Consider the following 1014002-nt stretch of genomic DNA (forward strand, 5'->3'; position numbering starts at 1 on the left):
AAGCTGTAAATAACAGCTGAAAGAAGATTTTTGTTTTGATTTTTGCTCCAGTTTTCTAAATTTCTCTTCTGCTTTCTGATTCTTAACAGATCATGAGTAACATTAGCCAGCAGGTTAGAAATACTAGGCGCAGTAAATAGATGAGTATTGGTTTGGCGACTGTGTGTGGGATATTGTTTGTGGTGTTGATTGTGGGTATGTCTCTTCTTGATAAGAGTAAAGCCAGCCATACTTCTGCTTTTGAGACGGCTACTGCACTAATGGTAATAGAGAAGTTTAAGTTAGATGAGAAGTATTTGCATGAGGGTACTAATGCGCAAGTAGAACTTTCTTCTAATGTCTTCTATCGCTTGCTGAGTGAGTATGGTGAGACGATGGATGCAAGGAATTGTTATCTGTGTACGCAGATTCCTTCATCAGTTGAGGAAGGAGTTACTTACCATAGTCTGCCTCTAACATATGGGATAAGTGGTAGTCTGTTACTAACAAGATTTTTATAACCAGGAGTACATTCAGTATTTTTACTTCAATTATGATATGGTGTTTTCGTTTGTTCCTATAATTAAGTATTTGAGTAGGGCAGCTAAGGATGATGACATAGTATTAGTTAGAGGTTTCTTTTAACCTACATTGGCATTTGGCACAGCTTACGCACCCAGCAATAATTTAACAAGCTTGCTTACACCTCTAGAGAAGATCTTCTTAGATCACACAGATGACAGAAGAAAGGCATTGAAGGAGAAGTTAGAAAAAGGCTTAGAGAAATGAACTTACAAGAATGATTATGCTTATAGTGCAATTAAAACACAAGGGAAATTAGCTCTAGATGCGCAACACGTAGGGAAACTTTGCATATGTAGGCCTAAATCATGCTCTGATACTTTGTTTGTGGAAATGAGTGAATGTAAACGTGTTTTTGTTTCAGAGTAAATGGACGTTTATGTTGAATGGACAGGACCCTGCAATTCCTGGGATATATTACATCTGTGGTCCTAGTGCTTATTATCGTCTTCCAAGAGGATGGTATGGGAAATGTTACTTGGGAATAGTTTTCCCTTAGAATTTTCAAATGAGTGATTTAAAGACGTTTCCGAAAGTGACTGAATTACATCATATGAGACAGAGGAGAGAGTCTCCTTCTGGTATATTGGTTGATATATTTGGAGCAATGATTCCTTCAGTAGGAATTGTTCTGAATTCGATAAAGATTCAAAAGTTGTCCACTATTGTGGATAACATGCTGACAAATTTTTCAGAAGCCATACTCCTGATAGATACTGAATTAGCTGATGAATGAGCTATGACTCTTCAGAATCGCCTTGCTTTAGACATTCTTTTAGCGAAGGATGGCGGAGTTTGTAGAATGATTAACTCTAGGCATTGTTGCTCGCATACTCCTAATTATAGTAAAGAAATTAGAAACTTAATTACTAATCTGACTAATGGAAGTGCTGATTTGAAAGAATTAAAAGAACCCGGGGCCAGATGTAGCAACGGTTTTACGTGTTGCAAACAACGATTTTCGCTGTTTGTGATGTGCAAAATCCACATCGCAGTGCCCTATTCCAGTTTTGCAAAGTCGGTAACCTGGTTACCAACTCGCAAAACAGGACTGCGAGTCGCAAATAGGAAGGGGTGTTCCCCTTAATATTTGCGAGTCGCAGCGCGATGCAGGATTGCTTTGTGCCCGCAAACGCAGTCGCAAAGCAATCGCAGTTACCACCAGTGTCACACTGGTGGTAACCCATTCGCAAAAGAGAAGGGGTCCCTATGGGACCCCTTCCCCTTTGTGAATGGCCTGGAAAACATTTTTTCAGAGCAGGCAGTGGTCCTAAGGACCACTGCCTGCTCTGAAACAAAGAAACTGACACGTTTAATTTTTTCATTTTGTAATGCATCTTGTTTTCCTTTAGGGAAAACGGGCTTCATTACAAAAAAAAAAAATGCTTTATTTAAAAGCAGTCACAGCATGGTGGTCTGCTGTCTCCAGCAGGCCACCATCCCTGTGAGTGCTGCGAGTCACAAGGGGGTCGCAAATTGCGACCCACCTCATTAATAGGTACAGCATCCTGCATCCTGAATTGCGACTCGCAAATTGCGAGTCGGTCAGACTCTCAATTTGCGAGTCGCAATTCAGGATTTTCCTACATCTGGACCCAGGTGTTTGGGAAAAGGTTGGCAAAGGTTATGCTTCGGTTGGAAATTGTCTCAGCAGGCTCAGCAATGTTTGGAATGAAATTCTATTGAAAGTTGAAAGTTTTGCAGGGGATATTAATTATTGTGGTTTTCTCAATTGGAACATGGGAAATATGTAAATTGTGCAAAAGGATTAAACTGAAAAAGTTGACCATGCAGCAATTCACTTGGTAAAATATAATTAATTAAAAACGATTATGAAGGAAACTGGTGCATCTTTTAAATGTGCCCTAGAAACAGAGTTAGTTGCACAAGTCTGAATTTGAATCAAAGAGCATTTTTTTTAATGAGTTGTATTTTGAGGCAAAACATTTATAGAAATCTAATAACAAACTTTGACTGCTGCGTGTTCCCATTCTTCCTCTGATACAAATGGAACCCACCTTCTGTGGTTGGGCCTATTGCCTGCAAACGGAAAGGTCTTAAAAACGTTAAATGGGCCATCAGATTATTATTTTTTAGAATATTCTTTTATTAAACTCTCAGTACATTCATAACATTGGGGCCATCACATTTTACCATGACAAATTTTGCAACACTTATTAAAGACAGCTTTACAAAGGCACAGTAACTGAATGAGGCTCTTAAGTGCTTCACTGCACAGTTTGCATTGTTCTGCATGCTCTTTTCTTCCCCATGGTGGATAGTGCTCTAGAATTGGGATGACCCCGAACCTAAATTTTTTGAAATACTCTTTTGACTGATTACTATAAGTTAAAGCTAAGTAGCTTTGAGGAGATAGTTTCTTATAGTTGCTGAGAATCAACCATCCATCTTGCCAGATCCTGTTTGTCTTCCAGTAGCAACTTTATTTTGGTAATTGTTTATTATTATTTTTTTCAGCTCATTACTGCTCAACACCCGGGGCCAGATGGACAAAAGGTCTAAAGTGGAGAGGACTCTTTGTAGGTAGTTTCTCATAAATTATATGTCCCTCCCCCATATTTACATCCAGACATGATGACTTAAGGTACCCTCTTCTGCAAGTCTAAAGCTTTGGCAGCAGTTCCCAAAAACCGCCTGTCTGCCCAAGGTTTGTTTAACCCGGCCAAACTCCAATTGGATTTGCGCTGGCAACACGTGCTTCAGGAGATGGAAAACTGCCTTGTAAATTTTCAACACTGTAAGGTTGAGCATCATACAATCACTGCCCCTCAGGGCCTCACTCCTGTAGGCTAACGAAGGCAGGACTCTTGTTTGGGAAACCTGTGGTATCTAAAAGAGGAGCCTATCATTTTCCCATAGAGCGTTCCCAGGCCGGCTCCAAGCGCTTTTCCTTTCCGTCTTACTTCTTCCATTTGACTGGCAAATCTTCCATTGGAGCCAAACAGGACTCCTAGATATTAATACACATCTGTTTGTTCCACTTTGCCAGTGCCCAGGAGCCAATAATATTTTTACCACTTGATCCTTTGGAAAATGAGTGTTCTGGTCTTTGTCATATTAATAGTTAGCCCATTTTTATTTGAATAGTCCAAGGTTGTGTTCAAGAGCCGTTACAGTCCCACTTTTGTCTTGCATATCAGGGCTAAATCATCTGCATATAGGAGGTTTGATGTCTCAAATCATCCCAATTTCGGTGTATGGCTGTTTACCTGGTGTAAATGATGTGGAAGATCTGCCAGAAACAGGTAAAAAAGAGTTAGGGCCAACACACATCCCTGCTTAGGCATTCTGTTGTTGGCATTCACCTGGACAGATGAGTACCATCACCAAGTTTTATCCTAATCCAGGTGTCAGCATGCAACATTTGCTTTTAATACACCCTCAGGTATATTCCAGCCTACAAGTTTTTGCCAGAGTTTATTTCGACTCACCTTGTCAAAGGCCGATTTATACTCTATAAAACATAGATATGTAGGCTGCTTTTCTGACACCTCATAATCATTTAACAGGGCAAGGGCCATAATGTCTGTTATAGTTCCAGTTTGTTTAGTGAAGCCCGTCTGGTTAGGAGGTATAATGTGATGTTCTTCCGCCCAAGGCTGCAGCTTCTTCAAGATGATTCCTGCAAAGTATTTCACTTTGTTGTCAATTAATGCCACAAAACAATAATTTTCGGATTTACTTTTGTCCCCCCTTCAATTATTGGCGATATCACTGATCCTTACGATGAAGCAGGGACTCTGCCGCCATGTAGACCAAACTGGAAGAGAGGCTCTAATTTCTCTGCCCAGTGAGGTGGTTCTTCTTTAAAGATTGCCAGAACAATTCCTTTGGGTCAATTTTAAACAGGAAAATTAGATATAGAGCTACAGCTAAAACAGCTGAACAGAAATACACCAAATTCGAAAGAAAGCTTGATCTTGGTTCAGAAAGTGTGCTTTTGTGATTTCGTGTAAAACCATTCAGTAGTTTTAGAGAAGGTAAGGTTACAAATATTTGTATATTTCAAGCTGCTAAAGATCTGTGAGGCCAACAGATCTCAAGACGAGATATGATTGGCTGCCACCACATTAACAACGAAGTGGCTATAGTCCCCATAGGCCTGGTTGCGAGTTCTCAGAGGGACATCCTCTGGGGCCCAAAATGTTTTTTTAAACAGAACCCTTGATCTGTGGAGGATCACCGATCGGCATCTCAATTAGAATAAATGCTCTGATCATGCACTGCTAATTAACACTTTACCTCACATATTACATCACTCATGACATCTTCTGTGACATCTTTGATAACATCACTGCAACATCAAAAATGGCATCAATCTAATGGCAACACTGTGCATGGCGGAGACATGGGTTATAGTTACTTAATGGTCTTAATTATAGTAACAAGTGATAATTATAACTGTTAAAATTCAGTGGTTTTGTTCATTGCTCAGTATCAATACATAACTTGCTCTAAATGGCAGGTAAACCAAACAGCTATACAATAACATTAACATGGTGATTTGGGTGACCTTACATCATGTAATTAAAGGTTGAAGCGAGCCAGAAACATATCTCTATATGGTTGCACTAAATGTTCTATTTTTAATGCCATAGGGGGGAGCTTACAGTTCTCTCAAACTGACAGTCTGATCTGATCTGATAACTACCGCTATTTTCATTCAAGAGAGGGAGGAACTTGAGGGATGATTTAATGGGAGCTAAATTACCGGAACCACCTAAACTAACTCTAAATGCTTTGTGGGGTCTCCCGGCATTAGTTGGACACTATAGATGTGGGAAGTGTCTGGCTTGTAAGTTTAGTTTCAACACCAATGATTTCATTCATGATAACATTGTGAATAATTTAAATACGTTCACTAATTATAATACGAAAGATGTTGTTTATGCTATATGGTGTTGATGCCAACTACTGTATGTAGGAAAGACCTCACAAAAAGTGAAATGTAGAATTCGCCAACATAGAAGTAGGATCAAATGCGGGACCATTGGAGCACCCATTGTGGAACATTACCAAAGCCTATAGCATAACAATGATGACATAAAGTGGCAAGTGATTGAACATGTAAGGATGGGACCAAGAGGAGGCAACATTGACGTTCTTCTATCCAAGAGAGAGCTGTATTGGATGGACAGGTGCAACAAAATTTCATGAGGATTGAACACATTGGAGGATTGGAGACAAGCTTCTGCTACATAACAGGATCATGGACCTTATCACCTTGGCTTGTGAGAAGAGCTTTGAGTGTATTTTGGTTATAAGTATCACTGCTTTTGACTTTGTTAAGTATAACAGAAGGTACGACTTCATACAATATGAATATACATTCACCTCTTTTGGAGGGTTCTATTATGGGAACTACGAATACAATATTTCAATCAGGACCTCATTGCCAATTCAAGGGCTCTGTTTATTTAGCATTACTTGATAGAAAATACCCACATACACTGTGAACTAAGTATATGTCCACGTCTACTACATGATGGGACTTTTCATAAGAGTTTTCAAGCCAAAAAATATCTTTAACAATTAACCTGGCCTTAGGTTAACTATTAGCTGTCACAAACATATTATTAGGAACCATCACAGCTTGGATGAAATCACAGTTGGTAATTATTACAGACAGAACCTTAAGATGCATTCATGAAAATGGTTCAGCATAGAATCATAACCTGGATTTACAGAGAGGGTTGTATTCTATCACTACATAATTTTAGTTTTGCCTCCACTGTCTTTTTGGCCCAAGTAATAGAATTCCTATTTTTTTTTTTTTCGAAGACTAGCAAAAGAATAGCCATTATAACACATGACTTTCCTCATTTAATAGAGGAACAATCTATTTTTTGGCTACTAGATGGCAGCAGAGGCTATCCTCGTACACGCTGCGTAAGGCTGGTGTCCTCATCTATAAATAGAATGAGGTAAGAAGCAGCCTCTAGATTCACTGTGCTGCTGAACTACCAGCCAAGTAAGTAGATCGAATCAACAGGATTGCTGCAATTGCTAGCTGGCAGAGACTCATGTATCTGACTACATTATATTTTGTTTACTTTCTTCCCTAAACTAGAGCATTTAACCTGATTAAATCAGGGCTGCAGATCTTTAAATTTAATATATCACCACACCAACAAGTTTTAAAAAGGGCTTAAAACAATTGGCTTATTTTCATAGAACTAAGACCTTCCTGAAGCCATTAGGTAACTATAAAGCAATTTTCAGGTTTATTTTCTAACCCATACAGTAGCCTCAACCTTGGAAACAACAATAAGACAATTAATTATATATATTTTTTTCTCTAGATGGCAAAGTAAAAAAGTGATATTATTATTAACAACACACCAGAGATGGAAGGAAAATTGGTATAGTTTTATTGTTAACACGACTAGGATGTGTCTGAGTACAATCAAATAGGGGTAAGTACGTCTTCAAATTGGCTTATTTTCTAAATTAATTAGGTACATTGTGTTTCTCTCTCTTAAAAGTTTGACTAACTATCACATAAAAAAGTAGTGACCTCATGTTAAATATGGATTTGATAATATAACCATACAATATGTTGCACTGTTGAATTAATAGATGATGGCCAGATGGAGGGCAAAGTACTGGTACATGCTTTCTGTATTGTATTCTAGGTGCTTCCTATTTCAATACTCTGTCCTGATGATGACGCCCCTGAATTAATTCTTTGATTGGGGTTGAAACGTGAACATTGTATTAAAAATTGTGGATTGACTTTTGAAAAATTCAGCAGGCTCACAGTACCTATGGTTATAGGGGCTTATTTGAGACCTCATGCTTGGACCTCATGGTTTTAGTTTTCATGTAAATAGCACTGCAACACGTATACTAACACATAATTCACTCACACTGAGCTGTTAAACAGAAGCACCTTGATTACTTTACTTTAAATTGTTGAATTTAAGTTTCTAATAAATGTGATATAATACTCACATCAAACATCAAGAGATACCATACAAATTACAATAAAAAACAACTGAACTATGAGATGGCATACATTTAGACATTCACAGTTAAACAAATCAATCCTTTGTTAATAGTGATTGTTGAACCTGGACACTCTGACTTACCCTCTAAATCAAATGGCATGATTAGACTTCATGCAAAAAGAAAAGGGTAGACAAAGGTTAATTTGGAAAACATGTTGCTATGGTTCTAGCAAACAAAATGCAGCTGGTACCTAGTAAAGAAAGACAAAAATCTATGTTAAATACCATTTAATCTCGTTATACCTTTCCTGAATGAATCAGCAAGCACATACTTCTTCGTCAGCTGGACATCTGTCTGGTCAGCATTCGCAGTGGGGAAAGTGAAGGGGACTGGCTCAGCCACAGTTGGCTCTAAGATAGCAGAACCGAATTAGAAGGAGCATCAACTAAGAAAGTAACACTAGCATTAATACCCAAAAGATAAGAAATTAGACTAAGAAAGGAGACTGATCTGGATCTCTCTTGGAACATCTCTGAGCTCTTCTTCTCTTCATCTGTCTCTAACTCAAACTCTCTCGAAATAACTCGAACTAACTCTCCTGCTAAGTTTAGTCGGGGTAAATTGAAAATCCATAAAGTATTTTCTCACGTCTTCATTGGTCAGAATATCAGCTGTTTTCAGTTGAACCAATATTTATTAATTCTCAAATCTGAGATATAGTTAAACAGTCACACATCGATGATTGGCTCCTCTTCTGTTCCTGTCACCTGTTTCCGTTAGGTAACTTTTAGTTGCAATTCACACTCTTGTCAATAAAGCCATTGTCAAGTTCTGGGAACATTTGCTTCTCATGCAGAAATGATACAAATGTAGCATTAGAGGGTACATCGTATTACAGAAGACAGTTCTCACAAGAAAGTTAAGACATCATCTAGTTTAACGTTAAAACATTACAAATTCATGTGGTCAACACTGTGTGTACAATCAACAATAAACAACTGAAGCTTCTTTCTCAAAGCAAAAAACTATTTATGAACATTTATTAATGCCATTAAACTTAACATGAGTCTTTTTCAACTAGGCCCAAACTTTCTCAATTAATCTATGCATATTAAATTTAAGCAAATACATGTAATTTAGACATTAATATAGTCTACTAATACATTGTATTCTATATGTGCACTATATTTAACAGTTAATGTAATTTCTTTATTAATGCTGTACACGTAATGGTGGCCATTTAGGTGGACACATATTACAAAAACACTCGACTTCTCTATATTAGCCTAATTCATGCAAATTCTTAACTATTTATCAATGTAATTTATATTATTAATTAGTTCAGTTATCACATTGGCAGTTCATTGAAAATGTGTGACTTGCCACTTAGTGTTATGCAGAGTTTTGCGGGTTAGTGCATAGCATATGTTACATTTTCTTGTTAGAGTTTCCTCTTGACTAACATAAATGTGTACCAGGCTACTACTGCTGGGAAGTTGGAAAACAGTAAAATACTTGAGGCATAGTAGTTGAAGTCTCTTTTCTCCCTCAATAGATGTAGAGCAGCATTCCTGTCCGGTAATTTGGCAATCTTGCAATTATAAGCCTTGCTGGTGTTTTGGGGGCGGCGGGGCTCTCTTCCAGCAACCTATAAGCTCTCTCTGCTACATAGAGACTTGAGAAGCGGGTCTGTCCTAAAGATAGTCTGTTAGTAGTTGTTCCAAGAAGTTCTCCATCTTGCCTTTGGGAGTAGTTTCTGGGACTCCTACAATGCAGAGGTTATTCCTCCTGGACCTGACTTCTGAGTCGTCATTCTTGTTTCTGACTACTTATATTATCTTTTCTACTTCAGAGATTTTTTAATTATTAGTTGAATAGTGCCTTCTCCATCTCTTATGACATTCTGCTACTTTCAGTCTAGTGCCTTGCCAGCCTATTCTTTCTTTTATTTGCTTGACTTGAATAGTCAAAAGGTCCGGTTTTTTGCTTTGCCAGGAGGGGTACCTTAGTATGTTCCTCATCTTCCAGAGCCAGAGATCCTGTCTTTGCTGCAACAGTGTCTTTTGTGTGTGCTGCAGTTCGTTTCCTACATTCGAATGGCAACTTGAACTGGCATTAGTCATTTTTCACCATGTTGCTGTAGGCAGATGAGTGCTTGCACACATCACCGTGCACAGCCCTTTTGCATGTTTCACATTATGGAAGAGTGGCGGCAGTGTCCACTAGAGTCCACATACATTTCATGGGGCATAGTCCCACATCAGTCAAATTGTGGTCTGCCACCAGCAAGCTGTCCACTTCCAGACCTTCTTGGGCTCAATTATGTTTCTAGTCCACCTCATAGATCAAACCACCTCCAACAGACTGTCAGCTGCTGCAGCGGCTTCATATTCATTGTGCACTAGCATTCAAACATACAACGTGCAAATACTTCTTTGCAAATCCATGCAGCAGCTTAAAGCTCAGTTCCCCTGGGATGACTATGGTTCATTGTTACAAATGGTGTTCCACTCCAGGCAAGTTGGGCCCAGCACTACCCAGACCACTAGGAGGGTGTAAGTGCACTTTTGATCCACCTATGCTCATATAAAGTCCCTGCTTGGAGCTGCATAGCCTGTTGCTCTCCACCAATTATGGGTCCAGAAAGTCACACAGTGATTTGGGTCTTCAACATTCAGTTTCACATATTTTCACTTTCGCTCAGCAGCTTTGGAGCTCTGGCCAGGATCATGTGGCCCAGTCAGACACTCACTCTGCTACTTAAATGGCTCATCCAGGCCTAGCCTTCTTTCTTCCCTTATCCAATTAGCCAGCATGTCTCCCTCTTTACACAATCACTGGGGTTCTCCACACATGGCTCTCACTTCAGCCTCCTTTGAGCCACTGCCCAGGCCCTGCAACATACTCTGGTCCCCCGGGGCTCTGCTGCAGATACCCCGGGCAATAGCGTAAGCCAAGCCAGGCCCTGCTGTGAGGTGCCAAACCACCAGTCGCAAAGCCACTTCGAGAGCTTTCCTGGTGCTTTTTTTGGGGGGCATCTTTCCATGGCGCAGTAAACAGATATTTACCAACAGGAATGTTGTGGATTAGGAAGGATTGTGAACTTAGGCTGCAGGAGCCTCACAACTGTGTGACCTTCTTAGGTCATGACTCTCATGCACTCCCTGAAGCATGGCCAGACTGGGAACCAAAGCTGCCCTGTCAAATCTTGTCAGACCGGCCCCCTGCCCACTACAATGGGGTTTGGGGATTCCATCCCCCCCCCCCTTTGAGAAAATTTGGAAAAAACGGCTAAAAGGGTGCATTCTACAACACATTTTTCATTATATATTTAATTGTATTAGGTTTTAAAACATAATAAATGATGACCTTACAGTGCACCAGGATACAGCAATCTTTATTGGGAGCTCTCCAGTGATTCCCTCACCATCGCCCTCTAACAGTACCTCTCATCTCTCCATAGCCCCTCTCTCTCATGTACTTCATTTGTTTTATAGAGCAGCTCTTACCGGCATAGGGTGTTGGAGCACTTTAAGACACACACTTACAGTACAGAGACAATGAATCATCCATGTGTAAATCAGTGTATAGAAAATATGACATATAAACCTGGATCCCTGATATTCCTCCATAAAAAAGGTTGTTGTGCAGAGATTTTCATATCTGATTTGTGTTTTTGAATGTTTTGAGAAGTAATTTAGCTTGGGTAGACATTGCGGATCCCGGCTGAATTTCTCTAGACAACATTTTTTTAAATGGCGGAGCCTTTTAAGCAAAATTAGGATACCCGAAAACTGGAAAAACAACTTTCTAACCTGTACCATGCAGTTTGCATGCAGCTCTTTATACGCAGTTCATAGTTCACTGTGCTAGATTATGATTTTAACCTATGAACTGCACAGTAACAAAACAATCTCTGTGGCAAAAGCAGTATCCCAGTGAGCATTGCACATAAAACACTGTTCTACCTTGGTAGAGTCAAAACTGCCACTAGACAAAACTCCTCTCTCTCCTGCAGGTACATTAATCACCAGAATTACCCACGCACTTTATTGTTGCCTGAAAAATGTTGGATATACAAGCAGTTCTGTAGCGGTTTAAAACTGCTGCATTGGGACAAAAGTGCCCCCTCCCCCGCCTAACAAAAGCGCCCCCCCTTCCAACCCTGCTAGCCTCTCGGGGTAACGCTGATGTTCGGTACAGTCAGTCCGGCCTTGCCCTGAAGAGGTATAGCTTTAATTATTGTTATTCCAGCTCCTGGGTGCACATATGGAAAGGCACTCCTTCTGTGTTCGTTTTTCTTTCCTGCATTTCTTTGTTTCTGGTATGGTATTGCCTGCCTAAGATAATTAATTTCTCCGTCTAGTATGTCGTTTCTCTTGGAATTTTATGTTATGCAGTCTGTCTTAAAGGTTAAGACGTCTTGGAGGAGGAGCCAATGTAGTTTCTTTAGAGTTAAAAGTACTGATATGTTTCACCTTCTTTAGAACTTTCATAAGACATGCTGCAGCATGTATGATGACTTTCATATAGACCTGTGTGGTGTCAGGAGCTTCGTTACAGAGTGCATTGCCTCCATCCAGGTGAGAGATGATGAAGGCTTCTTCTGAAGTCAGTTTCTGACGGGAAAAGTTTAACTTTTCCAGGAAAAAGAGATTGCACAGGCCATCTTAGTTTTTGTCAATGTCTTTATATTTTTTTAAGGAGAGATCTTTGTCATTGGTGAATCCCAGTCATTTGTATTGGCTGTGAAACTGTTAATTATTTGTGATTGAAGGCCTGGATCCGAGGTTCTTGGTAGGGTGAAGAAATCCTTTTGTTAAGGCTGCATTTTTAGTAGTTGCGTGAAGTCCAAATCTCGATGATATTAAAGCAGGGGACGTTTGAGGTAGACTCGTGTGTCACAGTATGTTGGGGCTACTGACGGTGAATAGGGATCCAAGGTGATGTGGGTAGGAAAAAACCTTGGGGAATTTTGCAGTAAATGGGTGGTTTTTAGGACCGTGAGGTTCCCATCTGCATGAATTGGTGGAGGATGCAAAGATAATGGGTACATAAATTAGAGTGTAGGGCTTAGCACTTACATAGTGAACGACCAGTCTCCCTATTGCTTAACCCTTCACTGGTCCATTGCGTGGCCACATTGGTTCTAAAAAAAATAATCTCCGCACAACATAGGTTAATGATACTGTAGGCTATTTTGGTATCTCACTATGGGTTTAAGATGAGTATAACATATGTATGCATCGTTACAAAGTAGGTCAATAGCCTGTAGAAAGAAGTGATGACAGAAAAAGCCAATTCCTAGCTAGGCTGTTTCTTTTCACAAGCATTGCACGCACACAATAAAGAAATCCACTACTTGTGCAGCTCATACGAACGCCGTAGTCTATGCACAGTGGGTCCGATGCACAAAATAAATGAGAATTTACTCCCATATTTTTTCCTTTAACAATTAAGCAATTTGCAAAGCCTTTTAATAGCATACATTGGAATCTAACAAAGTCACAGTACACCTGTAAAACATTTTGTCAATTCCATAATTCAAAAGCATTTTCTCATATGTACGCACATAGTTTAAGTTAACGCCTCAGTGCAACCGCATCTGGAAATGGCTTTTTTTTATAAATAATGTTCTCACTTAAAATTATTTTTTCACATGAATAAGCACATTACTGTCTAAACCAACCGATTTTGGGATTCACTTTTCCCATTTCCACGGTTCTATTGGCAAGAGTAAATCTGACACTTTAGGTGGGAAAGGCTCGTGGAAAAGTTTATTGATACCCAGACATGAGTACATTTGTGGGAGTTTCACATTCCCATTGACCATGCACTCCAGAGCCCCATGAGATTAACGCACATGAACATTATACATATATTTATATATATATATCTGTATATTTGCAAAATCATGCTTTGTAAATTTGAGTGTTCCTTCATATGTGATGATGCCTTTTAAAGCAGTACAGAAGCAACATCGTGTCAAGGGATGGAGAAAACACCGATTCACAGACGCAAATCACCAACAGCATTAAGCACAGCAGGCAGATGATCCGTATATGTTTTTTAAGTCTCACCTAGAGCCAGCGTTAACTGTTTGCTAGCCCTTTGTTTTCCCAAAAACAATTATATTGAAATTACAGACAGATATATGTACATGGAGGGGCATTTGGTGAGCCCTTTTTGTCAATTTGTCCGTTAAAATCATTCATATTTTGCTTCTCCCCACCACAGCTCACACCATGGGATAGTGGGTCAGACCACTTCAGTCAAAAGTTTGTCACAATGAGTGATGACTTTTGCTCTTGCACATATCCATTTCCACCTAGAAAGCTGTCCATTATAATGCCAGTGCTTATAAACCATTTTCTGCTTTCATTTCATTGTTTAAGTTTATCTCTCAATGGATCACATTTCACAGGCAGCCGTCACCAGATAATTAGGTGTGAACCACCACCAGAGGAGCTTTGGCTCCTATCACATGTTGGGAATCAGGAGTACATGTTTTGAGTCTGCAGACTTTGTGCACTTCCACAAAAAAGAGCATGTCCTCCACATAGCTGTGGTCATTTTGTTTATTTACCCATCTACTGGAGTTTGACCTTTAAGGGTATACGCATGTCATTGTAATGCTATTAAAGTGTCTTAGATAACTAGATACTTTATGGTATGTTTTCTCTGGTAGTGGCACAAATAGGAGGAGGTAGTCATTAACGTACATCGATCTTTAGTCTGGCTTGACAGTGAATTCATAAGTTTAGTTCTGTTCTATTTGTTTTTTTGGGGGGATTCTTTGCTGGGAAACACATACATATCACCTTTACTTTTTAGTATCAAGACTGCGTCGCATGCACTGGTGCATGCGTTTCGCTTGCGAGACGCTTTAGTAGTTAGAAAATGTCACGTCAGTTTCTTTCATTGGTTCATGTGCTTGCCTGTTAAAATCTGCTTGCTTTCATTAGTGGAAGGCATGCTTACGTCATGCCTTTTCCGGTGGTTAGCCCTCCTCGAGCGCAGTGACCAAGTACTGAAAACATCCAAGGTTCGCTACTTTCCGTCCGGTTTGTGGACTACTCTTTATCTTTTTTCGCAGCGCGATCTCGCTTGGCAGAAGTCGAGCGCTTTCCATGACATCGACCCTGTTACACAGTTAATTGCACTTTTGCCGGTTGCGTAGATAATTACACTTTTGCCAATTGGTTTCATTACGAGTGATCCGTAACAGCGCGATCGCGCTCTCTTTTTCCATTTAATGTGGCGAGAAAAGTCCGGTTGGGAGTTTACAACCGCTAATAGCTCTAACTCGGAGAAATACGAGACCCGTTGCATTGCAAATGATTGCTTACTTTGTATTACCTTTCAATTACTGGTAAATGTTTAATGTCTGTTCCATATATTTGCAAAAACTAAAAACAAGAAAACGTCACATGCCTGCTGGGGCCAGATTCATTGCTTTGCCAATGCTTGAATTGTAAATTTTAAAGTGAATTTAATTTAACAGTGTTCCATCTTCGCTATCGATTGGGAGCCATTGTGATTTGAATCCATTATTGTTGGTCGTTTAAAAAGGTTGTATTATGTACAGTTTGTGATTGTTCACTATCGTTTCAGTACCGCTATCTTTAGTAAACACAACACGTTCCACATGCAGTGAGTGATCTAAAATCACCCTGTCCATTTCATATATGTACTCATAATTTTCTTATACAATCCAAGCGATGTGCAGAGGGTAAGAGTCCCCATTGACCCTGCTCCCACCACACATTTACCTGTATGTGGAAAGAGGTGGAACTAACTATGTAAATGTGAGCTGAGAAGGTTGTGTGTTGAAAGACCTTTTAACTTTATATTGGAAATATACATCAGCATTTCCTAGTACTTGCGAAATAGCAAATAAAAACATGAACATGTATGTCATCTGGGCCTTGTCTACTGCCATTGGACGTTTAGTGTGTAGACTGCCTGGTGTATTGATTTAAACATGAATGTTAAAGTTTTTTTTTGTTTTTTTTACAAACTCATCTTCTTGGACAAAAGGGTTTACATATCACATCTGTCAGAAATTGGGTTTCTAGTTGACAGAGTTATGCACCCTGATTAAGCAGGAACCACAGTTCTTGTCAGAGTAAGTCACAAACACAGCCTAAATGAACCTGTGCTCACCCTTTAGTAGCTTGGCGCAAAGCAGTCAGGCCTAACTTAAGAGGCAATATGTAAAGTATTTGTGCAACACTTCAAACCATAAAACATTGAAAACATCACACAAACGATTCCACACCAGGTTAGAAAAATAGAACTTAACTTAATAAATAACAGAGACCAAAATGCCAATACAAAATTACAATAAGTAGAAGTTGAAATATTAAGTTTCAAAGATTAAACTGTAGAATAGTGCTTAGAAGCAAGAAGCACAAATCGGTGATATCTGGTTGTGCCGGAACCTGACAAGATCATAAGTGCAGGCCTACTGCGATGGAGCGAGGGCCGGATACAGAGAGCAAGTGAGGCCCACTGAACAAAGGTGTCCTAATCCTGGTTGCATCAGCATTGAAGATGTTGGGTGCAGCAATAGTGATGCGTCAATGTTGACCCCCACAGCAGAGGGGACACATCACTTTTCCCCTCGCAGTCAAGGAGATGCGTGGAAGTTCCCCATGCAGCGGGTGGTAATGTGTCACAAAGCTGAGATGGGATAGAGTTCCAGTGTAAGTGCTGGCTGTGTCAGCAGCAATGTGATGCGCTGGTTCCAATGAGCACCATGGCTGTTATGTGGATTTAGGCGTCGTCATCAAGGCTGTCATCAATGGGGGAGCAGGGGCATTGTGCTTCAGGAAACTTCGCAATGCTGGTTCAGAAAGTGATGCACTAGTTCTGTAAAAGCAGTGGTAGAGATGCGCCGATTCTGTCCATGCAGCGGTGGAAATGTGGTGGTTCTGCTGGAGCAAGCACCTTAGACCTCACTTCCAAGGGTTCAGGACTGGGATGGCACCACTTAGCAGGGCAGACTCATGGATCGGAGAGTCAAGGTGTAGCAGTAGGTTGGTTTTAAGTCTTTTATATCCCTGGGTCTTAGTCGGGTGGCCCTTGGCATCACTCTAGGTTCAAGTGATGCAGGTTCAGTCCTTCTCACCCAGTCAGGGGAACAGCAGGCAGCAGGGCAGCACAGCAAGGCAGGAGTCCAGCAAAGCAAAAGTCCGGCAGAGCAGTAGAGCAGTAATCTAGCAGAGTGGAAGTCCTTGTGCGCACAACAGTCCTTTGCAGAGTAGTTACAGGTCCAGAAGTTTACTGACTTGGTGGTATCAGAGGTCAAGTACTTATACAGAGATTGGCTTTTGAAGAGGGGGAGACTTCAAAGACAGGCCCTTGAAGTGCACAGAGGTCCTGCCCTGGCTCCGGACTCACTACAGTGGGTTATGCAGCCCTTTGTGTGGGGACCCGACACAGCCTATTCAGATGTAAGTAAGGCTGTGGCCATCTCCTTCCTCCCATCCTGCGAGAGTTGCCCATGAACGTACACTTAAACTCCCATTGGATGTGGCTGTCTAGCTGTCATCCACTCCAGACAGGCATCAGACACCAAACAGCAAAAGTAAGAAAATTCCAACTTTCTAAAAGTGGCATTTTCAGAATTACAATTTAAAACCTGACTTTACCATAAGTTGTGAATTTAAAATGTCATTCCAGAGACACCAAACATGAAAAACTTATCCCTTCCAGATTGTGAATTACACTTACAAATTGTAAAAAGGTAATTCCAATGTTATTCTATGGGGGAGATAGGCTTTGCAGTAGTGAAAAATGAATTTAAGAGTATTAGTGAAAAATAAATGTAAGAGTTTTTAATACCAGGACATGTAAAATGTGAAAGTATGTGTTCTGCTTTTATATGCAATGCACCCTGCCGTTGAAGCTGTCCAGGGCCTACCATGGGGTGACTTCTATGTGTTAAAAAGGAAGGTTTGGGCCTGGCAAAAGGCCTTTTTTACCAGGTTGGCATGACAGTTCGAAACTGCAAACACAGGCTGCAAGGGAAGACCTGACACATTTTTAGAGTTCTACTGAAGTGGGTGGCACAATCAGTGCTGCAGGCCCGTTAGTAGCCTTTAATTTAGAAGCCCTGGGAACAGGTAGTGCCACTTTACTAGGGACCTCCAAATAAATTAAATATGCCAATTAGGTATAAGCCAATCTAACATGGTTTAAGGAGAAAGCACAAGCACTTTAGCACCGGTTAGCAGTGGTAAAGTGCACAGAGTCCTAAGGTGAGCAGAAACGAAGACAACAGGAACAAGAGGTCTGAAAACAAAAAGTGAGGGAAAGCCACACCAAAGATTCCAGGTTTAACAATGTAATACAATGATTGTATAATAATTTAATGTACTTGGTTCTCTAGCCCTGATGGTGTCAGTTAATGACAAAATATGTGTTGGCTAGAAAGAAGAAATAAAACAAGATTCCAGAATACTTGCATTGATACACCGTGATTTATTTTTGAATGACTGGATGTAAATGGTGCTCGGGTACCATTATTGAATTATTTGGGAGTTTTTCTTGCTGAAGAGTGATTGTCAGCCACCCCTTCTCCTTTAAGAACTCAAGTAACTTTTGAAATAAAATGTGGAGTGCACCCTGTTTTTCTCCTGGTTGCCACTATAGATAAATAACAATACTTAGATCAATACCTTCAATTAAATAGCGCCTATTAGCAGCACTGTTTTACTCAGGAATATAGTCACTTTGAACCTCATGGACCACTTCAACGATATACTAAATGAGCCTATTGGTTTTTAATTTAGCTAAGATTTAGTAATTGCTATTCAGAAGTGAGTGTCATGCAGAAGGAGCAAAACTACACTTTTGTTTAGCAGACTAACTAGTTGCTTTGTAAGTGCTTTAAGCTGGTAGTCCACCTTTCAAACATACTTTTTTATTTGGGAGATTAGCTATTATCTCCTAGATTGCCTCGTGTAAGAAAGGCTGCATCAGGAGATTACTAGAGTCTGCAGCAAAATGATGGATTTTGATTTTTTCTAGAAAGTTCTCGATTTTTCCATCATTAACAATATGGCCAGACTGGGAAAGGACCACATAATGCTGTTGAAACACTGACACTATGGGACATATTTACCAGAGGGTTGCACCATGCTTGCACCATGCAACATGGTACATGTGTGGCGCAATCCTCAAAGTCATATTTTTGAAGCCACGCAAAGCCACTTTGCATGGCTTTGAAGGACTCCAAAATATGGATTAATGCAAGGCAGCACAAATCACTGCATTGCATTACCCAAGTGCAAAGGAAGGTCTTCCATTAGCATTGTGTGGGTGTTCCCACGTAACTCCCATGGTTTTTGATGCATTTCCAGATTTACCAAACCTGGTAAACCTGGGTATGGGCCAAAAAGATACTCCTCCCCGGGCGAGGCGTAGTGAGGAGAAATATCTTTATTGCGTCTGAGGACACCTTCCTGCACAAAAACAATCCTGCATGCAACTCAAGCACCCTTGCACCATGGTACAAGGGTGCCAGTGTTGACACTAGACTGCCAAAAGTGTGCCAGCGCAGGGGAAAAGGACAGGAATGTGTGGTATTGGATAAATACGATGAATTCCTGCCTTTTCCTTTGATGCAGGGCAACGTAGCAAGGTGACTTTCCTGTGCTGCCATGTGCCACAAAACTCATAAATATGCCCCTATATATCATGTGCATTTAATCAGGATGGTGATATTGATAATTGCTTGCTTTTATTTCTAGTAGTCCTCTGTTTGGCATGCAATTTACCTATGTGTTACTTTCTTCACAGCATTATTGCCCTACTGAAGCCTCATTCCAAATGTTTTGCTGTACATAATGATCTTTTAGCTCACATTTGGCTTTTTAGCATTATGCTTTTTACTCCAGACTCCATGACTGAAAAAACCTCTGCTCAGGATAGCAAAAGGAAGATTTTAATTCCTCAAAGTGTTGCCTCCATCTCTACTGCATCATTTCAGTGCACAAAACAATTTTCTGTCACAGTGTGCTTTTAACTTATTCCCATGCTACTGGTATCTCAGATGAGTCATTTTTATTAAGAAAAAACTGCAATATGGAATACTGTGCCTCATTTATGAGTCCTGAGGCGCAGGGCGGCACACCATGAAAAGGCCTTCAAGATGGAACTTTCCCCCTGTGCTGGCACACAAATGTCTGCCTAGCACCAATGCAGGCACCCTTGCACCATGGTGCAAGGGTGCCCGCATTGGTGGGATGATTGTTTTTGTGCAGGAAGGTACACCTTCCTGCACAAAACAATCACAAGAGGCATTTTCCTCTTTCTATGTGTACTGCAGAATGCAACACACATAGAAAGAGGAAAAATAGAGAGAAATAAAGATATTTCTTCTCATTGCGTCACTCTTATGCCACCCCTGAGGTGGTGTATGAATCTGGCACATTCCCAGACTTGTAAATCTGGGAATGCATCAGAGTCCTTTGGGTTCCATGGGTGTTGTGTGTTGTTAGAAATGGGGTCTTTGGTTGGCAGTCAGGTTACCCCTGTCCAAGCAAGGACCCTCACTCTAGTCAGGGTAAAAGAGAATCACTCTAAGCTAACCCCCGCTCACCAGCTTGGTAGCTTGAGATGAGCAGGCAGGCTTAACTTCAGAGTATAGGTGTAAAGTATTTGTACCAATACACACAGTAACTCAGTGAAAACATTACAAAATGACACAACACAGTTTAAGAAAAAAAGGAAATATTTATCTAAACAAAACAAGAGAAAAGGATAAAAATCCAACATACACAAGTCAGGTTATTAATTTTAAAAGCAAAAGAGTCTTAAATCCTTGAGAAAACAGTAAAAACACTGTTAGCGTTAAAAAGTACCTGTGTAGCGAGTGTGCGTCGGAAAAGGCTATTGATGCATCGATTTCTCACCCTCAAGCGAGACCATACGTCATTCTCCTCCTCCGGTTGGGTCGGTGTGCGTAATTTTTCCTCTCCACAGGAGAGTGATGTATCGATCAGGGCAAGCACTCGGGCCCAGGCAGGCTTTGCGTCATTTTGTCACGCCCAGCAAGGTTTGCATCGAAAATCCTGCTGCACAGTATCAGCAAAACCGCGCTATGTGGGTTGCAACGTTATCATCCTCCGTCAGCGGGTGTTGCGTGTCGTTTCTCCAGCTGCATGCATCAATCTTCCAGCCGCAATGCAGCTGGAGCATCGATTTCTGCTGCGAAGCCGGTGGCGCGACATTTCTCAGCCGCGTCTCAGAAGGTGCATCGAAATTTTCCCCACATGGTGGTCTGTGTGTGGATTTTCAGCCTTGGTCTGCCAACTTCCCCTTCAAAGGCCCCAGGAACTGTATAGGGCACCACTTGGCAGGGCAGGAGTCTCAGCAGAGAGTCCAGGTGCTGGCAGGAGAAGTAGTTGATGGCCCTGCGACTTCAACAACAGGAGGCAAGCTTAGGACAAGCCCTTGGAGATTTCTTCACAAACAGGAATACACAACAAAGTCGAATCTGTGTCCCCTTGCACAGGCAGAAGAAGCAACTGCAGGATAGCTTCACAAAGCACAGGCAGGGCAGCACTTCTCCTCAGCTCTTCAGCTCTTCTCCAAGAAGAGGTTCCTCTTGATGTCCAGAAGTGATCTAATGTTTCATGGGTTTGGGTGCTCTTCTTATACCCATTTTGACCTTTGAAGTAGGCTTACTTCAAAGGAAAGTCTCTCTTGTTTGTGAAATCCTGTCTTGCCCTCGCCAGGCCCCAGACACACACAGGGGGTTGGAGACTGCATTGTGTGAGGGCAGGCACAGCCCTTTCAGGTGTACGTGACCACTCCTCCCCTCCCTCCTAGCACAGGTGGCTCATCGGGATATGCAGACTACACCCCAGCTCTCTTTGTGTCACTGTCCAGAGAGCGGTGCAAACAACCCAACTGTCAAACTGACCCAGACAGGGAATCCACAAACAGGCAGAGTCACAAAATGGATTAAGCATGAAAATGCCTACTTTCTAAAAGTGACATTTTCAAACACACATTCTCAAAACCAGCTTCACAAAAATATGTATTTTTAAATTGTGAGCTCAGAAACCCCAAACTCCACATGTCTATCTGCTCCCAAAGGGAATCTACACTTTAATCATTTTTAATGGTAGCCTCCATGTTAACATATAAGAGAGATAGGCCTTGCAACAGTGAAAACCGAATTTGGCAGTATTTCACTGTCAGGACATATAAAACACATTAGTATATGTCCTACCCTAAACATACACTGCACCCTGCCCATGAGGCTACCTAGGTCCTACTTTAGGGGTGTCTTACATGTAAGAAAAGGGAAGGTTTAGGCCTGGCAAGTGGGTACACTTGCCAAGTCGAATTGGCAGTTTAAAACTGTGCACACAGACACTGCAGTGGCAGGTCTGAGCCATGTTGACAGGGCTACTTATGTGGTGGGTGGCACAACCAGTGCTTATGGCCCACTAATAGCATTTGATTTACAGGCCCTGGGCACCTCTAGCGCACTGTACTAGGGACTTAACAGTAAAACAAATATGCCAATCATGGATAAACCAATCAACAGTATAATTTACACAGAGTGCATATGCACTTTAGCACTGGTTAGCTGTGGTAAAGTGCTCAGGGTTAAACAGCCAACAAAAACAGGTCAGAGAAAATAGGAGGGAAGAGGCAAAAAGATAGAGATGACCCAGCAGAAGAAAGTCCAACATGTGTGAACACCCCAAGCAACACAGATGGAATGCCCAGTTCACGCAGTGTTATGCATGGAAGGATTCTATATTCACAAGTCCATAAAAAGCCACACAGGATGGCTGATCTGGGCTGGCACAATTGCGCCATCAGTGCATCAAATGATGCTACGGTAGGGCAGTGTGCCACTAGGTCCTCGTAATGAGGTCCTCTGTATATTGGCAAGACATTCTAGACCTTCCAATATAGTTTTATCTATCACCTGTTTTAGGTCAGTTGGTGCAGACCGTTGTGATGTATATTATATTATATATTGTGGCATAATGGGCGCATGATCTGAAAACGACCAACTAGTTTGATCACAACTGAGCTTTGTAAAGTGTTTGACACCAGAAAATAATCAAGTCGGGGTTGATCTTATACTTTTTTGATATAGAACAGAAACTAGAGCCTCTGAGATCACTCTTGCTCCAGAAGTTGAAGATATTTTATAGACTAATAGGTTTGAAACTGGTGCTTTTCTTGAGGCAAGAGTTGAACATAGGTCACAGGACTGGGAGCTGATGGAGGGAGGGAAGCGACAGCAGAATATCATCTAGTTTTCTTAGAAGGAACTGCTGAATACGGTGTCTACCTGAGGAGGCCAGTGTTCCTTGGGCATGTACAATTACCCCAAGCTACCTTACCTTTGCTGCAGAGGGAAATTCTAAGTGTGGAAGGTACCCACACTGGTCCATTTATTCATATCAGTGAATATGATGAGCCTGATTTCACTGCTGTTTAACTGATAGAAACTGATCTGCCTTCAGTCACAGTGGAAAATAGGGCAATACTGTAAGGAGAAAGAACAATGGTATTGAGTAATAGATCTCAATGCCATCAGTACACAACTTAAGGCCCACATTGCATATTTGCAGTTGGTGGAAAATAGGGATAAAGTAGATTTTTAAAAAGCAGGGCAGTTGAGGAGTTTATGAAACAATACAGATCAAGTTACTTTATTAAGATGGGAATAGTTCTAACTTGGGATCAATCACAAAGCCCTAACTTGCGATCTATTACAAACGAAATCCACACAGCGAATGCTGGGACTGTTGATGGTGGAAAATCATTCCAGCAGGATTTCATGGTAGATCATCTTGAAGACAGCCCTGAAATTAAACAGTAAAAGTATTGTCTTGACTGCATCATCTGCTGCTTTCAGGGCCCTTTGCAGCAACCCAAGAGAGCTATCTAAATTCTGTGGCCAGCGTAAGTGTAGGAAGACATAGGAACTTCTCCAGGTGGAGTTGTAGTAGATCACTAACTGCTTTGTTATACTGTCAACAAAAGGTAGTGAGATGATCAGATGAAAGTTCAGTCAGATTTCTGTATGATTATTTTGTTTTAACTAAGAGAATAGCTTTATGGTAACATGATAGATGGAGCATATCATTTGTGTATATTGTGATGCCTATAATATAAGTCAACACGTAGTCAGAACTTTCCAGAGTGTGACTGCTTCATAAATATTTCCATCATATGTGTGGGTACTTTTTTCATTTAGCTTACAAATGTATAGGTGTTCATGTATATTGTTAATTTCCACCTGGTTATGATCAATCACCTTGTTTTGCAAACTCAATATGTAGAAACTCTACACACTGATTTTTCTAAAGGAAAAGGCTCCTCCTATATAAGTAATTGAATTTCCATGTTTTAGCCCAGCAACCCCTACACACAGCCTGAGCAACTGGAATATGTTGGAGGAATTTGCAACCTTTTCTGCAGCAGCAATTCTTGGATTCTGGGTGTGAGAAATTGTCAAGTTTTTACCTCATGAAGTTGTGATAACTTTCATGAACACTACTAGCATTGCTCATAGTTCAGAAAGATTTTCTCCATGACGCTTTTTAAGTTACAGTCAGGCATTTTAAGTACTTTTGAGACATAACAAAATCGGAGACATGCATCCAGTTCGAAAGACACTAGAGATACGGTTTCAAAGTTAACTCAGGAGCAATGCCGTGGCAAGGGTGGATGCCTAATGTACATATTAACAATGGGGCCCGTCCAGCCCTGGGCCTCAGTGCCACCACACCTGCTGGGCTATTTGTAAAGACCTTGATAGCGACAAATCGTCAAGTCCATTTCCAGCGCCGGCTAGCGCCCAGGAGGCACTATTCCCAGTTTGAGAGAATAAAAACTACGCTGTGACATTATATAAAGTGAAAAGCCGACAATTTTGCGAGCCGCGTAGACTGGTAATCACAATCTACCAGAAATGTGAAAGTAGTGAAAACCCAAGCCCCGGCATGAATCATTCATTCAGTTGTGCTGGTCAATGTGGATGAAATTAATTTCAAAATGTTGTGAGAATCAACGCCGTTAGAATAGTGTGGACGGTCTCCTCGTTTGCATCATATTCTGCCAACCAGTGGTCCCCTGGGAAGGTCTACTGGACTTTCTTGGATTCACCTCAGTGCACACGTAGATCCAAGTTGCATGCATATCTATGTAGTTAACCTTTGACAAGCAGGCTTAAATATCACCAGGATTAAAAAATCTAAATCAAATAATATTCATTGATATGGAATTTGCAATTATGATACAATACGTCAGGTTTCTGTGCGAGAGGAGAAAAGGAGCCACATTGAAAAATGGTTCTGCCATTATGAATTATTTATGACGCTAAGGGAAAGAGAACAGTCTTCTTCAATTACACCTACTGTACTGTGTCACGTATTCCCAAGTACATTATACAGTCTAATACCGAGAGATGATCGGAATGCAGATACAGTTCAGACGGAACCCTGGTAACAGGAGTATTCTAAAAGGCTAAAAAGTGAACGAGCGCCAAGCTGCAGACGAGCACTGAATTCATATTAAAGATGAGGGCGAAGATTGCCTTTCTTTGTAAGTTTTAGAGCAGAGCCACATGACTGAAAGTAAATCATAAACTATTATTCACACAGTTAATGAGTTTTTACTTATCTTGGTTCTGTGACCTCTTATTGTATCTGTTGTACCTCACATCCTTGGTGTGGTTTCCTCCCAAAGCTTTGCCTTCCAGCCTTCTGTTTTGGCTGACTTTAGGACTCTGTGCACTTTACCACTGATACCCAATACTAAAGTGCTTGTGTTCTCTCCTTTAAACATGGTGCAATCAATTATCCTACTCCTAATTGGCACATGTAATTCACCTGTAAGTCCCTTGTAAATGGTAGTACATGCACCCAGGGCCTCTAAATGAAATACTACTGGTCGGCTTGCAGCACTTACTGTGCCATTCACTTAAGTAGCTCTTTAAACGTGTCTCAGGCCTGCCACTGCAGCTTGTAGTGCCAGCTTAAACTGCCATTTCAACCTGGCAAAAGAAATCTTCCGTCAAGAATAAACTGTCTTTTTTGGTACATATGTCACCCGTAAGGTAGAGACTAAAGGCTCATAGGGCAGGGTGCATTATATTTGAAAAGTAGGACACTTGAGTTTATATTTTACATGTCCTGGTAGTGAAAAACACCTAAGTCATTTTTCACAACTGCTAGGCTAATCTCTCTCAATAGGATAACATTGCTTCACCTTATTATTACACTTAGTACGTGATAACTTAGGTTTAAGAGCAAATAGGGAAATTATGTTTCATTCAAATGCATTGTAATTTAAAATCTTCTTTAATGGTAACGTCAGATTTTAAGTTAAGATTCTGAAAATGCCAACTTACCAAGTTGGCATTTCCTGTCCTAATCAGTTATGCCAGTATCCAGGGTCACATGACTGTGTCTAGCTTATCTGTTGTCCTTTGTGTATTCCTCCCAGACAGTGAGACAAAGGGGGGCTAGGTGGTGGCAGAATAGTTGAGGAGGGGTTGTTCCCTGCCCCACTTGCATTTCAAAGGGCTGCTTCCAGCACACTCAACAAAAGGAACCTGACACTGGTCTGTTTTTCAAACCCAGACTACTTGGAGCCTTGACAGGGGGAAAGGAAGAACTTCCCTGAACTAGATGTGGGGATAGCCAAAATGCCCCTTCACTCCAAAAGTTAGCACCCTGTTTAAATATTAGACCCTGAGCACAACTTTTAAGTACACTCCTGGGCCTGTGGACCCTACCGAAGTGGGGCTGCCCTGTTGGTTGAGGCATGTCTTAATCTGATAATCTCCAATTACCCTGCCTTAAGGCTTGCAACCCCATTCCAGTCAACTGGCTTGATCACATGCAGATCCTGTTCTCTTTAACCAGCTCTTACAGCAAACCTTATGGGCAACCCAAGAAAGAGAAAATAAGGTTTAGAGACACATCCAAACTTGACACAGAGGCCATGGCTGTCACTACCCTTCCCACCCTAATTGCGATCACACCCTATATTGACATCAGCGAGGCCACCGACAAGTTCAACTCCTGCATGGACTCTCTTAATGACAAATGTGCATCACTGAAGTGCAAATTATCCAGACCAAAACCCTCTAGGCTCTGGTTCTCTAAAAATCTTTATGAAGAACAAAAGCTTATCAGAAAATTTGAGGAAGGATGGAGAAAAGCAGCACCCTTCCTGAGTATTACGAAGCTTTGCATGGAAAGAAAACAATGCAAAGACCAATTTCTCAGAGCTAAACCCTCCCATAATAGAGCCCTCTTAAATTCTGCAAAGAACAGACCAAAGTGCCTGGTCAACATTGTTGTCCAGTCTACTAACCCTGATATCACTTTGGCTCCCAAGCCATCCATGTCCCATTGCAATGACTTTGTGGATTTCTGTGATAAAAAAAAGTTAGAGACATCCATATTTCGCTTCCCATCAATGACTTGCTTGAAACGGTTGAATCTCTACCATGCAAATCAATACAACCATGGTCATCTTTCTGTCCAATCTCTGAGCAGGACCTACTACAAACTATCTCCAAAGAAAGACACTCTAACCACCATTAGGACACTATTCCAGGATCTATCAGCAAATCTCTTGCCACACACCTACTTCCCATGCGAACCACCCTGGTCAATTCCTCTCTTAATCAGGGCCTCTTCCCATAACAACAAAAAATGGGTCCAATCACTCCGCTCTTAAAAAAACAAACTCTTGATCCAGAGAACTTGAACAACTAACTCCCAGGCTCCACACTCCCATTTTTAGGCAAAGTCATTGAAATTTGTGTAGTGTCCCAACTACAGTAATCTCACACATCCAAACAAACAACCTCTACACAATCAGGTTTCCGCCAGGGTAACAGTACAGAAAGTGTGATCCTTCAAATAGTTGATGATTCCCTTAGAATCCTCGACTCCAGCAAGTCCTGCCTCCTGGTCCTCCCAGATATATCCGCCACTGTTGGACGTTTTTGCTTATGCAGAGTCATCCCCAATCTTTTTGCCTCCTGCCTCCTATTTTTTCTGACCTGTTGCTGTTGGCTTTTGAACTCTGAGCACTTTGCCACTGCTAACCAGTGGTAAAGTGCATTTGCTCTCTGTGTAAATTGTATGTAATTGGTTTATCCATGATTGGCATATTTGATTTACTAGTATGTCCCTAGTAAAGTGCAGTAGAGGGGCCAGGGCCTGTAAATCAAATGCTACTAGTGGCCCTGCAGCACTGGTTGTGCCACCCACATAAGTAGCTCTGTAATCATGTCTCAGACCTGCCACTGCAGTGTCTTTGTGTGCAGTTTTAACTGTAAATTCGACTTGGCAAGTGTACCAACTTGCCAGGCCTAAACCTTCCCTTTTCTTACCTGTAAGGCACCCCCCTTGCCAGGCCTAAACCTTCCCTTTTCTTGCATGTAAGGCACCCCTAAGGTAGTCTCTAGGTAGCCCCAAGGGCAGGGCGCAGTGTATGGTTAAGGTAGGACATATAGTAATGTGTTTTATATGTCCTGACAGTGAAATATTGCTAAATCTGTTTTTCACTGTTGCAAGCCCTGTCCCTCTCATAGGTTAACATGGGGGCTACCCTTAAATCTGAGTAAAGTGTAGATTCCCTTTGGGAGCGGATGGACATGTGGAGTTTGAGGTTTCTGAGCTCACAATTTAAAAATACATCTTTTAGTAAAGTTGATTTTGAGATTGTGTGTTTGAAAATGCCACTTTTAGAAAGTGAGCATTTTCTTGCTTATACCATTTCTGTGACTCTGCCTGTTTGTGGATTCCCTGTTTGGGTCAGTTTGACAGTTGGGCTGGTTGCACCTCACACTAGACAGTGACACAAAAGTCTGCATTTCCTGATGAGCCATCAGTGCTAGGAGGGAGGGGAGGAGTGGTCACTTACACCTGAAAGGGCTGTGCCTGTCCTCACACAATGCAGTCTCCGACCCCCTGGTGAGTGTCTGGGGCCTGGCCTGGGCAAGGCAGGATTTCACATTCAAAAGAGACTTTACTTTGAAGTAGGCCTACTTCAAATGAGAAATTGGGTATAAGAAGTGCACCCAAAACCACAGACTTTAGAACACTTCTGGAAACAAGAGGAATCTCTGCCTGGAGAAGAGCTGAAGAGCTGAGGAAGAAAAGCTGCCCTGCCTGTGACTGTTTTGTGGAGCTATCCTGCAGTTGCTGCTTCTGCCAGAGGAAGAGTGCAAAGACTGGATTTTGTGTGCCTTCCACCTTGTGAAGAAACCCCCAAGGTCTTGATTTAGAGCTTGCCTCCTGTTGTTTGAAGTCTTGGGGACAGCAAAGACTTCTCTCTGCCAGCACCTGAAGTCTCTGGAGAGACTCCTGCTCTGACAAGTTGTGCCCTATCCAGTCCCTGGGCCATTGAAAGGAAAGCTGGTGGAAATCCAAGGAAATCGACTTCGGACGACTTCATACCAACGCCGATGCTGAATCCTGTGACGCCGCCTGCAACCGACTCCGTGATCTTCACTGGAACGCGCCGACCTTCGCAGGCCTGATGCCGGTGCAGCCCTGCTGAAGTCCACGACTCTGTGGAAGTCACCGCAGCACGTCGTGACCAACGCCTCTCGAAGTGCACAGATTCAACGTTTCGCAGAGACGCCGCGATCCCCGACTTCACGCATTGACTTGTTTTCACTCTTCACCAAAGGTACTGTACTTGGGGGTCTACACGACTCCGTGTCCGGTGCCGCTGGTGTTGGCTGGTTGGGAACGACTCCGTCACAACACCATGTTAACACCTCATCGAAGCATTTTGTGTTTCTAAGCGCTATTTTTGAGTTTAATCTTTAAAAATTCATAACTTGACTTTTGTATGTTGGGTTTTGGTCTTGTTTTGTTTAGATAAATATTTCCTATTGTTCTAAACTGGTGTTGTGTAATTTTGTAGTGTTTTCATTAAGTTACTGTGTGTGTTGGTACAAATACTTTACACCTAGCACTCTGAAGTTAAGCCTACTGCTCTGCCAAGCTACCAAGGGGGTAAGCAGGGGTTAGCTGAGGGTGATTCTCTTTTACCCTGACTAGAGTGAGGGTCTTTGCTTGAACAGGGGGTAACCTGACTGTCAACCAAAGACCCCATTTCTAACAGCCACATTCAACACTGTCAACCATCATGACCTCCTTCATATTCTTGAACTATACATGGGAAGCGGAGGAACAGCCCTCAACTGGTTTTCTTTGTACCTATCTAACCATTCCCAAATTGGAAAAATAGGCAACTCATTCTCAAGACTAGTCAGCGTTCACCAAAGTGTCTACCAAGGTTCGATCCTCTCCCAAACCCTCTTCAACCTCCACCTAGAAGTTGACCACTATGTATGATGCTCAGAAACTCTGGGAATCTCTTCGACCTCTACGCCGATGATACCCAAATATACTTGAAAATCTCATCTCCAGTGGACTTTGACCTGCTTTCAAATACACTCTCAATGATTCAAAATTGGAAGTCTAACCACTATTTAAAACTCAACCCAACTAATACAGAATTTCTTTTGCTCTCACCCCAGAAAGCAAAAAGGCATGTACAATAATAGATGGCCAACCTTCCCGCCTTTGTAGACCGCCCTGCCATTGTCATGAGAGCCAAATCACTTGAAATCACCCTGGACAATTGTCTTAATCACCACAGCCACATAGCATCCATTACCAACTGAGTACAACATCAATTTAGGCAGCTTTGGGGCATCAGACAAATGATTCCGGTAGAAGACCTCTAAATAGTGGTTCAGTCTCACGTTCTCTCTAGACTAGACTATGAAATCACCCTTTTCTCATGTATTCTCAAAGAACACCTCGGTTTACTGAGAGCAAAACTACATGCTGCAGCAGGGTTTTTCGTAGGTCGCAAGAAATTTGACCACATTTCCCCTGCCTTACTAACCCTCCAATGGCTTCCCATTAAAGTGCGGCCCAATTCAAAATCATTGGCATCACCCACAGAGCACTGCACTCCTCCTCACCCTCCTATCCAAACGAGAAACTGAAAATCTCCGGGGCTAATAGGGGTTCCTGAAATGCCCAATCCCTGCTCCTGGAACCCGCACCTTCAGGTGAGAACAATGCATGAATCAGTCCTTCTCTGGCAGCGCCACTAGAATCTGGAACCCTCTGCATCCCTCAGTCTGTCTAACCATCAGCCTAGCAACCTTCAAAAATGACCTCAAGCTCCTCCTATTCGATAGACATCTTGGTTAATTCACCCTTGACCAGATTTATTTACCTTGTCCAATGCGTCCTGATCTGCTTCGTTTAATTGTCCGTGTCCTTCACCCTTTTGTTGTAATTGTCTCCTGTGGTAATTCCTGTATACTTACATTGATTTAAACGTCCAAGTTCAATTATTTTTAATGTAACCCAATGTAACTTAGTATTCTGTGTGTTGTAAAGTGCTCTGATGCCTTTGGGCAATGTCTGCACTATATAAAATTGCAAATAAATGTCTTGTTCCCCAAAGAACTGCCCTGCTGCTACCAGAGGACTGCTATGCTTCTTGTGGTCTGCCTTGTTCCCCAGAGGACTGCCCTGCTGCTTAAGTCCTGCCCTGCTCTTTGAAGAAACGCTGGGCCTGCTCCATTCATCTCAGGCTAACCTGAGTGAATCCAATTTTCAGTTGGATGGCCTCCTATTCTGAGTTACAGGAACACAATAAGCTCTAGAGGCCTCTCTGAAAGTGCCCAGCTGACATGTTGCACCTGGATCTGCCTGGACTCTCAACTGGACATGTCTCTGCTAAAGTGAGTCCCTGATCCCCAAGAAGTGCCTCCCCAGGCCCTGGACTCTTGGCTTGCCTCAGAGTGCCCTCCTCCTCATGAAAAAGAGAAATCATGAAGTTTCGTTTTTTTCACGACTGCAAACAGGCCCGATCACATTGAAATTCGGTCACCCGTGTCAACCAATAACATAAAGCTGCAGTGATCATGACTCTTCGCACTACAGCAACCAACAGCGACACCTGGCAACTCGAGATCTGCATTTCTATCTACAGCAACAATAGTACATAGTGGCTGCCTATGTGAAGCTCCAGCAGTGAGTGTCCATAATGTCAAATCAGATCTTTATGCTACTGCAAAGAACATCAACTACGCCATGGCTGCTCTTAACGCTTCAGTAACAACTACCCATAAAGCTCTCCCTGCTCCTTGTGGTTCCCCTACTCAAACTGGACTCTTCGTGCTGGACTTTGATAAGGTAACTTGTTCATCGGACTAACCTAAGCCCTCTATCTGGCTCACACTCCATCACAGTCATCTTGAACTTCTGGCACCACCAGATGACGTGAGGGTACTTTGTGCTTTTAGGTGCTACATCTACTTACATTTTTATATATTGCGTATCTCCAGTTCTACAGACTGGACTCTTGTCATTCTAGTATTATTTTATTTACTAAAATGTTCTCTATTTGGAATTGGTGTGGGGTATTCTTGTGTTGTATTTTCACTTAAATACTGGTTATATCCTGCATAGATACTTAACACAGTGCCCCTAAAATAAGCCTGACTGTATTTGTGCCAAGATACCAAAGGATTGATCCCAGGTCCACACCTCATCCTCATCAGACATTTGCACAAGATTAGCCTCCAAGGACACCAGCTGTCAACGGGGCAACTTACTGTTCGAAACCCATCAAACTCCTCTGTGGAATCTCAAGTTCATCGCTCAGCCCTTTCCTCTTCAATGCACATATAATCCCTGTCGCCAACATCATCCATGCACAAAACATCAACATGGTCTCTAACACAGATGACACACAAATGTCTCAAGCTCACTACCAAAAAGACAGAAATAGTTATCTTCCACCAGAGCACCACACCAGGGGACCCCCAACTGGTGGCCAGTCAAACTCAGACCTACCCCCAAAACCCATGCCAGAAACTACAGAATAATCATCAACAGCAAACTGGACATGACTGCACAAGTCAATGCTGTCACTGCATTCTGCTTGCACACCCTGAAGATGCTGAATAAAGTCTTTAAATGGCTCCCAAGCAAAACTAGAAAAACTGTCACTCGTGTCCCTGTTACGGCAATTTGGACTAAAGGAACACCCTCTACACTTGGATCACCTAGAAACTCAGTAGAAGAATAGACACCATCCAGAACTTGCCAGCCAGACTCATCCTCAACCTCCCACACAGAACTCATATCACACATACCTCAGCAAACTACACTGGCTCCCGATACTCTAAAAGGCTCAATTCAAACTCCTCACGCACAATCAAGACACTCCAACATTCATGCCCCACTTACATGAGCAGTCGCATTGCCTTCCACCAATCACCCAGACACCTCGGCTCCGCAGGACTCCTAGTCACACACACCCATGCATATACAGAACCAGATCAGGAGGGCGAGCATTCTCTTATTTCACTTCTAAAGCATGGAACAACCTTCCACTCCAGATCAGAGCCTCTCCTGTTGTCTTGAATTCTGCAAGAAGCTTGAAGACCTGGCTTTTCAGTTACCTACCCCACCATAGACAGAGCTAGAAGCACACACTTGTTCAGCTCCAGGGTACCCTAGCGTGTTTGCTTTGGAAATACAAATAACATAAAACAGGTTCAGTTAGTGACTTTGATGGTTCACCCTGACAAGCACTGTGGTTGTCACTTGAGTAGGGATGCCACCACACTCAATCAATAACACAGTTTTCTAAAACGACGCATTATGGCTCTTTCTTTTGTGAACAGACCTATTAATATATAGGTCCATTTGTAAAACATGAATGCATTCGGTGAAAGTCGATGAACAAATTGAAACCTCTTTTCCCTAATGTATTTTTGTTACATGAAGGCTGAGTGTCTGAAGTATTTCATGCAAGAGTGTTTATTTCAGAAACAAAGATCTCTCCTAGTCATTTCTACACCGTCTACATCAAGACCAGAGAAGAAGGTAAAAAAATCTGGAAAAGTGTAAAGGTGCACACGGTACTAAGTAAAGCTTGATAGTCAGCTTCGTTTTTTTGTGTCTTGCCGTGGTTCACTGAGCTATTTTGTTTCCATTTGGCAAGGAAGGATGGAATGACCTAGTCAAAAAGGGTCCCATGGCTTCTCATATAGTGCTGGAGCTCTTGGCACCGAACACCACTGATGCATAAGAAGAAATGCTGAAAGAATCTCTAAAAAATAGTCTCTCACCTCTGCTGCAAAAAAACACAGGCTTTACAATTTCTATTCTCCCTCAGTCCTACACCTCCCATGTCAATCAGGTCTCAAACACAAAGTAAATACGCCAGTACTCATAAGAGTAAATTGGGGAGTTAGCTGGTTCTATTGTTAAGTCTGAAAAGCACCAGCCATAAGTGGCTGCCCAGACAATTTACATCCACTTTTGCAGCTTGACAAATGTATGTGATCTGTCTGTGGGCCTTGTAAACCTGACAAAGGCAATATCACATAGGCAAGAGAAATGCAATGAACAGCGAAAATATTTGTCACTTCCTATTCCACTTATTCCACATATTTCGTTAAGGAAATTAAACAATATATGTGAAACTGTTACATTTAAGGTCTTTTAAAACTCTGTCACAAGGTTAAATAAAACAAATGGAACATTTACAACCAGGTCTGGTTGATACGGGGTGCACTATAGGGGCAAATGTTTCCTTCCTGATAAATTGCTGTCAATTTAGCCCAACTCCTTCCATTTAAGGATCCACCAATCTCTTCAACAGCATAATCTACATTATTATCTTTTCAGCTTCAAAGTCAGTCTCGCAGTCTGCTATCACATATACTAATTTTATCAATTATAGTAGGTCACACACTAATCCTTGTTTTATTTTCCATTGCTAAACTGGCACAAAGCAGAATTTTAGATCAGTTTACAACCACAATAAGGCTATTTAGATCTTCACTTGAACTCCAAAAACATGTTCATTAATGAATCTGTGCTGTGTAGAGAAATGTAATTGTGGGCAGAAAATTTCAAGGCAATCCAAAAATGACAGAGAATTGATTTCATTTGAAGCCAGTTGTTAGCTAATTATAATGCATAATAAATAATATTTAGATTTGAGTGAGTTATAAATCTTGGAATGCATTCAGATCATGGGACCAAAGTACCATTAGTTCACTGAAAATTGTAACTGTCGATTTTTGAGGTACTCTAAGTTGTATTATCCTTTATTTAAAATATATTCTAGGAAATTGCCTCTTTTTGCTTGGTTGCTTCCATTTTTGTAGATTGATGCTGCGGGTTTTTGAAGTCTGAATACTGGGGCACTTCTGCCCAATCCCCATTGTATTTGTTTTGACCCTTAAAGCATTGATAAATTATCTAAGTCCTGAATGATTGCCATAATTAACTTTCGATTGAGGCCCTGGTGTGTGGTGCAGAAAATACACCAGTTGAATGAAAAAGTCAAAAGTCACATACGTACTGCACCACGTTAGGTTATCCACTAAGCTGACAAAGGAAATGTGGTTTTAGGCCTTCTTGTGTAACTTGACACATGCATCTTTTAAAACTGCAGGCAAACCTGTCAAAATAACCCCTTTAAATATTAAGGGCCTGATTACGAGTCTGGTGGTCTCAATACCACCAGACTTGCTGTGGCAGTCTGACGTCCACAATATGACCCTGACGATCGGGCAACCAGGGGACTGCCGTCTTCGCCAGGATCTCAGATCCCTATGGGCTGACGGCAGTCTTGGTTGTGATAAGCCCAGGTGGCGCTGAAGTCAGTACTGCCCTGATGATTACAATCATGTTTTCTGGCAGCCTTTTCATGGTGGCTGAACCGCCATGAAAAGGATAGCAGAGAACAAGTGCAGGGGTCTCCATCCCCAGCACTGTTGGAATACACAGTGTGCTGTGCCACGGCATTGGACTCTGTTCCATGTGGAGCTGAGTCAAATGCTGCAAAATGTTTTCCACTGGGCTGACAGACGGAAACCTTCGTTTCTGCTGGTCAGCCCAGTGGAAATCACGTAATAGGGCAGATGGGGAGACTGTCAGGTCAGTGGCAGTCTCCTCACCACGGGTCTGGCAGTTGGGTTTTCTGTCCGCCAAACTTGTAATCAGGCCCTAAGTGTCCATCATAAGTAGACTTTGCAGCCCACATGTTTGGTTGGCACATGCAAGAATTTAATGCTGGCATGTGCCTATAGTGAATTGACCCTAAACGCTATAATGGCCTGTAGCTGTCACATGAGAAAAAGTAGACCTGAGAATAAAATCATAACGCTGCTATCTCTGGTTTAGGACAACTACTGCAATAATGCTTTGCTAAATGTATGTGATCATTGTGTGTGCCTTGTAATTCTTATCTGACAAAGGGAATATCACATGGGCAAGAGAAACCAAATGAAAAGCGAAAATATTTGACACCTCCTCCATATATTCCATTAAGGAAATTAAACACCATATTAAACTTTTAACTTTGGAAGTAATTTACAAGCCTGTCACAATGTTGAAGAAAATAAACTGAACATTTACAACCAGGCATCTAGTTCTTGCTGGGAGCACTATTGGGACACAAATTTGCATTCCATTTGAAAAACGTCACATGCGTACTGCAGCACACATTGAGTCATCCATTAAGCTGACAAAGGAAACGTTTGTTTGGGCATACTTGTGCAACGTGACACATGCAGCTTTTAGACCTGCAGGCAAACCTGCCAAAATAACCCCTTTAAATATTTAGGCCCTCATTACGAGCCTGGCGGTCACTAGACCATCAGACTCGCAGTGGCGGTCAGGACTACGGCCGCTGTGGTGGTCCAACCACCACATTACGATCCTGGCGGTCAGACCACCAGGGTACTGCAGTCTCCTCCTCAGAATACTCGACTGTGGGCTAGTTTGTAGCAAGGCAAACATGGTGTGCTTCTGAAATGAGAAGGCTAGCCTCTGGGAACATTTTTCTCAATGGTTAGGTATTATCCAGGAGTCAACCCAACCCACTGTCTAGTGAAACCTGCAAAGCTGACGCATCACCCACAGTAAAATAGAACACCTCCCATGTCAATCAGGTCTCAAACACAAAGTAAATACGCCAATACTCATAAAAGTAAATTGGGGAGTTGGCTGGCTCTATTGTTAAGTCTGAAAAGCACCAGCTATAAGTGGCTGCCCAAACAATTTACATCAACTTTTGCAGCTTGTCAAATGTATGCGATCATTCTGTGGGCCTTGTAAATCTGCCAAAGGCAATATCACGTGGGCAAGAGAAATGCAATGAACAGCGAAAATATTTGACACTTCCTATTCCACATATTCCACATATTTTGTTAAGGAAATTAAACAATATATTAAACTGTTACGTTTAAGGTCTTTTAAAACTCTGTCACAAGGTTAAAGAAAACAAATGGAACATTTACAACCAGGTCTGGTTGTTACTGGGTTCACTATTGGGGCCCAATTTAGCATCCCATTTGAGAAAAGTACTACATTACTTAAAATTTGCTGTTTGCTTATCTTTTTAATTTCTGAATTCTTTGCTACAAAGGTTCGAATCCTAACCCCAAAAATAAGCTGTTGTCAATAAAAGCAACACAGTAGACAAAGCATTGTTTCCTGAGAAATTCCTGTCAATTTAGCCCAACTCCTTCCATTTGAGGATCCACCAATCTCTTCAACTGTAGAATCTAAATTTTTATCTTTTCAGCTTCAAAGTCAGTCTTGCAGTCTACTATCACATATACTCATTTTAACAATTATAGTAGGTCACTCACTAATCCTTGTTTTATTTTCCATTGTTAAACTGGCACAAAGCAGAATTTTAGACCAGTTTGCAACAACAATGAGGCAATTTAGGTCTTCACTTGAACTACAAAAACATGTTCATGAATGAATCTGTGCTGTGTAGAGAAATGTAATTGTGGGCACAAAATTTCAAGGCAATCCGAAAATGACAGAGAATTGATTTAATTTGAAGCCATTTGTTAGCTAATTATAATGCATATTAAATAATATTTTGATTTGAGTGAGTGATGAATCTTGGAATGCATTCAGTTGATGGGACCAAAGTACCATTAGTTTACTGACATTTTTAACCATACATTTTTGAGGTACTGTAAGTTGTATTATCCTTTATTTAAAATATATTCTAAGAAATTGCCACTTTTTGCCTGGTCGCTTCCATTTTTGTAGATTGATGCTGTGGATTTTTGAAGTCTGAATACTGGGTCACTTCTGTCCAATCCCCATTGTATTTGCTTTGACCCTTAAAACATTGATAAATTGTTTAAGTCCTGAATGATTACCATAATTAACTTTCGATTGAGACCATGGTGCGTGGTGCAGAAAATACACCAGTCGAATGAAAAATTCAAAAGTCACATGCGTACTGCACCACATGTTAGGTCATCCACTGAGCTGACAAAGGAAATATGGTTTTAGGCCTACTTGTGTACCTTGACACATGCATCTTTTAAAACTGCAGGCAAACCTGTCAAAATAACCCTTTTAAATATTAAGGTCAGGACTACCGCTGTTGTGGTGGTCCAACCACCACATTACGACCCTGGCGGTCAGACCACCAGGGTACTGCAGTCTCCTCCTCAGAATACTACACTGTGGGCTTGCAGCTCTAGGTATGGGGTGAGCATCAGTCCTAGTGACTGCATTTAGACCTCTGTAGTCCACACAAAATCTCAATTCCTTCTTCCCACCTTGGGGATTAGGTTTGGGCACCAGTACCACTGGACTGGACCAAGGACTGTCAGAGGGCTCAATTACCTTGAGCTCCAACATCTTAGTCACTTCAGCTTTGATGTTGACCTTGACCTGGTCAGACAGCCTGTACAGCTTGTTCTTGACAGGCAAGCTGTCACCAGTGTCAACGTCATGGACACACTAATTGGTGAGTCCAGGGGTCAGGGAGAACAGACTAGCAAACTGCTCCAAAACCTGTCTGCAGTCTTTTTGTTGCGGGTCTGTCAACTTGGGAGAGAGTACCACTCCCTCCACTAACCCATCCTGTGCATTTGAGGACAGGAGGTCTGGCAGAGGTTCACTCTCCTCCTCCTTCCCTTCATCAGTGACCATCAGCATGGTCATGTCTGCCTTGTCCTGGTGGGGTTTCAACCTGTTAACATGCAGGATCCTATGAGGATTCCTGGGGGTGCCAAGGTCTACCAAGTAGGTGACCTCACCCTTTTTCTCCAGAATTGGATAGGGCCCAGTCCATTTGACCTGAAGTGCCCTAGGAGCCATGGGCTCCAAAACCCATACCAGCTGTCCTGGGTGATACTCAGGCATGGTAGCCTTCTGATCCTGCCAGAGCTTCATGAGCTCCTAGCTGTCCTCTAGGTTTCTGCTTGCCTTCTTCATGTACTCAGCCATCCGTGACCGCAGGCCCAGCACATAATCTAGCACATTCCCGTTGGACTCTCTGAGAGGCTTCTCCCAAGACTCTCTCACCAAGCACAATGGGCCTCTTACAGGGTGCCCAAACAGTAACTTAAAGGAGCTGAATCCAACCCCCTTCTGTGGCACCTCTCTGTAGGCAAACAGAAGGCATGAGAGGAGAACAGCCCATCTCCTCCTGAGCTTGTGAGACAAACCCATGATCATGCCCTTCAGGGGCTTGTTAAATCTTTCCACCAGACCATTGGTCTGTGGATGATAGGGGGTGGTGAACTTATAAGTAACACCACACTCATCCCACATGGCTTTCAGATAGGCATACATAAAGTTTGTGCCCCTATCTGAGATCACCTCCTTTGGGAACCCCACTCTGGTGAACACACCAAGTAGGGACCTAGCCACTGTGGGAGCAGTGACTGTCCGGAGGGGTATTGCCTCAGGGTACCTGGTGGCATGGTCCACAACCACCAAATTGTACCTGTTACCTGAGGCAGTTGGTGGGTCTAGAGGACCAACAATGTCAATCCCCACCCTCTCAAAGGGAGTCCCAACCACTGGCAGTGGTATCAAGGGAGCCTTTGGCTTGCCCCCTGCCTTGCCAATGGCTTGGCAGGTGACACAGGAGCTGCAAAACACCTTGACTTTTTTTTACATTTGGGGCCAACAAAAATGGTTGACCAGCCTGTTCCAGGTCTTGGTCTGTCCCAAATGTCCAGCTAAGGGAATATCATGGCTTAAAGTAAGGAAGAATTCTCTATACTTCTGGGGGACCACTACTCTCCAGGTTGCCCTGGTTTGAGGTCCCTTGCCTCAGTGTAGAGAACTCCATCCTCCCAGTAAACCTTGTGGGTCCCACTGGTATCCCCTTGTTCTTGCCTGGCAGCAGTCTCCCTTAGGCCCTCAAGAGTGGGACACTCTCTTTGTCCGTAGCACAACTCTTCTCTGGTGGGCCCACCTGCCCCCTGCAGTTCTGCCAAGCCAGGCAGAGTTTGCAGGGGAAGTGGCCCTCCCTCAGAGGTCATATCCTCCCCCTCAGGTTTGGATTCCTCCTGATCCTCTGTAATTGTAGGGGCTGGCAAGCCAGACCTAGTGCCCTTTCTCTTCTTCTTGGAGGCTTGTCCCATTGTTCCAGGGTCCAAGTGTCCAGCACTTCCCTGTTGTGCTGCCTGTGACCCGGTAACAGCACACACCCATTCAGGGAGGTCCGGCATCTATGCATGGACCCTTCTCTCCACCTCTGACCAATCAGATGCTTCAAGATAATTTCCCAGCAGACACTCTACTGGGATGGCAGGAGCTACAGCTACCTTCGTGGGGCCAGTCACACCTCCCCATTCCAGGCTCACCATGACTATGGGATGGAGTTGGGTTCTGCTATCTGCATATGTTACTTGGTGGAAAACACCAGGTAAGACCTGTTCTGGAGAAACCAGCTTCTCTGAGACCATTGTCACACTGGTTCCTGTATCTCTCAGAGCTTCCACCTCAGTCCCATTGACTTTAGGCCTCTGCCTATACCTCTCCATGCTGAGAGGTAAGGTGTCCATAGTTGCAATGTCCACCCCACCCACGGATACTAAGGTGACCTCTATGTACCCTGATCCCAGCCCTGGGCCAACTTCCACCCCCAACCCTACACTAGCAATCCCCTGGGATTGCCCACCAGTGAGGGTCTTCTTGGAGCAGATAGCATCTCCTCTTTTGTGTCCAGGTTGATGACACTCAAAACACTTGCCGGCCTTAGCAAGCTCCTGAAACTTTCCTGAAACTTTCCTGCTTTAACAGGATCATAATTCTTCCCCTAATACCCTTTCCCCTTTTAAGTGGAATGGATCGGGGCTCTCCCACCCTGAGAAGTTTTTGGGGACTCTTGTGAGGACTCCTTGGGCTTTTTATCATCTTTCCCTTGGTTCTTCCCCTGAGAAGAACCATGTCCTACCTTTGTATGATCACCCCATGGGGATTTCTGGTTAACCCTAGTTCTTAAACAGTCGTCTGCTGCCTCCCCCAGCTCTCTGGGGTTGGGCAACTTAGAGTCAACTAGATACTGGCGGAGCCTCTCTTGGACTCAAGTGTACATCTTGCAACACTTCATGAGGTGTGGTTGCTGCTGTGTGTTTTCTTAAGGGGGCAGGGCCTCCAAAGACGAAGTACTTAAAGGAGCTTTTGACATTCCACAGTGTGAGGAATTACCACAGCTTTATGTTGGTGGGACTCACCCCTAAGAGCCTGAAAGGACCCACGAGGACTTGAGTGTCGACCGTGCAACTCCCCAGGAGACGTGATTGCTGTTGTGTGTTTTTCTGAAGGGGGCAGGACCTCCACCGATGACACGCTTAAATGCACTTTTGACATCCAGCAGCGTGGGACATTACTGTGGCTTTGTGTTGGCGGACTGGCCCCTAGAGCCTGAAAGAACATTCAGAGACTCAAGTGTCCATTATGCAACGTGCCAGGAGGTGTGTTTGCTGCTGTGTGTTTTTCTAAGGGGGCGGGGCCTCCATCAGCCACGCACTAAAAATCTTTTTTGACATCCCGCAGTGTGTGACACATGCAGGCCATGCCTGGGCTAAGGGTGAGCCCGTCCTGTGCCAGTCAGCGAAAAGAAGAGGCGGGGCCAGCCCCCTTGGCCTGCCTTTTCAGCGAGCTAGTGTCTATAACTGTTGGGATTAATCTGTTGGCTGGGAGCAATTGTCTTTGACTATGGCAATCTGGAGGTTTCATTTTATGTTTTTCGTCTCCAATTTGTTTACTGCAGTCTGCTAAATGAACGATTTACTCTGCCTTGGTCATGAATGTTGTACCTGTGACTGTTATTTTCAGGTTCTTGTGGGGGTTGCGGTTTGGACTATTATAATTGTGAGGGTTTGTCCTTGTCAGTGGAGCTTGCTAGTGAGGGCTAAGGGTGTTAAAGGGTGTATGGGGAACTGCAAAGTGATTTCCACTAAGGTGCCACCACTGCTTGACTCTCCCTGTGTTTCCTTCACAGTTGTTTTTTTTTATTTGGACGGTGGGGGTGGTATCTAAAGAAAATGAGCTGCCGGAAAGAATGCTGTCCTTGACTAGGGACAGCCTCCCTCTAAAACCCCACTCCTCGTCTGATTGCAGTAGGGCCTTGAGGACGCCCTGTGACATTGAGGGACATACCAAGACCATTTCCCCTATGTCCCCAGTGGCTAGCCCTAGACGCATGTGGAAAAGACGAGGACCTGCCCCAATGCAATGTAATTCCCAGGTTAATGTTTCAGCTCAAACTGACCCCAACCCCACCTGTGTAGAGGGAGGCCATCTTTCCAATAGGAAGTTATTAACTAAGGTAAAGGATATTTTAAATGAGAAGCTCAATCCAATCCTGCCTGTGCTCACTCATACAGAGGCTTGGATGGTGGAGATTCTGGCTCATATAAACTTGGGAGGGGATCGAAGCATGAGCAGACTGTCCCAATAGTACAATTCAATTTATTTTTTTCCTGGTCACCCCGCCCTAGGTCCTAGTTCCAGTGGGTTGCCTGGTATGGAGGGCCTTCTCTGACGGCTGATAAACCCCAGAGTAAGCCAGGGAGCCCCGGGTAGGTTGTTCTTTTCAAGCCGCATCTAGCAAGGTGGTTAGTTCACCTGTCCTGACTCCTCCCCCATTTATGAACCCTGGTGTGGTGCTCCGGAAGCTACTCCCTATGTTGTGGTTCCAGGGAATATACCACCACAACCCAATCTAGCCCCAGAATCCCTCTATGAGCTTTAAAGTAAGGTGATGCATTGGTCCAACTTGCATTTGTACAGAGGCTGGGGGGTTGTCAAAATCCATCATGACGGCCCGAAGAGTTGTCTGGGAGGGACCAACTAGGAAAACATGGGAGGGGAATTGTGTGGTGTTCAACTTAAACACTCCTCGGATTGTTGCAGACGTATTGTCTGCTCTGTCACCCCCTAGGCTAAACAACCCATCTGGCATAGTTGCTCGTTAAGCCAGAAAGGGTTTGCCAGACCCCCATGTCTCAGGTCAGGAGTTTGCCATTTGTTTCGATACAGATGCTGAGGGAAGGGAGGCTTTGCAGGCATTTGAGGGAATCACTCAGGTCATTTAAACAACTCCTTTTGTGGGCTCCCCGGATCCAAAATAGTTTGATAGGAATGGTTTGAGGTCCTTGAAGCAGCTAAAGATTGAACTTAGGCAGTCGCCAAAGGGTAGAATACTGATTTCAGGGTGTAAGGAGGCTTACAAGCAAGCCCTAGATAACTGCAAATCTACACTGCGGGAGATAGCCTGGAAGAAAATTTGCCAGGTGTGTGAAAGTGGGGACAGCTCCCTCTTCTAGAAAGTGGTAAGTCTGCCCTGTTTTGCAGATGGCTCTGGCTCAGCAATATGTCATCATATTTCTGAGCAACAATGGGTTGACCACTTTGAAGGCGTTTATAACCAGGAGGGAATTGGGGGGGGTAATCATTAATATGACAGCAGTGGCACCAGCTAGTGCCCTTGTGGCCTTTGTTTGGGAAAAAGTTACCCATGGTATTTATGGCGTTATCCTGCAAAAATGCCGCAGGCTCGGTTGGAATTCTCCTGGATTTGTTCAAGGGCTGAAGTGAAGGTCTGGGGGCCTCTCTTTGCTCAGGTTCTGAACGCGGCCGCATAAGAGGGGGCAATGCCCTCATGGTCTACAGTTGTGATCGTGCCGATGTTCAAGAAGGGGGCCAAGGGCAATCCCCACTGTTGCCGCTGCATAGCATTAATAGACACTAAGGAAAATATCTTGGGGAGGGTAATCCTTAATAGGTTGCTGGAGTGGGCAGATACTAACAACATCATAAGTGATGTGGCTAGAAGATCCACCTCTGGCCAATGACTGAATCTCCATCTAATTATTAATAAATACACAGTTGCCTGGTCTTAATTGTTGCATTTAGCGTTTATGGACTTGATGTCCATGGTCGACAGGGCTAACCATGTTAAACTCTGGGCTTTACTTTCTAAGATGCGGTGGAAAGAAATATTGTGGTGTAGTTAGCAAATCTCCACTCTGATACCTCCGCCACAGTGTGTTTCTCACAGGGTGCTGCTCGCACCTGGCCTTTCCCCACTGGCAGCGGTGTTCGTCAGGGGTGTATTCTTGCTCCATTCCTGCTCACCTTGTATGTGAATCAGCTAGAGTCTGCCCTTCTCTCAGTTCAGATGGACTGCCTGAGGGTAGGTGCCAAATTCCTTCCCTGTTTTGTTATACGCAGATGATGCGGTCCTAATAAGCCGCACAGCTAGGGAGTTAGATCTAATTTTGGCTAAGTTTGCCTCATTTATTGGGGACTTGAACTTGACTGTTATTTTTCCCAAATACTATATTATGGTTGTAAGTCTAAATTCCACCAGTACTAAAACCTTTAATGTGGCAAATCACACATTGGGTAACGTTTTGGCTTTTCTCTATCTGGGGATCCTATTTGATGCTAAGAACAATTGGAAGCCGCTAATTGAGGGCACAAGACCTCAGTTTCTTAAAACTACGGGGGTGGATTTTAGTTTTGGGTGCAGGTTAGGGTCTTGGTTACCGAGTGTCCTTTTAAAAGTCTATCAGGCTAAATGTGTATCCCAGTTACGGTATGGAAGTGAGGTCTGGAGGAATGCCATCCTAGCCAAGATCCAAACTGTGGAGAATCAATTTCTATGTCGAGTAGCGCAGGTACCATATTGTATGCCCACGTTCTCAGTACACATGGAACTTGGTCGTGGTCATGTGATGGGTACAGTGGCCCTTAGCCCTATCACAGGCTGGATCAAGGTTTGGACCATGGAGGATTTGAAACTGAATCTGCAGATACTTGATGATTGCTTGGCTCTTGACCAGGTGCAAAAAATCCCTTGGATAGCATACATAAAGGCTGCTTTTGCCTCCCTGGGTACATCGGATATTTTTACCGATCCCAATTTGCTTCCTCTCATGAACTGAAGTGTGTTAAAAGATTGTTCTTGGATCAGGCCCAGTTGGAAAGAGAACAGTATAAGCTCCAGAAATCTTTGGTGCGGGGACACATGCTCCTAAAGAATACTCAGGGCGTGGAGCCAGTGTTTTAAATGGGCCGGTACTGTCGGGTACTGAGTACCGGCACTTTTTTATTTTGAGAGGGAGAGTACCTGCACTTCTCAAGAAAAACGTAATACTTTTCATTTGGAGAGTACCGGCACTTCTCAGAAACAAGCAGGTACTCTGATACATTTCAAGCACTGCATGGAGCCATATTTTACCCAGGTTCAACACCAGCAAGATAGGGTTCTTTTGGTCAGGTACAGGTTTACCACGCTTCATCAACTCTTGGCTTCCCCAAGCGGAAGGGCTGAGCCCAACTGTAGGCTGCCCTGCAGCTGCGACAACAGGTCTCCGCAGGACACCGCACCTTTCATTATGTTCTGTTGCTATTTTAGAAGGCCCAGGAAGAGATTTTTAGTCCCGCTGTTCAAGTCCCTGAATTTTTCCCAGGTTCGGCCAGTCCTGATTTACATATAGATGCTGCCTAATAAATCTGTTATGTTTGCTGTTTTGTGTTTTTTATGAGCTGCACTGATGAGGTGACAAGGCCTGACTGGTTCCCCTGATTTTGCTGGTCTGGGTTCTCTTAACAATTGATTTTACCACATCGTAATGTGTTACTGTGATGATTTTATATTTACATGTATTGTATTCTTTTATGGCTGTTTTGGTCAACCGAATAAAGATTTTATTATGGTTATAGAGCTGGTGGGAAATGGCAAAACCTCAACACCCGTCACTCTTTTTGAGCCATCTGAGGCAGGCTGATCTTAATTGTTTGCAAAAAGGGTACTCCGTAGTGGTTGCATTGGAGTAACATCTCTGCCAAACTCTAAATCGGGCCCTAAGTCCGAAGGCAAAACTTCCAACCTCATGGAACCTAGTTTCTGTATCAGTTCTTCACTCCACCGCAGTCTGCTTTAACTTGCACTTAGGTACTGGTCAAGCGCAACCACCAGATCACCATAGTTGGCACTTAACACTTTTTGGCGCCATTTTTATATTTCAGGATTAAAAAAATTGTAACTCCAGTGATCCTTATTGGATTTTTGTCATTTTGGTGTCATTTTATTTCTCAAAAAGTACTCCATTTTTTAAATTGGTTTGGGATTTTCTTGTGCTGTGTTTTACCTTTTTTTACTGTTTTGATACTGCCAAAATACTTTACACATTGCCTCTGAGTTAGGCCTTTCTACTCTGTGCCATAGCTACAAGGGGTTGAGCTCTGGTTAATATATTGACTTTAAGGGTTAACCGTGACAAGGACTGTGGTTAGTAATTGAGGTGGGTGCTTACCTCACTCAACTAATACCCCACTTTCCTACAGTCATAAAGGAGAGCTCTATTTTGATGTGGTCTTGGAAATGTAGAATGTTACATGTGAATGTTGTAATAAGTAGCACAAATGTAAATGCTGCAATTAATTTGATTGGGCAGCACTGTGTGCAGGCAGTTCATGATTGTTGTCCATTTAAATGGCAGAGAGTACCTTGTCTGGTGGGCAGAGTTGTTTGAAATGTTAATCTTTCCACTCACAGACAGAAGACAGTGATGTGTGTATTTACCTGGGAGAAACAGAGTAGCTCATTTAGTGTACTGAGTCGGTGTGAGCCTTGTGCGCTTGCACCTTAGCAGGGAGCAGATGTGCGCTTGATTGTACATGAAACATTCTGCACCTATACAAAGAACCTATCATTGGCTGCTCCAAAGAAACTCGATTTTGATTGTGACTGATGCCCTGAGGTCTCTTAGTTACCTTAAATATGGGTAACTGCTACTGCGAGTTGGAAGTGGAATTTACCATTAGGAAGTCACCTTGATGAAGAAAAGCTTTCCTAATAAAGTAAGAGATTTGTAAAGATAAAGAAACTCAAAGAGAACACTACATTCCAGCATGAAAAACCTCTAAACATGATGTAAGCATTGACATATTCTCTTAATGAAGTTCCTGATTCTACAATAAACCGCAGTAAAATGAATATGGAAGCATGAGAGTTGCGGTTGCTGCGACAGCCGGACATTATGCAAGCTATGGATCAGAGGAGATATCAGTTGCGAACATTAACACCCAAATGTCCTGTTATATTAAAGGTAGTCGACAACAATTATTCACAGCTGGCCTTCTCTTGGAAGGAAGCAAGCGCCTTGCTCGAGAAATATTTCTCTCCTCAAAACCAAACAGTGCCAACAGGATCCTAGTGTTTTTCCAATAGAGACTTAGTTAAACACGTATCTACCTATTGCAACTAATAGTGAGCTACCTTGCACATTAAAAGTAAGTAGGGGTTTCAAGAAGGAATTAATTTATTAACGTGAAAAAATAGGTTCTCAAAATAATATCATGGAATGTAAATATAAGAAATGGACAGGTATTACTGCCTTTAACTAAGGGAACTTGATTTAATGTTGTTGGCTAAATCCCACCTGCAGGGAGTTGAGGCTTAAAACCTTTCTTTGTACCCGAGTGATCAAATAAACAAGAGAAATAGCAGTCTTGGTTAAGAAACCACAGAATTTCGCCCAGAGAAGACTTCAAAGAGATTAGTTTCATTTGCAGAATAGGAGTCTGAGCAATGTCAGCTCGCACTAAACATCAATGGATTATGAAAAAATAACCTAAATCCTAGAATGACAGAGGATCAATGTGAGAAACTGGATTTCTGGTTGATGTGGAGTGTGTGCCCACCTCAAGCAACAGCTATATTCCTTGTCAGTATGAACCACAAAAAGTCACTAAATCAACCAGTGCTTAAACCTCTGGTACCTTGGCACAAAAGCAGTCAAACTTAATTTAGAGGCAATGTGCAAAGTGTTTATGCAGTTCACAAACAGAAATAAAGTGAAAACACAACACAAGAAAATTCCCACACCAATTTAGAAAACTAGAGTAAGATTCAATATATTATTTGACACCAAAACAACACAAATGCAATCAGTAGAACCAAATGTATTCAATTTTAAAGTTTTAAGGTAAGCATAGATCCTAAAAAGTGCAAAGCGCCAACTGGTATTATCTGTCATGCTGCATGGAATAGAGTAAAAATTCCGGCCAACGGCAATGGAGCAGGCTTGATACAGGGACAATTTTAGTCCTACTGAGAATTGTTCCTTATGTCCTTGATGTGGGATGTTGTGTCATGCTGCATTGGTTCCGAAGAGGAACTGCGAGGGCTGCGATGCAAGGTCCTGCATTGAGTAGTGTCATCCTGCATCAGTTTTTAGGGAACCCACTGTTGGACCAGGAGGAGTACACTCTAATGCCTGCCAAGGTTACAGGACCTGAGGACTCACTCCAACAGAGACCAGCAGAGATCAGCAGCAGGGCACAGGCAGATCCAGTTAGGTCTGGGCAGTTGGGCAGATGCTGGACAGATTTATGAGGCTTGTTAAGCATCTGTAGTTCAGAACAGGAGGCCAGTCAGCTAGCCTTTAGAGTCACTCTGGGGGTCTGGTTTCAAAGAGCAGGCCAAGCCTTCCTTTCTCTGGCAGCAGGGAAATCTTTCTTGCAGCAGAGTAGCAGAGCAGTGCATCTTCTTACTCATCCACAGGTCCAAAAGTGATCTGAAGATTGGGTCTGGGGGGGGTCCTACTAATTATACCTGGTGCTAGTTTTGAAATGAGAGGTATATTCACCCAACAGAGGTATTTCTTGCCTCCCTGTCTTGGTCCCAAGTCTGTCTGCGTTCACAATAGTCTAGTGTGAAGTTCTTTGTGTGTGAGATGATGCAGTATTTTAGAAGTGAAAGTAGTTCTGGGGACAGCCCTGCCCTTCCCCCCCATCCTGCGAGTTGATGGCTATCCAAGCACCCCTTGTCCCTCTATTGTGGGGCTGTCCCAGAGGAACAAGTCCAACTGTCAACTATACCTACTCATGGAACCTAAGAAACAGACTGCAGGCACCAAACGGTTAGAAAAAGTAAATGCTGACTTTCTAAGAGTGGCATTTTCAGAATTGTGACTTAAAATCCAACTTTACCAATAAAAGGTGTTTTGAATTACAATTCCTCAAACACTAAACATGATATTCCTACCTGTTCCTACATAAACATTTTGACTCATTAAATGTAATAAGGTAACCCAATGTTATCCTATGGGACAGGTAGACCTTGCAATAATGAAAAATACATTTGAGAGTCTTTCACTACCAGGACATTAAACATACATGTCCAACTTTTTAAATACAACAAACCCCGCCCTGTGGGCTATTAACCCCTTCGCTGCCAGTCCTTTTCCCCCTCTGGTGCCAGGCCTTTTTTGGCTATTTGGGGCAGGGTGCACTTAGGCCCTCATAACTTTTTGTCCACATAAGCTACCCACGCCAAATTTGCATCCTTTTTTTCCACCATCCTAGGGATTCTAGAGGTACCCAGACTTTGTGGGTTCTCCTGAAGGAGACCAAGAAATTAAACAAAATACAGTGAAAATTTAGTTTTTTTAAATCCACTGAAAACAGGCCCAGGGGGAAAAGAAAAACTCGTACCTTTCCCCCTGTGTCGGTTTCCCCCACAAAAAAACCCAAAAGAGAGAGACTTACCTGTTGAAGTCTTCTCTCTCCTTGCTCTGGAAACAAATGGCTTCCAGCGCATCCTCGGTAGCTTCTGATGACGTTGGTGCGCTGTGAGGGCACTGACATCATCAGATTGCCGAGGGGTGGGTAGGGGTGGAAGGGGAGGGGATTCCCCTTCCATCCTCGACTTAGGCCCAAGGGGGGAGCGTTAGCGCTCCCCGTGGGCTGGTTGCAGGACAAGCTGGTCTCGTCCGTGGCACACGATCACTGCGTGCCTGGACGCGACCACCTCATCTAAGGCACCGAGGGGGTTAAGGGCCTAACTAGGGGTGACACATATATATTAAAAAGGATTATTTAGGCCTGGAAATAGGTTTATTTTATCAGGGCGAAATGGTAGTTTCAAACTGCATACAGCCTGCAATAGCAGACTTGAGAACTGGTTAAAAAGGTTACTTAAGTGGGCGGAACAGTGGGTGGGTGGACCCACTAGTAGCATTTAATTTCCTGTCCTGGATAATTGAAGTACCACTGTAAATCAAGTAAAATTAAGGCCCTCATTATAAACACGGTGGTAAAGACCGTATTGCCGGCGGTGGCAGTAACTACCGCCAACAGTCAGGCAGTCTGGCCCGCCAAATTATGAAGCACATGAAAAACAGGCAGCCTGAAAACCACTCACCCCCAGCAGAGGAGTGCCAACAACGACGGCATAGGCCGCCCACATACTGATGGAAAGGCCCTACCCATCCATCAAATAATAAAGCACTAGACCACCGTCAGTTCTGGGGCGGGAACCAATGTGTGTTGTGGCGTTCAGTGTCTGCTTGTGGAGCTCTCAATCTCAGTTGTCCTATTGGCGATGCAAAGGATTGTGGGGTGTGTCTGTGAGTTTTATGGTGTTGTGGATGTGTGTCAGGTGTGTGGGTTTCAATCTTGCCAATGTGTGCAATTCTTACTGTTGGGTCCCATTGCTGGCCGTGGCGGTCTGTACCACCAATGGTCGTTCAACTTCCACTGACCGCTGCGGTGATTTGTACTTCAATATTTGGAGGGCGAGGAATTTGTGTGCTCAGCATTTTCGCCGACAAGGCCCTGGGGGTGACTGGTGGCAGGGAAATTTGTGTCGGATTTGAATTTTTGCTTCTTTATATGGTAGGTTTCTGTTTACCGCCAATGGCGGGATTCTGTTTAGTGTCTCCACGGCCGGAATGGTGTTTACTGCCATGTTTATAATGACCCCCATAATGTACCAGTTAGGTATAAGACAATTTTATCATGTTTAAAGGAAAGAGCACAATCACTTTAGCATGGGTTAGCTGTGGTTTAGAGCGCAGAGCCCAAAAGCCAACAAAAATGAATTCAGAAAAACTGGAGGAATGAAGGCACAATGTTGGGGTGATCCTTCAGAGACGGCAGGCCCAACAATCAAAATATTTTTTATATCACACAATAAACTCACAAACATACTCCAGTATAACAGAATTTATGCATATCAGTAGAAATCTGCCAGCCAAGGGTAGAAAGGTGTAAATCTAAAGCACACTTGAGATGTGTTTTCAATGACTGGGCTTGAGAACTAGTAACAAAGAAAAGCAGCAATAATAGAGATTGAGGAAAATTTTAAAAGTTTGATATAATTAATTTCTAACTGTAAAACAGAAGATACAGTTCTCCAGAAAAGGCTACACAATGAGTAAATAGCATTCATTCATTTATACATCAATGAAGAAAATGGTAGAAGAGTAAAAGGATTCAAAAACAGATAAGAAATAAGATGGTGCCTCATTTTAAATAGTGTTTTGTAGCATAGATTTAGCCATAATGCAGAAGAGATGGGGGATATGTGTGGTAATTTACAAGGACATTTTCAGGATGTCTATCAATTACTACTGTGGGTCCCACCGCCTAGAGATCAGGCTAATGCCTGCATTTTGTGTGGAAAAAAATCTGAAGGCTGTTGTCAAATTTACCCGGTTTCACTAAGGCCGGACAGAGTATTTGCATTCAATGTTCTCATGAACCCAGCATTCTAAAGGAGGTTCTCAAAGGTCAGAGAAGCTTTATTTTTGAGGTCCACAAGGAGCTGACAACAAAGGGGCATCTTGGAGAAAGAACCCTCAGGAGAGCAGGATGGCATTTCAACTGAAACTTTTGATGAAGAGAATGGTTCAGTCTATCTCCCACTGCCATCTGTAAGCTGAGCTTTGGAGCTTTGGAGCTGTTGAAGCTTTCCCTGATGATTGGGTGCTTTGGAAGTGACCAAAAGAAAGATGTTCAACTTTAGGCAATGTTGGGACTTTAGAAAATATTCCACTCCCAAAGGTCTAAGAATCCCCTGCTACCACCTACATCTCACCCCATATTCAGAGATCTCTGTCTGCCTGGCAGGATCGTTGTAATAAAAGTGTGTCTGCCGTTCAACATATACACCTTTATGTGATTCACCATATGCATAGGCAAACTCTCCACACTCAAAGTGCAATAGTGCCAATGGTTGAAGTGGGCTAATGCTATTATAAGTACACCTTTGTCAGGAAGCATTAAAATTATATGCATTTTTAGTTTAATTTTTATTACAAGCTTATGAATGCTGACGGTAGATGTCCGTATGGTTTCTTTTTTCCTTCAGTTAATTTTTGTAGCATGTGTTTGAAATAAAAAAATAAAAAAATGTAATAACCGCATCTGCTTGGCCTTGCTAATTATTTTTATGTATTTCTTTGAGCCAAAATGTAAAATGTTGTTTTAATATAATTCACTTGCTGTTTGTCTTGGATATTGCACTCTGTTGAACGAATGTCACATAAATTAAAAAAATGTACTAGAAAAAACATTCTTGCATTACATGGTTGAATGCAATGCTAAAATCATAAACATATAAGTCACCCCTTTGTTATTGCTGTGAGGATTTTATGCCAAATTAAAATGCATTACTCAATTTTGTGGATATAAACTGTGAAAATAACTATTTGGGATGCCACAGTCAATATTTACTACCAAAAAAGGATATGAAAAAGAGATGCCATGAGTTCAGTGGAAACTGAAGTGAGAGGAAACGGGTAATGCAGGGAAGCCAGGCGGTCTATTCACACTGAACAGTAAAGGAGGTTCTGCAGGCCCTACATGAGGATTATGCAGAAACATAAAAAGAGATGCCATGAGGTCAGTGGAAACTGAAGTGAGAGGAAACGGGGTAATGCAGGGAAGCCAGGAGGTCTATTCACACTGAACAGTAAAGGAGGTTATGCAGGCCCTACATGAGGATTATGCAGACACATAAACTGATGATCTAACTTGGATATCTCAACCTCAATCTTAGTAAAATCATCAAATATATTTCCCCATTGGTCTTATTGATCTTTGTAAGTCGACTTAAAGTCATGTAAGGGAGCTAGCATCAGAAATATATTTCCAAATCTGTGGAGTCAATGTAACTCCACAAGGAAGACCAATAACCAATTTATTCAACCATAATGGTTTATTTTAGACCATTAATCCAACCAGGATATATGCAAAGTATGAACAAATTTAAAAGACATAACAATAAAGTCTGTAGATAAAAATGTGACACTAAGTTAAGTCGAAATAGAATAAGATAGTAACAGCCACAATACAAAGGAAACAGATTGTCACAATGGCGTGTTCCATAAATAAACTTTCCCTTTTTAATCTAAGATTCTGCTAAAACAGAAAAACTAAAGGGAGATAATAGAGGTTGACAGTATATGGTCTAACTTCAGTAGAAGTTCTGAAAAATTGGACAAGTGCTCAGAATGAGGTTTATACTCAGAAAGCCCAGCAGAGAGATATGTTCTGTCTCAAAGTCAGGAGAAAGTCTGCCTAACTATGAAACATTAATTACAAATTCAGTGAGAAGTTTCTAGAACATCCATATCTCACTACTATTATTTCATTTAAATATACCACACACATCAATGAAGATAAACCACATGTTGAGTATAATAATTGTTTATGAGCATATGAATGTATATAAATGGGGTGTGTACTGTGGTGCCTAAATTACATTGCTTCATCCCCCTCTCTGATGGCTAGGTAAGCCATCACAGTATCACATGAATCATTTTCTTGATCATCATGGTCCGGGCAAAGAGGTTGCCTGCAGTGCCCGCAAATGCACTTGTAAATAGTAAAGATTATATGATTCTCAATTACTGCAAAGGGCTGCCTAACGTTGTACATTCTGTGTCTCGCCATGTTGGAGCTGACATTGCTTTCCTGCATCAGGAGCAGTGCCATGACCTCATTCCCAGGATCTAAAGAAACATGTTTGAAACATGTGCCTGGAATCTCATTGGGAAGGACCTTTCCATTTTATTTTAGTGAGCACTGAGATAGCCCTGCCCCCCCCCCCTCACTGCACAAAAGAAAAAATGCTTAATTGTAATCAAGCATTCCCAGTGCTGGGGCATGATAGAGATGTTTTCTCAGCTGTAGGAATGCAACCAAACAGTTGTTGGCCCATGGTAGGAATCAGGCACATCTTTGTGCAGTAGCCTTTGTAAAGGCTTGGCCACTAGGAAAAAGGTGGGTATCCACTGTTGACTGTAACCCATCATTCCAAAAACATCATGACTTCTCCTTGTGTCTGTGGCAATTCATTATTAGAAATTTAGTAGGGCTTCCCTTCGACAATATTGTAACTTACTCTGGAACACTTTTACATTTCCTCTTAGCCAAGTAATTCAGAAGTGTGGTAGTGTCTTGTTTACAGGTGTCTTGGGTACTCAACACCACCAACACGTCATCAATACAATGAAATAGGAAAGAATTGCATGGCATTACCAAAAACCCTAGGTTCATCTTGAGAATCTGCTTAAAGATCAAAGGACTCTTTGTATATCCTTGTGGGACTTGGCTCCATGACAAAATAAAGCTCTGAAACTGGAAGGCGAAAAGGTACTGACTGTCCTCAGGCAAGGGTATAGAGGAGAAAGTCTGACACATTGAACCACTCAGCCTCACATGGAATTTGAAACAGTATCACATCTGAACTCAGTACTACAGGACTACAAGGGATAACAATATTCTTAATCTTCCACAGGCCCTGTATGATCCGGTATTTACCACTCGGTTTCTGTAGGCCCATAATGGATGGGTTACATGGATTTCCCATTATCTCTTTCAAGATGACTTTCTGTATTATCGACTCAGTCACTTGGGTAATCCCGGCTATAGTTCCAGATGTTAGATTTTACTGAGGCTTTCTAAGGTACTCAGCTTTGGGTTTGACACTTACTCAGACAGGTTGTACTCCTTTTATAAGTTGTATCTGCTTTCCTGAGAAGCTCCAGACTTCAGGCTTCACAATATTCTTAAGGTCCAGTAGTAAATCATCAGTTGTCATCAAAGGGAACAGTCCAACTGCGGCCCTTGGCTTACCAGTTTAAAGTCAACATTTTCATTATAAGTCCAAACTTCCACACATTTCAGCGTGCAGTAGATGGCATAGTCTAATTTGCAGAGCATTGCACCCCAAGCGATTTACAGTACTAGAATCGCACACCATAAACTGGTGTCTCTCTTCTAATGACCTTATTCTGACTGCAACTTCTTTTGTAACAGGGTTTGTCATATGTTTATTAGAAACTCCTACAACTTGGATTATTTTTCCTGATGGGTAGGTTTGGCACTTCCGTTGAACAGTGGAACAAGTAGCACCTGCATCCATTAGGAATGACACAGAGTGGCCGTTCACCTCACTTTCTAAAAATGGACCACTCTGGTCTACCTATAAGTCTGCAATAAGTATATAATCTTCCTCAGGCACCATCATTATGACTGATCAGAGCAATAGGCCTTGAATTTATCAAACATGGGAACTGTTGGAATGGGTTTTGATTTGAAAGAATTCTGATTCAGTTTTAGGACCTAGGACTATTCATATTCTGCTGAGGCATAGGGGCCTGAAGAACCTGCATTACTGGAACTCGTGGCAGGTTTGGACCTTGCCCTTTTCTGAATTGGCACATTTTGTAGTTGAGCTAAGTTACCATTTTGAGCCTCCACAAAACCAAAATTCTGAACCTGATTTTCATTCAGCCACCTATTGGGATTAAGATAACATTCAGGCTTCCAAAGCCCCAACATTTTACAATAATGACACAGATTAGACCTCTTCAAAGTAAAGTTGCAATATCAATTCCAGTATGTGGGTCATCTGGAACACCACAACTTCTATGCTCGAGAACACCATTTCTATCTTGCATTAGATCCTCCCTGTGATTATGCAACTCTTTGCATTCAACCCATGTTCCATCCATATGGCTGATTCTGACTTCCTTTTTGTGCTGCCCTCTTCTGGACCAGCATACACATTTCCTCCAGTCACTTTTGTTTCATATCCAATTCATCTATGCAGTATCTTGCAAAATCTCAATATTTAATCAATAGACTTTTTCTACCAACAAATCAAAAGCCGCTGAATCATCATACTAGTCTCAGGCCCCAGTTCCATCACAAACATAAACACAAAAGCTCCCATGTCTTTCCCTTCTGGGTTTTCCATCCCACTGTGCTGTTTAAACACCTTCAACAACATTTTATACTACACATGCACTGTCTCCTTAGGTTCCTGTGTGTTTTTGTCAATTGTTAACCAAATCAATGCCCTTTGCTGACACTTTCACAAATATAATCACCTGCTGATATTTCATCAGGTGATGGTCCATGAGATATCAGATTTCGATGAGGCTCCTTTGGTACCACAGTGTTGAAAGATGTATTCTATTCAACACACAGCATCTCTAAGATTTTGATAAATCTTACAACTTAGTGCACCACTGAACAGGATTCTATATCAACTTTGGGAACTCATTTGTGAATAAGGCACGGTCCCTCCTACTCAACAGCATATGTACATAACCGCCACCTGGCACAGCCCTCAACATGATATTCTGTGTTCTCTCTTCATCTGGGGAAATTGTGGGTGGTCCCCCCTTATTCCCTGTAGCAAATACCTTAGCAGGCCTGTGTGAGCACTTGCACCTATGTTCTGTGTGCACAAGGGCACATATGCCCAGAGAGTGAACAATACCCATGTGTGTTTTTGCTGCATATGAGAGCTGCTCTGCCATAGGTTAACATGGGGGAAGTGTTATAAATATGCCTAGCTGCAACAGTGGATTGCAGTGGAACAGCCTCCTAATGTTGACTATCATTTGATTCGTCCTGACAAACCCCTTTCTATGTTAACAGTGGTTTTGACAATAATCATGGATGTAGAAATGTACATTTCCTAGAAGTGGCATTTCTCTATGATTATTGACAAAACCACCTTTCCAGAGCAACATTATAAGGTGGTGGATGAGATGACAATACGTCCAAAAAGTAATCACTGGAATCACTATCATCACTTGAACTCTCTGCATCATCTATCTTTTCATCTTCTTTTGTCTTTTTCTTTTCCTGGGGTTCCTTATTTGTCAATGGGGGTTATAGCCGACTTCCTTCAGTTATGTCTGTTCTTCCCTTTGTTGCTCTGCATCCCACTTAGCATCAGCACAGCTATGCACTGCTCTCTTGGCTTTATCCTGATATTCATCACTATCATTTTCATGGGCAGCATGCTCCAAGCATTAAGGACCATATGTACGAAAGCTTTTTCCAATAGACACAGAATGGGTAAAATCCTTTCTTACATCTGGCCCTAAGTGCTTAATATTGTGCAGGTCTAGGGGGTGGCGTCATTGCGTACAATACTCTTCACAAACTCTCAATAATTTTCAAATTAAATGCGCCATTGCCAGCAAATCTCAATGCACCTTCATACTAATCTTATGTCACTTTCTCAGTGATCTGCCATGCCTTCCAGTGGCACCTCTTTGGCTTTTCAAATGGGAACCCTCACATCTCCTAGGATCGTTTTCTCTAATAACTCTAGAACACTTTGGCTCTCATTATGACCCTGGCAGTGAGTGATAAAGTGGCGATAATACCACCAACAGGCTGGCAGTAATTACCGCCAAATTATGACCATGGTGGTGATAACTCCCATAGACAGCCAATGTACCACACCAACCGCCAGGGTGGAAACAACACTCACCAAGGCAATAGCCGGCAACAGCCAGACAGGAGACAAAATACCGCCCACCATATTGAACACTGCAAACCGCCATTTTTTCTGGGGCGGTAAAAACGCCATCTAAAGCCTGGCGGAAACACATCACTGAAGAGAAAAGTCTCACCATTGGAGACACAGGGAAGAAGAGCGCCGCCATGGAACCCGAACTGCAAGTTTTTCCGATGATCTTCTACGTTGTGCTCCACCTGGAACACCAACGCCGACGAAGACAGTGAGTACAGCCGCCTAGCACACAAGGGAGAGAGGGAGTTAAACGACAGTGACACACACACACGCGAAACACACCCGACACACACACACATCATACACACAAGCCGCTGCACACGTAAACAATTTGCCCCCGATACATGGCAGAATAATGCAAGGACAACAGGAATGGATGAAATTGATTGTATTCAAATCATCATTACAAAACAGAAAAAGATATGTACACATGTACACAAAGGGACACTGCCCAGTCCAATGTTCAAAGGGCCACAGGGCACTGTCTAAAGCCTAACTCGAATCCTGACTTCATCTGGATAGAACACTGCAAGGGCATCAGTTTGCAAGTAGGCAGGTGCCTCAGGGTGGCAGGTGGCACCTCGGCCGGATGCGGGAACAAGCCCACTGGTTCTGGAAGGGATTCCATGCCTATTGCTCAGTCCTGGGGAGTGCAAGGCCACAGTCTCTGGAGTGGGTGACTTGCCCACTGGTTCTGGATAGGGCAACATGCCCATTGCTCTGTCCTGGGGAGTGCAAGGCCACAGTCTCTCAGGTGGGTGACTTTCCCACTGCTTCTGAATGGGGCAACATGCCCATTGCTCTATCCTGGGGAGTGCAAGGCCAGTCTCTGGAGTGGGTGACTTGCCCACTGGTTCTGGATGGGGCAACATACCCATTTCTCTGTCCTGGGGAGTGCAAGGCCACAGTCTCTCAGGTGGGTGACTTCCCCACTGCTTCTGGGTGGGGCAACGTGCCCATTGCTCTGTCCTGGGGAGTGCAAGGCCACAGTCTCTCAGTTGGGTGACTTTCCCACTGGTTCTTGATGGGGCAACATGCCCATTGCTCTGTCCTGGGGAGTGCAAGACCACAGTCTCTGGAGTGGGTGACTTGCCCACTGGTTCTGGATGGGGCAGCATGCCCATTGCTCTGTCCTGGGGAGTGCAAGGCCACAGTTTCTCAGGTGGGTGACTTTCCCACTGGTTCTGGAGGGGGCCCCTCGCACAGAAGTCCCTGGAGGGTGGCCTACATGGCATCCGCTTATGGTGATGGCTGCAGTGTGGTGGCGAATGGAGGTGCCTCCTGGGCAGCCTCTGCAGTTGGTGATGGCTGCAGTGTGGTGGTGGATGGAGGTGCTTCCTGGGCAGCCTCTGCAGTTGGTGATGGCTGCAGTGTGGTGGTGGATGGAGGTGCCTCCTGGGCAGCCTTTGAAGGTGGTGATGACTGCAATTCCTCAGCTGGCGGTGGGGGCCCCGTGACCGCTGGTGGTGGTGGAGGTGTCACCCTGATAGCCTCCGCTGGAGTAAAGGGCTTCATCTCCTCCATTACATGGGGCGTGGATCCTTACCCTTCCTGGCAGGGGTGGATGGCTTCTTCCTCATTTTTGGTGGAGATGCAGTCTCCTTTCCCTTCTTGGTTGGAGGTGCAGGCTCCTTCCCCTTCTTGGATGGAGGTGCAGGCTCCTTCTCCTTCTTGCCTGGAGGTGCAGGCTCCTTCCCTTTCTTGCCTGGAGGTGTGGTATCCTTACCACCATGAGAAGGTGGTGCCACCACTTTCCCGTGGACTGTTTGGCTGAGGTGCTGGGCTGGGTCTTTGGTACCCTGCTCATATGGGCAGGACGGGGGGGAGGGAAGAGGTCAAGTTGGGCAAGGGAAAGCTTTTTTGGGATGGTGGCGCGGGAGGAGTGATGGGAGTGGAGGTAGAGGAAGTGGTTGTAGGAGGTGTATGTCTGCTGGATTTGGGTGCAGGTCCATGGGCAGTATGCTGATGTGAGGTGGATGGCTGTTGGGTGTATGAGTGCTTGCATTTGTGTCCCTTAGGGGAGGGACAGACGGGGTGGGAGAGGACTGAGGGGACGCATGCATGGCTGTTGTGGAGGTGTCTGCTAGTGAGGTGTGTGTGCTGCTTGGTGTGGTGATGCTGGTGGTGGCTGTTCATGGAGTGCATGCAGGTGTGAGTATGGACATGAATGGGAGAGAGGTGGAGGAAGAGGAGGAGAAGGAGGGGGAGACAGTAGAGGCAGTGAATGTTGTCATGTCTGCAACTGTATGGTGTTCGCATGAGTGCTTGTGTGATAAAGTGTGGTGCTTGTGTTTGACTCTGACAATCTTGTGTGCATGCTCATCTGTATGTGTGCCTGGGATGGGTTGGGGTTGAGGAGAATGGGACTGGGAAGTGGTAGTTGGAGGGGGGACGGTAGAAACAGGGACAATGGCTGCCATCAGAGAGGAGGCCAGAGCCTGGAATGCCCTCCAGGAATACATTGCATTGCTGCATCTGGGATGCCAGCCCCTGGATGGCATTCACAGTGGTTGATTGCCCTACAGAGATGGATTTCCGGAGTTCAATAGCCTCCTCACTCAGGGCAGCAGGGCTGACTGGGGCAGGGCCTGATGTGCCTGGGCCTAAGGAGATGCCCACCCTTCTGGGTGAGCAGGCACGGGCAACTCACTGAGGGCAGTGCTGGTACGGGGGTGGCAGCTGTACCTGCAGCTGAGGTGGTCACAGAGGTGTCCGCCATCACCAGGGAGCTCCCATCGGAGGAGGTATCCGAGTCTGTGTTGTCACCTCCAGTCTCCACCTTGGTGCTCCCCTCACCCTCCCTCCCACTGGTTCCCACGGCATCGGTGGACTCTGCCGCCTGGGTCCTGTGAGATGCAGCTCCCTCTGTCGCTGGTGCCTCTGCTCCTCTGCCAGATGATGCTAATGCACACAAGGACAGGATGACAAAACAAGAAAGGGGGGAGAGAGACAAAGGATACACAGGGTCAATGCCTGCACCAACACTACAGTTGGCATACACATCATCGTCACACACAGGGAACAGGCTTAAGCACTATGTATTGCACTATGGCTAGTTACTAAGGCAAGATGAGGACCACACACCACCAACTACAGCACTCAAGGGACCCAAGATGCCATGTCTAAAATAGACTGCTAACAAGCTAGGTTACCTGTATTTGTCATACACCCATTACCCTTCAGATGACCCATGTTGCAATCTCTGGCCTGGCCTGAGGGGCACCCACTAACACACATCCACCATCTGGATACCACCCCACCTGCCAAAATATGTAATGATACCCATTGTACTCACCCCCTTGTGGCAGCTGTGATTCCCTCAAGCGCCCATCCAGCTCAGGGTAGGCCACCGCCAGAATGCGGGCCATCAGGTGGGTCAGGGTCAGACAGGCACCCCTTCCTCGTTGGGACACCATCCACAGCTGGGCCTCCGCAGACTTCCATGCCCAGCGCCTCAGGTCCTCCCACCGTTTCCGACAGTGGGTGCTCCGCCTGCCATAGACCCCCAGGGTCCGCACGTCCTTGGCGATTGCACACTATATTCCCTTCTTTTGATGGACGCTGACTTGCAGAGGCATTTGAGACAGGAGAACACCATTAAACAAACAGTCCAGCCTGTCACACAAATGATCCACCGTACCCGTTTCCATCACCATTGGCACACACATCGCCCAGCGCACAACATGTATACCACCACTAGACATTTCCCCCACCCCCCCACACACCTTATACAGTGCTTGCACACACATCTCCATGCATCCTTCCCACATGCACCGTGCCCAAAGTGTACTCACCAGCTGGTCTGGAAGCCAATACAGCTGTCCGTACTGGGGTAGGACCCCATCCACCAGTCACTCCTCCGAAGTAAAGGCAGGGGCCCTTTCCTTGGTCACATGGGCCATGGTAGGTTCCAGACACAGGTCACAGCAGTGCGCGCAGTGTAGGTGTTCCTACACCGCCGGAGCAGATCCCCATTGGCCACTGTACGCCATAGAGCCCAATATTATCCAAAGAGGAATTGCATGGCGATATAAGACCACCTTCCACCACAATGATCAACGTTGGCGGAATTACCTCACTTCCACCTATCCCTACATACAGGACAGGCAGTTGCCATTTCAGAGGGGGGAAGCAGTAATAGACAATAACTGCATCACAGAAAAGATTGGCACATACCTCGCCATTAACACTGTCCCATTACATAAGTGTACCATGTAGACTGCAGTTGTGGTTTCATTGTTCCAAATGTGACAGCCTACTCACTATTGTGTCCCTTAGATATCTACCACTGCGGCTGAATAGGAGGTGGAGACATACCCCGGTGTACAGACCCCTGGTGGACTTAGATACACTGGAGGACAGGTACATTATCCTCAACTATAGACTGGACAGTGCCACAATCGCAGAGCTGTGTGCCCAATTGGAGCCAGACCTGATCTCATCTATCGGTCATCCATTTGAGATACCCCCTCTTGTGCAAGTGCAATCAGTGCCCCATTTCTTGGCAACTGGTTCCTTCCAAGTGACAGTGGGTTTGGCAGCAGGAATGTCACAGCCAATGTTCTCAATCATGCTGGCAAGAGTGTTGTCTGCCCTGGTAAAACACATGTGCAGCTATATTTCTTTCCCCCAGGTGGAAGATGTGGCCACTGGTAATGGCAATGTACGTGCAAATTATAGATATGACACAGTTCTCGATTATCTGAATATTGTCCACCACTATAAAATGGCAACTGCCTGTCCTGTATGTAGGGACAGGTGAAAGTGAGCTAGCTCAGCTGGCTTTGCACGTCATGGCGGAAGGCGGTCTTGCAGCGCTGTGCTATTACCCATTGGATAACATGGGGCTCTATGGAGTACAGTGGCCAATGGAGATCACCAGCAGCAGTGACGGTGTGCATCGCTGCGTACGTGACCGCCTTCTTCTGCCTATAACCTCACTTGTTTCCTGACTTTCCACAGGACAACTCCTACACTGCGTGTGCTGCTGTGACCTGTGTCTGGATCCTGCCATGGCCCGCGTGACTGGGGAAAGGGCCCCTGCCTTCACTTCGGAGGAGTTGGAGCGCTTGGTAGATGGGCTGCTGTATGGGCATCCAGGCCAACAGGTGAGTATACATTGGGCACGAGGCATGTGACAAGGTTGCATGGAGATGTGTGTGCAGGCATTGTGTCATTTTGGGGGGTCGTATGTCTGGTGGTGGAGTACATGGTGGGCGCTGGGTGATGTGTGTGCCAATGGAAGGGGATTTGTGGGCCATATGTGCAACAGGCTGGAATGTCTGGTTAATGGTTTCCTCCTGTCTGCAGGTCAGTGCCCATCAGAAGAAGGGAAGTGGTGTGCCATTGCCAGGGACGTGCGGACCCTGGGGGTCTACAGCAAGCAGAACACCCCCTGTAGGAAGAGGTGGGAGGACCTGAAACACTGGACCCGGAAGAGATTCAGAGGCTCAGCTGGGGATGGCCTCCCAATGATGGGCTGGGTGCCCGTCGGAACCTGACCCCCCCTGACGGCCCACATACAGGCATTAGCCTACCTAGAGCTGAATGGGTGTCTGAGGGCATCACAACTGCCACAAGCGGGTGAGAACAGTGCGAGTTACAACTATGTTTGGTAGGTGGCATGGGAACCTGGTGGTGGGTGTCAGTTAGTGGGTGTCCCTTAATGCCAGCTCAGAGAACGAAGCGTGATCTAGCTCAAGGGTAATGGTTGTATTGCTAAATCTGGTAACCTAGCTAGGTTACATTCCATGTCAAGCAGGGATTAGTGACTCCCAGGAGGGGTGCAGTTGGCGGTGTTTTGCTCTCATCTTGCTGTGGTACCTAGCAAATGTAATGCCAGTGGGATGCATGGTACTCAATCCTGATCCCTGTGTGTGACAGTAATGTGTATGCCATCTGTGGTGCTGGTACTGTAATTGACCCAGCGCTCCCTTTCTCTCTCGCTCCCCCCTTTTTTCTTCTGTCATCCTGTCCATGAGTGCATTAGCATCATCTGGCAGAGGAGCAGGGGCACTGGCGACAGAGGGAGCTGCATCCCACAGTACTCAGGAGGCAGAGTCCACCGACCCCAAGGGGACTGGTGGGACAGAGGGCGAGGGGAGCACCACAGCAGTGACAGGAGATGATAACACTGACTCAGATACCTCCTCTGATGGAAGATCCCTTGTGGTGGCGGACACCTCTGGAACCACCCCAGCTACAGGTACAGCCGCCACCCCTGTACCAGCACCGCCCTACCAGAAGCCCCTCACTGAGTCGCCCATGCCTGCTCACCGCTCAGGAGGGTGGGCATCTCCTTCGCCCCAGGCACCTCAGGCCCTGCCCCAGTCAGCCCTGCTGCCCTGAGTGAGGAGGCTATTGTCCTCCTGAGATCCATCTCTGTAGGGCAGTCAACCATTGTGAATGCCATCCAGGGGCTGGCATCCCAGATGCAGCAATGCACTGAATTCCTGAAGGGCATTCATGGTGTATTGGTGTCCCAACAGACATCGTTCCAGGCTCTGGCCTCCTCTCTGATGGCAGCTATTGTCCCTGTTCCTACTGTCCCCCCTCAAACTACCACTTCCCAGTCCCAATCCCCTCAACCCCAACCCATCCCATGCACACATACAGACAAGCATGCACACAAAACATCACACAAGAGTGGCACAGACAAACACAGACAGCACACTTCAGGCCACAAGTTCTCACACAAACAACAGACAGTTGCACACACATCAACATCCACTGCCTCCTCTGTCTCCCCCCCTCCTCCTCCTCCCTCACTGTCACATCCGCACTCACACCTGCATGCACTGCATCAACAGCCACCACCACCATAACACACCAAGCAACACACACACCTCACTTGCAGACACCTCCACAACATCCATTACGCATCACCTGTGTCCTCTCCTACCCTGTCTGCCCCCTCTTAAGAGACACAAACACACGCACTCAGACACCCAACAACCATCCACCTCACATCAGCACACTGCTCATGCACCTGCGACCAATGTCAGCAGACATACACCTCCAACAACCACTCCCTCAATTTCCACTCCCATCCCTCATCCCGATCCACCGTCCCTAAGAAGCTTTTCCTTGCCCAACTTGATCTCTTCCCTCTCCCTCCCCCATTTTGCCCGTAATAGCAGGGTCACAACGACCCAAACCAACATCTCAGCCAAACAGTCCACGGGGACAGTGGAGGTACATCTTAGTCGTGGAGGGAGGAAAGGATCCCATTCCACCACCCAAGAGGGGGTAGGATCCCACTCCACCACCCAAGAGAGGGAAGGATCCCACTCCACTACCCAGGAAAGAGAAGGTTCCCACTCCACCACCCAAGAGAGGGAGGGATCCCACTCCACCACCCAAGAGAGGGAAGGATCCTACTCTACCACCCAAGAGAAGGAAGGATCCCACAACACCACCCAGGAAAGGGAAGGTTCCCACTCCACCAACTAAGAGAGGCAAGAGGCCTCCTCCAACAGCAGTGGCCAAGGAGCCCTCACCTCCAGCTGGAAAACAGCAGCCCTCACCTCCAGTTGGGACACAGCAGTCCTCACCTCCAGCTGGGACACAGGAGCCCTCACCTGCAGCTGGAAAACAGCAGCCCTCGCCTCCAGCTGGGAAACAGCAGCCCTCACCTCCAGCTGGAAAACAGCAGCCCTCACCTCCAGTTGGGACACAGCAGCCCTCACCTCCAGCTGTAGTGTAGTGCGGATTACATCAGGGAACTAATTGGGCCTTGCACTGGCCATTGGCCCTTTTGGAACAGTGAATCAAGTATTTTTTGTCATATAGACAATATGGTGGCTGTTGACATACAATTACAACATCAGTACTAACTGTTGTCCTTGCATTATTATTATGTGTGTCCTGTGACATTGATTTCCTCTCAGCTGGTTGTGTGTATGGTGTGTATGTGTGTCACTCCCCTTTTCCTCCCTCCCTACCTTGTGTGCTAGGCGGCTGTACTCACTGTCATTGTCTTTGTCAGCGTTGGTGTTCCAGGTGGAGCATGGCGTAGAAGAGCATCGGGAAGACTTGAAGTTCCGGTTCCATGGCAGCATTGATCCTCTCTGTTTCTCTGATGGTGAGTCTTTCATCTTCTGTGTTCTATTTCCGCCAGGCTTTTGATGTCGTTGGTAGCGCTCCAGAAATCGTGGTGGTTTGCAATGTCTTAATATGGTGGGCAGTACTTTGTCTTCCGCCTGGCTGTTGATAGCTACCGTCATGGTCAGTGGTGTTAACACCCTGGCAGTTGGTGTGGTACATTGGCTGTCTATTGGAGTTATCACCACCATGGTCATAATTTGGCAGTAATTACCGCCATCCTGTTGGCGGTATTATCACCACTTTAACAGTCACCGCCAATGTCATAATGACCACCTTAGTATCTACATCTAAACAATAGCTTAAAAAGTCATCACGCTGCAACACACAATCTCAGCACAATACTGCAAGCTTGGCACACACCATTACAATGCACAGCTCAGCTATTGCAACTCCTTCTGAACGACTGGAACACTGCTGATCCTTCAAAGTGAGGCATGGACTTTAAGAGGTTTGACTGGGCTTGGACAACTCTAGATTTTATCCACAAATTCCTCTAGCTCCCTACCCTTCAGGTACTAGCCAACCAACCACTATCACTGACCTACAATTTCATAATACAATCATCAAACAGATGTCCCCATTGGTTGTATGGACCTTTGTTAGTTGACTTGAAGCAATGCAAGGGAACCAACATCATAAATACATTTCCAATTATGTAGAGGCAATGTGACGCTACGGTGAAGAACAAGAACCAATTCATTCAACCATAAAGGTATATTTTAGAAAATGAATCCAACCAGTATATATGGAAAGTGAAAGTAAGAACACATTTAAAAGATAAAACAATACTGTCTGGAGACCAAAGTGTACCAGTAAGTTAAGCTGAAATAAAATGAGATACAAGATGGTAACAGCCACAATGCCAAGGAAATGATTGTCACAATCAGGTGTTCTATAAAGAAACTTTCCCTTACTAATCTAAGCATATGTCACTGCAGAAACCCTAAAGAAAATTCTAAAGGGGGAGCATAGAAGGTGTCAGCATAATGTCTAACTTCAATAGAAGTTCAGAGAAATAGGACATGTGCTCAGCTTGAAGCTCACACTCAGGAAGCCCAGCAGAGAGAGATCTGTTCTCTCTCAAAGTCAGGAGAAAGTCTGCCTAACTAACTATGAAGCACCATTAAAACATACAGTCAGCAGTTTCAAGAACATCCATATCTTACTCCCAACAATCAGAGCCAATCAGGTTACAACACTTAAGGGGAGTAGACATACTTCCTATGTTCCCATCTCCAAATAATTAGGTACACAGCTGATACCCTTGAATGTTGCTTCCTCCTGGTACACCATGAACTGAAGACCATCTCACATCAATGTTTCTTCATAATTGTTGCCAACTTTCTTCTGCCATGCCTCACTATCAGCAATCTAATTCACAACAATAAGCCTGTCACTAGAAAACAAGAAGCATGATAACACACCTGCAGAGAAAAGAAGAGAACATACTGGCAATGTTAAGCAAACATTTTTAGCTAAGAGCTAAAGTTAGGCTGAGTTAACATGTAAATCTAAATGGATGCAAACTACAGTAGAATGAATTAGTAAACGCATACAATCATTGTTAACCATGAATGTGCAATGAACGTGATTTCATCCATTTACTGATCAACGTAATACACTTACATGCATATTCTTTGTGATTGGAATGGTTACACACTATTAATTAATTTAAATGTGCTACACGTTAGGTTAAACCACACATTGAATATAGATGTTATATATGAGTATATAAATGTACATACATGACATGTAAAGGGTGAATTTCACCACTCAACCAATATGACAGAAAAGTAAATGTTTCAGAACATTTTGAGGTCCATAATAATCAATAGATGAATACATGAGATTGAGTGAAATGTTGTAAGATGACAAACATCTGTTGCTAGGTTGTCAAGTGACTAGAGAGGCATCAAATCACCATCATGGAACTGAAAGTTTAGCACTACCAATGAAAACCTATTGACAACTAATCTGAGAACAGGAAGATTAACAGCAAAATGAGATTTTCCAGAAAGGACTTTTTTGTTTTAGAACATTCTGACATTAAAGTATAAGATAGTTCACTTCTTCAGGAATGAATGTGTGCATTTATCCATTTTTGGAATGGAGCTTTATTTGCTCCAATTGCTCCATTTGCAGAGTTTGTTGAAAGACTTCTTGTTAACAGTTTTTTTTTTTTTAATGGCGGGATGGCACAACACCGCAGAGGTTTTTCTGGTGGCGGTTGGTTGAAGAACTTTTTCTTAGGAACATTGTTCAGTTTGAGACACAGTTAACAGATGCAGTGTAGGGAAAAGGGGGTAAATGTTAAGGCAAGAGAAAGGCAACAATTTGACAATGAGTAGTGAAGGCTGGATGTGTGAAGTTGCGATTGAAAAATGGTTGGGCACGATTTAGACAAAAGAAGGATTGTCTATGGGTGTAAGTAGATGATTAGGTTGTGTTTCTGTTTAGTGAGGATGGGGTTTGATGTTAGTTTAATGTTAGTTTGTATGCTGTAATTCTAAGAGTTTGTTCAAGTGACGTTTTGCACATGTTTCATTAAAGCGACCTTTTTCACCCCTAACACTGGGTCATGTATTCTCTGGCTGTTCCGTCTCGCTCAAGGATACTCGTGTTTGGATGATAGATTAAATAAACACACGTGAGCCTGCCATACTGACTTTCAAATGCTTGTAAAACCAATAATACACCTCATCTAAATAATGAGATGTCTGAATGGCACCGTAAATTGCTGTATATTCCGAACTCCTTTAGTATTATTAAAATAATAGAACGTTTAATTTTCAAAATTGTAGCCCACATGTGCACTTAGTCTACTTTCATTATTTAACACAACAGACTTAAGACAAGCGTAATAGAAAAGTTTTACTCTACAAGTAAATATAAAATAAAAGTTGCATAAAAAAAACTACAAAAAAATACAAAATACACATAATTATAGTTTTATCAGGCAAGGAATTAGTTAAAGAGATTGACGCACTGACGCACTGACATCAGGTAAACTCTGAAAGTGGTAGACCAGAGAAGCCCATCTTCCTTCTTAGTTCATAGTGGTATTCTTCAATAAAACAATTGCAATATTTCTAGTGCAAAATGATGAACTGAAACGTGTCACAATGTGATTGTCTGTGGTTGAGGATTTTGCAGTTATTCGAACCAACATATTTGTATTTCTAAGTGATGCCCTAAGTGTGATGGGTTCTCAGATCTGTTAGAAGATTCAAGTTGCACCTAACTGATATGCCCAAACAAGGTCCAAATTCTACAATGGTTGCTGGCATTCCGGTCTGGAGGGCATTGCTGTTCAGTCTGGTTTGCTACTGTTGCAACAGATCAAGTCTGATTTGCATATGGATAGGTCGTGTCTGGTGTGGCATATAGGACAAAATACAATGGACCCGAATTCCCACGGAGCAACTAACAGTGGCAAAAACTTTGCAATGCAAGCATTTCACCCATTAACTATGTGTTTTAAAGTGATGTTCTAAGTTTGATGGGTATGCCCAGATGTGAGTCCTGTGCTTGCTGTATCGCATGACTCAAGATGCACTTTTCGAAAGAAGCTCAACCTAAAAAAAAAAAACGTTTTGGTGATGCTTGTGTTTTAGTTAGAGAGGGCTTGTCCTGGAAGGTCAGACTGGACTGTTGCTACTGTAGCAGGACACGTCTGATTGCATACGGCTAATCCCACACCTGCCAATTTCAACAAGAATCTCACAGTTTGAGGAGGGGTCGGGCCTTGGAGAGGGCTTGGCGTCTTGCCGACAAGTACTTAAGAGACAGTTCTGTCCCCCACCCTGGCTCCAAACCCCCTCATCTGAAAAAAGCATTCTAAGGCTGATGTCAATGTTCTGGGGTGTTTCACAATGGACATCAGCAGTTAAAAGCCTCTGAAAACGAGTTGAAAACCAATGTTTACAGTGGTTTTCGTCTCATTTTCCCTGTCACCATGTGATATTGGCTCCTCACCAGGTGACTATGTGATGGGAGTCAATACCATGTGGCACTGTGTGAGTTGATAGATCTGTTTTCCTATTTCGAGAGGCATTATGGGCAATGAAAGGCTTACACACTCCCACGTTTTCTGTCCCTATAGATTTGCCGAGGCAGAGGGCCTTGGATATGGATATAGCTGTGACTCTCGAGAGAAAGGGAACAGGGGCAAGCATAGCATATACCCTTCCCTTCCAAATGGACTATACATATTGGAAAAAAGATGATTGATGAAGAATACACAATCTACAACTAACAGGAAATATTAGCTAACTACCACATTTTGGTCCCCATAAATTGATGCACACACACACACACACACACAATAGGAAGTAATGATAATTAGAATGTATTATACGCTAACCTACAGTGGTATATATGGATTAGGGCCACCTTCATAATAATGCAAGCACGAGCAAAGGCAACTATTATTTGTAGAAATAATCAAAATACCCAACATTATATATAGAGCATTAGTTAAAAAATAAAGGTGGTAAGACCGCCAACAAGCCGGCGGTAAAAAAAATTGAAATTACGACCATGGCGGAAACCGCCAATAAAGACAGCCACTTTAACACTCTGACTGCCACGGCGGTACAAACAAACAGCACGGCGGTCACCTCCAACAGACAGGCGGAGGACAAAAGTACCGCCCACAGTATCACAACCTACCAATCCGCCACCTTTTCCGGGGCAGATTCACCGCGGACAAAAACACGGCGGAAACAGGACTACGAAGGGAAAACGCTCACCTCTACACACCCCACGAGGAACCAGGACACCATGGAACCAGAGCTGCAGATCCTGCCAGCCCTTATCTTCTTGCTCCTCTACCAGGAGCACGAACGCCGGCGGCGAAGACCACAGTGGGTACTGCACCTACGACACAGGGGAGGGGGAGGGAAAAAACAGGGACACACACACGCAACACCCCCACCCTCACCCACAACACACACACTAATACATCATGATACATTATAGTTACACTCCCCAAACCCCCAGGAAGAATGCAAAGACCAAAAAAAAATGAGTGTAACCATTGTAATATGTTAAAATCCAGTACGCAAAAATATACATATATACACTATAAACAAAATATATACCAAGAATAGTAGTCCAGGTAGTGCTCCATTGAAGTCCATGGAACACTGGGCCCACACAGTATGGGCGAGGCCCACACAAGATCCCTGGCCAGACGGAGAGAACACTGCAGGGGCATCAGATAGCAATAAAACAGGCACCTCAGTGGGAGGGAAAGGGGGGGCACCACAGCCGGGTGAGTGCACAATGCCAAATCCACGAGGGGGCCACATGCCCACTGTTCAATCCTGGGGAGTGCAAACCCACAGTCTCTCAAGTCTCTACAGTGGGTGGGTTGCCCACTGCTTTATCCTGGAGAGTGCAAAGCCACAGTCTCTCAAGTCTCTACAGTGGGTGGTTTGCCCACTGTTCCATCCTGGGGAGTGCAAAGCCACAGTCTCTCAAGTCACTACAGTGGGTGGGTTGCCCACTGCTTTATCCTGGGGAGTGCAAAGCCACAGTCTCCCAAGTCTCTACAGTGGGTGGTTTGCTCACTGCTTTATCCTGGGGAGTGCAAAGCCACAGTCTCTCCAGTGGATGACAGTCTCCACTGGTTCTGGAGGGGGCTTGGTGCCCAGAGTGCTTCATCCTGCCAAGGACCGAGGTAGTGGATGTATCTCTCAACTGGGTCTGGAGGGGGCTTGGCGCCCAGAGTGCTTCATCCTGCCAAGGACTGAGGTAGTCGATCCTGCTTGTGACAGACTCAGTAGTGGCAGTGCCCTTGGCTCATGGTGCCCTGTTCAGCGGTGCTTGTGGTGGCGGTGCCCTGTTCAGCGGTGCTTGTGGCGGCGGTGCCCTGTTCAGCGGTGCTTGTTGCGGCGGGGTCCTTTGCAGTGACTCAGCTGCTGCCAGTCCTTCATGGCCCAGCGGGGCTGGTGCTAGCGGTCGTGTCTGGCCCAGCGGGGCTGATGCTGGCGGTCCTGTCTGGCCCAGCGGGGCTGGTGCTGGCGGTCCTGTCTAGCCCAGTGGGGCTGGTGCTGGCGGTCGTGTCTGGCCCAGCGGGGCTGGTGCTGGCGGTCCTGTCTGCCCAGCGGGGCTGGTGCTGGCGGTCCTCTCTGGCCCAGTGGGGCTGGTGGTCCTCTTGCTGGTGGTCGTCTCTGGCCCAGCGGGGCTGGTGCTGGTGGTCCTGTCTGGCCCAGCGGGGCTGGTGCTGGCGGTCCTCTCTGGCCCAGCGGGGCTGGTGGTCCTCTCTGGCCCAGCGGGGCTGGTGCTGGTGGTCCTCTCTGGCCTCTTGGGCAGCAGGGCAGGTGCTGGCGGTGGCCTCCTGGGCAGCAGGGATGATAGCGGTGGCCTCCTGGGCAGCGGGGATGATGGCGGTCTTCTCTGCCGTGCTGCTCTTCCCAGACCTGCTGACTTTCTTGTGGCCCTTCCCCACCTTGGAAGGTGTCGCAGCTTACTCCACACTCCCACCTGTACCCCTGGGAGCGGCTTTGGTGGCTTGAGTCTTCCCCCTCTCCCGCCGGGCACTGGCCAACTTTTGATGCTTCACAGGTGGGGGACTGTCCGTGCTGTGGCTCCGTGCCACACTGGCTGCCCTGGTGGCCGGTGCACTCCAGATTACGGTGACTACAGGCACCACTGGTCCCGGAGATGTTGTGGCTGAGGTGCTAGGTTGGGACCTGGAGAGTCGGGCCCTAGGAGATGGACGGGGTGGGGGAGGTGTGGGAAAGAGGTCAAGGTTGGACAGGAAAAGTTTTTGGGAAACACTGGGACGGGTAGCTGGAGGGGGTTTGGGAGTGGAGGAAGAGGTTGTGGTTGTAGGAGGTGTTCGTTTGGTGACTTTGGGTGAAGGTGCCTGCCCTGGAGGCTGTTGTGAGGTGGATGTCTGATGGGTGGGTGTGTGCCTGCGTTTGTGTATCTTGGGAGGTGGCGTCACAGACACACTGGGAGAGGACACAGGGGACATGTGAATGGCAGTGGGGGTGTTGACTGCAAGTGAGCGGGGTGTGGTGGTGTGTGTGCTGGTGATGGCAGTAGTAGCTGTAGATGTAGTGCATGCAGGTGTGAGTGTAGACGAGACTGGGAGGGAGGAAGGAGACGAGGAGGAGGGGGACACAGTGGAGGCAGTGGATGTTGGTGTGTCTGCATGTGTGCGATGCTTGCGTGAGTGCCTGTGCGATGTGTGGTGCTTATGTTTGCCTGAGCTTCCCTTGTGTGTTGATGTGTGTGCATGCTGGTCTGAAGGTGTGCTTGGGATAGGCTGAGGTAGAGGGGATTGGGTCTGGGTGGAGGAAGTTGGAGGGGGGAGGCTAGACACAGGGACAATGGCTGCCATAAGTGCTGAGGCCAGAGTCTGAAAAGCTAGCTGAAGGGCCGCCTGACCAGAATGAATGCCCTCCAGGAATGCATTTGTTTGTTGCAACTGCCTTTCTACACCCTGGATGGCATTCAAAATGGTAGGTAGACTGCCCAACAGTGAGGGAACTGAGGAGGTCAATGGCCTCCTCACTGAGGGCAGCAGGGGTGACTGGGGCAGGGGCTGAGGTGACTGGGGCGAAGGTGATGCCCACCCTCCTGGGTGAGTGGGCACGGGGCAAAGGCTGAGGGGCTGCTGGGAGGGCGGTGCTGGTATGGGGGGTGGCGGCTGTACCTGTAGATGCAGGGGCACAGATGTTGCGGCCACCACAAGGGTGCTCCCATCAGAGGACGAGTCCGTGTCACTGGTGTTAGCTCCTGTCCCCGCCGTGGAGCTCCCCTCGCCGTCCGTCCCACTGGTGAACTCTGAGTCTGTTGTCTCACCCTCCAGGGCCATGTGGGATGCAGCTCCCTCCTGCTCCGGTGCCACTGCTCCTCCGCCTGATGATGCTAATGCACACAAGAACAGGGAGACCACAAAAAGGGGGACGACGACAGAAGAAAGACATGTTGAGTGCATGCATTACCGCTAACGTTGGCGGACACGACAGGCACAGAAGCCCCCTGCACTACTCCGCGCACTTGGCCTCCACTGTTCAACCCCTGGGACATGGCCTACAAGGCTATGGATGACATCTGCACACTTGGATGACACAGGAGCCTGACTAGGTGTACTTGGCACTGTACACAGGTAGGGTGGGGTGCCTCAGGGTCTGCCAGAACAAGGGGACCTTGCCTACTAGACTCGCCCTGGCCTAGGGAAACCCACAGCCCACCTCACCCACCCAGACACCTCCAATGCGTGCACAATCAGCAGAATGAGAGTGTACTCACCCCCTTGTGGCTGCTGTGATGCCCCTAAGCGCCCATCCAACTCCGGGTACGCCACCGCCAGGATCCTGAACATCAGGGGGGTCATGGTGCAACGGGCACCCCTCCCACGTTGGGAGGCCATCACCAGCTGGTCCTCCGCCGTCTTCTTGCTCCAGCGGCGAATGTCCTCCCATCTCTTACGGCAGTGGGTGCTCCATCTGTGGTAGACCCCCAGGGTCCGGACCTCCTTGGCGATGGCACGCCAAATATATTTTTTCTGGTGGGCGCTGACCTACATGAATTGTACAGGGGGAAAAGAAAAGTTATTACCAAATGCACTGTCACAGTCATTGGCCCCCATCCCTACCCTTGCCATGATGCACATGCACACCTCAATCTCCCCCCCCCAAACTTTCATCTACCCCACTGAACACAGGCTTAGCCCATACAGCATGCTCCCAGTGTATTTACCTGTTTGTCTGGAGGACCGCAGAGTAGCATGTACTGGGGGAGGACCCCATCCACAAGTTTCTTCAACTCCTCCGATGTGAAGGCAGGGGCCCTTTCCCCAGGCGCACGAGCCATTGTCTCTTCCAGACCGAGGTCACAGCAGCACTTGCAGTGTAGGTCCTCTCCTGTCAAGATCAGGTATTGAGTGATTGAACAGATAGAAAATGGCGGTCATGTCTGCAGCAGTACGTACCGTCACCGCCGGCGTACATCGTCCTTGGCTCCTGGGACCCATAGGGTCCAATGTTAACCAATGCAGCATTGCGCTGTGGTCTTCGACCGCCTACCGTGAAGGTGTACAACGCCAGCGCAGTTACCTCACATCCCATTGTCCCACTTTACAGGTCAGGCAGCCGCCATTTCAGGGGCCCACATAGCTTAATTTTTAACTGTGTCACACATACCTAGGCCTAGCCTCAACACACATACAGGCCCATTTTCGGATTATGATTTGTGTTCTGTGGGTACGTACCTCTGAGTAGTTTGACCCTGTGCTCGCTGTTGTCCTTCATAGGCACCGTCCGCTGGCACGTGTGAGCAGACGGCGGCATCCTCCGGTGTACAGACCACTGGTGGACCTGTCGACAATGGAGGAAAGACATGTAATCATCACCTACAGGCTTGACCGTGCCACAATCCAGGAACTGTGTGCCCAGCTGGAGCCAGACCTGATGTCAGCTATCCGCCATCCCACTGGAATCTCCCCTCAAGTGCAGGTGCTGTCAGTACTCCATTTCCTTGCAAGTGGGTCACTTCAAACAACAGTGGCCATTGCATCAGGGATGTCGCAGCCTATGTATTCCAACGTGTTGTCCAGAGTGTTGTCTGCCCTGCTGAAACACATGCAGAGCTACATCGTTTTCCCTCAGGTGGAGGATTTGCCCACAGTGAAAGGAGACTTCTATGCCCTGGGACATATCCCCAACATCATAGGTGCCATTGATGGGACCCATGCGGCGTTGGTACCCCCCCACAGGAGTGAACAGGTGTATAGAAACCGGAAGAGTTATCATTCCATGAATGTGCAGATGGTGTGTTTGGCAGACCAGTACATCTCCCATGTTAATGCCAAGATCCCTGGCTCAGTGCATGACGCCTACATCCTGCTGAATAGCAGCATCCCTTATGTGATGGGTCAACTCCAGAGCCGCCGTGTGTGGCTAATAGGTGAGCACCTGGAAGCAAGTCAGTGGGAATGGTTGTCTGGGTATATCCCTACAGGTTAGTGTGTGTCTAACAGTTGTCCCTCGCCATTTGACTCTGGTTACCCCAACCTGTCATGGCTACTGACCCCAGTCAGGAATCCCAGGACAAGGGCAGAGGAACACTACAATGAGGCACATGGGCGAACTCAGCAGATAATAGAGAGGACCTTCAGCCTCCTGAAGGCCAGGTTCAGGTGCCTCCATATGAAAGGTGGATCTCTATTCTACTCACCAAAGAAGGTGTGCCAGATCATTGTGGCCTGCTGTATGCTTCACAACTTAGCTTTGCGACAACAGGTGCCTTTTCTGCAGGAGGATGGTCCAGATGGTGGTGTTGTTGCAGCTGTGGAGCCGGTGGACAGTGAAGACGAGGAAGCAGAAGAAGAGGACATGGACAACAGGAACTCAGTGATCCTGCAATATTTCCAGTGAGACACAGGTAAGAATACAAACCTGCCTACTACATGTACTTTAACACTACTACCTCTCTACTGTCTGTCGTTTTCACCCAGTGTATGGTCACTGAGTTGTCACTTTCCCTTATGATTTCACAGATGTGTGTCCCACAGTGTGACATCTGCTTTGTTTCCTCATGGACTAGAGCTGTATGACATAAGTATGTTGACATTACAATTGAAAGAGCATTTTGCCACTGTAATTGCTAATACACTATTTCGAAATCACAGACTGACTCCAGATTGTTTTGTGCTTCAAGGGTGTTTATTTAAGTGCTCAATATTGGAGGGGTTGTAAAATGGTGAGGGGTGATGGTGGAGGAATCTCCATGGCAGAGTCCAGTCTATTAGTCTCACAGGTGCATTGCCCAAATGGGCAGTTTGAGGATGGACAGGGTGACAAAGTGGGACAGTAAGCTGACATTCAGGGTGGTCTTATTTCTTGGCGGGGGTCTTGGCATCGTTCTCTGTCTTTGTCCTGGATCTCAGGGACCGTTTGCGGGGTGGTTCTCCCTCTGCAGGGGGTGGGGTGCTAGTGTGGTGGTCCTGTGGCGGTGCCTCCGGTCCACTAGCACCGGCAGAGGTGGTGGGCAGTTCATCGTCCATGCTAGTATCAGGGGCCCCTTGATGTGCCACAGTGTCCCTCCTGGTGTTGAGTACTTCCTTCAGCACCCCTACGATGGTGCCCAGGGTGGAATTGATGGCTCTGAGTTCCTCCCTGAAACCCAAATACTGTTCCTCCTGCAGGCGCTGGGTCTCCTGAAACTTGGCCAGTACCGTTGCCATCGTCTCCTGGGAGTGGTGGTAGGCTCCCATGATGGAGGAGAGGGCCTCGTGGAGAGTGGGTACCCTTGGCCTGTCCTCCCCCTGTCGCACAGCAGCCCTCCCAGTTCCCCTGTGTTCCTGGGCCTCCGTCCCCTGGACTGTGTGCCCACTACCACTACCCCCAGGTCCCTGTTGTTGTTGGGGTGGTGGGTTAGCCTGGGTTCCCTGTAGTGGTGGACACACTGCTGCTTGACGTGTCCTAAGGACAGAGGTATGGGCCCGCTGGGTGGGTGCTGTGCTGGTGTTTCCAGAGGGGGGAAGGTCTGTAGTGGCCTGTACTGTGTGAGGGGAACCGACTGTCCCGAGGTCCCCGATGGGCCTGGCTGGTCATCTAGATCCAGTTGGACAGAGCTGCTGTCATCACTGTGGGCCTCTTCTGTTGGTGGTGTGGACATGTGTGGACCCTCCTGTCCGGTGACATTGTGTAGTGGTCCTGCAGGGGTATAAAAGGATGTTTATTACATCTGTGTGTGCCATGGTGTGCAATAGGTGGGTGACCATGTACCCCAGTGCTTGCATTCCTGTGTGGGACCTTGTGTGATGGTGGTTTAGGGGGGTGTATGGGTATGTGCAGTGGCCATGCTTTGGTGATGGGTGTCCATGCTTTGTTGTAGCATGCAGGGCTTGGTGTTGGGATGGGTGGGTTGTGATAGTGGGACATTTGTGAGGAGTAGGAGTGATGGGGTGAGGGTGGGGTTAAGTGATGGCATGCAGGTAGGGTGGGGGATGTAATAGTAAAGCTTTGCCTTACCAGAGTCCATTCCTCCATCTACTCCTGAGAGGCCCTCAGGATGCAGAATCACCAAGACCTGCTCCTCCCATGTTGTTAGTTGTGGGGGAGGAGGTGGGGGTCCGCCGCCAGTCCGCTGAACCGCAAGGTGGTGTCTTGAGACCACAGAACGCACCTTCCCCTGTAGGTCGTTCCACCTCTTCCTGATGTCATCCCTATTTCCGCGTTAACCCTGTACACTATTCTTTGCCATAGCTCCATCTTCCTAGCTATGGAGTTGTGCTGCACCTGTGATCCAAATAGGTGTGGCTCTACCCGGACGATTTCCTCCACCATGACCCTGAGCTCCTCCTCAGAGAACCTGGGGTGTCTTTGCCGTGCCATGGGGTGGTGTGGGTGATGTGTGGAGTGGTGTGTATAGTGATAAGTGGGGTGATATTTAGTGGTGTGTTGTGTGAGGTGCGTCGAAGTTCTGTGGGTGATGGTATTGTGGCCCTGTGGATGCTTGGTAGTTGTTTGTGGTTTCTCTCTCTGGCTTTCTTTCGGTGGGTGATGTGGGTGTGTGTTTTATATTGTAATGGGTGTGTGGGAGTGGTGTGTGTATGTGTATCAGGTGTGTGTATTTTGAATTGTCCAATGTGGTAGACAGAAGCCAGAGACACCTGCCAAGACCAAGACCACCGCCAGGAAATGCAACCCTCCTGAATGCCCCCCTTGTGTTCCACTGTGTCACCTTGTCCACTTTGAACTGCCATTGCTTCCCTTCCTACGGCCCCTTGGACACTGGACCTATGCCACAGACTGGAACAATACCCTGGACTTTCCTCAACCGTCACCCCATCCCATTGCACTTTTCTGTCAATAATTTGCACTACAATAAACACCCTTGAACACAATCTAAGTGAAAGTGTTTTATGTGATGAAAATGTGCATATATGGAAACAGTCACATCATGTGAAAATGACCTGAACACTGTGATAGCATACATTTTATGACCTGTATCTGTCTGTAGTCATCATATCAGTACACTGTTGTCATATCACCAACATCTGCACAATGAGAAGCCATAGGGGACAGTAAGTAGAGATGCAAATGAAGTGAATGCCATCCTGCTACAGCCAAACAGAAAACATAATTAATCAGAGAAATGGTCAGTTGCACTGTGTCGCCTGTGTATCATTGGACGTAGTGACGTATAATTGATGTTCTGTTGTCCACATCCACATCCTCATCCTCTGCCTCCTCTTCCTCACTGTCCTCAGGGTCCACTGCTGGCACAGGGGCATTTCCAGTCTCCTCCCCCTACAGATAAGGCACATGTCATCTGAGAGCCAGGTTGTGCAACATGCAGCATGCCACTGCTATCTGGCAGACCTTCTCAGGTGAGTAGCACAGAGATCCACCTGTCAGAAGCAGGCATCTGAACCTGGCCTTCAGGAGGCCGAAGGTCCTTTCAATAATTCTCCTGGTTCGCCCCTGTGCATCATTATAATGATTCTACGCCCCTGTCCTGGCATTCCTCACAGGGGTCAGGAGCCACGATAGGTTTGGATAGCCAGAGTCACCTGCAATTATTGAGGGGCAAACATTAGCCTCAAACAATGGTATAGGGTCAACACCAGAAGGCATACACTGACATACATTGGGTGAGGAGTCAGGCTCACCAATTAGCCACACCCTGTGCCTCTGTAGTTGTGGCATCACATTTTGGTGCTGCTATTCCTCAGGACGAAGGAGTCATGCACCGACCCAGGATACTTGGCAGTGACGTGGCAGATGTACTGGTCAGCCAGGCACACAATTTGCACATTGAGTGAGGGGAAACTCTTCCGATTCTTGAACACTTGTTCTTACTGGGAGGGGTGGGGACAAACACAACATGTATATCGTCAATCACCACAATAATGTTGGGTATAAGTCCCATTGCATAGAATCCAGCGTTCACAGTGGCCAAATCTTCCACCTGGGGGGAAGCAATGTAGCTTCAAATGTGTTTCACCAGAGCAGACAAAACCCTTGCCAACACGATTGAGAACATTGGCTGTGCCATTCCTGCTGCCAAGCCCACTGTCAGTTGGAAAAAGCCAGATGCCAGGAAATGGAGCACAGATAGAACCTGCACAAGAGGGGGGATCCCAGTAGGATGACAGATAGCAGATATCAGATCAGGCTCCAATTGAGCACACAGCTCTGTGATTGTGGTCCTCTCCAGTCTATAGGTGAGTATTATGTGCCTGTCTTCCAGTGTAGCCAAGTCCACAAGGGGTCTGTATTTCCTGTCTTGCCTCCTTCTCCGATTCCTCTGCAGTGGTAGGTATCTAAGGGAAACAAGAGTGAGTAGGTTGTCACAATTTGAACAATGGAACCACCACCTCAGTGTTCATAGAGCAGTAACGTGATGGGACATTGGTAATGGCAATGTACGTGCAAATTATAGATATGACACAGTTCTCGATTATCTGAATATTGTCCACCACTATAAAATGGCAACTGCCTGTCTTGTATGTAGGGACAGATGGAATTGAGCTAGCTCCGCTGGCTTTGCACGTCATGGCGGAAGGCGTCCTTGCAGCGCTGTGCTATTCCCCATTGGATAACATGGGGCTCTATGGAGTACAGTGGCCAATGGAGATCACCGGCAGCAGTGACGTGTACATCGCTGCGTACGTGACCGCCTTCTTCTGCCTATAACCTCACTTGTTTCCTGACTTTCCACAGGACAACCCCTACACTGCGTGTGCTGCTGTGACCTGTGTCTGGATCCTACCATGGCCCGCATGACTGGGGAAAGGGCCCCTGCCTTCACTTCGGAGGAGTTGGAGCGCTTGGTAGATGGGCTGCTGTATGGGCCTCCAGGCCAACAGAGGAGTACACCTTGAGCACGAGGCATGTGACAAGGTTGCATGGAGATGTGTGTGCAGGCATTGTGTCATTTTGGGGGTCGTATGTCTGGTGGTGGTGTACATGGTGGGCGCTGGGTGATGTGTGTGCCAATGGGGATGGAAGGGGATTTGTATTTGTGCAACAGGCTGGAATTTCTGGTTAATGGTGTCCTCCTGTCTGCAGGTCAGTGCCCATCAGAAGAAGGGAAGTGGCGTGCCATTGCCAGGGACGTGCGGACCCTGGGGGTCTACAGCAGGCAGAGCACCCCCTGTAGGTAGAGGTGGGAGGACCTGAAACACTGGACCCAGAAGACCGCAGAGGCTCAGCTGGGGATGGCCTCCCAATGATGGGCGGGGTGCCCGTCGGAACCTGACCCCCCCTGACGGCCCACATACTGGCATTAGCCTACCTAGAGCTGAATGGGTGCCTGAGGGCATCACAACTGCCACAAGCGGGTGAGAACAGTGTGAGTTACAACTATGTTTGGTAGGTGGCATGGGAACCTGGTGGTGGGTGTCAGTTAGTGGGTGTCCCTTAATGCTAGCTCAGAGAACGCAGCGTTATCTAGCTCAAGGGTAATGGTTGTATTGCTAAATCTGGTAACCTAGCTAGGTTGCATTCCATGTCAGGCAGGGATTAGTGACTCCCAGGAGGGGTGCAGTTGGTGGTGTTTTGCTCTCATCTTGCTGTGGTACTTAGCAAGTGTAATGCCAGTGGGATGCATGGTGCTCAATCCTGATCCCTGTGTGTGACAGTAATGTGTATGCCATCTGTGGTGCTGGTACTGTAATTGACCCAGCGCTCCCATTCTCTCTCGCTCCCCCCTTTTTTCTTCTGTCATCCTGTCCATGAGTGCATTAGCATCATCTGGCAGAGGAGCAGGGGCACTGGCGACAGAGGGAGCTGCATCCCACAGGACTCAGGAGGCAGAGTCCACCGACCCCAAGGGGACCGGTGGGACGGAGGGTGAGGGGAGCACCACATCAGTGACAGGAGATGATAACACTGACTCAGATACCTCCTCCGATGGAAGATCCCTGGTGGTGGCTGACACCTCTGGAACCACCCCAGCTACAGGTACAGCTGCCACCCCTGTACCAGATCGCCCTCCCAGTAGCCCCTCACTGAGTCGCCCATGCCTGCTCACCGCTCAGGAGGGTGGGCATCTCCTTCGCCCCAGGCACCTCAGGTCCCGCCACAGTCAGCCCTGCTGCCCTGAGTGAGGAGGCTATTGACCTCCTGAGATCCATCTCTGTAGGGCAGTCAACCATTGTGAATGCCATCCAGGGGCTGGAATCCCAGATGCAGCAATGCACTGAATTCCTGGAGGGCATTCATGGTGTATTGGTGTCCCAACAGACATCGTTCCAGGCTCTGGCCTCCTCTATGATGGCAGCTATTGTCCCTGTTCCTACCGTCCCCCCTCCAACTACCACTTCCCAGTCCCAATCTCCTCAACCCCAACCTATCCCATGCACACATACAGACAAGCATGCACACAAAACATCACACAAGAGTGGCACACACAAACACAGAAAGCACACTTCAGGCCACAAGTTCTCACACAAACAACAGACAGTTGCACACACATCAACATCCACTGCCTCCTCTGTCTCCCCCTCCTCCTCCCTCACTGTCACATCCGCACTCACACCTGCATGCACTGCATCAACAGCCACCTCCACCATAACACACCAAGCAGCACACACACCTCACTTGCAGACACCTCCACAACATCCATTACGCATCCCGTGTCCTCTCCTACCCTGTCTGCCCCCCTCCTAAGAGACACAAACACACGCACTCAGACAGCCAACAGCCATCCACCTCACATCAGCACACTGCCCATGCACCTGCGCCCAATGTCAGCAGACATACACCTCCAACAACCACTCCCTCAATTTCCACTCCCATCCCTCATCCCCACCCACCGTCCCTAAGAAGCTTTTCCTTGCCCAACTTGATCTCTTCCCTCTCCCTCCCCCATTTTGCCCGTAATAGCAGGGTCACAACGACCCAAACCAGCATCTCAGCCAAACAGTCCACGAGGACAGTGGAGGCACCTCTTAGTCGTGGAGGGAGGAAAGGATCCCACTCCACCACCCAAGAGGTGGTAGGATCCCACTCCACCACCCAAGAGAGGGAAGGATCCCACTCCACCACCCAGGAAAGAGAAGGTTCCCACTCCACCACCCAAGAGAGGGAGGGATCCCACTCCACCACCCAAGAGAGGGAAGGATCCTACTCTACCACCCAAGAGAAGGAAGGATCCCACTACACCACCCAGGAAAGGGAAGGTTCCCACTCCACCAACTAAGAGAGGCAAGAGGCCCCCTCCAACAGCAGTGGGCAAGGAGCCCTCCCCTCCAGCTGGAAAACAGCAGCCCTCACCTCCAGCTGGGACACAGGAGCCATCACCTCCAGCTGGAAAACAGCAGCCCTTACCTCCAGCTGGGACACAGCAGCCCTCACCTCCAGCTGGAAAACAGCAGCCCTCACCTCCAGCTGGAAAACAGCAGCCCTCACCTCTAGTTGGGACACAGCAGCCCTCACCTCCAGCTGTAGTGTAGTGCGGATTACACCAGGGAACTAATTGGGCCTTGGACTGGCCATTGGCCCTTTTGGAACAGTGAATCAAGTATTTTTTGTCATATAGACAATATGGTGGCTGTTGACATACAGTTACAATATCAGTACTAACTGTTGTCCTTGCATTATTATGATGTGTGTCCTGTGACATTGCTTTCCTCTCAGCTGGTTGTGTGTATGGTGTGTGTGTGTCACTCCCCTTTTCCTCCCTCCCTACCTTGTGTGCTAGGCGGCTGTACTCACTGTCATTGTCTTCGTCAGCGTTGGTGTTCCAGGTGGAGCATGGCGTAGAAGAGCATCGGGAAGACTTGAAGTTCCGGTTCCATGGCAGCATTGATCCTCTCTGTTTCTCTGATGGTGACTCTTTTGTCTTCTGTGTTCTATTTCCGCCAGGCTTTTGATGTCGTTGGTAGCGCTCAAGAAATTGTGGTGGTTTGCAACGTCTTAATATGGTGGGCGGTACTTTGTCTTCTGCCTGGCTGTTGATAGCTACTGCCATGGTCAGTGGTGTTAACACGCTGGCAGTTGGTGTGGTACATTGGCTGTCTATTGGAGTTATCACCACCATGGTCATAATTTGGCAGTAATTACCGCCATCCTGTTGGCAGTATTATCACCACTTTAACAGTCACCGCCAATGTCATAATGACCACCTTAGTATCTACATCTAAACAATAGCTTAAAAAGTCATCACGCCGCAACACACAATCTCAGCACAATACCGCAAGCTTGGCACACACCATTACAACGCACAGCTCAGCTATTGCAACTCCTTCCGAACGACTGGAACACTGCTGATCCTTCAAAGTGAGGCATGGACTTTAAGAGGTTTGACTGGGCTTGGACAACTCTAGATTTTATCCACAAATTCCTCTAGCTCCCTACCCTTCAGGTACTAGCCAACCAACCACTATAACTGACCTACAATTTCATAATACAATCATCAAATAGATGTCTCCATTGGTTGTATGGACCTTTGTTAGTTGACTTGAAGCAATGCAAGGGAACCAACATCATAAATACATTTCCAATTATGTAGAGGCAATCTGACGCTACGGTGAAGAACAATAACCAATTCATTCAACCATAAAGGTATATTTTAGAAAATTAATCCAACCAGTATATATGGAAAGGGAAAGTAAGAACACATTTAAAGGATAAAACAATACTGTCTGGAGACCAAAGTGTACCAGTAAGTTAAGCTGAAATAAAATGAGATACAAGATAGTAACAGCCACAATGCCAAGGAAACAGATTGTCACAATCAGGTGTTCTATAAAGAAACTTTCCCTTCCTAATCTAAGCATATGTCACAGCAGAAAATTGTAAAGGGGGAGCATAGAAGGTGTCAGCATAATGTCTAACTTCAATAGAAGTTCAGAGAAATAGGACATGTGCTCAGCTTGAAGCTCACACTCAGGAAGCCCAGCAGAGAGAGATCTGTTCTCTCTCAAAGTCAGGAGAAAGTCTGCCTAACTAACTATGAAGCACCATTAAAACATACAGTCAGCAGTTTCAAGACCATCCATATCTTACGCCGAACAATCAGAGCCAATCAGGTTACCACACTTAAGGGGAGTAGACATACTTCCTATGTTCCCATCTCCAAATAATTAGGTACACAGCTGATACCCTTGAATGTTGCTTCCTCCTGGTACACCATGAACTGAAGACCATCTCACATCAATGTTTCTTCATCATTTTTGCCAACTTTCTTCTGCCATGCCTCACTATCAGCAATCTAATTCACAACAATAAGCCTGTCACTAGAATACAAGAAGCATGATAACACACTTGCAGAGAAAAGAAGAGAACATACTGGCAATGTTAAGCAAACATGTTTAGCTAAGAGCTAAAGTTAGGCTGAGTTAACATGCAAATCTAAATGGATTGAATATAGATGTTATATATAAGCATATAAATGTACATACATGACATGTAAAGGGTGAATTTCACCACTCAACCAATATGACAGAAAAGTAAATGTTTCAGAACATTGTGAGGTCCATAATAATCAATAGATGAATACATGAGATTGAGTGAAATGTAAGATGACAAAAATCTGCTGCTAGGTTGTCAAGTGACTAGAGAGGCATCAAATCACCATCATGGAACTGAAAGTTTAGCACTACCAATGAAAACCTATGGCCAACTAATCTGATGACATGCTCTGAGGGATTCATGCCAATGGGGCACTGTTGGTACATGGCTAGTTATTGGCTTTATTTTGGGAGCTTGGGGACATGAATGTTTTTGAGCTCTCCCCTCATCCTACCCCCAGCTTTTTGGGCAGGTGATTGCAAAAGAAGGACTTTGATTTGCGAGGAAAGCAGGGGCTGAGACTTAGTTTCACGCAGGGGGCAGTTGGATTCTGTTTTCTCCTTTGGCTACACGCTGAACATTGATGTGAGTTTGCCTGCAGATAAAAAAGAGACGTTAACGGTATTGCTTGATGAGATGCTTATTAAGGACGTGGCGCAGGTAAAAGATATACAGGTCCTTTTGGGACATCTGGATTTTGCTTGCAGCGCAGCGAGAGAAGGGAGGACTCTTTGGTGGCAATTGGGTCTAGCCTTAACAGGGGCATTGTTGCCTCACCACTGATCACTTTTGACATCAGATGTTTTTGCAGCAGGTGGCTCTGGATTTGGAATTTTCTGACAGGGGAATTTGTGTGCCGAGTCTTGGCCGGAGGAATGGAAGGGTGGGGATGTAGAATTGCCTTTCTGGAATTGTTTCCACTGGTTGTAGCATTGAGTCTATTGGGCCACCATTTTACCAACAAAATTGTGTTTTTCAACGAGGGCTGGAATGGGAACCCAAAGCAGCCCTGGCAAATTTTGACAGACAAGCCCTCACGGAGTGCATAGCGAGTGAGCCTTAGCAATCAGGCTTGGGGGAGTTCTCCCCCTAGGAAAATTTGGGAAAACACCTTTTTATTATATATTAAATTGCATTCGTTTTTAAATCATAGTGCATCCCCATGATATAGCAATCTTTTTTGGGGCTCAAGAATGATTCCCTCACCATCACCCTCTGATAGTGCTTCTCATCTCTCCATCACCTCTCTCTCACATGTAATTCATTTGTTTTATAGTACCTCTCTTACCAGTGCAGGGTTTTGGAGCATGTCCCATTACACACACACACACACACACACACACACACACGCACACAGACAATGAACCATATGTGTGTAAATCAATGTATAGAAGATGTGGAAAACGGTACTACGAGGCGTATGATTCTCGTCATCCGTACTGGTAGGCATTTTTTTAAGAGTGCTTTGTCTGGGGAAGCGTAAACTTCCCCAGACTAAGCACAGTAGTTAGGGTTAACTTTACTAATGACAATTTATTTCTACTCAAATAAACCCTTTTTAGTAAAATTGGGATAAAACATAAATTTCTAACCTGCACCATATAGTTTGCACGCAGCTCGTTGATGGTAGTTCTTAACTCTGTGCAAGATTACGATTGTAATTTATGAACTACACAGTAACAAAAGGAACTCTGTGAGTATTCCAATGGGCTATGCACTGTGATGTGCATAGTAGATATTCTTTGCAGCAGGCATAGTAACCCTCTGCGCTACCTTGAGTGAGACAAAAATGCCACAAGATAAAACCCCGATCACTCTCCGGAGGTAACATTAATCACCAGAGTTATCTTGGCATGGCACTTTGATTGTTACCTGAAACCTGTTGGATATACAAGGATCCTTGCAGTGCTTTTAAAGCTGTTTCACTCGTAATCCCCCCGGTAACAAAAGCAGACCCCCACCCTTTCAGCCTCCCAGGGAAATGTCCGGTCCAGACAGTCCCACCTTGTTTTCAACACTGACATTATGGCAGTAGTGAACATCGTTAACAGACAATCTGCCAGGTACATAAGAGTCTTGCAGCTGTTGAGAGTATTGGTTTTGGATTGCCTGCATTTAATGTGACATTCAGGGCATGAACATTGCAGGAGTGGACGATGACATTACTGATGCTCTCGCTTGTTCACAGTGGCAGAGTTTCCATGGACTTGCACCATGGGCGGATGAGAGGAAGACAGAAATGCCAGTGCACTTGAGAAAATTGGAGGGATTGCTTAATTCAGCTGATCATCAGGTCTTTATCAGACTCCATGAGACAGACTTACGGGTTGTCTGAGGAAGAGTTTTGGGCTTTTAGGGGGCAGAGGCAGAGCATCAGCAAAGGCATTGCGGCAGGAAGGTCAGATGTGGTCAAATTAATTATGCTGTTCATTGAGTGGGGTTTGTTGGCAGTGACCATAGCAGGTAAGTTGGTGGGCTTAGCATTTTTCGGGAAACATGTTAGGGATACGAGCCATTTGTAGATGAACTGTGGAAGAGGATACTGGAAGGTTGGGTGTGGGAAAGCGGACAGAGACATGGTGCAGAGATCCGTGACTTGGCCATATTGTAAGGTTTGTTGCAGCAGCTTCTGAAAGTGTGCATGGATGGGCATGTATGTTCATTGTTCTCGCTGGTTATGGTATGGTTGCTTTTCAGGGCATTCAGAGTGGCAGAGAAAGTAGGTTCCAAGGTAAAACAAGGGGCTTGTGGGGGGAGGGGAGGGGAGGTGAGGGGAGACAACAGGCGTATGGAAGAGGGGGTCCAGGTGTGGCTGCCCAGAATCATAGACAGATAAGTTGGATCGGGGAAAAATTTGTCACTTTGCAGCAGTACCCAAATGAAGGGGCTTGAAACTGCATTTATGGGAGACGTTTTCTGAAGAAGAGCTTAGAGGAGGGGAGGTTTTTCATGTGCAAATGTCATCAGGGTTTCTCCTTTTGAAGTACTGGGAGTCTTGAGGAAGGCGTTAGTTGCAGTGGGTTTATCTGGGAGGAAATTTGGCACTCATTCATTTCACATTGGGATGGCGATAGAGGCGGAGTTGCAGGGATGGTCGGTGTGGATATTAAACAGATGGGGACGTAGAGGTTGAACTGCTATAAGATATATGTGAGGTTGGGTTGGTCATTGCATGAGAGCTACTAAGCATTTCATTTTTGTTTCTTGCAAGATGTGTTGCAGGCTCCAAGCGTGATTTCATAGAGGCTTGCCTTTGTGGGCACAATGTTGTAATTAACCTATGATTTCTTCAACTTTTAAAACATATTATATAAATATGTCTATGGTGCCTTATTGATAAAATACCTACTTAAATATTTATTATGCTTGGTACATTTCCTCACCTCTCGCCCTTCTTTCAGTTTCGAGAGGCCATTGCCAAACCTGAAACTCCTCTCTCCATGTCAGAGTTCCTCTTCCTCAGATCTTAAACTGCAAGGAGTCTTTTGAGGCACCAGCTAACTATTTCCGCCATACTGGATGTAACAACATATAATACAATAAAGCAATCGCTGTTTTGGTAATATACAGTGAATATATTGATATAGGTTTATTGATCTAAGCATATGAATATTTTATGTTAGGTTGTATATAGGTAAAACAAATTGTATTCTGTATAATTGGTGTTGCTTGTACAGTAATTCCTTTCTTAAACAGAGGTATCCTTGGTTCGTCTTTTGCAGAAAAGCATGGCAGCTGCAAGCATAAGCCAATCCCGTCCCTTCCTAAATGATATTCGTGATCCGATTTTACCTTGGAAGAAGTGGGTAAAACAGTTTGAGTCATATGTAGTAGCCATTGATGGGGAGAAATTCTCACCTTTTAAACAACAACATATCTGTTACAATATATATGGGTACAATGTAAATGAAAATCTTTGAGAATCTAAGTGACCTTCTTCTGGATAATGATGATGAAGACACAGAACAATTAGATGTATACCAAGCAACATTTAGGAAATTAGAAGAACATTTTGGTCAAAAAAGTAATGTAGTACTAGATTGGCAACAATATTACAATACAGGAGAAACTGCTTACACATAATCCTGGCCTTAAAGAAGTTTTAGAAATTGCTAAAAGTATAGAGCACACAGCTGAGTGTATAAAAGTGATGAAACAGCCCAATCACAAAGAAGAAGTGCATGAAATACAAAATGATGGGGAAAGTAATACAAATGTACTATAAGTCAAACAGAAACATGCCAACATGAAAAATAAATAAAGAACCAATCAAGAAGGGGGAAAACAAAGTACTACAGGTGTGGGAATAACAATCATTTGGCATACAGCCCCAATTGTCCAGTCTGCCAATGTGTATGCAGACGTTGTAATAAGAGGGGGATCACACAAGAGTATGCAAAAATAGTGAGAGTAAACAGGTACATGCAATGGGTGGGGAGGATGACAACAGGGAGAAATTCATATTTCTAATTGAACAACATGAAAATAATATGCAAAATGTTTATCCCATTTGTAAAATTGCCGTGGCTAGGGAAGAGGTTATAGTCTTGCAGACGCATGATGCCCGCACACTTTAATAGAGAAAAATGTATTTGAGGACAACACTTCAAAAAGATGTTACAAGAAGCTGATTTAAATCCCAGTGGCTATAAAATGGACCCCATTCCCTTGTTAGGCATGGGTACCATGTGCATAGAGTTTAAGGAGCCTTCCACCATGGTAGCATCCATGTAACAGCACAGGGATCCAATTTACTAAAGTGGAGACACCAAAGGGAATTAGGAATAATAGTCCCCAGAATTGTCTCCTCTCTCCCTTGTTTCCCCCCGTATTCGAATTGACAATGGAATGTCCAGGCATCTATCTTAGAATCTTGGTGACAGGAAGGTTTTGTGGTGAAGTGACTTGAAGGTCTTCAGACTGGCATCCTCTTACTTTTTAACACAGGCCTTCATAAAATGGGCAGCATATCACTCCGAACGGCAACATTTGGGAAGTATCTAGGGTTTAATAACCTGTTAGTGCAACTGAAGTGGTTGGGAAAAGGTGGGATGCGCTAGCACAAGCTGCTTCCGAGTTGAAATTGTTTACAAGAACAATCTCTTGCCCAGCTTGTAAAAATGAAAGCGTATGGCTTTAAGGAAAGGTGCCAGAAAGGACTTGTTGGAGATGAGAAAGGATTTGGGCAGGGATAATCATTGTCAGGACTGAGTTGTCCCTGCATTGGATGTGGAGAGGTACCACGAAATCAGGAGCTATTGACAGAACGCACAGGAAGATTAACAGGAAAATGAGATTTTCCAGATAGGACTTTTTTGTTTTAGAACATTCTGACATTAAAGTATGAGATAGTTCACTTCTTCAGGGATGAATGTGTGCATTTATCCATTTTTGGAATGGAGCTTTATTTGCTCCAATTGCAGAGTTTGTTGAAAGACTTCTTGTTAACAGTTCTTTTTTTTTTTTTTTTAATGGCGGGAGGGCACAACACCGCAGAGGTTTTTCTGGTGGCGGTTGGTTGAAGAACTTTTTCTTAGGAATATTGTTCAGTTTGAGACACATTTAACAGATGCAGTGGAGGGAAAAGGGGGTAAATGTGAAGGCAAGAGAAAGGCAACAATTTGACAATGAGTAGTGAAGGCTGGATGTGTGAAGTTGCAATTGAAAAATGGTTGGGCACGATTTAGACAAAAGAAGGATTATCTATGGGTGTAAGTAGATGATTAGGTTGTGTTTCTGTTTTAGTGAGGATGGGGTTTGATGTTACTTTAATGTTAGTTTGTATGCTGTAATTCTAAGAGTTTGTTCAAGTGACGTTTTGCACATGTTTCATTAAAGCGACCTTTTTCACCCCTAACACTGGGTCATGTATTCTCTGGCTGTTCCGTCTCGCTCAAGGATAATCGTGTTTGGATGGTAGATTAAATAAACACACGTGAGCCTGCCATACTGACTTTCAAATGCTTGTAAAACCAATAGCACACCTCATCTAAATAATGAGGTGTCTGAATGGCACCGTACATTGCTGTATATTCCGAACTCCTTTAGTATTATTAAAATAATAGAACGTTTAATTTTCAAAATTGTAGCCCACATGTGCACTTAGTCTACTTTCATTATTTAACACAACAGACTTAAGACAAGCGTAATAGAAAAGTCTTACTCTACAAGTAAATATAAAATAAAAGTTGCATTAAAAAACTACAAAAGACACATAATTACAGTTTTATCAGGCAAGGAATTAGTTAGAGAGGTTGACGCACTGACGTCAGGTAAACTCTGAAAGTGGTAGACCAGAGAAGCCCATCTTCCTTCTTAGTTCATAGTGGTATTCTTCAATAAAACAATTGCAATATTTCTAGTGCAAAATGATGAACGGAAACGCGTCACAATGTGATTGTCTGTGGTTGAGGATTTTGCAGTTATTTGAACCAACATCTTTGTATTTCTAAGTGATGCCCTAAGTGTGATGGGTTCTCAGATCTGGACACCATGATCAATGTGTTAGAAGATTCAAGTTGCACCTAACTGATATGCCCAAACAAGGTCCAAATTCTACAATGGTTGCTGCCATTCCGGTCTGGAGGGCATTGCTGTTCAGTCTGTTTTGCTACTGTTGCAACAGATCAAGTCTGATTTGCATATGGATGGGTCGTGTCTGGTGTTGCATATAGGACAAAATACAATGGACCTGAATTCCCACGGAGCAACTGACAGTGGCAAAAACTTTGCAATGCAAGCATTTCACCCATTAACTATGTGTTTTAAAATGATGTGCTAAGTTTGATGGGTATGCCCAGATGTGAGTCCTGTGCTTGCTGTATGCATGACTCAAGATGCACTTTTCCAAAGACGCTCAACCTAAAAAAAACAACGTTTTGGTGATGCTTGTGTTTTAGTTAGAGAGGGCTTGTCCTGGAAGGTCAGACTGGACTGTTGCTACTGTAGCAGGACACGTCTGATTACATATGGCTAATCCCACACATGCCAATTTCAACAAGAATCTCACAGTTTAAGGAGGGGGTGGGGCCTTGGAGAGGGTTTGGCCTCCTGCCGAGAAGTACTTAAGAGACAGTTCTGTCCCCACCTTGGCTCCAAACCCCCTCATCTTGCCGAGGCTGTTGTCGATGTTCTGGGGTGTTTCACACCCATTAATGGACATCAGCAGTTAAAAGCGTCTGAAAACTAGTTGAAAACCAATGTTTACAGTGGTTTTCATCTCATTTTCCCTGTCACCATGTGATATTGGCTCCTCACCGGTGAGTTGGTAGATCTGTTTTCCTATTTCGAGAGGCATTATTGGCAATGAAAGGCTTACACACTCCCACGTTTCGTGTCCCTATAGATTTGCCGAGGCAGAGGGCCTTGGATATGGATATAGCTGTGACTCTCGAGAGAAAGGGAACAGGGGCAAGCATAGCATATACCCTTCCCTTCCAAATGAACTATACATATTGGAAAAAAGATGATTGATGAAGAATACACAATCTACAACTAGCAGGAAATATTAGCTAACTACCAAATTATGGTCCCCATAAATTGATACACACACACACACACACACACACACACACACACAATAGGAAGTAATGATAATTGGGATGTATTAAACGATAACCTACAGTGGCATATATGGATTAAGGCCATCTTCATACGAGCAAAGGCAACTATTATTTGTAGAAATAATCAAAACACCCAACATTATATATAGAGCATTAGTTAAAAAATAAAGAGCCTCATTTTTGCTGAGCTATGCAAAACTAGCTGGTGTGCCTCTGGCAAATCGCTGGTAATGTCCTTGGAGAGGCGTAGCCCCATGCATGTAAATATTCCTTTCCCGTTCTCAGAAGCTAAGATAAGTTATATAGTTATTTGTGCCTTCCTTTTCTGCATGAGGGCACATGGCATCACTTTAGTAAAAGGGGGCACTTGACAAATGTTGGGTTGGCTGTTTAGTAACATGTTTCTAGTTATGGAGCTAATATGAAAATGATACTACATAAAGGACCTATAGAAAAAGGCTGTTGGGTGAATAGCCCACATAACTGTTGAAGAACACATGACAGCTATGCTGTTCTCGATTAGAAACAACACATTATATGACAGTATGTACATAACCAAAACATGTATTACATATAAAAAGTATAGTGTGAATTATAACCTAGAAAATAGATAGTATGGGTAATTAATAAGGCCTATACTCGCCAATGCACTGCAGGAATTATGTAACATGGTACATTATGAAAATAGGAAAATAGAAAACGAATGCCTCCCTTTGTGGTGTAACGAAACACAGAATCACAGACGATGTCAAACGAGGCCTAACATATCAGAGCTCCCTGGTAATTAGGCTGGACTTTCCTACTGGAGAAGGCCCAAATCTGATTTGCATATGGTCAGTGCTACTTGGACTGGCAGAGAGGGTAAAAAACAAATTAATTATATTTGTTAATGTTCTTCCTGGTAGAGACTATCTAGTTGCTGATTTCTGACTTTTTGATTATTTCCCAGGTGTTAAACTGGATCCAGAAACGTCAGTACTACCTGTGTATGTCGGTAGGAGGTGCTGTGTAGCTCTGCACTGACGCCGCTCTTGAAATTATTTGTGGGGCCTTAATAGGTTGCACTCACACGAGCAGACTTTAGTTGATTTTGAGAGTGTCCGTGCCCCCAGAAACAGAACTCCAAAAGCAAATTGGTGTGAGCAGCGTGCTGATTCCTAGACCTGCAATCTTATTAATGGATAGAGTTCAGTGTAGGGAGCATGGAAAAGTCAGTGAGGAATCTGCGGCCAGATAAGGTCTCTGCTGAAGATAAGTAAATTATTCTTCTCAGAAAGACTTGTAGCCTCAGATTCCTCACCTTTTGAAAAACATACCAAAGCAGTACCTGTCTGGAGGTCCGTATGGGCATGGGCTCAGACCGGAAAGCCTTGCAGGATCAAGTGGACAAAATGCCCTTCTCGGCAAATCTGATCGCGCTTGCTGAGTGATTGTGAATGTATGAAGGGATACCTATGTAGCCACCAGGCAAATGTCCAGGACAGGAACTCCCTGTGTTAATGAAGTGGTAGCAGCGTTGACCCTTGTACAAAGACCATGCAGTCGCTCTGGAGGCCGCTACTTAACCAATGCATAGCAGATCTTAATGCAGAGCATGTTCCAGTGGGAGATGGGTCTCATCAGCACAACATTGCCTTTTTTTGTTCCAGGGATCCCATCTAAGAGCTGATCATACACCCAGTGTTCTTTGGCAGATGTCTTAATTAGAAATTTTTAATGGATGTTTATGTACTCTGAGTAATGACTTATGTAGAAAAATGAATAACGTAGAAAAATAATGTGCATGTTTGAAATTTGTGACCTCGGAGACTGGCCACCAGTGTTCACGAAATGTAGATTAATGTAATAATATGTCATATTAAGGTTTATGAATTTTGTTCTTGCTTATTAATTGTAGGCCTTAACTTAGCGAGTGTCTTGGCCTAGTTTTGCCAGGCCTCATGCAGAAGCTGTATTTCTTAGCGTTTAATGAAAAATGCTGACAGAGTGAACTAACTGTGAGATGCTCATTGTTTTAATAAAATGCTTAGCAGAGGCTTTCCATGAGAACCGATGGACAGCAGATGAGGTCTCTCGTAAAGTAACTAAATGTGTGTAAAGTGTGCAAAGGGTTATTTCCCAGGACGCAAACAATGGAGACAAAGACTGGAGATGAAGATGCAACAAAATTGATACCTGACGAGCCCGATGAGAACATCGTAAAGCTGACCAATCAACGACATGTGAGCTGTGAAATATTAGAATTCATAGATTTGGTAAAGGGAAATTATTGGGTACGGTAATAACGTACGATTAATTGACCAATTGGAAATTGGGGGATGGTTTGGGGAACTTTTATATAACAACGTAACAAGAGAAGCAGACTGCAGATGTTAGGAGACCGATCTTACCCCATTATGAACTGCGATATCGAGAAAAAGAGATTTGAGATTCTGTCATTGGGGTCATACTCTCTGACTGAGAGCCTGATGCATTGCTGATCGACTGATGACCTGAGGACAAAGACTGATTCTGCTTGCTGACCCATACTGTGTATAGGTAGATATGACAATGACTGAATTGCATTTTCATGCCTTTTCTTTCTAGGTACCAACTGCACTGACTTAGTACTTTCTTTAGGTACATATTTTCCAAATTTGTGTTCTAAATTGTTTTGCATGAAGCCCCACAGGCTGATGCTAATTGGAGTTAGTTAAGGTTACTTACATGACGACTGACAAATTACAAGGACAAATGGTTTGGTGGACTTTCTTGCTCAACTTAATGGATGTCATAGTTTTACTGAATTGGGTTTTATTAATGTCTTATGTTGATGCATTAAAATGTCTTTGATTCAAGCTTTGATTAGGTCATGTCTTCTGCGACTTGCTGATTAACAAGTGTTATTAGAATTGTTTTAAGTGTTGATGATTACAAAATTCATGACTTATAGGAAATAAACTTACTAAAATTATAATCAAGGTGTCGTTATTCATGGCTAAAAAGCCATGGTGAGTGAAAATTATTGACTCCATTAATTGTTGATTTGACTAATGGTTATTGACTATTGTGTATTGATTTTTGATTCTGTATCAAAACTATGGTAAGAACACCTTATACGAATCAAAAAGCTAATCGACTTATACGCCTCCCCTTGTAACTTTACTTATTGAGGACCGACGCACCAACAGTTATGGTAGCAGACTGATGTTTAGTTTCTATAGGGGCTTGCCATAGGTGTTCGATATAGAGTGACAGGTATTGACAGTTGTGCTAGGAGACTGATGGACGGTTGTTCCTATTTATGTTAACAGTTCGAAGATTGAGCCATTCGAGAATTCAGTATTATTGAATTTTGGATTTTGTTTTTCAAAATGGCATTTGTAGAGAGAATGATATTCCCTTAAGCCCAGAATTGACTTTCCCAGGTCCTGGATCCTGCTAGTAGGTTTGGGTATGTTCCCGGCGTTCCGGTGATAGAGTGAGAGAGATAGGTTGCATTTGCACAGCTTTTGCAAATCACAGGTGAATTGTGACCTTTGTGATAGAATTTAGGGAGTCTGCGTACTCCAGATGAGGTTTTAGTAGGAGAGTGAGTACTCCACAGTATGAGAGTAGGGAAGTCGTCGAACTTGATATGTTTGTGTGCTTTGTGCTCAAAAATTGTCCACGTGGTTGTTGATGTTCGGACCCTGAGTGGTCTAAGACTCCTGAGATATTGAAAAGTGTATGAGACACTTGGTTATGTGTTGTAATCTGTCTGGTTTAGTAGGTTGATTGGGCGTGGTCAACAAGTCGGTGTGTATGTTAAGTGAGCGAGAGAAAAATTTCGACTGAGATTTGGCGAGTCCTATGTGCACCAGGACAGACCCATTGATCAGTTGAGAGTAAAATTTGCAGGTCGAATTTTGCTTGCGAATCTGGGAGACCAAGAAAGAGGAATAGTTGCATGAGCGAAAGGGCCATCAGTGAAAATCCGTGAGTTTTCTGAAGCGATTGTGTTACCTTCGTGTAGTAAACCAGCAGATTTGTTTTTGGTTATTGGATTTTGGTTAGTGCTCGCAATAATTTGCATTAGTTTTGTGTGAATTGGAGTTTAGGAGGATGAGCCTCAAGACTTTGCCAGCCGCAGTGTGTATGAGTGTGACGTCACTGGAGCCGCGCTGGGATAGGTTGGTTAGAGTGAAGGGTCACGCATGGATTGCCAGCCGTCCATGAGAGGCAATTGGTTGAGAACGTGGGTGAAAGGCATCTTGGGAGTAAAAGTAATTTCCTGATTTGATTTTGAATATACAAAAGTAGAAAAGATTAAGTTTTTCAAGGCGTTAAAGAGTGCCCTAAAGGGAGATACTTACATTAAATCGAGCGTAGGAGAGCCTACACCGCCAGAGAATACTGAGGATTACATTGTAAAGGAGGAGAAAGGCGTCACGCCATGTCTTTGGTTGAAGCAGTGGTACAAGTTGACAGAGAAAAATGGAAGCTTAGCATTTCCTGAGAATGGGACATTAATTTTGAGAATTTTGGAGCAATTGTGGATGGTGCTATGCGAATTAAAGCCCCTTCCGAGACCAGCATGGTTTGAGGCATTAGCAGTTTGGGAAATGGTAGCTAGACAGCAACATCAAATGAAATTTGAGCGCAGAGAGAGAAAGGTAGAGAAGTCACTAGCAGAGGCAAGATGGGATTGGGAGCAAAAGAAATGTTGAGCAGTGACACTGCAGGATGTTGAGTAATTTCCGGCAATTACACAGGAAGACGAGACAGAAGGAAAGAAATCGACTAGAAAGTCAAATAAGGGTTCATCTGAAAGTAAGGAAGCAAGAAAGCCTTCCATAGTGGAGGAGGACTCTGATACTGCGGACCTTGTTACACAGATACTGAGAGATCGAACACCACCATATGCAGTGCACGATGGTGGTCCAAGTACTAGTGCTGATCCAACAGCCCCGGCACAGGCAATGGGGACAGTGAGTCTGGTACAGGTTAATACTAGTCAGACACAGGGTGTGGTGCAAGGACCTAATGTGTTGACTACTCCAGTAGTTGAGGCACAGATGTATCTGCCACCCATACAGAGAATCTATCCAGATGTGCCTGTCTTAGGCGATGACTTTGAACTTAGTGGTATCTATGGAGCAAGTGGTTCCAAGACCACTGTTGGTTCAGACTGTGCCGATTTTGTTGCCCCAGGTACAGCCACAGGGGATGCCGAGGTTTACGCCAATGATAGGGACACAGTTGACTTGACACCGATTATGAATCAGAGCATGGGAGTTACTCTCCCACAATGTTTGGGGGCTAGAGCAGCAATATCACTGCCGATTACTATTGGTCCAGTGGTACCATTATTTTGCACAGAAGAAACCAGACGTGAGTGAGCAAGGGGAGATGTGCCAGAGTCTAGTGAGGAGAGGACCAATTGAACAAGTGCAGGTAGTCTATTCTATGGGCCAGACTTTTGGTGGGTCAAGATCATTGTTAGATCTCAGTCCACTTGTTGCACTTCCAGATACTGTAAATGGACCTAGTGCAGGTCAGAGCCTGAAATTATTGACACCGCAGGCATCAAGTGCAGTGGTACAGCAGGTGCCACTGATGAACACAAGTAACATTTTGTTACAAGGACTGACAGCTCAGCAACTGACCGAATGGTTGGACAAGCTGAATACCCGACAGAATGCTTTCAAGGATGAGCATGGAAGCGAATGTACTGGTTGAGGGAACAATGGGGGTGAATAGATTAGAGTCACACACAGAGGCAGAGTTGAGATACTTATGCCCGGGAATTACAAGAGAAGTGAGCAAGGTACATCAGAGATTAGCAGACTTGGCAGAGAAACATGACAGACATTGAGAAAACAAAGCATCTAAAGAGAAGCTACAGATTGGATTTTAAGGCAAAGGATTTTGAACACATGAAGTCAGCCGGAATTAAGGCACACCTCAAGGAATTACTGCAGAGTGCTCAGGTTTGGGGAGCGCTAGAAAATTGGGAAGGCAGATGCAAAGAAGAAGGATAAAAGGAAACAAGACTCTATAGAGGTGACTGAGAATGTACAACAGGGCAGGGATCCAGTAAAGATTTTACCAATGAGAGAGATTCCAGGGGGACAGTTTGTTCATGTTCCTTGGCATAGGAGTGATATTCTGTCATTCACAAATGATTATCCAAAGTTGAGAATTACAGATCCAGTGCAAGTGGAGATTGGCAATTTCCCAGTACTGCATACGTTCGTAGTTTGTGACTTGAGGCCAGTATCCCTACTGGGAAGGGACTTGTTGTGTAAGAACTGATTACTGATTACTGATTGCTGATTACTTGTTCAACCAATGGAATTGAGATCCAGACAAATAGCGGTGATGAGGAAGATCCAGCCCCAGAACCCGAGTGTGAGACTACCAATGAAGAGTATTCCTTGATTGAATTTTTCCCAATGTTCACTGTAAAAGAGCTTCATTCCGATTTGCAGGGAACAGTGCAAGAAAATCTTTGGGTTTTGACAGGGAAAGAAAAGGGTCTAATCAAAGGAGTGGAACTGATTAAGGTCACATTAAAGCTGAATGCAGAGTTTCCGCAGCTTCCCCAGTATAATATGACACAAGATATACTGATGAAGGTGGCTCAGATAATTGCAGATTTAATAAAGCAGGGAGTTTTGAAAAGAGGTGTTGAGCAGCCCATATAATTCACCAATAATGGGATTGAAGAAGCCATGTGGGAATGTCCGAATTGTTCAGGATTTGAGAAAAATAAATGATATAGTGGTCAAGTGATGTCCCGTAGTGCCCAACCCAGCTGTAATAATGTTCCAGATTCCACGCGATGCAGAATGGCTCACAGTGGTTGATTTGTCACAAGCATTCTTTTCTGTGCCTCTTCATGAGGATAGTCAATTTCTCATCAGGTTCAAATTCCTAGATTGTGCCTACTGCTGGTGTAGACTTCCTCAAGGGTACACATTGTCATCATCTTTGTTTGTTTAATCAGATCTTGAAAAATAATTTGGAGTCACTAGAATTACCTTTCCAATGGACTCTGGTGTAGTATATTGATGATTTGTTGATCGCATCAAGGACAAAGGACAAGTGTAAGTACGACTCGATTTCCCTATTAAATCCTTTGGGAACGTTTGGTCGTAAAGTGTCACCGTTGAAGTTGCAGTACTGCCAGAAGGTAGTAAAGTATTTGGGTCACCTGATTGAAAAAGGATTGAGGAAAATATCCAGAGAGAGGATCACAATGATATTGCAGATGAATCCCCCGACTTAACAGAGAGATGTTAGAATGTTCCTGGGAATGGTGGGTTATTGTCGCCATTGGATTCCAAATTTTGTGGAAATCTCAAAACCATTGCAGAACGTGACTCATAAGGATGTCACAGACCCCAGATGAAAACGTTCACTGAATTGAGAGAGTTTGTGCAGAGTGCTAGCATTGGGTATACCTGACTACACAAAGCCATTCACATTGTTTTGTCATGAGAGTGATGCATGTTCATTGATTGTCCTGACACAGGTCCATGGAGATGGTCATCGCCCAGTAGAATATTTTTTAGCTACCTTGGACCCAGTCACAGCAGCCTTACCAGGTTGTTTGTGAGCTGTTGCCGCAGTTGGTCAGAGTCTTTCACAGTGGGAAGGAGTAGTGATGGGATCTCCCCTGACTGTAATGGTCCCTCACTCAATTGAGATTTTACTAACAAGGAGGAAAACCCAATACGTGACTGGTGCTAGACTGACAAGATATGAGAAGAGCATTTTGGGGGTCCAAATGTTCCGCTGAAAAGAGGCAACTTTGCTTCCAAGTGATACTACTGAAATTGAGAAAGAGGAGGATGTTGAACATGATTGTCTCGAAATAACTGAATTGTGCACAAAACCGAGACCTGACATTAGAGATACTCGATTGGAAGGAAATGACCAAATTGTTTTTGTCAATGGTTCTTGTCTTAGAGACAGTACAGGGACACTCAGAGCAGGATATGCAGTGTGCACAGTTACAGGTACCTTACAAGCTTCCTGGCTTCGAAGAGTGTATTCTGCTCAGGTAGCGGAATTGGTTGCTCTTACTAGGGCATGCCATGTTTCTGCTGGATTGAGAGTCACCATCTACACAAATAGCCAATATGGATTCGGAATATTTCATGATGTTGGTCAATTGTGGTCACAGAGAGGTTTCTTGACCTCTACTGGGTCACCAGTGAGAAATGGTGAGAGAATAAAGGAATTGTTATATACAATTCAACTGTCTGAGGAGATTGCCGTGGTGAAAAGCAGTCCACATTTAAAGTCACAGGACCATGGCCCTCAGTATGACATTGGCGGTAAATCCCACTTACCACCATGCTGACTGCTGCCAACATACTGCGACGGCAGCAGATATCCGCCAACCAAATGATGACACACATACCAATCCGTCACTATACAGCCACATACACAAGTCCGCCACACCAAAGGTCAGTGATAAACTGGCGGTAGCAAAACCCACACCGTTACACCAACAGAACAACACCCACAATATTAATCACCATGGCAGACATTCAATGGCAGTAAACCATTGATGGTACATACACACACACATTGGACAATTCAAAGTACACACACCTGACACTCATACACACACCAACACCCATAACCATTTACGAATACAAATCATTGCCAACAGAGAGAGACAGCAAGAGCACTCACACAACCAGACCCACATACCACTATCACCTATACACCACCCATGCACCGCACATCACACACCCCAACACATCACCCTACACACCCTCACCCACACCACTCTCATGGCACCACACAGACATCCCAGGTTCTCTGAGGAGGAGCTAAGGGTCATGGTGTCATGGTGGAGGAAATCATCCAGTTAGAGCCACAGCTATTTGGATCACAGGTGCAGCAGATATCCATTGCTAGGAAGATAGAGCTATGGTGGAGAATCGTGGACAGGGTCAACGCCATGGGACAGCACCCCAGAACAAGGGATGACATCAGGAAGAGGAGGAACGACCTACGGGGGAAGGTGCATTCCATAGCCGCAAGACACCAACTCGCTGTACAGAGCACTAGTGGTGGACACCCACCTCCTCCTCCACAACTAACAACATGGGAGGAGCAAGTCTTAGCAACCAAGCATCCTGAGGGCCTGGCAGGAGTAGGAGGAGGACTGGACTCTGGTAAGTCAATTCCCTATTACTATCACCCCCCTACCTCCATGCCATCACATACCCCCACCCTCACCTCCACACCCATCACTCCACCACCTCCAATACACGCCACCATCACAACCTACTCATCCCACTGCCAAGCCCTGCATGCATCACCAATGCATTGACACCCCTTACAGACCTGCATGGAAACCTATCACCCCAGCATGCACACTAGAGAGAATCACCTAGCCCACCAAATAACAACTCACACAAGGCAAAGCTGCCAGGGTAATAACAACCATAGAAGGCAACACACCCATGCACAATATGTCACATGGAGAAACAATAACACTGCATTCACATCCCCAAAGGTAACCAACCCAATGTCACCAGCGAAGAAGTGCCAGCAACATCCAGTCCCCCCCCAGAAGAGGCCCACAGTGATAACAGCAGCTCTGGTCACCTGGATCTGGATGACCAACCTGGTCCATCAGGGACCTCTGGACAGTCAGGCACACTCTCACACCACCACAGAGCCTCCCTCCTCAGGAAACACCACATCTGCACCCACCCAGCAGGCCCAGACCTCTGTCCCCAAGACACATCAATCAGCAGTGTGCCCATCACTACAGGGACCCCAGGCCACCACACAAGAACAGGACAATCAGGGACCTGGGGTCAGTGGCAGTGGGCACACGGTTCAGGGGACAGAGGCACAGGACAACAGGGAAGCTGGGAGGACTGCTGTGCGACAGAGGGAGGGCAGGCCCAGGGAACTGACCCTCCAGGAGGCACTCACTGCGATCCTGGGCACATACCAACATTCCCAGGATACGCTGGGCCAGATCCTGGACAAGTTGCAGGAGAACATGCAGCTGCAGGAGGGACAGTACCTGGGAATCAGGGAGGACTTGAAGGACATTAACACCACCCTGGTCTCCATTGCAGGGGTGCTGGCAGACATGACAACAGTATGAGGGAGGCAGTGGCACACCACCAGGACCCTGACACTAGCCAAACCACTGAAAAGCCCTACACCTCCGCTAATGAACAGGAGGCCCCGCCACAGGAAGAACAGGCCACCAGCACCCCTCCCCCTGCAGAAGGAGAACCACCCCGCAAACGTTCCCTGCAATCCAGGCAGAAGCCAGAGACTATTGCCAAGACCCCCGCCAGGAAATAAGACTCTCCTGATTGTCACCTTTATGTCCCACTCTGTCATCCTGTACACCTTGAACTGCCATTGCTCCACTTCCTATGCCCCCTTGGACAATGCACCTGTGATACAAATAGATTGGACTCTATTCTGGACTTTCTTCCATCATCACACCAGCCCATTGCACTACCCCCTCTTCTTCAGAGCACTGCAATAAACACACTGTGATAAAATGCAAGTATGGCGTATATCAGATGTTTTCAAAAGGTATTCGTTTAACAAAGGTTCAAACATTGCAATTCAACTTTACAGTAATGATTGCATTGGAAAGACCTGTGTTAGCTGCACTGTACACACCAGGAGCAATAGTGGGGCACCAACATCTGCAAAAAGAGATGTCAAATGATACAGTGAGTGGGCATAGAAGTATGAATACACAGCCTGCCAGTGACAATGTCACACATCAAACTGTCAATTATATGTGTATCAATACTGTCTTACCTGTGTCTCATTGGAAGTATTGACAAATAATTGGACTTCTGTTGTCCTCATCCTTATCCTCTGCCTCTTCATTTCACTGTCCACAGGGTCCACTGCTGCCACACGGCCATCTCCAGCTTCCTCCTCCTGCAGAAAAGGCACCTGACGACGCAAGGCAAGGTTGGGCAACATACAGCATGCCACAATGATCTGGCAGACCTTCTTATGTGAGTAGCACAGGGATCCACCTGTTATATGGAGGCCTTCAGAAGGCCAAAGGTCCTCTCCATAATCCTTCTTGTTCTCCCATGTGCCTCATTGTAACGTTCCTCTGCCCTTGTCCTGGCATTTCTCACAGGGGTCAGAAGCCATGAGAGGTTAGTGTAACGTGCAAATATCGAGGGCCAACTGTTAGCCACATACTAACTCTTAGGGCCCACACCATACCCATACACCAACATATACTGGGTGGGAACCAGGGCTCACCTATTAGCCACACCCTGTGCCTCTGGAGTTGAGCTATCACATTTATGATGCTGCTATATCTCAGGATAAAGGCATCATCCACAGACCCAGGATACTTTGCATTGATGTGGGAGATGTACTGGTCCACCAGGCACACCATCTGCACATTCATGGAGTGAAAGCTCTTTCGATTTCTGAACACCTGTACATTTCACCGGGTGGGGGGGAACAAATGCAATATGTGTTCCATCAATAGCTCCAATAATGTTGGGGATATGTCCCATTGCATAGAAATCAGCTTTCAATGTGGCCAAATTCTCGATGTAGCTGCACATGTGCTTAATCAGGGCAGACAACACTCTGGTCAGCACTATTGAAAACATTGGCTGTGACATCCCTGCTGCAAAACCCACTGTCACTTGGAAGGAGCCAGTTGCCAGGAAATGAAGCACTGATAGCACTTGCTTAAGAGGGGCGATCCCGATGGGGTGACGGATAGCAGAGATTAGGTCAGGCTCTAATTGGGCACACAGCTCAGTGATTGTGGCCCTGTCAAGTCTATAGGTGAGGATAATGTGCCTGTCCTCCATTGTTGCCAAGTCCACCCGGGGTCTGTACACGGGGGGATGTCTCCATCTCCTATTCATCGGCAGCAGTTGCAATCTATGGGCCAAAAGAGTAAGCAGCTGGTCATTATCTCTACATTCCAACCACTACAGTTCAATGCATGTTGTGATTGTAACGGTATTTTGTTGGAGATGTCCAAATGGTGCATTTGTGTTCTGTGACACAGTTAGGAGCCATGGCCTGCACACCCCCTGAAATGGCATCTGCATGTCCTGTATGGAGGGACAGGTGGAAATGAGGTAATTCCGCTGACGTTGTGCACCGTTGCAGGAGGCAGTTGAGAACCGCTGTGCAGCTCCTCATTGGTTAACATTGGGCCCTAAGGGGTACAGGGGCCAATGGTGATGTACACCGGCGGTGACGGTATGCACCGCCGTGGATATGACTGCCATTTACTATATGTGCACTCACTTGCTACTTGACCTTCAACAGGAGAGGACCTACACTGCATGTGCTGCTGTGTCCTGTGTCTGGAACCGACCATGGCTCGGGTTATTGGGGAAAGGGCCCCAGCCTTCACCTCACCAGAGTTGGAGCAACTGGTGGATGGGGTCCTACCCCAGTACAAACTACTGTATGGGCCTCCAGACGATGAGTACGTGAGTACGATGCATGGGGCGTGAATGCATGGAGTGCTGTGTGTGAAGGCCTTATGTAGGGGTGGGGTGGTGGACGGGCCCTGGGCAGCGTGCAGCATGTATGGTGGGCCATGTCTGTGCTAATTGGGATGGGAAGGGGCATGGTGAGCCATGAATGTAACAGGCAGGATGGTCGGACTAATACCTTTCCCTGTGTCTATTTCCCTGCAGGTTAGCGCCGATCAAAAGAAGGGTATATGGTGTGCCATCGCCAAGGACGTTCGGACCCTGGGGGTCTACGGCATACGGAGCACCCACTGTCGCAAACAGTGGGAGGACCTGAGGCGCTGGGCACAGAAGACCGCGGAGGCCCAGCTGGGGATGGCCTCCCAATGAGGAAGGGGTGCCCGTCGAACCCTGACCCCCCTGATGGGCCGCATACTGGCTGTGGCCTATCCGGAGCTAGATTGGAACTTGGGGGCATCACAGCAGCCACAAAGGGGTGAGTACAGTGCCCTAATATACAACTTGCGCCTGGTGGGGTGGTATCCAGGTGGGGGCCCTGTAGGTTCCCCTAGCCCACTCCTGGCATTGCGGGGTAGGTCGTTGGGCAGGGTTCTGATGTGAAAGTCCTCCAACCAAGCTATTAGGCATCCTCTACTGGGCAGGGGTCTGTGGGACTCAGGTATGCTGCAACTGACATTAGGTGTCCCTATCCATGGGTTGGTGCCTAGCATTGTGACTGGTAGTGCATTGTCTAGTGCGTAGGGCTGTTCCCTGTTTGTGAGTGTGTTGTGTATGCCAACGGTGGTGTTGTTGACGCCATTGACCAAGTGTATCCGTTGTCTCTCCCCCCCCTTTTTGTTTTGTCGCCCTGTACTTATGTGCATTAGCATCATTTGGCAGAGAAACAGAGGCACCGGCTACGGAGGCAGCTGTATCGTGCAGGACCCAGGAGGCCAAATCCACCAACGGTGAGGGCACCAGTGGGATGGAGGGCGAGCACCACAGTGGAGACTGGAGGGGACAGTTCGGACATGGATACCTCCTCAGATGGGAGCTCCCTGGTGGTGGCACACACCTCTGTGACCACCACATATACAGCCGTAACCCCCGTACCAGCACCGCCCTCCCAGTAGTTCCATCAGCGAGTTTCCCTTGCCCGCTATCCCAGGAGGGTGGGCATCTCCTTCGCCCCAGGCACCTCAGGCCCTGCCCCAGTTAGCCCAGCTGCCCTGAGTGAGGAGGCTATTGACCTCCTGCGATCCATCTCTGTTGGGCAGTCAACCATTGTGAATGCCATCCAGGGGCTGGCAGCCCAAATGCAAAAGACATATGCATTCCTGGAGGGCATTCACACTGGCTTGGCGGCCCAACAGAGATCAATCCAGCCTCTGGCCTCCTCTCTGATGGCAGCCATTGTCCTTGTTTCCACCCTCCCCCCTTTCCAACTTACTCTTCCTAATCCCATTCCCCTCAGCCCCAACCTATCCCAAGCACACAGTCAGACGAGCAGGCACCCAGGGCAACACACAAGAGTGGACATGGCAAACACAAGCACCACACTTCATCCCACAGGTACTCACACAAACACCATCCAGAATCAGACATACCAACATCCTCTGCCTCCACTGTGGCCCCCTCCTCTCCTCCTTGTCCACATCCCTCCCAGTTGCATCTACACTCACACCTGCATGCACTACATCCTCAGCCACTACCACCATCACCAGCACACCTATAAGTACACACCCCTCACTTTCAGTCACCACCCCCACATCCATGCAAACGTCCCCTGTGTCCTCTCCCACTGTGTCTTTGTCCCCTCCTCCCAGAGTACACAAATGCAGGCACTCAGACACCCAACAGCCATCCACCTAACAACAGCATCCAGCCCATGCACCTGCACCCAAACACAGCAGACAGACACCTCCTACCACCATTCCCTTTTCCTCCACTCCCAAACCATCTCCCTCTTCCCACCCCAATGTCCCTAAGAAGCTTTTCCTCGCCAACATTGACCTCTTCATTAGCCCTCCCCCCATCCCTCACATCAGGCCAGGGTGGTCAAAACCCAGGCAAGCACCTCTGCCACCCAGTCCACGAGCACAGTAGTGTCCCCAACTACTCCAGGTGGGAAAGGATCCCGGCCACCAGCCAGCCAGACGGACAGGGTGCCAGCCTCAAGTGAGTCAAGGAAGGGTAAGGAGTCAGCCCCAAGTGCGTCAAGGAAGGGCAAAGAGTCAGCCCCAGCTGCGGGACGGAAGGACAAGAAGGCAGCCCCAGCTGCAGGAAGGAGGGGCAAGGGGCCTGGTGCAGGGACTAAGTCAGAGCCCCCACCACTAACCATGGTGGTGCAGCCATCCAAAGCTGCAGGGGATGGGCTGGAGCCTCCCCCCACCACTGCCAGCACTGCCACCAGCACCACCAACAGCAGCAGCAGCCCCAGTGGGCAGCCATCTGAGGCTGCAGGGAAAGGGCTGGAGCCTCCCCACCACTGCCAGCAGTGCCACCAGCAACACGACTCCACCACCAGCACCGCCATCAGCAGCAGCAGCCCCAGTGGGCAGCCATCCGAGGCTGCAGGGGAAGGGCTGGAGCCTCCCCCACCACTGCCAGCACCGCAACCAGCAACGCCACCAGCAGCAGCAGCCCCAGTGGGCAGCCATCTGAGGCTGCAGGGGAAGGGATGGAGCCTCCCCCCACCACTGCCAGCACCACCATTATTAGCAGCACCACTGCCACCACTGAGCAGCCGTCACCGCCGGCGGACAGTGTGTAGTCCTGCATCCATGGGCTGTTGTGTGGCCTGGCCCCTCGAAATCCTGTGGGTCACCACCACCAGGACAGCAAGGAGCAGCCCCAGTGGGCAACCATCCAAGGCTGCAGGAGAACGGTTGAAGCCTCCCCCCACCACTGCCAGCACCGCCACCAAGACTGCCACCAGCAGCAGCAGCCCCAGGAGGCAGCCATCCAAGGCTGCTGGGGAAGGGCTGGAGCCTCCCCCCACCACTGCCAGCACCACCACTGCCACCAGCAGCCCCAGTGGGCAGCCATCCAAGACTGCAGGGGAAGGGCTGAAACCTTCCCCCACCACTGCCAGCACCGCCACCAGCAGCAGCAGTCCCAGTGGGCAGCCATCCGAGGCTGCAGGGGATGGGCTGGAGCCTCCACCCACCACTGCCAACTCCACCATTAGCAGCACCATTGCCACCACTGAGCAGCCATCACCGCCGGCAGACAGTGTGTAGTCCAGCATCCATGGGCTGTTGTGTGGCCTTGCGCCTGCAAATCCTGTGGGTCTGACACCCAGATGAGAGAGTGTGACCTTGCACTCCCCAAGATCTGCATCACTGGGCAGAATGCCCCCTCCAGAACCAGTGGAAGAAGCCATCCACTCACCCCATCCTCCACAGGATGAAGATCACTGGGCACAATGACCCCTCCAGAACCAGTGGAAGAAGCCATCCAGTCACCCCATCCTCCACAGGATGAATATCACTGGGCACAATGCCTCCTCCAGAACCAGTGGAGTAGCCATCCACTCGCCCCATCCTCCACAGGTTGAAGATAACTGGGCACAATGCCCCCTCCAGAACCAGTGGCAAGCCATCCACTCACCACATCCTCCACAGGATGAAGATCACTGGGTACAATGCCCCCTCCAGAATCAGTGGAGAAGCCATCCACTCACCAAATCCTCCACAGTATGAAGATCACTGGGCACAATGCTCTTCCACAGGATGAAGATAACTGGGCACTATGCCCCCTCTAGAACCAGTGGAAGAAGCCATCCACTTGAGAGAATGTGGCCTTGCACTCTCCAGGACCAAGCACAGGTAATGTTACCCCCTCCAGAGCATGTGGGCAAGTCACCCACTCGAGAGACTGTGGCCTTGCACTCCGCAGGACAGAGTAATGGGCATGTTGCCCCCTCCAGGACCATCTTCTGGCTGAGGTGTCCCCCCATTCCCTGTCCCCCTGAGGTGCCTGGCTATTTTTTACCTGATGCCCCTGCAGTGTTCTCTCCATGTTGTTGCAGGAGTGAGGTGGGGCCTTGGGCTTTGTGATGTGGCCCTGTGGCCCTCGAACATTAAGGACTGGGCAGTGTCCCTTGATTTGTGAATATGTATATACTTTTTTATTTGGATGCACTTTTTACTACTATATTTATCTTATTAAACTCTTTTTACTCTATGTGCAGTGTTTCCACCAGGCTTTTGATGTCCTTGGTACCGCCCCGGAAAAAGTGGCAGATTGGTGTGTCATTATACAGTAGGCTGGACACGGTCTTCCGCCTGGCTGTAGGCAGTTACTGCCGTGGTGCCTGTGAGTTCTCCCTGGCGGTCGGTGTGTTGAAGTGGCTGTCTGTCTGAGTGGTTTCCGCCGTTGTCATAATTTCATATTTATTACCGCCGGCCTTTTGGCGGTATAACCGCCACTATATCACCGACCGCCAGGGTTGTAATGAGGGCCTTAGTCATCAGAGGAGGGATTGCTAACACAGATGTCTTAATTAGAAATGTTTTATGTTTATGTATTTTGAGTAATGACTTATGTAGAAAAATGAATAACGTAGAAAAATAATGTGCATGTTTGAAATGTGTGACCTCGGAGATTGGCCACCAGTGTTCACAAAATGTACTAAAATTATGATTAATCTTTATGAAATATTGAAAATACATTAGATGAAAGTAATAATATGTCAAATTAAGGGTTATGAATTGTGCTCTTGCTTATTAATTGTAGGCCTTAACTTAACGAGTGTCTTGGCTAAGGTTTTACTATGCCTCATGCAGAAGCTGTATTTCTTAGCATTTAATGAAAAATGCTGACAGAGTGAACTAACTGTGAAATTCTCACTGTTTTAATAAAATGCTTAGCAGAGGCTTTCTATGAGAACCGATGGACAGGAGATGAGGTCTCTCGTAAAATAACTAAATGTGTGTAAGGTGTGCAAAGGTTTTTTTCCCAGGACGCGAACAATGGAGACACTGACTGGAGACGAAGATGCAACAAAACTGATTCCTGATGAGCCGGATAATGAGAACATCGTAAAGCTGACCAATAAACGACATGTGAACTGTGAAATATTAGAATTCATAGATTTGGTAAAGGGAAATTATTGGGTATGGTAATAACGTACGATTAATTGACCAATTGGAAATTGGGGGATGATTTGGGGAACTTTGATCTTACAACGTGACAAGGGAAGAAGACTTCAGATGTTAGGAGGCAGATCTTACCCCGTAATGAACTGCGATATTGAGAAGAAGAGATTTAAGATTCTGTCATTGGGGTCATACTCTCTGACTGAGACCCTGATATGTTGCTGATCAACTGATGACCTGAGGATGAAGACTGATTCTGCTTGCTGACCCATACTGTGAATAGGTAGATATGACAATGACTGAATTGCATTTTCATGCCTTTTCTTTCTAGGTACCAACTGCGCTGACTTAGTACTTTGTTTAGGTAGATGTTTTCCAAATTGTTTTGCATGAAGCCCCACATGCTGATGCTAATAGGAGCTAGTTAAGGTTACTTACATGACGTCTGACAAGTTACAGGGACAAATGTTTTTATGGACTATGTTGCTGAACTTAATGGATGTCATTGTTTTACTGAATTGGGTTTTAATAATGTCTTTTATTGATGCATTAGAATGTCTTTGATTTAAGCTTTGATTAGGTCACATCTTCTGCGACTTGCTGATTAACAAGTGTTATTAGAATTGTTTTGATTAAGTGTTGATGATTAAAATTTAATGACTTAGGGGGTCATTCTGACCCTGGCGGTCACCGACCGCCAGGGCCAACAACCGCGGAAGCACCGCCAACAGGCTGGCGGTGCATCCTGGGCCATTCTGACCGCGGCGGTAAAGCCGCGGTCAGAAAAGGGGAACCGGCGGTTTCCCGCTGGTTTTCCCCTGGCACACGGAATCCTCCATGGCGGTGCTGCTTGCAGCGCCACCATGGGGATTCCGACCCCCTTCTCGCCATCCCGTTCCTGGCGGTTTTTACCGCCAGGAACAGGATGGCGGGAACGGGTGTCGTGGGGCCCCTGGGGGCCCCTGCACTGCCCATGCCACTGGCATGGGCAGTGCAGGGGCCCCCTAACAGGGCCCCATAATGATTTTCAGTGTCTGCTTTGCAGACACTGAAAATCGCGACGGGTGCCACTGCACCCGTCGCACCCCAGCAACTCCGCCGGCTCCATTCGGAGCCGGCTTCATCGTTGCTGGGTCTATCCCGCTGGGCGGGCGGGCGGCCTTTTGGCGGTCGCCCGCCCGCCCAGCGGGAAAGTCAGAATGACCGCTGTGGTCATTTGACCGCGGTGCGGTCTTTTGGCGGTCTCTGCCCGGCGGGCGCCGCCCGCCACCCACCGGGGTCGGAATGACCCCCTTAGTATTGTTAACGAATAGGAAATAAACTTAACTTATGATCAAGGTGTGGTTATTCATGGCTAAAAAGTCATGATGAGTGAAAATTATTGACTCCATTAATTGTTGATTTGACTAATGGTTATTGACTATTGTCCTGCTGTGGCATTCCAAAGGATGCAGGAGGAAACAAATGTTGCAAACCATTCAAAATACACAAAACAACTGGAGACTTAAGCAATGAGGACAAATCCTGCAACCACAAGAAGTCAGAAACGACCCTTTAACTGTGCCCAGAGCAAAGTCTTGCCGGACTAAGGACAAACCAACCATCAGATAACTTTGCCTATTGGGGGGGTATATCTGGTAAGTACTGCAATAAGCCCCAACTTTGTCCCAACGACAGGCATATACATTTTTTGTCGAGGGATGCCTGACTGCCAATATGATATCAACTACCTCTGGAGCAGGCCCTTATGTGTTCAGATGTGCCACTCAATCTCTAAGCATAAAGGTGGAGATTGTGAAGTCCAGGTGCAGAGCACTGCTCTGTTGCTGGAACAGCAGTTCCTTGCAGAGAGGCAGCCTGATTGGAGGACAGATGCTCAAACCCTGGAGTTTAGACTTAAAACCCTCCATGTGCAATTCAGGGCCCTAGGATGACTTGGGAAGACTCAGTCCTAATCTTCTTGAGAACTCAGGGCAGGACTAGTATTGGCAGGAACACATACAGTAGTTTCAAGTTTGACTTGAGGTAGAACGCATGTCAGGGTGAGATATGCCCTGGAGCCTCCAATGTGCTGAAGTGCTGACATCTTGAAGGAGTCAGGTGTGACTTTGGCAAGTTGATAGTGAGCCACAAAGAATGCAGGAGGTTGGCCATTGCCTGGAGGTGGTTGACGACTGCCTGGGTCAAACCTGCCTTCAACAACCAGTTGTCAATGTAGGGGATGACTAGCACCATGGACATCTGAAGGTCTGTTGCCACCACTGCCATCACATTCATTAGCACCTGAGTGGCACTGATGAGATGAAAGGGGAGCACAGCAAACTGAAAATGCTCCTATCGCTCCACAAACCACAGGTAGGACTGATGGGCCTACAAGACAGGAATATGTACATAGGCATCCCTCAGGTTTAATGCCACCATCTGGTTTCAGGGTCAAGGGCAGATAAGACCTGGGCCAGTGTAAGCATTTTTATTGGATTTTATCCTGGAGGAAGAAGTTGAGAGGATGCAAGTCTAAAATAGGTCAAAGACTGTCAACCTACTTGAGCACCAGAAAGCAGCGGGAATAATAACCATGTCCTCCTTCTGGAGCAGGTCCCCTCTTTACAGCACCCATGGCAAAAAGGGCTTGCACTTTCTGCTGCAAAATGGGTAGATGGTCCTCCGTCAGTCATTGGGGATATGGTGGACGATCCAATGGCAAAAGAATTAAGGACCTGTCCAGCAAGAATCGTTGGATCCTGCCTTCCACTGGATGGCTGTGCTCCCCTAAGGACACTCTAAGGGGCTGCGGAGGGTATAGTGCACTGAGTTGCCCGTTGACCTTGACGGCCAGGCTGTGGGCACCACAGCCTCCATTGTGAAACTGCTGTGCACCCTGTAGAGTTTGGATTGGCTGGAGGTATGGAGCACCTCTGCTAGAGCTGTGAAAGGAGCGGAAGGACTGATTCATCTGGCGATGTAGGGCAGATAAGCCCAGGGAACTGCGGTGGCCCCCCTCTTTTCGAACCGCTCAAGAGTGGAGTCTGCCTTATCCTCAAACAGATGAATCCCATCAAAAAGCATGTCCGTAAGGGATGACTGGACATTGCCTGAAAAAATGGTGGACAGTAGCCAAGCATGGTGGTGAATGGTGGCACTTCTCATACCAATCCTCTTCATTATATGGCTGGCCAAGCCCATCACCTGCATTGTAATCACTGTCCGCACCCATGCCTGTTGACCTTGACTGCAGGGACAGTGGGCACCACTGCCTCCACTGCGAAACTGCTGTGCGCCCTGTTGAGTTTGTATTGGCTGGCAATATGGAGCAGCTCTGCTAGAGCTGTGAAAGGAGCGGAAGGACTGATGCAGGTGGTGAAGTGGGGCAAATAAACCCTGGGAACATGCGATGACCCCCCCTCTCTTTGAACCGCTCAAGAGAGAAGTCTGCGTTGTCCTCAAACAGATGAATCCTGTCAAACGGCCTATCAATGAGGGATGACTGAACATTGCCTGAAAAATTGTGGACCGCAGCCGAGCATGGTGGCGGCACTCCTCATACCAATCCTCTTCTTTATATGACTGGCTAAGCTCATCACCCGCATACATGCCAAACAGGGAAAGCAGAATATGCGCTCTCCCTTGAGAAGGCTCGGGTGGAGGAAGCAGTGCCTCTACAGCTGCCGGGAGCATCCTCAGTTGGCATTGAACTGGCGCCAATATGGATTCAGAGAGTACAATAAGTACCTCGTCTTCCAGCATTGATGAGGTCAGCATCAGTATTAAAGTTCCAGCAACCAGCGTAAACTTTTCCGCTTGTGGTGAGGTCAGAACTGGAGGTCGAGGACACCCTGTGGTGGGCTTGGAGGGTCCAATAGGCACCAAGGGTGAACCTGCCAGGTGTATTTGGGATGGATGGCCCCTCAGCTCCATGGGGCCCGAAGGCACACCAGAGAGAGCCAGTAAGGATCCACAGAGTCTGAGAATGGCTTTGTGGGACTCTTTAATCTGTTTTGGTGAGGCAAACAGCCCCTAAAACTAGGTTGTGTTGGAACAAAGTGCACGATCAACTACTGGAGCAAGATAAAGAAGTATGGCACCACCCTGCGCCTTCTCAGGAGAGTGAAGGTGGTGGGAAGGGTCCGAGTCCCACCTAGATTTCTTGTATTTTTTCTTCAGTTTATCTGATGACTTTGATAAAGACAAAGACCAACCTCTGGAATGACTCCAGCAACTTCTGGGTCAAGAACGGAATTGAACTTTTGACTTGGAGTGATTTCATCGTAGAGTCTTCTAGTGCTTGGCAATGTAGCTTTTCACCTCGTGATCTTGGATGGCCATTGGATTTATTGACGTGCAATCAAAAGTTGTTACTGGACTCCAGGCACCACAGGCAAACCCGATGAGGGTCTGTTACAGACATTTGTCTGCCACAGTCCCTGCAGGGTTTAAAATGTGTGATTTGGGGAGGTGACATTTCCCTTGCACACTGTTTTACAATTTTAATAGTGGTATTTTCAAACAGATGAGAGTGAGCTTCCAATCTGTGTCTGGTGGCACGTGAAGAAAGAAACTGACGTCAGGGTGCAGGAGATGTGCCTATATAGTCCCCATACATCATTTGTGAAATACTAGCCCTCAAATGTACTGCTGAAACGTTTCAGCAGACTCTCTAAGAATATTCAATAGGTGAAGAATCTGTGGCTAAAAGTATCAGTCAGAAGCAATGGACTAGAATGTGGTACAATCTATTGTCATGGCTGAGGCTTTTGCAAGTACCCCCCATCACCGGTGTTTTTCAATTCTTCAGAGGTGTTCCAGAAAATCAATAACCTCAGTGTAACAGTAAAAGCTCACCATCCCTAAGAAAACATTTTAAAAATGTTGTAAAAAAAGGTTGAACCATTGCAATGTTTATCAAATACCTTTAGTAAAGCATTTTACATAAAGTAGTTCAATTCAAAATAACCATACACATGTTTCCTTAGAGTCTTTCTTTTACTGTTTACAGGTCACATAATGCAGCCACAGAACCAACCATAAGGGGTACCTGCTCTCCAGAATTTAACAGTAAAAGCTCCATCTCTGAATTCATTTTTAATTGAATGTTGAAACCTCTCCTGGGGTTAATGTTCTACCATGTCTTAAGACATAGGCTGACATTTTTATAAGTAAATTCTTGCGGCATCCTGCCATCCTTGAAGCCATCCAAACATTGTTTCACAATCATTGGTGCTGTCCCTGTCCCTCCTTGGGGCACCACAGATACCATTAGGTAGATTTTCAACCCCTTTGCAGAAGATTATGGGGTGCTACCCAGCCGGGGAGCTCCTCCACACTACCTTAACTTTATTAGCAGCTTCATGCTACAGTCTCATTCTTTGTCCATGGTGCCCTGCAGGCTCCCTGCACCTGGCAGGAGCTTGCATACCCTGAGTGATGCTCCAGTCTGTGCTGTTGATAGTGCGCAGAAACAAAAGCTAGTATTCCTCCTGCCATCTGGGACACAAGCAAGATGTTTTTAAACCAGTGCATACACCTCTTTAGTCACAGGTACAGGGCATTGGATGAGCACTCTGCAGGTCTTGCTGTATGGCTCCCTGTCTCCCAGGGGATGGGATGCCTGGTGCACTTTAGCTTTGAATCGGCCATGCTACTGCATCGAGGTCAGAGGCCCTCAATCAACTTGTGCCGGTCCCTACAGAGATAGGGGTCCCCTGGGGCAAACCTGATTTGGATAAGAGGGGCACTACACACACTCCTCACCCCATAAATGCATAAAATGATGCTGTTCCAACCCCTGGGCCAAGGCCCACTCCATTAGGATTTTTAGAAATAGCAGAAGAGCACTATGTGCACCATTTCTTTAAAAAGGCATATCTTTGGCACTGTAGGGGTGATCTTCTTTATTTTTGATTTGTTTTGCTCCAGGCCTAGTAACCAGGAGCATTTACAACATGCCTCCTGGCTGGCAAGGGAATGCATCTGACGGACGGCTAGTCTTTCTTGCTCCCTGCACCATCCTTCTCCTCTGCCTAGCTCCTGGTGCTACTCTTTTGCTGCTGGGGTTGTATTTTTCCCAGCCCCTTTGCAACCAGCCAGCAGAGCAGCCTCTTACGTGCATACCAGGGGGCCCCTTGGTGTCTTGCAGAACACCAGTTTTTGGTGGGGGGAGGGGTTGGGTAGCAATGGAGTCAAGATCTTTCTCCGAACTCGTTCACAGGGGGCATAAGGAGACTATTGTCTCTGGCATTGGAGAGACAATCCTAGCCCTGAAGGTCTGATGGAGCTAGAGTCTTTAGTTCATTTTTGTAGGGCATCGGATGGCTTCTCTGTGCAACTTGGCATCCTTTCTGTTGTTGGCACCTGCCTGGTCCAGGGTCTTCTCAGTTGTCTTCCCTTGTACAGGGATTTTTGAGTGGGGGTGGAAGGATCCAATTGCCAGGCACCCCTGGCCAATCTTAGAATGCCACATCATCCCTCCAACTCTTTACTTAAAGTTTTATCTGAAAAGAGCTCCTTTGAGGGCCTCAGCTCTGCCCCTCACTGACAACACTGCCTCATTCCTTCCCATTACTATTTTGGTTGTCTTATGGCAAGACTGCCGTGCTGGCAGCCACCAAAAGTCCGTCAGTGATGGAGGCACAGTGACTGCCGTATTACAAGGCACAAACTGAAGACTGCCCAAATACAGCCACAAAACACAAACTGCCAGTCCAACCGACGGCAGAAGAGGGACGGTCCCACCACCAGCACTGCCACGCCAGCAACACCCCGCCCTCCATATTATGACCCCCAATCCGCAACCATTGGCACAGCGGAAAACCACTGGTGGTGCGAATGGTCCAAATATCACCTCTACCAGAACCCAACACCACATTGGACAGACTGAATACCCCACACCTGACACACACCAGCTGACTGCATTATATAGCACACCCTCACCCCCCCACAATCCTTTGCAACCACAACTACTAAACAAAGACATTGAGGAGCACACCAATGAAGGACACTGCACGTGGATACCATAGGCACCAGCACATGCATCACACACCACACAACTGCACCAGAAACACAATACATGCATCATCACTGCACACATACACCAGAAACCACCAGCACATACAACCAAACACCCCCACCCCACCAAGCACCCTACACTGAACCCTACACAGACAACACACACCTCCACCCACAACACAACCACGTCCCTTCAGAAGCACCCAACTTTCATAGATGATGAGTTGAGGGTCATGGTAGATGAAATCGACATGGAAGAGTTACAACTGTTTGGAGCTCATGAGGGACATGTGCCAAATCATGGAAGGAAGCTTTAACAGCGGTCAATCCGCACATTGGTGGAACCTGATGTAGCAGGGAAGATGTTTGAGCAAAGCACACAGTACATCCTTCAACACATTGCTGACGGCTGTGACATCCCTGCTCCCAAGCCCACTGTCATCTGAAACTACCTTGAGGCAAGGAAGTGGAGAACTAAAAACACCTGTACTAAGGGAGATGGCATAGGAATGACGTATGGCAGGCAAAAGATCAGGCTCCAACTGCTCCATGATGGTCTGATGGTTCATGACATGCCTCTCTTCTAGGGTAGCAAGGTTGACTAGAGACCGGTACTCAGGTTCATGTCTCATCTGTGCCATTGCACCATATTTGGGAATAGGAGAGGGGAGGAAGCAAAAGTTTAGGTATGCAATGTGTGGACATTGTCAATCTACGGAGTACTCACTATATTTCATCCATGATCACCTAAAATTCATCTACTAATCACTTGATGCATGTAAAATGGCAGTCCCCTGTCCTGCATGCACAGGACAAATGGAAGTGACCTCATTCCGCCGGCGTTAGACGTCACGGCAGCTGAGCAACTCCTCATTGGATAACATTGTTGCCTATGGAGGACTGGGGTCAAGAGTGATCCCCAGTGATGGCCACGTCGTGGTGGACCTGACCGCCATTTACTGTGGCATAGCTCACTCGATTCCTGACACTCATACAAGCAAGACCTCCACTAACTGTGCTGCTGTGTTATGACTCTGGAAGCCAATATGCCACTTCCTGCAGGAGAAAGGGCCCCAGCCTTCACCTAAGAGGAGCTGGACAAGCTTGTGTACGGGGTCCTACCCCTGTATGGTCAGTTGTATGGGGCACCCGAGCAGCAGGTGAGTCTTATGTCACTGTCCTGTTTGATAGTGATGTATGTGAGGCTGAAAGGCGTTGGGACAAGGCCGATCGATGTAGTGGATGCATGGAGATGGGTGAGGAGTCTGAGCGTTAGTGGCATGATGACACGTGAGTGTGGCCATGAGATGTGTCTGATGTGTGATGTCCACTGCTGACCATGTAATGCCACTCTACATGACTTTCTCCTTCTGTAGTTTTCCACATGTTGTACTACTATTGTAGCATGTATAGGTGAGGGCATGGACTGTCCTGGCATAGCAGCAGATAATAATGTTTTTACTCTGTGTGAATGTAGGGTTGGTATTGACCCATTGGACCTTGTCTTTCTCTACCACCCTCCCTCCCTCCCTCCCTCTCCTCCTCTGTCTTTGTTTGCATCAGCATCATCAGGCGAAGGAGAAGAGGCACCAGTGAGTAGGGCAGCTGCAGCCCACGGGGCCAAGGAGCCTGATACCAGTGGAGACGAGGGGACCAGTAGGACGGAGGGTGAGGGGAGTGCCACGGGGAGACAGGATCAACATCAACATCTTCAGATTCCTCCTCCGATGGATGCTCCCTGGCGGTGGCAGAACCCATCTGGAACCAACCATCCTTGTGTGCCACGCCCCTTACCGGCACCGCCCTCCCTGTAGCTCCCCAAACAGTTGCCTGTGCCCGCTCACCCAAGAGGGTGGTCATCTCCTTCGCCGCAGGCACCTCTGCCCCTGCCCCAGTCAGCCCTGCTGCTGGCCTCAATGAGGAGGCTATTGACCTCCTAAGGTCCATCTCTGTGGGGTAGTCAACCATTGTGAATGACATCCAGAGATTGGCATCACAGATGCAGCAGTCCAGTGCCCACCTTGAAGGCATTCATGGTGTCCTGGCTGCCCTGCAGAGACCTTTTCAGACTCTGGCCTCCTCATTGATAGCAGCCTGTGTCCCTTCTTCTTCCGTCACCACTCCAACTACCTGTTCCCAATCCCACAGCCCTCTACCTCACCCATCCAAGGCACACCTTCTGTCAACATCCGGACAGTGCACGCTCTACGGGCGACGTAAATGCAAAAACCCAGGTCTTATGCCGGGTCATAATTCATTCATTGTGTTTCTATGCAGTATGTTAACCTTTTGCATTGCAGAACTTTTACCTTGAAAAGCCATTAATGCTGTTTGTAATGTATTGTTGATTTGCAAGCCTTTGCTGCAGGCTTACAGGGTGTGGTTAGGGTGTGGTCCCTATTTTAAGACTTTGTTGTAAATAGTTTTTTAATCGGTTTCCATTGCCCTTCAATATATCTGCACCAAGGACCCATTGGTGTCAAAGGTAACATACTTGTCCTGGCTTTCCTTCCACATGTGTGTGTAGCATATGTGTAATTTGTTGTGTGTTGTTTGAGTGTGAGTGTGCGTGTGTTGGTATGGGTGTTTGTTTACGTGTGTGCGTGCCAGCCACTAGCCGTGCCGGGTGCATGTGTGTCCTAATGGCCTTCCCTCCAGTGTGTGCTAGGCGGGTGTACTTACAGTTGGTGTTTTCATCAGTGGTTTTGGAGTTGTATGGCCAGCAAGAGCACTGGGAAGACTTCTAGTTCTGTATGTGTGGGATGGAAATAAAGTTAAAAGCCTGACACAATTATCTATACTTATAAATTTCTATATACTTTGTAGCAGCATTCTTTGCAACAGGGGACCTGCCAAAATGTTGTTGAGAATGCCTAGACTATTCCATGAATGTCCATAAATAAGCCTGGGATAGTCATAATGTTGACAAGAATGCCTATGATATGGCAAGGATGAGTCCCCATCATGCCACTGGGATAGCCGAAATGTGATCAACAATGTCCAAGATATGTCAATAGAATGCCATGGAAAGCCAGAATGTTGCCAGGCATACCTAGAATATGTCAAGGACAAACATCATTAGCCCAGGACTGATCCCCAGCACTGTGACAGCCACTCACAGACATCAGATACACTCTACCAATTTATTCACTCAGAAAAGCTTGCATATGGGGGTGCATGGCTAGTGTACGCACAAGATGGCGGTGGCCTGCTAAGCTCCGCAGTGCCCACTGCACCATCAAGCTGCTTTCATCAATCCTAATAGAATCCGCAACCCGAGGCTGTTAGCGCTGAACTCCCTACGATGCAGGGGAAGTGAGTTGGTGACCTGCTGAGGCCCCAGCATAGCAAGGCCCCCTTTTCCAGTGGACCCACCTATCCCCAACTGAAACCAAAATGGCGTTGCAATAATTACGGAGGACCTCGACGATCTCTGAGACTCTGCCTCACCAGCGTGAATGCTACTGCTGCCCTACACAGCGGGATCTACAAAGGCCTTGTGATCATCCATGCTGCATATAGACTACTTTGATTAGCCCTCTCTGCCAATGGATGCCAAGCTCATCATGCGATGGGCACACTTCAGTCCCGTGACTCTCCTCTTAATTGTGAGAGCACTCCATTGCCTTCAGCAAATTTTCAAAGATCCTGCCACATTTTAATAAAGCTACTTAGCGCACCTAACTGTCAACATCTTGATGCTCAATCCTAACATACTCACATGTACGGCCTAGTTTACATCAGTGTCCCTTACCACATCATCTAAATCATTACCACATCCCCCTAAATAAGAAGAGAAACAAAGGCCTCTATACCAGGCCCTGATATGTAAATATGGGGAGTCACCTTACTAGCATCATCCTCTCATCGCCCTCAAAGTGGTTAACTGTCTCATTAAGCAATTAATTAAATATTATTTGTCAGCTATGTCACTTCTTTGTCAGCTTTTTGTGAGCTCTTTGTGCATAAAACCATAAAAGGCCTATGGACAGTCCCACCCTCATAATCTTATTAAGGAGATAACATTTTCGGTGTAATTTTACTTTTGCGCTGTAGCTACTACTGTGAATACTACAAGTGGAGAGGGCCTCTATTACCTTTTGAGCTGTCTTTGTATACTACTATTCAACAATCTGGTCCCACCAATTGTTACTGCCAGTGACTAATTCATTCTCCGGCTGCCTGTGGGTTAGCGATCCTAACATACTCCTTACAGTGTTACTCTAAATATGGTGGATCAGAAATACCACAAACCCATTAAGGAAAAGGAAAGTAAAACTGGCTTAAAGAGGACCAAACATGACACACCATCTCCTGACTCACCCATCATGGGCAAGCAGGAACACCAATCTACCTTAGACATATTTTTTTAAAAAATTAAACAAAGTCCACAACGCCGTCCAATGTACCAAAACCAATACTACATGCTCCACACAGAAGTGGCTGCAATCAGGAAGGACCTTAGCTCAATCTAAGAGTTTCAAATACTGAAAGTCAAATTAGCATGTCAGAAGATTGGCTGTCTGCTCAATCTAAACACCTCTTCAAAAACGATAATATTCACTCTATGCTGAAACGCAAGATCACAGATTTGGAAAACTACAATAGGAGAGGAAATCTAAGAATTTTTGGACTTCCGTCCATGATTACATTCCTTGTGACATGGATTCCAGCAACACTAGGCATCACTTTTGCTAAAGACGTCAAAATTGAACATGCTCACAGGATGCCCTCCTATAAGCATACAAATATGACGAATCCTTGAGTGCTGATCTTTCGCCCATTGCAGTATGAACACACCAAACTTATTTTCTCCTATAAGAAGAAACATAAAGCAATAATATGGCAGGGCACCAAGATCAACATCTCCCAGACTATGCTAGAGATACTGTCCTCAAAAGGAAAGATTTCTTAGTACTGAAAAATCCCTGCTAGACAGATCATTGCAACACTCCTTTATTGGTCCTGCTAAGCTTATTGTGATTTATAGTGACAAAACTCACATCTTAGCAGAACCAGACAAGTTAATCGTATCCCTGGACAACACCTTTGAACCACAAATGGAAGAATCTCAGAGTGGCCATGGCTGAATCACTATCAGTAAGCTCAATTGACCCTCCAGACACTAATTTTAAGTTGTGATGCCTCACAAGCTCTGCCAAAATGATCCACACTTATTCCATAAGATGAGTACTCATACACATGGTTTTGTACTACTGGTTCTGGGCTCGCCTAGCCCAAATGTTGACTCTTCTAAGTGTCGTCTGTAATATTCTTGACTGCAATTACTACTTTTTAGGTGGCTCCCTGTAGGCCACAAAAATGGTTGTTTGATTACTAGGTTGATTTGTTTTAAGTAGAGTTTATAAAGCTATTAACTATTTGTGTTTGCAATTGCTACAAACCAGGATCAAATCACTAAAAGTATCAATGTTATCTTACTACTTGCTTAATGGTGCATTGGACACATGCCCTTCCACTGTGTTATTGCACCGGTTGTTGCTTTCAGCAAGAAACATCCACTGCCCCACTTTCTTCACTTCGTCTCTATGGACTCCCCCTTATAGAGGACTTTGACCCTCCCCTTAAAATAACTTATTACCCCACACTACATCCACACCTTCCCCATTTGCTGTTTTACTGAGCCATGTGATGCTAACGACTCACTTTTGGACTCTATAGTCTATTTGGCCTTCCTTAAACCCAGACCATCCACGACCCCATGTATACCCTCTAATGGCTGGTCAGAAATATTTGATTCTGTGAAGCAAAGGAAGTTCTATGACTGCTGCCTCTCTCTTAAGAGCAACCTAGTTTTCTTACAAGAGACCACAATTGGATATACAGAAGCTCTTACCTTTCGCACAGGATGGATTGTTGACATTGCATGTTCCCTTGCAATCTTCAAAAAAACGGTGTCATCATGATGATTTCAAGAGCATCAGGCCTCTCCATTATCTCATCCAAACCAGACGATGAAGGCAGCTGGTTAATTACACAACTACAGAATACCTCCACAGAAGTCTATAGTGTAAATGTTTATCCCCTCACAATAGGCAACCGAACATTCTGTGATAAATTATCAGCACAAATATCTATTTTACCCCTAGATGCGCTTATTATTTTTGGTGGCAACCTAAATCTTCCATTGCATCCCATCGTAGACAGATAATCCGCTTTCCAATATATTACTCTTAAGACCCAAAAAACACTGCATGCCCTCTGCTCAGCACATGGACTAGCTAATTTCTGGAGTCTCCACAACCCTACTGGCAGCAATGTTACCTTCTTATCTCCCCCACATAACATCTTCTCCAGAATAGACTACCTCCATCACCGATTCTTTCCTCCTTCAACACATCATTGCTGCATCCACAGAACCCATCAACATTTCAACTTCCCTACAAGTTCTTCCTACTCCTTCAAAAGCCAAAAACTGGCATACGAACTTAAAATTCTAGAAGATCAGGAAGCGATTAACAATATCCTAAATAATATCTTCTCCAGTAACCCTCTGGGACTCACTGAAATGTTTCTGCAGGGGCCAAATTATATCACGTATGTCTCAAAAAAACAAGACAATTAAATTATCCCTAGACCACCTATTACCAGAAATTGAAGACAGAGAAAAAGAATATCAGGAAATCAATAAAAGGACTGACTTAACGACATTAAAAATGCCTTAGATATGAATACAACTTACTAATCAGCAAATAAGCACACCTACGGGTCCACGTCCAAAAGGCCAAAAACGCTTCCAGCTGATTAAGACTGGAAAGTCTCTAGTGGCCTACCTTAAATTTACATGTAAGTTCACCCTCATTCAGGCAATTAAAGGTGATTAAAATAAGGTACAGCCGTCTAGTAACATGTTTCTTCATATCTTCCAAAGCTTCTATTCAAAGCTATACACACCAGAAACTAACACTCCCTTTAATGAATGCCTTAATTTCTCAAATATCTACAACTTAAACAAATAGTCTATCAGGATCGCATTACCCTATCCAAAACAATCTCAAAAATAGAAATCTCTCAAACCATTATAAGTATCCCCCCCTGTAAAGCTCCGGGACCGGATGTCTTCCCAATTAAATCTTACAAAACCTTGAATACCTCAATTATCAACCTTTTATCATTTCCCTTCCACTGGAGCAGTTGCAGGTATGGTCTCAAAAGTGACAATCGTTGTTATCCCTAAAGAGGGGAAGGACCCATTTCACCCATCAACATGGAGGTGGAGATATATGCAAAAATCTTGGCTAACCGACTTGCCCCTTGCTCCCAAAACTAGTTCACCCAACACAAGCTGGTTTTAACAAAGACCGCCTTGCTAGCAACAATATTCGTCTTTTATCTCATGTCATGAAGGCTTCATATTCGTTCTTCCCCCCAGTGCCTGCCATTGTTCTTGACGCACAGAAGGCATTAAATAAAGTGTTGTGTCCATATCTTAAACCTGTTCTCCAGAGAAAATCTAGGGGATGAGTCTGTCAAGATGGCCATGGCCCTGCACTCAAATCCCATGGCTAAAACTTAAATAAATGGAGCCTTATCCCAACCGTTTCCTCTTCAACAGGGAACTCGCCAAGGTTCTCCACTATCCCGGTTACTGTTTCTGCTTGCTATTGACCTTCTCTTTCAAGTGTTAGATGAATCCACAAATATTAGCGTTAGCGGATGACCACTTAGCAGAGATTAGTTAAATGGATTTATCTAGAAACAGTTGGCAGAACTAAGGGCAACTTTAGCAACACGAAAGGATGATGGACGGAGTGCTGACAATGCAAACACTCACCCCCAGTCACAGATCTGGGTTTAATCCATCGTTCTTTTGCTCACCATGCCACCCAAGTTTGGCCCCAGCCATATGCAAATCAGCCTTGACCCTGTTCCTCATGGGAACAGTCCAACCAGAACTGCCAGGCCATGTCCTCCCTGGACCGGAAACAAGCATCCTGGGACCGGTTTCAGGGTACCACCCTTCTTCAGCCAGGCTAGCTTTATTCCAGTGGCACAGTGAGCAATGGCACCCACGTCTGGGCATATCCTTCCCACTTAATGCAACTTTAGCAACACAAAAGGATGATGGACGGAGTGCTGACAATGCAAACACTCACCCCCAGTCACAGATCTGGGTTTAATCCATCGTTCTTTTGCTCACCATGCCACCCAAGTTTGGACCCAGCCATATGCAAATCAGTCTTGACCCTGTTCCTCATGGGAACAGTCCAGCCCGAACTGCCAGGCCAGGTCCTCCCTGGACCGGAAACAAGCATCCTGGGACCGGTTTCAGGGTACCACCCTTCTTCAGCCAGGCTAGCTTGATTCCAGTGGCACAGTGAGCAAGGGACCCACGTCTGGGCATACCCTTCCCACTTAGGGCAACTTTAGCAACACAAAAGGATGATGGACGGAGTGCTGACAATGCAAACACTCACCCCCAGTCTCAGATCTGGGTTTAATCCATTGTTCTTTTGCTCACCATGCCACCCAAGTTTGGACCCAGCCATATGCAAATCAGTCTTGACCCTGTTCCTCATGGGAACAGTCTTGCCCGAACTGCCAGGCCAGGTCCTCCCAGGACCGGAAACAAGCATCCTGGGGCGGGTTCCAGGGTACCACCCTTCTTCAGCCAGGCTAGCTTGATTCCAGTGGCACAGTGAGAAAGGGACCCACGTCTGGGCATACCCTTCCCACTTAGGGCAACTTTAGCAACACAAAAGGATGATGGACGGAGTGCTGACAAAGCAAACACTCACCCCCAGTCACAGATCTGGGTTTAATCCATCGTTCTTTTGCAACTTCAGCACTACCTCTTTTGACTTGGAGATGCAAAAGAGGGATTCTCCTGTTCTTTCCTAGGACACTCCTAAACAGTGAGGCTCCAGGCTTAGAGATAATTGGTTCTCCCATTTCTACAATGGAAGGAGAGATCATTTAAATAGGGTAGTGGCTAAGGAGCTGAAGACAGTCCTGCCAGCAACAAGGCAAAGAGGTATGGGTGCAAAAGGAGGCTCAAGGACTGTGAGAAAATAGTTCGGATTGAGTGGTAGAATGTCTCTAATCACTTGCTAGTTCTAGAAATAAAGTTGGAACCCAACTCAACACCCCCTAGGTACATTGCTGTAGTTAGGAAGACTCCTGAAGAAAATAAGGCTTTGCTGGCTGGAAGAAGGCGCCTTACTCCAGACTCCTGCTAATAAAATAAGAATTAACTAACTCAAGGACCCCTAAATACTGCTGACCCCTGAATACTGCTGGCAAGCAGGTATTGGAACTGCTCTCTAACAGTTGGTTGGCCTCATATTTCCCTGCTTCAGGGAGACATAAGGAGAACAACTCCTAATTCCAAGAAACCTCAGCTGACGACAGAGGGATGGGCCCTTCAGGAGACAGACCTGGTGCCCAGGAGTCTGACTTAAGAAGCCAAGGGTTGAAGGAGTGACCAGAAGGAAATTTCCCAGCAGTTGGAGACTGGTACATCTGACCTCCGGTCCATGGTGATCATTCTACTAATTCTGTTCCTAGTCCTAGTCCGCTTTGAACTGTTGTTTTCCAAAGGTGATTTTCTATGAGCTTTTGCCTTAGAATCCCAAAAGTCCAATCCTCAGTAACCTTTGATGTGTTTAAAAAACTTGGGGCCTGATTACGACCTTGGCGGATGGGATACTCCATCACAAATGTGACGTATATCCCGTCCGCCCTATAACAAGTTCCATTATATCCTATGGAACTTGTAAAACGATGGACAGGATATCCGTCGCATTTGTGACAGAGTATCCCATCCGCCAAGGTCATAATCAGGCATTTGGTGTCTTTTTCCTTATTAGATTTTTCCTTTTTTCCAATTGGTGGGGATTTTATTATTGTGTTGTTTACTTTAAAAGTTTTGATACTTCTTGATCTTAACATGCACTCCACAGGGAATACCTGCTGCTTCTGCTATAGCTATCATGTGTTGGCCAGAAATTCTCTCATAATTTTGTTCTGATCTAACTGGTGTGGATCTATTATGTTTGTAGGGGTACCCCCTCTCAAATTATTAAACCTATTCCTAACAGTGGTCATCTACAGCTAGTAGATCAGACCGTAATAATGTGAACATCATGTCAATGCTGACTAGAGTAGCAGTTGCAAATGATAGCTGCCAGGTCCCTTCCTCCTGTCTCCTCATTGCTGAGTCTGACAGTCAATCATCAAAAAAGAGAGGTCCTTATGGGTTCAATTAGTAATGCTATCCCACCCTTCACACAAGTAAGGTGAGCACGCTGTGTGTTTTAACATGCACACTGCATGTGCAAGGAGGGCCACAGTTCAACCACACTCCACCTACATGCAGTGCAGGGCGCATGTCAGAGGCAGACATTTGCTAAATGAGTAGTCTGAATACATGCCCTTAGCTAAGGAAATAACTGAATAAGTGGTGTTCCCCGGACGACATGCACTAATAGGGAAGCTTCCACTTCTGCAAAGCACTGTTGAGAAGAAGAAAGAGATACTGATTAAACAAAATTCCAGTGTACCCACTGAAATAATAAATAGGAACAAAAAACAGTTACAATGAACAGTATAGTGTTCTATTAACTTTATGGAAACTTGTAGTCATTACGGACTAAAATCCCATTTATTTTAAATATAAACAATATTGTAAAGCACTTGTTCAATATGATATACCTATTTATACGGAAACACCTGATACATATTTAATACGTCTTGAGGTACTTTTAGAGTCAACAATAGATACCTCATTAAGAATCGACATACACCAAGCAACCACAATAGTTGACTCTGTGATAGAAAACAACGTATAAATAACAGCATATCTGATGTTACATATTTGAAATGCTTTAGAAAGCTAATCTTCAACAAATCCGATGCTAGACTTTTTGAAATTTAGAAAGTTACGTTTTTTCTTTTTCTTGTTTTTTTGTGAAGGTAAAGTGGAATCTGTTGGCAAACGGAAAACAAATAATTTCTCTACAGTGTCTGTGCAGTCTGCTTCCTCTCCCGTAACATTTACAGTGTTTTTAGGAATACCATGAGGTTCGACTGGAGGAAGTTTAGACAGAGCTTCAAAGTGGGAGAATGAGACACGCTTCACAGGCATCAGGCGCTTCTTCTTCAATATGCTGCAATACAAATAGAGGCAGTTCCATTACTGTGAATAGTTGAGTGCACTTTACAATCACTACCTATTCAATGACTATACGCAAGGCAACCATGTCAATATTACACCCATGCACAAGGGCATCAAAGATTGAGGCAAGCATACTTGCATTTTTCTGATGGTCTACAGGCGAGGGCCTACTTTGTACCTGCATGGGCTGCCTCTTCAGGTCTGTGAAATCTGTCTCCTTTTGGGAGCTTGTCACTGCTAATGGGCATCTATTAGCTTCACTTTCTTGCCATTCGCAGTTCAGCCATGCATCATTTAGGTCTGCTATCAGGCTGTACGCATTTCTTGCCATTTGTCTTAATATGTGTTTTGAGGTCTCTGGGGGGAGACAGCAGCAAGGGGTTGGCAGTTTCACCTTCCTTCTCCTGCCCCCGTCAGTCTCCACGGGGCTTAGGGAAGTGGTTGAACACGGGCGGCATGCTGCCTGAGTCAACCAGCACATTCCCTCTCAGCCGTGGGTCTCTCATGACCACATTGAGAGGCAAAAACCTACTGCACTGACCACAAAGAGTTGCAGTCAGTGCCATGTAAGCGCTTGGCTCTCACTGTGAGAGCAGAGTGTAACTTAGGGAAAGAAGGGGATAGAAGTCGCAGCAGGTAGTGAAGGAGGGAGGCAGGATGGTATGTAGAGTTTTGTGCCATTGCAAAGGGTCGATGAGAGTTGGAGGACGCTAGGCAGGACTTTTCTGTGTGGAGGGTAAGGGTGAGAGGAATGGAACCTAGTTCCAAGGATTACTACTCCACTGGCCCTCTACCCCCTTCCCGAAGGGTAACTACTCCATTGGCCCTCTACCCCTCTTCGCAAGGGTGACTACTCCATTGGACCTCTACCCCACTTACCAAGGGTGACTACTCCATTGGCCCTCTACCCCTCTTCCCAAGGGTGACTACTCCATTGGACTTCTACTCCCCCCACTGCCAATCCACCCTCGTCTCGTATAAGCAGAGGAAATGGAAGAGGGTCTGGGAGGTACAATACAGACCATTAACTGAATTATTTGGACACCATAAACAAGTGGAGCTTTGCTCTTGTTATCTATTTGATGTCACTCAGAGGGTCTTAGTAAAAAACTTTCCGGTTACTCACTATCATACATCTACAATTTTTATAAATGCTCAAAGAAGTTACTAAATGCAAGCTGCTATAAATCTGTTCTGCTCACTACCTCAAAAGAAAAGTGTGACTCTGCCTCTTTCAAGCTTCTACCCGAAAACAACTTTTGTATAAATACAAATGTAATGGATGCAGGCTTGGCACCGAACTTTATATGGACATGATAAGAGGACCTGCTCACACTGGGTTTTGTCTGGAGTGCCTACTTGTCCAAGCCCTGTGCACAAGTGCATATTGCATTTGTGTTTCAGTGTGCATGCAGCCATGAAACACAGAGACAAAGATTGAACCTGCAAGAATAACAACTTCTGATTACACTAGATGTGTGGCTCAGTATGCACTATCCAAGCTCTTGTTTTAATAGCGCTCACACAAACAGATATCCTGCACAAAATAAGTGTCTGTATCCAAATGTGTACTAGCCCAGCCCTGACTGCAGTGGGTGTTAATCTGGGTATGCTTATTCAAGTTATGCATAATGTGTGCTTTTCTGTGTGTCTACAGTGCATACTGTACTCAGACCAAAGATATCTGCACAAATATGGGCTGGATTGACACCAGCTCCATAAAATATCTTCATCCTAATTACAGTGGGTGACGGCAGGAAAGGTTTAGTAAATATAACAAATCCTTCCACCTATATAAATAAACCACAGTAAAATATCTAACAAATAATCTTTTTCAGTTTCACAAAAAAGTGTGTGTAAGAAATGTGGTTATTTGTTGAGTTTGAGTGGGGTTGAAGCACCAATTAGGCAACAACTTGTCAGGGTAAACCACAAAAGTCACTAAATCACACTGTGCTTAACCCTCTGGCAGTTTGTCATGCTTAACTTAGAGGCAATTGTGTAAAGTATTCATGCATCACACAAACGGTGATAAAGTGTAATCACAACGCAATAAAAATTCAGAGCCTATTTAGACAAAATATAGTATATTTCCATTAGAAATTGATACCAGAACTACAAAAACCCAGTCAATAGAACCAAAGATATTACATTTTAAAGATGTAAATAAAAATAGCACCTAAAAGCACAAAGCGCTACTCATGGTCATCAGGTTACAAGTTACAAGTTCCGGCCAACCAAGATACAGTAGGTAGGTAGGTAGGATGTATGGAGTGACCAGATTAATCCTGCAGAAAAATGACATGCTCAAAATGTTTCGTTCGCATTGGAGGAGGTTGAAAGGAGGATGCATTCAGAGGGAAGAGCAGTTAAAATGTCACAGCAGTTGTTGCTGTAATGTGAAGATCTAGTTATCGCTGGAGGTTCACACTGCTGTAGCGTGAAGGGCAAGTCTTGTATCGTTGGTCATCACTGACGGTCACTGTCGGCACGAAGAGGCGGTATCACCAGAGCTTTGAGTTGGCAGTTCAGGTGGACAGAAGCAATTTAGCAGGAATGGGTTGCTCGTGGTCACCATGAGGCCAAACTTCAAGGTTTTGGGCTTTTTCTTCTTGGAAGAGCTTTCACTGATGCCAACTGTTATATCTGTTTAAGTCGAAGTAGAATGCGAAGTGGAATGGAATCTTCAGCACTGGGAATCCGGAGTGAGAATGTGTGATGGGTGAAGAGACGCTGGGCAGAGCGGAGGCTGGGATGTTTATCCAGACCTTTGTACGTTAAAATGTATCTAATAAAATGAAGACAACTACCTTCCGCCTGTGATAGTCTTCAATTGCAACACTGGCAACGAGGGGAGAGGCATTTTGTTCCTTCGCGTGGAACGGCATCCCAACTCCGATGTGACACTTGGTATTGCGGACGACGGTGAGGTGTGGCAGCATCATTTAATAGTTCCTAGCAACCTCATTGTTGAGGAAGACGCCATCATTTACTGAAATCATCTATGAAGGTTTACGTATGAACCAAATCTTATTGGGATGGACCTTTTGTGTATGCAAAAGGGTTACATTCAAGAATTTGCAGCTGCATCAATTGACTCGAAGCGTTTCTTCTTTTCACCGGCGGGCCGCTTTGCATTGAGAGCCTGTTTTCAACTTCAAGCACTTTCTCGGGCTCTCTCTTTCTTTTGCGCTCTTCAGACATTGGAGCTTCATGTAGAGCGCCTTGTACTTCTTTTTCTTTTGGAACTCCATTGCTTGGCCACAACAGTGTCCTTCTAACTTTGACATTTTTTTTTAATGTTTTTTTTTTCTTCCAGGTTTGCCTATCTTAGTACTGCGATAGGCATGCACTCACTACAGATATATTTGAAGAGTTTACCAAAAGTTTTTCTTGTTTTATTTTGTGTTTAAGTAGATATGTATGTGTTAGTTGTTTTTCAATGTTTGCCATGCGGAATGTTGCAGCGCCTCCCTTCTTTCTTTCCACTCCTGGTGAACCTCCCATTAGGTGGGGGAAATGGAAAAAGGTTTTTGAGAGATACTCTAGGATGTGTGGTACTTCATTGAGTACGGAAAAGAGAACTGTGCTGTTACTGCACTGTCTTGGAACTGATGGTCAAGAGGCTTTTGACCATCTTCCTGATATTCCTGACAGTGAAGCTATCAGTCTTAATGAATACGAAATCTGCATTAGAAAAATAGATTTGCACTATTTACCAAAAGTTAGCACTATATTAGAAAGATATTATTTTGGCAAAAGACTTCATTTTGAGGGTGAGTCTGTAGAAAATTACATAACTGATTTAAGACGTTTGGCCTCCTTGTGCAAGTTCGGAGTGTCATTGGATGAAAGAATCCGTGATCAATTCATGCTTGGGTGTAACAGTGATAGAGTTCGTGATGAACTGCGGCTTTTGGATGATCCTCAAATTGATGAAGTAGTTTCACTGGCAAAGAAACATGAACATTCCATGAGGTGTGTTGAAGTGATGAAAAACAGTAGTACCAAAGATGTTAGCATTGTTAGGGGTAGTAAATCCAAATATAACAAGTTTGTTAACAGAGAATCAACTCAAATTACTGTAAATAAAAATGTTACAGATGTGGCAAGGAAGCCTTTTTGCAAATGATTAGTCCTGTCCAGCAATTAACAGTTCTTGCTTGTTTTGTAAAAAGAAGGGACATTTTTCTATGGTATGTAATTTAAGAAAATCTAAACAAACAGTTGCTTCAATCGAGAGTCCCTCAGATGAAAATGAAAATACTTCTGACTTTGTTTGTGGTCAGGTAGTTTTAGAAGTGGTCCACTGGATTACATTTTTATTGAAGGAAAAAAACGAAAGTGCTATTTGACTCTGGCGCTAAAATCACTATAATTTCTAACTCATTTTATCAAAGGGAGCTCAAAGGAAGTGTCAAATTACTAAAACCTGACATTAGACCATGTGCATATAGTGAACCTATTGATCTTCATGGTTATTTTATGGGTTTGATTGAATAGAATCAACGTTACACGTCAGGGAAAATGTATGTCTCTAAAAAAGGTGACAGTATCTTGAGTTGGTGGCATCAGAAGGATTTAGGGGTGATGCTAGATCCTAACAGTTCTCCACCCATTATTGTAAAACATAAACAAAGTATAAATAAGATTGATCAATAATTCTTCCCCACTGATCTTTCAGTGGTTTTACGCAAAGAGTATAGGAAGGTTTTCGGTGACCAGATTGGGTGTATGAAAGGTTATTCCCACAGAATTAAACTTGTTCCTAGTGCTGTACCTTTCTGCAGCAAAGTCCATTGTGTGCCCTTTGCAGTGAGGGAGGAGTTGCAAAAGGAATTGGAAAAGTTGAAGGATCAAGGTATAATTGAGGAGGTGGAAGGAACAGAATGGTTGGCCCCTATTGTGATTGCAAAGAAACCAAATGGCTGTATAAGGTTATGTGTCGACCTTTGCAGGCTTAACAAGTGTGTGGTGGTAGACAAGTATCCTCTTCCTAATATTTCGGAATTGTTATCCATGTTGTCTGGGGCCAAAGTGTTTTCTACTATTGATTTAACTTCAGCCTATCACCAAATAGAGTTGGACGAATCTTGCAGGAATCTAACGGCTTTCATCACGCCATTTGGTACCTATAGGTTCGTCCGGCTACCTTTTGGTTTGATTTCTGCTGTCTCTGTTTTTCAGAGGGTTATGGAACCAATCTTGAAAGGCATTTGTGGGGTGTGTATTTACCAAGATGATATTTTAGTTTATGGCAAGGACATGACAGAACATAATAAAAGCCTCAGGAGGGTTTTGGAAAATATCTCTGAACATAACATGACCATTCAGGCAGAAAAGTGCAAATTTACTGTCAACACCATTGATTACTTAGGCCACACCATTACTGCTGACGGCTTAATACCTAAGAAAGATCTTGTGAATACTATTCAGGGTTTGACTTCCCCTACGTCAAACGAGGAACTGATGCGATATTTAGGTATGGCTGAGTTTTACAAAAAGTTTGTTAAAGATTTTGCAAGTTCTTGTTATAACATGAGACTCTTATTGAAAAAAAGGGGTAGAGTTTGTATGGAATAAAGAGTGTGAAGAGGAGCTTACAAAGTTAAAAAAAAGTTTATCTGAAGCCCCGAAATTGAAAAACTTTGACCCCAACTTACAGTCTATCTTGACCACTGATGCTAGTGGGAAAGGTTTGGGAGTGGTGCTACAACAAGGTGGAGTTGGTCCTGAGAACACCATTGCTTTCATTTCCAGAAGCTTGAAACGTGCCAAGAATAAGTATTCTGTTATAGAAAGGGAAGCATGTGCTGTGTTCTGGGTCATTAGGAAGTTAAAAAAAAATTGTGGGGTGCTTTGTTTGTGGTAAGGACTGATCATAAGCCTTTGTGTTAGGTTTTTGGTTCAAAGGGGATTGAAGCTGTATCAGGAAGGATCACTAAATGGATTGTAAGCTTACAGGACTATGATTTTGTAGTAAGATATATTACAGGTTCTGACACCTTTTCGGGTGATGCTTTATCCAGACTGCTCAGCTAATCTCAAAGATCAAGGTAATGTTTGTTCAGGTGATGAACTGGAGCATTTTGAACAGGTATGTGAAGTGGATTATGAAATCATATCCGAAGAAAGGTGGCGTGAGGAAACTAAGTCTGACAATGTTCAAGGTCATGAATTTGGTCCAAGTGGGTTGGTGGAATAAAAATCAGGGTAGTGCTGAGTGTGGTGCTTTTTGGAGTGTAAGAGATCAACTGGCGGTGGATGGTGACTTGCTACTAAGGGGAACAAGATGAATTCCTCCTACTAGTGTAAGGAATCAGCTGATTGATAAGGCTCATGTTAGTCATATGGGTATTTCCAAAACTAAGGAAAGATTACAGTCTTTTTACTGGTGGCCGGGGATGGATACTCAAACTGAAAGGGTTGTTTGTGATTGTATACTGTGTGCCATTAGTTAGAAAGTCATAAAACCCAGAGTGCAACCAATGGTAATTAGGGATAAACCAAAAGGCCTTGGCAGGATGTGGCTTTGGACATTCTAGGACCCATTTATAGTGGGAGTTCTGTTGAATACATCATTGTGGTTGTTGACATGTTTTCTAGATGGCCTGAGGTTTGTTTTACCAAAAGCATTGAAACCGAGAAGGTCATAAGGTTTCAGAAGGATTTGATAGCCAGGGAAGGCATTCCTTTCACTATTCTTACTGGTAATGGTGTTCAGCTGGTTTCCAAGGAAATGGAAAATTTTCTGAAGGGGTGCGGTATAAAACATAAATTGTGTGCCTTGTATCATCCTTGAATTGGAAACAGGAAGTTATCAAAAAGGTTGGAGTATATAGGCACACTCCACATTCAATGAGAGTGGTGAAACTTTTCACCAATGCAGTGAAAACTGACGATAACCGCATATGGAATTTGAATAGGGTGGTGAAATTTTGTGGTAACAGTAAAGATTTTGGAAGGGTTGGCGCATGGCATGAAGAAATGTTGGGATCTACGAATGAGGCAGCAATAAGAAGATCGAGCAGAAATGTCAAGCTTTCCTCACGTTTTAAGGACTACTATGTGATGTGAAAGTGAAAAAAAAAGTTTCTTTCTCTATGTGTATTCATTCAACATTTTTGTTTGTTGGTTGTAAGCAAATCTTTTCTTTTTGTCATTTGAGGGGAGAGATGTGTTATATCTGTTTAGGTGGAAGTAGAATGCGAAGTGGAATGAAATCTTCAGCACTGGGATTCCGGAGTGAGAATGTGTGAGGGGCGAAGAGACGTTGGGACGGAGCGGAGGCTGGGATGTTTATCCAGACCTTTGTACATTTAAATGTATCTAATAAAATGAAGACAACTACCTTCCGCCTGTGATAGTCTTCAATTGCAACCCCAACCAAAGGTCAGGACCTGGAGGAGACCACCTCTTGGGGATCAAGAGTCACTCAGGCAGAGGCCAGCAGCAGGGCTCAGTCAAGTCCGACCAGTCAACCAGTAGTTGCAGGGAGGCCTCTGAAGCTTGTGCTCCTATAGCTAAAACAGGAGGGCAGCCAACTGACTAGATAGGCAGCTGTACAGTTGCAGGGAGGCCTCTGAAGCTTGTACTCCTGTTGCTCACACAGGAGGGCAGCCAACAGACCTTTTGAGCCACTCTGGGTAGCCTAGGAATAAGCAGGTCCAATCTTCATTCATCTGACAGCAAGGCAGTCTTTCATGCAGCAGGACAGTCCTTCTGAATCTTCCACAGGTCCAGGTGTGTTCAGAAGAGTAGTTCTGGAGGTCCCACTTTTATATCGCCTGCCAGCCTTGTGTGTGGGAATCTCCTGACCTACCTACAAAACCTATTTTTCCCCTTTCCCTACTCCAGTCTCCAAACCGTCTGGGGTGACAAAAGGCAAGGAGTTTTTTACTGTCATGACCCCTATCTTAGGTGTGACTTACTAGTTTTAAAAAGAAAGGTTTAGGCCTAGTAAAAGGGCTATCTTGCAAGGCGAAATGGCAGTTTAAAACTGTACTACAGGCAGTAGTGGCAAGCCTAAGACGTGCTTACAATGCTAGTTTACTAGGTGGCACAAAGAGTTGCTGCCCACAAGTAGCCTTTAATTTGCCCCCAGTGCAGGCAGTGCCACTTATTATGGACTTACAAGCAAATTAAATGTGGCAGTTAGGTGTAGTACAATTTTCCAAGGTTTGAAAGTGAGAGCACAAACACGCTAGCACTGGTTGGCAGGGATGAGGTGTGTAGAGTCAACGGAAACAAATTCCACAGAAATCAAGGTGTAAGGTAAAATGTTTGGGGGAATACCACACCAAGGATGTCAGGTCTAATAGTGTGTGATTCTTCTCATAGAGAAAACTGGGATCATGCAAGCCCATGACACAGTGCTATGACTAAATATGTTATATCACATTTTGATACCTACAAAGTATACCAGTAAATTGCATGTACTTTGCTTTGCCTTATCTGTGTTTCTTATTCTGGGCCTACACACAGCAGCACACAGGCTAAAGGAGTTGCTAGCTGATTTTTCCTCATGTGTGATCTTTTGTAGTCTTGGAAAGATTTCATACAAACCTCTTCAGAAAACACTACTGTAGCATGTCTATCCTATGTAGAAGCACATAAGCTGGCATTTGTGAGCACTAGCGTTACTCATATCCTTCATTTATTTCCATTCCATGCTTAGTCTTTCTTGCAATCTCTTTAATAACTAGTCTTCCTATATCTGTTTAATACACATGTTGTGCTTTTCTTTTCTTTCTATGGAAGTGTTATCTGTTATGCATATTTTCTCCAAACATTCACAATATGGTACCAAAAACAGAACCTCACTACAGTGCAACTTTGGGATGATATACTCCTCAAATTATTATGCAACTAAGATATTTGGCCTTTGTAGATATGCATATGTTCAATACTTATGGCCTTTTATTCACACAGACACGTAAAAATAGTGGATTCAAATTGATTACAACTTTTTGTGATCTATTTATAATTTTGACATTTGACCAATGTAAAAATATGTCACAAAATCTCTAGTCATACAGGGCCACAGCATGTCTCACCTAAAGAACATTAGAGCAGGTCACTACTTGTGCCCATTCTAATTATCAATGTGCAGAGGGATGGCAGCCTACAAGGATCAGCCGACCACCATCCCTGCGTTCACATTCCCTAATGGGACCCAAAAGGAACTGGTGCAGCTTTTAAATGGAAAATGTGTGCCAATTGAAATGACATTGGAGAAGAAAGCAGCGGCTGCCTGCTCTCTTGAAGGCTGTACAACAAAATCCCCAAAGGGGAAGCTGTCTAAAGGGGATAGCTTCAGAAACAGCTTCACGTTTGCAAATTAGTTACTGCCTCCTTTGATGAGTAACTTTTGAATGGTTTAGACAACTAATATGGTCACAAACCTTGCTACATTTCATTGCAAATTACAAATATGAAAGGATATGTATTAGACGTCCCCTACTAATTGCAATTAGAAACAAGTTGTGTAACCCATTTTGCAATTCAGTACTGTTTTCCAAATTGCAAAACTGGTTTCCTACATGATAAAACACAATTTTGTAGCGTCAAACCCTCGGATTTGAATCTTGTAGTATATCCACTGTGTAGTTGGAGTTTACTACGTTACACTGAAAAAGCATTCTTTGATTTGCCTTTAACTGATCTCTATGGACAGATGTCCACCGAATTTGGCACTCATTTACAATATACAGCTATAGTCCAGCTTGCCAATTCTCTTGCACGTCTGTGATGAGGAAAGAAAAACTGGGAGAGGGTTTAAAAAATATGTATTTGCCATTTTTGTTCCCTTGCGAAATGTTGGATAACTCTACAGCAAATATTGCTTACCAGATTTAAACCAAACTTGGATAATTGCAGAATTATGGTCAGAACATGTGCTTTTCACAATTTAGTGCAAATCCGTTCACTAGTTTTTGTGACATTATTAAGAGATGTGCATTGAAGGGTTACATTTGTTTATCTTAGGCATCAAGTCGTCAAACCGTTCTCAAACCCAGGTTTAAAGTAGACTGGTGACCTAAATGCAAGAAAAGAAATATAAGATAAAGTGATTGATCAAGGGAACCTTGATTATCAAGGGAACCTTCGGAGTTCTCAATGACGTGGAGCTGTCTTCTGCCATGGAGGGTGTGTATGGAGGACGGCTCCATGCCATCCTAGCACCGCATTTGTGCTCCCCCAAGAGCCCCTCGCAACATGGATCTAATGGGTGGATCTATTGGGAGTAGCAGCGGAAGTGCCTCCGCTGCCACCCCAAACCCCCAAGTCGGCGATTAGATGACATCAGAACATGCATGATGCACCAACATCATCAGATGGAGCAGTTTGCGCTGGAAGACATTTGCTTCCAGCGAGTCCTTGAGAGAGGATTCTTTAGCAGTAAGTACTTCTCCGGGAGGTTTGAGGGCATCGTACAGACACAGGGTCTGTATGTAGTGCATTCCTGCTACACAATTATGGGTGGGGTCACAATCTTGGAGCAGGACTCCAACACACTAGGCCACCAGGTCTTTTCTTTCTGTATTTCGGGGAGAGACCCCTTAGGCAAAGGTTGGTTCCCAAGGAGTATTTGTTAGTCGTGTTTTGGCCTCCCCATACTTGTTGGCCAGTCTGACCTGGGGGAGTTTAAAACCCACTAAATGTCAGGGATTATATATAGAAATAGTAGGGAGTGACTCCTTGGGTAAGGATCGCTCTCCTGTGTGTGGGGGGGTGGAGGTAATATTTAATCTGTGTCTCAGTCCCCCAAGGGCTAATTCAGCCCTTTTTTCAGCCAAATCAGGGGAGGGTTGAAACCCACTAGAAGCCACAGATTTTACAAAATGAATTTGTGGGGAGCAACTCTTTGGGCAAAGGAAGCTCCTGTGTTTAGACCCCACCCCCGGGGGGGTGCTTGGCTGGGTTTTTTCAGCCAATGTGCCTCCCAGGCAGCGTCGAATCCCAGTAGATGCCATGGATTTTATTTTAGGAAATGGTGGGGAGGAGCCCCTTGGGCAAGAGTCGCACCCCTTGGGGAATAATTCATAATGCTTTGTATTCTCCACATGCACCAGTGAGGGCATATCAGCTGTTTTTAGGCCAATCTGTTCTCAGGGGGAGGTGTAAGACCACTAGACACCAGGGAATATTTTTTTTAAGGGAAGCAACCCTTGTTTGGGGGGGTGAGCGGAGAGGGGCTACATTTTTTCATTCCACCCCCATAGCCCACGCGACTCCAGGGATTAGGCTAGGAGGGGAGAGACCCCTTGGGCAAGGGTCGCTTCTCTTGGGAGCGATATTGTTTTGTTTTTGGTATTTTGAGGGGTTGGACCTCAGGGTGTATGGGAACAATTGAGTCACCTGGGAATAAGGTTATGTATGTGGTAAAGGATCTGCTTCTAGGGTAAAGTTTACTTCCATCTGGTGTCTTTTTTACCTTTGTCATGACTCCTTTTGGGGGAATATCAGCGTCTTTTGATATTTTGTTATCATTTTTATTCATGTTTTAATTTTCTTTTTAATTGTAGGACCAATTGTTTCCTTTGTCATGTCGGTGACTCCTGTTTATGGGTGCAGCTTTGGTAGATCTGTATTTGCGGAGGTGCGATTGGTAAGCAACTCATTTTGTAATCTTTTCATCTAATGTGTATTCTTGGCCTGTTTGTATAATATTTTGTGACTGCTGTACTAATATTTGAATCTTTAGCATTTTGCGTGTTTGCCTTTCAAAGTAACATATTGATTTGTGCATGTTCTTTACTGCCTTGTGGCGTGTTTTTTTCCTTTCCAGTGGGACTTCTTTGGTGCTTGCTGTGTCTGTGCATAGTAGGTGCAGTTGATCTTGAGTCTTGCTGTCCCTGGCAAGTGAGTGGTATAGTTTTTGAGTATTCAGGTCTTTGTGTGTGTGGTACTTATTGACGTTTTACTATTGTCTGATACAGCCACAGTTTGTTTATCACTTATTGCAGACAGTGTTGATTATTGTTGACCTATTCGTTGTGTTCATTTTATTAGTAAGGATTATGACTAACTGCAGGATTACCGCTCAGCAAGTTGTTGCTTTGTTTTTCGAATCTTCCTCTGACTGTGGTTCTGAGACCAACTCTACTTCTGTTCTAAGGCAAAGGATGAAGTCTAAGATTCTGGCAGTGTATTTTTTGTCCGAGAGGAATTATCTGATGGTGAACCCCCTATTGGTGTGGAGGAATTGCCTTTTTTTAGAGGAGGACACTTATATGCCGATAGTACAGCAAGAGCAATCTGGATTGCAGCCTGGGGATGGAAGGCTTCCCACTGGAAGTGCTGAGCCCTGGATTGCCCCAAACATGGTGCAGCCTGTGTTCCCCTTCTTCTGCGTGGTGTCGCAAGGTGTAGGGTCAATACTGATAACGTTTTGCTTATAAATTACTTTCAGTTGTTTAGGGACGATGTATTTTTTAGATGATTTTGTTGACCAGACAAATTTGTATGTTGAACAGTATTTAGGGAACAATAGTGGCTGACTTAAACCCCTCTCTAGAGCTAGCCAGTGGACTTGTTGCTGTCTTCACATTGGTCTGCTAGTTTCTTGAAGGCAACCGCTATATTTCCAGCAACCAAGAGTCATGATCGGTATTTGCTTCTGCTTCGGATGCTACATTTTGTTGATAATGTTTCATCACTGCCATAGGATCACCCTGATTGTATACATCTCTTTGAGATTTGGCCTGTCTTTGATCATTTTGTAAATTGCTTTTCAGGGAAAGAAATAGCTGTGGATAAGACATTGGTCCTGTTCAAAGGCCATTTGGCTGTCGTGAAGCGACACGCGGCACGAGCCGAACACTTGGCTCGGGACGCGGCGCGCGGTGGCAAGACGCGCTGCGCCCCCAGCCTCTCCTGTTTAACTCGAGGCCCCAAATTAGGCATGGGGCCTCGCTTCTATTCTGGTGTGGCGCACCCCAATTGATTCATATGGTTCCCCCCCACTTACCTTCTATTGTGTTCCTTTTCTCTTTCTGTCGCCCTCATTTTTTCTCCCTTTTTATGTTTTTCCTTTTCCCATGATAGCCCTCTCTTTCCCAGCCTACCTTGGTTCCCTACTCACTATGGTACCTTGTCTATTGCCTTCTGTGTATTGTTCCCTATCCAATATGGTGTCCTTTTCCTTCCTGCCGGTCGTTTCGTGTTCTGTGGGTATTTAAGCGCTGTGATTCCTTTTCTTCTTGTGCTGCAACACTTCCTTTTGGATGGTGATCTTCGCTCCTTCTCCTTTGCATCAGATACTGATTCCGCTTTTGTTCCAGTTTTTTCCTGTTCATTTTGTCTTGTGTTCTGAAATTATTGATCTTTTTGCTCTTATTTCAGGAGGTCCTTTTTGAGGTTTTTTCCCCTTTTTAAGAGTTTTTTTCCCTCTGGCACTCCATTGGAAGGACACGGATTGCCTTTGGCGTTCCCATCGCCTGCAGCACCGTTTCCTTCTGGCAGCCATTCAGCAACAGGCCCAGGAACTGCAACAATTATGAAACGAGAATGCTGCCTTATGACAAGCTTTGGCCTTCCGCAGTACGGACGTTCCTACCGTTTCCACATCAACTCCTCGGTTTTTCTGGGGAACCAACTAAGCTGCGAGAGTTTCTGGATGCTTTGACTGTCTACTTTGCTTTCAGACCCACACAATTTTCTCACGACAAGACAAAGGTGGGTTATCTCATCAGTGCCTTATCCAGTCCTGCATTAGCCTGGGCGACTCCGATTGTAGCCTCCAGTGACCCGGTGTTGTCTGATTATCCAGCCTTTTTGAAACGTTTCAAACAAATGTTTGGCCGTCCAGGATTAGAGGCCTCCGCTGAAGAAGCACTCTGTGACATCCAACAAGGCTCTCAAGATGTCCTCCAATACATCACACGCTTTAGATAACTGGCTGCCGAAACAACATGGGTGGAGCGTACTTTGTTTTCCCTTTTTCGTAGAGGGCTATGAGAGGAAATTAAAGACAAATTAGTGCACTCTACCCGAGCGGAAGATCTTTGCGGTCTGATGGATTTAGCTCTTTTTATCGAATACCATCTCCAAGAACGACGTTTGGAGAAAAGAAGAAATAGAGGACCTTCCGAGTCAAGCACCTCACGTGTCTTTGTCTTTCTGCACCGTCCGGAAGAACCTCGAACTCTCTTAAGAGAAACCGAAGGTGAACCTATGCAGGTGAATACTACTCGTGGCCCACTTTCATTCAGTGAACGTAAAGAAAGAAGGAAAAAAGGATTGTGCCTGTATTGTGGTGCTTCTGGTCATATGCTCCGTACATGCCCTGTTTGTCCTCTAAAGCCATCGGGAAACGCTACTTCCCGTCCTCTGTGAGAAGGGAGGGGACGGGATTATCTGCAATACCTTCCATCAGTTCTTTCAAGGCCAATGCCACAAATTTGTTCATATTACCTGTGACCCTACAGTTACCTGGTGGTCGGGAAGAAAGGACACTGGCCCTACTGGATTGTGGAGCTAGTGGCATTTATATGGATATGGCCTGGGCTAAGTCACAACTAATACCAACACGGCCTAAGGATGTACCGGAAAAAGTACACACTGTTGATGGATCCTTAATATCCTCTGGTCCAGTTGTTACTAATACCTCGATTCTAGGTCTACAATTTGGGAACCACCAAGAACACGTCTCCTTTGACTTAATATCTTCTCCCAGTCATTCTATAATCCTAGGAATTCCATGGTTCATAAAACACAATCCTTACGTAAATTGGGAAACCAGGACTATTTCTTTGTCTTCTCAGTTTTGTCACGAACATTGTTATGCCTCAGACACTTACTGGTCACCCAAGAAAATGATACCCTCTGAACCTACTGCAGGTTGTTCCATAAATATAGTCCAGGGGGTCCCCGACCACTATTTGGACTTTCAAGATGTCTTTCAAAAGCCATCCAGGCCTGTTTTGCCCCCACATCAAGATTATGATTGTGCAATCCCCCTGGAACCCGGGGCGATCATTCCCTTTGGGAGAATGTACTCTCTCACTGAACCTGAAAGGGAAATTCTCAAAGACTACCTCAAAGAAAATCTTCACAGTGGTCTTATATTACCGTCTTCATCCCGGGCAGGGGCTCCCCTTTTTTTTGTACCCAAGAAAACGAAAGATCTTCGCCCCTGTTTGGACTATCGTGGTTTAAATAAAATCACTATAAAGGATTGTTATCCATTACCTCTTATCAAAGACATTCTGGAAGCGGTCAGAGGGGCACAACGGTTTACCAAATTAGATTTTCGTGGAGCCTACCACCTTTTGCGCATCAAGAAAGGAGATGAGTGGAAGACTGCTTTTCGAACTCCATTTGGGCATTATGAATACAGTGTTATGCCTTTTGGCCTAACTAATGCCCCCTCAATATTCCAAAGATTTATGGACTCTGTGTTCTCTGATTTGTTAAACCAAACAGTTGTGATATACTTAGACGATATTCTTATATATTCTAGACGTCCTGAACTTCATTCTACACACGTTAAACAAGTTCTACAGAGACTCAGGCAACATCAACTCTACTGTAAACCAGAGAAATGCGAGTTTGATAAAACCGAAGTCAAATACTTAGGCTATCATATCAGTCCCACTGGTATGTTTATGGATCCGGAGAAGGTTCAAGCCATCCTAGAATGGCCTTCCCCCTCATCTATTAAGGAAACCCAATGTTTTCTAGGGCTGGCCAACTTCTATCGTCAATTTATCTTGGTATTTGAGGAACAGACCAGTCACATTACATAAACACTAAAAAAGGAGAATCTACTAAATGGATTTATCTGGACAGATGCGGCTGAAACAGCTTTTCAAAATCTAAAGAAGGCCTTCTCTCAAACACCGATTCTGAGACATCCGGACGCCAACAAACAATTTGTTGTTGTTACTGACGCGTCCGAAAGGGCCATTGGAGCAGTATTATTACAACAACAAGATGACGATGGTTTAGAACATCCAGTTTTTTATCTGTCCCATGTACTCTCTGTGCCTGAACAGCATTATTCAGTACTGGAAAGGGAATTATTAGCCCTCAAAACTGCCTGCCAGGAGTGGAGACAATTCCTTATGGGTTCCAAAGAACCTTTTGAAGTGAGAACGGACCATCAGAATCTGCAATGTTTACGTAGTTTTCAGTGCCAAAACAGTTGTCAGGCTCGTTGGGCCTTTTTCTTCAGTCAGTACGACTTCTATGTCACCTATATTCCTGGATCCCAAAATATTCTGGCGGATGCCCTATCTCGCCAGTATCCTGATTGTACTCCTATCACGCCACAGTATTTACTTGAACCTAGCAAAATCATTGGTGTAGTTCAATCATTCCTGGATGAAGTACAGCTGGAATACTCAAACTTTTCTGAACAAGAACGTGAGGATTTATGCCCCCAGATACATGATCAGAAAGGATATTATTATTATAGGGACCTTTTGTTCCTCCCCACAAAAAGAGTACAAGAAAGGGCGCTTCAGATGTGCCATGATTCTCTGATTGCTGGTCACAGCGGTATCAAAGCCACGCAGAATTTACTCTTGCGATCCTTTTGGTGGCCTACTTTGAAACCGGATGTCAAAAGTTATGTAAAGGCCTGTCCGATATGTGCCAAAGTAAAAATACCCCGTACCAGGCCAGCAGGATTACTGCAATTGTTACCTGTTCCACCAGCTCCCTGGCACACAATTTTGACGATTTCATGTGTTCACTAACTCCATCAGCAGGAAATCGGGTTACCATGGTAACGGTAGATTCCTTTACGAAAATGGCTCACTTCACTGCCCTGAAGAAATTACCCACGTCACAAGAACTAAGTCAGATATTCATCCACCATATTTTTCGTCTCCATGGGCTTCCCCACAGCATTGTGTCAGACAGAGAACCTCAATACATCTCACGGTTTTGGAAACATTTCTGTAGAACCTTGAACATCAATGTAGCATTGTCATCTGGATTCCATCCCCAAACCAATGGCCAGACCGAACGTCTCAACCAAGGACTAGAGCAGTATCTTCGTTGCTTCTGTAATTCTACTCAGAGTAATTGGAACACTTATCTTCCTATCGCAGAATTCTCTTACAACAACACAGTCCATCGTGCCTCCAAGGTTACCCCTTTTTTCTGTTCCTACGGCTATCATCCAAACTCTTTTCCTACTACTCCAAGTCTACCTCTTCTCTTCCTGCTATCACCCCTTTTTCCAAACGACTACAGAAAATCCATAGACTGATTCGATCTAATCTGCTGGACACAAAGAGATACATGAAAAGAGTGGCAGATAAGAAACGCAGTGAGACTCCAGTATATCACATCCAGGATAAAGTATGTCTTTCCTCGAAATTTCTGCCCCTGCGACTCTCTCAGAATAAGTTTACACCACGTTACTATGGTCCTTTCTGTATTCTTCAGATAATCAATCCTGTCACTTTCCATCTCTGCTTACCTCAAACCTGGAAGATCCATCCGATCTTTCATGTTTCTCAGTTGAAACCCTATACGCCTGATCCTTTCTCCCGGCAGTTCCCATGTCCTCCTCCCTTGTTGGTGGATGATGAACCAGAATATGAGGTACAGGAAATTTGTGATTCTCGTTTCTTTCGAAACCGTCTTCAGTATCTGATCCATTGGAAGGGTTACCCTCTTAGCGAATGCTCTTGGGAAGATGCTTCTTCTGTTCACGCCCCTCTTCTGATTCGTAAATTTTTCTGCTTGTTTCCACACAAACCTGGGGCTCTGGGGGGGAGGGGGGCGGAACCTACTGTCGTGCAGCGACACGAGCCGAACACTTGGCTCGGGACGGGGGGTGCGGCGGCAAGACGCACCGCACCCCCAGCCTCTCCTGTTTAACTCGAGGCCCCAAATTAGGCATGGGGCCTCGCTTCTATTCTGGCGCAGCGCACCCCCATTGATTCATATGGTTTCCCTCACTTACCTTCTATTGTGTTCCTTTTCTCTTGCTGTCGCCCTCGTTTTTTCTCCCTTTTTATGTTTTTCCTTTTCCCATGCTTCCCCTCTATTTCCCAGCCTACCTTGGTTCCCTACTCACTATGGTGCCTTGTCTAGTGCCTTCCGTGTATTGTTCCCTATCCAATATGGTGTCATTTTACTTCCTGCTGGTCGTTTCCTGTTCTGTGGGTATTTAAGTGCTGTGATTCCTTTTCTTCTTGCGCTGAAACACTTTCTTTTGGATGGTGGTCTTCGCTCCTTCTCCTTTGCATCAGATACTGATTCCGCTTTTGTTCCAGTTTCTTCCTGTTCATTTTGTCTTGTGTTCTGAAATTATTGATCTTTTTGCTCTTATTTCAGGAGGTCCTTTTTGAGTTTTTTTCCCCTTTTTAAGGGTTTTTTCCCTCTGGCACTCCTTCTGAAGGACACGGACTGCCTTTGGGGTTCCCACCGCCTGCAGCACCTTTGCTACCAGAAGGAGTCACCCCTATGTGGGCCAAGGCAGAACCTACAAGAACAAGAACCTCATCACACGTTCAGCGGACTCCAGGCACCAGCAACGAGTAAGTCATGACATTGGCTTTTAGGCAGTACACTCCTACGAAGAGGGCACATTTTACGTTTAAGATGTATATGCTGTCTGAGAGTAGTACTGGATAGGTCTGTAATTTCAGGGTGTACATTGTTAAGATTCCTCTATTGCCCCTCTCCCCGTTGTCCATCCACTGTTGGAGTCAGTGAGAAAATTGTGTAGGAAGTTGGTAGAGGACCTTTTAACAAAGGTCTGCATTTATATGCAGATGAATTGAACACTGGTGTGCAATTGTTCAATTAATTGTTCAAAGTGGACACTTTTGCATGTGGCATGATTAGCTCTAACCATAAAGGTTACCCTGAAGAGCTTACATGTAAAAGACTTCAGAGGGAACCATGCAGTGCCTTCCACAGTGGTAAACTTCTAGCTGTGAAAGTTTCACACAGGAAAGATGCCCACATGCTGACAATCATTCATGATGAAAGTACTTGTGTCTGTTTGGTGTAAGGTTGCTGAAGAGTGTAGACCTGTGTGCATTTTAGACTACAATAAGCTCATGGATGGTGTAGATAGAGTAGATCAGAGGTTTGAGCTTTACAGTGCTGTTCTTAAGTCATACATTTGGTATAAGAAGTTGCCTGTCAATTTGTTTCATTTGGCAACCTTCAATGTTTATGTTGTATTCAAGGATTGTTCTCCAGATTCAAAGATCACTTTTGTTCAGTGTTACTAGTCTGTAATAGGCAGCCTTGTTGTAGTGGAGTAGGCAAGTGTTCCTATAGTTGGAGTGGTGAAGGGTGTGGCTGGACTGAAAAATCACCACTTTCCTAATTACATTCCTCCCACCCCCAAAAGAAATGTTCCCTTTAGGAGATGTAGAGTCTGTGTCAGAAAAGGTGTGCGAAAGGAAAATCATATGTACTGCCCAGAGTGTGTGTGTACTAGCTCTTGGCTTGCAGTGTGTGCATGGGAACAGGTGTTTGTCTGATGGTGTGTGTAAACTGGTGCTAAGCTAGCGGTGTGTGTGAACTGGTGCTTGGCTGTTGGTGTGTGTGAGCTGGTGCTTGACTGGCAGTGTTTGTGAGCTGGCATTTGGCTGGCAGTGTGTGTGTGTGTGTGTAGTAACATGCTGCTGGTCACTACACATACATTGCCAGCCAACAAATAGTCCAAGCTCTCTGTCAGCTGCCAGGTGGTGTGATTGCTATGTTAGTCCTGTGGGCTTGTGAAAGCGATGGGACCTTGTATGGCACTGTTTGTTAATGTGAGTGTTGTAATGTACTGATGATTTGAATGGTTTTGTGTGTGTAATCTATGAAAGGTGTGTGAATGGCCTCTAAAGCTGTTGGTGCCTTGCCATGGCTTTACAGCTCACAAGCTGTCAGTCAATGGTTCAGCATTTTGAACTTTCAATTATTAAAATTGAATTTTATTTTTGTGAAATCATAGTAAATTAAATATATTTTTTGAACTTCTCACTCACCCTTGTGCCAAATCCAACTAGTACGTGCGTGCACTTGAGGAGTAACTGGTTGTGCAGTAATATTTGTCTTTTCTGTCTTTCTCTGCCAGGGTGGTACATTGTCTCTAGAGAAAATATATAAACTCTAGGTATTTCTGTAAACAAGTCACCCCACATGTTCAGTTGTCAAATATGTGCAGGCCCAAAATCTACAGCTAGGCATATTACAAAAAATGGCAAGTTTTCAATGGAAAAATGTGTTGTGTTGTGTTGATGCTGCATTTTGGCACCTAGCCCCACCCACAAAAGTGAGGTACGATTTTTATCAGGAGACTTGGGAGAAAGTTAGGAGGTAGCAAATTAGTTAGAACTTTCCATCACAGAAATGTGAGGCAAATGTGTTTTTCGCTCAAAGTTTGAGGTTTGCAATCGCTTCTGATAAGAGCCATACAAGTCACCCCACTCTCGATTCCCCCAGGTGTCTAGCTATAAAAAATGTGCAGCTTTGCTAGGTTTCCCTAGGTTCTAGCTGAGCTAGGTCCAAAATTTACAACTAAGAACATTGCAAAAAAGGGGGCAGTTTTCAATGGAAAAATGTGATGGGTCCATATTGCGTTGCCACTATCCCCACCCACGCAAGTGAGGTACCATATTATTAGGAGACTTGGGGGAATGCTTGGTGGTAGGAAATTGGTTGCTCCCTGCAGATTCCAGAAACGTATATCACAGAAATGTGAGGAATTTCTTTTTTTTTCAGTCAAAGTATGAGCTTCTGGGTGGAAAAACGTGGTGGGAGCCACCCAAATTACCCAACCCTGATGTCATGTTTTAAAAAATGTGCAGGTTTGCTATGTTTCCCTAGCTTCTGGGTGAGCTGGGGCCCAAAACCTATAGCGAGGAACGTTGCAAAAAAAGGGTTCCGTTTTCAATTGAAAAATGTGATGCGTCAATGTTGCGTTTTGGCGCCTTTCGTGTCGCAGCCACTACCCCACCCACACAAGTAATGATAGCATTTTTATCAGGAGACTTAGGGGAATTGGTACTTCTCTACATTTGTGCCTTTCAATTTTAAGCCAGTGTGTGACAAAGAAGACATTTTGGGAAATGCCCTCTAATTCAGGTGCTTGTACGGGTACCAACAGATTCAGAGATGTGCAAGTAACCACTGCTACTAAACTCTATCTTGTGCCCATTTCGGAAAGAAATCGGCATCCTTGATACATATTTTTTACTTATTATTTTCTACCACATGAATTGCACTGGACCTATTACACAATTTAAAACCACTGCAAGATGCAGTTCAGTTATTGGCTCTGGGTACCTTAAGTTCTTGCAAAACCCACAAACCCTATATATCCCCCAACCAGAAGTATCAAGCAAATGTAATGGCAGGCTGCTTTTGTAATTCAACCATCATAATGAAAATCTGCAAATGAAAGGAGTTTTTTCTCCCATCATTCCATTACGGAATAAAAATAAATAAACTGGACAACCTTCAGGGTCCACAAACCCAACAATTAATATGAAGAACAAAATAAAATAGCTGTGTCCTATATTTATTTATGGCAGGTTGGGCACAACCAATGGCCGTTGTCCGTGCACTGGTAATGGGTGTAGGAATTGTCCCAAGCCCTCTCTCAGGACAATCAGTTTTCCAGATTATTAATCACCTTATTGTTTTTATTCTCCCATTTTCCTCAGGGGTTTTTGAATTTCGAGACATGTTCCTTATGACAAAAAGGTATGATCCCATGCTGCTAACATTGTTGCAGTGCTCAAACTTGGATTCCTATTGGAGCATGCTTTCATTTTAGCTCCGTTAATTTAGAATAACCCGCATTTAGTTACATACCATAGATGTCTGTGACCGGTTGCTTCTAGCGCTAGAAGCATGCATCTACCCGGAATCAAGTTTTCTTTATTAAAAAAAAGGGAGTTTACAGACATATTTAAGCATCTTTGTGGCTGAGTGTACAGCTTATTGCCAATAGAACTAAAAAGATCATTAGTACATGCTGTGTTTCAGTCAACTACAATTTTCTAAAGTGAATCAGTGACATTGCTTTCCTTATCCACTGGGGCCCTTAAGTGCCCGTCAACAGCCAGAGCTAAGAGACATCATTCCAGAGTGTTTGTTCAAGCTTCTCAAAGCGCTGTAGCCTGCAGATGTAAGCCGAAATTATAGATGCAAGACTTTGTGACAAATGCGTTACTGGTGGTACAGCAACACCAGATTGCCATCTCATTAACATTGCTTATAATATGGCAGCATGTGGTGCACTGGTCCAGAAGCATAACTTTGTGCATGTTGAGGCTGCCATAGGTAGCCATTAAGAAGATGTATGAGTTTTATTAAAGTACTATGATAAAAAATGCTCGGAGAACTTTTAAAGCTTCGAGTACCTTTCCATCAAACTGAGAATGCGGACAAGTACTTTACTCACGCAGGCACGTCAGAAGCTTTACAATTACTCCTCTTTTGCTTTCGATGTAAGGAGCAGATAGTATAGAAAAGGCGCCCGGCTTCCCTCCCTCCCTTTGTGACGGCCTTACAATCAAGGCACAATGGATCATGATGAAAAGCCCAGTCTTCGTCTGTTTTAGACGAGGATAGAACGACTTGACCTTGAAGGGTATATCAATAGTGAAGGCTACCCCAATCCAAATGTAATATCCCCTTCAGGCACTTCGCAAAACTTCAATACTCTTAAGGAAAACCTATTTCAAAAAGTGAAGTATACGGGATGATAAAATCTTCCCGATAGTGAGGAGCAGTATCATATAGGTTTAAAGACCAGTACTGGACTTCTAAAAATGAAACACTTTTTCACTGACGTGCAACACAATTCAGAATTCTTCTTCAGATTTAGGCAGTGTGTTACAATAGTCCAAATTGACAAAAATACATGACCTGATTGCATTTGAAGATACTTAGGGGCAATTTGTTGATTTCGTTTTACTGAGGAGCAGAGAATATAAATAGAAGTGGTAAAATGCCTTCAAACAGTTAAATTGAGGTTTTCGATTTGGATTATCAGGATACAGGCAATTTGGAAATAAAAAAAAAAAAAGTATTTACATGGCACATTTTGCAAATTGGGAATTGACAGTAACCTTTGATTAACACAATCACATTTTCACAACAATCTGCATAAGTTCCCTCAGAAGCTCCATTTTTAACCCGCACTTCTGAAATGTTCTTGTGGTGTGTGATACTTTTTCTGAGCTATTTACCGAGCTAGAAAACAATGAATAGACCAGGGAAATTGGAGATATTCGAACTTTAAAATAACAATGCTTGCTCACCTTGAAAATGTATAAAAGGCTAAAACAATTTCATCCCACGTACTATTTAGCATGGTAGGTCAAACGACCCAGAAGTTTGTAATGTCCTAAAAATAAAAGCAATATCCCATTGATGCTGCCATTATTGCCATTTAGGCAGAATGCGAAATGATCACAAAAGTTTACTTAAGTATGACAGAAAAGTTCTGTGAATAAAGTACACCCAGATTCAATACGTCGTAATTCTGCACTACCAGATGTTATGACGCAACACTTCCTTTGCTGGCATTTTATTACATTTTTGGGTCTGGCTTACTAGACAGCTCAAGCTGTCCGGTTGCGAAGATCTTTTGAGGGATTCGAAAAAACTTACAGTGGGCTTAGAGCTCGCCAGTTGTTTATCACTTGTTTGCTTTGTCACTCTTATTTGGTTGCTTCTCATTTGATGGCTTGCCTTTCTTATCTTGTGTTTATCTCTCCCCTGGAGCATAGCCTCATAACCTTCCTTTTGATTGGCTGACTTCCACTACTCACTTTTAAGCAGTCCCTGAGAGTGCATGTGTTTTCTAGCTTTCGCGCTCATGGGCTTCTTCCATTAAGCACTCCATGACAGTGTATGCTTTTCCACTTTATCCCTTGTATGCTTATCACCCCTCCGTAATATGTGTTGCTTTTCTCCTTCATGTTCTGCTCTCTCTCTTATTCACATGTACATCTTCCCCTGTCACCTCCTGGGCTCTGTGTTGTTTTCGCCCTCTTGTGCTGCTTCTCACCTCTCTCCACCCAGGTTCATTTTTATTGTATCCCAGCCAATCAGCTCCTCCTTTACTCTGTCACCCACTTCTTTTCTGTACTCCCATCCGTAGCAGGCTTTTACATTTTCTTTAAACTTTCATTTATTTACTTTTTGTGGGTCTGACAGCTGCCATTTGCTACTGGACGCTTTCATGCACTTACAATTTCATTTTTTATTTTTGCATTTACTATTCTAAGTGGGGGTATACCATCTAAGATTGGCCAATAAGAAAAAGAATAGTTCCTGCGTTATTCCAAAGGCCCTTGTATGCATAGTGAACCATGCACATGCATACTGCATAATGCACATGCTTACCTAAAGGATAGTCCAGCTGGCAGCAGCACTGGCAAAACCACTTGAGTTTTGTTAATGATAAGCAAGAAATGTACAAGGCAAGTACTATTGGCTTTGCGAATGCTTGTTTATAGAGAGCTCCAAATTAGGAATGGTCAGATTGTATGTGGAAGACAGAAGAGGAGGTAAAAGGTTAACGTGTATAAACCTCTTCCCCAGCACATTCTGTAAAGCACAACTGAAGGCAGCAATTGTGAAGTTTGGGTATACAGTCACTGGTAAGGCTATTTTGTCAAAACAATGCAGAGAGTAAGCAGCATTTACAAAGAACACTTTATGCAAAGCTACTACATATGTTCACATTCAACAAAATGACTCGTATTTTCTATAGGTACATGCCGTCTAAAATCAGTTGCAGGCAAGTTTCAGGTGATAAGTGATCAAAGAAGAAACATATCCAAATAGCTAATAAAAGTGAGGCATTAAGTATGAAAGTATTTACTGCACACTGGATACAAATAGATATCACTAAATCGCCAGAGATTAAAACATGCTAGAAAAGTATACCAAATGGATACGTGCTCATGTGATGGGAGACAAAACAGGATTAGTCGTTTATATTTCTGGTGATTTATATTTCTGTTGATTGCATAATTTAACGATAAACAGACTGCTGTACCGCTTGATACGATATGAAGCTAAAATGGTATCCCAGTTGATAACTGTCATCCTCTCTTTAGAGCCTTTTTTACGCAGTGGCCAGGAACATAGTAAGGTTTTTAAAAAGTCACAATTAAAAGGGTAAAACAGGCTGTACCCAGTAAAAGGAATACCATATGGGCATATGTGTGAAGCATAACAGGCATTCTAGAATATCCTGGTCTCAATGAAGTAACACAAGAATAATAAAGAGAGAAAAGTAAACACTACAACAGTGAAAGCAAATGGGATTACCTCCTATTATCTTATCGCTCATTGTATCTTTTTCTCCATTTCTTCCTTATATTTTATGAATTCATTTCTGCTCCCCCTCAACATGCTATCAGGCTGATTGCCTTCCCACCTATTTCTATTTTAGGTACTGACATGAATTTCCAGTATGTCTACTTTCGAATTAAACCTCAAACCTGTATGGGATCTATAAGCATGCATGTGTTTAGTGCTCGAATTTGATACAGGCACGTACACATAAACCAACTCCTAATCGACACACAAATAGGTGCACCTTTGGATGCAAATGTGTGTATATAGAGTATATTTATGTGCCAAACTCAGGCACATGTGCAGATTATCCCACACACATATCAAAACACATTCAAACACAAACATAACTTGAAGTGTTGGGGCATACTGTCTGAAAGGGAGAAGCTAATCAGTGTGTGTTTCCAATAAGGACACAAATTAGCTCTACTCCTAGCAGAACAAGAGAGGGAGAGAGCATGAGCATTCATAGGTTTACTGACTAATGTTTTGGAAGTTCTGTGTTGGGTGAGGTTAGCTGTGTATGTTTGTAGGCCAATATGTATGAAGAAGGTCTAATAAAAAAAGCGAATGCAAATGTGCCTATTACCAGACACACAGCCAGACACAAATGCCTAGTTTTTTTCTGAGCCATAATTCTGCTCTTGATTCATTCTCTGACCTCCTCCTCTCTCATCTCTATGTCTCTCAGCTCAATATTCTCAGTATTTTCCTCCATTTACTTCTGTATGTCTAAGACTCATTTTTACCTCGATATGCTTTTGGTCCCTGAATTACATTTGTGCCCCTGAGGTACTTGTGCATAGTGGTAATTTCAGCAACTCTATGTTTTCTTGATCGCACACACATCTGTCTCATGGGGGTATGTCTCACTTTTATGTCCCGGTCTATGTGGATCTTTCTGTCACCATTGTACCTCTACTGTCTCACTTTCACATTTGTATCTAAGGAGATTTTCTTTTTCACTCTTGCCTGGTTATGTTGGACATCTCTCTCTCTCAAATCTTATCTTTCTCTTTGTCACATATTTGTTTCTGGTCTGTGTAATCTCTGTACAACTGGCCATTCCATCACACCATCAGATGCGATATACTTCCACTTTCTTTGCTCCTCCGATCTCTCTGTCTTACCTTTAGTCATATGATGGCATGCATCTGTCTCTTTCTCTCTCTTCTGGCTATTTGAGTTATCCTTCTACTTCTCTTTCTGCTCTCTCTCCCATGCCTTCCTCAGACTCCTTTTGTTTTTATTTCTATTCTATTTCTTACTACCATCTTTACTTCCTCCTCTTCAACTCCTCCCTTCTTCTACATTCTCAACATAACTGAACGCCTTGTTAGAATAGGGATGTGGAGGACTGCGATGGAGGATGGAAGGGACTTCCATTACTTCACAGCCCACCAGCCAATCATAACAGGAAGAACAGAAAATCCACATGTAGAAATAAATAATGTGTTTATTCATGTAAGTAATAGTAAAGCATGACGAAGCGTGATTATTCACAGGTGGAATTAACTGTTCCTTAAGTGCTGAGGTGGAGTCATATCCCCTTCAGCTCTTTTCTCGGGAATGATATGGAGTCCCTTAAAGTGCAAGCAAGAACACTCACCCACAGGGATGATAAACTTATGCCAAATCTTAGAATAAATAGAGGAGTTATCGGCAGGAAGGACTCCTAGTATAAATTCCAGTTCCTGTTAAAGAAAGCTAATCAAACTGTAGAACCACGATGGAATTGAAAAGCCATTATTGCCCTGCCGATTTCACAGAAAGTGCAACCAAGGGCAGAGGCTAAGGTTTAACTAGACAAAACTGATGGCATGATGAATCCAATTATTGATGACAGTGATAACAAATGGGCCAGAATGCATACACTAAAAGATGAAACCCCCACAGAAAGGTGCCTTTGAGAGCAGGTTTTATATATAAAAGTACATGCCAGAACAAGTAATTCAATATAACCCCTATCCTCATTGGTTACTACAAGCGTTGTATAGTGGCTTTCTAAAAAAAGTTAAATAAACCCATTTCCCTGATAGTACGAAATGGACAGAAGGAGTAGGAGTTATGGATATTGTTCCAAGACCTTGAGCTCAGGGTGTGTCCAAGGACTTTTGCTAGTGGAAGAAAAACAACTTTTTCAACCCACCTCAAATTACAAAGGCGCCTCGCTGTCTAACCCTAGGTTGAATATAGCACAACTAAGCTGGCTGTATCGAACGCAACTACTAGTTTTACCTTGCCCCTCAACCTCTGCATGCAGGAATAAATTCGCTTGATGGCGGTGAATGAGTCCAGTGTACTGACTTCATATTTCAAGTCAGGTGGTGCAAATTAGATCTGGCTGAAAGAGTTCAATCTGAGAAATCTACACAAATCTAAAAGAGCAGTCCGCCTCTTTCTCCTGTTTCTAGGTTCGACTGTGTAAGTTACGATGTGGATGTCGGAGCATACATAGAGAGAACGTCATACATCATGGTGTGGGACACCAAAGAGTTCCTGACAGTGAGGTACGATAATTTTCTAAACCATTTAAGTGTAAATGAGCTGTACAAACCTTCGATGAAGCTTGCTCACACATTTGACTAGTTAGAAAAACATTTACATGGCAGTCCAGCACAACAAAAATGATACAGGCAATTTAAAGGAGACTAGAAGGGCACACAACTGGTTACATGCATGGATAAGTGAAGTAAGTATTGTTCAAGATCAAATTAATGCTAGACAAACTCCAAGAACCCTTTAACAATGACGACTTTCACAAAGGTAATACACATGCAACTATCTTTTTACCTTCCTTTTCTTTTAATTGTTGAATGTGTTTTCTCCAGCCCCTGGTTGATAAGAGATTGTCTTACTCTTGTCTCTAGCGCTTTCCATGACTCTTGCGATTTGCTGGAGTTTAAAAAAAAGTCAAATGTTAAAGTTATTTTTGAAATAAGATAGTTGTTTTTATTCAAGAGCTGTATTCAAAGACAAGTGACAGAAATAACAATTCTGCAAAGTCCTATATCAATATCCTATGACGAAATTACGTTACAGCCTATAGGTTATGATAGACTTTCAATCCTTGATGTGGTCTCCCTTAACTTTTGCCTCTGCTTCCCAGGTTGTTGATATTCTGGGCACTTTACCCCTGCTAACTAGTGCTAAAGTGCAAGTGCTCATTTGTACAATGTATGTGTAATTGGCTTTCCATCATTGGCATATCTGACTTACTAATAAGTCACTAGTATAGTGCACTAGAGGTGCCCAGGGCCTGTAAATCAAATGCTACTAGTGGGCCTGCAGCACTGGTTGAACCACACACGAGTAGCCCTGTAAACATGGCTCAGACCTGCCACTGCAGTGTCTGTGGGTGCAGTTTTAAACTGCCAATTTCACTTGGCAAGTCGACCCACTTGCCAGGCCTAAACCTTCCCTTTTTATACATGTAAGGCACCCCTAAGATAGGCCCTACATAGCCCCATGGGCAGGCTGCAGTGTATGTAAAAGGTGGGACATGTACTTATGTGCTTTACATGTCCCAACAGTGAAATACTGCCAAAACCGTTTTTCACTGTTGCAAGGCTTATCTCTCTCATAGGTTAACATGGGGGCTGCCTTTAAATGTTATTAAGGTGCAGATTCCCTTTGGCGGCAGATAGAAACATGGAGTTTAGGGTCTCTGAACTCACAATTTAAAAATACATCTTTTTGGGAAGTTGGTTTTTAGATTGTGTGTTTGAACGTGCCACATTTAGAAAGTAGGCATTTTCTTGCTTAAACCATTCTGTGACTCTGTTTGTGGATTCCCAGTCTGGGTCAGTGTGACAGTTGAGCTGTTTGCATCTCTCGCTAGGTGACATTGACACAAAGGGAGCTGGGATGTAGGGGAGGAGTGGTCACTCACACCTGAAAGGGCTGTGCCTGCCCTCACACAATGCAGTCTTCAACCCTCTGGTGTGTGTCTGGGGCTTGCCCTGGGCAAGTCAGGATCTCACAAACAAGAGAGACTTTCCTTTGAAGTAGGCCTACTTAAAAGGCATAAAGGAGTATAAGAAGAGTACCCAAAAACCCTGAAAATGAGATCTCTTCCGGAACCAAGAGGAACCTCTGCCAAGGAGAAGAGCTGAAGAGAAGTGCTGCCCCTGCCTGTGATTGTGCTTTGTTGGGCTATCCTGCAGTTGCTGCTTCTGTCTGTGAAAGGGGACGAAGACTGGACTTTGTGGTATAGTCATGCTTGAGAAGAATCTCCAAGGGCTTGGATTGAGCTTGCCCCCAGTTCTGAACTCTCAGGGCTATCAAAGATTTCCCTTACCAGCACTTGGACTCTCTGCTTAGACTCCTGCCCTGACAAGTCGTGCCCTATCCAGTCCCTGGGCCCTTGAAAGGGGAAGTTGGTGAAAATCCAAGAAATCTGACTTTGGACGACTCCAGACCGACACCGCATCCAGTGATGCCACCTGCAACCGACTCTGTGGTCCTCGCTGGAGTGTGATGACCCTCGCAGGCCCGACATTGCTGCAGCCCCAGCGAAGTCCACGACTCCGTGGAAGTCCCTGCACCATGTCATGAACGCCGGATACAGACTCCGCCTGAAGTGCGCGGATTCAAGGCTTCGCACCAAGGACCCGGCGCCTCTCCATAACGCTTCCAGTCCTTTACCCCACAGCACCGGAACCGACACCGCCTTGGATCCAGCGATGCTGCGATCCCCGACCAGCTTGTTTTCACATTTTACTAAGGTACTGTTCTGGGGGTCTATGTGACTCCGTACCCGGTGCTACTGGCGTCGGCTTGTTGGGAAAAACTCTGTCACTACGCCGTGTTATCACCTCATCAAAGCATTTTGTGTTTCTAAGCGCTGTTTTTGAGTTTAATCTTTAAAAATTCATAACTTGACTTGTGTATGTCGGATATTTGTCGTTTTGGTCTTGTTTTTTTTTAGATAAATATTGGCTATTTTTCTAAACCTGTGTTGAGTAATTTTGTGGTGTTTTTACTGTATTACTGTGTGTGTTGGTACAAATACTTTATATCTATTCTCTGAAGTTAAGCCTGCCTGCTCGTGCCAAGCTACTAAGGGGGTGAGTGGGTGTTAACTGAGGATGATTCTCCTTTACCCTGACTAGAATGAGGGTTCTTGCTTGGACAAGGGGTAACCTGACTGCCAACCAAAGACCCCATTTCTAGCAGGTTATGAATATCGTCTACAGATTTTCTGTTTAACATAAATGTTGTGTTTCATTGGGTACAGATTTTCCATTATTAACTCCAATTGGATATTTTTGTAAACTATATTTAGAACAGAATATTTAGGAAAGACAGCATTCTGATAGCAATATTCTGGTACCAGACCCTGGTGGCTAGGGACATATATATCAGCTGGAACCATAGTGGTGCCATTGGATGGTGAACGGCCTCATTGTACAATAGTTAAAATTCCAGAGACAATAGTGTATCATCAGCAACCATCATTGGTTTTCTAGTGCTACACTACTTCATTAAGAACAGCAGGATCAGTTCCACACACCTAACTTTTTCAAAATCATTAACATGCGTTACCAAAGGTGCAAATAGAGTTTAAAAGACTAAGGGGGTCACTACGACCTTGGCAAGATCTGACCGCCGTGTGGCCGCCAATGCAGCCGCACCCCCTGCCGCGGCCATTTGGAGATCCCCCCTGGGCCGGCGGGCAGAAACCTGGTTTCCGCCCGCCGGCCCAGCGGGGATCACGGCCGCAACATAGGAGCCGGCTCCAAATGGAGCCGGCGGTGTTGTGGCCATTCAACGGGTGCAATTGCACCCTTCGCGCTTTTCACTGTCTGAATAGCAGACAGTGAAAAGCTGCATGGGGCCCTGTCAGGGGGCCCCTGCACTGCCCATGTCAGTGGCATGTGCAGTGCAGGGGCCCGCAGGGGCCTCATGACTCCCCGTTCCGCCAGCCTTTTCCTGGCAGTGCAAACCGCCAGAAAAAGGCTGGTGTCGGGGACTCGTAATCCCCTGGGCAGCGCTGCAAGCAGCGCTGCCCAGGCGGATTATCACCGCCGGGACAAAAGTGTCGGAATACCGCCGGCCCCGACGGTGCGACCGCGGCGCTTCCACCGCGGTCGTAATAGGCCAGGGAGCACCGCCAGCCTGTTGGCGGTGCTTCCGTCATTTTAGCCCTGGCGGTCTCGTACCGCCAGGGTCAAAATGACCCCCTAACTGTTTCTCCTTGTGTCCCTCCAAGTATGGGTATGTTCCTAATGCAACAATATCAAGATGAGAAACCTCACAATGGTGCCTATGAAAAAATAAATTTACAATGGAAGTAGGCTCTCCTTCTACCGGAATTTTCGCTTTGGCACAGAAAAGACATTAAAGGCATTTGAACTAGTTTTACAGAATCTGTATGAAAAACACATGGCTTACCCACTGCCTCCATCTGCTAAATTTAGAATAAGATGCAGGGAAAGGTACATTTCTTTGAACAAAAAGAGTAGGCACTCCACCATGTTGAATCATGGGGCCCAAATGCTAAGTGTTATGTCTTAACTAAATACAGTTGTTTTCTTAAATATATATATATATACAAAATAAATTATTAATACATGAAAGCTATTTCCAGGGACTAAACTCCATATTACAAAAATGGCACTTGTATCGGAATATTGGATGGTATATATATCCAGCTGGTAATCTTAAAACTGCCAAGGAAAGAAGGAGACATGATAGCATATGATTAAAAAAAATAAGATTACCATTTACAGCTTGGATATCTGATACCATAGTTTATGAGTGCAATGTTAAACCTAGAAATTAGGCTGACTGGGAAGCTGATAAAATCAGTACACTCACTTTTGTTACTGTCATTGCCTAAAGTGAAAACATGACCACAACACTTGGCCCTTAAACGTATGGTTTGGAACGGGAAACACCTGGAACAACGACTCCGAAACCACGAAGTCGTGAAAAACGAAAGCAAAACAATGCTTTCATTTTCCAAGACTTCCTGGTTTTGGTACATTAATCACGCATGTCTGAACAACATACATGCGTGCTTAAGGTACAGAAGAAGGGAGTTGACGTGGTGCAGGAGGAGGTAAGTTGGGCTGGGACTGGGGCTGGTTTTTTGGGGGGTGGGTGGCTGGGGGGCTCGGGTGATTAGGGTTTGGGAGGCAGGGTTTAGGTTTAAGGGGTGGGCTGGGGGGTTGGGGTGTTTAGGTTTTAGGGGTGGGGGTGGAGACTCGGCTATTTTTAGTTTTTGGGGTGGGGGCTGGGGTGATTAGGGTTTGGGGGTCAGGGTTTAGGTTTAAGGGGTGGGTTGGGGTGTTTAGGTTTTAGGGGCGGGGTGGGGACTCGGGGTATTTTTAGTTTTTGGGGTGGGGGCTGGGGGTGCTTGCATGTAAATGAAAATGTCACTTACCCAGTGTACATCTGTTCGTGGCATCAGTCGCTGGAGATTCACATGTTCTGCATAGCTCGCCATCTGGTGTTGGGTCGGAGTGTTACAAGTTGTTTTTCTTCGAAGAAGTCTTTCGAGTCACAGGACCGAGTGACTCCTCCTTCTGTCTCCATTGCGCATGGGCGTCGACTCCATCTTCGATTGTTTTCCCCGCAGAGGGTGAGGTAGGAGTTGTGTTGTAGTAATAGTGCCCATGCAATGGAGTGATTAAGTATGTACCTATTTAAGGTGAAAATAATATATACAAATGTACAAAGTTGAAGCTAACTTCCGAACTGCTACAGGCTCCCGGGGAGGCGGGTGGGCACAAGTGAATCTCCAGCGACTGATGCCACGAACAGATGTACACTGGGTAAGTGACATTTTCAGTTCGATGGCATCAGTCGCTGTAGATACACATGTTCTGCATAGACTAGTAAGCAGTTATCTCCCCATAAGCGGTGGCTCAGCCTGTAGGAATGGAAGTGGTCTGAAATAATGTTCTTAACACGGCTTGACCTACTGTGGATTGCTGTGCGGATAGCACGTCTACACAGTAGTGCTTGGTGAACGTGTGTGGCGTAGACCATGTGGCTGCCTTACATATTTCTTGCATTGGGATGTTCCCTAGAAAGGCCATGGTAGCACCTTTTTTTCTGGTTGAGTGTGCCCTTGGTGTAATGGGCAGTTGTCGTTTTGCTTTAAGGTAGCAGATTTGGATGCATTTAACTATCCATCTGGCTATACCTTGTTTTGATATTGGGTTTCCTGCATGAGGTTTTTGGAATGCAATAAATAGTTGTTTAGTCTTTCTGATGTTTTTCGTTCTGTCAATGTAGTACATTAATGCTCTTTTGACATCTAAGGTATGTAGTGCCCTCTCAGCTACGGAATCTGGCTGTGGGAAGAACACTGGTAGTTCCACTGTTTGATTTAGGTGGAACGGTGAAATAACCTTTGGTAAAAATTTAGGATTAGTCCTTAGGACGACTTTATTTTTGTGTAGTTGTATAAAAGGTTCTTGTATTGTAAACGCCTGAATTTCGCTTACTCTTCTTAGAGATGTAATGGCGATGAGAAATGCAACCTTCCAGGTTAGGAACTGTATTTCGCAAGAGTGCATGGGTTCAAAAGGTGGACCCATGAGACTTGTTAAGACAACATTTAAGTTCCATGAAGGAACAGGTGGTGTTCTTGGTGGTATAATTCTTTTAAGGCCTTCCATGAATGCTTTAATGACTGGTATCCTATATAGGGAAGTTGAATAGGTAGTCTGCAGGTATGCAGATATTGCTGCAAGGTGTATTTTAATGGAAGAGAAGGCTAGGTTAGATTTTTGTAAGTGAAGCAAGTAACCCACTACATCCTTTGGAGTTGCGTGTAAAGGTTGGATTTGATTATGATGGCAGTAGCAAACAAACCTCTTCCATTTACTTGCATAGCAGTGCCTAGTGGACGGCCTTCTGGCTTGCTTTATGGCTTCCATACATTCTTGGGTAAGTTGTAAGTGTCCGAATTCTAGGACTTCAGGAGCCAGATTGCTAGATTTAGCGATGCTGGATCTGGATGTCTGATCTGTTGGTTGTGTTGTGTTAACAGATCCGGCCTGTTGGGCAATTTGATGTGGGGTACTACTGATAGGTCTAGCAGTGTTGTGTACCAGGGTTGCCTTGCCCAAGTTGGTGCTATTAATATGAGTTTGAGTTTGTTTTGACTCAATTTGTTTACCAGAAAAGGAAGGAGAGGGAGAGGAGGAAAAGCGTAGGCAAATATCCCTGACCAGTTCATCCATAGGGCATTGCCTTGGGACTGCCTGTGTGGGTATCTGGACGCGAAGTTTTGGCATTTTGCATTCTCTTTTGTTGCAAACAAGTCTATTTGAGGTGTCCCCCAGAGCCTGAAGTAAGTGTTTAGAATTTGGGGGTGAATTTCCCATTCGTGGACCTGTTGGTGATCTCGAGAGAGATTGTCTGCAAGTTGATTCTGGATCCCTGGAATAAACTGTGCTATTAGGCGAATGTGGTTGTGAATTGCCCATCGCCATATCTTTTGTGCCAGCAGGCTCAACTGCGTTGAGTGTGTCCCCCCTTGTTTGTTTAGATAATACATTGTTGTCATGTTGTCTGTTTTGACAAGAATGTATTTGTGAGTTATAATTGGTTGGAAAGCCCTTAATGCTTGAAAAACTGCTAGCATTTCTAGGTGATTGATATGCAGTTTTGTTTGATGTACGTTCCATTGTCCTTGTATGCTGTGTTGATCGAGGTGTGCTCCCCACCCTGTCATGGAAGCATCTGTTGTTATTACGTATTGTGGAACTGGGTCTTGGAAAGGCTGCCCTTTGTTTAAATTTATACTGTTCCACCATAGAAGCGAGAGGTAAGTTTGGCGGTCTATCAACACCAGATCTAGAAGGTGACCCTGTGCTTGTGACCATTGTGATGCTAGGCACTGTTGTAAGGGCCTCATGTGCAGTCTTGCGTTCGGGACAATGGCTATGCATGAGGACATCATGCCTAGGAGTTGTAATATCATCTTTGCTTGTATTGTTTGTGTTGGATACATGCGTTGTATGATCTTGTTGAAATTTTGAATTCTTTGTGGACTTGGAGTGGCTACTCCTTTTGTTGTGTCTATTATGGCTCCCAGGTATTGTTGTACCTTGCACGGTAAAATGTTGGATTTTGCAAAGTTGACGGTGAAACCTAGTTTGTAGAGGGTTTGTATGATTTGATTGGTGTGGTGTAAGCACTTTGTTAGTGAATTGGTTTTGATTAGCCAGTCGTCTAGATACGGGAATACATGTATTTGCTGCCATCTGATGTGTGCAGCCACTACTGCTAGACATTTGGTAAAGACTCTTGGTGCGGTTGTTAAACCAAAAGGCAATACCTTGAATTGGTAATGTATTCCTTTGAATACGAACCGTAGGTATTTTCTGTGCGATGGATGTATTGGTATATGGAAAAACGCGTCTTTGAGGTCTAGGGTTGTCATGTAGTCCTGTAGTTTTAGCAATGGTAACACTTCTTGTAGCGTGACCATGTGAAAGTGGTCTGATTTGATGTAGGTGTTTAGTATTCTGAGGTCTAGGATTGGTCTCAGTGTTTTGTCCTTTTTTGGTATTAAGAAGTACAGTGAATAGACTCCTGTGTTTGTTTGTGTGTTTGGTACTAATTCGATTGCATTCTTTTGCAATAGTGCTTGAACTTCTATTTCCAGAAGTTCGGAATGTTGTTTTGATAAATTCTGTGCTTTTGGTGGTATGTTTGGAGGGAATTTTAGGAATTCTATGCAATAACCATGTTGGATAATTGCTAAGACCCAAGTGTCTGTAGTTATTTCCTCCCATGCTTTGTAATAATGACCTATTCTTCCCCCCACTGGTGTTGTGTGGAGGGGGTAAGTGACATCTGAGTCACTGCTTGGTTGTAGGGGTTTTGGGGCTTTGAAATTTTCCTCTATTCCTAGGGAATTGCCCTCCTCTGTATTGACCCCGAAAGCCTCCCCTGTACTGTCCCTGGTAGCTGGACGGTGTTGCCTGCGAGGTGCCGGCTTGTGTGGCCTGACCCCGAAACCCCCCTCTAAAGGGTGTCTTGCGGAAGGTGCAGTAGGTTCCTCTGCTCTGCGGGGAGTAGAGTGCGCCCATGGCTTTAGCAGTGTCAGTGTCTTTTTTTAGTTTTTCGATTGCCGTGTCCACTTCTGGTCCGAACAGTTGTTTTTCGTTGAAGGGCATATTGAGCACTGCCTGCTGTATCTCTGGTTTGAACCCAGACGTTCTTAGCCATGCGTGCCTTCTAATGGTCACAGATGTATTAATTGTTCTTGCAGCTGTGTCTGCTGCGTCCATAGAGGACCGTATCTGGTTATTTGATATGTTCTGACCTTCCTCAACCACTTGCTTTGCCCTCTTTTGTAGTTCCTTGGGTAGATGCTCGATGAGGTGTTGCATCTCATCCCAATGGGCTCTGTCATAGCGCGCAAGTAGTGCTTGAGAGTTAGCGATGCGCCACTGGTTTGCAGCTTGTGCTGCGACTCTTTTCCCAGCTGCATCGAACTTGCGGCTCTCTTTATCTGGGGGCGGTGCATCCCCAGATGTGTGGGAGTTGGCTCTTTTCCGAGCTGCTCCTACTACGACGGAATCTGGTGGCAGCTGTGTGGTGATGAAAACAGGGTCTGTAGGAGGTGCCTTATATTTCTTTTCCACCCTTGGCGTTATTGCCCTACTTTTGACCGGCTCCTTGAAGATTTCCTTTGCGTGCCGAAGCATACCTGGCAGCATAGGCAGGCTTTGGTAGGAGCTGTGGGTGGAGGAGAGGGTGTTGAATAAAAAGTCATCCTCAACTTGTTCTGAGTGGAGGTTTACGTTGTGGAATTGTGCCGCTCTAGCCACCACTTGAGAATATGCTGTGCTGTCTTCTGGTGGTGAGGGCTTTGTTGGATATGCCTCCGGACTGTTGTCCGACACTGGGGCGTCATATAAGTCCCAAGCGTCTTGATCCTGGTCACCTTGGCTCATGGTGGTGTGAGCCGGGGAATGTGACGGAGTTTGTGCTGGTGAGACGTTAATTACAGGTGGAGGAGAGGGTGGCGGAGTCACCTTTTTCACCATCTTGGTTTGTGGCGCCTGGTCTGTTTGAAACTCCAGTCTCCTTTTTCTCCTAATAGGGGGAAGGGTGCTTATTTTTCCTGTTCCCTGCTGTATGAAAATACGTTTTTGCGTATGGTCCACTTCGGTGGATTGCAGCTCTTCCTCAAACCTATGCTTTCGCATCTGAGAGGACAGGGATTGCTCCTCTGTATAAGAGCCTGGACCTGGGTCGGTTACGGGTTGTTTCGGCACCGAAACCCTGTCTGTATGTTTTTTCGGCTCCGAGGTGGCTTTTTTCTTTTTTGGAGTCGAAACCTCTCGGCGTCGATCTTCGTCGGTGCCGCTGTCTCGGCGTCGAGCCGTTTCTACACCGCTATCTCGGTGTCGTTGCCTTTCTCCAGCACTTTCTCGATCCCGAGAAGGCTGCGTGCCGGTGTCTCGACCGGAGTCGGACGATCTCGGCACTGTTTGGGCCTTTTTCGGTGCTGATGGTCGGTCACCGAATTTATGGGTGGAGCCATGGCCTGGTGGCAGTGGCGTCCCCTGGGCCTTGTCACTTTTCTTATGTGTTGTTTTCGACGTCTTACTCACGGTTCTTTGATCGTCGAATTTCTCGGAGTCCGATTCGTGGATCGAAAAGGTTTCTTCTTCCTCTTGTTCCTCGAACTCTCGGTGCGCTGTCGGCGTGGACGCCATCTGAAGTCTCCTGGCTCGACGGTCACGGAGTGTCTTTCGGGACCGGAACGCGCGACAGGCCTCGCAAGTCTCCTCACTGTGCTCAGGTGACAGGCACAGGTTACAGACCAAATGTTGGTCTGTATACGGGTATTTGTTGTGGCATTTGGGACAAAAACGGAACGGGGTCCGTTCCATCGGCGTTGTTCTACACGCGGTCGGGCCGACCAGGCCCCGACGGGGGATCGAAAGCTACCCCGAAGGGCACCGGAGCGCGTCGACCTTCGATGCGGTGTTGAATCTAACTACGCGGATCCCGAACGCAACAATACCGGCGAAAATCTTCCGAAATTTACTAACTTTCCGTTCTGAAACTCGGAGCGACAGGAACACGTCCGAACCCGATGGCGGAAAGAAAACAATCGAAGATGGAGTCGACGCCCATGCGCAATGGAGACAGAAGGAGGAGTCACTCGGTCCGTGACTCGAAAGACTTCTTCGAAGAAAAACAACTTGTAACACTCCGACCCAACACCAGATGGCGAGCTATGCAGAACATGTGTATCTACAGCGACAGATGCCATCGAACACACTGATATATCCTATTCCACCCAGTTGTATTGGGCAATTAAATGAAAGACTAGACCCAACCCACTGGAGAGTTGTTAGAAATAGGGTCTCTAGATGGCAGAGGTATTCACCTTTGTCCAAATATAGACCACGATACTAGTCAGGGTAAGTTACACACAATCCAAATTATCCTGTGCCCACCCTCTGGTAGCTTAGAAATGAGCAGTCAGGCTTGACATAGAAGGCAATGTGTAAAGCATTTGTGCAATAAATCGTACTGTAACACAGTGAAAACACCACACAAATACACCCCATAGGTTTAAAAAAATATAAGATATTTATCTGATTACATTAAGGTCAAAACGATAAAGATTCAATAAGTACAATTCAAAATAGCACTATTGCAAGATTAAAAAGAGCCTTAAATCTTAGAAATCAACAATTATCGCTTGTTAGCACAAATTACCTGGTTTGTGTCAAAATTATCACGCACGAAGACCGCAGAGGAGGAGATGCGTGGAAAAATAGGGTGTGTCTTTTCATTCCATGCTGCAAGGGGCTTTGCGTCGACTTCCGGCACACAGGCTTGGTTCCTCACTGTGATGCAAGAGTATTTTGACACCCAGGGACGATGCGGGGACATCCTGGGCATGCAGGATGAAGTCACAGGTGATGCGTCAATCCTATAAGTCGATGTGTCAAATTTTCCATCGCACGGCAGGGACTGTGTCGATTCTTCACTCGGGAAGTCGGGCTGCGTCGTTCTGGGTCGGCCGTGCGTCAATCCAATAGGGCTGTGCGGCGAAGTTTCTGTCGCAAGGCAGGCGCTGTGTCGATCCTTCACTCGGGAAGTCAGGCTGCGTCGTTCCGGTTTGGCTTTGCAGCAATTACCTCATCGCAAGATGGCTGTGCGTTATTTCGAGCAGGCTGTGCGCCAATTTTCAGCGCACAAGGAATTTCCTCAAGAGGTAAAATCTTTTTGGCCCTCAGACTTCAGGAAACAGGAGGTAACCTCAATCCAAGCCCTTAGTGAGCACTTCTCAGCAAAGTCAGAGGGCAGCAAGGCAACAGCAGGGCAGCAGTCCTTCACAGCAAAGCAGTCCAGATGAGTCCTTTGGGCAGCCAGGCAGTTCCTCTTGACAGGTTGTAGGTTCAGGTCCAGGAGTGTCTGAGTTGGTAGGACCCGGGACCCAGTTTATATACCCAAAAGTGCCTTTGAAGTGGGGAAATCTTCAAAGAGTGGTTTTGAAGTGCACAAGGTCCCCTTTCAGTATAACCCTGTCTGCCAGGGTCCCAGTAAGGGGTTTGGCAGTCCATTGTGTGAGGGCAGGCCAGTGTCCTTTGAAATATAAGTGTCAGGCCCTCCACCCTTCCAGCCCAGGAAGACCCATTCAGTATGCAGATGTGTGCAGGCGTGACAGAGCATCCTGTGTTTGTGGTTGTCTGGGTGAAATGCACAAGTGAACTGTCAACCACACAGCCCAGTTGTGGACTGGAGACAGGCTATAATGCACAGAAGGATTGTAAGTGCAGAGAAATGCTCACTTTCTAAAATTAACATTTCTATAATAATAATATAAAATCCAACTTCACCAGTCAGCAGGATTTTGTATTACCATTCTGGCCATACTAAATATGACCTGTCTACTCCTTTCTGATCAGAATCTACGACTCAAACAGCATATGAGGGTAGCCGTAATGTTAGCCTACGAAAGGAGCAGGCCTCACAGCAGTGGAAAACGAATTTAGGTTTTTCCCACTACCAGGACATAAAAAACACACAGGTATATGTCCTGTCTTTTGCCTACATAGCACCCTGCCCTATGGGTTACCTATGGCCTACCTTAGGGGTGACGTGTAGAAAAAGGGGAGTTGAGGCTTAGCAAGTACTTTTAGATGCCAAGTCGAAGTGGCAGTCAAACTGCACACACAGGCCTTCCATTGGCAGGTCTGGGACATGGTTAAGGGGCTACTTATGTGAGGGGCACAATTAGTGCTACAGGCCCACTAGTAGTGTTTAATTTACGGGCTTTGGGCACATGCAGTGCACTTTACTAGGGACTGAGAAGTAAATTAAATATGCCAATTGGATATGAGCCAATGTTACCATGTTTTAAGAGAGAAACCATTTGCACTTTAGCACTGGTTGGCAGTGGTAAAGTGCACAGAGTCCTAAAACCAGCAAAAACAGTGTCAAAAAGTGGAGGGAGGCAGGCAAAGTTGGGGGTGACCACCCTAAGGCTGTCAGGTCTAACGAGTACATACAGAAACGGTAGACTGGTGAGCTTTGCAGACTTTTGTATATGATGGAGATTAATACCACTTTTCAAGTGCATACTAGGATGGTAGCACACATACAAGTGACATCACAAGACATTTCTAATGGAGCAGAACTGCATCCTCTGAATCAACAAATCATGACACAGAGGGAGTGGACAGACGGAGGACGGAGTTACATAAGGCTTGTATTTCAAAATGCACAAACAGCTGGTTGTGAGAGAGGTGGGGAAACTGCCTGTCATTTGGCGAATCACCAGAGCCAAATGGCTGCCAGAAAACTGCTAAAATGAAACTTGTACATTATAAATGTACACATCGAACACACTCAACAGATGTACAAAAATAACTGAGCCAATAGTGATCAATTCCCACAGTGTGCATGTGAATTAGGTACATACAGAGACAACCTTCTGAGGATGGGTGTTAGCAAAGTTGAAGAAATTGACATGATGCTGTTACTCTACGTGGTTCTTTAGTTTTCGAGATAGCTACCAAGAAGGACAGTAGCAGTCTCTACAGTGTAGTTAGAGTTACGGCAGAGTTTCCATAGGAAGGACGTTTTTTATTTTGCTGATAACTTTGGTGGAATTTGAGGGAATCTTCATGTTCATCTACATCAGCTACTTACTGGAAAAGTTTCAGGGTGATCCATTAAGCAAGGGTCGAGATAAAAGCAGGAGGGTGGGTCTGAAAATGCCTTTTTCCCATGTACATTTTCTAAAGGAAAAATCACACCGTCGACATGCACTGCTAATAATCTCACATATTACAAGGGTCATGACATATCCTATGACATTACTCATAACATCAATGCAACACGCAAAGTTACAACATTGTTGGCAAGACTGTGCATAGCGGGAGCGCCATGTACAGTAGATGGGGAATAGGAAAGAGAGACATAGATGAGGAATTAGAGAGAGTGGCTGAAAAGAGTGAAGAATGGAGGGAAGAAGGGAAAGAGAGAAAGTAACCAGTGAAGCACTCATCTTGCTTCAAAGGTGTGGTCCAATTTTTTCAGCACTACTGGTTTCTTTACAGCAAGTAAGCAACGACACCTGTAATAGCAATAGGGCCTATAGCACTAGTTACATCTACCACACAGTAGGGACAACAGCTGCAGCAAGAGCTGTGATGACATCAAGAACCACAAGAGCAAGGAAAATAACAATAGCAGGAGCCACAGTAGCAACCACTGCTGTAACCACAGCAGTGACAGAAGGTGCCACAATCGTAGAGACAACAACAGGGACATCAATTACTAGCAAGGAACAGACACCAGCAACAGCAGCTTCTACAAAAGCAGGAGTCACAACAGCAAGGACACAGAGCAGCCATAACTGTTAAAACAGTAAGCACCTCAGTGGCACTACGGCAGGCGTGACAGCAGTTAAAATACTCCTTGCATTTTCTACGGATGTAAACCTCATTACTTTTCATATAGTTGTTTGAGTACATATTTCTCATTTGTGTGCTACATGTTGTATTGCTTGTATATGTGTATCGCAAAACATTTTAACACATTCTGTACACATTTATCAAAGTGGACCGCCCAGGCCTCCATGTTTTTTCAATCAATCATTAAGCATTTATAAAGTGCGGCTTGTCACCCCTGGGATCCCAAGGTGCTGTTTTTTGGGAGGGAAGCTTGCACAGCTTGTACCTATATGGTTTTATGTGCAGTCTCTATATTTTGTAAGGGAGGACTGCACTGTTGTCTCTCGTTTTGTGCCTATGAGGGATGCTCATGATGAGGCTAGCATTGTGAGTGCTGTATCAGTCGTGTTTACTGCTTTACTTGTTTCGTATGAGAGAAGTTTGAACTCCTTACTCCTATGCTGTGCATATATCATGCAAAGGAAACCTATGTTTATCCTTACTTTTCAGTGCCTATTTCATGCGTGGATGGCTTTCACATACCCTGCTGTACCAATTTAGTGAGGAACATTTTTTGCTGCTATTGTTCTCACAATATCAGTATGATTTGGGGAGATTTGAAAAGATGCTGTCAGCGCTAGAACTCTTGTGTGGGGAAAGCATGTGCGGCTTCTTCTCATGCTCTCTCTCTTTGTAAAGAAGCTTTGTTTCAGCCTGCATTTCCGACCCCTTTTTCTCAAAAAACATTCCACTGTTGCATCGATGGTGTGCCTGTTGTGAGTGAGGGGCAATCCTACAGAGATGTTTCCTTTGCTTTGTTTTGCTTTGCATGTGCAAGTGAAGTTTGCACTAATCTGTCCGTGGTGTACCTTTTTTATTTGTCAGTGGCACTTCAACTTCTGCTGGCTCTGCTGGAATTAATCTCCAAGTGGAATATGTACTCTCACCTTCTGCAGAATTATGGAGTTCATCAGAGATAAAGGCAAACTTTACTTTTAAATAACAAGCAAAATCTTCTAAAAATAAATATACTATATGGCCAAACTGTAATTCATGCACCTTTCTAAAGAAACAAAATCTCATAAATGTTCTTTAAAGCCATATTGCCAAATTGCTCAGATACTTAGGAAGGGATTATTTGTATAGTATTTAAAAATTAATATGAACAAAATGCTATAGTTGAATGCATTTATATAGCACCAACAATTTCCCTGCTGCTACTTAAGGCAATGTTAAAACGTGTAGATAGATGTCTGTATGATGTCGCCCCTTATCACGAGGTGTTGTGCTGGAAACGTGTACCTTTGTGCACTCCTACACCTTGACCCTGTTAAAGGGATTTACTTTGCTATTGCGTTCTGTCAGTGCCCATGTACGCATTCTACAGTGTGACACTGTAGAAACTGGCTTATTGTCTTTTTTTAGGTGATTGCAAACAGCAATCAGGGCAGCCTCCAGAATGTCTGAGACATACATTCACTTAAATCTAAGCCTGTAAGATATGTGCGAAGGGTTTTTCAAAGCTGTTGCAAGGACTGCCACGACGACCAGTCATGGCACAAGAACCAGCCAGTCATAGCTGGGCAGAGCAAATGGGGAATTGGCAGCCCCGACATTGGGCTCTGTGTCACCTCAGAATGTTAAACAGCACCTCAGAGTTTTTCAGCTAGGGTCTTGTACACTGTAAGTGACCTAAATTAGCAGCACTCGTGTATATATTTTTAATTCTAGCAAATAAGATACCATAAGAGTTGCATTTATAACAGCAAGCATGAAATAGTACCTTATTTTCTAGTACTCAGGTTACTCTAGTTACTCGCATGAGACCAGTAAGGACCATAATGAATCAGGGCACAAATATTTGTCTTTTTTCACCGCTATGGCTATGTGGAACATAGTTTCTGAAAGACAGGCATGATTTCTCACTGCATGGAAATGATGCTCCTGCCTACCATGGGAGATCTAGACCTATTAAAGTACTTCTACAAGCCGCCATCAGAAATGTATTTAAAACCAGGATAGTGGCGTAACGAAACTGGAGCACCCTCCTCCTCCGGACTCACTCAAGCCCGGTGCTGTGCCCATGAGCTCGAGCCCAACCCCCTCCAGGAGGGCTGCAGAGGCCTTTGTTACGCCACTGAACCAGGGGTGTAGAGCATGCCCCGGCGGCGCAGCGAGGGGGCCCATTCAGCCTTTTCAGTTGTGGGACTCTCAGGTGCACGTGCATCTAATTAAATTCTACGGCGGTCCCGTCAGTCTACACCACAGCATTGTTTAATTGTTTGGCTTTTTAGACTATCTATTTGACAAATACATTTTGAAAGGCTTCCTGGGGAGCAGAGGCTCACATCCTCTGAGTGTGCCACAAAAGACAGGTCCACTTGGTGCACTCGCTTCTTGCAGTATCGAACCTACGCCACACTTACCTCAAAGCTCGAAAGCCACGACTGACTCTTGCACTTATTTTTCGGCTTATTCGGCACGCTACAGGGAATCTTTAGGAGCGATCATATTTTATTTCATATGAAACAAATATTTCTGACGCTGCGTTCAATGCAACTATTACAGCAGATGGCCTGGGATCATTGCCGACGGAGTGGCACTGTCTATGGGATTCTCATAACATCACAATCTGTTTGTGATTTACTCGTGTGGATCATGGCATTGGTACATTGTACTGACAGTTTAGTATTTACTGCCATCTGCTCTGTACGCATCATAATTGCGGTAATATTTTTCTTTTTGTAAATATTTCCATAGAATTAAGAAGTAAATAGCTACTTTTTAAACAAGAAAATACAACTTTGCAAAGGCATGAGGCAGAAAACAACACGGTAGCTAAAAAAAAGAGTGGTTTGTTAAATACCTCCCGCTTTCACATTCAGGTTATCAAACATGTCCTAAGATGTTTCTCTCTCCCTGTCTCATATATTCAATGTGTATTTGTGTGCATAAGAAAAAATATATATACATATTCCTATAGCTACATTATCTAATGGCGGTCACCACCGAGTAGTTTTAGTTAGATTTGAGTTTCCATACAAAAAACTTTTTTTTGTTTGCTTCTAACTTTGACACAGGTTGATGGATCTGACCAAAAACATTAAAAAAAAAAAACAATTCTCAACCATCTCAGCTCCTTCCTTGAGAGTTTCAGGATGATCGGTCAAGGGGTGGAAAAAAGAAAGGTAGGGGTCCAAAAAAACGTTTTCCCTGTTATTTTTTCAGTAGGAAAATTGAGCAGCAATATTGCAAATACTACAGAACAGATTTACACCAAATCTGGCATGAAGCCAGATCTTGGTTGCGAAAGGGTGCTCTTTGTGATTGGTTGTCAATATGTTCAGTAGCTTTTGAGAAATATGAGTAAGAAACTTTGTATATTTAATATTGCAGAGGATCTGTGGAGCTGACAGATCTTAGGATAAGATCCGATTGGCTGCCAGGACATCAATAAAGATGTGTTGGCAGCCATGTTAGGATTCAGGGACTGAGTCCCGTGAACTCAAAAACATGTTAAATAGGGGGGCAGAGATAGGGATACCCTGCCATTCTAGGCCTTGGTGGAGAGGCTAAAAACGTTTTTTAAAATGTAAATTGCAAATTCACATATTAAAAAAAACCCTGGGGTGAGCCAGGGTTAGGGGCGAGGGGTGTACTGCACAATCAATTTAACAGCAGAGGGAAGATTGCAGGCCCACAGCCGAGCCTCCCTGAGGCCCCAGGAACCCCATCGCCTGAGGCTTAATTAAAGGTGGGGAGCATGAAGCTCCCCTCCCTAAGCCTCAAAAGGGCCTGGGGACCCCATACCGTAGGATAAAAATTACTTAAAACGGGAAGGAGCATGCAGTCCCCCCCTCTCCAAGCAATGGAAGGCCATAGGGACCCCACCTACTGGGGTGGAAATTCAAATTCAGGGAAGGATGGTCAAGTGGCCCCCCTCTCTGAGCCTCAAAAGTCCCCAGTGACCCCTTCCCCCAGGGCCTCTATTTTAAAAGAGGAGTGGGCGTGCAACTCTATCTCCATTGGCCTGCTCAACTTCTTGAGTCCTGGCGCCTAAAACACTGTGCGCCATGCACAGCGATTAACATTTTATTTTACATTTAAAAAAGCCCATAGAAATTCACTGAAACAAAACAAAGGTGTAGTACTGTGATGATTACTGTGATGATGTAATACATTCTCGTGCTGGGCTGTGAGTAGGAACATTCTTAGAATGTTGCTATAGGAAGTCTTGGACAGGTATTGTATGAACTGAAGATGCTCTGGATGTTCGCTGACTGTGCTGCCCCACAACCGTGTAGCCTCAGTAATAAAACTCCTGTGGTCAGAGTACTAACTACAGGATTTTTGGCGATGAGCTGGCTACACGCACATACCTATGCGTGGTTTGTTTGTGGAATTATTTCTTATTCTGTACAGGAAGATTTATTTGGCACATACGGTGGAGTTAAGCACTGAACAGTACTGCCCTGGATTCACTTACTTTTCTGATTTGTCAGCTTCTGGAGACTATCGTAATTGGATTACTCTGCAGCGTACTGCTGAGACTGCAATAATAATAATCGAGCCTGCAGTGGATGAAGAGCTGTGAAGGAGGAACGTGGAGCGGGGAAAGAACATGTATCTTACCATCATTTGCTTATTATTGGTAATAGTACATTTTGTGAAAAAACTATGAGTATTTGAGGTGAGGAATCCGCTACGTCATGTCATCACAATCGACATTGGATATACAGACATTTTACTATTCTGCCTGATCCTGCCTGTTTGTGACGTTATCATCGTATGTCATCCCAGGAGTGAGGCGTTCCTGGTTCTCAGTGCTACTTCATTGCATTTTACGTGCAGACATTTTCCTAGTCTGCCTGACTCTGCCTGTTTGTGATGGCTTCCTGTACGCCGTCCTACGAGTGAGGTGCTCCTGTCTGATGCTGCCTGACTTGGTGCGTCACAGTGTGCCGGTCGTTTGCTGAGCTACGTCAGTCACGGTGTGGATCGCAGTGATTTGCACACCCAATCAAGGATACCCAGTTTTTATTTTTAGCAATAGTGTGTTCTTTTTCTATATGGCTGATGATGCTTGATTTTGCTTTGACAGAGCGTATCACAATGATTTGCACACCATACTATTTTTACTTAAATACTGTGTTTCTGCTGTCTCACAAATGGGATTGTGGTGATTTGAACACCATACTATTTTTACTTAAATACTGTGTTTTTGTTGTCTCTCAGCGTGGATCACGGTGATTCACACACCTTACTTTGTACACCATACTATATTTATTTATATAATGTGTTTTTTTTTGGATTCACAGCGCGGAGCACGTGATTCACATACCTTACTATATTATCTAATAGAAAAAGGATTCAAACAGTGCTTGTGTATTATTAATAGGTGTTTTAACTTTAAGCATGTCTAATATTCAAGGGGTCTGTACACCACCATCATTTTTAGATACACCAGGTGAACCTCCTGTTAAGTGGGATGTATGGTTTGATGCATTTGTAATGTATATAGGAACTATAGGAGCCTTAAGATTTAGTGCAAAAAGTAAAAAAAATATTCTTCTGCAGTCTTATTGTCTTGAGACATTTAAAAAAAAAAAAAAAAAAATGAAGGAGAGGATGTGGAGTCATACATTTCAGTACTATGTAGACTTGCTTCCGTTTGCATATTTGAACATTTCATGGACCAACATATTAGAGATCAGTTTGTGTGTCAATGTAAAGACAAACAAATTAGGCAAAAATAATTAGACATGAGTGATCCAACTCTTGAAGAGACTATCAAGGTAGCAAAAACATTGAGATTTCACACGTCTCCTTAAAAGAGCTTGATGATAACCCAATTGAAAGGATGAAAGTAGCTGCAATCGACAAACCTGTGCAGAAGGGGGTAAGACCAAAAAGAGCTTTAGCTCAGGGTTCAATAATACAAATTTGTGCTTTCGGTGGTAACGCTCCACATGCAAAAGGGGGGAAGTGTCCAGAAATCAATGTTTCTTGTAACTATTGTAAAGCAATTGGGCATTTTTCTAAAGTGTGCTAAAAAAATGGGAACCAAAGAAATCAACAGTTTGTGTTGTGGAATCTGAGAACGAATTAGAGCCTGAAATTGTTTCTGTGGTTAATGATGCTAAAGAAGACAATTATCGAAAGGATTGTGTTGACTCTATCGTGGAAATAAAAGTAGGGGACAATGTTATTAAATTCCTAGTTGATTCTGGTTCTAGAATCACCATGATCACGCAATCTTTATTCAATGAAACATGGGGTGATAGACCTTTGATGTCACCTGATCGTCCTCTTGTCTCATATGAAGGTCGTAGAACTGAACATTTGGGCTACATTGAGGATGATCTAAAATGTAAAGGTAGAAGGATCAGAGGTAACATATATGACTGTCAAAATACTTGACATTCTGGGGTGGTTTAACCAGGGTTTATTTGGCATGGTGTTGAAACCTGGAGTGAAAGAACACATTCTAGTAGTGGACTGTGACAGGGAAAGTCCAAAGGGGAAGGTCAGGTTTACTTCTGTTTTCACGAATCGTGTAGGTAAAATTCATGGGTTTAAACATAGCATTAAAATCGAAGAAGGGGCTGTTCCCACCAAACACAAACTTAGGAGTGTTCCTTTCAGTATTAAGGAAGACTTAGAAAAGGAACTTATGAATTTGTGCGACAATTACATTATTGAGCCTATTGAGTCCTCATTATGGCTGTCTCATTTGGTTGTAGCTTGCAAAAGGGATGGACAATTAAGAGTATGTGTTGATTTTAGGTATTTGAACAAGGAAATTTGGGTAGACTCACACCCACTACAACGATCGGTGATCTTTTTGCATGTCTAAGGAGTGTCAAAATATTTTCTAAACTCAATCTGGCCAGTGCCTATCATCAGGTTGAACTCCATCCTGATTCACGTTATTTCACTGCATTAATTTCTCATATCGGAACATTTCACTATCTACACATGCCTTTTGGCTTCGTCTCTGCGGCTTCAGTTTTTCAAAGAGTCATGCATAATTTGCTTAAAGAGGTTGAGGGTGTACTTGTGTTTCAGGATGATGGTCTTGTCTTTGCTGACAATGAAGAAGCTCATGAAGCAATTCTCCAAAAAGTATTAAGCGTTTTTCAAAAACAAGGAGTGGTACTAAAGACCGAAGTACTCCGGGTATGTGATTTCAGCTGAAGGAATCAAACTGAGACCAGGTTTAGTTGATGCAATTACCTTGGCTCCTTCTCCTACAGACAAGACAGGGGTTACATATTTACTTGGTTTATGGGAGTTTTACTCCAGATACATTCCAGACTTTGCTACCAAGGTGTGTCCTATTAGCAATTTGTTAAAAAAAAGAGTAAAGTTTGTGTGGGGGAATGAGTGTATGAAAGCATTTGAAGAAATTAAAGTGATGCTAGATCAGAGTGGAACCCTCAAACCTTTTGATCCCAAACAGTCATGCTCTATTACTGTTGATGCCACTCAAGTAGGTCTAGGAGCTATATTAACACAAGAAGTTGATGGCTCTGAAAATACAGTGGCTTTTGCATCTAGGGTTCTCAGAGAAGCGGAACGTCAGTATTCTGTTATCAAGAAGGAACTATTAGCGTGTGTATGGGCCATTGAAAAGTTTAGATCATATATTTGGGGAAGGCGTTTCAAGTTGTTAACTGATCATAAACCCTTAGTCAGTATACTTGACAGTGGAGTGATTAAGTGCTGTACCCCCTGAATTCTGAGGTTAGTCTCAAAACTTTTAAAGTACCAGTTTGATACTGACTATATTACAGGAGGAAAGAAGGAAACAGATGACTATTTGTCACGTTTTCCACAAAAAAAAGAAAAAAAGATGAGAAAGTAGAATTTTCTGATCTGGGGGAAGAAGATTGTAAAGACTGTATGATAGCAGCTTTGGATGTACCTGATATGAGGACATGCACAGAGAATGAATAGATGCTTGCTATGACAGATGATGATATTTTGCAAAAAGTTTGCGAAATGGTTAGAAATGGGTGGCCCCATGAGAAAATGTTGTCTCTGTTGTTGCAACCTTACTGTAAAATAAGTAATGAGATTTCTATTGAAGATGGAATGTTATTGCCTACGGATAAGATTATTCCACCACATTCAATCAGAGAGGATATTATCAAGAAGGCACATGAGGGTCATTTGAGTATGTCCCTTACCAAGCGCTGTATTCGTGAAACATTTTGGTGGACAATAATGGATCTGAAGGTGGAGGAGGTAATTGGCAATTGTTATATTTGTGGATCGGCGGATAAAAGTTTGAAAGTGGTCACACCTCCTCTTATACCCATTGAGTGTCCACACAGGCCATGGGAAAAGTAAGGGATTAAAGTTATGGGACCTTATGATACGTTATCTTTTGGTAATATGTACATTTTGGAGTTGATGGATTATGCGTCTAAATGGCCTGAGAGTAAAAAGGTTAAGGAACCTACCACCAGAGTAGCAGTTGATTTCAAGGAAACGTTTCTGAAAGAAGGTTTACCGGAGACTCTCATTTCAGATAATGGTACTCAATTTGTAGGCCATGATTTTGAAATGTTTGTGGAATCTTGTTGCACTAAACATGTGAACAGTTCTCTTTATTATCCACAAACCAATGGTTTGGTGGAGTGGATGAATCAGGTTTTGGGTAAGTGTATTAAGTGGGCCAAAAATGAACACCATGATATAGAGACGTCTTCAAATAGTATGGTTTGGTTTTACAGTACTACACCTCACTCATCTACAAAAGTCTCTCCATTTGAGTTATTAAGGGAAAGAATTGCAAACACAAGCTTTAGACCAGCATGGATGGCAAAGTGGTTTAAAACAAATTCTGACAGGTTTGATGCAGGTGGTAAGAGAAAACATGAATCAAATCAACAAAAACAAAAAAAATGGTAAGACACCAAAAAGGGTGTCAAATTAACACCCTTACAAATTGGAAATATGGTTCGTATTAGGTCACCAATACATGTTTAGGAGACCTGTTAGAGTTTTGAATATTCTTGGCAATGCCATCCAAGTTTAAGGAGGTCATTGGTGGAATCTTGCTAAAGCTGTAAAGGTAACAAGTTGATGTCAAGCTGGTGATCCACAAATTGAACAAGTTGGTGTGAAAAGACCCAGTAAAGAAAATGATGAAGGTGAGAGGAATAATAATAAGAAAAGGAAGCACAGTTTAAGAAACATAGTCATTATGAGGAGATATCATGAATAATTTTCGCTAGTATATTTTGCTATATAATTATATATATTTTTGTATTTATTTATTTATTGCTATATTTTTCTCCGGGCTGTTGATGTTATGTTAAGTGAATTTTTTTTGTTTGTATTTTTTTGTATGTCGAAGGGAAGATGTGCAGTACTGCGATGACTACTGTGTGGACAGCACTTATTACCTAGTACCAGCTGCCACTAGGAAGTTATAGTCAGGACCTAGTTTCTAGATAAAATACGTTTTTTTTTAGTTGCCTATATCTTTAGTGCCGCTTGACAAATCTTCACAAAACTTTCCCAAAACATTTGCTTGTCACGTCAGCTGCTGTCTGCAAAGTTTTGGGGTGATCCGTCAAGGGGGGCTGAGCAAAAGGATGGGTCCCAAAACACTTTTCCCCCATTCTTTTTTCCATAGAGATTTTGAACAGCAAGAGCGCCCAAACTACTAGACAGCATTACACCAAATTTGGCAGAAAGGTAGTTCCTGGTCCAGAAAATGACCTTTTTTGTTTTATTGTAAATCTGTTCAGTTTTTTTTTTTTTGAGAGATTAAGGGGAAAACAAATGTGTATATATAGGGATGTGAAGGATTCGCGACCTCTCTTGATCTTGTGGTGAAATCTGATTGGCTGTCAACCCTCCATCCAGGAAGTGTTGCCAGCCATCCTGGGACTTGGCAGTCGAGTCCCAGAAAAAAATATAAAAAAAGAAAAGAAAAGGGGCCAGGGTAGAGACAGCCTGACGCCTCTGCTCTGGTGGTGGGGTCCCGAAGGCACCCCCCACAGCTAAAAACAAAGCGTAGGCTCCCACGGTTTATCTTTTTTAAGTCCCCGGGCGGGCCAAGTCCCTAGGGGCATTATTTTATTGGAGTGTGGGGGCCGTCTGGCCCCCCCAACCTCTGGAGACTACCACCTCCCCATGGCTAATTTAATTACTGGTGTGGGGGAGACCCATCAGCCTCCCCGCAGTCCCAGGGAACCCCACCTCCCTGGGGCTTTAATCAATTCACAAGCTGTGAGGGGCAATCCAACCTCCACCTCCCCAGGGCTTTATGATTTAAATACGGGGGCGCACCCACCCCCGCTGCCCTGGGGACTACCACCTCCCGGGGACAAAGATTTTTAAAAAAGTGAAGGGGGGGTCCATTTCTGTCCCCCTGTAGCCCCAGGGACCACCACTTCCCTGATGCTATACTCATTAGAGGGGGATCGCGTGGCCCCCCCTCAAAGACCCATTGATGGCCCTGGGGACCACCACCCACCAGGCCTGGCTCCTGCTATGTTCCAGGGTTCCCACCTTGGCAAACACTGTGGATTGCTGTGGCTTAGCTGCAGCTTTGACAGTTGCCACCAGGTCATAGCAACAATGCCGCTTTTTGACAGACGGACCCGTCAAACAGATCCCACTGTCAAAAAGCAGAGTTTTCATCTCCGTTCCTTGCAGGCAGATATGCGTGCCGAGAACAAAGATGAAAGCTTTGGTTCAGCAACCAAGAAGCTGCTACTTAAAACAGCTCCTTGGTTGCTGGAGCAATGGGACCACGGGGGATGGCCTTGATGCCCCAGATAGCCTGTAAATGTCATGTAATAAAAATTAAAACAATAATAGTCAGGACCGCGTGGGTGGCCTTGAGGCTCCTCCAGGAGTCCCAGATAGCCCATAGAGGGCATGTGATAAAATAAATAAAAAGAATAATCATGGACCGTGAGGGAGGCCTTGAGGCTTCCTCCGCGGACCCACATAGCCCATAAAGGGCAGATTATAAAATAAAATAAAAACTGCAGTTACCACGGAGGAGCCTTTAAGGACTCTCCCCGTGGTCCCAGATAGCCTATAAAAGGATAATAAAGTGTATATTTAAGAAAGAATAGCTCAAGTCCGAAGGTATCACACTGAGGGTTTGAGTCCAGCCGGAGTCGGTTCCCTCCTTTATTTTTCTTTTGAAGTGTAACTGTTTAAGGCTCATACTGAAAGGTGATCTTACTGTTTATAAATGACAAATACATTTTTCTTTTCAATTTATGTAGAAATATTTCATTCTAAGAATATCATACATCAAAGCCTAAAAAATTATCTATCTCTCTCCACTTACTCCCTTTCTCTCTCTCTCTCTCTCTTTCAATCTCTTTCTTCCACTCACACCCCCACTTAGTTACGAACCCACTCATAGACCCACTCAGATACTTACACACCCACACACAGACCCACTCAGACCGAACAAGTTGGTGTGAAAAGACCCAGTGAAGAAAATTATGAGGGTAAAAGGAATAATAATAAGAAAAGGAAACACAGTTTAAGAAACATAGGGGGTGATTCTCACCCTGGCGGGCGGCGGAGGCCGCCCGCCAGAGTTCCCCCCTCCAAAATACCGCTCCGCGGTCGCAAGACCGCTGAGGGTATTTTGGGTTTTGCACTGGGCTGGCGGGCGACCGCCAAAAGGCCGGCCGCCAGCCCAGTGCAAAACGGCCTTCCCACTAGGACGCCGGCTCAGAATTGAGCCGGCGGAGTGGGAAGGTGCGACGGGTGCAGTGGCACCCGTCGCGTATTTCAGTGTCTGCATAGAAGACACTGAAATACAAAGTGGGGCCCTCTTACGGGGGCCCCGGGGCACCCTCTACCGCCATCCTGTTCAGGGGGTGTCAGAATCCCCATGGCGGCGGAGCGCGCTCCGCCGCCATGCAGGATTCACAAGGGCAGCGGAAAACCGGCGGGAGACCGCCGGTTTTCCGCATCTGACCGCGGCTGAACCGCCGCGGTCGGAATGCCCTGCGGGGCACCGCCGGCCTGTCGGCGGTGCTCCCGCCGACCCTGGCCCCGGCGGTCTCTGACCGCCGGGGTCAGAATGACCCCCATAGTCATTATGAGGAGATATCATGAATAATTTTCGCTAGTATATTTTGCTATATATTTATATATATTTTTGTATTTATTTATTTACCGCTATATTTGTCTCCGGTCTGTTGATGTTATGTTAAGTGAATTTTTATTTTGTTTTTTTGTCTGACGAAGGGAAGATGTGCAGTACTGCAATGATTACTGTGTGGAGAGCACTTATTACCTAGTACCAGTTGCCACTAGGTAGTTATAGTCAGGACCTAGTTTCTGGATAACATTTTTTTTTTAGTTGCCTATATCTTTAGCGCCGCTTGACGAATCCTCACAAAACTTTCCAAAAACATTTGTTTGTCACGTTAGCTGGTATCTTGAAAGTTTTGGGGTGATCCATCCAGGGGGGCTGAGCAAAAGGAAGGGTCCCAAAACACTTTTTCCCCATTAATTTTTCCATAGAGATTTTGAAGAGCAAGAGCGCCCAAACTACTAGACAGCATTACACCAAATTTGGCAGAAAGGTAGGTCCTGGTCCAGAAAGTGACCTTTTTTTGTTTTATTGTAAATCTGTTCATTTTTTTTTTTTTTTTTAAATTAAGGGGAAATCAAATGTGTGTATATAGGGATGTGAAGGATTAGTGACCCCTCTCGATCTTGCGCTGAAATCTGATTGGCTGTCAACACTCCATCCAGTAAGTATTGGCAGCCATCTTGGGACTCAGCAGTCGAGTCCCAGAAAACAATATAAAAAAAGAAAAGAAAAGGGGCCAGGGTACAGACAGGCTGACCCTTCTGCTCTGGTGGTGGGGGTCCCAGAAACACCACCCACGGCTAAAAACAAAGCGCAGGCTCACACAGTTTATCTTTTTTAAGCCCCCAGGCGGGCCAAGTCCCTAGGGGCATTCTTTTATTAGAGTGTGGGGGCCGCCTTGCCCCCAAACCCCTGGGGACTATCACCTGCCCATGGCTAATTTAATTACTGGTGTGGGGGAGGCCCATCAGCCTCCCCCGCAGTCCACGGGAACCCCATCTCCCTGGGGCTTTAATCAATTAACAAGCTATGAGGGGCAATCCAGTCTCCACCTCCCCAGGGCTTTATGATTTAAATAGGGGGGCGCCCACCCCCGCTGCCCTGGGGACCACCACCTCCTGGGGACAAAGATTTTTAAAAAATTGAAGGGGGTCTCTTTCTGTCCTCCTGTTGCCCCAGGGACCACCACTTCCCTGGTGCTATACTTGTTGGAGGGGGATCGCGCAGCCCCCCTCAAGGAGCCATTGATGGCCCTGGGGACCACCACCCACCAGGCCTGGCTCCTGCTATGCTCCAGGGTTCCCACCTCGGGAAACATTGCTGTTTGCTGTGGCTTAGCTGCAGCTTTGACAGTTGCCACCAGGTCATAGCAACTACCCGGCTTTTTGACAGCAGGACCTGTCAAACTGGTCCCACTGTCAAAAAGCAGAGTTTTCATCTCTGTTCCTTACACACAGATATGCGTGTCGAGAACAAAGATAAAAGCTTTGATTCAGCAACCAAGAAGCTGCTACTTAAAACAGCTCATTGGTTGCTGGAGCAATGGGACCAAGGGGGATAGCCTTGATGCCCCAGATAGCCTGTAAATGTCATGTAATAAAATTAAAAAAATAATAGTCAGGACCGCGTGGGAGGCCTTGAGGCTCCTCCAGCGGTCCCAAATAGCCCGTAGAGTGCATGTGATAAAAGAAATAAAAAGAATAGTCATGGACCGTTAGGGAGGCCTTGAGGCTTCCTCCGCGGTCCCACATAGCCTATAAAGGGCAGATTATAAAATAAAATAAAAACTGCAGTTACCACGGGGGAGCCTTTGAGGACTCTCCCAGTGGTCCCAGATAGCCTATAAAAGGATAATAAAGTATATATTTAAGAAAGAATAGCTCAAGTCTGAAGGTATCAAACCTTCACACTGAGGGTTTAGGTCCAGCCGGAGTCGGTTCCCTCCTTTATATATTTTTTGAAGTGTAAATGTTTAAGGCTCATACTGAAAGGTGATCTTACTGTTTATAAATGACAAATACATTTTTCTTTTCAAGTTATGCAGCAATATTTCATTCTAAGAATATCATACATCAAAGTCTACAAAAAATTCTCTATCTCTCCACTCACTCCCTTTCTCTCTCTCTCTCTTTCAATCTCTTTCTTCCACTCACAAGTCCACTTAGTTACAAATCCATTCACAGACCCACTCAGATACTTACACACCCACTCACAGACCAACTCAGACCCTTGGCACCCACTCACAGCCCCACTCGGACCCCCAAGCACCCACTAAGAGACCCACTCAGACAGTTATGCACTCACTCAAAGACCCACTCAGACTCTCCCACACCCACTCACAGACCCACTGACAACCTCAAGCACCCACTCACAGACCCACACACACACTGACACACCCACTAACACACTGATATATGCACTCTCACACCCAGACAGGCACTCTCCCTGCCACTCTCACCCCCAGATAACCCTCTCACACCTATTTTCATACTCAGAGAAGCTGTGGCCTATTCCTGCCACACACAGCCAAAGGGCCGTGCAGACCATAGGGATGGGTGGTTGGGGGGCTCGCCACAGGGTTTGGCTGCAGGCCAGGTCTTGAGGTCAACCTCTGCTGCGCATGGGCGAAGGCTGTGCATGGTGCAAGGCTCTTATAGGGGGATGGCCTCAGTGGCAAGGCCCTGTAGCCAATCTGTGGCCAACTGCTGCAGCGCACAGCCGAAGGTTGGTTAGATGAACGCATAGTAATGAAAATTACTATACTTGCAAAAAAACTTGGAAATTTACTGAAAAAGCAAAGGTCCCAGTACCTCGTCTGAGTCCTTGCATATGGCTGGAATGGTGCTACCCAGAAGCGGGTCAGTTTACCACAGTGCAGGTACAACAGGGGAAGACAGCCGAGAAGGGGCTGTTTGCGCGATTGAGGATGATATAGTTGATGATACATTCAACCAAATAACCCAGGCACAAGAGCAAGTCCAAGCAATGTTGTGTAACAAAATCGGCAAAGTGCATGGAAATCGCTAAGAGAGCATGAGGAGATCATCAAAAAGCTCAGTGAAGCCAGCACTCCTCCTCATCTTCAACCACCTAAGTGCCTAATCTGGATCTGTGCAAACCCTGTAGTGTTGTGCAGCCAGCAGGGAGACGATTACCCACGCAGTGACTGCCTGAGTGTCAGCTCCTTAATGTTTCTCGACTATACCTTCCTTGATTTACCTCTAAGTGCTGTAACTTGTGGGAGAGCAAGTACAGAGGGGAATGAGACTCTGGGCAGCCCTATTACTCTCAGTTACTCCAGGGAAGCCCAGGCTGAGTTCGATAATACGCCTGTGGAAAGCAGTAGAACCTCCACTGGGGGTCTTTACTTTGGTGATTAAAATGTAGAGTATCCCAGCTAACCACTACATGGTGAGCATTTCCACAAACATGTGGCCCTACAAGGCTTTATAATTTAAGAAGCCATGAATGCTCTCAATAGAGTTCTGCTTTAACACTTTCACTTTTGGAAAAGTATTTAGGCAGGACTGAACATATAGGATCACTGTTGACCCTGATACTTTGTGCCAGAAGGAAGAAACCTCAAAGTAGACTCCCAGACAGATGCCCAAAATGAGTCAGAGAGCCTGGTACCCTAAAAAGCAACCTCTGCCACTCAATCTGACATTTTGCTCGCTACGTGCCCCGTCAGCTGTAACATGACCAGGATACTTGCCCCACCGATGGAAGAAATAAATAATTAGGGCACTGGGGCTGGTACAACCACTGATCCCCTTAATACTGTCACCAAGTGCCAAGGGGGTAAACTTGCATGCACTACGAAATTTAACTATGCTGTGGAAGCTAATGAGACTAATCCAGGGGCTGTTGCACCGGGGCATCTAGGCAAAGAGTTGTGTAAATCAGAGAGTACTGCATTGCAACTTAATTCTAATAAAAAGCGCAAACAATGCCACAGGGCTTGTGAACAGTGGGATGAAGGGCAAACCAAAAAAAACAAGGACTGGGCAAACTTTCCCAGTATATTCATTGAAGTGGCTGTTCTTTAACTCTAAGCACGGATTGGTCCCAAGTGATAGCCCAGCGAGCACAGATGCAACAGAGAGTGCGGCTGCCCGAGATTTTCTTCTAACCATTCTACTAGAGGCTTGAATGATGTAAGCAAGGGCTCAATATTACCCCGGTGAAGGCTATGAGTTTAGTCTTGCGTATTTGTAAAGCGCATGACTACCCGATAGTTTCCCAGCACTGCAAACATCCAGACATGTGAGCTACTAAACACCACTAATCAAAGAGACATGTTTTTAACGTATTTCTAAAATTGAGCTCTGAATCGGCCTCCTAATTTGAAGCTATAAAAGCTCTTTACTCTGGTGATACAGCTAGAGTCAGGTATGGGCAGGGAGGTGAGTGCACGGAACCCTTTCTGGTGGAAAAGGGTGTACACGCAAGGACGTATGCTGGTGTCCTTGCTTTTCAGCCTCTTCCTAAATGATACAGCACACTAGCTCGCGGAATAACCACTCAAGGTCCCCACTGTAGCTGGAAGGTGGGTTCCAATACTACTATTTGTGGATGACACAGTATTGATGGCGCATACAGAAAATGCAACCCACAGCACTTTGTGATTACTGCAACAAAAACTCTTTGACCATCAATAGTAGCAAAATGAAGAGTATGGTACTGCAGCCATTCTCTAGTTTCAAGCTGAAGCCTTTGATTGGTTGTGGTCCCATAGAAACTGTCAGGTAGGTTGTTTATCTGGGGATCCGATTTGCAGAGAACTTGCACTAGGGTAGCCACGTACAGAAGGCAACTATAGTTCTGAGACAGATGGTCGGGCAGTCTTGAAGTTTAGGCATAAGGCAGGTGCCAGAAGTATTAGTGTCATCCTGCAAATCGAATACTCATCCATTGCAAGTGGCTGAGAACAACTTCCTAACAGCCTTTCTGAAGGTGGGTCCTGGTACTCTCTTATTGGCCCTCTACGCGGAGCTTTTGCTTATCCCAATACCAGCCTTAAGGCCAGTAAGGTTGGTACGAAACCCTAAGGCAGCACTATACAAGGTTGCAGTAAATGACCTAAGGGGAAGTGATCCTACTCTAAACTGCTGATAGAGTTTCCTATCTAACGAGACTGTAATCAGGTCCCAGTATGACTCAAGGCCATATACAGATTTGATGCATGGGAAACTCTCTGTCAACGAAGAGCCCACATCTTTCTGCTGCTCCCTGAATAAAGTTTTTTCAAAGCATCCTTAGAAGGAACAGGGGCTACAGTGGGAAACTGCCAACTATCACCAAGCCCTAAAGAAGTCAACAATTTCTTCATACATCGTAACCACTGGGTTTTGTTGAATCTGTCCCCATTGATAATATCTTTCAAGACAGCCACATAATGATCCAACTCTGGGGTGGGTCATAAGGGAGCCTCTAGGGCTAATGTTTTAGCACTTACCTCTAAAAGCAATAGAAGCAGTGGGGCGCTAGGTGGAAGGATCAGTTTTAGGAATATATTCTCTGAACACTCTAAAACAGATAAGTCACTGAAGCCCCACAACTCAGCGCCATATAGTGCAGCTCCAAGGCCCTTTGCCTCATAAACCCGTAGGACAGGTGCTATCAGTTTTGTAAATGAGGATCAGTGTTCTTTTAAAATAGCCCCCAAAATATGTCTATGTTTCAAAGACGTTGAACTAATATGAGGGCACCATGACATTTTAGATGAGAGCTTAATCCCTAAATAATCGAATGAGTGCACCCTCTGTATGGCTTCCCCCTAAACTCTAACCTGCCCTTGGGATTTTTATGAAGATTAAAACACCATAAACGTGTCTTTGGCAACAATTATTATCAGGCCACCGTCCTGGCAAAAGATGGCAAATATATGTAAAAGGCTTTGCAGACCACTCTGGGTTTTTGATAACAATAGAGTGTTGTCTGCAAACAACAAATTAGGGGCTCTGGAGTTAGCTATAGTGCAAGCATCTACAAAGCAATCAGCTAAATAGTCCACCAGGCAATAGAGTGGGGGCCAGCACACACCCTTGCCCCACATCTTTCAGCTTTGTGATCTTTTCAGTTAACTGGCCCTAAGCACCCCATCTAACACAGGCATAATTCTTGTTGTGAAGCCTTATCAATAAACATAAGAAATAAGGCATACTGATCTCTTTCAGGATCTGCCACAGCGTCAACCTTGGACCAAGATCAAAGGCAGATTTTAGGTCAACAAAGGCAACAAACAGGTTGTCCCTGCCAATCAAAACTGTCTTCCAGTATTTCAAAACAAACTGAAAAACCTGGGGTATTTTTGATGTTTTAGCCCTAAACTCCACTTGAAGCAGACTTATATCTTCCTCGATATCCAGGCTTGGATCTTTGATAGAACCATACAGCTGAAGACTTTTTGAATTCCATCAATAAGGTTATTGGGCCTGTAGTTAGCCGTTAAAGACTTGCCTCCCTTTTTATATAATGGACTAACCTCAGCCCCTTGCCAAGATTCTGGAATTGAGGAACTAGACGCAATTGCGTTTGATAAAGCTAAAATGTAGACAGCGCAATCATCGATATAATGCACAAAGATGTCTACTGGTAAGCCATCGGGGCTTTTAGCATGACCACTCATGAAAGAGGACAGGGAAGCAATAACATCCTCTTCTGTGAATGGGGAGAGTTAAAATTCTGGAGGCTGTTATTGAACAAGACACCCTCGGTTGCGGCACCGATCTCTTCATAATATAAAGATGAAAAGTGAGCAACCCATTCAACGGAGGGAACATGGTTCTGAGGTTCGAGGCCCTGGGGTTTAGCACCACTGGTGACCAACCTCCAGAATCACAAATGAGTCTTCAGACTACATGCTTCTGCAAGGTCCCGCCACTTACTTTTGTTCCATTCCCTCTTAGCATTTAGTAAACTTCGCTTGTAGTTCTTTCTGGCAGCTGAGATCAGAGGGGGATTTTTGAACTTCATAGCCCTAACTAAAGACCACCTTTGGTGCTTACACTCCTTGTTAAACCAACCATTATTATTTGATAGGGCTTCGCTGTAACAGAAGGGGATATACAAAACAAAGCAGCTGTGTCGTGGAAAAGCTCTTTATGCAAAACACTAAGATCCAAGGAATCGCCCCCTTCCCCTGCTTCCTGAGATCCTAGGTAATGCCACCCTTAATTTACTACCAAAAATGCCACTTTAAAGGTGACCTGTCGGCCACTTGAGGCAACGCCTATCCAGTGCACAGTATACCTTGCCGATACAGGGTAGGATACAAGGAGACACTAGGTGCTTAGCAAACAATGTATGCATTGTAAGAGACAGAGGACTGTGGTCACTCTCGACTCTTTCCTGCACTACCATGTTCACCACTTGGGGCCACAGCCTTAAGTCGACCTAGATGTAACCAATACAACTTTTACATAGATGACTGTTCAATGTGCATACCCCCCTAGAATCTGATTTAGTGCAGCCATATGTCTCCCTAATGCCCAGGTCGATGGTAAGTTTTTAGCTGCAGGGCAGCTTGGTTCCACCTCTTGATTGGAGTTAGCTCCAGTGAAGGAATTCCCCACACTTTGTCATCCGTCAAGGGACTCTAATGTAGTATTTAAGTCCCCAGCAATAATCAAGTTGGAACATGGGCAGAGCTTATCCAAGTGAGCCTCGAACAGCTGGATAGTTGCAGAGACATGGCCCCCTGGGATCCAACAAGCACAGATGTTAAAAAGCATCACACTGTTCCCCCTTCATCTACTTAGTTCAATACCCAATGTATCAGGGGAGTCAACTACTAGCGGCAAAGTTTACAGCTTAGTGAGGCCTTCATCCAAATTGTTAGACTTCCCATAGGCCTCCCCGACATACCCAATATGGCAGGGACTTTATAAGATAAATACCCAATTTTGTATAAAGGATCAACAGACCACATTTCCTGGAAGAGGCACAGATCATGGTTGTCAATATAATCACCCCATGATGGTTGCGACAACTTGGTCTTAGGATCAGCCACATTCTAGGAAACCACAGTGATCAATGGGGGAGGGTACAATTTGGGGGAACTTGGCAGGGGACAACTCCCTACTGAATCAGAGGGAGCATTGTCTACTACTTTAAAATTAGAGGAATCATTATATGTGTCCATTGGACCAGTTGAACCAAATATATTGCGTTGATAAGGTGAAAACTGGACCAAGTTATCCACCCAGGTCGAGTAGAGTTCATCTCGTCAACACTTAGAGCACTAAGGGGGTCATTCTGACTTTGGCGGGCGGCGGAGGCCGCCCGCCAAAGTCCCGCCGACAGAATACCGCTGCACGGTCAAAAGACCGCAGCAGTAATTCTGAGTTTCCCGCTGGGCTGGCGGGCGACCGCCAGAAGGCCGCCCGCCAGCCCAGCGGGAAACCCCCTTCCATGAGGATGCCGGCTCCGAATGGAGCCGGCGGAGTGGAAGGGGTGCGACGGGTGCAGTTGCACCTGTCACGATTTTCAGTGTCTGCGTGGCAGACACTGAAAATCTTGGTGGGGCCCTGTTAGGGGGCCCCTGCAGTGCCCATGCCATTGGCATGGGCACTGCAGGGGCCCCCAGGGGCCCCACGACACCCGTTACCGCCAGCCAGGGTCTGGCGGTCAAAACCGCCAGAACAAGGCTGGCGGTAAGGGGGTCGGAATCCCCATGGCGGCGCAGCTTGCAGCGGCGCCATGGAGGATTCCCTTGGGCAGCGGGAAACCGGCGGTACACCGTCGGTTTCCCGTATCTGACCGCGGCTGTACCGCCGCGGTCAGAATGCCATGGGAGCACCGCCAGCCTGTTGGCGGTGCTCCCGCGGTCGTTGGCCCTGGCGGTCCATGACCGCCAGGGTCAGAATGACACCCTAACTGTCCAAGCAGGGGAGCTACATGCAGGTGACAGAGAGCTAGCTACTGGTATGTTACTGCCCTGCTTGCATGTCATGTAAACACCACTAGACGAGTCAAGATTGTGTGTAGGAATTGACACGCATTGATGGTACCCTATACTAGCCATAGACACCAGGGCACAAGGCATGGGTCACTACTGAGACGGGTATGGGGATACAGGCATCTCACTGTTACTCAGCCTCTCTATCATTTTCCTTTAACCCCGAGAGCCAAAAACTTGTTCTCAGCCAATGTCTGATCTGGCACTGGGAAAATCAGTGTATTTGAGTACCTCCCGTCTCCTGGATTTAAGGGCTATATGTTTATAAAAGTAACCCAAAGGGATGACAATAATTTGCCCTGGTTCAAAACAAACACTCTTAGCATGCCAGGGAATATTTTCATTGACTGGGGAGCTGTGAAAGTTGATTATGATACAATTCTCTTGGGGTTGTCTAGGTAACAGCCCCACTCCACCCCTTCTCCTTACAAAAACGATTTCCTTGTGGAGGTTAAAAGCAGTGCCCACATTCCTATATAACCAATGGGTGACTTTGTTTTTCAATTCTAAGTGGTCTCAGAAGAGCCCAGAGGCAGGAATGGGACATTAGTTATGATTGCCACATAGCAGGATGCAGGCGGTAACTTTATCACCAGAAGGGGTACTCCAAAACTAGGGTCTCCCCCCGTAGGAGTGGGGTAAAGAGGCTTTACGCTTGTGCACGTAATTAGTACGGCAACTCGCTTTATGAGCAAGAGAAGGGTCGGAATGCACCGTGACAAGAGGCACCTTATCATTACCCCTAGGAGGCATTTCCCAGGGCTGGGCCTAGAGGCAAATTCTATTTTACTAAGGTGAGTTGCTAAGCTAGCAACCCCACTATGCCCTTCCTTAGATGTGTCGGGTAAGCAAGCCTCCCCTTTCAAAATAATTTTATGCAGAGTATTCTTTATAGCTGTGAGCCGATTGTGCAAGAGGCGTAATTTACAAACAAGCAGCTTGCTTAGTGGCTCACAGATATTATCCCAAACAAAGCTATCAAGAATTGGGTACCGGATACACCAGAGCTCAGGTTTGCGTAAGCCATTGGAGGATGAGACTTTAGTGCCTTTGGTTTGGATAATTTAGAAGTCCCCTTCCTTTGTTTAATAACTGGGCATGGATCAGGAGAGGAAACGTCCAAAGCAGCACAAGATTGAACACTGTCACTGCCAGGCCTAATCTCTGTGAACGACACATCCTCAATACCCCTTTAGGATGATGAACAGGAGAATCAGGAGCTTGAGCAATCCTTAGGCTATCAGTAGAAGGGGCCATTGCAGAAGGCAGAGATGATCTAAAATGGTATAGAAAGCTGAGAAGCCACATTTAAAGCTGTAAGGGACAGTCTTCTTTCTGCCAATTGGATGACTTTGGCAATAACATCAACAGCTCGCACCATTAACAGTCAATGGTAGTATGAGTTTTTGGCTGAGGGGGCCCCATGATCACCATTGAGCTTGCTTTTCCCCAGCTTCTAACAGTGAGCTCGGTGACTCACTAGGAGCAAAAACAAACATAATATGGGTGAACACAGTACCTTAATACAGCTCAGCTTCCCCAAACACCATACAGGTGGAAGCAGTGGTAGTCAAAGGGGGTGCCCCAGCCTAGCCTGTTCTGAGCAATAACAGGCAAATACAGGCCCACTGAGGGGCACCAATTATGCTTTTGTGCACGTCTTTTGCCCCCCCACCACCTTGTTGAAGTCTGGAGGACGAAGTCCCACCCCAGACTAGTGGAAAGCAGCAAACGCTCACTTAGTGGGCAGGGAACCACTGTTAGAAATAGGGTCTCTAGTTGGCAGTCAGTTCATACCCTGTCTAATTAGGGACCCTCACTCTAGTCAGGGTAAGGGAGTCACACATCTAAGATAACCACTACTCACTCCCTTGGTAGCTTGGCACGAACAGTCAGGCTTACCTCAAAGGCAATGTGTTAAGTATTTGTACCCAAACACAGAGTAACATAGTGAAAACACTACAAATGGACACCACTCTAGTTTAGAAAAGTTGCCAATTTTTATGTAAGTAAAACAAGAATAAACCAACAAAAGTCCAATATGCACAAGCAAAAATATGAATTTTTAGATTCAATCCAATAAAACGCTTATAAACAGAGTAGCTCCAACTGGTGCTATTATGGCATTGTGACAGAGTCATTCCCAACAATCCGAAACCACTCACAAGGGGAGTGCAGCGCCAGTCATGGAGTCGCACAGACCCCATGTACAGGACCTTAGAAATGAGGAAGAGTCAAAGACATGGCACAAACTCGGGGAGGGGAGGCGTCGCTGGAGCCAGTGCAGCTTTGGTTCTGTACTGCTACACAGGAGATGAGGCTTTAGTTCCTTACTACTTCGCACGGGAGCTGAGGTGTCAGTTTCTGACTGAAGCAGCGGAGGTAAGGCGGCTTTGGTGGTGAGGTGCCAGTTCTTTATGATCCACCGGGGTCGATGAGTTCAGCTGGTCAAGTTGTGATGAGGCGACTTTGCAGTGTCACGGTCACACCACGGGGGTACAGGTGCCACAACAGAGTCAGGTGTCAAGCACGTCGGTGACACAGCATTCAGGACTCACAATGTTGCAGGAATTCAGAGGCACTGTGGCAGTGTCAGTCACGGTCGTCGCACTTCAGCGGGGACACAGCTGTGGGTGCAGGCAGCTGCACTGAGTTGGGCTGCTGAGCCGTTTCTGGAGTTGTGCAGAGTCAGTCTGCCTGGTTCTTCTTGTTTTTCTGCCAGACTTTACTCCAAAAGGCCCAGGAACTGGAGTGGGTACCTCTTGGCAAGTCAGGGTCCTTAGCAAAAGAACTCAAGGGCTGGCAGGTGAAGTCTTTGATGTTCCTGAGACTTCTTAACAGGAGGCAAGCTCAGTCCAAGCCCTTGGAGTAACTTCACAAGCAGGATACACAGCAAAGTACAGTCTTTGTCCTCTCCAAAGCAGAAGCAGCAACAGCAGGCCAACCCAGGAAAGCACACACAGCAAAGAGGCAGGATTCTTCCTCACAGCTCTTCAGCTCTTCTCCTTGGCAGAGTCTCCTTTTGATCCAGAAGTGTTCTAAAAGTCTGGGGTTTTGGGTCCAATACTTGTACTCATTTCTGCCTTTGAAGTAGGCAGACTTCAAAGGAAAGTCTTTGTAGTGCACAAGACCCTGCCTTTCCTGCCCTGGTCCCATTCACACTCGGGGTTGGAGACTGTAGTGTGTAAAGACAAGCACAGCCCGATTTAGGTGCAATTGTCAGCTGCTCCAACCACTCTAGCCCAGGAAGACCCATCCGGATATGCAGGGTACACCTCCAATCCATTTGTGTGGCTGTCTAAAGTGAATTCACAACCAATGCAACTGTCATCCTGACCCAGACGTGTATTCTACAGCCAAGCAGAGGCACAGAATGGTTAAGCAATAAAATGCCCACTTTCTAAAAGTGGCATTTAAAACACCCAAGTTAAAAAAACACCTTCACTAAAAGATGTATTTTTAAATTGTGAATTCAGACACCCTAAACTCCATTTCTCTATCTGTTCCAATGGGAAATTTCACTAGAGAGATAGTTCAAGGCAATCCCCATGTTAACCTATGGGAGGGATAGGCTGTGCAATAGTGAAAAATGAATTTGGCAGTATTTCACTATCATGACATGTAAAACACACCAGTACATGTCCTACATTTTGAATACACTGCACCCTGGCCATGGGGCTAACTTGGATCTACCTTGGGGGTGCCTTACATGTACTAAAAGGGAAGGTTTGGGCATGGTAAGTGGGTGCACTTGCCAGGTCGACATAGAAGTTTAAAACTGCACACACAGACACTGCAATGGCAGGTCTGAAACACGTTTATAGGGCTACTCGTGCTGCAGTCACAATCAGTACTGCAGGCCCACTAGTAGCATTTGATTTACAGGCCTCAGCACACATGGTGCACTATACTAGGACCTTACTAGCACATCAAATATGCCAATCATGGATAACCAATGATAATCACAATTTACACCTGGAGCACTTGAAGTTTAGCACTGATCAGCTGTGGTAAAGTGCCCAGAGTACCAAAACCAAAAAAAACGAAATCCAGTCAAAAATACAAGAGGCAGAGGAAAAAGGACAGAGAGATAGCCCTGCAAAAAGGGAGATTTCTAACAACCACTTTAATCAAACCTGTGCTGGGGGACACAAATGGACTTTTGCGTGTGTCTCCTGGCCCATCCCATCCCACCTCGCTGAAGTCTGGGGGACGAAGTCTCACCCTAGACTATTGGAAAGCAGCAAAAGTTCACACAGCGGGCAGGAAACGCTTTCATCAAACCTTCGCTGTGGGACACCAATGGCGCTTTTGTGTGCATCTCCTGGCCCTGCCCACCTTCCTGAAGTCGCGGGGATGAAGTCCTTCCACAAACTAGTGGAAAGCAGCAAATGTTCACACAGGGGGCAGGGAACTGCTTTGATCAAATATGCACTGCGGGACACCAACGGCTCTTTTGTGCCTGTCTCCTGGCCCTGCACACCTCGCTTAAGTCTGGGGAATGAAGTCCCACCCCAGACTATTGGAAAGCAGCAAAAGTTCACACAGCGGAAAGGGAACCGTTTTGATCAATATCATACTTATCAGCCGCATGGCCTTGCCTAAGAGAGCTGGCCACCATGCTATGTCTCAATCCTACCTGAGCACGCACGTGGACCTTTCTTCCCTTCAAGGTGGTCTTAGGTTAATCCTAATAAGCACCAAGCCGCAAATTGGTGTCGGAATTGAATGGTATATTCTCTAAATGTTCTGTTGCACATGTACTTTAACATAATCTTGTCTAGTACTAATGAAATAACTACTTGTTTTTATAGGAATTGAAAGCAACGGTGCTAAATGTGTTAAATTTGCCACTGGCATTTTGTGCAGGGCCAGATGTTATGAGCATCTCCAACTCCATAGTGTTGCACTTAAGGACTAGGTGGCCTTTCCTGTGAGAACTATCTGCTATGTTAGGTCCAATCAAATCAGATAATTCATGCCTCACTCTTTTTTCTTTATATGTGGTCTTATGTATATCCTAGCATGTGTAGAGCAACAATGGGTGTCCGAATTGTATACTTCTTCAATGCTTTCTTTCACATGTACTTTAACTTAACTTCGACTTGTACTGATGAACTAGTTTTTTTTATTTTACTGGAATTGAATACTGTGCTTAATGCATTATTTCCCCACAATGCCCAGTTGAGTGTACTGAACATGCACTTTAATATAATCTCGCCTGTATTTGTGGCACCATATATCTGATTTTGAGGTCACGTTCTCCATCTATTTGCCGAATGACACAACCAAAGCTTCCCTTCTGAGTGACCGCATTAAGACTACACCCATGTTTGAAATAAACCACACCCAAAACCTGTTTCTTCATTTTCATCTGTGCACAGAAGAAGACATGTTATCTTACAACTGCTCTTTTTCTGCTGTTCACAATGGCAATATTTTGTACAATGGCTGCATCAATGCCTTCCATGGAGTCCTGTAGTGCTCCGGGAGGAAGAAGATCTCAACATGCCTCCTGCAAAGGAGGAAAGTGAGGTGTGGAAGTTTTTTGTTATTCCTTCAGGTGAGGGGAAGATGACAACACTATTTGTTAAGTGCAACATATGTGGGAAACAACTATCCCAAGGCACGAGCAAGAACTATTTACACGGGACAAGTTCAATGTGGAAACATTTAAAGAACATCTACGAAAGAGCTTATTTGAGGATGATTTGTGAGAAGAGTTTTGCTGCTGGACCAACATCTGCCCCTTTGCCTGCAACCTCCACCTCAGGCACAATAATAGTTCCTGCCATGTGTACTTACCTTGCACATATGGCAACCCACTGCTTGAGATGCCACATGCCAGTGGGGTTGAATACCACAGCAGTGGCCAATTATTTGAATGGCATTACCAACCTCCCTGTTAATTTTTGTTTTTTCTATTAGCATCCAAGCTTTTTATACATGCTAGAGTTTTCAAGCCTGTTATTTTTTTGTTTTTCTTGTACTATTTTGTACCTTGTTTCTTCAGGTATATAAAAAAACATACAACAAAAGTGCCTGGGTGCGGCAGTGTATGCATCAGTGTATGCTTAGGTGTGTCAGTGTATGCATCATTTTGTGCCTGGGTGTGTAAGCATATGCGTCAGTGTGTGCCTGGGTGTGTTAGAGTATGTGCCTCAGTGTGCCTCGGTGTATTAGTATGTGCATAGGTGTGTTAGTGTATACATCAGTGTGTGCCTCGGTGTGTCAATGTATGCATCAGAGTATGCCGGGTGTGTTAGTGTATGGATCCGTGTGAGCTTGGGTGTGTCAGTGTATGTATCCGTGTGTGCCTGGGTGTTTTAGTGTGTGCAAGAGTTGGTGCCTGGGTGTGTAAGTGTAAGCATCAGTGTGTGTCTGGTTGTGTCAATTTATGCATCAGTGTGTGCCTGGGTGTGTTAGTGTGTGCATGACTGTGTCCCTGGGTTTGTTAGTGTATGCATCATTGTGTGCATGGGTGGGAGTGTATGCATTAGCATGGGCTAGAATGTGTCATTGTATGCTTCAGTGTGTGTCTGGGTATGTTAGTGTATGCATCAATGCATCAGCATGTGTCTGGTTGTGTTAGAGTATGCATTAGTATGTACCTGGGTGTTTCAGTGTATGCATCAATGTGTGCCTCGGTGTGTGAGTGTATGCATTAGTGTGTGCCTCAGTGTGTCAGAATATGCATCAGTGTGTGCATGGGCGGGTCAGTGTTTGCATAAGTCAGTGTCTGACTGTGTCAGTATATGCCCTGGTATGTACCTGGGTGTGTTACTGTATACATAAGTGTGCATGGGTGTCTCAATGTATGCGTGAGTGTATGCCTGTGTATGTTAGTGTATACATGATGGTATCCCTGGATATGTTACTGGATGCATTAGTGTTTGCTGGGTGTGTTAATGTCTGCATTACTGTATGCTTGGGGGGGCAGAACTGGCATAACCTTGGTGTCAGTGCATGCGCCAGCATGTGCCTGGGTGTGTTTCATAGGCCGGGGTCCCCAGCTTCCAGTAATGACTCAGTGGGGGTACAATAATGATTAAGTGGGGGCCCACAGCAGTCTAACGGCTAACAACCACTGCTGCAGCAGACTGTAATTCAGCTTGGTAAAACATAGGAAACCAAGCAGAAGAGTTTCATTCCATAGCTTTGTTGTAGCTTTTGTAATCATGAGAGATAAGAGTGAGTTGCCAGACAGTATGACATTTGGGTTTTGAGTCTGCTTTCAAAGCAGCAAAAGACCACATTGAATGTATTACCTTCCAAACATATTTTAAAATGTAAGAAACAGAAACTGAACAGGAAGCACAGGTAGCAGCGAAAACTGGCATGGGCGCTCCAGAAGCCAGTCACCTCTCCAGACCAGAAAAGGTTATACACTGAGAAACCCACTCATTCAAACTGAGGCACAGGTAGCCATAATTTATGTGGAAATTGACCTGGAACAAGCAAGCTAGCCAGAAACTGGGAAGCCATTGTGGCTCCATTGAATGAGGAGCTGACTTCTGTTAATCTGTTTCATATTTTAATTGTCAATATTTGCTTGAATTTCCAGTACAATTAACTGATGCAAAACATGCATCAGGCTGCAACTCAGAATATGGATAAATGTTAAAGCATGTTCGAATTAACATCCTTAGAGAAGCTGCTGAATATGGTTTGACCAGAAGAAATAATAAAATTATCTATGGCGATCATGTGACAAGCCCACTAATAATGTGGAACTCTTTCAAAAAGATTTATTTCTGACAGTGGAAATATACATTTTTCAATATCTATCCCTTGCGAGAATATATGCTTATTAAAAGTGGATCTGCAGCCTTCGAAGCAGCAAATACCACATATATTTTGCTAGTGAGTGTCTCTGAAGCATACATTTTTTGCAATAGATCATTTACAAGGGCAGAGTCATACATCATCTGTACAAATGTGTTGTAAATGGCTTATCTGCAGGGTCACCCCCCAAACATTTTGCCTTCCAACTCTTCTTTTTCTGACTTCATTTTTGCTGGCTTTAGGACTCTGGACACTTCCCCACTGCTAACCAGTGCTACAGTGCATGTGCTCTTTCCCTAAAACATGGTAACATTGGCTCATAACCAATTGGCATATTTAATTTACTTGTAAGTCCCTAGTAAATTGCACTACATGTGCCCAGGCCTTGTAAATTGAATGCTACTAGTGGGCCTGCAGCACTGGTTGTGCCATCCACATAAGTAGCCCCTTGACCATGTCTCACGCCTGCCATTGCAAGGTCTGTGTGTGCAGTTTCACTGCCACATTGACTTGGCTTTTAAAGGTACTTGCCAAGCCTTAAACTCCCCTTTTTCTACATATAGGTCACACCTAAGATAGGCCCTAGGTTCTCCATAGGGCAGGGTGCTATGTAGGTAAAAGGCAGGGCATGTACATGGATGTTTTATATGTCCTGGTTGTGGAAAAACTCCTAAATTCATTTTCCACTACAGTGAGGCCTGCCCATTTCATATATACTGTTTGGGTGGTAGTTTCTGAACAGAAAGGGGTAACCAGGTCATATGTAGTATGGCCAGAATGGTAATACAAAACCCTGCTTATTGGTGAGGTTAGATTTTATATTACTATTTCAGAAATGCCACTTTTAGAAAGGTAGCATTTCTCTGCACTTAAAATCCATCAGTGCCTCACAGCCTGTCTCCAATAAATGTCTGGGTTAGGCTGGTTGACAGCTTCCTTGTGCATTTCACTCAGACAACCACAAACACAGGATATTCAGTCATGCCTGCACTCATCTGCATACTGAATGGGTCTTCCTGGGTTGGAAGGGTGGAGGGCCCAAAACTTACATTACAAAGGCTAGTGGCCTACCCTCACACAATGGACTTCCAAACCACCTACTAGGAGCCTGGCAGACAGACCTGTACTTAAAGGGAACCTTGTGCACTCTAAAACCACTCTTTGAAGTCTCCCCCACTTCAGAGGCATTTCTGGGTATATAAACTGGGTCCCTGACCACACCAACTAAGACACTTCTGGACCTGAACCAGCAACCTGTCAAGAGGAACTGCTTGACTGCTGAAAAGACTCATCTGGACTGCTTTGCTGAGGACTGCTGCCCTGCTGTTGCCCTGCTGCCTTGCTGCCCTCTGACTTTGCTCAGGAAGTGCTCTCTAAGGGCTTGGATTGACCTTGCCTCCTGTTTTTCGAAGTGTCAGGGCCAAAAAGACTTAGGGGGTCATTCCAACCCTGGCGGTCGGTGATAAAGTGGCGGCCAACCCACCAACAGGCAGGCGGTCCAAAAAATGCAATTCTGACCCTGGCGGGAACCGCCAACACAGCCCGCCACTTTAACACTCCGACCGCCACAGCGGGACCGACAAACAGCGCGGCGGTCACCGCCAACAGGCAGGCGGCAGACAATGTACCGCCCACCCTATCACAACTCACCAATCCGCCACCTTTTCCGGGGCGGGAGCCCCGCCGATAAAAACACGGCGGAAACAGACTACGAACGGTAAAACGCTCACCTCCACACACTCCACGAGGAATCTGGACAGAATGGAACCCGAATTAAACATCCTACCAGCTATTGTCTACCTGCTCATCTACCACGAGTACGAACGCCGGCGCAGACGACAACGGTGAGTACTGCACCTATGACAAAGGGGAGGGGGGAGGAGGAAAGGTTACGTGCACACACATACGCCATACACCCACCCCCCCAATACCTACACACCAATGCAGAGCAACAAGTCAGAGTGACACCCCCCAAACCCCCCGGAAGAATGCAAAGACATAATTAAAATGAAATTTAAAATTTATGTATAAAATAGGTTCATTGAAGTCATGGTAAATATGCCATATGAAATATACAAAAGAAATAATGAACATAGTGCAAAGTATAAACATAGTCAATAAGTCCTGCACAGTTCGTTAAATATCCATAGTCCGTGGGCCAATGTGTACAAACAAATGGGGAAAGCCCACACAGGAGACCGGATACCATTGGAGAGAACACTGCTGGGGCATCAGATGATAAAACAACAGGCACCTCAGGGGGAAGGGAAAGGGGGGCACCTCAGCCACATGAGTCCACGACGCCAGATCCACGAGGGGCCTCCATGCCCACTGTACCATCCTGGGGAGTGCAAAGCCACAGTCTCACAAGTCTCTACAGTGGGTGGTGTGCCCACTGCATTATCCTGGGGAGTGCAAAGCCACAGTCTCACAAGTCTCTACAGTGGGAGGGTTGCCCACTGTTCAATCCTGGGGAGTGCAAAGCCACAGTCCATCAGATGGATAACCGACTCCACTGGTATTGGAGGAGGCATGGTGCCCAGAGTGCTTCGTGAACACCTGCTCGACACAGAACCGGCACTGTCAATGGATCAGCGGTGCTTAAGACGGCAGGGCCCAGCGGAGCGGTGCTTGAGATGAAGGGCCCAGCGGAGCGGTGCTTGAGATGAAGGGCCCAGCGGAGCGGTGCTTGACAGGAAGGCCCAGCGGAGCGGTGCTTGACAGGAAGGGCCCAGCGGAGCGGTGCTTGACAGGAAGGGCCCAGCGGAGCGGTGCTTGAGATGAAGGGCCCAGCGGAGCGGTGCTTGAGATGAAGGGCCCAGCGGAGCAGTGCTTGACAGGAAGGGCCCAGCGGAGCGGTGCTTGACAGGAAGGGCCCAGCGGAGCGGTGCTTGAGATGAAGGGCCCAGCGGAGCGGTGCAGAGACGGCGGGGCCCAGCGGAGCGGTGCTTGAGATGAAGGGCCCAGCGGAGCGGTGCTTGAGATGAAGGGCCCAGCGGAGCGGTGCTTGAGATGAAGGGCCCAGCGGAGCGGTGCTTGACAGGAAGGGCCCAGCGGAGCGGTGCTTGACAGGAAGGGCCCAGCGGAGCGGTGCAGAGACGGCGGGGCCCAGCGGAGCGGTGCTTGAGATGAAGGGACCAGCGGAGCGGTGCTTGACAGGAAGGGCCCAGCGGAGCGGTGCAGAGACGGCGGGGCCCAGCGGAGCGGTGCTTGAGATGAAGGGCCCAGCGGAGCGGTGCAGAGACGGCGGGGCCTAGCGGAGCGGTGCTTGAGATGAAGGGCCCAGCGGAGCGGTGCTTGAGACGGCGGGGCCCGGTTCAGCGGTGCTCTTCACGGCGGGGCCCTGTTCAGCGGTGCTCTTCATGGTGGGGCCCTGTTCAGCGGTGCTCTTCACGGCGGGGCCCAGTTCAGCGGTGCTCTTCACGGCGGGGCCCAGTTCAGCGGTGCTCTTCACGGCGGGGCCCTGTTCAGCGGTGCATGTCCTGTCTTTCAAGGGAGCCAGACCTGGCCAAGACTCCCCGCTTAGTCGCCCTCCGACCTTGCGGTAGCGGGGCCCTCCTGTGATTGAGTCTTGGGCCCGTGGGTGTCGTCCGTCACACCCGGTATGGGGCTGGTGGGGCCCTCCTGGTGCGCTCGCCTGCTGCATGTCTTCTCCGCCCTGCTGCCCTTGCCCTCCTTCGCTGCAGCTCTCTGGCCCTTGCCTCCCTTAGATGATGTGGCAGGTGACGGGGCAAGGCCACTCTCCTTGGTGGCAGTCGTCTCAGGCTTTTCGCGCCGGCCCTTAATTTTTCTTGTCCTCTTCCCAGGGGGTGGGCTGGCTGTCCCCTTGCTGCTGGGCGATGTTCCTTCCCTAGGAGCTGGTGGACTCCAATAGCCCTGCACTATGGTGATACTAGATGCAGAGCTGGTGGTGGCTGAGGTGCTCTTTGGACTCTTACCAGATGGAGGGGGTGGGTCAGGTGATGCAAAGAGGTTAATTTTGGAGAGGAAAAGTTTTTTAGGAGCAATGGGAAGGGTAGGTGCAGTGGGTATGGGAGTGGAGGAAGAGGATGTGGTTGTAGGAGAGTCAAGTGTGCTGTCTTTGGGTGCAGGTGCTTGGGCTGGATGCTGTCGTGAGGTGGATGGCTGTTGGGTGGGTGGCTGCCTGCGTTTGTGTGGTTTGGAAGAGGGGGTGACAGACACAGTGGGAGAGGACACAGGGGACGTGTAAATGGCAGTGGGGGTGGTGACTGCACGTGTGCTGACTGTAATGGAGGGTGTGCTGGTGATGGAAGTACTGGCTGATGGTGGTGTGCATGCAGGTGTGAGTGGAGACGTCACAGGGAGGGAGGAGGGAGACGAGGAGGAGGGGGACACAGAGGTGGTAGTGACTGTTGGCATGTCTGCATGTGGATGTTGCTTGTGTGAATGCTTGTGGGATCTGTGGTGCTTATGTCTGGATGAGCTGCCCTTGGGTGTTGAGGTGTGTGCAGGCTCGTCTGATGGTGTGGATGGGATAGGCTGAGGAACAGGAGACTGGGACTGGGTGGAGGGAGTTAGAAGAGGGAGGCTGGAGACAGGGACAATGGCTGCCGTCAGTGCTGAGGCCAGAGCGTTGAACGATCGCTGATGGGCAGCCTGACCCGAATGAATGCCCTCCAGGTATGCATTGCTCCGATGCACCTCCCTTTCTACACCCTGGATGGCATTCAAAAGGGTAGACTGCCCAACAATGATGGTCTGGAGAGGTCAATGACCTCCTCACTGAGGGCAGCAGGGGTAACTGGGGCAGGGCCTTAGGTGCCTGGGGCGAAGGAGATGCCCACCTTCCTGGGTGAGCGGGCACGGAGCGAAGGCTGAGGGGCTGCTGGGAGGGCGGGGCTGGTGCGCTGGGTGGCGGCTGTACCTGTTGTGGCGGTGGGCACGGATGTTGCCGCCACCGCAAGGGAGCTCCCTTCGGAGGACATGTCGGTGTCGCTGACGTCTCCACAGGTCCCCGTTGTGGAGCTCCCCTCGTCCTCCGTCTCACTGGTGAACTCGGAGTCGGTTGCATGGCCCTCCGGGGCCATGTGAGATGCAGCTCCCTCGTGCGCCGGTGCCAATTCTCCTCCGCCTGATGATGCTAATGCACACATGCACAGGAAGAAAAAGAAAATGGGTGGGGGGGAGAAATGAAGACAGGTTGAGTGCATGCATTGGCAACACCGTTGGCGGACAGGACAGACACAGAAGCCCCCTGCACTACGCTGCGCAATCGGGGTACACTACTCAGTTCTTGTGACTAGGCCTACAGGTCTATGGACGACAAATGCACACATGGGTGATGCAGGACCATGGATAGCTGTACTTGGCACCCTACAGAGGTGGGGGGCGGGGGCACAGGGCCATGCCTAACGGAGGGGACTAGCCTACAGAAAGCACCCTGGCCTTGAGTTACCCACAGCCCTCCTCCCCAACCCAGACACCTCCACTGCGCGCAAAGATAGCAGAATGTGCTGATACTCACCCCCTTGTGTCTGCTGTGATGTCCTCATGCGCCCATCCAAATCGGGGTAGGTCACCGCCAGGATCCGGGACATCAGGGGGGTCAATTGGCGGCTGGCACCCCTCCTACGTTGGGAGGCCATCCCCAGCAGAGACTCAGCGGTCTTTCTGGTCCCGCGGCGGATGTCCTCCCACCTCTTTCGGCAGTGGGTGCCCCGTCTGTAGTGGACCCCCAAGGCCCGGACGTCCTTGGCGATGGCACGCCAAATGTCGATCTTCTGATGGGCGCTGACCTATTTGACATGTACAGGGTGGGAAAGGAAATATCATCACTTTTCTGCATGGTCGATGTGAGGGCCCCCCCCTCCCCAACCTTGCCATGTGGCACATGTTCCCATCTGTCGTGCGTTGCACTCCTCATTCGCTCCCCTCCCCACCATCTTACATCCACCCCACTCAACACAGGCATAGCCCATTCAGCGTGCACCCTGTGTACTAACCTGTTGGTCTGGAGGACCGTAGAGTAGCGCATACTGGGGGAGGACCCCATCAACAAGTTTCTCCAATTCCTCAGATGTGAAGGCAGGGGCCCTTTCCCCAGTCGCAGCAGCCATAGTATCTCCCAAACCGAGGTCACAGCAGCACTTGCAGCATAGGTCCTCTCCTGTGGATGATCAGGTCTCGAGTGAATAATCAGATAGAAAATGGCGGTCACACCGGCGGCGGTGCGTACCGCGGCGGTACGTACCGCGACCGCCGGCGCACATCGTCATTGGCTCATGAAACCCATAGGGTGCAATGTTAACCAATGCGGCTTCGCACCGCGGTCTTCGACCGCCTACCGCCACGGTGTGCCACGCCAGCGCATTGACCTCACATCCCACTGTCACACTTCACAGGTCAGGCAGCCGCCATTTCCAGGGCCCACATGGCATAATTTCAACTGCGTCACACAGGCCTAGGCCTTGCATTGCCACTCATACAAGCCTTTCAATGCATTGCGATTCTTTTACTGTGCAAGCTGTGTGAACGAACCTGTGGGTTGCTTGACTCTGTGCTCCATGTTGTCCTTCCTAGGCACCGTCCGCTGGGACTTGCGAGGAGAAGGATGAATCCTCCCGTGTACCGACCGCTGGTGGACCTGTCGACAATGGAAGAACGACATATCATACTTACATACCGGCTTGACAGAGCCACTATACATGAACTGTGTGCCCAGCTGGAGCCAGACCTGATGTCCCCCATCCGCCAACCCACAGGGATTCCCCCTCTGGTGCAGGTTCTGTCAGTACTCCATTTTTTGGCAAGTGGGTCTTTTCAGACAACAGTGGCCATGTCATCAGGGATGTCTCAGCCTATGTTTTCTAAGGTTTTGTCCAGAGTGTTGTCTGCCCTGATGAAATACATGCAGAGCTACATTATTTTCCCTGAGGTGGGCGATTTGGCTACAGTGAAGGGTGATTTCTATGCCCTTGGACATATCCCCAACATCATTGGTGCCATTGATGGGACCCATGTGGATTTGGTTCCCCCCAGTGGAATTGAGCAGGCGTACAGAAACAGAAAAAGTTATCATTCTATGAATGTCCAGGTGGTCTGTTTGGCAGACCAGTACATCTTCCATGTAAATGCCAAGTTCCCTGGGTCAGTGCATGACGCGTATGTTATGAGAAATAGCAGCATCCCTTATATGATGGAACAGCTACAGAGACACCGTGTGTGGTTATTGGGTGACTCTGGTTACCCCAACCTCTCCTGGCTATTGACCCCAGTGAGGAATCCCCGGACCATGGCAGAGGAACGGTACAATGAGGCCTATGGGCGAACTAGGAGGATCATAGAAAGGACCTTCGGCCTCCTGAAAGCCAGGTTTAGGTGCCTACATATGACAGGTGGATCCCTAATGTACTCACCAAAGAAGGTGTGCCATATCATCGTGGCCTGCTGTATGCTTCACAATCTTGCTTTGCGACGCCTGGTGCCTTTTGTGCAGGAGGATGGTCCAGATGGTGGTGTTGTTGCAGCTGTGGAGCCTGTGGAGAGTGAAGAGGAGGAAGACGACGGGGACGACACGGACAACAGGGATACAGTCATACAACAATACTTTCAGTAGCACACAGGTAAGAAACAGCCACCGAAATTTACATTTACTTAAGGCCTCCTGCGTCTCTACTGTCTGTGTTTCCCCCCCAGTTCCTTTTAAGTTAATTGTGACTTTCCCTTCCCTTTTCAGAGCTGTATGACCGACTGCGTGACTACTGCTTTGTTTGCCCATGGACTAAAGCTTATTGACATTGGTATGTTGTCATCACAATGTAACTGAACATAATTGTACCGTTATGTGTAATACATTTGTGAAAAATACAAGCAGACTCCTGTTATTTTAAGTGCAATGAGTGATTTATTTCAAGTGCTACATATAGGTACATGATTGTAAGACGGTGATGGGTGGGGGTGGAGTAATGTCCATGGCAGAGTCCAGTTCTCAGTCGCACAGGTGCATTGTCCATATGCCTGTGGAAGGATGGAGCAGGGGCAGTTCAAGGTTGGACAGGGTGACAATGTGGGACAGTGGGATGAAATCAGGGGGTATCATATGCTGGCGGGGGTCTTGCAATCCTACTCTGTCTTCTTGTGAGATCTCAGGTTCCGCTTGCGGGGTGGTTCTTCTTCAGCAGGAGGTGGGGTTCTGGTGGACTGTCGTTGTGTGGGGGCCTCCTGTCAACTAGCACCGGCGGAGGTGGTAGGCTGTTCCTGGCCTGGGCTAGTGACAGGGGCCCTTTGGGGTGCCACATGGTCCCGCAATGTGGTGACTATCTGGTTGAGGGCCAGGACGATGGTCCCCATTGCGGAACCGATGTTCCTCAGTTCCTCTCTGAACCCCATGTACCGTTCCTCCTGCTGTGCCTGGATCTCCTGGAACCTGGCCAGTACCGTCGCCATCGTCTCCTGGGAGTGGTGGTATGCTCCCATGATGGAGGAGAGGGCCTCTTGGAGAGTGGGTTCCCTGGGCCTGTCCCCCCCCTGTCGCACAGCAGCCCTCCCAGTTCCCCTGTTTCTCTGGGCCTCTGTCCCCTGGACGGTGTGCCCACTACCACTGCCCCCAGGTCCCTGTGGTTGTTGGGGTGGTGGGCCAACCTGGGTGCCCTGTAGTGGCGGACACACCGCTGATTGACGTGTCCTGGAGACAGAGGCATGGGCCCGCTGGGTGGGAGCTGTGCTGGTGTTCCCAGAGGGGGTTAGGTCTGCTGTAGCCTGTGGCTGTCTGTGGGGAACCGACTGTCCAGAGGTCCCCGATGGGCCGGGCTGGTCATCTGGGTCCAGGGAGACAGAGCTGCTGTCATCGCTGGGGGCCTCATCTGGGGGTGGGATGGACATCTCTGACCCTCCGTGGCGGTGTGGTGGCGTTCGGGTCCTGCAGGGGTATTAAGGTATGGTTATAGCTTCTGTGTGTGGCATTTCGTGTGATGGGTGGGTGTCCGTGTACCCAAGTGCAGACATTCCCTTGTGGGGGCTTTTGTGAGGGTGGCTTGTGGGGGTGATGTGTGTGTGCAGTGGGCATGCTTTGGTGATGGGTGTCCATGCTTTGTGGTCGCATGCAGGGCTTGGTGTTGGGATGGGTGGGTTGTGATGGTGAGCCTTTTGCAAGGAGTTGGTGTGATGGGGGTGAGGGTGAGGGTGGGGGTATGTGCTGGCATGCAGGTGGGGTGGGGGTGGGAAGTAGTAGTTAAGATTTGACTTACCAGAGTCCATTCCTCCAGATACTCCTGCGAGGCCCTCATGATGCAGGATGTGCAAGACTTCCTCCTCCCATGCTGTAAATTCTGGGGGAGTAGGTGGGGGTCCGCCGCCAGTCTTCTGCACCGCAATGTTGTGCCTTGATACCATGGAACGCACCTTCCCCCGTAGGTCGTTCCATCGCTTCCTGATGTCATCCCGATTGCGTGGATGCTGTCCCACCGCGTTGAACCTGTCCACTATCCTTTGCCATAGCTCCATCTTCCTAGCTATTGTGGTGTGCTGCACCTGTGCCCCGAATAGCTGGGGCTCTACACGGACTATTTCCTCCACCATGACCCTGAGTTCTGCGTCAGAGAACCTGGGGTGTCTTTGGGGTGCCATGGGGTGGTGTGGATGAGGTGAGGGGTGGTGTATGTGTTGTGGGGTGTAATGTGTGTGGTGGTGTATGGTGTTTTGTGCGTGGTAATTGTGTGGGTGATGTTGTGATTTGCCTCTGTGTGATGGTCTACTCTAAGCAGTGCTGTCTCTCTCTGTCCTTGATTCGCTATTGTTGTCGTAGGGGTTCGTGGGTGATGTGGGTGTGTGTTTTATTTTGTATTGGGTGTGTGGGAGTGGTGTGTATATGTATCTCAGGTGTGTGTGTTTCAAATTGACCAATGTGGGGATGTTTTGTAAAGGTGTGTTTATTTTGAGCGCAGCGGTGTGTACCGCCAATAGAATACCGCGGTTGAAAGTCCGCCGCGTGGATTCGTGGGTCGTAATGGCATGGGCGTATTTCTGTTGGCGTGACGGTGGAGGTTTGGTCATCGCCATTTTTTCGCTGACCTTTGGTGTGGCGGACTTTTGTGGATGTCGGGTTTTTGGAGGTTTTCAAGTAGCGGGTCAGAATGACCGTGGCGGTGTTGTGGCGGTCTTCTGACCGGCGGTAAGCGCCTTTTACCGCCGAGGTCAGAATGACCCCCTTAATCTCTTCAGGAAACTCCTAGTGCACCGAAAATCGATGCCCAGCCTGCCGTAAACGATGCACAGCTGTTTTGTGACTAAGAAATTGCCATACAGCCGAGCTAGAATTACACAGCCCGACTTCCCGAGTGAAGATTTGACGCAGCCTGCCTTGAGATAAGAAATTCGATGCACAGCCTTACCGGATCGACGCACAGCTGAACCGGGACAATGCAGCCTATTCCCTAAGTGGGAAATCAACGCAGCGACTGCCGATCGACAGAAAATTTTATGCATTACCATACCTGACCAATGCAACACCTGTGACTTCTTCCCGCATGCCCAGGATTTCCCTGCATTGTCCCTGGGTATCAAAAAGATCCCTGCATCGCAGTGGGGACCAAGACTGCATGCCAGAAATTTACAAACAGCCCCTTGCAGCGTGAAAAGACGCGACGCATCCGCTGAGCCGCACCAGAAATTCCAATGCACACCCTATTTTTCCATGCATCTCCTCCTCTGTGGTCTCCATGCGTGTTATTTTTTATGCAAACCAGGTACTTTGTGCAAACAAGAGACAACTGTTGATTTCTAAGATTTAAGGCTCTTTTTAATCTTGCAAAAAATGATATCTAACCTTTTGTTTATTGAATCTTTATTGTTTTGATCTTAATTTAACCAGATAAATATCCTATATTTTTCTAAACCTGCGTTGTGTATTTTTGTGGCATTTTCACTGTGTTACTGTATGATTTACTGCACAAATACTTTGCCTTTTAAGTTAAGCCTGCCTGCTCAATGCCAAGCAGAGGGTGTGCACAAGATCATTTGGATTGTGTGTGACTTACCCTGACTTGGATTGTGGTCCCTATTTGGATAAGGGTGTATACCTCTGCCAACTAGAGACCCCATTTCTAACGAAATACATTAAAATTAAAGATGTAATTGCTTTTGTCAATGTTGTCATGTGTTATATCACCAATAAAAAATAACGGTTATAGAGTTAGACGGTTGAATGTCAGATTACGATTTACAAAAATACCATTGCATTCTGTATAGATTACCCCAACGGGGATATATTTTTGGAAAACAGTGTTTAGGACAAAATATTTATGTTGCACATTCTCGGACTACAATATTCTGATACGACGTTAAGTTACTGTTGCGAAGTTCGCAATAATTAATGAACTCTAGTGGTTGTCACAAATGGCATCACTGATGGTATTATCTACAGCATGACATATAATATAAGCAAGGAATCAACACCTTTGCAAGTCATGGCTTAAGTAGCCAATATACCGCAGTCTTTAGCAAGCACATGGCATAGCAGAATTTCATGGAATCGGTGTGCTGCATGAGTGTCGACTTTAAGTCACTGTATGTAGCATGCATGGGCATTCCATCTACAAACAACACACAAATCATGGCCTACATACCCACTGTCGCTGTATGCAGCTGGCATGGTGACGTCATCAATGTGTGTCCTATAGAGTAGTGTGTATCATGCTCCGCTATATAGCATGTTCATGGCCCTGCCTCCTCAGATACCATGTGTACATCGATTTAGCAAGCAAGGCATTTGCCATGCCGTGCCATCCACCAAGTGAGCTATATCTAAGGAGTGGCAAAACTTTACTACCTGGGCCTGCAAAATGTATCATAAAGCATAACAAGACGATGGCAGCCCTTGCGTTTACATGCATGTGCACTCACAGTGTCCATATTTGATTTCTTTATGCTTTACCACAAATTCCACTTTGAGGTGGCCGCCATGAGTGTGCATACATGTGTACACACCAGCCACCTTGGAGTAGTTATGTGATAAAGTATAACAGAAACCAATGGACAATGGTTGCTATCTGTGCGTATGCATGCCTACCCACAGAATGTTTTTACCATAAGTGGTGGAAAAAACAAAGGAAGCATTGGCAAAGCCAATAGCGCCACTTCCTGATGTCATAAATGAGAAATTCTGACTATGCTAATATTTGCTATTCCTTTCTGTAACATTCAATTTGTAACTTTTTTAAATAATTTGGTTTGGGCCTTTAAGTTTTTTATTTCTTTAACTGCCTATTTGTTTTGTTGATTTAATAAACAAAACATCGCTCATATCTTGTGAGACACAGCTAACAACACTGAGCCCAGGTTACCCTTAGAGAGAAATGTATCTGCCTTACTAGACTCTTTTGTGCAGGCTATGTGCGAGCACAGCAACAGCCCACATTAATACACTGCCACACAACAGCCAGCCCAGTCAGATCCATTAGAGTCAAAATGCTCCCATGCTGATCCAATGAATGTCAATTACCCACAAAGTCAGTCATTTCGAGCTACCGGTTTTCACCCTTCCCAATGAAAAAGCATTAGATAATCAGTATAAAACGAATTCATTTCTTTACATTAGTGTGTGTATTGACGTTAGGTCGTACCTGTCCAGTGTGTATATCCTTCTCTAATGAAATAAATTGCAATTGCATCTTGGTGCTAAAATTAAGTATTTACCTCTTTCTACAGACATCCGTTTCTTCTCCGCTGTCATCTGGTTCTGTGTTACCATTTGAATATTTATGAAAGATTGAATTCAGAACAGAAAGTATTTCTTGCTCTGAACTAGAAGGCAGCAGTAAATTCAGGACTTTGTATATCATTTCCACTGGTATCTTGGCCCGTTTTGTTAAGTAAGAAACCATCCTTAGCTCCTAGGAGAGATAAATGCAAACACTTTCATTAAAACATATTGGAAACAACGCAAATGTAAACAGTTTTGTTAGTGTAAAATTGATAATGTTTAGTGTGAACATTGTAATGGGTGAACTCCTGTCCAGATAGGCAAACAAAAGCAGCTCCGACCGAAATGTTCAAACTAACACCGCTACCATCACTTACTCTCTTTTCATTCATACATTCGCCGTATCTCTCCTTTCCCCTCTTCAATCTCTCTTGCTGGTCCCTTTGACTCACCTTTATTTTTCTCGCTCACCTCTCTTTCTGCGTATGCCACTCCCCCGACCCCCCATCTTGCCGTGGTAATAAGCCACAGGAAGTCACAGAAAGTGAGCAAGGCACCAGCGGGCAGCAGTACGCCTTCGAAAACTTGCTCTAGTCACCTCGGGAGTGCTGTATGAGGTGAATGGCAAGCTTGGTGCTACATAAGCTCACTTTGAAACTGGTTTTTAAAATAACTTTACAATCCTGAAATGTTCTGTACAGTGTTTCGCACTATGATGTGTTGTTTGTTGATTTTCAGAGTGTCTGTTCCTTTCCAGAGGAATCATATTTCTGAAGCATCCCAACAACAGGCTTAATTCGGAGAAACTGTGTGAAGCATTTAGAGGTACCAAAAAAGTTAAGAAGTCGAAAAGACAACACCAAAGTGACATAACTCCAATAAGAGGAGGTGTAGATATTCATTTTTAAACATTTAAGTGAAAATAGCAGAGAAAAGTGAAAAGGCACCAATGGTAGTCAATGGTCATGGGAGACTTGGATACACACAAAGTCCCTGCTTGGGACTGGAAATAGGAAAGTTTGAGAAAGTGTTCAAGTCCCAATAAAAAAAAACAACCTTTTTTTGTTAAGAAAAGTTCTTATCCATGTGGGACAAACATTAAGTTCAGCCTAACACCAAGGAACTGCACGGTGGATATATTTTTATGGTTGGTCATCTTAAAACTCTGGAGTAAAAAATGTGTAAAACTTCCCGAACTTCTTTTGGTGCCCAAACAACCAGAGACATACACTCTAAGCCCGCATGACCTCAGGGGAAGCACTTAGAGACTCTCATGGTGTTAGACAGAGAGCAACAGTAAAGTCCATTACAGGTGCCACTGGTCAGCTGGGATTCTTCACAGCGATGTCCTCTTCAGCGTTTTGTATGTTTCTGGAGCCACCCTGGGGATCATCCTTAAGATCCTTGGAGAGCTTTCTGTTCTTGGGTTAGAGGTGGATGGGAGTCCAGCCTCCTCAGTTCCTTCTCACAGGTGTCAGTGCAGCACGCTCAGCCTGCTTGGTACACTTATGCATTTCTAGAAGTGGTCTGATGGGGTGTCTTGGTGTACCACATTTATGGCTTAAAGTATACAAAAGAGATAGGTGGAATGCTTGAATTAACCTCAGTCACTCGCAATTAAACATGGCCACACCCCAGTCCATCCTTATTCTGCACACCATGCCACCTCATTTTGGACCAAGCCATATGTAAATCAGTCTGTTACAATGGGTACAGTACAGCCCGAACTGCCAGGACAGTACTCCCTGAACCGGAACACAAGTAACCCAGGACCAGTTTTGCCCTAGTTAGGGCTCATCAGCCAGGTATAGCTTGGTTCCAGTGACACAGTATGCATGGGACCAGCATCTGGGCATACCTGTTCCACTTGAAGTGATACACTAAAGTAACAAAAAGTGATGAGTTGGATGCTTGAATTAATCTGAGCTGGCGCGACCTGGCTACTACTAACTTAAGCAGAGTGACACAACATGACACCCTTATTTGACAGCTCACACCATTTCAATTTGCAGCTATTTATGTTACTAATTTTTCGAATTACTTCAGCCAACCTTTGGAAATGTATTTCTTAATTTATACTACTGTCCCATAGTTAACCACCTGAAATATCAATTTCTCCCCATTATATCTCAGTTACAAACTCACTGGTATCACCAACATAAATGACCAAAGCACATATCTTCGGAGAGCAGCCACATTAATATATTAGCAAAGACACTCCTTTGCACCTGACACCTTGGTGCTTAATATATAAAAATTGAACATGATAGATTTCAGGAGATAGTATTTCTACACAGTGAACTCTTGCAAAACTTTGTTGGTCACTGTGTTGGTAAAGCTATGTTTTCTACAGGCAATGCTGGTTATATGAGAGCACATTGGGTTGGAACTGGTTTGCACAGTAGCAATGTTCCAGAAACTTAAATGAACATTACAGACTGGCTGTAAACATCTGTCCTCCTGGTGGACAGTGGGCTTGCCTCTGGAAGCAGGAAGGCTAAAGTGATATCAACAGTGACAAATTAGCAGGAATTAGTCATCTGGAAGTCAGGAACAGGAATAGATGGCAACAAAAAAAGCAGGAAAACAGGGATCTCAGGAATTTATCCCATTCGTGCACAGAACCACTATAGACTATGGCCCTAATTATGAGCTTGGCAGGCGGAAAAGGCCACCCGCCAAACTCCTGCGGTCGGGTTACCGCCTATGTGGCAGCCCTTCCGCAAACCCTATTATGAGTTTCCCGCTGGGTCAGAGGAAACACAAAACAACGTTGATGCCAGTTCATAATAGAGCCGGCGGCAATGCTGTTGTGCTGCGGATGCACTTGCACGCATCATACAATTAACTGTCTGCAAAGCAGAAAGTGATTTGCGCAATGGGGCTGGCCGGGTGGGGCCTTGCACTGCCCATGCCAAGTGCGGACAGAGAGAGGGGTCGTAATCCGCTGCCCTGGCGGATTGAGACCGCCGACACCGCCAGGCCATTGGACGGCCGAAAAGTGGCAGTAGCCGCAGTCCGACCGTGGCCGTAACACCACGGTCATAATGTCGCAGTCGGACTTCCGCTTTGGAAGCAGTCCAACGGCGATGCTGGCGGTCTGAAGACCGCTAGCCTCGTAATGAGGGCCTATGTCTGTGTTTTCTGAAAGAAGCAAAACTAGCACAAGAGAAGAGAAAAATATATCTCATCAACATATGTGGTGGCTGCAGGAAAGGTCAGTGGGCCTACAGGGGTAGGAAGGTTGGGGCATTTTGGATTAGGTACTCTGGGAAGGTCTGCAATAAATTGAGGAAAAAGTGCTGATAAAGGAGGTTGGACTTTTGCTGGAACATTGCTGGGTGTCATCAATACTCCATTTACTGGCCAGCACACAGGATAAAACTGGTATCTCAACACTATATGGATTGATGATGATATATGTAATTTGCAAATATACAATTACATTTTTTATTCTAATTGTTTATTTCTTGTTGTACTTCCTCCTCAATAAAAATAAACAATAAAAAAACTGAAAAAGGCCCTGCTGACCACCGAGGCCTGGACCCTTACAGAGCTCGGGTTGGAGAGAGACCTGGTGCTTAGAAACATACCTTAAGAACCTTAGGGTTGAAGGATTGATCAGGAGTAACTTTCGTAGGAGCAATTCATTTTTACGATTTCTTCGTGATCCCCGTCTCTGGAGGACTGGGGCAATGTGCTTAGGCTTCACCAGTGAGGGTCCACCATTGGTGAATATCATGGATTATTCTACTCCAAAAGGTTAACTGTGAAGAAAGATGCCTTGCAGCGAAGTCATTCAGACTTACTGAGTGCAGCCCAGCTACGTTTTCTGTCTGGAGGGGACCTGGCCTGGCGCTTTGGGCTGGACAGTTAGAGCAGGTCCTATACAGATTTGCATCTGGTTTGTCTCTGTCTAGAGATACATAGTAAGTGAAATAAATGGTTTGAAATGCAGCCCTGAACAATCTCCACCTAACGTACAATAATTTAAGCATCCTTTCCATCATTTTGTGGATCCCCTAACTACGAGTATGGGACAATGAGTATGTCGTGGGCACTAAGCTAATAGCCAATGGCTGCTGTAGACTGGTACCTAACATTGTTTGATACAAGAAGAAGATTGTTCCCAGTAAAAGTCTAGAAGTCAAACAGTTTAAAAAAGCTGCTAAGTCTCACTTCAGAAAGGGACTCTGTCACTTTCTTGAAGAAAAACCTCCCGCTGAGTTGGACTTTGTCCCTTTTTGGAAGAAAACCCCTCCTTACTTGTAAAGCAGTTTGGTCCCACTGGTGCTCTGAAGCTTTGAAGAATTTGCACTGAAAATTTCTACGTTCAAAATCAAAATGGGACTCTGGGAGAAAAGTTTTCGAAAGTTTCCAAACTGTCTTCCAGTGCCTAAAGAGCCAGAGGATCAGACATAGTGGTGCCACAGAACTCGAGCTATACTTCACTGACAAATCCTGATGAGCTAAAACCAGTCTGTGGTTGCTGGTGTTCCCGTTTGCAGAGGACCTTGCCTGGCAGATTGGGCTGAATTCTTCCCATTTGAGCAGGACCAAATGTAGAGTGGCATAGTGGGTAAAAACATTAGGCTGACATGCAGCCCCAAGTGACTTATGGCGGCTGAGATTAATTCTGGCATCCTTTCCATGCATTTGTTGCATTCAATGCTGTAAGTGCAACTGGTATGCTCAGACGTGGACCCTGTGTTCACAGTGCCTCTGACTCTGGTCATACCTCATTGAGAAGAGTGGGCTGAAACTGGTCAGGGCTTCCTGGTGTTCTTGTCAGGAGGGGGATTGGCTTGCCAGTTCAGGTGAGATTGTTCCAATTGGAGAAGGACCAACAATTATTTGCCTAAGGCCGGTCTCCATCTACAGTGACATAGTGGGTGAAAAACAATGGTCTGGTATAGAGATCCAGTGATTGCCTGTGGCTGAGAATAATTTAAGAATATGTTTTTATCACTTTGTTTTTCATTGCAACAGTTTCCAGACTGTTCTCACTAGAGAATTTGAAGACCAAAAAAGTGAGAAATTCAAAGGTTAGACTTTGGATGGGGTGAGGCAGCAAATCTATCCCAGTATTGAAGCAAACCTGGCAGCTATAAAACCTGCTTTGTCCCTGTGTAAGTTTTTGCCACCAAAACATAAGGCTTTAGTGGGAGCTCTTTGACAACCTATATGTATTCAGGCATCTCAAAATGAAAAGTATGACCATTGTGACTAACCTGCCTTACCCAACCCCCACTACACCACAGTCAGCCTGAATCACATCTATGTTCCAGTCAATCATTGTAAGAAAGTGGATTATTATTTGAGGTTGGTAAATACACAAGGGAAAATTACACTTCTTGTCAGGGTAAACCCTCAAAGTCACTCAATTAATCTGAGTTCAACACCCTAGTATGTATGGCACAGAGAACACAGGCTTAACTTTGGGCAATGTGTAAATTATTTATATACAGTGCGAAAACATCAATCAATAAAAATCCCATGCTGAACTTGAAAAATAGAGTAACATTTAATAAATAAAATGGCACAAAAAAGATATGCTGAGATATGAGTTTAAAAAAATTTTAGGTTAAAAATAATGCCTCAAAATCGAATGCACCGATGGTAACCTATGATTGCGGTAGACCAAGACCTAGCAATGATTTGAGGCCGACCGCAATGAAGCACTAGTCTGATACACCAAGTAGATTGTTCCCGATAAAAGTCTAGAAGTCAAAGTTTGAAAAAGCTTCTGAGTCTCACTTCAGAAAGGGACTCTGTCACTTTCTAGAAGAGGAACCTCTCGCACAGTGGGACTTTGTCCCTTCTTTAAAGGAAAAATACTCACCGCTTGTGATGTTGCTGAAAGTGTTGTAACTGCCTTGGAACTGAGGGCCTCACACCTGAAGCAGGTTGGTCCCATTGGTGCTCTGAATCTTTGAAACATTTTTTCTGAAAATGTTCTAAGTTCCAAATTAAAATCAGATTTCATTGTTTTTTTGGAGGTGCAGGGTCTCCAAGTGCAATGAAGCTGAAATTAAATCTGATGTTGTGAAACTGCCGGTGGGTCTCAATTAAGCTCTGAAAGAAAAGTTTTCAAAAGTTTCCAAACTGTCTTCCAGTGCCTAAACAACCACAGGACCAGACTTTTAAGGACCTTAGGGGAAGACACTTAGGGACTCTCAGTGTGATATGGAGAGGCCAAATGCATAGTCAAGTCCAGGTTCAGTTGCCACAGGTCATCTGAGCACTTCAAGGAAAAAGTCTCCTGCAGCTCGCTGTGTCCTTGTAGTTATACAGGAGTTCATCCATCTGACTCTGTGAGTCCACTTCTTTGTTCTCCGTACAAGCGGGAGCAAGTCCAGTACTTCAAGGTCCCTCTCAGGTCACAGACAGCAGATCCAGTCCTTTTCTCATCTTCTGCAGGTTCAGGGACTTTCTGAGGAGGGCGCCTTTGGGTGGCACATTTATGGCTGGCACTAGCTAGTTGGTGGCAGTGCCTTCCTGATCACATCTTAACTAATGAGGTATACGTTTCCAGGCTCTGGCCTGCCTACTTTTTCGGTAGCACTTGTTTGCCTTATTGCAAGCAGGCCCTCAATCCAATGTGTTAGGCAATTCCAGGATGGACAATGTCTTCAGCCACACTAAACTTGGGCTCTAAGAGCTGGGTTATGCAGGGGGATTTATTATGGAAATTACCAGTGTCCTCCTACATCAAATACCAAAAACCAATGTAAAGTAGGCCAAGGACCCACAAGAAAAAAATGAGACAGAAGTCAGGTAAGACAAGGTAGATCCCTTCAGCAACCATACAGAGGATATACAAGAATTGTGATCTGGTTCCATTTGATCCTTTTCAAGAGTGTATACATTTTACATGGGCCTCAGGCAGAATTTGACACTGGTGAGCCACCAGAAAGGGCAGTCCTTTCTCCCCTTTAATATCCAGATGAACTCAGGGGAGTCATGCTCATTTAGGTTGACCTTTCAATCAAAGTGGTTTATTGGGTGGCTCCTGGAAGGCATTTCACAATTCATTAAAGGTCAAGTACAGGCCGGATAGCAAATCAGCCTTGAGGGGGCTTCAGGAAGGATAAAGGGACATTTCTAAAAGTTACCTTTTCTTAATATTTATTAAAAATCTAACTTCACCACCGAATACGATTTTTCAAAACTAGTAGAAATAGGGGGATATTTTTTATCTATCTGGCCCACACCCAGGACAACAATATTAATATTTTATATTTATTTATAGCTTTTGGAGCCTTGTCACTGCAGGGCCATGGTGAAACTAACTTTCTGCATGACGCTCTTTTAAATACCATGTGCCTTGTGGGCCACTTGGTCTACGTGTGGGTAACATTAATATTTTAAAAAGGGGGTCTTTGTCTGTCAAAGTGTTATTTTGACAGGTTGAAATGCAGGTTTTATACTATGGTAGTAGTCAGTCTACAAGACTAGGCCAAAAGTCATGTTTTCTAGGACCACCGCATGAATGGCACAATAGGTGCTGCGGTCCACAGGTGGCATTTAACTTTCAGGCCCTGGGTGCATTTTCTGCACCTTATACTGGAGACATACAGGCAAGATAAATATGTCAGTTGGATAAAAGCCAGTTTAAAAATGTTTAAAGCAGGAGCACAGGTACTCTACAATTGATTAGCAGGGATAAAGTGCACAAAGTACTAAAGCCAGCAAAGCAGATAGGGCACAAATTGAGGGAACATTATTAAAAAGATGTTCCTACAGCCTTGATCTATGATTCGCAATTACCACTGTGACAATTTTTGCACCTTAGCTTCAGAACTTTTAAAATCTATATCTCCAGTCCCCCTTATCTGATTTATGGTTATTTGAGGTCTACATCACAAAGGTAAATTTACATGTGTAGGTTTACTCACGTGTAAATCTACTTCTGCACCTAAGTGCAATGTTACGCTTTTCTGCAATTCACCATTTCCGAGTGTAGATTTACACCTAAGTGCATACTTCTACGGGAGGATTTATGAATTTTAATTTACTACTAGTAAATTAACACATGTATAGGGAGCTCTACCACTGTGGCAGAGATCTTCCTACGGAAAGTACTGGGAAAATTATTGAGGTATTTAAATTTACAAATATATAATTTTGTGAAAAAAAAGACAGATAGATAGATAGATAGATAGATAGATAGATAGATAGATAGATAGACATTTTTAATGTTGAAATCATTGTATTTTTTTTACACTTTTTCATATAAGGCTATAATCTTGGAGCATGCTGCAGTATGTGCAAGGGGCCAAATGTGATGGCTGACTTACTCCAAGGCTGGGCTGCCATTTTGTCACCATTACAGATGTGGTCACTTTTGAAGTATAGTTCTCGAATAGCAATGGGCTTATCCCTTCGCCGTTGGATGTTTGTCCCTTTCTAAACCTCTCCTTACTCTTCCATAGACCGTTGTCATTTTGTAAAATGTATTCCCCTTTCTCCAGCCACTCCTTGTCTCTCCCCTATATTTACTCTTCAAGCGTGTGCTTAAGAGGTCAGAAATCTCAGCAACCATGGCAGAGATCTTTGTGCAAAAACAGAGAGTAGAGCACTAGGCAGTGACTTCTGCCTGTAGGTTAGTGAATAGCATTTTGTGATGTCAGCAGTAGTACTGTAACTCTAATTCACATGCTACAAAATGAAGTTTGTGAATAGGCCCCTTTCTGTTTTATATTTATTAAAATGATCTTGAATGTTATACATTGGTTTGGCTATTGTATTGTTTTGTTTTCTTAACTTTAATTATGTTTGGAAAGGCTTGAACTTCACATTAATTTCTCTGGGGAACTGCATGCAGCCTGGTCCATTGCAATCAAGGATAAAACAGAGAATGTTCTAGACTTGTGCTGTGACCTAAATTGTTTATGTTTATTATGTTGATACAGGTACCTCGTTCTAATCAATAACCATTGTTTCGCATTCACTTTCAAATGCACATTTAAGCATGCTGAAAGAATCATACTCTTTACTGAAAATCTATTAAAGCTCAACTGATAATTAAACACCAGTGGGACCAGCAAATACATGATTGCCAAAGACCTCTATTTATATACTACTTCCCAAGACTAAGATGCAATTTTGAGTCTCACTGGGACAATATCTAGTTAGTTGCAAGCTGAAATGAAGTCTAAACATGGCCTGTTTTTGAACAATTATGCTTTGTAAGATGAAAATGTATTTATGAGTAGTGCACCAAAGTTTGTGTGAACATTTTCCTTACATCAACAGCACAATAAACTGTGTCTGCTAGCCTGCTGATATGGACATACGCTTTAAGGGAAGCTGGAAAAAAATAGGAATCAGTTGTCTTTGACAGTTCCGTTTGCTTTCCATGTGCCAAACTGTCACATCAACATGACAGTGCGATAAGATGGTTGACAAAGGACAGGAAGCAAACGACCTAAGATAAGCTTTAGAAGCTTATCAGAATGCACTCCTCAGACATGTGCTGCTATGGTGAGCAGCACACAGTTAAATCACACAGAATAAGGTAAAAATGTATGATAGTTTTTTCCCTATTCAGCAAAATTAATAAGCCATCGCCTTGAACAGCTAAGGAATAGTATCAAATAAAATTGGGAACAAAGGTTTGGAAGAATTTATGAGAATGGAAACTGCAGAACCGATCAGCAACTTGACGTAAATGTATCTGAATACCCAGGCGTCACTATTGCTAGATGTATAACCTACTGAACTGACAGAATGCAATCCAGTGGGAAGAGTCTATCTAGCTATATTCATGTAACAAGTAACTGAGTAATATGGTCTCATAATACATGGGATTATGCAATCACTGCATAAAAACATGTCTCTAATGTCTTTATTGTGGCGACTTGCGTGCACCCAGTCACCTCTTATGACAAAACCACTCTATTTTAATAGCTTATTATATTTGAGTTCTGATGTCAAAATGCTTGGCGCCAGACCCAGCAGCGGAACGGGAAAGGCAGGTCATGGCACATAATTAAAGCAGCTGGTTAAAGAATTAAAAACTAAATGTTGTTCTCTTTCTTCTGCTCTGTTTCTCTAGTTGTACAGTGGCTACAAAAGAGATGTTTATGGCAACACGTTTACTGTTTGCCCTCTTCAGTTAATTATATTAAAGAATATTAAACAATCTTTCTGCAGGTTTCTACACATTCCGAGCTACTGTGTCTTTTAGGAAAAAAACTGACTCGTAATAAACTGATTATAATACCTTTTTCCAACAAATATCTAACAGATTTCTAAATGTGTTTACTTTTGCACAGACGTTCTATTTTTATTCTTCGTATTTCCAAACATGATGTGTCTTTCATATGAAATAGCTATGTGCCAAGAATTTAAGTTTGTAGGAAAGGTGATGATGTGCCCATATAATATAATGAATAAAGTATCCCCTATTGTTCATGATAAGGATATTTCAAGTCAACTCGAAGTTCCAATACCTTACAAAGGAACTCGGCTTTCACCCTAGTTCCTCGATATGGCTACGGACCTCCTCAGTGCCTTACACTATCCTTATAATGCACAGCAAAGTGTACTTTGTATCCCATAAATATTACCATTAAAGAATTCTGAGGATATATTAAACCACAAAAATGAAGGCCTTGAAGTCTGAGTACTGTGCAAATGTCACCTGAGCAGCGATGCCAATTCTGCACCATATTGCACAGGATGCTGGTTAGAAATAAAAATCACAAGTCTTATTGTTAATCTTATAACTTTGCTCCTGACATCTAGAAAGTGGTATTACTCCAATTGTCAATTTAATGCCACAAGACTCAAGTGGTCGAGCACTGCCCTAATAAAATCCTAAGAATCTTAATAATAATAATAATAATAATAATAATAATGACAATAATAATAATAATTTTTTTCATATCTTTTTCCACAGATAACCAAACAGGCAATGTGCTCATCGTCTGAACAGCCCAACACTGCTGCAAACAACAGTATGAATTGGATTCTGACCAACAGTCTATGGATCCAACAGCCCCCACCACATATGGCCTTCAGTTGTGGCAGCAAGGGATGGACAGTTGGGCTCATCTGCAGACATGACAACTGTCCAACTATCCATGCATCCTAACAGGCTACACATCTAACCATAGGCCTCATGATAAAATTATTTTTAAAATTTAAAATATATTTTAAAACTCTTGATTTAAAGCTTGCCATTTTTTATTTACTTGCCAGTCTGTGCTGCACGCAAATGTTTTTTTATTGTACTCTAAAGATAAACCTGTGACCTTCTTCATCCAATCCTATTTTCTCTGTCCTTCAACCTTATCAATAGTGGTACATTATTTGCGCAGTCAGTGCTTAATTTGTGCCAGTGGTTTCTGCTGCTGGGCACCAGCACGTAATTGTCAACACCGGCACTTATGACAGTCTGCCATATGGTGGCGAAGTCTGTGTAATTTAGAAATGAGCACAACACCTGTTTATTAATTCAATATACATCAAAAAGGACAAATACCTGCATCCATCCCAAGCCATTCCTATTGTGTTATGGGAGCCAGAATTGTCTAAATTGTCACACACACATGTGGGAGTGTGATGGTTTGTAGTTATGTTGGTATTGTCATTGGCAGCACTAGGAGCGGCAATAGGTGGTACGAGCTGCAGTAGCCTTTTGACGAGGGCCCTGGCACGTAAGGTTTTATAAAGTAAGCACTGTGCATAGTCACTATTTCTTTCTATTCTTAGAAATATTGACTTCACTGAAACACACAAGCTCAGGAAAATGGTGCCCATTTCTGCATACTAAATGGTAGCCGAATGCTCTCAATTGTTTTGGAATTTGCACGCTTAATGCCTACTGAATCCATTGTATCTAATCTTTTGTGACAGCATGGAGGACCAAATTATGCAGCAAGATTTCATCAATTATGCAGCAAAAATGCAAACTATGCAGCACATTCCCTGGCAGTATGTTTTATTCATCGTAGCTAGAAACAACATTTTATTTAGGAAATGAGAACATTTTGCAAATTATAACACAAATAAAGCAGTGAATGCAGTAAATCCATAATTATGTGGTTAATGCTGAAGTCACAGAATCACATAAATCTGCTGGCCATTTCCATTCTCCACTTCTTTTATCAACAAATTATTATTGAAAGGTAAAGTTAAAGATTATAATTGCAATCATTGCACACTATTACCTGCAATTTAAACAAAGCAGTGATTTCAAGATAACTAGTGATATAAAAAAACAGGACGGCGAACATATAATATTGTCTTATGTTACCATATCAGGATTTTGGTGGCATTTGCAAACCATGGCCTCATGGTATGTATCATCACCAGGATCCCTTGATGGCTATGTTGGACAATATTACACAGTTAACCAATATGATTAACATTACCATTATGTTTGCTTTATATAGCAACATAAAATCTTTATAGAAACCTATTTACCTGGTTGTGCAATGCATCCAAAGACTCAATTTCCAATTTTTCCAGTTGGTCTTCTTTTAAGGCACTACTCAATTCTTCCTCGTGTAGTCTAAAACAAAGCAGTGAAATAACTAAAATCCACAACCAAATGTTTATTTTCCGTTTCACAATACTTAAAATAGATGCCTAAAGATTTCTGCACTCATCTATGATTTGGAAAAGCTCCTACTGTAAGCTGCCTGACTTTTATTTAGAGCTATGTGAGCAGTTAAGAGTGGATAGGGAACTGTTATTATGAAATGAAAGGTGAACCTGGTATGAAAATGACCAAGACAATACTGAGAGAATATCTTTTGAAGACCTCTTACGGATTTGCAGGTAAAGATGGTAGTCAAGGAGTGCATGATATGGAATAGTAATGACAATATGTTAAAGACCTTAGTACCAACTTAGTGATGTGACCATCCTCAATAACCCAAAAAGGTTTCTTTTGATATTCTTGAGTCAATGTTTTTTTTTGTATTTTGCCATCAAGGCAAGAACTGAATTGGCATGTATTTATTATTGCTTTCAAAATGATATGCAATTTCTTGACAAGCAGAAAATATAAACTTACATCACAGAGGGTTTATATTAAAAATACTGGTGCATTAAATCTATTTATTGAGCAATCAGTGCATAATCAAAGAAAAATAATGGGGGTATTTGGGGAGGAATCTTAAGACGTCAATGTTGGTGATTAGGCCACAGCGTTGAGAAGAAATCATATTTAACACTTCTGAAAAAACATTTCATAAGCAGTGTTAGACCTGGCAGCTCTTGGCATGGTTTACCTGTACTTTTTGCTTCTGACCTCCTGTTTTTGGACCCTGTGCTGTAATTCAGTTTTGCTGGTTTGAATACTCTGGGCACTTTACCACTGCTAACCAGTGCTAACCTGCAAGTGCCCTCTGTCTAAATTATGTCAGTGATTGGTTATCCATGTTTGGCATTTTTGATTTACTAGTAAGTCCCTAGTAAAGTGCACTAGAGGTGCCCAGGGCCTGTACATCAAATGATACTAGTGGGCCTGCAGCAATGATTGCACCACCCACATGAGTAGCCCTCTAAGCATATCTCTGACCTGCCACTGCAGTGTCTCTGTGTGCAGGCGTGCGCTGCCAATTCGACCTGGCAAGTGTAGCCGCTTGCCAGGTCTAAACCGTCCCTTTTACTACATGTAATTCTTCCCTAAGGAAGGCCTGAGGTAGTCCCGTAGGCAAGGTGCAATGCATTTAAAAGGTAGGGCATGTACTGGTGTGTTTTACATGTCCTGATAGTGAAATGCTGCCAAACTTGGTTTTCACTATAGCAAGGCCTATCTCTCTCATAGGTTAACATGGGGACTGCCATGAAATATCTTTTAAGTGCAGTTTCCCATTAGGAGCAGATTGAGATGTGGAGTTTGGGGTCTCTGAACTCACAATGTACAAATACACATTTTGGTAAAGTTGTTTTTTAGATTCTCTTATCGAAAATGCCACTTTTAGAAAGTGGGCATTTTCTTGCTTAACCATTGTGTGTCTCTGCCTGCCTGTTTAATCCACACCTGGGTCAGGTCTGTTTGTGAATTCCCACTAGACAGTGACACAAAGAGAGATGTGGAGTGTCCTGCATTTCCTCGGCTAGAGTGGGAAGAGAGGGTGCTGACACCTGCACCTAAAAAAGGGCTGTGCCTGTCCTCACACAATGCAGTCTCCAAACCCCTGGGGTGTTTCTGGGGCCATGCCTGGGCAAGGCAGGATCTTGTAAACAACTTTCAAACGTGCCTATTTCAAAGCAGAAATGGGTATAAGTAGTGGACCCAAAAGCCCAGACTTTTAGATCACTTCTGGACCAAGAGGAACCTCTGCCAAGGAAAAGAGCATGATGCTGAGGAGAACCAGCCACTCTGCCTGTTGCTTTGCTGTGCTGTGCTTGCCTGCTGCTGCTTTTGCCTAAGAGGGAAAGGACTGGAGTCTGCTTTCTGAAATCCTGCTGGTGAAGTGTCTCTAAGGGCTTGGACTGAGCTTGCCTCCTGTTAAGAAGTCTCAGGGACAGCAAAGACTTCAATTACCAGCCTCTGGTACTACTTCCTGTGGATCCTAGCTCGCAAGGTAGTGCCTACTCCAGTCTCTGGGCCCCTAGGAGTGAGAAACCAGTGAACCTACTCCGGTCAACACCCGGACCAATGCAGCTGCTTGAGTGCACAACATCGCCTGCAACCGAAGCTGTGGTCCCTGTTGGAGTGTGACGACCTCGCCGCCATCGTAGGCCTGATGCCGCTGCAGCCCGCTGACGTCCCATGACTCTGTGAGTCATAAGTGCGTATCACTGATGTCTTTGACACTGACTCCGCCGCAGCAACCACAGCCCTGTGGCGTGACCATGACTTCTTGAGGTCGCCCCACTGTGTCTTGACCGCCAGACATCGACCCTGCCAGAGCATATAGAACCGATACGTCACACCGATTTTGTATCACCTACCCTGCTATATAGTAAGGAACCAACGCCACACTGTATATAATGACGCCTCACCTCCCCGATTCCGTGGACCGGCTTGTTTCTTCGTTATCAAAGGCATTGTACCTGTGGGTCCATGTGACTCTGTGACCAGCGCCATTGGCGTCAGATTGTTGGGAGTGACTCTGCCACAACACCATGAGAAGCATTTGTGTTTCTAAGTTCTATATTCAGGTTTAATCTTTGAAAATTCATAACGTTGCTTGTGTATGTTGGATTTTTGTTGTTTTGGTCTTGTTTGATTTAGATAAATAGTGGTCATCAGGGATCAAGAGAAGATTTAAAGAAGATAAAAATTAATCTCAAACAATAAAAGGCTTTATAATATGGAACAACAAAGCAAACAAACATTGCAACTTAACATATTTAATATTGTGAAAAAGCAAAAAACAATATTATGGCACACGTCGGAAAGGCAAAATCTGAGAGGAATTTTCTTCTGTTTCAAGCCTGTGGTACAAGACATATTCAGGAGCTGTACACAGTGTTAACATTCAGATGCAAATTAGGTCAAACGGCTGTGAAATTGTCATAGCTCTTATTTCATGACTGTCTGTAGGAATCATTGAACCCACTGTTTTAAATAGACATATAGCTCCCTAATAATCACAGTTAAAAAAATAATGCCTTAATTTGCATGACAATAGTTGTTGAAACCAAATGACCATATGACAGCTCTAATGTGTAAAACAGGACTAGGAGTTTGTGATGCTTTGGGTAAAAATAAACCTAGACACCCATGAAAAGGACTGACCTGCAGTAAGTATCTAGTCATCAAATGACTGAAAGAAAGCAATTCACAGCTGCAAAAGAATATTTAATCCAGGGACTGAGATAAGAAGGGTACAGTGGTCAAGTGATAAAAGTGGATTAGTGGATTATGCTACATGGTTCAGCATAAGGCTCAAGTGAAGGGACTTGAAGCACAAGTCAAGACAGGCAATAAAAAAAACAAAAAAGGACATATGTTCCACACTGGAATGTAGGCAGCACGTACACAACTATGTAACAAAAATGTGGACAAATATGGAGGTCTAAGCCAGCTTCGGTACAAATTACAGTAAAAAAAGTGAAAAGAGTCTTTATAACGATCCTCCTAAAACATCTGCCACACCTTAGACATGAAGTGTATCATAGATGACACAGCACAACATATGCAGACAACAACATGATTGTGAAGGTTCAAGCAAAGTTTGCAGAGGTATCGGGAACCATGTCTCTAGGCTAGGAAAATGGTTGTAAGACACTCCGTGGTTCAACCGTCATATTGAGGCATCAGTATTCCTAAAATCCACTTGCCCCCTGTTTTCCCTACCACTAGCACTGTCATCATTAACACTTACACACCTAGCTCTGACTCACCTCAAAATTGGGATGACTGTATTTTTCTGAATTTATAAGCGAGTTATATAGAGAACTCATATAGCGGGTTAACAGCTGAAGGATCCACCCACTATCATGGATTGTACATATACACATGCAGTATTGGAGGGTCATCTTCCGTCACCATTGCAGTCACTTACCATCAATGTTGCTGATGTCACTGCCTCAAATGCATAACTGCCAGAGAGAGAGTGTGTTTCTGCAAGGTTCAACATTAAATTCTCTAAGCCATTTGGAGAGTGGACTGTGAGCAGACTGCATTCAAATCAAGTTTTTAAAAGGTCCATAGGGTGAAGAAATGCATTTTAGGACTCAGAAAGGGGAATCCAATATTTGGTTCACCATCAAATGTTGTGGCTGGCAATACACATAGTGTAGATATTCACAATGGGAAATATTGGAATGAGAGGCATGTGGCTAGGTTTGGAACAGCTGGATTTACGGATGTTATTAGTCACTATAAATAGGAGGCTGGTTTAGACTTCGTCAGTGGAGAATCAGTTTGAAATAGAATGCTGTCTAAAGAAGTGGTGAGCTCTAAGATTTGGTGGTAAAAATGGATAGTAATGGACAAGGGTGGGAATGTAAATGTTTCTTGTAAACTCATTCTACTGGTTTGGCTGAGAAAATCGAGAGTATTCATATACACAGCAAACACTGGAAAACAACAAATTATTAGTTTGTTGTGCATATGGTTTCTTGTGTATGTTATGATTGTGTGTCAGTTGTCTCTTCTGGGCGTTAGGACCAAAAGAGATAGTGTATTGTGGCATTCGATTATGTCACTGGTAATTGTTGTGTACATATAGCAATTGAACATGGAATGAAAAGGGGGTGGCAAGGTAGAGATGATTGGAACCAAGGTGATTTGCAGAATAGTCCTTTCCATGCTACTGGTATGGTAAAATAAACATCTGTCTTTAATGCCTTACCTGATATGTTGCTACTAAACAATTGATGATTTTCACGGAAACACTTCCATTATTCTGACACAGCTATCTTATCATACGAAGACTTAAACTGGATGTGGCAAATATGTAGCAGATTAAAAAAAACACAAACATGAAGTTGAAATGCTGTTGACTGGTGAATGGATAGTGAAGTGGAATCACAGAGAAAACAAAGCTGCTTCTTTGATGCTCAAAACTGTACTCTAAGTAGGCAGGAATTGGGAGCTCAAAGGCATGACTCACCAAATCCCACTCTGGGGATTCTTATGCCAATTCACACACACACACAATCAGAGTTTATGACACCGGTATTGGGGCCTCATTTGTCTCCAAGTAAACCTGATAGTAGAGGAAGCAGACATGGCTGTGAGGAAACAGACAGTGAGGAGAAAGGAAAGAAAGATGTCATGAGGAACACATGATGGCAGGGGAAAGGCACATTATGTAACCAGTTAAGGTACTGCACAGTGACTATGAAATGAAGACTGGAGACATAGACTAACCAGTGAACAGTGGAGCGGCAATACTGCAATCTCAGTGCAAGAGGGTGGATGGAATGGAGCAAATGGTGGCTGCAGCTGAGATCAAAATGGACCAATACCAGGACGCAACAGAAAAGGCTTTGGAAAATGAGGCATAGCTTAAAGATTGTGCTGTAGAGAATGTCTTTATGACAACTAGAGGTGAGAGGTAATGGAAAATGAGCATGAAGGGTCAATGTATGAATACTGAGGGTACATTTTAAAGTGTATGCTGAGGAAATTCATATAGAGAAGGAGGGAGTGATGGTCAGTGTATGTTGAGAGGTAGTCAATGAGAATATTCCTTTCATTTATAGTGAGTTTTAGATCTCTCAAAGGAAGCAGTATTCACAGAAATTGACAGTGGAACTGAGATGCAATATTAAGAAAAGCTTAGCCAAGGGTCAGGAAGCTTGAGAAGGAGATTGTGAAAAAGAAGGCGAGAAATGTAGTGCACCTCCCTATAGTATTCCCCAGCCTTAGCAGGGAGACTACAACATCAGACAGTCCTCCTGGCGAGAAACAAAGGATTGAACAATTTGAAAAAATATCCGCTGGGATAGCCTCTGAAATTAAGGGTGGACTTCAAAGGGAAGCTGGCTGCACGTCTTTACATAGGTTCATGCTGACAAGAGGTTTTGAGTCATGATGCAACACGAAGGATGAAATAATTTGGCGGAAATGAGACTGGTGATGTGGTGGGCTACCTGGATTCTTTTTGCTTACAGACTCACTGCCATTCCTTCTAGGAAGAGATGGAGACATGACAGCTGGGAATGGGCTCGCTTTGAGATTTGAATGAGGCTTTGATTGTACTTTGTCACACCTCCTGTCTCTAAGCTCTAGACAAATGGTCAGCAGATTACATAGGCTGATTATACTCTACAGTAAAAGTGGAGGTGTCATGAAGTTATTTCTGAGTGACAAGTATTACTTGTAGAGTTGAATCTTGGATGAAATATCAGCTGAGAGCAGACTCATGGTGTACTGTTTGATAACAGTTTTTTTTTAACGTTGTATCATTATTATGGAATGCCCTGATATCTTCCTTAACAACCATGCTATATATCTGATCATTATGACAGAAAGAGAAGGAACAAAACATGCACCAAAGACTAAACTGAAACAGGAGATTGGAAACAGGAGTTGGCAATGTTTATCTCCAAGTGATGCCAATCTAGGGTAATAGGACATAATGCTCACATGTAATGTATAAACACTGATTTGCAGAACTATCATGCCGACAGCCATCTTTCTAGATGATAACTACACAACTGGCCAGATAACGGCTCTCCCTTATATACTGTCAACCACATTACTTAAATCCATTCTTACTAGATAGCCATGCCTTGGAAGAGAGGAATTAGGAGGAAGTATGTTAACCACATTGTAAATGTGCTTGTATGCTTAAACACACATAACAAATTAAAATGTCAAGACATTTGTACACCTGTACCTACTAAAACTATAAAGCTATATAGAATACCTTACCTCTCTTTCTGGTGCTCGACTATCTGTTTACATTTCTGCAGTGCTTGTCTCAGAAGAGCAGTAGTTTGCCGATCTGCATCCTGGTCAACTTCATTGTAAATCTCCAGACCTTCTGTTGTTGACCTTTGTTTTTTCATCACATAATCTTGAGATTGGGTTAACTCCTTTTGCAACTCCTCAGATTCAAGCTTTCTGTAAAGTACTGCACTTTTCTAAGGGTTACAATAAAAAATAACAGAATTGAATATGTCTATTTTACTTCGTCAATTTGTTACGGACAATGCAAATATATTCACTTTTGGCCCAGGAAGGGAGGTACTATGTCAGCGACATATACGAGGACCATGGCAGACACACGTTTGCTTAAATCCTTTTTAACACCGATCATTTTATTGTATTTACTTATTTTGTTAGCTTATTTTACATAGTGCTGGGGCTGCTTTGTGGTGATTGCAGAGTGCTGCTGCAGTCAACATTGGAAGAACTAGACCGGAGGATATAGAATGTGTGAGAGTGTGCATTTTCAAATATGTTTATTAATGATTTTCATATTAAAATGTGTAATGAAGTAACTCGTAAATCGAGAAACTTCTGAAATGTTTGTTTTTCTGTTCTTGGCTAAGCAAAATTATATTCAAATGCTGGGGTTATTTTCCATGATTTAAAGCTTTCATAATAGGTGTTTTCAAAGCTTGTGTAGACGTATCCGCAGCTACCCTTAGTGGGTTGCAGTGTTATGTCTTACAAGGTCGTGTATTAACTGAGCATTGCATAAGTTGAAATGTCCTATTGTTTGGATATGTTACTAATATCTGGTCTTTCCTCGAGGATGGAAGTAGAAGGATACAGTAAAAGTTTCTTCCTGAGAACAAGATATTTGAGAGGTGATGAGGCAATGGAGTTACGGACGAGACGGAAAAAGTAAAGATACATCGAAAGAAAATAGTTAGCATAGATTTGTTAAGTTTAGGTCATCAATTTAGTTGTCGATTGGCTGAAATGAAACCACCCCATAGACTGACCAATCAGGAGTTGATTAGATTTTAGAATAACAACCTGTGTAGAATGATTAGAGGTGCGGTTCGTCATTCGTCATCTAATGCTATTCTTCTAGATCAGACGAGGTTCGAGACTAGTTGTCGTTAGGCCCAAATCTTCTGATGAGATAGCTGATGGTGTCCTCAAGCTGAAGCTTATCATTTGCTGTTACTACTATTGTGGTAATTTTTGTTATTAAATGTGAATTGTGTCTCTCTTGCTTTCCAGGTACCAGCTGCAACTAATGATTTTATTGATGCACATTAATAGTTTTTTTATATATCATAATCAAGTTAAGAGTTTTCTAAATTAATGTTACTAAATTCTTTTCACATGAAGCCCAACATGTAATGCTAATTTGTGGTTAGTTAGGGAATTAAACTTGATATGCTCATGATTTGTCCTGAGATCATTTGATGCTGAACTAATGTATATTTTGCCTTTATTACCAGTTTTTATAATATTAATAAGTGTGATTCTTTTGGAGATAATTTGTTTAATTGTATTAATTAGATTGAGAAATATACGTCATTTTAACCAGCCACTATTGATCTTTTATGCTTATCATTTGTGCTTGAGAGTTATTTTCGTGACACTAGCGTTGTTAATATAGGGAAATAAATCCATGACTTTTAATTACTAAACTGGTGTAGTTATTGACTGAAACTTTATAATATTGATTGTTGTTGTTATTGATGGTCCTCACACATCTCATTGGTGACATCCCCTCAAACCTATGTCGCTTCGCTCCATTGTTCTCTAGCGTTAAATACACTATTCAGTATAGATAATAGCTAGGATTCTGTGGCGCGTTAGCAAGTGGTTGAACAGCTTCATTAGATAAAGATCCAAAAATGGAGAGGAACAAGTTGTTTTTGGGATTAGCAGCAAGGAATTCCTGAACAAGGTTCCTATATTATAAGTGGATGTTCCCAAAAAGAGTTGTCATTTAGCTGGCAACAAAACATGTGATCTTTGCATGGACAGTTGGTTTCAGGAGTCAGGCCTTAGGTGTCAGGATAGCTGGCACAGAGGAAACATTTTTTTAATGCATAAAGGCCACTGTATGATAAAAGTTTCATGCAGCTGTCAACATATTTTTTTTAATCAATCTGTACTCTTTGGTTGGCAGTGTAGAGATTTAGTGACCCTTTTGGTGTGAGCAGAATCCTTTCATGCCATTCTAGAGCCTGCTATCTTTATTTTGGAAATCAAATTAGGAAAAGCATGGCCAGAGAAGATTTGAAAAACATCTCCCACCCCTGCGTGAGCAAGGCCTGTTGGCCCAAACGCCTAGCAAGGGCTTGAAGAAATTGTGATTAAAACACCCATTAGTTCTCCCCGAGTGTGTGTGTGTCTCTTCTTTTGAGTATTGGAGCTATACCGAGTACCGGGGGCCACTCCCAGCAGCACACTCCGCCTATACATATAGAGTGAAAAAATAAAGTTCGAAGATAGGTTATTATTGTTATACAAAAACAAAGTAAACTACATAAACCTTAGAAACTAAAAAAGATATGATTATAATGATTATAACCTAAAGTTATAACTCCTGTCCTGCCCAAAAGATTGTATAGCTCATGCGCCTTTGTACAGAGTGTTGTGAACTCACTAGGCAGAGTAAATCAACAATAACTTACCCTGCTACCATGCAGGGAGTTTTGGCAAGGGGTTACTCTATATCAGTGGTCTTCAAACTTTTTAAAGCTGCGCCCCCCAAGTAGAAAATAAAAATCCTCGGGCCCCCCCCTCCGAATTTTCCCAATTAATTTAAACATTGCAGTTAAGTTATTTTACTGTTTTAAAATTGCTATCCAATACATCATACCAAACATACTGTTATGGTCAGGCAGGCCTTACTAAAGTAAAAGTGTCCACAGTGTGATTATTAGGGGTGCCTTTCCTTTTTGACACACACTCTCAGCTTGGATATAAATGACAAAACATATTAGTAATGGCCCATTACAAAGCAATTTGCTGCTGCTCATTTTTGTCAGCTTAAACAAAGCCCTGTTATCAGCATGATACTTATTTTGGCCAGAGCCTGGCGCCCCCCCTGGGATCATTTGAGGCCCCCTTTGGGGGGGCCGCCCCTCAGTTTGAAGACCACTGCTCTATGTGGCTGATGGATTGAAGGCACTGGCCCGTGATTACAAGTTTATTATAAATCATACATTTTTCAAAATCTAATATTTACAATTGTCCATTGTTATTGATTTTCTTTATGCTTTGCAGCATATGATATGACTCCAAGTCTGCCTTTGCAACATTGAGCACATTATTTTGTATGTTGATGCATGAGACACAATGATGGCATTATCCTTCGATTTGGTAACCACGTATATTGAAATCAGACTTGTGACTTTTGGATAGTTGCAATATGGTACTTGTTAGAACGGAAAAGTTCTGTGAATGGTAAAGACATGTTTCCCACCCCTGAGTGCCCAGCCATACTGTTGACTGGGTGCCTAATGCTAATTTGGTTTCAATAGGTGAACATGGACCCTGCGTGTGGGCCATAACATATGCCTGTCTCACAGATTGCAGTCTTGTTGGACTGGAAGGGGCGCTCAAAGTGCTACCCCCATAGTGGTGGAAGGCTACAGCCGTCACCAAGTGTCAAGCAGCACAAGCACAGTGGTGGCAGCATACTGTGAAGTGATCAGTAGTAATGTACAGGACCTTTTTACCCTGTGTCACTGGAGTGAGGACTCCAGGATCACTCACCTTTTTAAAAAGTTCCTCTGCTGTGTACTTAACTCAACCTGGCCTACATCAGGTAGATGTGCTGCCTAGCGCAAGAGTGGTGGCTGTGTTGGTTGTATGTGTGTCTGGGAAGGGTACGGTACAAGGATGGTGCAGCACTGTGCAGCACACGTCCGGTTAGTATATGTGGAGTGTATGTATGGCCGAGAGGAATACACTACATGAGAGATATAGTTCCATGCAATGCATGTACAGAGACCGAATGTGGTGAGTGTTTCTATGCTTGTGTGAAGTACAATACATGAAAGGTGAAGAGTTGTGGGATAGTAAGTGTGCTAGCAGTGCATGTGCTTTAAAATAGGCACACTGTGGCTGAATATAGGTAAGCATAGGTACTGAAAAGAGTGTGTGGATTGAGTGTGTACACTGAATGCATGTGCACAGGTAATTGTACAATGAGGGATTAGTGCTGGACAGTAAGTATCCAGCACTAATTAAAAAACAATAACTAGTAAATTATTCTGTGGCCCAGACCAACTTTGGAATACCAGTTTCTGGCCTAGTCAGCTATTCCCCTCTTCATCTAGTGAAGAAACTTGGATGCAGAATTGATAAGGACCTAGCTTTCTTCAAGAAGAGAAGGTCTTGGTGGTAGGGAGAGCCATTTGATCAAACTTATATTAAGCAAATGTGTGCCTATTAGCCTCAAAACTAATTTGAGAAGATTGGCTTATCCAAAATATGACTATAAAACTAGAGTCATGTCACAGCTCAGTGTAAATTACATTAGTTGCTAGTTAAAAAGATAATTTAATTCAAATCCTTGAGCTTGTTTCACCATGCCCTGCATCTTGATGTGAAAGCTTCTGCATCATCTTTGTACTGCCTCTTTTCATTTGACAGTAGTCCCTTACGGTAGATAGTCCCAGGAGGGGGGTATTGGTACTGGCAAGCAAACTGTGACACAAGCTTTCAATCTCTTTTTGTAGCATTCAGAATCATGACTCATTCTGAGCAGCACTAAAACACAGATTGTTAGAAAATCCTGGTCATCGCTGTGGGTCATTTACTCTCCCATTATGTTTCTGTGCCACAGTGCCTTCAGGTGACTCTGCAATGATAACTATTGTATTGGTTCATTCATGTGACAAGCCCTAACTCACCGTGAACAAATAAATGGGCAACCCAGTATTCTTAGGGATTAAGATAATTATAGATATCAAACGAAGTGTTCCTTTGGATTGATTTCAAAACAATAGCAATTTGGAGAGCTTCAATGAATGCTGTAAATGCTGATGAAGAGACCCTTCTTATGGACAAAACAATATTTGATAGACCAATATTCACGCTTGGGAACAGGTGCTCCAAGTGAATGCGCAGCACACTTGAGAGAGTGAACAATATGAACAATAGTCACATTGACATTGTCTTCAAATGATATTAGGTTATATAACAACAACACCCATTAGTCAACTGAAAAGAAACAATTCAGTGTGTCATCTGGTCAAATATGAAACCTGAATCAAATTTGTTAGACCTGTCTTTCATGGCACGGTTTTCCCTCTATCTTTTTGCCTTCAGATCTCTAGTTTTGCGGACTTTGTTTTTGCTGGCTTTAGGACTCTACACTCTTTACCTCTTTACCGCTGCTAACCAGTGATAAACTGCGTGTGCTCTTTCTTTAAACATTGGCGTATCCCCAATTGGCAATTTAATATCCCCTATTAGCACATGTAATTTACTTGCAAGTTCCTAGTACAGTGGTACCCCACGTACCCAGGGCCTGTAATTTAAATGTTACTTGTGGGCCTGCAGCACTGATTGGGCCACCCACTTAAGTAGCTCTTTAAACATGTCTCAGGCCTGCCATTGCAGCCTGTGAGTGCAGATTTGCCAGGCCAAAACCTTCCTTTTCATTACATAAAAGCCACCCTTAAGGTAGACCCTCAACAGCCAAGAGGGCAGGGTGCAATATATTTAAAAAGCAGGACATGTGCTACATGACATGGTCTGGTATGGAAACCCTTTAAATTTGTTTTTCACTGAGGCAAGGCCTACCCCTCCCATAGGATAACATTAGAGTTGCCTTATTGAATGTAATAAGCTGTAGCTTCCAAATGGAAACAGGTAATTCATTCATGTTTCGTGTCTTTGGAATTGTAATAAAAAATGCTAACTTATGATAAAGCCGGATTTTAAATTACAATTTTGAAAATGCATTTTCAAAAAATTGCCATTTTCCTGCCTTTTGGTGCCTGCAGCCTGTCTCTGGGTCACATGACTGGGTGTAGTTGACTATTGGGAGTTGTGTTTCCCTCCTAGACAGCCACACATAATAGGGAGCGTAGGTGTGCCTGAATTGGCCATCACTGGCAGGATGGGTAGATGGCACTGGGCACAGCCCCAATTACACTTGAATAAGCAGTGTCTGCATCCACACAAAGGGCTGCATGCCCCCTGTACTTAGTCTGCAGGCAGGGCAAGGAAAGCAGGGCACCTGTGCACTTCAAAGGCCTGAATCTGGAAACTTCTCCCACTTCAAAGGCACAGTGGGGCATCAATATTGGACCTCAAACACCAACTCTTCAGTACATTTCTGGACCAGTGCAATCTCTTCTAGGAAGAAGGACTGCTGTGCTGCTAAAAGCACTGACAGACTGCGGTCCTGCTTTGCTGACTGTCTACCTTCCTGCCTAGGTGAGAAGGACTGAACCTGCATCTGTGGAACCCAGGACCATCAGTGCAATTCCCAGGGCTAGTTGTCTGGCCTCCTGACTTGAGCCTCAAAGACAGAAGGCGCCAACAACCTTGACCCCAGCAACTGGACTCTGCCATCGGTGCGTTTACCCTGCCAAGTGGCGCCACCCCAGTCCTGGACCCTTGGAAGTGGGTCTAAGGTGCTCTGCCAGCCTCTGTAGATCCAGCAGAACCAATGCATCTTCTCTGCTGTGCAGTGCAACCTTGAGCACAATCAACGCATCATCACCATTGCATGGACTGGACCTGGTGCAAAGACTTGCATCACCTCCACAGCTTTTTCGGAACTAACCATGCACGTTGCATCTTTAACACAGTCCCTTGCATCCCTCATCGGTGACAACCTCAAGGATGATGCCGGCCTCCACATTGCAGCCTTGCAGCTCCTTGGAAACCATGCATCGCCTCAACTGCACGATGCATCCTCAATGCTGGACTTTGCATTGCAAGCCCTGATTGATGGGATCCTCAACGATGACACTGGAACTCACATCGCAGCATCACCACACCTTAGGATCCTTGTAACAATCCACAAATCAGGACTTAAGGATATTTTGTTCTGTGGGCCTAGGTGGGTCCCTGCAGCTGGCACCCATTTCATCCCAATCAGTGTGAACTTGTGACTTTGTCCCAGTCTGGTTCGACCAGATGTCCACAGTTTGTAGTTTGTGTTGTTGGGTGCTACTTTCACCAGTATCTTTGAAAATGTATATCTCCGGTTCGACTGACTGTTTTCTTGTTGTTTTATTCTTGCTTTCATTATTAAAATAACTCAATTTTTCTAGCTTGGTTTGGGATCCTTTTTGTGTGGTGGTTGTTACTTTATTACAGTTGGAAGTGTTGTACAAATATTTTGCGCATAGCCTCTAAGTTAGGCTTGACTATTCTGTGCCAAGCTGCCAGAGGGTTGAGCACAGGTTAATTTATGGCTGGTTTCTGCCTCACCCTGACAAGGATTGTGGTTGCTGCTTCACCAGGGCTCACACCCCAGTCAACCAACAGCCCAGTTTCTTACACTACTGTATACTTTAGCTAACAGTTGTCTCTGTGGAGGCAGAAATACTTTTTTCAGCGGACAGCTTACTCTTCAGTTCGGGCCTCAGTTCTTTCCAATGTGGATGGTACATAGTTGCCTTTAACAGATCTTCACAATAATGCCTAGTTGCCTTTGAATGTTTCCCAAAATGTTTGAGCTACTTGTTGATTTTATTAAATCCTCTGAAATAACCAAAAGATTTCTCTACATTCGTTGTGTTTAAACATGGACGTTACTAAGCAACACAGGTGGTTTTCCTAACGCCACTTTGTGAGGGACATCACTATAGAAAAAAAGTGTATCAACATGGGTGTCAAAAAGGCAGGGCATGAGGAACTAATATGTGCACTGTCTTGTGCCTTTCAGTTTCTGTGCATTTTACGGGGTGGTGCTTAACCTAGTAAGCAAGCATTTCTATATAATCAGACTAATAGGTTGCTGATAGACAAATGTTGCGCTGTTAACACTGAAAGGAGCATTTACAACTAGAAAACAGAAAGCTGTTACCTTTTCAATAATGTTCAGTTGCATCTCTGGAGCTCCCTTCCTTACTTCATTGCCTTGTCATTTCTTTATTGCTTTGTAGCAAATCAAGTTTTATTTAAGAAATTTGATTACTATGTAGTACTATGATTATGATTGTTTTAATTAATGTAGCAGAGATTAGTATCTTGTAAATATGTTTCAGCCTCGTCTTTTGTGAAATAACGTTTAATAGCTTGTGGATCACGTCTTGTCATTTCTATTTTAATCTGCTGATTGGAAGTGACATGACAATCTAGGTTGGGGGGGTATGAGGAGGAAATAACCTACTTAATGGGGAGTAGAAAACTCATGAAAATGTGGCAATTACTAGGAGGTAGGTTAGTAGCTGATGGAAGGGTTCCAAGATCAAACAGATAGAATCACATATATTCAACCTTTGATAAAAAATACTCAGGTGAGTGATGAACTACTGCAGCTTATCGAGTTATTAATCTACACACGGTGGAGATACACTTAGAAAGCCATGGCATAGGTCTGTGATAGTAATTTGAACACCTGAGCAGTGAGGGGTTTCCTAATCATCCCACCTCTGAGCAAAATATCCAGGGCACAGAGTCAAGGGGCTAATGTTATCTGAGGAAGAGTTGGGTGCAGTTTCTGCTACTGCTTCTTATAGACATTGACTTTGTTTGATTAAAACCAGCAGCCTTCTCTTACACCTGCCGATGAGAGACGGATCCTGCTTATGATTAACTGGTTTTGCTGCCTGCAGACGAGGGACTGTGATTGATGCATGAACTAATTGTGTAGATATTACAATGGCTTCAGCTTTTGTTGAGAAGTGTCTGCAAGTGATGAAGGATACTGATGCCAAAGGCTGTTAATAAGGAAGACAAGAAATAGAATGCTCAACAATTCATCCACTGCTTTCATAGTAAGTACCCAAAGTAACTTGTCCACTTGATGGCAGCACTCAAAGGACAAAATAGAGCAAAGAATTCAGTTTGCATGTGTTCTCCTAATACTCAATACAGCTGCTGAATCGTTAGTTTCACCTAATAAGATTAACAATGCAGGCAAAAATCCATCCGCATGTCTCATCTCCAACGAAGGCTATTTTAGGCCAGCATACATTTGCCAGTTGAAGCAGACTGCATGACCTATGAACTGGTAAACAAAATGGGGCAACCTTAACAATACATTATTCTTCAGTTAGCTTTGTAAGGAAGGCAGCATCACCACTCATGAAGGTAGCCAATATATTCTACAAGTGAATGTCTTCTAACTGCAGATGTATCATCTTATGAATGACTCTCAAAGCAGTGATAAGAGCACTAGAGTCATCAGAGCAGCACCACATTATGCTGAGACACAGCTTGTAGAAACTGGGCTCACTCACAATGTGAGTTAACATTAATATCTGGTATGCATTGAAACTGTCACAAAGATATGCACAGATGGGACACCTACCTGCAAGGCTGCTCTCACCGCTCAGCTACTCTAGGAGAAGCCAGTGACCTATTCTGAAACATCTTTCTTGGTAACAGGTCTGTAGGCACATCACTACCTCCCTTGTGAAGGATACGCTGGGAGAATGTTCTACCTTTGTTTGAACTAGATAAAAAACCCTTTGTTCTCTCAGAATTTCCTATTAAGTGTCAGATAAAACTTCAGAGCTCTCTTAAGCCCTGGCCTGTGAAAACTTTTCTCCATTTTAGTAGTCAAAGGACAGAGGAAGAACATCAACAGAAATTTAGAAAGAAAAAGTACTGGATACATGGAAAATAATTCCAACGAAATGGCCAGGCATAAAATGTGACATATGAGTGACACAAAATTCTTAGTTTTTTTTTGTTTGTTTTAGTTGAAGTATAGTTCGTAGCCAGAAACAGAATTTTCACAAGAGTACGCTTCTGGGTGATTGAACACATCTCTTTAAATGTCTGCATAGGGTAGCATGATTGTGGTTTTGGAGGTTAACGTATTGAAAATTGATTTAAAGATTGAATTTGCTTTGTTATACACATTTAATGGCGATATTGCAATCGGAATTAGTATTGTTTACATCGGACATATATTCAAATATATGAAAAATGTAACCAGAATCTTTGAAAACTCATCATAATTTATGTTTGTTGTTACTCACATGACTGTACTCCTCTAGAATCTGTGTGCACTCCGAGACGGTAAGTGTCTGTGATGCACACAATTCTTCGATGACCAGGGCCTGCAGATTTATGACTGCGTTATGAATCTCTAGTGCTTTTGAGTTTTCAACAGTTTTTTGGTACTGTAACGAAGCAATGAATTCCCCAAGTTTAACCTCTTGCGTCTTCAGCTGCTGCACTCTTTCTAATAGAAGGTTTCTACGGACCTGCAAAAGATGAATTTATGAGCTGATCAAAACTGTTCAGTGCCAACATAGATCAAATTACGTTTTAGCTTCAGAACAATTGATGTTGACTTATTCTTCAGTTGATCATTTCAGACAGAAAAAAACTTTGTAGCAGAACAGGAAAAAACGCTTATATAGCATGGTATACATTTTGGGAAGGGCCGGGAACATTCTCCGGTGATTGCCTATGCATCCAAGGTGAAGGATGAAAGCAAGTTAAGGCTATGGAGTTTTTGAAGCTGTTAGAACTGGGTTCTGTATATGGAAATGTTTGACAATCAAAAGACAAAACTAATTTAGAAATAGGAGAGATGCCACTAAAAGGAAACCCGGGAACAATAATGGATGACGAATGTTGATTTTCCATCTCTACTAAGCTTAAGTCTAGTGACGCATGAAATATGAAACTTTCAGTGTATGTTGTATTCTGACTTTACTACGTCAGATACTGCCTCGATTCTACTTACCAATGACTGAGCTGTGAATTTCATAAAAGAACTACTTTGCAAATAATGAGGTGGCATTTATCAATAATCGTATAGGCATTATTAAGACACAGAAATGCCACTTTTACATTTTCTGAAAGGCCTGCACCTAATAGCCTGTGCTACCAACCCTCGCTATATAGGGGTTCACTAAAGGGCCAGGCCGCTGTGTGGCCTTCACCACTATGCACTAGCTTTAGCCATATATAATGGGGTCTGGCCTGGATTAAGGCTCTGCACCCACCTTGTGTGCTCATTCTTCAACCATGTGCACCTGGGTCTGTCCGCAATGCCCGGCTTGCAACCAGGCCCTGTGTCGAATGCACCAAGCAGCCAAACCTGTAGAGCAGACGTTGGACTCAGAGCTTGGCTTGCAGCCTCACTTTGCATCCAACCTCACATGCTGGCCAATGTTTCATCGAAATGGAAACCTCGAGCTTTCAGCTGCTCATCCGCACATACTGTGTAAATTTGTTAGAATGGAAGACGGCAGAAGAGCATCACATGCTGGGAACTAGGTATGGAGCAAGGATCTAGCACTTGGAGAGCAATGATGTGTGGCTACGGGTGCTAAAAGAAAAGATTTTATTCTGCATTGATAATATTGATAAATATGGCCAATGGTGCAATACAGATTACAATATAAACGCAGCCAGCAGAACAGCCATCCAACCAACTGCGCAGATGCTGAGAGCAGCAAGAGGACAGACCCCAACCCCTGCTCCAAACACGAAGACTGGGAACACGCGGCCTCCTCCATGAGCACGAGGCTAGGCGAATGCGCCGCTGCCTCTGGTGAGGCTCCCGCGCAAACGCACCAGGGAGGTGGGGGAAGGACACTTATGATCCAGAAAGCATGGGGTGCAGTGTAGGGCAGGAAGTAAGGGCCGCTATGTGGTGATTGGATCTTGCACATATCATATCTCCTAATATCAAACTGGATTAAAAATTGAGAGATAACGGGGAGGGTGATAATAAAACTTGGCTACATATGGAGAGGTAGGACTAGCATGAAAAGGTAAAAAGCGTTGTACGTTAAAAGTCATCGGTGTCAGACTGTCTCAGTTCTGATGGTGGCAGCAACAGGCAGTCTCGGTTCCTAGATAAACGTGTCATTCCTTCTCTGATATTCACAGTCCGCTTAGTCGCAGGCTGGCACCATCCCACCACGGCCTCCCTCATCAAAGGCACTGTCAAACTGCTGTCAAGTCGCAGGTACTCACACTGCCCAGTGGGAAAAGGTGGTTTGTCATTTAGCATAAAAAACAGACAGCCTCCAAGCTATGTGACACAAACCTCACTGTACTTTTCAATGCGTTTTATACCTGCACAGTATCTAAACATGCTCCAAGAAATGCCCATCAGAGAAAATGGGTGATATTAATCAATAAGCGTTTTTTATTTTTACTCAATAATTGTTTAGGTTTCTGAGACTCCAACCTAGAATAAGTTCAAATTAGCATATGGATGATTCTGTTTCAGGTCATAACGCCATAAAACAAAATACATAAATATGTAGATCTATAACTCAATGTGGAACCCATCATTAAATAGAAATTTAGTAATGGGAGAAAAACTCCCCATTGAAATGCTAATCGCTGTCATTTTTTTTTCAACACCTTCGCAAGCACATTTTATGATGTCTAAGGTATTACAGTAGTGCACAAAGGAGAACAAAAATATACCGAAACTTCAGCAGATCATTGTGTGCATCTGTTCATTCAATGTAGATCTGAATCAGATGATTTCTATGACAAAACGCATTAAAAGCCTATGCGCTGTTTGAAGACAGTTTTACATGATATCAAAATAATATACACGCATTTATTCAGAATGCTTTAATCCAGTGGTCGCCAACCTGACTCAGGGGGGCCATGACTGCTTAGAAAATTAACTAATGTTAACAGAGTAATAAAATGTATATAAATTAGGTGGCTAATTGTACAATTGAAAATGTGAAAACATACTGTAAATGTCAAGGAATCTGAACTTAGAGGCTAAATACTAAATTGGTATACTCAAACTGATTCGTGGGAGCAGTGCAGGTGTATCAAACAGAATATAGCATGACGATGCGTACCTTCAACTGAATTTAGAAAAGCTCGAACCTTCCTATTAAACTTTTATTTTTTATTTGATTTGTTTACAAATTAAATACAATCTGTTATCATTTGTGTATGTGTTTGATGGAGCCCTTGTTTCTGTATTTTCTGTGTGTATTGTTTTGCAGTTCAAATAATCAACAATGTTTAGGCCTGGGTCCCTGGCTCTCAGTAATGACTCAGTGGTGGGGGCCCAGAATCCAATAATGATTCACAGGGGGTTCCCGAGTTTCAGTAATGATAAAGTGAGGGTCCACAGAAGTCAAAAAGTTGGGAGCCACTGCTTTAATCTATGTCATAGTGGACAGAGTTAAGTGAGAATGAATGCTTCATTGATTGTCAGAACAAATATACCAGATCAATACGACAAAAAGTTACAAGCAACCCTATTGAGTTCACAAACGTAGTGTCTAATGATAGTTGATGGTACACAGAGAACTTTAAAAAAAAGACCAATCCTGTCCTGTAGCTTAAGGAAGACTTTCAAAGTGAATCCCAAAAGCCTCTGAGCAGCTCTGTTATCTGGGCAACAAGAGATTGGTTCCTTCCCAAATTCATCTCCTGTTTGGACTGCTATGGCCTGGCACAGCATAGGGCCAGAAACCATGGCCCTCAGGAAAGCAGTTCAACCATGTGACTCACACACTGCATTACGTAGTATACCCACATTCAAACCCAGGCTACAGAAACAGACCTCTAACGGCCACAATCTCATTGTATTCACTTGACAGCACTCAACAGACCACAAACAGCATATTACCTTCAGCTCACACTCATCAATACGTGTTCTAGAATGATTCCCATTCCAAATGTAGCTGAAATTTTCACAGATCGCAAATCTGGGTGCACAATCCATCACAGAAACAAGATTTGAACCCACGTTCACACTTCAGAAATGTTCTCATTACAATAGGCAGATCATCCATCAATTGAACAGCATACATAAAACAGGAAGAGAGGGTAAGACATACACAGGTCCTCCTGGTCCTACATTCTATGTTGACCAGCAACATCTAAATTATTTTAGCTCTTCACCTGCCAACTCCCACTCCACTTATTGCAGACAACCTCTTTCCATCTAATCGACAGACCTCCAAGACCTAGCAAGCACTTCATTCACAAAAGAAATTCCAAACCCCATCAACCCTCCCCCTCCATTCAGCACACAAACCCTATTTTCCCTAGAGATTTTACCCTGTCTGGTGACTACAACAATACAACAATGAAGTAATCCCTTGTCCCACTCCACAAAATACTGAATGCCAACCAACATGTCATCTGACCTGCGCACATAAAGTTGGTACTCACAACTTCTTCCAATCAGCATCAATCATAATGCTCTGAGAAACCCCGGTATCCATCACTTGGCTGACCACCACACTATGCCATGTGCACCAAGCTCTAACAAATAGAGAACTTACATAACACTCCTTCAAAGACCTCCCCATAGATGCACTCCACGTTAAGCTCATCAAACTGTGTTACTCCTTCCAGCTTCCATCAGATGTCAAAATACGCCACTGTTTACAATTCAACCGTCAGGAACCTTGTAGAATACCAGTCAGGCTCAAACTATGTTTCCACTCACTACTTGGGTCAGGACCATGGCAGGAAGGGAGGACCTCTGTGCACTTCACAGACCTTTCTATGAAGTCTCCTCCACTTGAAAGGCACAACTGGGTATAATCACTAGACCTCTGACACTACCAACTCAATACACTTCTGGACCTGTGACCACTTTGCCAGTAGGAAAGACTGCTGAGCTGCTGAAAGGACTACCACTCTGCTGGACTATGTCTTTGCTGGACTCTAGAACTGCTGAGCTGCCCTGCTGCCTACTATTCACCTGCCTGGGTGAGAAAGACTGAACCTGCATCACTTGAACCCAGAGTGACTCCAAGTGCTGGCTTGCCTCCTGTTTTCGGATGTGTCAGGGACATCAAAGACTTCAACTCATCCTGCTACAGGATCTAGACTTTGCTTGTTGCAAGTCTTGTCCTGACAAGTGATGCCAACCCAGTCCTGGGTCTTTGGAAGTGGATGTAAAGTGCTGCTTCAAACAGAACTCACACATCCTCACCGAAACCGGTGCAACTTCATTTTTGCATGAGTACAAACTAGCGCATCCTCGCTGTTGCATGGAGTGGACCCAGGACATTGCCTTTGGAACCAGTGCTTTGCCTCTGGAATCGACGCATTCACTACTACAGGAGCAACAACCGTGCATTGCATTAGTGACCAGTGTGTCTCACTAAGAGCTGCTGCATTGCCACAATTGCATTGAGAAAATTCAACGCATATCTTTGGCTGCTTTTTGCATCTTTGTTGACAACGACGCACCCGGAATTAAGGTACTTTGGTTAAGGTGGCCCAAGTGGGTCTCTGTATCTGGCCCACGCTCCACGGCAATTGGTCTGAACTTTCCCAATCCAGCACAACCAGATAAGCCATTTAGGCATTTATTGTTTCTAAGCGCTATTTCACATTTATTCTTTAAATATTATCTCGACTTCTACATGTTGCATTTTTGTTGTTTTTGTCTTGTTTTGTTCATACAATTATTCTCTCTTTTTTAACCAGGTATGGAGTGCTTTTAATGTGTTTTCACTGTTACTGTTGAAAGTGTTGCACAAATACTTTACACATTTCCTCTTAAATTAAGCTTGACTGATCTGTGCCACGCTGCCAAAGGGAGCACAGGAAAATTAGGGTGTGTTGTGACTTACCCTGGCTAGGATAGTGGTTCCTGCGTGGACCAGGTGCATATCTTTTCTAACCAGAAACCCAATTCCTAACACATTTTATCTGCTGTGCCAGTAATTTTCCATAACTGATAAGCTATTTAATTTGTCATACATACTACATGAAAACTCTGTGAGATTCCGTGAATGAGCGGAAATCAAGCATGTCTTCCATCATTTTGTTGTTAATTGCACTAGATGCCCTAAGTGTGGCAGGTGCCCATATGCATGCATTCTGTGCTTGCTGTGACATAGAACACAAGCTACACCTTACTGATGAAGACCAAGTAGGCTGTGTTATCTGCTGTTACTTGCGTTGCCGTCTGAAAGGGAACAGCTTTAGTGATTCTGGCTGGACTGTTACCATTTGAAGCAGGTTGAAGACTTATTGACTAAAATAAGGTTGAGTAACCGCCACTGACTGTGGTGAACTCAAGCATTCTTTCTAGTTTTTGTTCTTTGTTGTCTTGCATCTCCTAGATCACATACTACCAGATTAATTTCCAAATTATAATACTGTATGAATAATAGAGATCTGTAGGCACTTCAAGATCCAGGAGTTCTAGACATTAAAACTAAAGTCATTTCTCAGGCATTCGCTCCTTTCATCACTATCCATCGCACACACAAAAATGTACATTTATTTATTTGCAATGTCTGACTTTTTTCCTTTCCCCCATGGAGCAGTTAATCCATCGAAAAACAATTTCCTTTTATCCTTATCAATTTTAGAGTTGTAGCCTCCATAGTGGGAAATGGCCTAAACTACAAGGGCACATCCACGCGTACTGGAAGACTGCAAGCTAAAAAACGCTTGCCTGAACAATACATATGCCTTAACTACGCGTTCGTGTATTTAAGGCAGGTCGCATATTCATCGTACAGGCAGCGGTCTAGCTGTGCGGATGGACGGGCAAGCAGAAAGGAGCTGGAAGACGGATCAGTTGAGGTAAGTGGGGCTGTTTTTTGGAGGGTTTTTTAGGGATGGGGGAGTTTTTTTTATTTTCGGGGTGTGGGGACTTTAGGGCTCAGGGCCAATGGGTGAGGGTCAGGTAGATTAAACAGCAGGGAGTCCGGAGGGGTCGGGGTAGTTTGGTGGATGTCAGGGCTGGGGGGGGGTTGGGGTAGATTAAAGGGCAGGGGGGTCAGGAGGAGGTTTTTAAGAGGGCATGGGGGGAGTATGGGCTCAGGGTGGGGGAGGATAAGCAGGAAGGAGCAGGAAGAAGGATCGGTCAAGGTAAGTGCGGCTGGGGTTGTTACTAGGGGTGGGCTAATTAATATTTTTTTTTTTTTAGGAGTGCGTGGGGTGTTAGAGCTCAGGGCCGATGGGGGTTTGGGGTAGATTTAAGGGTAGGAGGGCCTGGGGGGGGTCGGGTAGTTTGGCAGATTTACGGCTCAGAGGGGACGGGGGGTCAGGGTAGTTTGGGGGAGGGAAGGGTTTTAGGGATGCAAGGGGGGGTTTAAGGCTTAGAGTGAGGTAGTTGTTTTTTTAAATTTAGGCCTCAGGGCAAGGTGGAGTGGTTGGGCTAGTTTGGGGAGGTATTGAGGGGTGCATGGGAGGTTTAGGGCTCAGGGCGGGGGTGACGGGGTAGTTTTTGGGGTTATATCTCGGCACAACAAGTGCTTGAACCAAACAGGCCTGAACAACGAGGTCGGAACAACGACCTTGTTGTTACCACTAATACCTTTACCACGAATGCCTTAACAAAAATTTTTCGTTGTAAAGGCATTAGTGAACGGCATGCATGGTTCTAGCATGCGTCCCACCTGGCCCTCCGCCCCTAAATATTACCGCAACCCCTCCACCCCCGCAACCACCCCAACACTCCACCCCCAAAATTACCACCACCCCAACCCCGCCTCCCCTAAAACCTAAAGCACCCCAACCCTAAAACCTAAACCCTGACCCCCCTCCCCACCCCTAAACCATAATCACCCCGAGCCCCCCACCGCACCACCAAAAACTAATAATACCCCGACTCCCCACCCCCAAAACCTAAAGCACCCCAACCCCCTACCCCACCCCTAAAACCTAAACCCTGACCCCCCTCCCCGCCCCTAAACCTTAATCACCCCGAGCCCCCAACCCTCCAAAAAACAGCTCCAGTCCCAGCCCAACTTACCTCCTCCTTGATCGCCGCGACTTGTTCAGCACATGCGTGGTTAAGGCCCTGAACAAGGAAGTCTTCGTTGTTCAGGACTCGTTGTTCGGGATGCTTCCCAGTTTTGGGAATTTATGGCTCAGGGCCGAGGTGGAGAGGGTCAGGGTAGATTTGTGAGCAGGGGTAGGGGTAGTTTTGTGGATTTGGGCCTCAGGGCATGGGGCAGGGTAGTTTTATGCACAGGGGCGGGGTGGATGGCTGGTGTGTTTTAGGGCTCGGGGAGCAGGTAGATTTTAAGGAGTAAGGGGGCCAGGGGGTTGGGGAAGTTTTGTGGATTCAGGCCTTGGGGTAGTTTTAAGAGCAAGGGAGGTTGGGTAGTTCTTTTAGGTTTAGGGCTCAGAGCGGGGTAGTTTTAAGTACAGGGGTGTTAGGATGCAGGGCAGGGGGGGAATTTATCACTCATATTACTTTACCACATATGCTTTTACAACAAAATTTGTTGTAAATGTATGCATGGTAAAGCCATGTGTGGTAAAGACGCAGTCATGGTTCTGACCGCATTGTTCAGGCATACGTTGTTTTTGCATGCGTGGTTGTGTCATACAACCCTCCAAAGTTACACCTGGGGCATAGCTTGGTCATTAAGACTGGCGGGGTGTGAGCTTTAGATTTTCCGACAACCATGATACATTTTACTTAGGGACTCAAACACTTTTGTAATTGGACCTACGGAGATTACATATTGAGTGAGCATTTTGAGATAGCAACTGTCACAGCTAGGGTAAACATATGCAGACCTACCAACTCACACAGTGCCACTCTGTAACACACGATATTGGCTCCCCTCACATGGTCTCCCGGTGATGAGCCAATATCACATGGCGTCAAGGAAAACAAGCTGAGAATCACTGTTAATAGTGGTTTTCCGCTCATTTTGTGGAGGCTTTTAGTGGTGATGTCCATTAAAGTTTGTGATAACCCCCCAGGACATCGACAGCACTCTCAGCAAGCTTTTTTTTTTTTTTTTCTTAAAGGGCGGGGTTTGGGGTTGGGGTGGGGGCAAAAGTGCCTCTTAGGTGCTTCTCCAGACAAAAAGCAATCCCCCTCCAAGGCCCTGCCTCCCCCCCTCACAATGAGAAGTTTGGTGAAGTTAGCAGGTCTGCGTATAGGTGTATGAGTTCAAAACTGGTCTCAGTCATGAGAATTAGTTGGAATACTACTGAATATTATAAATTAAGATCCATCTGACTATATTAGTGTTGGTCGTCATCACTACATTCTGGGACAATCAAAAGCTGTTTAAGTAAATGTTGTGGCCAAATGGTGATACATAATCTTGGATTATATGCTCAGAAATGTAACAGATGCACATTCACTTCACAAAGTCACAGTCAAGAGTTAAGTAGTGGTTGCCATTTGCAAATCCGTTGTCACAACATAGCGTAAAGAAAAATAAAATTAATTACCTATACATGATACAATTTGTGATCTATATAGCTCTAGAAACGCTTTCTTTTGCAATTGTCCACATAAATACACATTTTAAACATGTAACCACATGCACCTATTTATTATTCTCTGAGTCTAATTTCTCTACCGCACTATTTTTACAAGATTAAGCAGGATGGATACATCATTCAGGTATCTTATTCTTCTCAATCTCTGAAAGGGCTAAATGACTTAACTCTACACATTGAAAATAGAGGAAAGGAGCAGAATTGTAAAAACAAGACGATTAGCTTCATGAATATCTACCTCAACAGCAATCTGACTCCTGAGACATCTTCTGCACTTCGATAGTCAAAAAGGGGTCAGAGAACCCTTAGCTAAGAAATAAATGAAACCAGTCTGCCTGTCAAATACAATGCAAATGCATTAACCATCATCCATGTTATTAGCAAATAAATACTTTTTGGGCCCACTCCTTGTAACTGTGGCCCTCCTGAGAGAATTACATGAAACTGACTCCTCTTTACCTTTGACCTTCTTGTCAGATCTCCCAGACATATGATATTTATTGTAATACATGGGCAACTGTGTTTTAAGGTCCACAATAGCCATTGAGATGTTCTGGAGACATCATTATCCATGTGGCAGAACCCCAAGATGGCAAGATAAGAATATTACAGATGCTACCTGATATACATCTTTTATATTTATATTTTATCTTTATTTTGAGGTAGCTAGCATGATAGTGCATCTAACAATGGGTGCGGGTTATAATTAGACTATTTATCCTTTGTTGACACTACTCTTTTATTGCAGACCATTACACAACTACAGAATTCTTTTGAATTTTTGTTTTTCTTTTTTTCCACCTTTTGGATTTTCCTTTCTAGAACTTTACATCTTTGTTGAGCCTTATCCACAAGCATGTCTCAATCTTGGGAGCCATCAGCAGCTGCTACAAATGTGGTGTCTGAGCTAGAGAAGTTGGAGGACTAAGCAGTTTTGTAGGGAGTTAAAATGTCCAATCAAAAGCTCCGCTAGGAAGGAGGAGCTGCATAAGGAGCTGAGCGCGTGCTTGGCAGCAAAAGAGGCTGAGGAGCACACAGCAGAGGAGGATGTTGTTGTGGATGAGGCGGTGAAGAGCATACATGATGTTGTGTTGAATAACCCTGACCTGCCCAGAGGGAGGGCCTCCAGGGCAGGCAGCAGTGCTTCTGCCAAAGGCCTGACCCAGGAGGAACTGGAAGCCAGGAGGGAAACCAGGAGGCACCAATTGGAGATGGAGAAACTCAGACTCCAGTATGACAGGGAGCTGCAGCTGGCTAGAATAAAAACGGAAGAAAAAAAAGACAGACTTGCCATGGAAGAGAAGAAACTAATCTTTACACAAGAGTTGAGTTTAAAGGAGCTGGATGTGAAGGGCACGTCCAGCACAGATGGTGGCAGCAGTACCCCAGTACAACCTGAGAAAAGAGTGCGCATCCCCAAAAACCTGGTAAAAGATTACAAGAGGGAGGATGACATACACTTGTGGTTTAAGAGATATGAGTCTGCTCTTCAAATAAATCTGGTCCCTGGGGTGCACTGGGGGCTGGGGGGGTCTGTTGAAGATGAAGCACTTTGAGGAAGAGGGGAGGGACACCTTGACAGCTCTAAGGGATCCTCAGGGCCTCACCAACTCTATCATGAATGACGCCTTACTCACTAGATATGGTCTCACTCTGCATGGATGGTTGGGTAAAGGGCAGTAAGGTACCAGATTATGAGGGGCTGTACAATTTGATTGTGTGGGAGCACTTGTATAGTCTCTGTTTCCCAGAGCTGTGCCAGCACCTAATTGACAGCAAGCTGACTGATGCCAGGAAGCTTACCCAGGGAGCGGACTGGTGGAAGAACCCCAGAGTCCAAAAGAGGTATGGGGGAGACTCAATCAAGGGTGAGCAGAGGCCCCATCAGAAGAAGTGTGAGGGGGGTAAGGGCAAACAGGGGGAGTTCTCTAAAGGACCGCAACCTAGTTCCCAGGGTTCAGATTCCCAGTCCCCAGTTGAGATAAAGCCTTGGATCTCTACAGGCAAACATGAGACCACATTCCTAACAATACTTAATTGTAGTATTTTGTAAATATCATGGCATATGGCTACCTGGAGTCGTCATCAACTTGATGTCACTCATTGATTTTGCACATCTTAAGATCTTTTTTGCCTAAAGGTGCTAGTAAAAGTAGTAGCTTTAACGTTACCTAGTTCAACAGAACTCGTGCTAACTACATTGCAGTCATTAAAGCTGGTGTCCATTTAAGCAAAACCCAAGCTTATGCCAAGGGGTAGCTATGCTACAGGAGTTGCACAACCTTAAAGTAGTGCCCTTGAACCTGTTCTTTGGCTTTTGTATAGAACCTCTTGGACTGATAAGAACCTACCATGCTTTTAAAGTGAAGTGACATTAGGTGTCCCACCATTATAATACCCCACATGCTTCTGTTGCCCAAAAGGAAGGATTTAGAAACAAACACAGAACACTACACCTACAATCGACTACAACATAAATTACCAATCTCTGAAACCAAATATGAAACACATTCAATGTGGGCAATTTACAGGTCCAAAAATGAGGAGAAATACAGTATGATTTTAGTCATTCAGAGTCTATTAATGCGCATGTAAAACTGCTGTCTACATTGTCTGCTTCGACAATGAGACAGTAACACAGACTGAGCTATTTTAATAGCTAATTTACTTCTGTAACTACCCATTTGGCAGTATCATTGAAACCTAGTTCGCAAGGGCAGAAACTGAGATCCAGCACTCATAAAATAATCCCTGTACATATTAAGCCCTAAACACGGATCACTTTATTATATTGATTTGACGCACGCTATAATCGTGTTTTTTATGTGATGTTCACATCATGTATGGGCATGTGTTTGTTCACTACTTCAATGTAAAGTACTGATTACATGTACGGCTTCAAAAAATCATATCACTACTGTTTCATCTATAATTATAAGTGATCAGTTACGAGAGGGAAAACGAAACCTTTAAAAGCAAAGATAACATTCCATAATATAGTCAAATAATTGTTTTTTCTTTTGCCTATTACACTATTAATCATGCCATTTTGGAGCTGTCAAACAGTTTGGATGTGTTTTTTAATTAAAAAAAAAAAATACCGCTAATGGTTTCAGCATTATTATACAATATTTTACAGACTAAAAAGTTACTCATACATGCATTTATCTTTCGGAAAGTCACTTTTAGTTGTGTAAATAGAAGCCGACTGCAGTGATTTCTGCCTTGAGCAAGCAGCTCATCTCTTGCACAGACTATTACTACAGAGGCGTTTGGCGGTACTCGGTAAACACAATGGGAAAGAGTTCCAGGAAACAAATTGCCATAAACAGGAGCAAGATGATACTCAAAACCCATCAATTATGATACCAGACACAGATATACCAATCAGTTTCAGATTAGCAAGCTATATCTGCCCCCAAGTTAAACATGGGAGCAAATGGAATTTACAATAGCAGATAGTATCAGAAGACATTCCTGGGGAACCTGCATATATGCCAGGATTATCTCAGAAACACTCCAGCCACTTTATTGGTCAACTCAAAACAGCAAATCCCTACTCAGCCTCTAACCAGAAATCAGGCATTAGTGTAGTTGTATGTTTCCCCAGGCATGATGTCGTAAGGTAAAGAATGAGACATGATAATGGTGCTGTGACAGCACAAAATGATACCTTTTTAGCCCAAAGACCACTTGCAGAAGACTAGATGATGTCCACTGCATAACCTTCATGATAGCAGGAAACATACTGATACAGATCATAAAAAGATGTTTTTCTCCAAATACAAATGTCCTGATTTAAAGTCAGATATGCAGTCGACAGTATCACAAGTGCATTATGTGCTGTGACACTTGGAATACAGCGGACGAGGTATCTACCACATTTGTGACATGGTATCTCATTACTTATTCTTGAATGCATGTTATCCTTGTCTTGCACTGTTGAAATGTTAGCTGAGACAATGACTGCAAACTGCCCTTTTCTCAGAGTAAGCCTCAAATGTCATAAATACAGTGACCCTGACAAATACAAGCTTTGGTTAGTTTTGAAAAATAGCATTTATCCTTAGCAACAAAAAGTAAATGAAAATTGCATGGTGTTGTACAGTCAATTAAGGGTGGGCACATTTTCAATGGATGCCTATGGAGTTAGGTAAATTTGGGGACATTTTTACTTCATTTAGAAGTATATGTTTTGCAGATTTGCATGCAGGAGCCACACTTTAACTTCACCCTTACCTGCAGGTGCATGTCACCCTTGACTGTGATATCGGACTTACAATAGGGATTTGCAACAATTTATTTTTGCCTGCTGTCACATGAGTAGCAACATGGAATTACAATGGCAGTCTCACAGCCATGTCACAACCTTTGCATTCTCCTGCAAGTCCCGCCGTAGAGGTCCAGCAAAGGGGGGCAGAGGGCGAGGAGAAGGAACTATGTGCCACCAAGAATCATTTTAGAAGGCTAACCCTCCCAGACATTCACACTTAGTAAAACTGGCAAACTTTATTTAAAAAAAATATGCAGTTGCAAGATGTTGAGGCCCAAGTACCAACTCAGCAAGGGCTTAATGACTTTGGTTAAGATAAATGAAAGAAGCAATCCCAATGCACCCCCACTCTTCTTAGTAAGTAAATGGTTTGTCTTGACCACAACCTGGACCTGGATTTTGATGACATTAAAGGATGAACCACTTACTTTGGAAAATCTAATACTAGCAATCCAAGAAGCCACTTCTAACAAAGCACTAGTTTCCATTTTTTCAGACAAAGCCAACCTTTTGTCCATGGCCGCTACATCTCATGTATTTATTTAGTGAGAGTTTAGACTTAAAACATAACTCTGCAAAATGACAAAATGGAAATTCAGCAATCAACCAACCAATCTAGGCGGTATGAATATAAGGTAGAAACACAATATTATTCAGAACCTACAGATGTCCCTACAGAACCTAAACATGGAAGGTGCCACTGGCTAGCATTAAGTAATGTACATATATGTTGGTTAAAAATGGTTGTTGACCCTGTGGCAATAGATACATCATGCTTTATTCCTGGACATTCATTTTAACATCTAAATGCGGATTCACCTCAATTAAACAAATTGTACTAAGGTTCTAGGCTACAATTGTTGTATAAAGGTAATCTGAATTCATACAATGTACCTGATGACGTGAAGTCATCCAGTAAACTCAATCTTGGTACACTCTTGAGTCAACGTGTGATCTAGAAAGAGGTATGAGCTGTCAACATTAGGACAGTGCGCGCTCTACGGGTGACAAAAATGCAAAAACCCAGCCTTTATGAAGGAGCATAATTCATGCATTGTGTTTATATGAAGTATGTTAACCTTTTGCATTGTAGACTTTAACCTTGAAAAACACTATTAATGATGTTTGCAATAACTGTTCATTTGCAAGGTATTGCTGCAGGCTTAATGAGTGTGTTAGGGTGTGGTCCCTTTCTAGGACCTTCTAGAAGCTTTCCCTGAAGCATGACTGGGTGTGGTTTGCGGGCTGGGCCAGACTCTGTATAAGGGAGCCAGCCCAGCTCCATGTGCTCACTATTCAGAGGTCCCAGTGCAGAGCAGCAGCAACTTCCTGAGCTCCTGTTCCGGAGGCCCACCTAGATGTTCCAGGCCTGCCCCTCATTATATTGGAGATCCTTGAGCAGGGAGGTAAGGCGGAGGTCGGGCTGGGCCCCCGACCCTGTTCTTAAAGACTCTCGAGTTTGGGGCCTACTTGTGAAACCTTCAGAGTGCACGATTCATTGCTCTCATGTAAACCTTGGCATTCAGATCAGCAACAGCTTGCGCGATCATTTCATGGCATTCGCATATTCTTGTTCGAATCAGCAGTGTGCGCGATTCATTTACTGCATGTAAAACTTGATGTTCAGATCGGCAACAGCTTGCGCAATCATTTCATGGCATTTGCATATTCTTGTTCGAATCGGCAGTGTGGGCGATTCATTTCCTGCATGTAAAACTTGATGTTCAGATCGGCAACAGCTTGCGCGATCATTTCATGGCATTTGCATATTCTTGTTTGAATCAGCAGTGTGCGCGATTCATTTCCAGCATGAAAAACTTTTCATGGCAATTAAAACTTTGGTGTGTAGTGTTTGTTGAAGTGCACACATTTATCCCGAGCTTTTGGATTTTCTGTGAAGATGCTAGATTAAAAAATGTGACATTCTTTGTGCATATTAAGTCCCTAGTACAATTCCTATTGTTCTCAAGGGAATGTTTCAGATTGCCTTTTGTCCTCATGTAAAAACGCAATGTTTGTTCTGAAATATTATTCTAAAAGGTTATTGTATTTCTAGACAGTATATGATATTTCATGAAAAGCTCATATGAAACATTGTATTAACCATTCTTGATTTTTCCCAGGTACCCAGATTTCTTGAGGTCTAGTTATAGTCACTTCTTAGGTTATCCATGGTTTCAGTATGAGAATTCTTAGGACCATAGTCTAGCGAAAGTCAATGTGATTATATCTTGATATTGTGTTGTTTAACCTCCTGCTTCCTACAGGTCTCCTTCCCAGCTGTTCCCTACCTAATACCCTTTTCCCCCACTTGGACTCTCTCAAGCTCTGTGATATTTCTATCGGAGCTTTGGAGCTGTCTAGTGGTGGACATGTTGGGAACGTGCGCAGGCCCAGAGGATCTGGTCTCCCTGACATGAGTGATCATTGATTTACTTCACCATAGCCTTCCTAATCTATCATACGAGCAGGCATTCAATTAGGAAGCATTGCTTGGTTGGAACACTTTACATGAAGTAGTAGGGGAAAGGAAATGTCTGTAAACCAGTAGTCTGTTTCTTCCATATTCTTCAAATACTAGCCTGTGCTGAAGATGATGGCACAGAAAGAGGGGAATGGAAAATGATCAGCCATTGAAGTCTTGCAGCAAGAGAGCAATAAAGCTTTTATCATCTCCCCGTCCTTCAAGCTCAGCCCCACACACTGGTATCCATCCCCCCATTCTCCATCTACTTTATGTCTCTGTTTCACACTTACACTGACTGGAAAAAGGCTAAGAACAGCAGACATATTTAACATACACAGCCAGAACCGTCCCTAACCTCTCCACTTTCTGTAGCTATCTCGGAATTGCTGATGGTGTCATCCATAGCTTTCTTGGGCCCCAATAGCCTCATTCGAGGGTCAGACGTACCCTTTTGACCATTTCCTATCTGCGCTAGCTGCCTCGTCTAATGCTGAAAGAATCTCAGGTTTAAAGGTTACCTTCGTTATTTCTCTTTTAAAGCATGCATTTCATAAATGTGAAAAACAATTGAGTAATAAAGGTTCGGTGCTGAGGAAGAACTAAAGTGTCACAACAAGGAAACAGGTTTACTTGGTGCTCCAATTGTCACAAAAACTATGGAATGATTCAAATCTTCGTACCTGCTTATTTTGGTCATCTGTGATATTTTCATCGTAGACACGAATTGTATCCTCTACAGATTTCTTCATTACATCTAATTTGTTATGCTGAATAGGTTTCTTCTTTGTCTTCTGATTTACCTGCTAAAAACACATGGTTAATGTTTGTTACCCTGGGAAAGACGACACGTCCAGTAAATCCAAGGGATTTCCATATTTCCATATTAACATTGAATATTTATATCCTGGAAACAGGTTATTTTCTAAATTCTTTCAAAGACAATTGCCGTGGAGCATGTTTTACACGGAATTCTAAAATGCCACTTTCATTTACAGCAAGTAAATAAGTTGCAGGGAAAATATGAAATATAAAAAGGATGATAAGAGGGGAAATGTTACATCTTAATACTGTTCAGCTGCCAACATATAGACAGTGAACAAATGACTGATGAACATTGATACCCGAACTACCACGAAGAACATAATTACAACATAGCATGTGGCCGAATTGATATTTGCTCCTAACCCTTTAAAAACCGTAGGACCAAAAGTGATTGCCATTCCATGCCGGGGGCTCTTCACATGTCTGCAAGCCACTAAAACATAGACTGAAGATCTGTAGAAAAAGTGCACTGCTGTTAGCAAGTCAGCCCTGACTGACTGACTGTGCTTATTACACCCACACATCTATTAGTGTATCTTCTGGTGGGCATGTCAGCACTCTAAAGGCAATTTTCGAACAACCGCCCATCAACAACTGGAATAGGGCTTATGATTCTAAAACACAGAACGTGGTAGTTCATTTAATTTCTTTGGGGAAACACCAGTTCTCAAAATAGATTGTTTCTGAGAGAAATAATAATAGAACATTTTGCAGAACAAAAAGTATACTGAAATAGTCTGCAGCATTACATGACATTCCGCACGATCTGCTGCACGAGGGAGCTAGGCAAAAGCGCCCATTACCCCTCCTTCGTGTTATCATCAGACTGCAACTCACAGGTACAGCAATAAAGCGAAAACAAGAATTATAGCATGAACTTCAGCCTGAAATATCGATGACCATCTGTTCAAACCGGGAATTCACAATCCAAGGTTGCAGTAGCATGATGAAAATCACCGAGTGCCAGAAGGTAATCACACCAAGAAGAAAAAAAAAAAAATCACATAAAATTGTCATCTGAGAGCTTTCGGATTAAGACATTTCGAGCTGTGAACGGTTAAGGTTAGAGATCATTGCCCAAAACGTTTGCAAGTGTAGACCGAATTTAAAAACATAAAACGTTGGATTTAAGACGGGTAGCGGTTTCCAGAACATGAATCGCAAACTGGGATGTGAAAAAAAGCTCTCCCCTTAAATCTCAGGTACTATTTACGAAAGTCCTTGGGAATTTTAGAATGCTTGCCATTGGAATTTGATTGTCCCGCCTTTTGGATTTGCGAATACAGACCTATTGGGTGACCCTGCCAACGCTTTAGCAAAAACACAAACACACAATTATTTCTATGTTGCTGGTGCTGAATGACACTGGCAAAAAAGTGTGATTATTAGCAAGCATCATCACATATGCACACATATGTATGATAGCACTACAGTGACCATAGCGTCCCCAAGCCCATGCCTGTGTGCTGCCATAGCAGCCATTTTTTTTCTTTGAAATTACTATCATAAAACGGCAAATGCCCATCTTGGAGCAGTAAGTTAAAAAAGCATTTGCAATGCAATGGGTCTCGCGTGTGTTTGACTTATCCATGAAACAGGGTCGATGGCCACGGCGGTAACAAAGCTGTCCCAAGGAGGGACACACAAATAGCATTTCTGGAAGGCAAGCCCATGAACCAGTGATAGGGATGGGCGTGGTTAAATGCCCACAGATAGATTACAGCAGGCCAGAGCGCATGCGCACTTGACCTAAAAACATAAAGCGTGAAAAAGCACATATTATTTAGACTTAAGATTTAAAGAGTTAGAACACAAATTAAAAAGAACAAGGCCGGAGGGGAGGAGCAAGGAGGAGAAAAGCAATAGTGGAGTTGGTAGAGTTGGAGTCATTTCCAATGGGAGGTGAGTGCTGTCAGTGAGTGGAGCCGGGGAGAAGGATGTAAAACAGGCAAAACTGAACAGTATGAGAAGAGGTGAATGAAGCAGAGGGCGAGTTGGGGAAGAACGTTAAGCAACATGAAGGAGAGAGCAAGAAAATGGATGCATTTCCATGGAGACCTGCCAGAAAAAGGAAAATATAGTTAGTTCCCGTATGTGGAGCTAGGTAAAAATACAAGTCATCTATTCAAAAGGATGGTATGCTCCAGGAGCGGACAAACAAGAAGAGCAACAAAAGCCAACAAATAACAAGGGAGAAAATGAGGTTGAGAAGAAAGCCAATAGACGGTAAGCAATGGACCGAAACAAAACTCACTTTAATTATTAGTATTGTCCATAATAGCTCTTCGAAAAACGACAGTTAAAATCTGTCTATAGGCAAGACCTAAAAATATAGCATTGTTAGTGTGCAAACCGGATGTTCCCCATAGTTTCATTGTGGTTAGATGCTGGGTTTATGTAAATTAAAAATATTTACAAGTGGAAACATGTATAAATGCAAATACAAAGAAGTGACACTAAGGGAGTATACTTTTGCATACAAGTGCTAAAAATCTGCATAGATTTCTGAGTACTATTCAGTATTTCATGGAAGGAGACAGAGAAATGCCAATTTGTAACTGGTCATCTGTTTTTATCTATGTGGCCACAACCTCCTCTGTTTCCAGGACCTAGCACATGCTCTACCCAAAGACAGAAGTTCCATACAGGCAAAAAGGCTTCACTGCTAAAACATGGATCACTGTTTTCTCACAGGAAGCAGGAGTATAGTACTATTAGCCATTGACACAACTATTCCACAGGCTCTTTCACAAGAGAAACCTAAAACGATGGATGCCTGAATCCGTTGTCCTAAATTTTCCAAATATACAAACCTTACCCTAAGCTGAATGAGTTATTCCTGTAAGCATCAAAGGCGATCTCCACCTCAAATTCTCATCTGTTACTGTCCCCTATAAGTTTTGAGCTTTCAAACTCATATAAGACCTGTAGGTCCTTAAGCTATTTCTTCCTCACTTCTTAGGCCTCTTGAGGATTGTTTGTTGGTCCCCTGAAAATCAAGCATGAAACAAGTGTGAATGCCAGGTCCCCAGCCACAAATGTGAGTTTCTTTTTGTCAAGCATTGCAGCTAGGTGTCAGCAAGCTACAGTCAATAGTTGCACAGTGGATTAAAGACTGCAGGGGAAAACAATCTGACCAATCCATTGTTACTTTCATACATGATCATCCATGCGTAATTATGAATAGGAAAATCAGACTACGAAATGGAGAAACGGAAAGCAGGCCCCAGTGTTGCAGTCCCCACCAGTACCACTATTGATAGTTTTTTAGTACGTGTGGTGGACGTCATAACGAGGGAGATTAATTTGGTGGAACGTAGGTTCTCTTTGTCTGCAGACGGGCTGAGCCCCCAGTCCCTGCAATGATCTCCTAGGTTCATATCAGCTTCCGAACAACCCTGGGGTTGGCTTGGGGTGGCTCGAGCCTATTGTTAAAGGTAGGGGTGGGCCTCGATGATAGAGAATCCAATGAGTGGAAGAGGGATGAGGGGAAGAAAGCCTTTAATGATACGACGAGTTTGGATATACGCTCCCCTTCATGCACCCGAGCAGCCAAGAGGTGGAAGACGGTAGGCAAAAGTAGAAATGCTCGCAATTAAGCTGTTTCCTCAGAGAGAGCCACAGATCTGTTATCTTTGGATTCTGGTGCCCTGTATCTGCTTTGTTCTGGGATAGTATTAGCAACCAGGTGAGTGACTTATTGGAGGCTAAGCTCCGCCCAGTACTTGAGCGTTTATCATCAATTGAAGCGCAGATGTCTTATGTATGTAATAGGCTGGAGGAAAGGTTGACTGATCCCCTCCTGCCTCAAACGCTCAATCTAGTGCACCTGTGGATGAACAGGTATATCCTAAGGACAATGTTGAGACAGTTCCTAGGGGTGTTTGTGGGCACCTAAAGACTGGTAAGGTTACTGGCGGGGACTGTCCCCCTACCTCGTCTGGCCCTGGGAATTCACTGGTACAACCTGGATGGCAGGACTTGGCTGAAACAAGCAAGGCAAAGGAAAGCAAGGGGTTGCTGCAGTATCGGATAGGCCAAAAGTAGGCTACTCTATGCTTCCTGTGATTAATTAACCTGGGGTCTTATGTGGTCATCCTTGGTGATGTCCCTGGGTTGGGGGATGGTGTTCATGAAGATACTGAAGATACTGTGGGTCTCAAAAGTAAGGTTGCACATTGGCTTCATAATCAAGTGGGTCCTGTATGTAATTTTCATGATAAAATCATTTTTTTGTCCTGGTGGGGGGTTTTGGCCCTCTGCCCCAGCAGCTGAATGGGGAGTGCTTTACTATCAATTTTAGTAGGCCCATTGTGGTAGGCATTTTTTTTTTACAAGCATACCATATCTTTTATCAGCGATAGTACGACAGTACAGCCTGTGTTTAAAATTCCTCAAATACCCCAATATTTTCATGGAAACAGGTTCACCCCACTTTCAAATATGGATGATACTGACTGACTGGTTAATTGGGATAACTGCGATAATGGCGTCTGTATACTTAGTAAGAGTAATGCTATGAAGGAGGAGAAGTATAAGGGTACAGTAGTGGCAAACCAGATGAAAGAGGGGCATAGTGTTCCCTGTAACCCCGACAATTAAGTTGAGGGAAGAGTTTGTCCCGATATGGCTGATAATAAGAACTATGAAGGGATGATGGGTCATATTTTAGATTTATATAGTCCAGTTCTAGGTAGTTGCAAGGCTATTTTTCCATCATCCGTCCCAGGAGTTAATGGCCAAGGTGGATTTTTTTTAGTTGGAATGTGGCTGGCATTCAGATCAAACTGCACAATGAAGATTAGGTGGCCTTTGTCAAATGTTTTGAAATTGTGCTTTTCCAGGAGCCATGTGAGGATGTCTATCTTGATGGTTATATGTCAGCTAATTTCCATGCCTCCCTCTTGGTTTCAGGACATGCCAAGGGGGTTGGAGGCATGGGTCGAATTGGGGCTTAGTTGTAAAATCACCCGGTAGTAGTGGGAGAGGCATTTATTGAAGTGATTGAAGTCAAGTGGGCACCAAGATTATAATTTACCGATTCATTTTTATAATAATGGTTACTCAACCAGAGATAACATGTTGTTAGGAAGATTATGTCTGCTAATTGAGGATTTGGTTGTGGATCATGCAGATACTTTGGGGACTTTTTATTTGAATTTAGCTGGGGAGTTCAACACCAAATTAGGTGAAAATCTGCCTTTGGATATTTCTTTAGGGCATTGTGACTTTGACATGGATGCTCCTGGCAATGGTCATCTTATGGATGCCAGTGGACGATTACTGTACCCCAGGACCCAGGATGTTGACTTATGATTTGATTTGTGCCATGCAACAACAACATCTATTCCTACTGTTTTGGGGAGGATCTTTTATAGACTAATATTTACACTAGAAATGTAAGTCATCTGCTCTCTGATGAGAGGATAATTCCTTCATTACAGAGTCATCACAACACCCTTGCACTTAGAATTCATATTGTCAGCAAGGGGGTTGGGGCCAAACGCAGTAAACTATCACTGACCATTAGAGATGGGGGTCTGCACTTGGCTTGGCACTCAGTAAATATGTGAAGTCTATTGACTAACCTGATAAGGGAGCGTGCCACTGGAGTTGTGGGGTGTTCCGAGGGCAGGGAGGCTCCTGTGGTACTTGAGAACTCTTACGGAATACGTCAAAGGGGTACTATCCAAACCCATTTGTGCCATAAGCAGAAAGAGGAAATCTTGGTTTGACAGGGCATGTAGAGGTGATAGGGACATGTTGTATCATGCCTTGAAGGCCAACCCATGAGATCAGGGGCTTATTAGAGCTTGTAAGAATGATTACAAACTTGCTCTTAAAACAAGGAAGGTTGAACTAGAGGGAGAGAAATGGGACAACCTGGTGAAAGCTTTCCGGCTGAAGGACATCCAAGGGTTTTGAAAACAGGTTACGGCAGCTACCATTAAGGGGCGGTACCCATATGTGGTAACTACCCATATTATTTCTGAGTCTTGGTTGGAGCACTTTATTAATATCTTTTTGTATGGCCCAGCCAGGAGGCGGTTGAGTCCTGTGAAGTTGCTCTGTCATTGGGTATTCATTTTTCGGAGAAGAAGGTTCTTATAGCCATTTATAATAGTCTGGCAAATAAGGCTTTTGGGCCGGATGGAGTCCCCATGGATTTATTTAAGGCCAACCCAAAATTTTGGTCCTCCCAACTCACAAATATATTTAACTCCTTATGTAAGGCTGGCATTCCCGAGGTGTGGCGAAAGTCGTGATTGTTCCAGTTTTTAAGAAAGGCAGGCACGATGACCCTCTGTGCTACCATCCCATTTCACTCCTCTGTTCTGTAACAAAGTTGATCGGGCGAGTGGTTTTGGATCATTTACTGGACTGGGCTACATCGAATAATATTATTTCTACAGCACAGTATGGGTTCTGAAAGGGCCTCAGAACAATGAAACAGTGTCTTAATATTCATCTGCTGATTACAAATTATAAAGTGGCTAAGAATGCCTCCATCCACATGGTATTAATGGATCTGTCTAGCCGTTTTGATTGCATGAACCGTTCTAAATTATGGGCCTTGTTAATAGCTGTTGGGGTAGAGGTTTACCTTGTTACATTCCTATGCCTTCTTCACTGGGATTCAAAATCTGCTGTCAGGTTTGGGAGCAATAATGAGTGTACCCCGTCCTTTGGTATTAGGTGTGGTGTGTGGCAAGGTTGCACATACTTTTTTTTTCTGTTATATATAAATAAGCATGAGTCTACTCTAGGTACAGTGGGGCTGATGTTCCTATCATCCACTGCCAGCACTGCTCTACGTGGACGACGCTGTGCTATTGGCTAGGACTGCCAACAGCCTGAAATTGTTAATTAAGTCCTTTGTCAACTTCATGAGGGGTTAGACCAATTTGTCAAGGACAACCGTTATGATGTGTGGGCCCAAATGTACTAAAATGTGTCCCATTTATATTAACGGTCAGTATATTGGCAGAGTTTCACAGTATCCATACCTGGGGGTTGTGTTTGATGATGCCTGTTCTTGGTCCCCATGCCTAGGAAACAGGATAGTTCGTTTTGCTTGTACTGTGGGGTCAATTTTTGCCCTATCAAATAATCTTGGTGGAAAACCCGCTTGACCCATCTTAGAAATTTATAGGAGAAAATGTCTCCCATACTTGCTGTATGGTGCCTCAGTGTGGGGCTACAGCAATACTACGAATGGCCAAGTGGAGGAAAATAGGGTTTGTTGTAGGTTGTTGTATGTTCCCCCTTCTACACCACATTACATAGTTCACCAGGAGCTTGGCCTGTAATATGTTGAGGACCTATTCGGCCTTGCTCTGCTAATGTTATGGTGCTCCTAATGGCTTAATAAAGAGACGGTTGTCAATCAGAGCATCATCATGGATTGTCTCGCGATCAAGGAACAAAATTAATTTGGATATATATGGTCAGCGACTCATTCATATAGGTTGCTCCTACATCTCTGACAATCTAGATAGTATTTCTAACAAGGATAAGGGCTGGTTGAAGTACCAGTTTTTGGCCTTTAGAAGGGACCAAAGGGAGAGGGTGGAGTATATGAAACCAAAAATTGCGGGCTTTTGTCCTGTCCAAACTGTTGGTATTGTTGCCACATAGCTGTTAATGGTTCGGAACTCCAGGGAACGGTCATTACTTACAGGGTTCCGGACCGGTTCTATAGGATGGCAGCTATGTTTTCCCTTGGGGTAATTTGTGATGTGCAAAGCATCTCCTAATCCCTTTTGCCCTTTGTTTTTTTTTGCAAATGTTATGCTACGCTAAGAAAACAATATTTTATCTCCCTACTGCAAACCTGGCACTGTTATTTTTACAACAACTTGAGGGTCCCCTGGTGTGCAGCACGGTTGGATCCTTTTTATTGGCTGTACATATGCGTAAATCAATGCTTTTTTAAACTAGGTGTTTTAAGGAGGAATGATTTTGGACTCTGTGGTTTTATTTTCATGGGGTTTGAGATTAGTTTTTAGATGATGTATTAGTTTTGATAGATGATTTATTGTGTTATTATATATTCTTACATGTTTATATATTTATTCTGGAGAAACAACACATACTGTTTAGAGGGGATTCACAAACAGCCAAACTGTAAGTCTGACTCAGAAAGGGAATCCACATACAGGTAGAGTCACAGAATGGTTTAAGCAGGAAAATGCCTACTTTCTAAAGACACATTTTCAAACTGACAATTTAAAATACAACTTTAGCAAAAGATGAATTTTTTAATTGTGAGTTCAGAGACACCAAACTCCAAATTTTCATCTGCTCTCAAAGGGAATCTGCACCTAAAAGGTATTTAAAGCCAGCCCCCATGTTAACCTATCAGAGAGATAGGCCTTGCAACAGTGAAAAACGGTTTGGCAGTATTTCACTGTTAGGACATGTAAAACACTTCAGGACATGTCCCACCTTTAACATACACTGCACCCTGCCCATGGGGCTACCTAGGGCCAACCTTAGGGGTGCCTTACATGTATAAAAAGGGAAGGTTTGGGCCTGGCAAGTGGGGGCACTTGCCAGGTCGAATTGGCAGTTTAAAACTGCACACACAGACACTGCAGTGGCAGGTCTGAGACATTTCCACATGGCTACTCATGTGGGTGGCACAACCAGTGCTGCATGCCCACTAGTAGCATTTGATTTACAGGCCCTGGCACCTCTAGTGCACCACAACCACCTTAACTGCCTGCTCCTCAACATCCGCTCCCTTCACAAACATGCCATAGAACTCTGGGACCTCATCACATCACACTCACCTGACATTGCCTTCCTCACGGAAACCTGGACCAACCCCTCCTCCGAACCCGACATAGACATAGCCACCCCCAAGGGATACAAACTCCAACACAAAGACCGCCTCAACAGGCCAGGCAGTGGCATCGCCATCCTACACAGAGACACCATCAAAGTCACCACCAGCTCCCAAAACACTATTGACAACACTGAACACATCCACTTCCTCATCCACATTAACAACAACTCGACACTCAGAGGTACACTAATCTACAGACCACCGGACCACGCCCCGCCTTCTGCGACACCATCACCGACAGCATTAGCTTGCACGCCCTCACCTCCACAGACTACATCATCCTCAGTGATTTCAACTTTCACTTAGAAAACCCACAAGACCACAACACCACCTCCCTCATAGACAACCTCACCAACCTTGGACTCAAACAACTGGTCACCGCACCCACCCACTCAGCAGGACACAGTCTCAACGCAATTTTCACCTCAAGCCAACACATAGTCTACACCCACACCACCGAACACCTCTGGACTGACCACCGCTGCGTCCACTTCTCCTTCACCAAACCCCCCACACACTACCATCAACACACCACACCCTACCGCATGTGGGACAAGATCCCCACAGAATGACTAAACTCCCAACTGGCCCATAACCCCCCCACACCAACGACCCCAACACAGGAGCACACAACCTCTCCAAATGGATCACTACCTGCGCAGACATACTAGCCCCCCTCACAAAACACATCACCACCCGCAACATCAAGAACGCCCCATGGTTCAGCCCTGAACTCCAAGAACAAATGCCACCAAGCTGAGAAAATATGGAGACAAGAACCTTCCACAACCAACTTCTCCACCCTCATTCACACCCATCACCAACTCATACGCACTGCCGAAAAAGATCACTACAAGACACACCTTGACAACAACTCTCAAAACAGCAAAGAACTCTTCACCATCATCAATGAACTTGCCAAACCCAAAGCCAGCAACATAGACCCCACACACAAACAGCCCCTATGTGACGCCCTTTCCAACCACTTCCTCCACAAAATCCTGGACATACACAACAGCTTCATACCACACACACCCACCACACACACTCCTCACTCACCCAACCCAACCTCCACTCAGGACCCCCCCACCACACTCTCCACATGGACCCCCACCACACAGGAAGAAACCGAAAAAACCATGAACTCCATCCACTCCGGTTCCCCCTCCGACCCCTGTCCACACCGCATCTACAACAAAGCTAACCCTACCATCCCCCCATACTCTACAACATAATCAACTCCTCTTTTGACTCCGCCACCTACCCAGACCCCTGGAAGCACGCGCAAATCACCGCTCTCCTAAAAAAAAAAAAAAGCCGACCCAGAGATCCTCTCCAACTACCTCCCCATCTCCCTCCTGCCTTTCCCCGCCAAGGTTGCAGAGAAATTAGTCAACACCTGCCTATCCCACTTCCTCGAAGCAAACAACACTCTTGACCCCTCACAATCTGGGTTCCGCAAGAACCACAGCACAGAAACCACCCTCATCGCATGCACTGACGATATCAGGGCCAAAGTCGACAAAGGCAAGACCGTCGCACTCATCCTCCTAGACCTCTCCGCAGCCTTTGACACCGTCTGCCACCACACACTCCGCACACGACTCCACAACATAGGAATTCGCCACAAAGCCTTAGACTGGCTCACCTCCTTCGTCCCTTCACTGGCTCCCCGTAGACAAGAGAATCACATTTAAGATCCTCATCCACGCACACAAATCCCTCCACAACACCGGCCCAACCTACCTCAATGAAAGAGTTAACTTCCACACTCCCACAGGCAACCTCTGATCAGCCGACCTCGCCTTAGCCACAGTCCCCCGCATCCAACGCACCACCACAGGAGGCAGGTCTTTCTCTTACCTCTCCCCCAAAACCTGGAACTCCCTCCCCACAGACCTTCGCAAAACCAAAGACCTACTGGTCTTTAGAAAGAACCTCAAGACATGGTTGTTCGATCAGTGACCCTCCCTGCTCCCCCCCCCCCCGTTTCTCCTCCCCCAGCGCCTTGAGACCCTCACGGTTGAGTAGCGCGCTCTACAACTTTTTTTGATTGATTGATTGACTGGTGACAATGTGCTATACAAATCAACCCAACATGACCTGACTTAACATTAAATGACCTGACCAAACATAACATAACATAACATAGCTAGAAGATGCCCGGCTAGTGAATCCAAAATATAGTATTGTCACACTTCTCCCACACTGGTGGATTTACAGTGATTCTCATTATGACTTAGGTTTATGTTGAAAACATGTTTGATCAACAGCAACTCCCACATCATTAGAAACAGGTCTACCTAACCCTGACACTGTCACTCAAAGGACAATCCTAGGCCACTTGTCCTCGATAGACTGGAGATGCAAATATCAAACAAGAAAAAGACTACTGGAGAAGAACTTTAGATATGAGCCCCTAGACGAGGTAATATTGCATACAACTAGAACAGATGTGCTATGAAACAGCCACAAACAATGCTGAAAAATGCACATGGATAATGTACCAAGATCCCTTATGCCATTATACTATATTTAATTGTATTTCTTCACGTTGCTCACTTCACAGTTTACTCAAATAACATGCTTTCTTTGTTTTTATTTTTTAAATCATATTTATTTATTTATTTACAAACAGGACAGCTGTTGGACTTTTTTGCTTATGCAGGGTCATCCCCAATCTTTTTGCCTCCTGCCTCCTATTTCTGCTGACCTGTTGCTGTTGGCTTTTGAACTCTGAGCACTTTACCATTGTTAACCAGTGCTAAAGTGCATATGCTCTCTGTGTAAATTGTATGTAATTGGTTTATCCATGATTGGCATATTTGATTTACTAGTAAGTCCCTAGTAAAGTGCACTAGAGGTGCCAGGGCCTGTAAATCAAATGCTACTAGGGGGCCTGCAGCACTGGTTGTGCCACCCACATGTGTAGCTCTGTAATCATGTCTCAGACCTGCCACTGCAGTGTCTGTGTGTACAGTTTTAACTGTAAATTTGACTTGGCAAGTGTACCCACTTGCCAGGCCTAAACCTTCCCTTTTCCTACATGTCAGACACCCCTAAGGTAGGCCCTAGGTAGCCCCAAGGGCAGGATGCAGTGTATGGTTAAGGTAGAACATGCAGTAATGTGATTTATATGTCCTGACAGTGAAATGTTTCTAAATTAGTTTTTCATTGTTGCAAGGCCTGTCCCTCTCATAGGTTAACATGGGGGCTACCTTTAAATCTGATTAAAGTGTAGATTCTCTTCGGGAGCGGATGGACCTATGGAGTTTGGGGTCTCTGAGCTCACAATTTAGAAATACATCTTTTAGTAAAGTTGATTTTAAGATTGTGTGTTTGAAAATGCCACTTTTAGAAAGTGAGCATTTTCTTGCTTATACCATTTCTGTGACTCTGCCTGTTTGTGGATTCCCTGTCTAGGTCAGTATGACAGTTGGGCTGGTTGCACGTCACACTAGACAGTGACACAAAGGGAGCCGGGGTGTAGTCTGTATTTCCTGATGAGCCATCTGTGCTAGGAGGGAGGCGAGGAGTGGTCACTTACACCTGAAAGGGCTGTGCCAATCCTCACACAATGCCATCTCCAACCCCCTGGTGAGTGTCTGGGGCCTGGCCTGGGCAAGGCAGGATTTCACAGTCACAAGAGACTTTGCTTTGAAGTAGGCCTACTTCAAAGGAGAAATTGGGTATAAGAAGGGCACCCAAAATCACAGACTTCAGAACACTTCTGGAAACAAGAGGAACCTCTGTCTGGAGAAGAGCTGAAGAGCTGAGGAGAAGTGCTACCCTGCCTGTTTACTGTGCTTTGTGGCGCTATCCTGCAGTTGCTGCTTCTGCCAGAGTAAGAGGGCAAAGACTGGACCTTGTGTGCCTTCCATCTTGTGAAGAAATCTCCAAGGGCTTGATTTAGAGCTTGCCTTCTGTTGTTTGAAGTCTCAGGGACAGCAAAGACTTCTCTCTGCCAGCACCTGGAGTCTCTGGAGAGACTCCTGCTCTGACAAGTGGTGCCCTATCCAGTCCCTGGGCCCTTGAAAGGAAAGCTAGTGGAAATCCAAGGACATCGACTTCGGACAACTTCGGACCGACACCGCTGCTGAATCCGGTGACGCAGCCTGCAACCGACTCTGTGATCTTCGCTGGAATGCGACGACCTTCGCAGGCCCGGCGCCGCTGCAGCCCCGCTGAAGTCCGCGAATCCGTGGAAGTCGCCGCACCACATCGTGACCGACGCCAATCGAAGTGCACAGATTCAACGTTTCGCACAGACACCACAATCCCCGACTTCACGCATCGACTTGTTTTCACTCTTCACCAAAGGTACTGTACTTGGGGGTCTACGCGACTCCGTGTCCGATGCCGCTGGTGTCGGCTAGTTGGGAACAACTTCGTCACGATGCCGTGTTAACAACTCATCTAAGCATTTTGTGTTTCTAAGCGCTATTTTTGAGTTTAATCTTTAAAAATTCAAAACCTGACTTGTGTATGCCGGATTTTTGTCGTTTTGGTCTAGTTTTGTTTAGATAAATATTTCCTATTTTTCTAAACTGGTGTTGTGTCATTTTGTAGTGTTTTCATTAAGTTACTGTGTGTGTTAGTACAAATACTTTACACCTAGCACTCTGAAGTTAAGCCTACTGCTCTGCCAAGCTACCAAGGGGGTAAGCAGGGGTTAGCTGAGGGTGATTCTCTTTTGCCCTGACTAGAGTGAGGGTCCTTGCTTGAACAGGGGGTAACTTGACTGTCAACCAAAGACCCCATTTCTAACAAAAGCCAACATTTTTACAACTGGGATTTTAGTGTCTGGGCAGGAGAGGCCTTTTATTCCATCAGCTCCTGAAGGTTAGTTGCAGTAGGTAAAGAGAGGTTCCAAGCAAGATAAAAGAGAAGGAGGAAGGGGGAAGGTAGAGGGACAGTGATCTGAGAGATAATGGGTAGATGGAAAAATAGAGATAGCAAGTTGGGGTCCGTGGGACTGCCCTGAAGCTTCTTCTCTTTTTCTTTCCTAAGAATTATTATTGTCAGCTGTGGTGGTTTCAAGATGAAAGCTTTTAGCCTTCCCTGTGGGGTGACCCAAGGTTCATCTTTAAACCTGTCCCTCTTTAATGTGTACGTTGCCCCCTTGGCCGAACTGGTGCGTTCTTTGGGGTTTCAAGTGCTATTGTATGGAGATGACACTCAAATCCTTGTGCCTACTTGCAATGACTTGACATCTGTGGTGGAGAAGTTCAACCAGTGTATGTCTAGCATTAGTAGGTGGATGAGAGACAACACCTTAAAACGTAATGCTGACAAAACTGAGGTGTTACTGTTTGGTACTCAGGATTCCATATGGTCCAATTTCTGGTATCCAGAGGATTGTGGGCCACTCCCTACTCCGGTTAAGTCTGCTAAAAAGCTGGGTATCATTTTTGACAATACCCAACGCTTTGATTCACGTCAGCCGAACAATTAGCACCTTATTATAAGGATCTTCCATTACATTCCCTTGGAACTGCGTCAATCAGTCATCATTGCTCTTGTCACCTCGCTCTTAGAATGTGGCTGCCAGCATTATTCCTAACATCCTCAAATGTCTCCCAGTTAGAGATGGGATTTGTTCCATTCACTGGCTTAAGTTCAGAAAGTGGATTACCTTCAAGGCTCTTTGCATGGTCTTTTTAATCCTGCACCACAAAGGCCACAGTCAATTGAACTTGCTCCTTCACTGGTACACTCCCGGCAGGCTTCTCAGATCCTCCTTTCATAGGAAGATGAGGGTTTCCAGATACCGTAAGGAACGTGTACCATGCAGATTACCAAAATGTGTGAGTGAACTGAGTACCGCTTTAAAAAAAATGAAATGTATTTCAGAGACGGGCTATGGAGAGGTGAGGGGCACCGTTGGTGAGTAGTAGTGAGGGAATTCGGGGAGAAGGTAGTCTTGGAGAGGGCACCAAAAAAGACTGTCACACCAGGCACCACTAGCACTCACCCTGCCCCTTTCTCAAGCCTGCAAAAGAGAATATTAGCAAAAGGTCCAGAGGGAGGAAGGTAGTCCTCGCCAGTCCATAGGAATTCACCAATTTGCGGGCCTCTGACAGAGGCGATGGAACTAGAGGGGTGGGATGTGCTGCAGCACCCCTGTAGTTGAGCAGGAGAATGAGCACTAAAGGGGCCCTTCAAAGGTTTTTCTTCTGGACGCATTTTTTGTGTTTTAAAAGAAACACTGTTAAATAACCCCTATGCGTTTAGGGAGGTGACGTTATTGAACAGCTCTCATACTCTAACAACTGTTCCAGTACGCCTGGCCTCTGAGGCAGGTGACTAACCCTTAAGTCGCTGCTTGTACACTACAGTTGAGTACAGCATCCATTCTCCAGAGGCAGGTGCTTCTTCAGGGGACTCTTAACAGTGGGAAACCGAAACCTCCAGATCCACCACCTGCAAGTCACTTATTTAGCCATTCTTTATAATATAATCAAGTGTGCACATGTAAAATGGACCTTAGAAGTGGGTTGTATTGGCGGCACACTGCAATAGAATGGTAGCAGACCTAGAATTTGCAGCATATATTTTCCACTTTATATGGAATTAAAATGTCCTTCGTTCTGCTATGCGAATTAGTGCATATTATTCTAAAGCTATTAGTTATCACAATTTTAAAATGCTTTAGTGTTTTGGGTAGATGGGTGAAAATTTATTGTTACCGTGTATATGAAAGAATAATATAGGTTCGTAAAGATGGTTGAAAACCAGTAGATAAATAATACAAATTTAATTGATTTTCGCTATTTTTCTTCTAAAAAAAAAATAGAGGTTGTGAAAAGGCTGACAGGAAGGAATCTCAAGGGTTACATTCTAAAACTTGGTTCTACTGCAATAGTAAGAATGCGTAAAACAAAATGGTGAGTGCGTAAACGCTCACAAGGAAAGAATAAAGCAATACTCCATTTAAACTAAGCACTGTGCAACGAAGTACATACATTCTACAAACTCAGCGGCACATTCAGGGTGAACACACTTCTGAGCAAGTTATGTTTTCGCAAAGAAGAAAGTAATGTTGCCACGTGTAAAACACTCACGTTTGCAGAATAAGGCTTTCAGTAACTGTTAGCTGCTGAATTTTGATCCTTCAGCTTATCATTGAACCCTTATACCGCCAATCCCCCCCCCCCCCCCACCCCCCACCATCGGTGTTTTGTCAATCTGGAGGATACAAAGGACATTTTAACAAACAAATTCCTCTTGCCACGTCAATGGCTTAAGGCGAGCAGCGAGTCTGACATTTTTCAGGCCCTACATCATGACAGTGGGGCACCAGGTTCGGAATACATCTTCTGATCTCACCTGTTTGTCGTGGGCTGAGACGTATTGATCCACTTTCTCCAGCTCCCGCTTCCTCCACTCTGATTGGCTAAGCTGCAGCATCAGTCTTGTCCGTGCCATTGGCAAGGCCAGGCTGCTGTCCATCTGAGAGAAGCTGCAGCAGAATTCCTGCCTTAATTTAACAAGCTCTTCTTCAGATAACGCAAGGGGTAAACCTATAACCTTTCTTAGAAAACAGAAAAAGGAGAGGTTACATGCTCTGACTGTATAAGGATTGTAGATAGCAATTATAAAGTACAAATATTTTGAGAAATGCTTTACTTTTTTAATTCAAAACCCCTATGTAAGTTGTTTCGTGATGATCGTCAGAATTCATCACAACCCTATGGCAGTTTATTTACAGATCAGAACAAAGGGCCTAATCTACCATTCCCATGTGCAAACTGGGGATGTGCGAATTGCACACCAACAGACTGGCAAATTTGAAAGCAATTTCAGATGTGAACAATGTACTAATAGGCTGCACTGCAAATTGTACATTTAAAGGGGATCATAAGTCCAGTGCCTCATTTGTATAAGAATGAACAATGGTGCCCAAAGATCTGATCAGAATCCTGTGGCCAGTGTTATGAAATGTAAGTGTAGGCCTGAACTCACCATGGGCCTCTTCAATCCACTACCAGACACGCCTTTGTCTTACTTTTGCCAGCCCCTGCTTTCTCCCTTTGCGATGGTTTTCCCACCGTTTTCTTTCCCGTTTAGGTGTTTTTCTCTCTCTTCCTCTCGGTCAATATCTGATGAGGTAAAATAAGTGCTGGTCCCCAAAAATGAATACTGAAGGGCAGCACTGGCAATCCCTACCTCAAATTAAGCACTGATTTTGCACCCACTGAGGCTCCTCCCCTCTGATAAGTAGCAGAAGCACGAAGAACATGTGTGTAAACGGATACACAGCATTGGCTATACCTGAACCAGTCAATGAACACAAGGAATACTCTAAATAAACATAATGATTTTCACTGGATGTCCCATGAAGTATTGGAGGAGACTAGGACAGGCTTGGCAGTCAGTCCAAACTACTTAAGAACTGGAGAGTATTGCCCTAACATGCAAGCTGTGACCTCTCTAGTGACATGGGGAATTTCCTCCACGGTTTCTGAATGACTAATTGCAATCATTCTACCTGAACATCTCAATTGAACCGATGACGGAACTTTAGAGGTTATCCTAGGCCATGCTGAGCCAAAAAATTCCAAAAGCCTTTTACCACTCCAGGCACAGTATTACAGCTTTGAATTGGTAAAATACCATCTAAGCCAACCTGGTGTGGATGGCACTTGCTAATTCTACGTTTAAAGACTTTTCTATAAAAATGGCAGAAGGCTTTGTTATTTTCAGTTCTCAGTGAATTTTGAAGGATTTTTTTGTTTAACAAAAAGAGATCTTTTTATCATACTGAACTATAATGTTATGTTACCCTTTGTTTTTGTTCAGTAAATTTCTAGTTTTAAAAAAATGTAAAGTATTACCAACTGTAAAGCCAACCCACTGCTGTAGAAGGCGGGGGTTGTCCAGAGGGCCTTATGTTTTTAAATGGGAGTGGGGGGGCACATACACCTAACTCTCTGAGCCTTATTAGGCCCTGGGGAACCCATCACCCAGGTACTTTTTAAAACATTTTTTTTTTGTTTAAAGGGAAGTGGGCCCGTGGGGCATGCCTCCCTGAGTCTTATTAGGCCCAGGGGTCCAATCCACCCTGGCCTTTTTTTAAAGTGGCCCCCTTCCCAGTCTTCATTAGGCCCTGAGGACCCCATTCACCAGACCCCTGTGCACAGGAGACCCCTTGAGAAGAAGAGCAACCACAGAGGAAGAATAAGTAACTACCCCTGGACATCCCCCCTCTCTGTGGTGAAGGGACACTCTAGACTTGCACTTCTAAGGATTGTGCAATTTCCTCCAGGGCCAGTAACACCAGACTGCCCAGTCCCTTTGGGCAACAGGAGAAGGTGGTTTTGCTGGTGACCTTGAATGAGAGGTTTGTTCTGGACTCGTTGCGCCTAAGGGTGCTTTATGCAGGGATAACCCACACTGCTGCAGTAATAACAGGTCCCATATAAGTTGGCCACAAGGACCTGGAACCTGGGGAGTGCCGGCAGGCAGTGATCTGCTTATGGAGCCACCGGATGCTCCGAGGTGGGTCTGTGCCATGATGACTGTTGGGGAGCTGAGGGGGAGAGAACGCAAGCCCCTGAGCTCTCCTTTATATGAGAGCGGAAGAGCGGGAGTGAGAGGTGGAGAGGGAGAGAGAGAGGGAGAGAGAGAGAGAGAGAGTGAGGAGAGAGGTGTCACAGATAAGCTCCAAGAAGTTGAAAATTCTAGAGGCCAGGAAGCCTAAAATTGCCACACCTGGTGCCCAGAGCCCACCATATGGACCATAAAGCAAAGAACATCAATAACTTTAGTCCAATGGGGTATGAAACAACTGCACTTGTTCTGTCTGTCTGTTTGTCAGGCAGCTCTCCAGGGACAAGAGGGTAGAAGGAACTCTATATTGCATTGTGTGGGTTATCATTTACAAACCCTGAAGAGGGCCAGTGATCCATAAGACCAGACCAAACAACTAGTGCATACTGCTGTGCCAAGAAATTACACACTCTGGAAGTTACAGTGAACCAGGGGACCCACTAACTCAAGCATGCTGTGCTCACTTTATTTCTGCTTCCCCGCAAGGGATACATGGTGGACTTCTCTTGCCTAGGAAGCCCCTAGTCCTCTTGGAGCAGGCCTGAGAGGTGGGGGGCTTCCCTGGCACAAGGCATAAATAGTCATGGAATCGTCAAAGCCAGCTGTTGCACAAGGATCTCAATGCAGGAGCAGTCTCCCAGGCAGGTGACAGAAGGTGAGAAGCTGTCCCACCTGCTGGCAAAAGACATGCTGGGTGGAATGGGACCTGGGCCCGTAGACTTGAGCTGCCAGGCAGCCTTGGCAAAACATGGGCACCTTGAGCTTTGGTTGGGGCAATCCAAGTTTAAAAATCAAAGATCACACCTCTGCAGGATTTGCTAATTTAAAAAAAGCTATAAGTATTCAGAAGATCTTACTGGCCCGAACATTTAATTTTTAGTTAATGGGGAAGCAGGGGAACCACAAAGGAAAAATATTATCTATGGGAAATACCAGGGGAATGGCAGGCACCTACAGGAGCCCCACCTTAAAGTTCTAATTTACTCACCCTGGCCTCAAAGATATATCCCAGGAGAGTTTATAGCTCCAAGTAAAGCATTCCTGTGTTTGGAAGCTCGACATTCATGAACAAAAGTGGTTGATTTGTCGACGCAGGCCAGGTAAAAGACTTTAAAACATAAATGCTGAAATATTGAAATGCTATAGATGTGTCCATTTAGATGGTAAATAACTATGTGCTTTCCTACGTCAATGATTTCCTATGTCAAAGAAAAGGCAGCACCATCATGAAAGTGTTTCAGTATTGATTTGCACTATGTTAGAGATTCTATTGTGCCTTTGTTCAGTATGGTGAAACCACAATAAAACCACTTGGCATTAGTTTTTACTAATGCATCCCTCATGGTTTGTGGGCACATGGCATTGTTAGTATGTTTCTGGGTATACATCTTGCTGGAGTGCAGACAAATGAGTTGCTTCCATTGTATGGGGCTGAGGGTACATTTAGGGGGTTACTAGATTTGTGCGGCCTTTCTTTAGTGCGCACTTCCTGCTGGTTTTGAAACCCTTTTGGAGGTCCTGTTCAGAAAGTGTCATAGGTATTGCCACCTGTCATTTTGTAAATATTTGTTAATTCTGTGCCTTCTATTTAGCTATTTAGTAGTGTGTCTAAGTAAGTAATTATCCTTATCATAAGAAAAAGCATTGAGTGGGCAGCATATTATCAAGTACCGTTTGCTAAGTTCTTAAACTCTGGCCCGCATCAACTCCCCTGAGTAAGTCTTGGACCACTCTGCTACCCTAACAGTCAAGTGCTAAAACGGTGCAATTGGTCCTTGTTTTGGGTGTCCAAAGTAAAGTGGCTCCAGGACACTGAAGTCAAGAAAGGCTCTGAAGCAAAGTCACCTTTCCTGCATGGTCATTGAATGCTTTTCTCCTTTTTCTACCCATATTTGTGCTCAAATTAGGATTCTGCACCCTGTGATATTGCTAATAAGTGCCACAAAAATTGCATTAATAAAATTGTTTGCAAGCAATTAGTCTTTTTAACTACCCTGTAAGACTGCCATAGACAGCACTGAAAATGCACCTACAGCATGGAAGTTAATTGCAATGTGTGCTAAGGTGTAGATTTTCATCATCTGTATACATGCCAAAAATATAGGTCTCCCAGGACTACCACTGTGCTGTGGCTGGGCCACAGCTTAGGTGCACTGCAAAACACATGGCAGAAAAAAATGCCTTTGTCATCTACAAAATTCCTATTTCTATAGATTGATGGTTTGACTTGTAAGTCCATAGGGTAGGGTGCTGATATATAAAAGTAAGGAATGCTACATATTGGGGTTAGAGATCTCTTACGGAGAAATACAACCTAATAGATATTTCATTGTGTAGGCTTAACTAGACTTTTACCTGAACTAGGTATTACAATATTTATCTGCTATCCTTGCCTGGTAAAATACTTCAAAAATATTTCACAGTTATTCTCCACTTGATTTTCAGAACATGATTTAAGGGTCAAATCAGTGAAAAAGTAAAAATTGTAATTTAGGCTGCCAGAGCCGAAATACACTTCCTTGGCTGAGGAAGGTAATGTCCAATGCTCAGAAGCTAATGGCCTGCCCTCAGGAAGAACAGGTAGATAATAACTGTTGACCACTTGGCATAGATTTGTTAGCTGGGAGTGGATTTGGAGTGCTGGCAGAACAAAGGGTAGCCTTAGCACTACCTCTTTTGATTCGGAGCCCCCAGGGAGGACTTCTCCTATTCATTCCCAGGGTCCTCATAGAGAGCAAGTCGCCAGTTTTCTGTGGAGGAGAGAACCAGTTTAAAACCTGTCATATGGCAGGAGTGCTCATCTAAATAGAGGAGTGGCTAAGCAGCTTAAGACAGGCCTGCCTGGTGTCATGGGGTTCTGCCTTAATGTATTGGGCTCCTGGATAATGTTTTAGTTAGGCAGAGTGGAAATGCAGCAAAAACAGATGGAAGACTACAAGACAATATGACTGGGTTTGCAGAATCTTTCCAGTCACTGACTACTACAAAGGATAAATCTGAGAACACTAAGACCACCACCTCAAAATATTACTGGACTTGGAATTACTTAAGAAGAAGGTCCTCTGGAAGAAGGCTTCTGATTACTGCTAGAAGAAGAAGACTCCCTTAAGGACTCCTGCTGGCAAGCAGAGACTGGAACTGCTCCCTACGGGTCAAGTGGTTAGCCTCATGTTTGACTGTTTCTGAGACACAAAAAAGTAGAAGGACTACTAACTTCAAGAGGGCCTAGCTTATCTCAGATGACTGGACCCTGCGGGAGACCTAGTTGGCAGGAGACTTTGTGCCTAGAAGCCTATTATGAGGAACTATGGGCAACAGGACTGACCAGCACGAACTTTACTAACAAAAATTTAGAACTTGCTAATTCTCATCTACAGAAGCTCTAGACAAGGTGCCAATGCTTGCTCAAAAACATCACATCACAGGTGAACAAGAAAACCAGGTTTATCCTGATTGGAGATTTCTGCTATGCTGACAAAGGATTTAGCTGGACCTCATAGCAAGGGTATCTAGCCTCTTGGAGCATTGCCTAGCTATAGCACCAAACCTGGTCCCACCGGACGATTTTGACTTCCAAAAAAGTAGTTGAACCAAAAGGTAACAAAGTATCCTCGCCTTCATCCCTCCAGCTTTATCCTGCTTGGAGCTGTTGACATCAACATCTACAGTTTCAGTTCTTCACGGGGAGCCTGAAATCTCAAAAAGGTGCTTTAATTTTTCTATATGGTTTTGCCATAAAACGTTATTAATCATACCTCCAATTCACCATGCTCAACTTGATGATCTTGGAAAGGTCTAAAGTTTCAGGAAGTGGAAAGAGTTATTTGGCAGCTCTGGCTGGGTAAGAGTTGGATAATTTCCCTCAGGCAGTTAATAGTGTGTGGAGATTGCAGGGATCAAACCATTCACGGGATCAGTTTGTAACTCCACTCCTGTTAAGTTCTGCTGAGTAGGAATCTCATAATTAGAAGGGTGTGTGTATGACTTGAATCTTACAAACCTGCATCAGTGTGTAGACAGCCTGCAATTTTTTGTCACAGTCAGCTCCCATAACAAAAAATCTATTGACTTTTAGTACAAATAAGCAAGGCTAGTGCCAATAGTAAAGCAGGGAAACTCTTCTAAAAGGGCCTTCTGAACTCCCTTTGGTATCTACTTGTTTGTGGTTTCCACAACTACCAGCAGTTCAATCTTCTAAGCAACTGGGTCTTCAAGGGTAGGCAAAAAGGCCTCAATACAGGCAGAAAACATGCCATCTTAGTTCTGGCAGGAATTTTGATTCCAGGAAACCAGCAGGATAGGTCCTTCCCACACATGCCTGTGGTGTAAGATGTACATCACCTATTAGGCTAATTCTAACAAGTTGCTCTTTTTGCTGTCACAGACCCAACAGATGGAGTGAAATATCTTTTCAAATTTTTTGCGAAATGCTCAGTTACAAATGAATGATTTCTTATCAGTAAACATATAAACATCCATTTTTGTATTTCACTATAGGCTGTGAACAAACAAAGTAGTGAATAATATATTTCAACTCTTTTGAGTATATACACTAGTTATAGGATAAGGCCTAACCTTGGGGTCTCCAACCTTTTCTTTAATAAGAGCTACTTATGTTCAATGAAAATCATCCTGTGCTGTGAATATTATAACAGTAGTGTTGTAACAGTGATCACATCAGACACAATTACATTTGTGGCCACACTATGAAAGATTAGCACAACTGATAACCTCAGGGCATGAGGCAGGATTTTCAGCAGCACAGTTTAAAGTTTAAAAAAGTACATGTCAATTTGGAATACCTTTAAAGGGATAATAAAGCAGTCATAGCAGCAACACCACTGGAACCAAGTTAATAATATTACTAATAAGTATCCCCAACACCAAATAATTTATCACTAAAATTTCAGCCCTAAATGTATTTTAGAAATGCAACTATTTTTTCTCTAAACATCAGCTTAGGAGTATTAAAAATACGAACGGGATACATTTTCATTTTGAATATACAGGGAGTGCAGAATTATTAGGCAAATGAGTATTTTGACCACATCATCCTCTTTAGGCATGTTGTCTTACTCCAAGCTGTATAGGCTCGAAAGCCTACTACCAATTAAGCATATTAGGTGATGTGCATCTCTGTAATGAGAAGGGGTGTGGTCTAATGACATCAACACCCTATATCAGGTGTGCATAATTATTAGGCAACTTCCTTTCCTTTGGCAAAATGGGTCAAAAGAAGGACTTGACAGGCTCAGAAAAGTCAAAAATAGGGAGATATCTTGCAGAGGGATGCAGCACTCTTAAAACTGCAAAGCTTCTGAAGCGTGATCATCGAACAATCAAGCGTTTCATTCAAAATAGTCAACAGGGTCGCAAGAAGCGTGTGGAAAAACCAAGGCGCAAAATAACTGCCCATGAACTGAGAAAAGTCAAGCGTGCAGCTGCCACGATGCCACTTGCCACCAGTTTGGCCATATTTCAGAGCTGCAACATCACTGGAGTGCCCAAAAGCACAAGGTGTGCAATACTCAGAGACATGGCCAAGGTAAGAAAGGCTGAAAGACGACCACCACTGAACAAGACACACAAGCTGAAACGTCAAGACTGGGCCAAGAAATATCTCAAGACTGATTTTTCTAAGGTTTTATGGACTGATGAAATGAGAGTGAGTCTTGATGAGTCAGATGGATGGGCCCGTGGCTGGATTGGTAAAGGGCAGAGAGCTCCAGTCCGACTCAGACGCCAGCAAGGTGGAGGTGGAGTACTGGTTTGGGCTGGTATCATCAAAGATGAGCTTGTGGGGCCTTTTCGGGTTGAGGATGGAGTCAAGCTCAACTCCCAGTCCTACTGCCAGTTCCTGGAAGACACCTTCTTCAAGCAGTGGTACAGGAAGAAGTCTGCATCCTTCAAGAAAAACATGATTTTCATGCAGGACAATGCTCCATCACACGCGTCCAAGTACTCCACAGCGTGGCTGGCAAGAAAGGGTATAAAAGAAGGAAATCTAATGACATGGCCTCCTTGTTCACCTGATCTAAACCCCATTGAGAACCTGTGGTCCATCATCAAATGTGAGATTTACAAGGAGGGAAAACAGTACACCTCTCTGAACAGTGTCTGGGAGGCTGTGGTTGCTGCTGCACGCAATGTTGATGGTGAACAGATCAAAACACTGACAGAATCCATGGATGGCAGGCTTTTGAGTGTCCTTGCAGAGATAGGTGGCTATATTGGTCACTGATTTGTTTTTGTTTTGTTTCTGAATGTCAGAAATGTATATTTGTGAATGTTGAGATGTTATATTGGTTTCACTGGTAATGATAAATATTTGAAATGGGTATATATTTTTTTTTGTTAAGTTGCCTAATAATTATGCACAGTGATAGTCACCTGCACACACAGATATCCCCCTAACATAGCTAAAACTAAAAACAAACTAAAAACTACTTCCAAAAATATTCAGTTTTGATATTAATGAGTTTTTTGGGTTCATTGAGAACATGGTTGTTGTTCAATAATAAAATTAATCCTCAAAAATACAACTTGCCTAATAATTCTGCACTCCCTGTACACTTAATAATTTTGGTATGCACATATTAATTCTGCCAAGCAAAAGCTTCTATTTTAGTTGGCTGGGCTGGACACAGGAGAGCCACCTACAGATAGCTGGAGAGCTACCAGTAGATCACAAGCTACTTGTTGGAAAAGCCTGATGTAACCTGTGGAGCAGGTGTGAGATAGGATGCCACACATGCCATTGTAGGGAATCATTGATAAGTCATTCAATTATTAATTTGTATAAGGCAAACACACCTGCACTGTTCACTCAAGGTACATTGAACCTGGAAAGCAGGAAATAAGTCCCCAAAATTTTTTTGATGGACTTATTAGCGTAGGAAGAGAAATAATACCACCCTACAAAACCTATGAACTTCATTGCAACATTTAAAACGTATTTAATGAAAAAAAAAATCTGAGTTTACAGAGATAATGCTTTGGCTGTAAAAACTACAAGAAGTAAAGATCACTTCCTAATGCAGGCCTGTGTGTCTCCCACTTGCTCAGCAGACTTTAGCCATGCTAATCATTTTACCTTACACATCTAGGCTGACTTCCCTAGAGCAGGTGTCTTGAGATATATAAGCTGCAAATAAAAAGGTTTCTTCATAAAGGCAGAATTTGGAACCAAAAGTAGCCCTGACAAAAAGGCTCAAACCTTGACCGCTCTCTTCATCTCTTCGTGCTCTCTCTCTTTCCATCCATTTTCTCACCCTTATTCTCTCCTCTGTCTATTCTCCCACTTTCCTTCTATCTTCCCCTTCCCTGCATCACTGCATCCCTGTCCCTCGCCCTTGAAGCTTCCTTGGTCAGCTGCTATTAATCCGGGGAGCTAGATAAAGTCACAGAGGTAGCAGAAGAGGCCCTGGGCTTTCAAAACTAGCCTTCAAGAGTACCAGACCACAGGGCAATGCCCAGTGGCATGAAAGACCAGTCAGGCCCTGTTCGCTCATGTCTTCTTCAACTGTTTTCCCACTCCTATTTGGCTCACACCTGAGGGGGAGTTCCCTGCCAGGCAGGTCAGGCCTGGGTAAAGAATGTGAAAAATTCTACAAAACTTTGATTTCATTAAAGGTCTTATCATCGAGCTCCAGTTCTTGTGAGTCCTCAAAATATCGTTTCTATACCTCCATATTTCATGTAGAAATGATAGTCAAAATAGATAATTTAGGAAATATTAAGAAACAACTGAACACAAATTATTCTGTAAAATTCTGAACAATTTTGAAAAACTATTTCAGGCATGAAATATATGTGTTTCTTAACTGATTGGATTTTGCACAGTCGTGCATTATTAATGAAATAAAAACTGTAATGTACTTACTGAAAGACCAACTGCTCCCAATTTCTTAAACTTTTTTGCTCTATCACATTAAGCTTCAGGTCTTCATTTAATTTCTTCTTGGTACTCTCGAGTAAGGCTTTAGCTTCGGCATCTTTCTCATCTTCTTTTTCAAGCTGTTGCGTGCAAAGTACAAGCTCCTTTCTGTGCTCCTCTAATACCTGCTGCAGTGGAAATCTTGGCACAGAGACTTTTAACAAGGCCTGCATAATGACTACGTTCTGAATACTCCTTAGATTGTCGGTAGCTTTGTCTGTCAAGCTGCACTTCAGCGCTTTCAATTCTTCCGTGGCATCATTATCAAGCTTTTCAACAAGCTCTTCAAGCTCCAGACTGTGATCAGTGAACACCTTACGCCAGCAGTTCAAGTAATGGTCAACATCTCTAGTAGTTCTTAAAGTGTCTTGTACTGAGACTATCTCCTTTCTTTGTTCCTTCAGCTGATTAGTTTTAAAGAAAAGTTGCAAAATGAAACATGGTTTTTAATACATTTAAAATAATTCCACTGCATATTTAACTAATTTTCTCCATATTATCGGTTAACTGCCATACCTCCCCTTTCTTCGCACCGCAAAACAATTTAAAAACAGCCACCATATTTCAGTACATCAAAAACATAATGCTTTTCCTTTAAAAGTGTAGTCAGATTAAAATAAAAATAGCTTATTTCATAGACATTATGGGCCTTATTACGACCTTGATGGAGGGGTTTTCCTCCATCACAAATGTGGCGGATATTCCATCCGCCGTATTGCGATCCCATTATATTCAACGGAGATTGCAATATGGCGGACAGGATATCCGTCACATGTGTGACGGATGAAACCCCTCCATCAAGGTTGTAATAAGGCCCTACATTTCTATAAATGTGAGAATAAACGTCATTTGACTGAAATCGGTGTAATTACACATTGTTAGAAATTCGGTCCCTAGTTGGTAGAGGTATGCACCCTGTAATAAGTCAGCTACACAACCTAAATTAACTTGTGGTCACCGGCTGGTAGGGTGGGACAAAGCTGTCAGGCTTAAATTAAGAGGCAATTTCTAAAGTATTTTTGCAACACTTAAACTACAGTAACAAAGTGAAATACACCAGAAAAGACTCCACACCTAAACGACAAATATCCAATCCGTAGAAGTCAAGATGTGAATTTTTAAAATTAAGGGCCTCATTACGACCTTGGCGGAGGGGATTACCCCGTCACAAACGTGACAGATATCCCACCCGCCGTGTTACAAGTCCCATTATATCCTGTGGAACTTGTAATATGGCGGACAGGATATCCGTCACGTTTGTGACAGGGTAATCCCATCCACCAAGGTCGTAATTAGGCCCTATCTGTTAAAACAGTGCTTTGAAGTCAACAGCAGTCCAAAGATTACTTGAGGTCACAAGAGATCAGCCCAGATCCAAAATCCAGGCCGACCATGAAGGAGGGGAGCCTGGCTACAGAACCCACGTGGAGTCCACTGAAACAGTACTTGGATGGAGCAATGTGTCGACATCTAGGGCACGATGCATCAATATTTCCCATGCAATAGGATCACCGAGTCATCATCAGGCTCCGGAGCAGTGAATGCAATGCGTTGTCGTCGAGTCATGCAGAGCATCATCGTTGAGCCATGCAGACTGTGGATCTGATGTCATTGAGCAGCCTCTGCATCAGTGTTGAAGGAGCGAAGTTTTGCACAAATTCTGTGTGATGCATCCATTTTTGCAGTAGATGGCTACAGAAGCCACTTCTAAGGCCCAGGACTGGAGGGGGCCACCTCAGACAAGAGTAGGACTCAAAGATGGTCGAGAAGCACCAGGAGAGTTGTAGGCAGTTTTTGATGTCCCTGAGACTGCAGAAACAGGGGTAAGCCAACAAGCCCTTGGAGAATCCTGGGTTCGAGTATCTAGAGAATAAGTCCAGTCCTTCTCCTTCTCAGGCAAGAAGCATCAGGCCAACACAGCAGACAAAGTAGTACAGTGGCAGTGCCTCCTACACCACAGCACACAGCAAGCAGTAGTCCAACAAAGCAATGGACTTGCTGAGTGTCAGTCCCTCCTAGCAGCAATGCAGTCCTTCTTCTTTGCAGAGTGCCCTTGCTACCAGTAGAATTCGGTTTTGGTGGGTTCTGGAGTCCATTCCTGTCCCCTTAAAGAGAGGGAGACTTCAAAAAGGCCTCTGAAGATCACAATGTCTCTGCCCCTCCTTTCCTAGCTCCCGACACACTACAGGGTGATTCTTAAGCCCTTTATCTGGGCAGAGGCACATGTCCTATTCAGGTGAAAGTTAGGCAGTACTAACAAAAACAAGGTCAGAAAATGGGGAGGAGGAAGGCAGAGTCTGGGAATGACCCTGCAGAAAGGGCCATTTCCAACAAACATTTCTTATACAATGAGACAATCTGAGAACCAAGACTACAAAGATCTCTGCAGTGCACATTTTCCCAAAACAATTAGAAAATCATTATATAATAGCTGTTTTTTAATTTTCTGTCAAGACACAGGTGAAATATATGAAATCTTCAATAGAAATGATTAAGCAACAGTAGTAAAGGTGCTTCCCAAAAGAAAAAACCCTAATCACCACGGACACCATAGGCATTAGCCATTACCTTCATTTATAGACGGTAAATCAGTCCTATATGAAAAACTGGGGGAAAAATTGCTGCACGGGCCGTTACCCAGTGTAGCCTTCAATTGCAAAAGGTTGTTGGAGCTTCCTTCGGTATGACTGTATAGTTAAACTGGTATGCTACACACCATGTGGAATCATTCAATTTTCATTTACTCATATGGGTGTCACGGTGCAGTGATGAATTCATGTTTGGTACCCGGTTCCTGGACATTTTCTCTGCTCTGCATTATAGCTCCTGGTATTACAATGAGAGTAATGCTGTACCAGAATATTGCTGTTACAATATAATCTAACCGAAATTGACTGGTCTAAAAACAGTATTATAATACCAAACTATTGGAGTTAATAATAGAAAATCTACACCAGACTGGATGATAGTTTTGTAAACGATATTTAGAACACAATATTTATGTCAAATCCACATTTCTGACAATCATATTATGACATACTATCAGGGAGAGTGAGAAATAATGTAATTTATGTTCAAAGTGCTGCATTGTCTATAGCAACGGGTACAGCAATGAAATGCAGACTTCTGAAGTAGTGGAGAGGAAGATCTTTTATTCCTCCAAAAGGCTCTAGCCCTCCAACTGCAACAACTCCCCAACTCCAACTGGCAATGGAACAAATCTCAGCAATCGGCCTACAAAATTCTGGAACCCAACGAGACAGGAAATCCCATGGGGAAAGAGACTTGACTGCTAACCCAGGGGGCACAGTCTCCTAAACACCAGATAATCAGCCAATACAGCCTTGACCCATGATTGCTTCAGGGATATTCGTGAACAGCTACACTAAATAAATAACAAATTGCATTTATTACATATTTGTGGTTCTTCATGAATCAGTAGTTTGATTGTATTCTGACTGGCAATGAATGATCTGTTAATGAAGTGGATCACCTAATTGAGAAGAAGTTATTGAGATATTGCCAGAGCAAATTTTTGTGAACATGCTATAATATGAAGATACTTTGAAGCTGTTTGGCATAATTTATCTAGTATTTTTCTGGTATTTCTGTATTATTACTTATTCACTTTGCAAGATGTCAGCAGAAGGTGCAGAAATAAGGGAAGAACATCTGCATGTCTGGTGCTTTAGTAGCTTGAGGACAATCTTTGAACACACAAGGCATGGTGACTAGGGACACCAAAGGACAAGAATTGGGAATTTTGTGACCTTATTTTTTGTTTTTTTGTTTTCAAAGCTTTCAAAACCTATATGATCTCATTATCCATTCTCATCCCATGTTGTTTCCTTTTACATAGTACATTTAAGCTAGTAGAAAAAGTTTAGTACTGAAACAAGGCATACCACTACCACACATTGAATTTCAATTACAACAAATAAGTTACAAGACTGATACATATGCCTCTCAATTTATATAGTATAAACCTAGCTTTATAGCAGCAAACGCTGTACAATGTGTAGATGAGATGAATACAGAGGTGAGTGGAGGCATGAGTTATGGGATGTGTTGGACCTGGCCCTTGTGGCAGGTTCATCCCCTGGCTTTTTGCCTCCTTCCTCCTGTTTTTTTCTGACCTCTCGCTGTTGGCTCTAGGACTCTGAGCACTTTATCACTGCTGACCAGTGCTAAAGTGCAGGTGCTCTCCCTTCTAAAGTTGGTATGATTGGCTTATACCTAATTGGCATATTTAATTCACCTGTAAGTGCCTTGCACAGTGGTATCTCTATACCCAGGGTCTGTAAATTAAATGCTATTAGTGGACTTGCAGCGCTGTTTACACCACCCACTAAAGTAGCCTTTCAAACCTGTCTCAGGCCTCCTAGCGCAGGGCCTGTGTGCGCATTTTTCTGCCAGAGGGACCTGGCATCTAAATTTACTTGCCAGGCCCAGAACTCCCCTTTTACTACATGTAAATCACCCCTAAGGTAGGCCCTAGCTAGCCCTATGGGCAGGGTGCTATGTATGTAGAAGGCAGGACATGTGCCTAGTAGTGTGGCCTGTCCTGGTAGTGACAAACAGCCAATTTGGTTTCTCACTGCTGTGAGTGCTGCCTTCTCATAGGATTGCATTGGAAATGCCCTGCCTTTTGTGTAGGGGGTATTGTCTGATTTCTGAGGGGTAGCGTAGGCATGTTTGGTATGGTTGTAATGATAGTGAGAGATGCTGCTTGCTGGTGTAAGTGGATTTTTCATTACTATTACAGAAATGCCACTTCTAGAAAGTGAGCATTTCTTTGTGCTTAAGACTGCCGTTTTGCAGCTTGACTCCAATCCACATCTGGGCTTTGTGCATACTTTTCAGACTGCCTGTACACAGAAAGGGTGGATGTGTCACAGAGGTGCATCTGCATACTGAATAGTCTTCCTGGGCTGAGAGAAGGGAGAGGCGGGGCACACCTGCATTTGTAAAGGCTGTGCCCTGGCCTCACATAATAGGGTCATTTACCCCCAACTGATGTTTGGAGCCTGTGCTGGAGGAGAGAGGGGGCACTCCCAGAACCAGTTGTAACTGGTTGGAGCCTCCTCGCCCCTTCCTTTGTAACACACTGTAAAATTGAGTACGTACAGGGGAATTTTCCCCACAATATGAAGACACTGGTGACACTTTGGAACATACTTGGAACTGGACACAGAATGCTGGAGGGACTCCCAAGGAACCACCATGGACTGCTGCTGTTGTGCTGACCTGTGACCTGCTGGGTCACTAGGAGGGACTGCCATCTGCCTGCATCCCCCGCTTGCGCTGGCCTGCTGCTGGGCCCTGCCACCTGTGTGCCTCGTCCTTGACTGTTGTCCCCAAGGGGAAGGGTGCCGTGGCCCCTCGCCCCTGCAACGGCCTGAAGCACATGAGGAGTGCTTCTTCTTAAACACATAGCGCCGGGAGAGCGCTTGATCTACTGGTCACAAGGCACCCTGAGAACGCCTTGTGCTTTAAAATGATAGCGCCTCGAGGAGAGCTTTCTATCTAGCTTATTTGCGATTGAACGCACCCTGCCACCATGAGAGGATCACCATCGTGACCCGGGTGTTATAAATTCCCTAAGCGCGAGTGACGCACTGCTTCTGTGCCCCCTGGGCACCATCAATTGAAGAAAAGGAGCGAGCGCACTCCTACCCGCCCCCGGGGCGAAGCGCGCTCCCGGGGCACAAGCAAGCACCCACTCTGGTGCTTGCCATTTTCTGCCACCTGGGGAGGCCGCAGCCTGCATTTGGGAGCCGAGCGTGGAGGGAAACCTCATCGGAGGTTCCCCTGCCGCACCAGAGCCCTCTTTGTTCAGGACGGGCGGGGGTAAGGAAGCCTCGACAGAGGCTCCCCGTGGCCCCACCAAGGCCCTGATTATTCTGGGCAGAGACTGCAGGCGGGGCGGAAGCCTCGCCGGAGGCCCCCCGCACCGCCAGTCTCCCTTTGGGGCCCCCAGAGATTGCAGGTGCCAAGAAGGGCCCATTGTAAAACCCAGAGGGGGTGTATGTCGCCCCCCTCCTCCTGGAATTACCGTAAGGCCCCCGTTTAGCGCAACGGGGCACCGGCGGCCCCCTTCCTTTGCATCTGAGCACTGGAAGTGCCTTTCATCACGTAAGTACTTTCTACAGGACCTGCATATTTCTTATGTTCCTGTGGTATGCACATTAATGATTTATATGTAACCTGACAGTTTTAATGATGATGTGCTGCATATATGTTTGCTAAATGTTCCTGTTATGGGCATAGCATGCTAATATGTTTTTCTGATTTGCCATCTTTTATAATGTTCCTGATATGGGCATTTATAATATTTCTATGATAAGTGCATTTGTGTAGTAATGTGATCCCTGACTACTGTGTATATTGTAGAATAATAGGTAACCTGTGTGTTATATGTGACTACTGCTGGTTCTGCAGAGTAGCTAATGTGTAATGTTCTGACAACTGCTAAGGTAGCAGGATATAAGTGACATGATGTGTTTGGTCTAATAACTGCGTAGTGTACAATACAGTATATTTTCATATAACTTGGTGTTGTGTTTCCTTTGTGGTGGAGATAGTGTGTCATGTGTGTTGTGTGTGTTGTGCAAATACTTTACACATTGCCTCTGGGATAGGCCTGACTGCTCGTGCCAAGCTACCAAGGGGGTGAGTAGGGGTTATCTTGGACGTGTAACTCCCTTGCCCTGACTAGAGTGGGTGGGTTCTGCCTGGCTTAGGTGCATATCCTAGCCAACCAGAAACCCTATTTCTAACAGTATGTTGGTAGGGGAAATTAATTTGATTGTCAAATAGGGTTCATTATCTAGGAGTTACACTTTGAAGGAAATGTGGATAGATATAGCCAGTGAAGTTCTTTGAAGATGGGTGAGATTCTTTCAGTCTTCTAGAGCAAATTGTTCAGTTTTGGCAGTGGTGTGAAGCATGTGCCTAATTGGAGTCAGGTGAGATTCTGGGACACCAGTGAGAGGGGTGTTGCCTCCACGAGATGAGATACAGTCAGGAAATAGACAGATGCCTTTTAAATTCCCTTCAGGCTTTCTAAGCTGGTGAATGGTGGCTTGTGTATTTTTATCTGTGTGCCTTCTGAAGTGAAGGGTGGCACAGTAGACAGAGTGTGGGGTGAAACCACTGAGGTTCATATTTGACAGCCAGTCCTGCACTTGTTTCTATAGGCTGTGGCTGGTGATGAGCACATGCTTCAAATGGTTGAGTTTCAGGTATTTCCCATATGTCCTAGCTTATGTTAGGCAGCTTTGCATAATTTTATGCCATAATCCCCAAGGTAGTGCTGGGTGCTATCAACATGATATTGGATCTTTGTGTACTTTTCATCCAAGAGGACTTCCAGGACTATAAACACAGATGGTAAATTTGTTAACAATGGGCCCAATGTATCAAGCTGGTTTCTGCCATGCACCTACAATTATGGCTCAAAACTGGTATAATTAGCACCAGCCAGAACTCACAAAACACCCTACAGGTGGTAATGGTTTTGATACTGCAGATTTTCCCACCATGAGTGCTGATATATCTGGAATAGTAAATCACATTCAAAGGGGGGGGGAGGGGGAGCGGGCAGAACAAGCCCGTGGTTTGCCTTGTAATTTGCAAATGCACTCTAATGTATATGTTTGTAGGTGCTCATAAACTGAAATCTAACTCTTCAGTCCATCTGAGAGTTGGAGCAACCCCCTTTCCAAGGTGGAAAGGGAAACAGATCATCCCCAAATTGGGTGGGAGTGTAAAGGAAAGGCTGTCTTCATTGAGTCAAATGTTTTCCAGCCAAAAAAACAGTAAAAATGCTTTTGTACATTAACCTGCTTTCATAACAATTATATACTATGTACAATTTGGCACAGGGGAATAGGTAGCCTTAAACAATTAATATGTCAGATCCAACAGTACATCTCCAAGCTTGCTCCTGGGTGTGTATTTTCTAGCATATTATTACACTTGTTTTGTAATTTGGAAAAAAAATTAAAAGTGCATTTAGTTGGGGGCTGTAGGACTCTGCCTTTACTTGTATGCTTTGTTTTGTAATCTAGGCCAAAAATCAGCAGAATGTCATTGCATGGTATGCAATATATTATTTTCACGATTTAATCACTAAGGCCACATAACTATCCCATTCAACATCCCATGCACAAATCCTCTGCAGCACGTTTGGTGCTAAATTAAAGTTTTCGAATCAATTTAAATTATTAACAAATGATGTGAGCTAAAGTCACCCATGTCAAATTTGCCAGTAATAAAATTCACCCTGCAGGCTGGTGCGACAGAAGACTTTATGTGATATGGTGAAGCTCCACCAATAGCGTCATTAGGGGATTCCACAGAAGCAAATCCATGTCTTCCCAACATAGTATCCTCTGGATAAACTTTTGCTAGCTTTGCAGAGGCTTACTCTTTCATACATGGTCTTCGGACACATATTAATTCCGTATGTAATAAGGCCCAAAAAGCCCAAATATAAAATTAGCCCTTATTTTTTAAATACAAGATATGTTATAATTTATACATTGTTGAACCAGAGTACACTGACAATATTTATACGTGCATGGCTATGGAGAATCCAATTCAATCTTGAAAATTTATATTTTGTAACTAAATGGGCCCTCATCAGTTTTGTTTTCAAGGGGTTTTAGGGCAATGTCAAATTACTGAGCTGTGATAGGAATATGTGAATGACACTCATTATGTCTCTCTGCTCATCTATGCTCTGTTCCACACCTGGTGTTAGGGTACCTGTGGAAGATCATGTGCAACATTTTAGAATAAAATGGTGAGTCCAAGATGGAGGCTGATAGAACATCCTGTCTGATGGGGACACACAAGGCTTCGCACCAGAGCATGGCACAGGAATTGTACTTGCCTGGTACTATATATTCTGGGAGAAGGCTCTGAGTTGAAGTATGGAAATTCTGTTTAGGGTGGTATTTTAAACTCTTCAGATGCGCTGGCACTGATTGGCAGTCGTCAGCTGCCTACCTGTTAAGGCTTGGAATATTAGCTGGAGGTCCACTTGAACTCCAAGACATACTATGTCTGTGTGAACTGTTAAGCTTTATAGCCATTTTCTCAGGCTAGGAAAAATGTCAGATGCCATGATAAATCTGTACTGGCCTGCCCAGTAGTGAACTTGGTCTGTTTAGAAGTACACAACCAGTGCAAAACATTGTACATTGCTGCACAAGGGAGCTGTGAGGCTAACGTGCATGACGTGGACACTCAACAACTGTCAAAGTTAGCCTTTGTTTTACCCTTTAGGAAACCCTCCCAGCTTGTCCCTTTTAGACAACCATTAGCCCCCAACATGTGTGGTGAAGCCATGGGTAGCCAATGGCCCAACAGGGCTTGTGTAATACAACAGTTGCCCCAGAACCACGCCCAGGAGTCCCCTGACCCTGCATTGCAGAGCAAGTGTTCTCCTGTTTGTGAGTGGTTTACCACCGCAAACAGCACTGAACTTTTTACCATGTTTTGGGTGGGAGGATGGCAATCCTCTGTATTCCTTTTGCTGCACAAACAGCACAGTGTTAGAAGTCAGTTTGTGATTCTTAAGTGACTACTTGGCCAGTGCGCAACTGGATTTCCTTTTATCATTTTCCAGTTTTATTTGATTGTGCATTTATATATTTTGGGCTAGTTTTACAATGTTGATCTGTTATATAGAACAAACCTGGCTGAACGTTCTCATCATTATTTTAGATGTCATACTTGTGCTGTACTGCAGCTTGAACCTCACATAAGCTAATTTGATCAAGGGCTTGACTGCTCAACCAAGGTACCCACAGAGCTAAGGAGGATTATGATTCACATTGCAGACAAGCTACATAGAGTCATAATTAGTCGGAGCAATGGCAATATCACTGTTCATCCCTTTAGGGTAAATTGGGAAGACAGACGGACAGCAGTTTATTGCAATCACATTTAATCACCCATCTGACCTGTAACATATTTATGTATTAATCTAGAGTTTCGAGTGTAGAGCTACTTAAACCCAAAGTGTGTGCTCCACACTGAACAGTTAAAATAACAAGCATTGGTAAGTGCATTAGGTTTCGTCTATGGGATTATTATAAGAGGTGTGGGAGCTAAACATGAGTGCAGGAGTGATGGTGTGAGTGCTGTATGTGCATTGTGAGTGGTGTATGAATGAAGGTTTATAGGTGTGTAAGTGCATGGTGAAAGTGTCTGAATGTATGGTGTTGGATGTGAAATTTTACTTAAGCTAAAGTCCTGTTACTGATGACTACCAATTACGCCGCTCAACTTTATTTCTTAAAAAATGTATCATTCCTTTATGAGATGAAGTTGGGGTACGTGTAATTTGGTTGCAGCATGGTACTTCATAAGACGTCTATTAGTTAAATTAATGTAAAGGTCTGTGTTTGTAACCAGAGAGCCAAAAGCTAAATTCTGATTAATGTAGTGGACACTATCTGGTAGCGTTACACAGAGATCTGAAACCCCTTCCGCCCAAGGGACTGTGTTACCTCACTTTCAAAACACACACATGACCGCTCTGCTGCTAACTCCTTTGTAATACTACTGGAAAAATGTTTGTATAATCAGGAAGTTTCCTTCTATTATGAGAACACAATACAAGCTTCTGAGCTCCCTTTATATTTGCAAATGAACCTGTCGCGCACTTTTACACTTCTTTCAGGCAAGCAGTTGCTCTGGAAAGAAAAAAAACCTGTTTGCCCGTGTGTTAATTACGGCTGTGTCTGCACTGTGAAGAGATGTTATCATGTTTTATGAATGCGAACAACGTCTCCACAGTGACTAGAGTGTGAAGGACTGTAGATGAGCATATGGCAAAGTGGCGCCAATCTTGGCTCCTCCCGGTGAAACGCTGTGATCGATGGCAAATATTTTTTTTTCATTATTGCGTATGCAGGCACTTGGATATATTTAAAATTACGATTTTCTTCAGCAGGCAAACATTTTTTAAAACGAGTGTGCTGAAACCAAAGAATTTGTTTTTCAAATCAATCGTCGGTCAGAGATATAAAAATGTGTATAAATACGGGTTAAACGTGTGCAATCATTGGCTTATTTGTACAGAGTCACAACAGAAAAACTGAGTAAATCCCAGCTCCTTGCTGAAATGGTGTCATCTTACGCAATGTGTTTTTGATTATAGCGTATGTGGGCACTTTGATATATACAATTAATGTTGTCTTCAGTAGGCAAACATTTTTTAAAAGAAGTGTGCTGAAATCAAAGAATGTTTTTCAAACCAATCGTCAGCGAATGAAAGAAATGTGTGTGAAATACGCTTTAAATGCGTGCAATCATTGCCTGATTTCTACAAAGTGACACTAGAAAAACGGAATAAATCACTGCTCCCCATGAAATGGTGTAATCTTACGCAAAAAAAATTCTCATTATCACGAATGTGGGCACTTCGATATATATACAATTACAATTGTCTTCAGCGGCCAAATATTATTTAAGAGGAGTGTGCTGTGATGGATCAAGTGGGAAGGATATGCCCAGATGTGGGTCCCGTGCTCGCTATGCCACAAGTTTCAAGCTTGGGTGGCTGAATAGGGGTGATACCCCAAAACCAGTCCCAGGATACTTGTTTCTGGTCCAGGGAGGACCTGGCCTGGAAGTTCGGGCTGGACTGTTCCCATGGGGAACAGGGTCAAGACTGATTTGCATGTGACTGGGTCCAAATTGAAATGGCATGGCAAGCAAAGAAATTGATGGATTAAATTCAGATCTGTGACTGGGGTGAATGTTTGATTTGTTCTGCATTCAGTCCATTATCTGTTCTTATTGCATTTGTAGCCTTAAGTGGGAAAGGTATGCCCAGACGTGGGTCCCGTGCTCGCTATGTCACCAGATTCAAGCTAGCGTGGCTGAAGATGGGTGTTACCCCAAACCGGTAGCAGGATGCTTGCTTCTGGTCCAGGGAGGACCTGGCCTGGAAGTTCGGGCTGGACTGTTCCCATGGGGAACAGGGTCAAGACTGATTTGCATGTGACTGGGTCCAAATTGAAATGGCATGGCAAGCAAAGAAATTGATGGATTAAATTCAGATCTGTGACTGGGGTGAATGTTTGATTTGTTCTGCATTCAGTCCATTATCTGTTCTTTTTGCATTTGTAGCCTTAAGTGGGAAAGGTATGCCCAGACGTGGGTCCCGTGCTCGCTATGTCACCAGATTCAAGCTAGCGTGGCTGAAGATGGGTGTTACCCCAAACCGGTAGCAGGATGCTTGCTTCTGGTCCAGGGAGGACCTGCCCTGGAAGTTCGGGCTGGACTGTTCCCATGGGGAACAGGGTCAAGACTGATATACATATGGCTGGGTCCAAACTGGAGTGGCATGGCAAGCAAAAAAAATGATGGATTAAACTCAGATCTGTGACTGGGGGTGAATGTTTGATTTTTTCTGCATTCTGCCCATCATCTGTTCTTTTTGCTTTTAAATAACTGCAAGAAAATCTTTAACTGTTATAGCTTTTAAATTAAGGCAGAGAGATCAATCCAGCAGGATAGTTGGAAAGGGTAGTCCAGTACTTCATTTTGAGATGGAGATCAACATATGAATTATACAATTAGGCAACTTCAAAGTAGCTGTATTCGGAGTTTTGAGAACAGATTTTCTCTTGAAATTGTGGCTTTTATAGACAGTGTTCCCTAATAGTGGGCCAGTCCCTCAAAAATCTGCAGTTAGTTTTGAATTGTATTGACTGAAAGCAGTATTTTTACATCTGAGACATTTTGGGTATCCAGAGGTACAACAGGAGCTTTGAAAGTAATGGATGCAAGTCTGAATTTAATTCTTGCCTCCAACAGTCACCAGTGCAGGTCCCTTCTTACAATCAATGTTTTGTGGTCAAATTCCTTTGTACCCATAGTTTAGTCCTCACAACCAATGCAACAGGCTTTACAGGTGCAAAGTAGTTTTAAGGAACTATTTTGAATAGAACATTTCACTAATTAGTCTTAGACATGACAAAATATTTTTTCTAACCAATCCTGATCAATCATTTTTAATCAGTCATGCTGGGTCCGCAGAAATTGTTTCACTGAAGCATGGCTTAAAATCTTTAATCCTTGCTTGTGGTCAAAATCAAGACACATTAAATGTGATGAGGCACACTAAACCTGAGGGCAAGGAGATTCCGCAGAGTGAACACACAGGTGTTTTATGTGAATGTAAACTTATGCCTGGCTGTACTTTGTACCACTGCTTGAGTTCCAAGGAAAAGCATGGCCTTTCTGACATCTAGTACATGCTGATTCTAAATAACACTTTCTTCTTCCAGGCCAGTCCTGTAAGGAAAGCTTTCCTATGACTTTATTCCGTCAGTATTACCCACTATGACATTCCCCTATACCCCTACATTTGCTTTGTCAAATGTAAAAGTCACATTTCTTTGTAAACTGTAAAAGTATGGTCTATAAAAAACATTTTTGAGAATGGACTTAACTGCTACTTAAAGCTGGTTTATTATAATAATTCTATCCTCGTGAACTTGATGTTAGTTGTCTGCACTTTATTTTTCAGAAACTTTCACTCTGCATTCCAACTAAACAGATGAGGAGATAAATCAATCCAGCTCTTGCTATACTTTTGACCAGAGCTTGAATTTTCTGGTTGGAAAGTTTCCCTACCCTTTTCATTCCAATTACGTTCAACAATAGAACTGTCATGTAATTTCTGGCATTGGTAACCACCCTTCAACACTGCCATTGTGTTTGTGAACCTTAAGTATACAAAAAAGTGATGAATGGAATCTGTGAATTAATCTCACCCACTTGTAATTAATCAGGCCGCATACCAGTCCATTGGTATTTCGCACAACAGGGCACCTCAGTTTGGACAAAGCCATATGCAAATCGTTCTTCAGCCAGTTCTGGGTTACTTGTGTTCTGCTTTAGGGAGGACCTGGCCTGGCAGGTCAATTTGGGCTGCTTCCATTGGATCAGGGTCAAGACTGATTTGCATATGACTGGGCCCAAACTGAGGTAACATGGTGGGTAAAACAATAAGGGATTGGGATGGGGCCTGAACAATTGCCAGAAGCTGATTAGTTCAAGCATTCGATCCATCACTTCACTTTTGATGCTCAAAAAGCTTTTATCAAGGCATTCATCATGGGACTCCATCAGCAAAAATTGTCCTTGTTAGACAAGTCATGAAAGTTTAAGTCTTCCAAACTCTTTGTCTGAACTTTGATGTGTGTGATATAATGCTCCTCCATTAACTGAGGTGAAAAACAAAGTCTTCCTGTTTTTTGGAAAATTCTTCCCAATGTTAAATGTAGTTCCTGACAGATCCTTCTCCCTCAAAAAACTCCTGTGTAATAAACAAGCAGGACAGCCTTTCTAAGGCTGTGACGCAAGTGCCGCAAAATTACATGTGATCTTGTGGAAGCTGGTTGCTGCCTGGCTGTCTCACTCACCTGTCCACCTCTTAGTGTGACTGCCTCACCTTTAAAAGCTGCAAGGTCCCAGGGATCTCATTAATACTGGATCGCATATTCAACTGCTACCACTCTGTTGCACTTCTCAGTTGAACTCTACACTATGGCCCTCATCACGACCCTGGCGGTGGTAGTATCACCGCCAATGGGGCGGCGGCAAATACCACCAAATTAGGATTTTTGCCGAAGCCAAACCGCCGAGCCTCCACCCATCCCGCCACATTACTGTGTTCCGCCGGGCTGGAGGTGAGCACCTCCAGCACTGTGGATGGTGTGATACCGCTGTTGGTCTTGCACCGTGGCGACAGGAATAAGCATTCCTGTCACCATGATACACTCGCACACACATCCACATACCCGCACACATGCACTCACACACTTCTGCACACAAATACACCACCACACACGCAAACACGACATACACACCCATTCACACTGACAAACACTACATACATGCACGCATTCCCCCCGCACCATATACATACATTCAACCCTCTTCCCCCCTGTACTGCATACAGGCACTCACCCCACTCTCCCCGTTCACTCACACAAACTCATCCCCCTCCCCGTTCACATACATACACATGCACGCGCATACATGCATTCACCCCTTCCATCTGCTTAATCGCACTCATGCACTCAATCGCTCACACCAGCACACCCGCACCCCACTCCCCCATCCACACACAATCACTCACACACACAGACACACACCCACAAACACTCATCCCACATTGACATATACACTGAAATACACACTCACACCCATCAACACTCACTCCCCCAACCTCTTCCCCTCAGCACATACATACATTCACACTCCCCCTGCACCGCATACACGCATGGACTTGCTCTCCCCATCCACTCACACACTCACCCCCTACCCTGTCCACACACAATCACTCACACACACAGACGAGCACCCACAAACACTCCCCCCACATTCATGACATACACAGACGTACGCACACACACCCTTCCCTGTCGGAGGATCCACTTACCTCGTCGGTCGAGGAGGTCGGCCGGGAGGGGACGGGTCCTGGAGCTTCCACCATCAGTAGCACTTCGCCATCTGGACACCGCCACACCGTATTACAGATTGTAATACTGTGTGTGGTCTCTTTTTGGCGTGGCGGTACTGCCTCTGCACTGCCGACCCGCCAGCATGACTGGTCTTGGAATTCCATCTGATTTTGGGCAGAATTCAGAGATCAGTTGTATTGTTGGCGGTATTTCAGAGCCAGCGGCTTCGGCGGTCTTAGGAAAAGACCATGAAGTTGTGCTTCTGCAAATTAAGGTCTGGCATTCAGAAGCACATCTAGAAGCACACACACTGCAGCATTCTGGCCTTTTGCAGATGTCTTTCATTATGAGTGATTCTGAATCACCGACACACAACCTCTGTTATGCCACCTGTTCAGCTCCACAGTTTTATATCTACATCATCAAAGAGGAAACTGCCCTCATTAAATGTTTAGCCACCAACCAATAAAGCTAGAGAACTGAGCTACTTCCCCTTCTGGCTCCTCCTAACATGCTAAGCATCGCTGCCCGGGAAACTGTTGTTGTCTTCCACGAAGTAACAGGGGGTGATGGCATTTTCTGGCAGAACATAAGGCTGAAGCAGGGGTGTTCACAGATGAGAAGCACTTAACTCTCCCTACTGGCACCTACAGATCAGGGATGAACAACTCCAGTAGATTAAACTATTTATTACAATCTTGGTTAGCCTTGGTTGACAGCTGAAACTACTTGGTCTTCAAGCCTGGAAAAAAATAAACTGGCTATCAAAGTATAATGATTGCCATGAAGTACGTAATGATTTTATAAAAAGCTGTAATATAATTCTGAACCTCTGCCTAAGTCATAACCCTTGCCTAATGCGGACTAGCTGATATCAAGTAATCATGCTACAAACAAACTAGTTAAAATAGTATATGAATCAAATGGTATGCTATGTTTGTTTTGCATTTAGTTTATGTATTCAAGATATAAAGGTAGGCCAGCTTACCTTTTGTAACATTAGTCGCTTTCTCTTGATAATCATTTTCTGATGAAGTTTTCTCTTCTCGTTTTTTAAAGAACTATCCAAATTTTGCTTCACAGAATGAACTTCAGTCTGGGCGTTATCTAAGAGAACACCTGAGTTGTGTTCAGTAACATGGCCAGCACTAGAACAACAACAATAATAAAAATGACAGATGTAAGCAACATGCACCTGCAAACAAGGATTCAAAGTATACTTAGACTCCAATAATACTGGCATATAGTTAACTTATTGTCAATTGTCAATGAAGCATATGTCATAAGGCATCTATAACTCAAATATTAATGGGAACACTCATGTCATTGAATCGTGAAAATATTCTTGATTCGTATCTAGATTCAAGATGACGATCAAAAATCCAAGAAAATGTTCCATGTTGCCCATCCGCATAACTTTCAAACAACATTTACAAGGTGTCTACAGTAGAAAGAAAGAAATTGACCTAAAATATACACCAATACAGTTCTCATACATGAGCTATGACTTTGTTTAATATTCCATACAAATACATCACTCGCAATAAAGGAAACTTAACTTACAACAGAAATGCTGAGAAGTGTCCAATCTTTATTACATCTAAAACATAATATTCATGTCAGAAGAGCCTAGGTTCTAGCTTGGCGGCCCAACTGTAATATAGACCACAAAGGCACATGAATGAGGAATTACAAAAACTCCAAAGAATACCAAATCAAATAGTTCAAATAGTGTTCAGTTTTAACAAACAAACAAATAACCACAGCCCTAAAGAGACTCACTGGCTCCTGTTGGAACACAAAAAAACACTTAAGCATTTCACTATCCCCAGTGAGGGCTTACATTGAGAAGCTGGAGAAATTAAGTGGTGTAATATCAGGTCTCTATGGTATGTTGAGTGATATTGTCGACTCTGCTCCTCTAATGTCCACCACCAATTCTTCTTGCAAGATTTATTGCATTTTGAATACTTCCCTCATGACTGGAAAGAATTACTGTACTCTCTTGACAAGCTTTTGTGTGAATCCAGGCTGGATCTTTTCTACTTTAAGGTTTTATTACAGGTCACAACACTATAGCTTACAGGATGTGTGTTAGCTTCTCAAAGATTCATTCCAAAACCTGGGTTATGGAACATATTTGTGACAATGTTGTTTTTCCTTTATTTGTATTTACAGGAATACGATGACTAGACAATGCTTTCATTTCTTGTGTCACGTGAATTTACATGTATCCTGTACTTCGTTAGAAAAAGCTCATAAAACTATTTTGCTAAACAGATGTTCTGTGAATGGTGATCTAATCCTTTCAGGGAGAATGTCCCAAGTATTTCCAAGCCACGATCTCCATTTACATACTAGGCTGAATCCCAAATCCGGCAATGTTAATTTGACTTTTTTTTTCTCAAAACACCAGGAAACAAAACATTATGGAAAATCATCAGAGCAAGTGAGCCTGCCTATGGAACTCACTTGACCCTCATACGAGACAGTTAGCACATTAGCATCCTTCAAAGAGTCTTTAAAGGATGATTGGACTACTTGGGCACCTATCACATCACCAATCCCTACACTTTAACTTTTAAAGGGAGAGCACTTCAAACAGCTTCAACTTTCTTTGTATCTTCTCTCACTGAATTGGTTACTAAACGTTTGTGTGATGAACTAACTTTACAAAGTGACCTTGGTGACATGAGTATTTTACCAAGGATCCAAATAAATAAAGTAATACATTATATGTCATAATATATATTATAAATAAATATACCTGCTAATAAGTGAAAGTGTCACTGTCTAGCAGAATCAGAAAGTACCTCTTAAAAGATTACAAATATCTACGAAGTATGGGATGCACTGCAATCTTCTCCTGCGCACATTGGCTATGTCCCACTCTGAAGTTCTTGTCCATAAATTCAGTTTTACTACAGTGATTATGGCTAAGTTAGGGATGAATGGTAGGTGATGAATAATAGCCTGCATCTGATATTCTTTTCTGTACTATAACATCCAAACCTCACTGTTTTACTGTTGTCTCTTCTATGCACACTGATTAGGTAATTATTATAGCACTCGCTACAAACTGAATTGTCAACATCTGATTTTGACAAAAAAAAATACATTAAACTCCAACCTAATGGATCTACCTACATTGTAGCTGTTCGCTTTTGCCATTTTGTATATTGTTTTAGTCAAAAAAGTATTTGAGCATTCTCTTGCATGCAAAGCTGAATTAATGAAAGAAAAGCTGAAACCTTTGACTTTTTATGCTATTGGTGTTACAACTAAGTTGTCTGTACATTCTAGACAAAACATGAAATCCAGGAGCTTTTTATTGTTGTGGCAATGCTAATAAAATGGCTAATTATAAAGAGTGTCCAGCAATTATGTCCTTCTGTAAAAACTGTGGGTGAAGGGGCATGTGGCAAAATGCTGCCACGGTGCAAAATCTACCGACACAGGTAATAAGGTTATTTGCAAATGAGGATGATGTAAATGGTGAGTGAAAGAGGCTCTGTTCATCCTATTGTTACCTAAATTGGGGAAAAGTGAGTATGGTGGATTCTGGAGGCATGCTGGCATTAACATTTGACAAAGTCCATGAAGAGAGGTTTAAGAATATAATCTCTCACAAAAATCCAGATGTGAAACCATACAGTAATGGAGGTAAGCCTATTGAGATTAGAGGATACTTAAATGACATAATTGAAATCAGGGGTAATGTCACAAACTGGTAAGTTTATGTTAGTTTATTTTGAGATCCCATTCTCTCTTTGCCACATCACCATTACTAGGCATCAATCTTAATCACAATTCTATAGGTCAACTGCAGGTTAGTTCGATTTGGGAAAGGACACAGTGGGTTCATTCCTGAAGGTGTTTTCTGATAAGATTGGTCGCCTTAATGTATATTCCCATTACATCAGTTGGAAAGAGAACTCAGGGCCTGATTACAACTTTGGCGGAGGGGGTTAATCCGTCCCAAATCAGACAGATATCCCGCCCGCCGCATTACGAGTCCATTTTATCCTATGGAACTCATAATACGGTGGGCGGGATATCTGTCACATTTGAGACAGATTAACCCCCTCCGCCAAAGTTGTAGTCAGGCCTTCAATTCCTGTGGTCAGTAAGGTGAAGACTGGAAAAGCTGTCAAGGCTGGGATTAATACATTATATGCATATTTGACTCCAGTTGTAAGAGCAATGGTGAAATCAAGCAATGCATTGATCTCAGATAATTGAAAGACAGAGTTGCTGTAGGTACTATTTACCTAATATCACAGAAATTGTCACTGTCTTTGCTGAGGCAAGGTATTTTACCACCTTAACTCAGAATATCATCGGTTCAGACTATCTGAGGAATCCAAATACTAAATTGCATTTATCATACCTTCTTTTTTTTTGTGCTCATACACCTCTGACCTTCAATCAACTCCATATCGCCGTAGTAACGCCTGTCATATATGGAGATAACTGACGCCAGAGAGACCAGAACTCTCTCATTCAAACTTGACGCTGATCAGTGTCAATAGTGCGAGAGTAATCTAGTTCATAATCAAAGGACATGAAGTGATTGGTACGCCTAGATAGTAAATTGTTCTGTAGTGCCCCCCCATTCCCACAAGCGTGACCATATTTTGATTTTCTTTTTCTTATTTGATTTGCTTGCTCCCACATCCAATTTTGATGTTGCAACCAAGGCGGTAAGCCAGTCTATATGGGAAGGAGAAGAGGGAGATATCCATTTCTGACAACTTTCCCTCCTAGCCAAGAGTACTGCATAGCGAAGTATTGTTCTAACTTCTCTACTACCTATTTCGCCCTCCCCCAGTGTGATAAAGTTTTATTTCTCCAGAGGCTATAGGAGAGGGTTTCTATAAGTTTTTTTCAGAGCTCTACACAAAGGAGAGGGAAGTAAGGAAAGGGGTAATTGGCGAGTGGTTGGATAGGGATATGCTTCCCTGTCTGCTGCAGAGTAAACAGAATTATTTGTCTAGGCCTATTACTGAGGGGGAAATAAGGGCAGTTTTAAAAGAAAGCAAGAATGGTAAAGTCCCAGGGCCTGATGGTATTCCGTTTGAGCTCTATAAGATTTGGGGTGATTCTATAGTCCCATCAATTTTGCAATTATTTTCAGAGATCTTTGAGGTTGGAGTCCCACTGCCTGTGTCTTGGCGAGAGGCCAATATTTCTCTCATTTTGAAACCTGGGAAATCTCTATTGAAATGTGAGTCTTATTTATCATACCTTTTTTGTACTTTCTGATTCAATCACATGCCTTTGCTTTTTGCTCCACTGCATCTGTTTTTCAGGGGACTTTGACTTGTTTGTTTGATAATATGGTTTGCGTACAGTTTTTCCAAGAAAACATCTTGTTTTTTTCCGACCCTCTTGAACAACACTTGGATAGCTCAAGGAATGTGTTGGCGGTCCCTAGTGAGAAGGGTTTCTCACTAGGGACCACAAACAGGGAGATAATTTACTTAGGTTATGTAATCACTATAGAAGGTATTAAACTTAAAATTGAATTTATTTAAACAATACAAAATCTGCAGAGTCCAACCCCAAAAAATAAAACTCCAGAACTTTCTGGGAATGACAGAGTTCTACTTTAGTTTATCCTGCATGTTATAAGTAAAACAGTTATCATTCACTAATTGTTTAAAATAAGGGGTACAGTTCATATGGACTGAGGATTATGAGGCAGAGTTTATCTGTCTTACAGATTGTTTATAGAAAGCTCCTGGGTTGATTATGTTCGAACCAGGACCTCCTCCGGCTCATATAACAGATGCCAATGAGAAATGTCTGGGAGCTGTGTTAAAACAGGTGAAGAGTAGAGTTGAATGTACCACTGTATGTGCTTCCTAGGATTTGCTTGAAGGGGAATGTGATTATTCCACTATTACAAAGAATCCCTAGCTACGTTTTAGGTCATCATGAAGCTTAAACCCTTTTTGTAAGGTATCAAGTTTAAAGTGTTTTCAGATCATAAACCTTTGCAAGACTGCAAAGGACTTTATTCTATTTTGTCTAGGCTTTCTAAATGGACAGTAGCCCTACAAGATAGTCAGATTATAGTTAAATACTCACATGGGGAGCAAAACATAGCTGCTCATTGTCTGTCTAGATTAGTTAAGGGCTATCAGAAAGTAGACAATGCCTTGGATGAATGGTGGTCAGATGATAATATCAAGGTTTGTTCAATTACTGAAGGGTGCATCACTACTAGTGAGTGGTTATCGGAGTTGGCTGAGGATATATTGTTAGTGAAACAGTCCATAATGGGTGGAATATAGTAGGAATCTGGAACATCTCCAGTCATTTGAGATCATGAAGAATGCCCTTTCCATACACAGGGGGTTTCCTTCTTGGTGGTGCAAGACTAGTTCCACCAATCACCTTAAGACCAAGTTTCCTCATGCTTGTCACCATCTGTAAAACCAATGAATGTATGAGAATTCACTATTGGTGGTCCGGTATGGATTTGGCTGCTGAAAGGAATTTAGGGACCCTGTAGAATTTAGTCTCAGTGATTAGATCAGGAAGACTAGAATACCTCCCATGATTTGCAGAGAATCGCTGACCAGTCCTTGGGAGGAAGTTTTGTTTGCTGTCTTAGGGCCGTTATCAGGGGGCTTATCTGCTGCCTACTTTTTGTGTGAGTGGCCGGAGATAGCTGTGGTGAATGACAACTACCAACTCAATTGCTAAGTTTTAGAAGGAAGTGTTTAGAAGAGAAAGCAATCGGAGGCCATTTCTTACTGATCATGGGGTTCAAATGACTATTTAAGGGATGGAATCATTTTCGGAAGGGGTATCACCCACAAAAAAAGTTTCCTTTACCACCTCCAAACTAACACTACCCTCAAGACATTTAATAGGATGTTGAAAATGAATATGCAGCTGGCCAGGAGTTTGATCAAGGACTAGAAAGAATAGGATAAATTAAGCACTAAAGCTTTTAGATACACACCTTACTCTACAACAGGAATCACATTGTTTGACCTATTCAAACAGAGGAAAGCCTGTACTATGATCTGTCCATTTTGGGTTAGATAGAGTCTTGAAAGTCAGGAAATTGATAATGTAGATCTTGCACACACTCAAGAAAGAGTGGTATGTAAGCAAAAGTCTCAGAAGATGAATACTCACATGCGAAAAGTAGCTGGAAATCATTGTGGGAGCTTTGGAAGTATGGTTGCTGTAAAGTGCCTAGAGAGGAAGAGTGGTAGTTCCAACATTCTGTAAACCTCTCAAAGTGGTTTAAATTATTAAAGGGGGCTGATAAAATCGAGACTGGTCACATCTGGAATTTGAGTCCTATTGATACCCAAATATATCCTGAAAAAAGTATCTACTCTGCAAAATTAATGGTTATTTTTGCCTTGTCTTTGAAAATAAATCGCACACAACTAATTGCACCCCAGTGTTGTTCGAATCAGGATGAGTGTCTATGTTTTGTTTGTTTGCAGTACTCATCAGGATCGCTTTTTGAAGGCTTTGTAGGTGATTAGTGCAAAGATTCTGTGGTAAGGTTTGTGTTTGCCTTTTGTGAGAACTGATGGTAATCAAGGTTGGTTGCAAGACATTTGACTTGGCTCATTTCCTCGTATTTATATCACATTAAAGGGGGGAATGTGAGAGCAGAGTGCTCAGGCAATCTTCATGAAACATAAAGTACAGTAGAGATATAGTACTGCTTGCAAACACTGTATAAAAACCTGTCTAATTTCCAAATTACAGATGCCTTGTGATATTTCTCATCTTGAATAATGATGAGATGGGATAGCTGCTAAAATGAAATAAGGAATTACAGTTGAGTTGTGATGTCATAATGCCCCCTGCCACAGCCAGAAGCCATGGTGAAAGACCGGTTATGCAGCATGATTACAGCCACAGTTTAAACAATCTAAGCTACAGATTTAACCTTTCCTATTGTCATCAACCACAATATCACTTTCATATGAAAGAGCAAAAAACCAACTATTTAAGCTGTTTCTCTAAAGGATAATGGTGTGACCACATATTATAAAGAATATCTGCTGTATTTTAAAAGAATATTGAAAGTCAACTCAAAGTTCAATGACCTTAAAAAAAGAAGATGGACGTTTACTTTGTTCTGCTATCTAGTCAACAACTCCTGAGTGACTTGAAAAATCCTTATACTGTATGGCAGTGAGTATTTTATCGTGTATATCAATTTGTTTCTTCAAGGAATGTCGCCTTGCCAAGCTAATTGAAAAACAAACACAATAAAAGCAAATCATACAACAATCTAATGCCATCTTTAGCTGTTAAAAGCTGGGCACTTCGAATGACAATGCATTTCAGCTATATCAAGCTGTGGCAGTTATTTTACTCAAATGAACACATTTACATTTTCTTGGAATGATCAGTGTTTTGGGCTTTAATGTTTAGAAGGATACCTTTCTTACCTCTGCATTTTATTAATAAGGTTTGCTATCTGAATTGCAGCTGTATTCAGAAGACACCGGGACTGTTTTTCACTTAACTGCAACTTGAATATCAGATATTTTCTACAGGCAAACCTTTTATTCAAATGATATTTCATATTTGCTCCTAAAAAGTCCATAAGGTCTTCTGTTTTTTCCTGGAAAATAAAACAGGATACTCCTTTAATATGATTATAAATACAATTTTGATTACTTATGAAATACTCACGACATGAGAACATTTGAAGGATTCATATGTATTCATTTAATAAAAAGACTTATTGACTATTCAGTACCAGTAAGTGCTTGGCATACTGCCGCACAAGAATGTAGTTTTAATGTGGTTTACCGCTCCACAAAAATGATAATTCATTCTTTGTTAATCTATTTTGGAACAGTTAGCCTTAGTAAATTGTTATGCTTGTGTTATGCTTGTGTTGTGACAGAAGATGAAAAAATGATATGAATGAGTGCCAATGGATTTCCACAGCATATTTTACAATTTGATTCCTGATGAAATAAAGACATTTATGTACAGAGTATAAACTCTGGATTTTTTAAAAAGACACTCACAAATCAAACAACCACTGAGGGATTGTAACATCATGTTAAAAATAAGAAAAAAACACAACCAATTTTGCCTATGAAATAAGGATGATATTGATTAATGCTCATTATTCTGTCTGCTTTTTAAGAGAATTCCTAAAAAGTCACTTCCTGAAGAAGCTTTGCTAATTCATCAGGCATATGTACAATGCATTCCTCTGAAGGGCTACAATAAAGAACAATACTCCTTACAGTTTTACATTTATAGTACAACAAAGTATATTTCTCTGGTTTCCAAGGATCCGTCACCATAACCATCACCATAAGACTCCAGTTTTGGACTTCCAGATGCACTCACTGTCCAGCATGCACCCATCAGCATGCTGTCAGCAGGTGGAAGATATGCTGGTACACCCATGCCTTTATTTCTTTCCTCACAGAGAAACATTTCTCCTACACAGAGAAGCAATGAAATATGATGGGGAGCCCTTTTGGCATCAACTCTAGAAAGAAAGTGAGTGCATCTGTGTGTGCTCTGAGTGTGGGACAATATATTTGGGAATAGCCAAAAACATACTCTTTCTTACATTAAGTCAGAACTCTAGCTCAGTGAGATTAATATTCATCATTGAAATATGCAGCAAATTTGAGTCTCAGCAGCTTGGGTAAGTCTTCCATCTTTCCCAGAGGCATAGTGATTAATATTAAATTGGTAACAGTAACATCTATTATGTACAGCGCTTCTAAATAGCAGAAAACAAATTATTAGTTTTATTTTACCCTGTGCAGACCGAATAGTTATAGTTGGGAGAAAAGTAATAAGAGGGATGCTCAATGTGAGGCTCCAACAAGTAAATTTTCAATATTTCTTCGGTAGCATCCATCTCTAATGTGAGCCACAGTTATTTGTTCATTAGCAGTAGTCTCTCCCTAAACACTAAAGGTTAAGCAGTATTATCATGTGCATTATTCCAATATTTTCCTTAATACTATAAAACACAAACATGCAGTAAGATGAATGAGGATGTGAAAGAGTTACCCAAACACAGTAAAGAAAACCTACAGATTTAAAGGAGTTTTAAAGATTGGTGAATCTACCAAAATGTACATCGATCGAAACACAACTTAAAAAATATGTGTAGCTTGCTTAGCCTTAAGATGTGCATGCATGACATTACCTGAACTTCTGAATAATGCTGCACAAGACTTCTGGCGGCATAAACATTCAGTTCTTTCTTAGAAACTGAATCTTGTGCCTGCTTGAAAAAGATCTCATGTTGTAATGTTCTTTGAGAAATAACCAGCTGCCTGTGAGCCTTTGCAAAGTCTTCCTCTTGTTTCAGCAGCAGCAGTCTTTTCATCTGGTGTTGTTCTTTCTCATGGAGTTTATCAACAAGAGCTCTGAATTCTGCAGCAGACTGTAATAGCAATTAGAGAGGTTGTTCTTCTAATATTGACAAAACCCTTTCACACATCGGTCTCATATAAAAGAGCAAACACCAAATATTTAAGCAGTTTCTCTAATGGCTAATGGTATGACCACATATTATAAAGAATATCTGCTGTATTTTAAAAGAATATTGCAAGTCAACTTGGAGTTCCATGACTTTAAAAAAAGAAGGGCATTTACTTTGTCGCTCTATCTAGTCATGAACTCCTGAGTGACTTGTCATTAATGTACTGTGACCTACGTAGAGAAAAAGCAAAATTACTACATTGTGCTGACTTACATATGGCTTAATGAAATGGTCAGCATAAATGGGCATGCATCAGGTCAACTGTAGTGTACTGGTTTTAGCTGACTCTTGGTTACTGGGCATAATGAAACAGAGTGTTCTGTCTGCAGGTATGGCTGACTGCCTCTAGCTGCTTACTGTTTTAGGCAAGATGGACGTTTAAAGTTCATTATACCCTTTGAATCAGCAAGTGCAATATGCATGCCTGCCTCACCAATATCTTGTATTGTTTTATACAGATTTGGACTCCAGGGAACAGGTGGCCCACAACAACATGTGTGTGCCTTGTTACATAATGTAAAGTAGGGATATCTCCGAGTCACTGGCATTGTGATGGCAGGAGCACTTGCAATTTGTGTTCCATCACGGCACAATATACACAAAGGGGGTGTTCTCAGTCACTTATGTAATTAATTTTGATCGAGCGGTCTCATAACAAATGTGAATTTCCAGTGATCCCACTATCCTGAGTGAAATGATAACAGGAGGCAGTGTGAGAACTGAGGACATTTCTTACTAATGACCACTCCAATTTACATTGACAAATGACTGGTCAGAAAACATATCCAATGGGCATATCACATGATCAAATAGTGATGGCCATGTTGGAAATAAAAATGGCTACCTGCTAAAGCAATTAATTTGATGCTCCACTTAAAAAGCATATTCAGAATTTTTAGACAAACGTTTTCCACACATAAAATATGTGCAAATGAAAACTGCTGTGATGATGGGACTCAGGTCCACTGGAACTCAAGATATGGATTCTATGACCTAATAGCATGGGTAGAAGGTGAGCGTATGAGGACTGGTGGTAGCTCTTTGTGGATGGGTAGATTCCTGGTAAGCAAAAGGGCAGACTAAATGTCTGGAACCCTTCGCCCTACAATGTCTGAGACTACATCTGGCAAATATCATAAACTGCCTTTCTTGTTTGTTTGTAATCTGTAACAAGTCCTCTGAAAAATGTAATATAACAAACCAAGTGCTCCTTAATTACAACTATTTTGTCTAGTCCACGCAAAAATGAACACAGAAATAATTGGACTGCTAGTAGCCCTGAGTAACAGGCCAAAATTCATGAAAGACATCTTGTGTATTATGCCAGGTCTTGAAAAACAACATTTTCTGTATGCCTGCACAAGTCAAGTAGCCAATTCTAGTGAATATCATTAGTTATAAGTAAGATTTCAAGTTATTTTTTTAAAGACTGTTATTTGATCTTATAAGTTAAATAAAAACCTCTGTTTATTACTACATAGATCTTATCAATACATACATATAAATCAAGGAATATTAACTATTTAGAAACAGAAAAAGAATCAATTTAAAAATGCACTATCTTACCAGAACTATATTAGAATTAATGTAAGCATAGAAAAAACACTAGCATTCTAACGGTCACAGGTATTTGTGAATGTCCATACCAACCTTTTCACCCATGGACCTGGTGAACTCGTCCGACTCTTCTTTTGATACCGTCTGTCTGTGGTGCTGCATTTCCATTTCTTTCCTAGTCTCGAGGTTGCACTCAGCAGTTAATGCTACCATCTTCCGCTCATATTCTTCATGCAGACTCACTTCCATCTTGGAACACTTTTCCTTGATTGAATCCTGCAACCTTTTCTCCACATGCTGTGAGATATTTTTGTTGAATGCCATGTTTCTTAGCAATATAGCAATCACATCTCTGGAAATGTGAATGCGACAAGATTCTAAATGGGCATCCGCCTGAGTCATATGTGCGGTCTCGCTGCTGAAAAATAAAGTGAAACGTCCTCAGAGATTTAGACTTACTATCATTATTCCTCAAGAAAACAGCAATAAAGTAAAAGGTGCAGTACTGAGGAAAGACATTCACCTTTCTTAATGGTGTATCATAACACCAAATATTGTTAGCACTTGAAAGAGATATAAATTACTTTGTGAAGTTAGCTACATAACAGCTATAATTTTATATTCCATTTTAGTGCTCTACCTCATCATTGTGTACATTGTCATACTCAAATCTAACCACCAATGCTTTACATAAGTACCTAGACCTTTAGGTACATGAAGTCAAAAGTATTAATTTAAAAAATATGAGTAACTTTCTGAAATTCTGTGTAAGTTTTGTTTTATACGAGAGTCCAGTGCTAAAAAGGAATTATTTTACAGCAAGTATGATGTGCAGTCAACTACCCATCGGCTAAGTGCTATGTTGGTATTGTTAGTGTGGGTCAGGAGGATTTAATATTGCATTGTAATAAGAAGAATAAGGAAAACCGTAAGTGCTTGATATAAGACAGAGATCAGTATCAGTACTATAAAATAGTAGAAAATGCAGACATAACGGATTACACAACTGATATACAACAAAACACTAGAAAACAATACTGAAAAGGTGAGTTTGTGGTTTTTTTTTAGAAGAAGTTTTCCTGAAAGCAGAATTTGACTTTAAGAAGTTTTGCTTTTAGTTTCAAGTCCCAGCATTTCATTTTTTAATCGTTCACACTTACACTAACAGAATTAGGCATGGCTGCTGCTTGATGTTTTCCACAATTGCTCCTGCCACATCTGCCTCACAATTTTGTTTTTAAAACTCTACAAAAAATAAACTGTCCTTCTGGTTTACAACTTTTCTTAATTAATCAATGATCTTAAACTTGAAAAACATCTATAGCCTCAAAATAAGTTCTCCATGTAAAATGGAAAATAATATAATGGTACCTAACTATATGTCGGACCTGTCCCTCTCTGCAGGGTCACCCCTAAACTCATAATAGTGAAACACTCACAAATTTGATTTTCATTAGTGTGAGGCCTACCTCTCCCATAGGATAACATTGGGTTACCTTATTACATATAAAAGGAGTAACCATTGATTGGAAGCAGGTAGGAAAGTCATATTTGGGGTCTCAGAAATTGTAATTTAAATTCCTCTTTATTGGTAAAGTTGCATTTTAAGTCACAATTTTGAAAATGCCTCTTTTGGAAACTTGACATTATACTGCACTATCTTGTGCCTGCAGCCTGTTGCTCGGTCACATGACTGGTTATAGCTGGCGGCTGGCTTTTCTATATTCTTCCGAGACAGCAACACAATAGAGAGATTACGCATGATTGGACGGGCCATCTCAGGCCAGATTGGGGGGTAGGCAGACCTGGGCAAAGAAAGAACTTCACACTAGTCTATTGTCCCTTTAGTCCAACTGAAGCCATGCTAGGGAGGCAGGAATTTCCAAGTGCTTTTGAAAAGGGAACTTTTTTAAACTCCTCCTACTGCAAAGGAAGCACCAGGTATATAAATAGGACACTCAGACCCACTCTTCAGTTTACTTTCTGGACCTGTGGAAGGACTGTCAGAGGACTGCATGCTACTGTAGCCTACTGTGTACTTCAGATTACTGCTTTGCTGCACCAAGAAGAACTGTTACGCTGCCTGAAACCTGCTCTTAGCCCCCAGAGGTCTTCCCTGCTGCTGTGCCCAGCACTTCTCCTTGAACCCAGGACTAGAAGAGTGACTCAATGACTCCAAAGGCTAGTTGACTGGCTTCCTGATCAGAATCAAAGAGATTGAAACAGCTCCAACCATCTTGAACCCGCACCTACACCATGTCTGTGTGAGTCCTGATCCTCCAAGTGGTGTGTCTCCAGTTCTGAAAGTGGTGCTAAGGGTTCACAGATAGCCTGAATCTAATATGTGGGACTTAGAGATTTTTGCTCAGAGAACCAAGAGGAGACTGCATCCAACCTTCTTGTTGATCCACCCAAGGTGCGGGTTGGCTTGAATTTGCAGCAGCTCTCACTACATTCTTCTCTGCAGCAGCCGCTTCTAGCAGAAGGGATATCTAGCCTCATGGAGCCCTCATTAGCTACACGCAGCAGCTTCACCCTGCTGGAAATATTTGACTTTCAAAAAAGAAACTAAGCCAGAAAGAAGGATTCTTCACAGTGACTTCAGCCAACAGCTCCCTAATGATGATGCCTTATCCTCGGACACCGTCAGGTTGCCTTACTCTGCTGAACTATACCTTCTCAGGCTTTTTTCTCCAAATTTCATTTACGTTCAAAGGTAAGCAGTGACCGGGCCCAATCCACTTCTTGTATCCAAAGCAAGATCCATTGTGGTCAGCCATAACTTTAGCCTTTGTCCCGGTCCTGCTTGACCGGATGCCTGTGGTTCACTCTTTGATCTTTTAGGTGATATTTTCCACCTTAAACTCTATAAATTCAGAACGCCAGTTCTGCTGATTAGATCTTTGTCATTTTCGGTTCAAATAATGTATTACAATTCCCTCTGTTATTTTAATTGGGGTGTGAATTTTCTTGTGTTGTGTTTTAATTGTATTATTGTTTGTGTGCTGCATAAATACTTTACATTTACTTTAAATACTTTGCATGTTGCCTCTGAGTTAAGTCTGACTGCTTCTGTGCCAGGCAACCAGAGCATTAAGCACAGGTTAATTTAATTACTTTTGTGGTTCACCCTGGGGAGGATTGTGGATGTTACTTGATCATGGTTTCATCCGCCCCAAAAAACACCCCAATTTCACATAAGCCAATGTAGTTAGCAATAAAATTAGAGTAATTGAATTGTGCAATTGTTCATGACAACATTTGTTTATAAGAGGAAATGGAGGAGAATAAAGAACAGAAAGAAGGAGTTTCCGGTCTGTCAAGTATCAGTGGCCTATCAGCAAACTATTTCTCAAAGCACAGTAGTGACATAAATTCACTTCTGCCTAGAAGCAATACTCACGCCCTAACATCAGAAAGGGAATTTTTCACATTCATCTTTCTACCCCACAAATAAAAATTGTCCTACCCAATGTACAGCCTTTAATAAAGTGTTTAGCCAATGCAAAATTTCAAAATAATTAATGTAAAGTGCTAAAAGGCATTAACTCAGTGATTTGTAGTCTTTCCACTCTGACTATAGATACAAAATTCATATGCATTAAATGTACAGATGCTGTGATGTATGATTCGTGTTTAACGAATTATTATTTTTTGTTCTTAATTTAGAACTTCTATTTGTTGCCATTGTTACAGTTGTCATTGTTTGAGACCATATTGAACAAAGAATGCAGGTCGCATGTAGCTATATACTATTGAAAGGAGAGACCTTCTGTTTTGCCTTTTCTAACTATACCTGTGCAACACTGACAGTCCGTTGATGTATATATTAATGTTTAGACTGACTTCATCATTTGTGTGAGTTTTTCTACTTTTTCACTTTAATTACTATGCTATTAAATTATGCTTCACTTAGGCACTAATTCTGAACTAAAATATACTAAAGAAATATTAAATGTTAAACCATACATTTCAACAAAATCTACTGTTAAATCTACTGTATTTGGATGGTTTGGGGAGAACAACACCTTAATTTAACACTTCAAGTGTATTTAGTAATTGTGCTGAAATATTGTTCTTTCCAAGGACCTTGTATGGATTTCAACCAGTATTTCTCAGTGTCACAGAAATCCTCAAGAGACCTTCTATATTGCAAAGTTATTCATAAAATCATACCTCAGTGGTAACCCAACCAAAGGTGACCACTAGGGCAGGGCCATAGACAAACCGAGAACTGTAGGCTGTTGTGGTAAAAAAAAACGAACACAAGCCATGAGCTATGCAATTGCAGGCAAAATACTAAAAGACAGGCAACTGTTGGAGAGATTGTTGGCACACCTGACGTTGGTAAGTAAACTTAAAAGGGGACGCGAATAGGTTGATGATCCTTTAGACTCACATTTAAGATGTTCCCACCATAAATCCAGTGTAGGCAAATCGATAATCAATAACAATCAATAACTTTAGTAATCAATAATCAACAGCAGTCAATAATTGGTACACACCATGACTTTTCAGTCATGAATAACCACACTTTCATGTAAAAGTTAGAATGTTTATTTACCTATATTAACAATGCTAAGGTCACGTAAATTAATCTCAATATCAAATGATAGACATATACAGTAGAAACAATACTGGCTGTCCAAACCTCCTGAAGAAATGCAATCTAATCAAAGCTTGGATTATTACACATTCTAAAATCACTGTGCAAATTAATAACAAGAACAACTGTGCAAACGATATCACATACATTTAGATTCAGAAGAGTAAAGCATCAGATATTACTCAGAGTATATGGTTTTCATTAGTGAACAATCTATCTGACCCCAGATTAGAATTAGCATGTTGGGCTTCATGCAAAAGAATTTAGGCACACAACTTTAAGAAAAACATCTAGCTATGGCTCTACAAAAATTGTGCGGTTGGTAGCAAATATCATTTAGGTAAGAATACCTATCCTCAAAACGGATCAGCATGCAGCAATAGTCTTCGTCATCAGGACATCAGTTAGTCAGCATGGCATCAGGTTTCAGCATCAAGTTCAGGAATATGGCAAAGTCTTTAAAGCATTAAAGTTAAGCACATCTCTAGACGCTTAATAAGTCAATGAACTTTCGGTCAGGAAAATTGGGCAAAAGTGGCGTGTCATCTGTTAGTGAAGTCCTGTTAAGCTAGATCTCCTAAAACTACTCAACTCCATATTGGTTGAGGGATCGTATGTTATAAGTTCAAATCAGCAGTTTCTACAAGTTCATGGTCCATATGTTTTCGATTGGTTCATCCATCCGGCTCATCAGGTAACAATATTTTTGCAGCTTATACTCTAGTCAGTATGTTCCATTGTGTGGGTCTCTAGATTATTGCATTTCCTACACAAATTCATCACTCAAATACATTATTATTTCATTATTATTTTCTTGTTAAACTCCTGCTCTAACAAGATTGTGTGTCTAGAAGAGGAGGATGCTAAAACATGTCTAAAAGGCTAGATGATTAACCTGTAGTTCTTAAGTTCTAGTGGTCAAATATTTAAAACATTCATGGTCTGCCAAGCAAGCATGATACTCTCAAGGGATCTGAGAAGGAACGAGGAAGAAACTGAGTTTGGCATAACAGGTCAAAATGGTGTGTTTTCAAACTTGATGCCTATAGGAAGTTGGTAGGAAGCCATGTGTATTCCAGTCAGTTCAACTGATCTGGACAAGCACTTTTTGTCAGTTCTACCTTTCAGTTAATTTCATTTGCATCCCATCGAGTAGATTAAATATCTCTTGGAACCTAATTAAAAAGGGTTGGAAGGTGTAAATGTTAATTTAGATAAATCCAAGGGCTTATACAACAATACGCCTGCTAGGGTACAGAAAGGTTAAATATTTTTAGACTGTGGGACCTAAGCAACACTAATCGTAACGATTCAGGACTCAGAAAGAATAAAATCATTAAAATTACATGACAATATATTGATAAAGATATGGAATGGTGCTACACTTGTCATGAAATAACTACCATGTTTCAAGGGTGTGCCCTCTAAACCTAGGAAATTAAGGACACATTGCCATAAAATCTGCAGCGGGGTTTGTACACTCTTCAGTAAATTTCATGTGAAAATCAACTGCTAGACATTAGTGTATGACCTGCCTGCGATATTTAGCATATATTGCCAGGTTTACACTTTATGGAGGTTGGGTGCATCATCTGCCAAACTCTCTATTACTCATTTAATCACAAAGGTGGGTCTCTCAGAGATACCAATAAAATTGACAATAACCTTCTAATACAAGCAATGCTCAAAACCCATTATTGAATAACAGCTTAAGAGATTCTATTAATTTTTAGGCTTCCCATTAATTTGTTTCCTCAAACTGCTTTTGGTAGACATCTTCACAAGAGGGTTACCGGTGGTGAATACACAATAATTTAATTTCACCTTTTATGTCTGAGAAGATGTGAGTACTGAACACAAAGGACATTGTGCACCCATTACAAATTGGCACTTTAGTGAATTAAGACGTAATATGCTAGGCTGATTACATAAAAAGCATTATTTTTCAGCATGGGGAAAATCCAACTGAGGGGATGAAACATGGCTTGGCTATTTGTTGTTGGACCAATTAATGAAAAGATGAACTCAAAAATTAAAATGATCTACCTTTATATTCTTTTCTATGTTTGCAGATTGTGCTCACTTTGTGCTTAGTAATATCCTTAGATCTTCAGACCTGAACACCCTAGTGCTATTGCTTAAAAGTGAGAGTCGGCTTTCATTTCCCTGAGAACCCTTAGGCAACAGGTTTGTCTTGCAGTACAGCACCCACAAAGGAGAAAACTGACCACTACCAACCAAGGATCCATCCACACTTCACCAATGGAGTTGCATTGTCCTTATTTATGTATTTTATACCAGTTTTGTCCTCAGATTCCTAACAGGCTACTACTGCATTGGGATGAATGCTCATGAGTATCATCAGATGAAATGGATAATAACCATGTAGGAGGGGGCAATCCATTAGGTGCGGGGATGCCTGGGAAAGCCAATGTTATCTTATTTTAAATTGTTATTTTATGATATGTTATGATTCATGCTATGAATGCCCAATCCATGCTAAGAATAGCCATTGGATGCCAGGTATGGGTACTTAACATTAGGCATTGGCGCTATGGTGAGTTATGAATAACAAAGCAAAGGATAGCTGTCATATGACATGGAGGGACATCAAAAAGCAGGCATAACTATCATGCTGCATTTCAATCTCACCTTCATACATGCATGAAGTGTATACACACAAAAGCACTCTCTTTCATACATGCACACCCTACCAGCGGGGGTCAGGATTGCATGAGGAACTTGGCCAAAGTAGAAGTGCTGCAGCAACATCAAAGTCCCAGGTGGTGAAGAGCTGTAAGCTGGATCTCTCTCACCTCCTGAGTTCAGTAACCAATGCAGCTCTGTCTCTCTGGCCAGGGTAGCAGAAAGTGGAAAGGCATGAAATACTGTGAGAACTGCTGGAAGAAGGAGGCAAATGCAACACGGCAAAATCAACAGGGTCTACACAGCAGCGCTTGGGATGCCGTTGCAGAGAACAATGGTGGCAGGGTTGATGAAACAGTGTAGGTGTGCCAGCACAGAATAATATTGGAGCATCACACAGTTTGGGGCCTGCTAAAGGTAGAGGCCAATAGCAGATGATGAACTTGTAGCAACTGCTGCACAAAGGGTCAAAAAATAGTGAAGCTTAGAATATGAATGAAAGACTACTGAGTGCAGGGTGAAATACCAACAAGACTCAAATGGCCCCTGTAAAAGGTGATAGAACTAAGAGGGAATGACAACAAGATCAAGGGGTCCATGCAAGAGCTTCTGCGGTAGGGACATTAAAAGTACATAGAGAAACTTCTCTCGGGTGGTTTTCATCTTTATCCCACATATCCAGCTGTGAAGTGGTCCAGTTGAGATCTGGCACAGTCTGTATTTTATTTTACCTTTATATTATCCAATGCTCTGCACGTCTTAGGTGACATGTGGGCACTAGTGCATTACCTATATAGAGCAGTTATTAGATTGCACATCTTCTGTGATTTTTAAGTCTGACTTTTAAGAACTGAGATGCCAATTTAAGTGGTTCACCCCAAAGGTGTTTTATTCTCTCACCTCATGCTACTGACTAATTTGTGTATTATTTGTCTTCCAGGAAGTGCTTTAATTGGAATGAATGATGGACTATTTTACATCTGCAAAATGCACTCAATCATCACACCACGTTTTTTGCTATTTTTTCGCGGTACTGGCAAGGCTAACTGAGCATGCATTACTGTAATAAAGAGCACTTGTGTGTACAACGCGTGTAAACATGTTTTGTGAATGGCTGTGTTTATATGAATTTGGCATAATAAAGGCAGACCGATTGGCTTTGTTAAAGTTTTTTGCATCTTGCTGCTACCACTTTCACAGCATCACAACGGTTTGTTGCTGTGGACAAAGGCCTAGATGTTGAGTCTTCGGAAAGCTGCTATTTGGCGTCAGTGTCCTACAATGGGCCATACCCCATCAACAATTTTGTATCAACACGTCCGCCGTACCTACAGGGTCATGTAACCCGAATTTTGTCGCAATATTGGAATATCAGCAGTGAGAGCTGGCAGCAGAATTTTATCCTCAGTTCACTAGGCAATGGTCCCTGGGAGCACAGTGTTGCTGTACCATCTGATTAAGTGTACATGCCGTGGATGTGTGATTTAAATATATCATTTTGCAAAACATACTAAAATAAAATAAAGCTGTCAAGTTTTACCAAAGAGAAATTCAAGCGCCACTTACATCGGTTTATGTAATACTTTCGATACCCCCTATGCAATCACACAACACCTGCACAAGTCTACTTAGTTATGTGAGAGGGAATGCAAGGTCAATAATTATGCCTTCTGTGGCGTCACCCTCATGAATAATGCAGGCATTGTTCTAGTCATTATCCTCGTACACAGTACTGGAAAAAACATTAGGCCCCACCAGTGACGAATTATTGATATTGTGCTTTAGTTCCCATCACCACAGTAGAAAAAACTCTTAAAGAACATCTCCACTTCAATAGCTAAAAACATAATACTTTTTGCCCTGGTTTTCTGTCTCTGCTAGATAATTATCCTCATACACAGTACTGGAGAAAAAAAACATTAGTCTGCAGTGAGGTCACACTAGTGAAGAATTATTCATATTGTGCTTTAATTCCCATCACCGCAGAGGAAAAACTCTTAAAGAACATATCCACTTCAACAGCACACACAAAATAATACTCTTTGCCCTGGTTTTCTGTCTCTGCGAGATAACTATCAATATTTGAAGTTTTTGTTTGTCGATTGTTTGCCTCCAGATAATAAAGGGAAAGCTCTTGCTCACACAAGCAAAATCTGCTTTCTTCGCACGGATGTCTTTGTTGAATTCATTGCTGGAACAACTTAAATATCTGCCACAGTCTTGTCGTGTCTTTCAACAAACCACAATAGCCAGTATTTCTAGCCTTTTACCAACCGTCTCCTTAAGTACAATCTCCTTGGCATTCACATTTCACCCAGAATATACCGCATTGCTTTGCTTCTTGGCGACCAGTAAGTAGAACTGTCGACGTAACAAAGCCTTCTGGAAATTGTTGAAATGAAATCCACCAATCCAGGGTCGCATGGGTATTCTTGCCTTTTTCGCTGGCGCTGTGTGAAATCGCCTAAAGCGCTAGCAAAAACAGGTTAGTAATTTAAAGTCATATAGAACCCTAAGAAGTGCTACAGCTGCAAGAATCTCTTATAAAGCACTTCAATTTTCATTGTCCTCTGAATCTTGTTTGTTCATAAAACGTCACAAACAATGTTGCTTTGCCAAAGCATGCAATAGGCCAATAAAATAAAACAAAAAACAAACTTCATCAATAATCTTACAGATGAGATTACATATGGTGTTACCCAAGAGAGAGAGGACTACAAATGGACTATTATGTATTGGTTTGAGTATGTATTTAGTTATTATCTATTGGTGTAAATAAATATTTGGAAGGAGTTCAAACAAAAAATTGCAAATTTCAGTGGTTTTTCAATCTTGATTTGCAACAATAACTGCCCTTTAACTAATATTATTTCTGTGAGTGTGTGTATATATATATATATATATATATATATATATAAATATACACACTATATCTATATATATATATATATATATATATACACACACACACACACACACACACACACACACACACTTATGTCCACGCATGAGCCTCAAGTGTCATCAATGTTTAATTTGAAAAAAAAACCACAAGGTCAGCCACTAGACACAGCAGGTGATCCGATACTGTGCATTCACATCCTATTGGCAGGCTACAATGTCGCCTGACTGGAAATGGTATCTAGTGCCAGGGCCCTAAAGCGTACATCCACCCATCCCATGCATCCGTTTCAGACTTGAGAAGAAATACCAGTACTTTTGCTTTTCTGATGCCTCATCTCACTGCTGCTCAATGATCAAAAGCCATTCCCATGTCCTAAGACCACATGAATGGCCCATTGTGTGAATCCAGGCTCCAACAGAAGATCATGTACCTGTGTTTTTAAGCTGTCAGTTACTAGTGCTTTGTGTCATTTCCAAACAGTGGCGGCTCCTCCGCTATGGCGGAGGACCGTCGTTCCCCCCTGCTAGCAGCAACCGCTGCAAATCCTTTAACAATGAAAGTATAATAACCTAGATTTATTATCTTTTCGTTGTTAAAGGGGCAGAGCATTGGGCACAATGAGCACTGAAGGGAGTGCACTGTGCACTCCCCTCAGTGCGCATGTGTGTTTGGCCGGCTGTCTCGGGCCGACCAAACACCCATGCGCACTGTGCTCTCCCCAGTCCGACACTGTGTTGCCGGGCTGGAGAGAGCAGGCACAGGTTCCCAGTCTGCCTGGGAGTGCCCTGGCTGGGTGCTCCCAGCCAATACGAACGCTGTTCTGAGCAGGATCAGGTTTGGCCACAGGGCAGGCTGGGAGCCTGTGCCTGCCTGCTGCTGTGGAGATGGAGGAGCAGTGGTGTGGCAGGCCGGTAATTTTTTTTTGTAATTTTTTTTTCTAATTGTATTAATACCCCGCCCCAGAGCGCGGACCACCCCGCCCGTCCACCCGTAGCCCTCACGAGTCACAACTGTTTCCAAACAGGGTCTGACTGGGACAGAAAAAGGCCTGGGCACCAGAATAAAAGAGTTCCCAATTAGTGAATCAGTTAAAAAAAAAAACTTTGCAAATCGGGACAGTTTTGAACTTATGAAGACATGCTGCATAAATCTGTTGCAAAGTATGTAAGATTGCCTGAATTTTATTTTGCTGCGGGCAATGTCTGGGAAAACAACAACAAAATACGGCCCACCACACCATAAAACAGCCACACATCCAGCCAAACAAATGGCCCACACACTGACCTGTCCGACCTGCTCCTCAGGCACTGCCTTTTAACACTATAGGGCAACATTACATTTTTTTAACCTTATGGTTCAAAAAATTGGGCATCGTGTTCTCCTTGCTTGCAGACCATCGAGTGATTACTAGGAAGTTATTCAGGTTATCATGACTGAAATTAGCTTTTTGATGACAGGAGATGGTAAAGATAGGTATATGCTGTCTGAATACATGTAAAAGTGTGCCCCTTGCTGATGGAGTAACCAGGTAGTGAAATGCATGCAAAGGTTGAAAAGTAGTAGAAAGAGAGCAGAACACTGACGAACACTGACATTGACCTGAGAGAGGGAAGTGAAAGAAACAGAAACTGTACTCTGTTAGCATTATGACTATTTTTGTAGCATTATTAACAGGTGTATGCATAAACAAAACATAATTCCCCATTTATTACATAAGCAAGTCATGAACTGGCAGGTGTGAGACTGTAATTGCTTACTAGCAGTTTATATTAAGTGGCTAGAAGAAATTAATTGGTCCCATAATTAAACCACTCTGGTCTTTAACATTAATTTTTAAAAGAACATGAAGTGTTAGTGAAGATCAGGGTAATCTTTACATTTTATTCAGCATATCCACGTTTTATTGAATTATCTCTGAGTGGGTGAAACGTGTGGGCTTCTCCTCTCCAAGATTCCTTAAAAATATTTTACACATTATAATTTATATGCAAGAAACAATGCAATGGGTCCTGAAGTTTAACATACAATTATGTGCCCTACAAAATATCCATGGGATGCTAAGGAGAGATGTGGAACATAAATACACAGTGACTTACTCTTCCAAAGCCTGAAGCATTTTTTCTGTTTCTTCAAAGGCAAGTATGTCAAGAAGTGGGTCACTCTTAAGAACATCTTCAATCTTTGAATCTGAAACATCCAAATGTGATGACTCCTGAACTTTTCTTTGTGGAGTACTGCTATTTTCCTATAGAAAATCAGAAAACTATCATCACCAACTGTAGATAAACACCACAAATAGCAATTATTGACACAAAAACAGATCAAATATGTATTCCATTAAACAAATCCATCTTCCTTTGCAAAGGGCACACATGAAGTGGTTCGTAAGGAGGACCCATAAGTCTTGTGAGAACAAGTTAGAGGTTCCACACCGGGGCAGGTGGTGCTGTGGGTTGTATGGCCCTTTTAAGGCCCTTTGTGAAGGCCTTAAACTGAAACCCTCAAGAGTGAAGTGTGTTTTCTGTTCTGAAGGTAAGTAGCAACAGCAGGTAAATGAAGTCTGATGGAAGTATAAGCCAGGACTGACTGCTGCAAGTGAAGCAGATAACAGTTAATGTCTGGGACTGTTGTCTTGAGTGGTTCAATGTGCCTGGAGAGACAGTAGTACACATACCTGTTACATTTGGCTTATGTTATAGGTATGTGTGCCTCCTTAAGGATGGTTGTTGGAAATTGGGTTAATGGTTGAGAGGGGTAAAATCCTACTCAAGAAGAAATCACAATTTCTGTCAGTGTGAAGTCACAAGCAAAACCCAAATTAACCTGAGCTTAATCCTCTGATAGCTTGCCACAAAACAGTCAGACTTAACTTAGAGGCAATGCCTACGGTATTTACGCAGCAATTCAGACAGTGATAAAGTAAAAACACACACAACACAAGACAAATCCCATACCAATTTAGAAAAAGAGACTACATTTTGACAAATTATTTCAGACCAAAACAACAAAAATCCAATCAGTAAAACCGTATATATGCAATTGGAACAGTTTAAGTAAAAATAATGCCTAGAACCACAGAGCGTCAACTGTGGTTATCTGGTCATGAAGGGCTGGGACATAGTCGTAAACTCAGGCCACCACTATGGAGCCTGGGCCGGATGCAGTGATGATGTTAGGCCCACTACACAAAGTACCTTAAATTCTGGTTTGCAGAGCATTGCGAGACCTCACGTCAAGGATGCATCGTGCAGCAGCAGTTCCGAGTAGCTGCGGGGTGGTGCTGCAGAGTCCTGCGTCATCATCGCGGATGATGTCAATGAGGGGCTTGTGATGTGAAGGCCTGTGTTGAGGATATGTTGCGCAGCAGCAGTTCAGAGGAAGCTGCGGGCTGTGATGCAAGGTCCTGCATCTCAGATGCATTGCACTGCAGGGGCTCTGAAGCGGCTGCAAGGAGATAAGTTGTGCTGCATTGGTTCTGCTCACAGGACCACAGCTAGGCTAGCCAAACACCTTTAGGCCACCAACCTCCGCATCCACCGTACCACAACCGGCGGCAGATCCTTCTCCCACCTCGCCGCCAAAACCTGGAACTCCCTTCCTCGTCAACCTACGTCTGACCCAGGACTTCCTGACCTTCAGGAAACATCTCAAGACCTGGCTATTCGAGCAGGAGCACCCCCCAGCGCCTTGAGACCCTATCGGGTGAGTAGCGCACTTAACAAATGATTGATTGATTGATTGATAGGCCCACTTTCAAGGGTGCAGGATTGGAGAACACCACATGGGGGGCAAGACTCAGCAGAGAGAGTCGAGTTGAAGAATTCAAGGTGGTTGGAGACTTATGTCCCAGAGGCTCTTGTAAGGAGGCCAGCCAACTAGCCTTTGGAGTCACTTCGGTGGTCCTGGAATCAAGAAGCAGGCTCAGTCCTTTTCACTCAGGCAGCATGGCAATGGGGCAACTAAATAGCAATCCTTGTTCCAGAGCAGCATAGCAGCCTTACTGAGTAATCACGGGTCCAGAGGTGTAGGAAGTGGTTCAGGAGGTTTTACACCCCCAGAGGTGTTTGGAATTCCCAACCTCCCCAGCTTATCTGGGATCACAAAAGACTAGTGTCAAAACCCATTGTGCGTGTGCTGAGAATAGCCTTTGTGCTGTGCAGGTGTGGTAGGTGACACCGCCCTAATCAAGTTAGAGGTGACCCATCCTGTGAGCCCATATTCCTCCTTTGTCTCACTGTCTGGGAGAAAGACACAAAGACTGCGAGCTATATCTAGTCATGTGACCCCAGAACCAGGCTAGAGGCACCAAATGGTTCGGTCAAGAAAATGTAAACTTAGTAAAAGTGGCATTTTCAGAACTGTGACTTAAAATCTGACTTCATCATTAAACAAGGTTTTACATTATAATTTTTTAAACACCAAACTCAACATTCCTACCTGCTCACAATTGAAAGTTACCGCTTATAAAATATAATAAGTTAACTCAGTGTTTTTCTTTGGGAGAGGCATGCCGTGCAGTAGTTTTTCACTACAAAGCCATGTAACAATTCAAAAGTACATGTTCAGTTTCAATACAGTGCACCCTGACCTCTAGGAGGTCTACGGCCTACCCTAGGGGTTGACCTATATGTATTTAAAAAGAAGGTTTAGGCCCGGTAAAAGGTTTATTTTGGCAAGTCAAACTGGCAATTTAAAATTACACACACAGGCTGCCATCGAAGGACGGACACATTATTTTAAATTCTATGCAAGTTGGTGGCTCAATCACTGCTGCAGGCCAACTGGTAGCATTTAATTTATAGGCCATAGGCACTGGTTATTAGTGGTTAAGTGCACAGAGTCCTAAGCCAAACAAAAATAGGATCAGCAAACAAATGGAAGAGTAAGGCATAACGTTCATGGGAAGCCCACTCTATGGCACACAGATCTAACAATGGCCATGCCCTCCAGAGGTAGGTTGAGGTAGCCTAATTCTAGGAGCTCAGGAGCCATACTGTATGATTGAGCTGCTTGGGGCTCAGGTGACTGACGGCCTTGACTCATCATGAGGAGGAATGGCCAGTTGGGCAGCTTTTAGTGTGTTACTAGGGACAGGTCAAGGAGGGTGGTGACCCAGGGTTGTCTGGCTGTGGGAGTCAACAGGATGACACTGAGGGATAACTGCCAAAGCCTCTGAAGTATGAACGGAAGAAGCAGGAGAGTCAGAAAACCATAGGCAAATACCCATGACCAGTTCATCTATTGTGCATCGCCCATGGACAGTGGGTACCTGGAAGTGAGGACTTGACATTTGATACAGCGGTGGCAAAGAGGTCTACTTTGGGAAATGTCACTTGCGGGTGGGGTTTCCACTTGTGGATTGTTGCTTCATCCTGCTGAGTAGGTCTGCAAAGTCGTTGATGCCCAGTAAGTACTGCGCCAGTAAATAGACTCTGTGGTTGAGTGCCCACTGTAAAATGCCCTGTGATAATGCAAACTGTGGTGAATGTGTGCCGCCTTGCTTCTGTAAGTATAATATGGAGTCATGTTGTCTGAGCAAATAAGAACCACTTTGTGCGGACTGTGACAGCTGAAAGCTCTGAGTGCCAGCTAAATGGCCAGTAGCTCCACTTAGATGATTTGGAGGCCCTGCTGATGGGGCACCTACTCACCTTAAACAGTCAAATCCTGTAAATGTCCCCCCCTCAACCCAGTAAGGGAAGCGCCTAATATGATTGTCGACTTAAGAAATAAGTTGAGAACGAGCCAGCCCTGCAAATGATTGTTGCTGTTCCATCACTGCAGAGAGCGATGGTTTCGGCCCCAGATCAACACTAAATCCTCCCAGTGACCCTCCACTTGAGACCACTGTGCAGCTGGACTTTACAGCAATGTGTGCATGTGTAACCTCATATGAGGAACTATGACAATACAGTGAATGTGAACACTGCTCCAAAGAAGGGCAGGAGCTAAAGGGGCTGGAGGAGGGATTTTGTCATATTGAGGGTGAAGCTAAGACCACGTAGTAGGTCTATTATTGTTTGGGTGTGAGCACTGCTGTCCCGTTGCGCTCTAGATCAGCCAGTCATCCAAGCAGGGCAAGATGTGGATGCCGTTCCTCCTGAGATGAATGGCTACCAAAGCAAGACACTTTGTGAACACCCAGGGGGCGATGGTGACCCAAAGGGTAGCTCCATGAATTGGTAATTATAGACACCACAAACCAGAGGTACTGGTGGTCTGCAGGGTCATGAAGTTGCCATGCTGCAGTAGAGGGATGACATCCTAAGGGTCACCATGTAGAAGTGCTTTCAGAGAATATACTTCTCGAGAGGCCTGCAGTTGATGATGAACCTGAGAGACTAGTTCTTCTTGGGGATGAGAAAACAGAGGAAGCACAGTTACTTTGTGGGTCTCCGGTGGCAGCACAGCTCTATGGCCTCATTGTGAATGAGTGTCTCAACTTCATCCAGGAGGAGGCACTTCTGTTCTGGAGAGAGGGTGTGTTTGTGTATTAGGATGTTTGACTGGGTGATGGTGAGCTCCAAGTAGTAACTCCTGGCAAATTGTCAAGAGGACCAACTGATCTGAGGTGATTTCCACCTGCTGTAGAAGAAACCCCTGTAGTCTTCCCCCAACAGGTGTGTTGTGTTTGAGGGAAGAGTGAACAAGTTAATGTTTGGGAGGTGTGGCTCCCTTAGTGCCACTGCCCTTCACTCTACCTAATGAGTTTTTACACCTGTAACCCAACCTAGAATTGCTCCATGAAGGGGTGTGCTGGCTCTGATGCCTATGAAAGGAGGTAGAGGCTTCGGGAAGGCAGACTTGGTGCTCCCATGGTAGTGGGACAAGCAAAAGCAGCAACAGGGAGAATGAGTTTGGAACACACTCACGGCCTTGGCTGTGTCTTTATTTTTCTTAATTTTCTCAAGCATCAGATCAACCTGCAATCTGAAAAGGTGTTTGCTATCGAAGGGAATGTTGAGCATGTGCTGTGCTGTGCCTTGAAGCCAGATACATGCAACCAGATATGGAATTGGATTTGTACATTCAAGCTGATTTAACATGCCACCGTGTCTGAAGCATCTACAGCAAAACGATTAGTAGTGTTAGAGATAACTTTCCCTCTGGAATGAGGTCACAGCCTTGGTCTGCCATTCCTCCAAGAGGTGTTGGAGGAGTGCCTCCATTTTATCCCAGTGGACCTCGTTGTACCTGGATAGCAGGCCAACAACAATTTTGGCACCAATGGAATTTTTGGACCCAAGGTGGGTTTCAAGGGCAGTTTTGGTGATGGTGTTGTGGGTCCACCCGGCGTGGAGGGCGTCACCTGCAGGGATGCTGAAGGCTGAATCGGTATCAGATCCAAAGACTTATGTTGGTCCCGACCAGGACCCTCGGGCAATGGTCTAGAGAAGCTTGGTGCTTGGCTTCTGGACTTGATTGTAGACCCCCCTTAAGGGCAGTGCTTGCCCTGAGAGAAGTACTGGGATGGAGGTGGAATAGTGGTGGTAGTACTTATGGCTAACCTCTTCTTCAGACAGTCTTCAATAATCTGAGGTTCCTTTTTCTCTAACTCAGATTGCAAGCCTAGCTGGGGCTGAAGAATACAGCATGCTCGACTGAGGTTCCTGGTTGTTCTTCCACCTCGTCGCCACGATCCTCAAAGAGGATGGGGGCATCGTCCCCTTGCTGCTACGCTATGGTGTGTTGAGCAAAATGACATTTGCATCAGTACCTCAGTGCCTTTTGAAGAGGAGAATACAAGGCCGGCCGCAAGGGGACCTCATTGTGCTTCGGGAACAAACAGAGGTTGTAGACCTGATGGAGGTCTGTCCAGGGATACTTCATTCTACACTATGGCCATTACGATTACCACATTCTTAAAGATAAAAAATTGAGGTCTTCACCTTGAGGGGTGAGGGCCCCGAAGGGGAGTTGAGATCAACCTAGTTGCTGAGCCTGATGGCGGTCACAATGGAGCTGAAAATTGTATTATTTTTCCTATAGGTATGGAGAAGTTGGATGGCAACCAATGATGAACACTGAGAGGCATTGACCCAGAGTTCTGATTAAGCACAGCCGAATCAGACTGCAGAAGAAAAAAACACTCCAATAATGGAGCCGGTGCCCATGCGCATTACCAGTAATAGGTGGAGTCACTATACCTCGTGACCCTAAGTCTTCTGTAAAGAAAAACAAGTTGCACAACACTAGTTAACCGAAGCATGCCAGGAAACTAATAATTAGTACCTTAATCACAGTGGACGGACACCAATTAAGTTGAATATATCTGTACTTTGTCAATACTCCACACAAAGACAAGAAAGTGATGGCATTGCAGCACTGCCGAATTAGAAGGCAGCAAAGGAGAGTGATCATTGATGGCAACAAATGGTCAGTAATGGATGGGCTAAAAGGCCCTTTTAGTTTTCTTTTAAACAAAAGATCGTTGCCATAGCAACAGTGCATGTGTGCTGTCTTAAGGATTGACCTACAAAGCATTCAGTGCTGGCCATTTATAGCACTTATTTTCCCTTGACTTTACGCCATGTTACACAGCAGTTTGTGCTGATTTGCAGCATGTATTAAAAACAATGACAAAGACAATCTCACATAGGTGAGACCTTTTGGCTTTGTCAGTGCCTATTTAACATTGTAAGTACAAGTACTACATGTTCTAATAAGAAAATATTTACTTAAAATTTGATTACCTTTCCTGTTATGTATATCTTTCTGTGCATAACTTTTACTTGACCTCTCTATTTGATTCTGATACTGCCTAATTTCATTATTCTTCTTGATACAACCATGATTTTAGCACTCCTTCTCTACATACAATTTTGTTTGCTATAAGAAAATCTAATCTTTTATGGTTGACATTAACTAAAAAGGTCTAAACCTTTGAAAATCCAGAAGTCTGAAAAAAATGTGTTATATGTGAACTTCTGATACTATGCTGCAGGTCTTAGCACAGAGACGACATTCCTTGAATGTGTCCCACGAAAGATTAATGTTGAGTAGCTCCTAAAGATGGACGTAGTAATTCTGTCTAAACCATCTTCTGGAATGGGCTACACCAGTAATCAGTTTTGAGCATACAACTCTAAACTTGCTTCCCATGTTTTTAAAAATGTGCCACAAAGCATTGCACTCTTTCTCTTCACTTTGCTTCTCCTTCCCCAAAGAACAAATGGATCTCTAAAGGACCTTCTTTATCTCAGATTACCTTGAAAATCGACCTCTGACCGGTATCTGACCTCATCCACCTCATCAGATTCAACTATTGCACATACACTGATCACACAAGAATCCTCCTTAGTCCTACTTTTTTACAGACTGTGAGTACCTGAATGTGCCATAGGTGGCCAAATCCTACTGCATTCAGTGATAGAAATGTTTCTTCTCAGTGAATGCCCACTCCTGGGCACAAGAAACGTTCTACTGTCCCATTTTGTGTCACTCATGACACTGAAGCAAAGCTGTAAGAGGTTGTGGAATTCACCCTAGTCCTCTAAAGGGCAGGCACAAGATAGGATAAATGGTATTTTACAGATTGGTTTCAACAAATGTTTTTTTTTACACTTGACCATAGCCTGTTTTTGCAGGCTACAAATTATAAAGCAGTCCAATAACATAAGAGCTCTGATAATAGCCTCTCTGATTATGGAAGGGCTAATGCTATAGTAGGACTTGAATACTAGCAATTTCCTTTTTTTGCCACTTTTCAGCAGAGCTACATATTTGGGCTGGAGGAAGCGGTAAGCAATAGCTCCAGGGTTAAAATACCTTATGGAGTCTGTGCAAACCTACTAACTTGCAAGTTTTAGGGGTTTTCACTAGCTCTTCTGTGATCATTTCCTATACTGAGAAAGGCAGGAAATGTACTCTTGATAAGGATCTGAAGTAAAACTTCTTCCACAGTTGGTCTAAAAGTGGTTAAAAGGAAAGTGCACATGCAAATGCTCAACAGATTTTAGCATGAGCAAATCTATACATGCATATTTGGTCGTGCTAAAATACAGTTCACAAATATTTTCTTGGAGTACGATTTCTTGGCCTACTTCTGTAAATTCTTCTAAATTCACGAAATACGTAAATGTGCACTAATGCAAAGACATATACCATGGGTGCACTTTTGTGACTTTATTTAAGCATTGGACCGCATTAGTATGGCGTTAACCGAGACCTTTTGTTTTTATTAAAATGATATCTCCTTCAAACCATCTATTGGCTAGATTCACTGTGAATAATCACAGTCTATTCTTTCACAAGGAGCCTATCTGCACACAAAGTATTTTGTCAGTACCAGGAACTAATGTGGCAATGTGTGCTTTTTGAGACCCCAAAATATTTTTGCCTTTTACTAATATTTGTTACAAAGGTGAGGGCCTCGCAGCCCCAACAACAATAAAGATTTACAAAAGGCATGTCAAAACAAGACACACATTGATAAACTCAAAAGACTGACCATCAATGTTGGACCTATCGGCTTTGCCAATGCTTGTTTATATTCATGTGTCCCATAATCTTGTTTAAAATGGTTACAGTGACTTTCTATTATGAGTACTTTTCGGAAATACTAGAATGCAACAATACTAGTTACCGTTCAAAACATCACACCAGTCGCATAGTCAGACCACCATTTGATAACTTTCCAACATAAAACACCCCCAAGACCACATTACATACTTCCACCTATCGACCACGGAACAAACTTAATTTGGAATACTTAGAAACACAGCTAACAGCCAGCACAGATCTAGACACAATAAATTATTTTCAAAAACTTTGAGTGGCTATAGGAAGCTTTCGATAATCCAATACCATTTAGAAAAACAAAACAGGAGAAAAGAAAACAAGCATCTTCGATAAATACAGAACTAAAAAAGATAAAACAACAAATCAAAAGGCTATCTGGCTCAAAACAAACAATATTCAAGACAAACTTCACCTTTGCAAATTTAACAAAATACACAAATCATCAATCAAAAAAAGCAAATAAAAGGCACTCAACGAATTTAAAAAACCTAAATGCATGGAAGGAACTCATCCCATTACTCATGAATTCACAGACAAACTGGCAAATCACTACACAACCAAGGCAAACACATTCGACTCCAATTTAAAAAAAAAGGAAAACCACCAGCACCAACCTGTTTCCAAAAATCCCATCCAAGAATAAGCCAATCCAGCCTCTTCATTTCTTCAAACAAATATCACAAAGTGAATTTATGGATCTAGTCAAAGAAAGTAGGCTTTCTGGCTGCCCTTCTGACCCTTGTCCACTACACATATTCAAGAATATTCTCTTATCTACCTCTGCTGCCAAACCAGTAAATAATTCTTTAACTACGGGAATGTTTCCTGAAGACCTTAATAAGGAATACATACGCCCATTATTAAAGAAAAGAAACCTGGACCCGCATGATCGCAACAACTACAGACCAATTACAAATGGACCTTTCCTAGGCAAACTGATAGAAAGAGCAGCCCTCACCCAGATGTTACAATTCATTGAAAATAACTCCATACTTTCAGACTACCAAACTGAATTCCGCCCAGGAAAAGGCACTGAATCTGCCCTCCTTGCCATCTGGGATGATCTTAAAAACACAATGGAATTGCTGCACTAGTTCTCCTGGACCTCTCAGCTGCCTTTGCCACAGTTGATCATGGCACCCTAATACAAAGTCTCTACGAAGCTGGCATGGAGGGGACTGCTCTCGACTGTACCACATCCTACCCTCAAAACAGAATTAATGCCATCCATACTCCCCCCTTTCTCCTCCAAACCCTACTTCACAAAAGCAGGGGTCCCTCGAGGCTCAATCATCTCACCCATGCTTTTCAACATCATAAAAGGCAATGATCAATTAATTTCAACTCACATGCTACAACTATGCAGATGACACACAAATACTCCTCAAACTGGAATTTCCAAAGACATTGGAAACTCACAAATCTTCAGTTGCCTCATAGCCATTGATCAGTGGATGACATGGAGCCATCTCGAACTGAATGCTTCCAAAACAAAAAAATTCACATGCAGCAAATGGAAAGATTATGACCCACTGTCGCCTAACCTGACAATCAAGGACCACCTCCTAAAGTATCTAAGAAGTTAGAAGTTGGAATTGCCATTGACTCCAAGTTAAAAACAAGCATTTACAATGCGACGGGTCTCGCGTTTTGCTCATGTTAGAGCTGATCGCTTTGTAAACTCTTAACCCGACTTTTCACCTATCGGGCAAAAGTGCATTTATGTACATAACCCGAAAAAGTGAAATCAAGTATCTAAAGCGCTCGACTTCTGTCAAGCGAGATCGTGCTCTAAATTAGAGAAAAAAAAGTCAACGAGCCTGATGGAAAACAGCGAGCCTCGCATGTTTTCTGTACTTGGTCGCTGCGCTCGAGGAGGGCTTGCCACCGGAAAAGGCATGACATATGGGTGCCTTCGACTAATGAAAGCAAGCAGATTTTATTAGGGAAGCCCACGAACCAATAAAAAGCACTGACGTGAAGTTGACAGGGCTCCGAGCCCTTTTCTAAATACAAAAGAGTCTCCCTGCGATACGCATGCGCGAGCGCATGCAACGCAGGCTCGACCCTAATGAATGTTCAGGTGGACAAATTACAAAGATCAAGCTTCATCACAATGCAAACTCTCCGAAGCATCTTCCCCCACCTCAGATTTCCACACAAGGTGAAGCCTACTATCTCTCTTGTACTATCTAAATTTGTTCATGCCAATGACCTCTGCCATGGAACATCTCTATTATCAAAAACTACAACACATTCACAACTCGGCTGTCAGACTACTCCTCCATGTAAAGCCACAAGCCCACATCTCCCCTGCCTTCAAGGCCCTACATTGTTTATCGGTTGCATTTATCCACCTTCAAGCTGCTTTGTATCACCCACAAAGCAATACATGGAATAGGACCACTTTTCATCAGGAAAAAAATCGACAAATACATTCAGCAAAGAATCCTTCACTCAATATTGGCATCCAGCATCAAAACACCAACATAAAAAGGCAATTGGTGGTACATCTTTCTCTGTTTAAGCTGCCAAACTATGGAATTCATTACTCCTAATATTAGATCCATGGATAGCTATCTTATCTTCAAAAGACTACTCAAGAGTTGGCTCTTTCCTGCATAACCACTATACTCAAACAGCAAAAGACTACATATCCCACATTTATAAATAGATTATATGTATATATCTAGATACGGGTATTTCTTTGTACAAATATGTAAAATAACTATTTTATCTGAAAATGAATACATACACTTTAGGCCTGTTTTAACAAATGTATATTTTATTTACTGTTAAATGTATGAATGTGTAGGTGTATGGCTATATATATATATATATATGTATATATATATATATTATGCATGCGTATGTATATATGTGTATCTATATATATGTGTGTAGATTATTTTACGCTTAACATGTTCATAGGTCATTGCATAGTTTCTATAATAGTTGTTTGATTAAATGCTTATGAGCCTTTGTTTCTATTTCATCTATCGCAATAGGTAAATACTATCTTAACTATTTAAACTCAAGCATTTCACTATTGAAATATTGAGGAACGATAAAATAATGATATAAAACTACACAAATAAATTAACTTCAAACACTACAACTCTTGAAAGTTTGTGTTTATACGATACAACTTAAATCTCAATATTTTATATTCCTTACACATATATTCCCTTATTAAGTAATCATGTAGCTATATATGTATTACTTCAGTTCTACTGTACAAGAGGGAAAAAAACTACTCTCTTGAAAGCTTTACTCTGTCTCACCATCACCCTGTACCTCTTTCAATCTATCCTCCATCTCCATCCCTCGACTCATTCCAAGCCCATTCTACTACTATGCTCTGCAAAATAGCCCTTCCTAGACTCTTCCCCATACCCCACCTGGTTCACTCCAAACCTCAGTTTACTACTATGATCTCCCAAACAACCCGACTAAATTCTCTCTCATTACCTTTCCTTTGACTCATCCCAAACTTCATTTTGCTACTATGGCACAATCAGGGCTGCAGGTCCATTAGTATTAAATTTGCAGGCCCTGGGCACATGTAGTGCACTTTACTAGGGACTTACAAGTGAATTAAATATTCCAATTGAGTATGAACAGCCAATGTTACCATGTTTTTAGGGTGTAAGCACATGCACTTTAGCACTGGTTAGAAGTGGTAAAGTGTCCAGAGTCCTAAAACCAGCAAAAATGAGGTCAGAAAAAAAAGGAGGATGGCAAAACATTTGGGGGTGACCCTGCCGAAAGGCCACTTCCAGCATTAAGCATGCTTTGAAAAATAGGTTCTGGGGTAGGACCTTTCTTATGATACTAGTGGTGTTGCTTATGACTCTTTAGTGGGATGATCTATATTCTATAACAAGTAACAAAAACATCTAGCAACTAAGATCAAAGGTTGAGTTTGCGACTATCACATTTCACAAAGGCAAAGAATAGGTAAAACCCTTTGATTTATCATGAGCTATGACCTTAACCCCTTCTGTGCCCAGGACGTAATGGTTACGTCCTGCGGCACAGTGCTCGTGTGCCCAGGACGTAACCATTACATCCGGTTCCCCCCCACACCTCCAAGGCAGGGATGGAAGGGAAAGCCCTTCCCCTTCCACCCCCGACCCTCCTACCCCCCCTTGTGAGGTCAGCTATCACAGACGCCTCCTCCCATTGCGATGGAAGCTCAGCTTCCAGGGCGATCGGAAGAGAAATGCTCAGCATTTCTCTTCCGATCACGTGGAGGAGGCCTGAGAGACTTCAAAGGGAAGGAAAGGAATTTTCTTCCATTTGAAGTCTCTCAGAGCATTTCAAAAGCCGGATTGTAAAGCAATCCGGCTTTTGAAATGCCCACAAGACACCAGGGATTTATTTATTGCAGGAAATTGGCATAAGGGGAGCGACCCCTTGGGAAAGGGTCTCTCCCCAGGGGGGCATTTTTGTTGAAGGCCTTTTCTGCCCCCCCCCCGGGGGCAGAAACCTCTAGGCACCAGGGATCCTTTTTTTTTTTTTTTTTTTTAAGAGGTGGGGAGCAACCCCTTAGGCAAGATTCACTCCCCTAGGGGGCAAATTATATTTAGGCCATTTCTGCCCCCTTGGGGGCAGATTGGCCTATTTTTATGAGGCCAATCTGCCCCCAAGAGGGACAGAAACCACTAGACACCAGGGAGTTTTTTTTTTCTTTCATGAATTTCACACAAGCGGAGCGACCCCATAGACAAGGGTCGTTCCCCGGGGGGAAAATTTATTTTAGGCCATTTCTGCCCCCCTAGGTCAATATGCCTCCAAGGGAGGCAGAAACCACTAGGCACAAGGGGTCTTTTTTTTTGCGCCAATGTCACGCAAGGGGAGCGACACCGTAGGCAAGGGTCGCTCCCGGGGGGCGTGGGGGAGGCGGGGGTACACGGGGCAAAGTTATTTGTTTTATTTGTTTATTTTGTTATTAGGCCGATGGCGCCAGGGCTAATTTATTTTGGGTGTTTTTTTTTTTAGAGATCGGGAGTGACCCATTAGGCAAGGGTCGCTCCCCTGGGGGGCAAATTGTATTTAGACCATTTCTGCCCCCCTCAGGGACAGATCGGCCAGTTCAAACTGCCCCTAAGGGGGGCAGAAACCACTAGGCACTGGGGATCTTTTTTTTTGCGCCAATGTCACTCCCCCCCCCGGGGCAGGGGGGGACATTTATTTTAGGCTATTTCTGCCCCCCTGGGGGCAGATCGGCCTATTGTTATTAGGCCGATCTGCCCCCAGGGGGGCAGAAACATCTAGGCACCAGGGTTCATTTTTGTGGGTGTTTTTTTGTTTGTTTGTTTGTTTTCTTAGAGATGGGGAGCGACCCATTAGGCAAGGGTCGCTTCCCCTGGGGGGCAAATTGTATTTAGACCATTATCAGCCGATTTTAGGTCAATATGCCTCCAGGGGAGGCAGAAACCACTAGGCACCGGGGATCTTTTTTTTTGCACCAATGTCACGCAAGGGGAGCTACCCCGTAGGCAAGGGTCGCTCCCCAGTGGGGTGGTAAATATATTTTAGGCCATTTCTGCCCCCCCAGAGGGCAGATCGGCCCATTGTTATTAGGCCGGTCTGCCCCCAGTGGGGGCAGAAGCCTCTAGGCGCCAGGGATACATTTTTGGGGGATTTTTGTTTTTTTGTTTTTTTAGAGGTGGGTGCGACCCCTTAGGCAAGGGTCGCTCCCCGGGGGAGGGGGGACAAATTTATTTTAGGCCTTTTCTGCCCCCCCTGGGGGCAGATCGGCCTATTGCTATTAGGCCGATCTGCCCCCATGTGTGGCAGAAACCTCTGGGCGCCATTGATAAAAATACAATTGTTTTTTTTTTTTTGAGGTGGGGAGCGACCCCTTAGTCAAGGGTCGCTCCCCTGGGGGGGGGCAAATTGTATTTAGACCATTTCGGCCCACCTTAGGGGCAGATCGGCCGATTTTTGTTAGGCCAATCTGCCCCCATGGGGGCAGAAACCACTTAGGCACCAGGGTAAGGGTCGCTCCCCATGGGGGAACATTACTGTTGGCCATATTGGCTTATTTTTGGAAGGCCCATCTGCCCACAAGGGGGGGCAGAAAGCCCACCAGGGAAGGTTTTTTTTTCAAAAATAAGAGGGTGGGGGTATGGCCATACCCCCACCCCAAATAAATGGGGCCAAAGTTGTTCTGTCCACCAGTGGGCAGATGGGGCAACTACCCCTGATCCACACCCCAGGGGGGGGCAGAAAGTCTACTAGATGCCAGGGAATTTAAATATATATATATATATTTGGGTGGTGGCTACCAACCAGTATGGACCTGGTTACGCCCCCACCTCAACTGGAGGGGGTAACAGTCTTTCAGCTCTCCCCGCACTCTAAAACATCTTATCCCACAGCAAGCAAGAAGACATTTGATTATTTTGGGTTTTAGTTTTACATTTGGGCCATAAGAGCTTGCCTTACTCTCAAAATCATCCCACTTGGAATGGTGAGGGCTGCACTTTATGGACTCTGGGACGCTGCCATGTAGAAAAATCCACAAGACCTAGACACATCTGAAAACTAAACATCTGGGGATTCCAGGGTGGTGTGTTTCACATGCACCCCGCACCATTTTTGTACCCACAATCCCCTACAAACCTCCAAATTTGCTGGAAATCACACATTTTTCCAACGTTTTTGTGATGAAACCTTCCGGAATCTGCAGGAATCCATAAAATTCCTACCACCCAGCATTGTCTCATCTATACCGATAAAAATTCTGCTGCACTTGTCAGCCTAAAAATGTTTTTTTGCAAACTGCCCTTTTGGACCCCCTTTGTTCCCCCTCAATATCGACATGTTTTTCGCTCTTCCCTTTCACAAGCGCTTGGCCCACCTACACAAATGAGGTATCATTTTTACCAGGAGACTGAGGGGAACATTGGGTGGTATGAGATGTGTCCCAGTGCGGTGATCCCACACAGAAATGTGGGAAAAATTTGATTTTTTAGCTACTTTTGAGGTTTGCTGAGGATTCTGGGTAAGAAAACATTGGGGGATCCACGCAAGTCACACCTCACTGGACTCTCTCGGGTGTCTACTTTTCAGAAATGTCTGGTTTGGTAGGTTTCCCTTGAAGGCTGCTGAGCCCAGGACCAAAAACGCAGGTGCCCCCCTGCAAAAACAGGTAGTTTTGTATTTGATAATTTTGATGTGTCCAGATAGTGTTTTGGGTCATTTCCTTTCGTGGGCAGTAGGCCCACCCACAAAAGTGAGGTACCATTTTTATCAGGAGACTTGGGGGAACGCTGGGTGGAAGGAAATTTGTGGCTCCTCTTTGATTCCAGAACTTTCTGTCACCGAAATGAGAGGAAAAAGTGTTTTCTTGGCCAAATTTTGAGGTTTGCAAAGGATTCTGGGTAACAGAACCTGGTCAGAGCCCCACAAGTCACCCCATTTTGGATTCCCCTAGGTGTCGAGTTTTCAAAAATGCACTGGTTTGCTAGGTTTCCCCAGGTGCCGGCTGAGCTAGAGGCCACAATCCACAGGTAGGCACTTTGTAAAAAACACCTCTGTTTTCTGTGAAAAATGTGATGTGTCCACGTTGTGTTTTGGGCCATTTCCTTTCATGGGCGCTAGGCCTACCCACAAAAGTGAGGTACCATTTTTATCGGGAAACTTGGGGGAATGCTGGGTGGAAGGAAATTTGTGGCTCCTCTCTGATTCCTGAACTTTCTGTCACCGAAATGAGAGGAAAAGGTGTTTTTTTTGCCACATTTTGAGGTTTGCAAAGGATTCTGGGTAACAGAACTTGGTCACAGCCCCACAAGTCACCCCATTTTGGATTCCCCTAGGTGTCTAGTTTTCAAAAATGCACTGGTTTGCTAGGTTTCCCCAGGTGTCGGCTGAGCTAGAGGCCACAATCCACAGGTAGGCACTTTGTAAAAAACACCTCTGTTTTCTGTGAAAAAATGTGATGTGTCCACGTTGTGTTTTGGGCCATTTCCTTTTGTGTGCGCTGGGCCTACCCCCACAAGTGAGGTACCATTTTTATCGGGAGACTTTGGGGAACGCTGGGTGGAAGGAAATTTGTGGCTCCTCTCAGATTCCAGAACTTTCTGTCACTGGAATGAGAGGAAAAAGTGTTTTCTTGGCCAAATTTTGAGGTTTGCAAAGGATTCTGGGTAACAGAACCCTTTAGAGCCCCACAAGTCACCCCATCTTGGATTCCCCTAGGTGTCTAGTTTTCAAAACTGCGCAGGTTTGCTAGGTTTCCCTAGGTGGTGGCTGAGCTAGAGGCCAAAATCCTCAGCTAGGCACTTTGCAAAAAACAGCTCTGTTTTCTTTGTGAAAATGTGATGTGTCCACGTTGTGTTTTGGGGCATTTCCTGCCGCGAGAGCTATGGCCTATCCACGCAAGTGAGGTACCATTTTTATCGGGAGACGTGGGGTAACACAGAATAGCAAAACAAGTGTTGTGGCCCCTTGTCTTTCTCTAAATTTTTTACTTCCAAATGTAAGACAGTGTGTAAAAAAGACATTTTTTTGAGAAATGCCCTGTAATTCACATGCTAGTATGGGCACCCCGGAATTCAGAGATGTGCAAATAACCACTGCTTCTCAACACCTTATCTTGTGGCCATTTTGGAAATATAAAGGTTTTCTTGATGCCTATTTTTCACTTTTTATATTTCAGTAAATGAATTGCTGTATACCCGGTATAGAATAAAAACCCATTGCAAGGTGCAGCTCATTTATTGGCTCTGTGTACCTAGGGTTCTTGATGAACCTACAAGCCCTATATATCCCCGCAACCAGAAGAGTCCAGTGGACGTAACAGTATACTGCTTTCAAAAATCTGACATTGCAGGAAAAAGTTACAGAGTAAAACGTGGAGAAAATGGCTGTTTTTTACCTCAATTTCAATATTTCTTTATTTTAGCTGTTATTTTCTGTAGGAAACACTTGTAGGATCTACACAAATGACCCCTTGATGAATTCATATGTTTGTCTACTTTTCAGAAATGTTTAGCTTTCTGGGATCCAGTATTGGTGTCTCACCCATTTCGGTCACTAACTGGAAAGAGGCTGAAAGCACAAAAAATAGTAAAAATGGGGTATGTCCCAGTAAAATGTCAAAATTGTATTGAAAAATTGGGTTTTCTAATTCAAGTCTGCCTGTACCTGAAAGCTGGGAAGATGGTGATCTTGTCACCGCAAACCCTTTGTTGATGCCATTTTCAGGGAAAAAACCACGAGCCACCTTCGGAAGCCCTTTTTCCAATTTGTTTGAAGAAAAAAAAAATGTCAACTGTATTTTGGTTAATTTCTTGGTCTCCTTCAGGGGAACCCACAGAGTCTGGGTACCTCTAGAATCCCTAGGATGTTGGAAAAAAAGGACGCACATTTGGCGTGGGTAGCTTATGTGAACAAAAAGTTATGAGGGCCTAAGCGCACACTGCCCCAAATAGCCAAAAAAAGGCTCAGCACAGATGGGGAAAAGGCCTGGCAGCGAAGGGGTTAAACACCACCACTACAGCATTAGGTAAAATTTTGGAGAAGTGGTAAAAACACCTGTATAGGAAGACTGGAAAAGTAATTATTAGAAATTGCTCTAGGCTGACACAGTTAATACTCCACCCACTCCAAATGACTCAGGAGTTTTATCTTGCTTTGGGAAAGGAAAATCCTATAAAGACAGCAACTACAACTGCAGGAATGTGTAGGGGACACAACTTTGGCATTTAGCAACTATACAGAGATTTGAGTCGTTTTCTTATACAAGATGCCTATGTTTAATAATTTACTGGTAATCTGAAGGAGTTAAAAAGTAGGGCAAGTCTAAAATCAGTACCTGTGAAGCAGAAAATACTTACACGTAGATTAATGTGAGGAATTGAACAGAGGACTTACCGATATTTCATTGGAAACACAGAACGTTCTCTCTCTGCACTGAAAAATGACTATAGAAGTAATGCAGGTCAAGAAGAGAGAGGCAAAAAAGGCAATGGCAAATCCAGCGCCGTGCAATCCGTGGTTAGGAGAAACCTGCAGAAACAAACAGGCACAACTTTTTCAGGGTTGAAAGCAGCAACATTCAGTGACATTTTAAGGATTTTGGGGGTACTGGTCCAAACGTTCTTTTGGGGACCCTTGTTTGGAACAGGTTTATATTTATGATCCCGTTTCAGCTCTTTCATGTGCTCTTTGGACAGCGCACAGACACAGTAGTCCAAATTCAAAATGTGTTTATATCTAATACTCGAGGATAGTGACGTGTGTTTTCCATAATATAACACAGCAGTGCTCAAGCAGCACATAATCTCTGACACCCTCCCATTTCTCATATGTGAGGGCTGTTTTGATCTAAAAAAAACAAATTTTTATGGATGTTGCATGAAACAAACGCAACATTTCTCTGCAAAATGTCTGTAATGGACTCTCACGCATCACCCATATTGAAAATAAATGAAAGGAAAACGGCATTTAAAACACTGTGTTTAAGAAATATTCAAGGTCATTTTGTCAAGAAAGGCTGGGGCCCTGGCCAGAGCACACTTTGCCCACGCCTTAAAACGTCTCTGCCAAAATAAATCTAAAAATAAATATTGAAGTACATTCTAGACTGTTATATGAATGAATGACACGCCCAGGTCCAATTTTATTCCACCGTCTTAATTTCCTAAATAGGATGTAACTGTCAAGTCCATATTAGCCACAGTAATGTTCAACAGTTGTGGTAACCTAAAAATCTTCAAGCCGGAACAAGGCCTTGTTGTTTAGCAACAAAAGAAAGTGTCATCTGCGAGCTGACAATACACAACACACAGAGCCTTACGCATATAAAGACATTCAATTAACTGTGGCAACATAATACCATTCGTAATCGAGCTGGTAAATTGCCTCAGAGGTTTAATTTGACTTCAGACACACCAGACAATTTAAAGAAAGATATTTTTTTAAACAAAAATTGTGGCAATTTTCTTTTCATGGAGTAACAAATAATTGAATGTCCCTTGTTTTGAAAATAAGGGCAATACCTTATCCTCTCACTCTAGCAACTCTTTACTGGTAATCCTTATCTCTCCTTCCTCCAGACTTTTAGGAGGTTCCACTCACAAATGAAGATCCTGAAACATAACTTCAATGTTTAAAAAATTAAGGCCACCACTTGCCACTGCCTCTCTTTACCTACTTGCTAGGTATCATTGCCGGCTACTCGGGGCAGACTTATCTGTATGAAAGGAAATAAAGGCCACTCAAGTCATTATGACAAGTAACTCTCACTCAGTAACACTTGCAGTCTACCCCTTCCACACTCCTAGGAGATTGTGAGGTATGTGTAGCAGGGCCTATCTGTGGATGGGAAGAGTAAATGGATGTCTATTGCTGCAGTTGTAGTTTACTGTTAATTGTAGAATATGTGAAATAGGCTGATCTGAAAGCAAATGATTACAAAAGAGGAAATGGGGAAAGAGGGCTAGCAGTCATCCTGAATCAACAGCAATGTATACAGAAACAGTAGATGAAGTAAATTCAACCAGTAGGTTCTCAACAGTATTTACTATTTATTCCAAAAACTATGATTGATTTTCATTTGTTACTGAAGGCCCTGTGTGTTTTAAGCATGAGTGTTGTACGAGTTCCTTTTTGCATCCAACCATGCAATGTTGCAGATTTTACCTCTTAACACATTTTATACATGGCTTTGAAGTCACCAACTCCCAGTGCTCCTGCTTGGGTTATAGGATGGCCCCAAAGAGAACCATCATCATTCGCCCAACCCCCTCCTTCTTCTGGAGGGTCCTGGCTCAGAACAGCTGATTCACTGCTCTGGTCCAATGGCCCGAGGGGATCTTCGCACATGTTCCAGGTGTCAAAATATCCTCACACTGAGACCATAGAGCTTCTGTCAGACCAGCTCGACTTCCGACCCATTTGCTTCAGCACTATCAGCGGTGTCACAGACACATGTTTAATCAACACCATCTGGCATGGGACCTTCGGGTGCTAAGGGGGCTGCTACGCTTAGCTGCTTCACTGCACAAACGTCCCAGGGCTTGAGAAGCAACCACTCCGACTCACCGCCACCCCAGGTATGATGGCTATGCCTTCAGGAACAGCGATTTCTGATCAGGATGGCCACCAGTAAGATAAAATGGTGACTCCAAGAAGCTGTCATGTTTCGGCCCAAGTCCTCCTTTTCCCCTAAGGACACAGATCCGTTCCCTAACCAGACATTCGTACGAGTCTGTATTTCAGGAGGATAAGGGTCTAAGTGACAGTGCAGTGGTTGAAACAAACACGTATCCAAATACTAAGGAGGATAATAGTAGGGTTCAAATTTAAATTTCTATTCACCACTAGAGAAAAAGTATACAGCTTTACACTTTCGCAAAACGTGCAATGAAAATTATGAAAACTCAAAATAAATGTACTAAATGGAATCAAAAACACCCACGCTTAACCTTCACTTCTAACATGAGCTTTATGACTGATTTCAATGACACTCATGACTTAGTTAATATAAATGGCTAGAGGGACAAAGTCCTTTAAGTTTTCTTGTTAATAATCAAACTTAGGAATATTCCCAACATATTGTTAAAAATACAACCTTTAAGAAATACTCACTATCCCACCTTTTACATAATTACATTGGGAATACCAATTAAAAAGAGAGCACAGGGAAATTTAAATCAGTAAAATGAAGTTCACCATATTCACGAAGGTATTTTCATCTGTACACATAAGCATACGGGAGAAATAACTCATGTCCATGTGTGGACACTTGGAACTATGACCTCACCCCTTCCCAGCCTGGAAATGGTGGGAAAGCTACTCCAAGGAGCTGGAGTGACTACCGATAGAGTACCAGAAAGTGCCAGGGCCCAAATCTATGCTTCACCTCAGGCCTCTTTTATCCACTACCAGACACTGCCTGCCCCTTTAACTCACTCTTGCGAGTCCATGCTGCCTTCCTTTGTGAGGCTTTTTCCATCGTTTTCATCCTCCTTATTTCCCACTCGTGTGTTTCCCTCTATCACGTACAGTCAATATCTGATCAGAAAAATAAGTGCCTGTTAACCAAATCTAAGTGGCCATTGAGCCCCACCAGCAATCGCTGGCTGAAATTAAGCACTGGAATGCATTTGGAGGGTTGGAGGAGACACGCCTTCTTAGTAGGGAAAAATGTTTTCCTGAGAAGAAAATAAATAAATTTGCACAGTGGACTCCATTTCATCTGTGCTGAAATCTACACTGTGTAAATTCCTCACAGGACAAATAGGATCCTATAGAAGATGTCACCAACATGACCTTTCTTTTAAAACGACTGGAAACTTGCACCTGCCTCAGCTTTCCAGGAATACTCATGAAAATACTCATGAACTGCTTGAACACATGAATGTAAAATTGGACCCACTCACAGAATTATGTATTTAGCGCACCTCTAATACAAACAAGAAGTGTCTTAGGGGATGTGTAGCGCTGTTTCTACAATTTAAACTATATAACATGATATCTAATCTATACAACATACACCAACGGTTGAGCCAGCTTAGGCATATTCTGGATCACAAACTGACAAATGACAAAAAACTAAAGTTTATTAAACAATATATAAAGTTATCTGTGTTCTCCTGCCCTGAGTTATTTAAGCCACTGTGTGTTGATAAAAAACTGGGCCAAGTGGTGACACAGTGGTTTATGGAAAATAGCCCTGACATCACTGGTTCTTTACCATATAAAAACCACAGTTCTAACACCAGCCTTAAATTTAGAGTGAGTAATATTGCCAGAGTTAAGCGCATTCATACACTTTAGAAGTAATTCATGCACTGAGTCTTTCTGTGGTATATAATGGAGCAGCCTTTTTGTTCCCTTCTGTGTTACACCAGTGCTGCACACAGTTTCACCCTGTTTATGCATTATCCATAGTTGCAGGGCTGCAGCCACCAAGGATTAGCTGTTTGCAAGAAGATGTTTAATGCAGTAAGTGAAGAATGCTGTGTGACCTTGAAGATACTGGAGAACATGACATAAGTCTTGCACCGGTGAAACCCAATAGCAGTTGATATTTGTACCATTTTTAATGCTGATAGGGAACAAAGCAAATATGCTTTGGCCCAATACAAATTAAAGTGCTTGGACCACAGAAAATGGATAACAGATAGTTAAACAATTGAATAAACTATGGCAAAGTTTTGTTTTTAAATTATTTCATAGGTCTAATAATTTCACTAGAAAAACATGACGAAGATTGACCTTTGTTAAAGGAACAACACAAAGTAATCTAGCCTAAACCACAGTCAGTCTCCTATTGCACTTTGTAAAATAGACAAAACTGTTTCTATTTCATTCCATGTGAGGTACTGCAAAACTGAGTACATTCAGTTTGCTCTGTTTTGTGTGCTAGTGTACAAGGTTTTATGTGGGAAGTCACTATTTAAAAAAAAAAAAAACTATCTGCTCCATGAGTGCACCAGGGCAAAGTTTACATAATATGACCCAAAAATCATAACCAACCTTCTTCTAGTAACAGAGCAATAGTGCAGTCATTCAGTGAATGCTCAGCACCACTAAATGTAGCAGGGAAAGAGAAACATTAGAAAACAGTACTTGCCTGCATCAGAGGACACGGACACATAAAAAACACATATAAATACTCTTAAGGTGGTTCTCATGAATTACCTTTGGATTTTCCTGCACTGTTATATTGAAGAAGGTCTCCAACGAGATGCGTTGAGTGCCCTGTGGAAGTAAAATAAAGGTTATGGGTTAGGTTGAATTGCATTTTTACATTGTTTTAGCCATCATCATCATGTTGTAAATGTAAATTTGTGCTTCAAGACCATGCTATTTAAGTAATGTTCTGTGCATGATACTAAGATGGGTTTATGCTAGACACATAAGCCAGGTTTTACCGTACTTTCATCAAACCATATATGGAAAATCATAATGAGAAGCAAGACATGCCATGGAAGAACCTACTATGTGATTCTGCAGGTCGGACCCCTTTACAAATGGCCTGGTATTATGATTTGGCAATACCACACTATGTTTTACCAATACTAAGGAGAATAACAACACCATCACCAGGCTATTACAATTTTGGAAATTTGAAATGAGGAACAGCATGCCAATAGCAATGCTACCATTCTGATTTCCATATGTTTTACCCAAATCATGGCATATTACCACCTGCCTTTTGCAGGCTGATGTGTGCTCAGCAATACTTTTAATCCATTTCAGCTGGAGGCTTGAGTTTTTGGCCGAAAACCAGTTTACCAGTGCATTTGTAATAGGGCTCTCACCAACTTCAGAAAACGCTGGGTCACAAAAATAGTCAGAAGGACATAAACCTACATCTGGTGTTCCTACTTTTTATTCTTCCTGTGTGAAGGAAGTCTTTTAGAATACTCTTGGAGCTGACAGTGACCATTTTGATCTCACTGAAATGTATTAAAAAACAAGGAGATAGAGAATTAAATTCTGCAAATTATTTATTTTTTAATTAAATAAGCCAAACGTTTAGTGACTAAGCATCGGATGCATGAATTGTAGTTTTTCCCTGTGGAAAATAGACCGCAGAATATTCCCATACCGTGGGAATAGGTGTAAGCTATTTTGTTAATGGAGAAACTTTAATAACTGAGGGAATAAGCTATACTAAAGCTGCGCACCATGAACATGCACTAAGATCTTGCAGTGGATGAACCAGCTATTATTTTTTAAGAGACAGGCAGTAAGGTATTCTACACTTTATCTTATTATTTGTTGAGTAAGCCTTGTGAGTAGATTATATTTTTGAAGAGCAAGAACAGCTTGTCAGCCTAGTTCTTGAAACTTATATCTATATGGGAAGAATGAGGAGAGACAAACATAGTTTCAGGGTCATTTCCTCTACACATATCCTTTCTGATCCATTAAGAGAGCAATAATTCAGCATTTTTGATTAATTTGAGACAGTACCTTACATGGCCTTGTGAAATTACTACCATTGTACTTGTGTGTGATGTTTCTATTTTTGGTAAAGAATCTAATAAAAAACATTATACAAAACAATGATTCTGCACTTAGTTCAGAACAGAGTCTATAGTATCTGTTATTTCAAATTAATACAGTCAAGCTATTAGTCAGACATCTGGTACCTAAGCCTAGCATTTCTGTGTGTTCCAAATATAGGGGTAAGCCTGTATAACCCTCCTGAGCCTAGGCTATAGCACAAATAAATGAAGAAGGGGGGCTCTAGCGGAATAGATTCCACAACACCATTGTTATCGCGCAATGACATTAATTGTTAGTGGGAACAACAAAATGAATTTGGAAAAGATAAATAATATCAACATTTCACTATACTGAACATCGCAATTTGTATCTATCATGACATTCTTTGTTGTGAAGTGAACCAAATCCTATAAACACACCAATACGTACATTTGCAGTTTTGCATATGAAAAATATTCTCAGATATTAGTGTATAGTTCAGTACATACATACATATATTTTATCATAGACACAAAGATATATATTTTTCTCTAGGTACAATCTTTGCAGAGGTACCAATTGCAGGAAATGACGGCCTATCCAAATACTTGGGAATAAAAAGTCTTGTCTCAAGTTAGAATGCCTAAGACAAGTGAAGCCAAATGGACGGCCTGCTGGTAAGAGAAGATAGCATCACAATGTCTCTCCAAAGCTTGAGCCAAGGCTTGTGGTCTAATAATATCCTGTTTTGATTCAAGAATCTTTATATGACGCATTCCTGATGTTAACAGTAGAGTTGACGTGTTTCGGCCTTGTAGTTCCAGCCTCTTCAGGACGGTGACAAGGACATGTGCCATAACTTGTAAAAATCATAAAAAGAAAAAACATTCAAAGGTGTGAATAAATCCATATGTCCATAAAAACAGTAATTGAAGGGAATGAAGATGAATCATACCAACCATAGTGTTTGCGCTCTTCCCTTCCTTTCACTCTGAATCTGTCTCTGTTTTTCCCTTTCCCCCGGCTAAAAAAGGTACCGGTTCTTGATGAAAGGAGGATGACTGATTGGTGTTGAAGGCATCTGTTTGAGCGTCTGAGCCAAAGTCTGAGAGAGTTTCTGAGAAGGTGATGAAACATTTTCTAGATTTTCCTGAGGTTATTTTAGCAACAACATAGGCCTGTGCCCTCTCACCTAGTTACATTTCACTTTTATTCCTTTTATCATTTTAGCAAAGCTTAATTTTAGTGGAGATGTTTTTCATTCTTTTATCAGTTTCCTTTCCACAGAGACTTTGTTATTCATTTCTTTGCACAACATTTTCATACAGTGCTCAACTCAAGGCTGTACATAATATTTACCGGGTATTGCCAGTCCAAACAGTACATTGTCTACTCTACACAGAAAAATACATGTTGCACATCAGGGCAGTTCTTAGAGTAACAGATATGTTATTTTAAAACATCACACTGCCCACACCAGGGTAGAGGGACATTCAAGTCAGCTTGCCATCTCATGCTGGATGTTGTCCCAGTTTCTGCAGAAACCTCTTGGTTCCTTTTTGTCTAGGTGGGAGAACTCCCAGCAGACCAACATACCGCTTTTTCATCTCTGAATGCAGGTGTGGGGGTTGGCTTTCTTCCTGTGACCAGAAGGTCGAATTAGGGCTCTTAGGTAGGAACTTAGTAGTGTAGATAGGGATATTAGGGACACTATTGTGACAATAAGGTGGAACTCTTCTTGACTTTCACTTTCCTGGTCAATGCTGTGATAACACTGTTTTTCATTATTTTCATAACACAACTCATGTCTTTTTACATATAATGCAGTTGCTTCACTATAATATATATTGACCCAAGATCCTGCTTCTGTTTGTCTCTGCATGTATGAGACTTGTATAACTGTGGGAAAGAGGTACGATCTGTTCCACCACAACTTCCCTGAGGAGTCGGACTGTGATGCGACAGGCTGCAACAAATCACCCTTACCTTTGGCATTGGTGAGGTGCTGCTAGCTAGCCGGAAGGGTTAGGCCGACAGCTGTGACATGGTGTGGGATCGGGCTCAGTCCCCCATACTCGGTGGTGCTGCCACCCAAAATCCAGCAGTCTCATTAATACAACAGGAGTCTACGACAAGATGTTCTACGACAAAATGTCCTGTAGTTTGGAGTATTGGGATTATAGAATGTTTTATTTTTAAAGAAATCTTCCATAAGGTATAGATAAGTCACCTCTACATTATATTGTTTTATCTTTCGCTACCTTTATAGTTTTTAGATTGATGGTAATAATCTTGAACTTTGCATTTTGTTTGTTCACTTCATCAATGAGTGTCTTAGGGTCACTTATTGTTGTATCAGGATCTCTTTATCAAGATCTTCTATTTCTTTAAGCTCTTGTTCAACTTCTCTTGAGTGCAGTTTCTATAAAAAGAGTTAGCCAATCATGGGAGCACTTTGTTCCTACTCCGCTGAACTGAGTAAGATAGTTTTTATTATCTATGAAGATGACAGACACATTCTGACTTGAACACCCATGGGATGGTATTATTCTTTAAGTGTTCAAGAGTTTGCATGTGTAGGTGGGTCAAATTTGTTTTTTCTTAAGTTGTTTGAGTTTTTCAATATTGTCCAATTTGGTGTTGGTTACCGGTATATTACTATCACTTAAGGGAGAAGGATTGTCTAGTAGCTTTGATATTTGTTCTTCGTGTAACTGACTGCGAACAGTTCTGACATGCTATACACGTTTAAGACTAGATCTGCATGTTTCTAATTCTTGGTATCACCCTGCTAGGTACACAAAACAATCTTTACTGAAACTAACTCCTAAATCATCTATCTGGAGGCACCAGTAGAAAAAAATAATAATAACTCATACCCAAGGGGTGCTATCCAACACATAAAGGAGTAAGCCTGTGTAATCCTCTAGCGTCTAGGCTATATCACAAATAAATTAAAGAAAGGGGATCTAGAGGGATAGATTCCACAACATTGGTGTTATCGCTCAATAACCTATTGTAATAATTATTATTAATTGTAATACTTTTTTTAACACTATGGTTGGTGCGCTTTACCTTCACTCAATATTTTTATGGACTTATGAATTTATTTATGCCTTTATTTATATTTATACCTCTGAAAGGTGTATCTTTTATGTTTTTTACAAGTTATGGCACATGTCCTTGCCATAGTCCTGAAAAGGCCGGAACTAGAAGGCTGAAACGTGTCAATTCTACTGTTTACACCAGGCCTGCACCGTATAAAGATTTGTGATTCGAAACAGGATAATACTAAGACCACAGGCCTTGGCTCAAGCATCGGGGAGACATTTTTGTGCTATCTTCTCTAAACAGCAGGACATTCATTTTGCTTCATTTCTATTAGGCGCTCTACCTGCAGATGGGACTTTTTATTCCAAAGTAATTGAATAGGCTGTCTTTTCCTGCAATTGGTACCCCTGCAAGGGTTGTACCTCAAGAAATACAGATATGTTTATGTCTATTATAAAATATATGTATGCCTCTACTGAACTATACAAAATATCTGAGAATATTTTGCATATGCAAAACTGCAAAATGTATGTATTGTTGTGTTTATTCGATTTGGATGATTCGGCACAACAATGAATGTCCTGATAGATACAAAATGCAATGTTCAGTATTGTAAAATGTTGTAAAATGTTGAGACAATTTAATGCTTTTTAAATTCATTTTGTTTTTCCCAATAACAATTAATATGTTAATGAGCAACAATGACTGTGTTGTGGAATCTATCCTGCTAGAGGCCCCCTCTTTCATTTATTTAGCATTTCTATTTATTCACTAATCACATCTAGGAAAGAAACCCTAACAGGGGTGTCTGAATGAGTGAGAGGCCTACAAAGGATCCACTTTATTCTAAGGCAATTGCTGCACCTAATTTGGATGGTCTACAATTTGCAACTTTTTATGGTTAAAAGTACTAATGTAATACAGAATGTTAATTATCTTGGGCCAGGTTGAAAATAAATAACTACTGTTCAACAAAACTATCTGAACTAGACGTTAGGGAGATTAGGATCAACAAAAACGAATGCAGAAACTGAGAAAACAAAACAATAATTTAGGATTATGGGGCCTTCCCAAGGGTGTAAAAGGAGATGATATGGTTGGCTATTTTGAAGAAATGTACCCCTAAAATAGTAGCCTACTACATTTCATATTCACAAGGCTCAAATCAACAAAACCTAGAGGCATCATAATCCTTTTCTTAGAGTTTGCTAGCTTACTGGAAGTATTAAATGCCAGAAAGGAAAGGAATCAGATATTATTGTCTACCACAAAATCTTTTTTATAAAGCTGTTGCTATAACAGGAACAAGCATTTGCAATGCTATGGGCCTCGAATTTGTGAGAGTTATAGCTATTGGCACTGTAAATGATAATGTTTTTTACGTATGTGTTTTGTTTTGTAGTGCAGTGGATGTATTTGGTGTGTAGTGGAATTATGTGTGTTGCATTGGAATATTAGTGAGACAGGATAGTGTGTGAGAGAGCAAGATAGATGGAAAAGAAAGAGTATGAGAGGGAGAGAGATAGAGGGAACAATGGTAGGGGCACATGGGGGGAGGAGGGATTGGAAAGTTGGACCAGTGCACAGCCTGAGGAGGTACAGTTAGGTAGCATGGGTTAGTAGGCAGTATAGAGATGAAATAGGTCATGTAAGGGAGAGATGAGAGTGTGAATTAAAGGGGGTGGAGAGATAAAGGGAATTCATGTGAGATAAATGGAAACTGAGATAGCAGAGATCATAAAGAGATGTACTGAAGAATGGAGAACTACAGGGGGAATCAAATGAAATGGCCGGAAGAGGGAGGGACTGAGGAAAAGAGGAGGACCGAAACATACAAAGAAGACTGGAAAGGTATAGTGAAGAGACAGAGGAGATAGAAAGTAGGAGTGTATCGAAGAAATGAAGGAGAAAATTGAGAGTAGCAAGTGAAGAGGGGCAAAAGAAAGAGAGAGAAGAGAATGTAAGAGGGAAAAACAGAAATGCAGGGATGAGGAGAGAGGTGGACGAAGTAGCGAAGTAGGAAGGATAAGAAATGTACAAGGAAGGATGTAGAGGTGCCCAGAGATTGATAAGAGGCAAACACGAAGGTTCAGATTCATGGCACAGTGAAGGTTGGAAAGTAGGTGCCGGGGAAGTAGTTAGAGGATGCAGAGATACAGGGTTGGATGTCTCAAAGTAGGAGAGTGTGAAGAGAAGGGGCAAAAGGGGCTAGAGGAGAACGACATAAAAGAGAGAATGTGAGGGCTAGTTCCACTGCAGAACGGAAACCTTTGTGGAGAAAAGAGAGAGGGAAGGTATAGCAGATAGATATATGTGGGAAAAGGGGGCAATGAAAGGTGGCGCAGTAAAGAGGAAGGGAGAAGAAGTGGCAAAAGGAAGGATGGAGGGAAAATGAGTAAGAATGGGACAGCGAAGAGATACGGTGGAAGCAGAGGGACAAGGAAGGCAGTTGAAAAGTGAGACAGTTGAAGGAAGATATAAATTAAAAATGGAAACAACAATGGGCAATAGAAAGGAAGGAGGAGAGTGGAAAGAGGAGGCAGGGCAATAGCAAGGGAGGAGAGGAAGGGGTAGGAGACATGCAGGGAATGATACAGGTATGTGGGAGTGAAGAGATACAGGGGAGCAGGGGCATAGCTATCATTGGTGCAGCAGGTGCAGTGGCTCGTGGTTCAGGGTGTGAGGGGGCCACTACCCCCCCATTAAGGTTGTACTTTTACTGTCTAATCAAAATAAAAGAGGGGCATTTACCTTACATTTATTAGGGCACCAACGCAGCTCCCCCAGTGTATTGTTCCACTTCTAACTACAGCCAAATTTTGGATACTTGCGCCTGCTAGCATTCAACAGGGCTCCCGTATTCTAAATAACAAATTAGGTGTGTGTGTGAGACCAGTGTCCTTGCTGTTCAAATGTAAGAATGAGGCCTGACGCTAGGGGTTAAGCGATGCCATATTGCGGTTCAAAAGTAAAAGGAGCCTGGAGATGTTGGTGGTGGCGCACTGGGTGTAAATCTCGATAGTGAGAAAATAAGGGCCCTCTGCAGGGCTAGGGTGTGAGGTGCGCAGCAGTAATTTGTATGTGCGCGCTAAATGGACGCTGCGTCATTGTAAATAGCTGCTGTATGTTATTATGGTAAATGTAAATATTATAAGCCATTCTTTCACCACTACCCCCACTTGTGTTCTATGATATAAGTTCATTTGGTTTTGATTGGCTGCCATACTAGTAATTGCATATTAGCACATTTTATCATGATGATTACATTGTATGACACCGGTCTTTAATAACAAGCCATCTATACGAATATGTCTGCTGGCTAAAGGGCTCTTTGTTAGGCTGTGTAATATGTTTGCCAAATTCTGTTTTATAAATACATGGTTGCTTATTTTGGAGTTTTGGAGTGTTTTTAATTATGGTATTGCTGTATAGATGTTATTTATTTAAATGGTATGTTTCTTGTGCGCCACTTTATAGATTTCAGGTACACACGTCGCTCTATACTCTATGAATAAAAGGTGCAGTTTAAAAAGGCCAAATATTCAAGAGCTCAGCCATTTTAGTATCAAAGTAGCAGTGTTGACAAGCACTTAAATAAAAAAACGCTGACAAGGGAGAAGCAGGCAGCGGGTGCAGGAGGGGAGAAGAATACGTTGGGATACAATGGTAGGCACTAAGTTAAATCAATCAGTGCTTGATCTCTGCTCCATGAACAGAATCGGAAATGATGCCAGCCTGAAGTGGACAAATTACAAGGCTATAAAGAAGAGTGCCACGAAATCAACAAATGGTGAGTGACAGGTGGGTGCCAAGCCTTTTTCTAACTACAACAGCACCCCACAAGCCATACGCATTGCTCGACCCTGAAAAAGGAGTAGCAAACTATTTAGAATTTTAACACACAAATAGAATGTTAAGTCTATAATTAATGAGAAAGATGGCATGTTGCTTTCAGATTCTGATATTTCAGAAAATTTTATACACCTTTATAGTAGATTAAATACCCCAGAAACAGATCCTTTGGCTCACGAGTTAGAGAGTTTTTGCTAGTACTAATAGAAAGAGTATGACAAAAGCACCGTATATGTTACATTAGAAGATGATAGCTCCGTGGAGAAGTTTTCTGCTACTGTTGAAATTAAGAAAGAAAAATCTCCAGAGCTCGATGGTTTTCCAATAAATTATTATTTGGAATTTGCAAACATGTTATCAACTTTTGTAATTAAGCTTTAGAAATAATTGTTGGTCAATAAGTTTAAAGGTACGTTTTTTTAAGCCATAATTTGCTAAATTCTCCAAAAAATAAAGTTGACAAAAAGTGCAGTTATTATAGGCCATATCTTTAAATTAGACTGTATGATATATGCATAAGTATTAGCTCTGTGATTAGAAAAAAAAACGCCTCCCTGCTTTAATAGGTTAAAAACTGACAAGAAATAGGATAAACTGCATATATGGATAATATTGTCAGCCCTGCCAAGTACCACGCATCAGGAGTTAGACTAACACATTTTAGTGACATTAGTCATGCATTATTAGTGCCTTGACGCCACCTGCGGGCTGCAAGGGAGAAGCTGGGCACGACCGCGACTGACAGGATGAATTAGAAGCAGCGTGAGTGCTGTGAGACTTGCAATGGCCTTAATCTGGTGTCTCTGTCAGACTTTATGTATTAATAATTGACTGCCATGATTCAACAATCTTTTATTAAGCAGCCTGAAACTGCTCTCAGCAGGGGCCAGAGTGCCGTGTGCTGGTTTCAGCTGACTGTGTAGATTACAGTGGAGACCCGCTGTGCAAAGGTGGTATCATGTTGGGTAATCTGTGCTAGTTACATCGTACCCGGCAGTGACTTCATGTGAATCGGCGTTGGGGGAGGGGGGGCGGTTAGAGCACCAGCCCTGTGACTTTAGACACTTTTTAAATATGTGATAAAATGCAACATAGCCAAGTCACTAAACCATGCAGCAATTTACCTAACTTCAGAATGCTTAAAAGTCAATTGAGTTACACTTAGATTTAAACATGTAATCTTGTCTGGTACGGGGTTCTGTGCATCAGGTACCTCAATCAATGAGTCTCCCCCCCAACCCCACAAACAGCAGATTCCTTCGAGACATGACGGGCACTGGTATATATTTTATTTAAATGTCAGAGACTGGGGGGATGCAATTGCTAAATTCATGCATGAACTACAACACTCATGGTGCACAACAGGATCGTGTGACCGTGAGTCACTTCACAGGTCACATGACTGGCTGAAGATTCTGCTGAAGGTATGGTGGATTGACCTTCCATGGCGGTTCTAGTGCTGGGATGGTTGGTTAGTACTTCTTCCATCACTCGTGCTGTCTATGATCACTGCAGCTGACAGTTTACTACCCTTTCATTAGGGTTGCAGATTGTGATTATTTCTAGTCACCTGAAGTCACAGCTTTCCAGCCTGGGCTGTCAGTTTGAAATGCAGTGCATTATGGGAGTTGAAATTTCAGTGAATTTCTGTTGACACTTTCCATAAAAACACCTGAGAGTAGGGAGCCATCCGCTAACACTGCAAGCAATACAATCAGTCTGTATTTGGCAGTAATCATTTGAGGTGTTATCCCTGCATCTGGCAATGCATTATTGCAGGTGGAAATGTCTCTGCAGTGCTGCATAACCACAGGTGGCAATCCTCATTCCAAGCATTTTGGCACCAGAGAGTAATGCAGTTTAGATGCAACGCAGTACTGTAATGTCTTCAGAGGAGCCTCCAGATCATTTCTCTCACTGTGGGGTAACTGACTCCTGTCTCCAGCACGGCATTGTCTGAGCAGCTGTCTCCAGGGACAGTAACTCCACAGACTACAGCGACCAGCCAGAGGCATCAGCCATTATTTTTCCCAGCACTGTGACAGTGACCCTGATCTGGTAAATCAAAGATAATGCTGGTGATAAATTTTCCTGCTAGAGAGAGGTCGAAGTGCAATTTTTGACCATAAAATAGCACAGATGGTTAATACACTGCTGCACAGAACGTATATCATGCATATAGCATAAGTCTATTTTATGTGTATAGCTCAGTGGGTTACTGCTTTAGTCACAGAGATCTTTTTGTTACTTGTAGCTCTTAAGTTACAATCCAAATATAGCACAGTGACCTATCAACTGCCATCAAAGAGCTAAATGCAAACTGCATGGTATAGGTTAGAACGTTATGGTTTCCCCAGTCTTGCATTATACTATTGTTGCTCAAAGGGGTTAGTTTGGGTAGAAATACACTCTAGTAAAGCCAACCCCGACCAGTGTGGTACGTTTTAAGCCTTAGCTTTGTGCTTCTTTACAACAAACACTCTTACAATATACTGCCTACTAATATGGGTGACGTATGAGTCTTACACCTTGTAATCCTTCTTTTTTAAGTGACGTTTCAAAGACTTATTTAGCCATGTATGATTTATTTTCTCTGTGTGATATATGTGTAAAATAAAGTGTTCTGACACCCTTCACTGGTATGAGTAGCGCTATAAAACAAATGAAATGCAGTTGAGAGAGAACCAATGGAGAGATGAGGTTCGCTGATGGAGGGTGGTAGTGAGGAAATCGGTGGAGAAGGCAGTCATTGGATACACTGCATCTTAGTGTATATTTTTTGTATTTAACTGCGTGTGTATTTGCATATGCGCACACAACATTAATAAAGTACTGCCTCTGAAAGACTTGTTTATTGTTTAATAACATGATTACACTATTGTTTACAGTACTATCAGCTTACAAGAGCACTAGGTTAGTGCCCTTCTGTTTCAGGTGATTTGCAGCAGTTTTAAAATTGTCTTAGTGTTTCTCGTTGTCAAATGTGTGTAATTTCTGATATTTATCGGTTTCCATGGACTTCATTGCTTGATTTTGCTTGCAAGAAAGTGTCACTCAAAGTGTCACAAAAATGACGATAAACGTCACTCACAAATACATGGAAACTTTGAGAATGTCACACATAAGCAATCTGGCACCTTGGCAGCAATGTATTGCACGTAACAAATCCTGAAGTATCCCTGCCTCAGTACTTTGAATAATTAGAAACATTTTCTTAGGTTTCAGGTTATAAATTAAATGTCAACACATCAGATGTTTTACCATTTTAGATTCCTGTCTGGAAAGGACCAGTGGCGTTGTTATCCAGGAGATTGCCTTAGTGGAGACAGTTGCTCATAGATTGAACAGCATTAATACTACTGTAGATATAGCATTTCCCTGGGTCTTGGCCAGTGATCCTGAGGGGGTTGGAGTGCATTATCTTCATACCATTAAGGCACGGTAGTAATCTTATACTCCCCCCACATCTCCTGATTCTGGACCGTCATCAAAGAGGAAAAAAGAGGAGCTAAGGAAAGCATTCTGGAACCACTGGTACTGGGAGAAATTGTGCCTATCTGGAAAATAAGTTTTAATAAATTGAATAACCCATAAGGAGTTTCTGATTGTATTTCCCCTCCCGCCCCCAAACATCAGGCCCATCTATGAACTTGCCCAAGAAGGACCTCATCTTGTTCTCCCAAGCAACATTCCCATGCAAGACCAAGCCCAAAAAATATGAGTGGCCCAGAAGCAGAGGACAGTCAACACAAAAGATAATGATAATTATATAAACAAGTACCCAGTATTGGGTCCCACGGCAGCTCAAGTTTATCAAACTTGATTCGCTGTTTCAAATTACCAACAGAATCCTGTTCCTACATATCAATTATGGCTAATGCAAACGAACTATGAATAAAAGCCACAGAAACAAGAACTCAATTGAAAACTAAGGCCTGCTATTGGCTCACTAAGAACCTAAGAAACCATTTGTAAGTACTGTGGCTTTGGCTGGCTCCTCCATAAATTGGTACTAGGGAGAATGCAATGATTACTTTTAAACTAATTGACTTGGCTAGACACATCCTATTACAGCCGTCCGCTAGGCTATTCTAGGCTGACTGTTACAGAAATTTTACCGTTGGGTTTCTTTTATAGTGTTACCCAGGTGCCAATCTGGTGTTGATTTGATGGTTTGTCCCCCACTTTACATGGGTGACTGCTCCCCTATGGCCAGTCACAGTTCGCTGCACATAATAATCATGAGTGGGAACATATTAGGTATTGCAACCAAAATAAAGGAGGATTTGCTAACTTAGGTAAAGAATTACAACATTATGTTACAGGAGACCTAGGCCACTAGCAAATTTATATGGGAAGGTTATTCTAATTATACCATACCTGCCTCGCTCTCTCATTTTGGGGGAGTTAGGGGAGGACCTGTGAGTTTATTTATGGTTTTCTTGAGGCTAAGGTGGTTTTGATACCCTTATTCCATTGGAGAGCAAGATTCGGCCTAAGGCATTTTAACTTCTTTCTTATTAATTTTTATAATGATGAAAGGCCCAAAGATAAGGTGTGAAATACAGATGTGTTATTCTCTGCTATGCGGTCATTAGGTTTAGATGTAATCCCTCTCACAGCATTTTAATACCAATTTAGGTGATTGCCCTACATTCTTTGGCCAATCTTCAATTAAGAAAGATGGTCATTTCCACTCAGAAATGGATGTAAAGGGAAAAATACTCCACAGGATTTATCTGATTTTTGTCTGTATAATATGTGTGACATCCTTGATGGTATTCAAGAACCAAATTGTGAAATGTATTGGCCGAGGTCATGGAACTGTGATGGATTATGTTTTTGTTTTTAGAATACTGAATAGTTATGTTCAGCATGGGGACACTCAGGTTAATGGATATAGTGACCATAGTTCAAACATTTTAGTTTTGGTTATACATGAACTAACTAAAAGGCGTCTTAACAAAGACACTACCAATTTCACAGTTAAAGACCAAGAATTGAGACGTAAAGGGAGAGCTGCTGACATGTCAAATTTATTTGTTAACATTGTTAGAAATAATCTACAAGAATAAGTCAATATCTGTCTGTCAAGTGACAATAGTCCTGCTGAATCCATTATAGATGCCTTTGTTAGCCTGGCCTGTTTTATTAGGAACTCCCTGCTGTAAGCCACTAGACTCCCTAAACATGGTTTGGCAGGGCTTATAGGGAGGCAAACTCAGATGCCGACTTCAGTATAAGACCACATTAAGAAGCAGGAAATCCACTTTAAGGGAAGAAATGTGGGTGAACCTAATCACCTCCTGTAACAATAAAGATGCCATGACATTTTGGGTAATAATAAACACTGATAAATTTAATAGGGCACAGATGATGGGGCTAGGGCGGCATATCAAGGCCAACAAATGGGTGGCTCTATTTAGGTCTATCTACTGCCTAGTAACCCTATGCAACCAGCAATTTTGTGATTCTGTATGATCAACCTATCTGCATGCTATCAGGTTCGAGATGCATGAGGAGGTAATAGCAATCTGACATAGTGCCTCTGCAAATTTAACAGGATCCGATGGACTCTGGATGGACCTCTATAAATAAAATATTGACTTTTTGGACTGACCAATGCTTTGAACTCAGCCTATACCACTTAATTATCATCTTCATGGCACAGGTACCTTTTTATCTGTTTTTTAAAAAGTTACCAAACAAGACCCATGCTACTGCAGAACTAGTGGACTTGGCCCTTTCAGCAGGATGATCCTCAGACTTTCTGCCCTTGCCCTCTGTTTTTTACTGAATTTGTTTTTGTTGGCCAACTCTGCACTTTATCACTGCTAAACAGTGCTAAATGCTTATGTTCCTTCCTTTAAAACATGGGAGAATTGGCCTATCCCCTATTGGCATATTTAATTTACTTTAAAGTCCCTTTAAAGTCCCTAGTAAAGTGGTACTACATGTGCCCAGGGCATGTGAATTAAATGCTACTGGTGGGCCTGCAGCACTGGTTGTGCCCCCACATAAGTAGGTCTTTAAACATATCTCAGGCCTGTCACTTCAGGACCTGGCAAAATTGACCTTTCGCCAGGCCAAACCTTCCTTTTTAATACATATATCACCCTTAGGGTAGGCCTTGATAAGCCCGGGGGGCAGGGTACAATGTATTTAAAGCAGGATGTGTAATTTTATGTTTTACATGCCGTGGAAGGGAAAACTCTTAAATTTGTTTTTCACTGCTGCAAGGCCAACCTCTCTAATAGGATAACATTGGAGTTGCCTTATTACATTTTATAAATGTAATTCACAAATGGGAAGTGATAACCAGTTCTCAGTCAGTTTTTTTCAAGTTAATTAATCCACAAGTATTAAGAATGAACATAGGAAACTGTTCCAGGGAGTTCATGTGCATTCCTTGTCCTCAGTCTTGCATATTATATAAAGGTACAGTACTGTATTTGTTTAAAGAAAAGGTCCTCAAACTCAACTCTAAACATACAAACACACTGAACCAATCAAAAAAGTCCCCTACAAGGGCAGGAAATTGTTTGTGTAGATTTACTTCTGTTTCAGAAATTGTATCAATTCACTAAAGATTCTTTGAGTACTACTGGGTAACCTTTTCAGCATATAGAAATGAAACATGTGGACAACATCATGTGCTAGAAATCTAATGCAAAAGTGTATTTGTTTCTTCACAGGGTAGTATACTTTTTCTGGAATAGAAATCTCTGTTCTTGCCATTAAAACACATGTACTCCTGCCTTTGCCCAGATTACATTTGAGAATGTTTCCAGGGTGGGAAACTACTTTAAATTGCTCTAGGAATGATCACAAACTTGTGAGTTTATGGATGTTCATGGACTTGTCCTGGTGCGATCGCCCCTTAGCACCCAAAATCCTGGCTCTTGTAGTAGACATTTGCACATAGAAATTAAGACATATTGGTTGAAGCACAAAGAGCAAATCCTATTTGGGAGGGCCAATACGAATCCCACCCCTGCTTTTTGAACTAGAAAAGGCATTTTGCATTGACAAACACATATATTTATACACATTTGTTGAACATGGGGGCAAATAAAACTTTATAAATCAGACCCACTGGCTTGATAGAAGTGAAAAAGAGAGAAAATATTTGATTGGTGTGCCTTGCTGAATGGATTTAATTTATGGCGATGCCAGAGTGCAATGGTGGACTAGAAAAAGTGTTCTCTCTGCTTGAACATGTCCCCAGAAGCATGCGCTCTTTACTGCGGTAAGTTTATAGCCCCTCCGTCGTACAAGTCTAACTATTTAGTAGTTGCCCGTTTTACTTGCCTATTTTTTTTTAACGGGTTACCGTTGCTACCGCGTCTAACTTCCCAGCGTGTGCTCTTTTACGAGTCACACGCCGATGTCATGCCGGACCACACAGATGTTTTAGGCTTTACTCATAGCCCCGTTGTGGTTCACACGACTAATTAATTATACGCTGTCTACTGCCTGACCACTTTTTATTATTTAGTTTACTGTTTACATTTTGTTTAATGCTCTTTACAGGGCATTACTTGGTGCTCTTTTTTCGGATTTATTGCATGTTTAGCACTTTTCTTGAGCTTATTTAGCCTGTTTTTTACATTTCAATACTATTGTGTATGCTTTGGGCCAATAGTACCCAACACTTATCGATATTCCATTATTACTAGGCCTTGTTAAGACTGCTCTCTCTGTAATAATAATGTGCTGTTGGCTCCGTATTCACTTTATTATATTTACATATTGTTTTTTGGACTAGATATTCCTTCTTTTTACATCCACATGCTCATTAACTAAGCTTTGGCCATTATAGTTTTGAAGAAACTAATGAGTACTCTTTACGTATTTCTTAGCTCCTTTTGGGCTTATCATGGCCTTATACAGTCTATCATGATCATCTCTATCTGATGCCCTGAGATACTTTCCTGAGAAACCACGTTTCAGTGATTTGCTGTTCTATTCCACTTGTGAAACGTCACTTTCTTCTTTGGACTTTGACATTTCAGTCCTTTCACGACAAGTTTATCCTCATGCATTATACTCCGGTATGTTGATTCATCTTGATGTACTATCATTCTGGTTAGCTCTCATTTTTCACGCATGTATAATACGTTAACTATCGGGTAGTGTGGCACTTTATAAGCATCACTGCTTCTGCGTGCACTAAACTACAGTGTTGGGGCTTTTTTGCCTTCGGCTGGGTATTTCACTTGCATGTAGATTCATATTTCACTTGACAGACATGGGTACTTCTTTCCATCATAGAGACGATTTTTTCTGTATGATGGGTTTTCCCTTATCTGTATTAGATATCACTTGTTTGCTCTTTCCCTTCCCTATTTTTCCCACCACTTCTTGATTTGATTCTCTTTCCCCATACTTTCACCATACTATTTGTACATTCTTAATGTACCTCTTATGTTTTTTTTACTATTATTCCAATGTTATTTATTGTACCTACATTATACACTTTTGTTTTTTGATTTTCAATTTACAGCCTTGAAAAAGTCCTATGGACGAAACACGTGTTGGCTGTTCTGTGCACTGTTGTACTTACCAGAAATAAAGAATAATAATTGGAAGAAGAAGAAAAATTTCTGCATGAACTTGGCTACTTTATTGCTTGGACTATTCTTTGGAGTGCTCTGGCTTTTTTTTTTAACAAAAATGTCCCCAGAAGCACTATGGTAATTAGGTTGATAATAAAAACAAAAGTAAGTTTATCATACACACTTTTATGGCTTAATCAGGTCTATCTTATAAAAAACAAGAGAACTGAGACTATGCTTCACCTATTGCACAAAATACAATTTGTTTCTCAGCACAAGCCAGCAGATTGATTACTTGCATGTATAAAGTTCACAGTTTATTATAGTGAAGAACAAGCGACGTAAATTGTATGGCCTATGTATATATTATGTAGGTTTATATCTATGGGGGTATTTCTATTGTGCAAATGGATACAGAGATGCTGTTGCATATCCCAGATGCATAAATGAAGAAAAAGTGCTATCTTCTTTTTTACCTTCTCTGTCAGCCAGATAGGCAGTGTACCCGTCTTAATAGGTTGACAGTTGATGCATCTAGTTTTGAAGATGGTACTAGTTGCAAATGGAGCCAATGGAGTTGACGTAGGGTAGAACAATATGGTGATACTTCTTCAGGCTCTTAAATGGGACTGTGTGAATTCTGGGAGGCCATGGAGCCAGAGCCAGGGATAGTGCACCATTCAGATGTGGGAGTATAAGAGTTTGAATGACAGTTCTGAGTTCACTTTCTTCAAGAGATATGGTTGGAAATAGGACATCTTGGTTTATCTCTGAATGTATCCCTTGAAAGTAAGTTAGGAATTCGTTTTTAACTAGTTTTTAGTTGATGTTCTTGGTGAATAGTAGGAATGTAATCTTGGTGGAGGTGAGATCAGATAGGTCCTGGGCATTCAGGTCTGGATGAGGTGCAATTTTGAATCATTGGATCTTCGGAGCAGAGGACATTTTCTAGTAGAGTTGTGTGTTTTCTGGCATATCGATGAATCTGATACTGTTTTCAGTGAGTTAAATCTCAAGGGGATCCATGTAGAAGTAAAATGTGACAGCAGACAAGATGGAACCCTAGGAACTCTGCATGTAGTAGGAACCGTCTGAGACCTGGAGGTCCCATTTAAACCAGACTGATGCCACTAAAATAGGTAGAAGGAGAATCAGTGAGGAATTTTAAGGACTGCAATTTCACAGGGCCAAACGCTAACTGAGGCCATCACCAGAAAGGATGGTAACTAGAGCATAAAAGTTCAAAATTCCTCTACACACTGCAAGATTTATGGATGTACAGCTCACTCTTGTTCTTGTCAACAATTTCAAGCCCAAGAGGAAACGTCATCAGAAAAACACCTCCTTGATTACCTTGTTTGTCAGCTCTGTGGTCATGGTTAGGTCAGAGTCCCCATTAAAAAGGCATTTTTTATTTTCCTAATAACATTCGTAACATCAAAAAACCTTCACAATTTTTCAGAAAGCAAAAACAATTCATCACAATGTTTAAAAAAATAGTTTTTGCATTGCAACTTCCATAACATTATTTGCTCTTCTCTACACAACAAATGCAGATGGAATTACACCAAAATTGAAAGTATACAATTACTGAAATGAATTGAAATGAAAGTATAATACTACTCAAGGAAATACCCTCAACTTGGCTAGGTGTAAATGAATACGGTGGTTTTATAGAAATTAGAATATAAATATGTTTTTGAGTGCTTTGCAGACAATCCATACACCTAAATTACAAAAAAAGGAAAAACAAATGTGATTAGATGAGGGGACATTTTTGCTTGCCATTCTTTTCAGAGCACAAACCAAAGTAGGACTAACAAACTCACAGTCTCTGATTGGCTGGCCATAACAGAAAAAAATATGCTCCAGCAACCATTAATGAGTGTGGGGATCACTGTTATGCACCCTGAAAAATAATGTAAAGAGCCATAAAGGAGCAGGAGTAGCAAACACACACACCCTGGCTTAAGGGTATCATTGTTTTTATTTTAAAAAAATGACTTTTACAACAATGACTGCGGACCCTAGTGCAGGCCCAAGGTTTGTGAACCTCTGGCAAAAGCTCTTGGACCCTAGTTGGACCGCCTTTTGCTTTTACATACCTGTGGCGGGGTACACAAACCAAAAAGAGGTCAAACTATGGTCTAAGAGTCTCTGAGGGTTCACAGCCCCCCAACGAGGGAGCGAACCCCAACAATGTTTTAAAAACAAAATATAGCAAAAATATATAAATGTAGTCAGCCCATTCCTGAAGTCAGTCAACGCCTGGTGGTTCAGTGCAGGACCTGGTCAAAAGACAGGGCCCACAGCTAAAGCTCACTACACACAGCGATATGCCTGTGCTGTAGATATTGCCCACCTGCAGTGAGTTGTGGGGTAAAGTGTACACTTGCATAGATATCAGATGTAGTATGTCATATGAAAATACTGACATTCAATGAAAACATTGACAGAGTGAGTGTATGGTTAGGATTGGTTGCATCATCTTCTTAACGTATATTTAAAAACATCTTTGAAGTTGACCACAGTTAATGTGAAGTTATGGTCACAAAAGGAAACCTAAAAACAAATTAAAGTTGCCAGTTATGGTTAGCTAAACAATCCAAAACGCACACAGCAGCCATTAAAACCATAACCATGCATGTGGAACTCCCATCTCTGTGCCTATGCCACACACCGGTCAGACTTTTTGACATCAGATCAGGGTCACAGTGGCCCTAATGAGGTTGTGTAAATAAACCAGAACTCAGGCAAATGAGTAGATTATTCTCATGCACATTCATATGAAGGTCGGGGAGTTTTTTTTTTAAAGTGGGCTATTTTACAATAATTTTATGAAGCAAGATAAAATTCCAATAAGTGACGGATACGCCGTTTGGCCAAATATATCACACATTTCTAGAAAACGTGAAGAGCAATAAAGGATGAGGACGAATTCCTCAGCTTTGTCAAGCCACAAAAAGAATATTATTTATCTTTCCTTAAAATGTGACTGCAATAACGCCAAAAACGTCGAGGCTTCCCTATCTCTATATTGTACCCTTTTTAATTGTCTGAACTTGCATAAAAATGACTTCCTCCTGCAAAATCCCAACTTAAAACCTTTACCGTTGAAGGAGCAGGTGCTGCAGATGGAGCCCCAGTTATAGAAAGAGGCACCGGCGAGCAAATTATAGCTAAGCAATTTCTAGGAAGGAACATAAATTAGAGGAAGCGGGACATAATTTTAGGCTCCGTCAGTTAAACGCACGAAATATTATCCAGGAAATTGTACACATTATAAAAATGTCCAGCTATCCACAGTATTAAAAATCAAGCAATGAAAACAGATTTTAATACAAAAACTTTAAGCCAACATACCTGGGATGAGCGACTGAAACTGAGTTGGGCAGGCAGCGACATATGCTTGCCATTCTGGTATGCAGTTGTGTTAAGAGCTGCGGTGTAGTTTATTACAAAGGAATCTCCAACTGAAACGAGAATAAAATTTGTTTCACGAATACAAAACAAGAAAGAAAGAACTGGGAATGTCAAAAAGTCTGGTTTATGGATGAACATGCCTATTGTTCTGAGAGAGCGTAGTTTATATAACTTATATTAGAGCAAAATATCTATATTAATATGTGACGATACTGCATAGAAAACTATAATAATAGCGATATTGCTTAAACGCACACCTGAATTATGACCATGGTAAATGGCCACCAATGTATACGCAAACTAATAATGAGGAATAAAATGTTTTGTTGTGTTTAATTAAGCTTAACATTCATAATCTTTATAGGCCTTAAGTTAGCGTGAGCTGCAAGATTTAGCTGCCCAGCTCTCATATTAAATGCATTTTTCTGTTTTTCCAGTGTGCTGACTCGCAAAGGGCCATGACCCTGCAAATGTTCTTTTTCTTCAGCTTCGAAGAGGAATGTATCTATGTTAACACCGTTCCCAAGCGCATACTCGGTGCCTTGGTTTAAAAAGTATGAGCAAATTGAAACAAGTGTAGATTAATGTTATGTACAAGGTCACTTACACCGATGGACAATGAATCTGCTGACCGAAAGAACGTGCCAAAGAGTGAAGTAACGCCGGATGTGCCACCTCCGAAGACATCAATTATGAAGACCAATTAAAGAACCATGAATTAATGTGGGGTGGCAATTGAGATTACCAAATGCTAAATTTGATAGGTTCAGGATAGTGGGGTATAGTAAGTGTCCAATAGAATTTTGGGGGAATGTACTACGAAAAAGGGATAAAAACCCATGTCACAGAAGGGTCATTAGAATTAGGTAGGGAATACTATTGATTTTTCCAGAAACTCTGTCACTCTGTTTGGTGACTTGAGACTTATTAGAAACCATCCTCACCCATATACTGCCCTTTTACACTTATCCTCCTTATGAGGGAAGTGCCCACTTTTGCCCTTTAGTTGAGTCTTGATTGATGGCGCTTTGACTGATGTCCTGAAGACGAAGACTGAACCTCTGTGCTGACCTAACCTTTGGAGGGTAATTATGACAATGCAATTGTAATTTGTCTGTTTGCTTTTCCTTTCTAGGTACCAACTGCTAAATTTTGACAGAAACCATAGCTAGATGTTTTCCAAATTGGTGTTCTAAAGTGTTTCGCATGAAGCTCAACATGCCAATGCTAATCAGTGGTTAGGATAGGTGATCACTAAATTGACGCAAATAGACAAACGACTGACGTTATGCTATGTTGAACTGACGCGTATTTGACACTTTGCTGTATGCAGATCTATGTTGTTACATTTTGATGTTTATGACTCTTGCCTTATTGAAATCTTACCACAGTTGTCATATCGTAACTATGCTATTGTGTTTCTTGGCTTTGAGATTGACGCATCTAATTCTAGATTGTAACTAATAGGGAATAAACTTAATAAAATTCTATCAAAGGTGTGGTTATTCATGGTTGAAAGGTCATGGTTGCGTTGTCAATTTGTTTAAGGTCTTTGACCAAAGTGAAATGTATTGTGGTGATAAATATTGATGACATTATTGATATATTGATTGACATATTGATCAGCTGTCTCGTCCTACGGTGTCTCTCAACTTGGTCAAAAGATTCATTGGCCTAAAACGAGTCCTAATATGTAATAAATTAACATAAAAGGACGCGTTATCAATTCTGATAGCAGAGCGACGGTTTGGCCATTTGGGGCCCTAGGACGGAGAATCATTGTTTAAATAGTTTTTCTGTGATAATGCAAGTCGGAGGTATGATGGGTTTCTAAGTTCACCATGACTTTCCCGGGATCTCGGAGCCTGCCTATGTGAGTTGGGAATGTTCTCGGCATCATAATGTGTGTGGTATAGGGTTTTGCGCTTGCTTAGCTTATGCCTTCTTGCAGGTGATTGTGAAATCTGTGTGTATTTAGGTCAGATAATGTTGTTTTAGTAGGAGTGGGCGTACTCCATGGAAGAGAGTAGGGAAGTCGGCGTACTTCACATGAGTGTGGCGCTTTGTGCTCAAAATTATCCACATGGTTGGTTGTTTATGTACGGACCCGTCCTGGTCTAAGACTCCGGAGTATATTGACAAGTGTAGGAGACACTTGGATTTATGTTGTAATCTGTGCGGTTTAATAGGTCAATCGGGCGTGGTTGACAAGTCGAGTTTGAGTTGAAACGTATGTGTGAAACCTTCGATTGAGATTTGGCAAGTTCTAAAGTGACCTAGGGCGAACCATTGACAAGTCGAGAGTAGAATTTGCGGGTCGAATTCTGCTTGCGAATGCGGGGACTGAGAAAGCGAGAGTAGCGGCCGAGGCTTCAAGTGAAATCTCTGTAAAGTTCTGAAGCGAATGTGTTACCCTTCCTGTAGTAAACCGACAGATTTGTGTTGTTGTTAAGGTGCTCGCAGTGAGATTTTGCATTAGTTTGTGTGAATCCAGTGAGGGCCGGACGAGCCGCAAGACTTTGTCAGCTGCAGTGTGTGAGTGTGACGCCAGTGGTGCCGCGCTGAGATAGGTCAGTTGTCGAGAGGGGTCGCGCACGGATTGGCTGCCGTCCGTGAAAGACAATAGGTTGAGAAAGGTGGGTGAAGAGTGTTCTGGGAATTAAAGTCACTTTCTGATTAAATACAAATAAGAGAAAAAGGCAAAGATTAATTTTGTCAAGGCTTTTAAGAGTGCTCTGAAAGGAGACGTGTATATTATGGCAACTGATGGGGAGCCTACACCGCCTGAGGGTACTCCAGCTTACATGGTTATGGAGGAGAAGGGTGTTGCGCCTAGCTTATAGATGAAACAGTGGCGCAAGTTAACAGAGAAAGAGGGATGTTTAGCATTCCCAGAACATGGGACGTTTAATCCAAAGGTGCTAGAGAACTTAAGGTGGATGCTAAGTACACAAAAACCACCTCCGAGGCCAGCTCAATATGAGGCTTTAGCAATTTGGGACTTAATGGCTCTTAAACATAGACAAGAAAGGTTCCAAAGACGGCTAAAAAGGGCAGAAAAATCCTATACAGAAGCTAGGTAGGATAACGAGAACAAAATGTGGAGACAAGGGATTGTTGACGGATTAAAATTGTTCCCCGCAATAGCTCAAGGAGAAGAGTCACATGGAAAGAAAGCCTCCTGGAAAACAGATAAGGACTCTAGTAAGTCTGAAGAGAATAAGAGACCTTGGGAAGAGGAAGACGATTCAGACGATGAGGAATTCATGGGCCGATTATCACATGATCGCCCGCCACCTTATGCGGTGAGCGACAGTGTTCCAAGCACTAGCATGGGTCCTGGGAACCAGACGCAGGAGAAGGGAGTTACTGATACGGTACAGACTAGTGATACGATTTCGATACAGAATGGTGTCAGTGTACCCACTGCGCCAGACATGCAGATACAGTTGCAACCTCCACCGCAGATACAGAGAATCTATTCAGACGTCCCAGTACTTGAGACTACTACAAATCTGATAGTGCCGCCAGACCCGATATATACAAAATCGAAGTTAGTGCAGATTGAGTCAACTCCGAAATTGCTGTCCCAACCGCAGCCACAATTGATACCAGGGTACAACCCAGTAGCTGGTCCTCCATTAGTATCTGTCCCAGGTACTTTGGAACAGACCTATGGAGTTACTGCTCCACGAAGTCTGGGACCGGGTCAGACACCTGCTGCAATATCGTTACCAATTACTGTCGGTCCACCAGTGCCATTATACGCACAAGGCAAATCTAGTGCATGTGATCAGGGAGTAATAACCCAAGATGCGATAAGAGGAGGGCCCATAGGTACCCCCCAGATAATGGCTCCAGAAGAACAAGCAGTTGAAAAGCCGAGGTCCTTAATAGACCTTAGCCCAGTAGAAGCACCCCTAGAAGCAATGCGTCAGGCAGGGTTAGGGGTTTTAACTCCACAAACGATGAGTACGAACACCTCACAGTCGCAAATGATACATGCAGGGAACATTTCATTACAAGGTTTTACAGTGCAGCAGCTAAATGAATGGCTGGAAAAAACGTATACTTCGCAAAAGACTACAGTGACCGGAAAAGGTAGGGCAAGATGACTACCTAAATTTTGTAAGACTGGGAGTGGAAGCTGCTGAATTGGTGGAAGGTACGATGGGGGTAAACAGATTAGAGTCCTACACTGAAGCAGAATTGAGATACCTGTGTCCTAAGATTACTAAAGAAGTGGGCAAGGTGCATCAGAGATTAGCAAACCTGGCAGACAAATACGATATTGATATTGGAAACACCAAACATTTGAAGAGAAGTTACAGACTAGATTTTGATTCGAAAGATTTTGAACACATGAGGTCTGCTGGGATGAAGGCGCACTTAAAAGAGCTATTGCAAAGTGCGCAAATTTGGGGTGCATTAGAAAAATGGGAAGGCAGATGGGCAAAGAAGAGAGATAAGGAAAAAGGTGACAGTCCAGGGTCAAGTCAGACCAAAGTCTCACCCGACACAGAATCAGTAAAAATACTACCCATGAGAGAAACAGCTGGTGGTGTTTTAGTACATGTACCGTGGTCCAGAGGAGACATCCTATCCTTTACTAACGATTATCCCAGATTGAGGGAGAAACCGATGGAGTGGTATCAACAAACAGACAGGTCTCTGGAAAGACTTGAATACCTTGTTTGAGATCACTGTTCCACCTGATTTGTGGCTCGAGTGTAAGAGAGGGGTAGATTGGCCGACGAAGGAGCCGGCAAGGGATAAGGTGACCGGAGCTCCCTCTGAGGAGGTGATGAAGTATTATCATACGGTGATTGAGTTTTTGAAACAAAAGGTGTCGCCAAAAGTGACTGATTGGCAGAAGATTGACCGGACCTCACAAGAGGTTAAAGAATCAATACATGCTTACTACGAGAGGTTGTTAAAAGCATTCAAACATTACAGTGGTACTGAGACTATCGAGCCAAAGGACATGAACCATCTCGTGTTCAGATTTGTTGAAGGGCTGAGACCAGAGGTCAGTCAAATGATTAAGAATCATTTGATTTGTTGGCAAGCGAAGCCAATTGATGAGGTGTTGCAGTATGCGAAATACTGTAGTGACGAAATTGAGTTAAAGCAGAAAAAGCTGAAAGAGAAAGTGATGGTGATGCAGATAAGGGCTGCACAGGCAGGAATACAGGGAAACAGAGTCCAGCAGATGATACAGCAGCAGCCGCAAATGAATGTCGTGTTTCAGGCGCAACCTAGAGGCCTAGGTCGAGGTTTTGTGAATCGCTGTCCGGACTTGAATACTGTTGTGGTTCAAAATGACGCACAAGGGATGAAAAAGATGTCACCAGGTCACGTGTGCGGGCCGTGGGACACTGGAAACGGGAGTGCCCGAATGGGGTACAGGATGGTGTCGTTCAACAAAGCACTAATGCCGGTATATTACAAAATGTAAGAGGTCCAAAACTGAGAAATCAAAATCCGAAATTTCAAAATAACATGGTACAGATGCAAGGGGTACAGCCCATGCAGCAGATGCATATGCTGCGTTTTCAGCCAGCACAGATGCAGCCAGTACAACAGCAGGTTCCCATGGTACCTAGACAGCAAATGCAATTACCAATGGCTCCGATGGGACAGCAACAGGTCATGCTTCCTCAACAGGTCACGGGTCAGGTAATGAGTCAAAATAATACAGTACAGCAATTCCCATTACGAGGTGAAAATGGCATGAATGGAGAGTGGTCGGATGATAGCTCAGATAGTGAAGAATGCAGGCTTGCAGCGTCCCTAGAAGTAGATCAGAGGGGACCTTATGTAGAAGGAAAGGTAATGGGTCACAAGGTTTCATTCTTGGTTGATACCGGAGCTACACGCTCTACAGTCAGAAGTGCAGAGGTTCCGAAATTACCACTTTCGGGGCATACCATAAGGGTAGTCGGTGTAGCAAACCAATACCTGACAAACCAGATTACAGATCCAGTGCAAGTTGAGATCGGCAAATTCCAGGGACTGCATAGATTTGTAGTCTGTGATTCAAGCCCGGTATCCTTACTGGGAAGGGACTTACTGTTCAAGACAAAATGTTTGATTACCTGTTCCAATGATTGAATCGAAGTACAGACAAATAGTGATGATGAAGGATACGAAAGTCAGTTTTCAGAGGAAGAGACAGGGACGGCAAATGAGGATTATCCTTTGATTACTTTGTTTCCGATGCTTACAATGATTGACCTACCTGTCGAGCTACAGGGAACAGTGACAGAGAAAGTGTGGGACCTGACAGGAAAGGAAGTGGGACTAATAAAAGGTGTGGAACCAGTTAAAGTACAAGTAAAGCCAAATGCAGTGTTTTCCCAGGTGCCGCAATATCATATGGCACAAGATGTTCTCATTGAAGTCTCACAAATAATCACAGACTTTGTGAAACAGGGAGTTCTGAAAGAGGTGTTGAGTAGCCCGTGCAATTCACTGATAATGGGTCTGAAAAAGCCTTGTGGGAAAGTTTGAATTGTGCAAGATTTGAGGATAATAAATGAGATTGTGGTCAAATGTTGCCCCATTGTGCCAAATCCAGCAGTGATCATGTTTCAGGTTCCGTGTGATGCTGAATGGTTCACCGTTGTAGACCTGTAACAAGCCTTCTTCTCAATACCTCTTCACGAGGACAGCCAGTTTTTATTCAGTTTCAAATTCCTGGATAAGGTGTACAGTTGGTGCAGAATTCCTCAAGGGTTTTCTGAATCACCGTCTATCTTTAACCAGATATTGAAAAAGGACTTAGAATCCTTAGTACTGCCTTTTAACTCGACTCTAGTGCAGTACATTGATGTCTTGCTGATTGCATCCAAAACAAGGGATAACTGTAAATATGATACAATTGCCTTACTGAATCATTTGGGAAAAAACGGACACAAGGGGTCACCCAAGAAGCTGCAATACTGTCAGAAAGAGGTGAAATACCTAGGGCATCTAATTGAAAGAGGGACCCGAAGAATATTGAAGGAAAGAATAACAGCCATTTTGCAAATGAACCCTCCAACAACAAAAAAGAGATGTCAGAATGTTTTTGGGAATGGTGGGCTACTGTCGCCAGTGGATACCCAACTTCTCGATTATCTCAAAACCTTTGATAAAACTGACAGGCAAAGAGATCGAGGATGAGCCATATACCATAGCCTTGTCCAAAGAAGAGCTTGAGTCATTTATGGAATTGAGAGAGTGCATGTGCAGGGCACCACCGTTAGGTATGCCTGATTATACAAAGCCTTTTCTACTGTTTTGTCATGAACGTGATGCTTGTTCTTTGTCTGTCTTGACACAGGTCCATGGAGGTGCAAATCGCCCTGTAGCGTATTTTTCAGCTACCTTGGACCCTGTCGCAGCAGCCTTACAGGGTTGTTTGCGCGGAGTTGCAGCAGTTGGTCAGAGCCTTACACAGTGCGAAGGCATAGTCATGGGATACCCCCTAACTGTAATAGTTCCGCATTCAGTTGAAATTTTGTTGACTCGAACTAAAACTCAGCACATGACAAATGCCAGTCTTACTAAATATGAGACAATTACACTGGGGTCACCTAATGTTTCACTGAAATGATGTACTGTGTTGAACCCGGCAACTCTGCTTCCTGCTGAGAATACTGAAATTAGCAATGAGGAAGAATTTGAGCATGATTGTCTTGAGGTAACGGAATTATGTACCTAACCACGACCAGATATTCAAGACACACAGCTGAAAGAAAATGATTGTATCATGTTTGTTGATGGGTCTTGTTTGAGAGATTCCGTCGGAACACTGAGGGCTGATTACGCTGTATGTACCATAGCTGGTATCATTGAAGCTTCCTGGCTCGAGAAAGTGTTTTCTGCACAAGTGGCAGAATTGATTGCCCTTACTAAGGCATGCCACACAGCTGTGAATCTGAGAGTCACTATCTATACTGACAGCAGATATGGATTCGGAATTGTACATGATTTTGTCCAACTGTGGTCGCAGAGAGGTTTCATGACCTCTTCTGGTTCTCCTGTGAAAAATGGTGAACAAATAAAGGATTTGTTACATGCGATTCAGTTACCTCTTGAAATTGCCGTGGTAAAATGCAATGCTCACGTTAAGTCACAAGACTTTGGGGGTCATTACAACATTGGCGGTAAAAGGCGCTTACCGCCGTGCAGAAGACCGCCAACACACTGCCGCGACGGTGGAATCCCACCACAGCTATTATGACCCACATCTCGGAATCCGCCGAAATTCAGACACCCACACAAGTCCGCCACAACAAAGGTCAGTGTTAAACTGGTGAAAACAAAACCTCCACCTCCACGCCAACAGAAACACGCCCATGCTATTACGACGCACGAATCCACGCGGCGGTCTTTCAGCCGCGGTATTCCATTGGCGGTACACACCGCCGCCCTCAAAATACACATACATCTCCAAAACACCGCCACATTGGACAATTCAAAATACACACACCTGACACACATACAAACACCACTCCCACACACCCAACACAATATAAAACACACACCCACATCACCCACAAACCCCTACAACCAGAAAATAGAGACGAAGGCTAGAGAGAGAGCACAGAATAGACAACCCCACCACACAGAGGCACACAACACCCTCACCCACACAACATCCACGCACAAAACACCACACACCACTACACATCACCACACTCATCAACACATACACCACCCCACACATCACCTACACCACCCCATGTCACGCCAAAGACACCTCCGGTTTTCCGAGGAGGAGCTCAGGGTCATGGTGGAGGAAATCCTACGGGTAGAGCCACAGCTATTTGGCTCACAGGTGCAGCACACATCCATAGCCAGGAAGATGGAGCTATGGCGCAGAATCGTTGACAGGGTCAACGCTGTGGGACAGCATCCAAGAAATCGGGAGGACATCAGGAAGAGGTGGAACGACCTACGGGGGAAGGTGCGTTCAGCGGTCTCCAGGCACAACATTGCGGTTCAGCGTACCCCCACCTCCTCCCCCACAACTAACAACATGGGAGGAGCAAGTCTTGACCATCATGCATCCAGAGGGCCTCGGAGGAGTCGGTGGAGGAATGGACACTGGTAAGTCAAATCTTAACTATCATATCCCCCACCCTACCTGCATGCCATCACACCCCCCCACCCTCACCCCCTCCCCTATCACTCCAACTCACTAATGTACTAATAACACAAACCACCCATCCCTACACCAAGCCCTGCATGACATAACAAAGCATGGACACCCATCACCAAAGCATGCTCACTGCACATACCCAGTACACCCCCCCAACCATCATCACACAAGCCCCCCCACAGGAATGCTTGCACTGGTGTACACGGTGAGCCACCCATTGCACACCATGACACACACACATGCAATAATCATGCACTTATGCCCCTGCAGGATCACGAAGGACCGTCACCACACCGGAGGGTCCAGACAACTCCACTCCACCCACAGAAGAGGCCCACAGTGACAATAGCAGCTCTGCCCTACTGGATCCTGATGACCAGCCCGGACCATCGTGGGCCTCGGGGCAGTCGGTTCCCCTTGCACAGGCACAGCCCAACACTGACCTTCCACCCTCTGGTAACACCAGCACAGCACCCACCCAGCGGGCCCATACCTCCCTACCCAGGACACGTCAATCAGCTGTGTGTCCACCACTACAGGGAACCCAGGATAACCCACCACCCCAACAACAACAGGGACCTGGGGTCAGTGGTAGTGGGCATACGGTCCAGGGGACGGAGGCACAGGAACACAGGGGAACTGGGAGGGCTGCTGTGCGACAGGGGGCGGACAGGCCAAGGGAACCCACTCTCCACGAGGCCCTATCCTCCATCATGGGAGCATACCACCACTCCCAGGAGACGATGGCGACGGTCCTGGCCAAGTTTCAGGACACCCAGCACCTGCAGGACGAACAGTATTTGGGGTTCAGGGAGGAGCTCAGGACCATCAGCTCCACCCTGGGCACCATCGTAGGGGTGCTGAAGGACATACAGCAGACCTTGAGGGACACTGTGGCACTCCAAGGGGCCCCTGACACTAGCATGCACGATGAACTGCCCACCACCTCCGACGGCGGTAGTGGACAGGACGCCCCGCCACAGGACCACCACACCAGCACCCCATCCCCTGCAGACGGACAACCACCATGCAAGCGGTCCCTGAGATCCACGAACAGGACAGAGCAAGATGGCAAGACCCTCGCCAGGAAATGAGACCACCCTGATTGTCCTCCCACTGTCCCACTTTGTTACCCTGTCCATACTTTAACTGCCCCAGCTCCACTTCCTTTGCCCATATGGCCAGTGCACCTGTGTGACCAATGGACTGGACTCTGCCATGGACATTCCTCCACCGTCCCCCATCACCACAGTACAACACCCCTACATTTTTGAGCACTTCAATAAACACCCTTGAACCACAAAACCATCTGGAGTCAGTTTGTGATTTGGTAAAATGTATTATCAATGACAGTGTCAAAAAGTGTTTCTAGTTGTAAAGCCAACATACCTATGTCACACATCACAAGTCCTTGAAAGATGCAAGCAGATAACACACGTTGGTAACCACACCTGTGAAACCGTAATGGAAAGGTACAACTCAATTACCAAATAATGCTATGAAATTACACACAGGATAGAGGAAGACGTGTGACAGTGAATGTAATGGTAAAAATGAAAATCTTCTCACCTGTGTGTCACTGGAAATATTGCTGTATGACTGACTCCGTGTTGTCGTTGTCTTCTTCCTCAGCTTCCTCCTCATCACTGTCCACAGGCTCCACAGGCTCCACAGCTGCCACAACACAGTCATCTGGACCATCCTCCTGCAGAAAAGGCACCTGGCGTCGCAAAGCAAGACTGTGAAGCATTGAGCAGGCGATGATGATCTGGCACACCTTCTTCGGTGAGTAGAATAGTGAACCACCTGTCATATGGAGGCACTGGAACCTGGCCTTCAGGAGGCCGAAGGTGCATTCGATCACCCTCCTAGTCCCCCCATAGGCCTCATTGTAGCGTTCCTCTGCCCTGGTCCTGGGATTCCTCACTGGGGTCAGAAGCCAGGACAGGTTGGGGTAACCAGAGTCCCCTAATAGCCACACACGGTGCCTCTGGAGTTGACCCATCATATAAGGGACGCTGCTATTCCGCAGGATGTAGGCGTCATGCACTGAGCCAGGGAACATAGCATTTACCTGGGAGATGTACTGGTCTGCCAAACATACCATCTGTACATTCATCGAATGATAACTCTTCCGGTTCCTGTACACCTGTTCACTCCTGTGGGGGGGGACCAGAGCCACATGGGTCCCATCAATGGCACCTATGATGTTGGGGATATGTCCAAGGGCATAGAAGTCACCTTTCACTGTAGCCAAATCCTCCACCTCAGGGAAAATTATGTATCTCCTTACGTGTTTCAGCAGGGCAGCCAACACTCTGGACAACACATTGGAAAACATAGGCTGGGACATCCCTGATGCCATGGCCACTGTTGTCTGAAAAGACCCACTTGCAAGGAAATGGAGCACTGACAGCACCTGGGGGGATACCAGTGGGATGGCGGATTGGTGACATCAGGTCAGGCTCCAACTGGGTACATAGTTCCTGGATAGTGGCACGGTCAAACCTGTAGGTGATGATTAAATGTCGCTCCACCATTGTCAACAGGTCCACCAGCGGTCGTTACACCAGAGGATTCCGCCATCTTCTCAATTGTCCCAGCTGACGGTGCCTAGGAAGGACAACAGCGACCACAGAGTCAACAAATTTCCAGGTATGTACCCACAGATACACAGAACACGACACCAAACACAAAACCATTTCTGTATGTGTGTTGAGTGTCGGCCTAGATATGTGTGACGCAGAAGTAAATGAAGCCATGTGGGCCCCTGAAATGGCAGCTGCCTGACCTCTAAACTGGGACAATGGTATTGTGAAGTAACTGCGCTGGCGTTGCACACCGTCGCGGTAGGCGCAATGCAGCATTGATTAACATTGGACCCTATGGGTCCAGGAGCCAATGAACTAGTGCACCGGCGTTGATGATACGCCCTGCCGCGGACGTCACCGCCGCGGACGTCACCACCATTTTCTAACTATTCAATCACACGATACCTGACCTTCGACAGGAGAGGACCTACACTGCAAGTGCTGCTGTGACCTCGGTCTGGAAGCGACAATGGCTGCTGCGTCTGGGGAAGGGGCACCTGCCTTCACTGCTCAGGAGTTGGAGAAACTAGTAGACGGGGTCCTCCCCCAGTACACGCTACTCTACGGTCCTCCAGACAAACAGGTAAGTACACAGGGAGCACGTTGTATGGGCTAGGCCTGGGTGGAGAGGGCTGGTTGTAAGAGGGAAGGGGGAAGAGTTCAGGGAACATGAATGCATGTGAATGCATGTGCCACATGGCAAGGGTAGGGAGGGGGGACACTTACATCGACAGTGCAGTTGGTAATGACTTCTCTTCTTCCCTTGTGCATGTCATGTAGGTCAGCGCCCACCAGAAGAAGGACATTTGGCGTGCCATCGCCAAGGAAGTCCGGACCCTGGGGGCCCACCAGAGACGGGGCACCCACTGCCGGAAAATATGGGAGGACATTCGCCGCTGTAGCAAGAAGACGGCGGAGGCTCAGCTGGGGATGGCCTCCCAACGTGGGAGGGGTGCCTGTTGAACCATGACCCCACTGATGTTCCAGATCCTGGCGGTGGCCTACCCTGAGTTGGATGGGCGCTTGAGGGCATCACAGCAGACAAAAGGGGGTGAGTACACTATCATTCTGGGGACTTTGCGTGCAGTTGAGGGGTCTAGGTGTGGGAGGAGGGCTGTGGGTTTCCCTAGGCCAGGGCGACTTCCATAGGCTAGGCCCCTCCGTAATGCAGGCCATGTGGCACTCCACCCCACCGCAGTAGAGTGCCAAGTACAGGTATAGATGCCCCTGTGGCATCCATGTGTGCAGATGTCCACCATAGCCATGTAGTCCAGATCCCAGGAATTGCGTCTGTAGAGGCCAGGAGCACGGCGTAGTGCAGGGGGCTGCTGTGTCTGTATTGTCCGCCAACGGTAAGCTATGCACTCAACCTGTCTTTCTTCTGTCGTCCCCCCCCCTTTTTGTGCTCTCCCTGTTCTTTTGTGCATCAGCATCATCAGGCGGAGGTACAGAGGTACAGTGGCACCGGAGCACGAGGGAGCTGCATCCCACATGGCCATGGAGGGCCACACCACGGACTCAGAATGCACCAGTGGGACGGAGGGCGAGGGGAGCTTCACGCCGGCCACCGGATCACCAACCAGCGACACGGACTCATCCGCCGATGGGAGCTCCCTTGTGGTGGCGGCACCATCTGTGCCCCACACTTCTACAGGTATAGCCGCCACCTCCCCTACCAGCACCACCCTCCCAGCAGCCCCTCAGCCTTCGCCCCATGCCCGCTCACCCAGGAGGGTGGGCATCACCTTCACCCCAGGCACCTCAGGCCCTGCCCCAGTCACCCCTGCTGCCCTCAGTGAGGAGGCCATTGACCTCCTCAGGTCACTCACTGTTGGGCAGTCTACCATTGTGAATGCGATCCAGGGTGTAGAAAGGCAGTTGCAACACGGTAATGCATTCCTGGAGGGCATTAATTCTGGTCAGACTGCCCTTCAGCGATCCCTGCAATCTCTGGCCTCAGCACTGATGGCAGCCATTGTCACTGTGTCTAGCCTCCCCCTCCAACTTCCTCCACCCAGACCCAATCCCCTGTACCCCAGCCCATCCCAAGCACACCATCAGACCAGCATGCACACACCTCAACACACAAACGTGGCTCTGGAAAACATAGGCACCACACATCCCACAGGCACTCACACAAGCATCAGCCACATACAGACACAGCAACATCCACTGCCTCCACTGTGTCCCCCTCCTCATCGTCTCCCTCCTCCCTCCCAGTGTCGTCTACACTCTCACCTGCATGCACTACATCTACAGGCACTAGGACTCGCACCAGAACACCCAGCACCACACCCCGCTCACCTGCACTCACCACCCCCACTCCCATTTACACGTCCCCTGTGTCCTCTCCCAGTGTGTCTGTGACGCCCCCTCCCAAAGTACACAAACGCGGGCACCCACACACCCAACGTCCATCCACCTCATGACAGCCTCCAGTACCTGCACCTGCACCCAAAACACCTAAAGTGACACCTCCTACAACCACCTCCTCTTCCTCCACTCCCAGACCCCCTCCAGCTACCCATCCCAGTGTTCGTCAGAAACTGTCCCTCTGCAAAGTTGACCCTTTTGCCCCCACCCCCCCCCCCCCCCAATTCATCAGTCCCGTCGTAGCGCCTCAGCCAAAAAGCCTCCAGTACCAGTGGTGCGTGTTCAAGGTGTGTGGAGTGCACCAGCCACCAGGGCAGGCAGTGTGACACGGAGCCAAGGCACTGCCAGTCCACCCCCTGTAAAGGCTCTGAAGTTGGAAAGTGGCCGACGGAACCGGCTGAAGACTCCTGGAGGTAAAACAACTCACAGGGGTCCCAGGGGGATTTCAGCTGCGACTCCTCCAAAGGTGGGGAAGGGCCAGAAGAAGTCTGCACAGCCTGGTGTGAGCATCACGGCGAAGAAGGGCGGCATCCTTCCCGGCGGCCGGGACGCCACCGCTAGCACCGTCGTCACTGGTCAGGAGACCACCGCCAGAGTCATTGCCCAGGAGGGCACAAATATCGTCACTGGTCAGAAGACCACTGCCAGAGTCATTGGCTAGGAGGGCCCCGGCAGCCACAGCCCCGCTGGGCAATGATGGACTGTCATGCCATACACCAATGGCCAGTCCAGAGACCGCCATGGCAAAGCACCGCTGAAAAGTCCAGAGACCGCCATGGCAAAGCACCGCTGAAAAGTCCAGAGACCGCCATGGCAAAGCACCGCTGAAAAGTCCAGAGACCGCCATTGCAAAGCACCGCTGAACAGTCCAGAGACCACCATGGCAAAGCACCGCTGAAAAGTCCAGAGACCGCCATGGCAAAGCACCGCTGAAAAGTCCAGAGACCGCCATGGCAAAGCACCGCTGAGCAGTCCAGAGACCACCATGGCAAAGCACCGCTGAAAAGTCCAGAGACCGCCATGGCAAAGCACCGCTGAAAAGTCCAGAGACCGCCATGGCAAAGCACCGCTGAACAGGGCATGCACCGCTGAACAGGGCAAGCACCGCAGAAGAAGGAAAAAGACCGCCACATCAGGCATCGTTATCCCATGTGCAGCTGGGACTGTGACGTGACAGGAACTGTCACGGGGAGACTAATCAAGTCGGGGCACCATTCCCCCTCCAGAACCAGTGGAGAGATCCATCCACTACCTCTGTCCTTCACAGGATGAAACACTCTGGGCACCAGTCCCCCTCCAGAACCAGTGGAGGCTGTTATGTACTTGTGAGACTGTGGCTTTGCACTCCCCAGGATGGAACAGTGGGCAAACCACCCACTGTAGAGACTTGTGAGACTGTGGCTTTGCACTCTCCAGGATGGAACAGTGGGCAAACCACCCACTGTAGAGACTTGATAGACTGTGGCTTTGCACTCCCCAGGATGGAACAGTGGGCAAACCACCCACTGTATAGACTTGTGAGACTGTGACTTTGGACTCCCCAGGATGGAACAGTGGGCAAACCACCCACTGTAGAGACTTGTGAGACTGTGGCTTTGCACTCCCCAGGATACATCAATGGGCATGGAGCCCCGTCGTGGATGTGGCGTGGTGCTGTAATCCGGCTGAGGTGACCCCCCCTTCCCTTCCCCCTGAGGTGCCTGTTGTTTTTCTCTCTGATGCCCCGGCAGTGTTCTCTCCATTTGTGGATAGGTATCTTGTGTGGGCCTCGCCCATGTATTTTTGACCTAGTGGTGCACGGACATTGAGATGTGCATATCTGCACTACTTCTCGTACTGTATATACCTTTGTATGAGTTTATATATATCTGTATATAATTGACACATGTATTTTGATACATTACAATGTTTGAACTGATTTCGTTTTGTGTTTGCATTCTTCCGGGGGGGGTTGTGGGTTGTTACTGTGATGTTTGTAAATGCATTGGTGTGTGTGTTGTAATATGCGAGGGTGGGGGTGGGGGTGGTGCGTGTGTGTCCCCTGACTTTTGCCTCCCCTATGTCGTAGGTGCAGTACTCACCGTTGTCTTCGCCGCCGCCGCCGGTCTTCGTAGATGAGTAGGAAGAGAAGGGCAGGTAGGATTTGCAATTCCAGCTCCCTGGTGTCCTCCTTCCTCGTGGGATGTGTTAAGGTGAGCGTTTTCCCATTGCAGAAACTGTTTCCACCGTGTTTTTATCCACGGTGAATCCGCCCCAGAAAAGGTGGCGGATTGGTGTTTTGTAATACTGTGGGCGGTACTTTGTCTTCCGCCTGTCTGTTGGCGGTGACCGCCGCGCTGCTTGTCTGTACCGCGTGGCGGTCGGAGTGTTAAAGTGGCTGTCTATGTTGGCGGTTTCCGCCACGGTCATAATTCCCTTTTTTTGTCCGCCGCCCTGTTTGCGGTATTACCGCACCTTTAACACCGTCCGCCAGGGTTGTAATGACCCCCTTTGTGTCTATGGGAAACGGTTATGCAGATCAAGTCGCAAGGTTTTGCGCATTGAACTGTATATCGTTCAAGGAACAGTGGGAATTGTTACCGCAAACTGAAAATGACACATGTTTGAACCTTGCATTAAGGGTGGTGGATACTTTAGATGAGCTGACAACATTACAGGGTCGTGCCAGCAAAGAAGAAAAACGTTCCTGGTAGAGAATGCAATGTGTACAGAGGGCTGATGATTTATGGGTCTCAGAGGAGGGGAAATTAGTCTTGCCAAATAGCCTTCTGTCACAATTTGCCAGGCTATACCAGGGACAGGCTCACCTTGGGAGAGATGCAATGGTCAGGTCATTCAAAATCGATTGGTTCAACCCAAAATTTAGACATGCCGCAGAGGTTACCTGTCACAGATGCATCATCTGTCAACAGATGAATGCCGGAAAAGGGACTGTGGTAACTTTGAGCCACATTGGGAGAGCTGGTGGTCCTTTCAGCAAAAAGCAAATGGATTTCATTGAGATGCCTGTTTGTGGAGGATTAAAGTACGTGTTGGTGATTGTGTGTGTTTTCAGTCACTGGATTGAAGCCTACCCCACACATAGAAATGACAGCCTCACAGTTTCAAAGCTGCTACTTAGAGAACTAATACCAAGGTTCGGGTTTCCGGTCTCTATAGAATCAGATAGGGGCAAACACTTCGACAATGAGGTGATTAAACTTCTATGTGCCGCACTAGACATTGAACAAAAGCTGCATTGTAGCTACCGCCCTGAAGCTTCAGGACTAGTAGAGCAAACAAATGGTACTCTGAAATCAAGAATGGCAAAGATGTGCGCAGCTACCAATATGAAATGGCCAGATGCATTGTCCTTAGTCCTGATGTCAATGAGGAACACCCCTGATAAGAAAACAGGACTATCTCCCCATGAAGTCCTCATGGGCAGAGCTATGAGGTTGCCAGCAGTACCTGCAAATGCTCTAGTGAATATCACAGATGATATGGTGTTGGACTACTGCAAAGGTTTGGCTGACATGATTCGCTCTTTCTCTCACCAGGTAGAGGCTAGAGGTGTTTGGAGCCACGTTGGAAAGTGCCATATCAAGTGATCTTGACAACAACCACTGCTGTGAAATGTGCAGGCATTCCAAGTTGGATACATGCCAGTCACACAAAGAAGGTAGGATGTCCAACTGACGAGGAACTTGAAGTTTCCGACACAACAGTTCCAGGAAGAGGAGTCTCAAGGCCAGAAAGTAGCCAAGAAGGAACTGAGACTGCGGGAGAGCCCACTGAGAACAGCCTCGTCCCTCAAACAGTGAATGAGTTCGAGAGAGGTGACAGAGTGCCTACCTCAGTAGAGGCGCCAGGAGAACTAAGTCAAGGAGAGGTTCTCCCAGAAGTAGACGGATACGGGTTAGAACTAGAACCCGTTACTGATCAAGAGGAAGAAGAAGGAGAAGAAGGGGAAATAATAGAAAGAGATCAGAGTGTACCGACATCCCCTGAGCCAGTTGCAGGTCCATCAAGTGAAAACACCATATCACAAGAGGAGGGTGCTGTCCAGCGTCCTGAAAAGACATATCGGAAGAAGAAGAAAAAGGGTGATAACTGGCCAGAGAAACCACTTTTAAGGATAAGAAGCATACCAGATGAAACCATAACAGAGGAAACTGATACATTCCGAGTGGAAGATCTAAGTGAAGGAGAACTGCAAGGTGAACGCAGGTTGAAGAGAAAGAGAGTCGCAAACAGAAGATATACAGGTCCTGAATGGGCTTATGCTACAACATCTGAATGGCAACAAGAATTCCTAGCATTCTGTTTTGATCGAGAAGTACCAGGTCAATACTACGGTACCTGAATTAACTCAAGTGAGGTAGATTAGAGTAATCTGACGAAGAGTGGAGTGTTGTAGAGTAGAGTGTCAGAGTGGAGGGTAGTAGAGTGGAGCTGAGTGTCATGGGGTGGAGCATCAATGTCAGGTAGTAGAATGTCATAGTGTTGAGTGGGGTAGAGTGGAGTGGGGAAGAGTGGAGAGGGATTGAGTGGACAGTACAGCAGAGTGGATTGGCGTAGCCTAGAGTGGAGTAGAATTTTGTGGAGCGTTAAAGGGTTATAAGAGGGGTGTTGAGTAGAGGGGCGTAGAATAAAGGGGCATAGAGTAGAGGACCATAGAGACAAGGGGCAGAATGGAAGGGGCAGAGTGGAGGGGGGCAGAGTGGAGGGGGGCAGAGTGGAGGGGGGCAGAGTGGAGGGGGCAGAGTGGAGGGGGGCAGAGGGTATCATGTTGCATAGCAGAAGGGTGTAGAATGTCAGAGTGGAATAGAGTGCCATAGAGTGGTGGGTCAAAATGGAGGGGCTTAGAGCAGAATAGACTGAAGTAGCATAGAGTGGAGTAAAGTGTCAGAGTGGAGTGGCATAGCTTGTAGTGTCTGAATGGAGTAAAGTGCCATGTAGTATAGTAGAGTAGAGTGGCATATGGTAGTGTACAGTGTCACAGAGTGGAGTGTCAAAGAGTGGAGTTGCATTGAGAAGAGTGGCATAGAGAGGAGCTGAGTGGCCTAGAGTGAATTGTTGTAGAGTGTTGAAGAGTGTAGTGGCTTAGAATGGCATGGAGGTTTGAAGAGTGGAGTGGTGTAGAGTGGAGTGGTGTAGAGTGGAGTGGTGTGGAGTAGAGTGAAGTGGAATAGAGTGGGGTGTCACAGAGTGGAGTAGATTTAGGTAAAGTGGCCTAGAGTGACATAGAAAGGAGTGTCACAGAGTGAAGTAGTGTGGATTAGAGTGTTGTAGAGTGTCATAGAGTGGAGTAGAGTATAACAGTGTGTTGCATAGTGGAGAGTTGTAGAGTGGAGTAGAGTGATAGAGTGTTGCAGAATGGCACAAAGTGGAGTAGAGTAGAGTAGAGTGGCGCAGAGTGGCTTGGAGTGGCATGCAGTGGAGGGATGTAGAGTGGCACAGAGTGATGCAGACTGAAGTGCCATTGATTGGAGAAAGTATGGTGTGATAGTTCACTGCCATTAAATGCAACACATTTTCAATTGAAATGACCATTACATTTGCACAGACATAGCTGTACTGATAAAAATATACAGGGCACAACTGAGAATGTGTCAAAATGGCATCATCTAATGTATTGATTTATTCTGATCAGAAGATATTTGTTTCTAGCACACTTTAGTATTACAAAAAAATTAGCTTCATTATTCTTTCCTGATTCTGATATATTCTGAAATATTCACACAGTTCATTTACAGACTACAGACATTTACATTATGTTGTATGCTAGAAAAAACCTTTCCTTCAACACCTGCAGATTGTCAGATAAAACCTCTCACTTTAAAGCCAGAAAAAGAAAAGTAAACACCAAGCTCCCTCAGAAGACAGAGTCTGACATTTGACCTCTGTCTTTAAATGCACAGCAAATGTGACAAGATAAGAAGAAAACCTAAACACATTTACAGAAAGTGAGCACTTGTGGAAGAATATAGTTAACAAGCTATGCTCCATGGAGAAGACTAAGAAATGGTAGAGAGCCTAAAACAAATGAAGCTAGCATATAGAAAGCAAGCAAATGTGAGTGACAAACCCCAAAGCAAATGGTAAACAATGGTCAGAATGTACTCTTAAGTCAGCTTTCAGAGTTTCCCAAAGAGGTCCTTAACTACCAGGCATGGACTTGACCTAAAAATAAAAGCAACTCAAGAAAATGTGGTTTAGAGTACTCATCACACTTCATAAAGCCCAACATGGAGAGGTCATGCCTCTGGCATCTCACACTGTGGGCACTAATATTTGGAAGTAGTATCCAGCTTACTAGTGCCAGTGATCATTCATAACACATACTCTGTTGAAAGTGTACTGTGGAGCCTGCTTTAAGAAGGTACTGGATATCACATCACAAGTAAAGGTAAATAGATGCATTAGTTGGCTGTTGGCATCACATCAGAAGTAAAGGTAAATAGATGCATTAGTTGGCTGCTGGCATTATATACTTTGACATTCAAAAGCTTTCAAAAACAAACTGTCTTGCACTTTGTCTTTATAGCAGCATATTAATGGCCAGACTGCAGCAAGGGTGACTAGTGTAGTCATGCCAATATACTTATTTTAGCATAATTCCTTTTTTTTGCTTGGTTTCTGCCAGAGTATTTGCGAAGTTAAAAGAAATGGAGTGTTTTGCCGTGCTTCTGAATAAGCTGCATTTGAATGTGTTTTGTTGAAGAAAATTATGATTACTGTAATTATGCTTTTATCTTTTTCCAACACAAACCTGAAGAAAATTGATTTAAATTGTGCTTTGAGGTACAATCAAAAACGAAATGTTTATTACTTGGGAACATGAAGAATAAGGACAGAAATAAGAAATCTGCAGCCTGGATCAGGGTCACAGTTTAGTGAATAAAAAACAATACTATGTGATTAACTAATTCTTGGACAAAAACGTTATGCTTGAACAATTAGAATGTTTAGATGTATATTCCATTATTCCATCTGATCTCATTCACTTCTGTAAATCATATCCATGCGTAATACCATATAAAACTCAAAAGTTAAATTTGTCGTCTAACCACTGAAAGCTATTCACCACAGTAACAAATTCCAATTCAATGTACAATTCCAAGTAGTTATCACAATTTCACCTGCTAATATTGCTCTTCTGAAGGTCTGATATCCATCTTTGGTGTTACTGCCATCACTGTCTACAATACTGAAGCCAGCTATGTCATCACGAATAATAAGATCAGATACACTGGAGGCAGAAGGGGTTGTGTTCCTGTTAGACGTCTTGAGGTTCACAGATGCTGTCTGTGGATCATTCTGGGTATTTACCTGAATAAACAAAGTCATTCAAATTTGCTCAGTACCAGCATATCATCTTGCATAAAGGTGTTAATGCAGACATTTTACTACTCATTAAGAAGCTATCACTGAGACAGGAGAAACATAGAAGTTACTTGACTATATGTCTCCAATTTGTCTACAGTTCACATATATATTGGTCCCAAGCAAAGATTGAGGACTAGGATGTACTTCATGAATCAAAGTTAAGAAGGTTAGGAACAATGGCATCATAAAGAGAAAAGGGGACTGGGAGAGTTGAGGTCTAGTGTACGGTCTCCCAAAACCTAAATCTGTAACAAGAATAAGTACACTGTTCCAAAAAATCCACATGCAGGGAGAGAAAGAGTCAGCTGATGAAGCGCCAAAGGATCTTTTGGTGACCGCAGAGGCGCGAAACATGTTGACCACACTGTGTTAGGACTAGGTACACCACCTACTTTCCTTCCTACGGAATACAGTGGGACATTACTCCCCGCATGTACTCCTTTTGTTTCCTTTTTTAATCTTGCCCTGACCCCTTCTTTGAGTTATTAAATCATGATGCCTAAGGCTCAGAGCCAATTTTAACCTATTTTTCTCTCCCATTTTGCCTTCTTTGTCAGTACTTGCTGCAGACCTTAGATTTTTTGGAACAGTGTACTTATTCTTGTTACAGATTTAGGAACAATGGCAAACAGTCACACAAAAACAGATCATCTGAAGTTACAATTGAAGAGACACATTTTTGCTTCTGTATGTAATGAAGCATCACTTTTTTAGTCAAAAGGTAAGGGAGGACAGATTACTTCACCTTGCTTTCACCTAATTATGCCATGGTTAAGACACAATAAAGTGAATTATTTATGTTAATATGGAATCTGTTCATATTACATACAAACAGCTGAAAAGTGCAACAAAAAGCTCTAAGCAGGACAGACCTGTCTACGGAGAGTGTGTGCAATCCCTTGACTATATTCCACAAGTTTCTGACTACTGGGAAAGTATATCCTAGTCAGTCCTACAGCCCCCAGGTTCTCAGAACGGGCATTCAGGCACCAGATCTCCCTCCTTGAGTAGCTCCACAGAGTCCAGTCTCAACTGGTCACTTAGGTTTTCTTCACAGCAGTGAGCCCTTTGACACATTCTGTTCCTATAGCAGCAACATGTATCCAGCCATTTGACCCCTGTTAAGCAGTTCAAGTTCCACGGCACCTGCAGGAGTCAGGGGTCCTTCAGTCTTCAATTTGCAGCAGTCAGACAAAATATTTTTTCTTCTTGATGTCCTTTCCAGGTCCAGGAATATTCTCAGGAGGTTGTGGTGAGGAGACCTTTATATATTGCTAACTGACCAGGGATTGGAGGGATTTCTAAACTCAGTTCTGGCAATGTCCCCACTGAATCCTGCCTCCTTCTTTCAGCACTTACTGCACACCTTCCCTGAGTCCCTCATTCTATATGGCCTTATGCTTCTGGAAGTGCCTGGTTTTCCCTTTCAGAAAAGCATTATTGAAATGAGTTTACCATCACTCTACTAGGGATAGAACTGGGAGCACATTTGTGCCTGTTGTCCTCCCAGATAACAGGGGTGATTCATCCATGTAAAATGGTCACTGCTGCCAAAACTTCAGCCTCGTCACTCCCAAAGGAAGCTTCATTTCCCCCCAAGAAGCCAAAAATTGACAGCCAGTCTGGAATTTGTATTCTAACTCAGTCCATGATGGGAATCAGTTCTCAGCTTCAATTGAAGCAACATAACTAACAGAAATGCTAACTTGTGAAAGAGGAGGCAGGCTGGGGCCAAGAATCACTACCCAAACACTGCATACAAACAGAGAGGCCTGCAGGGGCCTCTATCCAGTGCTGCCCATTTACATTCCGCCCTGAGGTCCCTCCTACACAGTCAAGTTTATTGCGATGTAGGACAGGTCTTGAACCTGTTGTTTTTTTGCATTACGGTAGTTTTAGCCTCTGTCTATATTTCCTGCCATGTCCTATAAAGCATTGGTTCCTCTGGGGAAAGTTGTGCTCTAAAGGTATACAAATGCAAACACTGCAGGGCCCAGCTCACCATCTGCCCAGATCACCCCAATCTCAGATTCAGTCTTTGTCCCTGTGCTTTTGGTTTGAGGAGCTCTAGAAAATGGAGAGGGCTTTGGCACGCACACAGTAGCTTTATTTCAGATCTTATGTAGCGCTAGTGTATTGTAAGAGGATGTTAGGGCTAATGATCTTGAAACATTCACAATTTTAGAATGGGCCAGAACAATTCAAACAAAGCACACTTATTAGACATCTAAAATGTAGACCTGTTCATGGAAGAGCCTGTAGGGGCTATGTATATTTATTATTTAAAGGGTCCCTTAAGCATGTGGTGGGTCTGATGTTGGTGCCAGCTGGGTGCTGCTGAGGTCCAGGGACACAGGCCCATGAGATATAGGGCTGTAGCATGCAGATACTAAAAGATGGGCCACAAGTCCATGTCCTCAATCTGTAGTTTCAGCAGCACAGACTCTTAGAGGCAGCGTCTGTTGAGAAGTGGGGGTGGCTTTGGCAAGGAACGGCCCTCTTGACGCCTATGAAAATGGATCAGGAAGTCTATGGGGACTGAGGATTAGGAAGATGTGTTACTAGGTTCAAGAAAGAGGTGCACCAGCTATGTGGGGAGGGGGAGCTTCTGATGAGCCCTAAGTTAGTGACCGGCTACAGAGATCAAAGGAGGGAACCAGCTTCTGAGTAGCACTGACTGCTGAGACCAGGTATGATGGGTGCTGAGGACAAGACATTGGGTTGGAGAGCTGGTGAGGCAGTCTGTTGAATCTGGAGCAGGTGGACTGAGTACTGGAGAAAAGAGACGCTGATGCTTGATGATGGGGGTGAGCTGCTCATGCCAAAGTGAGCTGCTGAGGCATTTTAAGCTGAAACAGCTGGGACCTAGCTGAAAAGGCTGCTGAGGCCAAGACAAATGTCCTCCTGAGGCACACTGGGTAGGGTTTGAGACTTGTAGTTAAGAGACTTCTGCTTTGGAATGTGAGATGACACTGAGAGGCTACGTGGAACTTTGATGAAGGTACAAGAAATTTGGGGTTTGGGGGCCCTAAGGATTGATGACCAGCAGTGCCCTATACAAGGTTCTAACGTACTCTATTAACACCTTCCTCTAGTTTTATACTTGTACTCTGGGGATTGACAAACCCCCTTCCCCAACCCTTGTTCCTTCAACTGTTAAGCCCTAATAAGACCTACTTGTATGACAAATGATGCATATTACAACTCACTGCTTGATATTATCTGTGCACCTCCTTCTCTGATGCTTCTTAGGAGATCCAGGATACCTCCTAGGTTCCACCCTTAACCGAAGACCATAAAATCATATAGTGAGTGCATCTGGGAGGTGCAGATGCCCTCTCATGCAGTTCCTGTGGTAAGCAGTAGGGAGCTGGGAGTAGGAGGTATACTGTTGGATGATGATTCCAAGCATGACATCACAGTGGATTCACCCACAACTGCACACAGATCACACTGTAATACACACACCACCACCTACACATTGCTACGCAAACCTAGGAAGAGGACCACAAGTTTGTGTTCCCAACCATATCAAAATGATTCCACCTGAGTCTGAATCAGAGAAATAGGGTGAGAAAGCAATCTCACACAAATACAAAGTATATGTGTGTAAAGAAAAACAAAAGGGGAGTGAATTATAATCTTTGTGACAAAGAAAAAAACAAATATGCATTACAAGAGTCTGAAGCAAAGAGCAAGAGGCAGGGAATACACACACAATTAGAGGCATGGTATACAGGTGCTGAACACAAGACAAAATATATTCCCAGAATAAGGTGAGACAAAGTGCACAACCACCTAAAGACAGAAGACAAGTCACTCCCACTGCACATGAGAAAAACAACCCTTGATGTAACCACGGCAAATCATGCACTTGCTGGGGAAGACATGCATTATGCACCCCTTTGGAGAGAGTAACACAAACTGCATGCTTTCTGAGAGTAAGAAGAACTACACATCTGCTGCAAATGAGAATACAGCACCCATGTATGTGAGCTAGACTATTCACTGGTTCAAAGGATGAAACACATACTCACTTCGGAAAAGCCCTTACCCTTATGTAGTACAGACAGAATAAACTACTAACCTACCAGCATTGGGGAAGAGAGACAGACTCTCATACCGAATAAACACGCTCAGTGCTATCTCATACCCCCAAGGGACAGACCACTCTTACAAGAGGGAGAAATACCTCCTCACATGGAAGAAACAAGTGCACTGCCAACATCCCACGAGAAAGCTCACTTTCTTCACAGGGGGGGGCACTTCCTTACTCAGATGAAACAAACTCCATGCCAATCCCCCAAGAGAAACACCACTCTCATCAGAAGAAGAGGCTCTCACACAGAATATATAAAGCTAACTCGCAACCCACATTCCCAAAAGAAAGGCCGCTCTTACCAGAGAGAGAAAGAAACCTCCACACACAGAAGAAACAAGCTCACTGCCAACTCCATCATAGGAAAGACCCCTCTCACCACAGGCAGAGATGCCTCCTCGCACAGATGCAACAAGCTCACAACACCCCCTATAACCGCACCCTGAGGAAGTCCTTCTCAGCTGTCACAAGTAGTGAATCTGACATGAAAGTTCCTTGGTAGGGAAAAATATATAAAGCTTCTCTTCTTACCCCTCACCCCTGACACCTTTGGCTCACCCTACACTGGCTCTACACACGTCTCTCCAGCCATCTCCACACACAGTTCTACAGGGGGTGACATTCAAGGCTCGTTCTGGGGTCTGCTTCTGTTTTCTTTAGCCGCCAGCTTGCCCCCTCCTCTCAGTAGCCCCACATCCCTGGGGTGTCTCCTTTCTTGTCCCCTTCCACTTCTGTTAAGCAATTACTATTTATTAACTTACACTCGCCCACCATCCCCTATTACTAATATTGTCATCCACTGACAGACATCTCACCCGTCATCTTCATAGAGCCGAAATGCAATGCAGAGAAACAATAATCCTGATGAGTTACGTTGCTGTGATATCCCCATACCTTGTTTCCTATTTGCAAACACGGCCACGTGTATTGTTAGGCCTGGCTTGACAGAGCAGCTGTTTAAAAACATATTGCTACACATTCGAGCAGTAGCACTCTCTCATCTCCACATGCTGTTGGCCATTTGATGTATCACTTCCACCCTCCAGGAAACGATTTAATTGCATGCGCACCTGTTTTACATTTAAAAAGTACACTCAATCATCACATTCATTTCTTCATCTCATGCATGCACGCTATACAGAAAGCAATACTTTTAGTTACTTGTTTCTGGAAAAATCCAATAAACCATACCTTAATGTGATAAAGGGTATTTGTGCATGCAACACTTCAAGCCAGCATTTCTAAATGCCTATCTTTACACTGTAGGGAAATTAAAGCCAAACCAAATGGCTTTGTCAACGCGTTTTTTTAAGTAACTAATCAGATTTGTGAGACTGATCCAAAACACGCATACCTACGGTACTGTCAGTCTGTTGAAATGACTACTTGCACATTCTTTAGGTGGGTGATGAACACCATAGTGATATTTTAATTGAGGTTGGGCAGAATGCTGCGAGCAGGTCCCAAAAGGCGAGACAAATGCAAGGCAAACACTCGTGTGATTTAGAAAAAAGGAAGTTAAACTCACCACTGCACATTTCTCAAAGGTTAGGCCATGGTCAGATGTTAAAGTCCTTATCGTGTCTACACGCTGTAAAAAAAATCGTAGCTCATTAAGTAAATCGGAAGAAACAAAGCCAATCTTAATGAAGGAAAGAATCAAATAATGTGTAATGGGTGACTTGACATTTAAAACTACCGTGTTGAGAATATATTCTATTTTTGTTAGGAAATTAAAAGGGGAGATGATGCACAAAACATAATACATGCGGTCAAATAATCGATTGCTTTTCATATGAACAAAACAATTTCTGTGGCATAAACAATCAATCATTCCGTTTCAATATTAATAAACATAACACTTGACACAAACATCATAGTGTAATATACAAATTCAACATCCCACGACCAAAGACTACTTGTTTAGTTAAACAATAAACAATAAGAAAATATGAGGCAATCAGATAAACTATTTCTATAACTTCTATTTTTTCTGCTGCAGAAGCATCAATGACGAGGTTTACTATAGAAATATACAATGAACAGGCTGCACATGTAACAGGTAATCAACTTCAAAAATTAATCACATTTATTTAAAGTAATAAACAAAATAGTGGTTGGTGGCAGGAGTTGTATAGTTTGGAAGGTTGCAGTATACCCCTGCGGTTTTGAACACCTGATAACAAAATGGAAAGTGGGGTAAAGAAAAAAATCCATCACATCGGTACTTCACCATGGCTCACAGCAAAGTTCAAAATTACTGCAGGGGTGAGAGCCGTCTTTCGTGTAATCCTTAAAGGATATTCACTTTCTGTTTCTCTTAAGACTGTTGCTTCTTTAATACTGTTCATTGGCCCATTCTTTCATGCTCACCAAGATGCGTTGCCCAGTTCTTTTTTAGATTACTTCCCTGGCAAGTGCATTGGTTTGTCTACTGCTCTTCCATGATTTACGGACAACACATCTCTGGACCTCAAAGAGAAACACGAGGGCAAGAAAGACTAACTCTGAGGACTCCAACAGCAAATAAAGGAAAACTGCCAATCACGCCGTCTTGTGGCTCACACTCAAAGTCTGGAGCCGAATTCCTGAAGAGATAAGGACTATTACCAATCTGCTGAAATTCACTAAAAAAGAGATGTTAACTTTAACTTTAACGTGGTGCTGTTACTGCACAGTTGGTGCCAGGATGCTCTCTGTAATGCGATCCACTGTCCTTCTTTCCATTATCCTTTTGTCCACCTTACTTGTTTGTAACGCTACCCCCTGTCCTTCTTTGTGTTTCCGCCCAGGTCCCAAGGTAATGCTACTCACTTTCCCCCTTTAACCCATGTCCGTTTTTACATTGACCCCTCAGCAACACTGCCCATCTTTTGCTGACCTCTCTGTAGTGCACCTTATCCCAATTTTCCATGTTCTTCTGTTCCCTTGATCTCCTTGTGAAGCTGCCCTTTGTCCCATTTGTTGTTCTTCAATGGGCTCTGTCCTCTCTCCTATTCTCTATGCTCACTCTTCCTCTTTATTACAGCTCATTGTTTTATGTTGGCTAAATAAGGAGCAGCTTTACAACTGAGATGATTATGAGATGCTCTCACTGGCATCTCCTATTCATTCCCAGGACCCTCTTAGACAGCCAAGCTCCAGTCACAGTAGAGGGATGAACCAGTGTTGACCCTGTCAACAATAAGAGATCATCTAAATAGGATAGTGACTAAGGAGAAGAACATGCCCTGCCTGATGACTATAGGGGTCGGCAGTGTTGAACAAGGTGATCTTGGGCAATTTCACAGTAAGGCAAAGAGGGAGTTCTGTAAAAGAAGTTGGGAGGAACTGGGTGAAAATATTTACGAATGGGTAGCAGAAATTCTCTAATCACTGGCTAGTGCACAGAATAAACCTGACACCTCAACCGCCAACGTCTGGGAACATTCCTGGACCTAGGAATAATGCATGTAAAAAAGAAGATTGTGCTGAAAGTAGATTTCTGACTTCTGCTGGATGGATTTAATGATTCAAGGACTCCAGGGCCCGGAGACTCCTGAAACCTGTTTGCTCTCAAGGACTGACACAGCTCTCCAAAGCTCAAGTGGTTTGCGTCTTGTTTCAAGGACAAAGTACAGAATACTCGTGAAAAAGAAGGATCACTTATGAATTCAAGGACCCCTGAGTCCAGACAGTGGATCAGTGGACTAATGCATCCACTCAAGAAATCTGTGTTTGAACTCATGGTCACAGATTTGAATCCCAGCAGGCCCACTCAGCGTTTCATCCTTGTGCAGTGATAAAACAAGCATTATTGCACTGGGTAACAATAAACATTTATCTAAATCCTCTTCTTTAAGAAGTTTTGAAGAACTTCGCCATCTCCGACACAGTTATTTGCGTTTTGACCACTGAGAAATATGTCCTCCATTTTTTAACACTTTATAGTATCTATCAACATGCAATGGCAGTCTGATCAGCCAATACATCTGGCAAGGGGAAATGCCTTGCCTGTCCAAAATGAAGATGTATGCTGCCTTGAAGACAAGAGGCCTGCTACTCCTCAAACTCAAGTTGTATTATGAAGCCACTCACCTCTCAACTGCTGAACTACTTTCATACCTCACTGGAAGCACCTGACTGGGTAACTCTGGAACAGCACTTAAAGTAGGCTGCAAAGGACCGCCCCGCCTTTAGAGGAAATATGCCTCTGAAGAGGTACGCCACAACCCGACCATGGCCAGCACATTATCAGTGTGGGAATCCAGCATCAAATCTCTGGCTTAGATTGGCTACCTCCACAATGCTGCACCCATCTGGCACAATTCGGAAATTAGGGTTGATCAAGAACCAATAACCTAGTCCAACTGGATCCGTAAAGGTATAATTACCATAGAACAGGTTTTCCATGAGGAAGTTTTTAAATCCTTTTATGCCCTATTTGGATAGTGCACACCAGAGCTGCCCCACTCAATGATCCATGACAACTGGACAAAATGGGGAACACACAAGAAACTGATCTCAGGTCTCAACGACTCTGTAATAGACTCCTTATACTCCATGCCAGCTGAGAAACTCTTGTTACATTACTGGAAGCCTTACCCCCTTGACTCTTACCACAAAACAGCATGGCAGGGGGTTACATCCACACACGACAGAAGCCTCAGACAACTGAGACTGAAATTCATTTTTTTCCAAAATTCTGCATGATTTGCATTAGTCTCCATACAAACTGCATTGGTTTGAAACTGTCACCATATACCCATCGTTGAAGGTGGTGACACACCAGAGGAGATACAGTCCATATACTCTGGTCTTGCCAAGCAATCCAGCGATATAGGGAATCGCTCTGAAAAACTCTACAAGGTGCAGCTGACCTCTGTATTTGTCTATCTGTTGAGTTAGGATTGATGCACAACACCCGGGTCATGGATGGTATTGTCAACCACCAAAAATGATGGATCAACATGTCACTCACTGTGGCCACATGTGTACTACACCACTGGAAACAATCATAACCCCTCACATTAGAGAAATGGATGCAGACTATGGCAGATGTGGCATCCCATGAGCGGGTGATCTACAAGTTGAATGACCAAGGACCCGTCATACTCATGTCTCACTGTCACACAGGGCGACCCACCTATGCCCATTGCGAATTTGCTTATGGGTCCATTTCCCACCGCTATAACGCACACCACATCTCTACACAACTCCTGTTAGTTGAGGGAAACAGATATTATAACTCAGCCAACCCTCAGATTGTATACCGTACTGTGCCAAAAGCAGGGAACCGCAAACCCACTCAAGGTACACATTAAGCCAAATGTTATATGGGTGACTGACATATGGACTCACACACACTGACGAGATTAACGTACATGTTTATTGCATGTCTATTAATTGTCATGTTGAATGAGATGGTACTTCTCATATGGTTGCTATATGTATGTTGTGACTATGCATAAATAATAATAAAAGATGTACCAAAAAACATGCAATGGCAAGGTTCATTGGGCAAAAACATAGCCTTATATGTTAAGGGTTTAAAGAACAGCAACTTGATTTTCAAACATGGCTTGCATGATAGTGATTCCTTTTGCACCCCCTCAGATACCGGAGCATGCTAGCTCTACTGTAATTTGTGTAATCTTCTCATGCTGTTGCCCTCCTCTTCTGGACTATTGTTGTTAACTCTAGGTGTGTGTAATTTGTTACCCACTCCTTCCCATGAGAGGACAACATTGAGGATTGAAGGTTAGTTCAAACACATATGTAAGTTTCCCGTTTAGCATTCTGCTCTGTACACAAGGTTTATCGTGCCCTCGCAACAAAAGGAGTAAGTTCCCTTTCACAGTTGACCTCCTCTGGTTCTGTATTTGTTTGTCATTCTTAGTATACTGGACTCAAGACCTACTTTAATACTTTGACTTTGTTGAAGGGCCTGCGGATATTATTACTTGATTTTGCCTCTATACTGAATACCCTGTCTCACACCTCAATACACATTTTAAAAGCAAAAGAGATGTTTAGGGACAATGCAATTCAGGTGCTTCTATTGGGAGTCAAAGTCAACAACAGGAAAACATAGATTAGCTACTGGAATTCAGAAACTCTCAAAATCTGACTTCAAGACCCACTAAAGCTAAGTGGCCCATCAAGCTGCAAAGATCATGCCAGCAGGTTCGTAGGTCAGTTATAAATTGCCCCACAACCATCAAAAAACAGCTTCAGACAGTTTTTCTACTAGACAGTAAAATTTGTTTTTTTGCGACTGTTTATTGTACAAAAACCTCCCTATTATTGCCCCATAATAGATGCTTCTTGGAACCCACAGTCTCTCATAATCCATGTTAAAACTTGTAGATTCACTGTGGCGGACTTTAGAGTATGCTGGAGGTTCATTATGCTAAAACCTGCAGATGCCCATTGGTGGGGAGGTGAGCCTGGTCACCAAAGGTCTGAATGGAGATTTGCTGCCTTGCTTCTTAATTTTTCTCGGTCTAGTTTGCAAACTTTATTGACCACCCAATAAACCATTGCAATCATGCAGCACCTTCAAGGTGTAATTTTGTACATTGTTTTGGTATTCCATAGTGTGCAAGTTCCCAGGTCTACCCAAATGAATTTATGAAGGGTTTGGGTCAAATGCAGATTCTAGACATAAGATTTTGAAACATTTCATTTTTAAGGAAATATATAAAAGCAATACAGAAGCCATCATTATTTAATCATTCATTCAAGTTAGTCTGCATTAAAAATGTATGATGTCTGACCGGTTGGCTGTTTATGATGGACTCTCGTTTGAAAATCTTCTTCGCCCAAAATGGAATATTACTAAAGAGTGAATGGCTCCAAGGACTTTCTGATGCAGCAGATGTCAGTGGTATATGTAGAACTTTAGATGCATCGCCTCTTCCTAGCATGAGTGAGTACAAATAAAAAACAAAGTAACTTACATGAACACCTTTGGTATTCAACAGTAAGTAAAATAAAATTAAATTCCAAGTTCCACAAATAATGCATTGTAAAACAAAATAGTAGGACGGGCAAACATTTCAAGCTGGAAGTCAATGCATGAAAGTAAAGCATGCAGCAAAATATACGTTTGTTCTCTGTAGTTGTCGGGCACTAACTTTATGATAATAATTTTTGATCTTACAGTTCGTATTACACCTTTATCTACTAACTTTCCAAAGATTTTTGTCCATGACAAATCCAGAGATCAAGGACAACACACATATGGTAGAAGATAGGTGACAGCCAATGGCCTGAACACATCTCTGATAAATGCTCCCCTACAAATAAAAGACGATATGGCAACTTATGGTCAATATGCTCTGTTCCTGTGTACAATAGGAAGACACTCCCAGATCTTTCTACCATTCTCAGTTGCAATGCCTTCTCCCCTGACTCAGTGACGCAACATTGTGAGGACGTCTTTGTTATTGTTTTTGGTTTTGCAGCTGCTAACTGCACACTGAACTGGAAAAGATCTCCTTTAGCTGTTCTTTCTCTCTGCAGAGGCTTGGACTCACATGTAGTAATCAGCTTCTGTTAACCGGTGACTGGGAGCAGCAGCTTGACATTATAGTTTAAGTAGTGACGGAGACAATATGTTTCTACTCACTGATTTACCTAAAATTGAACTTGAAACGTAACTCGGATCTAAGGTGGTCCGTCCCGGAAGCAAGTTATCTCTTGCCTGCCTTCAGGAACTGGTTTTCCAAATCACAGTGCCAGAAACAGTAACATGATATATCACACTAAATTTAAGAAAAATATTTCTTGTCAATCAAGGAGGCAGAGATCATATGTGCACTATATTAATATTAAGTAGGAACACACAAGCTGTATCGTAAAAAGCATGAGAAACATTTTCAGAAACTTATCTGTCATCAAGTATTTTTATGTGAACAAGATTTTAGGTGGCTATTCAGAATGACAGCTACTACTTGATCGAGGTGACTTTTTAGTAAAAGAAACACTGTTTATAAAGAGCTGATTCTACCATCTGATTTTTCAATGTGATAAACAGTTGCAATGGACTGATATCCCTGTTACTATTCCCGACCAAGGTCTAGGAGAAAATCATCAGATGCCTCACCAAATAACTCAACAACCACCAACTCCTCGACACCACATAGGCTGGTTTCAGACCCAACCACAGCACAGAAACTGACCAGATGCCTGCCCTGGATAATATCCACATGATTCATGGATGGAGGAGGCTCAGTGACCAACATTCTACTGTGGGCTTGCACTCCACAGGAACCTGAATACCTTGCTTTTCAAGTAGTCCCACTAGACACTGGGTTTGGCTACATTCACACCTGCTCAGCCAGGATACAGTCCTGGGTGATAGTGCGCTCTACAAATCTGCATAACATAACATAACAATGGTCTTACATAGAACATACTAAGTGTTTGTGTTCCCATCATGATGCAACTTTATTTTATCTGGAGATTTTGTATAGTGCTTCTAACCACTCTAACATGGCACAAGTGGGCTTTGGTTCATATACGTGGGGCGGCGAGTCTGAATATAGTGCATTTCCAGGAAATGAAACATGGTGAAGAAATAACATTTTCAAACTAAAGGGCAGATGTATGAAACCGTTTTCTGTGCACAAACCCAGTGAATTGCTGAACCAAGCCATTTATGTGATTCAGAAAAGTCTTTCTGAATCATACGAGAGGTTTTGTATTGCATTCCAGCTCACAAATAGGAGGGGGCATGAAAAGAGCATCCCATCCTAATTACGTTTCTCAATGAGTTGGATCAATGCTTTGTGACAGCAACTGTGGATGCAAATCATAGAAAAGTTATCCAGGCCTCAAGGAAGGTGGAAATCTACTTGCAACGTGTATTCTGTCCCTGTTGGACAGCATCCACTTTGCGAATTATGTCTTGTCATGTCTTTCCAATGTGTTCTCAAACTGGAAACATTCATAAAAAGATGGACTTGTTCCTTTAACAAATATAGGCTGATAAAACAATTCTGTCACTTGCTGGCCACCTCACCTGTGTTTGTTGCCAATAGCAACCTGACTATTTTATTTCCATTAGGCATGTCGTTCTGTGACTTTTCGCAAATGGACACTGGGAGAACTACAGTGTTCTTTAAAGGGAAACGTTTTTGTTTTCCCTTCAAGGAACGCGGCTGTTTTAAGAAAAATGTTTCCTCTATGACGATGGAATGGAGGGGTGGTGGTTTTCAATGTCTTGCAGGTAACCCTTCATGTGTTCACAGCCAATTGCAGGAATTCGCAAATAGCGAATTGACTAATTAATATTAATTTGGCAGGTGGTTCGGTGACCAGCTGCAAACAGACACTTTGTTAGACAGCCTGTTAGTATATAGGTCGCAGAATGACAGGCTGGACGCAAACAGACAGTACACAGTTTGCACCCACTATTTGCCAACTGCCCCTTAGTATGTCAGGACCTCCAAACTTTATTCCTTCTTCACAAATAGTTACCAGCCACTACCCGGGAGGTTTGAGTGAATTAAACACCGATTAACCCAGAATATGCATTATGAAAACGGGGAGCGAATGCTCTGCAAAAGCTAAGTATGATAAATAATAATTGTAGAATAATTCCAGGCATAAGGCCTGGAACACAAATAAGTAGCTGCTGTGTTTTATTTGATCAGTTATAAATAAACCTGTTACAAGGATTAACGTTGTCGTAGCATAAACCAGATTCCTCTTACAATTCAATAATAAGCACAGTGTTTCTAGTAAAGGGTATACATCGATGACAAAGTGATTTTGGGCGGTACCGAGGTCAGTCTAAGGTCAAGGGTCTATTCACTCTGAAAAGTTGAAAGTTAGTGTTTGCTGTGCTTCTAAACTTTGGGAGAGTAGAAAACTAAACAATTGCTAAATTAAATAGCAACAAAGTGATGTGGGTGTTTTAAACTATGCTGTTGCCATATCTGGAACCACAATATACTTTGTTACCTCAGAAACGAGCACAAGAGAAAAACAATAGCATACAAGCGGTCCGTGTAGGTTTAAATGTTAACACTAGTTTCCCTGCCTGAGGCAACGTTGCTATCACAAAGCACACCTTTCTTGGTTTGGCTGAAGAGAGCTTTAGCCTTATATTGGGAGTGATGCATTTACAACAGCAGTGACTAGGCAGGGGCGGAGGGACGGAGGGGCGTCGTCGCCCCCCCCCTCACCCCCCCCCAACCAGCAGCAGCTGCAACCCCTTTAATACAAAAGGCTAATAAACTATGTTTTGTATTAAATGGGGCGGGGCCACTGACTGTGATGCGAACTGAGGGGGGTGCACTGTGCACTCCCCTCAGATTGCATGTGTGTTTGGCCAGCTGACTTGGGCCGGTCAAACCTACATGCGCAGTAATGTCTCTCCAACCCGGCACTGTGTTGCCGGGCTGGAGAGAGCCTGCAGCTAATCCCAGCTAAACCTGACGCTACTCTGAGCAGCGTCAGGATTGGCCACAGGGCAGGCTTGGAGCCTGTACCTCCAGTCGACGGTGAAGGAGTGGACCACCATGGCGAGGAGCAAGGTAAGTTTAAAAAAAAATATATTATTTTATTTTATTCCTCCCACCCCGCCACGTGCCACACTGCACCTTTTTCCTTCCACAAACCGCCACTGCCAGGCACATATATAAGTAAAGAGTTGTAAAATAAAGCCTTTTTTTATTTGTGTTCATTCCTAACTTGTACACAACATTGCTTTCTGATTGGTCAGAAGGTTGCATCATCACAATGTGTCTTCCAGCATGTCATTGATGCTGTTCCATGTACTTTGCAAGAATCCCAGATACAGTGCTCTAATATTTGGTGTTTGCAACCCAGGGATACTAGCCAATCACAGAGCACTGAAATGTTAGGACTCGCCACAATCTGTTTTTTCTAGAAAATCTATCTACACCACGCTCCACTGTGTCATAGACCAGGATGGCGGTTCCTGTCCAGGTGGAGAGATCATCGCTGGGCCAGCGGTGATAGCTGGTTTTAATGGAAAGCAGTCTGCCAGGTTGGCAGATGTAATGTCCACAGTAACAGTACTGACGTATTGAGCACCATCGGTCAAACTATAGGTCAAGCCCTCAATGATTAATGTATGTTTTAAATGCCCCTTTGTGCAGGTTTTACCCTGTCTATTTGGATTCCAACCTCCTGTTTTTGATCCTGTGCTGAGTTTCTTTTTTGCTGGCTTTAGGATTCTGAGTACTTTACCACTGCTGACTAGTGCTAAAGTGCAAGTGCCCTCTTTCTAAATGGAATTGGTGCTTGGTTTATACATGATTGGATTACTTGATTTACTAGTAAGTCTCTAGTATCAAGCACTTTGTGTGCCCTGGGAGTGAAAAGACTGGACTTTGCTTTCTACATCCTGCTTTCCAAGGTTCTCCAAGGACTTGAACTGAGCCTGATTCCCGTTAGAAGTCTCAGGGACATCAAAGACTTCATTTGCCAGCCCCTGGCCTCTCTTGCTGAGAGTTCCGACTCGCCAAGTGGTGCTAAATCCAGTTTCTGGGCCCTTGGGAGTGAGTTCTGGAGAAGCAAAGAAGAAACTAAGTGCATCGACTCCAGAGCAACTTCAGAACCAGCACAGCTGTCCGACTTTGCGCTGCTGCCTGTGCCGGAGGCGTGATTCCCAGCTGAGTGCAACGTCCGCCTTTCACGCTGCAAGCCCGACTGGGCTTCAGTGCTCTTGAAGTCGCACCATAGCGTGACTTCTCTGTGCCATGTCCCTGATGTCTGGGACACCTGACTCTGACTCCGACTCTGCCGCAGCACCTCTGGCCCAATGGTGTGATCGTGACACCACAAAGTCAACACCTCATGTCTTGACCTGCTGGATTCATCGACCCGGCTGGACCGTAAGCAACCTACGCCTCGACACTGATGCCATATCAACTCCCCTGCAACCGTAAGGAACCAACGCCTCACCTTCCCTGCCTCGCAGCAAGGAACAAATGCCTCACCTCCCCGGTAACAGTGAGGAATGGATGCCACATCCGCTCCAGCGATACCTCACCTCCCCAATCAATGCAACATCTTTGTTTCCTCATTGTTTTCCAAGGTACTGTATCTGGGGTCTGTGGGACTCTGTGACCAGCCTGCACTCCCTCTTGAGTGGTGTCAGACTGTTGGGAACGACTCCACCAAGACATCATGACAGCCCCAATAAGAGATATTGTGTTTCTAAACACCTAACTGAGACTTAGGCCCTCATTCTGACCTTGGCGGGCGGCGGAGGCCGCCCGCCAAAGTCCCGCCGTCAGGTTACCGTTCCGCGGTCGAAAGACCGCGGCGGTAATTCTGACTTTCCCGCTGGGCTGGCGGGCGGTCGCCTTCAGACCGCCAGCCAGCCCAGCGGGAAAGAGGCTTCCACGATGAAGCCGGCTCGGAATCGAGCCGGCGGAGTGGAAGCTGTGCGACGGGTGCAGTTGCACCCGTCGCGTATTTCACTGTCTGCGCAGCAGACAGTGAAATACATGTAGGGGCCCTCTTACGGGGGCCCCTGCAATGCCCATGCCAGGGACCGCCGGGATCTGGATGGCGGTAGGGGGGGTCGGAATCCCCGCGGCGGTGCAGCAAGCTGCGCCGCCGCGGAGGATTCAATGGGGCCGCGGTACACTGGCGGGACCCCGCCAGTGGTGCCGGTCCGACCGCGGCTTTACCGCCGCGGTCGGAATCCCCATTGGAGCACCGCCGGCCTGTCGGCGGTGCTCCCGCGGTCCTCCGCCCTGGCGGTCAAAGACCGCCAGGGTCAGAATGACCACCTTAATCTTTAAAAAATATGTATCTTTAATTGTGTATGTTGCATTTTTGTTATTCTGGTCTTGTATTACTCATAAATATTTTGCCTATTTTTCTAAAGTAGTGTGAAGTACTTTTGTGGTGTTGTCACTGCATTACTGTGTATGTGTACAAACACTTTACACATTGCCTTTGAGATATGCCAGACTGCTCATGCCAAGCTACCAAGGGGGTGAGCAGGGGTTAGCTTAGTTGTGTGAGTCCCTTATCCTGACTAGAGTGAGGGTCCCTACTTGTTCAGGGTGCAAACCACTGCCAACTAGCGACCCAATTTCTAACAATGTAGCACAAGTTGCTTTCATGGTATTGCTTTTTGAGAAGTAGGACACAAAAACGTTAGCCAACTGAGACAGTTGCAATATTGGTGCATGGTGAAGTAAATATTTAATTGTGCCTGTAAGGCTTTGAGGGCAAGATTAACATGAAGTAAAAAGGTTTTGAACCTGTGTTTATATGGTTTTATCCAAGGTAGCGAATACATGATGAAGGATTATCTGTATTCTTATTTTTGCACTACATATATATATTTTTGCACTCTTATTTCACTACTCAATTATAGAATGGACAGTGAGATTTAAGGTTTGATTTCATTGTGAGCCCGGTTTAGGAAGGCAGAGAGAAACTCTGGGAAGTTAAGAAATGAGGATGATAAAATGGGAGGGAGGGAAGAGTGGATAGTGATTAGAATATGTAACATCTCATGGTCAGGAGGGGGGGTCAGTTAGCAGGAAGAGAGTCAGTCAGTTTGTTGCCGATACACATTTAACGGGAGCTAATGCTTGAATTTTGTTGGTGGCAAGTGTCTGTTCATTAAAAAAAAATTCCAAGAGGACCTGGAAAAACAGTGTTAACCATAAGCGGTTTTTAAGGTCTAAATTGAAGTCCCAAAGAGTAATGGTAAAAGCCATGGTTCATAATGGATCTATGAAAGAGTTCATTGAAGAGAAAACAAATTAATTAATTAATTAAGTAATTAAAAGATGAATGAGTCACATGAAAGACTTATTAGGGGCAATAGTTGAGATAGAATGATGTTCAATTTATCTTGAGGGAGACACAGGTGATGGAGTAGATGTGCTGTGAAAAACATATTAAGCAGAATACCTACTGATCTGCCTTAACAATAATTGTGGAGTGTGACAGAGAAAATAGCATGGTTAGTGTGCAAGGCAGCACTGTGGCACAGTTTTCATGATGTATCCAATTCTCAGTGATAGATGTTAAATGCTACGAGGGTTTGTGACAGTCAAAGTGGTAAGTGTCTTTAATGCAGAAAAATGTGTTGCAGACAAAGCTGACATTTCAACAAAACGATAAATGGAAAAAACATTACGGTCTGGGTCAGTGCATGCTGAGATTTGTTTAGCATTAAATCTGGGAGTATATATAATCTGGTTGGTGACAGATCTAATTGGCCGATGACGAATAGAGAAATGAGCTGGGGTTATGTGACAATATGCGCTATTTGCTAGTATGAAAAAAGAGGGAGGAGAAAAGAAGTACATGAACCCAAAGCTATGTGCAGTACATTAGACATTATAGATAACCACAAAGCATTATAATGAGAATAATCTGAAAAGTCTGCACTGCAAACTAGGTGATCTAACTGGAGACAACAGAATGTATTGTGGGGTGCTAACTCATCATACTGCATCCAAGGGACACTTACACAAAAAAATAGGCACATTAACCCAAACACTAGGACACTAAACTACAATACTGTACCCTACAGATGTTAAAAGGGCTCAAATTACCTGTACAGTGATTCACCACACTATACTGGAAAGTAGGTGTGCTAACAAATCACAGCAGATCGCGTTCTAAGGACCCAAACCTACCATGGTTCATGTATCCTAGGAACAGAAACCAACCACACTGCCCAAATCCACCACATTGTGTAGCACATTGGGGAAATTGTACCACGATACCATATTATAGGAAAAATAACCAGCAAACCAGTACTCCAAATTATCAGATCTAAGCCAACACAATACAGAGTATCACAGCAACACTAACCTAATGTGTGGCACTGGGTTACAATGTACTGGTTCAAAGGAACACTAAAGCACAAACCTAAGGATATTGACCCACCACATTACACTGCAATTCTGGGGATTACATAGAAACTCCTCCTCTCTCTCTGTTGCTGCTCACCGTACCTCACCAGCTGACAAGTGATTCACAGACAAGTGAAACAAAATAACATAGCTCCTTTTTCCTCTCAGCCTCTACCCCTTGTATATCGAGAAAATAGCCACTTTGTTCTACACCCCATCACAGAAACCATACTTTTCAACACGAGCTAAAAACAACCAGCATGCAATCATTATATACACTCCTCAGTCACATGCCACTACTTAGTTTATGTGCAACAAGCAATTAAACAATGCACATTATGGGCAGCAATGCCCATCCACAGTATGACATGCCACTGACATTGGCTGACTTAGTTGATGGTCCAACAACGCCCCATGTCCATAGCTAGCCATATCACCAAAATAAGTAATTTCTGATGTCATAAATGCCCTATCTCTGTGTTGCTTTTTGGGATGTTTCATTTCTTGGGTTTTAAGCCTAGCTACACAGTTTTTTTTGGGAGAGGTATGGAAATGCAGGGTGGTAGGAACATTGTGCATCCCCACAGCTTGTTTGAACACCTCAGTGCAATTTACCGTTAACTTTCGTGAGATGGGAAGTGTTAGAAACGGAGTCTTTGGTTGACAGTCAGGTTACCCCCTGTTCAAGCACGGACCCTCACTCTAGTCAGGGTAAAAGAGAATCACCCTCAGCTAACCCCTACTTATCCCCTTGGTAGCTTGGCATGAGCAGTAGGCTTAACTTCAGAGTGCTAGGTGTAAAGTATTTGTACCAACACACACACTAACTTAATGAAAACACTACAAAATGACAACACAGGTTTAGAAAATAGAAAATATTTATCTAAACAAAACAAGACCAAAACAACAAAAATCCACAATACACAAGTGAAGTTATCAATTAAAAAGCAAAAAGAGTCTTTATGTAGTTTAAAACACACACTAACACTGTTAGTGTGAAAATGTACCTTGGGTGCGTCAAAAATAACCCAGCACAGGCGAGTGTGCGTCAAAAAGGGCTTGTAATGCGTCGATTCTGCTCACAAGCGGGACCTTGCATTGTTTCTCCTTTCGTCGGGTCGGGCGCGTCGTTCCTTCTCTCTGCTCTGTAATCATGTCTTAGACCTGCCACTGCAGTGTCTGTGTGTGCAGTTTTTAACTGTAAATTAGACTTGGCAAGTGTACCCACTAAGGTAGGCCCTAGGTAGCCCCAAGGGCAGGGTGCAGTGTATGGTTAAGGTAGGACATATAGTAATGTGTTTTCTATGTCCTGACAGTGAAATATTGCTAAATTCGTTTTTCACTGTTGCACGGCCTGTCCCTCTTATAGGCTAACATGTGGGCTACCTTTAAATCTGATTAAAGTGTAGATTCCCTTTGGGAGCAGATGGACATGTGGAGTTTGGGGTCTCTGAGCTCACAATTTAAAAATACATCTTTTAGTAAAGTTGATTTTAAGATTGTGTGTTTGAAAATGCCACTTTTAGTGAGCATTTTCTTGCTTATACCATTTCTGTGACTCTGCCTGTTTGTGGATTCCATGTCTGGGTCAGTTTGACAGCTGGGCTGGTTGTACCTCACACTAGACCGTGACACAAAGCGAGCTGGGGTGTAGTCTGCATTTCCTGATGAGCCATCTGTTGTAGGAGGGAGGGGAGAAGAGGTCACTTAAACCTGAAATGGCTGTGTCTGACCTCACACAATGCAGACCCCAACCCCCTGGTCAGTGTCTGGGGCCTGGCCTGGGCAAGGCAGGATTTCACATTCAAAAGAGACCTTGCATTGAAGTAGGCCTAATTCAAAGGAGAAATTGAGTATAAGAAGGGCACCCAAAACCAAAGACTTTAGAACACTTCTGGAAACAAAGAGGAACCTCTGCCTGCGAGAAGAGCTGAAGAGCTGAGGAAGAAGAGCTGCCCTCCCTGTGACTGTGCTTTGTGGAGCTATCCTACAGTTGCTGCTTCTGCCAGAGTAAGAGGGAAAAACTGGACTTTGTGTTGCCTTCCTTCTTGTGAAGATCTCCAAGGGCTGGATTTAGAGCTTGCCTCCTGTTGTTTGAAGTCTCAGGGACAGCAAATACTTCTCTCTGCCAGCACCTGGAGTCTATGGAGAGACTCCTACTCTTCCAAGTGGTGCCCATCCAGTTCCTGGGACCCTGAAGGGAGAAGCTGGCAGCCTAAGAGGAAGAAATCCATGCACAGAACACTGTGCGGGGAAAAGATCGACGCGACTCAGACCTGCGGCAAAAAAAAAGAAATCAACGCGCCTCGCGGCTGAAAATTGACACTCACCTGTATGCTGGAAAAACGATGCACAGCATCACTGACAAGAGGCTGGTGAGATCGCAAACCCGCGCTGCATGGTTTTTTGATCATTGTGCGGCTGGATTTCCGACGCAAGTACCACTGGGTGTGGAAAAAACAACGCAAGCCCGGCCCGGACCCGAGAGTGCTGACCCGATCGACGCATCGCTCTCCTGCGGAGAGAAGAAATGATGCGCCCTGGCCAGTCAAAAGGAGAAATGATACAAGGTCTCGCTCATGAGTGAAATCGACGCATCCCAAGCCCTTTTTGACACACACTCACCCGTGCGGGGAAATTTTTGACGCACCCAAGGTACATTTTAATGCTAACAGTGTTAGTGTGTGTTTAAAACTACATGAAGACTATTTTTGCTTTTTAATTGATAACTTGACTTGTGTATTGTGGATTTTTGTAGTTTTGTTCTTGTTTTGTTTATATAAATATTCTCTATTTTTCTAAACCTGTGTTGTGCCATTTTGTAGTGTTTTCATTAAGTTACTGTGTGTGTTGGTCCAAATACTTTACACCTAGCACTCTGAAGTTAAGCCTACTGCTCATGCCAAGCTACCAAATGGGTAAGCAGGAGTTAGCTCAGGGCGATTCTCTTTTACCCTGACTAGAGTGAGGGTCCTTGCTTGGACAGGGGGTAACATGTCTGCCAACCAAAGACCCCATTTCTAACATGAGTTTAATGATTTGCAATTTTATTGATTCTATTGGCTATTCATTTTTCTATAATCTTGTAGTCAATATTCACCAAATTATTCAGGTGACATGAACTTGTATCTCCTGGATCCTTGCCCAAGTTAAAAAAACTAATTCTGGCACCTATACTGTCACAGATGCTGGACCTAGCCATAGAAGAGGGGCAGCATTTGTATTGAAAGGCATACAGGAAGCACTGGGTGGTAGGAATTGTGTGAATCCTGCAGATTCTATAACTTTCTCTCATAGAAATGTGAGGAGAATATGTGATTTTAGTCACAGTTTGAGTTTGCAGGGCATGGTGGATAGAAAAATGTAGTGGTAAGTCACACCACTCTGAATGTCCCTGAGAGGCTAGTTTACAGAATTCTGTGACCACCATCCCATGACCCATATTTCACAGCTACCCACAGTGCCAGAAAAGGTCATTTTTCATGATAAACATTTGCAGTCTCCACGTTGCATTTGAAAGTCCTTCCTGGTGTGGGCACTAGGCCCAGCCACACAAGAGGTTCACCGGTTTTATTGGAGCAGTGTGGCAACACAGAAAAGTAGAAAAAAAATGATTATCAATTTTATTATCTCTCCATTTGTGGCTTCGAAAAGTAAGCCAGTGTACACATTTTGCTACATCCCTCTAATTCATATGATAGTATGGACAACCCCAAATTCAAAGTTCTGCATTTCTAAACTCAGTATCTTGTGCACATTTCACAATGAATATGTTTCCTTAATGCCAATTTTTCATTCATTAGATTTTACAATAAGAATTGTTGTATGGTTGGTACACAATGAAATTTAACCTAAGCTGCAATTCAGTTGCTGGCAATGTACTGCATATTTTTGTACAACTAACAAACACTAAATATGCCTGTGACAAGAAGGGCCTGATGCACATAATGGTATATAAATTTCTCTTTGCAGAATTCAAACTTTTTTCTATGATTTGGACCACTGTATAGCTATCTTGGTTCATGTATGGGTTTCACACCTGTTACTACCACTGAAAGAAGGTTGAAGCCACAAAAACATAGAAAACATGGAACATCACTTTAAAAGATGCAGAAACAGTGGTAAAAAAGTGTTTTCTACAACACTGCTGCTTGTTCCGGGAAGCTAAAAGATGGTATTCTTTGTACAACAAACCTTTTGTTGGTGCCATGTACGAAAATAAAACATACACTTGCACAGCACCTTACCTGCTGTTTAAAAAAAACTCAAAATTGTGCTACATTTTGGTTAGTTTCTCTGTTCACTACAGGAGAATCCATACATTCTAAGCATTTTTCTGTATCACCAGCATGTGGGAATCAGTGGATAGAACTTTAGCCTTGAAAGCTTTGGTGTTAAAGGTTATGGAGGCCTGAGCTCGAACTGCACCAAACATCAAAAAAGTGGATTGTCACTAGGCCAGGAAAAGCCTTAGAAGCTAAGGAGATAAAGTGCATCCATTCCTTTTGGTCAGGCATGATTATGGCACTATTCCTTGTTCTAGATAGAGTGGTCTGGGGTGGGTCTTAGGTGCATTCAGGATTGTTCTCAGAGGTTATGCTCAAGTTCTTTGAGGATTTTCAGTTGCTGTACAGTATTCAACCTACTCAGTGGTAGCATTATCATCAACTGTCCCACAGTTTGAGGTCTGTTTTAGGGCCTACAGCATGTGATTTGACCTCACCCCCCTTATTTTATATAAACAATGGTTGTGTCAGATCTATTCCGAAGATCCATTGAGTGCTTTGGTGGAGGCTGTTACAGTGTCCTCACGCTGTGATAAATCTCACTCACACATAAACATTTTTTTAGGTTGATTTGTAATAAAGGAGAGGAAATCAATTGGTATTGCTATATTTAGAAGTGATCCTGGAACAGTGTGCACCAAAGCAATCAAAGGATCTCCACAGTAAAGCCAACATGGTAATTTTGTGTTTATAATGAGTAATAGGCCCAGGTTCTAAGGAATACAAGGTTATCCCATCTATTACTACTCATCCTTTTTGTGTGTATACTTGGGGATGTTTTAGATGGGTTGTCTTGAACCTGTATAGCACTGTTAATGTGCATTTATTCTCCAGCACTACTGCTCTCTTGTTGATGTGGCAAGATCTGCTCTTGCAGGCATTGATGGTGGAAAACTGAGCCTCAGTATGGAGTCCTCATGGGAAGTGGTTGTGGGGAAGTCACTTAAAGCTATTTTTTAACTCTGAGGTCACAGAATGGTGAATAAATCAATGAAAAGGCTGTGGAGAGTTCACATGAGTCCAGGTTGGTATTGCTGCACAGTCCTATCGCACACACATCATTTTGTGTTTCATTCTTTCATTTTCAAAACTTTATTCAAATACAACATGTATTCATAAAAGTATCATACAAATAGCAATACTGTACAATCAATAACCTCAAAAAATGAAATCACAAGACAAATTAAAATAGCATGCAACGGTCAATTGCTATATAGGTGTAAAACTACTAACACCCTTAATCTGTGTGCATAGAGCAAAGGGCACGTGCTGCAGCTATCAAGAAGACCCCGATGTGAGTAGTTACCTCATCATCAGTCAGCTCAACTAAAGTATTATAAGCTACCCTAAAAATTGTAATCTCACAACTCTTGACAAGGGGTATCAGTAAAAGCCTAGTATACATAGTGTTGGACCTGGCTTTTTGACAGGGTCATCCCCAAACCTTTTGCCTCCTTCCTCCTATTTTTTCTGACCAGTTGTTGTTGGCTTTTGACCTCTGGGCACTTTACCACTGCTAACCAGTGCTAAAGTGCATATGCTCTCTGTGTAAACTGTACTATTGATTGGTTTATCCATGATTGGCTATTTAATGTACTTATAAGTCCCTAGTAGAGTGCACTATATGTGCCTAGGGCCTGTAGATTAAATGCTACTAGTGGGCCTGCAGCACTGATTGTGCCACCCACTTCAGTAGCCCCTTAACCTTGTCTCAGGCCTGCCATTGCAAGGCCTGTATGTGCAGTTTCACTGCCACTTCGACTTGGCATTTAAAAGTACTTGCCAAGCCTAGAACTCCCCTTTTTCTACATATAAGTCACCCTTAATGTGTGCCCTAGGTAACCCCTAGAGCAGGGTGCTGTGTGGGTAAAAGGCAGGACATGTACCTGTGTAGTTTACATGTCCTGGTAGTGTAAAACTCCTAAATTCGTTTTTACACTACTGCGAGGCCTGCTCCCTTCATAGGCTAACATTGGGGGTGCCCTCATACATTGTTGAAGTGGCAGCTGCTGATCTGAAAGGAGCAGGAAGGTCATATTTAGTATGGCCAGAATGGTAATACAAAATCCTGCTGACTGGTGAAGTCGGATTTAATAATACTATTCTAGAAATACCACTTTTAGAAAGTGAGTATTTCTTAGCACTTAAATCTTTCTATGCCTTTCAATCCACGTCTGGCTAGGTTTAGTTGACAGCTCCTTGTGCTTTCACTCAGACACACCCCAAACACAGGGTACTCAGCCTCACTTGCATACATCTGCATTTTGAATGGGTCGTCCTGGGCTGGGAGGGTGGAGGGCCTGCCGTCACAAGGGACTGCCACACCCCCTACTGGGACCCTGGCAGACAGGATTGCACTGAAAGGAGACCTGGTGCATTTCTTAGCCACTCTTTGAAGTCACCCCCACTTCAAAGGCACAATTTAGTATAAAACAGGGCCTCTGCCCTACCTCATCAGACACTTGCTGGAGAAGAAACCTGAACCAGAAACTACATCCTGCCAAGAAGAACTGCCTGGCTGCTCAAAGGACTCACCTGTCTGCTTTCTACAAAGGACTGCTGCCTTGCTGTTGGCCTGCTGCCTTGCTGAACTCTTGTCTGGCTGTGAAAGTGCTCTCCAAGGGCTTGGATAGAGCTTGCCTCCTGTTCCCTGAAGTCTCAGGACCAAAAAGACTTCTCTTTTTCATTTGGACTCTTCGTGCAGCAAAGATTTCGACTCACAGCTTGCTCCGCGGCGAGAAAATTGCCGCACACCGGCGCTGATCGACGCAACATCTTCAGGAACTTTGACGCACGGCCTCGCAAGGACAACGCCGCCCGACTTCCAGAGGGGAAATCAACACGACGCCTGCCGAGAAAACGAAACTTCGACGCACAGCCTCGCGGAACGACGCGCAGCCGGAAAACAAGCCGAAGAATCCACGCACAGACCCCGGGACATCTGGTAATCCCGTGACCCACAGAAAGAGACTGTCTGAGCCCTGGAAAACGACGCACGACTTCCCCACGTGAAAAATAACGACGCAAGTCTGTGTGTGCTGGGGAGAAATCGACGCATACACCATTTTTTCACGTATCTCTTCTTCTGCGGCCCTTTGCGGAGATTTTCCACTCCAAACCAGGTACTTTGTGCTTGAAAGAGAATTTGTAAAGACTTAAGACACTTTATATGACTTTTTAGTGATATCTTTACAAATTCATATTGCATCTTTGATCGTTTTGACCTGCAAATACCCAGATAAATATTATATATTTTTCTAAACACTGGGTGGTGTATTTTTATGGTGCTATATTATGGTATTGTATGATTTATTGCACAAATGCTTTACACATTGCCTTCTAAGTTAAGCCTGACTGCTCGTGCCAAGCTACCAGAGGGTGGGCACAGGCTAATTTTGGATTGTGTGTGACTTACCCTGACTAGAGTGAGGGTTCTTGCTTGGACAGAGGGTAACCTGACTGCCAACCAAAAACCCAATTTCTAACACAAAGAATAACATTTACAGAAAAACTTAAAATGCAACATTGCTTGCTCAGACCTCCCGTCACACAGGCAAGGTATACGATCAAGACTGACAATATAACCCAGGGGAAAGCTTAACATATATTTCATCATCCCTGCCCTAAAGCGGAATAGCAGGCTCCGCCCCCAACGACCCATCACTCTTTTCATGTACCCTACTCTCTTCTTCGACAATAGGGAGTCACTGTATGTAGCCACTTTGGGCTTTTCCCTCTCTGAGGTCAGCCTCCCAGTATCCCTCAGAAAGGAAGCCTCGGATGCTTAAAAACATCATTAAAGCCCGGCTTGTGCAAACTTGCAGCCACATAAAATAACCAGAGACTCTTCATACCCTTATTACAACTGAGAAAATTCTTTATGATATCCCTTGGGAGACTTGCATTTTTATTCTTCCAAACTGTAAGCCATAACAAGGGCAGGTGAGTGGCAATATAATCCACCAAAAAAGCGAATGCCCAATTCTCTACGGCAGCTCACATTAGGGGAGGAGATGGGGGCAACCACCACCCTCCTACAAAACCTATTCTCCTTCAGTTGAATCGCAGCACATTTCTGCAATATGCAGTGCCCAGCTGGCTGTAGTTGCAAAAAACACCCCTAAATAAGGGAAAGTGCTAGTGAATTTCAAGGTATTGGAACCAAATATCATAGTTGGCAAATGTTGTTTTTTTAAACTACAGGCCATAATATAGGACTTGTTAAAATTACTTAATAGGTCTAGAGCTCCCATGATATAGACAAACCTATTAACTAGAAGGTGGAGAGCTTTGGGAGTACAAGGCATCAAAACAGCATCATCTGCACATAGCAACAGAGAACCAGTGGCAGTTGGAACATCAAGGGTTATATATATTTTTTTAAAAGGATAAAGATTGTTTCTCTATAAAATAAATAAAAGCAGGGCAAGAACACATACTTGCCTCATGGCGCAGTGAACCACTATATCATTTGCGACCTCACAATTCTTATTAAATCTAACCTGGACTTAATTTCCATATGCAAGTAGGCCAAAAAGTGGACCAAGGTTTCATCCAGCACACAGATTAAAAGATTTGGCCACAGCTTATAACGGTTAACACAATTGATCGCTGAGGTCAAAGCGATAAAAGCCAGGAACAAAGGAGAGCATTTGGCAATTGTATACTTCCCAATCATCAAAGAAAAGTTTAAGGGAAAGAAGGAAAATGTTCCATTTTTCCATTAAAGAACATTTTCCTTCTTTCCCTGTCCATCCTGTGGCTTTTCTTTGAGCTGGTCTCTAGTTTGTTTTATTACATGGGCTATAAGAAGGACAGACGTAGCCCAATCACCTAGTTCTCCCCTTTTTTTGTGTCTATTTTTAGACAGACAAAACTCTACCAGATTAAAATTCTCCCATACTATACTCCCCTATTATATCCCTAAAATGTTGCCAAGGGTCCAGCACCCTTCAAGCAGGGCGCAAAACATCAGTAGATGGATGGACTGTAGTGATAGCACTCCCCTGTCTAAGGTTGGGTCAGGAGATAATATGAAAGCTGCTTCTATTGGGTTGTGATCCCCAAAAGTGGAGGGAACAACCTTACCATACAACAACTAGTCTTCCAAATTCTCTGATATAGAGATATAATCAATTATCGAAGAGCATCTGCAGGCTCTAACAGTTGATAACAAGGGCGTGTCTAACAGGGTCACCTCCATCACAATAATAAATTCACAAGCTGCCAGATAACCAAACAGCTCCGCCCCTGAGGATCTATGACTCCCAATGACACCATAGGGTCATTAACTGTTTCTGCGAGACCCCCAAAGGGCTTAGTATAATTGCCTACTTTAGCATTCAAATCACCCGTACAACAATAGCCTGCCAACTTCCCCTTAGTTCCAACCCTATTTTGCAAGGACAAATAAAGTCAGATAGGCTCTGAAATTTAGAATTCAAAGAATTACTAAAATCTTCATTATAGAAATTAACTAAATACAGTGTTACACCTCCCTTAAATTCAACGGCCTGAAAACTCTAATTTTTTGTTTCAATAGCTTTTACGCCCCCCGGGGTGGCTGGAATACTAAAGCATTGAAACCCATCAACTGATAAATCAGGGTTCCCCAGGTTTACTGAACCAAGATTACGTCATAACATCTTATAAAAGATACCCAATCTGGTTCTAAGATCGTAGAGTGGAGACCATCTACATTCCAGCTCAATACTACAAATATTGTATCACTAAACCCATAGGATTTTTAGGAACAATAGTATTGTGATCTAATGAACCTACGTTTAAAGCTGGAGTGTCTGGTGTGCTGTGTATCAGCAACCGCACAACCCAACAGTCAATCTTGGTCATCTATGCTATTCAAAAGGAGAGGACCTATAGTGAAAATGGAGTTGCGGGAAGGACAGTTGAGTGCTGCTGCTACCCCTGTGCTTTAATACCATGTCAGGCATTTAAAAGGACCCAAGGGGGAGAGCACTGATCCCGCTTTCTTTGGGACTAAGTTCTTCCTGCCACTGTAGCACTTCTTAGGACTGGAGGGGTTCCTGAAGTTTATTACAATGCAATGCCCTGCAATAACTTTTTTGGAACACCCCACCCACCCCACTCTCTGGGCCATTAGTAACTCAATATTATTCAAACTGAAATGCTTATGTTTAACAATCCAGTCAACGCACTTGTTACAAAGTTCCTGACAGGTTGCTGTTTGAGTAGCCTTAAGAGGAGGAACCCCTGCCAATACCACAACATATGGGCAGGAAGCAGGCGGTAAGTCCAAACAATGTCTGATTGGTTGCAGCCCCTATCCGGGATTACCTTGCTTAATGGGGCAAATACATATTCCCCTTTTAATAGTCCCAACCAGTCTCCTATGTGCACCAGCTACTGTTGTGGAAGTGCATCCAATGAGGTTATTGGGGGAGAGGCTTCGGGTTGCACAGCAACAAATCCAGAAATGTAAATGACCTGACACTATTGTCAGGTGCAATCTTTTTAGCCTCCATTAGAAACATTTTAGCATATGAGTCAGCTACGCTGTTTTCAATACGCCTCCATTGGTTCCGTATTTGAGACAGTTTCTCCTCCAAAATTGCACTAAACCTCTTATAAAGGGAGTCCAAATCAGCCATGATCTCAACCAAGGATACTTCAAGCTCAGTCTGCATCGCCTGGGTGTTATATTGCTCAAAGCCCCATGAGGATAGCTGACTTTGATGCTTTGCACAAAGGTTATTACTCCCAGTGAGGTCTCTCCGTAGGGGCTTCATATGCTTCACAGAGGGTTCTGTTCCTGGGCAACTTCTGACTGGATTTACCACCAATTGAGCATCACCTAAGCATTACTCTCTACATCTGAAACAACATCCAGAGCCTGAGGCTATGAGCAATCCGATGACTCAGCAATATGAGAACTTTCTGTAGCATCTCTTTTTGACATAGCCTTAGAGGAAGACTCATTATCAAGACCCTGTCCCAATGACATCCTCCATTCTGTCAAGATAATCTCCTTTGAAATAATCCCCATTGTTCGCTCCAACATATTGTCAATGGAAGTAGTTGGATATGAAGAAACTGATGCCACATCAGGGCCCCCCCCACCATACGTTTGCCCATGACAATCCTCCTAGTAGAGCAGGAATTATAAGACGCTGAATGTAAGTGAACTTAACAGGTGACAAAGAACGGGCCCAAGCCAGCCACGTTCAGCCACGGATGGGTGCAGATGGCCCCGCTTTTGCCCGGGCATGTCCCATGCTGCTGGATACAGTGAAGTCTTTTACAGTACCTCTTGGTGCAAAGCAAGTGTGTGGTCGATGGCGGCCCTTGACGCTAAGGCACCTGGTACTGATAGTCTTGTCAGACCCCACCAAGCTGCACAAACGGACAGCGTTTCACATGCTGCGGGACATAATTTTGGGTTTATCATTGGTAAAGATTAATCACAGATGATCTATTTCTTCCTTGAAAGGTGGTCTGGTGCTGAACGATCTGTGGGAGTAACGTTGGGGAACATCTATATAACAAGGTGTCAATGTAAATGCACTGTTGCTGGCTGTGAAATGAAGTTTGTTTTATGTGTTTTCAGGTTAATCTGGGCACGCTGTGTGTATGTGTGAGGTTGGAAGGGTCACCAGCAGGTCTACAACATTAATTGCCAGGGCTGTTTCTTCAAAGATTATGTACCTTACTTGTTTATATGGTGAGGATCTGTTCCTTTTTATCTGAGATGCTGATCTTCCTTTGAGGTTGGTTGGAAGGTGCGGAATTGGGATTCACTGGGTGGCTGTACAAGTCACCATACAGATAATGCTGTGTGGTTGGGTATTATATGGGTAGCTTCCATTTGTTTGTTTGTGATTAGGAGACTTAGATGTTCATTACGAGTCTTGTGCTCCTAGGGTCGGCAGACTCGCAGTGGCGGTCCAGCATCCGCATTATGACCGTGGTGAACGCGCCATGGTCCAACCGCCTGCACTGCCACGTTTCTGCTGGTCAACGGCCTGGCGGTGCCGGTGGTCCTAATTCACCAGGGCAGCGATGCTAGCAGCGTTGCCCTGGGGATTATGACCCCATGCCTGCCAGCTTTTGCGTGGCAGTTCCACCGCCATGCAAAGGCTGACGAACACAGGGTTCCGGGGGACCCATGGGGCCACTTGGCATGGGCAGTGCAGGGGCCTCATGGGCAGCCCCATCACACTTTTCACTGACTGATTACAGGCAGTGAAAAGCGCGACAGTGCTGTCGCACCCAACGCACAGCAATATTGCCATCAGTTCGATTACGAGCTGGTGTCAATGTTGTGAGTAGTTTCCTGCTGGGCCAGTGGGAAACTCATTATAGGGCCAGCAGAAGGAAGACAGCACAGGTGGTCTTCCGAACACGAGAGTTTAGCGGCCGGCCTTTGCTTTCCACCAAACCCCGAATGAGGGCCTTAATCTTTTTTTCTAGCATCAAACAACTGTCTTCATTGATGGATGTACTATGGTAACTTTGCGTTGCACTGAAACGTTCTCCTTGGTGTGCACTATTATATTGCCCCGAATGCTCACACAAATGAAGATATAAATAAACAATGAATCATTTAACCAAATTTAGGAATGTATAAGAGTTCAAAAAGAAATTCAGTTGTGTTGGAAATCTTGGTTGAATAACACAGATTTCCAATAGCATCTAAGTGCACAAATATTTCCCATGCAGTACTATAATGAGGTGTAAAATTCCACTTGCACAAAATGAAAAATAGCATTACAACATTTAACATTTTGTGTTCCTCTATGAGCAAAATATGTTACCTCTACATAGAAACTTTTTGACCTTGCCCTCCAGTATTTTTTGTGGTGTTCCATGCTCAATCCAAATGCGAACAATGCATTAACCACTATCCCTGGTAGAAGTGAACCGCCATAAATTTGCAGTGTGCAGAAGGTTCCTGCAAAACACTGAAGGTAGTTTCCCCAAACTTATGAGTCAGCAAATTGTCCCCACCTTTTGCTCATGGACCCATCTACCTCAAACTCTCCAACAACCTTGGATTTCTTTTAATCTAGAAGGTGCTATAATTGATAAAAACAATTGTTCCATTTATTACTGTTTCAAATATATTATTTAAGATACAGGCCCAAATATATCGTTTAACATATAGGTCCAATGTGACTTAATTTGGTAAAGGCAATAAAATGGTAAATGTGATCTAACTGAAAAAGAATTTGGAACATACCTCCCAAGTGGATGCAATTTATTTCCTCTTGAGTCCACTGTTTACACCTGAAGACCTGGATATTTGAAATAGAAAGTTACAAAATGTATGGAGGTCAGATATGGGTGGGTGAGAGTTTACAAAATCTAAACCTAAGCTTCCACAACATCAAAAATATCAGTTCACAGAGGGTTTACCTCAAAAGGCAGTTTAGGAGCTATGAAACAGCAAACATAAGGCAAAAGAAGCAACATGCTCATTTCTTTAGTGCTTTTAATCAATCATCCTTGAGAAGCATACTTCTCTTGGTGCTTACCTTTTAGATAGAACTATCAAAGCTGTTTCTGAGAGTAGACGTTTGTTTCCACACTTCTCCTACCTTTCCCAGGGTGCAACAAAACTCCTATATGTTTGTGAGTGCAGTCAAACCTACCACTCTATGAAAGCTCCATGCATTTTTATGGGCTCCTATCTCCCTGCCTGCCTGAGCCACTGAGCCGGTGATCATTTGCGCAGTGAGTAAACAGGAGAACCAACGGGTGAAGGGAACGGGCCCGAACACAGCTCAGTGCATCGAGCAGCACCTGCAGACTGGCAAGCTCAGAGCCCTTCCTTTCCCAGCCCCCCTACTCTGATAGGTCCAGGAGCTCTCCTGGTGGCATAGTTGTTGGGGAGACAAGGCAGCTTTCACAGGATACTATTTCATGGGGATGTGTTCAAGACAACAGGGCTTTCAGAAGGATAGCAACATGCTCATCCAAAGTGCAATGTAGGGAACAATTATCTGTTCATAGAATTTAAGATACTCTGACTTCATGGTCCCCTTTAACTACATTGGTGATGCCAAACATGTTGCTTATTCTGTGCGTGTCTGTGTCAGACCGTGGCTGGGGTGTCCCCTTTCTTTTTTTTTTTTCGGATTTTGTCCACCACCAACTATAAATGTTGGAAAAGTAATACGGCACCAAGTGAACTCAAGCATTCCCTTTGCAAATCTCTACAATTACTTTTTTAACTTCTGCAGTACAGGGGGTTAGGAAGGATATTACCTTGATTGAAGAACTCAGATTATCTGACCCTGCAGAGAGTTTAATCACATGTGTTGCTGATATCATACCTAACCGGCGGTCAATATCTTCTAATTTGGTTACTAACATGTGTCACCTCTAACTTAATATTTACTGCAGCAGAAGTACATTCATCCAACATTGAGATTTTCTCTGATATTTTTCCTCTGGCAAAAATGGAAAAAATGGCTCCTCTGAAAAGGACACATTGAGAAGGAAACAGGGTCTGACCGTATCTGTTGTGTTCCCTTGAGGCCTTCAACAAAGGATAAGTGATGGGGCCATTCAAGGGACTACAAAGCTCAGAAGCCCTTGCAGTCAGCAGGGGGAGGAGCCAAGTATTGTGCTATAAAGCGCACAAAGGAATACCGCAGTGCAGGACGCGCACACTGAGTGGGGGCCAGCCAAGGGACCACAAAGCCCAGAAGCCCTTGCAGTCGGCAGGGGGAGGAGCCAATCATCACGCTATAAAGCAACAAAGGAATACCGCAGAGCAGGATGCGCACGGACGTGCCTGGGAAAAACCCGGGGAAAAGACAGGCCCCTCCAAGCCTGTCGGAGGCTGGGCTGTGCCACCCCTCTAACATCGGCCGACATAATGAAAAGGTAACATGGAGTTTACAACCTTATCCTAATATAATTCTGTCCCAGTTCTCACCTTTAAATATGTGTAGAAACATATTTTGGTAACCCTGACAGTACCCACATAGATATTGCAGATATACGACACTAGTGCATACTGAGGGTACAGTTTACATACATTACATTGACAATCCATTAGGAACCCTATCGGAAGAATCCTGGGAGCTAGTGGACTTTCTAGGCACCCCAGCTACAATCCAAGCTTTCCCGAAGGACGGGTAAGAGAAAATACCCAAACTCAAAATCCCCCCCCCAAAGGCCACACATATATGTTACAATATATTTCAGGTGCCATGGGGGGGTTCTTTACCGGCCCCCTTAATGCAGAATGGACTTATTAATCTTGACCCAGACCCCGCAGAGGTGGAAACTGAGAGACTGAGTAGTTATAATGATAACAATGGGTGTATTCAAGTTATTACAGATGCAATCACAGCCTCGGATGATTCACCCCCTCCACCTAAACGTATAAGGAAACCCCGGACATACCTGGAGGGTACGGATTCAAACAAGAGGAAAGTACAGCTAGAAATGAAGAAATGAAGGAAGAAGTAGATAAACCATCAGTCAGACGGCCCCTAAATAAAACAAGCCCAAATAAGACTTCAAAAAAACCCAGTGGAAAGCACATTAAAACACCTAATAAATATTCATGAAATTATTAAAGCCCTGGAAACTACAGTTAAGATGTCATTGGAATCCTTATCAGGTCGCCTAAGTCAGGTTGAGAGCAGCATTGCAACCAGCTCAGACTTTTTAAAAACCCTGATGGCAGGGGGAGCCAGTACAGTCGTACAAACTGTTGGCACACTCCAGACAAAGACAGCTACCATAGGTGATGCACAACACCCATCAATATCTAGTCCTAACAGATTATCACAGGTAGAGGTGCATATTAAAGAGGATTGTCCCTGTACGGTGCAACAGCATACCCCTACAAATACGAGATTGAGCAATGTAGTAATTTTGGCCAACGTCCCTGCTCTGGTCAATCAGAAACAGGAATCATGGACTGCCTTGAGGAATTAGGGCCATATGTACGAAAGCTTTTTCCCATAGACACAGAATGGGTAAAATCCTTTGGTACATCTGCCCTAAATCCCTTAATTGGATTGGAACTAGAATGGAACCTGGCATGGTTGGGCCCCTCTTTGAAGACATAAAGATGATGAGGAGAGTTAAATGGATAGGTAGCAGCCAGAAATTGCTGTAAGGTGTGTGTGGTTCTCTCCTTTAAATTCCCAGGTTTAGTAGAAAGAATCATCTGAAAGGTTGGCGCAGGGCAAGTATCCCGCATGAAATTTCGTTACTCCCCATAGGATATTTTTACCAAACAAACAAAGGGTTAGTTTCCTCTAGATCTTGGACACACCATACAGGGGAAATAACTAAGACCAGCATTATTATACCCACCCATAAAAGATTTCAAGTTCTGTCATCCCTAGAAGATTTGGATTGACTGGGTATTGATAACTTAGGGGCGTGCAAAAATGAAGTACCTGAGATAAATATATATGAGAGGTGTAACAGGAAACTCACAGAGGGGGAAGAGGACAAACAGGAACAGAACTTAGTAAAAACAGAATTAGGTTTGTTATGGGGCAGAACTACGTAGTAAGATCACCAATAGAAAGTGGGTGGACTTTTTAGGAGACTTCTCCTTTCTGTGTCTCCAGGATACTTGGCACCTGGAACCTAATAATATTAATGGATACAGAACATATCACACAGCAGACATCCCCTCAAAACACTGGGAGGCCAAAGAGGGGCCTATGTACATACATCTGAAATAAGCTACCAAATGATCGCCTGTAATATAGGAAGGTCAGTCCACCTAGTGATCATGAATTTTTATAATAATGTCTCTTTGCCTGCGGCCGCCAGTATTATACCCCGATTGGGAGATAATTTACAGAAAGCTTGCCCAAACACTAAGAGAGAGAGTCTTAAACTATGGGGTGGTGATTTTAACACTTCTTTATGTAAGGAATCATCAGAAAAGGTTTGTGGTCTAAATGAAGAAGGTTTTTGGACTCAAGCCTATTTTCAACATAATCATCATGGTATTGCCATGAACTAAATAATATATAGACTTGATTTGTCTTTTATAAACGAGACATGCACCAATAGCTCGCAATTTAAACCTACCTTTAATGGTAGAGGTGCTGTACTGTGATAGACTTCATATTAATGTCCAATAACTTCACCCATAGTTTGCGCAGTCACCAAACACATGGTATAGCAATTAGTGACCATTACCCCCAAAGTATATAGCTTTCATTATTTATAGGCAAACAACGTCAGAAGGAAACTCTGGAAAAGATTAACAACACTGAATTATCCTCACATAATGGGTATACATTAAGATGGGCTCATTTAGAACCACAAGGTCTTTTGAAACTGTTAATTAGCGTGCACATCACAGATTTTAGGGTATGCCTTGAAAATGACGTAGACCCACTGAAATGCATTAGCGCCTATATTTCAATTGCCCAGAGTGTGAAAAGGAGTCTTAATAACACTAGGTGGAGGCTAGGGCAGTCCAAAAACAATGGTTGGTTTGACTCGGCATGTACAAAGGCACCCAAAAGGTTTAAGAAGGCCCTAAGTAAACAACTCAGGTGTAAGAACGAGGTTTGTATATATATCTAGACAAGAATATGAGATCACAGTCAAAAAAAGGAAAGAACGCCTGAAAGAAGAATCCTAGGAATTACTCCAGGATTCCTGATAACATTGCCTTCTGGAAGGTAATTAACTCCCCATGGTTAGGGGAAAGGGAAGCTCCCAAATTGATATAACGGAGGGAGAGTAGATTGACTATTTTTCTGATATATATAGCCTCAAACTGGAACTGGATTTGCAGGAGCCTGTAGTTGGTGTAACCAACCATAGAGATAATCCCCCCAGTATTACACCTCCATTCAGCTTAGAGGAAGTTGTAGGGACCATTAAGGCAAGTAAAGGTGTGAAAGCCCCAGGCCCCAACGGCGTTCCAGCAGATCTGTACAAGGCTAATATTTAATTATGGGCCTCTATACTGACCCATGTTCCGAGGGCCTGTTGCACCTTGGGCAGAGTCTATCATCGTTCCCATATTTAAAACGGGCGATCGCCGTAATCCAGCGTGTTATATGCCCATTTCACTCCTTGACTCATTAGCTAAAATAGCTGGACAGATCATTTTGAATAGACTACAGGAATGGGTGGAAACAAATAACATCCTGAACTACAATATGGCTTCCACCCAGGGATTGGAACAGTGGAAAATGGATTAAATTTGAGTATTATAATTGGCAAATATACTAGGATCAAAGAAAGTAACTTATACCTGGCCTTTGTAGACCTGCCTCAGCCTTTGATTGTGTAGTTCTTGATACACTATGGTCTATTTTGGAAGATTTGGGGGTAGATCAGACAATAATTGATTTTATAAGGGAGATGTATACCGGATGCAAAGGTGAGATATGGGGTAAGTGGGGAATGCACTAGATCTTTTAGCATACAGAGAGGGGTCCGTCAAGGTTGCGTACTAGCACCTTTCTTATTCTCTCTATGTATAAATAAGGTAGAGGCGGAACTAGTAAGTAAATGTAAAGACCTCCCACAAATCGGTCATCGGCCGATTCTGGCCCTTCTGTATGCAAATTATGCCGTTCTTATGGCACAGACCCCACTAGCCCTTCAGAGACTTTTAACAGCTTTTGTCAGTTACATGCTACATCTGGGCCTTAGAGTCAATTGTTCAAAAACTTAAGTTATGAAATGTCTTCCATCCTGATTCATATTATGCAAGCCCCTGATTTCTCCTGTTGCAGCGTCCGCAAGCTCAATCAGCTCCTCAATTATTGAGGCGTTTAGGCTGGCTGATGTCTGAGCCAGTAACACAGCTGGCATAGGGTTGGTCTTGCTCTATTTGCAAGGACCTCATGGATGAATCCAAAACCGGCTCCGTGGTGACTGGAGCGGCCCATGTGACTTGGTTGTCTTTGGATTTATTGAATTTGATGGATTCTGCCACTGCGGCTACTCCAATCCTCACCCTTGTGAAGTAATTGTGATGCTTGTTTGGCTAGCATTTGTTGCCATTCCTCTGGCCTCGCACTCGCTTCCGTCCCTCGCATCCGCCGCTCCACGGCGGGTGGGAGAACTTTCTCCTTCCTGGCGGCCAAGACCTGGAACTCCCTCCCCACCAGCCTCAGGACCACCCAGGACCACTCCGCTTCCGGAGACTCCTAAAAACCTTGCTTTTCGAGCAGCAGTAACCCCCTCTTCCCCCTAGCGCCTTGAGACCCGCACGGGTGAGTAGCGCACTTTATAAATGTTAATGATTTGATTTGATTTGATTCGCTTCAAACCCATTTTATGTTCTTTATGATACCTTCGGGCCCTAGAACCTTCCTCCGAGATCAACTCATTAACATTTCCGTCCCCGCTCTTCAGATCTCTGGGCTCCGTACGTTCTATAGGCTCAGTGGCCATTATCAGAGAGCTCATGGGGCTTGCAGGACTTGCACCCCTTGAGAGGCTCATATGTTACCAACCCTCCGGCGAGCCACCTTCGTCTTCATCTTCCTTCCTAACTCTTGTCTTAAACATGTTGGATTTGCCAAAACACCTTGGGCCCTTGTGCCCTATTGAGGTTTGCTGTGCAACAACGAGCTGACCTCTCATCTTGCATGCCAAACAAATTCTGTGTGCCAACTTCCAGTTACCCCCAAAGACTTTAAGGGCCCTTTGCTCCTTCCAACTCTTCTGTTTTACCTGCAACCTTTGTGACCTTTGCATCTCAGGTTTCACCCTCAGGCAGTTTTTTGGATTACTTCAAAGTTTTTGTAATGTTATATGAGGGTTTTGTGTCGTTTTACTGAATTTTATAAACTTGAAGGTTTCAGGGTATTGGCTTTACGCTGGTCTTGGACTTTCTCTTTGTTGCGCTCGTAGAATGAATGAGCATATAATCTTTTACCGTTATAACTCGGCCACCAGTTTAAAGTTCAGGATTCACCTTGTGTGCTGCCGCTGACTGAGAGCAGCTTTGCACCTAAATGAGCGCCGCCACACCCCCTGCCACTTGCCGCACTGGTCTGCTCCGCTTTGCGCGGGGGGCACTAGCACGCCAATTCCCAACGTCAGTTCTACTCCCCAGTTATGCCAGTTCCAGGTTTTCCAGCTTCTAGACCTTTTCAGCTCCTGGCACAGTCAATGCAGTCTGTGTCAATGCCAAATGCTGTATGTTGCAGTATGTTGCAAAGCTCTCCTGAATGCAAAACTATTACAGCAGAGACATCTGTGAGGCCACACAGTTGAATTTGGCTGGAAAAGTAGTAGGTTTGGGGTAGGTTGGGGTAGGATAGGAGTGCAAACAGTAGAAATCCGTGTCAGTCAGCCACCCCTGTGTAGCCCAACATTTTCAGCGTCTCTGTGTTTTGGTATTTTGAGCGCAGTTCAAGCTGCTTGATCCCTTAGCTCAAGCTAGAGGGAGCTCGAGGGAGTTTGAGCAATTGGGCAATTAGACAAGTTTAAGCAATCTTAGATTGTTTTAGGCTTCTAGGCTTGTGGGCTGCATGGCCGCTGTGAAGTGGCCTGATATAGATGGTCACACCACCACCCAGGTGGTGTAACAGCAATAGGTGAGGCCGGGGTGAGGCGGGTATGCATCTGGTTTAGCAAGATCAAGCGTGCAACAAGCAGCTGGCTGGAAACTCACCAACACCGATACCGGTGCCTCGCTCTTTCTTCTCGCCTCAATCCTGCCTCGGTGCGTGGCTGCTGTGACCTCCGCAATCGCCACTAGTCGGGTCTCAGGGGGATGGTGGGGACAGTCAAACTCTGCATGTGCCAACCTCACTCAGGCCACACTTAAGCCCGCCCTCAGGCAGGCTCCACTATACACCATGGCTCGCTGAGCTCCTCCGGGCACCACCGCTGAGCTCTTCCGTGTCAGCACACCTCACGTCTCACTCAGAGTGGAAAGCATTTAGTCTGTCGAAAGGAGCTTCTCTACTTGCAATTTCAAAGCAAAAATGTTCGCTGCTGTTTCTCACTGTTCTCTACTGCAAACTCTCGTCCTTCTCTCTGAACAAACCCAATTATCTTTCATGTTTCATGGGCCAGAATGTATACACAATCGTACGACTTTAGGGACCTTCTGGCACTCAGAGTGAAACAATGCCAGCAAAACATCTGAGGAGATTACGTGAAAATGTAAATTTTCTTACAACGCCAATTCTACTATAGTGACATTATGTGAAAGCCCTTGGAGAAAAATGGGAGGCAGTCAGAATGATCTCTTGTGGGCCAATAGGCTGATGCTAGTTTAGGGGGTAACTATGGTAATGTTGTATGGTATAGTGGTACTAGTGATGTTTTCATCTAAGTGCTTTACTAGCTAAACTGTTGTCATTGTGGTCACATTTATGATAATAAATGTTTATTCTAAGTGTTATGGAAACTCTAATCCGTTCATTCATTTATCATATTTATTCTATATACTGTCTTTTTTTATGAATTGTTATGTATTAAAAATAAAGTAAGAGTAAAACAAAAGTGAGTGATGTGCTACAAAATTTGGACTACACTGCAGGAAGTATATATCTGCCTCACATATTGATGCTTTGCCAAAGGTGGGTTTACAATTTTTAAAATAATGGATTTTAAAGGCACTTTCATGCAAATTCTGTTTCTCCATGCTGAAATGGTTGTCTCTCCATTGCTTAACACTAATCTAAGAGAGATGATCCCATTGAAGTATTTCTTGTGTGTTTTGGGCCATTGACTAGACCGATGTTTCAAGTAGTTCATGCTACATCATTCTTGCAATGGTAAGAACAGAATCGACTTATATGTCAGAGCCTCCTCAACTTCATCTCACAGTTTATTTTAAATTCACTGGAAGCAAGAGTTTACCTGTCCTTCTGACATCTATGCTTTCTCCTTCTGCAGTCCCTATTGCTCTTGTTATCTGCCTCCTGTTTGGCCTTCTATAGTCTTCTGTTACTGATCTTATTACCTGCTCCTTATGTTGGTGTTGCAGCATTGTAATGATTCTATGAGGGAGGGAAGGTTACACCTCACCTGTGATACTGTACTTCTTCTGTGGAACAAACTTGCACTGCTAATGTCCAGCCTGCACCTGTTTTGTGTTTTGTAGAAGCATAATAACAACTTTTCACCCTACAAAGGTCCAAGTGTGTACCAATGACTGCGTCTTCATATACAGATGGCTGGAAAGTTCACTGCTCTGTAAAATGAAGATCACTGAAAGATTTGAAGCCTGACAAAACGTGTAGATGACATGATTACATCTTAGCACCATCGTTTGCAGCAGCACCAACTGAGTGGCTCCTTATTTTGTGGTCAATACATCCCATAAGACAGAGTTAGGTGATATGATTACATAGAGTTTATACCCTTGCAATATGACAAAACTGTGGTAGTAGATGCAATTTGCAAAAGAGGTTGATTTTACAGCTTCATTCCAGCCTAACTTTCTGAATGCATTACACAAGAACAGGGGAAGTACAAAACATTAGACAGGTGGGAAGATATCATAGTCCAGGCAAGCTGATTGAGTCCATGGATTACGAGAGGACGGCAACTCCTATCAGTGGTACTAGGAGATAGAAGAACACGTGTACTTTTGAAGCACTGAGACCATGTCAACCACAGAAGTAATGGTTACAACATTTATTTCCAGCATAAGTAGTACACAAAAACTCACTTTGGAGATTGTCTAAGGATTAGATTGGCCCAGCGGTGTGTCTTTTGGTCCTGCTGCCTCAACAAATCCATTTATGTGCATGGGAGAAAAGAGAGAACCTCAAAACTGAAACCTAATGTCCCATAAATCTGTGAAGACCGGCAGATCATCTCATCACTGCTACACTCGTGGCGTAAGCAGGGCCTCAATGATCACGCTGGTAGCCCTGTCAATGGTGGTCATGTTCTTCAGTCCACCAGCTGCTGAGATCAAGACATGGAGTGCTTTATACTTTGCGGGCTCATTGGGGGAGTGCAACACCGAGAGAGACACAGCACAGGGACCTGTTTCTTGAGCTCATGCAGCCATTCATAAATGGAACTGCACCATGTAGACCATGGAGTTATTGCTAGACCCCATCAACTTTCTCCACAGACTCACTTTCAGTCTACATATCATGTGCCATTCTTTTTCACTGTGGCCATGACTACCAGATCATTAAGATTTATCAGCCTGGGGTGGGAGGGTGATTCCCTACAAACGCATGCCCTATCAAAAGAGGACTTATAAGTCTCATATTCAAATCCCAGCCTGTGCAGGAAATAAAGAGGATTCTGTTGGATCTCAGTTCTGGCAGATATTTTTGAGATCTAGCCAATCTAGTGTAATATGCTCAATTTGTTCTGGTGTAATTTTCCAAAACCAGGTCACAGTTCAGCAGGTCCTGCACATTGTCTGCTTTATGTTCAGAGCAGTAACGTGCAGATTGTGATAGGGCTTTCTCATATTCCCTTCCAGCTGGGCCCAAAATACAGGCCTTATTTAAACGGCCATCACCCATCTTTTGTTCAAAAGTCACCCTGGCTGGGAGTTATCTGAGTCCTATCCCATAGATGCCAACACAATGGGGGAAACAAATGCCCACAGCTTGTTAGTGCTTCACAAGCAATTAGGAGGATTCATGGTTAGGAGGTAGATTTTTAACTTTGTTCAACCCCGTCGATGTAAAAGATGTGCATACACTGAAAGAATGATAGATGTATCTGTGTATATGAATAATTATACAAATAACTATTTAAATGCCACTTACTAAATTGTTTTTCATGTAATTATTTTATTACACTACTCATCCCAGTGTAAGGTGTTAGAGTTTTACATCACACAGAGAGAGGCAATAAAGCATACAATTGTGTAGATCAATGTACAGGAAATGGTAGATAAGACAGTGAGTATTATGAGACATAGGAGTCACGTGTCGTCCATACGTGTAGAGGTACTATATGTTAAGAATGCATGATCGGAGAAATACAAAGTCAGGATTCAAAACATAATACAGTGATTGTGATCGTCTATAGTAACACAACACTATTGTTACCCAGTGGAACCTTTCTTTGCCAAAAGAGAATAAGAACAGATTGAGAGAAAAACGATAAGGATATAAAACCATGACTTGCAGTTTACATGCAGTTGCTCGATGACGGTTAATGGCTCACTGTGCTATAATAGGACTGCAACTTATCAGCGGGAAGTAGCTAAAGGATCTAGCTGTTAAAGCAGACCCCGCTTACCTATCCACATAAAATACAAATCTGTTGCCTATGTGTTACCAGATCTGCTTTGCAGCAGGCACATTAATCCTCAAGGCTACCTTATGAGTTAAAAGGGGACAAAAAATAGAGCTCTCCCGGAACTACATTAACCACCAGAGTTATCCTACCATTAATATAACCACCTGAAAATTGTTGGGCTCACAAAGATCTCTGCAGCAGGTGTCTTATCCCTATAATGTATTTCAAAATGCAGCCTCTTTGTGACCAGTTAAGCCAGAACAGGTTTACTGGCACATCTCTTTGTTGACAATTTTTTTGCAGCAGATTTTTTTTTTAAATAAATGCATAGCTGACTGTCAGACTCCACTTTACATGAGTGCGCCGCTCTTGAATCCACCACTTTTCCTCTGCCAAACCTTGACCCCCAGTTTATGGGTATATTTTTATAGCAATATTTTTCCATTTCCATCATCTATCCCAGCACAACTTTTCATGCCATCAATACATTGTTGCGACTGAGATAGGCGATAGGAACACCTGTTATTTGTAATAAGGTGGCCCCTGGCCACCATTACTATGGCAGCAAGCAATATGTAAATCAAAATGTGTGATCTGTGCCCTCACCTGACAGCGGATCGGGGCAGCGTCCGTCCATGTGGCCACTTGTAAAGCTCTCCCAAGTGATGCTGGTGAGCCTTGATGCTGCAGAAAGTCCAGGTGGCCCCAACGTGCACGGCGTGCATGTGCCCGCATCACTCCAAGATGCAAACATTGCGATGCCCGTGTAGGATGCTCCGTAGTACCGGATGTCCACTTGGAGCATGTCCCCGGACTGTCCTTTTCACTGCTCGAGCACAGGAATGCGACAAGCGCAAGCAGATGGGGGGCAAAGAGGAGAGCGCACCAGGGGAGCAGGGCTCTCCTGCCGGTCGGGGCCCTCTCTGGGCGAGGAGTTCTGGGCAGCGCAGCTCCGATCATCCCTTTAGAGCAGGAAGGGCTTTCTGGCGAGCACTATTTCCAAGTGCATACAGTCCAGCCGAGCAGCCCCTCTGGTGCAGAGCGAGTTCTGCCAGGATGGCCCTCTGAAGTCCAGAAGGACCCGAGCTGCCGCCATCAGCACTGCACGCCTCCTGGAAAGCACCGCGTTTCCATTGCAAATCCGTTGCCTCCTGTAACAAGACGCTCCGGTGACACATATTTTAAGGCCACCCCAAAGAGTCTGCTCCAGGCTTCCTAAAAAACAAACACATCGGGGACAACAAAGAAGTGTGCATTGCAGAGCCAATGATTTCAGGTATAGGCAGAGGCTACGCTAAATGCAGGGTAGCAGTTTCCAAGTTTCTCAAACTCTTGAAAAAAATAACAAAGTTTGCCTGTGAGCTTCTAGTCACCCACGCAGTGGAACTCGTACATTCCTGAAGCGCAAAGGGCCGTGTAGCCCCGCCCCTGTCTACTCGCCATTGGTCAAAACATGACACCTCTCTCGAGTTGTGAACGGGTCAGCCAGCCTACGTTTTCAAGCCGAGCTTGTTCGCTGCCGGGATATGTAGTGATTTAGCGCTAGTTTGTCGTTGGAGAAGTCTACACCCCTTTGAACACATAGTAAAACAACCAGAAAACACGAAAAGAGGCAATATTGAGTGCTATAAAATGCGAGGTAACCTATGCTCCTTTTGCCAACGCTTGAATGCTTGGTACCTTTCCTCTCAGTACAAGATTGCTAAAAACTCAATGTCCCAGAATCCCTAGCAGCTGTTCCTATCGCATCCCTCCCCGATTTACTCAGAGTAACTGTTGCCAGACTAGCACTTCAACAAATTTCAATGCTTTATCACTAGTGGCAGCTATTAAGTAGCGGTTTGCCAGAGGCTCCACTGATATTTTGTGTATGCATCACTTAAAGAAAGAATGCACAAGTGAAATGGAGGTGAAGCTGGCACCCCGGCTAAATTCGGTAAACGTGCCCCCGGGGGGAGCCTAGGAGAGCAGGGCTCGTTCTCTCTTCTCTCCGGCATCGATGGCTGACTCGTGTCTGAGTGATGTGGTGCTGCGGGTGTCCGTGGAGTCACTGCAGGTCGTCCCCGGGCTGATGGCGGCCGCCGTGGTCATAGGAGCGCTGCTCGGAGTCATCGCCGGTGCCCTACTCTGCTTCTTCGTGTTCGTACCCCGCTTAAGAAAGAAGGTACCGGGCTCCCGGCCGTGACTGAGAATACTGTCTTTATGCGTTCTTGTATCTTCCTTTATTCTGTTCTCTTTGAAAGTAATAAGCACTCTTTTAGATTGCTCTTTTAAAGTGCATATGTATAGAATAGAAAATCTGTATTAATTGCACTTGATGTTAACTATCCAAGTTTAACAAAACGGAAAGAAAGACAAATCAGTGTTCAGTTGAAACTCCGGGAGTGCAGGGTAGCGCGCCTTGATTCGCAGCACTTCACAGACTATGAAACAAGAGAGAATGCTTAACATTAAAATAGACCCCACCTTGAACAATATTTTAGATTGCACCAGGAGAAGGAAACCAGCTCTGCCTAGAAGAGTTTCCTATACCCTTTCATGTTCCTTCTATACACTTGTCCTTTCAATAGCTACCATTTCTCCCATTCACCCTTTATTCATCCACATTTTCATGCCTCCATCATTCCCCCGTCGACTCATCAGTATATACATGTATCCCTTTATATTTTTAGCCATTGATACTTTCAATAGTCCGCCACCTCTCTTTCTGCCAATCAATTCACTCTGCTATTAATTATTCTATTACCCCACCCAGCCATCAATCTTTTTTGTTCATTCTATAGTCCATTCTTCCTTCCCACCGTTTACCATTTCTTCCTTCGTTGTTTTCAAGTTTCATTCCTTCTTTCACTCTTCCTTTCCACTGCCATTGTTTTCTCTTAATTTCTACTCATCTTGCTTTTTATACACATTCATTTTAATCTTTCACTCATCAACTCTCTTTCTGATCACTCTCTTTACTTTATCTCGTTTCCTCCCTTTCCCTGTATATGTCTCATTTGTCAGCCCTTTGCCCGCACATCTGGGGGTCAGACAACCATGTTACTGTGGCCTACCTGAACAACTGGGTGGGGCGGCATGGGGTCCAGGTCTCTCAATGCTGCAGTCTCTGGTGGCAGTGCATGTATGAAGGGTGGACAATGGTGTGGCAGATTCCCTCAGCCCGTTTATTCCTCCTTCCCTTTCTTACAATGTTAGTTATGATCATTTCATCTGCAAACAGAGGAGGCGCATAAACAATTAATCACTATTTTAACCGTTTAGCAGCTCATCGGTCCCAGTGGCAGCCATCCACATTTTAGCTGCTTGGGGGTTCACAAAGCCACTGCCATAGAAATCCTATGTGCATTTTTCTAACCATTGCACTTATGGAACATAATGAATACTGTGGTTTCTGCTTTACAGAAGGTTCAGCAACAATCAACGACCCCTTTCAAAATAAGATAAAGGGCTTCATTACGGCCAGGGCCGCAGTGACAGCGGACCGCTGCCAATGTGCTGGTCCGACAGCCTGATTACGGTCGGACCACCAGCACTGCCACTTCTCCTGCACTGGAGGGGCTGGCGGTGCTGACAGTCCTGGATTACGAGTTTCTCCTCCACTGACGTTTACATGGCGGTAGTCCTGCCATATCAAATCTGGCGGAAACAGGGTGCAGGGGGGGTAGTGCACGGGCCCCCATGGTCAGCCTTATCATAGCGCTTGAAAAGCACGACGGGTGTTCGTGCACTCTACGTACCGCAACATTGCCGCCAGCTCTATTATGAGCCAGTGTCAATGTTGTGGCCTGTTTCCCGCTGGGCCACCAGGAAACTCATAATAGGGGCCACAGCAAGGGAACCTTACTAGCGGTAACCTGACTGTGGGACTTCAGCGGAAGGCCTTTTCCATCCGCCGAGGTCATAATTGGGGCCAAAGTGTTTTATATTCTGTGACCGTGTAGGGACTCCCTGAAGCAGTCAGCACACTAGTAAATGTTTGAAAGTCTTGAATAATAGGTTTTCATGCAGTGCTCTTGTTCTTGTCATTGTGATCCAGGAGAGAATCCAGAAGTAACTGGTAATATCAAAGATGGATGGCTCTACATTGTCCAGATCATGAACATATAACATTCAATGTGATATAATAGGTAGCTGTTTTAAATCTATTTTGACAGTTAATTAAATCCATATGGATTAACCTGCAGGATAAGAGATTAGCTGGTATAACAAAGTGATAAAATATTAAAATTCTACCACTTTAGTACTTAGTCTGTAGTTCTTAGTCAATATAATTTCACAGAGTGGTTTAACTGAGGAAAGATGAAATGGGAGCTTAACTTTGACATAGCTTGACATCATATCTTTGTATCGCCAAAGATAAAGTCCTCATCAATTTTACAAGATTGCATCCACATGGTGCTTCCATTGTCATCATTAAAAAATACACAGCTCGATTGTTTTGTTGCAAACCCAGAGACTGAATTTGCGAAAGGATGAAGGTTAAGATTATTATTATGTATTTTTTTTTTTTTACTGTTAACCGTCACAGTGTGCAAGCGTGAAAGATGGAGAACTAGTTTCTGAGGTATCAACTTAAGTGAAAATGTAAAACATATTAGGTATGTGTGCTGGTTTTTAGTCACCTTATGCCTACTTCACACAATATGTATGCTCCATATTCTCTTTCTTTTAAAAAAAAAAATATATTTTTATTTTATAGGCCAAAAGTTTGACATTGGTAGCTAGATGATAGGCGGGGGCAACATCTCTTGAGTGGACTATTAGAGCATTGTGGTAAACGTGTTCCAAACCGTTTAGTCCCTTTGGATTCTTTGCTTTTTGGACTACATTTGTTTTACTTCTGCCATGAATAAATCTCACTAACTGAGTCTCACTCACTGTAAATTCCATAAGACTGGATTGTGAGTGCTAACTGCTAGTGTCAGCCTCTTAGGAAACGGTCCACTGCTTTGGGATGGTTGTGTGTGAAGATACGTGCACATTCGTTTGCACACAAGTGTGGACTGAGTGTGTATGCCCACCATCTAACTCAGTCCAGTATCTCCACACAGCCTGTGGCAGAGCAGGTCCTTCATTGATTTGTGCTGACCTGTACATGCCTTATAAAATGAGTGGACGTTACAAAAAAAAAGTGTGTGCGCTTCACTGTTATGTACACTGTGGTAGAAAGTTTTGCCATAGTTAGGCCTAGAGACTTAGTTGACGACCAATATTGTGGTAAAACATGATCCCAAATGCAGATCTAACTAATTTCCACATATCTGCACTCCTTCTGGCACTTCAACATTTATAATTCTTCTCTGATTCAGCTCCTAGTTACATTCTGGTCTTTTAATGTTTAATGGAATGTGAAACACCATACAATGGTGAAAACATGGAATTATATCATCCCTATGATGTTCTTTATGTTATTGCAGGTTTTAAAAATAATTGATGTCAGATGTGAAACCTGTTTGTTAAATATGACTTGATATGTCTCAAAATTTGAGGAATAAGTAAAGACTCTTACAGAATTTCATTTAGAATCATAAGTCTTGTTTGAACTTGTGCAACCGCTTTTCTCTGGTAATCCGCTATTTTTGTTTGCTGATCCCTCTCCACTTGTATATTCTTTGGTTCATCACAACGTTTCTTTCAAGTGATATTGGGTGGACATCCATTGTTGCATCAGCGAGGAACAACGAGTGCCCAAAAACAAAGCCTCAACATGGATAGGTGTTCTCGTTTAAGGCTTGAAATTGGACTTCCTACAAGAAAGATCTGCGCTTATATTGGCTGGATCTAAACCTCCACCTTAATTGACCTCAGGGCCTCTAGGGCAGTGCGAGCGTTGCAGCGGCATGGGGTGCTGACCTGGATTGGGGAGCTGACCTCAGGGGGACACTGTGTTTAGCAATGACTTTCGAAACTTGTGATTTAAAAACACCTGCTGAAAAGTTCCTTGTGTGTCCAGCCTTCAGGAAACAATTAAAATGTCAAGATATCTCTTGTAATTTAATGTTCCTGCTAGGGAGAGAGGCAGAAGTTTTTGACTCGTCATAAAGTAGCAGAGAGGGTTAATATGCCTGCTGCAAAGAACAGAACTATATTTAATGTGGATAGCTGAGTGGATTAGTAAAGCCAGACTTTCCAAGTGCTTTAAAACAACTTAATGTATGTGAAAGGGGATATGGAGAGATGAGGGGCACATTTTCTGGGTGGTAGTGAGTGAATCCGAGGAGGTGGTCATGGGGTGGGGAGCACCAAAAAAGACTGTCGCACAGGGCTCCACCAGCGCTAATTGACCTTGTGGCCTCTTGCCCCTTTTGTGCATGTGCCATGTGTAAGTAACAGTCTCTGATGATAAAATAATGGAAAGAGGTATCGTACTGGCGTGCCATGTGTGAAAACAGTCACAGATAATGATATAATGGAAAGAGGTATGGCACTAGTCAGAACGCTTCAAGGGGCTCTTTCTAAAGAAGTTTCAAACAGCTTAAAACTGACACACTGCCCAAGTACGGAAGGAGCTCAAGTACTGCGTGCCAAAGACATCTAGCTTGTTAATCCTCCTCAGCTAGACATATTGCACTGTGATTAGCACATGCTTGTATGCAACATTGGAGTTTGGCATGGTACCTTATCCTTGACCAGTGCTTAATTTGTGCTTGTTGTTTCCGGTGCTGAGCACCAGCACTTATTTCTGAGGGCTGGCGCTTAGTTTTCTGTCTCAATCATTTACTGCAAGCAAAAGACATGGGAAAGACGGATGAAGAGAAAAACAAAAAAGCGTCACAAAGGTGAAAAGCAGGAAGCTGACAGAGTGAGCTGAAGGGGCAGGGAGTGGCATAAATGGAAGGAAAAGGCCCGAGGTGGCTTCAGGATTATGTGCTCGCACTTTTAATTGCAGCAGCCACGTGTTTCGGAGGAGAGCTCTGAGCACCGGCACCTTTTTGTTTACAAATTAAGCACTGTCCCTGACCATGGCATAATATGCTTCCTGACAATGCCAGTTCCATATGTTGTCTGTCTCCCTTTTCTTTGTGTCTCTCCCTCTTTCCTGACCGCATTTATCATGCCACATCCTCTCTTTTTGGAGTCTCTTAGCTATTTACTATAATTGTGGCATTATAACTTTTCAGTAATAAAATGTCATCAAAAGTGAAATGAGCAATAGGACGTACGCAACATTAATAACTTTAAAGTATCAATACAATACAAAAAACAAATAAATTACCTATTCTATAACAATGTTATGTTCCAACAGATTTCATTTGAAACTCTGTCTTTTCCAAGCATAACTTAACTTAATAGGGGAATTTGTAGAGGACATATTCATCGCAAGAGGTATCTTTGTGCTGTTGGCAGAGGACAAATGTTTGTTGCTGCCCAAATAAAGGGCACATATTTTCTCAACCTCAGAAAGACGAAAAGCTGTTTGAGTGAATCCACTGGGGTTTGAGACCAAGTGCCTGATTAAGGGTTAGGTGGAGGGGGTTACTCTGTCACAAAAGTGGCGGATACCCCGTCCGCTATATTACAATTCCATTATAGCCTATGGAACTTGTAACACAGAAGGCAGGATATTCATCACATTTGTGACGGCATAACCCCTCCACCAAACTCTAAATCAGGCCTCAATTCTTTTAATGGATGGACTGTGTTCATGCAACTGAATCATTTATCATGCAGTTCAACAACTCTGCAATTCTTTCACCATCCTACTTAAAAGTTCTCAGAACTTACACATTTAATGCATGTGGATGATCGTTTTGTGACGTGTTGTACTAGCCATCAAACTCGCTACCTAACTAAGATTCCAAATCTTGACTTACTCATTTAATTTTGATTGTTTTTGCTGCCTAGGTCATTAAGGATTTTTCTTTTGATTAAACTTCCTTTTGCATCTTGGATTTAGTTTTTTCCCACTGTATGGTAACTTAGAATACATAAACACACCACATGTACTTTCAAGTATAGCTTTGTGACTCAGGCGATATTAGGTTGTGCCAATGATAGCCAGCAGTAACATTTCTGTTTACATTTGTGGACTCATCTGAGGGACATAGCCCAAAAGGGCTGACCCTCACCCAAGTTTCTCTGTTTTATCTCTTTTTAGTAACACATGAATGGAACATGCATTTCAATTGACATTTTTCAAAAGGATTGGTAGAAATAGCTGCTAGTACTAGCAAATATAACTAAGTCAGGCGTGCAATATTATATATCAGCATAATTACATGCAAATGTACTGAAAATAATATATTACATTTTCATTTGCTTTTTGAGAAGTGCATTAGATATTCAATTAAATGAGCTTATCCTAAGTGATCATAGGCAACTTTGCTTCGGTTAGTTTGTAACGCTCCATAATATTTTATTAGAGAAAACAAATGATGGTGAATCTCAAAGTATGTTTTTCCTTTACTTTCAGAAGGATGATTCCTCGAAAGTCCTCAGAAACTTTGACAGCAGCGGGGTAAAAGAAAGACGTTCCAAAAAACAGTCTGGTGTCAAAAAGAAGAAAACAGAAAATGAAGTTCATAAGGGAGACATGTTGCTTGAAGTAAATTTATTTTGTTTTACCTTCTCTCTGTTGGGCAGTACCTTTCATTTCTGATAGATTCATTCTTACATGAAGAGAGATTATTTTAGCATAGCAATCAATTGTCTTTTAAACTCCTTGCTCGTGACTAGTACCTGGACTACCATAAATCTTCTAAAATACTGCTCTGCACTTTACTGCACAGCCATTTTCACCCTCATAAATGGAAGAGGCTTGGACCAAGATCAGTGGGACAGTGGTGTATTCCACTAAAAAAGATGGTGCAATATTTACATAGTATCTAGATACTATCTTATGATTACTTTTAGAGCCATGTTCACCATAAACAGTTACAGGGCTTTAAGGGTAAAAGAAACACCCTACCTCAATCACAGATGTACTTTAACAAATGGGTCTTTAGAGCCTAATAAACATGCAGGCATAGTTAGAATGACGAGCAGGGACATTTCAAATTACAGACACCATGGCAGTTGAGCGGGAGCCACTGATATGCTCTCCTGAATCAGAGTACCATTAACTGAGCTGCTACGAATGGAGTTTCAAGTACTAATGATATTGATAGAGCCTTTTCTTTATAAATTAATGAGAGGAACCAAAATGAACTTTGTGCAGGATGCACATAGATTTAAATACTGTGCGCAGCGAGCCAAAGAAGCACTTTCAAAGTAGGGTTGACATGGCTAAAATGATAAGAATTGGTGAAGAGGCGAGTTGCCAGATTTTGAATTACCCTAAGCGTACCAAGTTGGTTTTAAAAGGCCCAGATACCAGGAGTTGGAGTAAGCCAACCAGAAACTGACTGTAGCTACATAAACAAGCCTGTTGCAATAATGATTAAGAAAAATCATTATTTTTTAATGCGGCAAAGATGAAAAGGGAAACTAGAATGCAACAAAGAAATTTGAAGTCACATAGCAAGACAGGAATGCAGTTGGTAACAGGGGCCATTTGCAAACCTTTGTCCAATTGCTAGAACTTGAACATGGATGCATTGCCAGTGCGGAGCATCTTCATCTTCCTCTCATTAAGTCAGAGCCAATAGGTAGACATTTACTCCCTGACCAGTCTCAAACATTGTTGAAAAGAGACAGCCTATGATACTGAGACATTCAGTTAGATGATAATCTGTATCGTTAGTACACACATAGAAACTATATCCCAAAGAGAGGATCATCTTGCCTAACATAAATATTACAGGGCAGTAGGGGGTGAGAACCCTAGAATGAAGGTGGCACAAGACAGATGGAAATGACTGGAAAATAAAAGTCTGGGATTGGGTGTGAAGAAAAATAAATGAAACAATGAATATTACATTTGTAGATGATATAGGTGTACTGTAGAGTCTATAGCTGAAAAAGAAAACTGCTGCTTTGTAAGTTACAAACTACAACTGCTTCCATTGCATTGCTGACTAAGCTAGAGTCATATATGGGTGGCCAGGATATTCATTCATCACATGAGTATTAAGTTTGTATTAAGGAAAAAACAGACATTATTTGCCGTGTCTATTTCATTGTAGCCCAAGATTTGCTTTCAAGACCAGGCTCCTTTTATGGATTTATTAACACACCTCAACTATGATGCATTATGGTGTAAGACTGGGGGTAAACTGATATTGATCAGTGTTAGAACCCCTCTCAGGGCACACAGGGGGTACTGGGCCCAACCTGTGGGATGTCATATGGATGTTCTTAGAATTTTTGCAAGTTGAGTATTCTCACACAGTGGCCGCAATAAATGTTGATGCTTCAATTGTGGCAGTTGGTTCTGGGCTCTGTGATGGATGAGGTGTGATTAAATACAGCTCCTGCGTGTACCATTTTTACTGTGTTGCTCCATTTATTTGATGGTGACAATTTTACATTTGGCAACGAGGATGGGATGGCTACAAAGTGGAGATTACACCTCAGCATCATGGATATAGTTTTCACAGTGTAAGTAAGATTATCTCTTATTGTTCTTCTGTAAGCTGTCTTGCCATGTTTTCAATGTGAGGACATCAGAAAAGCTGCAACAGCGAGTTCTGGATTTCCGCACCACTGTGGAGGAAATTTTGTGTTTTTTAGTGTCAAGTGAGCCTTCATGGGCTTTTCCGACTTGCTTTTCATAAGTGGAACACATTTGTGTTTCACTGCATCTGTTAGTACTATGCCCAGTCTGCTCTGGATAAGGGGGCCACAGTGGAAAAATAACCTCTACCTCCCTTAGTAACTAACCCAGTTTGGGGCACCATGACGCTTTGCGACAGAAAGCATTCATGGAGAAGCAAGCCCAAATTCCTTCAGAAATAATACAAAAAGTGTGCATGAGGGTGCACATTGGCCATTTTACGGGCTTGGGAAATCTTGCATTCTGCATCATTCACAATAAGGCACTGTACGGCCTGTCATCACGGCGATAGTCACATCTGTTGGAAAAGTGCGTGGAAGTGGTGATCAGTGGAGACTGTAACTGTTTCGGTTATAGGCACACCATTGTGGAGCTGGGAGTCTGTTAGGGTGATTTGTGAGGATTGTTAAAAGCTGTGGAAGCTGTCAGCTCCTGAGACAGAAGTTTTCATTTTTTTAAATCAGTGACAGCAACACTCTCAGTTGGTAACAGTTCTGTATTGAAGGTACTTCCGAACCTGTCACACCTTTTTCTAATTTTCCATCCTATTTGTGTTTCATTGTGATACAATGGTCTTGTTAGTAAATTGTTATTAACTAATAATGGGGACACTAGAGTTAACATGCAGAATGTCACACCACCACCATTTTTCTTAAGTAATCCAGTTGAACCTATGATAAAATGGCAGAAGTGGAAAAAATATTTGGGAATTATGCAAGGGTGTGTGGTACAAACTGAGTGCCGAACACAAACACTGTCTATCAATGCACTGCTTAGGTGGCGAGGGACACACTTTTAGATAGCTTACCTGGGTTAAGTGATATGGAGCAGAGATCTTTGAATGAGTTTGAGATCTCTACCTAAATTAGATTTTCATGGTCTTCCATGGTTCAGCATGATAATAGAACAATATTATTTTGGGTTGAGAAAACAGAACAAAGATGAAACTGTTGAGGACTTTGTCATGTGTCTCAGAAAGTTGGCATCCAGTTGTAAATTTGAGGGGGGCAACAGATTAGAGAATCTGTGACCAGTTTGTTGAAATAAGAAAAATTCTACTCATGATAAAGTTGAAGAAATAGCATGTCAGATTAAATCTAAAACAAATGTCTCAGAAAACAAAGGGATAGTTAATGGTAACAGAGTATCTCTGGTGTTTAACAGAGTGCGTTTTAAGTGTGGAAGGTCAGGTCACAAGGCCAATGTGAGTTTCTGTCCAGATCTGCAAGAAATTTTCCAATTCTTGTGGTAAACAGGGCACTTTTCAAAATGTTGAAAATTACGAAGAAAAAAGATGTACTACATGAGGTGAAGGAATTTGTGCTCCAGGTTGGTGAGAGTAAATATGAAATACCCCAGTGTTTAACATCCCTTTGAAAGAGTGAAATGTACTGTGTGGATTTGGTTATGAAATTTGATTCATGTTCGCACCTCACAATGGGAAGTTAAACTATGTCCCAACTAACTCTGCTTAACAGTCACAGACTGGACATAGGATCAAGACGTTCATTACTGGCGCTGCAGGAGTCAAAAACCTTTGAACAAGGCTCATATCAATGAATCCAAGCCTAACTACCTACAGTTGACGGACGCTAACATGCACGTTTCCCCCTCACTTTAAGAAAAAATGACCAGTGGCCTGCATTGATCATTTTGAATGATTCATCAAGTTCATTTTCTGGAGATGGACAAATAAAGATCTATGGACATGCAGATTGCAGTTCCCATCTGGACACTGCCGACCAGTCAGGAATACTCCCCGAAATATAGTGACTTTTGCCTGATTGGACAGCATCTCTTTATAGAAGGGGCGCTCTACTCCAAGTCTCAAATCTCGTAACAAAGCCATCTTGTCAAGCGCTGCAGTGTAGTAAAAAGTCACATAACCTGAACCCCGCTCACCTGCCCCTTTAATGCTTCCAGAGCTTTATCTGTGTTCTTACAGCTGCTGTCCCAGCCTACCTCGAAACTGCTTTTCTTCAGCGGTCCTCCACGCCCCTGCCACAGATATGGGAAGCACGGCAGTAAAAGAGAAAAGGGACACGGGGCATGTTTATTCCTAGTCTAATAAATTTACTCTGTCACGGTTTCGAACACATAGAACAAAGCTGCTTCTACCCCAGTGCCCCAGTGGTTATCTTCAGAAAGGCATGCATTTAGTTATCTGTTTAATAGAAAGCAATTAATATTGTGCCGAATGACGCATAGGCGCAAATTGGATACACCGATACCCATCTTAGAAATAATGCACAACTGCTGTATTGTACAATGGACTTCTTTAAGTATACAAACATGCTGACATGATGAACATTCGTGCACAAGTGCTTTGCAACAGCTTCCCTACAGTATATTGCCAATGCGGTTGTCTGTGGCAGTGGTTTCATTTTCAGCATTCCCGTATTTAATACCGAACACCTTCACTCTAAAATGAACATGAAGCATGGTGCCGCGCCGCGAGGAGAAAGGGAAAACCAAAACAAGAGGGGAGGAGGGTGGCAGGGCCATCACAGGCTGGAACAAGAGGAAGCATGACGTAGTTTAATTGGCAACAAAACTGTTCTCTTAGTTAAAGGTCCCTGGGTGGGAACTTAGCATACAAAAAAGGAACATTTTGCACAACGCGCCAATAAAAGTGAAGCATTTAAGACAAGCATAACAAAGAACAAATGGCAAGAGTGGGCTTGACTAAAGCCCCTATACTGAACACACCATGTCTTGCAGAGACAGTACATGTGCTGCCTAGGCTCGACCTAAAAAGGACTGGTTCACTCCTACTGATCACTACATAATATGCTGGCACCACAGCACTCATGCTACTTAACTCCTGGTGAAGACAGTAGCGTTCCACCACTTAGAGGGAAGCACTTTGGGTGCCCCTGGTTCAGCAAGACCGAAATCCGTGAGATAAGCCGATGTCATGGAGCACACGTGTGATCCGTATGTGCCTACTACAACAAAAACCAGCATTAGGGATGCAGACATCAGCATAGATGGGCACTCATGACAGAGTTGCATGTCCAATACCATACAGAGGTCTTTTCTGTCCTAACAATCAGTATAAAACTAATTTCATATATATCTTCAAAGTATGATTGATGAAAACAGAAAATAGTAATAGTATAGTATGATGCAGATTTGGAAAAGTAGAGACTGTAATTTGAAGCTACTTGATCTAATAGGCATATGGCAGATTTATATCTTTAATTAATGGACATATTTAGACATGTTGAATAGCATTATCTTTTGCCTGGTATTCCCCCCCCAATCGTGTTCCTTGGCATTGTTTGCTGCCTGCTATTGAATTGTAAAGTGTCACTGCTCCCCCTTTCAACATTACGAATTTGGCATATTTAACTTACCTATAAGTCTCTAATATATGGTGCAAAGTGTACCCAAGGCTTGTTGGTTAAATGTCACTAGAGGGCTGCAGCATCCATTGTGCCACCTACTGCAATGACCAAGCAAACAAGGCTGCAGGCCTATCATTTGTAGCCTGGTTGTACAGTTTTAAACTGCAAATTCAACCTGTCAAAATAATTTTGTTTGACAAGTCAAAACCTTCCATTTATATATAGCCGATAAGTCACCCCAAAGTAGGCCCTATTGCCTATAAGACCAGGTGCGTGGTATTTAAAATGAGAACATGTAAAATGTAACAGTACATATGTCCTTATAGAGGAAAAAGGCCTAAAACCTATTTTCACGGTAGGAAAGTATTGGGATACAATATTCAATTTAATAATGTTATCCCCGGCTAGTAAGCACCTACAAATTATTTATTGAAGCCCAGTTCACTCCCTGAGAAGGAACAAAAGGCTTTGGGTGTAGAGTGGTGTTATTTCTTTCCTTCACAGAATGTCCTGCACAGCACCGTATCATTCTGCCTGCCTGGTGAGTGAGATAAATGGGCAGCAGTGTCTGGTAGTGGATTAAAGAGATTGGAGGTGAATTCAACCCTAATCAGCCTTGGTAGTGAGTACACCAATTTCTAATAAAACTGCTGGACCAGAGCTCTCTTCCCCAGCACTCTTTCTTTCACAAGTTAAGCACTGATGTGATTATATCAGATCATCAGAGCTTGGACAAATGTGCCAAGTGGAAATGGCTATTGCCGTTTTTCTGAACATCAGACTGAATTCTTAGTCCATATAGACATATATAGAGAGAGATTTTGCTCATGTACAAGAAGACAATTATTTGTACCCTATGCCATAACAATAAAAGCAAATAACCATTTAAAATGTTATACTGGTCTATGAACTGTGCTAAGCAATTGGAGTTGATTTAATAATTTGAGCATTTATTGTAGGTATAACTCTTTTTTATGACTATAGAACATGTTTGAAAGGTTATTAATCAAATGTGATTGTCAAGATAAATATGAAGATTTAAATCTTTTTGTAGTGATTCATATAGCATACACTGTACTAGATTACTGTGATAACATAACCAGTCAACTATTGCATTTTCTGTTTTAACTCTAGGATGATGAGCTTTCTGCTCCTGGTGATATTGCAGCTTTCGCCTCAAGAGCAAAAGTAATTTATCCAATAAATCAAAAATTTAGAGTGAGTATTTGGAGTCTTTTCTGACATTTATATTTGTGCTGAAGAAGTGACAGAAGCTCCCTGCAAACAGCATTTTGTTCAATGTTTGAAAAGAAGTGATACAGTTTCCTTTCTAGTGAGGTTGATTTTCTCTTGTGAAGCAAAAATCTTTTTCCTTGGCCCACTGTGCTGTCTAGCCTTGAAGTCTTGTCCAACCCTGAACTAAGCCTGCAATTCTTTCATTCACTCATTGTTTCTTTCCCTTCCACTGGACTCTTCCTGATATCCCTAATTCTGGTACACCCCACAGCTCAGAACCATCAAGCACAACTGCTTCAGACTTGGTAAAACAATGATGCACCACAAGGAACATCTCCAACAAAGCTGCCCATAAGGCGGCCCTCAGCAACTACCACCTACACATCAAAGAAGCCAAAAAAGCAGCCATCAAAGTCTACATTGACATGGCTACCAATCACAGGAAGGAGCTCTTCAAAATAGTCAAGGAATTCTCCAACCAGACAACCGCAGGGGACACCATCCACCCCTCATAAGAACTCTACGACTCCCTCTCTACGTACTTCCATACCAAGATCACTTCTATCTACAACAATTTAGACCCCCAACCCACGTCTCCCAACCGCAACCAGCCAGCGCACGCCAGCCAAATTATCACCACCTGGTCTCCACTCACCACTTAGACAACCATGGCCATCATGTCATCCATCCACTCTGGCGTGCCCACTGACCCCTGCCCTCACCAACTCTTTAACCATAGAACTATCCCAATCAGCACCAAACTCACCAGAATCTTCAACAGCTCCATATCCGAGGCAGACTTCCAGGAGAGATGGAAACACACAGAGATCAGACCCTTCCTAAAGAAACCTCCGCCGACCCCAGTGTCCTCAAAAGTTATCGACAGATTTCCCTGCTGTCCAACCCATCCAAAGTACTTGAGAAAGCCATCACCAACAATGCACTGAACACTTGGAACAAAATCACCTACTTGAGGCCTCACAATCCGGTTTCTAGAGCTAACCACAACACTGAGACTGTGCTGATCACTACCAAAGACTACATTAGATCTCTCCTTGACTATGGAGAAACTATGGCCCTGATTCTCCTCAACTTCTCTGCTGTTTTTAACACAGTCTCCCATTACACCTTCATTGACGGACTCTACAACATCGGCATACAGCAAAATGCCTTCAAGTGGATCACCTCTTTCCTTACTGGTGACACACAGAGCATCCAACTGCCTCTATTCACCTCTGAACCCAAGGACGTCAAATGCAGCATACCCCAAGGATCTTCCCTCAGCCCCACCCTGTTCCACACCAAAATGACCCCCTTTGCAGACATCATCAGATTTCAGAGACTCAACATAATCTCTTACACTGACAACACTCAACTAATTCTATCTATTCCCCTCCAACGCCAAAACCAACTTCCACAATGCCATTACCAACGTAGCCAACTGGATGAGAGAAACCGGCCTCAAACTCAGCTCCAACAAGACAGAAGTACTGACCTTTAGGAAGAGCACCTCCACTTGGGACGATAGCTGGTGGCCATCAGAACTCGGACCAAAACCCATACCCACAGACCATGCAGACAAACTAAACATCACCCTCGACAACTAATTGACCATTAAACAACAAGTCAACGCAGTCACCTTGTCCTGCTTCCATACCCTTAGCATGATCCATCTTCAGATGGATCCCAGTCAAGGAAAACGGGATGTATGTAAAAAATAAAACTGAAACATTTAAGTTTTATTTTTTAAGAGCAGGCAGTGTTGTAGAGTACCACTTCCTGCTCTTAAAACATATTTTCTTATCCATTGTCCAAGGGGGAAGGGGTCCTTTATGGACCCCTTCCCATTTACGAATGGGTTACCACCAACCCACCAACTTTCTATTGGCCATAAACTGCAAATGTTTTGTGACCGCATTTTGGTCGCAAAACGTTTGTACCTACCTTTCAGATTCAGTATTAGGAAGGGAAGCCCTCAACACGCCCCTTCCTTATACCGAATCACAGCACTCAAATTGTGATTCGGTAACAAGTTATCTACTTATAATTTGTGCTTTTGTACATCCCAAAAGGTATTTTTCTAGTGACAAAGAGGCTGATTCTGCGAATTGCGCCATTTTGCATTTAGAAATGTTTTTGTACATGTGGCCCCAAAATTCTAATCGTATCTCTTATGTTAAAAGTATATGGTTGTTTGCATACATATATATTCTGTGTCATTCATTTAAACACTGTTTAAAGCTTTCAAGGTTGATGGCAAAGTAAAGCAGTAGTCAAGATTTCATGAGGAAACAAAAAACATAACATTTCCAGCAGCAATAAAATGTGCCACCGATCAGTGATTGATGGTTCTGTGCCAAGGCATGACAAACCCATTTCATTTGATGACAGAGGCAGCAGCCCAATAGGTCTTACTGAATGATTGTATTCCTTCAAAAGCAATGGAAATTAGTGCTTTTCATAAATTCATGCAGTGGAGCAGCGCTGCTGGCTGTTCACCCTCCATTTTATAATGGATGACATGTAAATATCAGAAAGGTTATTGCTTCATTAATATTGCACAAAAGCTACTGACATAACATATGAATTTACATTCAGGCTAAATGTCTCTAGCATACAAAGCAATTTTCTGTTAGTGCTCATGTATATTTTCAACAACTCGATTAATTATATGTTCAGTATACAGTGGTGCTGAACTATGCTGTAACTGTTTTTGGTACTGAGGCATATGAAGAACTGCAACCTAGCTGCACGTTTTACACTTCCTATGCATAAACAGGCAAGCAATTATCAGGTGCAGAACTTTAGAAACTGTAAGTGTTGTGAAAACATTTGTACTGGGTGTGAGGTTGCTTCCTCAAAGGTCAAAATAAACAAAAAGCTAGAATATATGATAGGTGCCTTCAATATAGCTCACTGTGTTTGACATTCACAATTGACACCTGCAGTGATATGAATGTCACAAGTCTGAACAATGAAAACACCAATTCAGACTTCCAACTTTTGAGGTTGTTGAATTGAGAACTATTACATCGGATAACAATAACTGTGGATATGTACATGCTTAGAAACATCAGAAGTGCAATGTGACTCATTTTGTAAAAACAAATTAGTAATGCAGGTATTAACTGTTTAGCAGACCATTACTGATCTTGCCTCAATTTTTAAGTCTTCTTTATTGGCACATAAATGTTTACCTCGCCCCCTGCATCAAATAACACACATTTAATGTTTGGGCAACAAGAGTGCTACATAAATCAAGCACTAGACAAGACTGCCCTCTCCGTCTTTGTCTAATACAACACATTTTCACATATGGGGCTACTGACTGACTACAGTCCTGTGGGGGGCAATTACTCCTCTGCACTACTATCACACTACTCTCAACATTGACTCCATTAACTATCATCAAATGTAAATGTCCTAACTCACTTCATTAAGCAGTGGATGGGAGGTATTTTGATGTATTCATCCTAATAATCAAAAGTTGGGAATTCTGAAAGCTCTGACACAAGATCGCACCGTTGGAGTATGTGTTTTCCCATCTTAACATGGTGAGAAAACAGATTGACTACTAGCCGTGGAGCTGCACCTGTGGAAATAAGGATGATGAAATCACTGGATTCCTGAATGTTATAAGGCTTAGGATATCTCTGCTACAGTTGAAAGGGAAATATCCATTGTTATGCTACAGATCAATCTTATTAATGTGGACCCCAATATTCTGGCCTGGGTCCTAGCAGACAGATTGTGTACAGTAATTCTAACACTCTTTCACCTGTCACAAGTGGACTCTCCTGAGATTACTGAAGAGCAACACCTACCTACTAGGGCCAGTCAGAAAAGATGAGTACAGTACGCTAATGCTGTTCTTAGACATTTGAAAAGATATTTGATCAGGTGAATTGGGGCTTCATTTTCTAAGTGCTTGATAGAGCAAAGCCATTGGTAGTGGTTTAACTATGCAACGTAAGTGGAAGACCTCTGCTGTGCTGACCCTAAATGACTGGTTGAGTAATAATATGCCTTTGGCCCCATATGAGAAACATTTATAGATCTAACAATCCGCTTCTGATCTTTGAACTAATCCTAGTATGATTTCAGTAAGATGACTCTGATCTAAAAATAGTGTGAGAGACTTTAGCAGTGTCCTATGGAAGTATGGCTACACACCCTCTCCAGAATCCTCAAAATAATTCCCGAAAACAGTTACCCATCCAAATTGTCCTTCATTATCATCTAAGAGAGAGAAAAACAAAGCTTTCTTTGTATATATTTGAATTTGTGACCTTTCTGATTTTAAAAGTTCAATCTTACAGTATAGAAGGAACCTAACCACCTCAGATAATTCTATTGATTAAATTAGCATACGCGTCCGATTCTATCATATTTAAGCATGAATTGAAAATAGTACAATGAATGTGAATCAAAATGCAGCACACTCGATTAAAATTAGGAAAATGTTGCTATCTTTGTAAATTAGATCTAGGTTATCCTCTGTGAACGTAATATCTGCTGTGTTTTCAAACATGTCAAACGGCACAGCTACCAGTTTTTAGACAACAAATCTAATGGTTCATCTTGGAACATGTGAGCTCACCTTGAGCCAACTTACATACTAGTTAAAAAAATAATAATCTTTTATCCTTTGAATGTATTATTATTGGGATTTAATTAATTATTTCAAGTTTACATATCCCTTTCATTGTGGCAACTGAAAGTACAAATTACAATTAGAACTATTGTTAATTATGGATTTTAAAGTAGATCCTCTGATGGGAGCCCTATTCAGTATGCAGCAGCAGAGAGCAATAGCTACTCAAATCTGATTTAATCTACTCAATATTGTTTCAAAACGTAGGAGGTAGTTTCCTTTCACCTTCTGTATGAGTTTCAATCTTAACATTTCCTGTTGTATTGGAGTTTTTTAAAAGGTATACTTTTAAATTCAGTACACTAAACTTGTTTGGATCCTTCTGGGGCCATACCCCAGAGTATTTATAAAATGTAACAATAATAAGGCAAGGAATGCGCTACCCCCTACCTCATACTTTAGTCCTCTCATGCTTGCCTGAATCATTGGTATAATACAATTTCTGCAAAAAAAAGGTGTCAGTGTCCACAAGGTTGTAACACATTTAAAACATTGAGGGAGTTTGTCTTTTTCTTTTGTGATGCTGCATTTGCAGCCGGTAAATGCCACTGAGCCCAAGACTAAAATGTTTCATATCCTGTAAGAGTTGTAGTTTTTTTGCATTATGGCCATAAAGATTGTATTTACTTCCGTATGTTTTTGCACCCTTCACCCTTCACAGCACATACCTCTGGAGCTATAGTTAAAATATCTGGTAAATTTTAGAACAACATATTCTCCATGGGTCCAATTACTTCATTGATAGAAGCAAGAGTGACCTGGGGCCAATCTACTGTCTTGACCAGCATTATGAGTGCTATGAATTAGGAAACCTCTGTAGCCCAATCAATAATCAGTGTTTGTTCTAAGTGTTCATTCTATTCTTCACATCAAGGAACCTCCAGGTGTTGTGCAGAATTCTATGGTACCACCCTAGTGGTGCAGTGTTGCTCCAGATGCCATCTCTATACATAATCATTCTCATTGTTACCTGGTTTCCCCATTTGGGTCTTAAATTGGTCCCTTTAATCTTATTAATGAGAGCGTCCCTTTCCAGACCCTAAGAATTACTATGTTCCTTTTGCAATCCCATAACATTCCAGTTTTCACAGCAATCAAACCTTGGTAGGGTTTCCTCTTTTCCAGAGGCGCACATTATAATATTATAGATTAAATGTTGGTAAGAATTGTTAGACTGAAATACTGTGTCCCAAATAATTAAAAATATACACCTAATTGTCAAGGCTGAACTGGGAGCCTAAAGCAGCCCTGGCAAATTTTGTCAGATCAGTTCCCGTAAGGCGCAGAGCGAGTGAGTGCAGCAAGCGAGATTACTACAGGAGGAGTATTCCTCCTCAGGAAAATATGGGGGAAAAAAGACAAACATGGTGCAAGCTACAACACATTGTTAATTATATATTGAAGTGTATTTGCTTTTAAAGCATGGTAAAGGCGATGACCTTACAGTGCACCAGGATACCCATGCATAACCACTGACATTCTTATGGAGAACACAAGGCAAAGAAAGCAGGAAGATTCAGAAAACTGAAATGGTATGGGCTGAAGCATTTCAAGGACTTTCTAACGTTGGAAGCGGACAAATATTTTGATGTAGGTCTGTCAAAGGCAAACAAGGGAATGTTTGATGTCTAATAGAAAATGCAGGTGTGCTGCCACTTCTGCCAAGGGTGTGGCTAGAAATAGTAAGAAGATGCCAACAAGAGACATATTTGGAAAAAAGAATGCAGCTGAACAAGTTTATGTAACACCTGTGTTGTTAGGACTCAACATCAAATCAATGAATGACATATCTCAAACCAACAATTACTCTAATAATTTGCAGACGCAGGTGTATAAGCACATTAATTAGTGTATTCAATTAACAAATCCAGATGTACATTCATTGCGGTACATGAAAAATAATCTCCATCAATACATAGACAAGGCAGACAGTCTTATACGGTACTGAGTAGTATCATCCAAATGTCCATGCAATAATAACCCACTCAGATGTTAGTAAGTCCGCAGTTTTCAAAGTAGGAGTATTGCACTGTTCCACAAGAGAGAATACTGAGATAGGTTAGCATTGATGTTTCGGCCTAAGCTGCAAATGTTGATAGGACCATGCTCAAGACTGGTAAATTATGTGAAGGTACATGGTCCCCCAAGGGGAAGTAAAATAGTGTATATAATATACACCTGCAGACGTATGGGAGAATAAAAGAAAGCACAGAGCTCTGCATAGAAGATCCCGTAGGGAACCGTATGTGAAGAAATCATGCTGAATAAAACCAACACCAAAATGTGAAGTGAAATACATGTACATGCACAAACATAACAGGTGCAATAGCGCTTATTAAAATGCTAAAATCTATAAATGCAGTGACACCTCAAGTCAAGCCTATTCCATACCTTACTGAAAACCAAAAGACTCAAAGAGGTATTGGGGCACTCGACAAATGAGTAGGGGGGATTGGTTTTCAGGGAATTGATCTAAAATATTCAGAACCTGTCTGTGTTATGTTCATTTATCAACTTTCTATGTCCAGAGTGACCATCCTCCACTATGGGCATAGGACATCTATAAACGAACATACCACATAAAGAAATTCTGAATACTTTACACCAATTCCTTGAAAACCAACCTCACCCACATCAACTTCCTACAACATTCACTTGGGAATGCACTCAATTGGCACTTAATAAAAACTTCTTTGTGTTTGCAAATCAAAGGAGTAGCAATTGGTGCAGTTTTTTCCCTACATATAGCTAATTTATATGTGGCTAACTTTGAGTCTCAATTTATTTACAGTGTCAGTAATCCATTTAGGATGCAGCTCATCAAATGGATGACATATATTGATAATGTGTTTTTCATCTGGACAGACAATGCATAATGTCTTTTGAAATTCCATTCCTGGATCAATACATGTAATCCCAATCTGAGATTTTCTGTTGATTACAATGGTTATGAGATTAACTTTTGGATATTACAATTAAGACAGAGGACAATGAATTGTACACTACCCTATACACTAAACCCACCATGTGTAATATAGTGTTGCAAAACAATAGCCATCATCCTCAGTCCTTGAAGAACAACCTTCCATTTGGGTAATTTCTTTGCCTGAGATGCAATTGTTCTAAAAAAGGAGATTATTTTAACAAAGCTAATAAACCGAAAAATAAATTGATTGCCTGTGGAGATCCTCCCTGATTGATCAAACGATCTCTAAAACTAGCTTGGTACAACCACGAAGAAGCTCTATTAGAGATTAGACAGTGCCCTCAACTCTCAAAACTTCTTTGCGTATCAACATTTGTGGTTCTTTCCAATAAGATCAAGAAAACGATATGCAAATATTGGAGTTTATTGGGCAATAATCCCATCTTCACTGAAAAACTATTGTTTGCTTTAAAGGCAGAACTAACCTTAGGGATATAGTGGTAAAAGTATATTCTGAACCACTATCTCAAAACGTTCAACAGATGTTACATTTCCCTCCTATTCAAGGACATTATAAATGCAACCAATGTAATGCCTGCAATACCACCAAAACTGTAAACCCTTTAACGTCATTGGTCACCAGTTCTATTTGAAACACTTCTCCAACTGTAATACAAGTAGTCATTTATTTTGTCCATGTGGCTTACCCTGTGTAAGCAAGACTGCCCAGCCTATTAAGAAACAGATATTACAACACCAATCTAGGCTTAGATGTAGGGTAGAAAATGCAGTCATGGTGGAACACTTGACAAAAATGCAACACGCAGAAAAAAGACATATAATGGTGGGTGATTGATGTTGTTAAAATGCCCCATAGATCTACTAATATAGATCGCTTACGCACCATTAAGGAGAACAGGTAGATCTGGAAACTGGACAGTGTTCACTGAGCCTTGAACTCATCTACTGAATGGATTACACTAGAAGACCTATGATGGGTGTGTTCTTATACTTTTTCCTATCTGTTTAATACACATCAGTCCTGTGCAAACCTCAATGTCTCTATTGTTGAGAGTCATTTGTTACTCTGCTCTGCCTAACTGGTCTGACACACCCCAGTACATGTATTTGTTATTACTGCTGCTAACTAATGTACTTGTTATCCTATTTGTCTAACTGTTATGACATGTTTCAATACATGTATATTTTACTACCTCTGCTAATTTATGTTTCTGTTTATTGTGATTGGTATCCTGCAATATTGTGTTGTCTAAAGGGTATGACATGCTCTAATACATGTATTACACTCCAGCTCAGATATTTTTTCTTGTATACATTTTTTCTTGTAAATATTTATCATACATTCCTGTTCGGAATCCCTATTCAATTGATTGGTTTTCAGCAAAATGAACTGAAATATGTTTTCAAACACATCATTATATTAATTGTCTGTTAGCATATGTCTCTGATGTCAGAGTGTGGTTATGCATTCATTGTATCCATTTCCTTTCCTTGAACTGTCCACTTTGGTGATGGCCTCTTTCTATGTCTATTTCATTTTAAATGAGTTCTCCTTGCAGGAACGAGGCTCAGTGTAGTGATGGTATGTTAGCCCTTTTTTTATGTGCATTGTAGTTGAGCTGAGTTTCTACTCAATTGATGGAGCTTAGCTTTTCCACTGTCTATTTATAGCCCACCGTATTTGAATTAAATTGTTTTGGTCTTTTGTTTTTCATATTAGATGTATTGAGGTCCTTTTAATTGTGATTTAGGTTACAAGGGCAATTTAGTTCCTCCTAGTTAGATGTGCCTGTTATGGTACGGTCTAGTCTTTCAGACCACCATTTTACCTAAATTGATGGCGTTTGAAGCAACACTTTCACTCAGCATTTGTCTGCTCTATACGTGGGAGATGATCTGCTTCTGGTTTTTCACAGGCTCCATTGATTGCGGCTTGAGGCTCTTAGAACTTCTCAAGTAAATTTTATACATGTATGAAGTCTTTGGTCAATCATGGGATTTATAAAAATACCCAGTTTTGTTATATGACAGAAAGTATTGCATTATGATTGCAATTGTGAACTCTGAGTAATGCTACTCCCTATTCATCATTGGCCTCATTTATCGTGGTTGGAGGTATCTCAGAACTTCCCAGGGTTTAGTTAAATTAAACACTTGTATAAAGTCTCTGGTTAAGCATGGGATTTATACAATCACCTAGCTTTGTCATATGTCATATGTGTTATGGTCACAATCATGAACTTTTTGCATATTTTGATATTAGTTTTTGGTTTGACTGTTGATTGTATTTCCATCAAAAATTCTCTTCTTTCTTTTTGATTTGTCTTCCCCAGAATATTTACTCATTTGTCGAGTGCTTCATTCTCCCATATGGTTTCAGGTGTATATTATATACACTATTATTTTAATTTTTAATTCCTCTAAAGGGACCATGTATCTTAACATAATTTACTGGTCCTGAGGATGGTCCTATCAACGTTTGCAGCTTGGACCGAAACTTTGACGCTAACCCATCTTGGAATATTCCTGCTTTAAAAACTGTGGACTTGTCTAAGTACTGAAGGAGATTTTTTCATGTACCCCGGTGAATGTAAATCTGGATTAATTAATTGAATACACTTATTCATGTGCTTAAATCAAGAACGCAGGTTTATATTTGAGTAATTGTTGGTTTTAGATATGTCAATCTATTGATCTGACGTTAAGTCCTAACACTGCAGATTGTATATAAACTTCTTCAGTTACATTTGTTTTCCATATAAGTCCCTTGTTGACACCTTCTTACTTTTTCACATTTATACCCAGGCCTTCAAGGGCATATTGGGTTGTCTTCTTGTATGTACAAGGGTGTGGCTAGAGGCATCTCTGTTAGATGCCCGGCATTTTATTTATATTTAGTTTATGTGATATTTTTATATAGCACATGTGCCCGATCACAGCAGCACACATTCATATGGCTTATATCTTCTTCTCTATTCAGTCATAAAGTTTAAGACAAGTTCCATGAGATTGTATTCAATTTTAATACACTATTCATTTGTTTCTAACACTTCATTGTTTTGTGGTGTAAGACAGGCGTATTGACAGCCAATCAGCAATGAGTCCACATCGCATTAACACTGAAATTAGCCAAGAAGGCCCTTAGGCATATCACTGGCTGTGACACTTACCAATGCCATTAGTAGCCAAAAAAAACAAGAAATATCTTGGCTTCCTAATGGCCTCTGGTCCCCTACCAGTATCAGCACTAAAGTGGAGATAGTATAAATAGGCATATATGACCCAGAATTATTGCCATGTGCACCTAGGTGGCCCTCTCTGGGAAAGCATTAAAAAACATAGTTACAAGGATCATGGCCAAATTGAGAACCAACCAGAACAAAAATGCTATATTTAACTCCATGTTGCCCTGGTGAGTGAATTTAGTGAGAAAGCCTGTTTGTAGTCTGTGCCGCATCACAAATAAATGTAAAAGCTGTGTGTCCAAACTGCAAATTGACACTCAATCTCTGACCATATCAGTCAAGGGTTTTCAAGGTGGGGGTCAAAGAAGCTCATTCATCTTTAAAAATACCCCCCCCGTGCCCCCTCCCCCCATCCCTCAGACTAGTTGCCACTAGGAAATTTGAGAATTATAAAATAGTCATTTCAGCTATGGTTAGGTCTGTTGGTACCCTGTACAGACCACATAAAACAATGCATGCAACTGTTATTTATTGGTATTATTATATAGCAATAATTGAGATAGAAGAATGGAATCATTGAAATTGCTTCATTTTATATACATTATTTCATAGCCGCTGGCAGATGGAGCTTCTAATCCCTCCTTGCATGAGAATTGTAAGCAAACTCCATTGCCTAATCAAATGATGGACAGCTCAAGTGCCAGCAGTGATGAATCTCTCAGTCAGGGAGAGAAGGATGATTGCAGTTCTTCTACAACCGTCCATTCAGCAACCAGCGATGACCGGTTTTATGAGAGAACATTTGTCAAGGTGTCCTGTTTTCCTGACTTGCTGACATGTGATAGGTAAAGAGTTCAGTTTCATTTGTCCCCATAAATGTCAATTAATTTCATGATTTCTCTTGTGATTCCAATGTGTGATTGCCTTTTTAAGTCTGCTTATTGACACGTCCACTGTACTGTCCTGAAGGAATAATTTAATTCAGCACTGATTCAGAAAAGCTAATTAATTGAATCAAGGTGTGCATTTCCTACATAGCCATGCATTTTATCCAGGGGCACATTTTTTGTTTGGCCTTCGTGGCAGCGCACAACAGTTCCATGAACAAAATATTATGATTCTGGGAATGACTATAGTTACGTGGAAAATTATTGCATTGCAGGGAAAGATTAAAACACCTTCCACTTGTATTCCAGGAGGGAGGGAAAAAGAGAGTTCCTCAGCTGTCATGTACAGGATGGTGAAAAAAGAAGGAAAGATAATCTTTCTGGCAGCAGGCTAGGATCATAGTTTCCCTGACATGACACCTGCCCCCTTACACAGGGCTCAGAAGAACTTCCCCTACATGGCTAATAGCATTTCTTCCACCGGAGAGCACCCCAACTTAGTCAACCTCATCCACCCCTGATATGCTACAAGCTACTGTGATATGGCTGCCAGACTTTCCCTCTCTAGAGATACATAGTTACTACCATAGAACAGAGCAACCATAATGTACACATACCCTGTGTACCATTGCCATGGGATGTGGCATATTTTCCACATCACCTCCGCTCATAAAAGTAGAGGTGACAGCAGCTACTTCAGGTCAATAACAATAGAGGCAGAAGCCCTCTGAGTGCATTTCCTGTGAGCAGCAACCCAATAGCAGGGACCAAAGGAGGTACAAACCTTGGAGGATGTTGTTACACCAGGCTCAGAATCGAGTGAGCGATACTCACCTGAGAGGGGCACTGATGGCCCCTTGCGTGCCTCTTTGCTCCTCTGCAGCCAATTTCTGTGTTATATCACATACACCTGCAGACCTTCTGCAACCCCCTGCACTCCCAGCAGTCACTCTATGTGCCCCTCATACCTTTGCAGTGAGTGAGCTGCTCTGTGTGACAGCGGTTTTGCCACCAGTGAGTATTATGCATGTTGACCCAAGAGCTATAGGGTTTGGTGTACTTAAGTACATGGAAAGTTAGCAAGATTTGAGTGAGTAGACAAATTGTAGGAGGCTGGCCCTCTATGTAGTGTGCAAAGCTAGGCAAACTTTGCAGGGGGTCCAGGCAACCACACATTGGTTCGCAGATGTAAAAATTAGACCACCTAATGCTCTAATCTTTATGGTAGATTGGTCGAGCAGTTGGGCCAATCTTGGAGAAGTGCAAAGCATTTGTTGTACTCGCAGTATCAATCTTGCAACTCACACACTCAGAGGAATAACTCAAAACCAATGTATAACAATACTTCATATTTGTATGCAATTTGTAAGACCAAAATCATCAAAATTGGTCAAGTACTTTTCGAGACATGAATTTTTGAAGTTTAATAAAAAATAGTCTTTTTGTGCGTAATTACACACCATATGAATCAATGGAGGAAAACCTTTAAAAATGCATATAAAAGACACAGTAGGTTTACCAAGCTCTTCTTCTGCAGGTTGGTCGAAGTCATCGGTAGAGACTCTGTGCCAGCTGGAGAAGTTCAGGTGGCTCCCGGTTTTGGTGGGAGCAGCGGGAAAAGGTCTCTGGAGCTGGTGCAGGGCCACTGCCGGAGACCACTTGGAAAAGCACTGCACAGGTAGGTTCAAAGGTGACTCCTAGAGGTCCCCTTGGAGCATAGAGGTTGCAAGGGGTGGGGGACCCTTAAAGCAGAGTCGGATCTTCTGTGCAGGGCACAGGACAGCCAGGAGCTGTGCACAAGGATACCCTCAGAAGGTGGAGCTAGGCTGGTTCAAGTGTCGATTGCAGGACAATGGGGACACACTGGTGGGAGGTCCAGGTTGTTTCTGAAGTCCCTTGACTGGGGTTTCCACCTGGTCCTTCTACAGTCCTGGGTTGGCTGTTTTTCTTCGTGTCTGAAGTCAAGTGACCAATACCCAGGGTATTAGTATGATTCAGCAAGTGGAGGGCACAGTGCCACCACACTGCCAGGGTTTGTCCCCGCGGTCGTTGGTGTGAAGTTTGGTCCAGCTGCGGCATCTTGTTACATTGTTAGCACCCAGTCAGTGAATTGCACCTCACTGGCTTGCTGTTTCCTTGTGGTATAAGAGTGGTACCTCCACTCTGGTGGGAGTTGTCTGGCAATTTGAAAAGCCTGGAGGCCCTCTGGGGTTCTTTAGAGTTTTCCCAGTTGTCCAGCAGCTCCTCAGCTGCGATTTTCGGATCCTGGGTGCAGCAGACAGGGTGTGGCGCCTTTTCTTTGTGCAGCAGGTCCACAGTTCTCGTGCTTTTGTAACTTCTTGTTGCTGATCTACTGTCCATCAAATCTAATTTCTTGGTCTAGGGATGCCCACTAAATACTGTATTTAGTGGGTGTTTTAGGGGCAACCTGCTAGTGACCAGTGGGTCATCTACCCTACGGGCTACACCCACTAAATGACCACTTCCTGTGGGCAGAGGTTACTTCCCTACACCTCATTGGCTATTTTCCTTCCATCCAACATGGAGGAAAATAAACTGAAGAGTCCACCTCGCATGCAACACCTTAGGGGGTGATGCCTGCTAGGTAGGGCCACTCCTCCTGTCCTTTGTTTGACTTTCCTGCCATTGCTCCTGCCAAAAGTGGGAGTTTGCAAGGGGTGCAGCCATCTGCACCTAGCAAAAGGCCTGGAGATCGAGTTTCAAAGGTGGTAAGCCCTTTGAAGCCCGCCGTCGGGGCAGTGCACATTCCTGAGGGAGGGGGTGCTAGCATCTCCACCCATGAACCATGCTTTGTTCGGCATCCCAGAAGGCAGAGGCCCACACACCAGGGTGCAGATTTGTGTCTGGTGGTGGCAGGCTGGCCAGGACCATTCGGCAACCATGCCAGGGTAGTTAGCTTTTGCAGGGGGCACCTCCAAGGTGACCCCTGGGTATAGTTGGTAATAAATCCAGTACTGGTACTGGTTTGGATTTATAATTCCGAGTTGATTGATACCAAATAACCCAGTGTTCATAGTGGCCACCATGTAGCTATAAAGCTTGTATTAACCAGTGTCCAACACGTATTACAATTGCTGCTCTATTCACTCACTGTGTCCCAGGTTTGACAAGGACACAGAGGGAGCATATTGCTCATACAGCTATGCCCTCACATACAATATAGTGCACCCTGCCTTAGGGCTGGAAGGCCTGCCAGAGTGGTGTCTTACCCATAGTGGACAGGGCACACAGGTCCATGGCGAGTTTGTGTTTTAGGTTTGCACCAGGGCACTCAGCCTACAGTGGTAGGACTGGGCTGCGTGCATCTGGGTGCATGGCCCTAGAGGGTGGCACAATCAGTGCTGTCGCCCTCAGGGGCCTACCCTTAGTACCCCATGTCCTGGGTACTTGGTACCATTTACTACTAGATGTGTTGTATGTGGCTGAATCAATGGAGAGTATCACAGCACACCGATGGAGTTCCTGGCAGGCTCCTAGGCCATATTTTTATAGGGTGCACCATTAAATGGGCATGCCTGGCACAGATCACATCAGTGTGCCCTGTTACCAATAATGTGCTTCCTCCAGGGTAGCCACCCCACCACCTCTGCCCCCCCCCACCCCTAGAACAAGCCCAATAAATGCAATATGATCCAGGTGTTTGAAACTATCTGCCTTTCCATTGCAGGCGGCAACATAGCTTGCATTATGAAGGGGTTGGTGGGTGACTGCACCCCCTTGAAGGGGGTTGCCTGGCAAGGGTCTGTGTGCATGTAGAATGCAGTCCAGGCACAGCGGCAAAGTGTTTATCTCATTTGCATGGAGTCAAGTAACATGTAAATGCCAGAGCACCCCCCCGGGCAAAAACACCGGTTGCAACCCTGAGACACTTTATATAATATGATTTTCTGTTCAATAGCACCCCAGGGGTTACATCCACAAACTTAACTCGAAGAAATTCATAAAAATAACTATGACCAAGAACAAATGGCAGAGATGGCTAAGCTGCTGTGCATTAGTGGAAGTTCTAAGATAATTAAAATTAGGTTCTTGTTTAGTCATCTGTCATTATTGAGGTGATAGTCCTGGCAACAGTTAATTGTATTCATAAATAGACCTGCAAGTTAGTCAGACTGAAAGACCATTATAACCAGGTCATTGTTCAGTCCCTTGTTTTTACTGGGTCGGTGGTTTCAGCAAAGGTGATTTGTGACATGAGATGTGCCTTCACTGCTGAACAGCCACCAGCCATATGCGTTAATGCTTAAGTTTAGGTCAAGTTCATCATTTAGGGTGAGCGAGGATGGATTATGCCATGAGTCTGCTTTTATTTTGTCTGCTTTTACATATGGTAGAATAAAGTGTGCATTCTGGGGAATAGAGATTGAACTGATGTTCTGAAGCAGTTCTGGATCACGAAATAAGGCACGAAACAATTGACAGATTAAAAATCATGCATATGAAAAATGTTCAATAGACGAGCAAATCGAATTCAGTTCAGAATGCAAACCAGATTTGTTTGCAATTCATGATCTAAAATCAGACATGCCAATTGTCTGGAGCGCTGTTTTCTCTTTCAGTTTAGGTAAATATTTCTGTTTGTCTCTTCTTTGTAATGGCAAAACACAGGTGTTGATCATCAGTCATTTGAAAAACAAATTGCCATTCAAGGTTCTTAAAATAATTAGAAACAAAAGCAGTCAGCAATGTGAAATTAGGGAGGATTCTCGTAATTTCTCTATCAATCTCTACCATATCAGTGACAGTTTTCACTTTTAGCTGTGAGATTCCTGAGGAGATCATAGTTGATGCACAAAAGAAATACGTACGTGCAATAATAAATCTATGATGCTGAAGTGCAGAGACCTTTTAGATGCTAATGCCATACAGCCTAATATAGCCCTGAAACCCATCATGACCCACACTGGAGTACCATTAATATAAGGGGTCAGGAAAATGAGAATTATATTTCTCTCATGGATATAGCATATATATGAGTCTTCAACAGTGCTGAACTTTGTCCCAACATTTTTATTTTTAGGGCCGGCTCGAGACAGCTTTGGCTTTTTCCATAGCCAACATATCTATAGAGAGGAAGATGTTGAAAGAGAAGCATGGGGAGAAGGAGGGAAAGGGAGTGAAACAGCATCAGAGGAAAAGAGGAAGGGAGAGGGAGAGGTGACTGACTGATAGTGGGTAAACCTCAGTCAGTCTTTTGATTTTAAAAAGGCCATTCATAGAGTCAGAGGGTGGAAAAGACAGACTTTGCACTGCATGGAGGAAACAGGTGGACATATGTAGCTGATAGTAGAGTCAGCTAACACTCCTTCGAGGCCAAGCATCTAATACTAACTGCCTGTGTACTGGAAGCACAAGTTGTGTGTTAGAAATTGTGTCTCTACTTGACAGAGAAATGCACTTTGTCTAAGTAGGGACAACAATCCTAGTCAGGGTAAGTCAGATACACACTTATGCTCACCCTCTGGTAGTTTGGCACAGAGCAGTCAGGCTTAAATTAAGAGGCAATGTGTAAAGTATTAGTGCAACACTTCAAACATTAAAACCGTGAAAATAATACACAAAAAGACACCACACCCAGTTAGAACAATAGGGCTTATTTTTAGGAGTAAACCAAGACCACAATTACAAAAATCCAAAAAGTATATTCAAGATATGAATTTTTGAAGATTAAACTGCAATATAGTGATTAGAAGCATAAAGCGCCAACCAGGATTGTCTAGTCCTGCTGGACTTGGGGAAATCCAAATGTTCAGGCCGACAGAGATGGACCACAGGTTGTATCCAGTCCCTGAAATGTCCTGCAGAAGTTTTGAATTCTCTAAGTTGAGCAATTGGCCCTGATAGTAGGAAAGAAGTTTGCCAGGAGCAAGTAGAGTATCGCTGGCAGTGGTCTGCGGGCTCAGAGTCAGACGGGTGTCATGGACAGGTGGACTTAAGCCTTGCAGTCATGAACAGCGATGCTTGCTGTGCAAAGAGACAAACTTGTGGTGGTTCACGCTGATCCGTCATGCAAGCGGCATGGTTCTGATGCAAGTGGGTGCAATGACGGTCATAAAGAGCCTATAACAAGATTTCAGGAGCCACAAAACAACTTTTAATGGCCCATCATTTGAGGGGTGCCTCTTGGGGGTCAGGAGGTGGTTGAAGACTGGTCCAGGAGCAGGTGAGTTAGAAGTTTTTTGTGCCCCCTTGGACTTCAGAAGGCAGGTGGTGTTAGACCTGACAGCCTTAGGGCGGCCACCCCTAAATTTTTGCCTGCCTCCCTCCACTTTTATGACACTGTTTTTGCTGGTTTTAGAACTCTGCTCACTTTACCACTGCTAACCAGTGCTAAAGTGCATATGCTTTCTCCCTTGAAACATGATGACATTGGCTCATACATAATTGACTTATTTAATCTACTTGTAAGTCCCCAGTAAAGAGCACTATATGTGCCCAGGGCCTGCAGATTAAATGCTACTAGTGGGCCTGCAGCACTGATTGTGCCACCCACATAAGTAGCCCCTTAACCATGCTGCAGACCTGCCACTGCAAGGCCTGTGTGTGCAGTTTCACTGCCACTTCAACTTGGCATTAAAAAGTACTTGCCAGGCTTTAAACTCCCCTTTTTCTATATATAAGTAACCCCTAAGATAGGCCCTAGGTAACCCATAGGGCAGGGTGCTATGCAGGTGAAAAGCAGGACATTTACCTGTGTAGTTTGTATGCCCTGGTAGTGTAAAACCCCTGAATTCGCTTTATACTGCTGTGAGGCCTGCTCCTTTCATAGGCTAGTATTAGGGCCACCCTCATATACTGTTTGAGTGGTAGATTCTGATCTCAAAGGAGTAACAATGTCATGGCCAGAACGGTAATACAAAATCCTGCTGACTGGTGAACTTGGATTTAATATTACTTTTAGAAAGTGAGCATTTCTCTGCACTTAAATCCTTCTGCGCCTTACAATCCATGTAGTTGACAGCTCCCTTGTGCATTTCACTCAGACAGCCCCAAACATAGGATGCTCAGTCACACCTACACACAATATGCATACTGAATGGGTCTTCCTGGGCAGGGAGGGTGGAGGGCCTGACACTTACATGTCAAAGGACAGTGGCCTGCTCTCACACAATGGACTGCCAAACCCCCTACTTGGACCCTGGCTGACAGTATGGAACTGAAAGGGGACCTTGTGCACTTCTAAGCCACTCTTTGAAGTCTTTCCCCACTTTGAAGGCACATTTGGGTATTCGACCCTACCAACTCAGACACTTCTTGACAAGATACCTCCTGGGAAAGAAACTCTGAACCAGAACCTGAAACCTGCCAAGAAAAGCTGCCTGGCTGGCCAAAAGACTCATCTGGATTGCTTTGCTGTTAAGGACTGCTGCCTTGCTGTTGTCCTGCTGCCTTGGCGGCCTCTGGTGCTCTCCAAGGGCTTGTATTGTGCTTGCCACTGTTGCTGGATTCTCAGGGCCAAAATGACTTCACTTTCTGCAAAGAAACCCTTGTGCGCTGAAAATTTGCCACACAGCCTGCTGGAGACGACGCACAGCCTGCACCATGATGAGAGAATCGCCACACAGCCGAACAGGAATGACGCAGCCCGACTTCCCGAAGTGAAGATCGATGCAGTGCCTGCGTTGCGACCGGAAATTCGCTGCACAGCCTACTGGATCGACGCACAGCCAAACCAGAATGATGCAGCACGACTTCTTGGGTGGAGAATTAACACAGCGCCTGCCGTGCGACAGAAAATCCGATGCATCTCACTACTGGAACAATACAAGCATGTGACTTCGCCCGCACGCCCAGGATTTCCAAGCATCGTCCCTGGGTGCAAAGAAGATCCCTGCACGGCAGTGAGGAACCCGGACTGCACTCCAAAGAAACAACGCAAGTCCTGCGTTGCAGGAAAAGAAACAACGCATCGTCTGTGAGTGACAAAAAATCCAACGCACACCCACTTTTTCCACTCAGCCTCCTCCTCTGTGATCCCCTTGCGTGTAATTTTTTACTCACACCGGGTACTTTGACAAATCAAGCATTAATTGTGCGTTTCTTATCTGAAAACTATTTTACAACTCTTTAAATTTATATTTTAACTTGTACTTATTACATCTTGATCATTTTGACCTTATTTTAATCAGATAAATATTATATATTTTTCTAAACCTGTGTGGTGTATTTTTGTGGTGTTTATACTGTGTTTTTATTGCAAAAATACTTTACACATTGCCCTCTAAGTTAAGCCTGACTGCTCAGTGCCAAGCTACCAGAGGGTGGGCACAGGATAATTTGGATTGTGTGTGACTTACCCTGACTAGAGAGGGTCCTTGCTTGGACAGGGGGGAACCTGACTGCCAACCAAGGACCCCATTTCTAACAGGTGGCAAGCCAGCAAGCCCTTGGAGTCACTTTGGTTCTGAGATTTGGGCATATTCCCATCCAATGAAGCACCTATAATTGTTTACTTTGTTTAATTTTGATTATTCTAAATAAAAAGATGGTGTGTGATTGTATTGGTTTTTCAAGAGGTTTATCTTGCCAGGTCAACATGGCAATGTAAAACTGCACACACAGGCTCTGCAATGGCAGGCCAGAGACATGTTTAGAGGGCTACTTAAGAGGGTGGCACAATCAATGCTGCAGGTCCACAAGTAGCGTTTAAGTTACAGGCCCTGGGGACAGGTAGTGCACTTCACTAGAGACTTCTAAGTAAATTTAATATGCCAGTTGTGGTTAAGCCAATGTTACCATGATTTAGAGCAGAGAGCATAGGCACTTTAGCACTGGTTAGCAGCGGTGAAGTGCACAGATACGTAAAACCAGTAAAAACAAGGTCAGAAAATGGAGGGAGGTAGGCAAAAAGTTGGGGGGAAGACCACCATGTTGCTGTTAGGTCTAACACTTTGTCCAAGCTGATCCTCAGCCCATGGGCAAAATGCAGACGATGCAGCTCCAACATGAACAACACCTACTTCTTTCAGTTGGAGAGCCAGGAGCAGCCACTCTGCATGAGATCCCTAGGGTTTAGGGCCCCACAAACATTGTTACATTCATTGTTAAATGTAAACACCATGGGCATTATATTGATGTCTTTCTTCACCTGCTCAGAAGGGCAGGAGGGAGCCTTCCATCCCCTTTTTGAAGAAAGGGCTCTTCTTTCAGCACCAGTATAAACTTGGTAGCTCCAAAGCAGGGGGTGTGTTGCATTTAATGCAGCCCATCAATACAGAACAGTGGTTTGGTCCTGTTTTTTTGAGATGCAGTATGAGGACCAAAGTTAACAAGTTAGTGCTATAAAATATAATTTGTTACAAAATGGGGTCATGACTCTCTTCTGTGTCTGTACTCTGGCAAAGGTCAGGATCATAAGTGTGCTCCAGAAATGCAACTGTACATTCTACAATTTTGGGGCATTCTGTAAAAAAAGTAAGATATACGGTTATTAGTTGAAGGATGTTAGGGTGAAAGTCCTGAACATGTGATAGTTCCACAATTGTCTCTTTACTGGGAACCAAGTACCCTATGACACTTGACTTTCTCAGTGTAGCGAAGTAAAGCAGTCAAAGCTCTAATCAGGGAAAATGAAGTGGGCTAGTAACTTCCATTCTCTGTCACGCAAAAACAAGACTCAATAATGATTGTCCAGTCATTGGTTTTGAAAAGGAAAAGTTTATTACAGAGGCACTGCTATAGATTACACATAATTTACAAATATATACATCAGGTAGAAGTCACCTATGTAACATTGCCAAATCACATTTGACCTCTAGTGGGTCATGACCCATAATCACAATACCTCCCACCCCCATACCAGATGTAACATCACATTATATGTTTCATAATAAGTAAAGCAAACCGATTTGCTTTGTCATGGGGCAATTACATTAAAATATAAAGCCAGCCTCTTGGCTTTATAAAGGGGCCTTCACGATAATAAAAAAGCATAATCACATGTTAGAAGTCATCATCATAATCAATGGAACTGATAACCATATTTAAAGGCAATCATTATTGTTAATAAAGGCATTGCAATGAGTTGCCATTACAATACTTATAAAAAAAATAGCACGTGTCAGAGTCTTTCATGTACACTTTTAGGCCAGGTAATGTAGCCATAGGACCAACCACTAGGGGTCCCTTCAGGCCCAAGCTAAAGATCAAAAGTTTAAGCCTAGGAAGAGTGTGAAAAAAATTAGCTTTCCTGTGTGTTAGACCTGTAATGCCTCTTGAAATTTAGGGCAATTTCTCCTATACAAGTCTTTGAGGCTTCTGCCATCCCTGCAACCTCCAGTCAGTCATCCAACACCATATAGAAAAACTACGAGGCAGCTGAGCCCATGCAGCCCAGTATGACCGCTACTTTGTGGAGCCGTGAATTTTTTATGAGCAGCTCCTGCCACTTCAGTATTCTGCATGGTCATGTGTCTTTTATTTCCCTCTGTGTTTTTCAGTTGGGTGCCATGGTCCCACCCAACAGGCCTCCTAGCCTAAAAGGTTGCAATTTTCAGGGAGCTTATTATCCTGACTCCTTGTGCCAGTCTTCTCCTCATGTTTCTATCCTGCTAGTTGGTAGGCATCTTGCTAAGCCACTCCTGCCCAAACCCACACACTCCAGAGCCGTCTGGCTGTCTTGCAGGGTACTTGGGGTGGCAGTGTAGTCCAGATCTTCTCCATCTGGTTCTCAGGGGGCATAAGGGGTCCAGTGCCACTGACCCAGGAGAGAGTCAGCATTTGCAGTACTCACGTAGTTCATGTGCAAAGCTTTATTCATGTTTTACATGATCTAGTCCAGGTGGCAGCTGGAGACGGAGGCCTTATCAGGGCATCAGGTGGCTTCTCATTTCTACTGTCCATGATTATTCTATCATAGCCTTCCAGGTTCAGGGTTTTGCTCACTGTCTCTCCCTTGTGTAGGGGTTTAAAAGTATAGGTGGAAAGTTCTAAATGTAATGCACACCCCTGGCCAATCCTAGATTGCCATACCATCTCTCCACCTCTGTCCTAACCCTAATGCTCCGCATTGTAGGGCAGTTCAGTATGACACAATCTGCATTCCTCTGTGCAGAGCTCCTGTGCCCTCCCTAAGGTGTTGCCTGGGAAAGAAGCAGCCCCGCCTCTGTGGTCACTTCATGCTAATCCTGGGACAGTTCCCCCTCCCTCTGGTTTTGGAGCCAAGTTGGATAGAGGGACAAATGAAAGGGACAAACCTGATGTCAGGTTGATCTGCCTGTTACAGACTGGGCCTCTTTGACATGTAACTAGTCTTTGGGTACAGCACCCAGGCCTCCTGTCAATGGAAGACCAGCACCTCCCCACACCAAACCCCTTTGTCTTCTTTTTCGGAGCAATCCATATTTCACTACTGAGTAACTTTTTAAAATACTCTATTGCTTAATCATCAGAAAAAGTTTGAAGTTTGCCATTAAATTGGATTTAGAATAACTATAAAAATGAGTCTTTGAATTAGCAGATTCCAATCTAAATTTAGCATTTATTAAGTGTAACAACTGACCCAGTGTTTCCCTTTGGTAGCAGCCAACCTTGCTACAGTACTTCACTGTAACAACATGTTCAAGATTAACTCTTACATGTCCTACTTTTAAATTCCATGCACCCTGCCTTTATATTCAATGCAGCCTACTTAGGGGTGACTTATCAATATTTAAAAGGAAGGTTTGGGCCAATAAAAAATGGGTCTACATTCACAGTTTAAAACTGCCATAGGCATGATACCTGTGTACAGCTTTAAAGCCAGACATTGCCAGTAAACATGCTCAGTCCCTTTACAATGATATTAGTGTGAGTGAGACTCAGGTAGTGAAACTTACCTACAGTAGAGGTCCAAAAACCAGGTGATCAAAAGCAAAACATCCTGGCAGACTAAATGAGAAGAATCCATCAGTGCTTCTCTACTTAAGGTTAGGTCAGCAGCAAGTTATTAAAACAAATCAAACTATAATGTTAACTGTTGTTCTGGGAAATGCTTTTGTTACTATCATTAAATTACTTTCATCATACAACATACGTAGCATCTCCCTGAGGCTGTGCAAAAACAGAACAAACATAATCTTCTCAAACTAATGTTTTTGAATTGGTCAACTGATAAGTGTGTGCCTGCTATTAAAATATTTACATGGCTTTCTGAAGCAGCTTAATTTAAACTACATTGCAGTACACACATTTAGCATCTAGAATATTTTGTTTCCCAAGTGGGCTTAATATTAAGTATTGGCAAAGATAATATGTCTTGCACTTGTGCTCTGTTGGACAAAACACAACATGCAGGCATGTATGCAGACACTAAAAACATAGCTTCCAGCATATCATGTACACTAATTCCAGTGCACAACATTAATGAGCACACAGCCTATGCACATTTTCTGATCTGTACACTGAAAAAAACATAAAGGCATCAATATGCCACATAGGCATCTATTTACATCCAAGCAACTCACAAATACAAACAGACAGCAAACAAATTGCAGCAAAAACAAGATTTCTGCAAGACTTGGTTAGTGCAGAAATGGTACACATACAACCACTGACTACATGCATAGAATCATCGATACACACACAGGGTGAACATAATGTATGTTTCTGAATGATCAATGGAAAGATATGTATATGTAAATACATGAATGACTGGATAGCTCCATGTTAATGACTATGTTGGACATCTGATTGGTCAAATGCCTCCCCAAATAAAAGGACAGTTTGCTAGTAATTAGGACTGCTCCTCAGGGAGGAAAGAGTGAGATGGAATCTGCTTATGCTAGTTAGTTAATACCATGAACCAGGTGTAGGACAGCTCAGCCCCATAGAAACAAAGAATGCTAGACAGCCTCCTGGAACCAGCCACAAGAGGGACTCCTTCTTGACGTTTTAAAGGGAAAGGACCAGGCAGCTGTGGCAGTTAAGGCAGGGCTTAATGCCCTCAGAGACCGCTTTTCAACAGATCATTTGTTGGCACCATCTTGGAAATTGCCAAAATGCTGTACAGCAGACTAGAATGAGGAGGTGGAATGATGTGTCACCTTAGGATTGGGCAACAACCTCCAATTAAAACACCTGCACAAGGGATAGACTTTTCAGAACCATCTGGGTGAAGGGGAAAAGATGTCAGATGGGTGCCCAGCTGGAAGAAAGAAGACCCCTGACACCTGTAAAGATGGACTTGAGGACCTTTGGACTTCAGTTGCCTCCCAGGTACCGGAGCCTGCTTCTCCAAGAACAGGCACTACACTCCAAATACCCTTTGGGGGACAGAATATGGGTGTACCTGAGTGAGGGAATCCTGAAGGATTCCCCAGGATGCTCTGTGTCATGACTTGGGTAGGGGAGCCATTTAGGGCTCGGTACTACAAATACTGCACCCATGCTTACAAGCCCTGCTTGCCTTTGATGCTTTCCCAAAGATAGGACAACTCACTCAGTGATCCTCACCTTATTGGCTCCTGTGCAACCCGCTTCAAATGAAGACAATGCTTCTTCTCCTTCGCCGGCAACTCCATGATACCTGCAACCTGTTTTTTCCCTGCTAAATAAAAAAAAAAGAGGGACAGTATAAAGCAAGCTACATGGCAAGGTGCTTAATTACTTGCAGCAAAAGTTGTTATTGGCTTTGCATCCTTGTTGGTATTAGAGCTTCATACACCAAATTAATGCATCCTATTTAGAATCTAAATGAAACTAGTCTTTCTCAATGGAAGATGTATGTTTTAACAATGAGGCAGTTTAAACTGGAAATCACAGTTAGCTGGAAAGTTGATGAAAGCAATAATTAAAAATAATTAGTATGTTTTCAAACTCCAAATTTATATTTGATCTTGTATAAAACCCAACATAGTTATGTGCTTGTGACTGGAACTGAAAGCCATCAATCACATTCATAATTTAAAAGCACAATACTTATCAATATGTGTTTTCAGTAATCTTTCTACTGCATCCTATGTCATGATAAGATAATAATAACTTTTATATATATTTTTAGCTATGATGTAAAGCTGTGCCTCTATAGCCTCCACTTAAAAGGACTTCCTCTTCTGATTGCAGATCTGAGACAGGAGAAGAACGTGGTAAGTCAATAAATATTGCTAATCCCTTATAAATGCAGTACGCCTTTGAAACCTGTTCTTTCAGATATATTAAATACTTCCCATCACCTTTGTGTTTCTTTATCTTTTTTAATCACTTTGTTACATTATAGTTTTTCATCCTCATATATGTTGTTTCTCAAGCTTTTTACTTTCTGTAATTATTTTTTATGCTGTATATTCGTGATCTGGGATTACTGGTGCATGGATATATTTATAAATTTGTTGAAAATGTTATAATGCCCTGCTTTAATCTTTTGGCTATTGTGACATAAAGGTTAAATATTTGGTTAGTCATACAAGCGCCAACTCTAAAGATCCAGGCTGCATGTTCGAGATAATAATTTCCATCAGTCCACTTCTGTAGCTTTTTCACCCAAAATCCCCCAAGAGTTTTTAATTGAATGATATGGTAAATGATTTTTATAATTTCTTTTGAAGATCTGTCGAGAGCTATCAAGAGCAAAGTAAATCTGTTCATGGCAGCCTCATTTGTCATTTTGTAAATCTTTCCCTGTGCCAGTCCGAAACTGGTAGACTGCATGAACACCGGCAGCCAGTGTCCTTTGCTTTTTCTCCTGTCCCCGTTAACATGTGGATCCTCCTATTCAGTGCAGCACTAATCATGTTGCACCTTCTGGTGCAGAGACAGCCACTGTTCCTTTAAACTGAATCGGGACATGCAGCACCCTGGGGGAAAAAAAGAAATAAACAGGGGCTTGTGGCCTCTTAGCCCGGATAAATGCCACTTTGCTATCTTTGAGGGAAGGGTAGTGAGGCAGGGGCTGAATCCATGGATGTGTGCAATCAATCGTTTACTCTAGGATTGTGGTAAAATACCACTTTTTACTGGTCCACAGTTAAATAGTGTGGTCAAACTCGTGCCATCCTATTTAAGTTGGTTGGTCTTCACAAAATCTATCTCTGGTGTCATAGGTACTCTTTGGACACAGATTGCATTCATACCTCTTGTAAATGTGTAACAATGTACAATCAGCTAAAGAGTTACAATTAATGGCTGGGTTTTAGATCTTGCATCCTTGGCGTGGTTTTCCCCCTAATGTTTTGTCCTCAGCCTTCCTTTCTGCTGATTTTGTTTGCACAGGTTTTAGGACTCTGCCCACTTTACCACTGCTGCCAGTGCTAAAGTGCTAGTGCTCTCTGCTTAAAACATGATAAGATTGGCTTATTACCTATTGACACATTTAATTTCCCAGCAGGTCCCTAGTACAGTGTGACTGGTTGTGTCAAGGACATGTATATTAAATGCTGCTATTGGGCCTGCAGCACTGATTGTGACACACAGTTGAGTAGCACTTCAGACATGTCTGAGGCCTGCTGTTGCAGCCTTTGTGTGCAGTTTTAAACTGTCATTTCCATTTGGCAAAATACACCTTTTTAATACACATACATCACCCCGCTAGGACGGGCTCTTGATAGCCCAGGTGGCAGGGGTGCAGTGTAGTTAAAAAGTTGGGCATGCATTTTTAAGTTTTGCATGTCCTGGTAGTGAACAACCCTTAAATTAATTTTTCACTACTGCAAGGCCTACCTCTCCAATAGGATAACATTGGAGTTAACTTGTTACATGTTATAAGTTTAATTTGCGAATGGGACCATGTAGCTGTTTTAAAGTGCCCATTTTGGATGGTCACACCACACACCTTTTGCTGCTTGATGCTGTTGTTTTTGACCTGTTATTGTACTTAGGCCTAATAACCAGGCCTCAGTACTTATGCACTTTCCCTTAAACTGTATATCCAATTGCATAGGCCAATTAACAAGGACTCTACCATCCCTGTGGCACCCAGGGCAAGAGTGGTAAAGGGGTCATTAGAGCTGCAGCACTGATTGTGTCACCCTGTGTGACCCGAGTAAAAGTGACAATGCAGAGCTGCCATGTCAGCCTGCATGAGCAGCCTGCTGCTCTAGTGAGACTGACTACACCAAGTGCAGGCAGAGTCCCTTTATTGGCCATAGTACAGGTCAGTCACCCCTAAGGCAGGCCTCCTATAGCCCAGGAGGCAGTGTGTACATGACCCCATGATAGCATTTAAAAAATAATGCTACCACAATTAACCGAGGTCCATAGGATAACATGAACTGGCATTTGTTATGGCCCGGCTGATTTCCCTTTTACTTGGTATCAAACACCTTGCTTTTTAACCCTGAGCATGATGTCCATGCTCAGGATTAACTAGCATGTGATCTGGTGGCACCCTTAGAGGGTTCCTACCAAGTTACCAAGCTCTCTGCTGTTTTGGCAGGCTCTCTTGAGCCTCTGCCACCACAGACAAAGATCTGTCCTCATGATGGTTGTGATAGCACTTCCACAAGACAGAGACAAAGGGCCTGAGCAGGCAGGAGGTCGCACCTCTTCCTCCCAGGTAGTCCAGTCCGAAAGGTGGGATCTAAGCTGTGCAGGAGGCACTCCAGAAGGATATCCACACCTGGAGGGTGGGCTAGGAGGTCTGTAGTGCTGAGAGAGAATTTTGCCATCTTGGCAACCCCTAGGTTCAGTGGATTCTTGGTAGGAAAGTGACCCACACCCAAAGGAAGTGATTCTGTGATTCTGCATCCTAAAGAGAATGACTTCGAGAGGAGCAGCAAAGCAGCTTTGGCGCAACCAGCTCCCATGATTGACAGCTATAAGCCACCTCTACACCTGGAGCCGCCGGACGTGATGGCGAAGTTCCAACTGTTGATTCCTGGTCCTGACTCCCAAAAAACCTCTACTTCCAAAGGGGAGAGCATCTGCCCACCCACAAGTACCCGTTAGCCAAGTGGTGCAAATGTGCCAGCAGCCGCAGACTCCGTCAGCACCAAGGACATCCAAAGTAGATATGCATGTGGACTCCCTGGGCAAGGTAATAAGAAACTGACTGTTGACTCTTGATCTAGGGCCCTGCAGAACCTTAAGTCCAGATGGGTTCCCCGGAACTCACCATGCAAGTGCCCCAGTGCACACTATGATTTTCTTTTTTGACTTAAATGGGAGCCATTTAAACAGTGACAATACCCTATTTTCCAAAGCTTTTAAAATTCATAACTCCGGTTGTGTATAACTTAAGTTAATTTTGGTGTCTAAATTTATATAGCAATTTGCTTTATTTTTCTAAATTGGTGTCAGATTTCTTTCAAGTTGTATTATTTACTTATCGTGCATGTTGGTATTGTGACATGCACATGTGGACAGCCACAAACAATGGGGGCTTAGTTGGGCCTGTATGGGCCATCACTGGCTGGATGGGAAGGAGCAGCAGGAGCTATCCCTAGTTACCCTTGAATAGGTTGTGTTCTGTCTCCCCCACTAAGGGCTGTATACCCCGTAGCTAGTCTATAGCCACCACCAGGAAGGCAGGGCATTGGGCACATCAAAGGTCTGCCTCTGGAGGCTTCTTCCCACTTCACCTAGACCTGTGGATACTCTGACCAGAGGAAGGACTGCTGTGCTGGTGAAAGGACTTCCACTCTGCTGGACTGCTGCTCTGAAGGACTACAGCCCTGCTGTGTTGACCTGCTGCCCTCTTGCCTCGGTGAAATGGACTGGACCTGCATCTCTTGATCCAAGAACCCAGAGTGACTTCAAGGGCTAGTTGGCTGGTCTTCTAATCAGAAGCTTCAGGGACAGGCTATCAACAACCTTGCATCTGCATCTGGAATCTACCATCTATGAATCAACACTGCCAAGTGGTGGCACTCCGTTCATGGATCCTTGAAAGTGCTTGCTAGCCTCTGTTGATTCAGAGAAACCAATGCATCTCCTCTGCTATGTGGTTCAACCCAGAGCAAAACAGACACATCTCCTCTGCTGCTGGGATTGGACCCGTCACAAAGACCCACATTTCCTCTGTAGCCCAGATCTCTTTTTGAACCTCTGCTGTGTGACGCATCCCTCCTCAATGGCAGCCTCATCAATGGGGACAGACTCAATTGCAGCCTCACAGCTCTTCAAAATCGATGCATTGCCCCAACTGTGTGCCACATCCTCGATGCTGAACTTGTCATCACAAGCCCCGTCAAAGGGATCCTGACAACGAAGCAGAACCTTGCATTGCAGCCTCGCTGCACCTTGGAACTGACACATCACCTCAGCTGCGAGATCCTCACAATGTTCCGCTAACTGGGATTTAAGGTACTTTGCTCAGTTGGCCTAATTGGGTCCCTGTAGCTGGCCCACGCACCATCATGGTTGGCCTGAACTTTGTTCCAGTCTGATGCAACCAGATATCCAGAGCTATATAGAGTGGGTCTTTGTGGTTTTTGGCACTATTTTCAATAAGATCTTTAAACTTGAATATCTCTGGTTCTATAGATTTGGTTTTTGTTGCTTTGGGCAAGTTTTACTTATTAAAGAAAGCTCTGTTTTCCTAACTTGAGGTGGGATCCTTTTTGTTTGGTGGTTTCACTTTATTACTGTTTGACGTGTTGCACATATACTTCATATATTGCCTCCAAGTTAAGTCTAACTGCCCTGTGCTAAGCTATCAGAAGGTTGAGCACAGGTTAATTTAGGGTTGCCTTGTGCCTCACTCTGACAAGGATTGTGGTTGCTGCTTGACTGGGGCTCACACCAACGTAAACCACCAACCCAATTTTTTACACCGGAGCGCAATGAGAGGAAATCGTACCTATCCCTATCGCCTAAGGGCTTTAAATAGATAAGCCAAGACCATTTACCACTGGAAAGGGTGTGAGAGTATGAGCAGCCAGCCACCATACTCCACAAAACCTGAGAAATCTTGGTTTTCTATTATGATAAGATACTACTCCACACTCAAAACATACTCAGAGGTCCAATTCATAAGTGGTCTTGTGGTATGGATCAGTATCCTTTCTGTATAGGTACTGAAACAACAAAAAGAGGTAGTCCTCAATATAATCAGTTCTTTATTATTGTATTTTTCTCAAGCTAAATCCATTCGTATTTGTATTTATTTATTTTTTATTTGAACACGTGTTCGGTCAATAAAAACCATTACACGAAGAAAAGAGAGAAAAAGAAAAGAGAAGAAAGGAAGAAAAAAGAAGGGAAGACAACAAAAAACAGGGAGTCATAAATACAGTAGTAAAATTGATTTGGGTTAAAATGTTTCAACTAAGTTACGGAGTGCTACGATGTTGGCTGCAGGCTGATTGTGCGCGTTTGTCTCGCTTGTTCAGTCTATTGAAGAAGGCGCGCTAATTTATCCAAGAATTAACCCAGTTGGCACCTGTGCTGTATGTCGTCCCCTTTAAAGCCTGCCAATATCGCTCGTCTGCATCTGCGCAGTCCCATTCGAATCCAAACTGGTCGTAGGAGCCTGTTACAATCTGTCGTGATGCTTTTGCATAGGCATATCTGATGGATCAGCATTTCCGAGGCCAGCCCGCATAATCAACAGGTGTCAGTCATGTTGACTCTCATCTACCTTGGAAGGTGGGCATATGTTGGAAGGCAGCCATCAGATATTTCATAAAGGCTGCTTTAGTCTGTGGATTAAAAATGTAGCCTAAAGAAATATCCGAACAGAAATGCTAATGCGTTTCATTACCTTGGAACTTCTTCAGGGTTAAATGTTGTATGTTATCAAGTGGCAGTGTAATGGTGTTGAGATGCCGTGCATCGCATATATTCTCAAGGCTGCAGCAGGGTAATACCTGGCAAAAGCTTCCAATAATAGAACTTATAATAGGCAGATTGTCTTCAAGCTGCAGCAAAGTAGCAATCAATTCAGTCTTCTAAAGTTAGCGAGCTCATAATCCCTATTAGTGTCTTCTTTGGCATCCTCTCAGCATCAAAAGGGGAGCACCAAGCATCTTTCTTCCTGAAGCTGAAGCTTCCCCACTTGCCTCACCTCTCTATTTGGATCTAAAACTGATAGGGACATTTAACTATCCAGGCTTGGAATTACTGAAATCATAAGAGAATGATCTATAATTCTCTGTTGTGAGTTTCCCCACTGAACCTATTATTGTAAAAACAAATCTCTAGTTATAGTTCTCCCTCAATTTGGAAATTCCTTATACATGTTGCTTGCCACAATAGGTCATTTTTACTATCATTATTCTCTATTTCACAGGGGTCATTATTTGTTTTTTCTCATCTCCATATGAATTGTTGAGCCTGGACCCATTGCGATAAGCAAAAGACCTTTTTAAAGACTGCTATTACAAACTCCATAAAATATCACAACATTAATAATGATTTAAGGCTCATCACAAATGTATTATCTACTTCATGAATGGCTACTGAAGACATAATTATCTCTATCAATTCAAAGACTGTGTTCCATATTTACATTTCAATGTATATTGTGTTTAATAAAAGTTACAGCTTACCTTTCTAGTATTCATACTCATATAGGGCTTGTCATTGTATAGTTACATATCCTAGGAGCGAAAGGAGACGGCATGCTTGTGGAGGAGTTGAAATATTGTTTTACTTTCTATAAGTGGTGTAATAAAATAATCATTGAACTAATACAGTACAATGTCTAGAACTTGATTTGTGTATACAACACAAGTCTTGGTTACTTTCTATGTATATTTACCACCAGGGTCACAGTATAATGATCTTTTGAAGAGAGTTCAGGAGTTCTTTACAGAAGTTACTGAAAGGAAATAAACCATCTATGTCTCAATCATGGAAGATCTAAATACTACAATCTCAACTCAGGCCTCAGATATCTATAAAGATAAATTGAGGGAAGAGTCATGGAACAACACAGATGCAATCCTGAGCAAGGGTAAAATCATTTCTGAACAATTAACGGGACTGGGGTGTATAGTCGTAAATAGAGTGGACATGTTGTTTTCTAATCAACTATGTGATTTCTTTGTATGATCCTCCTAATGTGAATATGCTAACTAAATATACTCAAGAAAAGCTATGGGACTTTGTTGCCCATATCAGTGATAAAAATAAACTCTTACTATGAGTAAAATGTCTTAATTCCCCTGTAATTGTGCTATTTTGTCACTGGGACTATTCCACCTTCATGTGCAGGTAGAATCATAATTGCATTACTTTAAAAAAAAAAAAGGCATCCTGGCAACTACCCCCCAATTATTGACAGATAGCTTTGCTTGATTTCGTTGGGAATATTTTCACAAAAAGCATCCCTGAATACTTACAATCTGGAGTTCTAGCTAAAAAAATGATCCCAATAGAATAATCAAGCTTTAAAGCTAAATACTGCACCCTGGATAACACTGCCATAGTACAAGCATTATTAAATATGTAAGCTGTAAAAGACAACCTTTAAACGTTTTCAATTTTTCATCTTTTTCAGCTATATTCATTCAAGTCAGTAGACACATTTAGTAGAAAATGCTAAATGCCCTTGAGATTCCCCCATTGATTATTGCACTCCACCCTTCTACGGGGTGCCAGGTATTACTATGAGGAGATTGGGGTCTCCTTTCCAAAATGAAAAACAAAGGTCTGAAGTAAGGCTGCTTGTTAGCTTCCTTTTTATTTCCCCTGTACTTTTATGATCTACCATCACAGCTAAATCGCATTTCAGGTAATCCTGTAAACACTAGATACTTATCAAATACAAACCTTGTTATTAGAAGATTATATGATTATTGTTGATCTAACCCCTAAAGATCTTCGAAAAGCCTAGATATTCTATTATTATATGCAGTAGAACAGCCTCTAAATATATTTCCCAAAAGAAAGCACATAATATATTTGCAAAATACCGGTGGACATTGGTTTCTCTGTACACAGAAATTGTGAAAACGCACCCATATCTTTGGAGAATATTTGTTCAGATCTTAGTAATAAACCCCCTATTATTCAGTTAGAGGAAAGGGGACAAGTGCATCGAAAAGAGCTGGGATCTTTTTGCAGTGCAGTTGCATGTCAACATTTTAAAATTTTGATTTCCATTTATAAATTAAAAACCCCTCTTAAACTGATTTAAGCACTCAAAACTGGAACCAGGACACAATTGTTTTAAAGTATGCAATTCACGCTTTCTAAGTACTTATTATCATCATCAAAACTGTTCCATGTTCACACTGGGGTTTCCTTAATTACACTAAAGTATAGATATTACACCAGTTGTATTCAATAAGCTCTTCAGTCTCAGTCAATGTATGAGGCTGACATTTTGACTTAGGGCTTGCAGCAGTACATTGCTTAGATTGCCAGCTAAACCTTGCTCTGAGATTTCTGTAGGAAAGCTGCTCCTTAGAGAGATCTTCAAGCATAAAAATTCATATTGTGCTTTCTACAATACATTTCCTAGACATTGGAATGTTTTGAGCTCACCTTTGGAACTTTGTGTAGTAAATCCACAAGATAATAAATGTTTGATATAAAAATTCTAGTTTCCAAAGTAATAAAGGTATTTTACAATACTCATGACCACCTAGATACAAATAAATTACAGACTACGCACAGATGAAAGAAATGCAGCCATGCTTTGAACTGTCTCTTGACCATAAGGTCGAACTATTAGGAGTATGTCCAGACTTGGGTCCTGTGCACACTGTGTTACTGGAACCAAGCTGTAACTTACAGATGAGCCCTAATCAGGACAAAACAGGTATTAGGTTGCTTGTTTTCCAGTTCAGGAAGTACCTGGCCTGGCAGTTGGGGCGGTTCCTACTAAAGCAAGGTGAAGACTGATTTGCATATGGATGGGCCCTATCTGTGGTGGCATGTTGTGCAAAATAATGATGGACTGTGATGCAGCCCTGAGTAATTACCAGGTGCTGAAATTAATTCAAGCATTCCACCCATCACTTTTTTGCACAATAGTGTAAGAAATGGGATTATTGGTAGAAGGGGGTGAAACCCCACATCACATAATGACAATCCTTGTCATGGTGAAACACAAAAGTAATTTATGAAATCTGTGCTTTACCCTCTGGTAGCATGGCAAACACGCCGTCAGACTTAGAGCAATAAGTATTTAGGCAGCACTCAGACAATTAAAAAATTAAAACACAGTGCATGAAAAAGCTCAAACCAATTTAGGGAAATAGAGTATATTTTAGCAAATACGATGACACCAAAATGACAAAACTCCAATCAGCAGAACCAGAGAGGTTTATTTTAATGTTTTAGTTCAAAATAGTACCAAGAAGCGTGAAGCACGAACTTAGGGTATCTAACTAAGGGTACACTGGACTGGGACAAAATCACAAGTTGAGACCAACCGTGCTGGATACAAGACTAGGTTCATCCCGCTGGAGGTTTTACTTTCTTCATTAGGTTTGAGGACTACACAGCATGGCTTTGCATCTCTCAGCTTTGGATGCGGTGAAGCTTATGGCTAGGATTTGCATGGCTCTGTGGGATTCGGTGTCAGTCTGCGTCTAGCCCCGTGAAGCTAGGGCTCGGAAGCTGCACAGTGATGCTCTGTGGGGCTCTGGGGCTCTGCGTCTCTTTGCGTCAGATCCAGCGAAGCTGTGCAGTGAGGCTCTGCAGGGCTCTGCATAACTTGGCATCAGATCTGGGCAAGCCTTTGGTTAGGCACTGTGCACGTCTCTGGGGCTCAGCTACTCTCTGTGTCGGATACAATGTAACCTTAAGTGATGCAGTGAAAAATGCACTCTGACTCCAGCTAAGGGTCAAGGACCTTGAGGACAGCACTTGTGAGTTAGGACTCACTCCCAAAGAGGCCAACAGAAGAGACATGGTCAGGTCTGATCAGCTGGAGAGCAGGAAAAGACTCTAGAAGCTTATGTTCCTGTAGCTCAAACAGGAGGTCAACCAATTGACACTTGGCATCACTTATGGGGTCGAGGGTTCAAAGCAAGCGGGTCCAATCTTCCTTCTTGAAACAGTAGGGTAATCTCTCTTCTGAATCTTCTCAGGTCCAGGAGAATTCTGACTACAGGTTCTGGGGATGCCACTTATTCTAGGAGCCAGTCTGTGATTGGGAAACACCCTTTTGTCTAACTCAAAAACTGTCTCTGGTCAGTTCTTCCCTTTCTCCCGGGTTTGGCTCCAGCCTGGCTAGTGAAACAATGGGCAGCATTGCAAAGGTGTTCACTGCATCTCCCAGGGACAGGGTAGATTTCTTTTGAAGTCATGAAAGGCTGGGTACAGCCCCACTTTACCCTTTGAAGTGTAATGAGGGCAGGGGCATAGCTGCTTCCCAGCCATCCTGCCAGGAAGACCCTCACTTCTCCAAGTCCAGGAGCTTTTGTCCACTGTCTGTGACGAATGCGCAGCACACCACAGAGGAGTCATTTACAGTCTGGTGACGCTGGACACTGGCAGAAAGGCACGTTTGGTTGAGCCTGGAAAATGCCAACTTTCTAAAAATTGCCATTTTCAAAATAGTCATTTAAAATCCAAATTTACCATTGAAAATTATTTTAAATTATAATGAACATTTTTCTAGCTGCTCCCTTAACTGCATTTTGCACTTATTAAATGCAATAAGTTGAAACATTGTTCTTCCTTTAAATATCTGTGAGTCTTTAGGGCCTACTTTAGGGGTGACTTGTAAATACTAAAAAGGAACATTTAAACCTGGTTTATTTGAGAAGTTGAAATAGCAGCTGAAGAGCTGCACACATGCTGCAATGGAAGGCCTAATGCAGGCTACTTTAGTGAGTTGCACAATGAGTTCTCCAGCACCATTGTAGCATTTAACTTACAGGCCCCAGATACAGCAAGTACCACATATTAAAGACTTTTAAATTAATTAAATGTACCAATCAGGTGTATAACAATTATACCATTTTACTATTGGTTAGCAAGCGTAACGTGTGCAGAGTCCTATAGCCAACGAAAACAGGCTCAGCAAAAATTGAGCACCTTTTCGACCTTTTCAATAATCCTTTCTTTTTAATTTTATTTCATATTGATCATGCATGCGTTAACTGCTATACTTATATTAGCTCGAATATATATATATTTTTTTATACATCCTGTTTCATTATTTTGTTCTGTTAGCATACTGGGATTGTTTGTTACCTGCAACTACAGGGAGGTTGCCAGGGAGTACATGTTTAATTTAGATTTTCTTTACTTTGGTTCTTGAGCAATTTATTTGAAATCCAGACTGCTCTGATTTATCCCAAAAATCAATTGATTCAACAAAGTCTTTTGATGTCTCGTTTCATTGCCGTCAACTGATTATACGTGTTAATGGCAAAGTGTCAAAATGTTCTCTTAAGTTTATCATACAGAAAACGCCATTATGTGTGCATGTTTTGTATGGGGGAGTGGTATTTTTACAGTGCTGCCTTTTATATTGTGCCTGTTTCTTACCGACAGATGTTTATTCAAGTTATACGATTGTATTTCACTGATTTATTGATGAAAAAGAAGATTGATAGAGAGCTGTTCCTCAATGTCCTTTCCACACTAGAGGCGGTAAGTCCCATGTGTTAAATAAAATATCTAAGTATTCCGTTTTCAATAAGTAACACTTACAATACTAATAAACAACCAGTTAATTGCAACACGGTATTTCAATGGCATAAAAACCCAATGTTTTCAGCATCCATGCATCATTTATATTCATTGTGTGGAACGTTTAGAAACCTCCTCATTCTCTGACAAGCCCAAGAAATTTTAAGATTCAGTTAACATTCTTTTTGTTTTGAATGAATGCCTAGAGCTTGCAAACAAAATGAAATTAGTTGTGTAGTCCCTTCGCTGCCAGGCCTTTTACCCTCCTGTGCCGAGCCTTTTTTTGGCTATTTGGGGCAGTTTGCGCTAGGCCCTCATAACTTTTTGTTCACATAAGCTACCCACGCCAAATTTGCGTCCTTTTTTTCCAACATCCTAGGGATTCTAGAGGTACCCAGACTTTGTGGGTTCCCCTGAAGGAGACCAAGAAATTAGCCAAAATACAGTGAATTTTTTATTTTTTTTTAAATGGGAAAAAAGGGCTGCAGAAGGCAGCTCGTGGTTTTTCCCTGAAAATGGCACCAACAAAGGGTTTGCGGTGGCAAGATCACCATCTTTCCAGCTTTCAGGAACAGGCAGACTTGAATTGGAAAACCCAATTTTTCAATACAATTTTGACATTTTACTGGGCCATACCCCATTTTGACTACTTTTTGTGCTTTCAGCCTCCTTCCAGTTAGTGACCAAAATGGGTGAGAAACCAATGCTGGATCCCAGAAATCTAAACATTTCTGAATTCAGCAAGGGGTCATTTTGTGCAGATCCTACAAGTGTTTCCTACAGAAAATAACAGCTGAAATAAAAAAATATTGAAATTGAGGTGAAAAAAACAGCCATTTGTCTCCACGTATTACTCTGTAACTTTTTCCTGCGATGTCAGATTTTTTAAAGTAATATACCGTTACGTCAGCTGGAAGCTTCTGGTTGCGGGGATATATAGGGCTTGTAGGTTCATCAAGAACTCTAGATACCCAGAGCCAATAAATGAGCTGCACCTTGCAATGGGTTTTTATTCTATACCGGGTATACAGCAATTCATTTGCTGAAATATAAAAAGTGAAAAATAGGTATCAAGAAAACCTTTGTATTTCCAAAATGGCCATAAGATAAGGTGTTGAGAAGCAGTGGTTATTTGCACATCTCTGAATTCCGGGGTGCCCATACTAGCATGTGAATTACAGGGCATTTCTCAAATAGACATCTTTTTTACACACTGCCTTACATTTGGAAGGAAAACATTTAGAGAAAGACAAGGGGCAATAACACTTGTTTTGCTATTCTGTGTTCCCCCAAGTCTCCCGATACAAATGGTACCTCACTTGTGTGGATAGGCCTAGCGCCCACGAATGAAATGGCCCAAAACACAACGTGGACACATCACATTTTTTCACAGAAAACAGAGGTGTTTTTTACAAAGTGCCTACCTGTGGATTTTGGCCTCTAGAATAGCCGGCACCTGGGGAATCCTAGCAAACCAGCACATTTTTGAAAACTAGACACCTAGGGGAATCCAAGATGGGGTGACTTGTGGGGATCTGACCAGGTTCTGTTACCCAGAATCCTTTGCAAACCTCAAAATTTGACCCAAAAAACACTTTTTCCTCTCATTTCGGTGACAGAAAGTTCTGGAATCTGAGAGGAGCCACAAATTTCCTTCCACCCAGCGTTCCCCCAAGTCTCCTGATAAAAATGGTACCTCACTTGTGTGGGTAGGCCTAGTGCACACGAAAGGAAATGGCCCAAAACACAACGTGGACACATCACAATTTTTCACAGAAAACAGAGGTGTTTTTTGCAAAGTGCCTACCTGTGGATTTTGGCCTCTAGATCAGCCGGCCCCAGGGGGGGGCAGAAATGGCCTAAAATAAATTTACCCCCCGGGGAGCGACCCTTGCTCCCCCTGCGTGACATTGGCGCAAAAAAAAGATCCCCGGTGCCTAGTTGTTTCTGCCCCCCCTTGGGGGCAGATTGACCTAAAATCGGCCGATTTGCCCCCAAGGGGGGGCAGAAATGGTCTAAATACAATTTGCCCCGCAGGGGAGCGACCCTTGCCTAATGGGTCGCTCCCCATCTAAAAAAAAAAAAAACACAAATGTTTTTTTTTGCCCTGGCACCTAGAGGTTTCTGCCCCCCCCCCCCGGGGGCAGATCGGCCTAATTATAGGCCGAAAAGGCCTTTAACAAAAAATGCCCCCCCTGGGAGCGACCCTTGCCCAAGGGGTCGCTCCCTCATGCCAATTTAATTTTTTTTAAAAACATCCCTGGTGTCTAGTGGGTGTTTTGACAGCCGGATTGCTTGCGGATTGCTTGCAATCCGGCTGCCAAAACGCTGAGAGAGACTTCAAAGGGAAGGAAATAACTTTCCTTCCCTTTGAAGTCTCTCGGCCTCCTCCACGTGATCGGAAGAGAAATGCTTTTGCATTTCTCTTCTGATCGCGCTGGAAGCTGAGCTTCCAGCGCGATGGGAGGAGGCCTCGTGACAATCGGCGCGCACTCGCGCGCTGATGTCACAGGGGGGATGGGGGGGTCGGGGGTGGAAGGGGAAGGGCTTCCCCTTCCATCCCTGCCTTGGGGGGGGGGGAACCCCACAGAGGGAGCGCTAGCGCTCCCTCTGGGCTCCGTGCCCAGGACGTAATGGTTACGTCCTGGGCACACGAGCACTGTGCCTCAGGACGTAACCATTACGTCCTGGGCACAGAAGGGGGTAGATGCTTTAACCAACCTATTTTAATGAATTTTCACAAAGGTATTACATAATAAAATGGATGTCCTATTCTAGCATAGCCGTCTAGAGACATCAGAGCGCTTGGTTGAAAAGAAGAAAGCAAAATTAATGTGGGCAGAACTTGAGTTTCCATTCAACATGTAAGGCAGTAGACTTAGTATTGCAATTCACATACACTTTGCATTCAGACATATTCCATACATCATTGGAAATCTTCTTGTATTTCATATACTTTCCTAAGGTAATCCTTCCACAATAGAGTTCTCCTCCACTTGGAAAGCTCATACCTTATCCTTACTTCTTAATTAGGTAAAAAGCATTGCAAGGCAGTTGCTATTCCTTTAAACAAGTGGAGTACAATGCCGAATGAATGCATTGTGGCTAGAACATGCTAGGACACAATACAGTAATAGTGTATGCCATCCATACACATTGAAGAACAAAATGACAATGATGTATGCCAAATTCGCTACCTATTGTTGGAGCAAGTGAACACACTTTGTCCGTCTTTTATAAACCACAGATATTTAGAACTTAGTTATGCTTCTTTGGGACACTGATCGGGTGAGAAGTGCAAGATTGTATAATTTAAAGTGATAGTCTCCATAAGAAATTACTTCATATCACCTTCATGTTAACAATCACTTTGTAACAGTCGTTATGGTGTCTTTCTTTTTTTTCACTGATATTTGCAGTAGCGAAGCTTAGTAATTTGTCCCTTTCTGGGAGATACGGTAAGTCCTCTTTAGAGGAGTACTAGGAAACCACTTGCAATTATAATTCAAATGCAGTATCCCAATTGGAATGGTTTGCATGAGATCTCGGCCAGACCAACCCCTCGAAATTGGAAGTCACTGCATGGCAAAAACACACAACAGGCAGCCCAGAGCTGGCGCACGGGGCCTTGCTGGGTATGCGCACAGGGAGGCTGCGCAGTCGGCCCGCTCCCCTTACTCACAGTACCTTGTCAGTGACTGGACAGCCATGTGCAGATGTCCTCAATCACGACGGTTGGGCCGAGCACAGAGTGGCATTGCAGAATGCTGGGCTGTGCTCGCCAAACGCCTGGCTGGAAGTGGTACATGCGCTGGGCTAGTAAATAAAGAAGCACTGCACGCGTTGGCTTGGCAAATGAAGAAGCGCTCAACAATCGCTACTTGGTAAACAAAGAAGCACTTTGATCTTCACTCGGGCAGCCGGGCTGTGTCGTTCCAGTTCAGCAATGCAGTGATTTTCTTACCGCTGGGCAGGCTGTGCGTTGATTCTGGCAGGCTGTGCATTGATTTTCGCTGCACAAGGAGTTTCTTTGCGGATATTAAGTCTTTTTGTCCCTGAGACTTCAGAAAAGGAGGCAAACTCAATCCAAGCCCTTGGGGAGCACTTCTCGGCAGAGGCCACCAAGGCCGCAGGGCAACAGCACGGCAGCAGTCCTTTACAGCAAAGCAGTCCAGATGAGTCCTTTGGGCAGCCAGGCAGCTTCTCTTGGCAGGTTGCAGGTTCTGGTGCAGTCTTTTTCAGGAAGCGTCTAAATCGGTAGGGTCAGGGACCCAGTTTATATACCCAAAAGTGCCTTTGAAGTGGGGGAGACTTCAAAGAGTGGTTTTGAAGTGCACAAGGTCCCCTTTCAGTACAACCCTGTCTGCCAGGGTCCCAGTAGGGAGTTTGGCAGTCGAGTGTGAGGGCAGGCCACTGTCCTTTGAAGTGTAAGTGTCAGGCCCTCTACCCTTCCAGCACAGGAAGACCCATTTAGTATGCAGATGTGTGCAGGTGTGACTGAGCATCCTGTGTTTGTGGTTGTCTGGGTGAAATGCACAAGGGAGCTGTCAACCAGCCCAGCTCAGCCCAGACATGGATTGGAGACAGGCTGTAAGGCACAAAAGGATTTAAGTGCAGAGAAATGCTCACTTTCTAGAAGTAGCATTTCTAAAATAATATAATAAAATCCAACTTCACCAGTCAGCAGGATTTTGTATATTCTTGCCATACTAAATATGACCTGTTTACCCCTTTCTGATCAGAACCTACCACCTAACAGTATATGAGGGTAGCCCTATTGTTAGCCTATGAAAGGAGCAGGCCTTGCAGTAGTAGAAAACAAATTTAGGAGTTTTCCACTACCAGGACATATAAAACACACAGGTATGTGTCCTGCCTTTCACCTACATAGCACCCTCTGTAGTATCAATCCTGGAGATGAAAATAAGTCCAGGTAGATGAAGTTGAAATCACGTTTATTTCAGATATACTTCATACATAGTAAAACAGGAACTCCAGTCTTCATCCAAACCTCCAGCACCATCAACTGTCCAGCACGGAATGCTGTCCAGCTGAGGAAGATACCAAATGCCAGGGGTGAAGCTGGAAGATACTAAACAGATCATACATAATACAAATACTCCTAAAACACAGAATACAATCCCACATTAAAACATTACACCAAAACACTATCTACATTATTATACTAGAAATAAACTCAATACTACACCACCCTCCTCCCCACACAAATTTATACCACAACAATCCTATTCAAGTTCCAAATCCGTCCATCATCAAGTTTGACAGCCCCTTTGTATATTTTAACAACTCCATATATAGGACTGAACCTAGATATGCTAGACTTGCTGGTTCCAGGTAATTTAATTTTAACTCTGTCACCAACACATACAATATTTTTTTTACCGATTTACGAATGTCATAGATTTCTTTTCTTCTCAGTTGGTGACGTTCATCCTTATTCTTAGCATTGCTTTTAATAACCTCACTATCTAAAGCATAAGAAAGATGCTTCTTAAGCCATGGAGGATCAATTTTAGTATGTGGCACACGTTTTTTAAACAATAAGAAAGGAGTCTGACCCGTGCTGGAATGTGGAGTGAATCTGTGTTCAACTTTCGTTTCTACCCAACTCTCCCAATCAACTCCATTCACTTTAGCCAACTGTATAGTTTATTTCAATGTTCTATTGAAACGTTCCACCATGCCATTGGTCTCTGGATGACACAGTGCACATTTTTTATGAACAATTCCTCTAGAAGAAAGAAAATCTCTCATGAATTTTGAGATAAATTGAACACCATTGTCAGACAAAATAGCAGCAGGATTACCCTCTCTGCTGAAAACCTTAGAAAGAAAATCCACCACTACTTTTGAAGAAATCTCCGAAGTTATGCAAACCTCCGGCCAGCGAGAAAGCATATCCATCAATACAATAATATACTTAGAACTAGACTTAGATGATACTGGTCCCATAATGTCAATGGCAACTTCTTCCCAAACTTCATTTGGAATTTCCTTAAGTATTAACGGTTGAGTCCTCACCTTAAGAGATTTGTCCGCTAAACAGCATTCATAGCAATCTCGTACTCTCCTTTCTAGAGCAATATCCATTCCCGGCCACCAATACAACGCCCTCATTCTTTCCTTAGTTTTACTTATACCAGGATGCCCAGAATGTGATAGAGCAAGGAGTTGATCACGTAGAGATGACGGAGGGACAAGTCTGTTACCTCTTAGTAACAATCCCTCATGTAACCACAATTCATTCCACACTTTCTTGTAAGAAGAAAGTGAAATATCACGGCAATCTTTCAATTCCTTTGACAACAACAATTGCATTACTTTAGAAAGATTCTCATCTTTAGTCAACTCCTCACGCCATTCAATTTCTGAAACACACCCATCTGTTAAGGCACACACTTGTATTTCGTCCTCTGTCCACCATGACATACTATCACACTCATCGGATACATCATCCACTACTAACCTAGACAAGCAATCAGCTGTTCTGTTGTCACAACCCGGAACATATTTTACTGTAAACTGATAATCTTGGAGTCCCACTATCCATTTACAGATGCGTGAAGATACATTGTCTAAACCCTTTTTCTTAAAAATCTCTTGCAAAGGTTTATGATCGGAACGTACCTCAAAAGATATTCCCCACAGAAATTGCCTAAACTTCTTAACAGCCCAATAAATCGCGAGTGCCTCCTTCTCAATTGTTGAATAATTAAATTCTGCACCATGAAGACTACGGGATGCAAAAGCAACAGTAGTCTCAACACCATTCCTTAGTTGTTTTAGTACACACCCTATACCTTTATCAGATGCATCAGTAATAAGATAACAAGGAATGCCTGGTTGAAAACTAGTTAAGAATTGGGCAGAATTCAGGGCTTCCTTAAGGTCCTGAAATTCCATCTCACACTCCTTTGACCAAACAAATTCACTGCCCTTCCTGAGCAAGGATCTAATTGTGTTTGATCTTTTAGCAAAGTTTGGAATATACCTGGCATAGAATTCTGCCATTCCTAAAAAAACTTGAATATCTTTTTTACAGCTTGGAGTGGATAAACGTATAATAGTATGTACTAAGTCATTTTTTGGTTTAACACCCTCACCAGATATAACATGTCCTAAATATGTTATTTGAGACTGGACAAATTTACACTTTTCTTTTTTCAGAGTGATTCCTTTGGCTTTGAACAATGAAAGTACACTTCTCAGTTTCTTAACATGCTCTTCTTGAGTGTTAGTAAATACAAGAACACCATCTTGGAAAAAACACACTCCCTTCAAACCCCCTAAAAGTCTTTGCATTAGTCTTTGGAAAACAGCCGCTGCTGAACATAAACCAAAAGGCATACGATTGAATTTAAAAACTCCAAATGGAGTAATAAAAGAGGTAAGGAGTTTAGAGTCTTCAGTCAGTTGTACTTGATGGTATGCAGAAGTAAGATCAAGAGTGGAAAAAACCTTTGCATCTCCTAATGTACTTATCATTTCATTGATGTTAGGTAGAGGAAATCTGTCCTCCACCACTTCCTTGTTCAAGTTGCGTAAATCAATGCACAGTCTAATGTCTCCAGAAGGTTTGGTCACAACTACTATAGGAGCTATCCATTGTGCTGCCTCAACCTCCTCAATGGTCCCACTGTCCTTAAGCCTTTCAAGTTCTTGTTTCACTTTTCCTCTTAAACTCATCGGAACATTCCGTACTTTAGAAGCCACGGGTAGAGCATCTTTTTTCAGGACAATCTGATGCTTATAGTCTTTTACACACCCCACATTGGAACTAAAAACCTCAGGATATTCACTCCACAATTGGCGTTCAAGATCAGACACTTCTTGGACCAAAACGTGCGGTACAGCATTAGGATTCAGAATTATTCCCAATTCCTTCTGATGGGGCCAGCTCAATATGGTATCTCCGACAACAGGAACATATATTTTCCCAACTATTTCACTGGCTTTGAAACCAAGCTTTGCTTTAAAATATCCTTTTAATTCAATAGGTTTGCCACCATACGAGAAAGGCAAAACATCTGGTGTCAAAAGATCAACTTTGCCTTCAAAATGTGTAACATAATCTTTTACAGACACCAGAGATAACTTTGCCCCAGAGTCCATCATCATAGTGACAGGAATATCATTAATCATCACAAGATCTTTTGGATATTCACAATGAATTGTGGAAATACAATTAACATCATTTACCACTTGTAAAATGAATGGTTGATTATCGTTGTCATCAGTAACTTCATTAATTTTTGCAATGTTCTTGTTAACAGACTTGCAACATTTAGCAAAATGACCTTTTTTGTTGCACCTATTGCAAACAACTTGGACAGCTGGACAATCTTTAAAATTTGCTAAATGTGAAGGTGAACCACATCTAAAACAAAAAGTCTTATTTTTGTTCCTTATATTTACAGAGCTTTTAGGTTTGGAATCTATTTTGTTTAAAGAAGGAGCAACTTTTGAATTCTTTAACATTTCAATACAGGATTGAGAATGCTCAATTTGTTTAGCAACTTTCAATACTTCATCAAGAGACGGATCACTCTTTGACCATAGAGCTTCTCTGATTTTGTCAGATTTGCATTCTAACATAAATTGGTCACGTATATGTTCCTCTATATTAGCACCAAAATTGCAAAGAGAAGCTAATTTGCGTAGTTTTGTTATATACAGTAGTCTTCAATAGATTCTTCATCCATCTGTTTGCTTTTCCCAAAATAAAACCTTTGTAGAAGAATAGAGACTTTGGGTAAGAAATGCGTGTCAAGACGAAGAAGCGTCTCATGAAAATCATTCAAGGGAGCATCACCAACTGCTCCATCCAAATTTGATACCGCAGGTAATGTCTCTAATATTTCCTGTCCTTCTGCACCTAAGCAGTGTTGGAGAAGTGACGTTTTCCTCTCAATGGACAAGTTTGTACCGCAGACTTTCAAATAAGTTAAGAAAACTTTTTTCCATTTTGACCAAGGAATTGTTGGTTCACCCGGAGAAGATGAGAGGAAAGGGGGAGGAGAGATGTTTTGCATGATGAATGTCAAAAAAAAATTAAATGAATAAGTAAGAAAACAAAAAATATAATTAAAAAGATACAAACAAGAAATCTGCAGAGAGAAGTGAAGAAGAAGGAACGAAAATAATGATGAAAAGATAAAAAGATTAAGTGAAAAAAAACTCAAGAGATTAGAGAATAGTAATAAACAATAGAAAGATTTTGTATTATTCAAATTTTCAAGCAGTACAATATTGTACTGAAATCCTGTTTACAAAACCTTAATAAAGACAAAGCTGAATATTCAGTAGAAGTGTGAATATACAAGTATTTTGAGAGCGACACTTTAGATAAATGGTAATGCATGCGCGAGTACCCATGTATCAGAAATATAAACATTAAAGCAACCTGCAACTCGTGCGTGTTAAGCGTTCAAAGTTGCTGCATGTTGCCAAGCAACCGAAAACAAAGCACGAGCAGAAAACATTTACTCTGACAGCACGGTACGTGCACAGAGTTAAATAAACACACCGCGCTCTTCGTTGCTATGCAACAAGGTACACAGCTTCGCGGCAAAAGGAAACACCCGTATTCATTCCCTCTCACAGCGCACAGCCACGTGCGCGTAATCAAATTAACACACCGCGCTCTTCGTTGCTATGCAACTAGATGCACAGCTCAGCGGTAAACGGAAGCGCGTTGGATTAAGAAAACAAAAGAGACACATGATTCATAAGCGACCGGAGAGTGAAGGAATCACCAAAGACTCAGTAAAACAAAAACCACGTATGCTGTAGTAAACAAATGATGTATAAACAGGAAAAAAAAATGAAGAGGAAAATATAAACAAATAAAACAATAAAGATGAATATAAAACAGATATTGAGAACGATGTAAAGATAGAAAAGGACACGGATGAAAGAAAATTAGTGATAGGTAACCAACAATACCAAGATCAAAATAGACCAGAGTTCCTGTCGAAGGATGGAGTTCGCCAGCTCGTCACCTAAATGTAGTATCAATCCTGGAGATGAAAATAAGTCCATGTAGATGAAGTTGAAATCATGTTTATTTCAGATATACTTCATACATAGTAAAACAGGAACTCCAGTCTTCATCCAAACCTCCAGCACCATCAACTGTCCAGCACGGAATGCTGTCCAGCTGAGGAAGATACCAAATGCCAGGGGTGAAGCTGGAAGATACTAAATAGATCATACATAATACAAATACTCCTAAAACACAGAATACAATCCCACATTAAAACATTACACCAAAACACTATCTACATTATTATACTAGAAATAAACTCAATACTACACCCTCCCCTTATTATACATATAAGTCACCCTAAGGGTGACTTATATGTAGGAAAAGGGTAGTTTCAGGCTTGGCAAGTACTTTTAATTCCGAGTCGAAGTGACAGTAAAACTGCACATGCAGACCTTGCAATGGCAGGCCTGAGACATGGTTAAGGGGCTACTTATTTGGGTGACACAATCAGTGCTGCAGGCCCACTAGTAGCATTTAATTTACAGGCCCTGGGCACATGCAGTGCACTTTACTAGGGACTTACAAGTACATTTAATATGCCAATTGGGTATGAGCTAATGTCACAATGTTTTAAGGGAGAGGGCATATGAACTTTAGCACTGGTTGTGAGAGAACAGGGGTGATTGCAGAGGCCCCCTAACTTTTATTCCCCATTTTCCACTTTTTGCTGGTGTTTTCCTGACTCTGATGGTGCCCTGGGTACTGCTAACCAGTCCCAGGGCCTGTGCTCTGTGTAAAATCAGTATGCAAATTAGGCTAATTATAATTGGCTACCTAGTCAACCTACCTATAAATCCCTAGTATATGGTAGGGCATGTAGGTTTAGGGACCCCAGCATAGGTAGTGCACCCATAGGTGCACTGCTGAGGTGCCCAGTGTCATTTTAAAGGCAGGCCTGCCTTGCTGGCTGCTTTTAATTTAAAGTTATATGCAAATTCGACTTTGGAATTAAAAGTAGTTCCAAAGTCTTAAACTACCTTATTTTTACATATAAGTCACCCTTAAGGTGTACCCTATGTGCCCCTAGGGCTGGGTGACATGTAACTATAAGCACAGACCTTATAAAAATAGTTTTATAAACCCTGGTGAGGTAAAACAGCTAAATTTGTTTTTCCCTCATTGTAGTGAATGGCCTCCATAGGCTAGAAAGGGGAGACTTTATTTGAATTTTTAAAGTCCTCTTAGGTAACAGATACCAGAAGTTTGGTATCAAATTAATTGTTATAATAAATCCCACAACTTCCAGTTGCGGGATTTAATATAACTTGTTCAGGTAAAGAGTTTTGAACTTTACCTGAAAAGTTGCCAACTTCAGCCCTGCAGTGTTTTTGCTACTGTGCTCTAATTGGCCAGCCTCTGGCAGCCTGGCCAGGCTGCCTTGATGATGTGTGAAGTAGCCTGGCTTCACACAAAGAGATGTGCCTGTTGGAGGAGATCTCCCCTCAGCAGATGGTGAGGCAGGAAGGGGGAGGGCTGCCAAACTGGTCTTGAAAGGCAGAGAAGGACATTTGGACCAACCCAGCAACACCCCCCACATCCTGCAAAACCCAGACAATTAGGTGCCCCCTTGATTAGATTAGGAGAGGGCAGGAGAGGGGTGTGTTTAGGATTTTTAGCCACACCAGTGGGTGGGCTCAGCTAGATGTAACCTCCAAAAATCACTTTCAGCCATGATGGATTTTTGAGGAATGTTGCTCCCTGGGATTGATTTTTGCAACACTTCCCAGGAAGTGGTCATCACAGGGGGAAGGACCCTGCATCTGCATGAACCACCTGAGGGGCCTATGGTCTCTCTCAACCCGGGAGTGAGTCCCAAACAGGTATGGTCTCAGCTTCTTCAGTGTCCAGACCACAGCAAATGCTTCTCTTTCAATAGCACTCCACCTCTGTTCCCGTGGTAATAGTCTTCTGCTAATAAAGACTACAGGTTGGTCTAGGCCCTCCTCATTCAGCTGTGCTAGGACCGCCCCTATGCCATGCTCTGAAGCGTCTGTCTGCATGATGAATTCTCTGGAGTAGTCAGGGGCCTTGACACAGGTGCTGTGCACATGGCTTTCTTCAGGGAGTCAATGGCTTTCTGACAAACCTCTGTCCAATTCACCAACCTAGGTTGCTTCTTGGATGTGAGTTCTGTTAAGGGGGCCACTATGGAGCCATAACCCTTAACAAATCTTCTGTAGTATCCGGTGAGACCTAAGAAGACTTTCACCTCTGTTTGGGTTCCAGGTGGTTGCCAGGCCTTGATTATTTCAATCTTGGCCTGGAGGGGCTGCACCTTGCCACCACCTACTAGGTGTCCCAAGTACACAACAGAACTCTGCCCATTCTCGCACTTACTGGCCTTGATGGTCAGGCCTGCCTGTTGAAGTGCCTGAAGCACCTCCTTGAGGTGGAGCAGGTGTTCCTCCCAGCTGGAACTATAGACAGCGATGTCATCTAGATAGGCTGCACAGAAGGCATCCTTGCCTGCTAGGACCCCGTTAACCAACCGTTGGAAGGTAGCAGGGGCATTGTTCAGTCCAAAGGGCATGACCCAGAACTGGTAATGACCATCAGGAGTAGAAAAAGCTGATCTCTCTTTTGCCCCTTCAGTCAAGGCGATCTGTCAGTACCCTGACATGAGGTCAAAGGTACTAAGGAACTTGACAGCCCCTCGCCTGTCTATGAGCTCATCAGCTCGGGGGATGGGGTGAGCATATGTCTTTGTGACAGAGTTGAGACCCTGGTAGTCCACGCAAAACCTAAGCTCTGGCTTGGCACTGGGAGCAGCAGCCTTGGGAACCAACACCACTGGGCTGGACCAAGGACTGCCAGACTTCTCTATCACCCCAAGAGCCAGCATCTTGGCAGCTTCCTCCTTGATGCCGGACCTCACCTTATCTGACACTCTGTAAATGTTATTTTTCACAGGGGGACTGTCTCCTGTGTCAATGTCATGGACACACAAGTGTGTGAGTCCAGGGGTGAGGGAAAACAGGGAAGAGAACTGCTCCAATAACCCGTAGCAGTCTCTTCTCTGATCTAGGGTCAGGCAGTCAGTGAGATTGACACCCTCCACTGACCCATTACGTTCTTTGGCAGAGAAGAGGTCGGGGAGAGGCTCACTCTCCTCTTCCAAACCCTCATCTGTCACCAGAAGCATGCTGACTTCAGACCTCTCAAAATGAGGCTTCAGTCTGTTTTTGATGGAGCACCCTTAGGGAGTTTCTGGGGGACTTGAGGTCCACTAAGTAAGTGGCCTCCCTCTTCTGCTCCTTAACCTTGAATTGGCTAGTCCAGCTGCCCTGGAGAGCCCTAGGCTCTACTGGGTCCATTATCCATACTTTGTTTCCAGGTGAGAATTCAACCAGGGTGGCTCTCTGGTCATACCACTGCTTCATCATCTCTTGACTGGCCTCGAGGTTGCACTTGGCCTGTTTCCACAAGCATTGCATGTGGTTGCGGAGGGCCAGCATTTAACTGACCACATCCTGGGAGGTTCCTGGGAGCTTTCTCCCACCCCTCTTTCACTATGTTTAGGGGTCCCCTGACAGAAGTTCAAAGGGGCTGAACATCACCCCTTTCCAGCCTCTCTATAAGCAAAGAGAAAGCATGGTAAGAAGACATCCCACTTACGCGTCATGGCCTCTGGTAGGCCTGTGATCATGCCTTTTAGGGTCTTGTTGAACCTTTCTACAATCCCATTGGATTGAGGATGGCAAGGGGTGGTGAACTGGTAGGTCACCCCACACGTATCCCACATGGACTTGATGTACGCAGACTTGAAGTTTGTGCCTCTTTCAGACCCAACCTCTTTTGGGAATCCTACACTGATAAATATCTCCATCAGAGCTCTGGTCACCACTGGTTCAGTCACTGTCCTTAGAGGAATCGCCTCTGGATAGCGGGTGGCATGAGCCACCAAAACCAGGATGAACCTGTTTCCTAGGGCAGTTTTGGGGTCAAAGGGACCAAAGACGTCAATGCCCACCCTTGCAAAGGGCGTGCCAATGATGGGGAGCGGGATTAGGGGGGCTTTTAGCCTTTTCCCTTTCTTCCCTATAGTCTGACAGGTTGGGCAGGACCTACAGAAAGCATCTGAGGCTACCCACATTTGTGGCCAATAAAAGTGGGTGACAAGCCTGGCAAAGGTCTTATCTTGCCTCAAATTTCCCACCAGGGGGATGTCGTGAGCCAACCCCAATAGGAAGGCCTGTTAGCACTAGGGAACCACCAGCACACATGCTTCCCCAGCTTCTGGTACTTTGAGCTCACTGTAAAGGACATCATTCTCCCAATAGATATGGTGATCGCCAGAGGCTTCACCTCCTGCCTGGGCTGTGGCATTTCGCACTCTTTCTGCGCTTGGCAGAACTCATCCCTGGTTGTCTCACCCTCAACTTGCCAGCCAGCAAGCTCAGGCAGGTTACCCAGGGCGGCGATGTCCTCCCCAATTGGCTCAGGGGCCTCCTCCTCTGGGACCATATCAGCCACCACAGGAACGTCAGTAGTCATGCTGGCTCCTGTGTCACACAGAACCTCCACCCTTTGCCCATTAATGGTGACGTACTGCCTCTACTTGGAAGTATTGACAGGCATGTGTGATTTTGGCACCATTTACTCATCTCCCAAGGACACTAGGGTTACCTCTATCTGTTGCCCAAAAGTATCTGGGACTGCCTCCTCGCCGAGCGCTATGCTAGCCAGACAAGGTGTCTGCCCTCCAGTGGGGAGCTGTGCCCGCATGGGACACTTGAAGTCGCCCTTGTAGTGACCAAACTTGGTGCACTCTAGGCATTTGGGTACAACTCCCTTTCTTTTTATCAAAGAATCCTGGTCTCTTTTCATATTCAGGTTGGGACTGGTTACAACCACCCCCCTGGGAAGTTTTTCTCTCCCCTCTTTCTTCTGATGGAAACCCTGACCACGTTTGTGGGTGCATCCCAGATAACTTTTTGGACACTCTGGTGCTAACTCAGAGGTCTGCCTCCTCAGCAAGCTTTCTAGGATCAGTCATCTTTCTGTCAGCTAGGTGCTGGCGCACCCCTGTAAAGCAAACACTGAGCATATGCTCTTAGGATCAAATTATCTAACCCCATGTAGTCATCTACTTTACTGTCCCGCACCCAACCCTTCAGTGCCTTACTGGAAACATCAAAAAAGTCTACCCAAGTTAGTGTGGAGAGCTTGATGCTGTCCCTGAACCTCTGGCAGTACTTCTCAGGAGTCAGCCCAAACTTGGCAAGTAAAGTGGGTTTCATGGGTGAGTATGTGTTCTGACCCTTTGGATCTAATGTCCCTCCCAACAACTGCCACATATCCCCACAATCCTGCCCCCCATTGCTCTTAAGGAACCCCCTGAGCGCTTAGTGCAAATTCATAAGCAGCCAACCATTTATCAATGCCATGTCCCGCCACATAACTTGGCACCACATTTTTCGGTATAACAACCTTCTTGTCCCCAGCAGGTCCTGCATGTATGCTGCCACCATCACTGCTGGATTCAGACTGCCTAGCCTTGATGTCCGGCTCTTTGTGACTCAGTTCATGAACCAACAAAAGTTTCTTCTCAGCCAAAGCCCTTTCAGCCTCAGCTTGTTTGACTTTTCTCTCAGCCTTTCTTTCCTGTGCCTCCATGTTTAACTTTGCCATTTGCAATTGAAATTCACTCTCCTCCCTCCTTTCCTCTGTGTTCAGGCCATGGCTAGAGACACTGCTCCCTGGTTTAGCACCGGGTACAATTCCAAGGGTAACATCCCCCGCTGCTGGTGGCAAATCCTCTGAGGGGCCATCCTCTGGCTCCTCCACCACAACATTCTCTTGTGAACGGGCTTCTGCCCAGGCCCTAAGCGCCTTTTGGTACTCCTTCCTGGAGGCACCCCGGGTAGGTACTCCCATCCCCTTGCAGAACCCCTTCATTTGGCTAACAGTGTATGTCTCCAGCTTGGCTAGATCAAACTCTCCAGCTCCTGCTTGGGACCCAGCCAGAGACATGTTGTATGAGAATTTGATGAAACTGGCAAGCAGAAAAACGAAATTGCAGAAAAAAGAGAAAAAATCAAGAGGACCTTCAACTGTGGGTAGATAGTGTACACATAGCTATTGTATGTTACTGCTAAATACAAGTCCTATCCTCACCACTAATCACCAATGTTAGAAATGGGGTCTGTAGTTGGCAGAGGTATACACCCTTGTCCAAGTAGGGACCACAATCCTAGTCAGGGTAAATCACACACAATCCAAATTATCCTGTGCCCACCCTCTGGCAGCTTGGCACTGAGCAGTCAGGCTTAACTTGGAAGGCAGTGTGTAAAGTATTTGTGCAATAAATCATGCAATAACACAATGAGAACAAGGCAGAAAGACACCACACAGGTTTAGAAAAATATAGGATATTTATCTAATTGAATTAAGGTCAAAACTATCAAGTTTTGATTATCACAAGTTGAAACATCACTTTTGTAATGATAAGAAGAGTCTTTAGGTCTTAAAATCAACAACTGTCTTTTGCAAGCATAAAGTACCTGGTTTGCGTCAAAATTACACGCACAAAGACCGCAGACGAGGAGATGTGTGGAAAAAGGTAGGTGTGCACACAGATGAGGCGTCTATTCTTTTCCACACGGCAAGGACATTGCGTCGAATTCAGGCATGTAGGCTTCAATCCTCTTTGCGATGCGGGGTCTTTTGATGCCGAGGGATGATGCGGGGAAATCCTGGGCATGCTGGACAAAGTCACAGGTGCTGCATCAATCCGGTGGGCGATGCAGCAGAGTTTCTGTCGTACGGCTAGTGCTGCCTTGATTCCTCTCACAGGAAGTCGGGCTGCATCGTTCCGGCTCGGCGATGCGTCGATCCGTTGGGCTGTGCGTCGAAGTTTCAGTTCGCAATGCTGGTGCTGCGTCGATCTCCACTTGGGGAGCTGGGCTGCGTCGTTCTGGTTCAGCGATCAGTGATTTTCTCACCGCTTGGCAGGCTGTGCATCGATTTTCGCTGCACAAGGAGTTTCTTTGCAGAAATAAGTCTTTTCGTCCCTGAGACTTCAGGAACAGGAGGCAAGCTTAATCCCTTGGAGAGTACTTCTTAACAGAGCCAGAGGCCAGCAAGGCAGCAGGGCAACAGCAAAGCAGCAGTCCTTTACAGCAAAGCAGTCCAGCTGAGTCCTTTGGGCAGCCAGGCAGATTCTCTTTGCAGGTTGCAGGTTCTGGTGCATAGTCTTTCCCAAGAAGTGTCTAAATTGGTAGGGTCAGGGACCCAGTTTATATACCCAAAAGTGCCTTTGAAGTGGGGAGACTTCAAAGAGTGGTTTTGAAGTGCACAAGGTCCCCTTTCAGTACAACCCTGTCTGCCAGGGTCCCAGTAGGGGGTTTTGAAGTCCATTGTGTGAGGGCAGGCCACTGCCCTTTGAAATGTAAGTGTCAGGCCCTCCACCCTTCCAGCCCAGGAAGACCCATTCAGTATACAGATGTGTGCAGGTGTGACTGAGCATCCTGTGTTTGTGGTTGTCTAGGTGAAATACACAAGGGAGCTGTCAACCAGCCCTGCCGAGACAGGCTGTAAGCCACAGAAGGATTTAAGTGCAGAGAAATGCTCACTTTCTAAAAGTAGAATTTCTAAAATAGTACTATTAAATCCAACTTCGCCAGTCAGCAGGATTTTGTATTACCATTCTGGCCATACTAAATATGACCAGTCTACCCCTTTCTTATCAGAACCTACCACTCAAACAGTATATAAGGGTAGCCCTAATGTTGGCCTATGAAAGGAGCAGGCCTCACAGTAGTGGAAAACGAATTTAGGAGATTTCCACTACCAGGACATATAAAACACACAGGTATATGCCCTACCTTTTACCTGCATAGTACCCTGCCCTGCTGGTTATCCAGGGCCTACATAAAGGGTGACTTACATGTGGAAAAAGGGGAATTTCAGGCTTGTCAAGTACTTTTCAATGCCAAGTCGAAGTGACAGTGAAACTGCACACACAGGCCTTGCAATGGCAGGCCTGAGACATGGTTAAAGGGCTACTTATGTGGGTGGCACAATCAGTGCTGCACGCCCATTAGTAGCATTTTATTTACAGGCCCTGGGCACATGTAGTGCACTTCACTAGGGACTTACAAGTAAATTAAATATGCCAGTTGGGTATGAGCCAATGTCACCATGTTTTAAGGGAGAGAGCATATGCACTTTAGCACTGGTTTGCAGTGGTAAAGTGGGCAAAGTCCTAAAACCAGCAAAAACAGTGTCAAAAAGTGGAGGTAGGCAGGCAAAAAGTTGGGGGTGACCACCCTAAGGCTGTCAGGTCTAACACTTGTCGATTGTGAGAACATTTATCTTGCTTGTGAGTTGTATTTCTTCTCAAAGTTATACAGTTGAAGCTGAGCAAATTGAATTTTATCATTGAGAGTACAGAATGAGAAAATCTAAGGCATTGATTGTGCTGCAAGTAATGTAGTTTGAATAATGTTTTGGAAGATGTGGACATCCTTTTGATGAGGAACATGTAATTACCGTGGGCTGGGTCAGAGAAGAATATAACTATACTTTTAATGTGTGGCTAATTTGACATGAAAGTATGATGCAATAGAAATACCACAACTCTTCACTTCCAGAACACTGGCAGCTTGATGTGAATGAAATTGTTACATATGTTGTTACACAGAGAGCATTTTATGAATGTTGTGCTTTGAAAAGAACGTTCGTAAAGCATTTGTGTTTCATAATAAACAAAGATGCATTTTAAAAGTCCTTTTCTGACTTCCCTGCTGTGCAAGCACAAACAAAAATTATTGGTTGTTGCTCCATACAAATGCCTTATTTAGCTTTAAAGGGACAGAAACAGCATGAGATCATTGTCATTAGATTAAGACATCCAATTAAAATGGGCCATTGTACATATGATTAAAGCAAAGAAGCAAAAGTTTTTTCACATTAGTGTAAAAACGTTCTTCTAAATATCTGTGTCTCCTGTTGATGCTATTCCTGAATGAGGGAAGACGTAAACGGAGGTGCTTTGTCAAGTCGGCGTATGGTATATGACAGAAAGACATATTTATAGAAACCTTTATTTACCATTTGCTCATTTAAAGACTGATAATTCTGTGTTTTCTCTTCAAATCCAATGTATCAATCCCTGCTATGTTTTAGTAGTTTGACAAGAGAGAAGCCAATTTTCTGTAATCATGACCTTAGCCACTACTTAATGACTCACATTAACATCCAAGTATCAGCAGTATTGGTGGTGTTTGAATTTGAAGGTGATAATAGAAGTCAGTTTTTGTTTTATTTTAATTTGTGAATTGCGACATGCCTGATGGTGGCATCAAATGTATCATGTAAATGAATTTTCATTGTTGCCATTGATATTTTTAACAAATGACATTTTGCAGAAAAAAAATAAAATACCTTTGGCAGCCTTAACTTCTGACAAATCTGTTTACAATATACAGTAGGTAGAGCTACAACAAACTCATTACCTTTATTTTAAACTCTTTGGTCCTGATTCACAAAGGTAGAGCTGCATGTTGTGTAAGATTACTACTTTTAAGTATTCACAAACCACGTGCAGAATTTTAAGATGTTGCACTTCCTATACTTGTGTGTGGAGCACATCTGGAGACTCTGCACTCTGTAAGGAGAACACTGCACACATACTTATAGGGATTGCAGAGTCACAGATCTCCACATGTAGTTTGTGAAAACCGAAAAGTAGTAAACTTACACAGAAGTGTGTTTGCCTTTGTGAATTAGAACCTGTGTGACCACTTGCCATCACACACCCAAACGTCGTTTAACTAAGAGCTGTGCCTCTTGCCAAGTGATGATATGGCCACAATATTAGGAAGTAAAGTGGTACTGAAAGAGCAAATCTCTGTAGAATTAGTATGAAGTAAGAGCAGAAGAGTAATAGAGTGGTGAGTTTTTTTAAAGTATGATGAAAAATATTCAGTAATTACTCAAAAAACTAAAGGTGAAAACAGCAGAGAAATGTATTATTAGAAAAATACCAAGAACATTGTTTTCAATACCTACATCAAATCTATCCAGCTGAGGCTTTGCCAAGAATAATGAAGGCAAGTGCAGTTCGGCAGCGATTCCACCACACACCCTTCGGCTCCTAAATATGCAAATATTTTTAGTGAGGACTGAATGCAGCCTAGAGGTGCTTCAGCATGTGTGAACAATTTGTGCAATGAGTAAACACTACATTGCCTTCATTGCCCTGGCGAAACATTCTTAGTGCAATGCATATGGTCAAAATATATTTATGTTTAGGGAGTATCACTTTTATTCTTATCTGCTCCCGACTGTTTCCAGAATACACTGCAAATATACATCTCATACCTGCCATCATTTGAAAAATTCAAAGTCAGCTTGACAAACTCAAGATCTACAATGAAGGCTCATGTAACAACAAAAAAACTGTGCTACATACCAACACTTTACTAGTAAGCCCTGTAATATAATGGCATGTATAAAATATTGTCTGTAGGCAACTGGGATTTAATTCACGTAATCAGTTAATTTATATCTGGACACCTTCTCATTTGACTTCATGACACTCCTTCTGAGATTTCCGCTTCAAACATGGGTATATTTAAGTGATCTATAAATTAGCCTTTATTCATTTAAATTTAATTATATATGCAAATGGGAAGAGTGAATATTCTGTGAGTTAACTTAGTATGTTATGAGTTATATTTGACATTTAGAGCCATTTACTTGAGTGATGAAAATGCCATACGTTTAAAGCATTTCCAACTTTTACATCTCATTTTCGAACAATGTAAAAGATATGTAAATTATGCTTCTAGGAGCGTCTGTTTGCAATTCAGAATAGGTAAATTATAGTGGTAATTTGGTGTATGTGACTGCTCGTATCTCAATTTTTTCCCAGACATGTTTTCCATTTTTTTCACACCAGCAGATGTACTGGAGAAACTGTTGATTTTTAGTTTTTTATTTCTAAATTTTGTTGATAGCTTTGTTTCTTTTAATTTTAACTTCTTTTGTGGCAATCTCCTTTACCCATCTCTCTTATAATTTCTTTAATTTATTTTTCAAGCTGGGGCAATAATTGATTCACAAATTGGGACCTGCCCCTATGAGAGAGTTTAACTTTTAGGAATCATGAAGGTGGCCTCCGATGGACCACTGCCTGCTCCCTCCAGTGTCTTTTGCAGACCTCCATTCCTGCATTTGTACCCAGTGCCAGAGGGTTGCAATTTTCAGCCTGCCTACCGAATATTTATTAAGTAGGCTGTTTTACAACCCACTGCACATTTGTGATGCAATTATTAGGACATTTTTCACATCGCAAGTTGCATTCCTCTTTGCAAACCAGTCAGCGTGCACATTGCACATCCCCAGTTTACAAATGGAATAATAAATCAGGCTCCATCAAACCACTCACTCTGAGGCTCTGTTGCACGTAAATATTTAGCAAGTTGCAGATTTACAGTATGAATTAAAACCATGAACAATAACAAAAAGTACATGAACACTTAATTTGAAGATTAACTGTAGTTAATTTAACTTATTTTACAGCTTTCTTCTAATTAATGAGTGATGCAATCTTAACTTCCAAACATTGTTCAAATAATGACTTCATCGACAGATCATATTGTACATTATAAATAATTTTTCAGGAGCCATTGCAATGCGATGGCGGGAAGGGAATCCACTGTTATTGCTGATATATTGTAATACTACATCAGATAACAACAATATACTGATGCCATTAGGTCAAGGCCTAGAGATTAATGGAAACTGCTACATATGTATTTAAATGACCAAGTCCCTAAAGATTTAAGATTTGTCTGATAGACCCTCTTATGTGCTCAAATAGACCCTTTCGTCAAACATTATATGAATCATCTATGAGACACCATTAGGTCACTTCAGTACGCATAACGCCTGTTGGAATATACATGCTGCTAGAGTTGTGGAGATATTGTCTGCATCTTCTACAGCACATTTTTATGTATCCCTCCATCGAAGTCTCAAATGTATTACTATCCACTTATTGTAACTCACTGTTTTGCTGTAAAAGACTAAAGATTTTAAAAATAATATTTCTTCAATTAACAATATTAAAGACATAAGTCACATGAGATATATTGTCACATCACGTATGATAATATTTCTTTCACCTAATATCTGCAAAACCAGGATCCGCATGGCAGATGGAAGACAAGAATGTGTGGCTTTACTTGTCTGCAAGTTAATGAACAGCATTCAAGGCCATAATGTGATACGGGGGTACTCTCTTCACTTCCAAGTACTAACTGAAGCACCAGTGATCTGTAACCTCTGCAGATTAGAGAGCATACCAACTGAGTGCAATACCTACAAGGTTCAATTTTTGTTGCACCTTCATTAGTGAGGTGGCCTCCAAAGTTTGCATTTTGCTGAACACATTGTTAAGACGACTGGCTGATGCAGCATAGTTGGTGACATCATGATATGTTCCCAACTCCATATTTATGTTCTTTCATTATGATCTAGACTGTTAAACACTATATAATTTGCAGTGTAATTGTCTTTCATCCTTTGTATCATTGTTAATGTTTGGTGCTTTAATTGTGGGCGGAATTTGAGCATGTATTGGTGAATGGTATAAACAGAGTTTGCCTTGCGCGCTGCAGTGTCTTCGTAGCCTATATCATTTCACCATTTGTGATTAATATGCATGGTTGGAAGTTCGTAGGGGAAATGTATTACATGTATTGCATAACAGTTTCTTTTATTTAGAGGTATTTAACTTCCATACCTTGATTGTAGATGATTCTCTGTGTATAGGAATTAGTTATTCAAATGGATTTTCAGTTTTTTGCGTGATCTATACTGATTCTTCCCTGAGGTTGGCTTTGAATTCCTTTTGTTACTGTTTGAAAAGAGCACGCATTTGGTTCATATATCATTGATATGAACATTTAGCTGGTACTATATATATAGAAGTATATACGAGTAACTACGAATAATGGGGATGTCATTCACCAAGCGGTGCTGAGTGACATCAATGAAAAAATGAGAGTAAAGCTTACATTGTCCATGATGTCACTAGAGACCTGAGGGGAAAAAACATCCCCCTTATTCATATTTTAACCATCTGTAGTTTTATGTTGTAAACCCACCCCCAAAAAAATAATCTGCCCCTCTTACAACACGTTTGCAAGGGTAGACTTGGAGTGCTCCATTACTCAAAACATGTAAAGAAGTAATATAAAGCTAGCCTCCTGCCACCAATTCTCTCTATTTTTGAGACACCCTCCACCTTCCTTAATTTCAGAAAATGAATACCCGGCTGCCTGCCACCACCCACACCACCCTGTGCACAACCCTCGCCACTCATCACTTCTAGTCAACTATTCCTTATGCAGTTGTCCCATTTTATGCAATGCTTCTTTTTTCAAATGCAGTTTGTGTAAAGGAGGTGAAAGAGGGGAGTGAAATTACCCAGCATAAATGATAGGTCTAGATTCATTCTCGAGCTGTGAAAAAAGTAAGCAAGTCTGCTGGTGAAATTGCTGTACAACAGGTGGAAATAGATCTTGGGCTGTAGCGTGTAAAAATATTTGACTTTTGAATATATTTGTGGTAAACGCTGTCGGTTTTGTTTGAATTCATTGCCAATTTGCTATTTTTTGAAATACCTCTGGTAACAATGAAATATCCTTTACATGGTGCAATATGGTAATTATGTGCAGTACTGGGCAATTTCTGCTAACAATTTCATCCTTTATCACAACAACTTCCGATACTGCCTACACGTGTCTATTTATGTGACACAGCCAGCTACTTCAGCAAATCACATCTATGACACGGTGCTTACTTTTTTGTAGAACGTAAATAATAAGAATAGCTTTGTCTAGAACAGGCTTCTCCATGAGTAGTTAGTAACTATAAGCTTTTGCTTGTTTGAACTATTATATCTATAGCAAAGTTGAAAAGTATGCATTTGAAACACAAATGTGTGTATTTTCAAAACTCGTAAGCTTATGTTTGGAGAAAAATGATGACTTTCCAAAATATATTTAAAGGTGACATATGACTGAAAATTAAAATGGTACTGATTATTAACTTGGTGCTATGGGCACTGTATTATTAATGTAGAGGCATTCCACGTTGATAAATAATTTTTCTATCACTCTAGCGACCATGTCTGTTGCATCAAAGAGATCACTGCTGATAATCTTGATGCATCTGCTGGCTACTAATGTAATCTTTGCCGATATGGTAACTATTCGATGTCTTCTAAAGTTAGTAGCTCCAGAGGATTTTCATTTAACATAAGTAGCTCTTATTACAGAAAAGGTTGGAGACCCGTGATCTAGAACTACTCTGCTAGAAAAAAAATGATTGAAAAACAATCCTGCGTTTCTGATCCTACATTTGTCCAGAAGGATGTTTCCATAATAACATTCTTGAGCAATAAATAAAAAAAGAAGACCGTCCAACTTCAGCCTACATATGGGCAAGTCACTTCATACAGATCTGACAAATCAAGCCCTTTTTCACTAACAAAGACATTATACGCACAATTGGAATCCAAACCAATCACGGAATTTCAAGTGGGTTACTTTTAATAGCATGTTTTTTTCCGCGTTTTTCACTTTAAATGTGTTTTTTCACCAGGTTTTCCATACCACAGAGTTTCTCTGTGTGTGCTACAGATAGGGTGACATCTGGTTTGGTAGTGTTATGTCCTTATATATTTTTAAAACATGTTTATTTTTTTTAAACACGTAGTATGTAATTTTTACACGTTTACCCCAGAAACGGTGTAGATAATTATGATCAGCATAGGCTTCAGGCCATCATGCACGATTTTCATATAGAGACTCATAAAAAATACAGTTGTCTAGATTTGAGCTCTGTCCTGGGTAGTTGTGTGCGTCTATTGCACCCTACATTTAAATGTAAAAAAAGTACAGAATAAATAAGATTTTAATAGCCATACTTGAAAGATTGTTGGCATATCCGGTATTGTGAAAATGCCCTGAAAACGAAGACATAACATACATATTTGTAAAGTGTATATTCACAGCTTTGAGCATCTGAGCACTGAATAACAGGGGCTGTATTATGCAGAATCTACATGGGGGCAGCTGGCGTTTGCACCATCTTTTTGTATGTGTGAGGCAATATGGCATTACAACAGGAGTCACACGTGCTCACATAGCCCCTTCTGTAATTTGGATCATGCTGGTGTGATCCCAAGGAGGGCTGCTCTTATTTGTCAGAGAAGTAGCCCCATTTTAATGAGGGATTTTTTGGGCTTGTGCCATTTTGCAGACCTGGGAGCAAAGACGAAGCCTCTGTCCTAAGGCACCACATATTGGACATATAGTCACTGCTCCGCTGAGGGCACCCCATGTGAGAGGGGTATGAGAGGCTTCTTCACTCACCTGGAGGGGGATCTTTGCCTCCTGAATTGGAGGCCGGATTGTAGCCTCTAGGGAAGGCAGACTGGCAGCTGGAAGCAGCCAGTTACTCTTTCACTCATAGGCTGTTACCATTACAGGCACAGGTTTGCGTCTTCACTGAGAACAGAACATTTGATATTATACAGTGCAGTGGCCTGTTCTGCACCTGGCACACACACTTAACAGTGCACTACAGTGCAGAGCGGAACTGTGTTCTATGTTTGTAATTGAACATCAGATATTTTCTTTTACCTAACTCGATGGTTATCTATTAATCAACATTCAAAGGATGAGAGGCTGATTGAACCCAGAATTGATTCAAAGCAGTGACCATGAAGCCAAAAACAAATTCATGGGGTGGCTGAAATAATCCACTTGGCCACTAGACATGGATTAATCACCCAACCCCTAAACATTAATGTTTATTGGTAAAATCGTTTTATATTTAATTTTTGCTTCCCTAGTGGAAATCTTTTTATAGTATGAAAATACAAAGCTGCCACTGATGGACTGCCTTAATTAACTTTTCTATAAAAATAGAGTAGAATGTTTTCAACTATTGTGTGCCAAATTATAAGACATAAAATATAATTCAAACCCCCTCCATGCAGAGTTTTTTCATCAAACATGTTACTGCAAATATTACATTGCTATTATCAATGATGTTATCAAAGATCTCATGAGTGCTGTAATTTGTGGGGTAATTAGCAGTGCATGGTGAGGAGTCAAGTTATAGTGACTTGAGATAGCTTTAACTATAACAGGTGAATTTCTATGGTTTTGTATGTTTAAAATGTGAACCTAACTATAATGTGCCTGTAACCTTTTATTTTTTAAGTGAATTTCTATGGTGTTTTTTTAAACGTATAGTCATTTTTATTACTAAACGTCAATCCAAGCCACTGCCATGCATGGCCTGTGGCCAGTCTGTGTGGCCAACCCCCGTAACCACCCAATCCTGAGAGAGAGAGCAAGTGAGAGATTGACAGAGAGAGAGATTTATGCTTAGATGAATGATATACTTAGAATTAGATATTTCCAGACAAATTGAAAAGAAAAATGTTTTTGTCAATTAAAAGGAATAAGATCACCTTTCAGTATGCAACTTAAATATTTATAGTCGAAAAGAAACTAAAGAAGGAAATGACCACAGATTCACCTAGACTAGAGCCCTTAACCTTTAGTGTGCATGTCTGAGTTGTTAACCACTAGGCCAGAGGTGACTCCTTACTGTGCAATGTCCAGACTTAGCTATGACATTCAACCCACAGATTTTGAGGGGGAAAAGACTTCAATGTTCCATGTCTTTAAATGTTTAACAGTGAAAACACTAGAAAATAAAAAGAGACACTGTCAAACAATACTATAATTTGAACCTTCAGTCTTCTGAGTAACAGCACAAGCCCTTGACCATTAGGCCAGAAGTGACTCTGTTCTGCTTTGCATCCAATAGTAACTGTAACATTCTTACCAAACATCTTGCTAGTCTGACTCTTTGAAGTCATTGTATGGAGAGACCATTGCCATAGCAATCTCTCTCTCTCTTCCATCCCTTTATGAGATGAGAGAGAGAGAGAGGGGAAAAAAAACCCACAAATCAGAACCACAAGGGGAGTCTGAAGGCCCTTGCGACCTAGCCAGCTCCCCACGTCCTGTGGGAGCTGGCATTACTCCCAAACAAGCAGGGAGCTGCTTTAAATAATTTGCGTGCAGAGAAACAGAAGAAAACTTCACTAAAGTGAAGTGTTTGCTCTGACTTGGTGGGAGCGATTTTACTCAGGGACATAGCAGGAGCTGGCCCTGGGAAGTGGCTGTCCCCAGGGTCATCATTGGTTTCACGAGGGGGGCAGTACGGCCCCCTCCAGTGTAAAATAGCCTTGAGGAGGTGGTGGTCCCTGGGGCTGCGGGAGAGTGGCATGCAGCCCCTGTATTGTATTTGATTTAAGCCCCAGAGAGGTGGCAGTTCCCAGGGCTGCAGGGGGTGGTGTGTGCCCCCCAACATTGTATTTGATTGAAGCCCTAGAGAAGTGGTGGTCCCCAAGGCTGTGTGAGGGGTGCACCCCCACATTGTATTAGATTAAAGAACTACATTTCATCAAAGCCCTGGGGAGGTGGCAGTCCCTGGGGCTGCGTGGGAGCTATGCAGCCCCAGGGACTGCTATGCAGCCCCCGCATTCATTATAAATAAGCCCCAGGGAGGTGGTGGTCCCCAGGGCATCAAAATGTGCACCCCCTCCTTTATTTCAAAATGCCTTCGGGACCTGGCCCACCCGGGGGCATCATAAAATCAAGTGCAAGAGCCCCTGTGTGTTTCTTTTTAAAAATGTTGACATGATTTTGCAAAGTTCTCGCAAATTCTCAGCAATTGTTTTTTTTAAAAGTGCTTTTTTGCCCTGGCAGCATCCCTCCGGGACCTTAACACCAGATCTAAGGGATCAGGGTGTCCCTTCCCTGGCCCCTTTTCCTTTTGTTCTCACTTTTTTTCTGAGGCTCTGCTGAAATTTGTATATCTGTGGCCGCAACAACTTAAACTTAAATAATGTCGAGCTCATGCACAGAGCTGCAGAGCAGTGATTGGCTGCCAACACTTCCTGGTCTGAAGTGTTGGCAGCCAATCGGAACTGTGTAGTTCCATGCATGAACTCATCATTATTTGTGAAGTCATCATGGCCACAGATATTCAAATGTATTTTCCCTTTAAATCTAAAAAACTACTGAATGGATTTACACCACATAATGAAAAACACAATCTGTGGAACCAAATCTTACTTTCTGCCACATTTGGTGTAATTCCGTCCAGCAGTTTGGGCTGTAGACATGCTCAAAACTCTTATGGGAATTAACAAGGGAAATGCAATTTTTTTGACCCCACCCTCTTTTTCTCAGCCGCTGCTTGATGGATCACCCCAAAACATCCCATGCGCAACAAGAATCACGTCACACTTTTTTGGGAAAATTTCATGAAGATTTGTCAAACGGTACCAAAGATATAGCCAAGTCAAAAAACTATTTTTCTATGGAAACTTGGTCCTAACTATAACTACCTAGATGATATGATATATATGTATATATATATATATATATGTTCGATGGCATGTGTAGCTGCAGATACACATGCTGTGCACATCCCGCCATCTGGTGTTGGGCTCGGAGTGTTACAAGTTGTTTTTCTTCGAAGAAGTCTTTTCGAGTCACGAGACCGAGGGAATCCTCCCATTTCGGCTCCATTGCGCATGGGCGTCGACTCCATCTTAGATTGTTTTTTTTCCGCCATCGGGTTCGGACATGTTCCTTTTCGCTCCGTGTTTCGGGTCGGAAAGTTAGTTAGAATCTCAGAAAAATCGTCGGTATTGTTTGCGTTCGGTATCGGGTTAGTTACAACAGATCGACACCGACTTTTGAAGAGCTCCGGTGGCCCTTTGGGGTTTTTTCGATCCCCCGTCGGGGCCTGGTCGGCCCGGCCACGTGTCTCTTCAAGGCTGATGGAACGGACCCCATTCCGCTTCTGCCCAAAATGCCATAACAAGTATCCATATACAGATCAGCATCTGGTCTGTAACTTGTGTTTGTCGCCGGAACACAAGGAAGATACTTGTGAAGCCTGTCGAGCGTTTCGGTCCAGGAAGACACTAAGAGACCGAAGAGCAAGGAGACTGCAAATGGCGTCAGCGCCGACAGGACAAGAGTGTTTCGAGGAGGAGGAAGAAACATTCTCCATCCATGAATCGGACTCGGATGAGATCGATCCCGAAGAAACGCCGAAAACCGTGAGTAAGACGTCGAAACACAAAACTCACGAAAAAAACACTAAAGCCCAGGGGACGCCACCGCCAACAGGCCATGGCTTAACCCGAAAAATAGGTGATCGATCATCGGCACCGAAAAAGGGCACGCTGGGGGCGAAGTCATCCGACTCCGGTCGAGATACCGCCACACAGCAATCTCGGGCTCGAGATAGTGGCTCCGAGCAGGTTCGGCACCGAGATAGCGGCACCGAAATGGGTCGGCACCGAGAGACCACGACGCCGAAAGTAAAGAAGGTTTCGTCGGAACCGAAAAAAGCAGCCGAAAGGGTTTCGATACCGAAACATCCGGCCTCGGAACCGAAAACAAGTTCCTACACTGAGGAACAATGTCTGTCCACACAAATTAAGACACATAGATTTGGACAGGAATTGGAAACAATTGAGCCAGACTATACACAAAGAAGGCTCCATATCCAAAAAGAAACAGGGAAGATCAGTACTCTCCCTCCGGTTAAAATGAAACGCAAACTTGCCTTTCATGAAAAAGACAAGCAGCCACAGGAAAAGGTGGCTAAACAAGTAACCCCGCCACCATCTCCACAATGCTCTCCGCAATCATCACCGGTAGCCACTCCACCAATGATGCAATCCCCAACTCATACAGGAATGAGTCAAGATGACCCTGACGCATGGGACCTTTATGACGCATCAGTGTCAGATAATAGTCCTGAATGTTATCCAGCTAGACCGTCGCCACCAGAGGATAGTACAGCCTACGCACAGGTGGTGTCGAGAGCAGCGGCATTTCATAATGTCAGCCTGCATGCTGAGCCCATTGAAGACGACTTTCTTTTTAACACACTGTCGTCCACACACAGCCAGTATCAAAGTCTTCCTATGCTACCCGGAATGCTAAAACACTCCAAACAAGTGTTTGAAGAGCCTGTAAAAGGAAGGGCCATTACTCCAAGAGTGGAGAAAAAATATAAACCGCCACCAACAGACCCTGTGTACATCACACAACAGCTAACACCGGACTCAGTTGTAGTAGGGGCTGCGCGCAAAAGAGCAAACTCACATACTTCAGGAGATGCACCACCTCCAGATAAAGAAAGTCGAAAATTCGACGCAGCAGGCAAAAGGGTGGCGGCACAGGCAGCAAACCAGTGGCGTATTGACAATTCACAGGCTTTGTTGGCCAGATACGATAGGGCCCATTGGGACGAAATGCAACACTTTATAGAACATTTGCCCAAGGAGTTCCAAAAGAGAGCGCAGCAAGTAGTAGAAGAAGGACAGAGTATCTCCAACAATCAGATACGGTCAGCAATGGATGCTGCAGACACAGCTGCTAGAACTGTCAACACAGCAGTAACAATAAGGAGACATACATGGCTGCGTACATCAGGATTTAAACCAGAAATACAGCAAGCTGTGCTGAATATGCCATTCAACGGACAGCAGTTGTTTGGGCTGGAGGTGGACACTGCGATCGAAAACCTTAAAAAAAGACACTGACACGGCCAAAGCCATGGGCGCACTCTACTCCCCACAGGGCAGAGGCACATTTCGGAAAACACAGTTTAGAGGGGGGTTTCGAGGACAAAGCACAGAACCCACAACCTCACAGACAAGACCCACTTACCAGAGCCAGTATCAGCGGGGAAGTTTTCGGGGACAATATAGAGGGGGACAATTCCAAAAGAATAGAGGAAAGTTCCAAAGTCCCAAAACTCCTCAAAACAAACCGTGACTTCCAAGTCACACATCCCCAACACATAACATCTGTGGGGGGGAGACTAACCAAATTTTACAAACATTGGGAGGAAATAACAACAGACACTTGGGTCCTAGCAATTATCCAGCATGGTTATTGCATAGAATTTCTAAAATTCCCTCCAAACGTCCCAGTGAAAACACACAATATGTCAAAACAACATATAGATCTTCTAGGACTAGAGGTTCAGGCATTGCTACTAAAAGAAGCAATAGAATTAGTACCAAAACACCAGAAAGGAACAGGAGTTTACTCTCTGTACTTTCTCATACCCAAAAAAGACAAGAGTCTGAGATCTATATTAGATCTCCGAACATTAAATACCTACATAAAATCAGATCACTTTCACATGGTGACATTACAAGACGTAATTCCACTACTCAAACAACAAGACTACATGACAACACTAGACCTAAAGGATGCATATTTCCATATACCGATACATCCTTCACACAGAAAGTACTTAAGGTTTGTATTCCAGGGGATACATTACCAATTCAAGGTGTTGCCATTCGGATTAACAACTGCGCCAAGAAATTTTTACAAAGTGCCTGGCAGTCGTAGCTGCACATATCAGAAGGCAGCAAATACATGTGTTCCCGTACCTAGACGATTGGTTAATCAAAACCAACACGCTAGAAAAATGTTCACAACACACAAAGTATGTCATAGAAACCCTCCACAAACTAGGTTTCTCAATCAACTACACAAAGTCACACCTTATACCGTGTCAAACACAGCAATACTTAGGGGCGACAATCAACACAGCAAAAGGGATTGCCACTCCAAGTCCACAAAGGGTTCAGGCATTTCACAATGTAATACAGGCCATGTATCCAAAACAAAAAATACAAGTCAAAATGGTGATGAAACTCCTAGGCATGATGTCCTCATGCATAGCCATTGTCCCAAACGCAAGGTTGCACATGCGGCCCTTACAACAGTGCCAAGCATCACAGTGGTCACAGGCACAGGGTCAACTTCTAGATCTGGTGTTGGTAGACCGCCAAACATACACCTCGCTTCAATGGTGGAACAGTATAAATTTAAACAAAGGGCGGCCTTTCCAAGACCCAGTGCCACAATATGTAATAACGACAGATGCCTCCATGATAGGGTGGGGAGCACACCTCAATCAATACAGCATCCAAGGACAATGGGACACTCACCAAAAACAGTTTCACATAAATCACTTAGAACTATTGGCAGTATTTCTAGCGCTGAAAGCATTTCAACCCATAATAAGCCACAAACACATTCTTGTCAAAACAGACAACATGACAACGATGTATTACCTAAACAAACAGGGAGGGACACACTCAACACAGTTGTGTCTCCTGGCACAAAAAATATGGCATTGGGCGATTCACAACCACATTCGCCTAATAGCACAATTTATTCCAGGAATTCAGAATCAGTTAGCAGACAATCTCTCTCGGGATCACCAACAGATCCACGAATGGGAGATTCACCCCCAAATACTGAATACTTACTTCCAGAGTTGGGGAACACCACAAATAGATCTATTTGCAACAAAGGAAAACGCAAAATGCCAAACCTTCGCATCCAGGTACCCACAAGATCAGTCTCAGGGCAATGCGTTATGGATGAGTTGGTCAGGGATATTTGCTTACGCTTTTCCCCCTCTCCCACTCCTTCCATATCTAGTAAACAAGTTGAGTCAAAACAAACTCAAACTCATACTAATAGCACCAACATGGGCAAGACAACCTTGGTACACAACACTACTAGACCTTTCAGTAGTGCCCCATGTCAAACTACCAAACATACCAGATCTGTTAACGCAACACAAACAACAGATCAGACACCCAAATCCAGCATCGCTGAATCTAGCAATCTGGCTCCTGAAGTCCTAGAGTTCGGACACTTAGACCTTACACATGAATGTATGGAGGTCATAAAACAAGCTAGGAAACCTACCACTAGACATTGCTATGCAAATAAGTGGAAAAGATTTGTTTATTACTGCCATAATAATCAAATTCAACCCTTACACGCATCTGCCAAAGACATCGTAGGATACTTACTACATTTGCAAAAGTCAAAGCTAGCTTTTTCTTCCATTAAGATACATCTTACAGCAATTTCCGCTTACCTGCAAATTACGCACTCGACTTCTCTATTTAAGATACCAGTCATAAAAGCATTTATGGAAGGTCTAAAGAGAATTATACCACCAAGAACACCACCAGTTCCTTCATGGAACCTCAACATTGTCTTAACACGACTCATGGGTCCACCTTTTGAGCCCATGCACTCTTGTGAAATGCAATACTTAACATGGAAAGTTGCATTTTTAATTGCCATCACATCTTTAAGAAGAGTAAGTGAGATTCAAGCATTTACCATACAAGAACCATTTATTCAAATACACAAGCATAAAGTAGTTCTACGGACAAATCCTAAATTTTTACCAAAAGTCATATCACCGTTCCACTTAAATCAAACAGTAGAATTACCAGTGTTCTTCCCACAGCCAGACTCTGTAGCTGAAAGAGCACTACATACATTAGACATCAAAAGAGCGTTAATGTACTACATTGACAGAACAAAACTAATTCGAAAAACAAAACAATTATTTATTGCTTTCCAAAAACCTCATACAGGAAAACCAATTTCTAAACAAGGCATTGCTAGATGGATAGTTAAGTGCATTCAAACCTGTTATCTTAAAGCAAAAAGAGATCTGCCTATTACACCAAAGGCACACTCAACTAGAAAGAAAGGTGCTACCATGGCCTTTCTAGGAAATATTCCAATGACCGAAATATGTAAGGCAGCTACATGGTCTACGCCTCATACATTTACCAAACACTACTGTGTAGATGTGCTAACGGCACAACAAGCCACAGTAGGCTAAGCAGTACTACGAACATTGTTTCAAACAACTTCAACTCCTACAGGCTGAACCACCGCTTTTGGGGAGATAACTGGTTACTAGTCTATGCACAGCATGTGTATCTGCAGCTACACATGCCATCGAACGGAAAATGTCACTTACCCAGTGTACATCTGTTCGTGGCATTAGTCGCTGCAGATTCACATGCGCCCAGCCGCCTCCCCGGGAGCCTGTAGCCGTTTAGAAGTTGATCTTGAACATCTGTATATTTGTAAATATATTACTTTAAACTACATTATGTACGTTACTCCATTGCATGGGCACTATTACTAGCATACAAAAATCCTACCTCACCCTCTGCGGGGGGAAAACAATCTAAGATGGAGTCGACGCCCATGCGCAATGGAGCCGAAATGGGAGGAGTCCCTCGGTCTCGTGACTCGAAAAGACTTCTTCGAAGAAAAACAACTTGTAACACTCCGAGCCCAACACCAGATGGCAGGATGTGCACAGCATGTGAATCTGCAGCGACTAATGCCACGAACAGATGTTCACTGGGTAAGTGACATTTTCCATACATAGTGCCTAGTGGTGACTATATATATCATATTGTATTATATTATGACAGGTGTATTGAGATTGCAAAGTGAGACATAAAAGTGAAATGCTATTGTAGCTGATTACCCATTTGCTTCATATATGGTGTGACAAATCACAGTGCTGTGTTTTTTTTTTTTTTTTTTTTTAGAGAAAATCCATAATAATTTCCCTTTCCATCCAAAATTTGTGTCATTTTACAGGACTTTAAGGAGCTGGAAGAGCAATTTCACTCGAGAATGGCCAGTGGAGAGATATCTGCTGCTCATGATTCAGCATATGAGACACTGGAGGACATTGCAAGAAAGGAGAAGGAACATTCAGATTACATGATGCTTACAGTATGTACATGGTGCCTTGTCTATTTTAGCAAGTTTAGCAAATTTCCTCTCCTTAATAAAATGTAATGTAACCATTACTCAAGAAAAAGCACAAAAGAAAACGTTCTCTTAATCTTTAACAATGGATGTACATTCACCAAAATGCCTAGGGTAAGAGAAGTGGCATTACACACCCTTTATTCCTCATTGATGTCACATGAAGTAACATCCTAGGAAATTTGACCCTAAATCCTAGTAAGCGATGCCACATGACCCTGATTCTGCTGATGTGCACAGTAATTGATGCAACTGAAGCTTTGTCTTCAACTCAAATGGAAATTGCATTGACTAAACAAAAGTGATCATGCCCACCGTTATTAATCCAAATGACCACATATTGAATTTGAACTATGTTATTGACCTGATTTACTTCTTAAAATAGAAAACAAGTTTTGATTTAGGACCACGTGTAACAAACTGTTAAATTTGTGAAGTATAAACATCACTTTTGTGTTCAAAAGGTGTGGCCTAGTGACAGCTGTAGCTGCTGTGCTATCCCCAAGTAATGTTAAAAATCATTAATAAATAAACACAAGTGTATACATACACAGACGGGCCTTGGGTCAAGGCTCTTCATCTACTAGTCGTTTCAGCAGTCATTCATATTTTCATTCCACCACCCACTCCAGGTTCAGCCTACAACATGGATCAGCCCACTTCATCCATTCGATGACTTGTGCTGTGAATGGAGGTATTTTTCCTGATCACATATGCACATCCACCTAAAAAGAAGTGTACTTCCATGCCAGTGATAGTGGGCCAATACATCAATATTCTAATGCTTTTTGCATTGTTTGTTTTTTCTATTTTTAGTCATCTTTGCGTGTTTACAGTTTCTTTGAATCAGTAGGAATCATATTTTCCTGCGATGTGTATTAAAACTAAAAAGGGCTTCTTTACCTCTTTTTAGTACACTTGCTTGCTGGGAAGGACCTAAACTCTTCCACTAAAATGTATGCAACTGTTATAATTTTTAAAATTTGAAATTGTTATTGCAAGCTTATGGCACCAAAGTTAGTTGGGGTGTTTTTTCTTTTACTTTTTGTGGCATAACATTACAATAATGAAAAATAAGCACCTCAACAGCTACCCAATGCCAGATTTATTAGCTTTGACAATGCCTGTTTTCGTGTGTTCACAACATCAAACGCAGCAACAGCTTTAAAAATTGTGTATGTTATTATTTGTTTCATTTTATGATGTTCTGTAAAGATCGCTACACTGCTGAACACATCTATTTTACCAAGTAAAAAGTGTAATGTCCCAGTGAAAGCTACAGACAGTAAACAGTGCCAGATTTCCTCCCAACCATGGAAAAATCAAATCTATATATTTTGTTAGAGCAAATCTATACAAAATCCCATAGCTGCAAATGGGGCAAGAATAACAGTAGCGAAACAAGCAAAGATCTTATATTCCAGATATGAAAAGCCCTCATTATTTTAAAGTATGAGGCCCAATATTATGATTTTGAATTTGGTAAAGGCCATTCACAATTCTTCATAAATTGTGCATTTCTTACTAGCTAGTCTGAGACATTTTGAAGTCCAAATAAAATGAATAATTGGAGGCTGTGCATTCTTGAATAAGCAATTACACATATAAACAGGTAGAGCATTGATGATAAATTCAGGGAGGATAACTATCTTCATGCACCAATCCCACCAATTAAAGACAGTTGCTTATAATCACACATCTTAAAAAACTCTTGAGTATCCCTATAATTCAACAGACCACTCTCAGGAATGTTTTTGTGAATTTCACCCCTAGAAATCCAATAAGTTTTTCTCATGGTATGTTTTGACCGAGCTGTGCAATGTAATATGAGCAAGTAAAATTAATGCAACCTGCCTGATACTGAAATCCAACCTTTGAAAAACATCAGGTTAAATTCCCACATCTAACCTGCAATCCCGTTAAACTTCAATTGGTATCTCACGTGGCCTGGCTGAGTTCCACTCTGCCTCTTTAGATATTGATGATGTTTGGCTTTGATGACCAAACTTAAAAGATCTTCTCTAATATCAACCACCAGTTTTGTTACGTCGAGGACCTCAAAGTATCTGTGGACTTCAATCTCAGCGATGACCCCTTATTCAGGTTAAAGTAACTCATAGAATCTTCTGCAAGGGAGGTAGAGCCTGGCCATCCACTAGGTGGCTGCTCTCATTTGAAGCTGCAAAGAGCAGATGATCACTGGAGAACTTACAGTGCACAATTGAATGGGTTTTGCATTTAAATTGTGGTGTGATATGAAGGCATGGGAATGGGAAGACCCACACCACCTTCCTGTACTGGGCTGATCAGAAGAGAAAACGCAGAGGGAAACAAAAAGACACAATCCCACACACAAAGAGAGATGGTGAGAAATGGCAATAGTGAAATGATGAGCAACCTCATCTCCTCTTTTCTTGTATGACTGTTCTCTTTTCACAATTGGGCCCAGGCTCTCAAACAAGCATGCACATGCATATAGTACACAGTAAGGGAAGTGGCACTGCTCACACAACTCAGCTAGAGGACACATCACAGATAGGGTAGAATGTCAAGAGAGAAATGGCGCTCCTCAGAGAATGCACCAAACCTACACAACCCTGTTGAATTGGGATCTCATTGAGGTCAATGAAGAATGGTGGATACAAGGACAAAATACAGTGGATGGCTTCTGGTCTTGGATACCTCCACCACACCCCTGAAAGAGAAGAGGACAAAGAAGACATAAAATAAGGCAAAATACCTAAGGCAGTTGACCTGTTAGGGTTTAAGAAGATGATAATGAGCTTAATACATTCTTCACCAGCCAAACCCTACAATATAGAAGTGACCTGGACCAGCATTAGACAGGCAAGGAGACTTTTCATACTCAGGAGTAACTACTCAGATCAGTCCCATTTGAGCACAAATCTAGCTCCATAATGTGCTTTTAAAATGAAGTGACAGTAATAAAGGGCTCTACGGTTTGTTGTCTGGCCTTACTCCCTGAAAAAACCCCACCTAACTCCCTACAAAAGTCAACATTAATGAGAAGATTGGATAGTTTTGGAATTCTCTGGCAAACATCCACTGTAAGGTGGCAGACAATCTGCCCTAATGGAAAACTCCTATGCCTGCACAGTAAGGTCAGGATAGGCCAAGCCATTTTAGCAGTCCCCTGCTAGGGGACGTAAGACTGCAATAAACTGGAAGGGCCAGTGGGATCATAAATGTCTGCTAAGAGCCCTCTGCTGCCACAGTGGTGCCATAGCTCAAGAAACCAATCTGAAAGAAAGTTCTATAAACAAAAATAATGAAAAAAATGAAATACAAAAAAACGGACCTTAATTTAATCAGTTGTTGATATAATGAAAGAAGGTTTGAGGATCTAGAGGGAGGAATTAACACAGCCCCAAATGGGAAAATCAATATGAGATGCTGTGTAAAAAAAACTGTAGAGAGGTCTAGATTGCTCCTGAAGGAGAACTTTCATTTTTTATGTCTTTCCGGAAAACACAGAGGGCAAGCATGTCAGATAGCTTCTCACCTCTTCAGTTTCAGCTAGCACTCAATTAGGCCATCAAATCTGAACAAAACAGACACCTGTAGACCAATAATTGCCTATTTTCACACCATGCTAGACAGTTGATGACAGTAGGGAAAAAGTGAATGCCAAATGTTTGTCTCAGCTGATTTCTCACGTGAAATTAACCTGAAAGGAAAAACAAATATTGCGCTTCGATGTGGCTTCACAAGTAGGCCGTTAAACAAATCATACTTAAGCTTGCAACCAAACTGATAATGATGGATGGCATGACCAAAGAATTGAATTATCAAAATTTGCTAGAGCTTTTTTTCTGGACTTTCTTGATTCCACACACCTGCATATACCCTCTTCTCTGACCCTGTCAGAGTCACCAGATCCTCGGGGTCTGTGCACGTTCCCAACACGTCCACCACTGAACAGCTCCAAGACTCTGATAGATAAATCACAGAGACTGAGAGAGTTCAAGAGGGGAAGAGGGGATTAGGAAGGGAACAGCTTTAGGTCAGGAGACCTTTAGTAAGAAAAAGGTTAGAACACACAATAAGAAAATTATATCTCCTGAAATCAATACTAGACAATGATTCTAAGCCTAGTCACTCTGAAAACATGAACAATCTAAGAGTAAAGTTTAAAATGACTAAGTTTCAAGATGGCCGGATACCTGTAGGGGAATCAAGATGAATTTAATGAAAACTTTCTTATTCAAGTACTTTCCTTTACATGAGAATCAGAAAAACATTCTGACTAAATTTTAAACCAGTCATATAAATCCTGTTTTGAGAATGTATACTAGGACCATACAATATTGCATCTAGAAACTCTGGCCTTCTGTGTACTCTTAAAATGTTTCAACACAAATTGCGCATATTGCAGATATATTTATATATAAAAATATATATATATATATTTATATATATATATATATATATATAGTAAACACCATAAAAGGATTGTGCACCATGAATAACACAATATGGATTCAGGAAACAAATCACATAACTTGTCAACTCAAATATTACATAATAAATATCTTAGAATAGTGGCATACAATAAACAACATGAAATAAACTCGAGGAGAGAATCGTGCGTCTTGCCGATTCGAGTGTCACCATGTAAAATACCAAGAAATGGTAGCACGCAATGAATATCAAAGTCAAATCATCATTAATCGAATCGCGCGTCTTGCCGATTCGTAAAAAACGATGTAAATGTCAAGAAATAACAGCTCACAATAAATAACAAGATCAAAGTACAATGAAACGAATCGCGCTTCTTTTGCCGATTCTTAAGCCACCATGTAAATGTCAAGAAATGGTAGCGCGCAATAAACAACAAAGTTAAATCCTCATGAAACGAGTTGCGCGTCTTGCCAATTGATAAAACATCATGTAAATGTCAAGAAATAGTAGCGCGCAATGGACAACAATGTTTAAACACCATAAAACGAATCGCGCGTCTTGCCGATTCTTAAGCCACCATGCCAATGTCACGAAATGGTAGCACGCAATGAATAACAAAGTCAAACCTTTATGAAACAAATTGCGCGTCTTGCCTATTTGTAAACTACCATTTAAATGTCAAGAAACGGTAGCGCGCAAGTAATCTGTTACTCATTTAAGAATTAAACCAAGAATATGAAAATTCTCAATAAATGTGTCGGGATAGTGCAACCACCGTCTTACCGCCTGGAACAATGATCACCAATGAAGGATGAAGGGCAGAAGACTGGAAAATCCAAATAGGCCACCGGGACAGGAGCTCAGGAAGAAACTGCTGCTCTGCACCGGGACCTCTGAATAGTGAGCACTGGGAGTTGGGCTGGCTCTCTTTTATAGAGTCTTGGCCCAGCCCAGAACCATGCCCAGGCATGTTGCAGGGAAATTCTCTGGAAGGCCCTGGAAAGGGACCACACCCTAACACACTCTGAAAACATGCAGCAATACATTGCAAAGGAACAGTATTTGTAAGCATATTAAAAATAAGTTTTCGGGATTGAACTCTGCAATGCAAAAGGTTAAACCACAACATATCAGCACAATGCATAAATTACGTTGTTTTGAGAGTGCTGGGTTTTTGCATTTTTGTCGCCAATAGAGCACGCACTACTCTGGTGTTGACAGTACTCCCCTCTCCCAGACGCGCTCTAGGGCCTGGTTTGCTTGGATTAAGACGATGAAAGCGTCTCACAAGTACTGGAGCATGAACATCGGATGCGGAAACCCATGAGTTACTTTCAGGACCATAACCTTTCCATGAGATTAAGTACCATAGATTACGCCCTCTCAGTTTAGAATCCAACACTTTCTTGACTACGTATTCTTCTTCCCCTTGTACTAGAACAGGAGCTGGATGAGGGTGGATCTTTTGGACTGCTTTTTTCAAGAGGGAAGTGTGGAAAACTGGATGAATCCATAAGGATCTGGACAATTGCAGTTTATAGGTCACCGGATTGATTTGCTGAAGGACAGTATAAGGACCTATGAATTTGGGGTTAAACATGTGCTTCTTCTTGAAGTCTATATGTTTTGTGGAAAGCCACACTTTGTCACCTGGTTGATATTGCGGTCCCTCACAATGTTTCTTGTCATAATGCCTTTTATATTTTTGTTTGGCTTTTTCTAAATGCTGTTGAATCAGTTTCTGGGTTTGATGTAAATGCTGAATGGTTTCTGACACAGCTGGAGTAAGAGAACTTTCTTGAGGAATTGTGATGGGCAAGGTGTCAGGATGATAGCCAAATAAACCAAAAAAGGGTGTAACGCCAATAGAAGTGTGGAATGTGTTATTGTAAGCTAACTCAGCTAACCAGAGCATAGATGTCCAAGAATGAAGTGCCTTTCCAGCGTAGGCACATAGGTATTGTTTCAAAGTTTGATTTTGTCTCTCCGTTTGACCATCTGTTTGAGGATGGTGTCTAGTAGATAGCGTAGATGTCACTTGGAGTGTTTTACACCATGTCTTCCAGAAATTGGAGGAAAATTGTGACCCCCGATCGGAGAGGATAACCTTTGGCAGTCCATGATAACGAACCACTCTGTTCAGTAAAAAAGGTGCCAATTCACTAGAAGTGAGCAATTATTTACAGGCGATGAAATGTCCATATTTCGTGAGACTATCTACTACCACCAGAATTACTAAATGCTGTTGAACCACTGGCAGACCGGTAATAAAGTCTAAAGAAATGTGCTCCCATGGACGACTTGGGGTTGGAAGTGGATGTAACAACCCTTTTGGTTTTGAATGACTTGTTTTAATGCGAGCACAAACTTCACAGTTGTTTACCATTGCTTTTACATCTTTTGTTAGGGTAGGCCACCAAAAGCAGCGTCAGATCAGTTCAAGAGTTTTAGGAGTACCTGGGTGACCTGTCGTAGGTATAACATGCAACCAATGAAACACTATCTTGCGAAGTTTGGTAGTGGGAACGAACAAACGAGTGTCATGAAAGGGTAAACCTTGCTTGATTGACCTTTTGGGATCTGCTTGGGCCCATGTGTGCCATTTTTCCACAGTGAAAGAGTTGCGAATTTCTTCAAAGAAATCTTCAGTTTTTATGATACATAGAACCTTGTCAGGAGCAATGATAGCTCTGGAGGCTTGAAATGCAGGCAACGTGGTAGACTCTTGACGGGACAAGGCGTCAGCCTTGCGATTATCTTTACCAGGCCGCAAGGTTACTACAAAATCAAATTCGGCAAAAAAAGCATCCAGCGTAATTGCCGAGGGGTCAAAAGTCTGGCGGAACTCATGAATTGAAGATTACGATGATCAGTATATACTGTGACAGTGTATTTGGCACCCAACAAATGATGTCTCCATTCTTTAAAGGCGTCACGAATCGCCAGAAGCTCTTTTTCAGCAATGACATAGTTCTGTTCGGCTTCGTTCAACTTCCGAGACATATAAGCTACAGGATGAAGTAGACCAGTGTCTTTATTTCGTTGTGATAAGATGGCTCCTATTGCTACATCTGAAGAATCAGCTTCCACTATGAAAGGTTGATTCGCATCAGGATGAGTCAAGACTGGGGCAGTGGAGAAAGCTTCCTTCAAAGTCGAGAAGGCTTGATCAGCTTCTGGGGACCATACAAACTTTTCTTTCTTTCTTAGTAGCTTAGTGATTGGAGCCACTGTCTGGGAGAAATGATTTATGAACCTCCGGAAAATTTTTTGCAAACCTCAGAAACATTGTACATCACGAACAGTCTTTGGGGTGGGCCAATCAGATACGGCTTTTACTTTCTTTTCTGCCATCACCATACCTTGAGGGGTAAGAATAACCCCTAAAAACTCAACTGTGGTAACATGAAACAGTTTGCAGTATAAATGGTGTTTTCGAAGGGCTGCAAGAATTTTCTTGACATGTTGGACATGTTTGTTTTCATTGTCTGAGTAGATCAAAATGTCATCGATGTAGACTATGGCAAATATGTTGAGGTACTCTCTAAGAACGTCATTCAAGAAAAATTGAAATGCTGCTGGAGCTTTACACAGACCAAAAGGCATGACGTGTATTCAAAAAGGCCATATCTTGTCTTGAACGCTGTTTTCCATTCGTCACCCTCTCTCATTCTGACCAAATGATCACCACCTCGAATGTCAAGCTTCGTGTAGATTTTCGCTCTCTTTACTTGTTCCAAAAAGACCGGAATTAGGGGTAAAGGATATTTATTCTTGATGGTGACTTTGTTCAAACCCCTATAGTCGATGCAAGTTCGAAGTTCTCCATTAGCTTTTGGAACAAAAAACAAAGGCGAAGCTGCAGGAGACTTAGAGGGGCGAATGAAGCCATTCTCCAAAAATTGATCTAGGTATTTTTGTAAATGTTGATTTTCATGTTCTGATAGGGCATATACACGACAGTTGGGAAGTATCGCACCTGGGGCTAGATCAAATTGACAGTCATAAGATCTATGAGGAGGTAGAGTCTCTGCTCCTTTCTCATCAAATACATCTTTGTAAGATGAATACTGTTTGGGCAGCTGAATGTCTTTCTCCGCGGCAGTAGCTATGTAAGAGTTGCAAACTTTTGGTACTTGAATCTTTTGGAGACATTGTTCATTACATAGCGCAGATGAAAACACGATTTTTCGTTCTGTCCAATTGATCTCCGGGTTGTGATGAGTTAACCATGGCAAGCCGAGGATAATCCCATATTGGGGAGCATGGATCACGTCAAGGATGATTTTCTCTTTATGTTTCTTTCTTTGATTCTTATCTTCACAAATCATCGACAAGGGGATAGTCTGAAGAGTTATCGGACCTCCAGTCAAGAGTTTTCCATCGACTGCCTGGATGATTTCTGGGGTCTTCTTTTCAATACATGGGATCCCCCCATGCACGAACCAATTGGACATCAACAAAGTTCCCAGTAGCCCCAGAATCGACTAGAGCCTTTTTTAAATAGATCTTTTTCTTGACCTGAACTCTTATTTCCAGTTTAAGATGTCTAGATTGTGAAGGGTCCACGGTGACACCCAAGAGCAACCCTTCTCTGTATCTTGGGTGTTTTAGTTTTCCAACTCAACTGGTGCATTGGCTGAGACCTTCTGAACTGGACCTTGCTTGTTCTTTGGTTTGATTGGACAATCTTTGGCAAAATGACCTCTTCGTCCACAATAAAGACATTGTCCATTTTTTCTGCGTAGGTCCTTTTCATCTTTGGTCAAAGGTCTTCTGATGGTTCCAATTTCCATTGGTTCCGGCGTTCTTTCTTTCGGAGTTCTTGAGTCTCTGTTATCATGAACGCGCCATGAATATTTTTCAATCTTTTTGAGCGTTCCTTTACGTTCTGCTAAACGATGATCAAGTCTCAAGACAAGATTTATTAATTCTTGACAGTCTGTAGGTTGTGGGTCGATTTGCGCTAAGATATCTTTTAGTTCCTCTTTGCGTCCCTTGTAAAACAAGACCGCTTGTCTTTCTTCAGGCCAGGATGTCTCGGCAACCAGCTGGTTAAAGTTGGCTAAATACGACACTAGGTCTTGATTCCCTTGGCGTAAATCTAATAATTCACAATCTGCTGACTGTGTTACAGTTCTACGATCAAAAACTCTCTCAAATTCACGAACAAAATTTCTCCAGTTGTACAACAAGGGACTATTTTTATGCACAAGAGGAATTGCCCAAGTAGCTGCATCCCCAGACAGATATGATAACAAGAAAGCTACTTTGGACTGGGCATCGGGGAAAGTATTTGGTCTGCAGGTGAAGTGTAGTTCCACTTGAACCAGGAAAGATTACGCTTTCAAAGGGTCACCTGAGAAACGTTCTGGGGGAGCTAAAGGAATTGCAGAAGGAACATTTAGGAAAATCGGATTACTTCCAGAAGCCTGAGAAGAAGTACCTGGCCAAGACACACCTGTGGGACTTTGTTCCTTCTTCTCTACCTTATCTTGCAACTGACTCACTCTCTCTGCTAATCTAGTTGTCAATTCTTTGGATGATACCACCTCTGCTTGGAGCTGGGTGATAGCCTTGACTAACTCGTCTAGAGTGGCCATGCTGAGAACATACACAAGCCAGGAGGATAATAATTTGTGGGCTTACTATTCCCGTCAGAGTCACCAGATCCTCGGGGTCTGTGCACGTTCCCAACACGTCCACCACTGAACAGCTCCAAAACTCTGATAGATAAATCACAGAGACTGAGAGAGTTCAAGAGGGGAAGAAGGGATTAGGAAGGAAACAGCTGGGAAGGAGACCTGTAGTAAGAAAAAGGTTAGAACACACAATATGAAAATTATATCTCCTGAAATCAATACTAGACTATGATTCTAAGCCTAGTCACTCTGAAAACATGAACAATCTAAGAGTTAAGTTTAAAATGACTAAGTTTCAAGATGGCCGGATACCTATAGGGGAATCAAGATGAATTAAATGAAAACTTTCTTATTCAAGTACTTTCCTATACATGAAAATCAGAAAAACATTCTGACTAAATTTTAACCCAGTCATATAAATCCTGTTTTGAGAATGTATACTAGGACCATACAATATTGTATCTAGAAACTCTGGCCTTCTGTGTACTCTTAAAATGTTTCAACACAAATTGTGCATATTGCAGATATATATATATATATATATATATATATATATATATATATATATAGTAAACACCATAAAAGGATTGTGCACCATGAATAACACAATATGGATTCAGGAAACAAATCACATAACTTGTCAACTCAAATATTACATAATAAACATCTTAGAATAGTGGCATACAATAAACAACATGAATTAAACTCGAGGAGAGAATCGTGCGTCTTGCCGATTCGAGTGTCACCAGGTAAAATACCAAGAAATGGTAGCACGCAATGAATATCAAAGTCAAATCATCATTAATCGAATCTCGCATCTTGCCGATTCGTAAAACACGATGTAAATGTCAAGAAATAACAGCTCACAATAAATAACAAGATCAAAGTACAATGAAACGAATCGCGCTTCTTTTGCGGATTCTTAAGCCACCATATAAATGTCAAGAAATGGTAGCGCGCAATAAACAGCAAAGTTAAATCCTCATGAAACGAGTTGCCCGTCTTGCCAATTCATAAAACATCATGTAAATGTCAAGAAATAGTAGCGCGCAATGGACAACAATGTTGAAACACCATAAAACGAATCGCGCGTCTTGCCGATTCTTATGCCACCATGCCAATGTCAAGAAATGGTAGCACGCAATGAACAACAAAGTCAAACCTTTATGAAACAAATCGCTTGTCTTGCCTATTTGTAAACTACCATATAAATGTCAAGAAATGGTAGCACGCAAGTAATCTGTTACTCATTTAAGAATTAAACCAAGAATATGAAAATTCTCAATAACTGTGTCGGGATAGTCCAACCACCGTCTTACCGCCTGGAACAATGATCACCAATGAAGAATGAAGGGCAGAAGACTGGAAAATCTAAATAGGCCGCCGGGACAGGAGCTCAGGAAGAAGCTGCTGCTCTGCACCGGGACCTCTGAATAGTGAGCACTGGGCGTTGGGCCGGCTCTCTTTTATAGAGTCTTGGCCCAGCCCAGAACCACGCCCAGGCATGTTGCAGGGAAAGTCTCAGGAAGGCCCTGGAAAGGGACCACACCCTAACACACTCTGAAAACCTGCAGCAATACACTGCAAAGGAACAGTATTTGTAAGCATATTAAAAATAAGTTTTCAGGATTGAACTCTGCAGTGCAAAAGGTTAAACCACAACATATCGGCACAATGCATAAATTACATTGTTTTGAGAGTGCTGTTTTTTTGCATTTTTGTCGCCAATAGAGCGCGTACTGCTCTGGTGTTGACAGACCCAAATAAAGAGAAGGCCACTGAGACCACTCATCATGAGGGTCTAAAGGGACATTGAACAGACTCCAACCGGCTTTTTCAAAGATGCTTGTTTAAGGAAGTTCAGATTGGTGGTCAGATTGGAAGTCTCAATCCCCACTGAAAGACAATATTAATGTATGTGTTTTAAAAGATAAGTGAACTGTTGGCTCTGTGTTGAGTTTTGTGTTGCTTCGAGAACCCCCACGGTTCTCAGAGTGTTCATACTTGAATTGTCTTGTGAACAGGGGTTCAGGGAGGAAAGTTGACTCAGACAGTTGTCTCTTTCCCCTGGGTCTGGTCGGTCGTTCCTCCAGCATATCATTTTGATAAAAGAAAAGTAACCAACACATACCTGCTACCCGGTTCTTCATTTAAGTGGCGATGAGTGAGAGTCCCTTGACGACCAACCAGGTCCTTTAATGGTGTCTCAACCTCTCTGCATATTGACTGGGCTGTTTCTGAGCGGAACTGATATTATCTAAGAGAAAGCAGAACGGAGATCAACTCAGAGGGAGTCGGCTGTGGCAGTAGAGAAATTCCAGTTTTCATTTTGCCGTGACTGTTTCCTGGACTTTGGCCTGTGTGTGTGAGCTTATAAAATCAAGCGTGAGACCGGTAGCTTATGGAGGAAAACTAGCGCATTGGGAGAATTCATAAGCTGAGAAATCCACAGGTAGTTGTATCCATCAGAACAAGTGTTGTTGAAAGAAGAAAGTGTGGCATCAATGTGCATGGGTAAAGGCTTTTCCTGATGTTTTCAAAAACGAAGTGGGAAAACTTTAGCGTTTTTTCCATCATATCATAATTAAAAACTGGAGCAGTGCCTGTCGTACATAAAGTCAGATGTGTACCTTTGATTAGGAGAGAAGAATTCAAAAAGGAATGAAAGAACGTATGTGATCAGGGCATCATTGAGGCTATAAAAAGTTCTGAATGGCTATCACCTATAGTGCTAGCTTAGAAATCCAATGGAGCATTAAGAATGTGCATTAATTTAAAGGACCAAATGACAGGATTTGGGTGGATAGGCATCCATTGCTTACTATAACCGAAATGCTTGCCTCTTTAAAAGGTGCTAACATTTTCACTACTCTAGGCATGGCAGCTGCAACCCATCAGATTATCTTGAAGCACAAATGTAGGCATTTGACATAATTTATTACGCCTGAAGGTGTGTTTAGATTTAAACATATGCCTTTCGATTTAGGTTCAGCCTGTTCAGTTTTTGAGAGGGTGGTGGAAGCATTATGCAAAGACATTCCAAATGTGTGATGTTTTCAAGATGATATTTTGATTTTAGTCAAGATAAGTGCTCCTATGACAAATCTTTAGAAATTGTGTTATCTGTACTGAAAGAAAAGGGCATGACTCCGAGAGTGTAATAGTGTAAATTTGCTGTGAATTTTGTGGAGTATTTGGGGTATAGGATGTTGGAAAGTAGAGTAGAACCAAAGGAGAATTTAGTAAGGCCAATATCTGAATTTCCTGCTCCCACAAACAAGGACCAGGTATGTTCATATTTAGGCATGCTGTAGTTCTATTCTCACTTTATTCCCAAATGTGCGGAAATAACTAGAAACCTAAGGAATGTACTCAGACAAAATGAAAGGTTCATATGGAGTGAAGAAACAGAGAGTGAATTTGAGACAATCAAAAAGGAAGTAGTTAATGCCATTCCATTGAAACCTTTTGGCACTCATGATTCCTCGATAATATTTACTGATGCCAGTCAGTATGGTTTAGGTGCTGTGCTTATGCATACGCATCTGAAATGAAGTTGTAGCTTTTGCTTCGCATACTTTGAGAGAAGCAGAGGGCACCTCTTCAATGACTGAACATGAGGCCCTGGCATGTTTGTTGGGGGGGAGGATGTCAACAATTTCAGGAGTTACTTGTGGGGAACAGGATTTGTTGTTAGAGTGGACCATAAACCTTTGGTTAATCTATTCACTACAAAGGGTGCTGGGAATTCTACTCCAAGCATTGTCAAATGGCAGTTCAGATTATTAGAATTCTAATGTGGTATGGTATACATTCCAGGGGGGCATTTTTGCTGACTGTTTGTCCTGTTTACTAATAAATTAGTCTGAAACAAGTAGAGATTCTGGCCATTATGATTTCAGCATAGTTGGTGCCATGCCCAATTACACAAATGGGTGCATTACAAAAGTAGAATGGAAAACTGCAATATAAGCAGATCAAATTCTATTAGAACTCAGAAACCTTGTAAGTGAAGAATGATCCAAAGGCAAAACTTTTATGCATGTGGATGCTTATAAGCATGTGTTCTATGGCATGTGTGGCTGTAGATACACATGCTCTGCATACTTCTACCACCTAGTGTTGGGTTCGAACGTAAACAAGTTATTTTTCTTCGAAGAAGTCATCAGAATCACGAGGTAAAGTGGGCCACTCCTTTTGATGATACTGCACATGGGCATCGACTCCATTGCTAGGTTGTTTTCTTTCCACCATCAGGTCTGAATTTGTTCTTCAGTGCTCCAGGTCGAGATCGCTTCAGGCCCTCTTTGGAATGATTACAGCTTTATATTCATTGGTATTGTTTTCAATCGCTTTACATTCACATACTATACTTGGGATGCAAAACACAGTTCATCGGATCAATGTTGTTAGTCCATGGCCTTCGGGCCTTTGCCCGATGAGGCCTCTCTATTTTTTGACACGTTGGTATTTAATTGAAATGCACTGCGGATGGAACAGACACCTTTTCATTTTTGCCATGGGTGTCAGGCTAAGGACCCCCACACAGACCTCCACTCGGTGTGTAATCTTTGTTTATCACCAGATCACAAAGAAGAGGACTGAGTGGCCTGTTGATCATTTCGTTAGAAGAAGATGCTACAAGATCGTCAGACATGTCGAAAAAAAATGCAGCGAAAATACATCAAGGACACACCGGATATCTTTGGTATCCAAGACATCGAGCCACAGGAAGAGTTCCATGAAGCTACTGCGGTGAAAGAGGAAGCCTTATCATTTTTGGAATCTGGATCATAGTTGGAGGCTGAAGATCGCATGCAGTCATAACAGGTAACATTGGTGCAGCATGCAGTGACTACAAAGCCCCATATACTGAAGAAGCATTCTGCTTCAACAGAAACTAAGGCTATTGGGCCACCACTGCCAGCAGGCCATGGTCGGCACTGAATAGTTGCCAAGGATGCCCCGCCTTCTGGCTCGGCACCAAAGGCCAAGCCTAAAGACTCCTCACATAAAACGACCTCCATGGTTTCAGCACCAACCCAACCTCTCAGCATCGAGCTTTTCGACATCGAAGCCAAAACATACTTCAGTACCAAAAATGTCCACATTCGGATCTTAACCATCTGTTTCGGCGCTAGAGCTTATTTTACAGGCTATGGCAGAAAAGCTGGATCTGAAACAAGAGACTATTCATGTTCAGCCAAATACTGGTCGGATTGTAACAAAATTTCCCCACCCTAAGACACAGACTTCAGTTCAGGAAGCTATTGATGTACAACCACCTCCACAGACAAAAAGGAAGAAATACATTGTCACCTGCCCAATACGTCCACCTTTGCTACCATCTCCCCCACCACTACCTCCTTCACCACAGTATTCACACTCATAGGAAGAGGACTTAATGCATCACACTCCATTAGGGTCACCACACTCCAATGGAGAAGATCATAGAGGGATGATGATACACAACAGCCACCATTAGATCCCTGGGACACATATGATGTTGACCCACCAGGGGACACAGATCCTGATTAGCATCTGACCAAACCATCTCCACCGGATGACACTACATCTTTTAATGAGCTGGTAGCTAGGGCAGCTGCATACTATCAGGTTCCATTGCATGAGGATTCTCTAGAAGATGATTTTCTGTTTGAAACCCTTTCTTCCACAAATAGGGCATCCCAATATCTCCCTATGTTAAGAGGGATGAAGCGGCAGGCAGAGGAAATGTTTAAAGATACTGTTCACACCAGAATAATTACACCTAGGGTTGACCCAAAATATAAACCAGCCCCATCAGATCCTGCTTATATTAAAGGTCAAATTTCACTAGATTCTTTAGTAGCCTCCAATGGTCATAACAGAGCTAATTCTCAAACTTCTGGAGACTCGCCTCCTCCAGACAAAGGGCCTCATTACGAGTTTGGCAGTTTGACAGTAAGACCGCCACGGTGGAGGTCATCAAAAGACTGCCGTATTAAGAGTCACACTGTGAAGTCCGCCAGAAAACAGCCAAATTTCTGAAACCACCAGGACACTGGAGGACGGAGAAGAGGCGATCGCACCACCAGTACTGCAAGGGAGACAAAAAATATTCCCATCATATTGTGATTGACCTGATTCTCCTCTTGTCACCCCTGGCAATGATGGTCCTGCTACCACTGGGAGTGGGGACATTGTGCCAGGGGCACAGGCATGTGGGGGTATGGTGCATGGGAGAGCTGCTGTGGGCCATAGGATGGGGGCTCAAAGGGACAATACTGACTAGGAAACCATCTCCCAAGTCTTGGGAGCCTACCAAAATTCCCAAGGCATAATGGGCCAGGTAATAACCATGATGGGGGAAATCCAAAAGCTGCCGAGGGATGACCACCAGGAAGTCATGCAGCAGTGGCAGGCACAAAATGCCATCCTGGTTCCCATTGCTGTGGTACTGTGGGACATCAACACTACTCTGAGTAGGTCTGCCACACAACACCAGGCCTCTTCCACTAGTAATGAGTCATCAGGCCCTTCAGCATCTGCAGCTGCTAGTGTAATTGAAGCCCTGCCAGAGAAGGGCTCGCCTCAGACACCCCACCTTGTGTAGCAGAGGAACCCCCCGCCACAAATGTAGACGTCCACCCAGACATCCAGTATGAGCAGATGCCAAGTCCAAACCCACTGCCATGAAGTAAACCACTCCTGACTGGTTCCCCTTCTGTGCCACAGATACACCCTGTTGACTGTTCTGAAACCTATCTCCATTTTCCTATGGTGCAAGGACACTGGATCTATGTTTCTTAATGGTGTACCAGCTTACCCTGATGATTCTAGCGACCATGACTGAACCCTTCCCTGTTTACTTTGTGTTTTTTTTAGTTACTAATCACACCTATTGTTTTATTGTCCACAAAAAATCACACTTAAACACAAGTCTTGTATAAGTGTAATTTATCAACCATGTATAACTGTTAGGCATGACAACTTTAGTATCGACATTTCCCTCTGTATTGTACAACCATTGTTATGGACATCACACCTGGACTCTATCACCTGGATATGCATTACATTGCAACATGGACAGATTCCAAAACACGTGTATACCACATCTACACACATTTAATGCTAGATATGAAAACAGTACATAGAGTATAACTGATAGTAACATCAGGATGTTTGCTAAGGTTTCATACACTAATAAACCACAGTATGGGACATGTCAGTCTTCCTACAAGCCAGGGAGCATACAGATTGGTCCTGTGTATCACCTTGTAAAGCCTTATCACATACCCATAACCTAGCTTCCTAATAATCACCCCATGATACAGGCAGAGATCAGTACTGATGTCCCCATTCCAGGGGTCATTCACTTACATTGGTCATGTACCTGTAGGCTTGCCACTCACCTATGTCAGTCCACAAGTAGGAACACACTGACAGATATGTACAGGGTAGATTACATCCAACAGATACCATTGTGATGGTAGAGGCTATGGTTCTACATTTTCACATGGCAGGCACATATGGACACAAAAATGACACCATTTGACTGCCTCCAGAAACTTGCAGGTCATCTTGATGGGAAAACAAAGTTCCACCCCAGTGTCCTGACAGTCTGGGCAGGTTAGTTACACTCCACAGACTCATGGCAATTAGTACCTGGTTTCAGCCATGTCCACTTCTCATGTCTGCCTGCAATTCCCATCTGCATCTGACACTGTCTGTCACTTGCCAAGGATGAAGCTCCAAACTGGAACTTGGCAACATTGTGATTGACTGAGATAAGGGATAGGACATAGCAGAAAACATTGATCATTTCAGACAAGTCATGTTCACAAATATGAAGTTGTATGTCCATTAACAAATCATGACACTGCAGACCTCTCAGTTCTGTTCACAATACAAATTACAACTCCCTCGTTGGCATTGGAGCTACCTAAACCTCATAGATGATAATAAAAGAGGAGGTGACATGCTACCAATCAACCCTAGGTTACAAATGAAGTCTCAGCATTAAGAAGACATTACATACCTTGAGTCATTTGAAGTACTGATTGATGAGAACTGCCCTGTCGTCTCCAGCTGCCTCTTCATCTGGCTCATCATCACTTGACAAATCTGCATTTCCACCCATAGGTTCTCCTGCCTGTCCCTCATCTGATATGAATGGAATCTGACATCTCAGGGCAAGATTGTGGAGCATGCACCGGGCAACAATTATTTGCTTATTGGGTGAATAGAGGATGGCTCCATCAGACTTATCAATCCTATGGAATCTTGCCATCAGGAGCCCAAAAGTCCCTCCACTACATGCCTTGTCCTTCCGTGGGCCTCATTGTAGTGGACTTCCCCTGGCATGGTTGGATATCTCACTGGTGTCAACAACCAAGGACAGTTTGGATAGCCATAGTCACCCTGTAAGGACATAGATAGAACAACACATACATACATATTTCGAAGACATGCACAATTGTGATAGCGGGAGATGAGCTTTGCAAACACACATGTCAAATCTGACTTACCAACCATCCAGGCTCTCTCTGTGTAGAGTTTTTTCATCAGCAGTGGAATATTGCTGTTCCGCATGATGAAGGACTCATGGACTGATCTTGATACTTTGCACTGACTTGTGAAATGTACTGGTCTGCCAAATACACCACTTGGCCGTTGATGGAGTGTTAGTTTTTCCTGTTCCTATATACCTGTTCATTGGCACTGGGGAGAACCAATGTTACATAGGTGTTTCAATGGTCCAACCACTTGTGGAATGTGTCCCATAGCATAAAACTCTGCCTTCACATAGGCCAAATCAGAATGTTGGGAAAAACTGATATAGCTGTTGTTAGAAATGGGGTCATTGGTTGGCAGTCAGGTTACCCCCTGTCCAAACAAGGACCCTCACTCTAGTCAGGGTAAGTCACACAGAATCCAAATTATACTGTGCCCACCCTTACTGTTAGCTGGGCACTGGGCTTAACTTAGAAGGCAATGTGTAAAGTATTTGTGCAATAAATCATGCAACAACACAGTAGAACACCACCAAAATACCCCACACAGTGTTTGGAAAAATATATAATATTTATCTGGTAAGATGTAGGTCAAAATGATTAAGATGCAATAAGTATATTTTTAAATATCACTGTAAAAAAGATATAAAGTGTTTTAGTCTCTTAAAAGCAACAAATGTCTCTTGCAAGTACAAAGTACCTGGTTTACGTTCAACATCTCCGCAAGGAACCGCAGAGGAGGAGATGTGTGGAAAACAGGGAGGTGTGCGTCGATTTCTCGGGCCGCACACAGCGATGCGTCATTTATTTTTTACACAGGGAAGGCTTTGCATCGATTTCCGGTGCTCGGACTTGGATCCTCTTCAGGTTGCGGGGTTTTCTGACACCCCGGGGATGATGCATTGAAATCTTGCGCTGGCAGGATGAAGTCACGGGCTGCGTTGATTTGGTGGGCGTTGCGTGGAAAATTCTACCGCAAGGCAGGCTCGGCGTCAATTCTTCTCAGGAAGTCAGGCTGCGTTTTTCCGGCTCGGCTGTGCATCGATCTAGAGGGTCGTGCATCAGATTTCCAGACATTGGCACTGTGTTGTTCTTCTCCTTGTGAAGTCGGGATGCGTTGTTCCGGTTCGGCGTGTGGTGATTTTCTCTCTGCGGTGCAGGCTTTGCATCGTTTCTGGCAGGCTGTGCATCGATTTTCACCACACTGGGATGTCTTCTTACAGGAATTAAGTATTTTTGGTCCTGAGACTTCAGGTAACAAGGGGCAAGCTCTATCCAAGCCCTTGGAGAGCACTTCTCAGTACAGCCAGAGAGCAGAAAGGCAGCAGGGCAACAGCAAGGCAGCAGTCCTTCTGAGAAGGCAGTCAGGTGAGTCCTTTGGGCAGCCAGGCAGTTCTTCTTGGTAGGTGGCAGGTTCTAGTTCAGGTTCTCTTCTCCAGGAAGTGTCTGATTTGGTAGAGGCAGAGGCCCTGTTTAAATACCCAAATGTGCCTTTGAAGTGGGGGAGACTTCAAAGAGTGGCTTAGAAGTGCACAAGATCCCCTTTCAGTTCCATCCTGTCTGCCAGGGTCCCAGTAGGGGTGTGGCAGTCCTTTGTGTGTGGGCAGGCTACTGTCCTTTGACATGTTAGTGTCAGGCCCTCCACCCTCCCAGCCCAGGAAGACCCATTTATTATGCAGATGTATGCAAGTGTGACTGAGCATCCTGTGTTTGTGGTTTGTCTGAGTGAATGCACAAGGGAGCTGTCAACCAAACCTAGCCAGACGTGGATTGTAAGGCACAGAAGGATTTAAGTGCAGAGAAATGCCTACTTTACTTGGCATTTCTAAAATAGTAATATTAAATCCACCTTCACCAGTCAGCAGGATTTTGTATTACCATTCTGGCCATACTAAATATGACCTTGTTACTTCTTTCAGATCAGAAGCTACCACTCAAACAGAATATGAGGGTATCCCTACTATTAGCTTATGAAAGAAGCAAGCCTCACAGCAGTCTAAAACGAATTGAGGAGTTTTACACTACCAGGACATGTAAACTACACAGGTACATGTCCTGCCTTTTGTCTACACAGCACCCTGCCGTATGGGTTACCTAGGGCCTACCTTAGGGGTGACTTATATACAGAAAAAGGGGAGTTTTAGGCTTGGCATATACTTTTAAATGCCAAGTCAAATTGGCAGTGAAACTGCACACACAGGCCTTGCAATTGCAGGCCTGAGACATGGTTAAGGGCCTACTTAAGTGGGTGGCACAACCAGGTCTGCAGGCCCACTAGTAGCAAGTAATCTACAGGCCCTGGGCACATATAGTGCACGTTACTAAGGACGTATAAGTAAATTAAATAAGCCAAATGGGTATGATCCAATGTCTCCATGTTTTAAGGGAGAGAGCATATGCACTTTTTCACTGGTTAGCAGTGGTAAAGTGCGCAGAGTCCTAAAACCAGCAGAAACAGTGTCCAAAAAGTGGAGGGAGGCAGACAAAAAGTTAGGGATGACCGCCCTAAGGCTGTCAGGTCTAACAGCTGTCCAGATGTTTCACCAATGCACACAGTACATCCTTCAAAACCTGACTGAACATGGGGTGAGACATCCCTGCAGTTAGGTCCACTGTATTCTGGAAGGACCCATTGCCCAGGAAGTGTAGCACTGACAGACATGACATGAACGATGGGAGGTATGCTATAGGGATTGCGAATGGTAGGCAGCAGATATGGATCACAAAGATCCATTATTATATGCCTATTCAGGCGATATGTCTGTATGGTATGTCTCTCCTCCATGGTGTGCAGGTCTACTAGTGGACTGTACACTGGAGGTTGTCTTCCTCTCCTCATGCCAGGGTAACTATGTGGAAAATATTGTATGAACAATGCGCACAAATTGAATATACAAGTTATTTATATCTGCAGTCAAGGTCAGTAACAACATCTGACATCCACAGTACAGCATATTGCTATGCATACTATGTAGGAAGTTGGCTCTGTATGTGCTATTTCAAAGTAAGGAATAGCATGCACAGAGTCCAAGGGTTCCCCTTAGAGGTAAAATAGTGGTAAAAAGAGATAATACTAATGCTCTATTTTGTGGTAGTGTGGTCGAGCAGTAGGCTTATCCAAGGAGTAGTGTTAAGCATTTGTTGCACATACACATAGACAATAAATGAGGTACACACACTCAGAGACAAATCCAGCCAATAGGTTTTTATATAGAAAAATATCTTTTCTTAGTTTATTTTAAGAACCACAGGTTCAAATTCTACATGTAATATCTCATTCGAAAGGTATTGCAGGTAAGTACTTTAGGAACTTCAAATCATCAAAATTGCATGTATACTTTTCAAGTTATTCACAAATAGCTGTTTTAAAAGTGGACACTTAGTGCAATTTTCACAGTTCCTAGGGGAGGTAAGTATTTGTTAGGTTAACCAGGTAAGTAAGACACTTACAGGGCTTAGTTCTTGGTCCAAGGTAGCCCACCGTTGGGGGTTCAGAGCAACCCCAAAGTCACCACACCAGCAGCTCAGGGCCGGTCAGGTGCAGAGTTCAAAGTGGTGCCCAAAACACATAGGCTAGAATGGAGAGAAGGGGGTGCCCCGGTTCCGGTCTGTTTGCAGGTAAGTACCCGCGTCTTCGGAGGGCAGACCAGGGGGGTTTTGTAGGGCACCGGGGGGGGACACAAGCCCACACAGAAATTTCACCCTCAGCAGCGCGGGGGCGGCCGGGTGCAGTGTAGAAACAAGCGTCGGGTTTGTAATGGAAGTCAATGGGAGATCTAGGGATCTCTTCAGCGCTGCAGGCAGGCAAGGGGGGGGTTCCTCGGGGAAACCTCCACTTGGTCAAGGGAGAGGGACTCCTGGGGGTCACTCCTCCAGTGAAAGTCCGGTCCTTCAGGTCCTGGGGGCTGCGGGTGCAGGGTCTCTCCCAGGTGTCGGGACTTAGGATTCAAAGAGTCGCGGTCAGGGGAAGCCTCGGGATTCCCTCTGCAGGCGGCGCTGTGGGGGCTCAGGGGGGACAGGTTTTTGTACTCACAGTCTTAGAGTAGTCCTGGGGTCCCTCCTGAGGTGTTGGATCGCCACCAGCCGAGTCGGGGTCGCCGGGTGCAGTGTTGCAAGTCTCACGCTTCTTGCGGGGAGCTTGCAGGGTTCTTTAAAGCTGCTGGAAACAAAGTTGCAGCTTTTCTTGGAGCAGGTCCGCTGTCCTCGGGAGTTTCTTGTCTTTTCGAAGCAGGGGCAGTCCTCAGAGGATGTCGAGGTCGCTGGTCCCTTTGGAAGGCGTCGCTGGAGCAGGATCTTTGGAAGGCAGGAGACAGGCCGGTGAGTTTCTGGAGCCAAGGCAGTTGTCGTCTTCTGGTCTTCCTCTGCAGGGGTTTTCAGCTAGGCAGTCCTTCTTCTTGTAGTTGCAGGAATCTAATTTTCTAGGGTTCAGGGTAGCCCTTAAATACTAAATTTAAGGGCGTGTTTAGGTCTGGGGGGTTAGTAGCCAATGGCTACTAGCCCTGAGGGTGGGTACACCCTCTTTGTGCCTCCTCCCAAGGGGAGGGGGTCACAATCCTAACCCTATTGGGGGAATCCTCCATCTGCAAGATGGAGGATTTCTAAAAGTTAGAGTCACTTCAGCTCAGGACACCTTAGGGGCTGTCCTGACTGGCCAGTGACTCCTCCTTGTTGCTTTCTTTGTTCCCTCCAGCCTTGCCGGCAAAAGTGGGGGCCGTGGCCGGAGGGGGCGGGCAACTCCACTAAGCTGGAGTGCCCTGCTGGGCTGTGACAAAGGGGTGAGCCTTTGAGGCTCACCGCCAGGTGTCACAGCTCCTGCCTGGGGGAGGTGTTAGCATCTCCACCCAGTGCAGGCTTTGTTACTGGCCTCAGAGTGACAAAGGCACTCTCCCCATGGGGCCAGCAACATGTCTCTGGTGTGGCAGGCTGCTGGAACTAGTCAGCCTACACAGACAGTCGGTTAAGTTTCAGGGGGCACCTCTAAGGTGCCCTCTGGGGTGTATTTTGCAATAAAATGTACACTGGCATCAGTGTGCATTTATTGTTCTGAGAAGTTTGATACCAAACTTCCCAGTTTTCAGTGTAGCCATTATGGTGCTGTGGAGTTCGTGTTGGACAAACTCCCAGACCATATACTCTTATGGCTACCCTGCACTTACAATGTCTAAGGTTTTGTTTAGACACTGTAGGGGTACCATGCTCATGCACTGGTACCCTCACCTATGGTATAGTGCACCCTGCCTTAGGGCTGTAAGGCCTGCTAGAGGGGTGTCTTACCTATACTGCATAGGCAGTGAGAGGCTGGCATGGCACCCTGAGGGGAGTGCCATGTCGACTTACTCGTTTTGTCCTCACTAGCACACACAAGCTGGCAAGCAGTGTGTCTGTGCTGAGTGAGAGGTCTCCAGGGTGGCATAAGACATGCTGCAGCCCTTAGAGACCTTCCTTGGCATCAGGGCCCTTGGTACTAGAAGTACCAGTTACAAGGGACTTATCTGGATGCCAGGGTCTGCCAATTGTGGATACAAAAGTACAGGTTAGGGAAAGAACACTGGTGCTGGGGCCTGGTTAGCAGGCCTCAGCACACTTTCAATTGTAAACATAGCATCAGCAAAGGCAAAAAGTCAGGGGGCAACCATGCCAAGGAGGCATTTCCTTACATACTATGACACTCTCCTTGGTGCACATCCCCTGAATTATCCAATGCAGTATACATGCATATTTATCTGTGACTGACAGTGTTTGATATTCCAACCAAATTTACATATGAAACACATTTTGTAGTACCCATTTTACATTAATAACGCACATAGGATGCTCAGAATATGTGTACATTTCTTTCAGCACAAATCCGTCTGTTACACAGCTTAAACTACCCACGTGCACGAATAGACTACTAAACCTGATGGAAATACTAACTGATATTTAGCACAATATAGGAAATCGTACATGACACAGACTCCAAAAGTTTTCCATACATGAAATGTGCTAAAAATGGCAGCTGCCTGACCTACTGTACTGGACATGTGAAAGTGACCTAACTCTGCTGCCCGATGTTGTCATTGGAACACATAGCGCCTTTAGTGGACTTGGGCCATTGGCGATGTCCGCCGGCAGTGACGGTCGTGTATGTGGCGAACGTGACCACCATCTTCTGCTTCATTGCTCACTTGACTCACTTCCACTACCTGAGCTGCTGTGTACTGCCTCTGGGAGCTATCATGCCATGTCCTGCAGGTGATAGGACCTCAGCCTTCACCCAGAAGAGCTGGACAAATGTGTGGTCCTACCCTTTATGGACAGCAGTATGGTGCACCACAGGAGCAGGTGAGTCCAATGTCATACCAATGTGTGATAGATGTGGGTGTATGATGGTGTACCTGAAATGTTGAGTAGTGTCTGTTTTGCTGCCTTGTCCATGAGTGTGAACTGAGAGAATGGGAATGTTTGCCTACTTGCTGTATCTGAAGTGTTCTCTCTGCTTGGGTTGGCTTTGGTCTGTGTCATCCATGCAGGTCACCCATCAAAAAAAAGGGAATCTGGCGTGCCCTGGGAGTCCACAGCCAATGGAGGACCCACTGAGGAAGCGGTGGGAGGACATGAGACGCTGTGCCTTGAAGACCACAGAGCCCAGCTAGGGATGTCCTCCCAATGAGGAAGGGGTGCCCACCAGACATTGACCCTCCTAATGGCCCCCTAATGGCCAGCATGGCACGCATTTTGGTAGAGGCCTACCCTGAGGTGGATGGGCATTTGAGGGCAGCACAGCAGCCCCAAGGTGGTAAGTACTGACTACACACATGTACATGCCTCTGCCAGTTAAGTGTGTGATGTCTAAGTGTCTCAGTTGTGACTATGTGGTAAGTGCTACAGGTAAAGGGTCTCCTAGGAAGACATAGTACTACAGCTGCCAACAGTGATACACAGATGTGGACATTGTATTGTGTATAAGGACATGTTACGCACCTATGTTGAGCAAATTGTATGACCGCATGTGGTAATGCACATGTGATAGTGTCATATGTATACCTCTACACTGCTATACACATGTGTAACCTGGTGTATCACCCTTCCCTCCTACTGATCCACAGTCCATATACCCAGTTGGTAGGTTGTCCAACTCTTTGGTCTCTGACCATTCTTATTCCACCTGATTTAGCTCTGTGCGCAACACAGGATCTGATAGATGAGTAATAGGGCAAAATATTCCTGTGTTTTGAAATAGATGCAAACTTCATGTGAGGGTGTTATCCCAATCAGGAATTTGACATGGCATACTTACTACACTCCCTCTGAGGGGTGAGAAGATGTCCCCATTGTTATGGCTAAACTATACATTGTCAAATGTGATGTTTCATCAGGGTGGACCTCCTACATGAAGGAAAGCATGATGGTAATGATACATTAACAGTACAGGACATATCGTTGACGTGTGTTGAGACAATTTGTACCATGTGCACAATAATATTGAGAAGGTAAGTGGCTAGCCTGCTGAACCCTTAGGCCATGTATTTTGTGCATGCTACATAGTGCAGGACTGTACTGATATGAGTGGAACATACACTGTTTTATGCCTACATCATGTGTCAATTTGTACTTCGTGCCTTTTTTATGTTGAGGGCTCTACTTTGCCATACTTACCTTTGCTAGTATGAGGCTGTTATGACATGTTTTGTAATGTATCAGCTAATTTCAGGCTAACTTCATAGTGTAGCTGGTGCCCTAGTAGAAGTTCACATGTTGGTGGAATGGGAAATGTTGTCAGGCAATTCGCTGGTCTCTGTGTATGTATCAGACATGATTACATTAGAAGTGGCTTATGTCAGTGTTACTTTAGTCCTGAGAGGTCAGGTTACACATGTCTGGACAGTTTGTAGTGATGTAGGTTTTTTATGTTGTCATGTAGGAGTTTCTACTCAACATAAATAGTGGAATAGTATGTGGCCTTTATGCACATGATTGGTGGCCATTGTATTGAAGGTGTTGGTATGCTGCCTGTGGGTGTATCCTGTGTGCAAAGTAGGCCCCTATTGCTGGACATAACTTTGTTGTCTATGTGTCAATGAGTAAGATAAGTCAGTCCAGAAACTCTATCTAAAGTTTTTTTTTAAAGACTTTTGATAGATGTTTTACTGACGTGGTATGTAATTTTATGAGCCTCACTATTTGAGTATGCCATATGTAGTTATTTCATCCGAGGTATTTGGCATTGTAAATGTTATGGACAGAATCACATGTTATGTGATTGCAAAGCAACATGCTGTGTTGTAGTTGAAGTGAGATGAGTTTACTTTCGTGTAACATGATTACTGGTAATGGACTGGGCAAGTGTGGATTAGGATTAGGCATGATATTGTGATGTCAGTTAACAGCATTTGCGAAGGATGATTTGTTGATACACAGTGAGGTATAGGGGGATCCTCTTGTGCATGAATGGTTTGTGTTACAACTGAATTGATGGGATGGTAATGTAGTGATCAGATGGTTGGCTTATGTTGTTGGTGAGACGGTGGTCACATAGGTTTGTTGGAAGTATTTAGTTGTAACATGAAGTAGGCTTTAAATGGTTCCTACCTGGGCCTTTCTTATACATATATGTGATGTTACTGTTGTGCATGGTGTAATGGTGTGCATGTTAAAAATGTGATGACCCGCTGTCTATCTGTTTCTCTGCAGCAGCATCAGCAGGTGAAGGAGACTGGGCACAGCAGAGTGGGGAAGCTGCTGGCCACGGGACCCGGAGTGCTGTTACCACCGACTCCGAGGGACCCAGTAGCCCGGAGGGCGAGGGGAGTGCCCCTGGGGAGACAGGTTCAAGTTCATCATCTTCAGAATCCTCCTCCAGTGGACACTCCCTGGTGGTGGCGGAACCATCGGGGACCATCCCAGCACCATCTCTGTCCACCACCCCCCTTTCTATCACCGCCATCCCTGTAACTCCCCACACAGTTGACCATGCCTGCTCACCCAAGAGGGTGGGAGTCTCCTTTGCCATAGGCACCTCTGCCCGAGCCGCAGTCAGCCCGGCTGCCTTCAGTGAGCAGACTATTGTACTTCTGAGGTCCATCTCTGTAGGTCAGTCCACTATCGTGAATGCCATCCATGGACTTGCAACTCGGATACAACAGAGTAATGTGTTCCTGTAGGGCACTCATGGTGCACTGGCTGGCCCTCGAAGATCCTTTCAGGCTCTGGCCTTCACACTGATGGCAGCCAGTCATCCTTTGTCTCCTGTCCCCCTCCACCTCTTTTTTCCCAATCCCAAACCCCTCTTCCCCGACCCAGCCAAATCACACAGACAGACAAGCATGCATCCACCTCAACATCCAAGGGTTGCTCAGACAAACATAAGCTCCACAAAACACACCACTGGCATGCACACAAGCAACATACACCTGCACACACAGCAACAGTCACAACCTACCCTGACACCCCAACCACCCTGAGCATCACTGACAGCACACCTGACACACCTGCAGACACCACACCAACATTCACAGAAGCAGACCCTCAGACATCCACCCCAGTCAAAACACCTGCAGGCACCACAACCACAGACATGCCTACATGCAGCACATCTACCAATACCTGCAGTCACCGCCCCAACAGACAGTCACCTATCCTCAAGTCACCCCCTAGCACGTCCACACCCCTCCTCCCAAGACCCATAAATGCCCTCATACACCCACCCAGCAGACACACACCTCCCACAAACATACCTCACACAAACATGCACCTGAGACATCCACACCAACACCTCAGGTAACCCTCTCCCTCCACACCCAATCCCTTTTGCCATGACCGTCCCCGTGTGTCTAAAAAAAGTTTTCCTTTCAGAGTTTTCCCTACTCCTTTCTCACCTCATATTACCCCCTAAACGGTCTGTGTCCCTCCCCAAGTCTGGCCCTTCCACCTCCAAAACCTCCCTGCCCCACCTGCAAATACCATGCCCCTCCCCCTGCCAAGAAGTCAGCCCCTGCACCAAAAACCCAACCCTCCCCTAAACCTAAGACCAAGCCCAACCCCTCCAAGCCAGATCCCAAAGGTCCCCCTCCAAGACCTAAACCGGCCCCCCCACAACCCACCAAATAACCCCTGTGGTACCTGCCTGCCCCATAGATACCTCTACCTGTGGATGTTACGTGGCAGTCAGGAGTCAAGTTCGAGGCACACATCTGTGCACTATGTACATATGGACTGGAGTATGGCCTTTATTGTTGACAATGATTTGAACATTAATAATAATTTCAACCAACTTCTGTATGTGTGTGTGTGTTCTGCTTGGGCTATGTGTGTTGTTTAGGCAGTATATGAGGTTGTGTGCAGTGTTTTTGTCTTAAAGTGGCAGGGTGTGTATTGTGTGATGGACATTTGTGTATTCAGGAGTTTTCATTGTGTTGGTATTGTGTATTGTTTGTTTTGAGATGTGTTTGTTGGTGTGTTGTGTATTTTGACTGTGTGCGTGTTATGTGCATGAAGTGTTAGATACGTGTTCTTTGTAAGTCGATCAGTAAGTAGTATGATTGTGTATTTGTATACATGTTTTTTCTGTTGGTGCTGCCTTGTGATGTATGTGTGATGTGCACCTGGGTAGTCTCCCTGATGGGTCCCTGTCAAGAGATTGGAGATGGTGTGTTTGTGCTGTGGCTGTGACGTGTGGTGTTGTTGTGTGGTACTGTGCGAGTGTGGGCCTGTGCAGTGTTTCGGTGCATACCTGTGTGTGTTTGTGACGTGTGTGTGTGTGGTGGCTGTGGCATGTTTGTTGTGTATAGGTGAGTGTGAGTATGGCTATATGTGAGTGAATGTGCGTGTTAGTGTGCTGTTACATGTGAGTGTCACCCTCACACTCCCTTCCTGAAAGTATGTTGTGTGAGTGTAAAAATTTGACAATCTACAACAGTACTAGGTAAGTGTGGGTACTTACAGTTGCTGTCATTGTCCCAGATTCTGGAGTCATTGGGTGAGGAGGAGCAGCGGGAAGACATGTAGTTTAGGTTCCATTGTGGCTCCGGACAAGTATGGCTTCCTGAAGCTGATTGTCTCATTATATGCAGTTGGTTTCCACCTGGGTTTCCGTGGTGGTGCGATCATGGTGGGAACCTTGGCAGTGTGCAACCTCATAATTATCCGCTGGAAACATGGTCTCTGTCTGCTTGCAGATGGCTACCATTGTCTGTGGCAGCCAGACCGCTGAGGCGGTGACGGCGGTGCTTTCTTTGGCTGTGTTCTGTTGGGAATACCGCCATGGTCATAATTTGGAAGACTTCTCCGCCAGCCTGTTGACGGTACAACCGCCACCACCATCATGGTGGTCCTGAGACTGCCAAACTTGTAATGAGGCCCAATGAGTCAAAGCTTATTGATACTTCAGGCAAAATGGTAGCGGTTCATGCAGCAAACCACTGGAGGGGGACGTCTACAGTAATTTTTTTCCAACTGGCAAAATATAACAGACCAGTGGGTGTTGGACATTATCCAACATGGTTATTGCCTGGAGCTCATAACCACACCTCCAAATATACAACCAGAAAGGCACAAACTCTCTCCGGAACATTTACAATTGTTAAATCAAGAGGTACAGGCTCTTCTTCAAAAAGGATTAATGGAGTTGGTTCCCAATCATCAAAGAGGAAAAGGAGTTTATTCTCTATATTTCCTCATTCCCAAAAAAGATGGATCCCTTCGTCCAATCCTAGATCTCACACCACTGAATCAATACATTCTATTAGAGCATTTTCATATGGTCACTCTACAAGATGTAATACAACTATTTCAGTAAGGAGAATTCAAGTCTGCCCCAAATCTAAAGGATGCTTATTTCCACATCCCAATACATCCAGCACACAGAAAATATCTCAGCTTTGTCATACAAGGCAGACATTACCAGTTCAAAGTTCTCCCATTCGGAGTAATAACTGCACCTTGTGTATTCACAAAATGCCTTGCAGTCATCGCAGCGCATCTACGCAGACAAAGCATCTATGTCTTCCCTTATCTGGACGATTGGCTTATCAAATCCAGATCCCTTCAACAATGTCTCCAACACACAGACAGCTATCTCCTACACCAAATAGGGTTCACCATCAACATACAAAAACACACCTACAACCATCTCAAATACTGTCCTATCTAGGAGCTGTTCTAGACACACTTATTTAGGGTTAGCCTACTCCAATGGAATCAGAATTCAGAATATAACAACTCTGTTAAGTCAAATACTACCCAATCAATGTATTTTAGTACAAACAGTACAGAGAATTCTAGGGATGATGGCATCTTGTATTGCAATACTGCCATATGCACAAATACACATGCTCCTACTGTAGGAGTGTCTGGCGAGTCAATGGTCTCAAGCAAAGGGTCAATTATAAGATCTAGTGTTGATAGACAACCGCACCCACTCTTCTCTGCAATGGTGGAACACACAAAATCTAACACAAAATCTAACAAATGGGGTGGCCGTTTCTAGAACATGTTCCCCAGCTCACTCTCACAGCGGCGCCTCCCTTACAGCTTGGGGAGCCCATCTCCTCAACCTCTCAATACAAGGGACATGGGACAACAAACATCAAGCTTTACACATAAATTACTTGGAGCTTCAGGCAATTCACCTAGCACTCAAAGATTTCCTGATTCACCTCCAGGGCAAGATTGTTCTAGTCTGGACAGACAATACAACAGCTATGTTCTTTTTACAAAAATAGGGGAGGGCACTCTCTACAGTTGTCTGGACTAGCTCAGACAATCTGGCATTTTGCAATTTTACACCGGATTCATCTGTTAGCAAAACACCTCCCAGAGATGGACAACAGTTTTGCCGACCTACTCGGCAGGATGAGGCAATAAGCCCACGAATAGGAACTGTACCCTCAGGTACTACAAAAGTACTTCCATTAGTGGGGATTTCCACACATAGACCTGTTTGCAACAGCAAGCAACACAAAGTGCCCAAGCTCCGACTCCAGGCTCCCATACCCCTTTTCCAAGGGCAATGCTCCATGAATCAATTGATCATCGATATTTGCTTACACTTTTCCAGCCCCCCTTCTTTCCTTTGTGGTGAGGAAACTCAGGCAATCCTCACTTATTCTCATTCCAGTGGCTCCCAAGTGGGCACGTCAACCACGGTTCACAACACTACTCAAACTCTCAGTAGTCCCACATGAGAAGCTTCCCCTACGCCGGACCTTCTCACCCAGAACCATGGAGAGATCAGACAATTAAAATCCCAAGGAATTCAACCTTGCGATTTGGCCCCTGAGGTTATAGAGTTTGGATATTTACTTTACCTCCTGAATGCATGACCATTCTTAAGGAAGCACGCAAACCCACAACCAGAACATGCTACGCCGCTAAATGAAAAAGGTTTGTTAATTATTGTCAGAACAAATAAATTGATCTGTTTAATGTACCTATTCAAGATATTGTTTGCTATTTGTTATACTTGCAAACTTGTGATCTAGCATATTCTTCAATACGGCTTCATTTGGCAGCAATAGCAGCTTTATTTACAAAAAACGCAACATTTGACTACCAGTCATTAAAGCTTTTATGGAAGGTCTTAAAAGAGTGATTCCACCCACAGTGCCTTTAGCACCAACATGGAATCTTAATATTGTATTTACCAGACTCCATTTGAACCTTTACATAAATGTCCAATTCAGTTTCTTTCTTGGAAAGTAGCTTTTTTGGTGGCAATCTCTTCACTAAGACGTGTGAGTGAACTTCAGGCATTAACCTTTTTTCCAGGTACATAAAGATAGTATAGTACTTCGTACTCACCCAAAATTTCTTCCTAAAGTGGCTTCCACTTTTCACTTCAATCAATCAGTTGAGTTATGAGTCTTTTTTCCTCAACCTGATTCCATTGCTGAAAGGACTCTACATACCTTAGATGTTAAAAGAGCATTAATGTACGATATTGATAACACTAAAGACTTTCGTAATACTAAACAACTTTTTTTGGCTTTTTTACCTCCACATAAAGGTAACGCTATATCTAAAGCAGGAATATCAAGATGAATAATCAAGTGTATCCAAACATGCTATATGAAAGCGAAAATAAATTTACCCATACCTCCTACAGCACACTCAACTTGTAAAATAGGTGCATCTATGGCTTTCTTGGGAAACATACCAATTAATGACATCTGCAAAGCAGCCACAAGGTCAAATCCACACACAATTAACAAATATTGTGTGGGTGTATTCACACGGCAACAAGCAAATATTGGACAGGCTGTGCTTTGTACTCTTTTTCAGACAACTGCAACACCCACAGGTTAGCCACCGCTTTAGGGATGGCACTGTTTTATAGTCTATGCAGAGCATGTGTATCTACAGTCACACATGCCATTGAATAGATTATGTTACTTACCCTTTTTAGAATCTGTTTGTGGCATGGAGTGCTGTAGATTCTCATGTACCTGACCACCCTCCTCCCCGGACACCCGTGGCTGTTGCAGTATTCTTTATTACACTTTCCATGCATGGATATCTCTTACTAACACTATAATTATACTCCATTCTCACCCTACTGCCGGAAAACAATCTAACAATGGAGTCGATGCCCATGCGCAGTATCATCGAAAGGAGGGGTTACTTTACCTTGTGACTCTGACAACTTCTTTGAAGAAAAACAACTTGTATACATCTGGACCCAACACTGGATGGCAGAAGTATGCAGAGCATATGACTCTACAGCACCTTATGCCATAAACAGATGCTTACAGGGTAAGTAACATAATCCTTTTTCTGAATTAAGTGTGGTGGATAGATTACTTTTAAGATGTGACATTTGGTTGTATCCGGTAGTGTACATGGAAGAGTACTTGAACTTTCACATGAAGATTATGTAGGAATGAAAGCCTTGAAGAGGAGGATCTGGGACCGGTATTGGTAGCCTGGATTAGACAGGGTAGTGAAGCACTTTGTGAAAGTTTGTGTGGCGTGTGCCATTAGCGACAAGTCCCAGGTCACTGTAGGCAGTCTTGTAGAAGCAGTTCCTATTCCAGATAGATCATGGGCCAAATTAGTTATTGATATAATTGGACCACTCAACTTGGTGAAGGAGAGCTGCAAGTATGGGATAGTACTGATCGATTACTTTTCATATTGGCCTGAGCTGAAATTTGTGAGCTCATGTGAGACTTTTGAGGTTATTCGGTTTCTGCAGGCAGTGTTTATGAGAGAAGGTGCACCTGAGGAAGTCATAATGGACAATGGTGTTCAGTTTGCATCATCTGAATTTGGGTTATTTCTGTCTCAGTGGAGTGTTTAAGGCATACAAAGACATCTTTATATCACCCTCGCAGCAATGGTTTGGTCGAGAGATGTAATAGAGTTATTAAAGAATATTCAGCTCCCCATCGCTAATGGTTTGAATTGGGTGAAGGAAATAAAGAAGTGTTTATGAACAATTCACATCACTCCCAACGCCACTACTGGAGTATCCCCCCTTCATTCTCCCCAGAGGCAGTGAACCTGTGACCAAGTTAACTGGCTCATTGATGGGCGGTACCAGGAAGAAAAGAAATTTAAAGACTTTAAAATTGAAACATGAGACGTCCTTACGAAAGTATACTGATGTGAAAAAACAGAAGGGGTTCATACCTCATCCATCAAACTGGGAGATTGGGTCAAAGTTTTACTTCTGGGTTATGGAGTCAAAGGCTAATCCAGATTTTCCCAACCTAAGAAAGTTGTGTATGCCATGGATTGTGTTATGTTGGAAGATACTAAGTGGTGGAACTAAGCGAGAGTATCACCACAACAAGGCAGTAGCAATGACTATAAGAAGGAGGGCGGTGTGGCCCAAAGTTTAATAATGAATATATTGTGAGGCCATCGCATGTTAGGAGGCCTCCCACAAAGATTCAGGATTATGCAGTATCTAACTAATAGCAATTTTCATTAATTTCCAGTCATTCTATTTACAATTTATTTTTATGATTTTCATTTGTATTACAATTATATGGGGGGAAGATATGTTGGGTTTTATGTTGCTGCGAGAACCAACACGGTTCTCAGAATGTTTTTACTTGAATTGTCGTGTAAATGGGGATTCGGGTAGGAACGATGACTCGGGCAGTTGTCTCTTTCCCCTATACCTGGTTGGTCGTTCCTCCACCATATCATCTCAATAAAAGAAAGTTAACCACCCTGTACCTGCTACCTGGCTCTTCATTTCACTCGCTTCCTCTTTTGTTTTGTTGAAAGTATGCCTCTCAAAAGTGACCTGAAGTGAGACAATCTACATATTTAGTCTTGTCAGTTACCTTATCTAAAATGTTCAGCATAACCAGGTGATCTTGAAGCATCCTACCTAGATAAATCAGATTAGAACTACTGTCAACCCATTTGCCCACATTACCATTGTGGACTGAATGCAAACTGCCACCATAAGCCATTGACTCTCAGGCCTATTAAATTAAATATGTCTTTAATTAAAATAAATGGAAAAAGGCTTTAGTATACCTGACCTTTAAATCTCCTGATAAGCCTGTTGTCAAGGAATCACACCTTTCTCCATGTGAATCTCAGGAATGCAGGCAGGGCTGGGTAGGTGGGCAATGAGTAGCAGTCAAGTGTCTTGCATGCTAAGAGAGGAGAGCATCTTTCATCTGCTATTCTAAGAAGTGTGAAGGTCACTATTTGTTTTAGAAACTTTTATAAAGTACTCAAAATGTGGACTGACAAAGAGGGCAGGTATGCTTTTACATAAACAAACAGCATAAATACAAGGCTTATTGACAAGATCATTTTCCTTGATTCTCTCATGGCTACTGACAAAATTCAGTTTCTAATAGTAATGGGGTGTGACTGGAACTCAACATGAGATCCAAATCTGGAGACAACAGTCAAAGACAGAGTTTTCTGGCATGTCATTATTGAAGATAATGGTCGACTTGCCAACCGTAGAAAAAAAGGTATACTTTTATGTTATGTGTTCATGGTCTAAAAAAGGTACATTTTTATTGTGAATTAATGTCAAACCTAAATGGCTGTCATGGGATTCTGGTCCATCATAGAGAGTGGCATCTCAGATCACTCACCAGTATTTTTGGATTTGGACCTTTGGCATATTACAACTCCTTCAAAAATATGGAGAATTAATACTTTCAAACATAAGCTCACTGAAGACAAACAAAGCTTAATGCTGCACTTTATAATATTCATAGAGAAAAATAAGTGCTCTATATCCTACACTCAAGTTTTATGGGCTATGGGAAAAAACTCTGAGAGTGCAGATGTATGATTCACCCAGAGCAAGACACAAAATAACACAGACTAGAGGAGAAAATATGAGAGCTGACCAAACCGTATTACACCAGAGAAATACCTGACCTATTAATAACCATCCTGTTAATCAAAAGATGTGACTAACACCGCAAATGGTGAAGCATTTCTGGTTATTGTCTCCATATCTAAAATATCAGATGAAGGTAGAAGACTACTGGACGGGGGAAGAAGTTACAGAGCTAGAGCTGATATGCTCATCATTAAATCTGCAAGATGATTGGCACTCAGCTGAATTTTAACACAAACAACTTTATGAGGTTTACAAAGTTGCTGAAGAGATTGGATTCTACGACCCTCAATTTAATAAAGCAATACCTTGCTTTATCCCTAAGTCAAGTAAAGACCACACTTAGTGCTTTAGCTCCCTCCGTCTCTGCTCCTAAATACACACATTCAGATCCTAGCTGAAGTCTTCATGAACCGGACTCCCCAGTCTCATACACAAAACACAGGTTGGATTGGTAATAGGACATTTGCTCTGAAATCATCTGTGCATGTTCCCCAACTTACAATATCAGGTTAGGGATGTTCAAGAGGACATTATAGCAACTATGTTAGAACTGAAAAGGTGGTTGACTGATCAGGATTAAGCTATCATTTAGGTCAACCTCAAACGCAGGTCAGGGTCCTAAATTCATTTAAAAAGTTCAGTGGTTCAACTCAAACTCTACAAACAGGCACCTTTCAGGGTTGTCAACACTCACTGCTCTTATTTTAACAGCAGTTGAACCACTCTGAAAAGCCTCTCTGCTGAAGGAGCTTCTGGGACTTTATCTTTTTAAAGTCTGTGATTAATAGGCATAAGAGTAGAGAGTGAAGTGCTGCCCTTATCTGCATGAACCATTCAGCAGTATTTGGATATACGCTAACTGGTATCAGGTAACTTGCAACCACTAATAGCTAAAACAGCTAAGGACTACATTAGATGTCTGATTCTACACTTCTCCCTTTGGGATGGAGAGAAGGTAATAAAAATAGTGGTGGCTCTCTGGTTCAACTACATATAGGAATGTGACTTCTACCAATCCGTAAAATCATACTTAGAGATATAAAAAACTAAATTAACAAGTTGATATAGCCAGACTGAAACTGAGACTTAAACCATCTGAACTGCATAGTGATACCTAGCATTGCATCCTCAGATTACCAAACCTAAAACTATATCAGTTGGCACACCAACTATCCCAAATGAAATATTTGCCCCATGCCACCACTCTGGGCTGCAATAGAGAGATCCAAAATGGAAAATAAACATGGTTGAAATGTTTTGTACTATAGAGAACCAGAAATATTTAGAAACCAGCCTTATAGCTGCCGCAATGCAAGTGTCATGGAATTCAGCAAATAGGAAATTGAGAGTAAAAGAGTTTCATACATGAGCACACACCGATCTGACTCAAAGCAGGTTTACATACATTGATAAAAATGTTTGAATTGGCCATAATGGTCATGAAAATGTGGTAGAAATACGAATGAGATGTTTGTGGAAGTCAGTCTAAAAACCTTTGCCACTTCAAACCTAGAATATTGTCTTAATGAGTCATGATATTCGTGTTACAGGAAACAAATCCGTTGTACCGGAGACTCTTCTGGTGCTGCTGATTTTCTAGTATTCCTTCAGTTAAGCAGACTTAGGTTATTATTAGGGAATTTGTAAACAGATTATAACTGACATCTATAACTCCCTGTTCCCTGGCCTTTACTTAATACCTATTGAAGATTAATTACACACTACCTGCTACTAACGCCTATCCTTAAGCTATGCGGACATCAATTGCTCTATATCATTGTCCTCTCAAGGTAGCGATATGAGGGATGCAAGAGTTAAATGTAATCATTATAGAGTGCTTCATAAATGGTACTAGTTTTCAGCTAATTAAAAAATTTAGATCTACTAAGTGATACCTGATGGAGATGTTAGGCTGCAAAATGATGCAATCTATTACACCTTTTGGACCTGCACTAAAATTGGAAATAATTGGTGTAGGAGGCTGGACTGGCTTGTAGTGAGTACCAAGGGGTACTTACACCTTGCACCAGGCCCAGGTATCCCTTATTAGTGTATAGGGTATCTAGCAGCTTAGGCTGATAGATAATGGTAGCTTAGCAGAGCAGCTTAGGCTGAACTAGGAGACGAGTGAAGCTCCTACAGTACCACTAGTGTCATATGCACAATATCATAAGAAAACACAATACACAGATATACTAAAAATAAAGGTACTTTATTTTTATGACAATATGCCAAAAGTATCTCAGTGAGTACCCTCAGTATGAGGATAGCAAATATACACAAGATATATGTACACAATACCACAAATATGCAGTATAGTATTAGAAAACAGTGCAAACAATGTATAGTTACAATAGGATGCAATGGGGACACATAGGGATAGGGGCAACACAAACCATATACTCCAAAAGTGGAATGCGAACCACAAATGGACCCCAAACCTATGTGACCTTGTAGAGGGTCACTGGGACTGGAAGAAAACAGTGAGGGTTAGAAAAATAGCCCACCCCAAGACCCTGAAAAGTGAGTGCAAAGTGCACTAAAGTTCCCCAAAGAGCACAGAAGTCGTGATAGGGGAATTCTGCAGGAAAGACACAAATCAGCAATGCAACAACGATGGATTTCCAAACGAGGGTACCTGTGGAACAAGGGGACCAAGTCCAAAAGTCACAAGCAAGTCGGAGATGGGCAGATGCCCAGGAAATGCCAGCTGTGGGTGCAAAGAAGCTGCTACTAGACAGTAGAAGCTGAAGATTCTGCAGGAACGACAAGGGCTAGAAACGTCCCCTTTGGAGGATGGATGCCCCACACCGTGGAGAGTCGTGCAGAAGTGTTTTCCTGAAGAAAGACCACAAACAAGCCTTGCTAGCTGCAAGTCGTGCGGTTAGGGTTTTTGGATGCTGCTGTGGCCCAGGAGGGACCAGGATGTCGCCAATTGCGTCAGGGGACAGAGGAGGCGCCCAGCAGGACGAGGAGCCCTCTCAGAAGCAGGCAGCACCCGCAGAAGTGCCGGAACAGGCACTATGAAGAGGAGTGAAATGGTGCTCACCCAAAGTTACACATAGGAGTCCCACGTCACCGGAGGACAACTCAGGAGGTCGTGCCATGCAGGTTAGAGTGCCGTGGACCCAGGCTTGGCTGTGCACAAAGGATTTCCACCGGAAGTGCACAGAGGCCGGAGTAGCTGCAAAAGATGCGGTTCCCAGCAATGCAGTCTGGCGTGGGGAGGCAAGGACTTACCTCAACCAAACTTGGACTGAAGAGTCACTGGACTGTGGGAGTCACTTGGACAGAGTTGCTGGATTCAAGGGACCTCGCTCGTCGTGCTGAGAGGAGACCCAGGGTACCGGTGATGCAGTTCTTTGGTGCCTGCGGTTGCAGGGGGAAGATTCCGTCGACCCACGGGAGATTTCTTCAGAGCTTCTAGTGCAGAGAGGAGGCAGACTACTCCCACAGCATGCACCACCAGGAAAACAGTCGAGAAGGCGGCAGGATCAGCGTTACAGAGTTGCAGTAGTCGTCTTCGCTACTTTGTTGCAGTTTTGCAGGCTTCCAGCGCGGTCAGCAGTCGATTCCTTGGCAGAAGGTGAAGAGAGAGATGCAGAGGAACTCTGATGAGCTCTTGCATTCGTTATCTAAGGAATTCCCCAAAGCAGAGACCCTAAATAGCCAGAAAAGAGGGTTTGGCTACTTAGGAGAGAAGATAGGCTAGCAACACCTGAAGGAGCCTATCAGAAGGAGTCTCTGACGTCACCTGCTGGCACTGGCCACTCAGAGCAGTCCAGTGTGCCAGCAGCACCTCTGTTTCCAAGATGGCAGAGGTCTGGAGCACACTGGAGGAGCTCTGGGCACCTCCCAGGGGAGGTGCAGGTCAGGGGAGTGGTCACTCCCCTTTCCTTTGTCCAGTTTCGCGCCAGAGCAGGGCTGAGGGGTCCCTGAACCGGTGTAGACTGGCTTATGCAGAAATGGGCACCATCTGTGCCCATGAAAGCATTTCCAGAGGCTGGGGGAGGCTACTCCTCCCCTGCCTGAACAACTTTTTCCAAAGGGAGAGGGTGTAACACCCTCTCTCTGAGGAAGTCCTTTGTTCTGCCTTCCTGGGCCAAGCCTGGCTGGACCCCAGGAGGGCAGAAACCTGTCTGAGGGGTTGGCAGCAGCAGCAGCTGCAGTGAAACCCCTGAAAAGGCAGTTTTGCAGTCCCCGGGTCTGTGCTACAGACCCGTGGGATCATGGGATTGTACCAACAATGCCAGGATGGCATAGAGGGGGCAATTCCGTGATCTTAGACATGTTGCATGGCCATATTCGGAGTTACCATTGTGAAGCTACACATGGGTAGTGACCTATATGTAGTGCACGCGTGTAATGGTGTCCCCGCACTCACAAAGTCCGGGGAATTGGCCCTGAACAATGTGGGGGCACCTTGGCTAGTGCCAGGGTGCCCAAACACTAAGTAACTTAGCGCCCAACCTTGACCAGGTAAGGGTTAGACATATAGGGGACTTATAAGTTACTTAAGTGCAGTGTAAAATGGCTGTGAAATAACGTGGACGTTATTTCACTCAGGCTGCAGTGGCAGGCCTGTGGAAGAATTGTCAGAGCTCCCTATGGGTGGCAAAAGAAATGCTGCAGCCCATAGGGATCTCCTGGAACCCCAATACCCTGGGTACCTCAGTACCATATACTAGGGAATTATAGGGGTGTTCCAGTATGCCAATGTAAATTGGTGAAATTGGTCACTAGCCTGTTAGTGACAATTTGTAAAGAGAGAGCATAACCACTGAGGTTCTGGTTAGCAGAGCCGCAGTGAGACAGTTAGGCATCACACTGGGAACACATACCTATAGGTCACAAACTTATGAGCACTGGGGTCCTGACTAGCAGGGTCCCGTGACACATAACAAACATACTGCAAACATAGGGTTTTCACTATGAGCACTGGGCCCTGGCTAGCAGGATCCCAGTGAGACAGTGAAAACACCCTGACATACACTCACAAACAGGCCAAAAGTGGGGGTAACAAGGCTAGAAAGAGGCTACTTTCTCACAATTGGTCAGAAGTCTGTGGACATTTTAAATCTTTCAGTGAACTGGTATTCTCATCCTCAGTCATACTAGCTATCTTACAGGAGTAGCTAACTTACAGGACACTGACGATATTTACGGGACAACCTTACACTGGCACAGTAGGCTAGCAACTTTGCTAATCATGACAAAAATCTGTATATTACACCACTGGTGATCAGACAAAACTTCTGCCTCCTGCACTCCATGAATGAAAATATTTCTAATTCCTAATATCCTCATATAAACCATATATATATATATATATATATATATATATACATATATACATATATATTTAATCTGGTGACGGTCACCACTAGGTCAGTATATTTAGGACCATGTTTCCATTGAAAAAGTGTTTTTTGACTTGCCTTTATCTTTGGCACCATTTCACAAATCTTCACCAAATTTTCCCCGAAAAGTGACCAAGTGATTATTGATGCACATGGCAAGTTTTGGGGTGATCTTTCAAGCCAGGGCAGAGAAAAAGGGGGGAGTCAAAGAAGTTGTGTTTCCCATGTTAATTTCTATAGGACCTTTGAACATGACTAGAGCCCGAACCACTTAATAGAATTACACCAAATTTGGCAGAAAGCTAGCTTTCGGTAGGCAGATTACATTTGCACTCATTTGGTTTAAATCCATTCAGTAGTTTTGGAGATATTAAAGGGAAAATACATTTATATCTACGGACACGGATCCTTCGCAATTTATTCACGATTAATGACAAGCTTGTGCAGGGAAATGCACAGCTCTGATTGGCTTCCAACACCAGAAAGTGTTGGCAACCATCTTGGGACTCCACTTCAGCCAAGTCCCAAAAAAACGCAAAAACAAAGAAAAAGGAGCCAGGGTAAAGACACCCTGACTCCTTAGCTCCGGTGGTGGGGTCCCAGAGAGACCGCGTAGGGTGTAAAAAAGCATGTTTTAAACATTTTTTGCCACAAAAATATTTTCAAATTTGCAACAAAAAATAAAAATAAAAATCAAGTGCGGGCTCTTGCGCTTGTTTTTTAATAAATCCCTGGGTGGGCCAGGTCCCGGGGGCATTGTTATTTTTAAATGTGGGATCCCCCCCATCTCAAGGGACCACCACTTCCCTGGAGCTCATTACAAATTAAATGCAGGGGGCTGTCTATCTACCACCCCTCTGCAGCCCTGAGGACTCCCACCTCCCTGGTGCTAAAGAGATAATGTGTGCAGTGGGCCACCCGGCCCCCCACAGACCCAGGGGACCGCCGCCTTCCCAGGGAAGAATTTGTAAATAAATGCAGAGGGGGGCATCTGCCCTCCACCCTGCAGCCCCAAAGAATGCCACCTCCCCGAGGCACTAAAGAAATCTGATGCGAGGGGTGCCAACATCCCCCTCCTGCAACCCCAGGGACCACCACCTGCCCAGGGCACTAAACTCATGTGGTGCGGGGGACCCGCCTGCCCCCCACAGCCCCAGGGATGTCCACCTCCCTGGGGCCATAATAAAAAAGTGAAGAGAGTCTGTTTAAGACCCCAAAGCCCCAGGGACCATCACCTTCCCGGGGCTGCTTCATGCTGAGGGGGGCAGTGCATCCCCCCCATGTGGAGCGATACATGGCCCTGGAGACCGCCACCCCCCTAGGGCTCGCTCCTTCTATGTCCCACGGTGCCCACCCTGAGACAAATCTGTTTGCTTTTGCTTGGTGGGAGCTGACCGTCCCCACCAAGCAAAAGCAAACAAACTCTGGTTTCTGACTGCAAGAGTTGTCAAAAAGCTCCCACTGTCAGAAAGCAGAGTTTTCATCTGTCTTCCCTGAATCAAATATGCATGCAGGGAAGACAGATGAAAACATTGCTCCCACAAGCAGGGAGCTGCTATTAAAAGCAGTCAGGAGCCAGATAAGATCACGGGGGTGGTTTGAGGCTTCTCTGTGGTCCTGTTATATATATATATATTCTCTCTCTCTCTTTCTCTCGGAAGAGAGAAGGAGAAAGATTGGTATTGCAATATTCTCTCAACTCTTTAGCATTGGTGGTGCCTGGTGCAACAATGTTTGTTGGTGGCCCCAATGACCACCCACACCCTGATTCCCTCACCACCACCCCTCAAGTCTCCATAACCATCTTCTCTCACATGTTTTTAATTCGTTTTATAGCACCACTCATACCATTGTAGAGATTCAGAGCACTTTACATCACACACATTACACAGAGACAATCATCACATATGTGTGAATCAGTGTATAGGAAATGTTACATAAGGCAGAGGTCTACAGAGTGTAGGAGTCACATACCATCCATATTGGTAGGCAGTATAGTTTAAGAGTTCTTGGTCTGGAGAAGAACAAACTCAAAATTTAAAATGTGGGGTTTGGTCTGGAGAAGAACAAACTCAAAATTTAAAATGTGGGGTTGAGGGTTCTATTTAATAACAAGATTTGATGTCTACCCATATGAACCCTTTTTGCAGCTTTAGGATAATGAAAGACGGGGAAGAATCATAAAACTCCAATGACAGCTCTTTAATGACAGGTGAAGGCTCTCTCTTCTGTATTTGGATTTTAACTTATAAACTGCAATTAACAAAACAAAACTCTCCGGCAAAAGCAGTAATCCACTGATCTATTTGAATTTGTGCCAGTACAATGATTTCACACAGAAATGTGAGGAAAATTTGTTTTTTTAGCTAAATTTCAGGTTTCTAGGTGATTCTGTGTAGGCAAAACCCTGGGGGATCCACGCAAGTCACACCTCCCTGGACTCCCTTGGGTGTCTAGTTTTCAGAAATGTCTGGGTTTGGTAGGTTTCCTTCAATGGCTGCTGAGCCCGGGACCTAAACCGCAGGTGTCCCCCTTGCACAAACAGGTAACTTTGTGATAAATAATTTTGATGACACCACAATACGTTTTGGGCCCTTCCCTGTCACAGGAACTAGGCCTAGCCACACAACTGAGGAACAAGTTTTATCGGGAGACTTTGGAAAATGCGTACTGGATGGACGAACGTTTGTGGCTCCACTCAGATTCAAGAACTTTCCATCACAGAAGCGTGAGGAAAGGGATTCTGAGTAGCAGAACCCGGTGAGAGCCACACAAGTCACCTCATCCCAAATTATAGTTTTCAGAAATGTACAGGTTTGCTAGGTTTCCCTAGGTGTCTGCTGAGCTGGAATCCAAAATCCACAGCTAGGCACTTTGCAATAAACGTGTCTATTTTCAGTGGAAAAATGTGATGTGTCCATGCTGTGTTTTAGGGTGTTTCCTGTTGCAGGCACTAGGTCTACTCACACAAGTGAGGTACCATTTTTATTGGGAGACTTAGTGGAACTATAGCAGAACAAGTGTTATAGACAATTGCCTTTCTATGCATCTGCACCTTCCAAATGTAGTACAGTGTGTAAGAAAGAAGTCATTTTGAGAAATGCCCTTAAATTCACATTAGCATAGGTACCCCCAAATTCAGAAATGTGCTAACGACCTCTGCTTCTAAACTCCATATGTTGTGCCCATTTTGGAAATACATAGGTTTCCTTGATACCTATTTTTCACTCTTTATATTTCATCAAATTAATTGCTGTATACCCGGTACACAATGAAAACTCATGCAAGGTGCAACTCAATTATTGGCTGTGGATGCCTTGGGTTCTTGGTGAACCCACAAGCCCAATATATTCCTGCAACCAGAAGCGTCCAGCGAACGTAGCAGTATATTGCTTTTGAAAATCTGCCATGGCTGGAAAAAGTTACAGATGAAAAAGTAGACAGAAATGTCTGGTTTTTCAACTCAATTTCAATATTTTTTTTAATTTCAACTGGTCCTTTCTATAGAACAACCTTGAAGAATCTACACAAATTACCCCTTGCTGAATTCAGAATCTTGTCTACTTTTCCAAAATGTATAGTTTTCCAGGCTCCACTATTGGTTTCACACCCATTTCTGTCACTAACTGGAAGGAAGTTGAAAACACAAAAAATAGGAAAAATGTGATATGTCCCAGTAAAATGCAAAAACTGTGTTAAGATTTGGTTTTCTGATTCTAGCCTGTCTGTTCCTGAAAACTGGAAAGATGGTTATTTTAGCATCACAAACCCTTTGTTGATTCCATTTTCAGGGAAAAACAGATGCTTTTGTCTGCAGCACTTTTTTCCCATTTCCCCCCCAAAAAAACACATTTTAGCTATATTTTGTTTAATATCTTTGTCCCTACCAGGGGAATCCAAAAATCCTGGGTACCTTTAGAATCCCTAGGATGTTTGACGGATAGCTTATGTGGCAAAAACGTTATGGGGACCTCAGAGCGAACTGCCCCAAATAGCCAGAAAAAAAGTTTAGCACAGGAGAGGGAAAAGGCTTACCAGTGAAGGGGTTAAACAAGATTCCAAAACTGAAACACATCATATAGTGAGCCCAGATGACAAGGTAGCTTTCAATACTATAGATACTAGTGCATGACCTGCGTTAGCAGTTTTCTCTTGAACTATAAAGTACTATAGTAAAAGACAGAAAACGTTGAATGACAGAAAGGAGGTAGACAGTGCAGAAAAGGAGAGAAGGAAAAAGCTATAGATAGCGTCATGAACGGATAAACATATAACCTTTACTTTTGTAGTCATTTAAAATAGCATCTTTTGTTAGCTTTTGTTTCATTCAAGTCCAACTTGGAGTTTTATAGAATCTCTCAAACTATGAGAGCTGTGAATATGAAGCCAACCCTAAAAAAAAAAAAAAAAGGTCACGCAACGGGAAGGTATTTAAGGCGTCTTTATAATTTGATTAGTTTGGATTTTAGCAGGTTACAATGTTCCAAGCTAGGAAATGGAGGTTCTGGAACCAGTATCCAACACTGGAGAGGGTAACATGTTGAGAAACGCAGTTTTGTAATAAATGTTGCTTGTATTGGTACATATGCTTTTACATGCATTACCAACACTTTACCAATGTCTTCTCCCAGTTGGAATCATTCTGGAAGCAGTTGGAGAAAGTACATCAGTTTCTATTGGAGGATACAAAGTGCACAAGTGAAGAAGCTAGAAAGATAATGATTGATGTCACTGAAAATATGATTGCTGCTGAACATCTGTTGACTGAATCCCAGGATCTACAATCAATGGTAAGCATGAAACAACAAACATAGCATTGACTACCTTATGGCTGTTTGAAGATATTTTATGTGATAAGAGCCAGTTGCCAAAAGGAAAGAACATACAAGTACCTCGTCCCCTTCACGGTTCTCCTGGTGATCGTAAGTGACTTACAGTGCTCCCCTAAGCTACCTAATAGCAGCGGTACCCCTTGTGTGCACCATGACTGGAGTTACCGTGTCTGTTATTACCATGGCCTTCCAGTGAACTTCTAGAGTTCATCTTCAAGTGTAGTGGCTCTCCCTATATACACATTAGTGCCATTGTGGCCATGCTAGTGCCCTTCTCCATTGGTATCGTCAGGGACTGCACACTTGCTATCATCTCTAGTTCATAATTGCTTAAGAATTAGTACCCATTAGTTCTAGGATTTTTACTCAAGTAGTTCTCGGAGCTGAACAACTATTGCCATGCAGTGTCGGGTAATCAGGGTAAATTGCGTTGTAGCAATGCTCCATGAATGCTGGTACATGCAGTATTAATCCATTTCGGTGGTGAAGCTCCTGGACCATTTGTCATTATTTCAAGATTTTAATTCGTTGGTAGCCTACAAGTAACTGTTGTTATTTCACTGCCAGTTCATGACAGTGTTCTCTTACGTGAGTCTTTTAATTTCTGGCTTAAATGCACATAGTCTGTCCAAATTCGATTAATATGTTATGCCATTATTGTTTACTTTTGCAATGGGTAAAGCCTTCAGTTGTATCATAGTGCATATCAGCCTTAATCTCAGTGTTTTACATTTGCTTCTCTATTTGTTTCTGAACCCTACAGGGCATTTTGGAAATATACTAGGTAGTCAGTCCCCTTACAGACTTTCCTTCTAGGTGTGAACTATACTAGGCCTTGGAAGAATCTGCATGCAGATATTTAAACATTATACTAGCTGTTACGTTCAACTTAGGAAACACAAATGCATAACAAGTATCATATTATTTTTCTTCAAAACGATGAATCAATAAGGAAGACACACTTCTAAGGCATTCAGTGCTTGTTAGCTTGTCAATCCGCTCTGAGAAGGCAACGTTTATACTCTTTGCCCAAACATAGTCTGAATCATTGTTTTAAACGTAATGTACTCATTTTAGTAATATCTTTGGCAGCAGATTCTACTAGCCTTTTCCAAGCACTGCTTTTTTCAGAGCACGTTTGCTAAAGCATTAGACCATGAGAAAATAAGTACAGTCAATCATTATACCAGAATTACAAGCAGCTGCACAAAGAACTGAACCAGTCTGTTTGCCTGCTAAATAAACTGTTGAAAACAGGAATATAGCAAATAGATAGAGAAAGGACACTTCGGTGTTGGAGAGCATGATAGAAGAATAAGGAGAATTGAGGTTTAGCAAAGAGGCCTAGAGTTTGACAAGATCTAACAGAGGCACAACAAGAATTGAGGTTAGATTGAAAAGAGAAGCACAAATGCAAACTCAGGCGAGTCATGAATGCAGATAAACATGTTTGAGAGGAAGCACAAAACAGTGCTATTGTTGAAGCATTGTTTAAAAAGCAACGAGCAGATAAAAGACGTATACACTGAACGGAGAGAGAGAAAGTGAAAGGGAAGATGAGAAAATAAGAGAAGAATTAGCATCAGTATTTTGATTGCATGATTGCAGCAGGAAGATTTTAAGACATGAGCAGTCACTAACATATAATATAAAAATCCATGTTCACAAATTAGTTTTTCTCGACTTACAAATATGTCATATCAATAACTTCCCTACCTAACTTATTCAAAGTTAGAATTAAGTAGGCTTTTGACAGCACAGATATTTTAAGTATTCTGTGTCACTTGCAACATAGCACTTTGCCTATTACAATGTTTACTCTTTTAACATACATGCACATGTGTACAGCTTACCTATTCAAATGTATGTACTATAAAACAGGACCTAACTTTTACAAGACACAGTGACAGATGATTTACCTGGTGCTCAATTCAACATTCCAAACAAGTATCCGCAAAGCCAACAGGTCTCACTATTTTATGAATGCCCACATTATGAAACAGTTATAAACATTACGTTAGTGGACTGATCCAAACCCCACTCGGTGTATGTAATTAACAAAGTCTCAAGCCAATCTTTGAATATGTTTTACCACATAAAGCCTTTAGTTTGAAGGGGACATATCCACAGCCCACTATTTGTTTTTTAAACAAAGAGGTTGGCTTTGACAGACCTAAAATGCAAACACCTAAACTTTCACAATGACTTATGAGAATTAACCTTGAACCATAGACTGTAACACCAAATAAGGCAGCTCCATTCAGAACATTTCTCCTCTACACTTAATATGTGCATTGCTTGCCTCCTTTCTTGTAGGAATTATGGCACCATGGGGCTTGCAAGAGGTTAATAAAACATTTTGTTTTGTGTTTTTGTCTTTCACCATCAGTCCTGCCCCACTGAAAGTGCTGCCACGCTTATATATATATATATATATATATATATATATTTGGTAAATTGAGGTTTTCTAGACTAGTAAAGCTGTTTTTAGCAATGTCCAAAACCCAAAATGTTGAAACAGGGCAACGGTACAGATCTGCTGCTTAAAGCTCAGTAATGGAATCCAGTTGAGAGTTTAATTGTGAACATTAACAAATATTTAACATATAAAGAAGGCCAGTCATATGTCTACCTATGTTCTTGAGATGAGCCAAAGTCCACCTGATCTCTCTATCGAGCACTTACATGCTTCTGTAAACGTGAGCAGTGGAGAAATGTGCCAGTCACACAAAAGTTGTATTGTTTAATTTTCACTTAAAAAAAGTCAAAACCAACAACAGGATGTAAAGGTCTCTATCTGTCACTGATGCTGCATGATTTGTTTTAAAGAACTGAGCAGAACCTACATTAGTACAGTGAATACATGGCCTCTATGAAGTGCCATTTTAAGTTTGTTTTTTCTTTCGATTAATTCTCTGATTTGTTGAATTTGAGCTTTCCATGGAGTTGTGGTACAAAAACACATTGGGCATGGGCAGCAATGGATGTGAGAGTGTGCGAATCAATGTATGAGGGGGGAGAAGAATTGAGGTTTAATCAGCATGAATGTGGGGGAGCAGGGTGAGGCATGATGTGGAGGGGAAGTGATGTGGGGGGGAGCAGCACACTGAGGAGAAAGCAAGACAACATGTACTCCATTGGAGTGCTGAAAGCAAAGAAAACATTAGTTCCCAATGTCAGCAGTGTAGGGATTACAAGTCAACCAGTCAGAAACATGGTAAACCTAAAATGATCTCTGGGCAAGACAAGACATATGCAAGAATATAGGCGAAAGACATCAAATAAGGAGTGGGGAATTGATTTAGACAATACGTCCTCCCAATCATGAGCAAGGTGCTAAACCAAAGTCTACTCTGTTGTATTACAGACTGTTTATCTTTGCTAATAGGGGGCAGCAAGGATGAGGAAGTGCACCTGCTAGAAGACCGGTGGGAAGAGAGGGCTTTCAAAATGCCTCTACACACCATAGCTTCCAAAGTATAAGCCAGGTGTAGACACTGAATCAACAGTAGCAGTGCCAAGCGCCACAGAAACCGCACTTTTGCGTGTGTGCTAGAGGCAGCGCACAGTCGCTAAAAGAGACCGCTTTACCAGTGACGTGGAAAACCAAAACCACCAACCAAACACAACACCTGTGGGAGGGGGAGCTATGGGAGGAAGGATAGGAGCCTTCTTCCAGGAGTGGAGGGAGGCCACTTCAGACAGGTGGATAGTCCACATCATCCAACATGGCTATTGCATAGAATTGGTCAAACAACCACCAGGACGAGGACTGAAGAAAAAAAACCATATTAGAGAAGAAAGTGCCTGTCTATTGCAAGAGTTGAGACAATTGTTGTAGAAAAAGCCAAGAGAGATTGCCCAGGAAGGACAGCAACCAGGCAAACTACTCAACACACTTTCTGATACCTAAACCAGAAGTTCCTTCAACAAGGTCATAAAGACACAGAAGTTCAAAAATGACAATGATGCAAGATGTCATTCTGCAGCTTCAGAAGGGAGATTATATGTTGACCAGAGACTTAAAATATACAAATCTAAACTTCCCAATGAACAACAAGCGCAAACAATTCTTAAGCTTTGTTTAGACAACACACTACTGTTTCAGGGTGCTGCCATTTGGAATAAAATCAGCACCCAGAGTGTTTATGAATTGCTTAGCAGCAGTTGCGGCATACCTGAGAAGGCAAGGAATAAAAGTCTGCCATTATCTACACGACGAGCTGGTAACTACACAAGTGCAGGAGAAGCATACAAAACAGTGAGGACAACACTCCACAGACTGGGGGCCAAGAGAAGCTCTTTCTGGGAGCAAAAATCAACACAGCAGAGGTGAAAGTATGCTTTTGCAAGAAGAGAATAAAGTTGATAACTCAAGAAACTCTCCAATACTGCAGTGCTTTGTCTCTGACAGTGAGGACTGTAGGGAAGATACTGGTAATGATGGCTTCCTGCATACGTCTAACACTATATGCAAGGTTACACATGAGACCAATACAGGAATCAGTCCAGAGCCAGCGGTCACAAACTTCAGGGAGTTGGGAAGATCTAGTGGTCACGCAAAAAGCATAAATTAAAACAGCAACACAATGATGATGCTCTGCCTCAACAAACAAGGAGTAACAAAATCCTTTGCCCTTTTGAGGCTAGCACATGATATCTGAAGATGGGCTATCCAGAGACAAACATAAAGGTGATACACCTACCAGGAAACACAATGTAGAGGTGGACAAGCTGAGTGGACAGGCATCCACCTCTCACCAGTGGGAACTGAATCAGACAGTAATCGAAAAGGTGTTCAGAAGATGGGGGGCACAAGAAATAGACCTTTTCACAACACCAGAAAATGCTAAATGCCAATCCTTTGATTCTAGACATCTACAAAACATTCCCTAGGGAATCCACTGGCGATAGACTAGTCAGGGAGATTTCCTTATGATTTTTCCCCGAGCCCACTGTTACCATTAGTAATCAACAAATGCAGACAGTCGCAGATGACTTCAATTCTCATTGCTCCACCGTGGTTGAGACAGACATGGTTCTGAGATGTGATAGAGATGGCACACAACAATGTACAGAAACTACCAGTGTTAGAAGAATAGCTGTCCAGGCAAGGGGGGAGATTTTCCACCCAGAACCAAGCACACTGAGTCTAGCAGCATGGCTCCTGAAGACATAAAGTTCAGACACCTAGGACTTCCATAAAGAACAATGGTGGGCCTCAGAGAAACAAGAAGATTGTCAACAAGGAAGTGCTACACAGCCAAGTGGGAGTAATACACAAGGTGCTGCCAGAGATCAGGCCTCTTCCCAGACAGCACAAAAGACACTACAGTTATCAGATACCTCACACCTGCTAAACAGGAAGCTAACCATGCATCATTAAAGGGTGAATGTTGCAGTAATAGTGGCCTACACAAGGGGATATATAGGAAGATGTTTCTTCACTACACCAGTGATCAACAAAATACTGTAAGGGGCCAAAAGAATACCCCTACCAAGGAGTGCACCAACACCTACAAGGAACCTAAATATAGTGCTGACCCAAATAATGAAAGAACATTTTGAACCACTCCACAAAGCCCCCTTAACATTTCTCACACCCTAAACCAGCTTTTCTAATTGCAATGATTTCTCTCCGAAGGGTAAACGAGTTGCAAGCAGTCACCATTCAGGATTTAGTGTTGATGTCCTGCCATTGTGTCTTAAGGCATTCAGACTGCTCATTATCGTGAAGCAGGTCCTGGGACTCTTGGTCCTCTTCTTCATAGAAAATCTCCTGATCCTCTTCTTCCTGTGGCTCTGGGGTCATTGTTCAGGAGTCTTTGTTCAGGAACAATACATGTAAATATACAAGGACACAATATTCATGAGGACCAACCACGTTTCAAACTAAAAAGGTCATATCCTAGTTTCACTTAAATCAGACAATCCAAACACCACGTTTCTCCCAAGAGCCAAAGATTCAGGCAGAAAAAGTAATATTAACACAAGTCACCCGATGGGCAATAATATAGGATAGAGAGAAAACAAAGACAATAAGGAAAGGAAAACAACTGTTTGTTTCATTCTCAGACAATAACAAGGGAAAACCAGTCACCAAGAACACCATCGTACTATGGATTACTCAAACAATCAGGATGTGTCACAGGACAGCTGGGATACAACTAGAAAATAAACCAAAAGGTAATTAGACACCTAAGAAAGAAGATCCTGTTCTGATAAATGACACATGTATGGTAGCTACTTGGTAGTCAGTACACACATTCACAACACACTCCTGCATCGACGTGCAGGTGAACAGGAAGGCACAAGTGGGACAGAGACTACTGAAACATTTGAGCTCAACCTCATCTCCAACCCAGCCTCCACAGTGAAGGAAACCACTCCAAAATCAATGCACAGCATGTGAAACCAGAAAAAAATCATCCTACAAAATGAAATTGGTACTAACCTCTAGTCATATGCGACACCAGGAAATGAGGTGAGCAGAAGTTAACAAGGGATATAGAGAATATATAGACAAGAGGAAGACCCTGAAACACCACAGGGAAAAAATGATATGAAGACCATGCGTAGAGGCTTCCGGGGAGGGGCGTCTGATATCAGGGGAAGTTGGACTAGGCACCAAATGGCGGGGACAGTCGATACTCATCAACACAAAAAAAGAGAAAAGAGAAGAAGGGCTTGTGAATCCAGAAAACTATTTTATTTTACACATATTCTGATGGAGAAGCTCTTGAATTATGCACACTTTTCCACTTTGCTGTCTGCAAGAGATTATTTTTATACACACCACGCAAGGCAGTTCCACAGGTTTGAAATGGGGTCAAATTCTTCTCCCTCCTCCTGCAAGTTGTACTTTGCAAGCCTCCAGCAGAGATTGCATATGGTATGACTGAAGAGGATACGCATGCCTTATCAGCATCTCTCTTCCTCTTCTCAACAGTGAACTGTTGTTCATGCCATCCATTAAAATATGTGTGCATCATTGTAGCTCCAAAGCAATTTGTCCATGGTTGCCCTGCTCCAATTCTTGTTTCACAATATGGACTGCAGGTATTAATATGACAATATTTTTTTCTCCAGGTCTAAAATGTCAAAATTTCCAAACATTGGATTCTGTTGGTGACCTGAAATTCTCAGTCTGAACATTTTCCACTATTTTTTCCTCCCTCTCTGGATTTCTTCTCTCCAGTTATTCTTGTTGAGAAGCCATTAGGAAAGCAGGAAATATTTTGCTTGCACAGAAAGAAACACAGCCAAAAACCTATCACGTCTCCTTCACTGCAGAGCTGTTCTACGGCACAGAGTGGAATGAACTGCTCCAGAATTTCAAGAAATGTTTCAATGTGGGACAATTTATTCTTAGCTACCAATTAACTCTGTAATGGTCCATGAGGATTTATGTATTCTATGGGAACCCAGAAAATAGGCATGGGTAGGACCAACAATCCTTGATTTCAAAATACTGATTACCGGTAATGCGAATCACACAATAATTGAAATGTAACATTATATTTGTGTACAATTTTTAGTTGTATGTAGATAGCACAGAGCAACATAATATAATTCACTCACATACCAAACACTAAATTGTTTTTGGATTTGCAGCACTCAGAATAGAAGTCTTGCCTCTGTGAAAGTGTGAGAACAATGAACCCAGAAAATTATGATGTCTACTGTTGGATTCGGGAAGGGTCTGGAAAGCCTAAACACCTAAGGAAAGGAGAGGTCTGATTTGTTGCATACTAAACTGACTTCAGAAAGCAAGTTCAGGTCCTTAAGAAACAAGAACTTACTTTGTGGAGACATCACTTTGTATCTGAAAAGAGTAGTGCAGCTTAATATCTTTACAAAATCAAGCCAGCAGAACTTAGAAACAGTACACTCTAGTTCACACCCTCCATCACCAGAGGTGCAAGGTGAAGATGTCATTGAATTTCCAACCACTTCGAGAGGAAGTGAGTATTCATCTAGAGAGTGCTGGTGTGGAAGTTTTTTACTCAACCCCACAGTGAGACTCAGTTTTGTAGCATGGCAATTGTGATCTATACACATTTGGCACTCCCAGGAATGACAGCATCTGCAAGCAATTCATCTGAATTTCTCCAGACTGAAGTATATTTAAGGATACAAGAAGAGAGGGAGGGGATAGAAACAGTGACTGCTGAAGTCTTACAACAACTGAGAGAAACGGCTGACTTAGGCAGAAGGTGTTTGCAACATAATGCACAGAATTGTGAAGGTGAAGGAAACTTCTGTTCACTTTTGGACCATCACCTCAAAAACTATCACAATAGGTTATTTGCCAGCCTTACAGAGTAATTATTTTTTTTTTAAATCAGTTTCACTTAAAACTAATCATTTGTTTACCAAAACAGATTTAAAAAAGCCATAAATTGTGGTAATAAACTGTACAAAAAGTGTAAATAAGGTTTAGTTTGTGAACCTAAAAAATATAATGAATTAATTAATGAAACCTATGTGTACTCTAGGTTGGCTGCACAAAGCTTCTTGGATGCAGGGACTGGCTTGAGGTGAGGCCCTATGGCCAACTGCCTCTGCATACAGCTAGAGGCCATACACTACAGAGGGTGGCCCATGGTAGGTTGAGTGCAGGGACTTCCTGGCGGTCAGGCCCTCTGACCAACCATCACTGGATGAGCTGGCTGGGCCCTGCAGCTAACCTGGGGGGTGGCCTGCCAAAGTGGACTGAATGCAGAAGCTGGCCAGACGCTGAGCCCTTTGACCTATTCCCTCTGCCAGAGGTCAAGCACATCAGGACTTGGATATAAATAGCAAGGTATTTGCAGGAGCAGTTGGATGGTGTGTATGATAACATAATTGACTGGACAAGCAAAGGGTTAGTAGCAAAATATGGTAATTTTTAAATATATTTGAAAAAATAAAATAACTGATAAAAAATGTAAAATAATGATTAAAAAACCGGAAACAATTGGGAGCCCCCTGCCTCACAATCCAGCATGCAGTCAGCCCCATTGCAGCATGGTAAATGTAGTACAAGTTCATTCTTTATTAAGTAGTCTGTAGTTTTTCACCTTAGTAGGTGCAGCTAGTCCTGTAGATCTCTGGACGCGTGTTACTCGGTTTACCCCTTTACCAGCAAAGAGCGACAGGCTTTTTTCTCGGGTTGCGGGAAATGCTACCAAAGTCCTCTCAGGTCTCAGTGCCACTCAATGGCGCACAAGTGCATCAACCAAAGCTCATTAGCTTGCTGGCTCAAGGGAGCCTTTTTAAACACTGCATCACACTCCAGCTTGCAGTTTGCCCATTCCATCATGGTAAATGTAGTACAAATTAACACTTACTTCATTTGTACTCTGGAATTTTTCACCTTAGTGGGTGCAGCTAGTGCTATATATCTCGGGACATGTGTTTCTGGTTTTAGCTCTTCATCAGCAGAGAGCAGCAGGTTTATCTCTGGGGTTGCTGGAAATGCTCCCAAATGCGGATTCCAAAACCCTAAAACCACTGAAACTCAACTGTTATTGTTAAGTAAACAAACCATGAGGGTTGGAGATGGTCACAAAACAAGATGCCCACTTCGTAAATTGTTCCTACCAATATGGGATGCTGCAGTGCATACAACACGAGATGACCCGACACCCACTTGGACCTGGGAGTATGTGATGCAGCTTCTCATCATTTGAGCTGCGAATAGGACCACCTTTCCATGCTTTGGAAGATCAGCATGACCACCCAGAAGACTCCTCCCTCTCTGACTGAGCAAACAACAGTGGGCCGCAACAGATCACTAGGGCCACTTGCCATTAGTATAAGCCCCTTCTCAACCAGATGATGATTCAGAGCAGACCATCTCCTGAGAGCTGCTGGGCGACGTGGACGAGATTTTAAGGGGGTGATTGGATGCCACATGACCTCTACCAAAACAATTCTGTGCATCATCTGGAGATGCTGAGGCTCAGTCTGGAGGCTAAGGAGGTGGTGAGTCTGGGGGCAGTAACAGAGCTACCTTTGTAGAGGGGAGGATGCCTCACACTTATTTATAGTCACCCACCACCAGGGAATAGCCAATCATAGACTATGCCTCCCACCCTCAAGGTGATCCCCGGGCCTTATGGGTCTATGGAAGCCAATTAGCAGGCTTGCCCCCTCCATCCCTGTGGGACTACACTTTTAACCCCCAAAGAGTACCCACCTAGGCGGTGATGCCCAGCACCTTCACACTTGTGACTTTCTCTCTAGAAAGGTCTATGTTGCCCTGCAGGTACCATATATTAAGCACACTATTTAAAAAAAAGGCCTGAGGACAGAATGGCCCCAACTTACTGCCTATGACATGGGTACATAATCAGCTCTGCAGCACTACGCCTCCCATGACACCAACAAAGTTTAATTTGCAGCCTTGTGCCCGTTTAATAAACCTCAGCTTCTTACAGGCACTCTGTATCTTAGTTGAGGGGTCTCTACAGCTAGCATTTTCAGAGTCACTTATAGGTACTAAAGTGGGGGCCCCCAAAACAGAACACTAAGGGGGTCATTACGAGCTTGGCAGTCTCAGGACTGCCATGTTGGCAACAGCGGTCATACTGTCAAAGGGACGGCGATGAAGACCGCCAAATTATAACCATGGCGGTCATCCCAACAGAACACAGACAAACGACCGCCAGTGGGGACATGCCGCCACGGACGGCGGTAGGCACCTTCAGGCCGGTGGGGACCATGTTCCTGCCGGACATGTTATGAGGCTGCACACCGTCAAAGTTTCTGCTGCGGTCGCACCACCACAAAAACACTGGCAGAAACCAACTCTATAAATGGAAACACTCACCTTCTGCAACACATAGGAAGAACACTTGGGGTATCGCTGGTGGGAGAGGAGTAGGCAACAAGGAAACCTCTGCAAGGAAATGTTTTTTTGACACACGGGGTGGTCATGGCAAAAGGGTTTGGGAGTGGATGGAGAGGGAGTGGTTGTAAGATGTGTCAGTTTGAGTGTCTTGGGTGCAAGTGTGTGTGTGGAATGCTTGTGGGTGCTGGGTGTCTGTTGGGTAGGAAAGTGTGGGCGTTTAGGTGTCTTGGGAGGAGGTGCAGGGCGATGCCATGCTGAATGGGTGACTGTCTGTTGGAGTGGTATCTGCAGGTATAGTAGACGTGCTGCATGTGGGGTGTCTGTGATTGTGGTGGGTGCGGATGTGGTGACTGGGGTGGATGTCTGCGGGTCTGATTTTGTGGTGACTGTGGGTAAGACAGATGTTGTGGCTGGATCCGTGAATGATGATGTCATGGCTGCAGGTGTAACAGGTGTTGTGTCTCTAAGGGAGGGGTTGGTGGGGGAGTCTGTGTAGGTAGTGGATGTTGTTGTGTCTGCAGGTGGGTGTTGTTTGTGTGCATGCCAGTGGTGGGTCTTGTGTTGTTTGTGTTTGTCAGTGGTACCCTTGTCTGTTGAGGTGGATGCATGCCTCTGTGTGTGTGTGTGTGTGTGTGTGTGTGTGTGTGTGTGTGTGTGTGTGTGTGCGCGCTTTGGATGGGTTTGGAGAGAAGGGTTTGGCATTGGGTAGAGGTAGGTGGAAGGGGGAGTCTGTGTAGGTAGTGGATGTTGTTGTGTCTGCAGGTGGCTGTTGTTTGTGTGCATGCCGGTGGTGGGTCTTGTGGTGTTTGTCAGTGGTACTCTTATCTGTTGAGGTGGATGCATGCCTGTGTGTGTGCTTTGGATGGGTTTGGGGAGAAGGGTTTGGCATTGGGTAGAGGCAGGTGGAAGGGGGACGGTAGACAAAGGGACACTGGCTGCCGTCAGTGACCACTCCACCCTCCAACACCATTCCAGAAATGACAATACCTGTCACAGAGGTCAGACAACACATATCTCAGACGCTAAATGTCATGATGCATTAGGCACACATAGACCAACACCAGTGCCTGTACACCACTTAACCATTCCACTACTACATGAGCCAGCCAGGGGAGACTAAATGCAGTTTACATGACATGTGGCATACAATAGGCCAATCTCTCCTAATCTGCCACCTCAACTTGTCCAAGGCAAGCAGAAAAGTCCCAGCCCATCAGATGTGCCCTCAACTTACCATTAGGACATTATGTAGGCAGAAAATCTGCAATATCAATTGCTAGGCCATTGTCATACATCCCATATACATACCATGGTGACATCTACGAGACCTGTCAAGGCACTTACCACCTCTAGTACCATTCCATTGGTTTAAAGGTAACATCCCCAAAAGTGTTGCAACTTGGAATACACAATGTCAGCAACCAGGCCTCATCAATTGTACATATATCAGTATCCCAGTTTGCTGAACTTCACATACCCTACAGTCAGCAGATCACCTAAATATGACAATACGCCTATCAAATCAATGATCCAGTCCCATGAAGGCCAAATCTGTAGTAGAACTGTAATGACAGCCCCACATTCAGTCAATAACAAAACCAGTACATGATGTATTCAGTCCCTGTAATAAAACTAGAGTCACAGAGTAGCATATACTGGTATCCTACACAGATGGGAGTGGGCGTACACCTCAGGGCCACATATGCAGATGGATGGAGCTGGTCATACTCAATGCTTAGGGTGATACTAATACTCGCATCCATTGCATAGGCAGCATGGTCTCACACGTGTGGCTATGTCATTTGACCATCTCCACATTCCAGACATGGAGATATCTGGTAATGGGAGATATACAACCACTGACAGTAAATCATGCCAACACATCTACTATCTATAATCAGCCAGGGTGCATGATACCCGTTTCCAATAGATGATACACAGGATGTCATCACAACAATGTCACTTTGCCTAAAGTGAGGCACATTATCCCTATTAAGTCCAGCCAAGTGCCTCAAATGCCCATCCACCTCAAGGTAGGCCACCACCAAAATGCAGGCCATTAGGGGGGTCAGTGTCCAGCGGGCATCACTCTCTTGTTGGGAGGACATCCCCTGATGGGCGTCCATGGTCTTCCGGGTCGAGCATCTAAGGTCCTCCCACTGCTTTTTGAAGTGGGTGCTCTGCCAGCTGTGGACCCCCATCGTCTGCACTTGCCTGGTGATGGCACGCCAGATCCCTTTCTTCTAATGGGTGTTCACCTGCATGGATGACACAGACATAAAGAAAGACATGCCCCATACCAACAACAGTGGACGATACACATCTGACTCACCAAGTGCCCTCACCCCCCCCATCCTCTCGGCTCACACGCCTCAACTCCATGCCCCTGCATGCATGTACTCCCTTCCCAATACACTTATCACATCACACACACCCCTATCACACATGACTATGGCATTGGGCTCACCTGTTTCTCTGGTGCCCTATACAGTTGTTCATACAGGGGTAGGACCCCGTCCACGAGCTTCACCAGCTTTTCTGGGGTGAATGCTGGGGCCCTATCACCTGCAGGACGTGGCATGATCGCATTTGGCCCCAATCCCCCATAGGCAGCAATGTTATCCAATGAGAAGTTGCACGGCAGTTGTGACTGCCTACCGCCATGACGACATATGCCAGCGGACTTATGTCACTTCCAACTGTCCTGTGCAGCAGGCCAGGCGGCTGCCATTTTGTGCAAATATGCCTTGCAGTCCATAAATACGTGCATCATAAATATGTATGTGCAAACTGCAGAATAGGCCTATGTTGTGTCTTCATAGTTCAGCCAATACAAGTGACATGCATGTCACTGTGACGCTTCAGCTTGCCCATAAGAGTATGTGTCAGCATTGTGACGCATGTCTACAGTGTGCGATGATGATATGTTCAGTGTGAAGTACTAATCACTTAGTACATCTTCTACTCTCTATCCTAGATACCCTGCCATGAGGAGATTGAGACATGCACCAGTGTACCGACCACTAGTTGACCTTGCAACCGTGGAGGACAGGCATATCATCCAGATCTATCGTCTGAATCATCAGACCATCTTGGATCTATGTGCCCAGTTGGAGCCTAATCTGTTGCTTGCCATATCCAATCCCTATGCCATCCCTCCCACAGTACAAGTCCTGTCAGTGCTACAGTTTCTTGCCACTGGGTACTTTCAGAATACCGTGGGCTTGACAGCAGGGATGCCACAGCCCATGTTCCGTCTTGTGTTGAAGGATGTACTGTGTGCTTTATTGAAACACCTGGACAGCTAGATCATGTTCCCCCAACGTGGAGCTTTGGCCTATGTGAAGGCAGACTTCTATGATATGGGACACATCCCTCATGTAATAGGGGCCGTAGATGGTACCAATATAGCCTTAGTCCCTCCCAGTTTCAATGAACGTGTGTACAGGAACAAGAAGAACTACCACTTTATCAGTGCTCAGACGGTGTGTCTGGCAGACCAGTACATTGCACAGGTGACAGCCGTTTCCAGGATCTGTGCATGGCTCCCACATTCTGAGGAACAGCAGTGGCCCACACATGATGGCACGACTACACACGGAGAGGACTTGGCTCATTGGTATTTATACATTTGGATGTGTGTCTCTGTTATGGCACCTATCATCACACTCTTCCCTGTGGCTGTACATGTACTTATATTGTCACAGCTCATAGCTTTATGCACACAGGTGACTCTGGCTATTCTAACCTTCCCTGGCTGTTGACACCAGTGAGGTGCCCTGCCACAGCAAGGTAACTCCGTTTCAATGAGTCCCACTGCAGGACGAGGCGTGTAATTGAAAGGACATATGGCTTTCTGAAAGCCAGGTTCAGGTGCCTGGATGTCTCTGGAGGTGCCCTCCTCTACACTCCCCAAAAGGTATGCCAGATCATAGTTGCCTGCTGCATGCTCCACAGTCTTGCCCTGAGATGTCAGATACCATTGCTAGCTGATGCTGAAGAGGCAGCTGTACCAGTGACTAGTGATGCAGACATGGAAAGTGATGAGGAGGTAGATGAGGATGGTGCAACTGACTCTAGGACTGCGTTCATCAGTCATTATACCCAGTGACATACAGGTATGCTGACTGTGTATTAGCAAGTGAAGTGTATCCACATTGATGGGTGACAAAGGTCTTCCTGATTAGTTTCATCACTGGTGTTGTAATGTGTTCCTGTCCCTATGTGTGTGTTGGGGAGGTGAGTGGTCAAATATAAGGTGCATAGTTTACATGTATCATATTTTACAAGTGTACTCACTGCAGGTAGCTAGATTCACATCTCCTATGGACAAACCTGTATTGAGCTATGTGTCCTGAATTCCCCTGTCCTCGTGTCATTCCACCATCTGACTGTGTCTTGTAAATCATTGTCTCTGCTACCTACGGCTTGAGGACTTCATGCTCACTAGCCATTGGTAACTGTATGCAGAATAGTGTTTAGCACATGACAGATGGTAGTTACAGTAAATTATCATGTATTTCCTGTGACTGGGGATGTAGAAATGTCATCTGTTTTGCCCTGCTTCGGTTGCAAGCTACACTGGGCTGGACAACTATGTACTGCATATGTGCATTGTGTGCCACCATGCCTTCTATCCTGATGTAACTCTGTGTCATTGTCTCTTTTGAAGGTTGGATGAGTGAATTTACTGTAGTGGGTACCTGGACTAGTGACTTCCTTATATCTGCCCTTGGATATATCTGTTGTACTGTGTCTCCTGTAGAGGATGGCTCCCTCTTCTGTCCAATACACTGCCTGCTGGATTAGGGGGCCATACCCACGTCACATTTGGCTGACAAAAACATTTGTATATGTTCAAATAAAGACACATATGCTGTTGCTGTGATCAATATTGTTTATTGTGCATACAGGAGTAATGTGAACAAACAACCAATGGTGCATACAGTGACAAACAGGTGAGGAGTGGGGTAATGGTAGTTGTAATCATCAGAGTAGGTGGCACAGCTGTATATAGCACAGGTCCAGTGTCCAAGGGCCATGGGAAAAAGGAGTAATGTCATTGAATTGTCAACATGGTGTCTCAGTGGCATACAAGGTTCACTTCCTGGCAGTGGGTTTGGTCTTGGCATCTGCTCCAGCTGGATGTCTGGCTGGACATCCACGTTTGCTGTGTAGATTCATTAGCTACAAAGGGTGGTGGGTGCCAGAGGCCTGTGGTTCCCATGGCAGGGCCTCCATTCCACCAGCTGCAGCAGATTTTGAAGGCTCAGATGTGATGTGGCTAGTGGAAGGGACCTGCTGGTGGGTGGTGGAAGCACATAGGGTGGTGTTGAGGTCCCTGAGCACCCCTGCAATGGAGGCCATGGTGGCATTATGGGCCTGTCACTGCTGCATTACCTGTTGGTATTCCCTGTGCAGCCATTCCCAAACATGGTAATGATCTGGCCCATACTGTCCTGGGATTTTTGTTATGCTCCAAGGAATTGGGAGATGGTTTGCTGGTCAGTTGACTTTCTTTGGGTGCCCCGTCCTCTGCCCAGAGGTTCCCTCCCACGGGCCCTTTGGCCATGCCTGTGCCCATGGCACAGTATGCCCACTCCCGGTGTCACCAGGACCTTCATTGTCCTGGGTATGAGGGGAAAACTCAGTGGGACGCACTATTAATTGAACTGTCCTTAGAGGCACAGGTTTGGGGACGAAGGGTTGGCTGTGCTGTTGATGCCACAGGGTGTGTGGGGAGTTGATGTGGGCAGGGTGAGGCAGGGACTGGTGGACTGACCAGCTGTCCCAGTTGGGCCAGGTAAGTCGTCAATGTCAAGATGTTCAGAGGTATTGTCCTCACTGGGGCCTTCATCCTGAGGAGGGCTTGGCTGTCTCTGGCATCCTCTCCATGGTGGCAGGGGTACCTGTGGATGGAGTGGGAGAATGGTGAACGTGTAATTGGTTATCTCTTTGTCTGATCCATGCAGTGGCTTGACATGATTCCCGGCAATGGCAATAACAGATGCAGCACTGCAAACATTGTGTATAGTGGATTTTGACATGTGTATCATGCACCATTGAGGATTGGTGTCAATCAGGCTAGGTAACATTTGGTGGGTGGGTGTGTGGGTGCATGTCAGGTCCTGTGTGATGGTCCACATGACAGGTGTGCCCTGTTTGCTCATGGTAAATCAGGCTTGGTAGAGGTGAGTAGGGATGGCTGTACCTTGCAGCATGGTGTCCAAGTGGGAGGAGGGTATGTGTGTATGCATGGTAACTTGTCCTGTCTGTGAATTTGGTGCATGGGGTTTACCTTCTAACTTTCTAGCCCATGCTCAGTCCATTTCAAGGTTGTGGAGGTTGTGGATCTGGATAAGTGGCCATTAGGTTTGGTGACAGTGCTGTGGCTGGCCTTGTGTAGTGCTATTGCATTGCTGTCATTGCCACGTAGTGGTCCTCAGTCAAAGCATCCAGTTGGTGTAACTAGTGCAATAGTCATACATGCACGAGATGTGCTGTGTAGTGGAAGTAGCAGGTTTTGTTGTAGATGGACTAGTTCATTGTGGGAGTCTTAGTGATTGTTATTGGCACTGTTAATCACGCACATGCTAGGGACTGTGTGGGCATTGGGGCTGGGTGGTGGTGTGGCATGCAGGAGAAGGGCATTAGGTGATTAGATGGGAGGTGTAGTGGGAGATAGAGTGAATTGGGGAGTGTTTGGGTGGTGTGGAAACATGCTGAACAGAATGAATGTGTACCAGGGGAGTGGTAGTTACCAGAGTCCTGTCCTCTGGGTATTCCAGTCAGGCTCTGTCGGTGCAGTATGTTCAAGACCTTCCCCTCCCACAGTGTGAACTCTGGGGAAGGAGGTGGGGGCCCACCACCAGTCTTCTGCACAGCGTTCTGGTGTTATGATGTCATGGAACGCACCTTCCCCCTTAGTTCATTCCACCTGTTCCTGATGTCCTCCCTTGTGAGTGGATGGTTGCCTACAGAGTGGACCCTGCCAACGATTCTCTGCCATAGCTCCATTTTCCTGGCAATGGAGGTTTGCTGGAGCTGTGGGGTGGGGGTGTTTTATTGTATGTGATGGTGGGTTGTGGTGTTTGTGTGTATTTGTTATGTGTGTATTGTGTTGCTTGTGCAGTTGTATGGTGTCTGTTGAGTGAGATGTGTATGTGTGCCTAAAGTGTAAAAATAATGTGTGTCAACTTTTGCCTGATCTCGATGTATGCCATTGTGTTTTTTTTAGAGAAGGATTGTGGGTTGTGTGGGGGGGTGTTTTATAGTGCAGTGGGTAGGTGTGTCTGCTGTGTGTATGTGTCTCAGGTGTGGGGTTTTCGAACTGAACAATGTGGTGTTGTATTCTGTCTGAGGTGAGTTTGAGTGCGCAGCGTTTCGCACCGTTAATGGTTTTCCGCCATGGTAGTACCGCTGTACTGATTTGTGGGTCGTAATCTGGTGGGTGGTAAGTTGTCAGGCTGGCAGTGCTGGTGGGGAACCGCCTCTTGCCTGCCCACCTGTTTTCTGGCGGTATTAGATTTGTGGCTGTATAGTGGCGGTTTCCAGTGTGTAACTCTTAATATGGCAGTCGGATGACCGCCTACATGGCAGTCTTTTGGCGTCCGCCACCCCGGCGGTCTTCCGAAAAGACTGCCAAAGTCACAATGAGGCCCTAAGTCTGAAATGGCACTAAACACAATTCTCAAGGAAATCTCCACTCTGGGCTCCAAAACTGCAGGTTTTTGGTTCCATGATACTTGGGCTTTCCACAGAAACTAAAACCCTGAACTCTGGCTTTTTATCTGTCCATAAACACCTGGATAATATAGACTGGAAGCTAGAAGACTTAGAAGGACAAGTGAATTAGCATTGGGGGTCCACACTCCACTGCCTCAAACAAACCATCACTGGCCATGAAGTATGTTCCCAGTGGAACACTATACATATTTATAGAGTACGAGAGGAAGGGGAGAAGGATAATATGGCCATCTTTCTGTAGATCTTGCTGCAAAATCCCTGGATACACAATTCACTTACTCATTAGAAATCCAGTTAGCACACAGGATTCATCCTGGTACACTATGACATCTTCCTGGGCCAAGGCAATGATAGCCTGCCTGCTCAAACACACTGGGGTACAAACAATCCTACTGGCAGACAAGAAATATGAGGACCCTTCCTGTTCAAAGGACAACCGAGTCACATAATGTAGCATTCTCTCATGACACAGTGACAAAACAGAAGAAATTATTGGCCTTCAGACTTTGAGAAGCTGAACATTACATACAGACTCTAACATTAATAATAAGTACTAGATCCTGTGTTTATGTCCATGACTCTTAATCACAAGATCACTAAGTTCCACGATCTGGATGTACTCTCAAGCTTTTTGGACTGAAAGGGCCTTCTCTGAATGGAGACAGAATCCCAGAGCAAGACAACTGTAGTTGAACCAACAGCCCGGGGCAGTAGCGAATATGGTTCTGATCAACCTGAACTTATCAAAGGGCCTTGTACATACCACTGCAAGAAATCCTAGAGAGTGGGCCTCTGGTGCAGTCCAGAGACAAGTTACACTCTCCCTGAAAAGACAGGCAGGGTGCTGTAATCCAGAACCTGGCGGAGGGCTTCAGGACACACACCACCTCATCCTAAGGCTCCAAGCAAGAAACACAATGGAATGTTGATTGTGTAGTTACTGTTAATCTTTATATGTTTCATGCATTCTTATAAGTGGGCTTTATATAAAAAAGAGAAATATCAATCTGGTATGTCAGCCATTTAGGTGACCCCTGTCTTGAGGAAGCCATGTCTCATCCTACCAATACAACGGTGGGGTCAAGCTACACATATGTTTACATGTTGGGTGTGGATACCCACACTCCCTGTGACACTAGAGCTACGAACAAGGTGTACAGCCACTTAACGTCACACACTTCACATCACAACCTCGGTTCACCCCCCGCCCCATGGCAATCAACATGTGGCGGGCAAGGCTTGTTAGGTTTTCAACAAACAGGATACCTTAGATTGATGTGATGATATCTATTTCCTTCAGTGTATTATACCCCAAGGGAAATATTAGGGATCCTAGGGATATGGGGTATCAATAATATTTGAAGGCACAGTGGTCCATATCAGAGAAAGCACATTTTCAAGCATGGTTTTTTAATCCCACTGAAATTTCATGTAGATTTGGTCAGTCTCACAATATTATTGTTAACATAGGGACCACTATATCTTGAAATAATATCTGTTTCCTTCAGGCCCAACCCTCCCAAGGTAGTACCTTGGTAATTGCCCTCCACACCCTTCTACGACAATACCATTTCTCACTGTTTCTGAGCAGCCTATCAAGATTGCAATGTGACATCACTTCATTGATGTGACAACATAAATTAGGCATTTCAACTAAAACAGTACAAGTTATACTTTTGCTATAACTCCTACAGAGGAGGAATAGCCACAACATCACCCACAAATGCTCCCCTTAACATTATATCACTAAATGTTAATGAATTGAACAGCCACAACAAGCAGCAAAGAATTTTGACTTACTGAAAACATAAACCTGTTGAAGCTGCTGTGATACAGGAAACTCACCTACCACCAGGAGACGTGGACAAACTGAAAAGGGTCTGGGTGGGTAAAGTTATTCACAGCTGCTTCACTGGCTGGAAGGAGAATCAACAAACACAATCCACTAACACCATCAGGAAAAGCGGAGTAGCCTGAACCTGGCCTGACAGGGAAAGAAGAAGTGCAGTCACTAAAATAAAAACACCAGGACAGACTCTGATCTTGGACAACAAATATGTCCCCAACAATAGTAAATCCCACGTCCTGATGTTCATGTCCAGACTGCTGATTGAACTCAGGAACACAAGAATGATTGTAGGTGGGAACTGAAACATAGTGATTATTCTCATATTTGACTGAACAGGAACCCCTGGCAAATACAGAGCAACTCTTTTGTGTGATGTGATCAATGATCATGGCTTAGATGCCTGGCACCTGTCTCATCCAAAACATTATAAGAAGGAGCTGAAGTTGAACTTGTATTTAGACAGTTTTGTGAAGATTTGTCGAATGGCGCCAAAGTTATTGACAAAACAATAATGCTCTTCCTTTGGAAACTGTCTAGCTGTCCATCTGTCTATATGTATGTATGTATGTATGTATGTATGTATGTGTGTGTGTGTGTGTATATATATATATATATATATATATATATATATATATATATATTTGGTTCTGTATAAGCTTAGTTAAACCAGAGCTACGGCACAGAGCAGACAGCATATACATACAGAAAATATGTGAAGCACTTTGAAGGACCATACCAAAACAGGTAAAAAGACACAACCCTATAAAAATGGCCGGCCAATTAATGAAAATAGAGAACCAACCTTAATAAGCACCATGACACCAAAATGACACTAAACCAACCAGGGGAACCAGAGTACCAGAAATATAAATTTAAAAAATATATAAGTGAATAAAGCATAAAAAATGCTGAGCGCCAAAGTTAGCCAATAGTCATGGTAGGCCAAAGCGTAGGTAGGATTTGAGGCCAACCACAATGGTGCATGGGTCAGATAAATCAAGTGGATTGGTCCCACTGAAGGTTTGAAGTCAAACAATTCAGAAAGGTTTGCAAGTCCCACGTTTTGAAAAGAAAAATCCTCCCCATGTGAGTCACTGCAGAAACTGTAGCCACCACTGAGGAAGTGAATAGCGGCTACCTGAAGCAGATTGGTTTAACCAACACTCTGGATCTTTAGAGATTTCTACTTAAAAAGGCCCTAAATTCCCATAGGCCATGGTGCATGGTAGTTAAAAAGTAGGACATGTATATTTTATGTTTTACATTTCCTGGCAGTGAAAACCACCAAATTGTTTTTGAGGAGAGATAAGTAAGGTCTTTGGCAGGCTTATGAATAGACACAAGAGAAGAGTCTCTTGCATTAAGTGGGGAAGACTGCGCTCCTCAAAGACCAGATTGCATAATTGGTCCAATATCAGGATAAGGGGATTAGACTTCACCCAGTAAAACTCCATGGGAGCAGCATCTTGCAAGTTGATGAGAGCAGGACCTCTTGTATCTCCGCTTCCATGAGTGGAGCTTCAAGTTCTAATTGCTGCTGTTGAGAGTTACGAAGCAAGGCAATTGCATCTAGCAGCGACTCAATGTCCCCACGAGAGCAGACCTGCAAAGGGTCATATAGTGCACAATAATGAGCCGTGAATGCCTCATGGATTGTGTTCTGGGTGCGAACAAAGAGATTGGGTTCAGTACAGATAGCAGTAATGGGGCTATGGGTGTTAACCTGCCTGACCAGCCAAGGGTTGGCTTTGTCCCGGTCAAAGTGAACTGTTGCTGCATGTGGCGCACAGTTAATGCATCACAACCTGTCAAGTACCTTTGCGTGTTGAATAAGAGCAGCACTGAGATCTTGAGCACCATCTACAGAGCCTGCAGCCTCTGTGTCAAAGCAAAACAAGGAACCTTCAATAGATTGCAGCACTGATGTAATGTCCCCATATCTCTATATTTAAACACCTTCCATTCCACTGCATTGGATAATGTTGTGTCATTTTTTAGCTCAAAGTAATCTGCTACAGCTTCGGACAACAAAGAGCGGAAAGGAGTGTCCTCTAGGTAAGAAGGCTGCCTGCATGCAACTGTGGAGGAGACGTACTTTGCTCAAGCGCAACTAGGTGGGGATTTTGTTCTGAGACCGTAAGGCCTGGGTAATGCAAATGTGTGAACATCATGCGCACCGATGCTGAGCACAGAATTTGATCGAGTTTGACATAATGGTCTTGGGGAGTGGAATAGAAAGAGAATATCTTAGCTTGTGGGTTGCGCTGGTGCCAGCTATTGCGAAGGTCCCAGAGTTGCAACCAGTTTGCTTAATGGTATGCGCTGCTGGGGCCTGTGGTGGGGTATTGGAAGGACTTGTCAAGGCAAATATTTAGTACACACTTATAGTCCGCACTCAGAACTCAGAGTTCAGAGGAAATAACTTTAAGTTTGATTGGTGCTAGAAAATAAGAAATACTGAAATAAGAGTGTTGCCTTGGAAGAAGAAACCAAGACTTTTTTAATGCATATATTAGATGACTTATAAGAAAATATTGTAAAAAAAACCTTGATGAAATAATTAGACAAGTTCTCAGGTAATGTTCTAAAATATATATGAAATGTGACACGTGATAATGAAGATTAAAAAACGTTGACTAAATGATAACTCAGAGGAGGACACAGGTGAAATGCTCTTCCACGTAGCTGTGCTGTTTATCTATCCTCAGATGTGACTATAGTAACACATGTATAATAATGCCATGTTCTCATAGGGATATAGGGTATTCCCTATTTTGTTTATTTTTTTTACATGTGTTTTTGTTTGTAAATGTTACAATGTTGCTTTGTTGTAGAAGTACTGAATGGCATGACACGTGGCACACGCAGGGGTTATATATTATAGATCTTTCTTGTATAACTCAATTTTAAAAGTGTACTGTGGACTTCGCACTCTCAGTGTTTAAGATAATATATACCACATGAGCTCTAAACATTCTCAGTACTTAACCAGTTATAGTTATAGATGGTTCTTGCATGTTTAAAATCATACATTTCTATCAATTTTTATAGGATTACCAGGAAAAGATGATACGTTGGGAGCACATGGCAAAAGTAGTTGATTCACTAAAGGCACAAATACAGCATGAAAGTGAGTGCAGACTAAACGCAGTCTCGGCTACACTTGAACAGTTAATCTCAACAAGACAACTCTCTGCTAGGCAAAAGGAACATCAATTGACAGAACTACTAAGGGCGTTCTGGGAGGAAGTAACAAGATACAACAATGGTAAGTACTACTCCACAATTCTCCATTCCCCCCTCGCTCCTCCCTCTTCCTATCTCTCTCTCTTCTCTCTCTCTCTCTCTCCCCCCTCTCTCTCATTTATATGTGTGTGTGTGTATATATGTATAATTATGTATATATGTGTATATATATATATATATATATATATATATATATATATATAGATATGTTCGATGGAATGTGCAGCTGTAGATGCACATGATTTGCATAAGTCCGCCATCTAGTGTTGGGCTCAGAGTGTTACAAGTTGTTTTTCTTCGAAGAAGTCTTTCCCTGAGTCACGGGATTAAGTGACTCCTCCTCTCAGTGATACTGCGCATGGGCATCGAGTCCTTTGTTGGATTTTTTTCTTTCCGCTGTCCGGTTTGGACGTGTTTCCTCTCGCTCCTGTAGATCTCGGTTCGGTCTCTTCTGAACTTTGTTTCTAACTTTCTATAGCGACGGTATAGTTTTGATTGCGTTTTCTTCTCTGATAATCGATCCGATTGCCATAGTTGGGTTGAGTAAACAACCTTAGGGGCGAGTTCGCCCTTTATGGGCCTACTTCGACCTGTTGGAATCAAACAATGTTAGGCTGATACAATGGACTCCATTTCGATTTTGCCCTTCTGTCACACCAAATTTCCCGACACCAGTCAACTTTTGGTGTGTAATCTCTGCCTGTCTCCAGATCACAGAGAAGAAAATTGTGACGCTCGTAAGTCGTTTCGAACCAAAAACACTCTTAGGGATGGAAGAGCACATCGAATGGAGATGGCATCTAAATCACCAGAGCACACACTGATATCTTTGGGGGCAAACACGCACAGGAAGAGGTAGCACCGAGTGCAACTGTTTCCATCACAGACTCCAATTCGGATCAAGATACCAATGTTGACAGCCAATCCATTCCACTGGCGCAGTACGGGAGTACATCACCCAAAGACAATTAAAAAGACTTCTGCACTAGTCTTCGGTCCTCCACTGCCTTCCAGTCGCGGTCTGGCCCAAAAAATACATTCATATGACCAACCCTCGGGTTCGGCACCAAAACAAAAGACTAAAGTGCACTCGGCACTGAGCAAACAGCTTGCCATATCTGTTTTGCTAACAAGCAGAAATTCGGACACTTCCACTTTGGAGCCGAAAAAAGTTACACCAATTACAGAGCCGACATTTTTGGCTCGACTCAAGCACTCGGTATCCAAGCTTTTGGAGCTGAAACCTGTCAGTGGTAAATATGCTCCAGCTACTCAGGAGCCATCAGAGATACAGCCCATATTGGAGGTTATGGATGCTAAGCAGCAAAAAATCCATATATATAAGGACACAAGAAGGATCATAGCCGCTCTTCCTCCAACAATGAAAAGAAAATTACCTTTCCAAGAAACTTTAGACACTGGACCTCCAACTACTAAAATCGTTAAACGAAAGGAGAAACAAAAGGCATCACAGCAGCCTTCACCACCACATTCTCCTACCCGTCCTGCTACTCCACCATCACCACCTTCACCTACACAATTCCCTCTACAAGAATCCCCTATTTCACCACATAAGGATGATTTATCCGATCCTCAAGAGGACATAGATCCATGGGATATATATCACACAGATCCCATTCTTCCCAATGATCACAAATTATACCCAGCAAGGCCATCTCCCCCTGAAGATACCACTGCTTACAATCAGGTTATAGCCAGGGCATCTGCGTATCATAATGTGAAAAAACATACAGATGCCATTGAGGATAATTTTTTATTTAACACCTTAACATCTACTCACAAAGAGTATCAGTGTCTCCCCATGCTTCCAGGCATGCTTAGACATGCCGAAAATATTTTAAAACAACCAGCAAAATCAAGAGTAATTACGCCTAGAGTTGATAAAAAGTATAAACCTAGACACTCTGATCCCGTTTTTTACAGCACAACTACCAACTGACTTTATAGTAGTTAGTGCAGCAAGAAAGCGAGCCAATAGCCAATCTACAGGGGATGCTTCTTCTCCAGACAAAGAGATTCACAAATTTGATGCAGCAGGTAAAAGAGTGGCTACCCAAGCGGCTAACCAATGGAGCATTGCGAACTCTCAAGCACTCCTAGCAAGGTACGAAAGAGCTCATTGGGATCAGATGAAAGATAATCAAATCAGATCCGCTGTAGATGCAACTGATACACTCGCATCAAAGGAAGCTCCCGTCTATTATAGGAGTTCGGCAGTCAAAACAACTAGTGGCAATTGTAACTGGATTAAAATAGCACTGCCTGAACCGCAGCAACCCAGAAAGCTTTCCAAGATACTTGCTAAACTTATTAGGACATGACTACATAGATTGACGTGAGTCACTTAGACTGACGTCGTCAGGTATTTTGCTATGAAGGGTAAATTTGCAGTTTTTGACAAGAGGATTTACAAATGCTTTTAAACTTGAGACATTCACGTACATGTTTGGTGGAAATATCAGAGATGAAAATGAAAAGCGCTGCAATTCATACATGTTTGACAAGTTGTACATCTACTTAAGAAATACTGGACTGAGAACAGTTAACACATACTATTATGGCGGCGCTGAGAGACGGACTGTGTTGATTGTTAATGCAGTCCTTTTTCGATAACGATTATCCTGGTAACCTACTCGATTTAATGAGCAGTATGGGAATGCCTCTTGATTGAAATCAGCATTTGAGAAAGGCGCTCAAGCCGAAACGCGTCATGCTGGTAATTTTATAATCCGGAGAGTGCTCCTTTGGATTCCTGGTGGAGCCTTTCGCTTGGACATTAATTGATGTGAGCGACTCACATATAAGGAAGCACCCATCTCTTTATAGGAGTTCGGCAGTCAAAACAACTAGTGGCAATTGTAACTGAATATGTGTATATATATATATATATATATATATATATATATATATATATATATATATATATATATATATATATATATATATATATATATATATATATATTGAAAGGTTTATGTTAACTTTCTCAGTTGAATTTTTAGTTTTTTAACTCCTATAAGGCTTACCCACTTGTCATCTCTCTCACAATAGAGTGGCCTGCAAGAATACTTGTTGCTTCTATTTTATAGATGCAGATTGCAACAATATAAACCTCACATTGCCTGTGGTAGTATCTTTTATATAAATGATTTGTCTCATTTGTTGTCTGCAGTGTTTTTGGCACTACCCCATTGTCCAAGTAAAAACATCTTAATAGTTAAAATTGCACAGTTATAAAGTATTGATTTATGCAAAACATGTTCGAGCTATGTAATTTCTACATTTGAAAATGCCTTTATACGGGAGGGATTTAGGATTTTCAGAAACGTTACGGAACTACGGCTGGAAAGCAGAGGGTTGTGCCTCTTCCCAGAATAATTTTGGACTTGTTTTGAGGTACAGAATCAGAGTCTAGGCACCATAGGAACCTGCTGTTGCATTGGCTGTAACTGTGTCATTTGTACACATGGTATGTGTACCTGCTGCATGGGTTGGAAATTCTGCAATTGATCCACATTATTTTAGAAATTCGGGTTAGAACCTCTCATTCTCGGTCTTCTCATGTTTTGAATGAGTTGATGTCATTAGTTTGCTGAACAACACCTTCCTGCACCACCATTGGACACTCCTGTTTCCAGTGTCCGACCGCTCCACAAGTGTGACAAGGCAACAATTTCTTCATTATCTGCACATTATTTTGATCCATTACAGTACCCGAGTCTGGACCAAGGTTTACATTAGCTCCGCAACCTTTACCTCTCATCTGGGTTTGAAACACCATGTTTCCCTGCTGTGGTAGCTGTTGAGGAAAATGTCCCTGCATCCCTGTCTGTGCAGCTTTAATCTGCATCACCATTGCCTTTTGTCCTTCAACTTTTCTGCTTCAATTCAGTCTCGTCACTACAACACTTTGCATACTGCAACACCTCATTAATCGGTTTGGCTTGCCAGCAAAACCAATGATTCTTAATCATCTGGCTAATTTCAGGTCTCAAATCTTCCACAAACCTGAACACAAATGAATCATGTCTTTGGACTCAATTCTTTCTGTACCACTGTAATGCTTGAACGCCTGCAACAATCTCTCGTAGTATGCATGTATCAACTCCTTGGCTTCCTGAGCTGTCCTGACTATTCTCTGCCAGTCAATGTTTTTGGGAAAAATTCTTGTATTCAAAAATTCAGTCACCTTGTAGTAATAATTCATTACCTCCGCAGACGGCGCACCTGTAACCTGATCTCTCTCTGGTTCTTTTGTCAGCCAATCTATACTCCTCTTACACTCCATCCACAGATCAGCTGGAACTACTATCTGTAACAGAGTGTTCAAGTCCTCCCACAGGCACTTTGCAAGCTTCACAAACCTGTCTGTCTGCTGGTACCATTCCACTGGCTTCTCTCTTAATCTGGGATAATCATTTGTGAACAACAGAATATCACTTCTGCTCCAAGGGGCATGAACAAAATTCCCTCCAGGAAATTCCCTCATTGGTAAAATTTTCAGTGGATCCTTGTCCTGCTGCACATTTGCAGTTAGCTCCGCAGAATGCCTTCTTCTTTTATCTCTTTTCTTTACACATCTGCCTTCCCATTTGTCTAATGTTCCCCAACTCCCTACATTGTGCCTTCATTCCGACAGATCTCATTTGTTCAAAATGCTTAGCCTCAAAATCTAACCTGGAACTTCTTTTCAAATGCTTTGTTTTCTCTATTTCTATTCCGTATTTCTCTGCCAGGTCTGCTAAATTTTGTTGCACATTGCTCACTTCCCTCGTAGTTTTCAGGGCACAGGTATCTCAACTCTGCTTCTGTGTAAAACTCTAACCTATTCACACCCATAGTTCCCTCATTGAGCTCACCCACTTCCGTGCTTAGTCTTGTATAGTTTACATACTCCTCTCCCTTAGGAGCACTCTGCGGGGTATTCAGCTTGTCTAAACATTCAGTCAATTCTGGGCAGTCAAACCTTGCAACGAAATGTTGCTGGCCTGGACAGGTGGTGCCTGTTGCACAATTGTATTTGGAGTCTGTGGTGTCAGTAATTTTAGGCTCTGACTAATATTTGACCTATCACAGTATCCGGAGGAACTCTGAATGGACTAAGGTCTAGCAACGATCTAGACCGTCAAGGATCTGTCCCATCTGTCCCACAGGTGAGACTACTCGAACATTCTCATTGAGTCCTCCTCTCATTGAATTCTGACTCAAGATTCCCGGTCCATTTACACTGTTTTTCTCTAGTGCAAACAAAGGCACAATTGGTCCAATAGTAACAGATACAGATACAGCATCTGGGCTCGTTCTAATACCTAGGTTCTGTGGTTGCGTAGATCCCATCTTCTGGCTCATCAGTACAGACATATCTGTCTGGGTCCCTGTTATCAGAGTGTATCTCGGCATTACCTGTGGCTGCACTTGCAGCAGTAAAAGTGGAGTCGGCTCTGTCTGAACCAACGTAGGTCTCAAGAAACCCTGTTCTGTAGGCACTATTAGATTTGTTGCAGTGTCCATAATGGGCACATCAGGGTAAATCCTCTGGACATTTGGCTGTGGAACCTGACTTTGTACTACTGGAGTAGTAGGTGCGTTAAGACTGCTCTGCATCAGACTCTGTGTCGGGTTAGGATTAACCTGCACTGGACTCGCTGTTACATTAACCTGTGTCGGGGCTGAAGAATCAGCAATGGTGCTTGGACCATTCTCATGTGCTGCATATGGTGTGGGCCGGTTTCTCAATAACTGTAAAAGATACTCATTGTCATCTGACTCTTCCTCACATGTCAAAGATTTTCTAGTCTCCCTATTCCCGGAAGGGCTTTTGTTAGTCTTCCTAGTAGCTTTCCTTTTCTTCTATCTCACGGTCTCGTGTAATTGCTGGGAATAACTTAATCCCCTGCAAAGTCTCCATTCTCCAAAGCCTCTGAACACTGTCCCATCTAGCCTCCACTAGTGTTTTTTCTGCCTTTCTCATTCTCCTCTCAAATTTCTGTTGCTGTTGTTGTCCAGCTACTAATTTCCAGATCGCTAATGCCTCAAACTGTGCTGGTCTAGTAGGTGGTTTCAGGTCATACAGCACTCTCCTCAAATTCTCTGAGCTCCTCAAATTGAATGTTCCATTTGCACAAAACGCTAAGTTCCCATCCTTCTCTGTCACTTTGCACCATTGCTTTAGCCAAAGGCATGGCGCGACACCCTTCTCTTCAATTACAATGTAAGGTGGTGTACCTTCTGGCAGTGTAATTTCCCTTATCCCCATTATAATGTATGTATCTCCCCTTAAAGCACTCTTTAAAGCTTTGAAAAATTTAATTTTGCGAAATATTCAAATTCAAATCAAGAAGTGACTTTTAATCCCAGAATTCTCTTCATTCACTTTCTCAACCAATTACACCTCGCGGATGGCTGCCAATCCGTGCGCAACCCTTCTCACTAACCAACCCATCGCAGAGTGGCTCTAATTGCGTCACACTCACACATACTGTGGCTGACAAAGTCTTGCGGATTTTCCTCCCAAACTTAGATTCTCACAAAACTAATGCAAAATTATTGCAAGCACTAAACAAATAAAAAGAACAATTTGCAGGTTTACTACATGTAGGGTAGCACAATCGCGTCAGAAAATGTATGGATTTTTCACTGACGGCTCTCGCTCTAGCAGGTACTCCTTCTTTCTCAGCTTCCCTGATTCACAAGCATAATTCGATCCGTAAATTTCAACTGATCAGTGGGTCTGTCCTGGTGCAAATCGGGCTTCTCAGATCTCAATCGAAAAATTATTTCACTCACTTTGACTCACTCTCTGACTTGTCGACCATTCCCCATCAACTTATTAAACCAGACAAATTACAACAAAAACCAAGTGTTTTCAATACTTTTCAATATACTCCGGAGTCTTAGACCACGCAGGGTCCGTAAAAGAACAACCATGTGGACAATTTTTTAGCACAAAGCACCACATACATGTAAAGTTCGACGACTTCCCTACTCTCACACTTCGGAGTACGCACACTCCTTCTACAACTTCATTTGGAGAACGCAAACTCCCTTAACCCTCACAAACATCACAATTCACCTGCAATTTGCATAAGCTGTGTAAGCACCACATCCTATTCCATTCACACCATCACTAGAACGCCGAGAACATCCTCAAACAACCATTGGCAAGCTCCAAGATTCTGGGGCGTCATTTCGAGACTTAGGGGCACATTTTCTCTCCAATTCGCATCATTGAAAAAAATGAATCCAAATCTTGGTGATGGTGAGCTCTCAAAAGACAATAACATAAAGCTACTACCATTTCCGGGGACCCATGTTATTTCTCCGCTGCTATCTCCAGGACCAAATACTCTGCTACCTCCCTTTCTAGACTGTATGATAGGCTCTTAAGGAGACAAACCTGTACCAAGCACCTATGATGGGCTCCTAAGTAGACAAACCATCTATTAGGCACCTATGATAGGCTGTTAAGGATACAAACCATCTACCGGACACCTCTGATGGGCTCTTTAGGATACAAATCATCAGTCTGCTACCATCTATGTTGGCGCGTCTGAGCTTAATAAGTAAACTTACAAGGGCATGCGAATAAAAGTCGATCAACCTTTTGACTCGCTTAAGATGTTCCCACCAAAATCCAGTACATGCAGATCAATAATCAATAACACTCAATAACATTAATAATCATTAGGAGTCAGTGATTGTCACACACCATGACCTTGCAGTCATGAATAACCACACCTTTATGTAAAAATTAGAATATTTATTTCCCTGTATTAGCAATGCTAATGTCATGTAAGATAGTCTCAAAATCAATTGATAAACCTACAGAAACAACACTGTCTGTCCAAAGCGAAGAAAGAATTGCAATCTAATCAAAACTTGAGCTACTACACATTCTAAGGTAACAGTGCAAAGTAATAACAAGAATAATTGCGCAAACTTTATTACATACATTTAGATTCAGAAAAGCAAAGGCATCACATCACTTCATATATTGAATTTCATTAGTGAGGATCCTAACTAACACCAGATTAGAATTAGTACATTGGGCTTCATGCAAAAACAATTTAGTCAACACAAATTTTGGAAAACCATCTATCTATGGCGCTATCAAAACAGTGTGGTTGGTACCTAGAAAGAAAATTAAATAGACATAGCAAACAATCTCATAGTCAATATACCTACCCTCAGTTTGGATCAGCAAGCTGTGACAGTCTTCGTCATCAGGGCATCAGTCTGATCAGAAAAACATCAGGATTCAGCATCAAAGTTCAGAAAAGGCAAAGTCTTTTAAGCATTAAAGTTAAGTATGTCTCTTCTCAAGACGCTCAAGAAAGTAATGGCCTTACGGCAAGATAGAAAATGGGAAAATGCGTTGCCTTCTCAGTGCAATCTGGCTAAGTTAGATTCCCAAAAACTATTTCCCAAGTCCCTATTGGTCAAGGGATAGCATGTTCACACTTTGTCCAATAAAACTAAAATTCATATCCACATTTTTACCAGTTCGCGGTTCACATGTCGATGATTGGCTTCTTTCATTCTGTTCTCATCATCCGGCTCGTCAGGTAACAATATTGTTGCAGCTTATACTCCAGTCAGTGTCTTCATTGTACTCTCCTGGGAAAGTCAGTCTTAGACATATTGCATTTTCAATGTTGCATTAGCAAGAACAGCATCTTCTAGCAAGCAGTTCTCATAAGAAAGACATTTAGCTATGAGCACATTAGGTCAGCACAGTGGAAAATCACAATTTAATCTGCTAAGAAGACATTTTATTAAACGCTTAAGAAATGCAGCTTGACATGAGGCCGTGCAACTAGGCCAAGACCTCAGCTAAGTTAAGGCTTTCAATTAATAAAGCTAATACATAATGCATAGCCCTTAATATGACATATTACCACATTAATCAAACATAAGCTCAACATTTCATATTAATTAAGCCATTAATAAGTACACTTCGTGAACAATGGCAGCCACTCACGTAGTCACATTCTCAAATGCATGCATTGTTTTTCTGTAAGTTAATAAATTTTCTACACAGATTCAACACTTCAGAATACATGAATATTCATTAATAATATCATCAAGACTTCTGCGTTAGCAGTGGTACATATTAGAAATGCATCCTCGTTTTATTTTTGGCATGTGGATGTTTTTAAACAGCACTGTGAACAGTGGCTGCTTCTGTTCTGCTCATGTGCTTTTGCAGTACATTTTTACTATCAGTGGCGCCATATGCGGTAATATTTTTTAATTCTACGTAATTACGCAGTGGCGGAATTTCACATAATAAGTGTAATGGGAAATTATGCAGATTACACCAATGAAATTTAAATTGCGCTCAGACCTAATAGTTAGCAAATATAAAGCATCTGCCCAGCTGTAAATAACCACGTTAGTCTCTTTGTTGTCATATAAATTTGTTAGGGATGTTTTGGAAAGCAATTTGTTGTTGAATGGAAGAAATGAAAACATTTCTTGATACTGAAAGTCCCACTCCTCTCATGTATTTAAACAATAAATTCACCTTGGTTTTGTGCAGATTAAACATTTACCCCAGTAGGCTCTCAGAGTGTGCAATTATTAGATCAAGCCTTTCCTCAGTAGTCTGAGGAATTGTGGAAGTTAATGTCAGTGGAAGTCCTAATGAGGGCTTGTTTTATTCTTCATCCTACTAAAGTGAACATCTTACTTTATCAGTAAAGGTCTCAGTAAAATGTAAGTATTTTCGATTTTCTACATAGTATTCCTCATGAATAGGAAGAGGTCTGGGGACTTGTAGCAACTGTATATGTGGACACAGCCTGAAGAAGTGATCTTTTCACAAAAGCTTACCAGTAAATGTTTTTGTTGATTTAAGGTACCAATTTATTACTTTCTTCGGATCAATGTTTTTTTTGTTTTCTTTGGATTACGTGGTACACAGAACCTGAACTCATGTTCTTAGCATGCACCCATTGGTTAATCCAAAGAAAGTTATCTTTCGAGGGGCATTTTCCTACTAGAGGACTAGCTGATTTGGTTGCAACTTAAGGTGCATAATTGACCACCCCAACTTTCCTCATAAAAGGGTTCTCTATTTCATAGGACCGTGGAAAACCTCTGACTTTGATTCCCTTTCACGAGGTCTGTCTTTAGCTCTCTGGGGTTTAATCACGTCTATATATATTTTTAAAAACAGTAGTAATCTATTTGTAGGCTACGGAGAGAAGAAAGCGTAACTATGTACATGATTTTCATGTCAAAGGTCAATGAGATGTTATAAAGTTAAGAGCAAAACGTTATCGTCCATTTCCAGTTCATGCACTAATAGAGCAGAAGGAAACATATTTATGACACCTGTTTGGCAGATGCAGCTTTCGAAGTACTCATTAACATGACAACATCATTTATAAAGGTAAAAGGTGCCAGAGATAAGTCAGAAAATGAAGACTGTCACTGAGAAGTGAGAAACAAAATAACAAAATGTAAGGGCCCAGGGGCGTAGCTTCAGGGTGGGGTGCTTGAGGTGTTACACCCCCCTGATAAATGCATTTTCTGGAAAATAGTTGGGTGCAGATACTTTCAGTCAGTTATGGTGAGGAGGCTGTTGGATCTCACAAGGACGTTTTACATAAACACAGACAAAAACACACACACAAACATATACACTCTCCCTCTCTTTGAAAATCTTTAAAACATTTTGGTTATTTTACAAAATATTGTGTTTTCTCTCAATTAGTACCCCTACGAATCCACATTTGTCTCCCTTTTCATTCGCCCAGCTTGTTGTATGATTGTTAGAGAATCTGAAGCTCACCCCACCCCCAATATTACTGACCAAGCTACACCCCTGAAAGGGCCAGTATGTGCTTCGGTCAAATATATATTTAGTTCAGTTCTCTTATTCTTCAGGGGCTCACATCTGTTTTTCTGTTTGGAACGGACTGACTTATCACATTTCAGTCAATCTGACTGCTGCACATCATGAAGGACTATCCACCACATGCAAGCCTGGGATTTCAGGGCATTTTTAGGGTCGAGCGTGCAAGCGTTCTAGCCTGCTGTTATCTCTCTGTGGGCTTTTAACCACGCCCACCGCACACGCCCATCCGTTTTGTTGGTTTGTGGGCTTGCCTTTTAAAATTTGTTTGATTTCATTTGTGAAAGTCATGCATACGTCATGCCGTTTCTGATGTTTATCCTTTCTCAAGCACACCAGCCAACTACAGAAAACATACGAGGCTCCATGTTTTCAGCATGGTTTCTAGACAACTTTTTCTTTTTTCCTATGCAGCGCGATCTCACTGGGCAGTAGTCAAGCGTTTTGCAGCACATGGACCCTGTTGAATGGATAATTACACTTTTTCCGATACGTTTGGCTGCGAGCGAACTTCTGTTTTCTTTTCTGTGTCTCCTTCACGCTCATGGTGGCCGTCGGGTAGCTTATGAAAAACTGTATTACTTTTCATTTTCATTTCATGTAGCAATAAAAGTCCGGTTAGGACTTTACAACGCTAATAGCTCTTAAGTCGAGCAAATGCAAGACCCATTGCATTGCAAATGCTTGTTTGGGAGTGTCGCTCATTATATAGAATATATTGAAAGGATGGTTTTTGGGCTGTTCAATGTGGAGACGTTTCAATATTTAGGAATTTTTCTCAATTGCAGTGTCGTTCAATCTATGCTTAAAAGGAACCCTGTCCTGCTTAAGGAACTCGGGTCATGTTAACTAACTCGGATAAACGTTTATATTTTATATAAGCTTAGTTTCTTTAGTTATTATTTTTTATTCCTTTAGATATTGGAGACTGAAAGAAGGTATTTGGCACACGACTTGTCTTGGCGGTTGTGCGGACTCAAAAGTCGTCTTTAACTGTTACCTTGTTTCAGTGCCTTATAGTAATGTGATAAAGTTTTGCAAAAGAAAGTGTTTGAGTCTTGAATCAAAAAGATAATTCAGTGCAAATTCCTATGGTTCTTTAATTCAAGACTTGACGTTAATTCGGACATTTTGTATTCGTTCTTTAAAAAATATATTTTTTCTCTTGTGATCCTTGTGCATCAGTATTCGAGGTAATGAAATGTTTGATGCGTTTAATTCGAGCTCTTTTTATTTTTCACCAGTTTTTTACATTTCCATATTTTTTTCATTGGAAATTCCATGAACTTGTGGAAGGCCTATTTCAGATCTCTCTAGATAGGGAATTAGATGAGGGGCCAAGATGCGCATATGGAAGGTACACGATTAATCGAGGTCATAATTGAAATTGTCAGCAAAGCTGCATGAATAACTGTGTTGGCCACGTAATTCATTGAATTGGCTAGTAGCAGAGAGGCTAGCGCTGCTTTCAATGTAGCTATTTTGAGATAGAAATGTGATTCCTCTTGCAGAAATTTGGGAACTCTGTATTCTGGGAAGCGCACAGAACTGAAATGCCACCAATGTTTTTTAAATGAGGCACAGGCAGCAAACTATAGCATAATATGAGCAGAAACATCTTAGACTGTGCATTAGAGCTTCCATCCCAATTCTGAACATAATTTTCTGTCCTATGCAAATTGATCCTGTTTCTTTGAACTCCGGGGGACCCATTTCACACGCCAGACCTACAAGACGATAGTAATGTTTTAGCATAGATTGTAATGTGAAAAAAGGCAGAACTGTATACTTGACCTATGTACATTGCTTATTTGTTACTTTCCATACTAAACAATTGAATGCTGATATCATTTTCTAAACGTTTGTTATCGTGTGACGCTCTTAGAATGAATATTAGGCAATTATTGCATTGAACACGCTTTAATGGACAGTCTCAGGGAGTGGAAAAGCCGAGGGAAATAGTAGTGGAGTGGGTTTGATGGAGAGAACAGGGCCAGGACGCTGACAGACCAGGAATGCTGTAAAGTACTCTGAGAAGGCTAGTGAAATGAAAGATCTAAGAGATAACTATTTAGCGATAAGTCTTTTTACAATTTCGGCTTCCCTTTCCGTGATACAGTGTGGTATGTCAGGCCTAATGACATTCCGCTCTGAAGTGGTGGGCCAAACACACCATCTGGCATTTGATGGCAAATTAAATGATGGCAAAATTGCACGAACATAAATCAAATATTTAATCAAGATTTTAATTTAAATTGTCAACAAAGCTGCATTTAAAACTGCGTTGGCTACATAATTCATTGTTTTGGCTGCCAGAAAATTAGCGATCACTGACTGCTCGGAAGGAAATCGTATTGGAAACAAGCATTAGCAAAGCCAATAGGTTTCACCGCTGATGGAGTGGGTGGATCGTATGGAGAACATGTACAGGTGATGCTGTAGGGCAATGCCATGAATTCATATGCATATAGGGGGAAGAGAGTAATTTTTAAAAATGAGTGTATGTGATGGATTTTTAAAAATATTTTTGCCCCTTCAACACCTCCCGGTGTTGTATTAGTGATATAAATACAATTACAATTTAAAAGCATGCACTTCACAGCTCAGTTGTTAACTCTTTGCACTAACACTCAGATGCTGCCTAAACTGTCGCTATCTCAAATGGAGTCATGACCTGCACAAAGTTTGTCTCAAACTGAGGTTTGAAGTGCAAGAATTCCACCTCTTGTCAGGCAAACGGGAAGTCTGTCAGACTGTGACTATAGTGATGATCTTTTGTATTAAAAAAAAAATCACTCATATGGAGTGCGGCAGCTAGCAGAAGGACACTCGCTGCCAGCCAACCAGAAAGGGTACTTCGTCCTAGCTCCAGGGAACAGCTGAAGCCGAGGAACCAGGGAACGAAAAGAGGGAGTGCAGCCAGATGAGGTCAGCAGCTGCTGCTGACCAATAAGAAGCAAGAGAAGGAGAGTGACCTACCAGTAGTAAGTAATTGGAATGCTCTAGGCGGACTGTAAGCCCCCTTTCAGATTTTGTTTCCTAATGCAAGAGATTTCTCCACAGCACAAGCTGTGTGCAGGTGAAACCTAAAGAAATGGTATCAATGTAGTATTTGCGTACTAGGGGAGACGATGCTTTCTTAAGACAAAGCTGCTGACTTTGGAACTGGGGAACCAAGTTCAAGCCTTGGCATCAGCTCAACATCCTGTGATTCCTTGCAAACCACTTAATCTCCCCATGCCTAAACAAACACTGAATGTGATCCTGTGCTCATAGAAAGTGCTCCATTACCTTCGGGTTCAATTAACACATTATAAAACTGCAAAAAAAAACAAAAAAACTTCATGTGTTAGTTTGTGGCGATTAAAATCTTGTATCATTCTTTCTTGTGTATTAATTGACGAGCTGCTATGATGCAAGGGGCATTTTCCCCCAGGAAATGTGATTAATGTGTTCCAAAAATTGACTTATAACAGTAAATATGTTCTCATCTAAGAGCTGTGTTTGTCTAGAATGCAGCTTTGCCCATGTAATCGAATCACATTCAATTAGGTCGGGAATTTTGTCAGAGGTTTCAAATGTTAACTTCCCAGATGAGAATTCCAGTTGCCCAATTGAACATAACTTCTGGAACCAGGTGTGAAACAGAGCTTTTGTAAATAGAACTATATATGAGCATCCAGAAAAACAGAAGCATGAGTCTACTAATTAAAAAATAACATCCGAAAAACATTAGATATTAATCACTACTTTTGAAATGCAACAACAGCCATCTTTAGGATTTCCCAGTAAAGTCCATTATGTATCTCAACATGGATGTCCTTCAAGTGGGTTGAATAAAAGAGCTTGTAGTCAGTTGGCTTGATTTGCCACCAGATGGCCATCTTACTTCAAAGACTAGTGCTCAGTTCTCACTCAGACTGAAGAGTAATAGTCCCATCATGTCCGCCTTTTGGGCACTCAACGACAGTGGCTACCGATTGACAAAAGGGTGCAATTCACTTCTCCATGCAAAGTTCACAAGACCATACATGACGCATTTGTAGGATATCTTACCTTGATCTTCCAGTTCTACCTGGCCTCCATGAAAGCACAGGCCTCCTATCCAATCAGAATCATCTTTTTGTGATAGATCTACACATGTGGAACATACTACTCTCTGGAAAATATTTCTGCTTTCTAAGACTGTTAGAGGTTTTTTGAAAATTCAGAAGAGAACAAAATATGCACACATTTTCAACTTATGGCCTGGTCATTTTAAATTAACCTCTCTCGCACTTGAGATGGCCAAAACTAACCCTCAAACTGTAGACCCCCTAAATTTAAGACGGAACTCTCAACTATCAAGACTATTTAAAGACTATCAAAACTATTTACTTACCTCTCAGCTATCAAGAATATCAAGACTATTTACATTTGAGGCCGTCCTATCAAAACTTCAAATACCAAACTAACAATATACCTGACTTGTAATGTACAAATCAACCTCGACTGAAGCTCAGCTAAAGTATCCCAGTACCCCTTGCCTTCAAACATGCCTGAGCTCTCTTTCATAACAGTACTATGAACTAAGCTCACCATGCCACTTTCTTATTTTTTGTGCGATTCTGTTTAAACTGTAACATTTCTGCTGACACTTTCATCAAACTAGAATGTCCCTTTAACTTTTGTTACCCAGTGGTGGTCGCTGGGTAGTTATAGATAGGTGAGCGTTTCCATAGGAAATGCATTTTTTGTGTTGCTAATAACTTAGCCCCCGTTTGACAAATATCCACCAAACTTTCTGAAAAGGTGCTACTTTTTGACTAGTTTGTGCATAATAAGTTTCAGAATTATCCTTCAAGCAAGAGGGGAGAAAAAAGCAGGGTCCCAAAACACAAAATCTACAGGCATTTTCCATAGACATCTTTAAGAGGCACTACTGCAAAAAACAGCTGAACAGAATTGCACCGAATTTGGCAGGAAGCTACATCTTGGTCCACAAATTGTGCTTTTTGTGATTTGGTCTAAATCCGTTTAGTAGTGTTTGAGAAATTAAGGTTCAAAATATTAGTGTACTTGGACGGTTGGTTTCGAGGGACTCTTGCGAGAATCCATCTAACGCACTGTTAAAAAATTGAGGGTTCTCATTGGCCCAGGGAGTTTTTTTCCCTTGGACCATCTTGCCCCCACAGGAGCGAGCTCTCTGATTGGCTCCCAGCAACATGAGAAAAATGTTGGTGGCAGCCATTACAGGACAAGGGGACTTAGCCCCCTGTCCTGTACTTTAAAAATAAAATCATGTAAGGGAACTACATAAGATACCCTGGTATTGGTAGCCTGGGGCTGCATTATTTAATATAGTGGTGGGAAGTGCGTGCCCACCCACCCAATCCATTTTCTGCCTGATGACCCCATCCCCTGGGGCCTGACATCATAAGTATCGGGAGGGGGTCACGCAGCCCCCCTCCTCGAGTCATACTCAGCCCTGTGGCCAATGGTTTTTTAAAGGGAGGGGCTGCTTTGGCCCCCTCTGTGAGCCTTAAAAAAAGGCACTGGAGACCCCACCCCCTGAGGTCAGAGCCTACCCCCAGGACACAGTGATTTCCCTGCCTGCATAGGCAGGGAAATTTGTGTTTGATCTCGCCTGGCCGGAGTATTATAATGATGATAATGTGGACCCCGTGCAGTGGGGTCCCCCCGGCCATAATAGTCTTGGAGAGGTGGACTTCAGTCCTCACTCCACTTTAAAATTTAAAAAATTAATCTCTGGGGATGGGGTCCCCAGGGCCTAATGAGGCTTAGGGAGGGTGGGTCATGTGGCTCCCACTACCCTTTAAAATATATTTGGCTTTGGGTGATGGCGTCCCGAGAGCCTATTAGGAGTCAAGGAGGGGCAGCCATGTGCTTCCCCCCTTCTCCTTTGAAAAAATGAAAGGCCTTGGGCGATGGGTTCCTTAGGGCAAAATGAAGCTTGAGGAGGAGTGTTGTGTGCCTTCCCTTTGAAAATAAAAATGAATGATCATTCCCTTTAATAATTCTGTGCTCTAGAGGATGGGGTTCCTGGGGCCTAGAAAGGCCCCCTCTTTTTATTTTATTATATTTGGCACTGGGAGATGAAGTTCCTGGGGCCTATTAGGGCTCTGGGTGGGGGACTGCCCACCCTATCTCTTAGATTTTGGCCCCAGAGTGAGGTCCCTGGGGTTCAAGGAGACTCTGGATAGAGACTGTATTACCCACTCCTTTTTTTATTGTATGTGGTCCCAAGCCTATTAAGGCTCGGGCCTGCATGTCTTTCTCCCATGTTTGTTTGTATTTTTGCCCCAGGGGACAGGGTCCCAAGGAGCTTTCAAGGCTTGGGGAGAAAGGCCACACAGCCCCACTCTATTTTCATTGGCACTGGCCCTGGGGATTCGGTCCCCTAGGCCAATGAAGGGTTGGGAAGGGGCTGCATGCTCCTATTTCCTTAATAAATATTTTACCCCATGGGATGGTGTCCCTGGGACCCGAAGCCACCCTACGTTATGCACACCAAAGGCTGAGTACGGTATGGGGTTAGCGGCCTGTGGGGGGGTTTGGCCACAGGGCCTGGTGGCCTGAGGTTGGGTACCTGTGACTGCAGGGCAGGCCCTGTTGCCAACCCCCTACCATGCATGGCCAAGCTGTGCGTGGCTGGGGTTTCTTTACATATGATAATAAAATATTCCTTTATGTTAAAAATAACCTTAAAAATTCACTGAAAAAAAATCAAAGGTTAAAGTAACAATATAGTTAGATGAGATTAAAAGATCTGTTTTAGTTCAGGGGATATGTCAGTGACAACATTAACATTTTGAACTCAAAAAAGAAATTCACCAGTTATATTTACAGACCTAACTATAACTTGCACCCACGCCATGCACTGCTTATGTTTCCACATATTACGTCATTCACAACATGTTCTATGACATCACTGATGACATCACTGATGACCTAGCAGTCAGCTACATCAGCTACTAGATGGAGGATAATTGGTCACTAGCTAAAAGAAAAATAATTTTTATAGCAACAACAATGATTGGCTTTCATTTACTTTGGAATTCATATATAGCACAATACAACTAAAAGTAGCAAGGAAGCCTAAAAACTAAACTGCATATGTAAAGTTTCAGAATTGCTACAAGAACAACTTAAAGACACATTTATGGTCACATTATTTTGTAAAACAATAAACAAATAAATAAAAAATACAATAGATAAAAAATAAAAAATAAATCACATTAAATTTGATTGACATTCTATAGTTATAGCTAGGACTTCCAGAAATAAGAATTCTTCTGATTTTTCTCACCAATATCTTTCCACATGTTCGAAATCGGGTCTCTATTTAACAAAGGTATGCATCCTGTCCAATTAGATGCAACAGTCTTAGTCAGGGTAGGTCACTTACACCCCATAACTTAACCTGTGCTCACCCTCTGGTAGCTTGGCACAGAGCAGGCAGACTTAACTTAGGAGGCAATCAGTTAAGTGTTTGTGCAACACTTGAAACAGTAATACAGTGAAAGTACCACAAAACTACTCCACACCAAGTTAGAAAAATAATTTATATTTTTATGAGTACAGGACCAAAATGACAAAAACTCAATAAGTAAAAGTCTAGATATGAATTTTTAAAGAATATCTGTAAATGTAGTGCTTAAAAGCTTAACCTGCTAATGGGGGCTATCAGGTTGCACTAGAAAGGGGTAAATCCAAAGTTCAGGCTGACAGCGATAGAGCCCAGGCCCGCTACAGAACCCAACCTTGTCCCACTGAAAGTGTCTTGCGTAGAGGATTCATCGACATCTAAGATCTGATGCGAGGAGCAGAGGGGACGATGTGAAGGTGATGCCTCGGTTCCGATGTGCCCAGTCAGGGGTACATTGCCGTTAGTACCCACAGTCGTCGATGCGATGTCCTCAAGCTTCGGCTATGAACCCCTTTATGATGAAGGTGATGCATCATTGTTGAGCTGTGCAGCTGTCGATGCAAAGGTTATGTGTCACAGCAGAGAGTGATGCGTCAATTCCGAGCTGCGCAATCCAGGATGTGATGTTGTCATCCTCAGCAGTAGCTGCGATGAGTCGGGAAGAGATGCACCAGTTTCAATCAGCACAGTGATGATGATGAGTTGGTTTTTGTGGAAAAAGCTGAGGAAACCACTTCCAAGGGCCCATGACTAGATTGGCACCACTTGGCAGGGTATGACTCACAGTTGGCAGGGTCCAGAAGCTGCAGCAGAGTGGAGCAAGCCGCAAGCCCTTGGAGTCACTTTGGTTCTGGAAATGTAGAGATGTCAGTCCAGTTCTTCTCACTCTCTGGAAAGGAGGCCAGCAGGCAGGCACAGAAGAACAGGAGTCCAGCAAAGTCCAGCAGGGTCAACCAGAGTGACAGTCCTTTTAGCAGCACAACAGTCCTCCTTCCTCACAGAATGTCCTCAGGTATAGAAGTCTACTGATTTGGTAGGGTCAGAAGTTCATTTCTTATAGCCATTGGTGCCTTTGAAGTTGGGAAGACTTCAAAGAGAGGCCTTTGAAGTGCCCAAAGTCCCTACCCTATCTCCAGACACACTGCAGGGGGTTATGCAGCCCTTTGTAAGGGCTCAGGACCCAGACCATTCAGGTGGAAGTGTCAGCTCCTTCCTCCCTCCCATCCTGCCCAGGATGGTCCATCAACATGCAAATGATCACTGAGTCACACCTAAGCTCCTTTTGTGTGTGGCTGTCTGGAGGGAATGCACAAGAACCTAGCTGTCACCCACCCAGACATATATAGTAACAGACAGGCAGAAGGCACTAGATGATTTAAAGTAAGAAAATGACAACTTTCTAAAAGTGGCATTTTCAGAATTACAGTTTAGAATCCGACTTCACCATAAGTTGTAATTTTAAATTGTGATTCCAGAGGCACAAAACTTGGTGTAATTGAACATTACACGTATAAGATGTAATACGGCAATCCTAATGTTAACTTGTGGGAGAGATAGGCCTTGCAGTTGTGAAAAAACAATTTAAGAGATTCTTACTTCCTGGACATGTAAAACATAAAAGTACCCATCAAACTTTTTAAATACACTGCACCCTGTCCTTGGGACTGTCCAGGGCCTTCCGTAGGGGTGACTTTCAATGGCAGGCCTGAGTCATGTATAAAGTGCTACTTAAGTGGGTGGCACAATCAGTGCTGCAGGCCCACTAGCAGCATTTAATTTGCAGGCCATGGGCACCAGTTCTGCACTTTACTAGGGAGTTATAAGTAAATTAAATGCCATTTGTGGAAAAGCCAATGGTAACCTGTTTTAGGGAACGAGCACATGAACTTTATGCACTTTAGCACTGGTCAGCAGTGGAAGGTGCACAGAGTCCTAAAGCCAGCAAAAACGAAGTCAGCAAACAGGAGGTCAGAAGGCAAAAGAGTTAGGGGTAACCAAGCCAAGGTTGCAAGGTCTAACACAGCCCATTTGAAGAATCACCACAAAACTTTCCAAACCTATAGAATTTTCTACATTTTTTGATGATGTAAATTTTTGGGATGATCCGTTGAGGGGATGCAAAGATAAAAAGGGGGGTTCCAAAACACGTTTTCCATCAATGCATTTTGAATATACCATTGTGTTTAACGTAGTGCAAAAACAACTGAATAGATTTACATGAAATTTGGCAGGATTATATATTATGGTGTGCAGAGGATCCTTTTTTGGTACTGCAGGTAAGTAGGGTAAGTTTTTTTAAAGTTAAAATGCATTTAAGTTAGTGATATCAGTGACTACGATACTGTCATGTCATGGAATTTCGTAGGTAACTATTAGGTTTTATTTTTTTCTCTACCTATTACTACTTTTGTAAAGTGGTTATAGGTAGAGGCAAATTATTATAAGTCTCTGTATTTAAAAAAAAACTATGGCAGAGTACTGCGGTACTCCCTAGAAAGTAAATTAGTAGTTAAAAAAAAATGTAAAAAATTAATAAATCCCTTAAGAAATAGAAAAACACTGTATTACCCTATATTTCACAAATATAGTTTAGTACAGTGTATTTACAATTTGTAAACAAATTATTTCTGTAAAAGAAAATGTATGGAGCACCACAAAAATATCTAAAAAAAATACTGCATATTTCCTAAAAAATACAGTACTTACTAGTTACTAGGGCGGCACTCCGTAAACTTATTTAAAAATATGTAAAACAATATAAATACATTTGCCTACTTGCTACCACTTTAATGAAGGGGTAGCCGATAGGGAACTACAATAAAACCTACTACCTAACTCTATCTAAGCCCTAACACAAAACACAGCCGAAGTGTAGTAAAAATAATTTGACTGCCTTATCATTTTCTAAAAACATCCAACATCCAATATACAACTATACACTGGCTTGTTATTACCATGTACCATGGCATACCACAAAGTTACTGCGAAGCCTACAGAACAGAAATATTCTACTCTTGTGTCACTTTTCCAGCAGTTAATGGGAACACTAATAGATTTCATCACTACACACCTGCTAATATACCTGCGCAATACAGAACTTATGTATATTTTGAGATACCTGTATCTTATCAAGACCATAATAACTTGCTTGATGGCACCCTACCACACACAATATTACACGTTAGGTTAGGTCCTTTGAGTAATGATGGTCCTACCTGGCCTTTTTTGGGCACATATACACTGCATCCTGATGCAGCAACCTTGGTGGTAGCAGCGGTTCTCTGCGTATACACTGAGCTTACATCAATTTATAGACTATTAGTACAGTTTGTAAAGCAGACATTAAATACTAACCCAGCACATGCTGCCCCAGCACAACCACATACAGTCACGCCAGGCATTAATCCTGCGACTGTACATTCGATCATGGGTAAGGTACCCACCAACCAGGAGGAAAGTCCAATCTGGTTAGCTCAATAAATAAATGCACTTGAAGTGGTTTTTCCCTGATATGGGACCTCAGGATAAACAGAATTTTCACTGTGTGCTTGCCATTTGGGATGGTTCCGACAATGGATAACTGCAATACTTGGGGCACAGTATTTGCCACGCTCTATACTACCACACACAGTACACCGACACTTGCCAGTCGTCCAGAAGTGTTAAAACAGGTTCAAAATGAATACGGGGCTGCCCCAGTCCTGGACTTGGGGATGTAATTAATGGGCAATTTTGTCACAGTATCTTCAATTATATTAAGTAACCTTAAAGGGGAAGCAGTTGCACTAGCTGTGCACATGTGGCTCCGGGATGTTCCTTAACAGGATCAAAACACGGGCTGCCTCTCGACGCGACTCTACTCCACTCTATTTCACTCTACAATACTCCACTCTACAACAATAGACTTTACAACACTCTACTGTACTGTATGACACTCCACATACCGACACTCAACTTGACAACACTGCACTCTACAATTTGAAACACATTTTTATTTAAAAGTTTTTTGAAAAACATTGAAATTCAATTAAAAAAACAAAGGTTAAAACTCAGTTATAGTTAGGAACACTTTTTTCCTTATAAAAATCAAGCAAAAACTAAACATGCGTAAACAATTCTAAAGTTATAGTTGTAACTTTCATTCACAATTTATTCACCACCTTCAAACTATTATAAGTAGCACACCTCCATATACACTTACCAGAGAGCACTAACTGTAACTTGCCACAGTACCATGCACTGTGTTGTGACAAATTATGTAATTTGAGATGTTATATGTGTTATGAATGTCATGATTTCACATACTGTAAGTGCTGTAGCATTTAAATGTATAACCAATGAATTGAAAGAAAGTGAGCTATAGTTAATGTTGCATGGTGAGAGAATGAGGTGTTTTCCTAACTATTCACTTTAACCTTTGTTTTTTTCATTGAATATATACACAAACACACACACACACATATATATATATACATATATATATATATATATATATATGTACTCACTGTAAAAACAAAGGTGTAAGTTAGGGGATAGGGTCCCTTGGGCCCCTAAAGTCCCAGGGAGGGGGGCTGTGTGCTCCCCTCCCCATTATTTTCACTCAGCTCCAAGTAATGGAGTTCCCTGTGCCTTAGAGAGGCTCCAAGAGGAAGGCTGTGTGCCCCCTCCTCTTTTTAAAATTTCTAAAATAGCTGCCAAGCTTACAAGGCTTCGAGAGGTGCTTGCATGCCCCTTCCCCTGTTTACATAAATTTGGCCCCAGTTGATGGGGTCCCTCTGGCTTTGGGAGGCTTAGGGAGGCTATCTGTGCACCCCTCTCCTGGTATTTTTATTTGGTCCCAGGGACTGCTGTCCCCAGGGCCTCAGAGAGGCATAGACATGGGGCTACATGCCTCCTCCCTTTTAAAGTAATTTCAACTGTGGGGGATGGGGTCTCCAGGGCCTCCGGGAGGCTTGTGGAGGGAGGATATGTGACCCTACCCTAAACATAGGCTTTTTAAAAATAAATGTGCTACGGATTTGTGGATCCACCAAGAATTTGCAGCAAAATCTTTTGAAAAAATGTTTTTGGCCTGGCGGAGGTCCCTCTTTGACCCCCCTCCCCCGTCAGGCCTAGGGGAGCAGGGTATTCCCCCCTTATAGCTTTTTTAACAATTTGTCTAGGAATCAGGACTGAGTCCCACGTCCTAAGGTAGGTTATCACACGTGTGTATTCATTTACATGTTTGAGTGCTTTTACTGTGAAATACAGATTTCATCATCACAATGTCAGCCCCAAACAGCTCAACAGTGCCTGGGCTACTAGAATTATGTAGCATGGAGGGCCAAATTATGCAACTAGGTTTTCTTAATTATGCCACAAAAAAGGCAAAGTATGCACTACACTCTTTAAAGGTATTATTTTAGTCTATTTGTGCTTGAAACAACATTTTAATTTATGGTAGGTGACTGGGGCATCAAGCACAACCATACTTATATTATTTAACAATTGAACCTTAATTTGATGTGAGCAGATCAATTGGGGTCGATCACCACAACGCCCAACCTGGAACAGCCACTAAGAACAGCCACTATTCACCAAGATAATTTGTAATAGCTGACCATCATCCTCTTGAAAATGTTCTTTATATACTATCAAAAAAGAGTACTCTATTCCACAAGATGATGCATGAGTCCTTATCATCAATTTTTGTCTTTCCCTCTATTTTTGCCTTCAAAGTTAATTAACAGTAGAAAATTATAATATTCTTTACAACCTTTAGCCAATGCATTGTGAACTTCTTCAGGACTGCAAACAATAAATAAATAGAAATCAGAAAATCTTAAGATATGAGTTTTAGGTCATAAAAGCTAAAGACAAGTTATTATGTAAAACAAAAAACACACAGGATTATAGTATGCAATGCCTGGCATCAAAATAGCACTTTTAATGTATTTCTCCGCTCATTAACATGGGCATATTTCCTATTTATGTATGTTTCATGTTATCCTTGACCTAAAACGGAAAGTTCTTCAAATACAAACACTATTTTTTATGTACATTTTCGTGTTTTATTGCAAGCAGGGTTTAACGGATTAACCAAAATTTCTTGTAAATGTTGCACTGAGTAATGAAATCAGACATAATCACCTGGGTCATGTGCCATCCAGATATATAGGCTGGAAGTGGTGATAAGTAATACATGCTGAATAGGTCAGTCAGGTGTCGTGCTGCTCCACAGTGTAGGGAAGTGACCCGTTAATGATGTTAGTTGAAAGGGAAATTATCAAACTATAAATGCTAACCAGAGCTTATCAATATGGTAGACAAGGAAGCAACAAAACCATGTTTTTGTCTCAATGAAAAGGTAAGACTAGGTGCCTATAAACAAACCATACACTATCAAGGCCCAACCCCCATCCCATATGTTTACAAAGTTGGAGGGAACAGATTGAAAGCTATGTGCGTAGTCAAACACTTCAATGTCCCTGCCACACTGGTGACATAATGAGCTGTTACAACATGGAAGAAAGGAAGACTATTAAAAAATAAAAGAACTAACTTGAGCTATATAATATAGCTCCTTCCTGCAATTGGTAATAATTCTCAACAGTACTAAGAGACAAGGAAGCAACAAAACCACGTTATTGTCCCAAAGAAAACGTTTGAATGGATTTATAAAACCAATCTACTTACTATTTTAAAAATTTTAAAGGTCCAAGTCGAACACCCAAACTGTGCCCTTACAAGGAAAGAAGTAACAGATTGAAAACATTTGTGCACCGTTAAACAGTTCAATATGTCTCTGCAACATGGGCAACATAATGAGTCATTGCATCATACAAATGAGAATTGGCATAGCCAGTAGGTCTTGCCTTTATAATGTGAGTGATAAGCTATTGGCTTTACCAATCCTTGTTTCTAAAACACTGTTGAGGGAAAGTAGCAAAAAAATCAAAATACTAACACTATGGGGGTGATTCTGACCACGGCGGTCGCCGCCCGCCAAGCGGTTCCCGCCGAAAGACCGCTCCGCGGTCATTCTGGCTTTCCCACTGGGCCGGCGGGCGACCGCCGAAAGTCTGCCCGCCAGCCCAGCGGGAAACACCCTTCCCACGAGGACGCTGGCTCAGAATGGAGCCGGCGGAGTGGGAAGGTGCGACGGGTGCAAAGCAGACACTGAAATTCTTCGTGGGGCCCTCTTACGGGGGCCCCTGCAGTGCCCATGCCATTGAACCGCCGCGGTCAGAATGCCCAGCGGTGCACCGCCAGCCTGTTGGCGGTGCTACCGCTGACCTCCGCCATGGCGGTAATTACCGCCAGGGTCAGAATGACCCCCTATGTAACACTTCAGTATAATTCTATGTTTAATGTTACTCAGGCGCACTTGAGATTGGTGTGTAATGCAGACATTGGGGGGAACCAACTCCTGGTAGGCAAGGGATATGGACTAATCTAAGCTCTGCTCTGTAAAATCCCAGTACCACAAGGGAGAAGCATCTGTGGGGAAAACTTAAAACAGTGAGTAAGAGATGGGTGACAGCCCATAGTCAAGACCACTGGAATTATGGCTGCCAAATTATGCAGCAGGGTTCACTAAATTATCTGGCAAGAAAAAAACAAATTATGCTGCGTAATGCACCACTTTTTTTTATACTATTATTTCATTATTTTGTCATTTTTACACATAGTAATATTGTCTGGGCATAGAGTGTGCCTCATTAGTATCAGTTCAACAACCAAATACATAAATAAGCAACTAAAAGATGACCCTTTGCCTAGGGTCTTCCAACACACATGAACATATATTACCATGTTTTTAGTAACTTTTGATCCTTTTGAGCTACACTTTGTTTGTTAAAATCTGCATATTATGCAGCAGATGATATATTATGTTGCAAATGTAGCAAATCCTTAATTATGCAAAAAAAAGCTGCTACGGCACATAATTCATGTTGCCCTGTCTATAGTACTGAGAAATCCTTCAGCAGAAAACTGTAAAAGACAAATTGCTTAGATTTTGAATATACAGTATTAGCAATCTGCATGTTGACAGGATGTTTGTCCAACTCACAATACAGCATCCATTGCTTTCTCACTCCAAATAAATTACCTTTTGTACTCAGATACTTAAAAGGCACCACTGGTGATTCTAGAGAAAGCCAAACAATAGTCCACTATTTAATATTTAATAAACTACATGTAGGCCTTTAGGAAGTTTAAAGGTGACCTCAGTACAGAAAATATCAGCTTCGTTGGTATGTGCAACAAACACAACTTCTTACTGAAGAGTCTTGATGTGGTTGCCTGCTGTGAATGAGAGACGGGCCACCTAACAGGATGGGATAGGATAGTTGTTCTTGCATATGAGAGCACAGCATAGAGTTCTCATTGAATATTCTTAGATTTTCGTTAGTGCTGTGGATACCTGTGGATGAAAGGTGGAGCACATGAAGGGATGGAATGGGGTGGTTGTAGTATACTGCAGTCCTGGCATCCGAAAGACTGGCAGAGAGTTCTCATTGAGGATTCTTGTAATGTAGCCAGGTGGGGAGCAAAGGTGGAACACTCAATGTCAGGGTATTTGTATCCCCGTGCTGGTGTCTGAAACTCCAGAGGAGACAAGGCTGTTGTTTTTGGGGCAGCAAGGAAGGGGACGGGTAGCGCTTTTGACTGTAGCTCAGTTACTGCTCCAACTAGCTTTTTTCTTTAGTTGCATCCTCATGAAAATAATGGTGACTGCAAACTAAAATTCAAAACTGAGGTTAAAAAAAAACAAAGGAAAAAAGCCTACAGATGCCTTGAAGTACTCTATGCAATCCTTGGACATAGCATCCTTTTAAAAATGGAAAAAGTAGAGGAAAATGTCAAAAATGTAATGGCCAAAATAACACATAGCCACTTTCTTTGAAATTATGTAGTTTACAAAAATGTTTTTACTTCCTTTTTTGTAGTTCAACATCAGCATCAGTCTAGAAACCAGTCTTGGTCCTGGGGATAACCCATAATAAGGGGAATTTGAAACGTGGTGATTGTGTTACTCATGGATGTTGTCGACAGTTAATAACCACACAATGGTAATCCAAAAAGGAACATTGGATGCCTTGCTCTATCGAAACAAAATGGTGACACAACCCCTCTAAATGCAGTAAAATAAGGAGTGTGCTTAAAAATAGTGCAGAATAGGACAGCTCTATTCACTTCTTGAATTAATGACTGGTATAATCTGATTGTGTTTATAGTACTGTGTTTTGTTATTGGTTTGATGTATGATATATGATTCATGTCCTTTGTTTTTTAGTTCATGGGCTTACAATATTGTCAAAACTGTGGTGTTTGTCTTAAGAATATGGAAAATGTGTTGTTTAAAATAACTAAAGATTTAACTACAGAACTATGAGGTCAAGAAAATTAAAAACTTGACCACTCTCAAAAACTGTGTGGACAAAATAATTATCGGCATATGTATCTACAGGGAGTGCAGAATTATTAGGCAAATGAGTATTTGGACCACATCATCCTCTTTATGCATGTTGTCTTACTCCAAGCTGTATAGGCTCGAAAGCCTACTACCAATTAAGCATATTAGGTGATGTGCATCTCTGTAATGAGAAGGGGTGTGGTCTAATGACATCAACACCCTATATCAGGTGTGCATAATTATTAGGCAACTTCCTTTCCTTTGGCAAAATGGGTCAAAAGAAGGACTTGACAGGCTCAGAAAAGTCAAAAATAGTGAGATATCTTGCAGAGGGATGCAGCACTCTTAAAATTGCAAAGCTTCTGAAGCGTGATCATCGAACAATCAAGCGTTTCATTCAAAATAGTCAACAGGGTCGCAAGAAGCGTGTGGAAAAACCAAGGCGCAAAATAACTGCCCATGAACTGAGAAAAGTCAAGCGTGCAGCTACCACGATGCCACTTGCCACCAGTTTGGCCATATTTCAGAGCTGCAACATCACTGGAGTGCCCAAAAGCACAAGGTGTGCAATACTCAGAGACATGGCCAAGGTAAGAAAGGCTGAAAGACGACCACCACTGAACAAGACACACAAGCTGAAACGTCAAGACTGGGCCAAGAAATATCTCAAGACTGATTTTTCTAAGGTTTTATGGACTGATGAAATGAGAGTGAGTCTTGATGGGCCAGATGGATGGGCCCGTGGCTGGAATGGTAAAGGGCAGAGAGCTCCAGTCTGACTCAGACGCCAGCAAGGTGGAGGTGGAGTACTGGTTTGGGCTGGTATCATCAAAGATGAGCTTGTGGGGCCTTTTTGGGTTGAGGATGGAGTCAAGCTCAACTCCCAGTCCTACTGCCAGTTCCTGGAAGACACCTTCTTCAAGCAGTGGTACAGGAAGAAGTCTGCATCCTTCAAGAAAAACATGATTTTCATGCAGGACAATGCTCCATCACACGCGTCCAAGTACTCCACAGCGTGGCTGGCAAGAAAGGGTATAAAAGAAGGAAATCTAATGACATGGCCTCCTTGTTCACCTGATCTGAACCCCATTGAGAACCTGTGGTCCATCATCAAATGTGAGATTTACAAGGAGGGAAAACAGTACACCTCTCTGAACAGTGTCTGGGAGGCTGTGGTTGCTGCTGCACACAATGTTGATGGTGAACAGATCAAAACACTGACAGAATCCATGGATGGCAGGCTTTTGAGTGTCCTTGCAAAGAAAGGTGGCTATATTGGTCACTGATTTGTTTTTGTTTTGTTTTTGAATGTCAGAAATGTATATTTGTGAATGTTGAGATGTTATATTGGTTTCACTGGTAATAATAAATAATTGAAATGGGTATATATTTGTTTTTTGTTAAGTTGCCTAATAATTATGCACAGTAAGAGTCACCTGCACACACAGATATCCCCCTAACATAGCTAAAAATAAAAACAAACTAAAAACTACTTCCAAAAATATTCAGCTTTGATATTAATGAGTTTTTTGGGTTCATTTAGAACATGGTTGTTGTTCAATAATAAAATTAATCCTCAAAAATACAACTTGCCTAATAATTCTGCACTCCCTGTATTGTTGTTTGAATTTCAAGTGGCCCAGCCTTGCTGAGTAAATAGGCCCAACCTCCCTCCCCCAAATCAGTACTTTTGGAAAGTTGGCATTTTCTTATGCCATCCATTTGGTGCCTGTAGCCTGTTTCCTGGGTCACAAGACTAGTTGCAACTAAATGTTGCTTTTTCTATATTGCTCCAAAATAGTGAGACAAAGGAACATAGGTGTTGGCAGTATGGGCCATCTCTGACTTAATGAGAGGAAGGAGCTGTCACCTACGGCAGTTACACATCACAAAGGTTATACCTGAGCACACTCACAAAAGGTTTGAGACTAGTCTATTGTGACCCCAGCTGAAACCAAGGCAGGTAGACAGGAAATTACAAACACCTCTGGGATGGAAACCTCCAGAACCTTCTCTTACTTCAAAATGGGAAACAGGTATAGATATCTGACCCTCAAACAGAACTATTTAGTCCACCTCTGGACCTATGGAAGACTCAGGAGTACTACTGTGCTGCTCTGCAAAAGGGATTTCTACTCTGCTGTCCTGCTTTTTGAGTGGACCTTCATCTTGAACCCAGGACCATCATAGTGACTCTAAGGGCTAGTTGGCTGGCCTTTTGATCTTAGCCTCAGGGACACAAAAAGGTTCCAACCACCTTAAACCCAGCACCTGGACTCTGCCACCTGTGAGTTCTACTTCCAAGTGGTTTCACCCCAGTCCAGGACCCTGTGAAGTGGGCCTGAAGGTGATCTGCCTTCCCAGCTGTTGTCTTGTGGTCAGAAACAATGCAGCATGATGCATCTCTTTGCAGCTGCACTTAGAAGCCTATGCGGCACAACTCATTCTTGATGAGGGGTCTCGAAACATTACGCCTACTGAGACGTATAGTACTTTTGCTCAGTGGGCCTATCTTGGTCCCTAAAGCTGGCCTTCCATCATGGTGAGCCTTAACTTGTGACTTTATCCTGATCTGGTGCGAGCAGATAAGCACTATTTTCACTTAAATCTTTAAAGTTGCATATCTCTGGTTTTACTGATTGGACTTTTGTTGTTTTGGTATCAAATAATGTATTATAGTTCTCTCTCTGTTTCTAAATTGGTGTTGGATTTTTCTAGTGTTGTGTTTTCACTTTATTACTATTTGAAGTGCTTTACGCATTGACTCCTACTCTAGCCTGCCCACTTTGTGCCAAGCTACCAGAGTTAAGCATAGGTTTATTTGGGGTTTGCTTGTGACTTCACCCTGACAAAAATTGTGACTGTTGCTTGAGTAGGGCTTCAACTAGTAACTTCACATTTATCACCAATGAGTAGCAGTGGCAACTGTAGAGGGGGCAAGATGGGGCTCGTGCCACAGCTCCATTTGATCCTCAGTCCCCACCACCAAAGCAGTTGGATGGCACATAAAAACATTGGCACCTCACCTTGCAACCCAAATTATTGTAGCCAACCACCTTCCACTTGTTTTAGGAAATAAGAGTCTAACGTTTTAGTTAAACTGATGAAATATGCCTTTATATCTGTGTGTGTAGCTGTCTATATCTGCAAATATATAACAGATTCATGTCCTTGCCTGGTGTTCTCCCCATTAGACCATCTGCTCTGCCAACCTGACCCATCCCTTCTTTGGTTTACTTCCTCACAGGGACATCTGTCATATTTTAAGCTGAATTTTGGGAGTCATCTCCCTGGGAGTACATGGACCTATGCTGGGGTGGGCTAGCCTGCTGGCTTCCTGAATGACCCTACTCCTCTTCAACACAGGCCTCTCTCTGTAATACTTATATCTTCAGGCATCCTCATTTCTCAACTCTTTCCCACGGACAGCCAGAGCATGATGCACTTCTGTATTAATCTGGGTGACCGGAGCCCATTGTTCCACAAGTTAACCTGAGCTCCTCTCCCTCCTGGGCCAAGACTGTGGCTGGCACACTCACGGGATCCCACCATTACTGCACAGTCACAGCCCCACATGCCTGCCTGTCTCCACGTTATCCAGAGTGTAAACTGTTGAGTGAGCTCACAGTGCAGCCATTTTGCCAAATTGATTTCCCCTCATGCCTAACAAAATCTTACATGGTACTGCCCTGCACTCTCCTCAACGTCCCTCGATGTACAGGGTGGTTCCTTCCCTTGCACCCTGAGCCTGCAATTTGATAATTAAGACAGGTTTTTGATGCAAACAATGCAGAATTTGGTGGTGAGTTTAGTTCACTCTTTTTACATTAGTGAAACAAGGCCTATTGTCTACCCACCATTATTTTGAAGGGGACTGATGAAGGGTCAAGGGAGACTGTGCTTAGATTTTTTTAAAGTGCTCCTTTTTCATGACTTGAGTTCTGAATCTGTCACACAGGTCACTAGAGTTGGATGTTATGGGGAGAATTCTTGAACTAATGTGCAAGTCTCAGTGGGATATTCATCTGTAATCAAATAGGTCAAACATAGAGGCACTCATTACAACCCTGGTGGTCGGTGTTAAAGCGGCAGTAATACCGCCAACAGGCCGGCAGAAAAAAAAAAGGGATTAAGACCACGGTGGAAACCGCCAACATAGACAGCCACTTTAACACTCCGACCGCCACGGAGGTACAAACAAACAGAGCGGCGGTAACCGCCAACAGACAGGCGGAATACAATGTACCGCCCACCCTATCACAAGATGCCAATCCGCCACCTTTTCCGGGGCGGAAAAAACGCGATCAAAAACACAGCGGAAACAGTACACAGAAGGGGAAATCACTCACCTCTCCGCACCCCACGAGGAACCATGACGCCATGGAGCCAGAACTTCACATCGTGCTGGCGATGGTCCTCCTGCTCCTCTATCAGGAGCTCCAGAGACGGTGGCGACCGCCACGGTGAGTACTACACCTACAATACAGGGGAGGGGGGGAGGGAAAAGAGAGTGACACACACACACACGCAACACTCAACGCCCCCACCCTCACCCACAACACCATGCACACAAATACAAGCTGCAACATTACATATACACCCCCGACACCCCCTTCAATAACGCAAGGACAAAAGGAATTGATTTGAACGATTGTAATCAAGAAAAATCCAGTAGTTAAAACTCTAAATACAGTATATACAATTATGTACACCAACTACACATGTCCGGATAGTGCACCAATCATGTCCGTGGACCACTCGGCCCCAAATGCATGGGCGAGGCCCACACTCGATATCTGACTCCAAATGGAGAGAACACTGGAGGGGCATCAGATGGAAAATAAACAGGCACCTCAGGGGGATGGGAGGGGGGGCACCTCAGCCTGATGAATGCTCCACAAGGGGGCTCCATGCCCACTGCTGTATCCTGGGTAGTGCAAAGCCACAGTCTCTCTAGTCTTTCCAGTGGGTGGTTTGCCCACTGCTTTATCCTGGGGAGTGCAAAGCCACAGTCTCAAGTCTTTCCAGTGGGTGGTTTGCCCACTGTTTTATCCTGGGGAGTGCAAAACCACAGTCTCTCAAGTCTTTCCAGTGGGTGTATTGCCCACTGCTTTATCCTGGGGAGTGCAAAGCCACAGTCTTTCTAGTGGATGTCTTTCTTCACTGGTTCTGGAGGGGGCATGGTGCCCAGAGTGCTTCATCCTGCCAAGGACAGAGGTAGTGGATGTCTTTCTCCACTGGTTCTGGAAGGGGCTTTGTGCCCAGAAAGCTTCATCCTGCCAAGGACAGAGGTAGTGGCTGTATCTCTCCACTGAAAGTGATGCATCATTGAAGATGCCCAGGCTCCTGGAACTCACCACCAGCCTCGGACGACTGACCACTGGGGATGGCAGCCATGTCTGCAGTGGTGCCACTGGCTCAGGATGTCACGGGGCCGTTGGCGGTGCTTGCGGCGGAGTCAGTTGCGGCGGTGCTTTCGGCGGGCTCTGTGACAGCGGTGCTTTCGGCGGGCTCTGGGACAGCGGTGCTTTTGGCGGGCTCTGTGACAGCGGTGCTTGCGACGGGCTCTGTGGCAGCGGTGCTTGCGGCGGGCTCTGTGGCAGCGGTGCTTGCGGCGGGCTCTGTGGCAGCGGTGCTGGCGGCGGGCTCTGTGGCAGCGGTGCTGGCGGCGGGCTCAGTGACTGCGGTGCTGGTGGCGGGCTCAGTGACTGCAATGCTGGTGGAGGGCTCAGTGACAGCGGTGCTTGCGGTGGGCTCTGTTGCGGCGGTGCTGGTGGCGAGCACAGTGACTGCGGTGCTGGTGGCGAGCACAGTGACTGCGGTGCTGGTGGCGAGCACAGTGACTGCGGTGCTGGTGGCGGGCACAGTGACAGCGGTGCTGGTGCCGGGCTCTGTGGTGGTGCAGATGGTGGTGCAGGTGGCGGCCTTCTCTACCGTACATGTTGTTGTCGACGTGGACAGAAGTGTGACACTGGTCCCTCAGTCCATGCCTCCATGCCCTCTCCTGACTTGCCCTTCATTTTTTGGCCCTTCCCCCCCTTGGATGGTGGTGCTGCTGTCTTGCCACTATCCCCTTTTGGTTTCCCTGAGCCCTTGGTGGCAGGTGTTTTCGGCTTCTCCCTCCGGGATGTGGGCAACTTCTTACGTTTTGCAGGTGGAATGTCCTTGCCCTCGCACCGAGGCACGCTGGCAGCCCTGATGGTTGGCGCACTCCAATAGCCCGCAGTTACTGGCACCATGTGCCTGGTGATGTGGTGGCTGAGGTGCTAGGTTGGGACCTGGAAAGTCTGGCCCTAGGGGACGGGCGGGGGGGGGGGGGGGAGGTGTAGGGAAGAGGTCAATATTAGCCAGGAAAAGTTTTTTAGACACACTGGGACGGGTAGATGAAGGGGGTTTGGGAGTGGAGGAGGAGGTTGTGGTTGTAGGAGGTGTGTGCATGCTGGTCTGATGGTGTGCTTGGTATAGGCGGAGGTACAGGGGATTGGGTCTGGGTGGAGGAGGTTGGAGGGGGGAGGTTGGACACAGGGACAATGGCTGCCATCAGTGCTGAGGCCAGAGCCTGAAATGCTCTCTGTTGGGCTGCCTGGCCAGAATTAATGCCCTCCAGGTATGCATTTGTTTGTTGCAAATGCCTCTCAACACCCTGGATGGCATTCAGAATGGTAGACTACCCAACAGTGAGGGATCTCAGGAGGTCAATAGCATCCTCACTGAGGGCTGCAGGGCTGACTGAGGCAGGGCCTGAGGTGCCTGGGGCGAAGGAGATGCCCACCCTCCTGGGTGCGCGGGCACGGGACACACGATGAGGGGCTGCTGGGAGGGCGGTGCTGGTAGGGGGGATGGCGGCTGTACCTGTGGATGCCACCGCAAGGGAGCTCCCATCAGAGGAGGAGTCGCTGTCGCTGCTGTCACCTCCTGTCCCCGCTGTGGAGCTCCCCTCACCCTCCGTCCCACTGGTGGCTTCAGACTCCGTTGTCTCGCCCTCCAGGGCCAAGTGGGATGCAGCTCCCTCCTGCTCCGGTGCCACTGCTCCTCCACCAGATGATGCTATTGCACACAAGAACAGGGAGACCACAAAAAGGGGGGGGGGGAAGACAGAAGAAAGACATGTTCAGTGCATGCAATACCACTACCGTTGGCGGACACTACAGACACTGCAGACCTCAGCACTATGCCATGCACTAACAGTTCCTAGATTATTCACAAGGTCATGGGGTACAAGGCCTATGCCCGATTGCTGCACACATGGAAGTCAGAGGAGCCTGACTAGGTGTAGATGGCTCTTACCATTGGTGGGGTTGGGGTGCCACATAGCCTGCCTCACAAGGGGCCTTGCCTACAAACTTGGCCCTGGCCTAGGGGAACCCACTGCCTACCTCCCCCACCCACACACCTCGTAATGCACGCAAAGTCAGATGAATGTGTCTGTACTCACCCCCTTGTGGCTGCTGTGATGCCCTCAAGCACCCATCCAACTCCGGATACGCCACCGCCAGGATCCGGAACATCAGGGGGGTCATGGTGCGACGGGCACCCCTCCCACGTTTAGGCCATCCCCAGCTGGGCCTCTGCTGTCTTCTTGCTCCAGCGGCGAATGTCCTCCCATCGTTTCCGGCAGTGGGTGCTCCGTCTGTGGTGGACCCCCAGGGTCCGGACTTCCTTGGCGATGGCACACCAAATATCCTTCTTCTGGTGAGCGCTAACCTAGAGGAATAGTACAGGGGAAAAGGTAAATCTTTCACCGTCCAGACCGTCATAGTCATTGACCCAAGTTCCCACCCTTGCCCTGATGCACATACACTCACCGTCCGCATATGCAGGCTTCAGTCCCCCCCATGTATCTTCCATCCACACCCCTCCAAACAGCCATTGCCCATGCAACATGCTCTCAGTGTACTCACCTGTTTGTCTGGAGGACCGTAGAGTAGCGTGTACTGGGGTGAGGACCCCATCCACTAACTTCCCCAGCTCTTCCGAAGTGAAGGCAGGGGCCCTTTCCCCAGACACATCAGCCATCGTCGATTCCAGACTGAGGTCACAGCCTACAGTGTAGGTCCTCTCCTGTTGAAGGTCAGGTATCAAGTAAGTGAACATAGAGAAAATGGCGGTCACGTCTGCAGTGGTGAGTACCGTCACCGCCGGCGTACATCGTCATTGGCTCCTCGGACCCATAGGGTCCAATGTTAACCAATGTAGGATTGCGCCGTGGTCTTTGACTACCTACGCAAAGGTGTAGATCGCCAACGCAGTTACCTCATATCCCCTTGTCCCACCTTACAGGTCAGGCAGCCGCCATGGCAAGAATAATAACTGCGTCACACCTATGTAGCCCTTGCATACACACAGTAATAGGCACATTGCGGATTAATAAATGTGTGCTAATGACAATTTGTGATACGTCAGTGTTGGCTAACTCTCTGCTCTCTGTTCTCGTCCATAGGGCACGTCCGCTGGGGCAGGTGATGAGATGGCGGCATTCTCCGTGTACAGACCGCTGGTGGACCTGTCGACAATGGAAGAGAGACACGTAATAGTCACCTACAGACTTGATCGTGCAACAATCCACGAACTGTGTGCCCAGTTGGAGCCAGACCTGATGTCAGCTATCTGCCATCCCACAGGGATCCCCCCTCTAGTGCAGGTCCTGTCAGTACTCCATTTCCTGGCAAGTGGGTCTTTTCAAACAACAGTGGCCATTGCATCAGGGATGTCCCAGCCAATGCTCTCCAAAGTGTTGTCCAGAGTGTTGTCTGCCCTTCTGAAACACATGCGCAGCTACATCGTTTTCCCTCAGGTGGAGAATTTGCCTACAGTGAAAGGTGACTTCTATGCCCTGGGACATATTCCCTACGGGTTAGTGTGTCTCTAACAGTTGTCCCTCGACATTTGCAGGTGACTCTGGGTACCCCAACCTGTCATGGCTACTGACCCCAGTGAGAAATCCCAGGACAAGGGCAGAGGAACGCTACAATGAGGCACATGGGTGAACTAGGAGAATTATAGAAAGAACCTTCGGCCTCCTGAAGGCCAGGTTCCAGTGCCTCCATATGACAGGTGGTTCTCTCTACTACTCACCAAAGAAGGTGTGCCAGATCATCGTGGCCTGCTGTATGCTGCACAACCTGGCTTTGCAATGACAGGTGCCTTTTCTGCAGGAGGATGGTCCAGCTGGAGGTCATGTGGCAGCTGTGGAGCCCATGGACAGTGAAGAAAAGGAGGCAGAAGAAGAGGATATCAACAACAGAAACAACGTTATCCAGCAATACTTCCAGTGAGACACAGGTAAGAAGATATCACTGCCCCACACATCTCATACTATTGTTTGAACTATCATAAGTCTGTCACTTTCACCCAGTGTATGGACCCTGACTTGTCACTTTGCCTTTCCATTTCACAGATGTGGGTCCCACTGTGTGACCTCTGCTATATTTCCTCATGGACTAGAGCTGTGTTACATCGGTATGTTGACAATGAAATTGACATTGCTATATTCCATAGTTATTGTAAATACACATTTGTGAAAGCACAGACTGACTCCAGATTGTTTTATGATTGATATGTGTTTATTTTTGTGCAAATAAGTGGAGGGGGTTGTAAAATGGTCAGGGGTGATGGTGGAGGAATGTCCATGGCAGAGTCCAGTATATTTGTTTCACAGATGCATTGTCCAAAGGGGCATAGAAAGTGGAGCTAGGGCAGTTTAAGGATGGACAGGGTGACAAAGTGGGACAGAAGGATGACATTCAGGGGGGGTCTCATTTCCTGGCGGGGGTCTTGCAATGTTCTCTGTCTTGTTCCTGGATCTCAGGGACCGTTTGCGGGGTGGCTCTCCATCTGCAGGGGGTGGGGTGCTGGTGTTGTGGACCTGTGGCGGTGCCTCCTGTCCACTAGCACCGGCGGTGGGCTGTTCATCATCCAGGCTAGTGTCAGGGGCCCCTTGTTGTGCCACAGTGTCCCTTCTGGTGTTGACAAGGTCCTGAAGCACCCCTACAATGGTGACCAGGGTGGTGCTGATGGACTTGAGTACCTCCCTGATCCACAGATAGTGTTCCTCCTGCAGCCGCTGGGTCTCCTGAAAGTTGGCCAGTACTGTTGCCATAGTCTCCTGGGAATGATGGTACGCTCCCATGATGTTGGAGAGGGCCTCGTGGAGAGTGGGTTCCCTGGGCCTGTCCTCCCCGTCTCAACAGCAGTCCTCCCAGTTCCCCTGTTTTCCTGTGCCTCTGTCCACTGAACCATGTGCCCATTGCTACTGCCCCCAGGTCTCTGATTTTCTTGGGGTGGTGGGTTTGCCTGGGTTCCCTGTAGTGGTAGACACACTGCTGCTTGACGTGTCCTGGGGACAGAGGGATGGACCCGCTGGGTGGGTGCTGTGCTGGTGTTTCCTGAGGGGGGAGGCTCTGTGGTGGCTTGTGCCAGTGTCAGGGGAACCGACTGTCCTGAGGTCCCAGATGGGCCGGGCTGATCATCTTGATCCAGTTGTACAGAGCTGCTGTCATCACTGTGGGCCTCTTCTGTGGGGGGAGTGGACATGTCTGGAACCTCCTGTCCGGTGACGTTGGGTAGGGGTCCTGCAGGGGTGTAAAGGCATGATTATTGTATCTGTGTGTGCCATTGTGTGCAATTGGTGAGTGACCCTGTACTCCAGTGCTTGCATTCCTTTCTAGGTCCTTGTGTGATATTTGGTTTGGGGTCTGTGTGGGTATCTGTAGTGGGCATGCTTTGGTGATGGGTGCCCATGTTTTGGTGTTGCATGCAGGGCTTGGTGTTGGGATGGGTGCTTTGTGAGAGTGGGACATATGTGAGGTGTTGGAGTGATGGGTGTGAGGGTGAGGGTGGGGGTATGTGATGGCATGCAGGTAGGGTGGGGTATTTAATAGTTAAGAGTTGACTTACCAGAGTCCATTCCTCCTGCTACTCCTGCAAGGCCCTCAGGATGCAGGATTGCCAAGACTTGCTCCTCCCATGTTGTTAGTTGTGGGGGAGGAGGTGGGGGTCCACCGCCAGTCCTCTGTCCTGCAATCTGGTGTCTTGAGACCACGGAACGCACCTTCGCCCGTAGGTCATTCCACCGCTTCATGATGTCATCCCGTGTTCTTGGATGCTGTCCCACTGCGTTGACCCTGTTGACGATTCTGCGCCATAGCTCCATCTTCCTAGCAATGGAGGTGTGCTGCACCTGAGATCCGAATAGCTGTGGCTCTACCCGGACGATTTCCTCCACCATGACCCTGAGCTCCTCCTCTGAGAACCTGGGGTGTCGTTGTGGTGCCATGATGTGGTGTGGGTGATGTGTGGGTTGTGATGATTGGGGGATGTGTTTGTGTGTTTTGTTTGAGGTACCTGGATGTTGTGTGAGTGATGATGTTGTGTATCTGTGGATGCTAGTGTTGTTTCTGGTGGTGTCCCTCTCTGGCCTTCTTTCGCAATTCTGGTCATAAGGGTTTGTGGGTGATGTGAGTGGGTGTTTTATATTGGATTGGGTGTGTGGGAGTGGTGTGTGTATGTGTATCCGGTGTGTGTATTTCGAATTGTTCAATGTGGTTGTGTTTTGTAAATGTGTGTGTATTTTGAGTGCGGCGGTGTGTACCCCCAATGGAATGCCACGGTTGAAAATCCACCGCGTGGATTCGTGGGTCGTGATAGTGTGGGCGTATTCCTGTTGGCGTGACGGTGTCGGTTTTGTTATCGCCAGTTTATCACTGACCTTTGGTGTGGCGGACTTGTGTGGGTGTCTGGATTTTGGCGGATTCCGAGCTGTGGGTCGTAATAGCTGTAGCGGAATTCCACCGCCGCAGCGGTGTGTTGCCGGTCTTCTGCACGGCGGTAAGCGGGATTTACCTCCAATGTTGTAATGAGGGCCATATTCTGTAAGGGAACATGTATATATCATAAACAAGAGGAAAACAATGTTTGCTAGGAAGGCATTCATTTTCAACCAATATTTTGTTGTCTGTGCACACATATCAGTAAATGGTACTAAAGCCAGATGCTGCAGTAAGCTCTATTAAACAGATGGCAAGCAGACCTCGATTTTTTTGTGCACTGAGGGAACATTTGTTGACCTATTCCACAAAAATGGTTTGCCAGAAGGATGAAGACAGCTCAGTGCTTAGTCTCGAGCTGCTGTGTTTTTTATGCAGAGATTCATAAAGTGTATAGAACATAGGTTACATGTCTTGGCTTTTTATATGTATAGTTATCTTTATAGTTGTGGCTTTAAAGTTGATAAAAACATTATACTGGCTTAGCAACTTGAAAATGCATTATAAACCGATGTGCTGGATTGTATTATGAAATTTGGTTTTTAGAGAATGTATTTATTGTGTAGTTAAAACACTCACGGGTTGCAGTCTAAAACTTTCACAAATTATATTATAGAATGTCTTCAGCAAACAAAAGATCTAATAAAGAAACTGCAGCAAAACCGCAGTGAACAAACAGAAAAGCTGCGTCGAGCCCAGAAAGGGGAACAAGTGACTTTCCTAACAAGCATTCAACAAACTGCGGAACCACTTGAATTTCTTAAGGTACTTTTCCTTGGACACTTACCTTCTACCCAGCCCATGTTAACTGAATCATAAATGTGTAAGAAAATGCCCCTGTTGTATCTTCACCTCCACTCCACCTTAAAGGAGTGCTGTTGTGCTACTGCAAATATTAATGTATGTTTAAGTGTAACATGTAGAGGCCTGTATGTTGATTTTTCCAAAGAACCATTTCTGCTATGCCCTACCTTACTGTTGAAGTACAAAATGTAATTGCCCACAATTTTTCTGTAATAATTTGTATTTCATTACAGAAAATTGAGAATCTTATCAGTGACTCTACTTGTTGTTGTTCATGAATTCCCAGTCAAAAGTCATGCAGGCAGTGGCGGCTGGCTTGTATTTACAGTGGAAGGGGAGAAGGTACAATAATAAAAAAATGTAAATGGCACTTTCCTGACAGCGTCTTCCTCTCCTCTCCTCATTTGTCTTTCCTGGAAGCTCCAACACGGGACCCAGGAAACTGCACTATCCAATCCTGATGCTGCTCCCAGGCTGTTAAACAGCATGAGAGAAGTGTCAGGATTGGAAGGAGCAGCCACTTTCAGTGCTCACAAGAGCGCTGAAGGCCTGGGCATTCTCTGACCCAGCTGTCTTCAGACAGCTGGGTTAGAGAAGTTTAAAGTGCGCATGTCAGGCTGGCCGTCCCAAGACAGCCGGCCAAAGGAACATGTGCACTTTAATCTAAAGCGCAGAGATCCTTGCTGCCACTCAGCATCACTTGCCCCGCCCGTGCTGACACTTGGTTCAGGATGGGGTACTGAAAAATAAAATGGTAATAAACATTATTATTATTTTATTGTTCAGTTCTGGGGGCATTCTTTTAGTGGGGCGAGGCTCCTCTGCTCTTGTGGAGGGGCTGCCCCTGCATGCAGGTTGAGAGCATGTTGATTTAAAAAAAAAAAACATTAAAGTCCTCAAATTACTGCATATCTTAACATATGTTCAGGCTATTATGCAAATATTTTCATGTGGCTTTATAGAATCATTATATTTTGTTGCTAACTGTGCTAAAATCGGACAGGCATCAAAGTGTGAGTGCACGTTTATTGGTTAAATAAATATGGAAATTTACGAGCCCGTGCTTCATTTATTCACGAAACACAAACTAAATGTGGATAAATACAAATAAAATAGCCAAAAATTAAATATGGATAAATACTGAGAGCCATTTTTCAAAAATAAATGCCATAGTCATGGGCCATTGTTTAAGCGTTGGCTGCATGCAGGCTTGTTGCCTCTCGAGTTGCAATGTGTGTATCAGCTGCCGACGTGCAGTGTTGCAGCCGGCCAAAAGTGTTTGACAGCTCATCTTGTCCTCGCCCATGCAAAATGTGCCCACTCGGCGCCAATCATTTTATTTTAAATGTTGTAACAGTTATGGCAGAATGTGTATTGTCGTACATGAATGAGCAGGAGCTGCTGTCCCTCTGCTCCCCAGGTGTGTGGCCCAGCCCGCCGCAGCTTGACTACCGTTCCAGCACCATTTCACAATGATGGTTTCGCAAAACATCAGACTCAAAGGCAAATATTGAAATGTTGTTGCAGGTGCTGCGCATGCCGCTTACATGTGAGCAGAGCTAGAGGCTGCTTCTGCCTGTGATCTGGCAGAGTAGAGGGAGAAACACTGATGCAACTTCAGTAGTACCAGGCTTTCAAGGCAGCAATGCACTTTTACCACAAAGAGGGAGGCAGCTGGTCTATGCTTATGGGATATCCAGCTGCCTGCCTCTCCCATCTGCTAAGCTGAGGGCAGCACGAGTGAGCTCCAGTCGTGAATCATTTGCCTTGGCACTGATACCACTCTGGTCCTCACTCACCCGATGGCAGAGAACTATTTAGGTGGAAACACAACTATTGCGTATTCAAATACTCGTGCAGAATCAAACTAACGTCTGGGCAGAGCCCGATTCCCTCTCTCTTTTGGTAATGATTCTTAAATATATTGTTCTCGTAGTCACATAAGGTATGGAAACGTGTGTGGCCAAGCCAGGCCTAAAAAAGGAACTCACTCCCAAAATCAAAAGCATGGGTTGAACACCCCTGCAGAACCTGGTGCAGATGTTCAAATCGCCTGCAATTAAGGTAATAGTTCGATTCGTGGACTAAAAGGCAGGCGGCTATTCACCGCTTTACTCTGAATTATACTGCTCCTTAGTTGAATCACGACCTCAAGCCTTAAAGTGTGAGCCTGAACAAGCTGGCACTTCAAACCTTGAAACTCTCTTGGTTACAGACACGAGGAAATTGGTGAAGTATTATGCCATCATAGGCCACCCTATTCCAACTCCTTCTCTCCATCAGTACAGGCTGTCATTCCTTGTCAGTACAAGTAAATGACCCTTCGCCTATTACCCTTCGCCTATTACTTGTGTCAGGGTCCTCCTGCCTTTAGTGCTAAATCTGAGCCGGTAGTTGCCCGTGGTGGCCACCGGCACTCATCTTTGGGTCCAGCACTGATTTTTGGGTCCAGCTTTTATTTTTTTGTCATCACTCTTTACCGAGAGAAAGAGAGGGAAAACACATAAACGGAAAAGGAGGAGGAAGACGAAATAAGGCTGTTGTCAAAGGAGAAAACATGAAACCGGAAACGCGAGTAAAAGGGGCAGGGAGGGCCTGGTGGTGGATTAAGGAGCCATGAGATGGATTAATCTCTCTAGCAGCCTTGGTATTCGGCGCGCGCTTTGGGCACTGGGACATATTATTTTACAAAGTAAGCACTGCGCCTTTTTCTGTACCCGTTGATTGGTGGCATCCTGCTGAAGAGTTAAATGTTAGCATTTTCACATTAGTGTGACAAAGCATCATAAAATAAAAGTAGATGAATTTTGAAGTTGATAATTGTTCATTTATGCCGGTTGAATCCGAGCTGTTGTCGCGGTCGCTATTTACACCGATTCCAGGCCACGCTCCCAAATTCAGAAATAATTTAAGCTTCAGCACGGATATCTGGTGACTGGTGCATTGAGCTCTTTGGTGTACAAGGGGGCAGGACGTATGGAATAAAGCATTGAATCATCTGATTCGTCCAGCAGTTTGTCCTGATTTGTAATTTTCGAGTTAAGGATTTCAAGAAAGGTCTTTCAGTGTCGTTTGGATGCTAGGGGGGATAGCAGATGAATCCTCAAAATATTTTAGAATAGTAAAAATGTTAAACGCAATCTGTAATGAGAACGTTCCAAACTGTCCAGCAGTAAAACCGTCTGTAATAATAATATGATAGTGAAGACTGAGCTACACTCGATGCATGGTTTATACTGCTACAGATGGCATGGGTTTAGGCGCTCTGAATGGGCCTGATAGCCTTTATGTCCATTGCTATTTTTGGATTTAAAATTTGTATTCAATTAAAAAAACGATTGCACGAATCATTGTTTAATTATGTTTTTAAAGCGCAATGATTTAGAAAAGAAAAATATTGTTTATTGCAAAACGTAATTTATTTTCCAGTATTCAAGCACAGGCAGATATCAAACCCAGAAATCTGGTGTTAGTGCAGAGATAGGTGTTCAAGTGAGAAGATGGCTTGTCAAGCCGCCAGTGAAGAGTAATGGACGGGCTGAAACTCATTCTGGTACTGCAAGCAGATGACTCTGCTCTGATTATTTCCTTGAGATGAAGTGACAGTAAAAGTAGACGGAGCAGGCCAGAGGGCACAGTTTATCTGCAGCTTAATTGGAAGGCTTGACGCTGTCCAGGGATGCTACCCATTCAGAGCAGGTGCCCCCTAATAAATAAAGAACTGACAACCAAGTCTGAGGTACTTGCTGAAGATCTTGAACACCATAGTTATTATTCTATCAAACCAGCTTATTACCTAATGTCCTGCAACAAGATGATGCATTACACTGCAGTACGAGTGAGGTCATTGTAGTCTACTTCTAAACGTGGATGACTTGTTTATGCGCCCACTGAATCAGACCGCATTATTTCATCTGCTGCATCTGTTTCCGTCACTATCCTGCTTGTAGCATCTCTTGCTGTTTTGTAGGTAATATTGATTTTATTTCTGCTTTGGATAATCATAAGACTGTTCAAATTCCAAATTCTCTCATTCCAAGGAATCAAAAGAAATTCCACAAACGTTATGCAAATGTAGAGCAAGTTTGACATACACAGCTTGCAGTTAATGTAAATATATTTATTGAGCGCGCGAATGCTGAAGGCGTCTTGGCGCCGGTGTCATTTGTGATTCAGTGTAATGGACAAAGTGCTTACTTGGCACGATCATAGGAAGGAGAAACAAGGGGGACCTAAATAATAATTTTCTTCAGTTACAGCTTTTCATATTGTACTTTTATTAGGGGTTTAACTGCTGAATTTGTAAAATTATGTGTCTTCTTAATGTCATTTTTAGATAACTGAGTTACCTTTTAAAGCTCCCGCAAATCTTCACATATTCTTGCGCTTTGAGGAAGATGGTCCGAGAACACTTTTGTCACTGTCGCAATTTAATTCACAATATCATCTTTCAATGTGCTTTTTATATCATTTTTAGTTACATAGTTATGGGCATACTGTAGAATGTTCACAATATTGGAAAGTAGATGTGGCAGTGTAGGAAAGAAGATATGAAATGATATTCTACAGTGTGCATCCTTAATATATGTACCTCCAATTGTGCTGCAGCAACTTTGGTGGGAAGAGTACTGCCATGACCACTAGGTATAGTTAGGACCTAGTTTCTATAGAGAAAGCTGTTTCTTACTTGCCTATATATTTGGCGCTGCTTGACAACTCTTCCCGAAAATTTCCCCCAAAATTTGACAGTCACATGAGCTGCTGTCTGGAAAGTTTTGGGGTGATTTGTCAATCAAGGGCTGAGATAGAGAGGGAGGTGAAATTTAGTGTGTTTCCAATGTTATTTCTCATACGAAAAATTGAACAGCAATAGTGCCAAAACCACTGGGTGGAATTACACCACATGTGGCAGAAAGGTACCTCTTGGTCCAGAAAGAGCCCTTTTTGTTATTTGGTGGAAATCCATTTTAGTAGTTTTTGGGAAATTAAAGAAAATCCAAATTTGTAAATATAGGGACGCAAAGGATTTGCGACGCCTCCCAATCTCGTGCTGAGATCTGATTGGCTGCCAGCACTTCAACATCAAGTGTTGACAGCCATGTCGGGAGTCGGCGTGAGCCGAGTCCCAAGCAAAAATGTGAAAAAAAGAAAATGAGCCAGGATACAGACACCCTGACCTCTTAGCTCTGGTGGTGGGGTCCCATAGGGACCCCCTCCCCCGGACTAAAAAGCATTTTTTTTTTTCAAATTTACGGTCGGAGTTTTGGTAGCTCCACCGTAAAAAAAATAAAACAAAACCCAAACAAAGCGTGGGCTCGCATGCTTTATTTTTTATCCCCCAGTGGGCCAAGTCCTGGGGGCATTCTTTTATTGTAGTACGGGGGGCACTCCGCTCTACCCACTCGCAACCCTGGGTGCCGTCACCTGCCTAGGGCAAAGCTGTAATTATGTGTGAGTGGGCCATGTGCCCCCCAGGCTCTGGGACCACTACCTCCCCGGGGCTAAATTGCTTATTGCCGTGGGGAAGGTCCATCGGCCTCCCCCAGAGCCCAAGGACCTTCAGGCTCCACCCACAGTCCCAGATAGTGCATAAATGGCATATAATAAAAAAAAAACATCGGGGGACCATGTGGGAGGCCTTGAGACTCCCCCCACAGACCCAGATAGCCCATAAAGGGCTAAAAAATATATTAACAAGAAATGATTGCTCAAGTGTGAAGCTCACTGAATTTCATGCTGAGCGTTGAGGGTTCGAGTCCAGGTGCATCGCAGGTCATTTCCCTCCTTTATTATTTTTTTGTATAATAAACAAGTCTAAGGCTCATACTGAATGGTGTTCATACTTTTTATAATTGACAAATACATTTTTCTTTTCAATTTGAGCAGAAGTATCTTATTCTAAAGATATCATCCATCAAATCCTAAAAACTTTCTATCTTTCTCCCTTTCTTTCAATCTTTCTCCCTGTCACACACTTACGCACCCACTCATAGACCCACTCAGACACTCAAGCATCCACTCACAGACACTCTCAGACCCTTCTGTACCCACTCAGACTCTCACACACCTACTCACAGACCCACTGACACCCTCATGCACCCACCCACGCACACACTGATTCCCCCACTAAAACACTGATGTACACACACTCACACCCAGACACTATTACAGCCACTCCCACCCCCAGATACACGTAACATGTATTCTTACACCTAGAGAGGCCACAGCAAAGGGCCATGTGCAGCGTAGGGGTGGATAGTTAGGGGGGTTGGACACAGAGGGGGTTATTCTAACTTTGGAGGAGGTGTTAATCGTCCCAAAAGTGACGGAAAAGTGACGGATTTACCACCAGCCGTATTACGAGTCCATTATATCATATGGAACTCGTAATACGGCTGGTGGTATATCCGTCACTTTACCGTCACTTTTGGGACGGATTAACACTCCTCCAAAGTTAGAATAACCCCCAGAGTCTGGCTGCAGGCCCGGTCTTGCAGGCAAACTCCGCTGGGGACGGGCGAAGGCTGTGCATGGTGTAAGATTGGGTGCTTATGCCCTATGTCCATTCGTGGCAGTGGTTTGAATAACATATAGCACTGAAAATTATTAGACGTTAAACCATAGAAATGCAATGAAAAAAAACAAAGGTTACAGGGACGTTAGAGTTAGCAAACAGAATTTAAAAATAACATAGAAATTCACTTAGAAAACCAAAGGTTACAGGGACGTTATAGTTCGGCTCGTATTTTAAACATATGAAACCATAGAAATTTACAAGTTATAGTTAGTTACCTCAAGTAACTATAACTCGCCCCATAACTATAACGTCCCAGTGATCTTTATTTTATTCAGTGAATATATGTCTATATATATATATTTTACCCACTGGTGGGTGTTGTCACCACTGGGTAGTTATAATTAGGACCACATTTCCCTAGGAAATGTTTTTTTTTGTTTCCTAATACCTTTGGTGCTGTTTGATGCATCTTCTCCAAAGTCACAAATCTTAACCAAACTTATCGGTGACAGTCTCAATGCGCGATTCCCCCATGCCTTTTTCCTTAGTAAAATTGAACTGCGACACTGCAACAACGGTGTAGGAGGCTGGCCTGGCTTATAGTGGGTACCTTGTGGTACTTACACCTTGTGCCAGGTCCAGTTATCCCTTATTAGTAGACTAGTAGTGTTCTAGCAGCTTAGGCTGGTACAGGTAGCTATAGCAGAGCAGCTTAGGCTGAACTAGGAGACATGCAAAGCTCCTACTATACCACTTATATCACTTAGCACTATATCATAAGAAAACACAATACTCAGAGTTACTAAAAATAAAGGTATTTTGTTTTAATGACAATATGCCAAAAGTATCTCAGTGGATATACTCCCTTAGGAGGTAAGTAATATACACAAAATATACACACAAACCAAAATCAGGTAAGTAAACAGTTAAAAAAGTAGTGCAAACACTGTAGGACACAATAGAATGCAATAGGAGACAATAGGCCTAGGGGCAACACATTCATATACCTCAAAAGTGGAATGCGAACCACAAATGGACCCCAGGCCTAGTGTAGTGTGTAGAGGGTCGCTGGGAGTGTAAGAAAACACGAAGGCTGTCCAAGATACCCCACCCCAAGATCCTGAAAAGTAGGAGTAAAGTTACCCTACTACCCCAGAAAGACAGTAAAGTCGAGATAGGGGATTCTGCAAGGACAACAACTGACTGCAAAGCACTGAAGATGGATTCCTGGACCTGAGGACCTGTAAAGGAAGGGGACCAAGTCCAAGAGTCACGCAAGTGTCCAGGGGGCACAGGAGCCCACTAAACCCGGTATGAAGGTGCAAAAGGGCTGCCTCTGGGTGGACGAAGCCAAAGATTCTGCAACAACAGAAGGTGCCAGGAACTTCTCCTTTGGTCAGAAGATGTCCCATGGTGTGCTGGAGGATGCAGAGTTGTTTCCATGCAGAAATACTGCAAACAAGCCTTGCTAGCTGCAAGAGTCACGGTTGAAGGTTTTGGGTGCTGCCAGGGCCCAGGAAGGACCAGGAGGTCGCCCTTTGGAGAAGGAGACAGAGGGGGCGCTCAGCAACACAGAGAGCCCAAGCAGAAACAGGCTGCACCCGCAGAAGCACCTGAACAGGCGTTCAAAAGATCTGAGCATGGCAGTCGACTCAGCACAACAAGAGTGTCCCACGGAGTCGGAGTCCAACTCAGCGAGTTGGGCAATGCAGGACGGAGTGCTGGGGACCTGGGCTAGGCTGTGCATGAAGGAAGTCTTGCAAAAGTACACAGATGCCCTAGCAGCTGCAGTTCATGCAGTACACAGGATTACTGTCTGGCATGGGGAGGCAAGGACTTATCTCCACCAAATTTGGACAGAAGGGCCACTGGACTGTCGGGGACTCTTGGATCCAGCTCCTGTGTTCCAGGGACCACGCTCGTCAAGATGAGAGGGGACCCAGAGGATTGGTGATGCAGAAGTTTGGTGCCTGCATTGGCAGGGGGAAGATTCCGTCGACCCACAGGAGATATCTTCTTGGCTTCCAGTGCAGGGTGAAGGCAGACAGCCCTCAGAGCATGCACCACCAGGAAACAGTTGAGAAAGCCGGCAGGATGAGGCGCTACAATGTTGCTGGTAGTCTTCTTGCTACTTTGTTGCGGTTTTGCAGGCAAGTGCAAAGGAACTCTGGTGAGCTCTTGCATTCGTTATTTGGTGAGATACCCACAGAAGAGACCCTAATAGCCCTCAGAGGAGGATTGGCTACAGAGAAAGGTAAGCACCTATCAGGAGTGGTCTCTGACGTCACCTGTTGGCACTGGCCATTCAGAGGTGTCCATTGTGCTCTCACACCTCTGCATCCAAGATGGCAGAGGTCTGGGACACACTGGAGGAACTCTGGGCACCTCCCCTGGGAGGTGCTGGTCAGGGGAGTGGTCACTCCCCTTGCCTTTGTCCAGTTTCGTGCCAGAGCAGGGCTGGGGGGATCCCTGAACCACCGGTGTAGACTGGCTTATGCAAGGAGGGCACCATCTGTGCCCTTCAAAGCATTTCCAGAGGCCAGGAGAGGCTACTCCTCCCAGGCCCTTCACACCTATTTCCAAAGGGAGAGGGTGTAACACCCTCTCTCAGAGGAAATCATTTGTTCTGTCTTCCTGGGACTGGGCTGCCCAGGCCCCAGGGGGGCAGAAACCTGTCTGAGGGTTGGCAGCAGCGGTAGCTGCGCAGAAAACCCCGGAAAGTTCGTTTGGCAGTACCCGGGCTCTATGCTGGAGGCCCGGGGATGCATGGACTTGTCCCCCATACCAGAATGGTATTGGGGTGACAATTCCATGATCCTAGACATGTTACATGGCCATATTCCGAGTTACCATGGTGACGCTACATATAGGTATTGACCTATATGTAGTGCACACGTGTAATGGTGTCCCCGAACTCACAAATTCCGGGGAAATTGCCCTGAACGATGTGGGGGCACCTTGGCTAGTGCCAGGGTGCCCTCACACTAAGTAACTTTGCACCTAACCTTCACTAAGTGAGGGTTAGACATATAGGTGACTTATAAGTTACTTAAGTGCAGTGTAAAATAGCTGTGAAATAACGTGGACGTTACTTCACTCAGGCTGCAGTGGCAGTCCTGTGTAAGAATTGTCTGAGCTCCCTATGGGTGGCAAAAGAAATGCTGCAGCCCATAGGGATCTCCTGGAACCCCAATACCCTGGGTACCTAGGTACAATATACCAAGGAATTATAAGGGTGTTCCAATGTGCCAATCAGCATTGGTAAAGTTAGTCACTAGCCTGCAGTGACAATTTTAAAAGCAGAGAGAGCATAAACACTGAGGTTCTGGTTAGCAGAGCATCAGTGATACAGTTAGCACCACACAGGGAACACATACAGGGCACACTTTATGAGCATTGGGGTCCTGGCTAGCAGGATCCCAGTGACACAGGAAAAAACAAACATATGTACAGTAAAAATGGGGGTAACATGCCAGGCAAGATGGTACTTTCCTACACAACCCCACCCCCCCAAACGAGGGACAATAAGGCTAACCTTGCCCAGATGAGTCTTCATTGTCTAAGTGGAAATATCTGGAGAGTCCATTTGCATTGGAGTGGGTACTCCCAGGTCTATGTTCCACTGTATAGTCCATTCCCTGTAGGGATATGGACCACCTCAACAATTTAGGGTTTCCACCTTTCATAGAGTAGAGGTTTGTGGTCTTTCTGAACAATAAAGTGAGTACCAAACAGGTATGGTCTAAACTTTTTCAGTGCCCAGACCACAGCAGAGGCCTCCCTCTCTATGGCAGACCAACGCTTTTCTCTAGGGGTCAACCTCCTGCTGATAAAAGCAACAGGTTGATCCTGGCCCTCAGTATTAAGCAGTATTAAGCTGTGATAGCACTGGCCGAACCCCCAATTCAGAAGCATCAGTCTGGGCTATGAACTTTTTGGAGTAGCAAGGGCTTTTTAGGACAGGTGCAGAGCAAATGGTCTGTTTAAGCTCATCAAAAGCTTTTTGACAGCTAGCTGTCCACAATACTTTTTTAGGCATCTTTTTACTAGTGAGGTCATTAAGAGGAGCTGCAATGGAGCCATAATTCTTAATAAACCTCCTATAGTACCCTGTGAGGCCTAAAAAGGCTCTCACCTGGGTTTGAGTTGTAGGGGGAGCCCATTCCATAATGGTCTGGATCTTCCCATGCAGTGGTGAAATCTGTTCCCCACCTTCCAGGTGGCCCAGATAAACCACTTTCCCCTGCCCTATCTGGCACTTTGAGGCCTTGATAGTGAGGCCTGCCTTTTGCAGGGCCTCCAAAACTTTCCGCAGGTGGACCAGGTGATCATCCCAGGTGGAGCTAAAGACAGCTATGTCACCCAGATATGCTGCACTAAAAGTTTCCAAACCTTGCAGGACAGTGTTCACCAACCTTTGAAAAGTGGCAGGTGCATTCTTCAGACCAAAGGCCATCACAGTGAATTGATAGTGCCCTCCAATGGTTGAGAATACAGTTTTAGGTTTTGCATCTTCTGATAACTTAATCTGCCAATACCCTGCAGTTAAGTCAAAAGTGCTCAGATACTTGGCAGAAGCCAGTGTATCAATCAGCTGATCTGCCCTGGGTATAGGGTAAGCACCTGTCTTGGTTACTTGGTTGAGCCCTCTATAGTCAACACAAAACCTCATCTCTCTTTTTCCATCCTTACTGCGAGGTTTAGGAACAAGCACCACTGGGCTAGCCCATGGACTTTCGGAAGGCTCAATCACTCCTAAGTCTAACATTTTCTGAACCTCTTGTTTAATGCAGTCCCTGACATGGTCAGGCTGCCTATAAATCTTACTTTTGACAGGTACACTGTCTCCAGTGTTGATTGTATGCTCGCACCAAGTAGTGGTACCTGGTATCAGTGAGAAGAGTTCAGAAAATTGACTTAAAAGATCTATACAGTTAGCTTTCTGCTCAGCAGTAAAACAATCTGCAAGTACTACTTCCTGAAGCCATCAGCTTCAGTGGTAGAGAAGAGATCAGGGAGAGGGTCACTCTCTTCTTCCTGTCCCTCAACAGTTGCCATGAGCAGGGTGAGATGAGCCCTGTCATAGTAGGGTTTTAGGCGGTTGACATAGAGTACCCTAATGGGACGCCTGGCAGTGCCCAGGTCTACCAAGTAGGTAACCTCACTCTTTTTCTCAACAATTAGATAGGGTCCACTCCATTTGTCCTGGAGTGCTCTTGGGACCACAGGCTCCAATACCCACACCTTCTGTCCTGGGTAGTATTGAGTCAGGACAGCCTTCTGGTCATGCCATTGCTTTTGCAGCTCCTGGCTGGCCTGAAGGTTTTTACTGACCTTTTTCATGTACTCAGCCATTCTTGATCTTAGGCCAAGTACATAGTCAACAATTTCCTGTTTAGGAGCTTTTAAAGGTTGTTCCCAACCCTCCTTAACAAGTGCAAGGGGACCTCTCACAGGGTGCCCAAAGAGGAGTTCAAAGGGGCTAAAGCCCACTCCTTTTTGGGGTACCTCCCTGTAAAGAAAAAGGAGGCAAGGTAACAGGACATCCAATCTCCTGAGTTTTTCAGGGAGTCCCATTATCATACCTTTGAGAGTTTTATTAAACCTCTCAACCAGACCATTTGTTTGTGGATGATAGGGAGTAGTGAACTTGTATGTTACACCACACTCCTTCCACATTGCCTTGAGGTATGCAGACATGAAGTTATTACCTCTGTCGGACACCACTTCCTTAGGGAAGCCCACTCTGGAAAAGATTCCCAGGAGGGCCTTTGCCACTGCAGGAGCTGTAGTGGACCTTAAGGGCATGGCTTCAGGGTACCTAGTGGCATGGTCCACTACCACCAGGATAAACCTATTGCCTGAAGCTGTTGGAGGGTCAAGGGGGCCAACTATGTCAACCCCTACCCTTTCAAAGGGCACCCCAACCACTGGAAGTGGAATTAAGGGGGCCTTTGGAGTGCCACCAGTCTTGCCACTGGCTTGGCAGGTCACACAAGAGTGACAACACTTTTTGGTGTCCTCTGACATATGAGGTCAGTGAAACAGGGGAACAAGCCTGTCCCAAGTTTTACTTTGGCCCCATTGCCTAGCCAAGGGAATGTCATGTGCCAAGGTAAGAAGAAACTCTCTGTATTGCAAGGGGATGACCAATCTTCTGGCAGCTCCAGGTTTAAGGTCCCTTGACTCAGTATACAAGAGATTGTCTTCCCAATAAACCTTATGGCTATTACTGACATCCCCATTCTTCTGTTTGACTGCTTGCTGTCCCAAACCCTCTAGTGTGGGACAGGTCTGCTGTGCCACACTCAGCTCTTCCCTAGCAGGCCCCCCTGCACCCAAAAGTTCAGCAGTGTCTGCTGCCAGCTCATCTGGTGTATGTTCTGCACAGGGAGAGGATTCCTCTTCCTCAAAAGAGGAATCTTCTGGTGAGGGAGGGATAGTGGGCAAGGATTTACCCTTCCTACCCCTAGCTTTTGGGAGCACTTGGTCCATTGTTCCAGGATCCAAGTTTACCTGTCCTTTTTGCTTCTTGGCCTGAGCTCTTGTTAAAGCAAAACTATGCCCAGGAATGCCCAGCACTGCTGCATGAGCCTCCAACTCCACTTCAGCCCAAGCTGATGTCTCCAAATCATTGCCTAGTAAGCAATCTACATGTAATTCAGTGACTACCACAACTTTCTTTGGACCAGTAACCCCCCCCCCAGTTGAGATTCACAACAGCCATGGGGTGGCTAAGTGTGTTATTGGGAGCATCAGTCACTTGGTACTGCTGACCAAGTAGGTGTTGATCAGGGTGAACAAGTTTCTCTATAACCATAGTTACACTGACTTCTGTGTCCCTGTAGGCCTCAACCTCAACACCGTTAATTAATTATGGGTCTCTTAGTAGGTATGTAAGTGGCTGTATGGTTGGTTATTGGCTGTGTTAGTGGGTGTTGCTGTATTTAACTGTGTGTGCAAGTAGCTCTTTTTAGTGCTGGATACATAACTGCTGTGTGTCTGTGTGAGTGAATGTGAAAGTCACTCTGTTGCTGTCTGACTGGCTGTGTGAGTGGCTGTATGGCTTTCTAAATAGGTATATGAGTGGCTGCATGGGTAGGTGATTGGATGTATAACTGACTGTATGGATGTGTAAGTGTATCTGTAATTTACTGAGCGCTGGACACATCAATGCCTGTACAGGTTTCTGAGTTGATTCTTGTGAAGGAGTAACCTATCCGCCAAACTCTAAATCAGCCCCTAATGTCTATACATTTTGAACCATAATTCTTTAAAACTGTTGAACAGATTTACACCAATCACAAAACCCAAATCGCAAAAAGCATTCCTTCTGGGTAAAGATCTAGCCATATGCCAAATCTGGTGTAATTTTCTATTTTACTGTGTCATTGTCTAATTTTGTCTATGGAAATTGCATGGGGAAAAAGTATTTTAGTACACCCCTTTTTCCTTGGCCCCTGCTTGATGGCTCACCCTGAAACTTTCTAGAAAGGAGTTGAGGTGGGTGAACTTTTTGTTTTGTAACGTTTTGATAATGTTTGTCGAACTGTGCCAAAGTAATTAGCAAAACTAAAAGTGCTGAAGAGAATCTCCCCCAAAAATTTGTTTGGCTGGAAACTTTACCTACAGTTTGTGAACATCAAAGTTCAATAGTTGTTAACTCCCACATGTTTTTCTGTATGTTTCATTCATGCAGTTTTTCAAAGCGCCGACTGGGCCTTGAAAGGTGTTTTGTAAAGAGGATTCAGTGTGACAGGTTGTCTAGCATATTATATGCCACATCGATCCAAAGGCACAAGTAATAAATACGTCATTCCATCAAACATGAACGTGCCCCATTCCACAGAGTTCAGGAGTTCACTTACTAGCCTCTTCCTCTGGGAGAGTTGTATTTTAGCTTCACAACAATTGACTACTTAAGGAGGTTAACTTAGGTCTTGTTCCTTTACTTTGTCAGGCTTCTGATGGCTTAATTTTAGTAAACCAGCATGCCTTTTGTGTGTGGTTATGCTGGATTTTGTGCATTTTTCTGGACCCTATTTGTACTGGTATTTTAACTGCTATTCATTGTTGCAATGTGTGTGCTGTTACCCTAAAAGTGTACTAAAAAATGGTTTCCCAATTGGTTATTTAACTTTTCTGTGAGATCATTTCATGAGCTGGTATGGAATTAAATGTCATATGAGGCCTGCAGGACTATTAACACCACTAATATACATTACTAAGTTGTCTGACTCAAGAGAGAGCCCATTGTGGTCTGGCTGGACTGCAGTTTAAAGTGCTGTTAGAAAACCCCACTTTTTAGCTCTGGCCCCTCCACATGTGCCATGTAAGCTGTAGAGCTGGTTCCATAACATACAGCAGTGGAGTATGCTGTGTGTTAAGGAATAGTATGCCCCGCTATGAACTGTTGAAAAATGCTGTTTGTCACTGAGTACGGAAAGCTAAATGTTCTGTGGTCAGGACTAGTTATGAGCAAAGGCCACTTCTTTTGCCTAGTAATATGATAAATCGGCCAATCAAAATAGTTTTCCACTTAATAGTGAAAAACAGATTCTGTGGTGAACATAGTCCTTTTTATAATGTTTGTGAAAACGTAACTTTATAAAACTGTTGTACTTTGTGATGCCTGACAGTGAACTGGTTTGGAACTGTTTTAAGTCACAACCATATTCCAAAAACTGAAGACACATCCCTGGCTGTTTGGTAATAGACTTCCACCTGGAAGGCAAGGGTAGCATGGCGTTAAGTGTCCAATTCAGAGGATTTAGTGATCTGACACAGAAACAGGACTAGTTGGTAACACAAAGGCCATCTTTCAATGTTCTTCCTTTGATGTGGAAAACCCAAATGCTTCTGTCTGGAATTGAAACCATTCATGTACGCAGGATTCCTAGACATTCTGTCTGTGCTGCTCACAAGATGGAAAACAAGTACTAGAACTAGCAAAGGGGAATACACCTCATCTCCATAAATGAGTGGCTGGAATGGGTGGTAAGTTCCAGCATGTGCAGAAAAAGTTAGGACCATGTTATTTGAGGAACCCTAGGAACAATTGCAGTCAACTGAGAATTAAGGTGCTGGCAAAGTGGGAAAGAATTCTGCAAGAAAGTTACCAATGTTGGGTGTACAGAATTCTCCAGTCATTTGCTAGTGTACAGGCTAAGATTGGTACCACCCCACCGTCTCCCAGAACATTTCTTCACCAGGGATGACAGCACTTGAACAAAGATAACTCTGCCTCAAAGGTAGAAGAATGACAGAAGATCCAAGGGCTGTTGACTTCTGTCATCAAGTGGTTGGCCTCTTGTTGCCGCTGGAGGGACAAAAAAAGGCCAAAGGTCTTTTCACTCCACTAGGTCCCAGCCCTGGCTGGAGAGAGACATCATGTCTAGATGCCTGCCCTGAGGACCTGAAGGAGATTGGAGTGGCCTTCATCCAAACCCACATGATATTCCATTTGTTATGTGAGCTTAGTCCGTTCATGCATCTCTGTGTGTGTACATGTTTTTGATTGAAGGTCGCAGTTTGTTTTCTGCTGGTGTGATCCTTTGCATAGTCAATGAAGTTAAACTCTACTTGCCTGAGGGAAGCCATTGGAAGATGTTTGAATTATTTTGTCATTTTATACCTTGAAAAGAAGAATGTGATGTGGAAGGGGCCTAGACTGCAGTCTGAGATGTGTGTCTTTGTCATGTGTTATTTCTTAGTGTGATGCATGTGCATATGCAGGTATGTTATATTTCTGTTGTGTCACCCTAGCCAAAAGGATGCTGAACACTTTATTGGGTACCTCAAGGTTCTGCATATGCAGGTATGTTATATTTCTGTTGCGTCACCCTAGCCAAAAGGATGCTGAACACTATATTGGGTACCTCAAGCTTCTGTTAGGAGCCAATGCACAGTGATCAAAACCACTGGTATGTCATCGAAGCTGTGTTGCAACATAAACGATTTCTTCATTGGAAATCAAGACTTGCGCCTGCTGCATTTTATCAAAACTTATTGCATCCTTTCTAATTTCTTAATTATCATCCTCTTACATGGGTACATACTATTAGTCTATCATTATTTATCACACAACAAATATTCCCCAATGCTTTTTGTTTTCCCAACACTTTTTGGGATCAGTTTAGCCCAGCATCAGAGGAGCGTCATTTGCTGAATAGTTACTCTGGGGTTAAGAAACAAAATAACTCATTATAGGGAATAGAATACAGAAGACAATCAACATGGTAGGAATCCTTCTATATGGGTATTCATATCCATTAATTACCACTCCCAAACACAATTTATTTGCTGAAGTTGGTTTGCACTTGTCACCCAACGTGTGGATGCCTTCCATTCCAGTGGAGTAAACAGGAAGCAAAATGGCTGTCTCATGTACAAGACATAAATTGAATGTGCAATCAGTCATGTGTTTTCTCTCATAATTAAGTGCCAGGCTAATGTCTACATTAAACAAATAATAGAAACAGGTTGAAGATATACATCGAATACTGCAAATCATTTGTTATCCTCATTATAATTACAGAAAGTATTTTGTTGTTCAATGATACCCTCAAGTCTTTCTTCACTATTTAAAAATGGCAGTGGTAGAACATCAGATGCTCAGACTATATTGCTTACTTTGCTAAAAGACATGCATGAGTAATCCTTGGCACAACGTTCATAAAGATAACATATGAGATACCATAAGGGAGCAGCATAACCATTGTAATGGACTTCATCGTATTGTATAAGAACCCCTACAATGGGTGACATGTATGTACTGGAATCTTTGCATGGTTTGCAACACGTGTTTCCTTACTACTCACTGTTATTTACATTTGAATGGTATTCACAGGATATAGCAGGCCTAATTGGTGAAGCTATCAGGTTCCATGCCGTTATTATTATTAGTTCCTTAATAAGTTTTGCTAATGTAAATGTATTGGTAGTACTTTGTGTAGCCTTACCTTTCCCTTCCTGAATTGTATTTCTCTTTCTATTAACAACTTTCCTTTGTTTCAATGTACAAGCACCTACCAGGAAGTCATGAATGTTTAACATTGGTGCAAGCTATACTTATACGTGTATATTTCATGTAATTGTTTCTATTACTCTAGATGTTTAACTCTTTCAACTACAACTTCCCTTTGCTCAAGTTTGCCTGATATTATAATCTGTCTAGGGTTATCACCGGTAAGACCACTTTGGTGGTGCATATTACATATGCAAATGTCATACATGAATAAAGTACTGACTCTTCTGACTAAAATTTGGATTACATGTCTTGTAACCATTCATGAAAATATACTGAAAACAAAAATAACTATACATTTGTATCTATTCAAGGATTACCACAATCTTATGGAAAAGCAAAGGGAAATTTGGTGTGATCTGGAAGAAGAGGAAGACTGCAAAACCACTGAAGCTATTGCTGACCTTTGCAAGGTAAAACAAATATTGAGTGTTAATGATGGCCATACATTTTTTTAAAATATATTTTATCAATAAAATTATGTGGGTTTAGACAGATTTTTGCCAGTCACAAGCCTTCTGTCTGCAGGGCACTAGATGTTAAAAAGATGAAAATAGTACCTTGATCAAGTTGGCAACAGCATCTGGGCACTAATTAAGTTGAATCAATCAGTGCTTGGTCCCTGCTCCACAGAGAGGAACAAAAGTGATACCAAGCCTGCATTGATGTATTAGAAGGCTGTTAAGAAGAGTGCCTCACAAACCAACAAATGGTGAGTGATAGGTGGACTCCAAGTCCTTAACTGTACACAACAGAGTCTCGCAAGCGAGACACATGGTCTAGCGCAGTGGTTCCCAACCTGTGGTCCAGGGGCCCCGGGGGTCCATGAAGCCTCCTCAGGGGGTCCGCGACTGCTTAGAAAATTAAATAATATTAACAGATTTGGGGGGTCATTCTGACCATGGCGGTAATTACCGCCATGGCGGAGGTCGGCGGTACCACCGCCAACAGGCTGGCGGTGCACTGCTGGGCATTCTGACCGCGGCGGTTCAGCCGCGGCCAGAAACGGAAAGTCGGCGGTTGTAAGGAAATGCCTCCTTGGCATGGTTGCCCCCTGACTTTTTGCCTTTGCTGATGCTATGTTTACAATTGAAAGTGTGCTGAGGCCTGCTAACCAGGCCCCAGCACCAGTGTTCTTTCCCTAACCTGTACTTTTGTATCCACAATTGGCAGACCCTGGCATCCAGATAAGTCCCTTGTAACTGGTACTGCTAGTACCAAGGGCCCTGATGCCAAGGAAGGTCTCTAAAGGCTGCAGCATGTCTTATGCCACCCTGGAGACCTCTCACTCAGCACAGACACACTGCTTGCCAGCTTGTGTGTGCTAGTGAGAACAAAACGAGTAAGTCGACATGGCACTCCCCTCAGGGTGCCATGCCAGCCTCTCACTGCCTATGCAGTATAGGTAAGACACCCCTCTAGCAGGCCTTACAGCCCTAAGGCAGGGTGCACTATACCATAGGTGAGGGCACCAGTGCATGAGCATGGTACCCCTACAGTGTCTAAACAAAACCTTAGACATTGTAAGTGCAGGGTAGCCATAAGAGTATATGGTCTGGGAGTCTGTCAAACACGAACTCCACAGCACCATAATGGCTACACTGAAAACTGGGAAGTTTGGTATCAAACTTCTCAGCACAATAAATGCACACTGATGCCAGTGTACATTTTATTGTAAAATACACCACAGAGGGCACCTTAGAGGTGCCCCCTGAAACTTAACCGACTATCTGTGTAGGCTGACTAGTTTTAGCAGCCTGCCACAAACCGAGACATGTTGCTGGCCCCATGGGGAGAGTGCCTTTGTCACTCTGAGGCCAGTAACAAAGCCTGCACTGGGTGGAGATGCTAACACCTCCCCCAGGCAGGAGTTGTCACACCTGGCGGTGAGCCTCAAAGGCTCACCTCCTTTGTGCCACCCAGCAGGACACTCCAGCTAGTGGAGTTGCCCGCCCCCTCCGGCCAGGCCCCACTTTTGGCGGCAAGGCCGGAGAAAATAATGAGAAAAACAAGGAGGAGTCACTGGCCAGTCAGGACAGCCCCTAAGGTGTCCTGAGCTGAGGTGACTCTAACTTTTAGAAATCCTCCATCTTGCAGATGGAGGATTCCCCCAATAGGGTTAGGATTGTGACCCCCTCCCCTTGGGAGGAGGCACAAAGAGGGTGTACCCACCCTCAGGGCTAGTAGCCATTGGCTACTAACCCCCCAGACCTAAACACGCCCTTAAATTTAGTATTTAAGGGCTACCCTGAACCCTAGAAAATTAGATTCCTGCAACTACAAGAAGAAGGACTGCCTAGCTGAAAAACCCCTGCAGAGGAAGACCAGAAGACGACAACTGCCTTGGCTCCAGAAACTCACCGGCCTGTCTCCTGCCTTCCAAAGATCCTGCTCCAGCGACGCCTTCCGAAGGGACCAGCGACCTCGACATCCTCTGAGGACTGCCCCTGCTTCGAAAAGACAAGAAACTCCCGAGGACAGCGGACCTGCTCCAAGAAAAGCTGCAACTTTGTTTCCAGCAGCTTTAAAGATCCCTGCAAGCTCCCCGCAAGAAGCGTGAGACTTGCAACACTGCACCCGGCGACCCCGACTCGGCTGGTGGCGATCCAACACCTCAGGAGGGACCCCAGGACTACTCTGATACTGTGAGTACCAAAACCTGTCCCCCCTGAGCCCCCACAGCGCCGCCTGCAGAGGGAATCCCGAGGCTTCCCCTGACCGCGACTCTTTGAACCTAAAGTCCCGACACCTGGGAGAGACCCTGCACCCGCAGCCCCCAGGACCTGAAGGACCGGACTTTCACTGGAGAAGTGACCCCCAGGAGTCCCTCTCCCTTGCCCAAGTGGAGGTTTCCCCGAGGAACCCCCCCCCTTGCCTGCCTGCAGCGCTGAAGAGATCCCGAGATCTCTCATAGACTAACATTGCGAACCCGACGCTTGTTTCTACACTGCACCCGGCCGCCCCCGCGCCGCTGAGGGTGAAATTTCTGTGTGGACTTGTGTCCCCCCCGGTGCCCTACAAAACCCCCCTGGTCTGCCCTCCGAAGACGCGGGTACTTACCTGCAAGCAGACCGGAACCGGGGCACCCCCTTCTCTCCATTCTAGCCTATGTGTTTTGGGCACCACTTTGAACTCTGCACCTGACCGGCCCTGAGCTGCTGGTGTGGTGACTTTGGGGTTGCTCTGAACCCCCAACGGTGGGCTACCTTGGACCAAGAACTGAGCCCTGTAAGTGTCTTACTTACCTGGTTAATCTAACAAATACTTACCTCCCCTAGGAACTGTGAAAATTGCACTGTGTCCACTTTTAAAACAGCTATTTGTGAATAACTTGAAAAGTATACATGCAATTTTGATGATTTGAAGTTCCTAAAGTACTTACCTGCAATACCTTTCGAATGAGATATTACATGTAGAATTTGAACCTGTGGTTCTTAAAATAAACTAAGAAAAGATATTTTTCTATATAAAAACCTATTGGCTGGATTTGTCTCTGAGTGTGTGTACCTCATTTATTGTCTATGTGTATGTACAACAAATGCTTAACACTACTCCTTGGATAAGCCTACTGCTCGACCACACTACCACAAAATAGAGCATTAGTATTATCTATTTTTACCACTATTTTACCTCTAAGGGGAACCCTTGGACTCTGTGCATGCTATTCCTTACTTTGAAATAGCACATACAGAGCCAACTTCCTACATTGGTGGATCAGCGGTGGGGTACAAGACTTTGCATTTGCTGGACTACTCAGCCAATACCTGATCACACGACAAATTCCAAAATTGTCATTAGAAATTGATTTTTGCAATTTGAAAAGTTTTCTAAATTCTTAAAAGACCTGCTAGGGCCTTGTGTTAGATCCTGTTTAGCATTTCTTTTTAGAGTTTAAAAAGTTTGTAAAAGTTTGAATTAGATTCTAGAACCAGTTGTAGATTCTTAAAAAGTATTCCAACTTTTAGAAGCAAAATGTCTAGCACAGATGTGACTGTGGTGGAACTCGACACCACACCTTACCTCCATCTTAAGATGAGGGAGCTAAGGTCACTCTGTAAAATAAAGAAAATAACAATGGGCCCCAAACCTACCAAAATACAGCTCCAGGAGCTTTTGGCAGAGTTTGAAAAGGCCAACCCCTCTGAGGGTGGCAACTCAGAGGAAGAGGATAGTGACTTGGAGGACAATTCCCCCCTACCAGTCCTATCTAGGGAGAACAGGGTCCCTCAAACCCTGACTCCAAAAATAATAGTCAGAGATGCTGGTTCCCTCACAGGAGAGACCAACACCTCTGAAATCACTAAGGATAGCCCCAGTGAAGAGGACATCCAGTTAGCCAGGATGGCCAAAAGATTGGCTTTGGAAAGACAGATCCTAGCCATAGAGAGGGAAAGACAAGAGATGGGCCTAGGACCCATCAATGGTGGCAGCAACATAAATAGGGTCAGAGATTCTCCTGACATGTTGAAAATCCCTAAAGGGATTGTAACTAAATATGAAGATGGTGATGACATCACCAAATGGTTCACAGCTTTTGAGAGGGCTTGTGTAACCAGAAAAGTGAACAGATCTCACTGGGGAGCTCTCCTTTGGGAAATGTTCACAGGAAAGTGTAGGGATAGACTCCTCACACTCTCTGGACAAGATGCAGAATCTTATGACCTCATGAAGGGTACCCTGATTGAGGGCTTTGGATTCTCCACTGAGGAGTATAGGATTAGATTCAGGGGGGCTCAAAAATCCTCGAGCCAGACCTGGGTTGACTTTGTTGACTACTCAGTGAAAACACTAGATGGTTGGATTCAAGGCAGTGGTGTAAGTAATTATGATGGGCTGTACAATTTATTTGTGAAAGAACACCTGTTAAGTAATTGTTTCAATGATAAACTGCATCAGCATCTGGTAGACCTAGGACCAATTTCTCCCCAAGAATTGGGAAAGAAGGCGGACCATTGGGTCAAGACAAGGGTGTCCAAGACTTCAACAGGGGTTGACCAAAAGAAAGGGGTCACAAAGACTCCCCAGGGGAAGGGTGATGAGACAACCAAAACTAAAAATAGTAAAGAGTCTTCTACAGGCCCCCAAAAACCTGCACAGGAGGGTGGGCCCAGAGCCTCTTCACAAAACAATGGGTACAAGGGTAAAAACTTTGATCCCAAAAAGGCCTGGTGTCATAGCTGTAAACAGCATGGACACCAAACTGGAGACAAGGCCTGTCCCAAGAAAGGTTCCACTCCAAACTCCCATCCAGGTAACACTGGTATGGCTAGTCTCCAAGTGGGATCAACAGTGTGCCCAGAGCAAATCAGGGTCCACACTGAAGCTACTCTAGTTTCTGAGGGTGGGGTGGATTTAGCCACACTAGCTGTCTGGCCGCCTAACATGCAAAAATACAGACAGCAACTCTTAATTAATGGGACTAGAATAGAGGGCCTGAGGGATACAGGTGCCAGTGTCACCATGGTGACAGAGAAACTGGTTTCCCCTGGCCAATACCTGACTGGAAAAACTTACACAGTCACCAACGCTGACAATCAGAGCAAAGTACATCCCATGGCAATGGTTACTTTAGAATGGGGAGGGGTCAATGGCCTGAAACAGGTGGTGGTCTCCTCAAATATCCCAGTGGACTGTCTGCTTGGAAATGACCTGGAGTCCTCAGCATGGGCTGAGGTAGAACTAAAAACCCATGCAGCAATGCTGGGTATCCCTGAACTGGTGTGTGTGAAAACCAGAGCACAGTGCAAGGCACAGGGTGAACAAGTAGAGCTGGAGTCTGGAAGAATGGCCCAGCCTACCAAGAGAAAAGGAAAGTCAGTTGGGAAACCAACTGCAACACAGCAAAAGAAAGGGAACCTCTCTTCTCAGGAAGAAGTTCTGCCCTCTGAGGGAACTGAGCCTTTGGAGCTTGAACCTTATCAGGTTGAGCTCTTAGGCCCAGGGGGACCCTCAAGGGAGGAGCTGTGTAAGGGACAAGAAACCTGTCCCTCTCTTGAAGGCCTTAGGCAGCAAGCTGCTGAAGAGTCCAAAGGCAAGAAAAATGGAACGCATAGGGTCTATTGGGAAGATGGACTCCTGTACACTGAGGCCAGAGACCCCAAACCTGGTGCCACTAGGAGAGTGGTAGTGCCTCAGCTGTTCAGAGAGTTCATCCTAACATTGGCCCATGACATTCCCCTTGCTGGGCATTTGGGACAAACCAAGACGTGGGAGAGGTTAGTCAACCACTTCTACTGGCCCAATATGTCCACCATGGTTAAGGAGTTTTGCCTCTCCTGCCCCACCTGTCAAGCCAGTGGTAAGACAGGTGGGCATCCAAAGGCCCCCCTCATTCCACTTCCAGTGGTGGGGGTGCCCTTTGAAAGAGTGGGTGTGGACATAGTTGGTCCACTAGAACCTCCCACAGCCTCAGGAAATATGTATATCCTGGTAGTAGTGGATCATGCTACCAGGTATCCTGAAGCTATTCCCCTTAGGTCGACTACTGCCCCAGCAGTAGCCAAGGCCCTCATTGGTATCTTTACCAGAGTGGGTTTCCCTAAGGAGGTGGTGTCTGACAGAGGTACCAACTTCATGTCAGCATACCTAAAGCACATGTGGAATGAGTGTGGAGTGACTTATAAATTCACTACACCCTACCATCCACAAACTAATGGCTTAGTTGAGAGATTCAACAAGACATTAAAAGGCATGATCATGGGGCTCCCAGAAAAACTCAAAAGGAGATGGGATGTCCTCCTGCCATGTCTGCTTTTCGCTTACAGGGAGGTACCACAGAAGGGAGTAGGATTCTCACCCTTTGAACTTCTGTTTGGTCATCCTGTAAGGGGACCACTTGCCCTTGTTAAAGAAGGCTGGGAGAGACCTCTCCATGAGCCTAAACAGGACATAGTGGACTATGTACTTGGCCTTCGCTCTAGAATGGCAGAGTACATGGAAAAGGCAACCAAAAACCTTGAGGCCAGCCAACAACTCCAGAAGTTTTGGTATGACCAAAAGGCTGCACTGGTTGAGTTCCAACCAGGGCAGAAAGTCTGGGTTCTGGAGCCTGTGGCTCCCAGGGCACTCCAGGACAAATGGAGTGGCCCTTACCCAGTGCTAGAGAGGAAGAGTCAGGTCACCTACCTGGTGGACCTGGGCACAAGCAGGAGCCCCAAGAGGGTGATCCATGTGAACCGCCTTAAGCTCTTCCATGACAGGGCTGATGTGAATCTGTTGATGGTAACAGATGAGGATCAGGAGGCAGAGAGTGAACCTCTCCCTGATCTTCTGTCATCAGACCCAAAAGATGGCACAGTAGATGGAGTGATCTACTCAGACACCCTCTCTGGCCAACAGCAGGCTGATTGTAGGAGAGTCCTACAACAGTTTCCTGAGCTTTTCTCCCTAACCCCTGGCCAGACACACCTGTGTACCCATGATGTGGACACAGGAGACAGCATGCCTGTCAAGAACAAAATCTTCAGACAGTCTGACCATGTTAAGGAAAGCATCAAGGTGGAAGTCCACAAGATGCTGGAATTGGGAGTAATTGAGCGCTCTGACAGCCCCTGGGCTAGCCCAGTGGTCTTAGTCCCCAAACCTCACACCACAGATGGAAAGAAAGAGATGAGGTTTTGTGTGGACTACAGAGGGCTCAATTCTGTCACCAAGACAGATGCCCATCCAATTCCAAGAGCTGATGAGCTCATTGATAAATTAGGTGCTGCCAAATTTCTAAGTACCTTTGACTTGACAGCAGGGTACTGGCAAATAAAAATGGCACCTGGAGCAAAAGAAAAGACAGCATTCTCCACACCTGATGGGCATTACCAGTTTACTGTTATGCCCTTTGGTTTAAAGAATGCCCCTGCCACCTTCCAAAGGTTGGTGAATCAAGTCCTTGCTGGCTTGGAGTCCTTTAGCACAGCTTATCTTGATGATATTGCTGTCTTTAGCTCCACCTGGCAGGATCACCTGATCCACCTGAGGAAGGTTTTGAAGGCTCTGCAATCTGCAGGCCTCTCTATCAAGGCATCCAAATGCCAGATAGGGCAGGGAACTGTGGTTTACTTGGGACACCTTGTAGGTGGAGGCCAAGTTCAGCCACTCCAACCCAAGATCCAGACTATTCTGGACTGGGTAGCTCCAAAAACCCAGACTCAAGTCAGGGCATTCCTTGGCTTGACTGGGTATTACAGGAGGTTTGTGAAGGGATATGGATCCATTGTGACAGCCCTCACTGAACTCACCTCCAAGAAAATGCCCCAGAAAGTGAACTGGACTGTGGACTGCCAACAGGCCTTTGACACCCTGAAACAGGCAATGTGCTCAGCACCAGTTCTCAAAGCTCCAGATTATTCTAAGCAGTTCATTGTGCAGACTGATGCCTCTGAACATGGGATAGGGGCAGTTTTGTCCCAAACAAATGATGATGGCCTTGACCAGCCTGTTGCTTTCATTAGCAGGAGGTTACTCCCCAGGGAGCAGCGTTGGAGTGCCATTGAGAGGGAGGCCTTTGCTGTGGTTTGGTCCCTGAAGAAGCTGAGACCATACCTCTTTGGGACTCACTTCCTAGTTCAAACTGACCACAGACCTCTCAAATGGCTGATGCAAATGAAAGGTGAAAATCCTAAACTGTTGAGGTGGTCCATCTCCCTACAGGGAATGGACTTTATAGTGGAACACAGACCTGGGACTGCCCATGCCAATGCAGATGGCCTTTCCAGGTTCTTCCACTTAGAGAATGAAGACTCTCTTGGGAAAGGTTAGTCTCATCCTCTTTCGTTTGGGGGGGGGGTTGTGTAAGGAAATGCCTCCTTGGCATGGTTGCCCCCTGACTTTTTGCCTTTGCTGATGCTATGTTTACAATTGAAAGTGTGCTGAGGCCTGCTAACCAGGCCCCAGCACCAGTGTTCTTTCCCTAACCTGTACTTTTGTATCCACAATTGGCAGACCCTGGCATCCAGATAAGTCCCTTGTAACTGGTACTGCTAGTACCAAGGGCCCTGATGCCAAGGAAGGTCTCTAAAGGCTGCAGCATGTCTTATGCCACCCTAGAGACCTCTCACTCAGCACAGACACACTGCTTGCCAGCTTGTGTGTGCTAGTGAGAACAAAACGAGTAAGTCGACATGGCACTCCCCTCAGGGTGCCATGCCAGCCTCTCACTGCCTATGCAGTATAGGTAAGACACCCCTCTAGCAGGCCTTACAGCCCTAAGGCAGGGTGCACTATACCATAGGTGAGGGCACCAGTGCATGAGCATGGTACCCCTACAGTGTCTAAACAAAACCTTAGACATTGTAAGTGCAGGGTAGCCATAAGAGTATATGGTCTGGGAGTCTGTCAAACACGAACTCCACAGCACCATAATGGCTACACTGAAAACTGGGAAGTTTGGTATCAAACTTCTCAGCACAATAAATGCACACTGATGCCAGTGTACATTTTATTGTAAAATACACCACAGAGGGCACCTTAGAGGTGCCCCCTGAAACTTAACCGACTATCTGTGTAGGCTGACTAGTTTTAGCAGCCTGCCACAAACCGAGACATGTTGCTGGCCCCATGGGGAGAGTGCCTTTGTCACTCTGAGGCCAGTAACAAAGCCTGCACTGGGTGGAGATGCTAACACCTCCCCCAGGCAGGAGTTGTCACACCTGGCGGTGAGCCTCAAAGGCTCACCTCCTTTGTGCCACCCAGCAGGACACTCCAGCTAGTGGAGTTGCCCGCCCCCTCCGGCCAGGCCCCACTTTTGGCGGCAAGGCCGGAGAAAATAATGAGAAAAACAAGGAGGAGTCACTGGCCAGTCAGGACAGCCCCTAAGGTGTCCTGAGCTGAGGTGACTCTAACTTTTAGAAATCCTCCATCTTGCAGATGGAGGATTCCCCCAATAGGGTTAGGATTGTGACCCCCTCCCCTTGGGAGGAGGCACAAAGAGGGTGTACCCACCCTCAGGGCTAGTAGCCATTGGCTACTAACCCCCCAGACCTAAACACGCCCTTAAATTTAGTATTTAAGGGCTACCCTGAACCCTAGAAAATTAGATTCCTGCAACTACAAGAAGAAGGACTGCCTAGCTGAAAAACCCCTGCAGAGGAAGACCAGAAGACGACAACTGCCTTGGCTCCAGAAACTCACCGGCCTGTCTCCTGCCTTCCAAAGATCCTGCTCCAGCGACGCCTTCCGAAGGGACCAGCGACCTCGACATCCTCTGAGGACTGCCCCTGCTTCGAAAAGACAAGAAACTCCCGAGGACAGCGGACCTGCTCCAAGAAAAGCTGCAACTTTGTTTCCAGCAGCTTTAAAGATCCCTGCAAGCTCCCCGCAAGAAGCGTGAGACTTGCAACACTGCACCCGGCGACCCCGACTCGGCTGGTGGCGATCCAACACCTCAGGAGGGACCCCAGGACTACTCTGATACTGTGAGTACCAAAACCTGTCCCCCCTGAGCCCCCACAGCGCCGCCTGCAGAGGGAATCCCGAGGCTTCCCCTGACCGCGACTCTTTGAACCTAAAGTCCCGACACCTGGGAGAGACCCTGCACCCGCAGCCCCCAGGACCTGAAGGACCGGACTTTCACTGGAGAAGTGACCCCCAGGAGTCCCTCTCCCTTGCCCAAGTGGAGGTTTCCCCGAGGAACCCCCCCCCTTGCCTGCCTGCAGCGCTGAAGAGATCCCGAGATCTCTCATAGACTAACATTGCGAACCCGACGCTTGTTTCTACACTGCACCCGGCCGCCCCCGCGCCGCTGAGGGTGAAATTTCTGTGTGGACTTGTGTCCCCCCCGGTGCCCTACAAAACCCCCCTGGTCTGCCCTCCGAAGACGCGGGTACTTACCTGCAAGCAGACCGGAACCGGGGCACCCCCTTCTCTCCATTCTAGCCTATGTGTTTTGGGCACCACTTTGAACTCTGCACCTGACCGGCCCTGAGCTGCTGGTGTGGTGACTTTGGGGTTGCTCTGAACCCCCAACGGTGGGCTACCTTGGACCAAGAACTGAGCCCTGTAAGTGTCTTACTTACCTGGTTAATCTAACAAATACTTACCTCCCCTAGGAACTGTGAAAATTGCACTAAGTGTCCACTTTTAAAACAGCTATTTGTGAATAACTTGAAAAGTATACATGCAATTTTGATGATTTGAAGTTCCTAAAGTACTTACCTGCAATACCTTTCGAATGAGATATTACATGTAGAATTTGAACCTGTGGTTCTTAAAATAAACTAAGAAAAGATATTTTTCTATATAAAAACCTATTGGCTGGATTTGTCTCTGAGTGTGTGTACCTCATTTATTGTCTATGTGTATGTACAACAAATGCTTAACACTACTCCTTGGATAAGCCTACTGCTCGACCACACTACCACAAAATAGAGCATTAGTATTATCTATTTTTACCACTATTTTACCTCTAAGGGGAACCCTTGGACTCTGTGCATGCTATTCCTTACTTTGAAATAGCACATACAGAGCCAACTTCCTACATTGTGTACCGCCGACTTTCCGCTGCCCGTCTGAATCCTCCATGGCGCCATGGGGATTCTGACACCCCCTACCGCCATCCTGTTCATGGCGGCTCTCCCGCCATGAACAGGATGGCGGTAGGGGGTGCCGCGGGGCCCCTGGGGGCCCCTGCCGTGCCCATGCCAATGGCATGGGCACGGCAGGGGCCCCGGTAAGAGGGCCCCAAAAAGTATTTCAGTGTCTGCCCAGCAGACACTGAAATACGCGACGGGTGCAACTGCACCCGTCGCACCTTCCCACTCCGCCGGCTCAATTCTGAGCCGGCATCCTAGTGGGAAGGTTGATTTGCCCTGGGCTGGCGGGCGGTCTTTTGGCGGCCGCCCGCCAGCACAGGGCAAATGTCAGAATCACCGCTGCGGTCTTTCGACCGCGGTGCGGTGTTCTGACAGCGGTACCTGGGCGGACGGCATCCGCCGTCCGCCAAGGTCAGAATGACCCCCTTGGTCCCTAGCTTTCAATATTGACTCAGTGAGGGGTCCCCAAATTCCAGTAATGATTAATTGGGGCTCCCCGGGTTCCAGTAATGATAAAGTGGGGGTCCACAGAGGTCAAAAGGTTGGGAACCACTGGTCTAGCGCATGCACGCATAGGGTCGACCCTAAAAAACTGAAGAACCTGAAGAGAATTCTTTCATCTTAAACTTTGTAAATTGCATTCCTTAATCTACGCAGCATATGAATTGTTTATGCTAAAAGTCCATTGTGTATACTTACCATCCGCTTTTAATTTAATTTATGTTCTGTGTGCCACGTTCACTGTCTAACTCTGTTATTTTGATCCAATGTTTAACACTGCTGTGTCTTAGCAGTCCTGCTGGGTGCTCAGCATAAAACATAACTAAACAGAGGCAGATATTTGAAATCTTACATTTTCATGAGAATTATAAATTCCAAAATAGGTGCAAATAATGAATTAAACGTTTCATTTGAGAAACACACAGCAATTTTGCAGCCTTTTTACGTTTTTCGGTGTTCTGGCATGTTATTCCACAAGCATGTGGTTGTATTATTTGCTGCAACAGTTGTTCTTTGACATGCTGTTTTTCTGTCTTTTCATTTGTAAAAAAAAAAAAAAAACATAATATCAAATAGAGTTTTTGGAAGGGAAGTCCTGCACAAGAACTTTAAGGGAAGACGGACTACCAGCTTTTTATTTATTTGAATGTTTTTATTTCGGAGATCACGTCATTGACGACATCAGAGATCTTTACAAATTTGCCAAATGATACACAAGAGCAGTAAGAAGATGTAAAGAGCAAATAAATTACGGTAACACGAGTACGTCAGACTATTTTAGAGTTATTTTTGCGTAGGGAAAGGGTGTACTTTGTCTACGTTTCACTACTTTTCGTCCTCAATTTAGAGGTCATGCATCAGACATAGGAAGCTGTTTTACTATGGGCTGTTTAATAGGAATTCTATTGGATTCTTGGCGCAGCACTCGCCCATCAACACCGATGGATACGCGGATAAATAACTTCTAAAATTATATGAATAGTAGAAAAAAGTTTTTGACACCCATCACTATAATTTTTCCCATGATACATTGAATAGTATGCCTTCTTGGTCACACGTGACATTGCACAAAGGAAGTTTTATATTGCTCTTTAGGTAGCACAGTTTTTTTTTTTTTTTTTTTTTTTTTTTTAACCGTTTTACAGTTGAACGAATCCCCTAGGGTCTGATGAATTCTCCACAGCTCGGGCAGGATTGAGAAACCAAGAATCCCAGCTTCCGACCGGCAGTTCTGTAACACCAGCCGGAATTAAATGATTGCAGAGGATTTTGTGTGAAATGCCACTCCAAGAATGCGAGAATCTGAAAGGTTACCTTAACGGATTCACCTACAAAACGAAAACGAGGTTTTTTAAGACCATCTGAAAGGAAATGGAGGTTGCTAGTGCTGGCAGGTACCCAACAACTAGCTGAGACATTATGAATGCAGGCCTTTGAATAAAGGCTTGATGTGTCACTTCAAAACGAGCCACGTCATCGCTCCTCTGAAGAGCATGCTCGTGAAAAGAGAGATGTAAACACGGCTTTAGCTTTTGATTTTATCTTCTCTGCTCCGGCAGTGAAGTCATAACAGCGCGCACTGTGTGGAGCGTGCGGCCGCGATAAAGGCAAGCTGACATTTGAAACAAAGCTCGCGAGCCCCAGAAGCGAGGTGGGCCTTTACATTTTGTATCAACCCTGTCACCAAAGATAGTTAAGATTACGTCGTCTGTCGCGGATAACAGGTGGTACTTTTTTTTTCTTTTAGACAATTCGGAAACGAACAACGAAAATGAATATTTAATTCAGATACTAACGTTGGATTTCAGTCATTGGCGTTTTGTGATGATGTGCAGTAGCACTAGCTTTGTGTGACAGCTTCAGAAGGACAATGGCAGGCAAGGCCCTGGTACAGGAGAATGTGTAGAGCTCTTATCTTTTTAGGTCGACTTCCTAACAAAATACAAAATCCTCCCGTAGTCACATAATTACCACACACTGCCTGATCTCCGGCCCCATTCCTCACATCTGAGTTCACACAGACCACTTTCCATCCCACACCCAGTTATGCAGTAAACCTAGACAACTTAATTGGCACGTTGTAATATTTTTAGGGCAACACGAGTGTCATAAATAAAATACTTGCAGCGGTTATGCTTAAATAAAGCTGCATAAATAAGCTTATGGGATCCAGTGATTTCGCTTTATTGATTGCTGGTGATTGCAAACATTGTCCTGCAGACTTAAGTGGTCATTACAACCCTGGTGGACGGTGTTAAAGCGGCGGTAAGACCGGCAACAGGCCGGTGGTAAAAATGTTGGAATTACGACCGTGGCGGAAACCGCCAACAAAGACAGCCACTTTAACACTCAGACTGCCACGGCGGTACAAACAAACAGCGCAGCGGTCACTGCCAACAGACAGGCGGGAGACAATGTACCGCCCAGACTATTATGACAGGCCAATCCGCCACCTTTTCCGGGGCGGATTCACCGCAGATAAAAACACAGCGGAAAAAGGATTTCGAAGGGAAAACGCTCACCTCTACACACTCAACGAGGACATCATGGACCCAGAACTCCAAATCCTACCTGCGATAGACTTCCTGCTCCTGTACCAGGAGCACCAACGCCAGCAGCGAAGACCACGGTGAGTACTGCACCTACGACACAGGGGAGGGGGAGGCAAAAAACAGGGACACACACACGCAACACCCCCACCCCCACCCTCACCCACTACAACACACACACCAATACATGTCTATACATTATAGTTACACCCCCCAACCCCCCCCAGAAGAATGCAAAGACAAAAGGAAATGAGTGTAATCATTGTAATATATAAAAATGCAGTACGGAAAAATATACATATATACACCATTAACTAAATATACACCAATAGTAGTCCAGGTATTGCACCATTCATAGTCCGTGGACCACTGGGCCCAAAATGCATGGGCGAGGCCCACACTCGATACCAGATCAAAACAGAGAGAACACTGCAGGGGCATCAGATAGAAATACAACAGGCACCTCAGGGGGAAGGGAAGGGGGGGCACCTCAGCCGGATGAGTGCACGACGCCAGATCCACGAGGGGGCTCCATGCCCATTGATGTATCCTGGAGAGTGCAAAGCCCCAGTCTCTCAAGTCTATGCAGTGGGTGGGTTGCCCACTGCTGTATCCTGGGGAGTGCAAAGCCACAGTCTCTCAAGTCTCTCCAGTGGGTGGGTTGCCCACTGCTGTATCCTGGGGAGTCCAAAGCCACAGTCTCTCAAGTCTCTACAGTGGGTGGCTTGCCCACTGCTGTATCCTGGGGAGTGCAAAGCCACAGTCTCTCAAGTGGGTGGGTTGCCCACTGCTGTATCCTGGGGAGTGCAAAGCCACAGTCTCTCAAGTGGATAACATTCTACACTGTTTCTGGAGGGGGACTGGTGCCAAGAGTGCTTCATCCTGTGAAGGACAGAGGTAGTGGATGCATGTCTCCACTGGTTCTGGAGGGGGACTGGTGCCCAGAGTGCTTCATCCTGTGAAGGACACAGGTAGTGGATGCATGTCTCCACTGGTTCTGGAGGGGGACTGGTGCCCCGAGTGCTTCATCCTGTTAAGGACACAGGTAGTGGATGCATGTCTCCACTGGTTCTGGAGGGTGGCTGGTGCCCACAGTGCATCACTCACCCTGTGACGGTCCCAGTTGCGTCAGTGCCCCAGCCGCTTATGGGCTAGCGGTGCCCTGTTCAGCGGTGCTTGAGTTGGCGGTGCCCTGTTCAGCAATGCTTGCCCTGTTCAGCGGTGCTTGATTTGGTGGTGCACTGTTCAGCGGTGCTTGCCCTGTTCAGCGGTGCTTTATTTGGCGGTCCTTCATGGCCCAGCGGGTCTTGTGCTGGCGGTCCTTCATGGCCCAGCTGGGCTGTGGCTGGCGGGGCCCTCCTGGGCAGCGGGGATGGGGCTGGCGGGGCCCTCCTGGGCAGCGTGGATGGGGCTGGCGGGGCCCTCCTGGGCAGCAGGGATTGGACTGGCGGGGCCCTCCTGGGCAGCGAGGATGGGGCTGGCGGGGCCCTCCTGGGCAGCGGGGATGGGGCTGGCGAGGCCCTCCTGGGCAGCGGGGATGATGACGGTCTTCTCCGCCGTGCTGCTCTTCCCGGACTTGCCGGGTTTCTTGTGGCCCTTCCCCACCTTGGGAGGTGTCACAGCTGAGTCCACACTCCCACCGGGACCCCTGGGAGCGGCTTGGGTGGCTGGTGTCTTCCCAGTTTCCCGCCGGGCACTGGCCAACTTCTGGTGCTTCACAGGGGGGGGGGACTGGCTGTGCTGTGGCTCCGTGACACACTGGCTGTCCTGGTGGACGGTGCACTCCACATACCTGTGACTACAGGCACCACTGGTCCCGGAGATGTTGTGGCTGAGGTGCTAGTACGGGACCTATGAGATGGACGGGGTGGGGGAGGTGTGGGAAAAAGGTCAAGGCTGGACAGGAAAAGTTTTTTGGACACACTGGGACGGGTAGCTGGAGGGGGTTTAGGAGTGGAGGAAGAGGTGGTGGTAGTAGGAGGTGTACGTTTGGTGACTTTGGGTGCAAGTGCATGCGCTGGAGGCTGTTGTGAGGTGGATGGCTGTTGGGTGGGTGTGTGCCTGCGTTTGTGTATCTTGGGAGGGGGCGTCACAGACACACTGGGAGAGGACACAGGGGACGTGTGAATGGTAGTGGGGGTGGTGACTGCACGTGAGCGGGGTGTGCTGGTGGGTGTGCTGGTGAGGGACGTAGTGGCTGTAGAGGTAGTGCATGCAGGTGTGTGTGTAGACGAGACTGGGAGGGAGGAGGGAGACGACGAGGAGGGGGACACAATGGAGGCAGTGGATGTTGGTGTGTCTGCATGTGTGTGATGCTTGCGTGAGTGCCTGTGGGATGTGTGGTGCTTATGTTTGCCTGAGCTTCCCTTGTGTGGTGAGGTGTGTGCAGGCAGGTCTGATGGTATGCTTGGGATAGGCAGAGGTACATGGGATTGGGTCTGGGTGGAGGAAGTTGGAGGGGGGAGGCTAGACACAGGGACAATGGCTGCCATCAGTGCTGAGGCCAGAGTTTGAAAGGCTCGGTGAAGGGCCGCCTGACCAGAATGAATGCCCTCCAGGAATGCATTGGTTTGCTGCAACTGCCTTTCTACACCCTGGATGGCATTCAAAATGGTAGACTGCCCAACAGTGAGGGACCTGAGGAGGTCAATGGCCTCCTCACTGAGGGCAGCAGGGGTGACTGGGGCAGGGCCTGAGGTGCCTGGGGCGAAGGTGATGCCCACCCTCCTGGGTGAGCGGGCACGGGGCGAAGGCTGAGGGGCTGCTGGGAGGGCGGTGCTGGTAGGGGGGGTGGCGGCTGTACCTGTAGATGCAGGGGGCACAGATGTTGCCGCCACCACAAGGGAGCTCCCATCAGAGGACGAGTCCATGACGCTGGTGTCAGCTCCTGTCCCCGCCGTGGAGCTCCCCTCGCCCTCCGTCCCACTGGTGAATTCTGAGTCCGAAGTGTGGCTCTCCATGGCCATGTGGGATGCAGCTCCCTCGTGCTCCGGTGCCACTGCTCCTCCGCCTGATGATGCTAATGCACACAAGAACAGGGAGACCACAAAAAGGGGGGGGGGGACAGAAGAAAGACATGTTGAGTGCATGGCTTACCGCTACCGTTGGCGGACAAGACAGACACAGAAGCCCCCTGCACTACGCCGCGCTCTTGGGCTCTACAGTGCAATTCCTGGGAAATGGCCTACAAGGCTATGGACGACACCTGCACACATAGATGACACAAGAGCATGAATAGCTGTACTTGGCACTCTACAGAGGTGGGGTGGGGGGCCACAGAGCCATGCCTTACGGAGGGGCCTAGCCTACGGAACTCGCTCTGGCCTAGGGAAACCCACAGCCCTCCTCCCCCACCCAGACAACTCCACTGCGCGCAAGGTCAGCTGAATGATAGTGTACTCACCCCCTTGGGTCTGCTGTGATGCCCTCACGCGCCCATCCAACTCCGGGTAGGCCACCGTCAGGATCCTGAACATCAGGGAGGTCATGGTTCGACTGGCACCCCTCCCACGTTGGGAGGCCATCCCCAGCTGAGCCTCCGCCGTCTTCTTGCTCCAGTGGCGAATGTCCTCCCATCTTTTCCGGCAGTGGGTGCTCCGTCTGTGGTAGACCCCCAGGATCCGGACGTCCTTGGCGATGGCACGCCAAATATCTTTCTTCTGGTGGGCGCTGACCTATATGAAATGTACAGGGAAAGAAGAGAAGTAATTACCAACTGCACTGTCAAAGTGAGTGGCCCCCATCCCTACCATTGCCATGTGGCACATGCACCCACCGTCTTTCATGCACGCAGAACTCTGCCCCCTTCCTTCTTACATCCAGCCCTCTCCACACAGGCATAGCCCATACAACATGCTCCCTGTGTACTTACCTGTTTGTCTGGAGGACCGTAGAGTAGCGTTTACTGGGGGAGGACCCCATCGACGAGCTTCTCCAACTCCTCCGATGTGAAGGCAGGGGCCCTTTCCCCAGATGCACGAGCCATTGTCTCTTCCAGACCAAGGTCACAGCAGCACTTGCAGTGTAGGTCCTCTCCTGTCGAAGATCAGGTATCGAGTGATTGACGTGATAGAAAATGGCGGTCACGTCTGCGGCGGTGCGTACCATCTCCGCCTGCGTACATCGTCATTGGCTCCTGGGACCCATAGGGTCCAATGTTAACCAATGCAGCATTGCACCACGGTATTCGACCGCCTACCGCGACGGTGTACGCCAGCGCAGTTACCTCATATCCCATTGTCCCACTTTAGGGGTCAGGCAGCCGCCATTTCAGGGGCCCACATGGCCTAATTTCCAACTGCGTCACACATACCTAGGCCTAGTCTCAACACACATACAGGCCACATTTTGTGTAAGATTGGTGTTCTGTGTAAACTGTGGGTACGTACCTCTGAGTTGATTGACTCTGTGGTCGCTGTTGTCCTTCTTAGGCACCGTCCGCTGGGACATGTGAGGAGATGGCGGAATCCTCCGGTGTACCGACCGCTGGTGGACCTGTCGACAATGGAGGAGCGACATTTGATAATCACCTACAGGTTTGACCATGCCACAATCCAGGAACTGTGTACCCAGTTGGAGCCAGACCTGATGTCAGCAATCCACCATCCCACAGGAATCCCCCCTCAAGTGCAGGTGCTGTCAGTACTCCATTTCCTTGCAAGTAGGTCTTTTCAAACAACAGTGGCCATAGCATCAGGGATGTCCCAGCCTATGTTTTCCAACGTATTGTCCAGAGTGTTGTCTGCCCTGCTGAAACACATGCGGAGCTACATCGTTTTCCCTCAGGTGGAGGATTTGCCTACAGTGAAAGGTGACTTCTATGCCCTTGGACATATCCCCAACATCATAGGTGCAATTGATTGGACACATTTGGCCTTGTTCCCCCCCACAGGAGTGAACAGGTGTACAGAAACCAGAAGAGTTATCATTCCATGAATGTACAGATGGTATGTTTGGCAGACCAGTACATCTCCCATGTGAATGCCATGTTCCCTGGCTCAGTGCATGACGCCTACATCCTGCGGAATAGAAGCATCCCTTATGTGATGGGTCAACTCCAGAGGCACCGTGTGTGGCTATTAGGTGAGCCCCTGGAAGCAAGACAGTGGGAAGGGTTGTCTGGGGTTGTCCCTAAGAGTTAGTGTGTGTCTAACAGTTGTCCCTCGCCATTTGCAGGTGACTCTGGTTACCCCAACCTGTCATGGCTACTGACCCCAGTGAGGAATCCCAGGACAAGGGCAGAGGAACGCTACAATGAGGCCCATGGGTAAACTAGGAGGGTGATCGAGCGGACCTTCGGCCTCCTGAAGGCCAGGTTCAGGTGCCTGCATAGGACAGGTGGATCCCTATTCTACTCACCAAAGAAGGTGTGCCAGATCATCGTGGCCTGCTGTATGCTTCACAACTTGGCTTTGCAACGCCAGGTGCCTTTTCTGCAGGAGGATGGTCCAGATGGCGGTGTTGTGGCAGCTGTGGAGCCTGTGGACAGTGATGAGGAGGAAGCAGAGGAAGAAGACATGCAGAACAGGGACTCAGTGATCCAGCAATATTTCCAGTGAAACACAGGTGAGAATACATTCCTGCCTACTACATGTACTTTTACACTACTACCTCTATCCTGTCTGTCGTTTTCACCCAGTGTATGGTCACTGAGTTGTCACTTTCCCTTACGGTTTCACAGGTGTGGGTCCCACTGTGTGTCATCTGCTTAGATTCCTCATGGACTAGAGCTGTGTGACGTAGGTATGTTGACATTACTATTTCAAGAACGTTTTGTCACTGTAATTGCAAATACGCTATTTCGAAATCACAGACAGACTCCAGATCATTTTGTGCTTTAGGTGTGTTTATTTAAATGCAAAATAATTGGATGGGGAAGTTAAATGGTGAGGGTTGATGGTGGAGGAGTGTCCATGGCAGAGTCCAGTCTATTAGTCTCACAGGTGCATTGCCCATATGGGCATAGGAAGTGGAGCTGGGGCAGTTTAAATATGGACAGGGTGACAAAGTGGGACAGTGGGATGACAATCAGGGTGGTCTCATTTCTTGGCGGGGTTCCTGGATCTCAGGAACTGTTTGCGGGGTGGTTCTCACTCTGCAGGGGGTGGGGTGCTGGTGTGGTGGTCCTGTGGTGGGGCGCCCTGTCCACTAGCGCCGGCGGAGGTGGTGGGCAGTTCATCGTCCATGCTAATGTCAGGGTCCCCTTGGAGTGCCACAGTGTCCCTCCTGGTGTTTAGTACTTCCTTCAGCACCCCTACGATGGTGCCCAGGGTGGAGCTGATGGTTCTGAGTTCCTCCCTGAGGCCCAGATAATGTTCCTCCTGCATGTGCTGGGTCTCCTGAAACTTGGCCAGGACGGTTGCCATTGTCTCCTGGGAGTGGTAGTATGCTCCCATGGTGGAGGAGAAGGCCTCGTGGAGAGTGGGTTCCCTTGGCCTGTCCGCACCCTGTCGCACGGCAGCCCTCCCAGTTCCCCTGTGTTCCTGTGCCTCCGTCCCCTGGACCATGTGTCCACTGCCACTGCCCCCAGGTCCCTGTTGTTGTTGGGGTGGTGGGTTATCCTGGGTTCGCTGTAGTGGTGGACACACAGCTGATTGACGTGTCCTGGGGACAGAGGTATGGGCCCGCTGGGTGGGTGCTGTGCTGGTGTTTTCAGAGGGGGGAAGGTCTGTGGTGGTCTGTGCCAGTGTGAGGGGAACCGACTGTCCCGAGGCCCACGATGGTCCGGGCTGGTCATCTAGATCCAGTTGGACAGAGGTGCTGTCATTACTCTGGGCCTCTTCTGTGGGTGGAGTGGACATGTCTGGACCCTCCTGTCTGGTGACGTTGGGTAGTGGTCCTGCAGGGGTGTAAAGGCATGATTATTGCATCTGTGTGTGTAATGGTGTGCAATAGTGGGTGACCATGTACCCCAGTGCTGGCATTCCTGTGTGGGAGCTTGTGTGATGATGGTTTAGGGGGGGTATGGGTATATGCAGCGGGCATGCTTTAGTGATGGGTGTCCATGCGTTGTTGTTGCATGCAGGGCTTGGTGTTGGGATGTGTAGTTTGTGATATTGGTACATTTGTGAGGAGTTGGAGTGATGGGGTGAGGGCGAGGGTGGGGGTATGTGATAGCATGCAGGTAGGGTGGGGGATGTAATAGTTAAGATTTGACTTACCAGAGTCCATTCCTCCACCAACTCCTGCGAGGCCCTCAGGATGCAGAATCGCCAAGACCTGCTCCTCCCATGTTGTTAGTTGTGGGGGAGGAAGTGGGGGTCCGCCGCCAGTCCGCTGAACCGCCAGGTGGTGTCTTGAGACCACGGAACGCACCTTCCCCCGTAGGTCGTTCCACCTTTTCCTGATGTCCTCCCGATTTCTTGGGTGTTGTCCCACTGCGTTGACCCTGTCGACTATTCTTCGCCATAGCTCCATCTTCCTTGCAATTGAGGTGTGCTGCACCTGTGCTCCAAATAGCTGTGGCTCTACCCGGACGATTTTCTCCACCATTACCCTGAGCTCCTCCTCCGAGAACCTGGGGTGTCTTTGCCGTGCCATGGGGTGGTGTAGGTGATGTGTGGGGTGGAGTGTGTGGTGATAAGTGTGGTGATATGTAGTGGTGTGTTGTGTGAGGTGCGTGGAAGTTGTGTGGGTGATGGTGTTGTGTGCCTGTGGATGCTAGTTTGTTGATGGTGGTGTCTCTCTCTGGCCTTCGTTCGTGAATCTTGGTCGTAGGGGTTTGCGGGTGATGTGGGTGTGTGTTTTGTATTGTATTGGGTGTGTGGGAGTGGTGTGTGTATGTGTATCAGGTGTGTGTATTTCGAATTGTCCAATGTGGCTGTGTTTTGTCAGAGTGTGTATTTTGAGCGCGGAGGTGTGTACCGCCAATGGAATACCGCGGTTGAAAGACCACCACGTGGATTCGTGGGTCGTGATAGTGTGGGCGTATTTCTGTTGGCGTGACGGTGGAGGTTTTGTTTTCAGCAGTTTATCACTGACCTTTGATGTGGCGGCCGCGGCGGTGTGTTGGAGGTCTTCTGCACGGGGGTAAGCGCCTTTTACCGCCAATGTTGTAATGACCCCCTTAGTGCCTTATTTTGAATTTAGTGGGCTGTACTCCGGTCCATCGGGGAAGCTGAGGCATGTTTTCTGCTTCCCTTGGAGACCACAACCTCCATATTTAGAGCTCTCCACCTGCCTGGCCGAGATCTATATGCCTTCAGAAGAGCTGCTGCCATAGTAAATACTTTGAAAGTATTAAGCAACCACCATTTTTCATGCAATCAGTGATTTTTCAAAAGCAAAATCTTAAAGGGAGAGTCTGTATTCGAAAATTATGACACTAATAACATTGACATATTGAAAATGTCCTCCCAGGGTGTGAGAATCATTTTTTAAATGTTTCTGTGTGGGTCCATCAAGCTTTTCCTGGCGGCCCTGAGCAGGAAAAAACACATCAGATTGTCCACTGTAAGTAGTGCGGACGGTTTGGGTATTTAGACCGACTGCCCCAATTCCATCAGACTTTTGATTTAAGATTTTGCCACCACCAGTCGGGACAAGACAGTCTTTGAGTAGACAGAATGTCATTTTGGCAGACAGGATACTGCACCACATTTGTGGAGGAGTACCATTTCCATCAAATTCTAAATAAGACTCTCATATTTCGTAATCTAAATAATGTGTGCTGCCAGATATCAAGCAGGTATTTAAGAACTGGGCAACCCTGTAGTTCAAGAACCTCAGGCAGTTAACTCAGGCAAACAGTGGTCCCAAAGGATTTATTCAGAACTACTTGTACAGTTCAGGTCAGCAAAAAAGACAAATGTCTAGACGTATTCATTTGCAGTAATTGAACATATCTGATTACAAGAACCATAAGGCTGTTCTCAATACACTGTATCATTTGTATTGAATTTATATATAAATAAATATAGCATTTGTAAAGGTGCCACATGGAACTTGTGAGAGTAAGTAACTGAGTTACCAAAGTGCAAGACACCAAAGACATTGGGTAATTTGAACATATATTTTCCTAAAACACTTCTTGATACACTTCCGCAATCCTTGCATAAGGCAGAGGCTTCAACAAAATGAAATTCATGTCATTTCCAGGAAATAGTACTATGTAAAACCTGTCTAGATTTTCTTGTGCTCTTCACTCTTTTGGTTTGTACCATTATTAATGCACACTTGTTGCATAATGGAACAAGAGCCATCATCAGAAACGATGAATTACCACCAAAAGCATTCAGCCGTGAAAATGCAACACCATCTGTCTCATCAAATGGTCAACAAAACTGACCTCTCTCATTTCAACCCTTTGTGCCATCACTTCCCACATTCCATCCTCGCCTTTATATTGAAGAAAATATCTGTGGTCACTTTACACTTATCCATAAAACCTCAGTTGTTTAAATAATTTAACACATTCTCAGCTCTGAAAAAAGTTGAGCGACATTGCTACATTAAATTAAGGAGCAGGCTGGTACACTCTTTATGCAGCTCAGATACACACTTGAGTAGTAGAACATATTTATATACTTTTTTGTATAGTAACATATGCATTGTATTTTAACATACTTTTAAGACATGTATAGTTTTACATATTGATAAACAAATAGTACATATTTATTTTTTATGCATGTATTTTTATAGAAATACATTGTGTCTTCACAATTTCGTAATGCATGGTTTAGTTTTTTAATCAGTACTATTTAATAGAGAATTATATTTTTATAATACTATTTAATTTATACTTTACATACATATTTGTATTTGTTCAATACATTGTTTAACATTTTGTAAACAGTTTAGGATTTTCTTTACATACATTTTGCAGCACTTTTTATAATAATTTTTGATATTTATTTGTTTTTTGGATTTTCATGTACCTGCCATTTGTTACCCAACTCTTTTTGTACTATTAATATCATTTTGAGGTACATTTCATTCATGTCAGTCATAGGTTCCTGTTGATGTTTCACAGACAAGGTAAGAGCTTTATTACATTTAATTTAGAGGTTTTGTAAATGGTGAGGTGTAGTTAGTAGTGGGTATGGTGTTCGTTTTAATCAATAAGTTTGATTAGTGGTAGTTGTATGTAGTGTAGTGAGATATTCCTACCTATACTTAGTAGCAATATGATACTGCAGATATAATCATGTTTTGTACCACCCTCTTTATAGAGTTGGAATGTTACGTTTGTATTATTTTTAAGATGGTTGTATGGTGAGGATGGGGCTGTTATTTGTTTTAATTTTTTTATAGCTTAGGAAGTCAGGGTGTAATGTTTGCACTATTTCTAATGAGTTTAATTAATGTTTTTTTAAGGGAACTTAATTTGATTTAAACCAACATTATTTTGGTGTTTCCTTTGATTTTTGGGATTTCCTGGAGTGGTTTTTACTTTGAATTTTATGTTTTTTGATGGTTTCTAATGATTGTAGATTACGTTCCTGGATTTAATTTTGAGATTTAATTTGTGCATTTTTTGGGATGTCCTAGTTTGTATTTTTGACTTTTCAGTGGATTAGATTTTTGGGAACTGGAAGTAGATCAAGAACATCTAATACTCAACTGTAAGTACAATATTTGTATTTACTTGTGAGTGTGAAAAATTATATTTTAATATCTATATATGCACTTTGTTTTTATGTGTGTGTTTAATCCCTAAACTACTTGCTATATTTTTATGTTACATATATTTGGTTTTGCTATGACTTTGTTTTTATGAAATATTAAAATACATTATTTTTATTCATCATTCCTATTGTGAACTTTATAAATATAATTTTGTTTTAGACTAGTTTATAAAAATAATTATTTTAATATTTATTTAAAATTGTTAAAGTGGTTTGTGTTGTAATTTACTTGTGAATATATTAGTAAGTAGGTGGTTTATAATAGTGACTTAGCCATTATTCACAAAGAATCTAAGAGCCATTATTTTTAAGTGGCTTATTTGTTGTTATTTATAAAGAGTCACAATTTGAATTATATAATTTCATACATTTCCCTGCTTTGCTTAGTTTTTTAGGATTGATTTGGTTTACTGACTGCCCTAGTCTTAGTTTTCACTAGCTTTGTTCTTTTTGGAGAGCTTCTATCAATTACTAGATTCCTTCTGGTGTGGCTTGGAAGGCATTGTGCCATACTTCCACTGTGTTGGTGGTTTTGGCTTGTTGAGACATGGTGCTGTCTATGTATTCTACCAAAGCATTTGGAATTTGGGTTGGCATCTTTATGTATTTGTTTATGGTGTTTTATAAAGCTCAAACACGGCCATCACAGTCTCAGGGCGCTTCACAGAGAGAAAGCTGATGAGGATTGCTGTGCAAAAAGGATGCATGTAATTTCAGATACACTGTACATTGAATTCAGTGAGCAAGGTAAAACACATTAGGATACAAACTAAAAATAGGGTAAGATAAAAGTTTGGAAAATAGCTCTTTTATGCAACATGTCTTTCTGGCAGTATGACTTTGACTTCCTTCTTGAAAAGTTTGAGTGAGGTAATTGCTCTCATTGAAGGTGAAAGGGAATTCCAAACTTCTAGAGTCCCATCCACTTCCTGAAAGCTTGATTCTATTCACTAAGTATTTGGGACCAGATTTGTGAAGTGCATTGTGTGTTATGCATGTAATCTTCAGTTGGATCCTGGCTTCAACTGGGAGCCAGTTGATGGCTCTGAGTGATGGAGAGCTGTGATCGTAGCGATATGTGCCTGATAAAAGTCTTGCTTCTGCATTTATTGTTGCTTTCATTGAGGCTGGGATGGTTTTAAGGAGACCTATGAGAGTGGCATTCCCATAGTCCAGTCTTGAGAGCACTAGAGATTGAACCGTTGTTTTTAGGTCACCTGGCAGTATGAAGGGTTTTAGTTATCTTAGAAGGGGCTGATGTAGGTTTCCGCTTCTGGTAGCATCTTGTATGTGAGCTCGCATGTTTAGATTTGAGTCTAGTGTGATGCCTAGTGATTTTATGGATTTTATGGATTTGAATATGGTTGATGTGCAGTTAATCGATTTGATGTTAAGAGACCATAGTGGTTGTTGGGATTTGAGGGGTGGGGAGAACAGTATGAATTTGGTTTTCAGCAATTTAGTTTTAGCTGGGTGTGTGCCAGCCAGTCCTGTGTTTTCCTCAGGGAGTCATCCAGTTTCCTTAAATCCTATTGAGAGGAGAGTCTGTTGTAGAGCTGGGTATCAGCAGCGTACATGCAGAATGAGATTTCTAATTGTTGAAGAATTTCAGTAAGTGCTTCCATATACAGGATCAAGTGTGTTGGTGAGATTGCAGATCTTTGTGGAACACCTCTGGTAATGGCTGCTACATCAGATAAGGCGGTGCCTATTTTGACTCTTTGATGTCGGTTTTGCAAGAAGGAAGTGAACCAGATAAGGGTGACTCCAGTTAGACCCATTCTGAATTCAAGAGTTTCTTTGAAGCATTTGTGGCTGGCCGAATCGAACGCCGCAGATAGGTCTAGAAGTATTAGAGGAGTCGAGCTTCATATTGGTCTAGTGAAGTCTGTATGTCATCTAGGATGTTTAGAATGGTGACCTCTGTGTTGTGTCTCTGAAGCCTGATTGGTGTTTATCTAGCAGGTCAAAATTCTTGATGTGTTCGTTTAGCTGATCGTGGGTGCATTTTTCTACCAATTTAGCAAGGAAAGGCACATTTGGTACTGGTCGAAAGTTGTCTGTTTTTGTGATCAGATCCTGTTTTTTTTAGTAGGAGAAATACTTGGCCCATCTTACGGCATTCCAGGAGGGATCCTTGTTGGAGATAAGAGTTTATCATTTTCGTCAATAAGGGAGTGACAGATTGGACGATCACCTTCAGTAGGTGTAAGGAAATGGGATCGCCAAAATGTGTGGTAGCTTTCATTGTCTGAATGGTTTTCTAAATTTAACCCTCAGATAAAAATCTAAAACTATTCCAAAAGATTCCGGTTTTATTTGTGATTGTTGGTGTATATTGGTAAGTGTTCTTGCTGTGGGCTGTAAGATTAGGGTTGGTGGATTCACAAGGTTGTGTACCATCTTGGCTGGCAGGAGAGTTGCATATGGTTGCAATTTCATCTTTAAAGAATGTGGAGATGGTGTCTGTCGAGTTGTTTGCTATTGTGGGCCCTGCAGGTTTTCCTGATTGCTGTTTTACTATCTCAAAGAGTGTTTTGGGCCTCTTCTTGGCTCTGTCTAGTTGAGATCTGTTCAATGTTGTTTCGGCATTCCAGATAGCCTTTTTCTATTAGATTCTTTGCCTTCTCAGCTGTTCGAGGAGGGTAGTGTTTGGGTCCTTCCTCCAAAGTCATTCCAGGTGCCTCCGTTTTCTTCTTTCATTGTTTATGTATTGGTTGAACCATGGTGCTGAAGGTTTTTTCTTCTGCTTTTTTAAGTGTAATAGAGCAGCCTTTAGAACTGCGTCAGTCAAGTTGCTGTTGTAGAGGTGCATCAGTTCTTGGACCGATGTTTGGTCCACCCTAGGTTCCAAGGCAGTTGAACCATGTTGAGGTCCTGGAGCAGGTTACGGAGTGCAGCCACTTTGTGGTCTTTGTCATTGTTCCAGTGAATGTTGAAGTCTCCTAATAAAATAAGTTTGTGTGCAGAGCAATGTAGTCTTCCAACAAAGTGTCTTCAAACTAGTCCATTAGTTTTTGTTCATTTGTTTGGTGAAATGGGGATTCTTTTACCAATTTGTGGTGTTAGCTACGTCTACTTTAGGTAGTTATTGTAGGAGGCTGGACTGGCTTGTAGTGAGTACCAAGGGGTACTTGCACCTTGCACCAGGCCCAGTTATCCCTTATTAGTGTATAGGGTGTCTAGCAGCTTAGGCTGATAGATAATGGTAGCTTAGCAGAGCAGCTTAGGCTGAACTAGGAGACGTGTGAAGCTACTACAGTACCACTTAGTGTCATATGCACAATATCATAAGAAAACACAATACACAGTTATACTAAAAATAAAGGTACTTTATTTTTATGACAATATGCCAAAGTATCTTAGAGTGTACCCTCAGTGAGAGGATAGGAAATATACACAAGATATATATACACAATAGCAAAAATATGCAGTATAGTCTTAGAAAACAGTGCAAACAATGTATAGTTACAATAGGATGCAATGGGGAAACATAGGGATAGGGGCAACACAAACCATATACTCCAGAAGTGGAATGCGAACCACGAATGGACCCCAAACCTATGTGACCTTGTAGAGGGTCGCTGGGACTATTAGAAAATAGTGAGAGTTAGAAAAATAACCCTCCCCAAGACCCTGAAAAGTGAGTGCAAAGTGCACTAAAGTTCCCCTAAGGACAAAATAGTCATGTTAGAGGAATAATGCAGGAAAGACACAAACCAACAATGCAACAACTGTGGATTTCCAATCTAGGGTACCTGTGGAACAAGGGGACCAAGTCCAAAAGTCACAAGCAAGTCGGAGATGGGCAGATGCCCAGGAAATGCCAGCTGCGGGTGCAAAGAAGCTTCGACTGGACAGAAGAAGCTGAGGTTTCTGCAGGAACGAAAAGGGCTAGAGACTTCCCCTTTGGTGGACGGATCCCTCTCGCCGTGGAGAGTCGTGCAGAAGTGTTTTCCCACCGGAAGGACGCCAACAAGCCTTGTTACACGCAAATCGTGCGTTTGGCGTTTTTGGACGCTGCTGGGGCCCAGGAGGTCGCAAATTGGACCTGAAGAGAGAGGGGACGTCGAGCAAGACAAAGAGCCCTCACTGAAGCAGGTAGCACCCGGAGAAGTGCCAGAAACAGGCACTACGAGGATGCGTGAAACGGTGCTCGCCGAAGTTGCACAAAGGAGTCCCACGTCGCCGGAGACCAACTTAGAAAGTCGTGCAATGCAGGTTAGAGTGCCGTGGACCCAGGCTTGGCTGTGCACGAAGGATTTACGCCGGAAGTGCACAGGGGCCGGAGTAGCTTGCAAAGTCGCGGTTCCCAGCAATGCAGCCCAGCGAGGTGAGGCAAGGACTTACCTCCACCAAACTTGGGCTGAAGAGTCACTGGACTGTGGGGGTCACTTGGACAGCGTCGCTGGATTCGAGGGACCTCGCTCGTCGTGCTGAGAGGAGACCCAAGGGACCGGTAATGCAGCTTTTTGGTGCCTGCGGTTGCAGGGGGAAGATTCCGTCGACCCACGGGAGATTTCTTCGGAGCTTCTGGTGCAGAGAGGAGGCAGACTACCCCCACAGCATGCACAAGCAGGAAAACAGTCGAGAAGGCGGCAGGATCAGCGTTACAGAGTTGCAGTAGTCGTCTTTGCTACTATGTTGCAGGTTTGCAGGCTTCCAGCGCGGTCAGCGGTCGTTTCCTTATCAGAAGGTGAAGAGAGAGATGCAGAGGAACTCGGCTGAGCTCATGCATTCGTTATCTAAAGTTTCCCCAGAGACAGAGACCCTAAATAGCCAGAAAAGAGGGTTTGGCTACCTAGGAGAGAGGAAAGGCTACTAACACCTGAAGGAGCCTATCAGCAGGAGTCTCTGACGTCACCTGGTGGCACTGGCCACTCAGAGCAGTCCAGTGTGCCAGCAGCACCTCTGTTTCCAAGATGGCAGAGGTCTGGAGCACACTGGAGGAGCTCTGGACACCTCCCAGGGGAGGTGCAGGGCAGGGGAGTGGTCACTCCCCTTTCCTTTGTCCAGTTTCGCGCCAGAGCAGGGGCTAAGGGGTCCCTGAACCGGTGTAGACTGGCTTATGCAGAATTGGGCACATCTGTGCCCAACAAAGCATTTCCAGAGGCTGGGGGAGGCTACTCCTCCCCTGCCTTCACACCATTTTCCAAAGGGAGAGGGTGTCACACCCTCTCTCAGAGGAAGTTCTTTGTTCTGCCATCCTGGGCCAGGCCTGGCTGGACCCCAGGAGGGCAGCTGCCTGTCTGAGGGGTTGGCAGCAGCAGCAGCAGCTGCAGTGAAACCCCAGGAAGGGCAGTCTGGCAGTACCAGGGTCTGTGCTACAGACCACTGGGATCATGGAATTGTACCAACAATGCCAGGATGGCATAGAGGGGGCAATTCCATGATCATAGACATGTTACATGGCCATATTCGGAGTTACCATGGTGAAGCTACATATAGGTAGTGACCTATATGTAGTGCACCCGTGTAATGGTGTCCCCGCACTCACAAAGTTCAGTGAATTGGCTCTGAACAATGTGGGGGCACCTTGGCTAGTGCCAGGGTGCCCTCACACTAAGTAACTTTGCACCTAACCTTTACCAGGTAAAGGTTAGACATATAGGTGACTTATAAGTTACTTAAGTGCAGTGTAAAATGGCTGTGAAATAACGTGGACGTTATTTCACTCAGGCTGCAGTGGCAGGCCTGTGTAAGAATTGTCAGAGCTCTCTATGGGTGGCAAAAGAAATGCTGCAGCCCATAGGGATCTCCTGGAACCCCAATACCCTGGGTACCTCAGTACCATATACTAGGGAATTATAAGGGTGTTCCAGTAAGCCAATGTAAATTGGTTAAAATGGTCACTAGCCTGTCAGTGACAATTTGAAAGTAATGAGAGAGCATAACCACTGAGGTTCTGGTTAGCAGAGCCTCAGTGAGACAGTTAAGCACCACACAGGGAACATATACATGCACACCTATGAGCACTGGGGCCCTGTGTGACAGGGTCCCAGTGACACATACATATAGGCCACAAACCTATGAGCACTGGGGTCCTGACCAGCAGGATCCCAGTGACACATAACAAACATACTGAAAACATAGTGTTTTCACTATGAGCACTGAGGCCTGGCTATCAGGATCCCAGTGAGACAGTGAAAACAGTGACAAACACCCTGACATACACTCACAAACAGGCCAAAAGTGGGGGTAACAAGGCTAGAAAGAGGCTACCTTCTCACACAACCCCCCCCCCAAACGAAGGACAATAAGGCTAACCTTGGCCAGTTGAGACTTTATTGTCTAAGTGGTGATAAGTAGAGAGTAGCTCTGCAATAGACTGGTTACTCCCTTTATCATCCACTATATGGTTACTTCCCTGTGGGGATGTAAACCACCCTGTTTGAAGTTTTTTAGCTAAGCAACAATGTGAAGATGTATTTTCAGAGTTTCTATCAGTAAGTTTTAGTTTAGAGCAGTGGGAATTGTCCACTGAACCTATTTGTAGTGATGGAAATGCCAGACAGGGATGCTGTCTCAGAAAAGCCATAGCTGGGCAAAAACTTTGTCCATCTGGCTGGAAGAGAGAACAGGGATGCTGTTTCTCTTGAGTTGGAGCAGGACAGGGATGCTGTCCTATCAGCTCCACACTAGGGCAGGGATGCTGTCCTAAGTGTTGTGAGGCAGTGCAGAGTTTCTGCACTAAAGTTTCTCTGGGAGGGTTGGAGGGATGCTCCATGTTAACTAAAATGGTGCTCTTTTTCTCACCAATGTTAGTTATCCCACAGAGAGGTACTTCTACCTCAGGGAGTCCAGCTTTGCCAGCTGATGATTCCCTTGGAACAGGTGCCACCCCAGGAGAGGTTTCTCCCACCACAGGAATAGTATCCTGAATGGTAGGGTGGTTAGGGGATACTGTGATACCCTTTTTACCTGTTGATGGAGAGGGATCCTGAGTTTTCAGGCCTTCTCTCCTTTGCTTTTTCATTTCACTTGAAATGAGAGGGAACAATTCCTCAGGGATGCCCAGCATGGCTGCATGGGCATAAAACTCTACATCAGCCCAACCTGAGGCCTCTAGGTCATTACCTAAGAGACAGTCTACAGGTAAGCTAGGTGATACCACCACCTGCTTAGGGCCAGTAACTCCACCCCAACTAAACTGAATTATAGCTAAGGGAAGAAACTTAGTGGAGTTATGGACATCAATAATCTTATACTGTTGTCCAATGATGTGTTGTTCAGGAGGCACTAGGTTTTCAGTCACCAAAGTGAAACTGGCACCTGTGTCCCTGTAGGCCAAGGCCTCAACACCATTTATTGAAACTGTCTGCCTGTACTTATCCATTGTAAGGGGACAAGCAGCCAGTGTGGCAAGGCCAGTGCCACTAGGTGTGACAGAAACTGTCTTGGGACTGATTACATCAGTTTCCACTATGGACCCATAAGTGAACCCAACTACACCCTTTGCTTGACTGTTGCCAGCAGTCCCACCACTAGTACCACTACTGCTAGGGGCACTAGAGCTTGATGTATTAGTGGTGGTAGGCTCAGGGGGTTTACCTGGACAGGACTTATCCCCTGGCCTATGGCCTCTGTTTTTACACACAAAGCACCAAGGCTTTTTAATGTGTGCAGGTTGGGAAGAAGAGGAAGAATTTGTTTTATCCCCACCCTCTGAAGAGTGTTTAAGATTTGAAGTGGGATCTTTGGTTTTACCCTTATCCCCATGCTTATCTTGAGATTTTTCACCATCTTTCTTCTTATTGCCATCTTTGTCACCCCCTGAATGAACTTTTCTGTTCACCCTTGTTCTGACCCATTTGTCTGCCTTCTTTCCCAATTCTTGGGGAGAGGTCAGATCAGAGTCTACCAGGTACTGGTGCAACAAATCAGACACACAATTATTAAGTATATGCTCTCTCAGGATTGTGTTATACAGGCTTTCATAATCAGTAACTTTACTGCCATGTAACCACCCCTCCAAGGCCTTCACTGCCTGGTCAATGAAATCAACCCAGTCTTGTGAAGACTCCTTTTTGGTCTCTCTGAACTTTATCCTGTACTGTTCAGTGGTTAAGCCATAACCATCCAGGAGTGCATTCTTAAGAACTTGGAAATTATTAGCATCATTTTCTTTTACAGTAAGGAGCCTATCCCTACCTTTTCCACTAAATGATAGCCATAGGATAGCAGCCCACTGCTTTTGAGGGACATCCTGTACAGCACAGGCCCTCTCAAGTGCAGCAAACCACTTGTTAATGTCATCCCCCTCCGTATAAGGGGGAACTATCTTGTGCAGATTCCTGGAATCATGCTCTTTTGCAGGATGACTATGGGGAATACTGCTGCTGCCACCATGGGTATCTAAACCCAACTTCTGTCTTTCCTTCTCTAATTCTAAAGACTGTCTATCCAAATCCAGCTGTTGCTTCTTGAGCTTCAGTCTGGTTTGTTCCACTCTCAATCTATTGAGCTCCCTTTCTAACAATCTGTCATCAGGGTGGGTGGGAGGGACATTTCTAGATACAGAGGTATGATGGGAATGAACAGAAGGAGACCTGTCCCTTACAGAGGGCACTCTAACAGCTTGGCTAACAGTATAATGTGAGAGCACACCATCAGTATGGTGTGATTCAACCTCTGTACCAACTATGCTAGACTGTCTAGTAATGGGCAGGCTGAGAAGTTTCTTTCCTGAATCTTTTCCTGGGGGAGTCCCTGGATCAGATTGAGAACCATTAGCTACTTTTTCACCAGATTGGGCACTTATGGCCTTATCCTGTACTCTAAGGATGTTAATTAACAGTTCTAAGGAAGGATTCTTCCCTACACTCAAACCTCTCTCTATGCAGAGACTCCTTGCTCCTTTCCAGCTAAGGTGATCATATGCAAGTTTGGACAGTTCAACATTTTGGCCTGTGCCAGACATTTTTAGAGAGAGTTAAAGTGATAGAAAAAGAGAAAAAAAAATTCAGAACTTTTTGGAAAGACAGAAAAAACTTTTTAAACTTCTAAGAACTTTTTGAAAGTTTTAGAAGTACTTTTCAGCACTTAGAAAAGAGTGAAAAGAGGAAATGCAAAACTTTTTGGCTATGTGTATATACCCTGACCTTGTTTTGTATATTTTTCTCTTATGAAAAGTACAATGACAAGAGTGGTAAGTAGTCTCAAGCACTTATCCCACCACTGCACAACCAATGTAGGAGGCTGGACTGGCTTGTAGTGAGTACCAAGGGGTACTTGCACCTTGCACCAGGCCCAGTTATCCCTTATTAGTGTATAGGGTGTCTAGCAGCTTAGGCTGATAGATAATGGTAGCTTAGCAGAGCAGCTTAGGCTGAACTAGGAGACGTGTGAAGCTACTACAGTACCACTTAGTGTCATATGCACAATATCATAAGAAAACACAATACACAGTTATACTAAAAATAAAGGTACTTTATTTTTATGACAATATGCCAAAGTATCTTAGAGTGTACCCTCAGTGAGAGGATAGGAAATATACACAAGATATATATACACAATAGCAAAAATATGCAGTATAGTCTTAGAAAACAGTGCAAACAATGTATAGTTACAATAGGATGCAATGGGGAAACATAGGGATAGGGGCAACACAAACCATATACTCCAGAAGTGGAATGCGAACCACGAATGGACCCCAAACCTATGTGACCTTGTAGAGGGTCGCTGGGAATATTAGAAAATAGTGAGAGTTAGAAAAATAACCCTCCCCAACACCCTGAAAAGTGAGTGCAAAGTGCACTAAAGTTCCCCTAAGGACAAAATAGTCGTGTTAGAGGAATAATGCAGGAAAGACACAAACCAACAATGCAACAACTGTGGATTTCCAATCTAGGGTACCTGTGGAACAAGGGGACCAAGTCCAAAAGTCACAAGCAAGTCGGAGATGGGCAGATGCCCAGGAAATGCCAGCTGCGGGTGCAAAGAAGCTTCGACTGGACAGAAGAAGCTGAGGTTTCTGCAGGAACGAAAAGGGCTAGAGACTTCCCCTTTGGTGGACGGATCCCTCTTGCCGTGGAGAGTCGTGCAGAAGTATTTTCCCGCCGGAAGGACGCCAACAAGCCTTGCTACATGCAAATCGTGCGTTTGGTGTTTTTGGACGCTGCTGGGGCCCAGGAGGGACCAGGAGGTCGCAAATTGGACCTGAAGAGAGAGGAGACGTCGAGCAAGACAAAGAGCCCTCACTGAAGCAGGTAGCACCCAGAGAAGTGCCAGAAACAGGCACTACGAGGATGTGTGAAATGGTGCTCGCCAAAGTTGCACAAAGGAGTCCCACGTCGCCGGAGACCAACTTAGAAAGTCGTGCAATGCAGGTTAGAGTGCCGTGGACCCAGGCTTGGCTGTGCATGAAGGATTTATGCCGGAAGTGCACAGGGGCCGGAGTAGCTTGCAAAGTCGCGGTTCCCAGCAATGCAGCCCAGCGAGGTGAGGCAAGGACTTACCTCCACCAAACTTGGGCTGAAGAGTCACTGGACTGTGGGGGTCACTTGGACAGTGTCGCTGGATTCGAGGGACCTCGCTCGTCGTGCTGAGAGGAGACCCAAGGGACCGGTAATGCAGCTTTTTGGTGCCTGCGGTTGCAGGGGGAAGATTCCGTCGACCCACGGGAGATTTCTTCGGAGCTTCTGGTGCAGAGAGGAGGCAGACTACCCCCACAGCATGCACAAGCAGGAAAACAGTCGAGAAGGCGGCAGGATCAGCGTTACAGAGTTGCAGTAGTTGTCTTTGCTACTATGTTGCAGGTTTGCAGGCTTCCAGCGCGGTCAGCGGTCGTTTCCTTATCAGAAGGTGAAGAGAGAGATGCAGAGGAACTCGGCTGAGCTCATGCATTCGTTATCTAAAGTTTCCCCAGAGACAGAGACCCTAAATAGCCAGAAAAGAGGGTTTGGCTACCTAGGAGAGAGGAAAGGCTACTAACACCTGAAGGAGCCTATCAGCAGGAGTCTCTGACGTCACCTGGTGGCACTGGCCACTCAGAGCAGTCCAGTGTGCCAGCAGCACCTCTGTTTCCAAGATGGCAGAGGTCTGGAGCACACTGGAGGAGCTCTGGACACCTCCCAGGGGAGGTGCAGGGCAGGGGAGTGGTCACTCCCCTTTCCTTTGTCCAGTTTCGCGCCAGAGCAGGGGCTAAGGGGTCCCTGAACCGGTGTAGACTGGCTTATGCAGAATTGGGCACATCTGTGCCCAACAAAGCATTTCCAGAGGCTGGGGGAGGCTACTCCTCCCCTGCCTTCACACCATTTTCCAAAGGGAGAGGGTGTCACACCCTCTCTCAGAGGAAGTTCTTTGTTCTGCCATCCTGGGCCAGGCCTGGCTGGACCCCAGGAGGGCAGCTGCCTGTCTGAGGGGTTGGCAGCAGCAGCAGCTGCAGTGAAACCCCAGGAAGGGCAGTCTGGCAGTACCAGGGTCTGTGCTACAGACCACTGGGATCATGGAATTGTACCAACAATGCCAGGATGGCATAGAGGGGGCAATTCCATGATCATAGACATGTTACATGGCCATATTCGGAGTTACCATGGTGAAGCTACATATAGGTAGTGACCTATATGTAGTGCACGCGTGTAATGGTGTCCCCGCACTCACAAAGTTCAGTGAATTGGCTCTGAACAATGTGGGGGCACCTTGGCTAGTGCCAGGGTGCCCTCACACTAAGTAACTTTGCACCTAACCTTTACCAGGTAAAGGTTAGACATATAGGTGACTTATAAGTTACTTAAGTGCAGTGTAAAATGGCTGTGAAATAACGTGGACGTTATTTCACTCAGGCTGCAGTGGCAGGCCTGTGTAAGAATTGTCAGAGCTCCCTATGGGTGGCAAAAGAAATGCTGCAGCCCATAGGGATCTCCTGGAACCCCAATACCCTGGGTACCTCAGTACCATATACTAGGGAATTATAAGGGTGTTCCAGTAAGCCAATGTAAATTGGTTAAAATGGTCACTAGCCTGTCAGTGACAATTTGAAAGTAATGAGAGAGCATAACCACTGAGGTTCTGGTTAGCAGAGCCTCAGTGAGACAGTTAGGCACCCCACAGGGAACATATACATGCACACCTATGAGCACTGGGGCCCTGTGTGACAGGGTCCCAGTGACACATACATATAGGCCACAAACCTATGAGCACTGGGGTCCTGACCAGCAGGATCCCAGTGACACATAACAAACATACTGAAAACATAGTGTTTTCACTATGAGCACTGAGGCCTGGCTATCAGGATCCCAGTGAGACAGTGAAAACAGTGACAAACACCCTGACATACACTCACAAACAGGCCAAAAGTGGGGGTAACAAAGCTAGAAAGAGGCTACCTTCTCACAGTTATATAAGCCAGAGTTATCACATTTTTATTGAAAAAACAAACCAGCTCTGTGTTGCATATTCTACACTTAGGTGGTCATTCTGAATTTGGCGGTCTTTTCCAAAGACCGCTGTGTAAGCTGGTTCCAGAAGACCACCAGTGATGGCGGTCTGATGACCACTGTATTACGAGTCACCATCACAACACTGCCCAAAAATGTTTTTAAAAAATGACACCGTCAGCCTAAACTACAGCATGAAGGAGGTGTCCGCACTAGCAGCGCTGCCACACCAAGAACATCCCGCCCACCAAATAATGAATCACAAATCAGCACTGCAGTCTTAGCAGGACACCAGTCAATTGGTGTTCTGAACTGCCACAAGAAAAAAGCACCTCCACAGCACCACATTGGGCAATACCAACACCTGACCACAGCACTACAAAACACCCCCCCACACATACCCAGAACTCTTTGCACCCAGAACGTTTGACAGAGCAAGGCAATAGCACACTGAAAGAAGGCACTGCACCTAGATATCACAGGCACCATCACACTGAACACGCATCACACAACACACAAAATCAAGAAAAACACAACACGCACATCACCACTGCACACAAACACCACACGCACATCCTATCACCCCAACTCACACCAACAAAAAGCACACCCAGCATCCCTGCACAGCACACACCCCACCACCCACAACACAACCACCATGGCACCACAAATAAACCCACGATTCACAGACAAGGAGCTGAGGGTCATGGTTGACAAAATCGGATGAGTGGAGCCGCAACTGTTTGGAGCACAGGTCCAGCAGACATCCATAGTCCGGAAAAATGACTTATGGCAGAGGATCGTCATCAGGGTGAATGCTGTGGGTAACCATCCACGCACAAGGGAGGACATTAGGAAGAGGTGGAACGACCTATGGGGGAAGGTATGGGCCATGGCTTCCAGGCACCAAATTGCCATCATGAGGACTGGTGGTGGGTTCCCACCATCTCCCCCAGAATTAATATCATGGGAGGAGAAGGTCTTAGCCATCCTACACGCAGAGGGGCTGACGAGAATACCTAGTGGACTGGACACTGGTAATCAACTACATTCCCCGGCCAACATGTCCCAATGCACAGCATGTACCCCCACCACACTCTCACCCCCTCACACCACACTAACGTGCACAAACCCACCATGGACCCAATACCCACTCTTGCATGCCACAGCTCCCTACTAACACCATTCCCTCACAGGCCCACCTAGTGCATGGATACCTCACGCTGCAGCATGTACTACAACTACCACAATGCAACACTCCCTATCCTTGCATGACTGCTACATCCACGTCACATCTCTTCACTTGCACGTTAAACCATGTCACTTCCCTTCAACAACAAGTAATTGGAATGCACATCAGTACATGGCAATGACAGTAGCAATACAAATAGAAGCTATTTCCCAAAATAGGACAGTTGCAACATTCCACTGATGGAAACATAAGCAGTAGTCTAGTAACTGTCAATGTCATTACTGCCCTGCACATCCAGTCAATGATGGCATGCAACCATGTGTATCATTTGTACAATACCATCATGTGACACAATACCTCTCATTCCACAGGTCTCTTAAGTACTGCTACACAGCAGAGAATGCCAATGACAGAAAGCCCAGGCCTGGAAACACATTTAATAGTGCACAAACCCCTAGATGTCTGGATATGGATGACAAACCTGGTCCATCAGACATGAGTGGTCAGTCCACCACCACCAGCCTCACCCTGCCCACAACTGAAACCACCTCCCCTCTGGCATCTATTGCCCAGCAGGGTCCATCTTCCCCAACCTATGTCCCAAGGTCACATCAAATATCAGTGTGCCCCACAGGACAGTGGCATGAGTCAACAGTGCAATTCCAAGACAATGATGGTCCTGGTGTCATTAGGAGGGGGCACACTGCACAAGGGGCACAGGGGGCAAGGGCCAATGGGAGGGCAATTGTGGGCCAAGGGACGAGGCAGCAACAGGACACAACTGACCAGGAGGCCGTCTCCAGAATCCTGGGAGCCTACCAGCAATTCCAGGACAAGATGGACCCAATACTCGCCACCTTGCAGGAGACCCAAAGGCTGCAGGAGGAATACGACCAGGAGGTCATGCAGCTGTGGCAGGAACTCAATGCCATCATGGTCTCCATGTTAGGGGAGTTCAAGGAACTCAACAACATCCTGCGGACATTCTCCACCCAACAGCAGGCCCCATCCAGTAGTCACACAACACCACTGCCCTCTACATCATCACCTGCTACTGGAATGAAGGCCCACAGGTGGACCCACATGCCACCAGCACCCCTACCCCTGCAGCTGAAGGACCCCCATAAAAGAGGTCAGCCATCCAGACATCCTGCAGGACCTGAGGCAAAGACCAATCCCCCCCACCAGGAAGTGATCCCTCTCCGGAACTGTCACCCTTGTGTGCCACTGTTACACACTGTTGGCTGTCCAATGCCAAATCCCCATCATCCCAAGGCAAATGGATACAGGACCTGTGAAACAAACAGCTGTACCACCCACTCTGATCTTCACCTAAACCATTTCCCCACTCCTCTGGACTGTGACATAAAACACTCAATAAACACCAATTTGCACAAGTCATAGTGCATGTGTCTTCATTGTTTAGAGTGGCAATTCTGTTTACAAACAACAATCATATACACATGTCGGCACCACAATAATGTCAAAGTGACAGATGTAGTAGTAATCTCCAGCAGGTATGTAAGTACATCCATATCGTATTAACATCCAGTGTAAACGATGCCAACAGGCAAATCAGTAAGCAGCTCTCAAATAGACATGTGACCTGAAGAGGGAAAATTACATGGAATTAGGCACAATGTTGCAAGGCATGCACTCCATAGTTGTACATCAACAGCAGTTGAACACAAACACAGGAGGACTGCCCCAGCAGCTATAATACCACATATGTAAGGACATGCAATGTCACTCACATGTGTAGGAAAGTAAGAATATCACATAGGTTACATCCTCTATTGTTCACCTCCCTAAGTAGTCAGGAACAGGTAGTTGCCACACAGCAGCTGACAATGCAGCATGATATGCCTACACAGCAGGACAAGGCTGATATGTCCCGTGCATTTACCCAAACAGGCAGACTAAGAATTCAAAACCTTTGGTACAACCATGAGGATGTTCTGTTATGGCACCAGCATTTCACACATGTCAGCAGCAATGCATTTCCACTACCCCTCATGGTAAGTCAGCTACCTTTCAGGGTCAGAAACCAAGATGGAAAGCAGTAGTCCACACACACACACACACACACACACACACACACACACCTTGATGCATGCAAAATCTGGGTACAGACTGGCTTTACCAATATATTGTCCAAGTGCAGGTGACATACAAATCACACATACCTGTTTATCATCACATGACGAGGATTTCATGTGCCCCATCCTCTTATGCCTCCTTCTCAGCATCAGAATCACCGGCCCCAAACACTGCTCCAGCATCAATGTTCCCCTCCTCTAACAGTGGGATGTGCCTTCTGAGGGTGTAGTAAAAATAAGTATGTTTGACCACTGACTTTGTGTTTCACCACTGTGCATATTAGTTGTTCAATGTTCACCAGTTGCAGATTACATTTTGTATTTAGTTTTGCTGCCTATTGGCTTTATCGTGGCGTTAGACATTGCAGTTGAGACATTGCAGATGAGCTGTGTTTTTCCACATTGTAAACTAAGCTTGTGTTTTTCGTATTTTTTCTTACCTAACACGATAGCATGATAAGGAAGCGCATATTTTGTGTTTTTCTTTAGTGCAGAAAACAGTCTGACCTTGAAAGGCTTGTCTCGGAACTATGGCCAGCTTGCGACACATTCCAGTCAAAGTTTACCTAAATAAGCCAGCATTTTTTAACAATTCACATCTGAGAGGGAAGGGCCTTTCAGAAGGATTTTTCCCATGATTATTTAATATATAAAAGGTGTCCCTGGGCAGGAGCGAGGGGAATTTTCCGAGACTTCAGTCAGGATTATACGTCACATGCCTGACACCCGTGAGGGTGGAAAACTCTTTCTCACAGTTGAACAGGGGTCATCAACTTGCTGGCATGAGAAAGATGAAGAGCAGTGACAGGCCCTACAGTGATGAATTTTTACTTTATTCTTTGCTTTGCAATTATGATATAATACAAGCACATATATTTGCTGTGTACATTGCAGTTGAGAACCACTTTGATATATTTTTCTTTCATTGCTGTGACTATTTTTAAACGTGTGCCTCCAACCTACTAATCTCCTTTCTCAGGAACCCCGTGGTGAAGCAATAATAAATGTCTTCTTTAAACTAAGAAGTGCATTCCAGAGGTTTTTGTCAGCTCGGTCATTAGTGAAAGCAAAACAGAGGGCCAGATTATGAAGCATGCAGCGTGCAACAAAGATCTTCAAGACTTTCCCTGGTCGGTATTGTAGGGCACCACCAGACACATGGAGGCATTAAATCTAGCTTTCAAGAGGCCGAACGTCCTCTCAATCACTCACCTCATCCGGAAATGTGCCTCATTGTACCTGTTCTCCCCTCCTGTAGTTGGATGTTTAACGGGTGTCAGGAGCCAGGGCAGGTTTGGGTATCCAGAGTCACGTGTGTGGAAAAGGAGATAATACGATAGGTAACAATGCTATACAGAGTGCAGACTGTGTAGGGAGGGGAATCAAATGTCTGACATGGAGAGTAGCACAAATACCTGTTAGACAGGCCCTTTTTCCCTGTAGCTGTAATATCAATGCAGGGACACTGCTGTTCCTCAGGATGTAGTAATACGGATCCAGGGAATTTTGCATTTACATGTGTTATGAACTCATCTGCAAGACACACCACTTGAACATTGGGTGAATATGTACTCTTCTGGTTTCTGTAGACCTGCTCATTGACCCTTGGAGGTACCAAGGTGATGTGAGTCCCATTAATGGCCCCTATTACATGTGGGACATGTGATATATTGTAGAAGGCTGCTTTAACAGTGGACAATTCAGCACATTGTGGGAACCTAATGTACCTGTTCACATGCTTGAGTAGGGCATCCACCACATCTTGTAACACCTTACTGAACTTGGGCTGTGACATCCCTGCAGCCAGTCCCACAGTCACCTGAAAAGAGCCACTCACCAGAAAATGCAGGACTGCCAACACCTGGACTGTTGGAGGGATGGCGTGGGAATTTCTCAAAGCCGACAGGGAACTGGGCTCTTCCATGGTTTTAAGATCTTCTAGTGGACAGTAAACTGGTACATTCCTCATGACTCCATTTTGGCGGTATCTAGGCAGGGAGACAAACGACAATCTGGGCACCTCTCACAATGTTGTGCACCAAGTCTTACATACGACAATCACAAAGTATTGGTCATGTAAGTTAGCTGTCATGTTGTGGAAAGGAACATTACTCCACTCTCCGTTCCTAGCCAGAAAATGCCACATAATCCCTGTGACAAGGGACGTGTACAGGACATGTAAACATACATCTTCCATGTGTTCCACCATACGGATTGTCAATACAGATGTAGTAACAAGTGTGAAGATGTCACCTGACACTCACTACATATGTGATTATCCACAAAATATAACCTAAATGACTCAATTTGTGACTATATGCAGGTAATGACGCAGTGTGAACCCAGGACAGTCATGTAACATACTAAAATGGCATCCGCCTGTCCTGCATGCATTGGACAGGTGGAAGTGACCTCATTCCGCCGGTGGCAGTCTTCATGGCGGAAGTCGGTCGGAACCAATGTGCAACTCCTGATTGGATAACATTTACATCTATGAGAAACTGAGACCAATGACGACCACCGCCAGCTCTGACGGTCATGACCGCTGCGGTTGCGACCAGCATTTTGTATGAGCAAGCTCACTTGACTCCTGCCATTTGGGCAAGGAAGACCTCCACTTCGTGTGCTGCTGTGTCCTGATTGTTGGAGCAATGATGGCACGCACTGCAGGAGATGGGGCCGCAGCCTTCACAGTGGAGGAGCTGAAGAAACTTGTGGAAGGTATCCTACCCCTGTATGGGCAGCTGCATGGGGCTCTAGGGCAACAGGTCAGTACACCGTCCTTTGTCCCACATATCGAGTGGTGTTTGATGATGAATCTGTGTGCACATTGACATGTGATGACTGATTTGGGGTTTTGCATGCACGTGATATGTGTGGCACATTGTCAGTGTGCATGGTTCGTGTATGTTGTGTGTTGCCAAAAGTTTCAGCTATACTGGTATCATTTACATCATGTCCACCATTTTTGGAATGTTTCCCATTCAGGTCAGTGCCCACCAGAAAAAAGGGTTGCGGAGAGCCATCGCCAAGGAAGTGTAGACCCTGGGGGTCCATAGGCAGCAGAGCACCTACTGCATGAAGTGGTGGAAGGACCTGAGACGCTGGGCCCGGAAGACCACAAAGGTGGAAGAGGTGTCTATCGGACCCTGTTCCCTCTAATGGCCCACATACTGGTGGTGGCCTACCTAGAGTTGGATGGGCGCTTCAGGGCAGCACAGCAGCCACAAGGGGGTGAGCGTAGACTGACTTACGCATGGTTGTGTACTGTGACTCTCACTGAACTTGGGATTTATGTGGTCAGATGAAATTTGGGGAGTGTACAGTCCTGGTTGTGACAACAATCATGTTGGAGTGTGGCACATTAGCTATGTAGGGCCATGCAGAAACAGAAGTGGTGGTACTGTAACACTAACACACATTCTACTGCACTTATGGGTTGCTCAAATGTTCAGGCATTTCACTGGCTTCGTACTCCATCTCTGCGTATGCTGTAGTAATACAAGGTAATCCTCTTGGTACTGTATTTGGGTGATGACAGGTATGTTTCATTTACATTGCAATTGCTTCAATTGCAACATCAATTCACCTCTGTACCAAATGTACTCTACACATTTCTGTCATTTAGTTTGTGTGCACAGTTTATCTGAGGTCAGATTTGTTTCATCCTGTCATGATCGACATGTGGTTGGGTATGTTAATGGCTTGGATTGTTGGATCAGTCATTCAGCCAGCACGTAGGACTTTTCAATCAGGTGTCTAGGCTGCAGGGATGAGGTGATCGGTGATTAGTTTGGGTATGGCTTGCAGGTCCCTATTGTTCATGACTGCAAAATGGTCTCTTGTTTTCCCAAAAGGGGCAAAAGTATATTGTTTGTATATTTGAAGTGGATGTATGGGTTATTACCATTTCCTCCCTTTCTTTTTCTCCCACCCTCCTTCTCTTTCCACCTCTATGTGCATTAGCATCATCTGGAGAAGGAGGAAGTGCACCGGCGAGTGGGGATGCAGCAGCCCACGGGACCCAGGAGGCTGGCACCAGCGAAGCCGAGGGGACCAGTGGGATGGAGGGCGAGGGGAGCACCACTGGGGAGAATGGAACTACCAACACATCTGATTCTGATACCTCCTCCAATGGTGGCTCCCTGGCAGTGGTGGACCCATCTGGGACCACACAAGCAACATCCTTGTCCACCACTCCCCTTTCCAGCACCGCCCTCCCGGTAGCTCCCCATGCAGTTGCCCATGCCCGCTTACCAAGGAGGGTGGGCATTTCCTTCGCAGCAAGCACCTCTTCCCCTGCCTTAGTCAGCCCTGCTGCCCTCAATGAGGAGGCTATTGACCTCCTGAGGTCCATCTCTGTGGGGCAGACAACCATTGGGAATGCCATCCAGGGACTGGCATCCCAAATGCAGCAGTCCAATGCCTACCTGGAAGACATTCACAGTGCTTTGTCTGGCCTACAGAGATCGTTTCAGGCTCTGGCATCCTCGTTGACGGCAACCAGTGTCCCTTCATCTTCTGTCGTCCCTCCAGCTACCTGTTCCCATTCCACAACCCATCTACCTACACCCATCCAGGGCACACTTACAGACCAGCATACACTCACTACAACACACAAGGTGCGCAAAGAGAAACATAAGCACCACAAATGAACCCACATGCATACACACACACAACACACATCTGCATACACAACAACAGACTCTTCCCACACTGCCTCCCTTACAGTCACATCACCACTCACAACTGCCAGCACTGCATCATCACACACTGGTCTGCCAGCACTGCATCATCACTCACTGGTCCTGCCAGCATTCCTATCATACCCTCAATCACCACAACAGCAGACACACAGACACCCACCTCACACACCACATCCACACTCACCACGACCACCTTCTCTGCCACCTGCAGCACATCCCCCTCACTTGAACACCACCCCAATATTCACTCACACGTCTTCTATTCCCTCTCCCTGCATCTATACCCCCTCCTCCCAAGATATGCACACGTACCCACTCACTCACCAAACATACACCCACCACAAACATGCACACACCAGCATCCACATACAGCACACCAGCATGTCACACGAGCACTCCCTATAGCTCCACTCCCATCCCTCATTCATGTGACCACTCCTGGGTACCAAAAAAATTCTTCCTTGCCATCCTTGACCTCTTCCCTACTCCTCTCCCTCCCCATGTTACCCCTAAACATTGTGTCTCCCTGCCCATCCCAGGCCCTTCCTCCTCCCATTCCTCAGGTGCCCCCCTGGTGTTTCCCCTGATCCTCCACCCAGCAAAAAATCCACCCCTCCCACAGCTAAAGTCTCCCCTCCCAAGTCCAAACAGAGACATTTCCCTTCCAAATCCAAGCCACCCCCACCTCCACAAACCCATGAGATGCCTGCATTACCAGTTGATGCCCCTATGACGTGGAGGCCTATATGCTGTCAGGAGTCAAGTTGGGCCCATGATGTCTGGACAATGTGTCCTGCAATTTTGAACATTGGACTTGCCATTTGGCACATTTTGTATATAGTTTATTTTATTGTCTTGGTACTAAATGCATCTGCCCACATTGCTGTGCTTGGCAAGTTGAGATGCTTGTCCTGCTTTCCTTCTACATAGTGGTGTGACTTTTGTGTGCAACTGTGTGTGTGGTCTGTGTATGGGTTGTGTCTGTGTTGTTGCATGCACTGGATAGACAGGCTGTGCCATGTGCATTTTGTTTTATATCTGACTGCTTGCTTGTAGGATTGTATGGGGTGTTGGATGCAGCCATGTGTATGGTGCTGCATCTGTGGATTTCCTTGCATGTTGGTGGTACGTGATGTGTCACCTGTGTCATTGTTTGGATGTGTGTTCACTCTTATTGATTGTGTGTCATTGCTACATACAGTTTGTGTGTGTATGTGTGGTGTTTCACAACATACCTGCCTGTGTCTGTGTTGAGGTGTTTGCGGCCTATTTGTTGTTGTGTGGTTATGGGGTGTTGTGTTTGGATGTGTATGACTGTGTTGATGGTGTTTGTGTGCGTTGTGCTGCCAGCCAGCCCCTGATATCCTGTCAGTCTGGTGACTCGGAATATAGTGGGTGGGACATTGGTTCCCACCAGCCTGAAGTTGGCTACCGCCATCGGATGCTGCTCATTGGCGGTACTGGCGGTGAGTTGTCTGTGTTGCGCTGGGTTCACCACCTTACTCGTTATGTGGTGGTCTGCACCGCCATCCTGGTGGCAGTCACAACTCCGCCTCCGGCGTGGCGGTCAGGTTACCACCAAACTCGGAATGACCACCTGTTAGACCTGACAGCCTTAGGGTGGTCACCCCCAACTTTTTGCCTGCCTCCCTTCAATTTTTGACACTGTTTTTTGCTGGTATTAGGACTCTGCAGCTTTACCATTGCTAACCAGTGCTAAAGTGCATATGCTCTCTCCCTTAAAAAATGGTGACATTGGCTCATACCCAATTGGCATATTTAACTTACTTGTAAGTCCCTAGTAAAGTGCACTACATGTGCCCAGGGCCTGTAAATTAAATGCTACTAGTGGGCCTGCAGCACTGATTGTGCCTCCCACATAAGTAGCCCCATAACCATGTCTCAGGCCTGCCATTGCAAGCCCTGTGTGAGCAGTTTCACTGCCACTTCGACTTGGCATTTAAAAGTACTTGCCAAGCCTCAAACTCCCCTATTTCTAGATAGAAGTCACCTCTAAGGTAGGCCCTGGATAACTCAGTTATGTAGGTAAAAGGCAGGACATATACCTGTGTGTTTTATATGTCCTAGTAGTGGAAAACTCCTAAATTTGTTTCCACTGCTGTGAGGCCTGCTCCTTTCATAGGCTAACATTAGGGCTACCCTCATATACTGTTTGGTAGGTTCTGATCAGAAAGGGGTAGACCATTCCTATTTAGTATGGTCAGAATGTTAATACAAAATCCTGCTGACTGATGAGGTTGGATTTTATATGACTATTTTAGAAATGCCACTTCTAGAACGTGAGCATTTTGCTGTACTTAAAATCCTTCTGTGCCTTACAGCTTGTCTTTAATCCCCGTCTGGGCTGGGCTGGTTGACATCTCCCTTGTGCATTTCACCCAGACAACCACAAACACATGATCCTCAGTCACACTTGCACACATCTGCATACTGAATGGGTCTTCCTAGGCTGGAAGGGTGGAGGGCCTGACACATTTCAAAGGACAGTGGCCTGCCCTCACACAATGAACTGCCAAACCCCCTACTGGGACCCTTGCAGACAGGGTTGTACTGAAAGGGGACCTTGAGCACTTAAAAACCACTCTTTGAAGTCTCCCTCACTTCAAAGGCACTTTTGGGTATATAAACTGGGTCCCTGGCCCTACCAACTCAAACACTTCCTCTGACAGCTACTCTGAACCAGATCCTGCAACCTGCCAAGAGATGCTGCCTGGCTGCCCAAAGGACTCACCTGGACTGCTTTGCTGTGAAGGATTGCTGCCTTGCTGTTTCCCTGCCGCCTTGCTGGCCTCTGGACCTGCTGAGAAGTGCTCTCCAAGGGCTTGGATTGAGCTTGCCTTCTGTTTCCTGAAGTCTCAGGGCCAAAAAGACTTAATCTCTGCAAAGGAACTCCTTGTGCGACAAAAATCGATGCACAGCCTGCCTAGCGGGGAAAGACTCACTGCATCGCCATACCGGAACGACGCAATCTGACTCCCGGAGTGTAGATCGACATAGCACCAGCATCGCAACCAGAACTTCGACGCACAGCCACTGGATTGACACATCGCCGAGCTGGAACGACGCAGCCCAACTTCCTGCAGGAGGAATAGAAGCAGCTCCTGCAATGCGACAGAAACTCTGAAGCATCGCCCACTGGATCCACGTAGCACCTATGACTTTGTCCTACGTGCCCAGGATTTCCACACATCATTCCTGGGCATCAAAAGACCCCGCATCGCAAACAAGACTCAAGCCTGCATGCTAGAATTTGCCGCAAAGTCCTTGCCGCGTGGAAAATAATCAATACATCTTCTGTGTGCGCCCGGAGATCTGACACGGACCCTTCGTTTTCCTCGCATATCTTCCTCTGTGGTCTCCGTGCATGTAATTTTGGCGCATACCAGGTACTTTGTTCGAGCAAGAGACACTTGTTTCTTTTTAAAGACCTAAGACTGTTCTAATCATTACAAAAGTGACATTTCAACTTGTATTTATCAAATCTTGATCGTTTTGACCTTAATTCACTCAGATAAATAACTTATATTTTTGTGAATGTGTGGTGTATTTTTGTGGTGTTTTCACTGTTATTACATGATGCCTTCTAAGTTAAGCCTGACTACTCTGTGCCAAGCTACCAAAGGGTGGGCACAGGATAATTTGGATTGTGTATGACTTACTCTGACTTGAATTGTGGTCCCTTCTTGGACAAGGATGTATACCTCTGCCAACTAGAGACCCCATTTCTAATACCACGTTAGTGTAGATTCTCACAAATGTTTCTAAATATTTTGGTTTGGTTGGAGTGGTAATAGTCTTGTATGGCTGTGTGTGGGTATAGTTTATGTTTTGTTCATCTTAGACCCGTCCGCCTTTGGGTGGTCTTTCCCCAAACCTATTGCCTCACTCGTCCATTTTTGCTGATCTCATTTTTGTTGGCTTTAGGAATCTGTGCACCTAACTACTGCTAACCAGTTTCATAAGGTGTGATGTTAACTCCATAAAGCATGGTAACATTGGCTTATGCCCAATTGGCACATCTAATTTACTTGTAAGTCCCTAGTCCAATATGTAAACATGCACCCAGCACCCCTAAATGAAATACTACCAGTGGATCTGCAGCTCTTATGGTGCCACCCACTTAAGTAGCCTTTTTAAACATAACTCAGGCCTGCCATTGCGGCCTGTGTGTGCAATTTAAACTGCCATTTTGACCTGGCAAAGCAAACCTTTTGCCATTACTAATACTTCCTTTTTAGGCAAAGTGTGCAATCATTCTGACATGTTGTAATCTATCTGTGGCCTTTTAACCACGCCCACCGCATGCCCATCACTATCACCCATTCATGGGCTTGTCTTTCAAAAATCCTTTGTTATCATAGGTAAATGCTTTACGTTTGTCCCGCCTTGGGGCAGTTTTGTTACCGCCTTGCTCATCCACCCTGTTACATGGATAATTGCACGTTTGCTGATACGTTCGACTAAAAGCAAACTTCTTTTTCCTTTTCTCTCCTTCGCGCTCACGCTCATGGCGGCCATGGTGCTTTCCATCGGCTCGCTCATGTCAACTGTTTCACTTTTCAATTTCAATTTAGGTGGCAAAAATGTCCAGTTAGGAATATACAATGCTAATATCTCTAACTCGAGCAAATGTGAGACCCATTGCATTGCAAATCCTTGTTAATAAAAGTCACCCCTAGGGTAGGCCCTAATAACCCACAAATCATGGTGCAGTGCATTTAAAAGGTTGGCCATGCACTTTTAAGTTTACTTGTCTTGGTAATGAAACACTCTTAAATTCATTTTTCACTACTTTCACTGCTACTGAATTCAGCACTTGGACTCTCTCTGCTAAGTCTTGCCCCTCTAAGTGGTGCCATCCCAGTTCTAGAAAATGGACCTTAGCTTGCTCTGCCAGCCTAGCTGTTGTCCAAGTCGAACCGACACAGCATGACGCATCGCAGCTCCGCATCGAAACCATTGCTGTGTGACTTATCCTAGATGCAGGACCCTGCAGCACTTCAAAATTTTACTGCAGCTGTGTGATTTCTCTTTGACACCTTCTCGATGAAGTACCTCAAGTCGCAGCCCCCTAACTCCTAAGAACCGCTGCTGCGCAATGCTTTCTCAACAAAGGACCTCACATCACAGCCCAGCAGCTCCCTGGAATCACTGCTGGGCAACGCATCCTTGAGGGAGAACCTCGCATTATAGCCTGCAGCCCATCAGAACTGCTGCTGCGTGACAAACCCTTCTGGTGGGTATCACAAGTCTCCACAACCCAGATTTCATGTACTTTGGTCAGCAAGCCTAACTTGGTCCCTGTATCTGGCCTGCACTCCATCATGGTCAGCCTGAACTTGTGAATTTGTCTCAGTCCGGTGCAATCAGATAACCACAGTTGGCACTTGAGGTCAGATGTATGAAGCAGTTTTTCCAGTCTCAAACTGCCTGATGGGCTTCTGGCCATGTACTATCCCAAGTTTGTGAGTCATGAACTGGTTACCGACTCAGAAAATAGGGATCGTGAGTTACTTTTAGGAAGGGGCATGCCAAGGGCATCCCTTCCTTACAGCGAGTCGCAGGGCCATGTAAAAAAGTTTTGCGGCCGGGAATTCAGTTGCAAAACAGTCTCAGTTATTACCAACTTCAAGTTGGTGGTAACCCATTCGCAAACACGAAGGGGTCTCCAAGGCACAGTGGTACCACGGACCACTGTCTACTCTTCAAAAACGAAAAGAAAACTTTTCAGTTTTCTTTTTGTAACTCATCCCATTTTCCTTTAAGGAAAATGGGCTGCATTACAAAAAATATAGACTGCTTTATTTAAAAGCAAGCACAGACATGGTGGTCTGCTGCCCCAGCATGCCACCATCACTGTGACTATTCCCAAATGGGTCACAAATTGCGACCTGACTCATGAATATTAATGAGGCAGGTCTCTTGTGACCCATTTGGGAATCACAAACAGTGTCAAACACACTGTACCTACATCCCAGTTTGAGATTTCCTAATAACGAATTTAAAAAACTTGCTATTAAGAAATCACAAACCACTCTTTACATACATCTGGCCTTTGGTGCTCTTAGTAGTGGCGACTCCTCCGTTTGGGCGAAGGAGCATCGCCCGCACCAGCAGCAGCAGCTTCTAAACCTTTTAAAGAAAACAATAATGAACTATGTTTATTATCGTTTTCTTTTAAAGGGGCCACTGGGTCGTGCCGGCCAAACGCACATGGGCTGTAGGCTCTCTCCAGCCCATGAGAGAACCTGCACCTGCTCTCAGTCTGCCTGGGAGCGCTCTGGCTGGGCATTCCCAGCCAATCCTGACGCTGCTCTGAGCAGCATCAGGATTAGTGCAGGGCAGGCTGGGAGCCGCTACTTGCTCTTAGGCACTATTTTCACTTAAATCTTAAAAATTCCGGTTTTATTGATTGAATCCAGAACCCTTATTATGTGGATTTGCTTAATTACGCCAGCAAGGCACTGAATGGTTGGGTGGGGGCAGCAAACATGATGATTTTACTGAGAGAGCAGAAGGGATTATTTGAACCTAGGCTGGCCATTGTAGCGTTGTGGAGGAGATGGTCTGTGTTAACATGGGGGTGAGAGTAGAGGTTACATTAGTGTCCCTAGGGGATAGGGAGATGTTGCCAAAAGCCCATATGCCTTCCAAAACTTCCAAGTGTCAGCGGTGAGTCACCATCAATGGGAAGAGGGTGGAGGCTCTGAGAGACACAGGAGCATGAATTCTGTGAGGTGTCATCTGATGTCCTCAGAGGAGGTCTTCCCTAATACATTCCACCAGATCATAGTTTCAGACAACTGTGAGAGTCACCACCCAGTGGGTCTGGTTTACTTTGAGTGAGACAGTGGTCTCTGGATCTCTAAAAGTAGGTGTGAGCCCTGCCATGCCTATAGATTGTCTGTTGGGCACCAACCTAGAGCATACTATCTGGAAGGAAATGGAGCTCAGGTCACACCTGGAGATGTTAGACTTGCCTAAAGGGGTCTGTAGGACCACAATGTCCATGGCTTCCCAGGAGCCGAGTCCAGGAAGCCCTAGCCCAAGAAGAATGGCCCCAGCAGCTGCCAAAAAAAGGAAAGGCAAGAGATGTGCAAAACCTGCTCCTGAATTTCCCATGGTCCAGGGAATCACCCCTGAGCCTACCCTGGAGGACATTGCTATCCTGGGAGTTCTCTCAGATTTTGCTGAATTGAAAGATGGGGGTGGGCCCACCAGGGAGGAGTTCTGCGAGCCACAGAAAGAGTACCCTACTCTAGAGGGTTTGAGCTGACAAGCTGAGTCTCAGGCAATAGGTGATACCTTTGAAGATCACCTTTTCTATTGGGAGAATCACTCATATACAATGAGCCTAAGGGTCCTGGACCTCGGGCCGTCCATGTGCTGGTGGTCCCCTCGGGTTACACAGCCTTCCTACTGGGGTGGCTCATGATATACCTCTGGCAGGACATCTGGGGCAGGACCAAATGGAAGGGACAAGAAAATGCCAGGCTTGTATCCTACTTTTATTGGCCCCAAACACATTCTGCAGGTTCTTCCCCACTTGCCAGACAGAAACCAGGTAAAATTCTGAAAGCTCTCATGGTTTCATTGCCTTTCATTGGCACTCCCTTTAAGATGGTTGGCATAATGTTCCTTGGACCCCAAGACAGCCTTAGGCAATAGGCTCAACCTGATTTTGGTGGAAAAGGCCACACGGTACCCAGAGGCCATCCCTCCAAGGTTAGTGACTGCACCTGTGGTGGCTAGGGTCTAGCTGGGAATTTTTACCCTTGTATGGTTACCCAAAGAAGTGGTGTCTGACAGACGTTTAAAGTAACGTACAAGCCCCCCAATCCCTACCACCCTCATACGAACAGGCTAATGATTCAGTAAGGCCCTGAAAGGCATGATAACAGGCCTGTCTCAGCCCGTGAGTCAGAAGTGGGATGCCCTCTTGCCACTTCTGCTGTTTGCTTAAAGGGATATGCATATAATGGAGTTGGGTTTAGCCCATTTGAGCTCTTCTTTGAACATCCTGTTATGGGACTTCTCAGCCTTGTGAGAGAGGGGTGGGAGCAAGTTTCCAAGAAACCCCCTCAGGATGTAGTCAGCTACATGCTGGCTCTCCATAACCAGATGCAGCGGTTCTGGAAAAAAGCTAAAGACAATTTTGGGGCCAGTCAGGAAGTAATGAAACTCTGGTACGACCAGAAGGCCACTCTGGTGGAGTTTCAGCCTGGCCAGATATTGTGGGTCATAGAACCTGTGGAGCCCAGAGCTCTCCAAGATCGTTTGACAGGTGAAGGAGCAGAAGGGGAGACCACTTACCTGGTGAATCTCAAAACCCCTAGAAACCACCTAAGGGTACTCCATATAAACCACTGCAAACCGCACTTTGAGAGATCTGAAGTCACCATGCTCCTGGTGACAGATGATGGAATGGAATATGAGAGTGAACCTCTCCCTGACTTCCTGTCTACCCAGGAGCATGATGGGTCAGTGGAGGTTGTTAACCTCTCCCCTAGTCTGACCCGGAACAGCAGAGTGACTGTCACCAGTTACTGGGATAATTTTATGCGCAGTTCTTCCTCACCCCTGGGCTCACCCACTTGTGTACCCACACATTGTGATACTGGGGACAGTTTGCCTGTCAAAAATAAAATTCACCGATTTTCGGATAAGGTGTTGCTCATTATCAAGGAGGAGGTGTCCAAGATGCAGGCATTTGGAGTGATTGAGCCCTCTAGCAGCCCATGCTCCAGTCCAGTTGTGCTGATACTCAAGGCCTCCCTAATAAGCACCACCCCAGAACTCCGGTTCCATGTGGTCTACAGGGGACTCAATTCAGCCACCAAGACTGATGCACAAGCCATCCCAAGTTGATAAGCTCATAGACAGTCTGGGTGCTGCCAAATTTCTCAGTACTTTTGATCTCACATTAGAGTACTGACAGATGCCATTTGGCTTAAAGAATGCCCCTACCAACTTTCAGAGGTTGGTGAACAGGATCCTGGCTGGAAAAGAGGCATTCTGTGCATGAGCCATCTGAGATGCCTGTGGCTTGTCTGAGCACGAAAGTGAGTCCCAAACAGATATGATGTCACGTTTTTCAGTGCCCAAAACAAAGCAAGGGCCAACCTCTCAATAGCACTCCACCTCTCTTCCCAGAAAGGGGCCTCCTGCTAATAAAGGCTACAGGTTGGTCCAGGCCCTCCTCATTTAACTGTGCTAAGACAGCTCCTATGTCATGCTCTGAAGGACCCCTTCTGCAAACTGAATTCCATTGGGAAGTCAGGTGCCATAAAGCTTTCTAACAGGCCCCTGTTCAGATCACCTTTTTGGGCTGCTTATTAGAATTAAGCTCAGTTAAGGGGGCAACAGTACGGCCATAGTGCTTAACAAACCCCCTGTAATATCCACTGGGACCCTGGCACACTGTCACCCCAGTCTGTGTTTTGGGGGGGCTGCCAGGCCAGGATAGTTTCAATCTTGGCCTGGAGGGGCTGCATCTTGCCCCGTCCACCATGTAGCCCAAATATACCACGGTACCTTGCCCTATCTGGCACACACTAGCCTAGATATTCAGGCCTACAATCAATCAATCAATCAGTTTTTGTAAGGTGTGGCTACTCATCTGTGAGAGTCTCAAGGTGCTGGGGGTGAGGGGACGGCCTCATCCAAAGAGCCACATCTTGAGGTTCTTCCTGAAGATGATGAGCGATGGGCTTTGTCTGAGGTGCAGGGGGAGGTTGTTCCAGTTCTTTGCTGCAGTGTAGGTGAAGGATCGTCCTCCGGCTGTGGTTTTGCAAATGCGAGGGATGGTGGCCAGGGCCCTCTGGGTGGAGCGTAGGGATCTGGCAGGGGTGTGGAAGGAGACGCGTTTGTTCAAGTAGGCTGGTCCTGCGTTCTGTTTGCTTTGTATGTGTGGCTGAGTAGTTGAAGGTGATTTGCTTCTCGACCAGTAGCCAGTGGAGGGACCTCAGGTTTTGGGAGATCTGTTCTCGGCGTGGGAGGTCCAGAATGAGTCTGGTGGCAGCATTCTGGATGAGTTGTAGTTTTTTGATGTTTCTAGTTGAGGTGCCGACGTAGAGGGCATTGCCGTAGTCAAGCTTGCTTGTGACTAAGGCATGGGTGACTGTCCCGTGACAGTCTGCTGGGATCCATCTGAAGCTCTTTTGGGGAGTGTGTGCCAGATAGAGGAGGCGACTGAGTTTACCTGGCGTGGCATGGATAGGGAGGAGTTGAGGATGATGCCTAGGTTGCGTGGGTGCTGAGCCGGTGCAGGGGGGGACGCTGAGGGATGTGGGCCACAGGAGTCGTCCCAAGCTGAGGTGGCATTTCTGAAGATGCTGAGCTCAGTCTTGTCAGAGTTGAGCTTGAGGCAGTTTTCTCTCATCCAGGTGGCGATGGTTTTTATTCCTGAGTGGAAGTTCCTTTTGGCAGTGTCCGGGTCTTCGGTGAGGGAAATGATGAGTTGTGTGTCATCATCTTATGACACGATGTTCATACCTTGGCTTTTGACGATGGCTGTGAGATAGGCCATGTATACGTTGCTCAGCGAGGATCCTTGGGGGACATCGCAGTTGACTCCTGTGGGTCTGGATGTGTAGGGCGGGAGTCTGACCCTCTGCATCCTCCCGGAGAGGAAGGAGTGGATCCATTCCAGGGCTCTTCCATGGATTCCTATGTCATGGAGTCTGGTTTGCAGGGTGCTGTGGGAGACAGTGTCAAAAGCTGCTGAGAGGTCAAGGAGAATGAGCCCTTTGGTGTGGCGGCAGTCTAGGAGTTATTGAATGTCATCGGTGGCTGTCAGGATGGCTGTCTACATGCTGTGGTTGCTGCGGAAGCCAGACAGGGAGCTGTTGAGTGAGTTGTTGGCCTTGATGAAATTCCGTTGTTGTATGTTGATTGCTTTCTCCAGTACTTTGGTGGGGTGGGGTAGCAGCGAGATGGGCCGGAAGTTCTTTAGTTCTGATGGGTCGAAGGAAGGTTTCTTCAGGAGAGGGCATATTTTGGCATGTTTCCAGCCCTCAGGAAAGGTGCCAGAGTTGATGGAGCAGTTGATTGTGTTCGGGAGCTCGGGCAATGGATGTGCTGGCTCTGATGATTGTGGTGCGGGCAGGGGTCCATGGGGGCTCCGGAGTGGGTGCTGTTCATGATGCTGACTGTTTCATGGACCAGCTGTGGGGGAGGCTCTGTCACAGGTTCAGGTGCCAGTATTTTCCGGGAGGAAGCTGTTGTAGATGTCCGCAAATCTTGCAGTGGAAAAAGGTGATGAGTTTGCCGCAGAGGTCCCGCGACGGGGGATATGCTGGTGGCTTCGGAGGGTGGATCTGTGAATTCATTGACGACTGAGAAAAGTTCCTTAGAGTTGTGTGCGGAGGAGTTGATGCACTCCCGGAGTGCATTCTTCCTAGCATTCTGGAATTTTCTGCGGCGGTAGCAGCCCTGAAAGAGGTGAGGTCTTCGCTGGTTTGAGTGTTCCTCCATTTTTTCTCTAAATGTCTGTGGGTACGCTTTGATTCTTGGAGTTTGATGCTGAACCAGCTGGCTTTCTTAGGTATGCGTTTGGCCGATGTCAGCCGGAGGGGGGCTAGAGTGTTGGCGCGTTCAGTGATCCATGCATTGAGATAGCGTGCTGCTTTATTTGCGTCATCGCAGGGAGGATGGAGGGATTTGGCGAGCGATGAGTTTAGTTGCTCATTGGTGATTTTGTTCCATTTCCTGTGGGGGGCTCTATGGGTGCGGGTGCGGCTGCTGAGTGGGGTGATTGTGTATGCAGCGGTGGTTGGTCCAGTCTGGGGTGTAGATGCTGCCTACCTGCTGCAGGGCCTGAGGATAGTAATGAAAAACTTTTAAATTTGTTACTGCAAGGCCTACCTCTCCCATAGGATAACATTGGGTTACCTTATTACATTTAATAAGACATAACTTTAAATTAGGCACCAGTAGAAATTTCAAGTTTGGTGTCTAAAGAATGGGATTTAAAACCCTATTTAATGGTCGGATTTACTTCACAATTCTGGAAATTCCACCCTTAGAACATTGGCATTTTCTTGTCCCAACCATTTAGTGCCTGCAGCCTATATCCTGGGTGTAGCTGGCAGTTGGTCTTTGTGTATTGCTCCCAGACAGTGAGACAGAGGGGTTATAGGTGTTGGGATGTTGGACCATTACTGACTTGATATACGGGGGAGTCAATGTCAGCTACCACATTTGCACTCCACAAAGGCTCTGCCTAGCACACAAAGGGTTCAACACTAGTCTTGTTTGCCCTAGACAAGCTAGGGCCTGGGCAAGCAGGCAGGAAATTCCAAACACCTGTGTGGGTGTAAACCTCCAGAACCATTTTCTACTTCAAAGCTGGTACTAAGTATAAATATTTGGCCCAAAGACCCAACTCTTCAGTACACCTCTGGACCTGTGAACGACTCAGAAGGACTGCTGTGCTGCAAGAAGGACTGTGACTCTGCTGCTGTGCTGCCTGAGTTGAAACGGCTAAACCTGCATCTTGAACACAGGACCATCAGAATGTCTCCAAAGGCTAGTTGGTTGACTTTTTGATCAAAACCTCAAAGACAGAAAATACTCTAACCACCTTGAACCCAGCACTTTGAATCTATGCGCTGTGAATCTTCCCCCCAAGTGGTGCCACCTAATACTGGACCCTTGGCGGTCTGCCAGCCCAATTGTGCTCCAAGCAGAGCCCACACAGCACAACACATTGCAGCTCTGCATCAGAACTGCCATGGTTTGATGAATCCCCAACGCAGGACCCCACAGCTCTTCAGAACTGCTGCTGCATGATGCCTTCTCCTTGAAAGACCTCACATTGCAGCCCAGCAGCTTCCTGGCCTAGTCGCTGCGCAACGCATCCTCAAAGCAGGCCTTAACATTGCAACCTGCAGCCCATCGGAAATGCTGCTGCATAACACATCCTCTATGTGAGACCTTGCAATGCTTTGCAACCAAGATTTGAAGTAATTTGTTCACTGGGTCTAACTTGGTTCCTGGATCCGGCCCGAGCTCCAACTTGTGACTATGTCCTGGTCTGGTGCGGTCAGATAAAGACAGTTGGTGCTTGGTGCTTTTTAGACAATATTTTCATTTAAATCTTTAAAATTACATATCTCCAGTTCTACTGATTGGATTTTTGTCGTTGTGGGCTCAAGTTATTTATTACATTTTACTCTGTTCCTCTAAATTGATATGGGATTTATTTTTGCAACAAGCATTTGCATACTATTTACTACATTTCCCATTCACCTTCTCTGTGCTTGGGCTTTGCTTTCCAGCTATATGTGTATCCCATTTGCGAGAGCAATTGCTAGCCTTTCTGTGATGTGATGCATGTAGCTCTTTCTGCCATTCTGACTGAAAGTGGTATAATTTTAGAATTAATGTTTTTGTAAAAACATTCATTCTGTTTTAATATAATTGGAATATTTTTTAGAAAGTTTTACCTTGTATATTTACATATATTCTGTTGCTTTAAGCTGCACTTGGCTTTCTTCCATTTGACCTTGATGTCATCAAGATTTCGGTCAGGTGGGTTTTCTTTTTCTGTTGGTGAGAAAATGTTTGTTTCATGTTAAAAATATAGGTTTGGTTAGTCTTGGATGAGGCGGTGTTTTAGGGATAAGGTTACAATGTAGAGGTTGTTTTAGTTATATAACTGTTTTTATTTTACTTACTTTGAATGCTCCTTTTTCCAGGTTTGTTAAGGTGGAATTAGATTTTTCAGTGTGCAGCACTTCAATTTCTGCTGGTTGTTTTTTTTCGAACTAAGGATTAATAATATATACTAAGGATTAACACATGATACAAGACAGACTTTAGTAATGAATTTATATATTTGCATTACAATTATTAGGTTACATTGGATTTGTTATTTTTTAAACTTACTTGTGAACTTGCCTTGTCATTTTTTTAAGTTTTCCTTCTGAGTTTTCTTCACACAGTCCAGCACAGCAACTGTTTTCTTGTAGTAACATTTTTTTATGTGAAAAATAAGGAGGTTTTGTGCTCCTTTTTAGTGTTCACTTTATTAGGTTTATATTTTCAATGGTTAGTTTGTTGTATGGTGAATTTTATTGACTACTTTGTAGTTTGATTTTTGTTTCAATTGTTTCCTTTTTCAGTGGATGCTTACTAATGTTTGTTTTAATTTTAAATATGTGTATTTGTTTGATTGTTGTATTAACATATTTTAAATGTGAATTATTGTTATTTATATGTGCAATGTAATATTTATTTTCTAGTAATGTTTACTTTTTTAAATGTCCATTTTGAAAGTATGTGTATTATAAATAATATGGTTATATACGTAAATACTTTTATGTGTATTTTAATGTATTATTAATATTTTGTCGTCATTTGTGTACCTACTGGTATTTTTATGTTTATTTTAATTTAAAAAAGGTGTTAATATTTTCAGCTATTTCGTTTTCCTTATTTATAGAGCGATTATTGTAGGTAATGTGTGTTTTTATTTTTTAATTTTTGATACTGTGCATATAGTTAAATAGGTGATATTTGTGTCTCAATATTTGCGTGTTCAATACCGTTAAATTTAGATATTTTTTAATGTGATATATATGTCAACAATATGTTTTTGGAGGAGGGTTGTTAGTTACACAATGGAGATATTTTTGTATACAATATTATTTTGACCACATTTTGGTGAATCAATATGGTTTTCCATGATATTCTGCCATGGATCCTTTCTGAATGTGTAGATGTTTATGCTTATGAGTGGTTTGCCAATAGTATTCCTGAAATTGTTTGAGAATTCCAAGGAAGCCTAACATTTACTACAAATGCAGGGCTGACTCAGTGGTAGCATATTTCTGACCTTCTCTATGAATTAGTTCTTTAGAGTGGCATAGTATTGCTTACCAAATTAAGCAAACACATATATAAAACAGCTTAAAGTACAGTGGAGCACCAACCTGGGGATGGGTAGGTTTTCCATCTTCTGGTGACCAGCTAAGGATGCACTGTTGTCAGAGAGTTGTACATCACATAAACATAATATGTATGAGTAAAGTATTAAGAAGACATGTATACGCTAGTCATGCAGACTTAACATGAGCCACATTGTGAGCTGTAGCTAGTAGAATTAACCACTATTCAAATGCATTTAAGGAATGGTGATGATGGTATCTCCATGGGTAAACATGAACAATGCGCCTTAAGTTTTGAAAATGATTGTGGAAGACTGACCAATAAATGTATCTACAAGAGATCCAAAACTCTATAATATGTTTATAAGCATAAAGATGGGAAATAAAAAAATAGGAGCTGTTTTTGACATGTGTAGGCCCTTTCTAAGAGGAGGCTCACCTTCACATTAAATACGTTTATGTTTTAATTATTTATATTAGGATCTGTATTCGGCATCGTCACAGGCCTTTGAGAACCTTGTCAAAGAACTCCTTCTGAAAACTCTGCCAACAATCACAACCGTTTCTTCAGGAGAGTGTGAACATCTGAGGCAAGAAATGCGACAGAACATGATGCTAGAGTTGGAAAAGGCAGACGATCAAAGAAAAAGGAGTTTGAAACTTTTTCAGGAGCAGCTGATACAAGAAAAACAGGTATGTTAAAATGACATACAAAATATGTGGAGTGAGTGCAAGCTAACAATAGATCTTGCTTGGAAAATCTGGTAAGAGGGGCTGTACCCTGTTTCATGGTTCAATCTAACAAGTGAACAATAGTACAGGGTAGCAGTCCCATCACTGCTGCACAGTTTGGCAATATAATTCAAAGATATCTATTCGCTTATTAAAGTGTACCAAATATTGAAGTAAAAGTTGATTTTCTACTGTTAATCTTGAAAATGTTATTTGTTAGTGTGGTTCTGAAACACTTGCTGTCCTCAATCGAAGTCTAAGGACACACTGTAGATAGTTTATTTTTTTAATTGACAGCAGCATCAATCAAAAAAGTTGTACATAGCATCTATAAAGGTGCGTAACACAAGGAAGTTTGGATTATTTACATATCTAGTGATTCTAACAGATTAGTAAAACTAAAATACATCAATATCTGGATATGATTGCCAAAGTCAACATATAGCACTAAGACATTTAAGGTATATCTAGCTAAAATCACACTTAGATTTTAAATGGTATGCTATATTCCTAAATATTTTATTAGAACAGCCACTGTAATTCACATACCTCCTTTTTTTTGGACCTATTTAATCTGTAATTAACTAAAGGGTGGCAAGGTAGGAACTCGAACAACGTTAGTAATCAAGTGCCTTTTCAGATAAATACAATTTCATAGAAATCCAGAACTTGCCCTGTTTATACTCTGGCATAAAATTGACAGGCAGCTCTACCAGGTTTCCCAGATACATGCAAGATGTGCTGCTCCAGTTGAGGTTTTTTCTTTGAATTATGGGACTTGTAGGCTTGTTTATTCCATTATTTAAAAAAAATGACTTCAAGTCCCAAAATCCAAATAAAAAAACAGGACTGAAGCAGCACATCACACAATGACTAGGAAAACTTGGCAACTATTTTTGGTCTTATTCAGAGAACTGAGTAAAGAGCTTGAGCAGAACCAAAACAAAAATAAAGTCAAGAAACTAAATAGTAAAGTTCCCAAACTAATTTTTGTAAAAGTAAAATCATGCAATGAGTAAAACAAGATCAAAATGACTAAACATAGATAAGGGGATCTCGAGGTATTGTAGCAAACAATGGGATTTAAAAAGACATGTATGGCATCCCACTGCAGTATACAATAAAGCAGTGGATGGAATGCTTTAATTAATCTCAGCTACTGGTAGTTACTTGGGCCGTATCCCAGCCCATCCTTAGTCATGTACCATGCTGTTATAATGTCATTTCAGATATCATTAGGGATGTTATCAATGCAGTCTCTCAACATGTCATGAGCTATACAAAATCTGAGGGTACACACAGTACATTGAAAGGGAACTAGTTATAGTTGCTTTAGAGCATGAGTTCTAGTTACTTGGAACAACTATATTTTGTGAATTTTAGTAGTTTTGGTAGTGTAAAACATTTTGTTTTAACTGATATTTTCACCTAATTATTTTCACCTAATTATAACATCCTTTTATCCTTTGGTTTCTAAGTAAATTACTAGGGTTGTTTTTAATGTAAATTAAGATATTTTTAGACTTTCTAACTTTAATGTTACTTTTACTGTTATTTGTTTCAGAGAATTTCTATGGTCTTTTTAACATACAGTAGGATGTCCATCACCATGCACAGTGTGGGTTTGGCCGCTGAGCCCGACTTTTCGTCAGACCCTGCACCCAACTCCACTTGGGCAGCCAGCTACTGAAGCCAATTAGCAGGGGTTTCTGGTAGAATGTGACGGGAACACACACCCAGTGCCAGACTTCCACAGGCAGCCAACCCCCTTTGAGCAACCAATCCCCCTTTTTTATTTTGTAGCTCAGCAGAACAGCAACATTCCTTCATGGGAGCCACAGAGGCTCTCACTGTATATTTGTGAATCCACCTTATCCCAAGAAAAACCCTTTTATTAAATTTGTCCTCCGGAGACAGGGTGGCCCCTTTTTTAATTTTATTTTGTAGGACTCGGAGACTGAGTCCCAGAGTCATAACATGGCAGCCACAACTTTTCATTCAGATTGCGGGTAGCCAATCACAGCACGTGCTCACACATCCGCACTGGAAATGCAGTGTGAAATGTACATATAAATATATATTTTGAGCCTTAATTTAACAAAAACGACTGAATGGATTTATGCCAAATCACAAAAAGCACCTTTCTGAATATTGGTCTAGCTTTCTGTCAAATTTGGTGTATTTCCATTCAGCTGTTTATAGAGTATCGCCATGTCAGTTTTCCGATGGAAAGTTGCATGGTGGAAAAAGAATTATGGGTCCTCCCTCCTTTTTTCTTGGCCTCTGCTGCACAGGTCACCTCAGGATATTTTGAGGAGGAAGCTGAGGCAGATGAGACTATTGTTTGGTACGTTTTGTGAAGATTTGTCAAACAACACCAAAATGTTTAGCAAACCAAAAGATACATTTCCTATAGAAACGTCCTGATCACATATATATATATATATATATATATATATATATATATATATATCACTTTTTCCCAGCAAGAATGTCATGCACTCCCAGAGAGTATTCTTATCAGTATTTTATGTGACCACCAAAAAGCAAAACACACACGTTTCGGCTAAAAAGCCTATGTCAGTGTCATTGGTGTCTCGCATTCAACCATCATTAAATACATGCAATTCATTGGGGCAGCGTACCTCACTCTCATTGGTTAAAGGACGAACTGCAATGAAAATTTAATTTTGGCAAACACGGTTATATGACAGCCATCTTAACAATATGCTCATCATGTTATACCTAGTCCAACCATTCCCACATGAGTTCTTCATTTCATTTTTACTGAATTCCAGAACCTTTATGGTATGTGTGCATCCACCCTCATAGCAACCGGAGACATATACATAATTAACAACTCATAATGAAACTATACATATGTATACCTGATCACTCTCCGTGCTAGGGGGATAGAAGGCAACCATCTTACCACCATACAGTCGCCTTAGATGTTCAGTCTTGCCATAACAATATTGCCAAAATAAACTTGCTAAACCTATCAATATGCTTGGTACATTAAAATTATTTCTCTCATAATTTGATACATTTCAAAAGTTATAGGGTGTTGTAGTTATACTCACATTTTAAACGTAGCAAACCATAGAAAGTCACCTGTCATAGTTAGAGTTGTCTCAAGTAACTGTAACTCGTGCCCTAAAGTAACTATAACTCGTGCCCCCACCATGCACAGTTTTCTGCTAAATAATTTTACTGCAAATGTTACATTAATGTTATCAGTGATGTTATCAAAGATATCATGATTGATGTATTATGTGGGGTAATTAGCAGTGGGTGGCAAAGGCTTGAGATATAGTTACTCTAGGGCACAAGTTATGGTTACTTGAGCTAACTGTAACAGGTGAATTTCTATGTTTTGGTACATTTAAAATGTCAAGGTCATTCCCCAGACTTTTTACCTTTTGCCTCCTTATTTTTCTGACCTTTGTTGGCTGACATTTTGACTCTGAGCACTTTTCACTGCTAACCAGTGCTAAAGTGCATGTGCTCCCCTTACAAAGTTGGTATGATTGGCTTATACCTAACTGGCATATTTAATTTATCTGTAGGTCCCTTGTAAAGTGGTATCCCTATACCCAGGGCCTGTAAATCAAATGCTACTAGTGGGCCTGCAGCGCTGCTTGTGCCATCCACTGAAGTAGCCTGTCAAACCTATCTAAGGCTTGCTAACGCAGGGCCTGTGTGCTCAGTTTTCTGACACAGGGACCTGGCATCTAAGTTTACTTGCCAGGCCCAGAACTCCCCTTTTACTACATGTAAGTCACCCCTAAGGTATGCCATAGCTAGCCCTTTGGGCAGGGTGCCATGCATGTAGAAGGCAGGACATGTGCCATGTTGCGTGGCCTGTCCTGGTAGTGACAAACAGCCCAACTTGGTGTCTCACTGCTGTGAGTGCTGCCTTCTCATAGGATTGCATTGGAAATGCCCTGCCTTATGTGTAAGGGGTATTGTCTGATTTATGAGGGGTAGCGTAGGCATGTTTGGTATGGTTGTGATAGTGGTGAAAAATGCTGCATACTGTTGTAGGTGTATTTTTTATTACTATCACAGAAATGCCACTTCTAGAAAGTGCACATTTATCTATGCTTATGACTTTGGTGTTTTTCAGCTCGCCTCCAATCCACGTCTGGGCAGACTGACAGTTGGGGCTTTGTGCATACTTTTCAAACATCCTGAACACAGGGAGGGTGGAGGTGTCACAGAGGTGCATCTACATATTGTAAAGCCTTCCTGGGCTGAGAGAAGGGAGAGGCGGGGCACACCTGCATTTGTAAAGGCTGTGCCCTGGCCTCACTCAATAGGGTTGTTTACCCCCCACTGGTGTTCGAAGCCTGTGCTGGAGGAGAGAAAGGGCACTCCCAGAACCAGTTGTAACTGGTTGGAACCCCCTCTCCTCCCCATTGTAAAACACACTGTAAACCTAGTATAAGTACAGGGGAATTTTCCCCACAATTTGAACATTCTTGGGACTTGGAACTGGACACCGGACACTGCTGAAGGAACTCACCAGGAAACCACCTTGGACTGCTGCTGCTGTGCTGACCTGTGACCTGCATGGTCACTAGGAGGAATTGCCACCATCTGCAACCCTTGTACTGGCCTGTAGCTGGGTCCACCAGCCCTGTGCTGCTCCTTGCTTTCACTGTTCCCAGGGGCAGGGTGCCATGACTCCTGACCCCTGTAATTATCTAAGAGCACAAGGAGTGCTCCAACTTCATTGAATGCCGAGGGCAGCACTTTGGAAAGTGCTTTGCCTACAATTGGCCCCTCACGCTTTTTGAAGTGCTTTTCTGACTGGAGAAAATCACCGCTGCAGCCTTTGAAAAGCACTCTCTTAATAGCCCCCAAATCACCACCGAGACCCGGGCGTCTTATTCATCTCCAGCGTGAGGATCATGCTGTTTTCAGTGCCCCTGGGGCATGAGAAGAAGTCCAGAGGAGCAAGCGTGCTCCTGTTGGCACCCCCGGGGCACGGTCCGCTCTTGGGAGCGCCCCCGGGGCACCAGCCACTTCCTACTTGGTACGTATCAACGTGGCTGCCTCAAAACACTCATGCACCGCATCGGGTGCATGCGAGTGTCTACTCGGCCCGGAGGGGTCCGAGCCTTTTCAAGCTTCATGAGCAGAACTTGGGTAAGGCTCAGGGAGTGCCCCCTTCCCCGGTTTCTGCATTAGGAGCAGGACGCTCCTTTTTCTTCATAAAATGGGCATTTTTAACTTGGGAAGAGAGATCACAGCGGAGGCCTCCTTCCGCTCGCCCCTAATTGTTGTTGGGCCTCGCCTGGCCCCCACCCTGAAGACAGGGTGTGAGGAGGCCGAGGCAGGCCCCCATCCAAGTCACGGGCTCCCAGAGGGGCCCGTTTTCTACAAGGAGAGGGTGCTGACCTCCCCTCTCCCCCAGGAGCACCGTGTGTCCCCAGTTGTGCGTGCAGGAGCGCCGGGGCCCCCATACTTTTCTAGGCACTGAGAGTGCCTCTTCATCAGGAAAACCAGGTACTTTTTAGGGATATAGTGGCTCAGTGAGCCAAGTATGGACCTAGGGGAATTTATATGTTTTACTTGTTTATCCTGCCCTTACATATATGTGCTGATGTTCCTTTTATGGGCATGACATGCTGATATGTATTTGTATGACTTGTGATATGTTCTCTAATGTTCCTTTCAGGGGCATTTATGAGGTATTCATGACAAGTGCATAGAATTCTTACTGTAATTCCTGACTACTGCTTATGTTGCAGAATCCTGAGTACTTATGTGTTCTAATGTGACAACTGGGTATTCCTGCAGAGTATTAGTAACTTGTGTAACGTTCTGACAGCTGCTAAGGTAGCAGGGTATTACTTACATGTAATGTTGGTCTAATTATGTTTTGTGCAATACAGTTCATTTTACATAGCTCAGTTTTGTGTTTACTTTGTGGTGTACATTTTGCGTCACGTGTGTTGGGTGTGGTGCGAACGCTTTACACTTTGCCTCTGGGATAGGCCTGACTGCTCATGCCAAGCTACCAAGGGGGTGAGCAGGGGTTATCTTTGACGTGTAACTCCCTTGCCCTGACTAGAGTGGGTAGGTTCTTCCTGGCTTAGGTGCATATCCTAGCCAACCAGAAACCCTATTTCTAACATTGGTTGTCAGCGGTGAGGATAGGACTTGCGCTTGCAAAGTACCTTTGTGACTCATTTTTGCACCGCAAATTGCACTTAGACCATTACATGTTTGAATTCTCTTTTTTAAATTATTCTCCTGTTCCCTCAAGCTAGTAATTTTTATTTTTACTCCTGTATTGTATACTCGCACTTTGGACTCTTGTTGTTTACGCTAGTGTTGTGCTCTTAACAAAGTGGAGAAGTGTGGCACAATGGTTAGAGCGGCAGACCCTGATGCAGAAATCTGGCCCGGGACCAGGGTTCAGTTCCAACTTTGGGGGTTCTTGGGCTCAATTCCCTTGGACCAGATAATTCTCGCCTAAGTGCCTAATCTAATTGATGGGTCCCACTCTGTAACTCTGGGCAATAGCTTGCTTAATCTCCACAACAGCCCTCACAGCGCTTGGATGCCTGGCTTCACCCTTGGGCTGTCCAGGAGTGGGCGCCTCACAGGGAAAAGCCAGGAGGGGTTCCACAGCGGTATGCGTACAGCGCCTTGAGACCCTAACGGGTGAGTAGTGCGCTATACAAGTGCAAAGTTTTTTTTACCTTTGACATGGATTATTTGTTGCTTTATAATGTACAAGAATTAAAGGGATTCTGCAGGAAGAGAGATATACCTGTCATAGAGGGGAAATCCGATATAATGACTCTCACGAGAGCCCTGTTTAACTTTGAAGAGGCAGACTTTATTGCACAAAAAGAGGCCCAAGAGGGGGATGGTTCTGAGGGAGACCCTAGAGAGACCCATGAGAGTAGTGAGGACTCTGAGGATGAGGGTCCCCAGTCCACACCCAAGGGGTACAGTGACCCTGAAGAGTTAGGCACTGAGGGAGAAGATGACTGGCCAGGGACACCAGTAGAGAGAGGACCCCATAGATAGGGAGTCCCTTACTGGGTCCTTGCCTAGCAGCAGCGCCACCTCCATTCCCTGTCACCTGAGGAGCTCAGAGATAGGCGGGAAGAGAGGGACCTGAGGCTACAGCTGGCCAGGCTGGCTGTAGAAGAGAGACAGGCTGAGGTTGAAAAAGCCTTAGTTCAGGAGAGAATGGCAGAGGCTGAAAGGGCCTTTGCCAGGGAAAGTGTCACAGTGCCCTTTCCTCAGGATCTGCACGCTGCTGAACAAAAGGCCCACCTCCCGGCGTCACCAACTCAGAAAGCTATTATAGCACAGAGTTATGATGAAGCCAGGCCGGGGGAAGGGAGTTAGGGTAGAGAACTGCAGGGAGAGACATCTGAAAAGAAAAGGTTAGAACAAATATGCATATACTCATTTATAACAGTATAAGTCACCAATAGACTCTTGAATAAAGGCTTCTCCGTGATATCAGATTGAGACCCTTTGTGAATTGGGCATAGCCCCTTCTTTGAATCATGGAACAAGAACAAACTGCAACCTCTGAACCTAGAGATGGCAAGAGCCTTGGACTATGGACATACTCTGAATATCAATCATGTAACCACTATACATTCATAAACATAAACTTTTGATCTCAGCCTAGAAATTCTCAAAGACTTAAATATGTATCTCACATATTCTCAAAGACATAAATATGTATCTCACATATTATGCTTCCCAAAAAACAATGAAGCTATAATTTGCTTATCTCTGAAACTTTTTCACATTGACTACCTAGGCCTGAATGTTTTACTCATTGAACTTGAAGCGCTTTGTTCGTTGGGCTGAAGCGCCTTGCTTGTTATACATGAAGCGCTTTGTTCAATATGCCAGAGAGCGCTTGTACTTGCTTTGTCTGAAGCGCTAAGCTCGTTATGCTAAGGGGTGCTTTACTCATGTGGCCCGAAGAGCTTTGATTGCAGTGCCAAGGGTGCTTTACTCATGTGAACTGAAGCGCTTTGATTGCCGTGCCAAGGGCACTTTACTCATGTGGACTGAAGCGCTTTGATTCCCGTTCCAAGGGTGTTTTACAAGTGTGGCCTGAAGCACTTCGCTCGTTGTGCTAAGTGGCGCTTTACTCCCGTGATCCGAAGCGATTTGATCGTCGCGCCAAAGCCGCTTTACTCTTTGACCTGAAAAACGCTTTGCTCGTTGTGCTATGGGGTGCTTTACTTTTGGAAGTAACAATCCCCATCAAGATTGGGCTCATCAAGACCTTACCGCTACGAGTACGACCTACTCGTATCTGAATTCACCATGGAAACAAGGATACTCCTATTTACTGTCAATCTGCGAAGCAGGAAATCTGCTCTTCTTCAGAGGAAACTCCACGAGGTCTGACTGCATCGAAGTCTTCAAAATAGTGAGCAATGTGCTTGGGTGTGGCTGGGCTTTATAGGCCTGCCACACCCCAAGATGGCCGCTGCCTCTAGAAACCCGGGAATTGTAGTCCATTCCTAAAATAGCACTGATAAGTGCATCTTGTCCACCAATGTCCCGACCCTGCAGCTACATGAGCTTTACAACAAGGCAGGCGACGCTGATGACAACTCTTAGAACAAGAAGGGATGACAAGTGGTGCGCCTAAAGCGCCGCAAATACGCGCAGCGGAGTTTCGGGCACGACCTGGAAGGCGCACAGCTTTATTCCTGACATTACACCCCTCTCCAAGCGCGGTCCAGAGCCCGGCTTATCAGGATGGAGAAGATGAAAGCGTTGCACTAAACGTGGTGCATGGACATGTCTTGCAGGTTCCCATGAGTCGTTTTCCAGTCCGTATCCCTTCCAGGACACTAAGTACCAAAGGGAAGATCCACGATATCTGGAGTCTAAGATAGATCGCACCTCATATTCCCAATGACTAATACAGGAGCAGGTTGTGTGACACTTGAGGGTGAAGAAGGTTTAAGAAGTGTGGTGTGAAACACCGGATGAATTTTCAAGGACGTGGCAATTTTAGTTTATATGTTACAGGGTACACTTGTCGCAGAACTTCATAGGGCCCTATGAATTTTGGATGAAGCATATTTTTATTTTTTAATACAAAGTTTTTCGTGGATAACCAAACTCTATCTTTGTCTGTATACTGAGGACCAGGCTGGTGCGTCTTGTCATATTGATTTTATATTTTGTCTTTGCTTGGTGCAGATTTGTTTGCAATTGTGAATGCTTTGATTGCCGTTCCAAGGGCGCTTTACTCATGTGGACTGAAGCGCTTTGATTGCCGTGCCAAGGGTGCTTTACTCATGTGGACTGATGCGCTTTGATTCCCGTGCCGAGGGCGTTTTACAAGTGTGGCCTGAAGCACTTCACTCGTTGTGCTAAGGGGTGTTTTACTCCCATGATCCGAAGCGCTTTGATCGTCGCGTCAAGGCCGCTTTACTCCTTGACCTGCAAAACGCTTTGCTCATTGTGCTAAGGGGCGCTTTACTTTTGGAAGTAACAACCCCCTTCAAGATTGGACTCATCAAGACCTTACCGCTACGAGTACGACCTACTCGTATCTGAATTCACCATGGAAACAAGGATACCCCGATTTACTGTCAATCTGCCATGCAGGAAATCTGCTCTTCTTCTGAGGAACCCCCACGAGGTCTGACTGCATCGAAGTCTTAAAAATAGTGAGCAATGTGCTTGAGTGTGGCTGGACTTCATAGGCCTGCCACTCCCCAAGATGGCCGCTGCCTCTAGAAACCTGAGAATTGTAGTCCATTCCTAAAATAGCACTGATAAGTGCATCTTGTCCACCAATGTCCTGACCCTGCAGCTGCATGAGCTTTACCACAGGGCAGGCAACACTGATGACCACTCTTAGAACAAGAGGGGATGACAAGTGGTGCACATGAAGCGCCGCAAATACGCGCAGCAGAGTTTCGGACGGGACCTGGACCGCGCACAGCTTTATTCCTGATAGAAAGACTCTCTCTAGAGCGCAGTCTTACGAATCTGGACTCACCAGTACTGCAGGTGGAGTCCAGTGGTGGCAGCATAGGTTGTAGTGTTGGGCACATTCCTTACCTACCCACAAACTTAATACCTGGGTTCAAGAAGGGGGACAACATACATCAGTGGCTTAGGGAGTATGAGGAAGCTCTAGTTGCGCGCAGGATTCCTGAGAAAGATTGGGGAACTGTCCTAGAGAGCTATATTCCTGAGTTGGAAAGGGATGCCCCACTGGCCAGTCCTTGCGACCAACACCCCTAACCACATCCTGCACTTGGCCTTTGGCCATGCACACCGGAAGTTGGCCACAGGTCCACATCCCCCACCTCCCCTGCCTGATTTCGGGCCCTGGCTCTCCATTCCCCATGGCCCGGCCTTCTACATTTTTTGGGGAAGGGAGGAGGACTGAGCGGCCCCCCTCCCCAGGCTGATCTCAGCCCCAGGGACTCCAGACCCTGGAGCCCAGCCTAATCCAAATGTTAAATTTTTTTCCTTATGCCAAACTCAGCCTCAGGGACCCCCTCTCCTAGGGCCCTGCCTAAATATTTAATTTTTTGGGGGAGGTGTCTGTGCGTCCCCAGGCCAATCCCAGCACTGAGAACACCATTCCCTGGGCCCCCCCCTTCCCAGGCCACTCTCGGTCCCAGGGACCCCATCCCATAGGGCCCAGCCATGTGACCTGGGTGCCCCCACGTAAAGCATTTACCAATTTCAAGTGTTTTAAGGGGAGAGCCAGAAAAATTACTTTGATTAGGTAACTGTAGACAATGTGACCAGCGCTCCAATACCGCCAATCGAGTTCACGCTGTTGTGCCTGTTTGTGCTGTGAGCACCAAGGGGAGAGACAAAAGAAAAAAAATAGTTTGCCCATGCTGAAGTACATCGGCCATCGTGCAGTAATCCATGTAACAGGGTCAGTCTGCATGGCGTGACATAAACAAGCTCAAGGCAGGACAAACGTAAAGCATTTACCAATGACATCAAGTGATTTTTTGAAAGGCAAGCCCAGGAGTGAATGAAAGTGATGGGCATGAGATGGACGTGGTTAAAAGTCCACAATACTTACAATAGGTGAAAGTGCCTGTGCGCTTGACCTAAAAAGGGCTCTTTCTGGACCAAGAGCTACCTTTCTGTCAAATGTGGTGTATTTTCATCCAGTGTTTCGGGCGCTATTCCTGTTCAAAATCCCAATGGAAAAATGTATGTGGAAAAAGCGTTTCGGGACTCCCCCTTTTTCTCGGCCCCCTTATGATGGATTACCCGAAACTTCCAGACTCTGAAGTGAGCTTCGTATTTTTTGCAAAATTTTGTGAAGATTCATCACATTTCTTAAATGTACTATTCACCAAAGTTATTAGCAAAACAAAAAACACTTTTCCTATAGAAAGAGGTCCTAACTATAACTATCTAGTGGCGACTGCCACTAGGTAATGTGTGTGTGTATATACATATATGTTTAGTGGTGTGCTTCATCTGTTGTATGGCGGGAGTACCAAAGTAGTGGAACAAAAATAAACAAGAAAAATGCAGACCTGTGGTCTGTGGGCTCTTGGCCCTACTGCCAACCCCTCACAATGCATGTCTTAAAGCTATGCTCAGAGAAGAAGGTTTATATGATCAAAGAATCCCCGGAAATTAACTGTAAAAAAACAAAGGCTAAAGAAAGTTAAGTAAGGTAGTAAATTAAAAAGCACTCTAGAAATTTACTGTAAAAAAACTAATGTTAAAGTGACAGTATATTTATGTCATGAGAGAACATAAAAATGTATGTTTAAAAAACGAATAAAATCACTGAAATTCACCAGTTATATTTTACTCACCTAACAATAACTTGTCTTCCCACCATGCAGTGCTTATGACCTCACATACTACATCACTTACGAAATGTTAAATTAAATCATTGATGACTAATCACATTACTGATGACATCATACAATGGATATGACCGTAAATCCCTAATCTGTGTTTACCTCTACCCTCCCTTAAGCCCTAAAAGTCCCTTACCTCCTTTTACCTCTACCCACCCCTAAAACCCTCTTACTTCTCTTTACATCTACCTGCTCATTAACCTTAAAAACCCATTACTCCTTTTTACTTCTACTAAAAAACCCTAAAACAGCCCTTCCCCCTTTACTTTTACCCACGTTTGAACCATAAAACTCCTCACACCCCTTTACCTCTACTTGCCACAAACTCTAAAGATCCCTTACTTCTTTACTAGTACCCTCCCATGAACTCTTTAAACCTCTTACCTTCCTTTACCTCTACCCTACATTACCCTTCCTATCCCTTAAGCCTTAAATCATCCATTTTAAAATGGTAAACTAATTATCTCATTTGAATTCTTTTGTTGAAAATACTGACTTGTGCCAAAGATTTGTGGGATAAAGTACTAAAACATGTTCTCTGTAGTGCTTACATTCATGTTCCTTACCTGCATGGTAACTTTATGCTGGGTAAAGAATATATGGTAAGAAACACATATTGTTTTTTATATGTTCTGGTTCACTGGTGGTCAGAGCCCCAAAAATAGCAGAACTTCACCAGTGGTTGGCAGGAGCCTTGGACCCTTTTGCATCACTGAATTATCCTAGAATGAAATATCCTGGGGTTTTAGGATGGCAAACATTTGCTGACATTGTGCATATATGTGTCTTCTTATGGGGGAACCAGTGTGTTAGAATGTTCCCACTAATGGAAAACAGCTCATGCTCTTGATGGCAGCCATTGACACCTTTCAGTCAAACTGTGAAAAAATTAACTGCTGTCACTGTAGGTGGCGGAGCCTGGCAGAAATGGTTTTGGGGCTATTCAGGCTTGAGACATAGATGAATTTATTTTTTAAATGATCAGCTTTAGGGCATATTCACAAACATTTATGTCCACCAACGAATTTAGTGTTTGGTAAATTCACAATTGTGTATAGATGACACTCCAAGCTCTATCCTGAGTTACCCTATGAAGTTATGACTTTTATTCTTAAAGCAGACTTTTATGCAGGAAAATGCTCTTGAGCCTTGCACAGATAACAACACATTTTAAATGTATTGCTATAAGGCTTTCTAATACCACATTTTATATATCACAAAGCAGTACATACTAATTATTTAGTTAATGTTAAAAGTAGATTTTTCAACTTGTCAAAGGTTTGACTTTAATATACACTGAATTTAGTTTTCCTAATTGCTGTTTTAAGTTAAAACTTCAGGGCATCTCTGATACCATGTTTTAAATCCTCTCATGTGGGTGGTGTAACCCTACACTGCTACCCAGTGGTTATGTGCAATATCTGATATGCGTCTGGTCCAAGTGGTGAGCCATATTACTGTGATATAATAAGGAGCAAGGCCCACTCAGCCTTTCATTCTAGGTTGCGAAATTGAGGCGTATTCAGATCGGTAAAATGAATAACTTGAAGCAGCGTATGTGAGTTGATTATATTTATTTTACTGATCCTATTCTTGTTAATCTTGTTGTTGTTGATAATATTAGTGCAGGAAAACCCTTAGGACACAAACTGTCAACATTCCACGTAAGGATAAAATGTTCCTGACATGCTAGAACCCTTTAGTCAGTATAGAGGCAAGTACTCTTAAAGCACTACTTCTGCTTGAGGCACTGTAATGAGTTGTTTATTTTCTGGTCGATCTCATGCCATTGTTACGAGAATGCCAAATCAGTCCTTTCTATAATGTTTTAGAGCATTTCCATGCACAATCTACAGTCGCAAAGAAATTTCAAACCCAATATTTCCTCACTCAGAAGTCAATGTAGCTACATTAAAATAAATGATGACCAACTAAATTAAGGAGACCCTGTGACCAGCCTAGATGCACAATTGTGAAAAGTCTACAAACGCTACATGAGTTCTTTGGCAAGTACTAAATCTAGTAGATTGCAGTAGTCTAACATTGAACCTTTCAAGGAGTAAACTTGTTAGGATCAACCATCTTAGTCCATTACTCTGTGAGATGTGACAAACTAGAGTGAAAACATTTTATTTGATAGTAACAGCTTGAGATGTCCGCAGCTACGTGATTTGTTTTAGCTGCAGGCCCTCACTGGTTTTGATTCTGACACTCTTCACCACTTTGATTGGAGAAGGACAAGATACCATTTATTTTCATCAGTAGTTACTGCTACAGAGTTCTGCTCTCCCATCAACTACCAAACACCTTTCCAGCATTTACCTTCAACCAGTTTTAATTCAACATGACAATTTGAACGTGACCAACCAAGACTTATCTCCTTTGAGTTGGGTAATCAGTTGTATGTCATTAACATGGATGCACAATTGGAGCACCAAGGCATGAAAGAGAGTGGCCAGTGTTAAAAAGGAGGATCCCATAGCGGGTGACCAAAAACCCTAGAAGAGAAAGGAGGCATCAAAATGCATTGGGTCTAATTAGCCTAAACAAAATAGTCCAAAATGAGAGGGTTGCAATCTAATTTAAACTGATCAATAAGATGTCGTGGTCAGCAGTGTCAAATGCTACTGACGGATTTCATGGCACCCATACTATTAACTTCAACTGAAGTAGTTTATACCTGCAATTAGACTGACTCTGGACTTCTATCTGGCCTAAAACCAATCTGAGCATGATCCATGGTGTTTGTGCTTTGCAAAATGTAGCAAAGTGTTTTCAAAGAATCTATTCCATGGTTGATTGAGTTGCATTTTTTTTTCTTTCTTTTTTCTTTTTTTTTTTTAGAAGTAGCCACATATCAGCTTCTCTGAATAAAACATGGTCTCTGCCAAGTTGTAAAAAGGCATTTCTCCTTCCATTGATCCATCATTAGTACTGATAGGAAATAAAGAACTAACAGTGTTGCCAAGACTGAATTAACTGTCAACCTAAAAGGTCTAAGTGACTGAGGAGCCTCATGTACAAAGATTCTTAATAGGAAGTTGTAAATAGCAAGGAAGAACTATTCACACATTGCTATTTCTTATTTAGAATGTACTAAAATTAATTTGGCAAAGCACACCGACGTCTACTGAATGCATTGGTATTTTACAATTTGTCTAATGGATCAGTTCTCAAAGTGCTGAATCACAGTGTGTCACAGTTTGACCTATCTCATTAATATTTATGAGGTAAGTCGCAAATAGTGACTTTCATGATCAACCACAATCAGGTGAATGGGGGCCTGGTGGAATCTGCAGACCACCTTGCCTGTGAATTCTTTTAAATAAAGCAATCTTTTTTTTGTGCAGCCTGTTTTTCTTAAAAGAAAGGAGAATGTGTTTAAAAAAATAAAAATAAAATTACACAAACATTTTTAGGAGTAGACAGTGGACCACTGCCAGTCAACATTCACAAACAGGAAAGAATCCGCAAGGGACACCTTCCCACTTGTGAATGGCTTATCTAATTCTTTGAGTTGGTGGTAAAATATGAATGTTTTGTTACCAGATTTCATGCACAAAACATTAATACATACTATAAGGAATCAGTATTTGGAAGGGGCGGCCTAAACACTGCTTCCAAATACCTATTTCTGATTGTTTGCTTTACCCATTTAATGATTTAAGACACCTTTTCTGAATTGTTAATTGGGATTAGAACATTGCAAAAAAGTGGTTGCAAACCTTAGATTTACCTAATGTGTAGGTTTACAGTTGTTAAAACACTTTGTAAATGAGCCCCTAAGGGCTTTATTTAGAGTTTGGTTGTGAAGGTACTGCATCAAAATGTGCCTGTCATGTTTTAGAATGCCTTTGACTATAATAGACTTTCAGAATTGCAGAAGGTATACCTGCCACCTTTATGTTGTAGTGCCCTGTCTGCCAAACTCTAAATAAGGACACAGGTCCTGCAGTTTTGAATGATAGAAAATCAGTGAGACAGCAAAAGATACATATTGCATAACAGGGGAAATATTAGATTGATTCCCAGCTGCAAAAAGAGTATGAACCATCAAGGTAACCATGAGGGCACTGATTAACATGGGGGAATTTGCACCTACTTCTGCACACTGGGGTAGAATAAAAAAAATTCTATATTCACAAACCTACCCAATACTACACCTGGAAAACTGAACTAGGCACAGCTATCCAGGAGTTCTACTGGAACTGTCATGTTTTTGGCATTGCTGGTTGTGCAATGTGTAATAGTATTCAGGATACAATTACACATCGGGGAAAGGCAGCCTTACGTTGCAACTGCACATATTTATTTTTCTCCATCTGGAAAACATGTTTCCTTGTTAAGACGTCCCTACATCCACACTAAGCCCCTCATTATGAGTTTGGTGGGCAGAAAAGGCTGCCCGCCAAACTCCCATGGTCGGGTTACTGCCAGTGTGGTCCCCTTTCTGTGGCCCCTATTAAGAGTTACTCACTGGGTCAGTGGGCAAAAGCAGAGTTTCCGCTCACTGGCCCAGCGGCAAACAGCCCACAACATTGACGCCATCCCGCACTTCAGCCGGCAGCAATGTTGTGGTGCATAGGGTGCACCAGCGACCATGGGGGCCCCTGCACTGCCCATGCCACTGCCCTGGTGGTCTGAAGATCGCCAGGGTCGTAATGACACCTGAGACTGAAGATATATTGTTCTTGTTCTTCTTAGCACTCTGGAAGGGAATTTACTCCATGTCTTTTTTGTATGAGTAAAACTCTAACCCTTTAGCTCTTTCCATGGTGGAAAATGGTTGATTTGTGGGTATGCACAAATATGAAAGGCAGAGCGCTCCTGATTCTCCAAATCCCTGCATGATTATATGCAGATGTAGTGTACAATGACATGGCAGCAAATGGATTTACATCAGCTAAGTCACCTCTTGTAAAAAGATCTGCAAACAACAATCCTGCTTTTTGCCCTTGTGAACCTGATTTAAGAGCACTGTGAATTGAGCCAAAGGTGAAAATTAATTTTAAATACCTTACAGACAGTGGAAGATTTGGAAAAATATTTCATCTTATTTGATTCCTTTTGTGTAAATATGGGTTATTGATCTTACGTTATAGCATGCAACAGAAGAGCAGCAACAGTAACTCTCTGCAAATTACATTCAGAGTAGACAATCACCTAAGCATATAAACACTAATTTATATTTGGTCACACTCAAATACACCATATTTCTGTCAAAGTATCTCATTTGATTCCTGATTGAAGCTGTTGGTTTCTATTAAAATGGATGATTCTTCAAGCTAGGACATATTGAATTGTATCAGGAATATAAAGTACATAATAATCGGTCATCCCTGTCAATATGCAGAGTTTGCCGTATTTTTGGAAAATGATGGTAAATGCTGAAAGATGAAACGATTAGGCCCACCCATATGACAGACAGAATTATAGATCAGTTACAATGAATAATAGGGTTGTTTTTTACTGAGGGGTCCTGCATGACATCAAATGGACAAGAAGAGAAAAACTCAAGTTATTTATGGTGTCACTCAGACTACAGAGGACAAAAACATCCTGTTATTAATTTTTTACCCATCTTTAATTTTATATTATGCATGACCTCTGTGAGGGGATGGGGTGTATTGTATGGGATGGTTGTCTGACCTCACCATGTAGTACACTTACCAACCCCTTCAGGACCAGTAGGTTCTATTTGTTAAACTGAAGGCTCAGCCCTGGGTAGCTTCGGCTCTGAGCCTCAAGGCTTACACAAAAGAACAGGTGTAATGCATTTAAACACACAACTCAAGAAGAAATAAATGAGACACTCAGAAAATCCAGCAGCAATATATAAAAATAGAGGTTGATGTCCCTTAAATTCCTCTTGGTCCTGGCAGAAGTCCAATCACCAATTGGTTACTAGTTACCTGGTATCACAGTCACAGCAGAATCCTCCCTCGGATGATAACTCACCTTCTGGGTCACCAGGCCGCACTCCAAAGCCTCTCTGGCTCTAGTAGACTTGGGTGAAACTTTGAGCATTGGGTTCCAGTCTCTGGTGCTGCATGGTGACGAGACTCAGTGGCTTGACGATTTGTACTACTAGTTCATCCCCTCAGGCTTCTTCTGCTGTTGTGGCCCTATGCTGCAAACAGAAGGTCAGCTAATTGACTCTTGGAGTCTCCTGCTTTGGCTGGGCTCTAAAGAAGACTTCTCCATGAGCAGGCGACAGCAGACACTGTCCCTTCTCCTTTGCTAGCAACCAGGCACAGCCCACCCTGATGCAGACTCTCTGCTGGTTTGTCGGTGCAGCAGGACAGTTCTTCTTTGGTCCTTCTTTCCAGTCCAAAGAGACCTGAGTTCTGGATGCCAGGAGTGCCCTTTTTATGTTCAGAAAAAGCAGATGGGGATAAGATGCGATTGGTTCCAATGGGCTACCAGCTTCCCTCCCTGCTGATGACCAGTTCCTGTGAAGTGTGGCATCTGGCTATCCCAGGACGCACATCTCTGCCCACTTCCAACATTGCAGAACCCCTCTCTTGGGGTTCAGAGTTCCCTAGCTCAACCCAAAAGGTGTGCCTACCAAAGGGGCTGCATGCCCCTGAAAAATCAGTTTGACAACAAGTTTCCCTCTCCTTCCAGAGTGCCAGCCTGTCTACCTAAACAGTAGGACAGCCCCTCTCCCAGGTGTTCCTCATTTGTTCTTTAAAGACGGCTTTAACTTTGAAGCTCGCCTTTTGTACCAACACTTGGGTGGCTTCCTGCGAGAGGGAGGTAACACCTCTCTCCTATGCAGGCTTGTATTGTTACCTTTTCTGGGAGTCATTTACATGCCTCCCCAGGAGGACAGAAAGCTGTCTGGAGGTCAGACCCCATGTACAACTGTAAACGGACACTGGAAATCTTGGGCAACTAAAGCGGCAACTTCCAAAGTTGCACTTTGCACACTAGTAACATAAATTTTTAGTTAACCATGAAATTGCAGTTGATGCACAGTTTCTTGTGATACCTTACACTATGAACTTTAGTAGTCCCATTCAGAAGTTAGCAGGGCTGAGATGTAAGCCTGTAACTCTGTACCTGCTAATGAGACTACTAGCCTTTCCACAGTAAAATTACAATTTAGGGCTTTTACTGTTGGAACATGAAAAAGTACATTAGGGATGACTTACATATATTAAAAAAGGGTGGGCTTTACCATTATTTTAAATGGCAAAACAACTTACCAGTTTTTTTAACTGCTTTTTGAGCTTGTAGTGGCAGACTAGATGCCTGCTTTTCCTTGTCGTACTTGTGATGGTACAAATAGTGGTGCAGTCTACGGGATACACCTAAACTTTACAGGCCCTAGGTGTTATACGGTTTCCACTAAAAAGGTAGCACTGCATATTAGGGCTACAGAACTTCAGGACGAGAGGACTGAGTCCATCTACACCATCAGAAGCTGTTGACCCAATTCCTAGCTAGCTCACAGTTTCTCACCAGAACCCCCAACCTTTCCAGGGTAACAGATGAATTTGGCAACCTTGAACATGACCCTCTGACTTCCAAGGAAGTCGTAGAAACAGATCTTACCTTTTTCATTGTTTTACTCCTTCATGCCCAGTGTAAACCCCAAAAAGATATGAATAAAGGTTTTCAAACATGTATTGAAACAGTTGTATTCTTTCATACAGAGTATGAGCTGTGATTATTAGGTGATGGAACAAAGCATTGTAGGCAGCATTACTAACATAGTGAAAAGAACAAACAAGGTAAACATGGTAATCTTAAATCTTAAAGAGCTGAGCCAGGGAGCTGGTCAAGAGTGAAGTTGGCAATCCTTCTCTGCAAGGTGGGGATCAGCATGAGCAGAGCTGCATGTTGACCACAGGATTTGCTCCAGAACAGTAGTGGCCAGAGTGCTTCTCTGACTCCCATATGTCACTACATTGTTTATGTAATCAATGCCACAAAAACCTGCCAATTAAAAACATATAATCACTCAAAACAATTTGATAAAAATAAGCACCAAATAAAAAAATAAAAAAATGAAGGCTTCCAGGATGTCATCCAAGTTCACAGTGTCAGTGGAATCCAGGACGGACCCTGCTTTTGCAGATGACAGAATCACAATGGCCTCAGTGAGCAAGTCAAAGGAACAGGCATGGTCATTACCCTCAACCAATGTTGAAGGTGTGCATCCTGTTTTGTCCCAGCATTAGAATAACCACAATTTAGGTATCCAGGAGCCGCAGCACCTATTTCCATGGAAAAGCATGGCTCATAGAAAGCATTCTGAAGTAATTTCAGTCTCATGGTACATCATCAAAAATGAGCCCTCAGCAGACACATCTGCAGATCCATGTTCTCAGATGGTAGCAGTTGCGTTACAAGAAGCATGTTGAATGCACCCTCAAATGGGCACCAAAAGCAGCAGAACACAGGCTGCACACCGTAAAAAAAATAGAACCAAAATACCACCGATCAGAAGCAATACAAATGGTGTGCCTCCAAAGACACTTGAAAACAAAGAGTGTATAAAAGACGGTATCACATCAAAAACAGTCTGGAATGGGCTAACAAAGCCAGACCCAATCACTTAAAAAAAATGGACAACACCCTTGGTTTTGGAAGCATTACATATGCGATGTACAAGTTCACCAAATTGTTAGGGAAAATTTGTGCTCAGTTGCGATTGTATTTAGGAGGACAATCTTGCAACTTGAAATTCATATGTTTCACAGGCAGATGTAAGTGCCACGTCTTACTGAAATAATAAGTTCTTTAGTCCCATCAGCTTATCAAAATTAACATTAAAGGTCAGAATGGAAGGCCACAAGCTGACTACTCTAATCTCATACGTGGAAGGAAAGAGCTTGTTATTACAGTAGGTGATTATCTGAGAGACCAAACCACATAGAGGGGACACCTGCTCTCACCACACGACAGCCTTGATTGTTCAACCTCAAATAACTTCCATTCTAAAGTAACTGAAATACTGGGTGAATCAAAGAAACTGGTACTCCCTTTAAGTAACACATCAAATTGGCCATTGAGGCATTACTCCCCCCTTGCAATGTCACCCTTTTGTAAGTCATGGAGTGGTTTCTGCTGAGAAAAACCTCCTTTCCTCCACCCTCACACTTGTAATCGAAAGGTAAATTCTACACCTTGTGTATGAAATCCCCCTTAAAGCTTCCTATCTGCCTACTGGAAAATGTTTCAAACATGATGTGAATTAAATGTTGAAATTAGCAGTGAGATTACTCCATAAATGATCCATACAGCTGATGGAGTCTCAGCTGCTATGAAAGGCAAATTCTCTAATCTTTTAATGGTCAGCATTGTATATGTAGCATTTTTGCCAATATGTGTTGTTTGCATGTTAAATTAAAAGGCAAAACAATTCTGTTATATTTGCATGCTTCAAATGCATGCGGTTTGATATCGATCTAAGCTGAGTTTGCCCATGTTGTAGAAAAGGCATGTCATTCAGTATAATATCAATTGCAGATGATACAATGTTATTCAACATGTAAATATGAGTGGGCAACATATTCATTCCATTATGAACAACAGCCAATGCTTTTTCAAAATTAGCCTGATCAATTTGCCTTAAACAAGCAGCTGCTTCCATTAGAGAAAGCTTCCAAATTTCATAAAAGATGGTATAAAGAAACCTTTTAAAATGTGATGGCCTAGGTCCCTACAAAAAATCTTGTAAATCCATGTTATCAGAGAGGAGAGAGATGTTCTTTTACTGCAGACAAAGTGGAATGTTGTAACCATTGCTAGCATAACTTCCCCACACTATAAGTTATGTCAACCCCTGGTTGCCGGGACTGGACATAGTGAGGGCATTCAACAGGCTTAAAATAAGGCATCTATACCCTGCACTTGCCAATGTTTTGTACCCCAAATTGATTTAAAATCAATTGTTTATTTTCAATACTCATGGGGCCTGAATATGATCTTGGTGGATGGGATACTCCGTCATAAATATGACGGATATCCCATCCGCCATATCACAAATTCCATTATAGCCTATGGAACTTGTAACATGGCGTGCGGGAAATCTGTCACGTGTGTGACAGCTTATCTTATCCGCCAATGTCGTAATCAGGCCCTTAGTTTTTAATTGCCAGTTGGGAAACAAATTGATTTGAATAAATTATTTTTTTCTGGGTCAGCATATTTTCCCTTTCTTTTGTAGGTATTAGTTTTTAATAATGCGAAACTGGATCGGAGGTATCATGCCCACAAAAATATACAAATTTGTCCAAATATGTTTTGGTCTACACACTGGTGGTGTTGGGCAGTGTTCTTATTGTGTATGGTTAAAAACTGTACACAGAGTACTAGCTCTATGTAAACAAGGGTGGGCATAGTGATGGTAATGAAACATTTCACCGTAATTAGCGGAATCCATGCATATATCTTCACTTTCAAATACAGTGTGATATTCAGGCTGAGATAACATTGAAGTCACTGTTTTTACATCACATTCATCAAAAATTAGACCTAGTGTTATTACGTCATCCATAGCAATTTTAAAAACATAAGGCATTTTCACATTTCTGTAGGACCAAAGATATCATATGGGGCGTTATCCCACACAATTCCATCAGGGATTGGAAAAGCAGAAATGTTCACAGGGGACCAGTCTCTTTGTACTTTTTGGGAAGACAAATGAGGTTTCAACAACTCAGCTACCAGTTCTACAACAGAGCGTTCTGGGAGATAATGTCCATTTATATGTAAGAAAACATAGTCACAAATCCAATCCACAAAAGCAGGAAAAGCAATGAAGTGGCAATCCACAAATAAGACAAGGGTGGGACCAGACAAGTGCGTTTCAATTAGTGAAAAAGATCACGTACACTATGTAGTGAAATGTGAGACAGATCAACAGAGACGTTGTCAATGTTGACAAATTAACCAGACGCAGACTGCGTGAAGACAAGACCCTGAACAGGTGAAAGAGAACTAGTAAAAACCTCCAAAGGTAGTTCATCTTAAACAACTGGTTGTTTTGAGTATCAGTAGAAAACCGTAGACTTAGTCTGATGTATTTCTTGCATTTGCAGAGGTAACAGGAATCAACAAAAGTTAATTATTCGCCCTCCCCAGCCGGGGGGTAAACAATATTGGTGTTATTCAATACTTGTAGAGGTATTTCCTGTAGCGTGGTGAGAGGAGTTAGGGAACTACACAGGAGTCCTCATGTCCTACTTTGTAGGATGGGCCACATAATGCAATTTTACTTGATCAGCTGAAACCAATCTTTTGCTTTACAACCAGCAAGGGCTGGCAAAATCACCGTTCTGGTACCTTGAATGCTGATGACTGGTACCAGAGCACAGTATGATGGGCCAATCTCCTTTACTGCAGTCTTCTCTCAAACTAGATCCCCAACTTTTGGAATAAACCCGGAAGGTTCTGGTTGCTCCTTTACTCTTTCAGTGGCAGAACATTTAAATTGCTGTTTAGCATGCTCCTCCCAGAAGTCTTGTAGTTCCTGTAAGACAGTGAAATGTTAATTTATGTCAAAAGGTGTATCTGCTGCCACTGTGCCAGGACTGCTGAGGTCTGGAACATACATCTGGATGCCAGAAAGGTCTGGCCACCTAAACATCATCTAGGCAAATTATTTAATACTCGCTGGACTCCATATAAATGATGTATCCAACTACGGCCTGAACCTAATACTGTAGATGTTAAGGATTGCTTTAAGTCATGGTTCTTCATCTCCACAATCAAATTTCCCTCAGGATGGTATGGAGAGGAATAATGCACAGCTACACCCAATGTTTCCATAGTACCCCTCTAAGCTTTAGAGGCAAAAGCAGGGCACTGGTCTGAGTATAATGCAGCTACTGCATATGTCCTGATAAAGACTTTCAAATCTTTAATAAGAGTGCAAGTGTCATCTGCACCCATAGGAATCTGTTGCAAGAATCTACAGCAAGTAGAATGAATTTAAATGCACCATGTGAATTTAGGGACCACAGTGGTCTAGATACACGCATTGAAGCGGTTTGTTTGAAACTAAGAGGGGTGTTTGCGGTGGACGGATAGTGGTAGAATTTTTTATTTGTTGGCAAATGTCAGAACTAAGGATATATTGTTATGTCTGTTTGTACAGACCCTGCCACTATTAGCTCTTCTGTAGTAAGGAAACTGTGGCCACCAAACCAGCAGGGTCAGATGATACAACCTTGTGGGCAGCTATTATTAGTTCTAACCAGTGGTTGTTGTTGGGTTTCACAATATGATGAAGCATCCCACATGATTAGCGTGTGGGTTAGGGTTCTGTAAGAGCACATGAGCCTGGTGACCACTAAGAAGCAGGGCAGAGTGACTGCTTGTTATGGGAGACACTCTTTACTTTTGGTTTATGTGTATCACTTCGTGGGAACTGTCTACTTTTCCAACATAACCGTTTCACTTCCCTGTCACTGGTTTTGCTATGCCAATTGGGGACAAGCCAATTAAAAAAACACCATTTTAAGGGTCAGAGCACATGCACCGAGTCTTGTTTAATATGGATCAGGTCATTTCAGAGCCATTACACCAGTATCTAATAGTCAAAAGTGGAGCAAAAAGTGTGGGCAGAACTTTCAAATAGTCTGTTTCCTTACAGCCTCCAAAATCATTTACCCCTGCTTTCAATTGTGGTGCAGAGGCAGAGAAGTAATGATGAAGCAATACATAATACAGCTTCTATTCTCTGTACCAAAACTAAAAAATGCACCTGGTCTCCTGTCACCCACCAGTGTCTGTGCTTTTCCTACCCCTGACCTACTCTTCTGAATCAGTGCTCTCCGCATTTCAGCCTTGCACTGACAGGCCTTTCTCAGGGGCCTGGAATTTTATTGTGATGCTGCAGCAGAGAGAAACAGCTTTTGTTTCCCAATGTTGCTATCTCCTAGAAGTAAATAACCAGGTTTAGAATTCACTATAGTGGCTATCGCTGAGAACCATATGTAACACATGGGATAATCAATACAAAAGGAATCACGCATAAGCAAGCAAAAAACATACTTGAGATTTGAGCAGCTTCCTAAAAGATCCTGTGTGAGAGAAGGAAGGTGATAAATCTGTGAATATATGGCTAAACACAAGCCCATGAAAATGTCTACTGAAGGTAAATTATTAATCAAAGCACCTATCTGTTTGGGAGACCACTTGGACACCAGCGTGTTGGAATACATGTGGCTGAAAATACACTGGCTGATGAAGCCGCAAAGTCAGCAGTTGCTACGGCCACTGTTGCTGCAGTAACCCGCTCAGGAGTGAAACTGGACGCAGACATATGGGCTGCCGTGAAAGCAAGGCTGATGGTACGCCCTATCCAAAAGCATTCCCTGCTAAATATTCCTACTGAATGGGAGGCTGCCTAAATGCTGAAGTTAAGATACCAGGCATAGAGGATTGAGAAAGCCCCAATAGAGATATAAGACCAGAATTAATTAAAGCGGCTCATGAGGGGGCAGCATCTGCCCAGCCTGGTGTGGCGGCTACAATATCATTGCTTCAAGCCCGTTTTTGGTGGCCAGGCCTATACAAGGAGGCCAAGCAGTATGTCCTTTGTTGTGACATCTGCCAACAAATAAAAGTTTCCACTGCTAAACGCCTACCGCAGACACCCCTCTTAATTTCTAACAAACCTTTACAATGTGTGTACTTGGACCATTGTGGTCCCCTAACACTGGATAGTGCATACAAATACATCTGAGTCACTGTTGACTCCTGCTCCAGATTTCTAGGTGTGGCCACAAAGCTCGACTGACGCTCGGACTGTTATTAAAGATTTGCGAGTCTTTATCTGTACATATGCAGTTGCGGCTTTCCACTTGGACCAGGGCCCTGCTTTTGCCTCAAGGGCTTTCAGGAACGCCATGGATTCATTGGGGGTCCAACTCCAGTACTTGTCTCCATTTCATCCCTAGGGAAATAGTGTTGTGGAGTGATTAAACCATGATTTAAAGCAATCCTTAACAGCCAGAGTCTTAGGTACAGGTCGTAGTTGGCTTAATCACCTGTATTGAGCCCAGAGAGCACTTAACAATCTGCCTAGAAGGTCCTGGGGGGTCGTACTTGATATCAGTGCCTGTTTGGAACTCGAATGTATGTTCCAGATGTTGATAGTCCTGGCGTGGTGGCGGCAGAAACACCTTTCAACATAAATGAACTTGTTACTGTCTTATAGGAATTACAACAGTTCCGTGATGACAACCCTTCGGCCAGTGCTGCCTCCATAGGAATTAAGGACGTACCTGTAACTCCTACCGGCTGGATTCCTAGAGTGGGGGATCTAGTATGTGAAAAAGTTGCTGTGAAAAAGGAATTTGGCCCTTCTTATCGTGCACCGGTCCCAGTTTTGGGAATACACGGTACCAGAACTGTCATTCTACCACTGTTGGCTGGTGCCAAAGAAAATCGTTTTGTCTCTATCGACAATGTCAAACTACACCATGTGGCCGATTCTGCACAGCAGACCAAAAGGAACAGCCAGTAGTTCCTGAATCCCTCTCACTACTGGTCAAGAAGTTCCTCTACAAGTTGCAAGCAGAAACACGGACAACTCTCCGGGCTTGGAAATGGTGGAAAATAATTTCGCATTGGTTCCACTGACATCAAATAATATGGAAATTACTGATCGATTTGACACAACTTCGACACAGACAGATGGTTGGGTGCCATGTCGCGTAGGCTCTCATTATTCTAATGAGACTACTGGATTTCGAGTGGCAGAATCGCCTGCGGTGTGGGAGACTGAGTCTAACCCACTACAGGTGACACCTGTTGCTCCAATTCGGGTTCTGCTCCGGCTAACTAACAGTGCCTCATCTCTACCCCAGGGCAGTGATGATTGGGCTGCTGAGCGCATGACATAACTGTTTTCTCAGGAAAGCCGTGGTCACTCAGGTCTCATCCATTTCTCTCAGTTACATTAGTCGCACATACACAATGACAAACAGAGGCAGTATATATTTCAATAATGCTTTAATAAAGCAACTGCATCTTAGATAGCAAAGCGTGAACTGCAATAACCAGGACGATACAGCATGACAGGATTAAAATTGTGACAATGAGAGTGAAACATAAAAATAATGCTACCATATTGTCACTAGAGTCAACAGACTAATTTCTACCTAGGCTATGATAGGGCACAGCTTGTTAAGCTCTAATTCTGCCCTTCATGTTCCCCTGGGAAGACATCGTCTCCCATACCTGAGCAAAGGCCTGAAGTCTACAAAACAGCTGTAGCGAAGCATTCAGCGGTCAGCATACAGTCGTGGCTCTCTGTTTGGAATCTCCCTCTAACACGTAAGGGACAAGGAAGTGTTTTTATAATAAAACAGCTGATGTTCTAAGAAAATGTCCCTACGTAAGGATGTGTATTTTCTATGAATGTCAGAGACTAAACTTATACCACATTCACCGACAACCTATCTTGCTGCAGCCTTGGAAGAAGCACAGAGTGAGCAAGAATCTCTTGTTTGAGAACAGAGTGCTAGCCTAGGCAAAAACAGTCAGATAGAGAGAAAATAAAACAAGACCGTAAAAGTGGCTACTGTAACAATAATAAAGCAAAGCTGAAAAATATATCTAGGTTAAAGAGCACAGCGGCACGCCTAGTATGTTAAAATACTGTGCATGGAGCTAGAACTAAAATGGCTACACAACAACCTGTTTGCAGAACTTGTTTTTCCTCCCATAGGATAACATTGCAGAACTGAGAAAGTGTCCACTTTTTAAGTGAAAAGAATTACTATTTAAAAAACTTACTTTCTGAACAATTTTTCTCTGATGCCTAAACATATATAAAGATACTTGCTATTTTTATAAATTGGTGTGGATCTCCCTTTTCAGTCATGTGTCCCATTTATTAACTATTGTGTGTATTTGTAGATGTCTTCCAATCCTCTGTGTTAAGCCAAAGGTTGCTCAACCACACTACCCCTAAATAAAGTACTTTGGGATTGATAGCAAGCCTTATCCACTCTCTCGGGAACCCCTGGACCCTTTACATGTTATTTATATACTACATAAAGGGCCAGCTTCCTACACAGGTGAATCATGATGAGCTTTAAGTGCATTAAATAGTAAGAATTGTCAAAGCAGTACTTAGTACAGCTGAAGAATAAAAAAATATCTGATAGGCTTAATGTAACTCACAAATATGAACAAGCACTAAAGTTCTTGTTTCTTTCAGTGAATGCATCGAAAAGGTTGGTGGTATATCCTGCCCTTTGCCCATACACAATAAATGAGTACCCTCCAATATAGTAATTCAATAGAGATGTCCCCTCAGTGTAAAGGAAGTTTTTATGCCCTACTCGAATGTCTGAAAAAGGGCATTGTCACAGTTGGACAAGTAGTATAATAGTTTGGTTGTTTTGACCCCACTGGGAACATAGTGCCCATTTAAAGATTTGAAATGACCTGAAACAGTTGGTACCAAATAGGAAGTTTAAGTTTCTACTTAATATAAGGAGCCCTATTCTGCACCCTAGGCATACCAACTGCATGGAATTACCTAAATATAAGACTATACATTAGTATTCCCAAACTATGAATTTCCACTTGCAGTGTGATTAATGCATTTTGTTGGAATGTTTTGTGGGCCTGATGTTTTAAGGGGGCCATGGCTTCAGCATATCTCACTGGAAGTAAATGCACATATTTGTGTGTATTTTTACACTTTTACAAGCTGTCTGGCATTCTAAATATGCTACAAGATTGATTCATATGTGCAGCATTAAAAAATATTCACTTGTGATGAGGAAGTTGGGGGAACACCACCAAAATGCGTGAAGGTATAATAGAAGAACAGGAAAACACGTTCCCTTTAGGGAAAATAATTAAAGTGCAAATGTGATTTAACATTACATCAACTAATGTGTAATTGTATACAGTGTGCATTTACGTATGTGTTAGAAATTGGGACTCTTGTTGACAGACGTATGCACCCTGTCCAAGTGGGGACCACAATCCTAGTCAGGGTAAGTCAGATACACACCCTAAATTAACCTGTGCTCACTCACTGGTAGCTTGGCACAGAGCAGTCAGGTTTAACTTAAGAGGGAATGTGTTAAGTATTTGTGCAACACTTAATTACAGTGACAGTGAAAAACACCACAAAAAGACTCAATACCAGGTTAATAAAATAGCAAATATTTATTTGAGTAAAACAAGACCAAAACTGCAACAATCCAATAATTAGAGCCTGAGATATTCAGTTTTAAAGATTTAGGTGAAACTAGTGTATAGAAGCGCAAAGTGCCATTGGTGGTTATGTGGTCATGCTGGACCAGGACAAAGTCACAAGTTCAGGCCGACTACGATGGAGCACGGGCCGGCTATAGGGGCCCACTTGGGCCTGCTGAACACAGTATCTTGAATCCTAGTGTGTGGTCTGCGACGTCGTTTCTGAGAAGCTGTGTGGCGAGGCTTTGCGGGCTTTGTCACTGCTTTGCATTGATCCTGGGAAGCTGTGCGGCTTGAATTTGCAGAGCTTGGCATCGCTTTACATTGCTCTGTGGCATTTTCAATTAAAACCATGGAAGGCTGAGCACATTGGGCCCACATTTAAGAGTCCAGGACTGGGGTGGCACCACTTGGCAGGGTAGACTCACAGCTGTCAAGTGAGTTCCATAACCCTGAGACTGCAAAAGAACAGGGGGCAAGCCAACAAGCCATTGGAGATTCTTGGTTGCATGGATGTAGAGAGCAGGTCCAGTTCTTCTCACTGCAGGACAGAAGCAGCAGGCCAACACAGCAGAGCAAACAGCAAAGTGGCAGTCCCTCCTATAGCAGCAGCGGTAGGCCAACACAGCAGAGCAAGTAGTAAAGTGGCAGTCCTTCCTACAACAGCAGCAGTAGGTTAACACAATGTTAATATTGGAATGATCATTCTTGATGCACATAACTATACATACATAGAGACAAACGAAGTCACGTCATCATTATTAGATTCCCCCATCGTGAACTCTCCATCAACCCCGGCACATAGGTATATGGTCAGGGAGGCTTTGAGGCTGAGGCCTAAGGTTACTGACTGACAGGTCACCGGTGGGCGACATAGCCGGCAGACAAATGTGCAAAAAGAAAACTTAATTAAATCCCACAGATAGACGCAGCAACACCAGAATGGTCCCAGGAGATTGGCCCCAATAAAACACACATGGCCCGAGGGGTGCATGCATTCCAAAAAACACATGAAAGTTAAATGCCACATGTAGTTAGGAACATTTAGCCAATCAGAACACAGCACTTACAGCACACACAGAGACTACACGCCGCTTAGGTCGGACATTTGGACAGATACTCGCTGGCCCATATTGTGTCCACGCAAGGTCAAGGCCCGCCTGCATTTCTTATCAGGACCTTATTTATGACTCCATGACAAATGTTTGTATTTTTAATCAAGAAAGGAGTGTTTTAATTATTTTATGGTACTCAGAGAAATGTTTAAAACACCAGTCCAAACTGGTGTACATCAAATGCTCCCATTGTGTTACTGTCTAGAAGGAATGCACAAAGCCCAGCTGTCATCTAACCCAGACCTATTCAGAGATAGGCAGAGCCACAGAATGGTTGTAGTAAGAAAATACCAACTTTCTAAAAGTGACATTTTCAGACTTACAATTCAAAATCCGACTTTACTATAAGTTGTGATTTTAAATTGAGTCCAGGTTGCACCAACCACCATATTTCTATCTTTTCTCATTTGGAAATTACACTAAAAGGACGTTTTAAGTTAATCCCAATGATATCCTGTGGAAGATATAGGTCTTGCATTAGTGATTTTTTTTTAAAAAGTTGTTCACTATCCGGACCTGTTAAACTTAAAAGTACATGTCAAACCTTTTAAATACACTGTACCCTGCCCCTAGGGTTAAGTAAGGCCTATTAGTGGTGACTGTCATGTAGTAAAAAGGAAGTCTTGGGCCCACACAGGCTCTGCAGTGGCAGGCCTGAGACATGTTTAAAGTTCTACTGTAGTGGGTGGCACAATCAGTGCTGCAGGCCTACTAGTAGCATTTAATTTACCGGCCCTGGGCACTTATAGTGCACTTTACTATGAACTTATAAGTAAATTAAATATGTCAATTGTGGATAAGCCAATGATACCATGTTTTAAGCAGAGAGCACATGTACGTTAGCACTGTTTTGTAGTGGAATGGTAGTATTTGGGAATTAAATGGAACATTAACCTAATTTCAAGCCTTTAAGGCAAACTAATAAGACAGTATATTTCTAACTAGTTTTGTGAATCAGGCTGAAGGAATGGAGTATGAAGTTGGAGACAGCTATTTTATAGAGATGTAAAAAGTAAGTACACCTCAGTTAACCTATGAAACTTACTGAAACAAATTAAAATCTGATTTATTAACCTTTGTCACCCAGGAAAAAGACATAAGATATTCAAACTAATGAAACTAAAAACTTTGCTCATAAGAGTTTAGATCCACTCGTCTAATCATCCTTGGATGAGGTCCTTATTGAATATGTCCTATAAGCGAGAGAGATATTGAGTATGTTGCTTCACAAACACCTGGTAACTATGGTGGAATGCTGATAACTACTGGAAAGGTACAATTAAATAGTAGAGGCTGGATGGCTTCAGCACCATAGAGAATTGGAGATGGAGGGACATTGCAGACCAGAAACATTCTCTCAAGAATGAGCAGCTCCATCCACTTACATTGGTGGCAACTTATTGCAGGTCATGGGAAAATATTGTTGATCAAAACTGCTTCCCATAAACAGTCATGAAACAGATAACATGAACTCCTGAGTACCTAAAATAGTACATACTTAAATTATGATGGTGATCTGTGCACCCAACTGAGAATTGACCCGACAGGGCCTTCTACAACTGTGTTGTGAGTGTACATTTTATATTAATGAAATAGATAAGGTTACCATGACTTTGCAAACATGAAATAAATAGTTTTAAATTAGTTTTTTCTAAATATTAGATTGAACGTTCCTGTGTGGATGTAGGCATGGACACCAGAGGTCAGGAGGTACGCAGCCATAAAATGATTTCCACATTGCATGGTGGAATTCCTATACAAAGGAGATCATCCTACTAGATAGGTATCCCAACCAACTGAAAGGTCTTCATCAGTGACATGGCATACACTGCCCCGGACGACACCGGAATTTTGCTGGTTTTATGTTGGGTGGTGTTAAAGGAAGATATCAGCGCTTCCCTTAGAGACCTGCTGGTATACGGTTGGGACCTAGGAAACATCATCCAAACCCAGCAAGAATCTACAGAGGCACCCCTTCCAGTTTGGGATACCACACTGACCCTTGCTGCCCAGCAAAGACATATCAGGCAAGCATTTCACTGGGATAACCAGACAGGTAACAAGAGCTCAGCCCCTCTACCCTTTCACTTTGATGGCATGAGATTCTTTATAGAATAGTCAGGCAGAAAGGGATTATATAAAGTGAACTGTACCTACATTGGCATTAAAGAAATATGCAAACATTTAGACCACTGTTACAAGTTATGCAGAGCAGAATTATGATGGATTTCTGCTCTGCACAATCATGAGATGGTGTTCCTGCCCTTGGATTTTCTATGTGGGAATACAGAACCTGATTTTTCCTGCAGAAAATTTAAATTAGTAAAATCTCTTTCGAGGATAGGCTGCTGTGCAGCCCTGTCTCCAAACCCTGCCCCACTGTGCACCCAGGCATGTAATGCTCCATCTTCCCAGGCTCCATCTCCCCCCTCACTCCTCCATCCTACTCATCCCCTATTCTTCCTCCCTGACCTAAACCAACTCCTGCTGACATTTACCACCTGTTTGCTGCAGGTTTTAAATGTCTCCAGTAAACTCCATGGGACAGGGAATTCCCTAACGAATTTCATCTGGTAAATCCTTTTCCACACATTTATTCCTCATTAAATTAAATACATTTATTCCTCATGTGTAAAATGAGTTCTCACTCCGCATCAGAGCCTTCTCCTCTCTTCCTGAATCCTGCAAGAAGCTGAAGACCTGGCTTTTCAATTAATCAACCTACCAAAGCAGGGATAGGTACACACTCCAGCTCATTGCCAGGATACACTTGCTGGTAATAGCGCACTTTAAAAATACACATAGCATTACATGAGGTTTAAGTCATAATTACACAGTACTGCTGGACTGTTAACACGTGTTGCAAGTGTTTATGGGTGCAAAGATTTCACTGGCCATTACCGTACAACTCATAACTGGGACCTTACTATCCAAACTGATAAATGGTAATTATACTCTAATAATAAAGGTTGTGATGTTCATGGGATGTTTGAATAATCCAGACACTGTCACACTCATTGAAAAAGTAAGTTAGGTGGAATTCAATAAATCAAAATGTCAAGGTAGATTAAGGCTACTGATGGGAGCCATTGGCTGAATGATAGGTGTATTGTCCCTGCATAAGCGAGCATTTGGAAAAATTACTTGGAGCCACATTGCATTGGATAACGTAATTTGTGTCACAGAGAGAACTGGATCCCTCCATCTCATGCCAACATAAATGGTTCGCTTTGCATTGCTGATGTAATGTGCATAATTGGACTGTCCATAAGGGTAATTGTGGCGATCAGTGTAATTTTTGTTTTGTTCACAGGAAAAATATTTTTTCCTATGAAAAAATTACTTTCCTTCTCTACACTCGAAAATTAATTAATCATGCTTGGTGCACATAGGGATTTTCAGGGTGGGAAACAACCTGCTAAATGTTGGTTAATTTCCTAAAATAATTAGTTTATGGGCTGGGTTGGGGAAGCATTCATGCTATAGGAGGTCGTTAATATATTCAACCGTTGAGCATACCGGTGTGGACATACCCTCAAACTAGTTACATAATTATTCTCACACTCTTTTACATAAGCACCTTCTCACCCACAAGCATGCATACAACATACATCTAAAAGTGTTTTCTACTTACCTCGAACATGGAGGGGGGGGCACTTTCCAGCTAACTTTACTCCAATTTGTGTTACACTAATAGTGAATAATATATTATTCACTGTCAGTGTAATTTAAAAAACTGATTTGAAACATGGAAGTGGAGCCCCAAGCGACATCCATCAGAACGACCTGCCCCTGCGTTGCTGGCATTGATTTTGCCACCTCAGAGGCCAGGGTCACAGAGACAGTGTCACAGGTTGGGGATCATGCCTAGGCCCGGGTTCATACAGCATAAAATCCGTGGTGCCTTTCCCATGCCATGCTAGTGACACCCCATCTCCTCCCTCAATACTTGACAGAAATTGACCTGAGACCAATAGGTTTGCGCTTTGAGAATGCAACTCTCAGGCCGTATTTATTACAAATTATATCATATTAGTATCACACACTTTTGAATCAATTCAACTTTAAGAAGAAATTACAAAATTAGTCTAGTAGACTAGACATAACTCAGCTAACATAAATCAACTGACATCAGATTAGAGGTTAAGTTTGGCCACCCTCTGGTCCTTAGCGCACTGAAAGACTAGTGAGCCTGAGTGCTAGCCACTGGGCTCTCCCATCAATTTGTATGGACATTGTACAAGGTGAAATCCTCCAACCCCCTCATTGAGAGAGAGGAACCACTGGCTAGCAAGCCAGCTGAGCCCTAAATCAGCCATACCAGAGCAACCTCCTGGCTCTTTGGGAGCTGGGCCTGGGCAACGGGCCTGATTCTAGTCCCCGAACGCAAGGTCCCACTCCCCACTATGTCAGGGCAGTGTCCAAAAGTACCCATAGAGCCAAGGAAAATCGCTGTAGCGGGTGTCCCGGGTCCTGCCTTAAACTCCATACTACTTCTGCCCATAGTTGAAAAGCAAATGCCTCAGGAATTCGCCTACCTTCTTGCTGGACGGCGGCGCGAAAATGTGAACAGTTGACTGATGCCTCCCTCCTCAGTGGGCGGAAAAAGGGGGTGCGCCGCAGTCTGCACCAGGTCGCAGGTCAGCAGCTTGGTTCCCAGGGGACCAGCAGGACGGGATCTCCGGCAACACGCAACAAGGGAAACCCCAGGAAAAAGAGAGGGGGTCGCGTTGTCGGTCACCAAGGGCACAGCAATATCCACCAAGGGTTTAAATGCCTCCACCTATGCCCCTGCAGATTGCCAAGGTGACCCCACTGCCCCCCCTTAGCCAATGGGCGCTAAGCGTGGTAGGCACTAGTGCGCGAAATTTGAAAATCAAACGGCAAAAGGCCTTTGTCTCTAGCCCCCCGGCCAGGCATCCCCCCACCTGTAGCCGGGGCCGGCCATTGTGGCTTGCCCCTGTATTGAATGACCCATGATTGTCAGCCTCTGAGATCATATTTGACAGAACAAATGTAATAAATCTAAATGGCTTTAGAAAATCAGGTAGAATTAAATTAGCACGTGCTTTCATGAGAAAGATCAGTTTTATCAGTATGCACTCGAGCATAGCAGCGCTTCTGATGTGTTGGTATGTATCCAGGCTTTTAGCCACGCCCACCACTATCACTAGTTCATGGGCTTGCCTTTAAAAAATCCTTTGTTTTCGTTGGTAACTGCTTTACGTGTGTCCCTTATTAGGGCGGTTTTGTTACCACCGTGGCCATCGACCCTGTTACATGGATAATTGCACTATTGCCTTCTTTTTTTCTCTATCCTTCGCGCTCACGGCTGCGCTTTTCAGTTTGTGTGGCAAGAAAGTTCCAGTTAGAAATTTACAACGCTAATAGCTCTAACTCGAGCAAACGCTAGACCTATTACATTGCAAATGCTTGTTTAATGAAGCCCACTTTTCTTCTTAACCCTGCGCAGAACATCAGAACAATGTCGTGTTCTGAGACAGGGGCACTTTAAACCTAACTCTTTCTGTAGACGTAGTAAAACGACACTCCGAACGGGCGTATTCTGCCATGTTACAGGATATTGACACATTTTAGACCAGTGTCCTTACCCATGCACTCTGTTGAGGTATTTTATGTAACTTTAAAGTAAAACGTCTGATTTTTTTTTTTTTTCCTTTCTGAAATGATGCTGGAGAAAAAACAGCGAGACAGCTCATTTACAAAAGCAATTTTCATAGCCTTGCTTCCTTCAAAGATATTCTTCGTGAGCCTTCTAATATCCATATGGCTTAAAAGCCATAGATAATGAAAGGGAGAATGCGCTTTGTTCCGTTCACCACAGGCCGCTCCGTTGGTTTCCTGCAATACTTGTTATTCTGTGTGCATCATACACCATCTGCAGGCTGGTCGAGTGCAGTCATTCTCATGCTGCAGGCATATTTTCAGAAATGTCAGGGACGCAGTCGGTCAACATTACCAGCAGACAGTTATTCTGATGGCCACAGGTTTTAAGGAGAAAGGTCCCTATTGTGTAAACCATAACTGCTTGGTCACCATTAAACTGAACAGTGCCCTCTTTTGGAAAATGAAACACTATCAAATGTTTGTGAGTCTAATAGGTGGCTTAACTAGCTAGTTCCCAAAACACCAATTCCGAGCAAGCCAGTAGATCTGGGCTTTTTATTTCTCGCCTAGGCAGTTACCCTTTCATAAAAACACACACACTCACCCACCCACCCACCAACCCATTCACCACTGTCAAACCACAATTTCCTTCCACTTAAACATGAGAATGTTGTAGTGGTAGTAATGCTGGTAACTGGTAATATTAGTGATGATATTAGTAGTGATGGTGGCAATAGTGGTGTTTTAGTGGTTCTGGTAGTAGTGGTGTTGGTGGTTGTAATGGTGAGGATGGCGGTTGCATAGGTGGTGGAGATAGTGGTGGTACTGTTGATCTGGTGTTGATTGAATTGATAGCGATAATGGTGGTCACAGTAGTAGTGATAGGAATGTCGACAAGGTGGTGGTGGTTATAGTAGTGATGGGATAGTGGCAGTGGTAATGGTGACTAGACACTGGTAATGGTGGTAAGGGTGGTGGTGATGATGGTAGTTGTAATGACAGTGTAGATAATATTAGTGGGTGTAATGGCAGTTGTAATGGGGGGAACAGTGGTGTCAGTGGTAATTGGGGGGTTGTGGTGAAGGTCATAGTGATGGTGATAGTATTGGTTGTACTGGTAATGATGCAATTGTGGTGGTGATGATGACAGTGGTGATAATAATGTTGGGGGGGTGGAAATATTGATGTTAGTGGTTCTGTGATGGCGGTGGTAATAGCTGTAACAGTAGTGGTTGTAATAGGGTTGGTCAAGGCTCTGGTAATGGTGGTGGTGATGGTGGTGTTGGGGGTGATATTGATTATCTTAATGGTGGTGGAAGTAGTAATGCTGATGATGGTAATGCTGAAGTGGTAATCGTTATAATGGTGTTAACGCGAACATGAATACCATTAAATTGGTTAACCAAAATCTATTATTCAGCAACAAGATGCCCCAACAGGGCAACATGTGCTTTACAAGTATGCATATCACGTTATGTTAAAATTGCTGTGATTGTGGTAGTGATGCTAGTGATCATGAAATTGATGGTGGTGATGCTGCTGATGGCCATGTTGTGACCAATGTTCAGTTTTACCTCATGTTACGTTAAAATTGCGCTGATTGATGGTGGTGATGTTGGTGATAGTCATGCTGTGACGAATGGTCAATTCTACCTCAGTCTCTCGACTGCTGCTTTCTTCTGTCATTCTAAAAGGCTATGCAAGCATAATTTCAAGTCTACATCACTTGATGTAAAGTTTACTTTCCTGTTTCTGATATGGGGACCGCTAGAGGGGAAATGGAGAATTTTATTTCCTCACTATTTTGCATTGGAGGGGAGTAAGTTTTAATTGACAGAAGCCAAGATTACATATTTATTTTACTTACAAAATCATGACTGATTTCATGTGTGCCTTATGGAACCCTAGAAAGAGCTGATTGACATTGATGGAGGATATCGTCCTGAAGCCAGTCCACCGTTGTGTTTGAGCAGAGTTTTTGAAAACATTTTTAACTTCTCAACATGGGCAGTCTTTTTTCCATTCTGGAGACACCAACCTATGGAGTCCGGATTTCTCAAGTTTCCCCAAGATCTCTAGTAGACAGGAAATCCGCCAGTGCCTGTTATTGACTATAGCAACACAAAAGGATGATGAACGGAGTGCTAAACAATGCAAACATTCACCCCCAGTCACAGATCTGGGTTTAATCCATCGTTCTTTTGCTCATCATGCCACCCCAGTTTGGACCAAGCCATATGCAAATCAATCTTGACCCTGTTTCTCATGGGAACAGTCCAGCCGAACTGCCAGGCCAGGTCCTCCCTGAACCGGAAACAAGCATCCTGGGACCGTTTTCAGGGTGTCACCCTTTATCAGCCAGGCTAGCTTGAATCCAGTGGCACAGTGAGCACGGGACCCACGTCTGTGCATACCCTTTAGCAACACAAAGGGATGATGGACGGAGTGCTGAACAATGCAAACACTCACCCCCAGTCACAGGCATGGGTTTAATCCATCGTTCTTGGGGGTTGTACTCAGCCTTCCTGGACTTTAAAGGGTAGCCTGAGGGTCATGCCCACCCCCTTCCTGACAACTGAATCTGCTTTTCCTTTCATTGATAAATGCAGCTCACACCTAGACCTGTCTGAACTTGGTTACACTCTCTGATCAGCACTTGGGCCTGCATTAGCCATACTGCTGGCTTCTGCTGGAGCAAGTCCTGCTCCCCAAGAGGTGCCCATGGTCCTGGCTGGCATCAGCCTCAAAATAGAACTTCAGGTGAAAATCCAGAAGGTTTGGGCTCCCTACTTTACGCACCAAGAAACAACTATATCTGACACAGACTCCATCACAGTCTGCCTGAACATGTGACTTTGACTTGGTCAGGTGTAACCAGGTCTGCAAGTAGCGCTTTTTGGCACTATTACCACCTAAATCTTTAAATACTCACAACTCTACTGTTTGGATTTTTGTCATTTTGGTGTCTTTTTATTTATTAATTTTTACTATATCCTTCTAAATTGGTTTGTGAGATTTCTTATATCGTGGTTTCACATTATTGCTTTTTGAGTAATGTCTAAATACTTTATACATTGCCTCTCTGTTGAGCCTGACTGTTATTGTGCCAGGTTACCGGAAGGTTAAGCACAGGTTTATTTAGTGAGTTTTGTGGTTCACCCTGACAGGGACTGTGTTTATTATTTGAGTGGGGCCTCCACCTCTCTCAACTAATAACCCAATTTATTACAGTAGACATGTGCACCTGCAATTGTTTGGGTTGATCCAATTAGTACAACAATTAAGCCACCCATATTTGTCCTCTTTGCGTGCAGTTTACACTGTTGATTTAAAAGAAAAGGGGTAGTGGACACTATAATTGGACTACCAGACTGTTAGAAATGGGGTCTTTAGTTTGCAGTCAGGTTACCCCCTGTCCAAGCAAGGGCCCTCACTCTAGTCAGGGTAAGTCACACACAATCCAAAATATGCTGTGCCCACCCTGTGGTAGCTTGGCACTGAGCAGTCAGGCGTAACTTAGAAGGCAATGTGTAAAGTATTTGTGCAATAAATCATGCAATAACACAGTATAACACCACAAAAATACACCACACAGTGTTTAGAAAAATATATAATATTTATCTGGTTAAATGTAGGTCAAAACGATTAAGATTTGATAAGTATTCTTTGAGTTATCACTGTAGGAAATGGTAAAATAAGTCTTTAGTCTTTAAAAAGCAACAACTTTCTCTTGCAAGCACCAAGTACCTGGTTTGCGTTCAAATTCTCTGCAAGGGGCCGCAGAGGAGAAGATGCATGGAAAATGGGGAGGTATGCTTCAAGTTTTCTGTCGCACACAGACAATGTGTTGTTGAGTTTTCACGCAGAGCAGGCTCAGTTGATTTCCGGTGCGTAGACTGTAATCCTCTTTGGGTTGTGGTGGTTTTGGACGCCCCGGGGACAATGCAGAGAAATCCTGGGTGTGCAGGATGAAGTCACAGGGCTGTGTCGGTCTGGTGGGCGATGCGTGGAAATTTCTGTCACACGGCAGGTGCTGTGTCGATTCTTCTCGCAGGAAGTTGGGCTGCGTTGTTTCAGTTCGGCTTTGCGTCGATCCAGTGGGCCTTGCATCGAAGTTCCGGTCGCAACGCTGATGCATCGATCTCCTCTCAAGTAGCCAGACTGCGTCATTCCGGTTCGGCATGCTGTGAATTTCTCACCGCGATGCAGGCTGTGCGTCATTTCTTGCAGGCTGTGCGTCGAATTTTCGTTGCACAAGGAGTTCTTTGCAGGATGAAATCTTTTTGGTCCTGAGACTTCAAGAAACAGGAGGCACGCTCTCTCCAAGCCCCTGGAGAGCACTTCTCAGCAGAGCCAGAGGGCAGCAAGGCAGAAGGGCAACAGCAGGGCAGCGGTCCTTTGCAGAAAAGCAGTCGGGTGAGTCCTTTTGGCAGCCAGGCAGTTCCTCTTGGCAGGTTGCAGGTTCTGGTTCAGGGTTTCTTCTCCAGCGGTACCTGGTCCAGAAGTGTCTGAGTTGGTAGGGTCAGAGACCCTGCTTGAATACCCAAATGTGCCTTTGAAGTGGGGAGACTTCAAAGAGTGGCTTAGAAGTGCACAAGGTCCCCTTTCAGTTCCATCCTGTCTGCCAGGGTCCCAGTAGGGGGTTTGGCAGTCCATTGTGTGAGGGCAGGCCACTGTCCTTTGACATATAAGTGTCAGGCCCTCCACCCTCTCAGCCCAGGAAGACCCATTCAGTATGCAGATACATGCAAGTGAGGCTGAGTATTCTGTGTTTGGGGTTGTCTGAGTGAATGCACAAGGGAGCTGTCAACTAAAACTAGCCAGACATAAATTGTAAGGCACAGAAAGATTTAAGTGCAGAGAAATGCTCACTTTCTAAAAGTGGCATTTCTACAATAGTAATATTAAATCCAACTTCACCATTCAGCAGGATTTTATATCACCATTCTGGCCATACTAAATATTACCTTCCTACTCCTTTCAGATGTGCGCAACTCCAATGTTAGCCTATGAATGGAGCAGGCCTCACAGCAGTGTAAAAACGAATGTAGGAGTTTTACACTACCAGGACATGTAAACTACACAGGTACATGTCCTGCCTTTTGCTTACACAGCACCCTGTCCCATGGGTTACCTAGGGCGTACTTTAGATGTCTTATATGTAGAAAAAGGGGAGTTTTAGGCTTAGCAAGTACTTCTAAATGCCAAGGTGAATTGGCAGTGGAACTGCACATACAGGCCTTGCAATGGCAGGCCTGAGACAATGTTAAGGGGCTACTTAAGTGGATGGCACAATCAGTGCTGCAGGTCCACTAGCAGCAGTTAAACTACAGGCCCTGTGGACTGGGGACTTACAAGTAGAGTCCAATTGAGTATGATCCAATGTTATCATGTTTAAAGGGAGAGAGCATATGCACTTTAGCACTGTTTAGCAGTGGTAAAGTGCACAGAGTCTTAAAATCAGCAAAAACAGTATCTAAAAAGTGGAGGGAGGCAGGCAAAAAGTTAGGGGTGACCACCCTAAGGCTGTCAGGTCTAACACAGATGTATTATGATTGTGTTCCAGTAATGAATGCAGGATTCTAATATGAACAATTAAACAGTGGCCTTGCCCAGAAACCTGTTTCGTCATTAGTTGTAATACGGCTAAAACGTTATGCAGCACTGACATGTTTGAAACCAAGAATTGCCAAAGCCAGTTGGTCTGGTTTATTTTAGGTATTTGTGTTCTTTATGAAATGGCTGTTCATTGTGTGATATGTTTGAATACACAACAGATGACATACAAAGTCTCACACAAGCACAAACAAAACACAGAAGCAGATACAGGCACAAATACAGTATTGTTTAGAGTGCTGGTTTGAGCTTGTTGTGTTAATGACCATGTGCAAGTTGTATTGTGGGTGTTTTCTGGTCAAATACTGCTGTGAGTGATTGTAGGTGAGTGATACTTTGAATGGAAGGTGTCCTAAACAGCTGTGGACCTTCAAGTGATTTTCCCAGTATCAATGCACACAAGTTTCAGGGGCAAGCAAGGATACATATGGATTTCTTTGGGTGTGAAGTACAAAGCAAGTGATCTTTGTACCAAATGGTATGTCAAGGGATACAGGTGCATGCACGGCTGTGGCAAAGTGGTGTTGATTTGAGAGGGTCGGCAAGTTACATGGCATGTGAATTTCTGTGGACAGGTGGTACTACATGAGTGGGACTGTAGAAGAGTTAGGTTGTAGTTTAAGTATGTGTCGCAAAGGTTTTTAGATGAGTAGTATTGAGAGTGGCTCTAGTCAGGTAAAGGGTTCTAGCCGAGTAGGGCTATTCTGAAATGGCTATAGGTATTTTGTGATGGCTGTGAGTGGTGTGTATGGAAGTGGTTGTGTATGAATATCCCTGTACTGAGTTGCTGTGTGACTGGCATTTTGTGAGAGTGGTGCTATGTGCAATTAGTTGTAGAACACTGATGTGAATGGTGGTGAGCAAACCGTTGTGTGCTAGTGGTGCTGAATCAGTAGCTGTTGGCAGGTGGTTATAGGTGAACAGCTGTGGGAGAGTTATGTAGTAAGTGGCTGAGGGTGAGAGATATTTTGATTATATTTGTATTTGTTTCAGGTATTGTGGAAAAGTAACAGAAGCCTGTAGCTGGGTGGGGTGGGGGATAGTGTTTTGAGTGAGTTACTGCAAACAAGACTGGCTGTGTGCAAGTGCTATTCCATAAATGGCTATAGGTGAGTGGTGTTGTATGTATAAAAGCAAATACATGCAAAGTGAATCGGCACTGTAGCCCACTTTAAAAGAACCCCAGAATCCTGTTGCATCTGCAAAAATAATATTGACATTCTATAAATGAAAAGAACTTCAGTTATTGATCCGCACTGCTAAAGACCGGATTTTTTAAAAGACGGAATTTACCATTTTGGGATTCCTGACAATACAAAAGTACGGCCTGATACAAAGCACTCAAAACCCTAGAATGCACTACTCAGCTAAATAAAACTGGGGAAACCATTGCTGATATGGAAGTTCCCTGTGAAAACTCACAGGTACAGGAACCGGACAGCAGTCTGGATGTATCATGTACTGTGAATAAGACAGAGCTGGGAAAGCTGAGAATAGCTAACAGTGAGACATGTTGGAGATCCAGGGCCTGAGACAGGTAGATGGAAAGGGAAGGACTGAGGCCGCTGGATCACCCTGGTATGATGACTGCCTTGGTTTGATGTTCTAAAAGATTGCATAATGGTTGTATGAACAAAAACACTGTGAAGGTGCAGAGCACAGAATTAAAGAAACCAGAGCTTTTATCTATGGAAACCTGTGATATATTAAACGATGGAAAGGACCGGATAACCGGTGACGCTTTCCCTTCTCCCATTGTACTTCTTCCATGTGAACAAAACTCTTGGTAAAAAAAAACTTGAGAAGGTAAACATTCAGCAAGTCTAATCTGGGACTGTATTCATCCATCGCAATTTGACTTTGACTGGGTACAACACGACCAAACAGTCGGGGTTTGCATCTTATGCTTTTTATATTGCAGTTTATTCTTTAAAAAATCATAACTCCATTTCTCCAGATTGGACTTTAATCCTTTTGGTCTTGCTTTATTTATTAAATCCTGCTCCATTTATCTCACTTGTCACCTTTTTCTGTGGTGTTTTCACTGCATTACTGTTTGAGGTGTTGCACAAATACTTTGCACATTGCCTTTAAGTTAAGCCTGACTGCTCTGAGCCAAGCTACCAGGGGGTTGAGCTCAGGATAATTTGGGATTTGCTTGTGCCTTACCCTGACAAGGATTCTGGCTGCTAATGGACCAGGGCTCACACCCCAGTCAACCAGAAACCCAATTTCTATCAAGATGCTTTGATCACGTCACTCCAGTACTCATCACTCTCAGCTAGCACCTGATTGAAGCATGCAGCATATTCAAAGTAGCCTGCATTGCACGGACAGCCTTATATCGCAGCACTCCAAAGTACCTGGCACAAAACCTCGCACTAACAGGGGCTAGCCGCGGTCCTCAAACTGCCGAATTCCTTCATCTAGAACTACCCAGGTTCAAGAAATAAAGAACCAGCTTAAGATCCTTCTCTGAAAGTGCTGACAGAATATGACTCCAGAGATTCACACCAAGCACCACATTTGATGCTTTCAAGAACAAATTAAAATGCCTACTATTTCAGAAATTCCTATGTAGTTACCCTTTATTATTCTTTAGTGCACTGTAAATAGTTCCTGGGTTGTTATCCTCTAGTGGGTTGTGAGTTGTACCTGATGCTGAAACTCCTCTATCAATGATTTTAAAGCGTTCTGACACCCCTATGTCTAGTTCACACCATTTAAAACTAAAATAAATAAATAACCTACCAATACCTGGCAAAATAAATTGGTCACTAAGGGCATGATTGGAAAATGTCCAGTACCTGAGTTCCTGGCATCTGGGCTTATCTCCCAGGAGCCATCTCACCCACAAGCTATAAAGGGGACTAAAGATTGCACTTGTGCCCTTACATTGGCATGCAGCATGCATGTGTTGGCTAAAAGACCCTCTGTCATCTGAACTGTCAAGCCACAGAAGGAATTTTATGATGCTAGAGATGCTCAGAGTTCCATATGCATGGACTCTAGCCAACTCTAATGCCAAGACAAAGCTTGAGACAACACACAAGATAGTGAGAGCCCTAGGATATGTTTCCCTTGGACATTCTAATGGTTAGGGGTTGGTATTCCATGTTCAATACATTTTTCATTGGAGCTCTACGTATCCAACATTTTAGTAATCCAATCTGGATGACACCAATGCACTGGTCAGCTCAAGGTGATAAGGCAACCATAGCTGTGGGAGGATTCCTTTCAGGAGCAAGTTGTGAAAATGTATGTTATTTAGTTATTGTCATGAAGTAATGACTCAAGGAGTAGTCGAAGTTGATTCATTCTCTAATGTTTCCTTACTGGTTTGATGAGTCACCAGTGGGTTCTCTGAACTGATAAAGGGTAGGACGTCTTTAGAGTCATCACTATGCCAAAAACTCTTGATTCATGAGCAGTTTAAGCATATGTAGCTCTTCCTCATCCCATGGTGAGCCTGTTTCAGGCAGGAAGAGATGTTTAGGCAGAGGTGGCAGGACGTGCCACTCAGATATGCAGCTGGATATCATCAATGTACATTAGGTACTGAAAATATTACTTTCATATCAACTGAGCCAGTCTTCTCGTGTATATACTGAATAAAAGGGGACACCAACGGAATCCATTAGGGAACCCATATAACATGGGTTTTACAGTTGATAACAAAAAACCTGTGCTGGTTTGTTGGCACAAAAAACAATGACATCACTGGAGTGCTGTTGCAATGAACCCTGCCAATTTGTACAATTAGTCTAATAAGGTTTTATGACTCATGGTATGACAGGCCTCAGGAAGGTCCAAAGGGATTAGATTCTCAGATTTGGCATGTCCATGAATGCTAGCAGGTCTTCCATGAGGTCAACAATTGCGGTCTAAGTTCCGCCCCCGATCTGAAGCCAGATTGTCTGTATTGTAGAAAGAAGTTTGATTCTATGTATTCTTATTGTTGTTGTATGATATCCCCTTTGATGAACTTGCAAATAAAGGGGAGGTTGAAAGAGGGTCTGTTATTTGCAGATTCCAATGCACTGGCTGAAGGTTTTTAAGGTTTGTCCTTTGAGAGAGCTTTACCTGTCTCACCAGACTATTGTTTTTTCCCAAACAATACATAAATATTATGCATACAAAGAGGGCCTTTGAATCACTGCTCATCTCCCGTTGGCTTTTAAATCAGTGCTCGATTCCTACCCACCACAGCATATAGAATGAGATAATGAGCGAGCCCACTTCTGCTATTGCCTCACCACAGTTTTAGTGACTGAATATTGCTATTGCACATGTGCACATTCACCCCTGAAAATAGTTCACTTTAGTGCCAGGGCTGAAGTTACAATCTCTCCTTGGATTTAGACAACATTTTCTAAGAGCATCAGAGTCCCCCCATTGCTTAACATGTGCAGTGACAAGCAACATGTGTTATGTCATATTCTTTGCCTTTCATCTTCAGCACATGATGGGCATAGTGATCATTTAAAAAAGAGCACATCTAATCATGCCCCAATGAACATAATGCAAAGTAACACAGCAGGTCAACGATTGTCTGATTTGTTTTCTACGTGCTCAAGCCCTACTTTAATACTCATATGTTTTAACCAGTCATTTTGAGAATAAGTCTGTGAGCCAATACTGTAGGTCCCAGGTAGTCCCATTGGTACTACTGGAGCAGCAGTTCAATGTTGGTCCTTTTCTGTGGGTTCAGTCACTTTGTTATCAACAGTGATAAGCATTGTGTTATTTTTTACAGTCTTCATCGTTCAGTGTTAGGACCATGGCGTATGATTTATTTTAGAGTTATGAGCATGTGTTGTGCAATGAAGACTTTAAAAGGGCATATAATTATGTTCACCAACAGTGCCAGGAGGATTTAAATGAGGCACTAAGCAGTGGTTTGATTTGTTCCATGCATGCAAGTCATGCTTTATCAGTTTGTCCTTCGTGTTTCACCATCTGTTTCACTGGCCCAAGGAGCATCTCAGTCATTGTCAACAGGCAAGGCTGGAGCCTTGCATTGGTAATCCACGTGGGTGGATGATGCTTGCTGTGTGAAAAGACGGACTTGCGGCAGCTTGTGCTGATTTTCTGTGCAAAGGGTGCAATTCTGGTGCAAACGGGCCAGTTTGCATGTCACAAAGAGCCCAAAAGCTTGACTTTAAGATCTTGAGAGCCACACCAAGTGCCCAGGACCTGAGAGGTGCCTCTTGGGGGTCAGAAACGCAAAGACGGGTCAAGGAGCTGTTGTAGAGCCTCTTGTGTCCCTGAGGCTCAGATCAGAATACTAGCAAACTAGCCCCTTATGTCAATCTGGGGTCCTGGATTCAAGAAAGGTTGCTGGTCCAGTTCCTCCTCCCCAGGCAAAAGGGAATCAAGCAGCACGTCAGCACAACAAGGCAGCAACTTCTTCAGAGTGGCAGTCGAGCAAAGTGGCAGCCCTTTCAGCAGCACAACAGTCCTTCTTCCTGGCAGAATGTCCACAGGTCCAGAAGTGCACTGAAGTGGTGAAGCCTGAGGCAGTGGCGCCTCCTCCGTCAACCCCCACACGATTGTGGGTAAAAGGAAAAATAAAATGGTGATAACACTACATTATTATCATTTTATTTTTCCTGGGAGAAGGGGCATGGTGGAGCTGGGCTGGACTGGAGGTAGAGGGCTGGAGGAGGGCTTTTGCTGCGCAAAGTGCACATGTCTGTTTGGCTGTCCGTGCAGTTTGCATGTTCTCTTCCCGGCTGTATTGCACAGCCAAGTGGAGAACATGCCCGGGCTCCCAGTCTGAGTGGCAAAGCTCAGTGCAATAACGACACTGCTGTCATGCTGGTGACAGCAGCGTTGTGATTGGCTGGGAGCCTGTGTGTAACTGGAAAAGGATGAAGACGGAGGGGAGACAAATGCATCTCCGTCCCCCTCCTGCCCTGCCACCCATGTTGAGTGGCAGCCGCTACTGATCTGAGGACCTTCTTTAAGCCCTGGTGCCCTGATTCTGGAAGGTGGGAGAAGCTTCTAGACAGTGGCTTTGAGGTTCAAGTCATTCCTTGACCTCCCAGGTCCCCCCACCCTGGCTCCAAGTTGGTTGGACTGCCAATACAGGATTGTTTCAGGATTTTTAGGTCATTCGTGTGTACAGGACACAGCCCATTCAAGTGAGGTTGTGTCCAGCTCCTCCCTCCCATCCTGCCTGGGATGGCCCATCAAGTCCTCATTGTATGTGGCTCCCTAGGAGGAATACACAAAGCTCAACTGCCAACTATACTCACTAATGTGACCAGAGAAATACTGCAGGCACAAAATAGCTAAGACTAGAAAATGCCAACTTTCTAAATTGTAATTTAAAATTCAACTTCCCCATAAGTTAGGATTTTAAATTGTGATTCTAGAGACACCAGACTTGAAGGAGTGATGTCTTCCCATTCAAAAATTACATTTATTAAATAAAATAAGGCAACTCCAGTGTTATCCTATGGGAGAGAAAGGCTTTGCTGGAGTGAAAAAAGAATGTAAGAGTTTTTCACTATCAGGACATGTAAAGCTTAAAAGTATATGTCCTACTTTTTCATTGCATTGCACCCTGCCCTCTGGGCTGTACAGGGCCTACCCTTGGGGTGGTGTATGTTTATTAAAAAGGAAGGTTTCGACTTGGCAAAAGGTTTATTTTGTCAGGTCGACATAACAGGTTAGAACTGCATACACAGGCTCTGCAATGGCAGGCCCAAGACATTAAAAGGGCTACTTAAGTGGGTGGCAAAATTAGTGCTGCAGACTTACTAGTAGCATTTAGTTTACAGGTCCTAGGCATATGTAGTGCACTTTTGCACTTTACCAGGGACTTAGAGGTAAATTAAACATGCCAAGTTGGAATAAGCCAATGTTACCATGATTAGAGAAGAGAGTACAAGCACTTTAACAATGGTTAGCAGTGCCAAAGTGCACAGAGTCCTAAAGCCAGCAAAAACAAATTTAGCACAAAGGGGAGGAGGAAGGCAAATATAACTTTGGGGTTATCCTGCAAAGAAGAACATTTCCAACACATCTTGTGCCAGAAATCAATCTCACTGTAGTGGAGTTTTTATTAGGGCTTGGTATGTTTTAGAGATGCCAGTGAGTAATGCATTGCAAGAGTTGAATATTGAGATGACCACGGTTTCTAGCCCGTTTTTTAAATCAGATGATAGAATAAAAGTTTTAATCTTTCTGCAAGTCTGAGTTGGTGTTAAGCACTATGTATTGTGTTATTTATTTGTGCTTAAAGGTTCAAATTCAAGTGTAACCCAGTGAAATTTGGTGCATTCAGTGACTTTGCATTTGTAATTTAAGAGCTTAAGTAAATCCAGCCAGCCTTCGACTGGTGTCAAAATGTGAAACGGAGGAAATGAGAAGGAATTCTATCTTCAGCAGATTAAGCGTCAGATAATTGAATAACAGCCAAGCTTTTATGCCCATAACAGCTTCAATTACAAAGAGGATGTCACTGACTCCATATTGTCATCATCAAGTTGGTATAAAAGAATTGAGTGTTTAGTATTGTGGTATGAGGTTCATGTACAGGTTAAAAAGAGTTGTAGATAGGATTGATCCTTGTGGCACCTCTTTGAAAATGACAGATTTGAAAGCATCCTATTTAGTTAAATTTGTTAGACTGATTGTTTGAGAGTGTGTATAAAACCATATATTAGTAATACTGTCCATTTATCCCAATTTCCTCCTTGACAGTGTTTAGTGTGACTATGGTTGAGCGTGTTGAATACTACAGATAGTTCAAGCAGAATGAATAGGCAGAAATCTTCCTTGTCCAGGAGGCATAGTGTGTCATCCCTGAGCTGAGGAGTAGCTGTCTTTGTGCTAAAGCTAGCTCTGAAACCTGAGTGAAAATTGTCTTGTAAGTTGTGAACAGTTCGAGTTGTCTTGCAACACAGCCTTCCAGAATTTTCCTAGGAATGGGAGATAAGCCAGTGGTCAAAGATTGTTTGGAATTTTCAGGGTTCACCCCTGTTTTTTGTGTTTTTAGGAGTAGGGTGCCCTGTCATGTTTTTAAAAAGGTTGACACTTTTTCTTGTGCCCATGAGGCATTGATCAACTGCACCAATTACAGGGTGATGTCATTGCTGAGAAGATGATTACATTTACGAAGAGTGCCCCTGATCTCATATTAGTTAATGTCTTGATTACCTTTTTCTCATTTACCTTTCGTAACTTGCTCCAGAGTGCATTGATATTTGGGGAGGGAAAGATGGTCTGTCTGCCGTATTGCTTGGAAGTAATATGTGGTATTTTTGATTTTCTGTGCAGCTAAAACAGATACATCCTCACGCCTTTCTTTTGAGGTGTTGACAACAAATTTAACTGTAGATCAGGTTTATTGATTGATTGATTGATAAATAATTTTCTGAGACAGTTTCCCACTTGGTCTAATTGACATCTGAAAAATGAGGCTTTGGCCTCAAATACATTACATTTATACCTTTTGCTTTCAGTGCAGAGTCTAGTTAGATTAATGATTGAGAACTAATTTAAGCTGTCTTTTACATTGTATTAGGTTCTTTTATTACCATTGGAAGGAGATTTTGTTCTTTTTCATCCTATTTGAAATGGGACACATTCAACCATGATATTGGCAATGGTTTTGTTCTAGTGATTGGTCTGGTTAGTTGCTGTTTACACCTTATTTGGGGGTTGAGGTTGCTACCTGATATTTTCAGAGAGCTGGTATTGATTTGTCTTTGTTCTCTGATTCATAGTTTTGGTCTGTGACATCTGTCTTTGGTTAAATATCTTTAATCACTGAGGTAGAAAAGAATGAGGAGGTGGACAGACAAGTCTACTGATACCATGGAGTCAACTGAAATGGCCCCTTCGTCTGTAATTAGAAGACCAAGAGTAGTTCCTTCCATTTGTGTTACACTTGTACAAATTATGTTAGATCATTGTTTCTTAGCAAGGCAATCATTTTACCTGATAGTGCTTTCGGTCACTCCAATGAATGATAAAATCACCTAATTAGCTGTTTGGTGGACAAGAGAGATTGTTCAATAATGAGGCCATGAAAACTTGGTTAGCTCCCGGTGTGTATCTTGGTGGGATTTGTTTCCACAAAACAAATCATTGAAATGTGGAGTAGGTCTTGATTTTGAAACATTTGAGTTGTACTTGGTTTTGTGTGTATGACTGCAACTCCCCCCCCTCCACCTCCTTTTCGAGTGGCCTTCTTAGTTTAGTAGTCAGATCACAAAGTTGGGAGGAACCAACCAGTATGTCAATCAGAGCAGCAGAGGAGTCATTAAACAAGGGAAATAGGTTTTCAATATGAAGGATTGGATAGTCTAAGCAATGTATGAGAAGTGTTTTCAAGCAGATGTGCACATATGTAGTATGCATTTAATTATTATTATTTTTTTTTACAGATCTTTTTGTTTAATGAAGGGGTAATGTGAACAGAAATGAGGTTGTTGAGATTTGGCCTTTTCTTAGACTGGCGAGAAATATGGTTCCTCTTATCTTACTTGACCTTGATTTTGTGGGTGTCCTGGGATGCTTGTGTTGAGAAATTTGAGATGTAAACTACTAGGAGGGCAAATTGTATCTGGTATGCTTGAATGCAAGGCTCGACTGCATGACCATTCCCATCTTTACTGTTTGAGTTCTGTTCAAGGAGCGGGGCATCAGGCGATAAAGGCATGGCTCTGTCAGGGAGTGAGTCAGCAGCAGATATTTGTGAGTTATTTGGGAGTGTATTTGTCTGGCTTTTATGGGGAAAAGTTAGTATCCTGGAGGAAAAGGACTTCGAGGGAGACAGAAGAGTCACTGTTAACAGTGTTGTTGATAGGAATGATTGGGAGCTTGAAAATCAACTTGTTCGGTAAAGGATGGTCTGGCTGAGAAGTGAATAAAGAAGTAATTCGGGGGAGGCATTATGGTGGTAGGGGGATATTGCCATATTACAAACAGAGAGATACACAGCATTTAAAGCATAGCAACCTGAAACAGTGGCCTCTTAAGTGCCATAAAGTGAAAGACTTAGATTGCATACTGCACCTTTGGCTATTGGACCCCATGCTTCCCAAATTTCTTTGAATATTTCTTCTTTTTATTTTTATTTTTTTTCTTTTCTTTTATTACGTTTTGCAAAATCTCTTTTAATTCTTTTATTAATTTTGCATGACAACCATAGTCTCAATAGACAAATCAGGACAATCAATAGACCCCCTAATATTTTTGCAAGAACCCCGTTCCAAATACTACTAAACCAACTCCCTACTTTGGTAATTCCTTTCCCAACCTTTTCCCAAACTCCAGGTTCCTTTAACTCCTTCAAATCTGCACTCTGTCTTGTTAAGTTAGTAAGCATACCTCTATTCTTTTTACTGTTATCAGGAATGAATGCACAACAATGGCGCTCATTAAGCATTTTACAGACTCCGCCACTCTTCGCTAAAAGAATGTGTAAAGCAAGCCTGTTTTGAAGAGTCATAGCTCTTTCCGCAGCAAGTTCAGTATCCATCAGGAGTATAGCCCCTGTGAAGTTTGTCAGCATGTTATCCACAATAGTGGACAACTTTCGAATCTTTATGGAGTATGAGATAACCCCTACTGAAGGAATTATGGCTCCAAATATGTCACCAACTACAGCAGCCGCTGTCTCTCGTTTTTGTCTAGTATGTTGTAATTCAGACATTTTAGGAATTTGCTTTAAGTCATCAATCTTGTAGATCTTTGGGAAAACTATTCCCAAATAACATGTCCCATACCATCCCTTTGGAAAACGGTAATAAGCATTAAGCCCACATATATAATAGATCCCAGGGATCGCTGGATCCTGTCCATTTAACATGAATGTCCATTTACTCTGAAACAGAAACACATGCCTGCACTCACTCGTTCCCACAAATAAAGTGTCATGTTCAGATTTCGGCCTATATATACAAAGCCTTCCTACGTGTAATGCATCTATAGTTAACTTGCCCTGTGTCTTTAAAGCAGTGTAAGCATATTCATTTGTAAGCATGCGTTTTTCTAATCCTTTTTCTAGCCTTTCTTTTAATGCTTTCCGTCTATCATCAGTGTGGTCTAAGAAACTCTTTTCTACAGGTGTTAGTAAGCAGGTTAGGTTATAACGGTGCGCATAAGCTGTTCCAAATGTCAGTGTCGGCTCAAAGAAACTCCTAACTAATTTTATACTGTGCTCTTTAGCTAGTTTATTTAGAAACTCAATCACAGGCACAAAGGAAAACACTACATCGAACTTAGTATTGAACATGTTCTTGATCATAGAATCTTGTTAACACCAAACTACAGCTTATCCCGTAGGTTAATGGCAGACTATGATAAGTAACCCCTTCTTGTACTGATGAAGGAATCTTCTTGCACATATAGCAATTCTTCGCATTCATTGTGTCAACATACTCATTCAGTAAGCGATAGAAAACATTAGTAAATAGTTCCCCTTTTGGATTAGTTCCCTCATGCAAGTATTTTGCATCCTGCTCAAACTTCTCCCATGGTGTTAGTGTAGCAGTTTCAGGATTTGAAGCATTGTTAGTCACTTTCTTATCCACCAATGGCATTCCCAAAATCACACCTATAATTATTATTGCACAAACAATACCCAGAATAGCACACAACCAACCACACATCCTACCCTTATTACTATTATCTCTATTATAATTCATGATCTGTAAAGAATCAGGTAGCAGAATACAAAGCAAACAATCAACTTGAGGACGATATAAAGCCCCTTTTTTTTTTCTTTTTCTTCTGTGCAAAGTCTCTCTCTCTGTCTCTGAGTATTTACAGCGTTTCACTCACTCCAGGACCCCTTTGTCAAATCAGGTTAGCAGCTTGTCATAATCGGTTTTTCAGAGTCAATTCAGGTTAACAGTGTCACATCTGGTAATTTAGCAGTCTCTTTTCAGCCTTTCAGCTTTCAATTTAAATTTTAAAACAGTCTCTTTCTAAAGTTTTATTCAGGTGCAGTAGTATTGACCTGGTACCTCTCGATCAAAACAGAACGCTAATAATTCTTGTTGCCATTCAGCTGATGTTGCGTATGCCCATTCCGGACCTGCGTACCTTCTGTTTGCAACTCTTTTTCTTTTCAGTTTGCGTTCACCCTGCAACTCTCCTTCACTGAGATTTTCTTTCCTGGTTGTGTCAACTTCCTCCTCTATTGTTTCATTAGGAATTACTTTCTCTCTTGCAGCTTGTGGCTCCGGCCAATTATCTCCTTTGAGTGTTTTCTTTCTGTCTGGCCTTTCAGGACGTTGAACAGCACCCTCCTCTTGTGCTATGGTGTTTTCTCTTGATGGACCTGCAAGCGGCTCAGGAGGAGTCAGAACACCTCGACTTCCTTCTGCCTCACTCCCTTCACCTTCAGGGTCTGTTATGGGCTCAACTTCAAACCCGTATCCGTCTGCTTCTGGGAGAACCTCGCTTTGTGTCGGTTCCCCTGATGCCCCAGTTGAGATAGGCTCATTATCACCCCTCTGGATCTAGTTTTGAGTGATTAAGCCGTCCTCAGTGGGCTCTCCTTCAGTCTCAGTTCTCCTTTGAATACTCTCTGGCCCTGAGACTTCCTTCTCTGCAGCTGTTGTTTTGGACACTTCAAGTTCCTCATCAGTTTGACACGTCACCTTCTTTGTGTGACTGGCATGTATCCAATTCGGAAGACCTGCACATTTCACAGCAGTAGTTGTTGTCAGTATCACTTGATACAGCCCCTTCCAATGTGGCTCCAGACACGATTTCCTCACGTGTTTCTTGACAACCACCCAGTCACCGGCCTTCAGGGTGTGACCTGGATCACTTATCGGTGGCAATGTGGTAGCCTCCACCTGTTGAGAAAAAGAGCGGACCACGTCAGCCAGACCCTGGCTGTAGTCCAACACCATATCGGCCCATTAGAATTTCGTGGGGAGACAGTCCTGTTTTCTTGTCAGGTGTATTTCTCATTGACATCAGTACTAAGAGCAATGCATCTGGCCACTTCAGATTGATAACTGCGCACATTTTTGCCATTCTCGATTTCAAGGTACCATTCATCTGCTCCACTAGTCCTGATGCTACAAGGCAATAACTACAATGCAGCTTCTGCTCAATGTTTAATGCAGCACACAAGAGCTTAATCACCTCATTGTCGCAGTGTCTGCCCCTATCTGATTCTAAAGAGATTGGAAATCCGAAACGTGGTATTAACTCCCTAAGCAGCAGTTTTGCTACTGTGAGATTGTCATTCCTACGTGTAGGGTAAGCTTCAATCCAGTGGCTGAAAATGCACACAATCACCAACACGTACCTCAATCCTCGACACACAGGCATTTCAATAAAGTCCATCTGCATCCTGCTAAATGGACCTCCAGCTCTCCCAACGTGTCTCATATTCACCACAGTCCCTTTCCCTGCATTCATCTGCTGACAGATGATGCACCTGTGACAGATAACCTCTGAAGCTTGTCTGAATATTGGATTGAACCAGTCGTTTTTGAACAACCTGATCATTGCGTCTCTCCCAACATGTGCTTGACCATGGTAAAACCTCGCAAACTGTGACAAAAGACTGTTTGGCAAAACCATTTTCCCCTCCTCTGAAACCCATAAGTCATCAGACCTCTGTACACATTGCATTCTCTGCCAGGAGCGTTTCTCCTCTTTGCTAGCACGTCCCTGCCGTGATTTTAGCTCATCTAATGTGTCAACCACCCTTAATGCAAAGTTTAAGCATGTTTCATTTTCAGTTTCAGGTAACAATTCCCACTGATCTCAAAACGATATACAGTTCAATGCACAAAACCTTGCGACTTGATCTGCATAGCCGTTTCCCATTGAAACAAAGTCTTGTGACTTAACATGAATATTGCATTTCACCATGGCAATTTCAAGAGGTAACTGAGTCGCGTGCAACAAATCCTTAATCTTTTCGCCATTTTTCACTGGTGAACCAGAAGAGGTCATGAAACCCCTCTGTGACCATTACTGCCCAAAATCATGTACAATTCCAAATCCGTATCTGCTGTCAGTATAGATGGTGACTTTCAGGTTTTCAGCTGCGTGGCATGGCCTTGTAAGAGCAATTCATTCTGCCACTTGAGCAGAGTACACTCTTTCGAGCCAGGAAGCTTCTAAGATACCGGAGATTGTACACACGGCATATCCAGCTCTCAGTACTCCTACTGAGTCTCTCAAGCATGAACCATCAACAAAGATAATGTAATCTTTTTCTTCAAGTTGGGTTTCTTTAATATCAGGCCTTGGTTTGGTGCACAGATCTGTTACCTCAAGACAATCATGTTCTACTTCCTCGGCATCATCAATGTCTGCATTATCAATAGGAAGTAAAGTTGCCGGGTTCAATACAGTACATCTCGTAAGGGACACATTCGGAGACCCCAGTATAATGGTCTCATATTTTGTAAGGCGTGCATTTGTCATGTGTTGCGTCTTGGTTCGGGTTAACAAGATTTCAACTGAATGGGGGACCATTCCTGTTAAAGGATGTCCCATCACTATTCCTTCACACTGTGTGAGGCTTTGACCAACTGCTGCAACTGCACGCAAGCAACCCGGTAAGGCTGCTGCGACTGGGTTCAAAGTAGCTGAAAAATATGCTACTGGGCAGTTTGCACCTCCATGGACCTTTGTCAGGACAGACAAAGAACAAGCATCACGTTCATGACAAAACAGTACAAAAGGCTTAGTGTAATCGGGCATACCTAAAGCTGGTGCCCTGCACATGCTTTCCCTCAACTCCATGAATGCCTTCATCTCTTTCTCAGACATGGTTATAGCACCCGGGCCATCCTGGACTTCCTTGACAGTCAGTCTTATCATGGGCTTAGAGATGATGGAGAAGTTGGGAATCCACGGATGACAGTAGCTCACCATTCCCAAAAACATCTCAACATCTCTCTTAGTTGTCGGGGAATTCATCTGCAGTATAGCTGTCACTCTTTCTTTGGATATTTTTGGATATTTTTCTTGACCCTTTCTCAATTAGGTGACCTAAGTACTTCACCTCTCTCTGACAGTATTGCATCTTCTTTGGGGACACTTTATGTCCGTTCTCTCCCAAATGGTTCAATAAGGCAATTGTGTCGTACCTGCAGTCATCTTTTGTCTTGGACGCAATTAACAAATCATCAATGTACTGCACTAGAGTCAAACTGAAAGGCAGTTCTAATGACTCCAAGTCTTTCTTCAATATCTGATTGAAGATGGAAGGCGACTCAGAAAACCCTTGAGGAATTCTGCACCAACTGTACACCTTACCCATGAATTTGAAACTGAAGAGAAATTGGCTATCCTCATGAAGAGGCACCGAAAAGAATGCTTGAGACAGGTCCACAACTGTGAACCACTCTGCATCACACGGAACCTGAAACATGATCACTGCTGGATTTGGCACTATGGGGCAACACTTTACCACAATCTCATTTATTTTCCCCAGGTCTTGAGCAATTCGAACTTTCCCACAAGGCTTTTTCAGACCCATTAATGGTGAATTACACAGGCTACGCAGCACTTCTTTCAGAACCCCTTGCTTCACAAAGTCTGCAATTATCTGTGCTACTTGAATGAGGACATCTTGTGCCATGTGGTACTGTGGTACCTGAGGAAACACAGCATTCGGCTTCACCTCTACTTTAACCGGTTCTACTCCACTTATCAGTCCCACTTCCTTTCCTGTCAGGTCCCACACTTTCTCTGTCACTGTTCCCTGCAACTCAGGTGGTAAGTCAGTCACTGTAAGTATTGGGAATAGGGTTATCAAAGGGTATTCCTCATTTGCGGTCTCCGTCTCTAACTCTAGAAACTGACCATCGTCCCCTTCATCATCACTGTTCGTCTGCACCTCAATCCCTTCATTGGAACAGGTAATCGAACACCTCGTTTTGCACCGTAAGTCTCTTCCTAGTAGGGATACGGGACTAAAATCACAGACTACAAATTTGTGTAATCCCTGGAAGTTGCCAATCTCAATGTGGACCGGATCTGTAATTGGGTTTGTCAGGAACTGGTTTGCTACTCCTACCACCCTTATGGTACGCCCCAAAAGGGGTAATTTCGGAACCTCTGCACTTCTGACTGTAGAGCGTGTAGCTCCTGTTTCAACTAGGAATTAAACCTTATGACCCATCACCTTTCCCCTCTACAGAGGGTCCCCTCTGGTCTACTTTTAGGGACGCTGCAAGCCTGCACTCCTCACTGTCTGAACAATCATCCGACCATTTATTGTTTATTCCATCCTCACCACGCAATGGGAAACTGCTGTGCTGTGTTATTTTGACTCATTGTTTGACCTGTTGAGGAAGCATCACCTGTTGCTGTTCCATTGGAGCTAATGGTATCTGCATTTGCTGTCTAGGTACCATAGGAATCTGCTGTTGTGCCTGTTGCATCTGTGCTTGTTGGACACGCGGCATTTGCATCTGCTGCATGGGCTGTAACCCCTGCATCTGTACCATATTATTCTGGAACTTGTGATTTTGCCCTCTCATTTTTGGACCTTTCACATTCTGAAAAGTACCGACATCATTGCTTTGTTGAACAACACCATCCTGCACCACCATTGGGCATTCCGCGCTTCCAATGCCCCACGCCCCCGCACGCGTGACATGGTGACACCTTTTTCATCCCCTGCACATAATTTTGAACCACAACAGTATTCAAGTCTGGACCACGGTTCAAAAAACCTCCTCGTCCTCAACCTCTTGGTTGCGCCTGAAACACTCCGTTCCCCTGCGGTTGCTGCTGTATCACCTGCTGTACTCCATTTCCCTGCATCCCTGCTTGCGCTGCCTTAATCTGCATCACCATCACCTTCTCTTTCAACTTTCTCTGCTTCAACTCAATCTCATCACTACAGTATTTCGCATACTGCAACACCTCATCAATTGGCTTCGCTTGCCAACAGATCAAATGATTTTTAATCATCTGGCTAATCTCTGGTCTCAGCCCTTCAACAAACCTGAACACAAGATGATTCATGTCTTTCGGCTCAATGACCTCAGTACCACTGTAATGTTTGAATGCGTTCAACAATCTCTCATAGTAAGCATGAATTGACTCTTTGGCTTCCTGTGATGGTCGATCGTTTTTCTGCCAATCAGTCACTTTCGGCGACACTTTCTACTTCAAAAACTCAATCACTTTATGATAATATTTCATCACCTCTTCAGACGGTGCTCCAGTAACCTTATCCCTTGCCGGCTCCTCCGTCGGCCAGTCTACGCCCCTCTTGCACTCAAGCCATAAGTCAGGTGGAACTATAATCTCAAACAGGGTATTCAAGTCCTCCCAGAGACATTTTGCAAGCTTCACAAACCTGTCTGTCTGCTGGTACCACTCTATCGGCTTCTCCCTCAACCTGGGGTAGTCATTTGTGAATGGCAGGATGTCACCTCTAGACCATGGTACATGGACTAGCACCCCTCCTGCTGGCTCTCTCATTGGTAACATTTTTATTGTTCCCGTGTCCGGTGCGGCTTTAGCCTGCTTTGGTTCCGTACCATCACCTTTCTCTTTATCTCTTTTCTTTGCCCATCTGCCTTCCCATTTCTCTAAGGCTCCCCAAATTTGAGCACTCTGCAGTATTTCTTTGAGATGGGTCTTCATTCCGGTAGACCTCATGTGCTCAAAATCTTTTGGCTCGAAGTCTAATCTGTAGCTTCTTTTCAAATGTTTAGTACTCTCAATGTCTATGTTGTATTTATCTGCCAGGTTTGCCAACCTCTGATGCACCTTGCTCACTTCTCTAGTTATTTTGGGGCACAGATACCTCAATTCTGCTTCCGTATATTACTCTAGTCTGTTTACCCCCATTGTTCCTTCCACTAATTCCATAGCTTCTACACCCAGCCTCACAAAATTCAGGTATTCTTCCCTTTCTGACCTCTCTGCGGTCACTGTAGTAGTCTGCGGAGTGTTGAGTTTGTCCAACCACTCGTTCAATTGTTGCGCTGTTAAGCCTTGCAACAAAATATTTCCAGACTGCACCATTGGTGTCTGTGTTGTATTTGTACTCATTACCTGTGGGGTTAGTATTCCCAACCCTGCTTGCCTCATTGTCTCCAAAGGAACCCCAATTGGACTAAAGTCTAACAAGGATCTAGTCCTTTTGACTGTCTGTTCTCCCTGCAGGTGTCATCATTGATGCTGTAGCTACTGACTGCGGTCCTGCAACTGAAGTGTAACTCGTAACCAGCTGTTGCTGCGGCTGGGGCAGCAATTGCGGAGTTGGCTCAATCTACACTAACTTTGATCTCGTATATATCGGATCAGGCAGCACCATCAGACTCGTATTTGTTTCCAATACTGGAACAGCAGGTAAATCCTCTGAATCTGTGGTGGCTGCAACTGTATCTGTGTCTCTGGCACAGTGGGTACACTGACACCATTCTGTATCAAAACTGTATCACTTGTCTGCCCTGCACTTGTAACGCCCTTATTTTGTGCCGGGTCTTCAATACTCACACTAGTGCGCTGTACGTTATCAGTTATGGCATAAGGTGGCGGCGATCATGTAACAACTGATTAAGAAACTCTTAATCGTCTGACTCATCTGTGTCTGCCCAAGACCTCGGAGTGTCCTATGGTTTATTAGAATCCTTGTCTGTCTTACAAGTATCCTTCTTTCCCTGTGTCTCGTCTTCTTGTGTTATTGCTGGGAACATTTTAAGTCCGTCAACTACTCCCCTTCTCCACATTTTGCTCTCATTATCCCATCTAGCTTCGGCTAAAGTCTTTTCTGCTCTTTTCATTCTCCTCGCAAATTTCTGCTGTCTCTGTCGAATGGCCATCAAATCCCAGATTGCTAATGCCTCATACTGAGCTGGTCTCGGAGGCGGTTTTTGCACACTTAACACCATTCGCAAGTTCTCCAAAATTCTGGTATTAAACGTTCCGTATTCCGGGAACGCTAAACATCCCTCCTTTTCTGTCAATTTGCACCACTACTTCATCCAAAGACATGGCGCGACTCCCTTCTCTTCCATTACAATATAAGCTGGAGTACCCTCAGGCGGTGTGGGCTCCCCCACACTCGCTTTAATATATACATCTCCCCCCAAAATACTCTTTAGAGCCTTGAAAAACTTCATTTTTGTGTCTTTCTATTTTGTTTAGAATCTAATCAGGAAGTGACTTTAATTCCCAGAACACTCTTCACCCACCTTGCTGAACCTAATGCCTCTCACGGATGGCTGCCAATCCGTGTGCAACCCTTCTTGGCAACTGACCAATCCCAGCGCGGCACCACTGATGTCACACTCGCACACACTGCGGCTGACAAAGTCTTGCGGCTTGTCCTCACACAAAACTAATGAGATATATTGCGAGCACCTTTAACAACCAAAACCCAAATTTGCCGGTTTACTACAGGAAGGGTAACACATTCACTTCAGAACTTTACAGAGATTTGACTTGAAGCCTCAGCCGCTACTCTCTCCTTCTCAGCTCCCGCACTCACAAGCAGAATTTGACCCGCAAATCCTACTCTCGACTTGTCAATGGTTCGTTCTAGTGCACTTTAGAACTTGCCAAATCTCCATTGAAGGTTTCACTCACACAATTTGACTCAAACTCGACTTGTCAACCACGCCCGATTGACCTATTAAACCGCACAAATTACAACATAAACCCAAATGTCTCCTACACTTGTCAATATACTCCGGAGTCTTAGACCACGACGGGTCCGTACATCACCAACAACCATGTGGATAATTTTGAGCACAAAGCGCCACACTCCAGTTTGCCAACTTCCCTACTCTCATACTGCAGAGTAAGCCCACTCCTACTAAAACAACATTACCTGACCTAAATCCACACAAACTTTACAAATCACCTGCAATATGCATAAGCTGAGCAAGTGCAATTTCTACACCACACATGCTAAAACGCCGAGAACATACCCTAACTCACTTAGGCAAGCTCCGAGATTCCCGCAAAGTCATGGGGAATTTAGAAACGCATCATACCTCCAATTTGCATTATCTTGAAAAACCACTTTTAAACAATGGTTCCACATCCTAGGGCCCCAAAGGGCCTAAACTGTCGCTCTGCTACCAGAACTGTTAACGCGTCACTTTATGACTAATTTACTCACTTTATGACTCATTTTAGGCCAATGAATCTTTTGACCCTGATTGAAGACACCTTAGGACGAGATATCTAAAAAGGTCAATATAAGGCAAGAATGGTTTTAAGAACCAAACAGCAAAGTCTCTATGCAGAGTGACAAAGTGTCTGGGTCATAGCAAATCGCATCAGCATCTCCCTAACTCTCTCCTAGTCTCCTATTCTCTCCTGTTCTCTCTAGTTCTCTATTCACTTCCTTGTGACAAGGGTTTTTTTCCCCTTTTCTGTTGTACAATCCCCTAAAAGCTAATTGGCTGGGGTCAGTACCCCACTATCTCTATCCAATAGTTTTTCAATTACTTCATTGATTTTGTCACCCCATAACTGTTCTCACGTAGTTTATTGGTCCTTATGATTGACGACTTCAGTGGGTAGAATGTCCGGTATGATTTCATACTCTTGTGGTCCTCTTTGCATCTTTAGTCAGTGGCTCCATTGTCTGTACCGGTTCAGGCGACCTTGTACCTGCAACTAGTCTACACTGTTGCATTCAGCAAGAATGTTTCACTAAGCAAGTCGAATTTCATGGGAACGGATCTACTACAGTCACGTTCATCTTCTAGTTTGGAGAAAAACAAGAGTTCATGTCCTTCAGCAAGTCAGCACACTGCACATTATAAAAATACATTTAATATGAAAGCCAGGCAGCTAGGCCTCGCCTCATGCTAACTAAGGCCTAATGATTTATTAGCAGAACCTTTTACATATAACCTGTTATTATTAGTGAAAAATCATATCATAATATAACATTTCAACATTATTAATCAGTTTAATTAGTCATTGTATATGTTGGCGGCCACTCCCCGTGGGCACATTTCAAGCGCACGTTTTAGTAAAATATATTAATACATTTTCTATGCGGCATTATTACATGTTAGTTCATAAACATTTCATATTAGTATAAGCTATGCTCTCCCACATGTAAGAACTAAAATAATGCTTGGGGTCAGATCTTGGGTGGTAAAGGCTCACGAAAGTCATGTTTTTTATGTGTCTTGATTTAGTACTCAATTTATGTGTACTAAAGTACTTTTGTTTATAAAGTAAAGGAGTGGCTGGACCATGGTTTACCTATGAGTATTGCTCTATCTTACTGCATTTTAAGTATCATCACTTCCTTGCCCAACCCTTGGACAAAGATCATTGTAGTTTAGTTTGATGTCCAGTTCTACTGTTGGCAGAGGATCCCATTGTTTGATGACTTCAAGTGTCACAATTGCGATTTGAGCCTAGTAACCCCGGACTGCATTGGGACCACGAGACCCAGGCATCTCTAATGTCTCCTTTTTTTTTGAAAATTCATATTATGGTAAAGAATTACGTAGGGAAGAAAGTAGAAGAGATGATTTTGACAGGCCCCGAAATGACTTTACAAATTGTAATTAATGTAGCCAAAATATTGCACAATTATAGAAGTGTGGTCAGGAAACAAGTAATATATATTGATATATGGCTAGCAAAAGGAAAAGCTGATGCTTTTGGTTGGCTGATAAAGACAATTTCTATGCAGTTGAGAGTAATAAGTAAGCAACAATATGTTGGGTGACTCCTGGTAGTTACTCAATGATGAGATTAGCTTGTTGGGCTTTTTAGACTGATTTCGGTTTCAGTGGGAGGCTGAGCAGAAACACAGTTCTGTTTTGCGTTAGCCATAATTAATGTAATTGGCAACAAAGTAGATCCAACTCAAAATCCACTGATTTGTTAGTAGGGGATAGACCAGGGAAAGATTTTAGAGAGTATGGAACATAGAATGATTACAATTATGCAGATTCTAGTCTAATCTCATCTTCTAAGGTTCACATCCTAGCGGGACCACTCAGCTCTTTATCGTTCTGAGGTTATTAAAATGAGTGCCATTTATTTGGGGAACAATTAACATATGTTATTCAGTGCCTAATGCCCCAAGAAGTGAACAAACTCTTTACAAACAAACGATGTTTTTTTTAGTGTGGTGACTGGAAAGGGGTTCAATACTGCATCCTGAACATTTAATGTAAGAAATCTGCTGCTTGCATACCAGAAACAGTTTAGAGAAATGAGAGGTGATTGATGCACACACAATCTTACACAACTAATAGAAATGTCTCATTGGTAGACCCCTATGCTGGTTTTCTTCAGTCTTATCATGGTTTTAAGACTGTGTATTCGTTTTTTGGATTTTCAACACGTGTAGTTGAGTTGTGTACACGCCCTTTAGCAGTCCTGCATAATTAACCCTAACACACCTTTTAGTAAATTTAACCCTTAAAACATGCGTTCCCTAATAAATGTTTTATTTTTCATTCATATATTTGCTTTCTCCTCTTCCATACCATAATTTAAGATTGAAAACAATATACTTGAACGTGTGCCATTTAGAAGTCAAAATTTACTAACAAAATATAGTTCGTGTTAATACTTCGGAGTATTTCGGATTGTATATTATTTAATTTTGTCGCTTTATTGATTTTAGTGCAGTAATTCAAAGATATCGTTATATTTATATCCATGGCATATTTTCATAATGTTATTTGAATAGCATTAAAAACAAAATTATTCATATGCACCTTCTTGGTTACTGTAAGTACAAGCAAATGAGGGGTGCCTCTCAAATAGCATTTTCGAATAAAAAATGTGGCTTTCTAAAAATTCCAATGATATGAGATATTGTAAATCTGAATCTTAATTGTGTTTTTTATTAACAGATCTGGGCAAAAGAACATGCTCTGTCTGCTGTGCTGCAGAACCACTTGTCTGAGAAGCACGAAAAAATTCTTCAAGGCACTATAAACAGACTAAATGGCCTGAGCGAGGAGTACGTATATCTTTCGAGGGCTCGATGTATGCTATTAGTAAAGCTAGTTCAAGCCGATCCAAAATAAAACAGCTGAAGAGGTGACATTGAAACCTGGGGATGGGCAGAGCTAATCAGTCTGCGCCTGATTGCAATAGACTCATAATTATTAATTCATTTGTATCTATTAGTTGAGGCATGCTCATAATCCAGAGAGCAGAATCGTCAGTCTTGTCAAACTATCGGGAACAAACCTGCTCAATATACAGTTATTACAGTGGAAACATTTACACAATATTCCGGCCTTCCAACTTGCAATACTATAACATTTGCTTGAAAATTACTTTTCTAATTATTCGTTCAAGATTCCAGAACAGGTGGAAAGATTCAGATTTTATTTTTATTTTAACCCTGAGACGTGTTTAAAGTCTCAAGATATAAACAATAACTATCTTTTCTAAAAGATGAGCATAACACCAGTGTGCTTGCTTCATGATTATGACTTAAATATAGCATATTTCTAAGATTGTGTGTAGTAGGAAGAAAACAAGTTTATGAAGACAATGTCCATAAAACATTCTGAACAATCATTAACACAGTTACAATTTAAAATGGCTTAATGCCCAACCGCCCCACCCATGAGCCCCAGTCTGCCCTGACCCACAGTAAAACTCAGATTAACCAAACATAACATTTGCACAAGTCTTACTGCCACATCTAAATAACAAATTTCTGACAGCAACTCTACTGCCTCTAACCTTCTCACTGTTCTATATTTAAAAAACAATGGTTTTAAAAGCTTAATCCAATTATGAAGATAAAAAGCACAGTCCAGGGGGCGTGGCCAAGATAGCGGTGGGTAAGATGTCTTTCCCTGCTTCCCTGTCCTCACCACCATAAAGCACCGCACAGCGGCCTGCCCACAGCACTGATGTGCCCCCACAGTGCAGGAGAGCAGACAGCAACAGGCAACAGTGACACTGGGTATGGTCCCTCCTGTTGTGAGACTGGCCAATAGTTAAGGAACCCTCAGCCTCCAGCCTTACCAAGTGGCACATAAGATGGCGTCCGGAACTGGGTACAGACCCTCTTGTCATGGGACTGACCCTAATTTAAGAAACCTCGGCCTCCAGCCCTCCCAAGTGGCACACAAGATGGCAGCCGGTGCTCTCGGACTGAAGCTCGGCCCCACCTGAGCGAGGCTGCTGATCCGGTTGTGCGCTGGGAGCGGCACAGCCTGCGTGGATGTTCCCAGATAGGGCACAGAATGGGCTGGCCTTCATGCGAAGCAGCAAGAGGACGAAGGGTGATTCTTCCTGCGGGGCCCTACCCATCCTCTGGAGTAACTTATTGGCTGGAATTTAAGCACCACTCCCTAGCGTCTGACTGCAGACCGATATATGGAGTGGGGCCACAGCACCCACCAAGGCCTCCAGGGAGGCCCCACTGAATGTAAGTAGCACACCTGCAGACCAAACAGTGCAGCATTTTGAAACCCCCATGCTAGGGGCATTATTGAGCACTGAAATCTCTGTACCTGGTGGAAGTTTGCAATGGGGGGGAGAGTGAAGATGAGGTGGGGTACCCCTTTGGACAAAAGCACATTGTGGGGTCCCCCCCCCCCAAACTGGGCACATGAATTGCTGTTGGCACATACCCTGTCACAGTGCTTGGGTACCAGTGTAGCAGGGACACACCCTTATGGGTCTGGGGTGCCTCAGGTACAATAGCCCCTGCCATGACACATGTAGCAAGCATAACGTAGACCTACTCAGCCCCCAAATCTAAGGACTTCTAGCACCAAGACACAGAGAGGCTCCCTAGGAGTACAGGGCTACTGACATACTAGTCCGATAGACAAGAGTCCTCTTCACTGTTCTCCCTCCATTTCTACTATCCCCGGAGCCATACTATACTTGCCCCAGCTTTGTCTTATGGTGACATGAGCACCAATGATCCTGGTCCCTATCTTGTGACTGTTTTTTTTAGCCGGTTCGACTTGGTTGGGGTTTCACCTGCCTTCCTGCTACACATTGCTGGTCCTGAAGCAACACTCAACGGCTCATACGTGGTGGACATTACCATGTCGTGTCCAGGGGAAAGAAGGACGAATCACCCAGGGATATGCTGAAACCTACTCTGGGGAGGGTGGGAGACAAGCCACCCGTAGAGGGGGTCGAACACCCACAGGAACCTGGCTACGGGAAGAGTCCAGTCACATGTTCTTTCCTGGGAGCACTGTTTGCCTCCCTCCGAGAGGATTTGCAGACAGCCAAAGATCTCTCCTCTAAACTCTCGCATAGGAGAAAGGGTTGCAGCTTTAGAAGACAAAGATGCCGGATGGAATGAAGAGATGGAATGGCTCCAAAAAGAGATTCTTTGGCTTCAGGAGCAACAAATAAACTTACAGTTGCATGCTGAAGGTCTAGAAAACTGCTTGAAAGGAAATAACATTTGTCTTCAGGGGTCCCAACAGCCGCTGAAGGCTCTAATCTGGGACAATATGTAGGAGTCCTCTTTCACAATATCCTGGGCAGTCCTGCAGATGTTAGGATAAAATTAGAGCGGCTTCATAGAGTCAGTCTGCAGGAACCAGCAAACGGCTTCTCTGTGGACATCATAGTCCATGTACATGACTTTCAGGTTAAAGAATCCATCCTACGCAAAGCCTGGGACCTCCATCCACTCCAATTTTGGAGCCATATGCCCTTGTTTTATCAAAACCTAGAGTGACTTCCGGGCAGTCACATCTCACTTGAGGAAAATGGGTGTGCTCTACTCCTGGACCACCCGTTTTGTATCATTTTCTTCCTTGACAGCAGCTGTATCAATTCAGATCCCTGAAGGAGGCCTGCCGGGTGTTTGGCATTGAGGAACCTGTCGCAGAAAGCTGCCTGAGCAGCCCTCAGAACTGGTCGACACATAAATAACTGCATTGATGGAAGCCTTGCTGACCCTTGGACAAAGTGTGCCCACACCCATTGATGCAGAAAAAGCATTTGACCATGTACACTGGCCCAAACCTTTCCGCATACTGGGAAGATTCGGGTTTGGTGAGCTACAAATTAGTTAGTAGTATCTATAACAACCCGAGAGCCTCCATCAGGGTTAGTGGCACTTCATTGGCACTACTCCCTATCCGGAGGGCTACACACCAGCGCTGTCCCTGTCCTATCTTCTTTTGGCTCTTTATATGGAGCAACTAGTGCAACCGGTGAGGGACAACCCGAATGTTTCTGGGATCCCTTCTGGAAGGGAACAACATCTGCCTATAACTGAACACCCAAATTCTCTCCCAGCATCAATAGTCAAGCTCCATCCCTTTGGTGGGGTCTCGGGCTTTAAAGTAAATATAGAAAAATCACAGATCTTGAACCTCACTGTCAGCCCTGCTCCTGAAGCTGCCCTACGCTCTCTTTTACCTTTTGTGTGGGCAGTGGATGCCATCCCGTACCTTGATATCACCTCAGCCTGCACTGCCTCTAAAACAGCAGCTGTTAATTATCCAGCTCTTGTCTCATAGATCTGCAAAGACTTAGAGTCATGAAGTCACCTTGGATGGACAGAGCTGCAGCGGTCAAGATGAGCGTCCTTCCATGCATTTTATGTGTATTCCAGACCTGCCTCTGACACCAACTCTTACTGAGATACGCTCTATTCAACTGGCGGTCCATAATTTTATCTGGGATGGCAAGAAGCCCTGTGTTCACAAACCTGCTACACTGCTTTAAAGAGGAGGGTGGGTTGGCGGTCCCTCACCTGCTTCAATATTACCAAGCTGCACAAATTTTGCTTCATAGTGTAATGGAGCCGCAGGCTCTCGGAGATGCCGGGCATTTGTAGATCAAGCTGTTGCAAGTTCCCACATATGGAAGGAGGCCTGGCTTCACCATAAACATAGGGCTTGGTGCCTATATTCCTCTCTGGTGACACGCTGTATGCTGTAAGTGTGGAACTTAGTAGTGATCAGGGCAGGCTTAACGACTTTCCCTTCCCCACTGACACCGATGCTGGCCAACCCAGATTTAATTCCTGCAATGCAACCAGAGCAGTTTCGCTTCTGACGAGATGTTTGTTGTATGTGGGTGGGCTCCCTCTTTGACACTCAGAAGATAACACCCTTCAACCAGCTAAAAATTGACTATTCCGTAGCTGACACTGTCCAAGTCCATTATCTCCAACTGCCTCGTTGGGTGACGGGCCTGACATACGACAGAGAATGGGACGACTGATGATCTCCTGTATGTTCTTCTGGTGAGGGAACACTCCCCAACCAAACCCAAAGGACAGCTTTGTTGGGAGACCGAATTAGGTAGATCCCTCTCTACGAAGGAATGGGTGGAATTTTTTTTATAGAGTTCACCACACAGCGCATAATATAGCCAGCACTGAAACAGCATATAACACTGCCTCCGATTGGTCCCTGACCCCTGTGAGACTGCAACGATGGAGGCGAGGTGGCTCCTGGGAATGTTGGTGGGGTTGTGATGGCACTGGGACTCTGCTACATCTTTTATGGCATTGCCCAAAGCTTACCAAATACAGGTAACAAGTCCTTCAAGACATCAACACAGCCTTTAATAGCTCCATCCCGAAGTTCCCAGCTTACACCACTCTAGATCTTCCCACCCCCCTGACTTATCCTCTTCGCTCCCTTAAAGGAAGACAAATGGCCAAAGCCCTGGGGACAGCTCACCAGGTATACTCTCTCGCTGGGGCACAGACAGAACACCAGATCACACCTCCTGGATGCACAGATTGTGGTATATGTTGGGGATGGAGACGTTATCTCTTTCTACAGAATCAAACCACACCAGATATGCAGACCTGTGTGCACCTTTCATTAGCCTTCTATCATCTGAATTTCATGAGTTAACATGCCTGACATATCTGCGAATACTCCACCTGATCCCGGACATGCCCTCACTAAAAATCGAAAGTGTCCCTTTCATACACTTCATTTCCTCAACCATCACCCAAATTAGTATATTGCCAATTCCATTGACCACTCAGCCATTGTCAGACAGAGGCATTGGGAGTTTTTGACTTGTCTCTTTTATTTTGCCTAATCTTCCTGAACTCACGCTGCCAGCCTCCGGGTTGTGGGAGGAAGCTGTGTACTTTAATTTATCAGTTTACTAATTTTGATGTCCCCACAATATGATTTAGGCAGTGAAATTTGGGGCTGAACTAAATTGGGGAGCTCCCAAGAGAGCACTCTCTCTGTGCTTGCGGCCGCATGCACCTGCTCTCTGGGTTGGGCTAACCCGCTATTGTCCCGTTGCACAGACTGTTCTTGCGAAGGGACAGCAGGACTGTCCTCATGACCTCCCTCATAATCACTGGAAGAGGAGTTATCAAATGGGACTCCTCCGACTAAAAAATCACTACCAGAGTCTGCGCCATTGTCCTATCCCTCAGATGCTGTCTAAGTAACTGCTGTCTCAGTCTCTGATCCTACGTCAGAGCTGTCCTCTGTAACCCGAGTGAGGGCCTGAGCAGCAGTCATCCAACGAGATGCCATCTCTGCTACTGGCTAAACTGTTGCTCTAAAATACAATCCCACGTAGACAGTCACAAAATTGCTGTTGGCTGTGTGTGTGTGTGTGATACAGTAGAGGTCACCTTACCTTCCCTCAATCAGCACGTTCTTTCAAGACACTCAAAAAAAGACACACTATTACTTCACCTTGTCAGATACCAATCGTCACAGTCTTTAGCACCTCTAGCGCCCAGTCCAACAATCATTATTGGTGCTCGAACTCCCATGACCTCCTCCTCGGATTCCCTCACTACCACCCAGCAAAAGTGTCCTTCATCTCTCCATAACCCCCCGCACATGCATTTCATTTGTATTATAGCACAGCTAATGGCTGACTTTACTAATGTTATTGTCTATTTACATAAAATACAGATTTGATCTTTGCAGTAGGCATATAAACCTTCTGTGCTACTTTATGGCATCAAATCTGCCACTGGACAAAAGTCTGATCCTTTTGTAGCAGAAACATAATCACAAGACTTGCTTGACTTTTTTATTGCTGCCTAAAAGCTACAGTTGAAACGTGTCAGTTGAAGTATGTGCATTCCTTTGAAGACGCAAGCTGCATCTCCAAGACACCTGGTGGCGAATATTTGCATACGTGTGTGTGTGTGTGTGTGTATATATATATATATATATATCACTTTTATATGTGGGTCCGGTTTTCCTGGGGGCCGATCGCAGCCCACAGGGAAACCAAACACGCATTGACAAAAGTGATATATCTATACATATCTATCTAGATAGATATATCTGTAAACATAGATATATCTATATATATAGATAAAGATATATAAATATATATAGATCTATAAAAATTTTTAGTAGCAGTATGGTTTCCTTGGGGCCATAGTGGCCCTCAGGGAAACCATACAACTACTAAAAAAAAATGATTGCCCCTACAGGGGTTCACCCGCGAGCAGGCCTACCCCCTGTAGGGGTAATATATATATTTTTAAATTGAACCCCTAGGGGCGCTATCGGGTGCGATTGCGCCCTCCTAGGGGACACCTACCTGTTTTTAAAAATATGCCCCAGGGGAGGGGGCGGGCCTGCCAGTTTGCCGAGGGGGCCAACACCCCCCCCAACTGAAATCCCTGGTGTCTAGTGGGGTTTCCTGACCCTCGATCGCAGCGCAGCCAGGAAAACAGTTCAGGAAGGCCTTGTTTGAAAGGGGAGAGTCTACCTTTTGGAATTTTCCCTTCTGCAGGGTCATCCCAAATCTTTTTGCCTCCTGCCTCCTATTCTGTTCTGACCTGTTGCTGTTCTGCTAACCAGTGCTAAAGTGCATATGCTCTCAGTGTAAATTGTATGGTTGATTGTTTTATTGATGAATGGCATTTTTTATTTACTAGTAAGTCCCTAGTAAAGTGCACTAGAGGTGGCCAGGGCCTTTAAATCAAATGCTACTAGTCGGCCTGCAGCACGGGTTGTGCCACCCACATTAGTAGCTCTGTAATCATGTCTCAGACCTGCCACTGCAGTGTCTGTGTGTGCAGTTTTAACCTGTCAGTTCGACTTGGCAAGTGTACCCACTTGCGAGGCCTAAACCTTCTCTTTTCTTACATGTAAGACACCCCTAAGGTAGGCCCTAGGTAGCCCCATGGGCAGGGTGCAGTGTATGTTTAAGGTAGGACATATACTAATGTGTTTTATATGTCCTAACAGTGAAATACTGCTAAATTCGGTTTTCACTGTTGCAAGGCCTATCCCTCTCATAGGTTAACATGGGGGCTGATTTTAAAAATGATTAAAGTGTAGATTCCCTTTGGGACTGGATAGACATGTGGAGTTTGGGGTATCACAGTTTAAAAATACATATTTTAGTAAAGTTGATTTTAAGATTGTGTGTTTGAAAATGCCATTTTAAGAAAGTGAGCATTTTCTTGCTTAAACCATTCTGTGACTCTGCCTGTTTGTGGATTCCCTGTCTGGGTCGGTTTGACAGTTGGGCTGTTTGCACCTTTCTCTAGACAGTGACACAAAGGGAGCTGGGGTGTAGGCTGCATATCTTGATGAGCCATCAGTGCTAGGAGGGAGGGGAGGAGTGGTCACTCACACCTGAAAGGGCTGTGCCTGCCCTCACACAATGCAGTCTCCAACCCCATGGTGTGTGTCTGGGGCCTGGCCTGGGCAAGGCAGGATTTCACAAACAAGAGAGACTTTGCTTTGAAGTAAGCCTGCCTCAAAGGGCAAAATGGGTATAAGAAGGGCACCCAAAGCCACAGACTAGGGATCACTTTTGGACATCAAGAGGAACTTCTGCCTGGAGAAGAGCCGAGGAGAAGTGCTGCCCTGCCTGTGACTGTGCTTTGTGGAGCTATCCTGCAGTTGCTGCTTCTGCCTGTGCAAGGGAACAAACACTGGACTTTGTTGTGCATTGCTGCTTTTGAAGAAATCTCCCAGGGCTTGTCCTGAGCTTGCCTCCTGTTGTTGAAGTCTCAGGGCCATCTAAGACTTCCCCTGTCAGCACCTGGACCCTCTGCTGAGACTCCTGCCCTTCCAAGTGGTGCCCTATCCAGTTGCCGGGGCCCTGTCAGGTGAAACTTTCAGGCCAAGATTGAAAATCCACGCACCGACTGCCGTGTTGGGAAATTTCTGACACAATCTCTGAGACGCGGCTGAAGAAATGACACGCCACCGGCTCCACGGCTGAAATCGATGCACCACCTGCAGCGCGGCTGGAAGATAAATGCACGCGGCTGGTGAAACGACACGCCACACCGCTAACGGAGGCTGGTAACATCGCAGCCCACACAGCACATCTTTGCTAATACTGTGCAACAGGATTTTCGACGCAAACCTTGCTGGGTGTGGAAAAATTACGCAATGCCTGCCCAGACCCGAGTGCTTGCCTGGATCAACGCATCGCTCTCCTGAGGAGAGGAAAAAAGATGCACGCCGACCCGACCGGAGTAGGAGAAACGGCACAGGTCTCGCTTGCGGTGAGAAATCAACGGATCACTAACCTTTTTCGACGCACACTCGCCCGTGCGGGTTATTTTGACGCTATCCAGGTACTTTTCAATGCTAACAGTGTTTTTACTGTTTACAAAAGGATTTAAGACTCTTTTGCTTTTAAAATTACTAACTTGACTTGTGTATGTTGGATTTTTGTCGTGTTGGTCTAGTTTTGTTTAGATAAATATTTCCTATTCTAAACCTGTGTTGTGCCATTTTGTGGTGTTTTCACTGAGATACTGTGTGTGTTGGTACACATACTTTACACCTAGACTCTGAAGTTAAGCCTTCCTGCTCATGTCAAGCTACGAAGGGGGTGAGCGGGGTTAGCTGAGGGTGATTCTCCTTTACCCTGACTAGAGTGAGGGTCCTTGCTTGGTCAGGGGGTAACCTGACTGCCAACCAAAGACCCCATTTCTAACAGTCACCTTTAATATCTTGTAAAAATTATCAACATTTGAGTATTAAGGAGGAGTAAGATATTATGGTCTGAGTGTTGTCATGTGTTAATAACAACGCCATTTCAGAATTGTAATGGTTAACAGCTTTAGAACAGGATCTTACTCTGGGAGTGATGTTGGAATATTTTAAGAAGGATTGGGTGAAAGGCAATCTTTCTGATTCTTTAGTGGATGCTTATCAACATACTGAGTTTGAATTGTCTATTGTTAAAGGTTTGCTTTATAGATTTGATCTTTTGATCTAGAGTGGTGGAGTTGGCAGATGATCACATTGGCACGTGATATATGAAAAGAATAGTACAAAAACTATTATGATGCCCAAGTGTGAACAAGGATGTTGAACTGTTTGTGTTGATTTGGTTTAGCATGTGATAAAAATCAGGTTACTGTACCTAGATCAGTGATAGCTATTTCTGTTCCTGATAAAGCATGGGTCAAGTTGGATATGGATATTATTAATCTTGTGGAAGTGATCAATGGTCAGGTTAAACAATGGATTTGTGATAGATGACTACTTTTCTTGGGCACTGGAAATGGCATTCATGAATAATATCACGTTTGTTGTAGTTAAGAACATTTTGGAAAAAATATTTTTTAGAGAAAGGTTTCTAGATCAGATCATTACCGATAATTCTGCTCAGTTTGTCTCATTAAAGTTTGAAGTTTTCCTTTCTGATTTCAGTATCACGCATGTTACAACGTCCCTGTATCATTGCAGAAGGAATGGTCTTGTGGAGTGATGTAATAGTGATTAGGAACAACATACAGTTGACTTGGGTAAACAGATTGGATTGTATGGAAGAGGTGAAAAGTTTAGGGTGGGCACTTCGCATAACACCCAACTCTGAATCAAAAGATTGCCTGGGTTATAAATGAATCGATTATGGATGGAAAGGAAAATGATATCAGAAGAGGTGTTACAGACTATAAGTGAGAGACGTAGAGAAGCACAAGGAAAGTATATTACTGTTAAGGATAGGGTACTAGATGTAAACAAGGAGTTTGTATGAGAGTTAAGGCACATTTAATGGAAAGAAGAAGGGTTCTTGTTTTTCTGGAGCAAGAGAGTTTGTTAAAGTAAGCATACATTCTGTAATCCTGGATGACAGCAAGTGCTGGAATAAAGACAAATTGGCTATTGTTCAAGAACATCATAGGCCTATGGAATCTAAAAGGAATTTAGGTATGGAAATTGATTTTAATCTGAGAACGTTTAGTAGAACATCAAGCCTTCCATTTAAGTTACATAGTTACATGACTATGTGTTAAATTGATTGTATTTTTGAATTTCCATGTATCTTTAGTTTGAAATAGTTAGCCCCTGTTTATATCTGTAAAAATGTTGATGGTTTGATATATTTGTTTGTTGTATATTTTGTATAGAGGGAAGATGTGTTGGGTTTCTATGTGGAATTTCTATGTGGAATCTCTTTTGTCATTGTGGAACTGGAATGTGGGAGTGGGGAGAATGCTACTGTTTGAATGGAAGGCATTTCCTTTGTTTCTGCTCTTCCTGCCAGTTGTGTAGGAAGATGTTCCAATAAACATATACTGATCTCACCTTCATTGCGTTGTTGCATTTTTCACATACCAGTATAAATGACTTTCTCCCTGAAGTCTCAGAGTAACTACTGGAAAACATATCTTCATCTCTAAATCCTCTTGTTATTAAATGAGAACTGTCCCTGCATTTAGTTACCAACTTTACCCATATCATCAAATGCCTTTGTTGTACTTATCATTGTGTGTTGACCCTAACAGGTCTCCGATTTAGTTTGAGCATTTTTCTACTGGCTAGGCTCTATGGATGATAACTACCAGTTCTCTTGGTACTATCCCCTCCCTCTCTACCTTGAAATATGTGTGGCCAGGTACAAAGTAAACAGAGTACACAGTCTTCACTCCCTTCAGTGAAGGATATTGATCATCAAGTGAATAGACAGCTAGGAGGGGACAAATAGCAGAGGACTTATTGTGGTCAATAGATTGTACTGAATGAACTTTAATTCTGTTTTTATAGGTCTGCTACATTTGTGTTTCAACGACACAAGCTGCTTCTGTGTTCTGTTCTAAGAATGATAGCCTTGCGAACTATTGCAGTGGCCACTCAGACTCAAATGAAAGTCTGCCGGAAAAAAAGTCTTCTACAGGAAATGAGGGAACAGCATCTTGTAGAAACAAGGACAACCCACTGTCCAGATGAAAACAAGTGGCAGCTGCACAAGGAAATGGTATACTTTTCAAATGTTGTTTGTTTTCTGCACTATCTATAGTTTATTTGTATATTGGTCCAAGCTCATTTATGTGTGATAAATTCTTTTAAATCCAAATATGCCAAGTTCAATGTATGGTTTGCTTCTTCTCACAGACAGACTCATCTAATGAAATAGGGTTTCGGAGACAAACTGGAATCAGAAAACCTAACACCACCACTAGTGCTTTTGAGAAATTTAGTGGCCACCTCCATAACCATGGAAACAATGTCTTTGGATCTAGATGTGATGTTTTTCTTCAATAAATGGCAATGTCTATGCCCGCATCTCAAATTTGCTTCCCATTTCATATGTTATGTAGTGACATTTGGTGATAGGAACCCCTACTGACAAAGGCATGCAACACAAAACTCTGTTTATTCATTCTCAACAGCCTTCGAAACACTTGCCATCCTTGGAAATAATGACTTGTAGGGAGGAATGCTCCCAATTAGGCTCCAGGTATGACTTAGTACTCCAGTTTCATTGAGGTAGATTCTCCTTGGACTTGCCCACATCTACACTCAGAGTACAGTGTGGTGCGATTAATGGATTTTTGAATACCTGGGGAGGAAGGGAAGACACTGGCAATTTTCCCTCCTAGGCCACAAGCTATACTTAAATCCCTTCCTAATGATTTTCATTTAGTATTACAGCTCTGCAGTTCCCTGCATTCAAACTATTGGATGTCAACCTGAAGATTCTGATAATAAATGTCAGCTTGGTAGTAGTGATCACAGCTCAACGGGTAGTGGAGTTGACGCCCTTCTGCGTAGAAGGCCCTTCTGCATTATAATGCTCTGGTTATCTGGTCATGCTTGTGTTGTTTCTACAGGTCCCTTTTCTAACTATAGATCCCAGGATTTGACCCTTCTGATCTCTTCCCCTGTCCTCTTTCAGAAAATGAGCAGGCATGGCATCCATTGGCTCTTTATAGAGCAGTCTTATCTACTTTGATTGAGTGTCTCTTTCTGAAATTTGGTCAGCCTTTTTCTTACCTCCGACAGTTCAGATTAAGTTCACAAAGCATCTTCAGTGTCTGTCAGTCAGTGTGCTAGATATTAACCTAGCATATTCCTTGGCTGACAGATATGCCTTTGCATCCCAGCACCAAGAGATAGTCGACACAGAGAAATGGCAGCATCCAAGGCGGGTACTCAGTATTCGGTTGACAAAGATATTGAGGGCAGCCACGTTGTTTTCACTGTTGTTTATCATTTCTTGCTTCAGAAACAAAGTACTTTGTGACTGGTTGCTTTGTTCGGTTACCATCTAATTGCCTTTCTGTTTTGCTCAATGAAATTCAATGAGGTATTGCGCTAGCTAAGACTTCTCATGTATAATTAATGATGTCAATTCCTTTGCTTCCATGTGGTATACTTGATAGTAAGGGATGCAAAGAGGAAGACGGAGGTAGAGGTATTATTTATATTACTTACCTGAAGTCTGCATGTATCCTAGTTCTACTCTTTTTTTTTTATCAGACATTGTGTACTTTGGAATGGCCTTTTGTTCTTGAGGGTTTGGATGAGCACAAGACGAAGCCGGAAATGCAAGCCTCGAGTGAGCAAAGCTGCACTCCAGCAATATTTAATTTTGGTTATACCTTATTGTAAAATATTGTTACGAGTAACAGAAGTACTTGTGCTAATGAGGATTGCGATTACGTAAACTAGGCAAAACATTTAACTCGTCAGTGTCCATTATTCATGGTTTACATTTGGCTCTGTGCTAAAAGTGAGGTGATGCTTCTGCTTGTAACGTATGCTTTATAAACATGGGGCTTTGTAATTCTGGGGTTCATGTTTGTCAATATATTTAAATTGTTGGTGTTCATTCCTCACACATTTGACGATTTGTGTTGTGTTAATGTAAATATGTATACAATGCCGATTTTGTAGCATGTATTTTCTTCTTACTAAATCTGCTTTCTGCAAACGTGCATGGATTCATTGTTTGGTGTCGGAGTACGTCTTGTCTTGGTGATTACTGTATGCTCGCCTCCTCCCACGTGTTTATTGTTTTATTAATGTGATATTTTTGAACATTAACCGAATATTTTTTGGAGTTTGATTACTGGATTTCCTAAGCCTTATTTTACGCAATGTTGCATTTTTCAGATTGGGTTCTTTCTTGCTTTTAAAAATCACCTTATTTAGATTTCAATGTGTAATCAATGGACTTTTTTTTTCAAAGCTGAATTCAATTAAAACATGTGAAATTGCAGGGCTTATTATAGGTTAGATAGGCTTTCACTTTGACCAGTGCTTAGTTTGAGCTAGTGGTTTCCAGTGCTCAGCCCTTGTTGACTCCAGCACTTATTACAGTCTGTCACATGGTGACGCTGTTGGTCTAATTTAGCAAGCAGCACAACAAGAGGTGTTTATTAATCCAATAAACATTAAAAATGACTAGTACCTGCCACCGAAGCCATTCTGATGGCTTTGGGGATCTAGAATAGTCTGAATTGTCACACTTTTTCGTGTCTCATAGTTAGTGGTTGTGTTAGTAGTGTCCTTGGAAGCGCTGGTATAGGCAAAGGGCAAGCTTCACTGGCCTCCTGACGAAGGTTCTGGCGCTTAATATTTTATTATTTTATAAATTAAGCATTGATTTCATGCATTGTGTGAGAATGCGTGAAAGGCTGCTGATGCCTATGACACACTTAAACAAGCATTTGCAATGCAACGGGTCTCGCATCACATCGATTTAGAGCTATTAGCTTTGTAAACTCCTAACCGGACTTTTCCTGCCACGTTAAATGAAACATGGAGCTTTGAATGTTTCCAGTAGCTTACTGGTGCTCTCGAGGAGGGCTAAGCACCGGAAAAAGCATGACGTATGCATACCTTTCATGAATGAAAACAAGCGGATTTTCAAAGGCAAGCCCACAAACCACTGAAAGTGACTGACGCAACATGGGCGTGGTTAAAATCCCCCTAAAAAGAGATTAGATTAGAAACTGTCGCGGTTTAGTTGTGTATTTATTTGGTAATGTCCACCAAAAATTCAGAACTATCTGACAGGGAACATAACTGAAAACTATTTAGTCACACGCCGTCATTAGAATGGAAGGAAAAGTGAAAAGATTGAGTACTGAAATATTTCCTGATCATAATTAGCAAAACATGAGCCATACACGTGCTTGTAAGTATTAATTTGCGTGTTTAATTATTTATACAACTTCATGATTAATGTAAAATGAATAACACGCACACTTTAAACAGATTGCCAGACTTCGTCTAGGTGTGCATAGATATTTAGAAAAAGGAATTGCTTTTCTGGTTTTAGTTTTATTATACATTAATGTTTTCTACAATGCTGAAATCTCAAAGCTGCTTTGTTTCTGTAAACTGCTAAAAAGGAGTCCCGGATTTTGGCGAATGAAGGGGCAGTGGAGGAAGAGACCGACCGTGCCCGCACAGAATTTCACCAGCAGCTCCTTGGTGAACTCCAGGAAGGACTGCAACTGCTGCAAAAGCACATGGAGCAATTGATCGGTCAAGTCCTGGTGAGGCACGCCCAGCAGGAAGCAGCTAAGAGCGTGCCTGAAGATTGCAACAAAGACTTTAAGGTGATAGGCCTCTCGGGTGTTTTCTATTTTGCCAAATTTGTTAAAAGGTTTAAAGCAAGTGTAGAAGTATGGGACGTGGCTATAATGACTGATGGATTATGAGTTATGCTTTGAAGATAGAAGACGTTTTGAGATGATAGAGCAGAAAAACATTGCCTTCATGTGAACATTTAAGTATAAAAGATTGCAAGGACTTGAAACATTTCTGGCCATATTCAAAGTCCAGAATTACACGTCTCTCTTTCTCCAGAGTTTACTTTTAATATAAAAATATGTTGCCTAAATATAATGATATGTGATATTTATTTTATTATTCAGGAAGTTCAACCAATTTAGGGTTGGCGGTATCTTTCTAAATTGTAAAAATTGCCAAACTTTGCAGTAGGAAAGTGTAGGTAATAATTATATACTTACATAATTAAATGAATGGGACACTTTACCTTCCTGTTAATAGGATGCTGAAAAGTGTGCATTTTTTATATAAGTTCACAATTAGTTTCTGAGATTTTGGACACTTTGTGCCTATACATCTTTCCAGTGTACAAGCCCCAAAATAAGTTACCTGTAAACCAGAAGCATATCCTCCCAGGACACTAGTAAAGCAAATATTTGAGGGTGGTCCATGAGCCTGGGTTGTGCACCAGCCCTGGTATGAAGTGGATTACCTAATAGTACGGATATCACTGGCTTTAGCAAAAGAAAATTAAGGCCCAAACAGGAATTGTATGTATAAAACACTGCTCGGGTAATAAAGGTTTATGGGGACCACAATGACAACTCAAGATAAAAGAGTTATTCATGTGTACAGCTCAAAATAAGAATTGCGAGTCATACATTTAAATAAATAAGAATTTAACATCATTTGGAAAATTCCAACTTGTTTATTCGTGACCTGAATTCCCAAATGGCCATCATCTGAAGAAATTAGATGAAATGTGGTAAAAAAAAAAATTAGAAGTGAAAGCTCTGTGCAGCTTTACCTAAATTAATGTACAGTTGGGAGTACAAAGGAGCCTTACAATACGTGACCTGATTGTTAAAGACTAAGGGCCTAATTTAGAGTTTGGCAGAGGGTATTCACTCCGTGAAGACAGCAGAGTAAAGTACTCTGTTGCCTCGAGGGAGTCCCTGCCTGTCAAATTTTGAGTTGTCTACATGTCCTGTAAATTAAATGCATTAAAAGTTTACAGTTGACAGTCAACATGATGGAACCCGTGAGGCGAAGTTTCAATGTTTTTTTTTATTTTCAAAAAGAAAATTCCAAAACAAGATTTTCTTATTGAAAATTAAAAAAACGACCCCCCACACTTTGGGGGTTTTGTCTCATGACGTGGGGTTATTTTACAATTTTCACTGTCCCTTATCACCAGGTTTTAAATGGTGATGATAGACGGTGAAAACTAGCCATTTGTCCATGCACTCTAAATAAGGTGGGCTGACAAATGACCAAATCTCTGATGGTCTTTACTCTGTCGGGCTGTCAGAGGTGTATGTCAATAGCAGAAATTGAATATTCTCCTCAGTTGAAATATTGAACATCTGCCAAACTTGAAATAAGGCGGGTGGACCTTCAGTTTGGTGGAGATTGTACTCTGTTACCATTGTGCTGGAGTATCCGCTCTGCCAAACTATATATCAGGCCCTAAGATTTTAAACTCTGTTTTGACATCCCTTGCCGTCCAGTGCAACATCTTCAACCCAGATGATGTGCCTACTGATAGAGCGTTCCGTACTAATAATTTACCTGTATTTGGACGCTCTTTAGGCCGATGAATCTTTTGGCTAAGTGGGACCCTCGACACCCTTAATCAGCCAATTTCATTAAATCAATAATCAATAACGAACATAAGCAATACCCTGATCAACATAACACTTAACAATTAATCCAGAATACATTTCGACGAACCCTGACCTTTCAGTCAGGAATAACCACACCAGTTTATTCAAAGTTAGTGAATTTATTTCCCTATATTAACAAAGCTAGCACAATATAAATGTGTCTCAACACCAAATGATAAACATAAATGAACATTAATAGCTGTCCATAACGGCGAAACAAGTGCAATCTATGCAGCATTTGAATAACAAGGCATTCGATAATAGCAATGCAAATCACTAAAACTATAATCTGTAATGAACTAATTGCATACATTTAGTCAGCATAACAAGGTCTCAAATTGCATCGTGCAACAAAAGAATCCTCATCTAACCTCAAATTAGCATCGGCATGTGGGACTTCATGCAAAAACAATTTAGCAACATTAATTTGGAAAAACTCCTAACTAGGGTTCTTATCAAAAATCAGCAGTTGGTTACCTAAAAGAAACACAATGCAATTGTACAATTTCCTTTCATATTTACCAATTACAATCAGCATTCAAGGAAGTCTTCGTCTCACAGGTACCGTTTCTCGATCAGCATGGGACGGGGCAAAGGGGCAGGGGTGGACGGGGCAATTGCCTCACGGCGGCAAAATAAAACTACTACTTCATGCAAAGGGATCAAAGTTAAAGTCTCTAGGGCAAGAATCATTTAAAGTCTCTTTCTCTCGATTAGAGAAAGCATCAAAGTCTCTTTCAAAATGGCGTCGCAGCAAGGTGGGCCATAATAGCTACGAAGTCCTGCAAAATGGCGGGTATCGAGCTGGTAATGGCTGCAAAAGGCTACTTTCCTCTCGTGCACCTGGTTTAAATAGACAACAGTTCAAATCCAGTAGGGTCTTCCATTGGAGGGTTCATAGGTTAGCTTCAAATTGTCCAATCAAAAACGACAGTTCTCAAGCTTTTACTTAAGCATACATTATCCTTGGAGATGGGTACGCAAGTTGCAACATTTTATACCAATTAACTCACTTTCAGAGCTTCCATTGTCCGCACCTGCAGATCGACCTTGGAGTAAAGAGAAAAATGCCAAGCTGGCACGAAACCTTAAGATAAGCATGTGAACGATCTCAGTGGAAAAGTACAGCTTCAAGCAAAATACACGTTTATTAGCACATTGGAAAAATACGAGCATCTAAACCGTGAGACCAGGCAACTAGGCCGAAGCCTCTACTAAAGTAATGCTAAGCTAAAGCATTTCAAACAAGCAAATCATAGCACACGGTTACGATTATGTCGGATTAGTGCAATTCCAATACACCACGTTATATAAAGCACGCTTATAAATGTTGGCAAACTACTCTAAGGGCACATTTTGTCCCCGTACAATCTTTATTAGTTCGGTTAAAGTCACGCATGATTATTGCAGTACTACGTTTAAGCGCTAATAAATGAAAACCTTCATTTTCTGCTTCATCAATCCCTCCTCTGATGACTACTTGTCATCACACAAACTATTCCCACAAATTTTATTCCATTAAAATTCTGTCAGTTCTCTTTTCCTTTTAGTTCCCCTAGTTTTCGCTTTGTATTCTTCTGCCATTCTTTTCATCATTTTCTCTTCCTTCCTTCTTTTGATTCTTTCCATAATCATTATTATTCCCCTTTTTATTCCCCAAATTCCAAATATGCAAATCAGTACAATTAATATTCCCTGTATTATTTTTTGTAATATTCCATTCCAAATTCCCCCAATCCAATTTCCCACTGAAGCAAGTCCTTTTCCAACCTTCTCCCACACTCCTGGTTCTTTCAATTCCTTCAAATCTGCACTCTCTTTTGTTAGATTAGCAAGCATAGTTTTAATTTTCACACTATTATCGGGAATATACGTACAACAGTGTCGTGCACCAAGCATTTTGCAAACGCCGCCATCCTTTGCTAAAAGAATGTCTAAAGCAAGCCTATTTTGAAGAGTCATAGCTCTTTCCGCTGCAAGTTCAGCATCTATCAGGATTATAGCACCTGAAAACTTTGTCAACATGTTATCCACTATAGTAGACAACTTTCTTATTTTGATGGAATTCAACACAACTCCCAATGAAGGAATCATGGCTCCAAATATATCTCCTACCACAGCAGCTGCGGTCTCTCTTTTCTGGATACGATGGGATCCAGATGTCTTTTGAATCATCGATAGGTCATCCAGTTGATAAACCTTTGGGAACACTATACTCAAATAACATCTCCCCCACCATCCCTTTGGAAGACGATAATAGGCATTATACCCACAAATGTAATATACACCTGGTATGACAGGGTCAAGTCCGTTCATCATGAATGTCCATTTGGCCTTAAAGATAAACGTATGTTTACACTCACTCGCTCCTACAAAAATGTTGTCATAATAAGATTCACCTCGATATATACAAAATTTCCCTACATGCCAAGCATCTAAAGCTATTCTCCCTTGTGTTTTTATTGCGGCAAAATCATAATGATCTACTGAAGTCCTCTTACTTAGCTCCTTTTCTAATTTCGCATTCATTTGTGCCCTCCTATCATCTGTGCGATCTAAAAAGCTTATTTCTACTGCAGAGAGCGAGCAGGTAAGGTTTTCCCTATGAGCGTGAGCCGTTTCAAAAGGTAGCATTGGCTCGAAAAATTCCCTCATTATTTTAGCATCCCAATCTTTAGCAATCTGGCTGAGCTGCGCTATTATAGGAACATATGCAAAGGTAACATCATAATTTGAGTAAAAATACTGTATGTTAGTTTGACCATAAAATCTAGACATTACTATACTACATGTAATCCCGTATGTAAGAGGCATGTGGTGATAAGTCACCCCTTCCTTTACTGATGTCGGTATCTGTGTACACACATAACAATCTTTCGCATCCATAGTCTCAACATATTCTGTTAGCAAGCGATAGAAAACGTTATACGAAAGCTCCTTCTTATCATGCAAGTGTCTCTCATCTAATTCTAGTCTTTTTAATGCGGTTAGTTCAGTGACAGTAACAGGAGCAAAAGTAGAAGCGTCAATTTTCTCATTCTCACCCTTACCATGCATTGCAAGCACTATTGCCATAATTATTAGTACACATGCAATTATCAAGCCTATACACGCATATTTACAATATTTCTTTCTACTGTTTTGCGTCATGATCTGTATAGAATCAGAGAGCTAGAAGCACCTATAAATGAAACTATTTAGCAATTCAGTTACAAAGCTGAACGAGCGCAATGTTCACACAGTCTTCTTCAAGAGGCCAGTCACTTATCGGTTAGCAGCATTTGTCTCAATTCGGCAATAACTCAGTCTTTATCAATTCAGCAAGTGTCTCATCCGGTTTAGCAATGTCTCAGCTGGTTGTTTGTTTCACGTTATATTGTAGCAAGCAATATCATTTATTACCCTTTCAATCAACAGAATCCATAAAACTTTTCTTTTCTATTGGTATCTCTTCTTCTTCGTTCTCGAGGCTTAGAGATACAAACTCGTCAGTCCAATCGTCATTGACTGCATATGCCCATTCTGGACCAGAATATCTCTTGTTCGGTATCCTTTTCCTTTTCAATTTTGCTTCTCTTTTCGATTCTGCTTCGCTGGTACTTTCCTCTTTGGCCAAGTCTTTCCCTTCACTTGAGGTTGGTACCACGACAGACACTTCCTTTCTTTTCTCTTTCACTTTTGGCCTTTCTCCGTCGTTCAAACTTTCTTCAGTCCTTTGTTTTACTGGTGATATACTTAGTCTCCTCTTTGCACCATGTCCATTTGATGGACCTGCGACCCTTTCTGTGGAAGTTTGAACCTTTTCGTTCTGTCCTGCCTTGTCCCCTCCTTCTGGGGAATCAATCACGTTCTCTTTTTCTTTCTCTGTATCGTCTGCTTCTGGGAAAGCCCTCCTCTGATCAGGCTCTCCTGCTTTTTCACCTTTTTCGAGCCCTTCGTCACCGTTACTTTCGTCAGGCTCTGTATCACTTTCAGCTGCTTCAGGTTCTTTGTCACCCTCAGCTGCTTCAGGTTCTTTGTCACCTTCAGCTGCTTCGTCGCTGTCTGAACTTTCTCCTTGGTCTTCCTCAAGTGAGTTAGTCTCTTCGTTCTCAGAGAATATTTCTCTCTCTCCTGTTTCTGCCTGTTCGCTTTCAGTTCGGTTTTGTTCTGTCTCAGCACTCAGCACTGTTTTATCAGGCACTGGCAGTTTCAGCGCTTCAACTTCCTCATCTGTGGGACACAACACTTTCTTTGTGTGACTGGCGTGAATCCAGTTGGGAACTCCCGCACACTTCACAGCGGTAGTTGTCGTCAGGATCACTTGGAAAGGGCCTTTCCAACGGGGTTCCAGACACGACTTCCTCACGTGCTTCTTTACCACGACCCAGTCACCTGCTTTCAGTGCGTGTCCTGGACCTTGGATCGGTGGTAAGGTGGTTGCTTCCACCTGGTGAGAGAAAGAGCGAACCACGTCAGCCAGACCTTTGCAGTAGTCTAACACCATATCATCTGTAATATTCAAAAGCGCGTTTGCGGGAACTGCAGGAAGTCTCATGGCCCTGCCCATGAGGATTTCGTGCGGGGACAATCCAGTCTTTCTGTCAGGGGTGTTTCTCATTGACATTAGCGCCAAGGGCAATGCGTCAGGCCATTTCAAATTTGTCGATGCACATATTTTCGCCATTCTTGATTTCAGTGTACCATTCATCTGCTCCACCAGTCCTGATGCTTCAGGGCGATAGCTACAATGCAGTTTTTGCTCAATGTTCAGCGCTTCGCAAAGTAACTTTATCACCTCGTTATTGAAGTGACTTCCCCTATCTGATTCTAAAGAGATCGGGAATCCGAAACGTGGTATCAACTCTCTCAACAGTAGCTTTGCAACTGTAAGGCTGTCATTTCTACGTGTGGGGTATGCCTCAATCCAGTGACTAAAAATGCACACAATCACCAACACATACTTCAGACCTCCATGCACAGGCATCTCAATGAAGTCCATCTGCATTCGACTAAACGGGCCACTTGCTCTACCAATGTGGCTCACGTTCACAACTGTTCCCTTTCCTGGGTTCATCTGCTGGCAAGTGACACATCGATGGCAAACTGCTTCTGCAGCTTGACGAAATCTGGGGTTAAACCAATCAGTTTTGAACAATCTTATCATGGCATCTCTCCCTAGGTGAGCTTGCCCATGATAGAACCGCGCAAGCTGTGACAAGAGACTGTTTGGCAAAACAAATTTTCCCTCATTTGAAACCCATAACTCGTCTGGTCTCTTTATACATTGTGATTTAATCCAGGAATCTCTTTCATCCTCCCTGACGTTATTCTGTAGTGCTTTTAATTCATCTATTGTATCTACAACTTTCAAGGCAAATGCTTCAGCTGGTTCGAGTTCTGGTTCATTTATTGAATTCCATTCATCTCTGAGTAATATACAATTCAAGGCACAAAATCTTGCAACTTGATCCGCATATGCATTTCCCAGAGAAACATAATCCTGTCCTTTTGTATGAGCACTACACTTTACCACTGCAACTTCGGCTGGCATTTGAATGGCGTGTAACAATTCCCTTATTCTCTCCCTGTTTTTCACTGGGGATCCTGAAGAAGTCAGGAAACCTCTCTGTGACCATAGTTGTCCAAAGTCATGCACAATCCCAAACCCGTACTGACTATCAGTGTAAATGGTGACTTTCATCAATGCAGACAGTTGACATGCTCTTGTAAGGGCTACAAGTTCTGCTACTTGTGCAGAATAGACTCCTTGAAGCCAGCCCGCTTCCAAGACACCTGTTACAGTACATACAGCATATCCTGCTTTCAAAATTCCCATCCCATCTCTTAGACATGAACCATCAACAAAAACAATTTGGTCATTTTCATCAAGCTTAGTATCCTTAATGTCAGGTCGAGGTTTTGTGCAAAATTCAGTCACCTGAAGGCAGTCATGCTCGACGTCTTCAGCGTTCTCAATTTCAGCATTTTCACCAGGAAGCAAGGTTGCTGGATTCAACGTAGTGCACCTTTTCAGCTGCACATTCGGTGAGCCCAGAATTATCGTTTCATACCTTGTGAGTCTTGCTCCGGTCATGTGTTGCGTTCGGGAGCGGGTCAAAAGTATCTCAACTGAGTGAGGGACCATGACTGTTACTGGGTGTCCCATCACTATTCCTTCACTCTGAGTGAGGCTGATACCAACTGCTGCTACGGCGCGCAAACACCCTGGAAGTGCTGCTGCGACCGGATCCAAAGTAGCTGAAAAATACGCTACTGGTCTGTTTATGCCACCATGGGCTTGAGTCAAGACAGACAAAGAACATGCATCACGTTCATGACAAAACAATGTGAAAGGCTTTGTGTAGTCAGGCATACCTAAAGCTGAAGCCCTGCACATGCATTCTTTCAATTCAATAAAAGCATCCATCTCATCTCCTTTCAGCTCAATTTGATCCAGGGCATCCTTCTGGGTCAGTTTCAGTAAAGGCTTCGCTAAAGTTGAGAAGTTGGGAATCCACTGGCGACAGTAGCCCACCATTCCCAAAAACTTCCTCACCTCCCTCCTTGTCTTGGGTGGACTCATTTGAAGTACACTTGTAATTCTTTCCTTCATTATTCTCCGTGACCCTTTCTCTATTTGGTGACCCAAGTATTTCACTTTCTTCTGACAGAACTGCAATTTGGAAGGAGACACCTTGTGTCCATTCCTTCCCAAATGGTTCAACAGAGCAATGGTATCGGCTGTGCAGCCACTTTCTGTCTTTGATGCAACCAGTAAGTCATCAATGTACTGTACTAGGGTTGACTCGAATGGCAATTCTAATGCTTCCAAATCTTTCTTTAAAATCTGATTGAAGATGGACGGTGACTCAGAGAACCCTTGAGGAATTCGACACCAACTGTAAACTCTGTCTAGGAATTTGAAACAAAAGAGGAATTGGCTGTCCTCATGAAGAGGCACAGAAAAGAATGCTTGGGACAGGTCGATGACTGAGAACCACTCAGCATCGCAAGGGACTTGAAACATTATCACAGCTGGATTTGATACGACAGGGCAACACATGACTATGATGTCATTTATTTTCCTTAAGTCCTGCACTAGTCGGACCTTTCCACTTGGCTTTATTAGTCCCATTATTGGTGAATTACATGGACTGCTTAACACTTCTTTCAGTACCCCTTGTTTTACAAATTCGTCAATAAGTTGAGCAACTTTCATGAGGGTGTCTTGTGCCATGTGGTATTGTGGGGTCTGGGGAAAGATTGCATTGGGCTTTACAGTCACTTTCACTGGTTCCACTCCTTTCATCAATCCCACCTCTTTCCCTGTCATATCCCACACTTCCTTTCCGACTGTTTCCCGTAATTCAGCTGGAATATCTTCTTCAGTTATCATCGGAAAAAGACAAATCAGAGGATACTCTTCATCGACAGTTTCCATCTCATCCCCCTCTACACTGTCCTCTTCTTCCCCATCACTGCTCGTCTGAATTTTTATTCCCTCGTTCGAACACATAATCGAACAACCCAATTTGCACAACAAGTCTCTCCCTAACAGTGCTATCGGGCTTGAGTCACATACCACAAACTGATGCACCCCTTGATAGTTACCGATGCTGACTGGTACCGGATCTGTTATTGGGTTCGTCATGTGCCTGTTTGCTACTCCCACCACTTGAACTGTCCTCCCTGAGAGTGGCAAATTTGGTACTTCACTGCTCTTAACAGTTGAACGTGTGGCTCCTGTGTCAACCAAGAATGAAACACGATGACCCATTACTCTTCCCTCTACGTACGGACCCTTTTGATCAACTTCCAAGGATGCTGCAAGCACACAATCTCCTTCTTCTTCTGAACTTTCACTCTCCCATACATTGTTTATTCCACTCTCACTGTGTAGTGGGAACTGTTGTACTGTGCCATTTGTACTCATTACCTGACCCGAGACCTGTGGAGGAACCATCACTTGCTGCTGACTCATTGGTGCCAAAGGTATTTGCATTTGCTGATTAGGTACCATGGGAAACTGCTGTTGCATTGGCTGCATTTGCGTCACCTGCATACGAGGCATCTGCATCTGCTGCGGCTGCATAGGTTGTAATCCCTGCAACTGATTTATGGTTTGAAAATTTGGATTTGGACCTCTCATTTTCGGTCCCCTCATTGTCTGAAATGCATTGACATCATTGTTTTGCTGACCAACACCTGCACCTGCACCTTCCTGCACCACCATCGGGCACTCGCGTTTCCAATGACCGACGATTCCGCACACGTGACACGGCATCACCTTCTTCATTGCCTGCACACCATTCACAACAGTGTTCAAATCCGGACCATTATTCACAAAACCTCCTCTGCCTCTGCCTCTCGCCTGTGGCTGAAACATCATATTTCCCTGCAACTGCGGCTGCGGTTGCGGTACCTGCTGTTGGAACCCTTGCATCCCTTGCAAACCTTGCAGACCTGTCTGAGCTGCTTTAAGTTGCATCATCATCACCTTCTCTTTCAACCTTTTCTGTTTCACTTCAATTTCGTCACTACAGTATTTCGCATAATTCAACACCTCATCAATAGGTTTCGACTGCCAACAAATCAAATGCGACTTTATCATCTGACTTATCTCTGGTCTCAGCCCTTCCACAAATCTGAACACAAAATGAAGCATATCCTTCGCCTCTATTGTTTCCGTGCCGCTGTAGTTTTTGAACGCCTTCAACAACCTCTCATAGTAACTATGAATCGACCCTTTAGCCTCTTGGGCAGTTCGATCAATCTTCTGCCAATCCACATTTTTCGCGGCAACTTTCGTTTTCAAATGCTCAATCACCTTGTAGTACAAGCTCATCACCATAGGTGATGGTGCACCCGTGTCCCTGTCTCTCTCTGGTTCACTTGTCGGCCAACCTACAGCTCTTTTGCAATCCTCCCACAAATCTGCTGGAACCACAATCTCAAAGAGGGTGTTCAGGTCTTCCCAGAGACATTTTGCAAGCTTCACAAACCTATCAGTCTGTTGATACCATTCAATCGGCTTCTCTCTCAGTTTGGGAAAATCATCCGTAAATGACTGAATGTCGCTTCTGTGCCATGGTACATGTATTAATTTTCCCCCTGCTGTCTCCCTCATTGGTAACATGGTTACTGCCTCGCTACTCTGTGGTCTTTTCTCGTTAAGTTCTGTAGCACTGTCCCTCCTCTTTTCCTTTCTCTTTACCCACCTGCTTTCCCACTTGTCTAAGCACCTCCACACTTGTGCACTCTGCAGCAATTCTCTAAGGTGCGCCTTCATGCCTGCTGACCTCATGTGTTCAAAATCTGTGGTCCCAAAATCCAATCTGTAGCTTCTGCTCAAGTGTTTTGTCTTGTCTATATCCACCCCGTTTTTGTCAGCTATTTCCTGCAAGCTTTTATGTACCTTATTCACTTCTTTCGTAATCCTGGGACATAGATATCTCAGCTCTTCTTCCGAGTAGGACTCTAACCTATTCACACCCATAGTCCCTTCCACCAATTCTTGTGCTTCCATGTTCAACCTCATCCTATTCATATAATCTTCTCCCTTCCCACTGGCTGAGCTTTGTGTGGAATTCAGACTGTTGAACCACTGTGTCAGCTGTTGCGCATTCAACCCCATCAGTGTAGCGTTCACATCGACTGCCATTGATGGTTGCGGCAACTTTTCAGTATTCGATGACAGCGGTATCACCAGTGGGGGACTTGACCTCACCAGTGTTGACTGAGCACATATGGGACTAAACTCCATCAAGGATCCGGATCCAGTTGGCTGAGCCGCTATTGGAGTTATCCCTGGAGTGTTTTCTATGCACCTCCTTTCTGTCCCATTCTGCAGCATTGATCCCTGACCGCTCATACCTAAGTTAGGCTGACTGTACAGAGGTACCGGTGGACCTACAGTAATGGGTAGGGATATCGCATCTGGGTTCTGTCCATTTCCCATGTTCTGAGACATGTTCATTCCCACACTATGGGTCATCATTGCCGGCATGCCCATCTGACTCCCCGTCATCTGAGCATGTGCATTTCCCCCTTGCATCTGCTTTTGAGGCATCAAAAACTGAGTTGATTCGGCTTGTGCCAATGTCGGGTTGTGACCATTCTGTACTCCCCTTACGGTTGGATCTAGAATCATTCCTGCACCGTTGTCACTACTATAGTATGCTGGGATCTGCGGCTGATAATTTTCTACTTGTTTCAACATGGGCACATCTGGATATATTCTCCTAACCTGCGGTATCTGCGGGGTGAACAGTAGACTCGGGTCCTTAGATCCCGATGAAGCTCCTGAACTCTGACTTTCACGGTTCTGTACCGATACCGGAGGGGCAGAACTGGTACTTGGACCTTGTCCACTCTCTGCATAAGGTGGTGGACGGTCGTTCAGCAATTGCATTATTAACTCCTCATCCTCTAACTCCTCTTCTCTTCTCAACTTTTCCTCGTCCTCTCTATCCTTAGAACACCTCCTGTTTGTCTTGCAGGTAGTTTTCTTACCTGTCTCCTCTTCTTCCTTAGTAATTGCGGGAAACAATTTTATCCCATGCAATACATCTGACCTCCACACCTTCTGTGCATTATCCCACCTAGCGTCCGCTAGTGTCTTTTCTACCTTTCTTATCCTTGTCTCGAACTTATTTTGCTGTTGCTGTCTAGCCATCAGTTCCCAAATTGCTAGAGCCTCAAACTGTGCTGGCCTTGGAGGTACCTTCATGTCGTACATCGTGAATCTCAAATTCTCTAGTATCCTTATATTGAATGTCCCATGGATCGGGAATACTACGCTCCCATGCTTCTCTGTCAGCTTGTGCCATTGCTTTAGCCAAAGGCACGGAGCTACCCCCTTTTCCTCCATTACAATGTAAGCTGGTGTACCTTCGGGCGGCGTCTCCTCTCCTACGCTCGCTTTAATGTAAGACTCCCCCTTCATCGCACTCCTTAATGCTTTAAAAAATTTCATTTTCTCGTCTTTTATTTCACAAAATTTGTAATCAATAGGTGACTTTAATTCCCGGAATACTCTTCGCTTGCCTTTCCCCTTCCAATCGAGCCCCACGGACTGCGTCCAATCCGTGCGCGACCCTTCTCTCCAACCAACCTATCCCAGCGCGGCTCCTAGTGACGTCACACTCACACAAACTGCGGCTGACAAAGCCTCGCGGCTAGTCCTCCTTCACTCAGCTCCTCTCGTAACAACTTCTTGCATGTATCGCGAGCTACCAAAATAAAACAGATCTGTCGGTTTACTACAGGAAGGGTAACACAATCGCTTCAGGACCTTAGGGATTTTTCACTAGCCTCGGCAGTTATTCCATCTTTCTCGGTCCCCACTTTCGCAAGCAAATCTGACCCGCAGACCTACTCTCAACTTGTCAGTGATCTATTCTAGTGCACTTAGAATTTTGTCAAAGCCCGAAGTCGAAGTTCCTTTCACTCCCTTAACACACGTACCGACTCGTTGACCACGCCCGATCAACCTACTAAACCGCCCAGACCACAACATAAATCAACATACTCCGGAGTCTCTTGACCTCGCAGGGCCCGTCTCAACAACAACAACCACGTGGACCTTTTTATGCACAAAGCGCCACACGCACATGAAGTTCGACGACTTCCCTACTCTCACACTCGGAGTCGCACCTCCGCTATTTCTATGAAGTTCGACGACTTCTCTACTTCTACACTCGGAGTCGCACCTCCGCTATCCTCTAAAAAGAAAAAAATTCCTCGCAACCTTTTCACCCAATCTGCGGCAATAAGCTGTGCAAGCACAAAACCCTAATTTCACTCATACCATCACTAGTACCGCCAACGCTGATTCCACACCTCCATTCTCTTCATTCGCAAGCTCCGAGATCCCGGGAAAGTCGCGGTGGACCTAGCCCATCATCATTCTGTCAATCTATTTTACCCAAGAAAAATCTTATTCAACTTCCCGAATGGGGTCTCAAAGGGCGTAACCGTCATCTCAACACCATGTACTTTAAGAGTACGGGGTCTCAAAAGGCGAAACCGTCCTCTGCTACCATCTACTGATAGAGCGTTCCGTACTAATAATTTACCTGTATTTGGACGCTCTTTAGGCCGATGAATCTTTTGGCTAAGTGGGACCCTCGACACCCTTAATCAGCCAATTTCATTAAATCAATAATCAATAACGAACATAAGCAATACCCTGATCAACATAACACTTAACAATTAATCCAGAATACATTTCGACGAACCCTGACCTTTCAGTCAGGAATAACCACACCAGTTTATTCAAAGTTAGTGAATTTATTTCCCTATATTAACAAAGCTAGCACAATATAAATGTGTCTCAACACCAAATGATAAACATAAATGAACATTAATAGCTGTCCATAATGGCGAAACAAGTGCAATCTATGCAGCATTTGAATAACAAGGCATTCGATAATAGCAATGCAAATCACTAAAACTATAATCTGTAATGAACTAATTGCATACATTTAGTCAGCACAACAAAAGAATCCTCATCTAACCTCAAATTAGCATCGGCATGTGGGACTTCATGCAAAAACAATTTAGCAACATTAATTTGGAAAAACTCCTAACTAGGGTTCTTATCAAAAATCAGCAGTTGGTTACCTAAAAGAAACACAATGCAATTGTACAATTTCCTTTCATATTTACCAATTACAATCAGCATTCAAGGAAGTCTTCGTCTCACAGGTACCGTTTCTCGATCAGCATGGGACGGGGCAAAGGGGCAGGGGTGGACGGGGCAATTGCCTCACGGCGGCAAAATAAAACTACTACTTCATGCAAAGGGATCAAAGTTAAAGTCTCTAGGGCAAGAATCATTTAAAGTCTCTTTCTCTCGATTAGAGAAAGCATCAAAGTCTCTTTCAAAATGGCGTCGCAGCAAGGTGGGCCATAATAGCTACAAAGTCCTGCAAAATGGCGGGTATCGAGCTGGTAATGGCTGCAAAAGGCTACTTTCCTCTCGTGCACCTGGTTTAAATAGACAACAGTTCAAATCCAGTAGGGTCTTCCATTGGAGGGTTCATAGGTTAGCTTCAAATTGTCCAATCAAAAACGACAGTTCTCAAGCTTTTACTTAAGCATACATTATCCTTGGAGATGGGTACGCAAGTTGCAACTTTTTATACCAATTAACTCACTTTCAGAGCTTCCATTGTCCGCACCTGCAGATCGACCTTGGAGTAAAGAGAAAAATGCCAAGCTGGCACGAAACCTTAAGATAAGCATGTGAACGATCTCAGTGGAAAAGTACAGCTTCAAGCAAAATACACGTTTATTAGCACATTGGAAAAATACGAGCATCTAAACCGTGAGACCAGGCAACTAGGCCGAAGCCTCTACTAAAGTAATGCTAAGCTAAAGCATTTCAAACAAGCAAATCATAGCACACGTTTACGATTATGTCGGATTAGTGCAATTCCAATACACCACGTTATATAAAGCACGCTTATAAATGTTGGCAAACTACTCTAAGGGCACATTTTGTCCCCGTACAATCTTTATTAGTTCGGTTAAAGTCACACATGATTATTGCAGTACTACGTTTAAGCGCTAATAAATGAAAACCTTCATTTTCTGCTTCATCACTACTCACTATAAGTTCATCACAATGTGTGTCTCTTGTGTTTTTTCACCACCTGTGGCTGAATTACCAAAGGTTGCACCAGAGGGAGTGGAAAAAGGGCATTTTTTCCCGCTTTTTGAGCCCATTGGCACTTTAGTTTTGTAAAAGGGGCCACAGATCGTTCTGTGTCCCCTCCTGTGATATGTTTCACGCCAGCACACATTTTGTGGCAATACAATCACAATGGGGGTATTCACTTCCTTGCAAGGGGTGTGGCCCATGCAAATGAGGCAATATTTTGCCTTTGCACTTGCAACTTATAGAAGCTGGTGCAGAGGCAAAGAAACTATTGGTAACTGTCCTGATTATGTGTACATAATGCATACCCTGAGGTACATTGTAATAGGGGGAAGGCACAGTGGTCAGTGTAATTCTCCAGGCATCCCTCTCTTCAAATGGAGACCCGTCTGCCTCCAGTGAAAGACAGAGCCACGGTTTCAAACCTTGGCCCTGTCTTTATCTGATATACTCTCTTATGTGCAAACATGAACTGTCAGCGTTTGTGCTTGCACTGTTTACAGCACATTTTCTATGTAATCAGGAGCACTTTTCCAGTCTATGCTAGGTGTGCAATTGGCACCCCGCCCAATATGAGAATTCAGCGCTTCGTCATTGATGCAGAAGGTGCTGAGAAATGTCACAATAGAGGGCAAGTCTGTAATCCAGTTTATCACCAATAATAGCATGTGCAATGGCGTCCAGATGTACCAGAGAAAGAAAAGGTTTCATACAATGGAAAATCAGTGGATAGTAAGAGGCTTAGTAAACTGCTGAATTAACCTCCACAGTAGTTGATAGTTTTTTAATACAGAGGCAGTGAGTTTCTTCATCTGGTAAACTGTCATGGGAAGGTAATAGTGTGACTAAACTAAGTAATTCTGTGAGCACTATAATAATCCTTTCTTCGCATTGTTTAAGTTAAACCAGTTATCCTTCACCTTGTCTTGGATGATTCCAATCAGGGACTGAGAATGTGATGTTAGCTGAGAAATCACAGCTTCAAAATAATGTTCTTGTTGCCTGCACATGTGTGAACATGTAACCTTTTCTTGGGAAAATGGTTGAAACTCAGAATATTGAATGGAGAAATATTGTCTGACATAGATATCAGGTCCTAAATATCGTTCACAGTATCGTCATCGTATTAGGTGTAGATTTTCTATTGCTAACTTCAATGAGGCAATATTTATGTTAATGGTATTTAGGATTCTCAGTCAATATTTTGAGAAAAATGTTCTGGTATCACGCCTGAATCAATTCTAGTACGTACTGCATGTTTATGTTAACTACTGGTGTGGATTCACACAGGTCTTGTTAGATTCTATAGGGGATTACCGGCCAGTCTTCATTAAGCACATCCATTAGACAACACCAATGTTTGCTCTCATGAACATACCTGCTGTCAATATGGAGGGTCCAGGGGAACGTCATGGTCCAGAGCATCGGATGCTTCTGATGGATCTAGCAAGACCAACATGCCAGCTTCTCCCTGATCTAGTATTAGGATTAAGTCTATCCTTTACTTTCAGAAGGTGATTCTCAGCCCCATTTGCACCTTAAAGACTAGATTATTGTGATTAATACCCTAGCTACAGATGTTAATGCAATTATTCTTAAATAAGAGATGTTGGCACCAAAGTTAATCAACACATTGAATCGTTTTCACACATAATTATAGAAAATTTTCTTTTTACAGCAGCAGAAGTACTCAATACAGACTGGCCAACTCACACAGCTAAACTGTGGGATATCGGCTCCCTTTACGTGGTCACCCGGTGGAGAGCCTCTATCACACAGTGTGAGGATAAGTGAACTGGAAACCCATTGTGAGAGTAGGTTTGTAGCTCATTTGAAGAGGCTTCTCACAACCCATGTCCCTTGAGGATTTTGCTGTCTGCCTCAGGAACATTAGTAGCAGATTCAGAAGCCTTTATATTTTTTAAGGGAGGGACGGGAAGGCTAGGTGTGGCTCTTAACTAGTGCTTGGCACAGAGCTCTGTCACCTCGTTGTGGACCTTAAACAACTGGAAATACAGTAACCAACCCAAGGCTCTGCTATTCCCAGGCCCCACCACCTGCTCTCACACAGTAAACAGTTTCTTGTCCTCAGCAGTTTGCTAACTTATGTATGTTCAGAATGTGACTATGTGACTGGCCTCTTCAAAATATCAAGAGTAGTGTCAGCCAGTGCCTGTTTTAAGATGTCAAAAATATAAACAAATACTCTTTGATGTAATGATTCAGTAGCATCTCACATTTTTGAGGTAAAAGCCATTATATAAATGATAAGTAAGAACCAACAAGAACCAACATGGAAAAGTCAAATACAGGTTTTTTTCAAATACATTGCATTCAAAGTAATTTAATATTTTTATCCTCTAGGATCGTTTGATAGACACTGCAGTTGAGAGTGTATATGTGACCAGCAGTGGTGTCAAGAGACTGGTGCAAAACTTTTATATAGAAATAGAGAAAATTCTGCAAATTTCTGAACAAGGGAAAGTCAAGCGGTTAAAAACTGTCGAAGGTGAGCGAATATATTCAGCATGCATGAGCACCTAAAAATGTTAATTCTCATGACTCTTAAGTGTGCAAGTATGTAACTGTTATTCACGCCTGAATACAACCTCAATATACCAGGGCCCAAAAATCCATCTGTTTTCCTGTAAACAACAACATACCCGTAGCGCCATGACACCCTATAAGTGATTAGCTGTGCTTTAGAAATTAGTGATGGATTCATTGACTCTCTTTATAGAGATCATGGTGTGAATCTGCCATTTTCGGACATTTGGTTTCTGCCTGAAATGGGACTAAAATGAAAGCAAACAGCAGACAATAATTTTGTGGTGGTGCATGACTGCAGTAACTTTTCCTGGCTCTCATCATTTACGGCATTTAATGGTATGGGCTTTTCTGACTGTCTGTCATTAGCTAACCAGAAAATCATAGCACTATTCTTATTACCTGGATAGGTCCCCCTGGACAGCCACAAGCCCTCATTTTTGGGGACAGGACTTTTCAGCATGAGATGTTTCCCCAGACCAGGAGAGAAAAAAGCAGGAACAATTTGAAAAGGATGAGAACGAGCAAGATGAGAAAACAGTGAGAAGAAAGAAAAAGCAAGAATACAACATGGAATGAGAATGCATTAAAACTAGGCTGCCTTGGTATTCGGCATTCCTGGCATGGCCTTCTGAGAAAAACTTTGGGACCTGGCACTTACACTTTTACAAATTAAACTCTAATCAGCTCACATTTTCCTAAACAGTGGTGTTCGATCTAGGGACGTGCGGGCAGCCTGAACACAATTTTTTTTCTGATTTCCAGTTTCCTGTTTTCAATTTTGCACTGCAGGGAAACTAAAAAAACAAATCAGTTGAAGACCATCTGATTAGCTCTTCTACCAAAATTGTCTCCCAGTCCCAAGGATGCTAAAGTTCCACTACAACATCACTTATAGTACTCAGGAGTGATGTTATGACTCACGCTAACTACCCAAAGAGAAACCTTCACAAGCAATATTGAACAAAGAAAAGAACATTCAGACACTTCATTCGGAGCAGCATCTGCTCATTATGGAAATCTATGGTCTGTTAAGCAAGGGAAATCTCTGTGAACAATGCAAAAGAGATTATGAGCAAATATGAATCAAGGGCTAGCCTCTAGATAGTTCACTACATCTCAAAAGACTGTCAGTTAATATGTAAAAACTCTGAAGCTTGTATCTACGCAGTTTAATAGCAGTGATGCATTAAGACTATTGCATCAAATAATAACATAAAATGCAAGTCTTGTCTCTGAAAAAAATTCTCTGGCCCAAAAGAAAATAGTAGCACTTTTTACATAAAGGGAGATTGTCCTTTCTGATGTAATTGAACACTTAGATCTTATGATTGAGGATAACATAAAACCACACTTCATTGATAAAAACATGTATTTGAGCCCTTTCAAAGTATTTGCTTTTAATGCATGATGTCATGAGTCAACTATCATTTTCTTTCCGAAAATAACCTGTTCCAGCAAGAATAGATGCTTGAGCTGTTCCATCCATGCATTCCCAGCATATAGTGCCCACATCTCTGGCTGAATCACAGACATAAGCACCCAAACTTAAATCAAACGTCTAGACTGTCATAGCAAACTGTATGTATGCATGTTCTTGCTAAACAATTTTGTTGTACTGGTAGCTCACCAAACGCGTAATAATTTTTCTGGCCGTTCAGTGAAAAAGTGATATTCTAATGCTTACAACATAAATGTCCAATATCAAATGTTTTACTTTCATTCATATTTACTTTGTCACACACAGGGGGGAATTACATTAGGCTGTTTGTCACAAAGAAATGAAACAAAATAGTTTGAACCACTATGTACCAAAAGGCAGAAGACTCTTTTTCTACTATAAACTGTTGATGCTTGCTGAGGCTGCAATCAAATACTATTCTCAAGTCAAGAACCCCTGATGCTCTGAATGAGAGGACTACTGGTGAATGCATGATTGACCAGATCCTGCCAAGTTATTAACAATTTTTTCAGTTGTCCTTGCCATCTTACCCAGATTAGCTTTTGCGTGATCCTGTTCCTTTCAGATGGGTATGATGACCAGGTATTCCGGAATGGACTAGGTGCTCCTTTCAGGTTTCAGGTAGAAATATTGTCACAGACCTGAGTGCAATGTAACAACCGATTGTCACAATTATGATTTTGGCACTGTCAGTAGAAGCAAAGCATATGAAGTCAACCCTAATCTGCTACAGAATACATTTCTTCTGCTTAGAAACCCTAAGGAAGACTAATGTACATCTCATAGACAATATAATGTTAGTTTCACATGTACAACTTGCACATTCAAAGGAAACAGTATATGTTTAACAAATAGCTCCATGTTGAAATTATACTCCACTTTGCTGTGGGCTGTTATAGAGCAATATTTGTTTTATAGAAAAGGCTGCAGACAACAGGATTAGAAAAAAGAGAGACGTGAATGACCAAAACATGAAACAGAAAGTTAGTGGACCTCTGACCGCAACATCTGGGCTTCAGCACAGGTAAGCACAAAAGAAAATGGTACCTTTTAAGCTGTTTCAGAAAAAAGTAATAGAGACTGGGCTTGGAGGATTGTGTGCTTTCTAATTTTGAGTCCAAAAACAGCTACTATAACTAGCCCCTTTTATAAATCAAAATGGAAAAAACACATCTGTTGATGTTGGCAAACAAAGGGTCCAGACTTTCTGGTTGAAAGCCAATCCGTGGTTTCAGTTTATTGAATTGTAATCGTATTGTATTGTAATTGTATTTTTATAGCACTTACTACCCCTGATAAGGCACTGAAGCGCTTTTTGTTGAGTACCACGCTACTCCAGAACCCAATGATAAGTGTGGATTAGTATAGGGAAATATGAGTACAGTATTAGTATTGGTATACGGAGGTGTGAGTTAATTTGAGTGGAGGGCAGTTGAGTTTGTTAGTTCGAATAATGGAGGGATGGAGGAGTGAAGAAGCCAGAAGTATTAATTGGGAGATCATATTAGTAAAATGAGGTTTGGGATGAGTAAAGGAGAGGTCGAGGATGGAAGAGTCTGTAGAAAGGGATTAGGGAGATCATAGTAGATAAATTGGGTTCGGGATGAGTCAAAGGAGAGATCAATGAGGGAGAATTTAGTAGGTTTGTTTGGGAGATCATAGTTGTAAACTGAGGTTTGGGGTGAGCCAGGAGAGTAGAGGAGGGAAGAGTATAGAAAGAGTTATTTTGGAGATCATAGTAATAGAATGGGTTAGGGGTGAGTCAGAGAGTAGAGATAGAGGATAGATTGATACAGATATAGGGTGATGGTCAGACAAAGTAAAGCTTTCAAGAGATTATTTTTTTTTCATTCTCTTGTAAAGTAGGATTAAAGTAGTAAATATATATAGATACATGATTACATAATCAAGGGAATAAATGTATAAGGAGTTTAAATATTGAGATTTAAAGTTGTATCATATAAACACAGGATTTCAAGAGTTACAGTATTTGAAGGTAATGTATTTGTGTACTTTTGTACCAGTATTTTATCTTTCCTCAATATTTCAATAGTGAAATGCGTGTAGATAAATAGTTAGGATAATATTTACCTATTGTGACAGATAAAATAAAAACAGAGATTATAAGCATCTAATTAAGCAACTTATAAAGAAACTATGCAATGACCTATGAACATGTCAAGTGTAGAATAATATACACACATACATACATACATGGAAACATTTATAAATAAGATATATGCATATACAAATGCATATATACATTTTAATTGAAGTAAAATATACATTTCTTAAACAGGCCTAAAGATTATGTACATATTTTAAGATAAAACCATTATCATACATATTTGTACAAGGATATACACATATCTAGATACACATAATTAAATTATAACATGTTTACACACATACACTGGGATATGTAGTCCATTCCTGTTTGAGTATGGAGGTTATGTAGGAAGGAGCCAACTGTTGAGTAGTCTTCCGGAGATAAGATAGTTATCCGTGGATCTTACATATGGGGGTAATGAATTCCATAATTTGGCCGTTTGAACAGGGAAAGATGTACCACCTACTGTCTTTTTCTTGTATGGTGGTGTCTTGAGGTGGGGTGCCAATCTTGAGCGCAGGTTTCTATGTTGAATGGGTTTGCTGATTTCTTTCCTGATGAAAAGCATTCCTGTTCCATGTATTGCTTTGTGGGTGATGCAAAGCAGCTTGAAGGTAGATCTTCTGGCAACCGCTAACCGATGTACGGCCCTCAAGTCAGGGGAGATGTGAGATAGAGGCTTTACATGTAGGATTAGTCTGGCAGCCAAGTTCTGAATGTATTGTAACTTTAAAAAAAAATAGAGAGTGATGATCCATGGTAGAGGCCATTGGTGTAATCCAATTTAGGTAGTACAAGAGAGAGAGTAGCCTGCATCTTGTGTAGAAAACCGAGTTGGGGAAAGATGTGTTGCAAAGTTTTCATGGTGATGAAGCTTGATCTTGCTAATTTGTCCACTTGAGCATTGATTGTGAAATTGGAGTCCATGGTAATTCCAAGGTTTCTTACTTCCTTAGACAGTTTAGGAGGTGCCCCCAAATTGTTAGGTCAGGAGCAGAGTGGCTCATAATTTTTCCATTCACCATATATGAGTATTTCTGTTTTGGAAGCATTCAGTTTGAGATGGCTCCATGTCATCTACTGATCAACAGCTCTCAGGCAACTCAAGATTTGTGAGTTTGCAGTGACTTTGGGGATTTCCAGTTTAAGGAGTATTTGTGTGTCATCTGCATAGTTGTAGCATGTAAGTTGAAATTCACTGACGATTGCTGGTCATGTAGATGTTGAAGAGCATGGGTGAGATGATTGTGCCTTGAGGGACCCCTGCTTTTGTGAAGTAGGATTTGGAGAGAAAGGGGAGGTATGGATGTCATTAGTACTGATTTGAAGGTACGATGTGACCCAGTCCAGAGCAGTCCCCTGTATCCCAGCTTCGCAGAGCCTATGTAATAGAGTGTCATGGTCAACTAAGTCAAAGGCAGCTGAGAGGTCAGGGAGAAGTAGTGCAGCACTGCCATTTCAAACTATTGTGTTTTTAAGATTATCCCAGATGGTGATGAGGGCAAATTCAGTGCTGCTTCTCAGGTGGACTCCAGTTTGGTAATCTGAAAGTATAGAGATATCTTCAATGAATTGTGACATCTGGGTGAAAGCTGCGCTTTCTATCAGTTTTCCCAGGAAAGGACCATTTGTAATTGGTCTGTGGTTGTTGGGCCCTCCGGGTTCAGGATTGTTTTCTTTGATAACAAGCCTATGTATGCCTTTTTAAGATCTTCAGGAAGGATTACTGTACTAAAATAATTATTGATAATTCTTCTTACTGATGTGCACCATAGGCAGATCAAAGAATATTCTTGGAGATGTGTGGTGGACAAGGGTCAGAAGGACAGCCGGAAGGCCTGCTTGCTTCGACCAGATCTATAAATTCACTTTGTGATATTTGTTTGAAGGTGTGCAGAGCTTGGGCTAGCTTACTCTTAGAGGAGATTTTTGGGAACAGGTTGGTGCTGGTGGTTTTCCTTTGTTTTAAATAGGAGTCGACTATGTCTGCACTTTGAATTCTGTCTAAGTAGTACTTTTTTAGCTTTTTTGATTTATTGATTTGTATATTCTGTTAAGTTTGTGTAGTTTAAGTTTGTCTTGAATGTTGTTTGAGTTGAGCCAGGTTTGTTGCAGCCTTTTGATTTCTTGTTTCATCTTTTTTAGTTCTGTATTTGTCCAGGGTGCTTGTTTTTTTTTGTCCTGTTTAATTTTTCTTTGTGGTATTACGATATCAAAAGGTTCCTGTAGCCACTTGTAAAGTTGTTGAACAGGATTTATTGTTATAGATCTGTGTTGGCTCTCAGTTGTGTTTCTAAGTGTTCAAAATTGAGTTTGTTCCACGGTCGATAGGTGGATGTATGTAAGATGGTCTTGGATGTGTTGATGTGTGGTGTTTTATGTTGGAAAGTTACCAAAATGGTGGTCTGATCATTTGACTGATGTGATGCTTTCAATGGTATCTAGTTCTGGGTTTGCAAAAATGACATCTAGGATGTGTCCAGCAATGAGTGTGGAATTGTGAACAATCTTATGTGGGATTGATGTGACTAGGCCAGTGATTATAGCTTTTCGATGGGGCATATTGGGTTTGTCAAACCAAATGTTTAGGTGTCCAAGAATGCATAGGTTGAGTTTAGTGTTAGAATGTTTGAAACCTTGTATAGAAATGTGTCTAGGAATGTAGAATTGCTAGGTGGTGGTCTGTAAAGGAGGAGAAAGTTACAGGAGGAAGTTGGTGTAGGGTTGCATCTGGTGAGGAGGGCCTCACAACCTTGAATGGAGATGTCTGTTTTGCTTAGATTTATTGCTGTTTGAATATAACAGCTAGTCCACCTCCTTTTTTGCCTATACGGTTTTGTGGGATTGTTTGATAGCCTGGAGGAACGTCTTCATGCAACACTGGTGTCATATCATCTCCCAACCATGATTCACCTATGAAGAGTAAATCAGGTTGTGTGTCAGTAAGTAGGTTGTAGATGTGGTACTTGTTTTTAGAGAATGATTGAGCATTTAGAAGTAGGCAGTTTAGAGATTGTGTTTTGGTGGTGGTGTGGTGTGGTTTTGTTTTGTAGAAGAGTTACCAGTATATTTTGAACATGTAGCCAGTGTGTCATTAGTGTTTATATTAACTGTATGAGGCTCACAATACTGTTGTTCTTCTATATCGTGTTCCTCGTCCAGCAGGCTTAGAAGGCATTTTGTTGGGTCTGTTCTTGTTGTTGGTGGTGATGGTGGTTGAGAGCGAGATGGTGGTGGTGGTTGAAAGTGAAATGAGGTCCTCATCTTCGGCTCCACCCCCTTCTCATGGGACGACTCCTGAATCCCCACTGAAACCAGAACAACAGTCACCCAAGCCCTCGTAAGCAGCAAACTGGACGACGGCAATGCCCTCTATGCAGGAACCACGGCCAAACTCCAGAAAGACTGCAACGCATCCAGAATGCCTCCGCACGCCTCATCCTGGACATCCCCGCCACTGCCACATCACAGCCCACCTGAGAGACCTGCATTGGCTCCCCGTCAACAAGAGAATCACCTTCAACCTCCTCACCGACGCTCACAAGGTACTGCCCAACACTAGACCTCAACAGATGGCTCTCCTTCTACACCCCGACAGCTTCGCTCCGCCGACCTTGCCCTCGCCACCGTCCCACGCATCTGCAGAACAACTACCGGTGGCAGATCATTCTTGCGCCTCGCTGCCAAGACATGGAACACTCTTCCCACCTACTTGTGTCAGACCAAGGACCTCGTTACCTTCAGGAGACATCTCAAGACATGGCTGTTCGAGCAATAGCAGCCCCCTCCCCTTCAGCACCTTGAGACCCTCACAGGTGAGTAGTGCCTTTTACAAATTCCCTGATTGATTGACTGAGTTGTGTGGTTTTTGTAGAGTAGCCTTTTGAAATAGACATAGGGGTGTGATATTCTGAAGATTGACATGGTATATTTTGTTTGCGTCTGTCTAGGGTGGAAGGAGTATGGGTTAGGAGTGGTGATGGACTGTGTGGGTCATATTGTAGGGTTCCAAATTGTGCAACAGAGGAGAAGCAGGTGAATGGATGTTGTTGTATTGGGGTGTTTGTGGTAGATGTTGGTGAAGATTGTGAATTTTGGAGTAAAGTTGGTCTTGAATTTGTATTATTTGTGTAGTCAGGCGGGTGTGTGTAATGGAAAGTATTTTTAAAGTGTATGTTATCTTGATGTGCTGGGGGTGTTTGTTTTGTTTTTGTGGAGTAGTGAGAGGAGATATGGATGCAGTTTTTTCTGAAGAATTCGTATGTAAGTTACTGCTCGTAAGTGGTGTTTGAAAAGTATAGGGGGTGGTGATGTGTTTTGGAGAAGAGTGTATGTTGTGAGTAAGAGAGAATAGACAACAGTTATGATTGTGTTAGATGTGATAATTGGAAGAAGTAATAGGTGTAGTGGATTAGATGTAAGGGATCTATAGTTGTGTGTCATTTGTAAAAAGATGAGGAGGGTGTTTATGGATGGTTTGATGGAAGGCTGAGTATAGGTTTCATCATTATAAAAATGGGTCTGTTATGAGTAATTAGTGGTAAGAGCTGGTGTTTTGTATGAACAGGGAGTATGTGTCTGGGTGCATTATAGTTTTGGGTAATATGGCGTTGTGTTGTGTTTGTAATGTGTGGCTGTGTTAGTGGTGTGGGAGAGAGTTGCATTTTGTGTGAGAATGAAGGTTCCATACTGTTGTAGTTGGTGAAAATGCAGTATAGGTGTGTTTTTTTTGTAGTTTTGCAGTGGTTGTTGAGACAGTGAGATCTGTATGAGGTTTGTGGTGTATGTGTAGAGTGCATTTGCTGATATTGTGTTTGGATGCTAGAGGATGTGGAGAGATTAAGGCATTTTCTGAAAAATAGAAAATTGGGCCGCATCTCTTGCCCTAGGCTCGACCTTGCCCAAACAGGCCCAAACAGGCCCAAACAGGCAGCTGCCCTTGTCCTCTCCACCCTTAGCCTCAACGTCCGGGATGAGATGCCCTGAGACCTAAGCTTAAACCCTTGCCCTACCGGCCAATCAGAACGCTAGCCCTGACAGCCAATCAGAAAAGTAACCCTAAACCCTTAGACCAATAGGAACCCCAGCACTAGTACCAATCAGAACCCTAGCACTGACAGCCAATCATAACAGTAACCCTTAACACTTAGTCCAATAGGAACCCTAGTCTTACTACCAATCAGAATGCAAACCCTAGACTCTTCAGGGGGAAACCTTAGCCCTAGAGCAAATCAGAACACAAACCCTTAACCCCATAAGCTAATAGAAATACTAGCCCTAAGAACCAAACTCAAAGACAAATGCAACAACCAATAGAAACTTACATAAGTACCAAGTTACTTTAAGCCCAGGGCCCTGTGGAAGGAAGGGGTTGGGGTGCTCCTCTATTCAGAATCTCCTTGGATATAGACAAGCACAATTCACACCTCTAAGCTAGGAGATTCTACTTTTCAGGTAAGGGAAACTTTTGAAACCACTGAAATACTGCTTGTCGCACACCCAAATAAATCACTTTTTCAAGCCAAAACAAGTGGTGCATACACTTTCCAACACACAGCTTAAACAACAGAGCAGATTAAGCAGTCTCCTAAACACCCTCGCGTAAGCCATTGAGGTGGATGTAGTCTATTGTAAACCGGTGGGGAGGAGGGTGGGTATCTTAATGCAGTCTTTGTGAAAAGCTATGAGGGAGAATTCAAACAGTCACTGGTAAAAAGAACCGCAGTTTCAAGGCACCAAATTTGCAGAAAAACAGGGAGCCAAATGTCAACAGACATGGGTAGCAAAAAAACACTTTATTTTTATTTATTTTTTACAAATAACAAGAATACACAGAAAGTCTGTGGTCTTACCCCTTTCTAGAACTCTTGCGCACTGGACTGTTTAGGATGCAGAGAAGCTGGGCTCACAAATTGGAAGTGGCTGTCTTGGGGTTCCTTCCACAAACTGAAAACTAGGTGTGAGAGCAGAACGTAAATTGTGTCACAGAGAGAGCTGGATCCCTCCATCTCATGCAAAGATAAATGGTTCGCTTTGCATTGCTGATGTAATGTGCATAATTGGACTATCCATAAGGGTTATTGTGGTGATCAGTGTAATTTTTGTTTTTGTTCACAGGAAAAATATTTTTTCCTATGAAAAAATTACTTTTCTTCTCTACACTCGAAAATTAATTAATCATGCTTCGTACACATAGGGATTTTCAGGTTGGGAAACAACCTGCTAAATGTTGGTTAATTTCCTAAAAAAATTAGTTTATGGGCTGGGTTGGGGAAGCATTCATGCAATTGTTGGCTTGGTGAATGAAAGGCATGAAACTGTGTGCATTGTGTAAACCCCTTTTGTAAACAACTGTGCATTGAATGAACCCATTTTGTAAACATTAAATCCAGTATCTGTACAGAGGAAATATAAGCATTGAAGCAAGGAATGATTCTCAGTATTCTACTGTGTTTGTAGTGAAATCAAAATTCAAAGGTTCTGCTCTGTTCAAAACATTTGCATAATTATGATGAAAAATGCTTGGATCTTTGTCACAAAAATCTTGAACATCCTTTGGCACCTAATTTTGGATTGGCAAGAAGGTAAAAGAAAGTTGCAATGAGCATAGTTTCGGATGCAACGGTGTCAAACAAAATCAATTTTTGTGCCTAACATCACACAGGTGCCGGAATGCTAAAAGCATGAACAATATGGAAGCAACAGTAAAAAAAAAAAAAAAGTTCCATTGCACAGCAGCTGGAAGCTATCAATGGGGAATGCTTTTACTTGCCTTTGATAATAAACATGAGTTATAAAAAGAGATTTGCTACGTCAGGTGACAGAACCTAATTGTATGGATAGATGGATGTAACAGTTCAATTCATTCTCCAATTATTAGATAAAACAGATAGGCAATGCACACTGTCACTCCTGACATATGCACTTTGAGCGGTATTCCTCACGATCTAAAAGCTGTGCGATAGAGTTTTATTTCCATTTGCAATTTGCAATGGCCAGTTTTAGCCTTAATAGACTCAAGCTCATCTAATTCAGAGACCCACATATCTTGACTGAGTGATGAAATGCATCTTCTCTGTTAAGTTTCCTGCATATATTTGTTCTCATTTTCACTCTGTAAGACATTCACTAGATAGACCAGATATTTTTCTTTTCATTCAATTGCACTGAAAGGAAATGTTATGAGCCTCTTTCAGTGATGTTGCCTATTACACGTGCTATACTAAGATCTATTCCACTTTAATTTGTTTTCCAGAGCATTCTTTAGTTGAATGATGAAATGACGAGTAGCGAAAATCACCATCGGTAACTGTGATCTTTTCTGGTATGGGGTTGTTTTCCAAATAAAGCAATATGTTTTTTAACGTCTTCAGTAGAAAAGCAATCGCCAGCTAATGTTTGAGACTTCATGTCTTTTACATGTTTAAGAGGATATCTTATTTTTTTTCTAAATCACACTGTTGAGGTTATCCAATAAAAGTGGTAACTGAAAAATGCTATCTGAGTCTAACAGGTAATACGCATCATTTTTTAAAACATGCATAATCGGATTTTTTTTAATAAAGAGCCTTTATTAAGCTTTTCAGTGTAACATTCACACAACTTGAAAAACAAGCAGTAACCATCCCAGTATGCAAACATCTTCAAACCAGCAAGAGAGTTTGATCTGTAACAAAAGAGTGTAGTTCCGAAGCAAAAAAGATGCAAGTTGAGTGGTCAAAGTCGGGCTACATCACAATCCTGCACTTCCCCATAGTCCAGTCCAAATCATTTAATGGTAAAGTCTATTATCCGTGAAACTGGCATGGATTGATTGGGCATTCACAATAACATGACTCTGAGGCTTAACGTGTACCTTTTGAGGTGTACCTCTATATATTTTAATTTTAAATTCCACTTAGGAAACCTTTGCCCTCAAAAACTGTAAAATAATGTGTTTTCACATTTTTTTTTTAAAACAATACAGATTTTGTGGCACTCTTTGGTGGAGGAAAATGCTCCATCACAAATGTGACAGATATCCCGTCCACTGAATTACGTTCCCATTATATCCTATAGAGTTTGTAATATGGCAGATGGGAAATCCGTCACGTTTGTGACCGAGTATTCCATCCGCCGAGATCTTAACCAGGCCCTAAATTCTGCCTCTCCAATCTAGTGAGAGCCACAAACTTGGGGAAACAGTCACAGCACAGTAACATTATTTCTATTAGAAAATAGTCAATAAAGCATTGCACATTCAACAACATGCCAACGGAGTTCTTTTTCTATATTCATACTGCTGCCACTGAAGTTTTAGGACAAAATAACAGGAGTCCCTACATTCCAGAACCTCTTGTGAAAACACAAACTCTTGGAGTGCATTGAAACATGAAAAACCTTTCCCTGGGTATTGAATTTAATCTCCTTGGAGACTTATAGCGAGTTTGGGAAAAACCTGTCCGGTGCTCTAGTAGGGGCTCCTGCACTCTTGGCAGCCTCCAGAACACTGTGGAAATCATTGGTTTTGCCCTCACCTTTTCTGAGGCGCCACTATTAACACTATGCAAACTTTGGGATCCACATGGGGTCTTATGAGGCACCCTTTGGGCCCCAGGATTGTATATTTGATTAGTGGCTTCTAGCTTTCTAAATGCTGGAGCCTATTGTAGGAAAGTACCATCTTGCCTGGCATGTTACCCCCATATTTCACTATATATATGTTGTTTTAGTTGTATGTGTCACTGGGACCCTGCCAGCCAGGGTCCCAGTGCTCATAAGTGTGCCCTGTATGTGTTCCCTGTGTGATGACTAACTGTCTCACTGAGGCTCTGTTAACCAGAACCTCAGTGGTTATGCTCTCTCTTTGCTTTCCAAAATGTCACTAACAGGCTAGTGACCAATTTCACCAATTCACATTGGCATACTGGAACACCCTTAGAATTACCTAGTATATGGTACTGAGGTACCCAGGGTATTGGGGTTCCAGGAGATCCCTATGGGCTGCAGCATCTCTTTTGCCACCCATAGGGAGCTCTGACAATTCTTACACAAGCCTGCCACTGCAGCCTGAGTGAAATAATGTCCACGTTATTTCACAGCCATTTACCACTGCACTTAAGTAACTTATAACTCACCTATATGTCTAACCTTTACCTGGTAAAGATTGGGTGCTAAGTTACTTAGTGTGTGGGCACCCTGGCACTAGCCAAGGTGCCCCCACATCGTCCAGGGCAAATTCCCCGGACTTTGTGAGTGCGGGACACCATTACACGCGTGCACTATACATAGGTCACTACATATGTATAGCGTCACAATGGTAACTCCGAACATGGCCATGTAACATGTCTAAGATCATGGAATTGTCACCCCAATGCCATTCTGGCAATGGGGAGACAATTCCTTGATCCCCCGAGTCTCTAGCACAGACCCGGGTACTGCCAAACTGCCTTTCCCGGGGTTTCACTGCAGTTGCTGCTGCTGCCAACCCCTCAGACAGGTGTCTGCCCTCCTGGGGTCCAGCCAGGCTTGGCCCAGGAAGGCAGAACAAAGGACTTCCTCAGAGAGAGGGTGTTACACCCTCTCCCTTTGGAACAAGGTGTCAGGGCTGGGGAGGAGCAGCCTCCCCCAGCCTCTGGAAATGCTTTGATGGGCACAGATGGTGCCCATCTCTGCATAAGCCAGTCTACACCGGTTCAGGGATCCCCCAGCCCTGCTCTGGCACGAAACTGGACAAAGGAAAGGGGAGTGACCACTACCCTGACCTGCACCTCCCAGGGGAGGTGCCCAGAGCTCCTCCAGTGTGCTCCAGACCTCTGCCATCTTGGAAACAGAGGTGCTGCTGGCACACTGGACTGCTCTGCGTGGCCAGTGCCAGCAGGTGACGTCAGAGACCCCTTCTGATAGGCTCTTACCTGTGTTGCTAGCCTATCCTCCTTCCTAAGTAGCCAAACCTCCTTTTCTGGCTATTTAGGGTCTCTGCTTTGGGGAATTCTTTAGATAACGAATGCAAGAGCTCATCAGAGTTCCTCTGCATCTTTCTCTTCACCTTCTGCCAAGAAATCGACCGCTGACTGCTCTGGACGCCTGCAAAACTGCAACAAAGTAGCAAAGACGACTACTGCAACCTTGTATTGCTGATACGGCCACCTTCTCAACTGTTTTCCTGGTGGTGCATGCTGTGGGGGTAGTCTGCCTCCTCTCTGCACTAGAAGCTCCGAAGAAATCTCCTGTGGGTCGACGGAATCTTCCCCCTGCAACCGCAGGCAACAAAAGACTGCATCACCGGTCCTCTGGGTCCCCTCTCAGCACGACGAGCGTGGTCCCTGGAACTCAGCAACTCTGTCCAAATGACTCCCACAGTCCAGTGACTCTTCAGTCCAAGTTTGGTGGAGGTAAGTCCTTGCCTCACCACGCTAGACTGCATTGCTGGGTACCGTGTGATTTGCAGCTGCTCCGGCTCCAGTGCACTCTTCCAGGATTTCCTTTGTGAACAGCCAAGCCTGGGTCCCCAACACTCTAACCTCCAGTGCACAACCTCCTGAGTTGTCCTCCGGCGTCGTGGGATCTTCTTTTGTGACTTCGGGTGAGCTCCAGTTCACTCTTCTTCGTAGTGCCTGTTCCAACACTTCTGCGGGTGCTGCCTGCTTCTGTGAGGGCTCCCTATCTTGCAGTGCGTCCCCTCTGTCTCCTCACACAATTGGCAACATCCTGGTCCCTCCTGGGCCACAGCAGCATCCAAAAACCCTAACCGCAACCCTTACAGCTAGCAAGGCTTGTTTGCAGTATTTCTGCGTGGGATCACCTCTGCAAGCTTCTTCACGACGTGGGACATCCATCCTCCAAAGGGGAAGTTCCTAGTCCTCTTCGTTCTTGCAGAATCCACAGCTTCTACCATCCAGTGGCAGCTTCTTTGCACCCTCAGGTGGCATTTCCTGGGCAACTGCCCAATCTCGACTTTGTCGCGACTCTTGGACTTGGTCCCCTTGTTCCACAAGTAATCTTGTCCGGAAATCCACTTTGGTTGCATTGCTGGAGTTGTTATTTCTTGCAGAATTCCCCTATCATGACTTCTGTGCTCTCTGTGGAATATAGGTGCACTTTACACCTACTTTTCAGTGTCTTGGGGTGGGCTATTTTTCTAACCCTCACTGTTTTCTTACAGTCCCAGCGACCCTCTACAAGCTCACATAGGTTTAGGGTCCATTCGTGGTTCGCATTCCACTTTTGGAGTATATGGTTTGTGTTGCCCCTATACCTATGTGCTCTCATTGCAATCTATTGTGACTGTACATTGCTTGTATTACTTCCTTTTGCTATTACTGCATATTTTTTGTATTGTGTACATATATCTTGTGTATATTTGCTATCCTCATACTGAGGGTACTCACTGAGATACTTTTGGCATATTGTCATAAAAATAAAGTACCTTTATTTTTAGTATATCTGTGTATTGTGTTTTCTTATGATATTGTGCATATGACACCAGTGGTATAGTAGGAGCTTTGCATGTCTCCTAGTTCAGCCTAAGCTGCTCTGCTAAGCTACCTTTTCTATCAGCCTAAGCTGCTAGAACACCTCTTCTACACTAATAAGGGATAACTGGACCTGGTGCAGAGTGTAAGTACCCCTTGGTATCCACTACAAACCAGGCCAGCCTCCTACACCTATGACCTTTCTGTGAACAAAAGCACATTTCTTTCTTTTTTTTGCACCCTTCCCCCTGCCGTACTCCCATTACTCCCTTTCCCTAGTAAAAGTGAATTTGGTGTATTCCATAGAGGAGACTGGTGATACCATCAGTTCCCTCAACATGCACCCCAATTTAAGGCATTGTCAACAGACCTAAAAATGACTGAGGGGTGAACAGGGTTAAAAGATCATTCTCTTTCCATCTAGCCCTACAGCCAACCTGGATTCTAATGGTATGGACCAGTAACTCAACTGCCCCAAATGTCTAAACATTTTGACTGTTTATAGCTTGACTTTTTCAAAACCTCCTGAACTGATTTATTCAACTCCAAAATGTCACTGTTCTGATACTTTTTCTTCATAATGGCAGGTTTGGTTTTGAAGTATTTCAGTGGTTTTCCAGATTCTCATCTCTAATCTTACATATATTACTTTGAGTGTGTACACAGTAATTCAGACCACTCTTTAACTTTTGTCATTCCTAACTTATTTCTACGAATGTTCCATTATAAGAATAATATCATATTATGCTATAGAACAACCCAAACTCTCCCAAGATCTTTTAAAATGTACTTATTGGCTCTTCAAAACTATCAAACAACATTAAGTACATGTCAAGAAAGTGAGTAAATATACAAAGTAAACTTGTACATCTGGCTCAATATTAAGTAATCTTGTGCTTCTACTGATAAACGGCAAGTAATGCGTAGTATGAAGGATTGTTAATGAGTGGCCCCCAATCTCCCCATCAATGAAGCACATCTGTTCAGTCAGGAGGCATGAGCAACTCTCTATCCCAGTAATTATTGCCCGGTACCTTTATTCATTCATGGTGGTTGGTCATCCTCCCTCTGCTGTTGGCCAGGTTGCAAAGCCAGGTAAGTTTCAAATGGAGTCAGTCACCTCCTCAGTGCATTCAAACACTCTGCCCAGTAGTCAGCCACCCTTCGTCACTGCCAGGCTAAGTGCAAAAAACCTGTTTCTCTAGCACTACATCACGTGCACCTAGCATCATTCAGATGGCCTATTCTGTGTAGTTAGACAGTGTGTGGTGCAGTCCATGCAAAGCTTTAGCATGTAGAGACATAGCCTATAGTAAGGGGCCAATGCGCTAGTTTGGGCACAATAGTAGCACCATTGCTGGTCCAGAATGTCCATGCCAAGCTCCCTCTGCCACTAAGAATGTGCTTTGTGTTCAACAACCGATGTCTTGTCTTACGTAGTGGCATGTAGTTGTGTCAGCAATCCCCTTGAGGAGAGTAAGGGCAGGATACATTCCAGCATCTGTAGACTAGTGGGTTCCCATGGGAATGAGGTGTGTGCTTGCTGAGAGGTGTCCTAAATCAATAATAGAGGAATATATCCAGTGGTGTGCCATTAGTGGCCTGTTGTAGGTCATGTAGCATGATAAAATACCTTTGGGGTACAAGTCCCATACCTGCTCCAGTTTCAAGTGTTCAAATCTGTTCATCCATCATAAGAGTCCAAGTCGGACTCTGTGCCAAACGCAAGCCCCTGGAGTATAAAATAGGTAGTCAGGCTCTTCGATGTAGCCAAGTCTATGCCCAGACCACCCTCCTCATCATATCAATCTTGTCCCTAGGCTGTTTCGGCATAGAACAGACTGCAGTGATCAGTGTACAAGGACCCGAGTTATATGTCTCAACTGCAGTGTGTGGCAGGAAAGGTGGTGGATGAACCCTGTGATGGATGAACTGTGCATAGGCACATTATTAGTAGAGTTCCAGATCAAGAGAACACATTCTGCCCTATTCAAATGGCAGAGTTAGTACCTTCCATGCTAATCTCAGTTGCCGACCTTCCCAAACCAGACATATCAAAAGGGATTTAATGCGGTCAAGGAAGGACCTCATCAGTGGCATAGGGATTTTTACAAAGAGATAAAGGAGCTTGGGCAGGATTACTATTTTGGTTATCACAATCCTCCCGGTCATAGACAGGGACAATCTTATCCAACCTTGGATCCTTTCTTCCAACCTTGCATTTGCCCTACCATAATTCTACCACCAAAGCTCCTCCATGTTCAAACTAACTCAAATTCCTAAGTATGTAAATGCAGAGCTGGCTCACAGCAGCTGGAATTCTATGTCAAAATGGGATGTGACATGGGTCAAGGGGAAAAGTACAGATTTAGACCAATTAATGTTGATCCCTCTGAGTCTACTAAATCTGAGAAATTCATGCCATATTTGTGCCAGGTTGACTTCAGTCTTTTTTACAAGCCTCGGAGATGTGTGGCTTAGACTGTGTTCAGTAGTGTCACAAGTGGTTCCATGGCAATAGCATACAGTAGTGAAGAAAGAAGGCATCCCTGTTGGGTTTCTCTACAGATTGATAAAGCAGGTGGGAGTACACCATTTGCCTGTAGGCGTTCAGAAAACAGGGCATAAATGAATTTGACCTACTGGATGAAGGTGGAACTGAACCTGATTCTGTGTCACAAAAGTAATAAATATGTGCACTCCAGTTAATCAACGGCCTTGGTAGCATCAAGAAAGACAGCTATTGCAGGAAGATTGGGACTCATTGAGTGAGCACAGCAAAAAGGGCACACAAATTATAAACAGTAGAGCTACCCTGAATGAACCCAGATTGATCAGGTCAAAGTATACTAGGGTGGAGTGGAGCAGCCTATCCACGATGAGCCTGGCTAGTATTTTATTGCTGGTGTTAATTATAGATAGCTGCTGATACCAGATGCAGAGGTTAGAGGGTTTGTCAAGTTTAAATATAGAAACCAATAGGACCTCTCTCATCAAAGGGAGGAGCACATCAGTGTCCTTGGTTTCCTCGAAGATAGCTCTTAGGTACTGTGCCAGGATCTTAGTGTATTCTTTGTAAAACTGAGCAGTGCAACTTTCCATATCCAGGGCCCTGCCACCAATCATGCTCTGAATGACATAGAGAATATCCACCTCATTGATTGTGACTTCACAGTACTGTCTATAAACATCATCCAACTACAGCAATTAAAATAAGTCAAAGTAGTCAGTCTCATCTTTTGGAACCATATTATGAGTAGATAGGTATAGCATATCACTTGCATAAAATCTCTGGTGGACTGACATGTCTGTCCCACCTCATTTATGAGGTCTTTGATGTAAGAACTGCTCCATTTTTACCTGAGCAGAGTCAAGAGTTTCTCCCTTTCTGTATCCTCTTGCAAGAGCTTCTTTATATAAACAGCGAGTTTCCCTCTCAGCAACTTTGATATAGTCTGAGAGTTTACGATGTAATGGGACAAGGATCTGTTCGTCATTGGAGAGAAAGTATCAGGACTCAACTTCCCATCGTTTCCACTGCAACCATAGGAGGTGCACCCTCACATCCCACAAGACACTTGTACACTTCATGAATGTAAGGCTTAAAGGCCTCCCAGTCCACACCAGGGACGTGACAGAGTGGACATTATTAGCAAAACATTCTACTATATTGGTTTTTATTTCAAAATGAAAAATGGGACCCCTAAGAGCATTAGGGGAAGTCTCCAGGTGAAGGCACGTTCCTCTACATCTGTCATTACCAAATGTTTGAGTGTTTGAGGCATATTGTCTGCCCATCTAGTCCAGGTTTCTACATTGTTTGCAACTAACCAATAGTTAATCTGCAACCACCCATTGCACGACGTGGAAATGCATGTACCTCCAACAGTCTTGGGATGTCTTTTGCACCAAATATGGACCAGGTCATAATCAGCCATGATAGAGTGCAATTGTAAGACTGTGTTTGGTTGTGATCTAACTGCCATGGTAACTGTTGAGCATCCACAGCTCAAAATTGTATGACAGATAGAAAGGAATAGGTCAGAGCAATCCATGTTTGGGCTGCACATTCAGGTCAATAGAACGCTTTTGCCCATGAGAATGTCTCTATCACTTATATTGTCACGAGTCTGACATGAAACACATTCCAAATCATTATTGACACACCTCAAATGGGAACAGAGTATCTGTCTATATGTGCCTTCAGTCTGGCCTTAGAGTGTTCTGTGAGGTGGAGCTCCTGAAGCAATCCTGAGGCAATCCAATATCAACATTGTGCCTCCTGAAATATGCAAAGATTTGCCTGTTGTTTTGCCAGTCACTCAAGCCATGTATGTTGTGGGGCATTCATGTTATTCTAAACATGAACAATCACCCATTCCTAGCCCAGCAGCTGATATCATCCTACTGGCCTGTGACACAGACAATATTCTCAACTGTTGTAAAGAGATGTACATTAACAACATCATTACCATAAACACGTACTGACTGCCAATTCAACCACCCAAACCTGAAAACAAACCCCACCCCAAAAACCCTAATTAACCCATCAAGAAACTAAAATGGATGGTTAGTGGGAACCATCCAGGGCGAGCTCATAGAGCTGGGCCAAGCCTCCTTATCAGGTTAGGGACAGGTGAACTGGACAATAAGTAGCAGCGAACATTCATAGTATGCAAAAAATGGACCACACTCACAGGGGTGGCACAAACAGAATTGGGTGTATAAAGTTATATATCCAAGCGGTGCAGTAAAATGCACATGAATATCAAACAACGTCAGTCCACCGTCAGCCAAGAAGTAGGCAACAGAATCAAAAAGCAAGTCAAGTGGGTAAAGCACCAAAGTGGAATTCTGTCAAATAAAGCAGTTATGAATGTGTGGGACTCCATGCATATATCAGTCAGAACAGTTCATTCAATGCCAGGCTCACTCACAAGCGTGAGCATAGATTCTAGTGAAGAATATAAAGTGTCAATACAAGGTCAATCATTGTCACAGAGGTGATTACTAGTGTTATAGGCAGTCTCTCTCCCCATCAGAGACCCTTTGGAGCTGCTTGTGGCACAATTTTATAGTACATTTGGAGTCAGTAAAGAAGTGTGTTTTCCCTTGAACCTGCAGTGTACATAGGCACATAAGTGAGTAAGGCATACCTGCTTTAATCAACAGTCTCTGGGCAAGCAGAAAGTCTTTGCAAGTGATCTGAACCGCCAGTGTGAAATCTGGATAAATGGAGATCTTGTTACCCTTATATTGAATGTCTCTCACCTGCCTTGTGAGTAACTGTATCATATTTCAGTCCCCATAATGATTGGCCTTGCCAGGGCTTCCAAAGGTGGGTGGGGCTCAGCAAGCCATGTGCAATTAAACCGAGAACAAGTTGGTCAGTTGCTCACCAAAAAGTGACTTCAGCAAATCCTCAACTTAAGTCTCACATTTGCCCATAGAGGTGGACTCGGGCAAGCCCAAGATCCTGATATTGTTTCTCCAGGGGCGGGCCTTCAGATCTTCATTCTTGGATTTAATAAGCTCCAGCACCCTCACCATCCTTAGCATTTGTTCATTTATGTTGGTCTATAAGAACCTCATATTTATCAGTCTGGTCGCTCATATGGTCAAGTATGTTGGTGAGTGTGTCAATTTTGGAGTAAATAGTGTGTAAGCTATGCCCAATTTCAGACAGCAGGGTCTTAATGCAAGAGAGGGCACTATTTCCATCAGGATACCTGTTTGGGGAATGGTCTTTACCTTTATGCACAATTGCTGACTTCTGTGGCCTTTTCTTCTGAAAGATAAGTTTGACTTGACCAGATTAATTTTCCTCATTGTGAATCAAGATGTAGTATATCGGGTATTTTTCAGGGACAAACCCAACAGTGGACTGTCTGGTTCTCCAGCATTACACAAGTGGTCAGCAGGCTCAACAACACCAGAGGTCTCCAGGGCCACGGGCAGAGGGCAGACAATAGGTCTAAATCATGCTGCAGATGTAAAGATTCTGAAAACCCCTGAGGAGAGCAGTGCAGCAAGACAGAACTTCCAGGGGGGAAAAGGGAGTGAAGAGGGAGAGGATGAGAAACTAGCACCACAGGCACAGCACAGATCAGTGAGCTCCATTGAATATGGCTCTGCAGAAACCTCCACCTTTTAAGCACCTCATAAACAGTGGGAGGAGGAGGGAGGGGCGTACTCAGGTCCACCTCATCTCACCCCAGGTCACCAGGGGGCACAAGCAGAACTCGCCTCTCCCCGAAGCTTCACATAAAGGTCCATCCCTGTGTGATGCAGTTTTCAGAGGAGCTCCAGTGGAAGCCTTCCCATGTAAACTCCACATAAACAGTTGAATGGGCACTCTCCTCACAGCCTAGTTCTAAATTGATGATGAGAGTCGTCCTCTTCAGGCACAGCACCAGACCAATGACTGGCAGCTTTGCAACTCAAGCCTGCTCACTGGCACTCCTTTAGAAGGGTCCTCCAGGGGCACAGGGCCCCCTCACGCAGCCCAATTGCCGGGGCTTGTCTGCCCACTCTAATGGGTGCGGCCGACCTAACCTCCAGATCTCCTAGGCAGCAGCAGCCATGACTATCAGACAGCTCCTGGCTGCATGCCAACGGGACAACCAGGCACCCCTCGTGAGTGCCACCCACAGTCCCCAGCTCTTGCCCCAGATCTGGCTTTTCACAGCAGTCCACGTTCCAAGATGCAGGTTTAGTCGGAGGCAGGCTCTCGGTCCACACTCAGCATCTGCACAGGATGCAGCCACCACTCACTCTTCTCAGTGCAGGCCACTGACGTTCACAGCTAGGCCCCACATGTTGCCCCAAACATTAGGCCACAACCACCACGGACATTAGGCTTTATGATATTAGTGGTACAAATATGTTTGTAGTTATGGTAGGCTTCTGATTAGGAGGATATTCAGAGGGAGAATGTAGATTAGCAACTGGCAATATAATCTTATTGTTATGCTGTAATTGTAAAATATATCAGCATAGGTCGTGATAAAGAGGAGACGATAAAGGTTTTGGGTTTGATATAAGAACGGTAGCCGTATCTAGGAACCTTGGGTTGTGTAATATCATTTCTATTCATTTTTTCACACGAACCTAGACTTCATATCTTCGGAGTTATTACTCTGGTGTAAGATATTCTAATGTTTTCGTTATTTTTCACACTGTGTATACAACACTTAATTGAGTTACTGCTTTGGGAGATATACGCAAGATATCAGCTATTTTCTTTTGTTAGCCTGTTACTTCTGATCTCGGTCTTATTTCACCATCTAACTATCTTTTATAATTGTCCTATATGACCCGCACTAGGATGTTAACTCCATATAGTTACCAGAAGTGCATTGTGATCAACCTCCGGCCTCTCTACTTTTCGGGAAACAATCAGGGCTCCGCAAAGTTGGTCTCTAGTTGAAGCATCGAATGTGGCGTTGCCATGGTAACTAGCGATGGTGGTATTTTTAATCCCGTTATAATTTCCACCATTTATTGGCCTAACATATCTGGGCTCCTGTCATTTCATCCAGTGCTATAAAATTCTGTATATTTCGAAAACAACTAATATTTAATAACCCCCTTAACAAGAAGAGCCTTAATCTTTTCCCAGGGTCAGCAAAAACCCCACTTTAAGCACGTGCTGCTATTGTTTGGGCACCTGTGTCTGTCACTGAGAAGTAAGCAACTCAAATCATGGAAGAAGTTCGAATAGGGATTGTTGGGAAAATTAAAGTGAAAGATTAACCTACAGAGAATCTCACAGCGTACACTTACAGTATATACAATAGCCAGCAATCTTGTATTGCCTTTCAGTGTCTTCATTGCAAAATAGTTCATGGTGGGTGGCATAAGGATTTCGGAGTACAAATGCAAAAACGCAAATTCACTGTTATTTTGATTAAAATTCCTCCTTCGGAAGAAATAGACAGTCCAAGCACCTGCATTCCAAGCAGACTGCCTCTGTATCACAGGGAGAAGGCTGCCGAGTGTGAAACAAGGGAATGATCCAGTGATGCTTGGGAATGATGTTGGTGCTGTTGAGCAAATTCTTCCCTACCCCAGGCTGGTGTCCCACAGCCCCTGTCTTCGTCCTTTCATTCCACCCTCCTCTGCTCCGTAGCACTGCTCTCCCCACCTTACCTTATGCTTTTGTGCCCCTTGTGTGCAATTGGCAATCATCATGGCTTCTGCCGGACGGTCTCATTGCTGATGCTATAGGCTCGCACCTCACCTGTGAATCTTACGAGTCTGGTACGTAAGGCGGGCCTTTCCGAAAAGAAGAGCCCAACATTCTGTGATTCCTCCACACCATCACTATATATCGGGTTTTCTGCATGTGAAGGTGACTTGCAGAGCAGTTTCCTGAGGTGTTACATTTTTTGTGCGGTCTGTAGTCAAAGCTTCCCCTTGTACCACCTTTAACTACCTGTTCTGAGCATGCTAATGAAGTCTCCTTTTGACTTTACTTGGAGTGGTTAAACTGCTGCTTCCGGTGCTGTCCCTATTTTTTTTGTTCTATCACTGCTGATGACTATGCTGTATCCGTTCTCTGTGTTGCAGGGGCTTTCCACGGCTTATTGACCTTTCAATGTTTTATTTATCTGTGCTAAGCATCCATTGCTACTACACATTCCCCCGTCACTACCTTTGGCATTTCCCAAATGAACAATTCGGTCCAGGGCACATTTATCTCGAGACTGTATCTCGTACATGGCAGAGTATATTCAGTAAAACAGACTCAGTCCTGAAACAGGTCATTGTAGCACTTCAGCTTCATGTCCTGAAACTGCTGTACATTATGCAACAATCCAGCTGGCCATACGTGGTTGTAGGAAATACTTCCAATGTATACATCTGAACCAGACACTGAAAGAGGACAGCCACCTGGCCCCTTGAAAACAGGACAGCCACCTGGCTCCTAATCTTTTCATACCCCTGTTCATAGTAGTACAATTACTAAACTGTTGACACACGCAAACCTTTTTTATTTAACCTCTCAGTCATGCTTGAAATCATTCAGCCAAATCCATCTAGTACGGAATACGCTTCTGTCTCTTTGTAGCTCTTGTCTGCTCTTAGGTACCAAATAGGCATCTATGGTGAGAATACCTACATAAATAAGCATTGGCAATGTCATTCATTTTGGGTTTTGTGTGATGAAAATGCTTTCTTAAGCTTTAATAAGACACAGAGTAGAGATACCAAGTAGCCAGTAGAAATACAAACTTCTCCCACATAGAGAACAAATGCAAGCTTCATACTAGCCCAGGCATACAGCAATATTTGCAACCGCGTAGTGCCAGGCTCCATATCACCTGGATTCTGACCTCTGATTGGAGACCTGCTCCAGCCCTGATGAGGCAAACTCCTAGCAGTGGTTGCTTTATGGAGGAGATGATAGGCGATAATGTGGGAATGAGCCTCACTGGGTGAGAATGGAGTGAGGAAGACAATGAAGTGTCAGAGTCAGGCTTGGTCAGTATAGTATGTAGAATAAAGGGGAGTAGGGAACAGAACATGGTGAAGAGGAATTGTACTATGGAGGCAGAGGTTTAGTCGTACACGGTGGCCAGGGGAATGCAGGGCTGTACAAAGGCTCCTGCAGTGCAGGGGGTCCCCATCTTCAGGGGGGCCTATTCAGCCTAAGGCCTATGAATATGAGGAAAATATGGGAGACTCCAGGGGCTCCTCACTACATTTTGCATGGTGCCCCATTATTTTGCGTTACACCCTGTGGAGGTGACGGATAACAAGAGTTCATACCTCTTCTATCTTACAGGTTGCAGGGGCTTAGATGATTATAAATTGTATTATTAATCCTACTGCGAAGATTAGTTTGAAATTTACGTACTGTAGGAGGCTATAGTGCCAAATTCCCGCAGTTTAACTCGTTATCCTGATTTTCAGATATCCTTAAAATAAGTGTCACTAAGTTAGGTAAAAGCACCTCCTGTCATTTACAACTTGATATTGCAAAAACTCACAACAGTTTTTGTTGTTTATCCATCTAAGTGAGACATCATCAGGCAAAGACAACCACAGATGTTTTTAAAAAGTAGGGTATTCCAGCAAAGTAATGGCCACACAAAAAGCTCAAAATGTTTTTACAGATGTTTGCGTCCATTGAATCTTGTGTTTTGCAAAACATACATACCCTAGGCTGTCACAATAAATATAATATTATCTGACTGAGAAATGTAAAAGTTAACTTCAGACAGTGGATGGCAGAAAAGTTGGTAGAGTAGGTTTTGTTTCAATAAGGTGGCAGAGGGCAAACCAGCTGAAAACAATAGGTGCATATGATATGATCAGAGATGTATTCCCTCTCCCTGTCATTGTTTTTTCTTTAGCTTTGAGTCGATCACACTGAATATAGTTCCAACTAAATGCCACTTTTCCTAAACTGTGTATCCCTTTTCATAATTAAAGTATCTTTTTTTCCAGCTCTACTTGAGCTATTCCAATCCAGTCTTAGCATTGCAGTTTCACCGCAACGCATCCTGCATCCCACATTCTACACCTTACACTCTACTAATGTTGGAGAATGCTACAGATTCCATACATTTCTGGTCTACTCACGTGCAGTGAACTTTCAACAACGAAATCTGATCTCTGTGAGCAGACTAACAGGTTCATCAATCTCATTATTAGTGTCTGCTTGTGACATTGAGACCACACTCACTTTGCACTTTAGTTTTAGTTCCTAAAAACATTATTCCTTGTCATAGTATTACTTCTTTATGTAAATACTTCTAGATGTTATATCCACACCCATATGTAAGTTTAAGGCTTACTAGAGCTCTGCATGAGCCGAAGAGGGAGAAGCATTGGCCACATCAACAAGGATCACATCTTGAGAAGCCATATTCAGTGCATAGCTGAGCCTTCTGGAAGCCAGAACTACCATGGAGTCTTAATGCTTGCAGCCTCCCTGCGGAACAACACTGTGAGCGATGCTCAGGATGCGTGTATCAGCAGTGGGGTTGCGTAATGCTGCACTGGATGACAGAGGGGCCACCTCCCAAGCGGGTATAATGATTCTTGAGTTGAGGCGTGATCAAGCCTTATAAAGAGCCCTGTCCAAGATGGTGGTTAGCACATAGGATGTGGTCTGGGGAAGACAAACCATGATGGGTATGGTACTTTCCCTATAATGTCAGAACCTGTTTGGACCATATAAGGAGGAGTTCTGAAAGAAAGATGCATCGCAAAACATACATTCGCCTATTTTTGTCCTAGATTGTTCCTTCTTGCTAATGGAACTTCCATTGCATATTTTACATAGATATTGAACTGTCTTTTTTTACCTCCTTGTTCATACAAGAGGTGTTCAGTACTTGCTATTTTCATCATTCATCCCATTCATTATCAATAAAAGACTTAAGATTGCCAGGAGGTATCTTTCCCCTTGTTGGGGTTTCTTCTAATTTGCAAACTTCTTTTGGAAAGGCTTCACACCTTTCACACGTACTATTCTGTACCCAAAGCTTTCTTCTGGAGTTATAAGGATTATTGGATTTTCTTAAGAATACATTACTGTTCACCCTGCACAGTTTTGTCAAGACTAAATCAAGGTAGGATGCCTGCCTAGATGTTTCACTAGATCTGCCTTGGGCTACTTCTGTGGTAAGCAGTTTCTATATACAGTGCTGTTATGCCTTCTTACGTGCCATCGACATTCAGAATTAATTTACCTTTCAATGAAACCAATACAGTTCCACTGTAACGGCAGTAAGGATAGTATGCAACCATAAAGGTTTATTTTGTAATAATTACTTCATCACAGTAGGCAAAGTTGGCCATAAGTAATGAAATATCTAATTACAGGTAAAATATTAAGGCATACAAGCACCCTGAATTACAGAATGCAAATAATAAATATGTAAAGAATGCAAAATATCTAAAACGAATATTCGATAAAGAAATTAACCCTAGCTAATTTTAGAAATGAAAGTGCAAAGGGCATTTCTCAAGGGGAACGTGTTTTACATGAAGCTTCTCAGTCGGGTAAAGCAGAAAAGTAATGAGATCTGCTGTCTTCCAAGTCAGGAAAAGGTACCCATTGTAACCAATTAGAAAACAATCAAAAGTCCCAGAGCATCTATATCTTGTTGCAACAGTCCAGAGCAAATCCCATGGCGGCTATGCCGGGAGCTGGTAACCCCCCAAACTCCCATCTCAGTACAATTAGGTACACATCTGCTCGTCCTTGAGAGTTGCATTTTTCGAGTACGCAGGTACAGGAGGCTCCTTTATTCATCATTTCTCCGTATCTACTGCCAACTTTTCGTCTTCATGCCTCACTATCAGCCTAATCAATTACAAAATAATGAGCCTTTCTCTAGATAACAAGGGACTTGATAACACACCTGCAAAGAAAGGAGTAAACAGCACACTAACAATTTTCAAATGTGAAACACCTAATGTTAAGCTAAGTTAGCTCGAGAATCACAATGAGGCACATTATTGACCATAGGAAAGCAAGCTGTTCTCATTATAACATGAATATCCTAATAATGTATTTCCAAACATGCACAGCAATGTTTATCTATGATAAGGCATAAAGGTGAAACACACAAGTTAATGAGCTAAGGCGCTAGTTGAATTTAATGATTACGTATCAAAACATATCAATATAGTATACATAGACGGTGGAGTCTAAATTATGCTGCTCCAATATCCTTCGGCTCTTAACACGGATATATTTGAATCAGTCAATGACTGATGCATTGCACCAGATTAATTCTCTATTTCTTGCCACGTTTGTTTTTTCCTTATGTCAATTTTTGCCCCTAATGTTTGCTTCTTTTATCTGGAACTCCTATGGGATATTTGTATCTCGATATTGACCTGCCTTTCATTTCCTTTCTGTTTCTTCGCTGTTTATGATCAATTTGTTGCTTGCTATGTTTATCATTCATTCTCTTCATCTTAAATCAGCACTTTTTAGATTGTCAGAAGGTATTTTTCCCTTGTGGGTGTTTCTTCCAATATGTGACCCTTTTAAGGAAATAGTTGAATGTACTACACAACATATGCTGTTCGATGTAGAGTGGCTTGATGAAAACCATGGGAAGTCTTACTTCTTCATTTCCTAATGACTGTTGTGTTTTTAGTCCTCTGATTCAAGTAAATTCATATTGCACATATTCTTTAGAATCACAGAAAATGGTAAGTATGACTTTGTGTTTTTTCCCACATGCCTATGAGCCAAGCCTCCTGGGAAGATCCACATGCCCTACTCTTCCAGATAGATCTGCACATGCTGCAGAGCTTTCACAGTCATTGGTGTTATTTATGTATAGATACATACAAAGATTCTGACTTTGTTAATGATAAAGATTTCATGCCCAGAGTTTACACTGCCTCCACTTCTACGTCAGGCCTTACAAGCTGAAACAAAGATATGCCACGTATTCTGCCTCTTTGCATCACACAACCAATAAGAAACGTTAGCCATAGCTCACTATTGTTTAAATGATCATTGGTAAACCTCACTTAGGGCCTAATTTAGATATTGACAGTGATGGGTATCCCGTCCATCTAAATCCCATTTTCCTATGGGATTTAGATTACAGCAGACTGGATATCCATCACCATTGTGACGGAATAACCTCTCCGTCAATATCTAAATTAGGTCTGTTAAATGTAGTCATTTCAGAATGCCATATTTTCCTTGATTTGTTTCAAGGCGCTCTTCCAAGTTTGTGATGAAACAAAAAAAATCTTCCTTATCCTTTATGGTTGTAGTAAGGAGGTAAAGATTTAAATTATAGATCAATGGGTGCTCGCAACCCTGACCAGTGTTGAATATATTGTCTGTATATTGCCTAATCCTTTGAGGGTGCGTCTCTTTCACATGGACAACATTTATATTTGCATACATTGATATTAGCAGAACCTTTCAGTTGTTGGGCCATTACCCTGGCTTCCATTGAATTGGCCTGGTTCTAGCCTCCAAATTTCTAGGTCTGGAGTTAGAATATTTTAGCTAGGTTGAGGTAATCATTTAACATAGTATTGGTTATGGGTTCCATGTGGCAGTCTTACATGTAAGCATTTTGAACATCTTAAGGGTTTCAAAGATGCTATTAACTCCAGGCATGTATGCACTCTGAGCTTTAACTTATGTCACATCATGAACAACTCTTTTTATTATATCATCTGCATGCTTTGTGAGCTAGCTTTAGGCTGTTGCCTTTGTTGGACCACTTTCTCCTATCAGTCATATTTATGTGTCCTTATAGTTACATGTCTATCAGTGGGACAACTCTCAGTCATTTATTGCCCATTGGCTGTGTTTTATGTAGAAATATGAAGCATTACAAATACCCAGTGACTGCTCTTATAGCAGAATGATCCCTATTTGTAAATCTCGAGTTGTCTAGTAACAAAGAGAAGACGTAAAATGAAAGGGGATTTTAGGCAGCCTGCTAGTATAGCTAGTACTGAGGTATGTGTGTATGCATACGATGAAAGAGTGCATAGGAACTTTATTGCTACAAATCCATTTCCTAACCTGTCGCTAACAAATTTTTTTTTTGTTGACTATTTGTTATGCTGGATACGTCAAAGGGACTCCTGTGTTGCCCATATGGCTTTTAAAATACTAGGATTGTTCTAAAATTACATGTGCCCAGATTCCCCTCACATTAAATTTGTTTCTGTTGCACTATTTGTTTTACATATCAGCAAAACGTTTATGCAAATGTTAACTTATTTTAGCATTCCTCTGTGCTTTCCTTTGTCTGTTGTTGCAGTAAACCTACTGTTTAACTTCATATGGCGACAGAGGTAAACCATCAAATGTGTTAAAACTTTCTATCAGAATCTTATCATGCAACATATATTTTATGAATACATTTTTCCTCCAGAAATAGTCACTCGTTTGTCATGGATCTTAAATTAATATATGTTTTATCTTGATGAGACTCTAAATCATCTTTTTGATTCAAACTTCCATTGGGGACGTTAAGTGAGCAGTAAAGTATTGGAACAGAGAACATTATGTGCAGATTGAATCTTATTGGCTTGTTATGTTATTAGAATTTGCATAGAGCTGCCTGCCATTGGTATGACTTTATAGCTCTGTTAATTGTCAACAGTGATGGCACTGACATTGTAAATTTTTATGACTGAATAATTAGGATATTCTGGTAATTTGTTTGTAATTTTATTTGATACTTAATTTGCATTCGAAGTACATAGCAGAAATACAACATAGCAAGAATAGTACATCCAAAAATAAAGCAGTCCAACTATGTGACATTAATCACCTCGCATTCCACTCCTACTCTTATAGACAAGAATAAACATAAGGAAGACTAGTACAAAGATAATCAAATAATAACATAACATCGCATCTCCTCCTCGCTTCGTGATCCCTTCCCAGAACATCTCTAATTTAACGCATGAATACAAATCCATAATCAGCTATCAACTAAGGGAGACCTTGCACGAGAGTTTAAATATACACCCTTTTATCCAGTGTCCGGTAAACTTGAGAATATAGACAAGCAACAGTAATTAAGGGACATCACCTGCCTGAAGCACCTAACAAGCAGACTGGGGTAGGGAAACTATCATTGGGTGACCCCCCCTGCAAAAATCAGGAATCTACATAATCTGGGTCAATGAGGGGAGTGAATGCCTCTGAAAGTGTTGACTTCACCCATATCATCATCATCACAAGTGTCACGCCATGGGTCCACCTCTATCAATACTCCTTAGTTTACTACAACCGCAGGTGGTATACCGCAGACGCTACTCTAAGACTTGTATCTCAGAAAACTGTAAGAATAGGCTCCAGATGAACTTAAACATTGGAATAATCTGGTCAGTTTGAACTGTGTAATATTTGTGTGTTATATGGTTGGATTTACATGTAAAGGATCATCTCTATCCTTATTGTATATTTAGGAAATGTATTAAAACTCAGAAAAACGGAGTAAAAAATGTGCTATAGTTTATATTTGTCAGTCATATTTACAACATTCGTAAGTTGCTACCTGTTTTTAACCAGGGTGCTCCTTAAAAGAAATATGTTGCTGGATTACAATGATGTTCTACAGAACCGGCTACAGAGTCTGAAGCAAAAGAAACTAGTTATCTCTCAAATGGACATGCAGCTTCAGAATAAGTTGAAGGTAAATTTATTTTTCACAACTCACTAAGATAAGATCCACTTTATCAATTAATATTGGATATTATGCTGGCACGAAATCTACCAAGATTTCTTAACTTCAATAAAGGGTGTTCTGTGTGTTTTTGCTGCCTTACTGAACAAAACTGCTTCCATATATTGGTGGTTATTATTATTGGTGCATGTGGTTAGATCAACCTTCCCATTCTCAATTTTATTGGATCAATTTCTAAACATTCCTCAACCCTTTTACAATATTTCTAATGCCAAACATTTATTATGTCACCATTTGTAAGTCCTGGTTAAGCCTTGATTCTAATGGGAAAACACCTTGTCCTAGTCATCCAGGGATCAAAAAGGCTGATAGAACTTGCAGGAAAAGTTCTATACCCTCTGATCTGGGGCACCACATGTCCCCAGATATTCAGGTATAGCTTTTTGGACAGAAAGTCATACGGTCCCCTTTCATGTCAGGTTCACAGCCAAATGTTCAACTTCAACTGGTCTATATTCTTCTTTAAAATATGACCTTTACCCTATTGCCCTTGTCGGTCAAAAAGAGGCCAGCCTTCTCAACCATGAGAATAGCCTTCCAATATCAGACTCGAGACAATTCAAGAATGATACTCCTCAATTCTTCACAAGGCAGATAGAAATTCTCCATTTCATGATGTACCTTCTGTTGCCCACAAACATTGAAAACAGGGAGGCCCAATTTGTGTATCATTAATTGTGAGGTTGCGGGAGGGTTATTACAACATAATAAACAAAACATACCCCGCTCTACCTCTTAAGTTTATTCAAGAATGGGAAAATTTCAAATTTCATTTTTAGAAAGGCTCTTTTGTTTATTTCTTTTGCACAAACAGAAAGCATTAACAATACACATGTAGAATTTTGCTCATGATCACATCATAATGAAATCATTTTTTTTAAATCTATATATTTCCTGTTCCTATCTAAAATATACACCTTTCATATTCCACAGATCCTATTTGTTAGAATACGGTATACATTGATATCATTATGCAGGTTCCCTAAAGGTGTGCATTGTGTTGTGTAAGGTACCCTGGCAAACTAGAGTTTCCAATGTCACTATCCACACTGTCAGGTCAATGTGTGTTTCAGTGCTTAAATTGTGGTAGAGGGCATATTTTTCAGGACCAACTTTTTTTATACAATATGTGCCAGGGTACACCCAACATCTGTATCAAAACAGAATCGATATATAGCTTTAATTTGTCCATAAATATTTACCTAATGTTTTTGCTCAGAAGTTTTTTTTAACGCTTAAGTAAACCTAAATACCCGTCACCATATAAACTTTATGTATCTTAAAATGTGACACTATTTTGTGATACATTTCTATGTAAGTGTGTTTCACCTACATGCAATGATCCATTAGCTCCCTTGATACAAACAACGTATCTATAAATATATAAAGTGCCCTTGTCTACTGTGCTAACTTTGAGAAGGTGTCCTTCACATTATGATTCTTCTTCTGTGTTGGTTCTTCATCTAAACTTGTCTATTAAGTGGGTGCCATGTGATCCTGCACTTGATGTGGCACTGTGACCTGTTCTCACTATTCCTCCTGTGATAGATCTGTTTGGTATTCCTGAGTGGTAAAAGAGAGTTAGTTCCAATCCACAATCCAATTAACATTGTAACCCATTTAGTTACACATTAAGGATCAAGAAATAGTAAATGAAGTTAAATAGGTTTTATTATAAATTAAGAGCCAAACCAATGTAGATGAATCTCAAAAACATGCTATATAAGTACAAAATCACCAAAGGTGATAAAAACCACCTAATAAGAATAAATGACAATAGAAAAAGGCATAGACGAATTTCAGTTGAAGCAAAGCAAAAGATAAGAAATACTATCTGGTGGTCAGTGTAAAAGTCTCGATCCTCTTGTGTATGCTTGAATAAATCTAAAGTAGTCTAAAATGCCCCTAAACTAAGTTAGAGTAGAGAAACTCTAATTAATTCTGGGGAAACAGGAAGGTGTCAGCATGCAGGTGGAAGCGACGGATCCTGGCCAGCGTCTGTCGCTCCCTCCATTGTGGCCACTGCTGCTGCTTCATGACAGAGCCTGCTGGATCAGTGTTCAAGGGCCGCCTCCACCTGCAGGCACCGCCCTGCACCTGCTCCCTGGTGGCCTAGTGGCCATCTGTGTCTGTTAGGTCTGTCTGCCTTTTTCTCTTTCCATCTTTTTTCTGTATTTTTCAGTTTTCACCCTTTTTACTCTTTTTCTGCTTTTTTTTTGTTAGCGTGCTTTCTCGTGCTTTGCCGATCCCTGCCGCTGCCGTCCCACCTCCCAGTTGACCAATCCCTCATACGCCCTCACCTTCTTTAGGGTAGACGATGTGCAGTGAGGGGCGACTTCACTGACCTTTTCTCGTGAGCGACTGCCGTTCCCTCCTGAGTGGCCACTGCTGCTTACTAGCAGAGCCTGCCGGCTCTGTGCTCAAGGCCCACCTGCACCCATTCCTGGCGAGCCATCTGTGTCCATCGGGTCTGTCTGCCTTTTTCTCTTTTCATCTTTTTCAGTATTTTGCTGTTCTCACACTTTACACAGTTTTTCTGCTTTTCTCTGTTAGCGTGCTTCCCTGCTCCCTGACACTGACCACATGACCCCACCCTCGTAGCACTTCCTGCGCCCCCACTTCCCAGTTGACCAATCCCTCCCTCCCCTTTTTAAGGGTAGCTACAGCACGGCGGCGAAGCGGGTGCACACAGCGGGCATGCCAAAGGCAAGACTGTCTCTGCCTGACGGCGCCTGGACCACTCCCAGCGTCACAGACCCTGGATTTCGCACCATCCACCGACACAACGGCAGAACCCTCCATGCACTGAACCCTGGACGTCAAATCACCTGCCACCATGCTTCCCCCAAGGACACCCAGGGACCTTTCTCATGCCGCCACTGCCACCTCACCTTCTCTGCCCACCAAACGCCATACCTCCCAGCATCAGAATCGCCAAAACCGCCTCCAGACTACCTCAATAGTTTACCACGTTGGCGTTTCCAAGGTGGCAGTTGCTCTGAAACGCTTTTCGCCTTGAGTGGAGTTCAGATCTCCAGTATGCCTTTCCTCCCAGAGCTCTCAAGAAGATGAGAAACAACCGGGTCCAAGTCATTCTTGTGGCTCCGGTCTGGACACGGAGAGTCTGATATCCCAAGCTTCTGAAGCTGAGCATCGATCCTCCAATCAGGCTTCCCCTTTGGGAAGATCTTCTGTCACAGCAGCAGGGGAGGGTCCGCCACCCGAACTTGTCAACTCTCATTTCAGTGGCTATGTTAGTGGTCAGTTTATCTATTATGGTAGATAAATTTCTATTCGTCAAGTCATAAAATCACCCCTACAGATGGAATCATTGCACCAAAAATATCTCCTACTACTTCTCCAGCACTAACACCTCATCTAGGTCTAGAACTCCTTTCCCAAACAGGATTGTTGAAATGCTCTTTGTGATATATTTTCAGAAAAATTGTCCCATAAGAGCACTTACTATACCATCCTGTGGGGAACTTGAAATATGCATGCCCTGACTCAACTAAAATAAACTCCCAGAATAACGGGTCTTCTCCACCTTGGTGCTCAATTTCTTCCTTGGTCCATTCATGCTGAGACTTAAAGTTTTTATTCGCTTTCGATTTAGCCTCCAAATCTCTCCTATCTTCAACTAAATTCAATAATTTCTTTTCAGCATCTGTCAAACTACAGGTCAGATTATTTCAATGTGCATAGACAGTATCTAATGTTGTGATGGGTTTAAAAAACCTTGCTATTATCCCTAATTCTTTAGGTGCAGGGCTTCTATTCAAATGCTCTAAAGCGGGGATCTCTGAAAGAACCAAATCATAATTTCAAAAATAATACTGAAAATGTCCTGTTTCATAGAACAAACTCAGCAAGACTCTAAAAGTGACAACATATGTCAAAGGAATGTGATGGTATGTAATACCTGCTGCAGCTGATACAGGCAATTGTGTGCATATATTGCAATCCCTCACCTCGACTGTGTCAATGTAATCATAAAGCAAGTTAAAATAAGTGTTTGAAGAAAAATCTCCTCTAGAAGCATCTATTTGTAATTCTTTCTCATCTAGTGTATATAACCTATTACCTACAGATTCAATGCTAAAGAAGTATCACTAGGAAGTGGTATAACCAATGTGGAAGATATAGGTGAGAATAATCCTACAAGAAGAACAATTAGTGCTATAACTACAGCAATAGGTGTGCCTACTATTATGTACCTGTGTCTATTGTTATTTGCACTATAATCAGTGTAGGAAGCTGGCCTCATGTGTGGTGAGCACCTATTGTGTTATCACATTTAACCAGGTCTAGGTATCCCCTTATTAGTGAAATGTAGACAGTGTCTAGGAAGCTAGGTCTCTCTAGATGTAGCTGTGGATGAGCAGCCAAGAGTTATCTAGGAGACATGCAAAGCTTATGCACTACCACTATAGTCACACGGCATTTACACACATGAAAAAACCACACAGTGATACAAAAATAAAGGTACTTTATTATGGTAACACAAATACTAAAATACTGTATAGGCAGTACCCCAACTGGAGGTAAGTAAACACACTATTATATACACATTAGCAATCAGAAAATAGCATAGAAATTAATAGGCATCAGTAAAAGCAATAGCAAACAGTGAGGGCCCTAGGGGAGGGCCAAACCATATACTAAAAAAGTGGAATGTGAAGGCAGTCCCCCTACCCAAAGTAGTGAAATCAGTAGAGGGGGGCCTGAGGAACTAAGAACCCCAAGAACTAAGTAGCAGGATGGCCCCCAGCGACCAGGAGAGAGAAGGTAAGTTTTCCAACAGGAGTACTTTGGAAAAGGGACTGTGCAAGACCTAGACAAGACTGGAAGAAACTGAAGGTGAATCTTGACAGAAAAGGACCTGCAAAGGAAGGGGACCAATTCCAGTTTGAGTTTGAGTGTTCGGCTGTAACAGGAGCCACTACCCACCCTTCTGTGAATGCAGGACCAGGTCGACGGTGGATGAAGAAAGTCAGCAGTGCAGCACAGGAGCAGATGAGGAGTTCCAGAAGTGATGTAAGTGATGTTCCACGTCGGTGGTCATGATGCTGTTGGTCAGTGGTGCTGGAAAACCACCAAAAATTCTTGGCAAATGCAAGAGTCGGAGAAGAAGGTTTTGCAAGGCTGAAGAGGGTCAGCAAGGTGCAGGGGACTTGACTGAATAAGGTGAGTCTCAGCAGCTGGGAGAGTCACAAGAAGAGGAGGCAGCCCCGACAGGTGACCCACAGTCAGCAGGCACAAGACATGGAGTAAGGCCCACTCAGCACACCTGAAGAGGAGTCCTATGTTGCTGGAGGCTGTGCTTTGTACATAAGGGCGCTGGGGGTCTGGGCTACTGGGAGCCTGAAGATCCCTTGGAGCAGAAACAAACAGGCCTTGGTAGCTGCAAGAGTCATGGAGCATAGGGGCACTGTCCTGTGAGTAGAGTTAAGGACTTACCATCTCCCAAATTGGACAGCTGGTAGAGAGGACCAAGGGGACCACTCCAGACCACCACCTGTGATGCAGGATCCGGAGGAGAGAGGATCCATGCAGCCTATCATTGTTGCAATTGGTGCCTGCAGATGCAGTGAAGTGACTCCTTCACTCCAAGGGAGATTCCTTCTTACTTCTTGTGCAGGCTGAAGACTTGCTGTCCTCAGAGGATGCACAGCCAGGGAAATGTTGCAGTTGCTGGAAGGAGCTGGAGAAACAATGTTGCAAAGCGGATCGTCACTGGAGTTGCAGATTGTCGGTTCCTGGAGGGTCCAGTTGCAGTCCCGGTGGCCATAAGATGAAGTAAATGATGCGGAGACGTGCTGCTGGAATCTTGCACATTGAATCTGAGTACCCACCAGAGCAGGAGACCCTAAATAGCCCAAGAAGGAGGATTTGTCACCGAGCAGGGTGACCACGGATCAGGAGGGGCCAGTGAGGTCACCTGCCTGACCTGGTCCATCATATGCTCCCAGGGGCCTCTGCCTACCTTGTTTTCAAGATGACAAAATCAAGTGGCCACCTGCAGGAGCTCTGGGAACTACCCCTGGGGTGGTGATGGAAAGGGGAGTGTTCTCTCCCCTATCCATTGTCCAGTTTCATGCCAGAGGAGGGACCGGGGGTCCCTGGACTGGTGGAAGCCAGTTTATGCAAGAAGGGCACCAAATGTGCCCTTCAAGCATTGGGTAGGCTACCTCTCCCAAGCCATGTAACACCTATTTCCAAGGGAGAGGGTGTTACATTCCTCTCCCACAGGAAATCCTTTGTTCTGCCTTCCCCTGCATGAGCTGGTCAAGCAGCAGGAGGGCAGAAACTTGTTTGAGGGGTGGCAGCAGCACGGCCTGTCTGCAAAACCCCAGAAGACAAATAGGAGCAATGCTGGGAGTCCTCTAAGGAGCCACCAGAGTGCATGGAATCATACACCCAATACTGGTAACAGTATTGGGGTATGATTCTGACTTGTTTGATACCAAACATGCCCAGGTTCGGAGTTACCGTTATGTAGCGGGACACAGGTAGTGAGCTGAGTCCAGTATACGTGTAAAATGGCTTTCCCACACTTATGAAGGACAGTGTAATGGGGCTGGAGTTCGTAGGGGCACTTCTGCTCATGCAGGGGTGCCCTCAGACAAAGGTACCTGCACCCTGTCCTCTGGGCTAGGATGGCCTACCATAGGGGTGACTAATAGTGACCTGGTGCAGTGACCTATAATGAAAGGATGCATGCACCTTTTCATGCATGCCATAATGGCAGGCCTGCAGACTAATTTTGCATGGGCTTCCATGGGTGGCACAATACATGCTGCAGTCCATGGTGAATCCTTGGTGCCACAATGCCCTGGGTACCTAAGTGCCATATACTAGGGACTTATATGGGGGCAAAAGTATGCCAATTGCGGGTGTGCTAAGATCTAAACAACCACATTTAAAGGGAACGAGCACAGTCTATGGGGTCCTGGTTAGTAAGATCCCAGTGAACACAGTCAAAACACACTGACAACAGGCAAAAAGTGGGGGTAGCCATGTCAAAAAGAGGGTACTTTCCTACAATCAAAACTAGTTTCTATCACTTCACAAAAATCAGACTGTTGAGTGGAATATAGCAGCAGCAGCATATGCTTCTATGTCAATTTCTTCTTGTGAAAACAGCAAAACAAATTCCATGCAAGGCAATGCAACAGTTTTATTTACAAGCTCTTCATGAGTCTTTCTTAGCCCAACTCTGTGTTCTTCTAAGGGACAACTTGTGCTCCTTCGGTACACTCGGGCCTTTGTGCTCTTCTTTAATTCATTAACAGTCACTGCAAATGTCTCTAATAAAGGGACAGTTCAGATTCACTAATAATCCCATCCAGAATGAAATGTCTCATCCTATGCAACAGCAAAGGAAATTCAAAGTGAAATTCAAGCAACATTTTCAGTTCAAGGAAGCTCAGTTGCATCTGCACTGTTATCACAGAATTTCCAAAACTCACTCTCTCCGTCATTGGCAGAAAAGTATGTCCATTCAGGTGAAGAGTACCTCGGACAGGGCACTCTAGTTCATTTTGATCACCTTGGTGAAAGGCCTTCATCCTCACTTTCACTCAGACTACAATTCTCAGTATCCTTGGGATAGTTTGAGGTATATGTTCCTTGGACAAACTTTCTCTCTTTCTTGTTTCCTGGGCCAAAGTCTCCAGATTCCACTCGCTCTCGCACAGCATTAGGTCCTTCATCAGGGACTGAAACTGAATCTGACTCTTTCACCACCACAGGAAGAGACTCTTCTGTCTCAGCTCCGACTGTAAATCTCCCAGACCCCCAAAGGCCAAGCGTGTGCTGTTACAGGCTCTTCTTGGTCCACGACAGCTTGACTAACCTGCTCAATCTGTCTCTCTGTCACAACCAGCACTTCTGAGAGAGGTGCTGTCACATCAAGGGGCCACTCAACTCTGGGGATATGGGAAGCCTGTATCCAGTTGGGGAGACATCCACATTTGACAGCAGTAGTCTCCAGAATGACGTGGTATGCCAATTAAGTTCCATTCATGCTTTCACTACGTATTTCATCACCAAGACCAGTTGCCAGAACTAAGGTATTGGCACTGATCCTCATGTGATGGGGCTGTGGCTGCTCCAACCTGATGAGACATAGAATGCATCATGGTAGCCAGTCCTTTGCAGTAATCAAGAAACATATCACCTATAATGTTCAAAGTGCATTCGCAGGTATAGCTGGCAGTCTCATTGCTCAGCCCATGATTACCTCATAGGGAACAGTCCTGTCGTCCGATCAGGTCCACTGCAGAAAACCATCAACACAAGATGCTAAGCATCAGGCCATTTGAAATATGACGAAGCATACAGTTTAGCTAGTCTAGATTTTAGCATGCCGTTCACTTGCTCCACAATGCCAGAGGCTTTTTGGGGATAACTGAAATGCCATCTTTGCTCAACTGGTAATGCTGCACGTCATATGTTCAGGACCTCATTGTTAAAGTAGGCCCCTTGGTTTGCCTCTAGAGAAGTCAGGAAACTAAACCTGGGGATAAAGTCTTCAGCAACAGTTTGGCTACTCTGAGACTGTCATTTCTTTCGGTTGTGTAAGCTTCAACCCAACGTGAGAAGATGTGTACAACCATGAGGACGTATCTCATCCCGTTGCACACAGGCATCTCAATGAAGTCCAGCTGCATCCCATTGAAGCGACCTCCTGATTTCTCTATGTGACTTAGTGTTACTGCAGTTCTCTTTCCTACGTTGTTCTGCTGGCACACAGCACATCTATGACACAACACTGAAGCCATCATTTGAACCTAGGATTAAACCAAGTCTGCCTGAACAGTCAGACCATGGCATCTCACTCTAAATGAGCATGACAGTGGAAATGTTTAGCCACTGGGGATGATAAACTATTTAGCAACACAAGTCCTTCATCCACTGAAACCCAAATGTCATTATATTAACACAACCTGATCTGACCCATCTTTGCTCTTCTTCCTCTTACACCTCTTCCTTAAGCCTCTTTACCCCCTCCCATGTATCTACAGTTGTGAACAAAAGGTTGCAATTGGTCTCATCTATCCTCTCATTTGTGTACTTGCCAATAAAAGTACAGACATTGTGAACACAATACTTCAACTGAGTACTTAGCGCCTAATGTTACATAATCATCTCCACTGCAGTGTGCTAAGCACTTTACCACCACAACTTGTGCAGACATTTGTCATGCTTCAAAGAGCTTTGTTCCTTGTTCACCATTGCAGACAGAGGATCCTGAAGAAATCATAAACCCCCTCAGGATGCATAACTGTCTGAAATTGTGAATAACACCAAAGCCATACTGACTATCAGCAAAAATTGACATTTTCAGCTGACCTGAGACACAGAAGACTCTGGTAAGGGAAACCAATTCAGCCACTTGTGCAGAAAATATCCCTTGAGGTCAGGAAGCTTCATCAACTTCTGAAACTGTTCAAACTGCATGGGCAGCTCTCAAACTTCCTTCATTGTCTCGTAAATACAAGCCAGCCACAAACAATACAAAATTATATTCAGGTTGTGGTTTATCTATATATCTAGTTTGGCTTGGTGCAGAGTTCAGTGACATTGAGACAGTCATGCTCCACTTCAAAATCATCATTTTCATTGTCTAGTGTAGCTAACAAAGTAGCAGTATTCAGTACAACACATCGCTGCAGAGTGACATTCTCAGCCAAATGGATAACTTGCTCATACTTTGTAAGGCGGCTGTTGGTTAAGTGCTTAGTTCTAGCTCTTGTCAACAACAATTCAACAAAATGGGGAACAAAAGCAGTCAATTGGTGACCCATAACAGTATTTTCATACATCTCTATGCTGACACTGGTCGCAGCCAATGCTTTAAGGTAGCCTGGCAGAGCAGATGCTATGGGATCAAGAGCAGAGAAGTAGGCCACTGGCCTTCAGGCATTTCCATGGAACTGTGTAATCACTGAGGGAGCACAGCCCTCCCTTTGACTACAAAAAAAGTGCAAATGATTTATTGTAATAAGGCTTTCCCAGTGCTGGGGCATGACAGAGACTTTCTTTCAGCTCTAGGAAGGCAGTCAAGCAATCGTTATCCCATGGTACCGGATCAGACACATTCTTGTGTGTCAGCCTCTGTAAATGCTTGGCCACTAGGAAAAGTTGGGTATCCACTGGCGACTAGTGCACCAGTCCCAAAAACATTCTGAGTGGATGCAGATTCATTTTCAGAATTGCTGAAATGTTCTCTTGTGACACCTTCCGCACTCCATTCTCAATGTGATGTCTAGGGTACTGGATCTCTTTTTGGCAGTACGCCAGCTTGCTTGGGGACACCTTATGTCCATTCACAGCCAGGTGGTTCAACAATGCAATGATGTCTTGCTTTCATGCTTCTTGTGTATTTGACCAACAGGTCGTCAGTGTACTGCACCTCACCAAATGCAGGGAATAACTAGGGACTCCAGATTCTTTTTGAGGATATGGTTGAAAATGGAGGGACTCTTGGTATAGTCTTTTGTGAGACTCGACACAATGCTAAAACACGATTGCCAAACTGAAATGCGAAGAGGAACTGGCTATCCTCATGCAACGGTATAGAAAAGAAAGCCTGGCACAGATATATGACAGTGAACCGCATAGCCTCACATGGAGTCTGAAATAAAATCACAGCTGTATTTGGTAGCACGGGACAACAGAGAATAATATTGGTCACCGTTCTCAAATCTTGGACAATGCAGTACTTACTGCTAGACTTCTGTAAGCCCAGAATGGGTGAATTACATGGACCTCCCATTATCTCCTTCAAAATGCCTTCTTGTATCATTGACCATTGATGCTGGATATCATGCTAATTTCAGGTATCAATCCTGTCACAAACTTTAACACAAAATGTCCCATTTCCTTGGGCTCAAGCGTCTCCATTCCACTGTACTGTTTGAACACCTGCAGCTATCTCTCATAATAAGCATGAATCAACTCTTTGGGTTCTTGAGTCATGCTGTCAATCTTACCTAATCAATATATTTGATTTTAGAAATGTCTTTACCCACTGATACTTTTTCATCACTAAAGGGGACGGCCTTTTTTCACTGGGTTTGCTCATTGGATGTTTCTGAGGCCATTCTGTGGCTATTTTCTATTCTGCCTCCAAGCCTCCTGGAAACCACAATATCAAAGTATTCAAATCAACCCTCAAAACCAGTAAAATCCTCACAAATCGCTCAACCTGCTTTTACCATTCTACAGGCTTTTCTTTCAGTTTTGGAAAATCATTAGTAAATGGTCCAAGGTCACTCCCACTCCACGGCACATGGATGTAACCTCGAAGCAGCTGCTTTTCCTCCTACAGGAGGAGGCGGTTCTCCTGTATGTTTATACATGTCAGTTCTCTGTGTCTTTTGTTCAGCATCACATCTTGCACTAGCATACACAATGCCTTTCGGCTCTTCCTTTTCTCTGGCCTGAGACACAATCTCCCAAGTATTGAGTGCTTCAAACTGTGCAGATCAAAGGGGCAGTTTTATCTCATATAATATTCTCCTTAAATTTTCAATGATTATCAGATTTAACATGCCATGTGCGGAAACCTCAATGAGCCTTATTTCTCTGTGATCTTGTACAATTTACTAAGCTAAATACATGTATGAAGCTCTACATTTATTGTTATAAAATGACCTTAGATATCTTCAAGTGGTGCCTCTTCTTCCTCTCAAACAGGTATGTCACATCTCCTCTAATTAGATCTTGTATGGCCTTACAAGCTTCTTTTTTTCAATCAAAGTATGAGTAATCACAGATAGAATTTTGTTCCAAACCAGGAAATGACTCTTTACCCACATTTCTTGCTCAGCATCAATAACCAATAATAGCACAACACCTTATCACGTAGACAACCAATACCAGCGTGGCACCACACCAACCAACCAGTACCAGTGCGGCACACTCTGAAGTCAAGCTCACTCCCTGAAAAAGCTCATCCTCCTTTACAATTTTCACGCATAACAAAATACAATGCAAATAACTTTTGTTTGCTCCACTAAAGAATCAACAGTATTCAATCAGACAAGAGTCAATGCATCCAAGCACTCAATGTGAACCTCGACCTACAGGGTATCACTCAGATCAGTACTCAGATCATAGTACAGTTTTACCCTCTGTACTAGGATTCACAATACCAACTACACCTCACCCACACAAAAAGAAAAATGTCCCTTTCTCAATTGTGCCATCAATTACGTATCACAACACCACCACCAAACATAGCAGACAATTACAATTTAGTGTATTCTACACTTTTTAATAATATCCCAGAAACGTAGGTCACGTCAGACCCGATAACAACTTCAACTTCTGCGTACTTAACACCACACTCACACAACTTTCAAAACATTTCCACAAAACATGATTAATTTTCCAATTAACTAGCTCATTCCATTTCCAGATATTATCAATTCTTTAATCTGTATTTATGTACCTGAAGTTCTCATACAGGCTATGTTCTCCTCATTAAAGCATATGTGGTAGCTCTTCTGCATAACCTTGGTCTTATTCAAAGCTACCTCATATATTTGGGCTCACTCTGATTGTCTGTCATAAACTTGTCCTGCATGTTGGGTGACATTCTTGCACATGAATATAAGTAAATTTTATTGATAGGAGTCTAAACAAGCCATCTCAAGATTCCTACTAATCATTTCATCCAAAACTCAACCTCGCTCCCTGCAAAAGCTCACCCTACTTCATAATTTTCATGCACGCACCCTTCTCTACATCAAGCACGCATAACAAAATACAATGCAAACAACTTTTGTTTGCTCCACTAAAGAATCAACAGTATTCAATCAGGCAAGAGTCAATGCAACCAAGCATTCAGTGTGAACTTCGACCTGCAGGGTATCACTTGGATCAGTACAGTTTTACGCTGTGCACTAGGATTAAATGTACCAACTGCACCTTGCCCTCACAAAAAGAAAAATGGCCCTATCTCAATCAATGACATTTCACAACAAGCACCACCAAACGTAGCAGACAATTACAATATAGTGTCTTCTACACTTTTTAATAATATCCCTGATATTTAGGTCACATCAGACCTGATAACTTCAACTTCTGCGTACTAAACACCACAATCACACGACATTCAAAACATTTTCACAAAACATTATGCAATCTCTCCAAAACATCGCAAGCTATGCTCTGCTTTTATGACTCTCTCCTGAAACACTGGAACTCCGCTAATCCTCCAGACCGAGATATGGGCTCTAGGGGCTGGGCTTTAAGGATTGCCTAATCTAGGGTGGAATATTCTAATTCCCCTTAGTTCAGTATCTAGCCATCCTCTGCTACCATCTGATGGAGCACTGAGACCTGTTCTTACCATTCCTCCTGTGATAGACCTTGTAAGTATGCCTGAATGGTATATGAGACTTAGTTCCTATCTGCAATTCAATTAACGGTGTAGCCCATTTAGTCACACATTAAAGATCAAGAAACTGTAGATAAAGTTGAATGAGTTTTATTAAAAATTAAGAGCCAAACTAATGTCGATGAATCTTGGAAACATGTAATTACAAAATCACCAAAGGTGAACCCATCTGTCAGATAAGATTAAATCGCAATAGCATAAGGCATACAATAATTTCAGTTGAAGCAATACAAAAGATAAGACATAAAATCTGATGGTCATTGTACAAGTCTCAGTTCTCTTGTCTATGCATGAATAAATTTAAAGTGGTCCAAAATAATCCTAAACTAAGGATAGAAACCCTAATTGAGAAACCCTAATTAATTTTGGGGAAATAGGAAGATGTAAGCATAGTGGAGTCCTCAGTAGAAGTTCTCCAATCAAGGTGTTATATAGCTTAAAGCCAGACAAAGAGAATAATCCTATACTACTCTATAGTAGTCCAAAATAATCCTAAACTGTTAGAGTCGAGAAATCCTAATTAGTTCTGAGGAATACGAAGGTGTGAACATAGTGGAGACTTCAGTAGAAGCTCTCCAATTGAGGTTTGTATAGCATAAAGTCACACTGAGAGAATAATCCCATACTATTCAAATACTTTTTTTTGCTGGGACTTAACTCAACAGAACAGAGGATGCTCTTTGTGAGAGCTGGCCTTCGAAGCTTGCCAAACTGTTTTTGACATGTGGTTCCTGAGTTGAACATCACTGACAGCCACTTCACTATTTTGTCTGAATAGGCCTTAAAACAGAAAGAGCTGCTTTTTATAGGTAGTTGTATAATAGGAGAGCTGATCCTCGGAAATGTGTTGTCCTGGACATTCCTTAGATCTGCTGCTCCTTCACATCCCTTCACACCTTTCCAGGATTAAGCAATGTATGGTAGAAAGTAATGACTGGAAAGCTACAGAGAACCCAAATGGCAGAAAATCGCAGGATCAAGGTCAAAGTGAATTTCTGAAAGTGACAATTATGACAAGTTCCTAAAAAATGTTATTCTTATGACATATACAGCGAAAACAAAACCCATGTTAACTAATTGTTTTTGTTTTCGTTGATTAGGTAAATGTCTAGATCATTTTTAATCCAAAGTTAAAAATTGGCACAGACTTCCCACTGTATAAAATGCTGTCACCTGCCTGGTAACATAATAGTTTGTCTCAGATTACCTTGTTAAACATTCAAGGTTATGTAGTCTAGCAATGAGCAGCTAGGTCTCACTCTGGTAAGACATCTTGACAACTGACTTACCTAAATTTAAATGTAGTACGGCAAATTAACCCACATGTTCCTTTTTAACTCAGACCTGGTCAGCAGTGTACTAAATTATGTTCTGTAAAAACCAAATGCCACATGTGAGCCACAGTAGGACTTCTTGTCACTCACCTGAGGCATTTGACATTTATGTAACCTCAGCAGGGTTATGAACATTTATGCCAGGGTATCCTAAAATAAATTGCAAGAAATCACTTCGTCAACATTATTGTCATAGTTTGTGGAAAGACAACAGCACTTAGTGGTTGCTTTGCAGTTTCTCACTGCTCAGAATTCAAAAACACCAGTCATTTAGTCCCTTCCAAACCAACAAATCTAGGTACAATTTAGAACATTTTGATTATTTACACCACTGCTCCATTTATTTCTGTGCGGGACCAACCTACCCCAGAGCCCTCTCTTTCACCACATCACTGGGGAGGTCACATATGGTTCATCCACTTTCCAAAGTCATAAAAAAACTTTCAGTTATAGTTTTCTTGGTAGCTTGCTTACGAGTATGTGTTCCTTGATTACATGGTAGACATTTGCACATAATGCCCTTCTATATTGATGGACATTTGGTGTACTTATTTCTAGCCCTCTCAGGTTTCCTAGGTACATGCATGATTTGCTGCTGTAGTTCAGTCCAGGGTTTTCCTTTGAATTCTGGGACTTGTTGTGTTATTTATCCCATTATAAAAAAAGACTACAAGTCCCAGAATTCAAGGGAAAAAACCCTGCATGGAACAGCACATCACACATGGACCTAGGAAACTTGGTAGCTATGCGTTTCATTTCGACATGAAAATGTGCAAGTTTACGCTCTGGGAGGACAATCCTAGCAGTTCCATGTCTGACTGTAGTGTTGAATAAGACACTCAGGCCTGAATTACTTCAGGTGCCTGGGTTGGACAAATTTACACTAAAATTGTTTTAGCCCTATGCTACATATATACATGTGCTAGAAAAAAAACAAAGCTTAGCAAAAATATGACGACCATTTTTGCACCAACCACCTCAAAAAGTAAAAGGCGCAAAGTAGCACATCCTTATAAAAATGTATTATGATGATAAATAGCATATCGCCATTATTTTGCTCCAATCATATTTGTAGCTGTCACTGTGTCTTTGCAGCACTAAAAATCCATGCTGGAGTCTTGTCAGTATAGAATCAACACACAGTCAGTGTTTGTCCTAAAAAAAAGAAAACAAAAAAGAGCACATAGTGGAGTATCTTCATAATAGAGTATATGGTGCTAAATAGGTCCTCTTGTACATTTGCCCCCCTCGGGTAACTTTTTTAATTTGATAGTGTTTGTTAGTGGATTTGCCTATTGTGTGCATGGTTTCTTCTTCTTCATTATGATTGCAAAAATGTGATAGATAGATAGATAGATAGATAGATAGATAGATAGATAGATAGATAGATATTCCATGTTTGTACATTAGGATGCACATTTGTATGGCTGCATGGAGTATCTCTATAAAAAACACTGCCACGTTTTCGTCCACCAATGTGTCAGAGGAGAAGAAAATAGATTGCTTCTTATAAGAAATCTTTTGCTTTTTACAAACAAGTTACCTAAATATTTGTATCTTTGTATCTAGGAAGCTGAGCAGAAGTTCATTGCTGATCTGAGTGTCATGGCAAAGGTACACTTCACTGAAGGCAAGCAGACTATCAACCAAGGCAAGGATATATGCTCAAACGAAGATTTAGACATCATTATTTTGATGTATTTACTAATGTGTCAGTAATTTATGCAGTTTGTGTTTGGTGTCAGATTATAAAGCTACAGGAGTAGGCTGCTTTTTTAAAAACATTTTTTGTGGAATTTTGGTACATCGCACTGCTCGCACTGATTTTTAGCATGGGAGAATGCCCGCGCTGCTGCGTCCTACCGCTCAAATAGATTTTCTACTTAAGCGGTACCTTTTTTCAACGCAAGTGGTAGTGACCTGCCGCAACCCCCCACCTTGAGAAATGATGTCAGGGTTGTTCCACCACCTAAAAATCCCACTTGCAAGTTTCTCCCCGGCACTCACCAACTTAACATTGGCAAGCTGCGCGCGTGAAAAAACTCCACCACGCAGCGGTTTTCCGAGTTTTGCCTGAGCACCGCGCTCCAAGTGGAACGCGGAGTGAGCAAAACTCCGAGAACTCTTCCGGCAGAGCTGAATTTTTTGCCTACCACTGGTGAAGAGCTACTTCTCTGCAAAGACTTGAACATTACGAGTAATAAAGTCATATGTACATCATTCTTAGAGGCGAATCTATGTGATGATGTATTTCTCTTTATTCTATACTCATTTTCTTTGCACACAATCCTGCCTGCGAATCAGTTGACCTTTTCTTGGTTTCAAGAGTTTCACTGTCCCTATTTCTGATTCTACCAGGTCGCTAACTGGGAGAGACCTGTATAACCCTCAGGAGTGGGCTTTAACACTCTATTATAGATGCCACATGAAATCACAAACCTCGGGGATCTCTTTCTGCTCGTCCTAACTTAGGGCCAAATGTCCAAAAAGGTTTTGAGGCTGTAAAACCTGTAATTCGCAAAATAAAGGTGCTTGCAATCATAAAATGTCAACTTGCAATGCACTTAAAATGCATTGCAAGTTGGGAACCTCTGTACAACTTTACGATTCGGTAAGTAGAGGGGGCGTGAAATGGGCACCTTTCAGAAATGGGCATCCTTCTCCTTCCGACTTCCATTGGCATGTATCATTGGTCGCCAACTATTGATCACAAGCTACCTCCTGAAAGCTGGTGGTAAACATTTGCGAAGTGCAAGCTGTTCAACCAGATACGACACTATGCTGCTCCCTACCATTCCCAGAATGCCAAGAATTGTTTGGTTGCAACTCCTATGGCTTTTAAAGGGACATGGACGTAACTAAAAAATTGTCGTTCTCCACATCAGAATGTGGGACTTGGGGTTCTGCTGTTTCTTTCTGAGTGCATTTACAGCACACTCGGATGCATTCAGAAACAGAATCCTGCCTCACCAATATATAAATATAGAAGGATTATTTTGATCCTCCAAATAGCCAATTTGCAATACAAAAGATGTGTAGCTCTGTCACAGCGCATGTGAAAGACATTTCATACAGCAGTCAATGTACAAAAAACAGAGTGCTTTGTGACACGATCTTTGCTATTGGGACCCTTATGTTTTATTTTTATGAAGTAAGCCCTTTACTGGGAGATGGCTAACATCCACTATTACATTATGCATTGTCTGGAAGGGTCTGACATTTAAAGTCACCTATTACAATTTGATGATCAGATTCCCGAAGTCTGTATCGTGCTTCTGCACGCTTTGTTAATGTAATAATTGTTTCTTTTGTAAAGGGTTTTCCGGTTACTTTCACAGTGCCTGCTCATCGTTCTAGTGCAATTTGTTTTCCCTCTGCATATCAATCCTACTTCTCTTGTAACAGCATTCCATTTAGAAATGATAATTGAGTTTTGTAAGACCATTGATCACATTTGTCAACTGCTGTTAGCCCATTAGATTGTTCAGTGTCAACACAGTGAATTAAAACCGCATTATTATGTTCTTGCAGATAAAAATGTGGAAATAAAAAGTAAGAACTCCCACCCCTGGGAAAAAGAAGGGCCTGGAGAATTAAATGCAAACAACCTTCGACCTCACCAGCAGATGTCTCAGTTATTCAGGTAGTACATTAAAGAACCGTGCAGTGTGTAATTAATTAATGTGATAGCACCAGCAGTAGCTTCAAGAGACTGTAAAGCAAAGTCGGAATGCAAAACACATCAACCAGTTAGCTGCACCCGGCGTTTTTGAACCGATTACTCAAGGTTTCCCCAGATTGATCCATTAGTTATTTACAAATCTAATCATGCAAAGGATATCCATTTGAAATGTCTAAACCCTTTCATGGAAATCAATATCAGTACAGCTCCTCTCTGAACTGGCAGCGAGGACGGGGTTGTTCCTACAGGAGCCGGACCAGGGCTGTTTTTCATACAAGTTGCCTCTGTCTGAAGTGTACTAGTGGGTGAAAACGCTGAATTGGTATGCGGTCCTCAGTGAGTACTAGAGGCTGACACTTCAAGGCACTACGTCCATCCCCTTATTGTATTCCTCAGTATATTGTAGCTCGTCTATATAGTTTATAAAAGTCTGCATTCTGAAACTCTGGCTTGTGAGCTACAATAATTTACCAATCCCCTGCAAAAAGGACACCTGTCCAGCCTTTCTAAGGAGGACAGCCATGGTTTAAAACCACATCGCCCCCTCCGCAGTCAGAACTAACTCCTCCTTTCAAACCTTCAAATAATGAGCTGAAGTGCACTGTATTTCAATAGGTTACCTCCTGTAATGACCTTATTGTACGTGAAGCTTGATGATCAGATCCTTGTCTCAGATCACTGAAGCTGTATTTGTTGTTGTACTTCTAATGCATTTAGATCAAACCACATTCCTTTATAATGTTGCTAAATTTCAATATGTTGACTGTGCGTTTTCACATTTCGGTTCATTCATACATATAAAGCTTTACAACATCTCTGTTACTCAATTCCATTTGGTCCGCACCATATAAATTAAAAAACAATATTATCACGATTTACTATTCCCTCACTCTCAGAATTTCCTTTTTTGACATTCCTAGCCATTACATGTGGAACTAACACCTGTTCTTCCTTACCTACCACTGTTATTTTTGCTCGATTGCTCTCCTAATGTTTTGAAATATTTTTACAAAGTCATTGTTAGACTTTTCATCCTTGGCGTGGTCTCCCTTAACTTTTTGCCTCTGTTCCCCAGGTTGTTGATGGGTGCTGGACTCTGATTTGATTGTTTTTGTTACTCTGGGCACTTTACCACTGCTAACCAGTGCTAAAGTGCAAGTGCTCCTGTTTAAAATGTGTACGTAATTGGTTCTCCATGATTGGCATATTTGTTTTACTGTTAAGTCCCTAGTAAAGTGCACTAGAGGTGCCCAGGGCCTGTAAATCAAATGTTACTAGTAGGCCTGCAGCACTGGTTGTGCCACCCACACAAGTAACCCTGTAATCATGTCTCACACCTGCCACTGCAGTGTCTGTGTGTGTATTTTTACTCTGTAAATTCGACTTGGCAAGTGTACCCACTTGCCAGGCCTAAACCTTCCCTTTTCTTACATGTAAGGCACCCCTAAGGTAGGCCCTAGGTAGCCCCAAGGCAGGGTGCAGTGTATGGTTAAGGTAGGACATATAGTAATGTGGTTTATATGTCCTGACAGTGAAATATTGTTAAATTCGTTTTTCACTGTTGCAAGGACTGTCTCTCTCATAGGATAATATGGGGGCTACCTTTAAATATGATTTAAGCGTAGATTCCCCTAGAGAGTAGATGGACATGTGGAGTTTGGGGTCCCTGAACTCACAATTTAAAAATACATCTTTTAGTAAAGATGATTTTGAGATTGTGCGTTTGAAAATGCCACTTTTAGAAAGTGAGCATTTTCTTGCTTAAACCATTTTGTGACTCTGCCTTGTTTGTGGATTCCCTGTCTGGGTCAGTTTGACAGTTGGGTTGTTTTTCACCTCGCACTAGACAGTGACACAAAGGGGGCTGGGGTGTAACCTGCATTTCCTGATTAGCCATCTCTGCTAGGAGGGAGGGGTGGAGTGGTCCCTCTCATCTGAAAGGACTGTGCCTGCCTCTGACAATGCCGGCTCCAACCCCCTGCTGTGTGTCTGATGCCTTGCCTGGGCAAGGCAGGATTTCACAAGTAGGTGTGAGTCCCCTTTGAAGAAAGGTGACTTCAAAGACTAAAATGGGTATAAGAAGGGCACCCAAATCTACAGACTTGAGAAACACTTCTGGAACCAAGAGGAACCTCTGCCTGGAGAAGAGCTGACAGCTGAGGAAGAAGTGCTGCCCTGCCTGTGACTGTGCTTTGTGGAGCTTTCCTGCAGTGCTGCTTCTGCCAGAGTAAGAGGGCAAAGACTGGACTTTGTGTGCCTTCCATCTTGTGAAGAAATCTCCAAGGGCTTGAGTTAGAGCTTGCCTCCTGTTGTTTGAAGTCTCAGGGACAGCAAAGACTTCTCTCTGCCAGCACCTGGAGTCTCTGGAGAGACTCCTGCTCTGACAAGTGGTGCCCTATCCAGTCCCTGGGCCCTTGAAAGGAAAGCTGGTGGAAATCCAAGGAAATCGACTTCGGACGACTCCGGACCGACGCCGCTGCTGAATCCGGTAACGCCGCCTGCACCTGACACCGTGACCTTCGCTGAAACGCGACATTCTTCGCAGGCCCGTCGCCGCAGCAGCCCCGCTGAAGTCCGCGACTCCGTGGAAGTCGCCGCACCACATCGTGACCGACGCCGCTTGAAGTGCACGGATTCAACGTTTCGCACAGACGCCGCGATTCCTGACTTCGTGTCTCGGCTTGTTTTCACTCTTCACCAAAGGTACTGTACTTGGGGGTCTACACGACTCCGTGTCCGGCGCCGCTGGTGTCGGCTTGTTGGGAACGACTCCGTCACGACGCCGTGTTAACATCTCATTGAAGCATTTTTGTTTCTAAGCGCTATTTTTGGGTTTAATCTTTAAAAATTCATAACCTGACTTGTGTATGTCGGATTTTTGTCGTTTTGGTCTTGTTTTGTTTAGATAAATATTTCCTATTTTTCTAAACCGGTGTTGTCATTTTGTAGTGTTTTCATTAAGTTACTGTGTGTGTTGGTACAAATACTTTACACCTAATGCTCTGAAGTTAAGCCTACTGCTCTGCCAAGCTACCAAGGGGGTAAGCAGGGGTTAGCTGAGGGTGATTCTCTTTTACCCTGACTAGAGTGAGGGTCATTGCTTGAACAGGGGGTAACCTGACTGTCAACCAAAGACCTCATTTCTAACATTGGTGATCAGTGGTTGGGATTTGGACTTGTATTTGTACTTGACATACAGTGATTAAGTGTACACTACTGTTTGAGTTCAGACCACTACGTGACCACATACTACTAGTCTTGTGATTTTTGTTTTTTTCTATTTGGCCTGTTTTTGCTCTGCATTCAGTTTCTTTTTTCGCTGATCCAGTGATTGACGTTTCTGGAACTTCATTTGAGAACTTGCTTTTCTGCATTTGGAACTTTGCACTCTTTTAACCTTTTATCATGTCTCTACTTGGAGATGCATCAGTTGAAGCTGTTTTTGACCTGAAGCAATTGGATAGTTATAACAAGGCTCAGCTAAAGCAGTTTTGTAAAAATGTTGGTTGTCCCATTAAGAGCTCTTCCAAGAAGGATGAGCTGAAAAAGGCGCTGAGGGCCTGGGTGACAACCAGAAGCACTGGAGGGCACACTGAGGATGAGGAGGAGGATGAGGATGAGGAGGGAGAGCAATCAGTACATAATGGTATAGTGGGGGGATCTGTTATTCCCAGGGAAAGAGTCTCTAGGGCAAGTAGCAGTGTATCCTCCAAAGGTCTGACACCTGGAGAGTTACAGGACAGACAGGCAGAGAGGGAGTACCAATTGGAGCTGAAAAAGCTCAGTCTAGAGATGGAACAGAGAAGGCTGGCCATTGAGGAAAGGAACTTAGCAATGGCTCATGAGCTCAGTTTAAAAGAGATAGATCAGAGGAGTCAGCCCAGGAGGGATGGTGGCAGCAATCCTACAGTGCAGCCTGAGAGAAGGGTACACATCCCAAAAGACCTTGTGAGGGATTATAAGAGTGAGGATGATATCTACTTGTGTTTCAAGGGTTATGAGTCAGCTCTCCACATGAACCTGGTCCCTGAAGCTCATTGGGGGGCAGCCCTGTGGAAGCATCTTGAGGCAGAGGTGAGGGACACACTGACAGCCTTAGGGGATGCTCAGGATCTCACCTACCCTGTCATGAAGGAGGCCTTACTCACCAGGTATGGTCTCACCCCTGAGCAGTACAAGGAGAAGTTTAGATCCTACAAGAGAAAGGAATCCCAAACATGGTTGGAATGTGTTGATTCTTTTTGCAGGTCACTGGATGGTTGGGTGAAGGGCAGTAAGGTAAACACGTATGAGGGGCTTTACAATGTAATTGCTTGGGAGCACTTGTACAGTTTATGTTTTCCAGATCTGCGCCAGCACCTCATTGACAGCAAGCTGACTGACCGCAGGAAGCTTGCACAGGAAGCGGACCGCTGGGAGAGCACCAGGGTCCAAAAGAGGTATGGGGGAGACCACGCCAAGGGTGGGCAGGGTCCCTCTCAGAAGAAAGGGGGGGGGGTAAGGGCAAACAGGGGGAGTTCTCTAAAGGGCCCCAAACTGATTCCCATGGTAAGGATTCCCAATCCCCCAGTGAAAAGAAGCCATGGTTGTCGAAAGGGAAGCCAGTGGCAGGTGGTCCCCCACGTAAGTGCTATGCATGTGACCAGGTGGGTCATGTGAGGGGGGACCCCAAATGCCCCAAAAGTACACCAGCACCCACTGGTGCACCGTCCCAGGGTTTGGCCAGTGTAGCGCTTGGGGAGGAGTTGGTTTCAGGTGCGTGGGAACCAGCAGAAATGACCCTTGTCTCACTAGGGGACAGTGAGATGGTCCAGAGAAACCTAGTGCCTGATAACACTAAGAAGTACAGGCAATGGGTGACCATCAATGGACAGAAGGTGGAGGCTCTGAGAGACACAGGAGCCAGTGTGACTACAGTGAGGAGTCACCTGGTGTCTGAAGAGCAGATTGATCCCTGGGTACTTCACCAAGTAGTTGCGGTAGACAACTCTGAGCGCCTCTGCAGAGTGGCGCAGGTTCCCTTTGAATGGGGGGGGGGTCTCAGGTTCCTGGAAATTAGCTGTGAGTCCAACCATGCCTGTTGATCATTTGCTAGGTAACGACCTGGAGGATTCCCCTTGGAAGGAGGTGGAACACAGGTCTCACTTGGAGATGTTGGGTCTGCCTGGGTGGATATGCGTATCCACCCAGTCTATGGCAGCCAATCAGGGTAGTCAAGAGCCCCTGGAGCCTGAAACAGTGGCCCAGGGGACCGCCAAGAAGAGGAAGGGCAGGGGGTGCGGGAAACCGGCCCCCGAGGTTCCCACGGTCCGGGAGGAGGCGGAGCCTGAGGGTGACGCCCCGGAACCCACAGGGGAGCAGGTGGCTGAACTGGGGGAGGTCCCTGAGCTGTCACAGTGGCAGCAGGAAGGGGGACCCACCAGGGAAGCATTCTGCACAGCGCAGAAGGAGTGCCCTACTCTTGAGGGGCTGCGGCAGCAGGCTGCAGCCCAGGCGGCTGGCGAGGCGCCAGGTACTCACCTGATATATTGGGAGGATGGCCTCCTGTATAGTGAGCCTAAGGTTCCTGAACCTGGGTCAGCTCGTATGCTGGTGGTACCCCAGTGCTTCAGGGCCTTCCTACTGGGTTTGGCTCATGATGTGCCTTTGGCAGGACATCTAGGGCAGGACAAGACCTATAAGAGGCTTGTCTCCCCCTTTTACTGGCCCTTGATGCACAAGCAGTCAGCTGCTTATTGTAGGTCTTGTCAGACTTGTCAAGCAAGTGGCAAGAGTGGGGGGAAATGCAAAGCTCCCCTCCAACCTTTACCTGTAGTCAGTACTCCCTTTGAAAGGGTAGGAATTGACATTGTGGGGCCTCTGGATCCCAAGACAGCCATGGGCAACAGGTTCATCCTGGTCTTGGTGGCCCATGCCACTCGGTACCCAGAAGCCATTCCTCTAAGGACGGTCACTGCCCCCGTGGTGGGACGTGCCTTGATGGGGGTTTTTACCCGCATGGGGTTCCCCAAGGAGGTGGTATCTGATAGAGGTACAAACTTCATATCCACTTATATGAAGTCTCTGTGGAAGGTGTGTGGGGTAACCTACAAGTTCACCACCCCTTACCACCCCCAGAGTAATGGTCTGGTTGAGAGATTCAACTGCACCTTGAAAGGCATGATTCAGGGCCTGTCAGAGCCCTTGAGGCATAAGTGGGACGTTCTCTTACCATGCCTTCTGTTCGCTTACAGGGAGGTGCCTCAAAAGGGACTTGGCTTTAGCCCCTTTGAGCTCATCTATGGCCACCCTGTGAGGGGACCGCTCAGTCTGGTGAAGGAGGCTTTGGAGAAAGCTCCTAGTAAACCACCCCAGGATGTATTTAGCTACATGCTGGCACTAAGAAACCAGACTGCCCGCTTCAGGAGTCTCGCTCAGGAGAACCTGGAAGCAAGCCAGGAGGATATGAAACGGTGGTACGACCAGAATGCCACTCTGGTTGAGTTTCAGCCTGGACAAAAAGTGTGGGTCATGGCACCAGTGGAGCCTAGAGCTCTCCAAGATAAGTGGACTGGGCCTTTTGAGGTGGTGGAAAGAAAGAGCGAGGTCACCTATCTAGTAGACTTGCAATCCCCCAGAAACCCTTTGAGGGTCCTTCATGTCAACCGACTCAAACCACACTTTGAGCAAACTGAGCTATCCATGCTCCTAGCGACAGATGACGGGGTGGAGGAAGAGAGTGAGCCTCTTCCTGACCTCCTGTCTGCAGGAGAGAAAGATGGGTCTGTGGAGGGAGTGATCCTCTCCCCCTCCCTGACTGAGGAACAGCAGAGGGACTGTCGCCATGTGCTGGGACAGTTCGCCTCGCTGTTTTCCCTGATCCCAGGAGTCACACACCTGTGCACACATGATGTGGACACTGGGGACAGTACACCTGTTAAACATAAGGTTTACAGGGTGACTGACAGGGTCAGGGCTTGCATTAAGGAGGAAGTCTCCAAAATGTTAACCCTAGGGGTTATTGAGCACTCCAGCAGTCCTTGGGCCAGCCCAGTGGTCTTGGTCCCAAAGGCTGCTGCTCCTGGTGCCACTCCAGAACTTAGGTTCTGTGTGGACTACCGGGGTCTCAATGCGGTCAGCAAGACTGACGCACACCCCATCCCCCGAGCTGATGAGCTCATTGATCGGTTAGGAGCTGCCAAGTACCTCAGTACGTTTGATTTAACATCTGGGTACTGGCAGATTGCCTTAACTGAGGGGGCAAAGGAGAGGTCTGCATTCTCTACCCCAGATGGGCACTTCCACTTCAATGTGATGCCCTTTGGGATGAAGAATGCCCCTGCCACCTTTCAGAGGTTGGTCAACCAGGTGTTGGTAGAACTGGATGAGTTCAGTGCCGCCTACCTGGATGACATTGCTGTGTTTAGTTCCACATGGGAGGAACACCTGCAACACCTCTGGAGAGTGTTAGAGGCCCTGCAGAAGGCAGGCCTCACTATTAAGGCGAGCAAGTGCCAAATAGGGCAGGGTTCTGTGGTGTACTTAGGACACCAGGTGGGGAGTGGCCAGGTGGCACCCCTACAGCCTAAGATTGACACAATTCTGGCTTGGGAGCCTCCCAAGACCCAGACTGAAGTGAGAGCCTTTTTAGGTCTCATTTGTCTCATTTCTAACAGTCATCAATATGTTTTTACTGACTCCTTGACACATAGAATTAATGTCTTCCTTTCTCGTCTAACCTTATGCTGTACATCCTGCGTGAATAAACAAAGGCTGTGAAAGCCTTTCTAATAGGAACAAAGATAACCCATTGGAGATGGCCCGATCATGAAGAGTAACTGACTTTGTAGCATGTGGTTGTAGGAGAACGTTCTACCCAAGATGCATGAAGAAATCGGCGGCTGCCAGGCCAGACCTAACTCCTGATTGTGATGCGAACAGCACTGCTTCCTCATGGCATTAGTTGGAAGCGTTGCACATTGCCCTGTACAGATCAGTGCACCTTGAGATAAATCATTGCATTGTTATTGGTATTTCAGTTCTGGTATCAGCACTGCCCTGCAGCTGGTAATGTCATATTCACAACAAACCCTGTTCATGCTGCCAAGGACGCCTGTCTCTTCCAAAAATTACCGTAGGTGATGTACTCACAGAAGAATATCTGAAGATATCAGCGGTTCCAAGCTCAGGTGGCAGTCTCTTGAGAGACAACAGTTTTCTGACAGGGGTCGATGAAATGTTTGTGCAGAGTATGACAGAGGTCAGCAAAGCATGAGATGATCCTCCTTTTTCAGTATTCAAATTCAACCATTCTCACGTCCATGGTGTATGATGAGAATGTGCATGTCTGAGCACCAGAATCTTCAAATGCCGCCTCATGGCATGCTTAGTTATGAGAGGATAACTGAGTATGTAAGGATAATTGCATATAGGGAAACTGAATATGTAAGTATTGTTAATCAGGTGAGGTCCTAAGACAAGGATAAGTCATATCTGGCTTTCATATTTAAGCCTACTCAACCTCCTGTTCCCTAGTTGTCTCTAAATGCAGTCCACAAAATTGGCCTTCACTCAAGTTCACTAATTTCAACCCACAATCACACAAAGGCCCTCATTATGACCTTGGTGGTCAGGTGACCGCCACGCCGGCGGTGGCTGTAGTACTGTCGCCAGGCTGGCGGTAATGACTGCCAAATAATGACCATGGTGGTGATCCCTCCCATTGACAGTCAATGTACCACACCAACCGCCAGTGCGGTACAAACATTGAACATGGAGGTAGCAATCTCCAGGTAGGCGGAAGACAAGGATCTGCCCACCATATTATGACATAGCACACCGCAAGGATTTCCGGGGCGGTACCAACACCACCAAAAGCCTGGAGGAAACACATCATATAAAAGGAGACACTCCCATCCAGAGACACAGAGGAGTCGGCAGCCGCAATGGAACCTGAACTGCAAGTCTTCCCGATGCTGTACCACGCCATGGCCGTCCAGGAGCACCAACAACGAAGGTGAGTACAGCTGCCTAGCCCACAAGGGAGGGAGGGAGGCGAGAGTGACACGCACAACAAACATCATACACACACACACCACACACCCAGAACCATCTGCAGAGTTAAACGACAGTAACAGAACCCAGGAGCAAAGAAAGCCAGGACACATACCTCTGTTCCAACCTCTATAGTCCTGTTGAATGAAGAGCCCAAATCCAAAATGTATACATCAATGCATATTCAAATGCAGGGCAAGTGGCCAGTCGAAGTTTGAATAAGCTCACAGGGCAAAGTCCAAGCCCCAATTTGACTCCTGACAACATCAGGACTCCACTGTACAGGGGCACCATGTTGGAAATAGGCAGGCATCTCTGGTGGTGGGGTGTGTGTGTGAGGGGCGTCTCATTGGGAGGGAGCTCCTTGGCTTTTGGTTTGGGAGGGAGCTCCTTGACTTTTGGTTTGGGAGGGGGCTCCTTCGGTTTGGATTTGGCAGGTGTCTCCTTGGTTTTGGGTTTTGGTTTGGGAGGGGGCAGCACTTTACCCTTCTGTTTTGGGGGCAGAGGAGTGTGCTTGGGGTGGGGGGCCGGAGTCACACTCATATGCCTCTTAGTGGCAATTGAAGTCTTTGGGAGTGAAACCGGGTCAGACTGGGTGCTGGAGGTACTGGCCTGGGGGGGGTAGGACCTTTCTCTTATGGGCAGGACAGGGGGGAGTGAAGAGGTCAAGATGGGAAAGGAAAAGCTTCTTCAGGCCAATGATGCGGGATGTGGGAGGAGGAATGGGAGTGGAGGGTAGAGGGAGTGGTTGTAGGAGGAGAAGGTGTGCTGGACTTGGGTGCAGGTGCATGGACAGTGTGCATGTGTGAGGTGGATGGCTGTTGGGGGTCTGAGTGCGAGCGTTTGTGTGTCTTTGGAGGGGGGCAGACAGGGTGGGGTAGGTCAAACAGGACGTGTGGATGAATGTTGTGATGGTGTCTGCAAGTGAGGTGGGTGTGTTGCATGAGGTGGTGATGGTGGTGGTGACTGCGCATGTGGTGTGTGGGGTGCATGTCTGCGGGTCTGCTGTTGTGATGACTGTGGGCAAGGCTGTGCAGGTGGCTGGTTCAGGGACTGTTGATGCAGTGCATGCAGGTATGATTCCAGATGTGACTGAGGGAGGAGGAGGAGGAGGGGGGGGGGGAACAGAGGAGGCAGTGGATGATGATGTGTGTGCATCTGTGTGTTGGCTGTGTGAGTGCTTGTGCACTGAAGTGTGCTGCCAGTGTTTGTCTGTGCGAATCTTGTCTGTTGTTTTGTGTACATGCTTGTCAGAATGTGTGTGTGGGATGGGTGCGGGGTGAGGAGACTCAGACTGGGATAGTGGTAGTTGGAGGGGGTGACAGAAGAAACAGGGACTCTGGCTGCCATCAGGGAGGAGGCCAGAGCCTGAAACGATCTCTATAGGGCCGCCAAGCCACCATGAATGCCCTCCAGGAAGGAATTGTAGTGCTGTATCTGGGATGCCGGCCCCTGGATGGCATTCACTATGGTTGACTGCTCTACAGAGATGTATCTCAGTAGGTCAATAGCCTCCCAACTGAGGGCAACAGGGCTGACTGGAGCAGGGCCTGAGGTGCCTGGGGCGAAGGAGGCGCCCACCCTCCTGGGTGATCAGGAATGGGCAACTCGGTGGGGGGCTACTGGGAGGGCGGTGCTGGTATGGGGGTGGTGGTTGAACCTGTAGCTGGGGTGGTCCCAGAGGGGTCCGCCACCACCAGGGAGCTCCCATTGGCAGAGGTATCAGAGTCAGTTGAATCAGCTCCTGTCCCCCCGTGATGCTCTCCTCACCTTCCGTCCCACTGGTCCTCTCGGCATCAGTAGACTCTGCCTCCTGGGTCCTGTGGGCTGCAGCTCCCTCACTCGCCCATGCCCCTGCTCCTGCCCCAGGTGATGCTAATGCACACATGGACAGGATGACAAAAGGAGAGGGGGGGAGAAAGGGAGCACAGGGTCAATCACAGCAACAATAGCACAGATAGCATACACATCACCATCACACACCGGCACTAAGAATGGACAGTATGGACCACGCTGTCATATCATTGGCTAGGTACCACAGTACATCAATTGGAACCAATTAAGCCTTGTCTGACATGGAAAGCCTGCTACCTAGCCATGTAAAATAAGCATTACAACCAAAATACCTAAGCTGAACCATGCTGCAATGCCTAAGCTTTCATATTGCGGCATCCACTGGCTAGACTAGAACCCTGCACCAAAATCCCTTGCCAGGCAACATAGATGGTTGTCACTCACTGTACTCCCACCCTTGTGGCTGCTGTGATTCCCTTAAGTGCCGATCCAGCTCTTGGTAGGCCACCGCCAGTATGTGCTCCATCACTGGGGTCAGGTTCCGACAGGCACCCCTCCCTCGTTGGGAGGCCGTCCCCAGCTGGGCCTCGGCGGTCTTCCGGGCCCAGCGTCTCAGGTCCTCCTACAGTTTCCTGCAGTGGGTGCTTCTCAGGCTAGGGACCCCCACAGTCCGCACATCCTTGGTGATGGCACGCCACAACCCCTTTGTCTGATGGGCACTGACCTGCAGAGGAAACACAGACAGAAGGACACCATTAACCATACAATCAAACCTGTCAAAGAAATGGCTCACATACTGCATTTGCCCCTCGTCAAGCACCCATGACCCGTACCACTGCACAGACACTGCCACCAGCCATACCCCCCAAATGACACACTGCCAGCACGCACCCATCTCCATGCATTCATGTCGGATGCACTCACCTGTTGGTCTGGAGGCCCATACAACTGCCTCCCATACAGAGGTAGGACCCCATCCATGAGCCTCTCCAACTCCTCCGACGTGAAGGCTGGGGCTCTTTCGCCTGCTGCACAGGCCATGGAAGGTTCCAGTCACAGGTCACAGCAGCACACGCAGTGGAGATGTGGTCCTGTGGAAAGTCAGGAATGAAGTGAAAGTCATAGAAAGAAAATAGCGGTCACGGCTGTGGCAGTGAACTTTGTCACCACCTGCGTTGATCATCATTGGTTCCTAAACTCCATAGAGGCCCATGTTAGCCAATGAGGAATTGCACATCGGTGCAGACCACCTCCTGCCATGATGCCTAATGCCGGCGGAGTGAGGTCATTCCCACCTGTCCTTGCATACAGGACAGGCAGTTGCCATTTTCTACTGCTAGTACACATGTACAAGTGCGGCATTGTTGTTGAATGTACACACCTAGAAAATTCCAGTGTCCAACATACAAACATACTCTGTGTACACTGATGCAGTGTGTTCATAGTTCCTTTTGTCACTTCCTTCTTATTTTTGGGTCCCTAAGGTACCAACCACTGCAGAGGAATAGGAGGAGGAAGCAAGCACCTGTGTACAGACCCCTTGTGGACTTGGCTACACTGGAGGACAGGCACATCATACTCACCTATCATCTGGACAAGGCCACAATCACAGAGCTGCTATCCGTTGCACCACAATAATACCCAATTTTGTGCAGGTACTCGCAGTGCTACATTGCTGTTAGAGCATATCCTAGGGATGACTTATTCATATTAAAAAGGAGAGTTTAGGCTATGCAAAAGGTTTATTTTGTCAAGTTGCAATGGTAGCTTAAAACTGAACAAAGACTGCAGTGGCAGGCCTGAGACATGATTTAAAGGGCCACTCAAGTGGGTTGCACAATTAGTGCTGCAGGCATACTAGTAGCATTTACTTTACAGGCCCTGGATGTATGTAGTACCACTTTACTAGGGACTTATATGTAATTGAAATGTGCCATTTTGGTGTAAGCAATGTCTACCACATTTAAAGGAGAGAGCACATTCACTTTAGTACTGGTTAGCAGTGGTAATGTGAGCCAGGTCAACAAAAACAAATTCAGCAAAACAGGAGGAAAAAGACAAAATGTTACAGGAAAACCACACTAAGGGTATGATGACTCTGTGACAAAGTGAACTTTTGATGTAGTGACTCCTTGACAAAACCAGTTGACTTGCCTAATATTCTTGATGTGATGACCAGTGACAAAGCCAATAGGCCTGGTTCATTGATATTTATACTTCCCTGTATTGTGATGTTCTGCCTAGTATGGGAGGGGTACTGTGATTGTGGGGTTCATGACCCAGTAAGGTTCAAATATGACTTCTGAATGTCACCAATGGTATTTTAATCTACCTGATGTTCGGCCCACACCACCTCCACTGAGTAGGCCTTGTACTGCTCTGCTTCCCCACCCTCAGAGAGTCATGTGCTACAGTGGAGTGCTGGGTTCCCATTAAGGAGAAATTGCAGACCTGTTACTTGTTCAGGACTCACATCCTGCACAACTAATAGCTCAGTTTCTTTCAGAACGATTCCTGTAATGCTGGAAACAAAGGATAGACTAAATGTGAGTGCTGTGATGCTGTTGTTTTCATTCATTACTACCAGCCAAAGTTCAAAGTCTGGTTTCCTCGAGAGAGTGGCGATTATGAACTATGACTAGTGAAAACTAAAGCAAGCTATGAATTTAATATTGAAGATGATAGTGATTGTTTATTTTTATCCTCTATAGCTACTCGCCGTCTAAAATGAAGTTACAATGCTGAAAGTCAATAATAGGTTCAGACAGTCCCTTTAAATCCGGAGGTTGTGTTTATGCCGTGTCTCATGAAGCATAATGTAGAGCTAAATTTGAATTCTTTATTATGTTATGGATATTCTAGGGTACATCCAAAGTGATTACAACGTACCCTATTTCAGTACCTAATAAGCAAATGTTTACTGCGAGGATTCTAACAGTTTACACTCATTCTCTTCCTATTTGATGCATAGGTTCACATGTTGATAACGTGGAAGGCCAGGAGAAATTATGCAACAGCGCACAAGATAGTGGTTCTGTTATTCTGTCTTGCTAGACACATATTACAAATGCTGCGTTCTTGAGTACAAAATCTAGGCCCATATTTATAGAAAAATGACGGAGCATGACGCTGCACCAAAATTGGCAGCGCCACACTCTGTCATTTTCTCAATGCAGGGATTCGCTGTATTTAATTGAATACGGCGTACCCCTATGTTGTCTGCTGCTCTAAATTTAGCTGCCAACGCCGACGCAGGCATCCTTGCACCATCGTGCAAAGATGTCTGCGTTGAGGGGTGTGATTGTTTATGTGCAGGAAGGTGTCCATTCCTGCAAATAAACAATCACTGATGGCGATTTGGCACTTCTGCACACACAGAAGTGCCATAGCGTCATTTTCAAATGATTGTTTATGGGCAGGAAGGGACACCTTCCCAAATATAAACAATCATGTGTGGCATTTTGCTCTTGCTATGCGTGCTGCAGAATGCAGCACACATAGAAAAAGCAAAAACAAGGAGGAATAAAAGTATTCCTCCTTGTTGCGCCTTGCTAACGCAAGGCACAAAAACTCATAATTCTGAGGCAGCGTCAAAATGCAATGGGTGTTGCTGGGGTGCCAGCCCACAGCAACACCGATTACACACCCCTTCCACGCAAAGGGCTGCGTGTGAAGGTGTCATATTTACTAGGTGGTGTTAAGCCACAAAAAGTGGCTTACCGCCACCTTGTAAATATGGCACAGGGCATATCGCCATCGGAGTGTCACGAAAAGTGACGCTCCGGTGGCGCTAGGAGCTTATAGATATGCCCCCTAGTTCTTCTGATATGTTTTCACTTGAAGCAGGAAGTTGTGCTTTGAAGGATATTGGCACTGATGAAGAAATTGAAGGGACCCCTCTTGTGCCTTCCTCTCACAATATGTGACACAATATGTGACATTTAAACTAATTATCTAGTTAGACCTTCAGGGTAGCCCATGAATATTTGCAGGTCACCCCAAATCTGAGGTGATTAATCATGACTCCTCGCTGTTAATTTTTTTAATATCATCATCTGGGCCTTCTGTTTTATTTTACATGTGCAGAATTAGGTTTATCAAATATTAGATGAGCTAAATTGGCCCATCGGAATGTAGGATTCTCAAGTCTGCTTTCCGACTATGCATCAATTGTGTTTGCGATCATCCATGTACCTGTTTGTAACTTGTTTCTTTTTGTTTTTCTGCGTTAGAAACGAACAACAGAACTTGCATGAAACCGATCAAGCAAAAAAGCCAACAAAACCGTTAAAAAAAAGAGACAGCTTGTAAAAATCAACATTTTATGTGGGGATGATCTCAGTAGCTGCATAATTTAGTAAAGATCTCCATATATGCACAGTTACCTTGAGACACAGTGCTGAAGTCCTATATTCGGGTCAAAAGATAGAACGTTGTCGAGCAGAACAATGAAAAAATAATGTAATTAGGTGGAGAAGTTTAATAAATATAATATATGGTGTTTGAGTTTGTTGACTGTGCTATTTATTCTACATTTAAACATATGCACTAAGCATCATGAAAGAAGAATGTATGGTGCAGTTTAACACACGTGTCTCCTACTGCATCACTCTGGCACATGTGTTTTGTTGCATGGAGTTTGCACCACTGTGTCATTGATATGTGCACACCTCTGGACAAATTCAGTCTGGCTTCAAATTCAGTCTGTGGCAGTCTACCTTCCTTTTGAAATAAACACAATAGGCGTTTAAAGTATGGATGCTGAAAGTAACAGAATATTTGGCGGAATGATCTCACTTCTCACCCAAGTTCACTATTCATATGAGCTAGGGAGATGCTGTTTCAGGTTGCTCAGCCGAACTCACCTGGTAACGCTGAAGGTAGAGTTGGAAAATGCTGGACATTAAAATAAAACACTGTAAATCTGTAAAGAAATATCTTGCATTGGTAGCAAAAGTATAAGGTATTATCCAAATAACATTAAAAAGTTCAGTTTGTGAATGGAAGCAATTGGGAGAAAAAAATGTTAATCGCCTTACATACTTTAGGTGCCCTAATATGTAAATTGTGATAGAAATATGTGCAGGATTTATTTGATTATTTTTAAGTAAGACCAGTCAGGTCAAGCTGTGTGTGGTTCGGACCCGGCTGTGGAGGAGGCCGGACCAGTCACAGCAGGTGATGGTGATATCTGAAGCAGATCTTTACGGTCTGCTAGTGAAGAAGGCTTTAAGCAGTGACTGTTCACATGCTGTAATTTTTTTGACACGTTTCTTCTGAGCCAGATATCGAATGAGGTTAAAATCGGCTTTTGATATTGAAGGAGTGACGGGGAGGGCATGCCAAGAGGTTTTTGTGCAGCTAGGGGCCAAGAATTTTGCAGGGACCTTGGGCCAGATGTTCCAAACTTTGTGCACATCGCGATGCCCAATCCCTGTTTTGCAAGTCGGTAACTTGGGTACCGACTCGCAAAACGGGACTGCGAGTCACAATTAGGAAGGGGTGTTCCCCTTCCTAATTGCGACTCGCAGCACGATGCTGTATTGTTTTGTGACCGCAAAAGCAGTGGCAAAGCAATCGCAGTTACCACCAGTGTCACACTGGTGGTAACCCATTCGCACGAGGGAAGGGGTCCCTCTGGGACCCCTTCGCCTTTGTGAATGGCATGAAAAAATTTGACGAAAACCTTTCATTTTTTAGTTTTGTAATGCATCTCGTTTCCTTTAAGCAAAACGGGCTGCATTACAAAAAAAAAACTGCTTTATTTAAAAGCAGTCACAGACATGGTGGTCTGCTGTCTCCAGCAGTCCACCATCCCTGTGAGTGCCGCCACTCACAAGGGGGTCGCAAATTGCGACCCACCTCATTAATATTAATGAGGTGGTCCTTTGAGACCGCCTTGCGATTCGCAGATGGTGTCAGGGACACCATCCTACATTCTGGATTGCAACTCGCAAATTGCGAGTCGGTCTGACTCCCAATTTGCGAGTCACAATCCAGATTTTTACTACATCTGGCCCCTTTTGTGTTGTTCAATCCAAGGAACAGTTCATAAGTAAGGAAACATGTTGGCTAGGCAAAGGGAAACCAGTATTCAGTACCCTTTATAACTTCCAACAGGAGGAAAGTCCCACAATATGTTCTTTTCACTGCAGAGCACACTTTCGAGACCTCATGTGTACCCATTAAAGTGTTCAACAAATGTAGCCAATATTAATCGTACCACTTAGACCATTTTACAACTTTCTTTATTGGGGATGAGAAACAAATCCCGCTTGCATTGTCTTTTTTTCCCTTGAAACCCCATGGTTCATTTTTATTCTTGTAAACAAGGCTACTTGTAAGGCGTGTTGGGAAACTTTGTTGCTGCTGTTCTTGTCTTAACAGACAAAGGCCACGGATACTGGTGAGCCAACAATAAGCCAATATATCCCTTTTTCACTGTCTTCAACAATTAATTGATCTTTTGGGACAGTATTTTAAGCCAAATAGTTTACCTGTCCCTACACAGTGGTTCACTTAAACAACGTTGTTCAAATGAGGAACTTCAGATGATTCCATAGGATTTAGAGCACCTATACCAATACAATAACTCTACTGCGTGGTCAAAAATAGACTTATATTTCTAAAACTTTGGCTATATTTTACAAGTAGTCAGTTTCGTCAGAATCACACCTGCTAAAGTTGAAGCTAGGGATGAGAAATGTTAAAAAGTGTTTCTTTTGGAAAAAGCAAAGGATATCGAAACAAGACACAGAAAATCATCAGGGCCCTTTCCTAAAAACATGTCTTCTCGGTGATGAAAGGTGCAAGAAATACATGGAATAGAAAACTCATCATGCACTGCACTGTAAGGCTTTCTAAGGCTTAAGCTTCCGTGTTCCTTTTATTCAGATTAAGAATTATTATAGCCATTCTAAAGTCATCGAATCCAGAAAGCTGCTACAATGGCTTCACCGTAGGAGCCTTCATGTAAGCTATCGGTATCTAATCTAGCCAGTAAGTTAAGTATTGGTGTATGTATTGTGGAGGTTAACAAAAGTATTGATGGATCCATGCAGCATCTGCTGCGTATTGAAGTTCATTGAATTATTAATATTTATTTTAAAAAAAACACAAGGACCATGCGTTTGCATCACTAATATTCCTAAAATAAAAAAAAATGTAAATACGTGTTTATGATATCAATAACGAACTTACCGACAATAAAACCATTTAAAAAAAAATCAAGCTCTTTATCTTGTCTTTTGTGACTCGATTTCGACGCTTGGGGAGAACATTTTAAAAAGTTTTCAGAGCTTGTGTCCTTTCTCCATTAGGGGAGAAAGCAACAGACGAAGGGGGCAGGAGAATTAGTATGATAGGGTGTGGTATTGTAACTTTAGGATATTCTCATTTCGCATATTGTTTGTTTTATGGGTTTCTCCATATGTTCACGTGGGGTTCTCCTTTATGGTATTTTTTATTTGGAATGTTTTTAGTCAAAGTGGAAATTTTGAATTGCTTATCACCAGATGCATTTTTGAAGAAACTTCAACACTTTTTCTTCGCAACCTTCATATTTTATTGGGGTTCCCACAATCTTCCCTTCTACTAACAAGTGTCTTTTGAGAGTATCAAGGTACTGTTTTTAATTGATATTTATGGATTTGCTCATGCCTTCACCCTCATGTTTCACTAGGATGAATATTGTTTGTTCGTCTGGCCTCCTTCTGCTGTTTCCATTTTCTGGATACTTCGATTACAGTGTCCTTACTGTACCCACGTATTGATATTCCCGGACATATTATGGAGAATCTTGCAGTGTTTTAATTTGTATTCAAAGAGCTTGGACAGCGCACCTTGTGTGTCTTTGCTCAATTTAACTGTAATTTTTTCTCCAGGCACCTCGAGCACACAATCTTTATCTGCCCGTTTGCCTTCCGGAAATTGCACACTTCTTGCGCATGCTTCTAATTTACTCGCAAGCTCTTCCTGCTGGATCACGAGGGTGCCTGGAGCTATGAGAGCAGCACACTACGGGCACATGCCTCTGTTCCACCTGCAAGCCTGTTCCGCAGCATCCCAAGGGAGTCGCGCTCCCTAGCTCCCTTTGCTCTCGTGCCCTCAGCAACTTTTATTGCACTTCACGGCCATCGCACAACTCACTTTGTCCTTTTTCTTGGCACTTGGTCACCATTTGAGGGATCTCCTCCCGTGCTTACATACAGGAAGATGTCAGCTCTTAAACAGGAAGTTGTCTTAGGTCCGTCACAAACTTGTCAAAATTGAACTAGGCCTTTCCTTCTTCCTCTTGGAATAATCGACAAAGAAACTGAACTACATCTCGCCTTTGTGGGTCATTTTTCAGCAAATAGCTTCATCTGCTCCACAGTTGTATTTTTGCATTATTTTTACTTCCCTACAGGTGGAAATTGGCTACATTGTCGTGCATCTGATTTCTTTGTCATTTTGTGTGAAGTACTTTTTTGTTGTTTGCTTACTTTTCCTTTTTAGGGTGAGCCTCAACAGCATGCATGTGCTGTTTGGAAGACCTGTTGGAATGAGAAAAGGACTTTGCTCCTGGCTGCCGCTGCCTGCCGGTTACAATTGTTTGAAGGCAGTGTCACTCTTCTTTTGCTGCCTCCTAACTGGTTTGGCAGCCAATAGTAATTTCTTATTCTTGGCTGAGGAGCACGGGCCAAATACAGTTTAATTACGCCTGGATTGTTTTTGTGTTGTTTGGACAGACTATTTTTTTAATGTCCTTTCTCTCGTGTTTGTCAGTAAGCACTCGTGTTCCCAGCGCTGTTTTTTTTTCAGCATTTGCCCTTCACTTGGCCCCTACTTTACGTAATCAGTAATACATGTAGTTGTGTCTGGTATGTGTGTTTTGTACATTTTATTGTGGCTTTATATAAATCGACCCAGGTATTGAATCCTCAAAGCGGCTCACCTTACACAGTGGGATCCTTACACAGCCGGAGAGCTAATAATGCACTGCATATGTATTGCTGTGGTGGCCAGCTGAATGCTGCTTAAGCCCTGAGAGTGAAAGGACTGGGTTTTGCTTTCTATATCCTGCTTTCAAAGGTTCTCCAAGGGTTTGGGCTGAGCTTGCCTCCTGTTAAGAAGTCTCAAGGACAAAAAAGACTTCACCTGACAGTGCCTGGGCTCTTTTGATGAGAGTCCTGACTTGCCAAGTGGTGCCAAATCCAGTCCCTGGGACCTTGGGAGTGAGTTCTGGTGAACCCAAGAAGAAACCAAGTACTTTGACTCCAGAGCAACTTCGGAACTGGTGCCACTGTCCGACTCTGTTCCACTGCCTGCACCAGAGCTGTGGCGCCCGCTGAGTGCAACAACCACAACCGATGCCGCTGCAGTGCCTCCAAAGTCCCGCCACAGCGTGAGTCCTGACTGCCATGTCCTGATGTCTGAGACACCCAACTCTGACTCCGCAGAAGTACCTGAGGCCCGTGGTGTGATCCTGACACCACAAAGTTGACACCTCACATCATGACCTGCTGGATTCATTGACCCCGCTGGATCGTAAGGAACCGACGCCTCACCACCGATGCCACATCACCTCCCCTGCAACCATAAGGAACTGATGCATCATCTCCCCTACCTAGCAGTAAGGAACCAACACCTCATCTACCTGGTAGCAGTAAGGAACTGATGCCACACCGGCTCCACCGACACCTCACCTCCCCAACTCTGTGCATCGTCTTTGTTTCATTGTTTTCAAAGGTACTGTACCTGGGGTCTGTGCGACTCATGACCGGCCCGCACTCCTTCACAAGTGGAATCAGACTCTTGGGAACAACTCTGTCAAGACGTTGTTGGTGCTATCATTTTCTAAGCGCTATACTGAAGTTTAATCTTTGAATTTTTTTATCTTTGCTTGTGTATGTTGGATGTTTGTCGATTTGGTCTTGTTTTATTCAGATAAATATGGGCTATTTTTCTAAACTCGTGTGGAGTACTTTTGTGGTGTTTTTACTGTGTTACTGTAAATGTGTACAAGAACTTTACACATTGTATCTGAAATAAGCCTGACTGCTTGTGCCAAGCTACCAAGGAAGTGAGCAGGGGTTATCTTAGCTGTGTGGATCCCTTACCCTGACTAGAGTGAGGGTCCCCACTTGGACAGGGTGAAAACCACTGCCAACTAGAGGCCCCATTTCTAATACTGTTTATTAATTACTTAAAAAGTTTGTCATCCTAATTTGCCTCAGGAAAAGAAAACCTCTAAGTTAATACAGTGTTTGTGTGCAGAGGGCCATAAAATATTTCAGAACATACCTGATGTTACTAATGATGGTGATGGTAATGCTTTGAAAGAGTTTGAAGCAGTTATAGAAACTGAACATTAATTTCCTTCCCTAGGTCCCCATAATTTTGCAACAATTTTATTTTGGGAAAAGAAAACAAAATGATAATAACTTCATATATGATTTTTTCACTGCCCTCCATAAACTTGCTTTAACACGTAATTTCAGTGCCAATACTGAAGGCGAGACTAAGGAATACATTCATGCTTATGTGTAAAAGTGATAAAGTCAGAGAAGAGTTGTGGTCCAAAAATGATTCTAGTCTTGCAGAGGAATTGCTCATTGCTAAACAAGCAGAACACTATGCACACTCTGCATATATAATGTATAATAGCCTACCGAAATCCAAAGAGGGAGCCTCTTCAGTTTTTGCTATTGTCTCTAGTCACAAACATCACAAGTGTGTTGTGTCTAAGGTCAAACATACTTGTTACAGATGTGCTTATTCCAATCATGCTGTCAATTTTAAAGATTGTTCTGCTGTAAGGTTTATGTGTAAATTATGTCGGGAAAACGTGGCACTTTGCCTTGTGTTGTAAAAATTCCACAGTCAAAGGGAAAATGAAGAGGTGAGTGCGGAGGATTCTGAAGTTGTTCTTCAGATTATTAATTATGTGAATTGTTTGTGAACATTGAATTGCGAACACCCCTTTGTCTGATATTGTGAGGTTCCTTGGAGCTGAAGTCTCAATGATGATATATTCAGGAGCAAGATTATTATTGGTTTCTGATAGGGATTATGCTTGCTACTTCAAAGGTAAGATTGTTTATCTTTATCCAGATGTCACTCCATATAAGTATGGTGGTAAACCTATTTAACTGTTTCTTTATTTTGAAGCAAATATAGAACTTCATGGTAATCATGCCTTGAACGAATACTAGGAGATACAGTTTTGAGTTGGCCACACCAGAAACTTATAGGAATATTTACATTGCAAAACGTTGAAGACATTACCAAACCCATTGCGTCCATGGACAAGAATAGCTCTTTTAATTTATAGGGTGCAATTAAAATGAATTGGGTCAGCTTAACGATGAGGGCATGATTGAACCTGTGGAAGCCTCATTTATGGGTAGCACACTTTGTTGTGACCACTAAACATTCTGGTGAAATCAGGTTATGTGTGGGCCTTAGGCATCTTAACAAGGAGATGGTAGATGATAGATTTTCTCTTCCCAACATTATGGAGATGGTAACGCTAAGGGGCAATGCTACATTTTCCACTACCTTTGACTTGACATCCGCCTATCATCAGGTTAGGATTTTAAAAATCTCACTTCTTTTCTAACAATGGGGTACAGTTAACATTCAAGAAGATTGAAAGGTTCCTCGCAGACAGTAGTATTACACATGAGAGATGTGCCTTAGACTATACAAATTGCAAAGTACTGTGGAAATAGTAGAATTCAATCAGTAAAAATGAAGTATTGGAATATAGATTTACTCCTCATTAGACAACTGGGGTTAGTCCTTTTGCGTTATTCAAAAACCTATACCAGAGTGTATCCTTCGTGGGTGGTAATTTAGTGCAAGGAATCATTGGCATCAGAAACATTGTATGAAAAATAGAAATTGAAGGAATCTCAAATTCAGTTGAAAAGTAAAGAATGTTTTGATCTTCGCAGAGCTGTTAAACCTTTTTCTATTGGTGTTGGTGACTTGTCAAGTCAAGTAGGCTGGGAAAGCTAAGGGCCAGATGTAGCAAAGTTTTGCGAGTCGCAAATGGCCCGAATCGCTATTTGCGACTGTGCAAAATAGGAAATGGGATGCAAAAAAAACCATTTCCGACTTGCAAAAAGCGATGTGAGCCGTTTGCGACTCGCAAAATTTGCGACCCCATTTTGCGACCCGCAAATAGCAAGTCGCAATTTGCGAGTCGCAAACCATATGCAATAGCAACTCGCAAATTGCGACTAGTCGCAAAAAGCCCAGTTTGCACCTGCAATTTACCACTAACTCAGAGCAGGTGGTAACCAGTACCAAAGTATAAAAGGAGACCCAGAAGCCATCAGGGTTACTCAAGATGGCGGAGATATACCTGATAGCAGTGAGGAGGAGAGTCCACGCAGCCCAGCAGAGGAGGAGGAGGGGCCACAGACAGGAGAAGATTTATAGAACAAGGCAGACCCTTTTTCAGCAAACTGAGGATGATATATATGACAAATACCGCCTTAGCAGCGCTGCCATACTAGAATGAATTGATTTACTTAAACCACAGCTAGAACACCAGACTCTGCGTGGCTGCGCCATCCCTACGCATGTGCAAGTGCTATGCTCACTGCACCTCTTGGCCTCAGGGAGCTATCAGGGGGTCATTGCTGTGGCAGGTGGGGTATCCCAAAGTGCAGTGTCAAGGTTCCTCAGGGCCTTCCTAGATGCCTTACTCACACACATGTCTCACTTCATATACCTACCAAGGAATGAGGCAGAAATAAACAGCCCCAAGCTGGACCTTTACCGCATTGCCAACTTTCCCCATGTCATAGGATGTGTAGATGGGACACATATTCAAATATGCCCCCCTGCAAACCTGGAACATCTTTTCCGCAACAGAAAGTGTACCCACTCACTGAATATACAGGTTGTTTGTGACGCCCATTACACTGACATTGTAGCTAAGTTTCCAGGCAGTACCCATGACTCCTACATTTTTAGGCATAGTGGGACACATCAACGCCTGGAACGTGGGAAGTTTGGAGACGGATACCTCCTAGGTAGAGCTACATACACCTTGCAGACATACACACAGGTCACTGTGCACACCAACCAGGACTTTCTAACAGTGTACTTTTTGTGCCCAACAGGTGACAGTGCATATGCTCTAAGGCCATGGATTATGACTCCGTTTTTAACACCCAGCAATGAATGTGAGAGGCGATACAACAATGCACATAAGAGGACCAGGAACCTGATAGAGTGCACTTTTGGACTCCTGAAAGCAAGATTCCGATGCCTCCACCGCAGTAGAGGTGCCCTCCAGTATACCCCCATCACAGCATTCAAAATTGTGGTCGCATGCGCCATCCTCCACAACATAGCCACCCGATGTGGGCTACCTCTCACCCCTGCAGACCCAGATCCTGATGATGAACAGCAAGAGCAACCACATCGCCATCATGGGGATCGGAGTATAGCTAATCAAGGCAGACTGAGACGGGAACACATCGCAACACAATACTTTGGAAGGTACGTGTCAACTCCAACCATACTCACCTATTGACCAAAAACACCATTTGTTAAGTGGAACAGAAAAACTATTTAATTAGTGCAGAAATAGAACTATATACAAGTAATGACTGTTCATGGGCATGTAAATGCAAACCATGAATGGGGCACATTGATGTCATGTGCCACATCAACAGGGCCAGGGTAATGTCTATGTCCTTCTGCGGCTCCTGCCAGCCTGGCTGGTCCCTGGTGCTTCTGCTGTGCTCTGCCTGGTACTCCGGAGCACCCTAGTGTCTGTGGCAGAGACACTGCTCACTGTAGAGCCCTCCTCACTGTCCTGGGGTGTTTTCCCTGTGCCCCTGGACAGATGCCGTGCCTCCATTAGGTCTATGACGTGTGTGAGACGTCCCAGGCCCCTAGCCACATCACCTGCAAAATGGCCCATTTCAACCTGGAGGCCAACTGTCCTCCTCGACAGGCCTGTGGTGTTCATAGCCAGCCTGCCGATGGATGTGGCCATCCTATCCAATCTGTGCAGGAGCTGACGGTCCCTGCGCCGCCCACCCTCGGCCTGGGCCAGTAGTCCTGCTGCAAGATCCCTCATGGCCAGGGCAAGGTTCCCACTGTTTGTGGCTATCGTGTCGATTCTTGAGTTAAGTTGCTGCATGCTGGCCTCATTGTTGCGGACAAAGCGGTGCAGCACACCACTAATCCTCCCTAAAATGTTGTTTTGTAGGCGCTGACCACGCAGCAGCTGTGCCTCACTGTGGCTGGGAGGTTGATGGCCGGACGCAGCCTGCAGCCCTGATCTTCTGGACCTGGGTCGCCTGCGCAGCGGTGGCTGCCCTGTGTTTTCCACTGTCTCACTCCTGCCTGTTGCTGGCGCAGCCTCCTGGGACACAGGTGCAGCAGGTGTGTATATTGCAGGGATGATGTTGGCCGTGCAGGTGGGAGTGCTGGCGGGTCCTGAGCTGTCCTCATGGGGCTGGCTGCTGTGAGTTGTGGTGGTGTCTTGTGGGAGACCTGTGGGACATGGGGAACAGACTATCAGTGTCTCCTATCTGTTGCACACTTCCAAATAAACATTTGCCTATGAACTGCCTACTTGACTACATTTCCCATAATGCATCATTCTGGTGTTTGCTACCCTGAAATGGAGCTATCTTGGTTGAGCATGCCCCTGTCTACATGGTGGGTGGGGGTATGGCATTGATAGGGGTACAGGCATGTCACATGGTACTCACCGGTTGATGTGGTGGGCTCTGAGGTGTCCAGGTCCCCAAATCCGGATACTGCCTCCTGCTCCAGGGTTTCCTCCACCCTTTCTTCCAGGGGTGTGGGTGGTGGTACTGACGAAGGTCCCCCTCCTGTGCCTCTCATCTCCCGGAGCCTTTCAGCCACCCTCTCATTGGTCTGGGAGCAGAGGTCATACCACCTTTTTTCAATTTCATCTATACTCCTGTGGCTCACCCCCAGGGTGTTGATTTTATCCTGGATGTCCTGCCACAGCTGTCGTTTGGTGGCCTCAGGCACATTGAGGGCTGCCCTCCCAAATAATTCGTCATAGTGCTGACAGCATTCATCTGTCAGCACCCCTAGCTCCCTCTCTGAGAACTTCAGTTTTCTCTTCCTTGGAGTTCCTTCCATTGCAGCTGCTGTTTCTACTGTGTGCAGTTCAGCAGTTAAAAAGGGTGTGGTCCTCCCTCCTCCCAGGTGTATTTGTAAACTTCCTGGCTGTGATGTCATCATCATGTGCCAGGAAGTGTTTCCAGAGTGTTCTGGAGTGGTTTCTGGAGTGTTCTGCAGCACCTGTAAGCAATTAACAAGCTAATCGCAATTTGCGACACCCACTCGCAAATTGCGAGTTCGTTTTTTGCACGGTCGCAAAAAGCGACCTCGCAATCGGCGGACTCGCTCACTGCGTTGCGACTCCGGGTACGAGTCGCTATTTTTCCTGCATTTGGATTAGAGACTCGCATTTTGCGCGTCGCATCAACTCGCAAATTGCGAGTCGCAAATTTTTTGTTTCCTACATCTGGCCCTAAGTGTTTCTTATTTCAGTAAACCACATAGAATGACAAAAGTATTTTGGGGGGCTGCCAAAATAGATGATGGGGAGATTTAGAATTTCAATATGATTGTGGTTGTGGATTAAGTGTTTCTCTCATTGTTTTTTATTCACTTTTATCTGTTTTACCTACTTTCTTTTAGGTTTGTTAAAGGGGAGAGTATATGGTATTGTAACTTTAGGGAATTTCAATTTTGCAGATTGTTTCTCTTACAGTTTGCTCCAAATGTTCACCAGTGGTCCTCTTTTATGTACTATTTGGAATGTATTTGGTCAAAGTTTAATCTGTGAAGGCAGTTGGATTGGCAACCTTTCCTTTGTGGCTGGTGTTTTTTCAACTTAATAAAGGATCTTCATTTTCTGCTTCTTATTGAATGGTCCACCTCCTTCAATTACACTTCACATTGGGAATAATAATAAATGGAAAACTCAGTGAAGGGAAGCAAAGTTATGGGAAGGGCAGTAAAAATATGGAAGCATGACATTTCTGGGTCTGTTTTAAGTGGGTTGGAAAATGGCCCAGTAAATCCTCTCTCCAGAATTGCCAATATTGCAGACATCCGTAATTCTGTGTAGTAAGAATTATTTACAATTACAGGTCTTATTGGGGAATAACATGGAGAGATTGGTGTTTCTCAAATTCTACTCAATTGTGTAGGTTAATGATCTGGTCAATTTGGAATATATTGTGAGATTCTGTAACCAAAAAGGCTTGAAGTAGCACCAAAGTATTGCTTGAAGAACAGACCCTATGATCTCTTGGAGTTCTATTCCAAATATGTAGTAAAGCACTTTATTAATGGAAGTACTCGAGGGGCATGTAAGAAAGAAAAAATACAATGATGAGATCTTACGTGTGACAATAGTATCTAAAATAAAAGCAGAAGGAAACTAATCTGTGTCTTAAGAGAGATATATTACAAGTGTGCATCAAGTATTAGCACACATACACGTGAGTAATACTCAGTACATGAGGTGAGGTGGCCAGAAATACTGGAATCCTAAAACCCCAATCATTAGTTATTGATGGGAGGCGTATAAACTCCACCTGCTAAACATAATATGCATTCAATTCTATGGAAGATCAGTTCTCTTCAAATTTTAATCACACCTAAGTGAATTGATCAGTAAGTCCAAGGAATACATTTTGCCTAATAGGAAATAATAGTCTGGCTAGTAAATATTCCTAACTTCAATACCTTCAGTATTTGAAACTATTCACAAGAAGACTAGATTAGAACATGAATCCAGATCATGTCCTGTGAATTCCACATGACGTTTAGAGCTTCAGATGAGGAATTGTGAACTGGCTCCCAGTTGTATTCCACCGGACTTCACAGCATTGGTTCCTTCTGGTAGAGCTGCAGTGCATATGCACATGGTTTCCAACTTAAAGGCTACAAGCTTATGTCTCTTGTGGTTTCCTCATTATGTCATTGTCGGGGTAACAATGTGCAATGGGTAGCTGTGATTTTTGGGTCACGCAGACTGCTTAAGGACTGGTGTGTTTTGTATGGGATTTCTTCCAGGCATTGAGTTAAGAAACCATATGTATTTTATTAGAAGGAGTTTGTAATACATTTTTACACTGAATTCATGCTGGGCATATAGAAGATTAAAGAAATGAAAACATAGGGCAAGTTGTTTCCACACGGCCATCATTTTTCTTTCCCAAATGTCAGCAAATTTCTTTCGGTATGGACAATGACTATGAGCAGGTAGACAGTTTCCAACCCAAAAAGATGTGCTCATATTGAATTATCTTTCAGTTTAGTGCCGAGTGAGAGGGATTGATCAGCCCATCTCAGATTCTAAGGAGTGTACTTTGACACTGAGCATCATCACCTGTGAAACCCTTTCCCCCTTGTACATAAAGGGCCTGATTACGACCCTGGCGGCTGGCGGTAAGCTGGCGGTAACACGGTCAACAGGCTGGCGGTGTTCCGCCAGCTATTATGACCGTGGCGCTATTATGACCGTGGCGCTATAGCCACGGCCAAACTGCCGGCCCCTACAACATACCGCCAGCCTTCCGCCTGGCGGTCATAATTCCCAGGCGCTGCCCTGTGGATTATGAGTCCCCAACCGCCAGTGGAAAGGATGGCGGTAAGGGGGACTTGGGGTGCCCCAGAGGGGCCCTGCACTGCCCATGCACCTGGCATGGGCAGTCCAGGGGCCCCCAGGCACAGCCTGTAAGGAAATGCCTCCTTGGGATGGTTACCCCCTTACTTTTTGCCTTTGCTGATGCCAAGTTATGATTTGAAAGTGTGCTGGGACCCTGCTAACCAGGCCCCAGCACCAGTGTTCTTTCCCTAAACTGTACCTTTGTCTCCACAATTGGCACAGCCCTGGCACCCAGGTAAGTCCCTTGTAACTGGTACCCCTGGTACCAAGGACCCTGATGCCAGGGTAGGTCTCTAAGGGCTGCAGCATGTCTTATGCCACCCTGGGGACCCCTCACTCAGCACATACACACTGCTTGCCAGCTTGTGTGTGCTGGTGGGGAGAAAATGACTAAGTCGACATGGCACTCCCATCAGAGTGCCATGCCAACCTCACACTGCCTATGGCATAGATAAGTCACCCCTCTAGCAGGCCTTACAGCCCTAAGGCAGGGTGCACTTAACCACAGGTGAGGGCATAGGTGCATGAGCACTACGCCCTACAGTGTCTAAGCAAAACCTTAGACATTGTAAGTGCAGGCTAGCCATAGGAGTATATGGTCTGGGAGTCTGTCAAATACGAACTCCACAGCACCATAATGGCCACACTGAAAACGGTGAAGTTTGGTATCAAACTTCTCAGCACAATAACTGCACACCGATGCCAGTGTGCACTTTATTGCAACAATACACCCAGAGGGCATCTTAGAGATGCCCCCTGAAAACATACCCGACTCCAGTGTGGGCTGACTAGTTTTTGCCAGCCTGCCACACACCAGACATGTTGCTGGCCACATGGGGAGAGTGCCTTTGTCACTCTGTGGCCAGGAGCAAAGCCTGTACTAGGTGGAGGTGCTTCTCACCTCCCCCTGCAGGATCTGTAACACCTGGCGGTGAGCCTCAAAGGCTCACCCCCTTTGTTACAGCGCCACAGGGCATCCCAGCTAGTGGAGATGCCAGCCCCTCCCGCCACTGCCCCCACTTTTGGCGGCAAGGCTGGAGGAGATAATGAGAAAAACAAGGAGGAGTCACTCCCCGGTCAGGACAGTCCCTAAGGTGTCCTGAGCTGAGGTGACTCTTAGTTTTGGAAATCCTCCATCTTGCAGATGGAGGATTCCCCCAATAGGATTAGGGATGTGCCCCCATCCCCACAGGGAGGAGGCACAAAGAGGGTGTAGCCACCCTCAGGGCGAGTAGCCATTGGCTACTGCCCTCCCAGACCTAAACACACCCCTAAATTGAGTAATTAGGGGCTCCCAGAACCGAGGAAGATAGATTCCTGCAACCTAAAGAAGAAGAAGGACTGCTGACCTGAAGCCCTGCAGTGAAGACGGAGACGACAACTGATTTGACCCCAGCCCCACTGGCCAGTCTCCCTATTTCAAAGAAAACTGCAACAGCGATGCATCCAACAGGGTCCAGCGACCTCTGAAGCCTCAGAGGACTACCCTGCATCTAAAGGACCAAGAAGCTCCCAAGAACAGCAGCCCTGTTCAACAAACTGCAACTTTTTGCACCAAAGAAGCAACTTTTAAAGACCACACGTTTCTCGCCGGAAGCGTGAGACTTTCCACTCTGCACCTGACGCCCCCAGCTCGACCTGCGGAAAACTAACACTACAGGGAGGACTCCCCAGCGACTGCGAGCCCGTGAGTAGCCAGAGTTGACCCCCCTTGAGCCCCTACAGCTATGCCTGCAGAGGAAATCCAGAGGCTCCCCCTGACCGCGACTGCCTGCTTCAAGGAACCCGATGCTTGGAAACCACAGTGCACCCGCAGCCCCCAGGACCTGAAGGAACCGAACTCCAGTGCAAGAGCGACTCCCAGGTGACCCTCTGCCTAGCCCAGGTGGTGGCGACCCCGAGGAGCCCCCCCCCCTGTGTCTGCCTGCATCGTTGAAGAGAAACTCGGGTCTACCCATTGATTCCTATTGAAAACCCGACGCCTGTTTGCACTCTACACCCGGCTGCCCCTGTGCCTGGTGTACTTTCTGTGCCTGCTTGTGTCCCCCCCCAGGGCCCTACAAACCCCCCTGGTCTGCCCTCCAAAGACGCAGGTACTTACCTGCTGGCAGACTGGAACCGGGGCACCCCTATTTCCTTTGAAGCCTATGTCTTTTGGGCACCACTTTGACCTCTGCACCTGACCGGCCCTGAGCTGCTGGTGTGGTAACTTTGGGGTTGTCTTGAACCCCCAATGGTGGGCTACTTTGGACCCAACTTTGAACCCTGTAAGCTTAACACTTACTTACCTCCCCCAGGAACTGTTGATTTTTGCACTGTGTCCACTTTTAAAAATGCTTATTGCCATTTTTGCCAAAACTGTACATGCTATTGTGATTATTAAAATTTCCTAGAATACCTGAGTGAAATACTTTTCATTTAAAGTATTGTTTGTAAATCTTGAACCTGTGGTTCTTAAAATAAACTAAGAAAATATATTTTTCTATATAAAAACCCATTGGCCTGGAATTGTCTTTGAGTGTGTGTTCCTCATTTATTGCCTGTGTGTGTACAACAAATGCTTAACACTACCCTCTGATAAGGCTACTGCTCGACCACACTACCACAAAATAGAGCATTAGAATTATCTCTTTTTGCCACTATCTTACCTCTAAGGGGAACCCTTGGACCCTGTGCACACTATTTCTTACTTTGAAATAGTATATACAGAGACAACTTCCTACACAGCCCCATCACGCATTTTGGGCAGTGAAATGCACGACAGGTGCTAAGTTTCTTCTCTCCGCAAGACAGCGATGTATCGATCTGGTCAGCACTTTCAGGACTGGCTAGGCCTTGCGTCGTTTTTACATGCCCAGCAGTGTTTGCAGAAATTCAGCCGCACGATGGTCCGAAAACCACGCAGCGCAGGTTGCGATCTCACCAGCCTCTGTCAGTGGTGCTGCGCATCGTTTCTCAAGCCACAGGCGTAGATCTTCTGGTCACATTGCAGGCAAGCATTGAATTTCAGCCGCAAAGCCGGCGGCGCGTCGATTTTTCAGCCGCAGATCGGAGTTGCGTCGATCTTTTCCCTACATGGCGGTCTGTATGTGGATTTCTCACTCTTGGGCTGCCAGCGTCTCTTCGCAGAGCCCCAGGAACTGGATAGGCACCACTTGGCAGGGTAGGAGTCTCGCCAGAGGCTCCAGGTGCTGGCAGAGAGAAGTCCTTGCTGTCTCTGAGACTTTAAACAACAGGAGGCAAGCTCTAAATCCAGCCCTTGGAGATCTTCACAAGAAGGAAGGCAACACAAAGTCCAGTCTTTGTCGTATAGCATAGGCAGAAGCAGCAACTGCAGGATAGCTCCACAAAGCACAGTCACAGGCAGGGCAGCTCTTCTTCCTAAGCTCTTCAGCTCTTCTCCAGGCAGAGGTTCCTCTTGGTTTCCAGAAGTGTTCTAAAGTCTGTGGTTTTGGGTGCCCTTCTTATACCCATTTTGCCCTGTGAAGTAGGCTTACTTCAAAGAAAGTCTCTCTTGTTTGTGAAATCCTGCCTTGCCCAGGCCAGGCCCCGGACACACACCAGGGGGTTGGAGACTGCATTGTGTGAGGGCAGGTACAGCCCTTTCAGGTGTCAGTGACCACTCCTCCCCTCCCTTCTAGCACAGATGGCTCATCAGGAAATGCAGACTACACCCCAGCTCCCTTTGTGTCACTGTCTAGTGAGAGGTGCAACCAGCCAAACTGTCAAACTGACCCAGACAGGGAATCCACAAACAGGCAGAGTCACAGAAATGGTTTAAGCAAGAAAATGCTTACTTTCTAAAAGTGCCATTTTCAAACACACAATCTTAAAATCAACTTTACTAAAAGATGTATTTTTAAATTGTGAGCTCAGAGACGCCTAACTCCACATGTCTATCCTCTCCCAAATGGAATCTACACTTTAATCATATTTAAAGGTAGCCCCCATGTTAACCTACGAGAGGGGCAGGCCTTGCAACAGTGAAAAACTAATTTAGCAGTATTTCACTGTCAGGACATATAAAACACATTAGTATATGTCCTACCTTAACCATACACTGCGCCCTGCCCTTGGGGATACCCAGGGCCTACCTTAGGGGTGTCTTACATGTAAGAAAAGGGAAGGATTAGGCCTGGCAAGTGGGTACACTTGACAAGTTGAATTGGCAGTTTAAAACTGCACACACAGACACTGCAGTGGCAGGTCTGAGACATGATTACAGGGCTACTAATGTGGGTGGCACAACCAGTGCTGCAGGCTCAGTAGTAGCATTTGATTTACAGGCCCTGGGCACCTCTAGTGCACTGTACTAGGGACTTGCTAGTAAATCAAATATGCCAATCATGAATGAACCAATTACATACACATTTTGTATAGGGGCAATTGCACTTTAGCAGCGGTAAAGTGCCCAGAGTAACAAAAACAGAGTCCAGCACACATCAACAACCTGGGAAACAGAGGCAAAAAGTTAAGGGAGACCACGCCAAGGATGAAAAGTCTAACAATAAATAGATATACTTTAAACAATATTGGAGAGATGGAGGGCCCTTGAAAGGACCAAATTGAAAGAGAGACCTCTTTAGAGATGAAAAACCCCAACTTGTCATTCTGTGACCTATCAAGTAAGATTTTGCCCAGGTCAGCATCTGGGTACTGGTGCATGCAACCATGACCAGTCTGTCATGAAGAAAGTCATGACATGCAGTATTTCATGCTGTACAAAATCCAAAATCATCAGTAGACAGGTAACCATAGTATATGTCATCCTGGGGCATTATTCCCATAACCCAAAAGAGTAGACTCAATCCATGCCTGTGCCAAAACACATATGGAAGGGGGGTAAAGATAATTTTGGTTTTGAAGAAGTTCTTGATGATGTTGGCCCACCACTTCCTCAAAAACTTCACCTTGGGCCAGAAAATTGAAAATAGACCTCAGATTAGACAACATAGTGGAATATTAATCAGTTTCTTTCAAGAGAATGATTAATGCATCCTTTGAGTTATGGTGAGTCAAAATCCTCCAGAATGGACAGGTTAATGAGTTTACCAACAAGGGTAGCAAAAGGAGCTGTGAATATTTGTAATTTTCATGCTCATATTAGATCAGCAGGAGAGTTATTGGTCTTGAGGGATCTATGTAACCTCTTAGTAATCTCCACTGTGACAAACACATTTTCTGGTTTTGGTAAGTGTAGAATGTGATGTATTTTCTGAACTCCTTGACTGAGGGGGAGGTGCTTAGCAGTCATGATCACTCCTGTTGCTATGGTCTGAATGTGGTCAAGATAATAATATAAAGATGCTGATCACTTACAGAAAGAAATAAGGGCCTGATTACGACTTCGGAGGAGGGTGGTAATCCGTCCCAAATGTGATGGATATCCCTCCCGCTGTATTACGAGTTCCATAGGATATGATGGACTCGTAATTCGGCGGGCGGGATATCCGTCACATTTGGGACAGATTAACCCCCTCCGCCGAAGTTGTAATCAGGCCCTAAATGTCCATGAAGTTGGGATTCAGGGAAGAAAAGACTAATTTGAAAAAAATGTGAGTTGAGTGTTAAACTCAACTCATTTTATTTCCAATACATATTGGCTTGAATCATGCATTTAAGATCAAGATTTTACAAAGGTGTGCTATGGGTTTGCCTTTGATAATTTATGTAGGAAACCAGGTTACCCACAAAACTGGAACCTTTTAAATCAGCATACTGGGTTCAGAGGGGTGTAAATGATTAATCATAGAGTCATGACAGCAAGGAAAATAGTAACATGGAAGTTTGTGTTCCTAGGTCTTGGAGTCAAACCTGATAAGGTAATGCTCAGGTCAAGTAATGGGTAGAGCTCATAAAATACTTGTGTTCACATTTTTAGAAAAGATTATGGTGAGGGTATTGGCCTGTGATGTGAATTAAATCATTAGCATTTTATATCACACCAGTCTTCTTGAGATTGATGAGAAAGTATCCCACACTTGGAATTGCCGTGTCTTCTAGCCATTGCACAGTACTATCATACCCCAGTCTGTCTGTACTGTATTTTTCTCGTTGCCATCACTGTTTTTCTATTAGGCAGGTGCCATATACTCAGCTCTGTACTTTAATTTGAATGCTAAGCTGGGTGTTTAAATTAAAAGGCATGCTATGCACTTTAGTTTGTGCGTGCTGTCTGCTTACTGAAGTACAAGTGCCTCCATTTCCCGCTGCCTTCTTTCCTGTGAGAATGTCTAGTATTTTTGCTTGTGCAATGGCTGCTGACTACGTATACACTGCTGAGCAATTAAAGACCTCTGTTCCCTTCTGTCCTCCTTTCCTACCAGAGTGTCTGGTATTTTGTTTTTGTTTATATATCAGCTGCTGACAAATTAAGGTACTGCATTTGTTTTCTGCCCAAGGCGGTCTACTGAATGGGAGACAGCACTCCCCACATGAATGACAGACTACAAATACCACATTCAAAGTATGGCTGCCTGTTTCACTTTGTCAGTCTGTCAGTGCTGTCTCCCTCCATCATCAACTGGGGGCTCTGTGGGTTCCGAGCCCTGTTGCCTGCGGTAAGAGCAACCTGGACACTGTTGCCTGCAAACTGTCTTGGAATCCTCTCCCTTTGAAACAACTTTCTACAACCTTGAATCCTGTAGCCTAGTCACTCAGCCAGCACCGCTGGTTATTCAGATGAGTAAAAACAACAAGTGATGGACGGAATGCTGAACATTGTCAAACACTCACCCCCAGTCATAGATCTGGGTTTAATCCATCGTTTTTTTGATCACCATGCCACCCCAGTTTGGACCCAGCCATATGCAAATCAGTCTTGACCCTGTTCCTCATGGGAACAGTCCAGACCGAACTGCCAAGCCAGGTCCTCACTGGACCGGAAACAAGCATCCTGGGACCGGTTTCGGGGTCTCACCCCTCATCAGCCAGGCTAGCTTGAATCCAGTGGCATGGGAAGCACGGGACCCACGTCTGGGCATACCCTTCCCACTTAGGGCGACAAAGCAAAAACAACAAGTGATGGACGGAATGCTGAACATTGTCAAACACTACCCCCAGTCATAGATCTGGGTTTAATCCATCGTTTTTTTGCTCACTATGCCACCCCAGTTTGGACCCAGCCAACTGGGGTGGCATGGTGAGCAAAAAAACGATGGATTAAACCCAGATCTGTGACTGGGGGTAAGTGTCTGACAATGTTCAGCATTCCGTCCATCACTTGTTGTTTTTGCTTTGTCGCCCTAAGTGGGAAGGGTATACCCAGACGTGGGTCCCGTGCTTCCCATGCCACTGGATTCAAGCTAGCCTGGCTGATGAGGGGTGAAACCCCGAAACCGGTCCCAGGATGCTTGTTTCCGGTCCAGTGAGGACCTGGCTTGGCATTTCGGGCTGGACTGTTCCCATGAGGAACAGGGTCAAGACTGATTTGCATATGGCTGGGTCCAAACTGGGGTGGCATGGTGAGCAAAAAAACGATGGATTAAACCCAGATCTGTGACTGGGGGTGAGTGTCTGACAATGTTCAGCATTCCGTCCATCACTTGTTGTTTTTGCTTTATTCAGATGAGTGGCCCTTGGTGTGAAAAATGCTATAGATAAGAATTGTACAGCGGAAATACTGAGCTTGTCCAGAAAAGTTTAAGGTGTAGTTTTTTTTTTTTACTTCAGGACTGGCAAAACTAATCACCAAGCCTGTCATGGGTTTTATCACATGTACATACCACCAAAATTCGGATTGAATGTAAGTGCATAATCTGGGCGGTTGATTTAATTTTCTTTGTAAAGGCATTCCTTCTCACCTCTCTATTTTTCCTTATCTACACTATGCAGACTGTTTTAACTTCATCTGATTTCTCTTTTTCTTTAGAATGACTATGCTTCCTCACCTTTCAAAAATAGATTCTGTATACCTCGGAATATACTCTTTAAGACTGGATCTACAGATGCAATGCTCTAGACTCAAGAGTTTTGTCATAGCCATTTTGTTGGTGGCAAAGGTCTGTCTAGGATGTGTTGTGTGGTAGAATGGTAGAATGTCAACAATAGAGTGTGAGGGATTTCAGGACCTCATCTCTAGTACTGATGTCATCTTTGACATCAGAGTAGAGTGTTGGCGATGAGATTCCGAGGGAGCTGTTTAAAAGCTGACTCTCCTGTGTCGTGTCCTTTTGTTGTGGATAAGATACTCCTATTAAAAGAAACTACATCTGGAAATTTAGGATGAATCCCCTTTATTACATGTGGCGACGAGGGGCAGGAGTATCTTAACACTGCACTGTAAATTTTACTTCGCTCAGTGGACTTCGTATATCCGAGAGAGAATCTTGTCTTCTTATTATTCAACTTCATAACTCAAGTGCTGAGCTATATTTGATACTTTCCGGTCTCCGCCTTCGCTACTTGAAGAAATCTAAGTGCTCCGCGCAAGTTTTTTCTCTACAGTCTGGCCGTGCTGTTTCCATTAAACATTATCACTTTGTGATTTATTACGGCGCTTAAGCGGAGATTAGACGCGCGTGCCGCATGGTTTGAATTAAAACTGGTGGAACGCCAATATGTGACGGCTCTCAATCAAAGAAGCTATAAAGAAACTATTGAGTGTGCCGTGCTGTTTCTTTATTTACAAAGACACACTACCGCATTGCGCTACAGTCTTACCACGCCGTTTTTATTAAATACTATGGCTTTGTGATTTATTACGGTGTTTAACCGGAGATAAGACGTGCGTGCTGCGTTGTTTAAATGAAGGCTGGAGGAACGGTATTTCATCGTGGCGCTCAAGCAAAGAATCTATAAGGAAATCATATGAGCGTGCCACGCTGATCTTCTAGTTACAAAGAACTATGTAAACAAACAGGGCAGGACATTTTTGAAAATTTACCAGACACAGGAGATGATGGGACAGACTTAAATGAATTTGATATATGCTTGAAAAAGTTGGACCTACATTTTTCACCAAAAGTTAGTACTATTTTGGAAGGGTACCATTTTGGTATGAAAGAACAACAACCTGGGGAAAGCATTGAAGACTATATTACAGCTTTGAGAAAGCTAGCGTCTACATGTAAATTTGGTTCCACCATTGAAGAACGAATCAGAGACCAATTCATGTTAAGATGTTCAAGTGATAAAATTTGTCAGGAATTATGGAGCAAAGATGATCCATCTTTTCATAAAGTAATACTGTTAGCTAAGGGAGTGGAACACACCTTAGCATGCGTGGAAGAGTTAGAAAGAGGAAAGAACACTTCAATCAACAAGGTCTTTACAAAAAAGGAAGGCTTGGATAAAGAAGTTTCTAGTGGGAAGGAAGAAGATAAAATGACTCAAGGACAGTGGTTTAAGTCGAAGGATTTAAAATGTTTCCGCTGTTGCAATGTAGGTCATTTTGCTTCATATAAGAAATGTCCAGCGGTCAATGTCATCTGTAGGCTGTGCAATAAAAAGGGTCACTTTGCCAAATGTTGTAAAGCAAGTAAAAGTCAAGCGTCTGTGAAGGTGGTGGAGGATTGTATTTTGTCAATTTCAGCAAATACTCAGAAAAAGACTAATCCGAGAGACATTATTTCCATCTTAAATAAAGATACAGAAGTATTATTTGGCTTGGGAGCACGGCTGACTTTGTTATCCAATGAGTTTTTTTTACAAATACGTAAGTGACAAAGTTCATTTAAAGGTCCCAGATGTTATTTCTGGAGCTTATGGTGGTCAAACTATTCAGTTAAGGGGATATTTTGAGTCGCAAATTTGATTTAGGAAGAACACTATTTTTGGGAAAATGTATGTGCCGGTCAAAGGAGATAGTGTTTTGAGTTGGCCACACCAACGGGAATTGAATGTCATTCTGGATCCCAACTCTGCTACGCCCGTAATGATTAGAGAAGAATTTATTGAGAGAGTGCAAAAGGTTCCTGAATTCTCTGTACAAGGAATCAAAGAGGATGCCTTGCCAAGGTTTGTCAAAGATTATAAGGATGTATTCAGTGGCAAACTGGGTTGTCTTAAGAAGTACGTTCATCGTATAAGGCTAAAAAAGGGATCATTACTGGTAGTATCCAAGGTGCTAAATTCTTGCCAAATCTGGCATCGAAAACGACCAACATGCAAGAACTTTTGAAGAAAAGGAGAGAATTTGTGTGGGGTGATGACTGCAAAAAAGAATTTGAGAGTATCAAAAGGGATTTGACATCAGTTGGAAGTTTAAGTTCATTTGATCCCAGTAAGATGTGTATAATCATGACTGATGCCAGTGTAAAGGGACTTGGGGCAGTACTATTACAGGATGTGGGTGAGCACAATCTGAAACCAGTTGTGTACTGCTCTAGGACTTTGCGAGGGGCGGAGGCGAATTATTCTACAATTGAGAAGGAAGCTTTGAGTGTATTTTGGGCGGTTAATAAATTGAAGAATTTTGTGTGGGGAAAAGAATTTCAAATTTTCACTGACCACAAACCTCTTGTGGAAGTTTTTATGAAAAAGGGACTGGATATGATCTCTGGAAGGATTAGTAGGTGGCTAGTGGGATTACAAGATTTTGCATTCAAGATGTTTTATGTTCCAGGTCTCAGTAATAAGATTGTGTATTGCTTGTCAAGACTAAGTACGGAAGTAGAGAGTAGTTCGGGGAAGAACCAAGAGGATGTTATTAGTGTTTGTAATGTGACAAGAGGTATTGTTGAACAAGATGAGTGGTTGAGAGCGATCTTGGAGGATGCTATGCTGCAACGAGTATGTAAGGAACACAGCAATGGATGGAACACTTATGTGAAGGGTGATGAAGAGCTGGGAGGATTTTGGAAGGTGAGAGATGAATTGTCTGTAGAGGATGGAATTTTGTTGCGTGGGTTCAGATTAGTTGTCCCAATTTCTTTGAAAGACAGGATCATTGAACTAGGACATGAAGGACATCAAAGCATGAGTAAAACAAAGGCAAGAATTTGCCTTAATTATTGGTGGCCGGGACCATCTTTGACATCAGAGTAGAGTGTTGGCAATGAGATTCCGAGGGCGCTGTTGAAGAGCTGACTCTCCTGTGTCGTGTCCTTTTGTAGCAGATAAGATACTCCTATTAAAAGAACCTACATCTGGAAATGTAGGATTAATCCCCTTTATTACATGTTGCTTATAATTTTAACACTATCCAGTTAATGCAAAAGGTGTGAATTTGCTACATAAAGCCATATGCATCTCTTTTCTATATTGATGGCATAAGCTGTGTCACGCAGCTGAAGTTATCTCAAGCCAGACCTAAAAAGGTTCACATGAGAGAACTTGTGCATGTTTAAACCTAAGGCCTTTTCAAAAGTAGCAAAAACAATTAGGGGGTTATTCTAACTTTGGAGGAGGTGTTAATCCGTCCCAAAAGTGACGGAAAAGTGACGGATTTACCACCAGCCGTATTAAGAGTCCATTATATCCTATGGAACTCGTAATATGGCTGGTGGTATATCCGTCACTTTACCGTCACTTTTGGGACTGTTTAACACTCCTCCAAAGTTAGAATAACCCCCTATGTCTTTTGTTGTGCTCAACGTCTTGGCTCCAAAAATCTCTATAGCTATCATTTAGCATTACTACCCCACATTATAAGTTTAGACAGTTTACTGGTCCAAAGGCATTGCTCTATTAAACTTAGTAAATGAGCTTTGTATTTTGTTGGTAAGATATATATTTGATATTTAATTATTTTTTTAAAACAACATGTGAGGACATGTGGGTTTTTGTAAGGTGTGGTTGTATAGCCTCATTAAGTAAGAAACTCACAAACCAGTCTTGGGTCCAATCAGGTTAATATGTAAATACTTAGGTCAACATTAGGTAGCTTTGAGCAGTTGGGCTTTAAAAGCATTTATAAGTACCAAAACAGCTGAATAAGAAAGAAACTCAACACCTAGGAAATCAGACACCAATTAATAAAAATAGGTCTTATTATTCTGAAATATTTGAAACTAAAACTAACAAAATCAATGGGAGGCTTCTGGAGAAATAAATACATTGTAAATCACAATTTTTCAGTCAAACTGCAAACAAGCATTGGCAACTACCTACCCCTATTACCTTTTGTAAAGTTGTGTTCAGCTACTCCAACCTGGTCTGGATGACAAACTCACAAGTCACAGGGGATCAATAAAGCTTAGTAAGAGTTATCTTTCAGTAAAAGCAGTCTCCATGCCAGTTTCATGCTCAATGAGCAAACCTCTATTGACACATATGGAGTGGTCCTGATGCAAGGAATACAGGATGCAGAAGATGCTGAAGGATACTGTGTATGCTGATCCAGTTGATGGGGTCTTTCTGGGGATACCCTTGGTCCACAAACACATTGGAGTGAATTTGGCTGCAGAGGTCAGTGTCCCTTGACGTCCAAGTAAAGCCCAGCCAAAAAACAGTTGTAACTGGTCTACTGGGCTCTGGTCACAGAAAAAGCAGCTGTTCCCTTTTACTGAGGCTAGTGTCCCACATGGGTGACCAAACTGCACTCTGCTGAGTCGCTCACACCTGTCAGACTCAGGTGTAACTTTCAAAACATCAGAACTTTGTCTCCCAGGCTGTATTTCAGCGTCCAGTTGCGATCAAGCGATTGGTGCTACTAATTTGCCAAGGGTGCGTCTTCAAATTTTGTGGCCTTGCAACTGTAGCAGGAAGTCAGACACCTGGCTTTCGGGAGTTCACCTCTTCCATCTCAGGCTCAAGGATTACTTTCCTGGCCACCGCCGGCTCCTTCCTCTCTTTACCAAGCCAAGAATTAGCTGATGCAGTCAAGTCTTTGATGCAGCCTCTCTTTGCTGGACCAGGGCAGTACTTCTTTCATCCTCTCTCCAGTGCAAATGTAATCTGAGGTCTGGGTGCCCAGAGTGCCACTTTTATGCCAAAACCTTGCCCTCTCGGGGTGTAGTGACTCCTAGCCAATGAGCTACTAGATCCATCCTGCTTCTGCTGATTTTCTGCAAACCAGCTATCCCAGAATGCAAATGTTCTCCACTCTCCCATGATGACAGAAACCTTCTCTCGGTCTGTGGAGCTTGGTAGCCCACTCTAGAGTTGTGGCTACTTGAGAACTACTGACCACGGGAATATTGGTTTGACAACTGTTTCCCCTTCTCTCTCTGACTCCAACCTGTCTATCAGAACCAAAAAGCAGCCCCTCTCATGTGTGTTGACCATTTGTCCTTTGGGCCCCCTCCTTGTGTGGCTTTCTGCCAAAGAGAGATAAAACCTCTTCCAACAACAGGCCTCTATTGTGTCCTTTCCTGGGAGTCATTCACACCTCTCCCCAGGAGGGTAGAAGGTTGTGTTGTGGCCAGGGTCTATGGATAGCCACTGGAAAACATGGGTAACAGTGTGGCAACTTTCTAGAGTTAACTGGTACTCAAAAGTTAAATTAAATTTGACTTGAGCTTCGAGTTTGGCTTTATGTAATGATTCTTTTCATGCCTTGAAGTATCAACTTTAGTAATCCCATTCAGAAGTTAGCACAGTTGGATTGTCAGTGTGTAACCCTTTAGTCGCTACTAACCTTTCAACAGTTATAATTTGGGGTTTTTACTGTTAGGACATTAAAGCACGCCCTAAGGTTGTGTCTAGAAACATGGGGATAATCAACTGCAAAAAATGTTTTCCCTCAATGCTCTGTGAATGTTGCAAATTGTTATGATTGTGATCTTTAACTTTATGTAAATATATGTAAAAACAACTATGCATACATAGCGGCTTTGGGTAAGCCCTTTTCATCCAAGTCATACAAATTTTACTTCAGCCCACCACAGCATACAGTATGGGTCAATTGGTCAGCGGACTTTAGTCATCGACTGCCTTGTACTGTGAGTAACAGCATTTTTCCTAATCAGGTATGCACATACAGAGACCCACCGACTTTCTCAGTGCTTGTTTCAGCCTGTCATTTAAAATTTATGCATAAGCTCCTTTCTTCGATATCAGGCAGTGCTTGGCATTTTGGTAAAATGGTTGTAATGATTTGGCTGGTTGTGTCAGTGTGTTTCAGCTTTCAAAGGACTGATTGATGGATCGGGGCTATGTGTGACATTCTCACATTTAACAAAACAGTTACCTGTAGGACAAATAAATTCCACTCTGGAAAATTCACATGAGGCAGGATAAAAAGTACATACTATGAAGGTTTATTATTATTAAAGATTATAAATCAATACAAAAGACAAAAGGTGTTGGTTAGTCAAATCATATCATAATGCTCAAAATGATAATGAATGTAAAATATAATTGGCAGCGGAAACTAAGGTCCAGCTGATTAGTACCCAGCACTGCATACGGCCTAGCACAAGGCAAATCAAAATCTAGGAACATTTCCCTGAAGGACAGCTGAGAAAGCAGTACAGAACCTTGAAAATATTGTAGTATTGAGTGATAAGCAAACAACTATGAAGTCTGTTCTCTAAGTAGGCCAGGGAAAGACTTGGAATAATTCTAAGTATAAAGGAATGATGGCTTTGATGTGAAATATGCCTCTAAGGGAATCAGGAAAGCACCTAGGCTTATCCTGAACATGGTGACCCTTTATACCTTGGCAGACAGTGTTAGAAATTGGGTCTCTAGTTGGCAGAGGTATACACCTTTGTTCAAATAGGGACCACAATCCTAGTCAGGGTACATCACACACAATCCAAATCATCCTGTGCCCACCCTATGGTAACTTGGCACTGAGCAGTCAGGCTTAACTTAGAAGGCAATGTATAAAATATTTGTGAATAAATCAGATAGTAACACAGTGAAAACACCACAAAAATACACCACACAGGTTTAGAAAAATATATGATATTTATCTGATTAAATTAAGGTCAAAACGATAAAGATTCAATAAGCACAAGTTGAGATATCACTTTTGCAAAAAGAGTCTTAAATCTTAGAAATCAACAGTTGTCTCTTGTTTTCACAAAGTATCTGGTTTGCATAAAAAATAACACACACAGAGACCGCAGAGGAGGAGATGCATGGAAAAATAGGGTGTGCGTTGGATTTTCCAGTGAGGCACAAACGGTGCGTCATTTCTTTCCACGCTGCAAGGGGCCACTTCGTTGCGTGGATCTTTTTGACGCCCAGGGATGATGCATAGAAATCCTGGGCATGTGGGAAGAAGTCCCAGGCATTGCGTTGATCCAGTAGGGTGATGCATCAAATTTTCTGTCGCACTGCAGGCACTGCATTGGTTTCCACTCGGGGAACCGGGCTGCGTCGATCTGGTTCAGCTGTGCGTCGATCCGATAAGGCTGTGCAGTTAATTTTCTGTCGCAAGGCAGGCGCTGCGTCAAATCTTCACTCAGGAAGTAAGGCCGCGTCATTCTAGTTCCACTGTGCAGTGATTTCTCGGTTGCAAAATAACTGTTCAGCGTTTCCGGCAAGCTGTGCATCGATTTTCGATGCACAAGGAGTTTCCTGAAGAGATGAAGTCTTTCCGGCCCTGAGACTTCAGAAACAAGGAGGCAAGTGCAATCCAAGCACATGGTGAGCACTTCTCAGCAAAGCCGGAGGGCAGCAGGTCAGCAGTCCTTCTCAGCAAAGCAGTTCAGATAAGTCCTTTGAGCAGCCATGAAGTTCCTCTTGACATGTTGCAGGTTCAGGTTTAGAAGTGTCTGAGTTGGTGTAGTCAGGGACCCAGTTTATATACCCAAAAATGCCGTTGAAGTGGGGGAGACTTCAAAGTTTTGAAGTGTATTAGTTCCCCTTTCAGTACAGGTCTATGAGGGTCCCAGTAGGGGGTTTGGCAGTCCGTTGTGTGCGGGCAGGCCACTAGCCTTTGAAATGTATGTGTCAGGCCCTCCACCTTTCAAGCCCAGGAAGACCAATTCAGTATGCAGATGAGTGCAGGTGTGACTGAGTGTCCTGTGTTTGTGGTTGTCTGGGTGAAAGGCACAAGGAAGCTGTCAACCAGCCCAGCCCAGACATTGATTTGAGACAGGCTGTAAGGCACAGATGGTTTTAAGTGCAGAGAAATGTTCACTTTCTAAAAGTGGCATTTCTAAAATAGTACTATAAAATTCTACTTCACCAAAAAGCAGGATTTCCTATTGCCATTCTGGCCATACCAATATGACCTGGTTACCCCTTTCTGATCAGAATCTACCAGTCAAACAGAATTTGTGGGTAGCCCTAATGCTATCCTATGAAAGGAGCAGGCTTCATAGTAGTGGAAAATGACTTTAGGAGTTTTCCAATTCCAGGACATATAAAACACACATGTACATGTCCTGCCTTTCACCTACTTAGCACCCTGCCCGATGGGTTACCTAGGGCCTACCTTAAGAGTGACATATATGTATAAAAACAGGAGTTTAAGGCTTGGCAAGTACTTTTAAATGCCAAGTCAAAATGGTAGTGAAACTACACACACAGGCCTTGCAATGGCAGGCCTGAGACATGATTAAGGGGCTACTTATGTGGGTGGCACAACCAGTGCTGGAGGCCTACTAGTAATATTCTGTTTACAGGCCCTGGGCACATGTGGTGCACTTTACTATGGACTTAAAAGTAAATTAAATATGCCAATTGGGTGTGAGTCAATATTACCATGTTTTTAGGGAGAGAACACATGCACTTTAGCACTGGTTAGCAGTGGTAAAGTGTCCAGAGTCCTAAAGCCAGCAAAAATGAGGTCAGAAAAAGAAGAGGAGAAAGGCAAAAGGTTTGGGGGTGACCCTGCAGAAAGGCCATTTCCAACAGACAGAGACACTGTGCAGTCACTGTGGTCTGACAAAGAAAGTTACATATTCCCTATTGCAGCCAATAAGTAAAATAAACACATCACATGGTTGCCCTATATTTAATGTGCACACCATGCCTTATACAGGTAAAAATACCACATGGAAAATATAAACATCTTCGTCCACCCCAAAGGAAATAGCTTTCAGTTTGTATACTGATATACAATCTGTCCTGTTCAGGAACATCAGAAAGGTAAAACATTACATTTTAAAAATCTTACAGTGGAAGCTGACCAGTGAGCTGGCTGAATTTCATACAATAAATGTGAAACCTGAAGGACACTTTTGAGCTTTGCGGTACACAAGCAGGGAGGGGGAGATTCATTTTTGCTCTAGAAAACTGAATTTGTAAGTAGACCTAAAAAGCCTCACTACAAAATAGAAAACAGCCGCTAGGAAGTAGATCATAGGTAACGGGCGCTCACAGTAAGTCCATGTAATCAAGTTCACAAAACAGTTATGTCATGGTGCTCCTGACAGGAGGATCTTCCTAACTCCTCCAATGTTTCCAAGGAAACTGACAGTACCAACAAACAGCTGTCAGAGCACTCACGAAATAAAATTAAAGAGTATGATGATGTAATAGATCCTCTGTATGGAAGGCAATCACGACAAGATCTGGTTCAGGATAGATTTATTTCTTGAAGCGGTTCAATCATAATAGAGAAATATCCTTGAAAATCATATACAATTAGCCACCACAGCCAACACGTGTTTCGTCCAATGAGAGATCCCTCTCACGGACTTCATCAGGGCTTAAAGTCAGTTACGGCCTGTGTTCAATGGTACTCTTATCGTGGTCTAGGCAATCTTGTATGGTGAACGCAATTACTTATCACATCACGGTATATAACTGCAGGAATCCTAATATATAATCTTACTTAAATGTGTCAGTATCGATGTGTACGATGACAGATCTTAGTCACAGGGAATGCCGTGCAATGATTTGACCACGGCTACGATGTTCCCATAATGATACTGACACATTTAAGTAAGATTATATATTAGGATTCCTGCAGTTATATACCGTGATGTGATAAGTAATTGCGTTCACCATACAAGATTGCCTAGACCACGATAAGAGTACCATTGAACACAGGCCGTAACTGACTTTAAGCCCTGATGAAGTCCGTGAGAGGGATCTCTCATTGGACGAAACACGTGTTGGCTGTGGTGGCTAATTGTATATGATTTTCAAGGATATTTCTCTATTATGATTGAACCGCTTCAAGAAATAAATCTATCCTGAACCAGATCTTGTCGTGATTGCCTTCCATACAGAGGATCTATTACATCATCATACTCTTTAATTTTATTTCGTGAGTGCTCTGACAGCTGTTTGCTAAAAAGCCTCACTCATCGCAATGCAAATAGAGCATACATTTGTGACTCTTTAGTAGCAATTAGTGTACAAAATTATTTACTGTGGAATCCGCCTCCAGTTTAAAAAAAAATATATAAAAAGCACATGACTAACCACGCTGCCACTAATTTTGCACTATCTAGTGTGAAACACAATGGTCACAGTCCAAAATGCAGGTATGTTTTGTACTGCCAATTGTAAGTCTTGATGTATACTACCCATAACATAAAAGAAAATGTACAAGAGTGAAGAGCTTTGATTTTGTGTGTGCACGTGTGTTTGTATGTGTGTGTGTGGGTGGAAACCGCACTGCCCAGTAGTCCCGTTGCCTTAAAAAAAAAATCTGGAATAGTCCGAAGCGGAAGGCGTTAGGGAGCAATTGGAGAAGTTCACAAAACATACAGTGTGGAGGAGTTGGTATCTTGGGCGGGATAAGGTGGGAAGCACGCTTGAGTAGGTCAGACACTGCCCCATACTAGCTATTTGGGATGTGAGATGTAATGCACACTGCATGCAACTGGCCATTAATGCCACTTTTTGTGGCACATTACCGAAAGGTGTACGTAGCACCCCATTGGACAGTACAACCACAAGAACTAACTGACTATCTGGGTTCATTACCATTTCAGAGCTTGGACCAGACAGAGAGAGAATCGCTGGAAGTCCAGATCACGTGGAAGAACTCCTGGGTTCTGTGAAGGCCTTGAAGCCAGCAGAATCACAGGGAATTGACAGCTTTTTGGCAATATTTTATAAATGTTTCCAAAAGGGTCTGTTAGATAGATTGCTGGCTATGTTTGCCAAGGCCTTTGATACTGGAGAATTGTCTCGCTCAATGAGCAAGGCACTTATAACGGTGATCCCAAAGCTGGGTAGGGACCCTTTAGATACATGGTCTTACAAACCCATTTCTATGCTGAATATTGATCTTAAAATCCTATGTCACCTATTGGTGCAGCGCCTTCTCTCCTACTTACCTCGACTAATCCATGATGATCAATCCTGATTTGTCCCACAAAGGAACACCTTACTCCGGCGCCCCTTCGGACCCCTGCCCTCACTTCATCTTTAACAAAGCCGACGACATCATCGCCCCGCACCTCCAGGCCGTCATCAACTCTTCTTTTTCTTCTGCTACCTTCCCCGAATGCTGGAAACACGCCGAAGTCAACGCCCTACTAAAGAAACCTACGGCTGACCCGAGCGACCTGAAAAACTTCCGCCCCATCTCTCTCCTGCCTTTCCCAGCCAAGGTAATAGAGAAGACCGTCAACAAACAGCTGACCACCTTCCTGGAAAACAACAACCTGCTCGACCCTTCACAAACCGGATTCCGAACCAACCACAGCACGGAACACGCCCTCATCTCAGTCACAGACGACATCAGAACCCTGATGGACAACGGTGAAACAGTCGCCCTCATTCTCCTCGACCTTTCGGCTGCCTTCGACACCGTCTGTCACCGCACCCTAATCACCCGCCTCCGCTCCACCGGGATCCAAGGCCAGGCCCTGGACTGGATCGCCTCCTTCCTCTCAAACCGTTCCCAAAGAGTTTACCTCACTCCGTTTCGCTCAGTACCCACCGAGATCATCTGTGGCGTACCTCAAGGCTCATCACTCAGCCCGACACTCTACAATGTCTACATGAGCCCCCTCGCCGACATCGTACGCAAGCACGACATCATCATCACCTCCTACGCCGACGACACCCAACTTATACTCTCCCTCACCAAGGACCCCGCCAGCGCCAAGACCAACCTACAAGAGGGTATGAAGGACGTCGCAGATTGGATGAGGATCAGCCGCCTAAAGCTGAACTCTGAAAAAACGGAAGTCCTCATCCTCTGCAACATCCCGTCCGCCTGGGACGACTCCTGGTGGCCCACGGCCCTCGGCACCGCACCGGCCCCCGCAGACCACGCCCGCAACCTCGGCTTCATCTTGGACCCTCTTCTCACCATAACCAAGCAAGTCAACACCGTGTCCTCCGCCTGCTTCCTCACCCTCCGCATGCTCCGCAAGATCTTCCGCTGGATCCTCGCCGACACTAGAAAAACCGTGACCCACGCCCTCGTCACGAGCCACCTGGACTACGGCAACACCCTCTACGCTGGGACCACAGCCAAACTCCAAAATCGCCTGCAACGCATTCAAAACGCCTCGGCCCGCCTCATCCTCGACGTGCCCAGCAACAGCCACATCTCCACACACCTGAGACACCTGCATTGGCTCCCAGTCAGCAAAAGGATCACCTTTCGACTTCTCACCCACGCACACAAAGCCCTCCACGACAAGGGACCGGAATACCTCAACCGACGCCTCAGCTTCTACGTCCCCACCCGCCTCCTCAGTTCCTCTAGCCTCGCACTCGCTTCCGTCCCTCGCATCCGCCGCTCCACGGCGGGTGGGAGATCTTTCTCCTTCCTGGCGGCCAAGACCTGGAACTCCCTCCCCACCAGCCTCAGGACCACCCAGGACCACTCCGCTTTCCGGAGACTCCTAAAAACCTGGCTTTTCGAGCAGCTGTAACCCCCCCTTCCCCTAGCGCCTTGAGACCCGCACGGGTGAGTAGCGCGCTTTATAAATGTTAATGATTTGATTTGATTTGATTTACTTAATTTATGTTTGCTTGCACACATTCTGCACTCGCCAGGCTTGCGGGACGGTCCGTGTGCGCTGGCTTTTTCATTGAGCAGGCCTTTGACTAGGTGGACTGGGACTATTTCTTGCAGGTGATGGTCAAAATGGGAATTGGCCCCCACTTTATTAGATAGGTCCCAATCTCTTACACAAATCCTTGAGCACAGGTACGCACAGGATGATATGTATCAGGCGAGATCTTTGAGCAGCGTGGCATTAGGCAGGGATGTCCCCTATTGCCCCTGATTTTTGCCATGGGCAGGAAGGCATTAGCGTGCAGACTGAGACAGGTACTTAAGTGCTTGGGAATAATGGTACAATCCACAGAGCATATAGTTTTACTGTATGCCGATGATTCCATGTTGTATTCGCGCCAGCCAGATACAATTGTATTTTGTAAGTTTGCGCTGCTTTTGTGTCAAAAAATGGTGCAAATGTGGCACTAAAAAAGTATAAATATTGGCCTTAATGACCAAATTCCAGGAATTATTGGAGCTCAACTGAATCCAACTAAATCAGTTCTGTTTCGTGTGGGTCAATTAGTGGCTCGACCACTTACCCAATGAGTACTGCCCTGGACATTAGGCAAGGTGAAATATTTGGGTATATATATATATATATATATGTATATATATGTAAATGTATATATATATTACGCATGACCAGACCCAGGGTCGAGTACTGGATACTTTATGCCCTTCTATTCGATTCTGGAACATGATGCACCTGTCCCTGATGGGGAATAGAGCCCATGTAAAGATGGTGGTCCTGCCACACTGTCTATATGTGATGCAAAATGCTTTCTATGAATTACCAAGTGATGTAGAGTGGGTCTGGCTATCCTTAAACGGAAAAGGGATAAGAGGGGTCATTGAATTCCCAGACCTTGAGTTATACTACCACAGGTCCCAGTTCCAGAATGCCATTCACTGGCATCAGAGGGAACTCAACTGGGAATGATCACTCTTGGTGGGACGCATAGTGACCAGCCGCTCGGGGTACTCCTGATGAGAGGAAGGGATATGCCAGGGCACGTCCTTCACTTGATTGCCTGATGGGTGGGATCTGGAAAAGGACAGTAAGACAGGGTTTGAAGCAGAACCCTCATGCCCCCACCTAGACCTTTGGCAGATCTACCCATTTGAGCAGATAACTAGAGTGATGTCCGTTTCCAAGTGGCAAGAAGAAGGCTGTATTACGTTGTCCACCCTGAAAGACGCTTGATCTCCCTGCTTGATGCCGTAATCGCATTTAATTTAAGATAATGGCAGTTCCTCAAAGTACTCTAAATTGGCAGCAAAAGCTCAACAGTTATGGCCATCATTTCTAGATGCGCCAGATCCTCTTCAAACTCTGGTATTACTTTTGTCCATGGCAGGAGGACATAAGTTTGTTACTCACCTATAGCGAGCACTGCGCACTGACAGGCAACTTCGGCCACCGCGGTGAGAAGCAACATGGCAGCAATTCACTGAGGAACCCATTACACAGAAATGCAGGATAAAATCCATGGGGTGGAGAACATCCGAAAGTGGTCACTGCAAAATGTAAGTTATTACAATATAACATAGTACATATGACGTACTTATCCCCAAAGAGGCTTCATTCTATTTACCCCTCCAGGGGACAGGGCTGCCCTTAGTGTGGGGTGGGGGAAGCAGATTTCTTACATATGGAGTGGTACTGTCCCAACCTGATTTCCTTCTGGGTCTAGGTTTTAGTTCAGCTAAAAAGAGTGACGGGCTGGGATGTTTGCGGTACCGTTGGTCAATGTCTGTTGTGGCTGCTCATGTAGAATCCTAAATGGAAACTTAGTAGGCGCTATACTATATTGGGTCTTATAGTTGAAAAATGGCTTATTACCATACATTGGATGGGCTCAGTTTCTGAAAACTCAAAAAGATTGGAAATTAGGCCTGGTAGAATGGGCAGGAGCAGAGGAAGCCAACCTGAAGTTGTGATGAGAAAGCACAAGATGTTCTGATGGCTTGGGCTGCCATGACACAGATGCTGATAGGGTCCCAGGACTCCAAACACCATGTGATCTCTGAGAGGCAGGAGAGGGTAGGGGAGGAGGTGGGGAGGGGGGAGGTTCTTGAGCTTTGATCCCGTTGTTCATGCACACCAGTGAATGGATACGCTCAATATGATGGAATATATACTTGTATTGGTGGAAACTAACATGGTCAATCAATCAAAGAGATTTATAAAGCGCGCTACTCACCCGCGAGGGTCTCAAGGCGCTGGGGGGGGGGGGGGGGAAGGGGCTGGGAGGATCACTGTTCGAAAAGCCAGGTTTTGAGGCCCTTCCTGAAAAGAGTAGGTTTTGGGTCTTGCAGAGGTGCGTTGGGAGGGCGTTACAGGTTTTGGGTGCAAGGTAGGATAAGGATCTGCCCCCGGTGGTGGTGTGTTTGATGCGGGGGACAGAGGCGAGAGAGAGGTCAGCTGAGCGGAGGCTTCGTGTGGGGGTGTGGAAGGTGACTCTTTCGTTGAGGTAGGCAGGGCCTGTGTTGTGGAGTGATTTGTGTGCGAGGATAAGGATCTTGAAGGTGATCCTTTTGTCAATGGGGAGCCAGTGGAGGGATTTGAGGTGTGGAGAGATGTGTTCGTGTCGGGGGAGGTCGAGGATGAGTCGTGCTGCTGAGTTCTGGATGCGCTGTAGTTTGCGCTTGAGTTTTAGAGTAGTGCCAGCGTAGAGGGCGTTTCCGTAATCAAGTCTGCTGCTGATGAGTGCGTGAGTGACAGTTTTTCTGGTCTCTGTGGGGATCCATTTGAATGTTTTTTTCAGTATACGAGTGTGTTGAAGCAGGAGGAGGTGAGAGCGTTGATTTGTTGGGTCATCGAGAGGGAGGAGTCTAGGATGATGCCGAGGTTGCGTGCGTGGTTGGCGGGGTGGGTGCAGGGCCTAGCGTGGTGGGCCACCATGAGGGGTCCCAGGTGTTTTTGTGTGGGCCAAAGAGGATTATTTCGGTTTTGCTTGAGTTGAGTTTCAGGTGGTTGGCTGTCATCCATGTGGTGGTGTCGATGAGTGTGTTGTGTAGGTTGGATTTGGCAGTGTTGGGGTTGCGGTGAGGGAGAGGATGAGTTGGGTGTCATCTGTATATGAGAGGATGGTGATTCCATGGGGTTTGATGATGTTGGCTAGTGGGGTCATTTATATGTTAAATAGTGTGGGGCTGAGGGAGGAGCCTTGGGGCACTCCGCAGGTGATTTTGGTGGCGGGCGATTGGAAGGGGGGGAGTCGGACTTTTTGGGTTCTGTTGGTGAGGAAGGAGGTGAGCCAATCCAGGGCTTTGTGCCTTATCCCTGCGTCATGAAGGCATGTACTTAGTGTGTGGTGGCAGACAGTGTCAAAGGCTGCAGAGAGGTCCAGGAGTATGAGTGCTACGGTCTCGCCCATGTTGACTCTGGATCTGATTTTGTCGGTGCATGCTAAGAGGGCGGTTTCTGTGCTGTGGTTCTTGCGGAACCCAGATTGGGAGGGGTCGAGTGTGTTGTTTGTCTCGAGGAAGTGGGATAGGCGGGAGTTGACAATTTTTTCCGTAACCTTGGCTGGGAAGGGGAGGAGGGAGATGGGGCGGTAGTTGGAGAGATCGTCTTGGTTGGTTTTTGTTTTTTTTGGGAGTGCGTGACTTCTGCGTGTCTCCAGAGGTCTGGGAAGGTGGCTGTTTCGAAGGAGCTGTTGATTGTGGCTCGGAGTATGGGGGCGATTGCGGGGCTGGCTCTGTTGTATATACGGTGGGGGCCTGGGTCAGAGGGGGAGCCAGAGTGAATAGAGTTCATAGTGGTTTCAGTTTCTTCGTCGGTGGTGGGGGCCCAGGTGGTGAGTAGGTTGTGTGGTGTGTGTGGTGGGTATGTGTGAGGTGGGTGAGTGGTGTGGGAGGGGGGTGTGTGTGGAGCGAAGCTGTTATGTATGTCTAGAATTTTGCGGTGGAAGTGATTTGAGAGGGAGTCGCAGAGGGTTTGTGTGTGCGTGGGGTCTAGGTTGCTGGCCTTGGGTTTGGAGAGCTCTTTGATGATGGTAAAGAGTTCTTTACTGTTCTGTGAGTTGTTCTCAATGCGTTCTTCGTAGTGTGCTCTTTTGGCGGTGCGTATGAGTTGGTGGTGGGTGCGTGTGGTGGTTTTGAGGGTGGTGAAGTTAGTGGTGGTGGGTTCTTGTCTCCAGATTTTCTCTGCTTTGCGGCATTTGCGTTTGGATTCGTGGAGTTCAGTGGTGAACCATGGTGCGTTCTTGATGTTTCGGGTAGTGATGTTTTTTCTGAGGGGGGCAAGGTTGTCGGCACAGGAGGTGATCCATTCGTTGAGGTTGTGAGCAGCGGTGTTGGGGCCGGTTATGTTGGGGGGGGGTTTGCGTCAGTTGGTTGATTAGGTGTTCCGTGGGTATCTTGTCCCACATGCGGTAGGGGGTGGTGTGATGTTGGTCGTGCTTGGGAGGTTTGTTGTAGGAGAAGTGGATGCATTGGTGATCTGTCCATTGGAGTTTGGTGGTGTGGGTGATGTGTTGGCTAGATGTGAAAATTGCGTCGAGTGTGTGTCCAGCTGAGTGGGTGGGGGCTGTGACTGTTTGAGTCCTAGGTTTGAAAGGTTGTCTAGGAGGGAAGATGAGTTGTGATTGTGAGGGTTTTCTAGGTGGAAGTTGAAGTCGCCGAGGAGTAAGTAGTCTGTGGAGGTGAGAGCGTGTGTGCTGATGGTGTCTGCGATGGTGTCGCAGAAAGGGGGGCGCGGTCCTGGGGGCCTGTATATGAGTGTGCCTCTGAGGGTGGTGGTGTTGTTGACGTGGATGAGGAAGTGCATGTGTTCTGCGTTGTTGAGGGTGTTGAGGGTGTTGGTGGTGATCTTGATGGTGTCTCTATGAAGGATGGCGATGCTGCCCCCTGGCTTGTTGGGGCGGTCTCTGCGTTGGAGTTTGTAGCCTTCCGGGGTGGCTATGGCTATGTCTGGCTCGGATGTGGGGTTTGTCCAGGTTTCAGTGAGGAAGAAGATGTCGGGTGAGTGTGAAGTGATGAGGTCCCAGAGTTCTATGGCATGTTTGTGTAGGGACCGGGTGTTCAGTAGTAGGCAGTAGAGGTGGTTGCGGGTGGTGTGGTTGTTGTGGTGTGTGATAGTGTTTGTGTGGATGTTTGTGGTGTTGTTGAGAGTGGGGGTGGCTGTGGCGTGGGGCTTGTGAGCATTGTGGGGTGTGTTGGTAGGTGCAGGGGTTGATGTGTTGGGGGTGAGGTATTTGGTGTTGTGGTGCGGTGCGTCTGGTGTGGAGCAGGAGAAAAGGCAGGTGTGGCAGGAGAAGGGGCCTTGTGTGTGAGTGGGGGTTGTTTGACAGCAGTTGGGGAAGGCTCCGGGGTTGAGGGGAGGAGAGAGTGGGGGTGGTAGTATAGTCTGGGGGGCTTTTGACTGGCGGGACCAGGGGGACTGGTGCTGGGCGCGGCTCAGGCACGGACGGGCGCAGACGGGCTTGCCTCTGGCGCGACAGCGGCACGGCCGCGCAGCGACCGCCATTAAGAGGGGGAGGTGGGAGGGAGGGGCAGTTGGGAGGCGGGCGGGAAAGGGAGAGCGAGAGGGGGCGGGAGGGGGCGGGGAGTAACAGAGCAGGGGGATCGTACGAGGGTCTAGATGAACCGGCGAGGAGGAGAAACATTGGGAAAAGGCTGGAAGTACAAGGAGAAATAGAGCAGAAAAGCGGTGGAAGGTAAGAGGTTACAGGGGGGGATGGAGTTAGAAAACAGAGGGAAAGGAGCAGAGGCGCAGAGAGTAGAAATCAGAAAGTGCAGTGATCAGAAACATAGGCGCAGAGAGTAGAAATCGGAAAGTGCAGTGATCAGAAACAGAGGCGCAGAGAGTAGAAATCGGAAAGTGCAGTGATCAGAAACAGAGGTGCATAGAGTACAAAGCGGAAAGTGCAGTGATCAGAAACAGAGGCGCAGAGAGTAGATATCGGAAAGTGCAGTGATCAGAAACAGAGGCGCAGAGAGTACAAAGCGGAAAATACGGTGTATAGAGACAGAGGCTCAGAGAGTACAAAGCGGAAAATACGGTGTATAGAGACAGAGGCACAGAGAGTACAAAGCGGAAAATACGGTGTATAGAGACAGAGGCACAGAGTACAAAGCGGAAAATACGGTGTATAGAGACAGAGGCACAGAGAGTACAAAGCGGAAAATACGGTGTATAGAAACAGAGGCACAGAGAGTACAAAGCGGAAAATACGGTGTATAGAGACAGAGGCACAGAGAGTACAAAGCGGAAAATACGGTGTATAGAGACAGAGGCACAGAGAGTACAAAGCGGAAAATACGGTGTATAGAGACAGAGGCACAGAGTACAAAGCGGAAAATACGGTGTATAGAGACAGAGGCACAGAGAGTACAAAGCGGAAAATACGGTGTATAGAAACAGAGGCACAGAGAGTACAAAGCGGAAAATACGGTGTATAGAAACAGAGGCACAGAGAGTACAAAGCGGAAAATACGGTGTATAGAAACAGAGGCACAGAGAGTACAAAGCGGAAAATACGGTGTACAGAAACAGGCGGAAGGCGCAGAAATGGAGGCAAAGAGCACTGGGATGGAACTTACCAGCGCTGCTGTGGACCAGGGAAGAGGGCTGGGGCTCCGAAGTCGCGATCGGTCGCGTGGGCGGGGATGGGGAGAGGCGTCGCTGCAAGGTGGAGCTGTCGGCGCAGGGGAGTGAGCTCCGGCCGAAAAGGTCAGGGTTCTCTCACCTGGGCTGCGCAGCGACCGCCATTAAGAGGGGGAGGTGGGAGGGAGGGGCAGTTGGGAGGCGGGCGGGAAAGGGAGAGCGAGAGGGGTTGGGAGGGGGCGGGGAGTAACAGAGCAGGGGGATCGTACGAGGGTCTAGATGACCCGGCGAGGAGGAGAAACAGTGGGAAAAGGCTGGAAGTACGAGGAGAAATAGAGCAGAAAAGCGGCGGAAGGTAAGAGGTTACAGGGAGGGATGGAGTTAGAAAACTGAGGGAAAGGGGCAGAGGCACAGAGAGTAGAAATCGGAAAGTGCAGTGATCAGAAAGAGAGGCGCAGAGAGTACAAAGCAGAAAGTGCAGTGATCAGAAACAGAGGCGCAGAGAGTAGAAATCGGAAAGTGCAGTGATCAGAAACAGAGGCGCAGAGAGTAGAAATCAGAAAGTGCAGTGATCAGAAACAGAGGCGCAGAGAGTACAAAGTGGAAAATATGGTGTATAGAGACAGAGGCACAGAGAGTACAAAGCAGAAAATATGTGTATAGAAACAGAGGCACAGTGAGTTCAAAGCGGAAAATATGGTGTATAGAGACAGAGGCACAGAGAGTACAAAGCGGAAAATACGGTGTATAGAAACAGAGGCACAGAGAGTACAAAGCGGAAAATACGGTGTATAGAGACAGAGGCACAGAGAGTACAAAGCGGAAAATACGGTGTACAGAAACAGGCGGAAGGTGCAGAAATGGAGGCAAAGAGCACTGGGATGGGACTTACCAGCGCTGCTGTGGACCAGGGAAGAGGGCTGGGGCTCCGAACTCGCGATTGGTCGCGTAGGCGGGGATGCGGAGAGGCGTCGGCGCAGGGGAGTGAGCTCCGGACGAAAAGGTAAGGGTTCTCCACATTGTGGATTGGGCAGGGGATGGTTGGGAATGGTTTACAGCCGGTTGTCAGATGGAATGAAGAGTACGAACTCTGGATGTATAGTGTATACAATCTCCTATACGTCTCATCTAGATTAATCATTACACATAGTTTTTCTGAGATCCGGACTATGTTTTGTAGGGTGAAAATGTTAAATAAAGAAACATTTAAAAAATATATATATCTCTGTGTGTGTGTGTGTGTGTGTGTGTATATATATATATATATATATATATATATATATATATATATATATATATACATATGCGTGAGTGTATATAGACACGACTACAGCATGTACTACTGAACGGCATTACGCAAAATTTGGTAGAAAGCTAGATCTTGGTCGAGGAAGAGTACTTTTTGTATGCTTTTTGTAATTTCGTGTAAATCTGTTCCGCTGATCCCTGCACCAACAGCAGTGCTGTGATCAGCTTGCTCAAACCTGAGAGGGAAGTTGCAACCGCCATTTTGTGCATCAGGACTCAGTGACATTAGGGAATGAGTTATACGAGTACAAGTGCTTGAGATAACTATAACTGCTGAATTTCTAAGGTTTTATATGTGTAAAATCTGAACCTAACTATAATGTCTCTGTCACCTTTGTTTTTTTCAGTGAATTTCTAAGATTTTTCAATTCTATTTCCTAACTATAACAACTCTGTAACCTTTATTTTCTTCAGTGAATATACATACATGTGTATATATATATATATACAGATATATTTATATACATTTAGAGAGAGAGAGAGAGCGAGAGAGAGAGAGATATGTATATATCAGCCCCGAGAACCCCATCTTCCACCCGGGAAATGGCCTAAATATCAATTAATTTTGGGGAAGGGGGCCATGTGGCCCCCCTCCCCAGGGCCGATCTCGTCCCCCAGGTACCCCATCCCCCAGGGCCTGACCTAACTGTTAATATTTTTTGGGGGGAGGGGGCCATGTTGGAGCTGGTATTGCTGTCACAGAGAGGGAGCTGCTAAAGCTCCCTCTCTGTGAGTGAAGTTTCCTTTGTTTCCTTGCCTGCATCTCCTGGGCAAGGAAACAGCAGAAACCTCTGCTCGCAGGGAGGAAGAGCTGTTTGTCAGCTCTCCCTCATTGTGAGCAGAGTGTTTGCTCTGACTTGGTGGGAGCTGTCAGCTCCCAACAAGTCACAGCAAACATCTATTTCCCAGGGGTGGGCACCCCGGGACATAGCATGAGCTGGCCCTGGAGGGTTGTGGTCCCAAGGGTCATTAATGGCTCCTCAAGGGGGTGCCCACAGCCCCGCCAACATGAAAAAGCTGTGTGGAGGTGGTAGTCCTCGGGTAGCATTCATTTTTTTTATTAAAGCCCTAGTGAGGTGGTGTTCCCTGGAACTCTGGGGGGCCAAGCAACCCCCCACTTTTGATGTCTTGAAAGCCCTGGTAAGGCGGTGGTCCCCAGGGCTGCTGGGGAGCTGGACAGCCCCCAGCATTTGATTTGTGGAAAGTCTTGGGATGATGGCAGTCCCCAGGGCTGCCAGGGGCCTGGCAGCCTCCTGCATTTGATTTGTTGAAAGCCCCAGAGAGGTGGTGGTCCACAGGGGCTGCATGGGGCTGGGTGGCCCCACCCCCATGTTACACTAGTTTGAAGTCCGAGGAAGGTGGCAGTCCCTGGGGCTCTGATGAGGCCAGATGGCCTCCCTCATTGAAAATATGAATGCCTTATGCACCTGGCTCACTCAGGTGCTCCAGTGAAACAAGTGTGGGAGACCCCACTTGTTCGTTTTTTTAATTTTTGGCGGATCTGCCGTGGCTCCTGCTGAAAAAAAAGTTTAAATGCTTTTTTTTTGTCCCTACTCTGGACCCTTTTCTTTTTTTTTCCATTATTTTTTCTGGGACTCAGTCCCAAGATGGCTGCCAACACCTCCTTGTTGAAGTGTTGCCAGGCAGTCAGATCTCATTATGAAATCGGGAGGGTTAACGAAGCCCTTGCGTCCCTATACATTCAAATGTGTTTTTTCTTTAATTTCTAAAAAACTACTGAACAGATTTACACCAAATAACAAAATGGTTGCTTTCTGGACCAAGAGCTCTCCTTCCTGTAGGGCAGCGCTGCAGAAGGGCTTGCGGCGCTGCCCTAAGCCTATAAATGTATTTTCTGATAAATAGTTAGGTTCAGCTACTTTCAGTCGGGTATTGGGAGATGTCAGTCGGATTTCACCAGGAATTTTACATACACACACAATAAGAACACACACACACACTCTCTACCTCTCTGTTTTGAAAGTCCTCAAAAATGTTGGTTTATTTAACAAAATACTGTTTTTATTCTCTCTTAGTACTCCTACCAAACAGCGTTTCCCTCCGTTTCCACAGTACCTTGGGCTCCTCTCATGCACCTTGCTTGTTTTCTGATGTATTTAGACATTAAATGCCAGCCTGATTGTCGAAAAATCTGAAACTCACTCCCCACCCAGTCTTACCGAACAAGCTACGTCCCTGATTTTGACCCTATGGTCTGAGAGCCGAATCCAGGCTAATTTACCCAGCCTTTCATCCTTCTGAGGTAGATAAAACGAGTAACATTCAGTTAGGAAACGATATCTGTCCATTATTCAGCATCAAGAGATCAGTTTTAATTAAAACGAATTTTAAAAATGCAAGTCATCTAGTAATCAAAATTCGATTTACTTCTCATTATAAATGCAGTTGTTTTAATACCTTAAGAAAGCATAGCTGCTCTGCCACGGGCTCTTCTGTGATTTCATAAGCAATGCCTTCAGATAAAAGCATCTCCGATTTTTTTTTTCAAATTCAATCATTTTGTAGAAGACCCTTTAATATCACTGGCCACGCCTCCATGCAATATTTCTTTGGAGTGCTTTAACGATTGTGCACAGCGGTTATCATTTTAGCTTTTCCTAATTGCTTTTCATAACGTCTGAGCCAGACAAATGATAGTTTATTGTGCAGTTTTCTTTTCTTTATACAGCTGATCCTATGTCATCAATCAACCCACCCGGTCCATGAATGCTGCATGTGGATGCTCCCGGGATGAAGAGAATGTTCTGCTATTGCAGTCCTAAAGGTTAAGGAGAAGGCTAGGCTGACCAGTAAGTAATACAAAATAGTCGAGACTCAAATCAATAACGCCCAGGTATGTTAACTATGGAACAGCAGCGCCACTAAGTGGACACATTGTTGACTGCTGGCTGTTTTCCTTAGCTACTGTATGTGTATGAGTTTTTCGTGCGCGTTAAATTATCTAGCTTTATCAATGCCAATGAACAATATATAATGCAGCAGATGTGTTTTATATGTATATAATAGTAAAAGAGATTTTTTTTTTATACAATTAATGGACTCATTTTGTCCAGAATGCTATCTTACGGAATAAATATATGACACAAAGTTTTACATTATATTGTATTGTATTAAAGCATTTACAACCATGACAAGGTTACAAAGGTCTTCCGGTGGACCAATTACTCCTACGCCATTCGTTCTGCCTTGTTTAGAGAATGCAAGTTGATGACATAGCCTAAATGGGTAGAGTTCTATGGAGGCAGATTTGCTCATTTAAAGTGCTGCGCAGCGCACCAACCAAACCTGTTGCACTAGGAGGAGAGATAACCATATCTACCCTGTCTACTCCCCTCTTTACAAGCCCTGGTGCTCTTTCAGGCTGCCTAGAGTCATACCCATTTCTTTGCACCATAGGTGTGTGACGCATAGATTTTGTACTGGAAGGCTGCCCTTCCAGTACCAAATATAGGACCAAATTATTATTTTTCTAAACATAGCAGCTCAGGAACCATAGATGCTCCACTGCATTGCTTGAAAGAGAGAGCGAGGAACAGGGCCGTTTCTACTATTATTTCACACTGTATCTCTCTCGCCCTGTGCTGGCTGCGCATGTTAAGCTACCTTGCACTTTGAACACACCCTACCTCTATGGTGATGTCGAGCATAGGTTTTGCACTGGAAGGGTACCCTAAAGTACAACATACAATGCTTGGAGCCCTGTCTACCATTGTTACTATATAGGAGCTTGTGTCAAAGACCATGTGTGGTTGCATGGGAACAGCACATTGCCACCCATAGGATGCCCCCTTAATGCAATGTAGTATATAGCATTACTTTGTGTTACTTTTTGCCAACTTTCCAGTGCAAAATGGAAGCATATTGGAAAATACCAATGAGAAAAGCGTTTTAGCAAGCTTAGAGAATTGATACCTTTATTACAGCATGCAAGATTCCTAGAGAAATTATATTTTTAAATGAAACTGTACACAGGAGCTACTTATATAAGTTTTACTTCCCTTTCAGATATGAAAACATTTGTGAAAATGAGTACTTTCACATATCAAATTACACTTAGAACTCAGAGTGCAAACAACAGTTTTAGTCGGTCTGTTAAGACTAAACTGGAGAGTTTATTGATGATTACGAAGAGCTTACTCGTTCAACATCATTTCTGTAATCCGCAAGCAGAAAGCAGCTAATGTAGCATGTGCACGAAAGGACTCAGTAGTGGCAGTGTGATGTTAGTTAGGTCTTGAAATGCAAATCTATCCATTAGCTTGAACTCACTGGCTGCTGCATGTCACATGTTTTGTTGATTCGTTTTTATACATGATTGAGAAAAAGTGATATGTATATTATTGAACTTGCAGCCTTGAAAAGGTTGTTTAAAATGAAACGTGTCGGCTAATTTATGCTTGTGGATTACAGACATGATGTTGGATGAGTAAACTCTTCGTAATCATCAATAAACTGACCAGTCTAGTCTAAACAGACTGACTAAAACTGTTGTTGTGCTCCGGGTTCTATGTTTATAGTTTGATATGTGAGAGTTTCCCCACATGTAGTGTACACTATTTTTGGTAGCATAGTGTCTTTTATCTGATGGACACTTTGTACGTTTTTAAACCTGGCTAACCCTGATTTCTGGGAGGTGCAGAAGGTTTATACCGCTACTACCAAAGTCTCTGCAATTATTTGCGAAAATCAATTTCACATATTTTGTGGATTGGAAATTAAAATAACGCTTTATTGACAGTGAATTGATTGAAAAGGTTATGAAGGGTTCTTACATTGTGCTGTTCAAATGGGATATAGATACTAATATGTGTACATACAGGTTTCTGTCTAAAGCTATGGGTTCACTAGCAAATAGACAAGATCCTAGGTATAATACATATTCTCCTGTTACAGAGCCTCAGCCCGCACATGCCTGTTCATGGTCGCAAAGAGCCCCTTTTCTTCAGAAGAGTGCACTCTGATGTCTGCCAGGGCTCCAGAACCTAGGAAGGCACCTCTTGGTGATCAGGGAGTCACTCGTGCAGAGGCTAGCAGGGCTTAGGCAGGTCCAGTTGCAGGTCCAGGCAGGTCCAGTTGCAGCATGTCAGTTGGGAAGTGAGGCCTCTGGAGCTTCTTGTGTTCACGTAGCCCAGAACAGGACGTCAGTCAGCTGATCCTCGGTAGCCTGGGATAAAGGGAGCAGATCCAGACTTCCTTTTCAGACAACAAGGCAGTCCTCAAGAAGCAGGGTAGTCCTTCTACAGTAGTGTCCACAGGTCCAGGAGTGTTCTAAAAGTGTCTCTGAAGGTCTAATATTTATCCCTGGTGCCAGCCTTTGAAGTGAAGGTGGGGGGACACCTTGGCCTACCCTAACATCTAGCTCTAGAACGTTTCTTCCTTACCAGCTCCAAGAAGTCTAGGGCCACAGATGACTGGTGGACTGCCTCCACTCACCCTGTCAGGATGGTCCATTCCACTCACACCTACGCCCTATTTTCTCACTGTCTGGGAGGAACATACAAAGCCTAACAGCAGGGTCATGTGCTCCGGGACACTGGCAGTAGGCGCCAGTTAGGACAAGAAAATGCCAACTTTCTAAATGATAGGCACTCAATCTCGGCGGAGGAATCATTTGCATACAAATATTTCAGTGATATTAAGTACTATCAATGTTGTAATTAACCATAAACCAAATTCCATAAATGAATAAATCTTTAAACCGCGTGTAATTCATTTCTGGAAAAATGAAGAAATGTTATATATTCACTAATAATATATTCATCACTATAGCAAAGCAACAAAGATAATTTTTAGTGTTTTTATACAAATGCACTGGTGACCTCTCTAGTCCACAATCCCTTTACATCCAAGGGACAGAAGCAGAGCACCAACCCTCCTGACTCTCCAACCACAAAAGGTTTGAGTCCTATATGCAGTCTTTCAAACAATCGGAAATCACTCCTAATGGACTCCAGCAGCTCATGCGATGAATTGCATCATGGAGAATATAAGGTCGAAGTTTTGGTCTCCCAAGGCTCAAACTGTCCATGAGACCATCCTCAGCACAATGTGTCAAAGCGGATTAAATCACAAAACTTGTTGCCCTATAACACAATCAATAACCCACATTAATAAATCACTATGTAACACTAAAAGGCAGCAGAAAACCAAACCACGCTGTAAATGCAAGTGAACCGGCCACTTACAAGACACCCAAAAACCAGACTACATAAACCTCAGTGTAAAACATGCATTTTTCACATCCTCATAACATGCAACATCAAGAGTAAAGGTCTAACATCCGATCTACAGTAGCAGGACTCCCACAGGACCATGCTTACCGCTAGTCATTTACTCCAGTATAAAGAAAGGACGATGTAATCTACATGAAGACAAAATAAATGCCAATCCATTAACCAGATTCCTACAAACACACTCAACTTCAGGTCGCTATGGAACATAAATCCATTAGACACGAATATTACTTACTTCACCCTAGATACATAAACTCCCACTGGGCTCGAATCAATCATAAAGCTCAGTCGGGCAAACAAACAGACCCTTTTAACCAAATGACTGGAGGGCATAGCCCATTAGAAATCATATCACCTATCCACACAACTGCGGTGGCTATCTTGGAACAGATTCTCTTTCATCAACCCTATTGAATTCCTGATCTGTCCTAAGATTCGATACAAAAATAGGCAACAATATGATGCATTCAAACATCCAAGAGAAGGTAGATCTTCTCCCCTTCGCTGCCAGGCCTTTTCCCCCTCCTGTGCCGAGCCTTTTTTTGGCTATTTGGGGCAGTTCGCACTTAGGCCCTCATAACTTTTTGTTCACATAAGCTACCCACACCAAATTTGCATCCTTTTTTTCCAACATCCTAGGGATTCTAGAGGTACCCAGACATTGTGGCTTTCCCCTGAAGGAGACCAAGCAATTAGCCAAAATACAGTGACAATTTTTTATATTTTTTTTAAATGGGAAAAAAGGGCTGCAGAAGGCAGCTTGTGGTTTTTTCCCTGAAAATGGCACCAACAAAGGGTTTGCGGTGGCAAGATCACCATCTTCCCAGCTTTCAGGAACAGGCAGACTTGAATTGGAAAACCCAATTTTTCAATACAATTTTGACATTTTACTGGGACATGCCCCGTTTTTACTATTTTTTTGTGCTTTCAGCCTCCTTCCAGTTAGTGACCAAAATGGGTGAGAAACCAATGCTGGATCCCAGAAAGCTAAACATTTCTGAAAAGTAGACAAAATTCAGCAAGGGGTCATTTGTGTAGATCCTACAAGTGTTTCCTACAGAAAATAACAGCTGAAATAAAAAAATATTGAAATTGAGGTGAAAAAAACAGCAATTTTTCTCCACGTTTTACTCTGTAACTTTTTCCTGCGATGTCAGATTTTTTTAAAGCAATATACCGTTACGTCAGCTGGACTCTTCTGGTTGCGGGGATATATAGGGCTTGTAGGTTCATCAAGAACTCTAGGTACCCAGAGCCAATAAATGAGCTGCACCTTGCAATGGGTTTTTATTCTATACAGGGTATACAGCAATTAATTTGCTGAAATATAAAAAGTGAAAAATAGGTATCAAGAAAACCTTTGTATTTCCAAAATGGCCACAAGATAAGGTGTTAAGAAGCAGTGGTTATTTGCACATCTCTGAATTCCGGGGTGCCCATGCTAGCATGTGAATTACAGGGCATTTCCCAAATAGACGTCTTTTTTACACACTGCCTTACATTTGGAAGGAAAAAATGTAGAGAAAGACAAGGGGCAATGTAGGAAGTTGGTTCTGTATGCACTATTTCAAAGTAAGGAATAGTATGCACAGAGTCCAAGGGTTCCCCTTAGAGGTAAGATAGTGGCAAAAAGAGATAATACTAATGCTCTATTTTGTGGTAGTGTGGTCGAGCAGTAGGCTTATCCAAGGAGTAGTGTTAAGCATTTGTTGTACATACACATAGACAATAAATGAGGTACATACACTCAGAGACAAATCCAGCCAATAGGTTTTTATATAGAAAAATATATTTTCTTAGTTTATTTTAAGAACCACAGGTTCAAATTCTACATGTAATATCTCATTCGAAAGGTATTGCAGGTAAGTACTTTAGGAACTTCAAATCATCAAAATTGCATGTATACTTTTCAAGTTATTCACAAATAGCTGTTTTAAAAGTGGACACAGTGCAATTTTCACAGTTCCTAGGGGAGGTAAGTATTTGTTAGGTTAACCAGGTAAGTAAGACACTTACAGGGCTTAGTTCTTGGTCCAAGGTAGCCCACCGTTGGGGGTTCAGAGCAACCCCAAAGTCACCACACCAGCAGCTCAGGGCCGGTCAGGTGCAGAGTTCAAAGTGGTGCCCAAAACGCATAGGCTAGGATGGAGAGAAGGGGGTGCCCCGGTTCCGGTCTGCTTGCAGGTAAGTACCCGCGTCTTCGGAGGGCAGACCAGGGGGGTTTTGTAGGGCACCGGGGGGGACACAAGCCCACACAGAAATTTCACCCTCAGCAGCGCGGGGGCGGCCGGGTGCAGTGTAGAAACAAGCGTCGGGTTTGTAATGGAAGTCAATGGGAGATCTCGGGATCTCTTCAGCGCTGCAGGCAGGCAAGGGGGGGGGTTCCTCGGGGAAACCTCCACTTGGTCAAGGGAGAGGGACTCCTGGGGGTCACTCCTCCAGTGAAAGTCCGGTCCTTCAGGTCCTGGGGGCTGCGGGTGCAGGGTCTCTCCCAGGTGTCGGGACTTGGGACTCAAAGAGTCGCGGTCAGGGGAAGCCTCGGGATTCCCTCTGCAGGCGGCGCTGTGGGGGCTCAGGGGGGACAGGTTTTTGTACTCACAATCTTAGAGTAGTCCTGGGGTCCCTCCTGAGGTGTTGGATCGCCACCAGCCGAGTCGGGGTCGCCGGGTGCAGTGTTGCAGGTCTCACGCCTTTTGCGGGGAGCTTGCAGGGTTCTTTAAAGCTGCTGGAAACAAAGTTGCAGCTTTTCTTGGAGCAGGTCCGCTGTCCTCAGGAGTTTCTTGTCTTTTCGAAGCCGGGGCAGTCCTCAGAGGATGTCGAGGTCGCTGGTCCCTTTGGAAGGCGTCGCTGGAGCAGGATCTTTGGAAGGCAGGAGACAGGCCGGTGAGTTTCTGGAGCCAAGGCAGTTGTCGTCTTCTGGTCTTCCTCTGCAGGGGTTTTCAGCTAGGCAGTCCTTCTTCTTGTAGTTGCAGGAATCTGATTTTCTAGGGTTCAGGGTAGCCCTTAAATACTAAATTTAAGGGCGTGTTTAGGTCTGGGGGGTTAGTAGCCAATGGCTACTAGCCCTGAGGGTGGGTACACCCTCTTTGTGCCTCCTCCCAAGGGGAGGGGGTCACAATCCTAACCCTATTGGGGGAATCCTCCATCTGCAAGATGGAGGATTTCTAAAAGTCAGAGTCACCTCAGCTCAGGACACCTTAGGGGCTGTCCTGACTGGCCAGTGACTCCTCCTTGTTGCTTTCTTTGTTCCCTCCAGCCTTGCCGCCAAAAGTGGGGGCCGTGGCCGGAGGGGGCGGGCAACTCCACTAAGCTGGAGTGCCCTGCTGGGCTGTGACAAAGGGGTGAGCCTTTGAGGCTCACCGCCAGGTGTTACAGCTCCTGCCTGGGGGAGGTGTTAGCATCTCCACCCAGTGCAGGCTTTGTTACTGGCCTCAGAGTGACAAAGGCACTCTCCCCATGGGGCCAGCAACATGTCTCTAGTGTGGCAGGCTGCTGGAACTAGTCAGCCTACACAGATAGTCGGTTAAGTTTCAGGGGGCACCTCTAAGGTGCCCTCTGGGGTGTATTTTACAATAAAATGTACACTGGCATCAGTGTGCATTTATTGTGCTGAGAAGTTTGATACCAAACTTCCCAGTTTTCAGTGTAGCCATTATGGTGCTGTGGAGTTCGTGTTTGACAGACTCCCAGACCATATACTCTTATGGCTACCCTGCACTTACAATGTCTAAGGTTTTGTTTAGACACTGTAGGGGTACCATGCTCATGCACTGGTACCCTCACCTATGGTATAGTGCACCCTGCCTTAGGGCTGTAAGGCCTGCTAGAGGGGTGTCTTACCTATACTGCATAGGCAGTGAGAGGCTGGCATGGCACCCTGAGGGGAGTGCCATGTCGACTTACTCGTTTTGTCCTCACTAGCACACACAAGCTGGCAAGCAGTGTGTCTGTGCTGAGTGAGAGGTCTCCAGGGTGGCATAAGACATGCTGCAGCCCTTAGAGACCTTCATTGGCATCAGGGCCCTTGGTACTAGAAGTACCAGTTACAAGGGACTTATCTGGATGCCAGGGTCTGCCAATTGTGGATACAAAAGTACAGGTTAGGGAAAGAACACTGGTGCTGGGGCCTGGTTAGCAGGCCTCAGCACACTTTCAATTGTAAACATAGCATCAGCAAAGGCAAAAAGTCAGGGGGCAACCATGCCAAGGAGGCATTTCCTTACACAACCCCCCCCCAAACGAAAGAGGATGAGACTAACCTTTCCCAAGAGAGTCTTCATTTTCTAAGTGGAAGAACCTGGAAAGGCCATCTGCATTGGCATGGGCAGTCCCAGGTCTGTGTTCCACTATAAAGTCCATTCCCTGTAGGGAGATGGACCACCTCAACAGTTTAGGATTTTCACCTTTCATTTGCATCAGCCATTTGAGAGGTCTGTGGTCGGTTTGAACTAGGAAGTGAGTCCCAAAGAGGTATGGTCTCAGCTTCTTCAGGGACCAAACCACAGCAAAGGCCTCCCTCTCAATGGCACTCCAACGCTGCTCCCTGGGGAGTAACCTCCTGCTAATGAAAGCAACAGGCTGGTCAAGGCCATCATCATTTGTTTGGGACAAAACTGCCCCTATCCCATGTTCAGAGGCATCAGTCTGCACAATGAACTGCTTAGAATAATCTGGAGCTTTTAGAACTGGTGCTGAGCACATTGCTTGTTTCAGGGTGTCAAAGGCCTGTTGGCATTCCACAGTCCAGTTCACTTTCTTGGGCATTTTCTTGGAGGTGAGTTCGGTGAGGGCTGTCACAATGGATCCATATCCCTTCACAAACCTCCTGTAATACCCAGTCAAGCCAAGGAATGCCCTGACTTGAGTCTGGGTTTTTGGAGCTACCCAGTCCAGAATAGTCTGGATCTTGGGTTGGAGTGGCTGAACTTGGCCTCCACCTACAAGGTGGCCCAAGTAAACCACAGTTCCCTGCCCTATCTGGCATTTGGATGCCTTGATAGAGAGGCCTGCAGATTGCAGAGCCTTCAAAACCTTCTTCAGGTGGACCAGGTGATCCTGCCAGGTGGAGCTAAAGACAGCAATATCATCAAGATAAGCTGTGCTAAAGGACTCCAAGCCAGCAAGGACTTGATTCACCAACCTTTGGAAGGTGGCAGGGGCATTCTTTAAACCAAAGGGCATAACAGTAAACTGATAATGCCCATCAGGTGTGGAGAATGCTGTCTTTTCTTTTGCTCCAGGTGCCATTTTTATTTGCCAGTACCCTGCTGTCAAGTCAAAGGTACTTAGGAATTTGGCAGCACCTAATTTATCAATGAGCTCATCAGCTCTTGGAATTGGATGGGCATCTGTCTTGGTGACAGAGTGGAGCCCTCTGTAGTCCACACAAAACCTCATTTCTTTCTTCCCATCTTTGGTGTGAGGTTTGGGGACTAAGACCACTGGGCTAGCCCAGGGGCTGTCAGAGCGCTCAATCACTCCCAATTCCAGCATCTTGTGGACCTCCACCTTGATGCTTTCCTTAACATGGTCAGACTGTCTGAAGATTTTGTTCTTGACAGGCATGCTGTCTCCTGTGTCCACATCATGGGTACACAGGTGTGTCTGACCAGGGGTTAGGGAGAAAAGCTCAGGAAACTGTTGTAGGACTCTCCTACAATCAGCCTGCTGTTGGCCAGAGAGGGTGTCTGAGTAGATCACTCCATCTACTGTGCCATCTTTTGGGTCTGATGACAGAAGATCAGGGAGAGGTTCACTCTCTGCCTCCTGATCCTCATCTGTTACCATCAACAGATTCACATCAGCCCTGTCATGAAAGAGCTTAAGGCGGTTCACATGGATCACCCTCTTGGGGCTCCTGCTTGTGCCCAGGTCCACCAGGTAGGTGACCTGACTCTTCCTTTCTAGCACTGGGTAAGGGCCACTCCATTTGTCCTGGAGTGCCCTGGGAGCCACAGGCTCCAGAACCCAGACTTTCTGCCCTGGTTGGAACTCAACCAGTGCAGCCTTTTGGTCATACCAAAACTTCTGGAGTTGTTGGCTGGCCTCAAGGTTTTTGGTTGCCTTTTCCATGTACTCTGCCATTCTAGAGCGAAGGCCAAGTACATAGTCCACTATGTCCTGTTTAGGCTCATGGAGAGGTCTCTCCCAGCCTTCTTTAACAAGAGCAAGTGGTCACCTTACAGGATGACCAAACAGAAGTTCAAAGGGTGAGAATCCTACTCCCTTCTGTGGAACCTCTCTGTAAGCGATAAGCAGACATGGCAAGAGGACATCCCATCTCCTTTTGAGTTTTTCTGGGAGCCCCATGATCATGCCTTTTAATGTCTTGTTGAATCTCTCAACTAAGCCATTAGTTTGTGGATGGTAGGGTGTAGTGAATTTATAAGTCACTCCACACTCATTCCACATGTGCTTTAGGTATGCTGACATGAAGTTGGTACCTCTGTCAGACACCACCTCCTTAGGGAAACCCACTCTGGTAAAAATACCAATGAGGGCCTTGGCTACTGCAGGGGCAGTAGTCGACCTAAGGGGAATAGCTTCAGGGTACCTGGTAGCATGATCCACTACTACCAGGATATACAGATTTCCTGAGGCTGTGGGAGGTTCTAGTGGACCAACTATGTCCACACCCACTCTTTCAAAGGGAACCCCCACCACTGGAAGTGGAATGAGGGGGGCCTTTGGATGCCCACCTGTCTTACCACTGGCTTGACAGGTGGGGCAGGAGAGGCAAAACTCCTTAACCATGTTGGACATATTGGGCCAGTAGAAGTGGTTGACTAACCTCTCCCACGTCTTGGTTTGTCCCAAATGTCCAGCAAGGGGAATGTCATGGGCCAATGTTAGGATGAACTCTCTGAACAGCTGAGGCACTACCACTCTCCTAGTGGCACCAGGTTTGGGGTCTCTGGCCTCAGTGTACAGGAGTCCACCTTCCCAATAGACCCTATGCGTTCCATTTTTCTTGCCTTTGGACTCTTCAGCAGCTTGCTGCCTAAGGCCTTCAAGAGAGGGACAGGTTTCTTGTCCCTTACACAGCTCCTCCCTTGAGGGTCCCCCTGGGCCTAAGAGCTCAACCTGATAAGGTTCAAGCTCCAAAGGCTCAGTTCCCTCAGAGGGCAGAACTTCTTCCTGAGAAGAGAGGTTCCCTTTCTTTTGCTGTGTTGCAGTTGGTTTCCCAACTGACTTTCCTTTCCTCTTGGTAGGCTGGGCCATTCTTCCAGACTCCAGCTCTACTTGTTCACCCTGTGCCTTGCATTGTGCTCTGGTTTTCACACACACCAGTTCAGGGATACCCAGCATTGCTGCATGGGTTTTTAGTTCTACCCCAGCCCATGCTGAGGACTCCAGGTCATTTCCAAGCAGACAGTCCACTGGGATATTTGAGGAGACCACCACCTGTTTCAGGCCATTGACCCCTCCCCATTCTAAAGTAACCATTGCCATGGGATGTACTTTTCTCTGATTGTCAGCGTTGGTGACTGTGTAAGTTTTTCCAGTCAGGTATTGGCCAGGGGAAACCAGTTTCTCTGTCACCATGGTGACACTGGCACCTGTATCCCTCAGGCCCTCTATTCTAGTCCCATTAATTAAGAGTTGCTGTCTGTATTTTTGCATGTTAGGCGGCCAGACAGCTAGTGTGGCTAAATCCACCCCACCCTCAGAAACTAGAGTAGCTTCAGTGTGGACCCTGATTTGCTCTGGGCACACTGTTGATCCCACTTGGAGACTAGCCATACCAGTGTTACCTGGATGGGAGTTTGGAGTGGAACCTTTCTTGGGACAGGCCTTGTCTCCAGTTTGGTGTCCATGCTGTTTACAGCTATGACACCAGGCCTTTTTGGGATCAAAGTTTTTACCCTTGTACCCATTGTTTTGTGAAGAGGCTCTGGGCCCACCCTCCTGTGCAGGTTTTTGGGGGCCTGTAGAAGACTCTTTACTATTTTTAGTTTTGGTTGTCTCATCACCCTTCCCCTGGGGAGTCTTTGTGACCCCTTTCTTTTGGTCACCCCCTGTTGAAGTCTTGGACACCCTTGTCTTGACCCAATGGTCCGCCTTCTTTCCCAATTCTTGGGGAGAAATTGGTCCTAGGTCTACCAGATGCTGATGCAGTTTATCATTGAAACAATTACTTAACAGGTGTTCTTTCACAAATAAATTGTACAGCCCATCATAATTACTTACACCACTGCCTTGAATCCAACCATCTAGTGTTTTCACTGAGTAGTCAACAAAGTCAACCCAGGTCTGGCTCGAGGATTTTTGAGCCCCCCTGAACCTAATCCTGTACTCCTCAGTGGAGAATCCAAAGCCCTCAATCAGGGTACCCTTCATGAGGTCATAAGATTCTGCATCTTTTCCAGAGAGTGTGAGGAGTCTATCCCTACACTTTCCAGTGAACATTTCCCAAAGGAGAGCACCCCAGTGAGATCTGTTCACTTTTCTGGTTACACAAGCCCTCTCAAAAGCTGTGAACCACTTGGTGATGTCATCACCATCTTCATATTTTGTCACAATCCCTTTGGGGATTTTTAACATGTCAGGAGAATCTCTGACCCTATTTATATTGCTGCCACCATTGATGGGTCCTAGGCCCATCTCTTGTCTTTCCCTTTCTATGGCTAGGAGCTGTCTCTCCAAAGCCAATCTTTTGGCCATCCTGGCTAACAGGAGGTCATCTTCACTGAGAGCATCCTCAGTGATTTCAGAAATGTGGGACCCTCCTGTGAGGGACTCACCATTTCTGACTAACACAGTTGGAGACAGGACTTGAGGGGTCCTGTTCTCCCTATTTAGGACTGGAGGAGGGACATTGGCCTCCAAGTCACTAATTTCTTCCTCTGTGAGGTCATCATCAGAGGGGTTGGCTTTTTCAAACTCTGCCAACAGCTCCTGGAGCTGAATTTTGGTAGGTCTGGAGCCAATGGTTATTTTTTTGATATTACAGAGAGACCTTAGCTCCCTCATCTTAAGATGGAGGTAAGGTGTGGTGTCGAGTTCCACCACATTCATCTCTGTATCAGACATTATTTTGCTAAAAGTTGGAAGGCTTTTTAAAGAATCTAAAACTGTTTCTAGAATCTAATTTCAAACTTTTAACAACCTTTTAAACTCTAAAAGACAATGCTAAACAGGGACTTAACACACAAGGCCCTAGCAGGACTTTTAAGAATTTAGAAAAATTTCAAATTGCAAAAATCAATTTCTAATGACAATTTTGGAATTTGTCGTGTGATCAGGTATTGGCTGAGTAGTCCAGCAAATGCAAAGTCTTGTACCCCACCGCTGATCCACCAATGTAGGAAGTTGGCTCTGTATGCACTATTTCAAAGTAAGGAATAGTATGCACAGAGTCCAAGGGTTCCCCTTAGAGGTAAGATAGTGGCAAAAAGAGATAATACTAATGCTCTATTTTGTGGTAGTGTGGTCGAGCAGTAGGCTTATCCAAGGAGTAGTGTTAAGCATTTGTTGTACATACACATAGACAATAAATGAGGTACACACACTCAGAGACAAATCCAGCCAATAGGTTTTTATATAGAAAAATATATTTTCTTAGTTTATTTTAAGAACCACAGGTTCAAATTCTACATGTAATATCTCATTCGAAAGGTATTGCAGGTAAGTACTTTAGGAACTTCAAATCATCAAAATTGCATGTATACTTTTCAAGTTATTCACAAATAGCTGTTTTAAAAGTGGACACAGTGCAATTTTCACAGTTCCTAGGGGAGGTAAGTATTTGTTAGGTTAACCAGGTAAGTAAGACACTTACAGGGCTTAGTTCTTGGTCCAAGGTAGCCCACCGTTGGGGGTTCAGAGCAACCCCAAAGTCACCACACCAGCAGCTCAGGGCCGGTCAGGTGCAGAGTTCAAAGTGGTGCCCAAAACGCATAGGCTAGGATGGAGAGAAGGGGGTGCCCCGGTTCCGGTCTGCTTGCAGGTAAGTACCCGCGTCTTCGGAGGGCAGACCAGGGGGGTTTTGTAGGGCACCGGGGGGGACACAAGCCCACACAGAAATTTCACCCTCAGCAGCGCGGGGGCGGCCGGGTGCAGTGTAGAAACAAGCGTCGGGTTTGTAATGGAAGTCAATGGGAGATCTCGGGATCTCTTCAGCGCTGCAGGCAGGCAAGGGGGGGGTTCCTCAGGGAAACCTCCACTTGGTCAAGGGAGAGGGACTCCTGGGGGTCACTCCTCCAGTGAAAGTCCGGTCCTTCAGGTCCTGGGGGCTGCGGGTGCAGGGTCTCTCCCAGGTGTCGGGACTTGGGACTCAAAGAGTCGCGGTCAGGGGAAGCCTCGGGATTCCCTCTGCAGGCGGCGCTGTGGGGGCTCAGGGGGGACAGGTTTTTGTACTCACAATCTTAGAGTAGTCCTGGGGTCCCTCCTGAGGTGTTGGATCGCCACCAGCCGAGTCGGGGTCGCCGGGTGCAGTGTTGCAGGTCTCACGCTTTTTGCGGGGAGCTTGCAGGGTTCTTTAAAGCTGCTGGAAACAAAGTTGCAGCTTTTCTTGGAGCAGGTCCGCTGTCCTCGGGAGTTTCTTGTCTTTTCGAAGCCGGGGCAGTCCTCAGAGGATGTCGAGGTCGCTGGTCCCTTTGGAAGGCGTCGCTGGAGCAGGATCTTTGGAAGGCAGGAGACAGGCCGGTGAGTTTCTGGAGCCAAGGCAGTTGTCGTCTTCTGGTCTTCCTCTGCAGGGGTTTTCAGCTAGGCAGTCCTTCTTCTTGTAGTTGCAGGAATCTGATTTTCTAGGGTTCAGGGTAGCCCTTAAGTACTAAATTTAAGGGCGTGTTTAGGTCTGGGGGGTTAGTAGCCAATGGCTACTAGCCCTGAGGGTGGGTACACCCTCTTTGTGCCTCCTCCCAAGGGGAGGGGGTCACAATCCTAACCCTATTGGGGGAATCCTCCATCTGCAAGATGGAGGATTTCTAAAAGTCAGAGTCACCTCAGCTCAGGACACCTTAGGGGCTGTCCTGACTGGCCAGTGACTCCTCCTTGTTGCTTTCTTTGTTCCCTCCAGCCTTGCCGCCAAAAGTGGGGGCCGTGGCCGGAGGGGGCGGGCAACTCCACTAAGCTGGAGTGCCCTGCTGGGCTGTGACAAAGGGGTGAGCCTTTGAGGCTCACCGCCAGGTGTTACAGCTCCTGCCTGGGGGAGGTGTTAGCATCTCCACCCAGTGCAGGCTTTGTTACTGGCCTCAGAGTGACAAAGGCACTCTCCCCATGGGGCCAGCAACATGTCTCTAGTGTGGCAGGCTGCTGGAACTAGTCAGCCTACACAGATAGTCGGTTAAGTTTCAGGGGGCACCTCTAAGGTGCCCTCTGGGGTGTATTTTACAATAAAATGTACACTGGCATCAGTGTGCATTTATTGTGCTGAGAAGTTTGATACCAAACTTCCCAGTTTTCAGTGTAGCCATTATGGTGCTGTGGAGTTCGTGTTTGACAGACTCCCAGACCATATACTCTTATGGCTACCCTGCACTTACAATGTCTAAGGTTTTGTTTAGACACTGTAGGGGTACCATGCTCATGCACTGGTACCCTCACCTATGGTATAGTGCACCCTGCCTTAGGGCTGTAAGGCCTGCTAGAGGGGTGTCTTACCTATACTGCATAGGCAGTGAGAGGCTGGCATGGCACCCTGAGGGGAGTGCCATGTCGACTTACTCGTTTTGTCCTCACTAGCACACACAAGCTGGCAAGCAGTGTGTCTGTGCTGAGTGAGAGGTCTCCAGGGTGGCATAAGACATGCTGCAGCCCTTAGAGACCTTCCTTGGCATCAGGGCCCTTGGTACTAGAAGTACCAGTTACAAGGGACTTATCTGGATGCCAGGGTCTGCCAATTGTGGATACAAAAGTACAGGTTAGGGAAAGAACACTGGTGCTGGGGCCTGGTTAGCAGGCCTCAGCACACTTTCAATTGTAAACATAGCATCAGCAAAGGCAAAAAGTCAGGGGGCAACCATGCCAAGGAGGCATTTCCTTACAGGCAATAACACTTGTTTTGCTATTCTGTGTTCCCCCAAGTCTCCCGATAAAAATGGTACCTCACTTGTGTGGGCAGGCCTAGCTCCCACGAAAGGAAATGGCTCAAAACACAACATGGACACATCACATTTTTTCACAGAAAACAGAGGTGTTTTTTGCAAAGTGCCTACCTGTGGATTGTGGCCTCTAGCTCAGTCGGCACCTGGGGAAACCTAGCAAACCAGTGCATTTTTGAAAACTAGACACCTAGGGGAATCCAAGATGTGGTGACTTGTGGGGATCTGACGAGGTTCTGTTACCCAGAATCCTTTGCAAACCTCAAAATTCGACCCAAAAAACACTTTTTCCTCTCATTTCGGTGACAGAAAATTCTGGAATCTGAGAGGAGCCACAAATTTCCTTCCACCCAGCGTTCCCCCAAGTCTCCCGATAAAAATGGTACCTCACTTGTGTGGGCAGGCCTAGCTCCCACGAAAGGAAATGGCTCAAAACACAACATGGACACATCACATTTTTTCACAGAAAACAGAGGTGTTTTTTGCAAAGTGCCTACCTGTGGATTTTGGCCTCTAGCTCAGTCGGCACCTGGGGAAACCTAGCAAACCAGTGCATTTTTGAAAACTAGACACCTAGGGGAATCCAAGATGTGGTGACTTGTGGGGATCTGACGAGGTTCTGTTACCCAGAATCCTTTGCAAACCTCAAAATTCGACCCAAAAAACACTTTTTCCTCTCATTTCGGTGACAGAAAATTCTGGAATCTGAGAGGAGCCACAAATTTCCTTCCACCCAGCGTTCCCCCAAGTCTCTCGATAAAAATGGTACCTCACTTGTGTGGGTAGGCCTAGCGCCCACGAAAGGAAATGGCCCAAAACACAACGTGGACACATCAAGTTTTTTCACAGAAAACAGAGGTGTTTTTTACAAAGTGCCTACCTGTGGATTTTGGCCTCTAGCTCAGCCGGCACCTGGTGAAACCTAGCAAACCAGCGCATTTTTGAAACCTAGACACCTAGGGGAATCCAAGATGGGGTGACTTGTGGGGATCTGACCAGGTTCTGTTACCCAGAATCCTTTGCAAACCTCAAAATGTGACCAAAAAAACACTTTTTCCTCTCATTTCGGTGACAGAAAGTTCTGGAATCTGAGAGGAGCCACAAATTTCCTTCCACCCAGCGTTCCCACAAGTCTCCCGATAAAAATGGTACCTCACTTGTGTGGGTAGGCCTAGCACCCACGAAAGGAAATGGCCCAAAACACAACGTGGACACATCACATTTTTTCACAAAAAACAGAGGTGTTTTTTTGCAAAGTGCCTACCTGTGAATTTTAGCCTCTAGATCAGCCGGCCCCAGGGGGGGCAGAAATGGCCTAAAATAAATTTGCCCCCTCAACCCCCCTGGGGAGCGACTCTTACCTACGGGGTCGCTCCCCTGGCGTGACATTGGCGCAAAAAAAAAATCCCCGGTGCTTAGTTGTTTGGGGCAGATTGACCTAAAATCCGCCGATCTGCCCCCAAGGGGGACAGAAATGGTCTAAATACAAGTTGCCCCCCAGGGGAGCGACCCTTGCCTAATGGGTCGCTCCCCATCTCTAAAAAAAAAAAAAAAAAACACACAAAAAAACACACAAATAAATTAGCCCTGGCGCCTAGAGGTTTCTGCTCCCCGGAGGGCAGATATGGCCTAAAATATATTTGCCCCCCAACCTCCCTCCCGGGGAGCGACCATTGCCTACTGGGTCGCTCCCCTTGCGTGACATTAGCGCAAAAAAAAAAATCCCCGGTGCCTAGTTGTTTCTGCCCCCCTTGGGGGCAGATTAACCTAAAATCGGCCGAACTACCCCCAAAGGGGGCAGGAATGGCCTAAATACAATTTGCCCCTCCAAGGGAGTGACCCTTGCCTAAGGGGTCGCTCTCCATCTGTAAAACAACAACAAAACCAAAAAAAATCCCTGGTGCCTAGTGGTTTCTGTCCCTCATAAAAATAGGCAAATCTGCCCCCAAGGGGGGCAGAAATGGCCTAAATATAATTTGCCCCCTAGAGGAGCGACCCTTGCCTAAGGGGTCGCTCCCCCACCTCAAAAATACAAAACAAAACAAAAACAAAAAAAACAAAAAAATTATCCCTGGTGCCCAGAGGTTTCTGCCCCCTGTGGGGGCAGATCGGCCTAATTATAGGCCAATCTGCCCCCAGGAGGGCAGAAAAGGCCTTTAAAAAAAATGCCCCCCCCCCCCGGGAGCGACCCTTGCCCAAGGGGTCGCTCCCCTTGCGTGAAATTCGCAAAAAACAACAACTCTGTCCTGTGTCTAGTGGTTTCTGTCCCCCTTGGGGGCAGATTGCCCTCATAAAAATAGGCCAATCTGCCCCCAAGGGGGGCAGAAATGGCCTAAATATAATTTGCCCCCTATGGGAGCGACCCTTGCCTAAGGGGTCGCTCCCCACCTCAAAAATATAAAACAAAACAAAAAAAATAATATATATATATATACTCCCTGGTGCCTAGAGGCTTCTGCCCCCCCTGGGGCTTTAACCCTTAAAAATCACATGACCAGTCCACACAACTTTGGTGGCCATCTTGGAACTGAATGTCTTTCATCAGATCTAATCAGGATAGACCATCTAACAAATTCCTAATCAGTCCAAAACATTCCACACAATAAATGGCCAACTCTGTGATACACAAATCAAACCTGTACCTGAGGCCTCTCAAACATCAAAGTTGTTTGAGGAGCACTGATGGGTGATTTTATTTTATGTATGTGTATATGTATTTGTGTATGTATATGTGTGACGCTGCGGGTGCCCGCAGTGTCTCATTCCCGGGCCGCAGTGGGATTGCGGTCCGCTTTTCCGTCCGCCGAGCTCACCGCGGACCTATTTGGTCACCTGCGACGTGGCCCGATAACCCAGGGTCGGGTTTCGGGCCCTGCAACGGTCAGCTCGCAGCCTGACGGATGCCACTACGTTCACGCAGACCCTCTCTCCATATTTGTTGTCACTTACCTGGAAGTTGGATTGGAGGCATTTCTTCCTTTTTCTTCTTTTCCTCTACGGGGCAATGTTTCTTCTTCCCCAGGATTCTATTTATTCCCTGCATTCATTTCTGTTTTCCCTTTCTAAAATAGTGTCTTCTTTCTGTTTTTTCTTATGGAATATTCCCAATCCAAGATGGCGTTTTGTACTGTATTGTATTGTGTAGTTTTTGTAAAGCGCATTCTGGCAAAAGAGCATCGAAGCACTAACCTTAGTGAGATAGAGAGAAACCAGGACCAATCCTGAATATGAAGCAGAGAGCCCTATCTACTAAGAGAAGAGCCACGGTTTTAATTTCTTTCTGAAAGTCGTGTATATCTCCGTCTGTCTGATTAATGAGGGCAGGGAGTTCCAAAGTCTTGCTGCCTCCACCGTAAAGGCTCTGTCCCCCCCCCCACCTAGCCTTATGGCACCGGGGTGCCACAATTAGATGATTAAAAGAGGATCTAAGGATCCTAGGTTGTTGACAATACTGCAAGGTGGAACTCAAGTATTCACATCCCTCTGCATGGAGAGCTTTCTAGGTTAAGTAAAGGGATTCGAACTTGATCCTTTTTTCAATGGGTATCCAGTGAAGCTGTCTAAGGCTGCTACTAGCTGAAGAAGAGCAGGGTAAATTCAGGGCTAAGCGAGCCGCCACATTCTGAATAAGTTGGAGTTTGTGGAGGGCAGATTTACTAATATTTAACAGTAAGGTGTTACAGTAGTCTATTCTAGATATGACTAATGCCAGAACTACAGGAACTTTCAGATTGTCCTCCAAAAAGCCGAAAATTTTTCTGAGAATTTTCAGATCCCAGTAACAAACTTCAATTGGATTATTGACATGCTGCTCAAAGGAAAGGGAGCTATTAAATACCATACCCAGATTTCTGGCTGAAGTGCACGGAACTGGGCACCCACTGCAGGACTCCGGCCACCATCTGGCGTTCCAAAGATTGCTGGTAAGACCAAAACAAATAATTTCAGTCTTGTCACCGTTTAGTTTAAGCCAAACATGGAACATCCAGCTGTTAATAGCAGTCATACATTGTTGGAATCTCTCCCTCGTTTCCTCCCAGTTGCACGAAACTGGGATAATAAGCTGTGTGTCATCAGCATATGACATTATATGGAATCCAAAAGAGCGAACCACACTGGCCAGAGGTGCGACATACAGATTGAAAAGAGTGGGGCTGAGGGAAGAACCCTGAGGAACTCTGCAGGAAAGTTGGAAAGGGGTCGCTCTATATTCACCACAGGACACCATGGTAGATCTATTGGTCAGAAAAGACCTAAGAATGTCGAGTGCTTTGTCTCTTACTCCTGCCTGATGCAGACGCTTAATGAGGAATAGCACTGATATAGTATCAAAGGCAGCAGACCAGTCTAACAGGACCAGGATGGTGCCTTCCCCCTTATCTACTCTTCTACGGATCAGATCTGCCGAGGATATTAGCGCTGTTTCTGTGCTGTGAGCACGACGGAATCCATGTTGAGATGGATCCAGCCTTCCATTGGTTCTTAAAAAAACAGCCAATTCCATGTTAAGATGTCTTTCTAAAATCTTAGCTACGGTGGGTAAAAGGGAGATCGGGCATAGATTGAACAGATCTGACATATCCTTGCCTGTTTTTTTAGCAAGTGGAATGACGATCAATTCTTTCCGGGTTTCAGGAAAACAGCATTCCTGTAAAATGTCCTCAAAAACTGGTTCCAAAGCAGTGGAAATAAAATTGGGAACTAACTTGAGAATACGAGGAGGACAGGGGTCATTAGGAGAACCAGATTTAACAGCCGCTAATAAATCTAAGACTTTTTTTGATGTTAGGAGCTGAAAACTTCTCAACTGATTTCCAATGTCAGAATATAGAGAGTCCTCCTGCCTATCCTTCTCTAATTCTGAAGGTGATTTTATAAAATTAGCCTGCAGTTGGGTGATTTTGTTTTTACAAAAATCTGCCACCTTTTGACAGAAAGTAGTAGGGTTCTCCAAACAGGGGGGCCTAGATTGTGACGTAAGGGCACGTACTGTTTTAAACAGTTCCTTAGGTACATTAATAGCCTCTCTGATAGTATGGGAAAAATATTTAGTTTTAGCTGTCCTAATAGCCAATTTTTAATTCTCTAGAGTCCTCCTGAGTTTAACTCTCTCCATCTTAGTTTTATTTAGCAGCCATTTACGCTCCTGCCTGCAATAAATTCTCTGCATGTTTTTAAGATCCTCAAAGTACCATGGCGCAGATAAGCGGCGTCGCTGTTTAGGATCAAAGGGGGCGAGAGGGGCTAGGGAGTCAATAGCCGCCCTCGCTCCTGTTACAAAGATCTCAAAATTTGTTCAACCCAAGGCTTTCGCCTGTTCCCAGCCAGACTTAAGTGCCTGGGTCAGGTTAATCACCTGTACCTTGTGCCATGGTCTCCTGAGTGTTGTCGTTGAGTCCATTTTGGGGACCATATCTAAGCTTGATGACTTAAAAGACAGCAGGTGGTGGTCAGTCCAGTCCAACACCCTGTTATCTAATCTGATGCCAATTCCATGCTGCGTAAAAATATCATCAAGAGTGTGTCCTGCACTGTGAGATGTGATCAAATCCCCAAGTTGCGAGTCAAGATTCTGCATGGTGCTTACAAATTCACAAACTGCTGGATCGGACTGATCATCGAAATATAAATTGAAGTCACCCTAGACGATAGCTTTGGCTTTTGGTGTTCTGTTCTTCCTGCATGTCACTTCCTGTCTATGGGTACATATGGCACCAGATTCTTGCTTTCCTTGTATTGCAGACACTTCCTGTTGGTTGTGGTCTTCGCTCCAGTCATGCTCTTTTTTTTCCTGCAACTTTTGTAGCTCCTGACTCCAAAGTCCTGTGTTCCTGACACTCCTTTTTTTAGTTCCTATTCTCAGGAGTTCCTGATTAAGAGTTTTTTCCCAATTGGGTTTTTCCTCTGGGACTCCTTCTGGAGGGTACGGACTGCTTCGGCATAATACCTGTCAGCCGCATTGTGGCTACCGGAAGGGGTCACCCCTTATCTTGGCCAGACCAGAACGTGCAAGAAACGAGACGGTACTCCAGGTTTCTAAGACCAGGGCAGTAAGAGAAGGGCAGATCGGGACAATATATATATATATATATATATGTATATATTTATATATATATATGAATATATATATATATATGTGTGTGTATATATGTATATACACTTTTTGGTGTAAATTTGGTGTTGTATGTTATGAAAATGTGAAAAATGCATGTTTTACACTGAGGTTTATGTAGGCTGTTTTTGGGGTGCCTTGTAAATGGGCGATTCACATGCATGTACAGCGTGGTTTGGTTTTCTGCTGTCTTTTAGTGTTGTATAGTGTTTTATTAATGTGGGTTATTTATTGTGTTGTAGAACAACAATTATTGTGATTTAATCTACTTTGACACATTGTCCTGAGGATGGTCTCAAGGACGGTTTGAGCCTTGGGAGACCGAAATGTCAATCTTATACTCTGCATGATGCAATTCATCGCATGAGCTACTGGAGTCCGTTAGAAGTGATTTCTGATTGTTTGAAAGACTGCATATAGGACTCAAACCTTTTGTGGTTGGAGAGTTAGGAGGGTTGGTGCTCTCCTTCTGTGCCATGGATGTAAAGGGATTGTGGACTAGAGAGGTCATCAGTGCGTTCGTATAAAAACACAAACAATTCTCTTTGCTCGTTGCTTTGCTCGTTGCTTTGCTATATTGATGAATATATTTTAGTGAATATATAACAAATCTTAATTTTTCCAGAAACAAATTACTCGCTGTTTGAAGATTTATTCATTTATGGAATTTGATTTATAGTTAACTGCAACATTAATGGTATTTAACAGTGCTGAAATATTTGTATACAAATGATTCCTTCAGGAACATTGTGTACCTTACAGTTTAGAATACCCAGTTCTGTGGGGAATATTGGGTTACCTTGTTTATTTGAAACAACTTTCTAAATGAGGCATTTTCAGAATTGTGACTTAAAATCTTACTTTACCATTAAAGAGGATTTTAAATTACAATTCATTTGAGTGTAAACTTGGCATTCCTACCTGCTCCCAACCCAAAGTTATCATGTATGCCAATTGGGATAGATTTGCCTTACAGTACTGACAAACAAATGTAGTAGTTTCTCACTACCAGGAGAAGTTAAACTTAGAACACATGTCCACATTTTAAATACAATGCACAATGCCCTATGGGCTGTTTAGGGTCTTCCTTGAGGTGACTTATATGTTTTAAAAGGGAAGGTTTGGGCCTGGCAAAGGTTGAATTTGCCAGGTTGAAATGACAGTCTAAAACTGCATTACAGCCTGCAATGGCTGGCCTTTAACTTGTTTCAAAAGGCTACTTTAGTTGGTGGCACAATGAGTGCTACAGGTCCACTACTGGCATTCAAATTTCAGGCCTTGGGTACAAGTAGTACCACTTTACTAGGGACTTACCAGTAAATGAAAAGTGCCAGGTGGATGTAAGCCAATTCTACCGTATTTAAGGGAGAGAGCACAAACATTTTAGCACTGGTTAACAGTGGTAAGAAGTGGTAAAGTGCACAAACTTCTAGGGTCAACAAAAATAAAATCAGCGAAACAGGAACAGTGAGGCAAAAAAGGTGTGGCAAGCCCGTGCCAAAGATGTTAGGTCAAACACTTCATCATTGATGCATTCTTCCTTACAATCTCACTACAAGATAGATACCACTTTTTTAAAAAAAGAGCCATTCTGTAGTCGTCTCTTTATCAAACAGAGAGTACCTCTTTTTCTATTGCTGAGGATTTGCCTCGTGTGTGACAGTTGTATGGAGTTGTTGCTTTTTATTTCTAGGGTCACCTGGAATAAACATCTCTTGTTTGGTGTGAATGCATACACTATACAAGCGTACAAGTAGCTTATAGCAGTGGTTCCCAACCTGTGGTCCAGGGACCCCTGGGGTTCCACGAAGCCTCTTCAGGGGGTCCCTGACAGCTCAGAAAAAGAAATAATATTAACAGATTAGGTCCCCAGCTTTCAGTAATAACTCAGTGGGGGGGTCCCCGGATTCCAATAAAGATTCAGTAGGGGTCCCTGGGCTCCAGTAATGATAAAGTGGGGGTTCACAGAAGTTAAAAGGTTGGGAACTACTGGCTTAGAGTTTCCCTTTTTGAATTACTTTACTTAATCAACAGCAATACTGCATTCATTACCACATCTACGTGTAAAACTCCTTTAGAATGCTAGCTTGTGCAAGGACGTGGTGCTTATGATCCTTTTAACCTTTTAATCCTACTCCTGGTTCCAAAACCCTTGTAACACCTCATTCTTACATTTCCTCTTACCACAATTTCTTAAACAATGTCAGTCGTATAATTCAAAGAAACAATTCCTGTAGTGGGTGCGCCAAAAACTTTGTTTATTGAGTGTCTCTTTGAAAAATAGTAAGATGCTGAGGAATGATATTTAACCTCCTCTAGTAAAAGTCTTTCATAGTCCTTCATCCCCAAAAAGTGACATGATAAATACACGCCTTGATAAATCAAATGAGCTAATAGTTGTTCTATCTAAACAAGTGGCACCATTGACCTCTGCACTGGGGACATTTTCTCTTCTAGCAACCCATTGTGTTTCTGAAACTCAGCAACATTTACAAACACCACTGACACTGCATATGCTTTAAACTAGTGATTCCCAGCTTGTGGTCTGGGGACTCCAGGGGGTCCGTGAAGCCTCCTCAGGGGGCCCACCACTGTGTAGAAAATTAATCAATATTAACAGATTAGGTCCCTAGCTTTCAGGAATAACTTAGTGGGGGTCCCCGTACTCCATTAATGGTTCAGTGGGGGTTCCTGGGTTCCAGTAATCATAAAGTGGGGATCCACAGAAGTCAAAAGGTTTGGAACCACTGCTTTAAACCAATTAGATCCGTTCTACTAACTAGTTTTAAATCTATTTATAGAACATTTCCTGAGTTTTTGGGGTTCTTTGATTTCAAAACAGTTTAGTGTAATATCAATAACATCATGATCATTTGATGGCGCACCTTTTTTTTTTTGTTCTGCTGAAGCGCTCAAAATGAGCATTGCCCCCTCGCAACTCCTCCAATCCAGCTGCTGCAACGTGTTTGCGTTCTATCTGGGAGACCTGATTGCTAATTTGAGGGTACACTGAACGCAGTGCTTAATTAGTAAATAAAAAGGTGCCGGTGCCCAAAGCCCTCCTCTTAAACATGCGGCTGCTGCAATTAAATGTTTGAACACTGTTAGAAATGGGGTTTTTGGTTGGCAGTCAGGTTACCCTCTGTCCAAGCAAGAACCCTCACTCTAGTCAGGGTAAGTCACACACAATCCAAATTATCCTGTGCCCACCCTCTGGTAGCTTGGCACGAGCAGTCAGGCTTAACTTAGAAGGCAATGTGAAAAGCATTTGTGCAATAAATCATACAATAACATAATATAGCACCACAAAAATACACCACACAGTGTTTAGAAAAATATATAATATTTATCCGGGTATTTGCAGGTCAAAACGATCAAAGATGCAATATGAATTTGTAAAGATATCACTAAAAAGTTATATAAAGGGGGTCATTTTGACCTCAGCGGTCTTTTTTAAAGACCGCCGAGGGACCGCCGTGCGGAAGACCGCCATTGGTGGCGGTTTGCCGCTCGGCCTATTATGACCGTAGGCAGCTCTCCGTCTTTTTACGGACGGAGAGCCGCCAACAGCCATACTGGCGGGAGGCGGGGAAGTGGAGGTTGCTCCACCTCCACCGCCACGGCAACAGAACCCCGCCCAGTGAATCACGTCCTGTGATTCGCCGTGGTGGTGTTCTGTTGGCGGTGTGGTGTCGGCGGAGCTGCCCCTATGGCTCCCGTCCCCTCTCGGAGGATCGTCGCACCAGGTAAGTCGATCGTCCGTGAGGGGCGGGGGGTGGGGGGGTGTTGTGTGTTGTGTGGGTGCATGGGGGTGTGCGTGCGTGTATGTAGAGGGGGTGTGTGAGTGCGTGTATGCCTGCGGGGGTGTTGTGTGTATGGGAATGAGTGCGTGTATGTCTGTGGGTATGTCTGTATGGATGTGTGCATGTATGTTTGAATGTGGGTGTGCGTGTATGACTGTGTGTGTGGATGTAGGCATGTATGTCTGCGTGTGTGCGTGTAAGTATGTAGGTGGTGCCTGCGTGCGTGTCGTGTGGGTATGGGTGAAGTGATGTTGGGGGTCGGTGTGGGGAGGGGGACCATGCCACCTTTGGGGGGTGGCAGGGGTGGTGGGGGGGTAGGGGAGGGAGTAGGGGTGGGGGTGGGGGGTGGGGGAGACCCCTATCAGTGCCAGGGAAGGAATTCACTGGCACTTATAGTGCTTACCGCCATGGATTTCATGGCGGTTCAAACTGCTGGAAATCCACGGCGGTAAGCCGGGTCCAAATACCACCGGCGGTATAGTGACGGCCGCCGGGCTGGAGACCTAGGTCTCCAGCCCGGCGGGCGGAACGGAGAACCGGCGGATGACCATGGCGGTAACCGCCATGGTCATAATTCCACAAAGTAAGACCGCCAGCCTGTTGGCGGTCTTACCGCCGGTTCTCCGCCTTCCGCCAGGGTTGTAATGACCCCCAAAGTGTCTTAAGTCTTTAAAAAGTAAACAAAGTCTCTTTCAAGCACAAAGTACCTGGTTTGGAGTGGAAAATCTCCGCAGAGGGCCGCAGAAGAGGAGATGCATGGAAAAATGGTGTGTGCGTCGGTTACGCCCCTTCACACACGGACTTGCGTCGTTATTTTTCACGCGGGGAGATGTGCGTCGTTCTACGGGAGGAAAAATGGGATGTGCATCTATTACGCCCCTTCAAACACGGACTTGCGTCGTTATTTTTCACTCTGGGAAGATGTGCGTTGTTTTCCGGCACGCGGACCGTCTCCTTCTATGGGTCGCTGGATTACCAGATGTCCCAGGGTCTGCGCATGGATTCTTCGGCTTGTTTTCCGGCTGCGCGTTGTTCCGGGAGGCTGTGCGTGGAATTTTCTTTCTCACGGCAGGCATCGTGTCGATTTCCCTTCTGGAAGTCAGGCGGCGTTGTCCATGCGAGGCCGTGCATCGAAGTTCCGGTCGCCCCGTAGGCATCACGTCGAGCAGCGTCGGCGTGCAGCATTTTTCTCGCCGCGGAGCAAGCTGTGCATCGAAATGTTCGGCGCGCGAAGAGTCCAAATGAAAAAGAGAAGTCTTTTTGGTCCTGAGACTTCAGGGAACAGGAGGAAAGCTCTATCCAAGCCCTTGGAGAGCACTTTTACAACATCATTGATTGCACCTATGTATTCTCACTTCAAATGTGCAGATTTAAAAGTTTACGTCCATTTAGCCTCTTTAAGTCAGTTTTTTGCTTTCTAATCCCTTTTAGAGTAATATTTGTTTTTTTACACCATGTCGCATAGTCAGATTAGGCCCAATTCCTATCGCCTAGCTTTTTCATTTATCAATGTAGATAGATTTAAAACCCATATATTCCCTAGAATTGTTGCTGTATCATTCCAGGGATGATGTGTGATTTGCATTTTTTGTTTGTGTCCCTCTTGAATTTCATATATTTATGTATTCGAATGTACGTTTTTCGTTTATAAATGTGTGCTTTATTTACTATTAATTGTACAAGCATATAATGTCGTATTTGTTTTGTTGTAGGTTAATAGTACATCTGTTGCTCATATACATGTATTAATTTGAATTAGAATGTGTAGTGTATTTTAGCAAATGTGCAACAGAATTAGCTGGCTTATTTTTGCATTTTACAACATTCATCACACGGGCTGGCCTTTTTCATAACAATTAGAAGAGGATATTTAAGTCTAGACCAGGCATATATTCAGGGAGAGATATCTTCAGCTTTCCATTGGAGATTCAACCAAAGCTGTGCATGTCCTGCAAAGATCTTTAGTGAAGGCAATCGGCTCGATGGAGGTGGATGTTATCTGCATGCTTCTCACCCTGTGAATTGCTACAATAGAATTGCTACAATAGAGACAGATAGTAACCTTCTGAAAGGACAGAGACTAACTGAAAACAAATCTGTTACTTTTTTCAGCTAAGGTATGCAGGTAGGGGGCCACCTACGAATCTCAGATGGGCATTTTGGTGCTAAGTAGCTAGGGGCTAGAAGGGAAGGGTTGGTTACCAAACACTGATTTCATCATTTGATGCTAATATTTATTGAACACCATCACAGTTGCATTTTTTAACTATGTTATTTATTAATGATTTTCATTGGCACTGTTGGGTTTATCTTCCTAGTTACATCTGTTCATATGATTTGCACTATATGAGGACATTCATTTTTTATTGAAATCTTTTAAATATGTAGTGTGAATTTCTTGTGTGCATGAATCTATCTTGAAAAGAGTTTCAGAACCTAGGAATACGATAAATAATGCTGCAGTCTCACATAACTGATCATTTCCTTGTGCTGCCAGAAAAGGGAAGGGCAAGGGGCATGCACAGGTGGATGGGGCACCGGAGGTGGCTGCCCGGGTTCTAACCAGGAAGGACATCACCTCCCTTGGTGACTTGCCTGAGCTTCTTGGATGGCAAGTAGAATTGGGGGGGGGGGCACTAGGCAGGAGTTCTGCAAGGCACAGAAGGAGTGTCCAACCCATGAGGACCTGAGCTGGCAGGCTGAAGTCCAGACAGCTGGTGACACCTCTGGAGATCATCTGTTTTATTGGGAGAATAACCTCCTGTCTAGTGTTGGTAGTGCCCAAATGTTATAGGACCTTCCTACTGGGGCTGTCTCCTGAGATACTTTTGGCAGGACATCTGGGGCAGGACAAGACCTTTGCCAGGCTTGTCATCTACTTTTATAGGCCCCAGATAAAGACGGCCTCTGATGCATTCTGTAGGACTTGTCTCACTTGCCAGGCTTGTGAAAAAAACTGGGAAAAGCTGAAGACTCCCCTGAATCCTATGTCCTTTGAGATGGCGGGCATTGATATTGTAGGACTCTTGGATCCTAAGACAGCCTTAGGCAACACATTCATCCTGGTCTAGGTGGACCATGCCACTAGGTACCCAACGACCATCTGTCAGAATTGTAGTTTCTGGTTGTCAGAGCATGCACACTGTACAAGCAGGAATCACCATCTCCAGTCAGGGTAAGCTAGATGTACAGTATACTTAGAGATAACCTGCACTCACCCTCTGGTTACTTGGCACAGAGCAGGCAGGCTTATCTAAGAGGCAACATGTAAAGTATTTGTGCAACACACACGCCAGTAACACAATGAAAGCACCACAAAAAGACTCCAGCCCAATTTAGAAAAATAGAGAATATTTAGCTGAGTAAATGACAAGGCCAGGACCACTCAACTCAAATCCAGGTATCCGCAGGAGCGAAGAGGTAACCCACACCCTACGAACTATTCCCTCACAACTAGTAGGCACAGAAAATGAGGAACTAGCTCTAGGGGGGATAGGGACAGGGACTTGGGATAGGGAAGAGACAAACTGGTACGAGGAGTTCCTATGACGTCCACTCTACAGAACGTGCCTCTTGTCTGTTGTGTTGCAATGCCTGAATGAGAAACAACGGAAAAAGATGAGTATAAACCCTTTCAGAGTATGATGAATAATTCAACACTAACCAAAACACACATTACACACCATTAGTCGATGCAGAGAACAATCGCTTCACCACACAATTACAGATTTTTCAGATTGTGCTAGTATTCCTTGTATTTTTCTTTTTAGTTGATGCAGCCATTATTGTCTTTCTGTCTCTCTTCAATTCTTTAAACAAAAAGTTCCAGGATTCTTTTGTAAAAACCCAACAAGCGGAGTAAGTAAAAGAAAACGACTAATACTGCATAGCAGATTGATAACAATTTCCTGTTCAATATTTACCTCGCGGATAACCATTAAATGTTCAAAATAAGATGGCAGTTCTTTAAATAAAGCACACTCAATTACAAACTGCTTTGTTCATTTCAGAGAAATTCCCATTCATTTCTCTTAGTTTCTTAACAAAAACATTACGATATCACTAACCTTGAATCACCCAGGGCGCCGGGGCGTGATAAAGATCTTACTCATGAAACGTCCTTTCAATCTTTCTTGACTGGAGGGGTTAATGGGTGAATTACACTCGTAAGGGTGAATATGGTCTCGAAGAATCGTCGTCCGGAAACTGGATGCCACAGGAACACACAAATAGACAAGTCAGGAAAATTTGAAGCCAAGCAATGGAGCAATTATCGTTGTAGCTTAAATAGCTTCTTGCTCACGTTGCTAGGCACGGGAAACAGGTGGGAAAGAACATGCAGAGGAATGCATGAATCATCTGCAGCACATTGAAAAGCTTGAGGCATGGGATGGTATCAGGAGGACCTACGCACTGAATAAAGAGTCAGTGTTTTTTCATAACTGTTAGAAATGGGGTCTTTGGTCAGCTTACCCCCTGTCCAAGCAAGCACCCTCACTCTAGTCAGGGTAAAGGAGAATCACCCCAGTTAACCCCTGCTCACCCCCTTGGTAGCTTGGCACAAGCAGGCAGGCTTAACTTCAGAGTCTATGTGTAAAGTATTTGTACCAACACACACAGTAACTCAGTGAAAACACCACAAAATGACACAACACAGGTTTAGAAAAATAGGAAATATTTACCTAAACAAAACAAGACCAAAACAGCAAAAATCCAACATACACAAATCAAGTTATTAATTTTAAAAGCAAAAGAGTCTTGAATCCTTGAGAAAACAGTAGAAACACTGTTAGCGTTGAAAAGTACCTGGGTGGCGTTGAATAAAAACGCACATGCGAGCGTGCGTCGGAAAAGGCTAGTGATGTGTCGATTTCATACCCACAAGTGAGACCGTGCGTCGTTCTCCTCCTCTGGTCGGGTTGGTGTGCGTCGTTTTTCCTCTCTGCAGTAGAACGATGTGTCGATCCGGGCAAGCACTCGGGTCCAGGCAGGCTTTGCGTTGTTTTTCTGTGTCCAGCAAGGTTTGCATAAAAAATGCTGCCACACGGTATCAGCAAAACCGCGCTATGTGGGTTGCAACGTTATCAGCCTCCGCCAGCGGGTATTGCCCGTCGTTTCTCTAGCTGCGTGCATCGATCTTGCAGCCACGATGCCAGTGGAGTGTCGATTTCTGCCGCGAAGCCGGCGGCAAATCATTTTTCAACCGTGTCTTAGAAGGTGCATCGATATTTTCCCAGCATGGTGGTCTGTGTGTGGATTTTCAATCTTGGTCTGCCAGCTTTACCTGTCAAGGCCCCAGGAACTGGATAGGGCACCACTTTGCAGGGCAGGAGTCCCAGCAGAGAGTCCAGGTGCTGGCAGGAGAAGTCTTTGATGGCTTCGAGACTTCAACAACATGAGGCAAGCTCAGCACAAGCCCTTGGAGATTTATTCACAATAAGGAATGCATAACAAAGTTCAGTCTTTTTCCCCTTACACAGGCAGAAGCAGCAACTGCAGGATAGTTCCACAAAGCACAGTCACAGGCAGGGCAACTCTTCTCCTCAGCTCTTCAGCTCTTGTCCAGGCAGAGGTTCTTCTTGGTGTCCGGAAGGGATCTAAAGTCTGTGGTTTTAGGTGCCCTTCTTATACTAATTTTGGCCTTTGAAATAGGCCTACTTCAAAGGAAAGTCTCTCTTGTTTGTGAGATCCTGCCTTGCCCAGGCCAGGCCCCAGACACACATCAGGGGCTTGGAGACTGCACCCTTTCAGGTGTAAATGACCACCTCTCCCCTCCCTCCTAGTACAAATGGCTCATCAGGATATGCAGGCTACACCCCAGCTCCCTTTGTGTCACTGTCTAGAGAGAGGTGCAAACAGCCCAACTGTCAAACTAACCCAGTCAGGCAATCCGCAAACAGGCAGAGTCACAGAAGGATTTTAGCAAGAAAATGCCCACTTTCTAAAAGTGGCATTTTCAAACACACAATCTCAAAACCAACTTTACGAAAAGTACTTTTAAATTGTGAGTTAAGAGACCTTAAACTCCACATGTCTGTCTGCTCCCAAAGGGAATCTATACTGTATTCATCTTAAAGGCAGCCCCCATGTTAAACTATGGGAGAGATAGGCCCTGAAACACTGAAAAACAAATTTGGCAGTATTTCACTGTCAGGACATATAAAACACATTAGCATATGTCCTACCGTAAACATACACTGCACCCTGCCCATGGGGCTACCTAGGGTCTACCCTAGGGGTGTCTTACATGTAAGAAAAGGGATGGTTTAGGCCTGGCAAGTGGGTACACTTGCCAAATCGAATTGGCAGTTTAAAACTGCACACAGAGACACTGCAGTGGCAGGTCTGAGCCATGTTTACAGGGCTACTAATGTGGGTGGCACAACCAGTGTTGCAGGCCCACTAGTAGCATTTGATTTACAGGCCCTGGGTACCTCTAGTGCACTGTACTAGGGACTTACCAGTAAATCAAATGTGCAATCATGGAAAAAACATCACAGTACAGTTTTATATAGAGATCATATGCACTTTAGCACTGGTTAGCAGTGGTAAAGTGCCCAGAGTTCAAAAGCCAACAAAAACAGGTCAGACAAAATAAGAAAAAGGAGGCAAAAAGATTGGGGATGACCCTGCAAAAAGGGCCAGGTCCAACACAGTGTTTTTTCATAACCAATTGTTCGTAACATAAAAGATCACACCAGAAAACCTCTAATCACATATCCCCAACATAACAACAAATAAGGTTTGCATCATCCTAGGGTTCGTTCCTGAAAGAGCGAGGGACCAGTGCAAATCTAAAGCTCAGGCTGACTGCAATGGAGGATAGGCTGGCTACAAACCTACGTAGGGTCCCCTTAAAAAGTAGCTTGGATGGAGTAAGTGTTGATGTTGAGGAGCAAATGCGAAGGTGATGCACTGATATATTCCACACAGCCTGGTCACTGCAGCATCGTCGAGCATCAGTCGGGTCCCATGTCGGCATCGAACTTTGTTAAGATGAATGCGATGCATCGTCATTGAACTGTGCAAATCATCGTGGTTAGCCCATTCAGGCTATGGATCCATTGTCGTCAAAATGCACTCTGCATCAGGACAGTGGTGACGATGCATCCGTTTTTACCTGAGAGCAGCTGCAAAACCCACTTCGGAGACTGTACAGGGCACCTCAGGCAAGGGTAGTACTCACAGATGGCAGAGTCCAGCAGCACCAGGAGATTTGCAGGCAGTATTTAATGTCCCTGAGACTCTAAAAGAACTGGGGGCAAGCCCTGGGATTCACTCTGGGTTCAATTGAGATGGGTCCAGTCCTTGCCCTCACCAGGGCAGAGGTCAGCAGGCAGCAGGGCAGTTCAGCAAAGCAGAGAAGCAGTTCCTCAAAACAGTCAGTCCAGGCAGAGTGGCAGTCCTTATAGCACAACAGTCTTTACTCTAGCAAAGTTCTTTCCAGGTCCAGTAGTGTATTGATTTGGTAGGGTCAGAGCCCCAGTACCTATACCCAAATGTGCCTTAGAAGTAAGGGTGACATCAAAACAGCTCCTTGAAGTGCAAAGGCTTCATCCCAGCCTTGGCACCAGACTATCAGTATGGGGTAATCAGCCCTTTGTGTGGGGACAGGCACTTATCTATTCAAGTATGTCAGCTCCCCTCTACCCTTCCTGCCCAGGAAGGCCCATCAGAATGCAGATAGATGCAGATGAGTCCTTTGTCACACTTGCCCTTCCTGTGCTTGTGGCTGTGTAGAGAGAATGACCAAAGTGTAGCTTTCAGCTACCCCAGGCGTGTATTAGAGACAGGCTGCAAGGAACACAGAGCAGTAAGAGCAGAAAAAAGCCCACTTTCTAAAAGTGACATTTCTAAAATAGTGATGTTAAATCCGACTTTATCAGCAAAGAGTATTTACCATTACCATCCCAATGATATAAAACATGATGTAGCTACTTGTGTCTGATGAGGAATTACAGTTTGAAAGTATATTAAGGAATTCCTAGTGTCGGCCTGTGAGAGGAGAAGGCCTCACAGTAGTTAAAAACAACTTTGGGAGTTTTTCACTACCAGGACATGTAAAACTTAAAAGTACATGCCCTACCTTTCACTCTGATGGCACCCTGCCCTATAGGCCTACCTTAGGGGTGATTTATATGTAATGAAAGGGAAGTTTAAGGCTTGGCAAAGAGTTTTAAATGTCAAGTCAAAGTGGCAGTGAAACTGCACATACAAGCTCTGCAATGGCAGGCCTGGGCCATGTGTGAGGGCTACTGAAGTGGGTGGCACAGTCAGTGTTGCAGGCTCACTAGTGGTATTTAATTTACAGACCCTGGGTATATGACACACCATTTTACAAGGGACTTATAAGTAAATTAAATATGACAAACAGGTGTACACCAAAGTTGCCAAGTTTAGAGAAGAGAGCATGTGTACTTTAGCACTGGTTAGCAGTGGTAAAGTGTTCAGAGTCCTAATTCTAACACAAAGAAGGCCAGAAAAAGAGGAGGAGGAAGACAAAAAGTGTGGGATAACGCTGCAAAAAGGGCCATTTCCAACACCATCCCTCTGAGGACCATGACCAAACCTGTAGTGGCCAGGTCCCTGATGGGGATTTTCACCAGAGTGGGTTTCCTCTAAAGAGGTGGTGTCAGAAAAGGGCACCAACTTAATGTCTGCATACATGAAGACTATGTGGAAAGAGTGTGGTGTTAATTATACTTTCTCCACACCCTACCATCCACAAACTAATGGGCTTATTGAAAGGTTCAACAAAACCCTTTATGGCATGATTATGGGCCTGCCTGAGTCCATGAGGCAGAGGTGGGACATCCTACTAGGTCTGCCTTTTGCTTAAAGGAAGATACTACAGAAGGGAGTGGGCTTTAGCCCATTTGACCTTCCATATGGTCACCCTGGTAGGGGAACTCCCAGTCTGGTAGGAAGGAAGGGTAGGAGAAAACTCCCCAGGATGTGGTTAGCTATATGCTAGCCCTCAGAGACCATAAGGCTTCTGAGAACTTGGAGACAAGCCAGGAGGTGATAAATCAATGGTATGCCCAACCACCTAACATCGTGGAAATCTAGCCTGGACAGAAAGTGTGGGTGATAAGCCAGTGGAGCTCATGGCTTTCTAGGCCCGCTGGACTGTGTCTTATGAGGTGGTGGGAAGAAAGGGAAGATCTACCTACCTGATTGACCTCATGACCCCTAGAATACCTTTAAGGGTACTTCATATCAACCGCCTGAAACCCCACTATGAGAGGTCTGAGGTCACCATGCTGCTGATGACAGCTGATTGGGAGGAGAAGTAGAGTGAACCTCTTCCTCATCTCCAGTCATCCAAAGAGAACAATAGGTCAGTAAAGGGTGTCACCCTCTCCCCTACCCTGACCCCAGAGCAGTGGTCTATGATGTTCTTGGGATACCTTATGGTCGGGGATAAGGTACAGCCTCTCCAAGCAAAAATAGAGACTATTCTGGCCTAGGAGTACCCAAAACCTCAGACAGAGGTGATAGCCTTCCTAGCCCTCATTGTATATTACAGGAGGTTTGGCAAGACATATTGCACCATTGTTGACCCCTTTACTGAGCTAACTTTCATGAAGCAGCTCAAGAATGTGATCTGGACAGTGCTGGACAAATCCTTTTATTTCCTATAACAGCTATTTGCACAGCCCCTGAGCTCAAGGCCCTTGATGTATCCCAAGAGTCCATTGTCCTAAAAAATGCCTCAAAACATGGAATAGGAGCAATCTTATCGCAGCTAAATGAGGAGGGCCAAGACAAGCTGTCTCCATCCCATTGATCATGAGCTACCAATATGCTTACACTGCTATGCTGTTCAGGAGACTGCTGGAAGGAGGATGGAAGGAAGGAAGGGGGAGGAGCTCTGTCCGGCACTCTATCTATCACATCTAACACCCACCTGCCCGAACTTGCAGCCTGTTCTGACCTTTCTGGCTGGGGCCAACAGTCTTCTTCCCCCTACTACCACTACAACATGGTATGGGCTACAGGCTGTGGCAGCGGCGGGCTTGTGGGCCTGTGGCATGTTGGCAGCAGGGCAATTCGGTCGCACCCGGTACCCAGCAGACAGGGTCAGAGACCTGTCAACAAGCATTTTGTGCAGATGGGTAGGCAGCAACCTCGTGTGACTGGCTGGCCACTGGGGTTAGCGGTAAGTACTAGGCTGCTTGCAATTTGCTCTGTGCAGAAGCAGCTGGCTGCCTTGCTCTGCTCTGCCCTTAGCTGACTTCCCCTGTCCCGCTAAGCCCCACCACCTCTGTTCAGCCACCTAGAGCCTCGCAGAGCCCGGGGAGCTTTATGGAGTCCTTGGAATTTCCCTGTGTACCCCCGGATCATCTCCGGAGGTGCCTGAGCCGCCATTACATAAGACTCCTTGACCTTCTGACGCCACTCACATCAAGCCTCCAACCAGGTGCCTAATTAACAAACTGTAGAGCTAAGGGCCTAACCAATGGCATGTTTGTGCCCCCCCAGATATACTTGAGATAGAGATATTAGAAATACTAGTAGTGTGAAATCTCTCTCCTAGGGGGGCGGCGGCGCTGTTCTTGGAGAGCAGACAATTACTATACAGAAGGGAAAGAGGGCAAGAGCCCCAGTGGACTCCACAAATCTACAATCTCACATCTGTAATATGCACTAAAGCTGCATAACCCACATAATCTACAAAAAAACGTATAATTGTGCAAGTCTCACACCAACTTCTCATCACCTTTACACCATCAGCTGACCACAGGAGCAGCATGCCTGTGCCCACCCCCCAACACCGGCAAGGCCTAAAACAGGGGAGTGAGGTGGTGCTGTGTGTGTTAAAAGCACTTGGAGAGAATGGAGAACAATTGGACAAGCACAAAAGAAACATAGGCACTATGTGCAAAAGGAAAGCTCTTCCCTGTAAAAAACTCACAGAGCCCTCACTGGACACCACCCCCACACTTTTGACCTCCCTGTCTCAGGAGCTTGTCTTCGCCTAAAGTCTCTGTAACAAACTTGGAAAACAAAAGCTAGAGGGACAAGGCCAATATTGTACACCACCAATGAAAACATCAGTAACATCCACAATTCCTGAGACTATCACAGCACAGAGGCCCAGTGTCAGTTTAAAAAGGTCCCTCTTCTTAGGGCCCGTGCAGAGGGAGATCAAAGATTACTTTCACCAGACCATGCAGTCGGACTCTTCCTCATCTGTCTCATGAGGCCTAGAAGAACTTAAAAAGGCACAGCCGTCTTTGGGCTCTGTTAGAAAAGGCCCCTAGAAGTACAGCAAAACCTTCACAGATCAAACTCCTGCCTAAGATTACATGAGGACATTACATGCCAAAAGTGATCAATCCCAGAGAGGGCTGAACACTCAGGCGACCTTTCCCCAAAGGCCCAATGAGCCCTACCTAATGAGGGCACTGTTGAAGAAGCACCCCCCAACTCATCCTGCCCACGCACCGTATTAGTGATAGCACAAGTACATAATGATGACGATGATGCTTCCATCTCAGACTTCGATGCTGGGGGTTGAGCATCCATCACCAACATAAGAGGCCAGCCCTATTCCATCTCTCATTCAAATACCTAGGAGGAAAAGTACATCAGACCTTGAATTGGGACATCTCTCTGATCATTTCCTTGCCACATTGGGAGCACAAATTGAAGCTCAAATTAAAGAATCACTAGGCCAAACCCCCTAACTCAGAAAGGGCTCAAACATTAGTCCTACCAGCCCCATACCGATGAGGTCTGTGGACCCCGCCCCGGCAGTCCGCTCCAGCCCTTCTCAGGCCTCCTTCACTTCAATTAGCATCAATCAGGCCTCCTCATCCTCAATCAGCCCCAAGCAAGACACAATGGCCTGCGCTCTACTGTGGCAACCACAATAAATGGAACTTCAACTTATTCCAATTGATTGCCTCATCATTAGTAGACCTCGACCGCAGATTAATTTCCTTATAGTTCCTCTCAGGACCAGCAGGGACAAATCAACCTTGCCCATACTCTCCTCTGATTAATAAACTAAGGCCCATATTTATTTATACTTTTTTAGCACTGCATTTGCGTCATTTTGTGATGCAAAAGCGGCGCAAACTTAAAAAATACCATTATATTTTGTACATTTGCGCCGCTTTTGCGTCAACAAATGACGCAAATGCGGCGCTAAAAAAGTATAAATATTGGCCCAAGTTCCTTGCCTGAAATACTCTGGACTCTGGTGGACAGTGTCAAGACCTCAACTAGCCTCTTGTGGGAATCAAGTGTGCTACCATTGAGCAATCCTACAGTAAACAAAATCAATTGCCGCTGTCATTGAGCAGTCAGCCGAAGTGGTAACTGCACAGGGGACTCCCCAGGAGGCCCTTCTGCCCATGAGTACCGCTCATCCCACAACAGATAACCCTCCCACTACAATGACAGACCAGCACCTCCAGCACCGCTCCCAAAAGAAGACACCTCTAACCTCTCAAGGAGGGAAAAAACCCACTGGTGAATTGCTCTCTGGATCCTCCTCGCTTAGGCCAGTCACCGGTGCACATCGTTCAATATGCAGACAACATCGTGATAAAGGACCACACTAGAAGCGAATGCAGCAAGCTCTGTGTAGCTTCCACAACTACAACATCAAAAACTATCTAATTGTAAACTAGGGTAATCCTTGGGCAGCATAGGAACAAGAAACTGCTCTCCTGGAGTCTGGGGCCACTGACAATTAAATCAGCACCAAAATACAACTACTTGGGGGTCTGGTTCTCAGACACTGCAAAACCCATTGCCCATGTAGCCTCCATAAAGAAGAAAGCCGCCACAATTACATACCATCTTGCTTGTCTTAACAGAAAACTAAAAGTCCATCTGCCGTACCAATTTTGAAAGTCAACTAGGCCACTTTTCTCCCCGCACTACAATAAGAGCACTTGGCTATACCCAGAGCCTGTTCTTCCACCTTGGATCTCGCAGTTTTCAGGACATAAAATTATGTTTCATCTAGCCAGGTACTCAGCTAGAATTTGGTTTGATGCATTATGGGCAAACCTGTGGAGCAGATTTTCTGAAATACTACCTACGGGTTCTAAAGGCACCTGGGAATTCATTAAACTCCCGCGTGAAGGGAATCTTTCAAAGCCAGGGGAATCCTTGGTTCAAGCATCTGCAGAAGGCCCTGAGAACATTCCAATTTGTGGGCTTACCTCTTCAAATGAACTCTCTCACTTTCTCTGCATGGAAAACAGTGATTAACCGGCAGCTACGCCTAATTTCTTTCCAGCAAGATATTGCATCTATACGTTCTGTGGATTTCCTACTCCCTCTGAATTCCTCAAATTTGGTAGGGAGACCCCAACCCTACCTCACCGACTCAATCAATAGCTGGATGCCCAGTGATATCCTGACCATGAGACTCTTGGGGCTACCGATAATAGATTTTATTCCAGCGTGGGCTAGCACAGGATACGGAGGGGCTTACAGGCTGTGCAATTTCAAACAAGAATCATGGCTGTATTTACTGTGCTGCTGCCCCTCTCTAGATGCGAGTAGGAGGTCCTTATTGAAACCAAGCTTCTTAGCAGAGGGGGTGTGTACTTGCAGGGTGGCCTCTTCGCATTGCTTTCCTGAATTAACACAACCTCATTGGCCAGATGCACTAAATATGTGAGGGACATTAGGGTCCTTCTGCGTCCCCCACAAAGATAAAAAACCCCATCAACTACAGTCAAAAACTTGTAACATATTACTTCCAAAAAAACTAACTGACTCCGAGACTGAACTAATCTGTGTGACTTGGGGGGTGGATCATCGCACACAGCACTTTAGTCCTGTATCGGTTCGCCCAGTGGCAGCATCTCTGCATAATAATCCTCACTTTAATCACAGCTGTGTGGACCTGGGTGACTGAGCCGGTCTTTCCCCCATGTAATAGCAGCATGTTTGATCTCTTTTTTAAAAATTTTGAATTGTTTGTACACCAGTCTTTTATCCTTTTAGCAAAGTTTGTTATAGTTTTTATTAACTAAACAATACATTTTGATTGATTGATTGATTGAGCTACCAGTAGCTCTTAGACACATTCATAGTAACTCCCAGCCTTGAGTTCATTTTCCTTTCAAAGTTAAGGGAAAGCTGTGTTTGTTTCAGATTATTCTCATCAGGCTGCAGGTATCGGGCCTGATAATGAGCCGTGCTAAGTCAGATTTATGACTCGAATGGGGCACAGACTTGAGGAATTGACACACTGACGTATGTAATCCTTCAACAGAAGTCTTTGCTAACTCAATATTGGATCATGAGAACAAAATAATGTTTCTGAATGCTTTAAATATGAGAAAATTAAAATGAAAAGTTACCTTAATGATTAAGTTAACTCTTCATTTTAATATTCTCCCACTTATTTATTTTTTATTTTTATTTATTGATTTTATATAGCGCACAGCTACCCGAAGGTTTCCCGGCGCTAAAGACAATGCAAGACAAAGGCAGGCTCAGGCGAGCAACTTAGGCAATTACTGGTTAAAGAGCCATGTCTTAAGCTCTTTGCGAAATCTAATGAACACCCTTTCATGACGCAAGTAAGAGGGAAGAGAATTCCAGAGAGAGGGAGCTAGGAAAGCAAAAGAGCGTCCCCCCATTTTGGCACGTCTGAATTTGGGCACCTGGAATTTTAGTTGATTAGAAGATCGAAGTAAACGAGAGGGCCGGTATTGTTGGACCAGGATATTAAGGTAGCTAGGAGCTAGGCCCGTATTAATTTTATGCATGTAGCATAGGGCTTTAAATTTGATACGATTCTCAATTCTTAGCCAATGAAGTTCACGAAGTGCACCAGAAGTAGGAGTGATTCTGGGAAGTTGGCAAAGAAGCCTGGCCGGCGAGTTCTGAACAACTTGCAGTTTATGTAGCGCTTCTTTATTCGCACCCAAATAGAGCACGTTTCCGTAATCCAGTCTAGAAATAACTAGCGCTTGGATCACAGTTCTCTGGGCAGCCATAGGAAGCATCCAGAGAATTTTGCGAAGCCACTTCAAGATAGCGAAACAGGTAGAAGCTACTTTGGTCACCTGTTTTTTCATATTCAACTGATCATCAATTATGATGCCTAGGTTACGTGCAGAGAGGGAAGGCATAGGGGGGGCACCCAACTCAGAGGGCCAATGTTGGGGGCCCCAAAGAGATTTTTTATTTCCAAAAATGAGGAGTTCTGTCTTACCTCCATTAAGTTTGAGTTTATTAAAATGCATCCAATTGGCTATCTTAGATAGTCCCATTTGCAAAGAGGGAGGGTTAGCGGTTTCTTTAGAAGAGAGTGAAAAAATAAGTTGAGTGTCATCGGCATAAGAAAAAATAGTTAAACCAGCTTGTTCTGCTATGCTCGCCAAAGGACTGACATATATATTAAAGAGTAGTGGACTGAGAATGGAGCCCTGGGGAACTCCATAAGGGGATGCATGAGTCAAAGAGGAAGCTATATGAGAGAAAACCTGAAAAGTCCTATTAGATAAAAAACTGGATAACCACAGAAGGGCTTTGCCGCCAATGCCCTTAGTATTAAGAGTTTTTAGGAGAGATGAGAGAGATACAGTGTCAAAAGCTGCGCTTAAATCCAATAGGATAAGAGCTACAGTTTCTCCTTTGTCAATTTGTTGGCGGATATTTTCAGTCACACCCAGTAAGGTCGCCTCAGTTGAGTAGCCAACACGAAAACCAGATTGGGAAGGGTGGAGGATGTTATTGGTTTCTACAAACTGGGATAATTGAAAATTAACATGTTTTTCCAAAATTTTGGAAAAAACAGGCAAAAGAGAAATTGGGCGAAAGTTAGAGAAAATTTCAGGATCAGAGTTAGTTTTCTTAAGTAAAGGAAGAACCATTGCATGCTTCCATGATGCCGGCACATAAGCTTCGGTAAATGACAAGTTAAGAAACTGCATAATGAAGAGAAGTATGGAGGGGTCAAGCTTTTGAAGTACCGAGATGGGGATAGGATCTTGCGGGGAACCAGTTTTAATGCTTGTGAGAATATTAGAGAAAGAGGCAGTATCCATAGGGAGCCATTCATTGAGTAAGTTAGAATGATTGACTTGGGTTGTTTCTTGAATGATAGGAAAAGGTAAAGAGTGAGTAGATTGGGATTTAGTGATAATACTGGCATGATTCGAGTCATTGTGGAATTCAGCATAAATTTTGTCAATTTTATCCACAAAGAAGGTCGCCAAATCATTACATTTCTTGGAGTCAAAGTCAGGGGGCTTAGATAGGCGAGAGCCACCAGAGAGTTCCTGAACTACTTCAAACAGCACTTTGGGGCAATTCTGGGATTGTAGAATAATCTCGGTGGCGTGTTTGGCGCGCGCGATCTTACATAATCGGTGATAATTAAGAAGGGCTAGTTTGTAAGAAGCTTTTCTGTCTGGGTCATAGTTTTTTCGCCATTTCCTTTCCAAGTTCTTGCATTTAGTTTTTTCTATTTTAAGGGTTTCTGAAAACCAAGGGGCAGGAGGATGTTGGTAGCCCTGTTTGTTCTTTTTATTTGATAATGGAAGACATTCATCAGTGGCAAATGAAAGCCAATCAACAATGACCCCATCATCTCTTATACTCGTGATTAAAGGTAACGTTTTTTCCAACATCGAGTTCATAATATCAATATCTAAGTTTTTCCAATTCCTGTAAGTGCTGGATTTGGCGGAGGAAGAGGAAAGAGTCAGACCCTGTTTTGGTACAATCGAAAATTCCACCAAAAAATGATCAGACCATGGAATGGGAATGGCTTGTTTACATGAAATCGTAGCAAGATTGGAAAAAATAGGGTCTAATAAATATCCTGCCTTATGCGTGGGGCCTGAGTTGTGTAAAAAAACATTTAATGCCGCTAAGTTATCTAAAAGAGTAGCGCTCGTAGTACAGGATATATCATTAAAATGTAAGTTCAGGTCACCTAAGAGTGGTTTCTAATAAAAAGGGAGCAATAAGATCGGGGAAGGTCGATGCCCAGGGACCAGCGGGGCCAGGAGGACGGTATATGAGGGCCCCGGAAAGAGTGAAGTTAGGTGATAGTAAAAGTTTAAAAAACCCGGCTTCACAGTTTTTAAAATCCAGATCTACCCATTTACATGTATGGTCTGTTTTAAAAATTAAAGCTATACCCCCACCAGTTCGGTCAATGCGATTTCTTCCAAGATAGGTGTAATTGGGGGGAAGTGCATAGGCCATATCGGGTCCAGAACTCACATTGAGCCAGGTTTCGGTTAAGAAAAGGGCATCAGGTTGTCGGTCCGTGAGAATGCTCAGAATATCGTCCTTATGCTTAGGTAGTGAGCGACAGTTTAAGCTGAAGAAAGTGAAGGGGGTAAGAGATAAGTTAGTCTTGTTAGTCAGAAGAGGAATTCGGCTAGACTCGTAACGAAGGGAGCTCAAATAAAGGGGTGGTGAAAGAGTAAAGCTGCAGCAAGAGCAGCTGTATGGGGCTATATCAGGGATAAGGAGAGAACAAAAAGGATTGGGAACAGGTCGTACGATCAAAAGATTATTACGTGTATAAGCAACAGAATTCTGAGCAGGGGTTCTGGCCCCAGGCCCCGGACGGTCACGGACGGGCGCAGACGGGCTTGCCTTAGGCGCGCCTTTGGCGCGCCAACGGTGCGCCCGCTGCGCGCGTCCGCTGCGCGTTGCGGGAGGCATCTGAATTTAAACTAAATAGTCAGCTGTGGAATTTCCAATTAATGAGCAACCCGGAAGTGGTTAATCACTTCCTGTTGCACCAGTCGTCCCTCCACACAATCCAAACAATTGGCGGTGGATCGGGGACGCAGTGCAGGTAAGGGGAACGATTCAAAGATTAGAATAACTAATCCAAAGGTGCGATGAAATAATGAAAGACAGAGTGTGGTTTTAATTTAAAAGCAGCACACGCGAAAAGTACAATGATTAAAGAAACCGGAGCCCTTTACCAGGCGCTCCGCTGCAGCCAGTGATAAGCGCTGTACTAAAGTTAAAATATGAGCAGATATACCATTAAAATATTAGCGGCGAAAAAAAAAACACGGAGCCCTTTACTCGGCGCTCCTTATCAGCAGATTCAAGTATAGTCATAAAAAAGGAACATTCAATTCGAAATTTGAAATTACGAAATTACAGGCAGCAGAAGACAGAGCCCTTTACCAGGCACTTAGTCAATTTACCAAAGTTAGGGAGAGCTGCCACTCATCCAGCGCGTCCACTTCAAAGGGTCACATTTACAAACAGACATCTTGTTCCCAGTAGCCAAAATGAACTGTGCCATATTTATAACTGAAAAATACAGTACTTTTTTAAATGAGTGAAATTAAAGTGAAGAAAATTATTTCTATGAAAAATGAAGTCTTAATGTTTTTCTTCACTCTTATTTAGGCCAATTATGCCTTAATGTTTTATGAAGCATATTTCTTCACTTTGCATTCCTCCCGTTTAAACATGGAGTATTATGGAATCCATATAAACAAAATTAACTCCGCAGATTAATTTTCTCCCATTTCAAAGTGTTGCCTTTGCACAAAAAAGGCATCTTGCTCCTTGAGGCTGATCGGCACAGTGCCAATTTATAACTGAAAAATAGTCATTATTTTTAGTGCCACATGTGCATCATTTTTTGATGCAAAAGCGACGCAAACTTACAAACTACAATTGTATTTTGTAAGTTTGCGCCACTTTTGCGTAAAAAAAACAACGCAAATGCAGCACTAAAAAAGTACAAATATGGGCCTAAATGTCTCCCAATTAAAAAAAAGGTTGTATGTTTGTGTTACACATGTGGTTAAAGGTATGTCCTGTGCCTCAAGTACATACGATGCAGGTTCTCAGGCACCCATACACCTATATCCTATTCTTATGCACACATGTTCATACAGCCCCAAAGACCATGCTCTCATTAACACACATGGAAACCCTATTCTAATGCCCCTGTCAAAATATTTTGTTCAAACTACAGTATTTAGCTCTGTGGAGATTAGGTTTAAAATCATTGAAACTGAATGTTTGGGTGTCTGGCTACATTGCACGAATTGCTTACATTTCAGTAACTCACATTGATTTTCACTAATCATAAGTAACGCTCACTACAGAAGAGGTTGGAGAGCCCTGGCATAGACCAGCCTGTATCATTCATTATTAGGATGCTACTTCCCAGGGAACAAAGGTAGAGTGCTATTGAGAGTGAAGTCTTTGCTGTGGTCTGGGCACTGAGGAAGCTGAGACCATACTTGGTTGGTGCGAACTTCCAGGTTTAGACAGACCACAGGCCCCTCAGGTAGCTTGTTTGGGACTCACATACAGGTTCAGACAGACCGCAGGCACCTCAGGTGGCTCATGCCAATGAGGAGTGAGAATCCACAATTGTTGTGGTCCATCTCCCTACAGGGCATGGACATTACAATGGAACACTCTCCTGGCTCAGACCACTCTAATGCTGATGATGTAGCCAAGCTTCCCTGTCTTAATTAAGAGAACTCCCAATGGGTTAGGTAGTCTCTCTACTATCAGCTGGGTGGGATATGTTGTAGAACTGTCAACCTTAAAATGGTCCTCCCCCAAACTTTTTGCCTCTCCTCCTCCATTTTGCTGAACTTATATTGTACTGGCCTTAGGACTCTGTGCACTTTACCGCTGTTAACCAGTTCTAAAGTGCTTGTGTGCAGCCCCCTAATATGGTTAGATTGGCTTATACCCAATTGGCATATTTACTTTACTTATACGTCCCTTGTACACTGGTGTACCATATACTAAGGGCCTGGAAATTAAATGCTACCACTGGACCTGCAGCACTTATTGTTCTACCCACTTATGTAGCACCTTAAAACATGTCCCATGCCGGCCACTGTTGCACGAATGTAGTTGTAAACTGCCATGCTGACTGGGCAGCCATAAACTCCAATATAAGTCACCCCTAAGTTAGGCCCTCATAGCTGATAGGGCAGGATGCCTTGTAATTTAAAGATTACACATGTACATTTTAGTTTTACATGTCCTGGAAGTGAAAAACTCCTAAATTTGTTTTTCCTACCACCATGATACCTCCCATAAGATGACATTAGGTATTCCTTATTACATTACCTTTCCTTATTACATTTAATAAGCTGTAATTTCCAATTTGGAGCGGGTGGCTATGCCATGTTTAGTATATTTGAAACTGTAGTGAGGAACCCTATTTAATGATAAAGCTGGGTTTTTGAGAACAAGTTAAAAAATGCCACTTTTAGAAAGTTGGTATTTTCCTGCCCTTTTGTGGATGCAGCCTGTCTTCGGTCACATGACTGAGTGTAATGGACAGTTAGATTTTTTGAATTCCTCCTAGACAGTCACACAATAGAGGAATTAGATGTGCTTGAATAGGCCATTTGCTGGCAGAATGGGGGAGCTACTGAGAAAAGCCTCACTTGAAATTGAATAGGGTGTGTTTTGCATTCACACAAAGGACCTATTACCTTCACATTTTCACTGCAGGCACCTTGGAGCCAGAACAGGGAAGTTAGGCATTCCATGCACTTCAAAGTGGCTGTAAAGAAGCTTCTCCCACTTTCCAGAAGCAGGGCACCAGGGTATAAAAATAGGACCTCAGACACCAATTCTTAAGTACACTTCTGGACCTATGCATACTCTACTGGATTGCTGCCTGTTGTGTTGAACTGCTGCTGCCCTCTTGCCTGGGCGAGAAGGACTAGACCTGCATCTTCTAAACACCAGACCTCAAAGTGACTCCAAGGGCTAGTTGGCTGACTTCTTTGACTAGAGCATCAGGGACAGAATGTTCCAACAACCCTGACCCCAGCACCTGTATTCTGCTCTCTATGAGTCTACCCTGCCAAGTGGTGACATCCCAATCCTGGACTCTTAGAAATGGCCTGGAGGTACTCTGCCAACCCATCTGTGGATCCAGCAAAACTTTTGCATCTCCTCTGTGGTGCGGTGTAAACCTAAGTAGAACTGACCCATTGCCTCAGCTGCAAGGGTGTTCCTGACACAAAGGACTCCACATCAACCCTGCAGCCATATTGGAACTGCTGCCTGTGTGAAGCTTTCTTGATGCAGGCCCTCGCATCCTCTCATTGATGGAAGCCTCAACAATGACACAGGATCTTGCATCGCAACCTCACAGCTCCTAATACCACTGCATCACTTCAACTGCGGGCCGCATCCTCAACGCAGGACTTCACATCTCAAGCCCCCATAAATGGGAACCTCAATGACTTTGATTCAAATAGTTGTTCAATGTGCACAAAATAAAATCATATCTCTTCAAGTTCATTTATCAATCCCAAGAATTTAAAGAGATATGATTTCATTTTGTGCACATTAAATAACTATTTGAATCATCTGAAAATTGGAGATGTATGATGTTATACCGGTTAAAAACACACGGAACAGTGGTTATGAAATTCTACTACACAGTTCTAAGGTGGAGAAGTCTCGGGCATGTGTTGTCGAAGTAGTGCACTAAGTGGACTCTGCTCAGTGTAGCAGTGCAAATTAAAATTTGAATTCACACCTACGGCCAGGAGGTGATACCTTTGTTCACATGGACCAGAATTAAGTTGATCATATACATATAACACAGAGTGCACCGTCGGCACATAATATTACATAAATAATAGTGCCATGAATATAAACAATTTACTTTATTAAAATAAAGAAATTGAAAATACGATCTTTAATAACTAAGCAAGGAATCTTAATCTCACATCAATATTCAGAAAACAGAACAAATGTCAACTATACTCACCCATTCTCATTCTAAACAGTACTTAACAAAAGCAGGGGTCCCACAAGGCTTTATCATCTCAACTATGCTTTTCAACACCTACATACAATCATTACCGACCATGATCAATGAATTTCAGCTCACATGCTATAACTATGCAGATGACACAATAATACTCCTTAAACTGGAAAGCCTCAAATACACTGGAAACTCAAAAATCTTCAGTTGCATTTGAGCCATTGATCAGTGGATGACATGGAGCCATCTGAAACTGAATGCTTCCAAAACTGAAATGCTAACACGTGGCGAATGGAAAAATCATAACCCAATCTGTGCCTGGCCTGATGATCTGGGACCACCCCATAAAGTATCTAAGGAAGTAAGAAACCTTGGAATTACCATGGAGTCCAAGTTATTAAAGGATTCAGAACTCTGCTGATAGATTAAACCCACAACCCCATATCTCCCCTGCCTTGAGGGACCTACACTGGTTACCGGTTGCCAGACGATCCACCTTCAAGCTGCTTTATATCACTCACAAAGCAATAAAAGGAACAGGACAGCTTTTCATCAGGAATAAAATCACCAAATACATTCAACAAAGGAACCTCTGTTCCAGATTGGCACCTCACCTCAAAATCCCACCATACAAGAAATAAAACGTAGGTGGCACATCCTTCTCTGTCCAAACAGCAAATCTATGGCACTCATTACCCCAAAACATATGGTCCAAGGATAACTATCTTATCTTCAGAAGACTACTCAAGTTGGCTTTTTCCTACATAACCATCCTACTCAAACACTAATGTACAGCATATCCCTGTGTATATAAACATTTATAATTTGATTATATGTATTTATCCTGATATGTGTATTTCTTTGTACAAATATGTATAATAATTATGGTTTTAAAAATATATAGATACTCTTTATGACTGTGAAGCAAATGTGCGTGTGTGTGTATATATATATATATATATATATATATATATATATATAATTCGTAACCAAGTCCCGGAATGCAGGTGCTCCACACAGCGGTCCTGGATGGGTTCCGAGAGACCCTAATATAACCTAAAAACACTCCTTCCAATATCAGGAGAACCAGGACATCTCCAATATGAAAATTCAGTTTATTTCAGCACAAAATCCAACGCGTTTCGGCAACAGCCTTACTCATGGACATCACATAAATAAAGTGCTTCACATATATACAGCCCAAGTTGGTCCTGGTTCTCCTGATATTGGAAGGAGTGTTTTTAGGTTATATATATATATATATATATATATATATATATATAGCCACTGAAAAACAATGGTTGAAGGGATGTTATTGTTGGGTTCTGAATTTACTCGCACAAAACCATAGAAATTCACCTGTTATATTTATGGTTAACTCAAGTAACTATAACTTATGCCTCCGCCATGCACAGTTTTCTCATCAATAATTTTATTGCACATGTTGCAGTAATGACATCAATTATGCCACAGAAGGTGTCATTAATGATGTAATATGTGGAGTAATAAGCTGTGCATGGCAGAGGGTCAAATTATAGTTACCTTAGGGCACGTGTTATAGTTACTTGCATTAACCTTAACTATAACTGCTCAATTTCTATGGTTTTGTGCGAGTAAACTCAAACCCTAACTATAACATCCCTGTAACCTTTGTTTTTTTTCAATGAATTGCTATGGTTTTTTTTAGCACCCACACATGTAAATATAACCAGCGTTTATGGCCAGCCCCGGCGGCCAACCCTCCTGCATGCATTTAAACCCAAGCTAGGCCTGGTCTTTGGCCATAATCACAAGAAGCATGCTTTCTGGCCCAAGAACTAGCTTTCTAACAAATTTGGTGTAAGTCTCTCCAGCGGTTCGGGCTGTAGTCGTGTTCAAAATCCCTAGGGAAAATTGTTTTTGGAACCCCTCTTTTCCTCGACCCCTACTTCACAGATCACCCCGAAACTTTTTAGATAGCAGCTGAACCAAAGGAAGTATATAAGTTTTGAAAATTTCATGAAGATTCGTCAAGCGGTGTGAAAGTTATTGGCAAAACAAAAAAAACACTTTTACTACGGAAACTAGGTCCTAACTATACCTAATTGCTGGCTCCCGCCAGTAGGTTATATATATATATATATATATATATATAATGTGTATAAGCCCCTGCATGGTATTCATATAAGTTATTTACATAGATGCTTATGGGTATGTGTTTCATTTACCTATCGCAATATGCAAAAAGTATCCTTACACTTTTTTTCTACAAGTGCTTCACTATTTAAATGTTGAGGAATATATCAAATAAAAAAAAAAAGATTAGTTATAAAAATTCACAAGTAAATTAGCTTAAAGTACAACAGCACCTGAACGTCTGAGTTTATAAAATACTACTTTAAATCTCGATATATTTTCGTCCTTATACATGAATACCCTGTCTATGTACTTTTGTATCTATATATTTATTACTTTACTCCTAGATTGACCCTATCCAATGCACTAGTCTATGTCTCACCCTACACCTCTCTCAATATATCCTCTGCCTCCACTCCCTGACTCATCCCAAACCTCATTCTAGTACTATGATCTACTAAATAACCCTTTCTAGAGTCTTCCCTGCTCCATCACTCCTTGGCTCACCCCAAACCTCATTTTTACTACTAAGATCTTCAAAAACAACCCTTTCTAAATTCTTCCATCATGTATCCCTCCTTTGACTCGTCCCAAAACCTAATTTTACTAATATGATCTCCCTAATCCACTTGTAGAGATTCTCCATCTCTCCTTTCACTCATCCCATACCTCATCTTACTACTATGATCTCCCAAATTACACGTTTTAGACTCTTCCCTCTTCTATCCCTCTAGTTTCCTATTCAATACATCTAACAGACACTGGTCAAGTTAACTTATATTTCCATATACTAATCCATCACTAATCCTTTTTGGGTTCCTGAGTAGTTTGCTACTCACTGAAAAGTGCTTCAAAGCCTCATCAGTGGTAGTATGCACTATATAAATACAATTACAATTACAGATGTGTTGTATTTTCACTTTTCTTACTGTTTGAAGTGCTGCAGAGATACTTTATACATTGCTTCTAAGTTAAGCCTGACTGCTTTGTGCCAGGCTACCAGAAAGTTAAGCACAGGTACATTTGAGGTTTGCTTGTATTTCACCCTGACAGAGATTGTGGTTACAGCTTATAACCAGTAAACCAGTTTCCAACAAATACTTTTTGCGTTCTCTAATGATTTCAATTTTGGATAAACCCCTGAGGTTTAACCTGGAATATTTCTTCTTGTGAGAGTTTATTATTAATTGGCTAGGCATTAAGGGCAGATTTAAGAGCCCCTAATGCCTCTTTGCGCCATATTAGCGTCATTTTTTTAACCTAATGTGACCCAACAAGGTCAAAATCGACACATCAAATCTATAAAGTGGTGCATTGCATGCCACTTTGTAACCCTTTGCGCTACATTATGCCTACGCCTGGCATAATGTATGCAAAGGCGGCATTCCCCTGTTGGGGGAGGGGGTGAAAAAATGGCGTAAGGAAATCTAAGAGATTTCTTTGCATAATTTTTTTCAGCACGTTTAACGCTTGCACAGAGCAGGCATTAAAAGGAGGCACACCATTGTTTACAATAGGCCTCAATGGGCTTTGCAGGATTAGCACCAAAAAATGTTACGCTAGTGCTGCACAGCTCTGAACTAGCGTCAGAAATTCTGACGCTAGTTCCCTAACTACCGCCATGGTGCGCCATATCTTAGATACAGCACACACATGTTGGCTTTGGGGGGGCACAAAGGAGCGCAAGAAAAGTGGCAGTGTACTGGGTGCAGCACCACTTTTCTTAAATCAGGCCATTAGTCTTATGAAGACTCACTAGATATTATGAAGTCCACATGTATCAACTCTTTTAAATGTATTATTTGAATGTGTTGACATGGGCAAGGGTCTAAGGGAGCTGCTGAGTGGATGGTGTGCATTATGCCATATGTTGGGTTGCTAGCAAGCCAGCAGGTCAGAGCGATTTCTGGTATGTTGTCATCGGTGTGGTGGGAGCTGCTAGAGTGCAGGGGTCATGTTCGGGTGCAGAGATGTAGTATCCCTATGACTTCACTAATTTAAAATTAATAGTGTTAATGGCAGCATCCCTACTCTGAAAACTGTTCCAGTACCACTGCATGATGCAGAAACTGAGCCACCATATGCATTTTCTCCACAATTAGGGCATAAGTGCAAACCAAAGGTGCTACTCCTCTCACGTTCAAAATCATAATTGAAGGTTGAAGTTACCAACTCTAATGGCATTGCATAGTTACAGCCATCACTGATGGCATCCTCTCAACAAGTACTCCCAAAGCCATTCCGAAAACCCCTTTTAGGTTTCACTCAGACACCTTTACTGTCTGAGGGAGACCTGACTATAATAACATTGTTCAAATTTGCATATATAAATACTCATATATACATACATACAGAGAGTGAGCTTTTGGTAAACCCTCTTCCACCATTGGATGTTGGCATTCTTACCGAGTTATCATTGGCTGAGGGGCTGACATTAAAACCACAGCATTTCCGGGAAGGAACAAAATAGGAGGAATGTTTTTATTTTCCCAAACATTTAAAATTTGCATGCATGCTTAGTGATGTAGCGAAACTGGAGGAGCACCCCTGCAAAGTACATGGGAGGGCCCCCTTCCAGACTCACTCAGGTGCTCTCTGGCGAGTGTATTGTGCTGAGGGAGGGCCCCTGAAGCTCGAGGATTGCCCGGGCCTTTGTTACACCAGTGTGCATGCTGCACTGTACAGCACATGAACAGAGTGGAAAAAGTTTCAAAGTTAGTCCAATCATAGGCCAAGATTGAAGATGGCCTAACACTTCCTTGCGCCACATTAGCATAATTTTTTATGACACTAATGTGGCCCAATGAGGCCAATTTGCCACGCCATATTTACAAAGTGGCGTAATCCATGCATTGCGCCACTTTGTAACCTCTTGCACCACATTATGCCTGTGCCAGGCATAATGTATGCAAAGGGGTGTTCCCCCATTAGAGGGACTGCAAAAAAGGCACAGTGGACTCTACAAGATTCCCCTGCTCCATTTTCCGTGGCTATTTTTAACCCCTGCACAGAGCAAGCGTTAAAAGGGGGCAACCATTGGTTTCAATAAGTCCCTATGTACTCTGCAGAATTAGCGGCAAAATGTTGCCGCTAATCCTGCACAGTACATCAATAGAGTCAAAACTTTTGACACTATTGCCCCTACCCTGCGCTATGATGTGCTGTATATTAAATACAGCACACACATGGTGGTGTTGGGGGCTTTAAGGGGTGCAAGGAAAGTGGCAGTGCATTGTAAGCAGCACCATTTTTCTTAAATTCGGCCCTTAGGCCCAGATTGAAGACAGCCTAGCGCCTCTTTGCGCCACATTAGCATAAATTTTTATTACGTTAATGTGGCCCAACGAGGCCAAAATCACCACACCAGATTCACAAAGTGGCGGAATGCAGGCATTGCACCACTTTGAATCCCCTCGCGTCACATTATGCCTGCACCAGGCATAACATATACAAGGTGGGCATTCCCCTGTTAGGGGGGCTGAAAAATGGCGCAAAGAAATCTTTTGTGTCCTTTATTACGCCTGCTCAGAGCAGGTGTTAAAAGGGGGAACACCATTATTTATAATGGGCCCCTATGTACTGATCAGGGTTAGTGCCAAAATGTTGCCACTAACCCTGAACAGTACATCAATAGCATAAAAAATGTTGACGCTATTGCCCCCTACCCTGCGCCATGGTGTGCCATATTTTAAATATGACACACACATGGTGGTGGTAGGGGAGCGCTAAGGGGTGCAAGAAAAGTGGTGCTGCACCAGGTGTTTTATACTAGAAGGGTAGACTTCTGGTTCAAAGCCTATGTTAGACATCACAAGCAGTTTTGCTCTCTGAGGCTGAGGGGTCTGGGTGACGCCAGGCAGCCTGTAGGTCAGCGCTTGGGGAGAGAGCAGCAGCTTGATGTCTTTGTAGATGCCGCTGGCCTGCTCTCTCCCTCTCACACAATGCAGTGCAGCAAACCTGGTTGCTATGCTTCAGTGCTTCAGTGCATGAAATAATAACACATTTTCCTCATGATCTTTTATGCCAGATGGATGGCCTTGTGAGCAGGACATTCACTGTTAACAAATGCGGAGGCAGAGTTATCAAGGCTTAGCACCCTCGCCGAGTGACACAAAGTAAAATGGTATTTATTTTCCAGCTCAAACAACTTTCTTTGCACTAGTATGTTGCCCATGAAGTAACCCAAATAGCTCTTTGCACTACTTAGCATGAATGTGGAATCCATAAGTTGCGCTTGGTCATTCCAAACCCATGGATTTTTCTACAAAAAAGTTTAGACAGAGGTTTATGTACAAAAAAAAAACATCTGCACACTACAGTGCATTAGGTGGCCTGTGTGCCAGAGCAGGGGTAGAGAGCAGCAGCGTGCCATCGATAGTAAATACGCCCCTGCGCTTCTCTCTACCCCCAGCACAATGCAATGCAGCGAATTTGGCTGCTTTTTTGTACATCTGCCCCCGGTTTTCTAAACGTCATGAATTATAATGCTACTTGTAAAGCAGACTGCGTCTTCCGTACTTTCAAGTTGGGGAAACTGAGTGCCATGGATTAGGTAATAAATAGTGAGATAAATTTCACCAAGTGTAGAAACAGCAGAAAATACTTTTTTTAAGCTCGAGCTTTTGTCTTAAACATATTGTCTTAAACGTATATACTTAATGGTTCATAATCTTCCCATAATATTGTGCAAGTCATCTTGGCCGCACCAACATATTAGTAACATTTTGTCATAGAACATATATAGCCACACTATGAAATATTTTGCATGACCGAAATAAGTGAAGCAGTTTTTTCTAAGACAGGCTTAGTCTTCCACCTTGTGAAACAAAGGGGAATAGCTAAACAATATGATACAAAAACATACTTGGTTTGGAATGTAGCAATATTTTGGAGCATCAAAAATAATCTATCCTGTTTCATTGCCAAGTTGTACATCTAGATATTATTAGCATTTTAAAACCTTAAAGGGACAAATGGAAAAAGACTGACCCGTTGTTTTTTACTTTTTTTATTTGTTTATTTCTTTCTTCAAAATATATGAACTGAGACATGATATTTGGTAGCATATAGCGTGTGTGTGTGTGTGTGTGTGTTACTCTCATAGACGTCCCTTTCATGTAAATTATCACAGGCCTGTTCTTTAATTCATCTCCTATGACGGGATCACTCTTTAACATATGCCAATGTTTCTTTAACAATCTTCTCATTTGTATATGAGCAGTATTAAAAGTGGTTATAAATCTCACGCTTACTCTGTCCTTTTGTTTGCCATTTTTCTTTTTGCCCAAGGTGTTAACATTGATATCTGTAGAGAACAGTAATCTGTCTCTTGAACTGGATTTAACTCTTCTAGCAGTTCCCTCTAAAATTTCACTGGAATATCCCCTCTCTCTTAGTCTCTCAATCATGTCTTCCTGAACATCTAGATATAAATGTTCCCTACTGTAAATCCTTTTAGCTCTTAACAACTCTCCAAAGGGGATATTATCTTTCAAAGGTTGTGGATGATGACTCCTAGCATGTAAAATACTGTTCCCAGCTGTGGGTTTTCTGAATACTGTTGTCTTCATTTTATTATTGATTATACTTACTTTAACATCAAGGAATTCGATTTCTTGTGTATCAACTTTACCAGTAAATTTCAAATTACATTCATTAATATTGATTTCCTTTATGAAATTATTAGTTGCATCTCCTCTCCAGATTACAAAAATATCGTCTATATATATATTTTTTTGTTTCTTTTTGCTATTACAGGATTGTTCTGACTCTGAGGGGTGGTGACAGGCAGAAGAAATTGAGGATCCTCGTTTCGGGGGAGTACATTATTCTCCTCAACAGCAAATCTCCAAGGGGTCTGAACGAGGGCAAGGAACTGTCCATATACATTGGACGAGTAACATTTAGGACTGAGGGGGTCATTATGACCCCAGCGGTCGGCGCTAATGTGGCGGTAGTACTGCCAACTGGCTGGCGGTAGTTACCGCCACATTATTACTTTGGAGGGTTGGCTGAATGACCTCCATGGCGGTAGCAGCCGCCGGGCTGGTAATAACCATCTCCAGCCCGGCGGTCGCAATTGTGCCACCAGAGGGATAATGTCCCTGCCCACCGCCATGGAAAACCATGGTGGTAGGCCCTATCAGTGACAGGGAATTACTTCCCTGTCACTGAAAGGAGGCCCCCTCCACCCCATACCTTCCAAATACCCCCCACCCCCCTACATCCACACCCCACATTCACACACACACACACATGCAGACACACACTCATTCACACATACATACACTCATGCATTCATCCATTTGTCACGTAGGCTCTCATTATGCTAATGAGACTACTGGATTTTGAGCGGCAGAATCGCCTGCGGTGTGGGAGACTGAGTCTGACCCACTAAAGGTGACACCTGTCACCCCAATCTGGGGTTTGCTCCAGCTAATTAGCAGTGCCTCATCTCTACCCAAGGGCAGGGATGATTGGACAGCCGAGCGCATGATATAATTGATTTCTCAGGGAAACCGTGGTCACTCAAGTCTCGTCCGTTTCTCTCAGTTACATTAGTCTCACATACACAATGACAAACAGAAGCAGTATATGTTTCAATAAGCTTTTAATGAAGCAACTGCATCTTAGATAGCAAAGCATGTGCTGCAATAACCAGGACGATACAGCATGACAAAATTAAAATTGTGGCAAGGAGAGTAAAGCATAGAAATAATGCAACCATATTGTCACTGGAGTCAATAGACTAATTCCTACCTAGGCTATAATAGAGAACTGTGTGTTAAGCTCGAATTCTGACCTTCAGGTTCCCCTGGGAAGACATCATCCCCCATACATGAGCAAAGGCCTGAAGTCTGCATAAGCAACTGTAGCGAAGCGTTCAGCAGTCAGCATACAGTCGTGGTTCTCTGGCTGGAATCTCTCGCTAACGTGTGAGGGACAGGGAAGTGTTTATATAATAAAAAAGATGATGTTCTGAGAAAATGTCCCTACGTAAGGATGTGTGTTTTTCTATGAATGTCAGAGACAAAACTTGTACCACGTTCGCCGATAGCCTATCTTACTGCAGCCTTGAAAGAAGCAGAATGAGCAATAATGTCTTGTTTGAGAACGTTGTGCTGGCCTAGGCAGAAACAGCTAGATAGAGAGGAATAAAACAAGACCGCAAAACTGGCTATTATAAGAATAATAAACAAAGCTGAATAAAATATATCTAGAAAAAAGTGCGCAGCAGCAGGCCTAGTATGCAAAAATAACGTGCATGGAGCTATAACTACAACGGTTACACAACACATTCATGCACACATACGCACACACATAAACACATACACGCAGACATGCATTCCAATTTCCATACATACACGCACTCACATTTCCATACATGCACGCACTCACACACATTCATACATGCTCGCACACAACACTAAACACACACTCGCATTCACGCACACACTCACATACATGCACACACCCCTGCACACACACACAGAACACCCCCGTCGCCTGTCGGAGACCCGACTTACCTGGATCTACGGGGTCTTCCGGCAGGAGACGGGACGGGGCGCTGCTACCGCCAACAGCACCCACCAGCAGAACACCGACAGGCCGTATTATTTGTCATAATACAGCTGGAGGCAGTCTACTGGTGTGGCGCTGCTGGTGGTAGCGTTGCCACCTTACCGCCATTCGCTAGTATGGCCACAGCCGGATTTCCTCCCTTCTTGAAGCAGAAATCCGGCTGTGGTCATAATATGGTGGTCGGATGGTAGCTGCGGTGACAGTCTTTTGGTGGCTGTCGCCGCGGTGGTAGGTGGTTTTTACTGACACTGTCATAATGAGGGCCTTAGGCCCATATTTATACTTTTTGACGCAAAACTGCGCCAACGCAGTTTTGCGTCCAAAAAATTAGCGCCGGCTAACGCCATTCTGAAGCGCTATGCGGGCGCCGTATTTATTGAATGGCGTTAGCCGGTGTTAGCCGCCGGCGCCGTCTGGTGTGCGTTAAAAAAAACGACCTACACCAGGCAGCGCCGGCGTAGGGGGATATGGAGCTTGGGCGTCAAGAAATGGGGCAAGTCAGGTTGAGGCAATTTTTTCGCCTCGACCCGATTTGCGCCATTTTTTTTCACTCCCAACCCCCATAGAAATGACTCCTGTCTTAGCAAAGACAGGAGTCATGCCCCCTTGCCCAATGGCCATGCCCAGGGGACTTCTGTCCCCTGGGCATGGTCATTGGGCATAGTGGCATGTAGGGGGGCACAAATCAGGCCCCACTATGCCACAAAAAAAAAAAAAAAACACTTACCTGAACTTACCTTAATGTCCCTGGGATGGGTCCCTCCAGCCTTGGGTGTCCTCCTGGGGTGGGCATGGGTGACAGGGGGTGTCCCTGGGGGCATGGGGGGGCACCTCTGGGCTCCTTCAGAGCCCACAGGTCCCTTAACGCCTGCCTTTTGCAGGCGCTAAAAAATGGCGCAAAAGCGGCCGTACGTCATTTTTTTTTACCCGCCCGGGAGTATAAATCCGACGCACATGCCTCGGAGTCGATTTTTTAGACGGGAACGCCTACCTTGCATATAATTAACGCAAAGTAGGTGTCCACGCAAAAAAATGACGCTAACTCCATGGACTTTGGCGCTAGACGCGTCTAACGCCAAAGTATAAATATGGAGTTAGTTTTGTGTCGAAATTGCGTCAAAAAAAATTACGCAATTTCGGCGCAAACGGAGTATAAATATGCCCCTTAGTCTCTTTGTAGAATATTTCTATGCTTCTGTTTTTCATTTCTCCCACAGGACATGCACACCTCTGCTATGCTACTTTAACACATCGCCTGACCTTTGTTTCTCCTCCGGCTGGCAAATTTTGGGGAGTTTTACTCTCCAGGGTTGCTCTTGCAGAGTTTCTTTTTTTAGTGCAAGGGATTGATTTTACACACTGATGAGGTGGGTTTACACTTGGATAGCACTTGAATTTTGTATTTTCTTTTTTTTTGAGGGAAGGGCAGAACAAGGAGCACTTACATCTAAGAACTTGGAGCCTTACCAGTGCTTAATTTGTAAATAAAAATATGCCCGTGTCCAAAGCTCTCTTCTGAAATACATGCTGCTGAAATTAAATGTGCGAGCACTGAATACTGAGGCAGAATAATTCTGAATCCATCTCGGGCCACGTTAATCCATTTACAACCACTGCCTGGCCCTTCAGCTCACTCTTGCAGCTTTTTGCTTTCTCCCTTTGTGAAGCTTTTTCATTTTTCTCTCCCTACGTCTTTCCCATGTGAGTCTTTTGCTTGCATTAAATGCTTGAGGCAGAAAAATAAGTGCCGGCCTGCAAAAATAAGAACCAGTGTCCCGCACAGGAAACCACTGGCTCAAATTAAGCACTGAGCTTTACAAATAATGTTATATGCAGATGATGGAAGGAATGTCAGCTTTTCCAAATAATGATGGGTAAATAATGGGATGGGATATCGGAGGATAGAGCGAAGGAGCTTCACAAGAGATTTGATCCAGGATGAGGGGTAGTTAGATACGGTGAAGCATTGGGTCACTTGACCTTGATTTCAACATGTATATGAACTACTGCTTCCTACACTGATGTGGATGTCAATTAGATTATAAGTATGAATGAATCACTTCCTATATTGATGATGATGTGGGGATTAACTCATATGAAGGGATATATGTTGGTATGTCAGTAATGAAATTGTGAATAATTTCACCGCTTCACATGATTTGTACATTTTTACCACAGTTATTGTCGCTTATCTTGAATTGTTGTAAAAACTGCATTAATTACATGTGGTAATTTTAAAACCATTTATTTTGAGGTGCCACATGAGATGATGTTATGAGGGTTGTTTCTCACTTACTTTGATGTGCCCTTGAATGTTTTGTCCCTCTTTTATGTTTATGCACTGCTCTTTAAAAATGGTGTCACACACGAACAACTCAGGCTGTGAGAAACATTGTGTCAAACCCATTGCCTATCAATAAAGCGTTAATCTTTGTTACCTGATCTTGGAGTGCTGTTCTCTGTATATATCAAGGACACAGGCTTTTCTTGGGTTTATATATATTATATTCTCTTAAAAGACTAAAGGTTACAGGGATGTTATAGTTAAGTTCTGAATTTACTCACACAAAACCATAGAAATTCAGCAGTTATAGTTACAGTTGTTTCAAGTAACTATAACTCGCACCCTAAGGTAACTATTACTGGCGCCACCACCATGCACAGTTTTTTCTTCAATAATTTGACTGCTAATGTTTCATTGGTATTTTTATTGAGGTTATAAAAGTTGTCATGAGTGCTGTAATATCTGGGGTATTTAGCAGGGCATGAATTATAGTTACCTCAATGGGCGCCAAAGATATAGGCAAGTCAAAAAACGCTTTTACTCTTGGGTCTTGTTGTGCGTGGGAAGTTTCGGGGTGACAGTCAAGCAAGGGCTGAGAAAAAGGGGTCATAAAAAGCATGTTTCCTATGTTAATTCCCATATACAGTAGACTTTACACACGCCAGCAGCCCACAGCACCCAAAAGAATTGCACCAAATTTGGTAGAAAGTTAGCTTTTGGTCCAGAAATCAAGTTTTTTGTTACTTGGTATACATCCATTCAGTTGTTTTTGAGATATTAAAGGAAATCCAAATGTGTATGTCTAGAAGTGTGAAACTTTGCAAATAGTTCCCTCTCATACTGAGATTTGCTTCACTTTCAACACTTCAACCAGGAAGTGTTGGCAGCCATTTTGGGACTCTGCTTCAGCTGGGTCCCACAAAAGAAATAGCACAAAAAAGAAGAGGGTCAGGGTAGGAATACCAATACCCCCTAGCCTTGGTTCAGGGGACTCCACAAGGGCAAATACGCATTTAATTTGAATTCACAGTGAAATTTGTAAATATTAGTGAATTTTGCAATTAATGTTTAAAAAAAAAAAAAAATAGTGTCCTTTGACATAACTATAACTCTCACCCTCTCCACACACTGCTAATCATCCCAGATATTACAGCACTCCTGACATGTTTCATAACATCATCGATAATATCACTGTCACATTTGCAGTAACATTATTAATGAGAAAACTTTGCATAGCGGGGATGCAAGTTATAGTTACTTTAGGGCACAAGTTATAGTTATTTGAAATAACTCTAATAATACCATCTGAATTTCGATGGTTTTGTACGTTAACAATATATACCTAACTATAATGTCCCTGTTACCTTTGTTTTTTTTAGGCAAATATATATTTATATCTGATTTTCCATAGACTGAGCTTTTTTGGTTGGTTAATAACTTTGGCCCTGCTTGATGAAATTTTGAAAACAAAGTTGATCCACCTCAGCTTCTTCCTGGAAAGTTTGAGTGTGATCCATCAAGCGGGGACCAAGAAAAGGTGAGGTTCAAAATGTAAAAACCCCATGAATTTATTTTCCAAAGACTTCTTTAAGCAAGGCTGCAGCAAAAAACCTGCTGAAAGGAATTATACCAAATTTGTCAGGAAGCTAGATTTTTGTCCGCAGATTGAGCGTTTTGTGATATGGTGTAAATCTCTCCAGTAGTTTTTGAGAAATTTTGATTAAAAATAATTGTTTATTTTGGCAGTTGGGCTTGCGAGAATCCTGTGAGCCTCCTGCGAGAGTGCAAAATCAAAAATTTAGCTCTGTGATTAGTCGAGAGGCCAGTTTTGCTCATAAGCCTTCTCGCTGTCATGGGACCAAGAAGCTCCTGCAAGTACCATGAGAGAGAGGGCTCTGATTGGCTGGCTGTTGGAATGTTAGAAATGAAATAGCTGCCATTACTGTTTACTGTGAAAAACTGGAGGTGTTGTGGAAATGAAATAAAAAAGGTAAATAAGGGGGCACTAGAAAGGCATGCTGCCCCCTAGATTTAGGGAGGAGGTGTCTAAGGGGTGATTACTGTGAAGATCATAACTGTATATTGTTTTTAACTATTTTTTTCAATCTTGCTGGTACTCTTGCGGGATTGTAAATAGTAAAAAGAAGTAGATGAGTTCTGACTACACTATCACTAGGGATGAATATTGTGGTCCTTGTTTTTGGGAGGAAGTGAGTAAGAGATAAATACTGTGATGAGTGGATGGTTAATTTGTATTTTAAAAAAATGGTTACAATCTCATTAGATTCTTGTGGGATCGTGAAAGGTAGAAAGCTGTAGATGATCTTTGAATACACTGTCGTATGCACACTTGCTACAGTAGGGAGGACCCTTACTGGAAATGGTGTTTATCAGAGTCTACTATTTATGCTCATCGGCTCGGTAAGAGTTGTGAGTAGAGTATAGTCTCTTCCCACACCCAAATATGCACACCCATTATCAGAGAGAGGGTTGTTGGGGTGGGAGGACAGTCCCTGGACGAGCATACTTTGCACACCTATCATCCAAGAGAGAGGTCTCAGGAGAGAGGTCAGTCTCTCTATAGACACTCTACTACGCAAACCTTAATTTGTTACGACTCGGTCGTCCCATTTCCAGGGGGCGCTGTAAGGGGACTGTCAGAAGCCTGGGAATCACCTTGAACACCTATCTAGAGTCCCTTGCTGACTCCTGTTTGTTTCTCCTTTCTCCATGGTACACTTGTGTAGGACTACATTTGCTTCTTGGGACTGCAAATCCCATAATGCACAGCTTGGTAGTCAGGAAAACCCGGATTCTGTTTCCCATTGTTTTCAATGGGAGAAGTCCAGTTGCTCCTTTTCACTGGATCCTCTCCTCCAGGACTTGCAAGTGTCCAAAACCACACACACCTGAAACCTCTCCTGTGCAGCCCAGTTTGGAACTGCTTATAAGCAGCGATTTCCTCAAGATCCTTGTCGTGCATCGGACTTCGATTCCTTTGTGTTACAGACCCTTTGTCGGATGGTGTTCCAGTTTTGTTTCTGTTCCTGTTCTGTTCCAGCCTGATCCTGTTTCCTGTTTCTCTGCCCTGTTCCTGATTGTTCCAGCCAGAGTCTGCTCCCTACTTCTTAGCCTTGTACCTGTTTGTTTCTTCCAGAGCCTGCTCCCTGTTTCTCTTCCCTGCTCCTGCCTTGTTTCAGCCTGAACCTGCTCTCTGCTTCCCAGTCCTGTTTATTACTCATTCCTACCCCTGTATTCCAGTCCTGTCCTTGCCTGTTCCAGCCAGAGCCTGCTCTCAGTTTCCCAGTCCTGTCTCTGTTTGTCCCAACCAGAAGTTTGCGCCCTGTTTTCAAGTCCTAGTCCCGCCTTTGCTTCAGCCTGAGCCTGTTCCTAGTTCTTGCCTCTGCCTCTTTGTTTGTTCCCTTCTGTTTCTTCTTGGTTCTTTGTGTCTGGTAAGTGTTCTATCAGTCTTCACCAGTGTATACGTGTCCTCCTGTGTACTGGGGTTGGCTCCTGGTTTCCAGGAGGCAATTCCAGCCCCCATCCTTGTCCAGTGTTATACGTTGTATTTCGTGCCTAACAGTGACAGTGTGCTATTGCTGTTTTCTCAGGAATCGCCACTGTGTTTCCAGCTGGACCCACAAGAGCGTGTCCTGTGTATGTAAGTACTATCCTTGTTTGTGCTCTAGGGTCCAGAGACAGAATCACTTCTGCTGCCTCCTTTCTATGGGGCTGGCAGGGTGACTATCTGTAAGAGCAAACTGCACAGAGGCATTGAGATTCCCTGTCACTGTGGGAGGTTCTGCGCCTTACTCTGTGTACAACCCCAGCGTGTTTGTCCACTGGTAATCCGTTTCCTGTTTGTTCACACAAGGGTTGCTCTGCTTTTACTTTCCTGTTTCCTGTGCCTATCTGTAGCTGTCCATTCCGTGTATGCCTTTAGCTGCTCCTCTGCCCCAGTGTACTACCTCTTTAGGATATTCGGTGACCTCAAGGGGTGTCCCAACCAAAGTCCTGATCAGCCCCGCCCGAAACCGTGACATAATTTGAGAGATGTGTGAAAGGACAGGCCTGTCATTCTCCATACACTACTACTCACACCAGTCATCTGAAAGAGAGGTCTGACAGGAGACAGCAGTCCCTCCCCACACACTCCTATGCACACCTGTCTTCTTAGAGACAGGTCTGAAAAGATAATCCACACACCCTACTACATGTAGTGTACTCCCCAGTCTGGGCACCCACCAGTCAGTACCACGCACACGCACACACACACACACACACCTGTAGTAAAACACATCTTTAGTCTTCTGCATATAACCACAAACTCAACATTCTAAACCAGAATTCACTTCACTACGTTCTACATTCTTAGGTCACCACTCTACGGAGCCAATCATGACATTACATCTTACCCTCTGTTAAATGAAAAATTATAATTTTTTTAATATATACATATATGCAATTCGAGTTCTTCAATGATCCTTCAGGGTGCTTTTATGGCTTGTCCTTAGAACATCTTTAGGAACTGTGAATGATCACCAGTAGTGTCCATGAAGTGAGTTGTTATATGTGGGAGCAACTTCAGTCAGGGCTTCTTCACTGGGTTCTTCAACATCAGCTTCCTTTACAGCAGAGACATCTGATGAGCACTGAACTACAGGTCTAAAGTGCCAAGAGTCCTGAGTAATGGATTTCCCAGGACGTTGGGCATATGTCCTTTCATATTAATAACCTTAAAAGACTCACTGTCGAATGCAGCATCAGATTTACTCTTGTGTGACTGATAGACAACACTCGATCTCCTGGAGTGAACACAAAGGGGGTTATTACAACTTTGGAGGAGGTGTTAATCCGTCCCAAAAGTGACGGTAAAGTGACGGATATACCACCAGACGTATTACGAGTCCATTATATCCTATGGAACTCGTAATACGGCTGGTGGTATATCCGTCACATTTGGGACGGATTAACACCTCCTCCAAAGTTGTAATAACCCCCAAAGTCTTTAGCATGCTGTTGTCATTCAGCATAAACCTTCATTTGTTTCTAATCATTCAAGCCTTTTTTCAGAACTTCCTTCTCAAAGTATGAGCGCTGGTTAGTCCATTGAGGTAACTTGGTCAACATAGCTCTCCCGAACATCATCGTTGCAGGGCTTTCACCTGTGGTCGAGTGAGGAGTAGAATGATAAGCTTGCAGGGTAGAATTCAGAACAGTTTAGAGGTCAAGCTTTCTAAAGCAGCAAGCTCAATAGCTTTCCTTAATTTGCTCATGAACCATTCAGCAAGGCCACTGGCTTGGGCCACAGAACTGTGTTCTTCTGATGCTTCACATTTAACTGACTGAGAAAATCTTGAATGTTGAAAGGTGGGCCACTGTCAGACTTTAAGATTGCTAGAACACCCCATGTCGCAAAGAGAGTGTCTAATCTCTTGATAAAGTTTTCATGCATGATGGACGAGAGATCTTCAACCATGGGAAAACAGGAGAATTCATCAACCACTACCATCGGGTGATGTCCATTCTCGAGAGGACCAAAAAAGTAAACAGAAATTCTCTCCCACCTATGCTTGGCAGCTCTGACATGGTTAAAGTGTGTTGAGTAGTGTTTGATGTCAAACAGTTGCACAGATGACAGGCCTTCAATTTCTTTTCATCACTTTCATCAAGATGAAGTAACCACACTCAGTCTTGGAGAGCTTGTTCGGTGGCAACAATCACACAATGTCCTTCATAGCCCACCTCAATTTTCTGTTTTCTCAAACTCTCCAGTATTACAATTCTCGAGCCTCTCAGTATAATGCCTTCTTTATTTACATACAATTAATCTTTGACATTCTGGAATTTGTGATACTGTTTGTCATGGACAAGAGGTTGAATGTGCTGCTTCCATGACTGATGTGCTATAATGTCTTTCAGTTTCAACATGTCACTGTCTTGACTCATAGCAGTAACATTTTGCTCCAACAAAACAGAACCAAGGAGGTTTATGTAAGCTTCAGTCATTTTGGAAGAGGTACCAAAACATGCCATAGGCACTCTAGAAAATTAGTCAGCAGGATTTGCATCTCTTCCTGGATGGTGCACAGTTGTGTAATTGTACTCTTGCAGTCTTAGACTCCAACATTCAATATGAGGAGGCACCTTAGCCCTTGGATTGCCAAAGATGGTTAACAAAGTTTGATGATCTGCCACTAGCATAAAAAGGATTTCTGCACAGAAATATGGGGAAATGTTCACAAGCTCACTGTACGAGGTTAGTACTATGACTATTTATGGCAACACAGTCTTGGATGGGTGGTTATACTTATTTATTCGTTTTCTGACACATATAAAGACATTGGGAGTCATTATGACGCCGGCGGTCGGCGTTAATGTGGCAGTAGTACCGCAAACAGGCTGGCGGTACTTACCGCCACATTATGACATTGGCAGGTTGGCTTAAGCCAACCCACCAATGTACCACTCCGACCGCCATGGCGGTAGCAGCCTGCTGGATTAGGACCCCGCCTACTGCCATGGTTTTTGTGACATTCGTAACGCCACGAAAACCATGGCCTTACCTGTCACTGATAGGAGGCCCCCACCTCTCCAAACACCCTCCCACCCCACCTACCTCTCCAAACACCCCTCCACCCCCTCTACATCCACATGCCCCCATTCACACATACACACAGACACACACTCATTCACACACACATACACACATGCATACATCCAATCACACACACATCCGCACACACTTCAAAACATACACGCAGACCTGCATTCCGATTTCTATACATACAGGCCCTCACATTTCCATACATTCACACACCCAATCAACACTAAACACACACCCGCAATCATAAACACTCACACATATGTGTACACAACCCCACACACACACAACACCCCCACCCACCCTCCCCTGTCGGGGACCCGACTAACCTGGATCCAGTGGGTCTTCCTGCAGGAGACGGGACAGGGCGCTGCTACCACCAGCAGCGCCCGCCAGCAGAACAGTCAGGCGGTATTATTTGTCATAATGCGGCTGGCGGCAGTCTACTGACGTGGCGCTGCTGGTGCTTGCAGCACCACCTTAACGCCATCCGCCAGTATGGCCACAGCCGGATTTCCGCCCTTCTTGTGGCAGAAATCCAGCTGTGGCCATAATATGGCGGATGGCTGGTAGCTGCGGCGACGGTCATTTGGCGCCCGTCAACGTAGCGGTAGGCGGTTTTAACTGTCAGTGTTATAATGAGGGACATTGTCTTGTAGTCTAACTAAAGTTCTTCCTCTTTTCTCTCTTTTTAGGTTGGTTCCTCTGCCTTTAGATGGTGTGGTGAGGAGATTTGCTGTTCCCAGATCACATTCTTCGTTAGTGTACCTCGGAATGAAGGAGAACCATGTATCAGGTGAGTGTACTAATGGGTGGTGTGGTTGGGTTTCACCAGGGAGGGGAGTGAGTGAGGGAAGTGAAGTAGGGGTCACTTCAAAGTGAAGAATGCATGTTTTTACGTGCAAAAGTGGTATACTCCGTTCCCACCTGACGTGTTTATCTAGGAGGCTACCCGTCCTAGGATTCCCTTTCTTCCCCTCGTGTTCCTTAGCCCCAATAGGTACACTCGAAGTGAAAAATGTCTGTACCTTCTGTAGCCACATTCCTCCAGGAATGTGGCATGGTCTTTTTACTGTGTCCTCCTTTCTGGCTAGCTACTGGTCCACTCCAGCACCAGATAATAGGTTCCCTCCTCGTGGTCCTCTGTTTTCTTCCTCCTTCTCCTCCTCCTCGTCACTCTCTGCTGTTTCTGGTCCCCTTGGGAGTCTCCGTTCGACCCCGGCTGCTCTTCTGTGGTCTTTTCTCCTTCCTCGCCCTCCTTCGGTGTAATGACGACCTCCGCTCCCCTTTCGTTGTCCTCTGCTCTCATTTTGGCATCCTCTCGCTCTTCCCCAGCTTGCCGGTCCTTCCTCTCCTCGCCTTTCTGTGTATTGACGAGCTAGCCCCCTCCTCCAAAACCTGGAAGTGCTTGTTCCCGGTCAGGTTTTTGCTCGGGGGCACTTCCTGGGAACGGCGTCCATGGTTACCTCGGCAACCGACTCTGCTGGCTGCACACCTGTAGCAGGGCCCCGTTATGCTCACACCACTGCTAGACTTTTTTTCTTAGGTTGAGAATAGCATGTTCCACTTGTAACAAACTTTGACTTGCATATGCCACAATATGTCTTTCAGCATTTGGGTGTCCACTGTGCTGTTCAAGTACTGTGTCTAACCTTATGGCGATAGCATTAACAAAATGTTTGGATTGAATTATGCAATTTCAATTGCAGTCTCAATTGCTTGCTTGATTTTCTTCAAGCTTTTCTCACAATCATGTGACTAATTAAATTAAATGTTCTTTCTCGTTAATTTCTTCAATGGATCACTCACAGTGGCAAAGTCTCATATGTCTGGAACTGTAACTGGCCATGACAAGGAATGAGTATAGCATTGAAACTTGTTCTGGGGCACTGGCAGATGACAACGCTTGTACTTCAATGGGATATGATGTCATAACCCATCCAAAGAATTTTAGCTTTGCTTGTTGGAATTCACACTTTTCAACATTCAAAATTGAACCTGCATCAGCACTCAAATAACAGACTTGCTTGAGAGATTTGTCATGCTCTTTCTGTGTAGCTCAGAAAACTAATATGTTGTCACTATAGTTGAAAGCATTCACAACACACTGTCTGATACGTCATATGACATCTTGAAATAACTGTGCAGATGATGACATGACAAATCTCAACCTTTTGTATCAAAACAGACCAATGTGGGTAGAAGTTGTAATGTACCTGCAATTTTCCTCGAACAGCTTCTTGTAAATGAAATGCAATTCTTGAGTTCTTTTGCCCTACAGGAAGGACGAACGTCCTCATTGATGTGTAATTGTACTTTCATAGTCTTCAATTTTCCTAATCCATAAAACAATGAAGGAAACTGACTTATTATTTTGTGATGAGCATTCATGTTGTAATTCACTGAAATTAGTTCCATGTCAGCGGCTGTGCTGAAACTGAGTAAAGAAGCACTTGGCACTGTACCCTGCAATACAAGAATAGGCGCTTGCACTTTAGTCTTCTTGTGCCTCATTGTCACTACAAATGAACCTTGACTTTTCAAAGGCTTCGATACAACCCATGTATGCACTTTTTTTTTTTATGGCGTCAACCGTGGCAAGGGAGACAGTTCGTTGTATTTTTCTTCAGGTATAATGTTTTTCAAAGCGCCATTATCTTTAATGAAAGTTATTGAACAACCATTTACTTTCAGTGTAATCTTTGGACAATGACTGAATGACTTTGGTGCTTTGTCATGTAGACTGTTCTGTAACTAGTATTTTTCATTACAGGCAGCCAGTCCAACATGTGCATGTTTTTCTGCGGTAAACATTGACATCCCACAATCAATTTCTTCGCTTTCACTTGAAAAGATAGTGACATACTCTTTGACGATGATATAGATGATTATCATCTTTATTGGGTGCTGATTAGTCTCAAAAGGTGTTGTTGCGTGGCCTTGTGGGTATGCGTCGAGTCGAGCATCGCTTCTGAAATGTTCAGTCGGCCATTCTGTTTTCACGTGGTGACACACTTACATTTTCCTTCACCCTGCAAAATGTGACAAAATAGTTCTTCTTCCCAAAGCCTTTACATAGCTGTCCAATAGTAGGACATTTACTTTCATGAAGAAATGCAAATCCGCATCTGAAGCACATCTGGAGATGTCACTTTGTGGCCTTCAGCTTTGTACTTTTAGTCACTTTTCACGTTCATGACTGACTCACTCTGGGCTCCTCCAGCCTCCATGTCAGCAGCTTGTCAATCAGCAAGCTTTTCAGCTCTGGCAGCCATGAGAACTCAATCTAGGCTTAGGGGGTCATTACGACCCTGGCGGAAGGAGGAGAAGCGGCGGTAAGACCGCCAACAGGCTGGCGGTCTTTTTTTGGGAATTATGACCATGGCGGTTACCGCCATGGTCATCCGCCGCTTCTCCCTTCCGCCCGCCAGGGCGGAGACGACCGCTGGGCTGGAGACCAGGGTCTCCAGCCCGGCGGTCGTCACTATACCACCGGCGGTATTTTGACCCGGCTGACCGCCATGGATTTCATGCGAGTTTGAACCGCCATGAAATCCATGGCGGTAAGCACTATCAGTGCCAGGGAATTCCTTCCCTGGCACTGATAGGGGTCTCCCCCACCCCCACCCTGACTCCCTCCCCTACCCCCCCACCACCCCTGCCACCCCCCAAAGGTGGCAGGACCCCCCTCCCCACCCCCAACATAACATCACTCATACACACACAACACGCACGCAGGCACCACCAACACACATACACGCACACACACCGACATACATGCCAACATCCACACACACAGTCAGACACACACACCCACATTCAAACATACACGCACACAACCATATAGACATACCTACAGTCATACACGCACTCATTCCCAACCTCACAACACCACCGCAAGCATACACGCACTCACACCCCCCCACTACAGACACACACGCACACTCCCATGCACCCACACAACACCCCCCCACCCCCCTCCCCTAACGGACAATCGACTTACCTGGTCTGTCGATCCTCCGGGAGGGGACGGGATCCATGGGGGCTGCTCCGCAGACACCACACCGTCAACAGAACACCGCCACGCCGAATCACAGGACGTGATTCGCTGGGCGGTGTGCTGTTGACGGGGCGGTGGAGGTGGAGCAACCTCCACTTCCCAGCCGCCCGCCAGTATGGCTGTTGGCGGCTCTCCATCCGAAAAAGGACGGAGAGCTGCCAACGGTCATAATACGCCGAGCGGCAAACCACCACCACTGGCGGTCTTCCGCACGGCGGTCCCTCGGCGGTCTTGGAAACAGACCGCTGAGGTCAAAATGACCCCCTTAGAGTTTATCCCAACATTCATCTTCGGAATGAGTCTGACAAGCATCAATTAATAACTCTGAGACATATGGCTTCTTCAGCATTAAATTCATTGAAATTACAATGTTTGATGAGTGTATCGAGTCTCTCAACAAATTCATCAATGGTTTTACTGACTCTCTGTCGTTCTTGACTGAAGATCTATCTTTCATAATCCATGTTCAGCATTGGATTGAACTTGAGTTTCAAAACATCTTTGATGTGGTGATAAGTGATTTTGTCATCTTGCGCTATTTTCTTTATGACTTCTTTTGCACCCTCACCAGCCAGATCCTTAAGGTGTTTGATAATCTTCTTGTTATTTGTTTCTTCCAGTGCATCAATGAAATCCTCAAATGTCTCTATTCAAGCAGTCCATCTCTCTCCAATATTTAGCTTTTTGGTGGTGTCAGGAAGGATGTGGCAGTATAACCATTGGTGGAACTTGATGACATTGAGATTAGGGTCTGTTCCCCCATTGTGTGTTGTCCTCTAGGATCTGCCTTATTAATACCATCTCTAAGCCCATTCAACGTACTGGCTTCTGAGTCATCTTTGATAACCACAAACCATGCCACCTTTTTCTTTGTCTCTGTGGCTCACAGCGTCTTTCGTTCACTCACCGCTCTTGGTGTTCTAACTTTCAAAAACTAGTGAAATTGTTCTGAACCCCACTATGCAACTTTGGTAGGATGATCGCTTCGGGTAGTAACAGCTCTGTAAGCACAACCCTGGGCACTTCGATCATTCTCTTATGCTTTCTGACACCAGCAGTTTCGCTCCATCTGACACCTAATTTTATGTTGCTTAGCAGCACGGTTTCTCTTTGCCAGAAGGTTCTAGGCAAATAATATGTAGTCTTCTTAGTAAAGCTTACACTATCTTCAAATGCTTGAGTTGCCCTTTGGCTGGAGTTGCCCTTTGACTCCACAAACATCATATGTCAATTTGCCACACACTTTTTGCCTTCCTCCTCCTATTTTTGCAAAATGTTTGCTTCTGTTCTTAGGACTCTGTGCACTTTACCACTGCTAACCAGTGCTAAACTGCTTGTGCTCTCTCCCTAAAACATTGTTTAATTGGCTTATATTCAATGAGCATATTTAATTTACTTGTAATTCCCTTGTAGAGTGGCATACAATATACCTAGATCCTGTAAATCAAATGCTGCCAGTGGGCCTGCAGTACTTATTGTGTCACCCACTTATGTAGCACCTTAAAACTTGTCCTAGGCCTGCCATTGCAGGCTGAATGCAATGTCACACTGCTATGTCAACTTGGCTTTTAAAGCCCCATGACCATCCTTAAACTCGCTTTTTCTTGCATGTCACCTCTAATGTAGGCCCTAGGTAGCCCATACAGCAGGGTGATATGTAATTAAAAGGTAGGACATGTACGTTTAAGCTTTACATGTCCTAGTTATGAAAAACTCCCAAATTCGTTTTTCACTACTGTGAGACCTACCCCTCCCATTGGATCCCATTGGGGATTCCGATTTACATTTAAGATGCTGCAATTCCTAAATGAGACAAGGTAGATATGTCATAATTGGTACCTATGAACTTGCAATGATAACCCCTCTTTAATGGTAAAGTCCGATTTGTCATTACAGGTTTGAAGATGCCACTTTTAGAAGTTGGCATTTTCCGACGCTTAGCTCTCTGTGTTTGCAGCCTGTCTGAGGTCATATGACTGGGTGCAACTGACAGTTAGGCTTTTGTGAATTCCACTTAATCACACAATAGTCTGATTAGCGAAGCCTGAAACTGCCATAACTGGCTTGATGAGAGGCAGAGCTAAGCACAGCCCCACTTGCAGCTGAATAGTTTGTACATTTTCTCCTCACAATAGGCTTAATGATCCTGTATTGTCAGTGCAGCGAGCCTGGATCAAGGTGAGGCGGGAAACACCCAGTACTTCAGAGAGCCTTTCCACAAACTTCTCCCACCTTCTAGGAGTGGGACACCAGGGTATAAAAATAGGGCTCTCAAACCCACTCTTTAGTTCACTACTGGACATACGTAAGGACTCTCAGGGGACTTCCTGCTGCTGTGACCCACTGTGCACTATTCCAAACTGCTTCTGTATCTAGTAGAGATGCTCTGCTGTCTGGAGCCTGCCTTGAACCCTCAGAGGCCAGCCTTGCTGTTCAGTCCCACATGTTCACATGCACCAAGAACTTCCAGAAGTGACTCCAAGTGCTAGGTTTCTGGCCTCCTGTTCGGAGTCACAGGGACATTACAGGCTCCTGCCTTCATGAACCCACGCCTGGACTCAGCCCAAGTGAGTCCTGAGCCTTCAAGAGGTCTCCATACACTCCTGAACCACTGATTGTTGTGCTAAATGTGACTAGATGTCCGTGGCTGGCACTTTTATCTTTTAGTCACTACTTTGACCCTTAAACTTTAACCCCTTCGCTGCCAGGCCTTTTCCCCCTCCTGTGCCGAGCCTTTTTTTGGCTATTTGGAGCAGTTCGCGCTTAGGCCCTCATAACTTTTTGTTCACATAAGCTACCCATGCCAAATTTGCGTCCTTTTTTTCCAACATCCTAGGGATTCTAGAGGTACCCAGACTTTGTGGGTTCCCCAGAAGGAGGCCAAGAAATTAGCCAAAAAACAGTGAAAATTTCATTTTTTTTAAAAAAATTGGAAAAATGGGCTGCAGAAGAAGGCTTGTGGTTTTTTCCCTGAAAAGGGCATCAACAAAGGGTTTGCGGTGATAAAATCACCAGCTTCCCAGCTTTCAGGAACAGGCAGACTTGAATCAGAAAACCCAATTTTTCAACCCAATTTTGGCACTTTACTGGGACATACCCCATTTTTACGATTTTTTGTGCTTTCAGCCTCCTTCCAGTCAGTGACAGAAATGGGCATGAAACCAACGCTGGATCCCATAAACCGCAACATTTCTGAAAAGTAGACAAAATTCTGAATTCAGCAAGGGGTAATTTGTGTAGATCCTACAAGGGTTTCCTACAGAAAATAGCAACTGAAAAAGAAAAATATTGAAATTGAGGTGAAAAAAACATCAATTTTTCTCTAAGTTTTACTCTGTAACTTTTTCCTGCAATGTCAGATTTTCGAAAGCAATATACCATTACGTCTGCTGGACTCTTCTGGTTGCGGGGATATATAGGGCTTGTAGGTTCATCAAGAACTCTACGTACCCAGAGCCAATAAATGACCTGCACCCTGCAGTGGGTTTTCATTCTATGCCGGGTATACAGCAATTCATTTGCTGAAATATAAAGAGTAAAAAATAGCTATCAAGAAAACCTTTGTATTTCCAAAATGGGCACAAGATAAGGTGTTGAGAAGCAGTGGTTATTTGCACATCTCTGAATTCCGGGGTGCCCATACTAGCATGTGACTTACAGGGCATTTCTCAAATAGACGTCTTTTTTACACACTGTCTTACATTTGGAAGGGAAAAATGTAGAGAAAGACAAGGGGCAATAACACTTGTTTTGCTATTCTATGTTCCCCCAAGTCTCCCGATAAAAATGATACCTCACTTGTGTGGGTAGGCCTAGCGCCCGCGACAGGAAACGCCCCAAAGCGCAACGTGGACACATCACAGAAAACAGACCTGTTTTTAGCAAAGTGCCTACCTGTAGATTTTGGCCTCTAGCTCAGCCGCCACCTAGGGAAACCTACCAAACCTGTGCATTTCTGAAAACTAGAGACCTAGGGGAATCCAAGATGGGGTGATTTGTGTGGCTCGGACCAGGTTCTGTTACCCAGAATCCTTTGCAAACCTCAAAATTTGGCTAAAAAAACACATGTTCCTCACATTTCTGTGGCAGAAAGTTCTGGAATCTGAGAGGAGCCACAAATTTCCTTCCACCCAGCGTTTCCCCACGTCTCCCGATAAAAATGATACCTCACTTGTGTGGGTAGGCCTAGCGCCCGCGACAGGAAACACCCCAAAGCGCAATGTGGACACATCACAGAAAACAGACCTGTTTTTAGCAAAGTGCCTACCTGTAGATTTTGGCCTCTAGCTCAGCCGCCACCTAGGGAAACCTACCAAACCTGTGCATTTCTGAAAACTAGAGACCTAGGGGAATCCAAGATGGGGTGATTTGTGTGGCTCGGACCAGGTTCTGTTACCCAGAATCCTTTGCAAAGCTCAAAAATTGGCTAAAAAAACACATGTTCCTCACATTTCTGTGGCAGAAAGTGCTGGAATCTGAGAGGAGCCACAAATGTCCTTCCACCCAGCGTTTCCCCACGTCTCCTGATAAAAATGATACCTCACTTGTGTGGGTAGGCCTAGCGCCCGCGACAGGAAACACCCCAAAGCGCAATGTGGACACATCACAGAAAACAGACCTGTTTTTAGCAAAGTGCCTACCTGTAGATTTTGGCCTCTAGCTCAGCCGCCACCTAGGGAAACCTACCAAACCTGTGCATTTCTGAAAACTAGAGACCTAGGGGAATCCAAGGAGGGGTGACTGGCGGGGCTCGGACCAGGTTCTGTTACCCAGAATCCTTTGCAAAGCTCAAAAATTGGCTAACAAAACACATGTTCCTCACATTTCTGTGGCAGAAAGTGCTGGAATCTGAGAGGAGCCACAAATGTCCTTCCACCCAGCGTTCCCCCACGTCTCCCGATAAAAATGATACCTCACTTGTGTGGGTAGGCCTAGCGCCCGCGACAGGAAACGCCCCAAAGCGCAACGTGGACACATCACAGAAAACAGACCTGTTTTTAGCAAAGTGCCTACCTGTAGATTTTGGCCTCTAGCTCAGCCGCCACCTAGGGAAACCTACCAAACCTGTGCATTTCTGAAAACTAGAGACCTAGGGGAATCCAAGGAGGGGTGACTGGCGGGGCTCGGACCAGGTTCTGTTACCCAGAATCCTTTGCAAAGCTCAAAAATTGGCTAAAAAAACACATGTTCCTCACATTTCTGTGGCAGAAAGTTCTGGAATCTGGGAGGAGCCACAAATTTCCTTCCACCCAGCGTTCCCCCAAGTCTCCCGATAAAAATGATACCTCACTTGCGTGGGTAGGCCTAGCGCCCGCGACAGGAAACGCCCCAAAGCGCAACGTGGACACCACCAAAATTTTGGAAGAAAACAGAGGTGTTTTTTGCGAAGTGACTACCTGTAGATTGTGGCCTCTAGCTCAGCCGGCACCTAGGGAAACCTACCAAACCTGTACATTTCTGAAAACTAGAGACCTAGGGGCATCCAAGGAGGGGTGACTGGCGGGGCTCGGACCAGGTTCTGTTACCCAGAATCCTTTGCAAAGCTCAAAAATTGGCTAAAAAAACACATGTTCCTCACATTTCTGTGGCAGAAAGTTCTGGAATCCGAGAGGAGACACAAATTTCCTTCCACCCAGCGTACCCCCACGTCTCCCGATAAAAATGATACCTCACTTGTGTGGGTAGGCCTAGCGCCCGCGACAGGAAACGCCCCAAAGCGCAACGTGGACACATCACAGAAAACAGACCTGTTTTTATCAAAGTGCCTACCTGTAGATTTTGGCCTCTAGCTCAGCCGCCACCTAGGGAAACCTACCAAACCTGTGCATTTCTGAAAACTAGAGACCTAGGGGAATCCAAGGAGGGGTGACTGGCGGGGCTCGGACCAGGTTCTGTTACCCAGAATCCTTTGCAAAGCTCAAAAATTGGCTAAAAAAACACATGTTCCTCACATTTCTGTGGCAGAAAGTTCTGGAATCTGGGAGGAGCCACAAATTTCCTTCCACCCAGCGTTCCCCCAAGTCTCCCGATAAAAATGATACCTCACTTGCGTGGGTAGGCCTAGCACCCGCGACAGGAAACGCCCCAAAGCGCAACGTGGACACCACCAAAATTTTGGAAGAAAACAGAGGTGTTTTTTGCGAAGTGACTACCTGTAGATTGTGGCCTCTAGCTCAGCCGGCACCTAGGGAAACCTACCAAACCTGTACATTTCTGAAAACTAGAGACCTAGGGGAATCCAAGGAGGGGTGACTGGTGGGGCTCGGACCAGGTTCTGTTACCCAGAATCCTTTGCAAAGCTCAAAAATTGGCTAAAAAAACACATGTTCCTCACATTTCTGTGGCAGAAAGTTCTGGAATCCGAGAGGAGCCACAAATTTCCTTCCACCCAGCGTTCCCCCACGTCTCCCGATAAAAATGATACCTCACTTGTGTGGGTAGGCCTAGCGCCCGCGACAGGAAACGCCCCAAAGCGCAACATGGACACATCACAGAAAACAGACCTGTTTTTAGCAAAGTGCCTACCTGTAGATTTTGGCCTCTAGCTCAGCCGCCACCTAGGGAAACCTACCAAACCTGTGCATTTCTGAAAACTAGAGACCTAGGGGAATCCAAGGAGGGGTGACTGGCGGGGCTCGGACCAGGTTCTGTTACCCAGAATCCTTTGCAAAGCTCAAAAATTGGCTAAAAAAACACATGTTCCTCACATTTCTGTGGCAGAAAGTTCTGGAATCTGGGAGGAGCCACAAATTTCCTTCCACCCAGCGTTCCCCCAAGTCTCCCGATAAAAATGATACCTCACTTGCGTGGGTAGGCCTAGCGCCCGCGACAGGAAACGCCCCAAAGCGCAACGTGGACACCACCAAAATTTTGGAAGAAAACAGAGGTGTTTTTTGCGAAGTGACTACCTGTAGATTGTGGCCTCTAGCTCAGCCGGCACCTAGGGAAACCTACCAAACCTGTACATTTCTGAAAACTAGAGACCTAGGGGAATCCAAGGAGGGGTGACTGGCGGGGCTCGGACCAGGTTCTGTTACCCAGAATCCTTTGCAAAGCTCAAAAATTGGCTAAAAAAACACATGTTCCTCACATTTCTGTGGCAGAAAGTTCTGGAATCCGAGAGGAGACACAAATTTCCTTCCACCCAGCGTTCCCCCACGTCTCCCGATAAAAATGATACCTCACTTGTGTGGGTAGGCCTAGCGCCCGCGACAGGAAACGCCCCAAAGCGCAACGTGGACACATCACAGAAAACAGACCTGTTTTTAGCAAAGTGCCTACCTGTAGATTTTGGCCTCTAGCTCAGCCGCCACCTAGGGAAACCTACCAAACCTGTGCATTTCTGAAAACTAGAGACCTAGGGGAATCCAAGGAGGGGTGACTGGCGGGGCTCGGACCAGGTTCTGTTACCCAGATTCCTTTGCAAAGCTCAAAAATTGGCTAAAAAAACACATGTTTCTCACATTTCTGTGGCAGAAAGTTCTGGAATCTGGGAGGAGCCACAAATTTCCTTCCACCCAGCGTTCCCCCAAGTCTCCCGATAAAAATGATACCTCACTTGCGTGGGTAGGCCTAGCGCCCGCGACAGGAAACGCCCCAAAGCGCAACGTGGACACCACCAAAATTTTGGAAGAAAACAGAGGTGTTTTTTGCGAAGTGACTACCTGTAGATTGTGGCCTCTAGCTCAGCCGGCACCTAGGGAAACCTACCAAACCTGTACATTTCTGAAAACTAGAGACCTAGGGGAATCCAAGGAGGGGTGACTGGCGGGGCTCGGACCAGGTTCTGTTACCCAGAATCCTTTGCAAAGCTCAAAAATTGGCTAAAAAAACACATGTTCCTCACATTTCTGTGGCAGAAAGTTCTGGAATCCGAGAGGAGACACAAATTTCCTTCCACCCAGCGTTCCCCCACGTCTCCCGATAAAAATGATACCTCACTTGTGTGGGTAGGCCTAGCGCCCGCGACAGGAAACGCCCCAAAGCGCAACGTGGACACATCACAGAAAACAGACCTGTTTTTAGCAAAGTGCCTACCTGTAGATTTTGGCCTCTAGCTCAGCCGCCACCTAGGGAAACCTACCAAACCTGTGCATTTCTGAAAACTAGAGACCTAGGGGAATCCAAGGAGGGGTGACTGGCGGGGCTCGGACCAGGTTCTGTTACCCAGAATCCTTTGCAAAGCTCAAAAATTGGCTAAAAAAACACATGTTCCTCACATTTCTGTGGCAGAAAGTTCTGGAATCTGGGAGGAGCCACAAATTTCCTTCCACCCAGCGTTCCCCCAAGTCTCCCGATAAAAATGATACCTCACTTGCGTGGGTAGGCCTAGCACCCGCGACAGGAAACGCCCCAAAGCGCAACGTGGACACCACCAAAATTTTGGAAGAAAACAGAGGTGTTTTTTGCGAAGTGACTACCTGTAGATTGTGGCCTCTAGCTCAGCCGGCACCTAGGGAAACCTACCAAACCTGTACATTTCTGAAAACTAGAGACCTAGGGGAATCCAAGGAGGGGTGACTGGCGGGGCTCGGACCAGGTTCTGTTACCCAGAATCCTTTGCAAAGCTCAAAAATTGGCTAAAAAAACACATGTTCCTCACATTTCTGTGGCAGAAAGTTCTGGAATCCGAGAGGAGCCACAAATTGCCTTCCACCCAGCGTTCCCCCACGTCTCCCGATAAAAATGATACCTCACTTGTGTGGGTAGGCCTAGCGCCCGCGACAGGAAACGCCCCAAAGCGCAACATGGACACATCACAGAAAACAGACCTGTTTTTAGCAAAGTGCCTACCTGTAGATTTTGGCCTCTAGCTCAGCCGCCACCTAGGGAAACCTACCAAACCTGTGCATTTCTGAAAACTAGAGACCTAGGGGAATCCAAGGAGGGGTGACTGGCGGGGCTCGGACCAGGTTCTGTTACCCAGAATCCTTTGCAAAGCTCAAAAATTGGCTAAAAAAACACATGTTCCTCACATTTCTGTGGCAGAAAGTTCTGGAATCTGAGAGGAGCCACAAATTTCCTTCCACCCAGCGTTCCCCCACGTCTCCCGATAAAAATGATACCTCACTTGTGTGGGTAGGCCTAGCGCCCGCGACAGGAAACGCCCCAAAGCGCAACGTGGACACATCACAGAAAACAGACCTGTTTTTAGCAAAGTGCCTACCTGTAGATTTTGGCCTGTAGCTCAGCCGCCACCTAGGGAAACCTACCAAACCTGTGCATTTCTGAAAACTAGAGACCTAGGGGAATCCAAGATGGGGTGATTTGTGTGGCTCGGACCAGGTTCTGTTACCCAGAATCCTTTGCAAACCTCAAAATTTGGCTAAAAAAACACATGTTCCTCACATTTCTGTGGCAGAAAGTTCTGGAATCTGAGAGGGGCCACAAATTTCCTTCCACCCAGCGTTCCCCCACGTCTCCCGATAAAAATGATACCTCACTTGTGTGGGTAGGCCTAGCGCCCGCGACAGGAAACGCCCCAAAGCGCAGCGTGGACACATCACATTTTTTCATTGAAAACAGTGCCTACCTGTAGTTTTTGGCCTGTAGCTCAGCCAGCACCTAGGGAAACCTACCAAACCTGTGCATTTCTGAAAACTAGAGACCTAGGGGAATCCAAGATGGGGTGACTTGAGGGGCTCTGACCAGGTTCTGTTACCCAGAATCCTTTCCAAACCTCAAATTTTGGCTAAAAAAACGCATTTTTCACACATTTCGGTGACAGAAAGTTCTGGAATCTGAGTGGAGCCACAAATTTCCTTCCACCCAGCGTTCCCCCAAGTCTCCCGATAAAAATGATACCTCAGTTGTGTGGGTGGGCCAGGTGCCTCCAACAGAATAAGGCCCAAAACTTGTAGAGATACAGGGGATAGTACTGCGAGTTTATAAGGACATATTCTTTTATACATCTTTAGACTGACTCTGCTTTGGGGACCCACATACGTGAGGTGTCATTTTATTTGGGAGACTGAGGGGAACACTGGGGAGTAGGAATTTTGTGCTGGAGTGGTGATCGTACGAAGAAAAGTCAGGAAAATATGCTTTTTTTAAGCACATTTTGAGGTTTACAGAGGAGTCTGGGTAAGAAAATGTTGGGGGATCCACGCAAGCCACTCCTCCCTAGACTCCTTGGGGTGTCTAGTTTTAAAAAATGTCTGGGTTTGGTAGGTTTCCCTAGATGAAGGCCGCACACAGGACCAAAAACATAGGTGCCCTCTCCCCCCCCAAACACAGGTAGTTTTGTAATATATCGTTTTGATGTGCCCACATACGTCCGTGATGTGCCAAACACTAAAATTTTGAAAAGAAACACACTTAGGTTATGTGAAAAAGACCCCTCACCCACCAACCAAGTTGGTGGCATGCTTCATCATCGGGGTCCCACCTGAGGCACCTAGCGTGTCATAGGTGTGCTGCGACGCCTGATTACAGCGGAGCAGGTTTGGTCATTTTTACCACACATACTGGTTGGATTTGGCACGAGGGTGAGTGATGGTTCAGTGGATCAAATTTTACTAACAAGAGCTTTCACAAAAATGAAAAGCACTGTTAGTAACTGAAAAGCAAAAAACTGAACCAATGACTCACAGCTCGTGAGCTGTAAAGCCGCAACAAGGCACCAACCGCTTTACAGTCCATTCACACAACTTTCATACATGACACACACAAGGCCATTCACACCGCCAGCCACGGGCCCAGCACATTACAACACTCACATCGACAGACAGCGCCACTCAAGGGCCCATCACTTACATACGCCCACATGCCTGATACAACAATCACACCAGCTGATGGGAGTGTGTGGACTGGTGTTTGGCTGGCAGTGTGTTGCAGTAGCCAACATCAAGTCAATATGTACAGTCTCAGCCAAGCCCCACTCCACACACAATGGCATCATATTTTTTTTTTTTTTTTAAACAGAGGAACCCCTAACTAAGTAGAAAGAATTACAAAACAACAAACACAAAAGCTCTAACTAACAACATGACAGAAATGCTAACCATGAAACTAAACACATGAAAATACAAAACAGACATGAGTTTACACTCATGGTTGTTCCCAGAAATTCTTCTGGGTGTGGTAATTCTTAAAACAAGCACCGACACACAGCCCAGGCTTTGAAGGACAATCTGGGCAGTACATTCGAGACTCCCTCCGGATACCTCTTCGAAAACACACTCTACATTTCTTAGCTGGAAAGTCTTTTTTGGGTGTGGGAGGAATGTGCTCAGCAAAGTGGCGATCTTTCAATCTAGCCACATCCTCCACCACTGCTTCTCTAGGAACTCTGGCCTGTTCCACCACAATAAGGCTCTCTATCACTGACTCCTGAAATTTCACAAATGTCATCTTTGAGTCTGGAGACCTATCCCTAAACACAATAAAAGCATTGAAGGTTGCTAAGTGGAAGAGGTGAAGTGCTAACTTCTTATACCAAACATAAGACTTACGAATAGCAGTATAAGGTTCCAACCTCTGGTCAACTCTATCTACACCTCCCATGTGCTTATTATAATCTAAAATGCACACAGGTTTGCGCACTTCAGCAACCTGGCCCCAAACAGTCACAGGGGAAGTACTCTCATCATGGATGGTACTTAGCATGTAGACATCCCTCTTGTCTGAAAATTTCAAAGCTAGCAGCTCCTCGTTCCGCAAGGCACAGCACTGTCCCCTCTCAAGTTTTTTACAGACAAGCTCCCTTGGATAGCCTTTCCGGTTAGAACGGATTGTGCCACAAGCAACTGTGTCCACTCTAAACAATTCCTTGAACAACTGCACACCAGTGTAGAAGTTATCTACATACAAATGGTGACCTTTGTTGAACAGTCGTCTACCAAGATCCCACACTATTTTCTCAGTAACTCCAAAAGTGGGAGGACAACCAGGGGGGTCAATATTGGAATCCCTACCAGTGTACACACGGAAACTATACATATATCCTGTCCTACTTTCAGACAGCATATACAATTTAATTCCATATCGTGCCCTTTTGCTAGGAATGTACTGCCTAAAAACCAAACGACCCTTGAAGAGGACCAAAGACTCGTCCACACTTATCTCTTTGCCTGGAACATAGACCTCCGAAAACCGATCTACAAAATGATCAAGGACAGGCCTAATCTTAAAAAGACGGTCAGAATCTGGGTGATCTCGTGGCAAGGCTAATGCATTGTCAACAAAATGCAGCATCCTAAGAAGAAGCAAATACCGATTACGACTCATGGTAGCTGGAAATATAGCTGTTGCCATCAAGGGACTAGTAGACCAATAAGAAGCCAGTGACGGCTTCCTTATCAACCCCATCAAAAAAGTCAAACCCAAAAACTTTTTTAGCTCCTCCAAATTTGTGGGAATCCACTGGGCAGCTCTAGAGTGTGGCCTAAGTCTAGCAGCGTTGTCCCTCAAATGCTGCTCCGCATACAAATTAGTCTGCTCAACAATCTCTTCCAAAAACACATCATCCATGAATAACTCAAAGAAATTGATAGGCATAAAGTTCTCTGTATTGGCGTTACACCCCGGGAGACCAGTAAAGGCAGGCAACTCTGGCTGCTCCATGTTTGGGGCAACCCAGACATCAGGTCTTCTAACGGGAAACCTTTCAGCCCCAGGTTGCTGCACTATTGGCACATCAATGTCCTCCTCTAAAACAGAACCTTCATCTGCACTGAGTGTGGCTTCATCATCAGAAGATTCCCCTCCAACAGAAACATCACTGCCAGAATCTCTGACTTCCTCCTCTGCCTCAGATGCAGAGTCCGTCTCATAGTCATGATCAGACTGTGACTCAAGAAGCATACCAACCACCTGCTGAGCGGTCATCCTGCGGCTAGCCATGATCTCTCCTGCTAAAATTAACTGGACAAATTCACCACCAACAACCAGCACTGTGTAAGACAAGTAACAAAGTGTAGCTTTGTTAGTAAGAGTTACAAACTCAAAAACTATACCGCTCACTTGCCTGAAAAAGCTTGATTCACCAGCAACTACACAGCAATCACCAATGATATCCCACTAAAAAGAAAGAAAGAAAGGCAAATTAGAAATAAGACAAAACAAATATCATTGTGCACAAACCTAAGGACAATTTCACACACAATCCTGCATTTAGTACACCCCCTACAAACATGTCATTCATGCATGGCAACAATACTCCTTTGGAGTAAATTGTTTTTACTTACCTAAAACATGCAACTGTGCAAACTGCAGGTCAACCACCGCCAAAACCGCAAGGAGCCACAGCAAATAAAGCAAAAGCTTTGAACTAGAACAAAAAGGAGGAAAACATTTTTTATCACAAATGCAAAGACTTCTTCAGTTGACAAACACCCCACCATCAAACATTTTAGAAATTGGTGCCTAAGTGGATTCTGCCATAGGGGCAGATGGGCCTACTAAAAAAATAGGCCTGTCTGCCCCAAGGAAGCCAAAAAATACCTTTAGTACTGTGTCCCCATGGAGAGCGACCCTTGCCAAAGGGGACAGCCCTCAAACAAAAAAAACACACACAACACTATCCCTGGTGCCTAAGTGGCTTCTGCCCCCTTGGGGGCAGGTGGGCCTAAGAAAATAGGCCCATCTGCCCCCAGGGGGTGTAGAAATGGCCAACAGGTCAATGCCCCCCTTGGGGGGGCGCCCCGTGACCAAGGGGACGCCCCCCCCCCACAAAAATAAACAAATAAAAAAAAAATCCCTGGCGTTCTAGTGGTTTCTGCCCCCCTTGGGGGCAGATCAGCCTAAAAATAATAGGCTGATCTGTCTCCAAGGGGTGCAGAAATGGCCTGGGTACATGTGCCCCCAAAGTGGGGGGCGACCCTTGCCCAAGCCCCCCCCATCCACTAACACACACACACACACACTATCCCTGGTGTCTACGTGGCTTCTGCCCCCCTTGGGGGCAGGTGGTTCTAGAAAAATAGGCCTATCTGCCCCCAGGGGGGGCAGAAATGGCCAACAGGTCAATGCCCCCCTTGGGGTGGCGCCCGTGCCCAAGGGGACGCCCCCACACAAAAATAAACACATAAAAAAAAATCCCTGGCGTTCTAGTGGTTTCTGCCCCCCTTGGGGGCAGATCAGCCTAAAAATAATCGGCTGATCTGTCTCCAAGGGGTGCAGAAATGGCCTGGGTACATGTGCCCCCAAAGTGGGGGGCGACCCTTGCCCAAGCCCCCCCCCCATCCACTAACACACACACACACACACACACTATCCCTGGTGTCTACGTGGCTTCTGCCCCCCTTGGGGGCAGGTGGGTCTAGAAAAACAGGTCAATGCCCCCCTTGGGGGGGCGCCCCGTGCCCAAGGGGACGCCCCCCCACAAAAATAAACACATAAAAAAACATCCCTGGCGTTCTAGTGGTTTCTGCCCCCCTTGGGGGCAGATCAGCCTAAAAATAATAGGCTGATCTGCCCTCAAGGGGGGCAGAAATGGCCCTAAAAGACATGCCCCCCCAAAGGGGAGCGACCCTTGCCCAAGGGGGCGCCCCCCCCATCCACTACACACACAATCCCTGGTCCCTAAGTGGCTTCTGCCCCCCTTGGGGGCAGATGGACCTAAAAAAAATAGGCCGATTTGCCCCCAAGGGGGGTAGAAAAGGCCAACAGTTCTCTGCCCCCTTGGGGGGGCGCCCCTTGCCCAAGGGGGCACCCCCCCCACATAAATACACATAAAAATAAAAAACCCTGGTGATCTAGTGTTTTCTGCCCCCCTTGGGCAGATCTGGCTAAAAAGTAGCCAATCTGCCCTCAAGGGGGGCAGAAATGGCCCTAAAGGACATGCCCCCCACAGGGGAGCGACCCTTGCCCAAGGGGGCGCCCCCCTCATTCACTACACACACAATCCCTGGTGCCTAAGTGGCTTCTGCCCCCCTTGGGGGCAGATGGACCTAAAAAAAATAGGCCGATCTGCCCCCAAGGGGGGCAGAAAAGGCCAACAGTTCTCTGCCCCCTTGGGGGGGGCGCCCCTTGCCCAAGGGGGCACCCCCCCCCCCAACATAAATGCACAGAAAATAAAAATCCCTGGTGATCCAGTGGTTTCTGCCCCCTAAAAAGTAGGCCAATCTGCCCCCAAGGGGGGCAGAAATGGCCGTAACAAATTGCCCCCACAAGGGGAGCGACCCTTGCCCAAGGGGCCGCTCCCCGCAAACAAGAAACCGTAAAGAACAACAAAAAAAAAAAATCCCTGGTGTCTAGTGGGCATTCCTTTCCTTTCCCCCGGTGCCTCTTTAGCCCAAACCCCCCACCCACCGGGAAGAGATTCTTACCTCTTCTCCGTTCGCCGCACAGGAAGCAAATGGCTTCCTGTGCGGCGAAATCCCCATAATGAAGTCAGCGCGCGATCGCGCGCTGACGTCATTATGGGGGGTGGGGGGGTCGGGGGTGGAAGGGGAAGGGCTTCCCCTTCCATCCCTGACTTTGGGGGGGTGGGGGGAAGCACACAGAGGGAGCGAGAGCGCTCCCTCTGGGCTGTGTGCCGAGGACGTAGTGGTTACGTCCTCGGCACAGCAGCACTGTGCCGCAGGACGTAACCACTACGTCTGCGGCACAGAAGGGGTTAAAAAGTCACAACTCCAGTTCTACTGACTGATTGGATTTTTGTTGCTTTATTGTAAAATAATCTATTAAAATGTACGTTATTTTCCTAATTTGGGTTAGCATTTTTATTGTGTTAATTACTGTTTGTGTGCTACATAAATACTTCACAAAGTGCCTCTAAAATAAGTCTGACTGCTTTTTAGGTCAAGTTACCCAGAGTTAAACACAGGTTAACTTAGTGGCTGTTGTGGCTCACTGTGAAAATGATTGTGGTTGTTGCTTTAGTGGGGCTTCCACCCCTCTCAACCAGTATCCCAGTTCCTTAGAGAGGTGTAGCAAATTATTTGGATTTAAACAAACAATAAGTGGAAGTGGTACAAATGGGTTGTGTGCAATTGTTTTTTGGATACGAGCTGGGGGACAGAAGGAGTGGTTAAACTTAATGTTGTCAGTGACTCTACATAAGAGTTCAGATTCTAACTGGGATTTGCAAATTTAACATTTCCTCAGAGTCATGACAATGGGAGGCACAAAGTGTAGGACATAGCTGTTGTTAGAGTATTAGCACATCTGAAGAGTGCATGCAAGGTGAAATTCCCTATAGTACTCGGGAGGCGCATTTTAATTGAGGTGGCTAGGCTTGTTTTGTAGGGGTTGTGCCTTATGCTGTATATTGGCTTGTTTTTAATGTTATTTATGCTTGATTTGCAATTCAAATGACTGCACCTTCTATAAAACATTGTAAATGAAAAGTTTTCATGTGTTTATATGTACAGAGCATTTGTTGATCCACAGGACATTGCATCCATGCAGGACATTGAACGTCACCTTTTTGGAGGAGTTACCACTCAATGGAGTTATGTGTCAGCCATGTTAAATGTAGCTAAATCCATTCAAACTATATCCACTGGATATTACAATGTAGATTTGTCAGCACCTAGAAGTGCAGGAATATCTTACATATTATGTCTGTCATGTACACATCTAACAAGCTACTAATAAGTCACTGTTAAAAATAGGGACTTTGGTTGGCAGTCAGGTTACCCCCTGTCCAAGCAAGGACCCTCACTCTAATCAGGGTAAGTCACACACAATCCAAATTATCCCGTGCCCACCCTCTGGTAGCTTGGCACTGAGCAGTCAGGCTTAACTTAGAAGGCAATGTGTAAAGTATTTGTGCAATAAATCATGCAATAACACCATAGAACACCACAAAAATACACCACACAGTGTTTAGAATAATATATATTTATCTGGTAAGATGCAGGTCAAAACGATTAAGATGCAATAAGTATATTTTGAAATATCACGGTAAAAATGATATAAAATGTCTTTAGTCTCTTAAAAGCAACAAATGTCTCTTGCAAGCACAAAGTACCTGATTTGCGTTTAAAATCTCAGCAAGGAACCACAGAGGAGGAGATGCGTGGAAAACAGGGAGGTGTGCATCGATTTCTCAGACCGCACAGCAATGTGTCGTTTATTTTTCACTCAGGGAAGGCTTTGCATCGATTTCCAATGCTCGGACTTGGATCCTCTTTGGGTTGCAGTTTTCTCAGACGGCCTGGGGATGATGCGTTAAAATCTGGCGCTTGCAGGATGAAGTCACAGGGGCTGCGTCGATCCGGTGGGCATTGCGTGGAAATTTCTATCGCACGGCAGGCGCTGCATCGATTACTCTCAGGAGGTCAGGCTGCGTCATTCTGGCTCAGCTTTGGGTCGATCCAGTGGGCCGTGCGTCGAATTTCTGGTGGTCGCGCTGCCGCTGCTTCAATCTTCTCCTTGCGAAGTCGGGCTACATCATTCCGGTTCGGTGTGTAATGATAATAGGGACCTGTCTCAGCGCCTGTTTTTCAGAACTACTAGTGCTTAACACCTGCAGGATCCATCCCACTTAAAGCCCTGGCTGCTCCTTCACCTGCTCACCCTTCTTCCACTGCTGCTATTCCTCCCCCACCCGCCTGCAGTTCTTTGAGAATTTCCCATGGCTTCTCCCTGTTCAGTATCGAACCCTGCAACCTTAGCAAAAACTTTTCATTATGCATGTGGTATCCACAGCGGAAGCACTGCAGAACTTCTGACATTCAAGATTAAGAACATTTACCAGGAAAATTGACAATTCAGCGGCTTGTAAAAAAATGCCTACTTGAGTAGCCAGTAAAGCGGTCAATAGGGAGGAGAGCCCAAGGTGTTATATTTCCTTTAGTTACCCTGGAATGTGTTATTATATGCTATTGATTTAAAGTTCACAATCGCAGGCTTTCAAACTTGGACACTATTTTGAGTCTTCCCCGGATACAGTGTTGGCGGAAAGCCACACACATGATCACACAACTCAATTATAAACCAAGGTCTAATAACCCCTTAAATGTCTAAAGTAATAATAATAAACGTCAACCAGAGGGTCGGGCCCCCTGCGCTGCAGGGGCTGCCTGGGTCTGTGTTAAGCCCCTGATCTGACTTAAAGGCACAAATGGCCTTCTGTCCCACCCTACTCCTCCCCTTTGGCCTTCTACCAGCCTTTCCCTACTGAAATATGATACTTGCTTCCTTCTGCTCTCACCTGTGCACCAGCACAATGGCACCCTCATGTAAAACTGAAATACTCCTTCTCCCACAAGGCTTCCTCACGGTTCCTCCATCTTCTTTTGCTCTCCGTTCCACTCCTCCAGGAGCGTAACTTCATGGGGGGTGTTTAGGATGTTATACCCCCTAGTAAATGTAATAAAGAGTTGGGTACAGGGGTTTTCAGTTTGGTATGGTTAGGTGTCTGTCGATTTTCACCATGAAGTTTTATACACACAGACTAAAAAGACGCACACATACTCTCTTCTTTTTGTTTGGAAAGAGAATGAAAGAATGTTGATTATTTCACAAAATAATGTGTTTTCTCTCACATAGTACCCCTTCCAATCTTCATTGCTCTTTCTTTCCATTGCCCCTTAGGCCCCTCTTGTGCCCCTTACTTGTCATATAGTGTATTTTAACATTATGGGGTATATTTACTGGGATTTTGTGCTGTGTTTGCATCACAAAAAATGAAGCAAATCAACAACAAAATCTTTTTTTCCCAGTTTATTTTCCAGCTCAACACATTTTTTTGGCCTGGAAATTCACCTAGCGTCAAGCAGGCATTCCATGGTTGGTGCATCAGCATTCACATGCAACCACCGATGTTTTTTGATGCTAAACCCTATTAACAAAAAAAAAAAAAAAAGGCAGCGTTTTGCGTCAAAAATAACATCCATTTTAAATAAGCATTATCAAGGAGAAATACTTTTATTTCTCCTATCTTTTCAAACTTTGCATGTATGCTGCATCGTAGAGCACACATACAAAGTGGGAAAGGTTTTAATATCCGTCTAAGCATTGTATTGTGTATTGGAAGGTTACCCTTCCTGGACCAAACCTATGTTAGAATTACGCAGACACCCTTACACTATGGTGCAAAAGTCTGTGCATGGCACTTGATTGTGCACCAGCCCCCTAGGTTGACGGAAGGAGAGGGCCATAGCTTTGTAAGTATGGGCTTTCCTGCCCTCTCCTTCTCAAGCAGTGCAGTATTTTTGCTGCTGCGCTCTGTGAGAATTTGGCAAATAGATCCCTATATCCCAGCCTGAGTATTGGGAGATCTGAAGCTCACCCCCCGCAATCTTACTGACCATGGTACGCAAGTCACGTCTCCGCACTCTGTATTCAGTGAACCCGCCAATCTGCTCCCTCCTCCAATACGAAAATTTTAATGCCCATTTCCCACTGAACACCATCTCTCTTGCTTCTCTTTGAACACAAGGTAAATCTTCTGTAAGGCCCGGCCCCCAAAGCATGCAGATTATGCTTTTAAACAATTGCAACCGACGCAGCACAAAAAAGCCTTATATGGCCAGGGTCACACACTCGTAATTCTTCCTCTCTGTCTCCTTCCTCTCTCCCTTCCTTACTCCTTTTACTCAATTTTCTACTCACTTTCGCGCGCGTCTATCACCTGCCCTCTCAATATCCTTCTTCTTTTTTCTTGTCTAAGATATCTCACTTTCTCTTTCCTTATGACTCACTCTCTTTCTGTCTCCTTCCCCCTTTCTCTGTTTCTTTCTCCCACTTCCTTTCTCTTCCTCTCCTTCTCATTCCTCCCTTCTTTTGCACTCGCTCCTTCTCCATATTTCTTTCTCTCTCCCACCACCCCTGCTCCCTTACCGATCTATCTCTTCCTGCCCTCATCCTCTTCCCCCCCACCTCATTCTCTTCAGTCTTGTTCCCTCTCTTATTGTCTCTCACTCCATCCGCTTCTCTCCCTTCCTTAAGATTGCACAATATGCGTTTCCAGAAGATCTCCCAATCCCAAACCTTAGCATTTGCTTCTAGATGAAGTGATCGTACTGTGACTATGTTTCTCTTTAGAAAACTGCACGTGCACCATCATGAACCATCCAGTGTGAAATAGAATACATAATTGTGGCATGTGTTCAGAATTAAAGGTTCACACCTTTGATTAAAAGGTTTGCCATGGGAAAAAATACCAATCTAAAACAAGCATTAGCAATGTATTTTTGAGACATGTTGTACAACGGCTCCAGCTGCTGTACAACGTGGCTTAATTTTTTTTTAAAAAGGCTCTATGATACTAATAGATTTTACAGAGGCAAAACCTATTGGCTTTGCCAAGGCTTGTTATATATTTTGAGTCAATGATGTAGCAAGAATGTACAAAGGTCTGCGCACCAGCCTACACCAATTTGTGCAGGATTTACCGGTCCCTAAACTGTCATCTGACGACACAGAATCCTTAGAGGCAGACATTGCCGAAGAGCAGGTGTTTCCAACCAGTCCATAGCAAGCTACCATAGCTCGAAGACACCTTCAGAGTAGCTCACACCCTTGAGTGCCTGATAATGAGCTGTGCTGGAGTCAGATTTATTACCTGAGGGCACAGAGGCAAAGAACTAAAGCACTGAAGAATTTCATTCTTAACTAAAACTCATTGTCTACTAGTTTGAGAACAAAATTATATTTCTGAATGCTTTTAAAGGTGAGAAAATTAAAATGAAGAGTTAAATTAATGATGAAGTTAACTTTTCATTTTAATTGTGTCCCATTTCACAGTGTCACATTTACAAACAGCAGGCCCCTTGCTCCCAGTGGGCATTAAATACTGTGCTATATTTATAACTGATCAGTGCAGTCATTTTTTTTTTTTAAATCAGAGAAATTTAAAGTGAAGAAACATATTTATATGTAATATTGAGTCAATTATGTCCTAATATTTTGTGAAAAATGTCTCTTACTCTAAATTCCACCCATTTAAATACATTGCTGTATTTGTCTGTTATTAATGTGGCACTCTGTCCACAGGTCACTGGTTGCAAGATGCCTGATTTTTTTTAAATGCAACCCTTTGAAATTTGGAAAGTGCAGAAATTTGTTGTATATTATAAGTATTGAATACATTAGATCTACTGTGTCTCTGTAACCGTATGTGTTTTGGTTTATGTACCCCTGTGAATTTTTTGTTGGACTTTTTATCTGGTTGCACAAAATACAAAAAAACATTCTGTGGCTACACAGATGTGGCTTCATTCCTCTGTGTTTGGATCACACTGAATGGCTACTAGTTTAATTCTATATAGATATTACTGCGATTTGAACATCTTGAAATTATTTATGACTTAATTCACATTTGTTTGGTTTAAATAAGTCCCTTTTTGGCACATTTACCTTATCTCATGCCCAAGCTCACCGGGGCATATTTGGGTTGTCCTTTCTTATTATCATATGGAGCTTATGGCAGCAGTGATGGAGGTGATTAAGTAGACAAGTGGCTCCAGCGGAGAAGCAGGCAGTGGCGGCTGCTACTGAACAGGGGTGGCAGGGCAGGACAGGGCTGCGCGATAAAATGGATGGGGTATAAAAATAAATAAAAAATAAACAAAACACTTACCTTCGAGGGGACACACGTTCTTCTCCCCTCCGTCATCTTCCTGGCTGCACAGGCTCCCAGCCAATCACGACGCTGCTGTCACCAGCATGACAGCAGCGTTGTGATTGGTATGAGCGGCCTGCTTCACTGGTCAGATACGGAATGGGAGCCTCAGCATGTTCTCCACTTGGCTGTGCAATACAGCCAGGTGAAAAACATGCAAAGTGTGCATGTCTGTTTGGCCGTCCCAACACTGTCGGCCAAGCAGAGATGCACACTTATTGTGGGGCACATAGCCCTCCTCCAGCTCCCTTCCACCAGCTCAGCCCCACCCCTTACTACAAGGAAAAATAAAATGATAATAACTTAGTGTACTTTATTATCATTGTATTTTTCCTTTGTGGAAAATTCAGTGGGGCGACGCTCCTCAGCCTTAGCGGAGGAGACACCCTTGGAAGCAGGCTAAGGCATGGGGTCTCTTGCAAACACCTCCCACGGTTTTCCTCATTGACAAGGCAACAGCTAGCTGTGAAGAGGGAAGAGACAGTAAGAGCGTGCTAATACAACTGCAAGTTACTGCTGTGCTTGATTTATAGTGCAAAAATCACACATGTAAATGCGTCTATCAACTCATGCCTATTTTTTCCCAAGACTTGAAGATATATCATTTTGCACCGCTGGAACAGGACTATATGTTAGCATTTGACATAAACAGCAGGAGGTATATCCCCTTTGAAGGGTATATTAGATACCACTTCTTAGGGCAGTGGTTTCCATGGGGGGGTGTGGAAGTGGCCCATCTACTTGCAGCTTCTTGGTGTATTCTGTATGCTCCCTCATATTTTCCTAAGGATGTATACTGTGGAGCATACTGTGTTTTGTAGTGTAACCCTGCCTGAGGATTGAAGGAGGCAATGATGACACTAGGTGGCTAGGAACTGGTGAGCACCCCCAATGAAGCACTATTCTCTTTGTGATGCAACCAGCCCCAAGTCAATGTCTTGCAAAATCTATTAAGGGCCAACAGTATTGTTCAGCAATTGAAAAAACAAGTAAAAGTGATATGATGTAAGAATCAACAACTATGTTTTCATGACAAACCTAGGTGGGTCTTAACTTACACTTTCGTAACCTCAACACCAGTGCATTGACTTTGGAGATATTTGTTTCAGCGCTGCAATTGTCTGAATCATCGGAAGAAATTGGGATCGGTAATGCACCTAGTTGTTATGACTCAGCTTGCTTAGTGTTAGACTTTTCATCCTTGGCGTGGTCTCCTTTAACTTTTTGCTTCTGTTTCCCAGGTTCTTGATGTGCGCTGGACTCTGTTTTTGCTGTTTTTGCTCCTATATAAAATGTGTATGTAATTGGTTCATCCATGATTGGCATATTTGATTTACTAGTGAGACCCTAGTACAGTGCCCTAGAGGTGTCCAGGGCTTGTAAATCAAATGCTACTAGTGGGCCTGCAGCACTGGTTGTGCCACCCACTTTAATAGCCCTGTAATAATGTCTCAGACTTGCCACTGCAGTGTCTGTGTGTGCAGATCTAAACTGTAAATTCGACTTGGCAAGTGTACCCACTTGCCAGGCCAAAACCCTCCCTTTTCGTACATGTAAGACACCCCTAAGGTAGGCCCTAGGTAACCGCAAGGGCAGGGTGCAGTGTATGGTTAAGGTAGGACATATAGTAATGTGTTTTATATGTCCTGACAGTGAAATACAGCTAAATTAGTTTTTCGCTGTTGCAAGGCCTGTCCCTCTCATAGGTTAACAGGGGAGCTACCTTTAAATCTGATTAAAGTGTAAGTTCCCTTTGGGAGCGGATAGACATGTTGGGTTCGGGGTCTCTGAGCTCACAATTTTAAAATACATATATTAGTAAAGTTGATTTTAAGATTGTATGTTTGAAAATGCCACTTTTAGAAAGTGAGCATTTTCTTGCTGAAACCATTTCTGTGACTCTGCTTGTCTGTGGATTCCCTGTCTGGGTCGGTTTGACAGTTGGGCTGGTTGCACCTCTCTTGACAGTGACCCAAAGGGAGCTGGGGTGTACTCTGCAGTTCCTGATGAGCCATCTGTGCTAGGAGGGAGGGGAGGAGTTGTCACTCACACCTGAAAGGGCTGTGGCTGCCCTCACACAATGCAGTCTCCAACCCCCTGGTGTGTGTCTGGGGCCTGGCCTGGGCAAGGCAGGATTTCACAAACAAGAGAGACTTTCCTTTGAAGTAAACCTACTTCAAAGGGCAAAATGGGCATAAGAAGGGCACCCAAAACCACAGACTTTACAACACCTGTGGAAACCAAGAGGAACCTCTGCCTGGAGAAGAGCTGAAGAGCTGAGGAAGAAGGGCTGCCCTGCCTGTGACTGTGGTTTGTGGAGCTATCCTGCAGTTGCTGCTTATGCCTGTGCTAGAGGACAAAGGCTGGACTTTGTGTGCCTTTCTTCTTGTGAAGAACTCTCCAAGGGCTTGATTCAGAGCTTGCCTCCTGTTGTTTGAAGTCTAAAGGACAGCAAAGACTTCTATCTGTCAGCACCTGGAGCCTCTGCTGAGACTCCTACCCTGCCAAGTGGTGCCCATCCAGTTCCTGGGACCCTGAAAGGAGAAGCTGGCAGGACAAGAGGGATAAATCCAGGCACAGACCGCCGTGCGGGGAAACAGGGAAAAGATTAACGCAACTCCGATCTGCGGCTGAAAAATCGACGCACCGCCAGCTTCACGGCTGAAAATCGATGCTCGTCTGCAACACGACTCGAAGATCGACACGCCGCATCGCTGACGGGGCTGGTGAGATCGCAACCTGAGCTGCGTAGTTTTTGGATCATCGTGCGGCTGGATTTTCGATGCAAACACTGCAAGGCCTGCCTGGACCTGAGAGTGCTGACTGGATCGACGCATCGCTCTCGAGCGGGAAGAAGAAACAATGCACGCCGGCCCAACTAAAAGAGAAACAATGCAAGGTCTCGCTCGTGAGTGATATTGACGCATATCAAGCCCTTTTTGACGCACACTCACCTGTGCGGGGTTATTTTAGACACGCCCAAGGTAGATTTTCATGCTAACAGTGTTAGCGATGTGTTTAAAATTGCATGAAGACTCTTTTTGCATTTGCATTGATAACTTGACTTGTGTATTGTGGATTTCTGTCGTTTTGGTCTTGTTTTGTTTAGATAAATATTTCCTATTTTTCTAAAGCTGTTTTGTGTTATTTTGTAGTGTTTTCATTAAGTTAGTCTGTGTGTTGGTACAAATACTTTACAACTAGCACTCTGAAGTTAAGCCTACTGCTCGTGCCAAGCTACCAAGGGGGTAATTAGGGGTTAGCTGAGGGTGATTCTCTTTTACCCTGACTAGAGTGAGGGTCCTTGCTTGAACAGGGGGTATCCTGACTGCCAACCAAAGACCCCATTTCTAACAAATATGATATCTGGTAGCAAATACAGGCAACATTCAAAATGCGTTTTCCAAAATTGAGGAATTTACTCACATTGATGGCTATAAAGTCAACCACTCCAAATCGGAAGCCTTATTGTTTAATAACCCTCCTTCCATTTTACCTGTTGAAATGCAGGCTAATTATTCCATTGAGTAATTTGATTAGATATTTGGGGGTCTACGTTCCTCTGACTTATTTTGATGAAACATTACTTCTACCATGAGCAAAGTGAGTGGGCTACTAAATCAGTGGCAATTTTTAACCATAACCATTTTGGGTTCAGCTGCTTTAGTCAAAATGGTTATTCGTCCCTTGTTTATCTTTATTTTTTCCAAGGTTATGATCAAGGTTCCACAATCTGTTTTTGATGAATTTGATCAAATGTTAAGATTTATTTTATGTAAGGGCAAAAAACCTCTTACAAACCTGAAGGTACTACAACTAGATATGGAAGAAGTAGGGCTGGCACTTCCAAAATATGTACTATAAGGCTGCTCCGATTGAATGATTAACTCGAATGACTACTCTCCAAAATTGCTCTAGCAGTGCTATCTTAGCATGATGCTTAAAGAAGTTGGTGTTGAGGCTGAGAGAGCGTAGCTTATAAAATCTATATTTACGTGAAATGTTTATGAACTAATGTGTGATAATGCCGCATAGAAATTGTATTAACCTGTTTTGCTAAAACATGCGCTTGAAATTTGACCACGGGGAGTGGCCGCCAATGTATGTGAGGACTAATGAAAATGACTAATGCCTATGAATATTTGTATTAAAGAATGGTTTTGTACTAATTATTAATGATTGTTATTAAAGTTTTGCTAAATAAATCTTGTAGGCCTTAAATTAGCATGAGCCGAAGCTTAGCTGCCTGGCTCTCATATTAAATGTGGTTTTTTTAAACTAACGTGCAGTGTGCTGACTCGCAAAAGGACATGACCTCTTGTTTTCTTCAAACTAGAAGCTGAATGTAGCCATAGTGGATCCTTTCTCATGAAATTCATATTGCTTGTAGAAATGTTTAGCCAAAATGCAACAGTGTAGATTAATATAATGTACATGGTTGTTTAAACCGGTGAAGACAATGGAGCTACTGACCAAAAGATGTGCAAAGAATTACAGAAGGATGAAATCATACCTCTGAAGACGTCAATCATATGGACCAATAAACTGTCTTTGAACTGTTGTGGGGTGACAAATTTGATGAGCATATTCAAAGTTAATTGGGTAGAGATAGTGGGGTGCAAACCCTTAGCCAATTAGATTTTAGGGGAATGTACAATGAAAAAGGGATAAAAACCCATGACACGGGGAGCCTGAGGGAGGCGTTAGGGAATGCTATTGATTTTATCCAGAAACTCTGTCACTCTGTTTGGTGACTCATTTGGTTTTAATTAACCATCCTTTCTTAGATTGTCCATTTTACACTTTACCTCCTTATGAGGGAAGTGGCCCTTTTGCCCCGGAGCTGAGTTTTTGACTGATGGTGAATCAACTGATGTCCTGAAGACGAAAAGACTGAACCTGAGTGCTGACCTAAACCTTGGAGGGTAACTATGACAATGAAACTGTGATTTGTCTGTTTGCTTTTCCTTTCTAGGTACCAACTGCTTACTTTTGACAGAGACCATAGCTAGATGTTTTCCAAATTGATGTTCTAAATTGTTTTGCATGAAGCCCAACATGCTAATGCTAATCAGTGGCTAGGACAGGTGTTCACTAAACTGATGCAAATAGACAAACGACTGAATCTATGCTTTGTTGAACTGATGCGTTAACGACACTCTGCTAAAAGTTGATCTATGTTCACGCAGTGTTATGTTCTGATGTTTGAGATTCTTGCCTTAATGAAATCTTATCAGAGTTGCCATATTGTGACTATGCTATTTTGTTTCTTGGTTTTGAGATTAACACATTTGCTCTTAGAATTGTAATTAATAGGGAATAAAACTCATAAAATTCTACTAAACTGGTGTGGTTATTCATGACTGTAAGGTCATGGTGATGTCTTGAATTGATTGATGTCTTTGACTAAAGTGAAATGTATTGTTGTAATAAATATTGATGACATTATTGACGTATTGATTGACATATTGATTAGCTATCTCGTCCTAAGGTGTATCTCAACTGGGTCAAAAGATTCATTGGCCTAAAACGAGTCCTGATATATAATAAATTATCATAAAGGGATGCCTTAGCAAGGCAATGACGTTTTGAAAATACCTAGGCTGCCGAAGCGTATCAAGTAGTGACACTCTATAGTCTAGTTGTAGATTTGATCAAATTTGGCAGGAGTATAAGATACCTTGGATTCATCTATCTTTATACTTCAAACAACTCATGACAGCTAGATTTACTCATTAGAGAAATCAGCCATATCGAACTGGGAAAGGGCTGGATGTCCTCTGTTGGGAAATGTCTGTGACATCTTGGCACCAGCAAGCCAAGAGTTATCCGGATATAGCTCCCAACATATGGGTTAGTTATGTACAATCAGAAGTTTTATTTGTGAGAGCTACCGAGAACCTTCCCAAGTAGCACAAAATAAGGCATTATTTTTATGGCATCTCAAAGGTATTGGTAATTTGTACTGTTTATTATATTCACAACTGGCGGAAGAGGTAAAAATACCATCTTTTTACCATAAGTAGTATACCAATAACCAGCAGCAAGATCAATCAAAATCACTAAGATTTTATAAGATCTGTAGTAGAGCCACTTGTGCTGTAAATTTATGAAAAATTGCTTTTTTTAGTAAGTGAATGCTGTATCGCACACCATATCTTATCTACAAGATGTACCCCAAGGTCTCTGCATGTTGTTATTGGTGTGCAAATGGCAAGGGAGATTATTTGCATGTATGCTTCATCTGTTCGTGTCTCTTTTACTTTTGGGATCAGGTGTTCCGGTTCTTAAGACAACAGCTTCAGACTAATTTACATCCACATCCCCATGGTGCTTTATTCGGTTTTATTCCACAATCCACCGATAATACTGTAATGCGGCAACAGTTCATATTTTTTGCCCTGTTCATTGCTAGATCATTAATATTGCAGAATTGGAAATTTAGGGATGTGCCTTCTCTTACCCAATGGTTGACCAAGTTACAAAGAGTGAAGATATTTGAAAGCTTTTATGCAACCAGAATTGGAGCTACACAATTTATTTTAGACATAAGGAGATGTGTGCCTGATTCAATAGACTAGCTGTCATACTCTGGATGTTTAAGGTATATTCATCATATTTTTTAAAATATTTCATTGTTTTTTATTAAACAGAGAAGTAACATGCATGTCAAATATGGTCGTATAATGTGGTTTCAGTCTACATGACAGAAGGCGGTGAGCACCTGATATGAACACTTGTGTATAGCCTGCAACCTGCTGAATATACTCCAGGTAATACAGTAGTCTTATGAAGACAATCTGGAAGAGCAAACAGCAGAAAAGGAAACCTAGGCATAAAACATTGTTTTAACCCCTGCCCCAACTCCGAACTGCCATCCTAAATCTACTGTGACAGGGTCATAGTTTATAGGTCGCTTTGGACTTAACAATGGACTGGCACCATGTAAAATTTCATCATGGGTATTTTTTTATTTATATGATTTTTCTCCTTTAGGGTCTTTTATTGCACTGTCTTGGTATGTAGGCCTTTGTCGAGGTTTATTGTTCCTCTCTAAACTATTTATTTCAGTTGCCTCTTCTCTAGGTCTCTCAAGTGCCAGACTCCCAGGCTGTCTTCGTTTTAACAGTGCCTCGGAATAAAGTGAAAACAAGAACCCAGGTAAGTCTTCAGTTTCCACAATGCCCCAGGGAAAAGGGGAGGGAGTGAGGTTTCTGAAATAGAGAGGTCGATAGGGAGCCGTGAGCTACCGTCACCTACTTAGTGATTCACTATTCTCAGTGCTTGTGGCTTTAGTTTTCACATGCTTCAACCACTACCCGGTTCACGCACTGTCCTCGCACACTCCACTCACTCCTCCCCTGTTTGTCCCCAACCCCGATGTCCACAGACCTGAGCCTGTACCTTGTTTAGACTCGTTCCTCTAGGAACATGCCAAGGCACACGAGACCCTAAAGAGTCGCCAGGCGTGCAGGTGCCTCTGGCTTCTCCAGCCTGTGTTCTCTCCCCTTGAGCTCCGGCTACCAATTCCGTCATCTCTGAGGTCTCCCGGTTCCTCCACTGGGTATTCTC

The 1014002-nt window shown here is 43.9% G+C and overlaps 2 protein-coding genes across 6 annotated transcripts; one reads left to right on the top strand and one right to left on the bottom strand.

Annotated features, from left to right (window-relative positions):
• Nucleotides 1-127607: 127607 nt before the first annotated feature.
• On the bottom strand, nucleotides 127608-433976 carry EVC2 (EvC ciliary complex subunit 2). 5 transcript variants are annotated; one of them, XM_069202996.1, is made up of 22 exons: nucleotides 433004-433976; nucleotides 421440-421494; nucleotides 399843-399985; nucleotides 394613-394675; nucleotides 388739-388928; nucleotides 367440-367549; nucleotides 347320-347379; nucleotides 342544-342678; nucleotides 324231-324379; nucleotides 312071-312395; nucleotides 310082-310321; nucleotides 308340-308515; nucleotides 300890-301049; nucleotides 284351-284808; nucleotides 274246-274450; nucleotides 257924-258046; nucleotides 241308-241535; nucleotides 231139-231350; nucleotides 224274-224361; nucleotides 211832-212028; nucleotides 156235-156336; nucleotides 127608-128140 (listed from the first exon to the last, which is right to left on the bottom strand). In XM_069202996.1, the coding sequence occupies exons 1-22, from the start codon at nucleotides 433355-433357 to the stop codon at nucleotides 127867-127869; spliced, it is 4047 nt and encodes a 1348-aa protein (XP_069059097.1). In that variant the 5' UTR covers nucleotides 433358-433976; the 3' UTR covers nucleotides 127608-127866. The 5 variants fall into 5 exon arrangements, with proteins under 5 accessions (XP_069059097.1, XP_069059080.1, XP_069059088.1 ...); XM_069202979.1 differs by lacking the exon at nucleotides 421440-421494 and having other exon boundaries at nucleotides 127729-128140; nucleotides 312071-312392; nucleotides 433004-433336; XM_069202987.1 differs by lacking the exon at nucleotides 421440-421494 and having other exon boundaries at nucleotides 127729-128140; nucleotides 257924-258043; nucleotides 433004-433336.
• Nucleotides 433977-434396: 420 nt separating this feature from the next.
• Nucleotides 434397-870530, top strand: EVC (EvC ciliary complex subunit 1). Its single transcript, XM_069203012.1, has 21 exons — nucleotides 434397-434561; nucleotides 440814-440945; nucleotides 447539-447622; nucleotides 459039-459271; nucleotides 473313-473397; nucleotides 484646-484744; nucleotides 519446-519583; nucleotides 565478-565636; nucleotides 589162-589378; nucleotides 629449-629597; nucleotides 647494-647592; nucleotides 708143-708355; nucleotides 772625-772734; nucleotides 783698-783908; nucleotides 787294-787503; nucleotides 805352-805496; nucleotides 807915-808020; nucleotides 836593-836716; nucleotides 853085-853166; nucleotides 855047-855158; nucleotides 870257-870530. Exons 1-21 carry the CDS (start codon nucleotides 434397-434399, stop codon nucleotides 870333-870335), a joined length of 2952 nt encoding a protein of 983 aa, XP_069059113.1. The 3' UTR covers nucleotides 870336-870530.
• The last annotated feature ends 143472 nt before the right edge of the window (nucleotides 870531-1014002 follow it).

The sequence above is a fragment of the Pleurodeles waltl genome, chromosome 1_2, assembly GCF_031143425.1.
Source record: "Pleurodeles waltl isolate 20211129_DDA chromosome 1_2, aPleWal1.hap1.20221129, whole genome shotgun sequence".
Taxonomy (NCBI): domain Eukaryota; kingdom Metazoa; phylum Chordata; class Amphibia; order Caudata; family Salamandridae; genus Pleurodeles; species Pleurodeles waltl.

Coding starts and splice junctions, on each gene's coding strand:
- EVC2 (XM_069202996.1), bottom strand. CDS start 433,357: ATGATCGGAGCTGCGCTGCCCAGAACTCCTCGCCCAGAGAGGGCCCCG. Junction 388,929..394,612: donor CCTTTGAGAAATGTGCAGTG/GTGAGTTTAACT, acceptor TTGTTTATTCAG/GTAAATACCCAGAATGATCC. Junction 342,679..347,319: donor CAGTGCAGGAAAATCCAAAG/GTAATTCATGAG, acceptor TTGTTTCTGCAG/GTTTCTCCTAACCACGGATT.
- EVC (XM_069203012.1), top strand. CDS start 434,397: ATGGCTGACTCGTGTCTGAGTGATGTGGTGCTGCGGGTGTCCGTGGAG. Junction 447,623..459,038: donor CAATAAATCAAAAATTTAGA/GTGAGTATTTGG, acceptor ATTATTTCATAG/CCGCTGGCAGATGGAGCTTC. Junction 853,167..855,046: donor CAAGCAGACTATCAACCAAG/GCAAGGATATAT, acceptor ATGTTCTTGCAG/ATAAAAATGTGGAAATAAAA.